This window comes from Lissotriton helveticus, chromosome 4_1, assembly GCF_964261635.1.
Source record: "Lissotriton helveticus chromosome 4_1, aLisHel1.1, whole genome shotgun sequence".
Taxonomy (NCBI): Eukaryota; Metazoa; Chordata; class Amphibia; order Caudata; family Salamandridae; genus Lissotriton; species Lissotriton helveticus.
Window position 1 is genome coordinate 2,042,489,579 of NC_136063.1, and position 1,153,433 is coordinate 2,043,643,011.

At 46.0% G+C, this 1,153,433-nt stretch overlaps 3 protein-coding genes, 1 long non-coding RNA gene, 1 other non-coding gene and 1 pseudogene across 13 annotated transcripts; 4 read left to right on the forward strand and 2 right to left on the reverse strand.

The window, feature by feature from the left end:
• Positions 1–6,439: 6,439 nt before the first annotated feature.
• LOC144829498 (uncharacterized) lies at positions 6,440–464,633 on the forward strand. Of its 5 annotated transcripts, XR_013610683.1 has the most exons (18): positions 6,469–6,904; positions 82,891–82,974; positions 96,174–96,255; positions 128,066–128,288; positions 128,373–128,515; positions 131,842–132,013; positions 134,105–134,148; positions 170,533–170,723; positions 208,203–208,319; positions 213,748–213,873; positions 229,578–229,679; positions 260,560–260,676; positions 295,498–295,684; positions 378,554–378,578; positions 381,000–381,190; positions 406,468–406,562; positions 460,381–460,594; positions 460,863–464,633. XR_013610683.1 is itself a non-coding variant. In XM_078688691.1 (17 exons), exons 1-17 carry the CDS (start codon positions 6,722–6,724, stop codon positions 460,474–460,476), a joined length of 2,178 nt encoding a protein of 725 aa, XP_078544817.1. In that variant the 5' UTR covers positions 6,440–6,721; the 3' UTR covers positions 460,477–464,633. The 5 variants fall into 5 exon arrangements, 4 of the variants coding, with proteins under 4 accessions (XP_078544817.1, XP_078544818.1, XP_078544820.1 ...); XM_078688691.1 differs by having other exon boundaries at positions 6,440–6,904; positions 460,381–464,633; XM_078688694.1 differs by lacking the exon at positions 6,469–6,904 and adding an exon at positions 7,292–7,391 and having other exon boundaries at positions 460,381–464,633.
• LOC144829497 (reticulon-1-A pseudogene) lies at positions 30,131–31,861 on the reverse strand (annotated as a pseudogene).
• LOC144829499 (uncharacterized) lies at positions 399,245–799,730 on the reverse strand. Of its 5 annotated transcripts, XR_013610685.1 has the most exons (5): positions 799,607–799,730; positions 728,100–728,201; positions 644,956–645,019; positions 644,695–644,816; positions 631,099–631,201 (listed from the first exon to the last, which is right to left on the reverse strand). XR_013610685.1 is itself a non-coding variant. In XM_078688696.1 (4 exons), exon 4 carries the CDS (start codon positions 698,115–698,117, stop codon positions 696,273–696,275), a length of 1,845 nt encoding a protein of 614 aa, XP_078544822.1. In that variant the 5' UTR covers positions 698,118–699,849; positions 728,100–728,201; positions 776,627–776,647; positions 799,607–799,681; the 3' UTR covers positions 695,327–696,272. The 5 variants fall into 5 exon arrangements, 2 of the variants coding, with proteins under 2 accessions (XP_078544822.1, XP_078544821.1); XM_078688696.1 differs by lacking the exons at positions 631,099–631,201; positions 644,695–644,816; positions 644,956–645,019 and adding exons at positions 695,327–699,849; positions 776,627–776,647 and having other exon boundaries at positions 799,607–799,681; XR_013610687.1 differs by lacking the exons at positions 631,099–631,201; positions 644,695–644,816; positions 644,956–645,019 and adding an exon at positions 399,245–399,357.
• Positions 513,044–607,338, forward strand: LOC144829501 (uncharacterized). The gene is made up of 4 exons (XR_013610688.1): positions 513,044–513,121; positions 588,508–588,627; positions 597,950–598,069; positions 607,241–607,338. It is a non-coding gene; the product is annotated as an uncharacterized LOC144829501 (long non-coding RNA).
• Positions 799,731–799,840: 110 nt separating the features above from the next.
• UBE2A (ubiquitin conjugating enzyme E2 A) lies at positions 799,841–972,496 on the forward strand. The gene is made up of 6 exons (XM_078688697.1): positions 799,841–800,226; positions 800,509–800,589; positions 856,031–856,056; positions 897,848–897,937; positions 934,340–934,428; positions 971,084–972,496. Exons 1-6 carry the CDS (start codon positions 800,183–800,185, stop codon positions 971,210–971,212), a joined length of 459 nt encoding a protein of 152 aa, XP_078544823.1. The 5' UTR covers positions 799,841–800,182; the 3' UTR covers positions 971,213–972,496.
• A 168,284-nt stretch (positions 972,497–1,140,780) lies between these two features.
• On the forward strand, positions 1,140,781–1,140,853 carry TRNAC-ACA (transfer RNA cysteine (anticodon ACA)). Its single transcript has one exon. It is a non-coding gene; the product is annotated as a tRNA-Cys (tRNA).
• Positions 1,140,854–1,153,433: the final 12,580 nt, after the last annotated feature.

Below are 1,153,433 nucleotides of genomic sequence, written 5' to 3' on the forward strand. Positions count from 1 at the left end.
AAAAAAGAGGGAGGGTGGGTGGGGCAAAACAAAACCTCCCTTCTAGCTTCCCGCCACGCAGTTCCCAACCGCCAGCCTGCCTCCCTTATATCACCTCCCCTAATCAGTCCCCACCTGGTGCCCTGATTCTAGCGCAAACATACCCAGGAAGAGACCGGCTCGCGCCTAGCTCTCCCTGGGTCCCCCCTCGCGCAAGAAATCACTGTCCCCACCTCTTTAGGAGCAAGAAAGGCCACTTTATTTTAAGACAGGTGCATCATAAATTTCGTGAACACATTCATTATTTATTTATTTACCATAATTCAACTATACAGTGATCCTACGAAACCTAAATCCCAAAACCCCGAACTAACTCTTGCCTACTACCCCTAGTACTACCCAACGAGCTACCCTAAGGATGGCCAACCCGCTCCAGGCTGCCCACCCCACTAGCCAAAACCCGCCACCCAGGAAAACCTTTAGCGTTTTCCTGCCCCACCTAAAATTGGAAAGGAAGGAGCACACCACAACTGCACCTGAAGAACTTTGCTAATCAAATCCCTGAGTTCCAGAAGGTAAAAAGAAATGCCCAAAGAAGACAGATGTACACCATCCTCACAGAATAAATGATGTTCAGAGACTTTTAAATGGTAATGATCCAAACTGTAGATACCCAAATGGTGACAAAAAAGTCGCATTGTTCTATTAACTTTCCGTCGAGCCTTTTCCAGGGCGGAATGGTTCCTCGCCCCACGCCATTGCAAACGAGGTACAAACTCAGTCCATATCAGCATGGTGCTCACCCATGTGGTCTTGATGATTTCCAGGTCTTGCTTCATTAATTTCAGCAAAGTCAAACCAGAGAGTGAAACTAAGTCATTTTCTCCCAAATGCAGGACCAGGAGATCCGGAGGACCCCCCAAACACTCTGAAACCAAAGCAGCTAAGGCGGGAAAAAGCCCACCCCAGCGCATGCCCCCTGTTCCATGCCAGGAGACTTTGTGCGTCATGCTGTTTAAACCAAGTGATCTCCCACAAAGCTGACTGGCAGCGGCTAAAGCTGCCCGTTTAACAAAAGAGTGCCCCAGTATCCACACCCTCCTTTTGGATCCGGCGACGGAGGGCCAAGGACCTAGGAGAAAAAGAAATGTTAGACAAGCAAAAGGTACTATTTTCTTACATATTTTTCACAGCACTTGGAGCGCCAACGACCGATGCGACGGATTTGTGACCAGTCCCACCCCAACCTAGCGGCCTCCGTCGCCGCACCAATTCTGAATGAATGGGTACCAAATTGAACAGGATCCCTCCCCAGGCGCAACAAAACCTTGCGTAATACAGCCAACAATTGAGAGGCAACTATGGGACTACCATCAGCATGACAAAAAATGGGCCCCTGGAGAAAATGTTGAGAGGACACAAACACTTCCCATTCACCAACCGGGCAACAAGCAGAGACACCACTCCTGCCAAGGAACACCCACTTACCCCTCCCCATCTGGTCGGTTTTGGACGCCCGCAGCCACAGCCTCACTCTGTCACTTTCCAACACCACCTCACTGCTGGTCATACCTACCCTACCCCGCAACCCCAGCAACTCTGATGCCCGAAATGCCCCAAAGAACAACCAGACAAAACACAAACGAAATTTGGCACACTCAAAAACATCATGGCAACATTCCTCCAATTCCGGCAACAGCAACTGGAGCAACTCAAAAGTCACCGGCTGCCGGAGCTGCTGACCACCAGCCCGAAGCCTAGCCAAACCTTTCAACACTTTACGAACCAAAACCCCCCCAACAGGATCCCGCCCCCACCAAAGCTGCCCATAAAAAGAAACCCCGGCCAACTTGCCAGAAATGGTAGTGGGCGATAGGCCCTTGTCCGCTAAATGTAAAACAAACTGTAAGATGCATTGCTCATCTGACAACCCGGCCCTGATCGGCCCCGTCAAATCCTTACCAAACTGCAGAAACTCATGCCAGGCCTTCACATAACCCCGCCTTGTGGAGTCAGCTACTGAATTTTCGACCAATTGGTGTACCCTCAGTCCCCCAGGTCCCATACGTACTGTGGGATCGCCGTTGGTTCCAGGTCCGCCCCAGGAGCCAACTTGCGGAATTCGGACCACTGAAAGCGAGACAAAGAGTCAGCGATGCAGTTAGAAGTACCAGGAACATGCCGTGCTTTAAAGACAATATTCAATTGCAGACACCGCAGCATGAATGCGCGCAGGAGCCGCAAAACACGCAAGTCACGAGCCTTTTGGTGATTGACAAGGTGTACTACTGCCAAATTGTCCACATGGAACAAGACGGAACGATTCTGAAACTCCTCCCCCCAGAGATACAAAGCAACCAGCAGCGGGAAGAGCTCCAGAAACGCTATGCTGCGACCCTGTTCCTTCCAGTGCACCGGCCAGCCGGCCGCTCACCATCGACCCTCCCAAAATACACCGAATCCGTGAGCTCCCGATGCATCCGTGAACAACTGGACTTGCCACACCATGTCCTCATCCGCAAAAAACAAGGACACGCCATTGAACTCTTGCAGGAAACGAAGCCAGACCGTCAAATCAGCACGCACAGCGGTGGTAATGCGCACCCGATGGTGGGGAAGGCTGGCGCCTGACATTGAAAGACCCAGACGTCTACAGAACGTCCTGCCCGCCCGAACAACCCGGCAAGCAAAATTGAGGTACCCCAAAAGCTTCTGGACAGTCCTCAAAACAACTTTTCGCTCCCCCAACACCAGATGTATGAAGGCAGACATTTCCCTCACTTTAGCCTCAGGCAATCTCGCCACCATAGACAAGGTATCAATTTCAATCCCTAAGAACGTCAGGGACGTACAGGGACCTTCTGTCTTATCCGGCGCCAATGGAACGCCCAATTCCTCCGCCAGAGCCTGGAAGATGGTCAAAGCCGACTGACACTGCCCAGAGTGACCTTCACCAATGAAAAGAAAATCATCAAGGTAATGACAGACCAGGACGTGGCCACTGACAAAAGTGAAGCGCCACTGCAGAAATGTACTAAATGTCTCAAAAAGAGAGCATGACACTGAACAGCCCATGGGCAGCACCCTATCAACGTAGAAACTACCATCAAAATGCATACCCAGAAGACTGAAGTCCCAAGGATGGATGGGCAATAGCCGGAAAGCCGACTGAATGTCGCTCTTTGCCAGCAAAGCCCCCACACCAGCCGTGCGCACGAGCCGTAAGGCATCGTCCACTGAAGCATAATTGACAGTTGAATCAGCTGGATCAATAAAATCGTTAATGGATGCACCCTCGGGCCATGACAGGTGATGGATAAGGCGAAACTCCCCCTCCGCCTTCTTGGGTACCACACCCAGAGGCGATACGATCAAGTCAGGAAGAGGACAATTCAAGAAAGGACCAGCAATCCGACCCGCGGCAAGCTCGGCATCCAGCTTTTTCCGCACAACATGGGGACTCTCTTTCGCAGACTTCAAATTGTCAGACCACCTACCCACCCTGGGTCCCTGATACCCAATTCGAAACCCAATTCTGAAACCCCAAGACAAAATCTTAGCCGCCTCAAAATCAGGATAATCCACCAACCAGAGATCCAGAACATCTTGCTTAATAGGAGTAGGAGCCCTTGTAAACAGCGTGCTGAGGCTGTCCCCTGCCCCCTGAACCCCGTCCTTGATCACCAAAGCGCTGGCCGGGAAAACACTGGGTGAGCGCATGCTTCCCCCCACACTGCGAACACTCATGCTTATACCTGCAAGCTGGTCGGTTACAGGAACCCCTGTTAAAGTGCCAGCATGTGCCAGAGGAGGATGATTGACCTCTGCCCCAAACCCCCGCCCCAGACTGAGCGGGGCGAGCTGGAAAGGGCCGATAATACACTGGCTGCCCGCTAGCCGTGTGGGTCGTAGCAGGCGGGTGAGCCGATGCCATCCACTGGAGCCATAATTCGGAATCAACCTCACCCCACGAACGCTCAGGAAAAACGCTCATGCGCGCCCTGAATTCGTCATCATAGGACAACCAGGCAAAGCCTCCAAAGTAACTGTGAGCTTTGCGAATGACATCGGCATATTTAAACATGTCTATCGCCTTGTCCGGATGACGCTGGCAATAAACGCTAGCATAGATAAGAAAGGCCGAAGTCCAATTCTCTATCGACTTCGGAACACGAGGCCTCCGAGCCAATTCTAATTCCTCCTCCTTCGACCCTTCTTTAGCTTGGACATCTCTATGTAGAAGCCGAAAAACATCCACAAATGCACCAGACCATATGAGATTCTTTGTTTTTTCAGACAAATGGGACCCCAACGGCATCCCCACCCCAGAATAAGGCAGTTTCTTAGGTAGGATACTATCCTCCGTAACCCGTGTGGCAGCCACCCCCCCAGACTCTGCCGCAGAAACATCCCTTGCAACTTGCACATTAGAAACATTCGAAATCACCGGCCGCTCAAGCCTCGGTGCCAGAGCGACTCGCTCAACAACAACCCCATCACCCGTACCAATAGATCTTGTACTCTTAACAGGGAGACTCTCCCTGGGTTGCCACACAGACCACCACCCATCCTTACCTCTTGGCAACTGCTCCGACTGCGGTCGAACAGCCACTCGAACCCCTTGAGGAGGTCCAGACCTCACTGCCCCTCGTACTGCTGCATGGTCCGCACGAGACGCCTGCAAAACACGAGAAACAGTGGGTTGCCCCAACCCACCCCCCTGGGCCCGTGCTGCCAAAAGCCCAACATTTTTTTCTCTCACTTCCCCTTCTTCCCAATCATCATCATGAAAATTCCCACAGAAAGCTTCGTCAGAAAATGCGACTTGCGCACTGCCACTGGGCATAGCCCCATCACCAATACCCCCATCATAAAACTGCCAGTCAATGTTCTGAAAGCTGTGTGCACTGAAAGCTGTAGAAGAGATATCCGCTCCAGATAACTCCCCTGTAAGCCCACTACTGGAAACAGCCGTGTGGTCAGTTCCCGGGCCCGTAGCAACAGCCAACAGCCGCCCAGCCGAAGGCTCAGCTTGAGAACTGCGGCCGCTCCAGCCAGACAAGGAAGAGTTCGCAAAACCATCCACCCTAAAAGCGGAATCGCAATCACCCCCCGATGGACGACCCACCGATGCCAGACCATTGGCACCACCCGACCCATACGAAGGACCAACCTGAAGGCCACCCGGCCGACCCCTAGGGACCGGGAACAGAGCTTGCCCAGGAACCGGGGGCGCCCCCTTGCGTACCAAACCCGTCCCACCAGGAGCCAATGACGTGGGGGGGGCAGGGTGGGGGCCCGGCGCACCGCGGGCCGCAGACTTGGTGGCCGGAGGGGGCAGCATGCGGGGCGCAGCACCCTCTGGCTCGGAAACAGAAGCCTGAGTAGGAGCCTCAGAAGAGGAATATGCATGCAGCGCAACAGAATGTGGCCCAACATCTGCACCGGCCAGTAGTGGGGGGCCAAAAGTGTGGGAGGGGGCAGGGCCAGGCACCGGCGTGGCAGGGGAGAGCAGGAAACATTGCCCATTCAGCCAGAGGTACGGGGAAACCCCCTCCGGCAAGGGGGGCACTGGAGTCAGAGAGCCTTCATGCTCTGCATCCGGGAGTGGGGGCTGCGCGTGCCCGTGCAGATCCAGGCTCCGCCCCCGCTTCGGTTGCGGACCCGCCTGTGGCTTCCCAGACTTCCCCGGGGCCAGGCCGCCTGAGCGCGGAGCCTGACGGCCCGCAGAACGCCCCCGCCTCCCCCCGGGCGCCCCTCGTGGACCAGCACTGAAGAACGGTAAAGCACATACCTGCTGGAGGGCGCCCGGGGCACCCGGCGGGGGCTCCACATCTGCTGCGGGCAAAACAGGCATCGGCCCGTCCGCCGGCATTGCCGCCTCGCCGTCTTCCTCCTCCGCCGGGCCTGGGGATAAACACGCCGTCACTGCCCTGGACACACCCTCCGAAGCCTTGCGCGGGGGGCGGGCCATTCCGACCCACGCCTCCGCCGGAACACCCGGCCGCAGTAGGTCCTCACGCCCGGCCTCACACAGTATCTGCACAGCCCTCCGGACCTCCGCTGCTTCCTCCATGAAGCCAGAGAACGAGGTAAACACACGCGCGCCGCAAGACAAAACCTCCCTTCTAGCTTCCCGCCACGCAGTTCCCAACCGCCAGCCTGCCTCCCTTATATCCCCTCCCCTAATCAGTCCCCACCTGGTGCCCTGATTCTCGCGCGAACATACCCAGGAAGAGACCGGCTCGCGCCTAGCTCTCCCTGGGTCCCCCCTTTAACTGGTTTTTCATATTTTTGTACCGGTAGGAACTTAAAAATACCGGTCATACCGGCATGAAACCGGCCAGGTGGCCAAACCTTCTCACGATTGACACCTCGGCCACTCCTGACGTTTCAGTCTGCGTAACATTGCAAGTTGTTTTTCTTTTTTTAAACATCTTGACAGCGTTTAAAGTGAAAGCAGAGTGAGGCTGGCCCAACGCCAGGAAGCAGTCCCAGACGAGGCGGGGCGTGGATAACGGGAGCTCGCCCAGTCTTCCTGAAGAGTGCTGGTCTAAGATCCCGGCCCGTGGCCGCGTTGCACTCAGGCTCACTGGCAGCAACAGGTGGCGGTGTTCATGCTGCCGTGGGGTCAGGAAGTACAACTGCCCCCTACGGCCGAGCTCGTCGTCATCCTCCTCCTCACAGTGCTTCGAAGCCCAGCGGCAGCAGGGGCTGAGACGGACCGCCGCCCGCTGGCAGCATGCTGAGGGGGGCCGCTGTCCTCGCGCTGTGCAGCCTGGGGCTGCTCTTCTTCGAGTGCACCCCGGTGCTGCTGCTGGCCTGGGGCGTCGCTGCTGTGGTGTTTCGGAAGCTGGAAGGCGCCGGCCGGGAGCAGCCGCAGGAGAGGGCCACGTCTGGCAACCGAGTTACACAGCAGGGCAGGGTAAGATCACACGGACATATTTGAAAGTGCTTTAAGCGCGATAATGAAGTAAAAAGTTACTTTGAAATACAATATTTGGGCGAGAGCACACTACGCTGTATTCTGAACTTACCTATATTTATTTTAAAGCACTTTCGTGCACAATAATAAAGGAAACAATTTAAGAACCAAAACTACGGACAGGATGCAACCCGAAATGTTACGGTGTCAGTCTGCTTGCTTTAAAGGTTGACCGAACTATTGTAATTTCTGGTCATTTGCACTTTTTCCCGAAAGCACTCTGCTGACATATACACGTCCAAGGAAAAAGTGAAAACCAGCTGTCCGCTACACCTCGCTCCCGTCAGGTGTGACATCAGACAACCGGAAACATCCCTCAGCCAGTAGCAAGCACACATAGCGCTGCCGAGGCACGGAAACATGACTTCTTTACCGGACGCTTTGGTCTTTTGTCTGCAGAGCCCCTGATTTACAATAAATAGAAACTGTAAGTAGGGTGGTGGGTGGGGCTGAGCCCCAAAGAGGCTGGGCCTAGGGGAGGAGTAGGAGATGGAAGGGAGGATTCGAGTATCACTGACAACTATTCAGGGATCAGGTTCGTAAAAACTAAAGCGTAAAGTGTAAAGACCACAAGAGAGCGACTGAGCCAGCAAATGGTGAGCCTATGGCCGGGCGCTAAAGTATCTACATGTCTCGAAGAGCAAGCCAGGACCTAAAAATGCCAGCGCTGTCTAGCTGAGACCTAAAAATGATTAGAAACCGTTTAGTCTGCATCAATATATACAGATCCTTATTTGAAAAAGTCATTGTATAGGGCTAATTGGCTAAATGCAACTCAAGGCGGCCACCGGGACGTTGGCAAACCTCTGCCTCTCCCGCGCCGTAGCTAAGCCCTCCGGTCTCTGAGGTTAATACGTGAATAGATAAAGGATTAATAGAGTCTGGGTTTTAACTTTGCATTTAGTTTTTATAATGGAAAACAAGACTTCAAGTCCCAGATTGCTAAGTTAAGAGCTTGAAATGCATGAACTTCTCAAGCACAAACAGGAAACGTGAGAGCTGTGTCTCAGCAGAACTGCACCCAGAGCTCTCCGGATGTTGCAGGCAGGTGAGTACAGTTCATCAAGTCAGATTTGTCTTTGGCTACTGTTACACCTTGCTTTGATTGTCTTCGTGTCATAACAGGACTACAAGTACCAGAATGTAATGAAAAAAACAAGGTCTGAATGAGCGACTCATGCCTGACACAGGACACTTTTTGTTTTTGACAGAAGTTATTTATTCTTCCAGCCATGCGAACCTTCATTTCAACGTCCAGTCTGTCCCTAGGGCTGAAAGAAGTGAACACCAACCCTGACATGTTCAATAAACCTGAATTTTCATTGGACTACCAATCTCTCAGGATTTCTAGATCCCTACGTTAGTAACTCACCCAGTGCATGTTTTTGCTTTTCATTCTGGTATTGTAGTCCTGCCCTTAGCATGACAAAAAGAGGACTACAGCTACTAGAATGTAAATGGGGGAGTAACTGTGAGTCAGCTAGTGAAGCATGGACTTGGTAAACATTGAGAGCCCTAGCATGCATTACCACTACATTCTCTCCACGTCACAGCATAGGACTCTATGTAATCAGATTACAAACCATTAATCTGACCATTGCTGTCAGGGCTCTCTTGATTGTTTGAGCAACCCCTACTAAGTGAAGTAGACCCAGATGAGGAAACATAGGACTCACGTGTAATGAAGTTTACAGGTTATAACCAAACTCACCCGGATTCTCAGTTTGAAAGGCCCTCAGCGCAACAGCAAACCGGCCCTTGATGTTCTTCACTAACAAGGACACACCGGTCTCCCGACTGGAGATTACTAGATAGTTGCAGCTCATCTCTTCCAACACATGCTATAACCGTTTGTATGATACATTCTATCCATTTCTATGGTTCAGGAGTGATTCAGCGTCTGTGTGCCCTTAACCAATGACTTAGCAAGGCTGTCATGGGCCTTAACCCTTTCCATGCGTCGGACAGCCTAGGGCCGTCCGAACAGCGCACGCGTGGAATTCGCCCGCCCGCACCGCAAGGGGTTAAGGCCTGCAAGGAAAACAGCAATTTACAGGCTGTTTAAACAACATATGGCTGGCATTTTTTTTTTTGCAACTTGAAGCCTTTTTAGCCCTTTGGGTGTTACGCGCCTGCCTGTGTAATTTAAAAAAAAACTTTGTCTCCTTTCTGGGAAGAGCTAACCCTCCCAGGACGGGGTCAAATTAGTAGAGCTGAAATACTTCAGGGGCAGTGGGTAAAGGAAATCTCCAGTGCTAAAACTGAAAGCAACAAACAGTCATTTCAGCTACAGTGGGAAGCAAGGAGTCTCCTCTGCTATGAAATCGAACGCGAAGGAACAGACAGTCCACAGTGGACTGTCTATCGTTCGCTTTCGGTTTTAGCAGAGGCGACTTCCTGCCTCCCACTGCAGCTGAAGCATTTCAGCTCTACAAATTAACACCCTCCTGGGTCGGTTAAACCGTTAGCTCTTGAATTGACAAAAGCATGGTCTCGTCATGCCGCATCAATTTCCCCTCCCTCCCCCCTCCAACCCTCTGTTACAGGAGTTCTCCAATCAAAAATCCCCATATGAAATGGGTGAAGACTTGAGACGTGGGAAAGTGAAAGACAACCAAGGTAAGATTTTAGGGTGGAGTGCACGCCCCCCCCCTGAAATGGTGTCGCACCCCACAGTGTAGTGCTGGGGGGGCATGCGGGGTACAGAGGCCTAATGGATAACGGTACGACCGCCCTTGTTCACGGTCCGTGCCGTGAGCCACGAGCGCTGACGTCATGTTTATTTTATACATCCTGGTCCGAGCCCGGCTTTTGGCTTGGTCAGGGGTTGTTTCTCAGCTGATGCGGGTCCCCTCTGTGGACACCATTGTCCCTGGGCCTCGATGTATTCGCCTCCCTTTGTCGTGGTGCATCTATCTCCATTTCTCTCTCTCCTGCCTGGGTTCCCCTGAATGTGTGTTCTCCATCGGCAGCTTCTCTCTGCCCACTCTCCCGTCGCTCCTACTCCATGTCCTCGTGACCTCCCTGGGTGGGCAGCACTAGCTTCTTGAACCACAACACGTTTCTTGCTATCCGTCTCACCCCTCTTTGCGCTGTCACCATCGTGCGTTGCATCTCAACAGCTTCCCAGGGCTCGGATTCAAAGGGGGTTCTGAATTTCCATCCTGGACGTCTGTCCTTTACAATCACCTAGTCTTCAGTTCAAAATTCGATGGTCCGAAATCTTCTCCTTCTACTGGCCAGGTCGTTGTTGGTTGTTCTCTTGGCTTGAGCTGCTGCTCCGTCTATTGTTCCTAGCTCCCAATCTTCGCTCACCGGAACAACATCCCTTCAAGCTCTCCTCATTATTAGATCACTAGAGGAACACCCCGTGGTGCTATGTGGTGTTTGCCGTATGCTCTCCATAACTGATAAAGACACCACTCCAGATCTTTACGTTGATCTACCCCAATCCTCAGGGCCTTGTTGACCGCCCTCATGAACCGCTCCACCTCGCCGTTAGCTTGCGGCCATTGCGGAGTTATTTTCCAGTGGATGTTGTGGTGCTCCAGGTATTCCCTGAATTCTTGCCCATGGAAGGGGGGCCCATTGTCCGTTAGTATTTCTTCCGGCATCCCCAACAAAGCAAATGTTTTTTCTATTGCCGGCTTGATGTTTTGAAAAGCCGTCAATCGTACAACTTCCATGACTGGAAATTTGGGATAACTCTCCAAGGTGACCAGGGCTGATCTCCCGTCCGAGAAGCTTCCGAAATCTATGCTCATGGCGGCCCAGGGTTTTGTCGACGGTTGCTCAGTGACTATTAGGGGAGCTGGTGCGTCACTCCTGGTAATCTGACACTCGTGACCGCTTTGCACTTTCTCCTCCTCCATGCGATCCATTCCTGGGAACCACACTTTGGTACGCAGGCCGGCTTTTTTTTTTTTGATTCCTTGGTGAGCCAGGTCGGTTGTCCTCTTTCATAGTTTTGTCAGAATTACAATTTTCGTGCCTCGGAGTATCACTCTCTCACTGGCCTCGCTAAGTTCTTCTCTGCACCTCCATACTCCCATTCATGCTTCTCTCTCTTCTTCTGTCCGCCTGCTCACTTCATCCAAGAAGTTCATTCATGAGTGACTTTGCAGCGTTTCCTTCACTGCCACTACACTCATTTTTGTTTGTGCCCATCCTGATTTCTTCTAAAGACGGTGCTTGGAGACATGACACCCCTGTGATATACTAAACCAACAACTCTGCTCCCTCATCCACTTCTTTTGGCTGGCTCAGGTCGAAGGCTAGGGGGTGGCGTGACAGATAATCCGCTCCGGGGGGGGTGGGGGTATACCACTTCAAAGCTGTAGTGTTGGATCTGTACGGCCCACCTCTCGATCCTCGGGGCCCACTTCTCCCAGTCCTGGTGAATAGTGGGACCAACAGCTTGTGGTCAGTCACTATCCTGAAATTGTGTCCGCACAGATATATGTCGAAGTGCTGACATGCCCTCCCTATCGCCAACGCCTCTCTCTCGATCTGTGCATACCGAGTCTCCACTGCCGTTAATGCCCTGCTGGCAATGCAATGAGCATCTACTCTTCCACGACACCTTGCTGATGGAGTACTGCCCACAGGCCGACTGGGCTAGCACCTACCACCAGTTTCGTGGGGGTGACCTGGTTTGAAGTATGCTACGGTCGCCCCCTGCAGTAGAGCTCCTTTGACGTCCTGAAACGCTTTCGCAGCCTCACTTGTCCACTTCCCCTTCACTTCGTTCTTGGTGAGTGCCCTTGGTGGCTCCGAGATCGTAGCAGGTGTGGAATAAACCACCCACAATAATCGCCATCCCTAGGAAGCTTCTCATCTCGGTTTGATTCTGGGGGATCGTCGCAGCTTGAATTACCACCACTTTCGCCGGGTCCACCTATAATCTGTTCTTCAAGATCCGGTAGCCAAAGAACTCCACTTCTTTGCCATAAAACTTGCCCTTTTCTTTGTGTAGCGTTAGTCCTTGGTCGACCAACCGTTGGGAGTGTAGCTCGCCGGCATTCATGGTGCTCTTTGAGGGACTTGGAAAAGATCAGCACATCATTGCTTAAGTTTATCACACCCTGTGAGAAGTTAGCCTGGCATATGATGTCCACTGGTTCTCGTGGGCACCTTGCACCAGTCTAATTGACCCCTACTGATGGTGGTTGTAAAGTCAACCTTATAGAAAGCTATCCTAGTGGTAGCATGAACCAGCAGTCTTCAGGCTAAGACTTCAGTAGGCGGGTTAAGCAAGTTGTTTTACCAATTATAATCCCTGGAATACCAAATGAAAGGACACCACACAAGGTATGTATCAAATATATATGTATTTAATCTAAACACAACCCCTCTGCACTCTTTATGAGGTCAGAGGTAAAAATACAATACAATTCACACAATTAATATACGATAAGTTGCACAGTATACACTATGCCCTAGGGGCCTCACAAACCATATACTAAGAAAGTGGTATAAGAACCACGAGAGAATTAGAAAGCAGGCCTGGGGCCTGTGGAATCGCTGGTGCTATTCTAATTGATCAAAGGTTAGGAAGTAGGAGGCCCACGGGAGACGCGTGCAGTCTCTAAACCAAGCCGCGGGTTACCATTGACTTTCTATGGAGATCGTAAAAGTTACAAATATACAATTTAAGGACACTTCCGGATGGACTAGGATGGAACCCTTTTAAACTAGGACACTGCGAGAGTCAAGACCCACGGGAGCACCGGAGTACTCGTGTTACCTCACCCAGGGAAGCCGGGTGCATAGGTGTCTTTTCGTGTCGCGTTTCATCGTCGTTTTCAATGGAGAGCTGCAAAGAAGTGCTGCAGGCGACCAGAGGAAAAGTGTCCGAGTGGATCCAAGGGTGGGTCGAAGATCTGAAGAACCTGAAAGCAGAAGGGACAGAGTCTGGGTCACTAGCCAGTGACTAGGAAGGAACCAGGCGATGTCGGGTGATTTCAGGTGAAGTAGTCAAACTTGTCTCTTCAGCCAGGAGGTCCAGGAGGCATCTATGATGACCAGGCGCTGGATTCAAGCTGTCCCACGATGGATCTAGTTGACTGCGGTGTCGGAATCCGGATTGGAACCAACAAGCCTTGGCAACCGCAACCTTCTGTAGGATGTCGAGATTGGCTCTGTTGCAGACCAGCAAGGTCTCCTTTTCAGGGAAGCTGGAGCAAGCCTGGTGCAACCAGGAAAGCAATTTAAGTTGAAAGAAAGGTCTTCAGGGGCCTCACTAGCCAACGGGCAAGGAACCGGGAAAACACATCAAGCTCAAATGCAAAGGCGGGGCCCACGGAACACTCGTGGAGTGTGGGGGCCTGGGCTTTGGTGCAAATGGTGCTCGGGGCTGGGGCTTCTCGTACCCCAATGCACAACTTACTCAGGCTTCAGGAAAGGAGTGCAGGTAGCAAAATGCAGGATGTCCAGGAGTTCCGGTTCCACGTCTCTCGTGTCCGCCACGTGTCTCAGCTTTGCTGTGGATGTGGGTCGGGGTCAGAGATGTCTGGAAGTCCGTGTCCTGTGTCGCAGAGTCTTCTGGAGCCTCGAAAATGCAGACCGGCAAAGTTGCTGTTGGTGCCTGTTTGAACAGGGTTGTCACTCCTTGATCACAAGGGAGATGTCTTCCATCTTCCAGTCGAAATGGAATGTCGAAGGTCCAGGATATGTCTTTCAAAGATTCGTCCAGGGTAATCTAAAGTCCTAGGGACACAGCTCCTATACTTATACTAAGGATGGGGGCTGGACTACCTGGCTAGGTCCCCCCTATGGGTGGACCTGAGAAGGGGGTGGTTACACCCCTTCCCTTTGTTCAGTTTCGCGACAGAGCTGGGGCTGTTTGCCCCAGAAACCGGGTTGAACTGGGCTATGCATGTAGCACCTTGTGTGCCCCAGGCAGTGTTTAGAAGCATTCACTGAATACAGCCCTCCCTGCCCCAATACACAAAACCCCTGTCTGGGGAGGTGCCAGAACCTCCCTGGACAAGAAACCTATTGTCTAGGCCTCCCCTACCGGAGTTTTGTCCAGCAACAGGAGGTCAGACTCGTGTCTGTGGTAGCAGCATCCATTTTGTGTTGCTGAGGCTCTGTTTAACTTTAACTGGGTAAAGCAGTAACTACATGTCTTCTCCCTCTAGAAGGGTGGAATGCTACCCCCGCCACCAGGACTGGCGGGGGTGTAGTATTCCAAAGTGTTTGACACTTTACACAACATATTTTGATAAAGCCAAACCAAAGTCAGCATTAACCGCGAGGATTATAATGCGCTTTTGAGTATATGGGATAGCCATATCATAGAACATCTATAAGGAGATGGTTCCGAAAGCTGTATAGGGGCTCAGCTCATGCTAGGGCACCCTCTCACATAAAACCAAGCACTCTGCCTCCAAGTTGTCGAGGCCTACCATAGGAGTGGCTTATAGGTGTATATGTGTCTATATGAAAAGGAAGATATAGGTATACTATATCTAAGCAAGGGTTGATTACACTACCTTACCCAGGCTGTGTGAACAGACCAGTGCTGTCGTTTTGGAAGGCAAACCAGGGGTGGCATAATACATCCTGCAGCCCCTGGTAGGCCTAGGGTGCACCTATGCCCTCGATACACTATACAGGGGCTCACAAGGGTGACCCATTAACCAATCTGGTATGTACCTAAAGTACATGGTATCAATTTAGATAGAGAACAGCTGGGCTGTGGGCCTGTTTGCAGGCCCACAGCCACACTAAAGTCGAAAAACCAGAGAATCACAGCAAAAAGTGGGGGTGACCCTAGGAAGCAGACCCTACTCTCCTACACCCCATCAGACTAGAAAGGGCTCCTCGAATGGCGTCATGAAAAACCTCCGCAGCTGACAATATGCCAAAGCTTATATCTTTGCAATCCTACATGGGTGGAAAATGTAGTGATGTAGTGGCTTGACTCATCAAGCAGCAGCTGGTGATATCCTGAGTTTAGGTAGACTTTGGAGAACCACTGTGCTCCGTTGCTGTCAGCCACTATCTCATCTATTGTAGGGGTGATATGCCTTACTCTTCTGATGGCGGTGTTCTGTAGGCGCATATCCACACACAAACTTCTGGCACCCGGATGTTTTGGTTTTGGAGCGATCACAAGCGGGGACACCCACGGGGTGGGCCCCGACACTTTCTCGATCACTCCAGCCTTTTCCAGCTTATCCAACTCCGGTTCACCAATGGCCGCAGGTGAAATGGCACTCTTTAGTGTCTCGGTGCCACAGGCTTGATAGTTTGGTCGATGTGCAGCTTTACCTTGATCCCTTTGAGGCACTCCAATCCTTCAAAGAGACTTGGAAACTCCTCCATGATCTTGTCTGTGTGCAACTGATGTATCTGCCTTGGAAACATCACTAGTCCCAAGTCCTCCGCCGAGTGGCAGCCCAGCAAGGTCCCTGCGAGGTCCTTTGTCACATGAAACCTCGTAGTGGTTGATCTGTCTACGTGAGTGACCTCCACCTCGCTCATTCCTTGCAAAGGAATCTGGGTGTCTCCCCCATAAGTGAAGATCTTCTCCTTCGAAGCGGTGGTTTGGGAGTGAACTGTTCATATTGCTTGGCGTCTATAATGTACACTGAGGCACCGGTGTCTATCAATACCGCAACTCTATTGTCCCCTATGCAGGTTTGACACATTGGCGGCGGTCTCTTTCGGGAGGTTGTCTTTCCTGTATAAGATATAACAAATACTTTGTCTTCTTCGTCATCCTCCATTATTCTCGGCTTCCCCCCTCCTCTGCGACATCCACCGCATGGACCGCTTGCCTGTGACCTCCCAACTTCTGTGTTTTCCTGCCCAGGGCCAGTGCTCTTGTCGCACTCATGCACACTTTAGCAAAATGTCCGAACTTTCCACACTTCAGGCGCGCTTTCCCATGTGTGGGACACTCTCGAGGCGGGTGGCTGTCCAGACCGCAGTTTCCACATCCCCGGCTGCTTGTGCATCCAATGGCGCCTCCTCTCCCTCTGCTGGGCCGTTTCCGAATTGCATCCACCTTTTCTTCCTTGATCACTGCCGTGGGTCCCTGCGCGCCTCCTGTCGATCTTCTCGCCAGCGCCGATCCATTGCTCGTCACTGACTGAGCGGCAATGGCCGCTCAGTCAGTGACGAGCGCTACCCCTGGGCAGGTTCTCGGGTGCTCCTTCGGCTCTCCTCGTGTTGCGCACTTGTTCGCACACTGATCCGGATGCCGCTGGCAGCTCACGGCAGGGTCGCTGCACACCTGAAGAAAGGTATCTGTGGTATCTCCCACCTTTATTCTCCCCCCCGTCAGCTCCGCATGTAATGGAGCTGCTCGCTGTGACATCACTTAGAATGTCACCGCGACCAGCGTTCCAAGGCGAGCGCCGGGGCGAGTGTGAGAAGCTGACTCCGCAGAGAGGCTGTGGCTGAGGTCGTAAGGTTAACCTCTTAACCTAATAAATGTTTATGGTTCTTCATCGAAGCGTCCTTTGCATTCTTGGCCACTTTCACACTGGCGACGAGGACCTGTTTACACCTGCGACCTCAACACGCACGGAGAAATGAAGGTGACAGCTGACGGGAGAGAAGTATCAGAACGATCTTGAAAAGGACCGCGTCGCAGAGGAATTTTGGAAATTAGAAGCAACAGCGGGGTCAGGAAGTGAGGTGACGATCCCGTGGCTTACGGTCGTGCTGAAGAACGACTGCGGTTCAGTGAGAAGATATATACTCTTGCGTGTCATCCTTTGAAGTAAGATAACGCCTGCCGGCTGTCGTAGGCGTGTTGCGCATGACCCGTTGGTAACAAACTGAAGTAGTGAACCCACGTCTGGGGCCAATTAAGCGGGTGAGGTGTTTGGTGTGGCTAGTGTCTTATTAACTGCGAAGCGGAGCACCAGCTGAATCTAACTGGCATGTAAAAGCCAGGCGCGCTGTTCCTCCACCTATTTGTGAATCTTGTGGTGAGCCGGTGACAGGCAGTCACGGGAGCGCATTAGCGGAAATTTGTAGCGCATACGAGGGGAAACGAGAAGTGCACAGTTCTGCCTGTGACGTCTGTGAAGAGCTAGCATCACGTGAATCAGTAGCAGTAACGGCGTGACTTTTGCTGGACTAGCCTCGCACCAGCGGCAGCGTTTGCATTGCTTTCAACAGGAAGCTTTCTGTGCATAAAGACTTTTTTCCATTCGTCTCTTTATCTTGACGTACTCAGCGCACTTAGGCTGGACCCGTCATCTTGCTGTTCCTCAGAGACTCCCCATCTATGCATCCCTTTTGCTATCTCCAAGCTAGGTATATGTCAAGACTGTAGTGGAAACTTGGAGAGGCTGTCGGCTTGACGTTATCAGCGAAGTGTCTAGCAGCGTGAGCAGCGCTCCTCCCTCTGCTGTTTGCACTACAATTAAGAAAAGCGTTTGCGATGTACCCATTTTTGTAATTGACATTGATGCTGTGTCTCTGTGAACTCTGGCCTGTGTACAACCACTGAATTTGTGCGGACCCTCCTCACCGGCCTGTGGCATTCTCCTCATTGGGGTGTTGGCTGGGTTGACGGCTTTGCGACGTATATAACCGTGACTGTGGGCCTTTCACTGCCTGTCTGGATTACTCTGTGCAAGTCTAAGGAAAAGCATTTTCTAGTGTATGAGCTGTATCCCATGACTGGCGGCCCCGCCACTGTGCCTACTATTGTTGTAAACGCTCACTAATATAATATGTGTGGTAGAGGACTCTAAGTATCTTGCAATGCTAGCGGCTTGAGAATGAATGAAATGGCATTTGTAATGAAATGGCATTTGTAATGCGCACTATGCCCAATGGGCGTCAAGGCGCCTAACCAAAGCTAGCTGTCAGCAATCAGAATCAAGGCTTACTGATACGCTTTAATGAAAAGCCAAGTTTTCAATGATTTCCTAAAAAGGTCAAGTGAGGGCAGTGACTTGATCTCAAGGGGAAGTGCATTCCACATCTGGGGAGCCAGAATGGAGAAGGCTTTACTCCCCCAGCTAGCCTTCTTGGCACGTGGGATTACCAGTTGATTAAGTTCACTGGAACGTAAACATCTGTTCGGAACATACCTAGTAAGTAGGGATCCAAGGGCATCCGCCGGGCCTGCAGCTAGGGCCCTGTATGTAAGACAGAGAAGTTTGAACACGATCCGTGAAGAAATAGGAAGCCAGTGGAGATTCTTCCTCGCCAAGGTCATAGATGACAGCCAGGGCAAGGCCAGGACAAATCGCGCTGCCGCGTTTTGTATGACCTGCAGGCGCTGCAGAAGGCCCTTGTTGGCCCCAGCATAGAGTGAATTACAGTAATCGAGTCTTGAGCCAACAAGAGCGATCACAACCTGCTTCCGTGCCTGTGGGGAAAGATAGTGAGCGATCCTCTTCAGAGTTCTGATGACACCCCAACAAGTGGCCACAGTTCTGTTGACCTGGAGCTCCATAGAAAGCTGGGTGTCAAAAATGACACCAAGGTTCCTGGCAGATTGTGTGGGTGTGGGGCAGATGCCTAAAGATGAAGGCCACCACTCACCTGACCACATGCCCTGGTCTTTGCCGAAGACCAGGACCTCTGTCTTTTCCCCGTTCAACTTTAGGGAGTTGGAAATCATCCACTCTGCAACAAGTTGCATGCAGGACCTAAAGTTAGACGCGGCAGCATTCACAGAGTGGGTCAGGGATACCATAATCTGCGTGTCGTCGGCATACGACACTACCTCCATCCCCTGAGATCTTACTAGTCTTGCAAGGGGGGCCACGTAGATGTTAAACAGGGTCGGGCTCAATGCCGACCCCTGTGGCACCCCACATTGCAAAGACTTAGCAGGGGAGAGGAACTCTCCTAGCATGACACGCTGCTCTCGTTGATGTAAGAAGGAGCTTAAGAGACTGAGGGCCGGTCCTTCTACCCCTGCCTCCCTTAACCTGGATGTTAAAGTGAAGGGGGACAGGGTGTCGAATGCTGCTGTAAGGTCCAGCAGTACCAGCACGGTGGTTTGACCCAAGTCAACTTTCCTGCGGATGTTATCCATGACTTTAGTCAGAGCAGACTCCGTGCTATGCAGCTTTCTAAAGCCATGTTGGGACCCATCCAAGAAGCCCGAAGCATCGAGGAAGCTAGAAAGATGCGAGTTCAGATGAGTTTCCAGCATCTTAGCGGGGGCCGGCAGAAGGGATATGGGTCTAAAGTTCTTCAATATGCCGGGGTCTAAGGAGGACTTTTTCAAAAGAGGCTTTACAATAGCTTTCTTCCAAACTAATGGAAAAATACCTTGTTCCATTGCTCCATTCATTACTTCCAGCATCAGAGGAAGAATGGTGTCCCTACAGCCCTTTAGTAATTTCAAAGGAACTGGGTCCAAAGGAGAGGACGATTTTGTTTTGTCCAAAAGGAGATTGAGACCTTCCAAAGAAAGCGCGGGAAACTGTTTGAGGGACATCTGTATTCCAAGATTCCAGCAATTTAATTCGCGAGAAGTCCTCATCACTCAAAGAGTTCCTCTGTGATTGTAGAGCTATATAGATATCATCTATTTTTTTTATAGAAGAAATCTGAAATGTTGTTACATAGCTCCTGTGAACCAACCACAGGATCTGGAACCTGAAGAGAGCACAACGAGTCCACGATTTTAAAGAGCTCTTTAGAGGATGTTAGAGAACAGGTTAAGTTGGTAAAATAGTCCTGTTTTTCCTTAATCACTCTATTTTTGTATTCTCGTAGCAGGCTCTTGTAGGCTTCTCGATCTTTAGGATTCCAGGTTTTGCGCCATCCTCGTTCCTTCTGTCTGCATTTTTGTCTGAGAAGCCTCAGAACACCTGTAAACCAGGGGGCAGTTGTCTTCTGTCGAGCTACAGATTTAAGAGAGGGGGGGGCTAGTTCATCTGCGGCTCTGGTGATAGCATCGGTAAGTTCTTGAGCCGCCTCATCCACTACCCGCTGAGATGTGATGTTAGTATTATGAAAGAAAGGGGCCAGAGCCTCATTTGTGAAATTTCTGAAGCTCCTAGTGAAGCATTTTTTTCCAGTGCCCAGATCAGCATCAGAGCAAGGGATATCTAAGGATAGAGGGACTGCTAAATGATCAGACCAAGTTATCGGTACCGGCAGGCCGACAATTAATCTAGAGTCATTAGAAAAAATCCCATCAAGGGTATGCCCCGCTTTATGGGTCGGGTGGAGAACTCTTTGGACAAAATCACATGCCTCCAGAGAATTAAGCAAAGAGGAGGTATCTTTCGAGGCCATATCCTCTAAATGAAAATTGATATCACCCAAGATGGTTAGGTGTGATCTACCAAAATAAGGTTCCAAAATTCTAAAGAGTTCTGGGCAAAAATTAGCTCTGGAACCAGGAGGTCTGTATAGTAGAATTCCAGAAAAGGAACTGCATGGAGCATGCGCAATACAGAAATATAAAGCCTCGAGTGGGTCCGTAGAAACCGATAGAGGTTTTATAATGCATGAGAGTGTGGATTTAAAGAAAATAGCCAGTCCACCACCTCTGCAACGTACTCTATCTAACCTCTGGAAGGTATATCCTTCAGGAATAGCTAAGAGAAGGTCGTGACCAGAGGAATCAGAGGCCCATGTCTCGGTGACAAAGACCCAGTCAGGTTGCCTCGCACTAACAAAATCATGAAATTCTATCCCATGTTTGATCAAGGAACGTGCATTGATCAGAAAGCCATGTTTGGATTGGGAAATGGGCCTACCAGTCAAAGGGGGAGCAGGATTCCTAGTAGCCTGACAGGAAAAAATAAAAGGTGCTTTACAGGAGGGGCACGCCCGCGCCTGATGCAGTACCTCCGGTATGAGCCGGTGATGACAAAAGTGCGTAGGAGGTCTCAAAGACAGCAAAGTATGAAACCAGTCATCTCGGATAGAGGAGGAAGAAAGATCAAGAGTACCAGAGTCCAGCCCGTCCTCAGCGCGGACGGGCGCAGACGGGCTGAACTCTGGCGTAACTCCGGCGTCAGTCTGGCGTCTCCGCAGCGCGTATCCGCTGCGCGTCAGCATGACTCCGTTAAATACCTGCCTAGCGTCCTACTGACGACTAGAGCGGTACGCCTGCCTATTAGTGCTGAAAATCGGCACCATCCACACCCAAGATGGCGCTACTAGTCGGAACTGCGCCGGGGAGCGGACCCGCCAAACAGCGGTGAGTTTCACCAAAGTTAAAATGCAAGTAAGGGCCAGGCGCTATGAGGCGCTATTAAAATAAGGGGAAAATAACACACTGCTAAAAGTAAATATTAAACAGGGTAGACTTTAAAACGAGCAGCAGCTCGACTCCTGAAGCGCACTAAGCGCATGCACCGGTCAGCTGGCAGCTAAGAAGGAAGAACCGGCAATTTACCTCCGTTAAATACCCGCCTAGCGTCCTACTGACGACTAGAGCGGTACGCCTGCCTATTAGCGCTGAAAATCGGCACCATCCACACCCAAGATGGCGCTACTAGTCGGAACTGCGCCGGGGAGCGGACCCGCCAAACAGCGGTGAGTTTCACCAAAGTTAAAATGCAAGTAAGGGCCAGGCGCTATGAGGCGCTATTAAAATAAGGGGAAAATAACACACTGCTAAAAGTAATAGCACTGTGTCCCACCTATACTCTGTAGTACAGTAATACACAAAATTGTTTGGGTTTTCCTTGTTGATACAACACCCTGTGACCCTTTACCATGCAGAGTGTGACTCCCCCGCCCTTTTTCCTGACTAACCCAGGTGACCCTACTATTCAATGGAAAAAGTGGAAGAAAGTGTTTTTGAATTACGCTACTGTGTGTGGGCCGAACCTTGGACTAGAAAGGAAGGTAGCATTATTAGCATTCTACCTAGGAGCAGAAGGGGAAGAAGTTTTAGATCACCTCCCAGATTTAGGGACACAGGAAGCGAGGGGTCTTAACGAGCTAGAAGTAAGTCTGAAGAAATTGGATTTACACTACCTCCCTAAGACGAGCACCATAATGGAGAGGTATCATTTTGGGAAGAGAGCACAGAAGGAAGGGGAATCTATTGAAGATTTTGTCTCTGAATTAAGGAAACTAGCTGCGACATGCAAGTTTGGTGGTGCAAGTGAAGAAAGGATCAGGGATCAGTTTGTATTAGCTTGCAGAATGGAACGGGTACGTGAGGAGCTATGGCTCAAGGATGATCCACCCTTGAGGGAGGTTTTAATTATAGCAAAACAGGTTGAGCACATGTTGCAGTGCGTCAAGGAAATAAAGCAAGACACTGGGGAGAAAAGAAACGAGGATAAGCCCAGTGTGAGTGAAGTGTTGACCGAATCTGAGGCTGTGTCTGTGATCAAAGGGCAGAAAGTAGCGGGTAGAGAGCAGAAGGAAAACAGAGTGGGAGGATCATTCAAGGGCACCTGATATAGATGTGGCAAGCAGGGGCATCTAGCCAATGACGAAGAGTGTCCCGCCCTCAGGTTCATGCAACAAGTGCGGAAAGAAAGGTCACTTTAAACAATATTGCAAGAGTGGTCAAGGGTTCAGTAGACAGAGTAGAGACAGGACGAACGTAGTTTGTGATGAAATTGTAGTGCAAGTTAACGAAAGGCAGGTCCAAAGCCATAATGACACCATGTGTGAAGAAATTGTAGGTAGTGCAGGTTGATGGGGGTCAGGTCAGCAGCCCTAAAGACACCATAAAAGTGGGGAGCACTGAGTTAGAGGCATTGTTCGATTCCTGCTCCAGAATAACAATCATTAGTGCAAGAGAATTCGCCTGTGTGTCCAAGGGGAAGATCATTTTGAGGAAAATGGATGTGAGGCCTGGAGGATATGCGGGCCGCCCCATATCAATGAAAGGGTACTTTTGGGGCAAAATAGAATACAGGAACAGGTCAACAGTGTCCAAGGTGTACGTGTCCACAGTCGGGGATAACATTTTGGGATGGCAAGCACAGAAGGAGTTGGGGGTCTATCTCAATCCCAACAGTAATCCCCAGATCTTGGTACAGGAGATACAGGAACAAAAGGATGACGTTGTGTCTGAGTTCAAAGAAGTATTCAGAGAAGAGCTAGGTTGCTTAAAGAACTACTGTCACAAGATAAAGTTGAAAGAGAACGCTAAGCCAGTCGTGTCCAAAGTAAGGAAGCTTCCAATTGCCATCCAAGATGAGGTGAAGTCCGAACTGGAGAAACTGTGCAAGGCAGGAGTCATCGAACCGGTGGAAGCGACGGAATGGTTGGCACCCATCGTGGCCGCAAAGAAGAAGGATGGGTCGGTTTGGCTCTGCATCGATCTAAGAGCACTGAACAGAGAGGTCGTGGTCGATCGATTTCCTCTACCGAACATCACACAGATGATGAGCATGCTAGAGGGGGCAAAGGTGTTCTCCACACTTGACCTCACCTCTGCTTATTTTCAGATCAAACTGCACGAAGAGTCGCAAGAACTCACGGCGTTCGTGACACCCATGGGCGCATACAAGTTCAAAAGGATGCCTTTTGGATTAGTCTCGGCGGCTGCCGTGTTTCAGAGGCTCATGGGGAACATCTTGAAAGACATCCCAGGCGTCGTGTGTTATCAGGACGATGTGCTGATATTTGCAAAAGACCATGAAGAACATGATGAGAGGCTGAGACGCGTGCTGGGAAGGTTCAGGTCGCAAGGTCTAACGGTGAAAAGAGAGAAGTGTGTTTTTGGCTGCGCAGAATTAGACTTTTTGGGACACAAGGTGACAGCTGAAGGAATCTGTCCCAAGGCCGAGCTCCAGAACACCATTGTAAACTTGATGCCCCCCACGTGTAAGGACGAAATCAAGTCATTTATGGGTATGCTAGAGTTCTACAGGAAGTTCATACGGAACCTTGCAGGGAGGACATACGCCATCAGGCTGCTACTAAAGAAAGAGACGGAGTTCAACTGGAGTCAGGAGTGTCAGAGGGAGTTTGTAGACGTAAGGAGGGCACTGGCAGAAGCCCCCATCCGAAAGTCCTACATACCCAACCGGGCGACAGTGGTCACCACCAATGCTAGCGCTAAAGGGCTGGGAGCAGTCCTCACTCAAGTAGGCAAAGACGGTGAAGAAACGATAGCGTTCGCCTCTAGCTCACTCCAGAAGTCTGAAAACAACTTCTCGGTGATCGAAAAAGAGGCTCTGGCAGTATCCTGGGCATTGGGAAAATTCAGAGACTTCCTGTGGGGCACACAGTTCACGCTTCGTACTGACCACAAGCCGTTGGTAGAAGTCTTCAGCAGGAAGGGCCTGGATGCCATCTCCAGCAGGATCAGGCGTTGGGTGGTCGGCCTTCAGGAATACACCTTCTGCGTCGAGTACGTCCCGGGAACGCGTAATTTTGCAGCAGACTGCTTGTTGAGACTCGTAAACGAAGAAGAGGCGAAAGAGACGCATGACAGGGCGGAAGATGAAGCGGATGAACTTCAGATGGAGAATGTCTGCGCAATCTAGAGGGCATTAGGTGAAGAAACGTGGAAAAAAGCAATGAAGGAAGATGAATTCTTGGAGGAGGTGTGCAAAAGAATAAAAGGCAAGGGGAAACACAAAGATAAACGGGAGGAGACTCTGCGGCCGTACTGGGTTGTCAAAGACGAGCTGTTTATATTCGATGAATGCATGTTCAAGGGAACAAGACTAGTACCACCTGCGTCGGTGAGAGAGAACCTTGTTGAGATAGGCCACATGGGAATCACCAAGACAAAGCAAAGGCTGAGAGAAAACTACTGGTGGCCAAGCATGGACCTTGCAATTGAAAGGAAAATAAGGGACTGCGTTCCGTGCAGCAACAGCGACAAAATCTTAAAACAACTGACACCTCCAATGGTGTGCAGGCCGCCACCGTCAGGACCCTGGGAGGAGTTGGCACTGGACATTGTGGGTCCATTGACTGGAGAAGTGCGCACGCCGTATATACTGGTGCTCATGGACATGTATTCCAGGTGGCCGGAGGTGAGACTAGTGAGTGAAGTCACAACTAAGGTTGTCATCGAGTTCATGCAAGAGTTGTTTGTCAGGGAAGGGTTACCCAGCAGCCTACTCACAGACAATGGGGTGCAATTATGTTCTAAAGAGATGGAAGACTTCCTTGAGGGGGGAGGTATCACACACAAACGGTGTGCTCTGTATCACCCCGAGACCAACGGCATGATCGAGCGTTTTAATAAAACCCTCAAGGAAAGCATCCAACTAGCCAAGGCAAGTGGTTTAAGCCGGAAGGAAGAAATATGGAGGCGGGTAGAAGCGTACAGGTTCACCCCGCACCAAACAACGGGAGTCACCCCCTTCGAGTTGCTCCGGGCAAGGGTACCAAACACCAAGCTATCCCCAGGATGGATGGGGTGGCACAAGGGGTGGTCGGATCACTCCAAAGAAGCGAAAAGCCTGGAGAAACAAGAGGGAGCCATGGTGGAAAGGAAAGGAAAGAAAGATACGACAGACTCAAATCAACACGGGAGGCCGGGTTCAAAGTAGGGGATGACATCAAGATCAGGACCCCTACTGGTAGAGCAAGTTGGTCAGGATACAGTAGTCCAACCAAGATCACCAAATTGTTCAAGAATGCTGTGAAGACTCAAGAGGGCAAGATCTGGAACCTGGGTAGAGTAGTGAGATTCCACCCACCCGGGCATGACTCTAATAGTGAAGGGGAGGGGGAAGGCGATGTGGTGGAGAGCAAAGGTTCGAACACAAGGAAGCTGTTGCCGGTCCCCCACCCAGGTGGTAGGTCTAGCAGGAGAGTGACCTGACCCCCAAGATACTTTGATCAATATGTTATGTTATGATGTGATGCTGTGTAATACTTTTGTGCTTTTGTTTAATTCTCATGTTTCATTCCGCAGGGGAGGGGGATGTGTGGTATCTCCCACCTTTATTCTCCCCCCGTCAGCTCCGCATGTAATGGAGCTGCTCGCGGTGACATCACTTAGAATGTCACCGCGACCAGCGTTCCAAGGCGAGCGCCGGGGGCGAGTGTGAGAAGCTGACTTCGCAGAGAGGCTGTGGCTGAGGTCGTAAGGTTAACCTCTTAACCTAATAAATGTTTATGGTTCTTCATCGAAGCGTCCTTTGCATTCTTGGCCGCTTTCACAGTATCCTCTGCTACTCGCAAGTTGGCGGTCTTTCCACCTCATTTCCAGTGTAGTGGGCTATGGGGGTATGCAGGGTACAGAGGCCTAATGGACACTACAGGAAATAATGGGACAACTACGCTTGTTCACAGTTCGTGCCGACAGCCACGAGCGCTGACGTCACCTTTATTTTATACCTCCTATTTTATACCTCCTGGTCTGAGCCAGGAGTCCAGGACCACTTAGAGGATGAATCCATGGATGAAATCTAACAACACAGAAGAATGGATGGAAGCAGATATGAAGAGGGTTATACATAGCATAACATTCCAACACTATAGATTGTATATGGTGGGATATGTAGATCATCTTGAAGTATCGCCTGAATAACAATTAGAAGAGAACTGGGAACCTGAAGTAGGGTAAGGAAAGTGTGGAAAGGGAGGGAATGGATGAGTTACCAGTTCGAGAGACTAGAAATTAGTCTAGCCAGCCACTTGGGTGTAAGTGAGGGTGAGTCATCCTACCTCTGTGTACTTATCTATGAATCGATCTAAAGAGCACCAAACTCTACTGGAAATTAGGTGGGAGGATTGCAATTGAGACTGCATGGAATGTGCCCCTCTGAGATACCAGACCCATGTCCAGATATGATGAGAGAGATGATTAGATGATTTTTATTCAGAAAGGATAATTTTCATTGCAATATATAGAAGCAAATCTAAGAGAGCCATATCTTTAGCATTAAGATTCAAAGTGCTCACTGGGGACCACAGGCTTAAAGCTATTGTTTGAAAGTTTAGGGTTATGGGAATGCCAAAGATATCTGATAGCTTACCCTGAATCGAATGCCAATATGGATCCAGGAGTGGACATTGAAAGAACATGTGCTGTAAACCAGCCTAAAGGTTGCAGTTCCAGAATTTATCGGTCTCTCACAAGTTCAGTTTGTGAAGTCTTTGGGGGTCCAGTGAAGTAAATTCATTGTAAAAAAATCTGGATTGCATAAGAGAGGGGGCGATTTTATTACATAATGAAAGTTTACCAATGTATTGCCATTGATCATCAGTAATGTAGTTCAAAACGTCAGCATTAAAAAGGTTGTGTTATGTGTGGTTTCCATAAGAATCTGTAGATTTTAGAGGCAATATGCACCGAATGTTGCCATCTTGCAAGACTTAACAGTAGGGACGAATGCTTGGTGAGTCTAAGTTTTGACAGTATGACCTATACTATAAAAATCTATATTTGAAAGGGGTACCTATCCGCTTTGGCCGAAAAAGAAAGTGGATAGTCATTGATGTCTTGAACAGCCCAATGCCCTTTATGGCCCATGATTTTGCAACCTGGCCATCAATTTCAGTCTTAGTTTAGGGTTGTGCCATAATGACGCCCATCTGGATTTATGAATATTCTCTGGCAACCTTCTATCCAGTAGGTCCAAAGCATTCGCAGTGTCAGTAAATATGTGTTGGGAATGGGGTGTTGAAAATGTTGCTTAGAACGTGAGGCTAGAGGGTCTCTAGTCTCATCCCTTCGTTGGCACACAAATAATTGTCCCTCCTTAGGTCAAGAAGGTGACTTTCATTCAATGTTTGTTGCAGTTTATATTTATTTCATATTAAAGTTCTTTTTGCAAAACTGGTTTGTAGTTATTTTGTGTTTATTTGCAACATTGCAATCTTAAGCACTGTCTTTTAGGCGTGTCCAATGCATTTCGGGCATTATTAATATGCCCTTCATCAGGGAACGATCTGGGCGTTGTCATACTCAAGGTTCTCCTGCTCGTGGCTTCCCTGATGAAGGGCATATTAATAATGCCCGAAATGCATTGGACACGCCTAAAAGACAGTGCTTAAGATTGCAATGTTGCAAATGAACACAAAATAACTACAAACCAGTTTTGCAAAAAGAACTTTAATATGAAATAAATATAAACTGCAACAAACATTGAATGAAAGTCACCTTCTTGACCTAAGGAGGGACAATTATTTGTGTGCCAACGAAGGGATGAGACTAGAGACCCTCTAGCCTCACGTTCTAAGCATCTTGTCTGACGTCGTTGGGCCCTCGACGCCACCTTGTTGTGCACCTACAAAGTAACCAGAGACCTTTTTGATCCTAAATTTCAAATTTTTCAATTATCATTGCTGTGCATCTATCCGTTAAATAGCTAGTGTTGAAAATGTTGACATTGTAACAAAGATCATGTACTAAATGGTGCGCATATGCTTCGTTCTATCTCCCGCCATCTGGGGGAGTTGGGAGCTTCTGGGAGCAAGTAAATAGCCCCTTGGCAGAGATGTAGAATTCCTATAGCCCGACGCCCAGGACATATTGTTTGGGGTCAAGGGCAACAAGTTTTTATGTGTATTTTGTCCTTGGGACAAATAGACCCAATCCCCTGCAGCACAAACCCTTTGGCTGCCAGTTTGCAGTACGACATTATGGTTCTGGGAAGGGCACTGTCTGCAGTGAAGGTAATATTTGTGTCAATATGTTAATTCTGTCCAACCTTGTACAAATAATTCATTAATTGAAAGCCTTTAATATTAGGGTGAGTGCTCTAAGTGAATGTTGTAAGCTCTGACTGCACTACTGACAGTGGTTCCAGTATCAAAATGTGTACACACATTTTCAAAGTTTAGCAATATGATACTATGTATAATGCTCCCAGAATGCTCTCTGATTTGATGCAAATATTTGCAGAAGCTTGAAAGCAAGATTGATGATTCTTTGCTTTCAAAGTAAAATGTTCATAAAAAAATGAAAGCATGAAAAAACATTTTGCTAAACTACTGTAACATTTCAGGTACCATTTCTTTGCAGCATCATTTAGTAATGTGTTTATGCATGCTAGTATTTCCCAAACATTTCCATAATGGAAAATCAGTATCAATAAGTGTTAGATCTGGGGGTCTCTAGGTGGCAGAGGTAGGTACCACTGCCCAAATAGGGACCCTTGCTTCTAGTCCGGTTAAGAAGGATACACTCTTCAGATAACCCCTGCTCACCCCCTTGGTAGCTTGGCATGAGCAGTCAGGCTTATCAAAGGCAATGTGTAAAGTATTTGTACCAACACTCACAGTAACACAGTGAAAACACCCCAAACTGACTCCACAACAGTTTAGAAAAATAAAGGTATTTAATCTAAACTACACAAGACAAAAACAACAAAAGTCCAACATACACAGTTCAAGAATATGATTTCAAAAGAGTTCTTAAGGTTGCGTTAAAATAATCCACAGTTGCGTCACGTTTTAGCCAACCGTACCTTTTAAATGCGACAAAAAGTTCCAAGTGAAAGCTGCAGCGTTGAAAATCAAGCAAAGCGTCACTCTTGAGACCCTGAGGAGGCGATGCGACAACCCCGCTGGACACATCGGGCGTGTTGCGGTGACTCCGGTCTGTACAGGGAGGGATGCAATACCTTGCGTGGATTCCGGTGCGCAGGTTTCGGTGGAAGTGGTTCGCAAATGGTACGATGCGATGATCTTTGGGCGGCGACGATCTCTGGTGCAGCGACGATGCGCGGCTCTGCGTCCATCTTCTCTCGCGGGCCCTCGATGCGATGGCTCTGCGATGACTCTCGCAGCAACGTGATGCGGTCCGCAAGCAAGCGGTGCGAGGATCTCACCCAGTGACGACAGGCTCTGTGACGATGTTCGCAGCAATGGTACTTTTCCCGCTCTGGAGCGATGCATTCCGCAAGTGAAGGATGCGCCGGTTCTTGCAGTGGCAACAGGCGCTGCGACTATCTCTATCTTCGCGGCGGCGGGAATTTCCTCGCTCTGACGGGGATGCGCTCCGCAAGCGATCGATGCGTGAAGCTTTGCAGAAAGTCTTTAGTATCTTGGTTTCCAGCTTCCCAACAACAACAGATACAACTTCCAGAGGCACAACAACTGGCCCAAGCACTCTAGGAAGAACAGAACTCTCTCAGCAGAGTTCAGGGAAAGCCCTTGGAGATTCCTTCAAGCAAGGGGACACAGCACAAAGCTAAGTCCTTCCCCTCTCCTTGGCAGCAAAGCAACTGCAGATCAGTCCACAAGCACTCAGCAGGACAGTCTTCCTTCTTCAGTCTTCCAGCTTTCTCCTTGGCAGAGGTTCCTTCTTTTTTTTTTTTTTTTTTTTTTTTTTAGGTCTATAAGCTTTATTGATACTTTTTTACAAGTCACAATGCATTCCACAGAATTAGATCAGCACAGCTTGAACTGCAGTAGTAAAAATCTTCACTTGCAATTTCTTGCATCACGATGTTGGTAATGTCCAAATAATATTTTTGCAGCGTTCAACATTCTAATCCACATATTAACTGACGTGAAGAAACGGGGTTTGCTTAAAATCAACTACGTTGGTGCGATGAAGTGCAAGTTGCAAAGTTTATGCATTGGTGCCTTTTACTTTTAACAAAGACGTGTTTCTAGAAATATTTGTTGTTTTCAAGCAAATGTGTTACAAAGCTGGTCAAAATCAGTCTGTTCTCGGAAACATCAAGCGCTGTGGAGAAGCTGAAAGTTTGAAGCTTTGTGAAACAGCATATATATTTGCATTATCATACAACAGTAAAGTCACAAGACAGCAATTACTCTTACCAAAAAAAGCAAGGTGTCCCTCACTCCTGCTTTCATGGCACCATTTCTTAACACCTCCTTTTAAAAAACCTGCATCTTTTCAAATCACAAACCATACACATTGTCCAATTTGTAAGAACCTGTACACCCGCTCAGCTGAACCTGCACTACGATTTATTAAAACGCGGCAAGACTACCCCAGATGAAGCATATTGTACAGCTTTCTAAAAAGCTTTAGTTCAAACCAATGCTTCCCACAGGAGAAACGAAAAAAATTAGTTTTAGATCCGTACATAGCAGCTGACAATACTTAAGATAAAACAAATGGCAATCAAAACAGGTACTTATCTCCCCCCTCCCCCTCCACAGCCAATGTTGTCCTCCCTCAAACACTTGCTAAAAAATAAAGATCTCTGAAACTGCACTTAAACATCAAGAGTTGGTTGTCCCTTGGTTAGCATTCCTGTGTAATCCAAAATGAATATACCCATCACAGATAAAATTCCTATTGATTTGTTTCAAGCTCTTTATTCAGCTTTGGGCTTCAGGCCAGGGATTTTAGATTGGATCTTAGCAACAACATCTTTAACATTCCTGTTTACAAGTCCTAGGTAGTGATCAATTTGAGTCTGATGTCTTTCATAAATAACTGGAACACTGAACAGTGAAATCCGGGCCAAAATCAGTAGTGTCAGACCATTGAACAAGGCACCAACATATGTGAACACCCACATCAACACTGCAAACTTTAAGGAATCCACCAAGTCCTCTACCAAGAAGAGACGCCGGAGCTCCTTTACAGCGCAGTTTAAGTGGTCCAGTACAACATTGCTGTATTTGTGAACCAGCTCGTCAGACAAAGCAACATCACGCTCCAAGTACGCCCTGAATGGATGACCATCATCGGATTTCTGGATAGCCTGGAAAACTCCTTTGTACATTCTGTAGCTGACTGTAACAGAAAGCAGGGCTAAAGCAATGTATGCCGACACACTCACGATGCTAAAGACTGTCAAAGACAGCAGAAGAAATAAACTGGCTCCAAACACCACTCCCGATTTCTTGATATCTCGCCAGTAAAGAAGGTCAACAACTACAGAGCCGGAGGGGCCCCTCCGCCGGGCCGGCTCCTCCTGGGGGGCGAGGGAGGCGCCAGCGGGGCCAAGGGAGTGATGACCGGGGCGGTGGGTCTGCGGTCGGGCGGCACTTCCTCCTCCTCAGATGGGGCCGAAGGCTGCGGCCTTTCCGGGGCTTCTTCCTCCCAAGACGGCTTCTGTTTCATCTCTTCTCCCCAAGCTGGCTTCTTCCCCTCCTCCTCCTCGTAAGCCGGCGCTCGGGGCGGTACTTCAGCCCCGGGGAAGCGAACGGCGAAGGGCGGGTGCGAGAAGTCGCCGGCCCCGCCCGTTAGGTCCAGCACCTCGTTGTCCCCGAAGTCATCCTCCTCCCAGGGCCTTCTCTCGGCCGGGTCGTCGTCCTCGTCCTCCTCCTCCTGCGGCTCCCGGTGCACGGGCGGCGGCGGTTGGGCCCGCTCCCCGGTGTCGAGGAAGCCGCCGCCGGAGGAGATGAACGGGGACTGCGTGGGGGGCTGCTCTTCCATGGCCGAGGCGGCGGTTGGAGGGACTCTGAGGCCGGGCGGGTGACTGGAGCCTGCTTCTGCTGCCGGGGCCGGTGGGGGAGTGGTGGTGCCGTGCACGACCGGCTCACAGTGCGAAAAGGGAGAGAGGTTCCTTCTTGATTCCAGGATGATCTAATTTTCTGTAGTCTGGGGTCCTATATTTATACCCCTAAAAGTCTTTCTTCCCTTTGTGCAGGAGGGCTCTGAGCCCAGTCTGAACCAGTTCTGGGTGTTCCTTGAGTACTTTGTTTTCCTGGCCTCTCCGTTCCTTTCAGAGAGAGGGGCAGGGTCGTCAGCCGCCCAGCAGGAGGTGGAGCCAGCATTGTGGAAGGCAGGCACAGCCCTATTCAGGCCCAGGTGCTACCCCCTCCCACCACTCTAGATGCAGATGGAGCTATTTAGCCCAGGGATGGCCCACTCACCCTCTGGGAGCCACCCATCCCCTGTCACTCACAAACCAGAAAGTCAATTCACAAACAGGCCAAGGCACATAGAAAGGTCAGACAAGAGAACAGCAAACTTTCCAAAAGTGCTATTCTCAAACACAGGATTTTAAAACCACCTTTCCTAAAAGATGTGTTATTAAATTCTGAGATCAGGGATACCAGACTTTCATGTCCTATCTTGTTCCTGTGGGAAGATATGCAGGTAACAACTGAAGCCAGCATTCCCCATAATAGCCTATGGGCAAGATAGCCTTGCAATAGTGAAAAACGAAAATGGCTGTAATTCACTACCAGAGCATGTCACCTGCACTAGTACATGCTCTACCTTTCACATACACTGCACCCTGCCCAAGGGAGTACCTTGGGCCTTCCATAGGGGTAACCAATGTGTACAGAAAGGGAAGGGTTAGGCCTGGTCAGTGGGGACACTGGCCAGGTTGACATGGCAGTTCACAGAGGCACTGCTGGGGCAGGCCTGAGACACCATTTTAGGGCTACTCATATGGGTGGCACAATCAGTGCTGCAGGCCCACTAGTAGCATTTGTATCACCAGCCCTGGCACACTCAGTGCACTTTACTAGGGACTTCTTGGTGATACAAATATGCCAATCATGGATAACCAATTACAATAACAATTTAAACAGAGAGCATATGCACATTAGCACTGATCAGCAGTGATAAAGTGCCCAGAGTCCTATTGCCAACAACCACGGGTCAGGGAAAGTAAAGGAGGAAGAAGCAAAAAGTTTGGCGATAACCCTGCAAAAAGGGCCATTTCCAACAGTCCGATTATAGGAAACGAAAATAAACAAGCATTGGCAAAGCCAGTACGTCTGAAATTGGTTTTCAGCTTAATTTTGTCAATGTGTGACTTGTTTTGGCATGGTATTTGTAAAACCTTATTGGTGTGGGAGCTGCTGGGCCCTCACCATTATAACAAACATTGACAAAAGCAAAAATTGATTTTGGTCTCAAAAAGCACACACTGCCACAGTAGTTACTGGCACTGAACAAAACTAATTTGTGTGCCCATATGCTCCTTGCGAAAGAGCAGAATGCTTTTACTCACGGTGAAGCCACCTGATACAGAGAGAAGGAGACAGAATTTTAATAAACACAAAAGGTCATGGTCCATGCCAGAACAAATGAGGAGCCCAAATATTAAAGAAAGTCTCAAAAGTTCACCCATGTTATATGTCCTTGCATTGAGGGCAGCTAAATGGCTTTCGTGAATTCCCAAGAATTTACAGAAGTAGGACAAGAAATAGTACTAGAAAATATATGTGAGCTGCATTTCAGCATGAGCAAATATGTAAGTTTAGATTTGCTCATGTGAAAATATGAGTGTTCGCAAGTTCACTTTACCTCTAACCACTTTTTTCCCTACTCTGGAAGAAAATTTTGTCTGCCATTGTCAGGAATACATTTCCATCATTTCTCAGTATGGAAAAAGATTAGAGAAGAGTTGTTAAACTCTTAAAACATGCAAGTTAGTAGGTTTGTACTGACTCTAAAGGGCCTTCTAACCCTGGAACTATTGCTTACCATTACCTTCAGCCCCAGTGTTTAGATCTGCGGAAATGTGGCAACATATGGGATAGCAACTATTCAAACACTACTATGGTATGAGCCCTGGCATATTCAGAGAGGCTATGTCAGAGCTCTTCTATAATGAGACTGCTGCCATAATTTGTCACCACACTACATGGCACTAAAGGGACAAGTGGATTTTGTTTCAGGACAAGTAGATTTATGAAGCAACCTGCCCTATGGACAAGTAGATATTTAATTAAATTCCACACTCCTGCCTTGGGCCGCCAGGAAGGCAAATTGGTAGAGACTCCAATTTGGGAGATTGCAACTCCCATGGAAGAAACTTTTCCTAAGTGATTTATAGGAGATCCTCGCTCTCTTATCACTCCAAAGGAATAACAGATATTTTATCAATTTCGTAAAAGAAGGAGGCTGAAAGTTTTAGTGGGATCATGGAAGACATTAGCCCCCAGATTCATCAAGAACACATTTTGCTATTCCTTACTAGCGAAAAATACTGATTCGCTATTAAGGAATAGCAAAATGCTATGCATCAAGACATCACTACAAAAATAGCGATTTCTAATAATTCCTTAATTGCGACTCGCAAATTGCGAGTCGCAATTAAGGAATATCTCCCTATTCATTCCTATGGGCCTAAAGACCCATAGGAATGAATGGGAAGACAATCTCAATTTGCTAATCGCAATTAGCGATTCGCAAATTGAGATTGCGATTTCAAGGGTGCAGGGGTGTCCAAAGGACACCCTGTTGCACCCCTGAAATTGATGTGTGCACATATGTTGCGCACACACATGCCCTTAGGGCATGTGTGTGCGCAACATGAAACTTTGAAAAATGCACTTTAGTGCATTTTTCAAAGTTTTTGCAAATTACCACGAAGATGTACTTCATGGTAATTTGCGTGCCCTAATTCGCTATTTTTATCACTTTCATGCATTGCATTTAAGGAGTCTCAATTTGAGATTCCTTAAATGCAAAGAATCGCAATTTAGCGAATTGTTAATTAGCGATTTTTGCATTTGGGATGATGCATCCTAAATGCAAAAATACCGCTCGCAAAGGGCCAGATTCTCAGAATCTGGCCCTTTGCGAGCGGATTTAAGCTTGATGAATCTGGCTGTAAATTCACTATTGGAGTGATCATAATCTTGGAGTCTACCCCACCAAGAGATAAACTTAGGGGACCGTGCAGATAGCAGATCCGTAACTGTGGCGTTAGTCTGTGATTTATTGTACTATACTGTTTCAGCTAGGTCACTACAGAACTAGATACCTAGATATTTAAGCCGTTTAGGCTGCCATTTGAGACCTCGGTCACCCAAGTGTAAGGGGAAGCACAACAGATTTAAGGCAAAAACCTCAGTTTTGCCCCTATTTACAGTTTAGCCAGAGACCTCAGAAAATGAATGAATGATGTTGATAATGCTTGGAATTGGGGTTCCACTGTCTTCTGTGAAAATAAGTATGTCACCCGCGTAAGCCGTGCTTTTATATCTCTTGGTTCCAAATTGGAGGCCTTTAGTCTTTGAGAAAGTGTTAAGGAGTTTAAGTAACGTATTGAATACCAGTAAGAAAGGTTGGGGAGGAAGGGAAAATCCCTGTCTTGTACCTTGCTGTTAGTCAAAGTATGAGGCAGTAGAACCATTTATCCTAATGTTTGCTTTGGGATAGGCATATAAAGCCATAACCATGTTAATAAATGAGTGCCCAAAATTACGGGACCTAAGGACAGCGTGGAGAAAAGGCCATGAAACGTTACTGAATACCTTTTCAGCATCAATTGTGATCGCTGCTGTCCGTAGTGAGGAAAGGAGTAAAATTTCTATTATATGGCAGAATGGACGAATATTATGTCTAGCAAGATGACCCTTTACAAAACCAGTTTGGGAATTGTGTATTCGTTTTCAATTCTCTAATCTATTAGCTACTATTTTCGCAAACATTTTTGCTTCCATATTTACGAGTTAGATGTGCTGAAATATTTAAGGAACTGAATGATCCTTCCTTTCTTTAGGGATAACCACTATCGTGGCTTCGGATGCTGACCCCAAAACTTTGCCATGGCACGCAAAATCATCCAATATTTTTGGAGGTGGTGGATTAATGAAGGGGTATAAACTATATAAAAATGCGATGGGAAAGCTATCTGGGCCAGGTGCCTTGCCGGCCCGCATTGATTTTTATAGCTTTAACAATTCCATCTGTATCTGTTGCCTGATTCAGGCGTGTTCTATCAGCATCAGAGACCGAAGCCGTGGGAAAGGAATTCAGAAAGTCGAAACACTTAGATTTATCGCATAGCATTCCTGGAGTATAGAGTTTAGTATGGAAATCTTTAAAAATCTCAAGTATTATTCAGTCTTAAAATTTTCCGAACCATCGTAGACCATGATATAAGTTACCTGATTGGTACAGTAATTACATTTAAGAGTGGAGGGAAGCATTTTCCCAGCTATGTTATGAAACAGGAGTTGTCTTGATTTTTGTGCATGAACACTGAGATATACCTCTTTACTCACAATAATATTGTAGGTATATTTAAATTGTTTGACCTCATTTAGTAAGGACATATCATTAGAGTGTCTGAATGCCTCTTTTTTGTTGTTAATTCTCGACCCTAAGATCTGTAGTGTTTTCTTAATTTCACAATTTTTATCGACCATCCTTTTCATAATGTGTGTTGATGACACATCTAAATGCGTGCCACAAAATTACAGGGGAATTAACTGAGTGTTCATTTTCTCTAAAAAAGTTACCTATTTCAAGCTGAAAGTCTTCAACATCCTGCTCATTCTCAAGGGATTCTCTATTTAGCAGCCAAACTTTGCCAGTACTTGTATCAGACATGACCCTGATAGAAATGGATAAGCTGCATGGTCAGAGATAAGAATAGGGTGGATCTTAACATTAGTAGTTCCTCTAAGGAGTGAGACATCTACAAGTAGATTGTCTTTGCATGAGAAACTAGAATTAGGGGGAGAGAAGAAAGTAATGTCGTAATCATTAGGGTGGTGTAGTCTGCATACATCTAGTAGGCGGTGTGAAGAGCAATTTAGCATACTACACAGGACAGTATAGGCAGATAGCATTACATCACTTACATTGTCCTTACTCCCAAAACGCTCACAGCCGCATTGGCGTCGGTTATCTTGGCCCTCAAGTTTTTACAATGTGAATCATCTACCCCGCCCCCTCCCTTCCCTATGAGTCGTGGACCCAGATGTGTCAGAATTCGTTCCAGTGTATTCAATGTAGAGGTTCAGTAGGGTGGGGTACCTTCCTTCAGTGGTATTTCTGGTCATTAATTGTCTATTCTCCTGTTCATATACTTCCATCCTCTCGTGTCCTGTTCATCCAAGTCTCCCCTTGCAGTTTATGTGTCTCTGGTATCTACGTTCCCATTTCTTATTCTAGTAGTCTCTAGGATGATTGTTGAATTCCCGGTGCTGACGATTCCTGTTGTGTATTAGTCCCTGTGGCATCTTCTGGGTGTTTCAAAGTATCCACTACTGCTTCAGAGGCCCTGGCTCTGTCTAATATTCCTATCCCTCGTTTGGCCTCTCTGATCAGTACTCCTCCCTCGCAGTCTGCCCATCTCTCCAGTTCTTGTTGCCATGCTGCCAAGCATGGCCCCCGCCCCCCGCCCCCAGGGCTTTCCAGTTTGTTGTTATTTCCCTCTTTGCTAATCTGAAGGCTATGTCTTGGAATTTATTGGCCACTTTTATTTTGGACATATGAGGGAACCACCCCAACAAGCAATGAGCGGAGGCAAGGTACTGTTTTTTTCTGTAATTTCAGCTACTGTTTTGGTCACCTCTTCCCAGTAGTCGTGTAGCACTGGGCAGGCCAATATCATGTGTAGGAACTCGATTCCTACTTCTCTGCATCTGGGGCAGTCAGCAGCCAGCATCTGTCCTATGGAATAATGTATTGATGCGGCCAGGTGTAAGGTATGCTCTATGGAAAATTTAGAAGTTAATCTGTTTAAACGTTCATTCCTGGAGTGAGTGAAAGAACGATGATGGAGTCAACCCAGATCTAACAGTGACTGGGAGTGAGTGTCTGAAAGGTTTCAGCCCTCCATCCATCATCTTATTGTGTTTGTGATCTTGTGGTCTTGCCATCTAATTGTACGTACCTTCCGCATGTGTGCTAGAATTTGTTCTTTGTGTTGATGGTGTGGTGGCTTAAAGGTTAGAGGTCTCAGAGAGGTCCTATTTTTTGGCATAGAGGTTGGGACTCTGTGCACTCTTTCGATCTCAGTCTTTAACGAATGCGGCTTGAAAGATTTCAGGGATTCAAGTCCGCTACTGATTTGCCAGAATTTTCAATACCTTCTTGATTCCAAAAATGCGGAGCTTACTCCTGCAGTTCCGGTTTTCCTGGTCTGTAGGCAAACTGTTTAGAGCAGAGATAGAGTGTTCAAGAATATGAAGTTGCTTGGCTTTCTTCTTGGAGAATCTGGATGTTGAAATCATGGAGGTCTTTGCGAATGCCAGCAACCTCTGCAGGAAGCAAGTCTGTGTTTTTCTTGGTGCTCTGAGCAATATCATGTACAGAGTTATGTTTTTAAAGAGTATGGCCTGTAGGGTAAAGGAGGAGTCCAGGCTGCCTTTCACTGTGGACTCCAGTATAAGGGAGGATGGTTTTGAGCGTTTTAAGCTGGCTTTGGAATCCATCTCCTTTATGTTTTTGTCTCTGGAGTCAGACATATTGACCCTCTGTACAATGAGGCCTAGTGTAGTTTAGTACTTTCATTTAGAAGCAGAATCAAAGGTATACCCTTGTTCGTGGAGCGATGATGGGTTAAGACCAATCACAGATGGAAGCAGAAGACACAGTTCAGTGACGCAGGCGAGCACTAGACGTTTTGGACCCCAAGAGCTTGCAGTTCGAGTAATAACCATAGACAGGCATCTGGTTTGCATTAATGTCACACATAAAAGGAACATGTGAGATAAGACATTAACATTAGTTCTGCTGGAGAACCACTTGCGTACATATATTAGAACCTAAAGCTGGCACTACAGTATGATGCAAAAAGCCTGTTTGTTGACAAGAGGTCATGCTGTGCCCCAATAGAGATATGAATTGGCCTGTTTTGCTGTGTGGCGCAATAGAGACCTTTACCTGAGTAGCTGTTCAGAATATAGGCAAACTGTATCAGAGATGTGGAGAAACGAGGCGTTGCCATATTGGAGCAAGCCAGCAAGCCAGAGCTACAAAAAGGGCGTCTTAGCAACGTTGATCATAGCCTATACAAATGAGCCACAGAGTCTGCTGCGCACAAAGTTGAATTAAGAATACCGTCCTCATGCACTGGAGTATGCAAAGATGAGTGCCAACGGGCAAGAGACGGTGTGCTGCACCTAAATAGACACCACAAGGGCAGGCAGTTGGTTAATACAAAATTCAAGAGACCACCGCTAACTTATGAAGCCCAGGAAGCAATTTGACAGAAAATATAACTGTGGGACCTACACTCAGGTGTGCTCATAATTTCCAGCTATTATGGGAATGGCACCATATATTCCCCATGAGATAATTCAATATAGCTGAAAGTAAAAAAATTAAGTAAGGACTCCTTGTCCTGGTGTGACAGCTTGGCCCACAGGGTCTCAGAGTCCCAAGTGCATACGCGGTAGTTAAGGGCCACATTGGTGAGTCACTGCAAGCAGTGAAATAGCATTCTTATCGCACATGTAGACTTATCGCATTGCAAATGCTTGTTATGCAGGCATACAGTTTGTGGTTATACATCTTAAAACCGGTGTACTGTCCCACGTGGTCTCCTTGTACGACAAACGAAGCTCTTACTGAAAATAAAATTGACATCTTTGTTAACTAATGTTACATAATGGTCTAATGCCGTTTTCGTCTCTCTGGAAGCAGGCACCGGTTGACCAGCCAAATGTGGCATGTGAAGCTTTTTGGCTTCAACAGGAAGACTTCCCATGCCAGTGTTAATGACAAACAAATTAATTAACTCAAGTGAAGACAACTGCTTCTCCAGCAACTGCTTCTCTGACAACTGCTTCTCTGACAACTGCTTCTCTGACAACTGCTTCTCCGTCACTCCAAACGGCTTATGATTGAAGTGTTAGTAATGTGATGAAGGCTAGCCAGAGAAACAAAAGCAGTTACCCCCAAGGTGCCAGCAGCTCGTGAGCCCTGCCCTAATCCCTTCCTTGGGCCCAGAGTGCTCATGCCCAGATTTACGGTCCCCTCTGCTAATTGCGGCCAGAGAGGCCCCACTAGAGATAAGTCTGGTTGGATGTCCAGGAGCATCAGGCAGGGTTTCGGGCACATCACAGCACCGAGTTGGTGATGCTCTCAGTGCTGGACGAGCTTAGAGGTATGGCTGACAGTAAAACCGAGCGCCCTGATACTTTTAGATCTATCGGCGGCGTTCGATACTGTCGGCCATTCCCTGTTACTGGACAGACTGGCCACTTTTGGGATAAGGGGCCTGGCCAATCAATGGCTTCAATCCTTCTTGACGGGCAGGACGCAGAGGATTCAACTGGGGGATTGTATCTCCGAAGTGGGTATGCTGCAGTGCGGAGTCCCTCAGGGCTCTGCATTATCCCCACTTTTATTCAACCTCTATCTGCAACCGTTGATTGACTCTCTAGTGAATATGGGTTGTCGTGTGTTCAATTACGCCGACGATACCCAGCTGCTACTGAGTATTGAGAATACGGCTCTGGCGCAGACCAACGCCCAGAACATTCTCAGACATACGGTTGGGTGGATGGCTGCAAACCTGTTGAAAATAAACCCGGAAAAAACGGAGGTTTAGGTGGTCTCGACTGCAGTCTCACCTTGGAGTGACCTATATTGGCCCCAGGAATTAGGTCCTTCACCGATACCGTGTGATAAAGTAAAGCGTCTCGGTATCAAGATTGACAATGAGCTGTCAATGGCCAGTCAGATTTCCTTCGTAGTAGGGATGTGTACTGGTTTGATTAGACAACTGCGTAAGTTAGCCCCCCTTCTTTCTTTTTCCACGCTTCGCATGGTGGTTTCTGCTACAATCATCTCGAGGTTGGATTATGGAAACGCCCTCTATTTAGGTCTGCCTAAAACCTTGACTAATAGATTGCAGGTGGTCCTGAATGACGCGGCGCGTCTAATCTTCAGGTTACCTAGAAGAACCCATGCTTCCCCCTTACTGCTTAAGTTACACTGGCTCCCTATTGAGCAGAGGGCGGAGTTCAAGAGCTTATGTATGCACGGCCCATAAGGCTATCTATGGGCAAGCCCCTGCCTATATTAAAGAACGCCTGGAGGTCTATAACCCCAAACGAGTCTTGAGGTCGTCTGATTCCCAGTTGCTGGTTTGCCCTCGATTTAAGCTAGCAACCAAAGGAGGGAGATCCTTTTCGGTCTTGGTTCCACAGATATGGAACAAATTACCAGAACCGCTTCGGAGAGAAGTAAATCTCCTGCGTTTTAGGAAGCTGTTAAAAACGCTTTTATTTAGGGAGGCATTTGGCCCATCTTCATAGTTGCATTGTAGGCCTTCCTTTCCCTTTCTTATGCTTTCAGTTATTGTGTTTGTCATTGGTCTGGAGCGCCTAGAGACCTGTAGGTGAGTCGGCGCTATATAAACCGAAGTTAACAATAACAATTTTACTGCCTGTGACCATCAGCTGTAATGGCAGTGGGTTTCCGGTCTGCTGTAAATATTGTGGAGGGGGTGTGGAGGCAGGGCCCGCTTGGGAAATTGCCCTCATTGATCCTCCTTCTGGACCCTGTGTAAAGAAGCCTAATATCCAAAGCAGCACGTGTCGACCTACTATCCACCACAGCCATCCCTAGCTCACAGCATGTCTGACTACAGCCCTGTAATAACAAATACTGATAAAGGAGTGACCCTGCATTTCTGTGAAGCTGAGCGAGAAGCACTAGGAGCAATAAGAGTCCTCCTTTGGATTTATTTGAAAATGTATTTAAAGCTATCTCACCAAGTTCATCAGGACAATAGCAAATTAATCAATCTGGAATTTGCTATAACTTAATAGTAAATTATTTGGTTGAGGACCTAAAAAAACAACTATGCCTACATCAATTAGCAGCAAGTGACTACTCAACACGATGGATAAACTGAACAAAAACAAGGTTGCTAGGACTGGTTGTGCCCATGCGAGTAAAATGTGTGAACACCGTTGAAGGGATATAGAAAACACAAGTGGCAAGAAAAAGTTCTGACTAGTTGTCAAAGGAGTCAATTACCAAGCGGCCCCCAAATTAATGTTTAGTCCAAAAGTAGACAAGTCAATAATTCAACCTCTTAAGCAATTTAGGGAGGGTTTTCATCAGAAAAGGGTCTGATGACCTTGAAGCAGCCCCCCTATGATGGTGTTATTGTCAAGAAGCCTGTAGGAAGCCATAAACCACATGTGTAGGAAGGTGGCTACCTGACTATGGTTACCCCAGATTTTTTGCCTGTGTTTAGCTGTTTTTTTTGACTTAGTTGACCTGGTTCCCTGCTAATCAGGGCCCCAGGCCATCTGCTCTCTCTGTAAAATGGATTCCATGTACCCTAGGTACATACCACAATTGGAAATGGACTCCTTGTCAGCCCCTGTATAATGCACTATAGGTGCCCAGGGCATAGGGGCCACCAAGGCCTACCAGGGGCTGCAGCATATCTTTTGCCACCCCTGGCTGGTTCTTAAATTGACACAACTGGCTGATCACTCAGCTGGGGTAAGGTGGTGTAATCACCCCTTACTTAGATATAGTATACCTATATCTAAACCTATATCTGGACACATATAAACCTGTGAGCCACTCCTATGGAAGGCCTCATCAATCCTGGAGGCAGAGTGCGTGGTTTAATGTGAGATGGAGCTCTAGCATGAGCTGAGCCTGTCTGCAGCTGTCGGGAACAACTCCCTAAGCTGTTTCAGGATAATGCCATACCATATACTCTTAAGTGCCTTATAATCCTCGCGGTTATATAGCAACTTTGGTTTGGCTTTATCAAAACATGTCGTGTAAGGTGTCATACGATTTGGAATACTATCCCCTCGCCAGTTCTGGCGACGGGGATAGCATTCCACCCCTCTAGAGGGGTAGGACATGTTGCTTTACTTAAATGCGGTTAATTTCTAAAAGGGCCTTAGATCCACAAAATGGATGCCTCTGCCACAGACAAAAGTCTGGACCCCTGCAGCTGACCGAAACTCAGCCAAATGGGGCCTGGACAAAGGGTTTCCTGCCACAGGAGGGTGTCACCACCCTCCAGACAGGAGATAGTGGATTGTAGCAGGGAGGTCTGAAAGAAACCAGACACTGCCTGGGGCGCACAAGGCTGCCCCTTGCATAATCCGGCCAAACCGGTTCTGGGGCACTCCAGCCCTCGTGCCAGGGCGGCCTGGATCAAAGGAAAGGGGTGTATCCACCCCCTTCCTGGGTCCTAGCAGGTAATCACGCCCCCCAGATTCGAATAAGAGTGGGAGCAGTGCCAATGCACATCAGATTTCCTGGAAGAAACATAAGAAACGACATTCTGGACCCTTCGACATCCTACTCAACGTGGAAGCCCGAAGAATCTCCCTTGTGGTCAAGGAGTGACCACCCTGCACCAGCAGGCACCATCCAGCCCTCGACGTCTACTTTGTTGCAGTTCCCGCCGGAACTCGAGCGACAGAGATCGACGAGATCAAGCTTGCCTGCCTTCCAACAGCCCGATCCACAGTCCCTGCAGAGCTGAGACCCGTGGAGGCGACCGGAAGCGTGGGGCACGCCATCTTGAATTGACCACGAGACGCTGACCGTGCAGCCCACGAGTGACCCTCGAAGCTGTGCACCGGGGTTTGAGAATCCCCAACCCTGAGCCACTCTTGCACCGAAGCTCACCCCTCTACACTCATCGAGTGCTGCGTGGGGCCCTTCTGCTACTTTTGGCTCAACGCGTTGGCCCGGTCACTTGCCAGCCGGCTAGTGGCCCCTGTGCCGACGAAAACTTGAAACCGACTTGTGAATCTGGTTGCTCCAGATCTGCACCAGCTCCCCTGAAAAGGAGCCCCCACTCTGACCTTCCTGGTTCGAGTGAGAAGCAATCTCCCGGTTCCGCGTGGATTGCTTTTGCCAAGTGTTGTTTGCTCCAATCTTGAAGCCGACAGCGCCGACGGTGAGAGCCTGCGTGGGACAGATCGTGACCTGCTCCTGGACGTCGTAGATGCCCCAGAGCCCACGTGACAGCGGAGAGAAGCACCGCGACAGCGACCTGATTGCGCCCGACATTGCCTGGTTCCGTCCTGGTTCCACCCTGGTCACTGCTGAGTGACCCAGACTCTGTCCCCTCTGCTTTCAGGTACTTTTCGACTCGAGTCCACCCTTGGACTCCACCGGACACTTCTCTTTCACCCCGCCTACAGCCCTTTCAGCTCCAAGCACCAAGAGCCTGCGTGACGAAACACGACTCAACTTCGACCCTGTGCACCCGCTTCCTGTGGGTGAGGTAACTTTGCTCCGCCGGTGTTCCCACACTGGTGCACACCTCTAGGGTCTGTGTCTTAAGTTTTGTTCCTCTAGGTTCAGCGGAAGTGTCCTTAAACTCTAACTTTGTCATTTTTACGCACCATTGGTTAACATTGGTGCATGCGTGCGCTTTCCGCACTGCTCCCGAATCCCGTGGGCCTCTCCCGACTTCAGCACTGCTTGTCCTGGCTGCTCCCAGCGATTCCCTAGGCCCTAGGCCTAACCACTGTTCGATTGGTATCTCTTATACCACTTGTTTAGTATATGGTTTGAGTGGCCACCCGCCCTCATCCATAATTGTGCAACTTTGTATGTTTAAACTGTGCTTTTGATTTAACGCTTGTGCCCCTTTATTCATAAAGAATACTGGGGATTGTTTTTAGTAATAAACACATATATTTTTATAATATATACTTGTGTGGTGTCCTTTCATTTGATATTACAGGATTGTATGTGGTAAAACAGCTCGCTTAACACGACCTCTTAAGTTAAGCCTTTAGGCTGCTTAGTCCATGCTACCCCTAGGATAGCTTGTCTAACAAGGTTGACTTACAACCTGACACCATAAGGGATTGTTTGGTCTGATAATAGGTGGTTCCAGGATTGGAAACATCACCTATCAGGCCAACTTCTCACATTGGTGAGCAGCGGTGCGGATTTGAGCTTGCTGTTGTTTTACCATTGCAATCTTTTTATCAAATTGAAAGATCACATCAAGTACCTCTAGGTACATATAAATCAAAAGCTTAGCATATTAAGTTCTACTGAACTTAGTAGTTGTAGATTAAAGGGATTAGCACACCCTGGCTACAACTCACTAGTAAGGTACAGTAGGGAAACACTTAGTGTAGGTAGGTGCATCACTTACACCACACTAGAGTCATGTCTGACACAGGAAAAGCCTCAGGGTCTACTCCTGTGACAGTTGACCTTACCCAGGCAACTTCCAGCTATGACAAACTAACCCGAAAGGACTTGATTGCCTTGTGCAAATCAAGAGGGTTAAAAAGGGGCTGAAGCCCCACCTGTCCAATCCTGATAGCCATTCTAGAACAGGATGACTTAGAAAGGGCGAAGGGAATTCCCCTAGGGTCAGGAAATGGAGAGAACCCACCTGTAACTGGTACCCCTCAGGAGGAAGAAGGAGAAGAAGGAGAAGAGGGGGATGAGGACTCAGAGGTTGAGGACACAGAAGACCAAGATCAGGAGGGTAGCCAGGTTGGAGTTGGCAGGCTTAGCCAGGCCAACTTAAACCTACTGGGGAATGGAGAGGGCCAGCACCTCCCCAGATCCTATAGCATTCTCCCAGGCAACAGAAGAGTGAGATCTCCCTCAGGGGACTCTCATATTTCTAGTGCCTCAAGAGAATCTGAGAGAGGTATGACTGCCTCTCAAAAGACTGAGCATAGGGCCAGAATGAGGGCTGTCAGACTCCAGATAGAGAGGGAGGAGGTAGCCCTGGCTCAAGCTAAACTTACCTTGGCTCAAGCTAGACTTACCTTGGCAAGAGAGCAGAAATTGAGTGGCTTAGATGCCACTGGTGGCAGCAATATTCCTAAAGAGAAACCCAGGTCCTATGATAGTAGAAACCTGACAAAGATTGTGCCCCCCTACAAGGAAGGGGATGACATCCACAAGTGGATAACTGCTCTTGAGAGAGCCTGCATGGTACAGCAGGTTCCTGAGGAACAGTGGGCAGCAATCTTATGGTACTCCTTTTCAGAGAAAGGGAGAGATAAGCTCCTCACTGTCAGACATGAGGATGCAAACAATTACAAAGTCCTGAAGAGTGTCCTAATAGATGGGTTTGGCTTAACCACTGAACAGTACAGGTTGAAGTTCAGAGACACCCAGAAGACACAGACACAGGACTGGACTGATTTTGTAGATTGTGCTACTAAGGCTCTGGAGGGTTGGCTACATGGCAGCAAAGTACATGACTTTACAGGATTGTATAATTTGATTATGAGGGAGCAGATCCTAAGTAATTGTCAGAACCAGCTCTTACACCAGCACCTGGTGGACTCTGATCTGACCTCTCCCCAAGAATTGGGAAAGAAGGCAGACAAGTGGGTCAGAACCAGGATTAGGCCTAAGAATCAGGACAGTAACCAGAAGAAGGAGTCTACCAAGCCTCAAGATAAGGGTGGGGATAAAAATAAAGAAAAGACTTCCCCAGGGCCCCAAAACTCCAAGAATGGGGGTGGGTCCCAAGACACTTCTTCAACTGAGAAAAAGCCTTATTGTTATGCCTGTAAACAGGTTGGGCATTACAAAACAGACAACTGTTGTCCCAAGAATAACAATAAAGAGAATATACCTCCAAAGCCAGCTCCAACACCTCCTGTTACTGTCAGCAGTAATCCCCCAGGAAGTGGGAGCACACCCAGGAATCTGGGTGGGTTTACTTTTGGAGCCCAGGAGGACCCTGGCCTATCCAGGTCCCCATCCCCAAATGATCTTGTTTGAGACTGGCAGGGGGTTTGCCAACTTCTCTGATTGCCCAAATACTTTGAGCAAATATAGACAAGAACCCATCATCAATGGTTTGAAAGTTGAAGCTTTTAGAGACACAGGGGCTAGCATCACCATGGTGGCTGACTGTATAGTCCCCTCTAAGCAACTTTTACCTGGTGCCACATACCAGGTAACAAACATTGATGGCATCAAAACAAATCATCCCATGGCAGTAGTAAGTCTCAGCTGGGGAGGTGTCATTGGCCCAAAGAGAGTGGCAGTGTCATCAAACTTGCCTGTAGACTGCCTACTTGGTAATGATTTGGAAATCTCAGCCTGGGCTGAGGTTGAACAGGAAATCCATTCTAGAATGGTAAATTCCAATGGAAAGGTTAGTGGGGCTGTAATGGCTACAGCCCCAATTCAAGATGTCCTTCCTGAAAAGGTTGGTAGGGCTGAGAAACTCTCTGCCCCATCTTTAGCAAAAGCTCTTCCTGAACAGAATAGCAAAGCTGTTATGATAACAGCAGAAACCCAAACTGAGTCTCCTCCTGAAAAGGTGGGTGGGGCTGTGATGGCCACAGCCCAAACTCAAACTGATATGTGTGTTGTGAAGCCTGAAATGATGGATAACTCCACACAAACTGAGAGCATGGAGGAGGAAGAGAAATCTCCCCCTCACCAGACTTTAGGACAGGATCAGCCTCCTCAGGGAACTGATCTTACCCCTGATGAAGGAACTGCCCCAGAGGTTGTTAGGCCTGGCCTGACAGAGCCTCTGATGGTGGTGGACCCTTCTCAGGTGGGACCCAGTCTGGAGCAGGTAACCTGCCCCTCTCTCCCTTGCCTTAGCCAGCCCAGGGCTGCAGAGGACAAGAAGGACAGTGAGACCCAGAGGGCCCCCTGTCAAATAAAGCACCCCCATCAACAGATTAGGGGCACCAAAACTAGTAGCCCTAGTGAGGTGAAAACTTTAAAAACTCCTGAAGGAGCCCCCTTAAAAACAGTTAGGGACCTCCCACAGATGGATTCTGTTGGGCACAGCCAAACCTGGGACCCAAAGGGCCCAAACCTGAACTGTCCCTCCAGCAAGCCAAACAGAGGGACCCAGCCTCCAGCTTTAGGTAGCCAGAGGTTGACCCTGAGAGCACAGTGCAACTCAGTTAAAGAAAGAAAGGCACACAGGGTGGAAGATAATTGGAGGAAGCCAAGCCCTAACTTAGTAGAGCCTCACTTCAATACTCCATATCCAAACCAGCCTTTAACTTTGCATAAACACACCCAAGGTAGTGATTCCCTATGGTGGAGACCCTCTAATACCCAAAGGGTGAGGGACTGCTTAGTGGACCATGAGACAGGGGGTACCCATGCTAGTGCAGGTACTTCCTTATATGGCCACTCAGGCAATATAGGCTTACCTGGCCAAGGATAGCCTTATCTCCTTTCGTTTGGGGGGGGGGGGTTATGTAGGAAGGTGGCTACCTGACTATGGTTACCCCAGATTTTTTGCCTGTGTTTAGCTGTTTTTTTTTACTTAGTTGACCTGGTTCCCTGCTAATCAGGGCCCCAGGCCATCTGCTCTCTCTGTAAAATGGATTCCATGTACCCTAGGTACATACCACAATTGGAAATGGACTCCTTGTCAGCCCCTGTATAATGCACTATAGGTGCCCAGGGCATAGGGGCCACCAAGGCCTACCAGGGGCTGCAGCATATCTTTTGCCACCCCAGGCTGGTTCTTAAATTGACACAACTGGCTGATCACTCAGCTGGGGTAAGGTGGTGTAATCACCCCTTACTTAGATATAGTATACCTATATCTAAACCTATATCTGGACACATATAAACCTGTGAGCCACTCCTATGGAAGGCCTCATCAATCCTGGAGGCAGAGTGCGTGGTTTAATGTGAGATGGAGCTCTAGCATGAGCTGAGCCTGTCTGCAGCTGTCGGGAACAACTCCCTAAGCTGTTTCAGGATAATGCCATACCATATACTCTTAAGTGCCTTATAATCCTCGCGGTTATATAGCAACTTTGGTTTGGCTTTATCAAAACATGTCGTGTAAGGTGTCATACGATTTGGAATACTATCCCCTCGCCAGTTCTGGCGACGGGGATAGCATTCCACCCCTCTAGAGGGGTAGGACCTGTTGCTTTACTTAAATGCGGTTAATTTCTAAAAGGGCCTTAGATCCACAAAATGGATGCCTCTGCCACAGACAAAAGTCTGGACCCCTGCAGCTGACCGAAACTCAGCCAAATGGGGCCTGGACAAAGGGTTTCCTGCCACAGGAGGGTGTCACCACCCTCCAGACAGGAGATAGTGGATTGTAGCAGGGAGGTCTGAAAGAAACCAGACACTGCCTGGGGCGCACAAGGCTGCCCCTTGCATAATCCGGCCAAACCGGTTCTGGGGCACTCCAGCCCTCGTGCCAGGGCGGCCTGGATCAAAGGAAAGGGGTGTATCCACCCCCTTCCTGGGTCCCACCCATAGGGGGGGACCTAGCAGGTAATCACGCCCCCCAGATTCGAATAAGAGTGGGAGCAGTGCCAATGCACATCAGATTTCCTGGAAGAAACATAAGAAACGACATTCTGGACCCTTCGACATCCTACTCAACGTGGAAGCCCGAAGAATCTCCCTTGTGGTCAAGGAGTGACCACCCTGCACCAGCAGGCACCATCCAGCCCTCGACGTCTACTTTGTTGCAGTTCCCGCCGGAACTCGAGCGACAGAGATCGACGAGATCAAGCTTGCCTGCCTTCCAACAGCCCGATCCACAGTCCCTGCAGAGCTGAGACCCGTGGAGGCGACCGGAAGCGTGGGGCACGCCATCTTGAATTGACCACGAGACGCTGACCGTGCAGCCCACGAGTGACCCTCGAAGCTGTGCACCGGGGTTTGAGAAGCCCCAACCCTGAGCCACTCTTGCACCGAAGCTCACCCCTCTACACTCATCGAGTGCTGCGTGGGGCCCTTCTGCTACTTTTGGCTCAACGCGTTGGCCCGGTCACTTGCCAGCCGGCTAGTGGCCCCTGTGCCGACGAAAACTTGAAACCGACTTGTGAATCTGGTTGCTCCAGATCTGCACCAGCTCCCCTGAAAAGGAGCCCCCACTCTGACCTTCCTGGTTCGAGTGAGAAGCAATCTCCCGGTTCCGCGTGGATTGCTTTTGCCAAGTGTTGTTTGCTCCAATCTTGAAGCCGACAGCGCCGACGGTGAGAGCCTGCGTGGGACAGATCGTGACCTGCTCCTGGACGTCGTAGATGCCCCAGAGCCCACGTGACAGCGGAGAGAAGCACCGCGACAGCGACCTGATTGCGCCCGACATTGCCTGGTTCCGTCCTGGTTCCACCCTGGTCACTGCTGAGTGACCCAGACTCTGTCCCCTCTGCTTTCAGGTACTTTTCGACTCGAGTCCACCCTTGGACTCCACCGGACACTTCTCTTTCACCCCGCCTGCAGCCCTTTCAGCTCCAAGCACCAAGAGCCTGCGTGACGAAACACGACTCAACTTCGACCCTGTGCACCCGCTTCCTGTGGGTGAGGTAACTTTGCTCCGCCGGTGTTCCCACACTGGTGCACACCTCTAGGGTCTGTGTCTTAAGTTTTGTTCCTCTAGGTTCAGCGGAAGTGTCCTTAAACTCTAACTTTGTCATTTTTACGCACCATTGGTTAACATTGGTGCATGCGTGCGCTTTCCGCACTGCTCCCGAATCCCGTGGGCCTCTCCCGACTTCAGCACTGCTTGTCCTGACTGCTCCCAGCGATTCCCTAGGCCCTAGGCCTAACCACTGTTCGATTGGTATCTCTTATACCACTTGTTTAGTATATGGTTTGAGTGGCCACCCGCCCTCATCCATAATTGTGCAACTTTGTATGTTTAAACTGTGCTTTTGATTTAACGCTTGTGCCCCTTTATTCATAAAGAATACTGGGGATTGTTTTTAGTAATAAACACATATATTTTTATAATATATACTTGTGTGGTGTCCTTTCATTTGATATTACAGGATTGTATGTGGTAAAACAGCTCGCTTAACACGACCTCTTAAGTTAAGCCTTTAGGCTGCTTAGTCCATGCTACCCCTAGGATAGCTTGTCTAACAAGGTTGACTTACAACCTGACACCATAAGGGATTGTTTGGTCTGATAATAGGTGGTTCCAGAATTGGAAACATCACCTATCAGGCCAACTTCTCACAACATGTAATTGAAAAATGGCACTCACAGAAACGCAGTGAGAATTTGACCAGTTAGGAGGCTTTGTTGTGAAAAACAGCATCTCTAGTCAAAAGAATGCTCTCTTCTGATAGGCCTGTTATGAAGAACAAGGGAACCCACATAAGGTTGGTCAGGGACCTTGGGTAATCAATTATTTCTAAAGACAGTGGTCCCTAGACAAGGATTAATTAGAGCAAATAATAAATATAGACCCAATCAGTACTATATTTTACAGCTGTCTAACCGGACAGGTATTTTTAATTTATAGTTGCTTAAATATACACAAAATTCAGCAAGAAACAAATAAAGAGGGACACAAGCCTGTATCCAACTTAGTGGGAAGGACGTACAACATGAAACAAAAAGGCTCAGGCAGAGTAAATTGTTTGTATGAGACACATTTTGGTAGGACAAACAAATTATAGTGGAAAGACCATTACACATAATATTTATTAAATAAAGAGGTGTATATGGCGTACAACAAGTCAACGGCGTTTCGATCCTTGCAAAAGATGTAGGATCATTATCAGGACATTAACAATGGTATGCCTGTATACATTTTGCCTGTAATAAATAAAACCGTAGGATGGAATTAAGGATGAAAAAAGAGATAATGAAAGTTAGCTCGGGTGGAAAACAATTTGAAAACTACTTGGGTGCTGGTGAGGGCAGTGTATGTCAGACCAGCGTAAGAGGATGGCACATGAGTACAATGATACCGGAGAAGTTAGCAGAACGTATAAAATTGCTAAGAGTAAAAGAATTGGGCAATAGCGAGCAATATTTGCTAAGTCAGTCATACACGTGCAGTGATTAAACGCGCAATAGGGTAGAGAGCTTGGTGAGTAGTGAAAAACCTGCAAAACTAGTGGAGTGCCAGTAAAGCGCCGGTGTTAAAAGCTAAATGGGGGTGGGATTGCGTAAGAGAAACAAGGAATCATTTAAAAAGTGACAAACGCATGCACTGGTAAAGCGCATGTGAAAACAGTGCCAGTGGGTAGAGTGCTTGAGGGCAGCAAGCAAAAGATTGTTAAAGTAATACCTAGATGCCTAGTGACTTGGAGGAGGTTTGTTTCAGGTGAAGACCGAGTAGAAGTATGGGCCAAGTACAAGGAGAGTAAAGGATGCAGACAGCCGCCGCCGCCGAGGACGATACCACAGCCTGATGCTGAAAGTATAGTCCGGATCTCCTTTAGATCCCGCGTCCACGACAATTTTAGAACAGGGTAGAGAAGCCATTACACCAGCGCTTACTGAGCTGCTACATTTATCGTTTTGCTCGGGCTTAGTTCCCAAAGAGTGGAAACATGCCATGGTGATCCCATTACTGAAGAAGCCCACTTTAGATCCTTCATTGCCCGACATAATTTCAGACCCATTTCGCTACTGCCTTTCTTTGCAAAAATTGCTGAGGAATTTGTTAATCAACAAGTTATGCAGTTTGTGGAGGAGAAGGATCTTCTCCATGAGACATAATCTGGGTTTAGACATTCTTTCAGTACATAATCTGCATTGTTACTTGTGTCTGACTCTATCTGCAAAATAGCAGACGATGGTCGTACAACGACTCTAGTCATGCTTGACTTGAGTGCCGCTTTTGGCATGGTCTCTCATGGTCTGCTATTAGACAGGTTATACTGTGCAGGGGTGAGTGGCACCGCTCTGGACTAGCTAGCTAATTTTTGGGAGGATCACATCTTCCAAATCACCCTTCATTCTTTCGTTTTGATAGTTGAAACAGGGCTCAGCATTGAGCCCGACCCTCTTCAACCTGTATATGCGCCCACTGGCAGATCTTTTAGAAAATCATGGCGTGCAGATGGTGTCCTGTGAGGACGATATGCAGCTGATCCTTACCTTGGCCCAGGACAACGGCCAACAGGCCGAGGGTTTGAAGCTATGTCTAGCTGAACTGGCAAATACAGTGAAAAACAGCTGCCTTAGATTAAATGCCAGCAAAACTGATATCTTAGTGGTAGGGAAGCAACCATGTTGAGCTGGTGGTCTAGTGAGTTGGGGGTCCCCACTCTCACGAGTCACAAAGTAAAAAACCTGGAAGTCTGGTTCGATTCTACACTATCTTTCTCGGACCAAATCTCCATCCTTGTAGGTACATGCTTCGGGACCCTCAAAATGATCAGGAAAATCCTAGGGTTTATTCCGGACTGCGCAAAAAAATGGCGGTCCAGGCCCTCGTGGCTTCTAGATTAGACTACTGCAATGTTTTTTTTACTGTGGGGCATCCAAGAGGAGCATACACATCCTCCAGCAGAAGCAAAAAGCGGCAGCTCTTATGCTGCTGAACATTCCCAAATTTGCTCCCAGAGTACTTGCCCTGGAATCATTCACTGGCTCCCTACTGAGGAAAGGATATCCTTCAAAACCCTGTGTTATGTTTACAGAATACTACAGGGCAAAGGCCCGAAATACCTTCTTCCGATGGTCCAACCATACCATCCTAGGCGCTGCCTGAGATCGGCTGGAACAGGACTGGTCAGTGTCCCCAAACAGAAAATGCTTTGGCGGTGTCTCCTTCAGGTTCCTGTCAGCCAAGCAGTAGAATTCACTTCCCTTACATCTCAGATTGTAGCTTTCTGAACTGGTTTACCGAAAACATCTCGAATCCTGGTTGTTTAAGAAAAATCTTAACCAACAGTAGCTTCTGCCCAGACTAGACTGTTTCTTGGTCTTGTCGGAATCCAGCGCGGGGACACTCTGAACTGGAGTAACCATGTGCTTTACAAGCTTCCAACATAACATACATAACATGCTTGCAAAGTATCATGCACTATTCTTGTAGATAACCAATAGGGTGACAGTATGAATACATGAGTGAATATTGTGCCTTTTTTTTAGAATTATATTGCACCTTCACATGTATTGCGTTTATATATGAACCAAGGATATTTATTAATAATTCAGTCCATATTCTCTGCTCTCTATGTATTATTTTATTGATATTGAATGTTAATAAAAAGTTCACCTTAGATTATGTTCTTTTTTAGCCCATTACTCAGCTAAGAATTTATTTTATTAAATTGTGAGTTGTCGGGGGGGATGTTGTGCACTAGTAGTTATTTTCCCTGCCCCTGGGACGTCCAAATATAGCAGGCAGTCTCCTTTTCTTCACACTTAGCAAAGTAAAACACTTCAACGAGCAAGCGAGATAAGTAATTACGGCAGTGTAGTGACTCTCCCTTAAAAGCAACAAACAATTCATGCCCCAGCTACAGTCCCACAAAAGTCACACGCCTAAAATGTAATGGCAACAGAAATGGGCCAGTGTAATGATCCCCCAAATGTAGTGCCCCTGCAGGACAGCCCCTCCAAACAATTGCGAAGCATGAAACATACATACAAGCCGATGACTGCAGCGGATTGACCAAAAGTCCACAGTCTCACTATCTGTACATCTTACTCTCTCTCTCTGCACATCGTATTGAGCCTTTTTAAAGCTGTTGCCAGACCTAAAAAGAGTATATTGAATGGACTATTTTAATGTAAGTCTCAACACGTCCTTTTATACCACTGGTCTAAATGACATAGGTGCGGCAATAGATGGTGGCACTGTATCTACTTGCTTTCATTTCCCCCTGTTGGTTACATATTTCTGATTTTGCCTGATCCTTTGTACAGGGCTCAATGTGTAGTGCCTACGCAAAAGTCATTGCTTTGGGTGCAAAAGATGAGGCTTTAACTAATGCCTCCTGCCCTCGGACTTATGGGGCTTGTCCAATTCCTGATTCAAAGGTGTGTAATCTGGCATGGTATCTGTGTTCTAGGGATGTCATCTTTACCAGTGGAATAGGTGAGGTTAGAGCTGTTCTGAAGAAGTTATTCGAAACCGGAGTAGCGGAGGAGTAAATGTCTGGGATTATTCTCCCGTTTTAATAAATTTAATAATGCTGACATCTTATACCTGTGTGCGTCCTCTGGGAAGGTCTCCTATGTTTCTACACTGGTGACGAAGTAAATAAGGACCTGATAGAGCATCTCATCCCAACCTCGAGGGAGGTGTTTATGGATCAAGCTGCTGACTTTTACCAATGTTCTGGAGCGGGCTGCCTGCATTTCTCTGAGTTTAATCTCTGCACATTCATGTGTGGTGATAACGGAGTCATCCCTCACAAAAAGGGGAGAGGGTCAAAAAGAGTTTATCTCCACTACCCCGAACCCCCTAATATAACATATAAACACAAGAAGGGGTAGAGAGGACAACACCCACTACAAAAAAGGTTAACAGACAAGCAGTGACACAAATTGTGTATTTTTTTAAAAACTGCCCTCACCCCCACACAAATGTGTGTGACATGCTTCATCATCGGGTCTGCTAACAAAACACCCTGGTGTAGCCACGCACAGGGCGGAGCATAGGGAGGGGGGAAAACAACACAAAAGTGACAAAACAGTGATAACCAAGAAAGGGTTACCCTTTGACTGGGTATAGTGACAGGACAAAGTGCAGCGAATCAAGAGTGCTTTTAAAACGGACTCCTGGATACCTGTCCAACCTTTATTCATAGGTTCCACGGTCATGATTAGAAAGTGTGAAGGATGGGAAATGTTTATAGAGAATGTCAAATTCCCAAAACACCCCTCCTTAGACTAGACCGTATATTTACATGGTGATAACGGAGGGCATCCCTTTAGCAGTTGTGTTTGGGGCTATTTTGAATTGATTTGACTGTCCTAGAGTAGTTTACAGGGAAATTCTACCCGATATTTCTCGCACCTTCCTCGCGCTGCTGTCCTGTGTGTTAGACTTGAGTGAGCCGGGACACACACTCCTTCCTTCTGTGCTTAGCGCATTGGATTATGCTGCACGAATTCCTCACCATGTTAGAAGACTGTTAGGAATTCCCCTAGAAAGAGACATTGCGCAACGCTCATGTCAGCCATATTTGTTATTTGGGTAGATGTACATTCAATAGCACGGATGGCACATGGTTGATGGGCAATATACCGCGCCCGTTTTCTAGACCTGCAGGATTTTACATGAATTTTAATGCACATATTCTGCTTTATTATTTCCTACTACTTTGGCAGACACGCCTACATGTGTATATAAAGAGAAAAATTATTCTTGCAAAACTTTTTCTTGAGTCTCAAATGGTGATTGGCACACCTCTAGTTGCATCTACATAAACAAAAAATACAAAATCAACAGTGCCTCCCATTTCATTCAGTGATAGTCACATCTCCTTAAGTGATATTTAGTGATGAAGCTGTACTGTAGTGTTTGTTTATCGGAGGAGGCTCAGGCACATAATCGAGTATGTGTGTGTGAGTGCAACTAGTGTTGCAGCTGTGTTGTGGTGTTTATTCATAGGTGGAAGGAAACTATGTCACATAATTGGGTGTCCGCGTAATTTTGTTTTTCCTGTTTGTAGTGGCACCACGCAGAATGTTGCTTCCCCACCATTTTATTTGTCATGGCCAGGAGAACCTAACATTAAATGGGGCAAGCAGAAGAAAGTTTTTGAAAGATGTGCTAGAGTGTGAGTTATATATTAGAAAACTTGATATTCACTACTTACCCAAAGTTAGCTCCATTTTGATAGAAGAATGCAGAAAAGTGAAAAGTCTTTGGAAGATTATATCACTGATTTTAAGGACACTGGCTTTGTATTGTAAGTTATTGAGATAGACTGAAGAAAGAATTGTGGATCTGTTCATGTTGGCTTGTAACATCGAGAAAAGTTAGAGATTAATTTTGGCAAAAGGATGAGCCTACATTGGAGTAGGTTTGGGTGATAGCCAAACAGAGAGCATTCCATTAAAGGTGTAGAAGTCATCAAAAAAGATTCTGATCATGAAGTTAATGCTGTTAAACATAAGAATAACACATAGGATAATACATTTAATGTTCAAAAGAAAATGTTTTAGGTGAGGGAATAAAGGTCATTTGGCTTATCATAAGTGGAGTGGTGTGGCTCACTGGTTAGAGGCGGCAGACCCGGGAGCAGAAGTCGGCCCGGGACCAGGGTTCAATTCCCGACGCGGCAGGGTCGTGGACCAGGGTCAGCGGACTCGACAATTCTCGCTTCGGTGCCTACTCTAACCTGGGGTCCCACTCGGCAACTCTGGGCATTAGTTTGCCTAATCTCCACAATGGCCCCATCAACGCCGGGGATGCCTGGCTCCACCTTGGGGATTACCAGTAGGGACCATCCCACAGGGAAAGCCAGGAGGGGTTCCCCAGCGGTATACAGCGCCGGGACGCCCCTTTGCTGGGGCAGCTGTGCGCTTTACAAGTATACGACATTTAACATAAAGAGCATCCTACTCTTAAAGCTGTATGTAGAAAGTAAGGAAACTTCCAGCCTAAATGTTAAAACAAAAGGATGAATGAGAAAGTCAAGGAAGTACGTGTATAACAAGCTGGCAGTGATAATGATATAGAATGTGGTCAAAGTGTGATGCAAATAGAAGATGGGAAGTAGAAGAGTCCTGTTGATGAGAGTTTAGTAGAAGGGAAAATCACGAAAGTATTGTGTGACTCAGGTCCAGAACTTTCATTTGTGTCGAAAGCTTTCTTCTGTGAACAACTTAAAGGGAAGATACAACTTCAAACAACAGATATTACCCTTTCAATATTTTCCTGCACTATATCTTGCCATTTTGTGATTATTAACATGACGATCTCTCCTTGTGATTTCTCTTTCCCGCAATTAAGCGTGTGACTAGCGGGGGTCTCACCTTGCCCGCTGCCAGTTCTAACTTAAATAGGGGTAAACTTGGTGAGTAGACATGCACCGGACCCCTATTGGGCAGTGGATGTGACTGTTTGGACTGTAGCAAGATGTGTGCAACCGCTGACATTTTAATCGTAGATAAGAGTATATACTCGTTTAGGTAATTGCACCTCCAGTTCCGCACACACGTAAAACTAGGAGGGTGAGACACTATTTATCTCTCGTGGGGAATGAATGATAAACTAGAGTGTATTAAAGTGTAGATAAATCACTATTCACATAGCTTATTATGTACTGAGGAGAAGATTACTCCGAACTGCTTGTTTCTTCTCTTTTATCTCCCAATATTCTGGTTTTCCCTTTTATTCCCTTTTTAGTAATTCCACTACTTGCTAGAGGAAATTCCTCGATATGGAGGAACTGGTATTTAAGACCGTCTTATCCCAACTGGAGGTGAGAGTATCAATACACTGGGACAGGTAGAGTCCTGAGGAAGGCTGGCATGCCCCTACTCGTGGGGCACACACGCACACGGCTGAAACATGTTGACCACAGGGCAGTAAAGGAGGGGTGTTAGGAACACATGGCATCTCTCAATCACCACCATCCTACAATTTTTTAACCCTGGCCGGGGGGGGGGGTCCAGAAATAAAGTCTTAGGCACAGCAACACTTCTGAGCTAGTTTTAACTCACACAACACTTCACTTTCACTACCGTTGTTCCCAGCCACTGTGAAATAATCTGTTTCTCTCTGTGTTGTATTGTCTTCCCCCACCCTATTGCTCCACCCCATGCATGCCACGCCGGGGTGTAGTGTAAGCAGCCCTATGTTGAAGCATGTCACACATTTGTGTGAGTGAGGGCAGTATTAGCACACACAGCACGTGCCATCACGAGAAATAAACGTTTTATTACTCTCTACTCCTTCTGGTGTACTAAGTATTGATAGGTAGTTTGGGGTAGGTGAGTCCGTACCCTCACCCCTTCTTTTGTGTGGACTGGAATATTTGAATGGCAAGGTATTTAAATGAGCATGGGGACCAAGTCAGATCCATGGGAAGGTCCACTGGGGACGTACCCCCAATAATAAATGGGAAAGCACGTGACTTTGCTTTATTAAGTTTAAGTCCCGCCAAGCTCGCATAAAAGTGTCCATAGCTAGTGCCTGCTTTGCTCCCCGACCACCATCTTTCAGATATGATAGATAATAGATATAATAGTAAATCATCCACATAAAGCGAAATTGCATGCAAACCATTCCCTAGGTGTATGCCCAGATAGTGATTCTGTTGCCTAAAGGCAACGGCAAGTGGTTCTATTGCAATAGCAAATAGCAGTGGGGACAGTGGACGTCCGTGTCTAGTACCTTTATGTATGTTATACGCTTCCAACACCACACCATTTGTTTTGACACTTACCGTACGGTGTGTGTACAATATTTTCACTCACCTAATCCACCTTTCTCCCAGACCCATCTTTTCCATTACGGCTTCTAGAAAATCCTACCTCACCGAATTGAACGCCTTCTCTAAATCTACAGACATAATAAGGGTGTCTGGGTAACAATTCCTATTTGGGTGGTGCATGACGTGAAAAAGCCTCTGAAAATTCCCCTATGTGGATCTAGTTGGTATAAACCCGTTTTAGTCTTTGTGGATCAAACTGGTCATAAATGGCAAGAGTCTAACCGCTAGGATTTTAAAATCAACATTTAGCATCGATAGATAGATAGATGGGGTCGCCGTCTTGACCCTTGGGAGTGGGACCACCAGCTCATCTCTAGTCAAGGAGGGCAATTCCCCTCTCTCCCAGGCTTCGGCGTACGTTGCCTCTAGTTATGGTGCCAGAGTCTGTGCCTACGTCGAATAGAATTCCACCGGAATGCTGTCCGGGCCCCCATGTCTTCCCTTTTACCATTTCTTTAATTGCAGCCTTGATTTCCAGCTCAGTCACGGGCCCCCCTAAATCTTTCCGTCTATGCGGGTCCAGTGTTTAAAGTGGCAGTGCTTCCAGATAGTCAATTAAAGTCTCCTGTGGCAGAGATCTCGGCTTACTGTACAACTCTACAAAGTAGACTCTAAATGCATCATTTATGTCCTTCGGGCCAAATATTATCTGATTGTCTCCCGACCTGATTTGGCAAATCGGGGATCCTCTATTTTCAGGGCATACTAGCCATGTAAGCATACGAACTGCTCTATCCCCTTCCGCATGTATCCGCCCTTGGTATTCCGAGCATCTAAACATCGTTTCCTCTTGAGCATGCTATCTTATTCCTGTCTCTTTTCCTTTAATTTACCCAGTGCATCCTCTTCTGTCGTCAGTTGAATTTCCCTATCATGTAGCTGTGCTTCTAGGTCTGTGAGATCTTCTAAAAATGTGTCTCTGCATTCCCACTTTCTGACTCATACAATATCCTCTAATTACTATTTTACAGGTTTCCCATTCTATTGCTCTAGAACTTGCAGTCCCTTGGTTAAACTGAAAGTATTCTTCCACCGCTGCGTGTAATCACGTGCGGAAAGGAACATCTTCCAGAATCAGTCTCCACATGGGTATCGGAGTAGGTTCAGGGATGGGGCGAGCGTGTAACACGAGCGGATTATGATCTGATATGGCAAGTTCAAGGTATTCCATGTGTGTAACAGCAGGCCCTATCGGGGTTGATTTAAAAAAGGGGGTGGTGATGGACAGAGTATCTGAGTTAATCAGAACACTCCTACCCAGTCAACAGATCAGGGCTTGATCCATCACCGTTTTTTAGCTCACTGCACCATCCCAGTTCAGAACCTGGCTATATGCAAATTAGTCTGTCCCTGGCCCAGTGCATCATGGGAACAGAGCAGACCAAACTACCAAGCCAATTCTTCACTGGAAAGGAAACAAGCTTCCGGGGACCGGTTTCTGGCATTTCAGCCGTCTTCGGCCCGGCTTGCTTGAATCCTGATGGCGGGGTTGAGCATATGATAATCTATAGCCTGTTATGTAGCCTATATATGTGATATTTTATATGAATAATCTTTGATATTACAATGTTGCGATCTCCCAATGTCCACCATGTCCCACCCTTTTAACCAAGTCCGGAACCCCTTAGATGTTTTGGCTACTGGGGTGTTATTTTTTTTTTAACAAACTTTATTGGGTTTTCTTTTTGTTGTTTACCATACTCCCGCCCATTGAAGCTTTTTAGTATGCCACACACCTAGGGTGGGGGATCTGGCTGACTTCCAGTGCATGGTGATGGGCCTTTTTGCAACTATAAGCGCTAAATCCAGAAAACGAAGCTGAACCTTTTGTGGCTTTGCCTGTTTGCGAATACCCAATATGCATTCTACAGCCGTATTCCCCATGGGCAGGCGTGTTATGTCTCCCAACATACATGTAACCTCCTTCCAAAACTCACCAAGGCAAACACATGGCCACACCATATGGAGGAGATCTGCTTCAAGCAATTTACACCGGGGGCAGTAGTGTGCTGTTTCCTGGTACATTCTGTGTAGCCTTTGCGGCGTCAAGTAAGCTGTGTGTATAAACTTACATTGAATAAACTTGAACTTAGCATTGCGTGGTATTTTCTGTGGGTACTCCAATATGTCCCTCCATTCCCTGTCCGTTAAGTCCCGTCGCATCCAGCGGGATTTGGGCATGTGCCTGGATACTGAGGTTTAACCATTTAATAAGGTGGCTGCCACGTCCCATGTAATACATACATTTAACATATTCATTGGTCTGGTGTTCCTCCCGCTGTGGGGCCCACTGTCTTTTAATATATTGCAGTAGGGTGGCATGTGTCATGTAGAGTGTGGCAGGAGCTCCCGTGGCTCGTACGAAAGTGTCCTGGTCCATAAGTGTTAAGAAATAATGAAGACAAGAGGAGCACTCCTTAATTTTAACTTCTTATTATACCCTTTCTTTCAAACTTTTTAACAAAGCGTGCTGCAGGGGCTGACATGTTGTCTGGTCATGCCAGTATCTATTCCTTCATATTTCAAGTCTTGGCGCTTGACCTCTGCGCACTGTGGCTACTAAGCAATTGCTACCAAAATCTCTTAATAGTTGCCAATACATTTACAACATTTTATACCGATACTATGTAAAGTTATACACCCAAATTTTTTAGTTCAGATAAATCGAACATTTATTTCTGTTGTGAATCACAGAAAATTCATTCTTATTCAAAAAGAAAGATCGTCTGATCTTAGAGACCGCGGCTCGGCCAGGCAAAGGCTGTTTTTAAAACTGGGAATCATTTCTTTGAAATAGTCTTACCGCAACGCTGCACATTGCTTATTGCTCTTTTGCACATTGCTCATTTTAATAAGGCTTACTGCGACGCTGCATATCGCTTATTTGCATTAGCCTGGGGCAGAGTTGACGCGTGTCTGACCATAGAGACTCGCGGCTCGGCCAGGGGAATGTGGGTTTTTTAATGAAAATGACTGTTTTTATGAAGTACGCTGTTTTGCACATATAGTAAAAGCTACCTGCTAATTTGCACAAATCTGCTTGACCCAGGCACCCCGGTCCGTCACGGCAAGTGCCGATTGAACGGAGGGTGCCCAGGGGGATAGAGCAGATACTCACTTCCGGGTGCTGAGTTCCGGCGCTTCGCGCTCTAGTCCTCCGACTCCCTTATTTTACTTAAACCCGATGACTATCCGGACGCGCAGCGGACGCGCGCGCCGAAGGCGAGCCCGTCTGCGCCCGTCCGCGCCCGGACTGGGCCCAGGGCCAGATCCCCCTGAACACTCCAAAAAAGGCCCAGGTAGGACCAGTTACCCTAGCAATGTTCTTCGCGCACTCCAAGGGAGCGCCTCCTGTCCCATAATAGATCTGCATGCAGAAACCAAACATTGCCCGTCCTGCCATCTCGAGTTTGTTTTTCCCTGTTGAAGACTTAAGCACTCAGATGTTACAAGCGCATAAAACAGAGCCGAAGTCAATCAAGGCGGGTCTAATTAACGCTAGGTCCCTAGTCAAGCATAACACTCAAACAGCTGAACTGATCGAATCACAAGACCTTGACCTCCTCTTCGTTACAGAAACGTGGGCAGATGAGGCTTCAGATATAGATCTAGCGGCAGCTATACCGGAGGGTTTCCAGATCAACAGGCAGATAGGAAGGAGAAGCGGGGGGGTGGCGTGACCATTATATCAAATAATAATCTAAATGTAAAGAGCTCTGACAAGGGTAGCAGCAGAGACTGTGAGACGCTAGACTCAGATCAAGATCACTAGCAACTACACTTTTAATATATGTATGTATGTATTTATTGCTTGTTAAGCGCAACTGCCACCCAAAGGGTATCCTGGCGCTGAGACCACATCATTCCTACGAATGGACCACGTTACATTGTTTTAGGAAACAGGAAGGTCTTGAGATCCTTTTTAAAAGAGATAAGATCTTGTCTGCTCCTCAGCGCCAGCGGGAGGGTATTCCAAAGCGTGGCAGCTGTGAAACTAAAAGCGCGACCGCCCATCCTCACTCTATTGATCCTAGGGACCGTCACTAAAAACGCGGAGGAGGATCTCAGAGATCTGGCAGCTTGATACCAGGAAAAAAGATTTTGGAGCGGTATCGGTCCCTGTCCATGCAGAGCCCTAAAAACTAAGCATAAGGCCTTAAAGGTAATTCTCTGTTGGACAGGTAGCCAATGAAGATCAGCCAGTGCTGCCGAAGAAGAAGCAGAACGTGGGCGGGATAGAGCCAATTTGGCAGCCATGTTTTGAATCCTCTGCAGCTTTAAGATCAAAGTTTTAGGGGCTCCCAGAAGTAGTGCGTTGCAGTAGTCTAATCTACTGAGAATAGAACTACGCACTACCTCTGCTCTAGCCTCTATGGGGAGGAGCGGTAAGATCTTACGTAGGGCACGAAGTAAGCCCATACATGTCGCCGTGGTCCTGTTCACAGAGGCGTCAAGCTGCAAATTAGGTTCAAACAGGACTCCCAAATTACGGGCCGATTCAGCAGCCTCTACCGTACCTAAGATAGAAGTTGGCCAAAAATCGTCCGGAAGCGGACGAGGGATACGATCTAGGGAGCAGTGAAGAACCTCAGTCTTGGACCCATTAAATTGAAGCGAGTTGACTCGCAGCCACTCTGCAGTTGCCTACATACAGCAGTGGAAAGTGTCCCTCGATACTGTCTTTGTACCCTCAAATGAGAAAATCAATTGAGTGTCATCGGCATAATTGATGACAGATATGCCGAATGACTTTATCAGGTCTACCAGGGGTCGAAGATAAAGATTGAAAAGGATCGGACTGATCGCTGACCCCTGGGGGACACCCTGATTCACTTATCGTATGGCAGATCGAAAAGGTGGTAACGCCACTGCTTGCTGTCTGTTGCTGAGATACGATGTTAACCATCTCAAGGCCAGGCCAGTTACTCCTATGCTCTGAAGGCGGCTCAGTAGTACTGTATGGTCCACCGTGTCGAACGCGGCCGACATGTCAAGCAGCACTAAAAATGCTGACTTGCCCCTGTCGACACGCGTTAGTTTAATGGACTCCTAATCTACAGACCCCCCAAGTCTAAATCGCCCCTCATCCATTTATTAAACCCATTTTAGAATCCAGTGTGAGAGGCGCCGATTATACTATTCTAGGGGATTTCAATCTTCATCTATAGAAAAGCTCGGACACAGCCGTAGCAACCCTTAATGATGCCATGGCAAATATGGCCATGGAACAGATGGTCAAACAGGGCACCCACATGGCAGGCCACACGCTTGATGGGTTATTTACTATCAACAGGGGGGTAAAAATAATGGAAACTCTACTGGTTCCGTGGTCGGACCATAAGGCGATCATTTTTACAATTAAGGTCACAGAAGCAGTAACCAGGTCCACCAAACAACCAAAGATGGTTACATATCGCGACTGGGCCAAGACCAACACGCGGATCTTACAAGAACAACTCCAGTTACTAGCCCCTGATTTGACCCCAGACAGTAATGCTGCCACAGAGCAAATTACCAATTGGATAAACACAGCAGTTAGCGCTGCAGTCCCCCTGAGGAAGGTCATACATAAAAGGAAAACCCCTATCTCAACCTTGGTTCTCCGAAGCTCTTAGGGCGCAAAAACGAAACTGCAGGAAAGCGGAAAAGGTTTGGAGGACAAACTACGAACCAGGGCCAAGGGAAGATTATAAAGCATCACTGGCAATTTTTAAAAAATACTCATATTGACAGAAAAAAGCAACTACTACACACAAAATCAATGAGGCCAGAAACTCCAGCAAGGAGCTCTTTGCCACAGTAAAAAAAACTGACAAAATTAGGCAGCAATGACTCGGTAGATATCAGCTCCGAGTTTTGTAACCCGTTGGGAGACTTTTTTGTTAATAAGGTCTCCGCAGTGTATGACTCCTTTAAAAAAATAGATTTTACCGCAGGGGCTCAGCCTCCGTTAAATAATAACGATGCAACTAGGGAAGACCTGATAAATGCTGAGACCGCTCTCCCCACGACACAGCAGAGCACTCGGTTTCTCTTCCAGGCACCATCTGAGGAGCAGATTCTGCAGACGGTGATGACCACCAGATAGGGTTGCCCTTTGGATCCATGCCCGCCTAAGGTGATGCAGCTTTTTCCCGAACTATTGAGCAAACAGCTGGAAAAACTGTTTAAGCACATCTTAATATCTGGAGTCTTCCCGGAAGCCTGGAAATCCATGTCAGTAATGCCACTTTTAAAAAACCCAAACCTAGACCTGGAAGATCCTGGCAATTTTAGACCCATCGCTAGGATTCCTTTCGTGGCAAAGGTGTTGGAAAAACTCCTGAACAAACAACTAGCCCAGTTCCTCTCAGATGGAAACATCTTAGACCATTCTCAGTTTGGTTTTCGAGAGGGACATGGTACTGAAACGGCACCTCTTACGGCAGTGGAAGAGCTCAGGAGTGTTCTCGATGCTGGGGGGAAGGCCTCCTTGGTCCTTTTGGACCTCTCGGCGGCCTTCGACACGGTCAACCACGAGACACTCCTGACGCGCTTGGCCGGACTAGGAGTTCAGGGCTCCGCCTGTTCGCTTTTAGCTTCATATCTGAGTAATAGATCCTTTACAGTGGAGCTGGGAGAAGCAAGATCAAAACCTTTCAGATCACCATGCGGTGTGCCGCAAGGGTCCTCCCTAAGCCCCACCCTTTTTAATTTGTACGTGGCATCTTTGGCGGCTATCATAAGGGAAAGTGGTTTTGTGGCAGTTTCATATGCTGATGACACGCAAATAGTGGTGTCCATAGCGAGCGAGGTCGATGAAACCGCGGAAAAATTTAAGACCTGTATGCTGCAAATCAAGCAGTGGGTGCAGAGCAACTGCTTAAAATTGAATGGGGATAAAAGTGAAGTAATGTTGCTTGGACCGGACGCTAATGTATGGACACCAGAATGGTGGCCAGACAGCCTGGGCAACTGTCCTTCTCCGGTTCAGAAGGTAAGGAACCTTGGTGTAACGTTGGACAACAAGCTCTCCTTTGATGCTCAGGCCAGCAAACTGACATCTGCAGTATGGTACATTTTGAAAATGATCAGGAAGCTTCTTCCATATATCCCGCTTGACACCAGGAAAACGGTGGTAACAGCACTGGCCTTATCAAGGCTAGATTACGGAAACGCGCTCTATGCCGGTGCCCAGGCCCAAATCATAACTAAACTTCAACTTCTACAAAACGCAGCAGCCAGACTGGTGCTGGATGTCCCCAAGTTCGAGCCAATAACCCACAGACTAGATCATCTCCATTGGCTCCCGATATCCAAAAGAGTGTTTAAATCACTCTGCCTGGCCTACAAGGCCCTCCACGGTTCGGGCCCGTTGTTCCTCAGAACACGGTTCAAACCCTATGAACCATCCAGAACCCTCAGATCCGGCCAGTCTCCACTGCTGCAGGTCCCCAGGTTTAGACAGGCCAGATGGGGAGGAAGGAGTTTCATACTGCAAACGGTCAGGACCTGGAACCTACTCCCAGTCACTATCAAAAACAGCACCTCTTCGCTCTCCTTCCGGAAGGAAGTAAAAACCTGGTTGTTCAAAGCAAGATAATTCTGAGCAAACCGAACCATGTGTCTTTGGAACAGAATCAGCGCTAAGACGCCCACGGGCAATCGCGCGCTTTATAAAATAAAAAATCAAATCAATCAAAAAAGAACAATCTTGTTGAGGCCCGTGAAGAAATCTCTTTTCTGTGCCCAATGCATTTCGGACCGGCGTGGCCCTTCCTCAGGGGCTTGACTCTATAAAGAATGCAGACAGATATTTACAAGAAAATATGCAAGGAAGCAATTGACACCATTTTTTTCTCTTAAATTATTCATATAATGGACGGGGCGTGGCTAGCAGCCGAACATGGCGGCCGCTTGAAGTGAGAGCTCCCGAGGGCATTGCAGCCTTTAATCTATCCGGCACACAAATCCGCTAACTAGCGCACCTGAAGCGGCGGCGTTCGGGTCCCGAACTTCAGCGGTGTCACCGGTCCAACGTTGGAACAGATCAGAGCACCGGAGCCCGAGTTACATCGACTGGCAAATTGGGGCCTGTAGCCAGAAGAGCAACACCGGCCTCTCGTGACACCCGAGCCCTGGCGGAAGCGCGGCCGAGCCGGCCGGAAGGAGTGAACACACCCGGACGCCAGCCGGGCGGTCCCAAGCTAGCCTAACACTCTTGCAAACACCATCCGCAGGCGCGCGGACTGCCGCCACCACCAAACGGGACTGCAGCGACACACAGGTTGGTGCCCTGGCCGCACGACACGGCGCCCTCATCCTGGTACAACTCCCCGCCCCCCCCCGCGAAGTCCTAGCGGGCCGGGAACGCCTCGGCGGCCACCAGCAGCCCCCGCGCACCTGGGAGGTAACAGCGGACACTGCTACCGCTGCATACTTACGGTCCAGAACGCCGGTACCCCGGGGGGACGACGCCGCTCCGGCCACCTGCGCGGGAGCACAGAGAAGGTCTGCATTTTACCGACCACAACTAACGACGCCAACGCAGAGGCAGTAACCCGGCGGCCTGTGAGGGGGGCGGCTGACAGAGCTCGGACCCCAAATCATCTGTGGTGGCCGTGCAGGGCGGAGCGACACTGCAAACGTAGGGAGAGGTCGCAGTAACCGCCCCAGCCCAGGAGAAAACCACCAGGGGCACCAACTCGGAACCGACAGGCACTTTCCCGACACCCACGCAAACGGCCACTGGGGCTCAGCGGTCAGCAGACAAGAACACTCAGTCCACCACCCACCCAACGACCTGCTGTTCCCGACTCTAACGGTTCACTCCGACGCACGGCGAAGCCTCGAACCTGGCAAATCTTAACACTATGGCGGGTAAAGGCCTCAGGAGTGGGTCTACGCAGGCCAAACTGGACAAATTCGCCTATGGCCACCAGAGTCAACAACAGACCACGGGGCGCCCATCTTCGGGACAAGCCCAGGATGCAGAGAAACCTACCAAAATAACGCTGGAGGATATCATGAAAACACTCTCGGAGGTGAAAACCACGGTGGGCGCCATCTCCTCGGAAGTCTCCCTGCTGCGAGCTGACTTTCACAAAATGGCGGAGAGGGTGTCGCAGGTGGAAGTGGTCACTAAGTCACTGGTGGAAGACACTTCAGAGCTCCAAGTGGCCATGGAAAGGATGCAGAAAGTGACCAAGCTCCTGCACGACAAGCTGGACGACCAGGAAGGGCGTTCACGACGCAACAACGTACGTATCCTTGGGCTTCCAGAAACGGAGGGGAAAGGGGCAATGGACCTTTATATAGAGGACCTTATCAAAAGCAAACTCCAACCCAAAGGTCTATCTCACTTCTTCTCAGTGGAGAGGGCGCATAGGGTGCCGGGAGGCCCTCCCAAGACGGGGGCAGCACCACGGCCAGTACTGGCCCGGCTCTTCAACTTCAGAGATAGAGACGCAATTTTACAGGCAGCAAGGAACTCACCGCCAGTACGGATTCAAAATGCAACCCTAGCCTTTTTCCCGGACTATACGGCGGAAGTGGCCAGACGACGCAAATCCTTCACGGAGGTTAAGAAAGCGCTACGTGACAGAGAACTGCCATACTCCATGATGTTCCCTGCTAAACTGCGGATAGTGGCGGAGGGAAAGACTTGGTTCTTCGACACACCAGAGGTAGCGCAGGAATGGCTGGAAGGCTGGAGACCTGCGGGGCAGAGACACCGCTCACAGCGTGACCGACCGCGACATCGTCCTGAGAGGTCGCCGCCCAGCCAGTCTTCCCAGCAGCCGCTGCAGAGAGGCGAAGAGGAAATAGAATCGGACCTTGAGAGAGACCCTTTGGACTCTGGGCAATCGGCTCCGGTATGACACTGTACTACATTGCCTTCGAGACTGTGTGGGCCGCGGATGCCGTGGCTCGGACAAAGCTGAGTAGGGTGGGCGCAGGCAGTGCCCGAAGGGGACTCACCAACCCCACGAGCAAGTAAGATGTATGGGGGAGGGCAAAAGCACTCTGCACAGTTGGGGAAGCGGGCGGGGAATTGTCCGTGGAGCAGGGTAGCAGGGAGGGGGGATGGGATCGAAGTTTTCGAGTTGAACTGTTTAATTTTGTTTGTAGTCATCGCTCACCACCTACAATGTGCTATTACCTCGACATCAGTATGTCTCCTCCACAGCACGACACACACCGGCGCATGGGCTCCGCCACAGCACACGTCGTGTGCAACATTCTCTCATCTCCTTAATGGCCAGGCCGCTTAATCGCACGCCCGCCGAGGGCTCCTCCACGGCCGGGAGGGTTCCCCCACTACGCATACTGACATGGAATGTCCGGGGCCTGGGGGACAAAATTAAGAGAGGCTTGGTCCTACAGGCCATAAAACGGCAAAACCCAGATATAATACTCCTACAGGAAACCCACCTCACAGGGTCCACCTGCAAGGCCCTAGACAGGAGAGGCTACACGATGGCTGTGCATGCCGACTTCACATCTGGCTCCAGGGGAACGGGCATACTGATGAGAAAGTCATCCCCCTTTATAGTAACACGCCGGGTGGAAGATGACCAGGGTCGCTTTGCCGCGATACATGGGCAGTGGGAGGGCAGGGCTCTAAATGTGGTATCAGTATATATTCCCCCAGCCCTACACTCTGTGGCCCTTCCGGCACTGGGCAAATTCCTTCTAGATCTCCCTGATGGCGCAACAATTGTTGGGGGGGACTTCAATGCAGTCATGGACCCGACAGTGGACACCTTTCCCTCTAGAACCCGGCCACGCGGTACGGCTCCACTGTCGGACTTTGCAGAAGCCCTGGGCCTCGTGGATCTCTGGCGACAACTGAACGCCGAGACCACTACATACACCTATTATTCAGCGGTACACAATAGCCTTTCTCGCATAGACTACTTCATGGCACTGGGACTGGGACTGGACATGGTGGACAGGGTGGACACACTACCCAGGGGTATCTCAGATCATTCTCCGATTGTCCTAACACTCGCCGCTGGGGGTACACGGAAGGCCCGAATTTACCCTATCTACCCCAACTTTCTGAAAATCCCCAAGATTAGAAAAAGGCTTCAACTGGTAACCACGCAGTACTTTGCTGAAAACACGGGCACAGTGGAATCACCCTCAACCCTATGGGAGGCGTACAAAACAGTCCTCAGGGGGGCGGCCATTGCAGCAATTACGGGACACAAACGAGACTCACGAAAGGTCCTCACAGACCTGGAGCTGGCGCTCGAATTGGCCAACCATGCACACATGTCGGACCCGTCCCCATCCACGACGCACACCCTCATGATTAGGCAACAACAACACCTGGCGCACCTCAAAACGACCGAAAAGGGTTATATCGCGAACACTAGACATAGAATTTACGACGTAGGCGACAAAGCGGGCCGTATGCTTGCGTGGCTGGACAGGAGAGGGACTGGGGCTAGAGGCATTCAGAAGCTCAACACAGAGGAGGGGCGAACACTGGTACACCCAGAAGAAATAGTTTGCGAACTAGCACGACACTATCGGGCAGTGTACACACCAGAACGGAGAGTCACTAGACAAATGGCGACGGCGACACTCACAGACCTTACCATCCCCAGCATTTCTCAGGAAGATAGGGACACCCTAGAACTGGACCCAACGGGAGAGGAAATCCAGCTGGCAATCCAGGCGTTGCAATCCGGGAAAGCTCTGGGCCCTAACGGGATACCGGTGGAATGGTACAAGTCCATGGCTCCAGACCTCAGTACCCCATTGCTGGCCATGTTCTTGGAAAGCAGGGACAAGCTAGAACTACCGCTAGATCAGCGCACGGCCACGATCGTGACGATACCCAAGCCAGGGAAACCCCCGACAGAATGCAACGCGTACCGCCCGATATCGTTACTGAACATCGAAGCCAAGATACTGGCTAAACTGCTGGCTACCCGATTGCTACCCCACCTCAGTACCCTGATCCACCCTGACCAGTCGGGCTTTATGCCCCACCGGAGCACTGCGATGAATCTTAGAAGGGTCCATGGAGTACTAGCCAGAGCGCACCTCCTTGCGGAGCAGGCGGTGATTCTCTCTCTCGACGCCAAAATGGCATTCGATCTGGTGGAGTGGGAGTATCTCTTCGTGGTACTGGAACGTATGGGGTTTGGGCCGAAATACATACAATGGATACGGCTACTTTATGCGAAACCCGTGGCACAGGTGGTGGCCAACGGCCACATATCACCAAGCTTCCCACTGAGCAGGGGGACTAGACAGGGCTGCCCCCTGTCCCCCCTACTCTTCGCACTGGTGCTTGAGCCTCTAGCCATCCAGATCAGAACCACGTCACTGTTCGCAGGCATCACGTGGGAGGAAGGATGGGAGGACAAAGTCTCGCTATATGCAGACGACATGCTTATCTACATGTCCGCACCTGATACAGGCATCCCAGCTCTGCTTGACCTTTGTGACGCGCATGGGCGCGCGTCGGGATACACTCTCAACTGGTCGAAATCCACAATATTCACGTTGAGGGGCCCGGCTCCGACATTGCAGGCGAACTGTCCATTGCTGACGACGTCGGCCTCTTTCAAATACTTAGGCATTGTCATAGCAGGTGGGGAAGCGGAGTTTTTTGTCAACAACCTGAAGCCACCCATAGATCGCCTGCGAGCCGATGTTAAATATTGGGCAACCCTGCCCCTGACCCTTCTGGGCAGAGCGGCTCTCTACAAGATGATGGCCCTCCCACGACTCCTCTATGTCCTCGAAAATACTCCGTATTTGGTACCGCCGCGATACTTTAAACAGATCGTGGCGCTGGTCACGGTCCTGCTATGGAATGCTGGCCCGGCGCGTATAGCATACGACAAACTAGTGAAAAGCTGGTACGAAGGGGGCATAGCGCTCCCCAACATCCAGCTATATTACTGGGCGGCCCAGCTCAAAATTGTGAACTACTGGATCCACGCCCCAAGAAACGACCCGGCCTATCGGGCGGACTGGTCCCAACTTGGGACGGAGGGTATGCTGTCTGTACTTTATAACAAATCACAACTAAAAACACTGGTTGGCCCGACCAAACATACGGCGACATTGTGGCACGTGGCACAGGCCCGTCTGGGTTGGACAGGTCGGATGACTAAAATGACGCCCTTATGGGACACAAAGGCATTGGGAAACCTGAGAGGCTGTAAAGGGTTTGAGCGATGGGACTCCATAGGCATATCTACAGTGGGAGACCTGTGGGATACTGACTCAGTGCTACCATTCACGCACCTACAACACCAATACAGTCTAGGACCCACAGAGACGTTTAGATATGTCCAAATTAGACACGCATTACTGCAAGCAATCCCTGCAGGCACCACCCTGCCGGATTCCTCCCCGCTGGAGGATAGGCTGCTGACAGAATACATGCTCCAGAGCGCCACCTCCCTTACCTATAAAAAACTGCTAAACAATCTCCAAGACCCGACACTAAAACTTAAAGAAAAATGGGAAGGGGAGCTAGGTGGAACTGACGAATTCGAATGGAATGAAGCGCTGGCCTCCCCGAAGGAGGTTGGGATCTCGAGTAAACTCAGGCTAGTACAACTTAAAATCCTACACCGCGTCTACTACACCAGGCCGCTGCTGCACAAAATTGGGAGGGCACAACACCCCTTTTGCTTGAGAGGCTGCGGGGAGGAAGGGACACTGATACACACACTATGGGAATGCCCGCACATTTGTGAGTTCTGGAGGCAGGTACTCCGCTCACTCTCCCAGGCCCTTAAACTGTCCATATTGCCGGAACCACGTAAATGCCTTCTGAACATCTGGGACCCCAATGATCTGGGCAGGTACGAACTGATTTGGGCTTCGTTGGCTATGACAGTGGCTAAACGGGACATAGCGCAGAAGTGGGGGGCGCCGGAAGTACCCACCGCTAGTAGGTGGGCCAAAAACATGGACATTCTCATGGTGACAGAAAGAGCTGTATACGTGCTCCGAGCGGCGCCCCGGAAATGGAACAAAGTCTGGGCGGCATGGAACAAGTACAGAGGGGACATCTGTGAACCCTTGCCGGAAGGGGAAGACTCAGATTCGGAGGGGGAGGAGGAGTAACCGAACGGTCACGGGATGCTGCCTCGTGCACAGGACAATGCTACTATAGCGGCGCTGGCCCGGCCACGTGCCACGGTGCGTGGAGAGGCACTGACTACTGTACCACGTGGGTGGGTGAACAAGGTTGCGATGACACATGTTTCAGGGGGGTAAGTTGGGAAGTTTGTTCACACTGTTCAATGAAAAAAGACTTCGCCATCACTGACACTGGAGGGAGGGAGGGGTTATCAGGGAACTCAATCCTGCACGGTGCAACTCACAAATGATGTATGTAATGTACCTGAGCAATACAGGCACCGCAGTTCATGTTACGAAAAATCGCTCGTCACTTTTAGAAATGTTAACTTGAAATGCTATATGGGGATCGCCCACTGGAATGTATGTAACTGATGAACCACTATTCCTTCCTTCAATACAGTTTTTAAAAAAAAAAAAAAAAAAAAAACTACCATAGAGCCATTTGCAGGACGCGGGCAGCCTACAATGCTAATGAGATTAGGCTCAGCCCGAATCCTTCAAAATGCATTTTAAAATTTTTAAAAGACCTTAGTGCTAGGAGATCCTCGGCACCTGTAGCCATCTCTGAATTACACTGTGAAGAATTGGCTTCCTTCTTCGTGGAGAAAGTACGGGTAATTTATAGGTCCTTCTCATCCATATCAACATCCTGTAAGTCTATTTCTTCTAGTCCTGAGCCGACCACCAGACTCATGGCGATCCCTGAAATCTCCTATAAAGAGCTCAACAGACTGTGTGGAAAAATTAAGTCTGGCTCTCCTGCCGACCCCCTAAAACCCGCCCAATTTAGGGAGGCGTCCACGCTCTTGTTGACTCCCCTCCGTCAGACAATCAATTCTTACTTTCTGTCGGCTGTGATACCAGCGAAGTGGAAACAGGCGTAGGTATCCCCTATTATCAAAAAGCCAACGCTGGATCCCATCAAACCTGATAATTTCAGGCCAATTTCCCTTCTCCCTTGGGTGGCTAAGGTAGCGGAGTCACACGTTAATAATACTCTTACCGGATTTCTGCGCTCCAATAACACTCTGGATGCCTCTCAACATGGTTTCCGCTCTGGCCACAGCACAGAGACAGCGCTCCTAGCCATTACCGAACACCTGCGGACCATTCTCGACTCTGGTCAAACGGCGGCACTGATACTGCTGGATATGAGTGCCGCCTTTGACACGGTCTCGCATGGCGTTCTACTACACCGTCTGGAAGAAGCGGGTGTCACGGGCTTGGCCTTGGAGTGGTTCAGATCTTTTCTAACTGGACGATCCTTTCAGGTTTCCACTCCCCTGTTTCTATCCCAGGAACGACCTATTGAGCAGGGGGTCCCTCAGGGGTCGGCGCTCAGCCCCACTCTGTTCAATCTCTATGTTCAGCCACTGGCTGCGGTCGCCAAGCAATGGGAATTTCAATGGTCTCATATGTGGACGACACGCAGCTAGTGGTTGCCCTGGCGGATGATTCTACTCTGAGCGCCTGCAGATTTAAGAATGGTCTGAAGGCCATGGCAAACTGGTTGACCGCTAATTACTTGCAGTTAAATGCGAGTAAGACAGAAGTCTTGCTAGTGGGTAAAATCGCCGATCTCTGGGGTGAACAGTGGTGGCCGAATACATTAGGTAAAATCCCGGATCCCAAGACAGAAGTTAAAAATCTCGGGGTATGGATAGACTCCTCCCTCAGTTTCTGCACCCACACCAAAAAAACGGCAGCCACGTGTTTTGGGCTCCTACGGGGTCTCAGGCCTATTTTGAAATTTTTTGACCCTCCTACCCGCCAGCTAATAGTGCAATCGACTATCCTCTCTCGCCTGTATTATGCTAGCTCCTTGCTGCTAGGGGCTAACCAAGCTGAGATCAGGAGGATGCAGCTTATTCAAAATGCGGCAGCGAGAACTTTAGTAGGACTCCCTCGCTTCCATCCTATTGCTGATACTATTAGCAAACTTCATTGGCTCCCTGTGGCAGAGCGTATCCAATTTAATGTTCTTTGTCTTTCTTTTAAGATCCTAAAGCTCGCCACTCCACCGATGCTCGGTACGCTATTGACCCTGTATGTTCCTCTGTGAGAACTGCGCTCCTTGGGGCAGCACTTGGTAGCAGTTCCACGGATGAAACGCTCCCTACGGGAGGTCGCCAATCCGCTATCTTGCTGCTAAACTATGGAACGCTTTGCCAATCCAGATCCGTGGCTTAGACGATCTGTTGACCTTCAGAAAGGCCATTAAGACCTATCTTTTTCCTGCAAAGTAAGTGCTAAACAGTTGTTATGTTGAGTTTTGTTGTGCTTCCTGTTTGGGGCAGTCTGCCCTTCTTGTTAGTGACAGCGCAGTAACGCCCCTCGGCTGGGGCAGCTGAGCGCTATATAAAACCATATAACATAACATAATGCACTCCGTTCAAGAAGGGGGCCATACTCCCAGTTTCCATATAGTTGTAACCAAGAGGTAATGTAACCAGATTTTGAAAAAACAAATACTGAAACATTCCACAAACTTATAAATAGGACTAAAGGTTTCATAGACCAAGGGCAACATAATGAATTAATTGACAGCAAACACCCAAACATGGAAAAGAAGACAAGAAGGCACTAACAATAATTAAAAGCTACTTTCCACACAGGATCATATGAGTTGAATAAGTTGCTTTATGATAAGGTTTGCTATCTAATCCTCAGCACAAGAAAATATGCCTCCCACTATTTATAGTAAATCCTCTCTGAGGTCCGGGACATTTCATAAACCTGGACATCAGGTTACCCTACCTATGGAATCTATTGTTGGAGGAGCTTGATGCCATAGACATATTTGAGTATTGCCCCTAACATGTGTTTAGATGAAGTTTGGGAAGAGCGGTACCACAGAAGAGATGGGACTCTGTGGGCTCCACGAACTATAAAAGCAAATGTGTGGTTGATGTATGGCATTTTATTAACATCTGTATATAACGAGGACACGATATTCTGATCTGGTCTATGTGTAGAGATGTACAAATTATCCACTGAGCCTGAGGGAGGGAGGGAGCGAAGGGGAAGTTCTTGGTTTTCTTTTGGTTTACTAAAAAATGAATGTAACGATACACACTGATGCAGTACTATATCGACAAGATGTACGACACACGTATGTCACATTGGGATCAATGTTGGAAACGAGGATTCATTATCTGGCCTGTATTGCTTTGTGAAATGTGACATGTTCTAATAAGATCAGAATATATGTGGTGCTCTACCCCATGATGTACTTAATTAAACATTCTAATAAAACTATGTTGAAAAAAAAAATTATTCATATAATCACATATGCCTAAATTCCACAACCATGATGTTTTACAAATGCTGATACCAATGCACATACATTCGGTTTGTTACTTTGCATGTTAAACATTTCCCTATAAACATAAAAGAAAGCAGCGAAATTAACAGTGCTCAAAATAACTGAAAAAGTGCACACAAAACCAACTAGCTTCCATATGCTATGATTAAACCCAAGTGAGATGTCAACACCAATGCACATAGCATAACTCCACTTACAAAGACTATGTTAATTGTCAACATCCACGTAATACCGCTCCTGCTAAAAAAATGTGTTGATACTAAGTCACTGTGCCGCTTCTGAAAATCGTAAGAGTCATCCTACTTACACACCCATGACGAAAACTGACCTTGTATAATGCTGCCGTGAAAACAGAAATGACAATCTCCTGCTGGATACCGAAACCTGCAAGAACCACGAGAGAGAATTAATCTCCCGCTTTAATACCAAAACCTGCATTGTAAACCCCATCCTCAATAACGGTCCTCACCTCTTACAAACACAGTGGATCCTAAAGGAATTAATGACAAAGTAGACTTAGGATGCTTTCTGTGCCTGCACCAATAGGGAAAGCGCATTCCCATCCCCCAAAAAAGCTCCAATGGTCACCACACCTACATCCGTCCAGGGTCCACGTATCCTTTGTGTCAGCTTACCGCATGCCAACGGTATTCCTACCAATGGAATGTTAGCGGCGTATCTACCGCCTTTAGAAGTTTATCGCAACGCCCTCCCCATCACTTCAGCACCGTCCTGAGAAGGCCCGGCAGCGCCTGGTGTGTTCTACTGTGGGGCAATAGTAAAGAATAGAGCATTCCCCGTTTGACGTGCCTGGAACTTTAATCAATTTCCTGTGAGTTCCATCCTGCTGTCCAATAGGACAGCCACTGTGTTTGACAGGCATAGTAATAAGCCCTGAAGTCTGGCGCTTCCAGTTCGTCTTCCCGTATATTGATTAGTAGTTTCCTAAGACTTATTTGGCGTCCGCCCATCCCCCATATTACAACGGTCAGGATAGTGTCTAGTGTATTAAAAATTGTTGCGGGTATTAACAATGGCAGGTTTGTGAAATAATACACAAGACGGGGAAGTACCACCATCTTAGATAAAGCCACACAGCCTATAGCTGATATTGGTAACGTGGTCCAGAAAGCTACCTGCAAATGTATGCCCCGACTAGCCTTACCCAGGTTGCCCTCCAACATGTCTGCCTGCAAACGATACACAGTAATGCCCAGGTATTTAAAGGTATGTGGGGCCACTGGCAGTTGGAGCTCTCCGAAAGTAATACAGACCGGGTCTGTTTGGTCGTGAAAGAAAAAAGGCATTGGACTTCCATTCATTGACGGATAAGCCTGAAATCATTTCAAACTCAGCAAAGATGCGGGGAAGCGTGCCCAGTCACTCCAACAGGTCCATCACATATAAGATAAGATCATCTGCATATGCCAATACCAGATGTGTTAAGGTGCCTACAGGGATCCCACACCGTGCGGCCTCTCGCCGTATACGGAGTGCCTGTGGCTCCAATGCTAAAACAAATAACATCGGGGACAGGGGGCAGCCTTGTCGCGTAACCCTGTGGATGCCATATTCCCTGGAGATAAGCTTCCCGGTTCGGACTCTTGCCATGGGCGCCGCATATAGTAGCTTTACCCATTTCATGTATTTGGGGGGTAAACCAAAGCGTGCAATGGCCATGAACATATATTCCCACGACAACGTATCAAATGCTTGTCTCATGTCTAGGGATATGCAGCCCACGTTTAGATATTGTGTGAGATCAGTAGACATGATCTTGTGTAGTCTGCGTAGGTTTAATGAGGTGCTCCTAGCTGGTATAAACCCACATACATCCATATGAATCAACTTGTGGAGGTATGGCAGAATTCTGTTAGTCAATACCTTGCTTAAAATGTTGTATTCCGTACATATCAGGGACAGGGGGCGATAGCCTGACATGTCTGCCGGATCCCTACCTGGCTTGGGCAATGACACAACTAGCGCCTGGGAGGGTGGTGCAAGGAAGGCGCTCCACCTCGAGTGATTTCTTATATAACCCCTCCAGGCGCTGTATTAATATATCAGAGTATGTGTCAAAGAATTCCACCTGTGGTCTATCCGGGCCCGGCGTTTTATTGCGTGAGAGTCCGCCTATGGCTGCTTTTATCTCTGCCCTGGTAATAGGCGCCTCCAGGTCCTTCTGCATGCCTGTCGGGGGTTGTGGATACGGTAGGGCCGTGAGAAAGTCTTCAATGGAAGATTTCTCCAAGAAGTGTGGTGGCCTGTACAGCCCTTCATAGTAGTCACTGAAGGCATCACTGATCTGACACTGTGTGATCGCAGTCTCACCCCAGGTAGTGGGGGATCATTTCTAATCAGTTTAGCTAAGAGGGTACCTGACTTATCGGCATCCGAATGGTGCGTTTGCGTGTTAGATCTATAATCTATCAGTCTCAGCGTTTCGAGCAGTTCTGCATGTTGGATGCGTGTCTCGTGTAGCTCTGCCTGTTTCATGGGGTCACATGCTGCCTCCTGTTCTAGTCTGGACATATCCGTCTCTTTGTCTTGCAGTTTTCTATAAACCTCCTGTCTAGCTCCCACTGTGGTGCTAATTGCTGCACCCGTAACGACCGCCTTCACAGCACCCCACTCAACCAGTATTGTGGAGGCAGTGTTGTGATTTTCTGTAAAGTAGTTTTGCAGTGTTGTGGAGTGCGGGCTGTGAAACGCCGAGTCCTCCAATGTTTGAGACAATAACCCCCATGTGGGGACTTGGGTGGGTATTCTGTTCCAACTAAAAACATCTCCAGTTACTGGGGTGTTATTTAAGGTTGGAGTCGATCTGTCCAGTTCTACATTGGACACACAATTAAAGTCTCCAAAATCTGACATGTCAACAAAGGGAGGGATGGACAGGGCTTAATGAAGGTCCAACGTACATGCCCTAAGTTAAGCCAAGAGACAGAAGGGTACGGAGTTCCTTATTAGTGGGATATTAGCCACCTTGTCTATACTCTAGGTAGTGAGGAGGTGGGGAATACCTCCTGTCGGAACTAGGGCCCTCACACACCCAGCAAGCTAGATGTCATGCTTCATCATTTGGGTCTGCTCCTCGCCGGGCTGGCGCTGCAATGCTTGACGGCACCCATAAAGGTGCTCTTTATCAGAATCTTTTGGTGAAGAAGAGGATGAGATGGTTTAATGCTAGAAGAGGGATGAGAGTGATGAAATTGAGGGTAGGTAATTGGGTGAGAATTAGTAAGTCGGGTGTGGAGCGGATTATTAATCCACTGATGCAGGGTCACCACTTTGTCCACTTTTTAGTGTGTGCACAGATGAATGTCACGTGATGCACACAATTAGCCACCCACGCTAATTTATGTGTATATGGTCCTGAATGATTTTATTCAAGTGACCGTGCCTACTACTCCTGTACCCTCTTGGGACACTGGGCAGAAACATGCTGACCCTCTTCACTACGGTGAGGGGATAATAAATTCCCCAACTCAACGTTCACCTTTTTAATACCATCCAGCGCCCTACTCAATTAAAAACTTAATTTCGCAACTGTAATGGTTTTTAAAATCCACTCACTTCTCACAGGCCTCCACTTAGTTTAGAAGTGCATCCCTGTCGTCAGGTGAATGCCCGCCCTCTAACAAACCAAGTTTTTAGAGGGCGAGGACTGCCGATGATGAAGCATGACACCAGGTGGTGTGTTAGGTCAGTCCTTCACTTTTTGTGAGATGTCCACACTCACAATCTAATCTTTGAGCACTTTTTGGTCACTTTACTGGGAGCGGCCCCATTTGTGTTGAACATTTTGTGTTGGAGGCTGGCCTTCTCCTAGCGCTCTGTGCCTCTAGTTCCCTCCTCCAGTCAACCCCTGGGGTTTGTGTGGATTCATCAGGGTGCACTATATCACCGGTATGGGCATATCTGCATGAGCCGATATGCCCCTACAATATTTAAATCTATTCTTACATATTGTAAGTGCAAGGGAAGCCATAGACAGTTAATGGGCTGGAAACTTGACAACTTGAGTTCCACAGCACCAAGATGGCTTTTCTGAAGCCAGGAGTGTTGAGTACCAAACGACTCCTCTTAATAAATCCACACTGATGCCAGTGTTGCAAACCTACCAACTCTGTTGTGGTCTCTGACTGGCTTTAGGCAGTTTGCCACCACCAGACGTGTTTCTGGACCCCTGGGTTGAGAGCCTCTGCTCTCTGTGGTCAGAAACCAAGCACAACATGGGTAGAGGTGTTACACCTTCTCCCCCAGGATGGGCCTGGGCTCGAGAGGGAAGCTTCAAAGGCCTGCAGCAGATGGCAGCCCCCAGTTCAAACGCCCAATTTTGGGCGGGAAAACTGACAGGAAAATGTGGTAAGAATAGAAGGTGTGCCCCCTTCGCCAACTCACCTCTTCGAGTGCCTGAGCATGCAACCACATTGTGCTAGACTGGAGCGAAAGGACAGTTTTCATTACCCTACTTGATTTATGGAGCTGGCTTGGATTATGTTTAAGAATGTCTGTATAGCAAACACCCAAAAGGTGAAGGGAGGAATGCTTTATCAGCCCAAGTGGTACTAGGTTGCTTGTGTTCTGTTTCGGTGAGAACCGTACCTGCCTGGCAGTTTGAGCTGAACTGTTCCCATGAGAAGCAGGATCAAGTTGGATTTGCCTATGGCTGGGTCTGAACTGAGGTGGCATGGTAAGCAAAAGAACAATGGGTTTGAATTCTACCCTGAGTGAATGCGTAAGCAAATATTCTGTTTGGAGATAAGACCTAACAATGAAGGTGTTGAACATTGACCAAAATGTCGATCAGGGGTCTTCCTAGATCTCATACGATATGAGCATAAACTCAGACACAAGAACCAAATTTACCCTATTAATCCAAAACATATCAACAGGTACCTCACTACTCTATTATGATGTATTATTAATGTTGCGTCTATCAATACCCCACTTGGGCCTCCAGTCTCCCCAACGTGGTGTACAGATGTACCAATTAAACTGCCGGTTATGGGCTCAGAGTATATTCTGGTACTAACATAAATGCCTGTAAACAGTCGTCAAATTTTGACAATATATATGCCGGATCACACAAATTGCTTTGGAAAAGTCTCCCTATCGTTCCAAATAGGTCTGTGGCATGACATTCCAACAAAGAAACCCTGTACCTGCATTATCAGAATATATCCATCAAGTAGCGAACATAAAGCATTTTCAAAACATGATGTCTAATGTTATACAGTCTACCCATATTAAGCATGTCAATAGACTGACCAGCGGATAAACACATAACGTTGTTTAAAGATCTAACGTTGAGTCAATCTCTGGCTTGTAGCTCCAACAATAGATGACCGTAGCTGCATGGTCAAAGTGTATCAATAAGATAGTGCATGCAAAAACCCACTAGAAAAAAACGTGGCTAGTATAGTACAGCCCCCACATGTTGAGCATGTAAGATACTAACCCACAGGAAATCTCAATGTAATGTAGAGATCCCTCACAGAATAAGGTTTGACGAGCACTGTGTCCTGTAAACACCTGGTGGGAATGTATATCCCAAACCTGCGTTCACCTCACCAATAAAATGAGAGAAACAAGTAAAAAGACATGTATTTGGTTTTATAAGATGACGCTATCTCACAAAATAGTATCTGCTCACCCTTTATACACTCTTTCCTATGACGCTTGCTTTGGGTATTTGGTTATATTGGGTAGTGTTCAACTTGTGGACATCTACAAATGGGGTATTTATTTGTACATATATTGTATAACGGACTTCCTGTGATTACTGCATTGGTTACTGCCTATCGTTACACTAGGGACTAAATTCTGTGTGTCTCTGCAAATGTGCATGTCACAGAAAGAATGTAGCTGTTGTCAGTTGTCCATGAATGTGACAAGACAAGCTTCATTGCTTCTTTGTACTTGATCTTCCTTTTAGAAATCACGAAGCAGCTGTAACCATGAGCATGATGGCCCTCCCATAGTGAGGACACAGCAGTCCACGAAGTGGACACTTACGATGGTGAGTCGTGTACCTGCATGTGAACCTGCATTCTTCTTTTCCTTCCATAGGTTAACATTGCCAAGCCTGAAAATTACATCAAGTTTTCACTTTTTAAAGTGTAAAGTATTTTTCCCGATAAAGGCACTCACATATTTGCGAACATCTTGGTCTTAAAAGAAATCTTTTTTTTGGTGGTCCTTATTACCTCTTATAAGCCAGCACCCGTCTGATCACCACTGACCTAGGTGCCTGTATCGGGGGGGGGGGTTTGGTGATCCAACCAGCACCATACATCACAAGCTGACCAAGAGGTTTAATCATTGGACTTCTTGATCTTCCATTAGGGTCCAATAAATTATAAACTAACCCAAGTTCAGCCTTCCTTTTATTCAGATTCACCGTTTCGTCCAGATCCATAAAGTATCTCACAGAGTTCCACCACTCCCTCCAAATAGGAGCTGTTACCTGACTCCACCTCTTACATATCTCCCTCCTTGCCCAGAGTAATAAATAAAGTATTAGCTACTTTTGATGCTTTGGAGAACCCCTCCAGTCCAGATCCTGACTGTATACCAAAAACGAATAGAGTCTTACCTTTACTTCCACACCCAAGATGTCGGACATTGTCTTTTTTAGGTCGAGCGACCTAGCTCAATGCGCATGCGCATTGAGCGGGAGCTCAATATATAGGGGCTTATCGAGAGTTTACCTAACTGGCGATTCCACTGGCGATTTGTTGCAGTGCATGTGAAAGCGCGTGCACAATGCCACCAGCCGCCTGCCTGCCTGCCTCGCATTACCACATCAAAGGCGTCTCAGGCCCCTGCTGCTTCACACCCTTATGCCGCTCTCCCCGCTCCGCCCCCTCCCCTGCCCGCCGTGTCGCATTTCTCCTCGTACTTTCACTTTGACGGCCGCAGGCCGTCTCTCGTGTTTCTCCTCCCCCCTCCCTCTGCCTCGCCATCTCTTCCCTCCGTCTTGTTTGTTGCAGTCTGTCTTCCTTTTCTCTCCCTATCCCTCTTACTTCACCTCTCTCTCTCCCCTTCCCTCTGCCTCGCCATCTCTTCTTTCCCTCTCGATTCCCCGTGTTTCCTCCTTTCCCCCGCCTCACTCTCTTCACTATATGTCTCACTCCTTTCTTTCTCCCCTTTATATATTTTTTCCGTTCTCTACTTCTCTCTGTCCCTTACCTCTGAGTTATCCGCTCTCCCCTTTCTCCTACCGCACACCCCTTCCCTCCCTCCACTCGTCTGTTCTCTCCCTGCCCCCTTGTTCAGTATAAGGTTCCTGACATATAATGGATGAAAATTGTATTGCATACCGGTAGTGCTGAAGAGAAATTCGTGAAATATTCCAACACCCCCGGGTGTAGGCACAGTGCCTAGAAGCGGTATTTCTGTACGTTACAGCAAATCATGTATGCATCTATAGTAAATAAAAGCGAATATAGTAAAATGTATCGTGGCTTCTTTAGGAGCTCAGTGGGCATAAACCTTTAAGCCCTTCCAACGATGGGCGCAGCTACAAATATATTTATATATACATATAATGTTAGCGTGTTATACAGCGCGAACTCGACCCCTATGTATTGGAGCGCTTTACGTGAGCACCAGGTACATTACAAAAAAGACATGTTGCTTCTTTTGCAGACACGGGGCGATTAAGTGATTTACACAGAATCACAGGATGTTGAGCCGACGCCAGCCTCGAACCTGGCTCCGCAGTTCCAAGGTCAGCAGCTCTGGTCGTTATTCCTCATCCTCTCCTCTAATGCAGCGGGTATAGTAGGCCCGGGGCCCCTGGGACCCATTGCACCCCAAATGAGTAGCTGTTTTACTTCCGGGTCAGGGGATGGGTGTATAATGTAGGGCCCGTGGTGCCCTGGTTCAGCAGTCTCCAATCCTGCGTGATTTCTCTGCGTAGCTTATGGATACAAATCATATAACTTGTGTAAGTGGCACTCGTATGATGTCAATGCTATAAGTGTCAAGAACACTTTATCATTTCTGATTGTGACACCACCCGCCACTATGTACCCAGATTTGACCATACAGGTTTCCTTGCTGGATAAACATCAACCACTACCTGCAGGATACAACAGAATGTCGTTTTCCTGCACGGTACATTTTTCTGTGACATTCTATTTCGAGCGAACGCTCAGGTGACGGGCAGCCGGATCGCCCTGTTCAGGGAGAGGGTTTCTGCGCGCCTGGCTTCAGGCAGGAGCACTCGCGCTTTCATATTTAATTCTGGTCGGCCGAGTTATCGCTTCCCATTTCCGGTATTCAGTAAACAGGGCCGGTGTATTGGTATGCAGAACCGCCGCTTTCCACCTAATCTGTGGCAAACAGTTTCTCTACCCCCTTTCCTGCCGCTCGTGATCTGCTTTTTTTAATGGCCTGTTAACCCCATTTCACACCTGTGAATGGGGTTTAAATGGCATGTCCCGTAACAAAAGAGGGGGGAGATGGGAAGGCATTGTACCGAACAAGGTGTCAGTACCTCCCCTTTTTCTCACGGCCGCCAGGCCGTGTTATTTTTTCAGCCTCCCCTTTTTCATTTCTCTCGCCTAGCTTCGCCCATTTCTCCCAATCACTCTCTTCTCTCACTCTCATACCTCGATGTCAGTCAGCTACACACACCACCGCCACAGTGCCCGAACCTCCAATGCTCGTCGCATTTCTCCTCCCCCCCCCTCCCCAGCCGCCAGCACCTCCCCTCTCTCTCACGGCCGCCAGGCCGTGTTATTTTTTCTGCCTCCCCTTTTTCATTCATTTCTCTCTCCTAGCTTCGCCCATTTCTCCCAATCACTCTCTTCTCTCACTCTCATACCTCGCTGTCAGTCTCTACTTTCCCGCTCCATTCCTCTCTAAATGTAGACCGAGACCCTCACACACACACACACACACACACACACACCACCGCCACAGTGCCCGAACCTCCAATGCTCGCAGCCTCCATGGTCCAAACACACCAAGCAAATCTAGAGGGAGGTTTTAGTTTGAATGACTAAGTGCTGTGGCAGCACCCTCTCTTCAGTGTTGCATTCCAAATGCTATAGGTGTCACATTCGCGAAAGTTATAACTATTGGCATTGTAAATGACAAAGCTATCAATTTAGCTGTTTTAAAAACCAACAAATAAATAAAATATTTGTCATTTACAAGACCAATAGCTCCAACTTTTCTAATGCGAGACCTATTGCATTTCCAATGCTTGTTTTTAAATCATATTTTTATTGATTTTATCCCACATATCAACAAACATAGTTTCCGTTTTTCCAACCCACCTCTTTTCTCAGCGGCATAGTCCCGTTTAACAGGTGGTGGTGGCTTGTTTGCTTCTCAGTCCAGCAATATCTTCCTGTAGTCTATAATACTTCCCAAGTTAGTTATTGCTTGCATCACGTTATATGCCTTCTGCTCTCTGTTGAGCTATTGTAATAACGGGTATGCATTACTGGCTCATCAAACCACTAAAACAATAACCGAATACCTGCCCCCCTCCTACCCCACCCACCACTACCAGTGTGTCCATATCATCCGTCGATAATCTAATTAGTGCAACAACCTGCTTAGTGGCCTTGAGGATGTCCCCTTTATCATGATACTTCCCAATCTCTATTACCTCTATAGGTATACCCATGCATCATGCCTGTGTACAGGGGCATACTTCAAGTCGAGCCTGCTGGTGCACTCGCAACTGAGTTGGCATCAGACTCTCCCTCCTGTGTCTGCAGGGACAGAACTAAGACCTCCCATGGCTTTGCGGACTCCAGCGCCTTATCATTAGCCATCCGTTTGGCCTGCTGGAGTCGGACCATACTTTCAATTGTCGCCCCTTTTGTTGATTCGACCTTCCATCTCCTAAAGCTAGCCCCCCCCCCTCGCCTTCCAGTGTGCTGTAATGTCCCTCTTTGCCAGTAGCAACCCCAGGTCCAGAAACGTACTAGTCACCTTTGTCTTGGGGGTGTGTGGGAACCAATGCAACAAGCAGGCACACATGTCCGGCTCAATGCTGCGCTCCGTGATGTCAGAAAGCAGACCTACTACCTCCTCCCAGAAGGTACCGAGCCTAGGACAGTCCCACATCATATGACGGAACTCCGCATCCCCTAGTGTACACCGCAGGCATTGGGCCGTATCTATTCTAAAATATCTTTGCCGGAGTCAGATATGCCCTGTGTAGTATAAAATTGTTTACCAACTGAAACTTGGCATTCCTAGTACTTTTCCAGGCCCTCCTCACTAATTGAGCCCATGTTGTCTCAGGGATCTCCCTGCAATATCCCCTTCCCACTTCCGTTGCAAGTCCCCCAGTGGTTCTATGCCCTCCTCCACCATACGTCGGTATAAGCACATAACTGCCTTGAATGTCCCTGCTGCCATCACTACATACTGGCAGACCATTGTCGGGCTTGGTTCTAATAGATGTCAGACATTGTTTTACCCACTTTCCTCCAGAATTATTCCAGGACCGGGCAACTGGCAAACATGTGAATGTCATCCACCTCTCGAGCTCTGCACCGATTACATTTGGCCTCCCCACCACCTCTTATCCTAGTCAGCTTTGCCTGTGACCATTAGATTCTATGTGATGTAAAAAAGTGATTCCTTCTTAATAGATCAGACTTGATTACAGGATAAAGTGTGCTTAGGGATACTTGCCATAATTCATCCAGCCCTTCACTTGGCAAGTAATCTTCGCAAGCCAAGTACGTGGGTCTCATGCTTTCTTCTCCTGCTTTAACCAGATATCCATGCCTGTGAGTAACCTCCTTCTCTCTCGGTCTCGGATTCTAAAGGTCCTTCTCCATAGGATTTTCTGTTCGGATGGACCACATCTGATTTCTGAACCACGCAGATATTTGGTAATACTTGAACCATTCGTCAAATCTCTCCATAAGTCCCATGAGCGGCACGTACCACTTTTCACCATCTTCCCCCAGCATGTTATTCTATAAATTTTCATGGGTATTGCCAAGCAATAAGTAGGAGATACCTAAAAGGGATTGACACTCCTGCCATGTTTTTGCTTCGGCCTTTAAAACTTTCAGCTGAACTTTCTTGAAGAATGTGAGCCCCAAATTTATACATGAAGCCCACCTGTATTAGCCAGCATAGCGTGGTACATACGACTCACAGGTGTACTATAAAGCTGAAGCAAGAGCATCCTGCTATTCTTCATTTGGTTTGCCCAACAATATAATTGGAAATCTGGAAGCCCAGGTCCACCACTTCCTAGCCTTCTTTTTAGCTTCTTCCATGAAAGTCTTATCCCCTTAGCTTCTTCCATGAAAGTCTTATCCCCTTTTCAGCCCAAATAAAAGATGTAATTCTTCCCCGTATTTTCATCAGAATCTTCTTGTTAAGATCTAGTGGTATATAATCGAACAGGTAGGAAAACGTAGGTAAGATAGACATCTTGACCAGGTTAACCCGACCATACAAGGTAAGAGGGAGATTATGCCATTTGTTTAGAGTCTTATGTAGTTCCTTAAACACTTTCTCTAAATCCACCTTGGGGACCTCCTCTAGATCCTGTAAACCTCTGTTTTACTGTTGTTAATCTCAACCTCCGAACAAGTTCACCTCTGCTATCAGATTTGGGAGAGCTTGGCTGATGTCTGCAGTATACAAAATCAGATCATAGGCGTATTAAGCTTTCTTCCTAGAGAAGGTTACCACGATGAAGGGGTTAATTTCCCTATTCTGCCCTAAGCTTTGTGCCAGGGGTTCAATGTATAGATCGAAGAGGACGGGTGACAGGGAACAGCCCTGTCTGGCACCCCTTCCTATTTTTACTGAAGCTGTGTGGCTTCTGTTGGACAGAATTTGTTCTCGATGCACGTTGTATATCTTACTCAGGACATTTCGATACACCTCACCAATGCCAAACTCTTTTAATGTGCCTCTCCGGTATTTCCAATTCACAACAATCAAAGGCCTACTATTGCTAGGGGGCTCCCTGGATAGAAGCAAGATCTCTTGATCCCATCAGAGTTTTTGCGAGTTCCCTCATCTGTCTTCTGGTAGGAAGCCCTTCTGGTCTTCATTAATTAACACCCCAGTCCGAGACTCTGGCTTGCATGGTCTAGTTGAAGCTTGAGTCCCGCTTTGATCATCTGCTACTTGAACCATGCCTCTACGTATCTCTCAACGAGCCCCGTAGGAGTCAGGAGTCGTGGAGCGGCAGCCGGTCGCCTGCCTCCATTTCGGGGCCCCGAGCACCGAAAATGCTTTTTGGATTACACCGGACCGGACCCCCAGCGCCTACTTACACCGAATTGACTCGAGCCATGACAAGGCAAGTAAGATGGCTGAGTGCAGCGGTAGAAGCTATAGCATGCTAAGTGGAAGATCTGGCCTTCCTGCGGAAGTGGCCCAGACAGGTCTGGGTGTGGCTTGCGAACGCTGAGCTCTCTCTCGGCCTCCCAGACTCTAGCCCTGGCATATGAATTTACATGCAGTGTCATTTGTCCATTCAGCAAAAGCCATTCATCAAAAAGCCAAGAGCTGGACTCTTTGGTCACTTGCTGCCCTGAATCAGTAACCTCACAGAGCTATAACTGAGCTGCAAGCATCTGAAGGTATCGACACGCCTCGTCAGCAAGTCGCAAATTGCCCCCTCAATATTCAGGAGCCAGCTAAAGGGCTTTTCACAGCAACAAATTAATATCATCTGGACTGTGCTACTACATCGTAAGCTCCTAAAATAAGGTGAAATAGAAATCTAAACCCAGTCATAGTGGAAGTTAAGCTAAGCCAAGCAGAGCCAGATCACCTGAATGCTAACCCAGGATATAGAGCAGCTAGCAAGCAAGAGCAAACCAAATAAAATATATAAACCACAAGAAAACATCTTCCTCCAGAGACAAGATGAAATTGGGAAACAAAAAGAAATTTAAAAAAACAGATTCAGAGGGAAACTCAGCAAGAACAGGCATAAAACTTTTACCAAGTTGTTCTAATATACGCACTGCAGCTTGGTCGTGTGAGAGGCTGGCTCAGTATATGATGTACACTTATATAAGTGGATCCAGATAACCCTTATGGTGATTTCTGTGGTCTTAGACAACCTTAGAAAGCTCTCCAAGTAGTAGCTGTGGAAAGCAGCCTTCAAGGTTAGTCCAGAAGGAGTGTAAAGCAGCTTGTTTCACCAGATCATAATCTTGTAGAAATTGGTTGTTAAAAAGAACCACACTGTATTTGTAAAAATGTGTATTATAAGACACTCACTAACACATTCAGATATCTCCTAGCCGGAGATATACACAATACACACAATACTTTGCAATAGAAACAGGTAAGTAGCACAGAATACGCAGTGGTCCCCAGGGGGAGACCAAACCATGTACTAAAATAGGGGTATGCAAACCACGACTAAAGTCAAGACAGTACTCGTAGGACGTAGAAGTGCTGGGGACCCAAGGAACCCCCCCAAGGTGAGTATCTAGGATCCCCACAGGAACACAACTGCGTTCTCCATAAAAATCAACATGTAAGTCGCGGTTTCACTTTTAAAGAAAGAGGACCCTTCCCAGTGGACCCTGAAGAAACCCCATGGAAGACAAGAGGTTGGAGAGACACTACACTTGTGGATACCTTATGAACCAGGATAGCTGCACCAGGGAAGCCGGGTGCATAGGTGTGAATTGGCATCGGAAACAGCCATCGAACCCAATGGAGGACTTCAGAAAGATGCAGCTGATGGAGAAGGTAAAAGTGTCTGGTGGAACCCAAAAGGGGATTCAAGATGGGAAGAACCGGCAAGCAGAGGGGATAGAGTCTATACCACTTAGGAGTGACCAGGTAGCACAGAAGACGAATGCCCACCAATGTTGGGTGTTGCAGGAGAGCTGACGGTGACCTTGAAACGACAGCTTTGTGAACCAGGAGCCGTAAACGAGTTGTCTTTTTTCGGATGTTGAGAGTTGAGGGGTCGGTGTATGGTGGGAGCACCAACAAGCCTTGTCAACTATAACCAATGAGGAAGTTGAAGAAGGTGCAATGTCAGGAAAATCAAGGTCCGGGAGACTCATCACAAGCAGGGGAGTCCGGTCAGTCCCCAAGCAATCAGGGGAGCCCAAAAGAATTCAGATGTGACCCTCAACAGGACACACAGGCCTGATGCTCTGGAGTTGCAAGAGGACCTCGAGCAGCTTACCGTAGAAACAGACCCATGGTGCAAATAATGTGGTGTGGTAGAAGATTCTAGTCACTGGAGATGCTTGAGGTTGCGGCTACTTGGAGCCCGAAGACCTTGATGGAAGGAAACCAACAAGCCTATGCAACTGCAAGTTGACGCGGTGCACAGGGGTTATGTTCCTTCAGTCCCTATGAGGGATACTGGCATCAAACTGGGTGAGATGACTGAGCAGGCCTTGAGGGATGTGAAGAACCACCTCCTGTGTTGCTGAGCCTTTTAGAGTCAGTGGGAGCCCAGAAACCGCATACCCGTCAGCTAAGTTGCGGTGCCTGCAGATGGAGGGAAGTGACTCCTGCACTTCAAGGGAGATTCGTTCAAGTGTCTTGGATGCCCACGGACCTTTGAAGGTTTCCTGTATGGAGCACATGCATGGATGTTGCAGCAGACGAGCAGGTTGAAGAGATCAACAGCAGAAGGAATCTTCCCGGTTGCAGCCTTGATGCCCAGAGCGAAGTCCAGCGTGCCCAGACAGTCGAAGTTAAAGCGGTATCTGAATTGAATCGTGTCCCATGGCAAATCTAGGGACCCACCCTCAGTAAAGCCCTTAAATACCCTAAGGAAAGGGCTGGGACGATTCAGGGATCCCTCCCAAAGGAGGGGCTGGACAAGGGGGAGGATACTCCCCTGTCCTTTGTCCAGTTTTTCTCGAGAGCGGAGCCAACTGCTCCCTGAACTGGTTTGAACTAGAGTATGCTTGGAGGGCACCAAATGTGCCCTGCAAGTTGAGCAAAATAACAGCCTCATTCCAGGACTCCAGCATAGGAGAATCACTCCTTAGCACCTCATTGAATAGTTCTAGCCAGACTAGGATTACTACCTCAGAGATCATTATGTAGACTTCATTTGGAACCACATCTGGCTCAGCTTCTTTCCCCTTGTTAAGCTTTTTGACTGCTGTTAGGGGTTTAGTCCCTTTATTTCCTGGTTCAAATATTGCTGGGCCTCAACGCTCAGTTTTGGTAATTGGTTCCCTAGAGCCAGTGATCTAACTCGGCCTTATTCACCTCGAGGTCTTCTAAGTAGAAGTCCTGCAAAAATGAAAAAAATGACTGCTCTATTTCTTCCATGTCCTCCACCGCTTTTATGCTCTTCATCAACCTTAATTCTCCTTATATAGTTATGAGACCTGTCCATCCTAGTCTTCATAGCCAACAGTTTTCCACATTTCTCTTCCTGCTCACTCAGACTTGCTTTTTTCCTTCTCTTATCCAAGCCACAGAGGAGCTCCTTAAAACTCCCCTCAGGCAGGCTTTAAAAGTGTGCCACACCACATAATTGGGGGCTGAAGCTAGGTTTCACCCAAAACAATCAGTGGCTTCCTCTTCTATCCCTTTCATAATTCCTGGTTGCAGAAGTAGCCTTCTATTTAACGTCCATCTTCTTAATACAGGATATGAACTGGTAGTTTTAACTTTAAATATACACTGGCGTAATCAGAAATATGGATAGGTGATATTCAATATCCATGACTCTTTCTGCTTTAAAAGCTTCCAGATAAAAATGGTCTATCTTGGAATAATGACCTTTCTTCCTGCTATAAAAGCTCTAATTTCTGGTCTTGCTTTTTACTTTATGCCAGACATCGCAGAGATCCAAATTATCTAACGTTGATAAAAGGATAAACCCTTATTCTTGATGAGCTAATTTGAGTGCGGGCTGATGACCTGTCTAGGGTATTGTTTAATAACACATTAAAATCACCTCCCAAAATAAGTGGGGCATTAAACTCTAACAGACTAGAGAGCAGGTTGTTCAATGTTATGACATCATCCCCGTTCTGGCCCTATTAGCTGGCTAGGGTTTACAAGGTCTGCCTGGCTTGAATCGCGGCTATTATCGAGCGCCCTCCATCATCCGCCTTATACCTCCAATGCTCATTACTGTAGCTACTCCTTTTGTACAGTGTTGCTTATCTGTAACTATAACCTTGTCTACCCATCTTTCATTACCCTCTATCGAACACCCCCCAACAACCTGTTACCCAATTTAACCCATATGAGGGCATTTTGTTTTTGTTTTTCTCCCAATGCTCCCCACCACGTGTGCACCCCCCCCCCTTTTCCTCCTGGCATAGTAAGCCAATTTGAGTTGCCACCCATATTTCCAGTATTGAGAGTCCATTATTAGCTAACTCATAACTCCTCATTAACCAGTATGTCTAACCTACGTATCCCTTGCCGTGATTTATGGGCTATAAAATTATCCACCTTCTCTGGGGCAAGGAAGTAGTGCATTTTGTTTCCCCACATAAGTTTCAAGATTCCTGGAAACCTTAACTGCACGTGTGCTCCCATTTTCTGAAAGGCTCCATTCGCTTACCCAGTTTTCACCGCCTATCTTTGGTAGTGCAGGAAATTACCCGATTTTAAAAGTAAGATCCTGGACCAGTAGTGAATTCTCCTTTAATGCTGCTCCCAGAAGTTTCTCTTTTGTTGTATAAGACTGAAAGTTGACTAGAATGTTCCTGGGCTTCTTCCGCCCGGAATTCAGTGTAAAGGGATCTCGATGCACTCTCTGGATCTAGGTTTCCAGATTCGTAACAGTGACCACATGGGGAAAAGCTTTAGTCAGAAGATCTACCGCGGGTGACTTAACATCAGTACCCTCCAACCGTTCCTTAACCTCGAAGATCCTGATGTTATTTCTCCTGGAATTGTTCTCCATTCTCTCTAGTTTCTCTATTAGATACTTCTCCCTTTGTGTGAACCTTTCTACCTCTCGAGTGTTATTGCTCACGTTTAACCCCAGCTCCTGAACCTTACTTTCTAGAGCTTTTGTGCGTTGTGCAATGATCAACCACTTCTCCTCTAGACTCCGACATGTGTCCTGTATCACTCTCTGGTTAGCTTCTGATGTTGAGAATTGTTCCTTAATCTCCAATTAGAGTTGGCTTATCATACCCTGGACCGTCTCCAAGCCTGACATGCCCCTGGACTGGAATGGAGGGGGATTGGTCCAGTGGGATGCAATATTTGTGCCTCTCATACACCTCTACCATGCTTTTTGCACTTCTACTCCCTTCCTTCTCACTTAACGTTAAGACGGATCCCTCCAGTGGTGAAAATCTGGATGGATTATGAGATTTTTCGCTTCCGTAGGTTTATCCTTCTCCTGACATACCAATTTCTCTACTGCTCCTAGACATAGTATTTACTTTAAAGTAGGATCTCTGTGAGGGAGTTACTTTTTGACCTTTTAAGGCAGTCTTGTTTTTTTCTCTTTTAAAACAATGTCTTTCTCTTGTGATATGCTATTAAGGGGGCACTTAGCTTTCCGTAGAGTGGACTCTTATGGCTGCTTATTCTTTCCTCTAATAGGACCAATCTGGTTATCTAAATCTTTTAATGGAGCTCGATCCAAGCGTGCATCTTTTCGCCACATCTTGCTCCTTCACTGCCAAATCTGGGGTTTCCATCTTTCTTTGCTCTCCTATCGCCACTGCATCTGTCCCTTTACCACCTTACCCTCCAGCCGAGGCTGCAGGTTCCATATGATCATGCTTGGCAGTGTCCCTCTGACATTCTCGCCTCCCTCGTCTCGGTAGGTTCAATAGACAGTTGACGGGTCTATCCTTCTTTTTCCTATGCTGCTGTTACTATGCAGCTCCTTTTACCACCCACGAGCTGCTTGTGCTGACTTTTCCTGCCCCGGAATGCTTACGTGTCGGAAGGGCATGCTGAGGCTCTCTAATGCTAAAGAGCGTGCTCGCTGCCGTAAACCACTGGAGGCCGGGGTGCCCGGATATCAGCCCTCAAGTGTCCAGAATACGAAGGATTGTGCCTCGCCGCTGAAGTTAGCACCCTTCCTCGTTCCTCCTCCCCAGAGATAGCAGATAAGCCTTTAGTCACTTAACACCGCACTCTCCGGGACTCTCCTGGAACCCACGGGTGGCGCTCCCAATCAATCCTGCTAGCTAACCGCCATGTTCCCTCTGGCCACCATGTTCCAGTCTTAAATGAAATCTTGAAAGTTTATTTTCTAAAATTATGGTGGATCTCCTGTTTGAGCCGTGTGTCATGTATTAATCAATGTGTGTATAACAAATGTCTTGTACTCCTCTGTGCTAGTCCTAAGGCTGCTCGCCCACACTACCACACTTTGGGTTTACATTGAGCCCTGTACACTTCTGGGGGAATCTCTGGACTCTGTGCATGGTATAACCACTTATTGGTATACCATATACAGAGCCAGCTTCCTACATTCATGGTTTGCACCTTATCATTCTTGATTACATGATAGGGTATCTCTGTTGTGGTGTTTGTCAAAACATCGAAAATTAAAATTACCTCCGACATAAATATTGCGGCCTGAATTTAGTGTACCAAAATAACATTACATTAGATGTAGTTATTCTGTATTTATTGCTAGTGGGTGATAACATTGAAAACAATATGAATGATATTTTTGATGGGACTAAATTCAAGTCACAACATTCTGGTGCCATACCCTGTGCTACATGCAGAATGCTACTACTTGGTGCCAGACTAGAGTCAAAAGAGAGATTTCATCACCCTACTTGACTTATGGAGTTGGCTTGGATTATGTTTAAGAATGTCTGTATATTAAACATCCAAAAGGGGATGGGAGGAATGCTTTATGATGCCAAAATGGTCCTGGGTTGCTTGTGTTCTATTTCAGTCAGGACCTGGCCTGGCAGTTAGGCTGGTGTTTTCAAGAGAGGCAGGATCAAGTTGGATTTGCCTATGGCTGGGTCTGAACTGAGATGGCATGGTGAGCAAAAGAACAATTGGTTGGAAATCTACCCAGAGTGATGGCTGGTGTTAGGCAAATTGCAAGCGTTCCTTCCATCACCTGTTGTGTGTAAGAAGGTCTGTATATTCAATTGTGCCATTCTCAAAGAAAGTCCCTTTCCAGGGATTATGATTTTAATCTTGGTGCATCCTTCCTGTTCGAGATCAGTAAATACAGAAATAATTGAACTGTCGTCAGTTGTACATGAATGTAACAAGTCATGCTTCTTGCTTGTTTGTACTTGATCTTCCTTTTAGAAATCACAAAGCAGCTCTGATAATGTGCCCGATGGCCCTGCCCATATTGAGGATACAGCAGTCCACAAAGCGCTTGAAAAAGGTATGGCATTAAGCGAACATGACCCATGCATACATCTTAGCATTAAGGTAGGCTTTGAATGCCTTGTACTCCTATTGAAGTGTATGCATGTAAGAAGCTTAATGTTTTAATGCTAATGTGATATCTGGAAATAAGCGTGAACACAAGTATGGTCAAAGTTATTTGTGATAATGCTTAGGACGATGGGTAGAGCTAAGTCTGACTAAGGCCCTAAACTTGAAATCCGCCCCCTGGTTCTCTGACTCTCTAAAACAATTAAAACGCATTTGCAGACAACGAGAGAGAGCATGGCGCTTAGACTTCCTCCCAGACAAGAAGGCTGCCTACAAAGAGGCGATCAGAACCTACAAAGAAGCAATCAGGTCAGCCCAGGCAACCCACTACTCCGAGAAAATATTAGAAGCAAAATCTAAGCCAAAAGAAATCTTTCATATTATAAAACAGTGCTCTCATGTCAATATGGCCCCTACACCTACTAAAACACAGGCTCAATGCAACGAGCTCGCGGAATTTTTCTACGAAAAGGTTCAAAAAATTTACTCTACCTTCCCTATTGCAGCCACATTCCCGGACTCGAGCAACTCACATCCCCCTAGACCACTCTTTTGTCCAGACCAGCCCTCCCTTGAGCACTTCCATCCTCTGGACCTGGACACTTTAAGCAAGGTGGCTCAACAAGTCAAGTCAGGCTCCCCCTGTGATCCTGCCCCCCCAGAGATCCTTATGCGAGCCAGCAAAACCACCCTGCCCGCAATTCTAGACCTCCTTAATACCTCCATATCTGCTTGTTCAGTCCCCATGGCTTGGAAACAGGCCATGGTGCGGGCACTGTTAAAAAAAACCAGCCTAGACCCAGATGACCACTCCAGTTACCGCCCCATTTCACTTCTCCCATGGGTGAGCAAGGTACTGGAGAAACACATAAACGCGCAGCTGGTCCAGTGCCTGGAGGACCACTCTCTACTACATACTTCCCAGACAGGCTTTAGACCGAAACATGGTACCGAAACCGCCTTGTTAGCAGTCACCGAAGAAACTAGAAGGATACTAGACCAGGGAGGATCGGTGGCAGTGATCCTCCTTGATCTAAGTGCTGCCTTCGATACGGTCAGCTATACCACCTTGCTAGACCGTCTCCATAACATCGGAGTTTCAGGTGATGCTTTAAGGTGGTTCGAGTCCTTCCTGTCTGGGAGGTCGTTTCAGATCTTTGATGGAAAGACGGTGTCCTCCAGGAAACTCTTGAGCTGCGGAGTGCCACAGGGCTCTTCCCTGAGCCCTGTATTGTTCAACGTCTACATGAGGCCGCTGGCGGGTGTTGTAGAACCATACGGCATTAAAATCGTGTCATATGCCGACGACACCCAGCTTGTGGTCTCGCTGGCAACGGAGAACAATACTCACTCCCCAGCAGACCTGTTAAACTGCCTAGTGGACGTGAAGGGCTGGATGACCAACTCCTCCCTTAAGCTGAACGGAGATAAGACGGAGCTCATGCTCCTGGGCCCAACCTCTCCTATGTCTTTCACGTCCCTATGGCCCAGTGCTCTGGGCCCCCCGCCCACTCATAAAGAAAGTGTCAAAAGCCTGGGAGTATGGCTAGATGATAAACTTTCCTTCTCCACCCAGGCCAAAAAACTGTCTGCCACCTGCTTTAGCCTACTCAGAATTCTGAGGAAGGTGCTCCCGTTACTCCCCCTAGAGGCAAAAAAGGTGGCAGTCCAAGGTCTGATTCAATCTCGCCTGGACTCAAATAATGCTTTATACCTAGGGGCCCCGGAGATGACCCTCAGGAAACTGCAAATTGTTCAGAATTGTGCAGCACGCACTTTACTGAAAATTCCTCGGACCCAGTCGGCCAGACCTGCTCTGAAGAGTCTCCACTGGCTGCCAGTGAAGCAGAGAGTGTCCTTCAAGGCGCTATGCCTGGCACATCGCACCTTTTGGAAGACGGGACCTGCCATAAACACTGGCCTGGTCACCCCCTACCACCCTAAAAGGAACCTTCGGTCTTCAGAGGCTTTCCTGGCCGTTGTGCCTAGGGTGAAGCGAGCTAGATCTGGAGGCAGGATGTTTTCCTTGAACACCGCTAGGCTATGGAATGCCCTTCCCATCAAACTCCGCTCCAACCCTGACCTACTTGCATTCTGGAAAAACTTAAAAACACTGCTGTTTTCTCAATCCTATATACCTTAAGCTCCCTCAGTCACTTTCCCTCTACTCAGCGCTTGGACGCCTGCGGGCAGCAATCGCGCTCAATAAAAACCGCTACAATACAATACAATACTTGTAGAGAGCAGGCGTTTCATGGCTTGTCTAAGACAGGTGCTTTGGAAGGTACAACTGTCATTGTATTGGGAGAATGCCTGTGTCTGATCAAATGAACTATGCCTGAATGTAGGCACCTCTGATAAGACAGTTTGGACTGAGGCCATCTCAGTACCTTCAGAAATTCAAGGAAGGCAAGAGAGCAGATGATCTGTTTGAACCAAGAATCATGGTGTGTTGCATGATTAGAATGGATGAAGGGATGGAGGTAGAGGATTTTCATGCCCTACCCAATTAATGGCAACAGAGCGACTCAGAGGGCAGTGCTCCACCCCACTTATGCAATACCTGTCTGACATGACAGAGGAGAATCCAGAGAAACTTGCATTAACTGGCAAGTGGTTAGATAACAAAAGGCTGGAGCAGGAAAGTTTGGATCCAAAAGAGAAGAACTCTCAACTAACTGGCTTGCAACTAGTGAATAAGACTTATGGCAATTTGAAAAGGTGCAAGGCTGGACAGAGAATGAAAGGGAATTTGAATCCTAGTCTGGAATAGAAGGGCAAAGGAGGGCTCCTCCACGGCCACTGTGGTCGCTTGCTGCACGTGCCACAAGGAGGGACCTTAAATAGAGAGTATCCGGTGAAAGATCCTATACCCTCTGAACATATCATCGGCAGTGTGTTAAGTGTGGGAGAATGGATCCAAAAGGGACCAATGAGACTCCACCTATTTGCTATAAACAGTTGGGAAAGTGAGCAATATGCAATGAACCACATCTATCTAAAATACCATGGAGTTTGTGTTAAAAGCAGGTATTAATAGTCTTTGGAACCAAGTATTAATGGAAGGAAGGCTTCTGCCCTGAGAAGTAAAGGGGCTCTCAGTGGTATAGCTAAGAAGAAGTATCTCAAACCTGAAAATATTTTTCCTGGTACCAATGGCACAAGCCCTGATAACCACTGAGGAGTACCTGAAGTACGCAATTGCCTCAGTAGAGGCAGAAGCTGTGGCAAGACAGCCATGATACGTGAAGGGGTAAGAAAGAAACAGGGTTCTGGACATCTTTTAGGTAATGTTTTGATTGCATGCAATACCAGGGCTGGAAGCCTACATGGCTTAGATCATATTGGCTGTGTTGACCAGTGCACAGGCTGCACGTCCAACTCGGGAAGAGACTGTGACCATCCCAGATTTGCAGAGATCAGAAAAGAGTATTATAAGAAATTGGTTTACTAGTTGAAGGGGGTGAAACCCTACTCAAGCAACAAGAACATTCCTTATCAGGGTGAAGTCACAAGCAATCCCTAAATGAACTTTTGTTCAACCCTCTGGTAGCTTGGCACCGAGCAATCAGGCTTACCTTAGAGGCTGCAGGCACTAAATGGGTAGGACAAGAAAATGCCAATTTTTTTAATTTAGATATGTAAGGGGTGGGCTCTTAACACAGCTAGAATGGGCCGATGAATACTAAACACACAGAAACTTCTAGCTGGCTGTTTAGTAGGCTGCTTTAGTTTAAGCAGCCTAAGACCAAACTTCCTAATAAGATGGTCAGCATGATTTATTAATTCATATTTGTTCATTATTCTTCATTTTTTTTTTTATATATATTTAGAAAAGACAGAAAAAAATACACTTCACAAACTACATAACATCAAAGCAATTTTGGGTCAACTATAAGCAACCAGTTATGATGATAATCCAGTCAGTAACAACAAAAAAACCAGTGCAGAAAGTAACCCGCGCCAACAATGTCCAAGGAGCAACCACGGGTTACAAACCACAGGGGAATAAACATTTGAAGCAACAGAGGATATACATTTATGGTACATTATTTTCTCTGACGAAAGGGACAGTGCGCCAAGTAACGAAATTCAGAGAGCTTCCAATTTTGCCAAAATTATGTACTGTATTCTTTTCAATCTTTTTTTAAAAAGGCCACAGCCAACGCGTTTTGTTCCAGACGGAACTTCGTCCGGGCAAAAATTATAAGCGCGTTCAGCATACACCATTATTCCCAGTTGATCAATGTGTCTGGACAGGACCCAAGATTGTCCTCTCTTTGTAAAAAAACTTTGACTCTATATTTCGAGATACATATCAAGCGGATTCAAGGGCCAAAGTTCTTTTGGGAGTCCGAATGAGGGACTGGTACAAAGACCGCAAATTTCAAATCTAACAAGGAACACTGACTGTTACTTTGTCCCTTGGATCTGCTTGATATATATCTCGAAATATAAAGTCAAAGTTATTTACAAAGCGAGGATAATCTTGGCGAAGGTCCATCCAACTGTAATCAGCAAAGGCAGAATACCTTTTTAGATAAAGGCCAACAACAAAAGAAGGTACGCTTCAATACACATCCATGGGAAATGAGGACTCGTTGACAGTTTTACAAATCGTAGCCACTTTCCCAATTGTCAACCTCTCAAATAAGAACTTGACCCCTGATGAAGCTTTGGTTCTTGAATTAGGTTTGAAATGTGTCCCCAATTGTAGACCGGATGTGACTCACCTCAAAATCGAAGCAGTGGAGTTCTTTTGAAAAATTAAACTGAGAGCTTTTATTTACAACAAAGACTATATGACCCCAGAAGAAGTATCCGGTCTAGCACATAAGTCTACGTTTGTTCCTTATGCCCACACTGTTCCAAAACAAATCTTGGCTTTTGAACAAGTGGTATTGTCTGTATTTCAGCAAATGGCGAACAAAAAATATTTCCAAACAAATAATCTAACACCACAACAACGGAAGGCCCTGTCGGATCTCAAGCAGGATAATTCAATTGTTCTAAAACCGGCCAATAAAGGCGGGGCATTAGTACTCTGGCCAAAGAAAATATATCTTAAGTACGAAATCGGGTTCAGAACACCGATTGGTATCGGAATGTCACAGAAGATCCCACCCGAGAAATACAGGAAGCCATTAAACCGATTCTCACCCAAGGCCTTGAGACAGGAATACTTGGCTCAAAGGAGTTTGACTACTTGAATAAAAAACATCCCAGAATGCCATTGAATGCCAGTGATGTATTTTCTACCAAACATTCATAAGCAATTAATGGACCCTCCAGGAGTACCCATAGTTTATGGCTGTGACTCATTACTTGAGCCCATTTCTAAGTATGTGGATATTTTCCTGAAACCGTTACTCCAACAAGTACCCTCGTACTTGCGAGACACTATGGATTTCATCAACAAGATTGAGGGGCTTCATTTTGACTCCAGATATCATTTGCTGGTCTCCTTTAACGTGGTGTCCTTGTACACCCAAATTCCTCAGGAAGAAGCCCTTGAAGCCCTTGAAACATACCTGGAAACTTGGGACCATCCACAATGGGTACCCACAGAGTTCATTCTCAAGCTGGCATCACTGGCACTAAAAAAGAACTACTTTAAGTTTGATGATAAATTCTACATTCTGACCAAAGGGACTGCTATGGGTTGTCCCTTTGCTCCGGAGATGACAGTTCTCTATATGGCCTGATTTGAAGAAAAAAGAGTTTGAGCCCAATCCCTTCAAACAACATCTTTTGAAGTGGTACCGTTATATTGATGACATTTGGTGCCTGTGGGATGGCCCATAATCAAGTGTAATGGACTTTTTTGATTGACTCAATACAAAACATTCTGACATCAAGTTCACCGTTACTAAAATTGTAAAACCAAAAATGTCATCTATGGAATTACTTGTCCATGTGGGAAACTTTATATCGGAAAAACAAGCCAAGAGATCCCACTTCAAATAGTCCAACTCCGCTCCAGAATTCTTATGAAAGTACCTGATGCCCCTCTGGTTGGGCATTTTGTACAAGCCAACCACAGAGACAAAGACCTTTGGGTTGTGAAACAGTTCCAATAAGGTGGTGACATAGAAAATGTCTTACTCCAAAAAGAAGCAGATCTCATTCTCAAGTTTAATAGCACCGTAACTGACCTTAATGAAATGTCGGAGATTTCAAGGGCGTAATTTACAGGAATACGCTGAATAGCTGGAATTTTTTTTCAATTTCTCGAACACACTGATTTTAATCCTCTGTGCTCACAATCAAGTTCTGTTAGTTCATCGCTCTATTAATGGACTACAAGCATCCCTTGTAGAACTTTTACTTGGAACACTAACATGGAACAGGAAGTCCATTCCAATGTGTTTAAGTATAGCCGTGCTGAAGGTGCCCTGTCATTTAATGGTGACCGAGATGAAGCACAAGTGAGTCATCAGAACGAATACAATGTATCTAACCGAGAGTACACTAAGACGCCACAGCTGTTACAATAATTTGGTTCATGCTCAAATTTACAGATAATTTACCCAGGTGCCCAGCTGCGCTTTGAAAACAACGAAGCGCAATCTTTTATCGTCAATTGGCTTTCATGAATGCTCGTTGATTAACAACATATTCAGCTCCAAGTATGTTTGACTTCAAACTCTGTGAGCGCGTAAAACATGAAAGCACGGTAAACTATTGAGTTTCCCTTCCCTTCTTAGAAACAACGCTTATTTGCTCAAAGGCAATTGAAGCCGTCTGTAGGATGGACTAAGAGAGCACTTCCTAAAGTAAGTTGATTTGGTTTGAATTGTAATAATCACTAAACAAGTACACTTCATAAGATTTGAGGATCATAACTGAGTGCTTCTTTGACACTTTCACGGAAACAATCTCACAACTTGCTGCACGAATTTGGCAACCTAGTAATCGGGTACACTCTATACTGATTGTCTTTAGTAGTGGTTATTGGTAGATGAAAGGGAGTGCGAAATGCTTTCTAATGGAAATGTGCATTTTTCTTTTCTTTTCTGTTTATTGATTTGCAGAATCCAGTCCCAGCCCTGAAGAGAAGTCCTGTGTAATAAAGTGGGATAGGAACAGGGAAAATAATGTACCAAAAATGTATATCCTCTGTTGCTAGAAATGTTTATTCCCCCGTGGTTTGTAACCCGTGGTTGCTCCTTTGACATTGTTGGCGCCGGTTACTTTCTGCACTGTTTTTTTGGTTTGTTACTGACTGGATTATCATCATAACTGGTTGCTAATTGTTTGTTGTCCCAAAATTGCTTTGATGTTATGTAATTTGTGAAGTGCATTGTTTTCTGTCTTTTATAAATATATATTAAACAATGAAGAATAATAAACAAATATGAATTAATAAATTATGTTGACCATCTTATTAGGTAGTTTGGTCTTAGTCTGCTTAAACTAGTGGCAACCTACTAAACAGGCAGCTAGAAGTTTCTGTGTGTTAAGTAACTTTCTAAAAGTGGCATTTTCGAAATTGTGACAAAAAATCCGACTTTGCCTTTAAAGAGGGCTTTTACTTAAAATTCCATAGATGCCAAACTCAAGCTACCTACCTGCTCCCAATTGGAAGTGATCACCTATTAAATATAATAAAATATCTCCAGTGTTATCCTATGGGATAAGCTGGCCTTGCAGTACTGAAAAAATACTTAAGTGTATTTCACTACTAGGACACGTAAAACTTAAAAGTACATGTCCAACTTTCCTAATACAATGTGCCTGCCCTCTGGACTGTTCAGGGCCTACCCTATGTTTTGACTTATAAGTATTTTAAAGGAAGGTTTGGGTCTGGTGATAGGCTTATCTTGGAAGGTCAAAATAGCTGTTCAAAACTACCCCCAAAGGCTGCAATGCCAGGCATGTTTAAAGAGCTACTTAAGTGGGTGGCATATCTAAATGGGGGAGAGTCATGAGGTGTTGGTGCTGACGCCAATTTGTGTCAGAGCTTTATAGGATAAGCAGTGTGGATCATACAAGGTGGTGTAGAGTATATTTTATGTGAACTACCCAGTGGACCCACTTATGTCCCACTGGAACAAATGAGGATGTGCAAGGGACTAGGCTGAAGCCATACTTCCACCTTTATGGTGAAAATCCTGGCAATGACGGAGGAAGCTGAGAGAACAGTGATACCCTTTTAAACCTGCTACACAGCGAGAAGAAGAATGGCTACATAGAAGGGGTGCACCGTGAACCTCAGCTGTCGCCTTAACAGCGAGAAGAGTATAGAGAGGTACTGAAAATGATTTCCCCATCTTTTCCAATTAATCGCAGGGTTCACACTCCAATCTGTGTACATGACAGACACAGGGACCTAGTCACGAGTGTGCTTGTGAAGACCAAAATGTATAGGATGTTTTACCTGGTCCAAGAGTGCATTAAGGTAGAGGTTTTTAAGAGGTTGGACCTGGTAGTAATTGAGAACACCTGTTGTCCATGGGCCAGCCCTGTGGTTTCTATTCCCAAATGGGTGTTCACAGACCTATGCTTTTGTGTGGTAGCGTGCACTCAATAAAGTGACAAGGACTGACGCACAACTGATTCCCTCGAGGGGGAGAGGGTAGTCCGTGTCATTGCGGTCATCTTTAGGAAGTATCCTGGAGGAAAGGCACCCATGTCTGGGTGAACCTCTCGGTCTGGTCTTGCATGCCATAGATGATACGTTTATAGGACGTCGTCTGTATCATTGCCACCATCCAGGCTTCCTGAGAAGGGTGTGTGGATGAGTGCCACTGGCGAAGGATGCAGAGCTTGGCTGTGGACAGCGCAGTGTGCAGAAGGCGGCGTTGCAGTCAGGATAGATCAGGGGAACCACTGAGATCGTGTAGGAGGAAAACAGGAGTGAAGGGGAGCTGGAGGGGCATGCACATCCCCAAGGTATTGGATTGGATTGAAGGGCAATCACATACGATGTGGGTACGATCGCATTGGGTAGACAAGCACCTCCGGCTGTTCGAGTGGGGTAGGAGGCCAGTTCTTGTGGGGTCCAGTACCACTGATGGAGTGTTTTAAACAACCAAAATTGCAATCAGGCTTCCCTGGTGCCTTTGTCCAGGGCTTCCAGAACACTGGCTAACGAGGAGTGAAACCCCAAAACCCATCCAAGGATGCTTGTTTCCAGTCCAGGGAGGACCTGGCCTGGCAGTTCGGGCTGAACTGTTCCTACTGGGCGCAGTGTTCTGACTGATTTGCATATGGCTGGGTTCAAACTGGAATGGCATGGTGCGCAAATAACAATAGATTTAGTCCCAGATCTTTGTCCTGGGGTGAATGTATGTCATTGTTCTGCATTCTGTCCATCAATTATTCTTTTTGCATTTGTCACACCGAGTGGGACGGGTATGCCCAGAAGTGGGTCCCATTCTCTCCATGCCACTGGAGTCAAGCTAGCCTGGCTGATGAGGGGTGAAACCCCGAAACCGGTCCTAGGATGCTTGTTTTCAGTTCAGGTAGGACCTGGCCAGGAAGTTCGGGCTGGGCTTTTCCCATTGGGCGCAGGGGCAAGACTGATTTGCATATGGCTGGGTTCAAACTGGAATGACATGATGAGCAAAGAAACAATGGATTTAGGTGCAGATCTCTGTACTGGGGTGAATGTATGACACTGTTCTGCATTCTGTCCATCAATTGTTTTTTTTGCTTCCAGAACCTCCGGTCAGTCCTCTTTCTTTATGGTTATCTTAAGGTGGTCCTGCCACTTGATGTGGAGGCTGCGGGATAGGGATTGTGAGAAGGGGTGGTTGTAAAGCCCAGAAATTACACCCCGTTGCCAGCCCCATGTGAGCAGGTATTCCACCAGCACTGTGGATGGCAGGGACCATGGGTGGGCACTCGGGCAGCGCCGCAGGCAATGTTTCAGCTGCAGGGATTGGCAGGCCTTTCGTGGGTGGATGCCAAATTCCTCCTTCAGGAGGTTGAAAGTTTCAGGTCTGTCTCCCTCCAGCAGTGCAAACCCAAGGAGATGACACAGCTATATGCAAATCAGTCATATGCAAATCAGTTTGGACCATGTTTCTCATGGGAACAGTCCAGCCCGAACTGACAAGCCATGTCTTCTCTGGACAGGAAACCAGCACCCTGGGACCCGTCCAGCAGTACCTAGTCTAAGGTATGTATGCCCACTTCAACCAACACGGCCAGCAGAGGGTACCCTGTCAATATGGAGGCTGTCATTGCCCCACAGCGGCGCCCTGTTATGTTGTCGCGAATCCACCCGGAAGAGGCTGTGGGCACGGTGCCAGGTTTTAGACATGGTCTGCAGCACTGGGTGTGGGTGTTCAGGTTGAGGGCCGTGGGTCCCATAAAGAAGGCCAAGTCCGTTGTTGCGTGTGAGAAGTAAATGTTTGATACAAACCTATTGTGGATACCAGGCAGTAAGTAAGCAAGATGAGAACGGTGTAGGGCCAAAGAATAGTGTTCATCCAACAGTAAGCCCAGGCCGCCGCAGGAGCTACGTGCCATAAGTTTGACTGCAGCTAGTTGGGGCCTGGTGAATACTCACACGAAGGCTCGGATCCGGTAGTCAGTGAGGCATAGCGTGGTCAGTGGCACCGTGACAGGGAGCATCCCCAGCGTGTAGATAAAGCTCAGAAGGGTAACCATCTTTACCGTGTGTACCCTTCCCCACATCGAAAAACCCAGAAGCAACCATTTTTCAAAGTCCTGTTTTATCTGTGTGATGAGGGATGTCAGGTTGTCCGTGACTATCCTAGTTAGGCCCCTGTTGACCAAGATGCCCTGGCACTTAAGATGAGAGGCTTTCCAGCGGAACAGGTATACATGGATCGGTGCCATTGTGGTGCAGGTCGACAAAAGTAGGGCTTCACTATTGTCCCTTTTTACCTTGTAACGAGACAAGGTCGCTAAGTCGTCTATGATTTCCAGTAGTGCAGGAAGGGTGCTCCCAACGTCTTGCAGGATGTCGTCGGCATAAAGATATATCTTGGAGAGACCTTCCGCAATGGGGATGCCAGCTATGGAGTGGGGAGTGGTGAATGATAGAGGCCAAAGGCTCCATTGCCAGTAGAAATGGGAGTGGATGGAGCGGGCAGCCTTGGCATGTGCCCCTCGAGATCTAGAAGGAGTTGGAGATGAACCCTTGGAAGTTGATGTGGGCCATTGGGCAGCCATACAGCAGCCGGACCTTAGTGATGAACTGATCCCCCCCAGTTCACACCTTTTCATGGTGGCAAGGAGATACCCCCACTCAATGTGGTTGAACACCTTTTCGGCATCTAGGGATAGGACCACAGCCTCCTCCGGTAAGTTCCTGGAGGTCCAGTGAGTATGTGCCAGGGTACAGAGGTGGTTCCTGGGGGAATGGCCCAGTACAAAGCCAACTTGTGAATTATGAATTGGGGGGGGGGGAGAACCGCTTTTAAGCATGAGACCAGTTTGCTCACGACTACTGCACAGCAAAGGGTCTCTAACTGTTTTGGGGAGGACCGCGATCACCGCCCTATTAGAAAGGAATTCCAAAGAGGCCGTCCGCTCTGCCTCTTGGAAGGCCGCAGAGGGAGTTGATCACCTCCTCCCCTGCACATGGACCGAATTCAGCCGGGAAGCGATCCTCTCCTGGGGCTTTGTGACAGGGTAGCTGGGAGATGGCCACCACAATCTCCTCCTTATTAATGTCCCCCGCTAGAAGCTCTCGGCCCTTGTTCGTTAAGCATGGGACGCCGAGCTTCTCAAGGAATGCGGTAATCCGAACCTCGCTTGCCGCTGCCTCTGGTGTGGAGAGTGTGCCGTAGAAGGAATCAAACTCATTAAAAAGGCCTGGGGTTGGGTGAGTATCTCCCTGCTCGTTGACTTGATGGCCGGTATGGCCACGGCAGCCTCCTGCTGCCATAATTGAGCAGCTAACAGGCGGCCTGCCTTCTCCCCCTGCTCATAGTGCCTCCCTTTCATGCGCTGGCGGGCATACTCAGCCTTAGAGGTGTAAAGACTGTTGAGGGCCATAAGGGCCTGCTACAGGCGGCGACGGTTGGGTACAGTGGGGTGGGAGGAGTAAAGATTGTTGAGGGTGGTGATCTGCGTCTCCAACTTGGCACTGCAAAGAGAAGCTTGCTTATGTTATGTTATGTTATCTATTTGATAGAGCGCGACAGCTGCCTCAGCAACGAGGCGTCCCGGCGCTGAAACCATAAAATAACCAGAACAGAAAGGAGGGGGGGAAGGATGCAAAAGGTTAGGACAGTGGGAACAGAAGGGTTTTAATTGCCTTCCTGAAAGCGGACAGATTGTCCAGGCAGCGAATGAAAGGAGGTAAGGAATTCCATAGTTTTGCTCCCAAAACTCTGAAGGAGCGGCCCCCAACACGGCAGAGTTTCGTACGCGGAACCACCACCAGATGTTGGCCCGTGGACCGCAGGTCACGTTGAGGGGTATAGGGTACTCTGCCATGGCCAATAAGCCACAGAGGGTTGCCTTCACGGCTGCTTGGAGCACCCTGTGGGAGTCTCTGGAGTTCTTGTTATCAGTTATCCGACATGGGCCCAGAGCTGTTTTTACCCTGGGGGTAGCAATATCTTTGTATGTTCAGGCACCATGGTTTACGACCCGGGGAGGTCAAGCCCACATCCAAGGATAGCAGGACCGGGGAGTGGTTGGATAAGGCTCCTTCTAATATATGGGATTCCCCAACAAGTGTCACTGTCGGATGGGCAATGAGGAAATATTCTAGTCCGGATTGTGTGCCATGTACAGAGAACAGAAAGGTATACTCCTTGTCCGTCGGGTGGCACTGACGCCAATGATTGACGAGGCCGTGATCCGAGGTGATATCCCCCAGCAAAGCTCTATCTGCATCGTTTTCACTTATCTAGAGGGCCTGTCTTGTCGAGAGCCGCATCGCGAGCAAGGTTCCAGACCCCGCTGCTGATGTATTTGGATGCGCTAATCTCTACAAGGAGGTGATTTAACTGGAGAAGGAAGGCACGTTTGGCCCCTATAGGTGCGTATACCGAAGCCACACATAGAGACCTATCTTCCATCCTTAGCTTTGCGAATGCTATCTGACCTCCGGGTCGGACCACGTCTTAACCACCGTGACGGACAACATGATTTGCGAAGGAGAATCGCTACTCCACATGTTCGCTGTGGGCTGTTTACAGCTGTGGAGTGCTTTGAGGTGCTACTATGTATTATTTTGCCCACCCAGTCGCGATGCATTGTTGGCTTCTAGATCATCCAGGTGTGTCTCCTGTAGGAGGGCTGCATCCGCTCTATTGGCCAGCAGGTACGCGAGCACCTTTTTCCTTTTAATATAATGCGTGGAGCCGTGGAAGTTCCAAGATTTTAGCTGTTGAAAGGCGTGTGGTGCGGATGTAGTCAAGTGGAGCCCGGGGTCTCACGAGGGTGAGAGCAATTGAGTGTAAGGGCTAGAATGGGAGGTGAGTGGCAGTCGGGGAAAGGGTGGGACACCAGGGTGGGAGGGTGATATAGGCGGTGGAGGATCGTGAACTGTAAAAGTGCAGAAGTAGGGGGGAGGAAGGTGGGGGCAGAACGGTGGTCGAAAGGGGCAAGCGGGGGGGGGGGGGGGTGCGTAGGGGGGAAAAAGGCGAAACGGAGAGGGATGTGGCGAGGGTGGGATAAGAGGGGGCAGGGAAGGAAGGAGTGGGGGAGGGCTTGGGTAGGAAGGGTAGGTTTGTGGGTATGTGGATGGCGAGGGCCAGGCATGCTGTAAGGATGCCTGTAGGTGAATATTGGCCGGGGGTCTAGTGGCACTAGGACACGCTAGGGGGGGGGGGGGGGGGGCAGTGGGTGAATGGAAGTGTGGTGGTGGATGGGAGTGTTGGAGATGAAAGGAGACCGTAGGTGGATGGGTTGTGTGGGAGACGCTAAGCAGGGAACGCAGTGCCTGTGGCTCTAGACTTTGTACTGTGTGTCGAGGCTTGTGGATGCAGCGTGCAAGGAGGCCCCCTTCTGGGGTCTGACAGGCTGGACAGCGCACAAATGTGTGTATTTGGACGCACTGTGTGACGGCAGGTGGCCATGGTTTCGAGGGGTGGCGCGGGCGGGAAGAAGTCTCCTCCAGCAAGGGGCACCACGCCATGGGAGGGATGTGCAGTAGGGGCGGTAGTGCAGGAGTGCACAAATACGTGCCCACTGGGAAACTAGGCGTGCAGTGCATGGCTTCCGGGGGCATGGGAGCAATCAGGTAGAGAGCAGTGGGGAGGTACATCTATGTGCCACCCCTAGGTGGAAGGATGATGCGTAGGTGTGCGTATTGGTCAAGGAGCAGGGGGCTGCATAGAAAGCATGTTATAATAAAATACATGTTAAGCAAACATTGGTATAGCAGAAACAGTGAGAAAACAACGAGAAAGACATGAAACATTTATCAAGAGATCTAGAAGACCGAGGTAGACTGAAAGAAGGCATGTTGGTGCTCAGCCATCTGTTGTCTTCAGTTGTCAGCGCTCTAGATGCAGTCCCCCCTTGATATCTGGGTCGCCGTTGCTACTCAGACCTCATGGCCGACCTCGGGGGCTCTTGCGGGCTTCAAGGGGCAGCTGGATTTGTCCCTAACTTGCTCATTCGTGAGTGCAACCACAGCTTAGAGAGCCTGACTCCTGTTTTAGGGTGGCCAACTGGCATGGGTGCAAATTCAGGACAGTAAGGTTAAAAATTCAGGACAGAGGGTCAAAATTCAGGACAAAAATTCAGGGCAGAAGGTCAGAATTCAGGACAAAATGTGAATAAATGTACTTTTTCGAGACACATCATAGGAAGTTGCGCGATAGTATAAAAGTAAGTAAATAGACAACCACTTAAGTACAAGTCCAAATAAGTTTATATTAGGTTAAGACAATCATGCACTTCATGTTTATTTGGTATGCGTGCAGCTTTGAGCAACTGTGCAGGTCTTTTTGTGGTATTTCATATAATTTACATTCTGTCATCCATTAATTCTTTCATCCACCATTCAATCTTTCACCATTCATTCTGTCCTTCCATCTGTGTGCTCATCCATATCCAAACCTTTTCAATCATTTGCAAACCTATCCATCATCTATCCTTCCATCCATCCTTTCACTCAATCCATCCTTTCACTCAATCCATCCATGCTTCCACCCATCCAGCCATCCTTTCACTTACTTATCCATCCACCCAGTCACTCCTCCGTCCACCCTTTCACTCATCCACCCATCTTCTTTTCCAGCTCTCCACCCTCCCTTTCACTCATTATGCTTTCTTTAACTCATCCATCTTTACATTCTTCTTTTCACTCATCCATACTCCCATTCGCCCATCCATTCTGCCAATCATTCATCCATGCTTTCACTCATCCGTCCATCCTCCCTTTCTCTCTCCATTCCCATTTCTCTTAGCCACCCATCCTTCCAGCCACACTTTACCCATCTACCCATACACCCACCCATCCAGTTGCAGACAGAAGAGGCCCATCAAGTACTTCACAATTACTGTAGTTCCTAAAGCAAGGGGTGGGTGGGGGAGGGTTCACTATGCACCTACACATAGGCAATCTGAAAACTTGGAAGTCATGAGTCTTGCATGATGCACAGTGCCAAGACGTGAGGTGACTGTGACATGGTGTTGTTTCAAGGGCTTTACGTGGGATGAAAAAACTGGGGGTCTCTCCAAGGGGTGGAGTGTGGCTCACTTATTAGAGTGGCAGACCCTGATGCAGAGGTCTGGCCCGGGACCAGGGTTCAATTCCCGACGCGGCAGGGTCCTGAGCCAAAATGTCCATGGACTCGATAATTCTCGCCTCGGTGCCTATTCTAATCATGGGGTCCCACGCTGCAACTCTGGGCAATAGTTGCTTAATCTCCACTACGGCGGCCCACCCGCTGCGGGATGCCTGGCTTTCACCCTGGGGATACCCAGTAGGGGTTATCTCACAGGGAAAAAGCCAGGACGGGTTCCCAAGGCAAGCGCCTTGATGCCTTCGGGGGATACGTGCGCTATATAAGTCGCAATACATTTACATACATTTACAAGGGGTGTGTCTGAGGTAATTAAGGGCTTGGCTTAAAACACCTAAGCTAAAAATATGTGCTGTGCATAGTGTGCCACCCGGCTGCTATTTTGCTGTTTCCATCATTGCATCCAGTAACATTAGACCAACTACAAGCCATGACTATTGGCTTTGTCAATGGATGTTAGTTGCATAAAATAAATAAAAAAGCAGAAACTATAGCTTTGTTATATATAATATTAACAATGCTTCAGCTCCGAAATGATGAGACTGTGAAAGAACTATAAAGGTCTTTTTAACTTTTTTACACTGTAATTGTGCTACTTCTCTTCTACATATTCTTTTTGTTTGCCTGCTTGGTTTGTCTTTTCCTTCTGTGGCAATAGTATTTTGGAAGAATACCTGGTACAGAAAAGGGTCTGGGTCACGGTAAGTAATGGGAATCCTACAGTTTGTGTGCTGTGGTCTCCTTAAGTGCACCAGGGACCCATTTGAAACAAGAGCTATTCCCAATTTGCCCGCCAACTCCCACCTGCAGCAGATTTGGGAATTTGAGTAAGGCATGGATTGTGCACCCCACAGGTATTTATTTGCCTGCCTGGTTTTCGTCAGACAAATCCTGGCTCAAATCACACAGAGAAAAGTGCGAAAGAAATCTGAGTTTCTGCAACTTGGAGTCGGAAAAAAACATGCACATGTAAACCGTTATTTCTCATTCTGGGGGTCCAAACGGCAGCACTGAAAAGTGCAACATGTGACCCGAAAAATGCTGTACCCTGTGTCAATGGTGTTTACTAAATGCTCAGCTCACACCTAGATTTGTGTGAAAATCAAAATAGGATTCAAAGTGATGAAATTTCAAGTCAGCTTTGTATTACTGTAGGCTATCTAGACTAGTGTTCAGTGTCACGCTCCATACCACCGCCTATAGAGGAGTCTTCGATTTAAATGTCGTCCATCTAACCCCTACAGAATGCCCTGCCCAAGATTGTTGGAGGCCGCCACATGTTTTCACACCCCAGACTGGCCCATTGTCATTCTGTATGTGGCAATCAGCCGGCACACAGAATGATAATGGGCGGGAGGGGCTGCTCTTGTGATTCGCAGATGAGTGCGAGACGCCCCAGCAGGAAGCCGAGGCCTCTCACAGGGAACGGGTCTCTGTTCCCTGCAAGGCCCGAAATTACGGACAAAAGGCGTCCGTAAAAGGGATCCTCACAGACAACGGACGTGAGGTCCAATTTACGAACGGTCCGTGAAATTTACGTACGGTGGTCTCCCTGGCAGCTGGCAGCTTTGTCGTGATCTCTGCCCCTGTGCAGAGAGCCTCCGGACTCCCGCAGGAGGCTACTGGGGGCAGCGGCATGGGAGGACAGTTTATTAGGTCTCGCGACCTATCGATGCGCGCAAGCGCATCGAGCGGAGCGAGAATTCAAGTAGCCAAAATCCTCATGAAACCACCAGCTTTTTGCTGGCGTTTTCATGAAGTTCACGTGAACCACGTGATCAAACACGAACGCGCATCAGCCTCCCTCCCTCCTAATTGCATTTGCCGCACAGCACATCAAAGGGCTTCGCCCAGCGTGCGCTCTGCGGCTTCTCGGCTTCTCCTCCCCTAATTATTCTTGGATGGCCGGCCGGCACACAGCCTTCCTTGCATTTCTCCTCCCCCTCCCCAGCCAGCTTCCCCCAGGCCGTGTTCCCTCATCCCTCGCACCCCCTCCTCCTTCAGGCCCCCACCATTTGCTTCCATTTGCTTTTGCTTGTTTAAACTTTCAGTGCGAGGCGCGCGCATGCACGCACCACTCTCGCATGCTTTTTTTTCGTCCACTCTTCCGCTTTCCTTTCCTTTAATTCCTCTTGTTCGATTTCTTTCAGCATTTGCTTCCTCCACCTCAATTTCCATCCTCTTCACCATTCCCCCCTTTTATCCCACTTCTCGGATCCCCCTCCTCTCATTGCCTGCCCTCTTTATCCTAAGCATTTCCTTGACTCATTCGCTGTACCCGTCACCTAGCCTCTTCCTTTTTCCTCCTTTCTCTTTGTTTGCGTAACCATCCTTCTCATTCTTCCTTACATTATCCCTTTTCGTTTCCTTTTCTCTTTCCTGATCATTCACCTCCCCCTCCTTCATTCTTGTTGTCTCTTACTTTCTTTCTTTTTCCGATTAGTTCTTCTTTTCTCGTCCCGCCTTCCTTCCTTGGTCAATGTGCGTACTGTGTAAATAACCACAGTGAACAGATGGAGTAATATAAATACACCTATTTGGTGGGGGAGAGTATTTTTTTAATGAGATATTGTACTTCCAGCTAGCTGCCCGGCAGCACTTTGTCACATGATTATTTTAAAACAATTGTCCATTCCGGAGGGAATTAAAATAACCACACGCGTATTGGATTCAGTCCAAGATGGCCCGGTAATTTTACTTTGTGACTTGCAAGGGGCGCAACCACCATAAACGCGCTCTCTAATCATGCACTCCATCAGCGGAGGCTCCGAAGCGCTGACAGAGGTGGCATGATTGTTTGAACGGCGGTGTAAGAGGAAGTTTCCAAGGATAATGTACTGTATGGGCAAATACTTACAAGTGTTGACCCTATCCTCATTTGTGCTTAACTTCCTTCTGCTATTTTTTAATAGCACTGCTTGACCCGTTTTTCCAGTCTAAGCGGAAAGCCGAAGATTGTGGCATAGTGTGAAATTCTCTCACGTTTTAGACATCTCAATGCACACTGGTGAATACTAGGAGGCATCACACTGCTTTTCAAGTCCACAGGCTATAGTGTATAAATTCGCCCAACAATGCACGGCAAACCATCAACACTGCTCCACCTTACTGAACTGTTTTTTGGGTGTTTTTTTTTTTTTTTTTTGCTGCCAGCAATGCCGAGCCCACCTTATTGATAATGAATGTTATCATTAGCATAGAAGCGGGAAGCTTTAAGGGTAAATATTTGCTGCTGTCAACATTGACTCACTTCTTTAAAACAAGCATTGGCATAGCCAATAGGTCTCGCTTGTGGGACCTTATAAGTACTTAGTTTTGCAGCACAATATCCTTGGTGCAACAAGGATATTGTGCTGCAAAACTAATACTTATAAGGTCCCACAAGCGAGACCTATTGGCTATGCCAATGCTTGTTTATTTATTTATGAGATTTGATAAAGCGCGAACAAATGCCCTTGGGCGTCTCTGCGCAGTTGTAGAGCCTGACCCTCCATGGCAGCAGGGTAGGCAGTGTCCATGTTCTAGGTGGAGGGGTCAGCGAGGAAAGCGGCGCATGTGCTCTGGGTCAATGAATTCCTTTGAGTCTCCGTCTTTGGTAAACCTAAAGGGAGCAGGTTTGAAGACTCCATACTTCATGTCCAGCTGCCGGAGCTTGGGGCGGAGGGATAAGAAGGCTTTACCATGCTCGTTCATCTCCCTGGAGAAGTTCGCCGCCATCTGCACCTCGTGCTCCTTGTAGATGTATGGGCCACGAGTTCGGGCTGCCGAGATTAACTGCTGCGCCTGTTTGTGAAGCAATAAACGGGCTATGAGAAGCCGTGGACTTGGCATTCCCACTATGGCAGGCCTATGGGCTCGCTGTACCTCCAAGGGAGGTTGAAGGTCAGGCCGGCGAGTGTCTGGAGCATTTCCTTAAGGATGGTTTTGGCGTATGGCCTCTCTGCGGACTCCGGGAATTAAAAAAATAAATGTATATTGTCCCGCCGGCTCCGGACCTCCAAGTCTATTACCTTGCTGCAAAGGATTAAGAGTTCCTGGTCTCGCTCCAGTCGGGTATGGGATGCGGTCCTCCAGCACAGAAACTCGTTGGGCCAGACCGTCCACCCTGGTCTTGAAGCTTGCAATGGCCGGATCGATTTGGATTTGGATGTCCGTGTGGAAATGTTCACGTCCATGCCCTCCAGACATCGGCCCACAGCAGTGATGATGGTGTTTGGGGCACTTGCGGCCACAGATCGAGGTGGGTCTGTTGCAGAAAGAGTTGTGCCCGGGAGGCGGAGGAAGAACGAGGCAGGTTGAGGCCCTCCGAGAAGAGCTGCTGTCTGGCAGGTTTGCTAATGGTCTTTCCAGCAGACATCCCTGACACTGCACTGCAGTTGACGAGCTCTCCGTGATGGGTCAGAGGGCTGGCCATGGCAAGGGCCCCTGGGTTGGGTCGCAGCCGGTGAAGGCTCACCTGTAGGTGGACCTCCAAGGACTCTATGATGAACTTGCGCAGGCTATGCAGGGAGTCAGCAGGTGCCCCAGTGCAAGTGATGCAGAATCCGTGGTAGACGTGCAGGCAAACCGGCCTCAGTTTAGGCCCCAGCACAAAAGTTCGCGGTCCATGCGATCCCTCTCCCCCATAGGCCAAGAACCTCCAGGCAGCCACTCCGCTCGGGTGCGTCCCATGTCATGCAGGGGGGGGGAGGGTTCCATTACTCACAAGATGTGGGGGACGCAATGACCCAGGTTGCCTCCGGTGGGGACCCCTGGTAAACGGGGGGGATACAGTGTGTTCTCATAGTCTGCAGCGCAGGGGCCGCTCCGGCTACAGTTGACTGCTCTGGTTGACCCACCGTCAGGTGGGGTCAGCAGTGTCCTGCGGTGGCAGGAGTTCTGGCCCCCAGATCTGGGCAGAGGGAGTAGGTAGGCAGCAGTGGGATGCACAGTGACAACATCCAGGTGGTGCCCCCAATCACACCGCCCTCCAGGAGGTTACCTACTACCAGCCCGGCCACATAGTTATCAGGAGCATCATGGAGTTTGCTGGTGGAGGCCCAGCTTATGGGGAGTTCCAGCTTGCAGAGGACCAGTCCCTCGAGTAGGTATGCTGGTCCACTGCTGGGCTCAGGCGCTGTCCATTCCGGGCGGGGGCAGTGGAAGTGTGAGGTACACCGCTCTGGGACAGGTCGCAGACCCGTGCAAACCGCTTGCTCAGGGCTCACCCAGTGCTGCAGGCATCATTGTCAGGGCCGGGGATTCACAGCCAGCGTGGCAAGCCCCTCTGCTATGCCCTATGGGCAATGTGCGTTGTTGATACCGTGAGGGTGTAATGGTAATTCGGATGTATGACATCACAACGCATGCTTCTACATCGCATGCCTTTACAACGCGGTATTTACAACGAATACCTTTACAACGCATAGTGCTTTGGGGCGCTGGCTAGTGAATAGTTTAATTTACTATTCCAACTCCAGTCCCCGTGGACACTAGGGAAGGTGTTGGACAGTAAATTAAACTTATTCCCTATCCTAGAGCGCCCCCCAGCGCAATGCGTTGTAATGGTTTGCGTTGTGAAAGTTGCGTCGTAAAGGCACTGCGTGGTAAAAGTTGGGTTGTAAAGGATGTTTCCCGGTAATTCAGGCCCGCACCGCTCTGTAGGTAGGAGCTTTTGCCATCCAGAGGAGAAGCGGTTGCTGTCGGTTAGTGCCGGTGAGGCAGCCCGCTTACTATCAGCCTGGCTGGGTCCCTCTTGAATGCTGTGGGCTGAGGCTCCTCCCCACTGCATAGGCCCTGTTCGCACCTAGCTCCGGACCAGGAGTCGCGGTCCGCTGGTTCCTGGCCGGTGTCCGTCACAGCTGCACTGCCGGTGGCTGTGTCGCATTCGGCTGAAGGGGAAACATCGGTTACATCGTGGTGTTTACACCCCAATACCTTTACAACACGGGTATTACAACGAAAGATATTACAATGAATTGCAGTAAATGGTGCTCTAACCTAAGGAATAGTATGATTTACTATTTCAACACCTTCCCTACTGTACGTAGACTGAAGTTGGAATAGTAAATTATACTATTCCTAAATCCAGCGCCCTCCAACGCAAGTCGTTGTAACAACTTGCGTTGTAATGCTTGCGTTGTAAAGGTATTGCAGTGTACACACCGCGATGTAACGTCATATATTCATCCTTGCACAAAGTTCATGAGTCAAGCGCCCATCGCTGTTTGTGGCTAGACCACGCCCCTCTCTGCAGAAGGGTTCTAAACGGGGCCTAGTGCACATGTAATTTGTGTGAGCTATATGGGCAAATGCATAGTATCACTTTGTTTGCACCAGTGCAGTCTGTGCAGCACTGCTGTTTTCATAACTGTACCTAAAAAAAAAAATGTAATATAAACAATGTAGATATGTGGAGTTATCCCGTTAGACTTCTCCCTGCTAACGCCCATTGCCCTACTGCCAATGCTGCTGTTCTTACTTACTGTGGTGCTCAGCGGGCACACTATGGAGCATATGTAAGAGGAACATTACACCCCTCTATTCTACTCTCTGCATTGTTAAAGTGATGTTCAATACTCTGAAAGTTGCATAATATGAGTCCTTAATAAATGAACTTCTCTGACACATTTTGCTTGTGGCATAGATCTTTGATTTACTAGCCAGAGTTTAACACCATACCGCCTCACACTGTGACTTCAAGAGCTCAGAGTATGGGTCACTCACTTTACCCATTGACTACCTTCACTTTAATTGACTGCACAAAGCCTAAGCACATTGTTCATATCTGGCTGACAGATGCACTAAGACCTCCCCATGCCTTTCAACATTCTATTTTCTTATCTCAGCGTTTCAGTGGTGTCAAGGACACAATGGAGCCAACCGGAATGATATTAAATAGTATTCTATATGTGCTAATCTTAGGCCTCCGCTATCCGTGGTAGCATAGAGTTTGTGCATTTTCAACCCAGGTTCTCTCCTCTCCCTCACAAATTGTCTCACCATCATGAATACTTCCAACATCATTCCCTTAAGTATGCATAGGGGCAACATTGCAAATATATGTAGTTAGGGGTCCAGATTGTCTTTCATCATGCTTTCAAGAGCGGATTCAGGAATAGCCCCAGATACTTAAGCTTGTATGGTGTTCAACGAAAAGGATGAGTGCCCATTGAGGCCACTGTAGTTTGTCTCATCAGGGGCCTCACTTCACATTTCTCCCATTTGATACCATACCCTGAAAATACAGAAAACCTCGAAATTAAGTGTGTAAGGTGTGGGAGAGAGCAAAGCGCAAAGTATACTGTCAGCATCGAAAAATGCCTTAGATTCTCCTGCCGGGGGAGTTACTCCTAGAATATATCTTTGTTTTGCCTAATGGCAATCGCCAAGTGTTCAAGGGCCATTCTAAAAAGTATTGGAGAAAGTGGGCATCCTTGTCTGGTGGCACTTCCAATCAGAAAGACGGAAGAGGTGTGTCTGCTACAAGCCTCTGCTGCCATTTGGTTTATATACAGCCATTTGCCTTTGGCTCCAAAACTGTTACCTAGACTCAGTGATGCTTAAGTTCTAAATGGGTAGCCCCATTTCACTTGGTCAAATACTTTTGTGTCAAGCACAGAAAATATGTTGCATGAGTTTGTCCTATTATCAAATGGCCCCCATAACTATGCCCTTGTTGGGAATGGATCCAGCATCTTTGCCCTGGAGTCTCAGAGGCCCCTCTGAGAAAGTCCACAGTGACAAGGGTGTCACACATAGTGGAGGACTGGATGGATCCCCTTACCACTGGGAACCGTCTCCTACCCTGCCGGACGTTGCACATTGTGTTCCCGCTGGGTTTCCTACCCCCTCCCCCATCTCATCCCTCCTTCATTCTTCACAGTGTACCGGTGACCAAAGCACTCCTCTCCCCTTGTTGGGGAGGGATCCATCATCTATGCCCTGGAGTCTCAGCAACCCAGCTGAGAGTCCACCGTGACAAGGGAATCACACAAAACTGAGGACTGAGAATGATCCCTGTTCGGCGGGGAGCCGTCTCCCACCCAGTTACTTCCCGTCTCCACGCTGTGTCCCCTACCCCCTCCACCTCCGCTTCCCCTCTTCATTCTTTGGCTACCTCATTTCTTCCTTTCTTCTCTCCTCTGAATTCCTCTCCACCTGCCTGCTGTGTCTACCCTCATGCCTATGCTCCCCCTTTTTACATTACCCTCTTACCCCTCTACACGCCAAGAACCAATGGATGTAACTTGTAACTGTTGTACCTTCTGTAACAATGTGTAATTTGTAACCTATGTAACTCTCCTCATGTAAAGCGCTCTGTTAACTCCGGGACTAACCAGCGCTATATAAAACTCAAGTAAATAAAAAAATAAAAATATCTTGAGCTGTGAGAATTTGAATTTGATGCTGTAAGGCTTTTTGGGTGGCGAAAGATAGCTGTTTCCTAATAGTGGAATCCTGCCTCAGCTCACCCCTCAGGAATGCTTTCTCTGCTTCCCAGAGAACTTGATGTGGTAATTTAGTCTGTGTTACTCTTAACTTAGAGGGGAGGAACCACCCAGAGTGCACACTCCCAAATATTCAACAACAATCATCAAGTACTCCAGGGCATACAACAGTGAAAAGGGAATGTATATGTGTTCTATCCCTAAAGTATCGGATGAACAAATGCATCTTTTAAACAACAAAAATCCGCACCCACCCAAAGGGTGACGTGCTTCATTATAAGGCTCCTTCTCATACTGCTCTTGTTCTTTGCCACTGTGGGCTGCTACTCTTCATGAAGGGAAGCTCTTGAAATCCCTCTGTGTGTATTATCCCAGTGGCTGCTCTTCCACAATGGCGTAGAAGCACTGCCCCACTGGCTCAGGGCCAGCTACTGAAAAATAAAACAATATTTAATTATTGTTTTATTTTTCAGCTGCTGGCTGAGCCAGCGTGTGCAGGGCGGGGCTGGGACATGGGAGAAGGAGTGGTAGGTGCACTTTTAAGTGCGCATGCCAGTTTGACCGGCTGTCTCAGGCCTACCAAACTGACACACACACACATGGGTTTCTCCAACCCAGCTGTCTTCCACAGCTGGGTTGAAGAAACAGCGCAGACTCCCCGTGCCTGAGAGAGCATTAATCCAGCCCTCTCCGGCCAATCCCGATGCTGCTCTCCTGCTTGAGAGCTGCGCGGGGATTGGATGGCGGAGTCCATGAGGCTGTCCATGGGATTGCTGGAGCAAGGAACAGAGGAGCTGAAAGTGGGTGGCAGCACCAGGTAATTAAGTCTTTATTTATTTTTTTACCCCCTCTACCCGCCTCACCACTCCTTATCTGTGTCGGCTTTCACTGTATTACCCTATTATGGACAGGGGCGTAGCTTGGTCCGTTATGACTGGGGGTGTGAGCTTCAGATTTTCTGACAAAAACGTTGGGATATCATGTTAATTATTATATGAGAAGCAGTGCTTGAGGAAGGCCTCAAGGGCAATGGAAAGGGAAGGAGTGCGGTTTGTGAAGGGTACTTAAAACATAGTATTTTGTAAAATACCCATGTTTTAAGACATTGAAAACAGAAGAGGGTATGTTTGTTTTTGTCTGAATGAGTATTACAAATTCCCGGTGGAATCCAACAGACACCTTACCATACCCGACTGAAAGCTGCCGTAGCCAACTGGTTACTAAATAATACATTTTTTAGGGAGATTTAACACCCCTGATCATGGGGTCAAAATATCACCCTGTACTTTTTAACTCTACACAATAGGACATGACTAAAGCCGTTTCGTCCCTCAGTAGGTCGTTTAATAATACTTTTGCCCCCTCTGTTCCCATCCTAGGGCACTTTAACAGTAGAGGGGAAGCCTTTTCAAGTGTGTAGCTGTTACGGAGGCCCGGGCATTGCTCTGCCGAACAGAATCGCAGCACCAGCAGCAAAGGGCCGGGCTTTGCTCCGCCTGCTCCTCGGCCGGGCTTGGCTCCGCCGGGTCCCTCCCACCCGTGACCTGCAGCAGTGACGCCTCTGACCAGCGCCAGGAGGCGCATAAAGGCACCGTCGGTGCAGAGTCCTGGGGGAAGACTTTTCAAGTGTGTAGCTGTCACGGAGGGCCGGGAATTGCTCCGCCAAACAGAATCGCAGCACCAGCAGCAAAGGGCCGGGCTTTGCTCCGCCTGCTCCCCGGCCGGGCTTGGCTCCACCGGGTCCCTCCCACCCCGTGACCTGCAGCAGTGACGCCTCTGACCAGCGCCAGGAGGCGCATAAAGGCACCGTCGGTGCAGAGTCCTGGGGGAAGCCTTTTTAAGTGTGTAGCTGTCACGGAGGGCCGGGCTTTGCTCCCCCGAACAGAATCACAGCATCAGCAGCAAAGGGCCGGGCTTTGCTCCGCCTGCTCCTCCGCCGGGCTTGGCTCCGCCGGGTCCGTCCCACCCCGTGACCTGCAGCAGTGACGCCTCTGACCAGTGCCAGGAGGCGCATAAAGACACCGTCGGTCCCTCGTCCCGCGGGACCCGCACGGGCACGCGCCCGGAGAAGCCCGGGACAAGGGTGGGACCGTCTGTGGCCGTCTGTGGCTGTCTGTGGCAGACCGAGGCTGGGCTGGGCCACGGATTTTGGCTCTTCTCCCTCTGGATTCCACTAATCTGTGAGACTTATTAATTTATTTTGTATTTTGGTCCCTGTCTGATGTAATTGAAGTTGCAGCATCCATTGGTGTTCCTTGATTGTTGTATAAGTATCCGGGTCGCAAACAACTGAAAAGCCTGGAACTGTAATTTAGGCACTCTAAAATGTCTAAACTTAGATCGGCGAAAATACCACCTGTGACTAAGACAATGGACAACTATTTAGTAAAGGTGGTTAGCAAAATTAACAAGGAAAGGCGTCTCTCATTAAATCGGGTAAGCCCTCCGGTCTCACCAACAAGCTCGCATTCCCTTCTAGTTTCCCCCGTCCTGGTTGATAGCCATAATGAAGACTTGTTTGTAATTTCTGATAACGAAATATCTTCAGTAAACAGACAGGATGAACGGGAAAAGTCACCAGAAATCACTACGCTTTTGTCCCCGACACCTTCACCTCCCCCGAGGCCTTCACCAGCATCTTCACCTGTATGAAGAGTAGTGAGGGCATGTAGTAAGGCACCGGTTAAGCGGGGGGTGGCAGGAAATCAAAAAAGACTGGGACTCCAACTAGTGTAGGGAATGCAACCGAGACCGCAAATATTGTTGAGATGACTACTCTGCTTCCCGCCCATATTGATCTCTTGGCAAGCATTATTGAAACAAAATTCGAACTCTTGATTAGACCTCTTGTGGTAAAAGTAGATCAGGTCACACAAGAAGTAGCTAGATTGGGTAGTCTTTTGAACTCTCAACTAACCCTGACTAAACCACACAAGTGCCCCAAAGCAGGGAACAATGTAAATAAGGAGGCAGATATTTTGAGCCATAGGGGAAATAGGGCCACACATACTATACAAACTGTACCAGCCACTCAACCATCATTGTCATTATCCTCCCAACTACCCTCACCACCAGCATCAGAAATTCAACCTTTTCCAAAGAAATCTGGTAGCCAGAATACTATAGTTGGGGGGGATAAAAATGAAGAAAGAAATGTGCATAAGAGAAGAGCACCAGCTAATCTCCCTCCGGAGTGTGCCCCATATACAGTTGTTTTAACAAATGTTCCGGAGGTAGATTCTTATCTTACTGACTCTAGGCTAGAAACACACGAGGCCCTAAAAAATAAATCCCTATCGTGGCTGAGCCGGAACTGTGGATTTCCACTCGCCTTCTCTAACGATATAATTTCCACACGTAGAGTTAGCTGGATAGGAAACTCTAGGAAGAACAATAGGGGGGACTGTATCGTTGTTAATTTTAAGCATCCACAACATGTTACTACAGTCCTTCTTAGAGCAGCTTCCTTACCAGTTGCGGATAACACTGTATGTGCACGGCCCCTTGGGTTTTTCTATAACCATCCCAATAACACCCACCCTTCACAATCCGATCAGCCCAAATTCCCGGTCTCCTTATATAGCGGGGTTTCGCCGATTCTTCCAAAATGCATACCAACCTCTAAATAGACCTGATCCATATTGTTACCGGTTGGCTAGGGCGTACAATCAATCTGACCAAGTCCTCCCTTTAACGAATCGGTATACCCCTCTATGTTCGTTGGAGGAAAATGATTGACAGCTAAATGAACCTAGGACTGAAGCTCAGTCTTCACCTCCTACCTTTAGAATTGCGACCTGGAACATTGCTGGCATCAAGGATAAAGTAGGGAATGACCTATGGATTAACTCATTAAAAACCTTTGACATTATTGCTCTTCAAGAGACATGGGACCAGAAAAACAGTTTTTCTTTGGATGGTTACAGACATTTTTGCATCCCAGCAACTAGTAGTGCCGCAGGTAGAACCAAGGGAGGCTTACTAAGTTTATAAAAAAACTTGACATAAAGGGCACACTTATCAGTGGATTTCAGGCTGTGTGAACTGCTTAATTGTTGAACTATCCATCCCGATAAGATTAAGATTTTATTTATTAATTTTTATAATTCAAATGCAAATGAGTGCACTAGTGATAATTTGGAAGTATTGGAAACATTTCTGTCAGTCTATAGCGTAACTGAGAATACTTTTGAAATAATATTCCTTGGAGATTTCAATATTCACCCTTGCAACCTACCATGTGCCAGTTTAGAAGAAGGCCCTCCTTACTCTTTACCTATCCACCTGGAACATTCTAGACGGGGGGAAGCATTAGAAAACTTCCTGGCTAGATGGAACTTATACGAGTCGGGCTGCGGGGATGGTGGACTTAGGGTCCCTACATTCAAGGGAACAGATGATGGTACTATTATTGATTTATATTTTTATGTCTTCCTTTTTGTTGTGTAAAGTTTTAACGTATAAAACTGAGGTCTCGATTTTTAGTGACCATAACCCGGTGTTTATGGATATAAAGTTTACAGACTTATTCTCCATGAAAACGGTGTTACATAAAGGTGGCCAAAATGTGAGCGTTGAAGATCAGGGTCGTAGGTTAAAATGGACAAACATAGTCCCTGAAACCTTCTTGTTAGAGGTACTGGATAAAGTGGAGGATGAGGTGGCCGTTTGCCTTGCAACGTTGGCGCAAGATAATGAAGTGGTTTCTGCCTTTGATAACATCTGTAGAGAAATTAACCAAAGCTTACTTGTTGGCCCAAGACAGAAGATGCAGCATGGAAAGAGATGGTTTAATAAATCATGCTCTAAGGCACACGGTGAATTGCTTAGGGCCTTGAAGGCTACTCCTAAAGATCGAGCCTATATAGCTAGTTTAAGAACAGCGTACAAAAAAGCTATCCTAGAGAGGAAAAAAGAGCTGAAAGACGATGCTTGGGCTAAATTACTTGACCCGGATACCCTAAAAAATAGTGGATTATTCTGGAAAATTGTGAATCAACCGCTATTCTCGGGGGAGGAGAATTCCCCACTTGAGGCTAATATTCCAGATGAGGGATGGATAAAACACTTCGGAAAAATATATTCTGACCCTAATAATGATTAAAAAAACGGGGACATCCCTGTCAGCCCCGAGGGTTCTACTGTAATCTTCGAGGTCTCAGAAGTGGAAAGAGCGATAGATTTGACCCTACAAAACAAGGCTCCAGGCCCGGATGGGGTCCCTGCAGATGTTTTTAAATGCGCACCAAAATTTTGGGCAAAGATACTGTGTAATGTTTTTAATGTTTTATCCCACGATAATATACCGGCCTCTTGGAAAAAATCGATCATCATCCCTGTTTACAAGAAGGGAAATAGGCAGGACCCCTCCTGTTATAGACCCATTTCCTTAATCGACTCCTCAGTCAAAATTCTGGGACGGGTCATTCTGTTTAAATTGAATGAATGGGTGAATGATAGAGGGGTTGTATCAAATGTCCAATATGGGTTTAGACCAAAGAGGAGCACAATAGACCAATGTCTAAATTTGCATCTGCTACTAGATAAATATACAAGGGCCAAGGAGGGGTCCATGTACCTGGGGTTCATGGACCTCTCATCAGCTTTTGACCTCGTAAATCGATCAAAGTTGTGGAATATTTTACTCAACATGGGTCTTGACAGGGCTCTGGTTAACCTTCTAGCAGATTTACACTCTGGTTTATTAGCTTCTGTCAGGGTCACTTCGGAGGGCCGTTGTTCTAGTCATTTTAATTCGGAAAGGGGGGTCAGGCAAGGGTCCATCCTGGCTCCCCTTTTATTTACGATATATATAAATGCTCTGGAACCCGCATTAAAGGAGGCCACCCTTGACATTCCGCGTATAGGAGAACTCGGCATCCCAGTTCTCCTGTACGCGGACGACGCTGTCCTTCTCTCGCGGACGGGGGTTGGATTCAACGCCTCCTGGACGTTTTTTGAGGACTTCATGGGTTCCCTGGACCTTAAAATAAATGTCAAGAAGTCTCAGATAATTATAATGGCAAGGTGCTCTAGGAAGAAGTACTCAAAAACTTTTATCTGCGGAAAAGAGGAACTTTGTAGAGTTCCCACATTTCCCTATCTGGGGATTACTTTTGATGAGAGAGGGAACTGGGGTCCGCAGATAAAAAACAGAAACATTTCCTTGGCGAGAACCATCTCTGCCCTCCAGGGCTTCTCGAAAAAACTGAGGGCTAGGCCAATAGCTGCATTAATGAAAATCTACAAAGCAAAATGCCTCGCAGTGGCTACCTATGGTAGTTCGATATGGCGACATGGTTCCCTGGATTGTTTGCAGGTCACCGAAAACAAATTCTTGAGGTCAGTCCTTTCAGTTCCACAGTCTACCCCCTCGTATACTATTCATACTGAACTTGGGGTGGGCTTTATTTCAGATATGATAAAAATGGCCCCTTTAATAGCCTGGATGAAGACCTGGCTAAATCAGGAAATTCCCCTAAATCATGTCATTCTGAAAGATTGTTTACATCTAGATAAAATTCAGTGGTTGACATATATTAAAAATAGTTTTGTCAGGCTAGGGAGACCTGAGCTTTTTTTCTCTCCTGAGTCAATAACATTAAAGGACATTGCACTAATTAAGAGTGCAATGGGACAAATGTTGAGCCTGGAGAGAGAACAACTGGAATAAAAAAAAAACACTGTGAGGACTAACCTCATCATATCCAGCCAAGAAGGACTGGAAATGTATCTTAATATTGTGAATTGACCATATCATAGGTTTCTTTTTACTCTATTCCGTTTTAATATGATTCATTTGAATCTTGGATATTTCCCTAATTGGAGCTCCCCTGATAACGCAATGCCGTGTTCTTGTGATAACTTCTCCACCCAGAACACAATGCATTTGTTGATGTTCTGTGGTCATTTCACAGCATTGAGGCTAAAATTTCTGGTCCCAATTCTAAAGGAGGCTGGGTTTTTGCAGGTTAAGCGAGCTCTCTTGTACCTGCAACTACTGCCGACCCCTAGAATTATTTTTCACGTTGCTAGTTTTCTAGTGGGTGCTGTTAGGATTAGGAACAAGAATATGAATGAGAATTCCTAAAAGGTCGTGAAATGTATTGGGATGAAATTAAAGATAATGTTTTGCACTATGTGATGGTGATTAGGGGAACTATTTTGGATGACGTTTTGTATCTCTTTTATCATGACCTCATTTTAAAATCTTTAAGGACATTTTTAAAGACTTTGATATATTTTTTACTGTGTATAATTAACTCTGTTTTTAGCATGTATAATTAATGTATTGTATTTTGTGTAAGTTTCGTATAGTACTATCGTCTTTTTATGATATTGATTTATCGAAATAAAGTATTCTGACTGACTGTAGAGTATACACACATAATAATAGTAATAGTATAATACGTAGCACAATTTGAAAGGCTTGTCTAACATCACTGATAAAACTGCTGATTCATCAAATGTTTTTTAAATGTCAAGTTTTTATTGCATAAGGCAGCCATGTTTAGCTGACAGCATTTATTTCCTTTTTATATTTGTTATACGATTACAATAAAAAAATATTAAAAAATGTAAGTAACCTTCCCATCAGCTTGCAAAGGCCAGACCTAATTGCTTGTGTTTTTGGTTCAAGTGTTTGCCTGCATTTATGCCCAGTGCATATTTGTGTGGATTGATGCCCCAGAGCCTGCACAGGAGCAGCCTCTCTATAAGGCCCTACAGAAGGAACTATTGGAGGTCATCGAAGTAATCCAATTAAAAACCGCGCATCTCAAGAGTACCCAGGTCATGGTTGGCCTTATCAACACTTTGACACATCACTTGCAAAGATCTAAGAACAATGCGAAGAGCCCGAGGTATGGACACTGAACAATCATTTTTAGAAACATGCCTGGCCTTTTTTGTTGAAGTTTGATTGTGTTTCAATGTTCTGTTAACAGGAAGATGATACTGGAAACCGAAGCAAAGAAAATCGCTTTTTTCCGGCGATACGCAGAAGAGCTCATTACTTACTTGTTACCATCGTCACTGTCCCAGTCACAACACACAAAGTGCCTTTTGGTCGAGATCCTAGCACTGAAAGGTATTTTATTATTCATTTTTAATTTGTGTTTTTGTATAGCGCAGCTCATATCTGTGAGGTTATTGACACACTTTGGGGCTGATTTTGATGACAGTCGGACAGCACACCGACAGGCCGTCGGTGACGGTTCGACAGCCCTTAGGGAACCTGTGGATAACAATCCTGGGGGTTTAACAGTAGGCGATCGGGTAAAAGACCGCTGCTGCCTCCGACAAGATCAGTGATCCAGTCGGGGCGACGCGGTCAGAATTGTAATCACGAATGGAGGCGGTGCCGAGACGACAGGCACCACCGTCGGATTACGATATCCCTTTCCAACAGCCTTTTCATGTTGGAAAGACCGCCCTGAAAAGGATCTCAGAAACTGATTGTGGGGGCCCCAAACAGGACCCCCCGCCCTTTGAGGGCCATTAAAGTTGCCCAGGGGGCACAGGTAGGTTCCCATGCACCATGTGCCATGCACTAAATAGTGCATGACACACGGCGCTTGGATGTGCAGTAAGTGCTCCTTTACATGGCGGATGGTACTGCACCCCTTTTCCTGTTGAGACATAAGCCGCTGTGTAAAAGAGCACGTTGTGACCACCAGCCCAGCGGTCGCATTGTAATTGGGCGTTCAGACCCCCCCTGCTTGGCGGCCAGTTTTCTGACTGCCTGATAGCGGGCAGTGGTCCGACTGCCTGCTCCTCTAATCAGAGTTTTAATTTGAAATTGAATTAGGTAACTGAAGTATACTTTGCAGACAAAGGTATTAAGGCAAAGATTAGGTCAATTGTAAGGATAGTTTGCTTAATCCAGAAAGAGTACAGCTTTGAGATCTCTTCAAACAGTAAAATAGCCACTGCAAATTTGAAACTAAGTGCTTAAAGCTTTACATATTAGTAAGAGAGAGATTCTTACTGGACAGACTTGAATTATATTTCCTTCAAAAGCTGTATTTGAAGACATGCAGCCTGATTTTGAGTTTTTGGACAAATGCGAGTTTCATGGACAAATGGCAGGCAAATGGGAGAGAGAATCCTGAGAACCAAGCTCTCCTCATTTAAAGTTGAGCAGATCATAAGTTTTCCCTCTGGAGGCCCAGTGGGCTTCATTAATGGAATAGTTCCTCCACCAGCCATCAGTCAGAGGAAGGACTTTATATCTATTTAGGGTGCATAATGTAAGTTTTGTTTTTCCTATCTGCTACTGCCAGGAAACCCTGGTGGCAAGGGAACCCAAACACTGGGAGAAAAATCCCATGGTGCGGGTGGGGCATTATTTTTTTGTTCATCAAAGACCACTTCTTTGGGAGTTTGTTTTAGAAAAACAAAAAACTTCTGAAAAGTTTGACTGCCAGTCATGTTGGCTGACGGGACCATCTGTAAAAGTGTTCTTGCATTGTCCAGAGCCTCTATGACGATGGTTCTTGTCAATGTGAAGTGCTGGTGGACACCTGTAAATTTGGCATGCAGAGGCCCCTCAGAATGGAGGTGGTATTGTCCTCTACTATCCGACGGAGTAAACTTAGCTCTAAAATCTATAAATCAAACCCATCGTGTTGTGACAAACTAGGCATCAAAGAAGAGGCCAAAGGGGGTGAAGCCTGCAAGACTCTGAGGTAAACACTGTTTTCCAAAGTTCTGGTGCATCTCCCTTCTTTGTGCCTAGCCTCCAAGCCTAAGCTGCCATGACTGGGAAAAGTATGTGGGAAGCAAAATAGTAACTCGGAGAGACAGCTACTTTGTTCTCCATGCTGTTTAGGAGAAACAAATGTTAAATGTACATATGTAAATCCGTATTTGTAAAGCACAAACTACTCGCACTTATAGGTCTCAAGGCGCGAGGGGCCGTCTTGGAAATTAAGTGAGCTATTGCCCAGAGTCACATGGTGCTGAGCTGCAGCCGGAGTCAGGGATCGAACCGTGAACCCTGTGCTCGGAAGTCAGCTGCCCTGGCCGTTGCACCACACCTCTCCACTGTGAGTTGAGCCCTTTTTGAATGTTGTTGAGTCATCCATCAAATTGGTGGCTCTGAATGTTAATGGTGCCAGAAAAAAGCCTGACTGGTTTGGTGAATTTTGTACTATGCCATTGACCTCTATTTTGTATACTGTGGTTACCAAACTCCTGGAGCCAGACCACAAACACCAGCATTCATAATATTACTGGTACTCCATGGTGGGCAGGGCAGGTGTCATAGTGTAGCATGGATTACAGTGAGGTGCCCTGAAGGCGGCAATGAAGGGTGCATAAAAGGCTAGACATAGGGGATCCCCTTCTACCGTCTTTGAACCTGGAATGAAGGTGAAGTGGAGCAGCATGTTGTAATAGACTGTGGCACTCACTAGGAGGTTTGCGAAGCCAAGAACCGTAGGAAGCAACAGCAGGCAAGTGAGCATGGTGAATGAAGGGAGCCGCTTATTACCACCCTTTACATATATGTATATATAAATAATATTCCTATCTGAAGAAGGAGTCTGTGTGACTTTGAAAGCTTGTGTGCTTTACTATTGTCGCATATTGCTGGGCTATTTTTTATTTAGTTGGACTTTAAATGAGAATGTAACCAATTTTTCCTGTTCTTTCAGTTGGACCCAGTAAGCCTGCTGAACTTTACTTGCTTCTGTATTTTAACTCTGTAACGAGGGTACACAAACTAGGTGTTCTTCGCAACCAATCTTTACTTAATTTGATTATTGAACATATTTTTTAACTGATTTGGCAAAGTACATGTTTATAGAAAAGGCCCTGATTATGAGGTGGTCAATATATTCTGACCCATGCATAAACATCTATATGTGCGTGGGTCGGAATTACGATTTGGTAGGTATTTGCCATATCCAATAATTATTGGATGCGTTAAATGGTTGGAATAGTAAATCTACTATTCCTTAGTCTACAGCGCCCTCCAGGGCAAGTCGTGGTAACGACTTGCGTTGTAAAGGATGCGTGGTAATGGCAGCGCGGTGTTTTGACTGCGTTGTTATGGATATTCCCCGTTAAATGCCTCTACTATTGATAAAGTTCGGCAGGTTACACCTACCGAAATTTAACAGGATTTATGATCTGCTATTTACTGTACCATGCGGATTTTGGTGTGTGAAACACCAAAATCGGCATGTTCTTCCCCACCAACCTGCAATAGGGGTTATTTAACCCACTCAATAAATAACGTACCCCATGGTATCGGTATTCATCACTTCCGATAAATAGCATCTAAAGTGGTAATCAGACCCTTAGCCTCCACTATATACGTTTTTATACTTATTATAAAAAAAGTTTTTTTGCGTTCGCGGCAACTGTGTTCAGATCCAATAAACCATTTATCATTTTTGATTGCTTTAGTGTTGAAGCCCACAATGCAAACTCTGTCTGATCCGGATTTTCTCAATCAAATGTTGATCATGAAAATGGACCCACCAGCAGCACCTCAATGTTCATCCAAGAATTTCCCAACAGAAGGAGACCAAGAAGAACCTTCACAATCTACTGAAGATGCATTGACTGCAGATCCAAAGTAAGACTTAATGTATTACTGGTATTTTCTCTCATAATTAATAGTTACTACATAGCTTTGTATCTACTCAGCGTTGAACACCAAAATTACCACGGTTATCTCAAGTAACATGACATTGAAAGTAGCATAAATCTGATTGGCCTTTTAGCTGGCTGCAAAACCATGATTCATTTGAAGTGGCATGAAGACATTTTTGAGCATTGATGCTGGTAGACACGAGGGTGTTTTGTGGTTGGTGGGTAAGAAGCTTAGTGGAAGAAGGTTTGTAATTATGGGTGGTAGAGAGTTTATACCTCACCACCACTCCAAGGTCATCTGGAAAAACTAATGCAGCAGCCTGGGTTTTTAGGCAGGGGTTCAGTATGAGTTTGTTTTAACTCCCGGTGGGTGATACTCTGGTTTCTTGGCCTATGTAGCATTATTATTGTTCTAACAATAAGAGTTATGGCATTGACTGGTAGCCCGATGGAGAATGAATGTCAACTCCCGTTTTATAGTTCACAAGTGGACCATTTTGCATTAAACATTCTAAATATATAAAATGAGTATGTTGTCTTTTTAGGGTTGCAACAAGCTACACATATTGACAGAAACGGTGTAAATAGTGCTGGATATGAGAGGGGGTTAAGAAACAATGAATCATGGAATGGAAGGTGATCCATGGCACCCTACCTACAAACAAATTGTGCTGCAGACAAACGTTTCTGTGCAGTTATCCTGTGAGCAAGCAGCCTAACAAGGGTTTTCATGGAGATCAGTAGCACCTCATCCAGGGAAGTTATTGTTTTTGCTGGTACTGCATCTTGTGGTACCTGATGCCAAAACATGAATGGCCTGCTGCACAAGGAACATGCCCAGGTGCACCTTCTTATTTGTGTACGTTCCCACTTCTGGTGGCAACGCTTTGTTGTATAATTAACTCTGTATACTTGAAAAATGTGCTCCTTTACTGTATATCAAGTAATGGGAATCAGTGTTTTTAAATTGTACACTTTTAGTCATATGCCTTTTTACTCTGAGTTTGGGCACGCTTACTACTTGTTACATGAGGATTGAGCCACAGTAATAAAAAAAACCACGTGAGACCAGGTTTATAAACAAGCCATAAGTGTGGGTCATGTATACAAACAGATAATGCTAAAATACTGTTTGCACAATAAAGTTTGCCTGCCAAATTAACATAGACTAATGGCATGTCAAACAAACTGACCAGGTAAACCAGGTACCCTTTTCAGGTTAGGAAAGGACTTCTTTTGTTTCGATTCTCTCTGCATCCAACCTAAATGGGTCTCTCTCCGCTCACTGTATCCATTATTAGATGTTCACCTCTGCTCAGCAGTGCACAGGTGCCTTGATGCAGCATGCTTTGGGAGAGGTAGATGTTTCTCGCAGTTACCATCTGTTGATGGTTCAGTAGCAGGGCATGGTAGACTCCGTGAACTGGCATGCAGCTGTGTGAGAATGTTTAGTTCACAATACATTCTCAGGACTGCTCCTAGGAAATGATGAATTCTCCTGCAAGCTGGGTGTTGCTGCAGCTGCATTTGGTAAGGCCAATTGCCATGCTGCTGAATTCTCCTTAGTAATTGATACAGAGTCCATGGTTTGGGGCACAGTGAAATAAACCGTACTATAAAGCTGATTTATCACCGCAACCAACTAAATAACTCCCGTGATGTTGTGTTACACAGACCAAAATGACATTGCTCTTGGCTTGGGAAAAGCAAAATATAAGTCAACTAACAAGATTGTGACGTGTATGGCTGAACCCTTACCACCCTATGCTCTTTCCGACCCATAAACACAAAAAATACCCTTACCACCCTATACCCCTCCCCACCTCTAATCGCATACATATACACACATATATACATACCTTAACTATACTTACCATGCACGGTAAAGGCACCAAAAAGTTCATGCGTGGTTAAGACACTGGTTGTAAAAACATCTGTTTCACATTTCAAACATGAATCTAGATAGTAAATGAGTATCTCTAAGATAATAATCGTCTCATATTGACATTTAAAGCAGAAAGATGACAATTGTCTCATATATTGACATTTAAAGCAGGATGTTTTGTTTTTAAAGCAATGACGACGAAGAAAAAGCAACACCCAAAATTAAGAAGAAAGGTAAGCAAAGACATACATAATGGATTCTATGATGGCCACTTTTGGTGAAAGTAATATGTGTTCCTATTCTCAGAGTTCCAGTAACTAGTCAATACAATATAAATAGATGTGACCGGAAAAAGCCCCTTCCTGATAACCAGTATGGTCTGAATTTATTTTTTGAGTAAAATAAGATACAGCATAGGCTTCATACACATTTAAAGCATTTGAAAACTGCTGACTAGACATGTTCACCAAGTTAGAAACTAGGCCTAACCTTTTTGTGGAGAGTAGACAACTTTCCTATTAATGAGAGAGTATTATGTGCTTCACATTGTAAATTGGCGATTCAATTCGTTTCATGGGTACATTAGTCTCTTACTACTTTCACTTCTTGCTTTTTCACTAAGAATATAAGTTGTTGTCCTTGGAGTAGAGAATTCAGTAGCAAATGGAATATATGATGTCTAAAGCAGAGGGAAGATTTGTAGAATTCTGTGTTGGGGTATTATGTTTACCCCTTATACTGCCAGAGTATCTTGGCACCCAAATGCCACAAAGTTTGTTGTATTTTTGCACAAACCTTGTGCAAACAATGAAGGAGAGCTTCTCTTGCAATTTGTGGCGCATAATATAGCTATATAAATAAACACTCCACGCAACTCTCTACACCGGTCACCCCCAACTTAATATACTCTACTCCGTCAGATTCTACTCCACTGCACTCTATGGTACTCCACTGTACTCCACTTGTCCATTCAACTGTATGATAGTCTATCCACTCCACTCTACTCTACTGCACTGCACTTTACTTTACTCTACTTCACTGTTTAACACTTTAATCCACTCTGATACTCTACTCTACAACACTTTCCGATACGCTACAACAGTCCAGTCCACCATACCACACACCATACCATTCAACAACACTTTACTCCATTGAATACTACACCACTCCATTCCATTCCACACCACTGTACTCTAGAACACCCTACTCCACTCTGTTATGCCACTCCACTAACTACACTACCCTCTACCCCACTGCACAACACTTTACCCTACTCTATGGCACTGTACAACACTCCACTGTACACTGCCCCACTATACCACACTGTACTCCACTCTTTGCAGCTTCACTCTACAAGACTCTCCCACGCTTTGTGCCACTATACAACACTGTATGCCACACTATACTTCTATGCTACCAATATAACCCTCCATTCCAATCTGTACCCCTACACCCCAATCTACAGACTCTACGACACTTTCCAACACTCTACAACACACAACTCCACTGAACTGTACAAGACACCACTCCAATCAGCAACAATCTATTAGACTCTACACTAAGCCTGTTCACTCAAGTCACTCCACGCCTCTGTACTATATAAGCCACTACACCATATAACAATTTACTGTACTGTACGCTATGCCACTCCACTCCACTCCAGTCTACCCTATGGTACTCCACTCTACCCCACTCCACTGTACCCTGCTCCACTGTACAACACTCCACTCTGGGCCACTCCACTGTACACCACTCCACTATATTCTATTCCACTTCACTTAACCACATTCCACTATACACCACTAGCCAAAAATTAACTGTACGACAATATACTTAAAGACATTGTCCCACAATTTTTTTCTTTTATTCAATGAAAAAAACAAAGGTTAAGGACCTTTTGTATTCTTTCTTCGCAAACCAAACTTAAAATACACAAACATTAGAAATTCATAAGTTATGGTTATACGTCAAATGTATAACAGCTTTACAGTATTACAGCTTTGAATTGGTGAAATAGCAACCACGCCAACCTGAAATGAGTAAAAGCAACCACTGACACAGTGTTGTTTCACTCTACTTAGAGCTCTTCAGAGATGTTAGACCTGGCACCTTGGCGTGGGTTTCCCTTCCACTTTTTGCTGTTGTGCCTCAAATGTTTTGCTGGTGTCTGCGACTCAGGGCACTGCGCCACGGCCAACCCGTGCCGCAGTGCAAGTGCTCCCTACTGTAAAGTGTACATATGATTGATGTCCATGATTGGTTCATTGGATTTACTGTTAGTCCCTAGTAAAGTGCACCAGGAGTGCCAGGGCTTGTGAATGCCAACACTGCTAGTGGGCCTGCAGCGCTGGTTGCGCCACCCACAGAAGCAGCCTTAAAATGTGTCTAGGGTCTGCCATTGCAGAACCTGCGTGCAGTCTGGTACTGTCACCCTGGCTGGGCAAGTGCACACACTTGCCAGCCCCTAAACCTTCCCTTAAACTTCATATTAGTCACCCCTATGGTAGGCCTGAGGGCAGGGTGCATTGTAAGTATAAGGTAGAACATGCCCTGATGTGTGTGACATGTTCTAATAGTGAATTACTGCCAAATTCGTTTTTCACTATTGTAAGGCTACCTGTTCCCTTCTAGGCCAGATGGGCTGCTGGAATTATTACACTCTATAATCCCAGCAGGCTCAGGGAACATGGTAGAAATTCATGTTTAGTATGCCTGAACTCAGAATAATAAAATACTTCTTTTAGTAAAGTTTATTTTAATATCCTGTGTTTGCAAATGCTACTTTTAGAAAGTTAGCATTTGCTTGCCTAACCATTTCAGCCCGCCTCTGCTTGGATGTGGATCTGACTGTCTGGTGTGTGTGAGTGACAGGGCTGGGAGTTGACAGGTAGTGATTAGCAGGAGGACCCCTTAATGGGTGGTGGGAGTTTCCCCTGAATGATGCATCAGGCTGTGCCCCTGCCACCACAATGCTGGCTCCGCCCTCCTGGGGAGCGACTGATGACTCAGCCTGCACCTGGCCCAGGAAGGACCGAAGCTTGTCAACAAAGTACTCAGGCCACTCCTGCCCTCTCAATGCCGGCTCCGCCCCCCTGGGGAGCGGCTGATGTGCCTGCCCTCACACTGAATACAGAAGTCATAAGTACCCACAACAACTACTCAGAGACTGGAGCAGTTATGCAGAGGCCCCCCTGGCTTGCTAGAACAAAAGAAACTGGGTATAAAAGTAGGAGCCCTGCTCCTTGAAAATTAGATCCTGTTTGTGCTACAGAAGAAACTCTGCCCGAAGAGAAGGACCTGGAAGGACAAGGAGGAGTGCTGTCTCTGGCCTGTGTCTGGTGCCTTGCTGCCAAAGGAGAGGAAAGAAAAGACTACCAAAGACTTTTGCTTATTTGAACTTTGTGCCAAACTCTGCTGAAAGATCTCCAAGGGCTTGCCTGTGAACTTGCCCCCTGACCAGCGCCCCAGGAACAGTGGGCGCTACCCTTCTGAAGAAAAGCTGCTGCTGGCGTGTGCTGTGTGTCTCTACAGCGCCAAGGAAAGGAGAGTTGAGAGCGCTGTGCCTGCCGCCACGCTCTCTGACAATTTGTGCAGCTGTGCTCCTTCCCCGACCACCGTGACTGTGGCCTGTTCGTGTGCCAGCCGCAAAGTAAGGATCAGCCCCGCGCTGGTTCGAGCGCCGTGACTGTCCGCGCTGAGCCGCCCTTGCAACGGAAAGGGAGGACCTGCCCGGTCCAAGCATCGCCGCCTGTGTGACCCCCGAGGTACAGGCTGCCCCGCAAAGACCGGCACTGCCAAGATTGTGCCCCTCGTGACTTGGGCGCTGAGACCCCCTGGCCCCCGCAGCTGGAAGTGACTCGCTGCTGAGCCGTGCCTGAATTGTGCCCCGCGCTCCGTGGAGTGCACCCCCCTCAGCCCCGCCTGCCTGCAGCTTCCCCCTTCAGTGCGAGTGAACCGGACTCCGGAGAATCCTGACCCGCATCTGCACCGTCAGCCCGGGTGCCCTGTGACCTGCGCTGAGACTCGCAGGCCGCCGCACCCTCCAGGAAGACAACGCGACGTGGGACAGATCCACGGACAGCCGTCCGCTCCAAGACCTACAAGAAAACCAAGGTACTGTGTTCTTTGTCCTTGCGGTGCGAGCGTCCTACGTCCTGAGCTCGCACCGCGCTACCTGCTTCCCAGCGTGAGCCGCCCCTGAAACCGAGGCTCGCACTGTGCCGGGTCCGCGAGGCCCACGCGGGAAGCGTGAGCTTTAGCCGGCCGGGCCCGTTCTCCTCTCTGAAGCGAGCGGAGACAGCGGAACGCGCATTGAGGCGCTACTAGACACTGAACCTTGCTGGAACCTGGGCAGAAGGCCCAAAAGATTGCTTATTGCTAAGAAAGAACTGTGGCAACTTGAACCTAAGTAAACTGGAACCGCTATTGAAAGTTTGACAACTGTATTTACAAGCCTGCTTGAGATTTATATAAAGAACCTATATTTTTACAAATACAGTTTGGTGTCATTGTGTGGTGGGTTGGTGGTGATGGTGAAATATTGCAAATGTTTAACCCTACATGCCCCAGAGATTAGCCTAAGACTGCTTAAGCCACACTACCTAGAGGGTAAGCAGAGGTTGTCTTGAAGGTAACCCTCAGCCCTGACGAGGAAGAGAGAGGCCCTGATTGTCGCCAGTGCTGCACTGCGCCAACCAGAGACTCCCCCTTCCTACATTGGACGCAGCGGTGAGGATTCGCGAATTTACATTTGCAGTGTTTTACCTTAGCTACTGACCATTGCATAAGTGATTACAGTCCAGTAACTTAGCCACAGACTTTTGGATTTTTTAATTTTGCTAAAGAAGAAGATCCCTAGTGTTGCAAACATGCCTGGCACAAACAGCATTGATGGAGGAGAGTCCATAGCCTCTAGTGCGCAGGGGCTAGAATGGGACGCATCAAAGCTGGATGACTACACAAAGAAGCAGTTGAGTTATTTTTGCAGGAAACTCAAGGTTCCACACGCAGGATGCAGAAACAAACCTGAGTTCTACAAGGCCATGAGAGCCTGGCTTGAATCTAGGAAGACACCTGAGGATCAGGATGCACCTGTGGATCCTGTGAGTCTGGAAAAACCAGACAGCGTTCTTAGCTTTGGCAGAGGCCTGTCGCCAGAGGAGCTGGCAGACAGACAGGCAACCAGGGATCATGAGATAAAGATGGCAGAATTGAAGTTGAAGGGCCAAATGGAGCTTGAAAGCAAAAAAATGGCTCTGGAAGAAAGAAAACTCCAGTTGGAGTATGATGTGAAAATGAGGGAGATGAGTCTAAAAGAGAAAACCTTGGATCATCCTCCCTCTGGTGGCAGCACAACGCCGGTGCAGGTAGAGTCAAGAGTGCACATCCCCAAAGACGTAGTTAAAGAGTTCTTTAAGGGGGATGACATAGGACAGTGGTTTAGGGCATATGAGGTAGCCATGCTTTCCCACCGGGTCCCTGAGAAGGATTGGGGAGCGGGGTTATGGGGAAGGTTCCTTAGCGAAGGGCGGGACACCCTGCTAGATTTGCCCTCTGAAGACCAGAGATCCTATCCCCATATGAAAGAAGCTTTAATGACCAGGTATGGGCTTACCCCTGAAATGTATAGACAGAAGTTTAGGGGGTGTAATAAGCGGCCTGGGAATACGTATGTGGAGTTTGTGACTTTTTTTTGCAGAGCACTGGATGGTTGGGTGAAGGGTAACAAAGTGAATGATTTTCAAGGTCTCTTTGATTTAATTGCATGGGAGCACTTGTCTGATCAATGTTTTCCTGAGTTACGCCAGCACCTGATTGATAGCAAGTTGTCCAACCCGAGGAAACTTGCTGAGGAGGCGGACCGCTGGCTCAGCACCAGGGTCCACAAGGGTCCAGTGGGAGACTCCGCCAAGGGTGGGCAGGGTCCCCAGCAGAAGAGTGGGGGGGACAAGGGAAAACAGAAAGGGTTCCAAAAAGGCCCCCAAAGTAATCCCCAAGGGGACCAGCAGAAAGGTTCTCAGCCTCCCCCACCCCCTAAGCAGAATGGGGCCCCGACAGGTCGACCTGTTCCAAAGGGGCCCTTCAATTGTTACAAATGTGGTGACCCGGGGCACATAGCCAGTGACCCCAAGTGTCGCCTGTTTGGAAAACCAGCACCCACTGGTGCTCCGCCCCGACAAGTGACCAGTGTTCACTTAGGAGAAGAAGTGATGGTCCCGGGGGGTGGAGATCCTGTTCAGATGACCCTAGTCTCACTAGGAGACAGTGAGATGGTCCCTACAAGCTACCTGCCCTCTAACACTAAAAAATATGGGCAGGTGGTTACCATCAATGGTAAGAAAGCTGAGGCTCTTAGAGACACAGGAGCCAGTGTGACTGCAGTGAGGCATCACCTGGTGTCTCAAGAGCAGGTTGTACCCCATGCCTACTGTAGGGTTGTCAACGCTGACAATTCAGAGAGTCAGTGTCCGATGGCTCAAGTTCCCTTCGAGTGGGGGGGGGTCTCTGGTACTCTGCAGGTCTGTGTGAGGAAAGCCATGCCTGTTGACTGTTTGCTAGGGAATGACTTGGAGGACTCCCCTTGGGGAAAGGTGGAGAAAACGACTCACCTGAAGATGGTGGGTCTACCTGACTGGGCGTGCGTGACCACCCGGTCAATGGCAGCCAGTAGGGGTGATCAAGAGGTCCTGGGGCCTGACGGAGAGGCCCAGGAACCGGCCTTAGGGAGAAGGCGCAGGGTGCGCGGGAAACCGGCCCCTGAAGTTCCCACGGTCCAGGAGGAAGCAGACCTTGAGGGGGATGCCCTGGAGCCCACTGGGGAACAGATTGCCGAACTGGGGGACCTGCCTGAGCTGACCCATTGGCAGCAAGAAGGAGGCCCCTCCAGGGAGGAATTCTGCAGGGAGCAGAAAGATTGCCCTTCTCTCGTGGGTATGCGGCAGCAGGCTGCAGACCAGGCCAATGGTGTTCAGGCCAAAACACATTATGTGTACTGGGAGAATGACCTCCTGTACTCAGAGCCTAAGGCTGCTGAACCTGGGTCAGCCCGTGTGCTGGTGGTACCCCAGAAGTTCAGAGCCTTCCTACTGGGACTGGCTCATGATGTGCCTTTAGCAGGACATTTGGGGATGGACAAGACCTATGACAGGCTTGTCACCCACTTCTACTGGCCCCAAATGCACAAGAGCTCAGATGCTCATTGTAGGACCTGTCCAACTTGCCAGGCAAGTGGGAAGAGCGGAGGGAAGAACAAGGCTCCCCTCCAACCCTTCCCTGTGGTCAGTACGCCATTCCAACGAGTGGGTATTGATATTGTTGGGCCTCTGGACCCCAAGACAGCCATGGGCAACAGGTTCATCCTGGTCTTGGTGGATCATGCCACCCGGTACCCTGAAGCCATCCCTCTGAGGACAGTGACGGCCCCCGTGGTGGGGCGTGCACTAATGGGAATTTTCTCCAGAGTGGGGTTCCCTCTAGAGGTGGTGAGCGACAGAGGGACCAACTTCATATCCAAGTATATGAAGTCCCTTTGGCAAGAGTGTGGTGTAACCTACAAGTTCACCACACCTTACCATCCACAAGGAAATGGGTTGGTTGAAAGATTCAACCGAACCCTGAAGGGCATGATCATGGGCCTGGAAGGTCCAATGAGGCGTAAGTGGGACGTCCTCTTACCATGCCTGCTCTTTGCGTACCGCGAGGTGCCACAGAAGTCTCTAGGGTTCAGCCCCTTTGAGCTGCTGTATGGCCACCCCGTGAGAGGACCACTGAGTTTGGTAAAGGAAGGCTGGGAGCAATCTCCCAGGAAACCTCCCCAGAATGTATATAGCTACATGCTGGCCTTCAGAAACCAAACCAGGCGCTTCAGACAACTTGCTGAGGCAAATCTGGAAGCTAGCCAGGAGGAGATGAAGCGGTGGTACGACCAGAATGCCACTCTGGTAGAGCTTCAGCCTGGACAAGAGGTGTATGTCTTGGCCCCAGTGGAACCCTGTGCACTTCAGGATAAGTGGACAGGCCCATTTGAGGTTGTGGAGCGCAAGAGCTCAGTGACATACTTGGTGGACATGAAGACGCCCAGGAATCCTTTAAGGGTCTTACATGTCAACCGCCTCAAGCCCCACTTGAAAAGGTCCGAAGTGGGCATGCTGTTGGCCACTGATGATGGAATGGAAGAGGAGTCTGAGCCTCTTCCTGACCTCTTAGTGGCCTGTGAGCAGGATGGGTCAGTGGATGGAGTTAACCTCTCACCCACCCTGACCCCTGAGCAACAGGAAGACTGCCGCCAGTTGCTGGGGCAGTTTCCAGACCTGTTCTCCCTGGTTCCTAGTGTCACAGATTGGTGCGTCCATGATGTGGACACAGGAGACAGCTTACCTGTGAAGCATAAGGCTTACAGGGTAACTGACAGGGTCCGGGCCTGCATCAAGGAGGAGGTCTCCAAGATGCTTGCTCTTAGGGTGGTTGAGTCTTCCAGCAGTCCTTGGTCCAGCCCCGTGGTCTTGGTCCCAAAGGCTGCTGCGCCGGGAGCCACACCTGAACTCCGGTTCTGTGTGGACTACAGAGGACTCAATTCAGTCACCAAGACTGACGCGCACCCTATCCCCAGAGCTGATGAGCTCATTGATCGGCTAGGGGCTGCCCGGTTCCTCAGCACGTTTGATTTAACGTCTGGGTACTGGCAGATCGCCTTGACCGATGGGGCAAAGGAGAGGTCAGCATTCTCCACACCAGATGGGCATTTCCAGTTCCGGGTTATGCCATTTGGGATGAAGAATGCCCCTGCCACCTTTCAGAGGTTGGTCAACCAGGTGTTGGTTGGGCTGGATGAGTTCAGTGCCGCCTACCTGGATGACATCGCAGTGTTCAGTGGCACCTGGCCAGAACACCTGCGACACCTCTGGGAAGTGTTGATGGCGCTGCGCAAGGCAGGCCTCACAATCAAGGCAAGCAAGTGCCAGATTGGGCAGGGTTCAGTGGTGTACTTGGGACACCAAGTGGGGAGTGGCAAGGTGGCACCCTTGCAACCCAAAATTGAGACCATCCTGGCTTGGGAACCCCCCAAGACCCAGACTGCAGTGAGAGCCTTCCTGGGGCTCACTGGGTATTACAGGAGGTTTGTCAAGGGCTATGGCACTATTGTGACCCCCTTGACAGAACTGACTTCTAAGAAGCAGCCCAGGAATGTGATTTGGACTGACACCTGTCAGAAGGCTTTTGACACCCTGAAGACTGCCATGTGCACGGCGCCCGTGCTCCTGGCTCCTGATTTCTCCAAGGAATTCATAGTGCAAACAGACGCTTCAGAGCATGGTGTAGGGGCTGTTCTCTCACAGATGACTGAGGAGGGCTGGGACCAACCCGTAGCCTTCATCAGTAGGAGGTTACTTCCACGGGAAAGTAGGTGGAGTGCAATAGAGCGAGAAGCATTTGCTGTGGTCTGGGCGCTGAAGAAGCTAAGACCCTACTTGTTTGGGTCTCACTTCCGGGTTCAGACGGACCACAGGCCCCTCAGATGGTTGATGCAAATGAGGGGTGAGAACCCAAAACTGTTGAGGTGGTCCATCTCCCTACAGGGTATGGACTTCACGGTGGAACACCGCCCTGGCACAGATCACGCCAACGCTGATGGTCTGTCCAGATTTTTCCGCCTTAGTGATGAGGAACTCCCTGGGGAAGGGTAGTTCTCCCCACATTTCAGCTGGAGGGGACACGTGTTAGACCTGGCACCTTGGCGTGGGTTTCCCTTCCACTTTTTGCTGTTGTGCCTCAAATGTTTTGCTGGTGTCTGCGACTCAGGGCACTGCGCCACGGCCAACCCGTGCCGCAGTGCAAGTGCTCCCTACTGTAAAGTGTACATATGATTGATGTCCATGATTGGTTCATTGGATTTACTGTTAGTCCCTAGTAAAGTGCACCAGGAGTGCCAGGGCTTGTGAATGCCAACACTGCTAGTGGGCCTGCAGCGCTGGTTGCGCCACCCACAGAAGCAGCCTTAAAATGTGTCTAGGGTCTGCCATTGCAGAACCTGCGTGCAGTCTGGTACTGTCACCCTGGCTGGGCAAGTGCACACACTTGCCAGCCCCTAAACCTTCCCTTAAACTTCATATTAGTCACCCCTATGGTAGGCCTGAGGGCAGGGTGCATTGTAAGTATAAGGTAGAACATGCCCTGATGTGTGTGACATGTTCTAATAGTGAATTACTGCCAAATTCGTTTTTCACTATTGTAAGGCTACCTGTTCCCTTCTAGGCCAGATGGGCTGCTGGAATTATTACACTCTATAATCCCAGCAGGCTCAGGGAACATGGTAGAAATTCATGTTTAGTATGCCTGAACTCAGAATAATAAAATACTTCTTTTAGTAAAGTTTATTTTAATATCCTGTGTTTGCAAATGCTACTTTTAGAAAGTTAGCATTTGCTTGCCTAACCATTTCAGCCCGCCTCTGCTTGGATGTGGATCTGACTGTCTGGTGTGTGTGAGTGACAGGGCTGGGAGTTGACAGGTAGTGATTAGCAGGATGACCCCTTAATGGGTGGTGGGAGTTTCCCCTGAATGATGCATCAGGCTGTGCCCCTGCCACCACAATGCTGGCTCCGCCCTCCTGGGGAGCGACTGATGACTCAGCCTGCACCTGGCCCAGGAAGGACCGAAGCTTGTCAACAAAGTACTCAGGCCACTCCTGCCCTCTCAATGCCGGCTCCGCCCCCCTGGGGAGCGGCTGATGTGCCTGCCCTCACACTGAATACAGAAGTCATAAGTACCCACAACAACTACTCAGAGACTGGAGCAGTTATGCAGAGGCCCCCCTGGATTGCTAGAACAAAAGAAACTGGGTATAAAAGTAGGAGCCCTGCTCCTTGAAAATTAGATCCTGTTTGTGCTACAGAAGAAACTCTGCCCGAAGAGAAGGACCTGGAAGGACAAGGAGGAGTGCTGTCTCTGGCCTGTGTCTGGTGCCTTGCTGCCAAAGGAGAGGAAAGAAAAGACTACCAAAGACTTTTGCTTATTTGAACTTTGTGCCAAACTCTGCTGAAAGATCTCCAAGGGCTTGCCTGTGAACTTGCCCCCTGACCAGCGCCCCAGGAACAGTGGGCGCTACCCTTCTGAAGAAAAGCTGCTGCTGGCGTGTGCTGTGTGTCTCTACAGCGCCAAGGAAAGGAGAGTTGAGAGCGCTGTGCCTGCCGCCACGCTCTCTGACAATTTGTGCAGCTGTGCTCCTTCCCCGACCACCGTGACTGTGGCCTGTTCGTGTGCCAGCCGCAAAGTAAGGATCAGCCCCGCGCTGGTTCGAGCGCCGTGACTGTCCGCGCTGAGCCGCCCTTGCAACGGAAAGGGAGGACCTGCCCGGTCCAAGCATCGCCGCCTGTGTGACCCCCGAGGTACAGGCTGCCCCGCAAAGACCGGCACTGCCAAGATTGTGCCCCTCGTGACTTGGGCGCTGAGACCCCCTGGCCCCCGCAGCTGGAAGTGACTCGCTGCTGAGCCGTGCCTGAATTGTGCCCCGCGCTCCGTGGAGTGCACCCCCATCAGCCCCGCCTGCCTGCAGCTTCCCCCTTCAGTGCGAGTGAACCGGACTCCGGAGAATCCTGCCCCGCATCTGCACCGTCAGCCCGGGTGCCCTGTGACCTGCGCTGAGACTCGCAGGCCGCCGCACCCTCCAGGAAGACAACGCGACGTGGGACAGATCCACGGACAGCCGTCCGCTCCAAGACCTACAAGAAAACCAAGGTACTGTGTTCTTTGTCCTTGCGGTGCGAGCGTCCTACGTCCTGAGCTCGCACCGCGCTACCTGCTTCCCAGCGTGAGCCGCCCCTGAAACCGAGGCTCGCACTGTGCCGGGTCCGCGAGGCCCACGCGGGAAGCGTGAGCTTTAGCCGGCCGGGCCCGTTCTCCTCTCTGAAGCGAGCGGAGACAGCGGAACGCGCATTGAGGCGCTACAAGACACTGAACCTTGCTGGAACCTGGGCAGAAGGCCCAAAAGATTGCTTATTGCTAAGAAAGAACTGTGGCAACTTGAACCTAAGTAAACTGGAACCGCTATTGAAAGTTTGACAACTGTATTTACAAGCCTGCTTGAGATTTATATAAAGAACCTATATTTTTACAAATACAGTTTGGTGTCATTGTGTGGTGGGTTGGTGGTGATGGTGTAATATTGCAAATGTTTAACCCTACATGCCCCAGAGATTAGCCTAAGACTGCTTAAGCCACACTACCTAGAGGGTAAGCAGAGGTTGTCTTGAAGGTAACCCTCAGCCCTGACGAGGAAGAGAGAGGCCCTGATTGTCGCCAGTGCTGCACTGCGCCAACCAGAGACTCCCCCTTCCTACAAGAGAGGTATAGCTTTGTCCAGACACAAGGGAGCATCCAATATAAATCAAAACAATACCCTTTCAGGCATAGCGTGATGCAAAAATTATGCAAAAATTATGCAGAGAACGCTGGGTAGTTCTCAAGTTTAGGTGGAAAGTAGCTCCTGTATATAGCACTGTGCTTGGAGTGGTAATTGGCTTTTGTAATTTTACAGCTCGGCATGGACAGCACTGTGCTAGTCCTATACTTAAAGACTTTGCAGTAGAAATGGCTAAAGGCTTTGTCACTTTCTATCTCGGCGTGGATGGCACTGTGCTAATCCTATGCTTAAAGACTGTGATAGAAAAGCAGACATTTGAGGTGAGCAGATCTAGAGTGTCGCTGGTGTTGAGAGTGCTCTTCACCTAAACCTGAGAACTGCCCAGGGTTCTCTGCATCTTTTATGGATAATGTATGCCTCATGCCTCACTCTATGCCTGAAAGAGTAGTGTGTGTGTATATATATATATATATATATATATATATATATATATATATATATATATATATATATATATATATTACCTACTGGCGGTCGCCAGTAGGTATATATAGTTAGGATTTTTTCCCTATGGGATTTTTGAAAATTCTATGTCTAATAACTTTGGCGTTTGTGGACGGAATTGGCTGAAATTTTCTGGAAAATGGAACATTTTGTTTCTGAGCAGCCCCTGAAAATTTGGGGGGGGTTCGTCCAGGGGGGGCCGAGAAAAAAGGGGGGTCCCAAAACGTGTTTTTAACATTGAGTTTTCCATAGGGCGGTTAGCCTCACTTTTAGCCCGAACGGCTGAATGGATTTGCACGAAACTTGGCTAAATTGTAGGGACTGGTAGCCCGATGTGCCTTTTGTAGGTCTCAATATATGTGCTGCAGTGGATTTTGAGAAATTAACGTTCAAAAAAAGATATATATCTGTAAGCGCGGACCGGGCAGCGCCCCGGTTCGCGGACCTTAAGCGTACCAAAACTTCGCGTAGCGAAGCTGATTGGCTCTCCGGTGTCTGTCAACATTCTAAACAGTCCGGAGCGGCCGCCATCTTGTCTCTCGGTAGGATCGAGAGACAAGAGGAGGCCAAAACAAAGGGGGAAATAACCATAAGGGGGCATAGTAGATCCTCGCTGACCCCCTAGGTTTAATGTGGAGGTTTTAAAAGGGCCCCGCGGGGCAAAAAAAAAAAATTTTTTTGTTTGTTTTTTTTGCGTGGGTAGCGCCCGGTACGCGAACCGGGAAGCGTTCTGGGGAGCGTACTACAATGAAAAATGAATGATAGACTTTTCAAATGCTGTATGTTAATTGATTGTTGGATTTGTTGATTATTTTTTATTTTCTTTATCTTCCCAGGGAGCGACCCGGTACGCGAACCGTTGAGCGCCTCGGTTCGCGGACCTTAAGCGTTCCGGGAGTCCACCATTTTGTGTTTCAGTCGAATTAAGATACAAGATGGAGGGCAAATAATGTTCAGAATGGGTAGAAGGGGGCACGGTAGAGTTATCTTGACCCCCTAGGTTTTCTGAGGGTGGCTGAGGAGGCTTATATGTGCGAAAAAAAAACATTTTTTAAAAAAAATTTCGCGAGGTTAGCTCCCGGTACGCGTACCGGGTAGCGCCCCAGGGAGCGTATTTTGTTGAAAATTAGTGAAAATGTTAGAGTTAAATAATAATTGTGAGTGATTAGATGTAGGGTAGCTCTGAGAAGAGCTTTTGGGTTTATGGTACATTTAGGTACTTATAAGTAGGTACCAATGCACATTCTTAAATTCAGAGTGAAAACTCTGTTGCCCTCATCTGAGAAGTGAACTCCATCTCCTCTGTAGATATCTTGCATGTAGTAACGCAAGTTATTGTTGTACAGGGAGCCCATTCCATGGTCTCTCATGTAAGCTGAAACAGATTTGTTTACATGCTTCCTCGACTTCTCAATTTGTGGACAAAATTGGTTTGACCACCTCCATTTCTGTCTTTGGCATATATTTGAATATACCAAGGCAGTCTGAGGAAAAAGTGCCATTAATTGCTCAAAGGTGTCCTTTAAAAGCATTTCTAGACCTACCCGAGTCAAAGTGCCCAAATCATTACCTCCACAGTGCGACCGCCAGTAGGTAATATATATATATATATTCACTGAAAAAACCATAGGTTATAGACCATATATAGTTAGGAATTTGCATTTACAAAACCTTGAAAATTCACTGAAAAAACCATAGGTTAGAGACCATATATAGTTAGCTGGACATTTTATTGACATAAAACCAATGAAATTCCATATATAGTTAGTTGCACTAACTATATATCGCGCACCCGCAATCCACTGCTGATGTCACATATTACATCAATCATGACATGGTCAGTGACATCACTGATGACATCACTGATGACATCTCAAATGACATCACTGATGACATCACTGATGACATCTCAAATGACATCACTGATGACATCATGACACACCTATACCAGTTACTACATACGCACTCACTGATTCCTACGTCTACACACACATTCACTCATTCACCCATACAATCACTCATACATACAGTCACTCATTATTACAACACTATCATATGCACTCATACACCTATGCAGACACTCACACACTGCCACTCATCCATGGAGTTACTCACACACCTAGTCAGTCCTGTAAAGAATCAATCACACTTCCATTTCCTCATCTATACAGTTAAGCACAGAACACCATACTTCAGTGACATCACTGATGACATCACTGATGACATCTCAAATGACATCACTGATGACATCTCAAATGACATCACTGATGACATCATGACACACCAATACCAGTTACTACATACGCACTCACTGATTCCTACGTCTACACACACATTCACTCATTCACCCATACAATCACTCATACATACAGTCACTCATTATTACAACACTATCATATGCACTCATACACCTAGTCAGTCCTGTGAAGAATCAATCACACTTCGATTTCCTCATCTATACAGTTAAACACAGAACACCATACTTTTCACACATATACTAACACATACTTACTCTCTTATACAATCACTGATACAAGTACACATTGATATGCACAGTCACACACCTCCCAGCCAGCCACACACACACTCAGTCTTCCATACATCCACTCATTCTTCAATATGTAAAACATATTTAAACTTTACAAAAACACACAGACACTAGAAGATGTCATCAGTGATGTCATTTGAGATGTCATCAGTGATGTCATCAGTGATGTCATTTGAGATGTCATCAGTGATGTCATCAGTGATGTCACTGACCATGTCATGATTGATGTAATATGTGACATCATCAGCAGTGGATTGCGGGTGCGCGATATATAGTTAGTGCAACTAACTATATATGGAATTTCATTGGTTTTATGTCAATAAAATGTCCAGCTAACTATATATGGTCTCTAACCTATGGTTTTTTCAGTGAATATATATATATATATATATATATATATATATATTCACTGAAAAAACCATAGGTTTCACACCAGTTATAGCTAGGAATTAGCATTTAAAAAACCTATTAAATTCACTGAAAAAACCATAGGTTTTACACCAGTTATAGTTAGCTGGAAATTTTACTCGCATAAAACCATTGAAATTCCCACGTTATAGTTAGCTGGACTCACTATAACTTGCGCGTGCAATGCACTGCTGATGACGTCACATATTACATCACTCATGACATGGTCAGTGACATCACTCATGACATCACTGATGACACCATCCAGTGAATGTGTGTCTTTTTGAAAAATATTAGTGAGTAATGTTTAAATATTTAAATATATTAATTAGTGTTTCACTTTGTGTATAAGTGGCTGCATGGGTTGGTGAGTAGGTACATGTGTATGTATATAGGTTATTAGATGTTTTTCTTAGTATCAGTATGAGTGTTTGTATGGTTTGGTGGAGGTATTACACATAGATGCATGAATGACTGACTCTCTCTTTGTATGTGTTTTGAAGACAGCATATGTGCAGGACTGTATGGATGGATGACTGTGTATATGTGTGTGTTACTGAGTGAATTAGTGTCTCACTAGTTTCTTTATCATGTGTTTTAATCTAGTGTATGTGAATATTGATGTATATCAGTGAGTATATCTAAGAGTAAGAGATTGTAAGAGTTCCTATTTAAATTAGTATGTGTTTCTATAAGTGATTGTTTAAGAGAGTAAGTATGTGTAAGTTTTCTTTGAAGTAAAGTGGTAGTGTGTGTATAGCTGATTATGCAAATAAATGGATGTTCAATAGTTTATTTGCATGTGTGAGTATGTGTGTGAGTAACTTTTGGATGACTGTCGGTGTGTAACAGGATGTATAGGTGTATCACTACATATGATGAGTGAGTATATGTATGAGTGACTATATAGAACTGTTGGTGAATCAGTGCATGTGTATATAGATGGTGGAATTATTCAATTGGTTGTAGTAACTGGTATGGGTATCTCCATTTTTTTGAAAATGTTACTTTTTATTTTTGAATATGTGTTTCAAGGGTTACATTTCAGTGAAAGGAGGTCTGTCACTCTGTCACAAGGATAGTGTCATCAGTGATGTCATGAGTGATGTCACTGACCATGTCATGAGTGATGTAATATGTGACGTCATCAGCAGTGCATTGCACGCGCAAGTTATAGTGAGTCCAACTAACTCTAACGTGGGAATTTCAATGGTTTTATGCGAGTAAAATTTCCAGCTAACTATAACTGGTGTAAAACCTATGGTTTTTTCAGTGAATTTCAATGGTTTTTTAATAGCAAATCTCTATAGGTATGAAAAGTAATATTTTTTATAACGAATTTTATATTGTATAATTATGAATTTTTAAAAAAAAAAAAATTATTTTTTGCCCTGGGGCGCTCCCGGGGCGCGTACCGGTGAACGCACGGGTAAGCGCAATGTTACGGCGAGCCCTGGGGCACGTACCGGGGAGCATCCCGTTAGCGCTATTGCCGCGATCGAAAAAACCACATCGTGACGCGTCGCTTAAGCATGACGTATCACGTAGCCACGTAGCCACGTGATGCGTCTTATGGCGCGTCGCGTAAGCGCGACGTATCGCGTTGCCGCGCAATGTGTCTTATGACGCGCTTCGTAAACGCACCCGGAAGCGCTCCGCGGCGCGGCCCGGTGCGCATAGCGTAAACGCGCCGGAGCGCGTAAACGCGCCGGGTCATGTGTCGGGTCATGTGACCTGAAAACAACACTTTTCATTGGTTCTCATCATTTTTTTTCTCCAAATGATGAAAGCCCCCTCCTTTTTTCCTCATTCTAACTTTCTTCATTGAGAGAGCAAGAGCTATTTTTGATCACTGCAATGGCATCACTTGTAGCTGCAGCTGGTGCACCCCCACCACCACCACCAAGAAAAGAAGGTCCACCACCACAGTTCCTTGGAAGAGAAGAAGAGGAATAAGAGGAGGAGGAGGAACAATCAAGGCGCTTCCTGCCTGAAGAACCAAGGCAAAGGCACGTTAAAGTGCACTATATGTGGCAATTCTTTTCCATCCCTGAAGGCCAAAAAAAGGTGAACGCCCCCAAAGTCACCTGTCTAATTTGTGGCTCAGTCCTCTCCAGGGGCAATCCCCTAAAGAAATATTCATTTGGTAATTTTACCATGATCCGCCACATGGAGAGGTTTCATCCCAATAACTTAGCTCACGCTGAAGTACAGGAACTTCAAAACAACCCACCCCCTGTGGCCAGCACCTCCTCTACTGAAAACTCACTTTCTGGTCCTGAAGCACGCCAAATGGTGCCAAATATACAACCAAAATTTGGCACCATAAAACATGTTTGCATTTTCTGTGGCAAAACGTTATGTTATGGTGAACTTAGTGTCACCTTCATAAATAATGCTGTGGACAACCACCAATGCAACAAGAAAAGGAAGCACTAATTCTTTTCTTTTTTTGCTCCTGTTGAGCCATTTCCACTTCCCTGTTTTTTGTTTGTTCCCTTAAACGCAAAAAAAATATAAAATTGTTCAAAAATACAAAAAAAATGTTCAGTAAAATAATAAAAAAATATAAAACAACAAAAACAATAAAAAAAATATTTTTAAAGGATCTCTGTCAATTTTTTGTCCTTAGGGTACGCGTACCGGGGCGCGCCCCCCCCCCCCCAAAAAAGAAAAAACAAAAATTAATGAAGCAGTTAGCATGAGGGAAGGACACAAACAGAGTTATGTTAAGAGAAAAAGAGCTACAAGATGACCACAGAGGGATTGTTTATTACATAGTAAAAAATAGAGAAGGTGTAATTGGATGAAAGTGAGAAAAGTACAATGACTAAAAGAGCGAAAGAAAGGAAGAGAGAGGAAGAACACTAAAGTAGAGATAGTGTGAGACTGTGATTGGCTGTTAAAAGAAAAAGAAAGGACAGTAAAAAATGGAGAATGAAGGGTAGTGGCTGAACCACGATAAATGAAGAACGATGAGGGAAAGTGAGAAAAGACCAGGTAGTATAAGTAAAGAGGGGTGAAAGAGGGAGAAAAATTGAATTAGGATAACACATGGGGAGTGACAAAGAGAGAGGACAAAGAGAGTAAAGGAAACAGTACCTGAATGGGCTTGAGTAAAACAGCAAAAAAAGTTAAGTAATGCAGTGTGTGTGACTTATAGGGAGTCAGTGGGTGTAGGTCGCGGTGTGGGTGTGTAAGGTGTGTCTGTGGGTGTGGCTGTGTGGGGTGTTTCGGTGTGGGTGGAGGTGAGGGTGTGTGAAATATGTGTGAGGAGTGTATGAGTGTGGGGTGTATATGTGCGATGTATGTGTGTATGGAATGTGTGTGTGTGTTTGAGAAGTGTGTGTGGGAGGATTTTTTATGTGTATGAGGTGTGTGTGTGGTGTGTGTGGGGTGTATGTTACAGGTGTGTGTATGTGTTGGAAGGGGGATAAGGTGTATGTGTAGGAGTATGGTAAATAATTAAGAAAAAGAGAATGAGTGAAGAAGCAAAGGAAGGGAACAGAGGGTAAGTGAAGTAAAGAAAATGGATTGAAAGAAGTTGAATATGAGATGGGAAATCGGAAAAGGGGAGTAAACATGTAGAATAAGTGAGGGAAGCAGAGTAAAGACACAGGAGTGTGGTAGATTGAGAAAATGTTAGTGAGCTTAAAGCAAAGGGTGATGACAAACTACATTTTTTTAGTCATACTTACCATATAATAAATATAACTTTAATTTTTGTAACTACACTTTGTATCTGTGAAAGAGAGAAGAAAAAATAAGTTATAATTAGTAAAATATGTATTTTAAATTAAAAGATACAAATGAAGAGGTTAAAAATCATAACCCTCTATTTAGAAATAAAGTTAGAGTGAAGAACACAGAAAGGGAAATAAACTAAGGTAGAAGGACAAAAAGAGAGAAAAAGAAATAGAAGAAGAGGAAATTATAAAGAGTAAGACATATAGATTCACTGACAAAAAGAGAGAGAAGAACAGAGAAATGAACTGAAGGTAAGAAAGATACTAAAACAATGTGAGTTAGCAAAACTAAATCAGGAAACGGAAGTAAGTAAAAAGATAATGACTAAGACAGAAAACAGTCTAAGGATGCATTTAGAAGAATGAGGAATATGAGAGTAAGTGAAGAACAGTCATAGTGAAAGGATGAAGGGAGACAGGATAATATACAACGATTGAGGGAAATGGACTGAGGAAGTTATAAGGTAGACACACTAAGACAAAAACTGAGTGAGGTGGAGTACAATGAGTGAGAAAAGAAAATGAGTAAGTGAGCAAAAAGAAGGAAAGAGCGGAGAAGACGACTAAAACAGTGGTACTGAGAGAAAATAATTTGGTGATGAAAGTAAAGAGAAGGACATTGAAAGAAAGGAAATGAGGGATAGTAATGGAACCAGAGTAAAAGAAATGGGATGAAGAACGATGAGAGTGGAGCAGTGAAGTTGTTGTAAAAGAAGTGATAGAAGGTAGATAAACACAAGTGAAAATAACACAAGTAGAGTGAGGCACTGAGGACATAGAAGTAGTGAACGAAAAATAGAGAGAAGAGGTCAAAAGTAAGGAGCAAACAAAGATAAGCTAGGGAGAGTGGGTGATTTATAGTGATAGAGTGCAATAATACTGCTGAGTGAGTAAACAGGAAGTACTAAAAGAGCAAAGGAGGAAAATACGGAAAAGAGAAGTAAAGCAGAGAGACTGAAAGCTGAAAAGTTATGCAAGGGAGAGACGGGATACACACAGTTGAAATGAGAATGAGGGGTTGTCAACGAAGTGGAGTAAGGGAACGGGGGTTACAGAGAGTGAGAGAAAGACATTATAAATGAGTAAAAAGAGCTGAAAGAGGATGGAAAAAGGAAAGTAAGTGTCACAGAATGGGAATACAATTTAATTAACACAATCCAAAGTATAAAATAACTTGTACAACATGTTACATAGTTTATTTTTGCTGTTCTCAGAATATATTGAATTTCACTTAAAACAGTGAGTTCAAATTACTCCTCATATGACAGCGGGAAAAAAAAAACACAATCTAAAAGATTGTGTTTTAAAAAAAAAACTTAAATACTGACAAATGACAAATGTACGCTAAAGTTAGATTGACTTACTTTTCCTTGAGGCCAAATACTGTATCATGGTGGTCCTTTTCTCGTTGGAAAGTACTTTGCTGTTCACTTAAAAATCCATTTAATCGACTTTCTATAAGAAAAGCTCCAAGAACATCTGAAATATTTTCATATACTCCTTTTTTTCCAGTCATGACTCTTTACTCATTCCTGCACCTTTCCATTTGGCCAAATAGTGTCAGATGTATGAGTATATGTTCAAATTAATTCTAAGGCACTCTGAAATGACATTTTTCCCGACGTTCTGAAAGAAAGGCTCTACAACATTTTCACAATATTTAAGTATTTGTAAAACCATCTCTGACTCACTCATGTTCATCATTTTGTATAATACTAACATCACTTACTATGACATCCACTTACAGTACCTATATGACAAGTCATTTTTTTTATATTGCCTGGATCACTTTTACTCAGAATATATTTTTAAACAGCAAAATAACCTTTATTAACTGCTCACGTCTTCATTAGCCAATTACTTTTACCTAAATTTTGGCTGTAAAAACACTAGGTATGAATTTAGAAAGCCAAAAGGCAAACGTTGTTTGAAAGTCAAATGGGTGTCGTTACATTGGGTCCAACCTTTAGAAGTTTTTAAATAGCATGTGTAATGCCCTGATGTAGAAGGACCATCATGAAAAATAATAGCTGCAGTTGCAAAGGTTCTTCCTGATATCGATAACTGTGAAGCCACAAAAATTTTAATAAAAGTTGTCAATTTAGTTCCATCAGGTCTACATCGTTGGAACAATAAAATGACATAGTGACCATCATTTTGTAGAAATAATGTGGACAGCATTGTAGACTTACATTGGGTACACACCATATTGTGATCCGCTGCTTTAACTAGATTATTAAAAGACACTGATTTGCAGTCTGGTAAAGTCAAATATATAAATCTTTCAGAGTCTATTCTAGTACTACTTGATGAAGCACAGTTATCACAGTCATGTTGCCATTGATAAGAAAGGTTAAAAAGATTTTATATATCTACTCCTTCATCTTCCAATACATCAAACATATACATTAAAAATTCCTGACAATCCTGCTGAATTATCTGTGAAAATTGATTTTGACCTGAACATATGTCTACAAGATTCCTAATTTCTGAAACACTTTCTATTTTTCCTCTATCACTACTACATTTCTCTAACACAGAATTCAATAAACAGCACAATGTTTGTTCCCGATTTTCGACAATCTGTTTATGTAAATTTTGAAGAAAAAAAACAACATTAACTACTACATTAGCATTGCAGTTGACACCAGAACTGTTTTTAAACTGAAATCCAACAACATCCTCAACAGAATCCTTTTTCCTTCTGCTTACAATTACAGTTTCATCTACTTTTTGTCTTTTTGCTACTACCTCACTGCAATTACTCTCATTTCTTCTTTTTCGGCCTACCACACGTTTTTCAATCAGAGGATATTGAGGCAAATGTGGAGCATACTCTCTTCTTAACCTATTGTATTCTTTAACACAATCTAGATCAGCACAAATCTTTGTTTCATCACACTCAATCAAGTACAATCCTGATAAAGTTCTGACTCGTGATAAAGCCACATATGCCATACCCTCTTTAAACACAGAACTTCCAATGTTCACCAAAGCACTATCTACACTTAAACCTTGAGATTTATGAATTGTCACTGCATATGCCAAACAAATAGGAAACTGTTTTCGGCGAACATATAAGTCTTTCACGAGCAAAAATCTAGCTTAACAACGACAAATTTGTTCTATTTCATCAATGCCATTAAATTTAATTTTTATAATTTCAATTCCATCTCTATTTTTGTAATTCACAAAACCAACAACATGACCCATTGCTCCATTTACCAGACCTCTTTCAACATTTAAATTCCTTCGCAAAATGACACGACAATTCAAACACACATTCAGAGTCTTTTCAAAACCAGCAGTTTTAGATATACTCTTCTCTAATGAATCCAATTTTGATTTCAAATTTTCAGACAAAACAATTGTTGCTCCCATATGCTCTATTTTATCTGTAGCTTCCAGTTTCACTCTCTTCATTTTCTAAATTTAACATTTTGTTGTTGAACATGGAACATTCTTTCAGAGTTGGCATCAAACATATGGCAGATTTCCTCTCGTTAATTTTCTTAAAAATATTCTCTGGAAGAATGTTTTCATTTGGGTACAAATTTGAAATTAACCGTCCATGTAAAGCTTCTTTCCCTTGCTGACTTATTTTTCCTACTCTTACGTCTTGTAAAATATTTTTATAATCTTCATCCTTTGCCTGCCGCATATTTTAAAGCATTTCTGCATATTTTAAGTTTAACCATATATTAACGTTTCCAATGCTTCCTAGGCACTTCCTGGTATCTTCATGCATGAGCATTTTGAACACAGGTTGTCCTTTCATTGGAGTCAACTGCAGAAGATCTCCAAAAACAATAATATGTTTTCCTCCAAATAAAACATCATAGTCTGTTCTAAGAATTTCTTGCATTCTCAAATGCACAAAAGCAAGCATTATATTTGACACCATGCTTACTTCATCAATGATAAGAAGTTTCATTTTCTTGAGGACTCTCGAAACTTCGGAACACGCATCTCCAGATAGCTTGTGATATTGCAATTTGTTATCATGCTCCACTGGCAGCATCAGTAAACGATGTAAAGTAATCCCTTTAATATTATGTGCTGCCAGCCCAGTTGGAGCGGTAACAACACAAGACAGCGGTGATGCAGTCCTTTTCTGCAGATAAGATGCAATTGCTTTAATCAGAAAACTTTTTCCAGTTCCCGCTTCTCCACTCAAGTACAGTCGGACAGGCTTAAATGATGTACATGAGCACTCTTTCTTCTCATGACTCAATCCATGTTCAACCTGTTCTGTGACTTCGTCATATATCAGTTTCTGCTCAACGTTTAATTGTTTCACCAAATCTTCTAAGTTAATTACATCCTCTTGAGCTTGCTCCATAGCTCTTTCCACCTCATCCATGGCAGTGGCAGCTTCATTTTGGATAATTGGTCCTCCTATCTCTGCAGCAATTTTTGCTTCTTGCTCTATTTCTTCATTCAACATTTGCAGATAATTTGGAAAAACAGGACATTCTATGGTATCCTTCGTAGCATTAAAAGAGTCTTCATAACAGAGAAAATCTCCAAGTAGTTCCTCTTCTTCTCGCCATGGTTTAAAGAGTTGCAAAAGAGCCAAATAGTAAAATTCTTTTTTGTCTGGATTTTCACAACTCAATTTTCGATGATTAATCAAATGACCTTTTCTCTGTTTCACTAGACATCCTTCACATCCAATGACAGCATATATTCCATTATTGATATCTTCTCTGATGTTCCTCTTATAAATATAGCTTTGAAGAACTTCATAGAGACAAACGTTCTCAAGATGAGGACTTCTATTTGGATAGTATGTATCCAACATGTTTGTCTTCAAAATATCTGTACTTTCTGGTTCTTTCTCCGCCAAATACTCTATCTCTTGTACAGATTTCAAAACTCGATTTCGTGTTGCAGCAAGACCTAGACTCACCCAGATGATGGTTCTAGATTTGCCATAGAGACTTGCTGACGACAATCGATCAGAACATTCATATGCTCCAATTTCTCGATGCGACAACATCTTCAGACTGTAACTGTATAATTTCTTGCTTAGACTCTTTTCATGTGAAATGTCCTCCCACATTTCCTTCAGTTCTGTCTTTTCTTTTTTTGTGATGTAAGACGTCACATATCGAGCCACAGCAATAGAGTTGTCAGCAACGAACTGAATATCCATGTTAGCATTCCACATGGACAAAATCACTGGGTTGTAGTCGTTGATGTACTTGGACTCTTCGTTTCTTTTTAAATTGTATGTATTTTTTGGTGATTTCCTCGTCACAGTATGTCGCAGAGAAGACATCAAATTATTTACTCTTCCTTTAGAAATCACTTGTCGTGGAAAGCCGAAACGACATTTTGTGTAGAACTTGTCCTTGTTTCTGAATTTTCGACGACAGTACTTTAAACAACGATGGGATTGAAAGCGTAAAACTTCTTGCCTTAAACTGTTTTCCTCTGTAGTTTTCGGAACAGCACATGTTGAATACTCTTCAATGAAGCTCATCACTGTCTCATCCGAATCTGTTCCAAATTTGGGTGCATCTTTAATCCACAACAACATATGTATGTGAGGAGCACCTCTCGCTTGATACTCCTTTCTCCAAAAGAAATCCAAAACCTCTCCAAGGGGAGGATTTTTTTTGTTGGTAATAAAAGACATCATAGCTTCAAATCTATGATTGAAATATCTGCATACATTCACTGGATCCAAAGAACACAGTTCTCCAGGTGTTTTGAATTCTATATTTTGTATATTTGCATTTGCCTCTCGTAGAAATTGAAGTAAGTCGTCCCATGCATACTCGGCACAGCTAAGAGTGAGGAACCATGTAGGAGTTCCTAAGTTTCTTAGCATACATTTCAATACCCCATGACGACGGTACCAATACTCGTTTGTACCACGCTGACATGCCATGAGATTGATTAAATGAGATTCCAAAATATTATCTTGCAGATTCACTTTCTCCATAAAGTCCTTCGCCAAAACATTTTGCAGATGTGCTCCACTTTTCAGTATATGGTTTACTGCATAAGAAAGCCCAGACAAGTCACTTTCATACAGTAAATGAAACAAATAGGGAATGCATTGACGAAAGCTTGGATCTTCAGCATATAATCTTACAGTTCGATATTCAGATGCAGGAATTTGAAGTGGTCGAACATCATATCGTCCACCTCGACCTGTTGGAAATAGCTGTGGAAAACAACGAGCTTCCAAACTTTCTTCCCATACACTAATGGGACTTCCTTTTGCTGCTTTCATTTGAAACAATTCAATTGCATTCCCCATTACTTCTTTGGAATGCAAAGGATGAACAGTATAATGTTCATATATTTCTTCACTTCTAGACACATCAACTTTTTCAATTTGGCCGCCTGAACAATCACTGTCTTCATCTGCAGCTGTTTCCTCTGCTGCAACACATACATCTTTGTAATACTCATTGTTTTTGACTAAATACAACGTTGCCTTTTTGACTTTCCTAACATCCACTAAATCTTGCTAGATTTTCTTACTCTTTGTCGGAACCCCATTAACCAGAATAACTAAAGGTTCCTCTTCTACTTGTTCTATACCAATTGTATCAATATTTTTTTTGAAATCTAGAGGCAAATAAACAACTCTTCCCTTTAATCCTCTCTGCAAATCTGTAGGAGGCAATTTCCCTATCTTAGGCTCCATGCGAACAATTGCCTGAAAAGGATGGACACATTGAATCAAAATAGACTCATATGTATTTAAATCCATCAATTCACGGGGAATGTCTACCAACTGCAGATTATTATGAACAGCTCTAGCAGGCATTCTGTTTTGATTTAATTTATCATAACAATATTTACAAATACGCTGATCAGAACTCAAATCAAAACAATTCTCCACCCACAAATAAGTTGCAAAATCCTTCCACTCATAATTATTCATCTTTTCACTTTTTACGTATAAATCAACTAATCTAGTTTGATGTTTATAATGACTTCGTCGACAACACACACAAGTAAAATGCGGCCTTTCACTTGATTTCACCTTAAACCTGGTAATTTCCTGCTCAAACTTTTCTGTACTTGAAATCTGTACATTGTCTTCCACATTACCTTGAATTGCTGTGTCAATTTCTACACTGTCCTCTTTTTCACCAAAATAACAAATCTCAATTTCTTCACAAATCTTCTTCACATCTAATTCAGTTCCTTGCAAAAGAGCACTGTTTAATTGTTTAAGCTTAAGTGCTGGACTTTTTGCATAATACAGCATTCTCACTAATTTCCTCATTTTGGTATGATGCACTGCTAACATCCTAAAATGATGAAAAACACTCTGACAGACTTTTCTAGAAAGACAAGCCAGTGAATGGCCTTGCAAACCTGTGTTTTCTCTCACTCTGCAAGGATCTAAGTCTTGCAACAACTTCACTTTCTGCTTTAGACTTTTCTTACTATATGTACGTAAGAAATTACAAAACAAATCAATTGATTCCTGTCGCACACTACAAATACGACTACACTTCCAAGTGTACACTGGACCCTTAGTACATCTCCCTAAAACTTCATCAGTTACCACCTCTTCTGGTTCTCTAGGCACAAGTTTCTCTTTTTCAATCGGACAACCGTCTTTCACTTCATACGCTCGACCACTGGTGTCAACTGCATGCACTAAATCATTCTCCTGGAAGTAACTCTACTCATTAAAAAATGGCTCACAACTTGAACTGTGCATCCATTCTCCTGAAAAAACTTTACAAAAATTAGTCCGATTAATTACTCTTTTCCATCTACTGTTTGATTTGAAAACATCAATTGTCTTGTTAAGTGTTGTAATTCTATTGATTATTAAAATAAATAATTTTTTCTTAACTTTAAAAGCCTGATCAACAATCTTCTCTACACTTTTCTTTTTCTTATAAAAAGCAGCTCTCTGTTTACCTTTCCTAATGTTTTTTAACAAATTTAAAACCACCCTATTGCGAAACATTCGTTTACGAATGTCTCTAAACTGATTCTGCCTTCTATTCCTATACATATTATTCTCTCCTGCTCCAGTTGTAGGATTCTTTGAGGTTCTCTCATTCCTTTTCAAATTTACTCTCTCATTCTCTTTTTCTACATGCTGTCCAACATTTTTTTTAGAAGTACATATGTTGCGTATGAAAGACTTAGTTGTCTTACCAGGAGCTTGATTCCTGTTTTTTGAAGTATTTGTTGTGGAAGAGTGCTGTAATTCCGTTGTTGTTTTTGTTTTTTGGCGGTTATGTTGTTTTCTTCTCCTTTCCCTTGAGGGCATATTTGCTTACTCTTCAAATCTTGATTTCAATCTGTGTTAAACAAAAAAATAGCACATTATAGACCACTATTACCAAACAACTAAGCAATGACAAAAAGCAAACTATCTATTCAGGGTTACAGATCAGGTGAGAATTCTCCAGGGGTGCACAAAAGGTGAGGCCTGTATTGAAGAGTATAGTGGAAGACAGCTCTGTCCACAGGTACAAAGAAGATGAGACCTGTGTCTAAGAGTCCAGTAGGGGATAGACTTCATGAAGTCTAGTCCACTGCACTCTTATACACAGGCTTCACCACCTATGCTTCCCAGGAAAGGCCTCTCTCCCACTACAGTCTTGATCATAAACCTCATATGACGCATTGGCGGCATAAAACATGTGCCTTGTTGCACCATATTTAAAAAGTGACGCATGTAGGTAGATGCGTCATTTTTTAAACCTTTTGCGCCACATTATACCTCTGTCAAGTGTAATGTACAGAGAGGGGTAATTTCTCCGCAAAAAGCCTCGTAATAATGACACAGTGAAATCTATCGGATTTCACTGCGTCACTTTTAGGACACTGTTACGTCAAAATCTTGCACCTGCCTCACAGCAGGGATAAGACTGAGGCAAACGCTTTCACATGGCTCTTTCCCCATGTGATACGATTCTCACACCTAAGCAAGAGTGCAGATGAGATGAAGACTGTCCAGGGGAGCACAAAACGTGAGGCTTGTGTCCAAGAGTGCAGTGGACAGGACTAAACTGGAGTAGTGTGCAAGAAAAAGATGAGCCTCATTTATAAAGCCATGCGTCAGTTTTGCACTGCTGATGCGTCACTTTTTGTGACGCATCGGCGGCATAAAACATGTACCTTTTTGCGCCATATTTAAAAAGTGACGCATGTGATAGATGCGTCACTTTTTAAACCTCTGCGCCACATTATACTCAAAAATGTAAAATCCATTCATTTTCCCCAAAATCGTTTTTGACATCACATTTAGGAAACACAGCACAGGTCCTATGTACAAGCATTCCATGTCATTACTGAAACCTCACTATTTTACAAAATACAATTCCTCTATGCAAACAAACTCAATATGCTTCCTACGCTGAGTTAACACAGGTAACATCACTGTAAAGAGTCAAATTGACGCCTGTGTCTAAGAGTGCAGTCGGGGATAGGCTTCATGAAGCCTAGTCCACTGCACTCTTAGACACAAGCCTCACCACCTACGCTCCCCAGGAAAGCCCAAACATGTACCTTTTTGCGCCATATTTAAAAAGTGACGCATGTAGGTAGATGCGTCACTTTTTAAACCGATGCGCCACATTATACTCAAAAATGTAAAAGCCATTCATTTTCCCCAAAATCGTTTTTGACATCACATTTAGGAAACACAGCACAGGTCCTATGTACAAGCATCTGCCTGACAGCAGGGATAAGACTGAGGCAAACGCTTTCACATGGAGCTTTCCCCATGTGATAGGATTCTGACACCTAAGCAGGAGTGCAGATGAGATGAAGACTGTCCAGGGAGCACAAAAGGTGAGGCTTGTGTCCAAGAGTGCAGTGGACAGGGCTAAACTGGAGTAGTGTGCAAAAAAAAAGAACCTCATTTATGAGGCCCTGCGTCAGTTTTGCACTGCTGATGCGTCACTTTTTGTGACGCATAGGCGGCATAAAACATGTACCTTTTTGCGCCATATTTAAAAAGTGACGCATGTAGGTAGATGCGTCACTTTTTAAACCTCTGTGCCCCATTATACTCAAAAATGTAAAAGCCATTCATTTTCCCCAAAATCGTTTTTGACATCACATTTAGGAAACACAGCACAGGTCCTATGTACAAGCATTCCATGTCATTACTGAAACCTCACTATTTTACAAAATACAATTCCTCTATGCAAACAAACTCAATATGCTTCCTACACTGAGTTAACACAGGTAACATCATTGTAAAGAGTCAAATGTATTTCTTTAAACATGCACACATTCTTTATTCCTTCTAAAAAATGTAAAAGCCATTCATTTTTCCCAAAATCGTTTTTGACATCACATTTAAGAAACACATCACAGGTCCTATGTACAAGCATTCCATGTCACTACTAAAACTTCACAATTTTACAAAATACAATTCCTCTATGCAGTAAAAACTTTTTACCAAGCATTATCAAAAAGCATTACACAAAGCAACATTAAAAAACCACAATATGCTTCCAAATCTTCTCCATAGAGTATACAAGTCTCTATGTATATTAAATGAATCATAACTCACCTTTACAAATGCTCTAGGAGATTCACAACAGTGTCAGATACACACACCAATATTTCTTTAGCAGAGCAAAAGGTATGTTCTCCAGGCACTGCAACCATTAATGGCACAGAAAACCTCTGTTTCTACACACATATTGCTCACGGTAACCAATCAAAACCCTTCCCTCTGTATTTTCAAACCAACACCCTTCCCCCCCTCAGCCCTTTCTACCTGTTACCATAGCAACTCCCTCCTCACTGAGCTCCAAGGTTTAAAAGTTTATTCTACAATGTTGCAAATCACCTCAGCAAGGATGTTTGACCTGCGAATACACCAGCTTATGTGGTGCAATGTTTCTTTAAATGACTTTTTTTTTAACCATTCAAATTACTTCTTACACAGAACACAACCATGCACCCTAACATACAGTTTTCAACTATCTCAATCTACCAATCATTGCTTGTGATTCAAGAGCACTGAAACTCCACAGGTTTTTTTTTTTGCAAACTCCTACTGTTCCAACTGCCATTTTATTCCTACACTTCATCTGACTGCACCAGAACCTCCTCTACCATGTATTCTGTCTGGATTATTGGACATAGCTATATCCACTGGGCTCAAAGGTATGCAGCTACCAGAAATTTTCACAACCTTGATTTACCAAATGTGAACATTAAATGGATTGGCCAGAGAGGATTGAGATGTCACCAATTGATACCATTGGTGAAAACCTTTTTGCATTTGCCACACCCTAACCTCATAATTCTGCACTGTGGTGGAAATGACTTAGGCACTTTGACTGGGGTAGGTCTGGAAATGCTTTTAAAAGACACCTTTGAACAATTGATGGCACTTTTTCCTCAAACTGCCTTGGTATTTTCCAATATATGCCAAAGACAGAAATGGAACTGGTCCAACCAATTTTGTCCACAATTTGAGAAAGCACGGAAACATGTGAATAAATCTGTTACTGCTTACATGAGAGACTATGGAATGGGTTCAATATCCAACAACAACTTGCGTTACAACATGCAAGATATCTACAGAGGAGATGGTGTGCACTTCTCAGAGGAGGGGAATATAATTTTTCTCCTGAATTTAAGACTGTGCATTGGTACCTACTTGTAGGTACCTAAATCAGCCACAGAACCCAAAAGCCCTTTTCAGGGCTACCCTATCTCTGATCACTCCAAATGATTATCTTTTTCTAACTTTTTTCACTGTTTTTCACTAAAGTATGCTCCCCGGTAAGCTCCCCGGTGCGCGTACCGGGCGCTCCCCCCTCGAAAAATATATATATATTTTTTTTGCGCCTATTTGGGCCTCCTAAGACCCCCTCAGAAAACCTAGAGGGTCAGGGAGTGCCTACGATGCCCCCTTATACCCATTCCCAACGTTGTTTGTCCTCCATTTTCTGTCTTAAATCTACCGTAAACAAAATGGAGGACTCCCGTAGCGCTGCCGGTACGCGCACCGGGGCGCGCACCGGGAAGCGCTCCCCAAAAATTAAAAAAGTTAATTTACATAAAAACCACTGGAGACACTTTCACCACATATAGAATAGGCCATACTACATACCAGTCCCTACCATTTTCCCAAATTTGGTGGAATTCCATTGAGCCATTTAAGCTGTAGCACTGTCTAAATATCCTGAGGTAAATTACATGACAAAAACAAATCTGAAGTGTTAGAATTTACAACCAATTAAAATGTTACTTTCATTTTCTACTTTTTTTTCATGACATTTGATTGGTTATGTACATGAATATAAATGAAAAATGAGAGGGAAACACGGCCGTTTTGACTACAACTACCTGAGGTACATCTTGAAAGGATTTTCGCATTTTTTCTTCTTCACCTCTCTGTAAAGTAAGTTGATAATTTGTAAGGGGCACTTTAAGTTAATTTGTAAACACGTTTTCTAATAATTATTTACTGTTCCTCTGCTATAGTTATAGATAGAGATAGGCTCCTCTGTTATATTTATGGATTGACTTAGTCTTCTCTGCTATAATTAGGAATTTACTTACGCTTCTTCACAGTCACTTTTTTATATTTCTACTTCCTGCCTGTTACCATACACTGCCCAAAGTTAACTTCACTGTTAAAAAATCTGAACTACCTGTCTGAACTTAAACCCAACAGTGCCCTAACTCTACTGATATAGTTATTTTTTATGCAATTTACAGCAAAAAAATGGAAGGGGGAGCAAGAAAATATCAATATTTCCTTCGAGATGACATCTGAGGATATTCTAAATGAAGATTTTTTTGATGAAGAATTTATGGATCAGTCTTTGGATCAACAATTTGTTGAATGTTTACAAGATATAGAAACATGCATGTTTGAGGAGATTCCAGATGATGTAATGCTGGAAGTTTTTTTGAACTATGAAAATTCAAACCAATACATTTGTATTTAATAATTAAAAATTCTTTGAGACATTATTCATTTTTATATCTAATTCATTAAGTACTACCAAAATCATTATGTTTATATTATAGTATAAAGTGAAACTTACAGTATACTGTGCAATTTTAAAACATCATAAGGGAGCAGAGTAGACTATCCATGATCCCCTAGGTCTTCTCAGGGACTACTTAAAGGATCTGTTTCTGCTTTCCTGACAGACTATGGTATGCATTCCATATACCACAATAACTTCTATAACAACATGATAGATATCTACATAAAACCAGCACTGGCGTTGCCAATAGGTTTCGCATTTGGAAAGTTGGAGCTAATTGGTTTTGTAAATGACATTTTATATTTATATATCGTTATTGGCATTGTTAATAACAATATATAAATATAAAATGTCATTTACAAAACCAATAGCTCCAACTTTCCAAATGCGAAACCTATTGGCAACGCCAGTGCTTGTTCTTTTGTGTGAAGAACTCCATTAGAGTTCTTCACATTCGCTGATATTTGTGTGTCCACTGCCAGTCGTTTGCTACAATATTCCCAGCAGAGCTGATAAGATAGCACAGCGAGTTGAGGTGCTTGCTCCAGAGATCTCTGCACAACTTTCAAGTAACAGAACTGACTCCTGGCACGGGAAGTCCTCCTTGAAAGAATGGCTGCTTTTTTCCTGCGAGGAGCTGGAGAAACGTTATCAGGGAAAGTCACCGTCTTCACATGGAGCTGCCAGATTCACGTTGGACTGAAAATGAAATGATGCAACATTCGAGAAAGGAAATACAAGGCAAGACCAGCAAGTGTTTGTTTTCCGCAGGCAAAGACAAAATACTTGTGCTAGCTAGCTCAGTGGGATAAGCACCCGCTCAGGAGGTCAGAGCGTGGTGGTTTTAAACTTTACTCGAAGGTCCAATGCTAATTAGTCACTCAATTAAGGTTGCTCATATTACTGTAACGAGCAGGTCACACATAGATCAGTGAAGCTTGTGGCTTGATTTATTGAGCTGTTTTAAGTGAATTAAGTACGACACAGAACACTCTGCCACAGCACTTAACTTAATTTCTTTTGTCGACAGTAAAAACCACTTGCCGGGTAAGATGGGCAGTAATAAAGAGAGATGGCCCGGTGTACGCAGAATTAAATCACGGCGTGAGGGATGCGGAGATCTATATGTGATTTCGTATTCTCCCAAATATAGCCCGGACCTCCATGGAATGATGGCTTCCAGTGCTCACCTCTGAATGCACTTCCCCCCCACCCTCCGTGACTTTTTACCCCTCACTGACAAACCGTGTTGCTTGCATCGGTATTCACAGCCCGAGCCTCAGAGCAATGAAAGGGGAAAGCCGAGGACCCCCCGCCTTTAACCAGCACATGTTACACCCCGTATGTGCTCTGCCCATGTGTGTGGTGAGAGTCAAAGGGGTGCGAGCAGAGCGGACGTCGGGATAGAGGAGGAAATATTGGGTCAGAGGGTGCTGGCGGAATGCAGGAGAGAAGGATATCGAAAGCAGCAGATGGGAGACCAGAAAGAGACTGTAAATTAGGGAACATGTGAAACTGCTGCAGGGGTAGGCAAGCACAGCCCTGCAGCAGTAGGCAGGGTCGTCCACCGCAATAGTGAGCTCAGGCGGGGCAGGCGTCTCTAAATGACATACACTACCCTACTGCAGCGAGGATCAGAGGCTAGACTCAAGGGACAAGAAGGGAAACCGTAGCGCTGCAAGTGAGGGCATAGTACTACAGAAGTGAAAGTTAGAGAGAACGGAAAAAGAGCAGCGCCTCTGCAACTCCTGCGAGTAAAAGGAAAACCAATATCAGCTCAATTGGTTAACATCATCAGGTCATGTGATAATGTGGGAAACAGGAGAGCAAGACTGCACAATTCCGTCTGCACATCCTTGTCTGTGCCTCCCCGACCTCAGGGGGAAGCTCAGAAATACCACTGCTGGCCTCAAGAAGAATGTATGGCGTGCTCCTGCTTCTTGCGCTCGGCGATCAGGTCATCTGCTCTGAGGCTCTGTAAATTGAGCCTTATAATGCAGTCAGTGGAGGCCGTGAGCGTTGTCTTTGAACCGGCTCTCCCTTGTATTTATTGTTAATTAATAAAATACCGTGAATCAAAGTAAACGATCACAAACACTTACCACCATGGCGCTCAAAGTAAACAAGAGCGCTTGGCGGCCGTGAAGAATGATGCAACGGGGCATAAACATTGCGCGTGAAGTAAACAAAACAGGAACACATCACTACAATCCACTGGGCTACAAGAGGAAAATGAAAGTGACAAAAACAGAGGGGGAGAAGGGAGGGGGGAGTGCAGAGGAGAGGAGCATGATTCACAGCCATTGAAAACAAACAAAACTGTCCGGAGTGAAGCCGGATGGGGGCGGGCGGGAATGCGAGCGATGAGAGAGAAGTGTGGCCGGCGGATTAGGGAGATGCGCGTGCTTGTGTGGTCACGTGACCCGCTTTTGTGGTCACGTGACTCACATGCACTGGGAAGAAACCGCAGTGGTTTGAAGAGTCGGATCAAGCCCTTGAATTTTCGCCTATTACATTCGCAAGCGAATGATAATAGGCGAAACCTAAAAAGGTGTACATTGAATTTAAAACTCTACATTGGTACCTACATGTTGGTACTTAAAGCACCCACACAACACAACAATTCAATTCGAACCTACCCTACCTGTAAGCACTTTAAATTATCATTTTACTGTTTCACTGAGTTTTCCCCATGTGTGGGGGGGGGTGTGTAAGGTGTGTGTGTGGCTGTGGGTGTGTGGGGTGTTTGGGTGTAGGTGGGGGTGTGGGTGTGTGAGCTGTCTGTGGGGTGTGTGTAGGTGTGGGGGGTATGTGTGTAGGATGTGTGGGATGTGTGAGTGTGTCTGTGAGGTGTGTGTGTGTGTGTGGGGGGGGGGGAGGTGTGTGTGTGGGGTGTGTCTGTGAGGTATCTGTGTGTGTGTGTGTGTTTGTGTGTTGGGGGGGTGAGGTGTGTGTGTGAGTGTGGGATGTGTGGGTGTGGGTGTGGATGTGTAAGGTGTCGGTGTGGGGTGTTTCGGTGTGGGTGGAGGTGTGTGTGTGTGAGGTGTGTGTGTGAGGTGTGTGTGGGGAGTGTGTGGGTGTGGGGGTGTGGGGTTGTGTGCGTGTGGGGTTGTGGGTGTGTGTGGGATGTACTTGTAGGTACCTAAAACAGCCACAGAACCCAAAAGCTCTTTTCAGAGCTACCCTACCTGTAATCACTCAAAATGATTATTTTACACTATTATTTTCACTATTTTTCCCCATGGTACGCTCCCCGGTGCGCGTACCATGGGGAAAAATAAAGTGAAAACAATATCACCTGCGATTCGCCTAATAGTAAGGGAATGCACACCCCACTCCGGACATCCGTCTAGGCTGTCCCCAAAGACAGCCTAGACGGATGTCCGGAGTACCGACGGTGCTCCGTTTTACCTGAGCTGTAGCCAGGTGAGGTGGGGTGTGCATTCCCTTACTATTAGGCGAATCGCAGGTGATATTGTTTTCACTTTATTTTAAGAGTATTCACTACACGCAGTAGCATCAATCAAGGTCCTGAGGAAGCAGTAGGAGACCATTGGGCTCCGCAGTCACTGCAGAAACATGTCGACCATAATCCAACTGTAGTAATTATTTGTTTATACTACTTTGCACTGTTTTTAATCTCTGGGAGTGGGTAGGACCTAATAAAACTGTTTGCCATTCCCACTACCCAATTTTAAACACTTTTTCACCTTTCACTTTTCACATTGCACTGTCAATCATTTTACCTCCCTGATGCCATAGTACACTACACTCACATTTAAGACAGTTGATCAGATCAGGCTACATCTTGCCTTATCTACTGTGGGTAAAACTACCTCTCCTTCAAGGTGAAGGATCCCAAATGATGTAGGGTGGCACAGGTCGGAAACCTGATGGGAATAAGTATTTTACTACGTTATACTTTCAGTAGATATCGTGGTTGTACCCCTGGAATACATAGATTGTTTACAGATAGTCTCTTCTTGACCCATTGCTATCCTTGTTGTTGGTATTCATATTCAATAATGTCACCCAGAAAAACTGCTTTCACAGGTTTATCATTTGACGATTGTTCTGTTTACCAGGTGTTTTTCATGGATTGAAAAAAATAAAAAATAAATTGAAGCAATCAAGTCACTCCAAACGCCCGGATGCTGACTGTCTTGATGGTGGCTTTGAGGTCTGCTATAGGAGTAACTGGGATGACCACGCTGAAGAGGAAGGTCTTGGTGGTTTAGAGACAGATGGCGGATGGTCCGATTCAAGTGACTCAGAGGTTGGTTTCACTTAATAAGAATATTGTCATGTCAATTAAAATTGACCTATTTTGGAACAGAGAGTTACATAAAAAGGCACATGTGTATATGTATTACATTTCATCTATAAATACACATTTGGATATAGAGTATGTAAAATGGGAGAAGCAGAAGAGTTTGTATGAAGTATTTTGAGAAAATCTTGTCGCTTTTCCTAAATACTCAAAACTAATTATGGTTGCTTATAATCAAGATTCTATCATGAGATTTGATGATGATCTCTTGCATCAAAGTGCTTTTTTGTTTTTGATTTTAGAAATGTGTCCGCTACTTTGCAACTAATGTTACTCCTTTGTATACAACGATTTAAGGAATTCCATCGCAGTATGAGGTATGAAGGAAAGAATAGAGAGAAGTACTGCTGCATGTCTAACCTTCTGGCATGTCATAAACCCTAATTCAGTTTTGGGTTTCCTTTGTCAGTTCACAATATAAGAGGCTAACAGTAGTTAGAATGAGATACGAACTATTGCTGATTCATTTCCTTGCAGAAAATGTTCAATTAGCACGCTGGTTAGCATCCCTTCGTGGCTTACTCTTGGTAGTAGGATATTCCATCACAAAACGTGTATTAAATTAATTTGTATACTACTGCTTAGAGTTTCTAATGCCTCTCCCTTCCTCCTCTTATTAAAAGAAATATTAGGGTGTTCCCCCAGAATTACAGACCTATTTGCAGCAGCAGAAATACTCCTCTTGCCCAAAGGCTGTATACACCCTACCTCCCCCTCCGAGATTACTTCAGTCACCCAGGGTGCCATGTTCCCCAGCTTGAAGACCGCTGGTTTGAAGATTCCCATACAAAAAACAGTAACTACTATTCTGTATGTCTTACGAGTTATATATAGGCTAATACTTCAGAAGTGTTAAATGCCCAATCTACTTTAATTAGGAAAAAGATGGTATACGTGAATATCCTCGTTTAATCTCTTTATATATCATATTATGAACAAAGAGAAACGAGATTATTCTTTCTGGAATTTTCTTTGGTTGAAGAGTAGTGACACAGAATAGTCATTCTGAGGTTGGGTGTCTTCCATCTAACTTTAAATGATGACCCCCCTCCCTATCACAATTTGCAAGTGACTTGCCATTGTAACACTGTATAATATTTAACATTTTCTCTGGATTGGGTATGCTGTTTCCTCTTAGCCTCAGTGGGTTTTACCATTACAGCATGTTATCTTTGGAACTGCAGTAAGATCTCGTAATCCCAGAGCAATGTCTGTTTCTTTTCTGTAAACCTTCATGTACATATGATGTAGATGACATATACGATTTAATGAATGTTATTCTTCCACAAGGGTTCTCATCTACATTAAAATCCTGAAAATTGTGGGTAAATTACTATTGAGAACTTTTTTTTTAATTATGGTGTATAGTACAGGCACATATTACATCATGTCGGTCTTTTAGAACAGTAGCAGTACAATGTCAAATACAGCAGTTTGATCCGTAGCAGAGGGAAAAAAAAGTCCTCAAACACTCCGTCCATCATCTCCTTTGGTATCGGAAAAAAAGTCCGCCAGCTGTGGCGGTGTAAGGAAGACCTCTAAAGGTAATTGGGGAAAAAATGAACGCTCTTAAGGCAACTCAGATGTTGGATTCGATGTTTAGTGAACAATCAGCTTTAATAACAATGCGCTGTATCATCTAACTATGTCTTCCCAATTATGGCACTGCAAGTTGTAATGTGTGGGTGTTTGTCTCATGCCAAACGACAATTTCGGATGTCATGGAACTGAGGAAGAGGTGTCATGAGTTTGTTGAGTAGAATTTGTCGCTAATAATCAATGATTTCAAAGGGGCTGCCAAATATCCTTAGGCCTGGAGGATGGGAACTGGAGTGTGGCGTATAACTCACTGGTGGTGTCACAGTAGGGCAGGCTTGTGAGCCAGTCTTTAGCGGTGGGGGTGTGTCTATTATCCCAATGAAGAGCAATCTCCTGCCTGAAGAGCATGAGGGCCATTGCTGTGTGCCGGTGGATGCGTTTCTGGAAGGTCCTATACATAACCAAGCAGGGCCATTGTGACGGGCGCAGGACGAAAAGGTAACACATGGGTTTTGGTTTTCTTGGGCTTTATTTTGCTATACAACAAATCAGAACTCTCCTTCTTGAAATGTACAGTCCGACGCGGTGAACGGCTCCTCTCGGCTCTTCGTGGACAGCGCTCTGTAGATTCCGGATGACGGGTTCTCTCCGGGTTCCGTCGGGGTGTAGTCTCGTCCGATTCCGTCTTGCCGCTCGGTACAAACAGAATGAGATAATACGGTGTAAGTCAAGTGTCCTTTTTATTTTACCACTCTAGGGGAAAAGGAGTGAGGGAACAGCAACCCGTGCAACACGTCTATATATAGTGCCGAAGTGAGGGGTCAGTGCTCAGGGTAGGGAACACAAAACCCGGGATCTGTGAATACCCAGGTTACGCGGTCGAAACACTCTTATGACTGACCCAGCCCTTGATTTTGTTTCGTACCTGTGTGAGCCATACACCTCCCGCGGGTGTATGGCTGGGCGACTCATAATATCGGTGGCCTCCTGGCTTCTCCTTCTCCGCTTCCACTTCTCCGCCTCTCGTCTCCTCTTCCTCGAATCCTCCCAAACTCTCCTCCGCTTTGCTTCTTCCGTTCTCCACGCTCCGCTCGACAACTCTCTCCCTCCTGATGAACAAACACACTTCGGATTCGTCGTTCTCCGTATATGACGTCTCTACGTCTGGCTGTGACTCCTCCCACTCGTTGTTCCAGTCCGAGTTAAAGGGCCATTGTACTGTCTCCTTCTCTTGTTCTTCAAAGTCAATATCGACGTTCTGCGGGAAGTATAAAGGAGAGGAGATAGTGGACATGTGGTGACATGAACCCTGATCACACCCCTGAACCTGTGATGGACCCACGCCGTTACACACCTCCCCCTCAGGACACTCACGATCGGGGAGTGGGTGACGTGATAGAAAGTCTGCCCTTCCTTCAATCTGACCTGCAGCTTGGCTTCCTGCCCGAGGACGGGCTTGTCATCGCGCTTTTCCGCACTTTCCAGTACTTTGCCTGCACCAGTGGAAGGCTGACCGGCCGGGCTTCGCTCCGTCGGTCAGCTAGTGAACTACAGTTCCCAGCTGCCCTTGGGCCACGAGACCCGTCACCGGAGCGCGCCAGGAGGCGCATAAAGCGGTGACCGGTGCGGAGTCCTTTGTGTTCCTTCAATCTGACCTGCAGCTTGGCTTCCTGCCCGAGGACGGGCTTGTCATCGCGCTTTTCGGCACTTTCCAGTACTTTGCCTGCACCAGTGGAAGGCTGACCGGCCGGGCTTCGCTCCGTCGGTCAGCTAGTGAACTACAGTTCCCAGCTGCCCTTGGGCCACGAGACCCGTCACCGGAGCGCGCCAGGAGGCGCATAAAGCGGTGACCGGTCCATCGTCCCGCGAGGGCGCGCGCGGGAGCGACCGGGAGAAGCCCGGGCAAAGGGCGGGCCCTCTACGGCCCTCAGAGGCCAGAGGAGGCTAGGCTAGGCCACCCCCTTAACATCGTGCAAGGCCTGGATTAGCAGGGATTGCGTCTGTAAAAGCCTACACATCCCGAACACATCCCCTAAAAAGGAAGAGAAGAAAACTGCTACCAGTCCTGTTTTTGAAGTAAGATCATCTCGTTTCAAGTGTTCCCTTGCTTTTATTCTTTTATGGGCATAAGACAAAATCTATTTGCTTCAAAATTATGTCCAAAAAGAACAGTCACATGGCGCCTGAGACACCAAAGAACACCATGGACAACTATCTTGTCCAGGTGGTAAGTAAGATAAATAGCGACCGTAGACAATCGTTGGGCCTATATCAGTCACCTACCCTCCCCTCTATGAGCCCCTCTGCTACTTCACAAACAATTGATGTTACACAACAAGACCCTATTATCATTACCGGTGAAATTGATTCTACAGGCAATGCTAGTATGGAAATAAGTGGCCCTATGGGGATGATATGGAGATTCACACGGACACTGATGTGGACACACATACTGACAATGTGATGGAAGAAGTACCGTCTGTAAAGAGGGCGACTAGGGCAGTTAGAGCGTGTCGTAAAATGCAAAAAAATCGTGGGGGCGGAAGGTCAGGGAAGAATAAAACTACTCCATCACCAAAATCTAAAAACAAATGTCGGGAGAACGAGGAAAACACTAGGGAGATACTGGATGAAGCTTTATTGTCCAAAATTTCAGAGCTGTTAGAGTTGAAAATTCAGACATTTATCAAGCCTCTGACTAGTAAAATTGACAAACTTACTGCGGTAATAAAAAAATTGGGAGGTACTCAAGACACATTAGTTGATGCGATAGGCATTGTCTCTAAGAGTGTTACAAAGCAGTTGGTTTGCCAAGAGATGCACAATATGGGTGGGATAGTATCAGACGCACCTCCAATAGAGACTATCCCCTCTGAGAACCCACAAATTGGACCTACCATCCAAGAACCAGTAAAAGAGGTCCCTATAGATCCACCGCTTCCACCAGCTCCCCATAGCCTTGAGAGTGATTCTTCACAATTTGTACTTGAAGCGGCACCTTTGATTTTAGTATTAGCAAATGTCCCTACCCTACCACCTGACCACACAGAAACAACTTCATCTCTAACCAGCAAGGCATTACATTGGCTGTCAAATAATATGAGGATGGCACAGGGGGGAGAACAGCAGTTAGCTGATGAAGTCAAAACAGCAAGGAGGGTGACATGGATTGGGAATAATTCCAAAAAATGGAAGGGTGATTGTGTTGTGCTAAATTTCCATAACTCAGCCACGCTTCTGAATATCTTGCCCAATATTCTTCCCCCCCAACGAAGAAGTGGTAGCATAATCCCCCTTACATTGGAATTCTTCTACAATGAATTGAAAAAAGAACCCAAACATTATGCCCTCAAGTCAGATTGGATGGTAAGAAACAAAAGATGGGGTGGGGGACACATGCAAACTGATTCTAATATTGCCCCCAGCAATAGGGTTGGTGCATGGCTAGGTGACCATCAAAAAACGCCCTGTTTGACTACCCAAGGGCCAAACTGGAACCTGGTGAACAGACAGGGCTTGTATAATCATGTCAATATGTATGCGCCAAGACGTAATGACAATTGCGCTGGAGGGTGGCTAGGAGACCAGCTGAACTTGCCCTACCCTATTACCCCAGTGCCTAGATGGAATCCAGATATAAATGGATGGGGGTTCGGGGCTCCATCATATAATTATGGAGTTAGCACCACCAATAGGTTTGGAGTTTTGGCTGGCCTTAACGACTGCGATTGACTTATGGGGTGGGGGCTTTCCAACGAAGCAAGGGATACCACTCCTAGGCACAACCCCGAAGCTGAGCACCTTCAAAATGCTTTGGCTTGCATGGGAGAGTCGCTGCCCAATCATCCCACTAGACAAAATGACGCGATCCGAATATCGAATACTGAAGCCCTCGAAATTATTAGTCAACCTCATGCACAGGTAAACCAAGAAATTCTAGAAATAGACAAAATAATTTGTTGGAATATTGCAGGGCTGAGAAAAAATCTGACCGATCCTGTTTGGCATCAATACCTTGACAACGGGGACCTTATCTTATTTCAGGAAACCTGGGGGATAGAGAATCACTTTAAGGTCGATTATAGATCCTTTTTTACTCCTGCTATAAACACTAATGGAGGTAGACCGTCTGGTGGTTTAACAATATGGGTAAAAATTACAGGGGGGATAAGTTATAAGCAGATAGATACTAACAACTCTGACCTCCTGATGATCGAACTAAGAAAGCCTAAGGGACAGACTATCTATGTCATCAATGTTTATAACAGACCCCATCAAGCATGCAAAGAATCGCCAGTCATAACCCACCTAGGCAACATCATGGCAGGGTTAGATCAGAATGCAACGGTAATTGTAGGTGGCGACTTTAATAGAAGTTTCGAGCCGATTTTGGGTCTCGAAGACATCTACAAAGACGAGGACAGTGCCAATAATATACCCTTGGTTGACACTACATACAAAGTAGCCTGCACGCCTGCACTGTGAGTGCCCTACAACTACTGAGTTTAACGTTTGAGCATGGGCTGCGCGCATGTAATGGGCGACTGCCTTCAGACTGCCCTAGCAAGCCAACATTTACTAGAGGTGTTTGCTCCAGTCACTTAGACTATCTCATGATTTCGTTACACTTATGGCCTATGGTAGTGGATCTGAAGGTGGATGTTCGCACGGAGAGTGATCATTACCCTTTGACTCTTTCTATGCAGAATCTGCTTACAAACTCTACCAATAAGAGAGCCAGACATAATCTTCTATCACAAGGCCCTCTAGAAGCTAATAATCGCAGGTCCCTAAAATGGCCATCAGTCTTAGGAAATGTAAATACTGTTAGCCAGATCTATCATGTCTTTGTTAGACACATGTCCCCCTTGATGGAGAACAGGACCGCAAACCACAGTCCTTGTCTGATAGAATCCCATGACCAGTTAATTGGCCAGCTCAGTGAGATCTTGACCAGAGTGGTAAAAAGACCAAATAGCGCCCACAAATGTAAAAAAACGGGTAATTCTTGGTATAACCAGGAATGCCGGAGAGCCAAATCGGAGTTAATTACTGCAGTTAGGGAAAACCTATCAGACAATGTAAAATCAAAAGAGCCCAGTACAAAAGATGTCTACTCTTGGCTAAAAAAGAATGGGACGAGAGGGTATGGTCTGACCTGTTAGATGCTTGTAAGCGCAAAGACCAGACCTCTTTCTGGAGCCTTATTGCCAGTGGTACCAAAGGGGCAACAGATACTAAAGATAGATTCCTTGAAGAAAGCACTTGGGTTAGGCACTTCTCCCTACTATATGCTTGTGCAGACTCAGGTGATAACGGAAACCAGACCAACACGTTTTTAGAGATGGCACTACAAGAACCACCTCTTGTATTTACTCTGAATGAAACGGTTTTAGCAATTAAAGCAGTTAAGCCAGGAAAGGCCCCCGGTCCGGACAGAATACCAGGGGACCTCTGGAAGCACGAGGATTACATTTGGGCTCCCTACATCAATCTATTATCTAATGAAATTGCTAGTGGAGCCTCTGTCCCTGAAACATGGAAGGGGCGGAGATTGTAGCGCTATTCAAAAAAGGTGATAGGACGATAGTGCGCAGGGTTCGACCTATCAGCTTGATTGACGTGCTGCAAACATTTTTTGCCCGCCAAGTTCTTAGTCGACTTGCCTCATGGATCGATGATCACTCTATTTTTACGAGGTACCAGGCTGGTTTTAGATCAAAAATAAGCACAGTGGACCAGGTTTTTAGATTTTTATGTTTAGTCTGGAAATACACTATTATAAGGAGCTCCCACATATATGTGGCTTTCGTCGACTTGAAAGCAGCCTTTGATATGGTTCCTAGGGCAGACCTATGGAAGACATTAAACAACATGGGCGTGCTTGGAAACATCCTACAGCTACTAATTAGACTGCATGAGAATAACTATGCACAAGTCAGATGGGGACCAAACGGGGAGCTAAGTGAGAAAATAAATATATCTAAAGGGGCCAGGCAAGGGTGCGTTTTGGCACCTACCCTATTCTCCCTTTACGTTAACGATATTCCCGACACCCTTTTGGGCTGCGAGCATGACTCTCCCAAATTGTGTGGTGAAGCCGTTCCGGCATTGTTATTTGCAGATGACACGATTTTAATTTCTCAGACATCCAGAGGACTTCAGAATCTTTTAAATAAATTTAACTTGTATTGTCATGACAGGAAATTGGAAATTAACTCCTCAAAAACAAAGGTCATGACAATTAATCCCCACAAGGGTTTTAACAAAGTTTTTAAAATAAATGATGAAATTATTGAAGAAGTCCCTAATTTTAAATACCTTGGTATCATTTTAGATAGTAAAATAACATGGAAAACACAACTTGAAAATGCTAAATTGAGGTTGACCCAAAACCAGTTCCCAATTGTAAAAAAGCATAGGAACAGTCATTTTAAAGCTGTTTCACCGGCCATTGAACTATTCAAAGGCAAAGCACAGTCATCTTCCCTCTACGGGGCGGACCTTTGGGGTTATGCATTGAAGGACACCTTTTTAGTTCGTGAGAACTCCTTCATTAGACAGCTCCTAGGTGTACCGGGCTCCACACCATTGACTCCCGTACTGTGGGACCTTAATTTCCGACGCACTGACGACTATGCTTCTCTTCGCCCGCTGCTCTATTGGGTCCGTCTGTGGTCCACAGAGGAGCTGGTGGATTATAGAGAAGCATTGCGAGAGATAATGGCCATAAAAAATACCACCTATCTGCCATGGTTAGTGTATGTCGAAAAATGGTTCGGGAAATTGGGCCTGAGTAACTTTTGGTCTGACCCAGAATCGCTAACCAACATTTCAAAAAAACTCCTAAAACAAAGGTATTGGGAGTTCAAAAGTGATTCGGTGTTAGCCAAATCCAACATAGGAACTCTGACCTCAAAATTCTTTGAAGTAAAAATTACTATGCAATTGGAGCCTTTTATGGATGAAATCTACCCCCCGTTTGCGAAGAGTCTATATCTAAAATTCAGGTATGGCATTTTGCAAACGAGAATTATGACGGCTAGATGGCATCGTAATAAGGATCCAAATAGGAATATTGATTCAATCCTATGTGAGTTTTGCGAGATGGGGTTGAAAGAGGATGAATCCCATGTATTATTTACATGCCCTGCATATTCTAGCGCAAGGATAAAATGGTTAAAGCCTATATGCAAACTATTGGGCTTTCGCCATATTGGGGTTGGGCTCAGAATATTTAAGAGTAACACCTCACAACCGATAGTATTTAGCCTGAGCCGTTTTCTCCTATGTGTAGCCCTGATCAGAAAGAGAAAAGGCTTTAAAATCTAACCCTATTTACCCTTACATGGATTATTGTTGGCTAGAATAGAATTGTATCCACAAGTTAAGTGCAGAGGCAAAAGGAACTGGTATTGTACTACATGTTAAATTATTGCTTGTTCTTAGTGATCCTGGTGCTTCTTTTATATTGTAAACATTCTATTGTTTTTTTTACATATTTAGAAAGCGATCTCGCTAGATGAGACAAGCCGACTGTAATGAATTGTCTTCCATTCTAAAAACATTTTGGGACATGTAAATATATTATTTTGCTACAAGAATTACGTGCTGCTAACTGTCTTTAAATCTAACCATGACCTTGCATTCGTTTGTATCTTTTTATATGTATTGTATCTTACAAGGTTTTTAACCGAATAAAGATTTAAATTGAAATTGAAAGTCTGCCCCAACATTCTCTGTGCCTTTGCAGTGATGAATAGAGGAGTATGGTTGCAGAGATAGGAACCAACGTAGGACTCTAGCGTTATTTGCTTTGTTGCGAGCCATCCACAGTAGTGGAGCATGATCAGTAAAAAGGTCAAATCGACGGCCCTCGAGATAGTAAGCCAATTTGTCAATAGCCCATTTTATCGCGAGGCACTCCTTCTCAATTGTTGCATATTTCAGTTCGCGTGGGAACAACTTCCTGCTAACATACAGGATTGGATGGTCGTGGCCATCGACACCTACTTGAGACAGCACAGCCCCAATGCCATAGTCCGATGCATCCGTATGTAGAGAGAAGTCGGGGGATGATAGTACAGGCGTAGATGTGATAATAGACTTCAATATTCTAAAGGCCTCAAGCATTTGTTCAGTAGGTATTACAGGCGTGGAGGATTTTCCCACGTTTCTCAGGGCATCCGTAAGGGGGGCGGCCAAATCTGCAAATTGTGGAATAAACCGTCGGTAATAACCAACAAGTCCTAAAAAGGACCTCATTTCCTTCCTCGTAGATGGAAAACGAGTTTCAGCAATTGCACGTACTTTCTCAATCTGGGGTTCTATCAATCCGTGTCCCAATATGTAACCCAGCTATTTAACCTTCTGAAAGGCGACTTTACATTTTTTTGCGTTAACAGTAAGCCCAGCCCTTCTGAGAGCCGCCAGCACTTTGCAAAGATGATAGAGATGAGTTGGCCAATCTGGACTGTATGACAATGTCGTCCAGATAAGCGGATGTGAAATTCGACAAACCGGATAGGACTGTGTTCATTAGGCGCTGGAACGTCGCTGGTGCTCCATGCAGCCCAAAGGGAAGTACGGTAAATTCAAAATGTCCTTCATCCGTAGAAAAGGCAGTTTTTTTGGTATCTTCAGGCCTAAGGGGAACCTACCAATACCCTTTGGTTAAGTCGAGGGTAGTAATATATTTCGAGTTTCCCAGTTTTTCAATGAGCTCGTCCACTCTAGGTATAGGATACGCATCAAAGAGTGAAATGTCATTTAGTGCTCGAAAGTCCATGCAGAAACGTCTGCTGCCGTCGGGTTTAGGAACCATGACTATTGGGCTAGACCAATCACTTTTAGAAGGTTGTATTACCCCAAGGCGGAGCATCTCGTCAATTTCAGTTTTTATAGCTGATCTCCTAGCTTCAGGTACCCGATATGGTCTAATCCTAACCTTCTTGCCTGGGGGAGTCACAATACAATGTTCCGCCAGAGACGTTCTCCCCGGAAGATTAGAAAAGACATCACCATGCTTGTCCAGCATTTCTATAAGTTCTTTTTGTTGTAGTGCAGTTAGTTCGTCATTATGGACAAGCTGGTCACATGTAGATGCAGTTGATCGTGTCAGATCAGCCAGATGAATGTCAGACGGAGGGGGACCCAAACATTTTTTTAAAAGATTGATATGGTAGGATTGCTGTTTGTGAGGAGAAACCTGCAATTTGTAACTAGTTCGACCTATCACCTCGTTCACTTTATAGGGACCCATCCATTCCGCCTTGAATTTATGCGTGAAGGAAGGTAGGAGAACCAAGGCCCAGTCATTGATTTGGAGCTGCCTCCATTTCTTTCCCCGATCATAAGCAACTTTCTGTCTATGTTGGCTAGTTTCAAGGTGAGCCAAAGCCAAATCTCTTAATTTCCCAATTCTCGATTTTAGACTGTTAGCATAGTCCAGTGTCGCAGCAGTTTCCTCGGGTGTTTCATTTACCCATGCGTCTTTAGTCATTTCTAAAAGGGAGCGGGGTTGACGCCCGTACAGCAGCTCAAAGGCCGAAACACCCATGCTGCTCTGTTTCTGAGCTCTTATGGTGTATAAAGCAAGTGGTAACATCCTATCCCAATCGGCCCCACTAACTTCCATCATCTTGCGGAGGGTAGATTTTATGGTGCGGTTGTATCTCTCCACCAGACCATCTGTCTGAGGGTGGTAGACAGAGGTACGGATCTGGTGGATGTTCAACGTGCGGCATATGTCTTTCATTAACTTGGATATGAACGGTGTACCTTGGTCCGTCAAAATCTCTTTTGGAAATCCGACTTTACTAAACAGTTCAACCATTTTGTCACCAACTTGTTTCGAATTTGCTGCAGATAAGGGAAAAGCCTCAGGGAATCTCGTGGCATAGTCGACCACGACCAAGATGTGCTGAAAGCCTTTTCGAGTTTTGGGCAATGGGCCAATAAGGTCCATGCCAACTCTTTCGAACTGCTTCCCAATAATGGGTAATGGCTGAAGCGGAACAGCCGGCGGTTTAACCATGTTCAACCTCTGGCATATTTCGCACTTGCTACAGTATGTTTCAGTATCCTTCTATATCCCTGGTCAGAAAAAATGTTTGAGGATATTTTGAGTTGTCTTTTCGGCCCCTGCATGGCCAGCAATCAGATGGCTATGGCCAAAAAAAAGTACCTGATCTCGGAAAGAGACGGGCACTATGAGTTGAGGTGAATCTCCCTGTTTTCCTATTCTATAAAGCAGATCATCCTGAATTAAAAATCTGGGATAACCGTCATACCCCTCGGGTCTCTGGTTGGCTTGTTCCCATGCATTGAAAAGGGTGGAGTCACTAGTTTGTGCAAATCTAAAACTCCTATCGAGAACCCATGGATCAGGCGAGAGCAGAGCGGGTATCGGCTCTCCATGTAGGCCAGTAGACCCAAAACCGCCAGACCCACTATCTGTGTGATCTAATTTATCTAGTTCACGTAATGAGGGGGAGGCTATGCGTTCACAGAGCAACTGTGCCACTCGGTCCCCTTTACGGACTAGAAAAGTCTCTGTCCCTAAATTAAAAAGGAGTATTATTACATTTCCTCTATAGTCCTCATCAATAACACCGGCTCAGATGTCTATAAAATGCTTAGCAGCTAGACAGGAACGGGGAGCAATCCTGCCATAGCAACCGGGCGGAACTGCTATTTGAATGTCTGTTTTGATCAATGCCTTTTCCCTTGCGGGTATTTCATAATCATATGCGCTATACAAGTCATATCCCGCTGCCTTGGTGGAACCGCGGGTGGGAGATGTTGCATGTTTTGATAATTTTGCAAAGTTTAGGGTAGCCACCTCAGGACGGACATATACCGCTCCGACATCTGTGGCCGATCGACCGTTGTCGGTGATTTGTATATTAGGACTAGGTTCTAAAGTTGTTTTAAACATTTGCAGGAAGCCGGGATTATCGGTCCCAATGATTAGATCTTCGGGTAACGAGGACATCACGCCTACCTTTATCCTGTGTGGAGTACCTGATGCAGGCTCTATGGAAATGTTGGCTATAGGGTATGGTTTGATATCTCCGTGAACGCACTTAATATTAACGGAACCCCGGGGAATATATTGGGATTCGGCCACTTGTTGTGATTGTATGACCGACTGGCGACAGCCGGAGTCTAACAAGGCTTGCAGAGAGTACCCACACTTACTCGAAAAGAGCCACCCATTTCCGCTGAGTAGAGAACTGTTCTGGGAAGGTACCCGACCTCCATAGGCTCCTCATCAACTCTCTTTTTGGGACATAAACGAGCTATATGGCCCCAATGTCCGCAATCAAAACATTGTGGCCCCGACAGCCCACCGTTATCAGTCCTCCATGTACGTGGTCGTGGGGTTTCTTTTAGTCTCGAAAAATTTCTTTCGGGTCGTATAACCATTTTTTTCTCTCTCTCAAAATCATAATTAGGGTTTTTCGGTAGTGCTCGAGAAAACGAGGATGCCATCTCTACTGCTTGAGTGGTGGTTAGATTGTGATGTTGTCTAAGCCACTTTTGCATGGCATATGGGAGGGCCTCGAGAAATTGCTCTAAATATATGCGGTCGAGGATTTCTTCTTTGCTGCTAGTGGAGGGTGAAAGCCATTTGTCGGCGGCCATCTTTAGTCTTACGAACAATGCTTTAGGGTTTTCTCCAATGTTGCCTCTCTCCTTGCGAAACCGTAGCCGATATGCCTCAGGATCTAGCCCCAAATGGTCTAGTATAACTCTTTATTTCTGCATAAGTGGTATCTCCGTTAGGATTTGCCACTTGATAAGCGGCCTGAGCTTCTCCTCCCAGTAGCGGTGCTAAGAAGAAAGGCCACTTAGTTACGGGCCAGCCACAAGCTCTAGCCGCCCTCTCAAAATTTTGTAAAAATGAGTCGGGATCTTCCTCGGTTCTATATTTCTGTAGAGATACGGCCGGTGCCCCATGTCACGGGGATCTTTCGGTTGCCCCTCCCCTCGCAATGGGATCAACCCAGGTTTGTTCTGGCTTTTCTTCAATCGCTTTTTTTATTATTTCTCTGTCTGCTTGGGCCGATACTAAATGTTGTTCTATGACCCATTCAAGTCTTTCCTGGCCTTTCACGAGTTGTACAACGACTGTTTCCATCTTTTCTCCAGAGATGGTCGCTATGCCCGCATTCTCCACCACTGTGACGGGCGCAGGACGAAAAGGTAACACATGGGTTTTGGTTTTCTTGGGCTTTATTTTGCTATACAACAAATCAGAACTCTCCTTGAAATGTACAGTCAGACGCGGGGAATGGCTCCTCTCGGCTCTTCGTGGACAGCGCTCTGTAGATTCCGGATGACGGGTTCTCTCCGGGTTCCTTCGGGGTGTAGTCTCGTCCGATTCCGTCTTGCCGCTCGGTACAAACAGAATGAGATAATACGGTGTAAGTCAAGTGTCCTTTTTATTTTACCACTCTAGGGGAAAAGGAGTGAGGGAACAGCAACCCGTCTATATATAGTGCCGAAGTGAGGGGTCAGTGCTCAGGGTAGGGAACACAAAACCGGGGATCTGTGAATACCCAGGTTACGCGGTCGAAACACTCTTACGACTGACCCAGCCCTTGATTTAGTTTCGTACCTGTGTGAGCCATACACTTCCCGCGGGTGTATGGCTGGGCGACTCGTAATATCGGTGGCCTCCTGGCTTCTCCTTCTCCGCTTCCACTTCTCCGCCTCCCGTCTCCTCTTCCTCGAATCCTCCCAAACTCTCCTCCGCTTTGCTTCTTCCGTTCTCCACGCTCCGCTCGACAACTCTCTCCCTCCTGGTGAACAAACACACTTCTGATTCGCCGTTCTCCGTATATGACGTCTCTATGTCTGGCTGTGACTCCTCCCACTCGTTGTTCCAGTCCGAGTTAAAGGGCCATTGTACTGTCTCCTTCTCTTGTTCTTCAAAGTCAATATCGACGTTCTGCGGGAAGTATAAAGAAGGAGAGGAGATAGTGGACATCTGGTGACATGAACCCTGATCACACCCCTGAACCTGTGATGGACCCACGCCGTTACAGCCATAAGGAGAGCTGGGTTGATGTCTGTCTACACTATTTGAGCCAGGCAGGAGAAGATCTGCTTCCATGTCATGGCATTTGGGGAACTCGGGAGATCTGGTGTGATCAAATCTGTAAAGGTCGACCGTAGCAACGTAAGCATGACATAAACATTTTAAATGGATACGTTTATGGCGGTGGTTAGGAGAGATGGAGCGGGTTAGTAAACAGCAAGTGGACCATATTTTGTCCATCCCAACAGGTGCAGAGTCACTTTCCCAACAGGTGCAGAGTTTTTAATCGAAGGTGAGCAGTAAGGCCAAGCATGCGCCATATAACTTGGACACCAAACTAGTGCCAACGTCTATCAGGAGTGTGAGTGGTGTGAATTCCTCGGGTGCTAACGGGTAAATTGGGAGCTGTGCGCAGAGTGCGCTATGAATGCATTGCTACATAAAATAGTCAATGACGTTGCAGTGGCAAAGCGGCTGTCTGTAGAGTGGGAGAGTGCATGTCCATCGAGGGATGGATCGCCAAATATGTGGATGCCATAGTGTGCTAAGGTACGTTTGACCAAGGTCTCACAGGTGACCGGGAGCCACGGGTTGTTGGCAATGGTCAGGGAGTGGAAAATAATGATGTGACTTTACCGTGAATTAACACTGGAAAGCTATGCAGCCCACAAGAACGCCACCCGCAGACACCACCACCTCATCAGATCCGCCTAGACAACAACGCAACGAGCTCTTCAACATCGTGAAAGAACTCTCCAACCCTAGCATCCCACCATCACAAGACCTGTGCGACTCGCTGGCCACCTTCTTCCACCGCAAGATCGCACACATCCAAGACCGCTTCAACACCGCGACCGCCCCGGCAACCACTGAGACCTCCGCCTCAACAACCACCATCCGCACAAATCGCCTGCTCTATTGGACCAACATCAACGACGACTACACCATCAAAATCATGAACACCGTCCACTCCAGATACCAGTCAGACCCATGCCCACACCACATCTTCAACAAAGCCAGCACCACCATCGCACCCCATCTCCGGAAAGCCATCAACATCTCCTTCGTGACAGCGACCTTCCCAGAGAGCTGGAAGCACGCCTAGATCCACGCCTTACTCAAGATACACAAGGCGGACCTCAAGAACTTCCAACCCATCTCCCTGCTTCCGTTCCCAGCAAAGGTCATCGAGAAGGCAGTCAACAAACAACTAACCAGCTTCCTTGAGGAGAACAGCATGCTAGACCCGTCCCAGTCCGGGTTCCGCAGCAACCACAGCACCGAAACTGCCCTCATTGCCGCCACCGATGACATCAGGGTCCTGCTAGACAACGAAGAAACCGCGGCCCTCATCCTCCTGGACCTGTCAGCCGCCTTCGACACGGTCTGCCACCTCACACTACGAACACGCCTCCACGACGCCGGAATCCAAGAGAAGGCCCTCGATTGGACCACTTGCTTCCTCTCCAGCAGAACACAGAGCGTCCGCCTCCCCCCCTCCCTTCCGCTCCGTAGCTACCGAGATCATCTGCGGCGTACCCTAGGGCTCATCCCTCAGCCCAACGCTGTTCAACATCTACATGGCACCGCTCGCCCACGTCACCCGACTGCACGACCTAAACATTATCTCTTACGCCGATGACACCCAGCTGATTCTCTCTCTCACTAGGGACCTCCACACCGCCAAAACCAACCTCCACGAAGGAATAAAGGCCGTCGCCGACTGGATGAAGAACAGCCGACTGAAGCTGAACTCAGACAAGATGGCGGTCCTCATCCTCGGTTCCACCCCCTCGGCCTGGGATGACTCATGGTGGCTGACTGCTCTAGGAACAGCCCCAACACCCACTGACCACTCACGCAACCTAGGGGTCATTCTCGACTCAACCCTCTCCATGACGAAGCAAGTCAACGCCGTCTCCTCCTCTTGCTTCAACACCCTCCGCATGCTCTGCAGGATCTACAAGTGGATCCCCACCGAAACGAGAAGGACGGTCACCCAGGCCCTCGCCAGCAGCAGACTGGACTACGGAAACGCCCTCTACGCAAGAGCCTCGGCCAAGTTCCTGAAGCGACTCCAATGCATCCAGAACGCCTCCGCACGCCTGATCCTCGACATCCTTCGCCGCAACCACACCACACCCCACCTGAGAGACCTTCACTGGCTCCCTGTCGACAAGAGGATAACTTTCAAGCTCCTCACCCACGCACACAAGGCACTCCACAACACCGGACCAGCATACCTCAACAGCCGACTTAGCTTCTACACCCGCAAGCTCCGCTCCGCCGACCACATCCTCGCCGCTGTCCCCCGCATCCGAAGAGTGACCGCCGGCGGCAGATCATTCTCTTACCTTGCCGCCAAAACATGGAACACCCTCCCCATCCGCCTACGACAGACCCAAGACCTACTGACCTTCAGAAGATTCCTCAAGACCTGGCTCTTCGAACAGTAGCAGCTCCCCTTCACCCCTTAGCGCCTTGAGACACTCACAGGTATGTAGCGCGCTTTACAAATGCTATGATTGATTGATTGATTACGCAAATGTTGGAGTTTGCGCCAAGCCCAGCATGTGGTGGATAAGGGTTGTATATCCGTAGTGTCTAAAGGGAGACCTTTGGTAGGAGAAAAGCTAATGGCACTGGTGAATCTTCGGTCTGGTGTATGGGAGCCTGGCATCCCTATGGAACCACTTTTGAGCATATTGGCACTGTGCTTCAAGACAGTGCAGGCTGAAATGTGATCCCCCCCGAACCTCCCTCCCTTCTCATATGAGAAACGAGTTCCAATAATAACCCTTGTAATGTAAAGAAGACAAGAAAGGTTAGGGGAAGTGAGATGTTCTGAAAGAAATATAAAAAACGGGGAAGGACCACCATTTTGATAACTGCAATATGTTCGTGTGTGGATAACTGGAGGCAGATCCAGTGTTCCACCTGTGTGGTCATTGTGTTGATTGCGGGACCATAGTTCAGTCGGATTATCTTATTGCTGTGTATATGAACGCCTAGCTACTTAACAGAGCCATCGCACCAGGTTAGGGGGAAGTCGCATTGAAAGTAGTGTCAGTCAGAGGGAAGAGCTCGGACTTGAACCATTTGATCAGAAGCCCAGAGTGGCCCCTAAAGCCAACTCACGAAGGATGGGGGCTAGGTTCCCTTCCAGGAGGTGGATAAACAGCAGGATGTCATCTGCATACAGAGAAGCAAGCACCAGTCCCCGGGCGGAACTGTAGGCTGCAGCGCATGTGGTCCTGTTGCAAGTGATGGACAAGAGTATCCATTGCTATAATGAATAGTAAGGAGGATAAAGGGCACCCTGCCATGTGCCTTGGGTAATGGGGAATGGCCTGGTTAAGGCGAAGTTAATTCTGAGAGGGGCTGTGGGTGCACAGTGAAGGAGACTGATCAAGGAGAAGAATCCTTGTGGGACACCTACTTTACACAAGGTGGCATGTAGGAATGGCCATTCTAATGAGTCGAACGCCTTCTCTGCATGAAGGTGGGCCACAGTAGCCGGCACCTCCGGGGAAATCATGTTGAGGACTGAAAATACTGTGCGTAGGTTTAAGGAGGTAGAGCGATGTGGCACAAACTCAGATTGTGTAGGGGAAATTATTTGGTCCGGTAGTAGTACAAGGCATTTAGAAAGCACCTTGGGTAGGATTTTATTATCGAAGTTTAAAAGTCACGGTGGAAGGTAAGATTCACAATATTGAGGGTCTTTGCCTGGTCTGAGTAGTAAGGTTATGACTGCTTTACTTAGTGCCCAAGGAGTATCCCTGTGTTGATGGATTCCATGTAAATGGCTAGCAACTGTGGCAGTAGGATGTGTTTGAAGCGTTTATAGAAGTCCCCAGTGAAACCATTCAGACCGGACGCTTTGGAGCCATCCAGGGAGTCAATTGCCTGAACAACTTCATCACTGGTGAGGGACTCACTGAGGAATAATTGTTGTGCTCTGGTAAGCCACACCATAGCTACCTCATCGAGGTAGGCGACATGGGCTAATAACTCACTGGAGAGTCTAGTGGTGTAGAGATGCAATAAGCACCAGAGAAGGGTGTCTAGTACGTCAAAAGTGGAGGTCACACATGATCTGGAGTCTGTGTGCAACTCAGTAATATAGAATGTGTCCCTGGGAGAGGATGAGGCAGGGAAGCAGTCTAGCTAACGTTCACCCTTCCCATACTTGCACGCCCTGGTATATTTCCAAAGGAGCAAAACCTTGTGGTCCGCCAGGTCACGGTACTTTGCAAGGTGTGATGTGAGTTTAAGTGAATATGCGGTGTCAGGGTGCAGTTGTTTGTCTAAGTTAAGCTCAGCAAGGGCTTTCTCCACACATGCCAATTGCCTATGGATCTCCTGCAATACTCCAGATTGTTGTGAGATGCAAATACCTCTAGCCTTTAAATGGGTGATCACGGAGCACTTGTTAAGTCCGAAATAGTCTAGTACCGAGTCTTGTAAGGTGGAGCAAAATAGCACATCTTGTAGGGCTGGTGTGGGGAATCGTCAAGGACGGTTGGGATTACCCCTGAAGGGGAAATGAAAGGTGGAGAGGACCGGGTGTTAAAATAAAAATGTCTTATCTGCGTTGTTTATATATTGTTCTGCATAAGTTAGCATTCGCTGCACCATTTTATGTTTGGCCGCCATTTTGAGTCATGATCAAAACTAATTCTCTCTCTGCCTCTGCAAAAAGCAGCCTTGGTAATTTTTGTTTCCTTCAAGGTTGGGCCTTGCTGTACTAATGAATACACAGTTCTTATTGGCACATACCTTTCCCTCTAGATAGAGGCCTGCTCCCACTAGTCCAGCGATGGGCGCAAGAAGAACAACCTTGGCATAGAGATAGTGTGTGCCCTGTCCCAGGATCGAAACTTATCCTTCTGTACCTTTGTGTAACTGCCTCCGGCTGGAAATTTCCAGTCTGGGCGTGCCTTCATTGGTTCTGAATCATAGATAATGTATCACCATGTTTTCTGATGTTAGTCCTCTCTGCAGCACCCCAAGCGACTGGGCAGACGGGGCTCCGCTCTAGTGTATATGAATAAACATATACTTGGTTTGTATTCTCTAATGTCTGACAACTCTTCATTTGTATGGAAGGCTGATAGGTGGTCGCAAGTGACCCAGGTGGCCCTAATCAGGTCACTACCGTCACGGGGCATGGTCAGAGAGAGGCCATGGTAGGTCCGATTCCAGCCAGGGGTCCAGTGAGGCAGAAAGAAAGCAATATCGATGCAGGTCCATGTATAGTGAGGGGCAGAGTAGTAGGTGAATGCCAGGGAGGAGGAACCCTGCAGACACTAGGGGGCCCGGAGGGTAAAAGTATTGTAGATATTATTTATGATGAGGAGTGAGCGTGGGTTGCCAGTTGGAGAGCTAGCTGTTTTGTCACGGGATCCATTCATGAGGAGATTGGTCACCTACAAATATGAGGTGGCCAAAGTACAGTAATGCGTTTTGTGTGTGGAGCATCCCAAAAATGTCAGGGGAGTCGACGTTTGGCGCCTACACATTAGCCAATAATACAGAGTTGCCTGTCAGTGTTCCAGTCACTAAGGCTTACCGTCCATGTTCTTCAAGCACAGTCGTCACCGTGCGTAAGGATACCCTTTTATGGATCAAAATGCAGATGCCTCTAAAATAGGTACTGTAACAGGAGAACTACTGGTGAGACCCCCAGTGAGAGGTGAAAGGTGGGTCTCTTGTAAGAAGGCAATTTTGGTGCTGTGTAGTGTGAGGTATCACAAAACTTGCTTACCCTTGCTGGGGTTGTTAAGACCTCTAATGTTCAATGACAGCCTTATGCATTTTAGATAGTGTGAGTCATGTGCGTGTGCAGGTCACATCTGAGAGTGCATAAAAGACAATGGGACTGTGCATTCTTGTGACAGATATCTCGGTCTACCTGAGAAAACAGCAGCATTGAACATAAACATTATCTCAAATCCCCCTCCCACACCAGGCAATATGAAGGCCAGCGGATGCTGAAAGAACTACCCAACAACTAAAAGAAGAGGAAACATAAACATTACTGTGTATACCACTGGGGGGTGGCAATGCCACGGGAGTGGCATGGGAAGTTTTGTGGATCAAAAGTTAACATGGTGTGAAATGTGTCCGTAAGGTAACAATGAATGCCTCTGCGATAATTTTGTCAGTTCATCAAGGGTGAATCAAGCATATCACACTTGATTAGAAGGCAAAGGGCCTGCAAGCGCAGTCCAGGGAGAGCCTACCTAAGCCTAAAAGGAAAAGGTCCACACTGACATTGGACTGGGGGTCCGGACGGTACCTTTTGGGAGTAGAGCGTCTCGTTGGTGTGCTATCTTTAGTGTACTGTTTGCCAAAGTCCTGGGCTGCTGCCAATGTATCGAAGAATCTGGGCCTCCTGTCTCAGATCCACCCTGAGGATTCAGCATGCTGTACTGGAGGCCCAGCTTCTGAAGTCAGATTTTGACATCGGTGAACTTACGGCGAGCGTCCTGCACTACCTGAGTAAAAATGGGAAAGAGGGAGAGCTCAGCGCAAAAGGCTATTTACTCGTGCTAGTCTGAGAGCCACATCATGATATCGAAAATTGAGCAATCTGGTGATGATTGGCCTGGGAGAGAAGGCCCATGTTGGGACATGGCCCCAGGGAGTGGTGGGCATACTCCACCACATAGGCGGTTGTGAAGTGTTGCCTGCCCAGGGAATCCTATAGTAGCCACTCCACAAAGTGATCCAGGCACCCGGTGCCAGAACCCCCAAGATGCGAAGGTTATTACGGCGTCCCCTGGCCTCTAGATCCTCATTCATAATAGCCCCCACTTTTAGCCGTTTCTCTATTTTCTCAAGGCGCTTAGTAGTTTTAGATGCCCCGTCTTCTAGGTCAGAAACCCTCTCCTCCATCGCATCCAACTGGGTGGTTTGTCTTTACAGATGTTCTGTCAGGGTGCCAAGTCATCCGGCCAGGGCATCAAATTTGCCATCAATGGTACAAAAGCAGTCTCGCAGCTCTGCCATTATGGCGTTTGTCCTAGACAGGTGTTTGGGGTCCAAGCGCCCTGCAGCGCCTGGTCCATCACGGACACAGGTTCCAGGATGTCTCATTGTCAAGGTTTGTCAAATACGAGCTCCTGCTGCTTGGGATCTCTGCAAACCACAATTCGATGTGAGATGGTGAAGAGGGGTATTGTGATGTAAGGTGCAAGGGGTGGGTGCACCTATCCTCATAGCCTGGGTTGCGGAGCTTTAAAGAGGTATCTTTCTGGTTAGCCTGTGGGCCGGAGCGGCCAGAGATGACAAACAGATCAAAGTCAATGCAACGTGGGGGGGGGGGCGCAAAGCACTGGGCCAGCACAGGGCCCGCAGAGCCAGGTTGACCTCAGGTAAGTTGCGGTTAAAATTCCTCAATAGTGCCCTCAGGGGTCTGGGCACTACACCGCACAGGAGGCAGTATTGCGCACAAGGGTGAACACAGGCTGCCAGGAGGTGCTCCATCACAATGTGTGGCGAGGCAAGCACACAGCACTCCACACCCCACAAAGTTTGACTAGGGCTCAGCCCCACACGGGAACCAGTTATGTAGGGATGGGGCAAGCTAGGAATAAGGGGGCTCCAACATAGTGCAGTAGCAAGACAGCGGCTTTCCCTCCAGAGCGGTGTGCACCCAAAAAGCTGCCACAATAGGCTCCAGGGAACAGGCTATTCCCCGCACTCCCACCGGTACCACGTGGACAAATAGGGCATGGGGTGGAGCAGAGAAAGGTCCTGGGAGGCTCCTCGTGCCAATCCCAGCGGGAGTCGCCTGCGGTGTGAGAAGTGTGAGGGCCAGGATCCATGCACCAAGGGCATGATTGGCTCCAGCTACCAGTGGGAAGGGGATGGCCCCGGCACAGTGGCCTGCCTGCGACCGAAAAAGGCCCTTCAGACGAGAGCAAAAATCTGCTGAATATCGCAGGCCTGTGCCCCGGATGGATGCGCGTGAGAGCCAGGCAGCAGCCCACCAGTCGTGTCGCATGGGCTTGTATGGGAAGGAGAGAAAACCCGCAATCCGGCGGGTCTGGTGGCCCCAAACCTCAGGCTTGCCCGCTGTTCCGGTCACCGCGGGGCATCCGAGGTTAGGCCGGAAGAGCACACTCACTCACCGTGCCCATTGCTATGAGCCCTCAACTCCACTCCAACTGCCATCAGCATAGCAAATGGGCGTCTTGATGGTTACAGCTGGGAGTGGATCGTGCAGGATAGAATTAAGGGCCCATTTCTTCATTTTCCCCAAAAGAGGTTGCTGGAGCTTCAGTTGTACACGGCCATCTTGGTCGGCAGCCAGGCCACACCCCCAACTACTATCGAGAATTCATCTATTTTTCTAAATCTGTAAACACAAAACAATTTGAATTCAGCAACACCAGGATGTGCTGTTACACTTCTGATAACATCATCAGATCATGTATATGATGACTAATTCTGTAATCTTGTAAGACTGATTTTGTATGGGAAGTTGTGATAGAACTATTTTCAAGAAATAAGCCACATTTTGTCATGAATAATCTAGTCCCTCCCCAGAGCTGCAGGGGTCTGATTTCTAACTCCCTGGACTTAGTAGCATACAGATGCACAAATTAGAAGTCCAGTTGGACTACAACCTGCACTCAGCCCACTAAGCCATACTGTGCATGTAGAGTCCCTCTAAATGAGTTCAGGGACACAGAGTAACTCCAAACTCTCTTTTGTAAATGACTACCACTCACAAGATAGCATTAATAAGCAAGGGATAAGACTTTAAATTGTTTATTTTCCAAAACAATAGTCTAGCGCATAAAATCTGAATGGTAACAGAGGATCAGAAATGAAATGCAGCAAATTGTGACCTGGCCAGCTAATATAATATGAGCAGGCTGTTACATCCTGACTTCAATGTAATGCATGCCCTGCCTGTAGACTCTTACAGTGATGACATGGTTTGGAATGTTGTGAGTCAAATGAGTCCTAGTTGACTAGGCTGAGCTGCCTGCTGGCTGTTCCCGCGCTGTTCCCGTCAGTGACGTCCTGCCATTACCATTGTGGAGTCTTCTGCTCTTACGTCTGTGGCACTCTCAGCTATGCCTGTGGTCGCTTTGGTGCACTGACGTGCCGTGAGCCACCCGGTGCGAAGCCAACGTGCCGCCGTTTTGAGGTCCTGTTAGACCTGGTATCAATGGCGTGAGTCTCCCTTTCATTTTTTCTGATTGCCTCCTCTGTTTTTTATATGTTTTTGCTGGTTATATGCTTTGGGCACTGTGCCACTGCTAATCAGTGCCACAGTGCAAGTGCTCCCTATGTTAAATTGATGTACTGATTAGTGACTCCATGATTGGGTTATTTTATTTACTTGCCAGAGCCCAGTACAGTGCACCATGTGTGCCCAGGGCTTGTAAATCAAATGCTGCTGGTGGGCTTGCAGCACTGGTTGTGCCACCCACAGAAGCAGCTTGTAAAGTGTGTCTCAGGCTTGCCATTGCAAGGCCTGTGTGAAGTCTGTGACTGCCATGTCGACTTGGCAAGTGAAGCCACTTGCCAGTCCCTAAACCTTCCCTCTGCTTCATATCAGACACCCCTATGGTAGGCCCAAGGTCAAGGTGCATTGTAAGTATAAGGTCTGGTGTGTATCATGTCCTAATAGTGAATTACAACCATTTTTGTTTTTCTCTATTGCAAGGCTACCTGTTCTCCATAGGCTAGAATGTGCAGTTAGATTATTACATTTTTTATAATCCTAACTGACTCCGGGAACATGGTAAAAATTCGAATTTTGTATGCAAAGAACTCAGAATAATAAAATACATCTTTTAGTAAAGTTAGTTTTAATATTCTGTGTTTGAAAATGCCACTTTTAGAAAGTAGGTTTTTTCTTGCTTAACTATCCAGGCCTGCCTCTGCTAGGCCGTGTCTTCCTTGTCTGGGTTTGTGAGTGACAGGGCTGGGGGATTCCAGGAGACAGGCTGGGGCAGCCCAGTGGTGAATAGAGAGATCTGCATCTAGATGGGAGGGAGGAGTTGCACCTGGGACCTGAATAGGGCTGGGCCTTCCCTTTACAATGCTGGCTCCACCTCCCGTGGTTTGTCTGATGTCTCTGCCCTGCACTATGAAAGGAGAGAAGGAATCATATCAACAAAGTGCTCAGGAACTGGTTTGGACTAGGCAGAGGCTTCTCTGCCTTCAGAGAACAAAGGATTTTGGGGTATAAATATTGGGTCCCAGACCCAGTCCCAAGAACTTTATATCACTTCTGGAACAAGAAATGTTTTGCCAAGGAGAAGAACCAAAGGAAGCTGCAGGAGTTTGGACTGCCCCTCTGCCAGTGTGCTGTTTGCTGGGTTGGCCTGCAGTGGTTGCTTCATTGCCAAGGAAAGGAGAAGGAACTTTTTAAGGACTTTCATTATCTTCAGAATATTCTCCAAGGGCTTGAACTGTGCTTGCCTCCTGCTGACATCTCAGGGGAAAAAGACTTCACCTCCAGCTCCCCCAGTGAATTTCCTTGCTGGGAATTCTATCTACAGACATTTGCGTGTCGCTGGGAGCTGGAAGCGTGACGCATCAAGAGGAAGCGTGTCACCGCCACAGTTGAAATCATCGCATTGCCGGAGAAGCGTGCTACTGCCGCATCTCCTGGGAAGCGTGTGTTCATCGAAGCTGCCTGCTGTCGCATCACCGTAGAAGCGTGACGCCATCGAGAGTCGCCATTGCATCACCGGAGAAGCGTGTCACAGGGCCTGTCGTTGCTCCAAAGTACAGAGTCTTCGCAAGGCTGCAAGGGCGTCTAGACATCGTCATCGCATCAAGGGCGCCATATCCTTGCATCGCAACCGGATCATCTCATCGCATCAAGGCGCCATCTTGCGCATCGCAACGGGCCCGCAGGCCGAGAATCTACGCATCCCCTCCGCACCGGTAAGGATCACGACGCGTCCCCTACTCTGCGCAAGCATTGACGCAGGACGCAACCTTTCCCCCGGATCACGGAACCGACGCATCTCTACCAAAGCAGGTTCCTGCGGTTTTCCTAGCCTGAGTTTGAAAGTTGAGGTCTTGATCGTGACGGACACCCAGGCTTTTTATTTATTTTTTTTGGGCGGGACTGGTCCCATGCACGATGGCCACAGAAAATTAGTGGTAAGTTTAGATTGGTTGCCTACCACTAGGATCTCTGATTTGTCTCCGTTCAGTTTGAGGAGAGATTTGTTCATCCATCTGGAGATTTCTTTAAGGCAGGAACAAAGTTTTTCCTGGCAGTAGTCCGTCTGGTTTAGAGAAACTACGAGTTTGGTGTCGTTGGCGTATGTGACCAGGGTGATGCCGAAAGAGTAGGGCTTAGGGATGAGCCCTGGGGCACCCCACATTGGAGTGGCATAGCTTTGGATCGGATGTTGCCTTCGGTGACCTGAAAGATTCTATGTTCTAGGAAAGATTTGAGCCAGGATAGGGCTGAGCCTGTGACTCCTATCTTGTTTTGACGATGGACAAGGATAGAGTGGTCTACCGTGTCGAAGGCAGCGCTTGGATCTAGGAGGATCACTGCTGCAGATCCACCTGCATCCAGGATCATTCGCGCCTCTTCAACCACTGCCATCAGGGCGGTGTCTGTGCCCTGGCCAGGCCGGAAACCTGTCTGTGAGTGGTGTAGGAGTATGTTGGATTCAAGAAAGGCGGAGAGCTGTTAGTTAACGAATTTCTCCGCCTCCGATTTTTGTCGTTTGTGGTCTTGTGTTAAGTCTATATAAAGAATACTTATTTTTATAAAACCTGTGTTGTGTCCATATATAGTGTTTTCACTGTATTACTGTGTATATTCACAAATGCTTAACACACTGCCTCTGAGATAAGCCTGTCTGCGCGTGCCAAGCTACCAAGGGGGTGAGCAGGGGTTATTTAGGAGCGTAATCCACTTATCCTGACTTAGAAGTAAGGGTCCCTATTTGTACAAAGGTGAATACCATTGCCAACTAGATCTAACATTGGTGGTCAGCTGTGAGGATTTGGTCCTGCATTTGTGTTTCATATACAGTAATTGGTGTACACTACTAGTGAGTGCAGACCAAACACGACCACATACTTTTTTGGTATATTTTTTTTTTCTTGGACTGTTAGTGTGTCCTGAAAACTCCCAGTTCTTACTACCATGAGTAGACCGGCATCTGTTGTATCAATGGATCTTGAATTTGAGGAAGAGAGGTTGGAAACCTACACTTTGAAACAGCTCAAGCATCTCTGCAAGAAATTGAAACTTGCTACACCAGGTATTTCTTAAAAGGATGACTACCAAAAGGCGCTGAGACCTGGGTAGAAGCAAGAAATGTCCCTGATCTTCTGGTGGAGCCAGTTGGTGATGCAGATGGGCAACTGGATAGGCCAGTGTTTCCAGCCAGGGGAGGGGTACCGTCCCCACCTGGCAACAGTATCTCTTCCAAAGACCTGTCCCCCAGAAAGTTGGAAGACGGGGAGAGAAGTAGGGCACACAAGCTGGAGATGGCTAAGCTTAAGATGGAGAGTCAGAGGGAAACCGAGAATAACAGATTGTCCTTGGAGAGAGAGAGAGAGAGAGAGAACGAGAATGGAACATGAGAGAATGTTGAGGGAGTTAGAGATCCAGGCCAAGAGCTTAGAAATCAATCCCTCTGGTGGCAGTGCACCATCTGTGCCTTCAGAAGGCAGGGTACATCTTCCCAAAGATGTCATCAAAGATTTCCACAAAAGTGAAGATATTGGGCAGTGGTTTGCAGCCTATGAGATAGCAATGTTGGCCCACCGGGTCCCTGAGAAGGATTGGGGAGGTGGGTTGTGGGGCCGCTTTTTAACTGAAGGTAGGGATACTTTGTTAGACCAGCCCAGTGAGAATAGGATGTCTTATGCCCACATGAAAGAAGCACTGATGACAAGGTATGGTTTGACTCCAGAACTCTATAGACAGAGGTTCAGGAATTGTAAGAAGTTGGAGGGAACCACTTGGGTAGAATATGTGTCTTTCTTTTGCAGCGCTATCGATGGTTGGGTGAGGGGTAGCAATGTGGATAATTTTCAAGCGCTCTATGATTTGGTTGCCAGGGAGCACTTGTCTGCTAATTGTTTTCCAGAGCTACGCCAGCACCTCATTGATAGCAAGTTGACTAACCCTAGGAAGCTTGCTGAGGACCGCTGGGTCAGTACCAGGGTCCACAAGGATCATGTGGGAGACTCAGCCAAAGGTGGGCAGGGTCCCCAGCAGAAGAGTGGGGGGGACAAGGATAAACAGAGGGAGTTCCAGAAAGGGCCCCATCATGAAATTCCCAAGGGAACCAAGGTAAGGGTTCCCAGCCTCCCCCTGAGAAGAAGTCCGGATCCCCGACAGGTAAACCTGTTCATAGGGGGCCTGTTACCTGCTTTCAGTGTAAGCAGGTGGGACACCATTGGTATGATCCCCAGTGTCCCCAAAAGGGTCAGTATGTGCCACCCCGTGCACCGCCCGGACTATGCAAAAATACTCCTACTTGGCGACCTTAATTATTGGTGCAACGATGACTCTGGCGGCCCCCATGCCAGCGAATTAATGGAACTCCTCTCTGATCTTAATTTCAGTCACCATATCGTCTCCGCTACCCATGTCAAGGGACACACTCTGGACCAAGTGTGGAGCACTAACCTTACCGTCTCCTCACCTACCATATCTCCTTGTATATGGTCCGATCATTTCCTAATTAATTTTACCATCTCTATCCCTACCTGTAGCAAGTCCCCGGTAATTGAAGGGGGTGTTATCCGAAAATGTTGCACCCTTGACAAACACGCTTTTCTGGACAGCATGGATAGTTTTACTCCTGCAGACATTTTGGATGTAGATCTGGCTGAAGCCAATATTTCGGACTGGCTACTAGCAGCAAGTAACACACATGCCCCCCTCAAAAAACCGCCCGTCGTTTGGAAGCCCAGAAGTGGTTCTCCCATGATTTGAGGGCGCAAAAATTAGACACCTGCCAAAAAAAGCGGAAATGGAGACGGGCCTATGACCAGGACGCCAAACTTCTATATTTGGCCGCACGGGCAGACTATAAAAAAGCCATCATCTTAGCTAAAGCCGCCTACTTCTCCGAAATAATAGAAAATTCGAAAAATAAATCCAAATACATCTTCGCAATCGTCAACAAGCTATCTAACACCGAGAGAGCCCTCCCTAAACCCGTGGTCACCCAACATCTGTGCAACTCTCTCAACAAATATTTCCTAGATAAAATCACCACCATTAAAGCCAGTATCCCAGTTACCGATTCCAAGTCGGATCCCCTGGTGCTTATACCTAGCACCTGCACCTTCGACCACTTTCCACCCTTAGACACACATTCTCTACAGGCCTTACTGACCAGGGTAAAATCCGGCTCTCCTAGGGACTGCTGCCCCCCGTACATTTTAAAGGACATCTTTTCGGTCCTCTCATCTCCCATCTTGACCCTCCTTAATGAATTCTTGTTCCAGGGCAGGGTTCCTAAAGCCTTTAAGGAGGCAGTGGTTGTCCCCCTTCTGAAAAAGCCAGGAGCAGACCCCCTAATTCTTTCTAACTACAAGCCTATTTCCCTTCTTCCCTATCTGGCTAAAGTCATTGAAGTGCAGGTAACCACTCATCTCTCAGACTTTATAGAGCAGTGCAACTACCTAGACCCTCATCAAGCGGGGTTTCGTCCTGCCCATTCCACCGAGACGGTCATCACTGCAGTCATGGATGCCCTTCGAGGTAATGCAGATAAAGGAACCCCACAGGCCCTGGACCTCTCGGCCGCGTTTGACACGGTCGACCATACCATCTTATTGGACCGCGTCAAACAGGCCGGCATCTGCGACTCCGCTTACAGTTGGATCAGGTCCTTCCTTAGAGACCGCACTCAAGCGGTCCGCCTGGCCCCTTTCACTGCTCCCAAACTCCACACTTCCTGTGGGGTCCCTCAGGGTTCCTCACTGCCCCCCCTATTGTTTAATCTAAATTTGTTTCCTTTGATTCAGTCCCTGAAAGCATTCAAGGCCATTACGTTTAATTATGCTGATGATCTTCAACTGATATTTATAATAGATAACTCCCCTGAATCCATCCGGGAGTTCCAGGGCACTATGCTTCATATCCATCAATGGATGGATCTTAACCATCTGAAGCTGAATCCCGGTAAGACCGAGTTAGTCCTTAACGGCAATAGTCAAACGTTCTGGGGCCAACACTATTGGCCTCCAGAACTCGGCCCTCCACCTATCCCTTCCCCCTCGGTAAAGAGCTTGGGGGTAAACATTGACAAGGACCTCTCCTTAAAAACTCAAGTAGGCACGCTGGTGTCCTCCTGTTTCTTTCAGCTCCGTAAGATCAGCCGCATGCTAACTCATTCGGCCTTGATCTAGGTGGTGATAGCTTTAGCACTATCGCACTTGGACTATGCCAATTCCATCTATTTACGCCTCCCACTTTTCCTCAGCAAACTTCTCCAATTGGTTCAAAATCAGACCGCCAGATTGATCCACCAGCAACCGCGTTGGCAATCAGCCAGACCTTTGCTAAAAAAACTTCACTGGCTTCCTATCCCCCAATGAGTTGCTTTTAAAACGGCCTGTATCATTTTTATGTCTCTCCATGGTCGCAGCCCCCAGTTCATTAACAACCTTCTGCCGAGGTACACTCCCTCTCGCAACCTCCGGTCTGCCAAACTCCATCTTCTTGCCACCCCCCGTTTAAACTTCAATGCCAGGGTGGACGCAGGTTCGCGACTTTAGCTTCCAAATTTTGGAACTCCCTCCCTTTGGAAATCCGTTCCTGTAACAATCTCCTAACTCTTAGGAGATTGCTCAAAACTTAGCTATTCACACAGACCCACGTGTAACGCTTGCTGGGCTTGGCATCTGCTAGTATCGCCATGAAGCCTCTGGGTGTATGTGCGCGCTACAAGAAATTGATAACATAACATAACCACCCCATCAGATGGGCAGTGCAGCCCTGGGTGGGGAAGAAATGGGTGCCCAAGGTGGGTGGGGTCCCACAGAAATGTCCCTTGTCTCATTAGGAGACTTTGAGATGGTCCCTGAAGCTCAGCTGCCTGATAACACTAAGAAGTACAGGCAGTGGGTGACCATCAATGGCCATAGAGTGGAGGCTCTGAGAGACCCCGGAGCCAGTGTGACAGCTGTCAAGTGTCACTTGGTGTCTGAAGAGCAGGTGGTCCCCAATGTATTATTTCCAGTTGTTCCTGCTGACAACACAGAGCGCCATTGCAAAGTGGCTCAAGTTCCCTTTCAGTGGGGGTCGGGGGTCTCTGGTACTCTTCAAGTAGCTGTGAGGCCAGCCATGCCTGTTGATTGTCTGTTAGGCAATGATTTGGAAAGCTCCCCTTGGGCTAAGGTGGAGAAGACGACTCATTTAGAGATGTTGGGTCTGCTTGAGTCAGCGTGTGTGACCACTCGGTCTATGGCAGCTAAGGGTGTTCAAGAGATCCTGGAGCCTGAAAGTGTGGCCCAGGAACCTGCCTTAAAGAGAAGAGGTAGGGGCGCGGGAATCCAGCCCCCATTGTTCCCACAGTCCAGGAGGAGGCAGACCCTGAGGGGGTTGCCCTGGAACCTACAGGGGAGCAAGTTTCTGAACTGGGGAACCTACCTGAGCTGACCCATTGGCTGCAAGAAGGGGATCCCTTCAGGGAGGAATTTTTTTGAAGAGCAGAAGAAGTGCCCTTCTCTTGTGGGTTTGAGGCAACAGGCCACAAACCAGACAGCAGGTGATCAGTCTGGATCACATTGGATCTACTGGGAGAACAGTCTCCTGTATAGCGAGCCTAAGGTTGCTGAGCCTGGGTCAGCCCGTGTGCTGGTGGTACCCCAGGGCTTCAGAGCCTTCCTACTGGGTTTGGCTCATGACGTTCCTTTAGCTGGACATACATCTGGGGCAGAACAAAACTTTTGAAAGGCTTGTCTCCCACTTTTATTGGCCCCACATTCATAAGAGTTCTGATACTCATTGTAGGACCTGTCAAACTTGCCAGGCAAAGTGGGAAAAGTGGAAGGAGGCACAAGGCCCCTCTCCAACCTTTCCCTGTAGTTAGTACCCCCTTTGAACGAGTGGGCATTGACATTGTGGGGCCACTGAACCCCAAGAAAGCCACGGGCAAGAGAGGTGGTGTCTCACCGAGGTACAAACTTCATTTCCAATTATATGGAGTCTCTGTGTAAGGAGTGTGGTGTTACCTACAAGTTCACCACTCCTTACCACCCACAAGGTAATGGGCTGGTTGAGAGATTCAACCGGACCCTTAAAGGCATGATCATGGGTCTTGATGAACCAATGAGGTGTAATTGGGACGTCCTCTTGCCATGCCTTCTGTTTGCTTACCGTGAGGTGCCACAATAGTCCCTAGGGTTCAGCCCCTTTGAACTGGTGTATGGTCACCCGGTAAGAGGACCTTTGAGTCTGGTCAAGGAAGGCTGGGAGCAAAGTCCCAGGAAACCTCCCCAGGATGTATACAGTTACATGCTGGCCTTCAGGAACCAGACTCGGCGATTCAGAGATCTCGTTCAGGCGAATTTGGAAGCCAGCCAGGAAGAGATGAAGCGGTAGTGCGATCAGAATGCCATTCTGATTGAGCTTCAACCTGGACAGAAAATTTGGGTCATGGCCCCTGTAGATCCTTGTGCGCTCCAGGACAGGTGGACCGCTCCATTTGAGGTGGTGGACTTGCAGTCTCCCAGGAACCCTTTGAGGGTCCTGCATGTTAACCGCCTGAAGCCCCACTTGGAAAGGTCCGAAGTGGGCATGCTCCTAGCGACAGATGATGGAATGGAGGAGGAGACCGAGCCTCTTCCTGACTTCCTGTCTGCACTCTCTACCGCACTGACCCCTGATCAGCAGCAAGATTGTCGCCAGCTTTTGGGGCTATTCTCTGATCTATTTTCCTTGGTTCCTGGTGTCACAGAGTGGTGCGTTCCTTTTGTGGACACTGGAGACAGTCCTCATGTAAAGCACAAGGCTTACAGAGTGACTGACAAGGTCAGGGCTTACATTAAGGAGGAAGTCTCCAAAATGTTTGCCTTAGGGGTGATTGAGTCCTCAAACAGTCCTTGGGCCAGCCCAGTGGTTTTGGTCCAAAAGGCTGCCGCACCTGGTGCCACACCTGAACTCCGGTTCTGTGTGGACTACCGAGGGCTCAATTCAGTCACCAGGACTGACGTGCACCCCATTCCCAGAGCTGATGAGTTCATTGATAGGTTAGTGGCTGCACGGTACCTCAGCACGTTTGTTTTGACGTCTGGGTACTGGCAGATCGCCTTGACTGATCGGGCTAAAGAGAGGTCAGCATTCTCCACACCAGATGGGCACTACCAATTCCAGGTTATTCCCTTTGGGATGAAGAATGCCCCTGCCACCTTTCAGAGGTTGTTCAACCCGGTGTTGGCTGGACTGGAGGATTTCAGTGCTGCCTACCTAGATGACATTGCAGTGTTCAGCCCCAGTTGAGAAGAACATCTGCACAACCTCTGGGAAGTGTTGATGGCACTCCGCAAGGCAGGTCTCACGATCTTGGAGAGTAAGTGCCAGATCGGGCAGGGTTCCGTGGTGTACTTGGGTCACCAGGTAGGGAGCGGCCAGGTGGCGCCCCTGAAACCCAAGCTTGATACCATCCTGGCATGGGAACCCCCAAAGACTCAGACACAGGTGAGAGCCTTTTTAGGACTCACGGGGTACTACAGGAGGTTTGTCAAGGGGTATGGCAACATTGTTGCACCTTTGACTGAGCTGACTTCCAGGAAGCAGCCCAAGAAAGTGAACTGGACTGACACCTGTCAGAAGGCTTTTGACGCCCTGAAGACTGCCATGTGCACAGCACCCGTGCTTCAGGCGCCCAACTTCTCAAAATAATTCATTGTTCAGACAGACGCTTCAGAGCATGGTGTGGGGGCTGTTCTATCACAGATTAATGAAGAGGGCCTAGACCAACCTGTAGCCTTCATCAGTAGGAGGTTACTTCCACGGGAACAGAGGTGGAGTGCAATTGAGCATGAGGCATTTGCTGTGGTCTGGGCACTGAAGAAGCTGAGACCCTACTTGTTTGGGACTCACTTCCTGGTTCAGACCGACCACAGGCCCCTCAGATGGCTAATGCAGATGAGGGGTGAGAATCCAAAGTTGTTGAGGTGGTCCATCTGTAGTGTTACCACTGTATTTCTGTGTATATTGACAAATGCTTAACACACTGCCTCTGAGATAAGCCTGTCTGCTCGTGCCAAGCTACCAAGGGGGTGAGCAGGGGTTATTTAGGAGTGTAATCCCCTTATCCTGACTTAGAAGTAAGGGTCCCTATTTGGACAAAGGTGAATACCATTTCCAACTAGAGACCCCCAGATCTAACAGATCCTCACATCTTTATGCCAACCACGATGTTCTCTTGATTTTCAATAAAGTTCAACCGGGAAACTGCAGTTTCCTCTTGGTTACTCCATGGACATTCTTCTTCCATTTCGAGACTTTATTGAGTTTTACCTTACACCTGGGACCTTCCTTTTCTATCTCTCAGCAGCGGTGTATTTATAATGTTCAAAACTGTGGGCTATGATTGTGTCTTTACGAAGATATGTTTCATCAGTATTGTCATGCTGTTACGCTGCCATCTAGAGGCAGATGGGGAATTTCTGTCTCAAGTCTCACTTTAAAGTTTATTTTCTGCTGTTGCTCTTCATATACACCTAGCTTACCCGTCGCGCGTTGCTGCGATCTCCGAAGAAAGGAAATTCAAGGAAACTCGTTATGATAACATTTAATTTACATTGTGTCATTTTTATTGAAACTTATTCATTTTAATATGGAAAACATTTCAAAGTGTCATTTTAATTCTATTTATTTATTCGAGTGCTGTGGATACACGATTTTTTGTTTTTCCGTCTGGTGCGTACATCAGTATTCGAAAGATTATGAGGGCCCTGGGATGCCGATATTTAAAAACAATTTATGCCAGAAACCTTCGCGGGAGTGTACTCAACAACTCCCCAAAGTTTCCTGGCAATCGGATGAATACTGTTTTAATTCTATTTATTTATTCGAATGCTTGCGGATACACGATCTTTTGTTTTTTCGTCTTGTGCGTACATCAGTATTCAAAAGACTATGAGGGCCCTGGGGGGCCGATATTTTTAAAAAAGTATGCCAGAAACCTTCGCGGGAATGTACTCAACAACGTCCTAAAGTTTCCTGGCGATCGGATGAATGGGGTACTAATGCATAAAGGACAGACAGACAGACATACATTCGTTTTTATATATATATATATATATATATATATATATATATATAGATATATATAGATATAGATATAGATATGTCGCAGATTCATGAACTGGTCATACAGTTTCCTACCTGGGTGAGTAGTCACTTACTGGTGTTGTGTACTGTACTTTATAGTTCCACAGGGTCTTCTTTCACGTTATGTTTACGGAATTACCCCACTTAGGGTGTGTTTGTTTGGGTTCTGCGTCCAATTTTTTTTCTCACAGTGCACAATGTTTTATCTGTCCTGGAGGTAGTTCATGTGGGTTATCGTCCCACTGTCGGTGCACAGTCCTTTTACCTCTAAATGAGGTGTTTCCCTTGGGTTGTTTTCGCCCATTGTTACAGTGCACACTTTTTTTATAGAGTTTATTACACTTACTTATGCCCTCACTACTCTGTGCATGTTTTGCCTTTCTTAAGGTGTCTAGTGTGGGTTGGTTATTTGTATTCCTCAGTGCACCATAGTTTGAGCTCTAGCGGAGATCGCCCCTGCACACGCTGAATTTTACCCATACAGGGTGCATAGTTTAGGTTTTAGTCCTGTTTCTGTGGTGCTGGGTTCCATTACTTTTGAAATATGTTTATTCTCAATGTTTTGTTGTCATCTTTTTAATCCATGCAAAAGTTACAGTCCTTTTGCATTAGCATGGGTTCTTACCCAAATATTCCTTTCATTGTTTGGAATATGTCATGCGTTCCTACTCATATGTGCTGTATTAATACAGTTACATTACTACAGTGCACTGTGTGGATTCTCCACACAGTTTGTCCTCACACGGATATCTTTACCCTACATAGGGTGTGTATGGGTAGTATTCCCAGTTTTGTGCACAACGCATCTCCATCCCAAGAGATTCGTCATGGATTCTCACCCATGCATTCGAGTTTACATACTTAGCTTACGTTTTACCCATTTCATGCTTTCATTGCTAGGTATGTACGGTTTATATTTAATTTTCTTTTGTAAGATATACACTGTTATCTTTGTATTACATTCTTGTGGTATTATTTTGATAATGGTGTTTGGATGAGGAATCCTCTCTTACTTTTCCCCATCTTCCTTGTTTCTTTCTTCATTTCTGTTTTCCTTCTGAGGTCTTCTTCTCGTTTCTCTTGTGGATTCTGAACCTTCCTCTGCTTTTCTGTCATGGTTCCTTTCCCTGCGTTCATTCTCAGTTTGTAACCCTGTCTTCACTTTCAGCCTCCTTTTATTCCTGTTCTGGCCAGTGGGTGTGTTTGGGGCAGTCTTTTTAGCTTCCTTCACTTCTCCGATGTTGTTTTTTTTCTTATTTTCTGTTGTGTATAGAAGGGAGGATGATTTCTATGTTTGGTTTCCTTTTTACTCTGTTTCTTGATTTCGCTCGTGTTGCTCTTCTTTAGATGGTTGTTCTCTCATTGCTCTTCTTTCGATGGTTGTTCTCTCATTGTTGTTGTTTTATTTATTTGGAAGAAAGGGGGATATGTTATATCCTGACTTCAATGTAATGCATGCCCTGCCTGTAGAATCTTACAGAGATGACATGGTATGGAATGTTGTGAGTCAAATAAGTCACAGTTGACTGGGCTGAGCTGCTTGCTGGCTGCTCCTAGTGGGGTCTTGTTCTAGTCTTGCTATGGTCTTCCTGTGATATTGTACCATCTTGAATAAAACATCTTTGAATCACCTGAACCTGTGTGGACTTGATCACTACACAGACCTATCGTGGTTAGTATGTTCCCAGCATCCTAACACCCTTTTGCTACCCCTAAGCACTATGTTCAAATGTATCAGAAGCAGGAAATAGCAACCTTATAAGTAAAGTTTCTTAATATGCATACCTTCCTTAGTGAGAAATAACTGTATAGCTGTTCTCCGTCATAGACCTTTCCCAGGAATGACAAACAATTCCGGGCTAAAAGTCACTCTAGGAACCATTGAGCAACCCCCGAATGGGGCTGGTTTACAGCAGATCGGCTTGACCTCTGGCCTAATAGAACTGTCATGAAGGCTTTCCATACTATGGCAAAATATAGGGTTTTTTATAGAACCAAATCACCAACTTGATATGAGTTTATAAGTTGGCGACACTAAATTCCCAATAAGACGAAATAAGAATAGCAATCATTTTGATTCATATATTGACATTCTAGCATCTGCTGTAAGCATCAATGTTAATATGGCAGTGACCAGATTATAAACAACAAATATATATATATATCAGACTGTATAGGAGCCAGATACAACGGTTCTGCGCATGTCAAAAACTTCAGCCACTAAAGAGATGAGTTTGCAAGTCAGCATGCGATAAAATTGAAGAAATGAAACAGACCCGGTCACAGTATTCATTCATTTGTGAGAACAAGCTGAACAGAAATTATTTTTTCATTGATGAAATGTGGCACTTCTTCTTCAGTCAAAAGTCACTGAATCAACTTAGTTTATGGTGCTGTGCTGTACAGGGGAGTGGGGATACATTCATTCATTCAGCCGGCATTCTATTCCATTTTGTCTGTTTCTACTAAAACATGCACAGCTCAGATACTAATTTTTGTTTAACGGAGTCATTTAATTTTTAAGGAAAGCAGCAATATGAATAACCACATGCCTGGATCTCATCTGTGGTCTACAGTGACAAGAATGCTGTGTGACGAATGGAAGCATGGCAGCTGGACAGCAACAATATCTAATTTACAGGTAAACAATATTTATATATTTAGTTATTTATGTGGTACATTTCTCACCAGGATGCCAAATGTCTTGTGTATATTGTAACATAAGGTATATTATGTGGTGGAGTTTTAGGGTTAATAGGTGTTGGATGGCAGCAGGTCAGAAGAGTTGGGAGCCACCTTCATTCTGTGTTTTCCTTAAGTTAAGATACCATAGATTATTCCTTTGTGCAGTAAAATCTTCATGTTTAAATTGGCCTTTGCCCTGATTTTCTTTCTTAAATATTAGTGCTGCGATGCACAGTTCTCCACTGCCTGAGCTGAGAGAGCATGCCCTGCGAGCACATCCTTATGCTCTTCACCTATACAACAATGTGCTTCTCAAAGAAGAGTAGGATATGTGAGGCAGAGAATTAAGAAACTTTTCACAGCCTTGTTGGAAAAAAGCTGACTTCCAACTTGTCAGTAATTGACCTACTAATTTGGGAGGGGTGGCTACTACTTAATAAACCCAGCCTGGTTAAGCCAAAACACATTTGTTTAAGGATCTCAGCTCGACCCCTTTTAGGACTGGTACATGAAGCATACAATTTCCCAAGAAATGTATTTCACGTTCAAGCACGAACAACCATACTAAAGTCCCGAAAAGTGTGACTTTAATATGGTTAAGGGAAACCAGAGATTATTTTTTTTCCAGTTTTGAGACAAAAATTTGCCTAGAAAAAATTATTCACCATTGAATAGCAGTTCACAGTTGATCAAGACATAGTAGCCATTTCAAAGTGACTGCAGTGGAGCAGGGGGTTGATCTACCAAGTGGGTCATCCCAGACAAACATTGTAACTTAGGACTTAGTCCCTGAAACAGCACTCAAAATTCTTCTGTGGGGACAGTCCATGGATGAGGCCAGTGAGGCTCACTTGATGTCAGAAATATTATCATTGAGCTCCCATTGAAGCCATTGGTTTTGACACCAAAGCCCCAAGCAAGGAAAGGCTGAATTTCAAGCATACACAGGTCGCTTCATTGCTGGGATTGATTTGCCCCCTTGCTCCGGTTCAGGGTTTTACCTTCAGACTTAGTATTTTTGGTTCTCAAAATGCTCCTTTGGCGCAACGCATCAAGTTGTAGTAGGGAAGAGCTCCATGAGGCCAGATACCTTTACCATAAGTTCCCTCTGAAGCGTATACTGGGCAGAAAAAAAATCTAGGTGGGAAAACCCTGGATTTCTTGTCTGTCTTGGGTACAAATTTCCTGCGCAATCCTCACCACTTTTTCCTGGTCCTCCACAGGTGGAAAAAGTAACTAAGCCCCACTTTTCTCCGAGTGGTAGAAAACCTCTTACCAGTAACTCCGAAGGCACTCTGTCCCTCGGGACAGGATTGTAAGCATCAACTTTACCCAGCCAGGGCTCCTGCATGGCCCAGTCCTCAGTTGGGGTCTTTTGGAGCCAGGGCTCCTTCTGCTTTTTGTGTACATGGAACAGGCAAACAAGTCGTCCACCTGACTCTTCGATGGCAGTTCCAGCTCCTAGGTGCCAGCAGGGGTCAGGAGTTCCCGAGTCCTCTTCTTCCAGCATGAGTCGGGGGTCAGGAATCTTCCTTTTTCTAGCAGAGCCTTCTTCTGGTGTACTCTTCCCTGGTCCAATAATTCATGTTTTGAAGACTGGTGGTAAAGTGCAAGTCTTATCTTATGCAGTCTTATCTTCCTAAGCAACCAATCCCCACCACCTTTTGCTGTACTTCCTCTTTGCTTCACTGTAAAATTGCCCAGAAGCTCTAAATTCAAGATGTTTGAATCCTCTTTCCCTCCAAAAGAGTTCCGCAATGGCACTTCCCTATTTAGAATAGCTCTCCTGTCCTTTGTTGGAATCAGAACTGGTTCTCTCTTCTTCTGGTTCTCTCTTCTTCTGGAGGTGGAGCCAAAAGCTATGGGGGCTGGTCAGCTGGAAGCTGATATTTTCACCCCATTTGAGATCAACAAGTCTAAACAAGAGTTAAGGCCATCCTTTTGTAGTGTAGTTCCTATATTCCCAATAGGCTCTGCGCATTGGAATAATATATCCTATAGATGTGACGTAGGACTTATGTAGTCTAGGTCTCTATCGAAATATATTAGACTTAATTGTGAGTGCCAGCTAGCTCAGAGGTCAGTAGAAACTTTCTCGTGTTCACAAGAAAGGATTTAGTTTCTGACAACCGCATAAACATGACAACTTTGTTTCCCCAAGATAAAACTGATCTTCAGAGTCGTGGAAGCAATAGATAGATATTTTACTCAGTCATTCGTGCATGCTTCGTTTCATCAGAGGTGCAGAGAAATAGACGGGTGTTTTCAATAAGAGTATTTATTGAACAATCTTCTTTCTCATGCAGAAGAAATGAACTGCTACAATCGTAATACTGGTTGCAAAGTATAATGCGTACAGTAAAAAGAGTAGGATAAAGTAATACTGCAAGAGCATTGTATGATTCCTAGACCATAGATAAATACATACATAAATAACAGAGGCTAAAAAGTACTCACCTTGTGCGTCTAAAATACGCCTACCCCGATGTACCTAACCTAAGCCTAGTACGAGGGAAGGAGTAAGTGAGGTGTAGCATAAATGTAGTATTCTTTGCCAAGAATCTATCCAAGATTTCTCTACGGGTCTAATTAGCTCCGTACCTTGGTTTAGAATGAAGGTCAGGCTCAGGACTTGATTATCCAACAACCCGCAAGGGTATCTTGGAAACACTGGAGCTGGATTTCTTGGCAAGAGAAAAGACAGCGTCTCTCTGTGCGTCTGCTGGAGGGTCGGCTTCCTTCAGCACTTGCTGTAGCGAGATGCGTCGGGCAAGTAGATAGTCGAACTGCTCCAAACCACCGTGTGTTTGCTAAGGCAAGTGTGGGCATATTTATACCTTGAAGGTGCCGAGTTATACGTAAAGGTGGACATAATAACATCATTAAAGAGTCTCAGTTCTTTGAAAACTCCATGAGTTCTTGGACAAGTCAGTATTCGAGCAAGGGGAAGTCCCTAGCTGCTGAAGCAGAGTTTTCCAAGAAATCGTTGTGGATTTTCGGAACTAGTGGAAGTAGCCCTGTCGTATTTGGACTGCATGAGCTATGTCTAAATATGGTTATGATTTCTTTGCCTGTTTGAGGATATGGTGATTTATACCTCTATAAGGGCATGAATCGCGAAAATTACAGTAGGGTCCTAAAATGCTATACAACACTTTGTTTTGCTGCTGTCTCGTACACCTCCCAGATATCTAATCACTGCTAAGCAGCCAGTTGTTGATAACATCTCTTCCTCCCTGGGTCCAGATGCCAGATTTTTGTCCCCTGGTAGGCAGAGCCTTTAACTCCAGCCAGGAATTTGTTTTGGCCTCTGGAGGTCTGATAAGTGGCAAAACTTGCTTTGACGCAGTTATGGCTCAGACAGCCCAAATCACATTTTTAGTAAGTTACTTTTTTTACTAATGTTATAAAATATTGTTTTTACATCAAATTAAATAATTTAGATTTTTAAAACTAAGCGGAAAATAGCTTGTCTGAAAATTCTTGTATAAACACCCACATTTGAAAAGGCTTTTAGGCTGTCACACTGTGAGGGCATTATTAACCTCAAATATATGTTGTGCCACTTTTAATGTGTATTGGGAACCTTGACCTGTGGGCTTACATGGGTAGGCGTTAGGGTGGCCTAATAATATCTAAAATATGTTTTATTACAGAAACAACACACATTTCCCTGCAATGAGTTACTGCAGTGCCTTTAGACTGAAGCCCAGCCAGAGCACAGAGGTGCTCTCTGGGGCCATATATTACTGTTATGTGTGGATGGTGTAAATACACACTGCAGTACATACATAAACTGTAACGCTGATGCCATTGGTGCATTTATAATTAACTATAGCCTTACAGGAAAGTTAAATAGGCCAAAGGGGTTGAACCGGTTTATCAATACCATTGTATGGCCAGAGCACACAAACTCTTGAACTGAATAGCAACGTGACAGTAAAATTCCTAATATCAGCAAAGCAAAATTGTAGTGCAGAAAAAAACAAAAATCAAAGTTTAACAAGCAGAAAAGGCATATTCCTCCACTTTGCTACACACCTGTTAATGTGCAGAAAGCCATACTGTATCTCATTGTCCACACTGCCAGATAGAAACCCCTGTCGGAAATACAAAATAACACCAGAGTTTTTTGAAGGCATAGTTTTGTACCATCTCAGACTTCCAACATATAATAAAACATTAAATTCATTCTGATTTTGCCTCAGTAGAATATGTGTGAATATGCTGAAATAAACTGTTTGTATAAACAGAATACAGTTGTAATTAATAAATAGATGAAATATGGAAACGTGGGGCAACAGTTGCCGAATATAGGCCACGCCACCAGTTATTCCCCTTTGCTCCAAATCGACAGAAGACATAGGCACTCATATGAATGCCAGGAGGACTTCTGTTGAATAGCCAACTCTTTGTAAGAAAGCACAGTCAGTGCATCAGTAGTAATTTAAGGGGAGTTACAAGCCCTAAGCTCTGGGCATTCTCTAAAGCATTCTCCAGTGTTAAGCTGTACAGTTGTCATGAGCTCAAGAAGGTTTCCCAAGGAAGCAGCAATGGGTCAATAGTCTGGTGTCTCTGATGTGGCATGAGAGACGTTTGGGATGGGATTCCTAAAACAGGGTTTCAACTCATACAGTCTAGAGTAGACAATGGCTTCCCTATGACTTCTTTTTACAACGTGTCCCATAGAAATACATTTCCTTATTTCGTATTGCATGGCTGCATATAAGGGTATTTGTAGAGTAAAACCTATCTAGAGAAATACAGTACACTGAACATGAGTGGGAGCGTTGGAATATGATCCAGGATCATTCTGTTCAGCCTACACTAAGAGGAAATGCACAGAATCCTAGGCATTCTGCTCTGCCCAACCTTGAGCATTCTACCTTACCATTCTGTGAGTCATGCCAGAGCAGTTCTGGCAAAAAATAGAGCAATCAAGTCTCCCCAAATATGGAATACCTGAAATACACTCGGAAACATCAGGCATATGCCTATATGCCTTTTGATTGGTTAATAGAAAAAGGCCCAGTCCTGTCAGTCTGAGGCTGGAAGCCTCATTTCAGAACGTCTGTATTCACACCACAAACTTCTAACATGCTACTACCTCACTCTTTGCATAGCTTTTGAAAGACTTTAATTACTTATGTCATATAACTATCTGTTACTTTTCTTATTTCCTCTTCCTGTGTCCTCCTTGATGTTAATATGGTGGCCTTATTAATCCCTGTGGTGATAATGGTTGTCATCAAATGTGGCCCTAATGAGATTCGTTTACATTACCATAAGAATGAGAATTAAGGCTGTTGCTTAATTTAAAATATTAATATCATTAATTGATTACGTTACTTTTACCTTTAAAAAAACACTTTTTTCATATTCAGGTTTTAGATGATCAGAGGCCTATGTGTTCAATTCATGTAGAAGATGGGGAGTGCCCTGCAGAAAAACACTGGGACATTGAAAGAAATATACAGACATTTCTATGGATCCAGAATAAACTGGGCGAGGTAAAATAATTAAACCTTTAAAGTTATCATAGAAAAATGTACTCCGTATATTTCTTCTTTAAACCTTGACCTGCATGTCTGTAGATATGTGGCTGTGTGTAAAATATGTGTGTGTACAGTTATATGTGTATTTATTTGTATATGTATATAATCAGAAACGCTGCACCTCAAGCTGGGACCCCCCCCGGCTTTGGTTCGGGTGAGGAACCTATATACAAATAGCAACACACTCTGGGCAAAAAAAATCCGAGACTTACTCTTCAAGGAAAAACCTCAGTCTGGCAGTCTTAAAGACATTAATTCTATTTTATTTTGTACGTAGTAGCTACAGGAAAATAACGAGTTTCGGCATCCAACACGCCTTGGTCACGTTACCAATGTATATTGGGTGCCGAAACGCGTTGGGTTTCCTGTGGGCAATTCATGGGTAGGTCTGCAATGGTGAACTTGTCAGGTGTACCGATTAATGCTCTGACAGCAGCATGCTCATTAGAGAGAGTGTTTTTTAACAGCATTCGAAGAAAGAAGTAATGCTGTATTAATCTTCAGTGCTCATAAAGATTTTGAAACGCTTCTTTTGTGAATAATTATGTAAAATATTTTTTGTTTGGAACTAAACTGTCTGAGACTTATGCGACACCCCATCAGCAATCCAAGGGGCATATTATCAAGAACGGCGTTAAAATTATCGATGCTTTAGTGACAGTAAACTGCCGCTAAAGCGGTGATAATGGGCTTGATAATATGCCCTTGTGAATTCCCATAGAAGCCCATGTTCACACCAGAACATGGGCTTTTATGGGAATTCACAAGGGCATATTATCAAGCCCATTATCACCGCGTTAGCGGCAGTTTCCTGCCGCTAAAGCGGCGATGATTTTAATGCGTTCTTGATGATATGCCCCTAGATTCCTTTTTGTGACCTGTTTGTCTAACAAACTTAACACTGGGTGGGTTGTAGTTTTGCAATTGGTCTGAAAACCTTTTGTGGAATGCTGTTCTCCGTTTTGCTTTCATGCGAAATACACCTGTTTTCTTGAAAATGTAGTCCCTAGTGCTGTGCCTTTTGTATGTTATTTATTAGCAATGCTTTTTTTTCTTTTCTGATGTACTACTTGACGATCTTCATCTGGCCTGTTTTGAGCCCTGTGTCTAGTGCTAGGTTATTTGATCATTACCCTATTGAATGTTGCCATAATGTACATTCTTGACCATTAGCTTTCACATTGTTAACTCTTCAGGTCTACAGACCTTAGGCATAGGAAGATTAGGGAGAGTGGTGACAAGACTAAACAAAATAGAGAGGAACCCCTTGTTTTATTTCTAATTGGCATCTTGTGGAAGTAGCCTTGGTGCACTCTACTTCTTTGTATCTTTCAGGACTTTCTAATACATACGTTATACACTTTGCATGCCTGTGATCCCATTAGATGCCATTTTGATGCCCAATACTTCCTCTTTGATGCCAAAGCGTATCTTATAAAAGGCGACATACAAGAATCACAGTATGATGCCATCTGAGGCCTATATTGACATTGATGTTTAAACTTTGTATAGCACTTCTGAAGTGGGTGCCAAAGGACATTTCTATGCCATAGCAGCCCTTGAGACAAGATTATAGTAAATACTCATGGTTCCTTCAACACCAAAGTGGGCACTTAATTTAAGAGCTTAAGCTTCTGTTGAGGAATACATGGCCAGAGAATTTTCATCAAGATATGCATATTTGGGTCAGAGATCTGAATACACCTTTTACACATGTCACTTATTCTCAACTGAGGAAATATATATCTGAGAGGGCAGGAAGCATTTTTATGATGTCCACATTTTAACTGAGGATTGCTTTTGCACTGGATTTGAACAATTTTATAATGTCTTATTCTTTGAAGGCAGGATAAGTTGGTTTGATAATCTTTTTGTGGCTAATTTAAAGACAAAGGAGTATAATATGCCCCTTTAGAGAAAATCTAAGGACCACTTCTTACTTTTCAGACTTGATTCATCATGGCCGTTCACATTCAGGTGCTAGATGCATTACTGTTCCTAAATACGACCATTCCTAGGACCCCAGTCTCACTCCAAGCCTTTATCACAATGCCTAGCACACCAGCAATTGAACTCCCATACTTTGTCACATGTGATATTCACTGGGGGCCATCTTGGGAGGAACAGTTTTGTGCTCTAGCTTTTTACAATGTGTTGGGCAGCTGGTGCTATTTAGCGCCAGGCACCACTTAATTCCCCAGAATTGTCCTTCTTTTATTGTACCTTCATTCTGCTATTGATGTGTTGTGATTATTCTGGCTCTGGGCCTATCCTTATGAAGCAGTACTGTCTCTGTTCGAGGCATGTGGGCTGCTGAATTTATATCTGTGCATAGATCGCCGCCTAGTGTTGGGTCCGGATGATTGCACATTGTTGTCCTGGAAGAGTCTTCGAAGTATCACGAGATAGGTGGCTCCTCCCTTGGACTACAGTGCGCATGGGCATCCACTCCATCTTCAGATTTTTTTTTTCCGCCATTGGGTTCGGATGTACTTTCTTGACTCAAGTTCGGAATATACTTAAAATACTTTTCGCGAGGCCAAAAGGCCTTTGGGCGTCTGTATTGTCTCTCGTTCGGTGCCCTGTACTTCATCCAGTTCTTCGAACAGGACGTCGAAGGCCGTATTGCCTTTTTCGACATCTAGGCCCCGACGAGCGTCGACGATGGAACGGAGCCCGTTCAAAAGATGCCCCGTCTGCAACTCCAAATACCCTCACAACGATGTGCACCCGGTGTGCAATAAGTGCCTATCCCCGGACCACGACGAGGCCAGCTGCATGGCCTGTTCCAAGTTCCGGTCGAAAAAAACACTTCGGCTTCGACGCGCCGCGCGCCAGTCGGCCCAGCACACAGGGCCAGACCCAGAAAATATCTTCGGGGCAGACGACATCGAGGGAGCAGATCGGGAGGATCCTGACCAGCAGTCGGACCCTGCATCGGAGCACGACTCACATTATAGTGTGGACGAAGAACAAGACTACGTCCATGAGGAAGACATCGTCGAGGTAGGAGATGACGCAGAAGCCATCGGAGCAGTCGATGACGACTCAAGCGATGAGCAAGGCCCATCCGCAATCGCGGGGTCCAATACTGACACTATACTCTCAAAGGCTCAGGTCGAGGCATCGCCGGAAGGCCTTAGCCAAGATCTTTACCCGCATTTTATAGCCCCTCGCCCAGGCCCGGCTAAGAATACTTCTACGGAGCCATCGGTCAATCAGCCACTTTCAGCGGCAAAACCGAAACCGACAGCAACTGTATCGAAACAAACTGCTGAAGCCAGTCCTCGGATCGACAGCCTCGGATTCGTCGGCTCCAACCCAATCTAAACGTGTCATCAACCCTTCGGTGTCACAAGGGGGCGTCGACCCGAAACACGGGACGCCGAAGCCCGTCTCTGCCATCAGGCACGTCGTGCTGACGCTGTCGACGTCCACGCCCAAAGATGGCGACACTGGCAAAGGACTCAAAGCTAGGAAGACTGTCGATCCAAAACTTCCTGCCTCGGCGCCGATATCCAGCAAGGCCTTCAAGTCGAAGAGTGCCCCGACCCGAAAGAGCACGTCGCGTCGAAGCAGAAAGGCGTACCTGTTGCGCACCGACAGCTCGAATCGACGCAGGGCCGCAAGCAGCCCAGTGATCCTACAAAGTTGGTCGGATCGAAGACGGCAACACCCTCAAAAAAGGTCGGTTCGTCTCCACTGCCTACACAACCTATTAAATATGGACTGCCCCCAACCGCTCGACCAAAAACCTTCGAGCCACAAAAGGGCACCGACACTACCAAGAAAGTGTCCGCGGTTTCAAGGACTCAGTCCGCTGAGGAGGATGTGATGTTCCAACCACCCTCCTATGACAATCAGTCAAAGCTGTTCATCGACTCGGATTCTGGTAGACTCACCATTTACAAACGGAAAATAGTTCCAGAAACTCCTTTGGAGTCATACAAAATCCCTCTAAAAAGGAAAAGAGACTCTGCAACCTCACCTGTTCTTTCTGAGCCTGTGGAGTCCTATGAACAAGACTATTCCTATTCGCCCACACGCACCTATGAGGATATAGGGGAGGGATACAATGAAGATGAGTTCAATTATCCTGCTGACGCTGATCAGGATGAACAGCAAACCTGGACTGACCCTGGTGAGCCACACACCACGCCTGACACTCAGTCCTATACCATCACAACCTTGCCTACTGAAGATACTGCTGCGTTTAATGCTTTGATTGAAAGGGCAGCCAAAAACCATGATGTGGACATGCATGCAGACCCAGTAGAGGAGGACTTTTTGTTTGATACTTTCTTAACTTCAGAAAGATCAGTAAAAACATTGCCTATGCTGAAGGGTGTCCTTAAACACGCTACTGACATCTTCAAGGAGACCACAAGGGCACGGGTTGTGAACCCAAGGATTGAATAGAAGTACCGGCCTGCACCTGTAGACCCTACGTACATCAAAGGCCAGCTCCCGTTGGACTCCCTCGTGGTGGCTAATGCTCGTAAAAGAGCAAACTCTCAAACCAGTGGTGATGCTCCCCCTCCGGACAAAGAATCCAAAATCTTTGAAGCATCTGGCAAGCGAGTAGCAGCTCAAGCAGCAAATATTTGGAGGATCTCCAATACACAGGCCCTATTAGCCAGATATGATAGGGCGCACTACGACACGTTAGAGCAGCTACTGTAACACCTGCCTGAGGCTTATAAGGAGGGAGCAGAAATGCTTATACAGGAGGGGAAATTAATTTCAAATGCGTCCATCAAGTGTGCGCTAGATGCAGCAGACACGGCAGCTAGAGCCATAAACACAAGTGTGATGCTTAGAAGGCATGCCTGGCTACGCATCTCTGGTTTTAAGCCGGAGATACAAACTACTTTACTCAACCAGCCGGTTAACCCTGATTTTCTCTTTGGTCCTGATGTAGACACCACCCTTGAGAAAATTAAAAAAGACGCTGAGACAGCAAAATCCATGGGGGCTCTGCAGTCACAACAGTTCAGGGGCGGTTCCTTTCGTCGCTCCGGTAACAGGGGAGCCTCCAGAGGTCAAGCATCACAGCAAGCCCAATACAACAGAGGGGGCACGCAGACCACCTATAACAAGAACAATAGGGGTGGCTATCGTGGGAACAGCACCAAAGGCAGAGGACGCGGAAATAATAATACCAGATCCTCCGCCACCAATAAACAGTGACGTCTTGTCACTGCCCCCCGACCATATAACACCAGTCGGGGGAAGACTTCAGCAGTTCCTTCCAGTCTGGGAAGGCATAACCACAGACAGGTGGGTGAGAGACCTTATCCAATATGGCTATTGTCTAGAACTAACCTCCATTCCACCCAACATACCCCCAAGGCACCGTCCTAGGTCCGCAGAGCACATGCACTTATTGCAGCAAGAAGTACTCTGCATGCTGCAGAAAGGGGCCATAGAAGTCGTGCCTTTAAATCAGCAGGGTACAGGGGTGTACTCACTTTACTTCTTAAACCCAAAAAAGGACGGGTCTCTCAGGCCCATTCTAGACCTCAGACCCCTGAACCAGTACATCTTGTCAGAACATTTTCACATGCTGACTTTACATCAAGTTCTACCATTGCTCAGTCAGGGGGACTTCCTAGCAACCCTAGACCTAAAAGATGCATATTTCCACATTCCCATTCACCCAGGACACAGGAAATATCTCAGGTTCACCTTAAACAGCCAGCATTACCAGTTCAAGGTCCTGCCTTTCGGGGGTCACTACTGCCCCCAGGGTGTTCACCAAGTGCTTAGCGACAGTGGCGTCGCATCTTCGGAGACAACACATCCATGTCTATCCTTATCTGGACGACTGGCTTGTTCAGGCAAAGTCAGCCCAGCAATGTGCCAGCCACATGTCCCGCACAATTCACCTCCTCCACAGTCTAGGATTTTCACTGAATTACCCAAAATCACACCTTCAACCCGCACATCTACAACAGTACCTGGGTGCGACAATCAACACTCTGACAGCGACAGCGCACCCAAACTCTGCCAGAGTCAACAGCATGCAATTGCTCATTCAAAGATTCAGGCCCCAACACTCGCTCCCAACGCAGGTATTCATGCAGCTAATAGGTATGATGGCCTGCATCTTTATAGTCCCTCACGCAAGGCTACGCATGCGTCCGCTTCAGGAGTGCTTAGCACGACAGTGGAACCAGGCTCAAGGACATCTGAAAGACCTAGTGTTGGTGACCGGTCGTGCATACAACTCTCTGCATTGGTGGAACACACAAAACCTTTGCAGGGGATGACCGTTCCAAGAGCCTGTACCACAGATAGTGCTGACAACGGACGCATCTCTCCAGGGTTGGGGAGCGCATGTCCTCCATTATACAGTGCAGGGACTATGGACAGCGCAGCAGCAAAAGATGCATATCAAACCTATTGGAGCTCATGGCAATTTTCATGGCAATGAAGGCCTTCAGGCTGCATCTGTGCAACAAAGTCGTGCTGATCCGGACGGACAACATGACTGCCATGTATTACATCCAGAAGCAGGGAGGCACGCACTCTCCACAATTGTCTCATCTAGCCCAGAGCATGTGGAAGTGGGCCATTCAAAGGAACATGTTCCTCATGGCGGAACATCTCCCAGGCAAAGCCAACCAGATGGCGGACCTGCTCAGCAGGCACAGCCACCAGATGCACGAGTGGGAGATACACCCCTCAGTGCTCCAACCATATTTCCAGCAGTGGGGTCATTGCACATTTTTTAAAAAAAAATTTCAAATGTTGTGCTTCCCATCTAGCGTTATGGTAATTACAAACACTTTCCCCTATTAACGCTAAAATGAAAATTATTGCACTTGAAGAAAGTTAAACCGCTTAATTTTGAGTTTAATCAGGTCACTCGATCATTTGCAAAGCAGTCCTCTTTCTAGCGCAATGGCCGATAACGAAGAAAACGCCATCGGAAGCGTGCTCCCAGCGTCCAGGAGGCAGAGCCAGCACAAGACGCGGAACACGCTTCCAACGCGGGTGAGTGTTTCCCCTACCGCTCGCTGCCCCAATGCCACCGGCAGACAGCAACCTCACAATTACCCCCCTCTTGGTATCTTTATAGCCTGGGACTTAAAGTCCGTACCTCCTGACGGGACCTGGTAACAATTACCTAAAGGTAAGACCTCACATGAGGTAATTGAGCACCAAACACTCGGTACGAGTAGTATTTTCATAATACTTCCGTTTTCCCTATCCAGGTTCATTCTGTGTACACCCTAAATAGAGGTATGATTTAAAAATAGTTATACAATGTCACAAATGATTTAGCTTTTTGTGCACTACGTACCGCTGATACACCACTCCTTGATTTAACTCGCCATGATGTCATTTGTTGTTTTGTTTCCTAAAACTTGCATATGTCTCTAACATGAGCGTATAACTTTTGAAAAAACACAATGCATGTTCTTAATGACCACGTTTTTTAACAGAAAACTGTTAAAATGCCACCTGTCACCCCCCCTTTTTCCTTTCTAATCCTCTAGGTGACTATTCAGAACCTACATGGGTAAGACTATTATGTTGTATAGACCCACTATTGTCACAAAATAGTGACAATATACTTTTAACTGTGTGTGTTTATTGTTGTCCTGACGAATGCTCTTAGACCCACGGGCCAAGAGAGCAGAAACATGTTGACGTTTTTTCTGTCCTAATGACCTATGCTAAGGATTCCTAATTATCCCCAGAGCATACCCTTACATTTTAATTAGTGGACCAGCGATTTGAATAAAATACAGTATCGCCTGGAAACTATTTTACTCACTTTTTCAGCTTCAGTGGGGTCACTCAAACTTTCTCTGGACACTGCCACGATAAAACCAGAGATCGCCTCGGGTGAGGCTGGCAAGATACTGAATGCAAAAACCCAATGACTGTTGCCATAACGTTTGTGTGGGGCGGAGAACAACATATACCGCTTCTCGTAAAACACAACGTTTATGAGGGTTTTTCATCATATTTCAATATATCTCTTGGAGTAAGTGGTTACAAGTGTCCTATCCTTTTTGATGAAACTTACCTAGTTATGGGGAACAGATAGGACACCTATTCCTCTTCCCTCATTTTGATGAAATACTCATCCAGAGATAGACCTATTCGCCACAAAGGAAAACGCAAAATGCCAAAACTTCGCCGCCAGGTTCCCACACCCGCAGTCTCCGGGCAATGCGATATGGATGAACTGGTCAGGCAGATTTGCATACGCTTTTCCTCCAGCACCGCTCATACCGCTAGTGGCACGCAAACTGCGGCAGCACTCCATGACGCTCATCCTAGTTGCTCCAACGTGGGCACGGCAAGCGTGGTACACCACGTTCCTAGAACTTTCAGTGGTGCCTCACCAACGGCTGCGACTCAAGCCCAGTCTCCTCACTCTGAACCGTGGAGACATTCAGCACCCAGATCCGCAACAGTTGAGCCTTGCAATATGGCTTCTGAGGTCATAGAGTTTGGCTACCTCAACCTGCCCCCTGACTGTATGAACATCATCAAGGAGGCAAGAAGACCTACAACCAGGGCATGCTATGCGGCCAAATGGAAGCGATTTGTCATTTACTGTTCTAATGACATAAATCCGCTACATGCATCCACGCAAAACATTATATGTTATTTGTTGCACCTACACAGATGCAATCTGGCATGTAGTTCCATTAGGATACATTTGGCCGCAATGGCAGCTTATCTTCAAAACAGACAGCATCTTTCTCTTTTTAGAGTGCCAGCCATTAAAGCTTTTATGGAAGGACTCAAAAGAGTGATTCCTCCCAGACACCCTCCTTCACCTGTCTGGAATCTGAACATAGTTCTCACCAGACTAATGGGACCACCCTTTGAACCTCTTCACTCTTGTGAGATACAGTTTCTGACATGGAAAGTGGCTTTTCTAGTGGCAATCACATCGCTAAGGAGGGTTAGTCAGCTTCAAGCCCTAACTATTCAAGAGCCATTCATACAGATTCATGCTAATCGGGTGGTGCTGCGTACCAACCCAAAATTCATGCCTAAGGTGGTGTCGCAGTTCCACATTAACCAAACCATAGAACTGCCCGTTTTCTTCCCAAATCCAGACTCTGTGGCAGACAGAGCACTGCACACGCTAGATGTTAAAGGAGCTCTCCTGTATTACATAGACAGGACGAAGGATTTCAGGAAAACTAAACAACTGTTTGTTGCCTTCTCTCCACAACACAAAGGCAACCCCATTTCTAAGTCAGGTATAGCCAGATGGATTGTTAAGTGCATATAAATCTGTTATCAAAAAGCTAAACGCACATTAACCGTTCCCCCAAGAGCGCATTCCACACGCAAGTTAGGGGTATCCATGGCTTTCCTAGGTAACATTAATTTAGAGGATATATGTAGAGCAGCCACATGGAACACCATACACACATTCACCAAACACTACTGTGTGGAGGTACACTCCAAACAGCTAGCTGCTGTAGGTCAGGCTGTTCTCGGAACTCTTTTTCAGACTGCTGCAGCTGGCACAGGCAACCGCCGCTAAGGAGGATACTGCTATTTATTCTATGCACAGATATAAATTCAGCAGCCCACATGCCTCGAACGGAATATGCTACTTGCCAGTATGCATCTGTTCTTGGCATGTAGGGCTGCTGACATTTATATCGCCCGCCCTCCTCCCAGGTGCCTGTCGCAGCTGTAGCACTCAGAATCATTCTCAGGCATGGTCATCACTTACTGTATTACACTCCATCTCTGCCACAATGGCGAAAAACAATCTGAAGATGGAGAGGATGCCCATGCGCACTGTAGTCCAAGGGAGAAGCCACCTATCTCATGATACTTCGAAGACTCTTCCAGGACAACAGTGTGCAATCATCCGGACCCAACACTAGGCGGCGATCTATGCACAGATATAAATGTCAGCAGCCCTACATGCCAAGAACAGATGCATACTGGTAAGTAGCATATTCCTTCGTTTTGGGCTTACTTGCATTCTGTTACTTTTCTCTGGAGCTCTCAACTGTTTGAGAACTCATTCATTCAAGCCAAGTGCACTAGCACCTCATTCTTTTGTCCCTCGTCACTTGTGACAAAAATTGTGGAAATCTTGGTATGAGCACTGGTCAATGCTCTAGATGACTGGTATGAGCACTGGTCAATGCTCTCGTTGACCTGTAGAGCAGTTGCCTATTTAGAGGCAGGTGCTGCATGCCTGTGCAACAGGTTTGTGGAATGCATGGTAATGGCGAGCCTGTCTGCACTTTGTTCCAGTAACTCTACCCTTCTCCCACTTAGCTACTCCCTAACGGAACTGTACAACTTGGCCGAGGCTCAAACTAACTGAATGCTGACATCAGAAGGCCAATTGCTACACCGCATACTCTTTTATTATTCACTCGTTTTACATGCTTTTATAGTACAGTTACCTGCCAGCATTGGTGTACATTAGATTATGACAACAGTTCAGAGGACATATTCATAACATGCACCATAATATTGGAACAGAGCCCTCATTCTCCTGCCCTGTATTCACAGGTGAGTGTCCTGCCCCAATGAACATTTATCTAAGGACAGACGGTTTAATATGCACTCATTCTCAAAAAAACATTAACATATAGTCTAAATCAGTGGTTCCCAAACTTTTGACTCCTGAGGACCCCCACTGAGTCACCACTGGAAGCTGGGGACCCCCAAGCAATTTGTATGAGTTAAATTTCCCAGCGATGGTGGCCTGCTGGGCTCTGCAGGCCACCATGTCTCGGACTGCTTTTAAATAAAGCAGTTTAAAAAAAAAATGCAGCCTGTTTACCATGCATTAAAAAAAAAGAAAATGAAACGTTTTCGTTTCATTTTCTAAGGGCAGGCAGAGGTCCCTGGGACCGGGGAGCATCTTTTACAACAAAACTTTTACCGCGCACTACCATTACAACGCAGGAAATACAACGAAAGTCATTACAACGACTTTCGCTGGAGGGCGCTGTTGGATAGGAAGTAGTTTAATTTTCTATCCAACACCTTCCCTACTATCCACGGGGCCTGGAGTTGGAATAGAAAATGAAACTATTCCACTATCCAGCGCCCCCCATCGTTGTAACGACTTGCGTTGTAATCCCTGCGTTGTAAAGGCATGCATGGTAAAAGCATGCGTTGAAACGACATACATCCCTGGGACCACTGCCTGACCTTAAAAAATAATTTTGCATGCATTTGCCAAGAGGAAGGGGTCCCCTGGGACCCCTTCCCATTTGCGAATGCATTACCATCTACTTGAAGTAGGTGGTAATTGCGACTGTTTTGCGACCGCAAAACATTTGTACATGGTTTTGAGACTCGCTATTTGAAAGGGAATGCCCCTTTCAAATAGCAAGTTGCAAAACCTATTTAGAGAGTCGCAAAGAAATTGCGACTCGCGAAATAGGCTATGTACATGGCCAATAGGTTTTTGCATGTGCAAACGGGTTCGCGAACCCGTTCGCGCATATAAAAACAGATCGTACATCTGGCCCTTAGTATTTTATATTGAAGTTATAGCCCCTCTGTCACATGTATTTCATTTGTTTTGTAGCATCTCTCATACCATTGTAGGATGTCAGAGCACTTTACATCACACACATATAGAAACATTGAATCATACATGTAAATCAGTGTGTATATAAAATGTTTAAAGAATGCTTGGTCTGGAAAAGCACAAACTCAGGATTCAGAGCATAACACAGTGGCTAGCATTGACTTTAACATAAAAAATGTATTTCCACCCAAATATATCTTTTTAGCAGCATCAGGATAATGAATAACTGGGACAAAATATAAGGTACTAACTGGTACGATGCAGTTTGCAAGCAGCTCTTTGATGACAGTTTATAGGTCCCTCTGCTAGATTACGATTGTCACTTATGAAGTGCACAAGGAATCTCTGTGAGAAATGCAGTAACCACGAACCTAGGCACATAAAATGCTGCTTTTTAAGATGTAAATTTACACGTTCTTTGCAGTAGGCACATTAACCCTCTGTGCTACATTAGTTAAATCCAAGCTGCCACTGAACAAAACTCTCCTCGCTCTCCAGCAGGTACATTAATCACTGGCATTCTCTTGACACTTTTATTGTTGCTGGAAAGCTGCTAATTCTACAAGAAATGTTTTTGTGCTTTTAAAACTGTTGCCTAAGGACCCCCTGGGAATGTGTCACGGACCCCTGGGGGTCCGCGGACCACAGTTTGGGAAACACTGGTCTAAATAATATTTTACTATCACTGTGATCTCTATTTTGTTTTTTGTTTCTGAAGCCTGACTGGGGATACATCCAGTACAGATGTAGGGGCCGATTCACAGAACTAACTTAAGACAAAATCATAAACTTACTACTGTTGGTATCACAGAAGGCATTAAGTAGTCTTAAGTTAGAATTTTGTCTTAAATTGGGTTTTTGTCTTAAGTTACGATTTTGTCTTAAGTTAGGGTTTTGTTTTAAGTTAGGATTTTATCTTAAGTTAAACTTAAGACAAACTTACGTTAAACTTAAGTTTAACTTAAGACAAAATCCAAATTTAAGACAAAATCCTAACTTAAGACTACTAAATGCCTTCTGTGTATACCAAAAGTAGTACGTTTATGATTTTGTCTTAAGGTAGTTCTGTGAATCGGTCCCGTAGAATTTGCTATCCCACCAACATTTACTATCCCACTGAATAAGTGTCCCACAGTAAGGAAATGTGGGTGTAGGAGGGCCTATTATGTCTAGAAAACATTTGTATTGGATAGGTATGATCACAATCTCAATAATTGTCAAGGGGTTGGTACCAACAAAGATGGTATTGTTCCTTAAGGATAGACTTAGGAGGCTGTTTAACAGCACTGCACCAGATGTTGCCCATTTTAATCCAGATAGACACACTTATGAGACTAAAGATACCTTGTGCCAATTAAATGATAAGCTTATACAATCAGTGGACAGTTATTCTAGATATATCTTACTAAGCAGATATTCTTCGCCTTTCTTCAGGAAGGCCTGTAAAGACACTTAAGAGAGAGAGAGACAAATAATGTAGCCTAAGTACATAGGCTACACTGGCGAACATGTCTTCATCCTGAAGTAAAAAAGGTGCCAGTTCACTATATTTCAGAGGAATTTAAAATGTTTTACATACAGAATGAATCTTCATCACAAAACCCTTTTTCATGATAGAGATGAATGAGAGCAGGACAGAGTAGCCCCAGAGGCTGCCATTATATGGCTCAAAAATAGAGGCTGTGCCTTTAAGAATCCATAGACCCCCAGTATCCAATATGGACAGTTGATGGCAGTGACTTCAGTTCTTTTTTCTGCTGACGGGACCCTGGAAAATTGAGCTCGGCCAATTTTTTTTTTTTCTTCAAAATTAAATTTTTTTTCTTCAAAATTAAATTTTTTTTCTTCAAAATTAATTTCTGAATTTTACCTACAACTAATTCACCTGACATCTTTGGTCTTTGTCTGCCTTTATCTGTCTTTTTCTGACAGTAATGATTGGATTTTCTCTTAAAAATCTCTTTTCGATAAGTATCCAGGCAGTGGTAGGAAAAAGGCCAAGACTGATCCTTACAGAGTTTGTATACTGTGTCTACCTGAAAGTCACATTTCTGATTCTTGCCAGATTTGTAAAACATTCTCCAGGTGCACTGTTTATGACAGAGAGAAGATTCACCTTGAGGAAGAAGAAGAGCGGTGAAAGCAAAGTGAAGGTGGAACATCAGGGCAAGGAGAGGGTCATTCCTCTTTCATGGCTTTTTCTTTAGCCTCTGGTGGACTTTCCAGGTAGAAGAGGGCTGAAAACCACTGCTGGTCCCGGTTGACGTCCAGGACAATGACGTCAAGAGGAGGTACGGCACCGACCTGTTTTCCATGAGCCCACGGATGAACATAGGCAAAACACAGCCAATATACGTAGAGGTAGCGGGGACAGACATGAACACATGAACACAGGTTGACTTCGAGAAGCCCGGTACAATCGACATCACAATGCAGGTCTCCGTTGAGATCTTTATCGGAGCCTACACACCACAGTTGATCGACGTTGGCAAACCATCCACAATCGGCGTCGAGACACAACTATTGATTGATGTCCGGACAGGATCCTACATCAAGGCGTCGCTGTCAACTAGCAGATCAACGTTGAGGGGGCGAGAAAGATAATCCTCCATCACTCTTTCAGCATCCTTGAAGCTTGAGGAAGAGTGCAAAAAGAGGCTGCAATTCTATACATTCTATACATTACCTGATTCAGATTAACAGGTGGATTCGGTGACAGACGTTTCGGATGCTGTCAATACAGCAAAGTTACCCTCAGTTGCATCAAGGGGACTAGCTCTGCAGACATCAACCTTCAAGATGCACACTTTCACATACCAGTTACCAGAAAGCATTGCAAGTTCTTGAGGTTCATAGTGGGGCACACCACTATTAGTACTGAGTGCTTCCATTTGATCTAAAGTCAGCTCCCAGAACTTTCCTCAAATGCATGGCAGTGGTTACTGTCCATCTCCGAAAACACAAAGTGTTTGTCTACCCTTATCTAGATGATTGACTGATCAAAGCATCCACGTCTCAGGAGGCTCAGCTTCATTTCAATGGGGCTTACAATCTCCTACAATGGATGGGCCTTCGTGTCAACCAGGCAAAGTCAACCTCTGTCCCAGTGCAATTCCTACACTGTCTTGGGGCCACCATCGATATCCTCTAGGAAAGCGTGTGTCTTTTGGAAGAGAGCTTTCCCAGATTTGGCACTCATGGTGATTCTATAATCCTTGATTACTAATTACTATATTACTGTAGCCTTTTTGCTGGTAAGAACTACCTTAATCTTATTAGGAGTAAGGTAGACAGTGAAATTATTGTCGTGAAAAGTCTGTTTAAAAAACAGATTCCTAAAAATACATTGCACAAAGAATACTTACCTCGAAGTAATGGTGCAGCTACTTCACTTCAATTAAATCAGTAAAGAAAATACAAATAATAAAAATGATTGTGTAAAAAAGGCATGTGGAGAGCTGAAGCTGAGTGAGGATTGAGGCAGTAGTGGCTGCTACGAGGCAGTAGTGTTAGGGCGGGGGTTAAAATAATAAAGAAATAAAATACAAGGGAAAAACATACATTTACCTGCCGGCTTCCGCTTCTCCTCTATCCTCTTCTTCCGTTGACGCAGGAACAGGAAGCACCCAGGCTTCCAGACTCCCCTAGCCAATCACGACAATGCTGATTGTATGGCGTCACCAGAACGCCATTGAAACAGGCACTGCACACAAGGCAGCGAGTTATTAATGACACGGTCATTGCTTTATCCATAATAATGACTACATGTGCCGCCTCGAAGATGTAATCTGCAATAGAGGAGCATGCGCAGGTAGGGGCTGGTTAGTAATGGTTGACAGGAGATGGAGCTGAGGAAGCAGAAGACTCACCTCTGCTAAGGGAAGATTGAGGGGCCCAGGGTGGTTTTTATAAGGTAAGAGAAAGCCAGGCAGGAGGTAAGGTGAAGGTCATTGCATGCTAAACCAGTGTAGTGAGGTCAGATGACCTGTGATCAGTACAAGAAGTGGCAGCTTCAAGAATAGGAACATTTAATACTCTGCTTGGTGCATAGAATTTCTTCTCTTATACGTAATTTCTGAAATAATTGATTGTGTTTCTTTTATAGGATTTCCCTGGACTTAATACATTCGACATTGATTCAATTTCAAATGAATCTCTTAAGATGGAAAATATAATTGTTAAAGAAACACTTAACAACTTTCTCCAGGTAAGCGAAAATTTAACATCATATGAAAGTTACAAAGATGCATATGATTTTTATTTATTTTTAAACCTAGACAGGGATACTGTAACATTTGAAGCGAATTTCTGACATGTTTGGAATTCACAAAGTATCCCACGAGTAATCCTTGGAAGCTGCAAAACTAGCAGATTTCCAGCAGTGGCCATCAGTATGTATCAATTGCAGATTTCTGAGTGTATAAGCAGGTGTATTTGCACCTGTTGACCTTTTTTTAGGTCTCGCTAGACGTAAGCAAAAAGCAAAGCTTTTTGCGTCTAGCGAGACAACTATAGTAGTTACTTTTCGGGGAATGAGGACAGCAAAGTGCCACGCGCATTTGCAGGCCGAGATTCGACCTCGTGAGCGCGCACGTCGTCACTCACGCATGCGCACAAAGACAGCCATCCACACACTGCATATACACACACGCACCCCCCCTTAAACATACACACGCGCACACAGACAGACGCACGCACAAACACACTCAAACACACACACACACACGCGTACACCCCACCCCCACTCACCCCTCCTCTCACTCAACTTACCTGTTCTGGCGGTGCACGGAGGCGGCTTCTTCTCCCGGGTGGCGGTAGCGCTTTGCGGGGCTCTCTCACCACATGAGAGCCCCGCCTTCCCCATGCGCCCGCCCGCTCTTCACCCGGTCCCCCATCTCGGGACCGGGACTCAATGCGGAGCCTTCGTGGCTCCTCGGGCAGCTCTCTCTCCCTCTCGCCGCGATGGGGCGGGACTTGGCCGGCTTCCCAACCGCTTCCGGGTCGTCGCTGGCAGCGCGGCGGCCCGGCGGGGATTTTTTTCTAAAGCGCGGCTTTCATTGCATTCTTTCAATGTCCCACCAACGCTTTGAACATCGCTACATTTGTGAAGATAGCAACTTCAGAAACATTTCATTTATAAGGATAGCGGTTATGATTCCTCCTATGAAACCGTGAGCCCGGAGTTGTAATACTGGTTTCTTCTCATGAACAATGTGTGTGATCTTGACCAGAACTCAGTTTCAGTTTCAAAAAACTTTATTTCGATTTCACATAGAAACCATAAAAGTAAACATGACAAAATTTTTTAAAAACAAATAGAATTAACCAAACATTTTACATATTTACAAGCTTTTCTGAAAAACCGAATGTCATCAGTATCTGTTCCGAATCACCAGAGCTGATCTGATAAAACTTAAAACGGAATTACAAATATGTACAGTTGATAGGGACAACAAACAATCATACGCTTCTTTATAATAGCGTGTATGAAATGATGCCAATAAAGGTTTAAGAAAAACATTTCTTGGAACTTTATACAGGGTACAAAAAAACAAAAGATGGAGAGTATTTTGCGACACCTTATTATTACAAGGGCAGTTGGGTAACTTTTCCCACCATCCCCCCTGTTTAGGGAAAGCAAACAAAAAATGCAGGGTACCTAGTCGAAATCTTGTTAAATAAAAACGCCATTGTGTGTTCATAATATATGACAAATAAAACTGGTGAGCCGGTTTTCCTTGTACGCTCAGTAGACTATCATTTGTCACAAGAGAACCCAGGCTAGATTTAAAGGCTTTCTTAATAATCTCCTTGGTATCCCTACCAAGTAGTTCTGGGTTTGTATACATTTTTCCTAGACCTATCTTAAAGAAGGTCTCTTTAACATATCTTATCCACGGGATTTGGGTATAGTAATCAAGTTTTTGACAATCTTGGATAATATCTTTTGTTAGTTTCAAATTTTCTGATTGCCAAACCTTTGCCCATAATAACAATGGGGCAACATGAATAATGTCACTTATGAATTCAATGCCAACTTCCTCATGGCAAAATATATTAGATGTACTCAGTGGCACACATAACAAACGTTTAACAAACTTATTCTCCAAAATTTGCATTTTTCCACATTTGTCCGAACCCCACACCCCTGAACCATAGGTCAAAACAGAGACACATTTGGCCTTATATAGTAATATAATTTCCGCAACACGGCGCTGGCCCAATTTGCTAGAAAAGCGGAAAAGAGCTTCGATTAACTGGGCAGCCTTCTGAACCCTTGCTGTTAATAAAGGTTCCCAACTCAATTTTTTATTGAAAAGGTTACCCAGATAACAAAAGTTATCCACCTTCTCAATATTAGCATTCTTTACCATATATTTCCGTGTCTTCACATTTTTAGGACCACAAGTCATGGCAAAAGATTTTGTAAAATTAACACCTAAATCTAAATTGCCCATGAATGTATCAAAAGCATTCAATGAAATCTGCATACTGTTTGGGGTAAGTGTCATTAAAACAGTGTCATCAGCATAAGACAACATTGGGACTCTTTTTCCATTTATTTTTGGAAAATCAGCAGATGTCTCTAACAAAAAACCCTCCAATCCATTTGTATAAATCAGGAATAAAAAAGGTGCTAAAATGCATCCTTGTCGGACGCCTTCAGTGGATAAAATTGATTTTGATTTTTCCCCACCGCGGCCATATCTGACCCTTACCGTTGTAGCAGTGTGCAGCCTGCGGAGCAGGGTCACCAGAGGTTCTTCAAAACCCATGGAGGCCATCATGCGCCACAATTTTTCCCTGCACACCGTATCAAAGGCGCTGGACAAGTCCATGAATGCCAAGTGTATAGAGCCATTCTTGGCACCCATGTACTTGCCCATAATCAAAGCAAGGTTCAGACACTGCTCAGTGGTTCCCTTCCCTTTCCTAAAACCATATTGGGATTCTACAATCACCCCTGAAGACTCCGCCCATGTTTCCAACCGTGCCAGTATCACCCGACCCATCAACTTACATGTTGAGTCTATTAGTGATATCGGCCGATAGCATCTTGGGTCATACTTGTCGCCTTTTTTAAAAATTGGGACCAAAACAGCCTCTTTCCATGAAATTGGAATGGGGCCAGTTATTATTGCCTTGAATACATTCATAAGTAGGGGACACCAAAACTCTTGATTAGTTTTAAAAAGATCTAAAGGTACTGAATCAGGGCCTGGGGCCTTTGAAGCTGCCCCCAAAGTCAGAGTTAACATTACTTCAGCAAGCGTAATTGACTCACTCAGCTTCTTAGCAGAGTCCATATTAAAATAGCGGGAATCATCCTCCTCCAGGTCAATATTATATAATATCTCTTTGGGGTTAAAGATTTTGTTATAATGAGTTACCCAAGTTTCTTCTGGTAGGTGAACTCGCATTGTATTTTCTTCCCCTGATTTTAAAAAGGGCCTATTTATAACTTCCCAAAAGAGTCTATTGTCCCTTAAGTCAGATGCCTTGTCTAAATCTTCCCAAGCTTTAAACCTCAATTCATTTTTCCTTTTTTTAATTGCCTGCCTATATTGTTTCCTAGCTAATACAACCATACTTCCATCTCTAGGTTTTATACGCAGGGCTTTAGCCAAAGTAGTTTGGGCAGCAGAGCATTCTGCGTTAAACCATTTGGGTCCAGGATCATGCTTCTTCCCCCCCTCCTTTACTAGTAAATGTGTAGCTACATTTTCCATTAGCTTCTCGAAGCTCCTGATTATATGCACTGGGTCGGGATTGGATGATAGACATATGTCTATCTGAGCCATGTTTTCATTAAAAATACTCTTTTCCAATTCCTCCACGGCTACTTTATTCCATTTTACAGTAATGCCCTGATTCTTGCTATATGCTACTGGTTGTTCCTGATACAGCTTTAAATCAGCAGCAATAGTGAGACTCAGGGTTAGGGGGTTATGATCGCTAGCCGGGTTTACCTCAATTTTAAAGTCATTTAGGTAGCTAAAGAAACCCATGGATACTATCGCAAAGTCAATTGTGCTAGATCTGCCTCTTGTGCCCTGAAAAGAAGGAATAGTCGTATTCATATTCTTATTACCCATAAAACTATTCATATCAAGAATAAATAAATTATTATTTACTAAAATGCTGTTTAGGGCCTCGCCTTGTTTTGTGTGTGAAAAATGGACCATAGGATGATTATCTAAGTCCATCAGCCCACATGCTTTAGACCCACTAAATTTACACAGCTCACAGTTAAAATCACCCAACCACATAATGAGTAAAGGAAAGACTTTATTTCTTACTTTAACAATCTCTTCATACAAATTTTCAATAATTTCTGTTTTATTTGGGTCAAATATATTATAGTACCAGTTGATAAGGAGAACAGTCTCTCTAAAAAGATTCTTAATAATAAACAGCTGGTACCAAGTACTTTCCACCACAAGATTAACGGTTATTGAATTATGTTTTACAGAGATTGCTGTCATCATTCCACCCTTTGCTCGCCCTGAGTTTGATGGTATCGCTAAGGTGTTAAAAGCCTGAAAACCATCCAAACTAAGATCCACTATACTCCAGGTCTCCTGGAGACAAACCAAGTCAAAAGAATCCACATACTCTGCCCATACCAAATCCTCCACCCTATGGGCAAAACCTGCTATATTCCATGAAAGTACACGGAAATTACCAATCCTTTCAGAAGTTTTTAGAGCCTTTTCACAAGTACCCTCTTTTTCCACTACCAATTTAACCAAAGAATGCTCTTGGCCACATTGGCCTGTCTCAATTTCTTCGATATTAACCCCTGGGTTGATGACCTCATATACCCCAATTTGATAGGTGTCCTTTTTATCACTCCTCATTTCCAAGTTCTCACTGCTATTTACATCTCTTGGAGGGGACATACTATCCCCTTCTATTGTCCCAGAATCATGTAGGGGATGTTTAAATACAGGGAGTCAATCATTCAAATTTAGAGGGGTCAGGGGATAGAACATATTAGACAATGGAATATTCCAGTGTTCCCTTGGATCGATCCGATATTGGCTATTTGAATCAAAGTAGGAATTTCGATGATTGGCTGAGGTATGGAATCTAGTATTTCTATTTTTATAGTCGAAGGCTGAGTATTCTATAGGTGGTTTTTGATAATAGTTGGTATTTAAACCATATCTCTGCCGTTCTTTGGATGAGAACATCATATTCTCTGGGTAGAAATATGTCAAACCACGTGTAGAAACACCGCCTTCAGTACTACCAACACACCAATCGTTTATAAAGGATACCACCTTCTGGTCCTTAAAATTCACTATGATCAAATCCCCATCTATATCCTTGGGACGTATGCCTATCCATTGACACCTCCTAACAGATACAATGTCCCCATTCAAGTATGCTGGTAGTGGTCTATTCACGGACAACCAGTGTATTACTTTATTTTTTAAACTTCTATTTGATTCAATTTCCTTCTCCCCAACAATTGGGACTCCAGTTAATACAATAACAAAACCATACGAATCTGGAGGTAATTGTACCGTATTTTTATATTGCAATTTAACTTTACCATTTTGCGACATTTCCAGATTAGTCGCTTTCTTCTGTTCTGTAGGTTTTAGGACAGCCGCAGGTACTTTCCCTTTTTCTACACCAATTACTTGCGTATTTGTCAAAGATAAACTATTTTTATCAACAACTGGTTTCTGTAATTTGTTGGGGGGATTTTGCTGACTAAGAGATTTATTGGTATTTTGATCACCATGATCAGCAACCAAGATAGGTAACACTACATTATCTCGGGGTATTGGTTGAGAAAGGAGGGAGTCCAGTTTTTTTTCTATCGTCTTTAACCTTTCTACAAGCGGTAAAACAAATGATTTTAACATTTTTTCAAATGCTTTCAATAGCTCGGCACTATAGCTTTTATTACTCTCCCCGTCTGCAATTATTTGTGTTTCTGTTTTTCCCTCTGACATGGCGTTCCCCAATTCCACTGGCAACGGAGGTCTTGGAGATGCCATCTCAGAGGGTTTCCATGGATTGAGAGACCTATTTTTATTTTTGTTTCCCCGCCTTCTCCTCTTCCTTGCTGGCGAAGAGACACCATTTTTACGCTTCTGACCATGGTGTGTCTCAGTTGTTTCTGGAGAAGGAGGGGAAGGCAACAAGCTAACAACCTCTGTTTGTAACTTCAAGGGGGGCGGAATAACATTTACATTAATAGGGCAATGAGTATTAGTTTCCTGGAGTAATGGGGTATTAAGATCTATAAGATTATCAGTGGTAGCCATGGACGAATCACTCAAAATGGTCACCATCATACCTTGACCCCCCTGAAGTGGGGGATTATCCTGGAAAATTTGCGGAATCCCATCAGTATTAAAAAGTTCTACATCTATGTCCGGCGATTCTACTATGGATACAGAAAGTACGCCTCTATTAGCAGAAGGAACCTGTCTTTTAACAGCCTCTACTGATAAGCGCCGTTCGGCCCTTTTTTCTGCCAGTAATAGCTCACGATCAATATCTTTTGTAGCTTTAGTAAAGAATCTATCCAAGGGGCCAAGTATAGAGACACCCACACGATCAGGGAGGGTATTTGGAGTGGAAGAAGACATTCTTTAACAAACTATGTGGTTAGATGAGAGTTATCAATAAATAACAGGTTAAAAACAGCTAAAACCTAAAAGGGTAACAGATATGAATACTAAGCAAATTTTACCTAAAACAATAATATTCTAGTCCAATCGTTAGAGACCTGGCCCAGCCCGGCCTCCTGCGGCCCCGGACGGCCACAGACGGTCCCGCCCTTGTCCCGGGCTTCTCCCGGGACGCTCCCGCGCGCTCCCGCGCAGCGGTATTCGTGTGCTAACTTATGGCCTTGGATACAATTGGGTAATAGGTGAGGGCGGGGCGATGAGGGAGAGCGGCCCAGGTGTTGCGGGCGGAGCTGAGCTGTGACTCTTGGGAAACTGAGTCCAGCCCCTCCTGCTCGCAGCCCTCACAGCCAATTTACCCTGGTCTGTCCCAACAGCGGCAGCGGCAGCTCCCAAGTTCCAGGCGCCCCTTGGCGAAGCGGGACCCGCGCAGCGGGTTCCGCGAGGCGTGAAATCAGAGGCAAAGGCGATCCGCACGCCGTCCAGAAGGTCCACGTACAGCCAGGTATGTGCGAGTGTTTGTCCCACGTAGAGAGAGGAATCCGGCAGCTTTCACTGGTCAGCTAAGGGCGGGGCGATGAGGGAGAGCGGCCCAGGTGTTGCGGGCGGAGCTGAGCTGTGACTCTTGGGAAACTGAGTCCAGCCCCTCCTGCTCGCAGCCCTCACAGCCAATTTACCCTGGTCTGTCCCAACAGCGGCAGCGGCAGCTCCCAAGTTCCAGGCGCCCCTTGGCGAAGCGGGACCCGCGCAGCGGGTTCCGCGAGGCGTGAAATCAGAGGCAAAGGCGATCCGCACGCCGTCCAGAAGGTCCACGTACAGCCAGGTATGTGCGAGTGTTTGTCCCACGTAGAGAGAGGAATCCGGCAGCTTTCACTGGTCAGCTAAGGGCGGGGCGATGAGGGAGAGCGGCCCAGGTGTTGCGGGCGGAGCTGAGCTGTGACTCTTGGGAAACTGAGTCCAGCCCCTCCTGCTCGCAGCCCTCACAGCCAATTTACCCTGGTCTGTCCCAACAGCGGCAGCGGCAGCTCCCAAGTTCCAGGCGCCCCTTGGCGAAGCGGGACCCGCGCAGCGGGTTCCGCGAGGCGTGAAATCAGAGGCAAAGGCGATCCGCACGCCGTCCAGAAGGTCCACGTACAGCCAGGTATGTGCGAGTGTTTGTCCCACGTAGAGAGAGGAATCCGGCAGCTTTCACTGGTCAGCTAAGGGCGGGGCGATGAGGGAGAGCGGCCCAGGTGTTGCGGGCGGAGCTGAGCTGTGACTCTTGGGAAACTGAGTCCAGCCCCTCCTGCTCGCAGCCCTCACAGCCAATTTACCCTGGTCTGTCCCAACAGCGGCAGCGGCAGCTCCCAAGTTCCAGGCGCCCCTTGGCGAAGCGGGACCCGCGCAGCGGGTTCCGCGAGGCGTGAAATCAGAGGCAAAGGCGATCCGCACGCCGTCCAGAAGGTCCACGTACAGCCAGGTATGTGCGAGTGTTTGTCCCACGTAGAGAGAGGAATCCGGCAGCTTTCACTGGTCAGCTAAGGGCGGGGCGATGAGGGAGAGCGGCCCAGGTGTTGCGGGCGGAGCTGAGCTGTGACTCTTGGGAAACTGAGTCCAGCCCCTCCTGCTCGCAGCCCTCACAGCCAATTTACCCTGGTCTGTCCCAACAGCGGCAGCGGCAGCTCCCAAGTTCCAGGCGCCCCTTGGCGAAGCGGGACCCGCGCAGCGGGTTCCGCGAGGCGTGAAATCAGAGGCAAAGGCGATCCGCACGCCGTCCAGAAGGTCCACGTACAGCCAGGTATGTGCGAGTGTTTGTCCCACGTAGAGAGAGGAATCCGGCAGCTTTCACTGGTCAGCTAAGGGCGGGGCGATGAGGGAGAGCGGCCCAGGTGTTGCGGGCGGAGCTGAGCTGTGACTCTTGGGAAACTGAGTCCAGCCCCTCCTGCTCGCAGCCCTCACAGCCAATTTACCCTGGTCTGTCCCAACAGCGGCAGCGGCAGCTCCCAAGTTCCAGGCGCCCCTTGGCGAAGCGGGACCCGCGCAGCGGGTTCCGCGAGGCGTGAAATCAGAGGCAAAGGCGATCCGCACGCCGTCCAGAAGGTCCACGTACAGCCAGGTATGTGCGAGTGTTTGTCCCACGTAGAGAGAGGAATCCGGCAGCTTTCACTGGTCAGCTAAGGGCGGGGCGATGAGGGAGAGCGGCCCAGGTGTTGCGGGCGGAGCTGAGCTGTGACTCTTGGGAAACTGAGTCCAGCCCCTCCTGCTCGCAGCCCTCACAGCCAATTTACCCTGGTCTGTCCCAACAGCGGCAGCGGCAGCTCCCAAGTTCCAGGCGCCCCTTGGCGAAGCGGGACCCGCGCAGCGGGTTCCGCGAGGCGTGAAATCAGAGGCAAAGGCGATCCGCACGCCGTCCAGAAGGTCCACGTACAGCCAGGTATGTGCGAGTGTTTGACCAGAACTCAATTCCTCGTTCCTTCGTTATTTCGCAAAACCCAGCTCATTTAGAAATTGGCATTTAAATGAGACGTACAGAGCGGATTTCAGTACAAAAAGCATAGAAGCAACTTAACCATCCCTGAACTAAATAGTCATTGTCACCTTCCTTTTTACATTTTCGTTAGTTACGTGCAAGAGGTCAATGTTTATATACGAGGTTCGAAATGTACTACACTGCTTTGCAGTTTCTAGTAATTCATATCTTTAAGTCACGAGAAACAAGAACCAACGGAATAAGGAGTTGACCAAGATCACACACAACTTATCTTCCGAGAGAGCTGGTCTGGGTGTACAAGTCGTGCTAGTTCTTCATCGCTTTTGCCGAAAAATCAACACGTGCCGTGTACATATTTTATATTTAGCCAACATTCCATGTGAGCTCGAGGTTATTTAAATCAGAAACGTCATTTCTGCCACTGCAGTGTAACATCAATGATACAATATTGCAGACTTAAGCACCAAGTCTTAAAATGGCTTTCGATTTTTTAAGCTCTGCACATCAGTAAATCATATTTTAACTTCGCATATAAACTATCCATCATGCAAAAACGCCGCCAAAAATAGGTGTTAATGCCCGGCGCAGTGAACGAACTACACTGTCCGTAGGCACCTTCACCGTATCTCCTTCGCTCCACTGCGTGCACCGACTCACCGGCGGCCACTGTGGGACTGCTGAGAGTGCAGCAGTGGTCATGGTTGCGATCAGCGGTTGGGGACCTGGATGGGTTCAGTTGGGGGATGGGTTTCCCTGGGTCTCAGCAGCCAGTCAGCAACCACTCCACACCGTGACTTCGCTCAGCGCTCTTGAAACAGGTCATGTTGCATGGGAGAAGCAATAAGTAGGTCAAACAGGCAAGTGAATTATGCACAAAGCCTGTACAGATACACATCCTCCGGATCACTTAATGAAAGAATTAAAGATGGCAGTGGACAACATAAAATAATTGTACAATGTTTCAACACTGATTGGAGAACTGATATTTTAAGGTTTTAGTAATTTTTACAAGGAAAATGAGGAGCACCAAGACTGAATGTGCAGAGAACCAAAGGCGTTTGTCTGTTGTGACCCGAAAAGGTGCAGGGTAAGAAAGATCAAGAGGCATGTGAGGAAAACAAGCATTTGCAATGCAATAGGTCTCGCAATTGTGAGAGTTTGAACTATTGGCATTGTAAATAACAATACCTTATTTTATGTTTTAAAAACCAACACGTAAATAAAAGGCATTGCCATTTACAATGCCAATAGTTCAAACTCTCACAATTGCGAGACCTATTGCATTGCAAATACTTGTTTTCTCATGGTGAAAATTTTTTGGGGCACGCCACGTGAAAACATTGAAATTAAGTTACCATGGATTTATTCGGATTACGAATGTATTTAAAAGATGCCTAAAGGTATACATATGCTATAGAACGCCATCCTTCAATAATGTTTATAAAAATACATATTTTTTCTAAAGACAACAAATGTATTGTGGTACTATAACTTCAAAGCAGAGTAGGTTCAGAGCTGACTTTTTCATGTATACTCAATATGAGCTCTGTTTGTATTTAAGATGGCTGTACAGATGCTAAAGTAGAATTATTTAAAAAATGAAGTTTGCAGTGGAAGTTTTGCGTGAAGGTAAACAAATCGATTTATTTTCATTTAATTTAAAAGCTATTTTCATAGTTCTTACCTACTGAACTAGGAACCTACTTAGTTAAATAAGAAGAAATTGATGTTTAGATTTGACTTTATGCTAGGGAAAAAGGCTACATTTAAATTATTGCAGCCTAAAAGATGTTGGTCTTGTAATTTGTCAATTAGTACTTAAGGTTATATTGTTTGGATTTGCCGCAGGGTTTCAGCACATTGATTATAGTGTTTGACGCAATTGTGCTTGGTCGGAATCAGACAGTTTAGTCATCTTCCCTTTTTTAGCTGTTTTACAAGATTTTCTGAAAAGATCAATCATCAATCAGTCAATCAATCATTTGCAAAGCGCGCTACTCACCAGTGAGGGTCTCAAGGCGCTAGTGGGGGGAGGGGAAGAAGCAGCTCCTGACCGAACAGCCAGGTCTTGAGGTTTCCTGAAGGTCAGCAGGTCCTGGGTTTGTCGCAGGTGTGTGGGGAGGGTGTTCCATGTCTTGGCTGCAAGGTGGGAGAATGATCTGCTGCCGGGGGTTGTTCGGCGGATGCGTGGGACGGTGGGGATGGTGAGGTCCGCGGAGCGAAGTTCGCGGTTTGGGGTGTAGAAGGTGAGTCGCTCGTTGAGGTATGCTGGTCCGGCGTTGTGGAGTGCTTTGTGAGCGTGGGTGAGGAGCTTGAAGGTGATCCTCTTGTTTACCGGGAGCCAGTGGAGATTTCTCAGGTGGGCGTTGATGTGGCTGTGGCAAGGGATTCCAAGGATGAGGCATGCGGAGGCGTTTTGTTTGCGTTGTAGTCATTTCTGGAGTTTGGCTGCAGTGCCCGCGTAAAGGGCGTTGCCGTAGTCCGGCCTGCTGTTGTCGAGGGCTTCGGTGACTATCCTTCTGGTTTCGGTGGGGATCCATCTGTTGATCTTGCGGAGCATGCGGAGGGTGATGAAGCAGGAGGGGGATAACGCGTTGACTTGCTGGGTCATAGGGAGCGTTGAGTCCAGGATGAACCCCAGGTTCCGAGCGTAGTTGGTGGGTTTCGGGCTGTTCGCAGCGTGGCCGGCCACCAGGAGTCGTCCCATGCAGAGGGGGTGGAGCCAAGAATGAGGACCTCCGTCTTGTCCAAGTTTAGTTTCAGGCGGCTGGTCTTCATCCACTCTGCGACGGCCTTCATTCCCTCGTGGAGGTTGGATTTGGCGGTGGCCGGGTCCTTGGTGAGGGAGAGGATCAGCTGGGTGTCGTCGGCGTACGTGATGTTGAGGTGGTGCGAGGTCGATGTTGGCGAGAGGTGCCATGTAGATGTTGAAAAGGGTCGGGTTGGGAGATGATCCTTGGGGTATGCCGCAGGTAATTGTGGTGGCTTCGGATCGGAATGGGGAGGAGGACTCTCTGGGTTCTGCTGGTGAGGAAGGAGGTGATCCAGTTCAGAGTTTTGTCGCGGATCCCTGCGTCGTGTGCGCAGGGTGTGGTGGTAGACTGTGTTGAAGGTGGTCGAGAGGTCCAGGAGGATGAGGGCCGCGGTTTCGCCGGTGTCCAGCAGGGCCCTTATGTCGTCGGTGGCGGCGATGAGGATGGTTTCGGTGCTGTGATTGCTTCGGAAGCCGGATTGGGAGGAGTCCAGGATTTTGTTCTTCTCAAGGAAGTGGGTCAGTTGTTTGTTGGCGGTCTTCTCCATGACTTTCACCGGGAACAGGAGCAGGGAGATGGGTCGAAGTTCTTGAGGTCCTTTGGGTCCGCCTTGGGTTTGTTGAGTAGGGAGGGCGTTGATCTCGGCATGTTTTCAGCTCTCCGGAAAGGTAGCGGTCTCGAAGGAGCTGTTGATGATTTTCCAGAGTTGGGGTGCGATGATGGAGCTTGTTTTGTATGTATATATGTATTGGCATACTTGTATAGCGCAATGGCTGTCACCCGACGGGTATCCTGGCACTTAGACTGTTAAAACCCATACATGATGTTTCCAACTGCACGTCCGCTTACACTGTTCTAGGGAAGAGATACGTTTTTAAGGCTTTCTTAAAGGAAGGGAGATCTCCCATACCTCTCAAGCAGAGCGGAAGAGAGTTCCACAGTCTTGCTGCAGTGAACCTAAAGGACCGACCTCCCATCCGGGACTTCAAAATCTTGGGCACTACTACCAACCAAGCCGAGGCCGAGCGGAGAGATCTGGACGGGGTGTACCAGGAAAACAAATCCTGCAGTGGAGACGGACCTTGTCCATGGAGGGCCCGGAAAACCAGGCACAGAGCTTTAACATCAATCCGCTGAGGGACAGGCAACCAGTGGAGGTCCCTAAGTGCCTTAGCAGACGAATCAGAGCGACGGCGCGAAAGAACCAGTTTGGCAGCGAAATTATGTACACGCTGCAGTTTTCCCACCAAGGTCATAGGCGCCCCTAGAAGTAGTGCGTTACAGTAGTCAAGCCTACTTGAGATGATACTCCGCACTACCTCTGGCCTGACCTGCACCGGGAGCATAGGAAGAATCTTCCGCAACGTGCAGAGTAGTGCCATGCAAGTGGCCACCGTCTTATTCACGGACACGTCAAGCTGCAGGCTGGAACTGAACATCACCCCCAGGTTCCGAACAGATTCAGTCGGCAGACCGGTGCCCCGAAAACAAGGAGGCCAAAAATCCTGCGGAAGGGGCCTATGGGTGCGATCCATTGAGCAGTGCAACACCTCGGTTTTAGAGCTGTTGAACTGCAAGGAGTTATGGCTCGCCATTCTGCCGTAGTGATCATGCAGCGATGGAAGGTTTCTTGTGACACAGCCTCCTTACCCTCAAACGAGAAGATAAGTTGGGTGTCGTCAGCATAATTGGTGACTGCTATGCCAAAAGATTTTATCAATCTGATCAGGGGGCGGAGGTAGAGATTGAATAGAATAGGGCTGATGGCCGACCCCTGAGGCACGCCCTGCCCAACCCTTCTGATGTTGGATTTAGAGGGTGGCAGGGCCACCATCTGTTGCCTATTACCAAGGTATGACACCAGCCAATCAAGGGCCAAGCCAGACACCCCCACCCCCACCTCCTCTAGTCTCCTGATCAAGATCGTATGGCTGACCGTATCGAACGCGGCCGACATGTCGAGCAGCACTAAAAAGGCCGCTCGACCTTGGTCGGCACGCGTCCGCAGGTCATATAGAACAGTCACCAGAGCTGACTCCGTCCCATGGGCTGGTCTAAAACCAAATTGCGCCACATCTAGGCAAGCATTGGTCTCTAGAAAGCTGGAAAGATGTTTAGTGGCCAGTTTCTCTAAAATTTTGATTGGAAATGGAAGTAGAGAAATAGGCCTAAAATTTGCTGGACAAGTGGGGTCCAAAGTTTCCTTCTTCAGGAGTGGGGAGACCACAGCCAGCTTCCAGCAATCCGGAACCCGTGCAGACCTAAGAGACTGGCAGCAGATGGAAAACAGTGGGGGAAAAAGCTCTTCACGGAACAGTTTCCAAAATTTGTGTGGAGGGGATCAAGCGGCGAGCCTGAGGAAACACCGTTAGCCAATACACAAAAATCCTCGAAGGACAGCAGAGGAAAGTTGTTCAGCCGGGCAAGCCCAACAGCTTTCTCCGTGGTACCAGTTGGAGCGGAATTAGGCAAGGATAGAGAAACAGAGCCAGACGAAGAGGCAAGATTGTTCAAGATGGGAGCAATCTTGTCCTCAAAAGCCTGTGCCAGCGAGTCGCAAAGGAGATTGAGAGGCAGGGATGATATTGGCAGTGAAGGCGGGACGCGTCAAGTCTTTAACGATCTTGAAAAGGGTCTGAGACTTGTTCGCGGCTCCCAGCAACGATTCCTCTAAAAATCTAGCTTTGGCGCGTCTAATCTGAGCTTTATAGGTCGCCAGTGCCTGTTTAAAAAGAATTCTATCTGATTCAAGGTACTGCTTTCTCCAGGCACGCTCAGCCCGTTTACACTGGAGTTTAAGCTGCAGAAGTTCCCCTGAGAACCACGGCATGGAATGATTAGTTCTAGCTCTAATTTTTCGCAGCGGGACCAAAGAGTCCAGTGAGGCTAGGATTTGCTGGCAAAGGGTCTCTTAGCTCAGGTCTACACTATCTCCCAAAGTAAAACCAGCCGAAAGCAGAAAAGGCAGAGTTGACTGTTTGAGGATTTTAGACCATTGTCTACCCACCTTAGTGACTCCTACACCGCCTTTCTTCCCTGGGGAGGCAGTAAGTGAGAGAGAGAAAAGGACGAGCGCATGATCCGTCCAACACTGGGGTAGAATATCCCGTAAGGTCACTTGGCGTACGTCTGCAAAGATCAGATCTAGGATGTGGCCCTTAGAGTGGGTTTGGGAGAGTACAAGTTGCGGAAGCTGGATGTTGTTGCAGGCCTGGACCAACTCTTTAAATGCTGAGTCAGTCGGTTCGTCCGGCCATAGATTAAAATCCCCTAACACCATTAGCCTTGTGTGAGAGTGAAATAGATCGTAAATTAGATCAATAAGCTCAGACACAGCAGGCAGGGCACTGGCCGGGGGTCTTTAGCACAGCAGCCCAGTATATAGCACACCACCCTGACCCTTGAGGGAAAAGCCCACCAATTCGCACCCGGGAATAGCCTTAATATCGAGCTGGGAGGAATCTAGTGTCTCCCTGAAAATTAGCCCAACTCCTCCTCCCCTGGCCCCCACCCGGGGGTTGTGTGTTCTTTGAAAGCCCGGAGGGCAAGCTAAACCCAATTCCACCATACTGTTTGCTCTAGTCCAAGTCTCTGTCATGAAGAGTACGTCTAAGTCATGAGACTCAATAAGTAACGCAATTTCCTCACTGTGCTTGCTGAGAGATCTCACATTCAGCAGACCACAGGACAAGGAATCTAAGTGCCTACAGGTGGTATCAGGCTGGCGACTGGGGATAGTGCCGGGGTTCAGGCTAATAAGTTTGTCGCGGGAATATAGCTGAGCAGCTCGAAACGAAGAGGCAGCATTTCCGGCACCCGGCGCATCCTCTGCGCGAACGGGCGCAAGCGGGCTTACCTCTGGCGCGCCCACTGCGCGCCTACGCTGCGCGCTTGAGAAAGGAACATCTTATATAGCCATTAAGCGCGGGAGTCCTGCGAGGCAGACCTCTGGCCCCACACCCAAGATGGCGCCCGTAATTCGGCACCTCCTGGCTGCCCACCCCAAAATGGCGGCCAAAACGCCGTGATGCGGTTCCAAAGACGTTATAAATCCCGCAAAATGCGGGTGGCAAGACCATTATAATGCAGGTAAGACCTAGTTGTAAATTATGGCCCCAAGAGATGTCCACAATTCGCGGAAGTGACTGCGTCCTGAACTCGGACAGCGCGATAGTGTAAGTGCTGGTGCAAGTGAATTGTTTTTAAAAGTATAAAAGCAGCGAGTAGCAGCAGCTAGCGCAAGCATGCAGTAGCAGGTAATAGTTTGTTGAAGATATGGTGGGGGCAGGGGTCTGAAGGTGAGCCGGAGTGGATGGTGTTCATGATTTTGATGGTGTCTTCGTCGTTGATGTTGTTCCAGGAGAGCAGAAGGTTGGTGTGTTTGGTGGGCATTGAGTCGGGGGTGTCGGCGTCTGTCGTTGGTGTCTGGGTTTCTAGGCTGTCGTGGATGTCTGCGATCTTGAGGTGGAAGAAGGTGTCCAGGGAGTCGCAGAGTTCTTGTGACAGTGGGATGTCATTGGAGCTGGAGCTGGGAGTGGTGAGTTCTTTCACGATGTTGAAGAGCTCTTTGCTGTTGTGTGCTTTGTTGTCGATGCGCTCCTTGAAGGAGGTCCTTTCGGCGGATCGGATGAGTTGGTGGTGCTTGCGTCTGGCGTTCTTAAGGGCTGCGTGGTTGTCTGGTGTCTGGTCGTGGTGCCACTGCTTCTCGAGTCTTCGGCAGGCTTGCTTAGAAGCCTGGAGGTCGGCGTTGAACCAGATGGCTCTCGTGTTGGTGCACCTGTTTGAGGGTTTCCTGATCGGGCGAGGGTGTTTGCGCAGTTGTCAACCCATTGTCTGAAGTTGTGGGCCGCTGCGTTGGTGTCTGAGGGCTCGGATGGAGGGCCTCAGACGAGGGTGGTGATAAGCTGGTCTTCGGTGACAATGTTCCAGCTGCGGTGTGGGATTAATTGCGGTTGGTTGTTCGCGGTGTGTTTCTTGAAGGAGAAGTGGATGCAGTGGGCGTCGGTCCAGTGGAGTTCGGTGGTGTGGCTGAAGGTAACGTGGTTGCTGGCGGAGAAGATGGGGTTGAGGGCCTGTCCAGCAGAGTGGGTGGGTGTCGTGACGAGCTGTTTGAGTTTGAGGTTGGCGAGGTTGTCGATCAAGGTTGTGGAGTTGCTGTTCTCGAGGTGGAAGTTCAGGTCTCCGAGGAGAATGTAGTCTGTGGAGGCGAGGGCGTGCGTGCTGATGAGTTCGGTGATGGAGTCGCTGAACTGCGGTCGGGTTCCCGGGGGTGTGTAGACAAGTGTTCCTCTGAGGGTGGTGTGATTGACGTGGATCTGGAAGTGTAGGTGCTCGGCCATGCTGAGTGAGTCTTTGGTGTTGGTCGAGATTCTGATGGTGTTCCTGTGGACGATGGCGATTCGTCCTCCTGGTTTGTTGTTTCGGTCCCTGGGTGATCTTGTAGCCATCCGGGATGGCTATGGCTATGTCTGGCTCCGCGGAGGCATTCATCCAGGTCTCTGTCAGGAAGGTGGCATCCGGGGAGGATGAATCGAGCAGGTCTCAGAGTTCGATGGCGTGCTTGTGGTCTGAGCGAGTTTTGAGCAGTATGCATCTGAGATGGTTGTGGTCTGCTTTGGTGGGATGGACAGGACGTGCAGGTGTGCGCTGGCAGGTATAGCTGCAATTTTGGCAGGTGAAGGGTCCGTGAGTGAGCTTCGGGGTGACCTGGAAGCAGGTGGATGATCGGCCGCCGTTGAGTGCGTGAAGGGTGTTGGCATGGTAGCAGCGTCAGGAGTTGTGGCGCTCGCGGGGGTTAGGGTGTCGGGTGCTGGCCAGGCGCATAAGGGGCAGACTGGCTTGCCTTAGGCGCGACTTCGGCACGCCAGGTATGTGCCCACTGCGCACGTCCACTGCTCGACCACACATCGGTCTGCATTTACGATGGGGGGAGGGGCATGTGGCTGGGAGGTGGGAGCGGTGCTGGTTATGCGGGAAAAAAGGAAACGCGGTGGTAGCGTTACGGGTGCGGGCAACACTCAGCAAGGTGCCAAGAAGGAGAGGAGCAATCAAAATAAAATAAGAGGATAAAAAATCGGGACCCAGCAGGGGGAGGTCTAGAACCCTGCCTGTGGGGACCGACGGCCGGGCGCTGACGAGCAGAGCTGCGGGGAGGAGCTGATCACTGACCAAGATGGTTTCATCATATTTTGAAGGAAAGTAGTTTTCCAGAGATTTTGCAGTAGCTATAAAAACAGGTATTGGTATACCAATTCCCATACTCGCGTGGAGGGTAAAGTGCAAAATGCTGAAAGATGGATGGTGCAAGCTGAGAGACACAAACACCTTGGATTAAGAGAATAAAGACATTGCTTCCCTAGTAGAATTTGATACTTTGAGGCAGAGATCAGGGGAGCCTGTGTGTGGGCGACAGTGGGAGCTTGAAAAACAATTATAACATGAAGTCCAGGCTGTGAAAAATTCTCTCTTAAAGCAGATAGCAGCGGATGATGCTGAACTGATGGTATTCTTAATACAGGCCAGGAAAAAACATTACATTTTACCAAATTCATAGAAGTACATAGACTATATAGACTATACAACATACATGGACAAAGACGCACATGCACAAAGGGTAACAAAGCTGGCAGATTATTGGTGAGGCTGACAAATCTGTGACAACTGGATTCTACAATAACGCCCATCAAAGGTCCTTAAATATAGGTGAACAGGTTTTCTTGATGTTCCCTACCCAATACCACTTTACTAAAGTGATATTTAGTAGGGAATTTTTTTAAATCTATTTTTTAAAACTGTTTACTGCACTAGTAACTAGCATGGTTCTTAAAAATGTTACTTTAAAAATAAATAAAATTAGGAAGCTTGGTAATTTGTTTTAGGTATTACAGCAGTTTTGCACAGCTTTTTAAAAATAATTAAATATGTTAAAAATTGTAAGCACACTTTAGTCCACTATATTTGTGAAATGGTTTATTACAGTACTTTCTATACATATTTCCTTTTTTTAATTATTTTAAGTACTGCAGCACTTCCTAGGTAGGACTGAGGTACTACGTGAATTTGTTTGTAAATATATATACATTTATAAATAGTTTTCCTCACTTACTATCATTTTACTAAAATGGTAATAGGTAGGAAAACATATAAAACCAAATACCTACCTAGATCTAAGTCCCTAACGTATACCATCGCCAAAATGTGATTAGAACAAAATGGCTGCCTTTAACTCTTGTAAATGTAGTCATTAGACAATCACATAATGACTAAAAAAAGTTTAAATGACTGGTAATGTTATCAATACGTACCCTACTTACCAGTAATAACAAAAAGTAAGTAAGTAATATTGTATTGTTTGGTTAATTAAAACCTTTACAATTTCCATATAAAAAAACGTAGTAGCAGCAGAGTTCATATTCTAAAACCATTTAAAAATAAAAAACATATAAAAACGTTCATGAGTTATATTAACATGCTTAGAGCAGTTGTCAGTAATTGCTTGCACAGACCATAAGTTAAGAAAAGCAAGGCTCAATTCTCAGAGAGAGGGACTGTTCCGTCATCTGTAGGTTGTTAACAGCAACGGAGGAATATTGCTGTTAACTTTTCTACTTAAGCATGTATTGTCTGGGTGTTGAGTGACCATAAAATGTCAATTTTGCTTTAATGTAACGCTTTAAGGGGCAATGAGATGCAAAGATTAAGCGATCCAGTCGCTTGACGGAAGAGCTTTTGCCCCTGCTACTTCCATGAATTGAACAAAGCGACACGCTAGCTGTACATCTCCACCTCTGAAACATGCCTTCACAGCTTGTCTGCAGGTTCTTATCCGCTTACTTACAAAGAGCGGTTTTAGTAACTGTCGCCGTTCGGCCTGTAAATTTCTGCATATACAAAATAGGTAATACACTTTCATTAGCATCCTCACATAGGCGGCATTTTGACTGGCCCTGGAGTCATTTCCACTGGGAAGATGCGGTAAAGATGGTAAAATACCCAATCGAAAGTGAAGATATTTTTCTTTCTTCTTTCTATTGAAACCTGTGCCTAAGTATGGTTGTGGAGAGGATTTGTCATAGCTGTGGACCACAAACCATCCATGGGCTCTTTCTGTAAGTATCGCCTTGTCTTCTACTAGTGATAGCTTTTTCACTGTCTTATTTACAATTTGTTTAAAACAATGGTAGGACCCTGAGGCGGCCCAAAGTTCCTTGAGTCCCAGATAATCTATTGATGCTGTCAAATAGGTCCTTGCTGCACACTCCCTCTTTAGGTGTAGTTCATTCCATAAATGTGAGTTCAGTGTGCCTGCTTCAGATCTTTTTTATCCTATACCAGCTCTTAGCATAGGCTCCTTTGCGGGCTATTTCTTGACTTTGCATGCCGCATTCTAGCCTTATTTGGGCTGGCGAGACGTACTTTGGTAAATTAAATATTATCCTGGCAGCTCTTGATACAGTTCTATCCAAAGTGAGTGCATCTCTTCCCCTCAGACACTCACTCCCATAAGTGAGTGCTGGGATGAGTTTTGCTTGCCAGACTTGTAGCAGTGGGATAAGGCTAGGGCCGGCAGTTTTCTGTTTGATCGATTTTATGGCTACCGCAATCGTGTTGCCTCTTCTTTTGATTGCGTCTTTTTGTAAATTGAAAGTCCCCTTATTATTCACCATCACTCCTAGATACTTATATTGGTCAACTACTTTGATTGGTGAATCTGCCATATACCAGCAATATTTACAGGTTTCCTTCTTTGGATGTATCCTCATAACCTTCGTTTTGTCGTGATTAATGGTTAATCCATTAGATATTGAATATCGACTAGTTGTGTCCAATAAGTGTTGGAGACCGGTGGGGGTCTGGCTGACCAGTACGAGATCATCTGCATACAAGAGGTTAGAAAGTAAAAGCACTCCCAGCTTTGGCGGATGAGAATTGCAGATATCCAGTTCTGACAAAAGTTCAGATATAAATAAATTGAAGAGCGTTGGTGCCAGGACGCACCCCTGTTTAGGCCCCATGGTTGTTGGAATTTTCCTGGACAGGTACTTTCCATTCCCTAGCTTTACTTGGACCCAAGTATTTGTAGAAGCAATATTAACTGGTTTAGGAGAGCAGATGGTATTTTTATTTCCTTGAGTTTGTGCCAGAGTTTACTTCTATCAATTTTGTCAAAAGCTGATGAATAGTCGATAAAACACATGAAATGGGGAAGTTTTGCTGTTTTAGCCCTGTCTATCCGTTGGGATAGTGCAAGAATGTTAGTAGTTGTCCCCATGCCCTTGCAGAAGCCTGTTTGGTTGATTAGTATAATTGATTGTTCTTCAGCCCAGGCAGTAAGGTCGTCCAGAAGGAGGCCAGCCTAATATTTTGGCTTGATGTCAATTAAGGCCACAAGCCTATAACTCTTTGCTAAGTTCTTGTCCCCTTTCTTCTGTATTGGGGATATGATTCACCCCCACCAGGAGTCCGGGATGATGACTCCTGCTATTTGGCCATACAGCGGTAGTCAAGTGGAAGCCCAGTATTCCGGTTCCATTTTGAATAGAATTGGTGAAATCCCGTTAAAGCCCGGAGCGCCATCCCTCTTGCCCTTGGCTATCCTATTCTTGATCTGGATAGTTGTGAATAAAAGATGATCGTTTCCAGTTGGAACATTTAAATGTAGAGGGGATGCCTCTGGTATAATTCTGGAGGTCTGCCTCCGTGGAGCATTAAAGTGTTGGTGCAGGTGCGAGGCCCAGGCTTCTTCTTACAAGTGGGAATTTACTCTTTGCACATTCTGGTTGGCTAAGCTGTTTATTGTTCGCCAAAATCTTGCGCTATTGTTCATCTTGGAATCGTACAATAGCCTCGCCCACAGGTTATCATCCTTTCCCCTTTTTGCCTGCCAAATTTCTTTTTTCGTTTTTGCTTTTAGTTGCGATAGCTCCCTTTATAAAATGGGATCATGGCCTGTGCGTCGAAGATTACGTATTAATTTATTTATTGCATTCTTGAGCTTGCGGAGGTTTGAAGTTGTGAAATTTAAAAATTGGTTCTCCTGACGGACTGGCGAACTGCTTGTCATGGAAGCTGGGGGAGCACTTACCCTATTCACTGCTCCCAATGTTTTGGTTAGGTGTTCTTGTTTACGTCTGTCTGTTCCCGTTGCTCCCATATTGCCTTTGATGTTGATAATAGTTCCTCTGGATGATTAGTTTTAATTTTTAACCTCCTGAAATTGTCCATATAAATGGACTCTGGGTCCTCTACTGGCATATCTGATGATGTTCTAGATAGTATTGTAGAAATTTCTTGTGGCAAATGATCGCTTTGATCTTGGGCCCCAAACTAGAAGGTTGTGATCCTGCTGAAGAATGATAAGGATACAAAAGTGTAATCTATCAACGTGCTTGAAATTGCGCTGTGGAATGTTGCCGCCGGGGCTGGTCTCCAGGAAAGCGCCCATTTAGTGCCAAAAAGCTTAGATGTTCCAGGTCTTTTACAAGGTTCTTAGCGTGTGGTGTTTGTCGCTTCTTGGCACTAGGCTCCTGACAAGAAATGTTCTAGGCGATGTATTGCTCATCAAGTAGCTCGTCCCTTTTCTGTGGCCCCATCAGATGCATTTTAAAGTCCCCCGACAGTATCAGATTAGTCGTGGATTCTACTGTCAATAATCTAGTTATCTCTGCCCCCACTATTTTTGCTCCTTTGATTTTGTCGCAAGGGTGTATGTAGATGTTTAGGAGTAATAGATGTTGTTTGGTATTTCCCTCCCTTATGTCCACTCTTTAATTGCATTTGTTTGTGATGTATACAAAAGGATCACCTGCACACCATAAATTAAATGGAAATGCAACTGGGTGTTTGGCTGCTACATTTGACACAAAAGTCTATGGAAAATGCATTGGTGGACCATCACATTTTGGTACGCCCCTTTTTCTTTGAACATCTTTACCGAGTCTCCACGTAACTTTGCATTGTCTGGGCCCAAAGTTATTAGCAAGCAAAAATCTGAGGAATTCGTATAATTGAAAACTCTAACTATAACTACAGAGAAGCTACCGCCAGTCTGTAATATATAAGTAAATGTATATAAAAATCAAAACTGAGTGGTGAGTGTCTCTGAGTCTAGGGCACATTCCAATAAATGTCTTAGTCCGAAAGACTGAAATTGCAGAGCAATTCTCTCTGTGTTTCTTGAGCTTTTCATAATTGGTATGAAGCCTGCTATTGTAGAGTATGGCAGGGGATAGATGGGTTAACACATATGTGTATGTTGGGTGCTCCAGATTTGGTTTTATTGGCCTGAGGTTACATTACCAATATTTAGATTAAGCTTATTTGTCAGTCAGAGGAATAGCAGGACATTTGTTGGAGTGTTTGGTGGCCAACAAAGTGAATTTCGAGTTGCTTGTACGCCAGGCAAACAAGCAAAGGGGACTGTTTTTGTTCCAAGTGTTCTGCAATGTGACACAATGTTCTTCTGCCGTAGGTTTAGTCTTCGTCTCAGTTCTCAAGTGCCTGCCAAACCAAAAAAATCCCTCCATCTCTTTTTAGGTTCCACCTAGCGAAGGCTGCGCTTGCGCAGTCTCGCTGGGAGAAAACGGATGTTTTATAGAGTGGGGCTTGAACCCGCCCCTCTTCTCCATTGGCTGGCTTCCTAAACGGAGGCCAGCCATTGGAGGAGAGGGGCGTCACTCCGTTCAAGCCCCATCTTTTTGGGATTCGAGGATGTGTTTTTAACTTTCTTTCTCTTTTCTTTCTCTCCTCTTCCCATTGGCTGGAATTTTACCTTCCAGCCAATGGGAAGAGGAGAGAAAGAAAAACACGCCCCTAATCCCAAAATGACGTGCGTTTCTCTGAGGCATTTCTGCCTCGCCTCGGAGAAACGTGGTCGTGTGGAGCGCTCCTCCCTCAACTGCAATGATCCTGGACTACTGAAGAGGCCCCTCACCGCAATATAAGCAGAGGAACACCTGGTGCCTCCACCGCACCGGCAGTAGTAATGTTTGAAGCCACCATGAGGGAGTAATCACTGAAATTGTCCGGACGGAGCGCTGACTCTGCCGCAACCAAGATGGCGGCTTAGAACTCCGGAACCGCTACCCAAGGTGATCATCGCCCATTGACTCGGATACAACTAGGAGGGACCCGCTGAAGCTGCAGAGCACGAGTATTTACTCAAAAGCGGCAGATGACTGACATACTGGGATCGGAGCATTAAATCGGCAGTGCGTCCCTGTCTTCACAAAATGGCGGCTATGGGTAGGCGAGAACCCCTGAAGCTGGCGCAGGCGAGCGGCCCCAGAGAACTGTGGAAAAGGTGCGCTACTGTGGCTTAACATAAGGGGAGAGGCACAGATTAAATTTATAGCTCAGCGATTTAACACAACACCTGGGAGAGCTGGCAAAGTGCCTCCCACGACGAGATTACCTAGCGAAGACGAGGGCACCCGCAAGCAGATGCCCCACTGGCAGCGGCGTGCAACTGGTGAGTGGCGCTCCAATGGACATACACCCTGATGACTGTTAAGCGCAGCACCCCCCGTAGGACTAAGCCTGCATCAGCTCTAAAAGTCCTGAGGCCACTGCATCAAATGCCAAGCGCACCCCTGCAGAGCGCCGAAATAAGTTGCAGCCCCGTCTCCCACACTGCTGAGGAGACCGCCGCTGGTTCTGTTTTGAAAAAAGTAATTGATACAATTGGTCCTGTTTTCACTTGCCCGGAGCTGCTGCGTTTCTGGAAACATGCTTGTAAATCTTGTTTACAGTAGCCTTTTCATGTTCTCCTCTAGCAGTGCATGCTGTCTTCCAGCTGCGTGCACTCGCTTCCAGCTACCCACTATGTTCACTGTGTGCTCTCTTTCAGCAGTGCACGCTCCCTTCTAACAGTGTGTCCAGTGCCTTCCCTTCTAGTACTGTGATCGCTCTTCTAGTACTGTCCTCTCTTTTAGCAGTGCATGCTCTCTTGTAGCTGTGTGTAGCAGTGTGTTCTCTCTTCTAACGGCGCACGCTCTCTTCCAGCAGTATATTCTCTCTTACACCAGTGAGTTCTCTCTTACACCAGTTCTTGCAGTGCTGTGCTTTTAATTTCCAGCAGGGCTTCCTCTCTTCTAACAGTGTGCTCTCTTCTAGCAGTGCATGCTCTCTTGCAGCACTGCGCTTTTCTGATGGTGCGCACTCTCCTAGCAGGACGCACTGCCTTCCAGCAGTGTGCATTCTCTCACAGCAGCGCATGTAATCTTCCAGCAGTAAATGTTCTCTTCCGCAGGACGTTCTCTTTACGGGTTGAGTTTTCATCACTCGATTGTATGTGACTTTACGGTTACTTGAGAGCAGGGTGAGGAGTAACATGAGTTTTTGTGAGTCTCCTGCACTCTTTCCCATCCCAGCAGCTTGTTCACTCTCTCCGAGCAGCACGGGACGGGGGTTGTGGTGACCTTTGACTATCTGACAAGGTGTCCCCTCACCTGATCAGACTCTAATGTCACTCACAGTTGCTCTGACTATACATTCAGTGCTGAGAAGTATCAGAAAGCTACACGCAGCACTTCCTAAAATTTGTAACTGAATGCATTACCTTCCCTGGGCGTGCACTGTCTAGTGTCCTTGCTTGCTGTCGCCCACACAAGGACAGTGCGTTTGTTTGGCTGGATAGATATGTGGGATTTGTGCACCGATTTGCATCTCCATCACACTGCAATCTTTAACTTGTTGAAGCAGACTCTGGATAAGATTTTTATTGGCTGTCACTTCAAACTTCCCACCTGCGGCTTCCGTTCTCGCGCCGGCCCCTAGAACAGCCTCCAGATAATTGTCCCTCAAGATGTTGCGTGCCATCAGGGACTCTTCTGGCTTGGAGTGTTGAGGGCGCATTATCCCCCCCCATGAACCTGTACAGAGCTGTAGTGTAAAATGTTGGATGAGATGCCAAGCACTGCGAGGTCTGTTCGTACCTGCTTCACCTTTCAACTTCTTTCTGCTGTGCCCAGAGTACAGAAGTAGCTGAACGCCATGGATGTCATAATGTAGCCACACGTGCACCAACATGTGTTCCCAGGGCACGGGTTGGGGGTACACACGGATGGACCGTGCCCACCCACTATTTTCACAGGGTGGACGCCGTCCCCTTGCCACCAAGTTGAGCCCTAGTGAAACATGCTGAATGTGTTCCGGTGTAATTTGCCGACACCGGGACAGCAGCGTCTTCATGTTGTCTGCCTTATGTTCAAAGTAGCAAAGTGAAGGCAGCAAGGGGTTTTCTTATCTGAAACTCCACCTGGGCCCAAAACAAAGGCCCAGTTTTTGGGGCCTTCATCCCTCCTTTTGTTCCAGTAGGAACTTGGCTGGGGGCTATCTGGGGCCCGTGTCGGGCATGCACAGCTCGCTCACGTCTGTTTTTCTCGATGCATCTGGTCCTTGTAGTTTTCTTTGTTATGTTATGTTATGTTAATTAAACTTCTATAGCGCAGCTGTCCCAGCAAAGGGGCGTCCCGGCGCTTTGACCAGCAGAGAAGCCAGCTACCAGCGAAGGTAAAGGGCAGCAAAAACAGTAGCAGGGGCAGTAGCAGAAGTTAGATCCTGGATGGAATAAGGTGCGTCTTGAGCACCCTCCTAAACATCAGAAGGTCATTAAGAGCACGGATATGGACTGGTAATGAGTTCCAGAGTTTTGCCACTAAATAGCGGAAGGAGCGCCCTCCAGCTCTACAACATTTAAAACACGGTACCGTGACCAGGCCTTGTCCTTTAGACCTCAGAGAGCGTGAAGGGACATAGGGGGTCAACAGGTTCTCAAGGATTTTAGGAGTGTTCTGTTTGAGGATTTTAAAGGACAGGCACAGTGTCTTGAATCGTATCCTTTGGGCCATTGAGAGCCAGTGCAGCTTCCGGATGGTTTCCTTCGCTGAACAGAACCTAGGTAGGCCAACCAAGGCCCTGGCCGCAGCGTTCTGTATGCGCTGCATCCGGATGATTTCCGCCTGGTTTGCCCCCAGCAGGAGAGAGCTGGCGTAGTCCTGCCGGGACAGTATGGTGGCCTGAATTATAAGTTGCCTGATGCGAGCATCAAAAAATTTCAGGATTGGTCTGATACCACGTAGAATGCCAAAACACATGGCTGCAACTTTTTTGGTGTGGCCAGAGAAGCTGAGGGAGGGGTCTAGCCAGATCCCCAGATTTTTTACCTCAGTCACCGGTATGGGTGTCTTACCCAGGACAGTAGGCCACCACTGATCACCCCACAGATCGCTGTTCTTACCGACGATCAGGACCTCCGTTTTATTGGCATTCAGCTGGAGATAGTTAGCTGTCATCCAGCCTGCCACTGCCGCCAGACCATCCCTGAACCTGGAGGCCTCGTGGTCTGAGTCCCCCGAGAGTGCCACCGCCAGCTGCGTGTCGTCAGCATATAATACCATAACCATGCCCCACTGCTTGGCGAAAGCAGCTAGCGGCTGCACATAAAGGTTAAATAGGGTAGGGCTCAATGCCGACCCCTGAGGCACTCCCTGCTCAATAGGATGGACTTGGGATTGGAAAGGAGGCGTGGCTACCCGAAACGATCTTCCAAAGAGGAACGATCTGAACCATTCAAGGGCCAGGCCAGTGATCCCTGCCTCTTCCAGGCGATGAAGCAATACCACGTGCGAGACCGTGTCAAACGCAGCACTGAGATCGAGGAGAACCAGTGCTGCCGTTTGACCGGAGTCGAGCACGGAACGCAGATGTTCCGTCATTGCAAGGAGGGCGGTCTCAGTGCTATGGCCAGCCCGGAACCCATTCTGGGAGGTATCCAGAATGTTGTTAGTCTGGAGGTGTTTGGTGAGTATGCTGTTGGCATGTGCTTCGGCCACCTTAGCAGCCCAGGGGAGGAGAGAGATCGGCCGGTAATTCTCAGGCTTGCTCGGGTCCAATGTAGGTTTCTTAAGGATCAGGGTTACAGAAGCTTGCTTCCATTTAGTTGGTACTGTACCCGAGGCAAATGAAACATTGATAAGTTGGCGTAAAGGAGGCAGGCACAGCGCGGCAGAGTCTCTAAACTGTGCAGGCCTAAGCGGATCGGCGGGGGAACCAGATTTAACTTTAACCGCTAGTTTGTCGAATTCAACCTCCGACACACCAGGGAGGATGGTAAGATCGGAGTTAGTGCTGGGGCTAGGCATCGACCATACATTCGAGGGACTTGTGCTCGGAAATGAGCGATAGATGGTGCATACCTTTTCCAAGAAAAAGGCAGCGAGGTCTTCACAGTGCGGTTCTGAAGAAACCTCTGAAACTGGAACTCTCTTAGCGGTAAGATCTTTAGGGATCTTAAAGACCAGCTTGGTCGGATTAGAACTATGTTTAATCTCACTGGAGTAGTATGCAGCACGTGCCCTGCAGATGGCTCTATGATAGATTTTTACTTTGGCTAGGTACAGTGTTTTTTTCCCAGAGTCATAGTTTTTTCGCCAGTCTCTCTTCGCCTTTTTACAGGATTTCTTCAAGAGCATCAAGGCGTCATCATACCACGGACTAGGTTCAAGGGTGCGGCATTTGCTCCAGGTAACTGGAATCAAGGAGTCAAGAGCCCGGGTGATCCAATCGCAGAAGAGGTCATAACCAGACTCTACTTCGTTGAATGGACCAGGGGGGGTTCCCTAAGGAGGCGATGGAAGTCCTCGAGCTTCAGTTTTCTCCAGGGACGTTTAAGAACGACTGTCTATATTTTTATAGACATGCCTCTTAAATCCCCCGGATATTATTATAAATTTGTAGTCTATCCCTGAAGAGAGATTTCATTTACAGACAGTCCGGCCTGTATTTGCTTGACGATTGTGGCACGGTCCTTCTAATAATGCCTTCCCACTTCACTTGACCAATGCTGCGTGATCTTGGACAAAAGACTTTTCCTGTTCTACAGATCCCAGGCCTGTTTAAATCGGAGGTGCTTGGAAATTAGCTAAAACTAGTATTACGTGCTATGCAATGACTAACCATGACATGGAGTCACTTGGGAGCTCTGTGGGCAACATTTGCAGGAATTCCTGACTTTTTAGTCCGCATTCCCCTGCATGTGTGGGTCTGTCAGCCCCATAGACAGACATACCTTAAAAAAAGGTAAGCCTCCTAGGTACCTTAATGCAGTTACTGGTGTCTAGGGAGTCAGGACAAAGGTGCCCCACACGAGATGGATACATTGAAGGGTTCCATGAACATGCTCTGCTGTGCAAGGCAGGCCCATGTTCTGCGCCTGTGTGAGGCACGTGTGTGCTGGTACATAAGTATCCATGCGCAGTATGAAGTGAGCAAAGTGCGTGCATCAGTTGCAGGCCAGGTGATGTCTTCAGATGTAAAGTGCATGTTCTGACTTCAGGAAGTACAGGTTCCTGTATTTACACAAATATCCACCATTCCTTTTGAAAAGTATATACTGCCGTGTTTGCACATTCGTGTTTGAAAAAGTACAGGTTGTTGCATTAGAACATGCATATTCACCATGCGTGCTTGGTTATTGCCACTGCACAAACAGCAGTGCATTCAAATTTGCTCGGTGTGTGTTGCTTTGTGTGTGTGTGTTGCTTTGTGTGTGTGTGTTGCTTTGTGTGTGTGTGTTGCTTTGTGTGTGTGTGGCTCTGTTTGTGTGTGGCTCTGTGTGTGTGTGTGGCTCTGTGTGTGTGTGGCTCTGTGTGTGTGTGGCTCTGTGTGTGTGTGGCTCTGTGTGTGTGTGGCTCTGTGTGTGTGTGGCTCTGTGTGTGTGTGTGGCTCTGTGTGTGTGTGGCTCTGTGTGTGTGTGTGTGGCTCTGTGTGTGTGTGGCTCTGTGTGTGTGTGTGGCTCTGTGTGTGTGTGTGGCTCTGTGTGTGTGTGGCTCTGTGTGGCTGTGTGTGTGTGGCTGTGTGTGTGTGGCTGTGTGTGTGTGTGTGGCTGTGTGTGTGTGTGTGTGGCTCTGTGTGTGTGTGGCTTTGTGTGTGTGTGGCTTTGTTTGTGTGTGGCTTTGTGTGTGTGTGGCTTTGTGTGTGTGTGGCTCTGTGTGTGTGGCTCTGTGTGTGTGTGTGGCTCTGTGTGTGTGTGTGTGGCTCTGTGTGTGTGGGGGACTCTGTGTGTGTGTGTGTGTGTGGGGGGCTCTGTGTGTGTGGCTGTGTGTGTGTGTGTGTAGGGCTCTGTGTGTGGGGGGGCTCTGTGTGGGGCTCTGTGTGCTTGTGTGTGGCATTTGCGAGAGATTAAGCTATTGGCATTGTAAATGACAATGCCATTTATTTATCTGTTTTCAAAACCAACACATAAATAAAAATGTTGTCATTTACAATGCCAATAGCTCTAACTTTTGCAAAGGCGAGACCGTTGCATTGTAAATGCTTGTTTAAATTCTGTCTTCCCATCAAGCTTGTGTTTTTAAAGCTGCTTGAGGTCCTCTTGTTGGGTCCCTTCACTCACATTTACAAAGACTTAGACATGGTGTACAAAATCTATAGTGTAGAGCATATTTATAGCATATTTGTAATGAGAAATCATCAAAACGTATGTTGGCTAGTAGAGGGGGTCTTTTTCTACATATGGACTACTATTGTTTAGAAAAACATACTTTTGAAGACTGAAGGGCTTCTAATAAAGACAAAGTGTTTACATCAATGCAGTATGTTACGTTCAGTAGGAGTGGGTGCCTCTGTCCATACCTAAGGTGACACACCAGACAGACACTGGATAGAAAGAGGAATGGATTTACGAGGGAAAGAGAGACAGACAAACTTACCCTGGTCTTCCGTAGCACAGCTGTCTCTGGTGTTATACCTCTGGTTGCAGCCCTGGTATGCACGGAGACTCTCAGGTGGTAGAATAACTCCGACGTCCCACCCTTAATACAGGTTGGCTTGCTACTCAGTGTCTCCACTGCCAGAGGCCAGTCTGCCACAGCAGGAACTGTTTTTTCCATCACTGAATGGCCCATTTTAGGAACCAACGTTTCGAGCCCCGAGTCTTCCCTCTAAAAGGTGAGAGCCTTTCAAGAGTGTGCATTGTTTGCAGTGGGCCCTGAGGGTGTTTCCAGTCCATTTCTTTATCTGGGGTTTTAGGGAGTGTAGCACCAATACCACACCATCATTGCAAGTGATGTGAGGCATTGTCTGCATACAGGTAGACAGAAGAGAAGCTAGTTAACATTTTTAGAACTGATTTATAATTGTATTGTCATGTAATGTGTTCTTTAAAGCATATTAATGAAACTATTGAAATGGCCTTTCGTTTTCTCATTTCAGAGTCTCGTATCGATTGTACAAATTCAGAACAGTGATGAAGCACTGTTTTTCTTGCTCCCTGTTGAAGTTTTGGCTGAAGAAGAGTTTCTAGGCTCAGCATCTTCTGAAGAGTTGGTGGTATGTTGGCAAATCGATAAGAAATGTAATCTGTTGATGTGTCTTTCCGTCTCAGAGTTAACAAACTAATGCTCTGCATTCGAGCTGCAGTTGTGCACCACTAGTCAGTTGGGACTCCATTTGTGTGCACATGATCTCATTTGGGTAGTGGAGTGATGCATAAGACTTCAGTAGTGTTACTGGGTAAAATGTGTTGTATATCGATTCAGAGTCTACATTTCCTCGTGATTGTCACTTCAAGGAGCACTGATCAGCAAAGGTGGTTTAAGCATTGAAACTACTGAGAGAAATGCAGACAAAGTAGTAAGAGAGGACAACTTTGGGCTGGCCTGCAACTATTTTGTGCACATATTAAAATACATATGAAACAAAGATAGAATTGAGCAACATGAAAGTAAATATAACATTTAAGGAAGTAACCAGAGAGTATTTCTTTTGATTTGCCGAGAACAATATTTTGCTTATGACGGTGGGCAGAGTTAACCCTACATAGTCAGATTGCTCCCCTGTCAGTGCACGCTTGTAATGGTGCCAAAGGATCTTCATTGGCCTGTCATTTGCAGGAATTCCAAGCTATCTGTATTCATGGAAGCCGTATACCCAAACCTCCAGAGTTTGAAACATGTTGGGCTTGGAGATGTGCTGCAGGGGCACTAGGTGTACACTTTCAGAAGTTCAATCAATGGCGTAATCCGATTGCTGCAAGCAGAAGTATAAGGAGCAGTCTTGGGAAAATTGGCAGCACTAAAGAATACTAGGACACTGCAGGCACCCTTAATGACAATTGCAACTCCACAATGAGTAAGGTTAAATGTTGGAAGGAGGGACAAATGGTGTACATGCTACTCTGTGTTCTCTGAGGCTGCCTGCAATAGATACTTACAGAGGGGTACACTGTATCCAGCTGGGGGAGGGGAGTCCTAGTTGACATCTTGGGAGGCTGAGGCTGTCGTTTGGGGGAATTCTTACTATTCACCGACAAGCAACAACTACTACAAATTTGTATCCATGACAAGAACCTAGATTGATTTGAAACCCAATGCCAGATCCCTTAGAGTCACCCTGGACCCGACCTCACCCTCAAAGAAATCATCAGTAAAAAAAACAAAGGTGTCCTGGTATAAGCTCTCTTTACTAAAGAAAGTGAAACATTTTATCCATTTGGGATCGTGGCTTCCGAAACTCCAAACTAGTGCCCACCCTTAAGGACAACCGACATGGTGCAGCATGCCTCATCAAGGGCCTGAAGAAAAATGATCTCATCAGTCACAATCTGATCGCACCACTCGGGTGCCACTCGGTGGCCCAAACGTCTTCAAAATCAGATGTAGGAACTACCAAGCCAGTACAACTAGCACTTCACCTACCTGGCTAATGAACTCACCATCTCTGGTGGCTCTCCGCCAACCGGCAGGGAATACTTCATCAGACTAGAAATTAAAAAGGTCTGAAAAAACAAGAAAAGAAAAAAGATGCACGCCAGATCAGGAACATCATTCCTGTTTTACTAGGACCAACCCAACCCTGTTCCAATTTAGGACAGAGCTGATGACACACTCAACCACAGCATCGAGCCCTGTTCTTGATATTTTGTGACATTCCTTAACTTTCATTTGTCCCCCTCCCATGTCTGTCTCATCTTTTATTCAGTATATGGTTTTAGACCATTTCCTTTTGAAATTAGATTCCCATATTCTATAAGCATGTCAGTGTTGCCCATCTAATTGTAGTAGTAGTAGTAGTCGTAGTAGTAGTAGTAGATTTCACAGCTCCCTACACCAAGTTCCTTACTCATTCTTTTCAGTTTGCTCCCATTTTTTACATGCATTTTTCTGTGTCTTGGAGTTCAACCTCCCCCAAACATACACACCTATTTCACTTCTATCCCTCTTCATCCCTTGTCACCTTGGGTCTAAAGGGATCTGCACAGAAACTTAGATCTACTGATTTGTCGCTGCTATGCAATTGCATCCCATCAACCACAACTCCTTTCAATTACAACAAAATAACATTTAGGGGGATCTATACCTCTCTGTTGACTATTGAGGGACCAGTGATGTTACCAAACTGATGCCCACCCTAGCCACAGAGTAGATAAACTCTGTGAAACTTTGAGAGATGCTTATGTTCGAGGCATGTGGGCTGCTGAATTCATATCTTGTGCATAGATCGCCGCCTAGTGTTGGGTCCAGATGATTGCACTTTGTTGTCCTGGAAGAGTCTTGGAAGTATCACAAGATAGGTGACTCCTCCACTGGACTATGGTGCTCATGGGCATCTTCTCCATCCTCAGATTGTTTTTTTCCGCCATTGGGTTCGGATGTTATTCCTTTACTCCAACTTCGGAAAACCGAAACTAAACTACTTTAAAGGCCAAAAGGCCTTCGACTATGACAGTATTGTTCTCGTTCGGTACTTCTTGACTCTACCAATCTTTCCATCTTGATCCGGTCATCAACGCGGGCCGTTGGGCCTTTCGACGCCACGTGGGCCTGCTGTCGATTGAAAGGAGCCCGTTCAAAAGGTGCCCACAATGCCACTCCAAATTCCCGCATACTGACAAGCACACAGTATGCAAAAAGTGCTTATCACCAGAGCACAACGAACAAAATTGCCCAGCGTGTGCCCAATTCCGTTCGAAGAAGACCATCCAGATTCGACGGGCTGCTAGGCAAGAGATGCAGCGACCGGCACCAGAACCAGACAACATCTTCGACGATGAACACGACCTCCCAGAAGCGGCGGACTCGGATCTAGAAATCGTCACCGTTGAGGACCAGTCGGACTCCGATGACCAGATCCCGCCGGGGCAAACAGTGAGTACACAGCCCCCAACACCGCTCATCCCGAAACCGAAGGCTCCGGTCGAAGCATCGCCTAAAGGCCTTAGCCGAGATTGAAAAACCCCTAAAGAAGCCCCGCCTTCCGGCTCGGCTCCGAAGAACAAAACAAAGCCTTCCGAGAGCCCAGGACCAAGTAACATTCCCCCCAAGAAGGTTGTCGAACCCAGGAGGGTTGTCGAACCGAAGGTCGTCGAACCAAAAAAGGCCGTCGAGCCAAAAGTTGTCGAGCCAAAGGTTGTCGAACAAAAGGTCGACCAGCCAAAGGGCGTCGAGCCGAAGAAGGTGGTCGAACCAAAGAAGGTCGTCCAACCCAAAAAGGTTATCGAGTCAAAAGCTATCGAGCCAAAGAAAAGCCTCGAACCTAAACAGGTCGTCGATCCGAAAACAGTACCCGATCCTAAAAAGAGTGCAAATAAGCCAAAGCCAGTCGAACCGAAAAAGGTAATCGACTCGACCAAAAACACTGACCCTAAAAAAGGCATTGAGCACAAAAAGAGGATCGATCGAAACAGGTCGTCGACCCAAACAAAGTCTCCGAACCAAAAAAGACTGCCAAACCAATAAAAGACGTCGAACCAAAAAAGGTTACCGACCCCAAACCGACAGTCGAGCCGAAAAAGACTCCAGAACCAAAGGCCCTCGAGCCAAAAGGTCACAAGCAAGTCAATAAGCCAAAAACATCGGCACCAAAGCCACGGACAGTGGAGGAGGAACTCTTCCATCCGGATCCAGAATCGGAGGAACAATCCAAACTGTATATAAACCCTGAAACCGGCAAAGTTACCATCTATTACCGGAAAAAGAGACCATTGGACACAGACACTACTTGCCCTGTACCACCGAAGAAAAAGGACTTCGGGACATCTCCCTTTAGGCCTTTTACTCCTCCTCCTTTCTATCCTAATATGCCTTTTGTGCCCTACTCTCCCACACTCAGACTACAATGATGAGGATAACATGGGGGAAAATCCTCAGGAGGATTTTAATGACCCAGAGTATCCACAGGCTCAGGATGACACATGGGATGATCAGAATGATCCATATGACACACAACCCATCCCTGACACCTCCCCATGCCCTACAAAGCAGTCACCTACCGACTACACCATTGTTTTTAACCAACTGCTAGATAGGGCAGCAAAATACCACAAGGTCGACATGCACACTGACCCAATAGAAGAAGATTTTCTATTTGGCACTTTTCCAACCTCCGAGAAAAATGTCAGGACACTTCCTATGCTAAAAGGGGTACTAAAACATGCGCCAGACATATTCAAAGATCCAGCCAGGGCACAGGTGCTCAATCCCAGGATTGAGAAGAAATATAAGGCGGCCCCTACAGACCCTACTTACATTAAATCCCAGTTGCCTCTAGACTCACTGGTAGTAGCAAACACTCGCAAAAGGGTCAACTCGCAAACAACAGGAGACGCTCCACCTCCTGACAAGGAGTCTAAAATATTGGAAGCCTCAGGCAAAAGAGTGGTCTCACAGGCTGCCAATTCATCGAGGATCGCAAACACACAGGCTCTCCTAGCTCGCTATGATAGAGCGCACTACCACCAGCTTGAAGGTTTACTGCAACACCTGCCAGAACCTTTCAAAGCTCTGGCTAGCGACCTCATACAGGAAGGCAAATTTATAACTAATGCTTCCATTAAATGTGCACTTGACGCAGCCGACACAGCAGCCAGGTCAGTTAACTACGCCGACACGCGTGGCTACGCATCTCTGGTTTTAAGAACGAGGTGCAATCCACCATCCTCAACCAACCAGTTAATCAAGACTTCCTGTTTGGTCCTGCAGTAGATACCATTTTAAAAAAATGAAGAAAGATACTGAAACTGCAAAATCTATGGGCACACTGCAGTTTTAACAACATAGAGGTTCCTTTCGTCGGTCCTCCTACAGAGGCACTGCACGAGGCAACACTTCACAGACTTCCTCTACTTACAAAAGCAACACCTAAAGCTCCTTTAATAAAGGCTCGAACAGGGGAGGTTACAGGGGCAATAATAACAAAGGCAGAGGACGTTGCGGCAATAACACCAGAGCCTCCACTGCCGCCAAACAGTTACTTCATCACACTCCCTCCAGACCATCTAACACCATTCGGAGGCAGAGTCAAACAGTTACTACCAGTCTGGAATGCAATTACCACAGACAGGTGGGTGAGACAAATTATCCAATATGGTTATTGCCTGGAACTCACTTCTACTCCACCCAACATACCTCCCAAACACCGTCCTATGTCCAAAGAACACATCACCCTGCTACAACAAGAGGTCAAATCCATGCTAGAAAAGGGAGCCATAGAACCAGTCCCTTTTCAACACCAAGAAACAGGAGTAAACTCACTATACTTCCTTATTCCCAAAAAGGACGGGTCCCTCAGACCAATATTGGACCTCAGACCTCTAAACCAATACATACTCTCGGAGCACTTCCATATGATCACTCTACAACAAGTACTCCTGTTACTCCAGCAAGGCGACTTCCTAGCAACATTAGACCTCAAGGACGCATATTTTCACATACCTATAAATCCAGCTAACAGGAAATACCTCAGGTTCACAATAGAGGGTCAACATTATCAGTTCAAGGTTCTCCCCTTCGGGGTAACCACAGCCCCAAGAGTGTTCACAAAATGTTTAGCGGTAGTAGCTGGACACCTCAGCAGGCAACACATCCACGTGTTTCCATACCTGGATGATTGGCTCATAAAGGCAAACTCTTACACGCAGTGTGCAAGCCATACGTCTCAGACACTCCAGCTGCTACACAGCCTGGATTTTTCCATGAACTACCCAAAATCACATCTACAGCCCTCCCACATACAACAATATCTGGGGGCTACAATAAATACCTCTGTAGCAAAAGCATATCCAAATCAAGCAAGGATAGCCAACATGCAGACTCTCATCCAGACATTTCAGCCACAACACTCTTTGCCAGCTCGAGTATTCATGCATCTCATAGGCATGATGGCCTCCTGTATATTCATTGTCCCTCATGCCCGACTTCAAATGCGTCCACTACAGGAATGCCTAGCACGGCAGTGGAACCAAGCTCAGGGACAACTAAAAGACCTAGTGTTGGTAGACAGTCGCGCTTACAACTCTCTGCAGCGGTGGAACCCACAAAACCTTTCCAAGGGGTGACTGTTCCAAGAGCCGGTTCCACAAGTAGTACTAACAGCGGACGCATCACTGACAGGTTTGGGAGCCCATTTACTTCAATACACAGTCCAAGGGCTCTGGACAATAAAACAAAGGAGACTGCATATCAACCAACTAGAGTTGCTAGCAATATTTCTGGCACTAAAAGTATTCCAGAAATACCTGTGCAACAAGGCTGTGTTGATCCGGACGGACAACATGACAGCCATGAACTATATTCAGAAACAAGGAGGGACACACTCTCCACAACTGTCAATCTGAGCACAGAACATATGGACGTGGGCGATTCCAAGAAACATTTTTTTCCTAGCAGAACACCTGCCAGGAAAAGACAATCAAGTAGCGGATCTGTTAAGCAGACACAGTCAACAGCTACACCCTCAAGTTCTCCAACCATTCTTCCAAAAATGGGGGCATCCAGAGATAGATCGGTTTGCCACAAACGAAAACTCAAAATGCCAGTACTTTGCCGCCAGGTTCCCACATCCGTTGTCACAGGGCAATGCGATATGGATGAACTGGTCAGGCAGATTTGGGTATGCTTTTCCACCAGCTCCACTGATTCCGCTGGTGGCACGCAAACTACGTCAGCAGTCACCCACAATGATCCTGGTTGCTCCCACATGGGCAAGACAGCCATGGTACAAAACGTTTCTGGAACTTGCAGTAGTTCCCCACCAAAGACTGCGCCTCTCGCCCCATCTTTTAACTCCGAACCATGGAGAAATCAGGCACCCAGATCCCAATCAGATGAACCTAGCGATCTGGCTCCTGAGGTCTTAGAGTTCGGTTACCTCCTGATTGCATGAACATTATCAAGGAGGCAAGACGGCCAACTACTAGAGCATGCTATGCAGCTAAATGGAAAAGATTTGTAATTTACTGCAACAATAACCAAATCAATCCATTAGATGCTTGTCAATGTCAATGTCAGAAGTTCTTATATAGCGCAGCTTTTCACCGTGAGGTCTCAAGGCGCTTGCAGCATAAGAAAACTGAAAAAGAGAAGACAGAAGAGAAAAGAGGCTTACACAACACAGGGGGTCCTGCTTGGGGAAAGCCAGGTCTTCAGTGCCTTACGGAATTTCTGGTGCTCCACGATGGAAAGGAGGTGAGCGGGCAGTTTATTCCAAAGTGTAGGGGCGAGGTAGGAAAAAGAGCGTTGGCCGTACCTAGAGGAGCGCACACGAGGTTGAGTCAGCAGAGACTTATTACTAGACCTTAAGAGCCTTTTCGGAACATACCAATTAAGTTTTTTTTGGAGGTAGCGAGGCCCTTTGTTATGTAGTGCGTTGTGTGCAAGGCTCAAGAACTTAAATTGGCTTCTTTGCCGAATGGGAAGCCAGTGCAACTTTTCCAGACACAGCTTCCATCCAAAACATTATCTGTTACCTCTTGCACCTTCAAAGATGCAATCTAGCATACTCTTCTATAAGGCTACATCTTGCTGCTATAGCAGCATATCTCCAGAACAGACAACACCTATCCCTGTTTAGAGTACCCCCAATCAAAGCTTTTATGGAAGGTCTTAAAAGGATAATCCCTCCAAAGCACCCACCTTCACCAGTCTGGAACTTAAATATAGTACTTACCAGACTTATGGGACCTACTTTCGAACCACTCCATTCATGTGAATTACAATTTCTAACATGGAAGGTGGCATTTTTGATTGCCATTGCCTCCCTCAGGCGAGTAAGTGAGCTACAGGCACTAACCATTCAAGAACCTTTCATGCAAATACACGCAAATAAGGTAGTACTTTGGACTAACCCTAAGTTCATGCCAAAAGTCATATCCCCTTTTCATATCAATCAATCCATAGATTTGCCAGTTTTCTTTCAAAACCCACAGTCAGTGGCTGAAAGAGCCCTACACACACTAGATGTAAGGAAAGCTCTGCTATATTATGTGGACAGGACTAAATCATTTAGGAAAACAAAGCAACTGTTTGTTGCTTTTTCCCCACAACATAATGGTAATCCCATCTAAAAATCAGGAATAGCCAGGTGGATAGTTAAATGCATCAAAAAGCTAAACGCACTCTAAGAGTTCCCCCAAAAGCACACTCTACGCGTAAAATGGGGGCATCCATGGCTTTCCTAGGGAATATTCCCCTTGAAGACATATGTAGGGCAGCTACATGGTCTACCATACACACTTTCACTAAACACTATTGTGTAGACGTGCAATCAAAGCAGCATCCTGCGGTAGGCCAGGCTGTCCTTAAAACTCTTTTTCAGACTGCTGCAGCTGGTACAGGTGACCACCGCTAGAGGAGATACTGCTATACAGTCTATGTACAAGATATGAATTCAGCAGCCCAAATGCCTCGAACGGAAAATGCTACTTACCAGTATGCATCTGTTCTTGGCATGTATATCGCCCACCCTCCTCCCCGGTGCCTGTTGCAGCTGCAGGATTCTCTTTTGCATGGTCATCTCTTACTTACTATACTCCATCTTTGTCACAATGGCGAAAAACAATCTGAGGATGGAGAAGATGCCCATGCGCACTGTAGTCCAGGGGAGGAGTCACCTATCTCGTGATACTTCCAAGACTCTTCCAGGACAACAAAGTGCAATCATCCGGACCCAACACTAGGCGGCGATCTATGCACAAGATATGAATGTCAGCAGCCCCACATGCCAAGAACAGATGAATACTGGTAAGTAGCATATTCCTTATTGAATGCTCCTAATCTTATATATGCTGTTTACCATTTTTGTGGGAAACGTGTTAAATCTTGAAATGTTAGAGATACACATGGGAATAATAGAATTCTTCGAAACCCCAAAAAATATTACAGTGGCAAATCAATGTAAATCCTTTTTTCATCTCATCCAGGATATGGGACACTTAATTCTCTAATACAGAAATGAAGATATACTAATGTTGCCTACACAAATGTCAAGTTTATTAAAAATGATGACAACATAGAGGAGTCAAAAACAACAATTTCAATAGCTTGTTTTATGTCTAAAAATGTATAGTTGCTGCATGTTCTTCAGTCAGCATCTTCTTCCAAAAGCCGCCTTAATTGCAAAATTGTGAATCGTATCACCTGATAATGTAATGTTTTACCACATATATGTCCCAAAAGAGAGACTATCATCGTAAGTTGGGACAATGAAGTCCACTCATAGTTCTAAAGGATGCAACAGGGACTTAAGTAAATACATAGGTTTGAAAAAAATCGGGAAACCTTGGGTTATGAGGTAAACAACCGGGAAGCGGCTAAGCAACAAAGATCACAAAATACGAGGATTGGTTGGCCGAAGGGGAACCAGGAAAAATATGTGACAGGCCTATTCCCTTAGCTCCCTCATACTGTTAAGCATAATTATGTCTGTGACTAATATGAACACAATCGCTCCTTTTTCCATCACACCTATACAAATCTAACATCCCAGCTGCTTCCATCCTTTCCATGATCAACCCCAGATCTAATTGACATCAACCCAACCTCACATTCAGGAGAGATCAACGCTCCCCATATATGAATATGAGTCTCCTGATCAGATGGTTATTAATGGCTTAATACAGGTAACCAAGGACCCAAACCACACAAAAACAAAGTAGTCTATACCTGCTTGTTTAATTTCCACACACCCTTCCATACCTAGCCTACCCTCAGAGGCTACAGGCTGCCATTTGGTTAATCCTCCCTAGTTTTCATTATGCCTATGCCTTATCCACTTAGTCCACCTTTCTATAATAATGGCCGAAATTCCGGCAGACAGCCTCCTATATCACATCACTCCTTACACCACTTGACGTACACTGGTTACCAATCTAGTGGCCATTCTCAACCCCACACACTGAATATTTAGTAGTAATAGTTAAGGCTAAGTTCCCCATTTCTATCTAAATACCAACCTAAAGACACACTATATTCTAGCCAGGCATTCCTAATTGCAAAATGTCCCTAAAGCGGAAACAAATCGGGTTATATGTTTCTCTGTCCTGGCAGTGAACCTGGGGAATAAGTAAAAAAAAAATCCTTTCAGGCATAGAGTGACGAATATATTATGCAAACAAGAAGCAGAGAACTCTGGGTAGTTCTCAAGTTTAGGTGGAAAGCAGCTCCTGTATAGAGCACTCTCAACACTAGCAACACTCTAGATCTGCTCACCTCAAATGTCTGCTTTTCTATCAACGTTTTAAAAAACTTTGCTATAGAAATGGCAAAAAAACGTTGTCAATTTCTATCTCGGCGTGGATAGCACTGTGCTAATCTTATGCTTAAAAACTTATACTGGGTGCTTCCTTGTGTCTGGACAATGCTATACCTCTCTGAAGAGCTCTAATTAGAGCGAAACACTGTGTCAGGGGTTGCTTTTACTCACTTCAGGTTGGCTTGGTTGGTATTTTACCAATTCAAAGCTGTAATATTGTGCCTGGAATGGTAATTGGCTTTTGTCATTTTACAGCCCGGCAAGGACAGCACTGTTCTAGTCCTATGCTTAAAAACTTTGCTGTAGAAATGGCAAAACACTCTGTCCATTTCTATCTCGGCCTGGATAGCATGTGCTAATCCTATGCATAAAAACTTTGATAGAAAAGCAGGCATTTGAGGTGAGCAGATCGAGAGTGTCGCTGATGTTGAGAGTGCTCTATACAGGAGCTGCTTTCCACCTAAACTTGAGAACTACCCAGAGTTCTCTGCTTCTTTTTTGCATAATATATTCGTCACTCTATACCTGAAAGGGTGTATGTATGTATGTATGTATGTATGTATATATATTAATGGTGGCTTGTTAAGCTTTAACTTACACGAATAAAGACACCTTGAATTTGGCACCAGACCTGGGCTCCACTCTTCGTTATTTACCCGATTTCAACTCTAGATCGGTGACGCTATCGGCGTCTGGCGAGTGTTTTTTCATATATATATATAAAAAACTTCAACAATTCCTTAGAAAAAACGGTCATCAACCTAACTGAGACAGTTCTAACCCAAGCAGAAACACAAATTTTATCATTGGGACTTTCTTTCTGCAAAGAATCTAACTTTGACTATGCCACCACACGCATGGATGTGTATCAATTTATTCGCAAACTTAAATTGCGCAAATTTCATACTATCAATCAATCTAAAAAAGTAAACTATGACAATGCTGTTCAGACGGAAAGTCAGATGGCCATTGGGACACCACCGTGTACAGAGTTACCATCGACTTTGCTCACCGTGTTAACGGATCTTCATGCTCAAAACCGCACTGAATTCTCGCAACTGTTCCCAGATAGCCAATCTGTTAACCAAGCCATTGAAAGGAAAATTGCAACTCCCTTTAAGAACAAATCTAAGTTCAATCCCATCATGCCACGAGATGGAATCGACATTTACAATGAAAATGTGATTAACGAATTGAAAAAATTGAATTTCAAAACTTGCGCCATGAAAAATAAAATACTTAGACGCAATAGAACGTATGATAATCTGGTAGCTAAAATACAACAAAACAATCAGATTGTCATCAGAAACTCGGACAAAGGAGGCAATGTGGTACTATGGGACAGAAATCAATATATGACTGAAGCTATGTCTCAACTGAATGATCGCAAATGTTATAAAATCAGCAGTGCGTCAGCAATTAAAGAGACCTCTAACTCATTTTATCTGAAACTTCTAGCTTGGAAAAGTGCTGGCTTAATTACAAAAGAGGAATACCTGTACATGAAAAAAGACTATCCCACCATTCCCAACATTTACTTTATTCCTAAAGTTCATAAGGACTCTCTGCACCCTCCCGGAAGGCCCATCATTTCCGGTAGGAATAGTCTGTTGGAACACACCTCAAACTATATTGACTTTTTCCTACAGGATTGTGTAACTGGATTAGCTTCTTACTTAAGAGATACCAGTGACTTTCTTGACAAAATCAAGAACTTTGTTTGGGACCCTGGATATCTATTACTTACTTTGGATGTATCATCCCTTTATACTTGTATAGATCACAAGGATGGTATAAGAGCCTTGAGTTACTTTCTCACCAAAAATAGACCCACCTCCCCCGAACATAGCAAGATGCTGTTAGATATGGTGACTTTTTGTTTACATCATAATATGTTCACCTTCAATCAAACTTTCTACCAACAAATGAGGGGGGTGGCAATGGGGGCCAGCTTCTCCCCCAGCTATGCCTGCATTTTTATGGGCTGGTGGGAGGAGCTGGTCCTAAAGGGTACTCTAGGTGAATTTTACTACAACCATGTCAAAATGTATTACAGGTATATTGATGACCTTATTTTTGTCTGGAATGGTACTAGGGAAGAGGCCCAGGAGTGGGTTAACCTCTTGAATACTAACAATATCAATTTGAATTTCACCTGTACCATGAGTCATACCAACATCCATTTTCTAGACATAGAACTATACATCCGTGATAATATACTGGAAACCAAGCTATATAGAAAGGAGACAGCTGGTAATTCCATCTTACATTATACCAGCTTTCATCCCAAACATCTTATTCGCAGCATCCCCTATGGGGAAATGTTGCGAATAAAAAGGATTTGCAGCAACCCGACTGATTTGAGGATGGCACAAAATGAATGCAAGGATAGATTCCTCGCAAGAGGTTATCCTATACATATCATTCAAACAGCCATCAACAAGACTGTGGAGCAGGACAGAAATCTCCTCCTTGTTCCGAAAATAAACAAACTACCTATATCTGAATCCAGTAAATCACCAGATTCCAGTACGGTCAGACTTATTGTGCCCTATAGTGCCCAAAAAGGTGCGATAAACAAAATCATTAATCAAAATTGGGCCCTTATTCGCTCTGATCCTGTAATAGGTCAAACCATGCCAACTAAGCCCAGTATCACCTTGTCAGGGGGTCCCCTGCTCAGCACAGGCTGAGTTAACGGCCTCTTCATCTTCCCCACAGACCGACAGCTACGGGCCCTTTAAGGATAGCCTAGGCTTTCACGTCCCCGGACCACCTGACTTTGTGGGCCTATCAGAGCCGACCTCGCGGCTTATGGAGGAGGACCCGGAAGACGCCAGGGCTCGTGTGCTTCCGAGGAACGCATCTTGGGAGACAGACGTGCAGCGCCAGGAATATCAGGCCAACCGGGACGAGGAGGGACCGACCATACCAGAAGCCGAGGACAACGCGGAGGAGCCCCTTCTGAGAGCCGACCTTGGTTGCAGAGAAGCCGGTAACGAGAACCTGACGGAGGGTGCAGCGATAGCAGCGAAGCCAGGAGGCCAACGTTTTTGCGTTCCGCCCAGCCACGCGAAGGAGGACGCGTGGCTTCTCCAGGTGCGTGGCCGTTTGCGTGCACTTTTTCATTTCAAGAGGGGAGGGACAGGGTAGGCCGCCGAGGTACGGTCTGGGCACCGTGTTCTTCCCTCTGCACAAATCACGGGTCACTATACAAAGTCGGCATAGCTTTGATGGTGGTGGTTACCTGTTCCCTCACTCCCTGTCCTGACTACTTACGTAGGAAAGTGACAGTCTACTAAAGCCTCGTTGTTTCTTTTCTTTTGCATACACTGGAATCCGGCCATTCATGACAAGGGGATAAGAACCAGAAGAACAAAGGATCCTGGACCCTTACTGTTGTTATGTTCCATATAATCCTTTCTTTTGTGCTGAATAAATAGTTGAACTGTCGCCCCAGTATTGGCTCCTTCCTTCTTGCACCCTTAAAGGTGACACACCTACAAAAGGGCTACTTCCCTTCACAATAGTCTGGTATCCAATTGCCCTGAAGTGACTCCTTCTAAAGATTGGCTGAAAAACTCACGGGGGTTCACAAAATGTCATTCTTGCAAAGCATGTACCTATGGTATCAACAAAACCAGTTACCGTACAGCTTTCAGCAGTAAAGACATTAAAATTTCAAAATCCCTCCACTGCAAAACTGAGTACGCCATTTAGATCTTGGAATGTACATGTCCCTTACGGTACGTGGGAAGTACCAAACTACCAGCTAGTGTAAGGATATTGCAGCATATCAGGGCAATCACCAACTCTGATCCCACCTACCCAGTGGCGAGACATTTTCGGGAGGTCCATAACAACAACTTAATGGATCTCAAGTATTATGTCATAGACACTGTTCCCGAAACTAAACAGGGAGGTGATCGTGAACACAAAATGCGTAAGTTGGAGACAAGGTACATCTTGAACTTCAACAGCAAGAGCCCTGGAGGATTAAACAACACTGAAGATTTACACACCTGTTTATGATTGTAAATACTTCACTGAACCCCCATGGAAGTGATAATTTAATTTAATTTCACTTCCTCTCCCCTGATCCTATGCTGCATTGAGAACCTGTCCCTTGTGTCCTTTTCCTCACTGTTTTCTTTGAAACCTATTGTTTATAGATTTAACTTTTTTATTACATCGTCTTGTTAAGTGGCATAAAAATATATTATTTGAACCACACAGTTATTGGACTTTGTCCCTTATGGCTGCCATTTTCTTCTTTTTACTCACAAAACCCTTATACTGAGGTTTTTAAACTCATGCACTTCACTCAATAACTGGTCAATAACCTAGGTCATTTATATGTAATCTTTTGAGTTACTTCAAATAATCTCTATCAGATGGTGAATGCTTCGCTTTCAATAGCCTTAGTTTTTGTAAAGCTAGTCTATTTTTTTCGAAAAAAGGAACATAGTTGTATTTCACTCTTTTCTTTATGTCCATCACTTTCACAGTCACGTGCATAGGGTGCTAGCTGTCTTAATGGTCCATTCAATGTTCGAACGTTGTCATGTGATCAAGCCACTCCGGTGGTGAAACGCGTTATGGCTGACTAGCGAGAAATAAACGCTACTTTCTGCACTCAATCTGGGTTCGTGTCTGCTTTTCGTTGCATGCTGGAGATAACGCGCTGCATCCGATTTCCTCAAGCGGCCTCTGGGATATAGATATATATATATATATATTCACTGAAAAAACCATAGGTTATACACCATATATAGTTAGGAATTAGCATTTAAAAAACCTTATTTTACTCACACAAAACCATTGAAATTCCATATATAGTTAGTTGCACTAACTATATATCGCGCACCCGCAATCCACTGCTGATGATGTCACATATTACACAAATTAAGACAGTTTAGTCACTAACCCATGCACTCAGTGAGATACATTTAATCACTCACTCATACAGTCAGTCATGCACCTACTAAATCCTTCATCCAGACACTTATACATCCACTCATTCTTCAATATGTAAGACATATTTAAACTTTACAGAAACATAAAATCACTGGATGTTGTTATCAGTGATGTCATCAGTGATGTCATTTGAGATGTCATCAGTGATGTCATCAGTGATGTCACTGACCATGTCATGAATGATGTAATATGTGACATCATCAGCAGTGGATTGCGGGTGCGCGATATATAGTTAGTGCAACTAACTATATATGGAATTTCAATGGTTTTGTGTGAGTAAAATAAGGTTTTTTAAATGCTAATTCCTAACTATATATGGTGTATAACCTATGGTTTTTTCAGTGAATTTTCAAGGTTTTGTAAATGCTAATTCCTAACTATATATGGTTTATAACCTATGGTTTTTTCAGTGAATTTCAATGGTTTTTTAATAGCAAATATCTATAGCTGTAAAATGTATTCTTATTTAAATCCAAAAATATATTTTATATGTTTATTAATAATTTTTTTTAAATATTTTTTTTGTTTCGCTCCCGGTCCGCGGACCGGGAAGCTTCCCGTTAGCTCAATTTGATGCCGCGACCCGGTCCGCGAACCGGTAAAAAATCAACATAGTGACGGTATCGCGTTGCCGCGTAATGCGTCTTATGACGTACTGCGTTAGCGCACCCGGAAGTGCCCCGGGGCGCGGACCGAGGCGCGAAACGCAGCTCCCCGGAAGCGATCCGCGGCGCTTCGCGAAAACACGACGTATCGCGTTGCCGCGTAATGCGTCTTGTGACGTACCGCGTTAGCGCACCCGGAAGTGTCCCGGGGCGCGGACCGGGGCGCGAAGCTTAGCGACCCGGAAGCTAACCGGGGCGCGTTCCGCAGCGCGTAACATGAGCGTGAGAGGTCATGTGACTTGTTAATAAAACTTTTCATTGGTTCATTTCACTTTTGGTTTCATAATGATGTAAGGCTAGGTCAGGTGACCTAAAAATAACACTTTTCATTGGTTGAGAAGTATTGTTTTTCCCAAATGATGAAAACCCCTCCTTCTTTCCTCACTCTGACTTTCATCATTGTGAGAGGAAGACCTATTTTGCTTGTTGGAAAATGGCTTCATTGGTAGCTTCAGCTGGTGGACCCCCACCACCACCTCCACCTCCTCATGGGAAGAGAGGACCACCTCCCCAGGTCATTACCAACACTGAGGAGGAAGATGAAGAAATGGATGAGGAGGGAGAAGAACCACAGTTCTTAGAAGAGGTGCCCCGGGTTTCCAGAAAGAAAGCCAGTTTCATCTGGCAGTTTTATTCGATCCCTCGTGGCCAAAAAAAAAGTCAATGCGAGGTATGTCACCTGCCGCATATGCAAAGAACAATTGTCCAGAGGGACGGACAAAAAATATAGCTATGGAAATCACACAATGCACATGACAAGGAAGCATCCACTAAATTACAGCCGGGCGGAAATAAGGGATATGCTTGACAATCCAAGACCAACTCCTGTGGCCAGACCAACAATACCGATTTCTCTAACACCAGAAGAGGCACGGGAAACTGTGCCAAATATTCAAGAAAATTTTGGGCACATGATTCACTTATGTATGCACTGTCGTGCATTATTAGCTTGTGGCAACATGAGCATCAATGCACTCAACCTGGCGTATGAACACCATGATTGCCCTAACCGCCCCCAGTAATTTTTTTTTGCTCCTGTTGAGCCCTTTTCAACGCCTGTTTTTTGTTGTTTCCCCCCCCCCAAAAAAAAACCAAAAAAAATATAAAATCGTTCAAAAAATACAAAAAAAACAAAAAATGTTCAAAAAATAAAAAAAAAATATAAAACAACAAAAATATTTAAAAAAAGTTATTTTCAGAACTACCTTCCCTTTCAAAAAAAATTGCTAGAATGTTTAGCACTCTGACAAGCTCTATTTCTTTTGGTTCGCTCCCGGGTTAGCTTCCCGGTACGCGGACCGGGAGCTAACCCAAAAATTAAAAAAAAAAAAAAAAGTGTAAGTATAAGGAAAGTAAACAGAGAGTGATATTAAAAGAAAGACAGCTATAGGGAGTAAAGAAGAGATACTGTTTAATAGATCTATTTACCGAAGAAAAGACAGAAGAGGGTATAAATGTGAAAAACAAAATAGATAACGAAGTGAAAGAAAAAAAGAGTATAACATTAACAAAGAAGAGTTTCTTGGAGAATGTGAGTGAATGTTCAAAATAAGATTAAAACATGAGGAATAACAGAGAGAAAAAATAGAAAACAGAAAACAAAAAATAACAGAAAAAGATTAATTGAAACAGCAAAGAAATGTAAGTAACATAGAGCCATATCATCAACATAGGCAATAAAAGTTTTGCAGCTTTTATTGGCAGAAATGTGTCGCTAAAGCTGCTTTTGTGGCAGAAAACTGCCGCTAAAACCACTTTTGCACCAGTTTTCTGCCAATAAAAAGAGCAATAATTTTATTGGCTGTGTTCATAATATTCCCCTTAGTGTGCTTCAACTACACAGAGAAAGCATTATGAACAAGTAGTGATAGAGTGATCAGTCAAAGACACTAAGAGTAATAGAGACGGAGTGAGTGAACAAGAGTGAGGAACTATGAGAAGAGAGGGACTGAGGAAAAGAGTGGAAGGAGTTGAGTAAGTAGGTAATAGAGAAAGGAATGAGGAAAGTAGCAAAGGCAGGAAACTGAGGGTTAAAGAAATGAAGCTGTGGAACTAATAGTAGGTGAATGTGATAGAAATGTAACGAAAAGAATACAAAACATTTACCTTATAATTGTCGTTAAATTACTCACTTTTTGTTTTTATACTTTCAATCTGTGAAAGAGAACAAACATTTGAAAAATATTAAAACATGTATTTAAAAATTAGAAAAGACAAGGGAAAAGATTGAAGGACAAACAGTTTTTCAACAACTTTGACACTTACAGAAGCTTCTGCTTCTCCAGGCCCCCTACACAGTCCTAAAGATATAAATTTTAAACTAACAGTATCTTGATGCAGATGAAGTGAGGCCTATCTTAAAACATGGTGCATCTTTTGCATTGCTGTTGTTTCAGAAAAGTGTCGCAAGACACTAAAATTTTAAATAATTGCTTCAGGATGCCAATAAGATGTCTACTATCCAGAGGTTTGTTTGAGGTGAGGCCTACTCAGGGTTGCAGATGAGATTTACACTTGTTGAAGAGTACAGAGGAGATAATACATGTGAAGGTCTACCAATGAAGTGAGTCATGTCCACTGCACTCTTGAACAAAGTCCAAACCTCCTATGTTTCCCTGGACAGACCTAAACTTGATCTGCACAATGTGATTCGTAATGATAGGAAACACAGGTGATGTAAATGAAATACGTGCAATTTATTTTGCTCATTTCACAATCACATCACTTGTGTTTCCTTTGCTTAGGTATCTCATTGTGCAGATGTAGTCCAGCATATGAAAGAATACGCAGAAGTGCAGCACTGCATGCAACAACTTTGACACTTACAGACGCCTCACCTTCTCCATGCCTCCTACACAGTTCTACATATACATCATAAATGCAAACAGTACAGAATTAATTATACATGTTAAATGGTTTATTTTTGCTGTTCTCAGAATGTATCAAAAGTCACTAAAAACAGTGACTTGAAGGTATTCATCATATAACAGCGGGGAAAAAAAAACACAATCAAAATGATTGTGTTTAAAAAACCCATACAACATAAGAAATCAAAATTCAGAACTCCTTAAAGTTAACTTACTTTCCATGACGTCCAAGGATGTCCTATGAACAGCTTACACTCTTTTGTGCTGTTATTACTTTCAGCCCGCCACTTTCTGAAAGAAAATCTCCATCGTTTTTAAAAACACGTTACATGCAATAAATGACTTCTTGCTCTCTACCACAAGTTTCCACAAGGCCAAATCTGGTCAGAGCCATTTATAACTCTTGGATTTCTTGTAAGCCAATCCCGTCATTTGGCATTTCCGCAACTTTCAGAATTAAAATGTTGAAGATCATTTTCACAATCCTGGAATAGTAATATCTTCCCCTTCTTGCTCAGTCATGTTCTACATTTCCTATGACACTGATACTGCTTACTATGAAGCAGACTTACACTACCTCTATGACTACTACAATTATTTAATTCTCTACATCACTTTCAATCACAAAGCAATGTAAAACAGTAGACAGCGTTGCAGACTTACATTCCCTCTACTCTGTTTTGATTGGCTGCTTCAATTAGCTTATAAAAAGAAATAGTTTTTCTGAACTCATTCAAAGTGCATGTATTTCTCCATGACGTCCAGTGTTATGGTAAAAAGTTATGTCTCTGTACTACACTTATCCTCAAGGCCAAATCGTGTAGGAGCCATTAGAACCTCTTGAAATTCCACAGAGCACATCCCAAGATTATTTCCCTAAAATTTTGGTTTTAAAAACACCAGGTAAGAGTTTTTAAGGTCATACGGCAATTTTTTTTTGAAAATTAAAACAGAATCGTTGCAGAATGACCAGCCATTTCTAGACTTTAAATAAGCTGTGTAATGTCCTGATGTTATTGAAGGGCCGTCATGATATATAATTGCTGCAGTTACAAAAGTCCTTCCTGATATTGACAACTGCGAAGCTACAAAATTTTTAATTAAAGTTGTCAATTTTGTTCCATCAGGCCTACATCGTTGGAACATTAAAATGACATACTGGCCATATGTTCGTATAAATAATGTTGACATCATTTCAGATTTACATTGGCTACACTCCATGTTGTGATCAGCTGCTTTTACTAGCTTATTAAAGGAGACTGATTTACTGTCTGGCAAAGTTAAATATATAAATCTTTCTGAGTCTACACTAGTAGTACTTGATACCATACAGTTCTCGCAGTCATGCTGCCATTGATAAGAAAGCCCAAACAGCTGATCTACATCTACACCTTCAGCATGCAATACATCAAGCATATACATTAAAAACTCCTGACAATCTTGCTGAATATTTTGAGAGAATTGTGTTTGGCCTGAACATCTGTCTAACAGATTTCGAATTTCAGACACACTTTCTATGTTTCTTCTATCAGTGCTACATTTCTCTAACACAGAATTTAACAAACTGCAAAATCTTTGATCAGAATTGACCACAATCTCTTCTTTTACATTTTCTAGAGAAAACAAAACATTAACCACTACATTAGCATAGCAGTTGACACCAGAACTGTTTTCAAATTGAAAACCAACAACATCTTCAACAGAATCCTTTTTGTTTCTGCTTATAATTTCAGGTTCATCGACTTTTCGTCTTTTTGCTACAACCTCCCCAGTATTGGTCACATTTCTTCGTTTCCGGCCTACCACACGTTTCTCAAACAAAGGATACTGAGGCAAATGTGGCGCATACTCTCTTCTCAACCTATTGTATTCCTTAACACAATCTAGATCCGCACAAATGTTTGTGACATCACACTCAATCAAGTACAATCCCGATAAAGTCCTAACTCGTGACAATGCCACATATGCCATACCCTCCTTGAACACAGAACTGCCAATATTCACCAATGCACAGTCTACACTTAAACCTTGCGATTTATGGATTGTCACCGCATATGCCAAGCAAACAGGAAACTGCTTACGGCGAACATATAAGTCTTTTACAAGCAAAAATCTAGCAGAGCAACGACCAATTAGCTGTACTTCCTCAATGCCATCAAATTTAATTTTTAAAAATTCAATTCCATCTCTATTTCTGTATTTTACAAAATCAACAACATTACCCATTGATCCATTTACCAGACCTCTTTCAACATGTAAATTCCTTCTTAAAATTATACGGCAGTTCAAGCACACATTCAGAGTCTTTTCAAAACCTGCAGTTTTAGATATACTCTTCTCTAATGAATCCAATTTTGTTTTCAGATTCTCAGACAAAATAATTGTTGATCCCATATGCTCTACTCTGTCAATAGCTTCCAGTTTCACAATCTCTCGCTTTTCTAAATGCAACATTTTGTTGTTGAATTTGGCACATTCTGCAAGAGTTGGCATCAAACATATTCCAGATTTCTTATCAGTAATTTTCTGAAAAATATTCTCAGGCACAACATCTTGTTCTGGATATAAATTTGACAGTAATCGTGCATGTAAAGCTTCTTTCCCATGCTCGGTCACTTTTCCAATTCTAACATCTTGTAGAATAGTCTTGTAAACTTCATCCTTCGCCTGACGCATATTTTCATGCAGTTCAGCATAATTGAAGTTTAACCATATATTGACGTTGCCAATGCTGCCTAGGCACTTCCTGGTATCTTCATGCGTGAGCATTTTGAACACAGGTTGCCCTTTCACTGGTGTCAGCTGCAGAAGATCTCCGAAAACAATGATGTGTTTGCCACCAAATAACACATCATACTCTGTTTTGAGAACTTCTTGCATTCTCAAATGCACAAAGGCAAGCATGACATTGGAAACCATGCTTACTTCGTCAATGATAAGAAGTTTCATTTTCCTCAAGATTCTTGAAACTTCAAAACAAGCATCTCCAGATAGCTTGTGATATTGTAATTTGTTGTCATGCTCCACTGGCAGCATCAGTAAACGATGTAAAGTAATCCCTTTAATGTTATGTGCTGCCAGTCCAGTTGGAGCGGTGACAACACAAGACAGCGATGACTCTGTCCTTTCCTGCAAATAGCATGAAATTGCTTTAATGAGGAAACTTTTTCCAGTTCCCGCTTCTCCACTCACGTACAGTCGGACAGGCTTCAACGACGTACATGAGCATTCTTTCTTGTCATGACTTAATCCATGATCAATTTGCATGGTAACTTCGTCATATATTTTCCTCTGCTCAACGTTGAGTTGTCTTTCCAACTCTTCTAAGTTAACCGTATCCTCCTGAGCATGTGCCATGGCTCTTTCCACTTCATTCATGGCAGTGGCAGCTTCATTTTCGATAACAGGTCCTCCTAGTGGATCCTGACTCAATGAAGCAGAACTCTGACTGTCCTGAGAACTGTCTCTGGCAATCTCGGCTGCAATCGTTGCTTCCTGCTCAATTTCCGCATTCAACATTTCTACATATTTGGGAAAAGCAGGACATTCTATGGTCTCCTTGGCGGCATTGAAAGAGTCTTCGTAACAGAGGAAATCTCCAAGCAGTTCCTCTTCTGCACGCCAAGGCTTGAAAAGTTGCAAAAGTGCTAAATAGAAAAACTCCTTTTTTTCAGGAGATTCGCCACTCAATTTTCGATGGTTTACCAAGTGGCATTTTCTTTGCTTGACCAGACATCCCTCACTTCCTATTACAGCATACACTCCTTTCTCAGTATCTTCTTTGATGTTCCTCTTGAATATGTAATTTTGAAGAACCTCATACAGACAAACATTGTCGAGGTGACTGCTTCTATTTGGATAATATGTATCCAACATGTTGGTCTTCAAAATGTCGGTACTGTTTGGCTCCTTTTCCGCCAAATACTCAATTTCCCGCACAGGTTTGAGAACTCGATTACGCGTTGCAGCAAGACCAAGACTCGCCCAAACGATACTCCTGGACTTGGCATAGAGACTTGCTGAAGACAACCGGTCAGAGCATTCGTAAGCTCCAAATTCTCGATGCGACAACATTTTCAGACTGAAACTGTACAACTTCTTGCTGAGGCTCTTTTCATGGGAAATGTCCTCCCACATATCCTTCAATTCTGTCTTCTCTTTTTTGGTGATGTAAGACGTCACATACCGAGCCACAGCCATACAGTTATCAGCCACAAACTGTATATCCATGTTAGCATTCCACATGGACAAAATCACCGGGTTGTAGTCGTTGATGTACTTGGACTCTTCGTTCCTCTTCAAATTGTATGTGTTTTTAGGTGATTTCTTCATGACATTATGTCGCAGCGAAGACATCAAACTGTTTACTCTTCCTTTAGAAATCACCGGTCGTGGAAAACCGAAACGACATTTGGTGTAGAACTTGTCCTTGTTTCGGAATTTACGACGGCAGTACTTTCCACATCGATGGCTTTGGAAACGCAGAACTTTTTCTCTTAGGCTTTTCTTCTCCTTTGCGTTTGGAACAGCACACGTAGAATACTGTTGGATGAAACTCATCACTGAGTCTTCTGGATCCGTTCCAAATTTAGGTGCATCCTTGATCCACAGCAACATATGTATATGAGGAGCACCTCTTGCTTGGTACTCCTTTCTCCAGAAGAAATCCAACACCTCTCCAAGAGGTGGATTCTTCTTATTCATGATGAAAGACATCATAGCTTCAAATCTATGATTGAAGTACCTACATACATTGACTGGATCCAAAGAGCACAGTTCTCCGGGTGTCTTGAATTCGATGTTATCTACGTTAGCATTTGCCTCTCGTAGAAATTCAAGTAAGTCTTCCCAGCCATACTCGGCACAGCTCAGTGTGAGGAACCATGTGGGAGTACCTAAGTTCCTCAGCATACATTTTAAATCACCATGACGACGGTACCAGTACTCATTAGTACCACGCTGACACGCCATGAGATTAATCAGGTGAGAATCCAAAATACTGTCTTGGACATTGACTTTATCCATAAAGTCACTTGCCGATATGTTTTGCATGTGTATACCACTTTTCAAGATGTGGTTCACTGCATATGACAGTCCAGACAGATCGCTTTCAAACAGGAGATGAAACAAATAGGGAATGCATTGTCGAAACCTAGCATCTCCTGCATACAATCGCAAAGTCCGGTATTCAGAAGCAGGAATTTGATGAGGTCGCTCATCATATCTTCCTCCCTGACCTGTTGGAAAAAGCTGTGGGAAACACCGAGCTTCCAAACTTTCCTCCCAAACACTAATGGGACTCCCTTTGGCTTGTTTCATTTGAAACAACTCAATAGCATTCCCCATGACTTCCTTGGAATGCAAAGGATGAACACTATAATGTTCATATATTTCTTCACTAGTAGAGGGTTCTACTTTCTCAATTTGACCAGCACACAAATCGCTATCCTCTTCCTCACTTACTTCCTCTTCTGCAACATATACATTCTTATAGTATTTATTATTTTTTTTCAAATACAATGTTGCCTTTTTAACTTTCCTAAAATCTACTAAATCTTGCCATATTTTCTTATTCTTTGTCGGAACCCCATTAACTAAGATAACCAGAGGTTCCTCTTCCACTTTTTCTACTCCAATTGTGTTAATGTTTTTCTTCAAATCTAGAGGCAAATAAACAACTCTTCCCTTTAATCCTCTCTGTAAATCTGATGGAGGCAATTTCCCTGTCTTTGGCTCCATTCTTACAATAGCCTGAAAGGGATGGATACTTTGAATCAAAATAGATTCATAAGTATTTAAATCCTTCAATTCAGAAGGAATCTCAACCAATTCCAGATTATTATGAACTGCTCTAGCAGGCATCTGGTTTTGATTTAATTTGCAACAACAATAAGTACACACACGTTGATCCAATCCCAAATCAAAACAATTTTCTACCATCAAGTATGTTGCGAAATCCTTCCATTCACTATTATTTTCCCTTTCACTTTTTGCATATAAATCCACTAACTTAGTCTGATTCTTATAATAAGTGCGTCGACAACACACACAAGTGAAATTAGGCCTCTCACTTGATTTCACCTCAAACGTCGCAATTTCCCTCTGGAAATTATCTGTACTGGAAACCTGTACACTATCTTCCACATGACCCTCTTCTTCTTGCTCAATTTCAACATTCTCCTCTTTACTTCCAAAGTAACAAAACTCAATTTCTTCACATATATTCTTCACATCTATTTCAGAACCATGCAAAAGAGCAGCGCATAATTGTTTAAGCATAATTGCTGGACTCTTAGCATAATACAACATTCTAACTAATTTCCTCACTTTATTATGATGCACTGCTAGCATCCTGAAATGATGAAAAACACTCTGGCATACTCTCCTGGAAAGACAAGCCAGTGAATGACCATGCAAACCTGTCACTTCTCTTACTCTGCAAGGATCTAATTCTTGCAACAACCTTATTTTCTGCTTCAAACTTTTCTTATTAAATGACCGTACAAAATCACAAAGCAAATTGATGGAATCCTGTCGCACACTGCAAATACTACTACACTTCCAGGTGTACACAGGACCCTTAGCACATCTTCCTAAAACCTCATTACCTAACACCTCTTCTGCCTCTGTTGTCACAAGTTTTTCTTTTTCAACTGGACAACCATCTTTCACTTCATAAGCACGACCACTGGTGTCAACTGCATGCACCAAATCATTATCCTGGAAATAACTCTCCTCATTAAAAAATGCCTCACAGCTTGAACTATGCATCCATTCTCCAGAAAAAACTTCACAAAAATTACTACGATTAACTATTCTCTTCCATCTACTATTTCTTTTGAAATCATAAATTGCCTTGTTTAGCTTCCTAATTCTATTGATTATCAAAATAAATAACTTACGTTTAATTTCAAATGCCTGATCAATAACTTTCTCAACTTTTTTTTTTCTCTTATAAAAAACCAGTTTCTGTTGACCTTTCTTAATATTTTTTAACAAATTGCCAATTATCCTGTTGCGGAACATTCGTTTACGAATCTCCCTAAACTGTTGTTTCCTTCTACTATCATGCACAGAGTTATCTCTTGCTCTAACAGTAACATTTTTAATTGGCCTTTCCTTTCCATTTGAATTCCTTCTCGTTTTATGGACTGAAACATTTTCTGTAGTAATATTTTTTTTACTACACATATTTCTTATGAAATATTTTGTGCTCTTACCCGGTGCTTTCTTCGTGACTTGACAAATCTTTTTGTTAGAGGACTGCTGCTTATTTTCTTTCACCTGCTGTCTTTGACGTTTTGCAGCCTTTCTCTGTCTTTCTATTGTTGGCATGGTGAAATCTTGAAATGATCTGCAGTTGAATCTGTGGTAAAATATAATAAAAAATGTTATTAACCATTATTACCAAACAGTAAAACAATAACAGTGATCAAAAACTTAACACACTACTTGACATTTTAAATAGAAGATTTTTTAGTCCTTGCAAATTTACAATACAGAAATAGCAGAAAAGAAATGACATTTATATTTGTTACCTGTGCTATTTTATATGTGAATCTGATCTAATTTTATGAGCATATTTTAATATTTTATTGAAGACACTACACATAACCTGCTTTTGAAGGTGTCTTTATTTTTAAATTAAACGGTTTACCTTTTTACTTTTTATTAACTATAAATTTTAAAAATAAATGTTTATATTTCCATAGGCTCAAGCAGGTCAGCTTCCCATCCTATGTCATATAATTCGGACAAATCTGCATCCTCATCACGCTCTTCTTCATCCTCAGGATTTAAATCATCCAAGGGATCAACATCCACTGATGTTTCAATTACAAGTTCAATGATGAGGTCAAAATCAACTGATTGCAGATTGTCGCTCATGTTGAGGTTGTCTTTATCTTTAAAGAAAGATAACAACAATGAGATGTTGCAGAGTAAGAGACAAATCTCAGAGATTATAATAGTAAAATTGTTTAACAAGAGTAATATTTTGCAGCTATTATTTAGCCATGTCCAGCAATGCTGAGCAGGTGAAGACTATGTCTAAATTTTCAGTGAACAGGACTCATCTCTTCTTAACCTTGGATAAGCCTCACCGACTCTGTGTGTCCTGCACATACTTAAATGTAAAGGGGCAGATTTATGTTAAATGGCACATCCCCAGGCATGCACCAGTTAACGTGCACCACTACTCTGCCACCCATGGTGTGCCGTATTTACAATCAGATAGGAGAAAGCTTCGTCAAAACCCTGCGCCTGCTTTAAGCAGGCATAGGTCTTGACGCAACATTGTGGAGATGGGGCACCCCTGAGCCTTGCTTGAGCTGCATCGCACTTGCGATACAACTCCAGCAATCACTACCTTTACAGCACAGATACGTCACGCATCTGTGCCATTTTTGCCCCATGATGCCCCGTATTCTAAATGCAGCACACCATGGGTGGCGGAACAGCGGCGCAGGATGACTGACACATCCCTGGTGATGCACCAGTCATCATAAATCTATCCCTAAGCTTCTTATCTTGTTACAGATGAACCGCCATATGTAGCATGAAACTATTTTGCATTTCCTAAATAGCGAATTTTAAGGAATAAATAGCAATTCTTTACCATTCCTAATTTGCAATGAGCAAATTGCTAATTTCAAGTTACCCATTCATTTCCATGGGCTAGGAGGCTCATAGGAATGAAGGTTTAATTTGCGATTAGCAATTTGCTCATCACAAATTAGGAATTTTTCCAAGGGTGCAGGGGTGTCTCAAGAACACCCTGCTGCACCCCTGAAAAAGAAATTTGGGGGCATATGGCACACATACATGCCCTAAGGGCATGTGTTGGCGTCATATGGCACCTTTTGTTTTTTTGAAAAAAAGCTTTTTGAAAAGAATTCACAAATTACCACCAATTTACCACAATAGTTTCCAAATCCTTAATGTCATTTTTTACATATTTTGTTTGATACATTGCATTTAAGTAGTCACAAAATTTGCAAATCCTTCAGTGCAATTGCAAAATAAGGAATAGCAAATTTTGCTACTCCTTATTTTGCATCAAACTTGTTTGATACATACCATTTGTCTAATTAACATTTGCAAAGACCGAAATTCGTAGAATTTTGATCTTTGCGAATGCTAATTAGCTTAATACATATGGCCCCAAGTGAGGCCTGTCTTGCGACATGGTGCATCTTTTGCATCACTGCTGCATCGGTTTCATGTGGTACGTTTTTTTTTACACCATGACATATCTGCCTAAATGCATCAATTTGTAATGTTGTCGCCTCATAGCAAATCTTTTGCACCGCCGCTGCATCATAAAAGTGACGCACAGTGGCACAAAAGAGGCATACACCTATCATAAATCTGTCCCTAGCATTTTAAAAGATTAATCCAGGATGACGATAAGGTGTGGCCTATCCAGAGGTTTGTTTAAGGTGAGGCCTACTCAGGATTGCAGATTAAAGTTACGCTTGATGAAGAATACAGAGGAGATAATACATGTAAAGGCCTACCAATGAAGTAAGTAATGTGCACTTTATTGCGCCAGTCATCATAAATGTATCCCTAATCTTCTTATCTTGTTACAGATGAACCACCATATGTACCATCAAACTATTTTGCATTTCCTAAATAGCAAATTTTAAGGAATAAATAGCAATTCTTTACCATTCCTAATTTGCAATGAGCAAATTGCTAATTGCAAATTAGCACCGCCGCTGCATCATAAAAGTGACGCACAGTGGCACAAAAGAGGCATACACCTATCATAAATCTGTCCCTAGCATTTTAAATGATTAATCCAGGATGACAATAAGGTGTGGCCTATCCAAAGGTTTGTTTAAGGTGAGGCCTACTCAGGATTGCAGATTAAAGTTACGCTTGATGAAGAATACAGAGGAGATAATACATGTAAAGGCCTACCAATGAAGTAAGTAATGTCCACTTTATTGCGCCAGTCATCATAAATGTATCCCTAAGCTTCTTATCTTGTTACAGATGAACCACCATATGTACCATCAAACTATTTTGCATTTCCTAAATAGCAAATTTTAAGGAATAAATAGCAATTCTTTACCATTCCTAATTTGCAATGAGCAAATTGCTAATTGCAAGTTACCCATTCACTTCCATGGGCTAGGAGGCTCATAGGAATGAAGGTTGCAATTTGCGATTAGCAATTAGCTCATCACAAAATAGGAATTTTTTCAAGCGTGCAGGGGTATCTCAAGAACACCCTGCTACACCCCTGAAAAAGAAATTTGGGGGCATATGGCACACATACATGCCCTAAGGACATGTATAGGCGTCATATGGCACCTTTTGTTTTTTGGAAAAAAATGCTTTTTGAAAAGAATTCGCAAATTACCACAAACTAGAAGTTGGTGGTAGTTTCCAAATCCTTAATATCATTTTTTACATATTTTTTGTTTGATACATTGCATTTAAGGAATCGCAAAATTTGCAAATCCTTCAGTGCAATCGCAAAATAAGGAATAGCAAATTTTGAATTAAGGACATTTTAAGTAATTTCCACATGTGCAGTGTTTTCAAATTATGATTTGAAAATCGTTTTTGGGGAAAAGTAATGGTTTGCAAATTTATGACAAGGACATAATGGTGTATGCTTCTCTATAAGGCATTTCAGTGTCTCTGATGTCATTTTTCCCATATTACATTATAAGACCTTTCCCCATGGAGCACATTCCTTGTAAATATGCTCCCACCTGTGCATGGTGAATTTAGATTTTGACTGTTTGAGTCACATAGCCATGTTAAAAGTCACCCCAAAAAATTGCAAACGCTTTAAAAAAACACATTCATGTGTCTTAAGGACATTTTAAGTCATTTCCCCGTGGACAGTGTTTTGTAAGTGGCGCAAAAGAGGCATACACCTATCATAAATCTGTCCCTAGCATTTTAAATGATTAATTCAGGATGACGATAAGGTGTGGCCTATCCAGAGGTTTGTTTAAGGTGAGGCCTACTCAGGATTGCAGATTAAAGTTACGCTTGATGAAGAATACAGAGGACATAATACATGCAAAGCTCTACCAATGAAGTAAGTGATGTCCACTTCATTGCGCCAGTCATCATAAATGTATCCCTAAGCTTCTTATCTTGTTAGACATCAACCGCCATATGTATCATATAACTATTTTGCATTTCCAAAATAGCGAATTTTAAGGAATAAATAGCAATTCTTTACCATTCCTAATTTGCGATGAGCAAATTGCTAATTGCAAATTACCCATTCATTTCCATGGAGCAGGAGGCCCATAAGAATGAAGGTGCAATTTGCGATTAGCAATTAGCTCATCGCAAATTAGGAATTTTTCCAAAGGTGCAGGGGTGTCTCAAGAACACCCTGCTGCACCCCTGAAAACGAAATTTGTGGACATATGGCACACATAAATTTTAACAACATTCCTTTACCTCAAAAACGATTTTCAATTCATAATTTGAAAACACTGCCCACAGGGAAATTACTTAAAATGTCCTTAAGACACATGAAAGTGTTTTTTTATTGCCTTTCCAGCATGGTTGGGTCACTTTTAACATGGCTATGTAACACAAACATTTAAAATCTAAATTTCCCATGCACAGGTCGGAGCATATTTACAAGCAACTTGCGCCACAGAGAAAGGTCTTACATTAAAATGGGAAAAATAACATCAGGGACAGTCAATTGCCGTATAAAGAAGCATACACCATTATGTCCTTGTCATAAATTTAAAAACAATTCCTTTTCCCCCAAAACGATTTTCAAATCATAATTTCAAAACACTGCACATGGGAAAATTACTTAAAATGTCCTTAAGACACATAAAAGCGTTTTTTGATTGCCTTTGCAGCATGTTTGTATCACTTTTAACATGGCTATGTAACACAAACATTCAAAATCTAAATTTTCCATGCACATGTGGGAGCATATTTACAAGCAATTTGCGCCACATAATTCATAATTTTCTCCTAAAAGCACACTATTCTCTATCTAAATTAAAGAAATATTTTCTCACCTTAGCAAATACTTTGAGTTTGAAAACAGTCTCAGAAACACACCAATTTGTCTTCAGCAGAGCAAAAGGTATGCACTCCAGAGTCTGCAGCTATCAAAAGCACAGAAATGCTGTAATTCTTCACACATATCTCTCATGTCACCCAATCAAAACTCTTCCCTCACTTTTTTTCAAATGAAAACCCTTCCCCCCTCTGCCCTTTCTGCCTTTTCTGCATGGCAACCACCTCTTGGAAGACTTCTGGTGTTTGCAAGTTCACACAACTTTGTTGCAATTGAACTCTGAACTCTCAGTGCACCTGCATATCCAGTGCATTCTTTCATTTAATGATTTTTTATTGACCATTCAAAATACATCTTTCAAAGAACACATCCGTGCACCCTAACTTTCTGTTTTCAGCAATCAAAATCCACCAATCACTGTTACTGCTTCATGAACACAGAAACTCCACAGTTTTTTTCATTTTAAACTCTCATTTTTTCAACTGCCATTTCATTGCCACACTTCATCTGACTGCAGGAGAACCTTCTCTCACCATGTTTTCTGTCTGGATTGTTGGACATAGTTATATTCACTGGGCTCAAAGGTACGTTGAAAACAGGAAATTACCTAACCTCAATTTACAAGATGTGGAAATTAAGTGGTTTGGCCACAGAGGATTAAAATGTCACCAATTGATACCATTGGTGAAAACCTTTATGCATTTGCCCAAACCTGACCTGTTAATTGTGCACTGTGGAGGTAATGACTTGGGCACTTTGACTGGTGTAGGTCTGGAAATGCTTTTAAAGGACACCTTTGAGCAATTAATGGCACTTTTTCCTCAGACTGCCTTGGTATATTCAAATATATGCCAAAGACAGAAATGGAGGTGGTCAAACCAATTTTGTCCACAAATTGAGAAGTCGAGGAAGCATGTAAACAAATCTGTTTCAGCTTACATGAGAGACCATGGAATGGGCTCCCTGTACAACAATAACTTGCGTTACTACATGCAAGATATCTACAGAGGAGATGGAGTTCACTTCTCAGATGAGGGCAACAGAGTTTTCACTCTGAATTTAAGAATGTGCATTGGTACCTACTTATAAGTACCTAAATGTACCATAAACCCAAAAGCTCTTCTCAGAGCTACCCTACATCTGATCACTCACAATTATTATTTTACTTTTTTCACTAATTTCCAACAAAGTACGCTCCCTGGGGCGCTACCCGGTACGCGAACCGGGAGCTAACCTCGCGGAATTTTTTTTAAAAATGTTTTTTTTTTCGCACATATAAGCCTCCTCAGCCACCCTCAGAAAACCTAGGGGGTCAAGATAACTCTACCGTGCCCCCTTCTACCCATTCTGAACATTATTTGCCCTCCATCTTGTATCTTAATTCGACCGAAACACAAAATGGTGGACTCCCGGAACGCTTAAGGTTCGCGAACCGGGGCGCTCAACGGTACGCGTACCGGGTCGCTCCCTGGGAAGCGCACCATCAAAAAAGGTGGGAAAGTAGTTCACAGAAAAGCCACTGGAGACAATTTCACCAAATATAGATTAGCTCATACTACATACCAATCCCTACCATTTTCACAAATTTGATTGGAATTCCATTTAGTCATTTAGCCTGTAGACCTCTCTAAATACCCTGAGGTAAATTACTTCACAAAACACATCTGAAGTGTTGGAATTGAAAACCAATGAAAATGTTACTTTCATTTCCTACTTTTTTTACCTGACATTTCATTGGTTATATACCTGAATATATATAAAGGAAGAGAAGAAAACACAGCCATTTTGACTACTACTTCTTGCTGTACATTTCAATAGTATTTTCACTAATTCCTTCAACTTCTTTCTAAAGGTAAGTTTTTATTTTTAAAACTGAAGTATATTGTGCACTATAAGTTAATATGGTAAACTTTTTCTGATAGATATATACTATCCCTCTGTAGTAGTTATAGATTTAGAGAGACTTCTCTGTTATAGTTATGGATGGAGTTAGGCTTCTCTTGTATAATTATGAATTTACTTACGTTAAATCACATACACTTTTTTATATTCCTACTTCCACTCTGATACTATACACTGCCCAAAGATAAATTCACTGATAAAAAATGCCTATTTAAAATTATTCCCAACATTGCCCTATCTCTACTAATATATATTTTTTTAATCCAAATTTCAGGCAAAATGGAAGGCGAAAACCAAGTTTCTTTTGAAATGGACCTGCAAGAGAGCAGCCAAGAATTGATTGATACAATTGATCAAATTGACATTGAATTTTTCGATGAAACTTGGGACAATGAACTACTGCAATGTGTACAAGCAGTAGATAACCTCCTTGCAAATGAGGACATTTTACACCCTCAGAGACTACAATGTATATTCCATGATAATTATGAAATTTCTGACAATGAAATGTTAGAAAGTTTAATAAATTATGAAACACAATCACAATAAAAAAAATGTTTAAAAAATAAAAAATAATCAACAAAAACAACAATCAATTAACATACAGCATTTGAAAAGTCTATCATTCATTTTTCATTGCAGTACGCTGCCCAGAACGCTTCCCGGTTCGCGGACCGGGCGCTCCCCACGCAAAAAAAAACAAAAACATTTTTTTGTTTTTTTTGCCCCGCGGGGCCCTTTTAAAACCTCCACATTAAACCTAGGGGGTCAGGGAGGATCTAGTATGCCCCCTTATGGTCATTTTCGCTTTTGTTTGGGCCTCCTCTTGTCTCTCAATCCTACCGAGAGACAAGATGGCGGCCGCTCCGGACTGTTTAGAATGTTGACAGACACCGGAGAGCCAATCAGCTTAGCTACGCGAAGTTCCGGTACGCTTAAGGTCCGCGGACCGGAGCGCTGCCCGGAGCGCGCTTACAGATATATATCTTTTTTTAAACGTTAATTTCTCAAAATCCACTGGAGCACATATATTGAGACATAGAAAAGGCACATCGGGCTACCAGTCCCTACAATTTTGCCAAGTTTCATGCAAATCCATTCAGCCGTTCGGGCTAAAAGTGAGGCCAACCGCCCTATGGAAAACTCAATGTTAAAAACACGTTTTGGGACCCCCCTTTTTTCTCGGCCCCCCCTTGACGAAACCCCCCCAAATTTCCAAGGGCTGCTCAGAAACAAAATGTTCCATTTTCCAGAAAATTTCAGCCAATTCCGTCCACAAACGCCAAAGTTATTAGACATAGAATTTTCAAAAATCCCATAGGGAAAAAATCCTAACTATATATACCTACTGGCGACCGCCAGTAGGTAATATATATATATATATATATATATATATATATATATATATATATATATATATATATATATATACCCTATTATTGTTGAGGTACTATGTATTTTAACAAAGCTAAACATACATATATAATATATTTAATATGTGCTCCTGGGTCCCCAGGCATGGGTGGGAATATTCAGTGCTTATGACTTTGATGAGTACTCCCCTGGCATAGAACTAGGATTACAAGTAAGCAATTTATCCTTCGCCCACAAATGCTTTGCATCAAAAACACAAACAGACGAAGAAATACCATATTTTAAGTTTGTATAATAGTTTGATTGACTGCGCTAGTGTTATCCGCGTGCTACATTTTTGGAAGCCTGGAGCATACATCATAATGCCCTGAGAGATGCGAAAAGTATTGAACTTTTAAAAAGATAATTTGTATCTCAAACATATGCCTGCAGCCTCGTTTCCACACATCAAACTCACCTGCATAGATCATTCTTGTGCAAAATAGTTTTCAAAAGAAGATACAGAAAAATAATAAAGAAAGAACAATTTATTTAGACATTAGTTGATAGAATTTCATATATGTTAATTAGAGCTACAGAAATTTCCTGTGTAGGCATTGATGTATATGTATTTTACGTACTTTTTTTTTCAAAATGCAACAGGTGTATCAGAGCAGGTAAACAGTTTGAACATATGAAGGCTAAAGACAAAAAAACTTTTTCTTTCAGCCAGCAAGCTTGTACCTGGGGTGTTTTGAAGAAATCATCATTCAACACCAATTTCCATATATATTTAACTAAAATCACATTTTCTACAAATTCCTCTATTTTGTAGGCAGATGGAGCTGCGCCATCATCATTTCGAGCTTTCTCAGGAAAGTCAAAAACAAAGCGAAGGGCTTTGTCCTCTGGCCAAGATATTTTACCGCAAAACATTTGCAAAGAAATACCTGCTTTGGAAGATCCATGTGATGGGACACTGAAAACAGCACTGAGTAACCTGCTGTCTGAAGTACTTGGATGTAAGTGGAGAGATTTCATAGAATTGTCTATTTTTTTTAGAATGTTAAATCTCATTCAGAGGCCAATTTTAGCCTTGGCTGATTGAGGAAACTTGTATTGTTACCAGTCTTGAATGCTAGAGCAGAGTTCTTCTAGCTCGCATATACCTTGGCTGTAATGCAATCAGCTGTGTTTCCTGGTGCAGATGGTTTTGGTTTCTCATGACATATACCATAGTTCCTATTAACAAAAAAAGAAGTTGCAAATCTGCACCTGTAGATTAACTGCCTTTTCATAATCACCAACATTCCCAGTATTATGCCTGGAAAGTTGGGCCAGGCACAGGTATCCAGGTGCATTACTGGGTAGGGCAGATGTCTTTTTATTTTTTTTAATATGTTTTTATTGGCAATCCTGAAGCAGATCTAGTTTTCAATAGTCAGTAAATCGTACACAATTATGTTGTATAGCATAAAATATTTAGTCAGATTTGCCAATATTTTTGAATAGCGTGATATCCCAAATTAAACTCCCTCCTACCCCCTTGTGATAACTCCCCATCCTAACCAGCCCGACCTTTCACCTATAACTTGTTCCTTCCAACTTTGTATATTTGAATGGGCAGCCCTTGTGTGCGTTTGCTAACTTCCTCGTCAAGTCAAATATTGGAGTGCAGCCATAAGCTGCTCTACCTAAAATATTGGCTTTGACCATTCCTGGTTTTCTCTGTCTCCATTAGGATTAAGAACCAATAAGGGAGTATGGCGTTAGTGGGACGCTCAGGTACATCATCATTAATAGTATAAGAGAATGTGTAAGCTAAGGAAACCCCTAACTGAGCAATGGGGTGTTTACGTAGGCCTGCCTCTCTTCCTTTTAGAGGTGGACACTTTTAAATGTTGACCACACCGTGGTTGACATTCGAGAATGTCGACCTCTATAAGGAAGAGAGGGCAGGCCTATGTATGACTGTCCCCAGGACAATTTTTTGGGGAGGTGTAGGGTTTTTACACCTCATTGTAATGACGGCTCGCCAAAGTAGGGTCAGGTCCATGAATTTAGTTGAGGCTCTGTTTGAGTGTAGGCAAGAGAAAAGCCCTAATTAAAGCTTCTTTAAGGAACTATTTAAACATCCAGTAACTTAGTGGAGTATGGTAATGATTCCAGTCCAATAAATACCTGGTTAGCAACCCACACGACCATTGTATGTGAGGGAGGTCTGCGTCTGGGGAGCGGCATCAGGGGCAAAGTGAGGGAGTGCCTCTGTAAATCTTGGAGAAAAGATGAGAGATAAGATATGCTCTATTCAGAATATTCAATTGAATATATTTAAAGCGTGAGTTCTAAAACACCTTATGTGGGTATGACAGAATGCACTGCCATTCTGAATCGTGCAATGGGCAGCCTATGTCACCTTCCTATTTCTCTCGAAGAAAAGTTCTGGTCTGACAGTAATGCTGGAGGTGTGTTTGGTGTAACTAACGGACGAGGTGTTTGGTGTCCCCTACAGTGTAAAGCGCTTGTATAACAGCATTGACGGGGTGTTCTGTGTCTCAGAACAGCATTGCCGTTCTCAGCAATTGTTTAATTTGAGAGTAAGTGAGGAAGTAGCCGGGAGGGGCTGTGTAGTCTCTCCTAAGTGTTTCAAACATTAGTAGTTAACCGGCAGAAAATAAATTAGAAATAGTGACAGTCCCTTTTGGCCCATGTCTCTAGATGAGATTGCGGTATGGTGTTGTTGAAAACTATTGAGCCCACAAGATGGATCCCATCGGAGAAGAGGAATCTATGTTCAGGAAGTGCTTGTGAGTGTCTGAGGCAGTACAACACTATGGAGAATACTAGGGAGGGGTACTTAATTGAAAGTATCATAGTATATATCAGACCCAGACTTTGTTCCTCAGAAGAGAGACTGGTCCCTCGGAAGGAATGACCTACTAATCAGTGAACCGACCATTGAAGTTGAGCTGCGAGATTATATTGTTCAAAATTTGGGAGTCCCAGTCCTCTCGCTTTAGTTGGGAGTTTAAGGATAGCCAATGCCACTTGCCTGCGACCATTGTGTCAAATAAACTCAATTATTATTATAGTATTGCATCCAACTCTTGAATAAAGGAACAGGGCGATAATTGTCAGAATTCCACAAAATCCTGAAATAACAAGAAGCCAATTTGTAAATGGAGTCACTCACTGGACTTTGGGCTAGCCTCAAAAGAAGACTAAAAGGATATACGCATTAACTGAAAAGGGAAATCAGCACTTGATGGACTACATTCAGAAATATTTGAAAAATTGATTTATTTGGCGGTCCCAATCTCCTGTATCATTGCCATTGTTTTTTGTCCCGAAGAAGGAGGGAGAGCTGAGGATATGTATAGATTATCGAGCCATCAACCTTATCATGGTAAAAACTGTTGCCCTCTGCCATTGATCTCCGATATACTAGACCAGGTTAATGGAGCACAAGTGTATACTAAACTAGATCCGAAAGGAGCCTATCTTATCTTATCCGTATGAGAGGAGATTAATGGAAAACAGCCTTCAGAACCAAGTATGGGCTTTTTTAATATCGGGTAAAGCCGTACTGCTTATGTAACTCCCCAGCTGCTTTCCAAAACTTCATAAATGATGTCCTGGAGGATTATATTGACCAGTGTGCTATTGTCTATATCGATGATATATTGATATGTCCAGACTTTGAAGATGAGAAGCATGTAAGAGGGGTACTACAGAAGCTGAGAGAGGATTGCTTGTCTACAAAATTAGAAAAATTTGCATTTAATGTGAAAACGGTGGAATTTCTAGGATTTGTTCTCTCCAGCAGGAGTCATGATAGATCAACACAAAATAAGAGCACTCACAGAATGGAAATCTCCAAGAACCGTTAAGGAAGCCCAGAGCTTCATGGGCTTTGCAAATTTCTATCCGAAATTTATCCAAGATTTCTCTAAAAAGTTAATTCTGATCACTCGTCTCCTGAAAAATGGTTTTCCATTTGAGTGGCCTGAAGATGCAGAGGAAGGGTTTAAATCCCTAAAACGGGATTTTACCACCGCCCATTTACTGCTTCATGTTGATCACATGGAGCCATTCTTTGTTGAAACTAATGCTTCAGAATTAGGAACTGTAGGAGTGTTGTCACAATGACAAAAGAAAACAGGGCAGCTGCATCCAGTGGCATATCGATCAAGGAAATTTACTGCAGCAGAGGTGAATTATACTATCACAGAAAAGGAATTGCTTGCAATCAAAGACACCTCCAATGAATGGAGGCGCTACCTCTTGGTGAAAATAAAAAACACGGTCACCGTGTATGCCAACCATCAGAAATTAAAGTTTTTAAAATCAGCAAAGACTGACAGCCAGACAAAACTGGTGGTCTTTGTATTTTGCGTACTATGATTTCGTCATTACTCATAGACGTGGAACAAAGAATGGTAAAGCAGATGCTCTGGCAAAGGAACTTTTTTTTTTTCATAACCAATTTTGTTGAAAGTTGTGGCAAAACACCGCATAGCACTATATAAGATTTGGTCAATGTACAAGCATGGCATGACAGAAGTCTCAGATATCAGAAGCATAAAACAGTGCACCATCATACTGATAAACCATAATAAGCACACCATTTCCCCCATATTCATTCATGTTTCTTCGGACAGCCACAGGCCTAAAAAAATCGGCTCCTTCTGCTGTGCGCATCAGTCCACCACCGTACGCCAACCTCTCCTCATCGCTGGCTGTTGTTGTTTCCAGGCCCGGGCCAAGTCCCACTTGGCAACTAAATAAGTTGTCCCCAGAGAGGCACGCTGAGCCCTAGCACCCCCCACCTCCTCCATAAGCCCCAACAACACAACACAGGCGTCAACTCCACGGGGCGGTGCAGGGCAGTGGATAGTATGCCACCCACCGCCTCCAAAAGGGTCTCGGCATCGGGCATTCCCAAGCAACATGAAATCAATCTGCCATGGGAAGTGCGCAGTGCGTGAACACTGCTCACGCATCAGAACCTACAGATTGTAAGCGCATCTGAATGAGGTATGTCACGTGCAGTCAGTTGACAAAAAGTTAGTAATTTTAGTGGTAACAGAGCGAAACCACTTACGGGGAATGCCATATGGGTAATTACCCAATACATAAATATTTCGTATGAGACACCATTTTGAAAAGAGCTATACACCCCATGGGGTTCAATGACAACACAGGCCAATGGCCGAGATCTTGATCAAGGCGCCGGTCTAGTCCCTGTAAATTGAGGGCACAGTCCATATCAGGGATGGGGGACTACATGCCGAGAAAGGATTTTGGGATACCATACCTGCCCCAGAGAATCACCCTTTACCTCTGCTAAACAGGATTTGTCTTTATTAACCTGAAGCCCGGATGCCTCACCATACAGCTGAAGGATTATCTGGCAGCAGGGCCCTGAATGCCCCAGAACTCTCAAAAACAGGAGCATGTCATACGCATAGCGGTCTGCAAGACCTGTCCCCCATCGCCAGCCCGAGAACTGAGCATCAAAGCATATCAGCCACGCCTAGACTCTATCACTAACGCAAACAGCAATGGGAACAGTGGGCACCCCTGGTGTGTGCCTTGCTCGATGGGAAACGCAGGAGATACAACCCCGTTCACCCAGTCCTGAGCAGTCGGAGGGTGGTAGAAAAGCTGAACCATACGATGCAATTCTTCCCCTATGCCAGCCTGCCAAAGAACTCCCTCCATAAAGGCCCATGACACGATATAGTAGGCTTTCGTAAAATCGACTAACAAGAGGGCCAGAGTGCCATCGAGCTCTGACGCCCAGGACAGTGCTACATGGACGCTCCTGATACAAGGACATGTACTACGGTCCGATATGAATCCGCACTGATCTGGATGAACAAGATAAGGCAGAGCCCGGCCGAATCGCTCAGCTAGCACATTTGCATAGATCTTGATGTTCGTGTTTAACGAAATTGGATAATAAGTGAATCACTGGTCCCTAGGGAGACCTTCATTGGGCATGATGATGATGATGATAGCACACTCCAGCTCTGGTGGAAAGGACCCCTGCTCCAGTGTGGCGATACAGAGATTAAAAAAGGGGACATAGGATCTCACAAAATCATTTGTAATAGTCATAGGGGTACCCATCTGGGCTGGCTATTTTCCAGGATTTCAGTCTGACACCGCTGCACTCACTTCCTCAAGCTTTAACGTTTGGTCCAGTTCCTTGTCTAGGACACTGGGTATAGTCGGTAACGGTATATTATCCTAAAGGGGGTTGGTGATCACTGCTGGCAGCGAAAGCCACCTCCAGTATAACCCTCGATGAAAATCGGCAAAGGTCTGGGCAATTGCAGAAAGCTCCTCCTGGGACGACCCAAGGAGTCCCGAATCACCGGAATAACTCAGTCAGAAATCCCATGGGTGGCCAGCCAGTAGAAGAGTTTGCCTGATTAGTCCCCAGAAGCATTTACCCTCTTAGTAGAGGCCCTCCAGTATTGTCTGGTCTCCTCCAAGGAAATCTGCTGCAGTTCAGTCCATGTTATGGCCAGGCAGTGACGCTAGTGCTCAGTATCTTGGTGGTGAGGGGCCACTTCCATTCGTACTATCTGGGTTTCCAAGCTGGTCAGGCAACCCAGACGTAGCGCCTCAGTCTGACGAATGTGACCTTTAATGCGGCCTCTCAAGGATGGCTTACTAACCGCCCGCAGCGTCGCTGCCGATGCTATCCAACCTTCATTGAGCTCAAAGAACTGACGCAGTTCATCTTCGACAAAGGTCTCACATGCAGCGCTCTGCAAGTGCCATACACTGAATCTCAAAGCCGGTCACAAGACAGTGGGCTGAGTTCCCCATGAACGCATCAAGGGAGCGTGATCAGAAATTCCATGTGGAAGGATGCGCACCGCTTGAACTGAGAGAAGATCTGCAGCTGGTCGCCACATCAAGTCTATGCGGAATTCCGCTGCATGCGCTGCAGATTGATGGGTGTAAGAAGTTGAGCAGGATGCCAGGAGCATTAGGCATAGCACAGGCCCAGCGAATCTGTCCACAGAGACAAGCAGACTGTTCAGGAACACGTGATGGTGTATGGGGCTGAGGAGGTGTCCAGGTCTGGATCCGGAAGAGCATTAAAGTCTCCTTCAATCATAGTGTGGCCCTGAGGGATATTCAGGATAAAGGATCTCAGCAACTGCAGGGAAGGCTGCGGCAAGGGCAGCGGAACATAACGGGATATGAAATTATAATGCCTCATTTCCAACTGGCCCTCAAATGCAAACGTAGCAGCTCTGGGCGTCCGTATGGTGCACTGTAATAGCCATGGAAGAGATTTGTGCAGCAGTATAGTGACTCCTCTAGAGCCACGCGTAAAACCGGAGTGATAAACCCTGTCATAGCCAAACCCAGGGCCGGACTGGCCATAGCGGGCACCGGGCGTTTCCCCGGTAGGTCGGTAGTGTGGGGGCATCTTTGGGCCCCTGGGGGACCGTTTTTGTTACGGGGGTCTGCAATATCGCCCCCCTGTAACAAAATCGGCTGAAACTGGCCCTCGCACACTCCTCAGCTGCCCTCCCCCTCACCTCAGGGGGGGCAGGCTGAGCAGTTTGCCGGGGCCGGTTTCTGTTCCCAGTCCGGCCCAAAAAGGGGCACTTTGTTCCTAATAAATGTGTCTCCTGCAGAAGAACGACCGTTGGCCAGTAGCTTCTAATATATCTTAATATGGCAGAATGCTTAATGCGGTCCAGGAGACCATTTACATTCCAGGAGAGTTGAGTTATCAGAGGAGAGCCCATGATGCAGCCAAGGATATCAAGCGGTTTCCCCCCAACTGTATTAGACAGGAGACCCCAATGACCTGATGCCGCTATGAACCTGAGAAGGGAAAAACAATGGTAAGAAAAAAGTCAGAAAGATAAACTAGGCTCAGAAGCCCAACAAAACTACCCTTCCCCAACATCCTCCCCAACACTTCACCCCAGGAAGCATCTGTCGCCCTAACTAATTAGCCCAAGTTTTTTTAACTAGGGGGAGTGATAAACCACAGCGGTGCATGGGCACCCATACAACAGGATCCAGTACCTGACAAATAATTATACCATATGAGAACGAATTTGCCCTCCGGTGCCCCACAAGAGAACCACCCAGAACAGAAGGAAAGGCAAACCGGCTAAATTGACAGCAGGTAAGTGATCCAGTGCGCTCGGTTGGTGCGCTGCTTGGTGTTGCTTGACGGTAGTGGTCCGTTGCAGCAAAAAACCTTCTTTCACCCACTCCCAGGCCTGCTCCGGTGTATTAACCCCTTCCATGCTCATGACGAGCTCAGCTCGTCATGCAGTACACTGCTCGTGTGCTCATGACGAGCTGAGCTCGTCATGAACAATGCATTTCAAGGATCTGCAGCACAGGAGGGAAATTGCTGTAGCATTGAAGGTGTTAAAGAAAGAGGTGCGAGACTGAAAGAAAGCTTGAAGGCAGTCCGGAAACAAGAGCATATAGCGGAGGTCTAGGGCCCGGAGCTTCTGATTCACTTCAGCGAAGGAGCGCTGCTACACTGCCTTTGTGTTGTCCGGAAACACCAGAATCCTTGCATTGTCAAATCGTTTAGGATGGGGTGTGCCTCTTTGACTACCATGTCTCAGGCTTTCAAGTTTAGCAGCTCCAGGATCACAGCCAACTGAGAGGCCTCTGGCGCGGGCCTTCAGCACCAAGGGGCGATGTGCTCTTTCGATGACAAAGAAGGGGGACAGTTATTTTTCTAGCATCCACTACTTGAACGAGTCCTCCAACACTCTGACTAGGCCCCTATGCTCCACGGCCTCGGGGAGATCAATAAGTCGAATATTTTTACGTGAGACCTATTTTCAGTGTTCTCTGCTCTCTCCGACGGAGGACACCGAGGCGGTCAGCTTGGGCATCTGAGTCTTGAGGGCCGAGATTTCATCCTCGGCAGAGGAGACACGGTTTTCGACCTCCGTGGTCCTGGCCACCACATTTCGCAGGTCCTGGCGCGGTACAGAGAGACCCACTTGTAGGCCATCTACTTTAGTTATCTACAGTGTCCCGGGAGTCCTATATGGCCTTAAGGACCACACCCAGGTCCGCAGCCCCTTGCCGCCCCAAGTCATGCATCGGATCAGTTGAGCCCTCTCCCTGCCCGTCGTCGTCCGGACTGTATACTGGTCCACCTTCTTTTCTGATGGCGTTTGCAGCGGAACCTCCCTCTCCCCATCCTTCACTGTCTGGATCCGGCTAGACAGATAAGTAGGAAGCAAGATCCCCTCCAGGGGAAGGGCCCAAGGAGGCTCTGGGGAAAAAGGCAAGGGCCCCAGACAGGAGGTTTCCATAAAACACAATGCAAAGAAGAGAGGAAATGGCACCAGGGGTGAGGCAGGAACCAGACGTCTGCAGTCAGTAAGCAGCGGTGGCATGCAGCTGTTGCCATCTCAATCCATCAGTCCATGCTCCCCCCTCACCAGAGCCCCCCAAACCGCGGGGACAACAGCTCAGTGACAGCCCACCTCCGCCTTGGTTGTACTCCTGGGGTTCCCACACAAATATCTAGCAGCTCTCACAGTTACTGCAGGCACTGGAGCAAGCAAGGAGCGACACAAGTGCAAGGCCCAGTCAGGACTTCCCAAAATCCAATAAGGTGAGACAGGGAGAAAAAAAAACCCAGCCCCACATGATCCAGGCGAGCTGAGGTTTATCCCCCGCTGCTTCAATAACTGGCAGTAACACGTCTCACCACCTGCCAGTGTCGCGGTCTGCCTCTTATGCCGTAGCTCACTGCCAGCTAGATCCACTCTGTCGCAGTCGGCGCAGGTCTGGTGGCCGAGTTCAGTAGGCCTGCTGCGCTGTACCCCCTCTGCCCACATAATCATCTGCACCACAGGTCCGGTGCGGTTCAGCTGGAGCCGGTAGAACGCGGCAGAGGGGTGAAGAAGAGAAGGAGGAAGCTCAAGATCCTCCACCCAGGCAGGAAATGGGTGGCCTTCGCATGGGGCCTCCAGCGCCTTCCACGGCACCACCACCTCTCCTCAGAACAGCTTCACCATGCGACGTAGCAGTCAACTCCAACGTACCGGGAGGCAACCCGCCACAAATCACCAAATGGGTGTTATGAGCCCAAATGTACCCCAATATAGCCCTAGGTAGATACACAACCTTTTACCTACATTTGTCCTACCTTGCTCTACATAATGGTGCTGGGGCTGACCTTTTACCTGGTTATGTGCCAAATAAACGTTGTGTGGTTTCCTTCGAAAACTAGCCTAATTTATTATGCATGTGGATTCTTAGTATCACAGCAGGACTACCATCTTCTGTATAATAACTGTACAAGAGTCATCGCTATCGTAATCCTTGAACGACAGGCCCACAGTACCCTTCTAGGTAGACCCCCTGAGGGCACCTTTTGGGTATTTTAGCACACTTCTTTACTGGGCAAACCAGAGGAGAAGCTTTCATGCTGACACGAGAGACGCTGAGGTCCCTGCACGCGGACACTCCAGCACACAGTGGTCTGACATCCCTCGCGGGGTGTCCAACTCGAGACCAAGACAGGGTCCTTCATTCTTTCCCATCAGGTAATGGGCTTGGCTCTTTCCTAGGGGTATTCTTGGCAATGCACCCACAGAAATGCTAGGTACATTTAGGTATATTTAGTTAGGGTTTGCATCTTAGGAGTACTCATGATTACTGCCATGTATGTATATGCCTGCATATATTCACTGATTTAGCACCATGGTAGAATTCTACCTTTTATTTACTCTGTTAATGCTTTTACTTGTATATATCTGTCTCTCTAATGGCTGTTTCAGCACACGTATTTTATACTAGGATGATGCTGGTTCAATAAATGTTTATTGAAAGCGTTCCCTCTGTTAATTCTGTGTATCTCTCTGAGAACAAGTGGGCACCAGTGACTGAGCAAAAAATACTGTACTGTTTCCACGTTCCCTTAGGGGGTCAGGGTTGTTCGATAGTTGTCAGAAACTATACGCTTCTTGGTAAGGTTGTGGGGCTTACAGTGGCACTGTGAGCTAGCTGGTCGACAGAGTAACATATCCTTTGGGGGTGTCTGGAATCAGTTTGAACACAATCCCTTAGTTTACTTTGTCTAAACCTCGCGGATCCTGTATAGATTTGTAGGAACTACACAACTTGGCGACCAACAATGGTTTGGTTGTTATTTAACGGTCAAATCTGAGTCGTTAAGCTGTGCTTCTCAAAGACCTCTAATCACATTTACCCAGAGACGTCTGGGGTGGGCAGGGAAAAAATCAGCCGCAGCTGAGTAGGTATATCCTATGTATTGGCTGTAGGTTTGTTCAAACTTGAAGTCTTATAGTTCCCTACATTGTACATAAACCTTCTCTTCTCGTAGATACTTCCTCTCATAATGTCTTTAACCAGAGACACCAGTGCTAGTGGTACTAGCGGTGCTGATATGGAGGATGTCTAACAGGAAGGTGCTGTGAACATTTCAGAAAACTGCAGAAATGCAGTTACTTTAAAAGTAGCAGAATATGGAGTTTCAGCATTAGGTGGGACTGTTACCTTCATGATTGAGGCACAGGAGAGAGGTTTTCTATTCTTCGGTTAAGTTTCCACATGCAGATTTATTTATTTCATTTATTTTTAAGGTTTTATACAGCCCGAACATGACCTGCGGTATCAGAGCGCATTACAGGGGGGAGACATGGGGCAAAGTACAATATATACCATTCTTGCCTACTGATATAGTTACAAAAGTGTATGCATAAAGACATAAAAAACAAAAACAGTAATGGCCAACATCTGTTATGCGGGTCACTTTGTTGTTCATGTAAGTTTTCTTATGAGTAGAGACTTTTCTTCTTTCTTGAAAGAGGCAGTAGAGGGATTCAGCCTAGTTTCTGGGGGCAACACGTTCCAGATACTTGGGGCGATTCTAGAGAAGGCTCGTTGTATGTTTTCTTTTTGGAAAATCTTCGTGGTTTCAGAAGAAGAGTGCTGGAGCTCCTGGAAGGTCTATCACCACCCGAGAGCACCAATTTCTGGGCGAGATATCTTGGGGTCTTGTAGTGAAGGGCTTTGTGAGTCACGCAAGCGTTTTACTTGAATTCTTGCTTCAAATGGGAGCCAATTGAGCGCTCTAAGGTCAGTGGAAATATGCCAGTTTCTTTTTGAGCCCGAGATGAGCCTGGCAGCCAAATTGAGGGAGGCTCTTAGAGGGGCCGTTGTAGACCTGGGAAGTCCACAAAGTTGCACTCCCATATTCTAGTCTGGGGATTACTAGAGCGTGTACTGTCAATTTGAAGTCATTAGAGAGATGGAAGGGTTTTAATTGTCTCAGAATGTTCATTGGTATGTTTGCTCCTTTTGTTACAGCACTGATATGTTTATGCATGTTTAGATTCCTGTTGAGTGTTATTCCAAGCGATCTGTCTGGGTCAATAACTTGAGGCTGGCAGTTGAGTGCTCTAAGTTGTTTAAGCCATTCCTCTATGATGGATGTTTGATTGTGAGGAGCGATAAGGAGGAATTCAGTCTTAAGGGTGTTTAGTTTAAGGCGATTTTCAGCATGCCAAAGCTGTTTTTTTGTAGGTTTAAGTTAAGAGATCTGATATCCTCTGGAGAAGGGACCTTTAGGTACAATTGTGTATCGTCCGCGGACATGTGATAATGAATGTTGGAGGAACTAAGAATTTCGGTAAGAGGTTCCATGAATAGGTTAAAAAGAGTGGGTGAAAGGGAGTAACCCTGCAGGACTCCTAACGTGACTGGGATGGACGTAGATAGAGATTGATTGACCATGAATCTTTGGGATCTGTTTTGGAGAAAAGAAGTGAACCAATTTAGGACAGATCTTGATAGGCTCATTCTATATCTCAGGAGGTCTAGGAGATTGTCGTGTTTGACGGTGTTGAATGCCAAAGATAGGTCAAGCTGGATTAAAAGACAAGCTTAGTTATGGTCTTGGAATTTTAGCGCATCATCCACTAAGTGCGTCAGAGCAGTTTCAGTACTGCGCGGAAACCAGATTAGTATTGGTTATTATTCGATGTGGTTGCAAAGCTGGATGTGGACACATTTTCCAGGAGTTTAGCCAAAGTTGGAATGTTGGAGATCGGTCGGGAAATTTTTTAAGTCTGTGTGGTTCGCAGGTGTGTTTCTTTAGGATGGGGGACACCTGCCCTGATTCAAGGTTTTCTGGTATAATGCCTTGAAGCAAAGAGGCATTGATAATCTTGGTCCATAGTGGCAGTAGCAAAGGTTTTAACTCATTTATTTAAGAAGTTAGAGGGAAGAGAATCGACAAATTGGTTAGAGGGGTTCAATATTGTGAGCACTTTTAAGATTGCGCCTTCATTAAACGTTATGAAGGAGGACCATGTGGCATTGTTTTTAAGGGCGAGCCTTGGTGAGCAAATGGTAGAGTTTGCCAGAGAGGGGGAAATGGTGTCATTGGAGATGTAAGAATAATAACTAAGGTCGTCTGCAGGTCAATCTTCATGTTTTTGGTCTTCTCAATGAAGAAGGAGGCAAATTCTTAGCAACTGGGTAATGAGCTCAATTCAGCTGGCGGCCGGGTACAGGGTTTGGTAGGCCATTTGATTGTGATTTAACTAAGCTTTTTGGCTTGGTCTAACTGGTTCCTAAAAAAGTTTGCTTTAGACTTTCTGATCTGTTTGTAGTAGGAGGTACTGGTAACCCTTAGAAGCTGAAGGTGGTTGTTAGATTTGGGGTCTTTAGTTGGTAGAGGTAGGTACCTTTGACAAATAGTGACCCTTGCGTCTAGTCAGGGAAAGGGTGGTACACTCCTATAATAATCCCTGCTCACCCCCTTGGTAGCTTGGCACGAGCAGACAGGCTTATTTCAGAGGCAGTTTGTAAAGCATTTGTGAACACATTCAGTAATTCGGTGACAACACTACAAAGGAACGCCACACAAGTTGTATATCAAAAATAAGTATCTTTATATAGGTTTTATCACAAGACCATCAACGCAAAATGATCCACAGTACTGTTATCAAAAATAGAGTTCTTTTTGGGAATACTTGATTCAAAGTTGTTTACGAATCAGTAGCCGCCTCCGGTTACGGTGATGTTAACACAACAGAATCTCGCAATTCCAGCTGACCGCATCGATACGGGTCAGCACAGCAGGACAGACTCGGTCTCAGTACCTTTACTCGTTGTGGCAACCATCGCGGTTGCGTTGCAAGATGTAGCGGTGCAGAGCGCGGTGTCCTCTTGATGCGGTGCAGGCAGCTGTTCGGTGATGTTGTCAAGATGGCGTCATTGAGACCCAGGCTATGCGTTGCAGGGCGAGACGTTGCTCTGTGCCGGTAGGCTGGAGTTGACGTCGGTCAGACCAGCTTGTTTCAGTGCAGCGAGGCAGTACACAGTGCGATGCCCACAGGTCACGGTGCAAGCAGCGGCTCGTTGGCAGCGGCGTGGAAAGTGGTGGTCGGTGAGACCAGGGTTGCGTTGCAAGATGCGGGCGGTGCCGTCGGGACACCGTGCCAGTCGTTGGAGTCAGTCACAGCTCCCTTTCCTCTATAGCGACTGAAACAGCGTTTCCAGAAGCGATGCACAAAGGTTGGTGAAGTCTACTGGTCCTGTGACTTCGGTCAGGGTGCAAACTCTCTCTCAAGCCCTTGGAGATCCATCACAAGTTGATGAAAGTACACACAAAGTTACTCTCTCCTCTCGTTGGCAGTAAGGCAACCACTGCAGGCCAATCCCTTACGCTTAGGGATAGTCTCTCCTCAGTCTCTCTGGTTCCTCTCCTCGGCAGAGGTTTCTTCTTGTTTCCCAAAAGTGATCTAATACTCTGGGTCCCCCTTTTTATACACATTTTCTCTTTGTTCTCTAAAGGCAGAGAGGCCTTTGCCTAGTCCAAACCGGTTCTGGTCAGTCCTGTAGCACTTTGTTTACTTGTCTCCTTCTTTCCTTTCACAGTGCAGGGCAGAGACATCAGACACACCACAGGAGGTGGAGCCTGCATTGCGCAGGGAAGGCACAGCCCTATTCTGGTCCCAGGTGCCACTCCTCCCACCCATTTACATGTGTATATCTCTAGTCAGCCTTGTGCTGACTCACCCTGTCTCCTGGAATCCCCCAGCCCCTGTCACTCAAACTCCAGACAAGGAATACACAATCTAGCAGAGGCAGCTTGGATACAAAAAATACAGACTTTCTAAAAGTGGTATTTTCAAACCCAGAATGTTAAAATCAACTTCACTAAAAGCATTTTATCATTCTGAGTTCAGGCATGCTAAACTCGACTTTCTACCATGTTCCCGGAGTCAGTTAGGATTATAAGATGTAATAATCAAACTACCCACTCTGGCCTATAGGGAACAGGTAGCCTTGCAATAGTGAAAAACGAGAATGGCTGTAATTCACTATTAGGACATGCCACACACATCAGGGCTTGTCCTACCTTTTACCTACAATGCACCCTGCCCTTTGCCTACCATAGGGGTGACTAATGTGTAGAAAAGGGAAGGTTTAGGGACCGGCAAGTGGGTGCCCTTGCCCAGTCAACATGGCAGTACCAGACAGCACACAGGCTCCGCAATGGCAGACCTGAGACACATTTTACAAGCTGCTTCTGTGGGTGGCACAATCAGTGCTGCAAGCCCACCAGCAGCATTTGATTTACAGTGCACAGCCAATCGTGGAGTCACTAATCCATACATCAACTTATAATAGGGAGAGCATACGCACTTTAGCACTGATCAGCAGTGGTAAAGTGCCCAGAGTCATAAAATCAACAAAAACAGGTCAGACAAAATACAGGAGGAAGGCAAAAAGTTCAGGGATGACCCTGCAAAAAGGGCCAAGTCCAACAGTGGTCAAGGGATTGAGAGGCTCTCCATTGACATTCAATTAGTCTTAAGTTACGTCTATCTGAATTGAGGCTGATATCGTACCATGGTTTGGAGTCTTTTGTGGAGAGTCTTTTCAGTTGTAGCGGGGTAACTGAGTCTAGTACCGTAGTCATGGAACTAAAGTAGTGGTTTGTAAGACCGTGTTCATCTGATAAGTCCTCAGGGGGAAGTAGGAGGTTGTCACTGAGATATGTTAGTAGATTGAGGTTAGCGTTTTTTAAGCTCCTTTTCCATATTTTAGGTTTCATAGGTTGTGCTCAGTTTAGTTTCACAGCTTCATTAATGAGGAATATAATGAGCTGGTGGTCCGACCAATCACAAGGGAGGTTCGATTAAAGTTGAGTGGAATCAGCATTGGAAATGACAAGATCTAAGATTGAGCCCTTATCATGTGCGGGGCTGTTGCAGATTTATTTACGGTCAAGGTCTGTAAGGAATGCTTTGAGGCTGTTTAAGGCAGAGTCATTTAGGTCTTTCCAGTGCAGGTTGAGATCTCAGAGGAAAATTTGGGTGCCTTGTTGTCCTGTGTTTGTAGTCACGATATCCTTAAACTGTTGGATGAAAGTGAGGTTATCACCTGGAGGGTGGTAGAACGTGTGCAAGGTGCAAACTGGTCTGTTACGTGTGATATCAATGCAAAGGTATTCACATGAGGATAATACCGGTGAGTGAGATCAGTTCACAGTAAGGCTGTTCCGATGGATACAGGCAATCCCACCTCCTGGTCTGTCAGCTCTGTCTAGTGATACCATGCTTGAAGGGACCAGAATTAATTTAACCAGGTTTCGGTCAGGATTAGAAGGTTGGGTTTCCGAGCAAGTATGATATCAGCTGTGCAAGCACAGATGCATGCACACATACTTTTCACACGTATTCTTCAGATGAACCAACCACCTGAAGAATATTCTCCATACGAGGATATAGAAGTCATGTTAACTTACCAAGAGCTTATAAATTGGTTTAAAGGTGCCCTCCCACACACCACAGAAAAAGTGAGACTTTGTCTGCTCAGCAGAGGAGGGGCGACATGGCCTGTCCTAGCTGCCTACATACCATATCCAGAAATAGATACATTGCCAGTAGCAGACTTACGTCCACTTCACAAAGAAATAACAAACCTATACAGAAATCGTACACAGTTTGTTATGCAAACACTCATACTTCAACTTACAAGGGTAACTCAAACAGGTCAATCAATCGAGAACATTTGTAAAGCGCGCTACTCACCCGCTGGGGTCTCAAGGCACCGGGGGGGGCTGCTACTGCTCGAAAAGCCAGGTCTTGAGTTGCTTCCTGAAGGAGAGATGGTCCTGGGGGAGTCGTAGGTGGGTGGGGAGGGTGTTCCAGGTCTTGGTGAAGGATCTTCCTCCGGTGGTGGTTCTGCGGATCCGTGGGACGGTGGCGAGGGCGAGGCTGGCGGAGCGTAGCTGGCGGGTTGGCATGTAGAACGTGAGGCGGTTGTTGAGGTATTCGGGGCCCAAGTCGTGGAGAGCCTTGTGTGCGTGGGTGAGGAGTCTGAACGTGATCCTCTTGCTGACGGGGAGCCAGTGCGGGTCCCTCAGGTGGGCGGAGACGTGGCTGTGTCGGGGGATGTCCAAGACGAGTCGTGCTGAGGCGTTCTGGATGCGCTGGAGTTTTTTCTGTAGTTTGGCGGTGGTCCCAGCGTAGAGGGCGTTCCCGTAGATCAGAAGGCTGGTGACGAGGGCCTGGGTGACCGTTTTCCTTGTTCCAGTGGGGATCCAGCGGAAGATCTTACGGAGCATGCGGAGTGTGTTGAAGCAGGAGAAGGTAACGGCGTTAACTTGCCTGGCCATCGTGAGGGAGGAGTCAAGGATGAAGCCCAGGTTGCGTGCGTGGTCCGTGGGCTTGGGTGGGGGGCCCAGAGCAGGGGGCCACCAGGAGTCGTCCCAGGTGGAGATGGATGGGCCGAGGATGAGGACTTCCGTCTTGTCTGAGTTCAGTTTCAGGCGGCTGAGCTTCATCCAGTCTTCGATGTCTTTCATTCCGTCCTGGAAGCTGGCTCTGGCGGAGGTGGGGTCGTTGGTGAGGGAGAGGATCAGTTGGGTATCGTCGGCGTAGGAGATGATGTTGAGGTTGTGCTTGCTTGCGATGGCTGCGAGGGGGCTCATGTAGACGTTGAAGAGGGTGGGGCCGAGCGAGGAGCCTTGAGGTACGCCGCAGATGATCTTGGTGGCTTCTGCGAGGAAGGGCGGGAGACGGACTCTTTGGGTTCTGTCGGAGAGGAAGGAGGTGATCCATTCCACGGCCTTTCCTTGGATCCCGGCGTGGCGGAAGCGGGTTGTCAGGGTGCGGTGGCAGAATGTGTCGAACGCGGCCGAAAGGTCGAGCAGGATGAGGGCGGCGGTTTCTCCATTGTCCAGCAGGGTCCGGATGTCGTCGGTGGCCGCGATGAGGGCTGTCTCGGTGCTGTGGTTCGCTCGGAATCCGGACTGCGATGGGTCGAGGGAGCCGTTCGTCTCCAGGAAGGCTGTCAATTACAAGGGACCACAAAACAAATCACCCCACTGCTGAATGCAGTTATGGGAAGAATGCCCACTAAACCTGAGCAAATGTCATTCTGGATCAGTTTTCCACACACTGACCCGCCAGAAAAACACAGAATACTGACAATTTACTTGCCAATGCGGATAGCTCCCCTGATAGAGGATTGTACCACGTTGGGTACAGTTTTTGCTGCTGTTTGTATCAAAATGCATGGTACCCCCTCAATAGCGGTCATACCAAAAGTATTGAAACAAATACAGAATGAGTACAGGGCAGAACCTGTCCTGGACTTATGGATGAAATGGATAGGCAATTCTGCCCAGGTATCAACAATTATGTTGGCTAACATAAAAGGGGAGGCAGCTGTGATGGATATACGCCAACGCCTGTGGGAATGCACTCCTGCAAAACAGGAGCGAGAGCTACCAAAATTATCGAAGATACCTATGCTTCGCTGGGTGGAGATAACTTGGAAGCTAGACCTGTGAAACCACAATTATTGGGTAATCCTGAAAAGGATAACTCAAAGCAAACGCCAGATTCTTCTAAAAAGAAATGGGATAATAAACAATAAAAAATAAGCAGAATATATCCCAATCACAGGGTGGGTCTCCTCAATAGTAGCCCTCTGACACGAAATATAACCTTAGGAACCGTGATAATATTAAAAAAACCTGGCAAGTATCAGGATACTGATACACGTTCCTTTCAGGGTTCATCCAAAAACTCAGAGGGAAGGACGGTTAGAATGTAGATCATAAGAGTGAGCAAAGCCTAGAGATGTACATCGCACTTCAGACTATAATATCAAAACAGAAGATAAACCAAAAAGTAAACCTCAATGTTTACAAAGAAGGTAGCTGGCTTTCAAATAAGAAATGCCCAGGCTACTGAGGACTCAACTACTGAATGGGGAATGGGTTCTGACTATGCTAGACAGTGCAGCAGAAGTAACAACAGCTCCCCAGAACCTGAGGGAATTTCTGGTGATAGCAGCATTGAATGAACATATCATGGTAGAAACACCTGCTACCAGGGTAAGTGTCCTACATCGGATATATGAAATAATACTCCATATGGAGGGGGACATATCAAGAAACGTGAAAGGTCTCTTTTGAGAGAACCTGACATATGGATACGATATCCTATTGGCTGAAAAAGATTGGCCCCCTGAATTTGTTAAGGACTGCACAAAAGGAGAAGCTGGAATATTACCAGCCTTCTTCGACCTTGTTCCAGAATCACTTAAACATTCATATGTGCAGAAGTGGGCAGTAGCTCTAGCTCCTGCATCATTCGCAATCATGTAGTGTGGGACACTGAGTCACCTCATCATGAAATTCCAGCAAAAACTACTCCTACATCACAAAGGCAGTACCCTATAAAACATGACACAAAGAAACAAGTCAGGGAGATCTTAAATCAACTTTTGAATACCAAAGTGTGATTGAGAATTGCACCTCTTCCATGAATAATCCTTTGCTTTCCTTAATGAAACCCAACAATTCATAAAGTCTAGTTTTAGACTACAGGCATTTAAACACATGTACGAAAACATTTGCAGTATAAAATGCACGCAGTGCCGCATTAATGAATAACATTGTGTGGAAGAAATACAAAACACTAGATATCTCAAATGGATTATTTTGCCAAAATATAACACCTGAAAGCAGATATTTGATAGCATTTTCGCCCCTGGGCTCTGAACGCCATTTTTGTAGACTGCCCCAAGGGTATAAGAATAGCCCCATATTGTTCTCAGGTAGAGTATCAGAGTTTTGATGAGCAGGCATTGTCCTATGTAGATGACATTTATCTGACGGGCGATGAATTATTGGATCATTTGAACAGGTGGACAACATAATTCTGGGTTTCGCCTCTGAAGGCAACAAATTTAACTTTGAAAAAACTAATATTGCCCACATCAATATCAATGTCAATTCAGTTTTATTAAAGTTTTGGAACTCTAATGAGGTCGACTTAAAAAGATACATACCATAAAATACAATAAAACCATATAAGAATACAGAATGACAAGGTGGCCAGAGAAAATTTTTTTTCCAAATATAACAGTATCAAAGAATAAAATTTAGAATTTAGCAGCCAACATGAGGAAACCGCAGTATCAAGGGATAACATGTAAAATTTAGCGGCCAACAATGAAAACGCAGATCATATCATGAATTGTGGAAGTAACAAATAGATAGCAGCCAGGACACCATAGAGCACCTTCATGGATCAAAGTTTACATTTAGCAGCAGAAAATGAGAGAACAGGACATATCCGGAAATATGCAGATAACATGTAGAAAGCATCCGGTTCATGTGCAAAGAAAATTTAAAAATTAGATGAACACCGAGCTTTTAGAGTAGAAGACACAATAGTGTGAAATACCTTCAAAATTAGGAGAAGATAAAACATCTACATAGAAGGTCAACAATTCAGAAATTAAATCCCACTTGGGAAATATACAGTTGAAAAATATACATAAATTCCTTAAAAAAATTAACCAATTTTATGCATACTGCTTCATTTTTGGGATTAAAAAGAAAGTTGCAAGCAGAAACTACATCCTTAATACCATTTTGTAAAACCATTGGCCTAAGCCAGCGACGGCAATGTAAGGCTAGTGCCGGACAAACAAACAAAACATGATCCAAGTTCTGGATACTCCGTTCTCAAAAATTACAGTTTTTTCCATTTTTCGGATTCTGAGACCAGTGTTCTGTTAGATCATTTAGAGGTAAAAGATTAAATCTAAATAAGGAGAACCAGCGTCTTGTTCGATGATCTAGGTTCTAAGTTAGATATTTCTGAGGCAGTTTCGGGGAAGTAGTTTTTGCTATTATCTTTAGTCTCTCTTTAGTCTTACAGAACTGAATATCTCTATTAAAGCTGATCATACCACTTAAGTTTTTTACAAAGGATTTGTATTCTAATAGCGGAGGGATATCACGGATTCCTCCTGAACACCAAACAATTTTAGGGCCAGAGAGAAATCTCGATTTAGAGAGTATTTCTTTCCCAAACTACCTAAAGTTTCCTTACACATGAAACCCCTTAGTGAATAGTGTTCACTATTTTTTAACTGGTATCCCCCAACGTAAGACTCTAAAACTGCACCTCAATGTCCTATTTTTAGGATATGAGCTCTCAAGTGAAGGGAAAAGCCTAGCAGCTAATTTTCTACTCCAACCTTCAAAGACTCTGAAAAATCTACAGACCATTTTAGGATTCCTAACTTTTGGCAGCAGATACATTTTTGATTAAGCAGAAAAAGTAAATCCTTTATACGACTTAATTGGACCTGATTTTTCAGTCTGACATTGGACACAGGAAAACACAAAAATTCTCAATTTCTTACAAGCTGACTTGATAGCTTTCAAGCACTTACACAAATGTGTAAACACAACAAATTTGGTGATCCTTGTAATAGCGGGTCAATCAGGATACATGTACCTAACCTTCAATAAGGATGAAACGGTACCTATTGCATACAAATCACATTTGTACACAAACGCTGAAATGTGCTTTGCATCCAAAGAAAAAATACTGACAGCAGTACAGACTGCTGTAGTGAGAGAAAGAGCACCAGCTCAGGGGAAATGAATAATTGTTGTGACTCCAGTACCAACCTTAAAGGCTGTTACCAAAGCAAGCATTCCAAATGCGAAAGCACTGCATCCAAGATGGATACAGTGGGCCGATTCTCTCACTGTAAGAGATGTAGACTACAAGTTGGATTCTACATTAAAAACATAAGCAATCCTGCAGAACGAAAAAGAATATCCTCTCCCGAATGAAATAATGCCTCTAGAACAGTATGAATACATTATTTACACTGTCGGATCTGCCCAGACGGCGTAGGAAATAAACAGCACTACAGCGACGCATGCGTGATTGTAAATAAGAAGATGCAGTCTCTAGGAGATTGCATGGCACAGCTGGCAGAGCTAAAAGCCATGATACTGGCAATAAAAAATACAGATTGCGAATCCCCCACACTTCTCGTGTGTGATTTGTTTTACTGTGTCCAGTCATACAATGAATATGTTCACTATTGGGGCCAAAATGAGTTTAGAGATTCCAAAGGTTGCACAATAGAGCACAAGTTGCTTCGGGAACAAGCGGCACAGCTGAAAAAAGGCTTGCAATGGGCTCATGTGATTCATATGGTGAGACATCACCATGTTGGCATACATGTTGAAGGGAATTCATTGGCTGATGAAGCCACCAAGGTGACAGTGAGAATTGCTGTCATTGCTGCAATTACTCGTTCTAGCACAAGGATAGACGGGCAGATAATGGTAGCTGTCATCACTATGCGTTGCCAAAAGGTTTTCCACTCAAATACTCCTACAAGTTAGATGCACAAAATATTCGGTATGCTTAAATTCTAGGAGCGGGGGATAGAATAATACCAAATATGGATCACAAATTTGGTTTTATTCTAGCTGCACACGACTGTCTGGGCTCCGCTCACGCAGGTATTAGTGCAACAGTTTCACTTCTGAAACAGCGTTATTGGTGGCCGGGTCTTACAAAGCAGACCAAGGGCTTTGTCCTTAAGGATGAAATCTGTCAACAGATGAAGGGTTCCACCATAGCACGTCCATAACAGACACTACTACTGATATCAGACAGACCTCTCGCATGTGTCTATTTGGGCTACTAAGGCCCCTTATAATCCGACAGGCTTACAAGTACATCTTGGTGGCAGTGAATTCATGCTCTAGATTCCTGTCGATGTGACCCCCAGTGCTCGGCTGATGCTCAAACTGTTATTAAGGAGTTGCGACTCTTTATAGAGACATACGCAATTGGCGCATTACATTTTGACTATGGCCCTGTGTTTAGCTCTCAGCTTACAAAGAAGCTATGGGAAATTTGGGTGTGATCTTGCTGTACTCTCCTCCATATCATCCTGAGGGAAATTTGATTGTGTAGAGGAAAAACCAGGACTTAAAGCAATCCTTAACAGCGATGTTTTTATTTGATTTTAAATTTATAGAGCGTGGCAATCACCCAAGGGCATCAAGGCATTATAGATCACTGTCCAGAAGAGATCCATGAGTATACCAGCTTCAGAATGAACATCACATGGAGAATAGTCATGTCTTAAGGGCCTTTCTACAGGGCAAAAGCTGCGGGATGGCTCTTATATTAAGTGGATGGGAGTTACAGAGTTTGTTTGTGGCCATAGAAAATGCTCTATCGCCCCATTTCTTTTTTATGGTTCTTGGTACTGTGAACAACAATTGAAGAAATGAATGGAGAGGTCTGCCTGGGGAATGCCAACTGAAAATGGTTTTTAATCATGTTGGGTATGGAATATGAAGTGTCTTGTGAACTATGCATAGTGATTTAAAACTAATGCACCTATTAATAGGGAGCCAATGCAGGGATTCTAGTCCCTTCCCAGCAGACTGCCTTTTGGGAATGTCTAAAACAAGTCTTGCTAATGCATTCTGCACCACCTGGAGTTTATACTGCGTGTTCTTATTCGAGTCTAGGTACAGCAAGTTATAGTAGTCAAGTCTGGACATTACTAGCGCAAGAGCTATCTGCTTACATGCCGGCCGCTGGATAAGAGGAAAGATTCTCTTGAGCATCCTTATATTTCCAGGAGCAGGTGGAAATAGTACGACTCATAAGGGCATTAAAGTTAATTTAAATGTCCATCAATACTCCAAGGACGGCCATTAAATCTCTGAACCGCAAAAAGATGCCGGGCATGGATGGACTCCCAGTGGAGTTCTACGCGACATACTCGGACATCTTGGTACCAGTATTGGAGAGGGTGTATCGAGTGGCACTAGAAGAAGGCCACCTGCCCGATTCCACGATGCAGGCATTAGTCGTCTCACTGCCAAAACACGAGAGGGACAGCCTGGACCTGGCGATTTATAGACCGCTGTCAATGCTCGCCACGGAATACAAAATACTCAGCAAAGCGATAGCTCGGCGATTGCAGTTGCACCTCCCGACTCTGATCCACAGAGACCAATATGGGTTTCTCCCGGGCAGAAGCACCTCTATGAACACGTGTCGGCTGCACGCACTTATGGCGTCCACTCCACAGGACCTGCCTAGGGTGGGTTGCATAGGCTTAGATCTCCGACAGGCTTTTGATTCCCTAACCTGGCCGTTCATGTTCCCGACCTTGGAGAGGTTTGGACTCCCAGCCTCCCTCCTGGCATGGATCAGATTGCTCTATACCGTGCCCACGGCAAGGGCACGCACAGGGCGACATATTTCAGATAAATACGCAATCCACCGTGGCACTAGACAAGGATGCCCATTGTCTCCGCCGTTATTCGTGCTAGCCCTGGAACCCTTGGCCATAGCCCTAAGGGCTGGGATGGGGCAAAGAGGAATACCAAGCGGCGGCACTCAGCACCTACTGTCCCTTTACGCGGACGATATTTTATTGTTCCTCAGAGACCTGGAGGCAGATCATGCCCCCATATATGAAATCTTTGAGAGATTCTCTGCAGTCTCTGGCCTAACTATAAACCCAGAGAAGTCAAATGGCTTCTATTTCCGAGTCACACCAGACACAGGTGTAATATTGATTGGTGCCAACATTATCCCGATAGCTCCTGATACATTTAAATATCTGGGGATTCAGGTCTATAGGCAGCAGGAGGATCAGATAGAGGGGAACATTAAGAAAGCCATAACAAGACTTCGAGCCTCTGTGGGGTTTTGGACGACGCTACCACTATCAGTCATGGGCAGAATTGCGATCTCCGAAATGGTAATGCTCCCCGACTGTTATATTTCTTTGTTAACCTTCCAGTGTTCCTACCACAACCTAGCTTCGATGCTCTTTACTCTCTACTAACTACCCTGATCTGGGGGGCGGAGAGGCGACTAATAGGGCTGCGTAAGCTACAACTAGGGACTGGAACTGGCTGGATGGGAGCCCCGGATTTTAGAGGCTACTACTATGCTAGCCAACTCCAGTGGCTCTCCTGTTGGATGGCGGGACGGAACCTTCACGAAATAGGTTACACGACTGACAGACTGAGACAGAGGGAACTACATGCCCTGCTCCTCCCCAGAAGCCGCATCCCTAAGGAATGCCACCCGCTTCTTCGCACAGCTCTGAGGATCTGGCGGAAGGCCCTAGCATACACGGCCTCGGCGGAGGCATATGCGTCCAACATTCCTTTGCTGGGCATCCCGACGCCGCAGGGTAGAGTTACGAATAGAGTGCTACGACTGTGGCAAGAGCCGGGCGTGGAGGTAGTAGGTGACTTTTTCAGAGATGATCATCTCCTTACCCACGAAGCCTTTTTACAGGCCACGGGTGCCCCCCCCGAATGTACCTGCTACACACCACAGTCACACATTACATACAACACAGATGGGCGCCCCAGCTCCTGCAACCCTCACAGCACCACCTGGTACACTTAATGTATCTCATGGGATCGGGAGGGCATCTGGTACGATGGCTGTATACAGGAGTTAGGGCACACGCTGCAGTCTCACTCACCACTCTCCAGCACATCTGAGCACAAGATGCAGACCAGGTCCTCTCAGACGAGGACTGGACCACAATATTAGAACATCCTAGGCGGGTATCACATAATGTCCGGTTCAGATTCATACAGAGGATGGTTCTGCATAGAGCATATCTGACACCCACTCGGCTACATATAATGTTCCCGAACTCTCCCCATACTTATCCGCGCCGTGGTGAGGATGAGGCCGGGCTCCTTCACATGATGTGGTCATGCCCACGAATTCGAGGATACTGGTCAGGGGTGTGCCAGACACTAAGAGCAGTTACAACCCTCCCGGTGCCGGAAGAGGCACTGTACTGCCTCCTGGGGTTGCGCAGAAGGCCCAAAACACTGAAGGCTCAACTGAAATTACTAGATCTGGCTCTGCTACTAGCAATCAGAACAATAACAATGAGATGGAAATCACATAGACCGCCTAGGACACACCTCTGGCAGACGGAAGTGCTTAAGTGGGGGAGGGCGGAGGGGACGATACTTCGGAGGGAAGAAACACGGGGCCTTCGGAAATTCCCTATATCCCAGGAATGGGAGGCTATGCTCATTACAATGGAGGGGGAAGACCAAACACAAACAGGGGACAATGGGCAGGAGGATTAAATAGGAGAAGTCACACTCCATATGCCGCACAACAGAGCGCCCCAGCCTCACTCACACTTACTCACAACAACATTCACCATAAGTCATTGTACCCCGCGCGGCGGCACACATTAGCGCCTATGTTAACCGGAAGGGACCCGATTTTCGATTTTTCCTTTTAGACGACTGCCACTATTGGACGGCCAGGAGACGGCTAGTTTAAGTACGGGGGAGGGTGGGGGGAGGTGGGAGGGCGGAGGGTTGTTTGATTGATAATATGGTATTTCCTTACGATGTAGATATTGTGAAGTTATGCGACAACATTTGTGTAACATTCTACTGTACTCTATGGCTGTCACTGTTGTAAGATAAGGGGGTATGCATTGGGGTGGTAATACAAAACCCGGCTGTTGCTTTGTCAATTTTTACTGTAATGTTTTATCTGCAGACAATACGGCTGAGAATAAAGTTCTTAAAAAAAACATTTTTTTAAAAAGTGTAGGTAACTACTGGGGTGTATTAGGAGTTTCATACAAGACTCAAAATGTATTGTTAATGGTTGATTGGGTAGTCAGTGTTTCACCTGAGGGGAGAGACAATCAAGTGGGGTGGAACCTGATGGCATCGGCCTGGCAAAGTGTACCAAAAGCCAGTGGCGGCTGGTGACATTCCAAAGTGGTGAGGGGTAAAAGTTGGGGATGAGTAGCACACAAAGTGAGCGAGCTCGACCAACACAGTATATTCCATGCGATTCTCCCCCCTGAGAAAATGTTGTGAAAAATGGCAAACAATGCGTTATTAAGCAATTTTTAAGAAATACTTTAGTGAGAAGCCAAGAAGGTATAAAAAGTATATGTGAATGTCTAGTGCTCTTATTTAATAAGAGTTTCCTAATAATCGAGCTGTGATTATTTTACTATGAACAAAACTCTGTGCCAGTAGAAACCTCTAAGAATACAAAGTGCTTTGATTTTACAAAATAAATATTGTCACTAATGAACCCTTTCGCTACTAGGACTTTCCCTCCCTGTGCTAAGCCTTTTTTTTTTTTTTTTTTGCTATTTGGAGTAGTTTGCAATTAGCCCCTGTAACATTTTGTCCACATAAAGTATCCACACAAAATTTTCGGCCTTTTCTTCCAACATCAGGGGGATTTTAAAGATACCCACGGTTTGTGGATTCCCCTGGAGGGGACCCAGAAATTAGCCAAAATACAGCAAAAAAAAATTGGGGGTGGAAAAAAATGCTGCAGTAGAAAGCGTCTGTTTTTCCCTGCAAATGGTATCAACAGAGGGATTGTGTGCTGAAATCACCCAGTTTTGGCTTTTTAATGGGACATAGCTTATTTTTGCTACTTTTTGTGCTTACAACCTCCTTCCAGTTAGTGGTAGAAATGGGTATGAAAGCAATACTGGATCCCAGAAAGCTGTACATTTCTGAAAAGTAGACAGAATTCGCAATTCAGCAAGGGGTCATTTTTGTAGATCCTTCAAGTTTTTTTTTATAGAAACTAACAGTTGAAATATTAAAAATGTTTTGAAAAACACAGCCATTTGTTGCCAACGTTTTCACCTGTAACATCTTCTAAGTATGACAGATCTTTTAAAGCACTATACAGTTACATTCGCTGGACCCTTCTGGTTGTAGGGATATATAGGGCCTGTAGCTTCACCAAGAAGGTTCACCAGAACCCAGGAACCCAGAGCCAATAACTGAGCTGCGTCTTGCAATGGTTTTCATTGTGTACCGGGTATGTAGCAATTAATTGGGTAAAATATGAAGAGTGAACAATAGGTATCTAGGGCAACTATGTTTTTCCGAAATGGGAACAAAATACAGAGTTTAGAAGCAGTAGTTATTTGCATATCTCCGAAATTGTGTACCCATACTAGCATGTTCATTAAAGGACTTCTTTTTTTATGCATTGTCTTACATTTAAAGGCAGAAATGCATAGAAAGTCAATAGGTAATAACATTTGCTCTACAATTCTGTGTTCCCCACAGTCTCCTGATAACATTTTTAACTCACTTGTGTGGATAGACCTAGTGCCCACGAAGATAAACGGGCCAAAACGCAATGTGGACACACCACATTTTTACAGTGAACACAGACCCTTGTTTGGTATTGTTGTGGATTTTGAACCCTAGCTCATCCGGCAATCTAGGGAAACCTAGCAAACCTATACATTTTTGAAAACTAGACACCCAGGGGAATCTAGGATGGGGTGACTTGTGTGGCTCTCACCAGGTTCTGTTACCCAAAATCCCTTGTAAATCTTAAACTTTGTTTAAAAAACAACAACATTTTCCTCACATTTCTGTGAAGGTAAGTTCTGCAATCTGTGTGTATCCACTAAATTTCACCCACCTCACATTCCACAAAGTCTCTCAATAAAAATGGTACCTCACTTGTGTGGGTTGGCCCAGTTCCCGCGACAAGAAACTGGCCAAAACGCAATGTAGGCACACCACGTTTTTACTGTGAAAACTAGTCCTTTTTTTGCACAGTTCCTAGCTGTGGATTTTGAACCCTAGCTCTGGTGGCACCGAGGGACACCTAGGAAACCTATACATTTTTTAAAACTAGACACCCAAGGTACTCCACGCAAACCACTAGGCAAGCGCCAATATACACACACCGTCAAACGCAAGTCCACCCACACCTTTAGCCAAGTGCAAGTCCACACACACCACCTGCAAAATGCCAACCAAAGGTCAGTTCTCTCTCTCTCTCTCTCTATATATATATATTCACTGAAAAAACCATAGGTTATAGATTATATATAGTTAGGAATTAGCATTTACAAAACCTTGAAAATTCACTGAAAAAACCATAGGTTATAGACCATATATAGTTAGGAATTAGCATTTAAAAAACCTTATTTTACTCACACAAAACCATTGAAATTCCATATATAGTTAGTTGCACTAACTATATATCGCGCACCCGCAATCCACTGCTGATGATGTCACATATTACATCATTCATGACATGGTCAGTGACATCACTGATGACATCACTGATGACATCTCAAATGACATCACTGATGATATCTCATTTGACATCAATGGTCACATCAATGATGATATCATTAATGTGACAATACAATGCATCTCCTCACACTTTAATATAACCTCTGTTACACCCAGTGTTAAATACAGAGTATAATTTTTGAAACCATTGACACACCAATACTAGTTACTACATACACACTCACTGATTCCTACGTCTACACACACATTCACTCATTCACCCATACAATCATTCATACATACAATCACTCATCTTTACAACACTATCATATGCACTCATACACCTATACAGACACTCACACTCTGCCACTCATCCATGGAGTTACTCACACACCTAGTCAGTCCTGTAAAGAATCAATCACACTTCCATTTTCTAATCTACACAGTTAAACATAGAGTACCTTACATTTTCAAACATATACTAACACATACTTACTCTCTTATAGAATCACTGATACAAGTACACATTGATCTGCACAGAGTCACACACCTCCCAGCCAGCCATACACACACTCAGTCTCCCATACAAATACTTGTGCAACCAATCAATAACCCATATAGCTACTTATATAGCTACTGATCAACACATGCAGCAGCTTGCACAACAACAGACATACTGATGCACACTTTCAGACAGTTTAGTCACTAACCCGTGCATTTAGTAAGACGCATTTAATCACTCACTCATACAGTCAATCACGCACCTACTAAAACCTTCATTCAGACACTTATACATCCACTCATTCTTCAATATGTAAAACATATTTAAACTTTACAGAAACACATAATCACTGGATGTTGTCATCAGTGATGTCATTTGAGATGTCATCAGTGATGTCATCAGTGATGTCACTGACCATGTCATGAATGATGTAATATGTGACATCATCAGCAGTGGATTGCGGGTGCGCGATATATAGTTAGTGCAACTAACTATATATGGAATTTCAATGGTTTTGTGTGAGTAAAATAAGGTTTTTTAAATGCTAATTCCTAACTATATATGGTCTATAACCTATGGTTTTTTCAGTGAATTTTCAAGGTTTTGTAAATGCTAATTCCTAACTATATATAATCTATAACCTATGGTTTTTTCAGTGAATTTCAATGGTTTTTTAATAGCAAATATCTGTAGCTGTAAAATGTATTCTTCTTTAAATCCCAAAATATATTTTATATGTTTATTAATAACTTTTTTTTTTTTAATTTTTTTTTCTTCGTTCCCACTTCGCGAATCGGGAAGCTTCCCGTTAGCTGACCTTGATGCCGCGAAATAGACCGCGAGCCGGTAAACGTTTCTTTACCGCAACTGCCGCGTTAGAAAACAACATCGTGACGCCTCCCGTCCGCATGACGTTTCGCGTTGTCGCGTGATACGTCATATGACGTACTACGTTAGCGAACTGGTACGCTTACCGAGTCGCAAAGCACAGGTTTCTGGAAGCAAACCGGGAGGCCCTGCAAAGCGTGTAACGTAAACACAGCAGGTCATGTGACTTGGTAATAACACTTTTCATTGGTTCATTTCACTTTTGGTTTCCTAATGATGTAAGACTAGGTCATATAATCTAAAATGAACACTTTTCATTGGTTGAGAACTATTGTTTTTCCCAAATGATGAAAATCCCTCTTTCTTTCCTCACTCTGACTTTCATCATTGTGAGAGAAAGACCCTTTGTTACCAGTGAGCAATGGCTTCTTTAGTAGCTTCAGCTGGTGCTTCCCCACCACCTCCACCACATCCAAGGAAGAGTGGACCGATGTGTGAATGTGTTCACTGTATGCAACAACTTTGACACTTACAGAAGCCTCACCTTCTCCATGCCTCCTACACAGTTCTACATGTACATCATAAATGCAAACAGAACAGAATTAATTATACATGTTAAATGGTTTATTTTTGCTGTTCTCAGAATGTATCAAATTTCACTAAAAACAGTGACTTGAAGGTATTCATCATACAACAGCGGGGAAAAAAAACCACAATCAAAATGATTGTGTTTAAAAAACCCATACAACATAACAAATCAGTATTCAGAACTCCTTAAAGTTAACTTACTTTTCATGACGGCCAAGGATGTCCTATGAACAGCTTACACTCTGTTGTGCTGTTATTACTTTCAACCCGCCACTTTCTGAAAGAAAACCTCCATCGTTTTCAAAAACATGTTACATACAATAAATGACTTCTTGCTCTCTACCACAAGTTTCCACAAGGCCAAATCTTGTCAGACCCATTTATAACTCTTGGATTTCTTGTAAGCCAATCCCGTCTTTTCGCATTTCCGCAACTTTCAGAATTAAAATGTTGAAGATCATTTACACAATCCTGGACTAGTAATATCTTCCCCTTCTTGCTCAATCATGTTCTACATTTCCTATCACACTGATACTGCTTACTATGAAGCAGACTTACACTACCTTTATGACTAGTACAATTATTTAATTCTCTACATCACTTTTAATCACAAAGCAATGTAAAACAGTAGACAGCATTGCAGACTTACATTCCCTCTACTCCATGTTTTGATTGGCTGCTTCAATTAGCTTATAAAAAGAAATAGTTTTTCTGAACTCATTCAAAGTGCACGTATTTCTCAATGACGTCCAGTGTTATGGTAAAAAGTTATGTCTCTGTACTACACTTATCCTCAAGGCCAAATAGTGTAGGAGCCATGAGAACTTCTTGAAATTCCTCAGAGCACATCCCGAGATTCTTTCCCTAAAATTTTGGTTTTAAAAACACCAGGTAAGAGTTTTTAAGGTCATATGGCAATTTTTTTTTGAAAATTAAAACAGAATCATTGCAGAATGACCAGCCATTTCTACACTTTAAATAAGCTGTATAATGTCCTGATGTTATTGAAGGACCATCATGATATATAATTGCTACAGTTACAAAAGTCCTTCCTGATATTGACAACTGTGAAGCCACAAAATTTTTAATTAAAGTTGTCAATTTTGTTCCATCAGGCCTACATCGTTGGAACATTAAAATGACATACTGGCCATATGTTCGTATAAATAATGTGGACATCATTTCAGATTTACATTGGCTACACTCCATGTTGTGATCAGCTGCTTTTACTAGCTTATTAAAAGAGACTGATTTACTGTCTGGCAAAGTTAAATATATAAATCTTTCTGAGTCTACACTAGTAGTACTTGATACCCTACAGTTCTCGCAGTCATGCTGCCATTGATAAGAAAGCCCAAACAGGTGATCTACATCTACACCTTCATCATGCAATACATCAAGCATATACATTAAAAACTCCTGACAATCTTGCTGACTATTTTGAGAGAATTGTGTTTGGCCTGAACATCTAACAGATTTCGAATTTCAGACACACTTTCTATGTTTGTTCTATCAGTGCTACATTTCTCTAACACAGAATTTAACAAACTGCAAAATCTTTGATCAGAATTGACCACAATCTCTTCTTTTACATTTTCTAGAGAAAACAAAACATTAACCACTACATTAGCATAGCAGTTGACACCAGAACTGTTTTCAAATTGAAAACCAACAACATCTTCAACAGCATCCTTTTTGTTTCTGCTTATAATTTCAGGTTCATCGACTTTTCGTCTTTTTGCTACAACCTCCCCAGTATTGGTCACATTTCTTCGTTTCCGGCCTACCACACGTTTCTCAAACAAAGGATACTGAGGCAAATGTGGTGCATACTCTCTTCTCAACCTATTGTATTCCTTAACACAATCTAGATCCGCACAAATGTTTGTGACATCACACTCAATCAAGTACAATCCCGATAAAGTCCTAACTCGTGACAATGCCACATATGCCATACCCTCCTTGAACACAGAACTGCCAATATTCACCAATGCACAGTCTACACTTAAACCTTGCGATTTATGGATTGTCACCGCATATGCCAAGCAAACAGGAAACTGCTTACGACGAACATATAAGTCTTTTACAAGAAAAAATCTAGCAGAACAACGAGCAATTAGCTGTACTTCCTCAATGCCATCACATTTAATTTTTAAAAATTCAATTCCATCTCTATATTTCACAAAATCAACAACATTACCCATTGATCCATTTACCAGACCTCTTTCAACATGTAAATTCCTTCTTAAAATTATACGGCAGTTCAAGCACACATTCAGAGTCTTTTCAAAACCCGCAGTTTTAGATATACTCTTCTCTAATGAATCCAATTTTGTTTTCAGATTCTCAGACAAAATAATTGTTGATCCCATATGCTCTACTCTGTCAATAGCTTCCAGTTTCACAATCTCTTGCTTTTCTAAATGCAACATTTTGTTGTTGAATTTGGCACATTCTGCAAGAGTTGGCATCAAACATATTCCAGATTTTTTCTCAGTAACTTTCTGAAAAATATTCTCAGGCACAACATCTTCGTCTGGATATAAATTTGTCAGTAATCGTGCATGTAAAGCTTCTTTCCCATGCTCGGTCACTTTCCCAATTCTAACATCTTGTAGAATAGTCTTGTAAACTTCATCCTTTGCCTGACGCATATTTTCATGCAGTTCAGCATAATTGAAGTTTAACCATATATTGACGTTGCCAATGCTCCCTAAGCACTTCCTGGTATCTTCATGCGTGAGCATTTTGAACACAGGTTGCCCTTTCACTGGTGTCAGCTGCAGAAGATCTCCGAAAACAATGATGTGTTTGCCACCAAATAACACATCATACTCTGTTTTGAGAACTTCTTGCATTCTCAAATGCACAAAGGCAAGCATGACATTGGAAACCATGCTTACTTCGTCAATGATAAGAAGTTTCATTTTCCTCAAGACTCTTGAAACTTCAAAACAAGCATCTCCAGATAGCTTGTGATATTCTAATTTGTTGTCATGCTCCACTGGCAGCATCAGTAAACGATGTAAAGTAATCCCTTTAATGTTATGTGCTGCCAGTCCAGTTGGAGCGGTGACAACACAAGACAGCGATGACTCTGTCCTTTCCTGCAAATAACATGAAATTGCTTTAATAAGGAAACTTTTTCCAGTTCCCGCTTCTCCACTCACGTACAGTCGGACAGGCTTCAACGACGTACATGAGCACTCTTTCTTGTCATGACTTAATCCATGATCAATTTCCATGGTAAGTTCGTCATATATTTTCCTCTGCTCAACGTTGAGTTGTCTTTCCAACTCTTCTAAGTTAACCGCATCCTCCTGAGCATGTGCCATGGCTCTTTCCACTTCATTCATAGCAGTGGCAGCTTCATTTTCGATAAGAGGTCCTCCTAGTGGATCCTGACTCAATGAAGCAGAACTCTGACTGTCCTGAGAACTGTCTCTGGCAATCTCGGCTGCAATCGTTGCTTCCTGCTCAATTTCCACATTCAACATTTCTACATATTTGGGAAAAGCAGGACATTCTATGGTCTCCTTGGCAGCATTGAATGAGTCTTCGTAACAAAGGAAATCTCCAAGCAGTTCCTCTTCTGCACGCCAAGGCTTAAAAAGTTGCAAAAGTGCTAAATAGAAAAACTCCTTTTTTTCAGGAGATTCGCCACTCAATTTTCGATGGTTTATCAAGTGGCATTTTCTTTGCTTGACCAGACATCCCTCACTTCCTATTACAGCATACACTCCTTTCTCAGTATCTTCTTTGATGTTCCTCTTGAATATGTAATTTTGCAGAACCTCATACAGACAAACATTCTCGAGGTGACTGCTTCGATTTGGATAATATGTATCCAACATGTTGCTCTTCAAAATGTCGGTACTGTTTGGCTCCTTTTCCGCCAAATACTCAATTTCCCGCACAGGTTTCAGAACTCGATTACGCGTTGCAGCAAGACCAACACTCGCCCAAACGATACTCCTGGACTTGGCATAGAGACTTGCTGAAGACAACCGGTCAGAACATTCGTAAGCTCCGATTTCTCGATGCGACAACATCTTCAGACTGAAACTGTACAACTTCTTGCTGAGGCTCTTTTCATGGGAAATGTCCTCCCACATATCCTTCAATTCTGTCTTCTCTTTGTTGGTGATGTAAGATGTCACATACCGAGCCACAGCCATACAGTTATCAGCCACAAACTGTATATCCATGTTAGCATTCCACATGGACAAAATCACCGGGTTGTAGTCGTTGATGTACTTGGACTCTTCGTTCCTCTTCAAATTGTATGTGTTTTTAGGTGATTTCTTCATCACATTATGTCGCAGCGAAGACATCAAACTGTTCACTCTTCCTTTAGAAATCACCGATCGTGGAAAGCCGAAACGACATTTGGTGTAGAACTTGTCTTTGTTCCGGAATTTACGACGACAGTACTTTCCACATCGATGGCTTTGGAAACGTAGAACTTTTTCTCTTAGGCTTTTTTTCTCCTTTGCGTTTGGAACAGCACACGTAGAATACTGTTCTATGAAACTCATCACTGAGTCTTCTGCATCCGTTCCAAATTTAGGTGCATCCTTGATCCACAGCAACATATGTATATGAGGAGCACCTCTTGCTTGGTACTCCTTCCTCCAGAAGAAATCCAACACCTCTCCAAGAGGTGGATTCTTCTTATTCATGATGAAAGACATCATACCTTCAAATCTATGATTGAAGTACCTACATACATTGACTGGATCCAAAGAGCACAGTTCTCCGGGTGTCTTGAATTCGATGTTTTCTACGTTGGCATTTTCCTCTCGTAGAAATTCAAGTAAGTCTTCCCAGCCATACTCAGCACAGCTCAAAGTGAGGAACCATGTGGGAGTTCCTAAGTTCCTCAGCATACATTTTAAATCACCATGACGACGGTACCAGTACTCATTAGTACCACGCTGACACGCCATGAGATTAATCAGGTGAGAATCCAAAATACTGTCTTGGACATTGACTTTATCCATAAAGTCACTTGCCGAGATGTTTTGCATGTGTATACCACTTTTCAAGATGTGGTTCACTGCATATGACAGTCCAGACAGATCGCTTTCAAACAGGAGATGAAACAAATAAGGAATGCATTGTCGAAACCTAGGATCTCCTGCATACAATCGCAAAGTCCGGTATTCAGAAGCAGGAATTTGATGAGGTCGCTCATCATATCTTCCTCCCTGACCTGTTGGAAAAAGCTGTGGGAAACACCGAGCTTCCAAACTTTCCTCCCAAACACTAATGGGACTCCCTTTCGCTTGTTTCATTTGAAACAACTCAATAGCATTCCCCATGACTTCCTTGGAATGCAAAGGATGAACACTATAATGTTCATATATTTCTTCACTAGTACAGGGTTCTACTTTCTCAATTTGACCAGCACACAAATCGCTATCCTCTTCCTCACTTACTTCCTCTTCTGCAACATATACATTTTTATAGTATTTATTATATTTTTTCAAATACAATGTTGCCCTTTTGACTTTCCTAACATCTACTAAATCTTGCCATATTTTCTTATTCTTTGTCGGAACCCCATTAACTAAGATAACAAGAGGTTCCTCTTCCACTTTTTCTACTCCAATTGTGTTAATGTTTTTCTTCAAATCTAGAGGCAAATAAACAACTCTTCCCTTTAATCCTCTCTGTAAATCTGATGGAGGCAATTTCCCTGTCTTTGGCTCCATTCTTACAATAGCCTGAAAGGGATGGATACTTTGAATCAAAATAGATTCATAAGTATTTAAATCCTTCAATTCAGAAGGAATCTCAACCAATTCCAGATTATTATGAACTGCTCTAGCAGGCATCTGGTTTTGATTTAATTTGTTACAACAATAAGTACACACACGTTGATCCAATCCCAAATCAAAACAATTTTCTACCATCAAGTATGTTGTAAAATCCTTCCATTCACTATTATTTTCCCTTTCACTTTTTCCATATAAATCCACTAACTTAGTCTGATTCTTATAATAAGTGCGTCGACAACACACACAAGTGAAATTTGGCCTCTCACTTGATTTCACCTCAAACGTCGCAATTTCCCTCTGGAAATTATCTGTACTGGAAACCTGTACACTATCTTCCACATTACTCTCTTCTTCTTGGTCAATTTCAACATTCTCCTCTTTACTTCCAAAGTAACAAAACTCAATTTCTTCACATATATTCTTCACATCTATTTCAGAACCATGCAAAAGAGCAGCGCATAATTGTTTAAGCATAATTGCTGGACTCTTAGCATAATACAACATTCTAACTAATTTACTCACTTTATTATGATGCACTGCTAGCATCCTGAAATGATGAAAAACACTCTGGCATACTCTCCTGGAAAGACAAGCCAGTGAATGACCATGCAAACCTATCACTTCTCTCACTCTGCAAGGATCTAATTCTTGCAACAACTTCATTTTCTGCTTCAAACTTTTCTTATTAAATGACCGTATAAAATCACAAAGCAAATTGATGGAATCCTGTCGTACACTGCAAATACTACTACACTTCCAGGTGTACACAGGACCCTTAGGACGTCTCCCTAAAACCTCCTTACCTAACACCTCTTCTATCTCTGTTCTCACAAGTTTTTCTTTTTCAACTGGACAACCATCTTTCACTTCATAAGCTCGACCACTGCTGTCAACTGCATGCACCAAATCATTATCCTGGAAATAACTCTCCTCATTAAAAAATGCCTCAGAGCTTGAACTATGCATCCATTCTCCAGAAAAAACTTCACAAAAATTACTACGATTAACTATTCTCTTCCATCTACTATTTCTTTTGAAATCATAAATTGCCTTGTTTAGCTTCCTAATTCTATTGATTGTCAAAATAAATAACTTACGTTTAATTTCAAATGCCTGATCAATAACTTTCTCAACTATTTTTTTCTCTTATAAAAAACCACTTTCTGTTGACCTTTCTTAATATTTTTTAACAAATTCCCAATTATCCTGTTGCGGAACATTCGTTTACGAATGTCCCTAAACTGTTGTTTCCTTCTACTTTCATGCATAGAGTTATCTCTTACTCTAGCAGTAACATTTCTCATTGGCCTTTCCTTACCATTTGAATTGTTTCTCCTTTTCTGGACTGAAACATTTTCTGTAGTAATATTTTTTTTACTAGACATATTTCTTATGACTGTTTTTGGACTCTTACCCGGTGCTTTCTTGGTGACTTGACAAATATTTTTGTTAGAGGACTGCTGCATTATTCCATGGTCCTGCTGTCTTTGACGTTTTGCAGCCTTTCTCACTCTTTCTTTGCTTGGCATCCTAAAATCTTGAAATAATCTGCAGTTGAATCTGTGGTAAAATATAATAAAAAATGTTATTAACCACTATTACCCAACAGTAAATTAATAACAGTCATCAAAAACTTAACACACTACTTAAGTATATAATATACTGAAGCCTATCTCCAATTTTTCACTGAACAGGACTCATCTCTTCTTAACCTTGGATAAACCTCACCTACTCTGTGTCCCCTGCACATAATTAAATGTAAAGGGGCAGATTTATATTAACTAGCACATCCCCAGGGATGCACCAGTTAACGTGCACCGCTGCTCTGCCACCCACGGTGTGCCGCATTTACAATCAGATAGGACAAAGCTACATCAAAACCCTGCGCCTGCTTGAAGCAGGCATAGATCTTGACGCAGGTAGGCTGAAAGCTAAAGCAACAACTAAGTGTCGTGTGCAGAAGTTACAAAAAAGGAAAAATGGCGTTTAAACCAGTAATGAGCCCATGCTAACTTAACACAGAGTAAAAATATCCAGGATCTACATCAGTTTGGGGTTCACGAACCTGGCAGGTACAAGGCACTAAGGCTTTCCACCGTGCATGTCTCATCCCAAATCATATGTTGTTTGTGAATGAAACAATTTCCCAGACCAAATGCTTTGGATTGGCTACTTCTAAAAAATTAAACACCCCTACTATCCCGGAGTTAGAGGAATATGATAGTTGGAGTAATTTTACTCGTTGTCCATTAAAGATTTACAGGCCCTACTCCGTAATTCTTCCTTTAACATTTCCAGTATAAATCCAAAAGGTTGACTGCTTTGGCAACGTGCCTTATCCACGGTTTAATAACGCTGCCTTTTGCTTTATATAAGTTTTCAAATTGTATGAAATATATACCAATAGGTCGTTATTAACCTTTAGGTAGTGGTTTTCTTCATGAGGTCTGGTCGCTTCCATACACATACAGATTTTCAAAGATGATCAAGAAGTTTATCTGAATGGAGAGGAATGCACTGAGACGCCAGATCATTCACTAATGTGTAGGCACATACAGTTACACGGTTCATGCAACAAACACCGACCAAATATGGCTTGCGTGTTGCAAGGCACACCAGTTCCTGCTATCATCCCCACGTTCAAGTTCTTGGAAAATGGTAGTTATTTGATGCTCAATAATGAAGATTGTTCTGGGTTAATTAAAAGTATTCATTTTATCGTAACAGTAAATGAACGGGTTATTTGCTGCAGAAATGTTCTATTTCCTCCCACACATGAACATACGGAGTTTTCAATCTGGCCACAAATACCAACCTTGGGAGCACATTTCAACGGCATGACAAGAATAAGAGCTCTTTTGTCTCAGAGAGAGGTGGCCTTGACTTCGGCCCGTGAAACTTTCGTGCTTCACATAGCGAACACCCGTACAGAGTTGCAGACCCTTTTAAATACAGATTCGCCTTTCCATTTCAGCAAGATGGTTCGGACTATCTCTAACGCGTCCTCCACAAAGGGCCTGGCGCACTTTTTTAAAGTTGTTACCAGTGGTCTCGTGACTTCATTTGAGAAAATCTTTGGAGTCATCCCTGCTTTCTTTCATTCTATTTTTTCCACTCTGCTTCGTGGATTCCCATTTTTACTTGCATTACCAGCGGACGCTCTTGTGCTTTTTTACATTTTTAAATATGGATGTCCCTCCTGTGCAAGCTCCCGCCCTGCAGCTGCTGACACTGTTCCGCAATCGCATGCTAGAATATTATGGCACAATGCCGTTGGCGATATTAAGCACGGCATATGGATTATCTTTTCGATTCTCCTACTTCACCTGTGTCCAGCCTGTATTTCACTGCCTGACCTGTGATTTCCATTGGGCCATTGATTTGTGTCTCTGCGGACCGGTTTCTCCTGACGTCGACTTTAATCAGCTGATGACTCCTATCATTACTCACGAGTTGGTTTGTCCTGGCGAAAGGATTATGGCTGTGGCATTGATGCATGGACTAATTGGTCCCTGGAATTTACTGGCGGCAACACAGTCTTTCTTGGAACAGAGCTTTCTTGAAAACCCACCGAGCTGTCCTCTGATGTTGATAGAGGATCCGGTGCTGGGAGAGCACGTATGTTCTTTTCCGCTTTTAAATTGGATGGCTGAACTCTTTTCGGATGAAGACGGTGACTTCCTATTGGAGGCTGTTGCAGCTTATTTTGCATACACAGTTATGTCATAGACCTTTTTCATGTTTGATATGCTGAGTACTAGCATTTCATTGACAATTCATTGACTTATTTGTCAAGTTTTTATTATTTAGCTTGCCTATTGGCTTAAGACTCGATAAAGTACTTGGCTGTTTTATTTTTCTTTAGCATTAAATTTTCCTAGTTTTTAATGTTTTACCTTGCAGACCGTCCACATATAAACTTGCAATCTGCTCTCATGAGATGGCACTTCTATTATCTTATTCAGTTCGTTTCCGGATCATGGGGAGGTGTCATCTAGGTCCTGGATATCTTTACACCGTGTTAAGTTAGCATGGACTCATTACCGGTTTAAACGCCATTTTTTCCTTTTTTGCAACTTCTGCACACGACACTTAGTTGTTGCTTTAGCTTTCAACCTAATAGTTCATCGTGATTTACATGACAATAATATGTTATTGCTCTACTATCTGCTTTACTTGTTAAACTATATCTGTACAGCGAGTGCTGAAGTTTCAAGAACAACACGATACAGAATTGTTATGAGGTCTGATCTCCACGACTTCATACTCATAACATAAGTGCAGCTTCTGCCAATTCTGGGCAGGAGGCGGGTTTTATATTGCTTTGCCGAACACACATACACAACACTTGATGCGGTTCACATGAAGAGAGAGCTGGTGTATGCTGATGTGATTCCTTCAAATCTAAGACACTAAAGTATCGGCACGCCCTAAACCAACACAAAGAGACCTTCTTAGCAAATAATATATTATGTGTATTAGGGAGGGTGAGATATAAGCAGCCGCGGGCCGTGGAGGGAGTTACGGTGGGGCAGGGAGGCGGGGAGGGGGAGGGGCAGGGTGGAGCCCTCTCCACCCTGCCCCTCCCCGCCTCCCTGCCCCACCGTAACTCCCTCCACGGCCCGCGGCTGCTTATAAGTGTTGCTAACTCTTATTCATTTACAGCATGTTAACATACTGTCACCATTCGCTTTTTATGTACTACTAACTATGCTGGTAATTTTGCTACTGATAATATGTGTACTTGTATAATCTAAGATACTACGCCTGAGAAGACGGCATTAGTAAATAAACATTTCAAATACACATGTGTTCTTCTTAACTCCATGTTCTGGTTTCTAAGAAATATATAACGACCGACTGTTCATGAGTTCCACGTATCCTGAGGTACTATAAGTTCATATTCTGGATTGTCTAAACATTGAGAGTTTGTTATATCCAATGTGACACTGTACCTAGCTTGCTAAGGGGTATTGATTACTAAGGTGAGTTTTGGGACACCCTAATTCGCCGAGGTTCCAATCCTCTGTCCACAGTTCTGTCTGAGAACAGAAACCCTGCGACAGGGACACCCCTGAGCCTTGCTGGAGCTTCATCACACTTGCGATACAACTCCAGCAATGCGCCACCTTTACGGCACAGATAAGTCACGCATCTGTGCTGTTTTTGCCCCATGATGCGCCGCATTGTAAATGCAGCACACCATAGGTGACGGAACAGCGTCACAGAATGACTAACACATCCCTGGTGATGCGCCAGTCATCATAAATCTATCCCTATGCTTCTTATCTTGTTAGAAATGAACCGCCATATGTATCATCAAAGTTTTTTGCATTTCCTAAATAGCGAACTTTAAGGAATAAATAGCGATTCTTTACCATTCCTAGTTTGCGATGACCTATTTGCTAATTACAAATTACCCATTCATTTCCATGCAGCAGGAGGCCCATAGGAATGAAGGTGCAATTTGCGATTAGCAATTACCTCATCGCAAATTACGAATTTTTCCGAGGGTGCAGGGGTGTCTCAAGAACACCCTGCTGCACCCCTGAAAAAGAAATTTGGGGGCATATGGCGCACATAAATTTTGAAAACATTCCTTTACCTCAAAAACGATTTTCAACTCATAATTTGAAAACACTGCACATGGGGAAATGACTTAAAATGTCCTTAAGACACATAAAAGCGTTTTTTGATTGCCTTTGCAGCATGTTTCAGTCACCTTTAACATGCCTATGTAACGCAAACATTCAAAATCTAAATTTGCCATGCACAGGTGGGAGCATATTTACAAGCAATTTGCTCCACAGACAAACTTCTTACATTGAAATGGGAAAAATAACATCAGAGACTCTCAATTACCTTATAAAGAAGCAGACACCATTATGTCCTTCTCATCAATATTAAAACCATTGCTTTTTCTCAAAAACGATTTACAAGTCATAATTTGAAAACACTCCACAGCTCCTATGCACATAAAAGCCCTGTCAGTACTAATACTTCACATTTTCTCCAATTACAATTTCTCAAAGAAACAAAATCTATTTGTAAAACACTTGAGACAAAGCAACATTTGAAAAACACAACTTTCTTCATAATTTTCTCCTTAAAGCACACTATTTTCTATCTAAATTAAAGAAATCTTTTCTCACCTTAGCAAATACTTTGAGTTTCAAAACAGTCTCAGAAACACACCAATTTGTCTTCAGCAGAGCAAAAGGTATGCACTCCAGAGTCTGCAGCTATCAAAAGCACAGAAATGCTGTAATTCCTCACACATATCTCTCATGTCACCCAATCAAAACTCTTCCCTCACTTTTTTTCAAATGAAAACCCTTCCCCCCTCTGCCATTTCATGCCTTTTCTGCATAGCAACCACCTCTTGCAAGACCTCTGGTGTTTGCAAGTTCACACAACAATGTTGCAATTGAACTCTGAACTCTCAGTGCACCTGCATATCCAGAGCATTCTTTCATTTAATGATTTTTTCTTCGCCACTCAAAATACATCTTTCAACGAACTCATCCATGCACACTAACTTTCTGTTTTCAGCAATCAAAATCCACCAATCACTCTTACTGCTTCATTAACACAGAAACTCCTCAGTTTTTTTCATTTTACACTCTCATTTTTTCAACTGCCATTTCATTGCCACACTTCATCTGACTGCAGGAGAACCTTCTCTCGCCATGTTTTCTGTCTGGATTGTTGGACATAGTTATATCTATTGGGCTCAAAGGTACGCTGAAAACAGGAATTTACCTAACCTCAATTTACAAGATGTGGAAATTAAGTGGTTTGGCCACAGAGGATTAAAATGTCACCAATTGATACCATTGGTGAAAACCTTTATGCATTTGCCAAAACCTGACCTGTTAATTGTGCACTGTGGAGGTAATGATTTGGGCACTTTGACTGGGGTAGGTCTGGAAATGCTTTTAAAGGACACCTTTGAGCAATTGATGGCACTTTTTCCTCAGACTGCCTTGGTATATTCAAATATATGCCAAAGACAGAAATGGAGGTGGTCGAACCAATTTTGTCCACAAATTGAGAAATCGAGGAAGCATGTAAACAAATCTGTTTCAGCTTACATGAGAGACCATGGAATGGGCTCCCTGTACAACAATAACTTGCGTTACTACATGCAAGATATCTACAGAGGAGATGGAGTTCACTTCTCAGATGAGGGCAACAGAGTTTTCATTTTGAATTTAAGACTGTGCATTGGTACCTACTTATAAGTACCTAAATGTACCATAAACCCAAAAGCTCTTCTCAGAGCTACCCTACATCTGATCACTCACAATTATTATTTTACTTTTTTCACTAATTTTCAAGAAAGTACGCTCCCCAGAACGCTTCCCGGTTCGCGAACCGGGCGCACTCCACGCAAAAAAACTAAAAAAACGGTATATTTTTTTTTTGCCCTGCGAGACCCTTTCAAAGCCTCCACATCAAACCTAGGGGGTCAGGGACGATCTACTATGCCCCCTTATGGTCATTTGCCCCTTCGCTTTGGCCTCCTCTTGTCTCTCGATCCTACCGAGAGACAAGATGGCGGCCGCTACGGACTGTTTGGAATGTTTACAGACGCCGAAGAACCAATCAGCTTCGCAAACCTCCGTAACGCGAAAAGTACGCGAAGCGGAGCGCTGTTACAGATATATATCTTTTTTTGAACGTTAATTTCTCAAAATCCACTGGAGCACATATATTGAGACCTAGCAAAGGCACATCGGGCTACCAGTCCCTACAATTTTGCCAAGTTTCGTGCAAATCCATTCAGCCGTTCGATTATTATTATTTTTTTTTTTTTTGCCCCGCGGGGCCCTTTTAAAACCTCCACATCAAACCTAGGGGGTCAGCGACAATCTACTATGCCCCCTTATGATCATTTGCCCCTTCGCTTTGGCCTCCTCTTGTCTCTCGATCCTACCGAGAGACAAGATGGCGGCCGCTACAGACTGTTTGGAATGTTTACAGACGCCGGAGAACCAATCAGCTTCGCTTCACAAAGCTCCGTTGCGCGAAAAGTACGCGTACTGGAGCGCTGCCCGGTCCGCTGTTACAGATATATATCTTTTTTTAAACGTTAATTTCTCAAAATCCACTGGAGCACATATATTGAGACCTACAAAAGGCACATCGGGCTACCAGTCCCTACAATTTTGCCAAGTTTCGTGCAAATCCATTCAGCCGTTCGGGCTAAAAGTGAGGCCAACCGCCCTATGGAAATTAACATGGGAAAAACGCGTTTTGGGACCCCCCTTTTTTCTCGGCCCCCCCTTGACGGACCCCCCCAAAATTTTCAGGGGCTGCTCAGAAACAAAATGTGCCATTTTCCTAAAAATTTCAGCCAATTCCGTCCACAAACGCCAAAGTTATTAGACATAGAATTTTCAAAAATCCCATAGAGAAAAAATCCTAACTATATATACCTACTGGCGACCGCCAGTAGGTTATATATATATATATATATATATATATATATATATATATATATCACTGAAACAGCCAAAATGTGTGCCTAAAAAAACAGGGAGCGACCCTTGCCTGTGGGGCTTCTCACTGGCATGCCCATAAACATATCCCTGGTGCCTAGTGGGATTTCTGCCCCCGGGGGGCGGGTAGGGAGCTACTGCCCCAATCTGCCTTCTGGGGGGACAGAAAGCCTTTTTTTGATGTTGGGGGCTTTAGCATGCCCATTCTCTGTAGCCCCCACCCCTATGTATATAAAAAAAATCCTTGGGGTACTTAGGGACAGGCAGAAAGGCTGTGACAGTTATTTTGGAGTTGGGGGTATTGCCATGCCCATTTTGGGCAGCCGCAACCTCTAGGTAGTAAAAAAAAAAAAAAATCCCTGGTGCCTAGTGGGCTTTCTGCAGGGCGATTGCCCCATCTGCCTCCGGGGGGGGGGGCGGGGGCAGAAAGACTGTGGATTTTTTTTGGGGGGGGCATTGGCTTGCCTATCCTGGGCAGCCGCCACCCCTAAATTCAATATAAAAAAATATTCTCTGGCATCTAGTGTGATTGAGGACTATGGTCCTCATCTGCCTCCCGGGAGGGGAGAAAGACTGTAATAATGCGAGGGTGGGGGCAGGTAATATACAAAAATAATCCCTGGCATCGAGGGGGCTTTCTGTCCCCCAGGGATTATTTTTCATATTGAATTTAGGGGTGGGGCTGCCCGAGATTGGCATGCCAATGCTACCACCCCCGCAATATTACACAGTCTTTCTGCCCCTCCCGGGAGGCAGATGGGGGCCATAGTCTGCCCCTTTAAGAACCCTAGTGTCTTTAATGCACGCTCCTTTAATTTCCTTTGGCCGTAGTCAGAAATGAACATTTGTTGTGCTCCGGTTGCAGCTGCTGCAATGGGGTTGCTCTGCTGCTTTTTAAGTGCAGGTTCACTCTGTAGTCAATACCACTCGTCGTCCTGGTAGGTTTATGTTCCTAAATACTATCCCTTTCATGCTCATTTGTGCCCCTTTGCTTTCCCACGCCTCCACACTTACTGATCATTCTAATAAAAGAGGTTATTTAACCCCTTCCCTGCAGGACTAATTCCCCCACGGTGCGGGGGAGGGCGGGGGTGAGCGCGCCACCGCGGTGCTCGTGACGAGACCAGGTCGTCATGAGTCACGCACGGTGGAGCTGTGCTCATGACGGCCTTGTCTCGTCACGACCCCGCCCACTGATTAATTCTCCCGCACAGGTGGGGAATTAAATGCGTGTGGGCGGAGCGACGGCGTTATGATGAGACCAGGCAGTCATGAGCACCGCTCAACTGTGATTCATGACGGCCTGGTCTCGTCATGAGCACACAAAGGGTTAAAACTGCACGAATTTTGGGCATTGTGGGCACTTCATAGTTAGATTTATGGGCAACTTATTTCTTTTCTAGATAGAGCGACAAGTACTTGTATTTAGATAGGAAATACGTCATACTGAGTCCATTTTCTGAAGAGCCGAGGATTTTACTGACCCGGCGAGGCTGCTCTCCTGGTCTGTTTTGTTTCATGAGCTACCTGCCACACCATCGACCTTGCAATTCTGGTGTTCTTTGTGGCTGGTGTAGCTCATATCCACCAATATTGAGATGTTGACGCAGCACTTTTCCACTCTTTCCTTCGGAGATAAAAATTGTTAATACCGTGCTTAATTGCACACAAGAAAGGTCCTCAATTATTTGCTTAAAGGCAATTTTATGGTGGTGCTTTCAAAGACAGATCCAGGTACCCAGTGATGTCAGTTTTTTAACCCCCTGGCTGCGGCTGGAATTCTGCGCCTGTGCGGCACATTCCGATCGCGGGCGTGGTCATGATGGCTCCCGGCCGTCATCAGCACACGCCCACCGTAACTGATGATGACCGGGAGCCGTCATCAGCACCGAAGGGGTTAATGTAATCATTATATCTATCAGCTCAAAGTATACAGTTCTTCTGAGTTTCTGTGCCGCATAATTTCAGTTTTGATATGAAATGTCGGTTTTCTTTGTTTATCACCCCATACATATCTAAAATATAGTAAAATCCTTTAACTGCATTATTATAATCGTAACTGAACAGCCTTTCTCAGAGAGTTATTAAAACCATGTGCCAATTTTGTCCCTTTTCTGCTGTCTTCAGCAAGTAATAAAGTTTAGACGTGGTGTTTATTTACATCGTTTGTGACTTAAATGGTGCTGCAACATAGCTGTATTAACACTAATGCCAACTGTTTATCAATTGTATTTTTACAATAAGAACGTTATTGTTATTATTTCAGCCACGGGATTTAGGAGTTAGCCTGCAGGTTGATTTTGTGTTGTCACTTATATATTTCCTATTCTTTATACAGTCATTGGTGTAACATGCCTACTGTTTTTATTTTACTAATGTTTTGTATATTTTTTAGAAGCAGCGTAAGTGTATATTTTGTATTTCCCCATAATTCACTAATTGGAACAGGTTCTCCAATTAGGGGCTGTTGAGCTCGTCTTACCTTCGATAGCAAAATTATATGCATGTCTTCCATTCTGTCCCATAAGTGTCTCAACCTTTTGTGCGCATTATATGCAGTATCCTTATTGTGACAACCACTTGGGTTAAGCTTGGAAGCTCATCTTTGTGTTGGCCTTGGTTAAACTGAAATACAGCAAACCTTTGCCAGGACAAACCTCCTTCCTAAAGGTCACACAATTGAATTCTCATGTCTATGGGGGCAGGTGCTCACATCGGTGAAAGGCCGCTTCCAAAGGTCTCACATGGTCATTGTGTTGGCCTGGTGTTTTGAGTGCAGGAGCTCTCAGTGGGCTGACTGTCGCATATGAAGCCTCTTTCGCAGCACCCTTCCTAGCTGGCTGCTTGTAACATAATGCTCTCCATTTTAGTCTGTATATAATATTCAGGTTAGTCACACATAGGAGTTCTTCCGATTGTCTCCTGCAATGGTGTAATTGAATATATAAAACAAATTATCCCTCCACTGTAAACAAAAATATAATTAAAAAACAATGTAATTTACAACACCAATAGCTCCAACTTTTTAATAATTCAAGTTTGTCTGTAAAGAAAGTATGGGTGGAGGAGCCCTGCACCACTACTCTTCGAGCAGTGGAAAAGTGGACAAATAAAATAACGCAACGTTATCATTTTATTTTTCCGTACTGAGGATTCCCCTTACGCTGCCGGTGTATCGCTGGGAATTCCAGCGGTAAACCCGTATTTCGCCGCTATCGCCAGATTTTTGATCGCCATGGAGATATGCGTTGATAACTCGATTATCTCAGCGATTGAATCCAGCGATAGCCAGCGTTGTCGCGCTAAGCAGGAAATGCAATAATTATCGCATTTCCTTGATAATATGCCCCATGGATATATATATATATCCAGTGGCTTATAGGTGTTCAGCCAGTACTCCATGGAGTTCAAGCTGAATGGATTGAGTGCGCCATAAGGGCTACAGGCACGTCAGCCGGCACAAAGCCCATTACGCTGAGGCACTCTTGAAGCAATCCGAAGTAAAACCCTGTCCACAGGCTAACACATAATAAATTTACAAAAAAAAGTGGTCCCTACATGTGGACAAGATAACATACAAAAATAATTAATCATACACCTGATAAGTAGTATGTCTTTTGTCCAGCCGAACAAGAAAATGTATTTTAAATGTTCTGGTTGATAAAGTGAATTTTAAGAACCAAAAAAGATAAGTGGGCACAGCCGTGACCCACAACAGTCAAGACAAAACAACAAAGAAATGGCCAAAAGGGCAAAGCGAAAATCTGTCTGTATACTTGTGGTCAGTGCTACAGACTCAATCTCTTAAACATAACCATACCATTGCATCAAATAATATAGCATTATCATATTGCATATGGAGTTTTTTAGTCGACGACGTTTCGATGCCTTTTTACATTTGTGACATCATCAGGACAAGAATTATCAACATTATTGTTTTGTACAACAGTTATTAACACAATGCCTATTATCGCATTACTATACATGAAGCAAATGGGAGGCAAGGGGGAAGGAAAAACAGGAAATATATATCAGTTTAGGCATGTTGGAGACAGTTTTTTTAAAAAACGAGTGACTTGAGAATTGCGGCGAATGAAGAGGTGAAGATTGTGACCTAGGAGGTGTTCAGGCATGCGTGTGGTTGGACGGAGCGGGTAATCGGCGAGTGAAGGGGATAGTGATATAAACACAAGTTTAAGGTCTCTATTGAGATCAATGGGATGTGAGGTAGAAATAATTTAAACAATATTGGCTTGCTGGCTAAGCGGTCGTTCGGGTGATCGAATGGAAAAAAGTCTAAGGCAATTGCATGGCTGGGTCGTGAATGACGTGAAGAATGTGAATAGGTCTCTGGATGTGACAATAATCGCGGGCGGTGGCAGGAGAAAGAACCGAGTAACCTACATGTTGGTTTCCTCGTAGGTTCAGGAATACTGATGAGTAAACGCTGATAGATGTGCTTTCTGAGGAAAAAAAGGTGTGGGGTTAGTGATTCCGGTTGCCTGTCTTAGGCGGAGTGAGGGGGTAGGACATATTTACCTTTCACATTAAGTCCAGAGCTTCCATCAGGTTTGTATGGATTTGCCAGGAAAGGAGCGTGATGGCTCAATCTAAACAAACGGAGCGGGGTTGGAGAGTTAGATACCTGCAATGCAGTGTATCAGATTGCTCCTTGCTTAATTACCAAAGGGCGAGAGTCACTTACTTGTGATGGCCGGAGCGCTATGGCGAATACGGCAGTCTGATGGGATCGATCTTCCGGTCAGCCAGAGGAACAGGCTTTTCAAGCCACATGGTCCGTGGAAACCGATGAGGGACTTACTGTGACTTGGTATCTGGTGGAGAATGTGCAGCAGTGAGGCGGCCATTTTGGAGTGGTGAAAAGATCATTGTGATTGTGTGAGACTAATAGTGCAGCATGCACTAAGGGCAACAGGTGACTTTCTAAAAACGGTTTTCATTAACATAATGACATATAACAAAGATTACAATAAGGAGGTCCAGTCTTCAAGGCGGTTGAGGCCTTTTCTGATACTGTCAGTTTTTAAAATCCAATGCAGTTCCTCTTTATTGAGCAATTGGGAAAGGTCAGCTCCTTTGGGAGGTGGTTTGATGATAGAAACAACTGTCCAAAGTAATTCTTCCTCGCTGTGGCCTTTTTCATAGAAATGTTCCACAAGTGGTGCATTGGCAGATACTTTTCTAACTGTAACTCTGCGAATTTGGTATATGTAATTCTCTGTCCCTGCATGCTTATCTATATAGGGCAGACGAGTCAAAAAGTAAAACTAAGAATCGGCCAACATCGAAGCAGGATCCGGTGTAACACAGCCAATGCACCACTTGTGGAACATTTCTATGAAAAAGGCCACAGCGAGGAAGAATTACTTTGGACAGTTGTTTCTATCATCAAACCACCTCCCAGAGGAGCGGACCTTTCCCAATTGCTCAATAAAGAGGAACTGCATTGGATTTTAAAAACTGACAGTATCAGAAAAGGCCTCAACCGCCTTGAAGACTGGACCTCCTTATTGTAATCTTTGTTATATGTCATTATGTTAATGAAAACCGTTTTTAGAAAGTCACCTGTTGCCCTTAGTGCATGCTGCACTATTAGTCTCACACAATCACAATGATCTTTTCACCACTCCAAAATGGCCGCCTCACTGCTGCACATTTTCCACCAGATACCAAGTCACAGTAAGTCCCTCATCGCTTTCCACGGACCATGTGGCTTGAAAAGCCTGTTCCTCAGGCTAACCGGATGATCGATCCCATCGGACTGCCGTATTCGCCATTGCGCTCCGGCCATCACAAGTAAGTGACTCTCGCCCTTTGGTAATTAAGCAAGGAGCAATCTGATACACTGCATTGCAGGTATCTAACTCTCCTACCCCGCTCCGTTTGTTTAGATTGAGCCATCACGCTCCTTTCCTGGCAAATCCATACAAACCTGATGGAAGCCCTGGACTTGATGTGAAAGGTAAATATGTCCTACCCCCTCACTCCGGCACTCCGCCTAAGACAGACGACCGGAATCACTAACCCCACACCTTTTTTTCCTCAGAAAGCACATCTATCAGCGTTTACTCATCAATATTCCTGAACCTACGAGGAAACCAACATGTAGGTTACTCGGTTCTTTCTCCTGCCACCGCCCGCGATTATTGTCACATCCAGAGATCTAGTCACATTATTTCTTCACGTCATTCACGACCCAGCCATGCAATTGCCTTAGACTTATTTCCATTCGATCACCAGAACGACCGCTTAGCCAGCAAGCCAATATTGTTTAAATTATTTCTACCTCACATCCCATTGATCTCAATAGAGACCTTAAACTTGTGTTTATATCACTATCCCCTTCACTCGCCGATTACCCGCTCCGTCCAACCACACGCATGCCTGAACACCTCCTAGGTCACAATCTTCACCTCTTCATTCGCCGCAATTCTCAAGTCACTCGTTTTTAAAAAAAACTGTCTCCAACATGCCTAAACTGATATATATTTCCTGTTTTTCCTTCCCCCTTGCCTCCCATTTCCTTCATGTATAGTAATGCGATAATAGGCATTGTGTTAATAACTGTTGTACAAAACAATAATGTTGATAATTCTTGTCCTGATGATGATGTCACAAATGTAAAAAGGCATTGAAATGTCGTCGACAAAAAAACCCCATATGCAATATGATAATGCTATATTATTTGATGCAATGGTATGGTTATGTTTAAGAGATTGAGTCTGTAGCACTGACCACAAGTATACAGACAGATTTTCGCTTTGCCCTTTTGGCCATTTCTTTGTTGTTTTGTCTTGACTGTTGTGGGTCACGGCTGTGCCCACTTATCTTTTTTGGTTCTTAAAATTCACTTTATCAACCAGAACATTTAAAATAATTTTTCTTGTCCGGCTGGACAAAAGACATACTACTTATCAGGTGTATGATTTTTTTTTTTGATTTTTATTTTGAGACCTTTATTATATTGTTGACAAGAACACAGCCGATGGCCTACAACCCATATCCGGGCCGGCCGCAAAGCGTTTCATACACAAATCGCAATTGCATGGAATAGTACAGTACAGTAGCAAGTTGCAATGTAAAACCTGAGACTTGCACGAATTGTTATACATATTGTAAGCAGTCTTATTTCAAAGTTTAGCACAACAAACAACTCCCCCCCCCCCCCTCCCACCCCCACCCAGTACCCCAGGGTTCAGATCATGGCAACAAAGAACTACTTTAAAGCATAGTGTAAGAAGGACGCATGGCATAAACATTGCAATGTCCCCCTGGCTGTTATTTGATCCGGTCGTGCGTGGCATATAGAAAGAGTCTCCTGGAAGGGTCAAGTAAAATGGGCTCAATTTGCATAAATGGATGGGGAAGCTAGCGGTCACATTCATGTCAAAGTAGATAGCCACATATGAAGGAGTCTCCCCCTCTTCACACCTACAGCTCAGACTTTGGAATCTGCAGAAGGGAGTCAGTTAAGAACCCTCCTCATCCGTTAGTTTCGACAGCATATAGGCAGTGTAAGGACCCCATATATCTCGTGGTCTGGAAGCTACCGGGAGTTCCTCATAATAAAAGAGCAATTGATCCCTACAGTATGCCAAGTCGTTGAGCCATAGTTTAACAGGCGCCCGCTTCCCTCCCCATGTCATAGCCACTCATCTCTTAGCAATCTGCAGGGCAATCACCACCAGGCGTCACACCCCAGCTGGCACTCCAGAAGCAATCCCTAATAGGCAAAGGCGCGGGTCAGTGTGAATTTCAGTCAATGTCATTTCAGAAAGCGTTGCAGTTCCATCCTCCCAAAACGCATGCACTCGAGCACAACTCCATGCTAAATGAATAAAGTCAGCCCCTTCCATTCTGCATCGCACACAGCAGGACTGGTCTCACAGGCCGTATCTCGCCAACTGCACAGGCGTATAGTACCATTGTTGGATGAATTTATAGTGAATGAGGCGAAAATTTCCATTAGCCGCAAATCCCCCAGTCATGGAGCAACATTCAGCCCATTCATCCTCAGTTAGCGGATTCTGCAAGCATGCATCCCATCTAGCCTTGGCTGATACAGCTCCTATCAGGTGTATGATTAATGATTTTTGTATGTTATCTTGTCCACATGTAGGGACCACTGTTTTTTGTAAATTGATACTGCCCAAGGTCCATATGGCATACCTTTCGGGTTCCCTTGTCTTTGTGATAACACATAATAAAAGCAGCAATCTTTAATATTGGAAGCGTGGTGTGAATAAAAACGAAAGTCTACTTATGTGCTGCTGGTGGCTGCCTCAAAGCTCTTATCCTCCTATCCGGATTCCCAGCAGTCCTTCCGCACACTGCACAGGCTCCCAGACTCCCCTAGGCCGATCCAGATGCTGCTCTTATGCTGGGAATGCTATTACCCAGCATGAGAGAAGTGCTGGGATAGGCCTATGCGGCCTGGTTAGGTGCTCAGACAGGGCCTGGAAGTCTGTGTCTGGTCTCCACCCAGCTATGCAACACATCTCAGGTTAGAGGCTGCTAAGTTCCCATGTCGGTTTGGCCATTCTAAGACTGCCAGCCAAATCGATATGTGCACTTAGCAGTGCCCATCACTCCCCCTCCCTGCTGCTGCAGCTGCTGTCGTCAGAATGGATGGGCCCGCTTCTACCTCGGCTCGGCTGGCAGCCTGTGGACGAAAAATAAAAGGATCATTTTTTTTCTCATTTTATATTTCCATGATTGAATTTGCTGGCTCTCAGCAGTGGGGTGATGCTACCCTGCCTTAACGGAGGAGCCGCCGCTGCCAAAAACTGACCTGCTCTGTGACCCTGGTTTTCAGGCGTGGCTGAGTAGGCATTAGAATCAAAGCATGTAACTTTTCTAGGACGCCAAAAAGGGCTTTTAATGGGCTTTATGTCTGCTGCTCTATCTGGTTGGCAATAGCAGCTGTAGTGACATTTCTAGGCAGGTGAGTTCTTCCACTAATACCTTCCATACTCCGACTACTGATTTAAGGCAGAAACTAAGAATCAATATGGTCGTGATTGGCAAAACACCTCATCAGAAAGTAAAATGCCAGGTCAGAATCTGTGCCGGGTGCTGCTCCCAGGTTAAATTGACCTGGAGAGGTCATGGTCTGACTGCATCTTGGCATAGTAAGAGGTAGCCACAGTACATAGGTCAATGTCTGGGGTGCCTAAAAAACTATCTTTTCTAAACGGGCTAAGGTGAACTGGAGAATAATAGGAGGTATCCATCCGGAGTGGAAATTTTAAGTGGCAAATGTCTTTTAGTTGCCAGCCATGGATGAAGGGCTTTCAATGCCAGGATAACTGAGGACTGTGGAAGCAGGGACATAGAGCAATCTAGAGACATATTCAACATGCGTTTAAAGTCCCAGCCCAGCAGGGTCGTACTGGGATTGCAAACCAGCCCTGGCAATTACGTCTGACCAGCCACGGAGGTGAGGGGGTGCTGGCGGGGACACTGATGCTGCTTTTAATTTTTACGAGGTGCTGATTTTTGCTGCACTGCTACAAAAATGTCCCCAACTAGTGCAAAACCGTCCCCCAACCTTCCAGCCCACCGTGGGAAACGCCTGTGCCTGCTACTGCGAGTCCGTCTCGGTAGCCCAGTCAAGCAAACAGTCTGACACAGCAGGCCAAAAAACTAGTCTGCCCTACTTGTGGGGCGTAAGATGCCTTCAACCAAGGGGGACCAATCTAGTTGGTCACTGACTAACACATAATGGTCGTTTACAACACTCTTGTTGGCTTCTACTTTGAACAGAACTCCGGCTCTGACCCAGAGTACCACCCTTCTAGCATAAGCAGAAAAGCTAGTCCCAAATACTTGGCTTTGCCATGTATTGCGGAGTTTGGAGATCCCAGGGGCTAATATGTGAGTTTCATGTAAGGTAGCTGTAAGTACTTTCCATCGGATCAAGGTGGAGTGGATTTTGTGACTTTTATGGGGGGGATTCATTCCCCTGACATGCTACATCAGCAATTTATTAGGTCTCGGCTAGAAGCGCGTTCTCGCCAGAGAACTATACCTGTCGGCTCAGCCGACAACGAGTGGAGACAAGAGCTGGCCACGCGCACCATTGAAAAGCATGGCAGAGTCGGATTCCGACGCGCGCCTTGGGATTGGGTCACGCGCGTCGGAATCCGACTCTGCCATGCGCCGTATGTTTCAGTTTCATTTTGACTTGTTTTTCTTCTCGTTTCTCCTCTTTCCCTCCTCTCCGGCGTCGCACAGAGTAAAGGGGGGAAGTCCGCACAGGAAGTCCGCACAGTCGTCGCCGCTCAGCCCATTCACGTCGCCAGTTTCTTCTCAGACTTTCATTCGGTGAGTTGTGACCGAGTCCTTGGGTACAGTGAAAGGCATGAGCAAGCTGTTTTGCTTGGATATGGGCTGTCCGGTCTTTCCTGGCCACGGTGGCAGCTTTTGCGTGGCACACCTTCAAATCTTACCTTGGTCCTGCCCGGTTTCCTGACACCAAAGTCGTGTGGGACCTCTTCCAGGTTTGGCCGCCACTGCACACCTCTGCCCTGCGTATTTGTGAGGGTGCGACACGGATGACAGAGATATGCCGACATTGCGCTTCCCGCTCCTTTTTATCGGGCTCGAGCTAACGTAAATCCTTCATCGTATCAGGGCAATCAAACCGAATTAGCAACTGTGTTAAAACCAATCTCATTCCAGGAACTTTGCAGCATACTGTCCGGGGTGACGCCGATGGGCTATCCCAGCAAGCGGCGTTCCCACGTTGGAGCAGGTGGCGGAGACGCCACGACTTGGCACACACAGAAGGTATTCTTTCGATTACACATAAACCTGGCTTGATACCCCTCGCATGCAGCGCCAAGGCCCCGCTCTGTGAAGCCGCGCTGGAATGGGCTCCGGAATGCTGTGTCAAATCACACATGGGGCTCGGGTTACAGGGTGAATGCTGGAAATATGTTGTTGTTCAGAGCTGCTAATCCAGGTTGCATGCTTGATAATGACAGTCCGCCAAGTGCTCCTCCGCACAGGACAATGGCGGCAGAAATAGTCTGTGAAAGTAATGTGTGCCGGCATTAGGAACTTAGAGAGGAATGATTTAATAGCAGCATTAATGCACGGTGTATTTTCACATTTATACCATACATGCACCTGTGGCACTGCAGTGGTTAAATTGTGGCTGCGCTGGTGTTTCTGCTCACGCAGTCCCTAGCCTGCAACATTATTGTCATATCTATCATATGTATTAAGCCTTGCATCTGCCACCGTTTTGGGCTGATGGGTGTTTTCAATAGTTGAAGAGCTGGAGCAGCAATATTTTACTACCTTGGACACACTGTTATTGGAGCAATTTTCAAAGGGAGGGTGCTGGTGCCAACTGATTGGTTTTCTAATGGCTGCAGCGGTATTTTGGGGTCCCAACCGATGCAGAAATAATGAAAAATCACCTAAAGGTGCAATTTTTGCCCATATTTGTACATTCTTTAAATAGGAACCCTTCAAAATCAAAGGCTTCTTCTCCGCATCAGATGCTACTTAATCTCAATGGCACACCCTCGAGTTGAATTGCCTTTAACAGCACCCCCCCCAGCACCAGCATCTTACTAGGCAATATCCGCAGCGGTTGCTTCACTGACTAGGAGCATTTTACACTGCTCTACACAGTCAGTTACAAACAGCTCCTGCGGGACGCACGTGATGCACTGTCGATCTACCTATATTAAAACTGCAATGAAAATAATGCCAGCTATGTCTGTGACTGGATACTAGTGTTTATCGGTTTTAGATGGCATTGGTCAACATTCACCCATAGTATTTTTTCTACTACCCAAGCAAATGCCAGAATCTCAAAACTCATTTTCCACTAATGGGCTGAGTATAAACTACGTGCAGTAAAAATAACTAGATTTTCCACAAGCAATGCTTTGTATTCATTGTTTATTTCTTGTTTACTGCATTGATCATTCATGTTGTGTTTAAATACAATTATCAACAAACACCTCAACTCCTGTCACCCGCTCCCTTCCTCCCCCGGAGTTCTCTTGCCTCCACTGTGCCCTTAAAAACATCCTCTGCTTCGTTCCCACAACCACACACAACACACAACCACACACACAACCACACACACAACCACACACGCAACCACACACGCAACCACACACGCAACCACACACGCAACCACACACACAACCACACACACAACCACACACACAACCACACACACTTTATCATAAAAACACGTACTTACAATATATGCTTATAACTGCAAAACTAGCAGTCTATCCCCCACTCCATTGCGATCATCTTGCAAATCATCTTTATACACCAATACAGACTTTGCTAAAAATGTAATGCAACACATTGTCATATACAATGCCAATAACTCAAACTTTAATGCTGCGAGACCTATTGCATTGCAAATGCTTGTGCTGACTTGTGAATGGTACTTGTGAAGGAACCACATGGTGAGTGGCGATCAGACAGAGATAGGATTCAGTCCGGATAGAGTAGATCTGACACCCTGAAAGTATAAACTATCTGTATGAAAGGAACCCCCAACAGCAAAACCAAGATCCAAGACCCAATATAGAAATCCAAATAAGTTAGGTCCTTAGCTAAAATCTAGCAGGGCAACATGGCTGAGAGGGTGAGGTCTGACAGTCGGGAGACGAGTGCACCTGCTCAATAGTCAGGTGGAGGAGCAAAGGGAACAATATCCCATGTGACAGGTGGTCATAGGGACAGGTCTGTTTGGTGGACAAAAGGAGCAGGTTTCACTGAGGTCCCAAGATTCAGTATCCATGGGTTAATAATGTACAAGTATCGACCAGAAGGTGGGAGGAAAGTCCCAAATCCAGGAATATATTTGAAGGGAGTGAGATTTAGGGGGCTTTAAATGGGCTTCTGTATCCCTCTTCTATAGTCGGCTTTACAGTCATTTGGTTAAACATTATTGTCCATTTCTAAATATGTAAACTTTTCTTCTGTCCATATTTCTGAGATGCGCACTAGCTAGCAAAATAGTAACTTTGTCATTTGGAGCATACCTACTTCAAATTGATTCTTGCAAAAATGAACTACTGTAGCACTAGTGCTTGTTTTCCATTTTTTGAAATGTTGTCTTTTCACAATGCTCCTTCCTCAGCCTATTCTTCTGGGGCTATCTTTTATTTACTGGGATTTCAGGGTACTAGTCCTCCTAGTCAGGTGGCAGCTCCTTTCCACACAAGACAATACAGCTTTGTCTTATTCCAAGGCAGGTCACAGTAGTGGGCATTCTTCAGAGTCCTTGCTCCTATCCCTGTGAAAACAGTCATTTCCAGAGTTCTGTTCCTAGACAGGTGTCCCAATGTACTAACTGCAGACCAAATTTAACCATCTGTCTCAATAGGGTTAATACCTATCTAAAACTAAGAATACTGGGCCCAAAAAAGTTGTGGTAACCTTCAACCACTTGTTTCCATATAGTCTGACGAGGAGACATTAGGTATGTTTTACTGTAGAATTGCATTTAGGAAGCACCCACGGTCAAACACAATGTGATGCTCTATTAGCAAAGCAACACAGACAAATGGAACAACTCCAGAGATTCACACGTGCCATGCTTTCTGGGAAGGACATAGGATCATCCAAAAAGCTACTGGATGCATGATTTTCCTGCTCAGTGGATTGAAAGATTTAACTAAATCGGAAGACCATCTCACTTTGTATCATTAGGGACACTGTTTTCATTACTGGGCTTTATTGTGATAACCTAATGCAATTTGGGTATTGTAGTCTTTGTTTCTGCCCACTGGTCTAGTTAGAGTAGTATAGAGTGTTGTTTTCTTTAAAATTTAGGACAGTGAAGAGAACCCATACTGTATATGGGTCCCCATTACTCTTCTGCCCCGGTGTAGCAGTTGAAAGCAGGCACAGACTAATTTGGAAAACATATGTTACATAAAATGATAAATGGCAAAAAAATGAATAATAGGGATGTTTTTCACCTTTGGGTCCTTCATGACCTCAAAAACACTCAAGCTTTTCTAGTGTATTCTATTTGTCACTAAAAACTCCTCAGTAAAAAATAACCCTGGTATCCACTTTTACCTATCTATAATTTTATATGTTTTATATGTAATGGATGCTCCTCACTGAGAGCGATTTACGTAAACACCAGATTGTAAATCCTGTTATTTTGTTACTCAAGCTTAGCTCTCGTTATCTATTTGATGCCACTTAGAACCCCTTAGTGAAAAACATTCCCATCATTAACAGATACCGACCCATAATTCTATTTGTCAATAGGAATCATTAATTCCCTGGAGTCTGGGAAGGACATCAAATGGCGAGGGAGACGAGATATATAGTGGGATTATAGAACTGCTGAAATCTGATTTATTTTTAAGGTAAATAAACTTTTTTCTTTTTCCCTATACTTTACCAGGCAGGGATTTCTGCCCCAACTGCAGAGTCTCCCTTAAAAAAAACTAACCACCAAAAGAAAAGAAACATTTTTATTACGTATTAATAAATATTAAAAAATATGTATATATTATTACTTAAAATTAAGTCTGTTAAATGTAATAGAAATTATGATACTATTTTTAATCATTTAATTTAACATTATTTCCCATGAAGTTTTATATTAATTTCCTACTTTCATTATTTTCTTTGGGAAAGTGTTGCACTACTAGTGGTTGGCCATGAGTGATTCTGGACTTACTATTTTGTTTGGAGCAACTTGCACTCCGATTTTGTACATAGTCAAAAGTAGTAAACTTACTCAAACGTGTAAGGGCCAGATGTACGACCATTTTTTTGCGGTTGCAGAGAGGTGTCAGACCCCTTTACGACCGAAAAGCAGTCACAGACATGGTGGTCTGCTGACCCCAGCAGGCCACTATCCCTGTGAGGCTGGCCATTCCCAATGGGGTCGCAAATTACGAGTGGCTCATGAGTATTGATGAGCCTTGCATTTTGCGACCCCATTGGAAATCACTAACAGTGTCTCTGACACTGTGGTACTTTGGATTTAGCGCAATTTGAGAATCGCAATTTGTTGCAAATTGCAAGGCACTAAATCTAATGGTCGTACATCTGGTCCCAAGTTATCTTTTCCCCATAGTTTTCCAGAGGGAAACTCCACAGTCGGGGTGAAGATCTCCTTATGGTAAAGTATAAAGAAAAAGTTTTTTTAACTTGTAAAAAATTGTAAAAATATTTGTATGTTTTTTTTTTTTGATGATCAACTTTATTGGCATTTTGAAAACAACAAAGAAAATTCATGGGCAGCAGCCCAGCATTCAATAGGTGCAGTGGGAAAAAAACAGCATCATACATAAAAGGGATTAGAGCAACTCGGTCTGACATTACATTGACATGGTCTCGGTGAGAGACAAAGTGAAGTAGTGTGGCTCACTGGTTAGAGGCGGCAGACCCGAGAGCGGAGGACGGCCCGGGACCAGGGTTCGATTCCCGGCGTGGCAGGTTTCTGGACCAGGGTCAGCGGACTCGATAATTCTCTCGCCTCGGTGCCCACTCTGATCAGCGTTCACACTCGGCAACTCTGGGCATTAGCTTGCCTCATCTTCACTAACGGCCCCACCAGACCGCCGGGGATGCCTGGTCTCACCCTGGAGATACCCATTAAGGGACCATCTCTCAGGGAAGCCAGGAAGGGTTTCGCAGCGGTCGAAGCGCCTTGGGACCCTACGGGTAAGTAGTGCGCTATATAAATGCCTATACATACAAAGTATACCTCTGGGCTTATGGTGGAAGCAGATTGTACCATTTCCCCCAAATCTTGGAGAACTGTGTTGGCGACCCCCGGGAATCGAAGAGGGCCTCCTCTTGGGCCCCACACCAATCCACCCCTCTCCTCCAGCCCTTCACCGTGGGAGCAGACTCTCGCAGCCAGTGACGTGCTATGTCCCACTTAGCCACGGCCACCGCCGTCCCCAGGAGGCGCTTATCTGATCTAGTACCATCTAGGCCATTAAAGATCCCCAGGAGCAGCCGAAGCGGGTCATGAGGGACCTCCCAGCCCAAGGCCTGTGAAAGCTCTCTTTCCACTCCCCTCCAAAACCTCCCGGGCCCTGGACATGTCCATACCATGTGAAAGAAATCGGCCGGGGATTGTCCACACCTGGGGCAGTCTGGGAAGGGTCTCAAGAGGGCTCGGTGAAGCCTCTCCGGGGTGAGGTAGGACATGTGAAGGTAGTATGTCTGTACCAACCGCAACTTGGAGGACGTAGTTAGGCTATGTGGGGCCATCAGGGCATCCCTCCAGTCGGCCTCCTACAGGGGTCCCACCCATCCCTCCCACCTGGTACGCAGTTGGTCTAGGGACGTGGGGCTATTGTTAACTAGGGCCTGAGGGCGGGCTGCATAGAGGCAAGTGTAGAATTCGGCAAAGGTTCCCGCTATGGCCCCGGAAGTCACCCGCAGGGTGCCATCCAATGCCCGTATCTCCGGAATGACTCTATGAATCTTAGGGTAAGACACCAGGTTGTGGAGGAGTTTGCCGTTTTTATCGCCCCAGCCATATATCCGCGCTACCGACGATCGCCACAGCTGCTGGGCCGAGTCGAGCGAGACTTGGCGGAGCTCTTCTCGGATTAACGCCAACTGTCGGATGGGGTCCTCCCGACCGCTTGCAGCTAGTTCGGCCTCGAGCTGGGCCGCCTGGGACTCCAAATCCGCAAGCCGGTCTGCTTGTTTGGCCTGAACCAGTCCCCTCGCCACTCCACGAATCACTGCCTTACCAGCTTCCCAAAGGGTCCCCGGCGACCAGACGGAACCCTCATTGGTGGTGAAATAGTGGGTAATTTCCTGCCCTAGGTCATCAACCAACGCCTGGTCCTGAAGGAACCATGCATTGAGGCGTCACACCGCGCGTGGTCCCCCTGGGGCGGAGCCCATGTGGAGGGAGACCGGGGAGTGGTCCGACAGTCCCCTCGGCAGGATATTCACTCCGTAGACCAAGTGGCAGTCTGTGGCCGGGAGCAGGAGGAGGTCAATGCGGGAGTGGGTGCGGTGGGAGGCCGAGGTATGAGTGTACTGTGTCGTGCGAGGGTTCCATACCCGCCAAGTATCACAAAGCCCCAGGGCCGACGCCCAGCTTGAAAGGGCCGATGCGGACGAGGAGCGGGCCGCCGAGGGGGGACCAGTCGTGTCCCGTCCCGGCTGCATTACAGCGTTAAAGTCGCCTCCAACAATTGTGAGGCCTGGGGGCAAAGCGGAGAGGATCTGTGTGAGGGACCGTAGCGTCGGCGGCTGGAGAGCGGGCGGGACATAGACATTCAGGATGTTCAGGGGGCACCTCTCCAGTACGCCAGAGATCGCAACATATCTCCCCTGTGGATCATAATAGGCTTTAGTCAGGGTGAAGGGGAGGCTCCTCCGGAGCAGGATCGCCGTCCCCCGGGACCCGCGCTGGAACCCAGAGTGCCGGACCATCGTAGATCCGTAGCGAGCTAGGAAGTGACACTGGGTGCCCATGAGGTGGGTCTCCAGGAGAAGGAGCACGTCCGCCAAGAGGCGATGCGCCGCTCGGAGGACCGCCGTGCGCTTGATGCGGTTAAGGAGACCGTTGACGTTCCAGGAGAGAACGTGGAGGGGTCTAGTCAGTGAGTACGCCATTGGGGGAGGAAGGGACATGGGGGAGCGCGGGGCCAGTCAGGGGGTGCGCCGCGGGGGTAGGGCCCGTCACATTGCTCTGGCGCCCGGGAGCATGGTATGCAGCGCGGGCCAGCGAGGCCCAGGCCCCCGGGACGCCAGTGGGATCTGAAGAAGGGGGGGTGGCCGCCCGCAGTTCGCTCCTGTGGTGGCCCGCGGGGACCCAGGGTTGCCAGAGCATCGGAGTGCATGCAATGTGTGTCAGACAGGGATGTGCCCACCATTGGTCATCAGTAGAAGGAGCTGCTGCCAGCCGCTCGCAAGCGGCAACTATACAGGCCGAGGCGCAGCCGAACAATACTAAACTAAAAAGCGTCCCGTAGGCGGCTAAAACAATAAACCCATGGGAGACAACGGCCTCCCTCCCCTTAACACCCCCCACCCTACACTTCAGAACAGGAAGCATCTGTCGCCCTAAAGTACAACACCCAAAGGGAAACCCTCACTAGGGGATTGAAACTAAACTGAAACGGTTAGTCGGGAGCAGTAGCACTAGTCCAGAGTCAATCAAGGGAGGACCCCCCTCCGTATTGCCGGATGAATATCAACAGCTATAAACGGTGCAATTAAGTAGCAAGCCTGGTACAGCAACCGGTATTTGCGCAGTCACAAGAGACAGCAGGATGTATCGGTGGAGATTAGAGAGAGATAGGCATACGAAAAATTGGGAAGAAAGGGAGAGCGTACGAGGGAAGAAAAACACAGGAGCTGTTCAACATGCAGATCTTGGGTGTCACCCCCGCAGGCCGTCCGTCGTCCGGGCGTCCTGTACGACCTGGAAGGTCATTCCCCGCAGTTCGGCCGCTCAGAGCGGCCTCAGGCAGATAGCCCTCTCAAAGCCAGGTTCAAGCCTCTGTCTCCAGTGAAGAGTCCCGGATGACCGGGCTACTGGACAGGTCCGAGTCCGATCTGGATTTGCGCAGATCCGTGTCCAGGGGCGTATCAGTGATGGTCATGGGTGACGGCCTGGTCGCCGGGGGAGATCCACGTTCCGGGGGGGGGGAGATGACTGCTGCGCAGGCCCCCCCGGTGAACGGGAGGCGTCCCGACGCTGGCGATCCCGTCTGCGGGATCCGGTCCGGCGCCGCCTTGGCATGGGTCCCTCGCGGGCTGTACGGACGTTGGATCCTCGGGTGAGGGAGGGCACTCGCCCAGGCAGGAAGGGACGTTCCTCCGTGAGCCAAGTCCAGGCGGCCTGCGGGGTGTCAAAGAAGAAGGACTTGTCTTGGAAGAGGACCTTGAGCCTGGCGGGGAACAGGAAACCGTATCGCAGACCCATTGCCCTAAGCTTTTGCTTGACCTCATCATAGGATTTCCTTTGGGACTGGACCTCCCTCGAATAGTCGGGGAATACCATAATTTTAGAGTTCTGGAATAGCAGGGGGCCTAGGTCTCTGGCCGCGCCTAGGATGGCATTCCGGTCTCGGAAATTAAAGATGCGGAGGATGAAAGGTCGGGCAGGGCCTCCAGGGGGAGGTTTGGGCGCCAAGAGGCGATGGGCCCGCTCTATGGCAAACCAGGGGGAGAGTTTCTCCGCCGGCATCCAGGACCGGAACCAGGTCTCCAAGAAGTCTGCCACCGTGCCCTTCACCACCCCCTCCGGAAAGCCCAGGAGGCGTAGGTTGTTCCTGCGGGCCCGGTTTTCTGCATCCTCCGCCCTATGATGGAGCTCAGACGTCAGGGTTTGGAGGCGGGCCACTTGGGTCTTGAGAATGGTCGGTCGTCCTCCGTCGTGGATATGCGGGATTCGGCTTCGGTGATACACGCCGTGGCATTCCTGAGGTCCTGCCGGATTAGGGCCACGTCCACCCGTACCTCTCCAATTTTGGTCTCGACCGACGCCTGGGAGGCGCTGATCGCCTGGAGGATTGTTGATAAGTTCCCCCCCCCCTTCTGCCCCGGGGGGGAGGAGGAGGTCCGGTACCGGGGGCATGGTCCGCCCTGGTAAATTGGTCCATACGTAGCTGGGAGGAGGGGACCGGAGTCTGTGTATTCTTCCCCCTAACCATGGTCCCTTTGGGTGATCGTAGGCCGGGGGGGGGGGGGCGTCCTGGCTGCCAGCACTTAGTACAGTCAGGGGGAGCCGCCTACTCGCGCATCAGACCCAGCTGTCTGGAACGTGCGGTGTCGTTGGTGGAGCCGTCCGATCGCAGCAAGAAGGGGGCACCCAAGCGGGTTCCGCCGTAGGTGCGCCCAGTGACAGCAGGGCCAGTTCCAGAGTCGCGGGACCTATTACCCCCCGGTCAGCCCGGCCCGAGTCTAAGGGGGGGAATAGCGACAGCGCCTGTGCAGGTGCGTTGGCCGGGGGTCAGTCCTTAGGCTCCCAGACTAGTCGCAGTTGCAGCGAAGAGGCCGTGGGCAATCTTGGGAGCAGTTGCTGTGTGGGGGCTGTAGGGATATCCGGTCTCCCAGCCCCGGCAGGCAGTCCACGGGCGAGATCCACAAGGGCACCAACCTCCTCCTCGCCCCCCCTCACCTCAGCTCCAGCCACTCCAGGTCCACAGCAGGGGCTATCATTCGCAGCTGAGGGCCAGGCAGGCCCCCCGGAGGTTCTCGGGATGCCAGGAGTCCAGGCAGGGCGCAGCTCCAGGGCCCCCCCTCAGCGTGGGTGGAAGAGCATATCCGGTCAAGAACGGAGGGAGAACTCCGGAGGAGCCGCAATGATTCGGTGTAGGGAGTCAAGTCAGAAGGGGACATCCCGGCGGGCACCCCGGCCGCAATGTCACTCGGTGCTGGGCCCAGTCCGGGCGCAGGAAGACAGACCGAGGTCTTGGCAGTCTGGCCCCGAGGCCCCGGTGTCACCCCCCCCGGTCCACACGCCGCCTGCGTCTCAGAGGAAAGAGATACTTCCAGGGCGGGTGTATTAGTCGGCGACTCAAGGAGGTAGGGGGGCCCAGGCTGGGGACTGATGAGGGGTCAATTGATGTTCGTGGTGCACGAGGGCACCTGGCCTCCCAGCTCAGGACGGCGGTCCGCTGGCGAGACTCCCAGAGGGCCCCAACCCGTCTCGACCACCCCCTCACCTCCAGCCGCTCCAGACCTTCCACATGGCCCCCAAGCCAGAATTCCACGCCAAGGTCAATAGGATTGGGCCCCCAGGGCCACAAGGGGCATCCGGGACCCCCAAAGGGGCGTCCTCAGGGGGGGGGGGAGGCGTCAATGGAGGCCGACGGGAGGCGGGCAGCCGGGAAGGGGGACCATCAGGCTCCGCAAGGGGTCCACAGAAGGCCGTGTGATCGGGGCTCCCCGGCCTCCCAGCCTGCATGCCCGGCACCCGGGCGAGGCCAAGGGGAGCCCTTCAGTTCGGACCCGAGTCCGCGGGGGGGCCCAAGTCACCCTCGACGTCCAGGCAGGGACAGCCAACCCAGAGAGCCCGCTGACAGACTCGGAGGGCTGCCCCACAAGTGGCGTGCACAGGAGGCGGCTCCCCGGCCTCCCAGCCCGTTTTGGTGACACTCTGGCGAGGCCAGGCCCCAGCTCCCCCAGGCGGGCAGTCGCAGGGCCAGGGGGGTCCCGATCTTCGGGGACGACCCTGCACCTTTCGCCAGATCCGCGGCGGCCCCGGATGGCAGCAGGCCGCCGCCAGGCTAGATCAGCTTCGCCACCGAAAGGAGTCCACCACAGGCCTGGGAACTCGGGCAGAGCGCCTCCCAGGCCCCCGTACTTCTCGGCCCCGGGAGTCTGCCGCGGAATCGCGGATGGGGGAAGGCGGCACGCTAGCCGCAGGAGTGCCCCTCAGTCAGCCGGGCAAAAACGGGGCACAGCCACAGATCACAGGGGTTCCGTCGGACGACCAGGGAGCGGCCGCCACAACCCGCAGGTCTGGGCCGCCGCGGCGGTCAACAGGGGGCCGCCATTTTGTAGGGCGCGAGGCCGGAGGACTCAAGGTCGCCGGAGGCGGCAGGAAGCCTCAGCGGGACTCCCGGCACCACCGGGGGATGCACCACAGCCAGGGCCGTTCAGGGACACCAAAAACGCCAGCAGGTGAGAGCTGTTTCAGGCAGATGTCGGACGGATGACGGATGGGGGGTCAAGAGCACTCTTAGAGTGCGACCGCCATCTTGACGTCCTTAGCCACGCCCCCCATGTGTGTTAAATATTAATTAAAATTAATAATTGTATATAGAAGAGAAGAAACGATGCTACAGCGATATTACCTTTCTTTTGAATTACTTCATTAATTAATTTCCATTTAGTAAATTAAAATAATTTTTATGCAGTTTAAACGAAATAATAAATTCCCCATGAAGATATTGTGTAAAAATATGCTTTCATAACTATTATAAATGAGGTATAGAAATAATTATACTTGATTTAATTATATTTTTAAAACATTAGGTTAATTTTTACATTCAAACTTGGGGCCAGATGTATCAAGCCTTTTTGTGTTCGTAAGCTGGCAGATTGGCAGAATCTGCCCATTTGCGAATGCAAAAATTGCTTTTCTGATGTAGCAAACCTAATTTTATGAACTGTTACAGAATTGCAAAATGGGTTTTCGGTTCGGTATTCGGAAGGGGTGTGTTTAGGGCGTACCTTCCTAATACCGAATCGGTATGTATGAATGTTTTGTGACTGCAATTACAGTTGCAAATATTCGCATTTTACCACCTACTTCAAGTAGGTGGTAACTCATTTGCAAATGGGAAGGGGTTTCATAAGGGACCCCGTCCCCTTTGTTAATGTTTTTTAAACCATTTTTAAGAGTTGGGAGTGGTACCACGGACCACTGCCTGCTCTTAAAAAATGAAATTAATACTTTTTCTTTTTGTAAAGCATCTCGTTATCCTTTAAGGAAAATGGGCTTCATTACAAAAAAAAGATTGCTTAATTTAAAAGCAATCACGGACATGGTGGTCTTCTGATCTCAGCAGGCCACAATCCCCGTGATTTTTGCGATTCCTAGGGGGTCGCAAATTGGACCTACCTCATTAATATTCATGAGGTAGTTCATTTGCAACCCCCGATGGCGAACAGAAATTCGCCATTGAACACCAGTACACATCTTCCCCAGGTGCCAGTAAACTATATTTCCTCCAAGCCCCCCAGATCTTTTCCCAATTCTTGGAACAACCCCTCCCTTTGTAGATTGTGTTCAGCTCCCGGGCACCAATCCAAGTCTCTGGACCATTCCACCACATTTGTGGATTCTGACTTACCCCATGCTCTAGCAATGTTGCACTTGGCCATGCCAGCAGCCAATGTCACCCATATGGCGAGATATTTCAGTCTAGGTTCCTCCGCTGAGCTATTTAATAATAGTTCTCGTCATCCAAAGAGTGCTCGTTAGACGTGACTCTGGAGATTACTGTCGCTATTTACTCCCAAAATGATTGAATTTGCAGACAGGCCCAGAAAATGTGAAAAAAGGTGGCCTCCTACCCACAGCCCCGTAGGCATAATGGGGATACCGCCCTTCCCTCCATGAATAGGACCGTCTTGAGAGTAGTAAGATCTATGAAATATTCTCAATTGAACCAGGAAGAAGCTGGCACTAATTGCGACCTCCCTTGGGCTCTGAAGTGCTTCAATCAATTCCTCGTCTTCTATGTCCCCTAGATAGGCGGACCACTGCTCCCTCAGTTTTACCAATGCATCTGGGGAATTGTTTAGCAGCTTTTTATACACTAGCAAAATACCCTTAGAGGGCACAGGGTCTGCCAGGAGTCTGTCTTCTAGCGGGGAGGATTCTGGTAGTGTCTCCCCTTCTTGTATGTGTCGTCAGAGTGCATGTCCTATTCGTACATACCTGTATTGTTCAGTTTCCACCATATCCTATTCCTGGCGGAGGTCCCTACAGGATATCAGGGCGAGGCCCCTCCACACATTTCCCAGGTGTTCTATACCGGTCAATTCCCACCCGGAAAATCCCTTCAGTCCTCCCACTTCCCTTAGATCACTGTGCCACAGTGCGATGAGTACCGTGAGATGACCCTGCCATCCCAGATAGTGTGTTGCCTCCCTCCATGCCCGGACGACTGCCTGTGGATGGGGCGGTCAATCCCGCCCCCTCCTACGCCTGTAGAGAAGTGTCCGTACCGCCCCACCCATTGTGGCTACTTTTCTGATCATCTTTTCTCCTACTGATTATGACCCATTTACTCAAAGGCTTTAAAAAGTCCATAACCCTAAATCCATTTGCAAGAATTTACCTATATTCTACATGCTTCCTCCTTGTATATTTGTTGCCATTTACGTATTACTGGACTTGCAGTTTCATCAGTGACTACTCTAAACCAAGGGCACTGTTTTTGCAGAAATTTGAAATAGATGGCTATTACTCCGATCTTTCTTTTTCCCACTAATCGTTCACAAACCTAAATATTTTAATGATTTAACTGATAATTAGCCCTACTGTGCAATTCAGAGAAATTACTTCTCTGAATGGTACCATTTAGTAAGTTCAAAATCTTAAACTGGATAAATTGAAATCAGAACGCACTACTCACACGCAATTCTGTGATCTGCATGGTACATGTTCTTTGTATCAGGCACATTAACCGTGTGCACTGTGTGGGCGGCAGGAGTGCCCGGTGAGCGATGCAACACTGAGAGTTGGGTAAGAGGAGTGACTGCAGCATGAGTGAGGTGACCATATGAATTTTGTTGCGGATGTAAGTGCAGAGTGGGACGTTTGAATGCATGGTTACTGACGGGCTTGTTTGAGTGAGATTGCAAATTGAGCATTGAAGGAGACAGGTGAGTGAAGTATCACATGAGTGCAGGGTGAGTAGTTTGCTCGTGTGGGTGCAGGGTGAGGTACAGGGTGAACAGAGCAAGTGCATTGTGAGTACAGAGTGATCAGTGTAAGTGCAGAGTGAGTGGGTGAATGGTGTGAGTGCATGGTGATCAGTGTAAGTGTATTGTGATCGCTGTGAGTGCAGGTTGAGCATGAAATTGAAAGATGAGAATAAGGAGGGAGTTGTCTGAATGCAAGGTGCATTTCCAGACACTTGAAGTAACTCAGTATGTTATTGACGGCGGCTCAGGGTTTCAGATAGAAGTTACACTATTGCTATTATGGCATTAATAAGGGAACACGGGTGAGGAAATAAATAATGTGCTGATCCTGCAACAAACTTCCAGTCTTATGATTAGGGTTGCCAGCTCATTATTTTGATGCCCCAGATGGTACAAAAATAAACAATCACATCGAGCCGTATTTTCAGCACTTATCTGTGCATACTTTGAATATAAATAGAAAGCACTTTTAATTGTGTTGTAGGGCTGCCTGAATGATCCATGACTGATAACTAAAGGGAACAAAGACAGAAAAGTCACATTACAAAAGAATACATACTTTTTAATTTATAACTCTATTTAGTGTCAAGTGAGGTCTTTGCAGGCTCTTTAAACCTTTGGGCGCGGCTGGAATTCCCCCGCTGTGCGGGAAATTCCACTTGTGCGCATGCAAGGGGTTAAACAACACATGGCTGGCATTTTTCTTTTGGCAACCCTACTTTATGTTCCTTTTCATGAAATGCATTCTCACACCACGGCAGTAAATGTAAAATACAAATGTAAGGAATAGGCCGAGTGGGGGCCCAGGGGGTACTGGAATCAGGAAAAAAACTAAGCATCGGTAACCAGTTTATAAAGGTGTGTAAATATGCAAATAGTCTTGAGCACACAGCTGCAGCAGCCGGGCTGAGACACAGGACGGGCGTTGCGCACCTGCTCCTTCCAATATGTGACATTAATTTATTTGTCAAGCAAAATAATTCATTAACTTCTCAGGTAGATAAGTTTTATTAACACAAATGTATCTTGCACAGGCTTAGAAATTCTAGAGGCAACAGCCCGAGCCATATAAATTTGGACATTCTCTATATTCTTGGCTTTTTCCTTTACCCTGACAAATGCATGATTAAACCAAGCTATTCGCAGATGAAAAACAGAGCAGCCCTCTCTTAGTGACACTCAGATTGGTTATCTCGGGAGCTTATTTTTCCTATCCTTCGTCTTCAGGAGAGTAAACTGATTCCTTCCAAAACCACTGACTTCCGACTCCTGTTTAACACGTTCAGTGCTTAAAACTCACGAGTCAAATAGCATGGGACCAACCCCAGATGTTCATGGTAGAAAATGAAATTGCATTTAAATTTAAAATCAATAGTTACCTTAAAGATGTTAGGAGACGAGTCTTTAGTTTAATGATTACTGAAGAGGATGTTACTCATTCAGTGAATTCATCTACCTGTCTGTTTTGTTTTTCTTTATATTCAAATCTTTGCTTCACATATGAGTAGGCCACATGTCCCAGGTCATCCGGTACCAGGGACTAGTACCCAGCTCTTTGCTTCCTTGATGACTTATCCAGCAGCTACTTCCATAAGCTGCACTGCAACCAGACAACACTCTCCAATGCTGAACATGCATAATTGCAATTCCTGTTTTAGTCTTGGAGTTGCACGCAACGTCAGCAATCAAATGAGCCCATACCAGCAGCGTACAATTTGACTCTGACGGACACGGACGCCAGAGAGCAGCAGAGAGCAGCACGCCAAAGCAGCCAGAGAGCCGGATCGCCATTCTCAAACAAACAAGCAGAGAGCCTTCGCAGCCTCTCCGCAGCACACCAGGCACTGAGCCCCCCCCCCCCGACCCCCCCCCCCCCCCTCAGGAGATAAGGGGGCTGCAAGGAGACCGGGGAGTGCAGTGGTACCCCGTGCAGGAAAAGACCCGTGATAGCCTGTGACAACCCGGGAACCCTGTGAGATCAAGGGAAAGAGGCAGACGGATCGGCGCAGAACACAGCCGGGTGAGACACCAGCAGCAGCAGTGCGGTTTGGCTCCGGCAGAGGTCCGGTGCCGGTTGTCAGCTGTGGGTGGCAGATTGCGGGCTACGGGGGGATTCTTGGGGCAAAGAGCAGGGTGTGTGCTCTGATGAGCTCGGGCGCGGGCTGAAGCCCGATGCAGGTGTGATCCGTGAATCGCCCCCCCCCCCTGCTTCCTAACGCCCCCTAACTGTAGAGCTCAAGTTGCTGGGTCTGCCGGCGCTGAGGTCTGGCCATCCGGACCCTCCCAGACCCTCCAAGCTGCCCAGTCATCGATCAGCAGCCTGTCTGTCAGATCATTGCCCGTGGCTGAGGTCTCCCAGCTGGACTATCTGCCTACCTGCCCGTCACCTGGAGTATCGGTGGTGAAGCCACCTACGGAGGACGAGTGTGTTCAAAGGAGTTCACCATCAAAAGAGCGGTTATCTACCTAGACAGCCAGGATCGGCCACGGTCCAGAGTCCGGAGGCCCTGAGCGGTGCAGCAACTTGAAATCTTTGTCTACACCACGGTCAGCAACCTGATGCACTTTTCTTGGGCCGTTGCTGTAGCAGGCCTATCGTCTGGTGGATTGTGCATCTGTAGATCTTTCACCATCACCATCACTCTTGGGCCACCATAGTTCCAGGAGGGTACCAGGAGGGTACCAGGGAGCGCCTCCAGCAAGCTTCAATATTCACAGGATTGCCATGGAGTCTTCGAAGCCGCTCAGGAAATTACCTTGGAGAAAGGGCACTGTTCTACGTGTCATCCCCCCGGGGGGCAACCAGCAGCAGTTGCCGCCTCCCCAGGTCAAAACGCCCCAAACTGGTGCCCCATTGTCGCAATCCCGGATAATTTACTTTTTTGGCAATTCCGCCCCTCAAACAGGTTCTCCCCCCTCTGCAACATCACAGTACGATGCGGAAACAAATGCAGATATCCTGGGTGACGAGAAACATTCCGCTTCCAGCCCTGTTCGCTTCAAAAGCTCACTTTTGCAAATGCTGCATTTATCCTCGCCCAAAGCTCTTGTCTCACATGAGAATCCCCAGTTGTGTACGCCTTCCCAGGACGACGCCATCACGACCCAGGACAGCTTCCCCGTTAAATCAAGCGCACTTTCTACTGACCTGGAAAACCTACCGGAACTAGTCTTGGGCTCAGATTCTACAAACTTTACTACAAACACCTCTGTAATAAATACTGCTGCTAAGTTACAAGTCCAAGTCCACAGCAGAGCGCCGTCTACTCCTCTAATATATTCTGACAACCACAATATGGTAGATTTGACACCTAAGCCCTCACCACAACCTTGCCCAGGTTCAGGTGTTCTTCAAAGCAACCAGAAGGACCCTCTATCTTTAAAAAAGAGCCCCCTGTCATCTAAGCGATTCCTGGCCTCTCTAGAAGCCCGTATTGAGGAATCCCTTGCCCACACACCGGGCCTCAGTTCACATTCCAACTCCTCTAGTATCACACAAGATGATCAAGAGCTACCTGTGTTCGCTTCCATGGGATCGACAAACTCTATCTTGGTCTCGTTGACATCTCTTCATGTAAAGCAAGACGCAATTGCCGCAGCCATGCTTTGGCAATCTCAGAAAATGGAACTGCAGATTGACCTAATTCAAACTTTGGCTTCAGCATTGTCTGACCTGGGCTCCAGGCTAAGCTCTCTTGAAAGGCCTGCAGGGCCGCAGGACAACTCGAATTCCTGCTCCTGCTCTCCAATAATTAACAAACTCTCCTCTCTCCCAGAAATCTTGGGAGCACTTTTGGACAGTGTAAAGAGCAACATCAAGGGAAATGAGACAGTGAAACTCCCTCAATAGCCTCAAACTTCAATCTCCCCCGAGGAGTTTATACACACTGCTACACTGGTCGGCTCTCCGACAGGGAGAAAAGATACCCCCCCCCCCCCCGACTTCTAATTCAGATCCTAATAGCACAGCTTGCTTGCCACTGGGGACCTGCCCAGGGAACCTCCAAGCGGGTCCAGAACGCTCCTATCTGAGCAGCCTTACACCGACGAAATCAGTGATTCAGCGGCCCAATTCCACTAATGTAGCCTATAAAAACACGAATCACACGCCCTCCAATCTCCCAATGAAACCTCCACTGTCAAGGAGGGAGAGAAAGAAATTGAAAAAACAATCCAAGAAACAATGTCTAGCGAAAAGGAGAGTGGAGCTCGATGGGCCAGCGGCTCTTAGTATCCCAGTCACCAAATCTAAGGTCCTTCCGTACTTTCCTATTTTTAATCTGGCCTTAAAACCCAAACCGAAAACTATCGGGACAAGCACGACTCAGGTGTGCAATAAGGATACCACAGAAAACATGGGGCTACCGATACAGGGTACGGCCGTGGGAACATCCCCGGCTCTGGGAGTCAGCGAACTACTCTCCACATCGGCAACGTGTGGATCTCTAATAAACAAAAATAAAGGAATTGCTACCCATGATCTTGGCCTTGGGAGCCAGAACAATACTGCACAGCCTGCAGTAGCAACGCCAGGCGTTCAGAACAGCCAAATTAATGGCCAGGGACTGGCAAAAGTATTGAAAGGAGAACTTCAAATTGTATCAGAGGGCGTAGTGAAGGGCTGTACCATGTGCCACATGCCAGAAGTTCCAACCAAAGACTGTGTGGACTCTTCGACACAAAGACAGAGGCCTTTTCAGCCCCATTGTATATATGCCCCGGGTGCGAAAGGCCATCAGGAGGGGAACAATTACTCAACTGAAGCACGACCTCAACAACTGAAGGTGCTTGCATCCTCAAGCGAATTAGCAAGGAGTCATAACCATCAAAGTCCGGAAAAAGATGCTGAACTTGTCTTCTTCCCTCATTACGCCCACAAGGGCCCACATGACATCCTCAACAGAAAAAATCTTATTCGGCTACTCAATAACGTTCCAGCGCTGTCTGGGGTCAATTCTTTAGACCTTACCTCCGTCATGTTTTCCTCAATACCAGGCAAAGGGGACTCGGAGGCAACCGTAACTACGTGGTCCCGGGAATCTACAAGGGATGCAATCTTTGGCGAAGCCAGCACATTTGAAAACTGGGGCATAGAAGTGTGGGTGCCTACACAACAAAAATATCCACACGTTCTCCTTCCAGCGGCCACCGCGAGGCAGCATATTAGCGTACTGAAGGGGTCCAGGGGCGCAACTCACGCCTGGCTCCCAGAAGCAACGAAAGTGGACAATTTCATAAACATCTCTTGTAACAATAACCATCGCCTGGTGAGCTGCAAATTTAGCCGCCCTGTCCATGTTACCGACAATCCCCACGGGCATCCTCACAGAGAGCCCGCAAACACATCTGCCTGGCAGTGCTCCTCCTTAGGGGAAGTCAACTGGTCAGAACATAATGTAACCATTACCTCCTGGAATGTGGCTGGGCTAAAGTCAACGATCGCCTCTAAATCAGCCGTGGAATATCTGAACAAAAGTGACATCATTTGTCTACAGGAGACTTGGTCTCTAGCCCCAACACCTCTCCTCGGCTATTATGAACTTTTTCAACCAGCTACTCAGGCCTACTCTCATGGAAGACCCTCTGGGGGTCTCTCTATTTTCATCAAGCATAGGTGTAAGATAGCGGCTACCCCCATCCATCGGAACTTAATGACAGGGCAGACTGTTCTAATTACCGGCCTCTCATCCCCAGGCAGGGCCTTTTCTTTGCTGCTAATCAACTGTTACCATAATTCTATGAAAACCACAAAAGTAACTGCTACAGAGCTACTGATCAAACATCTGGAAGAACTGTTACTGGAATTTGCATCCGCAGAGGTTCTGTTATTAGGGGACTTTAACATCAAAGATCTGGTCACCAATGCCCGCCCAGCCATCAGATCCAAAGAGCAAGAAGTCATGATAACTTTTTTAATTAATCATAACTTATGCTCAGCAAAGCAAATTAGAATGGAACAGAATCCTGGGACTCATTTTCCACCAACTTTTAGGAACATCTCGACAATAGACTACATTTTCCTTTCACCGTTACTGGGAAATAAACTAACCAGGATGGAAATTCCTCCACGTCATGAGTGACCATAACCCCTTAACGGTAACAATGCAACTGCTAGCGCCAGCCGCCGCCGAAATAACAATGGTGGGGCACTCAACGCTGGCTGAACTCCACACAGCAGTCAGAAGAATCAAATGGGATACATCAGGTTCTGCCAAAGTGGGCGCTTGGCTTACAGGAGAAACTCCTAATTTCAGGCACAACTCTATCACTGACCTACATCATCGGTGGGATGACGCCATTATTAAATTGCAAGATCTCTTATTAGGTCCCAAGCCTCAACATAAATTCCATGGGCTACGCCCGAACCGGACCTATGACCCAGAGCTAGCCACCAAAAGGAATGCCCTAAGGAGGGCCGAGCGCCTGCACAAATTGAACGGCACAGAGCACTCTGCCAACAACATGGCTCTGCTGCGCAAGGCCTTCAGAAAATCAGCATGGGCTGCCAAGAGACTAAAAGAACAGAACGAGTGGCTAAAAATATTCGCCCTGCTAAGGGGCAAAAACTTGTCCCAGTTCTGGAACTACATGAACAAGCTCCGCTCGTCTAATATCAATAGAGGGAACGCAGTCCGCGAAGAAGACTGGGCCCAGCATGTAACCCAATTATACTGCTGTGACACGGCGGATCCCGTGGTGATCGAACTAAGAGATCGCGTCGATCACACCCGGACAGAAATCCATGAGCTGACCTCTGCAGCTGAAGTCTCCAAATTTCTGAAGGCCATGAAAAATGATGGGGCACCCGGGCCCAACGGTCTTCCTGCAGGGGTATTCAAATGTGCTCTGGAGGAGTGGGCCGCACTTCTTGCCTCACTTTATAACAATGTGTTTACGACCTGTCAGCTATCAGACTCATGGCTAGGTTCGATCTTATGCCCCATATTTAAGAAAGGAGACCCCACGCTCCCAGCCAACTATCGACTTATTGCTCTATTAGATCTTGAGGCGAAGGCATATGCCCGGTGTCTTCTTAAGCTCTTAGAAGATTGGGTAGCAGAAAATAACATCCTACCCTACTTCCAAACAGGGTTTCGCTCCTCGGCTTCCACCGTAGATAACATCACAACCTTGGCCTTTCTGAGTCAACAGGCAGCACAAAAAACCATCTCCCACTATACTGCTGCTTCATAGACTACAGCGCAGCCTTTGACAAAGTGTCTCGCGAGATTCTATGGAGGAATCTGGCCAAATGGGGGATTCCACAGAGCCTGCTAGGAGCACTTATCTCCTTGCATAAGAACACTTGGGTGCTAATTAAAACTGGCCCAAAGACAGTCTCCAGAAAAATTGCTATCGGAGACGGCTTGAAGCAAGGCTGTGTTCTCGCCCCTCTTTTGTTTAATCTTTACACTGCTGACCTGGGAACATATCTGGAGAAGAGCAACCTCCTACCACCAAAGCTGGGCATTGCAAAAAGAAATCTGCACATTTTACAATACGCCGATGATATTGTCATAATGGATCAGACAAAATCGGGGCTCCAACGAGCGCTAAGTAAGCTCCATACATACAATACCGCCAATGCACTAAAAATTAATCAAGAAAAGACCAAGGTCATGATATTCGGAAGCTGCAAGAACAAGAGAAGTCTAAGGTGGCAAATTGGGCCCGCAAAGATCAACCCAACACCAAAATACAATTACTTGGGAGTATGGTTCTGCGAGACTTCTAGACCAACAGCTCACTTAGCCGCCTTGAAAAAAAGAGCAGGTGCAATAACATACTCCCTGACTCGACTGAATCAGTCTCTGAGCAGCCCTTCCGCAGAACCCATTTTGAAGGTTATTAAAGCTACACTACTCCCTGCCTTAAACTACGGGCATCAGGCCTTCCCTGGTGCTTGCTCTGCTATTTTTGACCACGCCCAAGTTTCCATCTATAAAAAAATCTTTCTTTTTTTTCCTCTTTTTCTCTGAGTTTTATATAGCGCGAACTAGAACCGAACCGAATCAGTTATCAGAGCGCTTTACATAGCACCAGTTACGTTACATGAGGACACACTTTCATTTTTTTAGGCACGGGGAGATTAAGTGATTTGCCCAGAATCACAGGGGTTTTTTTTTTGGCGTCGTTACCGAGACTCGAACCCAGATCCCCAGGTCCGAGGTCGAGCGCCTTAGCCGTTAGGCCAACCCCTCTCCCCTTTCACCTTCCGAAATTTATTCAGAGGGCAAGACTACTTCTAGAGCTGGGCCTACAAAAACAGTCCATCTACTGTGAGGCAGACACTTTGAAATATTTCATAAGGTCACTAAAAGCTGCAGACACCACCCTAAAATTCCGCTTAAAAGAGATCTTCACCAGCCCTGGAAATCCATGGAACCGTCAGATTACAAAGGCCATTAAATCGCTAGAGATTGACAACTCACTGCTGACTTCAGACACTATTCCATACTCAGTCTGGAAAAAAGTCATCAATAAGCAGGTGAAACTAATCTCCTATCGGATGGACTTCCAGGCCTTAAATACACCTACTGCTCTGCTATCCCTGAATGCCTCATACCAGCCTGGGGTACCGCAATTCTATCTGCTGGAAAACCTGAACGCAGTGGCACGGAAGAACATAATGTTCGTGCGCCTCCTAGGCCTGTGTTCTACGGCCACTTACAGATGGGCCCCCTCAAAGGAGGGGGGGACGTGCAGACTGTGCACATACCACACAAAATCATGGCCGCATCTTTTGTGCTGTTGCCCTTTATGGATGCCCCCAGAAGATCACTTTTAAAACCCATATTTTTAAAATGGGGCATTAGGTCATGCTGGGAGGCGACGGCCCTGTGCTTTACCTCCACAGACATTCAAGCGCTCGCTAGGATTGGAAAGTTTGTGAGACTCCTGGTTAATCTCTTTTCACCCTCCCCGGCCCCAGCGCTGCCTGTCCCTCCATCTCAAAAACTTATTACAGACTTTTTTGGCCCCCTGGTTTAGCACCTCCTGTCTTAATCCTTTTATTTCTGGGCTAAAGCAATAATGTAATAACACTGGTAACTATAAGATTGTTTTTATACGTATAGACTTTTTAAAACTGACAGTGTATCCCGCCAGTTTCGTTCCTTAATGTGATAACTGTGCCCAATGTCGATATTTTATAGCAATGGTTTTAATTAACTGCGCTAACCAAATAAACTTTAACTTGAACCATACCAGCAACACCTGGCTGTAGGTTTGACAGAAGTGAGAAGACAAATTAGAGCGAGAGGGAGAGAATGAGATGGTGGAGAATTGAGAAGAAGAGAAAGAAGGGTAGACAAAGAGAATGATGAGGGAAAACAAACTAAGAACAGGAAAGAACAAGCATTGGCATAGCTAATAGATCTCGCCTTTGGGACCTTATAAGTGTTTAGCGAGAGCTAATGGCTTTGCTAATGTGTCTAAGCCATGTTTTAGAGCAGTGTGGCTTGGGTGTAGCATGTTGCAGAGTTATAATAAAAGAGTGTTCTAAGCATTTTTATTACCTTATTTATAGGGCTGGGCGTAGTTTGCGAAGTAGCGCTACGCGCATCTACGCGAAGTGCATTTTGCACTACGCGAGCTACGCATAGCACTCCACGAACTGCGTAGTACCCTGTTAGCACTGTGCAAGATGCCGTTTTCAATGATTGCACAGTGCGGACAAGCATCCGGCACTATGCAATCATTGCAAACGGCATCTTGCACAGTGCGAGCTGTAGTTTTCTGCCGCTCGAGTAGATTTTTACTCGAGCTGCAGCTTTCTCAACGTGGACTAGTAGTTTCTCATCGCGAGCGGTCGCGAGCATACGCCACCACTCGCAATGAGAAACCTGACCTCCCCGCGTTGAGAATCTCGCCGGGAGGTTTATTTTCCACGCTTGTGATCAGCAACTTGATGTTGCTGATCGCAAACGAGGAAAAAGTCTCGCTGGGATGTAATTTTGCTTGCTTGCAGTCGCCAACTTGAAGTTGAGGACCGCGATCAAGCAAAAAATGGCCGCTGCACTACGCGTGTTCACACTGTGCTACGTGCAGTTTGCGTAGAGCGAAGTAGCGCAAACTTCGCAAACTACGCGAGTGCCATTTATATATAGGACGATATTATGTATAACTGAACGACTTATTAAAAAAGCGAACATGAAAGTAGCGCTTCACTGGCAAACTTTGTAAAGTGGAGCTAATGTACGTGGTTGTGAATAAAACCAACCTGGCCACTTTGCAGCCACTCTATCTTGCTTTATTTAATTAATTTATTTTTCGTATTTTGACATTTTTTTCCTCTCCGTCCCTGAGGCCTGTGGAATCGAAAAATGTCAGAAAAAGACGACATTTCCAGCAAAAGTGTTTATCTTTTTTGGATCCTTTTCCCAGGAGAACAAATAAAGGAAAGGAGAGGAAGAGATGGACTGAGGCTTGGCTTGGACTATTCAGCCCCACTATCCTGATTCTTGGTACGGGTCTTCATAAAGCTACTCAATTAATGTACTCAGAGGGAAGAAAACGTGACCTCTGCTTTAGAAAAGTATAATGTATGGATGAATCCTCCGCGGACTGCGCCTCCCCGCCATTAATATCTACTCGATCACAGAACACAGAGTGGCGTGAACGTGCTGGCAGCCAGATGTTATCGGCACAGGCCCTCGTTCTAAAGTCCCAGCTGAAACCCGAGTGGTTGATGAGACTAGCTAAGCAGTTGTACCTTTGACCCGCTTGCATTAAACCTGCCCAATCAAGTTAAGCTTAGTATAAACGCTGTTTTCCCCAGTCCCTCATGACTTCAGCGGTGAGAAGAAGCTGAATAAGCCTAAACATTTTTAACAGCAATCTTGTCTTACAACACCACGGGGACTTGCCTTGTATTAGGGGCTTTATGAAACCATATGGACATGCTGAAAGAATTAAAATCCTGTGAGAAAGGAAAATTGATGGTGACAGTCTGATGTGATGGACATTTCCGGTGTCAACGCAAGCACCCTTGAAAATTCGACTAGCACTGCAGAAGTTGTATGCAAAACCTGTATTTGTCTCACGATGAAAAATAATCTGTTACGTTGACTGGCACATGCCTCCATGATGCCAGCTCCCATATTTCACTACATCCCTCAGCCAACTCCAAATATTATCTATCACATGGAGAATGTCTCGGTTATAGGTATTATATAACCCCTCCCAAGACAACATGCGGACACCTGGTTAAGTGCAAAGAAAGGGTGTTGAAAGAACTCACCCGCTCCAAATATTATCAAAAAGAAGTAAGAAATATTTAGGTGTAACAAGGGCGACTATATCACTGCACTGGTGACGTAGGTAGACCGCAGGCGCAAACGGAGACAAATATGTGTAACAAGGGCGACTATATCACTGCACTGGTGACGTAGGTAGACCGCAGGCGCAAACGGAGACAAATATTGTGTACAGAAAAGTGCTAGTCGTCTGCCACGGAGGGAACGATGATCATCGGAGTACACACAGAAACCCCTTTGCCAGCAACTTATTTAGAAGCTTTTAACAAGAATAAACAACATAACAACATTAAGTATTTCAATATATCAAAAACAATACGCTGGAGGGGTGCTAATATTACAACATAAAGTATATATACATGCTCCTTTGTGCGGGAGCAGTGATATGGAGGCCAGAGCAACAGGCAGCAGAATTAACTTTTCCACACTTTACCTGCCACTTTCGTTGAAGTCACATCCGGATGCTTGGGCGGGTATTTCTGAGAAACCAGAATGGCCACCAGGCAGGCGGAAAGGCTGGGAGTGAGGTGGAATCTGAGCGTGGGAGCGCTCAAGAGTGCATGAACGCGATAGTGCCAAGCATGTGTGTATGGGAGAGAGAGATAAAAATCTAGCATCCAATTTCATTGCCTTACTCGAAGATGAGCCGAAACACCACCCAGTGTTCTGCGTCTGCGGTGCAAGCAGAGTACACGCGCCCTTCGGGACCTCCACATCCGGTGCCCACACCGAGCTCAACATTTACCCGGAGCCGCAAACAGGTCTTTTGAAAGCGAGCAGTTATGAGTGCCAAACCCATGGCTGCTAGAGCTTAAACTAGAACCTAGGGATGTGCCGGGAACAATGTGCCTCTGTGCTCCTTCTCTTATGTCGAGGAAGTCCTTTTTATGGAGCCAGCAAGGTTTCTTAGTGGCGCTGAGCAGGTTTGATGATGTGGGCCAGGCACTGTTGACCTGATGCCTACCTGCCTGGGGGCCCTGTGGGGGCAGGCGGTTTATGGGCAGCGGAAAGGTTTACTTTGAATACGTGTCTACTGTGGTTGGCGAGGTGCTGAAAGTTGATTGGACTTTAGGAGCAAGGAGCTTGGAAATTCAGAGTGAAGTCTGGCAGAAATACAAAGTCAGCAGTTGCCCAGAGCCACCATGGTCGGATTGGCACTAAAAGTAGGCCGGGCAATGGCATCAAAATAAACAAGTGGCCCCACGCAAATTGCTTTCCCACCTAATCGGTTTCCCCATGTCCTAAGCAAGCATAAGGATGCTGCTGTCACACCACTTTTAGCCAGCAGATGGCAGCATTGGCTTGACCGTTGTGAATGCGTCTTCAATGTCTGAGCTGAGTTACCCTGAATGGAAATAAGAATAGAACAAGTGGCGGCAAAAGTGAGTGTTTCCCTTGCGGGAGCGAGCAGGGGGCACCATCTGTTTGAAATTTAATGACAAACAGAGGTCACCAAAGCTCGCTCCCACAAGGGAATCGCCCAACGTGCACGCATTGCATTAAAGCAATGCAAAGCGTGCACGTTTTTGGCTTAAAAAGTAAATCGATTGCAAGAGGTCTCCTATGCAGCGCATGCGCGCTGCTTAGGAGAGACCTAAAAAGGGGCGACTAAATAAAGGAAAGGGATCTAATGTAGACTCAAGATAGAAGGGCACACCAACACTACTTCTTCTAAACATTACATCACCTGACATTATATTGGTAAAAGGTAAGTTATATAAAATATATAATGGTAAGGGTTATTTAATGACAAATATTCTGAGTTATTTATTATTTTCAAAAGGACGGGATCTGAGGGTTCTCCCCACTGCCAGAGATGATATAATGTCAGACAGTGAAGTAGAGGCGATGTAGTGGAAGGGGGCCCACATTACACCTCCGCGTACAATCCCTCTTGTCCAGTTCAGTCCTTTCCTCACAGTGCCACGTACAGAGTTATGTTACTTCCTGTGACATCATTCAAGTGATGTCACCTCCTATGACCTCAGTCGTGTCAAAAGTCTTGCCCTGTGACTGAAAATGGCCCACAATTCCCTGGGAAATATGGAAGTTGGCGCCTTTATACCTAGTATCAGAGAAACTAGTAATTAAGACAATCCGGAGCAAACCATGTGAAGTCTGAGGCCATAATAGCAGTATATGTGTTTATATTCACTGATGCACTCTCCCCAGGAGGAGAGGGTTGTTATCACTGAGTCGGATGCACGTGTTGATTGCTAATTGTCTCATCCTGGGAGGCTAGCCTGGCAGCTGTGGCCAGACATCTACTTTGGGATGAGACCGAACTGACAACAATAACTGCAGCAATGTCTGTTATGCCACCAGAAAGCTAGAATGTTCTGGATAAGTTGCCCGAGCTTCTATTATAGTTTGGGTCAGTGGGATTAAATAGTGGGATATTAAATTTGCAAAGGCATCTTAAACAACACGAAATGAAACACACAATTTATTTTAGTTTGAATAAATTGCATTGAACAACAATTAGCTACTGTTGTACTCTACATGTAAAACGTGCAATGTACTATTTAAGTTGCAATATTCAACAGTTTGTTTCTTTTGTTACAGCTTCTCTCTCGTTTCTTGCAAAGTTGTAAGTATCAAAGGGATTTGTAATTTGATTTGCCTGTAAAAATAAGTTTAAACCCAGTGTTTGAGATGTATTGTATGATCTTCAGTTCAAGAAGCCGGTTGAACGACAAAAATTCGCAGCCTTTTGTACAAAGGAGATTCTGCACATTTGTGCAAAAAGATCCTTACTACATGTGTTTTTGGCTGGTGAACAGTGTGCATCTCAAAACTGATTGTGAGATATTTCCACTGAAACAATTTCAAAGAATTGAATGCATAGATTCTTTATTGAGATTAAAAGTACTCATTTTTGTGATCTGCGTTACTCAAAGTCCAACTCTTTCTTACTTCTGAAACAGAAATTTCGGTACACAATAAGCAAATACATTCCTGCAATGGTGAACCCACTCAACCATTAAGGGCTTTTTACAAAGAGGTGGCCAATTTCAGAAGCTGAAGCAAGGATCATGTAGACAGAAGGCCAAGCTTGAGCAGAGCGTTGCACTGTGACAAGGAAGAGTAGGACTAGGAGTAATGAAGGTTTCCTCTGCGGCCATTATTCTCACCTAGTCCTTCTAATTGTAATGTCATCAGGAGATAGACCCTCTTCTTGAGTGGTGCCCAGGTTTCCCGGCGCTTGCATGAGCAGGGCCCTGTATGCTCCAAGTGGTTTTGAGACTTGCAATGCACATATTGCAATTCTTTAATAATCTATAGCATCAGTGGGTTTGAAATTGGACTCCCTCCTAGCAATTTACAATGAAATGTATTAATGTTAGGTGACCCCAGTTCCAGTGGCAAACTATTGAATGGACAACACCACTCGAATTCTGGTTACATTGATGGATGCGGCCTACATTATAGCTAGTTTAGGCAGATCTTGCCTTGTGTATCAAGCACCATGTTTTGTAGTCTTGGGTATTGACTTATCAAATGAGTGTGTGCTTGGAGTTGTGATCTTAGATTATTTCAATTGAACTTGTTTGACTAACACACCTGATAAGATGCTTTGTGAAAGGATAATCCCAGATAGGGTATAATGCTGTCCAGTGTATATTGAGTGATCCGGCATCCTTAATTGCGTCAAATACTAATAAGATTCAGGCACTCGATTGCAGTGCAGGATAAGTAGGAATATACCAAACAGACCAGGGAAGGAATATGCATGCAAAGTTGTACAGCAGTGTTACCTTAGAGTGCATGGACAGTGAAGTATTCCATTTGCAAGCAGACATGACTCATGCCAGGAAGGGGGCAAGGTTTGCATGGGTAGGGGTACTACACTCGTCCCTCAACTTCTTAATTTCATCCACTTACGTGGTGTCATCCCACCACTAATGACGCATCCATTTATCTTTCCAAACACCTTTACATTAGTCCATCTGTACATTGTGTGTGTTCACGCGCACGCCTCTTTATATGGCTATATATTCTGTCTCTATCTTCATAGTTACCTGTAAGTTTCTTGGATAACGTATGTATGTCAGTCTGTCTACATAGGTGCTTAAATACCCGTAGTCAGTAGTGTGCATATGCTGAGAATTGAATGGCCACCACTTTCTCCTCAAGTGGGATTTCCCCTGCAGAGCGTGTACAGCTTGATCCTGCATCTCCCCATAGCCTCTGATGTACCTATTTTCCCCTCCAAGACTCGTTGATGTGGCAATCATTCCATCCATCACTTTGCCATGTTACCCATTCCACCATCCATGTGTGTCCATATGTATTGTATGCGACTGTATGCTTGTCAAACAGTGGTTTGTTGTCTGTGTTTTTCTTGGTATATATGTATGTGTTTTGCATTTCTGAAGCAGGTGTACAGCCACGAGTGCTGGTTTGTCTTGTGTTCTGTGTGCCTGATGCTTTCTTTTTTGTGTAATTGTCTGATAGCCTGTGTACATTGGTGCCACTGTGTCAGTTCACCTTTATGTACGAGTATCTTTGTTTCTCTTTGTGTGAAAGTGTACTTGTCCAACTGTTCGTCTTCATCGATGCCTCTCCGATTTGATCTGTGTGCTTAGGTGTCCGCCTGTCTTTTGGTCTATGTGCGTGGGTACCTTTTATGTCCGTTCCTGTCCCTGTGTGCCACAGTCTTTTGTACTTTGCACGTTTGGTGCTATATACGAATGCTGATCTCTGGTTTGGGTGTTTATAGATATGTGTCTCCGTGTTCCTTAGTGTAATAATGTCTGCTATGCGGATGGCTATAACGAAAATGTGTAACTTCTTGTATGCTGTGTGATTCTAGGTACAAGTGCTGCACAAAAAACAAACCTGCCTTTGGCAATGCGTATTATTATATCTGTTCATAATAATCCAGTTATCGAAAGTGCAGCAGATCTTAAATCGGTGAGGAAATATTTTGCTTCCAGAATGTGAAAAATGCAAACTCTATCATGGATGCATGCAACTGATTTGATAGTTTTAATAACATTCTTTACAGCACAGGAATCCAGAATGACCTATTTGATAAAGTGGATGAAATGATCAGTGAAGGGGAACTTATCTCCTCTATCGACCGTCTGAGGGAGACACTGTGGCCCGATGGACAGCCTGCGCCACCGATTCCCACCCGATCCCCAGAAGAGAAGGAGGACACCAGATTAAAAGCAGAGAAGCAGCTTCTGAATTTATGTATGTATTACATTGTTGTAACTGTGTAGTCTCCATAGTTTTGTTTATTTGCTGGGATGGTGATTAGCTTTGTTCCACAATGTATTCATGAATGGATAATGTTCGGGTTAGTGGTTGTGAGAAATTGGGTTGTTGGTTGGAGGGGGTGTATACCCTCTTCTAACAGCCACAATATCTGTCAGGATGAAACATTCCTTAAATGAACCTCTGCTGAACCCTCCGGTAGCTTGGCAAAAAAGCTGTCAGGCTTAACTTAGAGGCAATGTATAAAGTATTTATGCAGCACACAAACAGTAATAAAGTGACAGCACAAGACTAATAACCACGGGCCCGATTCACAGAACTAACTTAAGACAAAATCCTAAACTTACTATCATTTTGGTATTCACAGAAGCCACTAACTCATTTCGGTATTCACAGAAGTTAGGAGTCCTAACTTTAGGACTCCTAAATGCCTTCTGTGAATACCGAAAGTCTTAAAGTTAGGTTTTTTCTCAGTTTAGGAGTAGTTAAGTTAGGAGTCCTAAACTGAGAAAAATCCTAACTTTGAGACTTTCGGTATTCACAGAAGGCATTTAGGAGTCCTAAAGTTAGGAGTCCTAAGTTCTGTGAATACCAAAATGAGTGTAAATACCAAAATGAACAAGTGCCTTCTGTGAATACCAATATGGTAGTAAGTTTAGGATTTTGTCTTAAGTTAGTTCTGTGAATCGGGCCCACACACATTTAGAAAAATAGAGTGCATGGTAATAAATTATTTGACACCAAAACAACAAACATCCAATTAGTAGAACCAGAGATATGCAATTTTAACAGACCCTAAAATAGCAAAGCGATAACAATGGTTATCTGGTCATGCCAGACAGGGACAAAATTACAAGTTCATGGAGCATGGGCTGTTTACATTTACCAAGTTAGTCCAACTAAGAAATGTACTTTCAATCCTAGTTGCTGAGTGTTACGTCGCACAGCAGTGGTTCCAAGGAGCTGCGAGGGCAGCGATGCGGGCTTGCGTCAAGGCTGAGTCGGTTTTGAGGAGAGGCCTCGAGGTCCGCGTCGAGGAGGCATCGTGCGTGCAGCAGTGGTTCTGATGAGCTGTGCAGGCTGCGATTAGGGCTTGTGTCAAGGCTGCATTGCCATGCATAGTTTCTGATGAGGTGTTGCGTCGAGGTTTTTCGGGCTTGCGTCGCACTGCGTTGGCTCTGGTGAGACCACAGCTGGGCTGGCAGGGCACCTTCCAGTTCTTCTTACTCGGGCAGCAGAGCAGCACAACAGTCCTCCTCCTGAGTCTTCCACAGGACTAGAAGTATATTGAAGAGTTAAATCTGAGGGTTCACTATTCATACTTGATGCCACTTTGAAGTGGAAGGAACTTCTAGAGTCCTCTCCCTTCAGAGGGTTCTTGAATATCCCCCTTCTTAGCCTTGGCCACAGCTTGGCTGGAGGCACAAAAGACTAGTGTGAAATGTTTAGTGAGTGTGCTAAGGTAGAGTCTTTGTGATGTGCAATTATGGCATGTGACAGCTTTTCCCCTACCCCCATTAGGTAAGAGGTGACCCATCCTGACCCCACCCATCACCCCTTTGTCTCACTGCCTAGTAGAAATACACATGGGCCAACTATCAGCTACACCTAGTCATGTGACCCAGGATACAGGCTGCAGGCAACAAATGGTTGGGACAAGAAAATGCCAACTTTCTAAAAGTGCCATTTTCAGAATTGTGACTTAAAATACTTTTATCATTAAAGAAGGTTTTAAAATACAATTCTTTATAGACCAAACTTGACTTTCCTGCCTGTTCCCAATTGAAAGTTACAAGAGGGTAGCACTCAGACTTGAGAAATGTCCTCCGGGCTCCTCAAAACGTCCTTATAATAAGGTTTCTAACTGTTCATGTAGCGTAAATAAACAAGTTCAACTGTAGATGATATTCACATTTTTAATCTTGTATTCTTAATGCATCTCGTTGTATTCACAAGTATACATTCTGTATTGGCGTGTCAGTTCATGAATGCACTCAATTGTCCCAATGCATTTCGGCATATAAAACGTGCCTTCTTCTGGGGACACATTCTGTCAACAAAGAAAAAATATATGTAGGTATTCCCTAAGTTTTTGATGAGTTACAATACTAATTAAAGCATAAAACCATGCGATTTACCGGTAGTATGGGGGTGTGCCCTCGTGTTTCATTGAAGAGACTATTAAAGTTACGTGTCCAATAGTGCTTATATAGAGTGAAAGACCCGTGGTTGACATAACGTGTGGAAAGAACGTGATAACAAACGTTCAGTAAAAACTAGTAAATGAATGCCTAAACAGGTGGTAGTTGATAAAGCATGCGAGAGGTACGCAAGGAATCTGTAGTGAAATGTCAATGCGGGTGTAAAAACCGCCATGCATTCGAGGTGCTCTAAGTGAAGTCCATGCTGTTTACAAAGACGCGAAGGAAAAAAAGGGTGGTTAGAAATTAAATGTGCAGCTTACCGTGACGTGCAGAGAAGTTATTCACACAGGGTGTTACGGTTTTCGACCGGGTTTGTGCGTGACTGAACCCCGGATGTGGTTGAAGCCACTGGTTACGGAGCGACGTAAAATACGTAGTTAAAGGTGCAGAGTGTCGATTAGACGACACAGAAAAAAGACTTCCCGCACTCGGTTAGTTTTTTGAAAACAGAATAGACGATCAGTAAAAAAACGTGAACATGAAAAAAGTAAACAGGGAAAAGAGAATAAGACATAATACGTCCTAATGAATCTACGGGTGAATAACAAAGAGGTAGCATAGGTGAAGATAACTGTAGGGTATGTAGTATAAACTCACTCATTATCAGAGGGATCTGGAAAACAAGGCTACTATTAATGTCAGTACCCTAAAACAATCTATCACTAATTAATTGGCATGGAATAAATCTAATAAGAAATTAAAAAATGTAAATGAAGTCTCATCAAGTTATATCATAATAGGGTATACTCTGGATATGACTGAGCTAGTCACTAAAGCATAATGGGAGCAGTTGGCTGAAAAAACAGCATGTTTACAAGTAACATAAGTATTCGACTCGATCATTAAGACCGTGTGGTTTCATGCTGGACAATGTGAAGATCCAATAATTTTCCCTTCTGAGTAGTTCAATGTGATTATCTTTGCCTTCTTGTTTAGAGACTGTTTCCAACACGCAATATCGTATTTGGCTGATGCCGTGACCAGCTTCCAAGAAATGCTGTGCAACAGATGATTTAGTTTGTTTAGTTCTGATGTTAGACTTATGTTCGTTAAGACGAGTTTTTACTTTCCTTTCCGTCTGTCCAACATAAATTTTGCCGCAAGGGCATTTCAGCATGTAGATGGCGATGGAGGTGTCACAGGTTGCTGTGGCTCTGATTTTGATTTTATTGCCCTTCATGGGATGGTTAATGGTAGTTCCTTGGATTACACTGTTGCAGTGATTACAATTTCTGCAAGGAGTTGTTCCTTTAAATTCAGCGATGGCGCGTTTCGGAGTTTTTAAAAGTTCTCCTAAATTTTTGGCTCTAGTAAAAGCAAAGATAGGATCGTCGACAAAAATCCTGTTGAAATCGGGTTCTATCCTAAGGATCTCCCAGTGTTTCTTGATCTGTTTGAATTTGTTACTCGCTGTAGAATGTTTGGAAAGTACAGTAACAGCCTCTTTTTTGGGTATGGTCGTGTTTGCCAATAACTCATTTCTAGATTTTGTCCCGCATCGTTGTTTGGCCTGCTCGAGGATCTGGTCTGGGTACCCTCGGGTTTTGAATCTTTGTGTGATGGTGTGAGTCTCCTTTTCAGCTCTAATCAATTGACTGTATGGCAAATGGTTTTTTAAGGGTTGTGGGTGGAAGCTTGAATAATGTAGTGTGTTATTTCTGTCGGTGTTCTTGCGGAATAAACTAGTCTTGAATCCAGTGGGGGTGTTGGTGATTTTGACATCCAAAAAGGTTATTGATTCTGTTTGCATTTCGTGGGTGAATTGAATTCGCTGATCAATAGTGTTGAGTTGTAGCAGTTTTTTTTGTAGAATGTGACGTGGACCCTGCCAAATCAAAAAAATATCATCTATGAACCTTACAAACATTCTCAGGTGGTCGGTCCATTTGGGGTTACTGAGGATGTGATCTTCTTCGAATCTATGCATGAAAATATTAGCATAGGCTGGTGCTGCCGAATTGCCCATAGAGGTTCCAGTCATTTGTTGGTACCAATTGTCTTTCCATGTGAAATAACTGTGAAATAGGATGAATTGTAATAGTTCCATTAGCAGAAGTTTCATGTCATTATCCAACTCTGTTCTCAGTAGGCAGTATTCAACAGCTTCGATCCCCATGGTGTGGGGGATAGACGTGTATAAGGATGATACGTCAACAGTACACAGTACTAGATTGCTATGGTCCTCCATTGTCACTTGACTGAGTTTGTTGAGAAAATCTGTAGTATCTCTGATGAACGTGGGTAGAGAGGTGACTATGGGCTGCAGGTATTTATCTAAAAATTTCCCCACTGGATCGTGAATGCTGCCACACGTGGATACTATAGGCCTGCAAGGTGGTGTCTGTAGATTCTTGTGTATTTTGGGAACCAGAAAAAATTTAAAGTTAGCACTTATTAAATATAATACGGTAAGCCAATGTTACCCTATGTTAGAAGCAGGCCTTGCAGTAGTGAAAAACAAATGTAAGACTTTTTCGGGACATGTAAAAGAAAAAAGTACATGCTCCACTTTTTAAATACACTGCACCGTGCCCCATGGACTTTTTAGGACCTACCCTAGGGGTATTTTGTCAGCCATTATTTTGTATTTATTTTCACTCTAAAACTGCACACGCAGGCTGCAATGGAAGGCCTGACACAGGATTAAAGGGTTACTTAAGTGTGTGGCAGTGCTAAAGGCCCACTAGTAGCATTTCATTTATAGGCCCAAGTACATGGGGTACGACTTTACTAGGGGTTTACAAGTATATTAAATGTACCTGTTGGATGTAAGCCAATTTCCCCATGTTTAAAGGAACGAGCACAAGCACTTTAATACTTGTCAGCATTGGTAAAGTGAATAGAGTCCAAAGGCCAACAAAAGCAAAATCAGCAATACGGGAGGATGAAGGCAAAATGTTTGGTGGAAGATCACCCCAAGGCTGACAGGTCGAACTGTGGCCCAGTGCAAGTTTTGTTTTGCATACATGCCATGGCCAACTAGACGCCTAAAGTCAGCATCCCAAGAATGTCCGACGATATGTCTCATGAGGTACAAAACCTTTTTGGGGCAGATCTTCAGACAGTCCCTCTGGAAGTCTAACCCTTTTTATCATGAGGTGGACCTAAAACTAATCAGCAAATATCTGAACACCTACCTCTTCTGATACACTAATATATTTAGCTCCTTCCCCCAAACACATTGTCCAATAAACAATTTGACACCTTTGTTGGTTGTGCCAAAGCCTTACAAAATAAATACATAAAAAAAATCTATGGGAACAATGAATCACATTTTGAAGTCAAAAGCATGTTTGGATAAGCTCAGCATTATTACTTCATATTTTCATTGTAATGGTTGCATCAACTCCAAGAGGGCTTTTCACTGATGTTTGTATTTGCAAGGGCGGCTTATGCTACACTTGTATGTACAGCGTCTGTTTCTGTTCATGTCTGGTTGTATCAAAAAGAACAGAGTAATCCCCCGGAAAGGATACCTTTGTACTTATAATTCTAACTATATATTCCTGTATAGAAATCGATTTTCTTTGCACTTTGGAACCTATGCTTATATCACTGTTTCATGTTACTTTGGCAATTTTTTTTAGTGTACACAATTATGAGTCACAATATTCTACGTTTTCTGTAACGCACAGAATCTACCTTGACATTTTTTGGGGAAAACTTCATGAAGATTGGTCAAACGACACCAAAGTTATAGCCAAGACATGTAATCCTTTAACCAAACTGGTGGTTTCCTTTTATGTTTGTAATCTATAGGTAATACATCACTGTCATGCACAATACCGTCTGGGCCTTCAACTACAACATCACCAAGAATTCTAGAACATTCATCATCATTAGAAATGGTCTCATTTGAAGTTGTTTCAGTATTGTTACTGTCACGATTCCCTGAAATTTCCACATCATCAGAAGCTGTAGACATAGACAACTCATTCACGCCTATATCAGATACTTGACTACTGTCCCTTTTCTTAACCATATCATCCAATCCATCATTGCAAAGGCAATAACCGGAGTGTGACATGGTCACGCTGGGTGCAGAACATTTTGCAATTCTTTTAAGGTTCCAGGCTTTCCCAATCGTCAAACACACAGCATTAGTTAACGCTTGTACAGCTTCAATGAGCTCGTAGAATGACTTTCACCTTTCAGGATCCAACCTGTTTTCTTGACTCAAACCCACTGTCCCAAAGCAATATTGCAATTCTTCCATGTTTTTTTTTTATAACAAATTTTATTGAGTTTTGCGGTGCATGACGGGCAATGCCCAATACATATATTTTGGATACAGTATATATGAGATGGTACCAATTATGTCTGAACAATAGTATCGCTTGTGAACGTACAGGCCAACAACTAAACTTGGCACAGGTTGCATCATGTTCCACTACAAGAAATGTCCATATAAACATATGTAGATGATGAAATGACTAACCGTACAGTTGTATGATTTACACTGATTATATTGCCTGGTTTAAGGAGGGTCTAGGGATGGCAGGGGAGGCAGGTCTATACTCCGGTAGGTTGTCCAGCGAGATCAAACGTTACTGTGTTTTTGTGGACAGCCACGCGCCTGGTACACAGCAATCCCGGCCCCAAGCACCTGTCCATGGCCTTCCTCCACCCCACCAGTGATGGCGGGGAGGTCCCCTTCCATGTTTGGGCAATATCCTGCTTGGCAAGTGTGAGGCCCAGAAATAACAAGTGTTGCTTGTACTGATTTCCTCCTACCCCTCAGTACTGTGAAGCAAGAATAGCTGAGGTTTGAATGGAAGTCGCCAGGACAGGACCTGACCTAGACAGGAAGTTATCCTATGCCAGAACGGCTGCAGTGCCCCACAGCTTCAAACCGTGTGTAAGAAGGTCCCCTCTGATTCGCCACATCTGCGGCACGTGGGATAGCGCACATCCTCCAGGGGCAGGAGCGTGTGTATTATGCTCTATGAAGGTATTTAAACTGGATTAGGCAGTATTTCGTAGCTACAGTGGCACCCCGTGGACTGGCTAAGGCTTCAGTCCAATCATTATCTGTAAAGTCAGGAATGTCAGCTTCCCAAGCAGCTCGGATTGTATGTAGTGTACTTTGGGTGAGTAATCAGTGTCTAAAAGATTTGCTGAATCTTGTACTCGCCAAGGACCCCATCAGTAGGCGTCCCTCTAAGGGATGAAACTCTGGTAGGCCGTCCAGGGAGCAGATCAGGGGGGGTCAAGGCATGTCTCCGCTGAAGATAATTATAAAACTGTGCCCGGTGAAGATGGTATTCTGTTTGCAATTGTTGGAAGGATTGCAGTGTGGATCCTGGTAATATATATCGCCTAGAGTAGAGATTGCAATATGGTCCCATGCTCGGAATCCTGAGATCCCGGTGACAGATTGCATGTAGGTTCCCTGCCACAGAGGGATTGTCTGTATAAAGCGCCCGTCCCAGCCCATTTTCTTCACAGTGTGATGCCAGAACTGTATGACGACTCTACAGGCAGGGGGTAAATGGTCAAGGTTGTTGCAACTGTAGAGAAAGGAGGGGAATGTTCCCCATCGCAAGTCTCTCCACAGCGAACGCTGGGTCTGTGAGTGAGCTGTACCACCACTCATTTATGTTCAGCAAGTGAGATGCAGCATAACAGGCATATACATAAGCAGTCGCTGTCCAGCCACAGTATGTCAACTGTGTACTGGTTTGCAATGCAACGCATACAGTGCCTCCCCCTCCATAAGAAGCTTTTGAGGAGCGCGTTGATCTGGGCAAACTACGTGCGTGGGATGTTGTATGGGAAATTTTGTAGTCCGCATAAGATGCGAGGTAAGGAGACCATTTTCAAGATTGCTGATCGCAAGAACAGAGACAAAGGCAGAAGGGACCATCCCCTCATCTCCTCCCGGATTCAGGATAGTAGTTGGTTGATATTATGCACCCAGGATATCGTGGAACTTGGCGAGATGAAGAGGTATTTGAAGCCCCCTGTTGCATGGGACAATTGCGAAACCCAGGAGCCCCGCCACAGGTCCCTGCACACTGGGAATAACACCAACTTTCCTGGGTTGGTTCCAAGGCTGGAGGTTTCCCCAAACACTGAAGCATCTGGAGAATACATGGGCCAGAGAATCCGGGATCTGTTAAGAATAACACATCATCTGCGTATAATGCGATCCTATCGGACCTGTCCATTGACCAGACATAACCTCACACTAATGCGTCTCGCTGCACCCATGCTGCTAAAGGCTCCGTCGCAAACGCAAATAGTAATGGAGACAGATGGCAGCCCTGTCTCATATCACGACGAATTGGGAGGAGTGCTGACCGGAATCCTGCAACTTGCACCGAGGCAGAGAGCTCTGTGTATAATAACTGTATTTAAGACAAGAAGCGCAGGCCAAAGTTAAGAGATTGGAGGAGCTGAAATAGATAGGTCCAGCTTAGGGAGTCGACCGCCTTGTCTATGTCGGCTAATAGGATGGCCGCCGGGTGGTCCAATTCAGGGCCTTTCGTAATGGCATTGTGGAATCGTCTTATGTTATGCCGGGTAGATTGATGCGGCATGAAGCCGGCCTGGTCAGGGTGGATAAGCTCGTGAATACACTTGCGGAGGCGGTCGGCAAGGACTTTGCCCAGTAATTTGGATTTAAACTTCAAGAGGGAGAATGGGCAGTAGGAAAAGGGTTCTTCTGTGGAGCTTCCCGGTTTAAGGAACACCACTATCTTTGCGTGACGCCAACCAGTAGGTAGGATGTAGGATGCGCTGCTCCAGGGCCTCGTGGAGTGCCTCTAGCAGGTGTGGACCAAGCTGGGTCCTGTGCGATCATAGGAATTCACTTGGAAATCCGTTAGGACCAGGCGCTTGGCCAGGGTGTATATTTGACAAGGCAGCACCAAGTTCTTCCACTGTTATAGGAGCGTCTAATTGGTCCCGTATGTGATCGGATACCTTTTGGGGTGGTATGTCTTTTAGGAATTCTTCTATCCGCGCGCTCAATATGGATTCCTTCTGTGCATATAGGATGGTGTAATAGGTTGCAAACGCCTGAGCAACCGCTTCATGGGTAGTACATAAACTCCCGTCCGCGTTTCTCAGTACCGGCACCGAAGAAGGAGACATCGCTGCCTGACATAAGCGGTGAAGCTTCTTGCTAGATTGTCGCCCCATCGGTAAATTCTATGTTGGGTTGCCAACCAAATCTCTGGCGCCTCATTAGTGAGATGCTGATGTAGCTGGTGTTGTATTTGGAGGAGGCTACGCTGCAGTATTGGGCTTGAGCCCTCTGTCACCTCGGCTTCAAGAGCCCTCTGACAATTTTCCAGGGCTACTATTTGGGCGAGATGCTTGCGTTTTTCACCTGCACAATAGCTGATGTTTACCCCATGGAGTGTGGGTTTAAGGGCTATCCACAGTATTATACTGGAAGGGGCAGTGGCCATGTTAGAGGCTAGATAGTCTGTAATCGCCTGTCTGAGGACATTCTGATAACCCAGGTCACGCAGATGCCAGAGTTACATTCACCATCTGAAGGGGGGTAGTCTAGTCTGGATAGGGATCTGTGAACGGCTGAAAGGAAAGTGAAGCCTAGTTCTGCAGGATGGTAAGCCAGGCATGTATCCAACCACCACAGGGTAGTGGCTAGCCGGTAGAGCCTGGATTCTCCCGTTTGAGGCCGGTGACCTGTCTCACACCTATGGTCCAAAGGCGACATGGTGTCATTTCAGTTGCCACCTAATATTGTCAAACTGTCTGGGAGCTCCCCCTCAAAGTTGTGTAATCCTGGCAATAAACGTGTATCCCGGGGGGAGGGGCGTAAATGCTACCTATAGTCATTGTTCCCCTATATAGTGTACCTGTCAATTTGGTGTAACGCCATCTGGATCTGGCCATAATTTAGACGTAGTGAAGGGGATCCAGCTATGTATAAGAATGGCAGTGCTGTGAGAACTGTGGGCGAACCCTGAGTATCAAATTCGAAACGGGGAAGACATGGGGCTTTATTGCCCAGTAGGTGGGTCTCTTGTACGAGGAGAAGGTCTGCCTCGCAACGTTTGGCTTATCGAAGGACAACACCTCTTTTATTTTATCTAGCACCCCCCTCCCCCCCCCCCGAAAATTCCATGTTATAAGGTTGAGACCCCCGGGCTGAGAATTGTTCTCATGTGTAGTCATCTATCATTTCGGGAGGTTGCCAGCTAAAGTAGACGTGTGGAAATGCAATGAATTCACTGTGCCCATGCCTGAACTGATATAACTCTTGTGCAAAGATGTTGAACATCCCACCCTCCCTCCCGCCACCCCAGTACTTCCACCGACAAGGAGTATCTGTTGCGGTTGGAGGGTGCCTGAGGCCCCAACTGGAGGGTGTCCCAGGGTGCCTCCACCAAAAGTACCCTAACTTCCCACTGAAATTAACTATAATTGTTAAGGGGGTTCAGTAGGCCACCAGCCTAGACCCTCAAGCAATTTTTGCTCCCCAGGCGATCCATAGTCTTCCAAGTGGTAAATGTCCATGGTCGAAGCCCTTTGTGGAAGAGGAAGGTATGGTCCCCCCGTGTTAATGACTCGTCGCCCTGTGTCTGGGAGCGCCAGTTAGACCTTGACCTGTGTCGTCTCTTTGAGTTGACCTTTGGGCGGTTCCTTTGAGTACCCTGCGAGGAATCAGACTCTAGAAGGGTGGGGTATGCGGTTTGAGATGGACTGTCTAACCGGCCCATGCGAAGGTTGCTTCTGGCGTGTCTTAGAAGAGGAACTTGGAGTAGTATATTACTCTCATGCGGGACTTGGAGTAGTAAATTACTCTCATATGTTGAATGTTAAGTTCTCTGAGTCAGCATTTGGCTGCGGTGAAGGATTGGCATCGCTGCTGAACTAGACGGGTGTAGTCCGGGAAAATCATTATGGTTTGTGAATTGTAGAGTAGTTTATCCCAATGAGATCTGGCATATTGAGGGATGGCATCACGGTCAACATAGTTCAGCAGTTTGGCTATAACTGGCCTGGGGCGTTCCCTCAGTGGGGGCTTTCTTGTCAGTGCCCTGTGGGCTCTCTCCACCACAAAGTAGGGGGATAGGGAGTCCTTGGCCAGAAGGGTTCTCAGCCATTGTATGAGAAAACATTCCATGTAGGACTCCTCCCACCCCTCTGGAAAGCCAATGAGGCGCAGGTTATTGCGTCTGGAGCGGACCTCAGCATCTTTCACCCGGTAAGCCAACTACGGCGCTACGGCGGTGACTTTATTCACTTTTTGCTGTAGGGTTGCCACTGTATCTTCCACTGTTGATACACGGGTTTCTGCCTCTGTAAAGCGATCTACAGCCTTTCTGAGATCTTGCCGCAGGAAGGAGACCTCTGATCCCACAGCACTCATCTTCGCATCTAGGGTGTCAGGGGCCTAGGTGATCGCGGTCAGCAGTGCGGCATTGTCGGGGATGGGGTTCCCATTGTCTGTATTACTTGCACCTCTGGGGAGATTTGGTGCAACGTGCTTTGCTTGGAAGTGGGGTCCGAAGGCGTATCCTTGGCCATGAGGACAGGGGGGTCCCCCGGGGTCAAGCGTGTGTCGTCTTCCTCCCACCTGTCTGTATCTGTCCCGTGGAGTTATCTGGTAAGTGTCTCCAGCAGGTGTCTCGCTTCTCGAGTGCTTCGGTGGGGGTATTCGCATGGAATACTGTGGTCCGGGCCTCATGGAATGCAGCCACCCCGGGCCGCAAGCCACAACGAGCCTAGCCCAGCCCACCGAGTAGACCCCCTAAAGGGACCAGACTCGCCAGAACCGGCCCACCGCCCCCACACTCAGGCACAACCCTCTGTGGACCACGGACCGCTGCCCTTCACAGGATGTTGTAGGTGGGCCGGGTCCTGGCCCTCGACCCCCCACGAGCAAGTAGTCCACCTCCACCTACCCCCGACGAGATGGCCCCAATGACAGCTCCGGGCACAGCCCGCATCACGGCGCCAGAGGAGGGCCCAGCGCTCTGGGGGGGAATGAAGGGTCTCTGCACCGCGGGCCTACCTGCTCCAACATGGGTGTCCAATGGATTAGGCAGGCCCTGGTATGCACCCCCACGGTACTGCCGGACAGCGAACTCTTCAAGTTGGGCCCGAGGGCCGATAACATTCGGCAGCAATGTTGATGATCGTGTGAATGCGGGCCCCTGCTATCAGCCGTTGATCCGACCCTGCCGCCGTGTCAAGTGTCGCCGGAACTCTGCGAAAATCCTGGCGTGGGGTGGGCTGCGGCTCCGGTCCGATCAGGCTGCTCCCCCAGGCACCACAAGCTCTGGCGCTGGAGACGCAGGTTCGGTCCAGGCACGGGTGGGTAAAGCCGTCTCCTCTGGCACCCCAGGCAGGTCTCCTTGGGGGCAGCGCCCCAGCCACATCGAGACACCCCCGCGGCCCCGGGCACCTGCCGCCGCGGGGCGCTCACCAACCGGTGCAGGCCCAAACACAAGGCAGCCGCTTCTCCCTTCTCATCCGAGGCCACCCAGGCTCGGAGTCATTTACTTTGCGGGGCCAAGAGCGCAGCCGGACCCCTACCGCCTGGAGCGCCGACGCACCCAGAGGGTCCTCCTCAGTATCCGCCGGGCAACAATTCTTCCATGTTGGACATCAAATCAAAAATCCAAATCACATTCTGCAGTCCACTCAAATCTGAAATTATTCTTCAACAATTGTCAAATATTGTATGTTTGGCAGCAAAGTTGGGAATATATTTGGAACACAATTCTGCAAGCCCAATAAATTACCGAACTACTTTACTACTCTGAGCTGCTGCACTCTGGATTGCATCCACCAAGATGGTTTAGGACTAATTCCATCACAGTCTATTACATGTCCCTAATATATGACCATATTCTCAGAAAAGTAACATTTTGAAAATTCTGTTGTCAAACCATGTGACTCCAATTGCCTAACCCTTCCTCCAACACCTTCTTTCCTAAAAACAAGTATGTCATCTTGATAACATTTCACACATCTCATTTTTCAGTTGATGCATTAATCGTTGAAAAACTACAGCCACAGATGCCAACTTAAATGGCTTTCGTTTAAACTGATAACAACCCTGCTGTGTGATCAACGCAGAAGTTCTTCAATGTCGTAAAACAACCAAATTTGGTGATACGCTGCTGATAAATCAGTGGTAGAGAACCACTCGACGCCTTTCAACAAAGATGACATTTCTTTAATCCTAGGCAATATATTACTACCTAAAAGGCGTAGATCAACGCATAACCTTACCCTGCTATTGCTGCGGTGTGCTACAACCAAAGGTAAAATCCACGCTAAAGCTTAAATTGGCTCCATTATCTCAGCTGCAACCAACTTCTCCAATTCATTCAGCACTTTCTCTTTTAATAAAATGGGAATATTTCTGACTTTGTGTATTTTCGGTAGAGCACCATCTTTCAGTTAATGTTATGTTCAAAGCCACATAACTTACCAATTCTGTTGCTGACAACAGTTGGAAATTTCTACAACATTCTTTCACCCACTAATACACCATCTACCACAAGTGCTTGCTTTTCGGTAATCTGGTCTAGTGTAAATGTTTCTGATCATGCCAACCTAAAACTGATGGCTTTTTCTTGGCAACATACAATTTTCCATATGCAGGTTGATTTTTTTTAAATACAAATTTGAACCAACGAAATCCAGTCATATACATTTTTCTCTCCTACATACCTCTCAGGTTGTTATCTGTAGTAAATAATTACGTTTCCACTTTACTCCCAAAATTACTCCTCCAAACATCCTCATTGATTATGCAACGGGGAAACCCTGAATCTGCAATAACTTTAAGATTCACGTCACCAAATTTCATCCAACACTCTGCTTTATTATCAACTAATAGGCACCCATCTTTTATATTCAAAATGAGTTTTTCCTTCAGTTTTGAAACTTCTTTCTCACTCCGAACAGAATCTGCTTTATCATTCTCATGACTGCTCACGCATTTAACCTTCTTAGATTTCCTGCTACACACTTTAGCATACTGCCCTACAATTCACTAACCACTACACCTATCTTTCCTGGTTGGGCATGACTTCGCAAATGCCGCATCAGCAACACTTGGGTGGTACCCTAGAAGAATTCAAGGATTTCAAATTACCACCCTCCGTCTTGTTTTTAATATTACCTTTGACTTTAGATACAATATCAAACTACTTAGGTTCAGGCTTCAACCCACTTGCACATCTGGTGGGCGTTTCTGATTTGGGGGCAATAGCTAATACATCATTGAGACATGCATCTCCATTTTCCCACAAATGCTCTTGAATAGCGGGATTAAAAGCATGTATGACAACCTGATCACGAATAAAGTCCTCTTGCAATTCACCAAATGCACAAGCCATAGCCAGTAAAATACTTTATTGCATAAGGTTTATTAAAACCATCACAATTTAATAAAACACAAATTTAAAGAACATACACATTCCATAGGGTGATAAAACTTTCAAAACATAAAAGCAATCTTTCGGTAATTTAAAAAAATAGTCCAAGTACTTAATCAGATTACAAGAGAGCTTAATTTTTACCACTCAGGCTCAGAATCTGCACCTGCCTGCACGACCTAACATTTTCTATGTGCTTCAAGCAACACTGAGCATATGCAAATGATGTGCAACAACGACACTTAAATGCAGCCACAGAGTCTGCATTTTCTGTCTACCCAGCTGTGTTGCCATGCAGGGATAAAGTATTTTGATGGAAAATTACCCATTCCTAGTAATAAGAATTTGCGCTGCAAGTTAATTTAAAAAATATTTTTTAGATATTGTTGTGCAACAAGCAATGTAGAGGAATTTAAAACAATCCAAACATTAGCTTTTTTGGCTAAAAATGCTTTATCAAATAGTTGTGAGGGTAGTTTTACCTTTCGATTTTGAGTGGGAGACAGTCGTAGACCAAAGTTCATCCAGACCCAACTCAGTTAATGGAGATTCGAAATATTTGCACCAAGGTTTGTCGAGTCTGAGATGCACCATTTCCTGCCATATATGGTAGTCTGGAGTACTTTCTAGTGCCTCCTTCATCCTTTTGCAGAACTGAATATAGGCACCTCGCCAGGCTAACTGCTGTGACACAAGCCCGAACTCCAGGTGTACTTGGGCTGGCGAGGTGTTTCTTGGTAATCTAAAAAAATACTTAAAAACAGACTCTTGTATGGAATGCAGCAATTTTGCATCTTTCCCTTTCCAGATTTCAGATCCATATGTCAAAGACGGGAGATGCTTGGCATTAATAAGTCTAAGAATGGGTTCTAATGATGGGGGTTTCATTTCTTTTGAAGCCTAGCAAAAGCAAACAACAAGGTTTTAGACTTCAGTTTTACTCCTTGCAAATGTAAATTAAAAGAACCCAGATTATCAAAATTCACTTTCAAAGAAGTGTAACTGGAGGCTGTTTGCAACTTTTAATGTAGATAACATATCGCCTATTTCTTAAAACAATTAGCGAAGGACAGCACCTTTTTCTTTTTCAAACGTATTATCATTTTATAGAACTTAATGTATGCGGCAAATGAGATCAACATCCCCTGACCACCCACTCTGGGGTCTTACTTCACAGTACAATATCGTCTGCATATTGATTGAAGGCTTGAAATCGGTTGACCATTTAAGAGAGGAGGGTTGAAAGAAAAACTAGTAAGCCAAACAGTTATGTCCGCTATCTGCAGATTCGATAATAAGGGTGCCAAAACACATCCTTGTTTAAGCACAGTACAGGTCTTAACTCTTTTTGAGACAGTAGATCCATCTCCCAACTTCACTACAACCCATCTGTTTGTGTATAACTAGACTGTGGGGTTTTAGGTTTAAACCTATAATAACTGATAAAACCCCACTGAAAGAAAAATAGCCCTCGCCGGTGAAAACATATAAACACTGAAAAAACACCTGCACAACCACAAACTAAATGTCATTCAAAGAAAGGAAAAAGAAAGTGAAAGAGTCATTTTGTTCTTACTGAAGGGGTCAATAAAATATAACTTTGTTATACAATCTAGCAGTAAGAAAGACTGGCTAACATTATTCTGCTTGAGTTTTGTTCTTTAGGGATGCCACTAAAATATTGTTTCTTCTTCCTTTTACTTTCTCAGTTTTATGGCCTTTGGTCTAAAGTTGCAGGGTTTAGTTTCACGTTTTAGGTTTAATTTAATTATTTTATAAACTGTAGAGAATCAGGACAAATCAAACTCACATTTGATATTTTGCCTGCATTTGATTCTTTCACTGATAGGTAAAATGGCTAGTTTCATAAAAATCTTTCCTAATATGTGTCATCACATTTGCCCACAGAGAATGGGTAAAAACCCTTAATACATCAGACCATAGTTTCTAGTGGGTCAGTATTGATAGGAGGTGAATTGCCAACACCTCAGGCTTTAAACATTAAATGCAAGGTATAGTGACAAGTATATATATCACCAAGCATCTGGGATAGTGGTGAAAACTTGACACCAGACTTTTGGAAAACATTGAACGCAGTGTCACTTGTTATGCTCTGCAAAAAAGGTTCTTTGCAAGTTCCACAAAGATTGGAGTGATATCGTTTGTATTTGTAGTGATTCAGCTACGTATATAAAACACTTGTGTGATGACCTGTCAAACGGTATGCTGAAAGCATCTTTACAATCTTCAGAGTTAATGAGGGATGCTATTGACTTTTTACACCATTCTGCTGCACTGTTTTCTTATGCCCAAGAACTAAAACGCAAATATTTATCATTTTGTGCTTTATGTGGCATCAAAGAAAGAGTCATCCCAACTATGTCCCTTAGCTGACAGGGCTATGAATGCTGAGAGGGCCTTTTCACCGAAGTTTACATGGGAAGGAAAGCGCGAGCGCACATGACCAAAGACTCACTGAATAAGTATTGTATGGTGTACTACAATAAGATTAATTTGCAAAAATCTCTTCGGACCTCATAAACACTATACGTACACTGTCTATATACCATGTTCTTTCAGTGCAGAAAGCAAGCAATGATAAAAGCAAAACATTCCATAAACACCGGAAAAACACTTTTTCTGTTGTTTTTAGTGGCGTGAAAATGTGTAACCACTGATAACAACTGTTTTTTAAGATATTGAAAACACTGAAAAAAAAACACCAGAATTTACCAAAAATAGAAACTGAAAACAGGACAGCCTATGTATAACATATCAATTACCCTCAACAACGTAGCCACGATATTCCATTTTCGTAGCCTAGCACACAGCCTTTGTTTCGAAACCCTATCAAAGGCCGTTTTTAGATTTATAAAACAGACATGAAGTGGAAGCTTTCCTGCATAGAACTTTTCAATAAGAATAGATAGAGCTATCAAGTTAGAAATTGTACCACTTCCTTTTTGAAAGCCTGTCATTTCTTTTGGGATAGATTTAAGAAAGGCAACCCATAATTCTAAGGTCTTCAGTAACAAGGATGCAAACTTTTTGCCTCTATATTCATCAAAGCAATTAGACTATAATCTGCTGCGATTCCTAGGTAAGATTTTAGAATTGAATGTTAAACTGCACCTCTCCAGGAGTCAGCAATATAATTTGAGTGAAGGCAATAATTATATAAAGAAGCAAAGATTCCTGCCCAAAATGGCACATTTGCCTTAGAGGGCTGCAGGCAAGCCATTAGGGCCTGGTACAACATTATTTTTTAACTTTATATAGACAGTGCAAACTGGATTACCATTAAAAACAAACTCAGACTCTTCATTCGAATTTTCAACAGACCCCTGGTCACACGCTACTAAAAGATTGTTATTTTGAGACGTCCTCTGGTATATATCCATAGCCAATTTCTTCAACTCGCTTACTTACTCATCAATAGATACCAATACAAACCTTAGGAGCAAATATTTATCCAATTTCTCCTTGGCTGCACTGAAGACGTTTGAATCACCAGTTTCTACAACAGATTTGTGTATTCGGTTAAATGTTTTCAACCCTTGAGGACCTAAGGAATGCAATTTTAAAAAAATGTGTTCAGGTGACATTTTTTCATCCGCATCAACCGTTTAAATACAATTTTTTTTAAAAATACTCCATCTATCCCCCATCATAACATCGATTACAATCAAAGGCCAAAACGCTTGAGCAGGACGCAAAGTAAAGGTTGGTTGACTCATTTTATAGTTTTAAAATAATGTGGAATTGTTCAGTGTCCTTACTTCACCAGTGAAGACAGGATTAGTCCACCGTCCAATCTTCACTGCACCCTCAATCATAAACAACTCCTCCCTCGTGTAAATAACTTATGTTTAATTACCAAATCAATGACTTCCACTGTTGCAGAGATAAAAGCTCTCCAAATCTATTCAAGCCCCCAATGGGAAACTTCTCCAGAATGTACAAGTGCATGAAAAAAACGTTCCTTAAAAGCTCCTCTCCTACAAGCCCAATTAAAGATGTTCGTCACTTAACCTCATCACATTGTAGAACGCGTGACATTGTCCCATGGGAGAGAAGCTCACAATGTGCAAAGAAAAAAGCTTCTGATGCTTCCGATGCAGCGTGGGCTCGGAAAGCTCCCGATGAGGCGTGAGCAGCGTCAGCAACTTAACTGCAAGTTGGAATGTTAAACACCATAGTTGAAGGGCCCTGGCAAAAATAAACCGGTTACTCACAGTTTCTTTTAATTGACTCGGTCTACACATGATATTATAATTATTACATTCGTTTTGTAACGCGCGCAGCTACCCAAAAAGGGTTTCCCGGCGCCTAGCACACAAATTGCTAGAAAAGGAGCAGTCAAGAACCGTTTGCTACTAAAAGAGCCAAGTTTTAAGATTTCTTCGAAAGCTGAAATAGGACGGGTCATTCTTCAAGGACACCAGAAGAGAATTCCAGATTTTGGGCCCAAGACACGAAAAGGGGCGGCCTCACATTCTTGCAAGTTTAAATCTGGGAATCACGAAGTCTCCGTGGGCTGTAGAGTGCAGGGGACAAGAAGGAATGTAAGGATGGGTGACCTCTTGCAGATACGCTGGTGCCACACCTTGTTTGATTTTAAAGATGGACCACAGGGTTTTAAATTTAATTTAATGATATAAATTAAATACAAATCCAATCCAAATGATAACGTTCCAGCAGCAGTCTACTCCTCTAGCGGTTCAACACTTGTCCTTTACTCACTGCAAATGCTTATTTCCAAAAATTCAAAACACTATCCACTCCTTACCACAACTACTGGTCGCCAACTATGTGGTGCTGAAATAATCCACAACTCGTAGCAGTGTGGTTGTAGTTTATTTCAGAGAAGATAAGGAGCAGAGAGGACAGAGACCATAAAAGCCAGTTGCTGCTCAATCCTTCTCCTAGATTCAATATTACACACACTCAGGAATGTAAATGACATAGTTAAGTCCTAATGCATTCTAAACAATACAAACATGTAACAATCTCCTACAAAGACGATACCCAATTCATCCTCTCGCTGACGGACAAGACACCCACCACCATTACATACTTCACCAACTACATGAACCTGGTAGCAGAATGGATGAGAACCATCTGCTTGAAAGTTAACTCCGACAAGCCTGAAGAACTGGCATTTGGAAACAAGACCAAAACAAAGATACACCGACCCTAGTCTACAAGAAAAACAACCGGAACCTCGCTCCAGAAACTACACTAAAATACAACATGAAAAACTGGAACCACCCTTCAGAGACGATACAAAACACAAGATGGAATTTACCACCACACAAAATCACCCAACCATCCTGGTGGTCTGTGGGATCTCACTGCTCGGTCTGTCGAATGACCAAATCCACAAACGTGTGTTTCCCTAGCCTTTCCTCCGCCGTGTGATTTTCCTCAGACTCCTCTTGCTTTCTGGAAAATCACTATCCTCCATAAACAACCACCCTGAACACCCCTCTATTACCTTTTCTGGTTGCACCACTCATTTCCCACCATTGTGGAACAAAGCAACTCTCCTCAAATTCCAAGTCCGCTCATTCTCCAACTTCACCCAATTTCCACCCACCATCTTCTCTCTGTACAGACCCTGAAACATGGACAAACCCTGACCCTCACAATCAGGCTTAACCTTAACCCAGTCACCCACATTGACTTGGCGCTCAGCACTATTGGCCAACTACATGGCCCCCTTGATCAGGGGTTCATTCTTTTCACCTGGCCATTGTCTTGTGGGTTATACCAAGAAGTATAAACATGCTTCACTCCTATGTTGCTCAGAAACTCTTTAATTTCCCCTGAAGTAATTTGCATGCCATTATCAGTTATCAACACCAAGAGAATACCTTTCCTACTGAAAATTTCTCCCAGAACTGCAATGGTAGCCTTTGTGCTCACACACCTCATGAAAGCTACCTCAATCTACTTTGATTAGGCATCCACCGAGACAACTGCATATCTCTCATGTTCAGGCAAGAAAACCAACAGTCCTGTGAAATCCAAGCATACCTTTTCACACACAAAATTTGCCAATACACCTAAACTTACTATCAAACTCTTGTCTAAATTGCTGCGCACCTCGCATTCTTGGACTCATTTCTTCACCTGCCATCCATTACAGGCACCAGATTCTTTCCTTGAGTCTTTTGAGTGTCCGTGTCCGACCCAAATGCTCCTTGTGCTAAAAGTTTGTACCTAACTGCACTAGGTGACACAAACTTCTCGTTCCTCATGATGAGTTTGTCTCCAATCAAAGATAATTCTTCAGCCACCTTGTGAAATGGTTTAACTGTATCTGGAAACGTACTCTCTCTTCTTACACCACCTTGATCATTTCCACCATTGCTTTGAGAACAACATCCCCTTCCATAGCACAAATCCAATCCTCCATAGATACACATCCCTGGAAATCCTCTGTGGCATCCTCCACACCTGCCACCACTTCTTCTCTATCAAATTCAAAATATATACTGCCTTATCCGGTAACCTTGACAAGCAGTCTGTCACCTGGTTCTTCCAGCCCAGCACATATTCAACACAACAATCATAATACATTAGTTTAACAGACAATCTTACCAAACGTCCCATTAGGTGCCAAAACCTTCAGCAAAGGCTTATGATCTGTCCTTAGGGTCACCCTGACACCCCAAATAAAGGTGCAAAAATAGTTTGTTGCCCATGCAGCAGCTAATGCATCCCGTTCAATGACTGAATAGTTACTTTCCGTGTGGGACAACGAACGGTAAGCAAGCGCCACTTTCTTCTCTGTCTTCCAATGTACCTGTGAAAGCACTGCACCTATGCTAACCGCTCTGGCATCCTCTTTAACCCAAATGGAAATTGAACCAAAATGCTAGCATTGAGAACGTTGACCTTAATCATCTCAAAAGCCACTTGTTGAATTTCATACCTCCTGCACCCAAAATGTAATTTTTTTCCTTTCGCAAATTCAAACCAGCCTTGAATATGCAAGCTAAGACCTCACCCAAAAGTATTGTACACAGTAATGCTTTCGCCAAAGACTGAAATGTTGTCGTGAAAAAACACATTTTTTTTTAACCCAGACAACACATTTAATAATATTTTCTAGAAAACAATTGCTGCTTACGACAATCTGAAAGGCAACCTGTTAAACTGAAAAATCCCTTCACTCGTTATGAAAGTGGTCAGATACTTGGAATCTGGATGCAGTTTCACCTGATGATAGGCACTTTTCAGGTGTAGCCTAGAAAAGTACTTGTCCCCCAGACAACAACAGAATCAGCTTGTTGGTTTGGCAGGGGAAGCAATCCATGACAAAATTTAGTTTGAGACTATGTCAACACAATTATCTCAATGACCCATCCAATTTATTTTTTGTTATCACCACGGGAGACAATCATTTTGTGGCCTCAACAGGCTCTATGACTTTGTACTTGATCAGACATCCATTCAAGTATACCCTTCACTTCTACCCTTATTGTCAGTGGAACTTTTCTCGGCGGATGCTTCACTGCCATGGCATCCTCCCTCATTATGATTTTGTGTCAGTATTCCTATGCTTCTCCCAACCTGTTCTCAAAAACTGATTTGAATTGTTCCAAAACTGTTCTCAGTTCTCCATCGTCCACTACCGTCACTTGGTTGGCAGTTCTTGGATTTACAATTATGTGCAAGTCCTACTGATGTGTCAAGCCCAAAATAGATTGACCCTCCACAGCCAAGGACAGTTTCCCATGGGTTTCTCGATCTATAAACTCAAATTTTGCTGACAAACAACCCATCACTCCAATGTCTGCGCCATTATAGCCCTTCCATATCACATCAGTAGATTTAAGTTTTCCTCTGGGCCAAGTGACGTCAAACAGTTGCTTTGGTATGATGATGTATACTGACCCGGAGTCCACCTTCAATGCAATTTCTTTTCCATTCAATTTGAAGTCAGTTTTGTTTCGTATTTTCATCTTCACATTGTATTCGCCCCTCTCACTTGCAGACACATCGCTGACCATTAGTACTTTGTGTACCACCACTTCCATTATCTCATCTACAGATGCAACACATTTGTTTGAGGTTTAGCAAACTCCTGCAAAATGTCTTTTCTTGCCACAGATTCGACATTCCTTGCCTATGGTAAAACAATGTTTTGAGTAGCCCAAGTGGAAACTGCTACCACACCTGTAACAAAAACAGGAGGAAGATCTCCCTGAGAAATTCGATGGTCCCCCAACTTTCATACTATCTCCTTTGCTATGATTGTTTGCAGTTACCAGTTTTTTTATTCACCACATTTACCAGTTTTGATTCATCATCCACCTCTGCTACTTATGAGATATTTTTGCATTCAATTTTTGCATTTCCTTCCTGCATCTCTCCGAATCCTCTACCACCGTGGCATCCGTAAGGGTGGGATTGCTGTCCACCCAAAGCCTCTCCTGCATTTTTTTACTGCTTAATTGGACTATTAATTAGTCCCTAATGAACTCTTCTGTCATGAGTCCAAATTGGCCCTTAGCTGCTGACTCACACAGTCTTGCTACAAAGTGATCTACTGACTCAAAGGTTGGGACGTTGCATCACTATATTCACAGCTTCAGCAAATCAGTGCTGTAATCGCAATTTGTTCTCTTTGTATACATTCTCGATCCCATCTCCACTATCATCATACACTTGTGGCAGGTATTTAAACACGTGTTGACCCTCTGTACACAAACAACCTATTAGGAGTGCTTTTTTCTGAGCGTAGAAAAACTTGTGCCTTCAAGCACCACTAAGTAAGTTTCAAATGTCTCTATCCAAACTTCCTATTCAATTGGTGGATCTCCGGGTTGCCTCAGAAACGAGGGGGGCATCACAATAGACTGGTTTATGTTCATTATATATAGCCACACTGAAATTTCACAAGAAGACTCTTAAGTGGCACTGCAACACATTACAAAGAGTAAGAAAAAAACACAGATTGTTTGGATTTGGAGCTTACGAGGAGGTGCAGTCGTCCCTAGTATGGGAACTGGCAGCAAGCTTGGTGCGCCGTGAGTGGCAGGTAAGTTTAGGATTGTGGAGGCTAGGCAGTTTTATGGCACAGCATGCTGGAAGCACAGTGGCCGGGAGACGGAATCCAGATTGCTTGTGGGCTAGCGCATGTGAGCGGAATGAGAGGGAGCAACCGCGAGGTGGAAAGCACAAACACTTCACATGCTCAATACTGACTGCCGCTCCAATACCCGTTTTTCGTCTGGTGGGCCAGGTCTCACTGTATGAAGTGAGCGGGCACCACTCTTAGGTGTGGCAGCACTACCCGACAGCATAGGCGGGGTAGGGAGCTGCGATCTCTTGGCCTACCGTTACTTGGTGTTGAGGACTAATGTCGTCAGGATTATGCTGCTGCTGCTGGTGATAGATGCCTGGCCATCTCCATCGCCAAATATGTTGTGAATTACACGCTGAATCTGGCTGTGGTAGTTGAATTCTTTAAGTTTATTTGGATATAGAAATCCTGTGACTGTCACAGCCAGGCACCAGCCGTTTCTCCCTGGTTACTCCGAACCCCATGAAGTCACATGGCATTACAGGCATGACAATCTGTAGAAGCATCACAGGACTGGGCACAGGAAAAACACTGGGTTACATGCAGTGTAAGTCCACATTAAAACATTATAATGTCCTGTTAATCTACCCCTGACACTTGCAACCTTCTTTCACACTTTAACGTAACAATTACCATGTTGTTTTAACTGCTGAAACATGGCCTGTTTGTGTGGGGTTGACCAAATATATGGTGGTGTGAGTTCATCTCTGAAGACCATCACTTTGCTATTAAAATGTACCATTTCAGCATTTACTGTCCAGCAGATTTTAGCTGATATCGTGTTTGCTACCTGTAGAGTCATTTCAGATGATCTGTAAGGTTGTGTTTGCTACCTGTAGAGTCATTTCAGATGATCTGTAAAGATCACTATGTGATTTTCAAGGGTTCCCCAGAACCTAAAAGAAATCAATCACAATAATCTCCAAAATTCTACATCTTGAGACCATAATTCCAGGACATGCATTTTTGGGGTTCCTTAACCGCAGACTGGAGGGTCCTGGCCACAATTTGGTACACAAGACACTGCATTTCCATGGATATTCTGAGCCATCACATTCCCTATGTTGGTCTTCCACACATTCTTACTACCCATTAGAACAAGGATCTTCTTGACTGGGGTAATACAGTTAGGTTAATTTTCGGTTACTAAAATGACTTGGGAGACAGCAGGATGACCAGCATTCTTGCCTGGTTGTTGCATGTACATTTCCACCTTGGATTAATATGGCCTTTGTTCATCCCTGCCTCAGCAGGTAATTATTGCCAGAATATCCACACCATGGGAATACATGTAGGACCACTGCTGACCTAAAATATTCTGGATATGTTCAAAGTTGAGAGAGGCTTAAAATGAGGAGTGGGGCAGGGTGGAACTCTGGAGTTTGGTTGTTTTGGAACGTGTACACATAAGGATTGTCTGTCCAACTTTGGAATCAAGACGCACTGTTTGACTGTTAAAGGGGACCAGACAGTGAGATGATTGGGGTGAGAGGAAAGAGGGAGAGGTGTATACATTTTACAAATAAATTAAATGATGATTAGTTAACCTAATTAGTAACTGTTCTTATATTGCCACAGGCACCACAAGAGGGATTCGTGACTGCTGGCACAGAAAAGCAGGAACACTTTTTAACATTTTCCAAGAGCAAGATCAGAATGAAGAACTGATTTGCGTAAGTTCATCTACAGACTATTGTGTGCTCCTTAAAAATGAAACCTTGTTTAACCAAAATGATCAGCCTTGTTGGACAGAATAAGCGTTTTCCTCTGGATCAACCCTTGTTTGAAAGTGCTGCATTTAAAAAAAATGTTTACAAAATAGAGGCAATTGGTCACATATCTGGTACAGTTTCACTGGCCCCTAATTAATCTAGTTGAAGCACAGGCTAAACTTGCTGCATTGTTCATTCATCTGGGTCATTCTCAGCCTCTTTAAAACAATGGTAGGTTTCTCGTATGTCTAAGGGGCATGGTCATGGGCTATGCATATCTCATTTCAAATGTGATTATTAACAAAAGAGAAAATGGTTGAGAGATCCAGTTTCACCAATGCAACAGTTGCATGCTTCACTGAACAGGAATTATCTATATTTCTCAACTGTTTTAAAATTTATCAACAGGATAGATAGCCTATTTACCATAGGTGTTCCAAAAGCAACCTTTTGCCTCCTCCTTTATGACATGTGGCCATTACAGAGATGAGAGTGGAAGGTTAAACAGAGATGAGACACTTTGAAAAGACATTAAGTAATAATTGATCAGGAACATATTTTCCAACTCTCTACTCTTCACCTACCCTTATAGCTTTCTGAATTAGGCCTTAAGTGCCCCTGATGCTAGAAGTCCGCAGGCAGCTACCCCTTCACATGGTGAACTCCTGTGCTTACCTTCTGGTTAAAGTCAATTGTAATATGTTCAACCAGTGCACATGCACCACTAGTCAGCTGAATATAACGTTTTTTTCATCAAAGACAACATGTAGCATAGCTGGATGCAAGATTCAAGCCACTGCTAGTAGATCCTACAGCTCTTTTCAGGTAGCATTTGCCTGAACCTTGACTCAATGGTAAGAAAGCTTGGTCTGATGCCGTTTGAGGATGGGAGAATGATTGTGGTGTTGGAGAGATTGTAATGTGTTTATGTAGAGCCAACAGTGGACAGATTTCAGCTGGGGCAGCATTGGAAGAGCACCAGGTGATATTTGAGTAGCCAGGATTGATAGGTTCACAGACAGCATGCAAATCACATGCAATTTAGATTTGTTCTGCTCATTGGTATGCAAAGTCTACACTGGAACAGATTTTGTTCCGCTTCCATCAAGGTGGATAAGGGATTGTTAACTTGATAAATTCTCCTGTGGGACCAGCAACAAGCCTCCTCATCTCTGAGGTCTATGCACAGGGTAAGATGAGGTTGAATGTTTACTAAAACCAGGCCAAACTCACAAAGGTACAGGATCAGAACAAATAATTGTATACGTCCTGTAATGTCTGTCATAGAAACGCAAAGAACATGGTCTAAGAAGGGAATTTAAAAGGTCGAAAAGGAGGCAAGGGACAATCAAACTCAGGGTTGTTAATCAAAGAGGAGAATTTATTTCTAAGACTAAGCAGAAGTTCTATGAAAAGAGTAATAAAACGGTTATTGGCAGACCGGCTGTTAGTGAGGGGGTAAACCCGTTCCCTCAAATGAGAAAAGATTGGAACAAATATTACCAGTGATTGGACCCGCCCACTGCAACTGACTCACCTCGATTAGAGGAATATTTGAATGGCTCATCATTGATCAAGAGTCCTCAATGCTTAATAGTCCTGAAATGATTGGAGAAGTTCTAGGAGCACCAGTATTCATTGATGTGTTGTTCAGGTTGATCTAATAAGTGAAAACAAAATTAGGCTCAAGGTATGGGTAACTTTATTTGGCAGTGCTATATAAAAATGATCTTGTCTGGTGAAGTCACTAATAGACCTGGCATCCTTGGCATGATTCTCCCTCAAACCTTTTGCCTTCACTGGTCTTGTTGGCTTAATTTGTATTTGGTGGCTTTAAGACTCTGCGCTAATCAGTAAGTTTTTGTGCTTTTTTCCCTAAAACGTGGTACAATTGTTTTACACCAAATTGGCATATTTAATTTATTTGTAAGTCCCTAGTAAATGGTACTATATGTACCCAGGGCCTGTACGTTAAATGCTCTAGTGGGTCTGCAACACTCATTGTGTCAGCCACTAGAGTAGCCTTTTAAAACATTTCTTAAGCCTGCCACTGCGGCCTTTAGTGCAGTTTTAAACTGCCATTTCGACCTGGCCAAATAAACCTTTTGCCAGGCCTAAACCTTCGTTTTTAAAACATTTGTCACCCCTAAGGTAAGCTCTAAAGGCTCATTTGGCAGGGTGCCTTGTATTTAAGAAGTATTACATGTGGGATTAAGTTTTACATGTTCTGATAGAGAAAAACTCCTCCAAATTTTTTTTTACTACTGTAAGGCCTACCTCTCTCATTGACTAACATGGGGTTACCATATTATATTTAATAAGTGATACGTTTTGATTGGGAGCAGGTACTGTAAAGCTGGATTTTAAGTCACAATTCTGAAAAGTTTACATTTTCTTGTCTAAACAATTTGTGCCTTCTGCCAGTATCATGGATCACATGACTGTGAATGGCTCTGCTGTTAAGGTTTAATGCATTCCTCTGATAGTCTCACAAAAGGGGATTACGTGTGGATAGGTTTGCTCATCTCGCCAGGATCGTTAGTGGTGGAGTCTTTACCCAGCCCCACTTATACTTCAAAACCTTTAAAAGGGATTTGCCTTATGCAACTACAAAGGAACTTAACACTAGTCTTTTGTCACCCCATACTTCTTGGAGCCTTGACAGGGGAAGTGAAGAACTTTCCAGAACTAGATGCAGGGGTATTATAAATACTGGACCTCCAGAGCCACTCTTCAGTACACCCCTGGGCCTGTGGACATTACAGAAGGAGAAGCTTCCCAGACGACTGACCTACTTGTTGAGACCTGGCTTGTTCCCCAGAGGACTGCCTTGCTGCTACCAGAGGACTGGCTTGACCTCCAGAGGGATGCCCCGCTGCTTGAGGGCTGCTCTGCTCTCTGAGATTGAAGACTGGACCTGCTCCTTGACCTGCTCCCTTCATCCGAGGATACGTTTGTGACTGCAAGGGTCAACTGGCTGACCTACAGGGACACCAAGTGCCACAGGCCTCCCCGCAACTGCCCAGATGACCTGCAGCAATGGACCTACAACTGGACCTGCCTGAGCCCTGCTGGTCTCAAGCTCCACAGGCCTCCCTGCAACTGCCCAGATGACCTGCATCAATGGACCTACAACTGGACCTGCCTGAGCCCTGATGGTCTCTGCTGGAGCGGGTTTCCCGATCACAAGAGGTGCCTACCCAAGGTCTGGACTCTTGACTGAAATCATTTGAACTCCTCCTTTAAATAAACGTGAAATCCTGAGGTTTTTGGCACTTCGCGGCCACAAATGGACTCATTTGCATCAGGAATCTGCCTCCCGTGACAACTGCCAACACAAAGCTTCAGTGAACCCAGCAACCACCAGTGACGATCAGCAACACAAGATTAGCAATTTGCGCTACAGCAATGACAGCGCGTGGTGACCACCAATACAAAGCCCCGGCATCAATCTTCTGTGGCGCCCAACCGGATTTTTGCGCTACAGCGACAACCATCAATGACGCTAGACCTGATCTTCGTGCTACACTGAAGTGGGACATCCGCCTCCCTCAACCAATAACCCAGTTTGTTACAGCCACTTACTTTTTATCCGATTGGGTTTCTCTGGAAGAGCGGTTAGATCAAAGGCAGATATGACCTTCTCTCTCTTGCTGAAATACAGAAATGACCAACTTCAATGCTGTTCTTACAGACTGGTAGCCTTGACTAAAATGGACTGTTTCTTGCAGAGAGGATGCATCACATTCTTCCATTTATCACTGATTCAGGCTGGGCAGAGTTCTGAATGAATTGGCACATAAAGGAACCGGATTGTTCTGCTTTAACTTGGGCCGCCAAAACCAGTCATGGGCACTTTCTTTGTTCTCCATGCAGGCTGCTTTACAGCCTCCATGGAGAACAAGCCCAGGCTCCGTTTCTCTGGTTGAGCGTCCAAGCAGGACGCTCAAAACCAATCACAGCGCTGCATTACAGCGTTGTGATTGGTCAGGGGAGCCTGGGTGCCTACCAATCGCAACGCCTTGCTGTGCTTCCGTCCGGAGAAGAGAAGCAGCAAAGACGGAGGACCTGGCGCAACGGTAAGTTTATTTTATTTAAAAAAAAAATAAAAAATAAATATGCGCAACCGTATTTCCCCCACCTGTGCGCCACCCGCCCGCCCTAGCACCCACGCTTGTTAACTCCACCCCACTAACTAAGCGGGGAGTTAACAACGCCACTGTTTTAGATGCAGGTTTTGGAGATGCAATGGAGCGTCTTTTGGTGGTGGCTCCGCAATAAGCTCTTTGTTGTTACTTTGGGACACCTTTAATTTTTCTTTTATTGAATCAATGTACTATTAACTGTTTTCATAGTCTTTATTAGTACTTATTTTCAGATATTGGTAATGTATTCTATAGTAATTGCATTTATCGAAGGCTTATTACCACTGATGAGGTATTGAAGTGCTTTTTCAAGGGCAACGTTCTGCTCTGCAACCGAAGGTTAGCGGTTAGTGCAGTGGTTATTGTTGTTTATTGGGATTAGCCTTTTTCTCTCAAGGTAACCATTCCATATGTTTTCACCAGTGTCTTTGTGATTAAATTAGGATGATTTAGATGTAATCATTAGAGAGGGTTTAGGGGAGTATGTGCGTTCATGCAGAAAGGGATGGGTTGATAAATGAGGTAGAGGAGATTAGATATTGTTAGATTGCAGGATATGGCATTTGAAGAAGAATCTTGTGAACCCTGCAGCAAGACAATAATTGAGATTAAGGCAAACATGCATGTGACTTAGAGTAAGCCGTGCACAGAGAGAGGAGCAATGCAGAGGATGGAAAGAAAAGAGTGTCATTCAAAAGAACAAGCATTTACAATGCAATGGTTTTGCCTTTGTTAAAGTTTGAGCTATTGGCATTGCTCTTGACAATATTTTTATTTATGTTTTTTTAACATAAATAAATGGCATTGTCATTTACAATGCCACTAGCTTGATCTCTCGCAAATGACACACACAAACACCCACAGAGAGCCCCCCCAATACACACTCAGAGGCCTCCCCACACACACACCCACACAGAGCCCCCCACACACACACACCCACACAGAGCCCCCCCACACACCCACAGAGCCTCCCTACACACTGCGAGCCCCCCCACACACTGCGAGCCCCCCCACACACTGCAAGCCCCCCCACACACTGCAAGCCCCCCCACACACTGCAAGCCCCCCCACACACTGCAAGCCCCCCACACACTGCAAGCCCCCCACACACTGCAAGCCCCCCAACACACTGCAAGCCCCCCAACACACTGCGAGCCCCCACACACTGCGAGCCCCCACACACTGCGAGCCCCCCACACACTGCGAGCCCCCCCACACACTGCGAGCCCCCCAACACACTGCAAGCCCCCCCACACACTGCGAGCCCCCCCACACACTGCGAGCCCCCCCAACACACTGCAAGCCCCAACACACTGCAAGCCCCCAACACACTGCAAGCCCCCACACACACTGCAAGCCCCACACACACTGCAAGCCCCCCACACACTGCAAGCCCCCCCACACACTGCGAGCCCCCCAACACACTGCGAGCCCCCCAACACACTGCGAGCCCCCCCAACACACTGCGAGCCCCCCCACACACTGCGAGCCCCCCCCACACACTGCAAGCCCCCCCAACACACTGCAAGCCCTCACACACACTGCAAGCCCCCCCAACACACTGCAAGCCCCCAACACACTGCAAGCCCCCACACACACTGCAAGCCCCCACACACACTGCAAGCCCCCCCCACACTGCAAGCCCCCCCACACACTGCAAGCCCCCAACACACTGCGAGCCCCCCAACACACTGCGAGCCCCCCCACACACTGCGAGCCCCCCCACACACTGCGAGCCCCCCCACACACTGCGAGCCCCCCCACACACTGCGAGCCCCCCACACACTGCAAGCCCCCCCAACACACTGCAAGCCCTCACACACACTGCAAGCCCCCCCAACACACTGCAAGCCCCCACACACACTGCAAGCCCGAGCCCAAGCGTAGTTACAGGCAAATAGAAGGGGGTCACGTAAATGAAAAGGACGAGAGTTCGTAATGATACGTGTATTAAGCACACAAACGCACTGGAGAATGAATAAAGGCAGTTACGCAGGTGACACTGGAGAGTGGTAGGAGAAGGTAATATAGTGTCATATAGTGACATGTAAGAAGCTCAAGTAGCTCAAGTAGTGCATGGTCTAAAAACAGTCTCTGGGAGAGTCTACATCGAAAGAGGATATTAATATCGTGTGTCAATAACACAAGAAGAACCCCACAAAGGTATACAAGTAACAGAGGAGGGCGGGGGGGGGGAAGAACCGCTAGTCGGAAGGAATGTAAAATGATGCACGTTTCACCTGCTGCGCTCTGTGGATGTCCAGGTTCTCTTCGGAAGACAAAAGAAAAGAAAAAAAGTACGGGGTGATTATCAGAGGACGAGAGTGCGAGCGGCGTGATGACTGACAGTGACAGGGGGTCTTACCGTGGTGGCGACTACTGGATACAAAGTCGGCCACGTGGTAAAAAGTACAGTAAACGACCAGGGCACCCCGTGCCAAAGGTGGGAGTACTGTACTGGACTTGCCCGCCCTGTGTCCGGTAAATGTGTGATGTTTGCAGCTTGGACTGTCGTAAGTGGCAAGTGGGACACAGCCAGAAGGGCTGGCCAAAAGAAGGCCAGTACAGCAGTTTTGTGTCAATATGGGTTCGTTTAATAGTGGTTTCTGTATGAGTACACCAGTACATGGATTTGTGGAGCCATGGAAAACGTAGGTAAGGTAAAAAGGCTAGGGGGGGAAAGACAGGCGACATCCTTAGCCTTTTTACTTTCTTTGAAATACCATTAGAATGCACAACCAGCCACAAATGTCCCCCATATTTCTTTAGTGGATGTTTCTGTTCTGTGAAGATGCCTTAACATTCTATCCACTTTTGCTCAATGTCCCTGGCCCACTATGATTTCCAATTGACTACTTAACTTCCCTCCGAGATACAGCAGTGTGTCGTGAAAGGTCTTAATTTGCATTTTGTGAAGGAGGTAGGCTTTTCTTTTGGGTGCTAAGGTCTGTTCTTTGTCCCAGGCCATTCACTCCTCACCCCACCTAGCCTGCCCTATTCATCTCTCCACTTATCCCCTGCTCCGCCGGCCCTCCTCCGTCTTTTCCACCTGCCACGCTCTCTCCTACTGACTGCATGTGTTCTCCCCCCCCCCCCCCCCTAATAGACTTGTAGAGAGGGAAGGACAGATTCAGTAGTACTAGTGCGTGTTTTCTCCCTCAAAGTCCCTATTTCCTCTCTCCCCACCCCAGCTGCTCTTTTCTGCCCTTTTCATTCCCATGTCTCCCCATCTCTGTTCCCCTTCAGCTCGCGCTCAGTCCCCCCCCCCCTCCCTCCAGTGCTCCCTCTGTCTCCCTCCTTTGGTCTGCACATGTCCCACACTATCTCCCCAGATCTCTCTCTCTTTCTCTTTTCACTCCGTCTTTCTAGCTCTCTCGTGATCTCTTCCGTGCTCACTCTCTCGTGCGGTCTGTCTTCTTGCTCTTCTCCCCCCGTGTCTCGTCTGTCACATCTCCCGCGGTCTCCTCCTCTTCCCTCCTCTCTTTCGCCCATCTCGCGTCCTTTCTCCTCCTCTTATCATCCCGCCGTTATCCCACCTCACCCTTGGTCGCTCTGTTGCTGTTCTGCTGCATCTTCTTTCGCCCCTGCTCCCTCTCCTGCGCTCTCTGTGTTGTCCTTTCTCTCTCCCTCTTTCTGTCAGGCACTCTCCGGCTCTTTAATCTCTCTCCCGCTTTACCCGCCTTCCTTCTTCCTTCTCTCCACACCTTCCTTCCTGTCTCTATCGTGTTCGGTTTTTCTTCTTTACTTGGCTGCTCTCGCACTCCCTAATTGTTCTCTCTTTTTTTTCCTCCTTCCATCGCGTCGTCTGCTCGCCTCCCTCCCCAATGGTACCCTCCTCTCTCCCGCGCTCTCTCTCTCTTCCTATCTGTCTGATGCTCTTTTGTCTTTTTTCCTCCTCTCCCTCGTGTAGGTGTGTTTTTTCTCTCTCCGTCTTTCGCTCAGCACTCTCCTCATCTCTCCGTCACTTCGTCTGTCTCTCAGTTTCTCCTGCTCTCTGCCCACCTCTCGTGTTCAAACCTCTCCCGCTGGTCCCCCATCTGCTGTCCTCTTTCTCTCACCCGCCTCGCCCCTTCTCTCCCTCAATGCTGGGACCTCGGCGGCCCCTGCCGCCTCCCCGGCCCCTCTGCCTTACCTCGCAGCGCCGGTCTGAGCTCGCCATTGCTTGAAGGATAAAGAGGCTGCGAGGGGCTGGGGTGCCCCCTCCATGCCTGCAACCTCCGGTCTCCATGACAACAAGGACGCTGCTCCCTCTCCTTCCTCATTGTGTCTCTGAAAGCATGTGGAAAGGGCTGGTGGGGGCAAGGGGGGAGGAGGGAGAGGAGATCTGGGGACGGGTGCGAGGAATGGAGCAGGGGGGCTGAAGGGCGGAGAGGGAGAAGAGGAGGAGGGAGAAGGCATCATTGGAAGGGCCGGGGTGCAGATAAGGGGGGAGTAGCTGTGGGGAGGATCAGCGATGGAGGAGTGGGGAGAAGAAGGAAAGGGGGGTAATCGGTGAATAGCAAATGCAAACTCCTGCACCTCTCAGCATCCAGAGACCCGCAGACTTCCACCTGCCCTCGCTGCAGACCTGGGGGTACAGTGGGCATCTCTACCAGCGCCCCGGAGCCACGGGGGGTGCCCCCAGCATTCACAAGCACCCACAGTCGTCTACCCCGGCACTTAGTGACGCACAGCCTGCCGCTGTGCTCTCTCTCTCACAGGGAGGGTACACCCAAACACCCGTCCAGCACACTTCTCACACCCGAAAGTGCACTCTAGCATCCCCTCTGTACCCATGCAGCTACTGACGCCCCCAACACCCATCTAAACTCGGAGTTACAGCTGGTGGTACCCCCACCGCTATTTCCCGCCCGGGGAGTTTCAGGCTGCGCCATCAGCCCGCGGAGCGTTTCTCTCTCATATATGTTATGTTGAAGGAAATTCCGCCTGCCGATTCTCCGCAAATTGGAGGATTTTTGGTTCCGCCTATTCCTTTCAACCCAGTACACAGGTGGCCCTTGGGACGAGGGTGTCCACCTGTCAGTCTGTCCGGTTTGTGTCTGTAGGTGAGCGCTCACAGGGGCGTGTCCCTTGCCTGCACCCTCTTAGCGGATTCGGCTCAGTATCTGAACTGCTGCTGTGGTTTTCGGGAAGGGTGCGTCTCTGGTTCTGCCGTGTGCCTGTTTTCACCGGTCAGGGGTGCATTTCCACGTTTTGCTGAATTTTAGTAAATAGTAACCTAGGCGCGATTTAAAGGGCTGCAACCAGGAAAGAGAAATGACCCGGAGGCAGTCAGACTCCCGAGGACTCCCGTTAAGGTAAACAGAACCCGGAAGACGTCGGCTGAAATAGCGTGTGCACGGGAGCACCAACTTAGTGGGAATAGAAAGAAGCAGCGGGAGGGGGGCGGGAACGGCCACACACTGACAGCGGAGGGAGGGGAGGGGGTGAGGAGGGGGGGGGAGCGGGAACAGACACACACGAATTTAAGGCAAAAAAAAAAAAAGCACTCACGCAAGCAGGAAGGCGGGTGCCGGCTCAATGCCGGACCAGATTCGGGGGCGTTCCCGAGAATCGGCTTTCGGCTGACGTCGCGTGACGTCGGCAAAAGCCAAAGAATCTCGGGAACGCCCCCGAATCTGGTCCGGCATTGACGGACAGGCCCCTCGTCCAATGGCTAGGCTCCATTTATGGAGCCAGCCAATGAATGACGAGGGCCGACCCAAACCCACACTACAGTTCTCATCAGGTTTTCGCCTGCGCGAAAAAGATGCGCAGAGCGCATCTTTTCGCCAGGCAAAACCTAAAAAGAGAGGCAACTGTTGGAATAGAAATCGGCGAGTGCTTTTTCAGCCACTCTTTAAACTTTAGACCACTACATCTGAGAACTTTTTAACAGCCTTGTGGAAAAGATAGATGCAGTTCTTGTTTCAATGTGTAGTTAAAGGCAAGAATTAGCTTGGGTTTTGTAGACCTAATAATAGGTACTTGGCAGTCGTCTTATTTGCAACCTAGTTTCCACATCCTAAACACCCTGTGGCCAGTAGGCCGAATCCCACAAGTTAGAGGGCAGGTTCCAGAAACTCCCTTTGTGTTGTTTCAGTGAATAGAACGTTTAAACAAATATATAAAATAACTTTGGAATAATAATCAGAACCCATCTCATAATGTGAAGGATGCTTATTCGAGAAAATACAAATACCAAAGATGAGATCAAGACCCCAGCCTTAGGATAATCATTTCCCCATTGTGTCATTCGCACTGGAAGTCCATGGAAGTGTGACGGAGGGCTTTATAAGACTTCATTGTGTAACATAATGTGACATGCCATGCCTTGCCAGGTGGTACTTCACTGTACGATACCACAGCATAACAAAATAACATAATATATTATTAGTTACATAACATGACAGTCTTATGGTTACTTGTGCAAATGACCCTGGAGAATATATCCGTAAAAGCAGCCATTAACAAGTGATCACACTCGCCGCTTGGTTTACCATTCCTTTTGATCCAGATTGCATACCTTTTTAGGTTTTGACTGGCCATGCGCTTTGCGCATGCGCCAAAAAACCTCTTGAGTTGTGTGTGTGGGTCGGGATACGCCCCCTCCTCCGATTGGCTAGCTCCATAAATGGAGGCTAGCCATTGGACGAGGGGCCTGTCCGTCAATGCCGGACCAGATTCGGGGGCGTTCCCGAGATTCTTTGGCTTTTGCCGACGTCACGCGACGTCAGCCAAAGGCCGGGAACGCCCCCGAATCTGGTCCGGCATTGAGCCGGCACCCGCCTTCCTGCTCCGGCCGTCTTCTGCGTCTCTCCTCCCCCTTTCCCGCCCCCTCCCGCTTGTTATCGTTTCTTCCCCTTTCGGAAAAATGTAAACGATGCGAGCCTCTGACAGGGTTAGGGCAGATTCTAAATATAATCTGCCTGTGACGTAAGGAAAGGAGCTGGTAAATTTAGTTTGGGCCATTACATTTTTATGTGCGTTTCCTTGTGTCTCCGCGTTCCTTTAACAAAACAGGCCAAGGGGCGATTGTAAAATAGTACCTTTTAACAGGACACTGAATGTGCACCCTTCGTCCCAACTGGTAGCGCTTATTTTAAATCCGTGCTCGGGAATATCCCAGTCAGCTCCTCGCCCCCTGCCTGCCTGCCCCAACCTGGCGCCTGGAAAGGATCAACTGGCATGAGGGCGGCAGGACAGCGCTGTCAGCTCAGGCCTCGTTAATAAATCACGGCGGTGTTTGAAAACACTGCCCGAACAGCTGAGGCGTTATTACGAGATGGGAGCCCAGCCACTGGCACGTCTATTTACTTCGAGGCACGCAATGTACGCCCAAACCCAGCCCTCATCCTCCCCAACCCATCACACCTATAGCATTGTTTACAGGGGTCGAAACAGATACGCACGCCCCATAGCTAATGCAACAAGGATAAATACTTTTTCTATAAAGGAATAAAAACATACCTTTTGGGCATGTAGGGACCGCTTCCAGCACGGCAGTGTATTATTGAGTCTTGCAGCACGATGCAAAATGACGTAATTAGAAAACGCGCCCAGCACCTTCAGCCTTCAGATGGTTCCTGAGAAAAGGACGCGACAACAAAATGCTTGTTTAGTCAGGCGGCACTTCGGGAGGCTCTGTGAACATCACAACATCCCCAAATCTATGAACGCTCCAGCTTTAACATCATGCGCGCCAGCTGGGTCACATGTTATGTAAGCTGCACATAGGATGGCTTGGAATCCTCCTCTATCCAGCCCCCGTGCTCTGTAACTTTAGATCTGCCAGTGTTCCCTGTAAACAGATTCGAGCCCGGGACATTTTTAGACTTCACAGCGGAGAATCTTGGCATTTGCGGCTCAAAGAGTCGAAGGAAGCGGGATTGTGAAATTAAGGAAAAGCCCTCCCAGCTCTGGTGCCCCGCACAACTCTATGGGCCACACTCCCTATATTAAGAGGACAAGGGACAATTATTGCGCGGTTCAAATCATTCACTGGCATATTGTGTAGTTTGTCATTGGGTTAAAGAACTTTTGTTTCCACAGCAGTGACCCAGTGGCATAGCACGGGGGGGGGGGGGAGGGAGGGAGGGTGTGGTGGGGTCGAGGGGACTGTTCGCCCCAGGCGGCATTAGTTTTGGGGTATTACCTCCAGCCGCGTGCAGCCAGAGCAACGGAGACCAAACCGAAGGGGCAGCTAGCTGATTGGTGGCTGGCACGCAGGAGCCGTGCTCTGATAGGCTGCTGGCACGAGGGAGCCGCGCTCCGATTGGTCAAGGAGCTCTGACGTCATCGGGGGCTCGCCTCAGGGCCGCGCTGGGATTGGCCCATCGCTCGCAGAGGCCATGTGAAGCCGTCCGTGATCCCTGAAGCACCGAGGGTTCGCCTTTTACATTGGCTTGTTCAAAAAGCTGCAGAATTTCTGCACATAATTACACTAACAAATTAAAGTGTTTCACATTGATGCCCAACCATTGCAGCAGTCTTGGAGTCGATGATCCTTTATTAGCAAATTCTTCATGCAGTGGGCTTTGTCTTGAAATCTCGTGGGAGTGTAAGTGTGGCATGCATGAATTTTGTTTGTGAAAAAAGTTTTAGTAGAATTATTTTTCTCTGTGAAATGTGTTATATTGCCTCCTGTTAATAAGAAGTTTAAGGCAGTAAGGAGACTTGCTGCAGGCAGAGAACCTAATTTAGAATCATAAATCTGCAGGGTGGCATGCGACCCCTCTGATAGCACAGGGGTACACTTGGGTGAAGTGCTCTGCGAATCATCGAGTTCAGTGACCCAGATAGAGCAGTGACTAAAGCTGCGCAAAGGTGACACCGCCTCAGGGATTGTGTGTAAACTCCTGCTGTATAACAGTCACTACTTGATGCTCTCAAAATGTACCAGTGACCCTTGGTCCTCTGGTCTAGGTCTCTGTGTGGAGCAAGAGTCATAACCATATTAATGTAATAGGACCATTTGAGTCATCCGATGCGCTCTCTCTGCTACCAGGGTATACCAAGGTGTTTGGAGCACATATCTAACCCTGTGTGGGAAGCATGAACCAGAGCTCCACGGAAGTATTTGGAATCATGTGGGCAACCTTCACCAACCCTTTGTAGGAATCATGTACCTGGGCTGTACACAAGTATTTGACACCTGTGGCTGCCTATCTTCAACCCTGTGTGGGAAGCATGAACCAGGGCTGTTGAAAAGGTTTTGGAATCTATGATTACCCAGCTCCAGCCCTCTGTGTGAAGCATGAACTAGGGCTGTATTAAAGTATGTGGAACCTGTGAATACCCAGTTCTAGTCTTCTGTGTGAAGCATTAACCAGGACTGTACTAAGGTATTTGGGACCTGTGAATACTCAGCTCCAGCCCTCTGTGTGAAGCATGAACTAGGGCTGTATTAAAGTATTTGGAACCTGTGGATATGAGTAGATGTACTGCAAGAGTCACATAGGAATGTTAGAGTAGAAAGGTCTACTGCATATACTAGTGAATACAGTCATCTCTATATACAGAAACAATGAGTTATATTTAGAGGGGTCGGAGTGGGACGCAGTGGGTGGATGGATGCATGATGGATGGATGTATGCATGATGCATGGATGTATGGGTGGATACATGGATGGGTTGTTGGTTGAATGGGTTGGTGGATTGCATACATTGTTGAGGGATTGGCTGTATATATGCATCTATCCATCCACCCATTCATGCATCTACCCATACACCCATCCATACACCCATCCATGCATCCACCAACTCATCCATGCAAGCATTACAACAAGAGCCCGCAGCTCTCCTTCGTCTCTCCTCGCCCCCCCCTCCCTGAGCCGCAGCTCTCCTTTGTCTCTCCTCGCCCCCCCTCCTTTCCTGAGCCCGCATCTCTCCTTCGTCTCTCCTCGCCCCCCCTTCCCTGGGCCCTGCCCTGCTATTGTAAATGACAATGCCATTTATTTATGTTTAAAAAAACATAAATAAAAATAATGTCAAGAGCAATGCCAATAGCTCTAACTTTAACAAAGGCAAAACCATTGCATTGTAAATGCTTGTTTTCAGTAGTTAGATGTTTTTTAGGTCTGGCAACAATTTTTCAGAAAAGTACAATGAAATGATTTACAGATTTGGGTCAGCCCCCTTCGGCCACTGGCTTTGATGTGTTTTTCATGGTTTGCCATTGCTTGAATGAGTTCTTCGGCAAGGCCATGGCTTTTCGAGGATGGTTATATTGTGCTACTTGTGTTCTCTTTACATATTGGTGACAGGGTATTGAGTAGTCATTTTGTAAGCCCCCAGAGGGCTTATTTACAAACCGGTGCATCCATTTTTCCATATTTATAGTGACGCACCTGCTGGCCAAGGGGTTTGTAATAAGCCCTCAGATGTGACATGAGGATAGATTGAGAGACAGTGTGTGTTCCTTGTTGTATTTATATACCTGACACTACAACACTTTAATTGCTGATTTATGGCTTCTTTTGTTTAGGAAGTGAGTTGTCTGTATACAATAAAGACGCAGTGCTATTCACGAGTAGCCTTTGCACATTTATTTGTTTTATGTTTCGTGATGATAACATGTTGTTGAGTTTAATGCTCCTTTTCTACGGACCAAGCAAGTTGGCTTTCTTAAAGATACATTGAAAATATTGTCTCTGTCAGCAAAGCCTGGTTGTGTATGCTTTTAGGTTCGCTGTTTACAATGCAAATGTCTTCTAATTACTTCTTTCCAAACACTTTTTTTAGGGTGCTGCTAATGCAGCCTCTAGACCAATAGGGCCCCTCTCCCAGCTTCCATATTATAGGAGTCCACGATGTTGCTACATTATGAGATTGTGGGGCAGATTTCCTGGTTATGAAGTCTTCAGTTTAGCAACTGCACATTATCTTCTCCTCTCACAGATTTAAACTAAACACCCTGTTTACTTTTAATTATCTGTCAGGAGTTATTTTAGCTCAAAGAGCAAACTAGCAACCTAAACATAATAATTGGTTTATCAGTCTGACACTGTATTAGACATTTTCTAGTATTAAATAATAATTAATGTTATTTTATTGAGTTTTATATAGCGCAAACTTGACCTGAATCGGGTATCGGAGCGCTTTACATAGCACCAGTTGCGTTAGATGAGGACACATTATAATAAGGCAATCCCACAAACTGCAACATTATGTGTAAGAAAAGCAGAGCTGTTTTTTTAAATGTTAATATCTCTGGCCTGTTCTGACTTAAGAAAAAGAAGTTCCACTGGTAGTCCTGTTTCCTATTAAAGACAATCAATAAATTACCAGAATAAGGTGGTCCCATACATTTCTTGTCTTTTTTTTTTTATTCTTTCAATTGGAGTATCGGACATTCTGCTTACATACTGTGAAGAGTAAACCTAGTACCCACATGAATTCATAAGGAAACATAATTAAATACATTTTCAAACCTTAAATGGGACAACCTGTCATCTCTGGAGTTGTTTTATGTCCATTCCCAGCCTACGTCACTCTTTGCGGCCTGTTGCAGTCATGAACACCAGTGGACCCAAGCAGTGACTACTTGTTTTGGCCCCAGGCAGTACATACCCCAGTGGTCCAAAATAGTATTGACCATAGTGCCTTAGACAGTAACAAGCATCAATGTCCCCCAGAAAATCAATCACAGGCAAATGTAGCTCCAGGCAGTACATGCATCAATCACCAAAGATTATTCTTAAGTAGTTGAAAGACTTTGAATCCCCACCACCCCTCAAATACTGTCTAAATGTCACCAAGTTGTGATCCATGGAACTTCACCAGTAAGTTTTTAAATGTTACATTGCTGCCATTAATCTCATTCAAATATTTTCAGATGAGAACTTCTTAGATTCTCCTCTCCCTTGTAAAACTGCTTTTAAATTCTATCTAGTTTTAAACACCATTACTGGCCCAGTGCACTTTAAAATGCCTCAATTTGCGTCTCTTTTTCTTGACCATTTATACATTACATTGGGAAAGAACCATTGTGTAAATTACATTTAATTTCCACTCGGTTTTGACCTGTTACTAGCCCAAAAATGTTTTTCAAGTTGCAACATTTTCCTCAATTTTCTTAAATTCATATTCAGAATTCATACTCGCTGAATGTGCTCTAGCATATCATACTGTTTTCACAAAAATCCTACTGAATAACATCCAAGCCCACTTGTAAATTGCTTGTCACCACAACTATTTTTTTTGTCACAGCCAAGTCAATTGAAAATGTCTAGTTATACCCCGTTCAACATTAAATGGTCTTGTAACTTTCAAGGCATATAATTCATATACCTTTAAAGAGTTGTCGCAGAAGGATCTTTACCACGGTCATTGTTGCAGCGCGCCTTCATAGGCAGTCTGCATATCTTTTTATACATGAATGACTGTCTTATATAGTTCAAGTATCTGAATACCTCTTTAAATTAACTTCAGATCAAGAGTAATCTGCTTTTTGTGGGGATTTCCATGAATATCCAAAAACAGCTCCAGATCACTCAACAGCAGCAGCAATTCCCCAAAGTATTTTTTTGATGCAGCTTTTAAGTTCTTTCCAGCAGGATGTACATCCTACCATGGTCCATTTTCTGAGATTGATGGGGCTGATGGTTTTGTGCATCTTCCGGGTGGCTCAGGCAACACTCTGTATAAAGCAGTTGCAGCAACGTCTGTTGCACCAAAGTAACCAGTTCTGGCTTCAGCTCAAGATGTCCCTTTTTCCTCCACTCGTTTGGCCAGTCAGGCCTTCTTTAGTGACACATTTCATGTGCTCACAGGTGAACTGAATGGCAATAGGTAGGGAGTGCACCTGGCAAAGAGGGCATGATAGGCCACTGATACCGGAGAGAATGCAGCCTTCACATCAGTATGGAGGATCTGCTAGTGGTTCGCTTCACTCTGCGCATTAATGTGCAAGACCTTGTGGACAGTAATATAACATTGGATTCCCCGAGCAGACTTTCTTTAGCGAATCATGAGTGGAAAGTAGGTTTGGAGGAACTGCAGGCTGTTTTCTTGGAGCACACCAGCATAGACCTGTTGGTCAGTCGTCAATACAGCAATTGCAAGTTCTTCTGCTCGCCAGAGGATCTGCACAGGCATTCTCTGTGGGAGGCATTCAGTCCTAGTGGGACTTCAAACTCCGGTATGCTCCCCTGTCCTTTAGTATCCTACCTAGTGAGATCAGCAAGATAAGAAAGGAGTATTCCGATTGCTACAGATTGGGGGGTTAGGACCTCATGTCCCGATTCCCTCAACCTGAGCATCTGTCTACCCCACATATTTCCATTTAGAAAGGATCTTCTTGTCCTGCAGTGGTGGTTATTTATTTCATACAAAAGTAGTAGACCTACTGTCTAAAAACATGACAACTGAAAGAAAGGCCATGAGTGCTCACACACTGCCAAAGCAGGAGCTGGAGATTGTTCTTGCACCTGTGGACCCTCTTCTCCAGTAAGTGGAAATGCTGCACTGATTGGTGCATTTAGTAATGTAATGTGAGTGATGCCGTAGTTATCATGACATCAAGGGTAACATGTTGATGGGTGGAATGCTGATTTTCAAGGTAGCAGTTACAGTTGTATTGGTAGTTACATCAGGAGCTTCAGAGGAACTTCAGAGGAGCTGAGATGCCTGATTTAATAAATATTTAGTGCAGCCCTAACTGGTGCCTGTGTTCTGGATTACTACTGTGCACTCCAAGTAAAGTATCTAGTCTTATCAGATTTGCATAATATGCTGCAATTTGCCCTTTTCCTGTCCAGTGATGGTCTCAATGTATGCTTTTTGAAAGGATATTTTGCATTCCTACAGGTCTTTACTTTTTACATCATTTCAAGCAGAGCGAATTCTTTCAACTGTCTATTTTTACAAGATTCCACAAGTCACCTACTCCTTTCTTACCTACCGTTTGGGACGGGAACCCTTGCACTTTATCTGAGCTCATGTAATATGTTTTTTCAAGTAACTAACATTGTTTTTCCAGTGGCCATTGTATCTGCCATCTGAATAAGTGAGTTGCAGTTGCTGTTGTCTGGACAGCTCTCTATCCTATTTTAGCCAGACATAGTGGCATTACCAGTTCAGTCAAAGCTTTATGATAAGTGGATTACAAATTCCCCACATTAGAGATGATGTTGTTATCAGCCATTTTTCAGTTACCTTGTCCTAACAGGGTGTTGAAGAGGTTGCACTGATTGTACTCAAGATGAGCGTTCAAATTCTGTGTGGAGAGATCAAAGAAAAACTGTACTAACAAGCCGCTTTTTGGGGATTTTACGGTTGCAAAATAGGCATACACTGTCCCAAAACGAAATTATTTCTGGATGAGTTGTGCAGTGAATTAACTGTTTTATGTGTTGGCTAACAAAGGAACATCTGCAGGGCTAAGACCTCATTTATATGGGAGCAAAGCCCCCCTTCTGTGTTGAGAAAAATGCTGGTCTCTGAGATCTGTCAAGCTGTTACTTGAGCATTCATGAAGTACTACTCTTCATTTGGATGCAACATTGGAGACTCAATTTGATAAATCAATTCTACAACCACTGTTGGGTTAAAATCAGTGACACTTCTCAGACACTGATAATACATGGTCGCTGTTTTGGAAGGTTTTCTTTTCAGATAAGGAACCTGCAGAAAGGCTTACGCATTAAAAGTAATATTTACTTGCTCTTCCTCCTTTGTTCCTCTGAGGAGGTAGTAGGTAATATTTTTTTTGTTTGTCATGGCTTTTACATAGTGGATAAAATGCCCAGAACTGGCATCATGGACAACACCATTATAAAGCCGCCACAGTCAGAGCCACCTATACATCAGGGACCGGTATTGACAAAAGTTTTTAATGCCTGGGGAAATCTCGAAGATGTGAAATGTGTGCCGAGATTGTGTCGATCCGAAGAACTGTTACCAAAGGTGAATATCATTTCCTTTAGTCAGATGTTCTTGCTTGACAAAGTTCCACCAGGAAATCAGGGCGGGCGAGCCAAATATTCATGCCAAAGAGTCATGGTCCAACAGTATTGTAACGTATTGATTAACTGATCTACTTTGAAACCTTCCTATTTAGAGAGGGGTGCAAGGCAGTTTGCAATGGTGACGCAACCCATGGCAGAAAAAGTATGGAGCAACGGAGGGATTACTTTGGGGAAATTGAGCCGAAAAATGTGTTCATTAGCCAACAATGTTGTCGCTGCTCTGGAGATCCATGAGATTTACATCCCAGAGTAAAGATTGGACTGTTACAGCTCTGATTTCTGTGATTTGATAGAGACATCTATCCGTAAATTCCTTAACTTGTGAATTCTCCCCAGGTGTCAGACTGGATCATGAAAGTTTTCAGCAATCCCTGTGCGCACCTTAAGACTTCGTGATGACGTTGACTCTGGATGGACTTTGCGGTTTAGATCTTCTTTTTATGTGGAGGTCAGTTTGCATGGCCATTCCAGGAGCCGGAGTCGTTCTCCAGGAAGTTGTACTTCTGAAATGTCCAAGTGTAGTTCAAAAATAGGTTATGTACTTATAAATAGTCTTTAGCAACAAATAACCCCAGCTGGAGTTATCACGACTGCAAGGTCAAAGAAATCCCAAAGTACGGCGCCGACCGCGAGGTGCGTGGCGTCGGGCCTGGAGTCTACAGACCTGCAAAGAACAGTACCTTGGAAAAGCGAAAACAAAGACCGCTCACGGCATCGGGCAATGCGGCGTCGTTATCTCGTTGCAGCGTCGGTTCCTTGCTTCGGGGGAGATGATGCGTTGGGACCTGGATGCTTGCGCAGGCAGGGGAGACGTCGGTTCCTGACCGGAGAGGAGGTGACTTCACTCACAATGGCGCTGAAACCACAGTTTCGTACGATGTCGATTGATTCTTGACCACCCATGTCGACAATTGGCTCCGCAATGATGTCAGCTTCGGAGTCGATGCGGCACAGCAGCAGGTGTCGTGCTGGCGACGCAAGTCGGAGCAGCCCTCACGGCTATGGCAGGCTTATGATGTAGTTCGCTGGCGTCTATGTGGCACGGCGGTCGGCGTCTGGTCTATGTTGCAAGTCGGAGCAGCGTTCACGACTTACTTGCAGATGACGGCGTTGCTCGCTGGCGTCGGTATTGCAGATTCCTTCTGTAGCACTAGAACAGCAAGTTCCAGATGCATGCAAACAGAAGGGGGTGAAGTCTGGTATCCCTGAGACTTCGGTCAGGAGGCAAGATCAAATCAAGTCCTTGGAGTAATATACTGCAAGATGTTGAAAGCTTTTTTAAAAGTTCCTTCTCCTTTCCTTGGCAATGAAGAGACCACTGCAGGCCAAACCAACAAAGAGTACACTGGCAGAGGGGTATTCCAAACTCCTGCAACTTCCTTGGTTCTTCTCCTTGGAAAAATGTTCGTCTTGTTCCCAGAAGAGATCTAAAGTCTTGGGTTCTGGGTCTCCATATTTATACTCATATTCTCTTTGTTCTCTGAAGGCAGAGAGGCCTCTGCCTAGTCCAAACCAGTTTTGGTCAGTCCTGGAGCACTTTGTAGACAAGACTCCTTCTTTCCTTTCACTGTGTAGGCCAGGGACATCAGAGGCAGGAGGTGGAGCCAGCATTGTGGAGGGAAGGCACAGCCCAATGCAGGTCCCAGGTGCAACTCTTCCCACCCATCTACATGCAGATCTCTCTATTCAGCCTTGTGCTACCTCACCCTGTCTCCTGGAATCCCCCAGCCCCTGTCACTCAAACTCCAGGCAAGGAATACACAGCCTAGCAGAGGCAGGCTTGGATAGTTAGGCAAGAAACAAACTACTTTCTAAAAGTGGTATTTTCAAACAATGAATGTTAAAACCAACTTCACTAAAAGATTTTTTTTATCATTCTGAATGCAGGCATACTAAACTCTAATTTCCACCTAGTTCCCTGGGTCAGTTAGAATTATAAGATGTAATAATCAAACTGCCCATTCTGGCCTATGGGGAATAGGTAGCCTTGCAATAGTGAAAAAAGAAAATGGCGGGAATTCACTATTAGGACATGCCACACACACAAGGGCATGTCCTACCTTATAAGTACAATGCACCCTGCCCTTGGGCCTACCTTGGGGATGTCTGATACGAAGAAAAGGGAAGGTTTAGGGACTGACAAGTGGGTGCACTTGCCAAGTCGACATGGCAGTCCCAGACTGCACACAGGCTCTGCAATGGCAGGCCTGAGACACACTTTACAAGCTGCTTCTGTGGGTGGCACAACCAGTGTTGCAAGCCCACCAGCAGCATTTGATTTACAAGCCCTGGGCACACATGGTGCACTGTACTAGAGTCTGACAGTCACATAACCCAATCATGGATTCACTAATTAGTACAACAATTTAACATAGGGAGCACTTGCACTGAGGCACTGAATAGCAGTGGCACAATGCCCGAAGTATCTAAAACCAGCAAACAGATCGAAAATAGAGGAGGCAATTAGGAAAAATGGAAGGGAGACTCACGCCAATTATACCAGGTCTAACAGTGAGACTTCTGGGTGTCGCCTTGTGGTAGGTGATGCAGGGGAGTCTGGCCCTTTTCAGCCCATTTCGGAAGCTATTCCATCGCAAGTGGCTGAGAGTTGGATATCTGGTCTAGGTGAGGCTGGAGTCTTCCCCAGCTACAGGCTACTTTCACCTCCTAATCTCGCTACTGAGGCAAGTTCTTCCTCCGCAGATGTGTTGAGGAGAGTGGCTGCAGTTTTGGACTTGTCATTGCCCATGGTGGAGAAGTCCACCTACCTTTTGATTGATGTCCTTTATCAAGCACAGTCTGGGGAAGAGCCTGTTCTTCCATACAGTGAGGCCTTGTTTGACATATTGTTGGGTACTTGGCCAAGCCCGACACAGTGGTCTCGGTGGACTGTGCTATATCTCGCAGGCATCTACCTGCTCCAGGATATCCAGTTTGTCTCCTCAGACATCCTACCACTCGTATCCTGATAGTTCAAGTGCCTACAGCCACTCAAGATATGGATTCTTCACCCAAGACTCCATTGAGCAGGGAGTCTAGGAGCAAAGATGCATGTGGCAAGCAAATCCTTGCTTCTGCTAGTTCTGTGTTAAGGTCGACCAACGCGTCTTGTTTTCTGGGACGTTTTTTTCCGCTCTCTGTGGGATACCTGGCAGACTATGTTGCCATCGCTGCTGGACATTCTCCATTCTGATGTTGAAAACTTGATTAGGGATGGGCAACAGGCAGCGAAGCTGATAATCAGGTGTGGCATGGATACTACTGATTCGAAAGGCCCAGCCATGGCATCTTGGGTGGTGCTCCGACGTTATGCATGGTTAAGAACCTCAGGCTTTTCAGAGGCTGTACAGGCGACTTTAGTGGATATGCTCGTTGACGGCACCCATCTGTTTTTGGGCTCAGGCCGATTCAGCATTGAGACACTTCCATAATAGGAGAAGTGATACAGAGTCTTAATTACTCTTTCTCTGCTTTATGCAGTGATTTTTGGGTTATGATTTCTGGTGAAGAGATCATGACCGTTTTGATGTGTGTTGAGTTCTTCTCCTGAACATGGGCATTCGTTCCACGGAAATATGCTCCTCCTTGTTGGAGGACTTTCGTTTCTGCCGGTGCAGAGGTTACTGTTTTAATACTGTCTGTACATTCTTTTTCTTTTTTCCTCTGATACTGAGCTTTATGATGCGCTCATTTGCAGGTGTTGTGTTTACCGGCTAGGAAGCTTACCTTTTCACATGCTTCTATTGAAGCAGTTTGGTATAACGGTATCTATTACTGTTCATTTGCAGTATCTCTTTTAAGAGACATATTTCTTATACCAATATTGAGACCTTGTATACAGAATGTATACTTGTTTTACGTGAATATTCTGAATTTCCAACTCAGGGTAATTTTGGTCTTGGGTTTATCCAACGCAGTCCTTTTCGCTACTTATCGGAGTGCACTTGCATTTAATTCAGGTGGTGCACGGATACCCTGTGCGTTGCATAATTTAAAAATCATGCTTCCGGGTGAGGGTGCCATGCCAGTTTTATTATGTGATGGGTCCCTTACCTGCAAATACAAATTTGTTCTATGGAAGTGTGCTCCTTTTTGCGGGAGATATTGTGTTTGGCAATTCAATGTATTATCAACAACCAGGGTCTGACTCAATGGACAGATATCCTTAACTTTCAGGCACTGGAGGGGGAACAATCTATCGGCGTCTCAAGGCTGGAGCCTTGAGATGCCAATAGTTCCCTGTAGTGGTGCCATAATTGCGTGTGGTTACCCTGCGGACACGTAACCTATTGGCACGCACCGCATAACAAGGAGTTTGCAGGTACGAGAAACACTGGCAACTACTTGACCAAGTGGTAATTCTAAGTGAAGTGAAGACTGGTCATCCCCTTAGCCCTGATGAAGTTGCGCACAGTGGTAGCTATGAAACATGTTGGCGCTTTGGACATAACAATGGTCTGAGTTGAACTATTTTTTAATTGAGGACGTTCACAGCACTGAATAAAGCTAAATTTAGCCAGTGAGTAGGATCTCATTTTTAATGTTGGGAATTAATATTTCATTTCCTTCCTCATGGGGACCAGTAGGGCACTTGTGTTCTATTTGCACCCACAGTGCATAATTTATTTGTTTTTTCACTGTTGCTTTCCTTCACTTTTGAGAAAATTTCCGTTGGAATAAATTTCCATTTCATGGTGAGAAAGCAACCGATGATAAGTGGGTGTGCTAGCGAGTACCAACTAGCAAGCCCCCCCCCCTTGGTGTTGCTACAGTGAGGTGCTTTCTCTCCATTCTCACATTTTTTCTAACCTTTTCTAATCAATTTTTGGTGGGAATTCTTTGGCTGTAGTGTAGTGTTATAAATTGGACATATAGACACTCAAATTAGCGGTAGTAGACTGCACCATTGGGGGAGTCGTAAAATATTATAGACCCCTCCAGTGTCTGAAAGTTAAGGATATCTGTCCATTGAGTCAGGCCCTGGATGTTGATAATGTGTTGAGTGGGGGGGGAGGGGGGGGGGGGCAGCTTGACTTTTTTTCCCCCTTTGCTCCTTTCTGTGTTGATGGCTATTCAAGGTGTCTGATTAGTATTCTTCTGAATACTTTTTCTTTTTAACTTTATTTTGCATTTAGGTATAAGTAAAGCAGTACACTAGGACACGTAAAATCCTTTGGTAATCGCAGATAGACATAATACACACTGTCAATGGCTCAATTAATGTCGCAGAATGATCACATGTTACATAAAGCAGGTCTCTCGGCTGCCAACATATTTTCTGTTACAATCGTTATTCACTCTGATTCACATAACCGGTAGTTACAATCATGGCATGGGAATACATCAACGAACATAAAAAAAAAAGAGTTTACCATCCAATGCTGTTGAGTATTGGCATGTATCTCGGGACAGCCTAACCCACCCCGGTTGTGACTATGCCCTGTTCTTTCTGTGTAGGGGGGATCTTGTCGCTTCGCCTATAAGTATGTTCTAAAAGGTCCCCAGATATCTTTTCTTCTGAATACTTAAAGTCTTGGTTTCCTCCATTTATGGAGGTGATATTTATTCTTATCCTATTTATCTTAGGGCTCTTTATGACCATGTTTTCATGGTTGCAAAGATTTCTGTTTTATCTAAAGAGAAGGTTCGCCTTTTGACCCTTCTTCACTTTAAGAACATCTTGGACATTTCCATACTCTTTAGCAATGGTACTTTGATAGTTATACATTTTCTGTCGGGAGGTTGGATGTTCTCTGTCTCCTTGGGGACATTTCTCTTTCTCTATTTAGAATTAGTTATTTGCTGTACCTTTCAGTCCGATAAGGGATCATAGTGTGAACGTATGATCTGGTAGCTCGTGTGTTCTTATATAACTATATATGTTCGTTGAGCACTTGTCTGTCTTGCAGTCAGATTGCATTTTGGCTCATACACTTTGTGGACAATTACTCCAACTGGGTTCCCTTGCTGGTTATTTTTCGAGGGCTTGGTTTATTTCATTCATCTTGATCTTCTGGGCCAAGTGTGGTCCTAAGTTCTTGCTACTGGCAAGGGTTTATTTTCATGTAAGTTTTCTTTAGGTAGATGCAGCCTGTGAAGATATTTTTGATAGGCAGCATTATCTTAATGCTAAGTCACACAAGGTTTCTCATTGAGGGTGCAATATCACTTGATATAATTTATTGTATGGTACATTGGGACTGGGATTTGTTTCGTTTATCCATGTGTGTATACAGAGTTTACATAAGTGTGTTGCATATGTGTTTACACATGATGAGATATATTTGTGCAATATGTCATATTACATTCTTTTAAATTTGAATCAAAATGTATGCGTGGAACATGGATATATAGATCTGGGTATAATGGATCCATTTTTTATAGCAGGTTCATATCTGTTTAACCCGTTCAGCGCGGCGCGAATTTTCGCGCTGTGCTGAACGTTCTAAGAAACGGGTGTGGTCATGACGGAACGGTTCCGTCATGAGCACAGCTCAACCGACGCTCATGACGGAACCGCTCCGTCATGAGCACCGAAGGGGTTAATTGCCATCTTTCTGTCTTTATGGGCACTATGCATTGTGTAAACCTTCGCATGGTCATTTTCTTTAAAAAAAAAAAAGAAAGGTTCTTTGTTTTAGAAATGACATTCATCTGTCTGGATACTTGGATTGATCATCCCGATCTAGCGATGAATGGATTTATTCATTTAGGTTTAGGAAGCCCTTCTTTTTTGGAATAGTCAGGGCATATTTCCTCCAGATTTTTCTTTACTGATGTAGAGAATGCATGTTACATGGCACTCGTTTTGCCTTTGGCCCTTCTAGGCCAGGGACTCACTTACTTTTTGCGGGTTAAATACTATTATCTGACTGTTGTCAGATGTCTAACAGGGTATTATTCTGTTCCACTTGAGGCTTTGGTTTTTCTGTGCCTGCGGGGTTGTTTCTTATTTACATGTTGTCATTGCCACGGTTTTTATGGAGAGCCAGGCTCTTTTTCATTTAATTCCTAGATAGGTCTGGTCTGTGCTCAATTTCGACCAGCTGGTTCTCTTTGAGGGTTTTCGTAGAATTAGTTTGCAGACCTTCCTCCGGGTGGGTATAGCTATGGTATTTAATTCACATGTTCAGGAATCTGCAGCTAGATGTCTCTATCAGATGAACAAGTTACCAACCTTCGGTAACGTATTATTTGGTCTACACAGTCTAGCTGCTGGTTCCTTAACGCCCTGCCTATCCTCCCCACTCTGCGAACGAGCTATGCTGTAAGGGTTATACCCCTTTTCAGTACCGGTTTTATATATCAGTAATCACTGTTTCACGTAATTGTGTAATTCAACGGACCCTTTGGTCTTACTTCTTAAATATTGACTGGTATTGCCATAACTTTCATTTCCATTTGCTTCGTAAAAACACTGGATCTTTCCTTATGGGTCTTGTCTGGGTATTGTCATTCCATTTATTTCCATTTTCTAATTATGTTTTAAAGATACATTGATCTTTTTTGGCATACTGTTTCTACAGCAAGTTTCTATAGTGGCTCTGTGTTTGAGCACGGAAGGTTTCACAGAAGAAGCTGATGTCTGTGTGCCAAAGGGGACTTATATGACTCCACTGACGTCATCCCGGAGTCAAAAGGCGGCGCCCCCGGTGCGCAGAGGGACTGCTGAAAAATTTCCAGATCCAGTCTGACGCCTGGAGAGCATTCACAGTTAAGTAATCTGTGACTAGACTGTGTCTCTACCATATAATGCATTACCAAAGGTAAGCAGTTTGTTCTTTAGGTGAATATTCTGACTCAGTTCAGTTTGTTCTGTTTTCAATGTGAAATTCTGTTTTCATCTAAACAGTTAGCACAGTTCAGTTTTTAGAGATAAGTTGCTGACATCATGATATTTCACAACCCGATCTGTACGAGGCAAAATGTTGTACAGTTTTTCCAGGATTCAATTTCCCTCACTTACTAAGTGGGAAAGGCAATCTGTTACTTCTGTAATTAAGCTATAATCCACTCTAAATTGATATTAAGTACTACCTTTAGCCAAAAGGAGTCTGACGTAGAGTATCAAGATCAACAGCTAACCAGAGTACAAAGGGGGTTGAATGCTTTGTGAAAAGCTAGGGTATTTGGAGCTTCCTTCCGTTTCTATATGACATGCTTCTACTAGCAGGGACCTTAGCAGAGTAAGGACATCCTCCGATGCAAGCACGCCAGAAACTAGGTATGACTAACAGTGAGGAAGCAGAGGAATAATGCAGACAAGAGGATACAACATACTTAAATGTGTTCCACAAAGTAAACAGGCTAGGGCATTGTAATGCTCTGAGTACCACACAAGGAGATTTAAAACTCCAGCCAGCTGCTTCCCACGTCCACTCTTTTGCACCACAGACCCCTCCAAGCAAACAATTCCCTACTAATTCTACACCCTATCCCAACCTCCCGTTTGGCCACTCTAAGCCTATGAGCAATTATAAAGCAAGTTGGCGCTGTTGATAATGGACTTCTGGGAGTTTCCTGTTCTTAAGAAAACATGGACCCAACATGAGTGTCCAGCAGTTTGTCTCCTAGGTCAATATACAACAAGAACAATAGTTACTTACCTGTAATCTGTCGTTCTCCAGTATTGGTGTCTTTCATGGATTCACATGCCTGAATCATTCCCCGTCCTTGGAGTGGGAGTCCGACGGTACATAAAAAAAGCAATAATATGTACATAATAACCAAAAAAACATGGTAATGAACAACCAGGAAGTAAAGCAGCCCTAAGCTACAAGAGAAAAACTTACACATTCATGACTATCACAGTCATTATGTATTAGTCCAAACTGCAGCCAATCAGGCAAAAGCACCCACCAGAATGTTCTCCCCAGAGGCTCAGGCTCTCAGATTTTCTCGCACAGGAGTGAACCAAAACTAAATAGCCTAAACCAGCCTCTGAGGGGAGGTGGGCGGATGGCATGTGAATCTATAAAAGACACCAATACTGGAGAACCACAGATTACAGGTAAGAAACTATTGTTCTTCTTCATAGATTCACATGCCTGAATCAGAGTAGATAGCAGTACACAACATAATGCTTGTAAGACGCTCCTGTATCCAGAATATACATTTTTTCATGTGAAACACCTGGATGTATGACATTACAACGCATGCTTTTACCACGCATGCCTTTACAAGGTGGTTTTTACAACGCAAACCTTTACAACGCATAGCGCTTTGGGGTGCTGGATAGTGAATAGTTAAATTTACTATTCCAACTCCAGTCCCCGTGGACACTAGGGAAGGTGTTGGATAATAAATTAAACTTATTCCCTATCCTAGAGCGCCCCGCAGCGCAATGCTTTGTAATGGTTTGCGTTGTAAAAGTTGCGTCGTAAAGGCACTGCGTGGTAAAAGTTGCGTTGTAAAGGATGTTCCCGAATCACCTCCCCACACCACCGACCCAGATGCATGATCATGTTGCATTCTGGGAGTTGAAGTGTGATATTTTATCGCTACGAGCTACAGGTGAGCCTTGACTGCTTGGGGAGGAGCGTGTGAATCTCTATGACTTCAAAAGAGAAGCAGGACTATTCTTTGTTGATTAAGGTCTTCAATCGGTGCAGGGCACTGAGGAAGGCATATTTAAAAGCCGAAATGCATTCGCCGCCACTGACTTTTGTTTCGAGGCAATAAAGGCATCTCTGAAGATTTCCCCTCTGGCCTCTGCTTTCTTTACGAAGGGAGTTACTGTCATATTTTCTGCGCCAGCCAGATGTACAGCACATATGGCCCTGCTACATAAGTGACCCGGATTTCACTGGCATGCTTCACGGCTGTTTGGCAATCTGAGGAATCAGAAGGTCCGGTGTCTGCCACAACGCCTGGGTTGATTACAGTGGTCAAGAGGTATTTTACCTCCGGTAGGGCATTATGTCGTTACATGATTGTCCCCGCTTACTCACCTGGGCTGAAGGGCTGCAGCAGTTTGAGGGGAGCTGAGGAGGCGTCTTTTGAACTTTGGTGCAACTCTGGGGACTTTTCGTCACAACCTGCATGCATATAACCAAGTTTTTTCATGTGAAACACCTCCCCACACCACCGACCCAGATGCATGATCATGTTGCATTCTGGGAGTTGAAGTGTGATATTTTATCGCTACGAGCTACAGGTGAGCCTTGACTGCTTGGGGAGGAGCGTGTGAATCTCTATGACTTCAAAAGAGAAGCAGGACTATTCTTTGTTGATGAAGGTCTTCAATCAGTGCAAGGCGCTGAGGAAGGCATATTTAAAAGCCGAAATGCATTCGCCACCACTGACTTTTGTTTCGAGGCAATAAAGGCATCTCTGAAGATTTCCCCTCTGGCCTCTGCTTTCTTTACGAAGGGAGTTACTGTCATATATACATGTACTATAATGAAATATGAATAATATCATAATTGTATATAGATACATTTGTGCTTAACATATGTAGAACAAGTTCAAGATATATAAACAGTATGTCTATAAGCGTCTAAAAGAGCATAGTGGAGGAGGGGGAACAGAGGCTCACCTTATTTAAAAAGATTGCGCAGAACAGCTCGTCCCACTGACGTATCTGCATCACTTAAAGCTTCAAAAAAGTAATGTTTGGTAAAAGTGTGTCTGCTGGACCAAGTTGCCGCTCTGCAGATCTGATGAAGAGGCACACCAGCAAAGAGAGCGGTAGATGAGGAAATCGCTCTCGTAGAATGTGCTCTCGACATGGTGTGTAAAGGTCTTCCCGCTTGCTGATGACACAGACTAATCGCCGCGGACATCCAACGAGCTATGGTCTTCTTGGATACAGAGGAACCTTGACGTAATCTTCTGTATGCTACAAATAGCTGATCTGATTTTCGAATAGTTGCAGTTAGTTGAAGATGGAACTTGAGACATCTCCTGATGTCAAGGGAATGCAAGGCACTTTCGCCAGATGTTTGAGGATTTGGAAAGAAAGTGTTAAAAATTATCGGTTCATTAAGGTGAAAATCCGTAGGCACCTTAGGCATGAAGCTGGGATTAGTACGAAGTACCACTGAATATGAGGTGAACTATAGAAAAGGTGTCTTAACCGTGAATGCTTGAATGTCACTGACCGTCCTTGCTGATGTCAGCACGAAAAGCAAAGATACCTTCCAAGAAAGGAACTTAAAATCCACTTTATGAATAGGTTCAAAGGGGTGCTGCATAAGTTGCGCGAGCAACACATTTAGATGCCAGGATGGAGGTGGACACCGAATAGGGGGAAACATACGAAATAACCCCTTGAAGAATTGTTGAATAACTCTAGTAGAGTAGAGAGAGTTGGAACCATCCTGTTGGAACCTTGAAATAGCTGCCAAGAACACTTTCAACGTGGAATGAGATAAGCCAGATTTTGCCAATTGAAGAAAGAACGGTAACATCTGTTCTGCTTTGGCATGGATTGGATGTAAATTGACAGATAGACACCAAGTGCAAAATCTCTTCCATTTGAGTTTGTATGTCTTAATCGTGGTAGGTGCTCGAGCATTGGCCAAAATTTCTTGACAGTCCGCAGGAATATCTAGGTGTGCGAATTCAAGGTGTTGAGGAGCCAGGCTGCTAATCTCAAGGATGCTAGGTCCGGGTGGCAGATCTGATCCTTCTGGATGGACAGAAGGTTCGGTATTGGTCGAAACTGAATGGGGTCGCACTCCGAAAGGAGGAGAAGTTCGGTGAACCAGTGTTGGCGAGGCCATCTGGGGGAAATGAGAATGAGGCGACAAAGCTGTTTCTTCATCTGGCGGATGATTCTGGGAACCAACGGAATCGGAGGAAAGGCATAGGCCTATATCTGTGACCAGTTCATTGAAAGCGCATTCCCGCAAGAGTGCTTGTGGGGAAGCTAGAGGCAAAGTGTGGGCATTTGCGGTTCTGGCTGGTTGCAAACAGGTCCAGATCTGGATGGCCCCACTCCCGGAAGACTCGATCCAGTGTTGGTTGATGCATCTCCCATTCGTGATTGGATATTGTAGATCTGCTGAGGGAATCCGCTAGGGTATTGGAGACGCCCGGAACATGGACAGCTGAAAGGTTGATCTTGTGACGCAGTGCCCAGTCTCAGATCTCCTGGGCTTGTTGAGAGAGCAGGGCCGACTTCGTACTGCCCTTTTTGTTTAAGTAATGCATGCTTGTAGTTTTGTCTGTCCGAATTAGTACTGAAGTCCCTTGGATGACAGTTCAAAAGGACTTCAAGGCCAAGAAAATGGCTTGCAACTCTAGGAGGTTGATGTGCCACTTCCTTTGCTGTACATTCCACTTTCTGTTGACCGTCATTCCTTGAAGGTGTGCCCCCCATCCTTCGAGGGAAGCGTCCATGGTGATGGTGAAATTTGGTACTTCCGCCAGGAATGCACATCCTTCTTGCAAGTTCTTCATCCGAGACCTCCAGAGAAAGGCTTTTCGCATTCGAGGAGTTATGAGAATGACGTTGTCTAACGACCCTGAAACCTGCAACCATTGGAGGTTGTGTTCTTCTTGCAAAGGCCTCATTCTGAGACGGCAGTTGGGTATCAGAGGGATGCAGGATGAAATCATCCCCAGGAAAGATTTGAATAGTCGAACTGAAACGCACTCTTTTTCTTGCAACAGGGGAGCTAGCTTGCAGATCTTGTATGGTCTCTCTCTTGAGATGAAAACCTGAGTGAGCTGGGTGTCCAGCGTGGCTCCCAAGAAGGTCTCCCTTTGCGACAGAATCAGATGAGATTTGTAGAAGTTGATGGAGAAACACAGAGATTGGAACAGCGATAGACCTCTTTGAACGTGCGCGCTTGCCCTTGAAAAAGAATTTGCCTTGAGAAGGCAGTCATCCAAGTATGGGAAGATTTGAATGCCTTCTAAGCGAAGGTGTGCGGCCACAGGAGCTAGAACTTTTGTGAACACACGGGGTGCTGACCGTAGTCCAAAGTGAAGGACTCTGAACTGAAAGTCCCTGCCAGCCGCTCTGAACCGTAAGAATTTTCTGTGTCTGGGGAGGATCGGCACATGAAAATAAGCGTCTTTAAGATGGAGGGTGGCCATGTGATCCCCTACTGAAAGAAGCTGGAGGATTTCTTGAAGTGTTAACATCCGGAAGGACAGTTTTTCCAGGTATTTGTTGAGGGCGCACAGGTCGAGGATGGGGCGCCATTCTCCTGACTTTTTCCGTATGAGGAAAAATCTTGAGTAAAATCCTGTTCCTTTTTGCAAATGATCGCTCCCTTCCGAATCATCAAATTTATTTGGGAAAACAGCTCCTTGAGATGAGCAGGAGGTGGGCCCTTGGGAGGAGAGTTTGGAGGGATCTTGATGAATTCCAAATTGTGGCCTCTGGCCACTATATCCAGGACCCACCTGTCTGTAGTAATTGTGGACCAGTTCGAGTAGAATTGGGATATTTTTCCTCCAACCTTTGACGGGGGGGCAGACATGGTGGCAGGTGGCGTGTCTCATTTTTTCTTGGTGGAATCTCGTCCACGGTAGGAGGGCTTCCTTCTTGATTCCGAGTATGAGTTACCTCGCTGTCCGTATGACTGTTGCTTATAAGGTTGGTATCTCTGATTACTTTTGAGAGGTTTGGTATGACCTCTGTTGATTGTAGCCCTCGCTATTGGAGAAGGATCCACGTCCTTTAGCACCTCGAAAGGACAAAAGGACGACTTACGAAACTGAAGGCTACCCAGTGATCTTGCCGTTTCTGTGTCCTTTTTGATAGCCTGAAGGGCCTCGTCGACATGCTGGCCAAAGAGAAACTCCCCATCAAATGGCATGTTGATTATTTTAGTTTGGACCTCTTGGCGAAAGGATGTAGATTTCAGCCAACCTTGCCTCCTTAGCACTGCTGCACCAGCTAGCTGCCTGAATCATGTAGACGCCACATCCACTGTTGAGTCGATCATTTCCGCAGAAGTACATTCTCTTTCCCGTAAGATTTTTCTTGCCTCAGATTTTGCAGTTTCTGGTAGCATTTCAGGGGGAGATGTCTGACCACATCTGCCTTTCATATCTCCCTAATATTGCTAGGTAGTTTGCGGCATGGACAGTTGTTGCAGCCATAGTGGAGACTTTCTTCCCAAAGGAATACAGCCGTTTGCCATCTCTGTCTGGTGGAGCAGTTCGAGGCGAAGAGGGGTTCCTTGCCCGTCTCTGTGCCGCTTTGGCAACGACCGAATCAGCTTTAGGCTGTCCTATGAGGCATGCAGGTGAGTCGCGCGGTGCCTTATACTTTTTGTCCAACCGAGGCAAGACTGTTGAAGAGAATTAGGTGTTGCCATGATCTTGAATCCTTCCTTCCAGATGAAATCTATGATGGGAATGGTCCTTACTTGCCTTCGCAGCTGATATTTAAAATCATAAAGAAAGCAGTTGTCCTTCTTTGTCTCCATCGGTATTAGAACTCTCTTTGTAGCCTTCTCCATCAGGAGATGAAAACATCCGATGTCTACTGAAGAAGAGTCCGCAGAAGCTGTATCCGATGGTGATGGAGTTTGTATTTGGTATTCATCCCACTCCGACAGAACAGATTTGTCAATCACCTCTCCTTCCTCTCTGTCCTAGTCTGTGGTGTTAGCATCCTGGGAATGGTGAGATGATGCTGGAGAAGGTGTTCTTTCTCAGCAAACCCCAGATGAATTTTGTTTGATCTCTACTGATGAAGGATAAAATCCAGAAACACATGTGTCTAGAGATTAACAGCACTAACCTGCACCAACCTTGGTGAAACACTCTGTGAAACTTCAAGTAAGCATGTAAATTGAATTGCATTTACCAGGATGCAAAGGGGCGAACTGTGCTGGGAGGTGAAGAAGTGTGCTCCCATCCCACTTGTGTTCTTGGAGATCTTAAAGAAGATACTGGTGCTGGAGAAGGTGGTCTTGGAAATCTTAATGAATATACAGTGACCTGAGGCATGGGCGTCGATGGGAGAGACTGTCGATTCAGATGGAGGGAACAGGCGATATTGAGCAGGGCCAAAGGCATCTGTGCTGTGGGCACCGTGGCAGGAGCTTGATCTATATGCTCAGGGAACGATTCTTCCTCCTGATCTTCATCCTGATACCTAATGAATAATTCTGACGGACTCCTAGCAGTGCAGACTCTGTCTACATCTGATTGTTCCTCGTCGTCTTCAGAATCCAGCAATTGTTCAGGTAACTTCAGTGGGGAGAGAGCTTGCAATGAAGAGCCACGTCTTTCCAGCAAAGAAGCTGCCGTAGCCGGGGCAGTAGTCGGTGTGGAGGACCAAACTTGCATTTCCGTGTAAGTTGACAGAAGAGGCTTCGACGATTTTACTGTCGACAGTGCCGTCGATGGAGTTGGTGTTAGGATAGTGACCGCCGATGAGGCAGTTGTTTTCGTCGACGGGGCAATCTTCGTCGACGATGAGGCCATCGACGACGAGGCAGTCTTCGCCGACGTTGTGGCCGTCGACAACGAGTCAGTCTCCGTCGACGGTATGGCCGTCGACGACGAATCAGTCTCTGTCGACGAGGTAGCCGTTGACGAGGTAGTTTTTGTCGATGACGAGGCCGCTGACGAGGCAGTCTTCGTCGACTATGCCACCGGCGACAGGATCTTCTTAGCCTTCGTCGCCGGAACGTCGACGATAGATAACATTTCCTTCGTCACCGAGATTGGTCTAACTGCCACAAAGACCAACGTCGAGATGAAGCTGACGACATTATCATCTTGAGCCTCGGCGATGAGAAGGTAACTGTCGACGTTGAAGTAGCGTTGACGACGAGAATTTTCGACGGAGGAGCCGTCGACCACACTGTTGATGACGCCGTCGACGAAGGGGTTACCTTCTGAGGAAAATCCTTCTCAGAAGGCCTTTTTGACGCCAGGGACTTTTCAGTCTTTCTTGGGGGCGACACAGGAGTTGATTTTGAAGGTGGAGAAGCCTTTTTTGAAGAAGGCAAACTAGAACCCTTAGAGGGTTGACCTTTTCTCAACACCTTAACCCCAGGAGAAGATGAATCTTCCTCAGCCATCCTCTTCCTGGAGAACACAGATGAATCCGAGGCCACACTTCCCACCTCAGATAAAGGCTTACACTGATCTTTAATCTTCTGTAGCCACAGAAGTAGGCGTCCTTCTCTATCTCTGAGGGTCTTCTGAGGGAAGGTCCTGCAAATCTTACAATCTCTCACCTCCTGATCTGTTTAAAGGCATTAGATGAACTTTTTGTGGAGATTTTCTAAAAATAGCATAAGCTTCCCACAAGATTCACAAGGCCTAAAGAGACTTCTTTGCAGATGACATCCTGAAAAGGAAGTGAAATCCAGAAAAAATAGTGAAGTACTGAGCAGAGCCCAGGAGGCTCCCTTCAAACGATGTGCGGTTGAAAATCTGAGAGCCTGAGCCTCTGGGGAGAACATTCTGGTGGGTGCTGTTGCCTGATTGGCTGCAGTTTGGACTAATACATAATGACTATGATAGTAATGAGTGTGGACGTTTTTCTCTTGTAGCTTAGGGCTGCTTTACTGCCTGGTTGTTCATTACCAAGGTTTTTTGGTTATTATGTACATATTATTGCTTTTTGTATGTACCATGGGACTCCCACTCCGACGACGGGGAGTGATTCAGGCATGTGAGTCTATGAAAGACACCCCAATACTGGAGAACAGGATTTCTCCCATATTTGGAATCCACTCGGGCTGTTTTCCTTCAACAGCCATGAAATTGGGAGACATCTAGCTTAGAGGCAGTTTAGCTGGATGCCACATCACCTTTTCTGCTTTGTGGAAGCAGGCATGTGCCTTTAAACTGGTTCCACAGTGCCCGGAAATTAGGTTACAATTAAGGTGCACATGGAAATAGCTCCAATATTTGGTAAATAATTCTGGTATGGTCTTTTAAAAAGCATATATTAGAAGACTGGCACATGTAATGATTGAGCATATGAATAGTGGGGATGTTTTGGCACCAGATTACTCAGATGCTGAAAAAACATTTGACACAGTATCATGGAAGTACCTCATTAATGTTCTGGAGCTTCAGAACTTTGGGCCAATAGTTGTACGATAGATACTCCAAACACCCAGCTTACCACATGAATAAAACTAATGAGACTATGTTAGACAAATGGCCGCTGGAAAGATTACCCAGCAGAGATGCCCTTTATCCCTGCTGCTTTTTTGCAACAGCCATCATACTATTGGCTTGCCAACCCTGAACATCCTTTACAGGAAATGGAATAATGACAGGCACAATGGAGTATGTGGTCTAGCCATATGCAGATGACATACTGATGGACCCAGAGACAATGTTAGACTCCCTATTATTGATAGAAGACCTATTCCTATATATGTCTCGATTGAAGATCTATCCAGACAAGTCAACATTATTCCCTTTGAGGCTTGATCAAATTGCATCACACATGGAATTTCCAGACTTTCCCTTACATTGGGAGTGTTGAACATTCAGACCGAACCGATTGAACTAAAGTGACAGTCATTATGGACAAATTAATAGCTGGACTACAAAAGGCAGTAACATTTTTGCAGAATCTGCCTTTGTCCCTAACTGGGAGACTGACATCGGCAATCATAAAGTAATGGAGTTGCCATATTGCCTGCACTCCTTCTTAGGTACTGAACACATTGAAGCTGTCATTTTGGAAGGGTGGTCTACAATTGCCAGATATGAGAATATCTGGCCACATAGCTGAGTTCTGTGGCATTATGACTTACAAATGACAGGAAATTGCTCATGGACTCTGAGCTGGTACCTCCTTTCTGATGGGTTTGTTAACAACATACAGGATGGCATACCATCCGCCCATTCTGGTACTGATGGGGCACATTGAGTGGAATGTGATAATGCACATGTACAGGGTTGAGTATACCATATGTAGAGTAGGGACCACTGAGATAAATATTAAAATGTAGACCACCACCAAAGACATGGAAAGTTCAAGGAGTTTGGAAGGAGAATGTACAGAAATGGGAAGCAAGGGTAATATATTGGGTGGGAAAAGGTCAGTTGATACAGTACAAGAAGTTACCAGTAGCAGTAAGGGATTTGTGCCGAATCTTCCCACAGCACCACAGTCCTTAAACATGCTTGCAATAATACCAGACTCATTAATATCAAAGTGTGCGATCACAAGACGTTACAAGATGCTAAGTAAGGATATGTCCAAAAAAGCTAGTATTAAGAAAAAGGTTGGGAAATGGACTGTGAAGGGGAACATTTGGCCAATGAATGGATTAGAACCGGAACACATTATGAAATGAATAACTAATGGCTGTTTTTTCTTTATGCACTTTATTATATTGCACCACACATACGTCAACCCCAACATGTTCTACAAGATTGACCCAGAGAAAGCAGATAGATGCCTTAAATGCTTTGTCAGGCAGACATCCTTTAGCTTGCATGCTTTACAATGACCTGCCTTTACAACGCAGTCACTACCCTGACTGCGACTTTACCATGCAAGTCATTACAATATCTTCCTGTAGGGGGCCCGTTTTCAGACTAGTAGAAACCACCGCAATGGAGCGCACACCGCTAGCCACTCCTCCGGATCGCCCCTCGGGATTCTGGTACTTGTAGTTCAATAGTGGATCACCCAGGTGGGTGCAAGTCGGTACTTGTTGGACTGATGAATCTCTAGACCCGATACATGTCCCGGGTTTTTGGGTATCGCCCGAGACATGGCTCGGGTTTCGGGATAACTTCCCTCATCAGTAGAGAAATGGTTAGGGGTGGAGGAGAAGGCCGCCAAACAACCGTCAATGGCCTCGATGCCCGAACCGGCACGCAGGGCAGCATCCAGGAGCCCGTCGGCTCAAAGCTCAAGGGAGCCAATTAATAGAAACCACCGCAATGGAGCGCACACCGCTAGCCACTCCTCCGGATCGCCCCTCGGGATTCTGGTACTTGTAGTTCAATAGTGGATCACCCAGGTGGGTGCAAGTCGTTACTTGTTGGACTGATGAATCTCTAGACCCGATACATGTCCCGGGTTTTTGGGTATCGCACGAGACATGGCTCGGGTTTCGGGATAACTTCCCTCATCAGTAGAGAAATGGTTAGGGGTGGAGGAGAAGGCCGCCAAACAACCGTCAATGGCCTCGATGCCCGAACCGGCACGCAGGGCAGCATCCAGGAGCCCGTCGGCTCAAAGCTCAAGGGAGCCAATTAATAGAAACCACCGCAATGGAGCGCACACCGCTAGCCACTCCTCCGGATCGCCCCTCGGGATTCTGGTACTTGTAGTTCAATAGTGGATCACCCAGGTGGGTGCAAGTCGGTACTTGTTGGACTGATGAATCTCTAGACCCGATACATGTCCCGGGTTTTTGGGTATCGCCCGAGACATGGCTCGGGTTTCGGGATAACTTCCCTCATCAGTAGAGAAATGGTTAGGGGTGGAGGAGAAGGCCGCCAAACAACCGTCAATGGCCTCGATGCCCGAACCGGCACGCAGGGCAGCATCCAGGAGCCCGTCGGCTCACAGCTCAAGGGAGCCAATTAATAGAAACCACCGCAATGGAGCGCACACCGCTAGCCACTCCTCCGGATCGCCCCTCGGGATTCTGGTACTTGTAGTTCAATAGTGGATCACCCAGGTGGGTGCAAGTCGGTACTTGTTGGACTGATGAATCTCTAGACCCGATACATGTCCCGGGTTTTTGGGTATCGCCCAAAACATGGCTCGGGTTTCGGGATAACTTCCCTCATCAGTAGAGAAATGGTTAGGGGTGGAGGAGAAGGCCGCCAAACAACCGACAATGGCCTCGATGCCCGAACCGGCACGCAGGGCAGCATCCAGGAGCCCGTCGGCTCAAAGCTCAAGGGAGCCAATTAATAGAAACCACCGCAATGGAGCGCACACCGCTAGCCACTCCTCCGGATCGCCCCTCGGGATTCTGGTACTTGTAGTTCAATAGTGGATCACCCAGGTGGGTGCAAGTCGGTACTTGTTGGACTGATGAATCGCTAGACCCGATACATGTCCCGGGTTTTTGGGTATCGCCCGAGACATGGCTCGGGTTTCGGGATAACTTCCCTCATCAGTAGAGAAATGGTTAGGGGTGGAGGAGAAGGCCGCCAAACAACCGTCAATGGCCTCGATGCCCGAACCGGCACGCAGGGCAGCATCCAGGAGCCCGTCGGCTCAAAGCTCAAGGGAGCCAATTAATAGAAACCACCGCAATGGAGCGCACACCGCTAGCCACTCCTCCGGATCGCCCCTCGGGATTCTGGTACTTGTAGTTCAATAGTGGATCACCCAGGTGGGTGCAAGTCGGTACTTGTTGGACTGATGAATCTCTAGACCCGATACATGTCCCGGGTTTTTGGGTATCGCCCGAGACATGGCTCGGATTTCGGGATAACTTCCCTCATCAGTAGAGAAATGGTTAGGGGTGGAGGAGAAGGCCGCCAAACAACCGTCAATGGCCTCGATGCCCGAACCGGCACGCAGGGCAGCATCCAGGAGCCCGTCGGCTCAAAGCTCAAGGGAGCCAATTAATAGAAACCACCGCAATGGAGCGCACACCGCTAGCCACTCCTCCGGATCGCCCCTCGGGATTCTGGTACTTGTAGTTCAATAGTGGATCACCCAGGTGGGTGCAAGTCGGTACTTGTTGGACTGATGAATCTCTAGACCCGATACATGTCCCGGGTTTTTGGGTATCGCCCGAGACATGGCTCGGGTTTCGGGATAACTTCCCTCATCAGTAGAGAAATGGTTAGGGGTGGAGGAGAAGGCCGCCAAACAACCGTCAATGGCCTCGATGCCCGAACCGGCACGCAGGGCAGCATCCAGGAGCCCGTCGGCTCAAAGCTCAAGGGAGCCAATTAATAGAAACCACCGCAATGGAGCGCACACCGCTAGCCACTCCTCCGGATCGCCCCTCGGGATTCTGGTACTTGTAGTTCAATAGTGGATCACCCAGGTGGGTGCAAGTCGGTACTTGTTGGACTGATGAATCTCTAGACCCGATACATGTCCCGGGTTTTTGGGTATCGCCCGAGACATGGCTCGGGTTTCGGGATAACTTCCCTCATCAGTAGAGAAATGGTTAGGGGTGGAGGAGAAGGCCGCCAAACAACCGTCAATGGCCTCGATGCCCGAACCGGCACGCAGGGCAGCATCCAGGAGCCCGTCGGCTCAAAGCTCAAGGGAGCCAATTAATAGAAACCACCGCAAAGGAGCGCACACCGCTAGCCACTCCTCCGGATCGCCCCTCGGGATTCTGGTACTTATAGTTCAATAGTGGATCACCCAGGTGGGTGCAAGTCGGTACTTGTTGGACTGATGAATCTCTAGACCCGATACATGTCCCGGGTTTTTGGGTATCGCCCGAGACATGGCTCGGGTTTCGGGATAACTTCCCTCATCAGTAGAGAAATGGTTAGGGGTGGAGGAGAAGGCCGCCAAACAACCGTCAATGGCCTCGATGCCCGAACCGGCACGCAGGGCAGCATCCAGGAGCCCGTCGGCTCAAAGCTCAAGGGAGCCAATTAATAGAAACCACCGCAATGGAGCGCACACCGCTAGCCACTCCTCCGGATCGCCCCTCGGGATTCTGGTACTTGTAGTTCAATAGTGGATCACCCAGGTGGGTGCAAGTCGGTACTTGTTGGACTGATGAATCTCTAGACCCGATACATGTCCCGGGTTTTTGGGTATCGCCCGAGACATGGCTCGGGTTTCGGGATAACTTCCCTCATCAGTAGAGAAATGGTTAGGGGTGGAGGAGAAGGCCGCCAAACAACCGTCAATGGCCTTGATGCCCGAACCGGCACGCAGGGCAGCATCCAGGAGCCCGTCGGCTCAAAGCTCAAGGGAGCCAATTAATAGAAACCACCGCAATGGTGAGGGAAGTTATCCCGAAACCCGAGCCATGTCTCGGGCGATACCCAAAAACCTGGGACATGTATCGGGTCTAGAGATTCATCAGTCCAACAAGTACCGACTTGCACCCACCTGGGTGATCGACTATTGAACTACAAGTACCAGAGTCCCGAGGGGCGATCCGGAGGAGGGGCTAGCGGTGTGCGCTCCATTGCGGTGGTTTCTACTAATTGGCTCCATTGAGCTTTGAGCCGACGGGCTCCTGGATGCTGCCCTGCGTGCCAGTTCGGGCATCGAGGCCATTGACGGTTGTTTGGCGGCCTTCTCCTCCACCCCTAACCATTTCTCTACTGATGAGGGAAGTTATCCCGAAACCCGAGCCATGTCTCGGGCGATACCCAAAAACCCGGGACATGTATCGGGTCTAGAGATTCATCAGTCCAACAAGTACCGACTTGCACCCACCTGGGTGATCCACTATTGAACTACAAGTACCAGAGTCCCGAGGGGCGATCCGGAGGAGGGGCTAGCGGTGTGCGCTCCATTGCGGTGGTTTCTACTAATTGGCTCCATTGAGCTTTGAGCCGACGGGCTCCTGGATGCTGCCCTGCGTGCCAGTTCGGGCATCGAGGCCATTGACGGTTGTTTGGCGGCCTTCTCCTCCACCCCTAACCATTTCTCTACTGATGAGGGAAGTTATCCCGAAACCCGAGCCATGTCTCGGGCGATACCCAAAAACCCGGGACATGTATCGGGTCTAGAGATTCATCAGTCCAACAAGTACCGACTTGCACCCACCTGGGTGATCCACTATTGAACTACAAGTACCAGAGTCCCGAGGGGCGATCCGGAGGAGGGGCTAGCGGTGTGCGCTCCATTGCGGTGGTTTCTACTAATTGGCTCCATTGAGCTTTGAGCCGACGGGCTCCTGGATGCTGCCCTGCGTGCCAGTTCGGGCATCGAGGCCATTGACGGTTGTTTGGCGGCCTTCTCCTCCACCCCTAACCATTTCTCTACTGATGAGGGAAGTTATCCCGAAACCCGAGCCATGTCTCGGGCGATACCCAAAAACCCGGGACATGTATCGGGTCTAGAGATTCATCAGTCCAACAAGTACCGACTTGCACCCACCTGGGTGATCCACTATTGAACTACAAGTACCAGAGTCCCGAGGGGCGATCCGGAGGAGGGGCTAGCGGTGTGCGCTCCATTGCGGTGGTTTCTACCGTTTTCAGACTAGTGTTGGATTGTTAAGTCCAACACCTTCCAGACTGTTGCGTAGACTGGAGTTGGAATAGTAATTTATACTATTCCACAGTCCAGCGCCCCATAAAGTAAATCATAACGACTTGCATGCTATAGTAACGTGTGGTAATGTCAGGGTAGTGACGTGGTTGTAAAGGCATGGGGGTAAATGCATGTCGTTTTCCGTCATACAACCGTTTGGTCATGCTCCAACATTTAGAAGTATTTGTTGGAAGTCTCTGTGGGGCACCTGAAAAACACAGACTTACGTACCACATAGACACCAAACTCATGTTGTGGATATCCCCAAATAAAACTAGAGCACATCACTCAACCTACTACTGGCCAAAAGGAACATAGATATGCATTCGATGTTTCGTGATCTACCAGCAATTAGGCGATGGATCAAAGATGTTGCTGAATAGGCTAGGGCGGAGAGTTACAAATTAAATTGGTTTGTGGAGATGATAGTGAAGTAGAGGGTCTATAGGATTGGGCTGCATTTGTCAAGGATGTCCTAAATTCACCAGAGCTGGTGTCCCCTTGGCATTGGTTTATAAATATAAAAATCTGGCTTATAAACTGTGTTTTGCAAGATATTGCCCAGACTGCTGTTGCGCGACATAGCTTTAAATAGAAAGAAACACTATGACGTGTGCAACGCTGCCTGCGTCATAGTTCTTTTTTTAAAAAAGTTTGTTTTAACTTTTACTTAAAACCATGCTGTACAGCAACTTGTTCGGCTGTGGAACACATAAACAAGCAATGGTCAAGCTTATAGATTGTGTAGTCAAAACCTATTGTTTTTGCCAATGGTTGTTATCTAAGAATGGGAATACACTTTGCACTTGATTAAGACTATTTACATTAGAAAACTAATTTCAGTACCCTCATATGGTATGGGTGTTTGGAGAACCGCTGATGTATCAAGTTAATAAACTGAGAAAAATTGCTTTCACAGGTGCCTACTGGGCTTACCTCAAGATATCTCGCTTTACATCTGCCACAAGAAATTAGGTCTTCATTGTTTAAAGACTGTTATAAAGGTGGTACCACTCCCGCTGTGGATTTTTCTTTAGACTAATTCAGTGTCTGGTCTGACAGAGGAGATCATTTTGAGATTGCATGAAGCTGGAGGCCCTAAATAAAATTAGTTGGCTTATATAAATCAGTAATGTCATCTAAATTCAGTCCCCCTGAGTAGACCTGGAACATTAAGAAATCTTATAAATCATGGACAAAGAGAACCTTATTGAAGAGAAGAGCCTCACTAAGGGTTGGAACCGAAGTTGCCAAGTCTACAGTTAGTTCTCTTCCAGGGGATCCTCATCAACAGTCATAAGCATTAGAATATTCCCGCCCATGCGCGGGACCCCCGAAACACAATAATATATGTGCCCCACATATATATAATTATATAGGTGGAGAAGTGTGGCTCACTGGTTAGAGGAGGCAGACCTGGAAGCCAAGGTCAGCCCGGGACCAGGGTTCAATTCCCGGCTCGGCGGGGTCTTGAGTCCTAAAATGTCCATGGACTCGACAATTCTCGCTCCGGTGCCTACTCGATTCACGGGTTCACACTCTGCGACTCTGGGCAATAGCTTGCTTAATCTCCACAACGGCCCCTCGCGGCGGGATGCCTGGCTTTCACCTTGCGGATACCCTGCCGGGGTTATCTCACAGGGGAATACCAGGACGGGTTCCCTAAGCAAGCGCTTAGAAACCGCTCGGTGATTTGCGCTATATAAATTCCTGTACATTTACATTTACATATATATATATATATATATATATATATATATATATATATATATATATATATATATATATATACACACACAAATAAGCAACTGCAGCCTTATACACATCAGAGCTGAATCATGCTGTAAGGACTTCCTATAATAACATAAAACATGCATTAGAAATAGGGAAAAAACACCAATAAAACGTGTTTTGAAACTGTTTTAATGCACAGCAGACAATATAAAATCCCATACAGGACTGAAAGCATAGACAGCTCCCAGGCTGAATTGCAAATCACAGTCTAAAAAGACTGACAAGCTAACTCATAGCAACATAGAAATAAACTGACACCATGCCTTTAAGGCACTCCTGACCCCCAGCTTCCCATCATGCCTCAGGGGTGACAATTTGCTCAGTTGTTCTTTCCGACTCCTTCTGGAAGGATCCTGGCAACACAGCTCCACTTCTTTCTGATTTTATCAGAAATTCTCTTCACTTTTTCACAACTTTTCCACCTTACTTCGACGTGTTTCATCTTTTGAAGTAAGGGTCTGTCTTTTTTTGCCAGTTTTTGGCTTTTTAAGCACCTTAAAATGCCATCTCTTTTAGACTCATGCCCTTCTTGTGGCAAAAAGAAGGCCAAGACGGACTTGCATGAGGTCTGTATTCTTTGCCTCCCTGAGGATCATGATCCCAATAGCTGTCCTCACTGCCAAACCCTGTCCAGGAGAACCCTGAAGGACAGGGAGAGAATTCGCCTTTATGGCCTGGCAGATAAATCATCTAGAGGAAGGGCTCCAAGAGGTCTAGAACACCAACTAGAAGCAAGACCTCACGTCCTTCTACTTCAGCGTCGGGCTCAGCGCTGAGAAAAGATCTACCGGTGGGTCATTTATCCAAGAAAAGACCCTCGACAGCGGGCTCGCCGTTGAGAAAGAAGACTCATTCAGGTACGTCGTCGAAGATTCGTGATCCTCCGCCGTCGTCAACCCGGCGACGATCGGTGTCGAGGAGCATCACCCCTCCGCCGTCGCCAACTCGGCGACGATCGGCGTCGAGGACCATCACCCCTCCGCCGTCGTCAACCCGGCGACGATTGACGTCAAGGAGCATCACCCCTCCGCCGTCGTCAACCCGGCGACGATCGGTGTCGAGGGATAGAGAGCCTCTGCCGTCGTCGACACGACGTTCGGTGTCGAGAGCAGGTTTGCCTCTGTCATCGCAGGCTCAGCGATCGACGTCGAGAGCCAAGACCCATCTGCCGTCGTCAACTCGGCAACGATCGGCGTTGAGAATGAGATCTCTGTCGTCTTCTCGAAGGCGTTCGGCGTCGAGGGTGCAAAATACCCCTCCGCTGTAGTCTCGCAGACCTTAGACGTCGATATTGGACACTGCTCCGCCGTCGTCTCGCCGACGTTCGGCGTAGAGAGAGAGAAGTTCTCCGCCGTCGGCTTCACACTGCCGCTCGACGTCGAGGCATCAGCACCCTTCACGGCAGCGGTCGCCGTCGAGAAGACGGTCAACGTCGAGAAGACGGTCGTCGTCGAGAAGACGGGAGATTCATGCAGCATCTTCCCCGACGCCGAGAAGTCAAGAGAGATCGACGCCTAGAAAGCGTGCTGGTTCGACATCGAGAGGTTCGCACCCGACGTCGCGACCCGCCTCAATAAGGTCTAGAGAGGGATCGGTGGTCCTGGTGACAGTCAGCCTCACGCCATTCGTCCTCTCACTCATCCCGGTGGGCTTCTTCAAGATCAGCCACCCCGGGAGCTAGACATGTCAGCGAGTCCCCTTCGAGACAAAAGGAGGCTCCTTCTGCTGTTCGTTTGTCCCCAAGATGGCAACTGCCTTTACACCACTGGCAGGACTCGGGGGCAACAAGGAGAATGCAGGAATATGCCAGCTCTGTTCACAGATCTCCCCTTCACCGGCTGGTGGAAGAAGTGGACAGATAGAGCTCTCCCAGATGTAGAGCCCACACGGGGCGGTCTCCTGAGGGATGGCGCTATAGATCTCGTTCCCCCAGACGGGAGGAACATGCCATCAGATCACGGGACAGGAGGCACAGTACTCACCGCAGAAGTAGAAGAACACCATCTACTTCCTCTACCCGCTCCTCAAAGAGGGATTATTCACCCACGCTCTCGGACAGCCCTACCTCTAGGGTCTCTCCAATAAATGACATTAATACCTACCATGAGGTTCTGCAGAGAGGGGCTCAGAAACTCAATATCGAGATGTCTGTTCCTCAAATCACAACGACAGTGATTTTCGAGATGCTTCACCAGAAGACTTAATCTCGACCATTGCTTCCCTTGGTTCCAGGGATTCTGGACCCGGTCATGGACACTTTCCTGTCTCCAGCAACCATTAAGGCGGTGCCTGCTCGCATCCAAAAGAACTACAAGCCAGCTACCTCGGACCCGGTCTTCGTTAAGACGGATCCACCTGCAGACTCGGTGATTGTGGCCGCAGCATGAAAAACTCATGCTGTCACTGCTACTTCCTCCGTTCCACCGGATAAGGAAAACAGATCCCAGGACTCATGGGGTCGCAGGGTCTGCAATTCTGTGGCTTCTACCGTGAAGGTCTCCAGCGCGGCTGCGCTGTTAGGCCGTTACGACAGAGCGTTACGGGATTCCTTGGAACATTTTAAGACCAAGCTGCCAAAGGAAGACCAAAAGGACTTTGACGAAATAGTTACTGAAGGATCTCTGGTGGCAAACCAGATGATTAGCACAGCGGCGGACGGCGCGGTGCTATCGGCGCACTCTTACACACATGGAATATGCGCCAGGAGATCATCCTGGTTGAGATTGACAGGCCTCAAACCGGATGCGCAGCACAGAATCTTAAACCTCCCTTTTTCTGGTTCCTCTCTCTTCGGCACGCACGCAGACGAAGAGATGAGTAGAATGAAAACCGAGCTGGACACTCTCAAGGCAGTCGGTTTGGAAAAGAAGGAGGAGTTCAAGCGTCGGTACAGACCCAACCAGCGCAAGGGGCTTCAGCAGAGGGTTCAAACCCCTCAGTGGTCCCAGAACCAGAACCAGAGCAAGTCCCAGTTTCAGGGAAGAAAGTCCAATAGAGGTAGAGGTGGTCACCAGCAACAATCCTCTACCACAGCGAGAGGAGGGAAGTCATGAACAATGGCTTCCTCTGGCGCTGTTGTCCACTCCGGTGGGAGGAAGTACTTCACTACATCTGGCAGAGTGGTGCAGCATCACAAAAGATCATTGGGTGCTGAATATACTGCGCAATGGATACACGCTACGTTTCCGTGCGCTTCCAAAAGACATACCTCCGAAAAAGTCTCGACCTCACCAGCTAAAGCAAGCTATAGAAGAAGTTCCTCCCTCCCAAAGAGGAAGAGGGGTTTACTCCAGGTACTTTCTTGTTCCCAAAAAAGATCAGGAGCACAAGTTTGTCCGATCCTAGCCCTTCGCCTTCTCAACAAGGTCATGGTGAAAGTTTCGCATGTTGGCCCTTCACCAAATATGTTCACATCTAAAAGTAGGAGATTGGATGTGTTCGGTGGACCTACAAGATGCGTACTTCCATATTCCGATTGCACAATGTCATCGCAAGTACCTGCGGTTTGTGGTCGGCCACTACCACTACCAGTACAAAGTCCTGCCCTTCAGGCTCGAGTCGGCTCCTCGAGTCTTCACCAAGTGCATGGCAGTGGTGGCAGCCTTCCTGCACAGAGAAGGTCTCTTCGTTTATCCATACTTGGACGACTGGCTTCTGAAAGGACCATCTCCTCTGCAAGTAAGAAACGACTTCCAAGTCTGTCTGCAGCAGTTACACAATCTCTGCCTCCATGTCAACATGGAGAAGTTAGTGCAACAGCCCACCCAGACCATCCATTACCTAGGCTCCGTTCTGGACACAAGCTTGGGAAGAGCTTCTACAAGCGCAGAATCCAACAGTCCGGCAGGTGGCGTCCCTGCTGGGATCCATGGCTTCCTGCATCTTTCTCATCCCCAACGCCAGGCTGAGAATGCGCCCGTTGCAACAAACTTTGGAGGACCAGTGGGATCAATCGACAGGTCGCTGGGAAGATCGGATCAGTCTCTCCCAGGCAGCGAGATCCTCCATCAAATGGTTGACTCCGCTTCGGAATCTGTTGGTGGGAGTCCCTTTTCACCAACCAATTCCAGTACAATCGGTGGTGACCGATGCCTCTCTGCAAGGCTGGGGGCACACATGGGGTGCCTCCAGATACAAGGACAGTGGTCGGCAAAAGAACAATCCTACCACATCAACATGCTAGAGCTGCGAGCAGTTTACCTGGCTCTGAAAGCTTTTCTGCCTGCCATCGAATCCAGCTCGGTCCTGGTCCAGTCCGACAACGGTCACGCCCTCTCTCCCTGGATCTGGCACTGGCTGCTCGCCCGGAACCTGTCGGTGGTGGCAGTGCACATTCCAGGGGAGCAAAACATCAAGGCCGATGCGCTCAGCAGGCACTTCGCAGATTAGCCAGACTGGGTGCTAAACGACGAGGTGGTGGCAGACCTTTTCCATCGATGGGGTCGTCCAGCAATAGATTTGTTCGCAGATGAAGAAAACAAAAAATGCCGCGCATTCGCATCCAGATTCCACCATCCAGGGACAAGAGGGAAAGCACTATTGATGGAATGGTCAGGAACATTTGCCTACGCCTTTCCTCCCCTGCCTCTAATCCCGAAGGTGGTGTCCAAGCTCATCAGATCCAACATGCAGATGATTCTGATAGCTCCAGACTGGCCACGGCAGTGGTGGTACCCGGACCTTCTTCATCTGTTGGTACTTCCACACAGGAGACTACCTTGCAGGCCGGACCTGCTGACCAATATGGGGGGAAGGATTCTTCATCCCAACCTTCCCTCGATGAACTTGACAGCATGGTTCCTGAGGTCCTGCAATACGGACATTTGAAACTGCCTCCTGATTGCGTGCACATTTTAAAAGAGGCTAAGCGACCCTCCACACGAGCTTCATATGCGTTTAAGTGGAAGAGGTTTTTTCTTTGGTGTAGAGAACATCACCTCGATCCTACGAAGGGGAAGGAGGATGTCATTCTCCCTTACCTTCTGTACTAATCGAGATCTGGGTTGAAGTATGCTTCTATCAGGGTACATTTGTCGGCCATTACGGCATACAGGAAGTCACCTAGCCAACCCTCCTTTTTCCAGATGCAGGTGGTAAAGGACTTCTTACAGGGGTTGAAGAAGGTTATCCCCCTGTTCGAAACCCTTCCCCTCCATGGGAGTTAAACCTGGTGTTATCTAAGTTGATGGACCCGCCTTTTGAGCCCATCCACAGAGCCTCCTTGCAGCATTTGTCGTGGAAGGCCGCTTTTCTGGTAGCCATTACATCAGCGCGCTGAGTAAGCGAGATTCAAGCGCTCTGTACGAAAGAGCCTTACACTGTCTTCCACCACAACAGAGTATTCTTGAGCGCGCACCTGTCTTTCCTCCCGAAGGTTGTGTCTGATTTTCATATCAATCAGTCCATCTCCCTTCCATCCTTTTTCCCTAACCCTGCGACCCCAGCTGAGCGGTTGCTGCATTCCTTGGACCTCATAAGAGTCCTTAAATTCTACTTAGAGAGTACCAAGGGTATAAGGAAAACGTATCAGTTATTTGTCAATTATGGCGCCATGAGAACAGGGTGCCCAGCGGCTAAGAGATCCATTTCCAAATGGATCGTATCCTGCATTAACCTAGCTTATCAACTGGCAAAAAGATCCTTACTGGTGTCGCCTAAGGCGCATTCCACTGGGGGGGAAGCGGCCACAGTGGCTTTCTTACATGATGTCCCCATGTCAGAAATTTGCAAGGCTGCAACCTTGAGATCACTACTGCCTAGAATCCGATTCGAGGGCTGACACTCAAGTGGGCCAGGCCTCCTTGAGGAATCTGATGGATAGCCAGCTATCTGGCCAAGCTTAGTTCTGCTAAGCTTATTGGTTATATTACTATCTTACTCCTTGGCCCGCAGGGAGATGAGGTGAGGCTCGCTATTCTATTCTAATGCTTATGACTATTGATGAGGATCCCCTGGAAGAGAAGGATTAGTTACTTACCTGTAATCCTAGTTCTCTTCCAGGGGTATCCTCATCAAAGTCATAAGCAACCCTCCCGCCTCCCCGGGCAAAGGACTGTTTTCCTGTTTGGAGAAATTGTTCATTCTTTGTGCCATGGCTTTTTTTCAGTCTCCGCAAAGAACAACTGAGCCAACTGTCACCCCTGAGGCATGATGGGAAGCTGGGGGTCAGGAGTGCCTTAAAGGCACGTTGTCAGTTTATTTCTATGTTGCTATGAGTTAGCTTTTCAGTCTTTTTAGACTGTGATTTGCAATGCAGCCTGGGAGCTGTCTATACTTTCAGTCCTGTATGGGATTTTCTATTGTCTGCTGTGCATTAAAACAGTTTCAAAACATGTTTTATTGGTGTTTTTTCCCTATTTCTAATGCATGTTTTATCATGTTATTATAGGAAGTCCTTCCAGCATGATTCAGCTTTGATGTGTATAAGGCTGCAGTTGCTTATTTGTGTTTTTATATATATATATATATATATATATATATATAATTATATATAATTATATATATAATTATATATATGTGGGGCACATATATTATTGTGTTACCGGGGTCCCGCGCATGGGCAGGAATATTCTAATGCTTATGACTTTGATGAGGATACCCCTGGAAGAGAACTAGGATTACAGGTAAGTAACTAATACTTATTGTATCTTCATTAAAACCACTGCCAGATTACAGCCTTATCTGCACATGGTTTTAAATGTTTACGAACAAAATCTTTTAACTAAGTTTAGAGTGGGTATGGCACATTATTTATTATTATTTCCCAAGAGAAGGGTGTCATGTGAGGCAGTAATATTATGTCCGCGTGACAATTTATCAGTCCAAGTTATGATGCATTTCATGGTCTTTTGTGATTTTTTTTTTTTTAATAGACATGCTCAAATTATAACTCTTGTTTTGTTATTGTGCGAGGAGAAATACACCAAGTGGCCTTTTAATACCTACAAATGTTGTCCTCTACTGTAAACTGTTATGTACTGGGTACATTTTTAAATATTGCACTCAAGCTAAGGTCAGCTGAAAGCAGTTAGTTTTAGTTCTTGGCATGTGTATCTTGATTGTATGAATAATTTGATGGTTTATGATGATTGTATATTTCTAATTGTAATGTTTCCTTTAACAAAATAAATGGTCCCCATGAAAACAGAGTTGCATGGACACAAGATCACTTTCCAGCCTTGTTTATTTATTTATTTATTTATTTATTTACTCTTTTATAGAGCGCACCGAATCATCCCCAAGGGGATCTCTCGGCGCTTCGAGAAATGGGTACTCATAGGTAGGGCCCATCTAGGACAGCCAGGTCTTTAGCAGTTTCTTAAAACTGGATAGCTCGGCACAAGACCGAATATTCTGCGGTAGGTTGTTCTAGTAACTGGGAGCCAGATGGGAGAAGGATCGGCCCCCCATTTTCACCTTGTTTATTCTTCGCGTGCGCAGGAGATTACGATTGCTAGATCTTAGCTGTCGTACAGGTTGGTACCAGGTAAGTTTATTTTTGAGAAAGGCAGGGCCTTTCCCCTGTAGTGACCTGAAGACCACGCAGAGCATCTTAAAGATAGCTTGTTTCTTAACAGGAAGCCAATGAAGTTGGCTGAAGAGGGGGGCAGAGGGGGTATGTGCCGAATTATTAAGGGAAAGGCGGGCTGCAGTGTTCTGCACCACCTGTAGTTTAGATAGTAAATCTTCCCTTATTCCAACAAGCAACGAGTTGCCATAGTCAAGTCGACTCACCAGGAGTGACTGGATAAGGGTTTTTCTTGCTGAGAGTGGGATCCAGGGAAAGATCTTTGTGAGCATCCTCATTGTTCCGAAGCAGGTGCCTGACAGTGTCTTCACCTGCTCCTCCATTGATAGTTTATTATCAATCCTGATGCCAAGGTTCTTGGCCTAGTTTTTAGGGGAAGGGGCATCTCCCAGCTCTACAGGCCACCTGTCAAGGGACCAGATTTCTTCCGCCTTCCCGAAGAGCAATATCACTGTTTTAGATGAGTTTAGCTGTAAAAAGTTCTTCCTCATCCAACTCGCGATGCTAGACATGCAGTTTTTACATTTTGATTGAGTGATATAATGTCATCCTCAATGGGGACGATCAACTGCATGTCGTCAGCATACGAGATGTTTCGAACCCATAGCCTCTGATGATTTCAGCCAGGGGGTCAGGTACACATTAAAGAGGGTGGGACTCCGGACAAATCCCTGAGGAACTCCCCTGTCCACCACTATGGTCAGTGACGCAAAAGAGTCTAACTGGATGCTTTGGGTGCGATCAGATAGATAGCTTTGTATCCATTTGAGGCCGGGGCCCTTGACACCAATCCCTTCCAGTCTGTCAAGCAGTATCCTATGAGAGATGGTGTCAAAGGCTGCAGACAGATCAAGAAGGGCTAGGATCACCAGGGTCCCCCTGTCCAATGTCAGCCTTATGGTATCCGTAACCTCCAACAGTGCAGCCTCCGTACTGTGTGAGGCACGGAAGCCGGACTGGTAAGGATCCAAAAGGTTGTTTTGTTCCAGATAGTAGGATAGAAGTTTGTTAACCAGTGATTCCATTACCTTCGAGCAGCAGGAGAGGAGCGAGATCGGCCTATAGTTTTGTAGGTCAGTCGGATCCGCTAACGCCTTTTTAAGCAATGGTTTTACACGTGTGTTTTCCCACTTCCTCGGGAATGTGGTAGTGTCTAGCGAGATGTTGTAGATCAGCTGGATGCCGTCTGTGTATACATATACATTTGAGATCAAAATCTTTATTTAGAGAGTTGAGTTGCACCACATAAAAGTTAAATAAAGTGGGGCCTAGGGGAGAGCCCTGTAGAATGACACAAGATATGGGTTGGAATAAAGATCAAGAGGGACGGAGACCTACCAATCAAAGAAGAGGTAAACCAATCAACGGCTGTGCTGCAGATTCCGACAACGGCCAACCAATACAGCATAATAGAATATCATATACAACCGATGTTATTGGTGGCAGAGGCCACCATTGGCCCAGTATATTGAGAAGAACAGACGCCAGGCTGGTAGGGGTTGAGAATGTTCTGAGCCTCAATAAAGCCACAGAGCTAGGTATTAACAATTTTATCCATGATTTTAACTGGAAAGCAAGGAGCAAAATGGGGCTGTAATTGGCCATGATACATGCTGTGGGTTTGTTTTTGAAGAGTAAGTATTAAAATCTTTTTCCAAGAAGAGGGAACTCGTTCAGCGGGGACAAAAGAAAAATTTCAGAGTGTTGTGAAGAGGTTACTAGAGCTGATGGCCGTTATTTCACAAGCTTCAGGGGGTATAAATCTAGGGGAGAGCCAGAGAAATAGATTTTCTTACATTGCATAAGCTCCTGAAACTATTGAAAGCAGAAAGGGAAACAGTTGCCCCAAGCCTATTCCCAGCATATTGTAGACCAGAGGGGAAGCAAGTAGAGTATTTACTGTCAAGAGGCAAAGACTGCAGAAACGTTTTTATTTTCATTTCAGATAAATCAGTGTGTGTCTGTCGCTATCACACAAACAGTGGCTGAACAGAGATTGAGATTTATTTGAAAGAGACAGTCCATGCCATCACAGCCAAGGAAACATTCTTGCTAATTACACAGACCCCCTATCATCAGGAAACAGGGTTTGGGGTGTTGTTGATGCGTAAAAGGAAATACATGGGTACTAAGAATGATGTATTTTTGCTGTGGATTTTGATTGTTTAATGTTATTGATAAATATGTTTCTATCATTTAATTTGATTGTTATCATGAGGTGCAGTCTTGATTGTGCTATTTTGTTTTTGTGTTTGCAGAGGTGGCTACTGTTGCTGCTGGATAAAGTTATTCCTAGGCAAGACCGGTCCTGGACCATTGATGACATTGTGACTGACATTCAGACTGTACCATGAGAACAGAGGACATTTTCAGGAGATAAGATGTTTCAGCCAGAGAACAGCTCCAAAATACAATGTTTATGAACACCCCAATTCAATGGGATTACCTAAAGGAATTATAGACCACTAACATGTGATACTGTGATCTTCTAGGCACCAAAAAACATCATATTACTGATTTGTGTAACTCAAGAGTATTCATTGGCAACTGAAATCAGCCACTGCTAGAAATTGATTTCACATGCTCACAGTTTTGAGTACACTCATTGTCTGTTAATGATGTTACTAAGGGCCAGATTTAGATTTTGGCGGGCATGGTTCTCTGAAGCTAAGCCGACAGAGTACCCTCTCCACCAAACTGAAGGTCCGCCCGTCTCATTTAGAGTCGAGCGGACCTTCAGTATGCAGGCTACTCTGTCTCTGCCATCTGCATACACCTTCGATGGCCCGACAGAGTAAGGGCCATCGTAGGTTTTGCCATTTGTCCGTCCACCTGATTTAGAATGGGCAGACAAATAGCACGTTTTTGCTTTCAGTTACCATCATCCATACTGTGGCGATAAGTGAAAGTAAAAACGTTTAAATGGGAGAAAATGCACATGGTGAGGTGGTCATTGCTTTTTTTTTATTGTCAATAATAAAATTCTTTAATGATAAAATCACCAAGATTGAGCGCCCCCTTGACGACCACCCCCTGCCATCCAACGAAAGCCCGCCCTCCAGTAATGAAGGAAACAACTCCCCCATGCACTCTCCAGACTGTCTTAAAATTGGCCAAGTCATGCCATTACTCAAGAAACAGGTACAGACCAAAATAACCAGAACAGCTTCAGGCCTGTCTCCAACCTCCCCTCCTTAGCCAAAATACTTAAAAGATGTGTTCTCCAACTCATTGACAGCAACAACCTTCTGGACACTCACCAATCGGGCTTCCGAAAAGGGTGCAGCACCGAGGCAGCGATCCTGAATGTTATAGATGATGTATACAAATCACACGATGTAGACCGATGCTGCATACCCATACTCCTGGACCTATCGGCAGCCTTTAACACAGTTGACCACTAACTTCTCATAAACCCACTCCAAGAAAGAATTTGAGCGGATGAGGGGGTCCTACCTCTTTCGTACAAAACCGCTCTCAACAAATAAAAATTAACAATTTCACTTCTGACATACTCCCTATAACCCGGGGTGTCCCACAAGGGTCAGGTATCTCCTCCTTATTGTCCAACATAAACATGGAGCCCCTCACCGCCACACTTAAAAAAGCCAATATCCCCTTCCACCTCTATGGGGACGATACCCAGATCTACCTATAAACATCCACAATTGGAGACATACAGAGACTAAATGACACTCTAATAGAAGTCCAGCACTGGCTATCACACAACCACCTAAAACTCAAGCAAAATAAGACAGCAATCCTTCTCATATCCAATAATGAGCAGACCCCCCTAAGTTAAAGAATGGCTAAAATCCATTGATGCTCTTAACTGCAATCTTACACTGGCTGACTGTAAAATTCCAGGGAACCACTCTGGATCCACGTTTGAAAATGTGCAAACATATAACCCAGGGTGGTGTGGAGTGCAAAAAAACGATGGATTTAGGCCCAGATCCTTGTACTGGGGTGAATGTATGACATTGCTCTACATTGTGTCCATCAACTGTGTATTTTGCAATTTTCACCCTGAGTGGGCTGGGTATGCTCAGACGTGAGTCCCAGGCTCTCCACACCACTGGAGTCAAGCTATCCAGGCTGATGAAGGCTGATAGCCAGAAACCGGTCCTTGGATGCTTGATTCCGGTCTGGGAAAGACATGGCTTGGTAGTTCGGACTGGACTGTTCCCATGAGGCACAGGGTCAGAGTTGATTTGCATATAGCCAGTGTCTAACCCAGGGTGGTGTGGAGTGCAAAACAACGATGGATTTAGGCCCAGATCCTTGTACTGGGGTGAATGTATGACATTGCTCTACATTCTGTCCATCAACTGTGTTTTTTAAAAACATATAAAGAGCAGTGCGAAGAGTGCATTCTACAACCTAAAACTACGCAACAAAATCAAACCCTTCATCCCTCCCAATAATCTTAAACAGGCCACACACTCTTTGGTTCTGTCCAGATTGGACTATGGGAATGCAACCCTCACAGGCACGGCAAGATCTAACTTAGCCCCTCTCCGAACAACACTAAATAGAGCTGCTAGGAGTAAAGAAATACGACCACATCTCTCTCTCTAAGAGAACTAAAATGGCTCCATATTGAAGTGCTTTCCAACTTCAGAACTGCATGTCTCATTCCCAAAGCTCTTCCCACCTGCAAACCTGCCTACCTGGCATCCAGACTCAAAAAGGCAGGCCAGGCGAGAAATCTCAGGAGCACAAACGCACTACTTCTCATTCCTCCCAAAGCTCGCAAACAAAAAACCTCATCATGCTCCTTCTCTGGAAATGCTCCGAAAATGTGGAACTCCATCCCAGCCCACATCAGGACCAACCTTTCCTTCATGAACTTCAAAAGACAGCTCAAAGGCTTTTTCCTCAACCAAACTCAACAAACTGGGTAGCAACCACCCAGCGAGACAGAGTACCTCTGCTACAGGAATCTCGTCCAGCGGATAAACTAGCCTCCTTAACAAGAGGGCATCTACATCGTCTGTCTTTTGATCTGCTTCTATGATCCCCTCCAGGCCTTAACTAGATTCGGCACCAGACAATGCTGTTTACTGTAACAATGTGTGTCCATTGGCATCATGATAAATGTTGTAAGCTCTCTGATACCTTCATGTCTGGCCAGCGCTATATAAGACTGTTAAATAAAAATACATCTTTTTGTTTTTGAAACTACAAAAAGCTGAACTACACACTTTTATTGCATTAACGGCCGTAATGGTGGCTCCTGTAAATGTAAGAGATGTCTGTGGTATTGGCAGCCATCTCTAAATTTTGCCGGTGGGTCATCCCTCATGGCGAGGGAGTCCCTGACTTCATCACCCTGATGGAGTAAATCCCATTTGCCAAACTCAAAATCTGGCCCTCAGTTAATATTCCATATCTGTCAGACAGGCAATATTGGTTTCTGCCTATCCACCTTCAGTGCTTTATAAAGTCTGAATATCACACAAGTAGTATGACCTAACATCAGGATCTCGGTCAGAGTCTCAGAAGTAGGGGGTAATGCGGGAAACTACAGAAGAACTGGTCTCATTGTCTTCATCAGTCAGGCATAATGTAGGATTTGCCCAACCCATCCCAAAACAGAGCTGTGCCTCCTCTACCGTCAGGAAACTATCTCAGGGAATAAGTTAACCAAATAGTGTACACACTCTCCTGCACCACACCATGGACAGATATTGTGCTATTTTTCTGAATGGCTGCAACCAACAAATCTCCAGTGATCTAGAAAAGGGGAAATGAGTAACCACGCAATGCACCACAGCATCTCTCACTTCTGCAGTATGGATCCCTGCATATGATAAAGTTACTCCTATGTTTTTGATTCAGGGAGCTACACTGATTAGTTCTCTGAAGTTTTAGGATGGTGTTTCATCAATATATCTAGATCAACTATTTTATGAAGCCACCAAAGATATGTCGCATTTCCCACATTTTGTCAGACAGAGGTCTAACAACTGCAAGTATGGCTATTCTCTCCGCTTACAGTCTGCTTCGGCGTTAATCCTTTTCTTTCATCAACATTAGGATACATCTACAGGTCATTGCATCATCTCTAGAATTCGATACATTTGGATTGGTGTTTTGGGGTGTAAAGTTGCATGTATCCATCCATCATCCCCTAAAAATCCTCCCCCAAATTGTTTTATTAATAAATTGTTTTTGGACCCTAATGTGATTGATTAGACTCAAGCATTCAAAATTGCTCAACACATCAGACGTTCCTGAAGAAGATGGATCTCATTTTAGCTCTATTACACTGAAAAGTGCGTCAACGTTTTAACTCTCCAATGTTGCTGGTCAAAAAATGTGTAATTAAAATGTTGGCATTTTCTCATTTAGTAGGACTTTCGGTATGCAGCAGCAACCTTGTTTTTAAAGTAATATTGAATTGTAAGACTGTTGGAATTGCTCTTGGTGACAGTGTCATTGCTATGTATTTTGTTTTACTATAAATGTGTTTTCTATGAAATACAACAATTTAAGTAATTTTGAATTGGTCATCTGTGTTATATTGGTCATCTGTGATGTTTATAACATTTAACATCTCATATTTGTGAGTTAATTTGTACTCTGATGTATTCATTTGTTTTTGTGGGTTTAGGACAGTTACATTGTAGCTAAAGTGTTGGTGGGTACTCTTTCACCCTCAGTATTTCCCACACCCTATTTGGGTTAAAGAGCCAAATAACATAACTACAGTTTGGGAAGTCCCAATCTCCCCTCGACCCTATCTAGTTTCAGGGTTTTAGACGTACTGTGCTGCGCTTACCAGCCCAGATCGCGGCTATCAAGTGAGATCCAATTTCTTTAAAATCAGATCGTGTAAAGTCAATGAATGTGTTTTGTAGGTGATAAAGGCAAAACCTAAAAATACCATATTTGAGAGCACAATATGTCTCTAGTGTCTTGGGTTTTATAGAGCTCGGGACTCCTATGGTCTCTAACAGACTCTGTAGCCTAGTGACGTAAGTGATTGGGTGTGTTTAATAAAATACATGACGCAGTATGTATCAGTTAACGGTTACACTCTAGAGAATTAAGACGTGTGATATCGAGCGCCATGTGTGGCTTGATTAATTTACATGCTATCGAGCTGGGGAGGACGCTACAATGGCCGTTAATCTACTAAGGTAGTGTTTTTTAGAAAGTGATGGAGTTTCTCAGTTCCGTCAGGACCTTACCTATGTTATCACATACTGCAAGTTTTCCCCATGTGTGATCTGATCTCCCAGGTATTAAAACTGCTCCACTTCCCATCTCATCCCTATACATGGGAGAGTGTCTAAAGTGGTATCAGTGAGTCATCCCAATGGTAATGCATTGACTTTGGGCAGTTAATGTGTAAACCTGTTGCATTGCCAAACATTTCCAGTTCGGTCATCAATATTGACAATGACACATGTGGTTCCCGGTGGTAAACCAGTGTATCATCAGCATACATTTAGACACCGTGTTACACTCACGAGCTGTATCCCCGAATCCCGTCGCACCATCCGTAACTTAATCTCTAACGGTTCTAATGCTAATGTGAATAGCAGGGGTGACAATGGGCACCTGTGTCTAGTCCCACCCTCTACATTTCAGGCAGTCGACACAACACCTTCCAATCTCACTCTAGCTGCCGGCTGTGTGGAGAGAAGCCGTACCCACCTCCTAAAAATCAGGTCAAAACACATACCCTCAATACCTCAAACATATGATCCCAACCCATGGTGTCAAAGTTTTTTTTCTCAATATCTAGCTCCACTAGGGCACCATTGATATTCTTGTTTTCGGTAGAATGAAGAACATGGGTAAGCCTGCGAATATTGTATCTTGTGTTTCTCCCAGGGATAAAACAATACTAGTCCTTGTGCACCAGCATGCGTAACACATGATGATGTCCCTAATAATTTAGCATTGGTATTTATCAAAGAGAGGGGTCTATATTACCTAAACTGTATGAGTTCCTGGTCAGGCATAGAAATCCTCACTATAACTGCTTCTCTCATGGTATCTTGAAATTTCCCCACGGTGGTCGTATCCATGTTGTTAGGAGAAGGGCCAACTTCCACAGGAGCGAAGAAGAATCCCTCCACCTCCAAGACACAGCAGCAGGAATGCGATAACAAAGTATACGACACTCCAGTCTACTGTCTCCTAAAAGTATGAGGGAATTTACCCAAGGAGTGTCCACCACTCTCCTCATACGAGGGGTAACAAAAATAGCAGAAGGCGTCTCCGGGGATGGTCCAGGCTAGGAAACAAAAGCACGTTATGAACAGTCACACTCCCTATGGTTACTCTAAACACAGTGAAACATTGACAAGTGTGATTAATTATGGATCTTACCCCAAGTGTAGATCGGGCAAGCGTCATCGATGAGTCCAGGCAACAGGGAGGGGGCCAAGGAGGACTCACGAAGGACTCAACACACCTCTGACGCAAACCAAATTGTAAAGGAAGGTGAGGTGAACCGACCGGCTGACTTAAGGGGGCCAGTGCAGCGCAGCAGTAACACCAATCACCAAACACAAGCAAACCAACTCAAAAAGAAAAGGAGTGAGGGGCACCGACCGGCTGCACAGGGGGCGAGTACAGCGGAGCAGCACCCACTCAGGAGGTGAGACACCCGGCCCCTAGCAAGTCAGGGCGGAGCGCTCACTCTCGATAGGAAGCCCAAAAGAAAGGAATAAGCAAAGGAGGTAGTGCAGCCTCTGAAACAAGTAGACTGCAGAAAGTGAACTGACGACGCCCGCAAAATGCGTGAGATATAGCAGGGCGTCGCGTTCACCGGTAAAAGAAGCGGCGAAGTATTACCGCTTACCATACAGGCTCACACACACACTCGAGGAGTAGAATTCAAGGGGCAAAGGGGCTGCAACCAGGAAGAGCAGCGTCAGGAAGACAGAACTCCAGCAGAGAGCCCTCAGACGCCAGCACCAAACTCGAGCAGGAACCAGGAAGTGGGAAGGGGGCGTGGTCACCAGAAAGTAAGCCAAGCAATGACGGGAGGGCTCTGCTCCTCCTTATTCCTCTTAGGGAATGTCAATAAAGTACAGGCTCTGACACTAAGGGGCCACAATAAAGTGTCGAAACCACATTAAACACACAAGTCAAGGCTGATTCCTAACACATGTACACTTCTAGTGATTAATCAGAGATCAGTTGCACAAATGTCTGATAGAACTCATGAGGCAAACCATCTAAATTCAGTGTCTTATTATTATGCGGCATTTAAGTGCCGCCAGCAGCTCTTCAGCAGCTCTTCTTTCATAAGCTCTTTTTCCGTACTCTATCTGCTCATCTGTGAGCCTTTGTAAAGTGAGCCCTGCTAAATATTCTCTGATGGTGGGTCATTGTTCCCTTTGTGGAAATGTGTCCATCTGTTCAAGATACAGGCTCAAGGGTCCACTAATACCACACAAGAAGGTTACCTGATTTATCCCCATCCCTATGGAGTCTATACCTATAATCTCGAAGTGTACATCTATTCAATGCAACCAATGTGTCTCTTAAAGCTTTGTTTGTAGCTAGTAAGTCAATTTTGGCTGTAGCATCCAGGGTTTCATTACTTTGTGGTGTAGATGCTGCATATACGAGTCACAGCAAATCTTTTTTTAGTTGTCGTATTTCAACTGCCTTGCCAGTAGACCTGCATCTTAATACACATTTGAAGGCCTCCCACTCATTAGCTTTAGTAGCAGTCAAACCCCATTTAGCCTTGAAATAAGTACCAAGTTCCTCTCCCATCACCCAAAACCCCTTGTTTTGTAAGACCTCTGGTCGTAAACTTCACAATGAGACCTGCGGCCTGTCCCAGGTTATAAGTAGTCAATCAGTGCAGAATGGTCAGACAGGAATCTGTAATGGTACTTCACTGCATCTATCCTATGTTTGTTACAAAAGTTGTCAAGTCTACTGTATGTGCCATGGGTCAGGGAGCAACAGGAGTATTCTCTATTATTAGAGTGAAGTTCTCATCATATAGGCAAATCTGGCTATCACTTCTCCTCAGGCTTTTTGTCATGGAAGGCTTTGCATGTTACCAGGGAGGGCGCCAATCCATATCCCTATTTACGTATAGTTGATGTCCCCAGCCCCTAGGACTGATATAGTCATATATGGGTTAAGAAGCTCCACATTGTACCAAAACGGTTGTCCATCATCTATATTTGGGCCACGCTCATTGACACAGCCTATCCCTGTCCATCCAAGAGGGCATATATATATATATATATATATATATATGTATATATATATATATATATATATATATATATATATATATATATATATATATATATATATATATATATATATATGCTGTGTACATCTGCTTCAGTGCAGTGATGTTGAAAGGACACTCCAGCAGTCAGCCAGATCGATACTCCCTGTGAAAAGGAGGAATGAGTGGAGGAGTACATCTGGCCTGTCCATTTTCGGTGGTATCTGTCAGGTGTATTTCCTGGAGGAAGGCAACTCCAATGGACAGTCTTTTGAGATATGTGAGCACCCCAATTCATTTGGTGTGATCATTAAGACCTCTGACATTCTAGGATGTCTTTTTTAAACTTCCATTTCCACTAGTCATTCCATCGTAGAGGATGTAAGGGGAGCAATGTATGGTCCACCTTCTTAACAATGTATCAGAATTAACTGTTACATCATATAGCGAATGTTGGGACATGAAACTTCTGAGCATGGTTATAGACATGTAAACCTGCCCTGAGTGGTCAACTGTATTGATGTCTGGATTCCTAATGAAGATTTTTCTTGTCCTAGGCCAATGAGAGTCATGCTTGTGCACCATGGCATAGGCCTGTCTCATGTATTGCAGTCTTATTGGACCAGGAGGGGCGAGCAAAACGCTACCCTCATAATGGTGGAAGGCTACTACCTTCACCAGAAGTTAAGCAGCATGTGCGTGTTAGAGGCATCATTCAAACTAGTGATCAGTAGGAGTGAACAGGTCATTTTTAACTTGAGACACTGGAGTGAGGTCTAAAGGCTCACTCACTTTCTGAAGTTCCACCTCTGTGTACTTACCTCACTCTTGGTCTAAACAGTGAGATGTGAAGTGCTGTACAGTGCACAAGTGGTGACTCTGCACTAGTTGTATGTTTGCCTGGAAAGGGTACAGTACAAGGTTAGAGCAGTAGTGTGCAGTGCATGCACGTACCTGGTGTATGTATACCTGCAAGGGGTACAGTAGTTGGGTGATGCCGTGCTATGCAGTGCGCACATGGTGTGTGCATGTACTGGGTTTATGTGTAACTGTGAGGAGTACAATACACGAAGAGTGTAGAGTTGGATAGCTCGCACATGGTGACTGTGTGTTCTGCATGTGTGCTTGCCAGTGGCAACATAGAATGTTTACAGGACTGAGCAATGCGTCCCTTGTTACAGACCAGTTTGTTTTAGTTGTGGTTATTTTTTCACGTGTTGGTCTCTACTCTTTCGAGGGATGACATTATAGTAAAGAAGCATCAGCACTTTAATTGACTGGGGATGTGGTACATCATAAAAAGGATCGAATTTATTGGAGTGACTTAGGTGCCTAATCTGATATGCACTAGATGGGGACTGTGAAATGCACATATCTGTTTAATTTCTCGTGTTGAACATGGAATCCGCTATGCTGAGATAGAAGTCCCAGTCGCCCAAACACATCTCTTTGTCCTCGTTAATGTTGTCCTTCACCCAGGGTGACCATTGCTCACCCAGGGTTACTTTGTATTGTTATCGTCTGTGATTGTTTGCAGCAGCCGAATGCTTCAATGTTATGTTTTTGTCTATTATAAATGCCAATAAAAACATGTTTAAAAAACGAATGTACTGCACAATGGGTGCAGAATGAATGTACGTGTTGAATGTATGTGTGTCTGTGGTGACAAATCATTGAGGTAACAGTACTAGACAGTGTGTGTGCTATGTACATACACTAAGCACAAGTGTGCATGCAAAGCTACATTAATCTGGGTTCCATTTTTATTGGGGGGGAGGGGACAGGCCTGCATGGTAAGGACATGAGAAAGTAGAGGAATCCTCCCAAATAGATTTGTGTATTGCTGCATTCCTGTAAGTTAGATGGGACACACTAGAGAAGGGAGGGAGCGTCTCCCCCTCTACAGTTCAAGGGGGCTATTTGATTCAGCGAGAGATCACAAGGAAAGGTCATGGACACATCTCAGGAAGGAGATGGGGTTGATAAGGAAATCATGAAGAGTGGGGCTGAAAGCCTGGGATCAATCTCTTGATGCACATATCACGTGGCTAACATCCAGGTGTGAACTCCAGTTACTCCCATGGCCTATGTTGTGAGACTATTGCTTCAGATTCCCTCCCACTGTGAAAGAGGGCCTTTCAAGACGAAGAAGGACAAGGATGTGCTTTAAAATAAGCAGAACCCCAAAATAAAACTTCAAAGACCCAGCCCCTAAGTCACATTTGCAGTTTGGAAATGGACTATAAGAAGGATCGGTTTGAGACCCCAATAATCTGTCATCCGCCAATCAATCAATCAAGACATTTGTAGAGCGTGCTACTCACCCGTAAGGGTCTCAAGGCGCTTGGGCGGGGGGGGGGGGGAGGGGAATAGGGGGTGCTGCTATTGTTTGAATAGCCAGGTCTTGAGTAGCCTCCTGAAGGTTAGTAGGTCTTTGGTCTGCCATAGGAGGATGGGGTGGGTGTTCCAGGTCTTGGCGGCGAGGTAGGAGAATGATCTGCCGCCGGAGGTAGGTCTTCGGATGCGAGGGACGGTAGCCAGGGAGCGGTCGGCGGAGCTGGCGGTTCGGGGTGTGGAAGGTAAGTCGTTGGTTAAGGTGTGCTGGTCCGGTGTCGTGGAGTGCCTTGTGAGCGTGGGTGACGAGCATGAAGGTGATCCTCTTGTTGACGGGAAGCCAGTGCAGGTCTCTCAGGTGGGGAGTGATGTGGCTGTGGTGAGGGATGTCGAGGATCAGGCATGCAGAGGCGTTCTGTATGCATTGCAGTCGTTTCAGCAGTTTGGCCGGGGCTCCCGCATAGAGGGAGTTTCTGTAGTCCAGCCTGCTGCTGACGAGGGCCTGGGTGACCGTTCTTCTTGTGTCGGTGGGGATCCACCTGTAGATCTTGCGGAGCATGCGGAGGGTGTTGAAGCAGGAGGATGAGATGGCGTTCACTTGCTTGGTCATGGAGAGTGTTGAATCGAGGATGAATCCCAGGTTGCGTACGTGGTCGGTGGGTGTCGGTGCTGCTCCTAGGGCAGTAGGCCACCAGAAGTCGTCCCATCCGTGAGAGTTTGGAAGCGCTATATCGACGATATCCTCGTGATATGGCGTGGCACCACAACAGAATTGATGGCCTTCCACAAGTGGCTGAATGAACAGAACACCTTCCTTCGCTTCACTGTGGAATATGATGGACACTCTTTAGCCTTCCTTGATCTGCTGATCACAGGTTCCCCCGACGGCCTTAGGTCTGAACTCTACAGGAAGCCCATGTCATGTAATTCATTACTGCAGTATGACAGCTGTCATCCCAAGGCATTGCGTGACAATTTACCATTCGGGCCATTTTTGCGCATTCAGCGCAACTGCTCCACTAAAGAGACTTTCTCTACTCATGCGAAGACCTTAGAGAAACAACTTAGCCAAAGGAAATACCCGAAAAAACTGATACGGCAGTCAAAGAAAAGAGCGGCAAACAACAACCGCGAGTCACTGCTTGAACTCAATCCCCAGAAACCGCAGAACAATCGTATTACCTGTGTTAATACCTTTAGTACTAAGTCCAATGCCATCCAACGGATTGTCAAGAAACACTGGAGTATCCTTAACACTGGTACAGATACCATGGAACAACCACTGTTCGCTTTTAAAAGAGGGACCAGTATCAAAGATCGATTAGTACATACCAGACCACCAGCCAAAACGGGCCATCGAGTAGGAACCTTATGGGACATGCCACCGGTAGAAGGACATCATCCTTGTGGCAACTGCGCGGCATGTCCTCAGACCACACGTTCCACGAGCATTGACATTGGGAGCAGCAGGCGTTGGGAACAAAGACGGTTTACCAACTGCAATAGTAATAACTTAATCTACATGATTACGTGTCCCTGCTTGCTGAGATATGTAGGGATGATGACTAGGAAGATCAAGGTCAGAATCTCGGAACATAAAAGCACTATCAGGTGTAGGAAGCAGGCGACTCGCCTCACACAACATTTTCTTGAGGTTGGGCACAAACCCACTGACTTCACTTGGACGGTGTTAGAACAACCCCATATTCCACCACATGTCACCGACATTTCCAAACACCTTTTTAGGCTTGAACAAAAGTGGGTGTATAAATTAAACTCTGACAAACAGGGGCTCAACGAAGATATACCTTGGATGCCTTTGTAACTTGGCCATGGTTCGTTGTACACCCTCTTCCCTTTTTCTTGCATTCGGGGTATTTTTTTATTTTTTTTGTGAGTCATCTATTAAAATTATGATGTCCGATTAGGAAAAATAAAAAATCCCCGTCTGTACATGTGCTTATTCAGAGGAGTACTATGGAGAAGCTATAATATCAGAATACACCACCTTCTTTTGTAAATATAAGGAATTTGTGCCGATAAAATGTGCATTTTGCGCTCCTCCATTCTTGCCGAGGCTTCGGTGAGAGTCACGAACTACATTTCCCTTGATTCCCTGTCGCCTTTCCTATGACGCGGGATCAGACCAATCAAGCTGTAGTACCACAAATTAAACATGGCCACCACCACCGTCTCGCTACCTCCCCAAGCAGCCCAGACGGCAGCGTGGAGTACCGACGGATAGGTGGGTACTATAGAAAAGCTCGTGTCTACTGCTTTATTATTTTTAACTCCTTTTTCATCTACATGAGAGCGCTCATTTCCCGATGGGCTGTTAATTGTTATTTGCGCTATATTTCGATGTGTCTACTTAGTTCGAGTAGAGAATATTCAGCGTTCTGGATTTGTTTGTACACTTACAGAATCGGACAGGCTGCACTAAAGAGGTATTGCGTTGTAGATATACACGATACACTACCCCGCCCACTTTAATATTAGTCCAATGGACTATGTGGGTACCTCTTAGCTTTACCTAAGCCCTACCAGCCAGCACTTAGCGGGCGGCCCATGCACATTTGTATTTGGTTAAAGCACTTACGAAGTTTTTAATTAATGCGCCTCAGTGCACCGATTTAGCTGTAATCAGCCTATTATCGGCCTGACCTCAGAGAGAGGCTTTTGCTTTCCTGATACACACGCCTTCTTATGACCTTCAGTGCTAGGAGTGGGGGGGCATGATTACGAGTACCTATATATAACAACAGACTACAATCTGCTTAATCTATTGATCGACCACTCCTTATCTTGAGGAGGTTTTTGCCCGCTGCAACGTAGACAGTGTGGAATACCATATATGCTACGAATGGAGTCATGTTGATATATATTGTTTAGTTGTCACGAAGAATCTTTACTTGTTACACATACTTCTTCATTAACAGAGCGGTGCCCCTAGTACCTGAGCTGTAGCCAGGTGAGGAGAAGCACGTTCCTCTCGCACTGAAGGTGAGCTGGAGGAGTGCCCATAAACTAATAGATGGGTGATGTTGAATAAACTTGTATATGAGCTTTTACATTGAATAGCTCCATATGAGACCACAGTACTAATAGGTTGACTGTTATCTCTGTCTGTTGTTTGTCTGTGCTGTGCCTTTGAGCTGATGTTTCCTACGTTTGGACACCTTTCCTCTACACAGGAGCATTGAGAGGACGAATCTGGTGATATTTTATCATTTTTTCACAACTTCACCAAGACTTTGTCTTGAAGCAGTAGCAAGGTTCACATTGGTCCTGATGAAGCAGTAGATACCTAGTGAGGATCGTATAACTGCAGAAACATGTTGACCTAAATATCTATAAGCAAAAACAATTCCCAACAGGTATCAATAGAGGGCAGTTAAACAGTGTATGCAATCCGCATTACGACGCATAGTGACAAAGAATAATACAGTGATGGCTCCACAAGGTCAAGTTACAGTCACTTAAAACATGATTGAATAAATTTTACAGGAGCACAAAACGTAAGATGCGCCAAATAATTATGCTGTGTTGTCGACGTAGTTTCGATCCCCGTGAGTCGGGATCGTCATCAGGACTGGGTTGTCGATGAGGACAGTGTTAGTCACCCATGCGGAGAGGCTTGGGTGGCTGGAATCCGGGCGATAGCTCAGGAATAGGCAACTGATCGTGCATGAATAGCGGTAATTCCGATCTGCGAGGCAGCGCCTGAATGAAGCAGGGCAGTGGAGGGCGATTAAGGCTCTCGGGGCTAGGACGGCTCGCACTGAATGCAGGAGCCATCACTGTATTATTCTTTGTCACTATGCGTCGTTCACGCTGTTCACCTTAGCACTTGCACTTTCACCATCACTAATTGTACATATCACTACCCACCAAGTGCCTTTGGGTTGTCACATGATTTGGTCTGTACAGTGCTGTTTAACTGTATTGCCATGTGAAAGACCCCTCTTCTAATTGGTGAATAATAAGCCTTTAAAAACTTTTTCTAGACTCCTTGTTGCTTGTTGATGTAATGCGGATTGCATACACTGTTTAACTGCCCTCTATTGATACCTGTTGGGAATTGTTTTTGCTTATACTACATACCCATCCCAACGCGGTCTATGGGTTTACTCCTGTTGCTCCTACACGACCTAAATATCTAGTCAGTAATTATTTGTTGCATTTACTGACCCTTTGCACTAACTGTATGTTTTGTTTATCCATTGGAAGTGTACGGCTATTGAATAAAGTGTTTTATGCATCCACTCTCCAATTTTAATATGAGCACTCTCTCTCACCACTCACAATTCTTTCATGCACTGCTTCCAGTTACCAATACTTGCCAGTCAACAACCTCGTGAGCCCACACACTTTACAACTAGACTCTAGTGAAGTGGTTGCAAGGTGGACTCGCCACTCTGTGAAGTGACCCAAATGATGGAAAGGGCGGCACAGGACGGGTAACTGATGGAAACTTTACATATTGTGGAAGTGTCCTGTTGTATACCATACTGACACGTAGGACACATACAACTAATCAGGGCACACTTAGATAGATAACACAGACAATTTTCTAGACCCACTGTTACTCTTTTGTAGTTATATGTTCTGTTTAGGGGGTTGTAACTGTGCTGAGGTCTTTAAATATTCCCTTGGACCCTCCTTTCAAACTTTCTTGTTTTTTATAATATTAAACAGCAACGGCCAGAGCTGTGGTAAGGGGAGAGCCTCCGCAGGTATTCTAAACTTAATATCCACTAAGTTGATTAAGAAATCATTAGAGGTCATAAATGTATCAAGTGGTCTGCAGTTTTCCATGGTTGAAATGGGCTTGAGCAATAACACACATAGATGCTTCCTTCTTATAAATGTTTATATCCATAAACATGAGCACCGGCAAATGAAAGGCTGGCTAGAATCATTGTAACTTTCTTTCCAGAGTCTGGTAGCAAAAATCCCCGCAAGCAGTCAAATAAATGGCTGGAGATGTTAATGTTCATCTTTTTCCTGTACAGATGGACTCACCCTTGCAGGAAGCTTTAGAATCTTATAACATTCCTCCAGCGCAATTTCCTCCCGCCACGATTAAAAAGGAGGCCAAAGTGCTGAGCCAATGGATGGTGAATAATGGTTTGAGCTATTTAAACGGCCAATGTAAAAGTGATATGCCAGCAGGTGCAGCCTTTCAGCAGGGCCTGTCTCCAGGACCTATTGATTATATAGTCACGTCCCTTTGGCACTTCAATTCTTTATTAGACTTTGAATTTGCAAAATATGAGGGAAGTAACCATTGGGCAACCTAGGCGGGTTCTAGCCTGTGTGAGCCGGTGACCCCTGAGAGGGTATTGCCACTAGAGATGTCCTATCCACGGAAGCTTCCAACACGCCTAGATCCCATTCACCTTCAATATCTAGCTGCTGTAGGATAGTGGGTTTCTGTTGTAGTAACCTCACCCCCCACACTTTTTGCCAGACTTCTGATGCACTTTGACTTAATGGGCCCTGGGTCCCTGCCAATCAGTTTCCCAGGGCCTGTGTTCTTTCCCAAAACTGTACCTTTGTTCCCCCAATTTGCACCTCTATCCACATGTAAGTCCCTAGTAAAAGATACCATAGGTACCAACGGCACTGTGATCAGAGAAGGTCTCTAAGGTCTGTAGCACATATTGTGCCAGCCTTAGCGGTCCTGTACCTTAACAAAAACACACTCTCATTGCAGGCTGCGTGTTTTGGTGAAAAGAAAAGTGAAGAGTCGACATTGCACACATACCTGTTTGCCATGCCTTTAACCCACTGCCTAAGGTATAGGTAAGATACCTCTAGTTGGGTGCACTATACCACTTGTGAGGGTACAGTTGCATGAGTGCTTTGCCCCTACAGTGTCTGAGTCTGTTCTTAGACATTGCAAGTGCAGTAAAGCCATAAAGAGTATATGGTCTGGGAGTTTGTCATTACGAACTCCACAGCATCATAATGGCTTGACTGAAATCTGGGAATTTTGGTAACAAACATATCAGCATAATAAACCGACACTGATGCCAGTGTGGGATTTATTATACCATGTATGCAGAGGGCATTTAAGAGATGCCCCCTGAAAAACAACCAGCCTCTGGTGGGTTTCCTGACAGGTAAACACCAGCCTGCCACCACGAGACATGTTTCTAGACTGATTCCAGGGATTGGAGCCTTTGCTCCCTGGATCCCGAAACCAAGCCTTTCCTGGGTGGAGTTGGTCACACCTGCCCGAGGTCAAGAATAGCCATCTGTAGCAGGGGAGCTTCAAAGGCCTTGTTGCCTTTGTAATGCGACCCCCAGCCTGTCTCACCCCCTTTTTGTCCTCCACAAGTGGGAAAAATTAGAACAACCCAGAAGGTGTGCCCACCTCTGCCAACCCCACCCCTCAGGTGGGGGAGGCGAGGTGAAGCCCAATCTTGCAGATGGCAGGCACTCTCCAATCAGAGTTAGGGATTGTGCCTACTACTTCACGTGGGGTGAGCACACCAAGGGTGTAATCACCTTATGGGGGGCATTTTAGAGGTCTCAAAGTCAGTAGCCGATGGGCTACTGACTTTGAGACCTCTAAAATGCTCCCCATAGGGAGCAGCCCTGAACCCAGAAGGCAGATTCCCGCAACCTACGAAGAAGAAGGGCAAAAGAAAACGCACAGAAGTGGAGACTGCAGAGACAAACTGACTTGGCCCCAGCCCTACCGGCCAGTATGCAGTTTCCAGAGAACTCCAAAACCCCTGGAAGGACTGACTGCCTTCAACAAAGACAGCGTGTGAACAGCAGCTCTTTTGAAAAGAATCTCCAAAAAAAGACTCCCTGCTGAAGACAAAGTAACACGACGCCTGGAACCACCATTGAACCCGTCGCCTACGGCCTTGAGTCCAAGTGGCTCATCATTCCCAGCAAGGCCCCTCAGTGCTCCAGAGTCTGAGACAACCATGGGTTGACCTCTCCAGGACTCCTCGACGCCGCTCGTAGCCTCTGCACGGAGACCCCCCAACTGCGTGTGGCCCAGTAAGGTGAAATCCGACCCCAAAAGGCACCCTTGCATCCAGCCGCCCTGTGCCCTGGAGAAGAGGACCTGAGGTGCACCTACGTCTCTGAGCCCTTCAACTTACATGCCCAGCAGTTGGTTCCTCCCGGACAACTTCCTGGACCGAGCCTGCAGCCAAAATCCAAAACCGCAACTCCCATTGAAAACAACAGGGCACCCGCTTTTCAATTAAGTGAGAATATTGATATCCTCCCCATTAGTTTAGAGAATATTATTGTGTGGTACAATATAATAGTACATCAAGTTCTGGGCTGTATAACAGTAAATGTAAGAGGGATGGGACCACGAGCAGACCTAAGGGGGGGGAGCTGGCTTGACTCTGCTCACCAAGACCTCAAGTGATTGGTGAGCCGGAGAGCCATGTGCAATAGACGACATCCAGGTACTGTATCCTTCCAGGAGCTGGCTAAGCTTGTCATGTATAATAAATCCTATAAATCTATATAGGATCTGCACGTTTAGACAACATAAACTATGGGATTGGTGTCCACACTGATTCCAGACACACTCACCAGATGTGTTCGCCTGTAGACCAGCTAGATCACAGTGCCACTAGGAACCCCTCTTACCAAGGAGAAAATAGTTTCTGGCAACTATCAAACATGACACGAAGGGAAACCTTCCTGCAAAGAAACAATCACAAGAGGAGTTTTCCTTTTTCTATGTGTGCTGCGGAATGCAGCACACATAGAAAATGGAAAAATTAGGAGAAATAAAGATATTTCTCCTTGTTGTTCCTCCCTTACGCCTCCCCTGGGGAGGAATACGTTTTTGGTGCTGCCTCAGATTTATGATTTCTTGTAAATCTGGGGCAGTGTCAAAATGCCATGGGTGTTGCTGGGAACGCCCCCAGCAACACCCATTGCACGCCCCTTTAACACAGAAAACTATTAAAGGGGACAATATTTGTGATACAGCATTAGGCCAAAAAAAGTGGCTTAGTGCTGCCTCGTAAATATGGAGCAGGCTCCTGCGGCACGGTACGTCACAAAAAGTGATGTTCAGATGGCGCAAGGGGCCTCATAAATGAGGCACTGTGTTTTGAGAAAAAACTGACTTACCTATCAAACAGAAAATGTCCCAGTGTGATATCTAGGCATATAACACTGAGTAGAAAAAGTAATCCTGAAAAGTAATCAAAAGTAAGTACAACTGCATTTGCACATTTTTACACAAACCTATAAGAAAAGTCATTATTCATCAAGCTTGCTTTTTAACAATTTGTCTTGAAAAGTACAATCATATTTTACCTGTACCAAGTCCTGCTTGGTTCTATAAATAAAATACAACCAAGAAATATTTTTGATTCAAACAGTTGGTCTGAGTTCAGTCTTTGAGTGTGTGATATCATTTCTTGCCTGAGTGTGTATAATAAATGCTTAACACTACCCTCTGATAAAGCCTTACTGCTCGCCCACACTACCACAAATAGAGAGTAAGGTATTAACTACTTTTACCAATGTAAGCCTTTGGGGATCCACTGGACTCTGTGCACACTATACCTTACTTTGTTATAGCATATACAAAGCCAGCTTCCTACAGCCGCTTCTCAATTAAGTAAGAATATTCATATCCTTCTCATTAGTTTCTAGAATATTATTGTGTGGTAAAATGTAATTGTACATCAAGTTCTGGGCTGTATAACAGTAAATGTAAGAGAGAAGGGACCGCGAGCAGACCCTCATATTAAAGGGGAGGAGGGGAGCCGGTTAGACTCCACTTGCCAAGAACTGAAGCAATTGGTGAGCCGGAGAGCCAGGAGCGATAGGCTACATCCCGGTACTGTAGCCTTCCAGGAGCTGGCTAAGCTTAAACAACAATATATATCCCTAGTGAAGGCAAAAAAAGCCTCCTTCTACCACAGTTAGTGGGACGAGATGCAAGAAATTCTCCTCTCCAAGGATGAACAAAAGTTCTGGGTAAATGTCAACAAACCTAGTGATCTTAATTGGGGTAACCTGGTATGCATGACTGTGTACAAGCTAGACCCCAGGGAACTCCTGCACATTCATTGAGAAAATAAAGGTCTCCTGAGCCACTGACCAACATTCCAGCAGTAATTAAAATGAACAGTGTTTGGTGGTCAACGGTTTACTCATCTTTGTTCAGTTGGATTGCTTCATCCGGCCTTCTCCCTCCATCATGGAATGGGTCTATAGTAAAACCTATTTTTTTAAAAAGAGTGGCTCAGACTCCAAGCATTATAGGCTTATTACCCTCCTGGATATCTCGCTAAAGGTCTAAGTTGGAAGACTGGGCTACCGAATCCAAGAGAATCCTGCTTTGCTTATGGGCCATTAGCCAGAAGGCCCTGTAAGTAAATCAAGGGCTGTGCTGCTGTTTTGTCAACTCTAGGACCAACCTTGATTCTGTGGCTAGGGACATCTTATGGGGAAAACATGTCACCTGGGAGCTCCCTTCAAACCCCCTTAGTCTACTTCAATTCTTCTACTCTGACAACTGGGCTCAGGTGGAGTTAGTTAAATCGGGCTGATTATCTCAAAGAATCCCCATAGGAAATGGCCTTCGGCAGGGGTGTGTCTTAGCATCCTTACTCTTCAGTCTATTTCTAGCCAGCCTCCCCACCTTTATATCCCAATCCAAGTCCTTCTCCCCCAAAGTTGGGAAACAGCATATCGATTGTCTGCTCTATGCAGACGATCTGGTATTAATGGACTCTACCCCAGTTTGTCTGCAGAGGAAATTAAACGCCCTAGCAAACCATAGGAAGCAGAACCAGCTTCAAATTAATCTGGAGAAGACCAAGATTCTGGTTTGGGGGAAAAAAGTAAAAAGGTTTACCTGATACCTAGATGCATGGGAGGTGGACGAAGTCGACTAATATAAATACTTGGGCTTGACTTTCATGTGGAATCTGAACTGGGGCACGCATTGGTACTGCACTAAGCAGAAGGCACTGTTGCAGGCCAGTTGTCTGTTTAGATTCAACAATACATTTGGGGGTTTAACCCATATTCCTCTACTAAGGGCTTACAAGGGGAAGATTCCTCCGCTGGGTCTGAATGGAGGACAGATGTTTTCCCTCAATCCCGCTTGCGAATGGGACCAATTAAAAGTGGCAGTTCTTAGAAGGCTTCTATCACTCCCTCCAGGCACTATGGTTCAGGCCATAAGGAGAGAGTTCAATCTGGTCTCCTGGAGATTTCTGGCCTTCACTCGGACCCTAAGATATTTTAATAGTCTCTCAGAGGGTGATGAAGTGCCTAAAGTATCTAAACTCTCTTGGGATGAGATTCAAGGTAGTGAAATATGGTGGGCAAAGGAAGTAAGAATCAGACTGACCTTTATCAAGAACCTCTGTTTAGATAGTGGTACAATTACTTCCTGATCCCCCTTCCCAGACAAACCAGTACTGAAAGACTCTGCTATAATGGTGACTGACAGTAATGACCTGACCAATTTGAGTAAGAAACCACCTATCAGCTTCTCGATTTCTACTCTAGGCCCGAACATAGTCTCCCCATACCTGATACAATTACCTGACCCTGGCCTGTGAAATGAAATATTAAGGGCTAGAGTGGGATGTAACCCAATCCACTCATCACGCCCATGCTGGGCCAGGGTTCAGGATAACAGTGGTCTCTGCACCTGCTCCTTGAATGTAAAATGCTCCATACTACATATACTTATGGACTGTGTTTGTTATCTCTCTAACCGTATTATATTTTTAAGACTTCTGTTTTTTTTTTTTTTTTTAAAGACCTTTATTGAAGAAAAAAGGCGAGTACAGTGCAACAAAGAGCCCGAGGGCTCACACATACGATACAGTGCAACATTGTGTAGGCACAAGGATATGGTACAGTAGGACCGAGGTCTAATTTTAAAGATTTTCCTATAGGAGAGACACAAACAGGATATCGTAGCACAACAATCGATACTGGTGTAGGACATGCAGGATATCCCAACATACAACGGATGAAAACAACCAGAGTCGCTGCGCGGCACCCAAAAGAGAACGTCTAAGCCCCAAGGAAAAAAGGAAGGAGATAAAGAGAGGGAAAAAGAAAAAGGAAAAAGAATAGAAGGCCCATAGAACAAAAAGAAAAACAAAAGAAAGTAACCCCGCCCCCCGGTTACCCCCCACCCTGCACCCCTGCAGCTGGCTACGGCCTGACCCCCCCTAGCAGTGTGCCTGTCGCCCAATAAAAGGAGTCCCGAAATATAGAGAGAAAAGAAAAAGATAAAAAACCCTAACCTAAAATACTCATGAAAGAGAGAAATGCGAGGAGGAGCCCGCTATCTATCTCCCGGCTCCGCTATCTAGTGAGAATAGTAACCTCATAAAGCTTAAAGCCCAATTTTTAAGAACACACCCGACATGCCGAGGACGCCGGAAGCACAGCAGCAGCGCGCAGTATAAAGAAGGCAACAACCCCCAACCCAGCCATCCAAGACATCCATAAGGAATCCCAAAATCACGAATAACAAACGGAAGCCCCCGTGACAGTTCCTTAGCATCATCAGTACATGTCCCGGTCATTCAAAGAAAATTAACCCTCCAACTGCCCCACCCGCAAGAGCAGTGCCATAACAGGAGTCAATAGTTCGATAGCAACAAAGAGTCCAAAAAGCACGGAATAGGGCACCATGATAACATCAGTAAAACAGAATATCAGCAGCTTTTCCCCCATCCGCCAAAATCAGCAACAAGAAATCCGCCAGGACGATAATAGAAGTGTCTATCCTTGTCCCGTTTTTTCCTTACCACCACAGATCAGCGGAGGCGATACCGGCACAGAACACAGTCCAGGGACATATCGGCGGTGCGGGCAACTAGATGTATCCGAAGCAGAGAAAACCAGGAGTCTCACAAAGGGTGCAGAGTACGCCAACTCAGAACCATAGAGCACAGCCAGGACAGGGAAGGAGACAGGTGCGATCATCACCACTCGGGGCGAGGCTCGAAGATCCGTGAACATGGCGAGGAGGGAAGGTGCACGTCGTGGCGGAAGCCCCGGAGGGGCAGACAAATCCGGGAGCCGACCTCCCGCAGGCAATGGCAAAGGCTGACTGAGGGTCACGAGGGCGCCATAGTCCCCAATGGCCGCCATCTTAGCACAGGCGGAGGTAGAACAAAGAGTGGTGCCGGAACCCCGCGAGTCAGCCATCTTAGGACAGGGCGATACACAAAGCAAGCTCTCCATCTTATCCAGCAGGGCGCAGCCAGAACGTAGTGCCATAGCGCGGAAGGAAAGAAGCGCCTCCAGGATAGCACCATAGCCATAAGTGGTAGCACAGCGTACGTTAAACATGTCCTCTCACACAATGTGCTCAGAGACACAAGTCACAGGATACAGCGAAATATGCCCACCATAGCGTCAGACAAAGAAGTCTCGGATCGGAGCAGGCTGCGCACCATAGAATAAAACCATGTCGTGCTGCGAGGAACAGATGTTGTAATCTGGGTGCGGACAAAGGCACAGTACATTCAATATAGCGTCCCGCTTAGTTCCGGGTACCTGGCCAGGCCAAGAGCCCACCACCATTAGTGGGACGAGGTGCAGGCAAAAGACCAAATAAATGGCAGCACACTTGCCCGTAACGGCGCAATTCCAGCCAGGTAAGCTAGTCCCAGCGTCAGCAATGCAGCGGGACCGAAGTGTCGGGTCCGCCGCCCCTCGGTAACCACCGATCGAGACCTCGCAGTCACAAAGCCCGGGAAAACGTGTCCGACGGCCGGCCTCAATAGTCACGCGAGGCCCCGGTCACCATGCCGATGCAGGCCGCCAGCTGCGTCCAAGCGTTTCCTCCACATGCCGGGGAGCAATTGCGTCAGGATTGCAAAGCGGGTCGCCGGTGTGCGTCCGCATCCGGAATCAGCCGTCCCAAGTCAGGATATCTGGCAGGAGAGGCTCGACAGCGGAGACGGTCTCCGGAGCCGAGGGTCTACACGTCTGACCCGCGCGCCATCTTGGCTCCTCCCCCAAGACTTCTGTTTTTTAACTATGAAACTGGGAGGAAAGCTGTGGTAGTGGGAATTGCTCGGTTTTTACAGTCTGTTAAACAGAGTTTTAAGGATGAAATGTAATGGGATAGAGGTGTTGGATGAAATGTAATGGGATAGAGGTGTTGGGCAGCCAAGATGGGGCCCATTTATCGATTTTAACTGTTCATGTGGTTTTAGAATGTTTTATGGACAATTGTTTAAATAAACTTGTTTCTACTAAAAATAATTATTTGATTAGATATTGACTTATTGCTACTATTCAGCATCCACACGTCCCCCTGAAGGAGCCTTAGACTGCTCGTTCACATCGCAAGAATTAGTGCAGAAGGGTTACTTGGCCCAGTTGCTCAGGATCCATTGGAAGCTGGGTTCTGGGAAATCAGGAGTTAAAGGTCTCAACCTCCACGTTTGGACCCAATCGCCTCAGGATGCCCCTTGGCCCTTTGAAAGAGAGTTCTGACAGTGAAACAGTTGGTTCCATAACTTCCATGCACACCTGATAAACAAGTCACTGAAACATTTCTATAGCAATTACTCCTATATAAGGCAATTCCACCCGCCTTCCGGGTAAACACTCAATCAATAGTGATGTGTTTTCCACCTCAGTGAACTCTAAATTGTATGTATTACATAAAAAGAAAAATGTAAAAAAAGAGAAAAGCAAATAAGAACTAATCTGTAATAACTATAGCCCGTGACAGTGTAGCCGTAATTACTGCCCCAGCAAGTAAGTCCTATCACTAGGTTGAAATGTATGAGAGGTTCCAACCGTTGGTGAGTCAATCGCTCACCAAAAAGAAGAGGAGCAAACACCTACAGAGGGTGGTCACCCCCTAGAAACCCTATTCTACGTAAAGCGAAAGGTGCTGCTCTGTATGTGGCGGGGACAACAGTTCATGGAAACAGCAAAGTATAAGCAATCACCAATTCTTGGTTTCCGTTTTAGCATGAAGCAGTTAACCAGAAATGTAATCATACTATTACTGTCGCCTATTGAGAAAATTTAACAGCCTATTGTGCATTATAATTTGATATGCACAGTTCTAATAACCAAGGAAAAGATGCCAATACTTCAATTAGGTGTAAACCCTCTGTCCCACCAACTGGATCCTTTCAACCATCCGACAAGTCCATCTAAGGGAGTGTCGCTGCTATAGTCTGTGCTGCTTCTACCCCTGAATTCAGAGCACCTCAGGTCGTAAATATTGTGAGCGGCCATTGTGCAGCACACATACTTTGGCAGGAAACAGAAACGTGCATTGCACCCCCATCGCCTTGAGCTTTTGCTTTATAGCATCAAAAGATTTACATTTTTCTGCACATTAGTGTAATCAAGGACAAAATGAATCACATGATCATCCATTTGTTGTCATCCAACTTATGCTGCAAAATTATATCTCTGTCCTTATAATATAAGATTTGTGCTATTATGGCTCTGGGAGGAGTGCCCAGAGGGTGCATCAGAACCAGCGCTCTATATGCTTGTTCTACAAATAACACCACTGATAACCCAGCAGGGCATCGTATGGTATTGATCCACTGCTATATTGTATTGTATTGTAATTGCATTTATATAGCGCTTACTACCTCTGACGAGGCGTCGAAGCGCTTTTTTCGGCGAGTTGCACTCTACTCCGGGACCCATAGAGGATTAGTGTTGAACTAGTATAGTGAAACATGCAAGTACATTTTAAGTGGTGGATAGGTTAGTCAGATATTTGGATTTGGAATGATAGCAGAAGGATAGAGGAGGACAAAGGTTTGTATTTAGTTAGCGCTTGTTGACACACGCTTTTCAGGAAGCCTACAACGGATTAGTGGTGAATTAATATGGTAAAATATGACGTAATTTCAGTGGTTGATATTGGTCAGCTACTTGGAGTGAGAAGGATTGCGGAGGGATAAAAGGGGAAGAAAGGTTGGCATTCATATAGCACGTGTTACCCCTGATGGGTGTTGAATCACTTTTCTGGTGAGTAGCACTTCACTCCGGAACCAATAAAGAATTACTGTTGAAAATTAGTATAGTAAAAAAATATGAAGTAATTTGAGTAGTGGATATGTTAGTCTGTTAAATTGAGTAGTATATTAGTATAGTTTAATATGGAATTTGAGAAGTGAACATGTTAGTCTGTTAATTTCGATTGAAAAGGATAGTGGAGGGATAAAAGAGTGAAATATATGTATATTTTTTTAGGTCATAGCAATAGGAGGAGGCTTTTGGATGAGTAAAAAAGAGTTTTGGAGGGGAGGACTCGGAGGAAAGAGTTTAGAAAGGTTTGTTTTAGGGGATCGGTGTAGTAAAAGAGGTGTCAGATGATACAAGGAGGGGTAGAGAGAGTAGGAGAGTGTCTAGAAAGGGTTATTTTGGCAATCGTAGTGGTATGGGGTTTGGGATAAATAAGAGTGGATGTAGAGGATATATTGATAGATGTATAGGATGAGAGATAGGGTAGTGCATTGGAAAGAGTAGTAGAAGAAGTTTGAGATGAGTCAGAAGGTTGGGCTAGAAGATATATTGAGCGAACTATAGGCTATAGGGAGAAATAGGGTAGTGCATTGGAAATGCTAAATTAGAAGAAAGTGATAAATATGTAGATCCATAATTACATTGAAAGTATATGTGTTGCAAGAGTTACAAAGTGTTGTGGTGTGCAGTGGTGTGCAGTGTGTGTGCTGTGCGTTAGTGTTATTATGGTAGAAGGGAGAGGAGGGTGTTTGTTGGACAACTGATGGAAGGTCTGTTAGGTGTAATTACAGCAAGGAGAGTGTGTCTGAATGGGATGTAGTTCTGTATGGTGTTGATTGGTGTTGTGTTAGTGATGAGTGTATTGGTTAGTGGTATAGGATAGAGTTGTGTACTGTTTGTAGGTGATGGTGGATATGTGTGGTAGTTGGGATAGTAGGGTGTAGATGTGGTTTGGTTGGGTTTGTAGTGCAGGGTGGTATATTAATCTGTGAATAGTGTACATTTGGTGTGAGTGTGTTGCTCTGTTTGTGGATGTGGATGGTGTGAGCTGGGTATTGCTAAATGAGAAAAAGGACAGTATTTCTGGCCCTAGTCCCGACCAGTCTCGAACAGGTTCAAACAGGCAACTGCCCTTGTCCCCACCGCCCTTAACAGGCTCGAACAGGCACCTGCCCTTGTCCTCCCTGCCCTTAGCTGAGACGCCCTAAGCCTGGCCTTTTTTATAGCCCTAGTAATCAGGTGACCCCTTCAGCCAATGGGAACCCTAGCCCTAACACTATCCAATCACAACACTAGCCCTAAAATCTAGGAACCAATAGGAGACCAGGACCTTACAGCCAATCTTAGCCCTAGTCCAAACACCCAATCAGTTAAAAAACCCTGATCTCTACGTCCAACAAAGGCCCTAACCCTACCAGAAGTCCCAAAACATGTCCATGCAACCAATGGCACAGGTAGCCCTAGTCCCTACTTCCAAAAGAAAGCTTAACCCTACTATAAGTCCCACACCTAGTCCAGCAACCAATCACACCAGAAGCCCTAATCGTTACTTCCAATTAAAGGTCTAACCTTAGCCCTAGTCCCAACAACCAATAACATAGGAAGCCCTAGTCCCTGCTTCCAAGAGAAATCCTAACCCTAGCCCTAGTCCCAACCCTACAATGATTGAATGACAGACCCAAAAACCAATCAGAACCCTCAAATACCCAACCAATGAGGACATTAACCCTAATCCAATAGAAACACCAGATACAACCATCAATCAGGGTAGACATGTACCAACCACTAGCAGACCATATAAGGTCCCAGCGACCTCAGACATGGTTTGCTGGCCCGGGAGTTGGAAGCTGCTTCTCCTGTTCAGAATCTCCTAGGAGACAGACAGGCTCAATCCACACTTTGGACTTCAGCAGGTAAGGGCCTCACTAACTTGAAATCTAACAATACCGTTTGAATAAAACTTTACTCCCCCTGCTGGCTAAAAAAATGATGTAGAAAAAATCCCTGTTGCTGGGGGGGGGAGGCAGGGGGCTGGTTTCACTGGCTTGTGGACACAAAATGGTGGCTGGGAGTGAACTGTTTTAACATACAGGCCTTAACAGAGCAAAGGAGAAATTTGGAGGTAAAACAGAATTGTCACCAAGGATGAGAGGGACAAACTACAGAGGTTGGACTGTAAATCCCACAATTCAACTCACTAAATCGAGGCAATCATGGGCAGGCTAAAACTACAATTTTTAACTGTAACAACCACAGGCATAGACAGTAAACACAGAACGTGAAAATCGTTTTTTAAACAACTTTTTTGTCTTAGGAAGAGACAGCACTAGTCTGTCTCCTTACCACTTCCTGGACTCTGCTCACTGCAATCTGGGGCACAGGTAGACTGTTCTGGGAACCCAACAAATCTTAGGATGTTCCTGTAAGACCACCCCTCTCCATCTTCCAGTCTGCTGTGAAGCTACAATATTTCAGACGAAGCGGACAGTGTATTTTAATTCAGTCAATTCTGTTTGAAGAATAGTCACAGATTGCTCAGTAGCCAACAATCTATCACTTACTTTGTGCAGATCGATGTGAAGCAGATTCAACTCTTAGAGACTGTGTCCATTTTATTCTAAAGCTTAAGTCTCCATTTTTCGATAGCAGCTAAAATCTGGTCACCATTGATCAGCTGTTATTCATCAAAGTTCCATGTCGGGAGCAAAACGGCCTGTTTTGGATGAATAAGATTGAACAGAGGGTACACACAGCTTATTATCTTGAACCTGCACCAGACATCGGCTTTGACATTGCTGCATTCCGTGCAGTATTAGGAATTGAGCAATAACCCAACCCTGAGGAAGTAAGTATGGACAAAAAACGTGTTGGCTGGGCTGATGGACATTGTTATAATGAATAAACTTCAATAAATTGGAATGAAAGTCATGCACAAGACTCCTGAGGAAATTGAATGGATATTTAATCGCTCACATTTGTGGATAGAACATCGCATGTAACTTGTTGTAATCTTTCTAATTGAGCGAAACCGATTATATAATTTGATGCTCCTTTTCATTTTGGTCTTTGATTTTTTGTGACTGCTGAGCAGTGGGGTCATAAGAAGTTGAGCACAGATAACACACATATTAACACTATTATACACTGGTGTGACATCCTATGGACCACACTGCTATTGCATCCTAATTAGATGACTTGTATGTATTAAAAAGAAAAGTTAAGGCTTTGCAAAAGGTTTATTTATCCAGGTCGACATAACAGTTTAAAACTGTACACCAGGCTGCAATGGCAGGCCTGAGACACATTTGAAAGACTACTTTAATGGGTGGCACAATTAGTGCTGCAGGCCCACTAGTACCATTTAATTTACAGGCCCTGGGTACATGCAGTACAATTTACTGAGTACTCGCAAGTAAATGAAATGTGCCAATTAGGCATAGGCCAATTATGTGTGAGGGAGAGAGCACACACACTTTAGCACTGGTTAGCAGTGGTAAAGTGCACAGAGTTCTAAAACCCAACAAAAACAAATTCAGCTAAACTAGGAGGGATGAAGGCAAAATGTTTGGGGTGACCCTGCAGAGAAGGCCAAGTCCAACACTGATAGATAATGAATATTTGATATAATTTTAATTAGGCCTATTTAAAATGTGTGCAATAAATATTAGAGGATAGTTAACAGTAGTTAAATGATGGCAGTGTACGTTATTGCTTCATAAGGATATTTTAACGATGAAAAATGATGGTACTTCTATGGTACTCATACTCTTGCTATCGTTTGATAATATTAATATGAAAGTGAGATGCATTAAAAAAAGATATATTTTTTGCAGTGCAGGCATTGTAATTCTGAGTTGTGCAGTAATAACCGTATGGGGTGTATCTACCTTATGATGGGCTAGGTGCAGCAGGTGGTAATTACTGTAGCCCCTCAACTTTTCTCTGATAGATTGTAGTGTAGTTCCTATATTCCCAATAGGCTCTGCGCATTGGAATAATATAAACAGCAGTGTAGACGTAGGACTGAGGTCATCTAGGTCTCTACTGACTATATTAGACTTAATTAGTTTTGCCAGCTAGCTCAGAGGTCACTAGAAACTTTCTCGAATGTTCAAGAAGGAGTTAACTTTCCTGATTTAGACAAGAAGGGATTAGTTTCTGACAACCGCATAAACATGACAACTTTGCTCCCTCAGAATAAAGAGTATATCTCTAGAGTCGTGTGAAAACAATAGACAGTTATTTCACTCAGTCAATCGTGCATACTTAGTTTCACCACAGTGCAGAGAAATAGAGAGACGGGCGTTTTCAATAAAAGGTGTTATTTATTGAGCAGTCTTCTTTCTCATGCAAGAGAAATGAGTTGCCACAATTACAATACTTATCATGAAGTAAAGTGCATACAGTAAAAGTAGTATTATGAAATAAAACTGTAAAAGCATTGATATGGTTTCTTAGCCATATGATACTTTAAAATGGATAAAATATATACATACATAAAAACATTGACTAACGTACTCGACTGGTGCTTCTAAGATACGCCTACCCCGGTGTACCTGACCTAAGCCTAATACGTGGGAAGGAGTAAGTAAGTTGCAGTTTAAGTTAAGTTGGTTTTTAGGTCTCGCCTCTCAATGCGCATGCGCATTGAGCAGAGCGAGACTATAGGGGCTTAAATAAGCTTTACCTAGACTGGCGATTTGATGCTGGGCCCGTGCGCTTTTAGGTCAATGCGCAAGCGCATTGACCTAAAATGCGCGTGCACATCATCAAATCGCCAGTCAATCACCAGTAGCACTCCTCCCACACCTTTGAAGTGAAGCTTAGCTTCACTTCAAAGGCCCCTGCTGCTTCACACCCTCATGCCGCTCTCCCCGCTCCGCCCCTCCCCTGCCCGCCGTGTCGCATTTCTCCTCCCCCCTCCACTTCTCTGCCTTCCCTCCGTCTTGTTTTTTTTTACCCGCTCCGTAGTAGGACATTTTTCCAGTGTTTACATTTTTTAATCACTGCTTCATATGAACATTCACGCGACCGCAGAAAACAAGCTACCAGATTGTCCATTTCACAATTCTCCTGCGGTGCCTTTAAGATTCATTTTCCTTTCTCTCGGTGCATGCTGCTATGGATACTTAAACCTGCCAAGGCAAGCCTGTACCTTTAAATATCTCTTACTCGCACTCCCCTCCTCTCCCCTACTTGCCGCTTCTCCCTGCGCCCAGAGCTATTTCCTGAAAGCTGCTTTCATCTGAATATGCATGCAATTATTAATGTATTCAATGTGTGCGCAGGATACTACAGGGTTGCAAATCATCGGGCATAAACATCAAACCAGGTCACCTAAAAGCAAATGCGTTCAGCGTGCTATTTGAAGAGCACCCACTGACGAAAGAACCCACATAAGGCTTTTCGTGTTGTTCCTTTAAACTCGGCTATTACAAATTAAATAAATTATTTAACAATTAATTTAACAAAAAAAATAAAAGCCCGCCGTGTCGCATTTCTCCTTCCCCCTCCCCTTCTCTGCCTTCTCTCCGTCTTGTTTTTTTTACCCGCTCCGCCCCTCCCCTGCCCGCTGTGTCGCATTTCTCCTCCCCCCTCCCCTTCTCTGCCTTCCCTCTGTCTTGTTTTTTTTTTACCCGCTCCGTAGTAGGACATTTTTCCAGTGTTTACATTTTTTAATCACTGCTTCATATGAACATTCACGCGACCGCAGAAAACAAGCTACCAGATTGTCCATTTCACAATTCTCCTGCGGTGCCTTTAAGATTCATTTTCCTTTCTCCCGGTGCATGCTGCTATGGATACTTAAACCTGCCAAGGCAAGCCTGTACCTTTACATATCTCTTACTCGCACTCCCCTCCTCTCCCCTACTTGCCGCTTCTCCCTGCGCACAGAGCTATTTCCTGAAAGCTGCTTTCATCTGAATATGCATGCAATTATTAATGTATTCAATGTGTGCGCAGGATACTACAGGGTTGCAAATCATCGGGCATAAACATCAAACCAGGTCACCTAAAAGCAAATGCGTTCAGCGCGCTATTTGAAGAGCACCCACTGACGAAAGAACCCATATAAGGCTTTTCGTGTTGTTCCTTTAAACTCGGCTATTACAAATTAAATAAATTATTTAACAATTAATTTAACAAAAAAAATAAAAGCCATTGTTATTTGTTATATTAATACATCTAAGTCACGTAAATAAAAAACATGTTGCATTACAAATGCTATAGGTGTCACATTTGCGAAAGTTATAACTATTGGCATTGTAAATGACAGAGCTATTAATTTAGCTATTTCAACAAACACATAAATAAATAAAAAATTAATTTATAAGACCAATAGCTCAAACTTTCCTAATGCGAGACCTATTGCATTTCCAATGCTTGTTTGCCAAGAATCTGAGTCAAGAATTCTCTTAAGGATTTAGTCAGCTCCGTACCTTAGTAATAGAATGAAGGAGGTCTTGTATCTCGTGTCTCAGGACTCGATCTCCCAGCAACCCGCAAGGGTGACTGGAAACACCGGAGCTGGAATTTCTCGGCAGGAGAAAAGACAACGTCTCTCTCAGTGCGTCAAATGGGAGGGTCGGCTTCCTTCGGCACTCGCATCAGCTGGGCGTCGGGCAAGTAGATAGCCGCTCTGCTCCAAACCACCGTGTGTTTTCTTAAGGCAACATTGGTATATTTATACCTGGAAGGTGCCGGGTTTGACGTAAGGTTGGACATAAGACGTCACTAAGAACTAACAGTTCTTTCTGGACTCCAGGAGTTCTTGTGCAAATCAAAACAAAAGCAGGGGGATTTCCCGGGCTGCTGGAGGCTTGGTTTGTTTCAAGAACGCGTTGTACTTTCTAGGAGTCTATGGGAGTAGCCTTGCCGTATTTGGACTACATGGGCTATGACTAGATATGGACATGATTCCTATGCCTTTATAAGGATATGTTTTGTTATAACCATATAAAGGCATGAATCGGGGATATCTTGATTAGGGTCCTAGATAGATTCACAGCAAGATTTCTCCAGAAAAAAACAGACAACATTTATGAGGGAAAAATACTTAAAATAAGACAAAATGTGATATTTGGTGTGGTCAATGCGAATTCTGCACGATACAACCTTTCCACCTGCAAAGCACAGATTAGGAGATATTTAAAGCAGCTGGTAATTACCTCATTGTGGGTGTGGTAAATCCCACTCCCATTTCCGCCCCACTCATAATCAGGAAGCTGTTCTATTACATACTTTGATGCTCGTACGAGTTTGTCACTGTGAACTAATGTGATTGACACTGAACCTGTTCCCAAATGCAGATCTGATACTGATACTCTGTATAGGATGTTTTATTGTTTTGCCAAAATATTTCTGGAATCAGAGCTTTTTCCCATTGCAGTCTTTTTGAGAGCCAATTGTTTAACTGCTTATCCTAGACATTTTATGTGTAACGCTAAAACAGTGTTTTGTACTACAGGACCAGATGTAGGAAATCGCGGGTTTGCGATTTCCTAAAAATGAATTTTTGTGATTCGGAAATCTCAAACTGCAATGTACTACAGTATGTTTAACACTGTTTGCGATTCCCAAATGGGTCGCAAGAGATTTGCCTCCTCTAAATTCATGCTGCAGGTCGCAATTTGAGACCCATTGGGAATGACCTGCACTCACAGAGATGGTGGCCTGCTGGGGTCAGCAGACCACCATATCTGTGATTGCTTTTTAAATAAAGCGATTTTGTTTTGTAATGCAGCCCGGGATGCATTACAAAAATAAAAATAAAACGTTTTTTTTCCATTTTTCAAGGGTAGGCAGTGGTCTGTGTTACCGCTGCCTGCTCTTAAAATATGTTGGTGCCCACATTCATACAGGGGAAGGGGTCCCTTTGGGATGACTTCCCATTTGCGAATGGGCTACCACTTCCTTCAAGTAGCTGGTAAAAGATGAATGTTTCGCGACCGCCTTCCGGTCACAAAACATTCATACATCCCCTGGGACTTGCTGTTAGGAAGAGACGCCCTTTACATGTTCCTTCCTAATACTGACTTGGAAAACTATTTTGCGATTCGGTAATCGATTACCAAATCGCAAAATAGCATACTTACATCCCCCAAAAATGTTTGTGGTCGAAACGGCACGATTCTGGGAATCGAACAGTTTGTGATCTCAAAAAACCTTCGTACATCTGGCTCATAGTGTCTAGCTGGAAAAACTACTTGGCATGACAGTTATGTCACAAAAAATACAATATATATTTTAGTTGCGACTGTAGCTTATGTATATGTAAAGCAAACACTGGACCGTGAGACCCTGTTTAAAGTTTGTCTCAAGAAATTTTGTTTTTTCATTGTTCAGAAATAATGATTGGCGTATACAGGGTATCTACTGCAGAATGAAGCACAGTTCAATTTTGAGCATGACTTCACCAGCACAACCGCATTTGCATCACACTTGAGACTAAAGGTTTGGGGCCAGATGTACAAACCATTATGGCCATGAGAAAATCCCATTTTAGTAGCTGGTAAAGTTTTACCAACTCCTAAAATGGGATTGCGTCTGGATACCAATATGGTGCTTGGGAGGGGCATGTTTTGAGCATCCCTTCCAAATACTGAATCCATACATATTAATGGTTTGTGACCATAATTCTGCTCCCACGCCACTTAAAAGTTACAGACTCCCAAGTTGGTATGATACCTCATTTGTGAAAGCAAAGGGGTCCTCTTTGGACCTTTTTCCCTTTGGGAACTGAGGTAAAGGTTTCAAGCAAAGTAGGCAACAGCCCAGGGGAACAACAGCCAACTCTCAATGAAAAGCTTTTTTTTAAGCAGTCCCGTTTCCTTTAAGAAAATCTAACTGCTTACAAAAGGTTTATTTTATTTAAAATCGAATACAGACATGGTGGTCTGTTGAATCTTTCAAGCCAGCATCCCTGTGACTCTGACCAGTAGGAGTAACTCACTATTTGCGACCAAGCTCATTAATAGTTATTAGGAACAACGCACTATGCCCACCACTTTTTAGGTCTCGCTGAACCAACGCGCATACGTTGTTCAGTGAGAGTATAGTAAGGGACTTTCAAAAATGCTCCCAGTCTGCAGGCGGATCGGGCACAGTGCATGTGCGCCGGGTGCGCGCACCATTTGTCCGCTACAGCCTTTGGGAGCATTTTCGCGGCCGCTTTGATATTCTCAGTAAGCCGCGTGGCCACTGAGAACATCAATGCGGCCGCGAAATGCTCACCATTTGCCACCCCCTCCATTATCCCACTTCCTGCCCACAAGCCTCTTCTAAATGTTACCCCTCAGCACCACCTTCATCTTCGTTCGTTAATTTGCTCTCTTTAAATCACCTACACTAATTCTTAGATTTTGTTAATTTTCTCTCAGAATGCGTTCCGAAATAAAGCACACGTTTATGACAAAATGTAGGTCCGTAAAGTGTACAGTTTTGCGTTGTCATTCCGCTGTTATAAGATGAAAAACTATGCGTTAACAATCTCTCCGTTCAGTGTATTTTGACAGATAGAAATGAAGGTCACAAATTCAACTTTTTTTAAATTGGGATTGAAGGTCGTTTGTCTGAGGGGGTGCAGTGCAACAAGGAACCTAAATAATAACTATATATATTTGTATATTTATTTTGGACATTGTTGTGCGGATCGGTCACACTTTCTTGTACCGCACTGTTTTATGGGATTGATGGCGTCAGTTGGTGTTTTACAAATCAAAAATAAACTACATTTATTTGTATTCATTTAAAATGGAAACACTTTAAACTTTGGTATGTAAAATCGCTTCTTTTTTACCAGTTTTTTAAGGCGTCTCAGAAGAGAAAATCTTCATTTTTGTTTTACTACGGACTCTAAATTCAACGCCTCTAATAAGATGAAGCAACATGTAGAAGTGCTCATGAGTTCACTGGCGGTAATTGCAAACACAACAATGATGGACAGAATGTGGATCAATGTCACACATTCACCCCAGTCCAAAGATCTGGGCCCAAATCCATCGTTTTTCCACTCCACACCACCCTGGGTTAGACAATGGCGATATGCAAATCAGCGCTGACCCTGTGCCCCATGGGAACAGTCCAGTCCGAACTACAAAAGCCATGTCCTTCCCAGAACGGAAACAAGCATCCGAGGACCGGCCCGGTTTCGAGGTAACACCTCTCATCAGCCCGGCTAGCTTGATTCCAGTGGTGTGGAGTGCCTGGGACTCACGTCTGAGCATCCCCAGTACACTTAGAGCGGTAATTGCAAACACAACAATGATGGACAGAATGTGGATCAATGTCACACATTCACCCCAGTCCAAAGATCTGGGCCCAAATCCATCGTTTTTCCACTCCACACCACCCTGGGTTAGACAATGGCGATATGCAAATCAGCGCTGACCCTGTGCCCCATGGGAACAGTCCAGTCCGAACTACAAAAGCCATGTCCTTCCCAGAACGGAAACAAGCATCCGAGGACCGGCCCGGTTTCGAGGTAACACCTCTCATCAGCCCGGCTAGCTTGATTCCAGTGGTGTGGAGTGCCTGGGACTCACGTCTGAGCATCCCCAGTACACTTAGAGCGGTAATTGCAAACACAACAATGATGGACAGAATGTGGATCAATGTCACACATTCACCCCAGTCCAAAGATCTGGGCCCAAATCCATCGTTTTTCCACTCCACACCACCCTGGGTTAGACAATGGCGATATGCAAATCAGCGCTGACCCTGTGCCCCATGGGAACAGTCCAGTCCGAACTACAAAAGCCATGTCCTTCCCAGAACGGAAACAAGCATCCGAGGACCGGCCCGGTTTCGAGGTAACACCTCTCATCAGCCCGGCTAGCTTGATTCCAGTGGTGTGGAGTGCCTGGGACTCACGTCTGAGCATCCCCAGTACACTTAGAGCGGTAATTGCAAACACAACAATGATGGACAGAATGTGGATCAATGTCACACATTCACCCCAGTCCAAAGATCTGGGCCCAAATCCATCGTTTTTCCACTCCACACCACCCTGGGTTAGACAATGGCGATATGCAAATCAGCGCTGACCCTGTGCCCCATGGGAACAGTCCAGTCCGAACTACAAAAGCCATGTCCTTCCCAGAACGGAAACAAGCATCCGAGGACCGGCCCGGTTTCGAGGTAACACCTCTCATCAGCCCGGCTAGCTTGATTCCAGTGGTGTGGAGTGCCTGGGACTCACGTCTGAGCATCCCCAGTACACTTAGAGCGGTAATTGCAAACACAACAATGATGGACAGAATGTGGATCAATGTCACACATTCACCCCAGTCCAAAGATCTGGGCCCAAATCCATCGTTTTTCCACTCCACACCACCCTGGGTTAGACAATGGCGATATGCAAATCAGCGCTGACCCTGTGCCCCATGGGAACAGTCCAGTCCGAACTACAAAAGCCATGTCCTTCCCAGAACGGAAACAAGCATCCGAGGACCGGCCCGGTTTCGAGGTAACACCTCTCATCAGCCCGGCTAGCTTGATTCCAGTGGTGTGGAGTGCCTGGGACTCACGTCTGAGCATCCCCAGTACACTTAGAGCGGTAATTGCAAACACAACAATGATGGACAGAATGTGGATCAATGTCACACATTCACCCCAGTCCAAAGATCTGGGCCCAAATCCATCGTTTTTCCACTCCACACCACCCTGGGTTAGACAATGGCGATATGCAAATCAGCGCTGACCCTGTGCCCCATGGGAACAGTCCAGTCCGAACTACAAAAGCCATGTCCTTCCCAGAACGGAAACAAGCATCCGAGGACCGGCCCGGTTTCGAGGTAACACCTCTCATCAGCCCGGCTAGCTTGATTCCAGTGGTGTGGAGTGCCTGGGACTCACGTCTGAGCATCCCCAGTACACTTAGAGCGGTAATTGCAAACACAACAATGATGGACAGAATGTGGATCAATGTCACACATTCACCCCAGTCCAAAGATCTGGGCCCAAATCCATCGTTTTTCCACTCCACACCACCCTGGGTTAGACAATGGCGATATGCAAATCAGCGCTGACCCTGTGCCCCATGGGAACAGTCCAGTCCGAACTACAAAAGCCATGTCCTTCCCAGAACGGAAACAAGCATCCGAGGACCGGCCCGGTTTCGAGGTAACACCTCTCATCAGCCCGGCTAGCTTGATTCCAGTGGTGTGGAGTGCCTGGGACTCACGTCTGAGCATCCCCAGTACACTTAGAGCGGTAATTGCAAACACAACAATGATGGACAGAATGTGGATCAATGTCACACATTCACCCCAGTCCAAAGATCTGGGCCCAAATCCATCGTTTTTCCACTCCACACCACCCTGGGTTAGACAATGGCGATATGCAAATCAGCGCTGACCCTGTGCCCCATGGGAACAGTCCAGTCCGAACTACAAAAGCCATGTCCTTCCCAGAACGGAAACAAGCATCCGAGGACCGGCCCGGTTTCGAGGTAACACCTCTCATCAGCCCGGCTAGCTTGATTCCAGTGGTGTGGAGTGCCTGGGACTCACGTCTGAGCATCCCCAGTACACTTAGAGCGGTAATTGCAAACACAACAATGATGGACAGAATGTGGATCAATGTCACACATTCACCCCAGTCCAAAGATCTGGGCCCAAATCCATCGTTTTTCCACTCCACACCACCCTGGGTTAGACAATGGCGATATGCAAATCAGCGCTGACCCTGTGCCCCATGGGAACAGTCCAGTCCGAACTACAAAAGCCATGTCCTTCCCAGAACGGAAACAAGCATCCGAGGACCGGCCCGGTTTCGAGGTAACACCTCTCATCAGCCCGGCTAGCTTGATTCCAGTGGTGTGGAGTGCCTGGGACTCACGTCTGAGCATCCCCAGTACACTTAGAGCGGTAATTGCAAACACAACAATGATGGACAGAATGTGGATCAATGTCACACATTCACCCCAGTCCAAAGATCTGGGCCCAAATCCATCGTTTTTCCACTCCACACCACCCTGGGTTAGACAATGGCGATATGCAAATCAGCGCTGACCCTGTGCCCCATGGGAACAGTCCAGTCCGAACTACAAAAGCCATGTCCTTCCCAGAACGGAAACAAGCATCCGAGGACCGGCCCGGTTTCGAGGTAACACCTCTCATCAGCCCGGCTAGCTTGATTCCAGTGGTGTGGAGTGCCTGGGACTCACGTCTGAGCATCCCCAGTACACTTAGAGCGGTAATTGCAAACACAACAATGATGGACAGAATGTGGATCAATGTCACACATTCACCCCAGTCCAAAGATCTGGGCCCAAATCCATCGTTTTTCCACTCCACACCACCCTGGGTTAGACAATGGCGATATGCAAATCAGCGCTGACCCTGTGCCCCATGGGAACAGTCCAGTCCGAACTACAAAAGCCATGTCCTTCCCAGAACGGAAACAAGCATCCGAGGACCGGCCCGGTTTCGAGGTAACACCTCTCATCAGCCCGGCTAGCTTGATTCCAGTGGTGTGGAGTGCCTGGGACTCACGTCTGAGCATCCCCAGTACACTTAGAGCGGTAATTGCAAACACAACAATGATGGACAGAATGTGGATCAATGTCACACATTCACCCCAGTCCAAAGATCTGGGCCCAAATCCATCGTTTTTCCACTCCACACCACCCTGGGTTAGACAATGGCGATATGCAAATCAGCGCTGACCCTGTGCCCCATGGGAACAGTCCAGTCCGAACTACAAAAGCCATGTCCTTCCCAGAACGGAAACAAGCATCCGAGGACCGGCCCGGTTTCGAGGTAACACCTCTCATCAGCCCGGCTAGCTTGATTCCAGTGGTGTGGAGTGCCTGGGACTCACGTCTGAGCATCCCCAGTACACGAGGACCGGCCCGGTTTCGAGGTAACACCTCTCATCAGCCCGGCTAGCCGGGCCGGTCCTCGGATGCTTGTTTCCGTTCTGGGAAGGACATGGCTTTTGTAGTTCGGACTGGACTGTTCCCATGGGGCACAGGGTCAGCGCTGATTTGCATATCGCCATTGTCTAACCCAGGGTGGTGTGGAGTGGAAAAACGATGGATTTGGGCCCAGATCTTTGGACTGGGGTGAATGTGTGACATTGATCCACATTCTGTCCATCATTGTTGTGTTTGCATGAGTTCACTGGCAACACGTGTTGGTTGCCGTTCCTGTGTGTGGCCTGGTACATAATAGCCGGAAGGGGGACTTTAATGTTCCTTAAGATTCCTTGCATTTTTCCACGCAGGAATGCAGAGAATTCACATGCAAATATGTTAATGTGGTTTCAGATTTGTTTCCCTTCCCCCTAATCATAGCAGAACTGCTTAAGATGAGGACAAACCCTAGGGGGAGGGACACACACACAAACAACCCCACACACACAACCCCACACACACAACCCCCCCACACAACCACAACCCCCACACACACACACAACCCCCACACACACAACCCCCCCACACACACAACCACAACCCCCACACACACACAACCCACACACACAACCACAACCCCACACACAACCACAACCCCACACAACCCTCCCACACATACAACCACACACAAACCCATACACACAACCCCCACACACAACCCTCCCACACACACAACTCCACACACATACAACCCCACACACACAAACCCACAACTACACAACCCCACATGCACCCCCCCACAGACACACACACAACCCCACACACAACCCCACACACAACCCCACACACACACAACCCCACACGCACAACCACACACACACACAACCCCACACACACACAACCCCACACACACGCAACCACACAACCCCCCCCACACACACACAACCACAACCGCCCCACACACAACCCCACACCACACAACCCCCCACAAACAACCACAACCCCACCCACACACAAACACACACAACCACAACCCCCCCCCACACACACACCAACCCCACACACACCAACCCCACATCACAAACCCCCCACACACAACCACAACCCCCACACACACAACCCCACACCACACAACCCCCCACACACACAACCACAACCCCACACACACACAACCCCCCACACACACAACCCTCCCACACACAACCCCCCACATCCCTCCACACACACACATAACCCCCCCACACACACAAACACGCAAAACCCCACATACACGCAAAACCCCACACACACAACCCCCCCACACACAACCACACAACCACACACAAATACCCACACACACAAACCCCCAACACAACCACACACACCACACACACACACAACCCCACACACACACACACCACAAACACAACCCCACACACACAACCACACACGCACACAACCACACAGCAGGATAGCAAAACATAGCATAGCAAACCAAAACATAGCATAGCATAACAAAACACAGCATAGCATAACAAAACATAGTATAGCATAACAAAACACAGCATAACAAAGCACAACAAAACAGGGCATAGCACAACAAAACATAACAGAGCACTACAAAACAGCATAACAAAACAGCATAGCATAGCATAACAAAACACAACAGAACAGCATAGCATCACAAAACATAGCATAGCATAACAAAACAAAGCAAAGCATAAGAAAACACAACAAAGCATAGCATAACAAAACATAGCACAGCATAACAAAACATAGCATATCAAAACATAGCATAACATAGCATAACAAAACACAACAAAACATAGCATAGCATAACAAAAAATAACATAGCACAACAAAACATAGCATAACGATACAAAGCATAGCATAACTAAACACAACAGAACAGCATAGCAACACAAAACATAGCATAACAAAACAAAACATAGCATCACAAAACATAGCATAGCATCACAAAACATAGCATAACAAAACATAACATAGCATAACAAAACAAAGCATAGGATAGCATAGCATAACAAAGCATAGCATAGCATAACAAAGCATAGCATAGCAAAACACAACAAAACAGAGCTAAGCATGGGCGGATTTTGCGAATTGGCAATCCGCGAACTTGCGTATTTACGGATTCGCAATCCGCAAAATCCGCGAACTCTCGCGAATTTGCGGATTTTTAATTTTTTTTTGTGTTCGCAAGGATTTCTGCCAGTTCGCGAGGGTTCTGTACCAGTTCGCAATTGCGAACTTACTTGTCGGCTCCCAACGGCCGCGACTATGTTGTTTCTACATCTGGTTCATCATCACAGGTTCACCGCACCCTCTGTTTCACCACTGCCACCCTCTGGTACACCCATGCCACCCTCTGGTACATCACTGCCACCCTCTGGTTGGTTTATCACTGTAGATTATGAGGGTGAAAAAAAGCAAGTACACCTGCCCTGCTTCAACTGACATGAATTAATTTGGGGTTGATTAATGTGTCACTGAATTTAAACTTCCAGTCTGGCTGGCACCTGCTTCCTTATCTGTAATTTGCTGAACTCTGAAGGGGCCCCTCAGGAAGCACTACAGGGAATGGTTACTAATGATAAGATTGAACTTTTGCACCTGCTGAGTGCTTTCAGTTTTGTCTGTAATTGCTTTCTGTTGCAGTGTAATTTTTTTAACAGGACCTTTGTTGTATACTTGTAGCTATTCTCTGAGCCTGCTGTGAGGGTCAGAGCAGGGTCATAGAATAGTTGCAAGTAGGCAAATGAACTCTGAAGGGGCCCCTCAGGAAGCACTACAGGGAATGGTTACTAATGATAAGATTGAACTTTTGCACCTGCTGAGTGCTTTCAGTTTTGCAAAAATCCAAATATCCAGCAGCATCCACAAAAGTAATCCTTCCAGGTCAAGATCCAAATCAAAGTGACCAGCACATGAAGAAAGCACTGGGAGGAGCCTGGTGGACAGGAACAGGAAGTTGGAGACTGTGGGGCACTTCCTTCCTCCCACCCCCACCCCCCAAATTGGACTCCTTGCAAAGAAAAAGTGCAGGCAAATGTCAACCTGAGGAGTTATTCTGATAAAAATCATAATTTTCAAGGTTTATGCTGCCTGCTGGTGGATTTCTTGTGCGAAATTGCAAATTTTGCAATCTCGCAATTGCGAGATTGTCGCTGCCCGCCGCATCTACGTGTTCGCAAGTATTTACTCCCGCGAAATTGTATAGTATTCTAGTTGGCAAGTGCGACCAAGCAAAAAATCCGCTTTGCACAGATTTTACGAATTTTCGGCAAGTTCGCGAGAGTTCGCGGATTGCGAATTTACCGAAAATCCGCAAAATCCGTGAGCGGAACGGATTTTACGCCCATGCTTAAACAGAGCATAGCATAAAAAACAACAAAACATAGCACAGCATAACATAGCCTAGCAAAACAAAGCATAGCATAGCAAAAGAAAGCATAGCATAACAAAACATAGCATAACAAAACAAAGCACAGCACGGCATATCATAACCAAACACAACAAAACATAGCATAGCATAACAAAGCATAGCATAGCGCAACAAAACAGAGCTTAGCATAACAAAACACAACAAAACATAGCATAGCATAACATAGCAAAACAAAGCATAGCATAACAAAGCATAGCATACCATAACAAAACATAGCATAGCATAACAAAACACAACTAAACAAAACAAAACTTGGCAAGACAAAACATAGCATAGCATAAAACATAGCATAACAAAACATAGCAATGCATAACAAAACCTAGCATAACATAACACACATAAACATAGCATAACAAAACAGAATAGCAAAACAAAACACAACTAAACATAGCATAACAATACATAGAATAACAAAACATAGCATAGCATGACAAAGCACAGCATAACAAAACAAAACATAGCATAACAAAACACAACAAAACATAGTATAGCATAACAAAACATAGCATAGCATAACAAAGAATAGCATATCGCAACAAAACGGAGAGTAGAATAGCACAACAAAATATAGCATAGCATAACAAAACAAATCATAGCATAACAAAACAAATCATAGCATAACAAAACATAGCATAACAACACACAACAAAACAGCATAACAAAACAAAGCATAGCATGGCATATCATAATAAAACACAACAAAACATAGCATAACATAACAAAACATAGCATAACAAAACAGCATAGCATAACAAAACATAGCATAACAAAATAAAGCAACGCATAGAATAACACAACCAAACATAGCATAGCATAACAAAACATAGCATAGCATGACAAAACATAGCATAGCATAACAAAACACAACAAAACATAGCATAACAAAGCATAGCAAAACAAAGCATAGCGGAGCATAACAAAGCACAGCATAACAAAACAAAACAAAAAACATAATACATAGTATAGCATAACAAAACACAATAAAACATAGCATAACAAAACAAAACATTGCATAACAAAACATAGCATAGCATAACAAAACACAATAAAACATAGGATAACAAAATAAAACATAGCATAGCAAAGCATAGCATACCAAAACAAAACATATAGCATAGCAAAACATAGCATAGCATACCAAACACAACAAAACATAGCATAGCCGAAGGCGCGCCAAATGCAAGCCCGTCTGCGCCCGTCCACGCAGCGACAGCCATCTTGCCGATTTTCATCAAATTACTGCAGAAACTCCCCAGATATCGCTACACAAGTAAGCAGCTGTATGATATAGGTGAGCGGGGCAACGCAATCAGAACATTTGCTTTAGACCATTTGGAGGGGAGTGAGCTTGATTCGTCACAATGGGTAAATTGATTTGTGGCCTTCTTAATGTGAGATCACTCCCTAAACACTCCACAGAAATCCAACTCCTGATTGAAATGCATAAGTTGGACGTCCTGTTTATCACTGAGACGTGAACTGAAGCAGGGCTGGATCTCGAGCTGGGTTTAGCATGCCCTGCAGGGTATAAAGCATTCCATAAACCGAGATCCAGTGCCAAAGTGGGTGGGATCGGGACCATATTTAAAGACTCCTGGGATTTCGCTCCTCTGGACATCGATGAGGATGCACATGTGGAAATTGTAGGTTTTTTGTTAAAAGACAGGACTGGGTATATCCTGACGGGCATGGTTTGTTATAGATCCCCGGGGGCAGTGAATGCTCAACAGCAGCAGCAGCTAGTGGACGTGATTAGTAATCTGACTCTTACCCATCGTAGACTGCTGCTATTAGGAGATTTTAATCTTTGGCCTAATGGGAAGATGGATATTATCTATAACAATTTTATCCTGTCCTGTGCTAACTTGAACTTGGTACAACGGGTCCAAGAAGCAACCCACATAGCAGGACACGTTTTGGATCTGGTATTCTCGGAGGATAACTTGGTCATAATGGGTAATATTTTACCAGTTGGATGGTCCGATCATCACCTGGTTCAATTTCGAGTGAATCATGGTAGAAGGACCAGGTCTACTCCTATGGAGGAAAGGTGTGTTCTGGGTGGGGCCTGGAAGACCCTAGTGAGGAAAGCTAAAATGGCCCCGCTTTGCCACATAGAGTCTCTTTTCGACCCGGGGAAGGTGGTGGATGAGAATTATATAGCTCTCTGTGGGGAACTAACCAGCATAATCGATCAGCTGGCTCCCATGAAGATCAGGAAACGGGGGAAACCCTCTGCCCCGTGGTACTCGGAGGAATTGAGAGCCTATAAGTTACACTGCAAACGGGCTGAAAGACAGTGGAGATTGCATTATGCTAATGATGACAAAGCCATTTGGAAGGAATGCTTAGCAAAGTATAAAAAAAAGATAGTAACCACTAAGGCAGCATACTTTGCAGATCTTATTCTGAAATCTCCAAATAGTGCCAAATGTGTTTTTAATATACTGAGAGATATGGCCAATCCTGATTGTACGAGTAATAAGATTACTCCGTCACAAGAACTTTGTAATGGCCTGGCTGCTTGTTTTAAGGATAAAACCAACAGGATCATTGAGGGTCTGAAACCAGACATCCCACTAGGCACTTGGGAAATGGGGAAACAGGACTAGCTAACCTAATGGGTGCTGGGAATGTTGGGCTGGAGCCAGGGAGGCAAGGGATTACCTTGACCGCTGGGCATCTGCCTACGGAGGATGAGTTTGTCAGGGTGGCAATGGGGGTCTCTTCTGGCTCTCCACTGGATCCCAGCCCCCCAAAAATTTGGAAAGAGCTGGGCTCTGAGATCTTTTCATTGCTTCACCAGCTGTGTAATCAATCACTCAGCAGTGGGGCGGTTCCATCGTGTTGGAAGGAGGCAATAGTAACCCCCCTGCTTAAAAAACCCTCATTGGACCCTGGCTGCCTCGGGAATTATAGACCTATTTCCCGCTTACCGTTTCCTGTAAAGATATTGGAGCGCAAGGTAAGCCGAGCTCTCTCTGGCTTTCTGGAAGGTAATAATAAGCTGGGGGAAGATCAATTTGGCTTCCGGCCAGGTCATGGGACTGAGACAGCGTTTGTTACCGTGCTGGACAACCTATTGGATTTTGTTGGACCTGTCCGCCGCATTCGACACAGTGAACCACACTGTCTTACTGGCAAGACTGGAAGAAGTGGGGGTGTCAAACGTGGCTCTGCGATGGTTTCAGTCTTATCTGGCAGGTAGACGGCAGGCCGTCGCTTTGCCACCTTTTCGATCAGATTTTTTTGTCAATAAGCATGAGGTCCCTCAGGGGTCCTCACTCAGTCCCATTTTATTCAATGTTTATATGCGGCCATTGCTGGATGTTATTAAAGCCAATAATATAAGTGTGGTTAATTCCGCTGACGACACTCAATTGATTGTGTCCTTGGTTGGTGACCATGCAGACTAAGTGTATGAGTGAAATGGTGTCTTGGTTGAGAAACAACGGTTTGCAATTCAATAGTGACAAGACGGAGATTCTGCACTGTGGGGTGGGCAGACTGCCCACAGTCTTGCCATCTGACTTCTGGCCCATTTCTACAGACACACCTCCGGTTCCTGTGAGCATGGTACGCAATCTGGGGGTTAGCTTCAATGAGAAGCTTAACCTGGAATCGCATGCAAATAAAGTAGTTCGACACTGTTACATGCTCATCAGAGGACTCCGTAAGGTATTACCACTATTGCCGCCCCAAGTCAGAGGCTAAGTGGTTAGGAGTGTCGTTCTCAGCCGCCTGGACTATTGTAATGCTTTGCTACTGGAGTCCCCGAGTTATTTGATCTCACGGCTCCAGAGTATCCAGGCGGCAGCAGCAAAACTCGTCCTTATGAGAACATGTGGGTCTTCCACATCTCAGGCATTGGCTGAGCTGCATTGGCTCCCGGTGAGACAAAGGATATTGTTCAAGCCCTTGTGCATTGCCTTTAGAGCGCTTCACGGACTTGGACCCAAACCGCTTCAGGCTAGGTTTGGATGGTATGTACCTGCAGGTAGGTTGCGTTCTTCAGCAGCTAATCTGGCAATCATGCCGAGGAGTATAAGATCTACAATGGGAGGACGAGCTTTCGGCGTAGCAGCAGCTCGCTTATGGAATAGCCTCCCCCCGGAATTGAGGCAAATACAGGATCTGCTGCAGTTCCGAAAGAAAGTCAAGACCTGGCTTTTTCCCAGAGTATAATCAGCTGGCCGGTCAGTTTCTGCAGCTGCGTTTTTAACTTCTTCTACTGTGTCTCAGTGCCAGGATGCCCGCAGGGTTACAGTGCGCTTTATAAGTGCAAAATACAGACATACATAGCATAACAAAACATAGCATAAGAAACCATAGCATTGCATAACAAAACATAGCATAGCAAAACAAAGCATAGCATAATAAAACACAACAAAACATAGCATAGCATAACAAAACATAGCGTAGCATAGCATAACATTACCACAGCATCACTGAACGCCACAGCATCACTCGTTCGCCACCACAACATCACTCAGCGCCACCAAAGCATCAATCTGTGTAATCATTCAACAACAACTGGTTCAAATATGTTCTCTCAATGTTTCAAGCTTTATTACAAATGTCACAAAAAGATATTAATATTTTACTTCTGTTCTCGGATTTTCGTCACAATAAAATACACTGAACATAATCTTCACAAAAGTTATTTACAAAAGTTTAAGCTATTGCCATTATAAATTACAATAACTTTTATTTAAGTATTAATCATTAAAAAAAATTAAAAGCCATTGTTATTTGTAATATCAATACATGTAAGTCACGTAAATATGACACATATTGCATTACAAATGCTATAGGTGTCACATTTGCGAAAAATATAACTATTGGCATTGCAAATGACTATTAATTTCGCTATTTTCAAAACCAACACATAAATAAAAAATGTGTCATTTGCAATACCAATAGCTCAAACTTTCCTAATGCGAGACCTATTGCATTGCATTGTTTAAACATTTTTAACAAACGAACCAATTAGCATAAAGGTTGGTACGTAAAATACATTTGTGGTGACAAAAATACTGGTCGCAAACTTTGGCCACTTTTTGCGACCAGAAAAATAGTACATCTGGCCCTTGCATAGGGCATCCAAACAATGGTCATGATCAAAGCTGTTATAGTCTCTATGCCACACTATAAAAGATGAGGACGAAGTGTTGCTTGAAGGAGGTATCCTTATTAATTATTATTATTATTAATAAATTTTATAAAGCGCGTAGTCACCCGTAAGTATCCCAGCGCTAAGATCCAAACAAAAGAGGGTCAGCCAGAGCAAAGGGGGAGAACAGATCAGGGGAAGAGGTGCGTTTTCAGCCGCTTCCTGAATCGAAGGTAGTCTGGTTCCGTCCTAAGGTCACGGGGGAGGGAGTTCCAAAGACGGGCCGCATTAACAGAAAAGTGCCGTCCACCCGTGCGCACCTTCTTAACTCTAGGGATGATGATAAGGTGTTCCTGATCAGAGCGGAGGGATCTTGGGGCTTTGTAGGGCCTAATGAATTTTCTCAAAATAGGGGGGCCTTTATCTTGCATAAGTCTGTGAGACAGACAGAGAGCCTTGACTTCACCCGCTCTCTCACTGGGAGCCAGTGAAGGAGTTTCAGGGATGGTTTGGCCGAGGATCTGGCCGGGGTGTTGGTAAGGATCCGTGCCGCGGCATTCTGGATCCTTTGTAATTTGTTAAGGGTTGCCTCGGGCGCGCCCAGGTAGATGGAGTTACTGTAATCCAGCCTTGATAAAATAAGGCCTTGAATTAACAGTTTCTGGGAAGCCGGAGGGAGTAAAGGCAGAATCTTCCTGATCGATTTGAGGAGCCCAAAGCAGATACCCGCGATTTTCTTGGCTTGCGTCCTGAAGGACAGATCTTTCTCCAGCCAGATTCCCAGGCTCTTGATCTCAGACCTAGGAGCGGGGGGTTCGCCCAAGCAAGGGGGCCAGATATTCTGTGAGAGGGAAAGCCCCTTCTGACCAAGGAGGAGAATGTCTGTCTTTGAGCCATTAAGTTTCAAGGAAGAGCGATTCATCCATCCTTGTATTTCTGTCAGACAATTGTATAGATCAGATGGTTTTTGGTTCGGGTGGGATAAAGACACCACCAATTGCGTGTCATCAGCATAGCTGATGATGTTCATCCCGAACGGGTTGACAATCTCCTCCAATGGGGACATGTTGACATTAAATAATGTCGGGCTTAGGGATGAGCCCTGGGGCACGCCGCATTGGAGGGGGAAATTGGGGGAACGGGTGTCATTCTCCCAGACCTGAAAAGAGCGCTCGCCAAGGAAGGAGGTGAACCAGGTCAGCGCGGTGTCCTCCACACCGATGTTCTTAAGTCGTTGGATTAGGACCTGGTGATTAACGGTGTCAAAGGCCGCGCTAAGGTCCAGGAGGATCACTGCCACTGATCCTCCTGCATCCAAAAGTGCTCTGGCCTCCTCCACCGCTGCGAGAAGGGCGATGTCAGTGCCCTGCCCTGGGCGGAATCCAGTCTGCGAGTATCTGAGCAGGTTGTTAGTTTCCAGATACTGAGAGAGTTTTTTGTTCACAAGCTTTTCAGCGATTTTACTGGTTACGGGGAGGAGAGAGATTGGCCTGTAGTTGGCCAGATCCAAAGGGTCCAGAGAGGGATTTTTTTAGTAGCGCCTTAACGACGGCCGCCTTCCAACTGGAGGGAACTTTTCCCTGTAGTAAAGAGGCATTTATGAGATGGGTGAGTGGGGGAACGATGGTAGTGGCAACCTTCTTAAGGATGCGAAGCGGAGCAGGGTCCCTAGGGGATCCACTTTTAATGGTGTCTAGCGTGGTTGCGACCTCCTCGGCAGTTACTGGGTATGTTATGTTATGTTATGTTAAATGAAACTTTTAGAGCGCGCTAACACCCGAGGGTTTCTTGGCGCTGGCTGAAGGGACATGTAAAATGAAAACAGAAAAGTTATTCAGAAAGAGTGAACAGAAAAGTCTTAAGAAGTTTCCTGAACTGAAGAAGGGAATTGCTGGATTTAATGGCCAGGGGAAGGGAATTCCAAAGTTTGGGGGCAAGGAAGGCAAATCGACGGCCTCCAAATATATTGAGTTTGAATTTGGGGATAACAACCAAGTGAAGGGAAGCTGAACGGAGGGAACGTGCTGGTTGATACCGAGTGATCAAAGATTTTAGAAAGACGGGACAGGTACAGAAAAGGGATTTAAATACCATACAGCCCATCTTAAAGGCTGCTCTCTCCTTCACTGGCAGCCAATGAAGCTTGCGTAGCAAAAGCTTCGCAGATTGCCACCTAGGGATCTTAAATACTTAAATACTGGTCCCAAAGAAGTTAAACGGGGAGAGGTAAGATTCGTATTATTGACCTCTTCCACGCTAGGATTAATGGGTGGAATGGAGGCAAGGATTTTCTGAACCTTCTCCTCGAAGAATTTAGCCAATTTAAGAAATTTTTCTTCATCTGCTTTGGGATCTGGCGGAATCTTTGGTCCAGTGTCAGGGACTTTAAGTAGTTCTTTTAAAATAACAAAAGTTTCCTTGCTGGAGCAGGAAGAATTTTCTATCCGTTCCTGATAGAATATACTTTTGGAATTACGCAGAGCGAGCTTATAATTTTTTAAGGAGGTACGATAGGCATTTTTCCTATCTGACGATTTATCCTTTCTCCAGGAGCGCTCCGTTCTTTTACACTCCTTCCATAAAAGATTAAGCTCAAGAGTGTACCAAGGGGAAGGGCTCACTCTTTTGATTCGCCTAAAGCTGGTAGTTTTGGGGAGAAGTTTATCCAATGATGCGGTAAGCCAGGAGTTAAACTGTTCATCAGCATTGGCTGGGTCTGAGATTGGGGAGGGAGGAGCTGTCCCAAGAATAGTGATCCATTCGTCTGGCACAAGTTTGTGCCAGCGCCGGTCGGTGACCCGGGTTTTGGTCTGTTGAGTCGGGAGAATGTGGAGGTGCCAAGAAATGGGTATTAAAAAGTGGTCTGTCCAAGGCAGGGCAACGGGGGAGCAAGTGGTGATGTCCGTGATGTTGGTCAAGACCGGGTCCAAGAGATGCCCCTTATTGTGTGAGGGTCCTAAATTCACTAATCGAATGTCCAGGGACATAAGGTCAAGAAGAAGTTCAGACGCAGTTGGATCATTAGGGTCTGAAAGGTGTAAATTAAGGTCACCCACGATGAGAAAATTGGGAGAGGAGGTTGCTGTCTGAGAAACATTGTCGATAAGAGCACCTATAAATTTCCCAGGCGTACCCGGCGGGCGATAAATCAGCAGCCCCGAGAGGGAATGTGCAGGGGATATTTGAAGAGCGAAGTGGCAGCTTTCACAATCTTCATTGTTAGCATTCCCAGATCTGCAAACAAAATATTCTCTGTAGATAATAGCAAGGCCACCCCCTCTGGCAAGAGGTCTGTCTAAGGTTTGGATTAAGTATCCTGGGGGTAGGGTGTTAACAATATCAACATTTGACCCAGCAGTAAGCCATGTTTCTGTGAGGAATAAAATATCCTGGCCGTGATCCTGAATAAGCAGGTTAATTTCATCAGCATGCTTAGGAAGGGACCGACAGTTGAGGAGGCCCAGCTGTATTCCGGAATTACCTGCGGTAATGGTGTCAGGGTTACATAGTTCACACTTGATGTAGGGTTTGTCTTCCGCGTAAAGGTAACTGCACTCCGGATTTTTTTCTGAATGGAGTGCTAAGAGACTGTCCCTCGAGTAGACCACTCGGCCAATGGGAGAAATGGGCAGAGTAACTGGGCCTGGGTCCGGCTGGGCCCTGATGGGCCCAGACGGGCTTGCCTTAGGCGCGCTGCCGGCGCGCCCGCTGCGCCCATCCGCTGCGCGTACGTGTAATGCACATCTTTTTGTGAGCGGTGGGGGCGTGGCCTCGAGAGAGTGGGCGTGGCCACAAGACCGGCTCGCTCGCTGATGGCGGCGATGTCAATTGCAATCCCGCGGCAGCGTTTGTCTCAGCTGCGCGGATCACACGAGGTAAGGAAAGTGCCCCAGACAGAGTGCAGGCAAGGGAGGGTAGTGAGTTTTTTAAAATCAAATCACACACACAATATTTTTAAAATCACAAAATACGATAGCAACGCTCCCGGCTGTGCCTCAGGAGTAAAGATCTAACTGAGCTGGCAATCAGCTCGGTTATGTAGGCGGTGGGGGCGTGGCCTCGAGAGAGTGGGCGTGGCCACAAGACCGGCTCGCTCGCTGATGGCGGCGATGTCAATTGCAATCCCGCGGCAGCGTTTGTCTCAGCTGCGCGGATCACACGAGGTAAGGAAAGTGCCCCAGACAGAGTGCAGGCAAGGGAGGGTAGTGAGTTTTTTTAAATCAAATCACACACACAATATTTTTAAAATCACAAAATACGATAGCAACGCTCCCGGCTGTGCCTCAGGAGTAAAGATCTAACTGAGCTGGCAATCAGCTCGGTTATGTAGGCGGTGGGGGCGTGGCCTCGAGAGAGTGGGCGTGGCCACAAGACCGGCTCGCTCGCTGATGGCGGCGATGTCAATTGCAATGCCGCGGCAGCGTTTGTCTCAGCTGCGCGGATCACACGAGGTAAGGAAAGTGCCCCAGACAGAGTGCAGGCAAGGGAGGGTAGTCAGTTTTTTAAAATCAAATCACACACACAATATTTTTAAAATCACAAAATACGATAGCAACGCCCTGGGCTGTGCCTCAGGAGTAAAGATCTAACTGAACTGGCAATCAGCTCGGTTATGTAGGCGGTGGGGGCGTGGCCTCGAGAGAGTGGGCGTGGCCACAAGACCGGCTCGCTCGCTGATGGCGGCGATGTCAATTGCAATCCCGCGGCAGCGTTTGTCTCAGCTGCGCGGATCACACGAGGTAAGGAAAGTGCCCCAGACAGAGTGCAGGCAAGGGAGGGTAGTGAGTTTTTTAAAATCAAATCACACACACAATATTTTTAAAATCACAAAATACGATAGCAACGCTCCCGGCTGTGCCTCAGGAGTAAAGATCTAACTGAGCTGGCAATCAGCTCGATTATGTAGGTGGTGGGGGCGTGGCCTCGAGAGAGTGGGCGTGGCCACAAGACCGGCTCGCTCGCTGATGGCGGCGATGTCAATTGCAATCCCGCGGCAGCGTTTGTCTCAGCTGCGCGGATCACACGAGGTAAGGAAAGTGCCCCAGACAGAGTGCAGGCAAGGGAGGGTAGTGAGTTTTTTAAAATCAAATCACACACACAATATTTTTTAAATCACAAAATACGATAGCAACGCTCCCGGCTGTGCCTCAGGAGTAAAGATCTGGTGCAGCGATAGTAGTTGCTATCTGCTTGAGGTATTTCTTCGGGACGGGATCGCTAGGTGAGCCACTCTTAATGGCTCCTAACACCTTAAGTACTTCGTCCGTTGTTACTGGTCCTAAAGCGTGAAGCTCAATTTCTTGGTATCTTGACCACAGTTATGTGAGTCTAATGGGAAGCAATAATCTTGGAGCTCAGGACTTGAACACAAATTCTAATATCTGTCAATGTGCAGTTGTGATATAGAACTGTTGAAAGAAATAGAACTGCAGGACTCATATCTGCCATCTTACTTTCTGTCATTAGTCATTCTACTCGTGTAAACAACTTTGTGGCACGAGGTCTATTATGTTTATTGGCTAGAAAAAGTATTGATTACACTGACTATACAATGGTGTAGTTTGTTACTTTTGACGTACTAGTTTATTTCTTTTTTGTTAATTTCACATATGTGGTTTCTTCTCTAAAACTTAAAAATTATTAAACTTTAAACTCAAAAAATCGGCAAGCTCTCTCAAATGCATTTATTTTGAACTTAGAAGACCGGTAGTATTGTGACATTAATCTTACCAAATACTTAACTTTTGAGGTAGATTTTCCATACCTATACAGAACACTTGTTGGTAAACGTGACAAAAGCTTTAAAGATTATTTAATATAACATTCCCACACTTGTGGCTACTATAACAGTACTTGTAATTTGAACTTTGAACGTACTGAATGAAGTATTGTGGCCTCTAATGCCTTAGATTTCATCTACTTGGCTGCAAGATTCTTCATGAACATGCTGCATAGATATGCAATATTCACTTGTATCTAATTTACCAACTTCTGAATGGAACGGAAATGCTGCTGTAACTCAATTTGGCTCATGCTAAGCTGACTGGCATCATTAAAGTCTATGAGAGTGTCACCCCTGCAGGTTTGGGGCCGATTCCGATACCCTGCCAGGTTGGGGGAGGTGGTGTGTGATTGGGGGAGGGAGTCACTGATTGAAAGTGTTCACATTTCTCCTTATTAAGTTCTCTAAGCCCTCATGTTTTTCTAAAGCCAAGTCATGCAGGAACCCCAGTTGCGGTATCATTGCATTTCATCCATTTCCACTTAAGGGGTCCAACCTCCCTGGGGGATGGGCACTTTCCTCCAATGAATAGAGCTTGGAGCTTCAGCTAAAGGTGGCAAGGGAGCACCCATAATATACTTTGTTCGGCTACACCAGTTCCTCACAATATGCTATTAATTAGTGGTTTGTTAGCAGTGTTTATTTGTTTTAATATTATCTTACATTAATTTATTAGTATATGAATAGTGCATGTCTACATTGGAATGAGGCCCAGATATATTCAAGGTCTCCGGGCATTGACCTGATATGGGCCCATTTTATCTTCACTGCATTCCCTCCCTCTCATTTATCTTACAATCAAACTCCAGCTCCTCACAGGCACTTCAGCTCAGATGATGTTCCCAGTGTGGAAGGCTGCCTGAAGGGCACCACATGAGGTGCTTCGAGGCATAAAAGACATATGTTCACTGGAGGGGAAAAAGAGAGACCGGCTCTCTCGGTCTTCACTCTCTCCAATTGTAAATCCTTGGATTTAAAAATTCATTTCTCTTCTGTATTCCTGCATACAAACAAATTGTAAACGTGATTCTGAGCTATTATGATTTCCATCACTTCCTCTGCAGTTATCATATACATATGTATTGGATTGGCGATGGTCTTCGTGGAATTCTAAAAAAAAAAAAAAAAAGTGTATATATATATATATATATATATATATATATATATCAGAACCATACAATTTGGTCAAGTGGAATGTCTGTGTTAAGAATGATTCTGCCAATATTTATCACATATATATATATATATAATATTTATTTATTGTTTACACCAAGGACGCGGCACTCAAGACTTGGGTGGTATTTAGCTTGATATGTATGCAAACGTTTGGGTGTGGCTAAAGATCTGTTCAATGAGACGGACAATTTGAGGGAAAGAAATGTAACTGGAGGAACAACTGAAAAGAAATGGCTTGAAAACCCTGAAAGAGACGCTGTATGCATAGGAGAAACTGTGGAAAAATGAAATTGACAGCAGGTGGGAAGTTATCTTTTTAGATAACTACATAGAAGTGGGCTCGGTCCCCAGGGGGCTAGGTATACTTATTATTCCCACTTACCAGGATCCCCACCCCAAGCTACTGGAAGAATGGTCGACCCTGATGGCTTCAACATGCAAGCAGATGCTAGGTCTTCTATCCAAATATGCGGCTCTAGAATTAGACCAAGTTGTGATGGAGCTGAAGAAGCTACATGAGTCCCTGGAGAAACATCTACAAGATGAGATACAGAGTTTCCACAAGGAAATGGAAGTGAGATTAACAAAATATGAAGAGGACATTAAAACAAAGAAAAATTTAAGTTTACAAGGGACAAGATTGACTACGTTTCAGGTCGCATTTTAACCTTTGGTAGGAAATATGATGTGGCCAGGAAGGAATTCAAGCGCACGTATGCCCTTAAGCAATAGGAGATGACAACATTAGAGTCCAGTTCCGACATATATCTGATCTGGATGAAAGACAGATAACGCCCGCAAGTGACCAAGTACCCTTCACAACCTTAGAGGAGTACCATTTTTAAGACAAAGACAAGGACCAAGAAGAAAACCCTCAAAAGGAAGAGAAGGAAACAACGCAGGAGAAAAATCTGGAGAGGAGGAAGAGGAAAAGGAAACAGAGAAGCCGCGTGGGAAAGGAATACGGCTGAGCAAAAGGAACAAATGATGGGTAAGAAATCCTTTTAAGTTATCAATCTATCCCCACATTCCCCCACTCCTGATGAACAAGCTTTATAAGAACTAGGTCTGTCTTTTTGTCCCACTGCTACTCTGGACACTCACTTACTCGCATTGACATGTTTCTATTTACTAGGAAATTGAAATTGTTGAAAATTCATGCTCTGAAAAGAACGAGAAGTGCAATGGGGGTGAGCATCGAGCCCACCGCTACGGATACGATTTCAAATCTTTTATCTATTGGAGACATTGAAGGTCTGGCTTCAATTAGGGAGCTGGAGTTGGAAGATAGGGATTGGATCTCTGAATGGGAACTTCTTTGTAATTTGGATTTGGAAACTGACAAAAGAAGTCGGAGTGATTTCAAACCCAAATCCAGATTCAACCCAGTGACCCCATATGTTAACATTGATACCTTCCATGAGGCAGTCATACATGACCTCATGAAGTTGGGGCTAGAAATGCCAAACACTTTGCAGAGAATTTAACGAAAGGCCAACAAGCAGCTTTGGATTCTTTAAAGAAAGGGACTTCCTCTGTCATTAAACCATCACACAAGGGGGGGAATGTGGTTCTGTGGGACATGAGGAAGTATACAGCAGAAGCAAAAAAACGATTGGAATTATCAGGCAGCTATATGAAAACTAATGCTTTGCAATATGGTCTCACTGTTGATTTGTTTCCCAATTTGCTAGGGACCTGGCATCAGAAGGGTATTTTGAGTCAGAATGAATTGCTATTTTTAGCAGTGAAAAAACTCATGAACCCGTGCTCCTATTTTTTTTCTCCACAAATCTTTTGAGTACTGCGGATGATATATATGTATACATAATCATGATTAGACATTTTGTTTACATTTTCCTAAAACAAGATAGTATTAGCCATATATATATTCTGTGTTACCATTATGTATAATCCAGATCCACTCAATATTAAGTGCGGTAGCATTATAAAATATAAACGTGCATACTTTATAAGTGCATATTGTAGAATCACGAATATTAATGAAAATCGCAGTACCCATTAACGCCCACCCAATGAAACTCACCCTAAACAATACTCAAACTAAACAATAATAACTGTTGCCGCTACATAGACAATACACCCTATCAGATGTTTTTGTACCGGGCGGCATGGCAAAGCGTCCGAATATGGCGGACGCGAGCAGTTAGTGCTTTGTTTTTGAAACCCTCGTTTATCCTGCCAAACTTTACCTCCACAGCCATCTCAACGTAGGAAAGAAGCACGGAAACACCTACATTACCGTAGCACAAAAGCAAGCCAAAAGGGAGACAGAGAAAGCAGTTCACAACTCAGTAAGGGTTGGAGCCCATTCCTGGCATGTGACGCGTGTCACTCTGTAATGTGGCATATGCCACAGCTGATGTGACATATGCCACTGATTTTTTACATGGTCTTTTATGATTATCAGTTGAGGATTTCCAAATGACTATCTTTCACTCTGCTACAATAAATAAATTATTTTAAAAAAGAAAAACAATATAAAAATAGACTTTCCCCAGGTGGGGTTTGAACCCTTGTCAAAAAGCACTCTCCTACCCTCTGAACTGCCCCTGTACCATCTGTTCTGCATAGATTAACTCAGCCCAAAGCCTTTGTGTCTTTGAAAAAAGGTGATGTCCATTTTCTGTTTCCATGCTGTTTTTCTTCTAACATGACACAAATCTACACTTGATTTTCGTTATTTATAAACAAAGACCCCTTCCTTCCTCCCACTCTGGCACTTGGCCCATGCATTTAGTTTTCTTACACAACCATTCCCAAAGTCTCATTCCACAAATTAAGGGATGTATTTCATAGCAAACCTGGTCTCCCTTCCACATGCCACACAGCATGCCATCAATGCCTGGCATGCACTATGACTAATGATGCCATAGTTCTCCCAGACACTGCTAGGGGGTGATTTACAAAGGCACAGCTTTCATTTGTGGAATTTAGAAAATAAATTAAAAAAAAAAAAAAAGATTTTCCCCAGCTGGGGTTTGAACCCTGGTCAAAAAGCACTCACGCCCCTGTGAACTAACAGTGAGCCATCTATTTTGCTGAAATTTTTCCAGCCAAAGGCCTATTTTTCATAGAAAAATGATGTTGGTCCTTCCTCTATTTCCATTGTGTTTGGACTTTAAATATCAGAAATCTTCTCTCGATTTATATTCTTTAAATACAAATAGCCCTTCCTTTCCTACAGTCTGCCACTAGCCCCGTGCATTTATTATTGTTACACAATCATCCCCAAATTCTCATTCCACTAAATAAGTGATTTCTTTCATAGCAAACCTGTCCCCCCATCCACATGCCACACTGCATGCCATCAATGCCTGACATGCACTATGACTAAGGAGGCCATAGTTCTCCCAGATACTGCTAGGGGGTGATTTACAAAGGCACAGCTTTCATTTGTGGAATTTAGAAAACAAATTAAAAAAAAAATTTAAAAATACAATTTTCCCTAGCTGTGGTTTGAACTCTGGCCAAAAATCACTCACAGACCCTGTGATCTGTTAGTGAGCCATCTATTTTGCTGAAAGTACCTATAAATCCTTAACCTTAAGAGTGTAGATTTAACCTTTAGAATATTTTTTTTTTTCTAAAGGTGGCAGTTCGCTCACGCGTTTCAATGAGCACTCCTTAAAAACATCAGATTTCAAATGATTACATTTAGCTGTTACATGTTGTGAACCATAATTTCTAATGTTATGTGGCATCTTGTAGAAATCTGTGCCCTGCATATTAATTATGGTTTATCAAATATAGCTAATACCTGTATGCACTTTAATATAATATATTCATGCTGCTATTTTCTTACTGTATTTTAACATATTACGCAGTGCTGTTATTTGTCTGTTTCTGATTGCCCGCATTTTTGCACTTATTAATCTATGCTGCTATAGTCAAGAAAAACTGACCAATTTAAAGGAGTGGTCGTCTTATATATTTGCCGCTCTTTTATAATATGAATTTTTATAATTCCGTTTATGCTATATATACAAGTCCTTGTTATTTATTGTCATTTATTGATTTTTTATCGAAAAAGTTTTTAACGTGACCTGTCTATTTATTGATCTTAAGTATCCGAAAAAAGATTATTTTAATTGAATTGCATTGGAATATAACATAAACGCATTGAACCACTACTGCATTTCATTTCCCACCACATCGTCCACCCCAACAAATAGATTCCATCACCATATAGCTGGTCCCTTAACTAAGAGGCCCGCATAACAACATTGATACATATGCATCCACTGAGGGCACCGGGTCCAAATTTAGTCCTCGGTTGTCTGCCCATCTTTTCCAGATTTTGGGGTGCTTTTGTGGGCAACCCCTGGCCTTGAATATTGGGATCTCTAACCCCATGCAACAAGTCCAGCCCATTTTTCCATGATGAGAGAGAAGATGGAGCCGTTGCCTTCCACAGCCTTACTACATTCCTTTTACCCAATGTCAGGCGAGAAAGCAAGTCGTGGTTGCACTTATAGGCTCCCGACTTGATTACTGTAATGCGCTGTATGCAGGACTCAACAAGGGGTTGCTTCGGCGACTACAAATGGTCCAGAATGCGGCGGCCAAGTTTGTGTTAGACCTACCCAAACGTGCGTCAGCCACTTCTGCAAGGAAATCTTTACACTGGCTCCCGATTGAGGACAGGATTTCCTTTAAAATAATGTGTCTGACCTATGGGGCCTTAGCAAGAAATAGGTCAGGTGGGATAAGAGACCTTTTGGGTCCTTATATCCCCTCCAGAAATCTGCGTTCCATTGATAAGTTGCTGCTATTAGTACCCCGTGTCCGCAGAGCTAAATGGGGTGGCAGAGCTTTCTCTAGTTTAGCACCGAAAATGTGGAATGCTTTACCTGTGGAAATTAAGTCCCTTCCTACTATGCAGTCCTTTAGAAAGGCCCTGAAGACTCGGCTATTTGCCAAAGCCTACCTGTAGTTTTGTTTTGCCTTCTTCTGAACTTTTTTGATAGGCGCCTTGATGCCTTCGGGTTTTAGTTGCGCAATACAAGTTATTTTTCATTTCATTTCAATGTCGGCCCCAACAATAACAGGTGCCTCTTCTATACTTTACCTCCTGTGCCCTTCGTGATATGTAAAATTGCCAATCTTGTTGAAGAGGGGAGCTCCCACCCCAAAACTTCTGCAAGACTGGCCAGAACCAGTCTCCAAACTGTTGTGAGTACTGTACAATGCCAAATGTTCTGTATTTTGTACCCCTCCTCCCGACCACACCGCCGGCATATAGGGGATGACTCTAGGCCTGCCCTCCTCAGCCAGATCCTTGTATACTAAACCCGGTGGAGGTATTTAAATGTATTAATATGGAGCGGTATTGCTATCACTGCTTCCCTAAGGGAAGGACAGTCTTTCCATCCAATCATCTCCGTCTATTTATCGAATATCAACAGCCCATGCTTCTCTAAGTTTATCCAATGTAGTGAAGCTATTGGTCACCAGTGACTGATAGATCTTCGAGATTTTATGGTTCTGCAAATGGCCCATGAAGACATTGGCTTCAATCAGACTGAATTTGTGAATAGCCTCTAACCCTGACATGCTAGGATAAATCGCATGCCAAAATTGAAGGTATTTATAAAATGTAGTTTTTGGCATCTGGTACTCTTGTTGAAGATCTTGGAATGATTTTGGAACCAAGCTTCGCAATACGTCTCCTAATGTGTAGACTCCTATATTATCCCACCCTCTATGTCCGGATAATGCAGCTAGCTGCTGCAAATGACCGTTGTGGCACAGTGGGGTTTCCCCAGTAAATTTATTCCACCACCCCATCCTGCGGAGAGACTGTTTCCGCACCTAGAATACCACCCGAGTGGCCGGCGTTAAAGAATTGCTTAGAGGCGCCAAATACAGTATGCTATGTAGGGTGACTCTTGTATACACCTTTGCTCTACTGCATGAGCGATGAAGCGATGTCCTTCCTGTCCCCATACCACCATTCATTCGGCACCAAAAGATGCAATGCCATATAGTACGATTGGACATCCGACATGGCCAGCCCCGCAATACGTCGACTGACAGCAAGTCCTCAGCGCCACTCTGGAGGCCCCTCCTGTCAACAGAAATTTACCCAACGCTGCGTTCACCTGGCAAAACCACATAGGGAGTATCTGATATGGATGGTTCTGCAATTGGTAGAGCAGGCCCGGCAATTACACCATTTTAAAACAAGCACTGGCATAGCCATTAGGTCTAGCCTTTTTGGACCTTATAAGTGTTTATCAATGCAGTACATTATCCCCCACTGGCATGACCACACACTCTTAACATCTTTGAATAACCGTACAAGTTTTTTTTCTTTATTTAAAGTCGATATGACAAAGGAGAAGGTGTGGCGTAACGGCCAAAGCAGCCAACTTTGGAGTGGAGGTGACGATGTTCGAGCCTCCTCGTTGGCTCAACAACCTGTGATTCTGAGCAAATCACTTTTCTCCCCATGCCCCCGTCTAAAACAAGTTGAGCTATTTACATATAAATGTAAAGTAAAAGTGGGCTGTTCATAAGTGATTAAAGGCACGCTGTCATGCTCTGTCGGGAGATGGGAAGGGTCTGCTATAGAGGAAATGTTATGTTATGTTATGTTATGTTATGTGGTTTTTATTAGGCGCACAAATGCTCCAGCTAAGGAGCGTCTTGGCGCCCGACAAGGCAGCTACACAACACAACTAAATAAAACAGCACAGAACACACTAACTAAGGGAATAAAAATGTTTTCAAGGCACGACGAAAAGAGAGCAAATCGCTCATAGCGCGAATTGCCGGGGGTAAGGAGTTCCACAGAGCGGCGGCCCGCACTCGAAATGAGCGCCCACCGGCCCTGCTTCGCTTAAAGCGCGGTACCACGGCCAATTCGAGATCTGACGATCTTAAGGGTCGTGCCGGAATATAGTTGGCCATGAGGGTCGTAAGGATCATTGCCGGGGACCCAACAAAAAACACTACAAGTAGTCAAATTCAAAGTGAAAATGTAGCTGTGCGCGCCCATGCTCTGTTGGAGGTGGAAGAGGTGTGATTTGAAGGCAAGCCATGAAAAAAATTTAACATACAGGCGTCATTAATAAAATAACGGTGCACAATAGCGCTGCTCGATGTTGTGTATTAGGTAGAAGGGTTCTGCTTTTGAGCCAACGAGCAGTTAAAAACAATTATACTGGAGCTCAGACAGAGCTTGTCCTGTGTTTGTGGAGGATTGAGCACCATCCAGGTGCTGGGTGCGCGTGCAGCCACCTTGCACACAAAGCGAACAGGGAGGCATTTGTTGCAGGCACACATCCAGGACCGCAGTTAATAAATAAAGGCGCACAGCAAGCAGTGCTCAATGCTGTGTATAAAAAACATGTGGTTGCTGATAATAAATAAATGAAGATGCATCATGAGCGCTGCCCGATGCTTTGTTGGTGGTTGGTTCTGCTTTTGAAGCAATGCAAGACAAGCCACGTTGCGAAAGTGAACTCGACCGTTCTCTGTTTAATGACCAATGAAGAGGAATTCAGCTGACACCCTGCGCGCCGCTGCTCGCTCCTGACAGATGGATGCCGTGGGAGTGAACATTTACAGAAAATGTTGGACATGCACCCGCCTTTGGCCAATTGCGTGCTTACATTTTTCAAAGCCACATGCAAGGACGTTATCTGAAGCTGCCTCGAGTTCGGCTGTCTTGACACTAATATTGAGGAGATGTTCTATAGTTTTTGGTCCTCTCCTGCGACCTTGGGCCATCTTAGACGCATACCACAATTAGAGAGAATTAACTACTTTGTGGAGGTGAGGTAATTCCCAATGGTATTAGATTTTTTGTTGGCAGGGGCCCATTGATTCTTTAATTTTAACATTAGAGGGTTGTGGTCACTGTGAATAGTTAGGCCCACTTCCATGTCAATGACATCGGCCCAGAGGCGTAAGTCGACCAAGATATAATCATTGCGGTAAGGGCATGCAAGTTTATTGTAAGTATTTTTCCCCCTGATGTCGGATAGGGTTCTGCCATTTGTGGCTTTTAGGCCATATTCTAGTATTATAGCACTAACTTGGATTACAATCTCAGACCATCTTTTTACTGGTGGTAAGACTAGGGGGGGCACTGCCCATTTGCTATCCTCTTCAATTATCCCTAGGAGATCTTCACTGCTTAGTGGCTCGAATGTGCAGTTAAAGTCGCCGGCCACAATGATTTTAGTAGACGGGGGGGGAACTTGTTTATTTGATTTTCTAGCTGTGTTAAGATGGTCGAGGACTTGCCATTTACTGTTCCTCCTATATAGACATTAAAGAGCTCCAAAGGATCTCCTCCCTTCGGACCTTTTACTGTAAGCCACATAATGTCGGGACTTCCTGTGTCATGTAGGAGGGCTGAGCAGGCCAGATCTTATCTGATCCAAGCTGTTAGTCCTCCAGAAGGCCTGCCATTTCCCGTAGACACTGCCGGGATATGGAATGTACTGTAGCCGGATTTATACAGTGCAGTTACACTCCAGGTATAAACATATACCATGAGTTTCTACAAACTTGTTCCACAAGGGAACTGACACATTTTTCTTTAACCCAGCTATGTTCCAGGAGAGGATGTTTAAGTGGGTTTGATTAACGGAAGTGAGCTTTGAGGTTTCCTTATGTGTAACATTTTCTTGTGGAATAAGAATGGGAGGCGCCAAAGTTAGCCCTTGGTTGGTCAGAGAAGGGGTGCTGTGACAGAAGGATTTGCGACTCCTCTCCCCTTCTTCAGGTAGATTCTGATAGTCAATCGTTAGCGTCCAAGTTTGACCTAGGACCTTCAATTCCTAGAGCATGTTCCTTCACCCCACCACTTACAGTTGCAGTTAGAATGGGATGGCGCCTTAATTGTATACGGGAGGAATCAGGGGAGGACGTTCTATACTCTAATGCTACCAGGTTTTCAGCCAGACTAGCATCTGCCAGTGTTAATTCAATACTATCTAATGTCGTATTGGGGATTATACATCTTCTTCCTTTAGTTATGTCCTCCCTAATGATGGAACGACACCCTCATACATGATGAATCTAATGGATTGATTTATTAATCAGTGATTCGCCATTTTCAGGGCTTCTAGTCTCAGTGAGTTTGGGGACATTAACCATGAACACTATATTTGTAGGTGTGTTTTGGTTCTCACAATTTCTAAGGCCTGAGTTTGTTAGAGGAACTGACAGAGTATGAGTTCTATTGTGTAGGCCCATGGTACTTGTTTGTTTACTAGGAGATAGGATCTATCTGCACTGTCTTTGGTATAAACGGGTCTATTAAGTATGTGCTGTAATGAGCCTCCTTTCCCCCTGAGTGATTCGGACATAAACCTCGCAGTGTCTGGAATGTTTGTGCTTAGGCCCCCTTGGTTGCATGTGGTTTCCTGAGCTGCATGGGGGACCAATCCAACTTGACTTATATTTGTTTTAAGGTTAAGTGTAGAGTTGACTGTTACACGGAGCTCGGTGAACATGCTTTTCATCTGTTCGATCTCCCCTCCAAGTGCCATTATAACTGCTACAGGGTCCCCAATATATTGATTACATGGGAAACTTTGCACCTTCTCGGGTGTATCAGGCAATAATGGTGTTAATATCGAGTGAGAGTATACACTTATCGTATCAAGGGAGGCAAATCTGTTGGAACATTGGGCAATAAAGCCCACCTGATTTGGCAGCCTACTCTCTTCTTGGGCGATCAAAGACTCATGCTCAGGGGGATTCGCTTCAGGCTGGGACAGACTCGCAGCCTCCCTTTTTTCCCCCCGATTTGATTTATTAAAAATTGATGGAATTACCGCTTTTTGGGGTGGGGGGTGGCTACAGGGCTCTTAATTGGGGGTTCATTGACAGGAGTACTAGGCTCATTAACTAGGATTTTTTCATATTCTTGTATTAAGTTGTCTATCCTATCCATCACACAGTTAGCACACGCATTTGTTAGGAGTTTACTCTGTCTCTTTTTCTTCCTTTGTTCTATTGGCATCCCATTACATCCCCCAGCTCCCTCCATTGCTTTCGCCCATTTTTGGTTTGGGTAGACCTTATAGGTTGTTTTTTTATGACAAAATGTACTAAGAATAAAAGTCAAAGAGGGCTGTGGCACAAGCGCAAGGTAGCATTTCGAATCAAATATAGATGGCAACCAAGGAACTTATATCAGTCACTAGATTGAAACAGACAGTACCTCGTGGGTTGTGCTCCAAGGCAAATGAAAGATGAAAGGGACCAGGCCCAGCCCTGCCTCTTCCTGGCTCGGACGGGCGCAGACACTAGGATGATGTTAATAAAGAAAAATACGATGCCAATGTACGCCAGGATATATTTACGTATAACAGCAAACTCACATTGCTGTAGTCAAATCTACCCAATATGACCTACCCATCAACCCTGAGTCAGAAATACATGGTCAGGAAGTCCCAGTGACCAAGGTCTGGAGCAACTGAATAACAGATCACAAGTGGTGTGACACGTAGCCCATAGACAAATGATTGAACAGGGACAATCTAGATCAGTCTGCCAGAAGGTAGCAACACTGCAAAGGTCCGAGAAGATTGGCCCCAATAACATTTGTTTGGCCAGAGGGATGCACATTCCCAAAACAAACATAAAGATAAATGCCACATATAGTTAGGAACACTCAGCCAATCAGAACACCATATTTACACTGCACACAGAAAACAGGCGCTCACCGTGACGGACATCTGGTCATGTTACCCACTGTCCTGCATTGTGTCCACCCAAGGTTGAGACCCAGCTGGACTCCTTATCAGGAGATCAAATATACAGTCCTGTGAATATTCCCGCAATTCCTGTTAAAAAATAATGTACAAATTGCTTCATAACAAGTTGTAAAGTGTATAAAATAAGAGCCAACACCAATGTACTTTGAGACTGCTTCAGACCGCAACTCTGCTACTGTTCTCTTGTTGATGCGATTAATTAAAACAACTGTTCTAGTTTTGCAAAATGCCTCTTGTGTTTTATTTTTTATGTTAAATCCACATTCTAGCTACAAGGACCTGCAGCTCTTAGTGTGCCAGTCAGTTAAGTAGCCTCCTTAAACATGTCCCAGGCCTTCCATTGCAGCCTGATTGTAGTTTTATAAGCCGTGTCTACCCTTAAACTCCACTTTCATTATATATAAGTAACCCATAAATTAGACCCTAGCTAGCACATAGGTAAGGGTTCATTATAATTCATAGTTTGGACATGTGCTTTTACATTTTACATGTCCTTGTCGTCAAAAATCTCCTAAAATCAATTTTCATTACTGTGAGGCATACCTCTTGTAAAGGATAACATAGGGTTGCTTATTACATGTAATAAATGCTATCTTTTAATTGGGAAGAATAATACTTTTCATGTTTTGGGTCTGAGAAATGTGTTTCACCTCTCCCACTAACTTTTGCCCACTTCCAACTTCAGACTATACCATTTTGTTGGACCTAGGACTCTGGGCACCTTACAACTGCTAAGGTTCGGTTACTCTCCCCTAAAATATGGTGATATTGGCAAACCTGCATCAGGCCTCTGCCATTGCAGTGGGGCTGGCCCCTCCATAGTCCAACCTTAGAAATGGCCTTATATCCCTTAAAGTGATAAATCCTGCATAGTAAGGTGTAGATATATCATGTTTGGTATGGTTAGAATCATCAGGAGAAATCCTCCCTGTTGGTGTATTGGGTTTTACCCTTACTGGCAAAAATGACACTTTCAGAAAGTGGACAATTCTCTGTCCTTCCATAAACTCTGTGTACCTGCTGCCTGCCCCAATGCACGTCTGGCCCAGGGTAGCAGTCCTATACTTGCATACTACCTACACTCTCCAAAACACAGGAAGGTCTGCCATATCAACAATCTGATGGCCTTCTTGGGCTGAGAGGAGGGAGTAATGATTCACACTCACATCTGAATAGCCTGAGCCGGCCACCACACAATAGGTTTTAAGACTGTGCTTTGTCAGGGCAGACAAGTCAGGTGACACAGGGGAGCCCCAAAACCTCAAAGCCCTCTCCAATAGCTTCTGGTCTCTTCTAGTACATGGGCACCAGGGTATAATAATAGGGCCCCAAACCCACATCTGTGTGAAAAAAACTGGACCTGCATGAAACTCTGCTACACTAAAGGCTGCTGAGTGGGAAGGATTGCCTCTTTGCTGTGTCTGACTATTCACAGGAACTGTTGTCCTGCTTTGTGGAGCCGCCCTCCTGCCAACGGACATCTGCCCTGCAAGCAAGGCACAAAGAATTGCCTCAAGAGTGACTTCCGGGGGCTTGTCAACTGCCCTTGTTAACCCTACTGGGCTTCGGAACACAAATAGCCTTGCCAGTCGTGCTCGCGATGTCAACTTCAGTGCTGTCCAGGCACAAGGGGCCTAATGCGCTGTGGATCGCCTCAAGACTGTGCCCTTGCCATGTGACAGCATCAACCCGCATCCGAGAACGGAGTGGCTCCCTTTGCGCAGTTGTCAGGACTACACCACAGCAGAGCACTTGGGCCACGGACCTGCTGCCCAACACCGACAGGTTTCGAGGTCGTGGGCTCCTACCCGTGCCAATATACCAGCAGTTCACCATGATCTGTGTGTCTTTTGCCTCACCCTAAGTGCACCGGCTATGCCCAGACATGGGTCCTGGGCTCACTGGGCCACTGGCTTCAAGCAAGCCTGGCTGATGAGGGGTGAAACCACGAAACTGGTTGCAGGAGGCTTGTTCATGTTCCAGGGAGGACCTGGCTTGGCAGTTCATGTTGGACTGTTCACATGAAGCACAGGGTGAAGACTGATTTGCATTTGGATGTGTCAAAACTGTGGTGGCACAATAGATCTATTGAATGGGGTAGAATGTTTGAATCGCTCTGCATTTCGTCTGTCATCTCTGTGTCTTTAACTTTTAGAATAAACACATTTTTCTCCAGAATTTGATGCCTGCTGCCTGCTCTTGGGCCATGTGAATGGGTGTTATTGGCAGCTGGACTTTGTTTATTCCTCCCAGATAAACACAGATTAGATGGATTAGGTGAACCAGGATTGGCCAAAAAATGGCAGGATGGGGACGACCTGGGCACAGACTCATTTGGAACTAAACATACAGTGTTTTGAGGGTGGACTTGAAATATCACAAGTTGGAGGCACGATGGTGCTCAAGAAACATCCTCGCCGCAATGCTCACCTGATTGCAAACCCCTATCACTGCTAAATTAGTCTTGAATACCTTCTACGCTCCTCCGATAACTATGCAGTATCATGGAAAGCAAATATAATGCACCTGAAAAATAAACAAAGGATGGTAAAAGTTTCCATTGTTTTCACGCAGAGACTCACGCTCCCACCTCCTCCAAACCTCGAGGACGCCTGCACGGGTTGGGATTCTCGGATTACTCCTGACCTGCGTGATCTCCCATCGGTGCGATCGGAATGCAGGAGCTCAGCGAGGACATTCAGCGCGCTGTCTGCTACACGTGAAGCCACAAAGATTACACAGTGCTTGGGACAGGTCTGCAATCTTCTGAGAACTGAAATCGCAACAGTGGTACTTTATTGCATCGTCTAAAACCACCACAAACAAGTAAGGATGGCTGGCAGGGGGAGTAAAAACATCAAAGGGAAAAATGTTTTCGTGCCCAGTGCTCAGTCACAAGCAGCCTCACATACCATTACAGCGCTGTCAGCTACCAGGTAAAAAAGGTTGGAAACAAGAGGTGTGAGAAGATAAGCAGGGGGAGGGAAAGGGGAGAAGGGTGAGTGTGTGGATAAAAACAGCACATTTGAAAACAAGCCAGAAAATATCGATACGGCTAAACCACACAGAGAGACCAGCTATTCTCAAATGCTGATTACTAGCACTTTTGGTACAACGGGGGGGGGGGAGAGGCTGGAACTTTGCAAGAGTCTGTAGACAAAGATCCAAGGTTGACAACAGAAAAGCTGGGGCAGATTGAAGGAGCACTGACTGACTCAAATTTGCCAGCTGCGTTTTATGTAATAGGGCCACCAGGTACTCACCTCCCTATGGATCAGGGTGAGAAAAAAGTCCCGGAGGTCGATTCTACACCTGTGAGACAGCCAGATGAGGGTTGCTTGGAGGTCAAAGTGGAAAGATCTGGCAGTAAAAGAAGTAGCTCAAATGATTGTGCAAATATCAATGGTGGAATTGTAGAACCCGCAGTAACTCCACAAGTTGCAAGCAGCTCTCTTCTAATCCACTCATTGAAAACACCGGAGAATAAAGACAAATACTATTCATTAACAGATGAATCAGAGCTGTCAGACACAAACATCTCTGTGTCAAGCAGAGAGGACGGTGCCAAATGGTACAGCAGCTCTTGCAAGGATTGCCGAAAAAAGAAACATGATATCCTAGACAAAGAAAGAGGTACAGATCTGAGGTAGGATCATTCTGATACTCAGCTTACAGTATTATCTAACTCTATGGTCACCTCAGGTGGTAATAGAACTATAACAGATAGCCTAAATGGAGATAGTAGAGGACCAAAGCGCGACCCTGTGCTGGAGGTTGTTCTTCAATCTATCAAAAGCTTCACGGAGGAAGCCAAGGATGACAGCCGTAGATCACACCTGGCCGCCAAGAAACTAAAAGGTGCTGTCAGAAGGGTTGGCAAAACCTGCGCTGAAATTGCATATCGGATGGCTTCTGTGGAGGAAAAGACACAGCATTTAGAGACAGATATAGCCACCCTTAAAACCCAAACAGAAGAACATGAGAGTGTGGTCAAAGATCGCATGTGGAAGATGGTGGAGCAGAAAAATAGGCAGCGGCGCAACAATCTCTGCTTCCTAGGGATCCCGGAAGGAGTGGAAAAAGAGTACCCCAGAAGCTTCATGATCACATTCCTTAAAGGGGCTTTTCAAGAGCTACATTCCTGGGATTGGGACAAAGTTCATAGAGTGCACAGATTTCCTCTTTCCCTTGCCAAGCGTAACCCATCAGCGCAGCAACATCCTCGTGCCATGCTACTGTTTTTTGTCAAATTTCTCCTCCGTCAAGCTCTTTATGATCTGGCAAGGCCCACGAATCCAAGATCCTGTGATGGAATAACTTTTTTTACTAGACCTGACTTTGCGCATGCCACAGTGGAACACAGATGGAGGCTCAGGCAGCTCTTTGCTCCTTTTCAAAAGGTGAGAGCCGATGTATACCTTCAGAATCCTGCCAGAATTAAAATTGTATACAAAGGGTCCACTCGCAGCTTTGTTTCGGAGATCATGGCTGAAAATTACTTAGAGGAAGTCTATGGAAATAAATAATGGGAACAGTAATAGGATGCTCTTATAAACACTAAGGACATCTATCCTGTCTTTAGGGAAAGCCATGCCGTTGCATTTGCGCAGAAAGTAGTTCTTAACGATGTTGCTAATTACTTTTTTATTTGTTTGGCTTTTATCTTTTTTCTTTTCTTGTTTAGGCACATTTAGGTCAAATTTGGCTTTTCTGGGGTTTTGATTATATAGGCTTGAAGGTGCTATTTATGGGGGGTAAGATCCAGCGAATACGCAGGGATATGTTGCCTCGGATGTCAAACATCTGGCCTCCGTAGTAAAGTACACTTTGTGTGTCCAGGACCTGTAAATGAAATGCTACCAGTGGGCCTGCAACAATGATAGTGCCACCAATATGTGTAGGCCTTCAGCCATGACTCAGATCTGTCACTGCAGTGTCTCTGTGTGCCATTTAGAACTGCCATGTCAACCTGGCAAGTACCCACTTGCCAGGGCCAAACCTTTACTTTTACTACTTGTAAGATACCCCTAAGGTAGGGCCGAGGTAGCCCAATGAGCAGGGTGTAGTGTAGATGAAAGGTAGGAAATGTATTTGAGTTTTTTACTTGTCACGCTAGTGAATACTGCTTATTTCTTTTTTCACTATTGCAAGGACTGTATGTCAAAGAAGTTACTATTGAAGATGCCTTCTTCCCACGTACAAGTGTAACTTCCCATTGGAAATAGATCATGTTTTGGAGTTTGGGGTCAATTCAAAAACACATCTTTTAGTGAACTTGGTTTTAAATTTTGTGTTTCAAAATGTCTCTTTTAGAACGTGGATATTTTCTTGCTTTAACATTGTGTGACTCTTCCTGTTGGTGGAATCCACTTCTGAGGAAGGGTGACAGTTGGACTGTTTGCCCATTCACTTTAGACAGTCACAAAAAAGGGAGTTGAGGTGTGCCCTGCATATGCATATGTTGATGGCCAATCGACAGCCTGATAGGTCTTCCTGAGCTATAGTGGTGGAAGGAGTTGTCAATGACACCTGAATAGGACTGTAAATGTTCTCATACAAAGCTGTCTCCAATGCCCTGTAGTGTGTCTGGAGCCAGGTCAGAGTAAGGTAGGGTCCTGAGCTCAACAAAGACTTTCCGTTTAAGTTTGCCTACTTCGAAGGTAGAAACTGGCATAAGTACTGGAGCTGTTACACCATAACTTCAAAACACTTCTTGACTAAGAGGACATTTTCTTTCTACATCCTACTTCCCAAGGTTCTCCAAACACTTATGCATGCTTGCCTCCTGTTAAGAAGTCTCAGGGTCATAAAAGACTTCATTTGTAGCCCCTGAACTCCTATGCTGGGAGTTCGGAGCTGACAAGGGGTGCCAATTCTCGTTTTGGGCCATTTGGAGGTGGTTTGGCTGCTAAGAAAATAGAAATTCCATGCATCGACTCTCAACAGCTGTTTTTCCACAGCAGCACCCCTGTGCGGTTGAAAAAGCAGTGTATCACTGATGTGTGGCCAAAGAATTGATGCGGTGCCTACTGTGCTACTAAAGGAACACAGCAAATCCGAATCCCGTGCACTGTATAACAGACGACCGTGGTGGGGGGCGTGGCTGCGGCCAAAATGAAGGCAGACGTGTTTGGATAGAGCTCTGCGGAGGGCTCCCCTGGACAGGCTAATACCTCCGGATGCAGCCATTATTGGGGATACCAACCTAGAGGAACAAATGCAGGACACTATCCACATGCAGCGATGTAAATTTGAGATCGCCCAGGCTCTAGTGTAAAACCCCCGACCGGAGACGCCGCCTATTGCATGACCCTGGTGAGGCCGACATCAACTACGTGAGCCCGGGGTCTGGCCCCACCCAAAAGGCCACGAGAAATGGCGCAGCTGCAGTGAACGGATTGCGGCTGGCTTGGACTGCGGCTCACGTCTTGGTGCCCGCCAATGGTTGGTGAGAGTTTGGTGAGGCCCCCGCCGTGCTACCCGCCCGCCCCTCCCTCTGCAGACCTGATCTGCCTGCTGTTCGCCACGCCGCAAGAAAGGAGGGCTGTGTGCGGGGGCGGAGGCCTGCTCGTTTGTGTGGCCGCTCACCCTGTGGCGGAGCTATGGTAGGCGGTTCTCGACCCCTGAAGCGGTGCTGCGGACACTCACCCCCTACCGGGACACTCTTCTGATTACTTGACGCCTGAGGCCGGAGAATGGCTGGGGCCCCCGCGGTGCTGCCCACGAACATCCGGGCTCTGATATTGCACAACACGGTGGCCAACTGAAAGGGTGGCCGAAGAGGCGCGACGTGAGCAGACCCTTCTTGGCCAACACGAGCTGCAGCTGTCCATGCAGCGTGATCGGGGATAGTGCCCCCCCCACTCCGCAGGCAGACTGGTGATGGACACTGCCTAAACGTTCCTGCCATGGAAACGTAGTTGAAGTGGTTGGCCCCCGCTGACGGATCAGGAGTCACGGCTGGCCGCTCCCTGCCATACCTGTATGCCCTTGAGGTGAGGAGTGCATTGCAGCTGAGGTCCCTGTGATATTAATGATGGCCTGTGGAGTTCTGTGATACCAGCGGCCTGCCACACACGCATCCTGGTAAAGGTGGAGAGCTATTACAAGGCGGCGCTGCACGCTCATAACGACTGCCATTGCATCTGTGGCATGGCTAGGTGGCGAGGGCTCCACTCCCAAGAAACTGCCGAAGTAAGTTTGTTGTGTAGGATTTCAGGACCCTAGTGTAATTTTCCAGATTCATGCCCATATATAGGTATAAATCACCCTATCCTTATATAGGCATAGAAATCCTAACCATATTTAGACTTAGCCTATGCAGTCCAAATACGGCAAGGCTACTTCCACTAGTTCCGAGATCCCAAAATGATTTCTTGGAGAAACCCGCCTTCAGCAGTCAGGGACTTCCCCCTGACTATTCATTTATACAAGAAATCCTGTAGTTTTCAAAGAACTGAGTCTTTGATGAAGTTATTATGTCCAACCTTAAGTCAAACTCGGCACCTTCAAGGTATAAATATGCCCACACTTGCCCAGATAAACACACGGTGGTTTGGAGCAGTTTGACTATCTACTTGCCCGACGCGCCCTGCAGCAGCAAGTGCCGAAGGAAGCCGACCCTCCAGCTGACGCACTGAGAGACGCTGTCTTTTCTCCTGCAGAGAAATCCAGCTCCAGTGTTTCCACGCTACCCTTGCAGGTTGCTGGGAAATCGAGTCCTGAGAGAGATACAAGACCTCCTTCATTCTAAAACCAAGGTACGGAGCTGATTAGACCCTTAGAGAATTCTTGGAATAGATTCTTGGCAAAAGAATACTAAACTTAAGCTACACCTCGCTTACTTCTTCCCTTGTACTAGACCTAGCTTAGGTACACCGGGGTCGGTGTATATTACAATCACCAGTTGAGTACTTTTAGTCATTATTTATTAATGTATGTATTATATGTTATTTTATATGGCTTAGAAACCATACCATGCTTTTACAGTATTATTTCATAATACTCTTTGTACTTTATGGATTGTACTTTATAACCAGTATTACGATTGTAGCAGTACATTTCTTAAGCTTGAGAAAGAAGACTGTTCAATAAAATACCTATTATTGAAAATGCCTGTCTCTCTATTTTCTCAGAACCTCTGGTGAAACGAAGCATGCACGATTAACTGAGTAAAATAGCTATCTATTGTTTCCGCAACTCTAGAGATCGATTTCTTATTCTTGGGAAACAAAGTTGTCATGTTTATGCGGTTGTCATAAACTAATCCCTTCTTGTGAATTCAAGAAAGTTTCTAGTGACCTCTGAGCTAACTGGCACTCACAATTAAGTTTAATATATTCGATAGAGACCTAGCCGACCTCAGTCCTATGTCTAAACTATAGTATATATTATTCCAATGCGCAGAGCCTATTGGGAATATAGGAACTACACTACAAGTTCTCTGCCGTTGTCCTGGCATCCACTACACAGTCAAAGCGTACACACTGCTGCCCAGCCGGGGCACGTCTGCACGCCCAGCATGCTCTACCTGAGTGGCCTTCTGAGGGGAGAGTTCGTTGATGTACACAGATAGATGTGTCACCAATCTTAGCCTGGCGTGGTCTCTCACCAGGGAGCACACCATGGCGCCTCTACCCGCTGAGACCTGAGTGGCTGGGAGCTAATGGTTGACGACGGAACTGCGGAAAGAATACGAGGAAGTAGTGAACGTGGCCCCATCGTATTAGCTGGGAAACGTGGAGTGTCTGCCGGTTGCGACCGGTCGGAGCGGAGATGGGGACGATAGCGATACCAGAGACCTGGTGGCGCCGTGCTGAGTTCTCCCTGAGCGAAAAGGCAATTTAGGTGAATAGGTCCTGCACCTGATGTCGGGGGGTACTCGAGGGTGGATTGGTACTGGTGGAGCTCAAGCCATGCCGCCGCTGTCAAAGGCCAAATTGGACAAGATGGCAAAGCAGGGGTCGGCGGATCAGACCGCAAGCAAGTTGGATGTGGTACTTGCTGCAATGGACCGTCTGGAGGAAACCATCAATCAAACCCACATTTCCCTGGAATACAAAATACACATGGTGGCCATCAACCTCACTGATCTACACGCAGACCATCAGAAATTAACGGACCGCACCACTGCATTGGAATCCACGCTTGCTGACACCAAACCACAGGTGACGCAAACGGATAAACATGTACAAGACTTGGTAAACCGTATAGAATTCCTGGAAGACAGAGCCGAGGATGACGAAGGGAGGGAACGACGAAACAATGTCCACATTCTAGGTGTACCGGAACGGTGGGAAGGGGCACAGCATGCCTTGCACATGGAGAATTTTTTTAAGAGATGTACTGCCGGAAGGATCCCTATCACCACACTTCGTAATAGAGCGTGCCCATCGGGTCCCGACGAGGCCACCTACTATGGGATTGAATGCGCTGCCCCTGCTGCTTCGGATCCTTAACTACAGAGATCGAGACTCCATCTTGAAGAAAACCAGGAAGCTCCAAGATATCCACATTGATAATAACAAGATAATGTTTTTCCTGGACTATACCATCCTGGTACAGCTCCAGAGGCTTTCGTTCATGGCAGTGAAGAAACGTCTTCGACAAAATAACCTGAAATATTCTCTGTTGTTACCTGCGCGGCTGTGTGTGGTTGCCAGCAAAAAAACACACTTCTTTAACACATCGGAGGAGGCGGAGGATTGGCTGGACACCTTCACCAATGTGGGGCCTCGGGACAGGGCCGCAACCGCAAGGCTACCGAAACTGAAAGGCCCTTTTCGCCACCGGCAGAGAGAGCGCAGGTCTACAAGAATAGGGACACCGCCTTTGCCACTTGTGGGTCCACGCTCGGAGCTGATCCTGAGCGGACAGCAAGACACTATACAGGCAGTGGCAGAGATCAGCGGTTCCCCGAGGACGAGAATGCATCTAACTCCAGCCAAGGAGACATGTCGAGTGATGACGAACAGATATATGGCCTACAGAATTCTCAGGACTCAAACGGACAACAGGATGTCACCCCGCAGACGGCGGACTTGATTGCATAAAAGCTGCAAGCTCCTGTACTTGTATGGACTACGAATTGAGGTATTGGGGTGTACGTGTGGGAGCATGCTGTTGCTGGACGTGTAGACACCTGGGATGCACGCTGTTATGACTCCACAGTATTCGCTCACTACTGTGTTCAATACTGAAATACACGAGGGAGATGGTAGGACTCAAACGTATATTTTATTGCTGATTTGTGGAATGTTCCTGAGTTAACATATGCAGTTTGACGCAACTATATTGTATGTTGCCTGCGCATGGGGAGCCCCTGTGACGCTAGACACGAGGACTGTACTCTAAAGTATAGCAATTTGCAGCGCACACCCCAGGATTGTTGTGACTGTTATCTCGGATTGGGAGTTTGGACGATTGCTGGTTGCAGTATCGCCCTTTTGGTATTATTCATGCATGTATCTTTTTCTGAGTTTTTTTGGGAGGCGTCATCTGTTACAAGTAGATTCATACAGCGTCCCACGCTGCGAGTCAGCGAGCTAGGTGGAGTATGTAATGATGAGCTGTGTTTAATGCACATGGCTGTTGGGCTGCCACGTACACATTTTCACCCGATGCGTTGGAGGGTTAATGTCTTCAGTTAAGATTGGTACATGGAATGTGAGGGGTATACATTCGCCGTCACGTAGGTATCAGATCTACTCATACCTCAAGCAACAACATATAGAAATCGCCCTACTGCAAGAGACCCACGTAACCAAAATAGAGATATAACGTTTACAACGTCGCTGGCACAGCCAATTGTTTGCCACAGGGTATTCGGCTTTTGCACGGGGTGTGCTGATATGGGTGAGGGCAGGTGTTCCGTTGACAATTACACAGTCGCTGGTAGACACAGAGGGGAGGTATGTGATAGCTAGGGGCTCGCTGGATGGCCACAAATAGTACTTGTAAATTGTAAATTGATACTTGTATAGCGCACTACTCACCCGCAAGGGTCTCAAGGCGCTTGTACGAATACCGCTGTGGAACCCATCCTGGCTTTCCCTGTGAGGTGTCCACTCCTGGGCACCCCCAAGGTGGAGGCCCGGCATCCTTAGCGTTGTGGGGGCCGTTGTGGAGATTAAGCAAGCTATTGCCCAGAGTTGCAGAGTGGGACTCCATGATTGGAATAGGCACCGAAGCGAGGATTATCAGGTCCGTGGAATTTTGAGCCCAAGACCCGCCGAGGCGGGGAATTGAACCCTGGTCCCGGGCCAGACCTCTGCATCAGGGTCTGCCGCTCTAACCATTGAGCCACACTTCTCCACTTGCATAGATATACGCTCCTAACAGAGAGCAGGCTGCATTTGTCGACAAGATATCACACATTCTCGCGCCATGGCTCGACATACCCATGTTATTAGGGGGTGATTACAACAGCGTCCTTAACGTGTTATTGGACGGGTCCTTTCCAACACTCCTGGGTAGAAACACACACCATGCTATGAAGGCGTTGACGAATTGGGCAACAGAATGGCATTTGAAGGATGCCTGGAGACACCGTCATCCCAATTATAGAGTACACTCTTATTATTCAGGGGCTCATGACCTGAATGTGTGGTTCACTATATGCTCTAAGACGCACTGCTCCCCCACATAGCGGTGGTTCATTATTTAGGTCGAACGCACTCTGACCACAACCCGCATGTCTTGGAAATGTTGTGGGTGCGCCCCTGTCCGACAATCCCCAACATGGCGGCTACAGCTGGATCTCCTATTGGACACACCCTTCCGTACCCTACTGGCTGCAAATGTCACTCAGTATTTTAAAGATAATGTCGGGATGGCCACGACGCCTCAGGTGGAGTGTGACGTGTTCAAGGTTGTGATGAGAGGTGCCTGCCTCGGTGCCCAGGCGGGCATGCGGTGGCAGTTGGAGGCAGATCTTACACACCTTGAAACTGAGCTGCTCCAAGGGGAGGGAGAGGCGCTGGAGGGAGATACTGAGGATTTGGAACGCTCGGGGAGGAACACACTAGATTATTAGACCGACTCCGTAATCTAAACTACGCCACACACTCAGCGCGCACCCATCATATGGGACACAAGCCAGGTAGATTGTTGTCGTCGCTGATACGGCAAGACATGGATATTGTGCCTGTAACAGCAATACAGAATACGCAGGCTGTCACAATGCATACCCAAAGCGATATACATCATGCTTTTGTGGAACATTACTCTACAATATACAGATCTTATTTAATAGCCATGGTCACAGAAATACAGGACTTCCTCTCCACACTAACGCTGCTAACAGACTACCAGCAAGGGGAAGTGGGTGCTCCTCTGTTACCGGAAGACATAAGGGATGGTATCTACTCTCTGTCAAATGGAAAGACGCCGGGTCCTGATGGACTACCGGCTGAATTTTACAAGGCATACTCAGCGGTTCTAGTGTCGGAACTGCTGTGAGTATATGAGGCGATACTGGAGTATTCAACACTCACCCCAACACAACACGAGGCAACGCTGGTCTCTCTTTTAAGCCGGGTAGGAACCCTGAACTCCTAGGCTCTTACCGTCCACTGGCCCTGTAGAACACAGAATATAAAATACTCGCCTCAGTCCTGGCCAAACGCATTGACCCATTTGTTCCGACTCTGGTCCATGCCGACCAGAACGGTTTTGTGTACGCTAGAAGAACCTCCCTCAATATTCAAAGGCTATTTAGAATCCAACAGTATGCAATGTAAAACTGGCCCAGATATGGCTGTCTAGTGTTAAACCTGGAGAAGGCCTTTGATTCACTGGAGTGGCCCTATCTTGCGGCGGTCTTACGTAAATATGAGCTGGGTGATGACTATCTACAAATGGTGCAGTTGCTGTATCAGCGTCCCACAGTTCGGGCTCGTACGGGCAAGCTCTTATCTGACGAAATCAGGGTGAGACGAGGAACTAGACAGGTTTGCCCCTTGTCCCCGTTACTCTTCTCCTTAGCTATGGAGCCACTGGCGGCTCTCCTCCGTGAGGGAGGACCAGACTGGGGCATCCCCTTGAGCAATGGTCTACATACAGTGTCACTATATGCGGACGCCCTGTTATTGTACGTACGTGACATTCATGCCGTGCCGCCAGAGATATCGACACTGTTCTGTAGATTCGAGGCAATATCGGGACTCAGGGTAAACTGGGCTAAGTCAGGTGCTTACTCTTTTCGCAAAGATGTCGTTGCAACCAATATAATCATCAATGGAATAGCACTTGACTGGTATCCGACCACGTTTAGGTACCTAGGAATATATATTTACAGGTCCCAACAGATATACTGAAAGGCAATCTGGTTTGCGCCATCTCCTCAATAAGACCACAGATGCAGTTCTGGAGGGCCTTACCGCTCAATGTGATGGGCCGTGTCACCATGACAAAATTGATAGTACTGCCAAGGTTACTGTACTGTTTTGCGAATCTTCCGGTGTATGTCCCAATGAGGTTCTTTAGAGAATTGGAGGGTTGATACGTGGCATGATTTGGAATGCAGGCCGGCCCAGGATAGCGCTGCAGAAACTATATGCACCCCCGGAAAGTGGAGGCTTGGTGGTTCCTCATCTGGAACTGTGTTATTTAGCTGCACAATTACAGTGGGTTGCAAAGTGGCTAAGCAGCAGGAATCTGGCAGACACGGTGACCGAGAAGACAGCTTGGACGCAGACCCAGATATGCAGATTGTTCTAACCGCTAGCGAAGCTTTCTCGCCAGACACAAATACATGTTGTGCTGGTGCATAGGTGTTTTAGGAGAAGCCTTCACTTCACAAAAGACACAATTCCATATGCCCCGGTACCCACCACTACTCAGGACGCCCAGAGCCAGAGACCCCATAACGGACATGGCATTAGTGCCCTGGGTTGAAGCGGAACTGGAGACTCTCAGAGACCTGTATGCGGACGGCACTTTACTGCCTTTTGCGACACTAACAGCAGATACTGGATTACCAGCGGGCCAGTTCCTTCTACACAGAACCATTACATGAACATTTACGCTAGCATGACCAACAAGCTGCCGACACACCAGTTATTGCAATATCTGCATGTGATGGGGGAGGGATTGCATGTGATACACTGGCTGGCCCAGGCCCTGCTCGTTCATGTATTGAAACCTCTGCAGAGACTTCGCACATATTGGACTGAAGACAGAGGCCGTCCCTGGAATGATAAAGAGTAGGAACGCGTTTTAGCTACTGCCAAGCACATACTGCGAAATTCGAAATTCAGACTCATACAAACATACATATTACACAGGGCGTATCTCTCACCAGACAAGATCAATCAATACTTTAACATCGAAAATTCCGAATGCACAAGGTGCCGTCACCTAGGCGCTGGCCTGTTACACATGTAGTGGTCTTGTCCCCTGCTTTTAGATTATTGGCCCGTGATCTCAGAAACACTTACCAACTGCACTAACACTGAGGTACCTACTACATGGGAAGTCTGCATCCTGGGGTTTTATAGGAGGACCAAAGCCAACAAGGTGAACTCAAGGTTTCTAGACCTGGACATCACAACAGCAAAGCGACTCATCAGTAAAAGATGGAAGCACAGGGACCCTCCAGAGGTATCACACTGGGCAAAGTCCAATGGGGTCTGGACACAGGCAGAGAGTACAATCCCTAAACAGGGAACAAGCGGCGGGGATGCGCAAGTATACCATTGCACAGACCTGGGAGAATATGCTCAGGACTCTCATACAATCTACGGCCACACTGCAAACACATCCTGCGCAAAAGGCGTGAAATAACACCCGATAAGTTACCCGGACACTAGCGATGCGTTGCCTCTGGAGGTCACCACCACTGCAGCTGTTAGACTAGGGAACGACCTCACATTCCTTAAAATACATTATATGGTAGTAGCTCCTGCAAGGCGATGCCTTAATGACCATGCAACCGCATGGAAAACAGAAGCAGAAGCCCACATGCCACACTAGCACGCTAGCCTAGCTGTGACCTCACCCAGATAGCACACTAGATGCTGGGTACATACATCCTCAGTTATTTGAAGTCTCTTTTGTTTTGTTTTGATTGATTTATTATGTACTGTTGCTGAATATGGTTGACTTGTTCTAAAAAAATAATATCTAATGTACGGACTCAACGTTTACATATGTATTGACCCAATTGCTTATGAAACATTATGTGAAGTACTCCAAGAGCGGAGTCCCAATATGATTAGCCATTGTCTGTATGAATTGATGTTTTCAAGACGCATTGTTCACTGTCATGCAGAGAAATACTAAACACCTTCACATTGACCATCAGTCGGAGATGACAGAATGTGCGACCTGTGGAAGCCCAAGGCGACTTATAAATGCTTGAGCAACCTTACATTGCAGACATGGACGACACTGACAATGTGAGAAAGAAATACTTTGATTTATATGCACATAGTTAAGGAACAAGGGATGATGTTGCCAAAACAGTATGTATCAATGCTTAATGATTAATGTAACAGAAAAGATAAAATGTAATAAAGATATTTAAAAAAATAAATAAATAACAGACGTCCGTGGTGCACGCTTAAAATCTGGCCCAGATGCGCGGCTATAGAAATCAACACATCACATGCTTCGCAGCTGTTATATCGATGCAATGCCTGCTCCTCCACATTGACACAGCGGGTATTGATTTTCATTGCATCGTCTCTCTGAGCCAAGTTCTTCATCAACATGGCACTGCAGTAAGGAACCGAGTAAGGAACCGAGGCCGTGTATCAAGTGTTCGACACATCACCTCCCCTGACAGTAAGGAACCAACACTTCACCTTCCCTGACAGTGAGGAACAAATGCATTATCTCCCCTGCACTGCAGTTAGAAACTGACACATCACATCCCCTGGCAGTAAGGAACTGAGGCATTACCTTCCCTGGTAGTAAGGAAGCAATGCAATCCTTTGCTTTTACTGTACTCTACCTCAGCTGAGCCTGTTTTCAGCATTGATTTTAGCCCATCACAGGTACTTTGTGCTTAAAGTTCCTGTTTCCTATGGACTGAACGATTTAGAACCTTTTAAAAGTGATATCTTTACTTTATATGCAGGATTACTCTAGCCGGTAACCTACTGCCCACTAACGGGGCGGTGAAGGCAGTAGGTTACCGGCTAGAGTTCTCGCCATCAAACTAATACGTTTCTTTGCGAGGGTAACCTCCCCTGCCCTATGAAGTACTCGAACACTCTATTGAGAGTCTTTTGATTTTTGGAACCTCACCCACTGTGGTGCGAGCTAATACCACGGGCACACTGTTGCCATCCAGTGGTCCCAGTTGGGAGGATTGGGTGCGTCTTTTAGGGGATGCAGACCGTCCACCAACTGGTTTACCATAACCCTGAAGGTTGAAACATGTAGACCTAACACAGAGAGATACACGGGCTCATTACTGCCCTCACTTTATCTCACCACGATTTTAATATTGTCCAGTTGCTTGCTAATAAAAAAAATTATTTTCTTCAAGTACAAACCAGGACAATTTTTAACACACTTACCTTTTCTTTTTTCACGCACCATCACTCACAACCTGCTCCACTGTAATTAGGTGTTGTAGCACACCCTGATGACGCTAGGTCATTAGGGTGGACCCCGATGATGAAGCATGTCATCACTAGGTGATGAGTGAGGGGTTTCTAACAAAAGGAGGTTTCCCCTCCCCTTCCCTGCTTCCACCAACTACGGCAAACTGTGAATTCTTGCTGGTGGTACTCCTTCATGGTAAACCAGGTTTTCCTCAGGACCTTAAAACCAAGTTGGTGGACGGTCTGCGTCCCCTAAAAGACGCACCCAATCCTCCCAACTGGGACCACTGGATGGCAACAGTGTGCCCGTGGTATTAGCTCGCACCACAGTGGGTGAGGTTCCAAAAATCAAAAGACTCTCAATAGAGTGTTCGAGTACTTCATAGGGCAGGGGAGGTTACCCTCGCAAAGAAACGTATTAGTTTGATGGCGAGAACTCTAGCCGGTAACCTACTGCCCACTAACGGGGCGGTGAAGGCAGTAGGTTACCGGCTAGAGTTCTCGCCATCAAACTAATACGTTTCTTTGCGAGGGTAACCTCCCCTGCCCTATGAAGTACTCGAACACTCTATTGAGAGTCTTTTGATTTTTGGAACCTCACCCACTGTGGTGCGAGCTAATACCACGGGCACACTGTTGCCATCCAGTGGTCCCAGTTGGGAGGATTGGGTGCGTCTTTTAGGGGACGCAGACCGTCCACCAACTTGGTTTTAAGGTCCTGAGGAAAACCTGGTTTACCATAACCCTGAAGGTTGAAACATGTAGACCTAACACATAGAGAGATACACGGGCTCATTACTGCCCTCACTTTATCTCACCACGATTTTAATATTGTCCAGTTGCTTGCTAATAACATTTTTTATTTTCTTCAAGTACAAACCAGGACAATTTTTAACACACTTACCTGTTCTTTTTTCACGCACCATCACTCACAACCTGCTCCACTGTAATCAGGTGTTGTAGCACACCCTGATGACGCTAGGTCATTAGGGTGGACCCCGATGATGAAGCATGTCATCACTAGGTGATGAGTGAGGGGTTTCTAACAAAAGGAGGTTTCCCCTCCCATTCCCTGCTTCCACCAACTACGGCAAACTGTGAATTCTTGCTGGTGGTACTCCTTCATTTGTTTTTCTGCCTTTGTAAATCACCCCCTAGCAGTATCTGGGAGAACTTGGGGATGATTGTGTAACAATAATAAATGCATGGGGCTAGTGGCAGACTGTAGGAAAGGAAGGGCTATTTGTATTTAAAGAATGTAAATCGAGAGAAGATTTCTGGTATTTAAAGTCCAAACACAATGGAAATAGAGGAAGGACTAACATTATTTTCTATGTCAAATAGGCCTTTGGCATTGGAAGTTCCAGCAAAACAGATAGCTCACTGATAGTTTACAATAGCTTTAAATGCTTTTTGACCAGGGTTCAAACCCCAGCTGGGGAAAACCAAGTTTTTTTTTTATATTTGTTTTATAAAAATAATAAACTAGCACTTCTGGGGGATTTATAACACCATTATACCTCAAGCAACATATACACAAAATGTGACACGCTGTGGCATATGTCATGACATATGCCACATGCCAGACTTAGGCTCCAACCCCTTTTCTCACAACTAGCGACCCCCCAGAGCTTAAGCGTTTGTGGGCGGCGAGACATCCTGAAGGCGTGAACCAGCGCAGGAAACATCACAGAGACTAGAGGGGGCTCCCTTTCTCGACCAGCGGACCTCGGAGGAGATCGGGAGACTGTAAAACGTCCCCTTTTTTTCTCCTTCAGGAGTGTCTGTGTCGCCATTGATGCCGGAGGTAACGGTGAGAGTGCAGAGATGCCGCGTGCCGCCGAGAGGCCCATACTACTCGGCGAGGACTTCTGACGAGTGGCACCTACCAAACACCTACTACATCAATTAGGCACACTCCGCAGCGCCCGCCAGAGAAGGTGCTCATTGGACCGGTGAGTGGGGTGCGCCGCAGCGAACAGGAGACCATTCCTGCTTCTGCTCCTGCCCTGTCCCGTCCGTTACGGCAGACCCGACTTGCAACAGTGTCGGTGCCAGGCCCTGGGGAGTAAACTGGGCGAGCCGGCCGCTTGCTTTGTGCTACGTCCGGAGGTCGGATCGAACCCAGGCAGGAGGGGCGGCACAGCAGTGACACCTGACGCGGGAGAGGAATACAGGATAGGGACAGTGGAGAAGGCCCCGCTTCCCTCTCCTCTGAGGTGGGTGCGATGCTGAGGCGACAAGCGGCCTTAAAAGAGAAAACAGTACATCTTTGAGATGCCAGGACATTGTGGAAGTTGGTGGAGAGAGGGGCCCCCGTACTGGAAAATGCAAGCCATGGCCTGTAAATGCGGGGCCCCCCAGACCAGGCCGTTTCACATGACATTAAACATACAAGGTTGGGAGCCGTGGTGCACCGTGAAGGCTGGGGGTGCTTTCTTCCCCCGCTGTTATCTGAGACAGGTCACTGGGGCTGATCCGAACCATACCGGCGCTGGAGTAGATCTGAGGGAGAGGTGGCCATTTGGGTGAAGCTATCGATCCCACTCAGGGGAGATAATAGATTGCGCTCAAGACGCAGCGAAGACACGTGTGGTGGGACGGCCCCTCTCGATCAGAAGCACAGAAGACTGTGAAACTATCGATCCCACTCAGGGGAGATAATAGATTGCGCTCAAGACGCAGCGACGACACGAGTGGTGGGACGGCCCCTCTCGATCAGACGCACACAGAAGACTGCTGTGGGGCATTACACGGACCTTCGGGGTCATAGCAGACAAGGTGTAGCTGGACTCGCCGGACAGGGTCCCCCCCACTTGTTTGACGACGCACCAACTGGTAGACCGGAGACGCCTGTAATTAGTAGCAGCCACACTCACCGGGATACTGAACAGCTCCTGGAGGGGCCCTGGTTGCATTCGATAAGCCAAAGGGAGGGTGACAGACCAGGTAGGCCCGGAACCAAAGCAAATGCCATCAGCACAACAGATAGTCATGGGCCGACTGCGAAACAGCACTCAACAGCCTAGCACGCGCACTGGCGCATCGGAACCAGGGACAATAGAAGTCGGTGTGCCTTCGCAGACGTCACACACTGCGCTTGCCGAGAAGATGGACTCAGTACTAGCGGCAGTTGAGAAAATCGGATCTGCGATGGCTCATACCCGCACATCGCTGGAGCCCAAAACCGACAAGGTGACGTCGGACTTCACTCTTCTGCGAGCGGATCACCAAAAGTTAGGAGACAAAGTGCGGCAACAAGAACTAACACTCACAGAACTAAAACCCGTCACGCAGAGTCACACTGCAGCCCTACAAGATCTTATCAATCGAGTACACGAGTTGGAAGACAGAGTGGAATACGCTGAGGGATGCTCATGCAGGAACAATGTCCGTGTGTGGTGGGACTTCCGGAAGGCGAGGAAGGCCGCACCCGAAAGAATTCGCAGAGCGCTGGATCAGAGGTCTACTACCTGCGGGCACGCTGTCCTCCCAGTTTGTAATCGAATGGGCACACAGGGTGCCCGCACAGAGACCCCCAACGGGAGCCTACTCACAACCGTTTCTGTTCAAAGTTCTCAACTACAGGCACAGGAAATTGATTTTGTGCGAGACCCGCAAGATGCCAGAAATACAGTTGGGAAGCAATCAGGTTCTGTTTTTCCCAGACTACTCGGCCCAAGTGCAGCGGCGCAGGAGCGTATTCACCGCAGTGAAGAAGCAGCTATGTGAACTCGACCTAAAATACTCATTACTGTTCCCTGCATGACTGCGAGTAGTGGCAAAGGGGACAACACGGTTCTTCGACTCACCTACAGATGTCTGGAACTGGTTGGAGGAATCCGGGATGTGGACAGGAGTCAGAACTTTGGCAGAGTCGGAAGTACGCAAGCCTACCCAACGGCGACGCGCCCGTGGGGGACATAGCAGAACTCGAGTATCTAACACTGCCGCCGTCACGGCTCCCCATCTAGAACAAAGGACGATGGAAAGGCAAGAAGCGATCAATGTTGTTGCTGCACTTGGGACACCACAGCACCACCCTGAGCACCAGCGCAGCCCGTCCAGGTAATCTGATTCAGGTTCCTCCACACCCTCACGACTAGGAGACCCAGAAGAGTACCCGCCGCCAGATGTCACGCCGCAGACAGCGGACAACATTATATGATGTTGGACAAAAATAACACATAACGTCGTGTACAGAGTAGACTCACTCAAGTACCTGGCTCAAAATAAATGTGCCATGCCTGATATTGACACCGCTTTTTATCCTTGACCTCACTCTCACACCCAATTTATACCCCCTCTTCTTTCTTCTCCCCTCCTCTTTTTCCCCCCACTTACATCCCTTCCCCCCCTCCTGTGTTCTTCCCTCCGGCGGTACACACCGTACGGGGGGTGGCGGTGCCTCCCCCTTCATTGTTACAGTCAACACCCGCCCAACGGCACAAAAATAGGTCATACGTAGTCCAATAGTTCACTTTACGACCCGGATTGGCTGTGTGAGCACTCAGTCACAAACACAACATCGTGGTTGGCACAGCACACGCCAGGCATCTCACACTTACCCGCCCGCAAAGACTTACAATATTGTTACAGTCTCCAGTTAGGAGCTCAAGTTTGGACGATAACCCTGTTGGGAATCGCCCTAGATAGTTATGCAGAGTTCAGTTCACAGATACTCACTGTTATTACAATCCCAGAGTTGGAGCACACTCCGGCCCTCAGTAACCTATGGCGCCTTACCCTCTTCTTGCCTATTTAGTTTCCCCAAGAACGGATAATGGTACAAGTTAATGTGGTAACATGGAACGTGCTCGGTATACACTCCCCGGCGCGCAGGTACTTGATCTACTCATACTTGCAACGCAGAACCACAGGCATTGCGCTACTCCAAGAAACGCATATATTCCAGGTGGAGCTCGGGTGGTTGCGCAGTAAATGGAGGGGCCAAATATATGGCACACACTATTCGACGAACGCACGTGGTGTCCTTATTTGGGTAAGAGCCAGGATCCCCTTTGCTGAGGAGCGTGTATTAATAGACCCGGAGGGCAGATACATATTAGTCAGCGGGAGGCTTAATGGTCAGCCGCTGCTCCTTGGTTCAAATGTAGGCCAGGCGACCTTTCTGGAGACGCTAACGAAGATACTAGCAGGATGGAACTGAGTGCCTTGGCTCCTTGGACTTCAACTCCATGCTTAGCACAGACCTGGACAGATCATTCCCGCCCTTGTCCAAGACAACAGCGGCATCCAATGCACAGGCCCTCACAAGCTGGCTGACACACCGGGCAATTATTGACAAATGGCGCGCCCTCAACCCCAATGACAGGGTCTACTCATACTATTCGGCGGTATATGGCCTGCATGTATGTTTAGATAGAATAGTGGGATCCCCAGAGCTACTTCCTTTGGTGCATAAAATAGAATATTTAGGCCATGTCTTACCTGGACCGGAAACAAGCTTCCGTCTGAGCATACCCTGCCACACTTATGGCGGCCAAAAGCGGTACAAAAGGGGGTGGTGATGGACGGAGTTGGCAGGGTATGCTCCGACGTGAGTCCCTTGCTCACTTTGCCACTGGATTCAAGCAAGCCGGGCTGAAGACGGCTGGAATGCCAGAAACCGGTCCTCGGAAGCTTGTTTCCGGTCCAGGGAAGACATGGCTTGGCAGTTAATTAATTAATTAATTAATTGCAAGTTTATATAGCGCTAGGATCGACTCCCGGAGGAGTATCTCCGCGCTTCGACCGCTGCGAAACCCTTCCTGGCTTCCCTGAGAGATGGTCCCTTAATGGGTACCTCCAGGGTGAGACCAGGCATCCCCGGCGGTCTGGTGGGGCCGTTAGTGAAGATGAGGCAAGCTAATGCCCAGAGTTGCCGAGTGTGATCGCTGATCCGAGTGGGCACCGAGGCGAGAGAATTATCGAGTCCGCTGACCCTGGTCCAGAAACCTGCCGCGTCGGGAATCGAACCCTGGTCCCGGGCCGTCCTCTGCTCTCGGGTCTGCCGCCTCTAACCAGTGAGCCACACTACTTCACTAGTTCGGGCTGGACTGTTCACATGAGGCACAGGGTCAGACTGATTTGCATATAGCCATGTCTGAACTGGGGTGGCAGAGTGGGCTAAAGAACGGTGATGGATCAAACCCAGATCTTTTGACTGAGTGTGAGTGTTTGATTGGCTCAGATGCTCCATCCGTCACCACCCCCTTTTGTACCGTGATTTAGAAATAGACGGGGAATATGAAGGTAGTGATAAGCAGCACCTGGACGCACTATGCACACAACATGCTGAGTTATTGGAATGACTTCCCTGCCACAACTACACAGCACACACTGCGCACACTCACGCAACAGCGGATCGGGCAAAGCGACTTTTAGCTTGGCTAATTCGCCAAGAGCATACCCGCAAACCCATCGAAGCGCTGCAAACCAACACAGGAGCGCTAGTGCATGCGCAGCGCGACATTCATGAGGCACTGACACAACATTACAGGCAATTGTATAAGTCTCACTGCAGATGCGAACCACAGGCTCTGTCCATCTGTTTAGACTGCGTACAGTTACCTGAGTTAGAGGCAGCACAGAGGGACAAACTTGACGAGCAGATCACGCTAGAGGTAGTTGGGACGCCATATCGTCTCTGGCCACGAGTAAGACCCCGGGCCGGATGGCCTACCGGCGGAATACTATAAAGCATACAAAGTGTCAATATGCCCAAGGCTGCTTGCTCTCTATGTAGCCGCAGTAGATATAGGATAGCTCCCTCCATCGCTGTGTGAGGTGCACCTGATCTCGTTGCCTAAGCCCGACAGAGATGCTACTGACATGGGCTCTTACAGGACTCTGGCCCTCCTTAACACCAACTCTAAACTGCGAACGAAAATACTGGCCGACAGACTGGCACAGGTGGTCCCTAAGCTGGTGCATGCAGATCAAAACGTTTTTGTGGCAGCCCGCAACCCCTGGTTCAACTTGCGCCGTTTTTTTTGAGTGGCCGCATACTACACAATTACATAGACGAGGGCGTGTTGCCTCGTGCTAGAACTGGAAAAAGCTTTTGATTCCCTTAAGTGGAACTATATGTTTGCTACTCTGGAAAAATATATGCTAGGGCTGGCCTTTGTGCAGATAGTCAAGCTACTTTACATGAACCCAAGGGCAAGAGTAAAGACTGGTCCTTAAACTTCAGAAGAGATTTTAGTGCGACGAGGGACAAGACAGGGCTGTCTGTTATCCCCCCTTCTTTTCGCGCTCGCAATGGAGCCACTAGCGGACTCGATAAGGGCACACACGCAAGGGGGCATATTGTTCGGTGACGACATGCATAAGGTTTCGCTGTACGCGGACGACCTATTAATGTATCTCCATGATGTCAGTAATGTACCGGGCAACTTGGCCCACATCTTGCGGGAGTTCACGGACATATCGGGACTGAAGGTAAATGTTGGCAAGTCTAAGCTCTACGCCTTTAGCGCAGACAGCCCAGACCTGGAGCTTAACGGAGTGAAGGTACGCTGGGTTGCAGACACATTCCGCTACCATGGCATCCGGATATACCGACAGCCGGCAGACCTCTTTGACGGCAACCGTGGCAGGAAGTTAACGGCCACCAGATCGCAGATGCACTTCTGGAGCACGCTTCCCCTCGCGGTGACAGACAGGGTAGCGCTAATGAAAATGGTGGTTCTGCCACGACTTCTGTACTACTTCACTAACTTGCCTGTCCACATACCGCCTTCCTTTTTTGCTGGGTTGGAAAAAACAGACAGGGATTTTACATGGGGCTACTGTCTGCATAGAGTGGCCATTAAAAAATTATATCTGCCCGTCGATCATGGGGGCCTGGAGGCCCCCTGTTTTGAGCACTGCTTTTTGGCAGCACAACTCCAGTGGGTGGCCAGGTGGATGGCGGACTGCCACTGTGAAGACACGGCAACCACGCTGCCGCTCGCACAATCTCTTAAACTTTTCCACCCCGGAACGCGCGTGAGGCCTCCAGAATCACTGTGGCTATAAGAGGAGCCTTTTCCTAACTCGAGATACGAAGCCGTATGCTCCCGCTCTCCCGCAAGTAGGTGCCCGTGGGGGACAAGGGCCTCTGACTGCCACAGAACTGCAACAGTCTCAAGGGGCGGTGATACAGACTCTGGGAGACCTCTACCGTGACGGCGCACTGCTTCCCTATGAGACCTTGATGGACGAGGATGGACTCCCTGCCGGTCAATTCCTCCTTCATCGCTCCCTATTGGCCGCACTTACAGCGCGAAGGGCTGATCTGACAACAGAATTACCAGTGCACCTTACCATGCAGTATTTGCATGTAATGGGACGAGGTAGGCATTTTACGCGGTGGTTCGCAGTGTCACTGCGCCAGCATGCAGCTGTCAAGTTAGACCATCTCCGGCGCAAGTGAGGGGGAGACCTGGGCAGGCAATTCTCATACAAGGAATGGGGGCAAGTGTTGGCCAACCCAGTTAGGATCCCTAGGAACATGCGATTTTGGCAGATCCATATTTACATGACACACAGAGCGTATTATACGCCAGCCAAACTCAACAAATACGTTCATCGTACTGATTCTGCCTGTTCCAGGTGCTTAGTACTGGACGCAGACCTGGTGCATATGCTGTGGAGCTGTACCAGCCTCACTACATACTGGAGGGGGGTCTCAGAAGCATTACATCACAGCACTGAGCGGGTAATCCCCTTTGAATGGCCTGTGTATTTACTACATCAGTTTCGCAGGACAGGTAACACCAAGGTTGCTTCTAGGTTTCTAGATCTGGGCATACTAACAGCCAAAAGGCTTAATCAAGGAGCATTGGAAGACGTCCGAACCCCCACACATCCAAGCTTGGCGACACTCCACACTTGCGTGGGCTAGAGCAGAAAGCATATCAATTAGCAGCAAAGAAACCATAGGACTTAGGAAAACATCAATTGCCGCGCAATGGGAAGCGATACGTTTAGTGCTGCAGACATATGATCATCCACTAGTCCAGCCTGCACCGGCGCCTGCTCCGGATGAGTAGCACTGTACATGTTAGAAGGGTCTCAGGGTCAATCAGAGCCGCCACTGTGACACCAGTCATTGTATAATGCTGCCCCAGCAAGTTATATAGATAAAGAAATAAAAAATAAAGGATGGTCAAGGCCAAGGGAATAGGCGCAATAAGCAACATGCTCGCAAACGTGTACTGTCGGGTTGATGTACTCCAGTTCTACTCCAAGTTCCGCTCCCCTTTTACTCCCCATTGACATCACAACCACAGCTTACACTGGTCCCTGCAGGGACCTCCGGCTCATGGTGTCGTTAGACCTCAGTGGGGGGACAAACCGATATTCGCGTCAACTATCCATAAGGACTGGGCACTAAGAAGAGGCACAGATTTAATATGATTCAGTCGGAACCATTGTATCTACATGACTACTGCAAAAGTGATCGTCAAGCAACTGTTGTCCGAATATATCTAATAGGTATCACCTAAGAACTATACATGCAATATTTGTAATGCTGACGGCTGTAGTCACTGTTGTAATAAAACAAAAAAATAAAAGAGATTTAAAAAAAAAATCTGATGTCTTCGTACCTGGTGACTGTCAGGTCTGAAACTACAAAGGAAGGGAAGGGGGGCACAGTGGAAGAGGGGGGAATAGAAAGGGGGAGAGGGGGGAAGAAAGGAAGGGAAGTGAAGGGGAAAGGCGAGGAGTAAGGAACACAATCAATTCACAAACAATGAGACGTCTGCACCGCTTTCCAACGCAGTAATCTGCGAATCTTCTAACTCATCCCCTGAGCCTGCTTTAAAAAGTTCTATTAGGTGCGCCCATTCTAAGGATATTGGATGCTTTCGTAGTCCCCATTATTCTTCACGTTGTAATGACTCCCTCTCTGCAACCGCCTACCTGATAACCTCCTCACGCCACTTGCCTTCACGGGGCGCCGTGCTAGATTTTCAGTGCTGCGTAATCAGTCCTTTGGCAAGCATCAGAGCCAATCCTGTAAAACAACGTAATAATTTCGCCTTCTTAGGGAGGGGGAAGAGCCCCAGGAGACAGGCGTCAATCGTGTCCCATGGTGTGTGTTCTTTCAGCACTATTAGACTCTGGATAACTTCTCACTAAAACCCCCTCAGTACTGGGCAGGACCATAGCATATGGATAAAATCAGCCTCTTGTGCCGGACACCTTGGGCAAGCCGAGAACGCATATGGGAACATCTTTCGTATTGTCGTCGGGGCAAGATATGCTTTGTGTAGTATGAATAATTGTATCATTTTTAATCAGTAATTACGGGAGACTCGCCGAGGGTGTTCTAACATTAGGGCCCATTCTCTGTCTTCTAACTCACGTGGAAGTATTATGTCCCATTTCTGTCTGAGATGATGTAATGGGGTATGTATATGCTCCTTCAAACCCTGATAGAGCCAACGTACTAGGTGTCGGCCATGCCCCATTATATGAATAGATTTCAATAATTGGAAAGTTCAAGGTTCCCTCTCGTCTATGAGCCAATATTTCCGAATAAAGTGCACTATTGCTGGGTGAGTGAGAAACAATGTATCAGGCATGGAATGATTATGTACAAACTCCCCGTGGGGCATCAGGTGGCCATCCAGGAAGAACTCACCAACAGTCCCTACACCCAATTGCGTCCACCCTCTAATTCAATTCATTGATATTATCCCAAGCCTGGTAGGTAAACCACAGATCGGGATATTCGGGGCGTACGTTAAGGGCAGCTTTGCTAATTTATGGGCTCGTTTCCAATAGTGAAGTGCAACATGTAGAAGATAAGGAGGATCCCGCAGTTTTTTCGCACCTGGGCATAGCAGTGATTGAAGGGTTCCTTGTTTTAAAAAGTCAGGGGAATGCCCAATTTCAAATAAATTCTTGCCCGCCAACCACTGTGATTGTCCGACTGTACAATATGTTTTAAAATCAGGTGCCCCCAGTCCTCCCGCATTACTAGGTAGTTGCAATTTAGCCAACGCCAACCTATGTCTACCCGCCCCCCAAATTAAAGAGGACAACAGGGTATCTATTGCTTTAAAAATCCAGGTCAGGAGTCTGGGCAACATAACTATTTTAGACACCGCCAAGCGGCCCGCCACTGTCAATGGTAACGTATTCCAGAAGGTAATCTGGGAACGTAGTGAATTGATTGTTCGCACCACATTACCATCAATGGTATCTGCTTTGGATCTATATATGGGAATTCAAGGATATTTAAAGGTAACAGGCTCAACTCTAAATTGCACCTGACCAAATTGTAAATAGTGAGAAGTATAGGTATCATAAAAGAAGTAGGCGACTGATTTAGAGTTGTTAATACATAAGCAAGATATTTCCCCAAAACAAGAGAAAACTGTGTGTTTATTTTCATTTTGATCTCGGAAAATATAACAATATATCATTGGCGTTGAGTGATACAGAGCGGATCACACCCCGTAAGGGGATGCCATAAGGGACCATAACTTGATGCAGATATTGTGCAAGAGGTTCGAGGGCTAATAACAATAGCAAGGGGGAAAAGGGGCAGCCCTGGAGCCTTCCCCGATAAACAGTATAAGAGGGAGAGATGTTCTAACCCGTCTTAGCACGAGCAGTAGGGTTAGTGTAAAGCAGTTTGTTCCAATTACAACAGGACTGGGGCAGGCCGAATTTGGACAATACAGCTAGCATATAAGGCCAGCTCAGGGTGTCAAAAGCTTGACGCTCGTCTAACGGTAAGCAGCCGGCAAGAGATGAAGCTTCCGACGCTGCATGTAGCAAGGCATGAAGCCGACGAATATTTAGTGAGGTACTGCATTGGGGTATGAACCTGCATTATTTCGTATGGACGAATCGGAGAAGCAGCCGAAGAAGCTGTGATGCCAAAACCTTACTGAGTATCTTGTATTCTGTGTTAAAAATCGAGAGAGGTCTATAAGACAGAAGTTCAGTCGGATCCTTGTTAGGTTTCAATAGAGACGTAACTAATGCCTCCCTGGTAGTGGGAGGTAGGGCACCTTCTTCTAAGGAGGAGGTATAAAGTTGCAATAATCTAGGAATCAGTGTATCGGCAAAAGTGTAATAAAACTCCACAGGGAGGCCGGCCGTCTGAGCCTGACGTTTTATTACGGGCTAATGCATTAATCGTCATACGAATCTCTGCAGTAGTAATCGGAACCGCCAAGTCTTTGGCCGTCGAATCCGAAATAGTGAGAAGTTGGACCCTTGCCAGGAATCCGGATGTAGTAGCGGACATGTCTAAGAGGGGGGCGGTATATAACCGAGCATAGTAGTCCGGAAATGCAGCATTCCTTGCAGCCTGGGAAGTAACCAACATGTTATCAACATTATGTATCGCTAACATGGGAGTGGGAGTCGTAGACGGTTTAATCAATCGTGCTAATAATGTGCCTGCTCTATCTGCCTCGGAAGGAGTGTGCAGTGTGTAGGCATTAAAATCTATTAGTCGCAAGCGTTCCAGTAATTCAGCATACTTAATCCTAGCGGCCTACAGCGGCTATATGCCTTCATCGCACCTCTGGGCAGCTATCTCCAGAGCCTGTAAGTCCCTCTCCAGGTCTGTTATACCCCTAATTGTTTCCCTCTGCGAACCCACCAAGGTTCCCATGGAAACCCCGCAAATTGTTACTTTAAAGGATTCCCACTCAAAGGATCTGGACGAGGCAGTACCCTCATTATCTATAAAATATGTAGTGATAGCCGTAGCCAAAGCGGCCCGATAAACTTGGTCCTCTAATTGTATAGGTTGCATTCTCCACGTTGGGATAGGAGCGGGTGAACGGCCCCAGGTCAGCAATAATTGGGATTATGGTCAGATATGGTCTTGCCCAGATAACCACACTGCAACGGAAGGGGATACGTCTGGATAACAAAGGAAATAATCTAAACGAGTATGTAATTTGCGCGGGTAAGAATAAAAGGAATATTCTCGCATATTAACAAGTAGGCACCTCCACACATCCAATTAATTCCAACCTTGTGCCCATCTTGTCAAGGTAACAGCCTGCGATCGCGCTGTAGTGTAAGATAAGGGAGGATGGGAGCGGTCAAGATATACATCAAATACCACATTTAAATCTCCAGCCAATAACCATGGGAAGTGTGATCAGTCTGAAAATGATCAAGAGACCTGTGTTAAGAATGCTTCATGATCTGTTTTCGGAGCATGAAGGGAATACAACACTACCTATCTACCATCCAATGCTCCAAGAAGAAGGACAAACCGACCCTGTTCATCAATTTTACTCTCGCTAAGGGAGAAAAGAATCCCCGCCCGAATCCATATTGCAGTCCCTCTGGAAAATGCAGAATATGCAGGCGCATAAAATTGACCTCACCATCGTTTTTGTAGTTTCATAGTTTCGGAGGGTAACAGGTGAGTCTCCTGGAAGCATACTATTTGGGCTTTACGGCGATGTAACTGTGCAGCTATTCTGTGCCGCTTAGTGATATTTCCCATACCCCGGACATTCCACGAGATGTAAGTATAAGATTTGGCAGTAGGCATCATCAGGAAATAATGATAAATCTCCCCGGTCTCCACCCCCCACATACCCACCCCCAAATCCCAGACCATGCGGCAAAAATACAAATAACTCAACAATGTCCTAATACTGGGTCCAACGACTAAACTTCATTCGACCAAACCGTGAAAACAAGAGTAACATACTTCACATTTAACAGTTGCTAACGCCAGCGCGGGAAGGTCGCCAACACTATTGGCATCCAGACAACAGCAATGAGCAATATATGAAAACGCCCATAACGTGTGCCGGACCAGGGGACTTTCTAAACCATCCCTACCTGTTGTGCAAACATGCTAGGAACATTGTATACAGCAAGTAGAATAAGCAAGCATGACTATAACAATAGCACATCAATCTGTACAGGTAACTGGTAGTGGACTGGGAGTTCCTTTCGGAGCCATGTATCAAATAGTACATAAACAGCTTACGCCAGAGAATCATTGCTAAGTTGCGTGACCACAGAGGGGAACAGCGCCACGCTGCCGTCAGAGTCTGAGTCCTCGGACAGACTGGTACTAATGGACGGGCGAGATGTACGGAAGGTTGAGGCAGTTTGAATGGCCCCTTGCCTGCCCTCCATCACCTGCTGATGAAGCGGGGGACTAGAGGCCGAACTCTGGGAAGGAGCCCTCGCATACCCCTTCGCGGAACGCTGTGACTTGGGTTGCGAGGAATCCATACGCCTAGTAAGTTGGACATCGGGAAAGGTCTTGTCCAGCCAGTCCCATGCACTGTCAGGAGTATCAAAAGACCATGAGCGCTGATTATAGATGATTTTCAGTTTTGCTGGGAACAATAAAGAAAACGTTAGGCCTGCCTCCCGGACCCGCGCCTTAACCTCCATAAAGGACAACCTTTTACGCTGTAAAGTCATAGAGTATAATCGGGGAATATTGAGACCTTTACATTATCGATCTGCAATGGGCTGTTATCCCTCGCCGCCTGTAGCGATCCTGGTCTCTATAGTTCAAGATCCTGGCCAATATTGGACGTGGGTTGGCCCACTCTACTGTAAAGTGTGCTGAGAGTCCGATCGGACCACACTATTTTTCAGCCAGGTTTCTATGTACTCCATGGGGTTGAAACCCTCCGTTCCCTCCGGTAATCCAACAATTCGGAGGTTGTTGCGGCGTGCCCGACTTTCTGCATCATCGGCCCAGGCCTAGAGGGAATCAATCTGTTGGTGCATTTGACAGAGTTGCTCTTCATGGGCTTTTACTTGTGGTAACATGGTTTCCACAGCTTGCTCAGCGGATTTAACTTTATCACCTAGGGCTAGATGTAGGTAAATCTTTTTTACAGATTCTAAAATACCGAATTTTACCGATTCGGTATTTTAGAATCGGTAAATTAGATGTAGGTAATAATTCGGTATTTTTTACCAAATCGGTAAGATTCGGTAATTACCGAATCAGTATTTACCGATTCGGTAATTGCCATTCATTCCTATGAGCCTTCAGGCCCATAGGAATGAATGTCAATTACCGAATCGGTAAATAACGCTTCGGTAAAATTGTGAAATGGTCAAGGGTGGCAGGGTGTCACTTTGACACCCTGTTGCACCCCTGATTAGTGCTTGTTTGCCATGTGGCAGACATACATGCCCTAAGGGCATGTATGTCTGTCACATGGCACAGGTGTACATGCACAGATTTGCATATACACAGGTATTCGTTATTTACCACCAACTAATAGTTGGTGGTAAATAACGAATCCCTAAAGCCCTGTGGCACTGTTTATAGTGCCACCTACATCTCAAAATACAGATTAGGTAATTTTACCGGTAAAATCGGTATTTTCGGCCGTTACCGACCAGTATTTGGATACCTACATCTGGCCCCTAATTTCTTATGATCATCTTTCAATAAATTGAGACCAACATAGATATCATGCCCAGTTGCGCTTCTAGTACAGAGCGAGAATCATGGATTTCCTGCAAAATCATGTCCAGCTTATCTACTGAAGCGTTGGTACTGACACTTCCTTCTGTATGATGCGACCGGCTGGATGAGTGTGCTGAAACCGGAGAGAGTGAACCTGCTCTCCCCGACCTAGTAGACGCTCTGGGGTTCCCCTTGCCCATGGTGGGTGATGAGACACAGTATGGCGGTGACCACGTGATAGCGGTTGCAAGTATATTATAAACACTGAGGGAACAAGGGATTGGGTGAAGAATAGATGCAGCAGCCTCCTGAGCAGCACGCCGGTGAGCAGAAGTGCCCCTGATCGATGATAACTACACAGTGGAGGTTCTCCCACAGGGACCACCAATAGGGACTGAAAAGTTGAGTGGAACACACACCATGCAGAGCCACTGGACAGGAGAGAAGAATCAACCAGTATAAACAGGTCACAGATCCAGTGATGTTGCGCAGGAACTCACTACCATCCATTCAAAAATAGTATCCAAGCTGCCAGTCACTTACAGGCTTGCACATATAGATGAAACACCTCCGTAGGAAATGACTACTCGTATTGGAGCCAGAACAAAATGAAGGAGTTAAAATGCTAGACGTCCTGAACAAAAGCAGGGTATTGTGTAACACACAACTGACCCTATGGTCCTGAGCCCTGACCATGCACACTCGTGGACTCGGGGGGGAGAGAAGGAGGACAATTTAGAGTAACAGCCAGTCAATGCGCTTCTCACCAGCACTCCAAAGCCGCCAGCCAAGCATGGGTCAAATCATAGGGACATCAACAGATCGAAGCATTGACTCAGTGCTCCAGTCATGATGTCCTCTGAGATATTGCTGCACTCGGGTGAGGAAAAAGGGGTAGGCGCGAGGTATCTGTTGGTCGCCAAGCACCCACTCCGAAATGGTTGTGCGTCTGAGAGGCACCGGCATGCACTCCACATACCTCGGCAACGGTGATGGCGAGGGTCACACAGGCAGACTCGGGCAGTCCACATCCAGGCAGGACAATAGTAAGCGCGGCCGTCACGCTAGAAAGCTACCAGACCGGGGGTCAGAGTAGACACAGCAGCCGGCCCCCGTATACCATGGCTCAGCCAGTCCACAGGCCAGCCCGGTGTCCACAAAGCTTCGTCTCTAAGTTAGGCCGCTAGATGTGTCAGAATGCCAATCATGGTCCGCTGCCAGCATGAGCCCAATCCCCATTGACCTCCACAGAGCAGGACACAGGCTCCGTAACCCAGCTCCAGCGTTTACCACGGGTTCGCTGTTCTGGAGGGGGAAGGAGACACAAGACGGCCGCCGATCTCAATCACTCGTAATCACCATCCAGATGAGCGGGGAACTACAGGCACAGCAGGGGACCCGCCACCGATGTGTGGCGCGAGGTGGTCCTGTGGAGAGCAGGGGCCCCCCTGCCAGCAGCGGAAGGCCGTGTGACCCAAAGGTGTTGCCGTGCACCCCTCACACCTTGGCAGCAGTAGTGACACGGATCACCCTGGCGATCCCGGACAGCCGCCAGCCAGGCAGGCCCCGACGGCAGCAATCACGAAAGGTGGGCGGGAAGGCCCCTGGTCCGGGGGCTAGAACATACACAGCAGCCGGACCCAGTATCACACGCCCCAGCCAGTCCACAGGCCAGCCCGAGGCTGACGAGGCACCACCTCCGCAACAGGCCTCAAGTTACGCCAAAGAGCGGGGTTTTGTGTACCCCCTAAGTCAAAAGGGAGCTTATACAGGCCAGTTCTAGGTTTTTAGTGTGCGTGGACTAGGGTTTGGCTGGCTTTGATGGGGAGCAGGTAGTATTTCGGCTCCCCGTGGTTTTGGGTACCCCCTAAGTCAAAAGGGAGCTTATACAGGCCTATTCTAGTTTGCCAGTGTGCGTTGACTAGGGTTTGGCTGGCGTTGATGGGGAGCAGGTAGTATTTCTGCTTCCCTTTGTTTTGTGTACCCCCTAAGTCAAAAGGGAGCTTATACAGGCCTATTCTAGTTTGCCAGTGTGCGTTGACTCGGGTTTGGCTGGCGTTGATGGGAAGCATGTAGTATTTCTGCTCCCCGTGGTTTTGTGTACCCCGTAGGTCAAAAGGGAGCTTATACAGGCCTGTTCTAGGTTTTTAGTGTGCGTGGACTAGGGTTTGGCTGGCGTTGATGGGGAGCAGGTAGTATTTCTGCTTCCCTTTGTTTTGTGTACCCCCTAAGTCAAAAGGGAGCTTATACAAGCCTATTCTAGTTTGCCAGTGTGCGTTGACTAGGGTTTGGCTGGCGTTGATGGGGAGCAGGTAGTATTTCTGCTTCCCTTTGTTTTGTACACCCCCTAAGTCAAAAGGGAGCTTATACAGGCCTGTTCTAGATTTTTAGTGTGCGTGGACTAGGGTTTGGCTGGCTTTGATGGGGAGCAGGTAGTATTTTTGCTTCCCTTTGTTTTGTGTACCCCTAAGTCAAAAGGGAGCTTATACAGGCCTATTCTAGTTTGCCAGTGTGCGTTGACTAGGATTTGGCTGGCGTTGCTGGGGAGAAGATAGTATTTCTGCTTCCCTTTGTTTTGTGTACCCCCTAAGTCAAAAGGGAGCTTATACAGGCCTGTTCTAGGTTTTTAGTGTGCGTGGACTAGGGTTTGATTTTCAATTGTTTACAAGTAAAAAATGTCATCAAAGCTAATTGTCATATAAAACAGAATACATACTTTGTTTCTAAAGATAACAAAATAAACAGCCATGAAATGTAGGTCACAGTACATAAATTGACAGATAAAAATATACATTGAAGTACTGTAAATATCATACCAAATCATCCTCCACCTCACTAGGAAATCTAACTTCATGGCCGTACATAAGTTGAAACGGGGAAACTTTTGTGGTGGAATGCGGCTTCGATCGTAAAGCCAAACAAAGCATTGTCCAAATAAAAATCCCAGTCAGTCTGATGCTGATTCACGTACTTAGACAACGTGCTGTAAAATTACAAAAGATTAACATGAGACACGAGTAATACTGAGAGATCATTAAACACCGTTCATTTCACCTTACAATTGCACTGCAGCGAAACATAACCGTCAGAGCACATTACAGAAATGAATAAGAAACAAAAAAAGCACCATGATATCAACCTCTCAAGTAGTTAGAAACTCAGTAATAACAACTTGCATTACCTTTTAATGCTAGCATTTGTACGCTCATCTAACCCATTTGTCTGTGGATGATAGGCTGCACTTACAGAACGTTCTATTTTTAACAGCTTAGATAACTGCGAATTAACCTGAAAAGAAACATTAGCAATATATTAGGCAATGCGGGTCAAATGTGATTTAGAAGTGTGAATGATTAAAAACATAGTCTATACATACATTAAAATAGCCCAAGTCAATTACACAATATAACACCTTAAATTTTTTTTTACAGCCAGATGGGTCACTCACTTCATTCACAAACTCCCGCCCATGATCCGAGAGGACCCTTTTCGGACTGCCATGGCAGAGATACATTTGCAACTGTCTTGAAGCTACCTCAGCTGCAGTCTTAGATTTTAAAGGGAATGCCTCAACCCATTTAGAAAAAAATAATCTGTTGCTGTCAAAATATATTTGTATCCAGTAGGAGTTGTAGGTAAGGGTCCCATCAAATCCACTCCTACAAGTTCCCAAACTTCACCCACCTGTTAATAAACACAATCACAAGTATAAAAGTTACAAGCTCGCAAACCTGAAAGTAACAATCAAAATCAGCTAATGAGCTGCAAGTACATAAAAGAAAAGTATTCGAATTTAAAACAGACTTTGATTGGTTTTAATTCTGGGCAAATCTTGAGGGCTGGTTGTTCCCTTTGACAAACATCACACTCTTTGATCTGCAAATAGAAAAAGGCAAATCACTCAAGGACAAGTTATAACCATGTCTCAAGGTACACACAAGTGCAAAGGGAGTACAAGAAAAAAACCACCCAATAAAGTACATGATTGAAACACTGTACATACCATAGATGAAAGAAAAATGAATCACTAATATAAGGGTAAAAAAACATTTTAATACAACACTATCGCAAAGGGGAAAGATTTTTAATAACTATTTCAAGAGGCAAGATAAATTGTAACTCACCCATTCTTCAATTTGAACTGACATATTTGGCCAAAAGAAACGGGAGGAAATGCATTTTTGTGTTTTATTGATACCGGAATGACCGCCAAGAGTAGAGGAATGAAATTCATGAAAAACTTTTTGAGCAGATTCAGCACCAATGACAACTTTAGTCTTCTTATTTTTAGCAGTATAGAACAAACGTCCATCTATTAACAAAAAAAGAGAAAGAAGGGAGAACAGTTTAGCAAACTATGCAGGTCAAAAAACCAAACATTAACAAAAAAACATGCAATATTGCATAAACCATTCACACATGCCACTAAAAAAAAAAAATATGAGATATACTACCGTCAACTGTGTAATTTTTTTACATTCGACGCAAGCCATGCTTCTGGACTTTTGTAAAACCTTCAGGATACACATTACGGATCACATAATCCATCATGGTACTTCATAGCATCCATTTCTATAAAAAAAAGAAAGTGAAAAAAAAATGTACATGACCATTCAATATATAATTAGCCAATTTTACATGCCGTCATTGAAATAATTACAAAGACAAAAAATTACTAAATGTGTAATTATACACTATTACTATACATATTGCCCACGTAAAGAACACTCACTCCAACCATAACACCAAGGGAAGCACCAAAGGAGAGAAGGCACCTTGGACACAATATCGGGGTGTCCAATGTCCATAAAAAAAAGGTGAGGACGGGCAAAGGGCTGAAGAGTGAAAATTTAGAAGATCAGGAAAATAGTAACAAACATAATTATGTTTAAAAATGTACTATGGATAAAAAAACGAAACCGCATTGATACATGATAACATTACAAACAGAGCGGGCTCCCCAAATGGGGCATGGGGCGTTGAGGCACTGTTTTCTCAAAACGCAAAAAGGAACAAACAAATGGTAATAACTACCATTCCATGGTTTCTGCCGTCTCACACAGCGAGACAGCAGAGGGGCCGGGTTGAGGATGGGCAGTACTGCTAGAGGGGAGAGGCTTGCACACTGTTGTGAAGCAAACTGTCTGGTCAGCCCTGAGGCAGATGGTAGAGGTGTTTTTTTGTGGTGAGGAACCATGCAGTCACAGCATGCACAGCTTATGACTGCAGGATAAGGTGGACAGGTTCTACTTTAATGTAGGCAATCTGGTCCTGATGGGGCGCATTCAACTGCAACTCACCAATGACAAAGCTGCCATTGCAGAATTGCAATTGGCAGAGGGGAGGGACAGAGGATACCTGCACGAAGTTACAAGAACTGCCCTGCTCTGAGAGGGACTGCAAGCACTACCGCAGAACAGAACCGGGAGACAAATCCAACACCCTTGAACCAGTTACATTCCATTCCAACACTCGGACACGATGCAAGGGTTGATTTAAAGCGTACAAGAATTACCACTACATAAGAAAAGGTGGTCACCCCCCCTTCAATACACAAAAACTTTGTGAAGCCAAAAAAATAAAATAAAAAATGGCATAGCCATTAGGTGTCTAAATAGTGTTTAGGCGTGCAACACTTCATGTTTTTGCACCAAGGATATTATGCTGGATAAATAAACAATCATAAGGTCCCAAAAGCAAGACCTATTGGCTATGATAAGGCTTGTTTTACATTGTTGCAACATGTCAGAGGCACAAAGGTTGTCACTATTACTAATCTAATGTTTGAAGTGCAAAGTATTCTAAGTATGATAAGTTATTTTTGTCACTCAAGATGATTTCTATTGAGCATGATGAACTCTTAATATTGATGATTGTATCTGCACAAGATGAACATTGATGGTGTGTTGGTCACCAGCGCTTTAAGTGGGATGAAAAAAACTTGGAAGGCCATAAAAGGGGCAGGCCCAGGGGTTCAATTAGGTTGGGTGCTACAACACTGATCTCTATTAGGCTCTCCATTTTGCTCTCACAAACATGATGACAAATAAATCTTAACTCAGCACCAAGACCAACCTTCACTAACTTTGTTAAAGTAATAAAACCGATATCTTTGATGTTTTATTAATCTCTCATCATTTCAGAGCAGAAGAGTTTGACATACAACAAATCAATAGATGTTCCTTATTTTTCTAAAGCATCAAACAACCATGAACCAAGCCATTAGTCCTGGGTTGTTGTATGTGTAGTGATAGTTGCTGTATTATATAAGTGGATGCAATGACAGAAACAGCAAAATAGGAGTCGGGCAGCACACCATTCCTAGCACAGATTTCCAGGTGATATGTTTTTTTGCCAAGCCATTAATTACATTAACAATGCCCCTTTGAAATACTTTTCCATTCCGCCAAAGTCACTGGCATGGCAGATATCATTAAGGGTGTTGCTTCAACATATACACTATAATTTACAAAGAGTGCCACCCTATCCACAGATTTGCAAGGTATAACAAGAGCAACTCGCATACGTGACCATTGCTCTGTTAGCTTTTCACAGAGGCCACAAATTGTATGACCACATATTCTATACACCGTTTTTTTGCCCCAGAGAAAACCTGAGAGAAACTTCCACTGACTTCAGACCCAATAAATTTGTACCACCTTATAAACGTACAAGTACAAACGTAGGGCAATATATGCTTCACACTCAGACACAAGAACAAACGTTAGGTAGGCAATATTGGCACTAGTGCAATTAGCAAAGGCAGGGAAATTGTGAGAGTTACCAAACAGTATAAAATTGCACAGCAAATTAAAAAAATAACAAGGCTGGCTTTTTCCAACTGGAAGCGATGCAAGGGTTGCACGACACACTGACATTACAGAGGGCCTGAGTGCGTAGCAGATTAGTAAAAAGCACATGGCTGGCTTTCAACGTGGACGCCATTTGGCAAATAGGTGTTATATGGAAGTGCATAGCACATGAAAAACCGCCCATGGCTGGGTTTTTCGATGGACGCAAGTTGGCAGAGCAGGGTAAAAGCGAGACACAACAACACATTTGGCAGTGCATGAAAAGAAAAACGCATGTGGCTGGCTTTTTCCAACTGGAAGCGATGCAAGGCTTGCACTACACATGGACATTTAAGCGATGCAAGGGTTGCACTACACACCGAGTGGCATAGCAGGGTAAAAGCGAGACACAACAACACATTTGGCAGTGCATGGAAACAAAAACGCACATGGCTGGCTTTTTCCAACTGGAAGTGATGCAAGGGAATTGGACGCCATTTGGCAGAGGGCCTGAGTGCGTATGAGATTAGAAAACGCACATGGCTGGCTTTCAACGTGGACGCCATTTGGCAAATAGGTGTTATATGGAAGTGCGTAGCACATGAAAAACCGCCCATGGCTGGGTTTTTCGATGGACGCAAGTTGGCAGAGCAGGGTAAAAGCGAGACACAACAACACATTTGGCAGTGCATGGAAAGAAAAACGCACATGGCTGGCTTTTCCCAACTGGAAGCGATGCAAGGGAATTGGACGCCATTTGGCAGAGGGGTGCGTATCAGATTAGAAAGCTCACATGGCTGGCTTTCAACGTGGACGCCATTTCGCAAATAGGTGTTATATGGAAGTGCGTAGCACATGAAAAACCGCCCATGGCTGGGTTTTTCGATGGACGCAAGTTGGCAGAGCAGGGCAAAAGCGAGACACAACAACACATTTGGCAGTGCATGGAAAGAAAAACGCACATGGCTGGCTTTTTCCCACTGGAAGTGATGCAAGGGAATTGGACGCCATTTGGCAGAGGGCCTGAGTGCGTATGAGATTAGAAAACGCACATGGCTGGCTTTCAACGTGGACGCCATTTGGCAAATAGGTGTTATATGGAAGTGCGTAGCACATGAAAAACCTCCTATGGCTGGGTTTTTCGATGGATGCAATTTGGCAGAGCAGGGAAAAAGCGAGACACAACAACACATTTGGCAGTACATGGAAAGAAAAACGCACATGGCTGGCTTTTTCCCACTGGAAGTGATGCAAGGGAATTGGACGCCATTTGGCAGAGGGCCTGAGTGCGTATGAGATTAGAAAACGCACATGGCTGGCTTTCAACGTGGACGCCATTTGGCAAATAGGTGTTATATGGAAGTGCGTAGCACATGAAAAACCTCCTATGGCTGGGTTTTTCGATGGACGCAAGTTGGCAGAGCAGGGAAAAAGCGAGACACAACAACACATTTGGCAGTACATGGAAAGAAAAACGCACGTGGCTGGCTTTTTCCAACTGGAAGTGATGCAAGGCTTGCACTACATACAGACATTTAAGCGATGCAAGGGTTGCACTACACACTGAGTGGCATAGCAGGGTAAAAGCGAGACACAACAACACATTTGGCAGTGCATGGAAAGAAAAACGCACATGGCTGGCTTTTTCCAACTGGAAGTGATGCAAGGGAATTGGACGCCATTTGGCAGAGGGCCTGAGTGCGTATGAGGTAAGAAAACACACATGGCTGGCTTTCAACGTGGACGCCATTTGGCAAATAGGTGTTATATGGAAGTGCATAGCACATGAAAAACCGCCCATGGCTGCGTTTTTTGATGGACGCAAGTTGGCAGAGCAGGGTAAAAGCGAGACACAACAACACATTTGGCAGTGCATGGAAAGAAAAACGCACGTGGCTGGCTTTTTCCAACTGGAAGCGATGCAAGGCTTGCACTACACATGGACATTTAAGCGATGCAAGGGTTGCACTACACACTGAGTGGCATAGCAGGGTAAAAGCGAGACACAACAACACATTTGGCAGTGCATGGAAAGAAAAACGCACAAGGCTGGCTTTTTCCAACTGGAAGTGATGCAAGGGAATTGGATGCCATTTGGCAGAGGGCCTGAGTGCGTATGAGATTAGAAAACGCACATGGCTGGCTTTCAAAGTGGACGCCATTTGGCAAATAGGTGTTATATGGTAGTGCGTAGCACATGAAAAACCGCCCATGGCTGGGTTTTTCGATGAACGCAAGTTGGCAGAGCAGGGTAAAAGCGAGACACAACAACACATTTGGCAGTGCATGGAAAGAAAAACGCACATGGCTGGCTTTTCCCAACTGGAAGCGATGCAGGGGAATTGAACGCCATTTGGCAGAGGGGTGCGCATCAGATTAGAAAACTCACATGGCTGGCTTTCAACGTGGACGCCATTTCGCAAATAGGTGTTATATGGAAAGGCGTAGCACATGACAAACCGCACATGGCTGGGTTTTTCGATGGACGCAAGTTGGCAGAGCAGGGCAAAAGCGAGACACAACAACACATTTGGCAGTGCATGGAAAGAAAAACGCACATGGCTGGCTTTTTCCCACTGGAAGTGATGCAAGGGAATTGGACGCCATTTGGCAGAGGGCCTGAGTGCGTATGAGATTAGAAAACGCACATGGCTGGCTTTCAACGTGGACGCCATTTCGCAAATAGGTGTTATATGGAAGTGCGTAGCACATGAAAAACCGCCCATGGCTGTGTTTTTCGATGGACGCAAGTTGGCAGAGCAGGGTAAAAGCGAGACACAACAACACATTTGGCAGTGCATGGAAAGAAAAACACACGTGGCTGGCTTTTTCCAACTGGAAGCGATGCAAGGCTTGCACAACACGGACATTTAAGCGATGCAAGGGTTGCACTACACACTGAGTGGCATAGCAGGGTAAAAGCGAGACACAACAACACATTTGGCAGTGCATGGAAAGAAAAACGCACATGGCTGGCTTTTCCCAACTGGAAGCGATGCAAGGGAATTGGACGCCATTTGGCAGAGGGCCTGAGTGCGTGTCAGATTAGAAAACGCACATGGCTGACTTTCAACGTGGACGCCATTTCGCAAATAGGTGTTATATGGAAGTGCGTAGCACATGACAAACCGCCCATGGCTGGGTTTTTCGATGGACGCAAGTTGGCAGAGCAGGGCAAAAGCGAGACACAACAACACATTTGGCAGTGCATGGAAAGAAAAACACACATGGCTGGCTTTTTCCAACTGGAAGCGATGCAAGGCTTGCACTACACACGGACATTTAAGCGATGCAAGGGTTGCACTACACACTGAGTGGCAGAGCAGGGAAAAAGCGAGACACAACAACACATTTGGCAGTACATGGAAAGAAAAACGCACGTGGCTGGCTTTTTCCAACTGGAAGTGATGCAAGGCTTGCACTACATACAGACATTTAAGCGATGCAAGGGTTGCACTACACACTGAGTGTCATAGCAGGGTAAAAGCGAGACACAACAACACATTTGGCAGTGCATGGAAAGAAAAACGCACATGGCTGGCTTTTTCCAACTGGAAGTGATGCAAGGGAATTGGACGCCATTTGGCAGAGGGCCTGAGTGCGTATGAGGTAAGAAAACACACATGGCTGGCTTTCAACGTGGACGCCATTTGGCAAATAGGTGTTATATGGAAGTGCATAGCACATGAAAAACCGCCCATGGCTGCGTTTTTTGATGGACGCAAGTTGGCAGAGCAGGGTAAAAGCGAGACACAACAACACATTTGGCAGTGCATGGAAAGAAAAACGCACGTGGCTGGCTTTTTCCAACTGGAAGCGATGCAAGGCTTGCACTACACATGGACATTTAAGCGATGCAAGGGTTGCACTACACACTGAGTGGCATAGCAGGGTAAAAGCGAGACACAACAACACATTTGGCAGTGCATGGAAAGAAAAACGCACATGGCTGGCTTTTTCCAACTGGAAGTGATGCAAGGGAATTGGACGCCATTTGGCAGAGGGCCTGAGTGCGTATGAGATTAGAAAACGCACATGGCTGGCTTTCAAAGTGGACGCCATTTGGCAAATAGGTGTTATATGGAAGTGCGTAGCACATGAAAAACCACCCATGGCTGGGTTTTTCGATGAACGCAAGTTGGCAGAGCAGGGTAAAAGCGAGACACAACAACACATTTGGCAGTGCATGGAAAGAAAAACGCACATGGCTGGCTTTTCCCAACTGGAAGCGATGCAGGGGAATTGGACGCCATTTGGCAGAGGGGTGCGCATCAGATTAGAAAACTCACATGGCTGGCTTTCAACGTGGACGCCATTTCGCAAATAGGTGTTATATGGAAGAGCGTAGCACATGACAAACCGCCCATGGCTGGGTTTTTCGATGGACGCAAGTTGGCAGAGCAGGGCAAAAGCGAGACACAACAACACATTTGGCAGTGCATGGAAAGAAAAACGCACATGGCTGGCTTTTTCCCACTGGAAGTGATGCAAGGGAATTGGACGCCATTTGGCAGAGGGCCTGAGTGCGTATGAGATTAGAAAACGCACATGGCTGGCTTTCAACGTGGATGCCATTTCGCAAATAGGTGTTATATGGAAGTGCGTAGCACATGAAAAACCGCCCATGGCTGGGTTTTTCGATGGACGCAAGTTGGCAGAGCAGGGTAAAAGCGAGACACAACAACACATTTGGCAGTGCATGGAAAGAAAAACACACGTGGCTGGCTTTTTCCAACTGGAAGCGATGCAAGGCTTGCACAACACGGACATTTAAGCGATGCAAGGGTTGCACTACACACTGAGTGGCATAGCAGGGTAAAAGCGAGACACAACAACACATTTGGCAGTGCATGGAAAGAAAAACGCACATGGCTGGCTTTTCCCAACTGGAAGCGATGCAAGGGAATTGGACGCCATTTGGCAGAGGGCCTGAGTGCGTATCAGATTAGAAAACGCACATGGCTGGCTTTCAACGTGGACGCCATTTCGCAAATAGGTGTTATATGGAAGTGCGTAGCACATGACAAACCGCCCATGGCTGGGTTTTTCGATGGACGCAAGTTGGCAGAGCAGGGCAAAAGCGAGACACAACAACACATTTGGCAGTGCATGGAAAGAAAAACGCACATGGCTGGCTTTTTCCAACTGGAAGCGATGCAAGGCTTGCACTACACACGGACATTTAAGCGATGCAAGGGTTGCACTACACACTGAGTGGCATAGCAGGGTAAAAGCGAGACACAACAACACATTGGGCAGTGCATGGAAAGAAAAACGCACATGGCTGACTTTTTCTAACTGGAAGCGATGCAAGGCTTGCACTACACACGGACATTTATGTGATGCAAGGGTTGCACTACACACTGAATGATCAGAGGTGTGGAATTTTTTTTTAAATCTACTTGGCCAAGGGACAAAATATTACAGAAATCTACTTGCCCTCTTTACATATCTGCTTGCCCTACCTACTGTATAAATCACTAAGCTAGGTCTGCACAGAGAGAGCCTGCACTGCGATCAGTGCAACATATGTGCAATACATATTTCAAATGCCAGTTCAAATATGCAGTGAATGATGATGCACACTTATATGCAAATGTTGAACTGGCTAGTTGTACAGCATGTGTGAAGATGTCATTGTGCACTGCACCACGTATCAGCAGGTTTGTCTGTAACAGAATTTCATATGTAAAGAGATGATATCTAAAGGCAGAGTGCAGACTGGTAATTGACTACATTTATTGCTAGCTTTGGGGATGACGGTGTCGGAATATGAACCTGTAAGACAGAAAGGGTTTCTCCTTCGTATGGCCAACTCATAGCTCTCCTGCTTCAAAAATACGCAAAAGATGTTCTGATAAACATGTGTGGATGGGAATAACTGCACTTCTTGGCCAAGCCTATCAACTCTTCATGGAGCAGCAAAATCACCTAGCAGAGGTACTGTGGTTCACTTAGACCGTATCCACGATTCTTGTTAGAGTTTCTATACTTTTAATGGGGAAGTTAAATCAATTTCTCCTTTTACACTCCTGGGCAGGTGTAAGGTGGTTATATTATGGTGTATGCAAGGCTACATCTGCACATTCTTCTCCCACACAAGTATCATATACAAAACTGGCAGTACCAGGGGGAGGAGCCAAGATGGCGACCGGAGCAGAAGTGTAGGCTCCCGGCTCCGCTAGTCCTCGAGCCCCGCACTGGAATCCTGATCGTCATCCTGAGGTTGCGCTGCAGCGGGTTGCCGGTGAATGCGCGCTGTCATCGCTCGTGTTCTCCCGGTGTCTCTGCCTGCCTGGTAGCCGGAGATATACGGGAAATTGTTTGGTGGCCTCCACAGCCCTGGCGCCGGGACCTATGCCGCTGAACACCGCCGGGTGCTAATTGATCAACAGCGGCCAGCTGGGCCGGGGCGGAGCCGGTCCTTTGGGACGCTTTGGCTGCCGGAGGGGACAAGAAACGGACTTTCTCTGCCGGAGTGCAGCTCCTCGCAACACGCGACTGGAGTGCATCTACGGGCTGGGGGCTCACTGGGAATGCACTTATTTGTAAAACGCTGGAGGTGAGCGGTATCGACCCCATTTTCGAATTCGCCCGGTTTTTGCGGACTACTCCCGAATTTGCCCCGGCCTTGCTTTAACGAATAGATGGCTATTACCGAGGATCGCTCCCTGGAAGGGTGCCTTGTTGGCATCGATAACTTGGACCGCTGTTTGCCGGTGCCGACTTCGCCCCCATTTTATCATCAATTTCCCTCAATGGTGGAAGCGCTTGCTGGCTCCCTGAGCGGGACAGATTGCATTACCCTGCCTATCGATGCGCTGTGCGATGGGGCGTGCAAGTTATCTCGTACGGCTGAGATGTGGAGACTACAGCCTGAGCTATCCTGTGGCGCCGTTCTTGCTGCTCTTGGGGACCTACGATCTGCATGGAGGGATAGTTCCCGAGCACTGGGAGAGAAGCTTGACGACATTGCGTTCAATCTGGGGCGCTTACGGCTGGACTGCTCCCAGGGGTGCGACGATTTGCTTTTTCCTGTTCTTGAAGGGGCGGCTATGTTTTCACACGAGTGCGGAGGGGAGCGGATTATCCCTAACTGTGTTGGTGCCTGCGGACAGCCGTCCGCCAGTTCCTGTGGCGCTGCAGGGTATCTCTCTCAGCCGAGGACTGAGACTTTGTTCATGGTATCGCCATTGTTGGCTCGGACAATGTTTTGGCAGCTGTTAACCCCCGTGACTTCTTCCTCCTTTCGAGCCCCACTTTCCTTGCTGTGGAATGAGTGTCATCGGGAGAACCTGGGGGTGATGTTCGTCGGGGAAGATGGACTCATTGGTAACTGGCAACGTCCATTTTGTATTCATAGACCTCTCCTCTGCCGTGCGTGGCCATTTTGTTCCTTTGTGTTGGATGGGGCGGGCGTTCCTCAGGGGCCATGTTTAGGGGGCTTCGCACGAACAGGCCAGGGCTGAATGGTTCCCTTTCACAGTTGATGGCTGCTTGGCTGGCGGAGACTCGGATTGACACGTCCCTATGACATCCTCAGCTGCGCACTATGTGATAACTCTCCCCATTCATTACTATAACTGTTGCTTGCTGTTATTGCCTTTTACTCTTGGGGGGGAGAAGAAACTTGTGGCTGGGGAGACCGGGAGCACATATGTATGGCCCTCCTCCAGGTTATATGATTCCTTTTCCTTTCTTTCCTATTTCTGTGTCTATATTTCGGGTACTCTTTTTTGGGCGACAGGCACACTGTTAGGGGGGGGGTAGGCCGTAGCCTCTGCATGTGTGTAGGGTGGGGGGTGAGGAGGGGGGGATTTATTTTGTCCGTTTTAGGTTCTATGGGCCTTATTTTTTATTTCTCCTTTTCTTAATTCTTCTATCTTCTTGTTTCTTTCTTTGGGTCAGTGTGGTGGCTTGGTATGGGGTGGGTAAGGACCGGCACGACATATATTTAGTGGTTGTTTATCCTTCCGTTTGTGTTCCTGTGCCGATAATCTGATTATGTTTCATTGTTCGTTAGATATCCTTCGGTAGGCATTGCCCACTCTTGCCCTCGGTGGCCTGTATGGTTTTCTGATCCTTCTTAGTTTCTATACTTTAAAATACACCTTTAAAAATTTAACAAATGAACCTTAATTTCTCCTGTTTCTCGGCAGTCTGACGATCTCCAGTGTAACTCTGAATGCTTGCTAATTTGTATTGATATACTGCTGAGTCACCGTATAACTGGTGAAATGTGCTTAGACCGATGTCGAGGCCGGCCGGATGGTTGTAGGCCCGTCATTGTTTGATGATACTGCACAATAAAGGTTTTAAAAAAAAAAAAAAAAACTGGCAGTATCAGTGCGAGGTTCTCTTGCACAGTACTGGTGTAGTAATGGCGGAAGCGGCAGCGGAGGCTTCACTGATATAGAGAGGCAACTCTTCAGTGGATTTACAAGTTTGTCTAACTCAGAATAAAAGTTATGTAGAACATATGACACACACACACACACACGCAAACTTACATAGCAGCAAATAAAACTTCATTCCCTTCTCACAGCAAAGGGAAGGACAGCTAAATTAAAGAAACAGTCAATCTAGAAGTGGAGGGCTAAGGATCATTGTGATGGAGGGGTAATGAGTCACTGGACAGACTCAGCATTCCATGTCACACCTAGCAAGCAAGGACACCTGGGCTCCATCACAGTAGAGTTGGAAACCCTTTCCTGCCCTGATGGATAGTCAAGGCAAATTTGACGAATTAAGATTATTTATGCTTCAACTACCAGGATGTCTAATTCCAATATTAACTGTTCAGCTGAACAAACATCCAAAAAGTGCCACTCCTGTTTTTATTTTCTCTGTTATTGTGGTCTCTGACCATCATCTAACCCCTTCTGCAGCTCGCATCTCTCATTTCCCTGAAGGACCAAAAAAGGTTGTAGGAGGAAGGGAGCAGGGGGTACACCACAACCATACTTAGGGCACGGACCAACACACTGCACAAATGCCAACATGCCAAAGCCCATCTCTCCCTGCTTCCTAGCCCTAGCCATAAGAGGTGTAAAGGTCTTCAAATACACACAACCCATCATGTATAATGCATTTGATTATTTAGCAATTAAGGAAAATCTACAGCTCCTCTCAACCTGAACCTACCCACCACTTCAGACAAAATGGAAGCGAACACCTTGCAGTGACAGCAAATAAAGTTAACACCCCTAATTAATAACTGGAACATAATGCATTGTATACAGCACCTACTGTTAATGGTTGCAGGTAAAAATACCCTCCAGTAATTGCCCCACCCTTTATTACAGATAATAATCAAATGCAATAACCCACAAATGTGCTACTGTTTTTTTCACACAGGGTACATCTTTAGCCAGAAACGGTTTGGGGGTAGATTGCTAAAATATAATTCCATAGTAATCTAGGAACTAGCTATGTCCTAATAACTGACAAACACACTTTGTGAGTGAGCCTTTAGCTGGAGTGCAACTGCAACCAGATCACATCCCATATTTCCGGACAAAGGCAGACGAAGAAGACATTAGGAATGTTGGAGCACCATGCTAGAGTGCGGGTGAACGAAGCAATTACAATTATGGTGGCAACAGGTGGGTGAACTCACTGAGCTATTTTTCTTGCTTCTGCACCCTGTATTCCCATTCCTGCTGGTGCTCTGTTCTGCACTGTGAAGGATAAGTGATGGGGTGTACAGGTTCTTTGACCTGCACTTAAGAGTGCATAGCACAAGAATTATGCAGCAGGTGCACTCATAGGCTGTGCTCTCCTACTGGCGTGTTCTTCTCGCACACGCCATAGAATTGTTTCTACCATGCCAGCACTAGCCCACCTCTTAATCAGCTACTACATTCTAAAGTCGAAAGGGTCCAGGTTCAGAGCACAGCGTTTCTTTTCAGTTGAGAGGAAGACAAAGTCATTAGGAACTGGCCAAAAAATCCTTGCACATGTGCGCATCAACTGCATATTTGTTTTAATTGGTGCAGAAGCAATACGGTTGACGGGCAAGTACTCTGCTGCAGCCCTAGATAAATAGAGTGGCCATGCATCTGCACTTGCATTTCAGATACCGCCAGTGTCTGTTATACAAGGTTACCAGGGACAGGCAGTTTAAGTGAAACCGTAATGCATGCCCTGGCTGCTTTAGAGACCAAGTCAGAGTGACAGCTGGGAAGTGTAGGCCCTGTGAAAACTGACTTTCATGTTTGAGCATAACATGGAGCTTGTCGTATATCCTCTATACCCGTTCAGCAATGTAGAGGGTGTGGAGGGGCCAGATCTCGGAGCACAGGGCCACACAGAGTTAAGGGGACGAGAAAACAAAAAAATACAGGAAGCTACATCCGATTCCTAGAAAGAGGATGGCACCGGAGCAAATTGCAAAGGACAGAGGGCGAAATGATAAGAATGAAAACCCCTCTCCTTCCTCACCCCCTCCCAAGTCTCTTACTAGTGAATGCTGAAAGAGCGTTGCATTGAAGCGATGTTTTCCTGCTCCTTCATGTGCAGCTTTTCTGAGGCATTGAGATGCCCTGCATTTCATGACCTTCGGAAATGCACAGACATTCTATGTTTTCTTCTGCAGAGTGCCCCTAATCCCATCCCCAGACTGAGATAACCAATAGTCTTAATTCAATATCACCCAGGACCCCGTCTAATAATAAAAATACACTCTAGACATCACCAATTCCTCCTACACAGACCCACTCATCTTAAACTATCCCAAAATATACATGCACAGTCGACCACACAACCCTAAGGATCAGAAACTTCCTTTTGATACAGACTTCAGTTTCACTGGCAGGGTATGTAGTCCAGTGTCAAAATTGTTAACTGCGTTAGAAAAAAAACGTCTAATCCTGAATTTCTCTTCAGACGATTTGTGATCCTGATGAAACCAGTTGACCTTCCAGTTGACCTGCCAGTGTTTCCTGAAAAACAAGCCAAATGAGTCACAGTTCACAAATAAAGAAGTGACATACAAAGTCTCCCACACTGACAGGTGGCAAGCATACACCTCTGGCAGAACAGACCTATGCAACACACTCAGGAAGGTTCGCAGTAGACACCCGCCTGCCTCGGGACCATGCAGCCTCACAATAAACACTGTTAAAATCCCAGGCCTCCCCACCGGTATCTGATACTCACTGTCAAGTCTCTTGCAGGGCTGCGTCTTGGTGCTCTTGTCAAAGCACAGATTATTAAAAGTGACGGCGGGAAGACACCCCATTGCAGCAGCTGGTACCTCAGGCCCCTCTGGGGTTAACTCACGTGCTGAAATGCTGACAGTGCTCAATTCATGTTTAAAAGAGGCAGGGGCACAGATTGTTCCCGTGCCTTGTAACATGATTCCGACGCAGGGGAGGGGAGCGCGATCCGATGCTCATGACCATCAGAGGCCTCGAAAAGTTCTCTGAGTTTCTGTGCGCCCCAGAGTGCCCAAAGCTCGGATATTTATTATTTACGCAATTTAATGTCTACTTGTCCCTCGGACAAACTAGACATTAAATCTTCTTGCCCATCATAAACATCAACATGGCTTGGGCGTCGGGCGATATGATTCCCCCACCCCATGTGACATGGCTGACTTTTTCCAACTGGAAGCGATGCAAGGGAATTGAACGCCATTTGGCAGAGGGCCTGAGTGCGTATGAGATTAGAAAACGCACATGGCTGGCTTTCAACGTGGACGCCATTTGGCAAATAGGTGTTATATGGAAGTGCGTAGCACATGAAAAACCGCCCATGGATGGGTTTTTCGATGGACGCAAGTTGGCAGAGCAGGGTAAAAGCGAGACACAACAACACATTTGGCAGTGCATGGAAAGAAAAACGCACATGGCTGGCTTTTTCGAACTGGAAGTGATGCAAGGCTTGCACTACACACGGACATTTAAGCGATGCAAGGGTTGCACTACACACTGAGTGACATAGCAGGGTAAAAGCGAGAAACAACAACACATTTGCCAGTGCATGGAAAGAAAAACGCACATGGCTGACTTTTTCCGCCTGGAAGCGATGCAAGCGAATTGGACGCCATTTGGCAGAGGGCCTGAGTGCGTATGAGATTAGAAAACGCACATGGCTGGCTTTCAACGTGGACGCCATTTGGCAAATAGGTGTTATATGGAAGTGCGTAGCACATGAAAAAACGCCCATGGCTGGGTTTTTCGATGGACGCAAGTTGGCAGAGCAGGGTAAAAGCGAGACACAACAACACATTTGGCAGTGCATGGTAAGAAAAACGCACATGGCTGGCTTTTTCCAACTGGAAGCGATGCAAGGCTTGCACTACACACGGACATTTATGCGATGCAAGGGTTGCACTACACACTGAGTGGCATATCAGGGTAAAAGCTAGACACAACAACACATTTGGCAGTGCATGGAAAGAAAAACGCACATGGCTGACTTTTTCCAACTGGAAGCGATGCAAGGGTTGCACTACACACGGACATTTAAGCGATGCAAGGGTTGCACTACACACTGACAGAAGGCCTGAGTGCGTAGCAGATTACAGAAACGCACATGGCTGGCTTTTTACGTGGACATGACCAAAGACGGTCACTTGGTGAAAGGTCGACATGCATTGGCAGACTACTCACCAAGTGGAAGCGATGCAAGGTGGACGCAACTGGAAGCGATGCAAGGGTTGTAGTACAGACTGTTACACACTGCGACGCAAGACGCAACTTGAAGCAATGCAAGGGTTGCACTACACACTGAAGTTGACGGGTTTTTCGATGGACGCAAGTCGACACTGGAAGCAATGCAAGGGTTGCACTACACACTGCTACACACTGAAGTCGACGGGTTTTTCGATGGACGCAAGAAGACGAATCGCAAACGACACTGTCGGCAGCAGGTGTAAGCGCTTTAGGAAAAGTTCCAGAACGTTGGTGAATAATAAATACATCCAAATGCGATGATTGGTTGAACCAAACAATCACAAAGCGATGATTGGATGAAAAATACAGTCAGTGGGTGTAAGCATGATGTCACTGTCAATGACACTTGTGATTGGTCAGGGTCGAAAGGGGGTACACGGAATTATGGTGTACGTAGTGAAATGTAATATGCGTATGCGCATCATTATTGCGCATGCGCAAAACGAGGGGGGGTACACAGCTCAATGGGGTACAGAGCTCTGTAGCACACCGCCGTCCTGAAGTCCACTCTCCAGGGTTCTCTGAAAGGCAGAGAGCATGGTCGAGGAAGCCTATTATTGGGAACAAGCGTCCAGCTATAAAAACCACTGTCTAGTAATGTAGGGAATGACGGATGCTATGCGGATAAGGTCCCCCTGCCCGGAGCTCGTCGCTTACGCGACCACCATCTTGGGCTGCAGGCCTCATCCCACCTGACCTGACCCTGTGCTGCCGAAAGTTCACAAACACAACACAGACCCTTCAGGTAGGCCAATAATATCAGTAATGGTAGCCTTCTGGAGAACATCTCTATTTATCTTTATCACTTTTTATTCCCATATGTAAACAGCCTTCCTTCATACTGCCGTGACAGTATGGATTTCATCTATAAAGTTGCAGATATCCCATGGAAATCCAGTTGCACGTTTGCTACAGTGGGTGTGATCTCCCTCTATCCATTGAACATGAACTAGGGGTAAGGGCATGCAAACATTTTTTCAAGGACAGACCAATAGCATTATATGACCACAACATGGTTCTCCTAGAGATGCTACAGTTTTTTCTGGAGCCTAACTATCTTTTGTTTGGGAACCAATAGTACAGGCAGCTGACTGGGACTGCCATGGGTAGCTGTTTTGGCCCAGTTATGCCTGCATGTTTATGGGTTGGTGGGAGTCTGAACACATCTGGTCAGAGGAATTTGAGGAATACACACAACATCTGGTATTGTGGACGCGTTATATAGATATTTTTCAGATCTGGGACGGTCCACAAAGGGAGGTGGGTAAATTCCTTGGTAAGATATCAGAGAATGACCTTAATCTTAGGTGCACCAGTAAAACAATGATAACTAGCTAGAATTCCTAGATATTCTGGTGGAAATGCAGTATGAGACCATTCAGACTAGACTATACAGACAGACTACAGCAGGGAACAGTAACCTGCATGCCCACAGCCAACACCCATCAAAACTTAAATTAGGTATTCCGTACAGAGCTCCTGAGAGCCAAAAGAAATTGTAGTACACCAGAAACATATACCACCGAAAAAAAAGTTGGTGGAGAGATTCCTTTTGAGAGGATACACACACAAGGTAGTTGAAACAGCCAGATTGAAAGTGATAAAAACAAACAGAAATAGTCTTCTGAAACCTAAAATACAGAAAGATAAGGATCAGACTGTACGTCTGATTACGACTTACAACTCCAACTCTACAGCAGTCCAAACCATAGTAAAAAAACATTGGCACTTAGTGAGATTGGACCCTACGATAGGGAAGATGGTTAGTACCAGTCCATATATTACATATCGCAGATGGAATTCACTCAAGGACATTCTAGTAGACACTTTTGATGAGCCAGGGCGCACACAAGGTATTTCATGGCTGAGGGAACTTCCATGTTTCCACAAGTGTGGAAAATGCAAAGCATGCATTCACAGTACCAATGTGAAAATGGTGTTTTTACCGAATGGGAAGAAACATAAGATCAGACAATTCATCAATTGCAACAGTGATTTTGTGGTGTATGTCTAGGTTTGTGTCTGTGGCTTGCGATATGTGGGCATCACAATCTTTCCTGTTAAGAAAAAGATTTTGGAACATCTCAGGGCTATCAGGAATAATGATGTGACATATCCTAAGGCTAGACATTGTAATTTGATGCATGGCTCTAACACTACTGAAGTTCTCAAGATTTCTTTCTTTGGTCTTGACAGGGTTCCGGCTAAAGTGAGAAGTGGAGACAGAGAACGAGCTCTGAAAAGACTAGAATCCCAGTATATTATTCTTCTCAACAGTAAACACCCCGGTGGCCTCAATCAGCATGAGGAGGTCCATGTGCATTTGGGCTGAGACGTTAATTGGCTCCTGCCTTTGAACCCATCTGTAATATCCAACTTCTCTCCCTCCTATGTTTTTTCAACAGGAGTTTCTCCCCGCCCCCTGTCTCTCATAGTTTAATTATAATATATATTATACTTTTCTGATTCATGCATATAATTGTTCCGGTTCCATATGAGAATTTAGTTATGCCTGTTCGGTTGTGCTCCCCCGGACTAAAACCCATTTGGTGTTGATCCATTCACATCTCAGCAGTTTTTCTACTCAAAAGCCCATAGTATGCATGTGATGGTCTTTTCAGGTGCTGTTGTCTAGAAGTGAGTCCTTGGTAAGCAGTTCACTGAGGGTTGGCTGATCCTTGTTATTCACTTTGCTTTGCTTGGCATTCTCAAATGTGCTGTAGCTGTTGGTCACTTGACCAGTTTGATTTATAATTTGTATATTTATTTCGAATTTTGAAAATCAGCATTTAGAGCAGTCAGCTCGGGACTGAGCATGTATGAGCCACATGACTTTTACACACAAAATCAATATGGGCTTTGCACAATTTGTACCATGAACTGTAATGTCCTGATGCATGTATTTTTCATTTTTTTATGTATTATAATTTCTCACAAAATGTATTGTTGTTTTGTAGTCTGTCTTTGGGACTGACATACAGGCAGGAAATGTATTGCGAAAGTCTTTTCATTTATGCACCATGGTCACTGTGTTTTCTAGGGTAAATAGGGCACATTGTTACACTGTTGTTATGCTTTGATAAAGACCAGAGTGGTCGAAATGCGTCATTTTGAATAAAATAACTTAAGGATTTACCCTGGAGTGTGGGCTTTCTTTTGAGCGCGGCGGGCAATAACTATTGCCCCACAAATACAGGAGTGACGCGGTTAGAGTGTCCATCCTGCATTCTCCAAAGGCTTACAAACACGATCATAACCAAGAGATTATTAGAGCCTTGCATGAGTAGCACCCACGCAGCCTAAGGGTAAGGCTACAGGTCTCAAAGTCCTGGTCAAGCAAAACTTAGGAAGGAGAGTGCCATCAATGGTCCCTTAGCAGCAATGTCTGGGTTCACCCCTGAAAACATGATTCCCCAGCCCTCCCAAGAGCCACAAGTACCTAGGGAAATGATAATTTATGTGTGTCAGGTCAATTTCATCATCAGGTTTAATACTTCATACTAGTATGCTATAAAAAAAAAAAGGGGCAAGCCAATTCCATTTTAAAACTACATGTATGTATGTTGATTTACAACCAATTAACTACAAAGAAACGGAGTGCTGTAGATGGAGACATACATACAATAGGAGCTAGCCAGAGGTCAGGGTACTAGGGAGTGTTTGAGGTGTGGGCTTGGTGGCCCTCCAAAGTTATCTAAATGTCTAACTCCTTTCAGCTCTATCTTCAACTACACAATTTAATATGAACCATGATGATAATCAGCGGTGTATCACCACGCTAAAGCGAAGAGCATGCTGGTAAATGAGCAACTACAAAGGAAAAATATACAATGGATCCTCTCAATGTATCCTAGCTTCTAGTAAGCCTCATTGGCTTCAACAATTCACTCTTTGGCACAAGTCTCCATGTTGATATCACATTATGTGCAGCGCCCAATGCTCCCAGGTTCTGATATCCTACAACCAACTCTACTTGCAATTCTTCCACAGGAGCCAAAGCAAGGATCATTTGATCACTGCGTAAAATATGCAGCAAATTAGACATCTTCTTAAACTCCTAGTGAACACAAATAGATGATTAGAAACCAAGGCTCTTGAGAAGACCTATATAAACTTGATCTGGGTCTGTAAGCGAGTACATAGATCAACAATAGGTTATCCATGAAATTTGTAGAGCTGATATCCATAAAAGTTGTGGTTACATTGATGGCAATATGATCAGCCACCATAAATAACTTAAGCATGGACGATTGGATCTTACAGATGTACTGGAGCTTGTGACTTGTACTGTGCTGATAGTTAAAGATAATACAGGTGGTCATGGAGAGGGATTTTCTGCGGGGAATTTATGAAAGCTATTTGAAGCTCAATATAAATTGTATTCCAAGTACAGGTGGCCCCCAGCTCTTCTGGTCAAAAAGTACTCTCTTTATTGAGCAAAGTGTCTCATCCCTTCATATGATGCTTGTTTTAACACCACAATGTCTAAGGTCGAGGAGGTGCTCCATCCACCACCCACTCTACAACAAAGGGGATCCTTGCCAACCCAGTAGTTTGATAGCCCTCTTAGAGGCCGAATGGTTTGCCCAAGTTCTATTTATAGAAGAGAAGTCATTGGCTGTTAATTTAAATCTTTTTCTAATCTGCCACTGTGGGTTTCCTGGTATATGCAGAAGGAATGGTTTCTTACCTGTAACTCGAGTTCTCTTGTAGGGGTATTTCCGTGATAAGTCATAAGCATTTGAATAGCCCCGCCCACGTGCGGGGACTCCAGAGCACTTCATTAGATAGATCTTCTTAAGTTGTCATCTTTCGCCTTTCTTCGTGAAGGCCTGTGTAGACACTAAAGAGATAGAAAGACAGATTTATGAAATGGTTATATTAAAGAGTAAAGCCGCAGTAGCAGCTTTTCCCCTCGTAGAATGAGCCCTAGGCTTACTAACCAGAGTCTTGTTGGCTTTCTGGTAACAAAGTTGAATACATGAAACAATCCATTGGGAGATGGATTGTTTGGAGGTAGCTAGACCTGTACGGATAGAGCCATAGTTTACAAATAACTGGTCTGATCATCTAATATCCTTAGTTTTGTCCAAATAAAACTTAAAAACCCTCCGGACATCTAGGGAATGAAGCGACCTCTCAGCAGGAGAAGAAGGATGCTGAAAAAGGTAAGTAGTGAAATAGTTTGATTTACATGGAAATCCGAAATAACTTTGGGGAGGAATTTCGGATGTGTCGTCATCACCACCTTAGAGGAACGGAAAACTGTGTAAGGTTCTTGACAACATAGTGCTTGGAGTTTGCTAACCCTGTGGGCAGAAGTAATGGCTACAAGGAAAGCTGTCTTCTAAGACAGATGCTGGAGAGAAGCCCTATGAATGGGTTCAAAAGGCTCCTGCATCAGTCGAGAAAGAACCATATTAAGCTCCCGTGGAGGAGAAGGACGTCTGAAGGGAGGAAAAACTTACCTCAAACCTTCTAGACAATCCATATCCATAATGACTGGGATCTTGAAAAAGGAAGTTTGTGAAGGGCATTTCCTATTTGCAGTCAGAGCTGCAAGGTGCACTTTAATGGAAGGAAATTGAAGGCCCGATTGGGCCAAATGTAGCAAATATGGGAGTATAACATCTTCCTGGCAGGAAGTAAGATCTGCATTATTCGAAGCGCACCAAATGCAGAATCTTTTCCATTTATACGCATAAGAAGTGTGTGTGGATGGCCTTTTAGCTTCTTTAAGTATCTTCATGCAGGTCTGAGGCAAATTCAAATGTCCATGCTGAACTAACATTAAGAGCCATGCCGCCAATTCAATGATGAGAGGTTGGGGTACACCATTTGACCGCCGAACTTCGTGAGAAGGTCCGGCTGACAAGGAAGCCGGAGATGCGGCAGGAGAGACCACTGACGTATCCACTCCGGAGCAATGAGGATCATCTTAGCCCGTGACTGCGAAAGCTTGATGAGGACTTCCGGGATCAGGGGTATCGGAGGAAAGGCATAGAGAAGTCTGCCTGACCAGTTTATCCACAGGGCATTCCCCAGAGTTCTGGGTTGGTAGAACCTCGAGGCGAAGTTTCGGCATTTGTTGTTTTCTGCGGTGGCGAACAAATCGACCTCTGGAGTACCCCATGCTTTGAATAAATCTTGCACCACATCGTCGTTTAAGACCCATTCATGGTTTTTCTGAAGGAGTCTGCTTAGAGCGTCGGCCTGAGCATTTTGAACACCTGGGAGGTGAGTTGCTGTGATGGTCGGGTTTCTGGCTAAGAGCCATTTCTAGATTGTCTGAGCTTCCTGAGATAACGGTTGTGATCTCGAGCCCCCCTACTTGTTGAGGTAGAACATTGTTATCGTATTGTCCATCTGGACAAGCAGGGAACTGGAGTGGAATGACGGTTGAAAGGCTTTCAGAGCCAAATGGACTGCTCGTCTCTCCAGTAAATTGATGTGGTAGTGGCTTCCTTCGTGGACCACTTGCCCTTTATCTGAAGGTGGTCTGTATGTGCAACCTAGCCGAGGAGAGACACATCCGTTTCTATGCTTTATTGTGGCATCTCCTTGTGGAAGGGGATCCCTCGCAGGAGATTGCGGGGAGAACACCACCATCTGAGGGAGTGAAGGACATGCTGTGACAGCTGGATCCCGTCTTCTCAATCCCCTATTCTGTGATCCCATTGATCCTCCAAGCATTCCTGCAAGGGTCTCATGTTGAGTTGTGCATTTGGAGTGAGGAAGATACAGGATGCCATGGAACCCAGAAGAGAGGAAACCTTCCTCACTGTTGGAGAGGACATGTTCATGAGAGCCTGAGCCTTCCGAAGGATCAATAAGCGACCCTCCACGATACACTTTTGCTGTGCGAGTATCGATGGTTGCTCCCAGATATTGAAGACAGGTGTCGAGACGGACTTTGTTCGGTTGATGTGGACGAAGGAGAAGATCGGAGGTCCAATTGAAGTATAGGTGAGCTCCCTGAGACGTGGACGCCTTGATCAGCCAGTGATCTAGGTAGGGGTAGACAAACTCTTTGTGCTTCCTCAGAAGGGCAGCCACTACTGTCATGCATTCTGAGATTGTCCTGGGAGCCGATTTCATGCTGAATGGATGCACACAGTATTGATAGTGGTCTTTCCCACTGTGAACCTCAGGAACTTGTGATGCTTCTTTACTATGGGGACGTGGAAGTATGCGTCTTGCAGATCTATCGCGCATAACCAATCCCCCTGATGCATTTGAGGGTAGATTTGATGCAACGCTAACATTCATGAATTTTTCTCTCCAAACCCACTTGTTTGCGTGTCATAAATCGAGAATGGGTCTGAATTCATTCTTGTCTTTCTTTTGAACCAGAAAGAACCTGGAATACAGTCCTGTTCCCCTCTATACAAGAGGAACGGGTTCTATTGCCCTTTTTTGTAAGAGAATGTTGCCCTCCAATTGTAACTGATGTAGTTGGTACCGTGGTTGTGTTAGAGGGACCGGTGGAGGAGGGCTGGTGAAATGTAGCGAGTATCCATTGTAAACAATATTCAGCACCCAATTGTCCTGAGTTATTGTTTGCCACTCTGCCAGGAAATTTTGAATGCTTCCCCCCACCGGAGTGGGTAACAGAAGAGGGTGAAGAAAGGCTTCAGGGCTTAGAACCAGCAGGCGCCTTATTCCCTTGTGCAGGTTTCTGGCCTCGACGCTCCCTAGGTTGACGTTTCTGGAATGGTTGGAACGACCGCTGATACAATTGTTGCTGAGTCGACTGACGGCCCTGGTATCCTGGAACATCTGGGAAGAGTAACGCTGTTGGAAAGGGAGGAAAGTTTTGCGCTGTTCCTTCAGTTTTTCAAGACTCATTGCCTTTAAGGTCTCCATTACCACCTTCATGCGAGCCAACGCCTCATCCGCATGAGAGCCAAAGAGGGTAGTGCCGTAAAAGGGTAATTTCATACTCCGCTGTTGAGCCCGGGCTTAAGCAAGGTGAGGCGAAGCCAGGAATATCGCCGGAGAGCCACACCGTGACAATAGGCATGTGCTGAAAGGAGTGATGTGTCCGCCACTGCACTTATTACTTGGTTGGACACCATAAGTCCTTCATTTAATGTCTCCCTAAAGTCCTCCCTTTTGTCCCTTGGCAGGAGGTCTGCGAACTGCTGAAGGGATTCCCAAAGGGAACGGTCATACCTGCCCAGCAGGGCTGTAGCACTAGCAGCCTTCATTGTAGTGGCCGCCGTGTTACATACCTTCCTCCCCACCAAGTCTACTTTACGGCTTTCCCTATCAGGCGGTACTGTTGATGTTGGAGCCGTAGCATGTTGCTTCTTAGCTGTAACAACAATGACAGAGTCTGGTGTAGGGACCGTCCGAAGGAATGTGGGATTTTGCTCAGACGGGCGGTATTTTTTCTGTAGCCTGGAAGGAGCGGGTTTGATAGAAGAAGGTGTTAAGAATAAGTCCATCGCCGGTTCCAATAAGCTTGGCACCAGAGGAAGCAAGAAGCCTGTCTCTACCGGAGAATTTCGAAGAAGACTGAAGTAGATGGCACAGGAGTGGACAATGGAATATTTAGTTTGGATGCCCCTCGCAGAAGAACCTCTTGAAAGGTGATAATGTCATCAATAGGAGGCACCCTTTGAGGCAGAGAGTCCGAAAGTGTGGGCGAATATCTCCCAGTGCTTGTGGAGGATGTGTCTCTGGAGTGTCTGGAGCGAGATTTTTCATAACGATGTCTGTGATGAGAGTGCATGGACGAACGTCTGTGGCTGGGAGATCGATCCCTCGCACGAGACCTAGACCGTAGTCTTCTAGGCACAGCGGGAGTCGTGGGCCGAGGAGCAGTAGGCCCCGGAGGAGGCGGTAGAGGCAGAGGCGCCGTTGGAGAAGGAGGAGGATGTTCCGCTGGTCCAGGAGGATCAGAGTGAGGTGGACTCCTCGTAGGTGAATATGTACGTGAGTACTCAGAGTCCAAGGAATAAATCAACCTCCTCCTTTTTCGAGCTGCCTCATGAGAAGGAGCCAAAGATTCATTACAAGATCGTCGACCTTGACGTCAATCTACTGGTCGACGGCGATCTTCGACGTCGTCTTGACCTTGAACTCCCACTCGACGTCAACAGACTCATGATTGATCAAGTCTGCGATCGGTGACGCCTCATCGTAGATCGCAGTTGACTCTTCGACGTCGACCGTCGGTGCCTCTTTGACGGCAAGCGGCGGTGTTGTGTTGACGCTGATCGGCGCTGATGTGTCGACACTGACCGGGGAGACAGCGTCTTCGATGGCGATCTCTGCCTTGAGGGAGAAAGAGAAGGTCTCGCCGCTCTTCTCCTCGACGCGGAGGGTCAACGCCGCTTCGACTCAGAGCCCTGAGTCGATGGCAAACATATCGTCACCATACCTGCCGTCGTTGTCGTCTTCGATGTCGACCGGTACCGGTGTTGTTTTTCCGCTCTTCTTCACCTGGGGAGCCCCCAGAGGCTGAAGACAGGGTTTGGTAGAGGACTGACCCTCTCCTTGCCCAGAGGTCCCACCTGTGAATGTTGCTTGTTGTTTTCTTTTCTCATCTGCCCCTTGGCATCGAATCTTCTCCCTGTCACGCAGGGTACGCTTGGAGAAGGTTTTACAGATGGAACATGTCTCAGGAACATGAGAAGCAGGTAAACACAGAATACACACTCTGTGTGAGTCCGATTTGGCCTTGTTCTTCCACAGTCAGGACACATGTCAAAAAGGGAAGGCATTTTGACTAACAAACTGTGGCAAAACTGTCAAAAAAAGACATCAATACGTAGAGAAAGATTGTGAAGTGATTTTTGATGAAAAATACCAAATGAGGAAGAGCTCAATGCTCCATGGTCCTGTTGACTGGAACCGGAAAAAAGAACTGAAGTAACTGCCACTGGCTGTGCATCATGGGATACTAGTGGTCTCTGGATACTCTTCAAGGCACAGTATCCATTTTCAGACATATAATGGCAGCCTATGGAGGGCTTCTCTGTCCAACCTTTTCATCTCCATCATGAAAAAAGGAGTTTTGTGAAGGGGAGTTTTCTATATGTATTAAACTCCAAAAATGGCAAAATTTGAAAATTACTGGCTATCTTTTTTCACTTCAAGATGAAGTAATGGCCAGTGTAGCCTAGTTAGTTAGGCTGCATTATTGTCTTTCTATCTCTTAAGTGTCTACACAGGCCTTCCCAAAGAAAGGCGAAAGATGACAACTTAAGAAGATATATCTAATGAAGTGCTTCGGGGCACGTGTGTCAAGCGTTGGCTCACAAGGTTCCTGTTGTTCCGTCTTGATGATGTGTGCTCCCAAATCCTTCGTGGACCAACCGGTTGACCAAGGAAGAAACACTTGGCGCAACGGATTAGCCCCCCAGGGGAAAGGGGAAGGGGAGTGGAGTGAGAGAAACAAACAAACACTGGATCTCTTCTTTTGATCAGATTCAGTCTCTCTCTTGAAGTGCACAGGGCTTCTGGAGATATTCGGGGTTTTCTTATTACCACCTCTACAAATCACAATACATTAACATGAACCTAAAGATCTTCTAGTCAATCTTTGTATATACATATATCTAGTTTTCATCAACAATACATACCACAATCTTTAAAGCCCTTGCTAACACTTCTTCATAATTAGGCGACTTTGATTCAGTCAATCTGGCCTTAAAGACATAAAGGGTGTAAGATTTAGTAGCAACGAATTGCTTATGCTAAGGAACTGGTTAGTGGTTAATTGTGAGTGAAACTGCACACGTTTTAACTTGTCCTACCTTATTGTTGCCAACGATGCTCCTTAATTGGATTCTGAAAAACAGGACAAGAAAAAACAACAACCTATTCTTCTCTTAAGGAATTCTTACTTCTTCACACAGGAATGGAATTCCTCAGAAATACTAAGATCAAGATACTAATGTTCTTAAGGAATTCTTACTTCTTCACACAGGAATGGAATTCCTCAGAAATACTAAGCTCAAGATACTAATGTACTAAACTCTATAATACAATATCCAAAAGGTTCGATCAATAATATTCACAAGGGTATTTGCAATAATTACAACAGCGATACCAGTTAGCCAAGTCCTCTTAGTAATTGTGCAGCACCATTGTCTTTACCAGTGGTTGTTTATTGTCTACTGATGCTACTAAGATCTGTAGAGAATCGCTTGCTGTAATAAATGTCTATTGCCCTTTAAATCCTTGTTGCATAGTAACCAAACAGTCTTACTTTGTGTTTTGTAGAAGCAGGAAACTGAAACCGATGAAAAAACCGGACCGGAATAGGAAATGATGCCGAGGTCGGGGTTTGCTGTGTTGAAGCCTTTGAAGTACCGTCGGAGCTCCGAGAAAGCGATCAGGAAGGTAAGCGGGAATGAAGGGAGGGAGGAGATGAGGAGATGAAGCAGCCAGGCGGGAGATCAATTCAAGAAGACGCGGGAGATTCTGGAAGCCGGGCGGGTTCTGGAACTGCTAACAGGAACGCTCGCAAGGACGCTGATTCGAGAAGCGAAGCAGCGTTGTGAGCGTGAGCAGGGCTTTTATAGTGTGTAAGCAGGGCGTAGGCTCCTTCTCCACGTGTGGTGCAGGTCCGTTGAAAACACGTGAGAAGAGGAGAACACCAGGCAGGGTCCAGACAAGCATTGCTAACCACAAGGAATTACACACGGAAGGGTTCAAACAAGCACTGCTAACCACAAAGAAGTTACACTTTCAAACATTAAGTTGCTTCATCAGGTTTTTAAGCATGCATTTAGCGCCTATGGTACTACGGAACATGAACTCATGACAGTTCCCCCCCCCCCAAAGGTCGCCACACAGGTCGGGGTTTAGTGGGATTAAGAGCATGAAAGGATCGCACTAATCGAGGAGCATGTACATTTACTTCTGGTTCCCAAGACCGTTCTGAAGGATCGTACCCTTTCCAGTTGATTAGGTAATATAAACGACCACGTATGCGTTTAGCATCCTAGATTCTTTTAACTTCATACCATCTCGCCTTCAGGAAACAACTCAAGACCTGGCTGTTCGAGCAGTAGCATACCCCTCCCCCCAAGCGACTTGAGACCCTCCCGGGTGAGTAGTGCGCTATACAAATGGCATGATTGATTGATTGATACTCTACATGATCTCCCACTACTACAGGGGGTGGAGGGTTATCAGCACGGGTGTTCGGGTCATAGGGTTTTAATAGGGACACGTGGAAAACAGGATGAATCGAATATTCTTGGGGAAGAATCAATTTTACAGAGACTGGATTCACGACCTTGTCGATGGGGAAAGGGCCAGTGAATCGTGGTTTTAGTTTTTTAGGTCCTTCTATCTGGATATTCTTTATTGACAACCAAACCAACTCCCCTATCTTATACTGAGGAGCTGGTATCCTATGTTGATCGGCTGCCTTTTTCATTCTTTCTTTATGTCTGAGTAATGTCTTTTTGATGTGTTCTTGGAATGCTGACAGATTGGCTGGTCGTTCAGTAACAGCAGGCATATCACTTTTTTTGTCAGGAAATACTATTGGCAGGGTTCGGGGATGTTGGCCTGTGAGAAAATAAAAGGGGGAACATCCTAATGCTGAGTGTACTGAGTTATTGTAAGCAAACTCTGCTAAGGGTAATGCCTCATCCCAATTTGACGACAAGGTGGTGGTTAAACAGCGTAGACTTTGCTCTAAGTATTGGTTTACTTTTTCAGTTTGGCCGTCTGTTTGAGGATGAAAGGCAGATGATAGAGCCAATTCTATACCCAACTGCTCGCTAAGCTGTTTCCAGAATTTTGAAAGGAACTGAGGGCCTCTGTCCGAGATAATCTTTTGTGGCAATCCGTGTAGTTTGACTATGTTAGCTAAAAATGAGTTGCTAAACTCAGTTGCTGACGGAACTTTGGGTAATGGTATGAAATGTCCCATCTTAGATAGCAAGTCTACTACTACCAAGATTGTGGTGAAACCATGAGATTTAGGTAAGTCTGTAACAAAATCTAAACTGATTGTGTGCCAGGGATATGGAGGGATAGCCATTGGTTGTAGTAAACCCATTGGAGGAGTATGTAACGATTTCTGTCGTGCACATACAGGACAAGTTCGGACGTACTGACTAACGTCTTCATTCATGTTTTTCCACCAAAAGTGTCTTTGGCATAATTCAAGAGTTTTAGTAACTCCAGGGTGGGCTGCAGTGGCTAGGTCGTGATTCCATTTAATTATCTGTTCCCTTTAGTCATTGTCTGGAACAAATAACTTTTTCTTATAGTAAAAGAATCCATCCTGTATTGTGGTTTTTTTTGTGCAAGCCATTGTTGTGGGTCTAGGATTTCAATTTTGTTTCTTAACAATGTCAAGAAATCTTTGGAAGAAATTTCTGCACAAACCTTTTCAGCTGGAATAATGCTCTGGTTGTCTTGTGGGTGTTCGACATCTTTGTTGCAAACTAAGCGTGAAAGCGTGTCTGATAATAACTGCTTAGTGCCTGGACGATAAGTGATTAAAAAATCGAATTCACTAAAGAATTGGAGCCAACGCATTTGTCTTGGAGTAAATGCTTTTACTGTTGAATAGAACTGCAAGTTCTTGTGATCAGAAAAGATGGTTATTGTGTGTTTAGCTCCTAGGAGGTGATGCCTCCAGTCTTGGAAAACAGCTTTTATTGCTAGTAGTTCTCGTTCTGCAATAGTATAATTTTGTTCTGCAGGCAAAAGCTTTCGAGAAAAAAAAGCAATTGGGTGGAAATGCCCAGTACCAACATCTTTTTGCATAAGGACACCACCTATAGCAGTTTGTGAAGCATCTGCCTCCACAAAAAACGGTCTGTCAGGGTCCGGATGTACTAGAATGGGTGCTGAAGTGAACGCCTTTTTCAAGGTTGTAAAAGCTGATTCCGCTTCAATAGACCAATGAAATTTCTTTCCTTTTTGAAGCAATTGTGTGATTGGTACAACAATCTCGGAAAATTTGGAAATGAAACGCCTATAGAAATTTGCGAATCCTAGGATTCTTTGTGTTTCTTTCACTGAAGTTGGAGCTGGCCAATTTAAAATTACTTCTACTTTTTAGGGTCCATGATGATTCCTTCAGGGTATAACCAGTATCCCAGAAACTCAACCTTTGAGGTGTGAAAAACACACTTCTCAAGCTTAACGAACAAAGAATTGTCCCTTAATCTCAGGAGAACAGATCGAACATGTTTCACGTGTTCCTCTGGATTTTTTGAATAAATCAAAATGTCATCAATGTACACGATGACACAGATATTCAATAGATCGTGTAGTACTTAATTTATGAAGTATTGGAATGCTGCTGGAGCGTTACAAAGTCCGAATGGCATTACTGTATATTCGAATAGGCCAAATTTGTTGCGGAATGCAGTTTTCCACTCGTCGCCTTCTTTTATGCGAACCAAGTGGTATGCTCCACGCAGGTCTAATTTCGTGTAAATACTTGAACCCTTAACTTGATTCAAAAGCACAGGGATCAAGGGCAAGGGATACCGATTTTTAATTGTTGCCTTATTTACCGCGCGGTAGTCGATACAGGCTCTCAAGTCTCCTGTCTTTTTTGCTACGAAAAAGAGAGGAGATGATACTGGCGAAGTGGAATGGTGAATAAAACCAATTTCTAATAGTTCGTCCAGATAAGTTCTCAGATACTGGTTCTCGGGTTCTGTTAAGGCATATATCCGACTACAAGGTAGAACGGCCCCAGGAATTAAATCGATTCTACAATCATAGATCCTGTGTGGAGGCAACTTAGTTGCTTTCACGGGATCAAACACTTCGGCAAAATCTGTATAGTCACTAGGGATGTTAACCTGCTCAGACTGTGATATAGCACAATAAAGAGGCATAACTGGATCTTTTGTCTCTTGATAGCAATGTAGTTTACAATAGGATGAATCCAAAGTTACAGTACGTTTTACCCAATCAATCTGTGGGTTCTGGAGTTCTAGCCACGGAATTCCTAAAATAACCCCGAATGCTGGTGTATCAATTAAATCAAATGTAGTACGTTCTGTGTGATCATTGTCAGCCACTAAAATCAAAGGTGTAGTATGAAACCTGATTAACCCTGAAGAGAGTGCCGAACCATCAACTGCTCGCACTGGTTCAGGTTCTTCTTTAGGTACTTGCGTCAAATGTAATTTCCGGGCTAACTCCAGATCAAAAAAGTTACTGGTAGCCCCAGAATCGATGAGCACAGATATGCTGTGTCTTTGTTGATTTGACAAGATTAGAATGACTCTTACGGTGAAATGTCTAGGTACATGGTTCATCACACTAGTTGCATACTGTGAGATCTTTTGAGAAACAGCTCTCGAGGAACCGATCTCCTCATTCCTCGAGGCAGTTAGTTTTCCGATGCCTGAGAGGACTCCGAGGCTGTGGCTAAAACTTTTTTCTTGACTGGTTTAATTGGACACTCTCTAGCGAAATAACCTGATTTCCCACAGTACAAACATAAGTTTCCTTTTCGCCTTCGTTCCTTTTCTTCCTGAGATAAAGGCCCTTTAACCCCTCCTATCTGCATTGGTTCTACTTGGGCATTCTTGTCCTCACTTTCCTTACGTTCTACTTTAAAGTGCAAATTTCTAAAATCACTCCTTGGTCCTTCGCTTTTCCGTTCTCCCAACCTATGGTCTAATTTTACCACCAGGTCCTGAAATTCTGTAAAATCTTCTGGTAGATTAATGATGTGAGCTAGGGAATCTTTTAGGTCGTCTTTTAGACCTCGATAGAACAATGATATCCTTTTTTCTTCCGGACACTGAGTTTCACCGAGTAATCTATTAAAGGTAGTGATATAAGTAATCAAATCCTTAGAGCCTTGGCGCAAATTTAACAGCTCATTATCAGATGCCTGTTGTAGTAAATTGCTCAGGACGCTCCAGAGAGATTGTAAATGAAGTGTTTATTAAGCTTAGAAGAAGCACAGCGACAGGGAGCAGTGACAGAGACCAACTGTCAAAACATAGCGTTCTCAGACAAAGCCTGGAACCAAGAAGCACACAAGGTTCCAACTACAGGTGCCAAAGAGGCACAACATAGAGAATACTACATTATCCTCTTTTCTATAAAATAAAAACGAATGAAAGTAGATAGTTGAGGAAAAGAGAAGAAAGAAAACAAGAGTAAAAAGGAAATGAGAAAGAAGAAAAGGATAAGGAGTAAAAGTGAAAAGACACAACTGAGAGCAGAAAAGAATACAATAGAGTTACAGTACAATTATCAGGTACAATAAGGTTACAGTGCATTTATCTGAACCTGGCAGGAATCCTACAAACTCTGAGACTCCTGCGAGGCTCTGACGCAAAAGTTGCATCAACAATATCATTTCCCTTATTACCAACAGAACTGGATAACACATCATTCCTACCAACCCTTACAACTTTACAAATGTTCCACCAATCCTTGTTGTTCACACGCACAGCATTCCCACAAACCTTGTCGACCACTAGTGGTTCGGAAAATTTGCTCCTTCCCTTGGTGACATGAACGGAGTTCTTTATGCGAATGACATCCCCAACAGAGATATTATGAGGCACCGATCTTTTTCTCTCATCAAAATACATCTTTTGTTTCCTCTGAGCTGCCGAAATATTGTGCCTCACAAAACCATCAATGCCATCCATCACATTCATCTTTACCCACTTAGACATCCAACCTGGACAAATTTTTGTAGAAGGTTTCCTTCCCCTTAAAAGTTCGAAAGGAGAAACTCCAGTGGACGAATGCGCAGTAGTGCGGTAAAACCATAGCATGGAACGTACAGCATTCTCCACAACACACTTGCTGGCGATGGCCCATTGCACACAATTATTGAGCACGCGATTCATCCTCTCTACAAGGCCATTGGCCTGAGGATGATACAAGGAACTTTTCTTATGACTAACACCACCCTGTTTAAGAAAACACTCAAATTCAGAACTGACAAACTGCACACCATTGTCCGTCATGACCACAGAAGGGAAACCCTCTCTCAAGAAAATATCCTTTAAAAATAGAATGACATTAGCAGAAGAAGGTTCCTTGACAAATCGAATCTCCGGCCACTTGGAGTAATAATCAATAGCTACAATGGCAAAGCGAGAAGAGGAAGGTAGAAGATAAAAGGGGCCAACTAAATCAACTCCAATCTTTTCCCACGCTCTCTCCGGAAGCTGAATAGGCTCCAAAGGGGGTGTCCTTACTTTGTGACTTTTGTCAGAAGATTTGCAAATGACACAATTATCAATCAAAGTATCGACATAAACATCCATTAGTGGCCACCAGAACACATCCCTCAACCTACGCTTTGTAAAAGTTTTTCCCAAATGACCTTCATGAGCACCCTCAACAAGACGTTTCCTTAAGCTCTCAGGAGGAATAAGTCTGCCACATCGCAAGAGAATGCCATCCTCGACAGTAAGCTCGTCAGCAACCTTAACGTAGGTCTGAAATTCTCCAGAAACATTCTTCTCCTTGGGCCAACCAGATCTCAGGTAATTAGTAACCTGAACAAGAACCTCATCTCTCAACAACTCCTCCTTCCACTCAACTTCATTGATGGCACACATTCCTTCAAGATCTGCCGCAGCAACAAAACAGTCCTCTAGATCATCCTCCTTTTTAAATTCATAGTCATTCTCAGTTATGGGAAAACGTGAAAAATAATCCGCCCTGACATTCTTCGAACCAGGGAGATACACAATGTCGAAGTTATACTGTAGTAGTTTGGTGGACAACCTAGCAATTCTGGGAGTATGTTCTTTGATTTTCTCCCCAGACAAAATAGAAACTAAAGGGCTATGATCCGTTCGAATCATGAAATGACTGCCCCAAAGAAAAGGATTGAACTTCCTGACTGCCCACCAGCAAGCTAAAATCTCTTTCTCGATGACAGAGAAATTAACCTCAGACCCACGTAACACTCTTGAGGCATAAGCGATAGTATTGTCAATTTGGCCATTTTTCTGAGTGAGGACAGCCCCAAGACCAAAACCACTTGCATCCACAGTGACAACACACTCCTTATTGGGATCAAAAGGTTTAAGCACATTCTCACTCACAAGCTGTGACTTGATCCAATCGAAAATTACTTGACAGTTCTTATCCCAGATAAAAGGCACATTTTTTTTTAACATGTTTGTGAGAGGTTGAACTTTAGATGCATAGTCTTTGATAAACCTGAAATGTGGTATTCTTTTAAAATTCCACTGAAATTTTAATATGTACTTTTTGTGCCCTGTCGCTGTTAAATAGGAACATTTCTCATGTGGTTTTATTTTTTTTTTTATTTTTTTTTTTTAAACTGAACTACACAGGACCACAAGCTGTGTCAATATAAGTTTTGATACGTGGAAACACCGTTCAGCGCATTCAGTGCGTCTGTCTTAGCTATAATGAACAAGCCTTGTTTGTTGCTAAGGACGCGTCGTTAAGGAAGCATGACGTGGTCGCGTTGTTAAAGAAGCGCACTCTCTCTGAAGTACGAACAGCTTGGTTGAATGTTGTTGCTGACGTGGTCGCGTTGTCAAGCAAGCGCGCCCTCTCTGAGATGCGAGCAGCTTGGTTGCCAAGGAAGCGCGCCCTTTGTGAGGCGCGAGTAGTTTGACTGTACGTTGTTGCCAATCACGCAACACAGAGAATGCACAGATGCGTTGCCAACCAGCGCACGCTGCTGACGACAGGTTGTTGACGTCACACGTAGAAAGCGTTTGTCGGAGAGTCCGCTTAAGCTTTCTCTTTTTTTTTTTTATTTACGCCGATTAAGCGCTGAAAGTAAACAAAAATCACTTATCTCGCTTCCAGTCTTATTTCGCTGGCTTGTCATCTGTATCAGAGCGGCTGCTCCTCTTTCTCCTTTGAAGTTTAATTCTTAATCGTTGCCACACGAGGATATGCGAGGTAAGGCAGGTGGATTCTTTACCTTCTTCTAAGCATCGTCGCCAATAAATTTGTAGTAAATTGCTCAGGACGCTCCAGAGAGATTGTAAATGAAGTGTTTATTAAGCTTAGAAGAAGCACAGCGACAGGGAGCAGTGACAGAGACCAACTGTCAAAACATAGCGTTCTCAGACAAAGCCTGGAACCATGAAGCACACAAGGTTCCAACTACAGGTGCCAAAGAGGCACAACATAGAGAATACTACACCTGTATAAAAGCATGTTTGGCAAAAAGACTAGACATAGCTGTCTTGAAGTTATCTAGGTTGTGTAACACTGGGTCATTTTTATCTACCAACGGCATGGCCCAATTTGCTGCCACCCCTCCAAGATATGAAATAATAAAAGCCACCTTTGTAGTGTCTGTGGTAAAGATGTGTGGTTTACACATGAAGTGCAACTGACATTGACTCATGAATGTGTTGTAGCGACTGCTGTCTCCGGAAAATCTCTCAGGATTTGCCAATGGAACAGGACTAGGTGTAACAACTGTAACCTGTACCGGTTGTTCAGGCATTTGCTTAGTAGAAGTCTGGGACGGAAAGGCTGGGACTCCGAATTTTGGAGATTGTAAGATGGGTCGCCTTTCTTCTGTAGTTTCTCTCCAAGTGGTAAAACCTGTTCTAGTTTTATCTAACTCCTGTCTAAGGGACTGATTTTCCAAGCATAAATCCTCCATTTCGTCATTCAGTTTACGTACAATCTGTGCCAACTGATCTACATCCATATCTGAGAGATCCATGGCCTTACACCATCAAGAAGGAACAAGGGGGTATGTGTGGCTTCGCTTTCTGTCAAGCGTTGGCTCACGAGGTTCCTGTTGTTCCGTCTTGATGATGTGTGCTCCCAAATCCTTCGTGAACCAACCGGTTGACCAAGGAAGAAACACTTGGCGCAACGGATTAGCCCCCCAAGGGAAAGGGGAAGTGGAGTGAGAGAAACAAACACTGGATCTCTTTTTTTGATCAGATTCAGTCTCTCTCTTGAAGTGCACAAGGCTTCTGGAGATATTCGGGGTTTTCTTATTACCACCTCTACAAATCACAATACATTAACATGAACCTAAAGATCTTCTAGTCAATCTTTGTATATACATATATCTAGTTTTCATCAACAATACATACCACAATCTTTAAACGCCCTTGCTAACACTTCTTCATAATTGGGCGACTTTGATTCAGTCAATCTGGCCTTAAAGACATAAAGGGTGTAAGATTTAGTAGCAACGAATTGCTTATGCTAAGGAACTGGTTAGTGGTTAATTGTGAGTGAAACTGCACACGTTTTAACTTGTCCTACCTTATTGTTGCCAACGATGCTCCTTAATTGGATTCTGAAAAATAGGACAAGAAAAAACAACAACCTATTCTTCTCTTAAGGAATTCTTACTTCTTCACACAGGAATGGAATTCCTCAGAAATACTAAGCTCAAGATACTAATGTTCTTAAGGAATTCTTACTTCTTCACACAGGAATGGAATTCCTCAGAAATACTAAGCTCAAGATACTAATGTACTAAACTCTATAATACAATATCCAAAAGGTTCGATCAATAATATTCACAAGGGTATTTGCAATAATTACAACAACAATACCAGTTAGCCAAGTCCTCTTAGTAATTGTGCAGCACCATTGTCTTTACCAGTGGTTGTTTATTGTCTGCTGATGCTACTAAGATCTGTAGAGAACCGCTTGATGTAATAAATGTCTATTGCCCTTTAAATCCTTGTTGCATAATAACCAAAAAGTCTTACTTTGTGTTTTGTAGAAGCAGGAAACTGAAACCGATGAAAAAACCGGACCGGAATAGGAAATGATGCCGAGGTCGGGGTTTGCTGAGTTGAAGCCTTTGAAGTACCGTCGGAGCTCCGAGGAAGCGATCAGGAAGGTAAGCGGGAATGAAGGGAGGGAGGAGATGAGGAGATGAAGCAGCCAGGCGGGAGATCAATTCAAGAAGACGCGGGAGATTCTGGAAGCCGGGCGGGTTCTGGAACTGCTAACAGGAACGCTCGCAAGGACGCTGATTCGAGCAGCGAAGCAGCGTTGTGAGCGTGAGCAGGGCTTTTATAGTGTGTAAGCAGGGCGTAGGCTCCTTCTCCACGTGTGGTGCAGGTCCGTTGAAAACACGTGAGAAGAGGAGAACACCAGGCAGGGTCCAGACAAGCATTGCTAACCACAAGGAATTACACATGGAAGGGTTCAAACAAGCATTGCTAACCACAAAGAAGTTACACTTTCAAACATTAACTTGCTTCATCAGGTTTTTAAGCATGCATTTAGCGCCTATGGTACTACGGAACATGAACTCATGACAACGTGGGCTGGACTATTCAAATGCTTATGACTATACAAGGAAATCCCCTACAAGAGAACTGCTGTTGATAATATTTTAGTGTTATCTGTCATAATGGGGGCCAGTGGAATTATTCAGTAATGAAGAACTAAATTAAATGGCAAGCAAAAAGCGAATTGTGGGGCAAATTTTGTGGCACTATTATTGAACTATTTTGTCATTTTTACCCACATTAACTGTGGTGTGACTGCAGGGGGTGTTTAGTGCGTGACGATCCCCCAAATAAATGTAGTCCTGGCCTGGTAGTTGGGCCAGGAGACCCCGAGTCTGGATTGCTATGTCTGTGTTGGTTTTTCTTCGTTAGCCAAAAATAAAAGTAAAAAAAGTGACATCTGCTGTGAAATGGGATATATACATATATATATATATATATATATATATATATATATATATATATATATATATATATATATATATATATATATATATATATATATATATATATATATATATATATATATATATATATATATATATATATATATATATATATATACACACACACACACACTCGGACCGTCGAAGCAAAACAGGAGACGGACCACAGGATCGGGCCACAGAGATAATTTACTGGCACAGGTGAACAACAACAGCAATGACGCGTTTCAGTCCATACAAAAGCCCTTTATCACATGCAGAGTAGTTACATTTTTTTGAAGTTTTTATGCCGTGAACCAAGTACACACCCCCCTGATACAACACTCCTGCTAGGTCACATGACCATAGACATAGAAAATTTATCGTCCGATGTGGTTTGAAATTGTGCAAATGGAGCTGGTAATTCGATCTAAAGTGCACAGTTGTATTTCTAAAAATACAAAAATTTATAATATATTAGACGCTCTTTAAACTGAACATCCACAATATACAAAACCACTTCTTTGTCAGGAATTGCACTCCGCAGGATCTGCACGCAGCAACAATGCTCCACCTCCGGACCCTCCGAACACCCTGAAGTATAAACACAGGGTGTTCAGCTGATACGGCGAGGGAAAAAAACCCAAAAGGGGAAAAACCCGAAAGAATAAAGAGGAGAAGGAAAGGGGCAGCAGGGAAAAAGAAACTGGAAGACAAAAACACAAAGGTTAATACATTCCTTAAATCCTACACTCTTTAATGTCTCGCTAAAACGTAACTGTAGATTCACCTGAAAAGAAATGCGCCCAAACACACAACTGCTGATCCTCTCCTTCCTTCTACCCTGGAGAACACAAATAAAAAGAGGTATGAACATGAAGCATTGCCCACCATCTGCCTACAATCTGTTAGCTCTATCTAGTAAAGTACCCCCATAGCCTAGACAGCAACTTCTAAAGAAGCAGGTTCAATGCAGCTGATTTCAAGCACCAACTGAAGAAAGGCAGCGTTGCAGGAAGGAAGTAAAGGCTCCCCTTTGTACAGTTCATAACCTCCTTTGCTTTAACGAAGGTGAAATAAAGGTTCCTTAAACAAAGTTATCCCTTGAAGGTTAAACCAAATACGGTATGATGTAGTTCCTTCACTACAATCATCCGCTTTGGTATTTGCTAAATCCACGCAATACAACTGATGCACCAATGTCACTGTTCGTGACGGTAGTGTGGAGGTCCGTCAATTCCCCCCCTGCACTCCGCCACCACAAAATAGCAAGGTAATGGAAAAGGCTCGATTGTCCGCTGATAGCAATCTCAGCGCGAGCCCAAAGCCCTTGGCCCCCAAACACAGTAAGTAATCCTCGCAGCCGCGAGGCGAAACAAAACACGGAGAACTCCGGAAATAAATTAATGAACGCGCTAGCCAGCGCGTGCAAACAATACCGGGACAGAAGAGATTTCCCCTCCGTAATTGGAACACAGCCTGGAAAGCAGGAAACCGACCAGAACTAACAGAGGAGCAGCCGCGCCTCTGCAAACAGAATCACGAGCCCTGAGTTCCTGGCTCTGCCCCGTGATATCCTGTTCTCGCCGGGGATTCTGGGTACGGTAGTTCCAAGCCCAGTAACGCTGGGTAATGTAGTTTTATGCAGGCGCGGTGACCTGCAACCTGACAGTATGCCCTCCTCCCAAGCGCCTCCTAGGCCCAGGCTTCGCAGGAAACCGGGAATGGAAAGACTGGATCGCCCTGGGTGCATTAATATTACTCACAGGTTCCCATGAGTCTTCCTCAGGACCATATCCTTTCCAGGAAACCAGATACCACAGCTCCCCCCTGCGTACCTTGGAGTCACGTATAGACCGTACCTCATACTCTAGACTCCCATCACCAGCGATGGCAGGAGGAGCCGAGCGACGCGAGGTTAAGGCTTTCTTCAACAGTTGTACATGGAATACAGGATGGATTCTCAATGCCGCAGGCAGCTTCAATTTGTAAGCGACTGGATTGATGCGTCGCACCATTGGGTAGGGCCCTATGAATCGCGGATGGAATATGCTCCTCAACCTGAAACGTATGTACCTGGTCGACAGCCACACCTTATCCCCTACTTTGAACTGTGGACCAGGTGCACGATGTCTGTCCTCCCATCGTTTGTACACCTCTTTGGCCTTAAGCAAATGTTTTTGCACGTCTTTATGCACCTTCCTTAGAATCTGTACATGTTCATTAACAGAGGGCTGGTTGCTCAGGTCTGCAGGGATAGTGATCGGCAATGTGCTAGCATCGTAAACAAAGTTGGCTTTGAAGGGAGACATGCCTATGGAACTGTGCCATGCATTATTGTACGCCAACTCTGCCATCCACAAAAGATCCACCCAGGATTCGTGTGCTTCCTTGGAGTAGCAGCGCAAATACTTTTTTAAGGTCTGGTTCAGCCGTTCAGTCTGTCCATCAGTCTGAGGATGGAAGCTGGTAGAGAGTGCTGACTCAATACCCAACGCCTTGCACCACATGCGCCAAAAACGGGCTATGAATTGAGGCCCCCTATCAGACACGATAACTCTTGGAATGCCATGCAAACGTATAACGTGAGAGGCTAATAACTGTGCTGTCTGGCTAGCAGTGGGAAGGTTCACACATGGAATAAAGTGTCCCATCTTTGTCAGGTTGTCCACCACCACCAGCACTGCGGTTTTTCCCTGGTCAGATGATAGACCCGTAATGAAATCTAAACTGATGTTCTGCCATGGCCGATCAGGTGTGGGCATAGGCATCAACAGACCTTTCTTTTTGGTGTTTTCCCCTTTTGCTCTTGCGCAGGTATCGCACTTCGCTACCCACTGGTTTACGTCCTTAGCCAAGGACTCCCACCAGAAATGTCTCCTAAGCAAGCACACAGTCTTGGTCACCCCAGGATGTCCTGCTGCCGGAGCTTCATGACACCACCGGAAGGCTTTCCTTCGAATCTCTTCAGTCGGCAGGAACAAACACTCCCCCTGGAAAGGCAAGCCCTGTCTCATCTTCCGACCTGGTTTGGCCGCCGCCCAATGAACCCAAGAGCCCAAAGATCTGGAACCCTTGATGTCATCCAGGAATTGCTCGGCCCTGACCACACACACCACCTTAGTCGAAGGGATAATGGATTGCTCCTCTTCCCTTGGTTTCGTGGGACTCTCCTGTCTGGAAAGGGCATCCGCCTTTCTATTTTCCGAGCCAGGACGGAAAGTAACTACGAAGTTGTACTCAGAAAAGAACAACATCCACCTCATTTGCCTTTGTGTCAAATGCCTAGCGGAGGACATATATTGAAGGTTCCTATGATCGGTGTATACTGTCACAGCATGACAAGCCCCCCACAGGTAAGGCCTCCACTCTTGAAATGCCTTCTTGATGGCCAGAAGTTCCTTTTCTGCAATGGAGTAGTTGACCTCCGCCGCGCTCAGCTTCTGTGACAGATAAGCTACGGGATGGAGCTGACCCGTGTGTGCGTCCCTCTGGGACAGAACAGCCCCTATGGCCTCATCTGAAGCATCCGCCTCCACTATGAATGGATGTTCCATCACTGGATGGGCTAACACTGGTGCTGTTACAAACGCCTTTTTTAGATCTTGGAACGCTTCCTCTGCCTCCCCTGTCCACACAAAAGACTTCCCCTTTCTTAGCAACCTGGTGATCGGGACAGCTGTCAGGGAAAAATGCGAGATAAACCGACGGTAGTAATTGGCGAACCCCAAGAAGCTCTGCACCTCTTTTACGCTCTTTGGGGCTGGCCAATCCCTCACCGCCCGGACTTTTCTCTCGGACATCTGTAAGCCATTGGGACTAAGATTTACTCCCAAGAATTCCACCTCATGTACCCCAAACTCGCATTTACTCAGTTTTACGAATAAACTGTATTCCCTTAGTTTCTCCAATACCATGCAAACATGACGTCGATGACAAGAAACGTCTTGTGAGTATATTAAGATGTCATCAATGTAAATCACAACAAACTGATCCACATATTCCTTCATAACATCATTAATAAAAAACTGAAATGCTGCTGGAGCGTTACAAAGCCCGAAAGGCATCACCAGGTACTCGTACAGACCAAATCGCGTCTTGAATGCCATCTTCCACTCATCCCCCTCTCTCACTCTGACCAGGTGGTACGCCCCACGGAGATCCAAACGAGTGTAGATGTTAGCCTCCCTCACCTGATCAAGCAATACTGAGATGAGGGGAAGAGGGTAACGGTTACGGATGGTGTTCTTGTTCAAGACGCGATAGTCTACACACGCTCTCAAGTCACCATTAGCCTTAGCTATGAAAAAGAGAGGAGAAGCAGCTGGAGAGCGGGAGGGACGGATGAATCCCAATCTGGAGTAATGCTCTATGTACTCCTTTAAATGCGTGGTTTCGGGTACAGACAGCGCATAAACCCTACAGGATGGTATAGTAGCCCCCTCCACCAAATCAATGCGGCAATCGTAATCCCTGTGAGGGGGTAATGTTTCTGCCTTTGCCTCACTGAACACATCACTATAGGCCAAGTACTCAACAGGTAATATGACGTTCTTCTCCACAGCAGTAGCTGCCAAAAAAGGGGTGGCTAACACCGTGACATTGGCAGAGACACATGGTGTCAAATGATCCTTGCAGTGCTCTGTTGAAAACCTGAACGTTTTCGACTGCCAATCCACCACAGGGTTGTGTTTACGTAGCCAAGGCATACCCAAAATGACTTCGTACTGCGGAGCAGCTATGATGTTCAAAGACAAAACCTCGGAATGCACACAGCCATGTAACACCAAAGACAATCCCAACTCGCCGGTTCTTTCAGTGATCTGTCCTGAGGTTAACGGTTTCCCGTCAACTGCTAACACAACCTCAGGCTTCTCCCTAGAGACTCGAGGCAAGGCTAATCTTCGTACCAATCCTTCATCCACGAAATTACCAGTAGCCCCTGAATCTACCATCACCAATACCGGATTTCTTTCTAGTTCATGTTCCAGCGTCATGACAATTACCAAGTGCGGCTCCGTTTCCTCACCACCCAGAGATGCCAAAGATGTGAGTTTCCACTCATGCCCCCCTTCTGCACTGGCCTGGTTCTCTTCCTTATGCACGCCCTCCTGTCCTGTCTTGGATACAGCAACCCTTTTGAACCGACTGACGTTCCCTGAAGATTTTGGTTTAGAAGGGCATTCCCTAACATAATGTCCCTTCTTCCCACAGTACATACATAAACCCTGTACTCTTCTGGATTCCCTCTCTTCTCTTGACAAAGGCGCTCTGAGCGCTCCTATCTCCATAGGTTCCGAAGGAGAGCTTTCGATTCCCCCCGTTGTTTTACGCTGAGGTTTGTCGCCACCATAAAACCCTCTTTCCCATCTTCTCCTGTTGCTCCCTCTGTCTGACAGACGACTGTCCAACCGCAACACCAAATTCACCATATCAACAAAGGAAGTAGGCTGAGGGTCAACCTGGGCCACTACGTCTTTTAAATCATCATGTAACCCCTGATAGAAGAGGGACATCCTTTTTTCCTCAGGCCATCCGGCTTCGGCCACTAATCTGTTGAAAGCAGTCAAATAAGTGACCAGTTCACCTCTTCCCTGCTTTAAAGTTAACAGTTCCCGGTCCGCACTAAAAGTCGTAGCCCTTCGGTCAAAAACCCTCTCGAATTCTGTTTTAAACGCAGACCAATCCGATAAAATGGCATCGTCACGTTTAACCAATGGCACTGCCCAATCAGCCGCATCCCCCACCAAATAGGAAATCAAAAAGGCCACTCTTGAATGGTTAGTAGGAAACGACGAGGGTTTACAAGAAAAGTGCATGAGGATCTGCGTCATAAACACATGTACCTTACGGGGGTCCCCTGAGAACCTTTCAGAAGTAGCCAGTGGAATGGGTGGAGGCACAGTGACTTGAACATTAGAAGAAGGGGCGGAAGCATTGAAAGGGTTACTGCTCAAACGTTCCACCTTTTCCCGTAAAGCAGCGGTCTCTGCTTTAGAGGAGGCTAACTCCTGCTGTACCAAGACTAAGGCATGTAACACATCCTCCATAGATGCCATTGTTGCTGCATACGGATCGGGCAGAGTGAAATTCTTGGGCTCGTGATTCTGTCAGGAATTGCACTCCGCAGGATCTGCACGCAGCAACAATGCTCCACCTCCGGACCCTCCGAACACCCTGAAGTATAAACACAGGGTGTTCAGCTGATACGGCGAGGGAAAAAACCCCAAAAGGGGAAAAACCCGAAAGAATAAAGAGGAGAAGGAAAGGGGCAGCAGGGAAAAAGAAACTGGAAGACAAAAACACAAAGGTTAATACATTCCTTAAATCCTACACTCTTTAATGTCTCGCTAAAACGTAACTGTAGATTCACCTGAAAAGAAATGCGCCCAAACACATAACTGCTGATCCTCTCCTTCCTTCTACCCTGGAGAACACAAATAAAAAGAGGTATGAACATGAAGCATTGCCCACCATCTGCCTACAATCTGTTAGCTCTATCTAGTAACGTACCCCCATAGCCTAGACAGCAACCTCTAAAGAAGCAGGTTCAATGCAGCTGATTTCAAGCACCAACTGAAGAAAGGCAGCGTTGCAGGAAGGAAGTAAAGGCTCCCCTTTGTACAGTTCATAACCTCCTTTGCTTTAACGAAGGTGAAATAAAGGTTCCTTAAACAAAGTTATCCCTTGAAGGTTAAACCAAATACGGTATGATGTAGTTCCTTCACTACAATCATCCGCTTTGGTATTTGCTAAATCCACGCAATACAACTGATGCACCAATGTCACTGTTCGTGACGGTAGTGTGGAGGTCCATCAATTCCCCCCCTGCACTCCGCCACCACAAAATAGCAAGGTAATGGAAAAGGCTCGATTGTCCGCTGATAGCAATCTCAGCGCAAGCCCAAAGCCCTTGGCCCCCAAACACAGTAAGTAATCCTCGCAGCCGCGAGGCGAAACAAAACACGGAGAACTCCGGAAATAAATTAATGAACGCGCTAGCCAGCGCGTGCAAACACAATACCGGGACAGAAGAGATTTCCCCTCCGTAATTGGAACACAGCCTGGAAAGCAGGAAACCGACCAGAACTAACAGAGGAGCAGCCGCGCCTCTGCAAACAGAATCACGAGCCCTGAGTTCCTGGCTCTGCCCCGTGATATCCAGTTCTCGCCGGGGATTCTGGGTACTGTAGTTCCAAGCCCAGTAACGCTGGGTAATGTAGTTTTATGCAGGCGCGGTGACCTGCAACCTGACATTCTTACTGGGAGTCACACATATATTTACAACAATATTACAGCATAAATGCCTGATAAGTATAAGTGAACTCACATAAGGTGTAAAAGGAATCTAACAAATCTTAATGGAGTTAAAACACTACATGACAGGATAAATCCTACCACCTAGATAACATTTTATGCAAATTGATATACACCATTGGTAACTCCATCTTGTGGCAAAGACAGTATTACAGGGAGGATCTTAAAAAAGATAAAGTGCATAAGTTATTGTAAAAATTTCTTTTTTGTATTTTTCAGTAACACCTCTACCTGATGTGCAAAAAAAGCTGCGCAATTAAGAGCAAACTATATGATGTAAAGTGCATAGTGTATGATAAATAAGTTTTCATATAAATATGCATAATTATGATTAACAATAAAAATCGGTCATTGCCAGAATTCATTGTTAAAAACACATAAATATCACATTTCTTAAACAACAATAATTCATCATATTTAAAAATAGTGTGCACCCTATATGTGAAATACTGGTATCTTTAACAAAACTTGGCAAACTTTTACCATATCCTGCAAAAAGAAGTCAATATATTGTCCAACTTGTTCACCAGCACTCCAAATCGCCGAGATAATCGGTCTTCCTGGCGTTGGATTTGAATTTTGAAATTTGAATTCTTCCGTGGAAATCAAGCCCTTTCTGCGCCATTTGTGTAACAACTTGAGGAGAGTCTCTTTAGCTTTAGCATATTCCTTGTGAGTGTTTTTTTCGTAGCAATTGACATACTGTAATTGTTTGTATGCTTCTTTAGTATAGCCCTTTTTTGGCCAGATGACAACGTTGCCACCCTTATCTGATGTTTTAATTACTATTTCTGTGTTGTTGCTTAATTTTCTCATAAGAGTGTTGTAATCTGCTTGCTGCCGCTGGTACTTTTTTTTAATGTTGCCTCTGGTGGACCTATACAATTGTTTGATCTCATTAGTCACACAGTCGTGGAACGTGTCTATGGCATCCTTTGTCAGGGGGACAAAACTTGATTTGCTTTTGAACGGAGTTATCCCTGCTCCTTTTTGTAATGTATTTATTTTACTTAATCTGGCTTGTGTACTTAGACTCACATCCGGACCAGAAAGCTGTGAATCTGTTGCATCATGTAGGTCATGGAGAGTTAAGAGAGTGGAGACATCCTCCGACGTTACTTCTACTCCTCCCACTCGGATGGCTGCAGGAGGGCGAGTATCAGACTCAATACTTTCTTTAAATTTTTGTATGGAAAAGAATTTCTTAAGTTTTAACTTTCTTATGAAACAAAACTCTACTTGCTTTGGGCCTTTCTTTTCCCTACCAGGAAACTTGCTGCTTACCTCTTGGTCCAACGCCACAGCCGCTGCCCGTCTCCTCCGCCGCATCCTCCATTACATCGCGGCCGCAGTGCGGAGGGTGATCACAATCACCAGGCTCCCTCGCGGCGGAAGCCGCCACCAGCACTTCCGCGCCTGGAAGCGCATAAACTCAAGCGCAGCCCAGGTGGAGCGGGCGATCTACTTGCTTTGGGCCTTTCTTTTCCCTACCAGGAACCTTGCTGCTTACCTCTTGGTCCAACGCCACAGACGCTGCCCGTCTCCCTCCCGACGCCGCAGCCTCCATTACATCGTGGCCGCAGTGCAGAGGGGGACCACAATCCCCAGGCTCCCTCGCGGCGGGAGCTGCCACCAGCGCTTCCGCGCCTGGAGGCGCATAAACTCAAGCGCAGCCCCCGCATTGCCCGGGCAAAGGGTGGGCCGTCTACGGCCGTCCAAGGCAGGATAAGGCTGGGCTGGGCCACCTCTCGAACAACCCGAGAACTGTAAGACTGCAAAACATATATTTTTGATTCTTGATAACATTTATTGCTAATCTAATGTTGCGGTACTGAGTACATGGGCATTGGTGTACATTTGGCACTTAGATAAGGTTGTGACATAATGCCTAGGGGGAAGAAAATAGGGGTGGGGGGTCGGTGAGTGGCACACTGGATCAGTTTATCACTAGGGCTGCATCAGTTTTAGAACACGAAATTGTCATCACCGAACGACGTCTTTCAGCTGAACCGATGTATATTAGACGTTCATCCCTGGCACCCCTAATGCAAGCTATCTCCCCTACTGGGCTAGAAGGGCCTATTAATCTATTAATCAATGAGCATGGTAGACAAGCTAGCCCGGATGAAATTTATTTGATTGCACGGGCCCCTTCAAATGGTGCCCATTGTGAAAATATAGCTGCACATCCACAAACACGGGCTAACACTGGAGCAAATATAAAGAGGAAAATAACGGAGGCTATACATAAGGGGAGAAATCCTAAAGTAATGTAAATGTAAATGTACAGGAATTTATATAGCGCAAATCACCAAGCGGTTTCTAAGCGCTTGCTTAGGGAACCCGTCCTGGTATTCCCCTGTGAGATAACCCCGGCAGGGTATCCGCAAGGTGAAAGCCAGGCATCCCGCTGCGAGGGGCCGTTGTAGAGATTAAGCAAGCTATTGCCCAGAGTCGCAGAGTATGAACCTGTGAATCGAGTAGGCACCGGAGCGAGAATTGTCGAGTCCATGGACATTTTAGGACTCAAGACCCCGCTGAGCCGGGAATTGAACCCTGGTCCCGGGCTGAGCTCTGCTTTCAGGTCTGCCTCCTCTAAACAGTGAGCCACACTCTCCACAACTACTGAAAACTACCCAAATAACAAATTCGAACCCAGGGCCACCTGGGAGTACGCCACCATTGTCACCGGATGTCAACTCCTTGCTTGATATCCAAACGAGTCCAAACATTAATGGGGTAACTAACGCTAATCCTATCTCTCAACAGGTTGGGGAATCAGTCACACAGATAGAGCAGGTCATAAGATCATTGATCCTCCCACTTTTGGAGAGGATAAAGGTGATAACCGAAAGATCAGAGAGGTTTGAACAAACGACCCTAGATAACTTTTTTATCCTGAAAAACCTGTTAAAAGCTGAGGCAAAAAAAAGATCGAAGAAGGATATTCCTATAAAGGAAACTGTAACGGCACCAGTGGCTGTAACCAGTGAAGCTGTCGTACAACCTCAAGTTACCACGACAAAATCCAGCTCTACCATGAACACACAGGCAAATAGAGCTTTGGATAAACGTACAGAAGGATCTAATAGCAAAACAAATAGCTCCAAGTCGGGGAAGGTAACTATCCCTATAAGCTCAGCTAAAGAGAAAGGCAACAATGATAGTAATCTTAAGCCTTTATTAGCTACTGTCGATTTACCACCAGAGTCCCTACCTTATGTGGTTGTCCTCACTGGCGTTCCTGAATTGAAAAGCGGAGCGGTTGAATCCTATCATCAATTAAAGAACAAAGTGACATTCTGGATAAACAGGAATAGACCACTCCCAAGAGATATGAATGGGGAAGTCCTGTTTGCCAGAAGAGCTAACTGGGTAGGCAGTAGATCAAAGGATATACCCGGGAACATTATCATTGTAAACTTCAGGGACAGGCGTGTAGCGAGGTTTATTTGTAATGAAAGACATCCTATGGACTGCAGTGGGATTGGTACGCAACATTTAAGCTATTTTTACAATGTGGAGGCTGTACCACCACTGGTTAAGCGCTTTGCGGGGGTAGCCTACGAAGGGGTAGTGGGTTGTCCAAATACTAATTTTACAGTGGTCACAAAAAACCGTTTTGCAGAGCTATATGGGTTAGAGGAGGTGGACTGACTTGGAGCAGAAGAAGGGTGGAAATTAGTAGCTATAGGGGCAGCAGCTCTAAAGCGAGCAGGCCCCTCCTCAACCATCAGGGACCAAGATATAAAACTAGATTAAACTAGGCACAATAGATTTGACACTGAATAATGAACCTTCTGATATAAGGAGTTTGAGGAATAGAAATAGAATATATAGTAAAGATAAGTCCACTAACTCTGAGAGGGCTGGGATAAATAAAGGTAAAAATATGGAAGGCTCGAGCTTGATTATGCTTGAAACATCTGGAAATGTTGGCCCTAAAATAGCAATGCCTGTAGGAGCGTTGAATACGGAAAGTGACATACCGGACACTGGCCTACAAGGCGATGTTCATTTAACATCTTGGAATATTGCAGGTATTAGGAAAAATCTGAGTGACCCCGCATGGCACGATTACATCGATAATAGGGATGTTATTTTATTCCAAGAAACGTGGGGAGTGGAAAATCACTTTAAAATAGGTTACAGATCTTTCTATATACCAGCAACTAACCAGAACAAAGGAAGACCCTCTGGTGGTCTGTTAATCTGGTTAAAGATCACACTGGGAACTCATTTTAGTCAAATTGATTGTAACAGCCCTGATATCCTGGCCATACAATTTAAAGACACTAATAATAATGAAGTCTGTATTATTAATATCTATAACAGACCTATGTCTTTGCTTAAGGAATCAGAGACTAAAGCTCAACTGGATAATACAATTTCCAGATTTGACCATAATACTATGATGATCATAGGAGGTGATTTTAACCAGAGCTTTGAACCGTTATCGGGCCTAGAAAATATAACGGAGCTGGAAGACAATGCTAATGGCATTCCTGGTATCGAGACCACCTCAATAGTACCGTGTTCAAAAGCGGCACTCCAATTATTGCGTCTGACAGTGGGACATGGCCTGCGCTCTTGTAATGGCCGTCTGCCGTCAGACTGCCCGAGGAAACCTACTTTTAGACGGGGCAGTTGTGCTAGTTACTTGGACTATATAATGGTCTCAACGAGTTTATGTCCAATGATGATAGATTTGGTGGTGGATGATCGAATAGAGAGTGACCATTATCCTCTTAACCTGACCCTCTCTAAGTCTCTATTTATATTGCCTGTAGAGGGGGCACCTCACTCTAAAAATCTGAGTATCGATCCCCTAGTGTCTAACAACCGTAGGGCATTGAAGTGGCCTGAGGTTATGGGAAACGACTCCACTATTAAGAAAATCTATGAGCTTTATGTAGAGTTAATCTCCCCATTAGATGCCAGCTCAACTGAGAAACCATTAATAGCAGAGGTTCATGGAAAAATGATACTGGGGCTTAGCGAAATACTCACCAAAGCTGTTAAAAGGGTAAATACTGGACAAAGTACATCGCTGAAAAATGGGACATGGTATGATAAAACATGTGTCCATGCCAAATCAGAACTGATGGAAGCCGTAAAAGGAAAAGATATAGCAGCCTTAAAAGAAAAAAGAAGGGAATACAAAAAAACTTTAGCAACAGCTAAAAAGGGTTGGGATGAAAAATTATGGTCAGAATTATTGGAACCATGTAAACTAAAAGATCAATCTACATTTTGGGGTCTTATAGCAAGGGGAAAGAAAGAGGGCACGCCGTCCAGGGACCTGTTTCTAGAAGCAAACGTCTGGGTCACATATTTTTCCACACTATATTCCTATGATGGAAACGAACAATTGTGTAACGAAGAAGATGTTGGATTAAATGTAAGTGGGATACCCCTATCGTTTAGTATGGCAGATACTATATCAGCCATCAACGCAATTAAATCAGGGAAAGCACCAGGTCCGGACAGGATTCCGGGTGACCTCTGGAAACACGAGAACATGCTATGAGCCCCGTATATCAACTTACTTAGTAATGAAATAGCAAAAGGAGCGCCAATCCCAGAGACATGGAGGGGTGCTGAAATTGTGACTATTTTTAAGAAATGGGACAGACTGAACCCAGCACACTATAGACCTATCAGTCTGATTGACGTTCTTCAAAAAGTTTATGCTTGTCAAGTCTTATGTAAGCTAAATGATTGGATTCGAGAAAACTCTATTTTAACTAAATACCAGGCTGGTTTTAGAGAGAAGATTAGCAGTGTCGATCAGGTTTTTAGATTTTTATGCTTAGTTTGGAAATACATAAATGTAAGGAACTCGCACCTTTACGTGGCTTTCGTTGACCTCAGAGCAGCCTTCGATCTCGTTCCCAGGGACAAGCTGTGGACAAGATTAAGGAACCAGGGTGTCCCTGCTGAAATAACTGAACAGATCGTTAGGCTCCCTGAGGCAAACTATGCAAGGGTAAGGTGGGGTCCAAATGGGGAACTATCAGAGCGCATAGATATAAAGAGAAGCGTAAGAAAAGGGTGCGTGCTAGCGCCGACTCTTTTTTCTTTGTATGTAAACAATATACCGACCACCCTCTTGGGCTGCAAGCATGACTCTCCCAAGTTGGGTGGCCAGGCAGTACCGGCTCTGTTATTTGCGGACGACACTATTTTAATCTCCCAGACCCCAAGAGGATTGCAGAATCTGCTTGATAAATTTCAATCCTACTGTGTGGAGAAGAAGTTGGTGATCAACTCATCTAAAACAAAGTTTATGGCAATTAGTCCTCATAAGAGTTTAAAAAAATTAATCACTGTCAATTATGAAATGATCGAGCACGTGCAGAGATTTAATTATTTGGGTATTACTTTGGATGTAAAAATGAACTAGAATCTACAAATTGAAAAATCAAAAACAATTATGATACAAAACCTAGCTCCCATAGCTAGAAGGCACAGGACCAGTTATTCTAAAGCCGTATCCCCCTCAATTGAGCTGTTTAAGTACAAGGCTCAATCTGCTACACTTTATGGAGCAGAATTATGGGGTCACGCTGAAAAAAAAGCCTTTTCAGTGCATGAAAATAATTTTTTTAGACAATTATTAGCAGTACCACGCCGCACACCCCTTATCCCACTCTTTCTTGATCTAAATATCCATCGCTCTGACGATCACGCCCTCTTACGTCCATTATTATATTGGATTCGTCTGTGGGCAACGGATGAATTAATTGATTACAGAGAAGCATTAAAAGAAATCATGGTAATAAGGAACACAACTCAGCTGCCGTGGTACTGGTTTTTTAAATTGGGGTTATACCATTTCTGGACAGACCCAGGATCCTTGACCCTAAACAGCAAAAAGCTACTGCGGGAAAGGTTCTGGGATTCTGTCCTAAGTTCTACAATACATAACTCAAAAACTGGAGTGTTGACCCTTACATTTTTCGAAGTAAAGAGTGAAAGTAGCTTCGAAAGTCTTATGGATGAAATACTGCCAACTTTGGCAAAAACATTGTACTTAAAGTTCCGATATGGCATCCTCCACATTAAAGCTAACACATTAAAATGGGCATGCAACAAGGGTTGTATAGGAGATGATTTTCTTGAAAAATGCGAGCTGTGCGACATAAGTGCAAGGGAGGATGAGACTCATGTCATATTTTCCTGTCCAGCATACCAACATAGTAGGAAAAAGTGGCTAAAACCTATTTGTCGCCTCCTAGGATTCAGACGTATTAGGGAAGCAGAAAGAGTGCTTAAAGCCGATACAACGCAGACCATTGTATTTAGCCTAAGCCGATATCTTTTTGCTGTAGAAATAGTACGTAAAAGACGAGGTCTGAAACTGTAATTGTTGAGGTGATAGGATAAGGCATTTGACACAAAAATTGGTAATGATGTTGACATGGACTTGGTCTCTTTTTTTTGTGTGGATATGATGCTGAGTTATTTGCACATCTAAATTTTGCTACATGAAATGGAAGAAATACCGTTTAAAATTGTATTCGTCTTTTAACATGCTTTTTATCATTGTTAATAATATTAATAACTATCAGCACCTGGTATTTATTCATATGAATATTTATTAATAATTATATTTATTGCAAACTTTTAAACAGTGTATTTCCTATGCATTTAGCGAACTAGGGACTGACTGATTAGAGTAGTGGATTAGGAATTACAATTGTCTGATTATGTTAAGTTCCCTTCAGAAAAATATTGTACTGTTTATCATGACCCTTTTCTTTTTTATGGCCTGCTATCAAATGGAAACTGAAATGGTTATTACTGGTACTATCTGTTTTTAGAGATTGTATTGGCTTTTATGTAAATGATTCTTTTATGGTTTGTCTAACCGAAATAAAGATCTGAATGAATGAAACAAAAAACGTCTATGCGTGTGGCCGCATAGTTGAAGGGTTGTTTAGGGCAGAAATTTAAGCCTAGAGATAACAGTTGTTGCTCGGCTTTAGTTAACGTTATCTCAGATAGGTTGATGACATATATATTTACTCTCTGTCCTTTTGTTTCCAAACGAACAAACAAGGTCGCACTCTTGCAGGTTAGTTTCTTTAGCAGTGTTAATTTATTCTAAAATCAATTTCATCAGGAAAACAGGCGAGTGACCTACGTGTTTTGGTATAACCTTATACCTTAATCACGGTCGGTTTACCCTACAAAGTCAGTGTTTTTTGTAATTTCAAATACATTACATAATTTCCTGTTCTATTCAAACTGTGAGCGCAGTGAATTATAGGACATGTAGTCACCATAAGCAACAACCTAAAAAACGCAAGTTTAGAAAATGAAAAAACAAGACTAATTAACACAACAATTTATATCACATCATGATATTGTGCTTTTGGTGTGTATATTTATGCTGTGCAGTATTTTTATATTTATATTTACAGCAGTTTATGTCCGAATTCTGCTATTTTCTTCTTTTCAGTGTGCAGCTTTATTGTTCCAATTGTTTTTGCTCCATATCGTCCGATCTCCCCCTCTGATGGGGAATGTTTTAAGTGATTTGTATACGATAGTGAGGAGCTGTTTGACATTAATACCTTCCAGTGGGTGATTTACTTGCAAGAAAATCTTTTTTTGCACATATTTGTGTTAAAAGTCACTTGTTGTTAATTTTTATCTTGCGCTTGGTTGTTGTTTTAATGGAAATATATATATATAAATATATATATCTATACGCACAGAACACCTTCTCCTTTGCTGAAACGATGAGAGGGACACAGCGGAGCATGGTGAGGCAGACTTTATTGTTCTTGAAGGCATGACGCGTTTCAGAAATGACTTTTTACTTTCTCAAATGCCGCATTTCACGTAGCTGATTACACTACTTGCTTGTCTTAAAATAGTCCAGTCTTTCCTTCCAAGAAGTGAGTACACCGGGCCCCGTGTTCTCTGGCTCCACCCATGCAGTTTAAGTTGGACAAACTGCATATCCCACAATGCAGCACGTTGTTAGGCCGGGGAGGGTGAAACTTGTGGCCTGCATTGAAATTGTTCACAGTGAGTGAAGGGCCAATTTTGAGAGCGAGGTCAGGCGACTGGTACAGCCAGGTAAAACATGGGAGGAGGTGACAGAGTACGCAAGTTACGTAGACTTGAGTCACGCTACATAATAGATTTACTTACAAACTCTCCACGGGGTCTAAACAGTGGGAAAGAATTAGCGATACACATAGGTACATAAATCTGGCCATAATTATGTCAAATGTAATTGGGATTTAGAGATGGGCTCATCTCTTGAATAGCTATGTATATGTATGTCTGAATTTGATTACAATGTTTCCTGAATATCGTTAGAAGTTGAAATTGATTACTTGAAGATTATTGGGTGCCTCATGAATTTTGACATTGAATCGGAAAAAGAAAAAAACTTTTTACAAGGTTTTATAATGACTAGCAGTGAAAGGACATATGCCGATCCACTGTGAGATTATAAGTTTGTCCCAGGGTATTTGTTACGAGATTCGCCGATACACGGGGAATGACATCTGTTATAAATTACACTTTTTTATAAAAAATGTGAGATTAATTATGACAAATTATGAAGTGTGTGACGACAAAAATGCACTTTCGATTGTGTGTAATGATACACGTATAGGATCTATTCCTCACCAGGGGATGGAGAATACACAGGTCAGAACCCCGTTTCAGGCACAGCACACATCCCCAAACGCGTGGCACCCCCCATTTCCACCCGCCTGCAACTCGAAGAGCAGGAGGGGGTGGAGGAAGGCGCAGCGACTGAGGGCAGGAACGCAGAGACTGTGAGACCCATACAGAGGATCGAGAAGACAGTGCGGTGGCCTCCCCTGCGGGGCGGCAACAGAACCTGGACTGGACAGGCCCCTGAGATCATTGTCTGATACAGTTTGTCATCAGCGCCGCTGCGGCGCGGTGAAAGGCCCACCAGCGCTGGTCACCCTCATAACACAAGGCCGCGGCCGTGACCTTGCCGTTCCGTCGCACCTCCGAGCCCCCTCCCAAGAACGGGCAATACCGACTCGCAGGGAGGCGGCGCCTCGGTACACCACTACTAGCCAGTCCTGCACCAGGCACAAGTGACGGGCACAGCGACGGGGTGGATAGTCGCGGACGCCGGGCCCCACCTGACCCCCATCAGCCACGAGGGTCTGAGGGGAGGACCCAAAGCCCTCCATCATGGGTCGTCAACGGGCGGTGGGGACAACCCACACCGCAGAACAACAGAAGATGACGCCTCAGCCACCAGTAACAACCGGATCGCGAGAGGAACCCACCAGAGAAGACTCCATGTCCAGAAAACTGGACCAAGTCCTCGCTGCCATAGAGCACTCCAGAGTGGCGATGGAAAACAAATTTGACACTCTAGCCACAGATCTCATAATTCTCCGGGACGACCATAGGAAGATAACGGACAAGGTCACTCAGAGTGAGAAGACTATGCAAGCAGTGGAACCGCAAGTGCAAGAACACCATCACGCTATTAAAGAGTTGCAATCCCGGATCAAGGCTCTGAAACATAAAACGGACGATTTGGAATGACGCTCCCGGAGGAGCAACAATCCGAGTTATGAATATAATGGAGGGGGCGGAAGGGGCCGACCCAATCAAATACATCACGGCCTGGATCACACCCGCCAAGGATTTGACCCCCTACTTCTCCATTGAACGAGCGCTTCGAGTCCCCATGCGTAGACCCAAGCCAGGCCTGCCCCCTCGACCATTCCTGATGAAACTCCTGCACTATCAGGACAGAGACACTATTCTCCATGCGGCCAGAGAACACGGACGGCTGCAAGTAGAGGATAAACAGGTGATGCTGTTCCCCGACTATTCCCGAGCTGTACAACAACAGAGGGTCACCTTCCAAGCGATAAAGCGCACACTTCGCCAAAAGAAATTCCAATACGCCCTCCTGTTCCCAGCCAGGCTCAAGGTCATCCCCAACGGCACTACGCACTTCTTCACGGACCCAAAAGATGCGGACGCCTGGGTAGAGCAGCATACATCACGCCACCCAAACACAGCGGACACACAAACCGGACAACCAGTGAGATGGCCGATGCGACAGGGCCGTAGAGTCACCCTTACACAGCTCAGTGTGAGATCTAGCCAGACTGGAACTGGTTCCCCGAATCTCACGCAAATCATCGCGGAACGCAAGAAGGCGATACAGGCGGTGGCCGCCCTTGACCCCACGGGGGGGGGCTCAGATGTGGAAGGAGGCACCAACCTATTCAGCTCTGAATACAAGGGCAATGACGCACCTGCTTCTCGAGAAGGCTCAATGTCGCCTCCAATAGTGACGCCCCAAACAGCGGACACGCTGATATGACAGCTGCATAAAGGCCCAGGTCGCACAGCGAGAATGGCTCAACCCGAGACGGACTAATACGCAAATGCAATACCGCCCAAGCGTCCGGATGCAGAACGGCAACTGTTAGGACTCGCTAAAGTGGCCGCACTGAACAGAGTTGCTCCAAATCAGTGCCAACGACCAAGAACGAATGTGATGCACAAGGGTACATTTCCGAAGTTCGTATGAATCTGTGGCGGCGCCGGCAGTAGCCGGGGAGATGACCAGCCACCACCCCGCAACAACGAACTAAAGATTACAAATGATAACCAGTTTGGACGTATTACCCCGAGCAATAGGTCCCCCAAGTTGGGAATGTTCCCCAGAGTTACAGTTTGTCCCCCTTTATATCCTTAGTCTCTTAGATATCCTGGGGCGGGCGAGGAGAGAAGAGAATGGTCGCAGCAGACATCCCCAGGGAGGTGGGGTGGAGAAGGACCAGTGGGGTGGGCCGGATGTGAGGAAACGGGCACTCGGAGAGCACCACGGACTGATAAGGTGACACATGGCACATAAAACGCCTAACACAGATTTGAAATTTGTGACATTGAACGTCAGAGGTATGCACACGGCCACTAAGAGGTATTCTGTCTACGCCTATATTAAGAAGCAACAGGCGCAGGTGGCCCTCCTACAGGAGACACACCTGACAGAACAGGAGGTAGGCCTTCACAAAAAATGGCGGGGCATAGTTTGTGCCACAGCATACTCCGCCTTCGCCAGAGGTACACTTATATGGATCAGACCTGGGGTGCCATTTAAGGAGCAAACTCAATTAGTAGACAAAGAAGGGCGGTATGTAATCATGACCGGCCTGCTAGAGGGCCAACCAATACAGAGCAACACCAATACTGGGACAAACTGACCACAGTGCTAGCCCACCATACAGCGATACCTTGGCTCCTGGGTGGAGACTACAATTGTGTACTAGATTTACACCTAGATAGGTCACATCCTCCTCCAACACATTCCCCGGTGTACAAACAAACGGAACGCTTCCGTAGATTGGTGGATCATTGGGCATTAGCAGATGCCTGGAGGACACAGAACCCAGATGCCAGACTATACTCCTCTCACTCCATCCCCCATAACCTACAAGTGGGACTTGACAGATTCCTATGTTCCACAGATCTCCTACCCAAAGTACAATACACTGACTATTTGGGGCGGATAGTATCGGATCACGACGCACACATAGTGACCCTTAGATGGAGACTACCCCACCCCCCGGTCCCAACATGGAAACTTCCCCAGCAGTGCCTCACCGATCAAGTCTTTCGCCGAATACACGGGGAATATATCCAGGAGCATTTCATACACAATGCTGGCTCAACCTCCTCTAGAGCAATAGAGTGGGACGCATATAAGGTTAGCGCCCAGGGACACTGTATCCAACAGGTGGCGGGGGTGCGGAGAACACTGGAACAGGCACTAAGCAGAGCAGAGACCACGTTAGCGGATTTGTCCCGGGGTACGGACCATGGGAGGGCCACAGTCGCGCAGCTCTCGGCGGCGAAACTCTCGCACGCGGAAGCAATGCGAGACTTGCACAAATACAACTTCCACGCATATGCAACGTGGACGCACAGGGAGGGCAATAGAACAGGAGCATTATTGGCATGGGTGGTAAAACAGGCACGACATCACATCCCATCACAGAGCTGGCAGACGAGACAGGGCGTCTCCAACACTCCCAACCTTACATCCTGCACATATTCCGTAACTACTACGCAGGCGTGTACCGCAACCCAGCACCGGTGACACAATGTGAACTGACACAATTTATGGGCTCATCAACACTGCCCACAATCTCCCCTGCAGATAGGAAAGACCTAGACAGCAAGATCACACCCTCAGATATAAAGCACGCCATCAGGTCGTTAGCGAGGAAGAAAGCGCCAGAGATGGACGTGTTCCCATTAGAATACTATAGCACCTTTGCGGCCCAAATAGTGCCCCACCTAGCGTCCACATATGAGGAAGCCCTGACCAGAGGTATACTGCCCGAGTCATTCCGCGAATCGCTGGTGGTGACGTTTCCGAAACCCCATAGGGACCCCACTCCCCATTTCATATAGGCCAATTACACTCCTGAACGCAGATTGTAAAATTGGCCGATCGCTACAGTCAAATTCTACCCACCCTGGTGCACCCAGACCAATGCGGCTTCGTGCCCAGACACAACACCTCTCATAATTTGCGAAGGCTGTTTCATATCCAAGACAGGGTACAGGACAGATTCCCTAGAGCGGCGTGCCTGATTTTCGATCTCGAGAAGACGTTTGATACTCTGACATGGCCCCATTTGTTTGCAGTCCTTCGGAAGCTGAATATTGGCCCCATATTGATGGCATATACAAAGCTCTTGTACCGGGGTCTCACCTCCAGGGTGAGAGTCGGCAAACTCATCTCCGCTCCATTCCCGGTGGAGAGGGGGACCAGGCTGGGGTGTCCCCTTTCCCCCCTCCTTTTCGCGTTGGCGGTGGAGCCCCTGGCCATACGGCTGCAGCGAGAGGGGATGGCATGGGGTGTCCCGATCGCGGAAACGGTGCACTGCGTATCATTCTACACGGATCATCTGCTGATTTACATCCGGGATGTAGCGGGAGATCTCACCTTCGATATGGGCAGCCCTGCAGGAATTCAGAGACACCTCAGGTCTCAAAGTCAACTAGGAAAAGTCAACGATCTATCCACTCAGTCGTCATTTGGCACCACAAGACATAGGGATAGGCGCCCAGACCTTAAAATGGAGCGAAGCGGCCCCCAGATATCTGGGAGTGCAGCTCTACCATTCTCAGGCAGACCTCTACGAAGGTAACCACCGTAAAGCGTTGGCGGGCCTACGATCGGCGGTGAGTTTCTGGAAGACACTACCCCTGGCAACCATCGGTCGGGTGGCCATAGCCAAAATGATAATGGTGCCTAGACTGCTGTATCTCTTTGCAAATCTTCCTGTGATGTCACCCCGGTCTTTCTTCTGTGAACTGGATACCTTGCTCACAACGCTGATATGGGGGAATGGCCAGCGCAGAGTAGCATTGCGCACATTATATTTGCCCACCACATGCGGAGGTCTAGGAGCCCCGTCCTTTGAATCATATTTCCTCGCTGCGCAATTTCAGTGGCTATCTTACTGGACAGCGGAGAAATACGTAGGAGAAACGATCACTGAGACCGGCAGACTACCTCTTCCCGCCATCAGGAGAATTCTCCTGCCAGGCACCAAGCCAGCCCACACACACCCGATACATAGCTCGCAAATACATGATGCGAGTGCACAGAATGTCAAAAGGGCGACCGCTATACTCCCCACTGCTTCCCCTGGTGGGCTTCCCTCGAAAGGAAAAATATTATACTGCAGGAATCCTACAGGTATAGACTGATCACGAAGTGACAGAGGTAGAAGCATTGTTCCACGAGGGGCAACTGAAAACATACGTACAACTCGTCGACTGGTATGACCTCTCACAAGGGCAATTTTTAACGCATAGGCAACTCCTAGATAGCGCTCGCCAACACTGGAACCTACGGGACGGGGAACCCCCAACACACCTGGTGCTTCACACGATACTCCGAATGGTGACAGGTAGACACCTAGTAACACGGCACTACAAAGCAATCCGAGAACTGACTAACGTTTCCCTAGATGGTTCGAGACAAGGAATGGGCACATGCTCTAGAATACCCTAAAAAGGTGTCCAGGAACGCACGGTTCAAAAACATACAGTTTAACATACTACACCACGCATATCTCACACCAGATAAATTACATCGGTACTATCCAGACACACAATTCAAATGCCCCTGGTGTCAGGCAGTGGAGGCGAACTTCCGACATATGTTCTGGGACTGCCCTTCCCTGCAGCAAAACTGGACCAAGATACACCAAACACTCCTCACAATAGTTAACTTGTTACACATCGACACATGGGAGGCCTGTGCCTTGGGAACCTACAGAAAGAAAAAATCTGAAAAACTGCAGTGGCGGTTCGCATCCCTCGCTCTCCTCCCAGCAAATAGAACTATAGCTATGCACTGGAGAGCCCCCACGGGCCCACCAGAAGCAGCCTGGATAGGAGCGGTAAACAAGTGGGGGGCAGCAGAAGAAGAGACCTTGAGGGAGGAAGAGGTGAAAGGTACACGCAAGCACCCAAACTCTCTGGAATGGGCGCAACTGTTAATGCAATTTAAACAAGAGACAACAGCAGAGGAGACACCGGTGCCGTCCCTGCCCCAACCCCGCAGCCCCTCCCAACACCCTAGCATGCAGGACCTGATATTGGGAGAGTGAAACCCCCGGTAGGAGGATGACATGGGACGGGTGGCCAACACCACTGGGAATATCATCTACTACCGTGACAGATTGCTTCCTTTCCCCCCCCGGAACCCTTGCAACCTCAGACCAATGGCCAGCACACACTCCGCCCGCCATAGCCACTTACCCTCGCCTGTCCTTCGCACTCCCCCTCCTCTCTCTTTTAGAAGAAGTCTTTCCCCACAGTTTCTAGTTAAGTTTCAGTCGGCGGTTCGGATACTGACTCACCTACAGAATATTAATGATTGACTACATAGCAAGGGGTCACATATACAAGCAGAGGGGAAACACCCACACCAGTATTCGCCCTCATACAGCCATAGGGCCCATCCACAGCGAGACACAACATCATGTAACGAGCTGACCTAGAAGCAAGTCCATAAGCGATGATGTGTAATCATACTTGATGGAACGGAACCCAAATGCTGAAGATGTATTATGTTTGTAGAAAATGTGTAACTATCATACGTGTAATAACTGACCTGTGATTGATCTGATGTCCCACATGGGAATCTGAAATGTAAAACCCTAATAAAAAGATTTAAAGAAAAAAAATGATACTCGTGTAGGATTGTTGTATGTGGGACAAATCCTTTAAATCATGTAAACTGCATATATAATGCTAGGGTATTTGGAGCTCTAAAATGGCGCTGTCGTTAAAATCATTGCAACAGTCGTTTCTCTGTTTCATTGAAGGTGATGTGTTCAAAAACATGCCGTTTCCGTAATGTCATTGACATAAAAAATTGCATTTTCGCCGAAACACGTCAGCGTCTGTTGCTGGCCAATTTGGAATAAACTCTTTTGTTTGAAATACTCCCGAGACTGCGGAAATCTTCTTTTGGATGTAAGGAGTTGGAGCGATAGTATATATATATATATATATATATATCAAAGCTGCAACCAGGAAGGGTCCTTCCGGGGTCCCGCTCCCATTGTCGGGTGGCGCGTAATCCGGCGAACCCAAGCTTTCAAAAAGCAAAAAAATGTGAAGTTGGGTAACGTGTGAGCAAGACACACTTTGGTGTCGAAACGCGTAACGTTTTTTTGAGTTAATAAAGAACTTTGGGCATCTCTACTTCTGAGTGGGCGTAGTGCTTTTAGCACACTGGGACTAGCTATAAAAACCTTTCAAAAAGCAAAAAAATGTGAAGTTGGGTAACGTGTGAGCAAGACACACTTTGGTGTCGAAACGCGTAACCTTTTTTTGAGTTAATAAAGAACTTTGGGCATCTCTACTTCTGAGTGCGCGTAGTGCTTTTAGCACACTGGGACTAGATATATATATATATATATATATATATATATATATATATATATATATCTATCCACTCGTAGACGCCGCTCCGTACGGGATCTGCCCGGCGCGTTTCGAAGCTCCATATGCTTCTCTTCAGGGGCTTTAACGGAAGCGGTGTGCGCAACCGCCGACCCACTTCCCCATTTTATATATAACACACCCACCGATGGGAGGCTCAAATGAGACTGTGCATTCTGGGAAGTGTGGTCCGGGAAGCACACAATCAAGTCCTGTATGGACTCCACAAGTGGGCCCGTCCTCGATTCCAAGTACGACTGCTGCTTCACTTTAGTGACCCCCAGGGTACCGGGGTGGTGCATACTCCGCGGCTGGACAGCCGCGTATAAATCAATGCTCGAAGGTGTCCACCTTTTTGAGTAGCACGCGAACAGCAGCTTGGTTTATGTATAGGTGAAGACGGGGATCCACTCGTAGACGCCGCTCCGTACGGGATCTGCCCGACGCATTTCGAAGCTCCATATGCTTCTCTTCAGGGGTTTTAACGGAAGCGGTGTGCGCAACCGCCGACCCACTTCCCCATTTTATATATAACACACCCACCGATGGGAGGCTCAAATGAGACTGTGCATTCTGGGAAGTGTGGTCCGGGAAGCACACAATCAAGTCCTGTATGGACTCCACAAGTGGGCCCGTCCTCGATTCCAAGTACGACTGCCCGCTTCACTTTAGTGACCCCAAGGGTACCGGGGTGGTGCATACTCCGCGGCTGGACAGCCGCGTATAAATCAATGCTCGAAGGTGTTCACCTTTTTGAGTAGCACGCGAACAGCAGCTTGGTTTATGTATAGGTGAGGACGGGGATCCACTCGTAGACGCCGCTACGTACGGGATCTGCCCGACGCGTTTCGAAGCTCCATATGCTTCTCTTCAGGGGCTTTAACGGAAGCGGTGTGCGCAACCGCCAACCCTTTTCCCCATTTTATCTATAACACACCCACCGATGGGAGGCTCAAATGAGACTGTGCATTCTGGGAAGTGTGGTCCGGGAAGCACACAATGAAGTCCTGTATGGACTCCACAAGTGGGCCCGTCCTCGATTCCAAGTACGACTGCTGCTTCACTTTAGTGACCCCTAGGGTACCGGGGTGGTGCATATATATATCCTTTTCCATGCTCATGACGAGCTGAGCTCGTCATGAGCCACGGCGCTCCGGTGCTCATGACGAGCTCAGCTTGTCATGAGCCGTGGAACGCTCGCATGCGGGGATAATTCCCCTGTGAGCACAGGAGCGCCATGCCTCATGACGTGCTCAGCTCGTCACGAGCATGCGGGCGCCGTGCGCGCCCCCCCCCCCAGCACAGCCGGAAAATAACCCCCACAGCGAAGGGGTTAAATATATATATGCACCTGTGGCTTAAATTATGTAGGAGGTGCACGTGAGAATATTGCAACACCTGAGGGCAATACTCCATAATGATCAAGCCTACCCGGTAGCCCGCCACTTCAAAGACGTCCATAATCAGGATTTAAATTGTCTAAAATACTATGTGGTGGGTTCAATTCCAAAACTGAAAAGAGGAGGCAATCGGGAGCGCTTGCTAAGACAAGTCGAAACCAGGATGATTTTAGAGTTCGATAGCAAGTGGCCCAATGGATTAAATAATATTGAGGAATTGCATAGCTTTTTATAACTACATTTGCTATTTTCTAATCTGTGTTGCACTTCGGTCTTGTTTGTAATATTCATGAATTGTTTGATAACCTTGTAAATTTTTGATACCTTTGGGAATATTTTGATACTATTGGAAATTTTGATACCTTTGATAATTCTGATACCTTTGATACTCTTTGACACCTTTTGATAAATTTGATATATATGTATATAGATGTTTTTATATACTTCGGTGAATATTTATATCTATATATCTTGATATTCAATTGTGTGTGTATATATATATCATCAATTTGTAAATATATGTCCATATTGTCATGTGTAAGTTAAAAAGAAGAATTTTTATGGAATTTAAAAAAAATATGTTCCCTTTCTTCTTTGCATCTTTTGTTTTTTATTTTTGTTTTTGATTTTTAGCCTTTTTATGGCTAATTTCCCTATTTATTTCCTCAAAAAATGGAATTTTTTCTGTATTGATAGATAAATTTTAGTAGACAATATATAGGATTTTAACATATGTTGCAGGGCCCTGCAACAAATTTATGTTATATATATTGATGCGCTTCTTATACATCAGTCAGATATCTTGCACTTTATGCCTTCTTTGCACTTCAAATCTTGCACTACTTCTCCGCACTTTAAAAATTATCTGCTTTGCACTATTCCTATTTAAATTTTATCATGGTCATGTGATGTGTTAATTTTTGAGTGTGGGACTCATCTATTCTGATCATAATATTATTATGTTGATAAATTACAACAATTATGTGTACATATATTTAGAAAAAATTCATTTTCATTCATATATATAAGGATTTATCCAGTAATATTGTATACAAGTAATGAATATATTTATCAATGTTTTATATATGAACCACACTATGCATTTATGCAGGTATGAATTTATAACAACTGACTTATAATATAAGCAAAAAATATACATATACGTGCTTTGTTGAGTATATCATCTATGTTCATGACCATGTGACACATGAGGTCACTGTTTGGGGCGTGTTTTTTCCCAAACACATACTAAAAGCAATGACATTTTAAAGGATTGACAGCGTGATCAAGGGCTCGTGGAGCCAGAAACGCGTAGCTGTTTCTCTGTGCTAAATAAATCTTTGCACCTGATTCTGTGGTCCGTCTCCTCTCTCGCTGGTGTGGCTGTACTGCTTGCCGGAGGTGCTGCGGAGCTATTCTGTGAATATATATATATATATATATATATATATATATATATATATATATATATATATATATATAGTAGAGCAAATTGCGCAAGCGCTTCGGGACTGGGTAAGAGTGGTCTGCTTAATTCAGACACTCTGTTCATCACCACCCCCTTTTCTGTATCGTTTTTGGCCACTATAGGTGTGGCAGGGTATACTCAGACATGAGTCCCTTTCTCACTGCTCCATCAGGATTCAAGCAAGCCGGGCCGAAGAGGCTGTAATGCCAGAAACCGGTCCCCGGTAGCTTGTCTCCTTTCTGGTGAAGAATTGGCTTGGTAGTTTGGTCTGCCCTGTTCCCATGATGCACTGGGCCAGGGACAGACTAATTTGCATATAGCCAGGTTCTGAGCTGGGATGGGGCAGTGAAATAAATAACGGTGATGGATCAAGCCCTGATCTTTGGACTGGGTAAGAGTGGTCTGCTTAATTCAGACACTCTGTTCATCACCACCCCCTTTTCTGTATCGTTTTTGGCCACTATAGGTGTGGCAGGGTATACTCAGACATGAGTCCCTTTCTCACTGCTCCATCAGGATTCAAGCAAGCCGGGCCGAAGAGGCTGTAATGCCAGAAACCGGTCCCCGGTAGCTTGTCTCCTTTCTGGTGAAGAATTGGCTTGGTAGTTTGGTCTGTCCTGTTCCCATGATGCACTGGGCCAGGGACAGACTAATTTGCATATAGCCAGGTTCTGAGCTGGGATGGGGCAGTGAGATAAATAACGGTGATGGATCAAGCCCTGATCTTTGGACTGGGTAAGAGTGGTCTGCTTAATTCAGACACTCTGTTCATCACCACCCCCTTTTCTGTATCGTTTTTGGCCACTATAGGTGTGGCAGGGTATACTCAGACATGAGTCCCTTTCTCACTGCTCCATCAGGATTCAAGCAAGCCGGGCCGAAGAGGCTGTAATGCCAGAAACCGGTCCCCGGTAGCTTGTCTCCTTTCTGGTGAAGAATTGGCTTGGTAGTTTGGTCTGCCCTGTTCCCATGATGCACTGGGCCAGGGACAGACTAATTTGCATATAGCCAGGTTCTGAGCTGGGATGGGGCAGTGAGATAAATAACGGTGATGGATCAAGCCCTGATCTTTGGACTGGGTAAGAGTGGTCTGCTTAATTCAGACACTCTGTTCATCACCACCCCCTTTTCTGTATCGTTTTTGGCCACTATAGGTGTGGCAGGGTATACTCAGACATGAGTCCCTTTCTCACTGCTCCATCAGGATTCAAGCAAGCCGGGCCGAAGAGGCTGTAATGCCAGAAACCGGTCCCCGGTAGCTTGTCTCCTTTCTGGTGAAGAATTGGCTTGGTAGTTTGGTCTGCCCTGTTCCCATGATGCACTGGGCCAGGGACAGACTAATTTGCATATAGCCAGGTTCTGAGCTGGGATGGGGCAGTGAGATAAATAACGGTGATGGATCAAGCCCTGATCTTTGGACTGTGTAAGAGTGGTCTGCTTAATTCAGACACTCTGTTCATCACCACCCCCTTTTCTGTAGCGCTTCGGGAGGGCTCACCGCTTCATCCGACCCTCCGGTCTGTATTAGGCTCCTCTGCAATGTTCACAGGTTCCCTTGAATTAAAATTGGGTCCGACGCGTTTCGGGGCCACAAACGCCCTTCCTCATGGACTGTGCGCAGTTCAACACCAAATTCTCTTCACGCTGGTCAAACGCGTTTTAGTTTGAACAGCTGGCGTCGTCCTCCCTGAGTGGGTGGAGTCTGGCAACACCGGGACTCTTGGTCAACGTAGTCCTGTGAAGTGAAACAAAATAGTAACCTTAAGTAGGCTGGCGTGTCTGCACTTTCATTACTGTCATTAAAATCCTTAAGTAGGATGGGAGGGAAGCTGCGGGCATCACGTTTTATTCAAATGGATGTTGCGCTGACAGGCGAATGTGCTTGATCTCGCCTCAGTCTCTTAGGACAGGATACATGTTCCGCCATCAGAGTGGAGCTCCTTCCGCGACCAAGGCTGGCCGCCTGAATATAGTAGAGCAAATTGCGCAAGCGCTTCGGGAGGGCTCACCGCTTCATCCGACCCTCCGGTCTGTATTAGGCTCCTCTGCAATGTTCACAGGTTCCCTTGAATTAAAATTGGGTCCGACGCGTTTCGGGGCTGGATGAAGCGGTGAGCCCTCCCGAAGCGCTTGCGCAATTTGCTCTACTATATATATATATATATATATATATACATATATATATATATATATATATATATATATATATATATATATATATATATATATATATATATATATTAACAACAACCCCTCCAGTAAAAGAAGTTCAGAGGCCACATTGGGGAATTTCGGAAGACCTTTAATTAGGCAGAATCGGGCATGATGCCTTTCGGCTGGATAGCCTTCTTCGGACGCCGCTGCCGACAGGGTTGTAGCTCCACCCCTCCTTTCACTTGCCTCCATCACTCCTATTGGCAGGAGTCTGCTTCACCAAAATCACGAGGTCGGGTGACCACTGCAGCCAGATGTAAACTACAGTTCCCAGTAGGCATTGTTTCTTGGCGAGTATTAGGGTTTTGGTAAATCATGGAGTTCAAGTGCATGATGGACGTGCTTGTAGCAAGTGAAAGTACAGGGTGTCATAAGTGGTTCTTCCCTGTTTGTCTGTGTTCCCTAGGGCTTCCTCGGGTCCCCTTTACGCTCAAGCCTTGGTTGCAGGAGTCCGCCGGGCCGTGAGACAGTGTTGCCGTGAACCTGCCTCCTCGTGGAGTCACGATCTGCGCTGCAGCAGCCCATGGCGTAGTCTGTACTGCGAGGCGGGCTGGAGTCGTTCCAATTCCTTGGACATGAAAAAATATATATATATATTACCTACTGGCGGTCGCCATTATGTAGTTATAGTTAGGACCTATTTTCCATAGGTAATCCGCAACATTCTATTTTGATTAACTTTGGTGCCAGTTGACGAATCTTTGCGAAATTTACAAAACTGGTGGGGCACTACGGTCCGCTCCTATCCTGAAAGTCTTGGGGTGATTCGTGAAGCGGGGGCTGAGAAAAAAGGGGGGTCCCAAAACGTGTTTTCCCCATGCAATTTTCCAAAGGAACCGTTCATCGCGGCTACAGCCTGAACGGCTGAACGGAATTACACCAAATTTGGCAAAGTAGTAGGCCTTGGTTCAGACTCGTGCCTTATGCTTAAATTGTGTAAATCCGTTCAGTAGTTCCTGAGAAAATTACAATTAAAAGTACATATATATCTATGGCCTCGGTGGATCCGCGCATCTTGGTTGTCAACATTCAAAACCAGGAAGTGTTGGCAGCCATTTGGTGCCTCGGTAGGAGCGAGGATCTAGAAATTAGTGGAACAAGTGTTCAAAAGGTATAAAGGGGGCAGGTAAAAAATATTTTGCCCCTCTAGACCTGCTTAGGGGGTCCTACAAGGACCCCTAGGGCCCCCAATTTTTTATTTTGTTTTACCGGAGAAATGATCGGTGGGTGCGTGAATCCACCGCAAAAAAAATTAAAACGAAGCGCGGGCTCCTGTGCTTGTTTAAAAATTAGCTACCCGGGAATGCCAAATCCCGGGGTCTAAAATATTACATTTGATGGGGGTTTCGAGGGGCCCTGTAGCCCGGGGCCCGCCATTCCTCGGTGCTACAAAATAAATGGGTGAGGGAGCTCAAAGGTCCGTCTAGGCCCCGGGGATTAACACCCTTCGGGGCTTTTTATATTTTGGGAGGGAAGCCGCGTGGTCTGCATTCTGGAGCAGTCGAAGGCCTTGGGAAACACCACCCCCCACTAGCGGCTGCTGCTGTGTCGTGGGTTGTCTACCCCCGGGACACTGCTGTTTGCTATGGCAGGGCGGGAGTCGAGGTTCCTGCTGTGTCATAGCAAACTTGAAGGAACATTAACAAATGCCATTTCGCCGCAATATTTTAAAAAAAGCCAAAAATGCGGTGAAAATTATATCCCCTATTTACTAGGCGACGCTAAGATGCATTAACGCCTGTTAGCAGCCTGTTTGCTAACGGCTCGCCTCGTATCTCCAATGAGGTGCTATGTAGGCGTTACCAGTAGCAAGGTAGGTGTTCCTATGACAATATAACATGGAAGAGAGAGTAGGTTTTCGTGTTCTTTCTTTCAAAATGCAAACCAAGTTTGCAATGGCAGGACGGGAGCCTCTCACCCTGCCATTGGAAACAGCAGTGTTGAAAAAATCTTCCGGTAAGACAACAAAGGATCTTGATGTCCATTATCGCCATTTTAGTTGTAGTTTGCTGCAGTTAAAGCGGCGATAATTTTAACGCCGTCTTTGTAAATATGCCTTTAAGTTTTGTAATGTCGACAATCCTGTCTCCCATTTAAATAGGCACAAAGTATTTAGTGAAGTGCACACTGTGAATCGTGAAGCAACACTGTCTAATTGTGATCGATAAAAAATTGCAGAGTAGGTAAATTGTACATGGGGTTTTGTAACGTCAGTGGCTATTCCTCTTTCTTGAGGCTAATTCGAAGAGTTGTGTAATTCTTTTGCTCGTAATGTACATAGGGGCAGATTTACAAGTCCCTTGCGCCACTATAGCGTCACTTTTACCATGAGAAAAGTGACGCGAAACTGGCGCATGGGGCTTGTAAATCTGCTCCACAGTGTTCTGTCGTCTTAGTTTGCTTTCCCCTGTCATGTAGAGGATCCTGGGTAAATATAACGGTTTCTGTACAGCCAGTACCTTTCAACTCTACCCCTAAACTGCTTAATGCCTGTTACCCTAGTAACAGTTCATGGAATACTTAAGTGAGCACACAGGTCACAAGTTCACCACACAATGTTGCTAATCCAAACAGTAACTGTGCTGAAGTTTTTAAATTTTTTCCATGGGAACCGTTAATCGCAGCTACAGACTCTGGTAAAGAGTTGGTAAAGAGTTAGCCTCAGTATTATACTTCGAGTTATAAACATCATTTGTACTTTTTATTGTTAAATGTTCTCTAAGCATATGATTGTCACACTAAATAATAGTGAAATGTTGTCAGAAAAAGAAGACGTATACACTCCTTTTTTTATTAACTTTTATTAAAACAAAAATTTATAACTAGAAATGTAACTTTAACATAACAATATAATAAAGAAAATGTGATATGGACTCCAATGGTAGGAGGGTAGGTAACCTACAATACAAAAATTCAAATAAGTGTTTAAAATTAGATTGATGTGACTGAATGAGGCCAAAGATCACAAATTAACATAACACTTGGCAATATTGGTTATTTGCGAGGCCCGCGTTGAAGATGTGTCTGTAGGGAAGTATACAGTATAAGAATTGGCTTGGTAGTTTGGTTTGCCCTGTTCCCATCATGCACTGGGACAGGAACAGACTAATTTGCATATAGCCAGGTTCTGAGCTGGGATGGTGCAGTGAGCTAAAAAACGGTGATGGATTAAAACCATGATCTATTGACTTGGTAAGAGTATTCTGCATCATTCAGAAACTCTGTCCATCACCACCCCCCTTTTCCAAAATCGTTTTTATCCACACTATGTGTGGGAGGGTATACTCAGACGTGAGTCCCTTGCTCATTGCACCATCAGGATTCAAGCAAGCCGGGCCGAAGAAGGCTGTGATGCCAGAAACCGGTCCCCGGAAGCTTGTTTCCTTCCCAGTATAAGAATTGGCTTGGTAGTTTGGTTTGCCCTGTTCCCATCATGCACTGGGACAGGAACAGACTAATTTGCATATAGCCAGGTTCTGAGCTGGGATGGTGCAGTGAGCTAAAAAACGGTGATGGATTAAAACCATGATCTATTGACTTGGTAAGAGTATTCTGCATCATTCAGAAACTCTGTCCATCACCACCCCCCTTTTCCAAAATCGTTTTTATCCACACTATGTGTGGGAGGGTATACTCAGACGTGAGTCCCTTGCTCATTGCACCATCAGGATTCAAGCAAGCCAGGCCGAAGAAGGCTGTGATGCCAGAAACCGGTCCCCGGAAGCTTGTTTCCTTCCCAGTATAAGAATTGGCTTGGTAGTTTGGTTTGCCCTGTTCCCATCATGCACTGGGACAGGAACAGACTAATTTGCATATAGCCAGGTTCTGAGCTGGGATGGTGCAGTGAGCTAAAAAACGGTGATGGATTAAAACCATGATCTATTGACTTGGTAAGAGTATTCTGCATCATTCAGAAACTCTGTCCATCACCACCCCCCTTTTCCAAAATCGTTTTTATCCACACTATGTGTGGGAGGGTATACTCAGACGTGAGTCCCTTGCTCATTGCACCATCAGGATTCAAGCAAGCCGGGCCGAAGAAGGCTGTGATGCCAGAAACCAGTCCCCGGAAGCTTGTTTCCTTCCCAGTATAAGAATTGGCTTGGTAGTTTGGTTTGCCCTGTTCCCATCATGCACTGGGACAGGAACAGACTAATTTGCATATAGCCAGGTTCTGAGCTGGGATGGTGCAGTGAGCTAAAAAACGGTGATGGATTAAAACCATGATCTATTGACTTGGTAAGAGTATTCTGCATCATTCAGAAACTCTGTCCATCACCACCCCCCTTTTCCAAAATCGTTTTTATCCACACTATGTGTGGGAGGGTATACTCAGACGTGAGTCCCTTGCTCATTGCACCATCAGGATTCAAGCAAGCCGGGCCGAAGAAGGCTGTGATGCCAGAAACCGGTCCCCGGAAGCTTGTTTCCTTCCCAGTATAAGAATTGGCTTGGTAGTTTGGTTTGCCCTGTTCCCATCATGCACTGGGACAGGAACAGACTAATTTGCATATAGCCAGGTTCTGAGCTGGGATGGTGCAGTGAGCTAAAAAACGGTGATGGATTAAAACCATGATCTTTTGACTTGGTAAGAGTATTCTGCATCATTCAGAAACTCTGTCCATCACCACCCCCCTTTTCCAAAATCGTTTTTATCCACACTATGTGTGGGAGGGTATACTCAGACGTGAGTCCCTTGCTCATTGCACCATCAGGATTCAAGCAAGCCGGGCCGAAGAAGGCTGTGATGCCAGAAACTGGTCCCCGGAAGCTTGTTTCCTTCCCAGTATAAGAATTGGCTTGGTAGTTTGGTTTGCCCTGTTCCCATCATGCACTGGGACAGGAACAGACTAATTTGCATATAGCCAGGTTCTGAGCTGGGATGGTGCAGTGAGCTAAAAAACGGTGATGGATTAAAACCATGATCTATTGACTTGGTAAGAGTATTCTGCATCATTCAGAAACTCTGTCCATCACCACCCCCCTTTTCCAAAATCGTTTTTATCCACACTATGTGTGGGAGGGTATACTCAGACGTGAGTCCCTTGCTCATTGCACCATCAGGATTCAAGCAAGCCGGGCCGAAGAAGGCTGTGATGCCAGAAACCGGTCCCCGGAAGCTTGTTTCCTTCCCAGTATAAGAATTGGCTTGGTAGTTTGGTTTGCCCTGTTCCCATCATGCACTGGGACAGGAACAGACTAATTTGCATATAGCCAGGTTCTGAGCTGGGATGGTGCAGTGAGCTAAAAAACGGTGATGGATTAAAACCATGATCTATTGACTTGGTAAGAGTATTCTGCATCATTCAGAAACTCTGTCCATCACCACCCCCCTTTTCCAAAATCGTTTTTATCCACACTATGTGTGGGAGGGTATACTCAGACGTGAGTCCCTTGCTCATTGCACCATCAGGATTCAAGCAAGCCGGGCCGAAGAAGGCTGTGATGCCAGAAACCGGTCCCCGGAAGCTTGTTTCCTTCCCAGTATAAGAATTGGCTTGGTAGTTTGGTTTGCCCTGTTCCCATCATGCACTGGGACAGGAACAGACTAATTTGCATATAGCCAGGTTCTGAGCTGGGATGGTGCAGTGAGCTAAAAAACGGTGATGGATTAAAACCATGATCTATTGACTTGGTAAGAGTATTCTGCATCATTCAGAAACTCTGTCCATCACCACCCCCCTTTTCCAAAATCGTTTTTATCCACACTATGTGTGGGAGGGTATACTCAGACGTGAGTCCCTTGCTCATTGCACCATCAGGATTCAAGCAAGCCGGGCCGAAGAAGGCTGTGATGCCAGAAACCGGTCCCCGGAAGCTTGTTTCCTTCCCAGTATAAGAATTGGCTTGGTAGTTTGGTTTGCCCTGTTCCCATCATGCACTGGGACAGGAACAGACTAATTTGCATATAGCCAGGTTCTGAGCTGGGATGGTGCAGTGAGCTAAAAAACGGTGATGGATTAAAACCATGATCTATTGACTTGGTAAGAGTATTCTGCATCATTCAGAAACTCTGTCCATCACCACCCCCCTTTTCCAAAATCGTTTTTATCCACACTATGTGTGGGAGGGTATACTCAGACGTGAGTCCCTTGCTCATTGCACCATCAGGATTCAAGCAAGCCGGGCCGAAGAAGGCTGTGATGCCAGAAACCGGTCCCCGGAAGCTTGTTTCCTTCCCAGTATAAGAATTGGCTTGGTAGTTTGGTTTGCCCTGTTCCCATCATGCACTGGGACAGGAACAGACTAATTTGCATATAGCCAGGTTCTGAGCTGGGATGGTGCAGTGAGCTAAAAAACGGTGATGGATTAAAACCATGATCTATTGACTTGGTAAGAGTATTCTGTATCATTCAGAAACTCTGTCCATCACCACCCCCCTTTTCCAAAATCGTTTTTATCGGAGGAGGGGCTTCGCGCGATTCCAAGATGGACGCGTGAGCTAAGAGCTCCCGGGACCCCGTCCACCTCCGGCGACTATCCTGTCATCTATCCTGATTCTGACGACGGATATTTTTCATTGATGCCCTGCTGATGCCAGCGCTCTTTTCGTGACTTGTTTTGGCCGTCGCACGCTGGACTTACTGCGACCTGAACTTTGGGGCCTACCACGTATGCCAACCGGGGGCTCGAGTCCCCGAGGTACCCAGGTGGCAATTGAACAACAGCGGCTGGTGGGCCACGCCCTCTTCCCTTGGTGTGCTTTCGGTTTCGTTTCTGCTTCTAGTGCTAGCCCACTTCCCGATTGGAGTTCTTATTCTGCGACTGCTGGCCTGGTCTTGTGCTGTGCCCTTCTTTCCTCGCAATTCGGCGCCTGCCACGACGGAGGCTGTTTTGTCCGAGTTTCGCAATTCCAGTTGAAGTTTCTCCCCGGTCATGACGGGCAGGACAGTGGTCGAGAGACGCGGCGCAAGAGGCTCGTCCCGAGGGGGGGCCACCCAATCTCAGACCATTGATCGCTTTACTCGACCCAAGGGCTCCCCGGGCGGATCGAGTGGTGCCCTGGAGGAAGCTGGCGACGGTGCTCCTGATGGCGAGGAGCCTACCCTGAAATGGGCGCCATTGCGAGTATTCAATCCAGCATGGGCCAGCAGTATGAAACCCTGGCTGCTAAAATAGACACAGTGGCGGTTGATGTTTCCCTTATCAGAGCGGACCTTGGAAAAACTAACGAGCGTGTCAACTCTCTTGATCTTAAGACCGCTAATCTGACCACGGATGTCTCGGACCTCCAGACTACGGTCCGTAATCTCCGGACCACTTGTGACCTATTTGCCAATCGGTTGGAGGATTTTGAGGGCCGGGCCAGGCGCAACAACGTCCGCATCGTTGGTGTCCCGGAGACTTCTGCCGATATGCCTGTTGATATCCTGGTGGAGGACCTTGTGTTGAAGCATCTGGCGGCGCAGGGCCTAAGTAAATTTTTTGCGGTCGAAAGGGCCCATCTTGTTCCGGGAGGCAAGCCGAAGCTGGGTGCCGCTCCATGGCCTATTATAGCCAGACTATTTAACTTTCGCGATAGGGACGCTATCCTGCAGGCATCGCGAACCACTGGGCCCATTAAATTTGAGAACGCCTCCATAAGTTTCTATCCAGATTTCACGCAAGCCGTCCAGAAACAGAGGATGGGCTTTACGGGCGTGAAGAGGCGCCTCAGGGATCTGGGACTGAAGTATGCCATGCTTTTCCCGGCCCGCCTGAGGATCGAACATGCTGAGCGTGCCTTTTTCTTCGACCGCCCTGAGGTGGTGAGTGACTGGTTGGACACTTTACCGAAGCGTACCGATGGCCCGGAAGACTCGGGAGGGGCCGAGGGAGGAGTGGAGGACCAGGAGCAGTGAGTCTACGTTGGCGAGCCGGATTACATCGCATGGGCTGCCGGACTGTGTTTTGAGCATTATGTGACTGCCCGGGGGTGTGAGGGGGTCTGAGGGGTCTTCCTCCTCCGGGGATTTCTTTCTCTCTTTCTGTAGGTTAGTTTAATGGGGCGACAGGCACACTGCAAGTTGGGGTGGCTTTTGGGTCTACCGCAGGGGTGCAGGGTGGGGGGTTCGACACTGTTGGGTTCCTTGGGGGTGGGGGGGGGCTTTTTTCTTCTTGTTTGGTTCGAGGCTGTGCTCTGTTTATCACTTGCTTTTACATGACTGTTTCGAGGTGGGGAATGCGGTCGGTTTGCTTCAGGGATGGGGGGTAGGGGGCTTAGGGTTTTGAGCTGGAATGTTAATGGTCTTGGGGACAGGATAAAACGTGGGATTGTGCTGCAATACTTGAAGAGGTGCTCCCCGGATGTGGTCCTGCTTCAGGAGACCCATTTGGTGGGCAACACGTGCCACGCTTTGAACAGGAGAGTCTATCGTCTGGTGGCGCACTCCGGCTTCACCTCGGGATCGAGGGGGGCTGGTATCCTGGTCAGGAATTCCCTTCCCTTGGAGGTGGATACCACACTGTTAGATGATAGGGGCCGCTATGCTGGCGTTACCGGGAGATGGGAGGGGAAATTGATCTCCATACTGTCTATTTATGTTCCGCCTGGGCTGCAGTCTACCACGTTCGCTGACTTGGGCAAGGTCATTCTGGGCCTGCCCGAGGGCCTGCTTGTGCTGGGTGGTAATTTCAATTCAGTGGCGAATGGTGAGAGTGATCGTAGCCCCCCCCCCCGGCTCCTCCCTGCATCGCAGTTGTGGTTGGGGAAATTCCTTGATGCTTTTGGGTTGGCTGATTGTTGGAGGCAGCTGCACCCTGGCCAACTTCAGTATACCTTTCATTCGGGGGCTCACGGAAGTCTCTCGAGACTTGATTATATTGTCGTGCCTATGGTGCAGTTGGCCTCGGTGCGTGAAATCAGACACTTGGCTAGAGGGATCTCGGACCACTCCCCGATATGGTTTCACTTAGACATTTGTTTGGGGACGGGGGGCCGTATCGCCCCCATCAATCCGTGGCACTTCCAGAACCCTAGACTCAGATCCGAGGTGGTCAAATGTAAATGTAAATGTAAATGTCGGAATTTGTAAAGCGCACAGCTACCTCCACCGGAGGTGTCCCGGCGCTGTCCGTATACCGCTTAGGAACCCTTCCTGGCTTTCCTGGGAAATGTCCACTCCTGGGCACCCCCCAGGTGCAGCCAGGCATCCCAGCGCTTTTGGGGCCGTTGTGGAGACTAAGCAAGCTATTGCCCAGAGTTGCAGCGTGGGACCCATGATCAGAACAGGCACTGAGACGAGAATATCCAGTCAGGGGAATTAATGAGCTGGAGACCCGCTGAGGCAGGAATCGAACCCTGGTCCCTGGCCAGAGCTCTGCATCAAGGTCTGCCTGCTCTAACCATTGAGCCACACTTCTCCACTATGTGTGGACTGTTACTTTGCAGAAAATGAGGGTTCTGTCTCCTCCCCGGTTTCATTGTGGGAGGCCTACAAGACGGTGATCCGTGGTCAGACCTTGTCCCTTGTGGCCGATGAGAAGCGGCGTAACCAGGAGGAGGTGGTGCGTTTGGAATCTGAGATTGCAATGCTTGAGGGGCGGTTGGAGGCTGGAGTGACGCCTGAGATTCTGCATGTTTTGGCTCTTAAGCAAACTGAATACAGGGCACTTGTGACTGCCGCTGCTGAGGCGATGCATCGCATGCAGCAGGGGCGACTTTATGATGTGGGTGATAAGGCCGGGAAATTGCTTGCGTGGCTGGACAGGAGAGACAGATTGAATCGTGTGGTGCCAGTGATTGAGAGAGATGATGGAGTGCGAGTCGTGGACCCGGTGGAGATAGTTGAGGTGTTTGCTCAGCATTTTCGGGTCGTATATGCCCCGGTTTCCGGCCTCCCGGAGGAGGACTCGTGCTTGTTACTTCGTGACCTTGTGTTGCCCAGTCTCTCGGAGTCGGACGAGGTGTTAATGGAGGCTGATTTTTCCGTCAATGAGGTTGCGCTTGCCATTCGCTCCCTTCGCTCGGGGAAGGCTTCGGGCCCTAATGGTATACCGGTTGAGTTGTATAAATTGTGTCCGGACAAAATGGCGCCGTATTTGCTGCGTATGTTTGCGGCTTCGCGAGATCTTGGTTCTCTTCCCAGGGACCAGAGGTTGGCTTCCATTGTGGTCATTCATAAAGATGGTAAGCCCCGCGAGCGTTGCTCATCGTATCGTCCGATCTCCCTTCAGAACGCTGAACCGAAGATATTGGCAAAAATACTGGCAAATCGACTGGTCACGGTGATCAGCGGACTGGTTCACCCGGATCAGTCCGGTTTTATTCCTCAGCGCAATACTACTCTCAATCTTCGCCGTTTACATGGCGTCGTTGCGAGGGCGGGATCTCTTCGTGAGCCGGCCATCTTGGTTTCTCTCGATGCTTCGATGGCCTTTGACACGGTTGAGTGGCCGTATCTGTGGGCCGCCCTCGCCAAGTTCGGTTTTGGCCCTAAATTCATCACTTGGGTTAAACTCCTGTATGAACAGCCACTCGCGCAGGTGGTGGTTAATGGCAGAGCCTCGGCGCCCTTCGCTCTCGGGCGTGGCACGAGGCAGGGTTGTCCTTTGTCGCCGTTGTTGTTTGCGCTTGCGCTTGAACCGCTGGCCGCCTGGCTTCGGTGGGAACCCTCTCTGAAAGGTATACGCTGGTCCCCGGATTTCGAAGACCAAGTCTCTCTCTATGCTGACGACATCCTGTTATATTTGACGTCCCCCCCGCAAATCGTTGGGAGTACTTATTGACGTATTGCGCTCTTTTGGACGCAACTCTGGGTTGGTTATCAATTGGTCTAAATCCTGTATCTTCCCGCTCACTAGCGACCCACTTTCTCTGCCCCGAATATGTCCGATCCCGGTCTGCATTGATGGCTTTAAATATTTGGGGATTTATATTTCACTTGACCCTGTGCTGCGTTATGATCGGAATTTGCTGCCTCCGCTCGCTCGGCTCCGGTCGGACGTTGCGGCGTGGTGCAATCTGCCTCTCTCCCCCTTGGGACGTGCGGCGCTGTTTAAAATGATGTCCCTCCCCCGGTTCCTGTATGCCGTACAAAACACGCTAGATTTGGTGCCGGCTCACTATTTTCGTGAAATAGAGTGCCTCCAGAGGAAGCTGGTGTGGGCTGGTCGGCCCCGTATAGCACTGGCTAAACTCACGCTACCCTGGTATGACGGGGGCATTGCCTTACCCGACATACGACGATATTATTGGGCATCCCAGTTAAGTGCTGTGAATCATGCTATGTATGGTCCTGTCCCGAACCCGGCTTTTGAAATGGACCGATGGCTCTTACCTGGGGGGGATTACTATAGGGCATTTTATTCTAGGAGTGCTAGGAGGAACTTGACGGGTCCCACGGCAGTGGCGGTGCGGGTTTGGAGCAGCGCGACCGCGGCTACTGGGTGGTCGGATAGGCTTACCGGGGCGACCCCTTTATTTGCTGCGGAGAGACTGGGTGAACTATGGACGTCGAAGGGGTTCGATAGATGGGACCTCATCGGGATTAGTAAATTGAGCGATCTTTGGGTTAAGGATAGAGTGAAGACCTTTGCGGAACTGCAGCAAGAGTATGGTCTGCATGACTCGGAATTTTTTCGATATCTTCAGGTTCGCCATGCCGTTGGGTCGGTTTTTCCGACCGGTTCTGATGTTCCGGAGAGTTCCCCTCTGGAGGATAGGGTGCTGGACGGTCATGTTCCAGACAGCACTATTTCTCTTATTTACAAAAAACTTATAAATGTTCGGTCGGACTTGCTTGTCCATTTGCGTGGCGCCTGGACTGCCGATGGGCTGGAGCTAGACGATGAGGATTGGCAGGCTGCGGTGTCCTCTCCTAAAGAGGTCGCGATTCTGGCGCGCCTGCGACTTGTTCAGCTGAAAGTCCTGCACCGAGTCTATGTCACTGGTCCCCGAATGATGCGTATGGGTTTTTCTGAGGATGGACTGTGTCGGCGGGGTTGTGGTATGCTTGCTACTTTCCTCCATATTGTATGGGAGTGCCCGGTGGTTGGGTCCTTCTGGAGGGGAGTGCATGAAGTGATGAATGAAGTCACGAATGTTCGGCTGCTACCTGAACCTAAGCGCTGTCTATTGAACGTGTGGGAACCGACCGACTGTAATGTTGCTCAGACTCAATGGGTGACTCTGGGCAACATGATCGCGAAGAGGGACATTGCGCAGTTATGGGGGTCTCAGAGGGCACCCTTGGTTTCCGGGTGGGAAGATAACATGGACTGGTGTATGTTCAGAGAGAAAATTGTCTACATTTCCCGTGGCAGGCCCCGAAAGTGGGGTAGGATATGGAACCAGTGGAATGCATTCCGTGGGGACATTTGTGAACCCCCCCTCGTGGATCCCCCTGATGCTCCTTGTTCCCCTTGACTGTACACTTCAGCTCTCACATGTACAGATATATCGATATTTCCATTTGCTCTGGGCTCCCGTTTTGTCCCTCCCTCCCTGACTCTTCTCCTGTCTACCGTATTGTTTCCTGACCGCTTCTTCCTGCCACATATGTAATGACCATACTGATCGGAGTGCAGCCTTGTTTCTTTTGTTGTTTGAATGTTATAAAATGAAACCGCTCGTATCCTGTCGTTTGGAACTTAACGAATTTCTTACCATGGCTGCCGGACCCCTGGTTGTCGGCTGATGAGCTGTGTATTATGCTATACCTTGTGCTGTTTTCTTGGCCGGCCCGAGGGGTTGTAGGCGAGAATCTGTATTTCCATACTTTGTTAAATAAAGGTTTTTTTTTTTTTTTTTAAATCGTTTTTATCCACACTATGTGTGGAAGGGTATACTCAGACGTGAGTCCCTTGCTCATTGCACCATCAGGATTCAAGCAAGCCGGGCCGAAGAAGGCTGTGATGCCAGAAACCGGTCCCCGGAAGCTTGTTTCCTTCCCAGTATAAGAATTGGCTTGGTAGTTTGGTTTGCCCTGTTCCCATCATGCACTGGGACAGGAACAGACTAATTTGCATATAGCCAGGTTCTGAGCTGGGATGGTGCAGTGAGCTAAAAAACGGTGATGGATTAAAACCATGATCTATTGACTTGGTAAGAGTATTCTGCATCATTCAGAAACTCTGTCCATCACCACCCCCCTTTTCCAAAATCGTTTTTATCCACACTATGTGTGGGAGGGTATACTCAGACGTGAGTCCCTTGCTCATTGCACCATCAGGATTCAAGCAAGCCGGGCCAAAGAAGGCTGTGATGCCAGAAACTGGTCCCCGGAAGCTTGTTTCCTTCCCAGTATAAGAATTGGCTTGGTAGTTTGGTTTGCCCTGTTCCCATCATGCACTGGGACAGGAACAGACTAATTTGCATATAGCCAGGTTCTGAGCTGGGATGGTGCAGTGAGCTAAAAAACGGTGATGGATTAAAACCATGATCTATTGACTTGGTAAGAGTATTCTGCATCATTCAGAAACTCTGTCCATCACCACCCCCCTTTTTCAAAATCGTTTTTATCCACACTATGTGTGGGAGGGTATACTCAGACGTGAGTCCCTTGCTCATTGCACCATCAGGATTCAAGCAAGCCGGGCCGAAGAAGGCTGTGATGCCAGAAACCGGTCCCCGGAAGCTTGTTTCCTTCCCAGTATAAGAATTGGCTTGGTAGTTTGGTTTGCCCTGTTCCCATCATGCACTGGGACAGGAACAGACTAATTTGCATATAGCCAGGTTCTGAGCTGGGATGGTGCAGTGAGCTAAAAAACGGTGATGGATTAAAACCATGATCTATTGACTTGGTAAGAGTATTCTGCATCATTCAGAAACTCTGTACATCACCACCCCCCTTTTCCAAAATCGTTTTTATCCACACTATGTGTGGGAGGGTATACTCAGACGTGAGTCCCTTGCTCATTGCACCATCAGGATTCAAGCAAGCCGGGCCAAAGAAGGCTGTGATGCCAGAAACCGGTCCCCGGAAGCTTGTTTCCTTCCCAGTATAAGAATTGGCTTGGTAGTTTGGTTTGCCCTGTTCCCATCATGCACTGGGACAGGAACAGACTAATTTGCATATAGCCAGGTTCTGAGCTGGGATGGTGCAGTGAGCTAAAAAACGGTGATGGATTAAAACCATGATCTATTGACTTGGTAAGAGTATTCTGCATCATTCAGAAACTCTGTCTATCACCACCCCCCTTTTCCAAAATCGTTTTTATCCACACTATGTGTGGGAGGGTATACTCAGACGTGAGTCCCTTGCTCATTGCACCATCAGGATTCAAGCAAGCCGGGCCGAAGAAGGCTGTGATGCCAGAAACCGGTCCCCGGAAGCTTGTTTCCTTCCCAGTATAAGAATTGGCTTGGTAGTTTGGTTTGCCCTGTTCCCATCATGCACTGGGACAGGAACAGACTAATTTGCATATAGCCAGGTTCTGAGCTGGGATGGTGCAGTGAGCTAAAAAACGGTGATGGATTAAAACCATGATCTATTGACTTGGTAAGAGTATTCTGCATCATTCAGAAACTCTGTCCATCACCACCCCCCTTTTCCAAAATCGTTTTTATCCACACTATGTGTGGGAGGGTATACTCAGACGTGAGTCCCTTGCTCATTGCACCATCAGGATTCAAGCAAGCCGGGCCGAAGAAGGCTGTGATGCCAGAAATCGGTCCCCGGAAGCTTGCTTCCTTCCCAGTATAAGAATTGGCTTGGTAGTTTGGTTTGCCCTGTTCCCATCATGCACTGGGACAGGAACAGACTAATTTGCATATAGCCAAGTTCTGAGCTGGGATGGTGCAGTGAGCTAAAAAATGGTGATGGATTAAAACCATGATCTATTGACTTGGTAAGAGTATTCTGCATCATTCAGAAACTCTGTTCATCACCACCCCCCTTTTCCAAAATCGTTTTTATCCACACGATGTGTGGGAGGGTATACTCAGACGTGAGTCCCTTGCTCATTGCACCATCAGGATTCAAGCAAGCCGGGCCGAAGAAGGCTGTGATGCCAGAAACCGGTCCCCGGAAGCTTGTTTCCTTCCCAGTATAAGAATTTGCTTGGTAGTTTGGTTTGCCCTGTTCCCATCATGCACTGGGACAGGAACAGACTAATTTGCATATAGCCAGGTTCTGAGCTGGGATGGTGCAGTGAGCTAAAAAACGGTGATGGATTAAAACCATGATCTATTGACTTGGTAAGAGTATTCTGCATCATTCAGAAACTCTGTCCATCACCACCCCCCTTTTCCAAAATTGTTTTTATCCACACTATGTGTGGGAGGGTATACTCAGACGTGAGTCCCTTGCTCATTGCACCATCAGGATTCAAGCAAGCCGGGCCGAAGAAGGCTGTGATGCCAGAAACCGGTCCCCGGAAGCTTGTTTCCTTCCCAGTATAAGAATTGGCTTGGTAGTTTGGTTTGCCCTGTTCCCATCATGCACTGGGACAGGAACAGACTAATTTGCATATAGCCAGGTTCTGAGCTGGGATGGTGCAGTGAGCTAAAAAACGGTGATGGATTAAAACCATGATCTATTGACTTGGTAAGAGTATTCTGCATCATTCAGAAACTCTGTCCATCACCACCCCCCTTTTCCAAAATCGTTTTTATCCACACTATGTGTGGGAGGGTATACTCAGACGTGAGTCCCTTGCTCATTGCAGCATCAGGATTCAAGCAAGCCGGGCCGAAGAAGGCTGTGATGCCAGAAACCGGTCCCCGGAAGCTTGTTTCCTTCCCAGTATAAGAATTGGCTTGGTAGTTTGGTTTGCCCTGTTCCCATCATGCACTGGGACAGGAACAGACTAATTTGCATATAGCCAGGTTCTGAGCTGGGATGGTGCAGTGAGATAAAAAACGGTGATGGATTAAAACCATGATCTATTGACTTGGTAAGAGTATTCTGCATCATTCAGAAACTCTGTCCATCACCACCCCCCTTTTCCAAAATCGTTTTTATCCACACTATGTGTGGGAGGGTATACTCAGACGTGAGTCCCTTGCTCATTGCAGCATCAGGATTCAAGCAAGCCGGGCCGAAGAAGGCTGTGATGCCAGAAACCGGTCCCCGGAAGCTTGTTTCCTTCCCAGTATAAGAATTGGCTTGGTAGTTTGGTTTGCCCTGTTCCCATCATGCACTGGGACAGGAACAGACTAATTTGCATATAGCCAGGTTCTGAGCTGGGATGGTGCAGTGAGCTAAAAAACGGTGATGGATTAAAACCATGATCTATTGACTTGGTAAGAGTATTCTGCATCATTCAGAAACTCTGTCCATCACCACCCCCCTTTTCCAAAATCGGGAAGTGCTTACTGCGTCAGATCTACAGTATGGTGCAGTAGATCTTTAAAATGATTCAGAGATAAGACAGAATTAGGTGAGAGATCACGTCATTATGCAGGACAATATCATTTATTTGTAACGCATATAATTGGAGGCATTGTGTATCTAGGTCGCTCTGCTTACCTTTTGTAAACACTGTGTTCAACAGAGCTCACAACTTGAGTTCTGCTTTGTTTCTACACTGCAGACTGTATTAAATTCAGCCTTGATTTATTTATCTGCAGAGTGGACAGCAGCGTCCATAACTTGAAAAGAGAAAGAGAAATAATGAGAGAGAGAGGGAGGGAGAGAAAGAGAGAAAAAACGACATTGAAAGTGTTAGAGAAAGTAATAGATGGAGCAGGAGAGGTAGTGTTAATACTGGAGAAAATCTTCATAGCTCACCTTTTTGCCAACGTTGTGTGTCCAAACAAGCACTGGTTCATAGTGCACCCTCGAGTTTAGTGATCTGAAAGATAGTATAGAGTTATGCCGTTGGACACTCAGGATACTGTATTACATCAACCTCCACTGCAAGGTGGTGTCTGTGCGCTCTTTTTTTCTCAGAGTACTATACCCCATGCACTCCCACTGCATATCCAGCCTGTTTAACCCCATTGACTCCCAGAGTCTGGAGGTGAGTGCCTTTTCTTGCGCACCCAGACTATTAAAATCTATCCACTCCCACTGCCCGGAGGTAATTGTACATTCCTATGCAGTCAAGCTGCTGCACACTATCCACTCTCTCCGCCGACAGGTGACATCTCATTGCTTTGGAAATAAGCTTCTTTGCTCACCTTGTGCCATTGGCGCGATTCAAAGAGGGTCCACCAAGTGTCAATGCAACCTTCTGAGGCGTTGTTACGATGGCCACGCATCATCGCAGAATCCTCAAACGTTGAGCTTTGGAGGTGTTGGGGGGGACGCCAATTTGTGAAACACAACCTGTTAGATAAATAGGAAGATAAGACTGTGCGTCATTTGTTTTTCAAAGGAGAGAGGAAGTGAGAGAGTGACTGAAAATAATATTCGCAGCTCACCTTTCTGTCACTGGTGTGTCTTCCACCACGTGCCAGGACATAGTGCACCCTGAAGCTCTTTATCTAAAAGATAGTAAATCAAAGATGTTATTATTGGTAATTGTCACAATCTTAATGTGCAGTAGAATAACATTGCCTTTTTACACACCTTCCCTTCCGCATTAAAAATACAACTATCACTGAGAGATTTGGGGTGCAAGTTGTATCCTACGCTGACGACACTCAACTTGTCGTGTCTCTCGCACAATCAGATGAGACAGCAGCCAGTAATTTTTCTGCTTGTTTGCGGGAAGTAGCTGCCTGGATGGCTGATAACTGTTTAAAACTAAACGGTATTAAGACGGAGGTGCTGATTGTGGGGAAAGCATCTTCGGTGTGGACATCTGCGTGGTGGCCGCAGGTGCTGGGAACTCAACCCACTCCCAGCGAACAAGTCAGAAACTAGGGAATCTGGCTAGATAGTAAAATCTCCTTTGAGTACCACTCAAGGCGAGTGGCAGGCCTGTGTTTTGTGTTTTGGTATCCTGAGGAGCATGAGGAAGACTCTTGACCTGCTGCCCACTACAGCTAGGAAAACCCTTGTTCATGCTCTCATCACATCTAGGCTGGATTATGGGAATGCCCTGTATCTGGGAGCTAACAGGAGGTGCATTACTCGGCTACAGCGTATACAGAACGCAGCGGCCCGTCTGGTCTTGATGCTGCCCAAAAGAGCATCATCCAAAAAAGCTCTAGAAACACTGCACTGGCTTCCGATTAAGGAACGGGTGTTGTTCAAAACCCTGTCGATCAGTCATCGCATTGTTCAAGGGAAAGGGCCTACCTATCTTTTCAATCTGCTGACCCCGTACATTCCTTCGCGTCAACTGAGATCCAGTGGTATGGGGCTGGTTAAGGTTCCCAAGATCAGAAGAGCCCGGATGGGAGGGCTATCTTTCTGTGTTCAGGCAGCCCAACACTGGAACAGACTCCCATCTACCTTGTGGTTGGAGACCTCAGAATTGGTGTTTCGTAAACAACTGAAAACATATCTCTTTCCTTCAGGGTAGCGGGAGGTGGTGCCCCTCTGAGTATATAGATAAAGGTACTTGTAACTCTCAACTATTGCTGGCCGTATCATAGCGCGGAGACACACTGGCCTTAGTGTAACCAGGCGCTTTAAAAATGTCTTATTATTATTATTTGTACAGTTCCAACTTGTTTAATGGGCTTCGATTTATGAAGAATTAGTACAGTAGTAATGTTTTCTATCCGGTTGTGAAAACAAGTGGTGCGCAGTGATACACGTGGTTTCAATCATCACAAGCGACTGACACTGACCGACTATATAAACTTTCCTGCTATAGGAAAAAAATACCAATGCAATAAAATAGGACTGCGTACGCCTAAATCGCTGCGTCGCCTTTTTGTATCCAGTATGCTGCACCCCATCTATCCATCCGCTGCTCACCCAGGCCTCACTGCTCACCTTTTTGTAGACAGGGTACATTCTACATCATGCAGTACTGCTCTGCCACCAAGAAGTCTCATATTTGGTGCTCAGTCTTGATATCACTATGGCAAAGGACATACTCGGGCACCTATCTACATCGCAGCTTCCTCACCCGCTCAGTCCTTGCGGTACCACTAACTCAGTGACCAAAGAGGCCACTCACGTGGTAGTGGGCCCTCCTGTTGGGTAGGTCATGCCTACATGAGGCGTCCGAATCACTAGGACGCTTGTGATGGGAGCAACTCTAAAATGGCGTAGAGCACGTGTGTAGTGATGCATGTGCTGGATGGGTGTGGTGTGGGTGTATTACAGGCATGAGGGAGTGTGTGTGCCATGCTGACAACTAGACCGGATGGTAAGAAATCAGTACAATGGAAATCTGGGCCATGTAGCGTTGTTGTGTTTTCCTGGTAGCGTAAGCGGAGTGGGCTGGACTGACGTATGCCAGTGCTGCACAAGGCTGTGAACGATGACTTCGGAGCTATGGCCGTGGTTCCGTCGTGAGCTATATGAGAAATGAATAGATTCAGGTGTCCGTGTTGTAGTGCTGCCATCACCCGGGTCTTAAACGCAAATGTGTCATTATGTCTGTAAAGTCCCACAACATGGCAACATGGAAGGTACGGGGTATCACTGAACCTATATTCATCCATAGTTGCGCACATAAAAGATGGTGGACATGACGCATTTCTGCGAATATGAATGTTTGTTGTACATTCAGTGGAGTGTTGTAGCTGTAGTAATACAGGGCTGTGAAAGCTTTAGGTTGCAGTTTTTAACACATGAAGGGCAGTTAATATATACACGTATGTGGTCATTCAGGTATACTGTCGAACTTGGTGCTGGAAATCAGTGTTCGAGGCACATCCACATCCTGTTATTGTAGAAAAATGATGTAATCTACGCATGCCTTAAAATGTACTGTAAATACAGTGCTCATGTAAATTGCTGATATAGTTTTGGGTCGACTCCGCGCTATATAACTATGCTAAAAAGAACGGGAAATAGCACACACTTATAAATTTACTATACACTTTCTTTGCAGTATTGTAATGATCCAGTTTGTACGTTCGTATTTGTAGAATGAGCGAGAGAAAGTTGTATAATCGAAGTTTTTGTTACTGGCAGAGGTAAGATGGTTGCAAACGCTGTTTACAGTACAATATAATGTGGTAGGGCGCAGGAGCAGCATTTTACACACATAATAAATACTCAGACATAGATAGATAGTTGAAGTAGGTGCAGGCACGTGTGCTCGACTCCATTTTATTACGTTGCTGTTGGTAACAAGTAGAATAGTAATCATGATATCATACACAGATATTCAATCATAAACGGTTTATGACTTCTGCTGTACAAAGGTAGGAGCACTATATGTGAAATAATACACAGAAGATTCTATTGTAAAGGGATTATGAGTTGTGGTGCAATAAGGTAGGGTCGGTTTGTGTGGAACCTGCGATGATGAATGGTTCAGGCCGTCCGCACTGGTAAGAATGTCTTTTGGCTACTGAATTTTGCCTTAATAAGGCCACGTGGCGATTATTTATGATGCACTGAGTTATTGGTACGTATGGTGCTCAGCGTGTTGCCTACTGGACTGCATCATCTGTAATCATGATTGAAATAAAAGATGAAACATGTATGGAATACATTGTCGAAATATGTATGTTGCAGGGACATTATAGTTCTAGTTGTGACCTGTGCTGTCAGTAGTGTAGACTATTATTGAGTGTGCCTTTGCACTTGCAGCGTAAATTTTGTTTTTCAACTAAACCTAGAACTGATATAAAAGAAGGTTTTGAAGGAAGACTACTAAAGGGATATTGTGTAGGTTTGAGGGACGTTATACTTTGTTTGGTGCTGCACTCTATAAATAATGAATGAAGAGTCAGTTGAATTCTGCCTGAATACGGCCATGTGGCGATGAATTATGGTGCACTGAGTTAGTAGTACCTTTGGGACTGAGCGTGTACATAACCTGTGATGATGTGTGGTCCGGGCAGGCCGCACTGGGGCAATGTTTTTTGACTACTGAATTTTGCTTTAATAAAGCCTTGTAGCGATTATTTATGGTGTACTGAGTTAGTGGTACGTCTGGTGTTTAGAGTGTGCTCACCGTGCGATGATGGGTGGTCTGAACGGGTTGTACTCAAAGCATTGCCTGTTGCATACTGGACTGCATGTACTTTGAGGGGAAAAAAGTACCATTGATGGTTATCAATTCTTCAGCAACAAAATGATCAGAATCAGATGATTCTTCCAGTGGTGTAACCATTTTTGGCTCCAAAAAAGAAATTCAGGTTTCCAATGAAGAAAAAAGGAGGTTTAAATTGTGACCCATGCTGTCCGCAGTGTAGACTGTCATTAAGTGTGCCTTTGCACTTGCAGCGTGAACTTTATTATTCAACTAAATCTATAAGTGATATAAAAGAAGTTTTTGAAGGAAGCATACTAAAGGGTTATTGTATAGGTTTGATAGGTGTTATACTTAGTTTGGTATTGTACTTTGCAAATAATGAATAAACAGTCTATTTAATTGTGAGCTCTGATGACCGCAGTGTAGGCAGGAGACCGCGGTTAGCAAGTGCCCACGGCCACGTGGGGTTGACTAGAGCTGCACAGTATTGGTAATTTAGCGTGTGTGCAGCCAGCGATGATAAGTGGTGCACTGAGTTAGTGACACCTGAAACAACAAGGTTCTGTGGAGCCTGCGATGATGCGTGGTCCGGGCAGGCTGTACTGATAGTAATGTTTTTTGTCTTGTGAATTCTGCCTTAGTAAGGCCACGTGGCGACGATTTTTGGTGCATTGAGTTAGTAGTACCTTTGGCGCTTAAAGTGTACGTACCCTGCATTGATGCGTGGTCGGGGGAGGCACAGTAATTGGAGTAATGTATTTTGTCGATTGAATTCTGCATGAATTCTATTTAAAAGTGATAGTATGCCTAATTGCTGACATAAAACTGTTCTCTCTTCTTTGAGATGATTTATGGTGCACTGAGTTAGTAGTATCTTTGGCGCTGAGCTTGTACTTAGCCTGCGATTATGCGTGGTCCAGGGGGGCCGCACTGGGGGCAATGTCTTTTTGCCTAGTGAATTCTGCCTTAATAAGGCCACGGGGAGATGACTTGTGGTGCAGTGAGTTAGTGGTACCTGAAGAAGTCAGCGTGTGCGCACCCTGCGATGATTCGTGGTTCGGGCGGGTCGCACTGGTACAATGTCTCTTGCCTACTGGAATGTATCATGTGCAATCGCCATTCCACCTGAATCGTGAGCCCTCACAATGTAGATCGTAGGCAGTAGTCATCACAGACATCAAGAAATTCTTTTTGTCGTATCCTTTAACAAAATCTGAGGACATAAATTACCATTATCTCTACCTTACAAAAAATCAAGGCTAAATGTCATGCTGTCCGTAGTACAGATTCAAAGCTGAATTGAAGTTGTGAACCCTGCCGTCTGCCCTGTAGATCGAAGACAGTAGTCAGCACAGATATCGACGAATGATTTTTTTCACTTATTTTAACAGAATCAGAACAGATACAGTACAATTGTCTCTGCATTAAATAAATCATGGTTGAATTCCCTACCGTCTGTAGTGTACATGCAAAGCTGAATTCAAGTTGTGAACCATGCTGTCCGCAGTGTAGATCAAAGGCAGTAGTTGACACAGACATCGAGGAATGCTTTTTTGTCACATACTTTAACAAAATCTGAGGACACAGTACAATTGTCTCTGCCTAAATAAATTGAGACTGAATTCAATGTTGTCTGTAGTTCTGATGTGTGGAGAAAAAAACTAAAATATTAATAAAATCAACAACCATTTGGTTGTCTTCACAACACATCATCAATACGTGGAATTGTTTAAAGAGAGGCACCGGCATTGTTCTGGTTGCCCTGTAATGGAGAAATACAGATTCTGTGATATATTTTACATGATATATCTTTCTGTGTTCAGGCAGCCCAACACTGGAACAGACTCCCATCTACCTTGTGGTTGGAGACCTCAGAATTGGTGTTTCGTAAACAACTGAAAACATATCTCTTTCCTTCAGGGTAGCGGGAGGTGGTGCCCCTCTGAGTATATAGATAAAGGTACTTGTAACTCTCAACTATTGCTGGCCGTATCATAGCGCGGAGACACACTGGGCTTAGTGTAACCAGGCGCTTTAAAAATGTCTTATTATTATTATTTGTACAGTTCCAACTTGTTTAATGGGCTTCGATTTATGAAGAATTAGTACAGTAGTAATGTTTTCTATCCGGTTGTGAAAACAAGTGGTGCGCAGTGATACACGTGGTTTCAATCATCACAAGCGACTGACACTGACCGACTATATAAACTTTCCTGCTATAGGAAAAAAATACCAATGCAATAAAATAGGACTGCGTACGCCTAAATCGCTGCGTCGCCTTTTTGTATCCAGTATGCTGCACCCCATCTATCCATCCGCTGCTCACCCAGGCCTCACTGCTCACCTTTTTGTAGACAGGGTACATTCTACATCATGCAGTACTGCTCTGCCACCAAGAAGTCTCATATTTGGTGCTCAGTCTTGATATCACTATGGCAAAGGACATACTCGGGCACCTATCTACATCGCAGCTTCCTCACCCGCTCAGTCCTTGCGGTACCACTAACTCAGTGACCAAAGAGGCCACTCACGTGGTAGTGGGCCCTCCTGTTGGGTAGGTCATGCCTACATGAGGCGTCCGAATCACTAGTACGCTTGTGATGGGAGCAACTCTAAAATGGCGTAGAGCACGTGTGTAGTGATGCATGTGCTGGATGGGTGTGGTGTGGGTGTATTACAGGCATGAGGGAGTGTGTGTGCCATGCTGACAACTAGACCGGATGGTAAGAAATCAGTACAATGGAAATCTGGGCCATGTAGCGTTGTTGTGTTTTCCTGGTAGCGTAAGCGGAGTGGGCTGGACTGACGTATGCCAGTGCTGCACAAGGCTGTGAACGATGACTTCGGAGCTGTGGCCGTGGTTCCGTCGTGAGCTATATGAGAAATGAATAGATTCAGGTGTCCGTGTTGTAGTGCTGCCATCACCCGGGTCTTAAACGCAAATGTGTCATTATGTCTGTAAAGTCCCAAAACATGGCAACATGGAAGGTACGGGGTATCACTGAACCTATATTCATCCATAGTTGCGCACATAAAAGATGGTGGACATGACGCATTTCTGCGAATATGAATGTTTGTTGTACATTCAGTGGAGTGTTGTAGCTGTAGTAATACAGGGCTGTGAAAGCTTTAGGTTGCAGTTTTTAACACATGAAGGGCAGTTAATATATACACGTATGTGGTCATTCAGGTATACTGTCGAACTTGGTGCTGGAAATCAGTGTTCGAGGCACATCCACATCCTGTTATTGTAGAAAAATGATGTAATCTACGCATGCCTTAAAATGTACTGTAAATACAGTGCTCATGTAAATTGCTGATATAGTTTTGGGTCGACTCCGCGCTATATAACTATGCTAAAAAGAACGGGAAATAGCACACACTTATAAATTTACTATACACTTTCTTTGCAGTATTGTAATGATCCAGTTTGTACGTTCGTATTTGTAGAATGAGCGAGAGAAAGTTGTATAATCGAAGTTTTTGTTACTGGCAGAGGTAAGATGGTTGCAAACGCTGTTTACAGTACAATATAATGTGGTAGGGCGCAGGAGCAGCATTTTACACACATAATAAATACTCAGACATAGATAGATAGTTGAAGTAGGTGCAGGCACGTGTGCTCGACTCCATTTTATTACGTTGCTGTTGGTAACAAGTAGAATAGTAATCATGATATCATACACAGATATTCAATCATAAACGGTTTATGACTTCTGCTGTACAAAGGTAGGAGCACTATATGTGAAATAATACACAGAAGATTCTATTGTAAAGGGATTATGAGTTGTGGTGCAATAAGGTAGGGTCGGTTTGTGTGGAACCTGCGATGATGAATGGTTCAGGCCGTCCGCACTGGTAAGAATGTCTTTTGGCTACTGAATTTTGCCTTAATAAGGCCACGTGGCGATTATTTATGATGCACTGAGTTATTGGTACGTATGGTGCTCAGCGTGTTGCCTACTGGACTGCATCATCTGTAATCATGATTGAAATAAAAGATGAAACATGTATGGAATACATTGTCGAAATATGTATGTTGCAGGGACATTATAGTTCTAGTTGTGACCTGTGCTGTCAGTAGTGTAGACTATTATTGAGTGTGCCTTTGCACTTGCAGCGTAAATTTTGTTTTTCAACTAAACCTAGAACTGATATAAAAGAAGGTTTTGAAGGAAGACTACTAAAGGGATATTGTGTAGGTTTGAGGGACGTTATACTTTGTTTGGTGCTGCACTCTATAAATAATGAATGAAGAGTCAGTTGAATTCTGCCTGAATACGGCCATGTGGCGATGAATTATGGTGCACTGAGTTAGTAGTACCTTTGGGACTGAGCGTGTACATAACCTGTGATGATGTGTGGTCCGGGCAGGCCGCACTGGGGCAATGTTTTTTGACTACTGAATTTTGCTTTAATAAAGCCTTGTAGCGATTATTTATGGTGTACTGAGTTAGTGGTACGTCTGGTGTTTAGAGTGTGCTCACCGTGCGATGATGGGTGGTCTGAACGGGTTGTACTCAAAGCATTGCCTGTTGCATACTGGACTGCATGTACTTTGAGGGGAAAAAAGTACCATTGATGGTTATCAATTCTTCAGCAACAAAATGATCAGAATCAGATGATTCTTCCAGTGGTGTAACCATTTTTGGCTCCAAAAAAGAAATTCAGGTTTCCAATGAAGAAAAAAGGAGGTTTAAATTGTGACCCATGCTGTCCGCAGTGTAGACTGTCATTAAGTGTGCCTTTGCACTTGCAGCGTGAACTTTATTATTCAACTAAATCTATAAGTGATATAAAAGAAGTTTTTGAAGGAAGCATACTAAAGGGTTATTGTATAGGTTTGATAGGTGTTATACTTAGTTTGGTATTGTACTTTGCAAATAATGAATAAACAGTCTATTTAATTGTGAGCTCTGATGACCGCAGTGTAGGCAGGAGACCGCGGTTAGCAAGTGCCCACGGCCACGTGGGGTTGACTAGAGCTGCACAGTATTGGTAATTTAGCGTGTGTGCAGCCAGCGATGATAAGTGGTGCACTGAGTTAGTGACACCTGAAACAACAAGGTTCTGTGGAGCCTGCGATGATGCGTGGTCCGGGCAGGCTGTACTGATAGTAATGTTTTTTGTCTTGTGAATTCTGCCTTAGTAAGGCCACGTGGCGACGATTTTTGGTGCATTGAGTTAGTAGTACCTTTGGCGCTTAAAGTGTACGTACCCTGCATTGATGCGTGGTCGGGGGAGGCACAGTAATTGGAGTAATGTATTTTGTCGATTGAATTCTGCATGAATTCTATTTAAAAGTGATAGTATGCCTAATTGCTGACATAAAACTGTTCTCTCTTCTTTGAGATGATTTATGGTGCACTGAGTTAGTAGTATCTTTGGCGCTGAGCTTGTACTTAGCCTGCGATTATGCGTGGTCCAGGGGGGCCGCACTGGGGGCAATGTCTTTTTGCCTAGTGAATTCTGCCTTAATAAGGCCACGGGGAGATGACTTGTGGTGCAGTGAGTTAGTGGTACCTGAAGAAGTCAGCGTGTGCGCACCCTGCGATGATTCGTGGTTCGGGCGGGTCGCACTGGTACAATGTCTCTTGCCTACTGGAATGTATCATGTGCAATCGCCATTCCACCTGAATCGTGAGCCCTCACAATGTAGATCGTAGGCAGTAGTCATCACAGACATCAAGAAATTCTTTTTGTCGTATCCTTTAACAAAATCTGAGGACATAAATTACCATTATCTCTACCTTACAAAAAATCAAGGCTAAATGTCATGCTGTCCGTAGTACAGATTCAAAGCTGAATTGAAGTTGTGAACCCTGCCGTCTGCCCTGTAGATCGAAGACAGTAGTCAGCACAGATATCGACGAATGATTTTTTTCACTTATTTTAACAGAATCAGAACAGATACAGTACAATTGTCTCTGCATTAAATAAATCATGGTTGAATTCCCTACCGTCTGTAGTGTACATGCAAAGCTGAATTCAAGTTGTGAACCATGCTGTCCGCAGTGTAGATCAAAGGCAGTAGTTGACACAGACATCGAGGAATGCTTTTTTGTCACATACTTTAACAAAATCTGAGGACACAGTACAATTGTCTCTGCCTAAATAAATTGAGACTGAATTCAATGTTGTCTGTAGTTCTGATGTGTGGAGAAAAAAACTAAAATATTAATAAAATCAACAACCATTTGGTTGTCTTCACAACACATCATCAATACGTGGAATTGTTTAAAGAGAGGCACCGGCATTGTTCTGGTTGCCCTGTAATGGAGAAATACAGATTCTGTGATATATTTTACATGATATATTTTTTTTCGTGCCTGGTTTTACAAACGCATCAGGCTTTCATTGATGTATTTTAACCACATAAATCATGTGGATTACTGTTAGCGTTACATTAAAAGTAGACAACACCGCACACACACACATACATTCAGTGAAATACGATCGCTGTATTTCCATGTGCACATCGTGGCATAGTATCTGAGGCTCATAGGAATTGCTTCACTTTAAATAAACATGCAATAGAGCGAATGGTAAAAGCTCAAGTTTCTTAGGAATACATACATCAGCGTTCATTAACCGTGCCCCATGAGTCAGCGCCGGGGTGGGGGAGGGTTCTTTTGTATTTTCAATCACTGCAACAAAACGTAAGTCAAGGTTTTGATGAGGTGGTGGAATTAGGACATTTAAGAAAAAAGCGTAAGGACTCTTGAGTCCAGGTTACCTCTGACAGCGTTTTAGCCGGGTGGTTTAACGACTTGGCAAAAGTCAGACTTACGTGAATACCAATGTTCCCTCATCCATCCATGAACCTCCGTGCTGCTCCGTGGTGTGAAGCATCAGTTGTTTGTTCTGGGTATTTATACCATGGACGATTGGATAATTGCCTCCTTAATTTCAATGATTATTTGCACCTGCTGTACTTTCAGCATGCTCCCGGTGTGGCGCCTGACAGTGACGCTACTTCGCAACTGCGATTAGGCAAAAAAAGCTAGAAGGGCAACAAAAATGGCCGACCTTTCTGGAACATTGACGATGTTTATAGAGATCCATTTCCTGTTTGTTTATAGGTACATTCCAAACTGGAATAAATACTTTGTTCTGCGTATTTGTGAAAGATCTCTTCAGGGTTTTTTTTTTTTTTTCAAACACCACAGAATATTTTCGTCATATGTGAGCTCGGGCATGTGGTATGAGGGCTAGAGAGACAACAAAAATGGCCGACCTTGATGGAACATTGCCGCTAATAGGACTTCCTATTACTAAAGTAGACTCCAAAAGCAGGACTTGGTTATTAGGTTATAGACCAGTTTTAACATTAGAAAAAGCAATAAAATGTAGAAAAAATTAAGTGGCCTGCTTGGAACATTGCCGGTGATTTTAAAACCATATTCTTTTCTCATTGGTTGGAACCAGGGTAGAATGGAACATTGCTGCTAAAAGGACTTCCTATCGCTAAAGTTGACTCAAAAAGGAAGACCTGGTTATTAGGTTATAAACCGGTTTAAACATTTAGAAAAGGCAACAAAAAGTAACAAAAAATAAATAAGTGACCTGCTAGGAACATTGCCGGTGATCTTAAAACCATGTTTTTTTGTCATCATTGGTTAAATCCAGAGCAGAACCAGATTATTTATGAAACCTAGTTATTTATGAAATTAAATTGCCTGCACAGATATACCAAATGTTGTTACCACCTGTGCGTAGTGCAAAAACTGTTACCGTGTCAATAATTGTTGGAATCACTGTACATGGTGTTATTTCTGAAACATAGTTATCTATGAAGTGGGCTGAACAGAAGTTGTCGACTGAACAGGAGTTGTCGGCTGGGGCCCCATTGCTGGTCAGTTTGATGGGTGATCAAATATCTTGATTTACAGTTGGCTCCAAGGAATTTCATCATTGAGCCCTCTTTCATTGCTCTTTATGCGATGGACCCAGCGCTGCTCTTTTTCAAATAAATGTTTCTCATTAGGTATCTGCTCGATCACTGTATTTCTCCATTACAGGGCAACAAGAATAATGCCGATGCCTCTCTTTAAACAATTCCACGTATTGATGATGTGTTGTGAAAACAACCAAATGGTTATTGATTTTATTATTATTTTAGTTTTTTTCTCCACCCTTTCTCCACAGATACCGCATTGGTAAAAACCTTTTGAGGAGGTCATTCAACCTCCTAATATACTCTTTTTTTTAGTTGGCCAGCCTATTTTTGCGGCCAGCTCGTTGTGAAATAGGCATATAACATTCCAACTATTATCCCAGAGTGTAGTAGGGATTACAATAGGTCCGGATGAGTGAAGCAGTAGGGGACTGCTCACGAAACATGTCGACCAAGTAGAGAGTAAAACAAAACCAGGATTTACTCTCTCCTTCTCTTTTTTAACGTTCCCAGCCAGAGATACGAATAAAGTCTATTTTTCTACTAGCCAGGCAATTTGTAAGTTATTTTTCTATTGCAGACTTTCCCTACTACTCAGATCTCTCACACCTATAACACATATAGGGCCATATGTATCAAGGCTTTTTGGATTCGCAAAGGCCGGAATTCAGCGAATTCCGGCCTTTGCGAATCACAAAAGGCTGTTTAGCATTTTTTGCTATGTATGTAAAAATCGCATCATAAGGAATCGCAAAAATGTGCGATTCCTTATTTTGCTATAGCATTTAAGGAATGGCAATTTTGCGATTCCTTAAATGCTATGTATGATGCAATTTTCAATAGCGATGTTAGCTTAAGAAATCGCAATTTACCACCAACTTTCAATTGGTGGTAATTTGCGATTCCTTTTAAAAATGCACAAATTGGCATTTTTGAATGTGGCATGTGACGCACATACATGCCCATAGGGCATGTATGTGCGCCATATGCATACACATGCTGATTTCAGGGGTGCAGCAGGGTGTCCTTGAGACACCCCTGCACCCTTGAAATCAATCTAATTTTGCGATTAGCAAATTGCGAATCGCAAAATGAAATGCATTTCACAATCATTCCTATGGCCTCCTGGCCCAGAGGAATGAATGGGAAATTATTCCTTATTTGCGAATTCGCAAATAAAGAAGATTAAGGAATCGCAAAAAAAATGTGATTTTTTACATACATACCGTTTTGCGAATACTAAATAGCGATTCCTTAAAAATCGCTATTTAGAATTCGCAAAACGGAACTATGATACATATGGCCCATAGTCTATTATCACAAAATCAAGGGCTCCTGCGTAGTCGTAGGTCGAAGCACGCCCGTCCCATAGAGGGACGGGAAGACCCTATAATGAAGCATGACACTATGGGATTCATAGTGTGTGAGGGGTATTTTAAAAACACATAGTGCTTTCCCCGCATTCAGTGACGGTGGTTAGCTATAACAACACATCACGAGCATAAATATCTACACTTAACAAAAAAAAACTAAAAAACACATTAGGGATAGAACCTTGTTGTTTATATATTGCCCCAGAGAAGAGCCACACAGGTAGGTAATATCTTGCTTGTTTAATGGAGGCTGCAAACCAGGTAGCAGGAAACATCACATCACATCCTCACAGCCAACGCGTTTCGGGCTTTTTGCCCTTCGTCACAGGCATTACAGCATGAAACAAGACAAGTTGTGCACCTGATTAATAATCCTTAAACCCGCCCTTGTGGGAGTGGCCACCCGTACAGTCTCATGGTTCTTGTGGTGCCAAGTTATATTACTCATGTGAGTTTGTCTTGTAGTCCAGTGCTCAAATGTTTATAAAATACCCCAGTAGGTTGGTGCAATGTTCCACAACATCTCAGCTGCAAACTTACGCCATCCATAGCAACCTACCTCCCGATTAAGGTGACCACCGGTTGGCGTCACCCGGGTCCGCGTACAAGCAGCGGGGCTCCTCCACTGCCGGGTCGGCCGTGAATATCCACACAAACAAGGTTGCCCCCAAAGAAGAGCCACACAGGTAGGTAATATCTTGCTTGTTTAATGGAGGCTGCAAACCAGGTAGCAGGAAACATCACAGACCAGAGGGCTATTCACAAACTGCATTTTGTAGTTCGTTTTGTAGAACTACAATAGCAGTACAAACATACTACAAAATGCTATTCACAAACTGCACTTCTAAAGTACTACTGTTTTTTTTGCAGTAGTGCTTTAGAAGTGCAGTTTGTGAATAGCATTTTGTAATATGTTTATAGTACTACTGTAGTACTAAAAACATACTACAAAATGCAGTTTGTGAATAGCCCTCTGGTCCTTCAATTTGGTGAAGACATGTAAGTTACTTTTTTGGAGAAAATGTACTCTCTGATTTTGTGATTAGCCAAATAATTGTAAACTTACTCAAAATTGTACGTTTCCTTTGTGATTCAGGCCCATGTAGTGACTGGTTTATCAAAACAAATTGTAAATCTGTACTGATAGAAGTACTCCTTGAAAGGGTCAAATGTACTACTCTTCGGAATTCACAAACATTGGCAGTAGTGGGATTGGAAAGCTGTACCAGAATCTAGGGCCAGATTTAAGTAGGCTTTTACCGGTCGGTAACGGCCAAAATCGGCCGTTACCGACCGGTAAAAGCCTTTTCCTATGTAGGAGGCTATTTAACGAATCGGTAAATAACAAATCGGTATTTACCGATTCGGTATTTACCGAATCATCATTTACCGATTCGGTATTTACCGAATCGGTAAATGAGATGTAGGAAGCACTGTAAACAGTGCTTCTGGGCTTTAAGAATTCGTTATTTACCACCAACTATTAGTTGGTGGTAAATAAGGAATTCCTATGTAAATGCAGAAATGTGCATTTACACCTGTGCCATGTGACAGACATTCCTGCCCTTAGGGCATGTATCTATGCCACATGTGCACACCAGCACTAATCAGCGGTGCAACAGGGTGTCCAAGTGACACCCTGCCACACTTGAATTTTTCGGTAATTACCGATTCGGTAATTGACATTCATTCCTATGGGCCTCCAGGCCCATAGGAATGAATGGCAAATACCGAATCAGTAATAACCGATTCGGTAAATACCGAATCTTAACGATTCGGTATTTTTTACCGATTAATTACCTACATAGAATTTACCGATTCTGAAATACTGATTCGGTAAAATTCGGTATTTTAGAATCGGTAAAACCTATTTACTTACATCTAGCCCCTAGTTCCCAGGCACACAACTGTCAATCAAATACCCAAAAGCTGATGGGTTGAACACTTGCAAATAGTCTAACCAGTGGCAATCCCTCGGACAGCATTCCAATCCAGACTTTTAGCCCACTGTGCAACTCTAGAGAAAGGCCCATCTAATGCAAATATGTACTGACCCTGTCCCTCATGGAAGCAGTCCATTCCAAACCTTGGTCATCTCACCTCTCAACCCCTTTTTTAATTCGGTCCTTTGAGATTCACATCTACCGAATTTCGCTGATTAATCTACACCACTGCACATTAATGTCTGCACAACAGGAAGGTGAACAGTTAACCTTTGTAAAGGGTCTACCAGTCAGTGGCACCAGAGTGGTACTTTTTCTTGTTATGTTTGATCCACCTGATCTAGAAACAATTTTTGTTGAAACCTCTAAAATGATGCAGTCGGGGGCGTGGCCAAGATGGCGAGGTGAGAAGACGCACTCTCTGCGAGCTCCTCTGACCACGGAGCCCTAGACCATTAGATATTGCCGATCTCCCCCCGGTCGGCATCGGAGCAGGAGCGGAACCTGTGTGAACGGCGGGCGCCCTTGCATTGGCCCTCTACTCAGCACAGGAATCGACTTTTGGGGTCTTGAGGGGCAATGGAGACGGGGGTCGGCCATCTTTGCGGCCTTGCCTAGAGGCCGGCCGGAGCACTACGGAGCACTGCCCCCGGGCGGGGTAGCAGAAAGGACCCTGCGCTGCCCAACAACGGGTGGCGGTTGACGGCGGAGCCCCGAGCTGGACCCGAGTGCTGGATAACGCCCGGGGTGGTACGGAGAGCAGTGGCGGTGAAGAAGTGGGGCGGAGCTCCGGCGCCCGGCTCTGACTACGCGGGGCCGGGGCTGCGGCTGCGGCCTGCTACGGAGACTTTCCTACCTGCGGCTGAGGGCCGGATTGCCAGGCGGCGGCTGGCGCTGAGGGGAGACGGGCGCCGGTGAGTTTTGGGACCCGAGTCCGGAACTGAAGGCGTCCCGAGGGTGTCCGACGGAGGTGCCGCTGCACGGGTGGCGGGGAACTGCCGCGCAAGCCCGGGGTCGTGGCCTACGGGCCGGGCGTGCAAAGCCCCTGCCACAGACAGACTGCCGAGGAGCGCCTGACACCCAAAAGGTACGGGCACACGCCGGAGGCGCCGGCGGTCGCACCTGGCTGCAGAGACATATCTGGCTCCAAAGAGGCCCGGACGAAGCAGGGGGCACGGGCGGTCGCATTTGACTGCAGAGCAGGACCAACAGTGATTCGGCCACGGCCCACGACTCTTGGCACGATCCAGACTGCAGTGGAGTGGCCACCGGCGGAGAGCGGGCACAGGTAGGGGGTGGTGAAGAAGCCGGCTCCCCCCTCCCCAGTGCGGGCCCCGGAGCCGGGGAAGGTGAAGCAGATACTCGGAGACCGGAAGAGGGGGCCCGATCGCATCGCCGGCAAAGGCCTGTGCCTAGTGGCGGGGAATACTCCGCGTCTCTTCGACGAGCCGAGGCCCGAGACCACGCACCCGCCCCGGACGGGGACTTGAGAGCGGCGATTGTGGAGCCTCGGGGGGCAACGTAGCGAAGGAACGCCACAAACCGGAGGAGCTGGGCCCTGGACCGGGTCTTCGGCTGCAGGTGGGGCCCAGTGGAAGAGCGGACACTGTCGCACGGATAGGAGACGTGGGTGGACGACCGCGGAGGTGGGATTGGCCGCTGCCTCGGCGCGGATCGCGGCACAGGCGGGCCCTGGGGGGCGGGATCCGGAGCGGCCCCGACCGTTGGCCTGGACCATCCCGGGGAAGAATATACGAAGCTCTGGTGGCCTCGGGTGCCACCCCAGCGGGCCGTTGACTCGCTCTGCAGGGCATGAACGCTCTGCACGAGGCAGATCTGACCTCCCCAAACTCGACACCCACATACCAGACCGCTGAGCGAGTGCAGAGGTGGAGACGGAGATCCGAATAGGAGTGAGCAACCACTGGGACTAACGAGAGATCTGCTGCGAAGCGGAGTGCCTTGGGTGATCGAGGTCGAGGCGGCCCGGAGTTCTTGCCTACCTCAGCAACGTACTATCCGGTGTGCTACCCCGTTGGCGATATGGCTGGCAACAGAGGGTCCAAGAAGGGGGACCGGACTTTGCAGGATATGCTTACTAAAAGCACAGCAATCATCGAGCCCCGCGAGCAGTTCCCAGGGGGCCGCTGGAGGGGAGCCCCTGGTGACCAGATCCTTTCTGGAGACTCTCTTCAGCTCGCTCAGAGAGGATTTCCACGCGCTGAAGTAGGAGGTGGCAGGAGAGGTACGGGAAGTGCGCAGAGAGGTCGATGGCTTGGGCGAGAGGGTGACCACAGTGGAGGAAGCGGGTCATACCCGAGACGAGGAGATCGCGCAGCTGCAACAGGAGGTGCTGCGCTTGAGGGAGCAACACCTTGACCTCCAGGCGCACAGCGAAGATCTAGAAAACCGATCTTGCCGCAATAATATCAGGATCCGGGGCGTTCCATCCAGAGAAGAGGGTGAGGACGCGGCTGGGTATCTGCAGGATCTTTTCCGAGAGATTCTGGGGGAGTCGGCGGATTTCTCTATTAGGATAGACAGAGCACACCGGGTGGGCCCCCCGCACCGAGCCTCGGCCCCCCCCTGATATTCTAGCCTTCCTGCCCGACTACCCCTTGAAGGAGCGGATCCTCCGCGAAGCACGCCGGCAGCAGTCCCTGAGATTCCGGGGGCATCAGGTAGCCCTCTTTCAAGACCTATCGGTGATCACACTTCAAAAACGCAAGACTTTCAAAATTGCAACAGATTTTTTGAGGGATCACAACACGCAGTACTCCTGGGGCCACCCTTTCCGCCTCATCTTTAGGTGGAATGGAACTCTGCACCAGCTGCGCTCTCTTCAGGACACCTGTGACGTGCTTGGGATCACTGCCACTGATGACGCTGTGCCCACCCCTCGTCGACGCCGCGTCACCAGGGATGGTTGGCAAACGGTCCCAGCGAGGCAATCCTCTACGTCCTCGGCTCGTCCGGACTCGCCCACCATCAGGGCAGACATGGCTGATGCTGTTCAGGAGGTGGACAGGTCCACTGCGACTGGAGGTGTGGCTTTGACGGATTGAATGGCCTCCGGGGGGAGATCGACGCAGCTTTACTGAAGATGCAGGTTTGGGGGTCCGGGGGATGGGGGGCGGCGGGGGAGTGGGTAGTGGCTGGACGTCCACTTGAATAACTCTCCGCACTGGGACAATGGGACCCTGGGTCCAACTGGGGAGGGAGGGGGAGGGCGGCGGGAGTTTTCAGGGTCAGGTTGGTTGTGGTTTGAGGGAGTGTGAACGGTTGGGGTTGAGGGGGGAAATGGGGAGGGGCAGGTCACTAGACAGGGTGGGGGGAGGCGGGGAGTTGGGCTGTTTGGGGGGAGTTCGGAGGATAGGGGAGGGGGGGAGTCGGGGTCTGTGTTGTGCTGTTTTGTATTTCTGTTGCACTTGCTTTGTCCTCACGCCACTTTTATTGATTTCGGGGTACTGTGCTGTATGGTTGTCGCATTGGCCACACCCCGCAGCACCATTTCACACTGCTGTCACTTCTGCCGTCCCTGGGGAGGAGTCAGGCTCATTACGCGCTGTCCTTATGACGGTCATTGATAGCCTTTGAGATAGTTACCCTTAATGTGAAAGGGCTAAATAACCCAGTCAAGCGGAGAGCGGTATTGTCCCTACTTGAAAGCACCCAGGCAGACATTTGTCTCTTACAAGAGACACACCTCCTACCCAGAGACTGTCATAGGATGAGGTCACCGAAATTTCCCATACAACTCTTTTCCTCAGGGGCCACCAAGACAGCGGGGGTTGCCATCTTAGTATCTAGGAAATTTAAAGGGGAGGTCTTGCACAAAGTGGCCGAACAGAAGGGGAGGCTACTGGCATACAGGGTCAAGGTGGGAGATCTGTTGTTTACAGTAGGCTCGATATATAGCCCCAGTGATCACCAAGACCGGTTTCTACACTCGGCCCTAGAAGACATAGCGACCACCCCCGATAGGCACATCATCATTGGGGGAGACTTGAATATGGTCTTTGATTCCTCCTTAGATAGATCTGCGCAGCGACGCCCACAAGCAGGTGAGATCTCGCAGCTGAGTAAATCCCGACTGAGAGACCTCGAGTTGCATGATTTGTGGAGGCGCCTTCACCCTACTGCTCAGGCCTACTCCTACTACTCACACGCACACAAGACCTACGCGAGACTAGATCATCTCCTGGTGACGGGACCGGTCTGCGACTTGGTGACGGCCTCCGACATGGGGGTTCTTACACTGTCGGATCATGCCCCGGTGACGGGCACTTTCCAGCTACCGCCGGTATCTCCCTCTAGAACGGTCTGGCGTCTTCGGGATACCCTGCTGCATAGGCCATCGGTTGTGACGCATGTACGAAACTCGATCCGTGAGTTTCAGGAGCACAATGATAACGGCGATACCACTCGGGCAACGCAGTGGGCCGCCTTGAAGGCGGTGCTCCGCGGGGAGTTTATCGCCATTTCCTCTGCGGAGAATAGGGAGCGACAGCAAAAGAGAGACGAACTTACGAGCAAGGTACGGGAGCTGGAACGGGTACATCAAAGGAGGGGTGCCCCTAGGGTCTGGAGGCAGCTCAAGGCTGCCCGAAAGCTCCTTTCTGCACTAGACATGGATAGGGCTGAATATGCAGCGCTACGCCTGAAGCACGCGTATTACACTGGGGGCGACAGGTGTGGCCGACTTCTGGCGCATAAGCTTCGAGTAAAACACCAGACCCAACGGGTTAAGGAGTTATCGGTTCCCGGTGGGGTGACGGTCAAGGAAGATACCCTGATTGCGGACGGGTTCCGTCGATATTACGCCGACCTGTACGCGGGCGATCCCCCCTCGGCGATGGCCGAGACTAACTACCTCGCTTCGGTCGAACTCCCCACCCTGGCCCCAGAACAGGCAGAACACTTAGAGCGGGACATTCGGATCGAGGAGGTGATTGCGGCTATTTTCTGACTCAAGCAAGGGAAAGCCCCGGGTCCAGACGGGTACACCCCACTCTTCTATAAAACGCTCTGCCCGGAGCTGGCGCCGCTGTTGACACGGCTCTTCAACTCCTTTTCTGAGCCGGGGGCTATCCCTCCCGACCTACTCCGTGCGACGGTTTCGGTTATCCCCAAGCCGGGGAATGTCCGAACTGAATGCGGCTCCTACAGGCCGATTTCCCTATTAAATGTGGACCTCAAGCTCTACACTGGGATTCTGGCGGCGCGTCTAGCACCCCATCTGCCGGGGTTGGTGGACCCGGACCAGGCGGGGTTTGTTCCCGGCAGGCAAACGGTGGACAACACTAAAAGAGTGGTCCACATCCTGGAGAAAGCCTCGCGTATTCCTGGGGAACGAATGCTGCTTTCAATTGACGTGGAAAAAGCATTCGACCGTGTACAGTGGCCATACCTAGAGAGAGTGCTTTGCAAGTTGGGTATAGGTGAGAAATTTCGCACCTTAATCTTCAATTGTTACAGATTGCCGTCCGCGGTGGTGCGAGTGAATGGTTGTAGCTCCAGACTGTTCGCGATCGAGAGGGGCACCAGACAGGGGTGCCCGTTATCGCCGCTGCTCTTCGCTCTTTACATGGAGCCTTTTGCCCAGAGGATCCGTCAGAATCCGGATGCGACCGGCGTCCAGATGGGAAGGTATACTCACACCATTAGTTTATACGCGGATGATGTGATCTTAATGCTTGAAGACCCAAGAAAGGTGCTTCCCGCTTGCATAGCCGAGTGGGACGCCTTTGCGGCCGTGGCGGGTTTTAAGATGAATATGGGGAAATCTGCGGCCCTTGACATCTCGCTGACCACTGCCACGAGACTTGAGTTACAGGGACGCTTCCCCATGCGCTGGTCTAAAGACCTGGTTCCATACTTGGGCTTACTACTAGCACCCTCTTTACCTACTATGGTGACGGCCAACTACACGGCCCTAAGTAGGAAAATTAAGGAAGAATTGTCCCGTTGGAGCAAAGGCACGTTGTCGCTGCTGGGAAGGATCGCCGTGGTGAAGATGACACTTCTACCGCAGGTATTGTATCTGTTTAGGGCCCTGCCGCTTCAACCGCCGAAGGGCTGGATTCGACAGGCTCAGGCTGACATCGCACGCTTTGTCTGGCAGGGCCGCAAACCCCGACTCAAGAGAGCCTTGTCCACGCTGGCACCTGAATCTGGAGGGCTTGGCGTACCAGATCTACACAAATATTATCAGGCTGCGCAATTGCGGTATTTAGTAGAATGGAGCAAGTGGGAATCTGATAAGCATTGGCTGTTCCAAGACCAAGCAGTGGCGGGTAGGACTCTGCAGGAGATACCCTTCATGCGCCGGATTCACCGCCCCCCAACCTCTACGCATCCTTTGTCACGCAGACCCCGTTGCGAGTCTGGGATGCCGTGACTGCTGTGCATGGACTCACCACCTTCCCGTCACCACTTACACCACTGGTTGAGAATCCCGACTTCCAGCCCGGGATGGAACCTGGAGCATTCACGCTCTGGCGGGCGGCTCTGTTTCACATTTATGGCCCGGAAGGCGCCGTATCATTTCAGGACCTCCGACAGGAATACCGCCTGCCCGAGACTGAACGAATGCGGTATTTGCAAGTACGCCACTGGGCGCTTCAGCCACAGGTACGGGACCTGGCCGACCGGAAGCTCACGCCCTATGAGCTGTGGCTGGCGACACGCTCCTCGGACTCCAAACTCATCTCCGATCTATACAGACTCTTGCAACCCCCCCCCTTTCCACATTTACAACCCCGGGTGGGAGCGCTGGGAGCGAGAACTGGGCAGGGAACTGAGTCACGCGGACTGGGACCACATCTCCTATCGGGCGCGCCATTCTGCATACCACACTGGGCTCACTGAAACTTCCACTAAGATAACTACCTATTGGTACTATACACCTCAAAGACTGCACGAAATGAATCACAACATTGCAAACACTTGCTGGCGTGAATGTGGACAGATTGGCACACTTACACACATCTTGTGGAATTGTCCGCTATTGAATCCCTACTGGAAGGAGATCCTAGATGAGATAGACCAGTGCTTTGACATTGAATTGCCCCGCTTCCCAGCCTATGTCCTGCTGGGGCTACCCAATGGCTTGATGTATCCTCTGAAATCCAGAAAGGGTAGGCTGATAGCGATCGCCTTAGGCTCAGCGATTCAGAACATACTCATCTATTGGCGCACTACCACACTTCCCACTACCACTGGCTGGTTGCATAGATTATGGCATGTCCCAGGAATCGAGAAGCTGTCCCTCACAGTGGCGGGGGAGGTGGATAAGTTTGAGGAGCTCTGGCAGCCTTTCCATACCTTACTACAGTCAGAATTCAAGGAAATTACTTGTTCCCGATATCTCAGGCTACTGCGGCTGACGTCTCTGACCAATCTACCTACCTAGCATGCGCAGGAGGATTGCTTGATGAGAGAGGCGGATGCCTCGAAGGAGTGAAAGGGGGGTAGGACATTCGCACAGCACAGGGGGAGGGGGGTAGGGGATTTGGGGGGTGGGCTGGGAGGGAGGGAGTTGGGGTAGGGGTTGTTGGTTTTTGGTAATTGTCGTCGTCACATATTCACCTGGCGCTATGCTCTGAAGGATGTTATGATCGCACTAGCTGACAACTGAAGGCGCTCCTGGAGTGTGAACTTTGCACTATTTCTTTGAGATGACTGTCTTCACTTGTTTGTATTGTTTTTCATAAAAATGCAATAAAATGCTTTAAACCTAAAATGATGCAGTCGATGGCGTATTAAGTGGCAAACAAGGTAAATCCATAACTACGCAGAAAATGCTAAAGCCAGAGAACTGCCTAATTGTATTGACCTTGATCTTAATTTATAATCAGGTGGTAGTGAACAAATCATTGATTACATGCATTTTTTATAGAATAAAATGTAGGGTTCAATGAGGTAAGTCAAGGCCGCCGATGGATGAAGCTTAACTCTTGAAGTATGCCATAGACTTGCGAGGAACAGTTTGCAGTCTTCGCACAGATACATGTACAGATACAGATACAGATAAAACTAGGAAGCAGTTCTGCATTATCTCACAAAATCTATACAAACCACAACAAAATGGGGTGCATTTTGGAATCCCTGTTATTTTTTTTTATTTAGAGCAGATCTTTTGATTAGGTGTTAGGTGTGGCCAGGGAATTCTCACCAAGGCTCGGATACACACATGGGGGCAGATTTACAAGAAATTGACGCATTTGTAGATATGCGTCAGTTTCCCTGCGCCATCCTGTGATAGACTCGCGCCACCATGGTTGCGCCGTATTGTAAATACGGTGCACCATGGCGCAAGGAATGACAGATGCGTCAGAAATTCTGCCGCATCTGTTGGCCCAAAAGTCACGCATTGCTGGAGTCGTGTTGCAAGCACGACGCAACTCCTGCAATGCATGGAGAGGCCTATACTCATTGTACTGCGTCACTCCTTACGCCTGCTTGAAGCAGGCGGAAGGTTCTGACGCAGTGGCATCCTAGAAGTGGCGCAGTGAAATCTCGTAGATTTCATTGTGTCACTTCTACGAGGCTTTCCTGCGTGGGAACGCCTACCCTGCATACATTATACCTGACGCAGGTATAAAGTAACGCAGGGCTTTACACCGTGATGCATCTCCCTAGATGCGTCATGCTGTAAATTGACCGTATTGTTTACACCGCTGCTGCGTCACAATAGTGAACAACGGCGGGGTAAAAGTGTTGCAAGGGGCCTGTAAATCTGCACCATGGTGCTTAAGCAGTATGAAGGTGACGCGAGCATTCTAGACTGGACTGTGGTTAGTTTTCAAAAATCGTTTTAAAAAGCTTGCTAGTCTTAAAAAAAACAGAGATCAATGTAATTAAAGCTATCGTAGTTATCTTTTTTTGCAAATTGTGTAAGATTGGCACTTGGCTTACTAACAATCAAAAGGTGTCTCCTAATTACATATTTCGATAATATAGGCCTATTGTTGAAGGAGTGGGGCAGTCCTGTTACCCCAATGCATGCAGTGGCCCTGTCAATTATTTAGCATGACTGAGCTGTGGGGTGGGTGCCCTTGCTGACACCCTTTCTTGTATTATTATTCTTAGTCTTTTACTCTCATAGTGTGCCTCAGTCAGAACAATTTTTTGTTTGCCGAACTCCATCTCACAATCACAGATTTGATTGGTGTTTAATCTAGTCCCTCAATCACTGGCTATGCAAGATCAATTTTTGAAGGCCTTCCTCAGGGCTACGTTTGCTGCTCAGGACACAATTGACAGCTTAGCTCTACAGGCGATTATAGAGTTTGACACTAAATCTCGAAATCCTTGAAGTAATTACTTGAATCAATCTGTGATGGTCCTAAATGTTAGTAAGCAGTGATGCATTCAAGCTCATTTGCTGCTTTCAAGTCAGTGCCTTCAAGATAAAGCTAAAACGCGAGGTTTTCATGCAGATTTACAGACACTCACTTTGAAAAAAGTAGTCGAACTACGTTGTAGACTTTTAAAATTTTGGATATGGAAAAGAGCTACCTTCTATACCAGAGGTGAATATTCATAATAACAGTCAATATGCAAAAAGGGGTCAATCAATTGGTGCTTATGAATAAAGGCAATATCAAGTAGGAACATACAATAGAATAAGACACCTTAAATCCCAGATATCCCAAAATAACTGGGTAATCGGTCTATGTTATTCATGCAGGAATATAAACCAATGGGTATATAGCAATGCAGGGCTTGAATGATGTATATCAGAACATATCAAATATAAAGAGCACATTTGCAATTTCCGCTTAAACAAATCTGATTACCTTAATAGTCCCACACCTTACAATGATTAGCTTCACAGTTAATTCTCTTGTAAAAAATGTTGCTTTAATTAATTAAGATGAAAGACATCATATTATAATCTTCGTCTTTTTGACTGTTTCACGATATCTTGAAAAATGTATTTTTGTTAAAGCCACTTCAGCCAAATAAAATTGTGATTCATTAAGGGATCAAGCTGCATTTCCTATGTGTCATGACCGTTGAAATCCACTGTGTATAAAGTTCTCTGAAAGGGTTCCTGATCTCACACCATCATGAAGAGCACAAGTCGAAAGTTAAAAAATTAAGTTCGTTCAGTCCTCCCTGAGACCGGAGTTTCCAGGAAACAAAAACAGTCATCCAAGAATGCAACGCAAATCTACTAGTTTACAATAACCATCCCTGCCAAGTGTTACTCATCGCAGACAGGACTAACGCATTTTAGGGTTTGTCTTCGCATTACCGCACTAAACCTTTATGTCATTCATTTTAGAGCCCCTCTCTCTGACTTGTGCGCATGTATCCTTGTATGAAATTGGGTTACTGGTTAAGGAGGGGGGTGGGGTGAAACTCTACTCAAGCAGAAGCCACAATCCTTGTCAGGGTGAGGCACAAGCAAATACCAAAGTAACCTGTGCTCAGCCCAATGTTAGCTTGGCTTAGCTCATGCGTAATTTAGAAGCAGTGTGAAAAGCATTGATGCAGCACTTCAACAGTAATAAAGTGAAAACACACCTTCAAAATCTCACACCACTTTAGAAAAAATAGAGTACATTTTAACAAACAAAACAAGACCAAAATGGAAAAAAAAATCAACAGAGATATGCAAGTGAAAAATTCCAGTAAATATAGCACCAATAAGCACAAAGCGCTAACTGGTCGTGCCGGACCGGGACAAAGTCACAGGTTCAGGTCAGGATGGAGCGAGAGTAGCTACCAGGACCCAGTTAAGCCCGCCGAACAAGAGTACCTTGAATCCTGGTTGCAGAGATTTGTGAGGTACTGCGCTGTGGATGCTTTGGGCAGCCGCGGTAATACACCGGTTCCCAGGGGCTGCAGAGCTACAATGCGAGGTCCTGCATCGTCATCGAGGATTCCGTCGATGAGGGCTGCGAGGTAGATGCGGAGCCCTTGTGCTGGGAGAACCCTTGCAGTAGATTTGCTGCGTTGGACCTACTCAGGATTGTGCCGCACAGCAGAGGTGATGCGTCGGTTCTGCTGGATCCTCAGATGGGCTAACAAAACAAACAGAAGGAGATGATGGACAGAGCACTGAAACTTTTCAGACACTTACCCCCGTCACAGATCTGGGTTGAATCCATCATCGTTCTTTAGCTCACTTCGCCACCCTGTTCAGACACAGCTATATGCTAATCAGTCTTGACCCTGTGCCTCATGGGAACAATCAAGCCCGTACTGCCAAGCAATGCCTTCCTTGGACCGGAAACAATCATTCTGGGACCGGTTTCATGCTAACAGCCCTCATCAGCCAGGCTAGCTTAAATCCAGTGGCAAAGTGAGCAAGGGACCCACGTCCGGGCAAACCCTACCAACTTAAGGCGAACACAGCAAACACAAGGAGAGGACGGACAGAGCGCTGAAACTATTCAGACACTCACCCCAGTCACAGATCTGGGTTGAGTCCATCATCGTCCTTTAGCTCACTTCGCCACCCCAGTTCAGACACAGCTCCATGCAAATCAGTCTTGACCCTGTGCCTCATGGGAACAGTCCAGCCTGAACTGCCAAGCCATGTCTTCCCTGGACTGGAAACAAGCATCCTGGGACCAGTTTCAGACTAACAGCCCTCATCAGCCAGGCTAGCTTGAATTCAGTGGCAAAGTGAACAAGGGCCCCACGTCTGGGCATACCCTGCCAACTTAGGGCGAACATAGCAAACATTTTTAACGCATTTATTGCTGCTTTCTCTGGACTTACTGCTCGGGGCAAGGGAGAGAGGTCGCACGCCATCTTGGGGGAGGAGAGTCGAGGCAGCAGACTAGTGTTTGCGAACTCGCCTGCCTGGCCACCTCCTGGGCTACTATAAATGTAGTCTGCGCCCGTCCGCGCCGGGACGCCGCCGGACGCCAGCACCCCTGTCTCTCTCACTGGCGACGCTTTTAGATATTCTCGTGAGGAACTCTTGGGGTTGGCCTCTAAGTGCTCCACAGCACCGTGGGCCTCCCATGAGACGAATTACGAGTGTGAACTGTGTGCCTTTAAGATTAACTTGGAGGAGCAGTCCTCTCGTCCACTTAGCCATACTGCTTATAAGTTTCTCAGTTTAAATTGCCGCTCATTAGTGAGCCATTATGCAGATGTATTCGATCTTCTTATGGCCGAGGCACCGGATGTTCTTTTCCTCACAGAAACGTGGTTGACCAGTGACACAGTGGCTGAGCCAGGGTTAGCTCTCCCGGATGGTTATACCTTACAGAACATCAACAGAGAGGGGGGAAGAGGGGGCGGCATCGCGGTCATAGCCAAAGCTGCATTTGCCATCAGCCTGATGAAGGAAGAAATAGCAAGCTGTGAGAATGCGCTATTTAAAATAAAGCTTAACTGCAATCTAACTATGTCCGGTCTTTTGATCTATAGACCTCCGGGGCCTTCGGGGATCTTCCGTGAGGATCTAGTGAATAAGATCAGATCAATGGCTGGTAAAGCAGCTAACTTTACAATCTTGGGGGATCTTAATCTCCATCTTGAGCTAGACGAAAAGGCAGAAATTTCCAATTTCTTAGCGGACTTGGAAGCTTTTCAGTTGCTTCAGCTGGTTTTAGAGGCACTCATGTAGCTTGGCACCTACTTGATCCCATTTTCTCTAACCTTGAGTGTTTAAAGACTTTCTCCCCGGTTCCGCTGACCTGGTCTGACCACTTAGTGATTCCTTTCTCTCTGCTGTGGCAGGGTAGAGTTGAGGTGGATCACCCTATGGTCGTGGCCAAACGACCCTGGCACAAATTAAACCAGGAGCTGCTTACCATCTGGTTGGCAGAGCACAGACCTCAGCTCCCCCCAGATATCGAGGAGGCTCAAAAGTGCTTCTATGACTGGCTAGTAGCTGGTCTGGATAGCTGTATTCCAGCAAAACGGGGTGGTAAGGGTCGAGGGCCGTCTAATCCCTGGTTTATAGCGCTATTGACTCAGGCAAAGAAGGGGTGTAAAAAGTTGGAACGCGTTTGGCACCGTTCTTACGAGCTGTCTGCCAAAATAGTATATTGTGAGGCAGTGAAGGCTTATCACAAGCTCATCCGCAAATCGCGGGCAGAGTTTGTTGCTAATAAAATCTTAACTAGCTCCAACCCGACTAAGACCATCTTCAAGTTATTAAAAAACTTGAGGAGTACAGGTACGACTAACTCCTCCTCTGTGGCCTCAAACCATCACTGTGAGGTCTTAGCACTCCACTTTGTGAACAAAGTGAAGTTGATCTATCAAGGTCTCTCCACAGGAAATCTCCCCAATGAGGATGCTGTGCTGATGGGGCCAATTGCCAGTTTGAACAAGGGCCTGACATCTTTTCCACTGCTGTCGCCCCTAGAGTTTGAGACTCTAAGTGTTAAAATTAAATCAGGTTCACCAGCTGATCCTATGGCAGCAACTTACTTCCGCAAGCTCCAGACTCCTATTGCCCCAGTGGCTCTTGAACTGGTCAATCTTTCATTGAAGTCAGCCTCTGTCCCAAGGGTATGGAAGCATGCAAAAATTATTCCATTATTAAAAAAGCCCTCACTTGACCCAGATGACCCGGGCAACTACCGCCCCATCTCTCAGCTCCCGTTCATGGCGAAGGTGGTGGAGGCCCATGTTAATTCCATTCTGTCAAAATACTTCGATGATCATAATATTTTTGACCTGTCCCAACATGGGTTTCGCCCATGCCATAGTACTGAATCTGCTCTCCTCGCTGTCACGGAAACCATCAGAAGCCGGTTGGATGAAGGGGACTCTGCGGCCTTGGTCCTATTGGATCTAAGTGCCGCTTTTGATACGTTATCCAATGCGATCCTTCTCCAACGGCTCTGGACAGTTGGAGTCAGAGGTGATGCCCTGGAGTGGATTCGATCCCTTTTGGCGGGGCGATCATTCCAGGTATCTGTGCCGCCCTTCCATTCGCAGTGTGGAAAAGTAAATTTTGCCATGTTCTGTGTCCCTACGCGTCATCCATCATATGTTATGTGTGCATGATTAAATATGCATATGCATTCCCCATGTCTGATTAATGACGCAATTACAGTTGTGTCCACCTCTAGTATGTCAGTTTCCAGTCCTCGTGAATAATACGAATATCAGGCCTATGTAAAGCTACGTTGCCACGTTTCTCAGTGTGCACGTTATTCTATTATAAAGTCCCCGTTTCTAGGCCTCAAAAGGGCCCGGACACCAGATTCAGCTCCTGTCTCCTGAAGCCTCGCTGAGGAGCGATACAGCCCCCACCTGTATCCTCGACCCTTCACTTACTTCCTGCCTCGCAGTGCCCGGCCCAGCCTGGCTCAGTCTCTGAGTCTGCCAAGAGTATGTTATGAGTCCAGTTATCAGTTCAGTCCTCCTTCCCTGCATTCCTAAACTACTGAATCGCATCAATAGTTTCCGTCGTTGTCTAGCCTTCAGGGCTCCATGTTAGAGAAATACTGCATTTAATGGTCATTTAATATTCTTCAACACGCACTACATGTAGAATAATGCATGGTCCAGTCTTAGAATCAAGTTAGCCTTTCCCCTTATGACTTCTAGTTTATATCAACATGTTCTCTAAACATCAGATACTAGATAGGGTTTAGGTACATGTCGCTCCGACCCTCCAGACTTCAGTCTCTGCTCCTAGCACAGAGTTCATAGCCCCCAGCTTCTCCTAGTGATACGTCATTGCCAGTTTGCGCGCACCACCAGGTTAGAGGTCCCGGCTCCTTAGGTAGCCCCCTCCATGGTTTCCGCCCCATTCATGACATATTCTGTTACGTTTGCATCACATGTCTATGTATACGCCCAGTTACACCTACTTTCCCCCTTATCTTTCGCGACTGCTACGCGTCACGCCTTCTGCTCCACCCACTGTTACGCCTATTGCAATGTAATGCTATGTGTTTGCGTTATGTATATATGCTCATGTATTGTTATTTAAAGTCAGCGCGCTCATCCCAGATCCAGCCCCAGCAGCTGCTGGGCCCTGCCATCCTATTCCTATGCAGGTTGTCCTGTTCCTGTCCTTATGCTGTATTAAACCTGCAAAACTCCTACTACCTAGAATCTTGACTCTTATTTATTGAGCTATCTGTTATGATATATGTCTAGTCAAAAATAGGGTATTATTTATTTATTTACCACATAATGGCGCCCGAACAGGGACTTGCCCTTTCCCCACGCGTCGGTGAAGCCACGCCGACCCCCTGACCCTCTGCAGTCGTGACGGAACTCTTCTGCGCAGTGGCAGATATTTCTGCTCAAGTATCCCTCAGGCCCACGGAGGAGACGGAGGAGGCGGTCCAGCATCCAGACGAGACGGTGGAGGAACGCGGCGAGTCCCGACCAGAGCCCAAGCCAAGAGTCCAAGGTCCGAGGTATCCGGAGGTCCACCCGTAACTGAAGTCCGAAGTCCGAAGTTCGTCGTCCGTCGTCGTAGCAGTCCAGTCCAGTCCGAGGCTTTCCGTTCTTGCTGCCCGGTGAGTACCGTTACTGGGGTGGTATCTAGACAGGGTCAATTTCATTGACTCTGGTCTGTGGGTTGGTGGTACACAGTCCCACAAACGAAGTGTCCACTTCGGTGGATGCGGGTCCTGACGTGTCTCTTTATGAGACCGGTAAGTTTCGTACTGTTTCAGCAGTGCATCTAGTTTCTGTTCTAGTCAGTTTCTGTTCTCGAGAAAATTTATGTGTTCTGTTCTCAATATTTCCAGGTAGTATTCTGTTCGAACTGATTATTTTAAATGTTTTTCATGTATTTTAATGTCGTGGTATGAATGGGGAATAAGTATCGTGTTCATTGTGTATTGTATTGTGTCTAGATTACAGTTCAGTCATGCCCATATTTTCCAAGTTACGTCAGTTAAAAACTAGAAAGGGTCTGCTGGAAGCAGCAGTTCCCGTCCCGCCCAGGGACAGTCCAGGTCACTTTATGTATCAGAAACATGGCATAAGCGCCATATTGTATCTAGATTTATGGGTAGAGTATACCAAACAGTTAGAAGAAAAGTATAGATGGCCCGTATCGGGTACATGGGATGCTGAGTGCATCATGCGAGTAGAAGAAGCATTATGGAAAAAGAAAGCCAGACAGTCACAGAAAGATGCCATCGAGTTATGGCGCAAAGAAGCTCATAGAAGAACTGAAAAAGAAATCAGAAAGTCAGAATTAAGTAGAGAATCCTTAGAGCGAGCTCAAGAAAAAGAATTAATCGAGATAGGTGAACAAGTCAAAGCCGAACAGTCAGACAGACAGAGGCATGCCCTTATTAAGGGTATGTATCCTCTTCTTGCCGAGGGCTTGCCAAAAGCGACCCCGGAGGCATCCAGTAATTTCCCGCCACCATTAGTTCCGACCAAGCTACGTCACAAACCGACCGCAGCTGATATTTTTATTTCGTCCTATCTGGACGACACAGTCCCTGAATATGCAAATCCTGTTCGCGCTCCGCCAGTCCCAGTAAATCAGGCACATCCTGCTCCTCCAGACACCGGGGCACCCCATGCAGCACCTGCTACGGTACCCCCGGTCCAGCCAGCATTTCAATTTCCCGCTCCGCCACGAAGAATATCAGTCGACGATTCTAGTCTAGGGGCCGCAGGAGGAGGTCCTCCTCAAACCCCGCCGCCACGCAAGCGTTTATCAGCACTCGAATTACATGCTCAAGCATCACAGCGTACTCCCAAGAGTAATAAGTCTGTTGCAGAAATCAGGCAAGCCCTTGGCGAATGTGCCTATGACCCAGTCCCAGGCGAGAATAATATGGTTTTATATTCAGTACGCGTAAGGAGGGTGACCGAGTATCTAGTCACCCTACCCAATATGAAAGAAGATCTAGACAGAATATATCGTTTCATCCGTACAGGGGATGATCCAGAAAGTATTAGTGATGCCATGTCTCAAAGGAAAGCTGAGATCCAGCGTATGATATTAAAGTTTTTAATTAACTGTCTAATAAGAGAACAAGATTACCCGTCTAAAGATCAGGCCGAAATGAAAACCCTGACAAAGTGGAGTGATAATATAGCCGAGGGTAAGCACAATACCATTAGTGCCATGGAGAGTATGTACAAGAAAATCCGTAGAGAAATAATAAAGATACACGAACAACGTAAAGCAGCACAAGTAAGCGAGAAAGAAAGTAACTCTGATCCTGAAGAGGAAGACGACGAGAATACCGCCAGGATAGCGTATGTAGGAAAATCTAGATTTCCAGATCGCCATTTACGCCTAGAACACAAGTCAACTTTCCATTCAGCACCAGAACAAGGTTCCCTAGAACAAGTGTTCCAAGCTACCGATCACATTCTGAAATCACGAATCGGTTACAGTGAGTTAAGTACCATGCATGAGCAGGAACTAGCCCGATCAGCAGTCCGATGGATTACTGATTCTACCACTTTTCCAGACGAAATAGTGGCACAAATGTTTCTGAAATTGCCCCCAGCCGAGCAGCGACTGGTGGGTATGTATATGATCCAGCACCTCATTACTTTGTATGAGGGTCAGCACTCTGATCCAGGTCCGTTACATGATGTCCTGAACGAGTTACTCCAGTATAGATGGAGAGGTTTAGGTACCGATTTAATTAGTGTCATTCTAGAACAGCGCCACAAATATAGAACGTTTCTGAACCCGCATTTTGTTCATGTCTCACCCCCAGAAAGTAAACCATTTTACATGGAAAGACAGAACCCGTTACGAGAAGTGCATCCAGTTAAGACAGAGGACGGTGAAATGCAACGAGGGTTTGTTTACACCCCGATTACAAAGATGGAACTCCTCGAAATGAAGAAATTAATTCCCTGTCATGACAAAGATCCAGCAGGGTTCCATAGAGAATTAAAAGACATGCTCCGTATGGGAGAATACACTTACCCAGATATCATTAAAATGTTAAAGGTCCTGTTGCCCGCAGGGGTGTATGAAAAGCTAAAGGAAAAAGAATGGGAGGTGGGAGAGAAAAAGATAGATTGGGCAGTTCTAGAAGCTGAAGACAAGGCACGAGTACCAGGTACCGGTCTAGGAGAGAAATGTAAAGAATTACCAGAATTATTAATACAAGTTTTACCCAGATTATTGACAACTAGAAAAGAAGACTGGGATGCAATCTCAGCCTGTAAACAGAAACAAGAGGAAGATATTAGTGATTTTTATTCTAGGTTTGAAAAATGCTTTAGCATCAACAGTGGCCTCAAGACAAGTAGTGAGTCATACCCTCACCTTTTTGTTACTAAATTAGTCGAGAATTCAAGCCCACAAGTTAAAAATCGAGTTTTGAAAGTCGAAAGCACCTGGCAAGCTAATACTCCGTCCCAGATGCTCCAGATGCTCCAGTACCACCAGAATAGAATCAGGGAAGAGCAAGAACACGAGAGAAAACGTATGAAAGACACGAAAATGAAAGTACTAGTTGCACAATCTGTTCCTCAAGACAGTCAGAAGAGGGGTCCGAATCAAGCCAGTCATCCTGCAGCTCCCGTTAAAGGGAACTGCAATTATTGTAAACAGCCAGGTCATTTTATAAATGAGTGTGCAGTTCTGAAACACAACATAGCTACTGGTAAGACTAAGGAAAGACCACGTCCGCCTAGACAAGAGCAAGTTTCACAGACTCCTCAGCCACAGAATGCACAACAGACAGTTACCGCACCGCAGCCTATCGCTGCAACACAGCACGTTACATCACAGATGTACCAGTATGCACAGTCTGAGTATCCAGAGTACCAGCAGTATTCATGAAACAGCCTAGAGAGGGAGGTAGGCTTGCCTCTCATCGAGATACCTGTAGATCAAGAAGGTCCCTATGTTCACAGTCAAGTATTAGGGAAAGACAGAAAGTTTTTGATTGATACAGGGGCAAGTAGGACCACAATTAGTCATGCCGAAGTTCCAGGGGCTCCGCTCTCAGGCTCAAGAAATGTTTCCCTTGGATTTTCAGGAAAACCTATCGTAAATGAGATTTCAAAGCCAGTTACTCTAGAAGTAGGTCCATTGTCCCGCACTACTGATCTGTTACTTACTAAGTCATGTCCAGAAAATCTATTAGGCATTAAGACACTGAAAGAGTTAGGTGCAGTTATATGTTGTTCCCCAGAGGGAATACGTCTGTTCCTACGTGACTTTAAGGGTCACTATGTTTTACGTGATTTTGATCCCAGATTGTCTAATGTCCCACAGCATTTATGGGCGCAAGGTCCAACTGATGTAGGTTATATGCAAATCACACCCTATCGTGTGACTCTCAAACCAGGTGTAGTGTTACCACGAATCAGACAGTACAGATTGCCACCTGAGGCTGTAGCAGCCTTATCCAAAATTATTGACGAGCTCATCGCTCAAGGAGTAGTTGTAGAAACTGACTCCAACGTATGTAATTCTCCGATCATTCCAGTCATGAAACGTACTGATCCAAATGCACCCCCAGTATATCGATTAGTGATCGACCTACGAGAACTTAATAAATGTATTATTCCTCAGTACCCAGTTGTCCCAGATATCTCTTCCCTATTGACAGCCATTGATTCCGAAGCCACGTTCTTCACTGTCATAGACCTCAAGAACGCATTTTTCAGTGTTCCTATTCATCCAGACAGCCAGTTCCTTTTCGGATTCTGTTTAAATGGAAGGAGCTATATGTTCACACGCGCTCCTCAAGGTTTCACAGAAAGTCCTAGTATTTACAGTCAAGCACTTAAGAGACAACTTGATAATGTTCACATGCCAACTGACACTGCCCTGCTCCAGTATGTCGATGATCTACTGATCACAGCCCGTTCTGAACGTGACTGCGAGCGAGCATCCCTCACAGTCTTGTATTTCCTAGCCGAGATGGGGCACAAGGTATCCCCTTCGAAGCTTCAATTCTGTGTCCAGCAAGTGGTCTACTTAGGACACTTACTGTCCAAGAGGGGTAGGCAGTTGACATCAGACCGTATCCAGTTAATAGCGAGTCTTCCTCAGCCCAAGACACAGAAGGAGGTACGTGCCTTTATCGGCCTCACTTCTTATTGCAGACAATGGATTCCTCAGTATGCCTTTCTAGCCAAGCCACTGATACAGTTAACGACACAGGAGGCAGCCGTATCGACTGTCCTCCCTTGGACATCTGAACATACACTTAGTTTCAATGAGTTAAAGAAAGCCCTATGCCAAGCTCCAGTTCTAGCGACACCGAACTACAGTAAGCCTTTTACACTTTTCGTCACAGAACGTGAAGGTACAGCATTATCTGTTCTCACACAAGATCAAGCAGGACAATACAAGCCCTGTGCTTATTTTTCGAGCACATTAGATCCAGTCGCCCAGGCTTTGCCTGCGTGCCTCAAGTCAGTTGCAGCCACAGCACTAGCTATCAGACAAAGTGATTCCATAGTTTTAGGACACTCTCTGACAGTACAAGTTCCACATTCTGTGGAAGTTCTTCTGAACCGAACACAAACTCAGCACTTGACAATTGCACGTTTAACAGGTTATGAATTGACACTGTTCCAGCCACACATAGAAATCAGACGCTGCAACATTTTAAATCCTGCTACACTGTTACCATCAGTTACTTCGAATCCTGACCCACATGACTGTGTGGAAGTAGTTAACATTATGACAAAGCCAAGACAAGATCTGACAGATACTCCGTTACCAGACCCCGACCTGACACTTTATGTGGATGGTTCATGCCTAAGAACAAGTACAGGAGAACTAGTCGCCGCGTATGCAGTGACTACTGACACTGAAGTTATTGAAACACACCGTATTGACACCCTGTCCGCTCAAGCAGCAGAGCTAGTTGCTCTGACACAAGCCTGCATACACGCCAAGAACCTGAAAGTTAATGTTTACACAGATTCACGCTACGCATTTGGAGTTGTACACGACTTCGGAGTGCTCTGGCAGGAGAGAGGTTTCATGACTTCTCATGGAACCAAGATTCAGCATGGTCTCCTTATTCAAGCTCTGTTAGATGCCATACACTTACCGACATCCATTGCTATCATGAAGTGCAAAGCACACACGAAAGTTACTGACATTATTTCCCAAGGTAATGACCTAGCAGATCGCACAGCCAAGCTTACAGCACAGACTCCAGACATTCAAGTTAATCCGACACAGACACATACTCCAGATCCGACTACATGCATGACAGTTAAGGACCCTACACAAGATGTCATAGATATCCAGTTACATGCTACTCCCGATGAAATCAAGAAATGGTCCGAACAAGGAGGGGTCCAGACAGATCAAGGATGGTTAACAAAGGGTAGAGCCACATGGTTTCTCCCCGACTCTATGGTTCAAGTCATTATTAATACCGCACATAGTCCAGCACATTTAGGAGAAAAAGCTATGTTAGATAGTATCCAGAACATTTGGTTCAACAAGCATTTACGAGCTGCAGCTAAGCAGAAAGTCCGTACCTGTATGATATGTTGTCAGTTTAATCCAGGTAAAAGTGTCCCGGTGGAACAAGGTGGATTCCAGCCCCCTGACCACCCTTTTGAAGTCCTCCAGATGGATTATATTCAGATGGAGCGATGTCGAGGTTTCAAGTATGTCCTTGTAGTTGTATGCGCTTTGTCCAGGTGGACAGAAGCATATCCAGTCCCAGATTACACAGCCGCGACCACTGCTAAGCAGTTGGTTCGTGAGTTCTTCCCCCGTTATGGACTCCCTAGAGTCGTATATTCTGACAACGGCCAGCCATTCTCCTCAGAGTTAATGAAGCACGTTTCCCTTTTGTTAGGGTACCAGTGGAAGTTCCATTGTGTACGCCATCCTGAAGCAGCCGGTCTCGTTGAGAGACATAATCAAACCCTGAAAATCCGCATCGCCAAAGTCTGTCAAGAAAAAGGTGTGGACTGGCTAGTAGCTCTGCCAGTCGCTTTATTTTATATGCGCATGGTCGCACATTCCAGATCAGGTCTGTCCCCGTATGAGGTCGTATTCGGCCGCCCCCCTAACATGTGGGGTACTCCTAGACCCCGAAGTATTACCGATGTTTCAAGTAATATGCTGACAGATTACCTAGCTTCCTTGATGTCTGCCCTCAACTCATGTCGTTCACAGGTTGCCGCCGCATTTCCAGACAATACCGAGGTGGCACCGCATGAAATCGTTCCAGGATCCATGGTGATGGTCCGCAACTTTGACAGATCAAGTCCGCTGGAGCCTCGATGGAAAGAGCCCCGACAGGTCCTCCTCACCACCCGTACAGCCGTGAAGTTGGAAGGACGCAAGGGCTGGGTGCACCTTTCTCATGTTAAACTTTTTAAAGGACTGAAACCCGTCTTTAAGAACATTTCCCAGGATTTGAAGGATTGCCAGAATATTGTTCTCAAGGACTGTCCCGCAAATGACATTGTTACAACCCCTCCCCTGTTAGAGAAAACTCCACAGCAGGAGTATAAACAGAAATTACGGTCTAGTAAATTAAGTCAGCCAGTTTGATTGTCTAAGTCCTCCCCTAGGTGAAACGGTTAGACTGTTTCTGACATGTATAAAATAGACCCCCATAGTGAGAGAGTCAGTCAAAACTCAATCCGATGTATAGTTTTTCTATGTTTTATATTGTTTTCCAGCATTATGATTTCCTGCACCAGTTATGCATTTTATCTATGTTTCCCAGTTTCACATGTAAATAAGTCTGCTAATGCTACAGTAGAGCACACGTTTAGTGATCTGCCCCCTCATGAACTGTCCTACCGCCTCGCTATGCGTAATAACTCATTTATCCGCATGTTACATTACTCACACCAGACCAGCAATGCCACTAATTGTTGGGTATGTGGTCGACTCCCCCCTTTCCAGATGCCGAAGGGAGTTCTGCCACTTTTTCCTTATCCATTCTCACATAATGGTTCGTGTGGAGCATGGTCCACGTTAACGTCATCCTCAACAGATATGTCTTTTCTTAACAGTACATGTTTCCCAGACAAGCAAGGTCTTCCCCACAGAACCGGGTTAGATCTAGAAAATGAAGTGTATAATTTAGGTAATTATTCTTCGAATTTTATGGTCCTGAATGTTCAGTCTGATACTACTCCAGACTTACCTGCTATTTCAGTACTACCAGTCAAAGGCGAATTATGTGTCCGAAATAAGGGTTCCGTACATGTAGGACATAGTGAATGTACTACTATTGTCAAGTATAGTGACAGTGGGAAATCTATTTTTAAAGCTTCACGTCATTCATATTTTATTTGTGGTCAAACTGCATATATTCGTCTGCCCCTCGATTGGGAGGGAACCTGTTACATTGCCTTCCTACTGCCACCAGTTTTCCTAGCCCCACCTGATTATCATAGAAACACACATCTAGTACACATTAGACATAGAAGGGAGTCCCCAATTGTCGATTATACTGAAACTGCTCTAGAACAGTATACAGATTTCAACAGAGGTTTCTTTTTCTTTATAGGACCTATCCAGAATAGTAAGTTGATCCGTAGGTTAACCAGAACCCTTGAAGCTGTAGTAAATGAGACTGCCTCTGCTCTAGGTAACTTAACCGAAGAGCAATCTGCTATGAGATTTGTCGTTTTACAGAATCGTCTCGTCCTTGACGTCATACTGGCCGATAGGGGCGGGGCCTGTAGAGTCATCGGATCTAGTTGCTGCATTTTCATTCCAAATAACGCGCCGTCTGTCTATTCAGCTATAACCAGACTCCATAAAATTGCCCATCTGATACACCAAGATCCAGGCACCTGGACATGGTCCGGTTGGTTCTGGAATATAATTTCCGCATGGGGATGGAAAATATTGTCCTTTCTAGGTATTGCAGTAGCGATCATATTCAGCTGCTGCCTCTGTATACAATGTGGCCCTGCGATTTGCGGCATTTGTGCTACCTCTTGTATTCCTGCCCCGTTCCAGCCCCGTTCTAAATCCCGTTCTAAATCCCGTTCCAGGATAATTCGAGACGAGCAAATGATACTGTATGAAATGATAGATGGTATCATGAATATTGATGTTTCCTGATGGAAACGTAGTGACAAGGAGGGAATGTGGAAAAGTAAATTTTGCCATGTTCTGTGTCCCTACGCGTCATCCATCATATGTTATGTGTGCATGATTAAATATGCATATGCATTCCCCATGTCTGATTAATGACGCAATTACAGTTGTGTCCACCTCTAGTATGTCAGTTTCCAGTCCTCGTGAATAATACGAATATCAGGCCTATGTAAAGCTACGTTGCCACGTTTCTCAGTGTGCACGTTATTCTATTATAAAGTCCCCGTTTCTAGGCCTCAAAAGGGCCCGGACACCAGATTCAGCTCCTGTCTCCTGAAGCCTCGCTGAGGAGCGATACAGCCCCCACCTGTATCCTCGACCCTTCACTTACTTCCTGCCTCGCAGTGCCCGGCCCAGCCTGGCTCAGTCTCTGAGTCTGCCAAGAGTATGTTATGAGTCCAGTTATCAGTTCAGTCCTCCTTCCCTGCATTCCTAAACTACTGAATCGCATCAATAGTTTCCGTCGTTGTCTAGCCTTCAGGGCTCCATGTTAGAGAAATACTGCATTTAATGGTCATTTAATATTCTTCAACACGCACTACATGTAGAATAATGCATGGTCCAGTCTTAGAATCAAGTTAGCCTTTCCCCTTATGACTTCTAGTTTATATCAACATGTTCTCTAAACATCAGATACTAGATAGGGTTTAGGTACATGTCGCTCCGACCCTCCAGACTTCAGTCTCTGCTCCTAGCACAGAGTTCATAGCCCCCAGCTTCTCCTAGTGATACGTCATTGCCAGTTTGCGCGCACCACCAGGTTAGAGGTCCCGGCTCCTTAGGTAGCCCCCTCCATGGTTTCCGCCCCATTCATGACATATTCTGTTACGTTTGCATCACATGTCTATGTATACGCCCAGTTACACCTACTTTCCCCCTTATCTTTCGCGACTGCTACGCGTCACGCCTTCTGCTCCACCCACTGTTACGCCTATTGCAATGTAATGCTATGTGTTTGCGTTATGTATATATGCTCATGTATTGTTATTTAAAGTCAGCGCGCTCATCCCAGATCCAGCCCCAGCAGCTGCTGGGCCCTGCCATCCTATTCCTATGCAGGTTGTCCTGTTCCTGTCCTTATGCTGTATTAAACCTGCAAAACTCCTACTACCTCGAATCTTGACTCTTATTTATTGAGCTATCTGTTATGATATATGTCTAGTCAAAAATAGGGTATTATTTATTTATTTACCACAGCAGGACTATGCCTTGTGTCGGGGGGTACCTCAAGGTTCCATCCTGAGCCCACTCTTATTTAATCTGTATGTGGGTCCATTAGCGGAGGTGGCCAGAGGCAGGGGACTGTCCCTGGTGTCGTATGCAGACGACACCCAGTTGGTGATTTCCTCCTCAAAAAAATGCCGTGCCAACCTAGAGAATTTTAAAGAGGATTTGACTGTGATCTCGGACTGGATGAAGGATAACTGCCTTCAATTAAATGCCAGCAAGTCCGAGATTATGTTATATGGGAAGGATCAGGGACTCTGGTCAGACCAGTGGTGGCATGAACATCTAAAACCTGCCCCGTCACCGAAGAAGTCGGTAAAAAACTTGGGTGTCAGATACGATTCCGGACTAACATTTGATAAACAGACAAGAGCTGTTGCTGCTGTTTGTTTTGGGCTCTTAAGAGATTTGAGGCCTTTGCTTGGTTTCTTTCCGCCTAGAGTACGCCAAACCATCATGCAAGCCTCCATTCTTGCGAGGCTTGACTATGGCAATGCTCTATATCTGGGTGCCAACAAGGCTAGTATCAAACGTCTGCAGAGGGTCCAAAACGCGGCAGCCCGTATGCTAGTGACACTCCCACGGTCTCAATCAGCTGCACGGGTGATCTTGAAATTGCATTGGCTGCCAATTGAAGCCCGTATTCAGTTTAAGGTGCTGTGCATTGCCCATAAAATTCTGAGACAGCATGCCCCCAGTGGGCTATCAGGCTTATTGAAGCCGTATTTGCCTAGACGTGCTTTGCGTTCTGCCCACCAAGGTCTGGTATGTGTCCCTCGAGTGAAGAAAGCACGGACCGGGGGTCGTTCGTTTGGCTTTCTGGCAGCCAAACTCTGGAACTCCCTTCCAGCTAGCATTCGGGCAACTCCCAATCTTTTGGCATTCCGGAAATCTTTAAAAACATGGCTGTTCCCCTCTATTTAACATTTGACGCCTGTGAATCCCCTTGTTTTCCTCCCTTCTGGTTTCTGGTCTGCGCTGGGACGCCTCGTCGCTGAGGCAGCCATGCGCACTATAAATCCTCTATAAATAAATAAATAAATAAAGAGATAATGGACGGAGCGCTGAAACTTTTCAGACACTGCCGGTCATCACTCTAGTGTTTTGCGTTGTGTCACGCTTCGGCCCTAGTTTATGGCCCGGTAGCGGACGCTCAGCGCTTGATAGGAGATCTCTTGCCTAAAACGGACTAAGAGTTTTTAGATTGCTCTTACCTCCTGCTCTGTTTGATGAATTTTATGTGTTCCTAATTTTTACATTGCTGTACTTTATTCTTGACTTGCCTAAAACTACCTTAATAATGTCTTACACTCCTCTTTCCCGTTGCTGTAACTTCATGAATTTGATGTTTTAATATTTTTTTTTAACTCTTGCACTTTCCTCGAGGCTCCGGTCCTCGGGAGTCCATTTTGGGGTGCCTGATGATTTGGCCGGTCAGCGCTCTAGTGTTTTGCATTGCGTCACGAAAGCCCGTCTGTGCCCATCCACGCCCGACTGCGACCAGCGGCCACGACCCCTGGACCAAACAAGGTATTGAGATTAGCATATACCCCCAAACAACTTACTAAGTTGTGCCTGGCTCTTTCACCCAAATACACTATTGTAAAAATGGATGAACTCTACACACTGCCAGCATTGTCTGTTTTCTTCTGCTACGTCCATCTTTAGCAGGGACTTTTACACTAGGTTTAGACACACCTGTAGTGTAGTGGGGCAATTCAACCTAGGCGATCTACCCAACAGGGTGTTACCTAAAAGCACAATTTTATCCCGTACAGATTACACTTTTTTATAACATTAACTGCCGCTCTCTGCCAAAACATCAAAACAACATTCTCGATTTCCTGATGAACAACCAACCGGATGCTGTCTTCTTAACAGAAACCTGGTTACAGGAAAGCTCAGGCTCAGATGTGGCAGCTGCATCTCCACCGAACTATTGTATTATAACTATTGTATTATAAGGAAAGACAGGAAGGGGAAGATGGGGACGGCATAGCCATTATTCACAAGAGCTCTTTAACATGTATAACTGATGACGTCTGTGTAATGGATTGTGAAGCACTGTTATTCAAAATAGCACTGACGCGTAATTTTACTTTCTCAGGCATCTTGATGTACCTCCCTCCCGACCCGGCGGGCCGTGGGCGTGTTCTTTGGACGATCGAGCATCCCCTCAAATCCTGAAGGCTGCTAATTTCACCATTCTGGGTGATCGGAACCTACACTTAGACGATCCAAAATGTACCATGATTTTGTCACTCATTGATGATTTAGAAGCTATGAACATTCATCTATGCAGTTCAGGTCCTACCCATATAGCGGGCCATCTGTTAGATCCTATTTTTTCCAATTTACTTGATCTTAGCTGTGTCTCTGCGCTTCCCTTATGATGGTCGGATCATTTTGCTGTAGCTTTCTCATTGAAAGTGGCTTTTTTCCCTTCAGCGACCTGCCTGGTAACTGATCAAAAAAGGAGAAATTGGGCCAAACTTGACGTCTCAGCTCTAAATAAATCGTTAGTTGATAGCAAACTATGGCAGAACAGATTACTGTTACTGATCTTGGTGTCATCCAAAATTGGATTGTTCTAGCAGCAGACACTTGCCTCCCTGTTTCTAACAAGTGCGTAAAAAGACACCTGCCACCCGCTCCCTGATTTTCTAAGGAGCTGAAAAGTAAGAAATATAAATATAAATGCCTTGAAAGATGTTGGAGGAAACATTATCTTGAAGGAGATAAAGTAGCATATAAAAAAGCGCTCAAGGAATACCACACTTTTTTTGTAAAGTACCTCGGGCTGAGTTCTTTACACATAAAATCTCTCAGTCCCAAAATTGCTCCAAAACACTTTTTAAGGTAGTAAAAGAACTCTCTGGCGCAGAAACTCAGACTACCCCCCTGCTCTTACTGGCGCCCAGTGTGAGGAACTTGCCTTCTACTTCAATGATTAAGTTGAACAAATACATTCTGCACTGCTCAGTAAACACTCTCAGACTAGTTTACCGATTACCGAGACTAACATCACAGACAGCCCGGAGTTTGTCGAACCAGAGTCACATGTTAAAAGTCCCTCTCCCAATAAACTGGAAACTTGGATCCTATTGGAGCCTAGTTCCATTAACCGGGGTCTCTTCAGGATTTACTTCCCTTTCATGAGATCAAACAGTTGGTCGCGCCCATACTCGCCATATTCATGGATCTCCCTAACACCTCCCTGTCGGAGGGCGTTGTTCCTCAGGAATGGAAACATGCCATCATCCTGCCTCTTCTTAAGAAGTCCAATGCCGACTCTACTAATCCATCTAACTACCGCTCCATTTCGCTGCTCCCTGCCTTCTCCAATATCCCGGAAAAGCATATAAACGGCCAATTGACTGCACTTGTGGAATCCGGGAACGCCCTTCACCCCTCTCAATCAGCTTTTAGAGCTGGTTTCTCTACCGAATCTACTCTTCATGGAGTGACTGAAATGATAAGACATAGGTTGGATGAGGGTGAAACCATGGCCCTTATATTATTGGCCCTCAGCGCCGCTTTTGACACAGTGTCTCATTCTGTCTTGTTCAGAGCCTTGCAGTTGATTGGCCTAGATGGATTAGCCTTGCAGTGGATCGCATCTTTTTTAGCTGACTGAACCTTTCAGGTTTTTTCTGCGTCAGCGAATTCCAACTCCTATTCGTCCCCTTATGGGGTTCCTCAAAGGTCGGTGTTGAGACCTCTGCCTTTTAATGTGTAAATCTGTCCGTTAGTGGATGTTGTGGAAGAGGCTGGTCTCTCCCTCTTTTTCTATGCTGACGACACTCAGATCATTTTTGTGCTTTCCTCAGCTAAGGGGTCCAACCCCTCTGCCCTACAGTCAGGTCTGAGTAAAGTTGCATCTTGGATGCAAAACAATCTACTCAAACTGAACGGTGGAAAGACTGAAGTTATGATTTTAGGAAAATAACATGATCTATGGGGTGCTCAGCACAGGCCCTCCAAATTGGGTATGCTGTCTTTGCGGGTACACCATGTTTGTAATCCAGGTTTCATCATTTACGAGCATCTTTCAATGAAGCAACAAGTCACTAGGTTATCTGCCATTGGCTTTACCTTTTAAAATGACTGAAAAAAATCTTATGGATGATCCCCCTCTCTGCTCAAAAAACGGTAGTCCATGCCCATGTCAATTCCAGGCTAGACTAAGGCAAAGTTCTCTACCTGGGCTCCAATAAAGCTATAGTCCAAAGACTTCAAATGGTGCAGAATGCGGCGGCTAGACTATTATGTCAGGTGCCTAAATCTTTATCAGTCACCAGGTTCCTCCATAGCCTTCATTGACTGAAGGTGAAGAACCATATAAAATGTAAGGCCCTCTGCTATATGTTTAAAATCAAAACTGGAGTGGCCTCAAATATTTATAAAAGTTAGCTCAGCTTTACCAACCCCTGCGTCTCCTTCGATCTACCAATCAGATGAGGTTCTCTGTCCCTAAATTCAAACTTTCCCGCATGGGTGGCCGGTCCTTTTCTTATTTAGGACCTACCTTGTGGAACTCGATACCTTTCTCACGTCGCGAGGAAACCGATTACTAACTAATCCGCAAAAGCTTGAACACTAGTTTTTCTCAGCACTCCTATCTGGCCGGCGCCGGGAAACCCCCCGAGGTAGCAGTGCGCCTTACAAATTCAATTCAAATTCAAATATAGCTGTGTCTGAACTGGAGTGGCGGAGGGAGCCAAAGAAAGATGATGGATTAAACCCAGATCTGTGACTGAGGGTGAGTGTCTGAAAAGTTTCAGCGCTACATCCATCATTTCCTTGTGTTTGCTTTCCACAGATGGGCTGCCAGAGCACCTTCAGGCCCACTTTTAAGGGTAAAGGATAAGAGTAGCACCACTTTGCGGGGTAAGATTCACAGATAGCAGATCCAAGTGCTGGGTTCAAGGTTGACATAGCCTTCTGTTTCTGAGGCTCTAGTCGGGAGGTCAGCCAACAAGCCCTTGGAATCACTTTGGGGTCCTGGGTTCATCAGATGCAGGTCCAGTCCTCCGAAGCACAACAGTCCTTCTTCCTGGAATTGTATCCACAGGTCCAGAAGTGTACTGAAGAGTTGGTGCCTGGGGGCAAATATTTATACCTGGGCCTTCCTTTGAAGTGGGGGAAGCTTCTAGACAGACCCCCCTAGGATATTCCGGCATAGATTTGCAAATTTAGCGGCTCAAAAGTGGAAATTTAGCAGCATAATAGTGGAAATTTAGCTGCATTATTGTGGCACTTAATTGTATTCGTAATCATTCCTTTTCAGCCTTAAATCAATGTAAACTGATTTAGCAGGGTATATCCCACCTTGAAACTGGCATGTTTAAAGTGTCTGCGGCTCTACAGAAGCACAGCTCCAATCTGCACCTCGTGAGAGAGGGCCCTATTTCTACCTGGGGTGTTCTAGCACCCATGTATGCACCCCTACGGGGGCACCGCTGCCTCCATTGCTCATGTCAGTTTTTCTGAGTTTTCTGAGAGCAGGTGATGTGACTTAAATTGACTGTTGATGATGGATCGCAGACCACTCTCTGATCCACAGACATGGAGAGAACCAAAATTCACAAAACACTTCTTGAAGGTCAATCAGCAGCCATCTCCTAATCCAGCTTTCTGACAAGGCAAGCGTTTGCTGAGCCACCACAATAAAAGCAGTGTTACATGAAGAATAAAACCAATAAAAGGCAGTACGACATGGAGCGTGCTCACTAGGCCCTAGTCATCCAGTTATATGTCTTCCTTAACATTCCATGTGTAATCTTTCTCGCCCACTATGGAAAGTGAAAAGAGACGGGATAATGGCGCCCAGGCAGAGGAGTGCTTGAGACCCACAGACGGCCACATTATGGCGCCCAGGCTGCTAATGCAGCAAGACTTTGGCTTCTGTGATTAATTATTTCCTCTGTGTTAAAGATGGCCACTGCCACGATAAATTACGCGTCTGATTCTTAAAGTACACTTTAACAGCTTCTGGTGTTTGAATGGACAGGCATATGAAACAGTGAGGTGGATTCCTGACGGAGCCGCGAGCTTCCGCGAGCTGCGTGAACTCCTGAAGAGGCGCTCCATCATTGCCCCCCATCCCGGGTCTGAGGGGACTTCGCCACCTGCTGTAGGACCCAATGGGACTGGGGTCTCCCACGGGGGGACATCGCCGGTGCCAATGGGCAGTCTGCTGAGGGCGGACCTTTCCCTCTCCGCCACCCCCCTGGCCCAAGCAACATCTCTGGGAGTGGAGAGCCTACGGAGTCCACGTGGGGGAGGCCTGCACGATTCCTGGTTGCCCCTAATGAACCTGAGGCCTGTGCCGCTGCTGCGGGCGCCACTGGCGATCAGTGGGAGCTCTGTGACGGGTGGCGAGCTCCTGCGCCCTGGACTGGAGGTAAGGAGTGGGGCATCTGTGTTTGGGTGGAGGATTCGGCCGTCGGCAGGTGCATGGGCCCTGGTTAATACGGCTTCTTCCCTCCACCCCATCTCCTCCCCCTCTCCCCCTCTCCCCCACTCCCGGCGCGTCTCCTGCGACCTGCGGCTGAGGTGAACTGACCCTGCTGGGCCTCTCCTCTCTGGGCCTGGCGCTGACCATTACTGTGCTCCCGTGGTCGCTCAGTCCTGGACCCGCTACTATCCCTGCGGACGTTCTGTGTAACCACCCTGCGGAGCATTCTGTGGCCCTCGCTGGGGATTCCTGTTTAGCCCTGGAACGGGGTCCTTCTCCCTCCCTCCTCCTGGACTCCGGCCGCACAATTCTGGCGGCGGCACTTCGACCCGTGCTGAGTCCTTGTGCTAACTGCTTGTCCCGGCCGACCCACTGCTCGCCCGCTTTAACTTGTTGACTTCCCACTGTGGGGTCTGCCCGTGGGAACGCGAGCAATCCTTGACTCCCAGGAGCCATCATGGGCAGAACAGACAGGTCAGCGAAGACTCCTGCCACCCACACCAAGATGGATGGCTTTACTACCTTGGAAGCGGGGGCTACCGGGGACGTGCCTGAACAGGAGGCCTCTCCGTCCGCGGACTTGACCACCATCCTCCAGGCCACCCACACATCTCAGACCTCGGTGGAAGGCAAAATTGCAGAAGTGCGAGTCAACATGACTCATTCGGCAGGACCTCCGTAACGTCACTGCCCGAATTGCAGAGACCGAGACCACTGTGGAAGATGACGTCCAGCAACTTAAGGGGCAGGTGGCCAGTCTTCAGTCTCACACTCAGGAGTTGCACCGCCGGGCAGAGGATGCTGAAAATAGATCTCGACGTAATAACCTTCGCCTGGTGGGCTTTCCGGAAGGAGTGGAGCAGGGCTGCGCAGCGGATTTCCTGGATAGGTGTCTGCGGTCGTGGGTCCCAGAGGGCTCTCTCTCCCCATGGTTTGCGATTGAGCCGGCCCACAGGTGTTTGGCCCCGAGGCCGGCGCCGGGTGCGCCCCCCGCCCATTCATCATGCGGATTCTCAACTTCAAAGACCGCAACATTGTCTTGGCTGGAGCCCGCAAGTAATAGCGGCTGCGCTACGAACATTGTGCTATCATGATCTTCCCAGACTACACCCGCGAGGTCCAGGGCCAGCGCCGCTCCTTTGGAGAGGTCAAGCAGAAGCTGAGGGCACTCAACACTCAATACCGGCTCCTCTTCCCGGCTCGCCTGCGTGTGGTATTCGCAAACAAGACATTGTTCTTTGATGACCCGACGGCGGCCTGGACCTGGGCGACGGAGGAACACCCTCTGTGGGCTGGGGATCGGGTGCTGGACTCAGGGGGGGAGGTGGGCGGTCTTGACCTCCCCGCTCCTTATGCTCCTCAACCTCAGGGTAACCACTCCCGCAGAGAAGGACCTGCTCAGCCTCCCCGCCAGGACACTCACGGCAATGGGTGTCTCTCTCTGGGGGACCCTCGACTGGGAGGCGCTCCGGCTCCTCTGGCTGCCTGGATGGCGGGGGTGCTTCGCCCGGACCCTCGGCGATCGACCTTCCGGAATCGGACCTCTCCTGTAGCCCGAGGCTCCTGCGCGACCCTGCTTGAACTGGTCTCTGCCCGCCCGGCCTAGCTCCGCGGCCGGAGATGGTGCTCTAACCCAGAACATTTCGTACTTTCCCGATGAACTCGTACACACATATCCGGACACGAGGCGGGGATCTCCCCGCTTTCCCATTCCCAAACGTTTTAGCTTGGTTGTTACTCACTGATTTATTATTAGGGCGACAGATGCTTCAGTTCCTGAAGTGTAGGGTGGGAGGGGGGTTGAGGGGGTGGGACCGTTGTCCCAGGTTTCAATTGTATTTTTGGTTCTTTTCCTTTTCTTTAGTTTCGCCACACCGGCTTTCCTATGGCACCCGAATTTGCTCCCCATGAGACATACAGATCTCCCTTTGGAAGCTCCTATTGACCTGTTTTTATGTTTTGGGTGTTTTAGTTCTACCACACCAGCATTCATGAAGCACCCTGACGTACATCTGATAGGGCAGACAGACTAGGCCTCTCCTTTCAGTCTTGTAGTCCCACTGCCAATCCAAGTGCCATGTCCGAAACACCATTGATAAACGCCTCCCTGCGCATCATGTCACGGAACGTTAATGGTCTCCTGGACCGCTTGAAACGCATGGCTGTCCTCAGATACGCACAGAGCTCAGGGGCGGACATCTTACTTTTACAAGAGACCCACCTGCTGGGTAATCATTGTCCCTTCTTAACGCGGTACGGCTATGAGAGTGTGGCACTTGGGTTTTCCGAGGGGTGGCGATCGTGGTGAAACGCTCCCTTCCTCTGGTGACTGTCTGAACGACTTTTGATGCCCAGGGCACTTTCGTGGCCCTCAGAGGCACACTAAACGGCAACCCGCTCAACCTGGTGTCCCTTTACCCTCCTCCCTCAATGCTGACGATGATCCTAGCTCAGTCTGTTGACTTCCTGGAGTCCCTGCCCCCTGGTCCCACATTTCTTGGGGTTGACTTTAACGCAGTCTCATCACCCGACCTTGACACGACAGGCCCTCCATCCCCTGGTAGAATTCCACAGGCCAAACAACTGAGGTCTTGGTCCGCAACAGTAGGTTTATGCGATGCCTGGCGATTATGGCGCCCTCATTCTCAACAATTCACGCACACCTCAATGGCGCACCACACACAGGCACGCATTGACGCCATCTTTGTTCCTTCGACGGACTGTCTGCTGATTAAAGATGTCCCGCTTCTTCCGAGAGGTATCTCTGACCACTCGCCAGTGATGAGCCACACAGGTCCCCCCCGCCTCTGTTAGACAAACTTGGAGGTTCAATGCCTGTTTTTTCAAGACAAGGGTTTCAGAAAGGTGGTGAGGCAGGAGCTAACACAGTAATTAATACAGCCAAGCGAAACCACTTGCCCTCCGTGCACTGTTGCTGATCCCAATTGGGAATTGGTGAACGAAATTATTCAAATATGTTACCTTATATTACACAAAGTGCTCAACATTTGGTTTGAATCAATGCTTTTTTACTAAAAGTTTGTAGTCCATCAGAACATTATTATATTTCATAATATCCAATATGCAGATATGATACAATCCTTTTGTCTCTTTCAAAAAGTGCCCAATGCATTTCGGGCTACACGGCCCTTCCTCAGGGGCTGTATCTGAAAAACATGAAGGAATACATTCACAACACTAGAAAAATCTCCAATGACATGGGTTACAGTCTAGAGCTTCCTCATTTCATAAGCAAGATTAAATTATCCAATGTTTATATCTAGACAGATCTTAAACTACACGACTTTGTATTGTGGTAAAAAAATGAGAAAAAACAAACAACAAACAAAATGATAGCATTACACTGAAATGCGTTGTTCCAAAATGACATAAATCCGCTAAAGAAATCACTCACTTGTATGTGAAAAAAACTGTGGTACTGAAGAAACGTCCTCACTTTTCAAAATTGTCCCATAATAAACTAGCTCCTGGTTATCAAAGAGAAAAGGTCTCACTACCCTGTGACAACACTTCAAAAGAGAGATGGTATGTAATAAGGTGCTACAACACTAACCTTGATAAGAGAGATGCTCTGTATTTAAAACGGTATGCAGTTCGTGTTCCGCCTAGCTGGGTGCCTGTAAAGCACACAGCTTTAGTAATAATTGGGAGAACCTACCCGCCGAAGGAAAGTGGCCCGCCATACCTTGGGTGGAACCTGCAGACGACGCACGAAGTCAACGAACGGAGCTGCTGTGAATGGAAGATGACGCCCGAGGTGTTCAGAAAGCACTCTCTCACGCGTGCGTGTAAAGTGTGTTTGGGAAACATAAAAAGAGGACTATCTCGACTATGCGAAAGGCTCAATGTGAACTTTAGAGGCGCGCTATATTGGAACGTGTCCGATCTAGTATAAAGCGAACCTATGGGTGATACCTAAGCACTGATAATTATTAAAAGGATATGTGGTACAATGATATGTCTGCACCTACAAATGCTAACCAGGGAAAAAAGTGCCATAAACAACATATAGTTAATGGTATACAAAATATATACAAAATATATATAAACAATGAGTAACATAGCAACAACAGTAAGCTATGGACGAATAACTGGAATCAGGTTTGCATGCTCACAACAATGGTACAGTAATTACAAGTAACATCCTAGATCCACTCTATCATTGATCCCTTTGGGATCCTGAGTGTCTAAACGTTTTATCCAGAATACTTCCCTCTGGAGTAAACATTTTGTGTTATTTTTTCCGGGTGCGGGAACAACCACTTCGAGAACCTGAAATTTTACTTGGGCAATTGAATGTCTGTTTAAATCCCAATGTACTGCCAAACTGCTATTAGGATTTTTGTTGCGGATCGTACTTTTATGTTCAGAAATACGCGTTTTTACTTTGCGTTCCATTTTCCCTATGTATAAAAGACCACAGGGGCATTTTATTGCATAAATTACGTTCATGGTGTTACAGTCTGCATTGTGCTTAGTGATGATGGTTTCTCCTGTATATGGATGTTTGACTGTGTTGGTCACTATAACATTGTTGCATTGAACACAGTTTTGGCACTTTCTGGTTCCTCTGTAAATGGTTTGAATTCCTCGCGGTTTGGGTTTCAATAACTCCTTTATATTTTGAGAACTTTTGTAGGCAAAAATTGGCTTTCTTACAAATAGTTCTTTGAAGTCAGGCTCATTACTCAAAAGTTCCCAATGTCGATTGTTACTTCTTTTAATTTCATTGGTACTAGTGGAGTATTTAGAAACAAACACTTGCCGCGTTTCTGTGGGTTTGGCTTTGTTTTTCAACAGTAGTTCTCTCGCTTGATCTTGCACTTTTTCTCTTGTCTTTTCAAGAAGGATTTTAGGATATTTTTTTGCTATGTATTTTGTGGTGATCATATCCAAATTGGATTCCAATGCCTCATTGTCTGAACAAATCCTTTTCACTCGCAGCATTTGGGAGTATGGTAAATTGTTGACAAGATTTCTAGAATGAAAACTGTTAAACATCAGTGCCGTGTTTTTGTCCGTAGTCTTATGATACACTTCAGTCTGAATAGCATTATCCTCAATTTTCACCAGGACATCTAGAAATGGAATTGCTTTTGTTTCTATGTTTTTGGTGAATTCAATGTTTTCATCATATGTATTCAATTGCAGTATTTTCTGTTCCAACAGTTCCTGGGAGTTTTGCCAAATTAAAAAAATATCATCTATGTAGCGACAATATAAAATAATATTGTCGACCCAATCCTTATCTTTCAGTAGAAATGTTTCCTCATATTTAGCCATGTACGTGTTTGCATATGCCGGTGCCCCGGAAAAGCCCATGGATGTGCCCTTATTCTGCAAATAAAATTCATTGTCCCATTTGAAATAACTGTGATGGAGACAAAAATGAAGAAGCTCTAAGAGAAATACTTTGTTAGCTGATAATTCGTCCTGTTTGAGAAGTGCCCATTCAACTGCCTCTATCCCTGCTACGTGGGGTATAGAGGTGTACAAGGCCTTGACATCTAGGGTGCACATGATCATTCCTGTTTCAAATGGAATGTTCGCCAACTTTTGCAAAAAATGTGTAGTATCTTTAGTGTAAGAGTACCAAGACTGAACAAAAGGTTGAAGGAAGTGATCTATATATTGGCCCAGGGGCTCGAAGATGGTGCCGCATCCAGTTACAATGGGTCGAAAAGGAGGTTTTGCCTGGTCCTTATGGATTTTTGGCAGCATGTATATTCCAGGTTGTTTAGGAAATGAAACTGTCAAAAATTGTCTTGTCTTTTTGGTAATCCATTGCATGTTCTCCGCCTGTTCTAAGATAGAATCTAGAGTACTGGTCAATTCTTTGATAGGATCATCATCCAATTTAAGATAAGTATCTGAGTCTGATATGTGTTCTATCACATTGGATTCATAGAATTGCCGGTTCCTTATTACAATTGCACCCCCTTTTGTCAGCCTGTTGGATTTGTATTCTGGGGTCATTTGCTAAATCCTTAAGAACTAAACGTTCGTGTTTTGAAAAATTCATGTTCCGCTTTTTCCATGTTTTAATTTGCTTAATGTCATTGAGTACTAGATTTTCAAAGGCATCCAGTATTTTATGATTGATTGATTGATAAAAATTTATAATGCGCAGAACAATGACCCGCAGGTATCAAGGCGCCTAACAGTAAAATCAGAAAGTTTGAACAGTATGTGATATGGGTGCTTGAAACGAAGATTTGGGTTTGAACTCATGGTACTCAGTTTGAATTTCAGTGATGCTCTGATCAGGAAGATTGGAAAAAAAGTATTTTAAGCGCATTATTCTCATGAATTTGAAGAAATCAATTTCTGTTTCCAATATGTTGGTGTGATACGTAGGTACAAAATTAAACCCTTTGTTGAGCACCTTGAGCTGTTGGGCAGTTATCTCATGTGAAGAAATATTAATGACTAGGTTTGTTTCGTGCTCCTCAGGTTTTGTTTTGTTACTTCTTTGACTTTCCTTTTGGTTTCCCTGGTGGCTGGGTTGTGTCCGCGTCCTGGGCGGAAAAAGATGTCTTACTAGTAGATGCACTTTCAGTCGCCACTTCACTAGTTGCTCCAGTGGTTTTTTCTACTCTGGGAGGTGCTCTATTGATGATGGTATCTCCCTCAGAAGCTACACTTTCTTGTGACGATGTATTTGGGCTTCTTTTTGTAAAGGTTTTCCTCTGGGCATAAACCTCTGCCCACGTATATACCTCATTCAGTTTGTAGTCCAAGGTGTCTCTTTTGTATTTCCTGAGTTTACCTTCTTGTATTTCTTTTGTATATTTATTCATTCTGTTGTTCATTTCCTCTAAAAATTTTGACCAATCCTCTGAATCCATTCTACTTTGTAAATCTGTTTCAATTAAGGAGATTTCTTCCGTGATTTCTTTGATTACTACTGCCAATTCTTCTACCAATAAAAGAATAAGATCTAGCGAGCATTTATTCAACACTGCATACCATCGATCCATAAAGTCCTTTTCATATGAAACCGGAATAACATTGGCTTGATTGGCATTCTTAAACCTCTAGGAATCCTTTTTGCTCGGTGATACTGCACTAGAGTGGATGCATGCAGTCGCTGATTCAGTTGTCTTTTTGTCAAGAATTCTAATTGTTTTAATGGCTGTGGTAGGCTGCTTCCCTGTACATTGAAGGATCTAATATCATGAATGAGGGAGTATATTTCCGTTACATGTTCATTCGTGTAAGCCAAGGTGCTGGCCCGGTTATCTGTTAGACCTGTAATCACGTCGAAAGACATTCTTATGGAGGGGGTGCTCCCTCCCTGTGGACAGGGAACAAACAGAAATAATTTAAAGAGGGGCACTCCTGGGTTATACTTATTCTAAACTGTTTGAAAAAACTATTCCATGCGTGCTACGGAGGTTGGCCCAATGTCCTTATTGCGCCTCAAACATAAAATAATACAGCCAAGTGAAACCACTTGCCCTCCGTGCACTGTTGCTGATCCCAATTGGGAATTGGTGAACGAAATTAATCAAATATGTTTCCTTATATTACACAAAGTGCTCAACATTTGGTTTGAATCAATGCTTTTTTACTAAAAGTTTGTAGTCCATCAGAACATTATTATATTTCATAATATCCAATATGCATATATGATACAATCCTTTTGTCTCTTTCAAAAAGTGCCCAATGCATTTCGGGCCACACGGCCCTTCCTCAGGGGCTGTATCTGAAAAACATGAAGGAATACATTCACAACACTAGAAAAATCTCCAATGACATGGGTTACAGTCTAGAGCGTTCTCATTTCATAAGCAAGATTAAATTATCCAATGTTTATATCTAGACAGATCTTAAACTACACGACTTTGTATTGTGGTAAAAAATGAGAAAAAACAAACAACAAACAAAATGATAGCATTACACTGAAATGCGTTGTTCCAAAATGACATAAATCCGCTAAAGAAATCACTCACTTGTATGTGAAAAAAACTGTGGTACTGAAGAAAGGTCCTCACTTTTCAAAATTGTCCCATAATAAACTGGCTCCTGGTTATCAAAGAGAAAAGGTCTCACTACCCTGTGACAACACTTCAAAAGAGAGATGGTATGTAATAAGTTGCTACAACACTAACCTTGATAAGATAGATGCTCTGTATTCAAAACGGTATGCAGTTCGTGTTCCGCCTAGCTGGGTGCCTGTAAAGCACACAGCTCTAGTAACCTCATTATTTTAAATAAGGGCAAAGCCTGATAAATAAATGTCGAGGACGTATTTACAAACGGGTCACGCACCTGTAGTATACCAGTCTGCCCAGCGGAATCACTCTGGCCGATATCAAAGACTCGTGTCCATATTGCGCAAACTCAGCGTTTAGTGTAGTTCTTTCTACAAGACAACAGGGATAAGTGTAAGGGATCATGGCCCGACGTATAATTGGGAGAACCTACCCGCCGAAGGAAAGTGGCCCGCCATACCTTAGGTGGAACCTGCAGACGATGCACGAAGTCAACGAACGGAGCTGCTGTGAATGGAAGATGACGCCCGAGGTGTTCAGAAAGCACTCTCTCACGCGTGCGTGTAAAGTGTGTTTGGGAAACATAAAAAGAGGACTATCTCGACTATGCGAAAGGCTCAATGCTAACTTTAGAGGCGCGCCATATTGGAACATGTCCGATCTAGTATAAAGCGAACCTATGGGTGATGACTAAGCACTAATAATTATTAAAAGGATATGTGGTACAATGATATGTGTGCACCTACAAATGCTAACCAGGGAAAAAAGTGCCATAAAAAACATATAGTTAATGGTATACAAAATATATACAAAATATATATAAACAATGAGTAACAAAGCAACAACAGTAAGCTGTGGACGAATAACTGGAATCCGGTTTGCATGCTCACAACAATGGTACAGTAATTACAAGTAACATCCTAGATCCACTCTATCATTGATCACTTTGGGATCCTGAGTGTCTAAACGTTTTATCCAGAATACTTCCCTCTGGAGTAAACATTTTCGGTCCTAGTTCCCCTTCACCTCTCACGGGGTTGCTTTGAAATACCTCTACGTCGTAAATCATTCAAATACCTGGGGATCTGGGTGACCTTGCTGCCTGAGCTCAGCTGGGCTCTCAATGTCACTTCTCTGGTGAAGCAGGTCGCTGCCCCTCAACCCTATGGGAGGGTGGCCCTTTTTAAGATAATGGTGCTTCCCCGCTTACTTTATATGCTTTAGAACACCCCTATGTGCTTTCCCAGGGACTGGTTCCGTGAACTCGACGGCTTAACCAGCCAGTTCTTGTGGGGAAGGGGTAGGTCCAGGCTGGTGCTCAGTACTTGCAGGATCCCCTAGTTTGACGGGGTTTGGGGATGACTCATCTTTACCCACACAACTTCTTTCCATACATGACTGGTTCAATGGGGGTGGTCCGACCCAGCCTATAGGCTTGAAATAGGGGAGCTGGGTCTCGCTAGAAATCCAATCCTTTCTATATGGGAACCCGATTCCATCCCGTCTTCCGGAGGTGACGCGCTGGGTGTTACTGGCCTGGCGGGCAGCATTGCGAAACACCAACTGGACACACACACTGACCGAATGTACACCCTTGTGGCACGGGACCTGGCTCAAGGAGGTGACCGGGTTTCGGGGCTTTGAAGCTTGGGACCTCATAGGCATTACGCAGCTTGGGGACGTTTGGGTGGGAGATCATATGCGTTTCGTTGAAGATCTCCGAACCAGGTACTCACTGCAACAATTTTTTCGCTACCTCCAGCTGCGACATGCCCTAGGCTCACATCTCACAAAAGGCACGCGGTTGCCAGATCATAGCCTGCCTGAAGCCCAGATTATGTTTGGGGGACTTGGGGAAAGGTGGCATTTCCCGCATTTACCGTACACTGATTAACAATACCCCGACTTCCTTGGACCGACTGCGGACACAATGGGTGGACTGGGTGGGCCCCTTGGAGGAAGATTGGCGTGATGCCCTTATGGCCCCCAGAATGGTCACAGCGTCCGCTAGGCTGCGCTTGGTGCAGCTCTATTATCTGCTTGCTGCATATCTCACCCCTGCACGCCTTTATCGCGCAGGGCTTAGTCCGTCCTCAGCCTGTACCGGGTGTGGATTTGACCCTGCTGACTTCCTCCACATGGTTTGGGCCTGTCCCCTCTTGGCGGGGTTTGGCAGGGCATCGAAAACTAACTCTCTGAGGTCCTGGGGTGGGAGGTTCCACACAACCCTAAACACACGCTCCTGGGCATCACTGATGGGCTGGATGGGTCACGCAACAGAAAAATGTTCTTTACTACAGCTATGGTGGTAGCTAAAAGAGACATTGCGGCCACTTGGAAATGTCCCGAACCCCCAAGTGTGGAGCGTTGGCGGAATGGAGTAGACTGGTGCTCCATACAGGAGAAAGTTATGTATGCAGCACGTGGTTGTCCTAAGAAATACCGCAGAATTTGTGGGAAATGGTTGGGAGGGGGGGTCTAACTGGGAGGGGTTCGACTGTTTACGTCTCATTTCTGCTTTATTAATGTCTACATGTTGGATATTGAGAACTTGTGACTGTAATCCTCGATCATTGCAATACAGCGCGGATTGGCTGGTGTATTTCTTTTGTAAAATGTATAAACATTTGTATATAAAAAAAAAAAAATGAAACCGTGAGGTGGCGGGTGCCCGTCTTTTGACTACTGACAGTACAGTTTCAGTTCTCGTCCATGCTCCACTCACCTTCCACTGTGACTGCTGTTGTAGGAGAAGCCTACTTATCCAGGGCACGCCTAACCCATTTCTTGAGCAACCTTCCCCTAGACATTAGTGCCAGGAAATATCCGGGCGGCAGGAAATTGCTACCATCCTGCCGCAGCCTGAGCCGAACAACACTCTCTCTTAGTCTCTGGCATCATGAGAGTAAAACTCCTGTTCATGTGGGACTGACCGGAGATAAGCGCTAGTAGCCGAAGGTAAGGAGTGCTGCATTTGTAGATCAAAGCCACATAGGCTAAAGGCTTGGATCTAGGCCAGGAGGAAGCAGGTATTGTATGGCTGTACAGCGGCACATAGTGACGTGTGTGCGCACAGCCAATAAACGGGCATTGTTTGTTTTGCAAACACTTTTTTCTAAATATTGCGGCAATAATTGTAAATATTGCAGCCATCGCGCTATTCAGCTGTTTTTTCGATTTGTGCGTGAATCGAGAAATCGCGAAATGCTGGAGGGTCTGTCTAGAGGTGACCCTTTGAAGTCTACAGGCATCCTAACTTCAGACTAACTACAGGGGGGTATGCAGCCCTTTGTGTAAAATGTCAATGTAAAATGTAAATGTCGGAATTTGTAAAGCGCACAGCTACCTCCACCGGAGGTGTCCCGGCGCTGTCCGTATACCGCTTAGGAACCCTTCCTGGCTTTCCTAGGAATTGTCCACTCCTGGGCACCCCCCAGGTGCAGCCATGCATCCCAGCGCTTTTGGGGCCGTAGTGGAGACTAAGCAAGCTATTGCCCAGAGTTGCAGCGTGGGACCCATGATCAGAACAGGTACTGAGGCGAGAATATCCAGTCAGGGGAATTAATGACCCGGAGACCCGCCGAGGCGGGAATCGAACCCTGGTCCCTGGCCAGAGCTCTGCATCAAGGTCTGCCTGCTCTAACCATTGAGCCACACTTCTCCACACGTGTGGAGGCAGGACACAACCTATTCAGGCATAAGTAGGCTGTGCCCAGCTCCGCCCCCCAGCCTGCCCCCAGCTTGCCAGTGATGGTCAATCAAGGCACACCTAAGCTCTCTATTATGTGTGACTCAGAGGCAGGCTGCAGGCAGTAAATGGCTAAGGCATGAAAATGCCAACTTTCTAAAATTGTATCACAGCATTCATTGAGTCTTTTTGGGTTAATCCAGTGTATCTCTCTTTGCAATAAAAATTGCGTATTGTTGCGTCCCTGCATGAGTGGTATCTGTTTAAGCACTAAGAACCGGAGTTGACTTATGTTGTGCTGTGCAACGTTGAAACGACTTGTAATTGGGGATTTAGGATTCCTTGTCCGAATATTGCTTTTGTGCTCATTAAGTCGGATACGAATTTTCCGTTCAGTTTTTCCCACGTAGGCAAGACCACATGGGCATTTCAGCATATAAATACAGTTTTGGCTGTTACAATTGGCTGTGACTCTGAGTTTGATTTGTGTTCCTCGGACAGGGTGTCTGATGTTGTGCCTTTGATTATGGAATTACAATTACCACAGTTTAAGCAAGGGACCGTTCCTTTATATTCATATGCAAGCAACAAGGAAACTGATAAATTGTACTACCCTATAAAGAAAGAACTTTCTCAACAAATTGATTACTGAATATTTACATCAACTACATTGACACGGGTGCATGAAGGCATGCACCTCTGAAATAGAGGTTTGCTTTAACTCACTTTCTAGCATTCATCCTCATACTCAGGAGGATTAACCTGTTTGCACCACCCACAGAATTAACACTGTCATATGTGTATATAAATACGGAGTGCGGATAACTGAACAAAACCTAACTTTCTAAAAGCGGCTTTTCAAAATTGTGATTTAAAATTCAACTTCACCATGAAAGTGGAATTATCCTTACAATTCCAAAGACACAAAACATGATCTGATCACCTCCTTCTATTAGGAAATTATCACTTACTGGATGTAATAAGGTAACTTCAATTTTAGCCTATGGGAGAGGTAGGTCTTGCAGTAGTGAAAAACAAATGTAAGAGTTTAACTCTATCAGGACATGAAAAATTAATAAGTAAGTGTCCCACTTTTTATGGACACTACACTCTGCCCTCTGGGCTGTCCAGGGTCTACCAAGCACTTTAGCACTGGTTGGCAGCGGGAAAGTGTGCAGAGTCTTAAAGCTAGCAAAAACGAAGTCAGTAAAGCAGGAGGGCTGAAAGCAAAACGTTATAGGGAACACCAGGCCAAGGATGCAAGGTATTGGACTAGGGCTTTTCTGCAAGGGTCATACTCGGACATTTTGCCATTTACCCTTTTACATACCTGTTTGTGTTGTTGGCTTTTAGGACTTTGAGTATTTTACCACAGCTAACCAGTGCTAGAGTGCTTGTGCTCTCTCCTTAAAACATGGTTGAATTGGCTTATAATCAATTGGCCCTGCGGGGTCGTCCCCAAACTTTTTGCCTTTTACTCTCATGTTTCCTGAACCAGTTTTTGTTGGCTTTTAGGACTCTGCACACTTTACCACTGCTAACCAGTGCCAAAGTGCTCTCTCCTTAAAACATTGTAGAATTGACTTGTACCCAATTGGCATATTTAATTCATGTGTAAGTCCCAGGTAAAACCAGCACTACATGTTCTTAGGGCCTATAAAGTAAATAGTAGGCCTTCAGCAATGCTTGTGTCACCCACTTAAGTAGCCCTTTGAAGATTCGCAACAGTCATGGTACTCTGTGTCAATGACATTTCGATCCCACTTCATCTCAGGACTTAATTGTATTATTGAGTGTTTGTGATCTTCACTGTGACAATACATAGCGCCGGTCCCCTTCACTTGGGGAGCCTTTAGGATGCATATGCCATGACACACACAGCCCACTCTAACAGCAGCTATTAATCTCCTTTAATTTAGATCTGTAGACCACTGCTGTTTCCTTCCTTGTGCCCCACGGCTTACTGATGTAACACCTCATTGGAGGATCAGCCATCAAGAACTGTTCGACCCTCATCCTTCTTAGAAATTCATCACCCCATTCGGGGGTGATGTTAGGCATTTTCCAGTCTCAGGCATATACAATTAAGTCTTGATGATGATCCCCAGATCATAAAGTGGGATCAAAACGTCGGCGACACAGCGTACCATGACTATCGCGAATGGATTTTGTCTAAAAATGATAGCATTGGTACTTCAAAATAAAATGGGACATAATATGTTCATTATTTTTGTAGTCACTTAAGAAAATGTCTGAGCTATTTAAAACTAGATTTGTTTCCTTGGTTTGTTTCTATTTTTATTATGTCTCTGTTTGTTTTATCACCTAATAATTACCTGTATTTTTTCATGTGATTTCCTGACAGAATTTATTTAGCTTCTATGTTCATCGTTGAGTGACTTCGCAGTGAGGGCTCACCTGTTTCTTTACAAATATTCATTTCCACGGTCCCTTTTATACCCTTGAGTTCCCTTGTCTACGAAAATACTTTTAGAAAGTTGGCATTTTCCTGCCTTAACTACCTGGTGCCTGCAGCCTGTCTCTGGGTTACATGACTAGGTGTAGTTGACAGTTGGGCTTTGCATATTTCTCCTAGACAACCAGACACAATAGGGAGCTTAGCTGTGTCTGGATGGGCCATCACTGGCAGGATGGGAGGGAGGAGCTGGGCACAGCCTCACCTACACTTGAATGGGCTTTGTCCTGCCTCAACACAAAGGGCTGCATACCACCTGTAATTAGTCTGGAGCCAGGGCAGTCTAGGCTCTAATTGATCCTCCCGACTTCAAAGGCACAACTGGGTATAAATACTGGACCTCAGACACTAACGGGCATTTTTATCAAGTAGTTGTGTCGCCCTTGCGCCACGCAAAGGGACGCAAGGGTGATGCAACCACTAAGTTAGATTGCTCAAGCCACACAAGGCCACCTTGCGCAAATCGCTGCGTTGCATTACTCTGCCCCAAGGAGGCGTTCAATGGGTGGTGCGCAGGTGTTCCCACTCATCAACCCATGGATTTTGCTCACCCCCATTTTACCATTACAGGTAGATCTAGGAATGTGTCAAAATGCTACGCCTCTCCAGGTGAGGCATAATGAGGAGAAATATTTTTATTTCTCCTTGCTTTTTCCTCTTTCTATGTGTGTTCAATTCTGTAGCACACACAGAAAGAGGAAAATGCCTCAGAGTATTGTTTTTGTGCAGGAAGGTGCTTCTTCCTGCACAAAAACAATTCCTGTCTGCAACACAGGCACCCTTGCACCCCAATGCAAGGGTGCCTGCATTGGCGCTAGGCAGCCAAAAGTGCACCAGCGCAAGGAGAGGGCAGGAATGCACCATAGTATGTTAAACACAATGCATTCCTGCCCTTTCCCTATCACACAGTGCAGCGAGGTGACTTGTCGACGACAATGTTGAACTCCACATCACAGCCTTGCAGCTCCTCGGAAACGACAAATTGCCTGACTGCATCCTCGATGACAATCTTCGCATTGCAAGCCCAGTCGATGGGATCATCGACGATGATGCAGGACCTCGCTTCACAGCCTCGCCGCATCTCACAAACGATGAAAGATGCAATGCATCTTTGATGTGGACCCTCGTAACACTCCGCAAACTAGGACTTAAGGTACTCTGTTCAGCGGGCCTAACTGGGTCCATGTAGCCGTGCTCCATCACAGTCAGCCTGAACTTGTGACTTTTTCCTGGACCGATGCGACCAGATATCCGCAGTTGGCGCTTTGTGGTTTTTGGCTCCATTTTCACTAACACCTTTAAAATTGCATATCTCCGGTTCTACTAATTGGATTTTTTTGATTTGGTCTTCATTTATTTATTAAAGAAAGTTCTATTTTTCTAACTTGTTCTAGGATCCATTTGTGTGGTGTTTGTCACTTTATTACTATTTGAAGTGTTGCATAAATACTTTACACATTGCCTCTGAATTAAGCCTGACTGCTCTGTTCCAAGCTACCAGAGAGTTGAGCACAGATTAATTTATAATCGGCGTGTGCCTCACCCTGACAAAGATTGTCGTTGCTGCTTGACCAGTGCTCTCACCCAGTCAACGGAGAACCCAATTTCTTACACTGGTGATCAGCAGTGAGGATTAGGACCCATATCTGAGATCAATTTGATCTCTAAATTCTCCCTAATTGGCCTTTCTTCTTTTTCAACATTTTCTCTCTGTTGTCCCTGAATCTACACCTGCAAGGATGGAGTTTGAGCTGGCCAACATGGATGCATACCCTGTTATAGAGCTCAAGGAGTTCTGCAAGGAGACAGGACTTACAGGAAAAAGAACCACTAGGCTTCAAAAGGCTCCGAGGCCCTGGGAGTGGGTCCACGAGTCACTTGGTACAGCAACAGAAGATGATAATGATGTGGACAGACAAGTAGAGGTAATGGATGCAAGTCCTGAGAGGCAACAGTCTGATTGGGGGGGTGAGATACCTCCTGAGTTGGAGCTCTCTGCAATAGCAGAGTAGTGTATCTACCCAGGGCCTGTCCCCAGAGGAGCTACCGGACAGGAAGGCAGAAAGATAGTTAAGGCTGGCAATGGCCAAAATCAGAATGGAGGAAAGGAAACTGGCCGTGGAGGAGAAACTGGCCTTAGAATGACTGGCTCGTGAAAAGAGCCTCACGGAGCTGGACCTCAAAGCCAGGCAGGCAGATTCCAGTATTTTTTGTTGTTGTCCTCATTCACCACCAGACAACAGTACACCCATTCTTCGCCCATTAACCAAGTGAGTGTGGTCGGAGTGATAAAACAACCCACACAACATCGGGCGAAGGGTAGGATAGCCACTGCCCCCTTAAGGGAGCTGCATATGATGGATGTGAAACAAGGAGGGTGACCCATGCAACTCTAAGAGATTTTTAGGTGTTATCATAGGACCCTCGAATGCTGTGACCAGCTTGATAGGAAGTTCCAAAGCTTCTCCTTGCTATTGCTTGTAGGGACCCTTAATAAATCCATTTTAGTTGCATAAAACAAGAAGTAAAGCCATTCAAGATGAGATGGAGGAGTATCCCCCACCCACACTCAGCAGATTTCCCTTCTAGCAAGTAAGATAGCATAAAACAGGAACTTTCTTGCGGGACCCTCTTCAATTTCAAATATAACCAAAAAGAGGCTTACATTGATGTTGGCCCCCAACAAGGTTCCAATTATCTTACCCACTTCCTCCCAAAAGTTTGTTAAGGCTGGGCAAGGGCTGGACATGTGGATATCGGAGGCACGTGCTAGACCACACTTCTTGCATTTGACATCATCTTTCGCTATTTTAGACAATTTTTCAGGGGTTATGTGGGCTCTATGGAGTGAAAAAAACGGCTCCTTCTTAACCAAGCAGGTTTTACTGTCGAGAATAAAGTGTGCTGCATATATGCTGCAGTTGCTCCCTCCGCAAGTACTCGCCCCACATATCCTCCGACAGGGTAAATTCTCCGTTAATAGCATCCAGAACAGCCCAATACCACGTGGAGACTTCCTTATTCCCCGGAGGTTTTCTCAGCAATTGATTTTACACGGTATGTCCATTGCCCAATGGGAACCTGCAACTATACTCCTAACTTTTCAACTGTATGTATTTAAATCTTGACAGTCTCCCTCTGGTAAGTTGGTTCAGTTCGGGCAGATTCCAGTATTATTGGTGGCAGGGTACCTACAATGCCCTCTGAAGACAAGAAGGTCATATTCCTAAAGGTCTAGTGCCTGACTTTGTAGTGCAGGACAACACTGATAAGTGGTTTGAAGCTTATGAGATTGCTTTACAGATGCACAGAATCCCTGAAGAGGGATGGGGGCTAGTCTGTGGAAGCACATCCCTAGTGAGGGAAATGACACCCCTAACCCCCAGTTAGGACACAAGCAAGGGGACTCTGTATGTCCTAAGAAACCACCCACTGATGGCACCTCTATAGGGGTAGCCAGTGTGGCTTTAGGGGTAAGTAGACCCCAGGGGCAGGTAAAGATTATGCCATGATCTCCCTTAGCTGGGACGTAGACTAAGAGTGTCAGCTTGTGATCCCTGAGGGTGGGAGTAATCACTTCCACCAGGTAAAAGTGAATGGGATCCCAGTCACTGCTCTGAGGAACACCGGCTCGCCAGACTATGATAGTGGAAAAGCTGGTTTCTCCAGAGCAATACACCGGCCAGGTGTGTAGAGTAACTCAGGTCTGTGTGTAGGACTTTTTCTGCCATATGACCCTGGTATCCCTTGAGTGTAGTGGGGAGGTGAGCCAGAGGAGCGTCACAGTTAGTGGGGAATGAGTTGCCCTCGGTGCCAGGAGAACTGAGAGGGGCGGCCCCCCAGGGCGCAATAACTGTTCAGGTTTCTGGGGGTACTGCTCCCAAGCGGAGGGTATGGGAGCCCAGATAGAGGGGCAAGGTGACTCACCCTTGTTCCTTGTTCATCCTCAGGGTATATACCCTGGGCTGAGTGTCCAGTCTCAGGATACCACCCCTGAACTGGTGGGAAGGGGAGTTGGAGTAGGGTGAAAAGCGCCTGGGGCTACTGCCGGCCCACTCTGAGAGCCCTGGATTATTTGGGGGCTGGCTCTTGACGCTGACAGTGGTCAGTAGCCTCTGTTGGTTGATGTCCTTATGGGCACAGTTCTCCTTGGGTTGGGGACATTAGTCTGATACAAGGGGTGGAATGGGCCACATCACTTTGTTGGTTGTGGTTGAACTGTCTGCCTACTAGATGCATCGGTGAGCAAAATAAAGTTAGGTGCTTCACATATGGGGACCACAAGTGAGGAGAAGGGCTCCTCATGGGTCAGTTCATTGGCTCAAGAGAGTGTAGACAGAGGGATCCAACTGAGTTCAAAGAGGCGTAGAACTGACAAGTGCCACTACATAACAGGGCCTTCGTCCATTTTGTATCGCCTAAGCAAGGAAGCAAACCAAGGTATTGATTAGTCTATCCTGGCTTTTGGCTGAAGGGAAGGGTTGTGTTGGATTTAGCCCTCTCAGCAGGGACATCCCCAAACCTTTTGTCTTTTACCTTCTTGTTTTCTGAACCCTTATTTTTGGCTTTTAGGACTCTGCACACTTTACCACTGCTGGGCAGTGTTAAAGTGATTGTACTCTCTCCTTAAAACATGGCAGAAATAGCTAATTACCAATTGGCATGTTTAGTTTACTTGTAAGTCCCTATTAAAGTGGCACTACATGTGACCAGGGCCTGCAAATTAAATGCTACTTGTGGGCCTGCATATATCAAACAAAGAAATAATGCCTTGGGATAAATACATCAAACATAAGTCGGAAAGATACTCAAATTACCTTTCCCAAATATATATATATATTTTTTTAAAACATTTTTATTTGCTTTTTATCATACAACAACATAACAGGCATGTCATCATTGATCATCACACCCTCCCCGTCATCCCCCCACCCACGAGCATCACCAGTAAAAGAAATATACTCCACTCCAGCTCAAGGAGCCCCAATAGAGTTTGTCCCAGGTTCAAGTCCATGTGAACATAGTATCTGTTATTGAATCCCCTGCTGTACCAGCATGAGTACACTCTCAATTGTCCAGGTTCAGAGTCCTCCATCTAGACCATGCTATCGGCGCCATTTGCCCCATACTCTGCCAAATTTCTTTGGACAACCCGGTGCCTTGTATGTGACCCTTTCCGCTGCCATGTACAGATCCAGACCTCTCCTCCACTCCTCCAACTGTGCCACCCCCAACTTCCTAGCCACGCCCATCTTAGCTACTACCAATGCCAAGACCAAGAAAATCAATAAGGGGCGAGCGAGATCTATATCGTTAGTGACCCCCAGCAAGACCATCCTAGGGTCCAACGGAAGGGTGATCTACAGCACTTCCCCCAGTTCTCCCAGGACCTCAGCCCAGTAAGTCTGGATTATGGGGCAGGACCAAACAACGTGGTAGAAATCCCCCCCGTCCAGACCACATCTCAGGCAGTTTGAATCTCCAGCCATTCCCATTTTGTATAGGCGTTCCCTGTCGTCAAAGTAGGTCCTATGAAGTATATTGTATTGGATAAGTCGCAGACGGGATTTAATGGCTACCTCTCTCGGGTGCATCAACACCGTATCCCAATCCACTGTATCTAATTCCACCACATCACATTCCCATTTACTTTTAAGATTGACCAGACCATCCAGTATATTATTCATCACCGTTCTATATGTTAGCGACATCGCCCTTCCTGGTATGTGTTCCTGTAGTAGGCAGCCCTCTAAAGGTGAATACTCGGGGAGCGTTCCCGCCAGTATCCCTTCTGCCCACCATGCATGTCTCAGCTGTGCGTACTTAAAATACTGCGTGCGGTGTAGGCCAAATTCTGCTCTCAGTGTTTGAAATGACTTCAGTTCCCCTTTCTTAATTACGTCGCCCAGTGTCGATATCCCTATGTCATCCCATCTCTGGAACCCCTTTAATTTACTGAGTTCCTTCAGCCAGGTACACTGCCATATCGGGGTCTGTCTAGTAGGTTTCTTCTCACAGCCTATACTGTTAGTCGCTTGGCACCAGACCACCAAGGTAAGCCTGGTGGCCGGAAGCAATCTACCTTTCCCTTTGCCCCCATAGAGATAATAGATGCATGTACGTGTTGCCATAGTATGTCTCTCAAGTGCTTAGGTGGGGTGTGTAGCAGGAGCGTGCAACCAGTTATTAATGGGCACCAGGTGTTCTGCCCAATAGTAGGCTTCAACGTTAGGGAGGGAGATCCTGCCATTGTACTGATGTCTCTGCAAGGTTGTCAGCGCCACCCGTGGCTGTTTACCCAACCACAAAAAGGCTCGAAATTCTGCATGGATCTCCACGAACACCCTACGTGGGAGGGGATAATATTCATTTTGGAATGCGTACAAAAACCTTGGTAGCGTCAACATTTTAAACAACGCCGCACGTCCCAGGATCGTCAGAGGGAGCAGCTGCCACCTATTTGCATCATCTATAAAATATTGTAGTATTCGTTTAATATTCCTGTCATAGGAGCGTCCACTATCAAGTGTCACAAAAACAACAAAGTAAACAAACCCCTCGCTTGTCGTCTGCAACTTCCCTGGGAGGCCTGTCCATTGTTCCCGACCCCAGGGATCGTAGAGGATCGACTTATGCCAATTTATCTGGTAGCCTGCACGTGCTCCATAGTGTTCCAGCTCTAGAAACAGTGCCGCTATCGTGGTCCCTGGGTGCGTTATATATAGGAGGACGTCATCAGCATATAGCGATATTTTTTCCTCCGTAGTATCAGTCGGCCCCAGTCTGAAACCCCTAATGTCGGCATTTTGCCTAATCGCACATGCCAGCACCTCAATAGTTAGTGCGAAGAGCAGGGGGGACAGGGGGCACCCCTGCCTGGTCCCCCCCCCCCCGCACCGGGAAGTCCCGCGATAGGATCCCACTGACTTTAACTTTGGCTCTGGGATCAGTGTATAACAGCTGTACCCATTTCCTAAACTTTGGTCCAAACCCAAACTGTACCAGGACCCCTTCAAGGAAGGGCCAGTGAACTGCGTTGAACGCTTTTTCTGCATCCAAAGACAGGAACCAATGTGAGTCCTGCCGCTTGCCCACCTCCTGTAGCCAGTTATGAGTCCGTCTAAGGTTTAATCGAGTGGCCCTATCAGGGAGGAAACCCGTTTCATCTAGGTGTATCAGCCCCGATATCACCTTCCGCAGTCTGAGGGCTAGGATGGTCGCCAAGAGCTTCACTTCAGTGTTTAAAAGGGAGATGGGGTGATACGACCCACAGTCCTCCGCCGGCTTACCCTCCTTATAAATCGGGACTATTATGGCCAAACGAAGGTCTGGTGGCAACTCTCCCTCCTCCACTGCCTCTTCAAAGAGTCCCAGAAAATGGCGGGCCAACAGGTCTGCCGTTCGTTTAAAAAATTCCGCCGGGAACCCATTAGGGCCTGGTGTCTTCCCTGCCCGAAGCTTGGCCAGGGCTGTATTAATGTCATCTAACGTAATGTCCGGCTCCAAATCATGTTGGTCCTCATCTGTCAACACTGGGAGCTCAATGCGCGTCATGTACTGTAAGGCATCCTCCTGCGTCCCCAAGTCTCTAGCTTCATAGAACAATTTGTAGTGCGCTGCGAAGGCCTCCGCAATCTGCGCATCTGACCTCACCAGGTTCCCCTGGGCGTCTCGGACCTGCTCCACCCATCTAGCATCTCTTTCCTTCCGACTGAGCCAGGATAGCAACTTTCCTGATTTGTCCCCCACATCATATAAACGGTGTAACGTCGCCAGGGCTTGCGTCTTAGCTTCCCCTGTCACCAAATCTCTATACTGGTGCTGAACATCTATCAGCCTTCTAAGGGTCCCCGTAGCCCTAGTGAGTTGATGTTCCTTTTCCAGTTCCAAGATCTGGGCTTCTAGTGACCTGGCTTCCTCCTGTAGTTTCCGTTTACCCTCCGCCAGCCTATTCTGCACTCTATCTCGTAGGACCGCCTTCAAGGCTTCCCAGAGGATCACCCTCGACGAGACCGAGCCCTCATTTTCTGCAATATAAACTTTCACGTCAGCTCGAAGGCCCTTTAATATGGCCACATTTTGCAGGTCCCATGCTGTTAACCCCCAGGACCCGTTCCTCACTCCCTTCCCCCCACCCACCCGAACTAGGAGCGGGGAATGATCCGATATACCTCTTGCTTGGTACTCAGCTGTGTCCTCCACCGTCAGAGCATGGTGAGCCATAAAGATATAGTCCAGCCTACAGTATACCTTGTGTGCACCTGAGAAGAATGAGTACGCTCTAACTTCGGGATGGAGCCATCTCCATACGTCAATCAGTCCCAACGTAGTGATCGTCTTAGAAAGTAGGGTCGGGTCGGGTCTCTTGTCCTGTCTCCTGTCCTGTCTCGTGTCGGGGTCATCACATCGTTAAAGTCACCTCCCAGTATCTGTAGAGTGTCGGACGTGTTGACGTGGATATCTGTGACACCCTTGAGTGTGGCTGCCTGTAATTTAGGTGGGGCATATGCCGAGACGATCGTATACTCCTGGCGTCCACACTGGCCCCTCACTCCCACATACGTCCCCTGTGTATCTGTCCATACCTGCGTTATCTGAAATGGTTGGGTCTTCTTAATCAATATGGCTACCCCCCCTGGAGCCCTTGGTAAATCCCGCGTGTGCCAGAACTTTGTACCGTCCTATGGCCAAAAAGCCACATTTGGTGCCCTGCAGGTGTGTTTCTTGTAATAGGACTACGTCGGGGCCTAACCGTTTTATGTAGGCATGGACTAGCCCTCTCTTTATTTTACTGCCAAGTCCATTCACACCTTTCCCAAATATTTAATCTGAAGAACTAATCTCGCAATTTTAATAAAAATCACTATCAGTTGACCCAAAACAAATATCAAATATTTTCGATTATACAGCAAATATTTATTTATCAGTTTTTTTCTTTTTTTTCTTTCTGAATGTTCTTTAGAAAAAATCTACATTAGTATGACATTTATATACATATTTATACACAGTTATCACAATCGACATATATACACTCAATGTTTAAACAGTCGGGGGGCGTGGCTTGGCTGCCGAGCGGAATGGCTGCCTGAAAGCGCAGCTCCGCCGATCGAGCGAATTAATCCACCATTAATCCGCTTTTACTGACACTGGGGCTCGGACCCCGTGCCCCTTAACACCAGCGGAGTGTCCCCACCTCGATTTGCGACAGATTTGCTGCAGAGCGCTTCAGTCTTAGGAGAGACCTGCCACCCTGCTCTGAGGACGCTGTGAGGCCCGCTGAACCGTGGAGCGCCGGGGGCTCGCGCTGCTGCTGGCCGACCGGAAGTAGCTGTCTTCCCGACAGCGCGTACACGGATTGTGCCGCTTGGTGGGTCGGCGGGTGGCATTGACCGCGCCCTTCGACCGCCGGACACCTCGGGACAGGACCTGTCGGCGGCGACAGCATAAACCTCCGTTCCGGACGCTCAGACCGAGGCGGCTGAGGGGTGTGTTGCGAGCGACCGGAGAGTGCGAGGCTGCGAGCTCGCGATCGCGGCGGAGGACGAAGAGAAGCCTCGAGGACGCCTGCGAACAGTGAGTGGAACTTTGAATGCGCTGCCTGACCACTGCCGGCTCTTGTAGGGAGAGGACAGCTCTGCGGCACGATACATCCCCAGGCCCACGAACACAAAAACGATACCAGAAGCTAGCAAGGGGAGGCTAGGCGCGAACCGCCATTTTGTCCTGGTGCTTGAGACTGACGCTAAGGCGGATGGAAGTATCAACTGGGGCAAGCATATAGGCCCGATTGACTACAGTGGCAATTTGGCTGGACATCGGGGGCATTACTGTCGCCCTGTGTGGGACTGCTTGCCGAGGCACCTTGGAACCGGCCGTCGCAGTGCTGGAGGTAAATACACGGGCCACTGAGCGACGCGCTTGCTGATTGGGGAGGCCCATTGTGAAGCCATATAACACTACCTAAGACACGAACTGCGAAGTGCCACGCTAGGGTCCGGCGCTGCGGCCGCTGCCAGACTGATTGCCCTAATTGTCTGGTGCAGGCGGGATGAGGTGAATCCGGGCAGCTGTCGGTAGACGAACCGGGACCAGGCATCGCCATGGGCAAGCCAGACACACGTCAGCCCAGAATCACGTTCGACAAGACGACTAAGAAACCACCAAGCCAGGACGCACCGGAGCAGGAGTCGTCAGGGGAGGCCCGAACTGTGCTGCCAGCGGACGACATCAAAGCCATGTTTCAAGACTTGAAATCGAGTCTGCAGGGCATAGACGGCAAAATGGACGCATTGGCTGCAAGGATGGATAGTATGACAAGAGGGATGGACAAACAAGAAGGGGTGGTCGGGGTGTTGGAAACGCGTGCGACAGAAACGGAGGAATGCCAGTCGGACCTGGACAAGAAGCTGAGAGGAATGGACAAAGTGCTGTCCCTGATACAAATGAAGAATGAGGATTTGGAAGCGAGGTCCAGACGAAATAACGTTCGTATCACGGGAGTGGCAGAATCGACAGACATTGCGAATATGGAACGCTATGTTGAACAGATGATGAAGGACCTATTTGGAGAGGGACTGTCCTCAATGTTCCTGGTGGAGAGAGCACATCGCACGTTGGGACCAGCGCCCAAACCAGGAGCCCCACCACGGCCCATACTGGCCCGCATTCTGAACTATAGAGACAGAGACTCCATACTGAGACTGGCACGCAACATGGTGGATTTGCAATACAAAGGTAACCGGATAGCCATGTACCCTGACTTCACTCTCCAAGTGCAGACAGCCAGGCGGGAATTTTTGCCCGCGAAAAAGGTGTTCCAGCAGACCGGCACGAAATACTCCTTAATCTACCCGGCAAAACTGAGGGTGCAAAGTCCGGGTAAACCCACCTTCTTCACAGACGCGAAAGCGGCCTTGAAATTTGCCAAGCAGTTTGCTAAGGACCAGAAAGGACAATTGGAGGCAGGAGAGCGGGGGGACACCGAGCAGCTAAGTGATGTTGAATAATGCTCTGTATTACTGATTGTAGCACTGATGGGACCGTAAAAAATAAGCTGACAGCTTGAGTGGGGGGATGTGGTACTAATTGGTCACTATTTCAGATCCCCGACAATGGGTCACTGCTACTCCGTTTGGTTTGAGGTTCGGGGCATCCTGGAGCACACAGGGTCAGATTCGCGCTCGATCGCCCTGTCAAAAGTACAGGGTTAGATGGCACTTACCTGCGTACCCCGAGGGATGACTCCCAAAGCATGGTTAGCCCGTCTACTATTGTTGTTAATTGGTTCTAATGGGACGGTAAGAGGGGGGGTGAATGCACTACCTAATTGGGGGGTTGGAGCGGGTGGGGGGAGGGATGGGGATTAGTTATGTTTGGTTTACATTGTTCACCTATGAAGGCGCTATGTTGCAACTGTCACCAAAGATTGATCGAATGGTGGTCACTGACGCTGACGCGATATGCTCGAGGAGGGGATGGTCGAGGGTGCTTTTACTATTGACTGTGGAATTGGAACTTTTGTGCCACCGGCGGACTAACTTATGCGCTCTGATGATCCGCTTACACCTTCATTTTTTGGTATTGCTATGGAGGCTAAAGACAGCTTAAAATCTGGGGAGACTACAAACCCTGGTGTGCATGTCGCAATGTCATCGATAAAATGCTTATCATGGAATGTGAGAGGAATGAATGACAGGAGGAAAGCGAGACTGGTACATGCCTATTTGTCAAGGAAACAAGTGGATATTTGTATGCTACAGGAAACGCATTTGCATGCCAAAGATGCCACGCAACTCAAACACACTAGATGGGGGGAGATAGTACATGCCCCCTACTCGAACTATGCCAGGGGGGGTGGCTGTTTTGATCCGAAGAGGCCTACACTGGGTGACACACCAGGTGCTGAGAGATGAAGATGGTAGATACATATTAATACTGGGAGTCCTGTGTGGTGTCCAGATGTTGCTGGTGAATGTTTATGGCCCGAACAGCGACAATCCTGAATTTTATGAGAGACTGTGGGATAGAATGCGTCCCCTTGGAAATGCGGCAATATTATGGGCGGGTGATTTCAATGTAGTGTTGACTGACGCTGTGGATCGACAGGGCACTGCCCGGGAACACCACCCGAAGGCGGCTGAGGCACTGGGGGCATTATAATGGAGGCATCCCTGGTTGACTCCTGGAGGCTGTTACATCCGAATACTCGGGCGGGAACTTGCATTACGGCTCACAGGGCCGCATGGTCGAGACTGGACTACTGGCTGCTGTCCAGGGACCTACATGCTTCGGTCTTGGAAGCTGTACACTTGCCAAGATCACTGTCAGACCACGCTCCGGTGGGAGTGACAATTGCCACCCCCTCACAATACGCACAGCCATTCAGCTGGAGATTTCCGTCGCAGGCCTTACTAGATCAGGTCTTTAAGGAAGAGCTGAGAGATAAACTAGAGGAGTTCTTTGCACTCAATGAAGGGACTGTAGAGTCGCCTGGAACGCTTTGGGAGGCTTGCAAGGTGGTAACCAGGGGGCACTGTCTGGCGCTCAAAACAGGAGTGCTGCGGTCCATCAGAAACACACTAGATGTGCTCGAAAAAGAATTGGCAGCGCTGGAAGTCGTTTTAACCAGATCGCCTACTGCGGGGGCCCGAGCAGATTTCAGGGCGAAACTCACCCAGTATCAAGAAGAAGCTGAGAGGGAAGTGAAATTCTTGCATAAATACGCTCAGGCTCGGCGATATGGGGAGGGAGACCGCCCTGGAAGGACGCTAGCCGCCATGCTTAGGAAACCTAGAGGGGCGGAATATATTTTGGAACTGACCGCTGAGACTGGCGAATCTATCCGATCGCCGAGTGGTATATTGCACACTATGGAAGTTTACTATGAGAAGCTGTACACCTCCAGAGTACAGCCGGAAGACAAGGTGATAACGGACTACCTAGACACAATAGCGCTAGCGTGGTTCAACAACGGGGCACGCGAGTACATTGATTTACCAATCACGCAGGAAGACATACGTGGGACCATAACCGGCATGCCCTCGGGTAAGGCGCCTGGACCTGATGGTCTCTCAGCATCATTCTATAAAGAATACGCAGACGTCCTTGTCCCCAGGCTACACAAGGTGTACATGGAAGCGATAGAGGCCGGGAGCCTTCCCCCGTCGCTTCGTGAAGCCATGATCATTACACTCCTAAAACCGAACAAAGACTCTACGTGTCCGGACTCGTATAGGCCGCTGTCCCTGATAAACCTGGACGCCAAGATTTATGCTAAGCTTTTGGCGGAACGACTGAAACCAATGCTACCCCAAATAGCACTGTCGGATCAGTCGGGATTTGTGACGGGAAGATCCACCTCGCACAACCTGCGCACCCTCTTTGGATTACTACATTACCTGGACCCAAAGGCCCAGGCCGCAGCTGCCTTGTTGGATGCCACTAAGGCTTTCGACTCTCTTGAATGGAAGTTTCTACAGGCGCTGTTCACAAGAATGGGGTTCAGCAAGCTATTCATTCAGAAAATTTGCATCCTTTACAATTGCCCCACGGCAAGAGTAAAGGTGAATGGGCAGGTTTCGCAGCCTATACAGCTCACTAGGGGGACAAGGCAGGGCTGCCCCTTATCGCCGCTGTTATTTGCCATCGCTACGGAACCGCTAGCGGCAAGACTAAGACAACATAACACCCAGCGAAGTATAGGATTCACCTCTAGGGGGTTGTTAGTGTCTCTATACGCAGACGATATAACAATCTTTATGCAGAACCCAGCGGAAAATTTTGACCCCCTCATGAGGGAACTAGTGCGATATAGTGGTTTGACGGGCATAAACATTAACTGGTCTAAATCCACAATGTTACCACTGACAGACGGCACGGCTAAATGTCACACCGAATTCCCCATCGCTTGGGTAGAAGAAGAGGTGAAATACCTGGGAATTCACATAAGTCGCTCGATACAGGACCTGTGGCTTTTAAACTATGGCACTGCGGTGGAATGGCTCGAGACCAAGATAAAAAAGTGGGTAGCTCTGCCGCTATCCCTGACAGGGCGTATAGCCATAACAAAAATGGTTATATTACCAAAATTCCTATACTTGTTTGCGAACATACCCCTGCCGCTTACACTTTCTTTCTTTAAACGCATACGCTATGCACTTCTGGAACTGGTATGGGCAGGCAAACAGCCTAGAGTTCAGTGGAAGGTGCTAACGCTGCCTTTCCGTCAAGGAGGCCTAGCGGCCCCGGACTTTGAGCTATATGCTTACTGCGCCCAGGCCCAATAACTGCACTACTGGCAACACCGATCCCATATCAGCCACACGTGGCGATCGAAAAGGATGTGTCGGCACCCACCCCCTTGACCACGACGCTCTACCGTAAATTCAAGAGTTCACCGGAGGATGTGGACACGGTGGAAACGGTAAGGTGGGCCTGGCAAAATATAGCGAAACGGGCAGGAATTATTGAATTATAGGCCCGTCCATGCCGCTGGGCGGCAATCCGCTGCTGGGTCCTTTGCAGGACGCAGCAGTATCAGAAAGAGCGCGCAGATGTGGTTTATTGGTTGCAAGTGACCTCTACCCAGACGACACGTTTGTGGCGCTGGAGGATATCTGTAAGTCAGAGGTACCTACGGCTTCTGAATTGCTCCTCTATTACCAACTGAGAGCGGCATGTAAGGCCAGATACCCGATGTTTCCGGCAGTGCCACCATCGCTTTCGGCGCTGGAAGACATATTAACGAACAGCTCTTCGAGCAAACTGATTACCCGGATCTATAAAATAACGCAGGACACGGCGCCGTGGATACGACCTAGTTCGAAATCGCAATGGGAAGCAGAGGCGGGAATAAACATATCAGACAAACAATGGACGTTCTGCTGCACTCAACTAGAAAACTTGTCGCCTAATTACAGGCTGAGACTAATTCACTTTAACTTCCTGCATAGAACGTACCGCACACCTGCGCAACTCTTCAAAATGGGGTTACTAGCTGAATCTCGGTGTTGGAGATGTGGGGCTGTCGATGCAGATTTCTTTCACCTCACATGGAAATGCACGCCCGTACAGCACTATTGGGTAGAGGTGTTTTCGAAACTGGGACAAATAATAGGGGAACAGCTGCTTCCTGATCCGCTAGTGGCCTTACTAGGTTTTGTGGCAAGCGTACCCAGTGCCTCAAGGAAATTAGTCGCAATGTTGCTCCTACTGGCGAAAAGGCAGATTGCACTACATTGGAAGCAAGGGACTCCTCCAAAGACTGTGGGCTGGATTAACTCTGCGCTATACTGTCGGGATCAACTGACCACATACTGGGAACTCCTGCCACTGAGATCTAGACCTGCTGATATCTGGCAGCCCCTGATGACCTGGCTGACTGAGGCAGAGATGGATGAGTAAAGCGGATGGCGCAGTGCCGAGAGTGCCTGGGGCTGGAAGATTGACGGGACGTATGAAGGTTAGAACGCTGTGGGAGGTGAAATAAGGGGGAGGTGAATGGGTGGTAGTGCGATTGAGAGAGGATGGGCTATGGCCATGTGACTGCGTGTAGACGGCTGGGTGGGATGAGTGATGAAGGGATGCCTGATGGACTGGCCTCCCCCTCCCTGCCCTCTCCCCCCCCCTTTGTTGACAGATACAGAGAAACAATCTTGTGATGGTGACAACTTACTCTTCGAATTGAAGAATTGTTCGTGAAAAAGCACAAAGCGCTGTTGGTTTGGTTGTATAGGTTTTTACAAAAATTCATGCTGCACGATATGTACAAGTATATGGAAAAACGTGACCACGCGATGTGGTCCCATGGATACTACTAATGCTGCCTGCCTCCGGGTTGTTGGCTAAATAGCGGTGTACCGACTTGTAACACTGAATAAAGTTTTTTTTGAAAAAAAAAAAAATGTTTAAACAGTCAACATAAATAGAAACAAACAGTTGTACACTTCACTTGTAGTTTCTCTTAGCCCTTATCATTCAATAACGGATGTTCTACCTAAGGTTTCCCTGAGCATTCCTTATGTGTAAGATCACCCTATTGAGCATTAAAGATTATCAACTTTAATCCTGAATTTTATATCAATGCTCATGGATATATTTCTTAAATGTTGTATTTTTTTCGGGTGTCTTCCTCTGTATGTGTCGACGCGTTTCAGCCCATCAACTTGCGGGCCTCATCAGGACTAGTGCTCCAGAGTAACCCTTTTTCTACAGAACCTCTGGTGGTAAATGAAGATCTCCACCACTGTTTCACTCCTAGTGCATCGCTGCAGTCAAATTCACAGACCGAATCATCCAATGGTAGATAATGGCAGCTCGTCGCCTCCTTAGTGGCCCGACGCGTACTGCACTCACACTCTCTCTCTCGGAAAAATATCTCGCCTTCTTTTTACTCTCCTCGTAGCCATCCAACTTTCGCTATCGCCGAGAACATCCCATGCACCCGGTCACGTGGGCCTGCAGCACTGCTTGTGCCTGCCACTTAAGGAGCCCTTTACACATGTGTCAGGCCTGCCACTGCAGCATGTGTGTGTGCAGTTTTAAACTGCTATTTCAACCTAGAAAAATAAACCCCTGCCAGGCTCAAACCTTTGTTTTTAATACAGGTAAGTCAACCCTGTGGCAGGTTCTGGACAGCCCAGAGGTCGGGGACAATGTATTTAAAAAGTTGGACATGTACTTTTAGGTTTTGCATGTCCTGGTTGTGAAAAACATTTAAACTCGTTTTTCACTACAGCAAGGCCTACCTCTCCCATAGGATAACATTTCGGTATTTTAATACATTTAATATGCTCTAATTTTCTAATGGGAGCAGATGACCAGTTCATGTTTGGTGTCTTTGGGATGTAATGAAAAATCCTAACTCGTGGTTAAGTCTGATTTTAAATTAAAATTTTGAAAATGCCCCTTTTAGAAAGTTACATACACAAAATACCTTGACTGAAATTATTTATACAAAAATTACTTTATTGTGACCAAAACATTTAATTAGCATGACCACTTCTTCATTGTGCAATATCTATATATATAAAAGCGAATGTATGTCTGTCTGTCTGTCTGTTTGTCCTTTATGCATTACTACACCATTCATCCGATCGCCATGAAACTTTGGGAAGTTGTTGAGTACACTCCCGAAAAGGTTTCTGGCATATGCATTACTACACAATTCATCCGATCGCCATGAAACTTTGGGAAGTTGTTGAGTACACTCTAGCAAAGGTTTCTGGCATATGCATTACTACACCATTCATCCGATCGCCATGAAACTTTGGGAAGTTGTTGAGTACACTCCAGCGAAGGTTTCTGGCATATGCATTAATACGATGAAACAAAAAGGGTGTTCCCCCTTGATCCTATGAGGGACGGGGTAGTAAGTGTAAAAGAGGAAGAGTCCCACCAAGTATCTGCTATATTGCAATATAATTGCAGTAACCTTAGCTCAAATCTCAGGGCACCGTGACTCAGTTTACTGAATTATCGTCCAGGCATTGGACCACAACAAAAGCAATAGATTTAAACACACACTATAAATGCACAAAGTACGTGAAGAGGAGTTCTGTATTTAAATCACATATATACATGAAGTTTTTTATTTTATTTAACATTATATTATTAAAACCTGAGGGAATCACCCTCTGTCATAAGAAGAAACACAATATACACTGTTACAGATTTTAAAAAAAGATTTTAAAAAAAATATTGCACAATTTATGTCATAGAAAAACCCAAAAAGTCGACGCGGCGTTTCGGTGCTTTTTGTGGATCTGACACCTTCTTCAGGACGGTTTATCTGTTTAATAATAGTCAGGGGTATAGGGAAAGCTGTGTAGAAAATGGCCACCGTATTCTTTCTTTGTTGGTTGTACATCAAGAATGTTTTTCCTTTTTAATCGGCGTCTCGCAGCAGTAACAGCTTCTGCTAGTATCTTATAGACCGTAGGGACTAATGGTTTTTTGACTTTTCTTTAGTCCAGAATGCATCTCTGTCGATTTAAAAATATTTACCGATTCTCTTTTGTGAGAAAGTCGGCCTCCCTGCCTCCTCTTTTCCACAGCTTCCGGGTTAGACGTGGTGGGACTCTTCCTCTTTTACACATATGCATTACTACACCATTCATCCGATCGCCATTAAACTTTGGGCAGTTGTTCAGTACACTCCCGCGTGGGTTTCGGGCATACATTTTTTTTAAATATCGTCCTCCCAGGGCCCTCATAATCTTTCGAATACTGATGTACGCACCAAACGGAAAAACAACAAATCGTGTATCCACAAGCACTCGAATAAATAAATAGAATTAAAACACCATTCATCCGATCGCCATGAAACTTTGGGAAGTTGTTGAGTACACTCCGGCGAAGGTTTCTGCCATCAATTTTTTTTACATATTGGCCCCCCAGGGCCCTCATTATCTTTCGTATACTGATGTACACACCAGACGGAAAAACAACAAATCGTGTATCCACAAGCACTCCAATAAATAAATAGAATTAAAACACCATTCATCCGATCGCCATGAAACTTTGGGAAGTTGTTGAGTACACTCCCGCGAAGGTTTCTGCCATCAATTTTTTTTAAATATTGGCCCCCCCAGGGCCCTCATAATCTTTCGTATACTGATGTACGCACCAGACGGAAAAACAACAAATCGTGTATCCACAAGCACTCCAATAAATAAATAGAATTAAAACACCATTCATCCGATCGCCATGAAACTTAGGGAAGTTGTTGAGTACACTCCCGCAAAGGTTTCTTGCATACATTTGTTTTAAATATCGGCCCCCCAGGGCCCTCATAATCTTTCGAATACTGATGTACGCACCAGACGGAAAAACAAAAAATTGTGTATCCACAAGCACTCGAATAAATAAATAGAATTAAAACGACACTTTGAAATGTTTTCCATATTAAAATGAATAAGTTTAAAAAAAATGACACAATGTAAATTAAATGTTATCATGACGAGTTTCCTTGAATTTCATTTCTTCGGAGATCGCAGCAACGCGCGACGGCTAAGCTAGTTACTTAAATAATTTTTGAGTCAATTTTGCATGACAATACATAACTATTGGATGACATAACCATTAGATAACATATAAACTAGACAGGGCTGGTTTAACGATAAGTGTAGGGAGGCGAAGTCGCTTCTTATCGAAGCAGTTAAATCCAAAAAGCCCATCAGGACCAGGGTGGCCAGAAGATACTATTCCCTTTGCCAAAAAAATGCAAAGAAGGAGTGGGAGGACAATTACTGGCAGGACCTTTTGGCAGCCAGTAAAAGGAGAGACGCCAAAGGCTTCTGGGACTTGGTGGGAAATAGGAGTCGTCCTGATGATACACTCAGGACCTGTAGCATTAATCCCCAGACCTGGCTCACCCATTTTCAAGCACTCTATTCAGCCATCGAAGGCCAGCTCAATGATCCCTTCATTCTCCCGCCATACACCCTAGACAGAGACCTGGCCTTGTTCTCTGTACGGGATGTTACTAACCAGATTAAAACCCTGGTGCCACTAAAAGCTGCTGGCCCGGACGGCCTCCCAGGAGATATCCTTCGAGCCTATGCAGATGAATGGGGGGTACTGATTTCGGACCTTCTCAATGCAATTATTATGGGAGGTGCTGTCCCAGACTCCTGGAAAGGGGCCGTGGTAGTACCAATTTTTAAAAAGGGGTGCAGGGACCTTCCTGGGAACTATAGGCCCATAAGCCTAATAGACTCGAGTCAGAAACTGGCGGGGAAAGCTATCTTGGGGAGAATTTTAGAATGGGTGGATGACAACCACATCTTGTCCGATATGCAAGCCGGTTTTCGGTCAGGTACCGGAACTATAGAACAAGTGTTTAGGCTTATGGTATTGTATTGGAAGGTGGTGGAGCTAGGCAAAGGCAGTCTTTACCTGGCCTTTATAGACCTAAAGACTGCCTTTGACCTGGTTCCGAGGGAGGAACTCTGGAGGGTGTTGCACGGCTTAGGGATGCCCCCGTACATACTTAACCTGCTTATCAAATTGCATAATGCCACCTTTGCCCAGGTTAGATGGGGCCTACACGGGGAAATGACCGATAAGATCAGGGTCGAGAGGGGAGTGCGGCAGGGCTGTGTGTTGGCTCCCACCCTATTTTCCCTTTATATTAATGGGGTGGTAGAGCACCTGCTAGGCGAACCAGCAGACGCTCCCACTCTGGGAGGCGTAAAAATTCCAACACTACTGTTCGCGGACGACACCCTCCTCATCTCAAAGACGCCCCAAGGCCTTCAGAAACTCTTGGATCGCTTCCAGCACTTTTGCACCACCAGAGGCCTTGTCATTAACGTGGACAAGACTAAGTATTTAGTCATGCACCCCCCCCCGCAAACTGGGCCGTCCCCCTGTCCTGAACTCAACCCCCCTTGAAAGAGTGGCTGAATTTGACTACCTGGGAATCCGTCTAAGTGATTCAATGAACTGGACCGCACACATCAACAAAATGATAATTGGCCACAAAAGGGTTGGAGGGGCCCTACTCAAGGAGTACAGCAGTTCTACCAAACACTGCGTTGCCCCACTGATCGACATCTATAAAGCACGAGCTGTCTCCGCGTCACTCTACGGAGCTGAACTGTGGGGTCAAGGCAAACTGGACTCCCTGAGCAAGGCCGAGAACAAATTTATCAAAGACCTCCTTGCTATCCCGTCGAGCACTCCAACAGTTCCGGTGCTAATGGATGTAGGCTGCAAAGCAATTGGGGATCAGGCACGACTTCGTCCTCTCCTGCTTTGGGCCCGCCTGTGGAGGGTTCCGGATCTAAAACCCTACGCTGACGGGTTAGCAGAGGTGATGCGCTCCACTGGTTGGCGGAAGATCAAATGGCTCAGGGCTACCAACAAACTTTTAAGGGACCTAGGCTTGGAATCCTGCTGGCTTACCCGCTCAGCCCCCCCAAAGGACTCTCTAAAAAAACTGTATTGGGAATGGGTCTCCGCGAAGCGCACCAGTAACCAGCAGCACTGCAAAGCCACTGCAGCCTTTCTGCTCATAAAAGATGTTGCTGCGCTTGAGCCTTACATGGACCTAATCACCATCGCCATGGACCGGTCCTTGTACATTAAATTCCGATTAGGAACTCTACCCCTCGCCGACCTTTGCTCCAGGTGGAACAAGTCAGAGCCTGCATCACGTTACTGTGCCCTATGCCCTGACAAACCAGAGACTGTGCCACATCTTCTATTTGAATGTCCGGATTATGGGCGCCCTAGATCACGATGGCTCAAACCAATTTGCAGAGAATTGGGCACCCGCCAGTACACAGTCGCCCTTCGGATACTTTTAACTAATACAGCCCCCAACATTGTTTGTGCTGTCTCTAAATTTTTTAAATGGGCTTGGTTGATTCGACTTAAAAGACTGGCCGTATCAATTTAATGCTGTTTTAGATAATTTATTCTACTTAACTGTGATCTTATTCTTTTTAAATCTAAATGTACAGTCTCCCTTTCTCGACATGCTGTTTTATCTTTTGTAATGCTTTTATGATATATGCATATCGAAATAAAGCAATCAACCAACCAACCATAAACTTCAATGGCCCACACCTTATTATGAGTGCTTAAAACCAACAAAAGAAATTTGAAAAATTAACAAATGTAACAATTTGAAAACCACTTTAAAATGTACCAGTTTGCTACTTTGTTACAATGGGAGTTGCAATTTGTATCCTCAATTAACAGTACTCCCCAAAATATATATATAGCATCAGGGGTTAAAACACCTTATTATTTTAGCCTATAAAAGGCACCAAATTAATCAAACAGGTTACCTGTCAAAGGTTGCCACTTCCATAACACCCCAATGCTTGGTATTCGATGCGTTTCGAAGCTTGTTGTTTTAGGGTCTCCTCAGGACCAGGAACTGGGTACAACTAAAAATAAGCAAATACATAAATTGCCATATCGTATTGATTTGCGCGGGCATATCACATTCAACTAGATTCTCCTTAATCAATTATATGTTATCTTTACTTTTGTGTATTCATCTGTATCAGTTTTTTAAGATGAAACTGAACACAAACAACACTCCAGTTAGAATTACGGTCATAGTCTTACTTCAAATGTTCTTTTTTTTAAACAAATTTTATCGGTCAAGCGCCACCTGTACAGCAGAGCCCTGCAACCTAGCAACATCTGCACAATTATAACATATAGAATAGACTTTTACATTTTTCTGCTACTATAACCAATAAGACCTTAAAAGAAATACAACATAAAGCCAACACCCCCTCCCCCCCCCGAGTGCACTACCCATCCACCCTAACCAGATCTGCATAGATATTGATAGTCAAATTACCCACCAGGTTCCACCACCCTCCCCCCCTCACTCCCAGGGTCCCGGGCAAGCAGCCCGAATTTTATAATCACTAATCGCATTCTGCAGAAACCGGGTCTAGGAGCAATCCCCGATAGTCTGCCCACCGTTTCCATATTTTTAAATGTTTAATGGCATCTCCTAGCAAGGAAGATCGGTTTCTCGAGGCCCATACAAAAGTCTAGGCCATTCTTCCATGCGGTCACTGCCTCCTATCCCTTCTAGGACATGTAATAGTGCTAGTTACGGCGAGCGGGAAAGATCCCAGCCCAAAACCTCAGATAGGCAAGTGAAGACTCCCCTCCAAAACCGATCCAGAGATAGACACTGCCAAACCGGATGCATCAGCGTACCCTCCTCCCTGTGACATCTGAGACACTGGGGGGAGGCAACCAACCCCGCCCTCCACAACCGTGTAAGCGTGTAATAGATCCTATGCAAATATTTAAACTGGACCAGGCGTAGACGCACCACTATGGCCACCCCGCGCGGGGCTGCTAGGGCCTCCACCTAATCCTCTTCCTCTAAGGGTCCCAAGTCACCCTCCAGATCCTCTCGGAGTTTCTGCAGTGTGGAGGAGCAGTGAATAACCAGAGTTTGATATATCCTGGATATCTTGCGGTCCTGTAGATCCCCCGTAAAAACCTTTGCCTCCAGGGGGCTGGAATTAGGCACTGATTCTAACCCCACTAGACTGGGCGACAAGGCGTGCCGAAACTGAAGGTATCTGAAGAATTGAGGCTGTGGCATATGGAACTCCGTCTGAAGGTCCTGGACCTATTTTAATGTCAAAGCCTTCATAACATCCCCCAAGACTGCCCTATGAGGTCCCACCCTCTGAAACCTGGCAGGGCAGCTAATTGCGGCAAGCGCCCATTATCCCAAAGGGGGTCTCCTGCGTCAGCTTATTCCACCACCCCATTCTACGCATGCATGCCTCCAAACCTGGAACACAACCTTTGTTGCCGGGGGCAATGGCCCCCGCAGTGATGCTCAGTACAATACCGCATGCAGCGAGTGGTCACCCATGAGTCACCTCTCCACCGCGTATGCCGGCTTACTTCTAATTTTTGGCGTATCTTTGTTCAGTAGCCAAAAACGTACTTTGCTAACACATTTTTTGTGCAGTGTTCACTATATGATTGATTGTTTATGTGGCAAATTCATAATTTCAAATTATGACAACAGAAGAAAGTGTAATTAGTCAGAGGCTTCATCTCATTAGATGATAGTGTGGTTTGTCAAGCTCATATGTGACACTTACTGAGACTGTGCAGGCCTTTCCAAACATAAAGTTATAATAGTAGCTTTGATCCGCTTTCTTGGCATGCAATTCTTTAAAGCATTATACCTGTCTGTTAGATGCTTTAAAGGAAGAAGTTAGAAATTGTTTTACAATAAAGTTGACGGTGAATCAAATTTATGTTCAATTGAATCGTTATAGTAGGAGGTTCACTTACTTATCAGCCGTATTTTGCTGCATTGATCAAGCTCTTTTTACAGGGTCCATAATCTGCTGTTTGTCACATCCTGACAATTTTAGATTTCTAAATTGACCAGTGAGACAAACTCGTCATTAAAAAAAAGCCTCAGCGCATTTTTTCGTTCGTTTAAAGCTTCAAAGCTCCAGGGTAACACTGACTCAATCTCTGTTGGCTCTCCCGAGTGAGGCGGGGTTGTGAACCTTTGCCATCGTACGCTTCTTCCTAACCATTTTCATTTTTAGGCCAAGACAGTGCAACACTGCTGTATTCATTAAAATCACATTTTTGACTTGGTTGACTCGCATTCAATATATATTTTATCCGAATTTATTTTCAAGATTTAACGGGAGTCCCTCTTAACGGGATTGAGGGAAAAAAAGCCTATGATGAACTACTTCACTAAACTGTTGCTAGTGTGAATGATTTAAAGACAGTTTACTTGTAGTTTTAAATTTCAGTAGGACTTCTTCGGCACGGAGACGGGCGCATTGCCGAAGCATCAGCAAATGACCGAATGCAGCGGTTTTTTGTTCAATTTATATATTGCCACACTTTCGTGTTTCGTGACAATTCGCGTTCTCTCAATTCAAAGGAGCCGGGAAATAACGTGAGTTTTCCGTTGTTTGGCGAGGGTACTTTGGTAGTTTTAGTTCATTCTCAGCCGCTCCACTGCCCACATGTCTCGACTTAACACTTCATATTTCTGTTTGTTTTAGAAAAACGTTGGCTGCAGTTCATTTATCAGATTAATCTGCTGATTCTTTTTTTTTTTTTTCAAATTCTTTATTTCGGCATGAATGCCATAAAAGAGTCACAGCACAATTCATTACATTAGTATGAACATCAATAAAAATACATTTCTAAATACAAATAAATCTAAGCACATCCGATTGGATAAACCAAATATCCCCCTGTAGTTACTAGGGCACATTCTAATTCTGTTTTTAAGGATATACTTCATTTATAGCTGTTGCCCCTTTTTTCCCTTAGGAAAAAGATTGAGTGTAAGAATCGACTAACACTAAATATTATTGTTTGATTTGTATTAGTTTTGAGTATTCTCAGGGCCTGGTTGCATGATCTCAGGCCTAGCAATAGGCATAGTGGTTTAATCCATCTTATTCTAGCCAATGCATAGGCGGGGCAAAAAAAGAAGATGTGAGTCTCGTTTTCAATCTGGCTACAGTCGCACATGGCACAAATTTCGTCAGCCTCCAGGGATGAAGCATTAGACCTCCTTGTCCAACGTGCTAAGGTTGTTTTGGTCAAAAGATTACCATATCTTAATTTTAAGAATAGATTTTTAGCAAGTGGGGGCTCTATCTCATCTAGAAAAGTCTCAAATAGTGGCTCATCCTTGAAGCTGAGAAAACTTGTTACCAAGGTTCCAGCAGCCAAAGCATTTGTTGCCATATTAACCATGAAACTCCAAAAGGCCCTTTTTAGTGTTAGTTTTGGGTTAGACAGTAGATGTTCTGGATTCTCCCAAAAATGTTTTAAACCTATTTTGGTAAGCCAAATTTTAACATGTTTTAACCATGGGATAGTTATTGAATTATCAAACCCCATGATTTCTTTTAGACCATCCCTGTAATCCTGCAATTTAGGCACCCGCCACAATCTAACCCATAGCATCAGTGGGCGGATTATGGTGTAATGGTCAGTTCTTTTAACATTTAGATCCAATTCAAGTGGCACTAAGGGAGTGCCTCTTGGGACCCTTACCAAACTTCTCATGAAGTTATTGTCCAGAACACGAAAAGTGTCTTTTGACCCTGGCCCCCAAATTTCTGCACCGTACAACGCTGCTGGTTGAACCTTAAATTTAAAAAGCTCAACTACCGGAGACACTGCTTTACTGGTACTCAAACTTTGTTTCCTAAGAATTGTCTTTACATTCTGACTGAATGCCAGCTTGCTTTTTTCCATTTGGGCTCTCCAAGAAAAATTAGAATCTAGAGTAACCCCTAAATAAGAAAAATGTGAGACCGATTCTAATTTAACACCGTTCAGTGTTAAACATCCTTTGTCAATTTTCGATGGGTTAAGGGCCATACATTTCGTCTTTTTCCCATTTATCTCCAGTCCTTTCTTACTACAATATTCACTAAAGGAATTAAGTAGTGCCTGGAGACCTTTCTTAGTTTGGGAAATCAGGATAGTGTCGTCTGCAAACAATAGTGATGTTACTCTTTCTCCATTCAGTTTTGGTGAATCGTTTATACATCCCTCTAGATGTGTAGGGATGTCGTTCACAAAAAGGGAAAAAAGTGTAGGGGCCAATACGCAACCTTGGCGAACGCCACGCTCGATGGGAATTTTTTGGGTCAGTTCCCCACTTGGGCCCCATCGGATTTTCGCAAAATTCCCTTCGGGCAGTTCTTTTATCTGAACCAATAGGCTATTTGGTAACCCTACGACACTCAATGTTTTCCATAAAAAATTGCGCGGCACTAAATCGAACGCTGCTCTCAGATCGACGAAAGCAACGTATAGGTGACCCTTTTTGATATGTACATATTTCCAATAAAGACAGCAGAATCTAAATATCTGGTCTATTGTGCTTACTTTACATCGGAAACCAGCTTGAAATTTGGTTAAGATTGCATTCTCCTCCATCCAGTTACTGACACGAGTTAATTTATGTCGTGAGTAGATTTTCTGGAGAATATCCATCAAGCTGATTGGCCGGTAATTAGAGGGGTCCTTCCGATCCTCTTTTTTTAAATTTAAAACAATTGCAGCCCCCCTCCAACTTTCAGGGAAATCTAAGCTAAGGGATAACATATTACACAAGTAATTTATATATGGAGCCCAAACTGTTAGATCATGTTTATATAAATCACCAGGGATCTTATCCAAGCCTGGAGCTTTGCCAGTCTTTACTAGGTTAATTGCCATCTCTGTTTCGACTAGTGTAAAGTCCAGGCAATCAGTTGGGTATACAAGATATGGGGCATCCACATCGGATTGGGCATCATCATACTTTTTATAGAGGTTAGTGAAATGGTTGACCCATGTTAGCTCGTCCAAATGGACGTCCTTAACCACTCTACCTACATGGTTCCCATTAGCTACCAACCTCCAAAAGCCTACGTTATCATTAGTTTTGACCGCTAGCAGCATGTCAGCCCATTTTTCTTCCTTCCAGGCTTTTTTGGAAGCCTTTTGTACTGTCTTATAGTTATTCCTAGCTATTTTTATATCAGATAGAGTTTTAGATTTAATAGCCGATATAAGCACCCTTTTGGCTTCCCTACAGATTCTATCATACCATGGTTTACTGTGGGACAGATTCTGTATCATTTGTTGGTTTTTCTTGGGCATTTTGGTAACTAACATTTTTAAATCATAAAAAAAAAAATTGTGCAGTGACATAAAGTGAGTAGGATTTCCCTCACTTACATTGGAGCCTATGTATGGGCCAAAGGTCCCTGCAAAAAGTGTGTATATATCAGCCAGGATCTCACCATGTTCCAATATAAAAGGCCATTTAAGGACTCGTCTATTATTACTGATATGCATCTCAGTGTTATCTCCGTTATTTACATCTACAAGTGATGTGCCCGCTACTCCCTGAAACAAGGAAGCTTCTATTAAAAGGCTCAGGGGAAAGTGATCACTTTCTAACCTGTCCTTTACCTCAAAGTCCAGGATACTCGGCCAAATAGGAATAGATACAATCCCAAAATCTAAATTGCTCCTGTAATTATTTCTACTGAAGGTAGGTTTTTTCAGATTGTCAGACGGAAGTCGTCCATTGCAGGCCCTGAGACAATACTCCGCACATAATTTTGTTATTTGGACAGCCAAAACCGAACATTTAACCGGTTTGGCATTCTCCAGTGCTGGAATTTTATTAGCTTGGTCTTCATCTTCGAAAATGTCGCTAAGCCCCAGGACGGGTTCATAATTGCAATTCAGATCGCCACCCAAAATAACATGATCATCTTTGCCATCTAATCCATTTAGAAAAGAATCTAATATGGCTAGTGTAGGTGATTCTTTTGATAGAGGTGTTGGTCTGTTATAAACATTTATTAGGAGGAATTTTTTCCCTTCGCATGTGGTGATTTTTAGTGCTAATATATCAAGAGAATTTACATCTACCACCTCAATCTGTACCCTCAAATTAACTTTCACCCAGATTAATACGCCCCCAGAGGGCCTTCCGCTCTTGGATGGGGTGGCGCCTATTCCAAAAGATTTAAAACCTAGTCCATGAGGCGTTACCACCGCCCAGGTCTCCTGCAGCAGACAAAGATCATTGGTATCAATGAATTCTGCCCATTCGGGGTCCCTTAGATTCTTTGAAACTCCAGCTATATTCCAGGAGACTAACCTTAGAGGCTCCATCGCATCGACCAGGGTCACAGAATGAGCCACCAGTGTTGTCTCCTCAGATGTTGACATACGTGTCAACATTTCTTCTGCTGCTCCTAGAGCATTAGGACCTCTTCCACTCTCCCCACTAACACTTACATCCCTCAATGCCATACTGGCCATTGGTGAATTTACTGCAATTGGACACCCTGGGATAACTCCTATAGCTTGATCTTGACAATAACCCGAGGATCCCCAATCTTCAGGCTCATTGGGGGGTGCCATTAGGGCCAAGTTATATCGTGAGCAGCCTTTCCCATATATACTTATGGGGCCTGGGTGCTCGTCGCACCCCGTGGGCCTCTGGTTATTATCAATCAATCTCGGGGCTACCGATTCTGTTCTTACAATCGGACTATTTGAGAGTATTGCAGTGGTTGAAAAATTAACCCCAGGAGTCCCCGTACCTTCCGCTCCAATATAAATGCCAAGATAAGTATGTATGCAGTGGTCAGGGTCTATTGATTATCACAAAGAATTCATCATAGAAACCTTTACATTAATAAATTATTTTGAGATTACTTCTGTGTAGTACAAAAAATGTATTCAAACATTTTAATAATCAGTATGCTTGGTAATATTTTCAAATGAGTACCACAAGTTATACAAAATGCAAGAGACCAATTTCTTCATTGGATCAAGCACAACCTGGAGGACGTGAGTCTCGATAGAGTTGGTGTGGAGAAATCCTTGTGGGTTCAATTCACAAATAATATCTACAGAATAAACATTTCAACGCGCTCAAAGTGACAAGGAAAGGGGACAGTTAGGAGGGATGGGTGTGGTTGGGTAACGGTGAGGACTGGGTAAAGGATGTTGTGACCATATTACAATCACTGCACCTTAAGAGGTTTGCACTTACCCTCTTAACATAGGAAGCAACCCATAGATACATACAGATCCTATGCTAAAGAGTTATATGGAACTAATGAACAAAATTAGTCTGTAAAGGTTGCATTATCACTGTGATTGTAATATGGTCACAACATCCTTTACCCAGTCCTCACCGTTACCCAACCACACCCATACCTCCTAACTGTCTCCTTTCCTTGTCACTTTGAGCGCGTTGAAATGTTTATTCTGTAGATATTATTTGTGAATTGAACCCACAAGGATTTCTCCACACCAACTCTATCGAGACTTACGTCCTCCAGGTTGTGCTTGATCCAATGAAGAAATTGATCTCTTGCATTTTGTATAACTTGTGGTACTCATTTGAAAATATTACCAAGCATACTGATTATTAAAATGTTTGAATACATTTTTTGTACTACACAGAAGTAATCTCAAAATAATTTATTAATGTAAAGGTTTCTATGATGAATTCTTTGTGATAATCAATAGACCCTGACCACTGCATACATACTTATCTTAACTGACCCAGGTCAGGGAGTTCTTAGGGTATACCCCGTTGTAAACTCACTACCAATATAAATGCCATCCATACTAAGGGAATGAATACCACTTCCATCATCCCCTGGACTCACAAGGCGTCAATCACAATCATCTAGGCCGTTAAAAATGTCAAACCTATTTATGGTCTCCAATGACGTGAATGGTTTTAAGTGGTCCATTCTCCTATTGGAGGTAAAATTGGACCTAGTTGGTACAAGGTTCCACCCATAGGGATCAGGGACCAGCAAGGGATAGGGCGCATATAGAGAGTTCCTGACGTCCTGTGAGGTTGAAGGATGAGCTTGTGTTTGCATATAATGAGGGGGTTGGTGCTGGGATGGAAAAACCACTGATCTTGGATAGAAATACGTCAGTGGTCGGGGAATGATGCGATTATTAGTATTGCCTGGGGGCCAATTTAATATGAAGTGAACAGCATTAGGGTCCCTAAAGTTCACTACCACCACATCACCCTCACTATCCTTAGGTCTGCCCCCCAGCCACTGAGTGCGGCGAACGTGTGCAATGTCGCAGTTGATGTTGCTTGCGATTGGCCTATTTAGCCTAAGCCAGTGGATGATCTTGTTCTTCAGTTGGGCAAAACCTTCCCGCTTGTTTTCTTCCAACACAGGGACCCCTGTAAGGACTACAACGAAAGGCACTGCTTCCGGTGGAAGTTCTGGAAGTGGGGCCCGGTTTGGTCTCCCCCGGATGTGTCTAGTGCCTTCCGCTTCCCTTAGTGGTCTCCTCAGTAATGTATCACCTAGGCCCTTAGATGGTTTACTGGCTAGGGCAGCCGAAGTCTGGTCAGGTTTGGATTTTGGCAAATTAAGAGGTGAATTATGTTGTCTATCATTTTTATTATCAATGGGTTTTGAGTTAATTATGTTCGTGTTTGCAGCAGGAATCGGAACAGATGTAGTGGGTTGGGTAGACAGTGTAATAGTTTGTGTAGCATTATTTGCGGCTGTACTAGTAGGGACTTCCTTTTTCCCCAGTTCCTGCTCAATTTTCCCTAGTCTTTCTTCCACCTTATTCAATCTTTCTAGAATTGCTAGGGAATAGCTCCTAATTAAGCTTTCAATGCTATCCAATGTGACAAGGTTTTGGACTGCTTGAGGCACAATGGCATCTGGGCGGGCCTCCCTATCTATGTGCATAGTAGCTAGCGGTAGGGGCATTGAATTTATAACCTCAGGTGCAGCTATTAAGACCTTATCACTCCTAGTGGTAATCTTTGCCTTTTTGCCAAAGTCAGAATGGCTCAATTTTTGTTGGTGGAGTTCCCCCCTTTTCCGCCTTTTTTTGGTAGGGGGTGGGCCATAATTTCTAGGTGGCGGAGGGATTTTTTTTGCCCTGTTCCGTGTATTTATGCATGGCATAGGTGCAGGAGTGGTCGGTGCCTTAGTTGTGCTAGGAGTACTATTATGATTGGTGGGCGAGAGCCCATTTGTATTTAACTTAGGGCAAGTACTGGGTGTCGACGGACAATCTCTAAATACTAGAGGCAAACTATCCAATAGTAGTAAGCTTTCATTGTCATTTTGGCTCCCTTCAACAATAGAGACAGCAGGTAAAGGTGACTGTGACACTAACCTATTCTTCAGACTTTCTACAGAACGACGGCGTTCCGCTCGTCGTTCTGCTAAAGCAACTTCCTTGGGGACATCACCCCCAGACTTTGTAAAATAATTGTCCAGGGTTCCATTAAACGTACCCCCTGGCTTGTCCGACATAGCTATGTCTGTACTTAAAAGTGGCAGTGACATTTATAAAAAATAAAAAAAATAAAAACAACCGGCTTAAATATTAAAACAGATTTGACTTGCTTAAAACTTAAACGATAAAAAAATAAAACGATCAAGGGGTTATGCCCAGTCCAGTCTCCTCAGGCCTCTGAGGGCCACAGAGGGCCCGCCCTTGTCCCGGGCTTCTCCCGGTCGCTCCCGCGCTGCGGCCCACAATAGAACTGATATAGGGTGGAGCTGATGGGAGGGCGTAGGCAGGGAGAGCGGCCCAGGTGCTGGCAATTTGGGCTGGCGGCGGGCACTCCTGGGAGTTGAAGTCCCGAGCCCGCCGCACGCTCGCAGCCCTGCCTACAGGTCTTCCTCCTCTGGACGTGAACCCACCGGCTCCAGATGCAGGGTCTCAACTCGGTCTGCAGGCACCCCTGCGAAGCGGGACCCGCGCAGCGGGTTCCGCGAGCAGTAACAGGGAAAAAGATAAGCCACGGAAATGATGCACACAGCAAAGCGTCCCACGATGGTTTTGGCGCAGAGATTATTTCAAGGGTAGATGACGCTGATGGGAGGGCGTAGACAGGGAGAGCGGCCCAGGTGCTGGCAATTTGGGCTGGCGGCGGGCACTCCTGGGAGTTGAAGTCCCAAGCCCGCCGCACGCTCGCAGCCCTGCCTACAGGTCTTCCTCCTCTGGACGTGAACCCACCGGCTCCAGATGCAGGGTCTCAACTCGGTCTGCAGGCACCCCTGCGAAGCGGGAGCCGCGCAGCGGGTACCGCGAGCAGTAACAGGGAAAAAGATAAGCCACGGAAATGATGCACACAGCAAAGCGTCCCCAGCTGCTGATTCATAAGTGGCCTCATAGGAATGTAAAACTGGTATTATCCTTTCCACTGGTTCTCTTCGTGTTTGACAAGGACCATCTTCATTTATCTAGTTCCATATCATCAAAGCCACTTTGTAAGCATGTTTATTTCGAAAATATTCAGCGGCGATTCACCAGATTTTTGCAAGTGTAATTATTTAGATGGTTGGTCATATTTTAAACATTTCTGAGTTATATTGGTTTTTAAATAGTGGTTCATATATGACCTGATTAAGTCTTTAAGGTTGTTGTTGTCCTTTCCACTGATTCTCTACGGACTTATTTACTATTTGAACATGATGCTGATGCATATATCCTCTCATTAAGCCATACATTTTGCAGTTTTGACATCTCGTTTAATCCAGTCAGGAAGGAATCCAACGCTTCTCAAGAATGGCACTATGCTAAGAATGGAGCCAGCCCCAGACAACACTGGGGTGGGTTCCTAAATGAAACTAATACAGGACCCCCTGAGATGCCAGGTGAGGAGAAGGAAGAGAAAAAGGGACTGCTGGGAAGGAGGTCTGAAATAATAAATGTAAAAACAATTAGCAATATGTATCTCTCAAGTTCAATTATCATTCAAAATATATGTAATTTTAATACCACTGGTACCTTCAATAAATATCTGGAAAATCTTTAATTCGAAAGGGAAATAGGCTTTTCTGAATATGATCCTTATTTATCTTTCAAGAAACATAGAGAGAGGAAAGCCTAGAGCTATGATAAAGTCTTGTGATTATCTACTCATTATTGAGTCAGCTTGTCTCAGCGGTATCAAATAGTTATACCATAAAGGCCTACTTTACAAGGTTTTTGGCACAACAGGGCAGCGCTGCAAGGAATCTTGCTGTGCTGCCCTGCTTCAAAAGAAAAGGGCAGGAACGTGCCGTATCTATGATATACAGCAGAGGGGCGTGGCTACGCACGCAACGGGAATGGCCGCCTTGGAGTCAAGCTCCGCGCCAGGCTTGCCTTCCCGGGGCATTTATCCGAGTAATCGCCGCCTGCGGACGGCGAAAAACATCAGCGCCGCCGCCGGACGTCACCGTCGGCCTGCCGGCTGACTTTGGAAACAATTGGCACACCCAGGACGCACCGGAAGATTCGCTGGGCTGCTGCCGCCTTCCTCGGTCCCTAACCTGGGAGGCGCGCAGGACAGACCGGGGCTCCACTTGAGGACACAGGCCCAGAGGTCGGCCCGGCAGACGCACAGGCCGAGAGACGCTGGGAGGGAAACGTGCTCGGTCTATCGCACCAGACCTGCTCTGCAGTGACCATACCAACAGGCCATTAATCACCAAGGTATCACGCCGGCAGTGCGGCTTTGCGGAACAGAGCGACGCCGCCCTGCCACACGCGACCAAGTGGCGGCTGGTGCGGCCCGACTCACCGGCCACTGAAACACACTGCAGGCCAGCCACCTCGATCCCCTGTGGGGTAGACAACAGCAACGTGGCAAGGCAAACACGGAGACCCGGCGACAAGATCTGCGGGGCGCGCCCACGTGGCGGCATGTGCCGGTAAGACCACGAAAATACCCCCGGCCCAACCCCAGGACCGGCTACGTGACCACGTGCGCCTTGGAGGTGCTGCTGAGATCCCCCATAGCCTGCAGTGGTGTCTGATCCTCCGCGACGAACCGTGCACCTGCCCTCTACCACGCACTGGCCAGATAATACCGGCCCGCCACACGCTGCGGATCACAACCGGGGGTTGTGTCGCCATGGGGACCGTCCACGCTATACAGCACACGCCTGTCCAGCGGTCGGATTGCTGACTGCACGACCCGGCCTTCTGAGGACGGCGTGGACTGCTCGGCCGAGCCCGAGGGAGTGACGCAGATGTCTAACGGGCCCAAAACGAGAACTGGCACCAGCAACGCTAACCAGAAGGCCAAGATGGACAAAGCCGGGAAGCACACCGATTCGGACCAGATGGCGGCCAAACTGGACACTATGCTGGCAGCAATGGAAAGACTTGAGGAGTCACTGAGCCTAACCCGCACCTCCCTGGCCACCAAAATCGACAGCGTAGTCATCGATCTCACGCACCTAAGAGCAGATCACAAAAAGCTGGCGGAACGCACCACCACCTTGGAGGACACGCTGCAGACACTTCAACCCCGTGCGGACCAGTCGCATAAACACATCCAGGACTTGCTGAACAGGGTGGAGTTCTTGGAAGACAGGGCTGAGGATGCGGAAGGTAGGACCCGCAGAAACAACGTGCGCCTGGTCGGAGTTCCGGAGAAATGGGAGGGGAGGTCCCCAGAAGTCCACATGGAGCAGTGGCTACGAGGCCTCCTGCCGGAAGGATCGCTCTCCCCACACTTCGTGATTGAACGGGCTCACAGGGTCCCCACTAAGCCTCTGACGACAGGCTCCAACCCAAGGCCCATGCTAATCCGTATTATGAACTATCGAGACAGAGACACCATACTACGAGAAACCCGCAAGCTCCAGGAGGTCCGAATAGAAAACGCATCGGTGCTGTTCTTTCCGGACTACACTGTACAGGTCCAGCGGCAGAGACATGACTTTCTCGCAGTGAAAAAGCGACTGAGACAGGTGGGCCTCCAGTACTCCCTTCTCTTCCCTGCGAAGCTAAGAGTGGTGGCGGGAGAGCGGACTCATTTCTTCACGGACCCCATGGAAGTGGAAGCCTGGCTAGACAGCGGAGTCGACACAGAACCCAAAACGGCGACGGGTCCTGCGTCACGACGACAATCCGGCAATCACAGACGGCGGCGACGACCCCGCCGGAATTCTCAGCCGAATACACGTGCGGCGACTCGGCCTTCCCCTCCTGCAGATGCCAGACGACAGGAGCAGCGAGATGCCCTCCGCCTCGTAATGGAACTCAGCGGCTCCCCCGAACAGAGCGAGGTGGCCAGTGGCGGCACACGAGGCCTCCAGAGCGACGATGAAGCCATATATGGAGTGCCAGACTCCCCGACCTCGGACGTCCGACCTGATGTCACCCCCCAAACAGCGGACTACATCAGCTGATCAAGCACCGGATGCAACTCCCCACGGAAACAAATGCAAGTGACCAGCATGGCGGGCCTACGAATCCACAACCACAATGAACCCTGTGCGTAATGGCGGACTGCCCCCTCGTCCTCCACACTGCACGCTTGGGGCACATGCACCGAGGGACACATTGATGGACATGACCCCAGGCGCTGGCGATGAGAGCCCGCGCCCGATGATGCCCAGCTGCGGAGACACTCTGCCTTGCCTGGAGATGGCCCGACTGGAACACGTAATGAATGGCAACTTACGCATATATGTGATGGGCTCATTCCATACGTGGGCGGCATTGCCTGAAACATCCCCCCCCCCGGGAAGGCACCAAGCCTTCACCTCACAAACATACTGACATACTCCATTTGATCCTGTGCACGTAGCACAACCACCCCCTTAGACTTGAACATTGTTGCTCTCCTAGAGAGTATGGACGGGAGCACGTTTTGCATCCGACCTTTTGGTATTTTGCAAGTTCGTATTGTTAAATGGTTTATTGTTTCGATAGCCATGTTTTTTTCCCCTTCCCATGGTCACAGAACACTGGAGCGTCACGTCAAATGCTTATGGGGTGGCGGGGACCGATTCCACGACGAAGAGCGAGTGTGCATTGAGGGGTGGTGGCAGGGACGGTTGGGGGGTTTGGTTAAATTGCTGTAATGTTCCCCATTAAGATATGCACGTGGAATGTGAGAGGTATACACACACCATCCCGACGCTACCAAATCTACTCATACCTCAAACGCCACCACATTCAAATTGCCCTCCTGCAAGAAACCCACCTTAACAACACAGAAATTGCTACGCTGCGACGCAGGTGGCGCGGACAACTTTATGCTACAGGGTTCTCATCATACGCCCGAGGTACGCTGATATGGGTCAGGCCGGGCATTCATTGGACCACACAGGATGTACATATAGACCCCGAGGGCAGGTACGTGGCTATCCACGGCAAACTAGATGGTAACCCAATGGTAATCACTTCAATTTACGCGCCTAACACGGGGTTAGCAGATTTTCTTGCAGACTTGTCACGCACACTAGCCCCCTGGCACGGGGTCCCATGGGTCATAGGCGGGGACTACAATAGTTCGCTAGACTTGACGCTTGACCGTTCTCATCCTGCATTACCCAACTCACAGGCTCGGGCCACCACGAAGGCGCTACAGGCGTGGTCCGTGCAATGGGGCTTGCAAGATGCGTGGCGTTCTCGCAACCCGCACTCCAGGGTCTACTCATATTATTCGGGGGCGCACACCCTGCATGTCCGCCTTGATCGCTTCATGGTCTCTAGTGAACTCTTGCCCATTATCACGGACACATGTTACATGGGACGCACGCACTCCGACCACAACCCGCACCTCCTAGACCTGATGTGGGATCACCCTCGACCACCAATACCCACATGGCGGTTGCAACCCGATCTCTTACTAGACGCCACGTTTAGGGGATCCATCAGCGCACAGACGGCACAATATTTTGAAGATAACACAGGCTCGGCATCGACACCTCAGATTGAATGGGACGCGTTCAAAGTGGTCCTTAGGGGACAATGTCTAGGCACCCAAGCACACTCCCGGCGACACTTAGAAGCAGATCTCAGGCGCATTGAATCTGACCTGCTGCGATTGGAGCAGTCTGCGACCGGTGGCCCCACCGCGGAATTAATACAAACGCGGGCAGAGCATGACACCCTGATTGACAGATTGAAAAATGTCAATTACAAGGCCCACGCAGCCCGCACTCACCATTCTGGCGACAAACCAGGCAAGTTGTTGGTGTGGCTGATTCAGCGCGAACAACGTGTCACGCCGGTGGCAGCGGTGCAATCGATAGCAGGCCCGGTGGTGTACACACAGGCGTGGATACACGAGGCCTTTGTGGCCCATTACAGCGCGTTGTACAAATCCCGACTGCTGACTGCACCGTCGGTAATAGCCGCGTACTTGGAGGAAATCATGCTGCCTACCCTAACGGACGAACAACGAGAGGACCTAGGGTCACCGTTGATTGCGGAGGAACTCCGCGACGCCATCTTTGCCCTCTCGAACGGCAAGGCGCCAGGCCCTGATGGGTTGCCGGCGGAGTACTATAAAGCATGCTCGGACATCCTAACTCCAGAGCTCTTGAGGGTGTTTGCTGCGGCACTGGAAGACTCAAATCTACCCCTGTCCATGAATGAGGCAACGTTAGTATCCCTCCCTAAGCCGGGCAGAGATGAAACACTGCTTGGCTCATATAGGCCCCTGGCGCTGCTAAACACTGACTACAAGGTACTGGCCTCGACTCTCGCCCGACGACTGGCTGGACTGGTGCCCGGCCTGATACATAATGACCAGAACGGCTTTGTACCCTCCAGATGCACTTCCCAAAACATCCGTAGACTATTCAGGGTACAACAGTATGCAATTCAAGACTGGCCCAGGTCGGGATGTCTAGTCCTGGACCTGGAGAAGGCGTTCGATTCGCTCGAATGGTCCTATTTGCTGGCAGTGCTACGCAGATTCGACCTTGGAGATGACTTTATTGAATTAGTGGGATTGCTGTATAGACGCCCGGTGGTGCGGGTCCGCACGGGCAGGCTACTCTCTGACGCCATTAGAGTGCAACGCAGCACCAGGCAGGGATGCCCGCTATCCCCGCTACTTTTCTCATTGACCATACAACCCCTTGCTGCGCTACTACGCGCAGAGGGCATGCACTGGGGGATCCCACTCGCAGATGGCATACACGCGGTCTCGCTATATGCGGACGATCTCCTTTTATACATCAGGGACCTCACCCGCATACCTCGAAGCCTCTCGGAGACCTTTCAATCCTTCGAGACCATGTCAGGCCTCAAGGTTAATTGGGCCAAGTCAGGTGCATACTCGTTCAACCCTGACATCCCTGACCCCGGAGTCACGATCAATGGGGAAAGGCTGCCATGGCACCACACAACGTTCAAATACCTAGGAGTATTTATCTACAGGACACCACAAGATGTACTGGACGGTAACCTGACACGCGCCATCACGTCTATAAAATCCCAAATTGCCTTTTGGAAATCCCTACCACTCAATGTCCCGAGCAGAGTGACACTGACAAAAATGATTGTACTCCCCAGACTCTTATACTACTTCGCCAACCTGCCAGTGTACGTACAGGCGCGCACCTTTACAGAACTGGCCTCCATGGTTAGAGACCTGATATGGAACACGGGCCGGCCTAGAGTAGCCCTCCGAAAACTATATGCCCCAGTAGATGAGGGAGGCCTTGCGGTACCGAACCTCGAACTTTATTATCTGGCAGCCCAGCTACAATGGGTCACCGCCTGGCTAGCAGGAAACCACCTGGGAGACACTGCCACGAATACGAACATGTATTCCTCCACGCAACTACATACACTATTCCACCCCCTGACACACCCAAGGAAATCCAATCAGCTACAAGTCGCAGTGGCGATACGTTGTTATGTCAGAAGCCTAAGGCTCACGAAGACGACCAAGCCATATGCCCCGGCGCTACCACTCCTAGGCACCCCCAAGTCCACCTCCATAGTCACAGAAACAGCGCTGGAACCTTGGACGCGCACTGGAGTAGACACTATGGCAGACCTATATGCTGATGGTGTCTTGATACCGTTTGCAACGCTAGCGGCAGACACAGGTTTCCCGACGGGTCAATTTTTACAGCACGCCTCAATACTTTTCGCATACACACAGCGGTGGGGCAACATCACTGACGAACTGCCAACACACCAATTGATACAGAGCCTACATGTCATGGGTGATGGCACACACGTGGTGCACTGGCTGCACCAAGCACTATTGTCGCACACACAACATTCACTGCAACCATTGCGCGACCACTGGGCCACAGACAGAGGGAGAGAATGGACGGATAAGGAGTGGAAGATGATCCTATTAGGCCCCAGACACGTGCCACGGAACGCGCGCTTTAAACTGATACAGTTCTACATTCTACACAGAGCGTACCTCTCACCCAGTAAGATTAATCGCTATTTCCCAGAAGCGGCGGCCAAATGCCCGAGATGTGCGCTGGATGAGGCAGATTTACTACACATGCTCTGGCAGTGCCCACGAATTCAGACATATTGGGGGGCGATACTGACGACACTAGACAAATGCACAGGCATGACGATCCCGCACACATGGGAGGCATGCTTACTTGGCCTGTATAAGCGTACTCCATTAAACAAAGCCCCCTCTCGATTCTGGGACCTTGCCCTCCTCACAGCAAAAAGATTGCTCACAAAACACTGGAAGAGAGCTGCCCCGCCGTTACCAGAACACTGGCACGCATCCCTAGACACCTGGGCAAAAGCGGAAAGCACCGCCCTCCATAACGAGGAAACGGCAGGCCTCCGTCAGTTCCCGATTGCGCAATTCTGGGACACAATGCTCACCTCCTTCCACAAGGAATGCCTTCTCACACAATCCACGACAGGAGTCACCCACCTGGACAGCACCGACGATGCACCCCCTATGCACACTCCACACGGACGCATCCGCTGACACCCCCACCATCACATCCTTCCCCTCATGCCTGATATCCGTGGTGACGGGGGTGCTCTCTCCCCCCGGGCCATGCCCACTTCGTTAGACACTTCTGAGTGTCATCCACGCTCCCCATGACGCCACACCCCAAACAAAGACGCACACAACTTGCTCCAGCATCAGCTGACCATATCCACCCCTTCCTGATTTTCCCTTTATGTCCCCTGTTCCTTGTCCTCCCCTCCTATCCTTGATGTTTAATTCGGAATTTGTATCCTTGTTACACAAACATGGTTTGAAACGTTTGTGCTGGAAATTGTAATAATGATGTATGAAGCAAGATAACCAGTGTATTGGGTGCTATGCCCCGGATTCATGACAGACATCTTTGAGATGTAATAATGTATGTATTGTACCATTCATGCTTTACTTCTCCTATACCACTAATAAAGGATATTTAAACAAAAACAAAAAAAATCTATGATATACAGCACATTCCTGTCCTTTTCACAATGTGGGCGCACAATGGGCTGCTATGCGCCAGCGCAGGTACCCTTACACCATGGTGTAAGGGTGCCTGCGTTGTAGGAGTGATTGTTTTTGTGCAGGAATGGGCACCTTCCTGCACAAAAACAATCATCCTCTGAGGCTTTTTCCACTTTCTAAGGGTGTTGCATTCTGCAGCACACATAGAAAGTGGAAAAAACGAGGATAAATAAATATATTTCTCCTCATTATGCCTCTCCTGTGAAGGCGTAGCATTTTGACACATTCCCTGGTCAACCACTCATAGTACATCTGAGAATGCGACAAAATCCATGGGTGGAGGTGTGGGAACACCAACACTCCACCCATGGAAGGCCTCCCTGAGGCAGAGTAATGCAAGGCAGCAACTTGTGCTGCCTTGCGCTACTCCAAATTTACCAAGCACCGCAGGGCTACGCAAGGTAGCCTTGCGTAACATGGTAAATCTGACTTTAGTGTTGCATTGCCATTGAGCCACCTTGCATGACGCAAGGGCAATGCAACACCTTTATACATCTGCCCATAAATATGTGGAATAGGTAGAATGTCTGTGTGAAAAGGACATACAATGTTACCGAAGACCATTACACAGGTGGTGTCACAAAATGCTCTGCAAAGTGAAAGAGGGTAAGGTAGGTATCCAATGGGTCTCTGTACATTGATCATAATTCCTAAAAATTATATTTCTTATTTTCTATGGCACCACTAATATTTCTAGTGCTACCATATTAGAAAAGTGATGTAGTTAGCCATCTAGTCAAGCACCTCAGGGGTGCTGAAGCTACTTAAGGCCCTCTCCAGGCAATTATGTTGTTCAAAAGGTGATAATTTCTTAAATGAATCCCATGACATGAACACATATATTTTAATTGGCTTCTGATAAAGTGTCACTCAAAATGTCATACATGCAATATGAAAATGTCACACAAACAAACTTCAGAACGAGAAACGTCCCACGTAAGCAGACTGAGAACTTGACAGCTATGATACCAGGAAGGTGGTGAAAATGCAAAGGAATACACAGGAAGGCTCCAGTGATCTGTTTGTGAAGCAAGATGAAAATGTCTTCCACCTTGTTAGCCTCATTTCTGCAAGATGGCTGCCGCCATTAGACCTCTCAAAAGACTTACAAACATGCGTCTCCAGGGAGTTTGCAGCTTCTGCTGTTATCATATGAAGTGTATCCGGCCACGTTTCTGTTTGTAGCGACAGCCTGTCGGGCATAACTGTGTTTGCCTGCTACAATAAATGGAGCTAACAATGGAGGCCGTCGTACATTTAGCATTAAATACATGCTCTGTATTTATGTAATGCCACAGTAGTTTAACTACTCTAATCCGCCACAGTGGTGTAACAAATGCCCCTGTAGGCCCCGCAGTGCGGAGCCCCAAGCTCTACGGGGCCCACTCAGTACAGTACACTGGCCTGCGAGCTCCCGAGTATGTCCGGAAGGGGCCCCCTCCTTGCACTTTGCAGGCAAACCCCCTTAAGTTTCGTTACGCCACTGATCCACCATACAGTTGTGGTATATAAATAAATAATACCGGATCTAGGTTTTACTGGACATAGCAATAACAGATAGCTCAATAAATAAGAGTCAAGATTCGAGGTAGTAGGAGTTTGCAGGTTTAATACAGCATAAAGGACAGGAACAGGACAACCTGCACAGGAATAGGATGGCAGAGCCCGGCAGCTGCCGGGGCTGGATCTGGGATGAGCGCGCTAACTTTAATAACAATACACAAGCATATATACTAAAACAGTTGCAATTGCAATACATACAATAGGCGGAGCAGTGGGTGTGGTCAATAGCAGTCGCGAAAGATAAGGGTGAAAGTGGGTGTAACAGGAGGCGTATACATAGACATGTGATGTAAACGTAACAGAATATGTCATAAATGGGGCGGAAACATGGAGGGGGCTACCTAAGGAGCCGGGACCTCTAACCTAGTGGTGCGCGCAAACTGACAATGACGTATCACTAGGAGAAGCTGGGGGCTATGAACTCTGTGCTAGGAGCAGAGACTGAAGTCTGGAGAGTCAGGGCAACATGTACCTACCACTATCTAGTATCTGATGTTTAGAGGACATGTTGATAGAAACTAAAAGTTATCAGGGTAAAGGCTAACAGACTCTAAGACCGGTGCATGCATTATTCTACATGTAGTGCGTGATGAAGAATATTAAATGACCATAAATACAGTATTTCTCTTGCATGGAGACGTAAAGGCTAGACTGTGACGGAAACTATTGATGCGATTCAGTAGCTTAGGAATGCAGAGAAGGAGGGCTGGACTGATAACTAGAATCATAACATACTCTTGGCAGACTCGTAGGCAGAGCCAGGCTGAGCCGGGCACTGTGGGGCAGGAAGTAAGTGAAGGGTCGAGGATACAGGTGGGGGCTGTATCGCTCCTCAGCGAGGGTTCAGGAGACAGGAGCTGAATCTGGTGTCCGGGCCCTTTTGAGGCCTAGAAACGGGGACTTTACAATGAAATAACGTGCACACTGGGAAACGTGGCAACGTAGCTTTACATAGGCCTAATACTCGTAGCTTTCACGAGAACTGGAAACTGGCATACTAGAGATGGACACAACTGTAATTGCGTCTTTAATCAATCATGGGGGATGCATATGCATATTAATCATGCACACATAACATAAGATGGAGGACACGTAGGGACACAGAACATGGCAAAATTTACTTTTCCACACAGTGACAGAGTGACAGATGGGGTGAGTATCAGATCAGCGAGGCCGCTAATTATCACACACCACAGAAATGTCACTGCAGTTGCCATCGTTTGGGCCAATGAACTTTGCCCTTTCCTCTAATGCCCATTTTGTTTAGGAGGTCTGTTACTATCATATCTGCAGTCATGCACCCTAAGTGTTTTCTGGTTTCAGTGGATCGTTATTGCATACATGCCAACAGACCCGATTCAGGTGGTAGACTCTCGATTTTTTAAAGCAAAAAACGGCTTTATTTTTGTTGCCTCTCGCCTGAAATTGCCTCTGCTTCAATAGAAGTCAATAGGAAAAATACATTCCCCTGATTTTTTTTTCAAAATTTCCACTTTCCTATTCTGAAATGTTGGCATGCTGTTATTCTGTTGTATTGCATTTGCATTTATATAGCGTGTTCGGATTTGAATCTGAAGATGTGCAGGGAAAGAAATGGCACAGCACATTGTACCCGCATGCACCTATCTCAATTGCTATGCAGAAAAGACGGTATTTGAAACTCTCACATTCCTTAACAAGTAAGCTCCTACATTTTCTCTATGGCCGACATCTTGCCAACCCTAGCCTTTGCTGTCAAAGATGCTTACTTGGACATGCATGTGACGACTTGTGGGCTTGTGCGTGTACAGCAAGGAAAAGTTGCACAGGAAATGTAGAGCAGTGAAGTTGGAACAAATGCCGCTGACCGCGCAACACGCAGGGGAGCATAGGCGGGACAGCGCCCTAGTCCCACACGACGGGCGAGCAGAGCCCTTAGCGCGGCACCCCTCCCTCTGAGCCGACCTCCCTACTTGAGCAGCCAATAGGGAGGGCTCACCTGGGAGAGGGGGGCGTCCCTTCTGGTATTTAGCGCCGCAGCAACTGTGCTCGGCCTCCCTTTCCCGCCAGGCGTCTCCTCCGGCTCTGCGCTGATCCAGCCTTCCCGCGGCACAAGCGCTGTTGATTGTCGTCGGTCGTCGTCCGTCAATGTAAGGTATGAGCTGCTGCTCGCCTCCCCCCCCCCGGCCTCGTCCCTGGGCATGACCAGGTTGAACGGGGCCCCAGGGGTGAAGATACCACGGGAGGGGGGGGGAGTGGCGGCCACGCTATCGTGCGGCGGGAGATGTGGGACGTTAGCGGGCGGCGGGCTGATGTGCACGAGCACTGCCCGGGGGTGTGGGGAGAGTCCCGGCTGGCCGTGTCGTCACAGGTTCGATCCTGTAGGGCTGCCCAGCCTATCATTCGTCTAAGGTCGATAACATGACGCTCGTTGAGATGGGTAACAAGAAACTCCATGGTACAGCGCCAAGATACTCTGCGGGGTCAACGTGTGCTTTACAGTGCGCGGGGAAGTACGAGCCGCGTGCTCGGTTCGGGGTGTCGCCGTGAGGTGGCTCAACTCCTCCATGCGGTTGAGGATAGTTGGGAGCCCGTCGCATGCCCGGCTGCCGTTGCGTGCAATGTTAATCCCTCCCCCGCGGGTAGAGCACTCACACTAAACCGCAGCCACCACGTAATATCTGAAACTTGGCGCTTCGGACAATTTCCCTCGACCAGCTTAATTCTAAACAGCACATAAATAATGTAATACTTGGGGCAGCCTCCGACAGGGCCGGAAGGCGGAAGGGCAGCTAGCGGCCTCCGTAGTAAAAAAGCACAAGACCAATTCAAAACTAGGCAGCCTTTGTGTTGGGCTTGCGGATATTTAAACGCAACAGCCCCAAGTTTCTCAGTAGCGCTTTGGGTATTTTCGTACAAATGAAACTCTCGGTGGAGTTAAACAAGAGGGAAACATGCTGAGATGAGGAGCAGCACAACCAGACAAGATGGGAAATAGTGGTAAAAGGCTGTTTTGAAATAAATCGGCACGAAAAGACAGAGATAAGGACAAAATACGAAATTAAAATAGCATAGGACCGCACAAGGTGGACTTTGGCTTTTGAACTAACGAGGCTGCGACAGTGTGGACTCTGGCCTTTGAACCAACGAGGCGGCGACACTGCTTTTCAGTTCAAGAACTCACATTAAGCTATACGAACTTCCCTTCTCTGAGAACAAAATAAAGCATATTGCCCGCGTTTGAATTTAGACCTAAAATTGGAGGGCATTTAATTAGCTGTGGCCTTGTGTTTATCTAAGTGGCGCTTTATACCGTTAGTCGAGTTTCAAGCACTTTATAAGGGAGTAATCCTTTCTCTCGTTACCCAGCCCCAGTGCTAATCACGGAAAGGCTTGTGATGGTGCCACACATGACCGATTACACGGGTACAGATGCGGAGACTAGGCCGCACAAATGGGTTTTGAAAGCCACAAGATCCTCTCCGCATACCGCTTTTATATCGGAGAGGAGGTGGCCTAACGGCTAGGGCTCTCGACCTCGGACCGTGAGGACCCGAGTTCGAGTCCCGGTCACATGACCCTAGGCAGAAGTGAGGGAAACGGCAGAAATCGGGGGAAACGATCCATTTTGCGCTTGGGATATTGCAATTTTTCGGCCACTGACGCGCACTGGCACCGATTGACCGAAGTATTCAGAGTATGTGTAGTACTGCACAAGTACTCGTACCTACTCCTACATGAATCTCTAGACAATCTCTGCTCACAAATATTGCATCCGGTTCACTTCGCCTCTTAGCAGTAGCCAGCAATAATAAATTTAAGTACAACATTGTACACATAAATAATTTCCCCGGGAGGACCCCCCCTTTTCGAAACTAACTTTGCTTGCAAACAGCTGCGAAAAACAATGGCACGTAACATCATCTACGCAGCTGTTGTACTTTCTATTCCTGGCATGGTCCCACTTTCATCACCAGGGCTTGCAGATGCTTCATAGATGTGTTTTTAGTACATTCTCCTGGGTAACTTGTAATATTACTAAATTATACTAAATCATATGTATTTTTCTAAGTGGTATTTTGAAGTATCTTTGGTGCGCACGCCTCTGAAGATACCATTCCAGGTCCGTTGGTTCTCTGACTTTCTATTCTGCTGAGTCTTTACACACTAGCCATTTTCATCATATTATTACATTAATGATAAAGTTCTTGACAACTGTTTTGTTTTAGCATGAGCTACTTTCCTTACTAGCCATTTTCATCATATTATTACATTAATGATAAAGTTCTTGACGACTGTTTTGTTTTAGCATGAGCTACTTTCCTTACTAGCAATGCAATACTTTTGACAACGCTGAAGCCAATGCTCGCCATATCTTAATTTCAAGTAGAATATGGGCAAAGAAAGATGATTTCAGAACACAGTACACACATTATGACGCTTTCAGTAAAATTCATATATCATCTTGCCACTCAGGACCAATAGAAACTTTAATTAGATGACACTGGGAGGTTTCATGATGGGCTTTTCTGGTGCAACCCAAATCCGAGCACCTGTTTAATACACTTGCGGGCTCAAAGTTACAGCTCGGAAATAGCGAGGAAGCTTTGCCTCTTTCTGACAATCCATTCTATTCTCTAATACTCACATGACAATCAGAATTCGAAACCCTTCTTTTCATTGTTAAACGTGCTGGTGCCTAATATATCCCAGCATCTTGGTCCTCGCAGTGGCATTGGTACCCTGAGTCTCCCACATCTTGTTAATCAACCTTAGCCCTTTACGCTTATGTTCAGCACTGTGTAGACTTATAGCCATTTCCAGTTCTAGGGATGACAGGCAACTATCTACGTAGTCCATCCCTTGAGAGAGAGCATTTAATTTAGAATGCAATAATGACATGATTGAGTGTGGAACCCTGTTGGAAATTGCCATATTTTGTGTGGTGTACTCTCAGGTATTTACCTCGACTCTTTTGTGAGCTATAGAACTCTATGCACTTTATCCCGGCTGGCCAGAGCGATAGTGCGACACGCAGGGGAGCATAGGCGGGACAGCGCCCTAGTCCCACACGACGGGCGAGCAGAGCCCTTAGCGAGGCACCCCTCCCCCTGAGCCGATCTCCCTACTTGAGCAGCCAATAGGGAGGGCTCACCTGGGAGAGGGGGGCGTCCCTTCTGTTATTTAGCGCCGCAGCAACTGTGCTCGGCCTCTCTTTCCCGCCAGGCGTCTCCTCCGGCTCTGCGCTGATCCCACCCTGAACCCTGACCCAGCTGCAGAGCGGCGGTGTATAAGTTGTGAATTTTTTATGGTCATGTTTTGTGTTGCAGGCGGAGTCACAGGGCGATCTGGAATCAGATGGACAGTAAGGGTACCTCTGCGGCAGAAGGATACAGTCAAGATACCTCTGCCTGGCACAGTAAGGGTGCCTGAGCCAAGCACCTGGAGCCGAAGGAGGTTCCGGGAAACAGCGTCGGCGCCCCGTTAGTCCTTCGGGCGGTCGGGGGGCCTGAACCGACCGGGGGTGTGCCTCATCGCTCCGCCCTGACAGGGGGGGCGGGAGTATAACGAAATGGTAATATACTGCACCGTCAGAACTGTCTCGCCGTGCAAGATGGCTCCTTAGGCATGCGGGTCAGTGAGGGGCTGCCGCATTGGATCGCCTGTAAGATGACCCACCTTAACGTCATACCTGTGTTGTACGAAATAAACCTGCAGCACTTCTTTCCCACAATTATGTCTCATGAGTTTCCTTTGGGTATTTAAGTGGAATTAGCATTGCGGGGCGAGCGCTGGCGGTGTGGGCACTATGAATCCTACATCTGAAATGACCGTGCACTGAGAGGACCCGACATGAGCTAACAAAGCAAGCCATGATTGAACTCTGTTGAGCAGATGGGTGACAACCATCTTAATAGAAATACACACCACCCTAGATCAAACGAATCCATGAAGATTAGAAACCTACTACTAAACCCTACGGTAGCCTGATCTGGCCATCTCAAAGGGTGGACATGATAACTGACTAAAACAATTAATTTGTTTGTGGCTTAGGCAGCCCAAGTCAACTTTGCAACCTGGGTTAGTAATCCAAATGTGATAAACTGATCCACTGCTATACCGCACACGTCCAGAAGTCTTGCAAATATGTCGAGCCATCTTGATTCATACAAGCCTTCAACTTATGTGATGCACTCAAACAAACTTTAGCAAAACTTCTATAAGCAATTTCTTGTATCCTGAGGAGAAACCTGAGTGGTATGTCAGGTACATAAGGTACTGGTTATCCCAAAAGCATAAGGTAACTCTTCCAATAATACCGACCAGTTTGCATCAGCCCAAGGAATAGAGCTTATCCAAAATTAGCCCTCAACAGCGCTGCCATGATTGATTTTGGCCATCTCTCTAATTCCATGGATGGGACTCTTTAGAATGCCCCTTTACCAACTATCATTCAGCCCACTGAAATTTATTCACCATGTAATGAAGTTCAGAGTCTGGGACACCCAGGTCTTTCTCCTTAATCAGTAAATTGAGCTTGCGTACTGCCACTATTCTTTGGCCCAATCTCCATATCAATTCCATCAATAGAGACTGAGGGCTAGATGTAGGTAATTGTAAATTACCGATTCGAAAATACAGAATTTTACCGATTCGGTATTTTCGAATTGGTAATTGCAATGTAGATAATAATTCGGTAAAAAATACCGACTCGGTAAGATTCGGTATTTACCGAATCGGTAAATACCGATTCGGTAAATATGACACCTACATAGGAAAAGGATATTATCGGTCGGTAACGGCCGATTTCGGCCGTTACCGACCGGTAAAAGCCTACCTACATCTGGCCCTTGATCTCTTTACTTTTCCATTGAACTACTATTAGTATGTCATTAAAGAGGTGATGGGGTTTTGGTAGCATTATCATTTTAGGGAGGAATACTGTACCCATGATTGAAAATAGGAGATGCTTACGAAATGGGACTAATCCTCACAATGCCATTATGGCTTCAGATATGTTATTACTTAAGGGTGGTGGGTGCGCCGAGCGGAGGGCGAAAATAGGATTTACGTTCTTTTTCTTTCACGAAACGAAAAGCACACCGATCAGTGTTGCAAGGAGACCACGGGAGTCTTGTAACTTTTGTAAACCCTGATAAAGATATCACCTGTTGGCTGGCTCACGTTTGAAGCTAAGATACAAGTCTTACAGACGTGTAAATAAAAAACAACACCTCTTATCCGTAGATCAGTATTTTTATGTATTTAATGCGATTTTATATAACGCAAACATTACCCGAAGGTGTCAGAGCGCTTTACATTAGAACGAGTTGCGATACATAAGGACTTAGGATTACATGTGTTACATAAAAGATACAAATAGAAAACAAAATTGCAAATGCCCAAGTTAAAAAGTCACACAAGGAAGAGATATAAACAGAAAAATTGTAAATGTACAAGTAGTAAAGTCACTCAAGGAAGGGATACGAATGGATATACTTTAAGAGTCACATAAGAATGGTAGAGAGTACAATGGTCTACTGCATATACTAGTGATTAGAGTTATCTCTCTCTCTCTCTCTCTTTATATATATATATAAACACAAATAGTAGATTTTCTCAGGTGAAGACCCAAAAAACCAGGAGAGCAGAGTTCCATTAAATGGGGTCAGAGGGGGCACGCAGTCACAGCACCAAGGGAGGGTGGGGGGATACAAGGGTATGGAGAAAAGGCAAATCAGAGGATCGTCAAGGGGGAAACAAGGGTACAGGACAAGGGAATGGACAAGATGGTGGGTCAGGGTCCAGAGAAAAGCGGCCGAGAACGGTAGCAAAATGGTGGGCAGGACAAAAGTAAAGAAGTCCATGAAAGTGACCCAGTGAGTATGAATTAGAGTGCCAAAAGAGGTCATGGGGGTACATAATTAAAAAATCAAAGTCAGGAAGGGAGAGGAGGCGTGTAGGCTCGGGTCCACTGGAGTAACGTCGACGACAATCATAATCAGCCGGTCGTGGCTCCCGCGCCCCCATACCTGGGAAAAGTTCACTAGTTCCTCGCTCTTGACCGGCTGCAGCAGCACTTTGTTTGACTGCAACAGAAGTTGTTGGAGAGGGGACACACGGGGGTAGAAGGGGCTGAAAGAAGGCCTGGCTCTGAAGTGTTTATTTTATGTTTGCCAATATGTCTTTAAACAAGTACGCACGTTAGCTGGATCTGCTCAAGCTACGCTTCGCTCTTCAGGAAAACAAAAGCAATGAGTTGCTTGAACAAAGTTAGGGTGGTGATTTGGAGGCCCTGTCTTTTGCTGTAGTTTAAATTAAGGTAAAACAAACCAGGTTTTCATTTTCAAAACAAACAAAAAACGAGATTCAGGGGATCACTTTCCTGCTCTTGTAGCTAACTTAAGGGAGGAAACACATCCACCAAGAAGAAAATAGTCTCAAAAAACACGTATATGAAAGCCTGATGCAAACATATGATTGGTGAGCAAATGTAGTTCGGAAAACCAAACAGGCGGAGGCATACCCACTCAACTACACATTTAGGCCCCGATGTAGGTAAATCTAATTTACCGGCTCATAAATACCGAATTTTACCGATTCGGTATTTATGAATCGGTAAATTGGAAGGAGGCAGATGTAGGTAATTTTTAATTTACAATTACCGAATCTGTAAGATTCGGTATTTACCGATTCGGTAAATACCGAATCGGTATTTCCCATTGATTCCTATGGGCTTTGAAGCCCATAGGAATGGAAATACCGAATCGGTAAATACCGAATCCTGGCAGGGGGAACGGGGTGTTACTTTGACACCCTGTAGTACCCCAATTGCAGGCTTGTGTGCCATGTGGCACACATACATGCCCTAAGGGCATGTCTGTGTGTCACATGGCATAGGGGTACATGCACAGATGTGCATGTACACTGGAAATCGGTATTTTACCACCCAATAGGATTGGGTGGTAAATACCGACTCTTAAAGGGCCTGTGGCACTCTTTGAAGTGCCACCTACATCTTGATTTACAGAATCGGTAAATTTACCGATTCGGTATTTTACCGATTCTGTATATTTACCGAACCGGTAAATATACCGAGTCTGTAAATAAGATGCCCCCTACATGTCAAATACCGGTTGGTAACGGCCGAAATCGGCCGTTACCGACCGGTAAATGGCGACCTACATCTGGCCCCTAGGTCCTTATTTTGAAAATTAGTTTTTCCTGAGGTGCTAATAGCGCACTCTTGTGTCCCAATAGTGTGAGGTGCACCATTACTGCCCTATTAAAAGTTTTACCCTATAGAATGGAAAGTTACTGTAGAAATCTGTTTCCACACACTTTTTTGCAGTTATTTCCCAATATCCCTGCCATTTATCAGGAACATATTCTTCCTTACACAACTCTGTGATAATACTGTATGCACAGCGACCACAAATTTCAGACTCACCATTTGGTAACTTGTGTATCTTGCTTAATCGGGAATTCTGTCAAACTCTGAATGAGGGCTATGGAGTTTTTCAGTAAACATACAGTTGTAATACTAATCAAGAGTATGTTGCAGAAATAGTGTTTCCATGGGATTTCTACATGTAATGGTGTGGAACTAGCTTTCTATCACTTTGACAGTTCCTGTATAGATGGTTCCATGTCTGTCATTTATAGTTATCATAGTTAGTCAGTTGACACTACAAGCACTCACACATTACAGTTGTGTTTGAGGGCCAGGATAATGTGCTGCATGGCTAAATACTTACAAGGTCCCAAAGGCGAGACCAATTGCATTGCAAATGCTTGTTCTAATTGCACCATTTACAGTTTTTCACCGTGTAGTCCAGGGTAAATCCAGCTATGTAAAATTTCTGTGGTGCCCCCTTCCCTTGATGCCCTAAGCACTTGCTTATTTTGCTTAATGGTTAATCCAGCACCGGTCGCTGGTAAGACCAGGGTTGCGATGTGAGATGCAGCAGTGCCCTCGGCGGTGCCTTCAGGACACGGAGCCAGCGACAGAGTCGGTGACGAAGTTGGTTGCTTCCCCCTCTGCGGTAACTGAAACCCACGGTTCCTGAAACGGCGCCCAGAGGTGAGTGAGGCAAGCTCGGTTACAAGCTCTTGGAGATACTCAGCAACATGTTAGAGAACGTTCAGTCCAGTCCTTTCACTGCCCAAGGCAGAAGCAGCAACTGGAGGCCAAACTGAACAGAGCAATAACACAGCAAAGGGGCACTACTCCTCCTGGAAGCTCTTCCAGCTCTTCTTCTTCACAGATTCCTTGATTCCAGCGAGTTCTAAATTTCTGGCGTCTGGGCCCCAATATTTATACTCAAAATTCCTTTCTTCTCTTGTGGCAAAGAGTGTCTGTGGTCATTCTCCTCTCTCAACAATCACTTCCTGTGTACATCCTCATAATCGAAATAGGACCATAGACTGTGTTTTGGTTCCTGTGTTTTTGGCCCATGAACAGAAAAGTAGGACTTGGATCTACCGCAGCCCTACGTACAACTGAATGAACAGTAAAATAGGACTACACTAGCTTCCCTTCATTAAGGGAAACTAACAGAGGACTACCCTCAGGTTTATGTTTTTCCCTACTAAGGAGGCGGCCATCTTAGCATGACTTACCCTGAGTGCTCTAGCCCCTGGCAACCTTAGCCACCAATCGGCTACCGCACCCTTCCTAAATATTCAGATTTCCTAAACTCACCTCACATTCGGCCACCTACCCTACCTATCTCACTTCTCTCTTTTCCTCTGCCCTCTACCTTCTCATACCTATCCTTCTATTCTTCACCCTTTGACTACATCACTCCGACCCCTCCTCCTAGCACTCTAGAAATTAACCACATGCGCAGTAACTGACTCCAACCCACCTTACCTCCCTCATCCTCCCCTATTCTCCCTCTCCTTTGAACTCGTAGCATTCCGACCCCTCCTTCTAGCCCTTTAGAAATTAACCACATGCTCAGTAACTGACTTCAACCCACCTTACCTCCCTCATCCTCCCCTATTCTCCCTCTCCTGTGAACTCCTAGCAATCCTCCTGGATCCCAGCTATTCTTACGCTCTCAGGCGCCCACCTCTCTGCACCTATCTACCCACACATACCATAGAACTCACTGGCACTCATACATACAGCATCATCTATTCCCCCCGGCCTCACAAAAAAATCGGCCAAACGATTCAAACACAATTTGATCAAATCTCACCCTGAAACTCTCTTTGCTGATCCCTACTTCTCCCCACGCAATGGGCACACAACCATTGACATCATCTTCCACACAAAAAGGAAGGCACAATGGAGGAAGGTACTCCTAGCCACATTCACTGTCTCTTCCTTGAGAAAATCAGCTCATGGCCTAGCTATCTCTATTGTCCCTTCCCAGTTCTTCCCAGCAACAGCAACCATCACTATCTACAACAACGGCATTATCCTCATCCAATCCACGGAACGTAGTTTAAATCTCCTGGATAACGTCTTCCCCATTATTAAAGAACAAGTGGACAATCCCCAAGCTGCCTCCCAATCCACCCCCACTATCATTACCCGAGGTGCTACCTCTCTCACTCCAATCACCTCCTCTTGCCCGACTACCCTGACGAACACTCCCACTGATACTCCTAGCGGCACCTCACCGAAACATCGCACGCTTCTTCCATCTAACATGGCCAACATCCCATCCGCACCCCCCATAGTTATTGATGCCACTCAGGGCACGACCATAGCTCCTCACCCCTCCTACGCAACCACCCTCCTCATCATCTCTCCCTCTACTCCATCTCCCTCTCACAGTACCACACCCAAAACTGACTCCTCCCAACTCAACTTATCCCCACCTAGCATGACCGAATCTACATACACACCCCCAACAGCAATTGTACCTACTCCAGGTACGATCATAGCCCCTCCCCCTGCTCTCAGTACCCCTTCCTTAATCATCTCCCCCCACCTCATCTCCTCCTCTCAATAACAAACCCAATTCGGACTCCGCCCATGCCACTCAATCCTCATCTAGCAAGACTGAGTCTACATCCGCATCCCCAATAGCATTAGAACCCATTCCGGGAACCACAATAGCTCTCCACCCCCTAACCTCTTCCCCTACTCGCAATAACACGCCTAGCAAGGACTCCACTCATACCAGCCAGTCCCCCACAGCTCAGTCGCCTTCACGTTATGTGTCACCCCTGGACCTTTCAGACAACATTTCACCCTCTGTACCGGGCCACACACCCATCCAGCCCACACCGCAGACACACACACCCATGCCTCCGCTTCCCACCCCAATGACTACCACATCTGACACTAGATTAGGCGAGATCATGTCCACGCTTCAATCAATCAAAGAGGATCCCCACGCTTTTAAAGTGATGCTATCAAAACATCCAGGGCTCTCCAGATCTTACAGAACCTATATACCTTACAAGACTCCAACCCATCTACCTAACACCCCCAAACATACTGTTCCCAGCTGGAAATCAATACCCTCCCGTAATCTATCTTCCCGTCCAATCCGTTCCTCCAACCCTCTTTCGGAGAATGATCTACACTCTCTTCTACTCTCCTACGAACCCTCCATCGTGCTTCCTGTTTCTCACACACACATGCACATCCCTTCTATCCCCTCCAATCCTCATAGGCCCGCCACCCGTAACAATAGAGGAATCATCAACAACAATCTTAGTAAAGTCCCAATCACGCAGGACCACACCACTTCCCACGCCACTCCCCGGCTTAAATGCACACTCCTGAACTGCAGATCAGCCTCCAAGCACGCAACTGACATAGCGGACCTCATTATCACTACTGATCTGGACCTGATAATTTTTACTGAAACATGGCTTACAGAATCCTCCTCGCCTCTCATTGACATCCTAGTACCACCTAACTATGACATCATCAGACTGGACAGGAGTGTTAAGACAGGAGGAGGAATTGCATGCATACATCGGAGCAACATCACCTTAAACAGATCCATATCCCCTGCACTCTCCTCCTGTGAATACATATGCCTTGACATCAACAGTAATGACCAGGGGTGTGGAATTGTTTAAAAAATGTACTTGTCCAGTGGACAAAATTGTGCAGAAAACTACTTGTCCTGCAAAGAAATCTACTTGTCTTACCTATTCCCTAAATCAATTAAACTGACTGCCAAAAGCGTAAGTTTGGTCTTAGAGAGTGCATTTTAGACATCCTAGTGCCTGTAGCATTGAAACTGCCTCTTGGTAGAACAATGTCGAGGAAGAATACAGGAATCAGAAATTACACTTTACTCTGTGTACGCTATACTGGTAAATCAATATTACATATTTACATGATGTACATTTTGGTACAAGATATTTACAATGAATATAAAAGATGGTCACAAATCAGCTAGAACCAAACCGGTATCTAAAACCCAGGCAGGAGTCCGAGGTGGATATAAATATAATCTGTAACAATGTCTATATATGAGTGCCCTGCACAGTGAACCATGACTTTCCTAGCTCTCATGAGAAGTGCAGAAGACAACTTCCTTTTTTAGGGGATGGTTCTTAAGATTTTAGCCCACATAGATCAAAGAATCATCTATCAAAATATGTGAGCTTTTCACTTGTACAAATTGGACACTGTGACATTGTTATGACCACTCCTGCAGCCAATTTAGGGTGGAGGGATATTTAGGCCTGTGCTGTAGAAATCTCAACATTCCCAACACAGATAGTTCTAGAAGAATTACTGAGGTGTGCATGAGAGTCGATTGCGATACTGGTTGGCTGGTCAATAATATCTTAAACAAGCCCAAGAAAGTATTATTAGAGTATTAGGCAGTCTTGAAAGAGATTGCATACTGGAAGTACAAGAGGTCTTAAGTAGAGGCCAGGGGCTAACTGCCCTGCATCTGCTAGTTAAATAGAACAGGCACAAGGAAAGTTCATGTTCTGGATTGCCTATCTAAAATAACTTATGTAGTGGATGATATTGAGACCAATGAAGTATCATTGCTTCTCTTATGTATATTTCTAGTTTTAGCACACTGAGGTACAAGCTGTAGAAATGTGTGCATGTGAAAGTAAACTGGTACGTGTATACTGTGACAGTGATTGACCGCAGTGATTGAAACCTTAATGTTTCCTTTGAATGGTGGCATGCTTCTGCAGCAGACTTAGGACAGAAATGTAACCACTAGAAATGCTGTGGTGTTAGGCTTCATGGCAACTGAGAGCTGTTTTCAGTAGGCCAGGAACAGAAGTGGTTAGCACCAGCTGAAACAGTAATTGTCCAGTCAGGACAGACAGTCTGTCCCCAAATAATGATTGTATGACAGAGTATTGTTGACAAACATTGTTTTCTAAAGCTATTTCACAAAAATATTGCTCCTTTGGGACCATAATATGCAGATCACTCTCTGTGGGGGCAGAGAGTGCAAGGTTGCGTACTTTTTGTTTCCAAGTCTTGAACTTCCCACTTCAGAGAAATGCAAATGACATTTGTCCATCGATAAAGTGGATTCTGGCTTGATCTACTAGTAAAGTTCATGTATGCAGTGTTATCGGGCCTCGAATGTGTTGTTAATCTAGACAGGTCCGCTTTCAAGATCTGAGACCCCAAAGACTTGCTTTTTAAAATAAATTACACTGTGGTATAAGCAGACACCCAGGAAGAAACGTAAAAAAGGTGACTGGCAGGGCAAATCTAGCAAAAAGAACTCCGGGGCCTGATGACAAAAGCCAGAAGAATTAACTTGTTTGTTTTCAAAATGTTCCCCATCTTTTCAAAAGGAGGCTTGAGAGTACTCTAGCAAATTGTGGGGGGGACTTTGAAAGAGCTTGGGTGCAGACACAGAGGAGTTTGACCCGAATAGTTTTTACTTTGTGCTATCCAGATGTGCTCAACCATCATTTTGTCCCCCCAGAAAGCCATCTCAAGTCTGCAGATAAACAGGAAGGAATAATAGGTTATAGAATACGGTCGAAAATCAATGGCAACTTAAAGAAAGAGCGACATAGTTGAGTGTTAAAAAGACAACATAAGAAGTCAGAGAGATGGGAAGAGTGGAGATTTAAGGACATTTGCAAAAGAATAAAGAGGAATGGAAAAATAAGATGAAAATGAACTTACAGTAAACGTGACCGCCACCTTGGTGGTCATGAGGTTAATATGGAGTTGGCTGCACCAGTATTCAGCCTCCAAAAATTGATAATGTCCCCAGTATTTATTAATACTTCACAAATCTGTAGGTGTCTCTCTCAGGACAGCAGTCAGAGAACAAGTAAATAAAGACCACAGAGGCAAGTGTTGCACCTGTGCTCTATACACAAGAAGTTTAAAAGGAAGCCCTTGTATGACAGAGGTGACAACACCTACAAACATTCACATCAACATTACTTGGGCTCTTGAGATGGAAAAGGTGTTACAATTGGAGTCAGTGACGACCAAGAGGTTACATGGGGAGCCAGTGATATATTGGGGGTGTGCAGGGTGAGCTACAGAGGGAAGCAGTGATGTCCTGAAGGAGGAGTTACACAGGGTGCCAGTGATGTAACGGTGGGCCGGAGGAGTTGTAGAGGAAGACAGTTACATTGGGAACCACTGATGGCTCATTAGTTCACAGCTAAAGATGGGAGAGGTGTTAAAGAAATAACCACTTTTGGCTTCAGGGGAGGGAATACAACAAAGCTAGTGTTATGCTGATTTTTAAAGAAGAGAGATGGTTTGGGGTTTAACAGAAAAAGGAGATGAGAAACACAACTAACTAGATGGATGGTAGAGGGCAGAAAGAGAAAGGAGGGCAGTAGGGCAGGGAAATGGAGGGATGGTGGTTTCTCCCTGGTAGTTTGAGAGCAAGGAAGGGAGCGAAAGTTGGCTAGAGATGTATAAAGATTTACATAAAAAAGCAAGAAAAGAAAGGGGACTTTGATGGGGTAAGAAATGCAGCATGCGGGTTAGACTGGGTCCCAATGGGAAACTGGACCAATGGCAGAGACTTTCGACACAACTAGAGAAAGGAGAGGAGTTGGGAAGGGAATTCGAAAAATGACAGTTTTGAAACTGCAAACAGGAGAAAGAAAGGGTTGAAGACATAGCGCGAGGTGTTTGGGGTGTTACGTAGCAAGTAAGGGAGTTTCTATGGTTGGTACTTTTGTCATTTATGCTGGCTGACACAACATAAGAACACATTCAATTGCTCCTACTGCCTCTCCTGTGATGGTTTGCAAAGTTAGCTGTTTCTGCTTTAAGCAGCTTCACACTGGAACTTTTCCATCTAGTGTATTCACTGGTTTTGCATGTGATTACATTCCAGTTGAAAAAACACGTCCTTCCTTACTGACTAGGAGTAAAAGCTTTGAAGCTGTGATGGCATTTCATGTTCAGCTCCATTGCAAGATGTAGCTGAGAAAAAGAATCTGGGGCAGTAGAGGCAGATTTCTTTGGACACACATTACCTTATCAACTCAGTCTATTTTTAAAAAGCGCTTTTCTGTGCAGTGCATCAAAACACTGTCCTGCTATACATGCTGCTTTAACTATTTACCCCCCCCCCCCCAGTACATTTGAAGTACATTTCTGCCTTATGTAGGAAAAAATGCACCAGGTTCCAACTTTTAATCACAACCACTTAACCACATTGTGTGATCCTGGACAAGTGTTACATTTTCATGGTTCTTCTGTCCACATCTTCGAGGATTGGTTGTGCTTGGATTATGGTTAAACCTTTGTACTAAGCGCTACCTAAATCAACTGTATATGTCTAAACAGCATAGGAGCAAGTAGTTTGACCCGAACTTTGATAGTGTTTGCAGGGGCAGCGAGGTCAAAAAGAGATTTCAGAGGCTTGCATGCCAGAAATTAGATAAAATATGTGTTAACGGGAAGCCTGGGAGCACGCATGTCTTTAGTGAGACTAGAGCTCTAGTCCCTGTGAGGGACTGAGGTCACCTATCCCATAGCAGACATTGTAAATGGATATCTTTTGTCCTGGCTATAGAAGAGATCACCCTTAGTCTAGCGCCCCAGTGCTTCACTAAAGTCATGCTTGCTGCACAGAAAAGCATATAAAGTCCCTGACAATTTTAGGTACAAGATTTTGGTAACATTATTTAATTGAATTTAAGGCTCAGGGCTTTTAGTTTGTGGTACATATATTACTTGCAAAACTGCCTGCAAAGGCAAACTATGTTTTGCACCTTGTAATTTCTTCTTTCGGCCTTTCATTCCCGGATGATGAAGGGACAAGTCGAGAACACCTAGTTTTCCAGGTAGAAGGCACTGGCAACAGGCAAGACCAGATAAGGCACCGGGTAAGACGTGAGAGGCTCATGAAAATGGAAGTAACAGCCAGCGGTACAGGAGGCTTCATGAGAGCCCAAAGGGAAAGTAAGGAGCTTTATTGTAGACCTGGTTGAAACATGAGACGCCCAGGGGCTAGGAGCAGGGGCTGCAGGTGAGGCCAGTGGGGAGCACAGGCACCAGATAAGTGCAGAGGGAAAGCAATGTGCGAAGGGAGTGGCCCGTGAATTTTTTCTGTGCATGCCTCAAATGCGAGTGAGTGGGGCACAACCTGGGGCCTGTATCTGAGAGGCCCAAAAGCAGGACATCAGAAGGGTGAACAAAGAGCGGCCGATTTTGGAGCGGAAGTTCGTTTTCAGTGTCTGTTCAACATCCTGTGAGTTCTGACAAATCTTTTAATCTCCTCGAGCCTACAGCAATAAAATATGAATGCGTCCTTGTGTAATGTGACTATCTCTTATATAAGGCACTTTGTTTCCGTCAGGTGTCTCGATTTACTGTGGTGCATGATCTCCTTGTCCTTAGGACAAAACAGACATTAAAACGTCTTGCCCTTGCAAGGAATCTAGATGTCTCGGGCGTCGGGCGATACGAATTCCCCTCCCCTGAATGACAAACCTATCTGTACGTTAACACCATATATGACCCACCTGGTGACAACCTCATCTTCACAGAACACCTCATGGACATGGTCACAACAAACACCGGACTACATACTACCCAAATTTTCCTTGGTGACTTCAACCTCCACTGGAACGACCTCAACGACACTGTGATCAACACTTTCAAAAACTTCCTCAATGCCCTAGACCTCAACCAAATTTGCAACAGCCCTACACACAACAAAGGCGCAACTCTGGACTTAATAATCTCCAAGAGGGATTCCACATACCTGGATTCGATCCTCCCCTGTGATTGGTCAGACCATCACATCATCACCTTCTTTATCAATGAAACAGTTAAAATCAACTCGGCTCAATCTACAAAACCTAAAGTATGGAAAAGAGACTGTAAAAAACTCAACCCAAATTTGTTACCTGCTTCCAGCCACAACCTACTTTTGCCCCCTGCTGGTTCTTCCAATGTACTTGATCTCACCAACCACTATCTCAATTCTATGACCTCGAAAGTTAACGAATTTGCTCCACTTCAACTAAAGAGAGTTTCCAGTAAAGACTCTAAACCCTGGTTCAATGGTACACTTAACGAAGATAGACGTTCTCTCAGAACTGCTGAACGCAACTGGAGATCGGTCCCATCCGCCAAGCTCCTCATGACTCTAAAAAGAGAAATGCTTACTATTGAAAGATCAAGTGTACGAAAGCGGACTTCTTCAGTCACCAACTTGACCAAGCAAGAAATAGACCCAAAAACGTTTTGAATTAATCAAAATCCAATCTAAAGAGGCACCTCAACGCTCACTAGACCGAACTCATCCACAACCCACATGTGAATAATTTTGTACCTTCTTTAACCTAAAGACTGAGAACATCAAGAAAGATTTCCTCAATGATCTAATTTCTCGCTCTTGTCTGTACACCATAACCTCCCCTCCTCCCACAAGTGCAGCACAACAAACCCCCTCAAAATTTGTTTTAAAAAATGAAGCGGTATGGTCATCCTTCTACACCTACTCTGAAGACGCTATAGGCACGTTTCTCAGTGGCCTGAAGCCTGCCAATCACCTTACCGACCCTCTCCCTGCAAATGCGGTTAAAGAACTTACCCCATTACTTCTTCCTTTTTGGACCAAAATCATCAACAGTTTACTCCTACAAGGTTGCATCCCTGACTCCCTTAAGGTGGGACAGGTCTCTCCCACCTTTAAGAAACCCACAGCTGACCCCAAAGACCTAAACAACTACCGCCCTATCTCCAATATCCCCACCTTAGCCAAACTTCTGGAAAAATGTGTCCACCTCCAACTGACAAAACATATTGATCGCTTCAACCTTCTTAACAAACATCAATCCGGTTTCCGAGTAGATCACAGCACGGAATCAGCCATGACTCACATCATTGATGATGCACTACAAATATTGGACCAAAACGGAACATGCCTTCTTATCCTACTAGACCTCTCATCAGCCTTCGACACGGTCAAACACAAAAACTTAATAGATCTGTTGAATCACAGAATGGGTCTCTCGGGTTCAGTGCTCAACTGGTTTAACTCTTTTCTGTAAAACCGGACCAAAAAATTCAAGGTCAACAACACCCTATTCAAACCCGTTCTAGTTACGCTAGGAGTACCACAAGGGTCCTCGCTATACCCAACACTTTTTAACTTATTCATGGAACCCCTCACCGATCTGCTACAAGCGCCCAACGTGCAATTCCACATGTACGCCAATGATAATCAACTCTACCTTAAGATCAACACTCTTGAAGACATCAATTTGCTTAACACTACTCTTAAGACCACCTAAACATGGCTGGCAGAGAATCACCTCAAATTGAATGCCCTAAAACTGAATTCCTCCTAATTGCCCCACCTGCCAAAGTCCCCATAATGCACGACTGGATTAAACACCTTACAGCACTCAACGTTCAACCAACCATTGTGGATTCAGCTGGATAATTGGGTATAATATTAGATTGCAACCTCAACATGCAGAAACACATTAGTAACGCAACAAAGGGAGCAAACTTTCAGATTAACACACTGTGGAAGCTGAAACCCTTCCTTCCTGCCAATGACTTCAAGATGGCGGTTCAAGCTCTAGTTCTACCGTGGCTGGACTATGGAAGTGTCTCACTATGCGGTCTCCCCAAAGCTACTACAGCTCCCCTAAGAGCCTCTACTAATGCAGCAGCGAGACTCATCACTGGCTCAAAAAGAAGGGCCCACATCTCCCCTGACCTTAAATCTATAAACTGGCTGCCATTTGAAGCCAGAATTCTCCAGAAAATAGTGTGCATGACGCATAAGGCCATACATCACAATGCACCCAGCTATCTCTCACAGAAACTCACAATATCTGGTGGGATAAGATCCACTAGAAGTTCGGAAAACCTCCTACTGAAGCCACAAAGATTCAATAAGAAAGAAACATACAAACAATCCTTCTCAGGAATGGCGCTCAGGATTTGGAATGCCCTTCCCCCGGAAACAAGACTAAACCCCTCCACTGTATCCTTCAAACTGGAAGTAAAAGGCATTCTTATGGCAAAATTCACTTAATCTCAGTCCTTGGATTCCGTGAGAACCTCCTTACATGGTATCAATCTACTCACTCTAATCAATCTCTCTGCTGCTACCATGACTCTTCAGCCTGCTCCTGTTGCACCCTATTGTTTTGCTTTTTGTTGGCTCAATGATGTTATTTATATTTTTATTTTACTCACATATCTTTACTGTATTACCTTCACTCCTCAGTTCGCTCCTGTTCTGCTTCTTACTGCCCTGCCCTTTGTTTGCTCTATGGTGTTATGTATACTTCATGGACATATAGTTTATGCATGTCTTAAGTATCCCCTTGTACTGTAAAGCGCTCTGATACCCGCAAGGGTCTTGCCCGCGCTCTATAAAACTCTCTATAGAGAAAGATAATAAATTAAAGAGTGAATATTAACTCGAATCATGAAAAACAATGAATAAAACAAAATGGATTGAAACAATAGAATGGTGGATGACTATTGCATTGTTATTGTGAAAATTAAGTTTTGAACTACAGAACCCCAGTTGGGGACACAGCAGTGCACTTGGGGACGTTCCCCAATTGAAGGGGCACGCTACCTTTAACATACACAGCACCCTGCCACCAAGGGTACTTTGGGCCTACCTTAGGGGTTTCTTACATGTAAGAAAAGGGAAGGTTAGGGCCTGGCAAGTGCACCCACTTGCCAGGCCTTAACCTTCCCTTCGACATGGCAATTACAAACTGAGCGCAGACACTGCAGTGGCAGGTCAGAGACCCCGTTTCAGGGCTGCTTGGGAGGGTGGCACAACCGGTGCTTCAGACCAACCAGCAGCATTTGATTTACAGGCCCTAGCACTCTCAGTGCACTCTACTAGGAACTTATTAGTAAATCAAATATGCCAATCATGGAAACACCAATCCATAACACAATTTAAAAAAGTAGCACTTGCACTCTAACACTGAACAGCAGTGAGAACGTGCACAGGGACACTAAACCAGCAGACATAGAGTCAAAATCAGGACTTCAGAAAGCAAAAAAGACAGGGAAAACAAGCCAAAAGATGCCAGGTCTAGCAGAAGTCAATTTTCAGGCAAGTCAGTGGAGAGTTATGAAGTCAGTTAGAGGTAGCTCGCTGTAACTTGCAACTATAGGGGTTTCCTGGATGAAATGTTGAAAGATCAATTGGTTTTGAAAACCAACAACTGGAAAGTACAACAGAAACTGCTGAATACGGAAGGACTGACACTTCAGATGGCAATTCACTTGATGAAAATGGCTGAAACTACGGAAGAAGGATTAAAGGAGTTAAAATCCAAAGAAAAAATAGAGGCATTCCAAAGAGAAACACGTAAACTCAGGAGAGAAGAAGAAAGTAGTGCCAAGAGACGGGGGATAAGAGAGTTTTAACGCTATGGACCGGCAACCCTCTTTTGTCCAGTGTGCGAATGCCCTCATGTCGAGTCTCGGCGTGAAATCAGGGTTTTGGACTATAAGGGTGATTGTAAACGGGAATCTAGTGAGGGATCGAGAAGTGGCAACCCTGGCTCAAGCTCATGGTGTTGTGTGTGTGACTTTTGATAAGTATGGATTGCGAGGTCTGGCGGCTTTCGTGAGAAAGGGAATGCCCCATAGGGTTTTCTAGCTAAAGCTCTGTCCATGAACAGCCAGTGCTTCTCAGATTCTGGACGTGACCACTCCACAAGGGATCTCAGCTACACTGCCCAATAGTAATCCTGGAAATTAGGGATTGCTAAGCCACCCGCGGTGGGGGCCCTGTAGCATAGTTCGCTATGTAGTCTGGGACGTTGGTCTCGCCAAATAAAACCCTCCAGGTCCCGCTGCAACAAGTGCAACACTCCTGGAGCGGCAGCCATATCAAGAGTCTGGAATAGAAATATTATCTGAGGTAGTATTGTCATTTTTATCGCCACTATACGGCCCAGCCAAGACAGCGAGTGTGGTCTCCATCAACGGAGGCATTCGCATATGTGTCACAGTAGTGCTGTATAGTTCAGTGAAGTGGAGTGTTGTATACTGGCGGTAAGTTGTACGCCTAATTCGGAGATAGTTTTTCGAGCCTATTGAAGGGGGTGAGCACACATAGGAACCTTCATTGTGCCAGGGGTAAGGGTTAAATTAAGCGATGATGACTTATGTACGTTGACATTAAATCTTGATGCTTGTGTAAAGCATTCTAGTTCGTCATCAGGGAATCTACAGGCCACCCCACATATTAAAGGATTGTAACACACTCTTTGGGCCATAGGCTCCATATAAAGGGCGAACAATAGTGGTGAGAGTGGACAGCCCTGTCTCGTCCCTTGCTGGATAGGGAAGAGTTGCGAGATAAGGCTATTCACCCGGATAGAGGCAGTAGGATTGGTGTAACTCCCTAATACCCAGTTTATAAATCACTCCGGCAAGCCGAAATGACCCATGGTTGCTTTAAGGTACGGCCAGTGCATCTTATCAAACGCCTTCTCTGTATCTATAGAGAGAATCATGCATTCATCCTCAAAGCGTTCGGATTTGTATATAATTTGTAGGAGGTGCTTGGTATTGTAAGAGCACTGGCTGCCTGGAACAAAACCCGACTGATCCGGGTCTATCAACCCCGGAAGATAGGGGGAGAGTGTGAGAAAGTGCCCTCTTTCTGCATGGTATGCCCCCACTTATTGCTGAATTGCTGTTGTTCTTTCACTGAGTGTGCCCTGGGCTTCTGCTAATCAGGTACCCAGGGCCTATGTTCTTTCCCTAAAATTGCATTGAAGCCAAAACCCAATTGGCATCTCTGGCCACAGGTCAGCCCCTGGTAAATGGTACCACAGGTACCCAGGGTACTGTGACCAGAGAAGGCCTCTAAGGGCTGCAGCACTTATTGTGCCACCCTTAGAGGTCCTGTACCCTGACACTCAAACACTGTCTTGCAGGCTGCATGACTTGGTGCAGAACATAGTAAAGAGTCGACATGGCATGCGTCCCTGTGTGCCATGCCCACAAGCCATTGCCCTGGCATAGATCAGTCACCCCTCTAGCTGGGTGCCCTATGCCAGTGGTGAGAGTACTGATGCATGAGCCCTGTACCCCTACAGTGCCCAGGTCCATTCCTGGGAATTATAAGTGCAGTGCTGGCATTAAGAGTACATGGTGCTGGGAGCTTGTCATTACGAACTCCACAGCACCATAATCGCTACAATGAACACTGAGAAGTTTGGTATCAAACTTTTTAGCACATTAAACCCACACTGATGCCAGTGTGAGATTTAATGTAAAATGCAAGACAGAGGGCATCTTAGAGATGCCCCGTGAAACTCGACCAATTTCTAGTGACCCGACTGAGTGTTATGTTATGTTATGCTATATGCACTTGTACCGCGCACAGATACTCCGAGGAGTGTCCCGGCGCGAGCCTGAAAGAGGTCAGAAACAATAATAGAGCTTGAACAGAAGAGTTTTCAGCTTTTTCTTAAAGATCGTAGGGTCTTTGACGCCCCTCAAGGCCAATGGCAAAGCCTTCTATGCCTGCGTCGCCAGCCGGGCAAAAGAGCTCCCGCCAAGCCTTTGGCGATTAAATCGAGGAATCTGCGCCAAAAGTTGGGAAGAAGAACGCAGCTGTCTCGCCGGAATATAGAAGGCAAATCTCCTCTGTAAATAAATGGGACCCAGACCATGGAGGGCTTTGTGAGCAATGGATAATATTTTAAATTTTATCCGAGCCTCCGCAGAGATCGCAGATGAGAGCCCACACTGCACCTGCTGGGAAGGCCTAGCAGGAGTTGGGCAGCCGAATTTTGGATCACATGCAACTTATTCAAAATATAGCCCGGAATGCCAGCGTACAGTGCATTAGCGTAATCGAGGCGCGAGAGAATTAAAGCGCGAACAACAGTTTCCTTTGCAGATTTAGGCAGAAGAGGAAGAAACTCCTCAGAGACTTCAGGATGCTAAAACAAGAGCCCACCAACTTCTTAACGTGCGATGAGGTCAGGTTCTCATTAAACCAGACCCTGAGAGTCTTAACAGAGTCACCCTTAATGCTCGGTAAGGGAGAACCCGGGGGCCATAGCCTCTCTCTGAAGTCCGCGTGGAATGCGCCGTACAAGAGGATCTCCGATTTCTCCTCATTGCACTTGAGCTGTGCCTGAGAAAGCCACTGAAAGACAGAGGAAAGGCAGTGTTGGGCGGGGACATCTGCATCCTTGTCTCGTCCCCAAGAAAACAGCAGTTGGGTTTCGTCAGCATAGGCCATCACTTTAGCCCCTAATGCTTCCACAAGATAAACGAGCGGATAACACAGATATTAAAAAGAAGGGGGCTAAGGGATGACCCCTGTGGGACACCCGTGGCAACTGCTTGGGGGGCAGAGGCGCACGATGGAAGCCAAATCTGCTGTATGCAACCCTCCAAAAAAGACCTGATCCAGCCCCACACTGACCCGGATACTCCGATCTCCAAGAGGCGCAGTATCAAAAGTCGCTGCGAGGTCCAGCATAACCAAAGCTGCAATCCCGCCGGCATCGAGGCACTCTTGAATCGCCTCAAACACCTCCAATAGAGCAGACTCTGTGCTATAGGCAGCCCGGAAACCCAATTGTGCGTGATGGTGCAGGGCAAAGCCCTCGATGTACTCACTAAGTTGGTTGGTGACAATCTTTTCACAGACCTTGGCCAGACTGGGCAGCAGCAAGATAGGGTGGTAGTTTCCTGGAATGGATGGGTCCAAGGATGGCTTTTTGAGGAGGGGAAGAATACTCGCCTGCTTCCAGGACATTAGAACGAGGGCCCCCTGCAGCCACATGTTAATGATCAGATTGACCTCAGGATTGATACAGTCTGCAACAGAGGCCAAGAGTCTGGCCGCACAGGGATCTGTAGGAGATCCTGATTTCAGAGCCTTCAAAATTTTAAGGGAGCGAGATAAATCTACTGGCGAGAAGGAAGAAAGATTGTGCGAAGTATTCGCTGAGGGCAGAACAGAAATACGGGGCCTAGGTTTTGAAACACAGGGGGCAAACGTGACTTGAATGGCGCAAATTTTGTCCAGAAAAATTCTGTCAAAAGTATTACACCAGGCCTCCGTAACAGGCGCAGAACGCGTCAAGGTGAGAGGAGACATAAAGCTTTTCACAATTGAGAACATTTCTTTAGAGTTGTTGTTAGCCTGGACGATACGTGAAGTAAAGAATTGGCTTGTTGCTGCCACGATGGGGGCATAGTAACTTTTTTGTTTGGCTCTCAAAAGTAAATTTAGCCTGAGGGCAGGAACAGCTGGCACGCCAAGCCCTTTCCAGAACTTGGCACTCATGTTTCAAAGATTTAAGCTCCGGTAGGAACCAAGGATTAGAGGGAGATTCTCTAGCAAGCTTAGGTAGGCGAGGCGACGATAGAGAAGACACTGAGTCAGCAATCCAGTTAGTAAACCCGGTCACACTCCCATTCAAGATCTTGCTGACGGGGGGCCTAGATGCAGCCAAAGAGCTCTTACATTGAAGAAGGTAAATTTTACTGAACGTCGGAGGACGAATGGAGCGAGAAGGCTGAGCTGGCCGAGTGATCTCCCAGGAAAACCGGATGAGGAAGTGGTCCGACCAGGAGATCGGGGAGGGTTCGTCGACCACCACAGGGAAGTTGGAACAGATAGGGTCTAAAATATGACCACCCTGATGAGTAGGATGGGAGACACATTGGAAAAAGGTGAGCTAAATGGAGGGAATCAAGGAAATCCACTGAATCTTTAACATCTTGTTGATCAAGATGTAGATTCACATCGCCCAGAATCATAAAGTGGGAAAAGCGCAGTGACCGCTTGGCTATGGCATCACCACAGGATTTAACAAAAGCACAAGCCGGGCCAGGGAGGCGATAGATAACAGAGCCACCCAGTGTAAAATGACCCGAGAAGTGGATGTTGAAATCTAATACCTCACACGCGTCCCATGTACTAGAGACTTCACTGTGAAGAACCCAATTATCCCTGTATAGTATAGCTACACCACCTCCTCTACCAACGGGGTGATCCACCCTGCAAAGCTTATAACCAGCAGGGGTGGCCAGCGCAACAATAGGGTTTGAAACGACATTGAGCCAAGTCTCCGTAACAAACAACAGATCCAAAGAGTTATCAGAGACCAGGTCAAAAATCTCAGCGTGATGTTTCCGTGCCGATCTGGAATTATGCAGAGCAGCTTTGACGCGCAACCCTCTCGGGGAAGTGGTGTGTGAAATGAGCGACAGAAGTTCTGGTCTGGGAGCAAAACCACAGGCTGCGCAGAGAAAGTACGCTCTAAAAGGCAAAAAGCTGCAGCAGTGGGGGGGGGGGGGGGGGGGGGCGTTTGGGGGGGGTTTCGGGGAGGGCAAAGGAGAGGCCAAAGCGATTTAAGAAACTCACCAGATAACCGCAGGTGTGTCCCATCTTCAGTCACGCATCGGGCAGCATAACTAGCGCTGACCGCTGACTTGGCGCTGACAGGGGCAGACAGGCTTGCCTTAGGCGCACCTTAGGCCTGCGTCCGCTGCGCGTCCAACCACAGGCCATTAAACAGGGTTTAATGTGGGCGCGGTACAGCGTGCGACAGCTAGAGCGCTGATCGCAACTAATGAGCGTCACAGTCAAGATGGCCACTAAACACTACTTGCCAAGATATTGAGCAGAAAGGCAATGCGGAAAGGAGTATAACACACTCTGTGAAAAAGCAGCTAGATGTCTTTAAAAAACAGGAGTATAACACACTCCGACAAATACAGGTAAAAAAATGAATAATACATTAAAATTCCCCAATTCATGTAAACATAACCCTCAGAAGCAAATCAGTGGGAACAGCAAGAATAAAAGGCGATTGTGATTAAAATAGGTAAGGAGAAACCTTGTCAGGCGTGCCTGCTTAGGCTGCCACCAACAGACATGTTTCTGGACCACTGGGACGAGAGCCTGCTGCTCTGGGGGCCTGGGGCGAGGTGCCAAACCTCCTCCCCCAGGATGGGCAGTGTTCACGAAGAGGAGGCTTCGAAGGCATGTCGCCTTTGTGAGCCTCCCCAGCCCATTTGCTGCTTTCAGCAACTGGTCCTCACTGGTTCTACGCCTCACTTTGGGTGGGAGAGCCAGCAGGAAAAACAAGTGAGGGAAAGAGTTGTGCCCACCTCTGCCAACTCCACCCCTCAGGTGGGGGAGGCGTGGTGAAGCACAACTCTGAGTCCCCGCCATCTTGAGGATGGGGTGACCCAACCAACCAGGGACAGGCTACTGCCCCTTCCCACTGTAGGGTGTCACGATAGGGAGTGTACCCACCCCGGCCCATTGGTCCCTGCCCTTTACCTACCTGTAACACCCCTAAATCTAGTATTTAAGGGGCACCCTGAACCTTGCTTCCTCAGATCCAGAAATGACAAGAAGAAAAGAAGAAGGACTGAAGAGCCGTGCAGAGCTAACAAGAGGACGATGCCCACTGACTTGGCCCGAGCCCTACAGGCCTTTCTCCCCTCAAACCTGCTCCTGCAAAATCCTGGTGTGTCCTGCAGCCAGCAACCTCAAAAACACTGGAGGACCTGCCTGCCTTCACTTCCAAAGATTGATTCTCTCGTGAACACCGGATTTGTTCAACTGCAACCTCTGGCAGCAACCGGAATCCTGGAATCCAGCCCACTCTGCACCCACCGAACCCGTCCCGAGCTCGAGTGGAAAAACACCACGAGGAGGTCACCCCGGTGATCCTGACCCGAGATCCGGCGACCCCTGACCTGCCTCAAGCCTCCAACCGACGCCTGCAGTCTAAATCCAGCTGGCCCCCCGAACCGCCACCTGGAGCTGGTAGGAAGATCCAACCCCAAAAGGCACCCCAAGGCCCACGGCCTTGTGTGCTCAAACCAGCGGTGCCTAACCAACCCTTACCTTACTGAGTTAGAAAAGTAATGTAAAAAGTTTACTTAAATGTAATTTACTGAAAAAACCTATTCATTTCAATGTATTGTATTTGCTAAGTATTGCAACCTACTGCACCCCCTATAAATCAAACAAAGTACAATTCCTTTTGAATTTTCAAACTTTTCTACAATCAGCAACTTATTATTGTAAAGTATTTAATGCTTACCTGTGCCAGGCTTGCTTGGCTCTAAAATAAAACAACAGTATATTTTTATACAAAAACAATTGGCCTTGAGTTCAGTTCTTGAGTGTGTGAATTCATTTGCTGACTGAGTGTGTACATCCAATGCTTTTTTTATTTATTTTTTTTATTTTGTAGTTTTATGCATGGAATCACATCACATCTTAGTACAGGTCAAACAACGTTATGCGTCAGATACAGAGTCATAAGGCAATTCAGATAGAATCACTGTACGTGCAGCAAGTGGGGGATCGGGGCATGGCAGAGTCCAATTAACCATTCGTGAATTGATGCAAGGTTAATCTTCGAGGGAGGATCTTAAATGCCCATCATCTGTGATGCCAGGCCGTCCGCACATAACTATACAAGACAACATAACAAGAGTGTGCATCATTACCATTTTCACCTCCAATTGTATAACAAGTGAATGTCACAAGAGGTTCATCTGTCATAGGGTCACAGCACTAGCACTCCCCGGGGGATCATCTTCAGTATGCCCAGTAGAGCTCTCCACATCATTTAACAAGTACATCTGCAAGGGTCCCCATATATCCCTCGGCCTAGAGGACATTGGTAATAACTACGCATAAATAGCAGATTGCTCCTGGTAGTATACAAGATCACGCAACCAATCCTTGAACTTCGGAGCTTCCCTCTTCCCCACCTGCAGGCAACTCTACGTTTCGCCATCAGCAAAGCGATATCCACAAACTTTCTCGCCTGTTTGGGAATGCACATAGTGTAACCCAGCAACATCAACAAGGGGTCCATTTCAATGCTAACACCCAGCATTCTCTCTAGTGCCTGATGTATGTGGGTCCAATATTCATACACAGTCGGGCATTCCCACGCCATATGCATGAACCCCGCTCCAGGACTCTTGCATCTCATACACCTATCATTGTCCGCTAACTGGAAACGATATTTTGTGGCAGGAGTATAATAGAATCGTTGTAGGAACTTATAGTGAATAACTCTAAATCTGCAACTAGCTGTTATATTTTCTGTGATACTGCAACAGTATTTCCATTGTGCATCAGACATCTCCTGTCCTAGGTCCGTCGACCACTTGGTACGAGCAGAGCTGTCCACGCCTTTCCTGCATTCCCTGATTGTCCTGTACCGTTTCGATACTAAGTGTTTCCCATCGGGAGAACTAAGCAGAATATGCAATGACTCAAAAATTGCCAGCTCCGAGGGGAACTCTGGGAGCACCATCCGTATCCCTTGCCGGAAGCGGACATACAAGAAAATCTCCAAGGGGGTGGGAGGAAAGACCCCGAAAAAATATTTCCCGCGTCCGAAACTGCCCACCTTCAAAGAGGTCTCCCCATGTTGTAATTCGCAGCCGCTTACACATGTTCTGAAATCCCACCTCTTGCAGTACTATCAAGCCAGGGTGGTATACGAGGGGTAATCGCGGCGAGTACAAGAGATGTACTCCCAACATGCGGGCTATGCGCCTCCAAGCGTCCACTGTACATGTGACCGTCATGAAGGGAGTCTCCACTACCTCCAGGGGACCGTGGACCGCTCCGCTAAGAGGGAGCGGCCGAGCCACCCAGGCCTCAACCGCCAAATGAGGCATGTATAACGTGAGCGACTTCCAGTGGTACGCATAATGAGCCTGCGGACTCAAAAAATAGATCTCAAAGTCTGGAATGTCAAAACCGCCTTTATCATACGGCTGCGTGATAATTGCCCACCGGAGGCGGGGTTGTTTTCCACCCCATACCAGTCGGAGCAGCGCAGAGCGCAGCGTCTTAAAAAAATTGGCACCAGTGTAGTAAGGTATATTCAGGAACAGGTATAGGAATTGGGGCAGCACCACCATTTTCACCAGTGACGCCCTGCCCGCCAACGAGAGCCGCAGCGCTATCCATCGGGTGATCTTATCCTCTAGCTTGGTAATTGCCGTGCCATAGTTCAAGCGCAGCGTCTCCTCTTGATTCCTGGACACCTGTATACCTAGGTATCGCAGATCGTCGTCGCACCATTCTAATGGGAAGTCTAAGGGGAATTTGGTGACTGCAGTCGTGAGGGAGAAGAATTGTGATTTACCCCAGTTTATATTAACCCCCGAGAGTCGCCCGAACACCAAGAATTCTCGAAGGAGGGAGTTAAGGTTCTGTTCTGGGTCCCTTACATACAGCGTTATGTCATCCGCGTATAGCGAAATTAACAGTTGCCGCTGATAGCAACGGAACGCTTTATCCTTATGTATCTGCCGCAACCTAGCTGCCAGCGGCTCAATTGCAATGGCGAAAAGTAAGGGTGAGAGAGGGCACCCTTGACGAGTGCCTCTGGTAAGTTCCACAGCCGATGACATATTGCCATTATATCACTATTTTAGCTGTTGGTTTATAATACAGCTATTTGAGCCACGTCACATAAATGGGCGGGAACCCCATTCGCTGTAGCACTGCAAACAGATAGTGCCACTCCACAGAGTCGAATGCCTTTGTGGCGTCTAGGAAAATTGCCGCTACCGGGAGTTCAGGTGCAATCGTCTGTATGAGGGAGAAGAGTAAGGTTGAGAGAGAGCAAATTGTGTGTTGTAGCACGCCCTGGAATAAACCCTGATTGATCCGGGAGGACTATTTTATCCATCAGTAATGTTAGCCTGGTGGCCAAAACTTTCGCAAGAATTTTAGTATCACAGTTAATGAGCGATAGTGGCCTATACGAGTCTGGCTTCTGAGGGGGCTTCCCAGGTTTCAAAAGCGACGTTATTATCGCCTGGCTCATCGAGGAGGGTAGAGCCCCTGCTTCCATACACTCCTCGTATAGTTCACGTAATACAGGTGCCATGATCTCCACGTAACATTTGCAGAATTCAGCTGGTATGCCATCTGACCCCGGCGCCTTCCCATTCTGCAAAGACATTATTGCTTCCCGGATCTCCTCCGTCTCTAATGGGGCACCCAGGAACTGTCTGTGCACGTCACTTAACCAGCATAACGTCACATCTCCCAGAAAGCCCTCCAGATCCGTCTCATCAGTCCCTTGGGTGGCATATAGGGTCTCATAGTGCGCCTTGAAAGTCGCTAAGATCCCCTCCGAGTCGTGTGTTAACCCACCCTCTTGCGTTTCTATCTCCAGTACAGTGTTATTGAATCTGGGACTTCTAGTGATTTCCGCAAGTACTCTCCCCGGGCGTTCCCCTTCTCCATACCGTCGCGCCACCCAGTGCCGCCCCCTGAATTTAGCTTCCCTAGCAGCCTCCTCCTCATAAGCGGACAATTTAATTCTGAATTCACTCTGCAGTGTCCCCTCGCCTCTCCCCACCATATGATCCTCAAGCACCTTCAGATCGCGCTCCAAAGTATTCAGCGTATGCTGGATATTCCGCAGGACCCCGAAGCTTTTGGACATGCAAAAACCGCGCATAGTAACCTTGAATGCTTCTCAGATCATTTCAATGCTATCTACAGACCCCTTGTTCCTCACAAAAAATCTTTAATTTCCTCTTCTAGCTCCGTTCGAAATACCAGGTCCAACAGGGCCCTCGGCTGTAGCCGCCAGACAGGCCTCGGCCTATCCAGCCCAGGTATCTTGAGCGTAAGTTTTACCGGGCAGTGGTCGGAGTATGTACATGGAAGATCTAACACCCACTCCACTCCTACCATCAACCCCCTAGACAGCAAGCAATAATCCAATCGTGCCCATGAGCCTGTATAGGATGTAAAGTGTGTGCCTTCCCTATCGTGCGGGTGCAGCCTCCTCCAGGCATCTATCAGGTCACCTTCCGCAATTAAGTCGGTCAATACCTCTCGGGATCTGTTGTGGTAAGATTCAGTGCCTTCCATCCTGTCCTGTTTCGGGACCAGACTTTCATTAAAGTCACCCCCGCCCAGACTATGTGCTGAGAGCCTATCTGAACTATTTTCCCCAGACCTTAGCAAATAAATCCGGGGTGTCTACATTAGGAGCGTAGCAGTTAGCAATCGTGACCGTGTCCCTGCCCAGCCTTCCCCAGATTATAGCGTATCGTCCCTGCGGATCCGTCACCAACCCAGCTTGCGCGAACGGTACTCCTTGTTTGATCAGTATAACAACTCCTCTGGCGTATGATGAATATGAGGAGAATGTGCGAGTCGATGCCCAGCGAGCAGCGAAAGAACTCTGTGACTGGGGAGGGATGTGTGTCTCTTGTAACAGCGCTATTTGAGTCTGTTGTCTATTTAAGTACACAGCACCTGTCGACATTTGCGTGCATCATTAAGCCCCCTCATATTCCAAGAGAGGATATTCAACTCAGCGCACTTGTCCCGTCCCGCCATACCACCTCTCCGTTTCACCTGCGTAGAAGTGCCTCCGAAACCGACGCATTCCACTTCGTACCCACTCATGCTCTATCGCTCCATCTGCAGAACCTGTAATCATGCTTCCATCCCTCAGACTATACAGCAACAACAACATATGCCTTCCAGAACTGTCGTACTGCTCAGTGAACTTTATTCCCCCCCACCCGTCCAAACTTACTTCCTTGCCTCCTCCCTCCCTCCCCTAATTCATCCTTCCAGCCAACAAACCAACCGCCATTACTCTTAAGATAGTTCTCAACCCTAGTCTTCGGCCCAACCCCTCTCCCCCCTCCCACTGAAGCAACCCAACTTTGCCAGTATCTCCTTCCCACCCACCCTCCCTCCACCCCACAAACAACACCCCAAACATCAAGTGGATATAGTCCAACATTGGGGAACACCCTTGGGGGGACAACTCTAGTCAGCTACACAACCGCTTCTCCCCCCGTGAGCCCCTCAACTAACTAACCGCAGGGCCCTGGCAGGTGGGAGGAGCGGGCCTGGAGTACATTACCACAGGTACAACCTCTGCTGTCCGAAGTGTCCTTCATTATTCTGTTCATGGAGCACATGTGGGCCCCCTCCTACCCCTGTGCACCCTCAGTATCAACTGCGAGCGTGGGATGTTACCCTTCCAGGATCAAAGTTATCACGCTTCTTCATCAATGTCCTGCGCTGCTTCGTGTTGCGGGGACCCTCTTCCTCCTCCACTCCGAGCTGCCCGCTTCAACGTACGCAGAAAGTCTTCGACCTGCTGCAGATTCATGAAGAATCCTTGCTTCCCTTGGTGTGTTACCCTAAGTTTGCAGGGTACAGCAGTGCATAGTCAATCTGTGCCTCGCGAAGTTTCCTCTTGACCGCTAGGAACCTGCGTCGTTCCTCCTGTACAATTGGAGTGAAGTCCGGATAAATTGAGAACGAATCTCCGTCATATGTTAAGTTTTGTTTGGTTTGTGCAGCCCGCAACGCTACATCCCAGTCACGATAGTTCAGCAATCGTGCTATTATAGGTCTAGTCGAAGTTCCAGGCGGCGGCCTAGGCCCCAGTGATCGGTGAGCCCGCTCCACAATGAATTGCATTGAGAAGGCCTCAGCTCCAACCGCAGATAGAAGTAATTTCTCCACATATTCTTCCATGCGGCCAGTGTTGGCTGACTCCGGAACCCCTGTCACGCGGATGTTATTGCGCCGACTGCGGGCTTCCAAGTCCTCATTCTTAGCTGCTATGACTTTGAGGAGTTTGTCCATCCTCGCAAGTTGCGCCGTATGACTGGCAGTAGTATCGTCATTCTCGGAGATCCTTCTCTCAGCCTCTGTGATACGTTCTTCGTGGACGTCCATCTTGTGCACAATGGCCTCTAGTCTAGATGACATTCGATCCACCTTGTCCACTACTGTGGCGAAGCCCTGCCTCATCTCCTGTAGCAAGCGATGCATATCAATCAATCAATCAATCAATCAATCAATCATGCCATTTGTATAGCACACTACTCACCCGGGAGGGTCTCAAGGCGCTTGGGGGGAGGGGTATGTACTGCTCGAACAGCCAGGTCTTGAGTTGTTTCCTGAAGGCGCGATGGTCCTGGGTCAGCCGAAGGTGGATGGGGAGGGAGTTCCAAGTCTTGGCAGCCAGGTAAGAGAAGGATCTTCCTCTGGCGGTGGCTCTTCGGATGCGTGGTACGGCTGCGAGGGCGAGGCTGGTGGACCGTAGCTGGCGGGTGGGCGTGTAGAAGGTCAGGCGGCCCTGAGGGTGTTGGCATCTCCCTCGCAGCAGATTTGCTCTGCTCGCCATCTTCCGTGGCAGGTCTGTTCGCCCTATTCGCGGCAGCGTCAAAGGTAAGTATGGGTTGGAGAGTTTCTGGTTTCCCCATTGCGTCACCTCTAATGGAAGTCCACTTCGCATCCACTTCGCACCTCTCCGCTCCCGTTCAGTGTTTGCCGCTCTTTGACCACAGCACAGTATCTGGCAGTCTCCAGCACACTGGGACTCCTCCAACATCCGCCTCCACCAAATCTTCCACCAACAGTATGCCGGGTGGCTCAGCACCTCCCAGAGCCACGCAACGTTCTCTGCACATTCGGCGCAATCCCCCGCCGTCCAGAGCTTCACTCCAGTTCACTGCCCATCAGTGGCTTCCTGCCCGCACTTGCCCCACAGCAGGGCTCCTCATGAGAATCTCCTGCTGTGTCACCTCGTGTACATCCAATGCTTAACACTGTCCTCTGATACTGCCTTACTGCTCGACCACTCTACCACAAATAGAGAGTAAGGTTCTATCTAACGTTAACCTTTGCCTACCTCTGGGATCTCCTGGACTCTATACACACTATAATTTTGGTGTAGTGTATATAAAGCCAGTTTCCTACATAGAGTCTCTGTGCAAGGATCCCAGTAAATATTTTAAGATCCACATTAAGAGAATGTCTCTTGTCCTGTCGTGCCTGTAACCATGCTTATACTCGTGGTTGGCAAAATACGACGGAAGATGGTTGGCAAAAGGACGGAAGGTCCAGCGCGACGCATGCGCCTGAAATAACGCATGCGCAGTACGATACTATTTAATCCCGCCTCGCGCCCTCGGAAGTGCTTCGCGTTCGAGTTAGTTTCCCGATTCGTTCCGGGTCACGGTAAAGGCGTCCGAGGAGGTGTAGGCGTTGTGAGTGGCAGCTGCGGTATCGAGGCTTCGTCTGGTTCAATATCCCTGGTTTGTGAGTACTGTCGGGTGCTGTCCGACTTCCTAGTTTTCTTTGTATCCACCGACGCAAGTATCGTGTCTAGTGTTACGATCTACTTTCTATTTGCCTTGTTGTTAGGGGCAGTTCTATGAATTCTGAGCCGATTGGTCGGAGAGTCTCTGCTACAGATGAGTGTAGCTTTTTGTTTGTCTATCGTTTATATTAATTTTAGTGGGTTCTCATAGACTCTGACAATCACTATAAATGCGGAATAAGCGCATTTATTGAATACGCTCCAAGGTTGTTTTACAAGGTTTGTGATTATTCAAACAAACCTTTTAGGAGAGCGTTTTTGACCTTGCTGTGTGCAATTACAAAGTTCGTGTTTTGTCCTACGAAGGTGAGCCTTTTACTACTTAAGAGAGATTCAAATATAACTCATTGGTCCCAGCATAATATCTTTTGTCTTCTATTTTGTAGAATCCTAATGTCACTATCATGAAACCCACATGTGCATTATTCAGACATCAGAGGGAATCCTTAATGTGTAAAGTTCTCCTTGATTCAGGTAGCTTAATAGTCACGCTATATGATAAAGTCCCCATAGAGCAAAGGGAGGGTCTGGTATTAATTAATTGTGCTCTCTTTACACAGCTACCCTGTTTTCCTAAAGTGCAGAAATTCCTGATTTCGCTGAAGACTGCTGAAACCTTGTTTTCTCCCTATTTTCCTTGTTTTGTTTCCCTCTTTGCCCCTGGTCACCATACACTGTGTTGGTATAATAAATAACACATGTTGGTGATAGGGTGAAGGTGTGGAATTCTCGTCTGGATTCCGTGACGCTCCTGAGACAACAGACCGAAGCATTACAGAACGGGAAGCCTTCTATATATTTTGTCTCCTGAGCGCCATGGAACACACCCTTACGGATTTGCCCACCATGATAGGGAATCTACAAAGAGAGACCCAAGCTCTATCAAAGAGATTAGATACATTGCATAGAGAACGAGAGAGCGAAGGAGGGGCTAGTTCTAGTACGGCTCCTTCTGTAGTTCAAGTAGTAACCCCGCAGTCCATTCCTTTGGCCCCACCTGAGCGCTTTTATGGCGATTCCGCTAAATGTACAGAGTTCCTCCCTCAATGTCAGTTGCATTTCGTCTGCAAAGCAGCTTGTTTTCCTAACGACCAAGCAAAGGTGGCGTTCGTCATTTCTTATTTGGGAGGTTCAGCCGCCAATTGGACCATACCTCTTATAGAAAAAGATGATCCTTTGTTATTGAATTATGTGGCTTTTAAAAGAGAACTCCGTAAACTATTTGATAAGCATACTTTCACACATGCTGCAGACACCGAGTTACTCAATCTTAAGCAAGGTTCAAAAGACATAACCACCTATATATCTACATTTAACAGATTTGTTGCTGAAGCTGAGTGGCCCACGGAAAAACGTAGTGATCTTTTTTTATAAAGGCTTGCGTGAAGAGCTTAAAGACGCCTTAGCACATATAGTGGATCTCCCTGAGAACTGTACAGAGCTAATTGATTTAGTTGTTAAATTAGATCATAGATTAGGGGAGAGACTAAAAGACAGAATCAGGTTTGACTATACTAGAATAGGAAATAGAGAAAAGAAAGCAGAAATTGAGATTAAGACAGATGAGAGCGAGCCTATGCAGATAGGTAGTATTAAAGGACCATTAAGTGAATCCGAAAAACAGAGGAGAAGAGATAACAAGTTATGTTTATATTGCGGGAAAGCAGGACATTTCTTAAGAGACTGTCCAGTGAAACCCAAACAGTTCCGTAAGGCGGAAAACTAGCAGACCCGAGGCTCAAAGAGACCGCTCCATCGGGTCATTCCAAACATATGGTCTCATCCTTGTTGTCGCGTACGGGCCACTTCTTTGTCACTGCACAACTCTATTGGAACAATTCTACTATCAAAATATCTATTATGATAGACTCAGGGGCCTCTGTTAACTTCCTGGATAGACAATGGGCCAAGGACAATGCCATACCTGAGGTAAACAGAGAAGTGCAAGAAGAAGTCTTTACTATAGATGGGAGTTCGCTTAAATCAGGACCCATCATTCATGCTACCATTCCTTTAACACTATGTATTTCTACATATTGGGAAGTTCTAGCTTTTGATTTAATTCAGTCACCCCAATTCCCTGTAGTCCTAGGACTCCCTGGTTACGAAGTCATAATCCATGTATTGATTGGCAACAATCTCAATTATTATTTTTATCAGAGTGTTGTAAGAACCACATGAAAGAAACCAACGCCATGGCTGAAACAAACATTGTGTGCACCTCGCAACCATCTGAAAATCATGTGACACTCAATGCAAACTCGGTTCTCCCTTGGGTGGAAAGCTTGACACCAGATGAACCCGATACTATGTTGCCTCCTGAATATCAGTCTTTTTAAACCGTCTATGATAAAGAACAAGCTACCACTCTACCCCCTCACAGGGTATACGAATGCCGTATTGATCTACAACCGGGGGCACGTATACCTACTAGTAGTTTACTCCTTAATGGAAAAAGAAAATTTATACTTGAGAGAATATCTTGATACCATGCTTGAACTAGGTTTTACCCGTGCATCCAGATCTCCTGCTTCCTCGGCGCTCTTCTTCCTACCTAAACGGGAAGGAGGGTTAAGATGTTGCATAGACTATAGATCACTCAATGCTATTACGATTAAGAACAAATACCCCCTACCACTCATCTCTTCTTTGTTAGATCAAATTAAAGACGCCAAATGGTTTACAATACTCGACTTACGGGGTGCCTACCATCTTGTTCGAGTTAAAGATGGAGTTGAGTGGAAAACCGCATTTTGTACTAAATTCGGTTTATATGAATACCTTGTGATGCCCTTTGGGCTATGTAATGCCCCCTCAGCATTCCAGTATTTTATCAATGAGGTACTGAAAGATCGCCTCGATAAATGCGTAATTGCATATATTGATGATTTACTCATCTTCTCAAAGACTCCAGAAGAGCACATCCTTCATGTACAATCAGTATTAAGCAAACTACAGGATAACAAGTTGTTCTGTAAGTTGGACAAGTGCTTTTTCCACAGACGTCAAGTAGCCTTTTTAGGGTACATCGTTTCTGCCCAAGGATTGCAAATGGATCCCCAGAAGGTTGCAGCCGTCTTGCAATGGCCTCCTCCTACAAATATTAGAGAAGTCCAACGATTCATTGGTTTTTCGAATTTTTACAGAAGATTCATAAATCATTTTTCAGATGTGGTCACTCCCATAACCAAACTACTTCGTAAAGGCGTTCCTTTCCAATGGTCCAAAGAAGCAAATGCTGCTTTTGAACAGCTAAAAAACGCTTTCACCCAAGCACCTATATTGAGACACCCTGACCCAAGGAGTCCTTATGTAGCAGAAGTAGATGCCTCCCAAGTGGCAGTTGGGGGAGTGTTATCTCAAGCAGATGCTGGCACTGGTGAATTACATCCCATTGCCTATTATTCCCATAAGCTTTCACCTGCTGAAATCAATTATGCGGTAGGTGAAAGAGAACTTCTTGCCATAAAGAAAGTGTTAGAGGAGTGGCGACAATATCTATTAGGCACTCACCATACTGTAACTGTCCTGACCGACCATCGTAACCTGCAGTATCTTAAGACAGCCAGAGCTTTATCCATGAGACAGTTACGCTGGACCCAGTTCTTTAGCGAATATGACTTTGTCATCCATTTCAAAGCAGGCAAAAAGAATGGAAAGGCTGATGCCTTATCACGTATTGGTTTTGAACCTCCCCTTAATCTGGAAGAACCCCCTGCTATCATTAGTCTTCACAGGGTTATAGGCGCTCTTGTAGTGGAAGAACAATTCGTACAACAAATAAGAGATGCCCAACAAGATCCCTCTATGCGACAATTAGTGAGTCCACACACAGCTCAGATTAGGGAGGGGTTACAGTACGTTCAAGGAGGAATAGTTATTCCAACGGTGCCTCTTCAGCAACAAGTCCTCGATTGGTGCCACACTCAGGGAATAGCAGGACACCCGGGTTATAAGAGAACACTTGAATTAGTAAGAAGGTATTGTTGGTGGCCTCAGTTGGCTAGTGATGTCTCACACTATGTACGTACCTGCCACATATGTGCACAAGGAAAGGCTTCCCATAGAGGAAAAGTGGGGTTATTACAACCGATACCCACTCCCCCTGAACCATGGCATACAGTGTCGATGGACTTTATTGTTGAGCTACCTCGCACAAAGGATGGGAATACTACCCTTCTTGTTGTAGTAGATATGTTTACCAAAACAGCTCATTTCATCCCTTTGACAGGCCTTCCTTCATCCAGTGTCCTGGCCACGGTATTCCTACATAACATTGTCCGATTGCATGGGCTTCCTTCTGTATTGATCACAGACAGAGGAACACAGTTTGTATCCAAATTCTGGAAACAACTATGTTCAGCATTACACATAGATATGCGGCTGTCATCCAGCCATCATCCACAGACGGATGGACAGACCGAACTAGTGAACCAATGTTTCGAACAGTTCCTGCGATGCCAAACGCTACAAACACAGTCCGAGTGGGATGAGTAAATATGGGTTGCTGAATTATCCTATAATAACAGTCATCATTTTTCCACCTTGTATACTCCTTTTTATGGCTCTCACGGTTTCCATCCCAGAGTATTGCCCCTACCTCTGACTCCTTCCTGCAACACTCCTGCCGTAGCAGACTTGGTTAATCACTTACAAACAGTACATTCCAAGATACACGACAATTTGGATCAAGCTAAACTTGAATACAAGAAAAAGGCAGATGCTCAAAGGAAACCTGAACCTGACTATAAGATAGGAGATAATGTATGGTTGTCTTCCAAATATCTATCCCTAAAAGGTTCCTGTAAGTTCAAACCCAAGTATGTAGGCCCCTTTGCCATTTGTAAAATAGTGAATCCTGTTGCTTTAAAACTGACACTGCCTCCATCTATGAAAATACACCCAGTATTCCACGTCTCCCTTCTCAAACCTGTAGAACCTGGTACTCGTCGCCCTGCTGTCCCCGTTCCCACACTGGTTGATGACAATGAAGAATACGAAGTAGGTGCTATAGTTGACTCTAGGAGGGTGAGACGTTGTCTTCAATACTTAATTCATTGGAAAGGCAATGGAATTGAGGAACGATCTTGGGAACCTGATGGACAAGTGCATGCCCCACGTCTAGTTAGGGCTTTTCATAGAAGTTTCCCTCACAAGCCCAAACCTGTGGGGGGTCTCGTAGGGGGGGTGTTCTGTCGTGCCTGTACCATGCTTATAGTCGTGGTTGGCAAAATACCACGGACGATGGTTGGCAAAAGGACAGAAGGTCCAGCGCGACACATGCGCCTGAAATAACGCATGCGCAGTACGATACTATTTAATCCCGCCTCGCGCCCTCGGAAGTGCTTCGCATTCGAGTTAGTTTCCTGATTCGTTCCGGGTCACAGTGAAGGCGTCCGAGGAGGTGTAGGCGTTGTGAGTGGCAGTTGCGGTATCGAGGCTTCGTCTGGTTCAATATCCCTGGTTTGGGAGTACTGTCGGGTGCTGTCCGACTTCCTAGTTTTTTTTGTATCCACCGACGCTATTATCGTGTCTAGTGTTACGATCTACTTTCCATTTGCCTTGTTGTTAGGGGCAGGTCTATGATTTCTGAGCCGATTGGTCGGAAAGTCTCTGCTACAGATGAGTGCAGCTTTTTGTTTGTCTATCGTTTATATTCATTTTAGTGGGTTCTCATAGACTCTGAGAATCACTATAAATGCGGAATAAGCGCATTTATTGAATACGCTCCAAGGTTGTTTTACAAGGTTGGTGATTATTCAAACAAACTTTTCAGGAGAGTGGTTTTTGACCTTGCTGTGTGCAATTACAAAGTTTGTGTTTTGTCCTACGAAGGTGAGCCTTTTACTACTTAAGAGAGATTCAAATAGAACTCATTGGTCCCAGCATAATATCTTTTGTCTTCTATTTTGTAGAATCCTAATATCACTATCCTGAAACCCACATGTGCATTATTCAGACATCGGAGGGAATCCTTAATGTGTAAAGTTCTCCTTGATTCAGGTAGCTTAATAGTCACGCTATATGATAAAGTCCCCATAGAGCAAAGGGAGGGTCTGATATTAATTAATTGTGCTCTCTTTACACAGCTACCCTGTTTTCCTGAAGTGCAGAAATTCCTGATTTCGCTGAAGACTGCTGAAACCTTGTTTTCTCCTTATTTTCCTTGTTTTGTTTCCCTCTTTCCCCCTGATCACCATACACTGTGTTGGTATAATAAATAACACATGTTGGTGATAGGGTGAAGGTGTGGAATTCTCTTCTGGTTTCCGTGACGCTCCTCAGACAACAGACTGAAGCATTACATGTCCTTCCCTGGCTTGGGAATGACAGTAACCAGCGCCTCCAACATCGTGGATAGGATGGGGGAGGACAACCCAATGGAATTATACACCCTCACCAGTAGTGGGGCAAGTGTGGCACAGGTTTTATAGAAAATGGATGAGAACCTATCCGGGCCTGGAGATTTAAGCAATTTGTGCTTAAAAATTGCCAAGATCCCTTCTTCTAACCTAATCAGAGCTTCAAGGTCTTCTATTTGGCTTGGCACTAGTTTAGCGGTCTTCACACCACTCAAGTATTGGGCAGGGATGTCGTCAGGGAGTTTCTGTGCCTCGTATAGGGACGCGTAATATTGTCGAAATATTTCTGCAATGTTATGTTATGTTATGAGAATTTGTAACGCGCACAGCTGCTCCAGCGAAGGAGCGTCCTGGCGCTTGACAAGGTAGCTAACACAACACAACTAAGAAGGCAACAGACTAGGAAGCAAACAAGCTCAAAGAAATAAAAAAGTCTTGATGGCCCTACGGAATAAAAAAAGATTATCAAGCGCACGTATTTTTAAAGGAAGAGAGTTCCACAGGGCCGCAGCCCGAACTCGAAATGAGGGGCCTCCAGCTCGGCTAAGCTTAAACCGAGGGACCACTGCTAGATCCTGACCTAAAGATCTCAAAGGGCGAACAGGGACATACGGCGTCAAAAGATTTATGAGAATCGGGGCAGAAGAGCCCTTAAGAATTTTGTGGGACAGGCAGAGCACTTTAAATTGAATCCTCTGCTTGACTGGAAGCCAGTCGAGGGAACGCAAAGTGTTGGCAGCGGAACAGAACCTGGGCAATGTCTTGGTCAGTAGTCTGCTCTTGCCCAGAATGGCCAGTGACCATGGAAATGTTCGATGCTTGCCTCTGTGTTCTTAATCTATTGGCCAGGAGTCTCCCACTCCTGTCCCCCCAGAGTAAAAGGAATATCTGAGCCTTAGTGCTGCGTACTCCGCCCTGTCAATGTCAAGGCCTGCCTGTTGAGTTTGTGCAGCCTTAAGCTGTTTCCACACTCTGGGCGCCCCTGTTCTCTGGTGTATGCGCTCTAATTCCTTCACCTCACTAGAATGTTGCTCCCTCTTTTCCTGCCGAATTTCGTTTTAATACGCAGTGATCGCTATAAACCCCCCCGACTACTGCCTTCAGGGCGTTCCACTAAGTAGCAATAGGGCTATCTGGTGTGTCGTTTATATCCAGATAATCCACTATAGCTTTAGTTATCCACTGGACTACTGTGGGGCCGCTAGACGCATCGAGCAGATCGAGGATCGGGAAGGGCCAGTGACAAGCACACTGCCGAGTGATCTGTCAAGGTGCAGGGGAGCATCTTGACCTGTTGTGTCTGCTGAGTCACCGTATTGGTGGTTAATATGTAGTCGATTCTAGCGTAGGTCCTATGAGTGTGCGAATAGAAAGTGTACTTCCTAGCTAGGATGGTGGGACCTACATATGTGTGTCAGTCCCGCCTCGGTCAGGAGCCGCTTTCACGTCTTAGTGAGAGCCCCAGTCTGTCTGTGCCGCTGGCATGATCTGTCTAAGTCATTATTGAAAGCTAGGTTAAAATCTCCCCCTATGACCAGCGATCTATCCGGGGATTTGGATATGTCCATCACTGGCTCCAGGAGGAAGCCCTCTTGTCCATCGTTCGGAGCGTATATTGTGCCGACAGTGGAGGTGTGCAGGCCTAGTGTGAATGTATGCGCCAGTAGCCTACCTCTGATGTCGGCTCGTTTTGACCTTGAAACTTAGAGGAGAGTAAAATGGCCACCCCAGCTGTTTTAGAGGTATGGGACAAAAATAATTGATGGGGGAATGCCCTGGCTCGTAGACTATGGGTGTCTAGGGACAGAACACGTGTCTCTTGGAGGAGGCAGATGTGCGCATCGGTGTTTTCCAAAAATGACAGTACGGCCAGCCGTTTAATTGGGATTTTAAGCCCCTTTAAATTAAGCAAGATAATCTTAAGGGCTGCAGTCATGGGGATGATTTCGTAAATTTGCTAAACCTACCGAAAAGAGTATAGTACCGGCAAAGGTCTTCCTCAATTATGAGTGTAAAGGTGCTCTGTGGGAGTAACCTAGCCCTGACAGAGCCTCTTAGGACTAGAAGGTGTATAGGTGAGGAGGGAGGAAAACTCATGAAATTAAAATTTAACATAAACTGGTTAACAAGGTAGTATTCCTGGGTAATAGACCCAATGAATAGGAATGAGATGTCAGCAGGATCCGTTCTGCCTCTCCATCCCATCTGAGCCCCAGTTGTGGGAACCGGGCCGTTACATAGTGCAGGTCTTCAGAACGCCTGTCTCTTCCATGTTAACAGGATCAGGCAGCACTCAGTCTGCGTTGGCGGAGTCTACTTCCAGGGAGGCAATGACCGTCTGTCTCTCTTTGGCAATAGTTGCTGGGTCTGAGCGAAGACGAGACGGATTCCGGCCGGCCCTCCTCCATGTGTCTGAGCCCGGGGATCTCCTCATGGTTTCTTCCTGTGTTGAAGCGCTCGAACCGTCCTCGGGTAAGCTCAGCAGACGCCTGGCCTCTTGCAGTGAGCGGATTTGGTGCCTTTTACCTTCCATTTAAAAACTATTCGGAAGGAATGGAGCCAGGCGTAGGAAATCTCTTTGGAATGCAAGTGAGCCGTGATCGGTCTAAACTCCCTCCTCTTTTGTAATGTGGAGGCTGTTAAGTCCTGGTACAGGAGAGGCCTGGCAGGCAAGAACTCAACAAGGTATTTATCTTGGGCCTCTCTGAGGATCCGCTCTTTGAGCTGAAAGTTGTGGACACACGTGAGAATGTCCGGCGGGGGAGCCGCCGCAGCTCTCTTCGGGCCTACCCTGTGTGTTCTATCCAGTTTGATCCGTTGTTCCCGCAGGGCTCCCAGAATGAAGCAAAAGAGATCCTCCACATAGGCTTCAATGTCCGACCCCTATGCTCCCTGAGGAACCGCTCTAATGCAAATGTTATTACATCTGGAGCGGTTTTCGAAGTCTTCCGCATGCGCCTGGAGATCCAGTTGCTGATCTTGTAGGCGGGGAACCTCTTGTTGGAGCTGATTGATTTCCTCGTCACGTATAGAAGTCTGTGTCACTAGTGTCTACCATGTCGCCCATTGAATCCAAGTCTCTCCTAACCTCCCGGGTCTCCTGTGCTATCTCCTTCTTCATGATATGGAGTTCATCTTTCAGGGAGGCGAATAGGGTTTCCATGAAGGCGAGTGTAACTGGCCCTTCCGCACCCCCTATCTCTGGGTCTGCGGGTTCTCCGGACGCCGGCAGGACCGCCTCCGGCGTCTTCTTAACACCTTGCGTGCGGCGCCGATTCTGCCCCTGTGCTGGACATTCCAGAACAGGGCGCGGTCGTGACGGAACCGTTCCGTCATCAGCACAGCTCAGCCGTGACTGATGACGGAACGGTTCCGTCACAAGCATCGAAGGGGTTAATAAGAAGATCCTTAACAGAGCGTTCTTTCTTAGTTTTATTGGACGCCATCTCAGTTGAATTGTGTCGTCTGCGTATACAGCTTAGGCTCTGCCTCCTCAGAATTTGCTCAGAGCCTGGTAGGCCATGGTGAAGTGTATCCGCCTTGTTAGCTTCTGGGATCACTCGTGTCCCGGCCCCTCGCTTCTGACTCCTGCCCCTCTCGGTCAGCCCGTCAGCTGCTGCCTATTTCTCCCAGATGGACTTCCCACGCGATGGGGACCCTTGCGCCAAGGCCTCCTTCCTATGAATTTAATCCAGGCCACCGGGGCACCAGGCCTGTGCCAGCCCTCTTGCAGTCTGTATTGCAGGCCTCGTATCTCAATCTGTCCAGCGCGGGTCGAATGCTGGCTTCAGAAGGTGATCCGCTTTGCAGCTCAGCTCAAGGGTCCGCAAGTGACAGAGGGGGGCGAGATCTCTTCCTCTGCACCCCCTTTGGAATTCTGAGCCTTAGGCTATAGGCTTGGTTTTGGAGGTCTGGACACTACTAATGCCACCTGCAGTCAAGGGCCAGTAAAGCAGGCGATTCCACACTATTCCCCCTCTCCCGTGGCGGAACAACCTTCCTGTTCCAAGGGCACTCCGGGACTGCTCCTCCGGGGCTGTTCTGCAGCTTAGGTCGGTTCCGGCCTACCGCAGACCCTGGGCCTCACTCCTCTCCAGTCGGGGAGACCACCAACTCCGGCTGGGTGATGTCTTGAGCTACGGCGCGGCACTCAGCCCCGTCCCAGCACTGCTCTGCAAGACCCGGAATCTCGCTGCTGCTTCGGGTCATGCCATGCAGGAATTCGCCTTGGGCCGCGATCAGGGAGGTGGAGGGAAGGAATGGTCCACCTCCACCGGAACCCGCAGATAGTCGTGTAGTCTCTCCCACCGGAGATGCGGCTCTCATGCGTTTGAGGCACCAAGGCCCCAGGTCAGGAGAAGCTCACCTCACCCTTCCGCAGAGCTCACTTTGTCCACTCGTGGGCCTTCATCGCATGGGGACGGTGGAGCCCACCCACTCTGGGTTGTGCAGCCTCGGTGCACTTCGGCAGCCTGCCCCACCTCTCTGTGGCGTCTCCTCGCTGTTGTGCTCCTGGGTCTACGGCCGTCTTTCTATGTTGGCCGCAACTCAGTCTGGCTATCACGGCACCCAGAGAAAGCCGTCGGGCCCTAGGGCCGCCCACCTCAGGCCTCCGCAACTGCAGGCTCAGCCCTGATAGGGCTTGTCAACCTCGTTTCGGCACCCCAGCTGATCTTTCCCACCATGACCCACACCCGGGCACCGTTGGAGGAAGGGGACAGTGTTTCTAAGCCCTTCTCCGTCTACTATCCGTAGCTGTGTTAGCGGGGCCCAGACGTTGGAACGGAGCGGCGAGCAGGCACGTCCTACTCTGCCGCCTTCTTGGCCACGCCTCCCATAGATCACCTTTTGAGGTGATGAGGGGCCGCAAGGCCAGCGCAATGTTGTTCAAAATGAATAGAGTGCAACAAGATTGTGTGGAACAGCGAGACAATGAGGGGAAGGTGATTACGAAATTGGAGATTGGGTCTGCATGCAGAAGGGACGCAGAGTTAGGAAAGGTGAGTCTATCTAGTCTGATCCTCTCCAAGTGAAGAAGGTGAACAAGTACACTCTTCTATTGAGTAATTGTAACATATGAATGTTATGTTGTACATCATATATATTACCCTGTATTTCTGTATTTCTGTTTTTCCACGATCGATCTAAGTTCAGCTTACCAACAAGTGGCCTTACACCCTAACTGTAGATCCACTACCCGGATGCAGACCGCTTGTTCCCGCACAACCCGTGCCAACATAGAGTCCAGCTCTACGTACAGGACGTACCCGTCCCAGACCAACACCGTTGATTCGTTTTACCCTCACCCCCACCCGCAGCAAGGATCTCCTCCTACATTCGCCTACGCTGGCGCGCTTCTACACGAGACAGACATAGTACAGCCCTGATGAGTCACCACCCGTACACGGTGTGACGAAACACGTGTCGGCTTTTGTGCTCTTGTGTGTACTGATTTTCTATGCAGAACAATTAAAAACTTTTTCTTCTGAAAACCACCTTATTGAAGTACATTACTACTCTTAAAAAAAACCCCTCATTCTGGTTCTCACCTGAGAACCACGTTCCTCTTTTCGTGTGCACAGGACACTTGCTACACCCTAACTGTAGAAGCCTCACAACATTTTTCACACCATTGGGATGATTTAGATTTAGAAGAGTACCCTTTGGATTGGCCTCCGCTGCGGCCGTGTTCCAGAGATTGATGCGTACGCTCTTTAGGAATGAAAAAGATTCCTTCATCTTTCAGGACAACATTATGGTGATGGGCACCAATAGGAAGGAACAAATTAAACAGGCTATTAAGTATCCTTGAACATCATGGTCTTACCGCGGATGTCCGAAAATGCAAATTCGCTACTAGTAATGTCACATACCTAGGACACGAGATAAAATGTGATGGCATAAAAAACAAAAAAAGAACTCCTCTCCGCCATTAGAGAAGCCCCCTCTCCAAAAAACAGGGATGAAGTAAGACCCTTCCCAGGTCTCTCTGAATTCTATGCTAAGTTTGTCCAAAACTTCTCCTCCAAAACATTTGCTTTGAGACAACTTATCAAACTTAAAAACAAATTTGAATGGTCCACCACGTGTGAGAAGGCTTTCAATAGAATTAAAGATGACATTTGCAATGTTCCACCGCTTCAAGGGTTTAATCCGTCCCTACATAGTGTAGTCACCACTGATGCTAGCGGTAGAGGTCTAGGAGCGGTACTCACCCAGATCACTGAAGTTGGCAATGAGGTAACTGTGGCGTTTGCCTCATGCTCGATCACACCTACTGAAGAAAGGTACTCTGTGATCGAGCGTGAAGCCTTGACATGCGCCTGGGGTTTAGAGCACTTCAGGCACTACATATGGGGGTACCTGGTCACCCTTAGAAGTGACCATAAACCACTTGTCAAGGTACTCTCCACCAAGGGCCTACAAAGTGCCTCTACCTGTCTTTCACGCATTTCCATCAGGGTGATGGATTTTAATTACAACGTACAGTACGTCCCAGGAGTAAAGAATTCTGTGGCAGACTGTTTAAGTTGTTTGCCTTTGCCAGAGACAGGAGATCATACCTCGGATATTGAAACGCTCTATGTTGCTAACATCCTAGAGGAGGTACCCTGCATATCACAGTCCGAGTGGTTATCAGCCCTGGAGGGAGACACTGCACTACTTGATGTAAAAAGATATATAAAAATGGTTGGCCTGCAAAAAAATGTATTCCCAAACAATTTCACACCTTCTGGGAACTGAAAGATGAATTCTCCAGCGAAGTAGTCTTAATACTTAAGAACTGTAAAGTCATACCTCCCACCACTTTACGCGCAAAAGTACTTGATTTCTGTCATGAAGGACACCTTGGCGTAGGGAAGACTAAAAGAAGAGTGAGGAATTCATATTGGTGGCCGGGTTTCGATCTTGAAATTGAGAGAAGAGTCAGAAATTGCTCAGCCTGCGAGAATTCGGACAAATCACAACACATGCTCAGGCCACCCCTTCAACACCTTGCTAGTCCCTGTATGCCTTGGGTTACACTAGGCATTGATATTTGTGGTCCCATTTGGGACCACATGGTGAACAATTGTTCCTCATTGTACTAGGGGACAATTTTTGTAAATGGCCGGAAGTGGAAGTTGTACGGAATGCCGATGCAAAAACCATTGTTAGTTTTTTGCAGAGGTTATTTCTTAGAGAAGGTCTACCCAAATGTATTGTGTCAGACAATGGCCCACAATTCATTTCTGCCATTTTTAAAACATTTGTAATGGAGAATGGTATCTCTCATAAAACCACTTTGTTGTACCATCCAGTTGGTAATGGGGCAGTCGAAAGGTTTAATCAAGTCATAAAAGGTATTGTGCAGCTAGCCAACCACAACGACCTTTCATGGAGGAAAGAACTCATCCACAATATCTGGGCTTTACGTGTAACTCCTTGTGAGTCCACTGGTACCAGCCCCTTCGTACTGCTAAGAGGTAGAACCCCTGTTACCAAAGATAATGTGGGTTGGCTTACACCCAAGAGAGTTTGCTGGTCTTCTGGAAAGGTGAAAGAGAAGTTGTTACACTCACAAATGAATAGTAAAAAATATTATGACTCGAGGCATACATGCAAAAAAGTGAGCATACAGGTGGGCGACAAAGACAGGGTAAGAACTGACTTCGTAAGAAAGGGGCAAAGTCACTTCTCACAGCCCATGGAGGTCAAGAAAGTCTTCTGTAACTCTGCCCTCTTAAGTGATGGTAAAATATGCAATTTTTCTTCATTATCTCTGTGTAGGAGTGGCGGGATTGTTCCCCCCTCTCATGTTAACTCTGACAACCACGCCCCTCCCTTTTCCCAAGACTATGATTGGATTCTGGATGGCGATGCCGATAGGGATTCTTACCCACACAGGACAGATATTACGTCTCCTGACGGTGTGAGCGTTCCTGATGGTATGGCCAATTGGGAGGACAGTTGTAGTACCTTCAGTCGGGAATTATCGGAGGATGCCCCACAAAATCCTGGTAGGAGTGGTGTAAACCTTAAACATAATGGTCATGATACTGACGATGTTTCCCCCTCTAGTAGCACTGTTATCAAGGAACCAATGGTGAACAGATATGGTAGGGTAGTCAAACCGCCTGCTAAGTTACACAAATTTGTGTGTGACTAAAGCCTCTGGTTCTGCCTTCCTCCACGTTCTGTTTCACACACAGTATCCTCTCACCTTTTCAAGTTTTTGTTCATTCGCCCAATATAAAACTTTATAAATAAATAAATGAGGAGATGTGTTAAGTTGTGCATCATATATATTACCCTGTATTTCTGTTATGCTACATCCCTAGGTCTCGCTGCCTGCCTCGTGCTGCTTCTCTTGCCGCGTGCCCATGCCCAAGGGTTCTATGATGTCTTATGGGTCCACAGTAGAATATTGGGCATGGGCGACAGTTGGAGTGGCAGTTGCCGGTACCTGTAGCCCCTGAGAAGACGTGCTCTCTGGTGTCAGTGGCTTACATACAACAAAGACTATTTACCTTACTTTCTTCCTCCGGCGAGTCTTTACAATGAAATTGTAAGAAAGTGGAGAAAGCCCCGATTGGGTTGGAACGGAAAGACAAAAGGAAAGTTACATGATCATCCCAGGAGAGTGGTGTGTGAAAATTACAAATCCATAACTCTGAGAGATCGCAGAGAAATCAGAATTCTGAGGTTTGATGAGTTCCTGTTGTGAAGCAACAACAGATTTTAGTACAATGAATGACAATTATTGTAAAGGGATGTTTTTTATGAAGTATTTATTTGCTGTTAATTGTATTTCCGTATTGACAAAGAAATGTTTGTTTTCGTTTTGACATGTTTTGTATATCTTTTAATACAAGGAGTATTGCCCGGTTACTCACCGGTAATCTTCATTACTCCGAGACCTGGTCTTCCCTTCCCATTCCTGAGGATAAGGTGTGACTACTTCCCCCTATAGTCTCACCTGATAGGTGGCGCCATATTGGGGGAAGTGTTAAAAACTCTGCTAGGTATAAGGTTTCTGGGGAGCAGGCAAGCTGCTGCTCACTGTTATGGAATGGGAAGGGAAGACGGAAGAGAAGGTAATTAGTTTTATATTCCAGTATAGTTTATTGGTATGTAGTTGTAATATGTTTACCTCTATTTGAAAATGATAAAGGAGGGAGATGTTTGCATTCTTCTTTTCTTAGAAGAGAATGTGGTGGTATTCTGGAACACGACTCTGTTCGTGTCAGTTGACATGAAGTCTCCCTCCCGGCCGATCGTATTAAACTTACCTTCTTAGCATCATTAAAGGACCGACTTCTATTATTTCACAGTCCTACTTCGATGTTTACGGACAGCCGTTTTGGGAATTTCAAAAATCTGATTACCCTAAATATAGCTAGTTGGTCGCTCGCTCTGGTGTTGATCAGATGAAGCCCACCTTCGGTAACAGGCAGTGGTTTGCGTGATATTTATCATTGTTTGAATTCGGGCTGTGGCTAGCGTTGGTTTGGGTAACATAAATTGCTGGCACTGATGGTGTTACCTGGTGGTCGGATTTCTTGCTTCAGCACCAGGTCAGCTCAGGCAGCAACAACCTCATGTCCTTCTCACAGTGAAGTGACGCTGCTCACCTGAGTGTCAATCAGACAGCCAGGGGCGGGGCTTCCTGGTCGTCTGGTCGAGGACATTGCTGCGAAAGGGAGGGAGGCGAGGGGAAAAACAGCATGTACGAATTAAAATGAAAGTAATTATATAAAGAGCTTCGTCATCTCGGAATACAAATGGTTCACCGCTTCTCGTAACCCAGTCAAATGCCCCTAATGCCGGCAAAATTCGCTGGTGTGGACGATTTAACTAAACACCCCTCTCTCAACAGTGGTACACTCCGTGCCTCCTGGGCTGTTGCGCTCGGCGGAACTGGCTGCCGTGTCACGGTTTTTTGGTGTGACGTAGAGGGTCTGCTGCTAGCTCGGGCAGAGCGCGGACAGGCTCCCCTGCAAGCCGCCGGTTATTATTTATTTTTATGTTTTAATTTTAAGCCCTTGTCCCGGCTGCCACGCCTTCCCCTCGACCCCCATCAGCAGCGAATACCGGAAGCCGCAAAAAGAGCAGGGGCCCCATGTCAACCCCGGCCAGACGGCGGCTCATGCGAGACTTCAAGAGGTAAAGGAGTGATCCTTCCCGTTCTTTTAGAGGTCACTTTTAAAGCTACTGGGGAAAGCGAGGACCGAACCCGATTGCCACCGGGCTACGGTGTTCTCGTCTCTATTCTTGTCACGCTCCTACGCTGATGGCGTATCGACGGCGTACGCTCGCCGTAGCTGGGTTGGGAGCCTCACGCTTTTTGCGCAGGAACAGGTCGCTCTGCTCAGTCAGAGGACGATTATGGCGCTAGCTAGTCTGAGAATGGCTGTATGGTGTAATATTTACTCCCTTTCCCCGCAGGCTGCAGGAGGATCCCCCTGCGGGGGTGAGTGGAGCTCCGTCCGAAAACAATATCATGGTGTGGAATGCTGTCATCTTCGGGTAAGTGCCATTCATGTTTTTTCCAGCGCTTGCTACTTCAGTAGTCACCGTAATGTCCTTCTCCTTACTGTGTTTCCCTACTCCCTGGAGTTGACTCTCGCCCACTTTGGAGGTTGGGGCACGCGTGCTTCACTTGCTTAGTCAGACGAATTACACGGGATTTACACATTTCGCAGGCTGTCAGTGAGTGAAGTGCTGCAACTCGTGTCATACGCATCAGTATGACTCTCTGGTATTTTCTTCACAAAGGTGGCAACCCTAGCCTCGTAGCACTGCTGCTGGGCTTCAATGCCCACGTTTCCCTGCTGTCATTTTCTGAACTCTCCCTGTGTTATTAATGTTTAATTTACTGGTCCTCTCCATGTCCTGTATGTGATTGGACGCTGGTATCCCCCCCCCTCTGTGCTTGGAGGCAGGACCCCCCCCCCCCCATGGGATTTACTTTACAACATCTTAAACGCTAGATTTTAATATTTCACAGTGTGCTCTACATATTTTGGTGCAGAGATCTTGAAACCAAATACAATTGCTTTTTGTTTACTTCGTATCTATTCAGACTTCAAAATTGGCTTCAATTATTCCCTTGGTTGTTCAAGCATTTCTGGATGCTGACAGAATATATGTTTGTGTTTCCTGAACCGAGTTACAGAGTTGTCATAGGTTACTGACTCAAAGAAGGGAGAATGGGGTTGGGTACGGCGCCGTCAAATTGTCTAAAAGATAAATATAAACATCGAAAACCGAGAAAACATTTCTTCACCTTCATGTTCATTTTAAAATCTAGGTATGGTTGTTGTTGCATGGTCTACAAACTCACGATGTACATGTTTTTATATTTGGTTGTATTATGGCTGATGAACAGCAGGTAGTTTGCTTTAACATCCATGTGGCCCTGGTCATCTTATATAATTTTGTTTTTGACCAAAAGTTCTATAGTGTAACCCTCTGATACCTGTACCTTAGCATGTTAGTTTTATCTACTCCTTTTTAAAACATTTTTTTATAGAAGATTCAAAAATGGTGTCCTCTGCCAGATGACTGTGAATGAAATAGTTGATTTGGTTTGCGGTTACAAGAGCATGACAAGATGTGAGGTCTAGCTCAAGTCTTATGACTGCTGCATTCAATTCCTGGGTTAAGTAACTTTCTGATGCAATTCAAAAGTATTGGCGCGATTTTCCTATTGTATTAGAGGTACAACAGGTTGAACCATACTTAACAGCGGGGACTATTTTTGTTTCAGTTAAGGTTGGACTAATCTCACCCCTGCCGTAGTTTCCTGCAGTTCTTTGGATTTCCCTAGTGGAGTTAAAAGCTTTACGGTCAGGTCTTCTATGTGAGGGCTCCAGCTTAAGTTGTGGTCTGTTATAACTTCATATGTATATTGTTTCACAAACTCGATTTTTGTTCGGGCCTAAGCAAATATTGGTTATTGGCATACAAATTATATAACCTTAGTTTTGTTGATGTTAATGTAGAAATTGTTAGTATTAAAAGTATGGGTTCTATAATTGTCGAACGATCTGGGAAGTAGAAAGGATGATTCGGTCCTCGGTGTATGCCATATATGGTATTTCAGGGTTACCTAGTGTTGGGTGCTTGCCCATGCTTTGATTTCCTACGTCAGAGAGATTTGAAATATATAAACTAAAAAGCAGTGGAGTTGAGAAGCACCCTTGTTTAGCCAAAGGTGTTAGTGTCCTAAGAATTCATTCCCAAATGTTCAACTCAGGAAGGTTAATTGCTTCCTTAATTGAGCGATTCTCATGTCACTGGTTTTAATCATGTTTACCATTTAGTCACAAACTTAGGTCAGGTGTAAAATAAGTTGACCAGATATTTCTATGCAGGTGCTACAAAACTTTCATTTAAACCTGAACTCAATAGCTACTGTATGAACCAAATTCTCACTCGCAACGATGTATTACGTTTATGTGATGTAGGAGTTATTCATAGATATAATTGCTGCATGTGCTCTCTTCTTGCATTTAACCTTTTTGCATGTAATAATCCTTTACATGGGATGTCTCTGCTTTGGCTCATTCAGCCAGTTGGGTAAGAAATTAATGGGATTTGCGGGCTCAGCCTGCTGCATTAATTTTTTTTTTTTATAAATCGATTGCAAGTTGTTCACACTTAGATACTAGAAATGTAGTCCCATGTTAAAATAGCATCATACGTACCCCTTTCCAAAAATTGCAAGTTGAACATGCCTCCCCTTGTGTATGTAAATGTAGTACACAGTGGTATGAATATTTCAAGCATGTATGGAAACTGTTTAAAGAGTTTTGTTTAAACTGAAAACTGGGGTGAGAGTTTTTCATCCTCCTATAAATCACATACATTAAAAGACTAGGGTTTGTATGGTAAACCTCAAGGCCAATAAAGATGTTGACCATACTTCCTCGAGAAACATGTACTTGCATATTTAATGATAACTGAGATCTTCTATGGGATTAATTCATGGAAGTCTGATAGAGTTACAATAATGGCGGCTTTATAAACACAACTCGACCCCGAGTGTCTCAGTTTATCAATCTCTCGTCCTTATCAGATTTGAGCTTACAACCACACGATGTGCAAAACTGCTGACTAGCCAGCAAGGCAAATGTCATATCAGCCTGTATGATATTTTTCCTCCTGAAGTAATCAAAGTAAAAATTCTTGCACATTTTTACTTAATTATTGCCTATAAAGTGATATGCCTGACTTCACCCCCCCAACATGCTTTACTTGCTACTTTGCCCATTGCTAACCAACCATTCACCGTTGATGGTGCTTGAGACTTGAATTACTCTACATATGATCCCATGGTGGGAACAATAGACTGCAAATTCATGGATCATTTAAACTCCCTTGATCTGATTGAAAATATTAAATCCCTAACTCATGGTAAGGATCACATGTGAGATGCAATATGGTTAATAAACTGCAAAGTCAGTAATACCAGCATTTCCCCATGTATTTGGTTTGATTATTGGTTAATTACCTTAGACCTACTTTTTGGGTACCAAAAAAATACTACATTGAACAAACATTGGCATAGCCAATAGGTCTCGCTTTTGGGACCTTATAAGTATTTAGTTATGCAGCAAACACTCACAGGGAGTGCAAGATTAAGTAAAGCATGTGAAATCTAAGCAGAAACAACATGGTTACCATAGCGATCTCTTACTCACTATTCAGAAATCAGCGAGTGGTTTTACCTGAAAAGTTAAGGACATAACTACAGGGCCCTGAAGGAAACCCTTTCAATGTCCATTGCTTATATCCTTAATAAATGTAAACAGTATGGTTTAAAAAGACCAAATCCATAAACAAAGAGGTACACATTTTGTTTTCCAATCCACCCATCAACCCGGTATTGCAATACATCCAGGAATGGTGCACTTCCCCACCTGTGGATTACAATGCTGTTCAAAGGAAGACGAGAAAATAAAAGTAGCGCTTCACTGCAGTCTGTAGAGTAAGGCTGATGTGTTTGGATGTGAATTGCAACCACTCTGTCGTGCTTTATTTAGTTATGTATTTATTTTTCATATTTAAAACCTTTTATTTCTCTCCATCCCGAGGCTGCACTTTGGAATAGAAAAAGGGCATTTCCCGCAATAGCGTTTTTCTTTTTTGGATCCATTTCACAAGGAAGCAACTAAATGAAAGAAGGAAAGAGGTCGTGAACCGTTTCTTCTTTAAGTGAGGTGCAAGACAGAAAGAGAGGGAATAATAGGAGGGGGGGTGTCAGCTGTCAGCACAGAAGAGGACATTGTCCGTGTCTTCTGTGGGCAGTAAGGAAGAGACAAAGTCCTTTTCCTTCTCTGCCCGTCCCCGAACGTCCACAAAAGCAAGCTTAGCCTTATCTGAATAGCTTTGCTATTTCTGCAGTCCTGGGACACAGGTCTTGAGTGGTGCGTGCACACGCTACGGCCTGCTGCAGTATAGAGAGGTGGGGGGGAGGAGTGGAGGCCAGCAGAGTGATGCGATCTGTGGTGGGGGAGGGAATTGAAGCGCAATCAAGCAAGGGGGAGAGAGGCACGCAAGGCTTAATGAGCCTCGACAGAAACCCACATGGCAGCTGCGTGCGTGGCCGCAAGCTTGATGCCAGGAAAAGCCTGTGGTAGCACTTTGAAAAGCCACTCACTAAATTTCTCGCAGGGCAGCGCATGCGCTGGCTCAGCGAGACCTAAAAAGGTCAGTATTAGTTGTAAATGGAGAAAAGTCAAAGTTGAAGCTATGCTAACGGCACCTGAAAACTCTCGACCTGAGCCTGACCATACAATTGAAAGTGCTGAAAGAGCACTCCGCACTTTGGTCACAAGTTGTTAATAAAATACAAGTTTCAATATTAGTAGCCACAATACTAAAACAGCTAAGCCTGCTATGTGGTATATGCAAGAGTTTGAACTATGGCATTTGAAACTCCAGTAGTGGATAACCTATGATGAAGATACAAAAATAATTAAATAAGACTTTTTGGTCTATAAACAAATTATTCAAGATGATGTCTGACTATATTACAACAGTCAGATTTAGATTCAGATTTATTTATTGCACGATTACTAAAAATCATTACTATCTAAAACCCTTTCATGTTGTAAACAGCTGCAATAAAAATAGAGTAATACACATGAATAATTAATAAAAGCGATAATAAAGCAAGTGATATGTTAAAATCGAAATTTTCAGGAGAAAGTCAGGAATAAGCGTGCTGCCTCCCCCCCCCCCTTCCCCACCTCTAAAATTCTTGATTTCAACCCGTCTGTTTTGGTCTGCGTGTACGACAGGGGAGTTAGTGAATCCGTTTTCTCTTCAGTGGCTGGTTAAGCATTCTGATCAATGAAGAGTTCCGCACTTTAAGCAGTCTCTTGTGATTGGCAAGAAGACAGCAGTCCAAAATGCAGCCTTCATACATTTCACGAAGCGGGCAGCCAATTGTACAGTTTGCCCTCTCAGATACCCCTCTATTGCTCCTCAACCGGTCCTCATATTCAAGATAAACACAACAATACGTGGTTGGGTGACGTCTTGCGCAAAACCAATAAAAGTAAGAAAAGATCCAATTAGCAATAACAAATGCTCTAGGGAACAGACAGGCAACGACCACTAGCGTGCCAGAAGGTGTTCCCTCTGTCAACAGAAGAAACAAATTAGAAACAAGCTTAGTCCCCGAGCAATATAAATACAATATTTGGTAAGCAAAATCAGTCCAAAGAAGGTTCTCCAGATAATATCTTTCTGAGAAAAAGTCTTTATTTTCAAACACAGATTTCAAACAGTGATCCAGCGTAGTTGGGATCATCCAAAGTAGTCAAACAAGAAAACAGCCAACACATGTTTCGTCTTGGGAAGATACCCAAAGACTTCCTCAGGGCCAAAGAATTTTATCAAGATCACATCAAATTCATTTCACCATATTATTTATATGGTCTCATCCAGTGATATTCTCAAATAAACAGTGTAGTTCCTGCATATATATTGTGTTCCATGTAGCTTCAAATTGAGGTCCAATAGAAAGTTTCAAGTCCCGGAGAGTACTCCCGTCATATTCGAACGTCAGGATTTAGACTAAATCCTGACGTTCGAATATGTGATGTGATCTTGATAACATTCTTTGGCCCTGAGGAAGTCTTTGGGTATCTTCCCAAGACGAAACACGTGTTGGCTGTTTTCTTGTTTGACTACTTTGGATGATCCCAACTACGCTGGATCACCGTTTGAAATCTGTGTTTCAAAATAAAGACTTTTTCTCAGAAAGATATTATCTGGAGAACCTTCTTTGAACTGATTTTGCTTACCAAATATTGTATTTATATTGCTCGGGAACTAAGCTTGTTTCTCATATTCAAGATGCCCCAAGGTGGTTGAAGCCAAAACTTCCTTAGCAGGATTAACTCCTTGCAGACACAGAGCACTTGGGTCAGGGATTCCTCTTTTTTTAGCACAGAGGCGGCATCGCCTGTCCTCCTCCAAGTTCCTCCGCCCATACCAATAGGACTTTAGCAGGACTAAACTAAAGCGCAAATCCATTAACTGCTGTTTCGTGGTGAGATTGAGGGACCGGGAAAGCTAGTATGGCTAAGACCCTGGCTCATAAAACATGCCTCCGTTTTTACACCGTTTGAGCATCAAGGTCTGCCTTAGCTTGTTTTGTCAACAGCTTAGCCACCACGGGTACCGACAGTCCGCTTATCCAGATTGTCCATGCTTCTCAAGACTCCACAGCGTGGATTAAAAATGTATGCCAGTTTGTTGCTGGGTTGCTTATTAATTTCCAGATGAAAATTTTCAGCATGTGCTCCTGTGCCCACCTGGCCTTCAGGCAATACACTAGGAACCTGGCGTTTAGTAGCCATTGCAGCAAGGTTAGCCCAAACTTTAACCGGATTTGAGCTTGTGAGGTACAGTTAAGAAGCAAGAATACTCCTAGAAAGCAAGATGACTGTGCTCTATCCAGCCAGTTGTCCATTCTTCTTCTGAATGTCCGCACCCTGTAGGCCACTGTGGTGAGAAATGAACATCCTATTAGCTTCAGGAACTGTGATAAATCTGGGGTATTTGTTGATTTTTATTTATTTATTTTAATATAAAAAAGGCAGCTTCAAGGGAGTTGACTACCCCCTGTTGGGCAGTGTAATATGCTGCCATAAACTGGCCTTGTGGCCGAATCAATCTCCCAAGTATGTGTAAGTGGTCACCACCTCTATTGACTGACCGATGGACCATGACCTCTTGTTGTTTTATTTTTTTTGCCAGCTTCCGGGAGATGATCATCTCCTTTTTGTTTTTATTATATTCACATTCAGGTGGTTGGCCTTACTGTAGACTTTTAGCAATGAGAAGAGTTTCTGGAGGCCAATCAGTGTTTGATCTAAAAGGAACATGTCGTTTGCGTACTGGAGTGATTCGATTTAAACCCCGGCCATTTTAAGTGGAATTTCCCTCGCCGGTGCTGGGTGTTCTGGAAAGTCAGCCAGATACAGATTAAATGGAAGCAGTGCCAGTATAGAACCTTGCTTCAAGCCTTTGTCAGGATTTTACCAGTGGTGGCCCATCCAATGCGGACTCATATTTTTACCCAGGTGTCCGAGTAAAGGGTGCTGATCATTGACTTGATTGCTAGTGATACTTGAGACGGAGTTATTAAAAGCATATCCTCACAGTCTGGTGTTGATTTATCTTCGCTGTCTCGATATGGTTGTATCATGGAGCCACCGCTGTGGTTTTTTTGGGTTTTTTTCCCCGTCTCGGCTGGCTATGGGTTTACTAGTCTCTAGAGGCAGTGTTAGTAATGGTCACTTGGTGGTTTGAAGCATTTGTTGCACCACAGTAAGATACTCACAGCCACTAATGCGGAGAAAGAGATATTTTGAATTGTAAATTAACTTTCTATGACCGAATCTTATCTAATGTTACCCCTTTGCAATCCTTTTGTGGCAAATGTAATTAATTTTTCATTGATAAAATGGTTAAAATCGGAGAAAGCATCACCAAGGATCCTTGCAACTAAGGAACAGCTGTGCTGAAAATCAGAAACTTTTATTCTATTTAACTTTCAGCTGACCGCCTCAGATTTATTTAAAAACGTTCTGTCCACAAATACATCTCCTGTAGATGCATGTCCCCCTGACATCATGGAAAAAACAAAACTAGAATAAGTGATTACAGAGCTTCTGTTGACATGTTAAGAAGCCTTTGGGCCAAGGTAATATTCATAATTCTTTAAAAAATGCTATTGCAATTTCACTACTAAAGCCGGGGCAGGATCCACTAAGCCCTAAAAACAACCTTATCTACCGACATTCTAGAAATTCAAGCAGCAAAAATACTATGTAATTATCTACAAATTATATGGATGTGCAGCACGTGGTCTCCAGCCAGGTCATAACAGTGAAACTGTATTATCTGTGATAGATGACTTGAGGAAGTATCCAGACAGCAGTAAAGTTCCTGCATTGGTGATGTTGGGCCTTCAGCATGGTTGGCTATGTCACATTATTGGACTTTGTAAACGTGGCCGGCCTCAACAGCCCTTCTCTGCAATAGATAACATCCCTTTGGAGGCTCATATCAAAGCTGGCCACTCTATTGGTGTATTTTTTGTGAAGAGGGCGGGGGAGGGGGGGTTCTTTTGCTGACAATAAGCTAGTGAAATTTGGAATCCCTAAGGGTTACATTCTGCCTCCCCACCTTTTTGATATCTATTGTAGGACCATTGATGAAAAAACTGCTACCCAACTCGATTTTCATAAATCTATGTGTTTGGTATGGAATTAGACGAGGAACAACCAAACCTCGGACCTAATTAAAACTGAAGTGATTATTATTAACTACAGAGTAGATCTGTGGGCAAGGCGACTGCTGGCGTGCAAAAACCTCTCTCCTAAAAGGTCTGTGACTAGCCTGGGAGTTTTTGTAGATGTGGGGAAAATGTTAGTGTGCAGTTCCTAAGGTGAAGGAGTGTTCAGGTCTCTTATGGATTGCCCTCACACACCCGAAGGATGTCATGCTTCATCATTGGGCTGTGCTCCTCGTCGGGCTGGCGCTACAATGCCGGACGGGTACCCGCGAAGGGGCTCTTTGCTGGAAATCTTTTAGAGGAAGCGTTTGGTGTGTGCGGGTAGTGAGGTTAGTATGCGCTGTGATTTAAAATGGGTCTAGTACTGCCCTATGTGAAAAAAATGTATTCTGGTGGTGCTCTAAGCGAACTAAAATGCGTGAGACCTGTCTGGAGCCAATGATCCTACAGGGACTGATTGGTGTAAGTGGTCAAAATGTTTCTTGCCTACAGCCCCTAATAGGTCCAGCGGCAATTCATCAGGACCAGTGTTTAAAAGTAGGAGAAGGTGATCCTAACTCTTACACTACCGCAATGCAGGTGCTGGGTATCGCTGTGACACCAGCGTTGATTAAGAGGTACCAGGACATTTAGTCTGGACAAGTCGAGACCTAAAATGAAACAAAGTGAAAATACAAAATATTGTTAGCGAAGGAACCTGCAATTAGTAACATACCACCCCAAACTCCTGGACAGGTGTGCAGCTATTCATTTGTGCTTCCGCAAACTGTCTTGGGATACCCAGGTATGATAAAGTACAGATGGGCACAGCTTCTCTGTTCAAGCGCCAGCCATGTGGAACAATCTGCCTTCTCAACTCAGCGCTGTATTAGAATGCAATATTTCTGGGGGAAGAAAGTCTAATTCTTGGTTATTCCTGCTGGTGTATACAGTGTGAACATCTTCAGTCATTGTTGCTGACCTCTCTATGTTCCCTTCAAAGTAGTTATTCAGCGCCCTAAAACCGTAAGTGAACATGCGCTTGATTAAGTTTGGTTAACAGCAAAAATAAGTAAGGCTTACATTTGTTTGTTATAAAATTATCTTCCTGCGAGCCTGTTTCACAGCTAATCTTTTTTCCTTTTATGAAAAGTTACAAGGCAGTATTTGCCACAAAACAGGCTCATCCTTAAAACAGGCTCCTCCTTGGGACAACAGTAGCCAAGAAGTTTGGCTGCCTCCTTTTTAATCCAAAGCTCGCACACTGACAGTAGGCGTTCCTCAGGGCTCAGTGTTGAGCCCGACCCTGTTTAATGTTTATCTTACACCACTGGCAAAGTCGCTGGGCGCGAAAGTAATTTCTTATGCAGATGAAACCCAGCTTCTCTTCTCCTGTGGAAAAAGAAAGGAGCTAGACAGATAGGCTATCATAAACTTCCTCTCCAGGGTTGGCTGGGAACTAAAATGCAACCCGGATAAGACTGTGATCATGATCTTTGGTGCATCTTCCTCTAACCTCTGGAGATTTTGTTGGCCGAAGGAGGCCCAGCTTCTGGACCCCCAACAGAGTACTGTAAGGAAAAAAGGTATCAAATTTGACCATGCCCTCTCCTTTCAACCAAAGATTCAGGCTCTGACTAGCTCTTGCTTTGAAACATTTCGGATGCTGAAAACAATTGTCCCCCTTTTGCCAGAATTAGCTAGGGATACGGTCATCCAAGCGCCCCTAACCTCGGGATTGGACTATGGTAATGCCCTTTATCTTAGCCTCCCTGAATACCTTCTCGGCAGACTTCACATGGTTCAGAACTCGGCTGCTTGGCTATTACTCAACCTTCCCCCTAGATCACAGATGACCTCTCACTTTGAGGCACTACACTGGCTCCCAGTGAAAGAGCAGATATGATTTAGGGCATGGTTTTAATGCATAAAGCCCTGCACGGCTCCGGGGCCAACTATCTGAGAGAGAGGATCCATGATTACATTCATGCTCGCACCTTGCTCTCCTCTACTGAACATCTAGCTAAAGTCCTGCGTATTCGCCGGCTCAGAACATGCTGCAGATCATTCTCGTATCTCAGTCTGCCTAACTGGAACATGCTCCCTAGGGAACTGCGGCTAACACAGGACCTTCCAGTTTTCAGAAAGTAACAGAAAACTTGGCTTTTCACACAATATAAGTTTCATATGTAGGTGCTGTCTTTTCTTTAGCGCTGTGGCACACTCTTGGGAAGTGAACGGAACACAAGGGCGGAGCGAGAGGAGTTGGCGGCTGGATTTTCCGGTTTCTCCGATTGCTGGGGATTGCTTGAGTTGTGGATTGCGGTTGGTGGCGGCCGGTCTCGGCTTGCGCGGTTTCGCAAGACTGAGATCTGCTGCCGCTGGGGAGTGCGAGGATCGTGAGAGGATCGGGTGAGGAGCGAGGGGTGGAGGACGCCGTGCCCTGCCCCATCTGTTCTTGGCCGCACGCCGTCACCGCTGACCTGGAACCTGGACTGAGCTGAACCGAGCTGACTTGTCCTAGCTGACCGGGCAAAAAAAAAAAAAAAAAGGGAATTGCTGCTTGGCTGTGTGCGGCGAGAACAACGAGGCAATGTATGGTGCCCGGTGCTGAGCAGTGGAATAGCGGGTTGGGATAGCTGCCTCTCAATTGAAAAGCTATGCCCTGAGAGGAGGGCGCTGACTGTTGGAGAAGGGACTGCGAGTCCCAGAAAGCCCGGAGGTTCTGCCCCGCACCTGCGCCTCCTTGCTGCAGGCTACAGCAGCTCGCTGCTCCCGCTGCGCGGAAGAGACCGGGCCCTCCACTCTAACTTCAACTTCATTGCAAGGTCAGTCTTGTATAACATTTAATTAAACCCTTGAGTACAGCGATCACAGAGATTGTGTGTGCTTTGTCATTTGAAAACAAGATGGCCAAACGCGAAGGGAAGAGGATAGGTGCCCTCACTTGTAGCAGCGTGGCGGGTACCCTGGATGGATCAATTTATATTAAGGGCTACATCTGTCCTGGAAAAAGAAATAGCGATAACAGAACGTCGCTTATCTCTGGACCCGCAACAAACTAAAAGATCCTCCCTAGATTTAATTGCTACAGTTCGCTCCCCAGTCCATCCTGCCGCTAACCTTAATACCTCTATGTTCATCGATGAGAGCGGTTCCGTAACCCCCCCAAACTGGGCCATTTGAGGTTGCCGCAAAATCAATCAATCAATTGTGAGCACTCCGGGAGTTGACAAAGTGTCAACAGCATCACCTTCTACTATAAACACTAACTGTAAAAACTTTTCTCTGGAAAGACAAGCTAGTGCAACCATAGGACCACAGGGAAAGGGGGATCTGGAATATAATGCTGTGCAATCAAACCTTACTGCTTTTAACCTTCCCCCCGGCAGTTGTACCTCTAGTGGTTGTGTTGATGAACATTCCACCCTTCCAGGCAGCACCGATTGAAACCACTGAACAACTTTTATTAAAAGCGTTGCATTGGTTTAACATTCGTCTTAAAGACGTTGGGATATAGGAGGAAGGTGTTGATCAGCACATGATTATGGCTAGACGGACACCGTGGATAGGGCCTTCCAGGAAAGAATATAGCAGCGATTGTGTAGTTGTTCATTTTAATAATGTACACATAACAAGGTTTTTGTTGGGGAATCTGGGAGGGATGTCGGGAGGCCATATCGATAGTGTCCATTTTACCATTAGGGTGCTTTAATAAACCGGGTCCCCGCCTCCCTAATGTGCTGGAACGTCAAAGGAAGGATAGGCAAAAATGGGCTATCCTTGGACTAGCACAAAGTTCAACTGAGGTCCCTTTGTCTAAAAGATTGCCCCATTATCTGATTTGGATCTATGTGACTGACTACCCTCACTTACCTTGAATCTGGTTGAGAACCCTGATGGCTGTGCAACTCTACTTCATCGCCCTAAAAAAGATCTGCACCAAATGGAGGATAATTGCCAGGTTTGTACTGGGCCCCCACCACCTACTCCAAATTCACGGGGTATACAACAAACACAGATCTCCTTGGTATCTTGGAATATCGCCGGTTTAATAACTAAAACATTGTCTTCTGAATGGTCAAGTTTTATTGAAGGCTATGACGTTATTGCCTTCCAGGAGACCTGGTCGGTGGATATGATCTATCGCCCTGGATACTTGGCGTTTGGCAAAGCTGCAATTCCAAATACCAGGGGGAGACCTAGTGGGCCCTTGCTAATATGGGTCAAGCACAGCCTTCGATCGAAATAGAGGAACTATCAATAGATAGCCAAGACATTCTTGCCATTAAGATTACCTCAGAGGGAGAGCCTGATTTTATAATACTTAATTTGTATGCAAGAGGGATTGCGGGTGGGAAAGCCTCACCAACTATAGCCCATGTGGACACACCCATAGATGATCCGGCCGGCTTAAATGCCTTGGTTATTGCAGGCGATTTAAAATGTACTTTTGAGCCCTTAGGCCTGGATGACCATTAACGTAGTTTGGAGGAAGATCAGAACTGGGGGGATACCATCTTTATCGCTGCCACCTATTAATAAATGGTCTGAGGCGGCGGTGCAGCTAAAAAGTTTAACCCCGGTGAGGGAGTTAAGAGCTGTTAATGGGAGATCTCCTTCAGACATGGAAGGTATTAATACCTTCTGTAATGGGTCTAGAGGTAGTAGAATCTATTACATCCTACTCAGTTTGGAGCTATGGCCCAGATTTGTGGATATGCAGGTTCACCACAGACCAGAAAGTGATCATGACCCTCTTTTATTAACTTTAATTGGGAAGGGTATGGATCACCCCAAGGCTGCTTTTGAACTGATATAGGAAATGTAATTATGACCCAAGACTCCCGTTGGCTGAAATGGGCAGTAGTTTCTGCAGACGAAGGTGCTCTAAAGCAGATCAAGTCGATAACTGATGAATACGGCTTGGCTCTAGATATACCCAGGATAACTCTCCCTCTGATCTCATGAAGGTTCACTAAGAGTTATTTGTTAAATTAAAGTCCCTGTTCACAAAAAAGTAAAAAACCTCTTAAGTACACTATAAGAGTGTAAAAAATCAGAACAAATCAGCCAAATGGTACAATGAAGCATCATCGATCAAAATTAAAATAGGAGCACCTGATGAGGTCAAAATAGCAAGGGCAAATTATAAAAAAGTACAAATGCAGGCAAAGAAGGCCTTTGATGAGGATAGATGGGAGAGCCTATCTATCGCCAGCAAAGGGAAGAATTGGACCAAGTTTTGGCAAATAGTAAAGTGGGGCAGTGGTGTGACTGACTGTACCAGTTAACAACGTACCTCCAGAACTTGGGGTGGAGCACTTTCAAGCCTAATTTGCCTCCCCAAACAGTAATGTAAAAGCTTACCCTGAGGTTATCAGTGAGGCGGTCCTCACATTCAGCAAAAGGGAGATAGAAAGTGTCCTGGAGGGTGTTCCAGCAGGGAGGGCCCCCGGCCCGGATTGTATCCTGGACGATATTTATAAATCGGACAGGAAGAACTGAACAGAATATATTTTTATTATCATAAATGCTATTGCTAGAGGTGCGCCAATCCCAGAAGATACATGGCTTGGGGCTTAAATCATCCCCAAATATAAAAAGGGAGACCGAGCTAGCCCAAGCAATTATAGGCCAATAAGCATAATTGACACATTACAGAAAATTGTGGCTAGACTTGTGCTAGGCAGGGTTAATGAATGGGTAATAGATCAGAACATATTATCTACCTACCAAGCGGGTTTCAGACCCCACGTCCGCACCAATTATATCCAAAACTCAATCGGGTCTACAACGTGCCCTTGACAGATTTATTGATTTTTTGCAACAACCATGACCTAATAGTAAACGTTGACAAAACAAAGTTCATGGTGTTGCATAAACATAAATCTGTTAAAGGTAGAGTAGAATTGAACAAAGCACCTTTGGAACAAACTGATACCTTTACATACCTATGTGTGACTTTGGGTAGGAGGATGAACTGGTCACCACAGTTAGATGTCCTAGTCCTAAGGCATAACCAGCTAGCGGGCGCCTTATTAAAAGAACACAGACTTTCAACTACTAAACCGGTGGGGCCAGCTATATCGATCTATAATGGGAAAATCAGAGCTTCTATAATATATGGTGCCGAACTTTGGGGTTTGAAAATTTATCACCCCTAGTTAGGGCACAAATATAAGTTTCTGAGATCATTGACCGCCCTCCCACAATCCACCCCTATTAAGCCTCTGCTACTAGATAAAGGCTGTACTTCCTTTGATGAGGTGGCGGCTTTTAGACCCCTAGCTTATTGGAGGAGGTTATGGACCTCTCTTGAATTTGAAAACTATTCACTGGCTCTAATGGGGATCAGGAATGCTGACTTGTCCTCAAAAATCAAATGGCTCCAGAAGCTTAAGCGTAATCTGTATGACATGGGGCTAAGACACCTGTGGGATGACCCGATAGGGAACTAATTTCCCAGTAAAAATTAATATCAAACTCTTTTACTGGGATATGATCACAAAACAGACCCTGTCGGGGGTGGACAGCAACTCGCTTACAGGTATTTTTATGGAACATAAGTTTGTAGTGGAAGCAGAGACCTACTGGAATCTGATTACGAAACCAGGTGATAGGAAATTATATCACCAGTTAAGAGTGGGCACCCTTCCGGTAAGATCTTTCACGGCAAATTGGAACAATGCTCCAGATACTACTTGTCCCTCTTGGTCAACACAGGCTTATTGTAGCCCCTTCGCAGGTGGCTTAAGCTGCTTTGATCTAACCTGGGTACGAGATCGGGTATGGTAGCCTTGCATATCTTGGTAACAAATACCCGACCCAAAATTGTTATAGCCATTGCGAAATTTTTTAGTTGGGCATGGGCACTGCGAAGGAAAAATCTCCCTTCTTCAGGAACCATTATTTTGAGATAAGATTGCCTAGCGGTTCCTCTCTTGTAGATTCTTGATGGAATGTCTTGTATGAAAATATTCTTAAAAGTTATTTTAAGAGTATTGCCAGGGTCTTTCGATAATGCTTGTATTACATTTTGTAAGATTATATGTTTTTAGGGTCTTACCTTTTTAATGACGTTTTATAATGTATTGTGTCATTTATTATCGAATAAAGACTGACTGAGTAGCTGGGTGCTGTATAAATCCCCATAACATAGTCAATTATGCCCAGTGTCGTGCCAAAATCAGACATCAATTGTAGGTTACAAGTCAGCCTTTCCAAAACACGGGTATCATTTATTCATTGTACCCTGGCCTCGACCCAGAGCTATATATGGCATACAAGGGTCAAAATAGGAATGCAGGAACTGGTTGTATTTCCTGGATTTTGCGATTACCAGGACCCTCTTTGGTTGTCCATTAGATCTCACATGTTTAAAGTATATTCTTGTATACGTTTGTGGTGTGTTTGTGTGGTCAATGGCCAAAAGAGAATTTTGAAAAATGACAATGTAACTCGAATGTTGCACCCTGCTCGAGGGCGGGTGGGGGTCACAGGGCCTTCTGGATACTGCTCCCCACCGTGGTAGGTGAGGTCATTTGTCAGTGGTGTCCTAGGCCAAATACAACTCCCTACCACTTTTGACTCTGTAGCGAGGTTGTGAGCAGTTGCAGATTTCTATGGGGAGGTGGTGTTGGGCACAACCTCAGAAGTTGACAGTGTCTTCAATGTACAGCATATTACTTCTCCTTTAGCAAAAGAAAGTACTTTTGACCACAGAGCAGTACTAAATATTACACCAGTGCTTCCCAAACCTTTTAGTACCATGACGTAATTTTTAGAACAAAACTACACTGCACACCAATTTTAAATGTTTCGATATTTGGTTTTATTGAATATTTATCATTTGTGCATCAAAGTAATGGTTTGATTTTGTCCTATCCAAATCTTTTTTTCCACCACACTGGGGGGGTTACAAAAAATGTGCCTCATTTTTGCTTTCCCAACTGCTGAATGTTTACAGTTAATTTACAGGTGTTTACATTTTATTGCCTTTCTTTCGACTCCCTGTACCCCAGCCATGGTTGTCGCATGATTCACTTTACTTTTCTTTCTCTGACAGCAGAGTGAGAGGAGTTTAACACAAACCCCCACCCCATGTTTAAAAATAATAACAATGAGCAGCAGTTTGTCAGAAGACATACCCTGATATTTGACTTCAGTCTTTGAAGCACATAAAAAGAGACATGATAAATGCAGAATTTAAAGGTATCGTTATTTATTGCTTGCACTTTCGCGAACCATCAAAAATGTGCCCATAACCCAGCAGTGGATCGTGTCCTGCAGTTTGGTAAACTCTATACTACACTATTTCACTTGAGGTTTAACTTTCTGACCCTGGTAATGCCTTCCCTTGTGGAGCAATACTCATTGAGGCACCTCTGCATTGAACCTACTCCAGGTAATTTACCTAATTACTGCTCCTGCCCTCAACACCCATCTGTGGTGATAGAAAAGCCATGAATGGGGCGAGGGCAATATCAAGGCACCAGCTTGTGTTAAAAGCGGTGAATCTGCCACCGACTCAATCTCATGTGTCACCCATAAGTCAAATGTGCACACAATTCATTTTGGTCTTGTTTCTTTCCCCTTGCGGTGTAGTGGGTATGCAGCAATTCACAATGCACCCTCCAGAGCCTATGAAGCAGCTTCGTAGCGCTTCCTGTCACAGACCCGAAGTAAGCAAGGAGGGCTGCAACGTAGGACGGGCAAGGCTGTGTCTCTAAGCACTCAGTCACATGCCTCTATCTTTGCTGTGCAGGGAGAGTGCAGATGCAGCCCATGCTGTGGGGGTTCTGTCTGGGTCCTCGGCCAGGGCCTGTTGGTCACTTCAAAGGATGCATCCCCCTATCCAGCCTCTCGGTAGTTGCAGTCTTGACTGTACCACAGTTGTCAGACAACTGATGCAGTCCAGGTAGGGCCAACCAGGCAGGTGCTGTCCAGTGGGGTCAAACAGGCAGATGCTTTCCTCGCATGCACTTAGATAAAGGAATTCCTTGGTTTAAGAGACTATGGGCACCCTCTAGAGCATGGGTTGCTCTTAGCTCATTCTTGGTAGTCCCCTTCCTCTAGCTGTCCAACAGCCCCAGAAACTGGTTGTGCTTTTCCTCCTGGACAACCTCTCCTCCTGTAGAATCAGGCAGACTCCTTCCTAACTCGGGAGGCAGGCTTCTAGTTATTTTTGTAGACGCATACCTCTTCCAGCAGAAAATGCAGACTTAAAGTGGTAACTCCTCAGCTCTGGAAGACTTGCTGTTAGGCAGCCTCCAATCCTGGGCACACAGCGGTCCTTGGAGTGCTCTGCAAAACTCTGATGTGGGATTTCTATCGCCTAATGCCGGAGACATTGGGATTTTCGTTAGGGGCAAGACGTTTTAATTTCGTTTTTGCCTATTAGGCAAGTAGGTCTTTAATGAAATGAAAATATTAAGCGAGATGTGTCACTCTGGTGCTAACAGCCAATTGGGATCACTATAATATACCATCAATATACCAAACATGTGATGGCCCGTGATTGGCCAGAAAACCATTCCTACACGCTTAGATCCGATTGGTGCTGAGAACCCTGAACCCCATCCCAAGTTAAACATTGCTTACTAATGGTGAATTCAGCCTACGATTGGGCTTGGGGGCCCTGAGCAGAAAAATAATGCGTGTGCATCCCCCAAGGGCATGAAATGCAGAGAATCTCAATACCCCAGAAAAGTTGCACCACATGAAGGAGCAGAAAAACATTGCTACCCTGCAACGCAATTCCAGCATTCGCCTGTAAGAGACTGGGGTGAATGAGGGACGAGGGGGGCTTTCATTTCCGTTACTTTGCACTCTGCCCTTTGTAATTTGCTCTGGTACCGTACTCATTGTAGTACGAAGGGCCATGTCTTTCTTCTTGTTTTATCTCGGCCCCTTATTCCACTCCGTGTGGCCCTGTGCTCAGAAGTCTAATCCCCCGGCACCCAGTGCTGCCTGGTCATACAGGACATGTGGCAAGCTCCGTGATGTACTCTCGGCACAAAGGCCAGTTTTCACAGGGCCTATACTTCCCAGCTCTCTCTGAAGCAACCAGTCAATGCATTGCAGTTTTACATAAACTACCATCCTCCAATAAACTAGTGCATTGGACATTGGCAGGTGTCGCAAATGTGAGTGCAGAGGCACGGTCACTGTATTTCGTGCTGTAGCAGAGCATTCAGGAAAACAATGGTTCTTGTGGCTAGTAAAAAAACAATAATAGTAATCGATGCACAATGGCAATGAATTTTTTTAAAGGCCTAGTTAACATCGGAGGGCGGAATGGACACTCTACACAGTTAGATTTTTGATGTTTAATTAATAAACCGTTTAATAGTATAAGACTCTTTCTTAAATTTAAAAAGCGCTACATTTTGTGCGTTGTGTCCTCAAGTGAAGCATGGAACCAAAAAACAAATGTGACTTAAATACAGTGTGTCATTTACAAACAGGTTTCCATAGACAAGAAATGACCATTCATTTAGTAAAAATTTCTCAACAGCCTGGGTGTATGGTGACACTGGCTGTATGTTGGTCTGCTCTGTGAGGCTGTCAACGACGTTCCGACCCACTTAGTAGGGGGGGGGCTCTTCAGGACTGTATTTTAGGGGACATCTGATGTCATATGGCGCAGCTTAAGGTGAATGGCGTGACCCGAGTGGTGAAGAAATACAATAAGGAGACTCACTTGAGGACCCAGCCGGGTTCTCACAGTGAGGAAAAACAATTAAGCTGGCTCTTTCTGATTTTAAAAACGGGCTCAAGAGATGCCCTGCTACGTCCGTAGTGAGTTATTCCTTGAATAATCAATTTGGAGGATTCCGAAAGATAGTCCTCTGTGAAGCGGAACAATGTCCGACTTCTCATGGAGGCTGGCGAGTTCATCAGCTGCCTTAGATCACAACTCAAGCTGACCCAGATAGCAGGGGGCATTGTCAAACTACTGAATAAATCTGCTTTTAAGCCGCTTGGCCCCCCTCTTGAAATTTACAAACTCGGAGCACGTGGGGCAGTAACTTACGGGGCCGAGCTTTGGGGTTTTAAGCCGGTGCCGGAAATTGCAGTTGCAGAGAGTAGGTTTCTCGGGTAGCTGGTAGCTTTACCACCAAGCACCCCCCTGGTTCCTCTTAGACTTGACTTGGGGATCCGGCCCATAGAAGAAGATCTGGCCCTAAGACCATTAACTTTCTGGAGGCGGCTCTGGGTTACCCTAGAGTTGAGTGTCTATAGGGGAGAGTTATCTGAGATCTTGCGACTACCTAATGCTGGTAAACTATCTTGGCTTATGCACGTCAGAGGGGAACTTTTGAATCTAGGCCTTGAGGCACTGTGGACTGACCCGGAGCAGGCATGTGTTGGCATTTCGAGACAGCAGTTGGTTAATCTGTTCCGGGAAAACAAAAGGGCACGCTTACTATCTACCAAGGACCTGGGATCATTAACAGCTACGTTCCTAGTAATCAAGGATAACTATCTCTTTGAGCAAGTCCTGGATGACATTAGCCCCACTATGTCGAGAAAGCTTTTTTAGGTCTCGCCTGTCGATGCGCATGCGCATCGAGCAAGCGAGACTATAGGGGCTCATCCAGACTTTATCTAACTTTCAAGGAATCGTGGCGATTCCTTGCAGTGCCCGTGACTTTTAAGCTCAATGCGCATGTGCATTGAGCTTAAAAGCGCGTGCACAGCCGCCCGCATTCCTCCGACACCTTTGAAGTGAAACTTAGCTTCACTTCAAAGGCCCGGCTTGTTCACACCCACATGCCGCTCTGCCCCGCTCCGCCCCCTCCCCTGAGTCATCCTGCCTGCCCCTTCCCGCCGTGTCGCATTTCTCCTCCCCCCTCCCCTCTCCCCTCTCCCCTCTCTTCCCTCCGTCTTGTTTTCTTTGATGCTGGTATTGCTGGCAGCGGCATTGCGCTTGGAGGGACAGCAACAACATAAAACTGACCATGAAGTTAATCACAGGACCCTGCAGCCGAAGGCTTCGTGCACTGAGCCCTCCCGGCATACACATAATTTTATCGCTCTCTTTCTCTCGCGCTCTCCCTACATCTATAGCTCCCCCTCCCTCTCTCCTGTCTTCCTCTGTCTCACTCTAACTGTGTTCCTCCCTCTGTCTCACTCCCCCTCTCTTTTTCCTCCTCTCTCCCTCCCTCTCCGTCTCGCAGCTTAGATTCACGTTTCTGCCTGTTTCACTCTCTCTTCCAACTCTCACCCCCCTCTCCATTTACTTACACAAATCTCGCAGATACCCCAAGCAGCGGTGCACGCAGTACCAATCCTTCTGTTATGCCACATCTCGCAGCTTAGATTCTTTCGCTCTTTCTTTTAACTCTCCACGTTTCTGCCTGTTTCACTCTCTCTTTTAACTCTCACCCCCCTCTCCATTTACTTACACAAATCTCGCAGATACCCCAAGCAGCGGTGCACGCAGTACCAATCCTTCTGTTATGCCACATCTCGCAGCTTAGATTCATTCGCTCTTTCTTTTAACTCTCCACGTTTCTTCCTGTTTCACTCTCTCTTTTAACTCTCACCCCCCTCTCCATTTACTTACACATATCTCGCAGATACCCCAAGCAGCGGTGCACGCAGTACCAATCCTTCTGTTATGCCACATCTCGCAGCTTAGATTCATTCCCTCTTTCTTTTAACTCCCCACGTTTCTGCCTGTTTCACTCTCTCTTCCAACTCTCACCCCCCTCTCCATTTACTTACACAAATCTCGCAGATACCCCAAGCAGCGGTGCACGCAGTACCAATCCTTCTGTTATGCCACATCTCGCAGCTTAGATTCATTTGCTTTTTTTTTTAACTCTCCACGTTTCTGCCTGTTTCACTCTCTCTTTTAACTCTCACCCCCCTCTCCATTTACGTTTCTGCCTGTTTCACTCAGCCACGCAACGCCACTCAGGCACGCAACGCCACTCAGGCACGCAACGCCACTCAGGCACGCAACGCCACTCACGCACGCAACGCCACTCACGCACGCAACGCCACTCACCCACGCAACGCCACTCACCCACGCAACGCCACTCACCCACGCAACGCCACTCACCCACGCAACGCCACTCACCCACGCAACGCCACTCACCCACGCAACGCCACTCACCCACGCAACGCCACTCACCCACGCAACGCCACTCATGCACGCCACTCACACACGCAACGCCACGCACACATGCAACGCCACTCAGCCACTCACTGCCACTCTGGCACGCAACGCCACTCTGGCACGCAACGCCACTCTGGCACGCAACGCCACTCTGGCACGCAACGCCACTCTGGCACGCAACGCCACTCTGGCACGCAACGCCACTCTGGCACGCAACGCCACTCTGGCACGCAACGCCACTCTGGCACGCAACGCCACTCTGGCACGCAACGCCACTCTGGCACGCAACGCCACTCTGGCACGCAACGCCACTCTGGCACGCAACGCCACTCTGGCACGCAACGCCACTCTGGCACGCAACGCCACTCTGGCACGCAACGCCACTCTGGCACGCAACGCCACTCTGGCACGCAACGCCACTCTGGCACGCAACGCCACTCTGGCACGCAACGCCACTCAGCCACGCAACGCCACTCAGCCACGCAACGCCACTCAGCCACGCAACGCCACTCAGCCACGCAACGCCACTCAGCCACGCAACGCCACTCAGCCACGCAACGCCACTCAGCCACGCAACGCCACTCAGCCACGCAACGCCACTCAGCCACGCAACGCCACTCAGCCACGCAACGCCACTCAGCCACGCAACGCCACTCAGCCACGCAACGCCACTCAGCCACGCAACGCCACTCAGCCACGCAACGCCACTCACCCACGCAACGCCACTCACACACGCCACTCACACACGCAACGCCACGCACACATGCAACGCCACTCAGCCACGCACTGCCACTCTGCCACGCAACGCCACTCTGCCACGCAACGCCACTCTGGCACGCAACGCCACTCTGGCACGCAACGCCACTCTGGCACGCAACGCCACTCTGGCACGCAACGCCACTCTGGCACGCAACGCCACTCTGGCACGCAACGCCACTCTGGCACGCAACGCCACTCTGGCACGCAACGCCACTCTGGCACGCAACGCCACTCTGGCACGCAACGCCACTCTGGCACGCAACGCCACTCTGGCACGCAACGCCACTCTGGCACGCAACGCCACTCTGGCACGCAACGCCACTCTGGCACGCAACGCCACTCTGGCACGCAACGCCACTCTGGCACGCAACGCCACTCTGGCACGCAACGCCACTCTGGCACGCAACGCCACTCTGGCACGCAACGCCACTCTGGCACGCAACGCCACTCTGGCACGCAACGCCACTCTGGCACGCAACGCCACTCTGGCACGCAACGCCACTCTGGCACGCAACGCCACTCTGGCACGCAACGCCACTCTGGCACGCAACGCCACTCTGGCACGCAACGCCACTCTGGCACGCAACGCCACTCTGGCACGCAACGCCACTCTGGCACGCAACGCCACTCTGGCACGCAACGCCACTCTGGCACGCAACGCCACTCTGGCACGCAACGCCACTCTGGCACGCAACGCCACTCAGCCACGCAACGCCACTCAGCCACGCAACGCCACTCAGCCACGCAACGCCACTCAGCCACGCAACGCCACTCAGCCACGCAACGCCACTCAGCCACGCAACGCCACTCAGCCACGCAACGCCACTCACACACGCCACTCACACACGCAACGCCACGCACACATGCAACGCCACTCAGCCACGCACTGCCACTCTGCCACGCAACGCCACTCTGCCACGCAACGCCACTCTGCCACGCAACGCCACTCTGCCACGCAACGCCACTCTGCCACGCAACGCCACTCTGCCACGCAACGCCACTCTGCCACGCAACGCCACTCAGCCACGCAACGCCACTCAGCCACGCAACGCCACTCACTCACCCACGCAACGCCACTCAGCCACGCAACGCCACTCACACACGCAACGCCACTCACTCACCCACGCAACGCCACTCACTCACCCACGCAACGCCACTCTGGCACGCAACGCCACTCTGGCACGCAACGCCACTCTGGCACGCAACGCCACTCTGGCACGCAACGCCACTCTGGCACGCAACGCCACTCTGGCACGCAACGCCACTCTGGCACGCAACGCCACTCTGGCACGCAACGCCACTCTGGCACGCAACGCCACTCTGGCACGCAACGCCACTCTGGCACGCAACGCCACTCTGGCACGCAACGCCACTCTGGCACGCAACGCCACTCTGGCACGCAACGCCACTCTGGCACGCAACGCCACTCTGGCACGCAACGCCACTCTGGCACGCAACGCCACTCTGGCACGCAACGCCACTCTGGCACGCAACGCCACTCTGGCACGCAACGCCACTCTGGCACGCAACGCCACTCTGGCACGCAACGCCACTCTGGCACGCAACGCCACTCTGGCACGCAACGCCACTCTGGCACGCAACGCCACTCTGGCACGCAACGCCACTCAGCCACGCAACGCCACTCAGCCACGCAACGCCACTCAGCCACGCAACGCCACTCAGCCACGCAACGCCACTCAGCCACGCAACGCCACTCAGCCACGCAACGCCACTCAGCCACGCAACGCCACTCAGCCACGCAAAGCCACTCAGCCACGCAACGCCACTCAGCCACGCAACGCCACTCAGCCACGCAACGCCACTCAGCCACGCAACGCCACTCAGCCACGCAACGCCACTCAGCCACGCAACGCCACTCAGCCACGCAACGCCACTCAGCCACGCAACGCCACTCAGCCACGCAACGCCACTCAGCCACGCAATGCCACTCACCCACGCAACGCCACTCAGCCACGCAACGCCACTCACACACGCCACTCACACACGCAACGACGCAGCAACAAACACGGAGGAATAACACACCTTTACCGCACGAACATTCACATCAATTTGGAAAAAGCCCCGTTGACGCATGTCAAATGCAACGCTACGTCACACAACGTAGAGCTGCGATTGGCTAAAAATTACGTAACGCTCATAATTACATCACCATCAATTAAAAAATAGAACGCTAACATCCCTTACGTAACAAACGTAAAGGGAATACATTGCGTAATACCCTTTACTAGAACAGAAAAAAAAAAACTTTTAATTACATACACTAAATAATTTTAGAAACGTATACACAAGCCAAGTGCGACCAAAAAACACGTACGGCAAAACGGAACACAATCCATGGCAACAAATACACCGAAATAGCAGCCATTGATAAAATAAAAATCAAATGCAAGAAGCCAGGCAGAAAGTACATGCGAGCAGAGAGACCTAATAAAATAATTACATTAGCTTTACAATAAGCAAATCAATAAACAAAAGTATAAAAGTCACAAAGACACGCTTCAATATTATGCAAATTAATTTGTCATTACCTGTCCATCGTAGCAGCTCATTCCCTGAAATAAAGAAAATATAAAAAAGAAAACACACAAAGAGAACATACACAGTGCATACATAAAACTTTTCACTACAACAATAAACAAACAAAAAAAAAAAACTGTGCACGCACTACCAATCCTTCCGTTATGCCAGATCTCACAATCTTCCATCACACACGGAGCTGCTCCAGCACAGGCAACGGCAATGCAAGCTTCACTCAAACACGGAGCAGGTACAGCACAGGCAACAGCATTCCCTTACACATGGAACAGGTACAGCACCGAGAGCTGCAGTGCAATCTTCCCTCACACATACATCAGGTACAGCACAGCCGGCAGCAGTGCAAGCTTCCCTCACACACAGAGCAGGTACAGCACAGGCAGCAGCAGTGCAAGCTTCCCTCACACATAGATCAGGTACAGCACAGGCGGCAGCAGTGCAAGCTTCTCTTACACATGCAACAGGTACAGCACCGACAGCAGCAGTGCAAGCTTCCATCACACACGGAGCAGGTATAGCACAGGCAACGGCAATGCAAGCTTCACTCAAACACGGAGCAGGTACAGCACAGCCAACAGCAGTGCAAGCTTCCCTTACACATGGAACAGGTACAGCACCGACAGCAGCAGTGCAAGCTTCCCTCACACATACATCAGGTACAGCACAGGCAGCTGCAGTGCAAGCTTCCATCACACACGGAGCAGGTATAGCACAGGCAACGGCAATGCAAGCTTCACTCAAACACGGAGCAGGTACAGCACAGGCAACAGCAGTGCAAGCTTCCCTTACACATGGAACAGGTACAGCACCGACAGCAGCAGTGCAAGCTTCCCTCACACATACATCAGGTACAGCACAGGCAGCTGCAGTGCAAGCTTCCATCACACACGGAGCAGGTACTGCACAGGCAACGGCAATGCAAGCTTCACTCAAACACGGAGCAGGTACAGCACAGCCAACAGCAGTGCAAGCTTCCCTTACACATGGAACAGGTACAGCACCGACAGCAGCAGTGCAAGCTTTCATCACACATACATCAGGTACAGCACAGGCGGCAACAGTGCAAGCTTCCCTCACACACGGAGCAGGTACAGCACAGCATACCCTCAGACCCTCACCCTCAACACCTCACCCTCACTAACTTCACCCTTATCACCTCACCCACAATTCCACACCCTCACTCACCCTCACCATCACTCACCCTCACTCACACTCAACACATCACCCTCATCTACACTCAACATCACCATCACTCACCCTCAACATCTCATCCTTAACACCTCACTCTTAACACCTCACTCACCCTCACTCATCCTCAACAAGTCACACTCACTCACCCTTAACACCTCACCCTCACCCTCAATACCATTCAACACCTCACCCTCACCTTCACTCAACATCACCCTCACTCACCCTCAACGACTCACCCTCAGTTACACACACTAACACTCAAAAACGCAACAGCACTCTGCCTCTCCATCATTCACACTCTATCCATCATTCACACACTATCCATCTTTCAGAAACTCTGCATCATTCACCCACTCACCATCATTCACCCAATCTCCATCATTCACCCAATCTCCATCATTCACCCAATCTCCATCATTCACCCAATCTACAGCATTCACCCAATCTACAGCATTCACCCAATAGACAGCATTCACCCAATCTGCAGCATTCACCCAATCTGCAGCATTCACCCAATCTGCAGCATTCACCCAATCTGCAGCATTCACCCAATCTGCAGCATTCACCCAATCTGCAGCATTCACCCAATCTGCAGCATTCACCCACTCTGCAGCATTCACCCACTCTGCAGCATTCACCCACTCTGCAGCATTCACCCACTCTGCAGCATTCACCCACTCTGCAGCATTCACCCACTCTGCAGCATTCACCCACTCTGCAGCATTCACCCACTCTGCAGCATTCACCCACTCTGCAGCATTCACCCACTCTGCAGCATTCACCCACTCTGCAGCATTCACCCACTCTGCAGCATTCACCCACTCTGCAGCATTCACCCACTCTGCAATTTGAGGAATGTTAGGCCATTTTCTTACACATAAAGAAATTTCAGGACGGAAAACAAGGGGGTCGACGGAGTATAGCATCAGATACGTTAGACACAAAAAAAACTTAACATCATTGACCTAAAAGGATGCAAGGATGTTAATCAGTCTTCGGGCCAAAAAGTAAATTTAATTCGTACGATATTACAACAATATTACACAAAGGAAACAAATACAAATATGTGGCAGGAAGCGAGGACGAGGAGATACAAAGACACAAGTGAAACAGGCAACTTTTTCGCCGGGCAATAAACAAGCACTATTCATCCGGAGAATGGGACGGTTTAAAGACAGTAGTCAACAGTTACACAAAAAACCGGACGCATACAACAATAGCACTTCTTCTCACGGAATTCCGTCTAATATAAAGCAAATATGACGAAATAAACAAAAATTCAGAAACAATCAAATTTTTCAGAGGGAAATAAACAAGAACGATTCATCCGGAAAATGGGACGCATTGAATACAATAGTCGAGATTTACACAAAAAAAGAAACGCTTAACACAATAGCATTTATCCAGACGGAATTAGTTCAAATACAATAAAACATATTACGAACATAGAAAGAGTCAGTCACAAAAATCTAACGAAAAATACATTAGTTCACTGTACATGTCGTTCATACATTGCTAAAAATACTACAGTCAGCAAAGACACAAAGTTTCATTTCATACTTCAAGTACGTCAATAACAAATTATCCGACTACTTCAGCATCACACAAAAAAATAATAAAAAAACAACTTACATCAATATATTACAACACATTTACCACTTCGAAATGAAACAAACCCCTTTTGTATGTCAAATTACCAAAAAAAGGACATTAATACATTACATTACAGTTTAACAAAACATATGCATTACACATCGCCAATAAAAAACACTACTTTATGTTACATTACAAACATTTACAAATATTACGAGTGAATTAAATAAATTTAGCAAGTATTTAAATTTTACATAGTATATATACTACATTACATTACATTAAAATAAACTTAGGAATACATTCTTACCTGTCAAACGACGCAGCAACACCACCGGGACAAGAACACGCCTTCCGCGCACCAACATTCTCGATCAATGGGGAATTCAACGGTTGACGTATGCAAATCGGAACGCTACGTCAAAAACGTCGCGCTCCGATTGGCTAGAAAAATACGTAAACAAAAAACACACACAACTCAAAAATAAACTAGACCGCTAAACATAGCAGACGTCGACGTGACGCTATACGTCGGCCATTTTAAAAAAAAAATAAAAACGAGACTACACAAACATGTTACAAAACATACACATAGTTAGTACAATACATACACATTTAAAATTACATACTAATATACACATAAGACTGAAGTAATACAAAGGGGACACCTTTAGTTACAAACAACACATTACTTAATTATTATTAACATATACACACACTCTTAACATCACCCTCACACAACAAAACTATCACACTCTTTCACACACGCTCAGTAACGCTAAAACAACCACGCAACGCCACTCACGCACGCAATGCCACTCAGCCACGCAACGCCACTCAGCCACGCAACGCCACTCAGCCACGCAACGCCACTCAGCCACGCAACGCCACTCAGCCACGCAACGCCACTCAGCCACGCAACGCCACTCAGCCACGCAACGCCACTCAGCCACGCAACGCCACTCACCCACGCAACGCCACTCACCCACGCAACGCCACTCATGCACGCCACTCACACACGCAACGCCACGCACACATGCAACGCCACTCAGCCACTCACTGCCACTCTGCCACGCAACGCCACTCAGCCACGCAACGCCACTCAGCCACGCAACGCCACTCACCCACGCAACGCCACTCAGCCACGCAACGCCACTCACCCACGCAACGCCACTCACCCACGCAACGCCACTCACCCACGCAACGCCACTCACCCACGCAACGCCACTCACCCACGCAACGCCACTCAGCCACGCAACGCCACTCAGCCACGCAACGCCACTCAGCCACGCAACGCCACTCAGCCACGCAACGCCACTCACCCACGCAACGCCACTCACCCACGCAACGCCACTCAGCCACGCAACGCCACTCAGCCACGCAACGCCACTCAGCCACGCAACGCCACTCACCCACGCAACGCCACTCACCCACGCAACGCCACTCACCCACGCAACGCCACTCACCCACGCAACGCCACTCAGCCACGCAACGCCACTCAGCCACGCAACGCCACTCAGCCACGCAACGCCACTCAGCCACGCAACGCCACTCAGCCACGCAACGCCACTCAGCCACGCAACGCCACTCAGCCACGCAACGCCACTCAGCCACGCAACGCCACTCACCCACGCAACGCCACTCACCCACGCAACGCCACTCACTCACGCAACGCCACTCACCCACGCAACGCCACTCACCCACGCAACGCCACTCAGCCACGCAACGCCACTCACACACGCCACTCACACACGCAACGCCACGCACACATGCAACGCCACTCAGCCACGCACTGCCACTCTGCCACGCAACGCCACTCAGCCACGCAACGCCACTCAGCCACGCAACGCCACTCACACACGCAACGCCACTCACACGCAACGCCACTCACACACGCAACGCCACTCACCCACGCAACGCCACTCACCCACGCAACGCCACTCACCCACGCAACGCCACTCACCCACGCAATGCCACTCTGGCACGCAACGCCACTCTGGCACGCAACGCCACTCACCCACGCAACGCCACTCACCCACGCAACGCCACTCACCCACACAACGCCACTCACCCACGCAACGCCACTCACCCACGCAACGCCACTCAGCCACGCAACGCCACTCAGCCACGCAACGCCACTCAGCCACGCAACGCCACTCAGCCACGCAACGCCACTCAGCCACGCAACGCCACTCAGCCACGCAACGCCACTCAGCCACGCAACGCCACTCAGCCACGCAACGCCACTCAGCCACGCAACGCCACTCAGCCACGCAACGCCACTCAGCCACGCAACGCCACTCAGCCACGCAACGCCACTCAGCCACGCAACGCCACTCAGCCACGCAACGCCACTCAGCCACGCAACGCCACTCAGCCACGCAACGCCACTCAGCCACGCAACGCCACTCAGCCACGCAACGCCACTCAGCCACGCAACGCCACTCAGCCACGCAACGCCACTCAGCCACGCAACGCCACTCAGCCACGCAACGCCACTCAGCCACGCAACGCCACTCAGCCACGCAACGCCACTCAGCCACGCAACGCCACTCAGCCACGCAACGCCACTCAGCCACGCAACGCCACTCAGCCACGCAACGCCACTCAGCCACGCAACGCCACTCAGCCACGCAACGCCACTCAGCCACGCAACGCCACTCAGCCACGCAACGCCACTCAGCCACGCAACGCCACTCACCCACGCAACGCCACTCACCCACGCAACGCCACTCACCCACGCAACGCCACTCACCCACGCAACGCCACTCACCCACGCAACGCCACTCACCCACGCAATGCCACTCACCCACGCAACGCCACTCAGCCACGCAACGCCACTCACACACGCCACTCACACACGCAACGACGCAGCAACAAACACGGAGGAATAACACACCTTTACCGCACGAACATTCACATCAATTTGGAAAAAGCCCCGTTGACGCATGTCAAATGCAACGCTACGTCACACAACGTAGAGCTGCGATTGGCTAAAAATTACGTAACGCTCATAATTACATCACCATCAATTAAAAAATAGAACGCTAACATCCCTTACGTAACAAACGTAAAGGGAATACATTGCGTAATACCCTTTACTAGAACAGAAAAAAAAAAACTTTTAATTACATACACTAAATAATTTTAGAAACGTATACACAAGCCAAGTGCGACCAAAAAACACGTACGGCAAAACGGAACACAATCCATGGCAACAAATACACCGAAATAGCAGCCATTGATAAAATAAAAATCAAATGCAAGAAGCCAGGCAGAAAGTACATGCGAGCAGAGAGACCTAATAAAATAATTACATTAGCTTTACAATAAGCAAATCAATAAACAAAAGTATAAAAGTCACAAAGACACGCTTCAATATTATGCAAATTAATTTGTCATTACCTGTCCATCGTAGCAGCTCATTCCCTGAAATAAAGAAAATATAAAAAAGAAAACACACAAAGAGAACATACACAGTGCATACATAAAACTTTTCACTACAACAATAAACAAACAAAAAAAAAAACTGTGCACGCACTACCAATCCTTCCGTTATGCCAGATCTCACAATCTTCCATCACACACGGAGCTGCTCCAGCACAGGCAACGGCAATGCAAGCTTCACTCAAACACGGAGCAGGTACAGCACAGGCAACAGCATTCCCTTACACATGGAACAGGTACAGCACCGAGAGCTGCAGTGCAATCTTCCCTCACACATACATCAGGTACAGCACAGCCGGCAGCAGTGCAAGCTTCCCTCACACACAGAGCAGGTACAGCACAGGCAGCAGCAGTGCAAGCTTCCCTCACACATAGATCAGGTACAGCACAGGCGGCAGCAGTGCAAGCTTCTCTTACACATGCAACAGGTACAGCACCGACAGCAGCAGTGCAAGCTTCCATCACACACGGAGCAGGTATAGCACAGGCAACGGCAATGCAAGCTTCACTCAAACACGGAGCAGGTACAGCACAGCCAACAGCAGTGCAAGCTTCCCTTACACATGGAACAGGTACAGCACCGACAGCAGCAGTGCAAGCTTCCCTCACACATACATCAGGTACAGCACAGGCAGCTGCAGTGCAAGCTTCCATCACACACGGAGCAGGTATAGCACAGGCAACGGCAATGCAAGCTTCACTCAAACACGGAGCAGGTACAGCACAGGCAACAGCAGTGCAAGCTTCCCTTACACATGGAACAGGTACAGCACCGACAGCAGCAGTGCAAGCTTCCCTCACACATACATCAGGTACAGCACAGGCAGCTGCAGTGCAAGCTTCCATCACACACGGAGCAGGTACTGCACAGGCAACGGCAATGCAAGCTTCACTCAAACACGGAGCAGGTACAGCACAGCCAACAGCAGTGCAAGCTTCCCTTACACATGGAACAGGTACAGCACCGACAGCAGCAGTGCAAGCTTTCATCACACATACATCAGGTACAGCACAGGCGGCAACAGTGCAAGCTTCCCTCACACACGGAGCAGGTACAGCACAGCATACCCTCAGACCCTCACCCTCAACACCTCACCCTCACTAACTTCACCCTTATCACCTCACCCACAATTCCACACCCTCACTCACCCTCACCATCACTCACCCTCACTCACACTCAACACATCACCCTCATCTACACTCAACATCACCATCACTCACCCTCAACATCTTATCCTTAACACCTCACTCTTAACACCTCACTCACCCTCACTCATCCTCAACAAGTCACACTCACTCACCCTTAACACCTCACCCTCACCCTCAATACCATTCAACACCTCACCCTCACCTTCACTCAACATCACCCTCACTCACCCTCAACGACTCACCCTCAGTTACACACACTAACACTCAAAAACGCAACAGCACTCTGCCTCTCCATCATTCACACTCTATCCATCATTCACACACTATCCATCTTTCAGAAACTCTGCATCATTCACCCACTCACCATCATTCACCCAATCTCCATCATTCACCCAATCTACAGCATTCACCCAATCTACAGCATTCACCCAATAGACAGCATTCACCCAATAGACAGCATTCACCCAATCTGCAGCATTCACCCAATCTGCAGCATTCACCCAATCTGCAGCATTCACCCAATCTGCAGCATTCACCCAATCTGCAGCATTCACCCAATCTGCAGCATTCACCCACTCTGCAGCATTCACCCACTCTGCAGCATTCACCCACTCTGCAGCATTCACCCACTCTGCAGCATTCACCCACTCTGCAGCATTCACCCACTCTGCAGCATTCACCCACTCTGCAGCATTCACCCACTCTGCAGCATTCACCCACTCTGCAGCATTCACCCACTCTGCAGCATTCACCCACTCTGCAGCATTCACCCACTCTGCAGCATTCACCCACTCTGCAGCATTCACCCACTCTGCAATTTGAGGAATGTTAGGCCATTTTCTTACACATAAAGAAATTTCAGGACGGAAAACAAGGGGGTCGACGGAGTATAGCATCAGATACGTTAGACACAAAAAAAACTTAACATCATTGACCTAAAAGGATGCAAGGATGTTAATCAGTCTTCGGGCCAAAAAGTAAATTTAATTCGTACGATATTACAACAATATTACACAAAGGAAACAAATACAAATATGTGGCAGGAAGCGAGGACGAGGAGATACAAAGACACAAGTGAAACAGGCAACTTTTTCGCCGGGCAATAAACAAGCACTATTCATCCGGAGAATGGGACGGTTTAAAGACAGTAGTCAACAGTTACACAAAAAACCGGACGCATACAACAATAGCACTTCTTCTCACGGAATTCCGTCTAATATAAAGCAAATATGACGAAATAAACAAAAATTCAGAAACAATCAAATTTTTCAGAGGGAAATAAACAAGAACGATTCATCCGGAAAATGGGACGCATTGAATACAATAGTCGAGATTTACACAAAAAAAGAAACGCTTAACACAATAGCATTTATCCAGACGGAATTAGTTCAAATACAATAAAACATATTACGAACATAGAAAGAGTCAGTCACAAAAATCTAACGAAAAATACATTAGTTCACTGTACATGTCGTTCATACATTGCTAAAAATACTACAGTCAGCAAAGACACAAAGTTTCATTTCATACTTCAAGTACGTCAATAACAAATTATCCGACTACTTCAGCATCACACAAAAAAATAATAAAAAAACAACTTACATCAATATATTACAACACATTTACCACTTCGAAATGAAACAAACCCCTTTTGTATGTCAAATTACCAAAAAAAGGACATTAATACATTACATTACAGTTTAACAAAACATATGCATTACACATCGCCAATAAAAAACACTACTTTATGTTACATTACAAACATTTACAAATATTACGAGTGAATTAAATAAATTTAGCAAGTATTTAAATTTTACATAGTATATATACTACATTACATTACATTAAAATAAACTTAGGAATACATTCTTACCTGTCAAACGACGCAGCAACACCACCGGGACAAGAACACGCCTTCCGCGCACCAACATTCTCGATCAATGGGGAATTCAACGGTTGACGTATGCAAATCGGAACGCTACGTCAAAAACGTCGCGCTCCGATTGGCTAGAAAAATACGTAAACAAAAAACACACACAACTCAAAAATAAACTAGACCGCTAAACATAGCAGACGTCGACGTGACGCTATACGTCGGCCATTTAAAAAAAAAAAAAAAACGAGACTACACAAACATGTTACAAAACATACACATAGTTAGTACAATACATACACATTTAAAATTACATACTAATATACACATAAGACTGAAGTAATACAAAGGGGACACCTTTAGTTACAAACAACACATTACTTAATTATTATTAACATATACACACACTCTTAACATCACCCTCACACAACAAAACTATCACACTCTTTCACACACGCTCAGTAACGCTAAAACAACATCTCCCTCATACACCATCACACACCTTCAGCCTCACACACACTTACTCACCCTCACACTAACACACTCACACACTCTCTTACGCAAATAACTTCACTCATCCTCCCCCCCTCACACCCCCTAACACTCTACGCGATTGCAGCCTGGAATCCCTGATAAATTTTCTTGTATCCGTGGCTGGCATTCAGTCATCCCAACGTAAACTGGTGCATTTGTCTTTTCTTTGCTGAAAATAATTTTCTATACTTCTATTGCATGATTGATTGAAATACTTTATCGGACAATCGTTCACATTCTAGATAGGCAACTTGTACATCACACCCCTCGATGCATTTCGGGTTCGCGCCTTGTCCTTCCTCAAATGGTAAATACTTTTAGGGATGAAAAGGCGCCGGGTCCTGCTGCGTTGTTTTCATTTATATTTCAGACTCGTGCTGTCAATGTCTCAACTACGCTTAAACACACAGGACAAAAAATGACAGTTTATTAAATGTATAATTCTGTTTTTATCAGCTCTGAAGTAGCCTCCCTACCGAGCGAGTGCTATTTTATAACAATAAATACAACACATAAGCTCACAATTTTTTTTGTAAAATGTACCTATCGCATTTCATTCTTTTTCACATATAAGAAGATAATTGGGCTTTTCACGGGCAATCAGTAAGACGCTACCTCACCCTCACTGACACTCACTCACACTCAATCACTCTCACCCTCACTCACCAGCAACACCTCACCCTCAACGCCTCACCCTCAAATCCTCACTCACCCTCACTCTCACTCATCCTCAATCACCCTCAACATCACACACTCACTCACCCTCACTCACCCTCAACACCTCACCCTCACTCACCCTCAACTCCTCACTCACCCTCATTCTCACTCATCCTCACTCAACCACCCTCAACTTCAATGACCCTCAACGCCTCACCCAACACCTCACCTTCACTCACCATCAACATCTCACCCTCACTCACCCACAAAACATCAGCCTCAACACCTCACCCTCAATCACTCACCCTCAACAATTCACCCACACTCACCCTCCCTCACCCTCAATTCCTCACCCACACCCTCAACACTTCACCCTAAACACGTCACTCATCCTCAACGCCTCCCCCTCCCCCTCACTCACCCTCACCCTCACTCACCCTCAACACCTCACCATCACTAACACTCAACACCTCACCCTCACTAACTCACACTCAATCACCCTCAACACCTCACCCTCAACACCTCACCCTCAACACCTCACCCTCAACACCTCACCCTCAACACCTCACCCTCAACACCTCACCCTCACTCACCCTCACTCACCCTCACTCACCCTCACTCACCCTCACTCACCCTCACTCACCCTCACTCACCCTCACTCACCCTCACTCACCCTCACTCACACTCACTCACCCTCACTCACCCTCACTCACCCTCACTCACCCTCACTCACCCTCACTCACCCTCACTCACCCTCACTCACCCTCACTCACCCTCACTCACCCTCACTCACCCTCACTCACCCTCACTCACCCTCATTCACCCTCACTCATCCTCACTCACCCTCAACACCTCACCCTCACCATCACCCACCCTCAACCCCTCATCCTAACTCGCAATAACCCTCCCTCACCCTCACCCTCACCCTCACTCACTCTCACTCTCACTCACCCTCAACACCTCACTCACCCTCAACACCTCACTCACCCTCAACACCTCACTCACCCTCAACACCTCACTCACACTCAACTCCTCACTCATCCCCACCCTCACTCACCCTCAACACCTCACCCTCACACAGTGCAATAGGTCTCGTAGGATTTTTAGTTACAGCTTTTACAATTGTTTATTGCTTTTTTGATTTGTAATTCTTTAGCATTGGCAAAAAAAAATAAAAATGCAAAAGATTTACAACAAAAAACCCATAAACAATTCTAAATGCACTAACTCTAATGCTGCGAGACCTATTGCATTTCCAATGCTTGTTTTCAGTGGCGTCATGGTTCCTTGCCAATTAGAGTGCTGACTTCGAAATGGACCATTTCATCCTCTGGGAGTTGTCCAGGATGTACTGCTAGTCTTGAAAGTGAGGTTCATGTGATCTTTTTTTGCCCTGCCTATGCCACTCCAAGGAGGATTTGGCTTGTCCCGTTATGTAAAAACCTGGGATTAACACACTGTGCCCACGCCTTCAGGATTCTTAAGTCCGATCTTAACTCGGTTGTTGTTTTCGCTGTAACAAAGTTTCTAGCAGCAATGTGGTTTAGGAGGAGGTCTCTGTTGGAACCCCCTAAAGAGTAGATCTAGGACTGTGATTGGACCACCTGGGGGTTTATGTGCCCTACTTTGTGTTGGGTTTTGCTTAATTTGCACTTTAGCACCGTTTAAGGCATCAGTTTTAATGAAATGTTTATTGGTTAATTTTTACTTTTGTTTCGCATTTTTAAATGTATACATCTGTAACTGCTCTTTTATGACAAACACACTGTCGAAATAAAGAACTTATGATGATGAATTCGGAGGATTCCGAATGTTAGTCCTTTGTGAAGCGGAACAATCTCCGACTTCTCGTGGAGGCTGGCGAGTTAATCAGCTGCCTTAGAACACTGGGAGGCAGCTGATTAACTCGCCAGCCTCCACGAGAAGTCGGAGATTGTTCCGCTTCACAAAGGACTAACCTTCGGAATCCTCCGAATTGATTATTCAAGGAATAACTCGCTACGGCCGTAGCAGGGCATCTCTTAGGCCCGTTTTTAAAATCGGAAAGAGCCAGCTTAATTGTTTTTCCTCAAGGATGATTTGTGATATTGTCTGCTTTGTATTATTGGGCCTTAACTAGAAATGTAATGATCACCTTTGGGTGAGTTATAGCAATTTGTTAATGCACAAATATTGATAACACTGTGCTCCAGAAAGTTGTATAGGGCTAGTTTTTAAAGTGATGAGATTAGTGATTGAAAATAATGCTTTCAAATATTGGATTCAATGAGATTTTATATTACTTTGTGTATATACTCTTAAAGGGAATATAACTTTTTTTTATATATTAAATATCTACTAAATATGATAGAGATTTTACATTAAACAGGATTCAGGGTATTGATATTGCGGATGATAATGTATGTTTTTTTTATAAAGACCCAAATATATAGATGTGTAGATACAAATGAGTTTCACAAGAGGGATCCATGTTTTTATGAATATTGAACTCTGTTTCTTTTGGTAGAAGGGTACCTCTGTCATAATTGTGGGGCACAGCTCACAAATGACAGATGGTAAATGAAAACAAAGTAGTGGTACTTCTGGGTCTTTGTTCAGCTGCCCAGCTACTATTGGATTTTGAGATCTTGGTAGCTGAAGCATAAACAAACTTTATTCTTCAGATAGCCTCTTAGTATCCAACAGCCCAGGAAAGTGTTTGCAACTCTGTGACTAAGCCCATGTGTGCTTGCTAGGCGTGTCAGGAATGCTGAGTGGTTGCAGTGACTCACTTACCCTCCATACCAATGATCCTCATCTCTTCACTTCTAGATTTCCTGTTTCTTCAACTTGACTCTCCTTCACTTTGTTGTGAGAATGATGCCTCTTTTGCTGGTGTGTTCGTGCTGCATGTAATTCATATCTTTTATTCTGACTGAGACAAACTTTCACATTTGTTGCGGAGTTGCATCTCTTCATATCACTGAAGTTTATACTGCTTCTGCCATTATTTTACCTGCACGGTGTTTTCGAACCTTATACCACCAGTTCTGTAAATGCTTCTTGAGTGGGAGAAGAATGTCTAGATGTTGCTCTCCATACCCAATACTTTAACCACATTACACCTGTCCAGGAGTATGAAAGGGGAGATTGATTTAACTGCCTAATTAAATGTATTGAAGCCCTGGTAAGAATTTTAGATAGTCTCCGTGAGCCACGGTACCACTGCTAAGTGAATTTGCTTCCCATGAACAGTAGGTACGCTTTTAAGTTAAGAAGTGCAGTTATTCCTATCCACACATTTGTCAGAACATCATGTGAGTATTTTTGAAACTGAAGAATTATGAATTCTCCCTAGGAAGGAGAATACCCTTCTGTTGCACAGTTACCTCAAAGGCACAGCGAGAAATGTAGTGTATTACCTGTCTGCACTCTGCCTGTAGGTGCGATTTCTCTACAAATTGAAAATCTGTCATAGGCAAACTGGCAGATAAGTTGGTGCAACATACAATGGCACATCTGCACACATGCTCTACCAGTAGGTAGGAGTATTTTGCTGGAAATGTTTTTGGTAATGGTGTTCTAGTGCGTGAAGCATAGATGGCTACCATGTCTCCATCCGCTCTCGTATGACGAGTAATTGCAGCTGCAACAACAGTCTGAACCGCTCCTTTGGCGGCGTAATCAGTCCGTGAATTCCCTGAAACGTGTATTCCAACACACTGGTGACTCAATGTTTGAATTACATGAGCCCGTGACAAACATTCTTTTAGATGCACCACCTTTCCCCAAGGCAATTTATGCTTGATAGAGTTCCACTTTGAGTTTCTAAATCCATTCAAGCACTAATAATGTAAGTGCTCATTGGAATACTGGACACAATAATGCGAGTCACACACAGTAAGTATTGGAAATGTAGGATCAGTATTTTCTAGTGCCAGAATTAGAGCTTTGAGTTAAGCCCGCTGGGCAAAACAGTCCCCTTAGAGATTGTGAAAACATTTTTTGAGGGTGGAATTGTATATTCCTCATCATTCCATGTACCGCTGTGCAAGCTGTGTTTTGCTGTTTAGTTTCAATAGCGGGCTGGGCTGAACCATCAATGAAGTCAAAGTCATACTGGTCAAGAGGCAAAACGTCAGTGTGCACAGGGTATCGTTGTACCTATTAGAGGAATTAATGTGTTTGTAGTGTGGGGTCAAATACATAGTCTACATCAGTAGCTGTTAAGAAGTTGGCCCACTGTATCCATATAGGATGCAAGGCTTTCGCATTAGGCACGCTGGCCTTTTTGGCAGCCTCTAAGGCTGGAATGTGAGTAGCCACAATTATGTTTTCCCTGAGCCAATGATCTGTACTGCAGTCAGTATTTTTTCTGTATGAGCCAAACTCATTTCAGCATTTGAATATAAATGCGATTCAAATGCAACTGGTACAGATCACCTAAATTGAAAGTAACATGTATAGCCAGTGGTCCTGCAATTATGCGGATCACCAAATTTGTGGTGTTGTCACGTATCTCAGAATCTGTGCATGTTTGGTGTCCAATGTGTGCCTGAGAAGTCTGTACAAATTAGTTCACAAAATGGTTTCACTGTTGTGCTTAATCTGGTATGTATGTTCTACCGAAGTTGAGAAAGCCCAAAAGTGATTGTAGCTTTTTAACCCCTACCATTCGTCTACCTCCCCCCCCTCCCGAAGTTGAGAAAGCCCAAAAGTGATTGTAGCTTTTAACCCCTTCCATGCGTCTACACCACCCTCCCCCCCCCCCCCCCCCCCACCCCCCCCGGTCGTCCGATGTCAAGGTGGGCGTTGGCGGAGGACGGCCAGGGGCTGTCTGACCCCCGCCCACTCATAATTCCGCACGCACCTCAGTGGATTTGCGCTTCGGTTAATTGTTTTTGGTTGTTATAGAATTGCACATTTATTTAGGAAATCGACAATTGTTTTTGAGACCTTTTATGCAGCAAATTCAGTTAAATCACTGCTTTCAGGCTCTGTCAGGGCAGAAAAAGCTATTTGAACATCCCTAAGTGGTTTTGTATTTTTTGCACACTATGCTGGTCATTAGTGCTGCACTGTCAAGTCAAGTCAATTAATTTATATAGCGCGCTACATACCCAGAGTGTCTCAAGGCGCTTGGGGAAGGGTGGGGAATTACTTGTCGAATATCCAGGTTTTAAGTTGCTTTCTGAATGCTAGGTGGTTCTGAGTGAGGCGAAGGTGAATGGGAAGTGAGTTCCAGGTTTTAGCCGCCAGGTAGGAGAAGGATCTTCCTCCCATGGTGGTTTTGTTGATGCGAGGTACAGCAGCAAGGGCTTGGTTGGAAGAGCGTAGCTGGCGGGAGGGGGTGTAGAAGGAAAGTCGTGTGTTGAGGCATTCGGGTCCAAGTTTGTAAAGTGCTTTGTGTGCGTGGGTTAGGAGGCGGAATGTTATCCTCTTATTGACGGGGAGCCAGTGGAGGTTTTTCAGGTGACCAGAAATGTGGTCTTTACGCGGGATGTCTAGTATGAGTCTTGCTGATGCGTTCTGAATGCGTTGGAGTTTTTTCTGGAGTTTTGCGGTGGTACCGGCGTATAGGGTGTTTCCGTAGTCCAGGCGGCTAGTAACCAGTGCGTGGGTGACCGTTTTTCTAGTTTCGGTGGGGATCCAGCGAAATGTTTTTTTGAGCATGCGAAGAATGTTGAAGCAAGATGATGAAACGGCGTTGACTTGTCTGGTCATCGAGAGTGAGGAGTCCAGGATGACGCCCAGGTTCCGTGCGTGGTCCGTCGGGATGGGTGCTTTTCCAAGGGCCTCTGGCCACCAAGAGTCGTCCCAGGCGGAGGGGGAGGTACCTAAGATAAGGACTTCTGTTTTGTCTGAATTCAGTTTCAGACGGCTGTGATTCATCCACTCGGCTACTTCTTTCATTCCTTCATGTAGGTTGGTTTTGGCGGTGTTAGGGTCTTTGGTGAGTGAGAGTATCAGTTGTACATTCTGTCCTGCAAATGTGTGTGTATGACTGTTTTAAATGTCTGTAGTCGAAGTGTAAGCTGTATGAATGATCTGGTTTCCCTACTGGAAACAATTGATTGGTCAGATACAAGGTTTGATGATCCCTTGATATTCTAATTGTTAGAATTTCTCTGACTGGGTGTTTAGCTTCATGCTTAATTGTGTATTGTGATTGAACTTGTGGGCTGGACCTTTTAGGTATGTGATAAGGTGAGTCTTTATCCCAGCCTACATGATAACGATATTATGCTGGGGCTTGTCAAAGAGCACACTCCGTGGCATATGGTCGTTTGACAGCTTGAGGTACGAAGATAGAGAAACATAGTATTATTGCATCTTCCCCTTGTGGGACTTCTCTAACAAACTCAGGTGGCTAGTCCCTTTCAGCCAAAAGAATGTCATAGTTAAGTGTTACATTTTCCCCATAAATTACTTTTGATGTCCAAATCGAACAATTTCTGGAGAGCTAACCAGCTGACCTGGTGTTTCAACTTGAAGAAAATCATTTGTTCTGGCCACTAGAAACTCTTGCAGTCTGGTGGACTAATGTGACCTCTGCCACGCTGTCTAGCAGTGTCAATGCGCACTCCTTGAGCATCCTCTATATGTGTGGCATATTTAACGGAAACAAGAAGGACGTGTATCAATACACTGATACCTCTCCGGCAGCTTAAGTGTTTTACGGTTATGCAAATTATAGCACTCTTCAGTGGACACTTGTTTTTGTTTTTTTCTTAAATTTTTATGTTTATCCCAGCGTTTTTTTTAGAAGACTCTGGTGCCTGTTTCAAGTTATCTCTTTCAGAATTACCTTTAAGATGTGGTTTATTTGGTCTGGCTCCCATATTATCTCGACCTATAGATGTATAGGCAGACTGTATTTTGAGGTCTTTCAGTTTAAAGATTAATATTCTGAAGTCTAATGATGAATGGATAATAAGATTTTATTATTAGTTCAAGAATTTTCATAGGCTATATACGACAACATGTTGCTTTATCAGGGCCAAAAATATATACTCTGCAATGCAGCGATCTTTTACATTTTTCAAAGTAAGGAAACCTGCTCGTGCTCCATCCCCTCGGAGATACACCCGGGAAACACTCCTTAATTTAAGAGGTGCAATGACTCCCTGTCAGAGCTCATCACCGTTAAATGAAGGACAATCCCGCTGTGCACTGTGCCCATACAAACACTCACCACGTCTCGCTCTGAAACCCCGCCGGATCAACATGGCCTTATTGAACTGTAGATCCCTCTCAAAACATCAAGTAGAAATCAACATGCTTCTACAGCCCTTAGAGATGGAGGTTCTCTTCCTCACTGAAACGTGGCTCAATGTCAACTCGGACCCAGACATCACCCAAGCACTCCCCCCAGGTTACCTTATAAAACATCTGGACAGACCCTCTGGTACCGGGGGAGGGATAGCTATTATCTACCGTGACCACCTGTCCTGCACTTTCAAGGACAGCCCAATCCAGGACTGTGAAAACGTCCACTTTTCCATTCACCTACCACCAGATACAACCCTCTCAGGGATTTTAGTCTATCGCCCCCCAGGATATCAACGACTCTTCTGCGATTCCCTAGTAGAAACCATCACCTCTCTGGCCTGCCTAACTCCCAACTTTACGGTCCTGGGAGACCTAAACCTTCACTTCGACGATCTAAACAACAAAATAGCCGCCGATCTCAAAAACGATCTAGCCTCTCTTGGTCTTAACTCAAAAAACAGCCATGCAACCCACACCTTGGGCCATATGTTAGACCCTATATTCTCAAACCTTCCGAGGCTAATAGTGAACACCCCTACCCCTATCCCCTGGTCAGATCATTTCCTTATCCCCTTTAACCTTAAGTTATCGGCAGAAATACCTGAGACTCCCACGGAGCAACCTCCATCCCGTCCCTGGCAGAAACTGGACACAAATGTATGGGCTCAAACACTTGCTCAGACCCTGCCAGCTTTAGACGACGACCCATCCCAGGCACATGCGCAACTACGCGACTGGATAGCTCAATCCCTGGATACAACCCTTCCCGTCAAACCCCTTCCCAGTAAGAGAAGAAGTCTTAAATCCCCATGGTTTACCCAAGAGTTGCACCTCCTTAGGAAACAGTGTAAAAAACTTGAGCGCCTCTGGAGACGGGACTGGGCACACGAAAGCAAAAACGCATGCAGATCAGCGATAAAACATTATAAATCCTGTATAAAAAATGCACAGACAATTTTTTTCAAGAAAGCAATACAGACAGCTTCTAATTCCTCCAAAGAAACCTACCGCATTGTGCGCCTCCTTACAAAAACCCCGGTTCCTGTCATTGCACCAGACCCATCTGGTACTAGATGCAATCAAATAGCAGAATTTTTCACTACAAAAATCTGTAATATCTTGGAATCCCCCCCCCCCCCCCCCAACCTCCCAGCATCTCTTCTCCGAGTGCAGAAACCCCACGCCTCCTAGCTTTCCCCGTGGTCACTACTGATCTGTTTTTATCTACATTACAATCAGTGAAAAGTGGGGCCCCTTCAGATCCTGCTCCGCTGAGCAAATTAAAACCGGTCGCCGATACTATCACGCCACCCTTCACCCAATTGATTAATAACTCTCTGGCCTCCGGCACTGTTCCAGAGAACTGGAAAAAAGCGACAGTTAGGGCGCTGCTGAAAAAACCTCACCTGGACCCTAAAGACTTATCCAGCTTTAGACCCATCTCTCTCCTCCCGGCCATGGGAAAAATCGGCGAACGAATTGTTAATTCCCAACTGTCTCTCTTTTTAGAGACCAACAATCTCCTGCGCCATTCCCAGACAGGGTTTAGACCGGGGCAGGGTACCGATACCGCACTTCTTGCCGTAGTCGAAGAGGCACGAACAATCATAGACGCAGGAGGATCAGTGGCAGTGATCCTCCTCGACTTAAGTGCCGCCTTCGACACGGTGGACCACTCCATTCTTCTCCACCGACTCAGCTCGGCAGGAGTTTCTGATACCGCCCTGTCCTGGATCAAATCCTTCCTGGAGGGGAGAACCTTTCAGGTGTCCGACGGACCTGTGCTGTCCAAGACGTTCCCCCTTCAGTGTGGGGTTCCTCAGGGCTCCTCCCTGAGCCCCACGCTTTTTAATGTCTACATGTCCCCCCTAGAGGACGTCATTACCCCATTTGGTATAAAAACTGTCATGTATGCTGATGACACCCAATTGGTGGTATCTTTAAACCACTCAAGTCAAAGTCTGGACAACTTGGCGGACTGCCTAAATAACATCCATTGCTGGATGTGCGAATCTCGCCTCAAGTTAAACGGAGAGAAATCCGAGATTCTACTGCTAGAGGCAACCCACGCAAACTCCCAACGTTCCTCTCTTGGCCTCTATGCATGGGCTCACCTCCTACCCCGAAGGCAGAAGTCAAGAGCCTGGGGATCTGGCTAGACCAGGAGCTTAGTTTTAAGACCCAGGCCAGGAAAACCTCTGGCATCTGCTTCGGTCTCATCCAACAAGCACGAAAGATCCTCCATCTTCTCCCCTTCCAATCTAGGAAAATGCTTATCCAGGGTCTGGTGAACTCTAGATTGGACTACGGAAATGTCCTGTACCTAGGAGCTCCGGCCGCAACCTTAAAAAAACTGCAATATGCCCAAAATGCAGCCGCCAGAATCCTTACAGGTACCAAGTCCAGATGCTCGGCCAAACCGGCTCTCAGAAGTCTCCACTGGCTCCCGAACAAAGAAAGGGTCACTTTCAAGGCCTTGTGCATTACACATAAGCTAATGCAAGGCAAAGGCCCGCCAATCCTGAAATCCCTCATCAAACCCTACCACCCTAACAGACAACTCAGGTCTGACTCTCTCTCCCTTGCCTGCATTCCAAGAATAAACAGAGCACGATCAGGGGGAAGATTGTTTTCCTACAATGCACCTAAACTGTGGAACTCTCTTCCGCTGTCCATTCGAACAGAACACAACTTACTCACTTTCCGCAGGCAACTAAAAACTTGGCTCTTTCCATTAATCTAGCTCTCCCCCTCCCCCTCTGGAATAATAGGTTGTATGTCAACGCTGGGACGCCCCAGGGTAGCTACGCGCTTTAGAAATCTAAAAATAAATAAATAAATACTCTTGATCATAATATAAATATTTTTAGCAAATAAATCGCATAGAGCTATGAATGTAGGGTGACCACTCCCAATTTTCGGTATGATGGCCAGTTACTAGTTTTCACAGGTTGAGGCGGGGGGATATGGAAAGCCTTTTACAGCCACACCCAGAATCCTCCCACCCCCTTGAAAACAAGTAATCAGTCATCCTTCCAAAAATTATTGACCCGTGAAAACTCTTGTACTAATAATAAAATCTCATTATCCATTCATCATTTGACTATGAAGTGTTTATCTTTAAGCAGAAAGACCTCAAAATACAGTCTGTTTATTAAAATTTTTGTACAGGACTGGAGGCTTTTGTCCTGTATCTTCTTTTTGAGGTCTGTGTCAAACCCATTGGAGAGCCCGTTTCCCTCTCCTTGTGACACATAGATGTATAGGTTTCAGCAATAATTTTTGGTAATTCGCACCTGTGATCCTCTAAGGGAATCTACGCGAGGCGTTGGCGTACTGCCAAAGCTGCTGCTTTCCCTTTCATGTTATTTAAAGTAATTGAGGCAAATGTGGCATACTTGCCAATTAGTTTCATCCCCAAATCCAGGGCAGGGGCTGCCCCATATTCATTTTGAATCTGTTTTAGCACTTCAGGCAAAACAGCGATAGATGGTGAAACATGTGTTATGGTATATATTACAGCAAAAACTGTGCCCCAAGTGCCACATTCATCTACCGGGGGAACCATCCCTAGTGGTTGGCATGTTGTGAGATTTCTATGTGTATCTTGGCGTCCCATATAGGAAAAAACTGATTGAAACTGATTTGTTTTTTGTGCAATGCAGAACGGAATTTCCTCATGTCTGGTGGGAACTTTATCCTTAATTCCGTTTATGGATACAGAGCTATTGTAGACACTGCTATATTTGGCTACGCAACTTGAAAAGCCCTTGCTGAGTTTGCTGTTATTGTTTGTATAACAAACTGTGTTCACGTCTGTATAGTCTCCCTAGACCTGAGTAAAGAGCACGGAGCTCCACAGCAGTGAGCTGTGTTCATGTTGGATATGGTGTATAGCCAGTCAGGACTGGCTTGTGTGCTCTCTCATTACTGAGGGGACCCATTCTTACATTGTTAAGTACATGTGGTAGGGCCCCTGGAACCAATGTATATGTTCCTGAGAGGTTAATGACATTGCTTAATCTTAATAGGCTCAGCATTGGCCTGGTATTATAGGTGCTCTGTATGTATGACATGTTTTTGTGTTTCTATTGCAGGAAAAGTGACCCATGAGTAGAATACCTCATCTTTTTTTTTTTTTTTTTTTTTTTGTATGCTTTGTGGGTCTCTACCATGAAGGGAACATCTCCCCCTGTATGAGGAAGCCCTTGTTGTTGTAACATTTCTGTTACTGCAGGTCTGCCATTTAGTGGAATAACCACTGGTACCTGCTCCATATTTAATTAATGTAATTTAAAGAAGGAAAATACTATACTGGGGTGATCTTTTAAAGGTTTGAGCTCGAACAATCTACAGACAAAAATAGGGGTTACCTATTTAACTAAGGAGGATTAAATCCAAACACCACAAACGTCTTCATATAAAGGGACTAGGGGCTTTGGGCACACGTGAGAACTACTCAGGAGACCTATTAAATAAGTACCTGACCTAGAAAATTGGTGACGCCATGTTGTATGATTCCTACAAATCGAGTAGAACTGTGTTTCTGGACAACATAAACGTCAGAATATGGGGGACTGAGTCTACTCCTATCATCAGAGTATGTTGGCCTAATTCCTAGCTAGTTCATAGTGCACCATCTGGAACAGTACCGGATGGTATCTGCAACCTCCGAACATGACCACTCTAATTCCACAAGGAAATATTGGTACCACATCTACCCTCTTGTTACTTAGGCATGCCAAAAGGGAGACACAATATATAAACAGATTGGCATTTCAAACATTTATTGAAGCAGGTGTATTCTTGTGTTAAAAACATTAGCTGGAAACAGGTTTCAGGAGGAAACAAAGCACTGTTAACAGCATCACAAGAATGGTAAAGATAAACATTTCAACCATTGTGTTAGCAATCTGTGATTATATGATTATGCATATACTTATACGCCTGCCTGATACTGCCTACACTATTGAGAGCATAGTGAGAGTACCCTCTGCCAGTTCCTTTGGGACAACCCAGCTCTCCATGCCTGGGTAAGAAGTATCAGGAAAACAGTCTGATGTAGAGCAGGCCACCGTCCTTTGCAGGGTAGAGATTGGAGTCAGCAGGGCTGCATCTCATTTACAAGCAAAACATTCAGAATAATTCTTTGAAGTGCTCCTCTTGCGCATTTAGCTCGGAGGTGGTTAATAAAATAAAAGCATTGTTGCAATGGCACTGTCGGAGGTGCAGCGCAGATGTGATTGTTTGTCTTGCGAATCGTCACGGTCTTCAACCAGACAACCACAGACAACGGCATTGTGCGTAATGTTCTTCACCTTGGACGGAGTGTACTAGGCAACCTGATAATGCCTACCAAGAAATGTGCTACATGTAGAATGATTTCGAAGTATGCTATAATATGTGCAAAGCATGTTAAAAGCCGAACTAAGATGGCAAATATGTGAAGGGGCCCTGTTGAACCCTACAACATGGTGGGTGGAGCTTAAGGGAACGTACTTAGAACTGTACCACACCACAGAATCTACAGCTGATTTTGGCATATTTACATAAAACTCTATGGGCATCAAGGCAAAGCAATTTGCTGTGACTTCAAAGTGGACAGTTCAACTAATTCTAGAGGCCTTTGCTATAGATGATCGCTGGTAGAGAGTACAGATAATAAAGCATAAATTAGTATGTATCCACAAGAGCCCCAGCATGAACGTGTTTTCAAATTCCCGTGCCCACTTGTCTGCAGGGGCCGAAATGCAGCACGAAGAGGGATGTAGCGGTTAAGTGTCACACCATGCTTGAGTTCCATAGCCTTGCCTCTTTGCATGGTGTTACTGAACAATGGTGGCAAGCATAAATTATTACTTTATGATCCTATTTTACATTCAACAAAATATTTTCCAATTTTTTAAACTGAAGTACTTATCCATTCAGAATAGCAGCACGTTTGTTTTATATGGAGATCTTTTCCTCCTTGGAACCTTGACGAAGCCAATTGATGTCGCATAGGTAAAACCTACTGACCTTACCAGTGCTTGCTTTGGTATTTGGAGTACTGCACGCTTTTGCCTTCATAACTAATCCCCCCCCTCCCCACCCCCCCATATTTTCTCCCCTCACATAAAGTAGGCATCCATGCCTTGTTTACGCCCTTTCTCCCAACTTTCTGGGGATTTTAAAGGTACCCATGGTTTGTGGTATGTATGTATATATATATATATGTGTGTGTGTGTGTGTGTGTGTGTGTGTGTGTGTGTGTGTGTGTATATATATATATATATATATATATATATATATATATATATATATATATATATATATATATATATATATACTGGTGACAGAGGAGCAATAAACCACCTTTGAAGAAAACTCGAGCGCCATTTTGTGGTCTGTACCTACCTTTGCAGAATCGGTGTCTAGGGCCGATTAGTAGGAGTGTGGAACGGATATATATATATATATTTCTCTCTGACCTCTGCCTTCTCAGTGGTGGCGGGCTACCGGCAAGGTCGCGACCCTCTTAACTCCAGCACCAACAATCCTTCTTCAAAAGAAATTGCGCCGAGCCCCAGTCTCTTATCAAGCGTACTTTATTTCATTAAGTGTGGCAAACAACTCCCGACGCGTTTCGAAACCCAAAGGTTTCTTGGTCACGGGTCAGTGAGATGCTTCATCGGATCACATGATATAGTGCATCATAGTGTTAACAAAAATAAACAAAGGACTACATCGCTGCTATAATTGTATAGTTTTAGCAAAGTCGCCATTTTGGAGTGGTGTAATAACCGGAGTTTCTCATTTTCTTTCGACTTACAATTCATATCGAGTGAAAAAGAAGCATGTAATACCTGCAACTTTGAAGAATTCAGCTTATTAAGTGGTAAAACTAAATAAACACAACACATTTAAATGATGTTTACATTTGAGCCTGAACCACAGCGTAAAACCTGTTATTATGCTGATCAAACCCAAGTGGGTGAAAGCAATCCAATCTGCAATGTCCACAAAGTCAATTCTGCCCCAGTGGGCTAATTCATAAATTCGAAAAAGTCTAATTCTCCAGTTCATTATTCAGAATGCCAAATCCAATTGGTATATCTGCATTTCTTCTCAAAACATAGCAAAAGCTCCGTCTCCTATGAAAAAATAAACCAAATGTGCAATCAATAAAATTATTTTAAAACCATGTTCTAAACATCTCTTCACAAGAGGCGACGAGATGTTCATGTTACTTTTACATATTTACAAGTCAGGACAATCACTTATGTCAGGTCTAATTTGATTCTTGCATCTCAGCCGAGATGCACTGATAACTCCTCATCCTTATTGATGCCCTCCGGATGCATGGTCCCATATTTAATTATCAAACGTGATTCCAACCTGCGCAGGTCTCTAATTCTATTCCCACCTCTTTCACAGGCTGGGATTCTATCTAATGCGCAGTATCTTTACAGACTAGTATCTTTATTGTGACATTCTTTAAAATGTTTTGCGATAGGATACTGTTTATCCTCATTAGTTATTGCTCGCATTTGCTCTAAAATGCGTAGCTTGACTTGATTGATAGTACTCCTAATATATACTAGTCTGCATGGGCATATCAAAGCATAAATGCAATAATCAGATTTCAGACTATTTCTGCATGCTTTACACGAGGCACATCTATAGAACCCTTGAATTTTGGATCTTGTATTTTTGTCAGAATCTAGTGTGCTTTTGCAAAGTACATCTTTCAGTGCAGGGCATCGTCTGAATGTAACGCTAGGATAGCTCTCTAAATGTTTTTCAAGCGTTTCGTCTATTCTAAGCACATTCCAGAATTTTCCTAGACTTTTTCTGACATCCTTGATTGGTTACTGAAGGTAGTGATGAACCTTATTGGTTCGACTTTAGTATTTGTGTCTACCTTCTCAGCTAACAAATCTTCTCTTTTAATTTGTTTGACTCTTTCGCAAGCAGTTTTGATGACCTTCTGAGAATAGCCTCTTTCTTCGAATCGACTTTTCATAATGGTCATTTCTTCAGCAAAGGATATTTCAGAACTGCAATTGCGTCTGGCTCGTAATAGTTCCCCATAGGGGATGCTATTGATCAGACTTAAGGGATGGCAGCTAGCGGCATGCAGAATGCTATTTCCCGCCGTGGTTTTGCGGAATAGTTTGCTTTTTAAGCTCTTCTCATTAACCTCGACACAGACATCCAGAAATTCAATCTTATTTTTGTCCATTGTACTAGTGAATTTCAAATTGAGGTTATTTTCATTTAGGGAATCTACAATATTTTTGCCTCGGCTGAATTTCCCTTCCAAATACAAAAGATGTCGTCGATATACCGTGCCCAGAGGACGACATGGTCATTAAAGGCACTGATGTTGCATCCACACCGAGATAGAAAAGGACAAAGTCTTTTGCCATTTCTATAGCAAAGTCTTTAAGCCCAGTGCTATCCTTGCCGAGCTGTAAAATGGCAAAAGCCATTTATCACTTCCAGGCAGAGTATTACAGCTTTGAATTTGGAAAATACCAACTCAAGCCAACCTGAAATGAGTCAAAGCAACCCCTGACACAGTGTTTCGCTCTAATTAGAGCTCTTCAGAGAGGTATAGCTTTGTCCAGACACAAGGGAGCACCCTGTATAAGTCCAAACAAAACCCTGCTATCTCGGTGTGGATGGCACTGTGCTAATCCTATGCTTAAAGACTTTGATAGAAAAACAGACATTTGAGGTGAGCAGATCTAGAATGTCGCTGGTGTTTAGAGTGCTCTAACAGGAGCTGCTTTCCACCTAAACTTGAGAACTACACAGAGTTCTCTCCTTCTTTTTTGCATATTTATATACGCATTTGTGAAAATGGGGAAAGAAGTGCTGCGTAAGAAAGCATATGTTCTTTTTCTACAATTGCCATCAATGAAATGTTTTATGTGCTTGGATCACCATCTTGCCAGCTTTCAGGAACAAGCACAGTTTTATTTAAAAAAAAAAAAAAAAAACTATTTTTTTATTACAGTTTTCGCAGTTCATTGTACCAAATGTTTGGGGTTTCAACCTATTGACAGTTTGTTGTGGAAACCGGTGCAAAACCTCTGGGTGGTGATAGAAAGGTATACATTTTTGAAAAGTAGGCAACATTTGGAATTCAACTAAGCATCATTTGTGTGACTACCTCATGGTTTTTCCAAAGAAACGAACTTTTGAAATAAAACATTAATAGGAAAAAATGCCCTTTTGACATTTTCATCTGTAACTAGCCACAATGGCAGATTTACAAAAGCAATATACCGTTGTGTCTGACAGACCCTTCTGGTCAAGGCAATAGGGTTTGTAGGTTCCCCAAAAACATGCGTATCACCAATAAATACAACTCCCCACACTCTAACCCAGGCTTTGATGCATCATTCTTTTTGCCCTCCTGGGAGTGGATTGAGGGCGTTTACCCCAAATCTGCCCCTGGGAGATAGACAAAAAGGTTGTGGGGATGCCTCACCCAGGCATCGTGCCCTGCCTCCACCCCAGAACAGGTGCATCTGTCTTTTGTTCGACCCGGCTTGCAGACTGAGTGGATTTCCTAAATTTGCCGGCGAGGGGGGTGGGGGGGGGGGAGTGTTTGAGACTTGTTTGGCCTGTTTTGGATAGGTGCTCGGCCCGGGGGGGCGGAGGGGGGGTGCATTGGAGGTGAAGACATCTGCTCCCGGGGCAAGAGTCCTGGGTGAGGTGGGGAGTACTAACCCATTGCCAGGGGCATCACTCAAAAATAATTCCTGATGTCTAGTGGATGGATCCCTGCTTGGGGAATCGCCTTCTTGTGCCCTGAATGCCCTAGGAGTTTGCGCAAACTCACATAGTTAAAGGATGCAAGGGTATTAACCAACTCCTTTTCTATCCTTCCCACCCTGGATAGGTTATTAATTTATTTCTGATGAGAGTAGAAGTGTAACTTTTTCCAGGATAGGAAAGAACCCCTTCTTTGACATCCACCACAAGTGTGGTGGGGTATAAGGAAAGGAGTTTCCTTGTTTGGGAGGATGGGTGAGGGTTAACAAGTGAATTTGCACTTACCAGATTTCCACATGAGCAAATAAGTTTGTATTTGCTTATGCAAAAATGGATTTCAGAAGTGTTTGCTAGGAGTACTTTCTAGACAAACCGATGTCTATTAACACTTGTGAATTCGTGACATTCTTAAATCTGCATCCATTCAAGGTTGTATATCTGCATATTTATTTTTGTGATTTTCTTAAAGAATGTGGCCCTGAATTTTTTTTGTTTTCTTTTTTACACGTTGTCCATAATTGGTTCTATACTCCTCCATAATCATTTGTGTGTATACATGTTCAATTAAATGTTTCCTTAAACATTTTAAGTTATCCGTAAAATGCTACCATAGTTTAGTATAATCATTTTAGCCATCTGTTTTTTTCCAGGTTGCAAAGATTTTCTTGTAAATTTTATTTTGAATGCTTGAAGGCATGAAGAATGAATTTGCTTATCCCCAAACAATGTGTCCTGAGCATCAGGCCACCCTTGTATGATAAAGGGGCTTTTATAGTTCACTTCGTGCAGCTTGCAATTTTGCCTCTCTTAAGCAACAGTCATAATGCCCAATCTGCAAAATGAACGCATTACTTTTAAATTGAAGACATATAATGCATTATATTGCCAATGCTGTCTTTAGAGCACTATAATGGTGTTTGTCAAAGAAGGAACTGTTTTAGCAAAAGAGAAGCTATTAGTAGCATAAATGGAACAACCGCTCCACCCTGAACCTTCATACCTGGGTAATAAGCAAGAATGAGTGTATTTTGGCTCCGAGTGTTTTCTTGCAATTGGTGGTTTTGTTCTTTTCAGCAGGGCTTTGTCACTTGAATCTGTGAACATGAGTTTTTAGTGTCAAATAACTGGAGAGAAGTGATCTAATAAGTACTAATTTGATGAAGTAAAAACAATACTTGCTGGGATTTGAGCATTAGGTGGTGGGCATTTTACTTATTTACAGGGGCGGCTGGTGACATTTGAAAGTGGTAGAGCGTACACACGGAAAGTAAAACAACACAAAAAGAAATGACCAATGCAACAAGCTAACTAACTAATAAACTACCATTAGTGCAATAAACGCGACAATAATATAATCGGGTATACAACATGATCTAATAATTTGCTATAGAACAAACACATACCTCAGACCCTCACAACCTTGCGCATTCCATCCAGGAGCAGTGACATCAGAATTATGATTTGGCCAGAGATGTGCAGAGCTTGTGAGGTTGGCGTTCTCTGGAGCTCTAAATTAAGTTTCTCTTCCTCGTTTAAGCAGCAGAATAACAGAGAAATATCTCTCTCGACATTTGTAACTTGAATGGCCGAAAAACAGATGCACAATTGCTTCCCTCTCCTGCTGTATTTCTTGGGAAATCTTGACCATTCCGAGTTCCAGGCACGCCAACTAGCACTAATTTAGCAAATACCAAAGCAGCCAGCGATAAAAAAAGACAACCAAAAAAAATACCTGAGCAATGGGATCACATTTGAAAGGTAAGAAAATGCAAGGGGCGGAGCATGGACATAAATACTGCGCAACACTTCTGCCACCAGAGTTTAGGAAATCAAATAGCTTTTAAAATAAAAAAGAGCTGAAGGGCAAAACGAACAAAAAAGACACAGACGGTGTAAATTGTAGGTTTACTACATCGTTTCTGGACAAATTCTCCAAAGTCGTAATTTGCATACCATCAAAAGAAAACTAACTATTTTCCGCTTACTCTACCCAAATATCTTGACGATCATATCACAGACGATGCGTTAAATATCCGGCATAACATTTGCTGTACTTAGCTTCAGTACAGGCACCGTCAAAACGGTTTTACATCGAACTGACGTGTTCGGAAGGTGTCAGAAGTCCAAAACAAATGACTTAAGTAAATAAACCTCAGTCAGGCATGAACTGCAGACCAAGCAAAGGAATGCTGTATACCAGTCGTGGCTCAAGGGGGGGGAGGGGGTCGGGCGGTGGTGGGTGCCAGAGAATTAAATAAAGAAAGAGTTAAACTTACCTTACAGCCAGACCGGTCCGCGCCACCTCTGCTGCTCCCCTGGCTTGGCGCCTTCCCTAACGGCCCTGGGGAGGACTGGCAGACTCGTTCAGCCTATCCTGGCGCTGCCATCAGCACCAGGCATGGCTAATTTTCGCCCGCAGCATGCCCATTAGGAGGCCGAAGGGCTCCTGATGGGCATGCGCAAACAAGCGAAAACACAAGTGCGCATGAGTGGGCACGGTGCAAAAATTTGCCCTCCTTCCCCACTCATGCGCACTTGTGGTGCTGCATGCCCCCTGGTGGCGTCTGACTGACAATCATGTCAGTCAACATGACGCCAGAGCGCCCACCCCCTTCAGGGCGGTTTGGCGTCATGCTGACTGAAATGATTTTCAGTTGCGTTCTCCCTCTGCGTCTTTGAACTGATTCAGTTGACTTGCCTTCAAAGACGCTGAGCGGGTGGGGGGGGCTATGCCCCCACGCCCCAATGGACGCACCGCGCCTGCTTCCTTATGCCTTTTTTTTTTATGATCTTTATTGACTTTTTTTGAAGAAAAAGGAGTGCTGTGGTCTTCTAATGGCTGGTAGAAGCCCAGAGCATCAACCTTCCAATGGTGATCCACAGTAACAGGTGTGAACAAAGGCCTAACGTAGCCCGAGGGGATTTCCACCGCCTTGGTGCCCACAAGGCCTTTGTTTTACAAATTAGAGCATTCTGCCCTCTAGGGGTGGAATGTTCCAATAGCCTTAGAGCCCTCCGTAGCGGGCTCTACATGCCATTAAAGGGCCACTGCCTTGTTAAAGGCCCTCACTTGTGGCTCAGGCCTTTAACGCTACGGTGGGCACTAAGGCTATAGTAAGACTATGGCACCATATACATTATGGAGTATGCTAAATTATGGAGATGTTAAATTTACAGTTTCCTTGAAAACCTAAGCTGGAACAGTTGTACCAAACCTAACAAAATTCACACCTAATGTGTTTTATATTTTTTTTTGCAGGCCAGAGGGAACCCCTTTCGAGGATGGTGAGTTTTTCACTTGTTTCTAAAAAAAAGAAAAAAGTTTGGGCATTGTTGGGTTGGTTTGGCTGTATAGTTTTTGTCCTTCATTGAATTGCAATTGCAACTATGAATCCATGCCCAAAATTTTGAAGAGATCAACATTGTTTACATTTCCTTAAGTTCTCTCCAAAAGCTTTCCAGCTGGTCGAGAACAAACATTGTTTACCAGTGCATCTAAGAGGCAAAGTTCCCTTGGACGGAATTCATGTTGTGCACGCATTTAGAAACCGAAGCATCAGAGCTCCTGGATTTACTCAAAACAAAAAAGGACCAAATTAAGCCACAGAATTGACTAAATTTTACAGCAAGAAAAGAAAAGTCATATGACTTAATGCTGCGCGTTATGTACCCCATATGTTTCACTTTTCTATCATTTCCCATTACTAAGGTCTGGGCAAATGTTTAGCCCCATACCAGTGTCTCACCCTACTATAGCAGTCGGCACCTAAATTACAACAGTTTAACCTTTGGAAACGGTATGCAGCTACCTGGCTTAACGAGTGCATTTTGTCAATTAGCTTATGATTCATTTTTTTCATTATAGGTTATGGGGCAGAGTGGTCAATAATGCAGAAAGTGCCATGGCCACAGAATTGCTCACTGAGGTCTATCATGTCTTTTGACTTCAACATGTTCATGCCAGCCTATTTAAACGGATGTCATAACATTCACTGCACGCTTACCTCATCCCCAGAAGCGCCCACCACAATATGTTAATTCTTTAGTTTTATGTTCTACGCTTGATATAATTTCAGTTGCGTGTGAATCTGTATTATTTTATTTCTGATGAGGAAATTAAACTTTGTATGGAAAAAGATAGTCTTACCCAGTTTCTGAAAGTAATATGCCTCCTGCTGAAGGGAGTACAAACACAACAGTATCACGGGCAACTCTTTAAACCATTATCTTCATTTAACTTTATTTCGGTTATAAAACCGTAAAAGTACCCAAACCAGCTTAAGTTTAAAAGCATGGCACAGTAAAAACATTTCAAATCAACTAGGAGCATTGATGAGAATTCAGTTTTCGAACTAATAAAAAGCTTGACGGGACCTTCAGGCAAAACCCCAGTTTTTTTTTGCAACTGTTCATATACAAAAGCATAAAAAAGACCCTCCATTACTGTGCGATATGTCCAATTAATCTTAAAGTGGATTGTGCATTGGGGTATGGATACCTCTTTTTATGATATGCCTTATAGAATTAAGGTAGCTGGCAACCGAGTAAACAGCACAGCTCATAGTATCTGGCCCACATGCTTTTAGTGCATGGTGCCTATCGTAAAGCGCGAGCAGGTGGCACAAAAGGATAATACAGCATGCACACTGTTTAGTGTAAGCGCCACAGAAGAAGAGTAAGTACTAGTCATTCCCTAGATCAAAGATTGGAGGGGTCTACATTACTCCTCCAAGAAGAGGTAAGAAGCAATTGGTAGAATCCCCCAATCTGAATTTAATATAAAGAGCCCTAGACAATAGCCTATTCACACAGTCCTTAAAATCTCCAAAATAGGAACCACATTTAACAGACCGGTACTGGCCTGTTAAGCTGTCTGAAGCGACAGCAGACATATTTGAGCCAAGGACAACATTCCAGTAATTATCTTTAATAAGATTGTGGGAGCTGCTGGTCTTTCCTGTTGGTTGGAGCCAGAATTGAGACAATCCTAGCTTAACCAACCATAGCTTGTTGTGGGGTATCCACGCGATTCTAAGGAGCAAGTGGGGAGCTATGATTTCCATAAGGCACTCTGTATGGCTCACGTTGCTCGGATGATCATCTAGCCTAAAATAAAATGGGCTTAAGATGGGCTGTGCCTGAAAATTGTCTAACATTTAGGTTAAACCTTAGGGGAAGTAGTGGTGTACCTTTTGGTAGCTTCAGTGGAGATCTTAAGTTGTTGTTTTCTCCTTTATCTAACACAAGGCTGCAACATCCCCACAAATCCCCACTAGGGAGCTGCTTTACATACTTAGGCCCTATATATCTTCAGTGCTGGTGAAATAGGATAACAAGAAGCTGTGTTTGCAAGTGTGATGTTAGACACCGCTTTATGGCTAGGTAACAATTTTTTCCCATCTGCGCTGCCCAACTAGAGGAGTCAATCTCACCCCCTAGGTAGTCGAATTCTATCACCCTATCCAAGTTAGCTCCTCCTAGAGCTATGTGTGAATATCTTGTATTTTGTTTTAGGCTTGTTTATTTCTAGGTCGTGGTCTTTTCTAAATTCTTTTAACTTCTCCAAAAGAGCGTTAAGACCTGCGGTAAGAGAAGTGTGTCGTATGCGAACAGCAGACCGGGTATTTGAGAGACAACAATTTTGGGAGCATCATTCAGACAGTTCATTAAACCAGATCTATCATGCCCATGATACTAATTCCACAATAGATACGATAATAAATCAGTGAATGAAACTGAAGGGCCCAAAGCATCTGGTCAGATTTCTCATATCATCATCATGATAAAATAGTTGCTTAGGAAAATAAGTAATTTTAACCGATTAATAAAGTTTATATAAATAGATGCAATATGTACATCATTTTTTTAATAAACATTTTAACTGCTGAATGTTTTGCTTTTTTTTATATATATATAAAGAGTGGTTTTTATGGCTTTACTGGATCAGTTTTAGATTACACCATTCCGAAACGTGCAAACAACTGCTTAATCCTGTAAAATTGTTATGGGCAGTTTTTAGGTTTTGCCTGCACAGCGCTGGCAAAATCAGTTGTAGACAAAAAAAACCTCTGGAAAAGTATATGTGTTGGTCAAAGAAAATGAATTAATAGGTTGGCCAAACTACAACAACTGGGTGTTAAACTGGATCCAAATGCTGACCCACAAGTGCAGATTCAGTCAATCTCTCTGAACAATGATGAATATCAACAGAACAGCAGTTTGTTTGAGGATTCTTTGAGTCATTTGGTTGTATACAAGAATCATATAAAACGAAAGAAATGTGCTGTACATGTGATTGCTAAAGTAAGATTTATACCAGCGTGTTTGCAAGAAAGTGTTGATAAAGAATTAGAAAAGGAGTGACTGAAATTGTGGAAGACGCGGAGTGGTTGGCTCCTATAGTCGTTGCCAAGAAAGCAAGTGGAGCCATTAGGTTAAGTGTGGATCTGAGAGTGTTAAATCAGGAGGTTGTGGTAGATGCGTTTCCTGTACCAAATGTAGATTAATTGATTAGGATCTTAAAAAGAGCTAAATATTTTATGATCCTAGATCTCGCTTCAGCATATCATCAAATTGAGCGTGATGAAGAGTCACAAGATCTAACGACCTTCATAATACCATTTGATGCCTTTAAGTTTAAAAGGATGCCTTTCGGACTCCTTTCCGTGGCCTCTGTATTCCATAGAGTGATGGGCAAAGTGTGGCAGGGTGTAGAAGGAGTACGATGTTACCAGGATGATTTATTGATATTTGGAAATGATAGGTTGATGCAAGCAGGATTGACATTACGAGGACAAATGTAGGTGTGGAATCTCAGATGTTAACTATCTTGGGCACAAAATATCTAGTTCAGGTAGTCTCCTAAAAAGGACTTAGCGGACACTATTCGCAATTTTAAGCCATCAAGAAGTAAGGAGGAATTAGCTTCCTTTATAGTAGTGGTGGGATATTTTGAAAAATGTTTTGTTGAGAAATCAGCCTCTTTGAAGGAACTTCTGGTCAAAAGGGCAGAATTTGTGTGGTCTGGGGCTTGTGCATTAGTATTTGAACCTTTAAAGAGAGATTTAGAAAAGACGCACAATCTGCTAGCATTCAAACCTGCAAATGAAACAATTGTGTTAACAGATGCGATCTCCAAATGCTTAGGATCTATTCTGGTAAAAAAGAATTAAGGAAAAGAGCATAATTATGCCGTCATTGAGAGGGAAGCTCTGGTGATATATTGGGTGTTAAACAAATTCATGAATTTAGTTTGGGGTATGCCAGTTACTGCACGAACTGATCATAAACCCCTGAGAGAAGTGTTTGTAGATCAGATATTCTCAAGGATCAGTAAATGAATAGTTGCTTTACAAGACTTTGATTTCTCTGAGGAGTATGTTCCAGGCATAAAGAGTCAACCTGCAGATTGTTTATAAAGGTTGGTTGATGGAAATTATCAGGACAAAGAAGTTGAAGATGTGAGTGTGTGTGAAGTGACTGATGAAGCGATTACAGAGGAGGAATGGACGTCAGCTCTTCTGCATGATGAGATGTTGAATGGAGAGGTGTGTGAGTTGAGAAAAGTGACTGGAGTACACTAGGAAATGTGTGGAGTTCGAGAAAAGAATTGGCAGCAGATAATGGCATTTTGTTAAGAGGCACAAGATTGATTCCACGTAGTTCACTGAGAAACCGAGTGATTGCGTTTTAACTCACATATTACATCTGAGGATTGTTAAAGCGAAGGAGGGGTGGAGGTCTCATTTTTGGAGGCCTGGAACGGATATGAAAGTGGAAAGGGGTACTCCGTGAATGTGTGCAGTGTAATCTCGGTGATAAAGTTCTAAAAACCAAAAATGTACCTTGATCTACCTAAACATCCGTGGGACGAAATATCAATTGATATTATGGGTCCTCTTAGTGGTAAACAACATACACCATATTTGATTGTATTATTGGATTTATATTCCAAGTGAGTGGAAGTGGAGTATGGGTGTTGCATAACCTCCACTAGTATTCTGACATTTTTAAATTAAGTTTTTAAAAAGGAAAGTTTTCCCAATTTGTTGTTGTCGTCTGAGCCTCAGTTTTGTTCAAGAGAGTTTGAGGTTTTTTTAACCCCTTCGGTGCTTAAGACGGCCCCTGGCCGCCCTGCATCACGGTGGGAGTGTGCGGAGGACGGCCGGGGGCTGTAAAACCCCCGCCTCTCATTAATTCTCCTGCAAAGCAGGAGAATTATCGCAGCGCGCAAGGGGTGGTAAACAATAAGTGTTCAGTATATCATCCTGCAACAAATGGTGCCATTGAAAGGCTGAATAAAATGCTTAAGGAGAATATACAATTGGCGAAAGCGATTGGATTGGGAGAAAGCCTTAGAGGATAGGATCACTGCATATATATTGACCACTCACTCATTGACAGGGGAGGTCACCAAACTCTGTGTCCCAGGTGGATGCTGTGGAACAAAGGTGTGAAGAACATGACAGTTGGGGTTTGGAGAGAAAGAAGCTTAAGCAAGAAATTAGAAAAAAACTGTGATGAACAAAAGAAAGTAAAGGAAGTGTTGGTTAGAGTGGGTGATATGGTAAAAATAAAGGCACCTGTGGTTTGTGCACCATAGTCTAATTACCCCAAGCGTCCCTCGGTTTCGGAGGACCAGGGTGGGCGGCATGAGGTTTTCCACTTTGGCCCCCCGTTTCTGGAATACCCTCCCCCTGCCTATCGGGTCCATCACTGTCTATTTGGATTTTCGTAAAGCCCTAAAAACCCACCTCTTCTCTCAAGCCTACCCATCACAGTAACTCTCCGGTGTCTCCCCTCCGCTGTGTCATCCCCCCCAGCGCCAGGAAACCGCTTGGTCACAGAGCGCTTAACAAATCACTTCAACTTCAAACTGTTTAAAAATGCAATGAGAATTGATGAAGGGAGGGTGTGGAATCTAAGTCTCATTGTGGTTGTAAAACCTATTGAAAATGAAGAGGTGCCCAAGAGTATGAGTGAAAACTTAAATTCTCTGTCGGTGTGGGGAGGAAGGCCAATATAGTCGCTTCAAAAAAAGGAACACTCAAGGTACAAAGGAAAAGTATATGAACAAAAACATCCAGAATATCTTAAGGATTTTGTAGACCTGCAACTGTTGTATTTTCATCAAAAGGTTTCTTGAATCGTTCAAACAAGTATATTGGGTTAATATATGAGATTGAATCATTATGTGCACTTTAGTTATATGATAAAGTTTTATGTATAGATCAATATAGGGACTTCATTGGTTATTGTAAACAGATGTTGATGTGTTGTGTTCTCATGTGCAGCTCGTGATGAGATATTGTTTATGAGGTGAGAAGAAGGTCAATGTTGAGATAGAATGTAAAATAGAGTTGTGATGTTAAAGGAGTGGAGTTGGCGATTTAGAGCTGGCTGGGGTGTTCATTAAATATACTCTTGTTGTGTGTTTCCAGCATGGCCCATTGTCGTTTTCCCTATGGGAAGAGGTGTGGCGCCGCGGCCAGGGCGACTGACTCCGGAATATGGGGATCGAACCCCGGCACCAGCGGCAGATTAGCCCAGCACCATGTGACTCTGGGTAATAGCTTGCTTAATCTTCCCGACGGCCCCCAGCGCCTAGAGACCCTAACGGGTGATTGTGCGCTTTACAAATGTGGATATTATATTTATTATTATTATGTTAGCCTAGTTGTGCATGTTGTAGGGTGCATTTTCTTTTGCAGTCATTACTATATGCCCACGCTTGCTTTTGTCCCACATTGAATTTTCACACAGAACCTGCCTAACTTTTTGTGTTCTGTTCTTTTCCTGGGATATAGTCTAAACACCATAGAAAAGGTCAAACAACAATGCTCCTTGTTATTCTCTCTGGTCAGACACTAGTACCTAGACATAACACAAGAATGGAGCTGCTGTTCGTGAGCAAAAATGTCTCCTCATATAACTGAGGACAGGAGCTCTAAAAACTCAGTGAGGGAAGATCCTAAGGCAAGACTACTGCATCAGCTGAGATATAGAACTTTCCATGTATGCTAAGGTACAGGGTCTGCCACCAAACCAGAGATCTTTTATATATAATCATTTAGCTTCAGTAGTGGGGAGGGGGTGAGTTTAGGCTAATCTGTCTTATAACATGACCACTTTTATGGTATATAGTTTTTTTTTAACCATGATAACCATATTTTTGGTATGAATTTGTTTTCGAATTATAGCATAAATACTGCAATTTAGAGCACAATAGTTTAAATAAATATTTTAAACCTCCTTTGTGTCTCTTGTATATCTTATTGTGGACAAGTACGAGTGAAAGAGCGAAAGGAAGTGTCTTGGTACCATGATCCCTGAGAGGGTTGTTGTGCTAATTCACTTTTTTCTCAGGAAAGGTTAGAAGGGCTAGTAAGGCCGTATAGCTAGTCAGACTTGTGCCCATAGATACCGAGGTGGTTTGGAGACTCAGCCCCTGCTGATGTTCCATAGTCCTGCCATAGTTCTGTTCCTGAGCAAGCACTACAACACCCTCTTCTTACGACCTGCCTCATGTGGTGAAGCGGGATTATTGGATCGTCACTGTTTCCACCTCCACATTGATACATTACGGGCATTTAATAGGGTTGTGAAGGTAGTAAGTAAAAATCAAAGGCTCCAATATGCCTGTTGAACTTTACCCAGCACTATTATCGGTGACTTCCCCATGTCTTTGGTTTGAAATATTAGGCCAGGACCAAATAATCGGGCTTCATTCATTGCATAGAAATATTTCTGGCTGGGTGACTGATACCACCGAAATGCTTACCATGCGTTTTGGTTAAGCTGGAATTGGTTTGTGGAAGCATTTCATCTTGGTGAGAGGGGAATGTGGTAAGGCATTGATCTACATCCCAGTTGTGCCATCAACACTGCAGATGTGTTTTGATTCCTCCTGCACAAGGTTTTCTTAACATTTGTGGTTCTCCAGAATACATATATTAGTAGCCTTAATTTTATTAATTTTCTGGTCTCTTGAGCTGTTCTCTTTCTGCCCTGTATGTCTGATTTTAGCCTCTTCGATCTCTCGGATGTTGGCCGAACTATATTTTTGCTTGTGCTTATCCAGTCCACTTATTACGTCATCCTCTTCTGTTAGCCTCACTTTTTCGTTCAGTTTGTCAAACTTTTTTTTAAATGTCTTTGTAACCATACAGCCTGCCTTTATTATTAGTCACCTTTTGATCTCTGAATGATTCAAATAACTATGGACATGGCAATAAAAGGATATTTTTTATTTGTCGTATGAAACCTATTCACTACTTTTTACTCTAGCTTCCCTATTTTTTTTTTTATATGCCTAATTTTACCCACTAACACAAATGTACACATTGCCCATTCTATCCTACTGAAAAGGAAAAGCCAGGCCTATTGACTTTTTTATTTTTTATTTATAATTTTTATTAACGACATACATTGTCCGAAACAGAACCTCAGCATACAGATTACAACAGAGTGAAAGCTACCTGACAGTACATCGCATATTATTCATATCACCTTCAATCATAATATTACATGTTATACATTCATGCGCAGCTAATCCGTTGGATTTGCTTACGATAGTCCACCAGAAACATCCAGTAGTCTCGAGGCTTAGAGTCAGTGGGCAGCTCTTCCCCTAGGTTTCCAGAGTGTCTTTGCAGTAGGCCATATCCTTAAGCCATTGCTTGGTTTTTGGTGTTTTCCCTGCTGCCCCAGTGTAGCGAGATTCTCTGTTTAGCTAGAAGGAGGGCCTATTGACTTTGTTAGTGCTTCTTTTCCTCTTTCTACAGTAGACTGTTGGATGATGACAAATGTCCACTTAAAGCCTTTACACCAGCTGTATTAGTCATTGCATTAATAGCTGATGGCCAAAGAAATTATACCGTCTTTTAATTATGCCTGAACGCTTATGGGTGTTATCTCGCTAGCACTGTTTCCTTAATAGTGAAGATATGCCGTCTCTTCCTGTGATGTGGTGCATATTCCTAAACGCCCGTTTTAATAGTTGAGTAGTTGTAATTAAGTATGCAATTAATGACCGGGGAGAGAGAGAGATTATTTGAGATCCTGAACCAAAAAAACTGAGACCAGTTCAAACTGGATCTATGGTTTGATTAGAAATGTATCAGAGCTCACTTAGCTCCGCTATGGGTTCTGTGGAGTATGTTCTCTAAAAAGGCGTTGAACCCTCGCCACAGATGTGCCATGCATCAGCATTGGGTTTCTGCTCCTCATCCCAGACCTGGCTGGTGTCTGAGAAGGGCTCCTAGTCATCAGGTGCTGTTGTTGTGAAGTACCTTATATTGCATATGCTTGTTCGTGCTCGGGTGCTGATGAGGTTGTAGTGCGCTTTCTGTTTGTGTACATTATGCGCTTAAAGTCTGATTCATCAAGCGAAATGCGCTCGCAAAAGGGCCAGATTCTGAGAATCTGGCCCTTTGCGAGTGCAATTTTTGCATTTGGGATTCATCATCCCAAATGCAAAAAATAGCTATTAAAGAATTCGCATATTTGCGAGGAATTGCATTTAAGGAATCTCTATTTGAGATTCCTTAAATGCAATTCATGAACCATTTTAAAATACCGAAATTGCAATTTTTGGCCGCTATTTACCGCGAGGTCAAACCTCGTGGTAAATAGCAAACGTAGAAAAATGCTTTTAAATGCATTTTTCTAAGTTGCATGTTACACACACACATGTCCTTTGGACATGTGTGTGCGCAACACCAATGTAGATTACATTTCAGGGGTGCTACAGGGTCTCCTTTGGACACCCCTGGCACCCTTGAAAACGCTATCTTTTTTGCGATTAGCAAATTGCTATTCGCAAATAAGGAATTACTCCCCATTCATTCCTATGAGCCTTTAGGCCCATAGGAATGAATGGGGAGATATTCCTTATTTGCGATTAGCAATTTGCTAATCGCAAATGAGGAATGTGTAGGAATCGCATTTCTTTATGCAATTTCTACATGAATCCCGTTTAGCAAGTCCTTAATAGCGATTCCTTATGAATCGCTATTAGGGGCTCGCAAAACGGGAGATTGATGAATCAGGCTGTAAGTCTATTAGCATAGAAAATTCGAATGACCGTACCATTTTCCAGAGATTGCTGTATAAATATTCTACATGGTGATAACCCTCAGGCAGGATGTTCGGTAAAGAGCTACCATCTTAGAAGTACAAGAAAAAGGTTTCATTTCAATCCTGCCTTCTCCTAAAATGTCAACATCTACAAAAGGTTGTTGCTCTTACGTGCATGTTTCCTGCAGCACTGCTGCCCTAATGCTGCAGGTCTTGTCTCTTTAGGTACTGCCTAAAAACGTGGAAGACCCCTAATGACTGTGGTCCACTTTTAATCAAGCATCAACTTCCTTGAATTGATCTCTGTCACCTCTACCTCAGTATAACATCTTGAGATAGGGTCTTTTTGCCATAATCCTCCTTGACTAAATTCCATATGATCACTTTCTTCCGTCATTGGAGCCTCTTTTTTCAGTGCACCAATTGTCTGCCTCCTCTCACCGTACCCTCCAAAAAAATCTCAAATTAAATTTCTCTTGGGCAGTGCTGCACCAAGCTCTTTGTCTTGAAAGCATTGATGTGAGCCCCACAGCAGTCTCTAAATAAAAGTGCCATTCCCTGAGCAACCCAGGGTCACCCTGCTGACCCCTTGCGACTCCTCATTTGTAGTAACTACTGGCTCATTGATGATCTGGGTTAGCTTATGCAATTTTCTGCCTTCCACAGCACCCTCCCAACACCATGATTATTAATGTTCAGCCTGTGCCAGTAACGTGGACCTCACTTCACTGATCCATGCCATAGTCTACTTGATGGTCTCTTTCTATCCCCACATAATTCATCCTACACCATCTCTGCAACCATATTGGCCCTTTAGGTTCACAGGCCTCTTTTTGGCCCAGCGTTTATTGTCCCACTCCTCCTTCCCTAGAGCGCTCACACCCTGATTAGGTTTCACTTTTTGTCTCCCACATTTAGTGGGAAGCTAATGCAGTCCTCCTCAACTGCACATCATGAACTTAGAAGTACATAAACAAAGCTTGGCAGCTTTTGCTTTTTGTGCTCCATTAACACAGTATTGGACCACACCTGAGATACAAGTGGTGGCCATCACTAATGGTGCTGAACCATCTGAAGACAACGATCAGGGAATATCCATTAAAGTGTGGTCTTGCGGTAGCCTCCTTGTTTGGCATTGCCCTGGTAATTATGCAAGCATCAAAGACCAGTACTGCCCCATGTTCCTATAATTTCTAATTCTTGGAATGTTTCTTGTTCTTCTATAACCCCTCAAAACTGATTTTTAAGGTCCTAAAGGACCTCATGACGAAGAGGGCTACCGCAGCGGAAATCTGTACAGACTCCCACTGTGAAAGTCTGGCTTCTTTCTTTATTCAAAAGGTGCAAGCAATCTACCGCACCTTTCCAACTAGTATGTAAATGTAGTTGTAAATGTAGTTGAGCTTATATAGCGCACAGCTACCCGCAGTGGGTTTCCCGGCGCTTGCTTAGGGAACCCTTCCTGGTATTCCCCTGTGAGATAGCAGGGTATCCACAAGGTGAAAGTCAGGCATCCCGCCGCGAGGGGCCGTTGTGGAGATTAAGCAAGCTATTGCCCAGAGTCGCAGAGTGTGAACCCGTGAGTCGAGGAGGCACCAGGGCGAGAATTATCGAGTCCGTGGAATTTTTAGCCCAAGACCCGCCGAGGCGGGGAATTGAACCCTGGTCCAGGACCGATCTCAGCTTCCGGGTCTGCTGCCTCTAACCCCTGAGCCACACTTCTCCACATGCAATTTACGGTCTCCGATGGCTGTCCGAGGGGCGATGATGTGACTCTGGACCTGCTGGCCCCCCTCTCTGAGGAGGGGTTCGATTTATTGAGCCAAAAAATTAAATCTGGCTCCCCAGTGGACCCGCTTAAACCGGCCCAGTTTAAGAACATGCAGGCTACATGTCGCACACCCATGCTAGCTCTCATCAATCTGTCGCTGGCCTCAGGGACTGTACCCACCAGGTGGAAGCAAGCGGTAGTAACACCTATTTTAAAAAAGCCTTCCCTAGATCCGGTAAAACCTGAGAATTATCGCCCTATCTCACTGCTGCCGTGGGCTGCTAAAGTCACCGAGGCCCACGTGAATGGGATCCTGGCTGACCATCTCGCCAAAGCTAACATCTTGGATCCCACTCAAAATGGATTTCGTGCAGGCCACAGCACGGAGACTGCCTTGTTGTTTATGACTGAACATCTGTGCTCCGTGCTGGACACCGGACGAACAGCGGCACTCCTGTTATTAGATCTGAGTGCCGTGTTCGACACGGTGTCCCACGAGATCCTGTTGCGGCGGCTAGAGGAAGCAGGCGTTAGGGGGTCTGCTTTGTGCTGGTTCCGTTCCTTCCTCTCTGATAGATCTTTCCAGGTCGCAATCCCACCCGGTAAATCTACCTCGCACCCGCTTACATTGGGGGTCCCACAGGGATCATCTTTGAGCCCCACTTTATTTAATCTATGTTAGACCGCTGGCTGCTGTAGTCAAACGCTGGGGCCTGACAATGGTCTCTTATGCGGACGACACACAGCTGGCGGTCACATTAAGTGGGGACTCAGCTGTGGAGGCCCTCAAGTTTTGTGAGGGGCTTCGTGCGGTGGCTAATTGGATGAATCAGAACTGTCTCCAATTGAACACTAAGAAGACCGAGGTCATGGTGTTCGGCAAGCAGCCTGGATGGTGGAATGATCACTGGTGGCCTCCAGAGCTAGGAATGATCCCTTCTCCTGCTATGGAGATAAAAAATCTTGGAGTCTGGCTGGACCCTACCCTTAGTTTCATCGGCCATACTAAGAGGGTGGCCGCCTCCTGTTTTGGTATCATCAGGGGCATCAGACCGGTACTGAAATTCTTCGATGCCCCCACTAGACAGCTTGTGGTCCAGGCCTCAGTACTATCTAGGATAGACTATGCCAGTGCTCTGCTAGCAGGAACAAACCAGGCGGAACTCAAGCGGCCGCAGCGAGTGCAGAACGCCGCAGCAAGAGCGGTGGTAGGACTGCCTAGGCGATGTTCGGTCTCAAGAACACTGCAGGTGCTCCATTGGCTGCCAGTTGCTCGGAGGATCGAGTTCAAGGTGCTCTGCCTGGCTTTTAAAATTTTAAAAGGCACGGCCCCCCCCATATTGATGAATTTACTGACCCCTTATGTTCCTTCTCGAGCCCTGAGATCGATGGGTCAGAACCTGTCTGTTGTCACACGTTTCTTGTTGAGTAGGACTGGCGGCCGCTCTTTTCGAGTGGTAGCCGCAAAACTGTGGAACTCTCTCCCTGCTGATATTCGAGCATTGGAAGACCTATTCCAGTTCAGACGTGCTATTAAAACCGTTCTTTTTAATAAAAATCCTTGATTCTGCGTCTTTTTGCAATGTTGTGTTTACCTTTTCTGGGCGCCAGGACGCCCCTTGGCTGGGGCAGCTGTGCGCGGTACAAAAGCAGCTAACATAACATAACATTTAACCTTACTCAATATGACACATTTAGCAGATTAAACTTTTGACCCCGTGTGCAGACGTTACCTTTGCAACCTCAAGGAACGGTTGGTTCAACAGGACATGCAGCCCAAATAGAATTGATGCACAAAGTAACGTTGGCAGGAGTGCATCCCTACTTCACACCCTTAACAAGGTGACTCCCTGCACATGTAGAGAAAATGAATCCTTTCATCACCCAGTGCCTGATTTCATGACCGAGTGACTGTAATTGCGACCATCGGTGAAATATGTATCCCCCTGAATGAAGGCAAAGCTACTCTGTTTCTCCCCAGCAGCCTGGAATGCCATAGATTTCAAGATACTGTCATTTGTGGCAGTTTTTCTAGTAGTGGGCTGGGCACCAGCACTTAATTTTAGGGCTTAGGATAGTTTTCTGCCAGCAGATTTTAGCTGCTGACTAGGCAGTCATTAATGATCACGATTCTTAAGCGAGACTGGCAGAGTGACAAGGCATCAGTCGGTGAGTAGCATCAGGGTCACTGTGACTGATTTTAAAGACTTCTGCCACGGCTTGCTGCTTTGGCCTGCTTGTGCCTGCTATCCATTGGCTGGTTATCAGTTAGGAATAGCCTACCATATAAGCGTGCGCACAATTGTTCATGCACATCGGAAGTTTCTCTGTGCCCATGCCCTGCTTATTTGTGTCCTGCCTCAGTGTAAACCGTGGTTCATGGCCTGCTTATTTGTGTCCTGCCTCAGTGTAAACCGTGGTCCATGGCCTGCTTATTTGTGTCCTGCCTCAGTGTAAACCGTGGTTCATGGCCTGCTTATTTGTGTCCTGCCGCAGTGTAAACCGTGGTCCATGGCCTGCTTATTTATGTCCTACCGCAGTGTAAACCGTGGTCCATGGCCTGCTTATTTGTGTCCTGCCTCAGTGTAAACCGTGGTGCATGGCCTGCTTATTTGTGTCCTACCGCAGTGTAAACCGCGGTCAATGGCCTGCTTATTTGTGTCCTGCCTCAGTGTAAACCGTGGTCCTTATTTGTGTCCTGCCTCAGTGTAAACCGTGGTGCATGGCCTGCTTATTCGTGTCCTACCGCAGTGTAAACCGCGGTCAGTGGCCCGCTTATTTGTGTCCTGCCTCAGTGTAAACCGTGGTCCTTATTTGTGTCCTGCCTCAGTGTGAACCGTGGTCCGTGGCCCGCTTATTTGTGTCCTACCGCAGTGTAAACCGTGGTCCATGGTCCGCTTATTTGTGTCCTGCTGCAGTGTAAACCGTGGTCCATGGTCCGCTTATTTGTGTCCTGCTGCAGTGTAAACCATGGTCCATGGCCTGCTTATTTGTGTCCTGCGGCAGTGTAAACCGTGGTCCATGGCCCACTTATGTGTGTCCTGCTGCAGTGTAAACCGTGGTCCATGGCCCGCTTATTTGTGTCCTGCCTCAGTGTAAACCGTGGTCCATGGCCTGCTTATTTGTGTCCTGCCTCAGTGTTATCCGTGCTCCATGGCCTTCTTGTTTGTGTCCTGCCTCAGTGTAAACCGTGGTCCATGGCCTGCTTATTTGTGTCCTGCCTCAGTGTAAACCGTGGTCCATGGCCTGCTTATTTGTGTCCTGCCTCAGTGTAAACCGTGCTCCATGGCCTTCTTGTTTGTGTCCTGCCTCAGTGTAAACCGTGGTCCATGGCCTGCTTATTTGTGTCCTGCCTCAGTGTAAACCGTGGTCCATGGCCTGCTTATTTGTGTCCTGCCTCAGTGTAAACCGTGCTCCATGGCCTTCTTGTTTGTGTCCTGCCTCAGTGTAAACCGTGGTCCATGGCCTGCTTATTTGTGTCCTACCGCAGTGTAAACCGCGGTCCATGGCCCGTGTATTTGTCTCCTGCCTCAGTGTAAACCGCGGTCCTTATTTGTGTCCTGCCTCAGGACACAAATAAGCGGGCCATGGACCACGGTTTACACTGAGGGAGGACACAAATAAGGACCACAAATAAGCAGGCCATGGAATACGGTTTACACTACCGCAGTGTAAACCGTGGTCCATGGCCCGCTTATGTGTCCTGCTGCAGTGTAAACCGTGGTCCATGGCCTGCTTATTTGTGTCCTGCGGCAGTGTAAACCGTGGTCCATGGCCCACTTATGAGTGTCCTGCTGCAGTGTAAACTGCGGTCCATGGCCTGCTTATTTGTGTCCTGCTGCAGTCTAAACCGTGGTCCATGGCCTGCTTATTTGTGTCCTGTGGCAGTGTAAACCGTGGTCCATGGCCCACTTATGTGTGTCCTGCTGCAGTGTAAACCGTGGTCCATGGCCCGCTTATGTGTGTCCTGCTGCTATGTAAACCGTGGTCCATGGCCTGCTTCTGTGTGTCCTGCTGCAGTGTAAATCGTGGTCCATGGCCTGCTTACTTGTGTCCTGCTGCAGTGTAAACCGTGGTCCATGGCCTGCTTATTTGTGTCCTGCTGCAGTGTAAACCGTGGTCCATGGCCTGCTTATTTGTGTCCTGCGGCAGTGTAAACCGTGGTCCATGGCCCACTTATGTGTGTCCTGCTGCAGTGTAAACCGTGGTCCATGGCCCGCTTATTTGTGTCCTGCCTCAGTGTAAACCGTGGTCCATGGCCTGCTTATTTGTGTCCTGCCTCAGTGTAAACCGTGGTCCATGGCCTGCTTATTTGTGTTCTGCCTCATTGTAAACCGTGGTCCATGGCCTGCTTATTTGTGTCCTGCCTCAGTGTTATCCGTGCTCCATGGCCTTCTTGTTTGTGTCCTGCCTCAGTGTAAACCGTGGTCCATGGCCTGCTTATTTGTGTCCTGCCTCAGTGTAAACCGTGGTCCATGGCCTGCTTATTTGTGTCCTGCCTCAGTGTAAACCGTGCTCCATGGCCTTCTTGTTTGTGTCCTGCCTCAGTGTAAACCGTGGTCCATGGCCTGCTTATTTGTGTCCTGCCTCAGTGTAAACCGTGGTCCATGGCCTGCTTATTTGTGTCCTGCCTCAGTGTAAACCGTGCTCCATGGCCTTCTTGTTTGTGTCCTGCCTCAGTGTAAACCGTGGTCCATGGCCTGCTTATTTGTGTCCTACCGCAGTGTAAACCGCGGTCCATGGCCCGTGTATTTGTCTCCTGCCTCAGTGTAAACCGCGGTCCTTATTTGTGTCCTGCCTCAGGACACAAATAAGCGGGCCATGGACCACGGTTTACACTGAGGGAGGACACAAATAAGGACCACAAATAAGCAGGCCATGGAATACGGTTTACACTACCGCAGTGTAAACCGTGGTCCATGGCCCGCTTATGTGTCCTGCTGCAGTGTAAACCGTGGTCCATGGCCTGCTTATTTGTGTCCTGCGGCAGTGTAAACCGTGGTCCATGGCCCACTTATGGGTGTCCTGCTGCAGTGTAAACTGCGGTCCATGGCCTGCTTATTTGTGTCCTGCTGCAGTCTAAACCGTGGTCCATGGCCTGCTTATTTGTGTCCTGTGGCAGTGTAAACCGTGGTCCATGGCCCACTTATGTGTGTCCTGCTGCAGTGTAAACCGTGGTCCATGGCCCGCTTATGTGTGTCCTGCTGCTATGTAAACCGTGGTCCAAGGCCTGCTTCTGTGTGTCCTGCTGCAGTGTAAACCGTGGTCCATGGCCTGCTTACTTGTGTCCTGCTGCAGTGTAAACCGTGGTCCATGGCCTGCTTATTTGTGTCCTGCTGCAGTGTAAACCGTGGTCCATGGCCCGCTTATTTGTGTCCTGCCGCAGTGTAAACCGGGGTCCTGCCCTCGCTGGCCTTCTTAAAACGGGGCCGAGGGTGCTGGACGCTGCAGCTCTGGCCCTTGTGTCCTTAGCAACCTGATTCCAGTCACATGACCCTCCTGCGGTAATTAACCACCGCAAACTCCCTTTGCTTTTCTCAAACTAGTTCGCCTGGAGCCCATGTGCATAACGAAACATGATGGCCTCCCCTGCAGAATGTGGCGAAGGGTCCCTGAGACTTCAGTATCTCACAGATACTCAGCTGCGGGTTGAAACGGGGTCCCTGAAGGGTTCGGAACCGCTCAGTTGTAGTGCCCTGCACTACTCCCCTGCTGGAGAAAGGGCTAAGCCTTCCTCCTTCTATCGTTGGAGGTTCAGATTTGCTCACCACAGCATTGCTGACCTGGACTGTCTGACCCCTTTCTTTAATGACTCCCCTGCAGACATTATCTGGGAATGCCCCACGAGAAGGTTAACTTTCCTGGGTCCTCCCTTCGTGGACTCATTTGATGCAGCGATCTACACATTGGACCACTACATAGGTTCTCCCAAGTAAATGCCTTTAAATAGGTGTTTGTGTGTGTGTGTGTGTGTGTGTGTGTGTGTGTGTGTGTGTGTGTGTGTGTGTGTGTGTGTGTGTGTGTGTGTGTGTATCTTTTACTCACATAATTCATGAAAACATGTCTAAACCTTAATCATTAGAAGTGGAGATTAACTTATACTATTGAGAATGTTTTTTTGTTTATGGTTGGAGAGAACAACTTTAAAAAAAAAAAAAAAACATTTGTGTAATGTTCCCAATTACTTGTCCTCTTGGCGCTGTATTTAATGCCACAGTATATTTCGAAACGGCCGTCAGACTCCATTAGCATGTCGAATAAAAAACATTATATCTTACCTAAACTCAGTCAGGGTCCCCCAAATAGCACATTGTTTTGAATTTCACGAGCTTGAAAATTAAATATTCGGTATTAAGCAACAATCACATAGATTCATCAACCCAAATTGCGATCGCAATAGCTGCGAATTAGCTATTGCGATCGCAATTCCATTAATCGCAATTCATGAAGTAATACCAGACCAAATTGCGAATTTGCAAAACATATTTTGCGATTTCTCAAAGAAATTAGCAGAATCTAGGTGGAACCCCCTTTGCGAATCGGAAATTGTGAGTTCCCAACGAATCTGCGATTTTATTTGCGAATTCGCAAAATATTCGCAAACCCAATGCATGAAAAATCGCAAATTGCGAAAAACCCAAAAATCGCTATTTGCGAGCCGCAAATTAAGGAGAAGCCAAACCAGGTGGTAACCATGAAGTTAAAAAAAAAAACAAGAATTAAAAAAAAAAATTCCTAACTAGCCACAGGTGTGGGGCTGATCAAACACACTTAAGGAGACACAGTAGGAGCATGAGGACATTCACAATGCCAGGACTCTACATGGTGGTTAGGCGGCGAAGGCTCCAGGCTGCAGCAAGGAACAGACGCAGGATCCAGGAGCGAATTTTCCGCCAGCGGATCACACTACTGGGCCAAACTGAGGAAGATATCTACTCAAAGTACCGGCTGAATGGGGCAAGGATTACAAAGCTCATCCGGGACCTTGACCCCCTGTAGCTGCACCCAACGAGGAGACCCAATGCCGTGCCCACCTATGGCCAGGTCTTGTGCAGCCTGCACCTCCTGGCCTCCGGAAGCTTCCAGGGGATAGTTGCCGTTGCCGGGGGGATCTCCCAGAGCACCATGTCCCGCTGCCTAAGGAGTTTCCTGGAGGCCATGCTGACCCGGCTACACCTTTACATCAAATTTCCAAACACCCAACAGGACTTGAATCAAACCAAACTACAATTTTACAACATAGCGCAATTCCCCCATGTAATTGGATGAAATGAAATTAAAAAGAGATTTCTAAAGCGCACTGCGGCCAAGCGGCTGTACCCACATCCACATCTGCCCACCCGCAGAGACTGAATACATGTACCGGAACCGCAAGTCCTACCACTCGCTGAACATCCAGATGGTGTGCGACGCTAAGACAACCATCACCGACATAGTGGCACAATACCCAGAGAGCTCGCATGACTCCTTCATATTCCGGCACAGCGGCATGCACACACGACTGGCCAGGGGAGACTATGGTGAAGGACACCTAGGTAAGTACACATGCCAACAAACAGTACATCGAGACCATGTAGTTGCGCATGACAGGCACTCACCCTCTGCTCCTTTCATTCAGGTGACAGCGCATACGGCCTCTGTGAGTACCTCCGCACCCCATACCTGAACCCTGCCACACCACAGCAACGGCGTTACAATGCAGCACACATTCGCACTAGAAATTGCATTGTGCGGACATTTGGGCTTTTAAAGAGCCGTTTCCGCATTCTACATAAGACTGGTGGGTCCATCAAATACCAGCCTGAGGTCTGCTGCCGCATCGTGGCCGTGCGTGCAATACTCCACAACATTGCTACCAAGCGGAGAATACCTGTGGATATCTCTGGCAGTGAGTCGGAAGAGGACAACCGCCCACCTGCAAATTTGCATCATGCACACGGGGAAAATCCTGCTGAAGGACACAGGCGCCGTAACCAAATCACAATGAACGGTTTCTAGTGCACACATTCCCCTCACACAACACTGCACTCATGCATGACAAATGTAATAATGACATGAGTAGGATTCACTTGTGACCATAAATTCTTATTGTTTTTTCACAATAATGGGTACTACAATTATTTTACATGTTACATGCAAACTGTATTCCCTCATACAGCTCCATGATGGGTTAGAGGGCGTGCTTGTGTAATCAGCATGGCCTTGCTGGTAGAGTACAAAGTGTCACTGGCGCCTCCGGCCGGACGCACGCACCCAGTCACCTCTCAACGTCTTCCACGATACTATTGGCCCGTGATGCAGCAGTGGGCCTGGTGCTTTGGCGGCGTTCCGTTACCAGCGGCAAGGACCGGCTGCTGTGACTGGAAGTGCCCTCGCTGGCATCATCTCCCCCCCACCCCCACCTGCCTAGCCACGGCTGTGCAGACTCTGCACAGCTGTTGCCACCTGTTCAAGGGCCCTGGCGACGTCCTGGCAGCATTGGACCATCTGCACCTGCATTGCTAGGGAGCGGCGCGAAAGTTGAGAGGTGGCATTTCCTATTATGTGGTTGGATCTAGCAGCTGGCGGTGGCGGCGGCGGGTGATATCCTGCTGAGACACATTAAAACTAATGGGACACCAGGATCTGGCTGTTCTCACGGTCATGTCCTGCATGCTTTCTGTGAGCTGTCCCACATTTCTCGCTGTCTTATTCAGCTGCAGGTGGATGGCTGCCAAGTGCCGTGCCTGCTTCTGGTGTACTGCAAGCATCCGGCGTTCGATGGCCAGCCCAGGATCCCGGACAGGTACCCCCCCCCTGCCAGTGCGTGTTGCGACGTTGCGCTGCTGCCTCAGTCCGCTGGACTGTGATCGCACATTGGCTGTGTGCCGTGTCTGCCTCCTGGGTGCTGGTAGTGTGGCCTGTACCACTGCCATGGGTGTCACTTGGGGTGGTTGCTGGGCACCTGTGGCTGCAGGGGTGGCCCTGTCCACATGGGGAGGTGGTGCTACTGCTGCTGCTGCTGCTGGCTGAGATGGTCCGGGTCGTGGGGCAGGATAGCCCTCACCGTCCTCTGGCTTCTCCTCTATGTGTAGGCCTCACTGTCGGTGCTGGGTTGTTCAGACGCACCTGTGATGTAAATGGGTGAATGGTTAATATGTATCTTGCACATGGGATGTTGCTACATGCATGCAGGCTTGCATTCCCTGACTGGCTTTAGGAATAACTTTCACTTGACAGGTCTGGCTGTCTGGCTGTGTGGGGTTATCCAGGAATTGTGGTCACACTACAGGTACCACAATGCAATAGGGCATTTCAGGTGTGCATGGCCTCTCAGCGATGCGTTCCTTGGCACGCCCTCTGAGGTCGTAGTTCATCGATGGAGCGCTGGGTCACTCCGACTGAGTTAACCTTTGAGCGGATGCGCAGCCAGATTCGCCTCTTCTCCGCCTCAGGCACCCTCCGGGACTCCTTTCCAAAAAGGCGATCATGGTCCTTAGAGCCTCCCTCAATGAGGTACTCCAGTTCCTGCTCTGAAAATTTAATTTTCCTTTTCCTTCCTGGTGCACTGCTCCCTGCTGCTTCCTGAGACATTTTAAGTAGGTCTTTGTGTCCTGGTGTGGTGCTGCAAGTGGTCTGTTGTGGAGCTCTGGCCAGTGCTGCTTCCACTTTCAGGCTCAGCGATCTGAATGAGCGAGGGAACTGCCTACTTCCTGGTTGTGATGTCATCAATGTGCTCGAAATGCGACTTCCCGTTTTTTCGATCTCGCAATTAGCGAGATCGCAATTTGCGATTTCGGTAATTGCAAGTTCGCAATTTTTACATGGGAAACGGCTGATTCTGCAATTTAAAAGCGATTTTGCGAAAATCTCAATCGGCAATTGCGGCAGATTGCAATTCGCTTTTTTCCATCGCTTTTCATGATGCATACCATTCTGCGAATTCTAAATTGCGATTCGGTATTTTTCGCAATTTAGAATTCGCAAAATGTATGCTTGATGCATCGGGGGGGATAGTGCCTTACAAGGAGAAAAATTGTGACTACGAAAGCCAGACTGAATGCCAAGTTTAACCACATGTTAAAGTATTTGGAGCTCTGCTAAATCTCGATCATCGTGAACTTTTACAGCTAAGTGAACACCATACACGTTTTGTGCATGTGTGTAAATTGTTTTGACAAGTGTCGATGATTTGTAGTGAGGAAACCAAAGTCCCCCACATTTGCCACGATGCAGATTCAGTAATTTTTTCCTGTGAAATGGGAATCTCTTACTTCAGTCAACGTTTGTGATTGATTGATTTTGCCCACTTAAAATTCTTCGATATTGTTCCAAATTCTCTAAAGTGGTGTTCAGTTGCAGCTCGGATTGTGGTTTTAGTGCAGTAAATCTGAAGAGCGATTACCGGTTTTACACAAATAGCGTAATCTTTATTCCTGTATTTTGTTAAAAGTTTTCAGAAGGCTGTTTCACCGGCTAGTCCGCCTGTCGCTGTGTGTTAATTTACTGTTACTTACCCATTGTACTGCTTTTAGTTGTAGGTGGTTGTTCATTAACGTCTTTAGTGAAGCTACCAAATGGCACTGATTTGAATTGGAGTGTTTAGGTTTTCTTTACATTTAATGAATAAAATGTTGATGAAACAGTGGACAAGGGCAAATTTGGACAAAGCACGTTGTGGTAGTTTTTATGATGAGGCTCATATTTCACAGGGGGCACTCATATTTTCTATATTTGACAAATGTTTGCGTGATACAGGTTAGGATGCTTTAAGTAGACATTCAAAAGTGGTAGAAAAGCGATTATTTTGTAATGACGAGTGACATAATGAACAAATTTAAAGGATCCCTATAAATTATGGAAAATAGTTAATGGTGGTAGATGGAAAATAAACACACAGATCCTTGTAAAATATGGAAAATATTTTATGATGTAAGGGAAACCACACAATACTTGGGCCACCAGGTCAGATCAAATCTCCAGGTCTCGACTTGAATTAAATATAAAGGGTACTAAGGCCTTAAGAACTGACATGCCACTGTTGAACCTGTCTATAGGACTGGAACTGTAATGCTCCTTGTATAGCTCTGTGTTTCTCCAGCAAGTCTCAGTTGTATTTAGATTTGCCCTTTCCAACGCTCACTGAGGTGAGCCTGACCGTCACTATAAGGCTTCTCTGATACATGTATTGCAATGCCAGACCGTAGCTCTGAGGTAGAGAGGGATGCCCAAAGAACACCAGTCTCTGAGAAAGCGGCTACTGCCCTCTCAATACCTTAGCTATACAGGACAGGCAGTGAATGCAGCATGATTTGTACTGATGGGGGCATACCTTTTTACCCATCTCCTTCAAAGGGAAATGCCTATAGGCTTCATGTTTAAAGGGTTTTGCAATACTTGTGTAAACCAGGTCTTGCAAATGTGGAGCATGTGTGCATGTTTGGCCGATTAAAGTGGGGTGTCTCATTTTGGCCTTCATGTACAAGTACAACAAAACGAAATGGAGGGTGAACTTTTTTTAAGGCTGGCCTGGTATCTGCTGACATAGAAGCCTGTAACTTTGCATTCCTTCCTTTCCACCCATTTCCTTGCTGTAGAAGGCAACAGTGTCCTGCGGGTAACAATGTCACATTATTCCCTTTGTAATTTGGTTAGCAGTTCACCTGCCGGCCTACACTGAGCTCCATTCCCCTCTTCCTGCCTGAGATGTCTCGCAAAGTATTTGGCCTCCTTTCTAAGCCCAAAAATACCCCCACAGTTGACCTGTTTGAATCCGCTGAGGAAACGGTTCTTTTGCCCATGACCTTGGCATGTGGGGAATGTCCAGTGGCTATGCACCCTTTGATTGGAGGAACCCCCAAAACAAAGTGGTCATGAGCTGTTGGTCAGCTATGTGGATACGAATTGGTCTCCCTGGCCAGTAGTGTTCCAGGATTCCTCACTTGCCCATAGACTGAGTTGTACACTAGTACAGTTGGAGAATCAATATTCATGCTGTCTGCTGTTCCTGGCTTCCTACTATGCTGGGAACTTAGCCTGGGTCACAATTCCTGTAGGAAATCCCCTGCCTGCTGAGAGAAAATGTTGCTGGACTTCTCCCTGCAGAAGAGACAATTCCAGAGAGGAGCTGATCAGCTTTGCTGCCGGAAGATCTCTAGGCACATCTGTTACCTTCTATGCAGGGAGCTCAGGCGGACAGTCACCTACTCCCACTTTAACCACACCAGTGTGCCCCTTAGTGAGAGCTTGAAAGTCACTACAGTCTCCTCTTCTGAGCTGGAGATAACCAGAGATGGTTTTTGAGATCAGAAACGTTTCAAAAAGCATCTCCTTCATGCTCCATAGAAACGGTGCTGTCTTGATGATAACACAGTGGCAATTAAAGTATCTGGCTAGAAAGATCTGTCTTTTTTGTTGTCAGCCAGATCTCACAGTAGGGCCTACCTTCATCTCTTAAGTGGTAGTAGTCCTGCCCTAGATTCAAGTTTGTTGGCAAGGTATTTGGAGCTGGGAAAGTGGTGGTAATTGCTTTCACCTTTGCTGTTATCTCGAACGCTTCTGGCCTGGGAAAGGATCCATCTGCCTCCCATGAATGCTTGCTGTCATTCTAAATAGGGCTGCTGTTTAAATGTGGCATGCCTTTGTGTTATCCTTAAATTTTCAATAAACTGCACATTCTAATAATTCTTAAGAGGCATAGTTGTGATTTAATGCATGTATCGGGTTGTTAGGATAAATGTTTGAATGGGCATTGAGATACTTTGTTTCCCATTACCAGTCTGCATTGAGGTTTTGAATAACGGCCACTGTCATTGATGCTAGGACTAGTCTGAGAGTGTTTTTCAGATGTCGGTCTATGGGAACTAAACTTGCACTAAAGTAAGGTGGTCACTCCAAACCGCTGTAATATTAGACTAGTTTTACATCGTTCCCACCAGATATTGCTGGCATTAGTACCTTGAGAAAACGGTCTTTGGTCTGTGCAAGGCACAGGTTGTTGAAATCTGGTAAGTATATTATCACAGTTGCACGTGGCCATGCAAGATGGCCAGACGGACAGGCAGGGAGAGCCTTCTGTGCCATACACAGCAACCCTGCAGAGAATCATCCAACTGCCTCAGTCTCTTTCCTCCTCCACCACCCCACCCCATCAACTATTCTTCACTTAGGGGGAGTTAGCTCCTCCTTGGCTTGATACTGCTGGGGGCTGATGTGGGGGGAGGCGATTGTGAGCACTGGAGTAACTGCTAGCCTACCATATTGAGCCGGGGTAATGGTGTCCCTGAGGTGTTGGATCCACTGCAGATAAGACCCACTCACTATAGTGTGTTTGAGGGCAACTATTCACAGGGTTTCTTTGGGCAGCTGAGGGAGCTCCCTCTGTGGTGCCTCCACAATATTTATCCTGAAGCCTATGGGGGTGGCATTTAGCTCCATGTATTCTCCACATGTAGGATAGAGTTTATTGTTCCTGTGGACAACAGAGATTCGCCTGCAAGTTTCTGGGAGGCACGTTGGGCAGACAGGCTGTTACCTTGTTTTTGAGTGTTTACATAGGGAGGGGGTTGTGTTTGGATGTTAGACGTTCTACTTAATGACGCAACATTCCTCTTCTCATTGTCAAGGAGCTACGGGGTACATGGAAAGGTCTCTCGCTATGGAAGAGACATGGCATGGACTTCGAGATGGGTGACTGATATAACTTCCTCAATTGGAATGTCTGAGGATTAGTTACATAAAGCATAATATTGTCATCTCTTACTTTAGTCAACACAAAATACATATAGCATGCCTTCAGGAGACACACAACATCAACTGAGGTAGATAAACTGGAAATAAATTACAGGGCAATTATACATATTCGACCTATGCCAGGTTGGCCACTGTCTGGATGGCTCCTGGTGTGCCATTTAGGCTACTGTAGTCCGGAGTAGGTCTGGAGAGATGTTATGTTCTTCTGCAAAGGATGCTCGATAAAAGGGAGATCTGAATACTAAATATCTATGCACCAAATAATGATGATGATTTTATTCTACTGGGCTGTCTGGTTGTACCAGTGGTGTGGGTAGGTCCTTTTAATTGTGTTTTAGATGGGAAACTAGATAGGCACCCACCTTGGTGCAACGCACTCTCACATGGTCACTGCGCCAAATGTAGTTCAATTTGAGACGCATGGATGTATGGAGGCAACCTCACCTGGAGGGTAAGGAATACTCCTGTCCCTCCTTAACCCATCATTCCTTTAGCAGACTGGACTGAGCTCAGGGATCCATGTCAGAGAGGCGGACTACCTTGGGAGGTTTCTGTTGGGTCATTCTCTGCTTTTGATTGACTTTGATTGGAGGGAGGCGAAGTCAGGCCCTTTACTGAGATGATGCCCCTTGCTGTGTTTCAGGACTTAGAATGCAGAGAAGACCTAAGTGAGCAGTTCTCCACCTACGTGGAAACCAACTGTGGCCCTACGGCTATGAGAGGAATTGAATGGGAGGCACTGAAAGCTGTGGCCCAAGGTGTGTCTCTGAAAGTTGTATAGAGTCATAAAATGTTTGCAGTGGGATCTGGTCGCCCAAGAAAATGTATTATCTAATTTGTAGGGGTGTAGGCTAGAACAAGGAGAAGGGTGCATTAGAGCTTAAGGGGGCGTGTAGAACATTGAAAGAGTTGAACTGAATGGACAGACCGACTTGGAAGGAGTATCAGCAACGCTTCTACAGAGAAGGGGACTGGCCCAGTAGGTGTTTGGCTTGGACGTTAAACAGGAAAAAATGGCAGCTCCCATGATGATGCGATGTTGTGCATGTGCTATACCTTTCACGGCCCTGGCAGCAATTAGGGCAGCAATTAATAGGAAGTTTGGTGAACACCTGAGGAGATATAGTGGAATGCGGACCCGGCCACGCCAGAGTCATTGTGTCCTTCCTGGCAGAGGTGGATCTCCTGTGAGTGCTTGAGGAATGGCATACAGAGTTGGATGCAAGCATTACACTGGAGGAGCTGTTTAAGGCCAAGGGAGCATTGTCCCCTAATAAAGCACCAAGAGGTGATGGCTTCCCGGTGACCTTTTATCCAGCATTTAGCCCATACTATCAGAAAAGTTACTGGAGGTCTTTGACGAGGCCCAGTACCTGAGGGAGATCGCCCCCTCAATGTAGGAATCCTGACAATCATTAACTGCGATGCCAATGTCTTACTTAAAGTGTTGCTGCTGTGTTTACAACGGCTGGTGGTATTCCTGGTTCATGACTACCTGTGTGGGTTCACAGCTGTGAAGCTATGAAGGCTAGCTCATGTGATGCACTTGGTGCAGAATTGGGATATGCAGCTGGTTTTGGCATTGGTTTTGGCATCAGTGTAGTCAAAATATTGGACACGCTGGACAAGCAGTACCTTCTCAAAGTCCTGATAAGAATGGGATTTGGTCAAACTTTTGGGCTTGGGTCAAGCTTCTTTACACGGAACCCCGTACCTGTGAGCCAGCAGATATATCTGAACTCTTGAAAGTACAGTGTGGTACCAGACAGGGGTGCCCGCTCTCGCCTCTCCTATTTGCGGTAGCACTGGTTCCATTTCCTATAGAGCTTTGGCTTGATGACTGATTGGAGAATTGGGCTGGGTGATTGCATTCATGTCCACTCCTTCTATGTAGATGATGCCCTATTCTATCTGTCGCGGCAGAGGGTGTCCGTGTTGGGTTCAATGATCTTGCTAGACTAATTCGGCAGGGTGGCAGGCCTGAAGGTCAATGGAAATAAAACTGTGCTGTGTCCTTTGGCAACCGTAGCGGCGCTGGCTCTAAATTAATTGCTGGATCTTGGCTTGCAATGGGAGACAGAAACCTTTAGATATCTTGGAATTATGGTGGCAGCTCGCCTTGTCTACAATAGTGAGGGTTGCCATTACCAAGAGGGTGTTTCTCCCTAGATTTTATGTGATTCTGAATTCTGTGTTTACTGCCTGGAGACACCTTCAAGAGGCAAAACAGTTTGCTGGGTGTTTTACTATGGGCAGGGACCATCAGCCAAGTGGCCCTCAGACCTTAAAATCGGATCACGAAGGGTTAGGGCTAGTGCTCCCAGACTTGGAACTGTATTATTATGAGTTGCACATTCACTTTGTGGCACAATGGGTGACCGACACTGACAGCAGTGAAAAGTGACTACCCTGGGAGACCTGTGGAGGGATGTGCCTCCTTTGAAACTGTTGATGAAGGGCTCAAGAGTAGAAGCAGACGTCCCTTTCTTGGTGCAGCACACCGCCCAGATCTGGGAAAAAATAATCACTAGGATTCTCAGACACCCACTATTTCCCAAGAATCTGAATCTGCGGTTGCTATAGCAGTTTAAGGACATCAACTCAGTCATGTCTCTTGCACGCTGGGGAGAAGGTGGTGTACACTACAGGGTGACTTATACCTGGGGATCACTTTGCCTCCTTTTAGGAGGCAAGAGAGACTTTTGCCATGGGCACTGCTAATGAAATCTGGATGGAGTTTCCCCACATTTCTCACCGCTCAAACACTGAAAGGCCTTCCTAGATATGGGGGGAGGATGGCCACTTGGTGTCTTGGATACACAAAACACTTAAAACAGATGTCCAGGGGGTAGTCTGCAGCCAGTGTCCTGGGGGGATAACCTGGAAGGCAGCCTCGTGGACTATGTATGAAAAATAACTGTGCTTTGGGGAAAGGGTTTCAGGCAATGCCAGATTTAAGCTGATTCATTTCAGCTACCTCCATCGTACATAACTTATGCCAATCAAAACAGCAACTGGTAAATGTTGGTCGCTCCTCGTCCTGCCCACGCTGCGGGCAGGAGGGGACTTTTTGTTAATTTGCTTGTATTATGGCAGTGTGTTTGAGTATGGAAGGGTGGTGGTGGAGGGGCTTCAAGGAACAATGTATTTCCCCATGACACCAAAGCATTATCTGTTGGATATTTTGGGCAGACCCAAAGGGGGAAAGATGCATTTTACATTTCTCCTCCTTACATTTCTCCTGGCAAAGAGGCTAGTGGCCATGGACTGGCTCGAGTCCATAGGACTGGAGGTGAAACTCGGGATGCAAGACACCAATGAGTGAGTGCTGGCAGAAGAGACGCACATTAAATTATCTCTCAGAGCCGAAATGACAGCTGACGACCTGGGAGTTTATCAAGAAATTCTGCGCACATTTGAGGAGGCTGAAGAAGAGGGAGAGTGTGACTGGTGGTGAATGAACTAGGAAGAGTCCAAAAAGGGCATGGGGGTTTGGTATATCCGCAGTCAGTGGCAAGGATCTGCCCCCACAAGAATCGAAATAAATGAAGGCCCTCTCTGATTCTAAACATGCCAATGATCCCTTTACCATGGACTCCGTACAAATTAACACTACTTTCCCTCCACAAGGGTGTACTACGCCTTAGGGTATTTCAGCCGATGGACCCCCTGACAACTGTCCTCCTATACCATCCCAAGCCCAGATCCATCTCTCCCCCTCAGACCCCGGGGATATAAATATCTACCCCCTAGTTCCATGACTACTGACCCTCCTACATTTCACTCCACTATTCCGGTGATCCTGGGGACAAGCGGAATCCCTACCTCCCCTGGCTCGCTCAGGCCTCCTCCACAACTCATCGTGGCTACTGACCCCACTCCACTCTTCCGGTGATCCTGGGAAGCTGTATCCCCACTACTCCTGGTTCGCCCAGACCAACTCCGCAGCTTACCTCGATCTATTCCTGTTGTCCCCCAAAACCAACCCTAAACCCCTCAACTGCATGCTGGTCAACTCTAGATTGGCCACATGACATGCAACAAAAATCTCGGAAACCATCTTTAGTGAAGCCATTGACATCGCTTTTCTTACGGAAACCTGGCTCAAGGCTCACTCCTCATCTATTCTTGACCTGCTCGCTCCCCCGGGTTACTCCATCCTCAGAAAAGATAGGCTTGACAAAATTGGTGGGGGCCTAGCCATAATCTTTAAAGATGAACTCCAACTCTCCCTTGTTCTAAATTCCGATCAAACCACTTTCGAATACATTGGAGCCAAACTTAAAATACAAGGTCCCCCTCCTATTCGACTTCATAATATCTATCATCCCCCTGGTGACCCTTTGCCCTTTGTGGAAGAATTTTCTGACCTTCTTTCCCGAGCCTCAATTTCCAACTCCAAAAACCTCTTCCTCTGAGACTTTAATATTCACTGGAACAATAAGGATGATCCCTCGGCTAACATCCCCAATAACCTCCTTGACGTTACTGACTTGAACCAACTGCCATTCACCAACAGATTCCAATGGGGCTACTCTCGACACCATCATCACCAGCAAAGGGCTGGCTTCAATTTCCCACTTTGTCACCAATTGACTGGTTGTATCATCACCTTATCCTCTTCACGATCAACAGCGCCGTACCTCCCCCTCCCCCTAAAAACATCAAACATAGGAAATTAACCAGAAATCTTCACCTTATTCCTCCAGGCGAACTGGAGGCTAAGATTAAAGCAAGACTTCAACTTTCTCCTCCCTCACAAAATGCGAATGAGCTTACCGTACACCGCAACGAATGCATCATTGAGGTCCTTGATCAAATTGCCCCAGCCAAATTAAAACCACAAAAAAAATCCCCGCCAAATCCTGGTTTTATGCTGATCACATCAATGAAAGGCGCTCGCTTAGGCTGACCGAACGCACGAGGAGACAACACCCCTCCCCCTCAAATCTTGCCCTTCTCAGAATCGCAAGAGCTAATTATAAAAAAACATCCTCAATGAAAAGGTCTCCTTCTTCCGCGCACAACTTGACCGAGCTAAAAATAGACCCTGGGAATTATCCAGCATTATCGAAAATCAAACATCTTCTGTCCCCCTCCCCCCCCCCTTTCCGATTGATAGCCACTACTGAAAAATGTGATGAAATTGTAAACTTATTTTCCGAAAAAATTGCCAAGATCTATCCTTTGCCGTAACCCCTTCACCATAGTGCTCATCACCACTCTATGACCTCCAATCCAAGTCTCCTTTTGCACCTCCGCCCCCTCTAGACTCTGTTCATCTCCCCTCCGCCGTCACCCCCCGGACTAATTCCTCACCAGCCCACAGCTAAAGAATAATACTTCTTGGCTTAACTTCAGCCCAGTTACAGAGCGGATGTCCTCAACATCATCACTAAGCTTAAACCCTCCTCTCATACCTTGGACCCTCTGCCCGCTAACCTCGTTCAAAATTTAAAGCATATCATTGCACCTTATTGGACTACCATCATAAACTCCTACTTGGCCATAGGGTGTGTCCCTGTTTCCCTTAAACTTGGCCAAATCACTCCCACCCTAAAAAATGCTACTGCTGACCCCATCGACCTTAACAATCTACGTCCCATCTCTAATCTTCCTCTTCTATCCAAGGCCCTCAAAAAATGCGCCTTGCTCCAACTGGACAAGCACATTGACTCAGCCTTTTGGACACATTACAATCAGGCTTTAGAAAGGGCTGCAGTACTGAAACTGCTATGCTCAACATTGTTGATGACATCCATCACTCCCTCGACAAGGGGGAGGCCTCCCTTCTCATTCTTGTTGACCTCTCTGCTGCTTTCAATACTGTTAACCACTCCGCCTTACTTAACACCCTCAAAGACCGGGTTGGCTTCAGTGGCCTTGTCCTCGAATGGTTTACCTCCTCCTTTCAGCACAGAACCCAAAAAATTAGCAATTGCTCTCCAAACCTATTCCTGTCTCTCTGGGTATTCCCCAGGGTTCTATTCTCTCTCCCTCTCTATATAACCTTTTCATGGAACCCCTTACCCTCATTCATAAACAAGCATCAATCAACTACCACCTCTATGAAAAGAGTGTATTTGTGATCAAAATGTGCGTATTTTCAGAACTTAGAAGCTGATTATTTTAGAAAAATTATAGACTTTATAAAATATATTTAAAGATGATACTTGAGTGATATATCATGCAGCATCAAGGTGACATGACACATATTAATAATTTAGTGCTAGGTGTATTACAGCTGTGGCTGTTATTTATTACACTCAGGACATCGACCAGCTGTGAAATCGGTGCTGATCTGCCCGTTTCATGCCTGATCGGGACCCTGGTATGTGAACCTGCCCTTCCCTTTCTTGCCCTTATGGACTTTGAGTCTCCTGCTCTCCCGATTTATTAACTTTAGCCCTGGTGAGCTAAGAGTTCACACAGAGCTTCCCCAAGCTCAAAACGCGGCCTGATCTCCTGGTCTAAGCCTACTCCGAACTCGTCTATAATACCCGAACAGGGCCTCGGAACCTATCCTGCCCTTAATCTCCCTGTCCCCGACAGCCACTCCTCGCCACACTAATTTTTTCTCCAGCCTCAGCCCGCCCCGCGTCCTCCCGACCTCCGCTCTCCCAGAGCTAACTTCTTCTGACCCTACGTCCACCCTTGATCCGCGGCGCATTCTACCCATCTCGCCGATTTCCCCCCCCCCACCACCCTCGTGTTCCTCGACCACTCTCCTCGTGTCCCCCTGATACACCACTCCATAGCACATTACACTCTCTGCACCGTCCCAATTAACCCTCCTCCCCTCTGTCCTCCTCCTCACTCCCCCTGAGCCTCTCCCCCCCGCCCAGCCAAGATGCCCCCAGCCGCACTCTCGGTCACTCATGTCGGCCCCTCCACTATCCTCCTTTCCCCTCAAGGACCGAACACCTTCGCTATATCGTTCCCACGAACCCTCTCTTTCAAATCTAAAAACGCTTCAAACAGAACATAATAAGGCAACACCCCGAAACGCTAATTGTTGACATTTACCACTGTACAACTAGAGGTCAGAAGAAAATGGACTTCATTTTCCACACCAACAGACCTGACGTATGGGCCACCATCTTTAATTCATCCCTCCCCGTCTCCAAAACCACCTTCACTGATCACAACCACAAACTAACAATCGCCCCCCCTGAATCATCTATCCCTGACAGGAGACATCTCCATCACCATTTATAGGAACGGCACCATTCTAATCCAGGCGAAAGAGGAGAACCTAGAGTTCTTCGACTCTCTCTTCCCCACACTTAGGACGGCTACGACCCATTACCCACTCAAAACTCCCCCCGCCCAACCTTCCGGCTCCGCTCAAACTCTCATTCTCCAGAACTCGCCACCCCAGCGTCCTTCCACTCCACTACCTAGTCCCTCCTCAACCCAGCTGCTCCCGACAGCCCTAGCCCCCCCATACCTCACAACTCTCGCCCCCCGTCCGTCACACCCAACCTCCCCCCACTGAGCCCCCCTCGCTCCCCCTAAGGACCCTCAACTCACCCCTCCCCAGCCCCCGTAACTCCCCTTACTCTCAGTCCTACGCCCTCATTGATCCGCGCCAGCGTCGCCTCCCGTCCCTATCCCTCCAACCTGTCAATATCTCGTCCTCACCAGACCCAGCTCCCCCTTTCTCCCTAGCCCCGCCCCCCATTGCTCCCAATCTCATCCCCAAAGGACCCCAACCCTCCTACTCCCTAGCCTACAAAGTTCCACTAACTCCCAGCCTCCCCCCTCGTGATCCTAGACCATTCCCTAGCTCCAGAAGCACCACCCGCTCTCTGCCTCCACCCCTCAATGATCCCAGACCCCTCATCAACACCATCGCTCAATCCACCCCCACCAATCCCCACTCCCCTTGTTCACATTGTTCCCTCTAACTAAGTGAACATGCACCCCCGTTGGGACACTAATCCACCTCACCCTTTAACCCTCCCACAATTGATATATAGACCTGACAACCCCATTACTCAACCTCCTAACCCGCCATCCCTCTCTCCTCTAGCTCTCACTTCCCCCTCCTCTGAAGGTATCTCCCTCCCCCGTAGGGTCCACAACACCCTACCCTTAACAGCCCTCTCACAACCAATCCCTAATCCAGATCCTGCCACCTCCCATCCTTTTATTCCTCCCACTGGAAACTCGCCCATAAGCTCCTCACACCCAGGACCCAGTGCCACTGATCCTCCCCCCCTCACTCGAGATAGCGCACCGCCTCGACCTTGTAGAAGCACAGATCTCGACCCTGATCCTAGGACTGAAGGAAACCCTCTCTGCCCTCGGGAATCTCCAGCTACCCCCCTCCGCCCCACTCCACATCCCCCCCTCCCCCTAGGAATGACTATCCCCGTACCGTCCAGGCTCATACTCTCCCTGGTTCCCTGCCTCCTCTCACGAAAGTCCCGACGAAGTCGCGAGCAGTCATTCCCAGCAGAAACTTTACCTCCCTCTCCCCTCTAGAAGTGAGCGCACTCGTCGCTTCATACGAACTCCCCCCGAACCAGCCTGCCCTGGCCCCTCCCGTGATTTCGACCCTCTCCTCCTCGATCCAAGTCATCACCGGACTAGGTAGGGACCTGCCCACCCATAGAACCGTCAGAGCCCCACTTTATCTGTCCCCCATTCCCAGAGCCATCCCTGACAATTTGAAAGCAAAAGAAGACCCCCCCCCCCCCCCCCCACTTGAATTGCATGCTTATCAACAGCCGGTCCGCAGTCAAACATGCAACGGAAATAGCTGAATCCATCCTCTCCCATGACCTGGATGTGGCCTTCATTACTGAAACGTGGCTTAACTCCCTATCCCACCCCATTCTGGATATGCTGGTGCCTCCCGGCTTCTCAATTATCCGTAAAGACAGGCCCATTCACAAAGGTGGCGGCATAGCGATCATCTACAAAAGCAACCTCGCAGTCTCTGAAGCTCCCTCCTACCTGCACAGCTCCTTCGAATGCCTGTCGGTCAACATCAAATCTCACGGTCATAGCTCTCGTCAGTGCCATCTCCTCTACCATCCCCCAGGCAATTCCAACGAATTTAAAGCTCAGTTATCGGATCTGATTACCCAATCCGCACTTAATGGCGACGACAATCTAATTATGGGCGACCTCAATTTAAGATTGAACGACCACAAAAACCCGCTGATTCAATCTCTCAACACCCTTCTACAACACAACGATTTGGTCCAACATTGCTCAGAAGAAACACATTACAGAGGAGCGACCCTGGATGCCATCATTGCGAACAAAACTGCAGTCTCGATTGACCACATCATCCCGGTGGACTGGTCAGACCACCACATCATTTTATTTCATATCATCCAGCCGGCCGTGTCACTCCCACCCACTCAAGCCCCCCCTAAATGGGTCAGGAACACCACCAGAGTTCCCCGAGACAAGCTTGAGGAAGGACTCAGCACGCTCCTCCGATCACGTCGGAGCCCCTCTCTACCTCGGAACTCACCTCGCTCTACCATTCCAATCTAGAGCTTGTCCTAGATCAGCTGGCACCTCTGAAACTAAAAAAAATCCAGAAGCATCCCCTCCAGATCTTGGTTCTCTACTGACATTAATGAGGAAAGAAGACACCTTAGATCCTTGGAAAGAACTTGGAGAAACAACCCCTCTGCCTTGCATCGGGACCAACTGAAGGCAGCCCGCAAAATCTACTATACTCACATCAAAAGTAAGAAGACTTCCTTCTTCAGTTCTGCATTGGACAATGCCAGAAACCGCCCCAAGGAACTCTTCGACATCATTGGAAACCAAACCTCCATTCCCAAGGCAGCCAACTTAGCTGCCTCCAAAACCCAATGCGACAACTTCGCAAGCTTCTTCAATGAAAAAATCGCCAAAATCGATCGCTCCTTCATCCAGAGCCCTGCAATCATCCACAACCCCCCAGTAACCTCATCTCTCCGCTGGTCTTCTTTCCAGCCGGTCGAGGTTGAAATGATAAGCAATCTTATCGACGCAGCGAAACCCTCCTCTCTCTCTCGATCTACTTCCCTCGAGACTGACCAAGGACCTGAAGCTCACCCTAGCCCCAATCTGGGGCAAGATCATCAATAGCTCCTTAAGCGAGGGCCTCATCCCTGACTGCCTTAAACTAGGACAAGTCACCCCTCTGCTCAAAAAACCCGGCCTTGATCTCTCAGACATGAACAACTTCAGACCAGTCTCGAATCTTCCGTTCCTAGCCAAAATTCTGGAAAGATGTGTGCTGTCACAATTAAACCAACACTTAGAGAATTCTAACCTACTGGATCCTCTCCAATCAGGGTTCAGAAAGGGCTGCAATACGGAAACCGCTATCCTAAATGTCCTTGATGACTTGCACATGTCACTCGACTCCAACCAATGTAGCCTCCTCATTCTCCTTGACCTCTCGGCTGTATTTGACACAGTCGACCACTCCCGCCTTCTTAATGTCCTCCGAGAAAGAGCGGGCATCGAAAACACAGTCCTAAAATGGTTCGCCTCCTTTCTTAACAACCGCTCTCAAAGAATAAAGATCAACAGTTTCGAGTCAGACCCCCTCCCCATCAACAGAGGTGTTCCACAAGGATCAGTACTCTCCCCGCAACTTTTCAACATCTACATGGAACCCCTCACCTCTCTCCTAAGGAACTCTAACATCCCCTTCCACCTGTACGCGGATGACACTCAACTCTTCTTGGAAACCACTTCGATCGCTGACATTCACAGACTTAATGCTACACTCATGGAGGTTCAACACTGGCTCTCAGCCAACCACCTCAAACTGAACGAAGAAAAAACGGAAGTTCTCCTAATTTCGAACAAAGATGAAAACCCACAAATAGTGGAATGGCTCAAAGCCTTAAATGCCCTCAATGTCTCTCTTACTCCAACGGACTCAACAAAATCACTAGGAATCACTCTCGACCCCAAACTGGACATGAAGAAGCACATCTCTAAAACCGCCAAAAGCGCGTTCATGAACTTGAAACTTCTCTACAAAATTAAACCCTTCCTCCCCCCCAAAGATCTGAAACATGCCACCCAGGCACTTGTGCTCTCAAGAATTGACTATGGCATTGCTGTACTGACTGGAACAGCCAAGTCACACCTGGGACCCCTCAACTCCACCCTCAATGCTGCCGCAAGAATGATCACAGGAACAAAGAAATTTGACCACATCTCACCGGCACTCAAAGAACTGGAATGGCTCCCGATTGACCAACGAGCCAACTTCCGCACAGCCTGCCTCACACATAAAGCCTTGCATACAGGCAAACCAGAATACCTGGCCTCTAAACTCAAAAGGGCTGGACAATCCAGGAACCTCAGAAGCTCCAACACACTCCTGCTCATCCCGCTGAAATCACAGAAACGCAAGACCTCTAATAAATCCTTTGCGGGGAACGCTCCCAGGATTTGGAACTCCATCCCCCCACATATCAGAACGACCGCCTCCTTCATAATTCAAAACGCTACTCAAAGCCCTCTTCCTTGAACGCTTCGGTGCTTAGCGAGAAGCCCCTCTCCCAACAGCAGAAATCTGATATCCTTTGCGGAACTCAAATCTAACCGATTCGCCCCCGAACTCCGTCTCTTATTGCGTTATTATTGTTGTTGTTTTGTTGGTGTACAGGCTTTATTTCCCTCCTATTATTTCCGATTCTTGTATTCGATGCTTATTGTCTTGGTTGCATTTCTCCATTTGCTGTGAAGCGCTCTGATACCCCCGGGTCCAGCTAGCGCTATACAAAACTTCAATAAATAAAAAAAAATAATAATAAATGTAGAGGCATTCCAAATTGATAAAGCCTTTTTTTTTTACATTACTGTGGCAACCCAGTCTATGGCATTGAGGTGATCACTGCTCGTAATTTTGCATAGGGTGTCGCTAATGATATGCTCATTATTACAATAGTAGTAACAGTAGCTTGGTATGATGTTCACATAACATAAGTAGCTTATTAAAGATAAGGTTGGAAACCCTTGAAATAAATATTAGTAACCTGATCGATTTGCTTGACATCTCTGCACAGTCTTAACCTAGTCTCTTCTCCCACACACACCTCTGGGCATATTTGAGCCGGTCTTTGCCAAAACTAACTTTCTAGGAAAGTCCACTTTTTCTCTTCCTCTTGCTAGACCAGCCACTTCTTCCCCCTTATTGAAGTGAAGACCCACCATCCCTGAACACAAGTCAATTCAGATAACTTGAGTGCTGCTCTTAGACACTTGTAACCATTGCCAACGCTTGACCTGAATGTGGCTGTAGTGAACTATAACCTAGACTTTCCATCTGTACTCTGCCCTATTGCCCCAGTTCACACATCAGGTGAGTGCTGCCCTCCTACTGTTCCTTGGTATTCTGATAACTTACACCCTTCCAAATGAGTATGCAAACACTATAAACAAGCCTGGAGGAGATCCTACTGCCCACAGGTCAAAAGTTAATCTAGAAAAGCAATGAAAAACTAGAAAACACAGATAAGAATAGCTAAAACTAAATTCTACTCCTCCAAAATAAGCAATTCTCGTAACCCTACCAGGGACCTCTTCTCTTACGGACATAACCTAATCAATCTTGAAACCATGAATTCCACCATTCTCCCTCCAATACCTCTGACAATTATAACAATTTCCTTAAAAACAAAATCCCAACTGTTTACAAAAATGTTACTAGTTCTGACAATAATGCCGCTTCCCTATTAGACAATTCGACTGAGATTCCAAATTATCCTTCCCTTACTGCTCTTTCCCCTCTTAAGAGAACAGTGTATCACTACCCTTAGATATTCAAAATCTGGACCACCTACTAACCCCTGCTCTCTCAGAATATTTCACCTTGCTTCCAGTAACATAGCCTCCATCTTCGGGACATTTGTAAAATGTCCAAATCCTCCACCACGGTTCCCTGGCTGTAGAAAAGTGATCTCTCCTTCTTAAAAAAAAAACTCCAGATCTCACATGCTCCTGAATTTTAGGCCTATATCCCTCTTAACCGATTCCCTTCAAGGTTCTCCCAACCAGTGGCCTGGTTTTGTGGAATGTTGCCAGCTTTTAGATACCTCTCAGTCCGGGTTTATACCAGACTAGAACACAGAATGCATCTCCGATTGAGGAATTCTATACCAGGGAAGCTCGGACGCTCTAATCCTCCTCCTGGGCCCATCATCTGCCTTCTGCATGGTGTATCACACAGTGTTGATTTCCAGGCTATCAGATCTTGGTTTTAAATAAGCTGTTCTTAAATGTATCTTATCCTTTCTCGGTCACCGCAGCTAATCATGTGTTGTCCCCCCACCCCGCCCCCCCACACACACCCTCTATCCCCAATCGCAACTATATTCAATACAGTGTGGGGACTAGGCTAATACATTTCTCAGTGTACCCCAGTATCTATTCCACTGCCTTCATACCATCAAAAATGCTGCTGCTAGAATTCTTTTTTTTTTTTTTTTTTTTAAATCTTTATTAACATGAAGGCATATGTCATACATACATTATTTTGCAGAAGTTGTAATTTTGCAGGTTGTACAGGCATATATTTGTAGAGCAGTAGTATTAGTTTGCATAGTGAAATACGTTCAGCGCAGGCTCAAGAAACACATATATGATCGATTACAATGGACCTGTGTACATCGTCTTGAGGCCAATGTTAGCGCCTCACTCTCCACAAGGTTCAACTATATAGCCCTCAATCCACAAGCGGTACTCAGCTGAATAGTTATTGAAACAAAAGAAAACAGAAAACTCAACTCTAGTCATCACATTCCCATCGTTGTGCACACATCCAGAACCATCCATCAGTCACATTGCTTGTTATTTTTGTTTTTTGCAACCGTTCCAGAGGATTACAGCATGTTTTTGGTATAGGCAATCCAGCAACTAAGCCATCATCGCTTCAATCTTCCTCCCCCTCTGAATCTATGTCATCATCTTCCGGCAGTGGGTCACAGATGTCCCCTCTATAGATGTTCCATGGCATCCAGACCTTGTTCCATTTACGGGGGCAGGCCCTGAGTACATACACCGCCCTCTCCGTCACCATAAGCATGTCCATGTTTGTGGTCCATCTAGTCAGTGTAGGCAGTTCCATAGCACCCCATTTCTGCGCAATGTCCCGTTTGGCCACTGTCATGGCCAGTGTAGCCCAGAGCAGGCCATACCTGCCTAGGTCATTGGGGTCCCAGATGTTCAGCAAGCATTTACGGGGTTCGGGTACAATAGAGATCTTGAGGGTCTGGGAGATAGTGCGCATAATTTGCCGCCAGAACTCCTGTATCTTAGGGCAGTCCCACAGCGTATGAAACAACGTCCCCTCCTCCCCACAGCCTCGAAGACAGAAGGGGTGTGGTGCTCTATGAATCTTGTGGAGAAGCGTCCTAGTGTAATAAATGCGGTGAAGGATTTTGAGTTGTACCAATCTAAATTTCGCCGAAATGCCTACCTCTTTCGGTGACGCAAGCGCTTCATTCCACTCTGACTCATCTATCTGCCCTATCTCTTCTACCCATTTTTCCTTAAGTTTCAGTGTGGGGTCTTCCAGATTGTTAACCAGCTTTTTGTATGTGAGAGAAGTGGCACTCTGTGACATGAAGTCTGTCAATAGTCTATCCTCTAATGGCGAGGACTCTGGTACTTCAGTGTCGGCCGGTATTGCTCGCAGCAGGGCGTGACGTATCTGCATGTATCTGAATGTCTCATTGGGGTGGAGATTGTATTGCTGTCGAAGTTGTGAGAATGCAATCACCGCGCCCTTGTCCCACAAGTCCCCTACCGTGGAGATCCCTATGTGGTCCCATTGGGTGAATCCCTTGCATGTTCTGAGGTTTCCTAACGATTTTGTGTCCCATAGCGGTGTCATTTTGGTGAGTTTCCCTTTCCAACCCAGTTTCGTATGTGCCATGTGCCACAGGGTAGCCGTATGTTGCGTTGGACCTATCAGGTTCTTAACCTGTGACGTGTTGTACAGGACGGAAAGCATGCCGTCCGTACCCAGCTGAGACCAGTCCGCCTTGTAGGCTGGATCCTCCCGCGGGGCGTGGATCCACTGATTGATAATTTTAAGTTGGGCCGCCCAGTAATAGAGCTGAATGTTCGGCAGAGCAATTCCACCCTCGTACCAACTTTTGACCAATTTATCATGCGCTATTCGCGCCGGGCCGTTGTTCCATAGTAGGCTGGTAACCAATGCTGAAATACGCTGGAAGTATCGCGGAGTCACTACATACGGGGCATTTTCTAACACATAGAGGAATCTGGGGAGGGCCATCATCTTATATAAGGCAGCCCGTCCAAGAAGGGTCAATGGCAGGGCTGCCCAGTGTCTGATATCTGCCCGCAGGCGATCCATTGGCGGCTGTAAGTTTTTGTCAAAGAAGTCAGTGGCATTATTAGTGATAACAATACCTAAGTACTTAAAGGAGGTAGTAGCCAATGTCAGGGGGCAGTCCTCACGTAACTGCTGCTGCTGCTAGAATTTTGATGAAAAATCCTTCATGCGAGTCCATTCAGACACACCTTTGTTCCCCACACTGGTTGCCTGTACCGAAAAAAAATCAGTTTAAGGTCCTTTGACCCATTCCTTGTGCTCTTGACAAGGCAAGTGCATCTTATTTAAGGTGAAGGTTCTTGCAGTATCTTCCTACCCATTTCTTGTGCTCTGCCTCCCTGGCCATAGTACCATTCGTCTTAAAACCCAAGGAGGCAGACCATTCTCCCATCTTCAAGTCAAACTGTGGAGCAAGCTGCGTCTGGACATCAAACAGATCCCTAACCACTTGTTTTACCAATTCCAGCATTCCCTCCAGATCTGGTTGCTTGAATGAATAGATAAGAGATCCATCAAAATATTCCCCTTATAACTGATTATTATTATATTTCTCATGGGAACTGAAATACGTTTTGTCTTTAATATCATGAGATGCTGCAGTCCGTTAAAACAATACAAATTATGTATTGGAAAAAACGTATCCCTAACCACGCACTTTTCAACAAAAAGATCAAAACCTTGCTATTCCAGCTATATAGCTCTCCTCATTCCAGAGCCTTTAGCTCCAGGATGCTTTTTGGTATTTGCGAGCTCCATAAAATTACTTTCATTGAAACATTTTTAATTTTTTATAAGAAATCACTAATGTCATTTAAGCGTCAGGTTTTTTGTTCTGAGACTGCAAAGGAACGGCGACTGGATATGAAATTACCAGGCTAGTCTGCATAATATTTCCCTTTCTATTGGGTTTCTTTAGGCTTTATGCGGGTACTGTAGGCTTGGTCATCATCTCCCATATCAAGGATATAGAACAGAAAATCTATTTCAATGGGAAACTATTGGAATTTGCTAGAACGTTCCAAATGGCCTGTAGCTAGTTTTCAAGATTTTAGTTGAGATGTACAAATGCAAATTGTAATCACCCAGAGTTGTTACTGGATGAAACCAATGCATACATTATTAATATATAAGAACAATGCTCTTCTCTCTCATTCTAGGGACTTTCAAACTCACAATAGAATTTACAGAAGAATATCCAAATAAGCCACCAACAGTTAGATTTGTCTCTAAAATGTTTCATCCCAATGGTAAGTAAGCATATTATCTCTTTTCATGTTTTGCAGTTGGTTATCCAACGTTTATATAAAATGTATTGACAAGTAGCAAACTGTGTCAAATACAGCTGCAAAAGTGAATAAATCATGAGTATGTTCTCTGTTTTTCCAGTATGGTTTTATTGCACCAGTCTAGTAAATGGGCAACGAAGGTGATGTTTTTTTTTTAATTAAAATTTTTCCCCCAATTTACTTACCTTTGCATTATGTGCCACCTTTTATGTACTCGTGGGGTGGGAGGAGGAGAGAAGGGGGGAATCTACTGTCTTTGGTTGCCATATTGCCAAAAAAGCTTTCTGACCTTTCATTGGTCAGCCTAGAAGCACATTATCAGAAGAATGGTGTCCACTGATGTTTTCATAAGAAAAGTTACATTCATTGTAATCCTATGTTTGCGTTGAGCATCTTTTTGCTGATTTCATGCTTTTTACTGCTGACGCACTGGATTAGGTCAGGAATATTACTGTTTTACCTTTAGTGAAGTTTGATTTTTGGTTGTGGGTGATACTGGATTGAAGTGTGATAGCTTTCTCTGAAGCCTTACATGCACCACTACTGAGGCTTCTTCTGCGGTGCTAAATGTTGAGACCGAAATGTGGACTAAAATCGGTCACTTTGCCATGACCAGACATGGAAGAGTTTCAAAAGTAGTGTCTTTGTTATGGGATTGTGAGAACCTTGGTTTTGAATGAATGACTTCAAAGCTGTAAGGTGGGTTGATTTCTGAAGAATACTACTTTCAGATGTTGCCCAGAAGTGTCAGGCGTGGGAAGCTTTTGTAAAGAAAAAAATTAGGGAGTGTGAAAGACCTATTTGTTCTGGGGTGAAAAGGACCAGAATTAGTCTCTGGCATATTGCTTTCAGAGGCCTTCCGCTCTCTATTCTAAGGTACATCCAAATAAAACCTCAGTGTTCTGTCCAGAGCCCACCATAATCATCCCACTGGGGAAACAAGCTTCATATCATTCACCAGCCTTGAGGATACTGAATATTTGTCTGCCATTTGTGATTTAGCCTACCCTGAACAGAAGCAATGATTGGTCTAGAAATGAAAGTAGTCTTGAAGTAACAGGGGATCTCCTAGAAAGGCCGAACACAATTTGAGGGTCGACCTCAAAAGGCAGAACAAGCTCAGGACACATATCAGGCAAATTTCAGAATTTTAAAAACTGCCAATTATTCATATTGTACCACAAGGTCCACTATGCAATAGAATACAGGATAAGAATTACACATGCAAGCATGTTTTTGGTTGGACCATTTTTGTCTGGAAAAAGCCTACGGCAAATCTACATATTTTTTGTTTGAATAGCTTTTAGGAACATTTTCATATGCCACCCACCCAACTGAAATGTGAGAACACACTATGTACTGAAGCAGAAACCTGTTTAAAAGCAGTGTGGTCAAGGCCATGGGTAGTGGATTTAAACACCTTTTCATAACTGCCTTTGTGTTCCCTGTGTTGCTCAATGCTCACCTAGGAATGCTACAATACGGGGAGTACAAGTTAATGAGCACTGTGCCAGGACCAACTTGGAAGTACTATCATCACCAGAAAGGTTTCACAGCATGTTTTGCTTATGCATGTCCCTCTGGTCACGAGAGACAGCACCTTGTTGGTTTAAAGACCCCTCTAAGCCATGCATGTTTGCGTAGTAAAAGAAAGGTATTTTATTTGTTGCTGAATCTGCTGCACCTAAGGCACATTCCAGTATCAGAAGTGACTCTCTATATAGTGCACCAAAAGTAAGGTACACAGTGCAGAGAGTCCAGGCAACCCTTATTGGTTTACAGAGGCAAAAATTATACCACTATATGCTTTCAGTTTAGGCTTATCAGAGGATAGTGTTAATCATTTATAGTATTCACAGAGGCAATAAATGAGACACACTCAAAGAAAACATCCAAGCCCAATTTAGAAAAATAACTCGTATTTTTATGTAAATTCTGATACCAAGAACTTAGTAAGCAAGTAAGTACTTGTTAAAATATCGACCTTCACAGGTAAGTAAAATGTTCACTTTAATAGGTCTTTATGCTTAATGCTTTCCTTTGGGAAAAAGACATATAAGGTATACAGCAGGTTTCCGAGGTGCCCTTCAGGACTTAAGGTGGTGGGGAGGACGAAAGGTGGTGGGGGTGTTAAGGTCAAAAGTACCATCAACAGTGCAGTGAGGGGGATTTGGGGACAAGTCCAGGAGCTACCAATGGAGGGGGGCGGCTTGGTTCACAAAGCTCCTTGTAGCAAGCCAGCAGTCAGTTCTCGAGAGTCCAGGCAGGGGCGCTCCAGTGCAGTGGGGTTAGGTCGTCTGGGCTGGTGCATTACATGTCCTTGTGGTTGTCAGTCTCATGGTTTTAGGGTGCAAAAATCAGGACAGCTGAGCCACTCTGAAAGTGGATCACTGCGGTGCTGACATCCCTCGACGGCTGCTCGGTGTCGTTTGACTCTAGATTGGACTCAAACAGGCTCTGGTTACTGCAAGGGGTCCAGTACCCCCAGGTACTGGTGCTGTCATCACCAGTTGGTCCTGGTGTCTTCTCACATGGTGGGGAGACAGATCTGACCTTTTGGGACCGAGAGACCTATTCCTGGGCGACTGGGGAGTCACAGCCTGGTAAACCGGACTCTGCTGTTTTGGTTTCTGCGGACTGCAGGGAAGTAGCTCCTGTGCTCCAAGGGTGATTGCTGGCAATTTGCAACAGTCTGGCTGTCTACTAGGGTTCTTGGTAGAGGTTCAGCTGCAGGGCGAGTTGGCTTCTTCACGATTGTCGAGACTGGTGCAGGCAGGCAGGGATTTGGCGCCAATTGCCCACAGCAAGTCTTCAGTTCTCGTTTTCATGACTTTTTTCTCCTCCTCTTCTGGGTTCTTCGAATCTGAATTCCTAGAATGCGGGGGCCAACTGAATACTCAATTTAGAGGCTTTAAGGGAAGTATCTGAAAGGGACACGTTAGTGATCGATTCCTTACCTTAGAATATCCCCAGGCGTCAGGCTGGATCCGGACAGTTTTGCTTAGCAGTACCCCTGCGCGTCAGTAGGTGGCGTTGTGCGGTTCCGCTGGCGTCGTCACGGAGACTACTTAGGTGCCACCCATGCGCGCTGACGTCAGTTCTTACTTTTTCCGTGCCGAAAGCGCAGATCCGGGTTGAGCACGTACCTCAATTTTTGACTACTTGTTGAGACTTTTGTCTCCCCCTCTTGTCTCCTGTTGCACGTAGGGATGCCCGTATTTAAGTCTTGTAGGTCGTGCCGCCTTAACATGTTGGTGGCGGACCCCCACGAAGTGTGCCTGTACTGCTTGGTGACCGATCATGACTCCCGAGACTGTCGAGCCATGGCCCGAAGGGCTTGCGTGAGCGGTGCCAGAAGTTGCTGGAGGTTCGGCACTCCTCTCACCACCGCTCTGGGTCTAGGGGCCTTTCGGGGGACCAGAGCCATCGCTCTTCGGGGTCTAAGTCTTCGCCTTCGGCTTCCGGTAAGCTACGCCATAAAAAGAAGTCTAAGAAACGTGTTAGCTCTCCGACGCCCCCCCCCCCCCATAACCCACCTGTCGCTCCCCCGAGGGGACAGGGGCTCCGCCCCTGCGGTTTCTCTGGAGCCGGGGAGTCCCGCAGCCTACCTGCTATACCAGAGTCCGTTGGTGACTCCCGAACAGATGCAAAAGTTTCTTGCTGCCATGGACCGCCTTTTTAGGCCCCGGGCTCCCGCCGGCGTGCCTTCGGGCCCCGCGGTCCCATGTCCAGATCCTGTTGGACCGGCGGTACCGCCTCCGGCGCCAGTGGTGCCACAGGATCCTCCGGCCCCGGTGCCGCCCTTATCTCTGGCCACGGCGCCGCCCCTGGCTCCACCGCAGGCGCCGCACTGGGTGCCATTTATCCCACCCCTGCCCGGTTCTCGGACCATTTCGTTCCGGCCTGGGATCCGCATTGGGATGCGGTGCCGTCTCTGCCCCGACCGGTGCGGTTCCCGACGCCGCCTGCCCCCTCCGACCCTACCGCCGCAGCGGGCTCCCTCTACTCTGAAGCCGGACAAGGACTGGGATGGCTCCGAGGGCCCCCTTGCCCGGCAGTGTGACTCTGATGAGGATTGGGTGGACGACCTTCAAGATGCGGGCGAGCTTGATGTGTCTTCTGACCTGGGGTTTGCCTCTCCTCCACCTACTATGAAGGAGGGCGCTTCCTACACCGTGGTGCTACGTTGGGCTGCGGAGACTCTCCATCTCGACCTCCCTACGGTGGCCCTTAACACCAACCTCCTTACGGATGTTCTCCAGACGGCGTCTACGTCGTCTGAGCTGCTGCTCCCTTTCAATGAGGCTCTCACCGAGGTCCTGTTGGGCACTTGGTTGCTGCTGGCCTCGGGGGCACCGGTGGATAAAAACCTCGCTAGGCGTCCCCTCCGGGTGATCCTGCCTTCTTGACCACTCACCCCACGCCTGAGAGCCTGGTCATTTAGGCCTCAACGTCACAGAGTGCCTTTCCCAAGCCTCTGCCGGATAAGGACTTTAAAAGGCTAGACCAATTTGGCAAGAGGTTATTCTTCTCAGCCAGCTTGGGGTTACGGTCGGTTAACACCACCTGCTTTTTGGGCCGTTACTCCCATGCAGTTTGGGATTCGGTAGCCGAGGTCTTGCCTCTGTGTTCTGAGGAGGTCCAGGCTGTCCTTTCCCAAGTGATTGCGGAGGGCAAGGATGCAGCGAAGTTTGCCATCAGGTGTGGTTTGGGCACCGCTGATTCGTTGGGCAGGGCGATTTCCACGACTGTGGCGTTGCGGCACCACGCCTGGTTGCGTTCCACTGGGTTCTCACCCGATGTCCAGGGCTCACTCATGGATATGCCCTTTGATGGCTCCCGCCTTTTTGGCGATAAGGCCGACAATGCCCTGGAGCGCTTTAAAGACTCTAGGGCCACAGCCAAGTCTTTGGGTCTTTGGGTCTTTCAACAACGAAACCTGCCACACATGGATTTCGTTCCTTTCGTGGCCAGGGCAAGGGCACCCAGGTGCGCTCCTCTAGCAAGCCTGTGCAGAGCCGGCCTCAGCGCGGATTCCGCAGGGGCGGTCTGGTAACCAGCGCGCGGGTCAGTCCACCTCCACACCCGCTGCTTCCGCCTCTAAGCTTTCCTAATCCGAGCTTCAGGGAGCACCCCACGCTGGTGGGTGGCGGGGTCCGCCACCACCTCCACCACTGGCGCAAAATTACGTCTGACAAGTGGGTGCTGCAGATAATCTGCCAAGGCTATTCCCTTCCCTTTCAGTCCTTCCCTCCAGCCATGCCACCTCTGTACCACCACATGTCAGGGGATCATTTGGCTCTTCTCCGTCAGGAAGTCACTGTCCTCCAGGCCAAGGGGGCCATCGAATGCGTTCCCGGTCCGGAAGTAGGGAGTGGTTGTTATTCCCACTACTTTCAGGTCCCCAAGAAGGACAAGGGGGTCCTGCGCCCCATTTTAGACCTTCGGGACGTCAATCGCTTCCTCCAGAAGGAGAAGTTCAAGATGTTGGCTCAGGTCCTTGCTGCCCTGTACCCTGGAGACTGGATGGTAGCGTTGGACTTGCAGGACTCTTATTTTCACATTCCCGTCCTGCCGGCCCATTGGCGCTACCTGCGGTTCACGGTGGGCTGGGAGCATTTTCAGTTTGCCGTGCTCTCCTTCGGCCTTACCAGTGCCCCTCGGGTGTTCACAAAGATGATGGCGGTGGTCGCAGCTCATCTGCGCAGGTCAGGGGTGTCAGTCTTTCCCAACCTCGACGACTCGCTGTTGAAGGCTGGCTCACCCCAGGCAGTCGTCACTCACCTCCAGACTACGGTCGACCTCCTGCATTTGCTGGGGTTCTCAATCAATGTGCCGAAGTTGCACCTGAAGCTCCCTTTCATCAGAGCGGTTCTGGATTCGACGCGGTTTCAGGTTTATCCTCCCGAGCAGCGAGTCCGGGATATTCAGGCTATGGATCAGCTCTTTCAGCCTCTATCCTGGGTTTGTCAGGATGACCCTCTGGCTTCTGGGCCTGATGGCTTACTTCCTCCTGCTGGTGACGCATGCCAGATGGCATATGCGGGCTTTGCAGTGGGACCTGAAGTTCCAGTGGGCACAGCATCAGGGCAACCTGTCCGATCACGTCCAGATCTCGGAGGGCGACGCACGACAGTTGCAGTGGTGGCTCATGAATTGCAATTGGGTCAGTGGCAGATCCCATTCCCCTTTCCCAACCGGAGCACACAGTGGTGGCGGATGCGCCCCTCCTGGAATGTGGAGGCCACATGGTAGAGGCGGATATCAGAGGCCTCTGGCCTCCGGTGGAGTCCCGGCTCCATATCAACCTGGAGCTGCGGCTGATCCGGCTTGCACTGAAGGCATTCCTTCTTCTCTCTGTCCGGGGAAGTGTAGTGCAGGTGTTCACGGACGACACCACCGCCATGTGGTATTGCAACAAACAGGGCGGGGTGGGGTTGTGGACCTTATGTCAGGAGACTCTGCGCCTCTAGACATGGCTGGCACATCAAGGCATTACCTTGGTGGTTCAACACCTGGCAGGTTCTCTGAATGCCAGGGTGGACAAACTTAGCCGCCGGTATATGGTGGATCACAAATGGCGTCTGACTCGGATATGGCGTAAGGTCTCTTTCTGCAGTGGGGAGAGCCTTGGTTAGATCTATTCACCACCGAAGAGAATGCACAATGTCATCAGTTCTGTGCGTTGGAATTTCCTGGGCGGCACTCGCTTGGAGACGCTTTTCGTCACAAGTGGAGCTGCGATCTATTGTATGCCTTTCTGCCTGTACCGCTTCTGCCCAGAGTGCTGAAGATCAGGCGCGACTGGGCCCAAGTCATTCTTGTGGCTCCGGACTGGGCTTGAAGAGTATGGTATCCCGAGCTACTCCCTATGAGTGTCGACCCCCGATCCGTCTGCCTCTTCGGGAGGATCTTCTGTCGCAGCAGCCGGGGGGACGGTCCTCCACCCGAACCTGTCCAGCCTCCACCTCCATGCGTGGAGATTGAGCGGCAACAGTTGACACCTTTCGATCTTCCTCCCGAAGTCTGTATTGTCATTCTGGCAGCCAGGCGGCCCCCCACCAAAACCGTATACGCCTGCAGGTGGAACAGATTTGTGGCATGGTGCACAGCAAAGGCTGTGGATCCTCTTTCTGCCCCTCTTTCTGAGGTTCTTCTGTTCCTTCTCTCTTTGGCCCAGCAGGGCTCTGCCATCTCCGCCTTTCTACGGCTTCCAGATCAACTTTCTCTTTTTAAGTCCCCGGTTGTTACCTGTTTCCTTAAAGGCATTACGCATAAATTCCCACCTGTGCCCTTCATAATGCCTCAGTGGGACTTGAATCTTGTCTTGACTTTTCTGATGTGTGCTCCTTTTGAGCCCCTTCATAACTGTCCTTTACGTCTTCTCACCTTGAAGACTGCTATCACCTCTGCCAGAAGAGTGAGTGAGCTCCAGGCACTTTCTTCTAAACCTCCTTTCCTTTCTATACATCTGGACAAGGTGGTTCTGAGGACTCGTCTTTCTTTCTTGCCAAAGGTTGTGACGCCCTTCCGCATCGGGCAGACCATCACTTTGCCCACCTTCTTTCCGCCTCCGCGTCCTTCCAGAGAGGAAGAGAGGCTCCACCGCCTGGACCCGAGACGTGCGCTCTCATTCCATCTGCAGCGTACACAGCAGTTCCGGGTGGATGATCAGCTCTTTGTTGGCTACGTGCCCACCAAAAAAAGGTTGGGCTGTGCACAAGCGGACCATCTCCCGGTGGGTCAATTTGTGCATCAAGGCATGTTACTCCTTGGCCAAGAAGGAGCCTCCTGTGGGGCTGCCTGCCCATTCCACCAGGGCAACTGCAGCTACTACTGCCTTGGGACGCGGCATTCCCTTGCAGGACATTTGTCGGGCAGTTACGTGGGCCTCGCTGCACACGTTCACCAAGCACTACTGCCTTGACAGTCGGGTCCGGAGAGGCGGCTTCTTTGGCCGTTCTGTGCTCCGTGATTTTCTGGTGTAATCTTGTTTGCAGACCCACCACCGGGGTTGGTATTGCTGGGGTATCTATTCTAAGGTAAGACATCTATCACTAACTTGTCTCTTTCAGATGCAAAAGTTACTACTTAATGTAATGATCTATCTGTAAGAGACATTAGTTTGTGATAGATTCCTTACCACCCTGCCCAGCCTCCCTGTTCTGCGAACTGATTGCTATGGTTCAGGTCATCCCTTTTTAGGGCCCTAGTTTTATGCACCAATTGTCAGTCTCGTGCATGGCTCTGCGTTTCGGCACGGAAAGTCGTGTACAGAACTGAAGTCAGTGCACATGGGTGGCGCTTAAGTAGTCTCCGTGATGTCATCTCGCCGCATATGACGCCAACGACTGACGCGGAACGGCACAACGCCACCTACTGACGTGCAGGGGTACAGCTAAGCAAAACTTTCTGGATCCAGCCTGACGCCTGTGGATATTCTAAGGTAAGGAATCTATCTCTAACTAATGTCTCTTACAGCTATATCGTTACACAAGTAGTATCTTGTGCAACCGGTGGTAGCCAATGGGCTACTCACCTTTAGGGTGACCACACCCACCTATGACCACTTCCTATGGAAGTGAGCACAACCCTGATCCGTTGAGCCGAATTCTGTGTGGACGTCACCCAAATCATTGTCTCTATTTTAGATAATATGTCACTGGTGGCAGACTAGTTCAAGTCTTGCATGACAGAAATTTGCAGCTGGATGAAGGCAAACCGGCTGAAACTTATCACCTAGAAGACTGAGATTTTGTCTTTGGAGCACTAAACTGAGTATCATCCGAGCGTTGGTGGCCAGAGACATGCGGTCCCTTACCCACCCCTGTAGCTTCTGCAAAAAAATCTAGGGTTGATTTTGGATAACACCCATATTTTTGATTCTCTGGGTAGTAGGACCGTGACATCTTGCTTCTTCATTTTCAAGATTTTGAAGATCTTCCCCTTCATTCCGGCTGATCTCAGAACTGCAGTTGTCTTAGCGCTTATTACATCACTCCTGTACTACATTTAGATAACAATAAGTCCTTGCTCAATAAATTACAGGTCATCCAAAATGCGGTAGCCCGGTTGGTACGGAGTGTCCCCAAACATCTCTCAGTTAAGGAGTGCTTGCGTTCCCTTGTCTCCCTGTCTGGAAGCTCTTTGTATGGTCCATATGGCACTCCATCTTCAGGGACCTATGTCCCTGAGAACTGCTTTTAATTGGTACACCCCTAAGAGACAGTTGAAATTCTCATCGATGAGGAAGGTGAATATTCCCAGTTTTCGTATGGCCGGATGAGGATGGCCTTGCTATTTCGGTGGCAGAGGCTAAAGTCTGGAACTCACTGTCTACCCATATTGTGAGTTTGGATTCTTATGCAGCTTTTCGTAAGCAACTAAAAACCTGGTGCCTTTCTCAACTGTAATGTTGTATAGAGTTATTTTTCTTTCTATTTCTAAGCAGGAGCTCTTCCGGTCCTAGCGCTCAGACGGCATAATGTGGTTTATAAATTTAAATTCAAATTTAATTTAATCAAAAAACAAGATGTGATTACGCCTCTTGCCTAGCTAGTTTTAGGCCTGGGTTAGGGGGTGGCATTTCCCCTGTCTAGGAGAAGCCTGGGTTGCATATCAACGGCGACAGAGGGCTTTGAAGCCTCCTGCCTTGATATGCTGATTATTAGCCATCCTGCTTGGAGGAGGTGACAACACCTCCGGCCAGAGTAGGCATTCTTTCTTCCCTCAGAGAGTGTGGAATCTCACCTGCAAGGGGGGGGGGGGGGGGGGGGAGAGGGGGGGGGGTCAGAAACCTGTCTGGGGGGTGGCTGTTCTTCACCAGTCAGCCAGTACATAAAGGTAGGTAGGTTTTATGGGGTTACCTCTAAGGTATCCTCTGGGTGCCTGTATTAATAAATCCATCCCTGGAATCAGTGTGGGTTTATTAATACGAGATGTTTGATACCAAACATCTTTGGTGTCAACTGAGCCATCATGTAGATGGGAACTCCTACTCACCAGTGCCCAATACATCTACTCGAGATGGTTTCCCTGTTCACTGGCAACGTCCAAGATTTGACTTGGACATCACAGCGGCATATCTGCTCATGCAGACATGTCCTCACATGTAATATAACGCATTCTGCCATAAGGATGTAAGGCCTGCTGTAGGGGTGACCTGTTACATGCAGTGTCTGCAGGCATGGCACACAGGAAGAGTGCCATGTTGTCTTTACTTTTTTCTGCACCATGTCACACAGCCTGCAATGGTTGTATGCATGAGTAGGTGAGGGGTCCCTTATGGTGGCACAATATATGCTGCAGTCCTTAGGGACCTTTTATAGCGTTCATGCCCTAGGTACCAGTGGTATCATTTACTAGGGACTTTCAGGGGTGCTAAAGGTATTTCCAACTGGGGGAACAATTGTACAGTTTTGGGGAAAGCGATCTGGCACTGGGGACCTTGATAGCGGGAACCCAGTGCACTTCTGTCAAAATTGCATCATTTACCAGGCAAAAAGTGGGGGTGTCCATGTCAAAAGGGGCATTTCCCTTATGTACTATTTATTTAGTCCTTATCTGATAAGGTTGAAGCAGCTTTTCCTTTCCTCCTATTGGGCGTTGTTGTACCTCCTGAGTAATGCCTGGTAGTTGGCAGTACACCATTTCTTGATCGCCCCCGTCACCACTTTTTTAAGGCATGGAGAAAGTGAGGCATTTGGTGATATGGCTTGTTGAAGGGTCAGCTTTTGACTTCTTGCATTTTATGTCTGGAAGTATTATGAATTGCACACCAGTTGTAGTAACACTACTAGGTGGCCTATTGCTAGGTTAATGTGAATAAACCTCAGTCTAATATTGGTTGAGTTTGAACTGTTCTCAGCTTTTGATATGTTGCTATGGATACCTTTTACAGACTAGATTCACAAATAGCATCCTATAATTTTTAGTCCTTTTGATTGTTATGATTTATGAAGATCCTTAGAAAGCGAAAAAGATTTGACAGTCTAAGCGCACTTTATTACTTGCTGAAAATGCAGTTCCATTTTTGAAGAATTATTCACAAACTCATAAATACTTCTTTATGTAAAGTTAAAAAATAGAAAGGCTTTTGCAGCACTTATTGCGGAATCAGCAGATCTTTCAAACTGCAACCCAAGGTCTAACCTACAGTAAAATACAAGATCAGAATAATCATGCTATTATGCTTATGTCGTCGTCAGGACCCCTTGATAGCAGAATGGAACCAAATGACATGTTTATCAGCTATGGATCTTCTACATATGGCTATGTATGCATTTTTGCAATCTAAACCCTCTGTTGGCAGGCCCAGTGCCCAACACCCTTCAAGCACTCTGCTCCCTCTATGCACAGCCCTCCACTGGACTCTGTCCAGTGGGGTTTGGATGGAGGGATTGCTGCAAGGCCCAGTGCCCAGCCTGCAGTGGATGAATCAGCATTTACTGCATGCGAGCATGGACCATTTGCAGTGTACAGGTGGGTGCAAAGCCTAGCCTGTGGTCATGCTTGGAGCCTGGTCAAAGGCAAAGGTCTGCGTCCAACTCCTGCAGAACCTGGCTGAAGGACATGCACAGCAGAGGATTTAGGGCTTAGCCAAAGGGTGGGAACTGCAGCATTAGATGTACTGGTAGTCAGATGAAAGACGTGGCCATGGGCCAAAAAAAATTCCAAGCAGACGGAAGCAATGGGAAGCATGGGTGGTGGAGTCCAGGGCCTGTGCGAAGTTCACTTCCTGCATGCAATCTGAAATGTGTGAAGCAGGGTTTGGATGTAGATCCAGTTGATCTTAGGATATCTGCATGTGATGTTATCCACTGAAAAATAAAAGATAAAGCGGAAAGAGTAGCATGTGAAAGTACAGAAAACAAGCATTTACAATGCAACGGTTTCGCCTTTGCAAAAGTTAGAGCTATTGGCATTGTAAATGACAACATTTTTATTTATGTGTTGGTTTTGAAAACAGATAAATAAATGGCATTGTCATTCACAATGCCAATAGCTTAATCTCCCGCAAATGCCCCACACACACACCCACAGAGAGCCCCCCCCCCCCCCACAGTTTCTGAAAACAGAGTATCAACATTGGTAAAATCAGATCCATAAACAGTACTCCTTTGTCTTATGTAAAAGCAAAACAATTTGTCACAGTGTGTGTTGCAAAAACCATCCAAGAGCATAATATAAAATAATCCCAGAATGGCCCTGTGTAAAGATACGGGCCACCAAAATGTCACAGGGGTGTGAACTCTTAAACCCTGGGGCCATAAAAAGCGAAAGAGGCAAATAAAGAATTTAGAAGCAATTGAGCACGCTTCCCGCATGACCATAAAAGCAAAGCATAACATCTCCCAGTGAGAGCTCTGGCACCGTGTGTCTGACAGAAGTGCACAGTGAGATAACAAGGAGAGTTCAAATGAAACATGCCATTCCCTAAAGCAAGCAAGCGTGCCAAAAACTTGTTTGTTTTGCAATTCCATTTCCAAGAACGTACTATTTCATTTTTCAGCGAAAGCAGCAGGAATTCAGACTAAAGCTGCAAAATGTCGTTTAGGAGTAGAGTGCCGCCTCTAACGAGCATGCATCGCTGCACGAACGCCACTGCCCAATGTAACTTAGATGGACATGCATCATTACCATCTGCAGCTCATCAACGCTTTCTGTAAATGGTTGTCACTGCGGGCTTAATTTTATTTCCCATTGTTTAACATCCAGGGGCCGGGCCGTATTACATACGTAAAATAACCTTACCGCTGGTTTCGATCCCACCTTCAGACTGCATAAAACAGGCTGCTTCGATCAGATCCTAGGGCGTGCTGTTTCCACTATCTATTCAAAGAAAGCTCCCTTTAAGGCCAGGCTTTCGGAACGGATCGAGCATTCAGTGCAGTGATGGGAACGGCGCGGCTCTTAAACAATCGGCAGGCTCGCTCTTACTGTAGTGTAGATACACCCGATGAAAGCCTGGGGCCGTTTTATGGTAAGGGCGAACTCCCACGATCTGCGTCAGGCGAACCTTTAGCAGGCGTCCCCCCAAATCCAATAAGTATTTAAAAGCAGTATTCTGCTACCGAAAAGGCAGAACAGCGGGCAAAAGGCAGCGTCAGAAAGATTACTTTTTCTGCTGCTGGGCGTTTTAGCATGCCGACCTTACCTCCAATTGTCAATGTTAACTGCAGTCAGACCACCCTCTTCAGCATTTGCAAGAAATATTAAAGAAATGTACAAACAAGAGTATGAGATTGATTTTTGTTTCAATACCCGAGGAGTCGAAGGTCACTTGCAGCAGCAGGTAAATATAACATTTAAATGTCTATATTTTATGGAATCAAAACAGTTCTATACTACAAGAAATAATCTCTGCGAGAACGACTAACTTCTAGCAAACTAGAACAAGTCAGGTCCCGGGCCGGCAGCCAATCACAGCGCGGCCCGGGGAATGACGTCACGGGGGTGTCCCGGCCGGCAGCCAATGACAGCACTGCCCAGGGCAAAGGGGTGGGACTTAAAAATAGGCAGAGAAACGCCCCGAATCGCGTTTTCACGGGAAAGCGTGATTGACAGCCTCTGTCTCCCAATGGCTAGCCTCCATTTATGGAGCTAGCCAATGGGAGACCGAGGCGGGACCAAAGCCCCATATGTAGGATCATGAGATTTCGCCCTGGGCGGAGCAACTGCTAGTTGCAACGCCAGGGCGAAACCTAAAAAGTGGGGAAAAGTAATTTGAAGAAAAATACTTTTAGACCATTTCTTTATTGCTGCATAAAAGGTACTTCATTAAGCATTTAGTTGCTCTCAAAAGAATCATCAATGAAATGTGTGTGGAAACAAAAAGGCAAACCTGAGCCAAAAAAGTTGCACAGAAGGTAAAAGGAAAAATAGAAACAAAACTGGCAAATTATCTAAGCCTACTGCCAGTGTATTGGATTCTGAACACATCATGCAGCTGAATCATTGCCTGTTCATCCAGCAAATGTAAGAGACAATGCCAATTTACACGTACTACTCACCTAGGTCAAATCCACATTTCTACAACTCAAATTGATGTCAATTTTGGATTTCTGGCAATGACCAAAACACTTGTGCACGAGAGTCACACCTCACCCAGTCACATCAGTAGGGGCTCAAAAACTCAAAGTAAAGTGCCAAAATGAAATCCGCTTGCAGCACAGTATATTTATTCAAGCAAGTAAATACTGAAAGGCTGTGATTGTAGTTACGCAGGTAAGTGATTGGTCTGGACAGTGAAAAAGACTGGAACGTGAACTATATAACTAAATTCATTACAAAATGCAGTCGAATGTAAATGCAGTCGAATGTAAAAAAAAAAAAAAAAAAAACCTTCACTACTAGAGCCAGTAGAAGGTTTAATTAAAGGTGAAGCAGGGGCAGCAGTTCGAAGTGGATCCTACTGTTACCCTACAGTGTAGCAGCGAGCACAGACAGGAGTAGAAGCTGTTGGTGAGCCTCTAGTGGTGTGGAGCTGGGTGGCTTCCAGTCTTATTTTAAAACTGTCAAATCTGTATCTTTCTTTGTAGAAATTGCTACATAATCTTCCTGTGCTTAGACAACGAGACAGCTGAAAAGTAGAGCAGACGTGGCTGTTTGCATGTTGTACATTCATGCATTATCATTGGGCAACAGAGCAATGGGATAACTTGCTGGAGACTTCCTCTACCCATAAGAGAAACAAAACTCATGAGCCAAGTATTGCATATTGTAATAACTGTTGTTGGGATGTCCTGTACCCGGAATAAAAGGAGAAAGCCTATTCATGAGCCTGATGTTGCATAAGTCCTGGCCCTAATGCCATTCAAAGCGGTGGGTACTTAATAACAAACTAGAGTCTGTAACCTAGATCTGTGGAATCGGGCGTCATTTTAATCATTTCCTTACATCAAAATAATGTGTTGTTACACTATAGGTTTTAAAAAGCTTTCATGTTATAGCTTGATGCGTTTCTGCCACTCATGTCGTTATGTTTATATATCAGTCAGTATTTGTAAAGCGCAAACTACTCACACCTATGGGTCTCAAGGCGCTGGGGCCGTTATGGAAATTAAGTGAGCTATTGCACCGAGTCACATGGTGCTGAGCTGAGCTGAGCTGCCGCCGGAGCCGGGGATCGAACCGTGAGCCCTGTGCTCCGAAGTCAGCACCACATCTCTCCATATTGAACTACAGTGTCTTTTGTACTTTTTTGGTTAATGGGAGTGTTTCCAGTTTTGAAGCTAATCTTTAATTGAAACATCCACATTCATCTTTCTGGAGGTTGGAGTCCTTTTTATTTTGCAGACATATTTTGTTCTACTCTTATCTCAATATGTTTTCTTCTTGAAAAGCTCTTCCATTCTCTTCAAATCCTGCTTTGGGCTCTCTCCCTTCCAGTGGGGGTAATACTGTACTGACTACAGATTTACTAAGGAAGAAACTGTTAGTATGCATTAGTATGCACACATTTTATTTAATAGACTCTTTTCTTCCAAGAGACCATTTTTTTCTCGGAGGCCCATGTCCTTTAATAATAGTAATTTGTTTTTTTTTGTACCTGGGCTAACATATCTTAGTTGGAGTTCCGGTAACTAAGATTTTTCTCAAAGACTGCAAGCTGAATATGGCACAAAATCCCTTACAAGATTGCTACTTTCAGAAAAGAAACTAACGGCCCTTCATTTTTATCTAGTTTTCTATTCTGTGTAACGACATTACTATAGAGCATGTACCTTTTTAGGTTTTATTTTTTACCATAGATATACACCTTGTGTTACAAATGACTGTGTTGCTGTTTTCAGAAGGAAGGAGGTTACTGTTCTATTCATTATCCTTAAATGTCAACGAACAGCCATTGATGGAGAAGAAATCCTCTGTCTAGGGTATCTGCAGAGGCTTGTATGTAAAATAATACGTTCTTAGATGGACTGCCAAAAAGACACTGAAAACTGTCCGTTCATGGCTATGAAATTTAGAAAGTCCTTGGGCACTGCGTTTTTTAGGTGTGGCTTTAGCCAAGACTTTTTCATGATACTGAAATGATATATAATGTGCTTGCTTATAGGGGGCCTTTCAGCAAGTCCTCCTTATTCAGCCGTTGGCTACCTCTACTGTGTGACATCATTCTGCTCTTTTACAAAGAGCACATCCACATAAAGTAGTTCCCATCCGTACTAGGCGTGTTTTGTGAGCCCCAAAAAAAGTTGCTTTTATCCAATGAGAGAGCCCATCAGCAAAATAAACATTGACTAAGCCAATAGGCTGGCAGCCATCTTTAACCCTATTGGCGTTGCCAGTGCTTTGAGGTTGCAGGCACATGGAAACAATGACTTTTTAATTTTATAAAAATGTTTAAAAATAGAAACATTTTTCTGGCAGCAGTTATGACTTGAGTGTTATAGACCCTACTCTAAATATTCTTTTTTTTTTTTTTAAATATTTTTAGGTTAAGGCTGGGAAGCGCATGCGCTGCTCTGCGAGCCATGCTGTATTGTAGTATGTACTTGAAGCCCCGCCCACTCTCCGCCCATATTTGTCATTGGCTTGTGTCCTTGTCCTTTGTAAATGGTGGCTTCTGATTCGTTATTAGGCTTCTTAGTCCTTCCTTAGTACCGCCTTGTCTTCATTTGTTACCTCCCTTGAGGACTGGCCCTTTTACTTCGAATGATACATGGTATGTTTTATTTAGACTGCAAGCACTACTTTAATTATTTTGTCCTGCAGACGAGTCATGCTTTCCTGCGCGAGGCACCTTCAGGTTCAAGAACTGCAGCCGCTCATTTCTTATTATGCGTGACTGCCACAATGAACACAAACTCACAAATAGCGCCTTTTGTCACAATCCCCCATCTCCGTCCTGCCCATGTTCATGCTTACGTCTCGCATGCTTTACTTAATTTTGATTTTTTTTGTTTAAATTTCTTTTATTGATTTTACACAAGAAGAAAACTAACGAACCGTTGCGCTCCACAATCATCGGGTTACAACCCGGCATATCGCTGTTGTGTATGGGGAAACGTTGTTTACATCGCGATGCTATTACATCGCGGTTTTCACAACGCAACTCGTTACGACGCGCGCTGGATGGTGCTCTAGGACAAGGAATAGTATAATTTACTATCCAACACCTTCCCTACTGTATGTAGACTGGCGTTGGAATAGTAAATTATACTACTCCTTAGTCCAGTGCCCTCCAACGCAAGACGTTGTAACGACTTGCGTTGTAAAAGCCGCGATGTAATGTACCGCAATGTAAATGTATGCGTTGTAACGTCATACATCCGTCGTGTATTTCAGGCATGAACAAACAATGAAAGGGAAAACATACCCCCTCTTCCCATCCCCCCCCTCCTCCTCCTCCTCCTCAAAGGAAAGCCAACCCAATAAAATTAAGAAAAGTATGCCGGTCCGATGGCCAATCCCTATAGGTTACTGAGTGACGGATGTAGCAGAGGCAGGTGTTGAGGGAGGATCTGCAAATCTTAACAATCATATTTGGGGCAGGTGAGCTCCATAAATTCAGATGTCAATAGTGTGAGGAGGGGTGCCCACACGTAGTGAAAGGAAGCCCCGGGGTTGGTTAAAGACAGAGAAATCTTCTCCATCCCTAAAATGGACCATCATTTATGAAGCCAGCCTAGACGCGTAGGGACTGTCATGGTGCCCCAGTGCATCAGGACATTCTGCACTGCCGCACCTAAGGTTCGTGCTATCTGTTTTCCTCTCCTAGACGTGAGCGGAAAGGTGATGGGATTGGGGAGGCCCAGGAGGCTGTACACCGGGAATCTCGGGACCTGAGTATCAAAGTGGGACCGGTAATAAATACTCCCCCCTCCCAGCGCAGCTGACCATGGGATTTCCCAGTGTAGGAGGTGTTTCGAGGGAATTTATACAGCTCTGATGTCAGTCGTGCGTCGCTATGCCGTGTGATTAACTATTTCTCAAACGGCGTGAGCAGTCTCTCTGCACCCTCCCTCACCTCCCTGTGGAGCACCTAGTGCCTGATCTGTAAGTAGCGGTAACGCTCATTTTCAAGAAGTCCGTGATCTGTACGAAACTCAGCGAAAGGGAGTGGTCCGGAAGGATCAAAGAAATGCCCAGGTAGGTAATAGATTCATGGACCCATTGAATCTGAAAGGTGCGCTGTAGAAGTTCCAGCGTCTTTGGCTCTAATGATAAATTAAGAGCTTGTGATTTATGCACATTGATCTGAAAGCCCGAGGCGAGCATACACCGGGCCAGTTCGTCTAAAAATTCCAGATGATGTTCCAAGGTCGCCACCACCACGTCATCAGCATACAGACCGAGTATGTGCTCCGAACTCTCGAAGTGTGCTCCTTTAAGGGCTGGATCGTCTCGGACTCTTTGAGCTAGAGGCTCCATATAGAGAGCAAAGAGGAGCGGCGACAGCGGACCCCCTTGTCTGGTTCCCATGCGAATGGAGAAGGCCGCTGACGCCACACCATTCACCCGCACCATAGCGGTCTGGTTTGCATAACTCTGGAAGTTCCAATCAATAAAGCGATCCGGGAGGCTGAAATGGACCAACGTCGCCCGGAGGTACGCCCAGTGAACCCTGTTGAACACCTTTTCGGGATCGACCGAGAGGATCCTGCGTTCTGCCGGGAAGCGCTCCGAACGGTCCATCACGTGGAAGAGCCGTTTGGTATTATCGGAGCACTGTCCATCAGAAACAAATCCTAATTGGTCCGGGTCTATCAGACCTGGAAGATAGGGGGAAAGTCTGGCCGCTAAGATTCCGGTAAAGATCTGCAAGTCCACGTTGAGTAAGGATATGGGGCGGTAAGAGCAGCAGAGATGTTTATCTTTTCCTGACTTAGGAATTACTGTTATCAAGGCCTCCAACATGGAGGGCGAGAAGGAAGAGGCTGGTGATGACCCAACTGAGTTAAAAACGTGCACTAAAAGCGGGGCAAACGTTCCACAGAACTTTTTTATAAAAACCAGTAATGAACCCGGCCGGGCGATAAGTTTCAGGAGAGCAAACTCTGAGATGACCTTCAATCGAATGGGGACCTCCAGGTCAGCTGCCTGGGTCGTAAGCAGTCTGGCTGTAGCTACCTTATGGAGATATCGAGTCCGTTCAGTCTCCGGTAGGGATCGGGCATAGTATAGCGTATTGTAGAAGTGCCTAAAAGCCTTCACTAGCTTAGTGTCCTTGCCACTCTCTCTCCCCCAGGGGATCCCTTATCTCAGTGACTCTGTGAGCCTGTCTTTGCGCTCAGAGACTGTTTGCAAGAAGACGCCCACAGCGATCTCCTTCTCCATAAAAAGCATGTTTGAGGCAAAGGTCCGCATATTCAGCTCGGTCGACATCCATTCCCGTCAACTATGCCCGGGCCGCCTTTAGAAGTTTCCAGACTCTGGGAGCACCAGTCCGCTGGTGGATGTGCTCCAGCTCAATGACCTCGCTCATCAAGCGGTTCAGTTTCTCCCATCTGTCTGTTATTGGCCGAAGCTATGCCAATGAAAACCCTTCGAATCACTGCCTTCATCGCCTCCCATAAAGATTTCAAGGATATGTCTGGTGTGTCGTTTGTGGCTAGATAATTGACTATGCTCTTCTGAATCTGCTGCTCTACTGCGGGACGCTGAAGCATAGTCTCACGAAGACGCCAGAAGCGGCGGGTAGGGCGCCGCGGGGGCAATGTCAGAGAGCCGCAGTGTGGAGTGGTCAGACTAGGGACAGGGGAGAATCTCCACATCATGCACCTGTTGCGTAAAGAGGTCGGAAGTAAAGACCTAGTCAATTCTATTGTAGGTTTTGTGGGGGTGTCAATAAAATATGTATGCCCTGGTGTTGGGGTGTCGAAGCCTCCATATGTCGGTAAGTCCAGCCTCCACTAGTAAACGTTTCATGGTCTTCGATAGGGTCCCTGTCTGGCCCCATCTTTGCCCAGAGCAGTCCATGCCGCCATCTAATACCATATTAAAGTCACCCGCCCAGCAAGATTGTTTTATCTGGCAGACCTGTAAGCTCCTGAATTACTATTTTAATAAAACCCTCCTGGCCACTATTGGCAACATATACCGAGGCTGTCGAGAATGTGTATGTATCTAAGGTGAAGGTGTAAGCTAAGAACCTCCCTTTAATTTCAGCCTGTTTGCTACCAACACGAGAACCTAGAAGATACCAATATAGCAACCCTTCAGTTTTAGAAGTGGCAAAGGAGAACATCTGGTGAGGGAATGCCCTTGACCTCAGCCGGTGGGTATCAGCAGGGAGCAAGTGCATCTCCTGGAGTAGGCAAATATGGGCGTTGAACGCTCAAGGTAGGACAGGAGGGCTTGGCGCTTAATGGGGTTGTGCAGCCCCTTCATGTTCAGGGACACAATGTGAATTTCAGGAGGCTTAGAGGTATAGACCCAGACTCTATACTTAGCAGCACTGTCTCTGTAGGAGTTGGAGGCATAGTGGGATAGCATAGTACAACCCAACATCGGAGGATTAGGAGGATACCCACAAGAAAAAACCCCAAACAAAGATCGTACAAGAAGAAACCTTAATATGAATAGTCCACAAATGTCCCAGGCGGTGTGTCCGTGGTGAGACGTGGGATGGATAGCAGGAGCCTCCACCACCACCCATGGTTTAACCCAACCAGAAAGCTAAAAACAGTACCTCCAAACTTATAGGGAGCAGGACAAGATGGCCGCCGGGTAGGAGCTCTCGGTAAGAGCTCCGGTGCTGGGGATCCAGTTCTTTGGTTTTTATCCCAGTCAGCTCCGAGCTGCACCGTCTTGAGCAACGATTCACAAAAGTAACTGGATCTACAAGTAACAGGATTAAAACAAGTAACTGGATTTCCTTACCTGCCTGGATGAAACCTGCTGAGGATCCCCGACCTGACTGGAGACTGGGACCCGCGGGAGATGACCGAGCCACTCCCGCCTTCCTCCTCGGACCTTGGGCTCCCCGCTGACCAATTTGCGGAGCTCGTTGCGGATGCCTGCTGCCTAGAGCCAGCTGTGGACGACTGGTGTGCCTGGCGAGGTCGGTGGTTGCCTGCGGGACGTCGCTGGGGTGGACCTGGACCATTGCTGGCGCCTGGAGTGCGACGGACACTTCATTGCAGAGTGGTCCTACCCGCCTGTGGTTGCTGCCGGGACCCCCGGTGTCCTGCTCGCGCTGGGAGCTGTGCGCCCTGTCCCGTCCGCTGGGCTCTGTGCCTGGCTGCTCGCTCCGGACTGATTCCTGCGCCTCACGGCGACATCGGAGGGGGTGGGCGCTCGGTGGTCGTGGAGGCGGAAGGGGTGGAAGACGTGGCGGACTGGCTGAGCGCGGGCGAGCGAGGGCTTCCCCGCCCGTTGGGCTCTGCGCCTGGCTGATCGCTGCGGGTTGAGTCCCGCGCATCACGGCGGCGCCGGAGGAGGCGGGCAGTGTAGGTGGCCGGCGGAGACGACCCTGCACTTCTTCTTTTGCAAGCCCGGTCATCTGCGGAGAACAGTTATGGCCAGCTCTCCCCAAGCCTGAGGATTCCCCAATAAAGGAGACGTGGTTATTGAGACAGCAGGGATTTGCAGGAAAGGGCCCCCTTCCCTCCTCCCTCCCAGTTTGAACATCGAAAAAACGAAGCAATCGTATGTTAGAGCGTCTCCGGTGTGCCCTGTTTGCGTGTCTGGGCGGCCACTACGCAGCTCTGCTATGGAAATGCCTGACTCGAAGCAGCGTTAGTGCAGCCTGACGACCCAGAAGGTAATCTACTTCAAAACGTTTTTATATATATACTCATACCGGTTTCTCACTTTCTGACCGGAATTTTTACACGCAAAGCTACTAATTCAAACACTCGTGACTATCTTTCATTGTATGCCCTGAATGCACTGTAGGCTTTGCATTTTCGCAGGCTTTGCGGCCTCCTCACTTACCATTGGCCAATATGGCCGGGGCCATAAACTGGAGTCATAAATCGCCCTCCAACAGATGACCATGAGGCCTCATACCAACGCGGTCAGGGATCAGCAGAAACCGAGATAAGACTCCAGGAACTGGGCTTGCTCATTTAGAAGCTGAAACTGTCCTCCCCTGCTCTAAAAGAAACAACAACTAAAAGAGGACTATCGTCTCGATCTCCCCTATTTGGTGGCCATCTTGGGCTAGTCTCTCACTCGCTTTGGCGGCCATCATGGACTAGTCATTCCCACTATCTAAACATACCCTAAGAATTGGCCTTTTTAGACCAATCTCACCATCCACAGACTTTACATAGGTCTGTATCTAAATATTAGTTTGATTAATTGTCTGCCTTTTATTGCAGTACTATATTTCTACTGGTGTTTTATACATTTTGTGTAAAATGAGCTTTGCATTTTCTGTACCCTGCACACATGTCACTTTTTCTTCACCTGTAATGCTACCTCATATATGTGTGATTAAGTGTCTGCCTTTTATTGCAGTATTGTACTCCTACCTGTATTTTGTACAGTTTTTGTACCCTGTACCTATGTCACTCCTTCCTCACCTGTAGTGCACTGATCGCTACCTCATATATATCACCCAGCTCACGGCTATCCCTATTATGCACTGATCGCTATCTCATATATTTCGCTCATTCTTGTAAGCTGCACACTTCCACTTTTATTACTGGTTTACACCGATGCTACCTCCTACATTCTGGGTATTGTTGGTTAGTCACTAGTGTCACTTGGCCTCCATTTAAGTGGCTGCCACTTCATATACCTTGTAAATATTTTGTTTTGTAAGCTGCATCCACTCACCGCTACTTCTGGACTGCACCGACTCCTACCTCTTATATTCTGGTTATTTTTGGCCATTCACTAGTGTCACTTTTGTGCTAAGTAACCTACGGTTGACAGTTATCTTTTGCACATTTGTATTATTATCGCTCGCCCTCCCATAACCACCTCTACTGCCATCCCAACATGGATCTCATCGGCAAGCACACATATAGAATAAACTACCCATCCACACTCACCAAAAAAGCCGCTAAACGCTTTAAACACAACTTCCTGAGGTCCCACCCTGAAACCCCCTTTGCCGACACATACTTCTCACCGGTCAATGGATCCCTGAACATCGATATCATCTTCCACACCTCACGTAGAGCTCAATGGAGAAAAGCGTTCCTCACCCTACTCACCTTATCCACCACCAGGAAAACGGCTCATGGCCTAACTCTCTCCATCACTCCATCCCAACTCTTACCTGGCAGAACCACCATTACTATCTACAATAACGGGATTGTACTAATTCAATCCACAGACAAGAACCTGGAACTTCTAGACAACCTTTTCCCCAAGTTCAAAGAGCACCTTTCCAAGCCCGGGACCTCCACCCATATCTCCTCCAGCACTATCACTCCTGACATCTCAGCCCTCACCCACAACCCCTCTAACCTCGCTCAACATCAGAACGACACACACCTCACCTCTACCTCCAACACCCTAGTCAATCACCCACCTGCTGCTACCACCACACATCCCTCAATCATAGTCACAAATCTCTCCCCCGCACACACTAATCGCCCCCCTAATTTCAACACTTGGACCCCCACACATGCCACTCCCACTACTCTCTCCCCTGACACCACAGCTCCCACCCACAATACCGCTAACCTAGATCAGCACCAGAGCGACACGCATAATGACAATTCCCACCCTCTGTCACTCCCTACTCTCAGTCCCCACTACCTCCCGCTAATTAACCATACAGAGCATACCACATCTATTATTATAACTCCTCCTCCCCACGACAGGACCATCTCCAACACCATTTCCCCCCCTCCCCCCACTCTCAGCCCTCACTACCCCTCAGGCTCCCCCATCACCACCAACATACACTCCACCTCCACCCCGCTCTCCCCGCCTGCCACCAAAGCCCTCCTCTACGCCACCAACCTCCCCCGTACTTCATCCACTCCCATCGCCCCCATACCCTCTCTCCACACTATCACCAACTCGTACGCCGGCACCACAGAGCCCTGCATGAACACCAATCCACCCCACCCGCATGCTAATGCACAGGTCAGCCACTCACCCATGACTTCCTCCCCCAGCACTAACACATATCCCACGCTGGACAAGATTATGTCCTCCCTCCTCCAGCTCAAAGAAGACTTCCACACCGTCAAAGAAGACATTCACACCATCAAAGAGCTACTCATCACACCCCCCAGACACACCACACTCACCAACACCGGCCCTCTCAACTGGTTCCCCACCCGTCCCGATGACGCTCCCGAGCTACACCCCTCACACAGGACCGCGATCCATACCCACAGTCGCAACGACCGCACCCGCCGCCCACATTGGACGGCGATCCCTGCCCACAATCGCAACAACCACCCCCGTCGCACATGCACCCCTCTCTCGGATCTCGACATTCTCACCCTCCTCCGCTCCTACGACCCAGCTCCCCTAAACCACACAACCACCACGCACCTCCCCATTCCCACGATACACTCAAAACCCCGTAGACCCCCCCACACTAAACAACAGAATCTCCGTCCCGAATAACCTTAGAAAAGTCCCCCTCTCTCTAGTACCCCCTACCTCCCCTGACACACCCCGTCTCAAATGCACTCTCCTCAACTGTAGATCGGCTTCTAGACACTCCTCCGCCATCGCCGATCTCATCCTATCATTGGACCTTGACCTAATCATCTTGACTGAAACCTGGCTAACTGAATCTTCTACACCTATAATGGACATTTTGGTTCCCCCCAACTACCACATCATTAGGCTTGACAGGTCTGGCAAGATAGGTGGTGGAATTGCATGCATATACAGGAACAACCTCTCTGTTCTGAAAGTCTCCGCACCTTCCCTACCCTCCTCAACTTCCTGTGAATACATTTGCCTCGATATTAGCAGTGAAGGCAAACCGATATGCTCTCTTCACGGCATTTACCACCCACCCAGAGACAACCTCACCTTCGCCCAACAGATCATGGACATGATTTCAACTAACGCCGAACGACAGCTCACCCAAATATACCTTGGTGACTTCAACCTCCACTGGAACGATCACAATGATGCGGTGGTAAATAGTCTCAAAAATGTCCTCAAAGCCCTGGACCTCACACAGTTATGCAACAGCCCGACCCATGAGAAAGGGTCTATCCTCGACCTCATCATCGCCAAAGAGGACGCTATTCAACTTGAATCTATCCAACCCTGTGACTGGTCAGACCATCACATCGTCACATTCTTTATCAATGAAAAAATCAAACTCAACACGACTCAATCCTCCAGACCTAAAATATGGAAAAGAGACCTGAAAAAACTCAACCCAGACTCCCTACCCCCGAACAGCCGAGACCTACTACTCCCTCCTACGGGCGCTACAGATGTCCAATCCTTGACTGACCACTATCTCAACGCCATGACCTCAATAATTAATGAGGCTGCTCCCATGCAGCTAAAAAGAGTCTCCGCTAAAATATCCAATCCGTGGTACGACGGGAGTCTCAATGAAGATAGACGAGCCATGCGAATGGCAGAGCGCACCTGGAGGTCAGCTCCCTCTGCACTGCACCTGAAAACCCTGAAGAAAAAGAGAAACGCCTACTTCAGGAAAATAAAGCGCTCAAAAGCAAACTTCTTCAGCCTCCAGCTCGACCAGGCAAAAAACAGACCCAAGAAAACTGTTTGAGCTAATCAGAACACAAACCAAGGAACAACCCCAACCTATCAGCTCTTTGGACAAAGCACCCTCCTGTGAAGACTTCGCCGCTTTCTTTACCCAAAAAACTGACAACATAAAGAGTGATCTCAGCATTGACGCAAGCCTCTACACCACATCCAACTGCATAACACCCACCGAACTAAAAAACAATGCTACATGGTCATCCTTTGACACCTACTCCGAAGAAGAAATAGGCAAACTGCTCAGCACCTTGAAACCGTCCAATCACCTCACGGATCCCCTCCCTGCCAACGCTGTCAAAGACTTCACCCCATGGCTCCTTCCACTGTGGACTAAAATTATCAACAGCTCGCTCCAACAAGGATTCATCCCTGACTCCCTCAAAGTTGGACAAGTCACACCTTTACTAAAGAAACCTACTGCCGACCCATCTGACCTAAACAACTACCGTCCCATTACCAATATTCCCACTCTCGCCAAACTATTGGAAAAATGCGCACAACTACAGCTGACTAAACACATTGATCAGTTTGATCTCCTCAACGCTCATCAATCAGGCTTCCGAGCAGGACACAGTACTGAAACTGCTATGACCCACATAATTGATGACGCTCTGCAAATGCTAGATCAAAATGATACCTGCCTCCTCATCCTTCTTGATCTCTCATCAGCATTCGACACTGTTAAACATGAGAACTTACTCTGACTTTTGAACACAAGAATGGGTTTATCTGGGACTGTTCTCAAGTGGTTCACGTCCTTCTTACACAACAGGTCGCAGAAATTCAAGAGGAACAACCTGATGTCCTCGCCAATACCTGTTTCGCTAGGTGTCCCCCAAGGATCCTCCCTATCAACAACTTTGTTCAACCTAGTTATGGAACCCCTCACCACCTTGTTACAAGCATCCAATGTACTTTTTCATATGTACGCAGATGACACCCAACTATACCTCAAACTACAATCTCCCAATGACATTTTACTCCTGAACTCAACGATCAGAAGCACCCTAGCCTGGCTTGCCAATAATCATCTCAAACTCAATGCTCTGAAAACAGAGTTCCTTTTGATCTCACCTCCCGCGAAGATCTCTACCACTCAAACGTGGTTTAAACAGCTAACTGCACTCAATGTCCTACCCACCATCGTGGACTCAGCAAAATCTCTAGGTACAACTCTCGACTCCAACCTCAACATGCAGCATAATATCAGCAAGGCTACTAAGGGTGCGAACTTCCAAATCAATACCCTGAGGAAACTTAAACCCTTCCTACCAGCCAAAGACTTCCAAACTGCAGTACAAGCACTAGTAATCCCGCGAATTGAATACGGCAGCACCGCTCTCTGCGGTCTCCCGTTAACCACTACTGGACCCCTAAGAGCCTCTCTAAACGCTGCAGCATCACTGGGTCAAAAAACACTCTCATATCTCCCCTGACTTGAAATCCCTGAACTGGCTGCCTTTTGAAGCCAGAATACATCTGAAAATCGCCTGCATGACACACAAGGCTATACACTTGAGCTCTCCCGGATACCTCACTCAGAAGCTGTCAATCTCTGGCGGCTCTAGATACACTAGAGGCACAAACAATCTGCTGCTAAAACCTCGAAGATTCAGGAAGGAAAAAACGTATAAGCGCTCTTTCTCAGGAATGGCACCCAGGATCTGGAACTCACTCCCTCCTGAAACAAGGCACATCTCCTCAGTCACACTTTTTAAGAAAGAAGTAAAAGCTCTTCTCATGGCCAAATACACCTGAGCTTATAACTTGGATCTGTAAAGTATCTGCACCGATCTATATTATCCAGCTCGATCCCGACGACTATGTTTTTCCTGTATCATTCTGCTAGATCCCTACGAATATGTGTTGTACCTGCTTTATTGTTTCACTTACCTGACTATTTACTTGCATTATTGATTTACCTGTACTACTATGCTCCCTCACGTATTCATTCCCGTGTTTGGTATTCCCTGCTGTGTAAAGCGCTCTGATATCTGCAAAGATCTTGTTCGCGCTATATAAAACTTTCAAAATAAATAAATAAATAAAATAGGTCAGCCCAACCCTTTTCAACCTTTATATGGTACCCCTGTTGTAACTTATTTCCACATTTAACATCAGTACAATTGCCTATCCTGATGACACCCAATTGGTGCTGACCCTCGATAAAAACCAAACTAATGCCGAACAAACGCTGAAAGAGTGCCTATCAGCAACATTTGAGTGGATGACTCAAAATCACTTAAAATGTAATTCTGCAAAAACGGAGATTGTCCCTTTTGGCCTTAATAACTGTTTCTCACCACAGGACTGGTGGCCGGAAAAGGTGGAAGCCCCTCCCAAGACAATTAATGCTGTTCGTAACTTGGGTATCAAGTTCGACAACACTTTGTCTTTCAATCTACAAGCCAAAGAAGTAGCGGGGGCTTGTTTTAGAACTATTAAAAGCCTTAGGAAATTCTTCGATTTTCTCCCTTTGAGCGCCAGGCGGACAGTGGCTGTAGCGCTCATAACTTCCAGACTGGACTATTGTAACAGTCTGTATGCAGGGCTGAACAAATCGGCCCTGCACAGACTGCAAATGGTCCAGCATGCAGCTGCTAGGCTTGTCCTGAAACTGCCCAGAAAGTCCTCGGCATCGGCAGCACTGGATGCACTGCATTGGCTTCCGGTGCATAACCGTATTCTCTTTAAGGTACTTACCATCACGTACAGAGCCTACCACCAACAAGGCCCGCTATACCTGAGGAAGTACTTTAAACCCTACCAGCCGAAACGAACCCTTAGGTCATCCACAACTAATCTACTTCACGCACCCAGATTTAGGCTGACGGCCAAGGGAGGGAAATCCCTTGTAGTCATCGGGTCGAAAGCCTGGAATAATCTTCCCTTGTCCCTGCGTCAAAGTACAACTGAACTCAGATTTAGGAAAGCCTTAAAAACCTGGATCTATCCTCTGTCGGAATCAGGTTATAAAGCGTTGCTATGACCCTCTCTGTGTTTTGATCATCCACCATCATGATCTCCCAGCACACATCTGACAACTAGGAGTTGAAGCGCCAAGATACTCCTTGGAGTGGTAGTGCGCTATATAAGAACCCAATCACAATCACAGTCTGCGGTGTTGGAGACGTCTGATAGGGACTGAAGTACTGCCGAGCGTTCTTCAGCGATCATATCTGGATCGGGGCGAGAGCCTAGTGGCGAGGTTCTGACTCTCTGCCAGCGGTTGTTGTCAGCTCGGCGGCTGGAGGTGGTAGGTTTTTCTGGTCCGACGCGGTCAGCCTCCGGGAGCCAAAGAAGAGAGGTCGCTTCCTCCAGAGAGCGTAGCTTGCGGAGTATGCCTTCCCATTTGAAAATGAGACTAAATGGATGCCCCAGGAGTAAGAGATATCTTTGGAACTGAGAAATTTAGTAATGGGGCAGAAGTCGCATCGTTTCTGCAGTCTGGAAGCTGCCAAGTCTTGAAAAAGAAGAGGCCTGCATGAGCGGAATTCAATGGGGTGATTGGACCGTACCTCGCGTAGAATGCGTTCCTTGAGTTTAAAGTCGTGAACACATGTCAAGATATCAGGTGGAGGGGCTGTTGGTGATCTCTTGAGGCCCACTCGGTGCATCCGGTTAAGTCTGATTTCCTGGCCTGGAGGACCTAGAATGTGACTAAACATATCTAGGACGAAGGCCTCAATGTCCTGCTCCTCTGCCCCCTGAGGTACCGCCCGAATCCTTATATTATAACATATTGTTGCAGCGAGAGCTGTTCTCTGGATCATCTGTGTGGGATTGAAGATCCAGCTGCTGATCTTGTAGCCGGAGCACCTCTTGTTGGAGCTGGGATACCTCTTCATCTCTGGCCGCTGTCTGGTTTTCCAGGTCATCCACTCGCTCCCCCACGGAATCTGTCTTTTCATCTTGCGGATTTCAACTGATAGGTCTTTCTTCATGGTGTGGAACTCTCTAATGAGGTCCGCAAAAAGGGATTCCAGGACGCTACGGGTGACCGGCTCCTCGAGATCCTCTGGACACCTCCGCTCAGCAGCCCCTCCAGAGTGTGGCATTGTCTTGGTCCCACCAGATCCTGCCTGAAGTAACAAGTCCCTAACCGATCGGTCCTTGCAAGCTCTGGCAGCGGCCATTTGTAAGAGCCTCCACTCCCCGCCTGTAGTTAGGGTCACATGCAGGAATATCGCGTGTCAGCTAGGTCGGCGTAGTAGACCTCAGAGCCCGGCCTGCAAGAGGGCTCCACCAGTACCTGGACCGCGTTGCGAGGGGATGGGAAGCGCAAGTTTCAGGACGCACTCCCTGGGGAATGTGTCTTGCGTGGTGTATCGCGCTGTAGGAGGTACTCCTCACCCATTGCTTGTTGCCAATGTCCGGTGCGCAGAGAAGGCCTACCTCCTCGTTGGTATCCCGGTGGTGATGGGGGAGTATCAAGGCCAGTGAGCACCAAGCCCCAGGTGTGCCCACCGGGTCCGGCATACCTCCTGGGTCTGTAGCGAAGTGAGGGCCTTGGGGCTATGGGGGGAGGGGTGCTCGGTCCACATGTTGGTGTCTCTACTAGGCACACACACACTCACCGCGTCGCGGCCGCAGGGCTTCCCCAATCTGTTCCATCCAGGACGGTGCGGCGCTGTACAACCTCCTCCAGCTGCCTCCCAAGAATCAGCCTGGCCATCAGCCTGGCCATGCTCTCCTCTGGGCCAAGGTCAGCCCATACCCCCAGGTCTCACTCTGCGAGGGACCTGTCTCCGGTCCTCGCAGCTTCCGACCACCGCCACGCAAGGCTCAGCCATCCCCCAGAGGAGAAATTCAAAACTGGAGAGAGATGTTGCAGACAGCCGCAATGATTATCGGGGAACTTGAACGGCAGCTCACCGCCAGGCTGCATCTGCAGGGACCGTGTAGAGAGCCACCCCGGGCTCTTGCAAACAATGTTCCCGTGCACCCATGCACTCCCACACCCCTCGGGGTGGGCTTGCCCTGAGGGTATAAATAAAGGTGGCCGGAAACCACTCTGGGTCTTCTGGCCGAGAGTGAAAGTGGTACTCTGTCTGTTAATTATCGCGCAGCTGCGGCCTATATGACCTGGGTCCCGCCGCGCTATATTGGCGACGAGGCCAGTCGCACCACACGCGTGCCAGTCTACCTCGAGTGCTCCTCGTCGAGGAGCGCGCTATGCCCACCTGCGTCTTGGCTTGCTCGTGCCGCATCATAGCAGGGAAAGGAGAGCGGAACCCACCCGCTGTGCTCTAGCGGTTTGGTGTCCGCGACCGCTGTAAGCCTGCACTCATCTGAGGCTGCTGAGCGCTGCTAGCTCGTGCCCGCCCACGCGCCTCCCTGTCCATTGGGATCGCGTTCAGCCGGCGGAGCTCGCTGGCGCGGCGCCCTTCAAAGGGGGGGGAAGTGTTTTACTACCCTGCCCACACGCCGCTCCTTACACGTGGTGGTCCCCGCGCCTGTCCCTCCTCTGTGCAGGCCCCGGCCTTCCTCACGCCGGCTTCTATACAGCGAGGCCCTAAGCCTGGGGCAGCCCCTTCCACCGCCTGCGTCCAGGACTGCTCTGTCTGCCCCAACATGCTCCCACTCTGCAGGATCCTTGCAGAGGAGGCCCTGGACAGTTTAAAGGTGAAGGAAGAGTGTGTCCTCCCCCCCCCCCCCCCCCCCCCAGCTCTCCAAGCACTGGTAGCTGCAAGAGAGAATCTGAGAGAGAAAAAAAAAAGGAGGAAGGAGAGAGGGCAAGGGATCAACAGACTCTGCTTGCGTGTTCACCTCACCCGAGCCTGCTCCCGCTCCAAGACCCCACAGAAGGGCGCAAGTGGACAGATCGCGCCCCACCCACACTCGTGAGCAGCCATCATAGGGTCAAAGTACCTGGAACATCTACTGCGACACACACCCTAAGCTGCGCCCACGCTCCGCTGCCCAGCCGCGATGAGCAATCCGGCGGCGACAGGTACTGCCGCGCTGCAAGATGGAGGGCGCAATCAGGCCGCTGGCATCAACCCGCCACCACCAGTGTACACTTACACGGCAGTTGCACCGCTAACCCCATTTAGTGAAGCTTCAGACCCCGACACCGCCGCGCCAAGGTGGAAGGCGTGGGTTGGACGACTCAACCACTTCTTCAAGGGGAGAAGGGAGACGGATGGCACCGTGAAACGGTCACTCCTCATCTACTACGGGGGTTCGGAAATCTTTGATCTGTTCGAAACGCTCCCCAACACCGGAGAGGACGCTGACTACAAGGCGGTGGTCGCCGCACTCAACAGACACTTCTACCCGCAGCTCAACCACGACTTCGAGAAGTTCAAGTTTAAGAGCGCGTGGCAGACTGATGCCGAATCCGTCGACACGTTCTATGCGTGACTACGCCGGCTGGCGAGCACGTGCCCCTTCACAGACCAGCCAGAAGAAATCTGTGACCAGATTATCGTGGGATGCCGCTCAAGACTCCTGCGGAAGCTCATCCTTCGGCAACCCGGAATCTCGCTGAACGAGATCCTGGTGCTAGCCCGCTCCCACGAACTGTCAGACGCCAGTGCAGACGAGATGGAGACCGCCCTTCATACACCGGTCGCTGCGTCGCAGGCGTCCAGGCACCTGCTGGTCAAGGACGAGAAGGTCAACGCAATCCAACGACGCCCCATAACACTTCGCCAGGCGATCAGACCCCCACCAAGTGGACCGTGTGGATACTGTGGCAAGGATCACCCGGCGACAGCCGTCTGCGGGGCAAAAGGAAAAACGTGCTCTCTCTGTGGAAGGCTAAACCAGTGTGCCGCGTTTGGCGATTTCGATCAACGGTGCCAAGATCCAGAAGCATGTCTCGGCGTGTCCGCCAACTCTCCCTTGCTGACCCACAGCAAGTGCCAGACTACCAACCACAAGAAAGATGCCCCGTGTATGAGGACGACGACAAAGTATTATTTGTGGTGTCATACGTCAGCCGGACGGGGACTCGGCGGAGGCCCCATTCCCATGTGCTCCGTCTCCATTCCCATGTGCTCCGTCTCCATTGTGCAAGCCCTCATTTACACTGGGGCATCCGTCAACGTGATGGACTCCGACCAGTATGAGCGACTCTCACCGAAACCTCCTCTTGCGCCATCCACAACACGGATATACTCTTATGGAGGAACAGACCCGCTCCCGCTCCGTCGTGTCATTCTGACCACCGTTGCAACTGGAAGCTACTCCAGAGGCGAGGTTCCACATCACGGAGGGCACGAAAGGGACTTTGCTCAGCTGCCACACGGCCAAAGACCTCGGGCTTGCCTTCTTCGCTAACAAGTTCATGATTCCCATGCGGAGGCTATGTTGAAGGATTTTCCAACTTTCTTTGAAGGACTAGGGAAGCTCAAGGGCAAGAGGTTCAAGCTCCACATTGACCCCTCAGTGCTGCCTGTGGCCCTCCGGCACTGTCGAGTACCGTTCAACTTGCGCCCGCAAGTGCAGGAGGAACTGAGTAAGCTCGAAGAGCATGGGGTAATCGAAAAAGTCTCCGGGCCTACCCCGTGGGTGTCCCCACTGGTAGTGGCACCCAAACCCAAGCAACAGGGGGCGATTCGACTCTGTGTCGACATGAGACTGCCAAATACCGCGGTGAAGAGGGAACGACACATCACCCCCACAATGGATGACATCGTGGCTGACTTAAACGGAGCGAAGTGGTTCTCCAAACCAGACCTGAATGCCGGCTACCACCATCAGGAACTGGAGCCGAAGAGTCGGTACATTACTACTTTTTCAACGCATGTAGGCCTATGAAGATACAGGAGGCTCAGCTTCGGAGTGTCCTCAGCTGCTGAGGTCTTCCAAAACGCTATCCGGGATGTACTGTCCGGGCTGCAAGAGGTGATCAACCTCAGCGACGATATCCTTGTATATTCCAACACCCTCTAGGACCATCAGGCTCACCTCCGGGCCACTCTGAAACGTTTGGCGGACTGTGGGCTAACCCTGCACAGATCCAAATGCACATTCTACCAGGAGAGCGTCGACTTCTTTGGCTACACGTTCACCCAAGAGGGACTCCTGGTGGACCCCAAGAAGGCCGAAGCCATCCGGAATGCCAGCACACCCAGAAACCCCACAGAAGTGAGGAGCTTCCTCGGCATGGCCACAACTGTGGACGATTCATCCCCAACCTTGCGGCCATGTCAGAGCCGTTGCGTGTCTGGACGCGTCACAACCACAAATGGGAATGGACACTAGCTGCCAACAAAGCGTTCCAGGACATCAAGGCGAGCTTGCTGGACAAGACCGTGATGGCCTACTTCCACCTGCGACGCCGGACGGAACTGGTTGTAGATGCCAGCCCCGTGGGTCTAGGGGCAGTTCTTCTGCAGGAACACGGCCCGGAAGTGTGAAAACCAGTTGCCTATGCCGCCAGCAAAGCCCTCACCAACACTGAGACCAGGTATGCCCGGATCGAGACAGAGGCGTTTGCGATCAGGTGGGCGTGCCAACACTTCCACCTGTATTTGTGCGGCCAAGAATTAAGCGTTGTGACCGTCCACAAGCCGCTACTCCTGTAGTTTGTTGGCTCGTCCCGGCTGGCGCCTCTGAGGATTGAACGATGGGCGGTGCAGCTGCAAGGCAACAACTTCAAGGTGGTTTTCCGCCCGGGCGCGCACAACCCGGCCGATTACCTGTCTCGCCACCCGGAGTCCCTGATGCCATCTAACCCTTCTGTAGATGTGTGCAGTACCGAGGCATTTGTCCACATGGTGTCTCAAGAAGCGTGCCCCAAGGCCATGACACTTGAAGAAATCGGCCGAGCCACTCAAGAAGACGCCATGCTCGTCCGGGTTCGAGGAGCCCTGGAGAACAATGGCTGGGCCCACTTCATCGACGGTGCTCGCGTCCTCCGGCCCGAGGTCAGCCTTGCCCACCAACAACTGTGGCAAGTCCGGAGCAAACTCAGCGTGGGTAGCGAAGGAGTGGTCTTGTGAGGATGTCTGATTGTGATCCCGGAAAAGCTTCTGGGAAGGATCCTCGCGCTCTCCCACGTTGGCCACCAAGGAATGATCAAGGCCCGGCTGCGAGACAAGGTTTGGTTTCCGGCGATTCATTCCATGGTCGAGGAGATGGTAAGGCGATGTCATCCCTGCACAATCCCCGGAGGGGATCCAGCTCCGGCACCGGTGATCAGAAGAACCAAGTAAGACTCCATGGACGCACCTCAGCATAGACTTCAGGAGTTTTCCAGATGGACGGCACACGTAAAGAGGGTCCTGGACAGGGCCTTCGCGATGATGGGACTGCCTGAAGAAGTCCAGTCTGACAATGGTCCCCCCCCTTCCAGGGGCGAGAGTTCCAGGAATATCTTGAGAATCTGTCGGTGAGGCACAGGAAGATCACCCCGCTATGGCCCCAAACGAACGGGGAAGTAGAGAGACTGATGAGGACAATCAACTGTGCATTGCGCATCACAGTGGATAATGGAGAAAATGCTGAATCAGCCCTCGAACAGTTCCGAGGTGCGTACCGTCAGACTCCTCATAGCACCACTATGTGTGCTCCGGCACATCTCCTGTTCAAGCGAGCCCCACGAGACAATATCCCGTCAGACCCAACGTGGATGCCCATGGAGCGGGATGGTGCTGCTGTCCAGGCGAGGAGGGAGACGACGAACCGGAAGGCGTGTGAGGCCTGAAGAGGCCAAGAACCTCAGCTACGAGTGGAAGACCAGGTGGTAATCAAAGACCGATACCCCGGGTGGAAGTTCCGGACTCCCTACGAGCCAGAAGCGTGGGTCGTGGTCAGTGTCCAAGGGACAATGGTCACTGCTAAGAGGGGACAGCAGTCTGTCACAAGGAATGTATCCAGCTTCAAGAAGGCCCCGGAAGCAGAAGTGGACCCCGAGACGTCTGGTTCTCAAGACCCTTTGCTGGCCTTCTCCTCTCCTTTTTGTTTTTAACAGCAGTCCGGTGCGTCCCCAGGGCTCGGACATGCCGCAATGCTGAGCTCATTATCTCCCCACCCTGTCCTTGCATAAATGTGGCAGCCTTCCGCTTTTGTTTTGTTCGTCATACCAGCACGGAAGCTGCCTACCCTCCTCCAGCCCCCACCACCCCCCACGCCTCCCCCCGCTCCTCCTCCCACTCCTCCTCCTTCACCCCACCACCCTCCCACTGCTTGGTATTTGACGTTTTAGTAACGTCTTAATTGTAGCAGTGCATAGTTTTATTTTCTTCTAACTTTCACTCCTCCTTCACCCCACCACCCTCCCACTGCTTGGTATTTGAAGTTTTTAGTAACGTCTTAATTGTAGCAGTGCATAGTTTTATTTTCTTCTAACTTTCACTGGTCGTGACTGCAGTCTGCATAGGGCGCGTATGCAGCATTTGTAATGCAATAGGTCTTGCATTTGTGAGTTTATGCTATTGGCGTTGTAAATGACAATGCCTTTAATGTATCTGTCCTAAAAAAAAAAATTGTCCTTCAGAATGCCAGTAGATGAAACCTTCGCAAATGTGAGACGTATTGCATTGCAAATGCTTGTTTATAAAAGTGCTGCGGGCCACGCCCTTGGTCGGGGTCTATTCAATGCATATGAATTTAATGAAAAAACTCTATCTAGCCTTAGTTAAGGCAACTTTTTCTACGTTGTGAGTGATATATAATTACTTTTATTGATGTTACTGTGTTTCTCTCTGTTCAAACTTGTCAAGAATTGAGTTGCTGCATATTTTTTCAAGCATTGTTAAAAAGTAAAAACTTTTGTTATTTTTCTAGTCTATGCCGATGGCAGTATATGTTTGGATATTCTTCAGAACCGTTGGAGTCCCACCTATGATGTGTCCTCAATTTTAACATCCATACAGGTATGCACTGATAAAAGACTGTTTTCTAATGAACCATTATAGATTTACTGTTTACAACTATTTGAAGGGTCAATCCGGGTAGTAGGGCAAAAAAGATCCCTTAATCCCATCATGATATAACTCCACTCGGTCTCACCCAACTATAGGCATTCTAGAAGTGCCTTTGTTTGATGTCTGCTTTGAGTTCTAGATTCACTGTATGACCCCTTTTAAAGCAATTCTATAAACCTGACCCATTGTTCTCAGTTTAGATTTAGTTCCTGCAAAATGTTATACTCATGTTAGGTATTCTGTTTTTGATTAATTATTCTGTAACCAGTTTAAAAGCAGAAGGCATGTGACTGCTCTTGTAAGAGCCTTTACTTTGAATAGGAAGCATTGAAAGCAGATTAGAGAGTGTCTGCTACGTATGTGCCAGCTACATGTGGACTTCGTTGTGGGAGGAGAAAAAAATCAGAAACAAAGCACAGCGTTCAATTTTGGGGACAAAGGATTAATGTTTTTTTTTCTTCTTATATGCTTCTCACTATTATACTAAGTGTACATGAAATGCAAAAAAATCTTCGGGCAATGAAAAATTGTATCTGGTGGAAAGCGTGAGTGAGACATTACAAGGCGATTACAGCCCTATCAATAAATAAAGTACGTTAGGATTTATATACTTTTGATTATCTCTTCTGTGTAAGAAACAATGAGCGCTTGTGGAGATGAAAAACCTAGTTAAAAAACCTTTAGAATTAATGTGAATTTGTACTGTAGAAAATTCCATTTCTTCAGTTTGAACTGTCAGCCATCACTTTGGAAAGTATTCTGTATAAACTTTTCAAGGAGAGATTGAAATGCTCTTTGGCATTCCCTTACAATGTGAGTGTCCGGATTTCGTGATGGCAAGGTTCAAATGGCCCAACGTCTATAATTTATCCTGCTCCAGTATTTGAGGGTTATTTCTCTGACACCATTTGGAAAAAAACGTCGAACTCTTTGCCAATCCCAACGTCCATAGTTGACCCTGACCTCAAATGTCCTAGTGTTGAGCTTGTGCTTAAGACAGTGCGGTAGACTTCCTACTGTCTTAAATGTCAGTTGGTACCTCTACACAGATAATGTGCTCAACAGCGAAAACAGTTCTGTCGCACTGGGCTAAGAAGAAATCTGAGGGACAGCAGTGAGCCAAAACGGAATAGCTCCTATAGACAGAGAAAACCGTTCATCAAGAAATGTAAAAAAAAAAAAGGGAAAATAACAAAAAGGGCAATTAAAAAAAGTTTAATTCTTCAATTCCGGACCCACCCAATAGATGACAGAATAATGCACAGTATGTGAATCCAGAAAAGATTCACGCTGCAAAACTACACCGACTGGTAAGAAACTATACGTTTTCATCAAGACTGCCTCAGTGCTTAGAATATATCAAGTCATAGGAATGTAACCGTTTTATTGGAATCCTACGAGGGTAGGACAGGAAGGCACCTTACACACAAACCTAACCTCTAGCAGAGAAAGGTCTGTCTTTCTTTTGATCATATGTTATTTCCAGGGAGTCACCTTATAGAGGTAGGGTATCATTAAGTGGAGAAAGGAGAGTATCCATGAAGCAGGAAAGACAGCCACATAAGTAAGTACTTAATAACACAGCTGCCCTAAAATGCCCACTTCCACTGTACTATTTTATAGTAGCAAGTGGTTACCCATCCCCTTAATCTAAAAGCGCAAACTAGGACATTCTGGTATGTATGGATGGAAGGATGGAGTGGCCTTGATGTGCTATGTGAGTCATCTCTAAACAAGTGCCCCTGTCGCGTTTCAGTCATATTGATACAGGATAATCTAGCACGAGTTGTTGAGAATGGGTGTTGCTAGGAGTACTCACTATGTTCATGCAGAACTTGAGGTATGTGAAGGAAGTTGGTAGCACTTGTGTGAGAAGACATAGCTTGTGTATGTATATACATGTATGTATATATACGCGTTTTGAGCAGACGCTCTTCTTCACAAGCCAAATTTACAAGTTGCATATCCACCATTAACAAGTGTATTTACAAGAAATAGAGAAAGGACCAATAGTGTTCCCAACCAGCTATAGAGCTGGAAGATAGACTACCGCAAAATATATACACATATAGTTCTTAATGCATGTGCCACAGGTAGGGAACTTGGAGCGTAGTCTTCAGCAACCCCTTCATATTAGTGTGATGTTACACTAGTCTCACTGACCGGTTAATCCCCACAGGGGTATGAATATGCACTGTTATATATTTGCTATGGACTGCATTGATGGACCAATGTGCACCAGTGACAACTGACTATCCCTTGCTCTCCTTTGTTGTCCTTTAATTATACTATTTGCACCACATACACCCACTACTCGCCTATCTCTGTTTTCGAAGTGAGGCGCCCCTGTAGGTAACTCCCCTCACTTTTTGTTCTTTTGTGGTGTTTTTTTTAATTAAGACACACTTAGGGTAGCCTTTTTGGTAGAACTTTGGCCTATCCTTCCAAGTGTTGTCCAAAATCACTTTGGCAGCACACTCCCCGCGTTTTGACACCAATAGTGTCTTGATAATGAGTGATAAGGCAAAAGTAAACCCAGACATATGTAATGACCAAAGTGCATAGTTAAAAACGAAGGGCAAATAAGTGCAAGCGACTTCGGGTGCCATTTTGGAGTGTCATAAGGAAACCAAAATTACAAAGCACCAAATATATTTTGAGGCCACAGTGTAAGCATAACAAATAGTCAGAAGAATACAAAATAGGAGGAGTGTTGGATCTTAGAAGTAGGTAGACTGCCAAACAATGAGAGTAATATATGCGTAGTAAAAGGAAATGACTGTACATTGACAGAAAACCGTCAGCTTTCCCACATACCAGCCCAAGTGGGCAATAAAACCTCCAAACCAAACATCTACTGTCCCAGGGAAGTGCCCATGTGGGCTGATCTATCTCCTACACAAATGCAGAAACTTTCGACATGTGATGGGCACAAAATAAAAATCTATGGAAGCACAATAAAGAGGAAAAGGGCACAAAAAACAAATTGTTCAATCAGTGATTAAATGTTGCAATCATTGGCATGCAATAATATGTGCACTACAAATAGTTATAATGATAAATCACAGCCACTCTTCCCACATTCCAGCCCAAATAGGCAATGAACCTCTAAGCCAAAAGGCAATTGTCCCAGGATGAGGCCAAGGCAGGCTGATACATCAACTGCACAATTGCAGAAAATTGCAACAATTGTACTGGGGACAAAATAAGACCCTATGAGAGCACACTAAAGAGTAAAGGGGTACAACAACACAATGGTATATCAGTGTATAACTAAAGCCATCATTAACAAACGTTAATCGACAAATGCATGCACAAATCATCCAAATTTATCAAATTCCCATTCTTAGCTCATGTGATCAGAAGCATAGTGTATATCTGAAAGAAACCGGTTAGTATTAGATTCCTTACCTTAGAATATCCCCAGGCGCCAGACTGGAACCGGAAAATTTTGCGTAGCAGGACCCCTGCATGTCAGCAAGTGTCGTCTGCGGCTCCGCGTCCGTTGTCTGAGTCGTTGGCGCCGGATGACTTCGTCGGAGTACTTAGACGCTGCCCTTGCGCGCTGACTTCAGTTCTTCTTTTTTCCGCGCCAGCAAGCGCAGGTCCGGAGAAAGTGGTAACCTTTAGTCACTTTTTGAGTAAGCTTTTTGGATCCGTTTCGAGTCTGACTCCATCGGTGCCAGTAGGGATGCCTGGGTTCAAGCCCTGTGCTGACTGCAACCGACTGATGTCGGTTACCGACCCCCACCGCCGGTGCCTACATTGCCTGGGGCCCGACCACGAAGACAAGTCGTGCCCCGACTGCCGGGCCTTTACGTCGAAGGCTAGGCGGGAGCGGTCCCGCAAGTGCCTCGAGCTCTTGCAGTCGGCCCTGCGCCGCTCGAGGTCCTGGTCCGGAAGGAGGTCGAGGGGCCGGTCGCGGGGCCGGAGTCATCACAGCTCGGCGAGTCGACACCACTCGTCGGGCTCCAAGTCCTCGGGTAAGAGGCACAAGAAGTCGAAGAGGCGTCATCGCTCTTCTGACCCCCCCCCGACGCTCGCGCGACGCGGCCGGGGGTTCGGGTGACACCACCCACGCGGCTCCGCCGGAGTCGCGGCCTGCTCCATACCCGCCGGTCCCTGGGCAGAACGCGACGCCGGAGGAGATCGATGCCTTCCTCGTGGCATGAGGTCGCTCTCTCCTCCTTCGGGCTCTGCGGCGCATTCGTGCCCAGCGGATCCAACTGGGAGCCCAAGCAGACCGGGTGCTTCGGCGCCGTCGGGTGCTTCGGTCCCGTCAGCGACTTACAGGCAAGTAACTTGTGCAATAGGCATCATCCAATAGCTGTCTATTCCCTTCCACTAAATATGTGTCTTTGGATAAAACCACTATGTCCCCTCCCTTTTCAGCTATGAATAACCATGTTGGCACTAGTCTGCAGTTCAGTAACTACCCTCCTTTTGTGTAGGGGATAAGATAAACGATTGATTGTTATGCCTAAACCTCAATTTCTTTAAATCCCTAATGACTTCAATACCGTCAAAGGGCATGGTAGCCATGAACACAGATTTGGGATGAAATCCACTGGGACAATTCAAATCTAGAGGGTTTTGTAAGTTATCAAAAATTGAGAATAGCATCTTCATGATTCAGTGAGTTTGTCAAGATCCCTCAATATCTGCAATTGATTGGTATCACCAATACACAATGAAGATTGTTGATGGTCCTGGTCATTTCTATGGGAACTCGTGTTGTTTTTTAATTCAAACCATTTTTTTAGTTTCAGCGTTCTGATGAAGTTAAACAAGTCAATGCGACTTTGCGTGTAGTTAAAAGAGGTGGGAGAAAAAGAAAGACCCAGGGAAAAACATCAGCATGGGTTTAGGTGAGGGGAAAGTCAATAGATTTACGACGTTCGAGTCCAGTCCCATTATTTCGGTGTGGCTTTGGCTCTTGCCTCCATTCCCACCGAGCCGTCTCCTTTTCTTTTGCTTGTTTCTGTTTTGTTTCCCCTTTTCTACCTCTCTCTCTTTCTCTTGTTGCTCCGCTAAAAGACTGGAGCCTGGTCAATACTTGGAACTTCTTTAAAAGCGTATCTTTTGGGCCCGACCTATCCGTGCCCACTGGTGTATTACTGTCAGTGGCGCTAGTCCCCTGTCCATTCCTCCTGTCTGCTTGCTGCACCTGCTTCTTGATTGACAACCTTGTTGGGTTGCAAGCCCTCCATAGTTTTAGACTTGATTCCTTGTAATGTTTCCAATTTCCTGGCAAAGTTCAGAATCCTTCCATTCAGTTAGTCTTTATAGTCGCAGTTGAATTTTCTTGCTTCATTATTATTTCCTCCTCCACCTTTGTCATCCTTTCGGTCAACTTCTCCATATGTGCGTCAAAATCTTTCTGGTCAATCATTTTAAGCAATTCCGAACTCAAATGGTCAGTCTCAGCCAGTAATTTATCCATATCTTTCCATGCTTATTGTATCAAAATGCGGAGCATGATAGTTGAGCACTCAGGGAAGTTCACCAACCATCCTTGCAGCATCTCAGGATCTGGGGTTTCGTAGATGGGTACTCTACGGATCCTCAGTCCCGTGGGATTCTGCCACAGTCATTTGCAAGGACATGGCCTCCCACCATTTAGATAATTCTTTCTTGTAAGACTTTTCAAGCTTGTCCCATAGCTGCTTTTTTGAGAGGGTCTCCCACCCCACCCCCAACAAATTGGTTGAATCATTCTCTGGACCGGCTTTCATAGTTTTAAGATGAACTAATTTCTCTGCCACCTTTCGGTTTGTTATCGAACAATGCTGTTATCACTATAAACCAATAATCTAATATAGGAACTTGTTGGGATAACCACAGAACAAAATACTAGTGCAGAGTCCAGTGGTCTAGTGGGCTCACTCCCCAACATTTAACAAAATGTTCCTACTTCTGCAACTCAATCCAAAATAGTGAGAAAAGAGGTGAGGAGGAGAAACCTTGCCAATTGGTATGTGGGAAAACGTCACCTACCCCTTTATAGACTCACAGGGCCGGGAGGGGCTTATGTCTGCAAGCTAGAACACAAGCCCACAGTTGAGATGGGGCCAAAGCGTACTGCTGATTTCTCACGCATGCAAATAAGGCAGATGGTGCAGCGTAGTGTACTCATCACATGTTGCACGGTGAATTTCTCCAAGCCCTTTCCACAGTGAGAGCGATGTCTACCCATACTCGAAGAGTGCATGACGTTTCTCTGTGACTTTGGAGTTTCTTTGCAGTAGCATATATAAACCTGTGTGTGTGTGTGTGTGTGTGTGTGTGTGTGTGTGTGTGTGTGTGTGTATATGTATGGGTGTATGCATATGTGTGTGTGTGTGTGTGTAAATATGTATATGTGTATGTGTATATATGTCTGTGTATATTAGGGCTTCAGATGGGCTGCAGTCCTAATGCAATGAACTATATTAGGCAGCCAGAAAGCATCCACAAGGCGCAAAGAGGAATAAGCGGAAGGTTGCTAGAGAATGAACGGGTTCCAAAACCTTGGGCGGTGGAACCTAAGGCGGTGGATTTGCAACCTTAATCTGGAACATGAGCATAAAATTGGGAACCAAACTACCCCATTCTGAGTTCTTCCTGGAGACGTTGGTGATGTGGAATTCCTGGTCCAGCCTAGCCTGACTTACAAGGAGGATAGTTGTTAGATGTAATTGAACAGTTTGGCCTTGATGGCTTTGTGAATGGCCAGATGGCCATGAATATTGTTAACACTAGGTGTAAGTGTTCCAAAGTTTGACAGTTTGGGCAGAACATTTGAATCCACCTAGAACGGATTTCTTGAAAGTTAGGGTTTCAGTGCAGATTTAGATACTTCAGGAAATGTTTCATCTGGGCTGGTAGGTTGTCTTTTTTTTCTCCTTTGTATTTGGCCTGTGCATTTCATTCCAAGTAAGGCCTGTTGGGCAATACACAGGGCTGAAGTGATGTCAGTCTTTAAGATGTAGTTGGACTCTTCCTGCTTAGTTCTAAACCATTGGAGTCTCCATAGAGGTAGCCTGTTGCTCATAGATGATCCATTTCTGTTGTTGTGCAGAATTGCAATGGTGGCTTAAAGTTTGTGAGGAAAACCAAGAAAGAGAATAAAACATCAAGTGGTCTTGAGTGATGGAAAATGTGATCATTTGGGTGACTTAAGGTCACACGGTAAGAGTGATTTAAAGACTTTTCCTGAAGAAGGATCTTTCTTGGTCACGCTGTGCTCTTTGATGCTTATGTTAGCCTGGGCCGGCAAGCAACCAACGGTTAAATGGGAGGTGGTAGGTAGTGGAAGGAAAGAGAGGGAGCATTGGGTGGAGAGGGTAGCCCAGTGCAGGAGGGATTTACACTCAGAAATAACAGGCGCAGGTTCAGACTGCAGTCCTCAGAGAAAAGGGTGCCTATACTTTTAATTCATTCTTTTGAGATGTGTTTAGCTTACTCTAGCTCAGAAAGCTTCACCTCAGGATACATTTTTGACCATCTGTTTTATTTATTTATTTTGCCTCTGAGCATGACCAAAGAATTCCCTTATATTTGCACAATTTCTCTTTCCTGGTGTTCATTTTTCATCCTCAATTCCTTTGGGTCGTTTTGACGCTTCATTCTCTTTGCTCTGTCATGCGAAGCAGAAGCTATGGTGCTACACTTTCCTCAGAGATAATGTTTTGATGTCTTTTTCTACCATTGGCCTGAGTTCTTTAAAATACAGGTAGCAGCGTGATGGAAAAATGTAAAGATGAACAAAAACTCAGAACCAGACTCCTCAGAGAAAGACCGTTTTAACCCTGCTGGCAATCACTCCAGATCTTAAGTTCACAGAGGCCTAGGAAGAGATTCCTAAAAACTTGTCCATGTGAGGGAGCCTTCCTGCTATTCTGGGTGCATCCTATACACTCCCTATAAAGGATACTTTTTTTTTCACTTGATTTATTTACAAGAGATGAACAATCATGTAGTCTGGCTGGATACATGACGATTCCATTAACCAAACATTTTTTGAGTAACATAAAGCAATACAATTAACATGACTCAATGAGCAATATGCCCAAAAGGATGACGACCTTCACAAACAAATAAAACATGAGGCTAAAGGTTCCTGCGCATTACAAAGGTACAATCAAGGCGTACCCATTACCTGTTCCAACACCAGTAAAAATGGTAGAAGCAGTCATACATTTTGTGAGGCAACATTGCTCTCTCCTGGTTCTACTGTCTCCTTCCCCCTAAATACATTTGAAATGGGCCCCAAAACCCCCGAGGCGGAATTGGGGAAGCAGTATCTCACTATAGGCATCAGTCTAAGTATTACAATACACCATATCTTTATGCCAATCTTCGAAGGTGGGATCTGGACCCCTAGCCCATCGCACCGCTACTTGGCTCTTACCCAGAAGCAGCCCCATTGTGACCAGCCTCCTCACACTCTTATCCGCCCATTTGTCGAATTGCAATGGGGCCTGCATCGGGTCTGGGTCCGTGGAAGCGCCAGTTAAAGCTCCCAGCTCTTGGAAAATCTTTACCCCAAAACTCTTAATACAGGTGGGCAGAGCTCCCTTTGCATGGCAACTCTGACAGTTAGCGGAGTCGCTTAACCCATAGCGATAGTCTCTCTGGTGTATAGTACAGACGGTTAACCAATTTAAAGTGAATCAGTCGATGCCAACCATTGAGGGATATTCCCTTAGTCAGAGCACAGCAATATTGCCAACATTTGTCATCAATAACCCTATCCAGGTCTCTCTGCCAATCTAAGCGTGCCTTCGTCATGGCGGGCCTCCTAAACTCCTGTTCATAAAGCCTAAACACCAACTTTGCAGGAACTTCTCTCTGGATTAGAGGGGAAAGGGCTGGCACATCCGGAGGCTCCTGCATGTCGTCTCCTAATAGACCTCGAAGTGCATGTCTTATTCTGTAGTATTGAAAATAAATAGGCGCTGATGACGGATGTACCCGGTCAAGTACAGACTCCGAGCTCACCTCAACACCATCTCGGAAGAAATCCCCCATATTGGGTATACCTAATGTGCGTAGAACCAGTAATACACTTGTCTCCCCTGCCATGGTGAACCATGCCCACCATTCTAATAGCAAATGTGGGGAGTACAGAAATGAACCGGCTTGTTGCACCATCAGACTCCGCCAAGCATGAACTGTAGAATTTAAGTAGTCAAATGAACTGTGGTGTCACCAGGTCACCAAATGGAGAATGAAATAAGGTGTGTGGTACGGCAACATCCCTTTATATGTATAGGTTTTGGGAGGTCAGGGAGGCCATGAAGCCAATAATGTGCATGCGAGATCTCTTCTGTTTTATAATACAGTTCATGCTCTGGCGTGTTCAATCCACCCATGTTGACAGGTGGGATAACCACCTCCCATTTAACAGTTGGTTGCTTGCCGGTCCTGGCTAACGTAAGCATCAAAGAGCACAGCGTGACCAAGAAAGATTGCAGCAGAAGCACTGGAATGTGCTGGAATAGGCTCAGAAATCTGGGAAGGATCACCATTTTCATCAACGCCACTAGTCTCATTAAAGAAAAGGGCAATTTTATCCAGCCGTCAACATCTACATGGCGCTGTTTTGCACTCCCATAATTATCTAACATGACAATCTTTGGATCAGTATGCATTTGCATGCCGAGGTAACATACTGACTCAGTTTTCCATTGTAAAGGAAATTCCGGTGCCAAGGAGGTCATGGCAGGAGTCACTGTAAAAATGATGGACTTGCCCCAGTACACACAGAGACCCGGCAGACCTCCAAACTGAAATACTTCCCTAAGCATAGGAGAACGGTTTCTCTCCAGATTGCGTACATCCAGCAGAGTATCCTCATCGTAGGTCGAAATTATGAGCGATAACCAGGAGAGTGCAACCCTCATAGGAAGCAAGCCAACGGCTCAGCAATCGAGGCATATATTAAAGGCGATAGGGGACAGCCTTGTCTGGTGCCCCTTGTGATTGAGAGAGGGGTTGTGACAAAAGTACCCACCCGAACCCTGGCCACAGGAACAGCACCATAGAGCATCGCAATCAGGCAAAGAAACAAGTCGCCCACTTCTATCCGCCCCAAAACAGCCCTCATAAACATCTACTTTACAGAGTCAAGCGCCTTTTCGGCGTCTAAAAAAACGCTGTAACCTTCACCGCTGGGTCAACATGTTAAATGACACCAAACCGTGTTCTATGGTTATATGATAGGCTACAAGCAAGCATTTGGTGGTTTCCCTGTCTTTAAGAGTTGCAAGTAAAGCTTCTCTTTCTGAGGGCATCTCGCCAGTTTCCACCAACTCTGCATAATATCTACGGAACCGGTCTGCTATGCGTTTAATATCATGCAATGGTTTTTCTTCATCTAAAAAGATTTAGCTGAAGAAAAACCATTGCATGATATTGAACGCATAGCATGTTATGTAAGAACATGATTACTTCGGTCTCCCTTTTGGGGCTCATTAGGGCCACAAGCGCAGCATCAGGGCGACATCTCTCCCCTTTCATCCTTGCAGTGGCATATTTGTCAAAGTGTTTGACTTCACTGTTGGGTGTATTATGATACTCAGCCAGCTTTTCTTTGATGTCTCAGTGTGAGTATCACCTTAGTGCAAATGATCTCGCTTCATTTGAGCGATTTCCTTGCCCAAATAAGACCGTCTGTTAAGTACTCCTCTATGCTTAGAAATGGTCACCCCTCTGATATATACTTTAAAGGTTTCCCAGATCACAGCAAAGCAAGCAACCGTACCAATATTATTATGGAAAACTCCTCAATCATTCGCGCAATTTCGAAGGAAAATGGTGGAAACCTCCAGGTGAATGCTTTGAACTTCCGGAGTATGAGAGTCCAGTCTAATGCAACAGGTGTGTGATCTGAATACTTTCTCAGAAGAGATTCACAATGAGTAACACGTGACATCAGGCCAAGCTTCTAGCCCCCAGCTAGAAGTCAATCTGAGAACAGATTTCATTTACTGCAGAGTAATGTGGGAAACCCCCGACCCCCTCAGAACGGTTACTTGTCCGACCTTGCTCCCAGTGCTTTCGATGGAAATATAGCAGTGTGGGTACTCACTATTGGTTTGCTTCTTAGAAGTCCTGGTACTCAATTTCTAATTAAAAAAGTGTGGGTACTAGTGCAGTACCTTCCCATTTAGAGCATTGCTTGCTCCCATTCCGTTTTTCAGAAATGAGTCTACCATCGGTGCTGTCCGCGGTTTTGGTGTTGAGGAATGTTATGGAATCATGTTATCTTTTGATGCCGGGAAACTGAATATGTATCTAAATGCCAAAGATTTCAGTCATTTGTGTGTCGACATACCAAGACTTGAGATCCAGGGAGCCATCGCATTTTAAGAGGGAGAGACTTGTAGTCCCCTTTATGGAGAGTGCATAAAGATGCCATTTTGTGCTTCTCAGGAGGTTGATCATGACTGCTAAGCCCTAGATAATTTTGATGACCATCGAACTGACTGCTTAGGAGATCCAGAGGGTAATGAAGGTGGTAATGCTGCTTGGCTTACCAGCAAAAATTCTCAAGATGTTGCTAATTGTAGGAGGGCAGAGCCATCATGAACGCCTAAGCGCTCACGCCACAACACAGCTGTGCTGCGCTAATAGGACCCCCTTTAACTGCATAGTGAACTCAGCCGATCCATCAAGCTTCGCTGAGGTCCCAGCTCTCAGTTGGGTGGGGTGATGCCCTCTGCTTGTCTGTGGTTTGTAGCTTGGGGCTTCTGCTCTTGCATCCTGCACTGGAGCTGGGTTGTGTGGATGGAGTTGTTTAGTGGAAGCGAAGGACTAAGAGGCCCCAGTGGCTAGGAATCTGTCCCAGTGGCAGTGTGGTGAACTGCGTACCTAGAGGAGCTGATTAATGCATGTGTTCACATGGTGATGTGGGAAGTCTGTAGCTTGAAAATGAGGGTTGGAAGTAATGAGCCACAATTTGACAGGCCCCAAAGTAGTGCACAGTGAAGTCCCTCTGTAAACAATGTGAGATTAAATATACAACACACTGTTAGATGTGATTGTGGTGGGGCTAGTGGAGGACCACTGTATCTTTAAATCAAGGACTTTGGGAAGCCCATAATACCCTTACAAAGTGCAATCAGTAAGCAGGAGGGATTGGCTCTGAGATCTACAGATAAAGGCACGGAATCCATTGCTTAGACTTGATGGAAACATAAATGCAAAAAGGTCTTTGCAAAAATGTCACAAGGCGCAGCCTGATTAAGATAAGGAAGAGGACGTCTGATACAGATTGCAGAATATCAGAAGAGGAAGATGAAACACTGAATCATTCGAGGCATCTGGTTGAATTACAGGATGCAAAAGACTTGCAGATCTTGAAGTCTGTTCATGCAAAACAACATATGCCCTCTTGGATCGCCAGAGGTGACATACTCCCCCTTTAGAGCTCATCCTCCGGAACCCCACATCATTTTCAGATCACAGTATTATGAAAGATCTCTACGTAAACAGGGCACATAGCAAAACACATCATCGTTGCATCAGCAGCCTCCTCCAGCCATCCCCCCTCTCAGTTCTCAGTGATAATGATCTGATTGTAGAGAGACGAGGGTAAATTTGAAGTTCAGGCAGCGTTCATGAAGTCTTGCAGGATTACCATTCTCCTGCACGATGGCTGCAGAGGCAAGCACAGCTTAGTTCATCTCTTTCCTGTGTGGCGGGCACAATGTTGGAGGCCGCAGCATCTCATTGCACACCTTTTTCCAGGGACAATTGCCTTCCAGGCCAAAGCGTCCAATGGTTGAGCCTTGGAGCCTTTTCGAGCAGGCCTGGGGTGCAGTGTCATTTCATACATAAGGAGTTGATGATGTCCGGTAAACAAGTGCATGTAGACTCTTTTGTGAGCCCCTGACATGAAGTAAAGTGCAACGGGAGAGATGTGAATATACCATACTCACTGCTGCCTTCTGCTAGATTTGAATAGATGCAAAAGGGGGGAAGATTAGAAGTGGCACTTCAGTAAGAGAGACTTTATGACCAACAGGACAATGAGGTACACCCTAAAAGGTGTTTCCTGAAATCTAGTGGTGGAAACTCAGCACCTTTTTGCCACCACAATTTCAAGAGCATCTACGACAACTTTGAAGAAGACAACCAACATACTGAACCCTCACCATGAACCACCCCTGACACCCTGAAGCCAGCGATCGACAACTGGACAGCCCTCACCACCGAAGACACTCTGAAGACAATGAAGTCAATCCACTCCGGGGCCCCCATCACATTCTCAACAGAGCGACCGACCCCATCACACCCATGCTCTGCCACACTATCAACCGCTCCCTGGTAACCGCTTCACTCCCTGACAACTGGAAACATGCTGAGATCAACCCTCTCCTGAAGAAACCCTCGGTGGACCCCACGACCTCAAAAACTACAGACCTATCTCCCTGCTCCCGTTCCCAGCAAAAGTCATTGAGAAAGCCATCAACAGCCAACTCGCCACATTCATCGAAGGGCACGACATCCTCGACACCTCTCAATCCGGCTTCAGAAAAAACCACAGTACGAAAACCACCCGGCTTCAGAAAAAACACAGTATGGAAACCGCCCTCCTCCCCGCAACAGACGACATCTGTACCTTACGGGACAAAGGAGAAACAGCCGCCCTCATTCTCCTCGACCTCTCAGCAGCGTTCAACAGTCTCTCACCGCACCCTAATACACAGACACCACGAGGCAGGGATCCAAGACAAGGCCCTCGACTGGATCCGCTCCTTCCTCTCCGGCAGAATGCAGCGGGTCAGACTCTGTGTACCCCCATCCCCCTCCCTCTTTTCCTCTCGGACCCTACACCTACCACCTGCAGAGTCCCCCAGGGGTCCTCCCTCAGCCCTAAGCTCGCCCCCATTGTCCGAACCTACGGACTCAATGTTGTGTCATACGCAGACGAGACCCAACTCATCCTCTCCCTATCCAACGAACCCAACACTGCCAGACACAACTTTCGAGAAGGCATGGAAGTCGCTGCTAAATGGATGAAAAACAGCTGCCTACAACTAAACACCAACAAAATGTAAGTACTCATCATGGGCCCAAACTCAGACGCCTGAAACGACACCTGGTGGCCCCCCGCCCTCGCAAGCGTGCCCACCCCCACGGACCATGCTCGCAACCTCTGAATCATCCTGGACTCAGAGCTCAAAATGGAATGCCAGATCAACTCCATCTCGTCCTCCTGCTTCCACAACCTCCGCCTCCTACGTAAGACCTTCAAATGGATCAGCCTCGAACAAAAACACCGTCACTCACGCCCTGGTCACCAGCAGGCTCTACTACGACATCGAACTCTATGCCGGAATAGACAATAACCTCACCCACAAGCTACAGAAAATCCAAAACGCCGCCGCAAGACTGGTCCTCAACCTGCCAAGTCACTGCCACTTCTCCCAGCACCTGCACACACTCAACTGGCTCCCCATCGAAGCTAGAGTCACCTTAAAGATGCTAACCCACGCTCACAAGGCCCTTCACGACACCAGACCAGCATACCTGAACAGCTGACTCAAATTCCACACACCCCAAAGGACCCTATTTCTCCCAGCCACTGCTTTGCCTGCACTTTCATCATTTACTTCTAGAACAGAACGTGCAGTTTCTGCTATCGCATGGAGTAATAGGGTCCCACGAACGTTTGTGGGAATGGAATGTACACAATTTACATCCTTATGAACAAGAAAACTTTGGACAAATAAAGTTCCTTATTAGCTCTTGTGGTCATAAATGCATTGGAAGAGGAAAATCTTAAGTGGTTGCCATGTGGTCAATTGCCAAAATTATTAACCATGGAAGTTTCATGGTAGCTTCAGGTCTTCAGTGTAACGTTTTCATAAAAACGTCTTGGGCATGGAGGTGTTTTCTTTACTACAAAGCGGGTTGCACCCCCTCTAGTTCTAAATTCCTTGCCCTTTGACAAGCACCAATTGTGGTCATCCAATGCTTTCCAGTGGTAGCAGTTTATCAGATACTAAGACTTCCATGCCTATCCCACTTTAACAGACTTACTTCTGAAGGCGTTGTTAGAAATAAGTGTCTTCAAAAGCATGCCTTGTTTATCAGAAGATTATTTTGGGAGTTTCTCGTAGGAGATTGTCAATGGGGCATGGTGCTTCTCTTTTAGATCGTGTGGCATCATGCTTCTCATTCCTTCTTTTCATCTATGATTGCACAAAAACGTGCAGGCAGGGGTGATCCAGGTTTCAGGGAGTTTGGGAAAGATCTGAATTTCTACGGACGCCACTTGCACTCTTTTTTTTTTTTTTTCTTTTTTTTTTATGGATGAAGATGCACAATGCAATGCAGAGATTTCCCAGACTCTCTGGTTTGCCAGGAAATAATAGGGACTAATGCTGCTCTTAAGGTGTGGGAAAGACATTTATATTTTCTCCTCCAGTGTTCCTCCCCTCGTCCAGCAGGCTCTCAACCACACAGCATTTTTATGTTATGTTATTTGTATTTAATATATTGCACAACTCACCTGGGGGCATCTCGGCGCTCTGCGGACACAGGGATCTAAGAGGAAGAGAGGAGATTAGATTAGGTGGGATTTGAGAAGTTTCCTAAATTTGCAGTAGTTCGGGCATGTGCGAAAATGGAGTGGGAGCTTGTTCCAGTAGTAGGGAGCAAGATAGGAAAAAGCCTTTCCTCCACTACGCGTCGGACGAATGCGAGGAACACATAAGGCTTTGTCACCAGATCTTTGGCAGAAGCCTGGGGTGTAAGTTTTGATTTTTTGTTGCAGATATAACGGGCCTTTCCTGTTTATTGAAATTGAAAGTAATAGGATTAGCTCTAGGCATTTCTATTGTAGAAGTCTATTCTACAGACGGACAACATACCCAATATATTTTATGTCTGGAAGCAGAGACAACATAGATTCGAAACGTTGATCAGAGAAGTACAGTAGCTTTGGTGTTGGCAGTTCATTCTGAGATTAAATTAGCTGTGTAAAATGTACCATGAGTCCATGAGCAGATTCATTACGCAGGCTATTCACAGTAGAACTCAACCTGCTTTTGGATGTAGTGCAAACGCCTATCAAAACCTGAGGAAAAAGCATTAGTAGAACTGTTTTCCACACAGGAACACAATACATGTTGTCTGCGCAAGCTGAGGCATTCAAACTCCGCACTAGGGAATGCCCCGTCAGTAAAGTGAGACAAGACATCGCTTTATGATTGCTCTGCTTGATGAAATTCAGGAGTCCTGACCCTACGATTACCTTCATAGCTCCTAAATGGACAATGCAAATGTTGTACCCACATCTTTTACTGCTGTCCGTAGCATCTCTCTTCAAGCTAAAATTAGAATTTGAATGCTTCTTTACAATCTGACCTTCCTTACTTTGATAAATATCTACAGGGGTCTTTATGGTATTTGAATCTGCTTGATAACTGCATACAAATCCTACCATTGGCTAGATAGCCATATTCCAGATTCTGTTATGCCTTAAAGTTAAAAAGATTTTGTATTTTATGCAGTCACTGAGGACATCTCCTTAACCTATCAAGAAGGTTTATTTCCCTATTTACCTAACCAATTCTAGCTTCTTCCTTGGATCTTTTCATCTTCCATCTATCGGAGCTTACAGAAAATCTCACTTGAATGTATTTTTTTTCATTTCCCTTTATTCACAACTTCGATGAAGCGCTGACACAATTTTCACCTTACTAATTGCACCCTCCACATCTGGAGTTAAATATAGTTCTGTCAAACCAATGGGGAGACTCCTTTTAAACCGATGTACAAATGTTAAATATAACGGGGTTGCTCTGTGTCCATAACAGATTAGCAGAGGCAAGCTTTGAGCTGCACTCGGAATCTACTGAAAAAGAAATATTTTAAAAGGGAACCACTGAAAAGAATTATCTATGGATGTTATTCTTCATCAGTCTCAAGTGAACCCTTGATAATACTGTGCATATATTGTGGTTTGATACGTGGTGATTCTTTGGTAGGATTGTGACTTTGATAAGTTTGGTTATCCACTTGAATTCAGTCTTTCGAAGGTTGTTCACCCCAATCTTTTTTGTCCTGAGGAAGACCTGCTCTGATGCGTAATCGTTAACACATAACCGTAGCGTCGAAAGGTTGACTGCATTGTGTAATGGCCTGCGTCGGCTATACTAAGAAAGAAAAACAAATATAAAGGATAGTCTGAACCTTGATTGTTCGATATAAGATACTTTATGCTTTCCTCTGTTTGTGTTTTGTACATGTGTATATTGTGATTCTTTCATGTTCACCATGTATCACATTTCTTTGGTTTATTGTATGTTTTTGAAAGTACTATGGGCATCTAGCAAAAATGTATTTGCTAGATGAAGTATTTGATATATGCCTGTGAATATATCAAATCAGAAGTCTTTGTCGTGTTGATAGGCAATGATTAAACAATATATATATATATATATATATATATATATATATATATATATATATATATATATATATATATATATATGTGTGTGTGTTAATTACTGATGTTAAAAGTTCAGCATCTTCCACAATTCTCTCTCAAAGAATTGTGTTACCCGACAGAACTTTGTAGTTTATAGATGTACAAATGTGACCTAATTATTTTTTTCTGGGCATTAACTTAATATTTTTTCGTTTTTAATTGTTGTATAGTCTCACTTAATTTAGATTTTCTTTAGTGCAATTGTATTAGTTTCAAACAGCCGAAACTGGGTTTATATGTTCTTAACATATAACAATGTGATGCACTGCAGTCCCACAATCAGGCTAAATTGCCTTATATGCGTGCACACTAGCTTATAGGTCCTCCACAGTTGTAATCTAGGAAAGTGGCTTTCTTGATTGCAGGTACATATGGAAGAAAGGCGATATACAATCTTTTTTTAAGTTGATAGGTCTTTACATTTCTTCTTAGAGACTTGGCGGTGCTGAGGATACGCCCTTCTTTTTTCCAGAAAGTGGTATCCAATATTCTTGTCAATCAATCCCTAATCAGCAAGCTATATTTCAAACCACTACAAACCAGCAGAACGAGCTTATACATATGTAGATGGGAAAATGTTAAACTGATTAGAAAAGAATGACTAGTATAGAACAGTCTCCTTGATTGCTTTCTTCTTCAAACTGTGCCTAGGTGATTTGGTGAATTATGAAGTTTTGCTGCCAGTGACTGAACAAACCCGTTGAGGGCCCATTCATCAAAGGCTGAGCCGTCTACAGCAAATATTTCCACAGTATTCCTTACCCGGACATTAATCGAGCTGGCAGTTGTTTCATAGTTTCTGTGCACATTATTTTTAGAATCGGACATGAGGCCGGACATGAGGCCACTCATGCAGTCATTAATTAGCAAATACCCGCTCATGAATTTTCCTTCGTGTTGAGGATGGCTATTCATTAATACAGAATTGTTCTTTATCAGTATTGGCATTTTTGTACCGTTAATGTACTCATGCAGTCAAGCGCTCATTGGCAGTTTGAGGGTTCTTCAAATCCAGTTAGCCCTGCACCCTTGCGATTGAGCTACTACTTTAGAATCTAGTCCAGAGAGGGTAGATATATATATCTTGGGCTCATTGAAATACAACAAAAGGAAATTACAGCACATTCAAAATGCGGTCCTATGCTTGGTCACGGTTCCATAAACTATACCTATATCTCGGAAAACTGTTGGTAACTAGACTGGTTGCAGATCACGCACAAGATACATCTCACAGTACAGTTACACATGCAACACGCACCCTTTCAGACTGGCCCAAGGTGTCTTTCAGATCGGATTGTCCCACATGTTTGGTCCCACTTCCTGAGAGATGGGTCCCGCTCTCTTCTGAAGATATTTCAGTTCAAGAAGGCACATTGTGTTTGAAGATCCTACTGAGACCCTTACTTTGGAACTCTTTACTTTCATCGGTTTGTAATATCAGTATATGATGTCTTTTGTAAAGCTTTGACACTTTCATTTTTCTGCTAATTTCTGTCATGTCTTCCCCCGTGTGTGTTTTGTTTGCATGCTTTTGTTTGATCCTTAGTGGTAGGATGGTTGTCCTTAGGATTCTAGCGCCATGTTTCCTATTGTGACCATGCACTACAAGTAAAGTAATACAAATTATCCAAAGTAGAAGAGTGGCATCCAAGTCTCATTCAAGTAGAAATAAACCATGTACCCCGTTAAAACGTCTTGAAGGAAAAGACTTCTGGTCACTTCTCCTTTTTGTAATTTATTTTCATTTTAAAAGAACAAAACATTTGGGGGGGGAGGGGGGGGTCCATTTTGGCAGATGGGATTTCTTCTGTAGGTTATCAATCTCGAAAGTATCTCATCCCTGGAGAAGTATTTTATTTAAAGGTAAGTAAGCTACCCAGATTAAATGGGCAGATATGTGGGCTATGGTGAGGCATCTGGCCCTCCAGTTACAATGGTTTTTGAGGATGATTGATATCCCCATGAAAGATTGAGGTTGCCTGTCCATGAGCCAGGTTTAAGTAATGAAGAGCAAATCAGGGCTATGACCTAAGTGAAGCTAGAACGTGTGAAAGATTTTTCATTATTTTTTTTTAATTCAAATCTGGCATTGATAAAATTATGAGGACACATATGGGTTGTAAAGCGAGACAAGAGGCTAGAAGGGGATTGAGGAACGCATTTAGGATGTTGAGGCCTTGACATACTTGATTGGGAGTGGGGTCATTTTTTCAATGTCAAAAATGATGGGTGGAATTGGGAGACGCTGCCACTGACCGTGCTAGGAAAAGCAGCGCTTTTTAAAATGATGGCCTTGCCACGAATTTATACATTTTGGAAAACACTCCCTACCCAGTGCATCCCTCTTATTTCAAAGCCACTGCGGCACAGGTCTATAATCTGCTGTGGGGCAACAAGCCGGCGCGTATAGCACAAGCTAAGCTGGTGCGCGGTGGTATGATGGTGGGATAGCACTCCCAGATATACAACTGTACTATTGGGCAGCACAGCTTAAAGTAATTAATCACTGGATACATCTCCCACAATCCGAGCCGACGCTGAAGGCAGACCGAGAACAGCTGGGCACGACGGGAATGCTGGCTCCACTCTACGAAAAAAATGTATCTTTGACAAAGTTTGGACCACTAAGATTACATACACTGGGACTTTGGCATACGGGCCAGACGAAGCTTGGGTGGCAAGGGGTACTGACTCAGCTTACACCACTATGGGACATTAAACGGTTGGGGAAACTCGGACACAGCAAAGGGTTTGATCGCTGGGACAATATAGGGGTTTCAACGATTGGAGATATGTGGCAAAAAGGAAGTGCTCTCATTTGATACTCTACAACAACAATACGACCTAGCCCCCTCTGAAATGTTTAGATACACACAGATACGACATGCCCTCATGACGACGCTCCCACCAGACTCAGAAGTCCCAGAGGCGTCCCCTCTAGAGGACAGATTGCTAACTGATTACATGCCAAGGAAAGCGACCTCCCTAACCTACCGTAAGATGGTGAATAATCTACCTGACCCGACAGGTACCCTGCGGGAGAAATGGTCTCATGATATTGGTGAGATTGAGGATTCTGACTGGCAGGAGGCGCTGGCATCCCCAGAAGAGGTGGGCATTCCCTCCCGTCTCCCGATTAGTACAGCTACGCATCCTGCACTGCTCCTACTAAACCAGACACACACTACATAAAATAGGAAGGGCAGATCACGCCTACTGTCTGAGAGGCTGCAGGGAAGAAGGGACCTTTTTTCACACGTATGGGAATGACCCAAAATAGCCGATTATTGGACGCAAATCTTAAGATCCATGTCGTAATCAGAGGGGGTCTCGTTACTACCTGAGCCCGGCGTTGCTTATTAAACATATGGGGACACCAAATCAGAGTGTACCTGTGGCTCTTTCAGCGCAGGCCTCGTGGGAATCGACCGACCCGACCCTTTATCCCCTCTCCTGAGGGGGTACCGCTATCCCACTCTACTTCCCCTCTCGCCGCACCCGCTCCGCGGGTGCCGCTTCACGTGGATAGCGAGGGGCTGCTCGGGTCTTCTTTCCCTCCGGCCATTGGGAGCAGCGAGGACCTACTGGGAGGCAGAGCAAGCGCCAGGGACTACACAGACCAGGAGCACTGTGCAGCGCCGGAAATTGCCGCCGCGCCCCCTGGACAATACGCCCCCGCCCAGAACGCCCCTTTACCTAGGAGCGGATCCACGTAGCGGGACGCTAGCGGGACGCCGAGCGAAGCCCGGGCAAAGGGCGGGCAGTCTGTGGCAGTCAGGGGCTGTCAGAGGCTGGGCTGGGCCACCCCCCTGTCATCGGATACCTCAGGTACTGCAGGTGATCGAACACTGGCTGAGGGTCTAGCTACCCCGATGTCTACTCGGTCGGGGAAAATACTTAGGGGAGGAGGTGGGGGGGGGGGGGGTCCTGGGAGCACGACAATAGGCACAATGGACAAATTCATCACCAGAGTAGCTGCTGTAATAGAGAAAGAGATAGTGATGACGGAGCGACGCCTTTCACAGGAACTCCTACCGGCCAGACGCTCCTCGCTTGGGGCAATGGCGCTGGCCCAGTCGCCCACCCTTACCCACGCTATTCCCCCTCTCCCTTCGGGCTTGGTCGAACAGCCACGAGTGGCCGCTATTGGAGCAAGCATTGATAGGTTGGAGAGCTTGGTCGCTCAATCGCCATCCCATACTGGCAGTCCTGCGGCCTTGGGCCCACGCACCCTAGACTCTCCGCGCCTCTCCACCGACCAGGATTTGCCATTGTTACACCCAGGTCCTACACAGGCTCCGACTTTGCCGTCTTTGGTCCATGACCCTTCAGTTTGCATAAAAAGGAAAAGGAAAAGGGCTGAGAGTTTGCGGAAGGGTGTTTTCACCGCACTGCACAAGCGCTCAAGGAAGCAGGCAATGGTTCAGCCTCGGTGAACCCCGAGATGGGAGAAGGGCGTGTTTCCCTAGGCACTACACCAGAGGCTGCGCAGGTAATACTGCATGACCCAGCGTCTTTCAAACAATTCGAGGACCTGTTCAAATCCTTACTAGTCCCGCTCTTCGACCAAGTTAAGGGTTTGGGGGAAAGGTTAGACAGGTTTGAGCAAACTACACTGGACAACTTTTTCTCCTTGAAAACCCTAATTAAACTCCAGTCAAGAGCTAGGGAGGACAGCACGGGCGGGAACATGGGCAAGCGGGTATCTGGTGATGTAGTGCAGGCTCCACCCTCGATAACGTCTGCACCTATTACTGCAGTCTGTAAGGACCCAATAATTGCTCCTCACAACCCCTACCGGGGCTAATCCTGGGACTATTACCCATTACTGTCCAGGTCCATTCAAGCTCCCTTGAAACATCTACAGCTTCAACTACGAAATCCGGCCATCTTAAGATGCCAGCTGATGGGTTTCGGCTAAGTCCAAACATTTGGTCCAGGTAGCGGTCAACGGCAGGGGAGTTGGCCTTGCTCCCCAGGCTAAACCCGCTGCGAGCCATCTGGGAGTTGGCTCTTCAACTGTCACACCACCGAAAGCGACCCCAAGGAGCCCACCTGTGCATCTCCCCCCAGAGTGCCACCCATATGTTGCTGTTCTCATTAATGTCCCCCCTCTGAAGGATGCTCAGCTCGAAACCCACCAGGCTTTAAAGAATAAAACTCTGCACTGGTTGAAATCTAATAAACCGGGTTTGGAGGGGCTGATTCTTGGAGTACGTAGGATGGGCTGGGTAGGACATGGCAAGAAACGCCTGGAAGTAGATTGTGTGGTAGTCAACTTTCAAGACAGTAGAGTTGCACACACAATCTGTAACCACAACCACGTAGCAGTCGGTCTAGGCATCGATGTGGTGGATTTAACTTATTTCTACCCGCGGCCTGTTACGAATTACTTTGGCTCACCCTATCCTGAGATACAACACAGTTACAGTGGTCGCCCAGAGTCTCCGGCTGCACCACAGTTCCACCCACAGGCAGCCTGGCCAGGTTGGAAGTGGGGCTCTTCGGGTTACTGACTTGATGTTGCCTGTGGGGCGGCCTTGGGGGATTATAAAGCGGCCTTGGGGGATTATAAAGTGGGTGGGGTCGCCTCTCCTACTGTATTGTTGACTAGTTCATCCACCCCAACAATAAACCATAGAGCCCCATCTCTCATCCGGGAATCTGGTGGGGAGCAGGGTAACAATGGAGAGGGCAGTGGACCTCTAGTTCCGGTCAGGGCAGATGTCCGCTGTGATGTCGTGCCCAGCCGCGTCCCAGCTGTAACGGATCCAGTTCTTAGGATTTTCAGCTGGAACGTGGCTGGAATCGACTGGAAGCTGGCACTGCCGCACTGGAATGCCCTTGTGGAAGAGTACTCAATCTGCATCTTTCAGGAGACATGGAGCAGGGAGCCCACTCATAAGGTGGGATATTCTTCCTACTCTATCTCTGCTGTCTACCCGGCATCTGGGAGGGGACGGTCCTCGGGTGGCCTCCTAATTTGGGTGGCAACTTCTTTAAACTGTAGAGTCGAGGAGCACCAGACCAACTGCCCTGATCTCCTTAATATTATCCTAAAAGACGCCCGGGGTCGTGCCATCTTGAACATTTACAACATCTATGCCCGGCGCACAAAGGGAGGTAGACAGTCGCCCACTATTGCTCTCCTGGAGGGTCTGCTAAGGTCCTCTCCATATAAATCATGTACCCTGGTTGCGGGCTACCTAAACTGTACGTTCGAGCCCTTGGGCTCGGACGATACCATGGATTTGGAGGAGGAGGACCAAAGGAGGGGGATCCCGGACTTAGAGCTAACCCCGATCAAGAGGTGGACTGAAGTGGCACTCCAGATTAACACTCTTAGTATGGAATTCGATCTGAGGGCCCTCAATGGGAGGTCAAGGTCTGATAAGGCGGGAGCCCACACTTATAACCGGCCCAACCACACGTCAAGAATTGACTATATCTTACTTGACGTGTGCCTTTGGAGCTCGGTGAGGGACATGGAAATTATCACGTCGGTTGAGAGCGACCACAACCTCCTCTCTCTCGCCTTGACTCCCTGGTGGTCGGAGGGCAAAAGGGGCCACTGGCCACGTACCACCGTCAAATTCGGGGAACCATCTGTCTCTAACTGTGGCAGGCGGCTGAAGTGGGCAAAGCTCACCCTATCCGCGGAGAAGGTTGCAGCTATAACACTTCTTCTCGCCACAGCCCAATGTAAATTGGACTTTCATGAGGGTGGGCCTGAGGAGGTGTTTGGGACCTTTTGTGACTTGACCACGGCTATAAGCAATTTGTTTATTGCCCCAACTAGACATACTGGGGCTAATACTCGGGCCCGCCTATTGAAAAGAGAGGGATGGTATACACATAAATGTGGGGCAAGTAAAAAAGCACTGGTGGAAGCAGTCAAATCAAAGTCCCAAACTAGGACCAGTTTGGCTAGAAAGATTTACACCCAAACCTTAAGAATAGCGAAAAAGGAGTGGGAGGAAAAGTTCTGGGCGGACCTTTTGCATGCTAGTCAAGGAAAGGATGCCAGGGGCTTTTGGAATCTGGTGGGATCCAGGAACAGACCTGATGGCACGTTGAGGACTTGTACTATCCCGGCCCAGATCTGATTTAACCACTTCAGGTCCTTATACTCATCGGTTGAAGGGTCCCTCAACGAGCCATTCTCCCTTGCCCTCTTGGCAGAGGATAGTGTTCTCGACCCCTTTACTTAACGGGAGGTTGCGAATGTAATCGGGTCCCTGGTACCCCTGAAGGCAGCTGGCCCTGATGGGCTCCCAGGGAACCTACTTCGAGCCTACCCGACTGAATGGGGTAAAGTGGTAACCGCCCTTCTGAATGCCATCTTGGAGGGAGGACCTGTCCCTGAATCTTGGAAAGGGGCAGAGGTTGTCCCCATATTTAAAAAGGGATGTCGGGACAACCCTGGGAACTATAGGCCGATAAGCCTGATTGACTCGACACAAAAGGTGGCGGGGAAGGTGATTCTGGGGAGGATTCTTCATTGGGTGGACGAAAACCATATCTTGTCTGATTTTCAGGTGGGATTCCGCTCAGGCACGGGGACCATTGAACAGGTCTTCAGACTGATGCTATTGCATTGGAAGGTGGTGGTGCTGGGCAAAGGCAGTCTTTATTTGGCCTTTATTGACCTGAAGACTGCCTTTGACCTGGTTCCAAGGAAAGAACTCTGGAGGGTCCTGCATGGTCTTGGGTTGCCCCCCTACATCCTGTCGCTCCTGATCAAACTCCACACAGATAATTACGCCCAGGTGCGTTGGGGCCAGAATGGGGAAAAGACTGACAGGATCCCGGTCTGCAGGGGCGTCCGACAGGGATGTGTGCTAGCTCCCACACTATTCTCCTTGTACGTTAATGGTGTGGTAGAGCACCTGCTTCAAGAACCAGCAGATGCACCCTCCCTGGGGGGGGCGTACGAATCCCTACCCTGCTCTTTGCGGACGACACCCTTCTCATTGCCAAGACTCCCCAGGGTCTCCAGAGGCTTTTGAATCGATTCCAGGACTTTTGTTCGGCAAGGGGCTTGGTGATTAATGTGGAAAAGACAAAATATCTGATCATGCACTCACCACGGAACCCAGGTCGTGCTCCAGTCTTGAACTCTGTCCCTCTCGAGAAAGTCTCTGAGTTCGACTACTTGGGAATACGTATGAGCGATGCTATGAGCTGGTCACCCCATATCAATAAGATGGTCCTTAGCCACAAAAGGGTGGGGGGTGCGCTGTTAAGGGAGTATCGCGCTTCATCCAAACAGTCTGTGGCACCACTAATTGACATCTACAAAGCAAGAGGAGTCACTGCATCGTTATACGGGGCGGAGCTATGGGGTCTCTGCAACTTGGAGGCTCTATCTAAGTCGGAGAGCAAATTTCTGAAAGACCTATTGGCTCTCCCCTTGAGCACCTCAACAGTTCCGGTGCTCTTGGACGTGGGCTGTAAAACAATCAGGGACCAGGCTCGCCTTCGGCCGCTGCTTTTATGGGCCCGCTTGTGGAGGGTTCCAGAACTGAAATCCTATGCCGACGGGCTGTCCGAGGTGATGGGAATGGGGGGCTGGCACAAGATTAAGTGGTTAAGGGATATTAAAAACCTCCTGGGGGAATTGGGTTTGGGGGCTTCTTGGGCTGCAAAATCTGCCCCACCCAAAGCTACCCTGAAAAAACTATACTGGGAATGGGTCTCCTCGCAACTTATCGCAAACCCCCGTCACTGCAACTCCACCGCAGCCTTTCTAAGAATCAAGGACATGGTGGCCTATGAACCCTATCTGGACTTGATCACCATGCCAGTTGATAGGGCTCTTTACTTTAAGTTCAGAGTGGGCACTCTTCCGATAGGGGTTCTCCTTTCCAGATGGAAAATGCCTGTGCAGCTATCGCCATTTTGTGCCCTCTGTTCTACAAGGCCCGAGACGGTGACACATATCCTTTCTGAATGCCCTGATTATTCCCGACCAAGGAGGTGTTGGCTCAAACCTCTATTTAGACTATTAGGGACACACCAGCGTTTGGTGGCGTTACGCATCTTATTAGCTGACACTCCCCCCCCCCCCATAGTTTGTGGTGTCTCAAAATTTATTTCAATTTAATCCATTTTTAACTAACTTATTTGCATGTATCATTGGTACTTTTTACTTGTTTTAATCTTCGAATGTATTTTTAAATTGATAATTTGCAGTTTTAAATATGTATGTAATGCTTTTAAGATATCTGCATATCGAAATAAAGCTATCAACCAACTATTAAACATATGGCAACTAAACGACCTTACATGTTCCGTACAGAGTTGGGTCCCACTGGGCATGATGGTAGCCAAACGAAATATAGCGCAAAGATGGGGTGGAGTGGAAAAACACACACTAGCAGCATGGTGTGCAGACATGGACGCAGCCATGATAGCGGAAAGGGCGGTGTTTAAAAATAGGGGTTGCCCCAAAAAATGGCAGAAAATTTGGGGGGCGTGGAACGACTATAGGGGGAACATTTGTGAACCGCCATCAGACTGTGATGATAGTAGTTCAGATTCTGAGTAGGGCTACAGAACCACGAATAACTGTGATGTGTTTGCTTTTCGAAGTTCTACAAAGGAATCATTGTGACTATATTAATTGGAAATGTTTATGGTGATAAGATGATGTGCCTACGTAGCTGTTTATGTTCCAGATGGTTTTACTGTCCAAACAGAAGAAAAACGAATACAAATATTTTTTTTAAAAAACTAAAAATTATGGGTGGAAGAGGCAGGGTTGTGCTAACCTTGTTAACTGAAGGCAGGCAGCAGCTGCCTCGATTTGGGGATATTTGAAGGTGGAGCAGTAATTATTTTGCCTGTGGCATTTGACTACATTAGGCATAAACAGTAGATGGTTGATGTGGTGCAGGCTATATGCAGAATTTAAGCCACACGTAATAGCAGAAGAAAGTTGTGTTGAGGGAGTGAAAGTGAAAGAAGCAGTTGGGTTAGGCTTGGAAAGATCAGAACGAGAGGAATGTTTAGAACTGGAGAGGATGTGAGTGCGTATATAACCAGTAACACCTGGAAGTGAGACGGGAAATAGTTGAGCACATGCACTCAGAAGTAAGCTGAGATTGCTCAGAAATCTGCTGTGTTTCACCTTGCAACACTTCTCTCTCTCTAAACTCACCCAGGTTACCCTTGTGCAAAAGCAGAATTGGCCACAATGACCACTACTCGACCAAACCTTCTTCCTGACACTGAATGTTAAAGTGTTGCTATCTCTGATTGCCTCAGTGGTGCATAATTGTAATTGGCTCAGTTATGAACCCGCTTTACTAACACAAAAATTCTGCATAATTCCCAGTGAGAAATCTAAATGCAGGTACTTGCGAGCCCCAAATGGTACAAACATATTGTCTACATCTGACCACGTCAAGACGAACAGTTGCACCTGTAATGAACAGTTGCACCTGTAATGGTTTTGTGATTTAGAAAGAAAGTAAATGAGGGAATGATTTTCTCACAACCTTGAGTAATTGGTTTCGACATTGATGTCATTCCCATTCATACCTTCTCTCTGAGCCGATTCCATTTGTTTATAAGACTAATTCAGAACCTTGTATCTACGAATCCACTGTGTGAACATATCTCCTACGTTTGATTTCCTCAAGGCTGCAGTAGTCTTAATCTAATCTACTGTATGGAAAGAACAGTCGTACATCATGATAAATAGAAAAGCCAGAACATGGCATGCAATAAAAAATAAAAATGCATTGACTAAATGGTTAGACCACTGTATCTGTTTAGTCTGCTGTACAAATACCTGGCCCAGTTACAGCACACTCTTTAAAAAGGAAAAGCCACCAAAGCAGCATTTCGAGAACACACTCCATTGACTGAATTGGGCAAAGCAACAACACTCCGATCAGTGCATGTTCTGCTACCAGTAATAGTTTTGGAAGTGAATCCAAAACTGATACTAAAATTGTCCTAATAATGTGCTTAAGACAAATTGCCAAGGAATTTTTCCTTTTACTCATCTCAATGTTACTAGATATATTTAGACGGTACTAACATTTTTGCTAGTGACACTTCATGACTTTTAAGCACCCCAAAATTAAGCTTTGTTGGCTACAAAAAAAAAACACTGGTTGAAGGTGTCTCATGTGCTTTGGGATTTCTGGGCAGTTACGTTATTTTTAAATAGTATCTGAATATATAAAATATGCAGTGCTAGAGAAAGTTTTAGGAGAGGGATGTCCTCCAGCATTATCATATAGATTCACATGTAACCCTCCCATGATACCAGAAAGGGCTAATAATAGCTGGATTTATGTGCTAAGAGTGTAACTAAGATGGTGGTGGTGTATGGAGTTACTGGGTCAGCAGAGCAAGGTCAGATGGTGGAAAACAAGTCTTAATGACATTAAATAATGGATAAATATGTTGACTATTTTACCAAAAATTCTTATTCAACAATGTTATCCCAAAAGATATAGAAATGGTGATGAATCCTATTGATGAGTAGGTTAATTATACACACTGTAGCCACTCTTGGCCTCTTAGTCCTTCATTTTAAATCCTTCATACAGCCTACTTTGTATTCTGGATGTTCATGGATGTAAATACAGGAAAGGGGACTTTGGGTTAATGTGGAGGGCCGGTCCTGGGTCTGTGCTAATCTGGTTTCAGTTTGATTTCTTTTTGTGGTATGCTAAAATGCATTGTGATCATCCTACAGTTGCTTGGGGGCACCACACACCCCTATATGAAGGAAGGCTGCAAGTTTCAAGAGTGCATGTGCTATTATGATGGCTTACCTGCCTGTATGACTGTGTATATATATATATATATATATATATATATATATATATATATCCTACTGGCGATTGCCAGTAGGAAGTTATAGTTCGGACCTATTATCCGTAGGAAACGCGTTTTTTCTTTGGCGCTGGTTGAAGAATATTTGTGAAATCTTGAAAACTTATGGCCTGCTCCGGTCCACTCCTATCTTGAAAGTTTCAGGATGATTCGGCAAGCGGGGCCGAGAAAAAAGGGGGGGTCCCAAAAAGTGTTTTCTCCATGTTAATTCCCATAGGAAACTTTAGGCACGGCTACAGCCTGAACTGCTGAACGGAACTACACCAAATTTGGCATAAAGGTAGCCCATGGTTCAGAAAGAACTATTTTTGTTAAATGGTGTAAATTCGTTCAGTAGTTCTGAGAATTGTTTTTTTTTTAAAAAGGTTACAAAATGCATTTCCCATAGCAAACTTTAGACACGGCTACAGCTCTAACTGCTGAACGGAATTACACCAAATTTGGCATAAAGGTAGCCCTTGCCTCAGAAGGAACTCTTTTTCTTAAATGGTGTAGATCCGTTCAGTAGTTACTGAGAAAATAAAAAAATAAGTTTCGATATTTAGAGGCACGGAGGATCCGCAGATCCTCCCGACCACGAGCTTTAGTCTAAGTGGCTGTCAACACTCCAAACCAGGAAGTGTTGGCAGCCATCTTGTGCCTCGGTAACCGAGGCACAAGAAAATAGAAAAACAAAGACGCAAAACAAGAAAAGGGGGTAGGGTAGAAACACCCTGACCCTCTAGGCCTGCTCAGGGGGTCCCACGAGGACCCCCAGGGCCAAAAAAAGCATTTTTTTATATAAAGTGGAAGAACCAAAAGTGCCAATATATAACTACAAGGAATAAAGTGTAATGCTCATATTGAAGAAAGCTGTGACTAATTTGGAACTACGAGTCCCAGAATGCAATCTAACTGGGCACACAAATTGACGCTATAAAGGGTGAAAGTGAAAAGGGACTAACATAACCTTGATAAAGACCGTCTCGTGGTCGAAATGTTTGGTGGTGGTAGTGATGATGGTAACTATGCTTTATTAAACGCTTCTTCAAAACTTACAGCTTCTGGAGTGCAGTGGAATAATTGATGGAAACAATTCCAGTGCGTTATGGTCTGACCTCCACACGAGCACCAGCTTAGTAAAGCGCTCACAGATTATGGACCATTTGTTTGTGAAATATGTATGTGTATATATATGTGTATGTATGTATATATGTATATATATGTGTATATATATATATATATATATATATATATATATATATATACAATATATATGTGTGTGTGTGTATATATGTATGTATGTATTTATATTGTCTAAAATGGCACCCATTATTTCTGTTCATGGCTTTTCCTGTACATAGGGGAATAAGCTCAAATGTTGTCTTTGATTTTATACCCAGTCAGGAGATTATCGATCAGGGATCCTCTTTAGGTGTGGCAGGAGATATGCTTATGAATTTCTAGAAAATCTAAATTGACAGTATATTTGTTAGTAATCCTCCTCTGAACCAAGGTTTCAATATGTCCTGTATATGTTGCAATTAGTGTCTGACTAAGGTTATCAGATCATGCAGCTTTTTGATACCATTCCCTATGTTGATGTCACCCAACCTGTCACACTGTATGACCAAATTCGGAATCCACCAAACACAAATTTTGGAACTGCAAGTTAAAAATCGCTTCCTGGATGAAGGCCAATTTCTTCAGTTTAATTTCAGTAAGACAGTCTACTCCACCGATTGGTGGCCGTCTGAATTAGGACTAACACCTACTCCAAAACAAATGGCAAAAAATCTAGGTATTTTAGATGGCAACATTTCCATGAATGAACAGGTCAATTGTATCTAGAACATGTTTTGGTGTGCTGTGCATGCTCAGAAAAGCCTTTCATTGGGTTCCTTTGCAAACAGGAAAACACTGGTCCAGGTATTGATAGTGAGCCACCTGGACTATCTGAACTCGCTCATGGTTGCAATGAACTAAGGCCTTTTCTCCTGACTCTAGGTGGTGCAGAACACGGCGGCCCGCCTTGTCTGCAACCTGACTCCTCGGTCTCCTGAACTTTATTGCGTTCCCTTCGTTGGCTTCCTATAAAAAAGTGTGCTCTTCTTAAACTTCTTTGTTAGGTTTTCAAATCTTTGCATGGGAATTATCCAAGTTATCTCAAAAAATAAGCTGCAGCCATATATCCCAGCTCACGAAATTAGATCTAGTGAGCTACTACTGTTATGTCCTTGTCTTACTGCTATGTTTGGGAGACACTCCTTTTCTTGGCCCCCAAACACTAGAACCAGTTACCCCTACAGCTACATTCTTGTTCAGACCTACCTTCATTTTAGAAATCTCTGAAAACATGGTTGTTTAATCTTTAATATTGTCATCGAACTGTGACCTGTGTGGACTGCTCAAGCGCCAAGTGATCCCCTCGGGGATGATTCATGCGCTCAACAAATCCTGTAAAATAAATAATCAGACTGTGATAGTGATAAATACGTAAATACAGTAAGGCGTGCAGTAATATGCGAATGGATACAATCTGCAGTTTACATGACATGCAATCTAAAGAAAGTGTATTACACAGGTAATACGCACAGTTTCAAAGCAGCTGTTAATCTGTTATCTTGACTAAAATGGAAATTGATCAAAACAGGAATACAAAAACATCTAACATATACAAGAAACTGAACTGCATAGGTGGGTGCGAGTCAGTTTTTTTAACAGCATGAAGCATCAGAATCGGTGAAAGAATGGTAAGTGGGCAGTGTGGGGGCAAACAGAGCATCCTACAACTGGGATGAGGAGAGGGGAGGGAGAGGAGTTGGCCTAACGGCTCGGGCGCTCGACCTCGGACCTGGGGATCTGGGTCGAGTCTCGGTAACGACGCCAAAACCTCCTGTGATTCTGGGCAAATCACTTAATCTCCCCGTGCCTAAAATTAAAGTAACTGGAAATGTAAAAAATGTAACGTAACTGGAAAAATATGTAAAGCGCTCTGATTCGGTTCGGGTCTAGTTCGCGCTATATAAAACTCTGCAAAAAAAACAAAAACTGGTGCTGCAGATTTTAACATGGAAATGCATGGCCTTCTCCCAAAGTTATCAGAATATTTGACTGAGGCCATCAAGAGCTGGGGTTTGAGCTACATATCTCAGACTCCACACAACTGTAGACATACCCTGTGTATTATATTGGGGGGAAAAACACAAATAGATCTTTATTAAAATAGTATTTCTTGAGCAATTAAATTAAATGCAATTCAGTAAAAATGAGCTGCAGTATTGTCTGTTTCGATGCCCCATTGCGAGGTCATAAACAAGTAGATTCATTGCTGTACTGCCCATTGGTAAACAAAAATACCATGTATGTTACCCATTTGCAACCTGACAAATGACATTTTTCCCAGATACCAAAAGAGGTATGCATATGGTTAGATTCCACTACATGTTTGTAAAATGACCTAAGTCCAGAGAATATTTAGCTACTCTATGGACTGTCAATCGTCTGCATTCCATATAAAAGTTTGTGTGTTTCTGTTTGTCATAATTTATGTTTTTTTTTTTTTTATACTGAATGTGGGGGGGTCAGAGAAGATGAATATTCCAGACCCGTTTGGATCGGTTATATGGAAGAAAAAAGACATCCCTCGGAAATCATGCCCTTTTCCTGGTCATGTCATAATATCTTGTTGACCAAACCTTCAGTGCAAGGTGTTTCAAAAGCACTGACCATGACAAAACTATTGTCTTCTGGGGCTTAAGAAAGAATCACTAGCCCCACTTTAGAACCTCCGAGTGAACTTTTGCATAATTTATCACACATTCCATTGGGATGTCAGCTGGTTCTCTTCGAGGACACCTGTAAGTAGATTCTGAATGCAATTGCCCCAAGAAAAAAAGAAGTGTATGTAAGCACATTCACAGGGCTTGAAAATTCCACTCGACCGCTCGCATAGTCGAGGTAAATTTAACAAGGTCAAGCTGTTTTTAGGTCCTACTCGCCCTTTCAGGTGAGGAGGAAAACAAACCAACTTTTGGCCTCTGTTTGTGAAAACGGAGCAAACGTGATAAGATTTAAAGGCATTTTTATTGCTCACACAGTTAATGAGCAATAAAGATGCATGCCCCATGGTATACAGGAGAGCTTAAAAAAACGAATGCAGAAGGTATACCAGCTAGAGTAATAATGGAATACCATAGATAACGCTAACTAAAGTTATGCATGTACTTACTAGAATGCCATTTGAAGAGCAAAGACTGCTTTTTTCGAAGAAAAGTACAGAAAGACCAACTCTAGAACATACCTTCTTAAAACTGCTCTAAAGACAAACTCAATCTGCTTACAACATTCCTGAAAAAATTGCAATAATATAGCCAACTTTGTTCATTATAAGATATCCCCTATAGGAGAGAAAATTCTGGTGTTTGATGAACCTGCATGCCCACCAACCTCTTCACTCTTGAGACCCTATCTGTGAAGCTGGTGTCCGGTGCGATTGCAACTCACTTTTTATTCAGTGAAAGTTTGTTCTAACCTGCCACGGTTCATGTCTTTGACCCAAGTTGAGTCTGTTTTTTGTTAGTAGTTCTTGGCAAATAACAGGAATTCTGTGTTGGTTGAGTTGAGCTTCAGATAGACACTGGGCATCCGGTTTGGATGATGTACGGGCAGTGTTTGATGTGTTGGGTGGCTAAAGCTGAGGAGACTTTCAAGTATAGTTATGTATCAATGGCGTATTGGTGAATCATGGTGCTGTAATCATCAATTAGAGCACCAAGCAGCTCCATGTAGATGTTGAAGATTTCAGGGGACACTATGGAATCCTAGGGGCCTCTGCAGGTGATAGAAGTATTTTGGGACCTGGTGTTGCCATTATAAACAAACTGGTGTCTGTTGAAACGGGTTAAGAACCCATGAAGGACATTCAGAACTCCAGGATGCATTTGAGGTTTGAATGGTCGACTGTTAAAGGCAACTAAGAGGATTGGCAATATCAGGTGGCAGAAGTCATCTTTATCTGTGGTCAGGACAGGAGGGCATACTCTATGGTGTGCCAGGTAGCAGCATTAGTGCTGCAGCATGATTTGAAATCAGACTTGGTTGTGCAGGAAATTGTTAGTATTAATGACTTGAGTTGAACGAAGACTACTTTTTCAATGACCTTGCTGATGAATAGTAGGTAAGCGATGGGCTGGTAGTTGGCTAGGTCATTAGGGTCTAATGTAGGTTTCTTTAGGAGTGGGAGAATCTGGCGTGTCTTGAGAACTTCTTGAAGATTCCTTTATTGAGCAAATCATTATTATGGATAGTAGGGGGGTGAGAGAGATGCACCAGAGGTTTGATGAAGGACAAGGTTAAGACATCATATTCATAAGAATGCTTTGAGGGACTTGACTACGTCAACAAGATATGCAAGAGATAGGTCTTTTTGAAGAATGACCTTTGTGAGAATCTGTGGAAAGGGGTGTTCCTAAGGGATGAAGCAGGCTTGGTGTTGATGTGCTTTCGGATCTTCTATATTTTTTTCAATGAACAAGTGTTGATGTTGATCTTTACTCAAATTGTTGAACGAAGGGCTAGGTTTAAGAATCTAGTCAAATTCCTTGATTAACACTGTGAAGGCCCAAACGACCTTTATTTCCAAAATGCATTCTTCCATATGTTACAAGAGTCTAAAGTGTGCTGCCTTCTACATCATCAATGCATCTGGTGGTTATAGAGGCCATACTTAAATTTCTCAATTAGCCTGCATTGAAGGATGGCCAAGGACCTTGTACAGGTCTCCAGGCTCTGTACAGTAGCGAAATCAAATTAATTATTGGTCTTCATAGGAGAGACCAAATCTTGGGGGTGAGAAGAAATGTATATTAGTTAAAGGTAGAAGCTTATTTTGCCTTAAAGCTCTTGTATTACCACACAAATGTACCGACAAACTAATGGCACCCTAATTTGATGTATAAAATATTGATTTCTTTTAGCCTGTGAGGGAGTGCAGAGCCACCAATAGAACTATACTCAGACATGCACCTTTTCTTTTATTCAACTGTAGAGGTAAAAGAGTTCAGTCTTCCAATTGAGAAAGTGGAACTCATAACCGGAATTTTGAATAACTTCGGAAAGATCACCTAACTAGCAAGTTAGAAAAATAGTCTCAGAAACATTTTGTTTTCACAATAATGTTTCTTCTTTTGCCGATCTCCTGTTCTGTCAACTCCAGACGCTAATCCTCCTCCGCTTTTCCTCATTCCTTTTTTGTGGTATTACATCTGCATTGCCTAAAGGCACGTGCGTATTGGTGCTCTGTGTAAATGTTACTATTCATTCTTTCTGTACCTTTTCCACTAAACATTTTCTCAGTCACGGTATTTGTGTTCTGTAGCACTCGAAAATGTGATGTAATGGTGGTTAAAGGGGTGTCACTATCCCAAAAAATTTCTCCATTTGTGTCCGCACTAGAATTTTACTTTAAAGATACCAAAGATGCAATAATTTAAAAATAGAGAAGGAATTCTCTCTTGCATCAGTCGTCCTGAACATTTCCTTTTTGTGGCTACTTCGACTGCTGTCTACATCTCTGGTGTATGATTTTTAATATGGATTGGGATATGAGGGGTGGGGTTGATGGAAAGGCCTTTTAAGATCTTTCTTTTTAAAGTGTTGGTTGCCCTGAAGACTGCTTCCTAAAACGCATACCGAAGTTGTTCTCATATCTTCATCAGAATACCCATGGTCCTCGACATCTTTAGAGGACAGGGTGCTCCAGAAATTAGAAGCTATATTTTTGAGCTTATCGTGCTAGATGTCTGCAACCCTCAGCTGATTTCTACAAAGTGGTGCTTAGATTGCAGGAACTGACGAGGGTCTCGAACTGTCTAGACCTGTTTTTACTGCAGAGATTGAAGGCTAAAGGGCAGTGCGTGGTTATGGGTTCTATTATGTTACCCAGTGGTTCTTCCTCAGTGGTGGTGCAGCGATGGTATGTTAAACCATGCTTGTTTTATATTAACGAGGCCACCATGGGGCATCAATTATATGCTTATGACATATTTGTGTCCTCCGGGCTCTCATGAGGCTAGATTTTTGTCCCATTCTGGTTCACAACCCTGTGTTGCTGTCTCAGTGGGTTTAAACTAAATACCATTCATATTTTTTTTAGTCCTTAAACACTTGTGGTATTTTGTACATGCACCCATTTACCTTTGGTATATTTTTACTGATGTAGCTACTGTTTTGAATTTTATTCTGGATATTAATTGTAGTTTGCTATTTTTCCCAAAATAGTCATTACTGGATGAGCCAAACCCCAACAGTCCAGCAAATAGCCAAGCAGCCCAGCTATACCAGGAAAACAAGAGGGAATATGAAAAACGAGTTTCTGCGATAGTGGAACAGAGTTGGCGTGATTGTTGACCCAGGATGATGGATATGAACATGAACACTCTGGTCATGAGGAAAATATATATGAAGTGTTTGAGTCATAATCCTCTTCTCCTTGCATCATTGCATTTACTTTGTTGAACAAAATGGCTGTTGTGCTGTCACCATTTCCCTGCTGAAGCTTCTTTTCCTCGGACATCAGAAAGCATCCACATGAAGTCGAATGTACTTTACCTGGGTTACTTGCAAAATAATTACTTGATGCTATATCTGTTTTCTGTTGTCCTTCATCTTTTGTTTTGGGGCAGTATTTTGCTTTTCAGTAATTTGCATTATAAGCTTTTAATTTTAATTGTGTTATACACAGTGGTGCTTATATATGTAGCTTTATGAGAGGGTTTTGTATAGAAATATGTTGATATATACATGCCCATTTTAACTGACATTACGAAAGCATCGATCTGCCCTAAATAGTTAATTCTGTGATTGATTTTAGTCCCTAATGTACTTTGCATTCATCAAGAATGCACTTCTTGTTTTTATGTATGTGCCTGTCCTTACAAGTCTATCCAATCTCCTTTGATTTCTTTACAGTCACAGCTGTTTATGATTATTTCATGTAATAATGTCTGTTCTGAGTTATTGCTGCTTCAGCTCTGCACTCATGGCCACGATGTGTTCTTACTGTATTTATGGTTCAAAATAGTATACAGTTACTTTAGGGGAGGAGTTGAAGCCTTTTTATTAGGTGAAAAATCAGACCAGTCTCCAGGGTTAGGGTGATTTCAGGCGAACATTGCACATCATTTATGGAATGAGGTGAGTGCAACCATGCACAAGTTTGTTTTTTTGTTTTTTTAAAGAAAGGTTGAAAAGGCCTCTTTGCCGTTAATCCTGTACATTAGTGGTTTCACCATGAATACGTTACAGTGGTTGAAGTTTGAAAAAATGCAGTAACAAAAGTCCGATAATGGGTCGAGGCTGTGGGGTTGATAAGACCTATGCACATTTCTTGCTCTTCCTAGTTTTATGAATGTCACATCTGTGTGCACCTTCGGCATGTTTAGTTTTCCAAGCATTCCAAGATTCAAAATGCTTTTCTTCGGGTTTGATTTGTTCTTTTGGATGCAATACCTTCAGTTGCAGTGTGGGATGATACCTATTTATATGTATTGTCTGGTGTTGCAGTGTCTGCTGTTGTGCACAATATCGGTATGAACATTTGAAAAGTATAACTTTGTACAAGTAACCCATGTAAGAAATTGTACATTTTCTCAACTTGTAAATAAAAGTGTAACCTGAAAACTATTTAAAATATGTAAAATGTCCTCTAAATTCATTCTTCAAGTTAGAATTATCTGACCAGTTCTGCACGTCACTATGTGGAAAGGCTCTTGGAAACACCACCATGAGCTCTTTATCGTAACGGGTTGCCTTTATGAATATCTCTGCAAGTGGTCGAGAACGCCTCTGAAATAAATGCAGGTCGTCAGGGGTCGAGAACTACTTTGCATTGGTCACTTATTTTATGCCTGCCACGCCCGCTCTATTGTGTTCATCGAAACACCCCCAAACAAACCTTGCCTTTTGGTTAGCCCGGTTTTTAAAATTAGTTTGTAACGGAAAAACTCCATCAGAACGTTTTATCGGGGATTGAATTACCTGAAATTCAAAATAATATTGTTATTTCCAATGTAGTGCCTGTTACTTTATACAGCTTTGTTACTTTATGTGGATGCAGTGGCAAGAATGCTCATCACAAGTAACAGTAAGCCTCTTTTCTACCTGAAATGTCAATGGAGAGCAAGGAGCGAGAAAGATGGTGGTGGACAAATGTTGTTACCTTAACAGTGTTAAAGGTGGAAAATATGTGGCCTAATTCACACTGTAAAAAATGTACTGATGGGATAGATCTGGGATAATGTATTGAGCTTCATTTAATGCTCAAAAACATGGTGTTTGTGACATTTAGTTTGAGATTCTGTTTCTCTTCCCTTACCTAGGTTTACCGCCATTCTTTAAAGGGGAAAATCTAGCCTTAAGTGCTGCCTATCTTGCAGGAAACCCCAGCAATACCAGTTGTCTCACACAACGGAGGATGCAAAGCTTTAGAAACATTAGAAATATTGAATGTGCTTGGTTTGGTACATAGCCGTATTTAGTTTAGCAAACCGAATACAGAGTAAAAAATGAAATTTCAGTGTTCATCATAATATCGAATTGCAGAAGGACAGAATATCAATGGTACAAAAAGTAAGTTTAGCAGTTGTCAGTCAGTAACGCTCACTCAGTAATTTGTGTACATCAGTGTTCAATGAAAATCACATTAATCAATTTACCAAATCTTAGATAGGATAGCCACTGCTTAACATGATCCTGTGCACATGTACAGCATATAAAGCCTAACTGACCGCTACAACTGGCTAGGTGGCAGTGGTGTTAGAACAATTTTCTGTGTGTGATGCTGGCTAGTCGCATCAGCGCACTAAAATGATAGTTTTAAAATATCCTGATGTTACTGAATCAGCGAGTGCAGCAAATTAACAAACAAGCATTGGAAATGCAATAGGTCTCGCATTAGAAAAGTTGGAGCTATTGGTCTTGTAAATGACAAATATTTTATTTATGTGTTGGTTTTTAAGATAGCTAAATTGATAATTTGTCATTTACAATGCCAATAGTTATAACTTTTGCGAATGTGACACCTATAGCATTTGTAATGCAACATGTTTTGTATTTACGTGACTTAGATGGCCGCTCTGGTCGTTAGGCCACATCTCTAGAGAGATGTACGAAGTACTGAGGAAGACAAGATAAACTGCACTTCAATAATTATGTCGAAATTAAGTTAGTACCTCTTTGATCGTTTTACTGCAACATTTTGAAAATTATGAGACTCTAGTTCAGAACAGTTCGAATTTAGCTGTAGGACAAGGCAACGCAAGAAGGGCCAGTGCAAAGTGTTGGAAGTAACTGTGGCCAAGCATCTACTGTAAACAGAGGCCACGTTGTCAGTAAACTTGGGAAAATATGTAGCCTGGCCCAACATTAAAAGTGTTGCAGTCACTGGGTGTAGGCCATTAAAAACAAGAACAGAAGTGAAATATTAACATCTTTTTGTGACATTTGTAATAAAGCTTGAAACATTGAGAGAACATATTTGAACCAGTTGTTGAATGGTTGCACAGATTGATGCTGTGGTGGCACTGAGTGATGTGGTGGCGACGAGTGATGCTGTGGTGTTCAGTGATGCTGTGGTAGCGCATAGTGATGTTGTGGTGCCCCTGAGTGATGGTGTGGTGCCCTGAGTGATTCTGTGTTTGTGCTGAGTGATGTTGTGAGGATGCGATAGATAGATAGAGGGAGGGCGATAGAGTGAGGGCGATAGATAGATAGAGTGAGGGTGATAGATAGATCGATAGATGGTTGTATGGGGGGGTTGTGTGTGTGGGGGTGGTTGTGTGTGGGGAGGGGGGTGTGTGGAGGGGTGGGGGTGTGTGTGTGGGGGGGGTTGTGTGGGGTGGGTTGTGGGTGTGTGTGTGTGGAGGGGTGTGGGTGTGTGTGTGGAGGGGTGTGTGTGGGGGGTTGTGTGTGCGGTTGTGTGGGGGGGGTTGTGTGTGTGCGGTTTGTGTGGGGGGGGGTCTGTGTGTGTGTAGGGGGGCAGTTCTGTGTGGGGGGATGTGTTTAAGGGGTTGTGTGTGGGGGAGGAAGATCAACAGATGAGAGAGAAAGGAGAGAGGGAGGAGAGAGAGAGAGGGAGGAGAGAGAGATGGAGAGAGAGAGAGTGAAAAAGGGGGGAGAGAGGAGAGGTATAGAGGGAGGGAGGGAAATAGGAGGGGGAAGAGAGTGGGAGAGAGAAAGAGAGGAGAGAGATAAAGAGAGAGGGAGGGAGAGAAAGGGAAAGACTGAGAGAGTGGGGAGGGAGAGCGAGAGAGGGGATTAGAGAGAGCCAGATAGGGGGAGAGAGAGCCAGAGAGAAAGAGAGCGGGAGAGACAGAAAGTGTGAGGAGAGATAAAGAGCGAGAGGGAGGTAGAGAGAGAGATAGAAAGGGAAAGAGTGAGAGAGAGAGGGGGGAGAGAGAGAAAGAGTAGGAGAGACAGAGAGAAAGAAAGCGAGAGACTATGCGCCCTGGTGGGAGCTGTGGGAAACAGGTTCAAACAAATTCTGTTGAAAAGAAAGGGTGACATACGTAACATTAGATGGGTTCTTGAAAAAACAGGGCGGAAATTAAACCACAAACCACAACAGAGACAGCCCACTAACCCGATGGGCCGTTAGAAAGCTTTAAAAGCCCCCTCGGTGCATCAGAGGAGACACAACACCACTCATGGCCTGCCTCGCTGCTTCACTGCCAAATGGGATCTCTCTTCAGCCTACCCCAGCACCAGTCACAGGACAAGGCCACACCTGAAATAACACATGCAGAAGAAGGGTGTCCAAGTTTAACTTTAGTAATGCTTTGTTACCAAATAGTCATCAGGAATTACAAACTATAAAAACTCTACCTGCCATGCAGACTGCCAAGCGCGGAGAAGCCTAAAATGAACATGGCTTGCATGCAGAGCCCATGTGCACCATTCTACTGAATAAAAGATGGTCAGCAGAGGGGAGGGGAATCCAGTACTCCCTGGTTTTGTTAATTGTGCAAGGCCGAGCCCGGGTGTGGGTGGTGCCTCAGCACGTGCGAGATAACGAAGGATTAGGAGAGCGCTGGATTGATTTCAGAAAATCGCCATCTGAATAACCTGCATTTCACAAAATATACATGCGCACGGATTAGAAACATTTCAGTTTTTAAAGAACCTGAATGGACATATAGTATATGTGCAGATTATAATATAATGTTTATTAGCTTGCCTTCTCCTTTTTTACGTCATTATGACAAGTAGTCTGAGACAATAAAAAGCCCTTTCTCATGGCAATAATGTAATAACACTGAATCTGACCTGCGCATTAAGTGTTAATGTGTGGGTGGGTGAGCTTGTACACGTAACAGCATTCACCCGGATTCGGGCTTCTGTGTTTTTGGGCCGCAATTATTTTCACTGGCACTGCAGAACTGAGTTCATGTTCATGTTTGTGCTCCCACTGCTCAAAATGTAGAGCCACATAAAGCCACATCTACGGGTCTATGTGACATAGCGGCTTCATCACAGTCAGCCTGGAACCCGGACGAAAAATGATTTATTTTGCAGTTGACGGCAGCAACACTGATCACGGTCAGACTTAAAGCCAAAGGGCCCTGACAAAGAAAATTCAGCTGCGAAAACGGGAAAGAGGTACTCATGCCCCACATGAATTAAACCCGACAGAAATGGAGCCGCCGCCATTCTGTGCAAGCTTGAGAGAGAAAGATCAGCGCATGATGGGAGAGAAGAAAATGGACGAGAGAGAGCAACACGGGAGGGGAGAGAGGCATGTAAGAGGTCTGGGAGGGAGCGTAAGGGGGTGTATCGTGACAGGAAGCAAACAACAAGCATCTAGATTTCTGCAGCTTAGGGGGCGGAGCGGGGAGCGCCGTGAATAGTGTGAAGCAGCAGGGGCCTTTGAAGTGAAGCTAATCTCCCCTTAGCTTCACTTCAAAGGTGTGGGAGGTGTGAGGAGTGAAACAAGTTGTAAAAAAAATGCGGCTGAGGCAGAGCGCACGCTGGGGGAAGCTTGTGGGGTGGAGCGGGAAGAGCTGCTGGGGAACATATGGCTGGCGATTTGATGCTGTGCACGCGTATTTTAGGTCAATGCGCTTGCGCATTGACCTAAAAGCGCACGGGCACAGCATCAAATCGCCAGTGTAGTTAAAGTCTGTTTAAGCCCCTATAGTCTCGCTCTGCTCAATTTTTTTATTTATTTATTTTGAAAGTTTTATATAGCGCGAACAAGATCTTTGCAGATATCAGAGCGCTTTACAAGGGCATGGGGATAAAAAATACAAAGTAATAAAGCGTATATACAGAGTAATATCTGAGGTAGTTAGGTACAAGGTGCTAGTTACATAGGTGGGACAAAGGACATGAGGTAGGTCACAGGTGAGGTAGTGTCGGTACACAGTGTATAGACAAACAATTGCGTCAATAGTATAAAGTGCAATAATAAGGAGCATATACTTGCTTAAGCGTGTTTAGAATATTTAGAGTTTAAAGGTGGGCACAGTTGAGGTAGGTGTGAGCAGGGTGTATAGTCCCACAGGTGCGAGAGTATTAGGGGAGTAAGGAACGTTGAGATGGAGAGGGTAAAGTGTGCAAAGTCAACCAGGTGCGTCAATAATATAACAATATACATAATCAGTGCGCATTGACAGGCGAGACCTAAAAACCTTTTAAGTGAGGAGCCTGTGTTGGTGGGAGGGTAGGCAGTGGACGAGATGTCTGTCTGAGACATGTTTGCAAAAATGTGGTTTAATGCACATTATGATCCAACATTCTAAAATATCTGAATAAATTATTTTAATTTGTATTTGAAAGGCCATTTATAAATCAATGGTTTTAGCGAATCAATGTGTAATGGTTTGTTTCCTTACCCAGTTTCTAAACCTGCCTGCCTTCATGTTACACAGCTAAAATTTCCAAGTGATCCCCATTTTTTATATTTTTAAACTTGAAAATTTAATTCTTTTTAACATTGCTTAATTATTTCCTCCATATGACTTCATCAAAAGAGTGGCAGAAGTTAGCAGTGCCATCCCTTTGAAGCCACATAATGTAAACCTCGATACAAAGGAAAACCAAATGTGCAAAAAGTTGTTCTCTTTGCTCTCCTTAATTACCATTGACTTTTTGGTTTTGAACAAATATATAATGCTGCTGGGAAAAGAAAACGGAAAGGCCTTATTCTTTTCCAATATTTCTCTGAAAATGCCTCCAGATATGGGGATGCTGAAACATCGAAGAGGCATTCAACGTCAAACGCTCACACTTGACATTAAGGAGCAGATCTCAGATGCACGACCACAGGATGTAGACGTTGAGGAGCACCTTCACGGACTCGAACTCCTCCACCTCCATAACCTACAATTCCTCCGCCTCCTCAAACTCTGCGGCCTCCGCCACCTACAGCGCCAATTCTAACAGTGCTAATACCTCTTCCGCCTTGTTCAAGACCAAGATCACGTTCTAGGATGCACCATCGCTCTCGCAGCTGCCATACCTCGTGGCATTAATCATCAAGTAGGTCTCATCGCAATCAGTCGCATGGACCTAGGTCACGATCTCTCCATCGTTTTAGTTAATTATGCTCTACCTCTACAGGGCGCTCCTCGCCAACCTTAACAGACTCGTCACCTGAAGTCTGTCCTATAGAAGACATTAACACCTTTCATGAGGTCTTATTGAGAGGATTGGCAAAATTGAACATCCAAATGTACATGCCTACTCCAACTACATCAGTGATATTTGAGATGCTCCAACAACGAGCAGAGTCAAGACCACTGCTCCCTATAGTGCCAGGCCTCTTGGAACCGACTATTGAACTCTTTTTGACTCCTGCTAAGTTTGCTCCATCAAGACTTCTAATAAAAAAGTACAGGCCACCAGAGCATGATCCACTCTTCCTACGGTCTGATCCTCCCCCAGACTCGCTGGTAATTGTAGCAGCAAAGAGACACTATGCCACTACTCCCACCTCTTCAGTTCCACCGGATAAAGAGCAAGAAATTAGAATGGTGGGCTGTAAAACATGTAGTATTGCAGCCAATTCCATAAAATCAGCAAGTGCAACTGCTCTTTTTGGACGCTATGATAGGGCATTGTGGGAATCTGTGCAAAAGTTTGCCGAGACGAGCGGGAAGATTTTCTAGAGGTAGTTAATGAAGGTTTAATGATATTGAAACAAGTTATTAGTGCAGCGGCTGATTCCTCCATTCTGACAGCGCATCAATACTACCATGATGTGGCCCTCCATAGGCATGCATTGCTTTGTTTTGCATCTTTAAAACTGGAGTCACAGCAACATATCCTCAATGTTCGAGGCATGTGGGCTGCTAAATTCATATCTTAGCATTAGATCGCCGCCTAGTGTTGGGCTCGGATGATTGCACATTGTTGTCCTGGAAGAGTCTTCGAAGTATCCTGAGATAGGTGGCTCCTCCCCTGGACTACAGTGCGCATGGGCATCGGCTCCATCCCCAGATTGTTTTTTTCCGCCATTGGGTTCGGATGTGGTCTCGACGTCTTACTGTCGGAACCAAGAAAAACTAACTTTTAGCGGCCAAAAGGCCTCGATTTTCTTGCGTCGGTATTGTCTGCGCACGGTCTCGAGTCTTCCGTCTCTTGAAGCCGGAATAAGCGGAGTTTTCTTCGCTCTCTAAACTTTGAGGCCTTCTCATCGCGACACGACTGCAAGCCTTTTCGGACATGGAGCGGAGCCCGTTTAAGTACTGCCCGCTCTGTGGGTCCAAGTACCCACACATTGATCTACACCCCGTCTGTAACAAGTGCCTTTCGCCTGACCACGACGAAGGAAAGTGCAAGGCCTGTGCACAGTTCCGATCAAAGAAAACTCTCAAGCTTCGGCGCGCGGTGCGCTTGGAAGCTAGGCAAGCGGCCCCGGATCCGGAGAACATCTTCGGCGACCAGGACGAAGAGGTCCAGGGTCACCATCTACAAATCTCCCCACCGGAGACGGAGGTCGAAGCGGATCCGGGAGACGACGACGGAGTCGCGGGTCAAGACCTCGAATACGTCGAAGAGGTAGGAGACGACGATGAGATTTATGGGGCCGCGGCAGACAGCTCGGGGGACGAGCTCTGCCCCGAAGGTTACGAAGATACCGACCGGGACACGGGATCGCCTGTCGGCCTTACCCAGGACCCGTTGCCGCAAGCCACAGCCCCGCCTTCAGGCCCGGCTACGGACTCACTTGCTGGGCACACTGTTTCGAAACCGAAACTGAAACCGTCGGGATCGACGACACCTAAAATGGCCGACCCGAAAACGAAACTGAAACCTAAGGACTCGAGTGTCCCTAAGATGGCTGCCGTGCCGGTGAAGAAAACGGTGCCCGTCACCCCATCGGCTCCGTCGACCTCCGGTCCGCAGAAGCCGAAGAAGTCTGTCGATTCCGATGCTGCAAAATCGAAACCGACGCCCGAGGAGGGGTCCTCCAAGAAAGATGGTCGGCACGGATCAGCGGCTACGACGCCGTCCAAGCCCGCCAAGGTCGGCTCCAAAGAGGCTACGCACAAGAAGTCTGCGCCCCAGCCTCAAGAATCGGCGGTGCCGAAGACGGGTTCCGCGCCCAAAGCGCACAAGGCCCACAAAGACGTCGGATCCGAGGGACCGATCAAAGCATCCTTGTCGGCGACGAAACCCACGGGGAGTGAACCGTCCCTCATTGCGGAGTCACTGCAGAGAATCAGGGAGAAAGCCTTTGCCCCATCGGCTCCGATACCATCGCCGCAGCCGCAAAAGGACACTCCGGCAAAGCCTTCTGGAAAACTCCTCTTTCTCTTGCCACCTAAGGAGGCGCCGAAAGCGTTTTCAACAAAATCGGCTCCGAAACAAGTTTCTTCGCCGGCTGACCCTCTTCCACGTCGGGTACTCGAATCGGAAGACGATTCAGAGCATTTCATCGACGCTGCAACAGGCAAGCTGACCCTCTATAAAAGGAAAATCACTTCGGAGCCAGTGGACTCCTACATCATCCCACTGAAGAAAAAGAGGGTGCCCCTTGACGCCTCAGGCCTCACGGAACCAATCCAGCCTCCTCCAAGACGGAGCCCTACTCCCTCCCCAGAGCACTCTGTGGGTGAGGGGTATGATGAGGATGAGCAGTACAATTTCCCTATCGATGAACCTGATGTACAACCGGATTCATACGATGACACTGGTGACCAGAACACCCAAGGTGTGGGCCAGGACCCGCAGCTCTTTAATGCACGTGCATCCCCGACTGAGGACTCAGCAGGCTTTCATGCACTACTTGAAAGGGCGGCAGCCAATCATGATGTGGACATGCATGCCGACCCAGTTGAGGAAGACTTCCTTTTCGACACCTTTGCCATCTCTGAAAGGACAGTAAAAACACTTCCTATGCTAAAAGGTGTCCTCAAACATGCTGGGGACATTTTTAAGGAGCCTACAAGAGCGAGAGTGGTCAACCCTCGCATTGAAAAGAAGTATAGGCCTGCACCTGCGGACCCCGCCTACATCCGGGGACAATTGCCACTGGACTCTCTTGTGGTTGCCAATGCCAGGAAACGTGCCAACTCCCAGACAACGGGTGAAGCTCCTCCCCCGGATAAAGAGTCCAAAGTGCTAGAGGCAGGGGGCAAAAGAGTAGCTGCACAGGCAGCAAACTTTTGGCGCATCGCCAATACACAAGCGCTCCTGGCGCGTTACGATAGGGCGCACTACGACACCCTAGAACAGGTTGTACAACACCTGCCTCCACAGTTCCAGGAAGCCACACAACTGCTCATTAACGAGGGGAAGCTCATCTCAAACGCAGCCATCAAGTGTGCGCTTGACGCTGCAGATACAGCTGCTAGGGCTGTCAACACTAGTGTTATGCTAAGACGACAGGCGTGGCTACGCATCTCAGGCTTTAAACCGGATATTCAGACAACAATTCTTAATCAGCCGGTCAATCCTGATAGTCTGTTTGGTCCAGATGTTGACACCACCCTAGAGAAAATAAAGAAGGACACGGAAACTGCTAAATCCATGGGGGCCCTGCAGTCACAACAGTTTCGTGGCAGCAATTTTCGTCGCTCAGGCGCACGTGGGGTCACCAGAGGACAAATGGGTCAACAATCCCAGTTCTCGAAAGGTGGGGCACAATCCTCTTTCACAAAACAGAACAAGGGAGGTTACAGGAATAACAGCAACAGAGGTCGCGGCAGAGGAAACAACAACCCCCGCTCCTCTACTCCAAGCAAACAGTGACTCTCTGTCACTGCCCCCCGACCACCTAACACCTGTCGGGGGGAGACTGCAGCAGTTCCTGCCCGTCTGGAAAAACATCACCACAGACAGGTGGGTGCGACAACTAGTCCAGTATGGTTATTGCCTAGAATTAAAGTCCACTCCACCCAACATCCCGCCAAGGCAAAGGCCTATGTCCGCAGAGCACTTGCTCTTATTGCAGCAGGAAGTAGTGGTGATGCTGCAAAAGGGAGCAATCGAGCAAGTGCCGGTGGGAGAGGAAGGAACAGGGGTATATTCCCTGTACTTCCTTATTCCAAAGAAGGACGGATCTCTCAGACCCATTCTAGATCTACGCCCCCTCAACCTGTACATACTATCAGAACATTTCCACATGCTTACGCTGCAACAGATTCTTCCCTTGCTAAACCAAGGGGACTTCTTAGCAACCTTGGATCTCAAGGATGCGTATTTCCATATTCCACTACACCCGTCACACAGAAAATACCTCAGGTTCACTATTCAAGGAAAACACTACCAGTTCAAGGTCCTACCCTTCGGAGTCACAACAGCCCCGAGGGTGTTCACCAAGTGTCTGGCGACAGTAGCGGCGCACCTCAGGAGGCAGAACATCCATGTCTACCCCTACCTAGACGACTGGCTCGTACAAGCCAAGTCAGAGCAGCAGTGCGCCGCGGACATGTCAACTACAATTCACCTTCTTCACGATCTGGGTTTCTCCCTAAACTACCCAAAATCGCACCTTCAGCCGGCACATGTCCGGCAGTTCCTAGGTGCAACGATCAACACCCTGACGGCCATGGCTCAGCCAAACCAAGTCAGGATAGACAGCATGCAGGCCCTGATCCAAAGGTTCAGGCCACAACACTCGCTGCCAGCGAGAGTGTTCATGCAGTTGATAGGCATGATGGCCTCCTGCATCTTCATAGTCCCTCACGCACGTCTACACATGCGCCCGCTCCAGGAGTGCTTAGCGAATCAGTGGACACAGGCTCGTGGCCAATTGACAGACCTAGTGTTGGTTACCAGTCGGGCATACGACTCTCTGCATTGGTGGACTCCACACAACCTTTGCAAGGGCCGACTGTTCCAAGAGCCTGTGCCGCAGATTGTCCTGACAACGGACGCGTCTCTCCAGGGATGGGGAGCTCATGTGCTCGACTTCACGGTGCAGGGACTATGGACAACGCAACAACAGAAGATGCACATCAACTATCTGGAACTGATGGCAATCTTCATGGCGCTCAAGTCCTTCATTGTACATCTGTGCAACAAGGTCGTGCTAGTCCGGACGGACAACATGACCGCGATGTACTACATCCAAAAGCAGGGAGGCACCCACTCGCCACAGCTGTCTCACCTGGCTCAGAGCATGTGGAAGTGGGCCATTCAGAGGAACATTTTCCTCATGGCAGAACACCTCCCAGGGAAGGACAATCAGATGGCGGATCTGCTCAGCAGGTACAGCCATCAAATGCACGAGTGGGAGTTACACCCATCTGTCCTCCACCAGTACTTCCAGCAGTGGGGTCATCCGGAGATAGACCTGTTTGCCACAAAAGAGAACGCAAAATGCCAACACTTTGCCGCCAGGTTCCCTCACCCACAGTCGCAGGGAAATGCGATATGGATGAACTGGTCAGGCAAATTTGCGTACGCTTTTCCGCCAGCCCCCCTAATACCGCTGGTCGCAAGAAAGCTAAGGCAACACGAGATGACCCTCATCCTAGTTGCTCCAACGTGGGCGCGCCAGGCTTGGTACACCACGTTCCTCGAACTCTCAGTGGTACCGCATCAAAGACTGCGCCTCACGCCCAGTCTTTTGACGCAGAACCATGGAGAAATTCAGCATCCAGATCCGCAACAGCTCAACCTGGCGATCTGGCTCCTGAAGTCCTAGAGTTTGGGTACCTTAACCTACCTCCAGAATGCATGAGCATCATCAAGGAGGCGAGGAAACCAACTACTAGAGCATGCTATGCTGCTAAGTGGAAGCGTTTTGTCATCTACTGTACATCTAATGACATCAACCCACTAGATGCATCTATCCCCAACATCATCTGCTATCTGTTGCATCTCTACAGGTGCAATCTGGCGTACACTTCCATTCGGATACATCTATCCGCCATAGCGGCTTATCTTCAGAACAGGCAGCACCTCTCTGTCTTCAGAGTGCCCGCCATTAAAGCCTTCCTTGAAGGTCTGAAAAGAGTCATTCCCCCAAGGACACCACCAGCTCCGGTGTGGAACCTCAACGTCGTTCTCACCAGACTGATGGGACCACCATTTGAGCCACTGCACTCATGTGAGCTCCAATTCCTTACGTGGAAAGTGGCTTTTCTTATAGCTATTACGTCTCTGAGGCGTGTCAGTGAGCTGCAAGCGCTCACAATACAAGAGCCATTCATTCAAATTCACCCAAATAGGGTAGTGCTACGCACTAACCCTAAATTCCTTCCTAAGGTGGTGTCACAGTTTCATCTAAACCAGACCATTGACTTACCAGCATTCTTTCAAAACCCGCAAACGGTGGCGGAAAGGATGCTCCATACATTAGATGTACGAAGGGCGTTGATGTACTACATAGACAGAACACAACACTTTCGAAAGACAAAACAACTCTTTGTTGCCTTCGCACCACAACACAAAGGCAACCCAATCTCCAAGGCAGGGATAGCCAGGTGGATTGTTAAGTGCATCCAGATATGTTATCAAAAAGCAAAGCGCACTTTAACAATACCCCCCAGAGCGCACTCCACACGCAAACTGGGGGCATCCATGGCTTTCCTGGGGAACATTCCTTTAGAGGACATTTGCAGAGCAGCCACGTGGGTCACACCACATACCTTTACAAAACACTACTGTGTTGATGTACATTCCAAGCAGCAAGCTGCTGTAGGACAGGCTGTTCTCAAAACACTTTTTCAGGTTTCTGCAGCTGGCACGGGCAACCGCCGCTGATGGAGGGACTGCTATGTATTCTATGCTAAGATATGAATTTAGCAGCCCACATGCCTCGAACTGAATATGCTACTTACCAGTATGCATCTGTTCTTGGCATGTAGGGCTGCTAACATTCATATCGCCCGCCCTCCTCCCCGGTGCCTGTCGCAGCTGCAGATATACTATTGTATTTATTCATTAGCATGGACATCCTTTACACTTTTCACTCCATCTTCTGCCACAATGGCGAAAAACAATCTGGGGATGGAGCCGATGCCCATGCGCACTGTAGTCCAGGGGAGGAGCCACCTATCTCAGGATACTTCGAAGACTCTTCCAGGACAACAATGTGCAATCATCCGAGCCCAACACTAGGCGGCGATCTAATGCTAAGATATGAATGTTAGCAGCCCTACATGCCAAGAACAGATGCATACTGGTAAGTAGCATATTCATTGCCTTTCTCTGGATATACTTTATTCGGCAGCCACACAATGATAAAATGGCCCGCATGAAAAACGAAATGGACACACTTGAGGCGGTCTGCTTGGAGTGGCCTAAGGAACCGCGCAGACCATTCCGGAGGAGTTGTTCTCAGAGGGTTCAAACCCCTGTGGAAAAGTAAATTTTGCCATGTTCTGTGTCCCTACGTGTTCCCCATCTTATGTTATGTGTGCATGATTAATATGCATATGTATTCCCCATGTTCGATTAAAGACGCAATTACAGTTGTGTCCATCTCTAGTATGCCAGTTTCCAGTTCTCGTTAAAGCTACGAGTATTAGGCCTATGTAAAGTTACGTTGCCACGTTTCCCAGTGTGCACGTTATTTCATTGAAAAGTCCCCGTTTCTAGGCCTCAAAAGGGCCCGGACACCAGATTCAGCTCCTGTCTCCTGAAACCCTCGCTGAGGAGCGATACAGCCCCCACCTGTGTTCCTGACCCTTCACTTACTTCCTGCCTCACAGTGCCCGGTTCAGCCTGGCTCTGCCTACGAGTCTGCCAAGAGTATGTTATGATTCTAGTTATCAGTCCAGCCCTCCTTCTCTGCATTCCTAAACTACTGAATCGCATCAATAGTTTCCGTCACAGTCTAGCCTTTACGTCTCCATGTAAGAGAAATACTGTATTAATGGTCATTTAATATTCTTCATCACGCACTACATGTAGAATAATGCATGCTCCAGTCTTAGAGTCTGTTAGCCTCTCCCCTCCTGACTCTTAGTTTATATCAACATGTTCTCTAAACATTAGATACTAGATAGGGTTTAGGTACATGTCGCCCTCACTCTCCAGACTTCAGTCTCTGCTCCTAGCACAGAGTTCATAGCCCCCAGCTTCTCCTAGTAACACGTCATTGTCAGCTTGCGCGCACCATTAGGTTAGAGGTCCCGGCTCCTCAGGTAGCCCCCTCCATGTTTCCGCCCCATTTATGACATATTCTGTTACGTTTACATCACATGTCTGAGTATACGCCTCTTGTTACACCCACTTTCACCCTTATCTTTCGCGACTGCTATTGACCACACCCACTGCTCCGCCTATTGTATGTATTACAATTGCAACTGTTTTAGTATATATGCTTGTGTATTGTTATTAAAGTTAGCGCGCTCATTCCCTGTCCCCCCTGCAGGGCTCTGCCATCCTATTCCTGTGCAGGTTGTCCTGTTCCTGTCCTTTATGCTGTATTAAACCTGCAAACTCCTACTACCTCGAATCTTGACTCTTATTTATTGAGCTATCTGTTATTGCTATGTCCAGTCAAACCTAGATCCGGTATTATTTATTTATATACCACATAATGGCGCCCGAATAGGGACTTGCCCTTTCCCCACGCGCCGGTGAAGCCACGTATGCCCCCTGACCCTCTGCAGCCGTGACGGAACCATACCGGCCACGTGCAGATATTTCTGCTTCAAGTATCCCTCAGGCCCACGGAGGAGACGGAGGTTGCGGTCCAGCATCCAGACGAGGCGGTGGAGGAACGCGGCGAGTCCCGACCAGAGCCCAAGCCGAGAGTCCAAGGTCCGAGGTATCCGGAGGCCCACCCGTAACAGAAGTCCGAAGTTCGTCCGTCCGGCGTCGAAGCAGTCCAGTCCAGTCCGAGGCTTTCCGTTCTTGCTGCCCGGTGAGTACCGTTGCTGGGGTAGTATCTAGACAGGGTCAATCTAATTGTCTCTGGTCCGTGGGGTTTGGTGGTACACAGATCCCAAAACGAAGTGTCCACTCCGGTGGATGCGGGTCCTGACGTGTCTCTTTATGAGACCGGTAAGTTTCGTACTGTTTCAGCAGTGCATCTAGTTTCTGTTCTAAGTCAGTTCTGTTCTCGAGAAATTCATGTATTCTGTTTTCCGTATTCCAGGTAGTATTCTGTTCGAACTGTTATTTTAAATGTTCTTCATGTATTTTAATGTCGTGGTATGAGAGTGGTGTAATTATCGTGTTCATTTTGTATTGTATTGTCTAGATTACAGTCCAGTCATGCCGTGGTTTTCTAAACTACGTCAGTTAAGAACTAGAAAAGGTCTGTTAGAAGAAGCAGTTCCTGTCCCGCCTAGGGACAGTCCAGGTCATTTTATGTATCAGAAGCATGGCATAAGTGCCATATTATATCTAGATTTATGGGTAGAGTATACCAAACAGTTAGAAGAGAAGTATAGATGGCCCGTATCAGGTACATGGGATGCTGAGTGCATCATGCGAGTAGAAGAAGCATTATGGAAAAAGAAAGCCAGACAGTCACAGAAAGATGCCATCGAGTTATGGCGCAAAGAATCTCATAAAAGAACCGAAAAAGAAATCAGGAAGTCAGAATTAAGTAGAGAATCCTTAGAAAGAGCCCACGAAAGGGAATTAATCGAGATAGGTGAACGAGTTAAAACCGAACAGTCAGACAGACAGAGAAATGCCCTCATTAAGGGTATGTATCCTCTTCTTGCCGAGGGCTTGCCAAAAGCGACCCCGGAGGCATCCAGTAATTTTCCGCCACCATTGGTTCCGACCAAGCTACGTCACAAACCGACCGCAGCTGATATTTTCATCTCGTCCTACTTGGACGACACGGTTCCAGAATATGCAAATCCTGTTCCGCCAGTCCCTGTAAACAATGTAAATCCTGCTCCTCCAGACACCGGAGTACCTGCTACGGTACCCCCGGTCCAGCCTACATTACAACTTCCCGCCACTCTGCCAGCACGAAGAGTATCAGTCGATGATACCGGTTTAGGGGCCGCAGGAGGAGGTCCTCCTGGTACCCCGCCACCACACCAACGTTTAACGTTAGTCGAGTTACATGAATGTGCGTTACAGCGTACGCCCAAATATGTCAGTTGCAGATATCCGACGAGCTCTTACTGAATGCCGCTATGATCCAGTCGCAGGTGATGATAGTACAGTCATATATTCCATACGTGTAAGACGGGTGACCGGGTATTTGGACACCCTACCAGACATGAAAGAAGATCTAGACAGAATATATCGTTTCATCCGTACAGGGAATGATCCAGAAAGTATTGGCGAAGCCATGTCTCAAAGAAAAGCTGAGATCCAGCTCATGCTATTAAAGTTTCTGATTAATTGTTTAATAAGAGAACAAGATTACCCGTCCAAAGATCCGGCCGAAATGAGAATCCTGACAAGGTGGAGTGATAATATAGCCGAGGGTAAACACAGAACTATCAGTAGTATAGAGAGTATGTACAAGAGAATTCGTAAGGAAATAATAAAGTTACACGAACAACGTAAAGCAGCACAAGTAAGCGAGAAAGAGAATGACTCTTCTACAGAAGAGGTAGACGACGAGAATCCCGCCAGAATAGCGTATGTAGGAAAATCTAGATTTCCAGACCACCATTTACGCCTAGAACACAAGTCAGTTTTTCATCATCCAGCACCAGAACAAGGTTCTCTAGAACAAGTATTTCAAGCTACCGATCATATTCTGAAATCACGAATCGGTTATAGTGAGTTAAGTACTATGCATGAACAAGAACTAGCCCGATCAGCAGTCCGATGGATTACTGATTCTACCACTTTTCCAGACGAAATAGTGGCACAAATGTTTCTGAAACTGCCCCCAGCCGAGCAACGACTGGTGGGTATGTATATGGTCCAGCACCTCATTACTCTGTATGAGGGTCAACATTCTGATCCAGGTCCGTTACACGATGTCCTGAACGAGTTACTCCAGTATAGATGGAAAGGTTTAGGTACCGATTTAATTAGTGTCATTCTAGAACAGCGCCACAAATACAGAACGTTCCTGAACCCGCATTTTGTTCATGTTTCACCTCCAGAAAGTAAACCGTTTTACATAGATAGACAGAATCCGTTACGAGAAGTACACCCAGTCAGGACAGCAGATGGTGAAATGCAACGAGTATTTGTTTACACCCCGATTACAAAGATGGAACTCTTAGAGATGAAGAAATTAATTCCTTGTCACGACAAAGATCCAGCAGGGTTCCACCGAGAATTAAAAGACATGCTCCGTACGGGAGAATACACGTATCCAGATATTATTAAAATGCTAAAGGTCCTGTTGCCCGCAGGGGTATATGAAAAACTCAAGGAAAAAGATTGGGAGGTGGGAGAGAAAAAGATCGATTGGGCAGTTCTAGAAGCTGAAGATAAGATACGAGTACCAGGTACCGGTCTTGGAGAGAAATGTAAAGAATTACCTGAATTGTTAATACAAGTTTTGCCCAGATTGTTAGCCACTAAAAAGGAAGACTGGGATGCAATCTCAGCCTGTAAACAGAAACAAGACGAAGACACTAGTGATTTTTATTCTAGATTTGAGAAATGCTTTATTATAAACAGTGGCTTGAAGACGAGTAGCGAGTCATACCCTCATCTTTTTGTTACTAAATTAGTCGAGAATTCAAGTCCACAAGTTAAGAATCGAGTTTTGAAAGTCGAAAGTACATGGCAAGCTAGTACCCCGTCCCAGATGTTACAGATGCTCCAATATCACCAGAATAGAATCAGAGAAGAGCAAGAACACGAGAGAAAACGTATGAAAGACACGAAAATGAAAGTACTAGTTGCACAATCTGTTCCACAAGACAGTCAGAAGAGGGGTCCGAATCAAGCAAGTCATCCTGCAGCTCCCGTTAAAGGGACATGCAATTATTGTAAACAGCCAGGTCATTTCATAAACGAGTGTGCAGTTCTGAAACACAATATAGCTACTGGTAAGACTAAAGAAAGACCACGTCCGCCTAGACAAGAACAAGTTTCACAGACTTCTCAGCCACAGAATGCACAACAGACAGTTCCAGCACCGCAGCCTATTGCTGCAACACAGCATGTTACACAGCAGATGTACCAGTATGCACAGTCAGAGTATCCAGAGTACCAACAGTATTCATGAAACAGCCTAGAGAGGGAGGTAGGCTTGCCTCTCATCGAGATTCCTGTAGATCAAGAAGGTCCCTATGTTCATAGTCAGGTACTAGGGAAAGACAGAAAGTTTCTGATTGATACAGGGGCAAGTAGGACGACCATCAGTCACGCCGAAGTTCCAGGGGCTCCGCTCTCAGGCTCAAGAAATGTTTCCCTTGGATTTTCAGGAAAGCCTATTGTAAACGAGATATCTAGGCCAGTTACTCTAGAAGTAGGTCCATTGTCCCGCACCACTGATCTATTACTTACCAAATCATGTCCAGAAAATTTGTTAGGCATTAAGACACTGAAAGAATTAGGTGCAGTTATTTGCTGTTCCCCAGAGGGAATACGTTTGTTTTTACGTGACTTCAAGGGTCACTATGTATTACGAGATTTTGATCCAAGATTGTCAAATGTACCGCAGCATCTATGGGCGCAAGGTCCAACTGATGTTGGCTTCATGCAAATCACACCCCATCGTGTGACTCTCAAACCAGGTGTAGTGTTACCACGAATCAGACAGTACAGATTACCACCTGAGGCTGTAGCAGCCTTATCCAAAATTATTGACGAGCTCATGGCTCAAGGAGTAGTTGTAGAAACTGACTCCAATGTATGTAATTCTCCGATCATTCCAGTCATGAAACGTACTGATCCAAATGCACCCCCAGTATATCGATTAGTGATTGACCTTCGAGAACTCAATAAATGTATTATTCCCCAGTACCCAGTTGTCCCAGATATCTCTTCCCTATTGACAGCCATTGATTCCGAAGCTTCATTTTTTACAGTCATAGACCTCAAGAACGCGTTTTTCAGTGTCCCCATTCATCCAGACAGCCAGTTTCTTTTCGGATTTTGTTTAAATGGAAGGAGCTATAAATTCACACGAGCTCCTCAAGGTTTCACAGAAAGTCCTAGTATTTACAGTCAAGCACTTAAGAGACAACTAGACAACATTCATATGCCAACTGACACTGCCCTGCTCCAGTATGTCGATGATCTACTGATCACAGCCCGTTCTGAACGTGCTTGCGAGCGAGCATCACTTACAGTCTTGTATTTCCTTGCCGAGATGGGGCACAAGGTGTCCCCTTCGAAGCTTCAATTCTGTGTCCAGCAAGTGATCTACTTAGGCCACTTACTGTCCAAGTGGGGTAGGCAGTTGACACCAGACCGTATCCAGTTAATAGCGAGTCTTCCTCGGCCCAAGACACAGAAGGAGGTACGTGCTTTTATCGGCCTTACTTCTTATTGCAGACAATGGATTCCTCAGTATGCATTTCTAGCCAAACCACTGATACAGTTAACGACACAGGAGGCAGCCGTATCGACTGTCCTCCCTTGGACATCTGAACATACACTTAGTTTCAATGAGTTAAAGAAAGCTTTATGCCAAGCTCCTGTTCTAGCTACACCGAACTACAGTAAGCCTTTTACACTTTTTGTTACAGAACGTGATGGTACAGCATTATCTGTTCTCACACAAGATCAAGCAGGACAATACAAGCCCTGTGCTTATTTCTCTAGCACATTAGATCCTGTAGCCCAGGCTCTGCCTGCGTGCCTTAAGTCAGTTGCAGCCACAGCACTAGCTATCAGACAAAGTGATTCCATAGTATTAGGACATTCCTTGACAGTACAAGTTCCACACTCTGTGGAAGTTCTTTTAAACCGAACACAGACTCAGCACTTGACAATTGCACGTTTAACAGGTTATGAATTGACACTGTTCCAGCCACACATAGAAATCAGACGCTGCAACGTTCTAAATCCTGCTACACTGTTACAGTCAGTTATTTCGAATCCTGCCACACACGACTGTGTGGAAGTAGTTAACACTATGACAAAGCCAAGACAAGATCTGACAGATATTCCATTACCAGATCCTGACCTGACACTTTACGTGGATGGTTCATGTATGAGAACAAGTACAGGAGAACTAGTAGCCGCGTATGCAGTGACTACTGACACTGAAGTTATAGAAACACATCGTATTGACACCCTGTCTGCTCAAGCAGCAGAGCTAGTTGCTCTGACACAAGCCTGTATACACACCAAGAACCTGAAAGTTAATGTTTACACAGATTCACGTTACGCATTTGGAGTTGTACACGACTTCGGAGTGCTCTGGCAGGAGAGAGGTTTCATGACTTCTCATGGAACCAAGATTCAGCATGGTCTCCTTATTCAAGCTCTGTTAGATGCAATCCATTTACCGACATCTATTGCTATCATGAAGTGCAAAGCACATACGAAAATTACTGACATTATTTCCCAAGGTAATGATCTAGCAGATCGCACAGCCAAGCTTACAGCACAGACTCCAGACATGTCAGTTAATCCAACACAGACATATACTCCCGATCCGACTACATGTATGACAGTTAAGGACCCTACTCAAGATGTCATAGATATCCAGTTACATGCTACTCCCGAAGAAATCAAGAAATGGTCCGAACAAGGAGGGGTCCAGACAGATCAGGGATGGGTAACGAAGGGTAGAGCCACATGGTTTCTCCCCGACTCTATGGTTCAAGTCATTATCAATACCGCACATAGTCCAGCACATTTAGGAGAAAAAGCTATGTTAGACAGTATCCAGAACATTTGGTTCAATAAGTATTTACGAGCTGCAGCCAAGCAGAAAGTCCGTACCTGTATGATATGTTGCCAGTTTAATCCAGGTAAAAGTGTCCCGGTGGAACAAGGTGGATTCCAGCCCCCTGACCACCCTTTTGAAGTCCTCCAGATGGATTATATTCAGATGGAGCGATGTCGAGGTTTCAAGTATGTCCTTGTAGTTGTATGCGCTTTGTCCAGGTGGACAGAAGCATATCCAGTCCCAGATTACACAGCCGCGACCACTGCCAAGCAGTTGGTTCGTGAGTTCTTCCCCCGTTATGGACTCCCTAGAGTCGTATATTCTGATAACGGCCAGCCATTCTCATCTGAATTGATGAAACACGTTTCCCTTTTGCTAGGGTACCAGTGGAAGTTCCATTGTGTACGCCATCCTGAAGCAGCCGGTCTAGTAGAGAGACATAACCAAACCCTGAAAATCCGCATTGCCAAAGTATGTAAAGAGAAAGGTGTGGACTGGTTAGTAGCTCTGCCAATCGCTTTATTTTATATGCGCATGGTCGCACATTCCAGATCAGGTCTGTCCCCGTATGAGGTCGTATTCGGCCGCCCCCCTAACATGTGGGGTACACCTAGACCTCGAAGTATTACAGATGTTTCAAGTAATATGCTGACAGATTACCTAGCTTCCTTGATGTCTGCCCTACACTCTTGTCGTTCACAGGTTTCCGCCGCATTTCCAGACAATACCGAGGTGGCACCGCATGAAATCGTTCTCGGAAGTTTGGTTCTTGTAAGAAACTTTGATCGTTCAAGTCCGCTGGAGCCCCGCTGGAAGGAGCCCAAACAAGTACTCTTGGCCACCCGTACTGCCTTCAAGCTGGAAGGCAGGAAGGGCTGGGTGCATTTGTCGCATGTAAAGAAATTTTATGGACTAAAGACTGTTTCCAAGAACATTCCCGAGGATTTTAAAGACTGCCAAAGTACTATTCTCAAGGACTGTCCCGCAAAAGACAATGATACAAATCCCTCCCTGTTAGAGAAAACTCCGCAACAGGAGTATAAGCTAAAATTAAGGTCTAGTAAAATAAGTCAGCCAGTTTGATTGTCTAAGTCCTCCCCTAGGTGAAACGGTTAGACCGGTTTCTGACATGTATAAAATAGACCCCCATAGTGAGAGAGTTAGTCAAAACTCAATCCGATGTATCGTTTTTCTAAGTTTCATATTGTTTTTCAGCCTCATGATTACCTGCACAGGTTATGCATTTTATTTGTGTTTTCCAGTTTCTCATGTAAATAAGTCTTCTATTGCTACAGTAGAGCACACGTTTAGTGATCTACCTCCTCATGAACTATCTTATCGTCTTGCTATGCGTAATAATTCCTTTATCCGCACGTTACATTATTCACACCAGACCAGCAATGCCACTAATTGTTGGGTGTGTGGTCGACTCCCCCCTTTCCACACACCGAAGGGAGTTCTGCCACTCTTTCCTTATCCATTTTCACATAATGGTTCGTGTGGAGCATGGTCCACGTTAACGTCATCCTCAACAGATATGTCTTTTCTTAACAGTACATGTTTTCCAGACAAGCAAGGTCTTCCCCACAGAACAGGGTTAGATCTAGAAAATGAAGTTTATAATTTAGGTAATTATTCTTCGAATTTCATGGTCCTGAATGTTCAGTCTGATACTACTCCAGACTTACCTGCTATGTCAGTATTACCAGTCAAAGGCGAATTATGTGTCCGAAAGAATGGTTCCGTACATGTAGGACATAGTGATTGTACTACTATTGTCAAGTATAGTGACAGTGGGAAATCTATTTTTAAAGCTTCACGTCATTCTTATTTTGTTTGTGGTCAGACCGCATATGTTCGTCTGCCCCTCGATTGGGAGGGAACCTGTTACATTGCCTTCCTACTGCCACCAGTTTTTCTAGCCCCACCTGACTATCATAGGAATTCCCACCTAGTGCATACTAGACATAAGAGAGACCTCCCGATTGTCGATTATACTGAAACTGCTCTAGAACAATATATAGATATTAATAAAGGTGTCTTTCCCTATCTAGGTACTGTCGTGAATAGTAAACTGATACGTAGATTAACCAGAACACTTGAAGCAGTAGTGATTGAGACTACCTCTGCTCTAGGTAACTTAACCGAAGAGCAATCCTTTATGAGAATTGTCGTGCTCCAGAATCGTCTCGTCCTTGACGTCATACTGGCCGATAGGGACGGGGCATGTAGAGTCATCGGATCTAGTTGCTGCATTTTCATTCCTAATAACGCGCCGTCTGTTTATTCAGCTATAACCAGACTCCATAAAATTGCCCATATGTTACACCAAGATCCAGACACCTGGACATGGTCCGGTTGGTTCTGGAATATGATTTCCGACTGGGGATGGAAAGTATTGTCCTTTCTAGGTATTGCAGTAGCGATCATATTCAGTTGCTGCCTCTGTATACAATGTGGCCCTGCGATTTGTGGCATTTGTGCTACCTCTTGTATTCCTAGTCCCGAGTCCCGTTCTAAATCCCGTTCCAAGAAAATTCGAGACGAGCTAATGATACTGTATGAAATGATAAATGGTATCATGAATATTGATGTTTCCTGATGGAAACGTAGTGACAAGGAGGGAATGTGGAAAAGTAAATTTTGCCATGTTCTGTGTCCCTACGTGTTCCCCATCTTATGTTATGTGTGCATGATTAATATGCATATGTATTCCCCATGTTCGATTAAAGACGCAATTACAGTTGTGTCCATCTCTAGTATGCCAGTTTCCAGTTCTCGTTAAAGCTACGAGTATTAGGCCTATGTAAAGTTACGTTGCCACGTTTCCCAGTGTGCACGTTATTTCATTGAAAAGTCCCCGTTTCTAGGCCTCAAAAGGGCCCGGACACCAGATTCAGCTCCTGTCTCCTGAAACCCTCGCTGAGGAGCGATACAGCCCCCACCTGTGTTCCTGACCCTTCACTTACTTCCTGCCTCACAGTGCCCGGTTCAGCCTGGCTCTGCCTACGAGTCTGCCAAGAGTATGTTATGATTCTAGTTATCAGTCCAGCCCTCCTTCTCTGCATTCCTAAACTACTGAATCGCATCAATAGTTTCCGTCACAGTCTAGCCTTTACGTCTCCATGTAAGAGAAATACTGTATTAATGGTCATTTAATATTCTTCATCACGCACTACATGTAGAATAATGCATGCTCCAGTCTTAGAGTCTGTTAGCCTCTCCCCTCCTGACTCTTAGTTTATATCAACATGTTCTCTAAACATTAGATACTAGATAGGGTTTAGGTACATGTCGCCCTGACTCTCCAGACTTCAGTCTCTGCTCCTAGCACAGAGTTCATAGCCCCCAGCTTCTCCTAGTAACACGTCATTGTCAGCTTGCGCGCACCATTAGGTTAGAGGTCCCGGCTCCTTAGGTAGCCCCCTCCATGTTTCCGCCCCATTTATGACATATTCTGTTACGTTTACATCACATGTCTGAGTATACGCCTCTTGTTACACCCACTTTCACCCTTATCTTTCGCGACTGCTATTGACCACACCCACTGCTCCGCCTATTGTATGTATTACAATTGCAACTGTTTTAGTATATATGCTTGTGTATTGTTATTAAAGTTAGCGCGCTCATTCCCTGTCCCCCCTGCAGGGCTCTGCCATCCTATTCCTGTGCAGGTTGTCCTGTTCCTGTCCTTTATGCTGTATTAAACCTGCAAACTCCTACTACCTCGAATCTTGACTCTTATTTATTGAGCTATCTGTTATTGCTATGTCCAGTCAAACCTAGATCCGGTATTATTTATTTATATACCACACCCCTTCCTGGTATCTGGGACGACTAGGAGAACAGCAGCAACAACAGAGTCCCTATACCCAACAGCCTATCGATCCTTCAGAAATGTTTCTTTCTTATATCTCATCCCAAGGTGAGGACGGTCTCATCTCCCCTCGGTTTCATGGCCTCCTGCATCTTTCTTGCTCCGAATGCCCGTCTCTACATTCGACCTCTTCAAGAATGCTTAGAGGACCAGAGGGATCAGCTACCGGGCAGTTAGGACAACAGGATCCAATTGTCCCTCCATGTGAAACATTCCCTCAAATAGTGGTGCTCCCTGACCAGTCTACTTCAAGGAATGCCATTTCATCAACCGGTTCATTCTCAAATCATAGTGATGGGTTCATCCCTTCAAGGGTGGGGAGCTCACGTGGATCTACAGATACAAGGCATGTGGTCTCCAATAGAAATGTAGTATCACATCAACCTTCTCAAACTTGGAGCAGTCCATCTAGCTCGCATGGTCTTCCATCCATCATTCAGATCACAGACTCTGCTTGTTCAAACTGGCAATACCAACTCCATGTACTACCTCAACAAGCTGGGTGGGATGAGGTCCAGATCATTGTCACTGGAAGCCTGGTCAACATGGAGTTGGTTGTTCGCCTGAAACCTGCGAATCACAGCGACTCACCATTCAGGCGTGCAGAATGCACAGGTGGATGTCCTCAGCGGAGTCCTGCAAGAAAACCACAAATGGGTCTTGCATGACGTCGTTCAGTACGTCTTCAAGCTCTGAGGCACGCCCACCGTAGATTTGTTCGCCAGCGTACAAAACAAAAAATGCTGCTGCTTCTCGTGCAGGTACTACCAACCAGGGACACTGGGGAATGCCTTATGGATAGACTGGTCCGGCATATTTCTTTACGCCTTTCCACCAATTCCCCTGCTTCCAGCGATTTCTGATCAAGCTCTTCCAATCTAATGCCGAACCTTAGAGTCTTCCATTCTTCCAAGGTGGTTATGAGAACTCACCCAAAATTCATCGCTAAGTTGATTTGAGATTTCCATGTTAAACTATTTCCTTACCCACATTCTTTCAAAGCCCATCTATACCAGCCAAGTGAACTCTTCATTCTCTGGATGTACGCAGAGTTTTAAAGAATTAACCTGACAAAACACATGCGCATGCGCATATCAGAACAATTATTTGTTCATTATGGTCCGGTCCGCACTGGTTTAGCTACTTCCAAGGAATCTATTTCAAGATGGATTGTGTCCTGCATCCTGTTATGTTTTCAGAAAGATAAAACACTTGTTTACAAAACCTAAAGCACATTCCACTATGGGTAAAGAAGCCACTGTTGCCTTGCGGAATATCCCCATTGCGGAGATTTGCAAGGCAGATGCATAGGTCGATTCACATGTTCACCAATCATTACTGCCTTGATTCTGATGCTAGGGCGGATGCCCAAGTAGGCCAGGCCTACCTCAGAAATCTATTTACTTAAAGGGTTTCTAGGCTGCTCTCTACTCCACCGCTTTAAGTAGGACGGGCTTGCTATTCTATTCAGTGCTTAGGACTATACATGGAATTCCCCTATGAGAGAAGAAATTGTTTCTTACCTGTAACTACAGTTCTCATAGGGGTATTTCCATGATCAGTCTTAAGCAACCCTCCCTCCTCCCCAGTGGAATAGACCGAGATACTCGTGGGTCTTATACATATCATCATTCATCGCCTCAAGACGAACTGAGGTAACTGCTTCTAGCCAAGCATGATGGGTTACTGGAGGCCCCTGGAACCTAAAAGGCACCACGTCTATTTTCAGTTCCTATAATGGCAGCCTATGAGGCTTTACTGTCCTATCCTCCTTCATTCCTATACTAAATAAAGATTTGTAAAACACAGTTGTATTGTTTTACAAAACTATTATGCAATTTTATGCATAGGCATTTCTCCTGACACATTTTCTTTGCAATACAAAATGAAGAATTTGGATATTGAAGCCTTTTCTTACAGGCTGCATAATATTTTCTTTAAGTGACTCTGCAGACCTTCCTGAAGAAAGCGAACTTCTGCACTTATGAATATATATTGGATAAAGTGCTCCATGTCCCCGCACGTGGTCGGGACTATTCAGGGCTTATGACCTATGGAAATACTCCTATGAGAGAACTGGAGTTACAGGTAAGAAACTATCCCTTCTCTTCATTTACCAGAGGGTGTACACTGTATCACCCCTTTTCCACAGGTATTATTTGTAAACAAACCCTTCTTGACATTTACCTAAGCATGTTTCATTTCACCAATACAATTCTCTTCCTTGTATACATTTTATTACCCAAACGTACTTGCACACCTCCTAACCCTCTACCACGTATTCAGCACCACAGCTCTGTGCATATTCAAATCATTTCTCCTACCCATTGCCAGTGTTTTTCCCCATGTCTCGAGAGAAAGGAAACTAGAGCTTAATCATTATTCCAATACAGAAGTCCCCATCTCATCGTGCCTCTGGAATTCTAACTGTCCACAATAAGTCTTAATTTGTCAATGATAACACATCACCACTACACATCATAAGGCTTGGATACACCTTAGTTACTGCTATTCGGATGCTTTACGCACCAAATCTGCTACTTTCTTACATATTCCTCGCACTTACGGCAAAGGCGGAGGTGGCTGTATACTTTCATACCATCATCCCCTTCATTATCCTTTGCATTCTATTGCACTGTGATTTTTGCACTTTGTATGGCCTACACCCTTATCACCTGCTGCCCTACATGTTCTGTTGATCATGCTTTGAGAAACGTTAATCCTTTCTAGATTCTCGCACTTCTAATACGTCTCTGTGACTTCAGATGGACAATTCCAACTTATACGTACACTTTTCTTGTTGCTTCTATATGAGCACCATTTAATAAATAACTTCTTGAGCCTAGTAAACAGTTGGGGAAACCAGTTGACCTATTCCAACTTCCTAACTGACTCCAAATCTACTGTCACTCTTTTCCTGATAAGACCATTCCTCTACTTTGCATGCAAGCTGTCCTTCCCACCTACTCTATCTCCCCCTGCTGCTTCCTTATCTACAGATGAAAGCCTCTCTCACCTCTTTTCTTTTTGTACGAGCTTCACAATTACCTTACTGTTATCCTAAATTTCACCTTTTTCAATTCCTTTTATGATGAGATCAGACAGGCCTTTAAAATCCACTATCCTCTGCTTATGCTCTCCCCTACCACACAGGACATCTGACCCTGACATCAGGTGCCTCAAAACTCAAGTGGCATTACTGCACAAGTGGTGAAAGGGCAATACTTACACACAGTTTAGCAACTGCAAATAAGCCCATAACAGCATTACTTCCCTTCAACCAAGAACACCTTGCATGAACTCTGCTTCTTACTCCACCATCTTCTAAAATGGATGTTCTTTCCCCATCTACGAATGGCTCTGCTTTACATTTTTCCTTCTATTAGATACAACATGCCTACTCTACACAAAGCTGTACATTAGCCCTCTCACATCAGCATCGCCTGTTTAACTTCTTTCTTTAACACTGCATTCTCTACTGAACTTGTTCTGCTCTAGAAGGCAGCAAATTGCTCCCTCTCACTAACTTGGCCTACATTTATCAAACCCTGCGTATTTCTGTGTAATACTTTGCCTGGTATCATTGTTCAGACGTTTTCTATCCACAGATTCTTTTCATCATGCTTAGACTGCAATAGATTTATTTCTCCTGAAAAAGTCTACTGATCACTCTCCCTTGGCTTACTATTTTCCATAACTCCGCTTTCCCTCTTTTCTGTTTTCGGAGAAACTAGTTTTCAATCGACTCACTAATTATCCCTCCTCCAACAACTTACTCAACTCCTACTAATCTGGCTTTCATACCAACTAGTGTTCTGAAATAGCTCGCACCCAGGTGACCAATTTTAAACACTACGCTCAGCATTATCCTCTCTCCTCTGTTCTCCTACTTGGCCTGTCTGCTGCCTTTGACACTGATCACACCATCCACACCTATTTTGCTTCCCTATGCATAAATGGCATAGCTCTCAACTGGTTTGAGTCTTAATTCTTCAATCCTTTCTACAGATCTGTAATTAATTCTTAGCACACACCTCACGTACAGTAGGTTTTCCTTGAGAATTAGTACAGGGTCCTCTTCTCACTCTTCTCCCTTTGGTGATATTAACTCCTGCCAACTGTGTGAGGATGATATTCAGGTCTTCTTTCTCCTTCCTACCCTTATTCTACTTATTCAGTCATGGCTCTCAGTCTGTTATATTGTTGTTCGATAATGCTCAACTTGTCAAAACACAGTGGTCCTCAATTTCCCAGCTTCTGACCACATCTTCCTCTTCTACAATGCTCTTCTTTACTCCCCGCCCCGCCCACCCCCCACCTTGAGTCAATCCCATTTGTGCCATCTGGTAAAAACATCTGTGGCCTTTTCATCGCCTTGTCAATATTCCTCACCTTATGACTATTCTTCAGGCTTCAGATTGGATCAGGAAAACACAAATGCAGTACTACCGCACACTAGTAGGTGGCATTGTGTGACTTTGCTTCATTGACGTTCTGCTCCAGAAGTGCTGAACTGAGCCATATGCAGGAGCCACATACAGGTGCCACCCATGCGTGGTTACATCAGCTTTTTAGGTCGAGTATTTATACTCGAGCCTATTACATCTGAACCAAAGTCTCTTAAACCAGCAGATTTGTTACAATGCATGTTGGGCACTCGAGCAGGAAGCTTCCCCGGGTGCGCGCTTGTGCCGAGAGCTTCACACTTCAAAGGAATGCTCTCCCCCACCCCCCTCCGAGCAATGCCTCTTCTCTCACCCTTTCGCTATCTCCCCCGCCCTCCCATCTTCAGCCTCTTCCTCTGCAGCGCACTCTCTCCCCCCCCTCCCTCCTCCTCACCCCAACATTTGTCTCTCTCACCACAGGCTGCTGCTCCCCCGACAACCCAGCAATGCCAAGAGCTATTCCCTCCCACTTACTGGCTCCCCTGCTCCCGCACCCGACTTGAAAGGAAGCTTTGCACACCACGACCAGGAAAACACACACACATTAACAGCGCAAATTTTTTTTTCTGTGTTTTAAACGCTCACTGCTGACATCTTCAGTTATGTAATAAAGGTAATCAGTTCACATCCTGGCAGGACCAACTTACATACGTGCTATTTAGTGCTAATTCTTTCACACACATGCACGCACACACATACACAGCAAGATTTTTCTGTGTTTTAAACGCTCGCTGCTGACATCTTCAGTAATGTAATAAAGGTCTTCAGTTCACATCCTGGCAGGACCAACTCACACGTGCTTTTTAGTGCTAATTCTTTCACACACATGCATACACGCGCACACACACACATTCAAAGCAAGATTTTTCTGTGTTTTAAACGCTCGCTGCTGACATCTTCAGTTATGTAATAAAGGTCATCAGTTCACAGATGCACGCACACACACTCACAGCAAGATTTTTCTGTGTTTTAAACGCTCTCTGCTGACATCTTCAGTTATGTAATAAAGGTCATCAGTTCACATCCTGGCAGGACCAACTCACACACGTGCTATTTAGTGCCATTTCTTTCACACATGCACGCACGCACACACATACACAGCAAGATTTTTCTGTGTTTTAAACGCTCGCTGCTGACATCTTCAGTAATGTAATAAAGGTCTTCAGTTCACATCCTGGCAGGACCAACTCACACACGTGCTATTTAGTGCTAATTATTTCACACACATGCACTCACGCACCCACACACGCGCACATTCACAGCAAGATTTTTCGGTGTTTTAAACGCTCGCTGCTGACATCTTCAGTTATGTAATAAAGGTCCTCAGTTCACATCCTGGCAGGACCAACTCACACACACGTGCTATTTAGTGCTAATTCTTTCACACACACGCACGCACACACCCATTCACAGCAAGATTTTTCTGTGTTTTAAACGCTCGCTGCCGACATCTTCAGTTATGTTATAAAGGTCATCAGTTCACATCCTGGCAGGACCAACTCACACACGTGCTTTTTAGTGCTAATTCTTTCACACACATGCATACACGCGCGCACACACACACACATTCAAAGCAAGATTTTTCTGTGTTTTAAACGCTCGCTGCTGACATCTTCAGTTATGTAATAAAGGTCATCAGTTCACACACATGCACGCACACACACTCACAGCAAGATTTTTATGTGTTTTAAACGCTCTCTGCTGACATCTTCAGTTATGTAATAAAGGTCATCAGTTCACATCCTGGCAGGACCAACTCACACACGTGTTATTTAGTGCCATTTCTTTCACACACACACACACACACACTCACAGCAAGATTTTTCTGTGTTTTAAACGCTCGCTGCTGACATCTTCAGTTATGTAATAAAGGTCTTCAGTTCACATCCTGGCAGGACCAATTCACACGCGTGCGATTTAGTGCTAATTCTTTCACACACATCCACGCACACACATTCACAATAAGTTGTTTATGTGTTTTAAATGCTCGCTGCATACATCTGCAGTTATGTGATGAGGGTCATCAATTCACATCCTGGCAGGACCAACTCACACTTCCAGCTTCTAAGGTGGATGAATTGAATACCGTTACATTGGGTAATAGTAGTTCATTTTCATTGTGTTGTGAGTGCGCCAGCTGGCCAAAATAGACTGCCACGTTAACGCATGCATGCAACACATAGAGCCAGTGGTTCAACGGCTACGGGGGATACATTTATCACTTTGTGTGCAGACTAATTACTGAGATTCATGCGCATCAGCAAAAAATGGAGGCCTGCGGGTCGGCAATTCTCATCACATTCTCTGCCTCTCTCGTCATACCGGCACTGTAAATTGCTTGGAATGCAGCTCACACAAAGCCTCCCTTTACCTGGGGAATGCTTCTCAGGAGCACGCTGCCCACAGCAGAAAATTATTAACTCACACTATCTGTCTATCCATCGCACTCACTCTATCGCCAACACTCTATCTATCTATCCCCCTCCCTCTATCTATCGCACTCACTCTATCGCATCACCACAGCATCACTCAGCACCACTACAGCATGACTCAGCACCACCACATCATCACTCAGCACCACCACATCATCACTCAGGGGCACCACATCACAACTATGCGCTACCACAGCATCACTGAAAGCCACAGCATCACTGGTCGCAACCACAACATCACTCAGCACCATCACAGCATCAATCTGTGCAACCATTCAACAACAACTGGTTCAAATATTTATTTATTTATTTTTATTTTAGCGATTTGTAGAGCGCCTGGTGACCCGGAGGCATCCCCGCGCTATAACATTTGTGGAGACCAGAGGAGAAAAAGAGGGGACTTTATTTTGGGAATAGCAGCGTTTTCAGTTTTTTCCTGAAAATCAGATGACTGGGTTCCAGCCGCAGGGGGCGGGGAAGTGAATTCCACCCGGAAGATGCTTTAACAGAAAAGCGTCGGCCGCCGGTACGTGTCTTCCTGTATCTGGGGACGTTGGCCAGACGCTCATTATCCGAGCGAAGGGACCTGGGGGCCTTGTAAGGGGTAACCAGGTCTCTCAGAGTAGCAGGGCCAAGATCATTAAACAGTTTGTGTGCAGTGCACAGGGCCTTGAATTCGACCCTTTGACGTATTGGAAGCCAGTGGAGGGCCTTAATTGCTGGTTTGGCTGATACTCTGGAAGGGAGGTTCATAAGTAACCGGGCGGCTGCGTTCTGCGTGCGCTGGAGTTTAGCCATGGTAGCTTCTGGAAATATGTTCTCTCACTGTTTCAAGCTTTATTACAAATGTCACAAAAAGATGTTAATATTTCACTTCTGTTCTTGGATTTTAGTCACAATAAAATACACTGAACATAATCGTCACAAAAGTTATTTACCAAAGTTTAAGCTATTGCCATTATAAATTACAATAACTTTTATTTAAGTATTAATTATTAAAAATAAATAAAAGCCATTGTTATTTGTAATATCAATACATCTAAGTCACGTTAATACAATACATATTGCATTACAAATGCTATAGGTGTCATTTGCGAAAGTTAAAACTATTGGCATTGTAAATGACAAAGCTATTAATTTCACTATTTTCAAAACCAACACATAAATAACAAATTTGTCATTTACAATACCAATAGCTCAAACTTTCCTAATGCGAGGCTTATTGCATTGCAAATGCTTGTTTCTTTCAGGTGTGGATCTGAAGCTCTACTCTTTTCTGTATGACACGATTCTACATGAAACCTCTCGCAGCCATCGCACGCCAGCACAACCTCAACATCATCTCTTACGCCGACGACACCCAGCTGATCCTCTCCCTCACCAGAGACCCCGACACCGCCAGAACCTGCCTACACGAAGGGATGAAAGACGTCGCCGAGTGGATGAAGGACAGCCGCCTGAAACTGAACTCTGACAAGACGGAAGTCCTCATCCTGGGATCTTCGCCCTCCGCCTGGGACGACTCCTGGTGGCCCCCAGCCCTGGGCACCGCACCCAAGCCAACCGACCACGCACGCAACCTGGGCTTCATCCTGGACCCCTCCCTCTCGATGACCAGACAAGTCAACGCCGTCTCCTCATCGGGCTTCAACACCCTGCGTATGCTTCGCAAGATCTTCCGCTGGATCCCGACCGAGACCAGGAAGACAGTCACCCAGGCACTCGTCACCAGCCGACTGGACTACGGAAACGCCCTCTACGCGGGAACCACAGCCAAGCTACAGAAAAGACTCCAGCGCATCCAGAACGCCTCCGCCCGACTCATCCTGGATGTCCCCCGACGCAGCCACATCTCCAGCCACCTGAGGAACCTGCACTGGCTCCCCGTCGACAAGAGGATCACGTTCCGGCTCCTCACCCACGCACACAAGTCTCTCCACGACCTGGGCCCCAAGTACCTCAACGACCGCCTGACCTTCTACACGCCCACCCGCCAGCTACGGTCCACCAGCCTCGCCCTCGCAGCCGTACCACGCATCCGAAGAGCCACCGCCGGAGGAAGATCCTTCTCTTACCTGGCTGCCAAGACTTGGAACTCCCTCCCCATCCACCTTCGGCTGACCCAGGACCATCTCGCCTTCAGGAAACAACTCAAGACCTGGCTGTTCGAGCAGTGGCATACCCCTCCCCCCAAGCGCCTTGAGACCCTCCCGGGTGAGTAGTGCGCTATACAAATGGCATGATTGATTGATTGATCTAATCTTTCCCCCACAGTCTGAACTGTGCGATGGAAATGTCCACTCTTAAAACAACACTGTTTAAACCTTTAACGGACTGTTAAAAACAGATGTCTTTGACCAGGCCCCACCAGGTATGACTTTGGTGCTTGGGACACCACAACTCAAGACTATGATGTGACTGGTCGAAGTAGAAAGGAAAATCTCATTCACATAAATCTAAGAAATCCAAGCAGAAGTTGTCCCCTTCCACTGTTCTCAATCTCTGTGAGGGTGTCTGTGCCGCTCTGTCTTGCTCCTGAACATCTGAGGAGCTGGTTTAGAGTCTGATCCCGATGCTCCCAGACTTTCTAGGTCTGTCGGTGACATTGCAGCAAGTAGAGGTCTTTAGGGGAGGCCATGCTGCACATATTGAGCAAGCTTTAGGCTCCCTCTAGCACAATTTTGGGCCCTAAGGATCTGCATGGGCGTGCTCAGACTTCTGCTGGCATGTTTGCCATCGGTGCTGCCTATGCCTCTTAAATCCGCTTCGGGTTCCCCACAGGTATCCATGCTTACTCCGGTCCATGAGCCACACTCCTTGCCAGTCCCTTTGACATAGCCACTGCCAGAAGAGCATCCACACCCTATAGTGAGTGGTCTCAAACTCCAAGCTGAACTTGTCTCCACCTGTCAAGGCCAAGCTCCAAACACACCAGACCAAAGTCTATGGCAGTACTGACACACTCCCTTTACCATGTGGCTGCACACATACACTACTTCAACTGTTTGACTGAAAGTAAGTTACGGTGGTGTTTGCGGCCGGTTTGACCCACAATATGAAGAAGCAATTGGTTTGAAATATTACAGGATGCCAGTGGCATAGACACCTCCCCAGATTCTGTATTTGTAATTGCATTTATATAGCGCTTCCTACCCCATACGAGGCGTCAAATCGCGTTTTTGGTGAGTTGCACGCTACTCCTGAACCCATAAAGGATTAGTGTTGAATTAGTATAGTGAAATATGAGAGGAATTTGAGTGGTGGATAGGTTAGTCAGTTATTTGGATGCGGAGGGATAGAAGAGGGAAGAAGGTTTGCATTTATATAGTGCTTCTTACCCCTGATGGGGTGTTGAAAAGCTTTTTCTGCGAGTAGCACGCTACTCCGGAACCCATAAAGGATTAGTGGTGAATTAGTATAGTGAAGTTTGAGAAGTAGACATGTTAGTCTGTTATTTTGTTTGAAAGGAATAGTGGAGGGATAGAAGTGTGAGGATTTAGATTTTTTTTTTTTTGGAGAGGTCATAGTTTTAGTGGGAGGCTTGGGATGAGTAAAAGGGGATGTGGAGGGGAAGAGTCAGAAGAGATTAGAAAGGCTTGTTTTGGGGATCAGTATTGTAAAAGAGGAAAGGGCTATTATGGGGATCATAGTAGTGGTATGGGGTTTGAGATGAATGAGAGAGTGGATGTAGAGGATATATTGATAGCGGTATAGGGTGAGAAATAGGGTAGTGCATTGGATATGCTGACATGGAACACCCTCCCACTGAGCCTACGAAGGACCCAAGACCTGCTGACCTTCAGGAGGATACTAAAGACCTGGCTGTTCGATCAGTAGTGTCCCCCACCTGCCCCCCGCCCCCCCCCCGCGCCTTGAGACCCTCGCGGGTATGTAGTGCGCTTAACAAATGACCGATTGATTGAATTAGAAAAAAGTCATAAGGATATAGATCCAGAATTACATGGGAAGTTTATAGATGCATAAAGGAAGTAAGTATATGTAGACTAAAGATATTGATAGGTATAGGTTGAGAAATAGGGCAGTGCATTGAATATGAATTTTTCTTTTTTTGGAGGTGTAAAGTAATAACTATATAGATCCAAGTACATGGAAGGTATATAGATGCATAAAAGAAGTACATATAAGTAGATTAAAGATGCATTCAATAAACTCTGGTTTTCAAGTGTTGTACTTGTATATTTATTTTAATTTTTCTAAACATAATTATTTTACATGTTTATACAAAGCAATACACATTAATAGGTACATAGCTATAGTACAAATAAATGCTTTTATACAGAGGGATATGCTGTATATTTCTGTTTTCATTTGGTGCTTATGTGGGGAAGAAAACATTCTTGAGTATTTTTCTGAAGATAAGGTGGTTGTCGGTGGATCTTAAGTTGGCGGCTAAAGGGTTCCATATTTTGGCTGCTTGAACCGAGAAGGATGTGCCACCCATGGTTTTTTCTTGTATCTTGGAATTGTAAGGCGAGGTGCCACTCTAGAGCGGAGGTTCCTATGATTAATATGTTTGGTGATTTTATTCCTGATGATGATTCCAGGAATTCCATGTATCACTTTGTGGGTGATACAAAGTGTTAGAACTGGGGGTCTCTAGTTGGCTTAGGTAGGTACCTTTGGCCAAATAGGGACTCTTGCTTCTAATTCAGGGAAAAGAAGGACACCTTCTCAGATAGCCCCTGCTCACCCCCTCAGTAGCTTGGCATGAGCAGCCGGACTCATCTCCAAGGCAAATGTGTAAAGTATTTGAAACTCCACTCTCAGTAACCCTATGATCAATAATCAGTCTCAAGGCGCTGAGGGGTGGGGTGCTGCTACTGCTCGAAAAACCAGGTCTTGAGTAGCCTCCTGAAGGTGAGTAGGGCCTGGGTCTGCCGTAGGAGGATGGGGAGGGTGTTCAAGGTTTTGGCGGCAAGGTGGGAGAACGACCTGCCGCCGGTGTTTGTTCTTTGGATGCAGGGGACTGTGGCGAGGTCGTGGAGCTGGCGGTTCGGGGTGTAGAAGGTTAGTCTTCTGTTGAGGTATGTTGGTTGGTTTTGTAGAGTGCTTTGTGTGTGTTGGTGAGGACCTTGAAGGTGATCCTCTTGTGACGGGAAGCCAGTGCAGGTGTTTTAGGTGGGGTGTGATGTGGCTGCGGTGAGGGATGTTGAGGATCAAGCATGCAGAGGCTTTCTGTATGCGTTGTAGGTGTTTTAGGAGTTTTGCCGAGGCTCCTGCGTAGAGGGCGTTGCTGTAGTCTAGCCTGTTGCTGACGAGGACCTGGGTGACCGTTCTTGTTTCGGAGGGTGTTGAAGCAGGAGGATGAGACGGCATTGACCTGCTTGGTCATGGAGAGTGTTGAGTCGAGGATGAAACCTAGGTTGCGTGCGTGGTCAGTGGGTGTTGGTGCTGCTCCCAGTGTAGTCGGCCACCAGGAGTCGTCCCACACCGAGGGAGTGGATCCGAGGATGAGGGCTTCCGTCTTGTCTGAGTTCAACTTCAGGCGGCTGATCTTCATCCTTTCTGCGACTGCTCTCATTCCTCCGTGAAGGTTGGTTTTGGCGGTGAGGGGGTCCTTGGTGAGGGACATGATCAGCTGGGTGTTGTCGGCGTAGGGGATGATGTTGAGGTTGTTCAGTCAGGTGACGTGAGCGAGTGGTGCCATGTAGATGTTAAACAATATCGGTCTGAGGGAAGATCCTTTGGGTATGCCGCAGATTATCATGTTGGCTTCGGAGCGGAAAGGGGGGAGGCGGACGCTCTGGGATCTGCCGGAGAGGAAGGAGGTGGTCCAGTCCAGTGCTTTGTCTTGGATTCCAGCGTTGTGGAGGCGTGTGCGTAGGGTGCGGTGGCAGACAGTGTCAAAGACGGCTGACGGGTCCAGGAGGATGAGGGCCGCTGTTTCGCCGTTGTCCAGTAGGATCCTGATGTCATCTGTGGCAGCGATGAGGGCAGTTTTGGTGCGGTGGTTGCCTTGGAACCCAGACTGGGAGGGATCCAGGATGCTGTTCTCCTCGAGGTAGCGGGTCATGTGTCTGACGGTCTTCTCGATGTCCTACGATGGGAACGGGAGCAGGGGGCAGGGAGCAGGGAGATGGGTCCGAAGTTCTTGATGTCTTTGGGGTCCTCCTTGGGTTTTTACAGTAAGGCGTTGATTTTGGTGTGCTTCCAACTTTCCGGGAATGTCGTGGTCTTGAAGGAGATGTTGATGGTCTTGCGGAGATGGGGTGCAATGGTGGAGCTGGCTTTGTTGGAGATGTTGTGTGGGCATTGGTCTGATGGAGAGCTGGAGTTGGTGTTCATGGTTTTGATGGTGGTGTCGTCGTTTATGTTGGTCCAGGTCGAGCAGGGGATCGGGGAGGGAGGTGGTCGTGAGGTTGGAGGTCTCGGTGGTTGTCGGGGTGGTCAGGGTGTTGAAGCTGTCATGGATGTCTGCGATCTTGCAATGGAAGAAGGTGGCGAGGGCGTAGCACAGGTCTTGCAAAGGTGGGATGCCGTTGGTGTTGGAGCTAGGGTTGGAGAGCTCCTTCACGATGTTGAAGATCTCATTGCTGTTGTTGTGCGTTGTTGTCTAGGCGGTCTTTGAAGGGCGCCCTTTTGGCGGATCTGATGAGGTGATTGTGTCTGCGGATGGCGTTCTTGTGGGCTGCGTAGCTCTCTGGTGTCTGTGGTGCCATTTCTTCTCTAGTTGTCAGCAGGTTTGCTTGGATGCCTTGAGGTCCGTGGTGAACCAATTTGCTTTCTTGTTGGTGTGTCTGTTGGAGGGTTTCTTGAGTGGGGCGAGGGTGTTGGCGCAGTCGTTGATCCACTGTCTAAGGTTGCGGGCGGTGGTGTCGGGGTGGGTGGGGTCAACGGGTGGGCTTAGGGCGAGGGCGGTCTTTAGCTGGTCTTTGCTGACTTTGCTCCAGCATCGGCGAGGGATCTGTTGGGTGCGGTGGTGCGTGGTGGGTTTCCGGAAGGTGAAGTAGATTCAGCGATGGTCGGTCCAGTGGAGTTCGGTGGTGTGGCTGAAGGAGACGTGGGAGCGTGTCTGGCCGGCAGAGTACGTGGGTGTTGTTACGAGCTGTCTGAGTCCGAGGTTGTCATGCAGGGTTGTGGAGTTGGTTTCGTTCTCGAGGTGGAAGCTCAGGTCCCCGAGGAGGATGTAGTCTGTGGAGGCGAGGGTGTGCGTACTGACATAGTCAGCAATGGGGTCGCTGAACTGTGGCCGTGGTCTGGGGGGGTCTGTAGATGATGGTTCCTCTGAGGGTGGTGTTTGGATAAGTGTGGATCTGGAAGTGAAGGTGTTTGGCGGTGCTGAGGGTGTCGTCGGTGCTGGTCGAGACTCTGAAGGTGTTCCTGTGGACGATGGCTAATCCTCCTCCTGTTCGATTGGTGCGGTTCCTGCGGGTGATCTTGTAGCCGTCAGGAATGGCTATGGCAATGACTGTCGGGTGCCGAGGAGGGGTTCAACCAGGTCTCTGTCAGGAAGGTGACATCTGGGGAGGTGGAGTTAAGTAGGTCCCAGGGTTCAATGGAGTGTTTCCTGGTTGAGTGGGTGTTGAGTAGAATGCATCTGAGGTTGTTGCATCCTTTCTCGGTGGGTGGCTTGGAGGCTGGTGAAGCTGCAGCTCCGGCAGGAGAAGGGTCCCTGGGTTCGCTTCGGGGCGGCCAGGAAGCAGGTGTGTTATTGTCTGGTGATGAGTGCGTGGAGGGTGCTGATATCATAGCGGAGACAGGCGTCGGGGCGTTCGCGGGGACCAGGGGTTCTGGCGCTGGTTGTGGTTCAGGGCGGACGGGCGTAGACTGGCTTGCCTTCGGCTGCCATAAGAAGGTGAGGTGGAAGGGAGGAGCAGCTGGGAGGAGGGAGTGGACGTATGGGCGAGCGGGGTGGGGCCGCAGGGGACGCAGAGGCTGGAAGGCGGGGGGAGGAACGGCGAAGGAAAAAGAAGGCAAAAAAGGGCACAGAAATAATACAAGAGGGAAAAGGAGGAATGAAAAGGAAAACAAACAAATAAAAACAAAATGCAATACAATTACAACAAAAGCTAACCTACGGCCTACCACTGTCCACCAGGGATGAGGCGCAGGTGGTAGCCCGTGAATGGGGGTGCCTATAAAAGGGTCAAGGGTCGCGCTCCTCACTGTGCAGCGGCCACCATAAGAAGGGGAGGTGGGGGGAGGGAGCGGACGTATGGGCAGGCGAGCGGGGGGGGGGACAGCAGGGGACGCAGCTGCCGGAAAACAGGTGAAGGAAACAGAAGGCAAAAAAAAGGGCACAGAAATAATACAAGAGGGAAAAGGAGGAATGAAAAGGAAAACAAATCAACAAAAACAAAATGCAATACAATTACAACAAAAGCAAACATACTGGACACCAACGATGAGGCGCAGGTGGTAGCCTGCGGGTGGAGGAGGTTCTCGATCTCTACTCAGCAACGGCAGCTGGGGCTCAAGGGTAAGGACACACAGGTGGTGCTGTGTGGCCTGGGAAACGACCTGCCTATAAAAGGGTCAAGGGTCGCTCTCCTCACCACGGAACGGCTGCCATAAGAAGGGGAGGGAGCGGACGAATGGGCGATCAGGGGCGAGGACGCAGCGGCGGGAAAACGGGGGAACGGCGAAGGAAACAGAAGGCAAAAAAGGGCACAGAAATAATACAAGAGGGAAAAGGAGGAACGAAAACAAATAAAAACAAAATGCAATACAATTACAACAAAAGCAAACCTACGGCCTACCACTGGCCACCTGGGAAGAGGAACAGGTGTGGCCTGCAGGTGGAGGAGGGCCTCGAACTCTACTCAGCAGCGGCAGCTGGGGCTCGAGGGCTTGGACACACAAGTGGTACTGTGTGGCGTGGGGAGCGACCTGCCTAAAAAATGGACTCCACACGAGTTTCATAAAAAAACAAGTATATGTTTATATAAAAAGATTTACGATGTGACCAAAAGATAAAAATCCAACATATACGTATTTGTAATATTTCACCTGGCCGGTTATTAGGACAGCAAGCCCTTTTAGGTTCTTGCGGTATTAATGAGCAATTCTAGATGATGCAACGCAATCCTAATGCAATGCTATGCAGTTCTTAATTCAGGCACTTCGTAATGTAAAAATAATACAGTTCGTTATGCAACAATAATGCAATGCGTAATGCAACAGTCGGGCAGTCTGTTATGCAGAAATAATGCAATGTGTAATGCAACAATCCGGTAGTTCGTTATACCAAAATGATGTAATGCGTAATGCAACAATGAGGCATTTCGTAATACCAATATGTCATGCTTAATGCAACAATCGGGCAGTTTGTAATATCAAAATAATGTACTTCGGCACTGATCACGGTGCTCAGGACGGTCTCTATGCCACTCCTGCTGACTTGCGGTCAGCTACTGCCAAAATATGCCCCCAACACGGGTATGGTATAAAACAAAGTGTAGCTCCACACTCCAGCCCCGGTACGGCCACTCCTCGGCAAGTACGGGCCGCAATACGGATTTCAGCGGAGGCTCGTGCTGCAAAGTGAGGAAAGGCCGAGAGCATTTTTCTCGTAGCCCACACCCCGCCCCAGGCACGACACACACACGCTCACTGAGCGTTACCTGGGGGGTGCGATCTTACTCTCCTCTCGACTTGGGTCTCCGATGCGACTTCGTTGATCTTGGGCAGTGCATCACGGCACCCCCTCCCCCGGGGATGGTTCGAGGTCCCTCCGTGGAAAAGACAGGCTCAGATCGGCAGCACAGCTCCTCTAGGGATGCAGGTCCGGGCCGATGGTAATGACGAAGGTTTCAGGCTGCAACAGGGCACACGCACACAGCATCGCTGAGACTCACTTAAGCTCCGGGTGCCCACGATCACAGGGCAATTCTCATGAAGAGCTCAGGCTGCACAAAGCACATACGCACAGCGTCGCTGAGACTCATTTGGACTCCGGGTGCACACGATCACAGGGCAATCTTCATGAAGGTCTCCGGCTGCACGAAGCACATGCACACAGCGTCGCTGAGACACCTCTGGAAACTTTATGTACCTGAGTTTCCATAACAGGGAGCCAGCTCTCCTCGGGCCCTTGGGGACAAGTTCCTTCAGGACACAGCTGACAGCAAAGTCCTTTCAAGCAGGGGGACACAGCACACAGCAAAGTCCCTTAGCCTCTTCTTGGTTAAATCAGCAAACTACAGGCTAGCTCCAGAACACACAGTCCTTTCCTTAAGTCTCTTCAGCTGTTTCTTCCTTGACGGAGGGTCCTCTTGACCATGAAGTAGTTTCAATCCTTTTCAGTCTTGAGTAGTCCAATGTCCACGGGTTTCCGCTCTCATAGTTATACTCCTAAATGTCTTTGTGTTCAGGGGGGTACTGACCCCTGTCCAAACCAGTTCTTCTGGATGTCTCCCAGCCAGTGACCCTTTCGTCCTTTGATAGTGGGGGTCTAGATCCTCAATCACTCAGCAGGAGTTGGGGCCATTGTTTTATGGTGGCAGCCCAGGCCTCTTCACCTCCAAGGGCTACTCCACCCCACTACACTCCAGATGCCGGTCAGCCTGTTGCTGTCTCACCTCCTCCCCTGTGTCAAGACATTCCCCAGATCCTATCACTTTAAGATCCATACAGTCAATCCATAACCAGGCAGAGACTCACAGAAATGTTAGAGCGCAAAAACCCAGCCACTTCTAGAAGACACAGAATGCTAAAACCACCTTCACAAAAGATGTGTTATTGAGTTGTGAGTTTAGTCACACTAAACGTCATCTTTCCATCTTAAGCCTTTGGAAAGATAGGCTGGAAACATATTACACAGCCGCCCCATTTTGTTTTATGGGCAAGATGGCCTTTCAACAGTAAAAAACGAAATGGAGAGTATTTCACTGTGAGGACATGGTACACACCTCAGTACATGTCCTACCTTTCACATACACTGCACCCTGCCGATGGGGTACCTTGAACCTACCATAGAGGTGTATGATGTGCATAGAAAGGGAGGGTAAGGCCTGGCAAATGGGTGCACTTGTCAGGACAACATGGCAGTTTAACAAACTGCGCGCAGGCACTGCAGTGGCAGGCCTGAGTTCTCTCTTTAAGGCTACTCGTGTGGGTGGCACAATTAGTGCTGTAGGCCCACTAGTAGCATTTGCATTACCAGCCCTGGCACACATAGTGCACTTTACTAGTAAGGCAAACCTACCAATCATGGACAAACAATTACCATTACACTTTATACAGGGAGTACTTGCACATTGACACTGATCAGCAGTGGCAAAGTGCCCAAAGCATCTAAGTTGGCAACACCATGTCAGAAAAAAAGTCTAGAGGGGAAAGCAAAAAGTTTAGGGAACTTAAGCCTGAAAGGGGCAAGTCCAACACAAAGCAGCTTGAACGTGGATCTTCTGGCAACCAATGCAGGGCTGATCTGGTCTTGTGGTTTGATATGCAATAGTAGGCTGGCAGCTGATTTCTGAAACCGTTAAAGTCTTTTCATAGTCATTAAAGGTGATCCATGGTAGAGGCTATTGGCGTAATCGAGTTTGGACAGAACAAGGGAGATGGTAGCTTGGACCTTGTGTGGAAATCCCAAATGAGGGAAGATGTGTTGCAGAGTTTTAATAGTAACAGCTTGATCTTTTTAGTTTGCCCACTTGGGCATTCATCAATAGCTTGGAGTCCATGGTCATTCCGAGGTTTCTTACTTCCTTCGATACTTTAGATCCCAAGCTTGTTTTAGATCCCAGTTCATCAGGCCAGGTGGCGAGTGGGTCATAATCGCCACACGTGAGTATTTCCGTTTTGGAAGCATTCAAGTTGAAATGGCTCAAAGTCTTCTATTGATCCACGGCTCTAAGGCAACTGAAAATTGTTGAGTTTCCAATGTTTTTGGAGCATTCCAGTTGAAGGAATATTTGCGTGTCATCTGCATAGTTCTAGCACGTGAGGTGAAATTGATTGATCAGTACCAGTAATGACTTCATGTAGATGTTGAAAAGCATGGGTGAGATGATAGAGCCTTAAGGGACCCCAGCTTTTGTGGAGTATGGTTTGGACAAGAAAGGTGGGGTATGGATGACATTAGTTCTGTTTCAAAGGAAGGACATCATCCAGTCTAAAACAGTCCCCTCTATGCCGGCTTTATAGAGTCTTTGTATCAGAGTGTCATGTCAGCCGTGTCAAAGGCAGCCAAGAGGTCCAAAAGAAGTAGTGCAGCAGCCCCTTTGCGGTCAACTGTGTTCTTCAGGTCAACCCAGATGACAAGGAGGGCAGAATCTGTGCCTCTTCCCAGACGGAATCCTGTTTGGGAGCCTGAAAGTATGGCATTGTCTTCAATGAATTGTGACATCTGGGCGAACGCTGCTCTTTCCATCAATTTGCCAAGGAAAGGTCCATTTGTAATGGGTCTGTAGTTGTCAGGGGTCGGCGGGTCCAAGCTTGTTTTCTTCAGTAAAGGGCGTATGTATGTAGGCATGTTACGAGTTTCTAATTTGTAGTTTTATATCTTTTATCTCTGTATTTCTCCAAGGTGCTTGTTTTCTTTTGTTCTGTAGTGTGGTTTTGAGTGACATCAGGATATTAAATGCTTCCTGTAGCCACTCATCTAGTTATCTGCACAGGATGTTAGTTTAGTTTCTTAGTGTTCCAAATTGAGTTTGTTCCATGGTCGATAGGTGGATGCATGTAAGGTGTTTTTAGGTGAGTCGCTTAGTGTTTTTATGTTGTAAAGCAAGCAAATGGTGGTATGACCATGTGACTGGAGTTATAGCTCGGTATTAGCAAAAATTACATTTAGGATATGTCCAGCGATGTGGGTGGGTTTGTGGACAATCTGATGCAGGTTCAGTGCATCTAGGCCAGTGATTGGTTTTGGATGGGTCATATTGGGTTTGTCAAACCAAATGTTGAGGTCACCCAGAATGCATAGGTTGGAGTGTATTGTTATCCGGTTTGCAACTGTGTCTAGAAGTACGTCTTGGAATGTCGCCTTGCTAGGTGGAGGTCTGTAAAGAAGCAGGAAGTTACAGGAGGAAGACAGTGGAGGATTGCTTCTGGTGAGAAGAGCCTCACAATTCTTTATGGAGATGTCGTCAACTTTAGTGATATGTAACGTTTGCCTGAAAACAACAGCTAGACCACCTCCTTTTTTGCCTATACGATTTTGGGGGATTGTTTGATAGCCTAGAGGAATGGCTTCATGCAGGACTGGAGCCATATCTTCTCCCAACCATGATTCAGTCATGAATAGTAAGTCTGGTTTTGCATCAGTGAGAAGGTCATTTGTTTTAGAGAGCGATCCAGCATTTATTAGTAGACAGTTTACAGAATATGCTTTGGTGACAGTGAGTCTTTGTTTTGTAGAACAGTGATCAGTATTGTGTGGAATAGTCGCAGGTGTGTTTTTAGTGCAGGCATTATCTGTATTAGGATAGCAATCATGTAGCTGTCCTGTAATGTATTCCTCGTCCAGCAGGCTAAGAAGGCATTTTGATGAATCTGCATGCGTAGGTGGTGGAGACGGTGTATGAGAGTGAGTTGGTCTGCTGTGTTGTTTTTGTGGTGTAACTATGTTGTGCAGTAGACATGGAGAAGCAAAGTTGTGATGAGTGGCATGTTGCTTATATTGTTTTTGTATGTTTAGGGCGGAATGTGTATGAGTCAGTGGTGGTGGCGGCGCATCATGTGGGTCATGTAGTAAGCTTCTAAATTGTCCAATAGATGAGAGGTGGTTAGAAGAGTTGTTGTGTTGCTGTATGTGTGTTAGGTGTTGTGGAAGAGAGAAAGCTTTGCATTGTAGTTTGTTCATTTGTGTAGTTTGAAAGGTGGGTGTATGATTGTATTGTGTGACTGCAAGTATTATGAAGTGTTGTGCTTGAGAGATTTTGTTGTGCTGTTGTGTGTGATATGTTTTGTTTTTGAGGAGTAGTGAACACATTTGTTTGCGAGTGGAACTCGTAAGGTAAAGGGGGTGGTGATATGCTTATGAGTAGACTGTATGTTGTGTGTAGATGGGGATGAAGTAGATTTAAGACTGTTTAAGACCTGTTTGCTGCAAGAGTTAAAATGTGTGGTGCTGTGGCATGTAAGTGTTGTGTTATTGTGGTAGAAAGAAGAGGAGGGTGTTGGTTTGAAGGCTGAGTATGGGTTTGTCAATTATAAAAGGGGTCTGTTAGGAGTAACTATAGTGGGGATTGTGTGTTTGGATACGTTGTAGTTAAGTATGGTATGGATTGTTGGTTGTGTTGGTGATAAGTGCATTGGTTAGTGGTATAGCATAGAGTTGTGTACTGTTTGTAGGTCATGGTGGAAATCTGTGGTAGTGAGATAGAAGGGTATATAGACGTGTTTTGTGTAGTTTTGCAGTGTATGCTGGTACATTGATTTGTGCATAGGGTTTGTAGTAAGCGTGTGGTGTACATTAGGTGTGAGTGTGTTACTTTTGTTTTGGATGTGGATGGTGTAGGGTGGGTATTACTGAATGGGAAAATGGGCACAATTCCTGGCCCTAGTCCCGACCAGGCTCAAACAGGCAACTGCCCTTGTTCTCTCCGCCCTTAGCCTCGACGCCTGAGCTGAGACGCCCTGAACCCTGGCCTTTTATAGCCCTAGTAGTCAGGTGACCCCTCCAGCCAATGGGAACCCTGGCCCTAACCAATCACAACACTAGCCCTAAAATCTAGATCCAATAGGATACCAAGACCTTACAGCCCTAGTCCAAGCACTCAATCAGGCTCAAAAACCCTAGTCTCTATGTCCAATAGAGGCCCTAGTCCCAGCAACCAATGACACAGGAAACCCTAATCCCTACTTCCAATAAAAAGCTTAACCCTAGTCCTAGTCCCACACACTTAGTCCAGCAACCAATCACACAAGAAGCCATAATCGCTACTTCCAATACAAAGCCTAACCCTAGTCGCAGCAACCAATTACACAGGAATCCCTAGTCCCTACTTCCAATAGAAAGCCTAACCCTACATTAATTGAATCACAGACCCAGAAACCAATCGGAATTCTCAAATACCCAACCAATGAGAAAACTAACCCTAATCCAATAGAAACACCAGATACAATCACAAATCAGTACACACATGTACCAACCAATAGCAGACTATATAAGGTCCCGGTACCTCAGACAAGGTTTGCTGGCCAGGGAGTTGGAAGCTGCTCCTCTATTCAGAATCTCCTAGGAGACAGACAGGCTCAATCAACACTTTGGACTTCTGCAGGTAAGGGCCTAACAAACGTTGTCCTCTAACAATACTGTTTGTATAAAACTTTACTCACTCTCCTAGACAAAGAAACAAGTGCACAATCCCTACAAAACACATCTTAAACGGCTCACAGCAGGTTACTGATGTCTCAGAGCACCCTCTGTTCACTCTCTAATGTAGAAGTGTGTCTCTCCTGGTCTTTCTAATTAGAAGAGCCCATATTTTGATGTAATTAGAAGGGTGGCAGAAGTCCTTGTGTTATATTCGATATTGGTACCCTAATATAGGTCCAGGGCACATTGTACACTTTCCCTACATCAGCTCCCATCATTTAATATGAATGAGCCTTATAAGGACATAACTCCAAATAAGGAAAGACTGTCTTGTATGGACATAACACCTTTTAAGGTCTGCAGCCTTTTATGGACTAAACCTTTCACCTAGTTCATGACGAGGGTGACTTCTGCCCGATCGATACTGCTAAGACGTCACCCTTAGCACATATGAATAATTAATGAGTTCACTCTCCAGGAGGTACACTTCACCTCTCCCATTGATGCACAAGGTTTAATCCCCAAACGTTATCCTCCTACTGAAAAATGGGTAACACATGCACATAGACTGTATAAATACAGCACCTCGTGCTATTAGTAAGCAGGAGTGACCCGAGACTTCAAGGCGACACATTGATTAGAGACGCTGTGGCTCTGGCGTGACATCGCTCCAGCCGACAGTGGTCTGACAATCTCTTGAGGGTGTCCAACTCGAGACAAGGATGCAGTCCCACACTCTCACTATTCAGGTATGGGGGTTGGATTAAATCCTAGCGGGATTATTGGCTCTTAGAATCTAGGCTATTAGGCTCATTAGCTATTTCGCACCCACTCACATGCTAGGTACACTTAGATACATCTAGTCAGGCATCTTAGGAGCACGCACTTTATTTTATAAATGCATTCTATATTCCTGTATCGGTTCATGACCATTGCAAAATGGTAGAACAATACTATTTCTTCTTATTCACTTTACTGCTGGCTCTATATCTCTGCTACTGTGTTACAGTTGTAACAGTGCACCTATTCTACATGAGAAGAACTACTGTACAATAAATTCTTATTGTAAACACGTTCGACTGTTTCTTCTCCTTCTCTGTATCTCCCTGAGAGCAAAAACAAGCAAGCACGAGTGACTGGGTGAAAAGTAGTATATTGGTTCCACGAGTCTGAGGTTATTGTGTTCTAAAGTTGCACAAACTAATCTCTCTGATAACAGGAGATTCTAGTGGCCCTGCGAGCTAGCTAATGCGAACCATAGGCTAATATATGCGGCAGGGTGTACTCGGAGTCAGTCTGCCACCAGACCCACAGTATATGTTATCCGTAATCATCGTAGGTCCTGCATGACAGGGTACGTTTTGGGACTACAATACACTTGATCTGCTACTCCCCATTATGTTATGTTATGTTATGTTATTAACACTTATAGAGCGCGCGATTACCCTTGGGTGTCCTGGCGCTATGGAGGTTAAACCCAACATAACAGAAATACTTCAGCCTGGCCAGGTTCTTAACAAACCTCTCCTGCCATTTAATGAGGCTATTATAGATAAGCTCTTGAGCAGTTGGGGAAAACCATGTTCTGTTGCTCCAATCGACAGGCAGGTCGCTAGTCACCATTGACCATCTCCAGGCGACCTTGATTTTCTCACACAGCATCCAACACCAGAGGACTTGGTGGTTCAGGTGTCTCCCAGTAAATTCAACCCTTACGCCTTCCCTACAAACTCAGCTGACTGGGAATCCATATGTATAGAAGCCTTTGGCAAGCGCATGTTTTCTTCAGCCAGCAGCATCCTATGTTTAGTCAATACCAGCTGTCTCCTTGTTCGCTACACCCATTCACCATAGGACCTAGTCGATAAGATCTTACCGACCGCCCCAGATGACCAACAGATGTCCATTCTGGATGGACGGAATGCAATTAAATGTTATCAGTTTTAGCTTAGACACAACAGATTACTTTCTTGGGGCAATTGGCATGAGTGTGGTACTTCAGTGCCATGCTTGGATGAGGGACCGGGCTTCTCAGGAGATGGCCAAGCATCCTTAATGGATATGCCATTTGATGGATCTTGTGTTTTCAGTGAGAAGGTTGCACCGACCCTAGAAAGATTTGAGAGTCACACAACATCTTGCTCTTTGGATCTTGATCACTGCCATTTTCCTCAACAATTTCAGGTATTGCAGTTTTATGTCGGGGGCTTGGCATACTGTCCACATCAGATCCTGCTGCTGGCAAAGCACATTTTCCAAGCCTTCTCAAGCTTTCTGCAGCTCCCAGAAACAACTCTCTGGACATCCTGGACAATGCACCGCTCAGTCCTCTGCCCCTCCGGCAACCACAACTTCAGAACCACTCTAGTGTGTCCTTTCTGGCACGGAGGCAGGATCTGTCATTTCCTCCAGGGATGGCAAGACCTTGCGTCCAACAAATTGGTCCTCCAAATGTTCCAATGGAGATACTCCTTCCCATTGCTTCTACCCTGCAGCACCTTCCACCCCCTTCAGGATGACTGATGGAAGAAGTTCTGTCCCATTTGCAGCAGGAAGTGCAGGCCCTTTTGGCTAAAGGGGGCATAGAGACCGGTCCGGACTCAATCAGAAACTGGGGTTTATTCTCATAACCTTGAGCTGAAGGAGGACAAGAGCTCCATTTTACTTTAGATCTCTGCCCTCAATACTACCGTGCAACAGGACAAATTCAAGATGCTCATGTCCAGGTTCTGTCTGTCCTTGAGACTGGATGGTAGCATTGGACCTACAGGACATGTGTTTCCATATCCCAGTTCTGCAGACCCATCTGCACTGTCAATAGTTCACATTTGGTCGGAAGCATTTCCAGCTTGCGGTGTTTCCTTTTGGCCTCTCCGGTACCACTTGTGGTGTTCACAAAGGTGATGGCGTTGCAGCACTCTTAGGGAGGATGGAGATGCCAGTCTTCCCCCTACCTCGACAACTGGCTGCTGAAGGTGGGCTTGCATAAGGTAGTAATAGACTACTTTCAAACAGCAAACCTACTAACATTATTAGGATTCACTATTCAGGTGCCCAAGTTACACCTGACTCCTTCGCAGATACTCCAGTTCATCAGAGACATCCTGGATACGGTGCTATTTTGTACACCCCCCACCCCCTCTTCCCCGGAAGAGGCCAGGACATTTGGCTATGGTCCTGAGGTTTCAGCCTCCTTCCTGGATCTCAATAAGGATAACTCTGAGGCCTCTGGGGCACTTTACCTCCTTCTTCAGGGGTTGCTGCTTGACCACAATTGGGCTGGCAGCAGACCACTCTCCTTTACCCACCCAAAGCTCATGGTGGTGACGGATGCATCACTGATGAATGGGGGAGGCCATCAGAAAGAAAGTAGATCAGAGGACTCTCGTCTCCGGCAGAAAGCCACTTCTGCATCAATTTGTTCGAGTTGCGAGTGTTCTGCTTGGCATTGAAGGCCTTCTGCTAACCATTGAAGATAGACTGATACAGGTTCTCACAGAAAACACTACTGCCAGGTGACTGCGCCTCTGGGAGCTGCAGGCTTGTCAGGGCATTTAACTGGCTGCCAACCACCTGGCGGCATCTCTGAGCACGTGGGCAGATGAACCTGGTCTTCAATGCCTAGTGGATCACGAATTACTGTTACACCTAGACGTGGTGTAGGTGTTTTCCAGCAATGGAGAGGACACTATCTGGTCTTTTTACTACCACTGAGAACATGCAATGTCAACATTTTTGTGGGCTAGAGTTCCCCCAAAGACTCTTTCTCTGAAAGGTATTCTGCATAGAGAGGAGCTCAGGACTTAAGTATGTCTATTTGCCCCTACCCCTCTTTGCTCGAGTTCTGAGATCTCGACTGACTCTGCCCAAGTCTTCCTGGTGGCTCTGGATTGGGCCAGACCAAGATGCAAGCTATGCATTACAAGTTAAGATTATATATGTCTAATTCTCACCTCTGACAAGAGACCTCTAAAACGCAGCACAAATATTCTTCTTCTGCCTTAATGTTTTATTTTCTATATTCACACTAGTCTAAGATAAGGCAACTACAAAAGAACAAGGTTTTCTTTTTTTACATTTTTGGGCTGCATTTGCAGGTCTGTGCCTTTATGCCACTCCATTAGGGCAAATTGTGTATGGACATCATCACAAAATTCTCTTTCATTATCTTGATTCTTATATATATATATATATATATATATATATATATATATATATATATATATATATATATATATATATATAAATCACCAAGACTCCTCCGAAGAAAGAGCAGAGGCCACAGAAGGGGTATGCAGGGAGGCTTCTTTATTCAGCACATAAGCAGTGTGGCAAATGCATTTCGGCATTTAGTATGCCTTCTTCAGCACCAAGAGTATTTTAGGAGGTGCAGGCGTCATCGTGATTTTAAATGTCCTGCCCCAAAACAATTGGTTCTGGTCCGCTCCGCCACCAAGAACAATGTCCTTTCCCACCTTCTGCAGTGCACTTGGTACATGTGCACTACAGTTCCCAGAATGCTGTGTTTGTCCAGGTAGGTACTGCGGGTGTAAACAGGTGTTTATGCAGATTGTATGGCATCACGATGTTATCTGGACCAATCCCCTGTGTGTTGCTTGATAATAATATAATAATAACTCCAACACTGCCCCATCTCCTCCTGAACCCGGAGGTGAGGCTTGGTTAATCCAGTACCCTGGAAATGCAAAACTCTGCCCAAGTCTTCCTGGTGGCTCTGGATTGGGCCAGACCAAGATGCAAGCTATGCATTACAAGTTAAGATTATAAATGTCGCTGGGCGGGAACTGCAAATCATTGTTATACGCCCACAGGACACGTGCAGATTGTCCCTCACATACCGGAGTGGTGGTGCGATGCTGGAGGGAGGCGAATAAGTTCCTGGGGTGGACGGGGTACCTGACGGGCAGGATGCCCTTATGGATTGGGGAATAGCTGTGTGTGGTAGCTCACTTGGAGGGCTTTAAGGGGTGGCAACTTATCGGCATTGAATACTTGGGAGATGTATGGAAGGGGGACGCCCCTTGCTCATTTGAATACTTGCAAAAAGAATATGATCTACGGGACTCGCAGCGCTGCCACTACTTACTTCTCATACATGCCATACGTTCACATATTCGAGGTGGTGCCTGCGTCCCGGAATATTCCCCCATGGAGGGTCATCTACTCCTCGATCCCATCCTTTAAAAGCCCATATCCACGATCTACCGTAAGCTAATAAACAACATGCCTGATGCTTTAGTATCACTGAGGGCGACTTGGGAGTGGGATTTGGGCCCCTTGGAGGACGACGACTGGCCAGACGCCCTGCAGAGTCCTCGGGAAATCGCGATTCGTGTCCGGTTCCGGCTGGTGCAGCTCAAAATTCTGCACTGGGTATACTACCCCCGTACCCTACTGTACACTTGGGGTGAGTGCCAGTCTGCCCTGTGCACGCGTGGATGTGGGGAGGAAGGGCCCTTCTACCATATACTGTGGGAGTGCCTGGAGATAGTACCCTTCAGGACCAAGGTCGCAGACACTAAGGTGGAGGTCGTGGGCTCCCAGGTCCAGAGAGAGCCCAGATGGCTACTCTTAATGATCAAGGTGCCCACTGATTGGACCAGTGGAACTCTGGTTGGCCATGGCAGGTGGGGTGGCAAAAAGTAATATTGCCAGGGCCTGGGGGGCATCAGCTCCTCCACAGTGGGATCAGTGGGAGCGGGACCTCGATGGGTGTCAGAGGGCGGAGGAGACCATTTACAAAAGTAGGGGGTGCCCCAAAAAATGGAAGACGATCTGGGGGCCTTGGAGAAGATACAGGGGAATGGGGAGTGGCCTGGGATAGGGTTCTTACTTCGAATGTCCAGTCAATAGTTAATACTGACTATTCTTTACACTGTACACTGCCTGTTTGTCTGAAGCAATGTGGCCAATGGATTGACATGTCAACTGGAATGAGCAATGTTAATAAAAAGAGTTTAAAAAAAAATGATTATATATGTCTAATTCTCACCTCTGACAAGAGACCTCTAAAATGCAGCACAACTATCCTTCTTCTGGCTTAATGTTTTATTTTCTATGTTCACACTAGTCTAAGATAAGGCAACGCCAAAAAAACAAGGTTTACATTTTTTTTAATTTTTGGGCTGCATTTGCAAGTCTGTGTCTTTATGCCACTCCATTAGGGAAAATTGTGTATGGCCATCATCACAAAATTCTCTTTCGTTATCTTGAATCTTTTCTTTTTTTTATATATATATATATTCACTGAAAAAACCATAGGTTATAGACCATATATAGTTAGGAATTAGCATTTACAAAACCTTGAAAATTCACTGAAAAAACCATAGGTTATAGACCATATATAGTTAGGAATTAGCATTTACAAAACCTTGAAAATTCACTGCAAAAACCATAGGTTAGAGACCATATATAGTTAGCTGGACATTTTATTGACATAAAACCAATGAAATTCCATATATAGGTAGTTGCACTAACTATATATCGCGCACCCGCAATCCACTGCTGATGATGTCACATATTACATCATTCATGACATGGTCAGTGACATCACTGATGACATCTCAAATGACATCACTGATGACATCACTGATAACAACATCCAGTGATTTTTTGTTTCTATAAAGTTTAAATATGTCTTACATATTGAAGAATGAGTGGATGTGTAAGTGTCTGGACGAAGGATTTAGTAGGTGCATGACTGACTGTATGAGTGAGTGATTAAATGTGTCTCACTGAGTGCATGGGTTAGTGACTAAACTGTCTTAATTTGTGCATCATTATGTCTGTTGTTCTGTAAACTGCTGCATGTGTTGATCAGTAGCTATATGAGTAACTATATGGGTTATTGATTGATTGCCCAAGTATTTGTATGGGAGACTGAGTGTGTGTGTGGCTAGCTGGGAGGTGTGTGACTCTGTGCAGATCAATCTGTACTTGTATCAATGATTGTATAAGAAGGTAAGTATGTGTTAGTATATGTTTGAAAATGTAAGGTGCTCTATGTTTAACTGTATAGACAAGAAAATGGAAGTCTCATTGATTCTTTACAGGACTGACTAGGTGTGTGAGTAACTCCATGGATGAGTGGCAGACTGTGAGTGTTTGTATAGGTGTATGAGTGCATATGATAGTGTTGTAAAGATGAGTGATTGTATGTATGAATGATTGTATGGGTGAATGAGTGAAGGTGTGTGTAGACGTAGCAATCAGTGAGTGCGTATGTAGTAACTAGTATTGGTGTGTCAATGGTTTCAAAAATTATACTCTTTTTAACACTGGGTGAAACAGAGGTTATATTAAAATGTGAGGAGATGCATTGTATTGTCACATGAATGATATCATCAGTGATGTGGTCATTGATGTCAAATGAGATGTCATCAGTGATGTCATCAGTGATGTCATTTGAGATGTCATCAGTGATGTCATCAGTGATGTCACTGACCATGTCATGAATGATGTAATATGTGACATCATCAGCAGTGGATTGCGGGTGCGCGATATATAGTTAGTGCAACTAACTATATATGGAATTTCATTGGTTTTATGTCAATAAAATGTCCAGCTAACTATATATGGTCTCTAACCTATGGTTTTTGCAGTGAATTTTCAAGGTTTTGTAAATGCTAATTCCTAACTATATATGGTCTATAACCTATGGTTTTTTCAGTGAATTTTCAAGGTTTTGTAAATGCTAATTCCTAACTATATATGGTCTATAACCTATGGTTTTTTCAGTGAATTTCAATGGTTTTTTAATAGCAAATATCATAAGCTGTCGAATGTCAAGTACGTGGTAAGTAAAAACATTTTCATGTTTATGCACACTGATCTGCTTTGAATGCTGCCCCCCACCCCTCATTTCTATTAGGAGTACTCTCTCTTTGCAGATAGTGAAGGGTAGTTAACGCAGCCCTTTGCCCCCTTTGTAATCCGTCGTGCCTGCTTCTCTCTCCATTTGATTGATTGTTCTCTTTGGTTCATTCTCTATTTACAAACAAGCACAGAGTCGCAATACTCTGTTTAGTCTTTGCAGATAGCGAAAAATCGTGTAAAAAAACAAAAGGAATCGAACAAAATCAGTAGGCCACTAATGGGATCTCTTTTTGACCTCGCTAAAATAGAAACATTAGGAACAACCTGTTGAAAATAGCAATGCGTATGTACATAAGCGGCGTTCATTTGTGTTCACAGTACCCCTTGTTGATTGTTTCAATCGAGCATTGAATTGTTCGAAGTTGGTTCTCTTAAGGATCTTCTCTGCCTGCAAACGAGGAAGAATAGGAATATTCTCTCTCCCTTTGCAGATAGTGAAGGGTAGGTAACGCAAGCCTTTAACACGTCGTACCTATTTCATTCCTCATTGATTGATTGATTGTCCGAACATTGACTGTTTGGGAATTAGTTCTTTTTGGAGGTATTCCCTGTTTGCAAATAAACGTAGGAAAATCTTTGCAAGTAGTGAAAGGGTACGTAATGCGGACCTTTCTCCCCCGTTGTAATCTGTCATGCCTATCTACTCCCCACTGATTGATGCACCTGTTTCACCCGGACCATTTACTAGAGATACGTTATCTGGCCCGACCAGAGAGCACCCCTAGTGAAAAGGACATATGCAATAATAACGAAGTGATCACTGTATCCTGTTAACAGAAACTTTAGCATGAAACAACCTGGAAAGAAAAGAATAGGAAAACGAAAATCAGTAGGCCACTGATGAACATGAACTTTTATTAAACAACGAACAAAGAAACGATAACATAACGTAATGATAAAACCTATTAATGTCCTAGAAACAAGAAAACGTTAAAATATGCCAGTGGTGAGAGACCAGAAAAACAGTAAGAGAAACCAAATCACCCCTCGCTGTCCCACCGCCTGCCACGCCAAAAAAATCGATAGACTAGGGAAAATGCAAGTCAGTAGAACATCCGCCCCCACTCTGGAAACTTCCAAGGTGGGGCAGGGTTGCGGCTACGCCCAGCCGGGAGCACCCCATATAAGGCAGGTCCTGCTGCCACGCCTCGGCCAGGAGATCCTAACGTAGGGTGTAGCCGGAGGAGAGGCCGAGGCCAGCGGGACCCGGCCAGGGGATTGCCTTTACAACGCTGAACAATTGCAGGGGGGGGATGTCTCCTCGACCCTCCCGTCTCTCTCCCAGTCCGGCCGCGGTGGCCCTTGAGAGTTGCAGGTACTCCCGCCACATGCTCTTCCGGTCCGGCCACCAACGGTCGGGGGGCCGAGGACGACGGGATCCGGCTGCAGCCGATAAACCAAGAAACCCGTTCATGGGGCCAGAGCCAGGGGCGTCCGGCCGACATCTACCGGAAGCCCGGCCCGAAGACGGACGGGACACTTCTTCTTTCTTGAATAATGGCTGCGACAACACTGGGGGGGGATTTCTTGCACATGCCTCCGACCCCCCCCCCCTCGTCCTCATCGCCTGGTCCGGCCATAACAAATCTCAAGCGAGACGCCGTGGGGTGCACTGGGAGGGAGAGACGGTGCGAACAGGCCTCTCCCGCCTCCCCAGGTGGAGGCTTCCCAGCTGCACCCTCAGCGCTCCAGGCGCCCGGAAAAGGGTTCTTCCACTGTGGCCATGCTGCAACGTCTCGCCCGGCAGGGTGGAGCCCGTCCGCTCATTTGACCCCGCGATCGCCAGTAGCTACCGAACTCTCAAAATGGCGGTCGACCTGGCAAGAGCGGGGCAAGCATAAAGAAATGGCCCGGTCACTGCTTGACTCCACCACCGTAGTCCTCCACGACCTTGAAGATTCTACAGGAGCCGCGGGAGTCTCCGACCCCCGATGGGGAATGACTGCCATGATCGCCCGTGGAGTGACGAAACTGTATCCGCGGGACGTCGGCGCTCCCATGCTGGCGCCAGCCTCACTTTGAATTACTAGAATCCTGCAGACCTCAGTTCCGGTGAAAGCACAGTGTGACCCGGTAGGAAAAATTGTTGCACCCCCTCCCCTTTTTCACTGATAGTTCAAACCACCGATCCTTTCCTTTGCCCTTTTAACGGAACTTTGGACTGCCTCCCCCTCTTTTACATTTTCTAGAGAAAACAAAACATTAATCACTACATTAGCATAGCAGTTGACACCAGAACTGTTTTCAAATTTAAAACCAACAACATCTTCAACAAAATCCTTTTTGTTTCTGCTGTGACCCTGCTACAGCACAGGCATTGTCCCCAGCAGTAATTCTGCGATGCCGGTAAGAATAGCTGTGGTGCCTACTGGACTCACTCACCCCCGCGGCGCCCCACGCCGTTATTTGCTGGGCGGCAACTTACTAGACATCACTTTCGTGCCATCTAGATTTCAGCGCGTTCTGCTGCCTTGGAACTATTCGCACAACAGACCGCTACTGACAAGAATATTTCATTATTGGTGCTGTCAATTTCAATAAATCTATTGGATAATTCAAAAGAAATTGCCACGGTCTCTTCGTTGTTTAAATGTTTTTACTGTTTTTGTTTTGTTGTATATATTTATATGTTATTAAAGTTTTATATTCCTACTACTTTGTTGGAGTGCTACATATTTTTAATGTGACACATAATTGTAAAAACTTTGATGTACCAAGAGTCATTCCTGGAATCTTCCGCTTCAGGCTCGGTCCCCTCCCCAATCACAATACAGGATGGTTTTCAGATAGTAGGAACGCGTGTGGTGTGACGGATCTCATCGGGTGTGGGCCTTGATCTACTATAACTCCTTTGAAGAGGGGTGATTCTTTACAGCTGGGGCCATAAACTACATCTGCAGGGCTAGCTGATAGCCTGGACAATCGGACACAGAGGAAGAGGAGTGTCAGAGGGTGCGGTAGTGAATAGGGCGAAAGGGAGGTGTCGGGCGGGCACAGAGTGTGATTTTCAGGGAAGAGCAGCGCAGATGGGGGGAGGTTTATTGCCCATGCATAAGACAGAGAGCGGGGGTGACCAGTGCCTGGGGAAGATGCTTGCGAGGGTGAGGAGCCATGCTACGAATCGACAGCGTGCAGAGAGTGGGTCTGGTCAAGACATCTAAAATGGCTGCCGTGCACCACAAAAGTGTGGCATTTCAAAAAAGGCAAGATGGCGCAAACAATGTTTTTCAACACTTCCTCATTTCCTTCGAATCGAACGTTAACAGACGTTGGGGCATATTACCAAAGTTAAGCGATATTTATCGCTAACGATGCTTACCAACGAATTATTTACCGCTAAGCATCGTCAGAAATTATCGAAGATAAACCTTGCTATTATCAAGGTTTATCGCAAATGCGATAATAAACGGCCGCAATGCATTAATATCGCTGAAAAGTCAGCGATATTCATGCATTACCGAGCTAATGCTCTTAGCCATGTTATCCACCTCCCATTGGATAACATGGCTAAGAACTGCTCAGGGCAGGTGTTACTTTTTGGAGATATTCGCGCTTAGCGCGAATATCTCCAAAAGGAGATAGATATCTTGCATGTTGTAATGCAAGTTATTGTGGTATATGGAACTCATACCATAATCTCTCAGGAAAGCAGAAACTGATCCTTTTGGGACCGCCTAAAAAGGCCTAGGGGGTGAGGAGTACTCTACTTTGCCCCCTTTTCACGTTCCGAACTATTTTATTTTACTCTCTTCTGTAATTACACAAAATAGCAGCGATAAGATGCATCGGAGACACAGTGAGAGAAAGGAGGCCGGAGATGAAGAAGAGATGTCAAATACACATTGGAGATAATATAGTGGCAGAAGGGAAGTAAATATGAGTAAACTTACCATGTAACATAAAAATGTTGCACTCTATACTATAAGTCTCATTTTATACTACAATCACTTCGCTACAACCTCATAAATTAAAAATAAAAATGAATAATGTCTCAAACAATTTTAGATTTCTAAATATAAATTTATTCTTCAGAATTTTCTAAATTTGAAAGAACTAGTAACATGTCCTCATCAGCAATGTCCTCATGAAAAGTCTGCAATGATGATTCTTGTAACTCTATGGTCTCCAAACATTCGATAAATTCGCCATCAAGAGATTGATCAAAAAAATCATTCAAGTCATCTCCTCCTTGTGACAATATTTCATTATTGGTGCTGTCAATTTCAATCAATGTAGTGGAATCATTCAAGTCATCTCCTCGTGACAATATTTCATTATTGGTGCTCTCAATTTCAATCAATGTAGTGGAATCATTCAAGTCATCTCCTCCTTGTGACAATATTTCATTATTGGTGCTGTCCATTTCAATCAATCTAATGGAATCATACAAGTCATCTCCTCCTTGTGACAATATTTCATTATTGGTGCTCTCAATTTCAATCAATGTAGTGGAATCATTCAAGTCATCTCCTTGTGCCAATATTTCATTATTGGTGCTGTCCATTTCAATCAATCTAATGGAATCATACAAGTCATCTCCTCCTTGTGACAATATTTCATTATTGGTGCTCTCAATTTCAATCAATGTAGTGGACAATTCAAAAGAAATTGCCACGGTCTCTTCATTGTGAGCCATTTTATTTTGAAATTGCTTGCTGTAAATTGCAGAAAAAAATAATCACTTTCATTTATCGTTTTTAGTAATACATAATATAAAACTAACTTTATCAAGTATTTAGTATAACAGAAGGACTGCAAATAAATAACAGAAAACATTTTTCAAATTATCTTCAAGTGTACAACATAGTTCCCCTTACAAATTAACAACTCACCTTTTCAAAAGTAGGAGAAGTGTTAGTACTGTGTAAATCAAACACCAGAAATTCACCACCAAAAATTCCTCACAAATGTACCTCAGACAGTAGTATCACAAAATGGCTGTGGTTTCCTCTCATTTGAAATATATACATAACCAATTAACTTTCATCACACACAAATACAAAACCAAACTAACATTTTAATTGGTTCTAAATTTCAACACTTTCAAATGTGTTTTCCCCATGCAATTTTCCATAGGACATTTACATACGTCTACAGCCTGAATGGCTGAACGGAATTACACCAAACTTGGCAAAATGGTACATCAAACCTAAGAGGTCAGGAAGGATCTACTATGCCCCCTTATGGTCATTTCCCCCTTCGCTTTGGCCTCCTCTTGTCTCTCAATCCTACCGAGAGACAAGATGGCGGCCGCTACGGACTGTTTGGAATGTTGACAGACGCCGGAGAACCAATCAGCTTCGCAAAGCTCCGTAACGCGAAAAGTACGCGAAGCGGAGCGCTGTTACAGATATATATCTTTTTTTGAACGTTAATTTCTCAAAATCCACTGGAGCACATATATTGAGACCTAGCAAAGGCACATCGGGCTACCAGTCCCTAATATTTTGCCAAGTTTCGTGCAAATCCATTCAGCCGTTCGATTATTATTATTATTTTTTTTTTTGCCCCGCGGGGCCCTTTTAAAACCTCCACATCAAACGTAGGGGGTCAGCGAGGATCTACTATTCCCCCTTATGGTCATTTGCCCCTTCGCTTTGGCCTCCTCTTGTCTCTCGATCCTACCGAGAGACAAGATGGCGGCCGCTACGGACTGTTTGGAATGTTGACAGACGCCGGAGAACCAATCAGCTTCGCTTCACAAAGCTCCGTTGCGCGAAAAGTACGCGTCCTGGAGCGCTGCCCGGTCCGCTGTTACAGATATATATCTTTTTTTAAACGTTAATTTCTCAAAATCCACTGTAGCACATATATTGAGACCTACAAAAGGCACATCGGGCTACCAGTCCCTACAATTTTGCCAAGTTTCGTGCAAATCCATTCAGCCGTTCGGGCTAAAAGTGAGGCCAACCGCCCTATGGAAAACTCAATGTTAAAAACACGTTTTGGGACCCCCCTTTTTTCTCAGCCCCCCCTTGACGAACCCCCCCCAAATTTTCAAGGGCTGCTCAGAAACAAAATGTGCCATTTTCCTGAAAATTTCAGCCAATTCCGTCCACAAACGCCAAAGTTATTAGACATAGAATTTTCAAAAAACCCATAGAGAAAAAATCCTAACTATATATACCTACTGGCGACCGCCAGTAGGTAATATATATATATATATATATCAGTTCCAATACTAGTGCTCACGCACTAGCGATGCCTTTTCCTTACCGTTCATGGCGGCGGTCCGCGGCGAGGCAAGCAAGCCTCACTGAATAAATCCAAAATGCTGTTTGTGTTTCCTCCCAAAACCACAGCAACCGCGGACACAACGGAGGACTATTCAAGCAGCCAAGTTTATTGCTTTACAGATTAAATGCAAACCGGCAACACTCAACACGTTTCTGGACTTGCTCCCTTGTTTACGAGTGCCGGAATTCTCATTTCGGACATCTTTAAATAAACATGTGATATAAACAACATCATAGACAGTGAGGAAATACTTTCAATAAAGAAGTGCTTGTGACTTGTTTTAAAATTTTGAAATAACAAACTAAACATGATCATCGCAACTGAAATAATCAATTTCTATAGCATTGCGTCTTTTAGCTCATGATATTTAATAGCGAACAAAATTTAACCGGTAATGTAATTTCATTAGACGCGCTGTGTGCTTCAAACTATATTATTCGGGAGATACCAGTCCCTTCGTAATCCTACTGAAGTACTTTGGTTTGTATTCTTGTGCGCCACATAATAACCGGAAATATACCACATTGTGGAGTATAGTTCACAATCACTTTAGGTATGCGATTTTCAATAAACTTTATCGATCATGGTTTACTGACAATAATGCCCCAGTGGGCTATCAATTGGAACAATATCACACATCACAGGGTATTGGGCCCAAGTGGGCTTGCACAATAGATACTTTCACTCTTCAACGTTTCTTCAGGTACTCCTTCAAAATGTCTTTCTCTAAAAAAAAAAAATACAATAATGAGTGATTTAACGGTGTAGACACATTAAACAAAAATAAACAAACATAAACTCCAAACAAAATACATCATAAATACGCTGAATTTGAATAACTTTCAGCAATGATAAAGAAGCTGTTCCTTTCCAAACCAGAGCTATTCCAAGCTCAGTCATTATTGTTGCACTAATCTAGGGATAAAATTGCAGTCGGCACGTCAAAAGAAATGTACAATTCATATTTACATTTGTGGCCTGATGGTGTGAGAGTTCTGTACTGAATGATAAGTTTAGGCTCAAGCCTGCGTAGTTCTTTCATCCTGTTCCCTCTCCTTTCATTCATTTTGACATAGTCCAGCACCACAAAGCTTAAAAGATTGCCATCGAGTACGCTTTGTCACCATGTTTAATAGCACGAAGGTGCTCGAGTATACACTTTTTTGCTTTGTGAATAGTGCTCCCAATATAAGCCAATGTGTTTTCCCCATGCAATTTCCCATAGGAAACTTTAGATATGGCTACAGCCCGAACTGCTGAACGGAATTACAGCAAATTTGGCAAAAAGGTAGCCCTTGGTTCAGAAAGATCCCTTTTTGGTGTAAATCTGTTCAATAGTTGCTGAGAAAATCAAAATTAAAAAAGTTTCCATATCTATGGCCGCGGAGGATCCGCGCACCCTCCCGATCACAAGCTGCATGCTAATTGGCTGTCAACACTCCAAACCAGGAAGTGTTGGCAGCCATCTTGTGCCTCGGTAGAACCGAGGCACAAGAAATCAGTGAAACAAATGCGAAAAAACAGATAAGGGGGCAGAGTAGAAACACCCTGACCTCCTAGGCTTGCTTAGGGGGTCCCACAAAGACCCCCAGGGCCAAAATTATTATTATTTTTTTTAAATCGGCAAAATCCGCTGAGGATCTGCGGATCCGGCCGAAAATAAAAAAAACGAAGCACGAGCTCCTGCGCTTCTTTACTATTTAGCCCTCGGGTGGGCCAAGTCCCGGGGGCAATATTTTTATTGTAATGGAGGGCCCAGAGGCGCACCCCAGCCCTGGGTACTGCCACCCCCCTGGGCTTTATAAAAATATGTGCGGAGGGGCTCACAGCCCCCCCAGCCCCGAGGACCACCACCCCCCGGGGCTTCGAAAATAAATGGGGGGCTCAAAGGCCCCCAATCCCCGGGGATCGCCACCTCCAGGGCTTTTATAAAATATTGGTGGGGGCACATGGCCCCCGCAGCCCTGGGGACCGCCACCCCCGAGGCTCGAACCCCCCCACCTCTCCCGGGGACCGCCACCTCCCCGGGGCACTAATTATTTAACTTTGGGGGTCCGGTACCCCCGGGGACCACCACCTCCCCGGGGCTGTTGAGATGTTGGGGCGGGGAACGTGGTCCCCCTCCTGGAGCCCTGTGGTGGCCCTGGGGACTGCCACCCCCTAGGGCCGGCTCCTGCAGTGTGCCAGGGTGCTCACCCCAGGACACTGCTGTTTGCCCTCAGTCATCAGTGATGTAATTTGAGATGTCATCAGCGATGTCATGAGTGATGTCACTGACCATGTCATGAGTGATGTAATATGTGACATCATCAACAGTGCATTGCGGGCGCATAAGTTATAATTAGCTGAACTAACTATAACAGGGAAATTTCTATGGTTTTGTATGAGTGAAATGTCCAACTAACTATAACGCCCCTGAAACCTATGGTATTTTCAGTGAATTTCTTAGGTTCTTTAAATGCTAATTTCTAACTATAAAGTGCCTGAAGCCTATGTTTTTTTCAGTGAATTTCAAAGGTTTTTAAATGCTAATTTCTAACTATAACGTGCCTGAAACCTATGGTTTTTTCAGTTAATATATATATATATATATACATATATATATATATATATGAAAACGCACGTATGAACTTACTTAAAGGAGATAACTTACCTGCACCAAGGACTTCATGCCCCACAATGCATCCGGGTAGAGTGTAAGATCCACACGCCCATGGAGAAAATAAATACCGGAAATACATGTGCAGGCTTCAGGTGTGTTGTTTTGTGCCCAGGAAGAAGGGGTTTGGGGCCCTGAAACGCATAGGCAGTGCGAAAAGAAACGCGCACTTTAAAGGCTGGCTGCATTCTACAAAGCTGGATGGCTGAACACCGTGTGTGCTCCTCTGATGCTTCAGGGCAATTTGATGGTTCAGGTTAATGCAGGGCTGTGGGAGGAAGCACCATCATCGGTTGGATTTAATTGTACTTTCCAGCTGATTTGAGGCCATTGCTCTGAACTTTACAGATATGCAAATAGAGCTGGCTCTTCAAAATGCGTGACTCACTTAGAGTTAAAATGGAAATATAAATGAAAACGCACGCATGAACTTACTTAAAGGAGATAACGTACCTGCACCAAGGACTTCATGCCCCACAATGCATTCGGGGAGAGTGTAAGATCTACACGCCCATGGAGGGCGGGCATGTTTAATAAATACCGGAAATACATGTGCAGGCTTCAGGTGTGTTATTTTGTGCCCAGGAAGAAGGGGCTTGGGGCCCTGAAACGCGTACGCAGTGTGAAAAGAAACGCGCACTTTAAAGGCTGGCTGCATTCTACAAAGCTGGATGGCTGAACACGGTGTGTGCTCCTCCGATGCTTCAGGGCAATTTGATGGTTTATATATATATATATATATATATATATATATATATATATGTATGTATATATATATATATATATATATATATATATATGTATATATATATATATATATATACGTTTCAACGCCTCCTCACACAGTTTGGAAGAGACTCCAGTACGCTCGGGTAGCTTCTTAGAGTTTTTATTTCAGCCACATACAATAGGTAGCATGTTTCGACGACGCAAGCGGTCTGCGTCAAACCTGAAGTTGCTGCCATTTTTGGTCTTTTTATGCTTGTGTAAATCTTAAAGTGACAGTGCAACATTTGCAATAAAGTTTCAAAACGAACAAATAAAGTGACAGTGTAACATTGTAACATCCAAAGTGACATGTGCAAACAAATGATCAAGTCTCAATTGCCTAATACGTTGTGTAAATGAGCGTTACAAATACCACATTAAATTGTCATGATGTGTGGCAGTATCAAATGAACGTCTGTACATTTTTAGACATTGTAAAATGCATTAAAAATCGATTACTTAAATGCATTAAAAGTGTATCAGACTACTTACAATCAACAGATCTTAGGTAGTGCCTGGTTGATGCCACGATTGTATGGGCAGACCCATACTTCTGGGCCTACTGATCACTCTGTGTACAATCACAATAAAAAGTGGTTTGTGCAATGTTGCTCAATTAATAAAGTGACCTGTGCCATGTGCAAATACCACACTGATATTCAAAATTTCATAATAACACAAAATCACCTCTGTTGAACGTTTATATGCAAATGCAATGAAAAGTGAACAATATTCAACTATCCCGCAGTTATTCACTCTATCATCTATTGTTGTTCATCTGCAATTTGTTTTTAATCAGATTAGCCTACAATCTCTGTGGACAATGGTGACTGCCAAAGTATTTTTCAAAGGAACCCCGATATGTTGTCCAGCACAGAAGCGTTCAAGCATTGTCATATTTTGTTGTGCTCTTATCATTTTTACAGCACATTTAGTAACCATTTTCATATTTATTTTGATATATTAAAGTCAGTTTGGTTAGCCTCATATAGACTTTATTGGTCCAGAAAGGGGTATGAAATAACTGCACATGAACACATAGTTTCTCTTCCCAATCTCGGCACCAAAATATGGCATCACTAAGAAAGAGCATAGGACATGCAAACATTTTATGGGCTTTCTGATAAGATTTCAATCCTTTTTCCATTTCTTTTTAGAGTTAAATGTTTTCTTTGAGATTTTAACATTTGTAATAAGTCCTAAATTGCAAAAATGTAAGATCCGACAAAAAGGGATAGCTCGTATTAGACATTTTTTGGATGAAATCATTAAAGCTAATAAATATCTGTGTTATGTTAGAAGAAGTTGGGCTGCATTATGTCATTTTGTTTTACCTGGTGAGCGCCATAGTTAATATGTGGTACACCATGATGCAGAGGCGTCCTTCCGTGAAGCAAATATTACTTGTGTGCTGCAAGTCAATGTTGCTTCACTTAAGATATCTTTGTGTTGCTATTCGGTTTTAAAAAAATGCAAATCCCACACATTATTTGAGCTTTTTGAGCAAGCCAGCTAGGAAGATGGTACCACCCAGGAGGGGAGCCATCAAGGAGGGGCAGTCTAGAAAGAGAGCAGAAAAAGAAAGGTCAATTTTACACAGTAGGAGAAGTACATTTTAATTTCTCAGGTGACAAATCAAGAGCTGTATCTATTTGTCATCTAAAAAACTGCCAGTAGCCAAGAAGGAAGCTTTATGGTGAGGTATAATAAGAAATAAATGCAATACACACAACACAGAACTGTTGTGGAATGCAACAAAAGGTTGCATGATTACACATCTAGGACCAATGAATAAACTGGCAAGGAATGTGAAGGCTGTTGTGTGAACTGGTGAAGGTGCAGACATCCATGAGGAATTGACACCAATGGAAGAGCAAGTTGGAGCACTCATAGGACCTGGGATGGCTGCTGGTATTGAGAGCACTGATACGACCACTCATAAGGACTTACCTGCATCTCGGGTTGTTTCCATTACAAAAGCGTTGAAATGTATATTTTCATATGTATTTCACTTGTGGGACACCCCCGCGCCGCACGGCCACCAGCTGCTGCGTGTGCCCCTCCGCTGTGCGCTGCCTCGCTGCCTGTTTTGACTGCATTTGTGCTTGCTTTGGTTTCTCTTGTCTTTGCCCTTGTTTTGCGCTACTTGTAATTTGTGCTTGTATTTTTTCTGCCCTAGTCTTTTTGGCCCGTGTTTAGCGTCTTTTTTCTGGAATTTGTGCCTGTTTCGCCGTCCCCTGTCCTGTTTCCCGCCTCCCTCGCCGCCCCCGCTTCCCGCCACCACTTGCGACCCCGCCCCTTTTTTCCTTGTGTTCCCTCCCCGCTCCCGCCTCCCAGCTGACCCGCCCACCCGCGCACTTGGCCTTAAATGGCGACCTTGCGGCACAGGTAAGTGTGACCCACTTGTGGGACACCCCCGCGCCGCACGGCCACCAGCTGCTGCGTGTGCCCCTCCGCTGTGCGCTGCCTCGCTGCCTGTTTTGACTGCATTTGTGCTTGCTTTGGTTTCTCTTGTCTTTGCCCTTGTTTTGCGCTACTTGTAATTTGTGCTTGTATTTTTTCTCCCCTAGTCTTTTTGGCCCGTGTTTAGCGTCTTTTTTCTGGAATTTGTGCCTGTTTCGCCGTCCCCTGTCCTGTTTCCCGCCTCCCTCGCCGCCCCCGCTTCCCGCCACCACTTGCGACCCCGCCCCTTTTTTCCTTGTGTTCCCTCCCCGCTCCCGCCTCCCAGCTGACCCGCCCACCCGCGCACTTGGCCTTAAATGGCGACCGTGCGGCACAGGTAAGTGTGACCCACTTGTGGGACACCCCCGCGCCGCACGGCCACCAGCTGCTGCGTGTGCCCCTCCGCTGTGCGCTGCCTCGCTGCCTGTTTTGACTGCATTTGTGCTTGCTTTGGTTTCTCTTGTCTTTGCCCTTGTTTTGCGCTACTTGTAATTTGTGCTTGTATTTTTTCTCCCCTAGTCTTTTTGGCCCGTGTTTAGCGTCTTTTTTCTGGAATTTGTGCCTGTTTCGTTGTCCCCTGTCCTGTTTCCCGCCTCCCTCGCCGCCCCCGCTTCCCGCCACCACTTGCGACCCCGCCCCTTTTTTCCTTGTGTTCCCTCCCCGCTCCCGCCTCCCAGCTGACCCGCCCACCCGCGCACTTGGCCTTAAATGGCGACCGTGCGGCACAGGTAAGTGTGACCCACTTGTGGGACACCCCCGCGCCGCACGGCCACCAGCTGCTGCGTGTGCCCCTCCGCTGTGCGCTGCCTCGCTGCCTGTTTTGACTGCATTTGTGCTTGCTTTGGTTTCTCTTGTCTTTGCCCTTGTTTTGCGCTACTTGTAATTTGTGCTTGTATTTTTTCTCCCCTAGTCTTTTTGGCCCGTGTTTAGCGTCTTTTTTCTGGAATTTGTGCCTGTTTCGCCGTCCCCTGTCCTGTTTCCCGCCTCCCTCGCCGCCCCCGCTTCCCGCCACCACTTGCGACCCCGCCCCTTTTTTCCTTGTGTTCCCTCCCCGCTCCCGCCTCCCAGCTGACCCGCCCACCCGCGCACTTCGCCTTAAATGGCGACCGTGCGCACGCGCAGCGTTGACGCGCAGCGGGCGCGCCGATTGTGCGCCGAAGGCGCGCCAAAGGTAAGCCCGTCTGCGCCCGTCCGCGCCTGGACCGCGCCCAGCGCCAGGACCCCTGGCCCCCACCGACGGAAGCCGACCCGACGAACCTACAGCGCCGCCGACCTCATCGCACTCAACACCGGCCACATCCCAGGATGTCACCGAGCCGCCCCGAAGCACACCAACGGACCCTTCAGCTGCCACGCCTGCAAGTTCACCTGCATCCGGACCTTCCCTGCACCCGCCAAGCCGAACTCCAGCAGCACCCACCTCAAGTGTATCCTGCTCAACACCCGCTCCGTCCACAGACACGCCGTAGAACTCTGGAACCTGCTCGACACCACCACCCCCGACGTTGCCTTCATCACCGAGACCTGGATGAACGCCTCCTCAGCCCCAGACATCGCCATCGCCATCCCAGAGGGCTACAAGATCACCCGGAGGGACCGAAACGCCAACCAGACGGGAGGAGGCATCGCCATCATCCACAGAGACACCATCCGCATCACTACCAACACCGATGACACCCTCACCACCGCTGAACACCTGCACTTCCAGATCCACACCAACCCGAAGACCACCCTCAGAGGCACCCTGATCTACCGACCCCCGGGACCACGCACACGATTCAGCGAGGACATCGCCGACTTCGTCAGCCCGCACGCTCTCCCCTCCGCCGACTACATCCTCCTGGGGGACCTCAACTTCCACCTGGAGAACAACAACGACCGCAACACCATCAGCCTGCTCGACAACCTCGACAACCTCGGACTCAAGCAACTGGTGACCACCCCCACCCACCTCGCCGGACACACACTCGACGCCGTCTTCTCATCCAGCAAAGACGTCACCTTCAGCCACGCAACAGGACTCCACTGGACGGACCACAGCTGCGTCCACTTCACCTTCAGAAGAACGACGATCCACCACCACCAGCAACAGGTTGCTCGAAGAAGCTGGAACAAGATCACAGCCGACCAGCTCACCGCTTCCCTGAGCCAGCACCCTCCCGCCAACTCAGCGAACCCCAGCCAGGCCGCCGACAACCTCACGAAGTGGATCAACAACTGCGCGGACGAACTCGCCCCTCTGAGAACCCCACCCAGCAGATCCTGCAGCAGAAAAACACCATGGTTCACCGACGAACTCAAGAGCTCCAAGAAGAACTGTCGAGCCCTCGAGAAAGCCTGGAGAAGGGAACCAACGACGGACAACATGACCACCCTCAAGCTCGCCACCCGGAAACACCACCAACTGATCCGCGCCACCAAGAAAAATGCATACAAGGACCGGCTGGACAACAACGCACACAACTGCAAGGAACTCTTCAACATCGTGAAAGAGCTATCCAACCCCAACGCCGGAAACAATGACATCACCCCGTCGCAAGAACTCTGCAACTCCCTCGCGTCCTACTTCCACAACAAGATCACGGACATACACAACAGCTTCAACAACCAACCAACGCAAGCCACAACCGCAACGACGCCACCCACCACCACCCTCCGCACCTGGACCCCGATCAGCACCGAAGACACCATCCGCACCATGAACTCCATCCATTCCGGATCTCCGACTGACCCCTGCCCTCACCACGTCTTCAACAAAGCCGACGCTGTCCTCGCACCCCACCTGCGGGACATCATCAACACCTCCTTCGACTCCGCCACCTTCCCTGAGAGCTGGAAGCACGCCGAACTCAGCGCTCTCCTCAAGAAACCCACAGCAGACCCCACCGACCTCAAGAACTACCGTCCCATCTCGCTCCTCCCGTTCCCGGCCAAAGTCATCGAGAAGACCGTCAACAAACAGCTGGCCGCCTTCCTCGAGACGAATGGATCCCTCGACCCCTCACAGTCCGGCTTCCGAGCGAACCACAGCACCGAGACCGCCCTCATCGCCGCCACCGACGACCTTCGAACTCTGATGGACAACGGAGAAACAGCGGCCCTCATCCTCCTGGACCTCTCCGCGGCTTTCGACACTGTCTGCCACCGCACCCTAATACAGCGCCTCAGCAACATCGGAATCCAGGAGAAGGCACTGGAATGGATCACCTCCTTCCTCGACGGAAGAACACAAAGAGTCCGCCTACCACCGTACAAGTCAGAGGCCACCGAAGTCATCTGCGGCGTCCCTCAAGGATCCTCACTGAGCCCCACCCTCTTCAACGTCTACATGAGCCCCCTCGCGACCATCGCACGCCAACACAACCTCAACATAATCTCCTACGCTGACGACACCCAGCTGATCCTCTCCCTGACCAACGACCCCGCCACCGCCAGAGCCAACCTGCACGAAGGGATGAGAGACGTAGCCGAATGGATGACGACCAGCCGCCTGAAACTGAACTCAGACAAGACGGAGGTCCTCATCCTGGGCTCCACGCCCTCCGCCTGGGACGACTCCTGGTGGCCCCCCGCCCTGGGCACCGCACCCAAACCGACGGACCACGCACGCAACCTGGGCTTCATCCTGGACTCCTCCCTCTCCATGACCAGACAAGTCAACGCCGTCTCCTCGTCATGCTTCAACATCCTGCGCATGCTACGTAAGATCTTCCGGTGGATCCCCACCGAGACGAGGAAGACGGTCACCCAAGCCCTCGTCACCAGCCGACTGGACTACGGCAACGCCCTCTACGCCGGAACCACTGCAAAACTCCAGAAGAGACTCCAGCGGATCCAGAACGCCTCGGCGAGACTCATCCTCGACATCCCCCGACGCAGCCACATCTCCGGACACCTGAGAGATCTGCACTGGCTCCCGGTCAACAAGAGAATCACCTTCCGTCTCCTCACCCACGCACACAAAGCCCTACACGACCAAGGCCCGAGCTACCTCAACAACCGGATCAACTTCTACACTCCCAAGCGCCTCCTCAGATCAACCAACCACGCCCTCGCCGCCGTCCCCCGCATCCGAAGAGCGACAACAGGAGGTAGATCCTTCTCCCACCTGGCCGCCAAGACCTGGAACTCACTTCCGACCAATCTGCGCCTGACCCAAGACCACCTCTCCTTCAGGAAGAAGCTCAAGACCTGGCTGTTCGAGCAGTAGCGGCACCCCCCCCCTCCCAGCGCCTTGAGACCCTACTGGTGAGTAGTGCGCTCTACAAATGACCTGATTGATTGATTGATTGATTGAATTCATCTCAATGTACTTTGTATATATGACCATATCAACATTATTATCAATGTGTTTAGCGTTACATCCTAAGAAGTTTTTAATTAATTGAGAATGTAAAATAAACCTGTTTAATCTGCAGTTCTTACAATATGATCCATTAAAAAATATATATATTTTTGTCTGGGGGAAAACAGTTTTTTGATTGATAGACATGTAGCAATACATTATTAATTGTTCTGTCAAAGGAATTGAAATGCAAATTATAATAAGAAGGTAATATTCTGAATCACATCGGTGGATATCTGTGAATGATCATGTCACTTAGGCCATTTTCGCTTTGGGGAAATATAGCTAATGAGAGCATAGGATTCTGATTACTGTTTGTTTTAAAATATATAATATGCCCAATAACAGTAACATAAATCTTGATCCACATATTTAAGAATGCATTTTTAGTGCTTTTTAAATTATTAAATGTTTGTAACATATATAAACATTAGTAATTGCACATGTAAATTAATATATGGATTGGGTTATTTATATTGTAGGTTCACAAAGAAATCCAATAGTCTAGACTACTTTGTTTTACTTTGCATGATAGGCTTGTTGTATACTTTAATCTTGTGGGTTCCTTTGCATCCTACCATACATTTTCATGTATTATGTTATATCATATAAATAGTACACAGGCATTATGTTTAAAATGGAAGAATGATTTAGCCATGTGTAGCTGAATAAATGTTAATTGATCAACATCGGTGTGACAGCTTACATTCTAAAAGATATGTCCTAAATAGGATACATATTAAAGGCATAATTTTGAATAGGGAGATTAAATTCTAAAGACAAGCGTTTGCATGTTGAAACATACACACTTGTACAAAAATTATAACATCCCACCGTTGGTGCCTATCAGCTAAATTTCAATATGTATTGTGCCAATAAAGACCTTCCACAAGTCTTACTTTAAAAATTGGACACTATTTTTGTGCTGCATTTTATTTTATATTGGTTCAATCATATGAATTTGAGTCCTGTGTTGTATAAATGGAATAGTTTAAAATAGAGATAAATATACCAGTCTAGTATATATCTTTTATCTTAAAAAGCACTGCTTCACTGTAGAATATCATATGGCAGTGTAAACAACCAGATACAAAATTAGTTATCAATAAATGTTCAATTGAAGAACAATTTGTCTAAATTAGTTCTAACACACAAACAATATTTGTGTTGTTACTTATTCATTGTCAAATTAAAACGTTATTTATTTATTTATGTAGTTTATAGAGCGCACAGCTACCCCCGAAGGGGTGTCCTGGCGCTAGATCCTGAGTCTCTAAGGGGGGGTAAGGAACGTAGAGCAAGGGAAGCAGCAGAGGGAAATCAGAGTCCAGAGAAGAGCCAAGTTTTGAGTTTGGCTCGGAAGATGGATTCGGAAGGGCAGAATCTCAGATCGATAGGCAGAGCGTTCCACAGTTTTGCCGCAATGACACTGAACCCTCTGCCACCCATTCTAGAGAGTCTAAAACGGGGAGGGATCAGGAGGCGGAGGTCATTGGATCTCAAGGATCTGATGGAGCGAGATATAGAGACACGTTTTTTCAGGTAGTTGGGTCCGAGGTCGTTGATGGCTCGGTAGGTAAGGGTAAGGATCTTGAACTGGATACGGCTGGCCACTGGTAGCCAGTGAAGCTCCCTACGATACGCGGAAACTGACTGACGGTAGGGAATGTTACCAATCAATCTGGCCGCCGCGTTCTGGACAATCTGAAGCCGGTCTAGCAGATACTGGGGGGCACCAGCATAGAGGCTGTTAGCATAGTCCAGGTGGGACGTGATGAGGGCATGGGTAACTGTGCGGCGGGAATCCAGAGGGAGATAGGGGAGTATTTTTTTGATCATGCGCAACTTCAGGAAGCAGGCAGAGGTCACTTTATTGACCTGAGTTTTGCATGAGAGGGAATCGTCAAACTGGAAACCCAGGTTACGAGCAGAGTGAACAGGAGAGGGAGCGGGATCAAGTGCTATGGGCCACCACCAAGAGGAGGGGATGGGATCCTTCTGATTGAAGAACAGCACCTCCGTTTTGTCTGCATTTAATCTGAGGTGGTTATCAGTCATCCAGACACTGATGTTATTGAGGCACTGGCGAAAGTTGGAGAATGCGGAGTCCGAGTGGTCTCTGAAGGAAAACACCAGCTGAGTATCATCAGCATAGGAGACCACCCTGACTCCGTAGGACTCCACAACGTCGGCCAGTGGGGCAAGGTAGACATTAAAGAACAGGGGGCTGAGGGCGGAGCCCTGTGGCACACCGCAAGACAGGGGTTTTTCATCCGATTTAAAAGGCCGCAGCAGTACCCTCTGACTTCTTCCCGAAAGGAAGGACTCGATCCAGCTGAAGGCGGTGCCGCCAATGCCTATCTGTTTGAGTCGGTCGAGAAGGATGGGGTGGGAGACCGTATCGAAAGCTGCTGACAGGTCGAGGAGGACCAACATGGCCTCCTCGCCCCTGTCCACGCATTCCCGAATGGTTTCCGATACTTCCAGTAATGCCGTCTCGGTGCTGAATCCCGCTCTAAATCCGGATTGTGTATCGTGCAGTAGGGAGTGGTTTTCCAGATATTCCGTGAGTTGCAACTGTACTGCTTTTTCCAGGACCTTAGCGGGTTTGGGGAGAAGGGAAATGGGGCGATAGTTGGCGAAAACAGTGGGATCGGCATCCGCCTTTTTTAAAATTGGAATTACCAAGGCCTCCTTCCAAGTGGTAGGGAAGAAGCCATGGTGAAGGGAGGCGTTCCAGATGGAGAGGAAGGAGCAGGCTAGCGAAGGCGCCAGTTCTCCCATGAGTTTCGCAGGGACAGGGTCAGAGGGGGCGCCGGATTTGCACTGTGTGAGTAACCTAATAGCATCGTCCCGGTTGAGTTTATTAAAGGAAAGAAAAGACGGAGAAACTGGGGGACTAGGGGGGGGAGGCAGAGGGACTAGCCCTATGGGGAAGGAGACACAGAGTTTGTTTATTTTATCGAGGAAGTAATCTGAGAGTCCTTCGCATAGAGCCTGACTCGCAGTGTTCTGAGTGGCCCTAGCCGGAGGATTGATGAAATCTTTGACAATGGTAAAGAGGGTTTTAGATGAATTTTTGGCGATGGAGATTTGAGAAGAAAAATGATTTTTCATAGCGATTTTTTTTTGTTTGAGGAATTTTTTCAGTGCAGATCTGTAGGTAAGTTTGGCCTCAAGGTCGTAATTTAGTCTCCACTTACGTTCGAGTGCTTTACATCTGCTTTTCTCCTCACGGAGGGAAGTGGAGAACCATGGGGCGGAGGGTCGAGATCTTGTGGAGGCTATAACTTTCTGGGGAGCAATGGAGTCGATAGCATTAACAAGGGCAGCATGTAGCCTAGGGACAGTTCCATCAATATCCGAGGAGAGGTGCTTCGTCTGGAAGTGGAATACCGGGTCCAAGGTGGCACATGTGACCTTGTGCCACTTTCTTCCCAACTCCTTCCTGGGGGCCAGGGGGACAGTTTTCCGGCCAAGGGCAAGAGAGAAGGGGATAAGATAGTGGTCGGACCAAGTGAGGGGAAGGGGTGAGAGGACAGTTATAGTCGAAAAGTTTGAGAAAATGAGGTCCAGGGTGTGACCAGCCACATGAGTGGGGCCGGTGACGAATTGTTTGAGGTTCAGGCTTTCCATAGTTTCCAGCAGATTGTTCGCCTTCGCGCAGAGAGGGTTGTCAACGTATATATATGAAACCAAATAGTGCATGTTTTGAAATGTATGGAATTCTCATTGTTCTCATTGTAAATTACTCTTTAATATTGTCATAATGAGAATATCAATTTAATGAGTAAAAATGTAATCTTTGACATCACCTTGCCCCCCTTGGATGATGAAACATTTACTGAACTCAGCCACATTTTTATTCACTAAGAAGAACTGATGGGGATGCTCCTGTAAATGATGATGATCCTGAAGTGACATTAGAGAACCGAAGCCACAGGAACACAATGTTAACAAAGTTAACAAGTGGATGGAGACACTGATGGACATTGTGGAAGGAGTCCAAAGGCGTAATTGCCCAAATAAGTAGTTGGCTCAGAATGTTAAAGACACCTATTTTTGGCTCTAAGGAATTGATGATTCCTTAGCTGGCATAGCTGGCGTCTATAAGGAAATGCGCATTGGTAAAGCCAATAGGTCTCACCTACTAAAAATGAGCCCATAGTTGCTGGCTTTGCCAGTGCTTTTTTGCTGGGCATTTCCAAAAAAGAAAATGTTCTAAATGGCTGCCAGTGCATCAAACGCAGGGTTCAGCAAGCGGCTCAGTAGCAGTGTACAGATAAGAGTGGTGCAGTGCAATAAGAAAAATACTAATTAATTTAAGAAGTATCACTGATGGGTTAGTTGGACAATTTATTATACTGTTTATGCTGTATTTATTGTTACCTATTGTTTTGAAGTATGGTTGCTACCAGCATGGTTGCTACCAGTATCGTTAAGGGATTTGAGAATTGCATTATTAGGTTGAAACTTGATTCAAAAGGTTTAAAATAAAGAGCGATTTCAAAATGCCAAGATTTATTCAGATATCCAGTAGAACACACAAGATAATGCGTATTCTCCATTAGCAGAGCATGAAGAATTCAAGTGTTATTTAAAGTGGTCATGTACCTTCACAGCGCTTAACTTCTCTCTTTTTTTATATTCATAAAACACAAGGCATATTTACAGTAAAATATATTTTTACATTATTGAAGTTTGTTGCTCTAACTATGGATATGTGTATTCATCACACTGTTGCTTTGCATGTTTTCCAGTGGGTGTCAAGTCCATACTGCAGTAGAGAAAAATAAATATTTTAGTACCTGTCACAATTTGTTAATTCCTAAGTGATAGTTATGTTGATACCTCAATTTGATTTCAGGTTAGCGGTTACATTCTTTACTGTGTGTGTAATGTCCTGAAGACAGCATGTCCTGTTGCTTTACATACGCTTGAGAACAGATTTCGGCTCTTTAGTTTGTAAATAGGGCAGTGATTTGTGCTTGCAGCAGAAGTTACATTTTACAACTCTGAGATTTGGAGTTTCAGACTGTGAGACCTGGCAGAGTCAAGTGTTGCTGTAAGCAGTATCAACTTTTGCCATCTCTGATGTTTTTTTCAATTTCATATGTAGCCTTTTTGTTTGGAAGTGATGGATATTAGCTAATAAGGAGCAAGATCAGAGCTTTGTTTCTGGTCAGCTATGTGAAATAAAAGAAGGATCACCTGAGCCTTTATTGTACGAACAGAGTACTTTGAGCTCATGGGTGAGGTGGGAAGTGTGACTCTCATATGGCCTTAAAGAGCGGTGTCCCAACATTAGACAATGTGTTTTTCTACAAATTGTTGGCGTCAGACGTCAAGCTGCAGGGGGAGTTGGCACGCAAGATGGCCGCCGCGACCTGAGCTCCGTGCTCACCTGCTTTTTAGACAATTCATTTCCGATGAAATGGGAATTTATTCCGATTCTCCTTCACAGGAGTTCCCTATCACTCCTTGGGGAAACTGCAGGGGAAATTTCTGGGACCTCGAGCAAACGAGTGAAGCGCAGTAGGCTCCTTTCATTCTCAGGAAAGGCTCCTTTCACCTGCCGGGCTCGGTGTGAACTGAGGAGGAGGCGAGCATTTCTTCCTCAGCACCTTCTTTCTTCAAAAGCTTTCCGCCCCCTTAAAGGGATTTTCTATAACTTGGTTTGCCTGGATTCTTTCACTTTCTTAAGTTGAAAGGGGATTTTCTTCTTTCTTCATTAATTTAACATTGATACTTTATTCAAGACCTTTTTGCTTTGTTTCTCTCCAAATAAAATTAATATTTTGCAAGAAAAGCCGTAGCATACTTCAAGGTTTTTGATGCCATTTTACTTTTTTAATTCATTTACAACTATTTAATTGCTATCTGTACTACAACATGAAGTCTAAATTGGTGTCAAACCACTCAAATGAAAACAAGCTGTTTCGTCACCTCCTACGAAGTCTAAAGCTACATATTTACAAGACAACTCACTATCAAACATTTTGGAGGAAATTCAAGCTATTCATATAAATACTGACACCACATGTTCGGATATTAATCACATTCAGAGAGATATTGCCTCCCTATCTATGTGAGTAGCAGGCAATTAGATAAACATTTGTGACAATACTAACGCTATTACGAATATAGCCCCACTTATTTCTCAGGTTGCTTCTCCTCAATGTTCATTGTTAGATTTGGAAAATAGAAATCGACAGTACAATCTACGCATATTTAATGGCCCAGAGGGAGTTGAGGGACAAAGCTGTCTTTTCTTAGAAAATCTATTACCTAAACTTTTAAACATCAAATTCCCAGAACGTTTTGAAATTGATAAAGCTCACAGAAACCCCTCTATTCGTAAACCACATCAAGTTAAACCGCCACAAATCATACTAAAAGTTTTGAGACATAATTACCTATTACTCATAAGGAAAGCTGCGCAAGAGATCCCTTCTCTCTTGATTGAAAGAAATAAAGTCTTTATACACCATAATTTTGCAAAAGAAACAGTTGAAATACGTCGCCAATTTTCAGATTTGAGGCCACGTCTATGAGAAGCTGGTTACAAGTATGGCCTTTTTGATCCTTCAGCTATGAACATTTGGAAAAATTATGTCTCCAAGTCTTTCTCCATACCTTCAGAGTTAATACGATTTCTAGACCAACATGACGCTATTCTCAACTATCCAGATCTGCAGACTATCTTTGACTCCCCTTATTAAAGGATGTTATTCTGTTTTTTATTGCCGGCTAGGTGGTTACTCTTGCTTTGTACCTCCGTCTCCACTGCTCTATTAATACGAGGTCTTGGAGGTTGACCTTTATAAGTTGTATGTCTTGTTTTGTCTTTTTTATGTGGACTACTTTTCTTTATCTTTTTTCTGCTATTCATAACGTCTATGCCACAAAAGTTAGTAGTCACTTCATTAAATGTCAAGGGTTTGAGGCACCCTGTTAAAAGGCGCAACATTTTTGAATATTTAAAAAAGTCTACTGCAGATATTTGTTTTTTGCAAGAAACTCATGTGGATTATAAAATGCTACATACTATGTTCAAGGGATGGATAGGAAATATAGTTTCATCTCCTGCTGCAAAACATAAAAATGGGGTAGCTATACTTGTCTCCCGTAAAGCACAAATACAACTAATGACTCACCACCATGACTCAGATGGTAGATTTGTTTACGCTCAAGTCAAAATTGACAAACATATTTTAAACTTTGTCAATATATATATTCCTTCATCAGTTGATTCTGCTTTTTGGTCATATGTTTCTGCTGAAATACTAACAATGGGTAACTCGTCCCTTATTGTGGGTGGTGATTTTAATCTCAAAGATCCTTTGTTGGACCATTCCTCTGCATTTAAATTTCGACTTAACAAAGCTTTTCTTGGTTTGAAATCATTTTTTTCTGTCACTAAGTTGGTTGACTTCTGGAGATTAGAACACCCTACAGACAAAGATGGTACTTTTTATTCTAATGACCATTCTTCTTTCTCTAGGATTGATTACCTATTGACTTCACATAATTTATGCAATAAGCTTAAGGAGTCTGTTATGCACCCTATTAAAGTTTCTGATCATGCTTAATCTCATTTTCCTTATATATTTCTGACTCTCATACGCCCAAAAAAGATGGAGAATGAACTCTGACGTAGGTCTTAATCCAACTAATTCTAAAAAAACTTGCCTCAGCCATTAATTAATATTGTTAGCATAATAACTCATATAATCCCTCCAAAATGATCTACTGGGATGCCTTTAAAACTTATATACGAGGAGTTACAATTTCTATTATGGCTCATGATAATAAATCAAATTACGCCATCCTCTCCAAATTAGAGAAACACATAGCAACTGTGGAAAGACTTTTCATTTCATCTTGTGATCTGCAATAGAAGTGTCAACTTCAGAAATATAGAGCAGAATTACTTATTTCAAAAGAAAAATCTAAATTTAATTTTAATTCAAGCAAATCTGGCTGACTATTAACTATTTATATATGCATTAAGCATGATAGAATTCAAATTCCCGCCATCAAAACAAATAATGGCACTTTATTGACAGGTGTTGAGGAAATACTGAGAGTTCTTATCCTTTTACTCCTCTTTATATCATGAACCTCTTGTTCTTCAAATACTTGCTGTCAACTACCTCACATTTCTGACACTGATAGATTAGCCTTAGAAAATCCCATCGATATTCAAGAAATAATCACAACTATTAAAGCACTGGCCCCTAATAAAACACCTGGCCTCTGTGGTATTCCAGCTGAATTTTACAAATGTTTTTAAGACTAGCTATGTCCTATCCTACTTTCCATTTTTACGGACTTTCAACACACTTCCATGATGGGGGCTCTTTTAATGAAGCCATTATGATTGTTCTCCTTAAACCTAATAAAGATTCTACTTAAGTGTCAAATTATCATCCCATATCTCTAATTAATCAGGATTGTAAAATATTTGCCAACATTTTAGCAAATAGATTATCTCACCTGCTTTCTTCCATTATTTAAATTGTCCAGACTGGCTTCATGAAGGGTAATTTGTCAACCCATAACACTCACTTGTTTTGTCATGCCTTATCTCTTGCTAAAGACATCAATTGCCAAGTTGTTGTATTGGCCTTGGATGCGGTAAAGGCATTTGATAAAGTAAACAGGAAATTTTTATGTAATACATTGGAAGTTTTTCAATTTGGGCCTACTTTTCTCAACATGATTAACACCATGCGTGTGGCGCATTTTCCCGCTGTGCGCTGAAGTTTTTAAAAACCCGCGGTTCATGACGAGCTCAGCTCGTCATGAGCGTACGAGAGGTGTACCTCATGACGAGCTGAGCTCGTCATGAGCGTCGAAGGGGTTAAAGCATTGTACTCGGCACACTCTGCTTCTATTTTTGTCAATGGTGCATTGAAAAATACTAACATAAAAGTTTCTGTGTATGTTGATAATGTTGATAATGTGTTATATGTTAATGATCCTCTTATCTCCTTACCTATCATTCTCAATATTATTCAGAAATATGCTGCAGTTTCTGGATATTTCTTGAATATTAATAAGACACAGTGTTTCCCCCTAAATATTTTTTTGTAATTCTACAATGTTGGCAAATACTGATATATTATGATCTCCAAAAACACTGAAATATCTAGGCATAACATTGACTGATTTGATTAAAAATACAGTTGAAACCAATTGTTCTACAATCTTAGGTAGTACCAAAGAGAAACTGGATAGATGGTCCAATCTTCATTTAAATTGGTGGGGATGTATTGAGGCAATTAAAATGTATATAACTCCTCTACTTTTTATGTTAAACTTTATAAATTATTTACTAAGTGTATCTGGAACAATAAGCCTGCACACACTAGTCTTAAAACATTGCAATTGCCCAAATGTGAGGGAGGGATTGGTCTTCCAGGTAAAAGAAAATATGTTGCATTTCTTGTGGCACAATGTTTGTTATGGTTTCATACTATTTCTCCTTCTAATTCACCCAAATGGCTTACTCTGGAGGCAAATATATTGACACTATATCCATTACCTGCATTCCTTACTATGGCCAATAGTTCATTTGGCAAACATCTACTAAGAAAGTTTCTCTTTGGTTCAAACCCAAGCTCCAATATCAAAAAACATATTTCTTTTTGGAATTTATGGATTTATGCTGGTATTTTCTTGGTTGCTGATATATGTCAAGGTGATATGTTTTATTAATTTGATGATCTTCAAGCTAAATATAATTTACCTCTATCTGATTTTCCTAAATAAATGCATATCCCCAGCTGCTACCTATGACCCAACCTTATAGTATGGAGTTTTGTATTAACGTGTTTAGTCATACAAGACAGCCTCTACTGTCTATAAAAAACGTTCTATTCCTATTTGCTTCTTTACACATTTTACGGAAATGGTCACCATGCATACATATTCAGCTCTATAATGTATCATGGAAAGATATTTGAAAGTCTAACACTGCTAGTTATCTCCGGGCTACCCTCCTACAAACTAATATTCATCTGCTATACCAATGCTTTTGGTCTCTGAAAAACTATTTAAAGCTAAACTATTAGATATTCCAAACTGTTGGCATTGTAATACTACGATTGGAGATTTACATCATTTATTTTACAAATGTCCTGTTATCTTTCAGTTTTTGTCAGATGTATGGAATATCATAGCAAAAACAACAGGTGATGGACAGAATGCAGAACAATGTCATACATTCACCCCAGTACAGAGATCTGGGCCTGAATCCATCGTTTTTTTGCTCACCATGCCTTTCCAGTTTGAACCCAGCCATTTGCAAATCAGTCTTGACCCTGTGCCCCATGGGAACAGTCCAGCCTGAACTGCCAAGCCAGGTCCTCCCTGGACTGGAAACAAGCATCCAAGGACCGGTTTCGGGCTTTCAGCCCTTATCAGCCTGAATAGCTTGATTCCAGTGGCATGGAGAACACGGGACTCACGTCTGAGCATACCCGTCCCACTCGGGGTGACAAAAGCAAAAACAACAGGTGCTGGACAGAATGCAGAACAATGTCATACATTCACCCCAGTACAGAGATCTGGGCCTAAATCCATCGTTTTTTTGCTCACCATGCCTTTCCAGTTAGAACCCAGCTATATGCAAATCAGTCTTGACCCTGTGCCCCATGGGAACAGTCCAGCCTGAACTGCCAAGCCAGTTCCTCCCTGGACTGGAAACAAGCATCCAAGGACCGGTTTCGGGCTTTCAGCCCTCATCAGCCTGGATAGCTCTCGGGGTGACAAAAGCAAAAACAACAGGTGCTGGACAGAATGCAGAACAATGTCATACATTCACCCCAGTACAGAGATCTGGGCCTAAATCCATCGTTTTTTTGCTCACCATGCCTTTCCAGTTAGAACCCAGCTATATGCAAATCAGTCTTGACCCTGTGCCCCGTGGGAACAGTCCAGCCTGAACTGCCAAGCCAGTTCCTCCCTGGACTGGAAACAAGCATCCAAGGACCGGTTTCGGGCTTTCAGCCCTCATCAGCCTGGATAGCTTGATTCCAGTGGCATGGAGAGCACGGGACTCACGTCTGAGCATACCCGTCCCACTCGGGGTGACAAAAGCAAAAACAACAGGTGCTGGACAGAATGCAGAACAATGTCATACATTCACCCCAGTACAGAGATCTGGGCCTAAATCCATCGTTTTTTTGCTCACCATGCCTTTCCAGTTAGAACCCAGCTATATGCAAATCAGTCTTGACCCTGTGCCCCATGGGAACAGTCCAGCCTGAACTGCCAAGCCAGTTCCTCCCTGGACTGGAAACAAGCATCCAAGGACCGGTTTCGGGCTATCAGCCCTCATCAGCCTGGATAGCTTGATTCCAGTGGCATGGAGAGCACGGGACTCACGTCTGAGCATACCCGTCCCACTCGGGGTGACAAAAGCAAAAACAACAGGTGATGGACAGAATGCAGAACAATGTCATACATTCACCCCAGTACGGAGATCTGGGCCTAAATCCATCGTTTTTTTGCTCACCATGCCTTTCCAGTTTGAACCCAGCCATATGCAAATCAGTCTTGACCCTCTGCCCCATGGGAACAGTCCAGCCTGAACTGCTAAGCCAGGTCCTCCCTGGACTGGAAACAAGCATCCAAGGACCGGTTTCGGGAATATCCTAACCCGCGCCTTAAAATCCAAACACATTTATCTTTCTCTATTTTAATCTTTAAATCTCCTTTACTTAGGTCTACATTATCACCTATGGATTGTAAACTTTTGAACTTCCTTATTTCTACTACTCTCAAATCCGTTACTTCTAATTGGAAAGATGCTACATTACTTTCAGTTAATGCTTGGTGGGAATGGATTATTTTTCTGAGACGTGGGCAATCCTCATTTCGACATACTCCTAATGAATCATCTACTTACAAATCTAGCATGTGGTCTAGCCTAGATTCATATATTAGTATTTGTTCCTCAATTTAGAGCATGTGTTTTAATCCTTATACGTCAATACACATTTACTGTAGCCCAGCTACGGCCTGTGTAGGGCGTGCCACCGGACGGTGACGTGGGGTGGGGGAGGGGCAGGAAGGGGTTGTAAAATGCGGGAAATGGACGATTTCAGGTAACGACGCGCTGCATCACCAAATGCGAAGCAGCGCGCGCAACAACATTTTTTTGTTTTTTTTGTTACTTACCTGAAATCGTCCGTTTCCTGCATTTTACAACCCCCCACCCCGCCCCTCCCCCGCCCCACGTCACGCCCTACACGGGCCTTGGCTGCTGTAGCCCCTTTACCTCTTTTATGGAATAGTTATTGATATAGTATTATACTTGGATGCAACTAAATACTTTATAATCCTTGTAATTGTAATACATTTCAATCTTTACAGTTCAGTGATATTTTCTGTATTGTGTTTATTATATGAGAAAAGTACATTTAATAAAAAAGATTTGAACACAAAAAAAAAAGTCAAGCTGCAGTGTGGGTCGTAAAAAGTGGGATAAAAAGCTGAGCAAAACTTTTTAAAAGCTAGCTTAGAAAAAATAAACAATATTATAATCTCCAGCAAGGACGCCATCGGTTTTCTATTTCACTGTACATAGCCTTGACTCGGAAAGACTCATTAAATACTGTTTAGCAGAAAGATGTTTTCTTACTGAATAAGATTAAATTAGGCAGTACAACAAGAGTTTTTATAAATTTGAAGAAAGAAAGACAAAGTTTTGTTGTGTAAAGCCTTTGTTTTATGCTGTTTTACATAGCTCCGGTACAAGAGCATTAAATCACTTTATATGAGCATCACATTACATTACATGAGGTCAGGTTCATTATGTTTTCTCTTAGGCATGGAAAGATTGAGTGATTTGCTTAGAGTCACAAAATGTTAAGCCAATGCGGAGACTCCAGCCTGGATCCCCCAGTTCCATGGTCAGTAACTCTGGCCTTCAGTCATGTGCCCGCACCTCCTCCTCCTCCCTTGTGAACGAAACGAGAAAAATGCTGTTGTTGATTGTTGTTATTGTAGGGAAAAATTGTAAACAGTATAGGCGAGGTTGTTTCTGGTTCCCATGCAACATACAATCGAAATGAAGCTTTTCAGCCTATCAACCTTTTCCATGAGGCACGGGGTGCTCATGACGAGCTTAGCTCGGTATGAGCTGTGAAACGCTCAGGTGCGGGGAGAATTCCCCTGCTGTGCTGAGCGTTCCACAGGAGCAGGTACACCTGTGACGAGCTCAGCTCGTCATGAGCACAGGAGCGCCGTGCCTCATGACGAGCTGTGCGCGCCCCCCTCCTACCCCCAGCACAGCGGGAGAATTATCCCCGCAGCGAAGGGGCTAAGATAACATAAGGGAGCTCGTAAGACAAGGTTGCAGAGTGATTTTTAGGAAGCAATAGAAAATTAAAGAATGAAGTGCTGAGAAATTATCCATGATCGATACCGCTTTAAGAAATGTGTGCACAATGTAACCACCAGCAGAAGCTTGGCCGCTAAGCGCACAGTAAGACATACAACCGGTACTTCTGTGTGGGGAGGGAAACGGGGGATAATTAATGATAGCTTCTTACTTTGTAAAAGCTTTAATTCGATACCCTCACAAGTGACAATGAAGCATAAAGCAAGGAAATAAAATAATTGGCAAAGCTTTGCCAATATTTTTTTGTCCAGGTGAGGTGGGAGGATGGGGGTACGGCTGAAAGCAGTGACAAGAGGATGTGGGGGCTGAAAGTGACGATGGGAGAAATTGAAACCAACAAAAGGAAGATGGGGAAATTGAAAGCAATGATGGGAAGGTTGAGAACAATAACTGGAGTGTTGAAAGCAAGGGTAGGAAGGTTAAATGAAACAACAGGATTCCGTTGGCGCTTATCACCATGACATCTTCAGAACCCCAACTATCGAAAAGATATGGAGTGTTCTGTAGATGGGTATTTTGCACACAATATAGGCAGTGTGACATCCCCTCAGATACTATGGAAGCCTCTGAAGCCCATGCTCCTAGGGGCAGACATTAGCTATTGTACAGGGCAGTGACGGCGAAAGATGCGAGACCTGATGGACCTTGAGGCCAGGATCGCAGAACTGGACTTGGGGGGTCGTCAGCAAGATGGCCGACTTGGTGCTGGGTAGGGCGGCCCTCTTTAAGATGATGGCGCTCCCCAGATTTCTATATGCCTTACAGAACACACCATTCCCGGTCCCCACCGGCTTATTTTGTAGCGATAAACTCAGAGGTAACTAAATTACTATGGGATGGTAGAGCAACCCGTATAGCCATGCGTAAACTGGTAAAGAGTTGGTACGACGGGGGAATCGCATTACCTAATATAAGAGCATACTACTGGGTGTCTCAACTTACGGTCTTAAATCAATGGTTGCACGCGCCACAAGAGGAACCGGCCTATCGCATGGACAGACACCTCTTGAGAGTAGACGGAATGATGAAGCACTCTATAATAATACCAGGAAAACGACCTTAACAGGACCAACAGCACATACAGTTAAGATATGGCATGTGGCACAATGGGCATTGGGATGTGAGGGAGTCACGACACAGGCAACAGCACTATGGGATACAAAAAAGTTGGGGAACCTGCGTAACACCAAAGGCTTCAGGCAATGGGACCTGATCGGCATTTCAAGGGTGGGAGAATAATGGAGAAAGGATGGGATTATTCCGTTCACACAATTACAAACGACCTATGGCCTGGCGATGACGGAAACGTTCAGATACATACAGATTACACATGCACTCAAGGCCCTGATCACACCAGGCTCGCAAGTACCAGAATCTTCGCCCCTGGATGACCAACTATTCACAGATCATATGACAAAAAAAGCCATCTCACAAACATAAAGGAAAATAATGAATAGCCAGACCCCACAACGACTCCTAAAGCAAGATGGGAGGAAGACATAGGAGAATTAATACAATTGAAGGTGCTACACTGCACCCACTACACGAGAACACTGCTACACAAGCTGGGCAAGTCAGACACCCCTCTCTGCCTATGACAGTGTGGCACGCTGGGCACGTTCTGGCATACAATCTGGCAGTGCACAGAAATTGCGACGTACTGGGTAGCGATCATGCGTACGATGTCTGAGGTGACGGGGGTAACGATACACCCGGAACCTAAGAGATGTCTAATTAACATTTGGGGACCCACAGACCTTAACCATGCAGCTCGAGATTGGGGGACACTGGGGACAGCAATAGCTAAGAGAAATTTAGCGCAGCTCTGGGGATCCAGACTGACCCGACCCTCGGACGATGGTCCCAAAACATGGACGGTGTAATGATGGCTGAAAAATCAGTACACCTACATAGGAAATGCCCTAAAAAGTGGTACCGGGTGTGGGGAGGATGCAATAGATACCGGGGCAATATCTGCAACCCCCAAGAGAGGAATCACAGTCTGAGGAAAGTGAATGATTAGCTATTGAGAATATAATGTCACAAGAGACGCTGAACACTGACGTATGTGAGGGAAAGGATGCAAAAGAAAAACCCTGGTAGCCGTACTGTTTGAATCAATCAAAAGGGTACTCAAATGTTGTGGTCTTGTAATATGTGGTGTGCATAATGAGAATTTGCGAATTAAAGCATAGTGATGTAATGACAATATTGTTAATAAAAAAATTTTTTTTTTAAAGATGGCGGACTTGTGCGTAGACAGCTTGGACTGGTACAGCAACAGTACTACCAGATCCTGATGGGCAAAGCGTGATTGGCCTGGCACGCATCCCAAGATGTATCTATCAATGGGGGGGACAAGTTGAGTCAAATGCTTCAGACACTATGCCAGGATGTCCCCAGATCCCCTCCTTTACCCCTAATCAGAAATGAGTCTGGTGCACCACTTACAGACCCCAGAGAGTTGGCATGTAGTTTTGCTTCCCATTTTGAAGGGGTCTATGCCAAGAAAGAGGTTTTGTCCAGGACGCAGATTAAGGAGTTTGTGTGGGCGCTCCCGATCTGGACTCTCCCCAGCAGCCCGTAAATTGATCAATGCTGTACTCAAGGGGGAGGAACTTTCCTCATCCGTGGCCGAGATGAACACTCGTAAGGTTCCCAGGCCCAATGGGTTCTCCTGTGAATTCTTTAAAGTCCATATGCCCTAACTCGAGGATCACCTCCTGGGAACAGTCCTGTTCGTGCCAGCCGAGGCCATCATGGTGCTGGATTGGGCCATGCAGAGATCCTTGTTTTCCCTAACCCAGGCCGCCCGTCAGATGACCTTACTTCGTATCGCTTAATATCCCTATTAAATTTAGTGATTAAGATCTTAGTTTAGGAATCGGCAAATAGGCTAATACATAATATTCCAGACCTGGTTTACCCTGATCAGTTGGGATTTATGCCCCACCTGATGACCCGTCACAATATTTAGTGAGAATATAATTTGATAGCGCTGGCAGATAGGCAGGAGCCAGCAGTACTCCTCCTGGCAGACATTGACAAATTATTTGACTCCGTGAGCTGGGAGTATTTATTTCTCCTCCTCCTCCAGCACCTCAACTTTGGTTCACGGTTCATTGCGTATTTCCAATTGTTATATACAGACCCGACAGCATCAGTGAGTAAGCGAGGACCAAGTAGGACACATTCACTGTACAGCATGGGATGCAGCAGGGCTTCCCCTGTGAAAACTGTTGTTTGTTCTTGTCATGGAGACGCTAGCTGTATGGGTGAGGATTGATGCACAGGTGCGGGGCTTTGAGTTGGGGGAAGAGCTTACAGAGAGGATCGCACCATACGCCGATGATGTCCTCTTCTTTCTTACGGTGCTGGGCACCACAGGATCCAGGATATTGCAGGCATGTGCGTATTTGCGGCAACCTTAGACCTACACATCAACACATTAAAATCTATGGTTTTCGCAGTGCGCACCGGCCCCCAGAAAGTTGGGTGGGCATCTGAATTGTGGGTTGCCGCCAGTGGGTTTAAATACTTTGGCGGCTTTCTGTCCCCAGACCAGACAGTGGCATGGAATGCCAATGTAGAACTAGTATTTGATCGCCTTAAAGATTCCATTGATGCTCCCACTATCTTTGACTGGATGGTCAGTGATTTTTAAAATGGTATCTTCACCCAGATCCCTTTACCAGCTACAGAACTTCCTATATAACATCCCTTGACAATGGTTCCACAAACTGAATTCTATCCGTAATGCTTTGTTATGGGACAGAGGTATCCTTCGCGTTGCCTTCAGCAAATGTTTCCAGTTTACCTACTGTGGGGGCATAGCAGCAACAGATGTTGTCATATTATCCAGCAGCTCACCATGACACGCAGGGTGATCCGGAATATGCATTAGGCAAATGGGTACTACTCCGCTGATAGCATATTTGCATGGTATGGGAAAAGGCAGTTGTCTTCCCCTGGCAACGAGAGTTGTCCTAAATATATGGTGTTCAATATTCAGACATACGAAATGGTGGGGAAGACTAATGGAGCAGACACCACTACGGCAAGGAAGTCTACTTCCACAGGTGGCCACATTTTCTGGATTTTGGAAATGGGATTTCATTGGGATCTCCACTTTAGGGGACATCATGCAACGCACGGTCCTTAAATCATTTCAAACTCTTCAAACTGAATTTCAACTTCACCGAAATCAATTCCACAGATATCTCCAGCTCTGCAATACTCATCCTCCTATTTTTTTTTTGTAAGACGTTTATTAATATTCCAAAGTGCAGTACATATAGCGTAGCCTACAACCCTTAGGGCCGGCCGCAACTTGAGGATGCATGTGAAGGACATAGGAGCGTAAGTGACAAATATGTGGTCACACATCGGTTACCAAACGTTGCAGGTCATTAACAGTAATCTTCGCGTTATAGGCGCTCTTATGTACAATGTGTCTTCAAAGGACGTCTTGTTTTATTAAGTATAAGAAAAACATTTCAACTCTGTAAACTGGACATTTCTCATCGGTGTGTCCCATTTTGTCGGCTGTATCACCAAAGAACATTTCAGCAGCTGTGTTTCCGAACCCAGAAAGATCGCGCGTAGACCTTAGCTGCGTGTCAATAGTGTGGATGCAATTGAAATTCGTGTGCGGCCTACCTTTGCCACGAGGTACTCCACCCATTAAGGGACAGCAGAGCCTCACATCTCATCCCTCCATTGTGTGGTGTTTCGCGCGAGTAGCGTTATAGCCTGTCAGTTAGCTGGAGAGATGTGGCCCACATTAGTCCTCTTGTCTGAGTCGGTGTTCGTGTGTGCCTCCTGGCTTATAAACTATGTATGGGAGGCAAGAGTCCCGAACAGTTAAACGGGGGTGGTTGTATGGGAGGGGGGGGGTGTGGGGAGGGGGGGGGGTGTGGGGAGGGAGAGTGTATCTAAGGGAGCGACGCCGTGAAAGGCGGCCAGTAAGACATTGTAACAGTTCGGTTCGTCGTTGCGTCCGTAGGTGGACATCTATCCGGTCCACCGGGTAGCGTATCGGACGTGTGGTGTGTGCAGTTGTCAGTTTTCTGGGCAGCTGGGGAGGTGGCAGTCCCCACTGTTCTAGAAACGCCTCACATCCAGCGCTCCTAATGTGCGAATGTCGCTGGGGGGGGAAAGCACTATCTGCGCATCTAGCGTACCCTCAACTCCATGGCCCAATTGTTCATATACTGTACTGGATGGAGTATGATGTCTCTTGATTTGAAATCCAATGTTCTTTTGGTTTTTTGTGTACATTTGTGTAACTATCAAAACTATTGTGGTTTGAAGTTTTGATTATTCTGTCACCCTAACCCGTCCTTATCACAATATCCTCACATCATCACGCACTCCCCTTTTCCCTGGGGCGCAGCTCTACCTGTCCTACTTTTAAAGCATGATTATTGTTGTTATTTGCTAATTTCATCTCCATTGTGATTAAAACATGGTGGTTTGATTCAATGTCTATGTAACTTTGTTTTGCATTATGTTATAATTTGTGTTCCATATCCCTATGGGACCCCTTCCTCGTAATATTTAGACAACCCAGGTCCCAGGGACTCATTTTGGGTAAACCCCCCCCCAATATACTCCGGGGTTTGGAAGAGGGCACATTTTGCCATTAGTAATGAGGTTGTCCCAAGTTGATGGATTTTGGTAAGGGGTGATCACATGCCTGTCTGGGGTCCTGTCTTGGCAGATCCAGCGGGATCTGAGATTGGTACTCCTCCACCTCAAGGAAGACCTGGGTGGAAATGGATATAAATTCTCCTTACTTTACCTGGGAATGACGATCGCAAAACTAAATATTGCTAGAGAGTGGAAAGCGACGGCCCCCCCTTACATTGACGGTGTGGAAGAAGGTGATGAATCACTGTGTGGGACTGGAGATAGTGTTATGCAAAGTAAGGGGTTGGCCCCAAAATATGGAAAAGATGGGCAGAATACAGGAGAATAGAATTAGAACCGTTCTGTCCAATACACCACCTAATCGATGATGAAATCAGGGCATTCCAGGGGGGTGTGAGGATCGAACAGGGGTGAACTGATCAGTTTTTCATCAGTGGTGTTTTTCTGTTTGACAGCATATATGAGGGCGGAGAGGGTTCTGCAGGGCAGATATAGTTTGTTTATATTGTTTATTTGTTAATACTTTTCTTTTGCTGTTGGAATTTTCAAATGTTAATCAATAAAATGTGTTTTTAAAAAATAAAAAAAAGGAACAACAGGAGGGTGGGAGGAATGAAAGCAACGACAGGTATGAAAGCAACGACAGGTATAAAAGCAACAATTGGACAGTGGGTAGGTCAAAAAATAATGTGTCTTTATGTAAAGTAGTTCTGCGGTCATGTATATTGTTCCGATGCCCTCTGCAAGATTTTGCACTCTACATAAACAAACTGTGGGCATAGGACAGGATAAGACAGCCTGAAAACACATGCACTTTTATAGAGTGCAATAAAGAAAATATAAAAACTGTATTTGTGGAAGTACACGACTAGTAGAATGACATTGGCCTCAGAAAGTAAGCCTTACTTGGCCCATGTTCCATGGAACAGACAAACCCAGAAAGAGAAAGTGAAAGCAGAAGGCTCTGAGCAATGAGAAGTAAGGAAATGAGAGTGGCCTCGAAGCCAGCTAATGACAAGTAACAGGACGGCTCTAAGCCCTTATTATGTTTTTTGTTTTATTTACAAGAGCTCTCACAAGTAACAGAGCATGCGAGACCTAAAAATGAAACAAGAGATAGTTACATCCGATTTAAAAGAAGCTAGAGAATATCAATTCCTCCATGAATAAATTCCAGTAAGCCGTGGAGCACAAGATGGATTCCTGCACATCAATTATGAGTGCCCTCCATTACAACATTGCTGCTGTGTTAACATCTCAGCAAACCCTTGCCAGAGATTTCAGTGTAGCCTGCACTACACTCACTAATGTCTTAGGCAGCATGAGGCCTACAACTTCTTCCTCTGTGGCATCCTTAATGCACACGTTAACTTGTCTGCTCCTACAAAACCAAGCAAGGAGTATGAGGATTCATCAGTATGACTATACAGGCATACATATTATACGTCACAATGTTGGAAACTAGAAATTAATGAGCTATTCTTGTACAGTGTTAACCTTAGTCCTGAACATCATGTCATCTTATTGCATACCAGTCAATCAATCAATCAATCAGTCAGGGAATTGTAAGCACACTACTCACCCGTGAGGGTCTCAAGGAGCGGGGGGTGGGGGTGGTCAGCAGTTCCGCTCAGTCGAAGAGCCAGGTCTTGAGAGCCTTACTGAAGGTGTTCAGGGAGGGGGCCAGTCTCATGTTGAAATATTGGGGCCCTGTGTTGTTGGGGCATTTGTAGGCATGGGTGAGTATCTTGGAAGTGACTCTCTTCTCGACAGGGAGCCAGTGGAGGTTCCGTAGGTGTTGGCTGATGTGCTAGTGACGGGGGTGCATAGGACGAGTCTGGCTGCTGTGTTCTGCCTTAGAGGGTGTTCCCGTAGTCTAATCTGCTGGTTATGAGTGCATGGGTAACTGTCTTCCTTGACTCGTGGGGGTTCCATTTGAAGGTCTTTCGAAAGGATGCGGAGAGTGTTTAAACAGCTAGAAACGACGGTGTTGACCTGCTTATTCATAGAGAGGGAGAAGTCAAGTACGATGCCAAGGTTTCTGGCGTGGGCCATGGTGGTTGGAGGGCTGGCGAAGGCGGAACGGAAGCATTTTGACTGAAGCACCAGTAGCAATCCTATATTGGTGCTTCTGTTTATTTTATCAATATTTTGTTTAAATTAAACTTCATAGTTGGATAATGTAATTTGTATGGTTATATAGTAAGAACATTTCTTTAGTTGTTTTATTTTGCATTTTTATCAATATTTACTTTTATTAAAGTATAACAATTTAAAATAAACATTATTCCTTTTTTGTCCAATTTTATTTTTATTTTAATCACAACAATACAGGCATATACAAAGTATAGTCATCGTAAATACAGCGGGATACGGGACAGTCAATCCCATGGTGTACAGCATTATAATCAGGCATCGTTCTTGATGGCGGATGCACCTTCAGAATACATCACCAGCACTCAAAGTGATCCCATGTTAAAGGAGTTGATGCAGATCATTAAGGACTTTAAGGCAGACCAGCTAAGTATGAATGGAACGGGCCCATATGTCTCTGGGTCTAGAGGAGGGTGGGAGGGCTAAGCTATAGTTCTCTGCAAGTTCAGAACAGGTGGTGAGGTCTCGCAGTCATTGACCATTTCCGGGAATGAGGGCTGGCACTTTCAGGACATGACTATATTACGTTTGCCCAACAGTTGTGCCAGGGCTACAAGTTTGCGGTAGGATTTTGGGACCTCTTAGACATAGCCGAGCAAAGCAACGAGAGGTGTAATGTGTAGATCTGCACCAGTCATAGGTTTCAGTTCGGTAGTGAGTTTGTGCCAATAAGATAATATACCAGGGCATGTCCAGGTCCCATGGAGGAATGTGGCATCAGGAGTGCCACATCTCCTGTAAGTAGCCCTAGGGGAGAGGCTATATCAAAACATGTGGGTGTTAAAATCTGAATCAGCCATTTGAGGAAACTTTTTAGGTTTTGGGTCTGTTCGCAACATTACACCCATTATGCTTTGAAGAGGTTGTGTCTGAGCTCCCGCTCCCAGATGGATATAATATGCGCAAAAGACTATGGGAGCATGGATGTAGCTGAATCATACGGTCTGGCTGCTAGTTTGGCAGGCGTGAGATTAATGAAAAGCATGGTGAGCAATGTAGGTGTTGTATAGCATTGTGTAGGCTATGGTATGTCAGTATATGCAGGGGGCTGCTGGTACTACCTTGCAGATAATTGGTCTATGATAGAAAGCTGTTATTTAAGACTAGGTATCCCATTTTGTGGAGTGCTAGCTCACGCAGCTGCTTCTGCGCTCCTGGTTCCACCATAAGGTGCAGCAGAGGATTGTTATGTAGTGGGATGTGTGGGGAACAGCATGCTATTACATAAGCAAGATCCGTTATTCAGGTCCATGCCTAGTGCATGCATTGGATTATGTGTATTTCGTCTCATGGTTGTGGGAGCTGTAATTGTATTGCTAGGCACAGTGGTGTGGGATGTACAACCCCACCTCCACATTCAGGTAGGGAGCGTGTCTCTTATGAATCTAATGGTGTGCGTATTGTCTGTGCCGCTAAGTAATAGAGTTCAAAGTTGGGAGCAACAAAGCCACCCATCTTATATGGAAGTTTCATTTTCGACCATGTAGTTCCAGATTGTTGGCCAGTCCATGCCAGTTTCAGTAGCTTGGGGGAGGATCACCATTTTTATAACACCCACCTTTGCCGCTACTGATAACAGCAGTTTGACCCAGCAGTCTACCAGGTCAGTTATGTAGTCTATACATCTTCTATATTTCACCTGGGTGAGGACAGTGATGTCAGTGGGGTAATGTATCCCTAGATAACAAACTGGACCTGTCTGCCATTTGAGTGGATAGTGAAGCATAGGCTGTTGAGTATGCGGTATAAGGGACATCAAAATGAATTTCTACCAGTTTATTTGTAGTCCAGTGCAAACACTGAATTGCGTAACTTCATCTGGCACAGGACTTAAATGTAGCGATGGATGTCTGATTATAACTAATTTATCATTTACATACATAGACAGTAATATTTGTCTTGTTCAAAGTGTTAAGTTGCAGGGGTGGTGATACTTGTGGAGTATAGCAGCTAAGGATTCCATTGCTAAGGCGAAAATAATGGGAGAAAGGGAGCATCCCTGCCTGATCGCCCCACTAACAGGGAATGGCTCCAAGAGGTGGGAGTTGAGCCTAACATTAGCCATGGGTCTGGAGAAGAATAGTGTGAGTCATTTTAAAAATCCCCTCCCCACTCCCATATGCTCGCTCATGGTCAACATGTTATTCCATTCAATTGAATCACAGGCTTTAGCAGCATCAAGGAAGGTGGTAGTCACCGGCAGGGCCCCATCGATCTGGTGAGGGATCGAGAACAGGGTGCAGAAATTGTGAGCAGTAGATCTGTCAGGGATGAAGCTGGATTGGTCTGGTCGGATCATGTTAGGCAGCAGTGGGAGCAGGTGGTTAGAGAGAATTTTTTATCATCTAAGTTTATGAGAGAGAGGGGCTGATATGATTCACAGCACTGAGGAGGTTTACCAGGTTTAAGTAGTGTAATGATTACAGCATCAAGTAAGGAGCACAGGAGGGAGCCCAGGTAGAATGCTTCATTTTATACTTAGAGCAGCACTCTCCTGCATTGTGATAGGTTGACAATGAGGTTCATGTTGGTGCAGGTCCAACCAGATCAAGGTAGCCATGTTCAAACAATCTATAATCCGTGGAAATAGTGGTCTGGGCTGTGTAAAGCTCTGAGTAATGTGGGTGAATACGTCAAGTATATGTGGAGTGGTGTATTGTGGTGTACCCTCAGAGGAGTCTACTCTCATAATCTCAGAGGCGGCCACTGGAGGACGTATAATACCAGCTAATGTTTTCCCTGGCCGATCTCCCTCCCCATATTGGTGGACCGCAGTGTATTTATTTAGGAATTTCCTCTCTGTCTCTGCCTCTTCTGGGAACTCTACTCTTTTTAAGATGAGTTTAGCTAGTCTGTGAGGGGCTGGTCTGCCATCTCCATTTGACTCTAGCAGTCGTATTTCAAACTTCTAGTTTGTACAGTCTAGTGCGTATTGATTTAAGTATACAGTGCTCTTTAAAGTTACACTTTTTGCAGATCACCACCATAAAAGCGTCCCATAGGGAAGCCAGAGTTGCTACTGTATTCTTATAAAGTTCAAAATATGAAAGGATAGCAATGTGGATGCCAAAGACAAATGCAGCCTCCAGCAGTGCCTGATGTTGGAGCCGCCATATGCCACAGGGAGAGGTGGGGATATCCACAACAGGACAGTCGGAGAGCGATCTGACAATGTTCTGGGTAGGTACGTTACAGATAACCAACCCGCCACGTCCCTAGAACCCTGCCAATAGTCTAACGTGGAGTGAGCCTCGTGGACCGCTTAGTAGAAGGAGAAATCTATAGTGCTTGGGTTGCGTACCCTGTATAGGTCTATGAGTTGAAAGTGGGAGCGTACTTAGCTAAGTCTGTCTTGCTATCTGGCCCGCCTCCTTTATAACCGAGGTGTGGTTGTAGCTTAAGGTTGAAATATCTGCCCCAGAGTAGTTTGCATTGTGAGATTGCTTTAAGATCGCATTCGACCAACGGAAAGATCAAGCAGTCAGGCTTATCTCAGAGGCAGTGTGAACACATACAGTAATACAGTGAAAACACAACGAATGCACACCACACCAGTTTAGAAAAATAAGTAATCTATATCTAAACCAAAACAAGACCAGACCACAAAAATCGACAATACAGTATCAAAAATAAGGCTCTTAAATGGTAGAAATAGTTCATTCCAATTCAAGTTGTAAACGCGATACTTTTCCCACAAAGTACCTTTGATGAGTCATGCAAAACAAACAAAAGGGTCGCAGGGAAGGTGATGCGTCAGTTCCTTGCTTTAGGGGAGGCGATTCGTCTGTTCCTTACCGGAGAGGAAGGGATGAGTCTGTTTATTACTGCGTTCCGTTTACGATGCGACAAGATGGTGCCTCGATGCGTTGCGACGATCGGGTGCAATACGACAAAATGGCGCCGCAAGGCAATGATCCGGTACGATGTGTGAACTTTTGCAACCGCATGGCAGGTGCTGCGATGGTTTTCTCGGCGATGCGTCGGGACCCGGTGTGGATGCGGCACGCTTCTTCCTGGTTCCATTCAGCCCAGACCTGTCTCATCATACTGCTGGAGCCGCTGCCCATCTCCAGCCCCTGTCATTCAGAAGCCAGACATACAATACACAAACCTAGCAGAGGCTCACAGGATGGTTAGGCAAGAAAATACCTACTTTCTAAAAGTGGTATTTTCAAACACAGAATGTAAAAATCACCCTCACTAAAAGATGCACGTTAACATTCTGAGTTCGGCATACTAAACTTTTCTTTTCTATCTTGTTCCCAGCGTCAGTTATGTTTATAAGATGTTATAAACAAACTACCCATTCATGCCTATGGGAACAGATAGCCCTGCTATAGTGAAAAACGAAATTGGCAGTAATTCACTATAAGGACTTGCTACACACATCAGAGCATGTCCTACCTTTCACATGCAATGCACCCTGACCCTGACCACGGGGGTACCATGGGCCTACCTTAGGTGTGACTAATATGTAGAAAAGGGAAGGTTTAGGGACTGGCAAGTGTGTGCACTTGCCAAGTCAACATGGCAGTCCCAGACTGCACACAGGCTCTGCAATGGCAGGCCCGAGTCACATTTAACAGGCTGCTTCTGTGGGTGGCACAATCAGTGCTGCAAGCGCACCAGCAGCATTTGATTTACAGGCCCTGGGCACACATGGTGCACTGTACTAGGGTCTGACAAGTAAGTCAAATAGCTAATCATGGAACCACTAATCCATAACACAATTTACAAAAGAGAGCATACGCACTTAAGCAGTGTTAAAGTGCTCAGAGTCATAAAACCACCAACATCAGATCAGACAAAAATACAGGAGGAAGGCAAAAATCTCTAGTATGACCTTGCAAAAAGGGCCAAGTCCAACAATACCCTTGAGCAGTGGCTGCACCCGAATGTACCTGCCCTGGTCATCTGTCTTGTGAGAGAGAGGGCAAAATAACACTCCTTTTTTAATCAGGTTAGTGACCCCTTTAAAATCAGTAGAGTGGGAAGGAAAGTATATGTGCATACGCATTTTACTAGGGAAGTTAGTCTCCAGTAACCCAGTTAGGTGTGTTTCTTTGAGGAATGCAATGTCAACATGATGTTGCATCATGTGTACCATTATAAGACTTGCTTTATGTGGGATATTAAATCCCTGTCACATTCCATGACATTAGCTTCAGCTGAGTTGTTTGGTTGGTGGTGCAAGGACTGGGGGTGCCTAATATAGTAGTGGTTGTGCAGGGAGCATCAGCCATATTGTGATGGGCGGGCCTGTAGGTGCATGTCCCCATGTTGAATTACATGAATGTTTTGTACCCTCCCCCTTCGATCCCCAACTTGGCGACTTAGTAATCTCACCCGTTGAATAAAACTGGGTAGCACAACATAAAAACAAATTCTTTCAATTCAATATACTTTTACAGTAATCACTAAGAATTCAGCCAGTGGAATCCATGACAAGTGTCTAGTCCAAAGCAGGTTGTTACTGTGGCTACTCATTTGCGACAAGGGGCCGGGGGCCCCAGTAGGAGCCGCGTGGTTACGACAGACATCTAGGACAGGTTTTCATGGCCAAACATTGCAGTTAGCAGTGTTTCAACATATGTTTCCGTTCTGGGCATAGAGGTGGTTTCAGGAATACCAATGATGCAGAGATTAGAGCTCCATGATCTTCTGTTTTAGCTTTAAGCTTGTCAATCACTTATGGAAGATCTTTGGAGTCTTAGATGCTACTGCGGCTTTGTCCTCCATATCATAGGCATGGCGCTCGGCCTGATCAATTCTAGAAGTTTGTCGTTCTAGCCTCTCTTTCATAACGTCCAGCCTTTGCAAAAGTGAGTCTATTTTTGTGATAATGGTGGTCAAACATTCTGTTATTTCAAGCTGATGGGATCCACAGGAGCAGAGTCCTTCGCATGGTGGTGCTTCTGCAGTGAACATGCGTCATTTTTTGCACAGTCAAAAGTTAGTTTGGGTTGCCTGCCATCTGACTGCTCATTATTAGCAGTGCCCCAGAGCAGATTTGTCACATCAGAAACTGGGCAGTATATTAGGAGAGACGCAGCAGTCAGAAGGTGGTCTTTTGGATGTTACCCAGCCCTTACAGCAGCATAGGCCAACCAAGGTCAACACAGCTCAACACTTTGATGTGGTACCCCACAATAACACAAGTGGCGGGCGCTTGATATTGGGTGGGGGGCTCAGTTACTGTGAGCACAGGCTTCTCAGCGTACAAGATGATTTGGAATCGACAGGCTTCCGACCAACATCAGCAGCACGGACCCTCAGGTGCCCAGGCGGCACCCAAGCCCCAGGCAACGTCCAGTAACGGCAGCACGCGATAAGTGAGAGCATCGCAGGTACCAAAGATTTAACATCATAGTTAACATGTAGGCTCAAAGGTCAGCGGCCGTCTCAGTCCGGGGTGCCAACCCAGCCTAAGGGCAGGCGTGGCTGCCCCGCTCGTGCTCTGCGGTGCTCATCGGGGATTGGGTGCGACAACCGGTCAATGTGTAGGCCCCGGATCCACCGGGTCCTCCCTCTCTCACAGGTTCGACATGGGCCCAAAAATAAACATTATTTCTATTGTCATTCAAGCCAGATTGTGTCATTCATGTGTGTATATTTTTCATCAGCTTGCTGAAATTACCTTCCATAACTTCAAATATTGTATACAGAATGTATCTAATGCATTGTGCTCTACCATTTTTCTGAAAGTGTAAATATATCTTGTGTGTATTTCCCTCATTGATGCCCACACTATTCTTAAACAAGCATTTGCAATGCAATAGGTCTCGCATTACTGAAAGTTTGAGCTATTGGCATTGCATTATTATTTGCAACTCCAATAGGTCTAACTTTCAGTAATGCTAGACCTATTGCATTGCAAATGATTGTTTATCACTGTAAGCAAGTGGTATCACACAATTCAAAATAAATACATATGTAAAGTTAAGGGCAAGCTACAATAGGTACCGCACTATAAAGCATTATTTAATATTTATTGAGTTGCTCTTCAATCAGTAATATTAATACTTTGTAGAGAAATTCAATACCATTCTTGTGGCCGTAACTAGACTTTTTACTATGTGAAATGATAAGAAGCAAAGAGATGTCCTTGCAGGACAGGACAGGACAGTACAGATTTCTGAACATCCCTAGCTTATTGACACAGGTTGTAAACAAGCATTTACAATGCAATAGGTCTCGGGTTAATTAAGTATGAGCTATTGGCATTGCTTAATATTGCAACACTAGTTGCACCAAAAGTCTATAAATTGTATGCCAAGAAAATGTGTATTTATTTTTGTAGCAGTGGTGGGATGCTGCGCTTTAGATGAATATGTTTGAAAGTAAAGTGTGCCATACTGCGATTGCTACAATAGTTATTTATGGATGCGTTAACAATTGATGTGTGCACCGATGGCTGGTGGTGTGTGTGCCTGTAGAAATTGTGCACTGATGACTGGTGGTGTGTGTGCCTGGTGGAAGTGTGCACTGCCGGCTGGTGGTGTGTGTGCCTGGTGGAAGCGTGTACTGACGGTTGGTGGTGTGTGTACCTGGTTAAAGTGTGCACTGACGGCAGGTGGTGTGTGTCTGATGAAAGCGTGCACTGACAGCTGGTGGTGTTTGGGCCCGGTAAAAGCGTGAACTGATGGCTGGTGGTGTTTGTGCCCAGTGAAAGCGTGCACTGACGACTGATGGTGCCTGTGCCTGGTGTAAGTGTGCACTGACAGTGTGGTTGTGTGTGTGTGTGTGTGGTGGTGCGTGTGGTGGTGTGTGTGTGTGTTGTTGTCTGTGTGAGTGTGGTTGTGTGTGTGTGGTTGTGTGTGTGTGTGGCTGTGTGTGTGTGTGTGTGTGGCTGTGTGTGGGTGGCTGTGTGTGTGTGGCTGTGTGTATGTGGCTGTGTGTATGTGGCTGTAAGCACTTGAACTTGTTCACCAGCTACACGTTGTTCAAATCTGCTCCCAAAACTTTGTTGATGTCAGCCGTAAACGAGATCAGAGCCAACGTTGAGTTTTGATCTTAGCAGAGGCGCTGTTTTCAGGAATGCCGGTTAATAGGGTGCAGTTTCTGATTATTGTTGGATTGGTGTTGATGGCGACAACCCTGTATTAGCACATCAGTTACTGAGCGATGCACACAAGCAAATGTTCACAACCAGTCCACAATCTGACGCAGATTAACGAGAAGTGCAATGAAAATATACACGCAAAAGTCTGCAGAATCCAGAGCCCTGATTTCCTGGTGGCTGCCCAAGACCTGTCAAAATTAAAGTCACTCTCAAACCACACTCCTTACATACCAGCAACTGGAAAGCAACAGAAAATCACCTCTACAAATCAGCCTTCAACTTGACAACCCCTCAACACGACTTCAAATCTGAGGGTACACACTGCACTCCCTCATCAATAGCTAATAAAATGTAAATGCCCATAACCCACTGATTTCATTCCACAGATACCAGTGTAGTGCATTACATTGCACCATAAAAAGCTACACTGAACAAATAAGTTGTCTTTGTTTTGAAGTACTAATGCACAAATCGCCAAAAGACAAATTGCTTTCATATTGTTCTCAGTCACGACTCTAGGTTGAGACTACGTCCTCTCCTGATTTTTCCATGTCTGATGCTTCCTTACTATAAGGCCAGATTGGAGAGAAAACCCACAGCTGTTGTACTTGGCCCTCGAGCTAATATAATTCAACAAATGGGGCGGCAAGGGTCTTTCCTATCACATAGGGAGAGAAGAAACCCCCGCAATGGATTAGAGGCGCTGTGTATTATACAGGGGGTTTCAGACAACACAGCAAAAGAAGCGATGTAAGAGGAAATTAATATTACGTGGGAGGCTGGACGCAGAAATTGGATCGTAAAATGCCTGTCACCATCCCCTCCTTCCGTTCCCCGTGCAACTGACAGTGTACTCACCCATGGTGTCCCCCCGGGTGGAGGGCGGCGGTTCCCGGTGTGCAGAGAGGGCAGCAGAGAATGGCAGCGGCTGGGGGGGAGAAGGAGGCGGTGTGTGATTACTCCAGGCTCTGCTGCTGCCTCAGCTGCGGGGGCGCGCGCGCAGCCGTGGACGGCGGCTGCGCGCGAGCACTGGCACGCAATCCCATTATCAGCTGAGGGCGAGAAGCTCCAGTGGCACGGCGAGGAGAGCGCGCACGTACGGCCACGTGAGAGACGGGGACGGTACGGGACTGGGGCAAGCCTGGGGTGTTCTGTTGAGAGAGGGTGCCCCTCCTTAGGCGCTTGGTGACTTGTTGGGGGCCTGTAGACGACTGTGCACCTGCCCGTCCTTGTGCAGGACAGTCTGTCCAGTGCTCACCCTCATTTGGCGAACGTCACCATATTTCAACAAGGGAGCGCGAAGACACGCCGAGACGAGGTAGGAAGTGGGGGGTCTGTGTGTGTGCGTGCATGTGTGTATGCGCGGCGGCGAGGTGGGGGGGTTCTGTATGTGTATGTGCATGCGTGTGTGTATGCGCAGCGGCGGGGGGTGTTCTGTATGTGTGTGCGTGCGTGTGTGTATGCGCGGCGGCGGGGGGGTCTGTATATGTGTGTGTGTGTGTGAGTGTGTGTATGCGCGGCGAGGGGGGGTCTGTATGTGTGTCTGTATGTGTGTGTGTGCGTGCGTGTGAGTCTGCTTCCAAGGAGCCATGGGAGACAGGAAGCGTGCGCGACCTGATCCCAGTTCCAAGGTTGCGCATGCACCTCACTTGTCTCCTGGCTCCCTTGACTCCTTGAAAGCAAAAATGATTGCAATAGAGTCTCGGAACGACAGATCGCTTCGCGATCTGTTCGCAGTCCGAGACCTAAAAAAACTGCAGGCAAGAGTAGGAGGCTGTGTTATTTTGATCTTTCATTTTCAAATAGAAAATGCATTCTATTTGTAAAGAGGGTGACAGGCACTTTATACTACTTGCAATGTTCCTGTGTTATTTAGCATCATATTATTTCTGCAAAGGAATAGGGTGGGAAAGTTAAAAAGTAGTCCTAAATTGCATATTCATTACCCCAATCCATACCACGGGGCGGTAGGACGCTGATACGCTGTTGAAGGAAATGGGTGGTCTGTGAGCGCACTGCGCAGCTATCTGATTCTGTCAGTGCCCTCGGGACAAGATCTTCAGGGTCATAGCCAGTGCTTTAAATGGGCCGGTACTCACCGGTACTGAGTACCGGCACTTCTGAATTTTCAGTCCCTCAGTACCGGCACTTCTCATTAGCCCAGAGAGAGTACCGGTACCCTAATAAACGGGACTGCAGGCTCCGGTTATGTCTCCCCTATTGCACAGGGTAGAGGCGCTCTGTAAGCGCGCCAAGCCTTTCCCTGCTGGAGATTCCAGCAGCGTCCATGTGAATGGCCTGAGACCGCAGGGGTCTAAGAGGGCTTGCTTTGCGTCACGCTGTGATTAACAGGACAGGGTCTAGACAGACCCTTCCCTGTCGATCACAAACGCAAAGGCCATTCAGCTGAAAGTGCTTTAGCCTCACCTCCGCCCCTCTCAATCAGGTGTGTAAATGGGTTAAGAAAGACAGTAATCCAGTTGTATTTAAAACATTGATGGCACTGACTGTACTAAAGCGAGTGGCAGCCCAACAAAATCCTCTGCCTTCGCCAAAGCCGGTTTTCTTTGCATCTTTTTGTTCAGGACAGGAGGACGTGCTTAATTTGTGCCGGTGCTTAGCACTGGCACTTATTTTCCAGGGCCTGCCTATAGCTATCTTTTATTCGGACAGCTGTGGTGCAGATACTTTTACAAAGAGGAATGCACGCAGCAGGGCTGCTGTATTTTTCTCAAATCATCTTCGAGCTGCTTTTACTTTTACCCACTTCATCATAAGGCCTGCACCCTGCATGATCCTCTAATTAGATACGTATTGGTAGGGGCTGGCTCATGACTCTGCTGGGGCGAGGTAAGCTTGGAAACGCAGGCCTAGGACGGTGAAGGAACGTGGCGAGCAAATAAAAATATGCGTACATTATTACGCTAGCCTGTGTGCTCAGCCTAGAGTCTACTAATAAAATATTTCGCAGAGGCCTACGACGGTGGCTCCCCAGCTGAGCCAGCAGTAGGGCAGAGCCCACAGTTCTTCGCATCCCTTAGACACTGCCTGTGTCATGAGTGCTTCAGAAATGTAAGTGGTGGGTGAGGGTAGGTGGACGAATACATGTCACTGTGCCTTCTTTTTTTTCAATTAGGAATAATGCCTTCACTTTCCATCTCTAGTTTCCCTCGCCCAGTCATGTGCAGTGGTGACCTGACCTTGCATGCGTCTCTCTTCCTGGGACTCATTGTTGCCGGAGCTGAGCTGGATGGGACTGCTACGATCGACTTCACTATGACTCTGCTAGTGAATGCCTCTTTCTGCCTCCTCCTAGACTGGGCCTTGGTGAACATGCTCGGTTACACGGAAAGGGAGAAGCCTTTCTATAACTAACTAACTAATGTCAACTTAGCTGCGGTAACAAATATGTGCTTTCTTTCTCATGATCGAGGGCTGCTTACTTTAAAATAACAAGTAAGGCCCGGAGAGCCAAAGTCTAGGCCAACACTACCATCACGAATACTATTTCCAGTGCATCATTTGAGTTTGTGATTGCAGGTGGTGGCCAGCAGCACTTATTTTTAGGCACCAGAAGGCACGGGAGAGAAAGGTAAAATTGGGTAAAGATGCAAGAAGGCAACAACTGGAAAATCGAGACAACAGGAAAAAGTAATAGTGAAAAGTACCTGCAAAACGGAGATAAAGAGGGAGAGGGTGTCTGGTGGTAGATGAAACAAATGTCAACAGCGCTGGTAATGAGGTTCTGAAATAAAACTTTGAGCCCAGGCACTTATTTTTTTACAAATTAAGTACTGAGTAGCTGCTCCTCTTTGTGAGCCCCTCCAACACTAATCGCTGTATGTACAAGATACCAGTGACTGACCTAAGTACTGGCTCTATGGGTGTGAAGGTAGCCCTGCCCATAGCACAATGAATAGCAGGGAACGCTGCAGCACTCTAGGAATGAGCTACATGACAACTGGCAATGGTTTTGGTTGGAGATAAAGATGAGGTGAACATAGCAGGAAAGAGGTGGGATGAATGTAAAGAAGTTAGGTGCCAGGTGAAGTTAGGATTGACACTTATTTTCTGATAAAAATACCAGATATTTATTGAGTTCTGTATTCACGAATCGTCTTAGAAATTGTATTTTTTTTTAAACACACATTTCTGTAAAGTCATAACTCTCGTACATTTCCTATAATTCACACACCCACACACTGACACACATACAGACACATATACAGACACCCACACACACTGACACCCACACACACTGACACACACACACCGACACCCACACACACTGACACCCACACACACTGACACCCACACACACTGACACACACACACTGAAACACACACACACTGACACACACACACACACACACACACACACTGACACACACACACACACACTGACACACACACACACACACTGACACACACACACTGACACACACACACACTGACACACACACACACACACACAGACACACATACACACTGACACACACACACACACTGACACACACACACACTGACACACACACACACACACACACACACACTGACACACACACACACACACTGACACACACACACACACACACACTGACACACATACACACTGACACACATACAGACACCCACACACTGACACCCACACACACTGACACACGCACACACACACACACACTGACACACATACAGACACACACACTGACACACATACAGACACACACACACACACTGACAGACACACACACACTGACACACATACAGACACACACACACTGACACACATACAGACACCCACACACTGACACCCACACACACTGACACACACACATACACTGACACACACACACACACTGACACACACACACACACTGACACACACACACACACTGACACACATACACACTGACACACATACAGACACCCACACACTGACACCCACACACACTGACACACACACACACTGACACACACACACACTGACACACATACAGACACACACACACTGATACACATACAGACACACACACACTGACACACATACAGACATACACTGACACACGCACACACACACTGGCACACACACACTGACACACATACAGACACACACACACTGATACACATACAGACACACACACACTGACACACATACAGACATACACTGACACACGCACACACACACTGGCACACACAAACACAGACACACACACAGACAGACACACAGACGGACAGACACACACACCCAGACACACACACACCCAGACACACGCTCACCTAGACACACGCTCACCTAGACACGCACACACCTAGACACGCACACACCTAGACACGCACACACCTAGACACGCACACACCTAGACACACACACCTAGACATGCACACACACACTGACACACACACATTCAGACATATACAGACACACACACACACACCTAGACGCACACACACACTGACACACATACAGACACACATACACTGACACACAGACAGACACACATACAGACACACACCCATACACACAGACAGACACAAAGAAGGACAGACACACACAAGGACAGACACACACACAGACACACACAGACATACACATGCAGACACACACACACACAGACACTCGCACACCCAGGCACACACACCCAGACAGATGCACACAGACACACACACACACACACACACACGCACACTGCAGAACAAAATACTGGCCAGATGGCAAACTTAGGAGATGAGTACAGCATGGAGGGGAGAACAGGAGACAAGTAGGGAAAAAACTGTGAGGAAATTGAAGACTTGTGGTGAGAGTAAGCAAAAAGGTGGGAGGAAGAGGAGCAGAACTAGAGAGCTAAGCTTAGAGGCTGGGTAAAGATGAGAGGCGAATGGAGAGGACATGCCTATGTAAAGGCATGGAACCAGGAAGAGCCTTGCCGTAGGGAAAAGGACAGTGGCATTGTTTTAAATGGGTTGGTACTCACTGGTACTGTGCACCAGCACTTCTTATTATTTTTATCCCTGTAAGTACCGGCACTTCTCTACTGCTGAGGAGAGTACCAATACTCATGAATGGTAGGCTCACTGGCTATGTATCATCATATGTTGCTCTTACCCCGCCCCTAGCCCCGCCCACTTGCCACACCTCTAGCTCATATTAATGAGTACCTGCACTTATTTTTTCCCATTTAAAGCACTGGTCATAGCTTTGGGGTGTAGGGCAGTGGAGGGCGTTGTTCCACCCTCCCCAATAAATGTATTCTCTAGTAAATAGTTAGGTACACATGCTTTCATCCGGGCGTGATGAGGTGTCTGTCGGGTTCACCTGGGGGATTTTTACATGCACACACAACACACATGCACACACAGACAACACTCACACATGCACACACAGTCAACACTCACACATGCACTTTTTCTCTCTTTCTTCAAGTTCTTAGAAAGTGTTAGTTATGTTACAAAATATTGTGTCTTACGTACCCCTAACAATCCACACTGCTGTCTCTCCCTTTCCACTGGCCCTTAGGCTCCGATATGTCCTGCTTGTCATGTATTTGTTTTGCCCCGATATGCCAGCGTAATTGTTGAAAATCTGACGCTTTTACCCTCCCAGGTTACTGACCGAGTTATGCCCCTGTAGTTCTTATCTTATTGCGCTCTTCTGTATCACTGTGTCACTCTGTATCACTGCGTCACGTGGAGCGGCGGCGGGGCTCGTCCGTCCCTTCTGCACGAAATGCATGTTGCATGCGCAAGCTCCAAATAACAGTACAGTCATGTCACCCGTTTTACGCTGCGGCGCTAGATATACGCTATAATTAATGTGCCCTCATAGTTGTACTGCCACACGAGCAAATTCAATTAAAAGAAAGCTTGTGCCTAGCACATAACCACTCAGCCGGCCAACAAAAGAGGAGGGCAGCACAAAAGGCCCGATTGTAAGACTACAACTGTTAAGCCATTAGCTATAATAACATGAAACAAAAGTAAGTAAGCGCATTTGTTTCCAATTATCCAAATTAGCACACAAACACGGCTCATGCTGCGGGAATATAGGGGGATATTACCAAGGAATAGCGATATTTATCTCAAAATGCGTTTAGCGCATTTTTTTTTATCGCTGCCTATCGCTGGATATGTTAGCGGAGAAAACATGCTATTAGCAACGTTTTTCTCCATTGTGCTAAAATATCCAGCGATAGCGCCGAAATGCGTGAATATCGCTGAGAATACAGCGATATTCACGCATTAGCGACGAAATGCTCTTAGCCATGTTATCCACCTCCCATTGGATAACATGGCTAAGAACTGGTCTGGGCAGGTGTAAGTATTTGGAGATATTCACGCTTGGCGCGAATATTTCTATCGCTGTGCCTGCCTTGCTAATAGGCGATAGCGACGTTAGCGACTGCTTTCAGTGGCTAACTGGTTGGGTACGCCCACTTTGCATGTCATTAGCGATAAACATCGCTGACATGCAAAGCGGGCCCCAAACCGCTCGCTATCGCCTAAAAGCTGTCGCAAACATCAGTTAGCGATAGCTTGCTAATAGGGCGATAGAATTATTACAGCTTAGCGGCTGAAAACGGCCACTAAAACGGCAATAATTGCCTATCGCCCTGCTTGATAATATGCCCCATAGTGCGTAAAACCCATCCTCAGAAGTTGGCCATGCTGTAAAATGCGTTTTACGACAGTCTAAGTGCACGTCCCAGGCAAAGGGTGGGATTCTGCACCCTGATCACGAAATGAGCATCCACATCACAAGTTGGTAACATAACTCAGCGAGTTAAAAACTCGCTGTTAAGATTTTTGCGTCGTCTGCAGGTCACAGGGTTAGATTTCTGTCAAGGTGGACTGTAATGATGTGAGCAGTCTAGTAGTTGGGTGTGGGTGGAGTTACGGGGCTGGAGGAAGAGGAGGAGCGAGGGCAGGAAGGGGTTAGTTAGAGTAGGGACAGGGACGAGTAAGGAGTACTTGAATAAAGCTCCATGAATAACAAGTAAGTGTCTGTCATCATTGCACGCACGACACTACAGCTAGCGACGAGGGTGGGATGCTAGAACCTGCCATCCCTGATTGCATGAAGAGAAACATCCTGTCCCGGGCAGCACGAGAAACGTGGTCGCCGTCGCGACACGTGTGCCCCCAGAGAAACCGCCGCCTAAAGCCAAGGGCCAGCGGTAATTGCCTCAGCTCCGCGATTCATTGATCGCGTGGAGCCCTGCCTGACTAGCGCGGTTGAGCGCTGAAGAAAACTGAAGCCGAGCGCTACTTCGCGCCAAAATCGGGAGCTCACCCCGAATGCGTGGGGCTAGGCACACGGTCGCTGAAGTGGCCCGCGACTAAAGAAAGAAAGTCTGGAGCCCACCCCGATCCTACCTGGACGCTACAGCAGCTCAGGAGTGTGAGAGGCATTGAAGAAACCCTGCTGCCTCCAGGACCGGCTGCCGGTGAGTCCGTGTGAATGAATCAGCCTCGAGGGAATGAGTGAAGTTGAAGTCTCTTCATTAATGGTGGCCATCTTGGAACCAGGCAGCCATTAGGACATCCCCTATGTGCGGATTGCAAGTGGCCATTTTGAGGTCAGGCAGTATAAGACACCATGAAATAAGCATTGATACATGCAAAACAAGCATTGGCAAAAGCCATAAGCAGGCAAACAAGCATTGACAAATGCAAAAACAAGCATTGGCAAAAGCAAGCAGCAAGCAAACAAGCATTGGCAACGACCAAACAAGCTTTGGTGAAGACAAGAGGCAAGGAAACAAGCATTGATACAGGCAAAACAAGCAAAAGCAATACGCGAGCAAGCAAGCATTGACAAATGCAAAACACGCTTTGGCAAAAGCAAGCAGCAAGCAAACAAGCATTGGCAACGACCAAACAAGCGCTGGTGAAGACAAGAAGCAAGCGAACAAGGCAAGAAGCAAGCAAACAAGCATTGGTAAATGCTAAATAAACATCGGCAAGAATTAAGCACACAAGCAGTGGCAAAGAGCAGCAAGCACAAGTGAGTGTCACAGATACACCTGCACGGACATGTCGAATCCGCCAACAAACAGGGATGCACCAGTGGCGATTGGAGCGTCACATCTGCGCCCCCCAGAGCCACTGACTCTGGTAGCCGGCGGAAGCATGGGCCCCAGGTTGCAGGAATGGCTCGAGGACTTTGAGGATTATATTGAAGGATCAAAAGTCACGGGAGACAGAGATAAACTAATTGCACTGCGCAATTTAGTGGGAAAAGAAGTCTGCAAATTGATTAAAGAATTGCCGACGGATGATAGAGGAACATATGACAAAGTGCGAGACGCGTTAAACAAAAAGTTCGTACACAAAAGAAACGTGGATTATGAGAGATACGTATTCCACCAGGCTCGTCAGAACAAGGAGGAAATGATGAGCACATTCATATCTAGGCTACGCCGACTGTCTCAGTATTGCAACTTTGACACATTCTCAACAGAGGATGCCAACCGACTGCGAGTCATTGAGGGTCGTCACTCAGAGACACTTCGAAGGCTGCTGCTAAGGAAAAGCCACAATCTCGATGAGATAGAGGAGATGACCAGAGTACATGATCAAGCGGAGGAACATGCCAAAAGTATGGAGACAGGGCGTAGTGAGAGAAAAGAACACGCATATCAGATGCACGCCAACAGCAATCGCAGAAGATCATCAAGAGAACGACAGAGACAGTCCCAGCCGGCTTCCCGTCATCAATACACGGGACGCAGACGCCATGAATCTGGCCGGAGAGACAAGAAATCAGATCGTTCAAGAAAATGTTATTGATGTGGTACGACTTCCCGCACATAGATGCATGTCCGGCGATGGGACAACAATGCCGAAAGTGCGGACGGAAAAATTACTTTGAGGTGATGTGTGGAGTATATGGCAAAGAAAGAAGAAGTGAAGTCACAAGGTCGTCTCGCCCGGAGACAAGGCGACATCATGCGAAAGCAGTACAGGATCGAGAGATGTCATCCTCTGGCTCTTCCCACTCCAGCAGGGAGTCTCGCAAGTCCCAATGGATGAGAAGGTTGCCGGAAAGGTCGCCGTCGAAAGAATCCTGATCGTCATCCCTGGAATCAGAATATACGGATGAATATATCTGCATGGTAGCGGACCCGGATCAGCTAAGGAAATACCCCCCATTAGATATAAGAGTGGGGACACATGCAACCAAGTTTGTTTTAGACAGCGGGGCGTCACTGACTTACATGCCCTTGACCGAATACAATAAAATGAAGCAACCACCCCTCCTGAGTCCGGCACATGTCAGAGTGTTTACCTGGATGGCGAAAAAATCTCTTCCATGCCTGGGGAAATTTGCAACGACACTCAAACACGAATCCACCTCTGTGCCGGCATATGTTCATGTCATCGAGGGCCCGGAGGCTGATTGAGGTCTTATACCGAGTCAGTGATGATCCGGACATTATCAGTAAGTTCCCCAAGCTATTCACTGGGCTTGGGAAAATGAACAAATGTCTGATTCGACTACACACCAACGATCAAGTGCGCCCTGTGGCCCAACACCCCAGGCAAGTACCTTTCCATCTCCAGCATGCGGTGGAAGATGAAATTCAGGAGTTATTACAAGCAGCAGAGGCGTAGCTAGAGCTTGTGGCACCCGGGGCTATCCTTCAGATTGCCACCCCCCTTGGGGGTGCTGGGCAAAAAGTACGGGAGGACCTGAAAGAGGTCCGAGAGACACGTAGTATCGCCGCTAATAGTTACCTCGATCATGCAAGTTACATGCACATACATGACACGGTCCAAGTCTAGACAGCCCCCGTCCCCAAAATAGTGCCACCTGGGGTGGCCTGCCCCCACCTAGCTATGCCGCTGAAGGAAAAGGAGAAGGAAACCCAAAACTTACATCAGTTCTACCTACCCTGTTTGTGACATCTCACTCAGAACATCACAGCTTGTGCACGACCGTTGTCCCCTGTCCCCTATCTGCCCCGTGCATGACCTTAGTAATGTCTGCAGACCGGTCCACCACACTGGGTTGGACCACAATTCCCCTGGCAGCACCTTCAGGATACTACAGGTGAGTCCAATGTACCTGATCACTAGACTAACTTGAGTTCTGCAGTTGGGGCAGTAGCAGTCCAGATGAGAGGGAAGAGGGTTGGGAAGGGCAGTAAGTTAAAAACAAAGCTGGAAGTACATAATATGTTTATTCTGTCCCAAGTTTCGATTGTCTTCTCCTTCAGGTAACAGCATATAAAATAAAGGCACACTGTATGTTTAAAGATAAATCCAAGTTAAAGTAATCGGTAGGAAATGCATTTGTTTGCATTATGATATTTTATTGATTAATTCATTCACAACAGATGAGTGTAACCAGACAGTAAAGGAATAGAATCCTGGTGGTGGTGGGTAAGGAGTGGTGGTTAACGACTTCTGTATCCAAAGCAGTCTTGTTGAATGGTCACCTAATTCTGTTTCCTAGAAAATACTAGTCTATGGCTAATGAAAGGCATTGGACAAACTCTGCCCTTAATGTCAATTTGAGCCAGGACTGTTCAAACGCCTTTAATTGGCATCATGTAAGGACGAACCACATTCAGGGGCATCATATAGTGCTCTTTCTCAGGTCTTTAAAGGTCTTCTGACATTCCGCAGTCCTAATCAGCTTCTAAGGCTGCTTCTTGCTTCTCAATCAGTTGCAGGGTTTTGGGCTGCTCAACCATAGCATCCTCAATCTCAGCAATACGGCGTTTATTACTGTCTACTCTTCAAATCTGTCTAGGCGGTTTTGCAGAAAGTTTACCCGGGAGGTGAGGTGCTTACTGTGCATATGGGCATTTGAGTTAACAGGTAGAGAATATATACCAGTAACTCTTTGTTAGCCAAAGGCTGATATTAACAACGTGTCATAACACAACTGTAGAGTACTGTGGCGCACTGCCAATAATTGTAGAATTTAATAGGAACGTGGACTTGTGTATTGCTGTGGAGAGATTGTAAAAAGGGGAAGGGGGTAACCTGCTATGGGTTTAAGTAAGGGACCATGAATCATCTGAGCTGAGCACATAGAGTTTTCCAACGCCCTTTTTGTTCGTTCACCTATAAGCGCTAAGAGGTGGTTAAAGCTTAAGACGGGCTCTCTTAAAGACAATGCTTCAAGTCATGTATTTCTGACCCGCCTGGAACATAGGGATGTGTTTCTCTCATATCTTTGCAAGGACGTGGTTGAGGAAAGTGTATATTACTGTCATCTACGATAATCAACACAATTATTAGTGTTTCATCTGACCTTACAATTAAAATAAATAAAAAGTGTTTAAAAAATTTCAGCTAACTTGAATTTTGATTGTAGAATTTGGCTGTTTAAAAACGTAAAGAGTTCTGGCCCTTTTAGCGTGTGGTTTATCAGTATTATAAATTGTTTGGTAATGCTGTTTTACATTTGTGAAAACCTGTTGAAATATGTTAGTAAAACTGTATTGGAGTATGATTAAAAGTGCTCTAAGGTCTGTAAACACACATTTTCACATTTGATTTTTATTCCTGCTACTGCAGCTTTTAGCTGAATGTTTGTGTTTCTATAGCACTTACCCACTGAATTGCACTTTTAATGAGCTTTAAGGAGGAAGGTATTTTATGCCAAGCAGCATGTAACCTAATATACATAAAAACGTGCAATACCCACCACAAATGACATAGATGAAGTCAGCAAATAAAATTCTTGCCGAACCAAGGATGGCAGCCCAATGCAGTCAACTCACTGAGCTATTTTTATTAGTGGTAGTGTAGCTTACGTGTATGTAAATTAAACCTTGGCCGAACAAAGGATGGCAACTTAACTGTCTTAAAACAGTAACAGCAGCGCTGCACCGCCGGTTAACAAGGCACATGGGAAGTGAATGTAAATGTAAGTGGATGTGGCCTTAAGCGTAACGCCGACAAATCTTTTAACCAGGTTTCAGTCTCTGCACTGGCCCACCATCCTGTGATTCTGGGTAAATCACTTAATCTCCCTCTGCCTAAAACAAAAACTATAAAACCTCCAAGCTCTCCAATTCCTTTGAGTGAAGCTTTTAGGGCTTGATATAGGCTCTGGTTACTTTATAGTAGATCATATTAAGGATTTTTAACAGTCCGGAATGATGTTATTACTTGGCCTTTTGTAACCATGTTCTTGATGTTAAAATTTGTGTTTAATGATAAGAAGTTTCATGATTTATTTCACTGTTTATTATTTATACCAACGGGTTGTTAGCTTGCGGACATCCAGATAGAGGGAACCTTAGGGTGGCATTTGAGCTATAGACTTTTGATATTGCAGCTTTCGCCTCGCCGGTAGTTAAACATATGGTGATTTGCAGCAATATACAGTGTTTGGGGGCGATTCACTATGCTGACTGACTTCAGAAAGTTTTATGGGCGATTCACTATGCTGACTGACTTCAGAAAGTTTTATGGCACATGATAAGATCTCTGGTCTTGATAAAGCCAGCCAGCCAGCCAGCCAGCTTGTTTAAAATAATTCCTGCCCTGTGAGGCACGCTCGTTGCTGGAGCCTCCCACAACTTCCTTCTCACTCGCACTCTCACTGCAGACACCCGCTGACGCCGCATCGGGCAGCAGCAGGAAGTCATGTGCAGTGCGGTACTGCTGTTTAGTGCTAGCACTTCAAATGGCGGCCGCAACACTGGCCCGCGTTGCGGCGGCCTTTATAATTTATTTGGGAACAGAGTGTTCCCAAATAAATTATAAAGGCCACCACAATGGGCCAGTGCCGCGGCCGCCGCCCTCAAAATGATGCCGCCTGGGGCGGACCGCCCCCACCGCCCCCCCCTAACTACGCCGGTGACAAGCAGACATTATTAAAAAAACGGACGGTCCCACGCCATGGGTGTCACCGGTCATCATCGTCCCAAAGAAAGGCACTCCTGAAAAGGTGCGTCTATGTGTGGACATGAGGCTTCCCAACATGGCCATAGAAAGAGAGCGTCACCCAGGACCTCACTTGAGTGACATGATATCAGCATTGAATGGAGCAAGAGTCTTCTCCAAACTTGATTTAAACAAGGGATACCACCAGCTGGAACTACATGAGAAGTCGCGGTACATAACAACATTCGCCACTCATCTGGGTTTGTTTCAATACAAACGGCTGAGTTTTGGTATCTCCTCTGCAGTGGAAATATTTCAATAAGTCATTCGTCAGACCATCAGACACATACCAAATTCGCTGAATTACAGTGATGACATTTTGGTGTATGGGTCGAACACACAGGAACATGACAAAGCGTTAGATCGAGTATGCCATGCTCTCCTGGAAGCTAATCTTACCCTCAATAAGGACAAGTGTGAGTTCAATCAATCCACTCTTAAGTTCTTCGGACATGTGTTCTCGGGGGCCGGGATGAAGCCTGACCCTGAGAAAGTGACAGCGCTTAATGCCACCAAGAGCCCTCAAGATGTGAGTGACATCCGATCTTTTCTGGGCATGGCGAGCTATTGCGCCAGATACATAAAGGACTACGCCACCATCAGTCACCCACTACGAGCCCTCACCAAGCAAGAACAACCGTTTGTTTGGAACTCCCAGTGTGAGCGGGCCTTTCAAGAAATTAAACAGGCTGTGGAATCAGCTGATAATTTGGCATACTTAAACCCCAAGAGGAAGACGGAGATAACGGTGGATGCTAGCCCAGTGGGGCTGGGTGCAAGCCTGGCTCAGTATGACAATGACACTGACCAACAACACATCATGGCTTATGCCAGCCGCAGCCTTTCAGACCCCGAGAAGGCCTATTCCCAACCTGAGAAAGAGAGTCTTGCGGTCGTATGGGCCTGTGAGCATTTTTATGTATTCATCTATGGTAAGCATTTCACCATGGTGACGGATCACAAGGCACTCGTGACCATCTTTGGAAACCCCAAAGCCAAGATGCCACCTCGAATTGAACGGTGGGGTTTGCGCCTACAGGAATACACCTACACAATAATACACAAACCGGGAAAGGCAGCGAATCCTGCGGACTACATGTCCCGACACCCTCAAGCATCCCAGGTCTCACCTCCTTCGATAGCCGAAGAATTCATACATTTTGTAGTGGGCCTAGCCCAGCCACCGACGGTTCCTTTGGAAGCGATACAGGAAGCCACTGCGCAAGACAACATCCTTCAGAAAGTGGTGCGCCGACTGCGAACACATCGCTGGAGACATGACAGTGAGGAAGAAAAGAATGATCCTCAAGTCCGCCAAGAGATGCAAGCTTTCAGGCATATCAGTGAAGAGTTATCTGCCACCTCAGAGGGGCTCCTACTGAGAGATCATCGGATTGTCATCCCGAGGCAGTTACGTCAAGGTGTTATTAACCTAGCCCACGTAGGCCACCGTGGAGTGGTTGCAACGAAAAGAGCTCTCCGAGAGTGAGTATGGTTTCCACTACTTGATCAAATGGTGGAGCTCACCCTACAGGACTGTCCCCAGTGTCAATTGGTCAGTCACGGAGATTCCCCAGCTCCTCTTCAAATGACCAAGCTACCCAGTGGGGTATGGCAAGAACTTGCCATGGACTTTTATGGACCACTTCAGTCAGGCAAATACGTCCTGGCTATTATGGATGAATACTCGAGGTTTCCAATAGCACAGTTTGTATCCTCCACCAATGCCTCCAGCACAATTGCTGTGCTAGATGAAGTGTTCGCTGCCTGGGGTGTCCCCAAGGAACTCAAGACAGACAATGGTCCTCCTTTTAATGGACATGAATTTAGTGAGTTTGCGAAACACCTCAACTTCCGGCATCGCAAGGTTACGCCTCTGTGGCAACAAGCCAATGGCACTATTGAACGATTCATGGCAACCTTAAAAAGACATTTCAACAAGCTACATTGGAAAAGAGGGATTTGCAAGTGGCTCTCAATGAGGTCCTGCGAGCATATCGAACGACACCACATGCTACCACAGGAAAGTGTCCTGCCACTCTCATGGTGGGGCGACCCATTAGAACACGAATCCCGACATGGGAAGGAGCTTTGCGATCAGCGTCTCCGGCATGTGTCCATCAAGAACTGGCGCTGGCTGATCGAGCTGGCAAGAGCAAAATGAAATCCTATGCAGACACTCGAAGGAGAGCAAAGTCTCCATCTCTACACGCATGAGACTGTGTGGTGGATAAACAAGAACAGCTAAAGAAAACGGACTGTAAATTCAAAGATGAACCTTTAGTAATCACCCTGCAGAAAGGTACAATGATTACTGCGGAATCTGAGAATAGACGGATTACCCGAAATGTTTCACATTTTCAAAAGTGTACCCCTGATCTTTTCTGGGCATGGCGAGCTATTGCGCCAGATACATAAAGGACTACGCCACCATCAGTCACCCACTACGAGCCCTCACCAAGCAAGGACAACCGTTTGTTTGAAACTCCCAGTGTGAGCGGGCCTTTCAAGAAATTAAACAGGCTGTGGAATCAGCTGACAATTTGGCATACTTAAACCCCAAGAGGAAGACGGAGATAACGGTGGATGCTAGCCCAGTGGGGCTGGGTGCAATCCTGGCTCAGTATGACAATGACACTGACCAACGACACATCATGGCTTACGCCAGCCGCAGCCTTTCAGACCCCGAGAAGGCCTATTCCCAACCCGAGAAAGAGAGTCTTGCGGTCGTATGGGCCTGTGAGCATTTTCATGTATTCATCTATGGTAAGCATTTCACCATGGTGACGGATCACCAGGCACTCGTCACCATCTTTGGAAACCCCAAAGCCAAGATGCCACCTCGAATTGAACGGTGGGGTTTGCGCCTACAGGAATACACCTACACAATAATACACAAACCAGGAAAGGCAGCGAATCCTGCGGACTACATGTCCCGACCCCCTCAAGCATCCCAGGTCTCACCTCCTTCGATAGCCGAAGAATACATACATTTTGTAGTGGGCCTAGCCCAGCCACCGACGGTTCCTTTGGAAGCGATACAGGAAGCCACTGCGCAAGACAACATCCTTCAGAAAGTGGTGCGCCGACTGCGAACACATCGCTGGAGACATGACAGTGAGGAAGAAAAGAATGATCCTCAAGTCCGCCAAGAGATGCAAGCTTTCAGGCATATCAGTGAAGAGTTATCTGCCACCTCAGAGGGGCTCCTACTGAGAGATCATCGGATTGTCATCCCGAGGCAGTTACGTCAAGGTGTTATTAACCTAGCCCACGAAGGCCACCGTGGAGTGGTTGAACGAAAAGAGCTCTCCGAGAGTGAGTATGGTTTCCCCTACTTGATCAAATGGTGGAGCTCACCCTAAAGGACTGTCCCCAATGTCAATTGGTCAGTCACGGAGATTCCCCAGCTCCTCTTCAAATGACCAAGCTACCCAGTGGGGCATGGCAAGAACTTGCCATGGACTTTTATGGACCACTTCAGTCAGGCAAATACATCCTGGCTATTATGGATGAATACTCGAGGTTTCCAATAGCACAGTTTGTATCCTCCACCAATGCCTCCAGCACGATTGCTGTGCTAGATGAAGTGTTCGCTGCCTGGGGTGTCCCCAAGGAACTCAAGACAGACAATGGTCCTCCTTTTAATGGACATGAATTTAGTGAGTTTGCGAAACACCTCAACTTCCGGCATCGCAAGGTCACGCCTCTGTGGCCACAAGCCAATGGCACTATTGAACGATTCATGGCAACCTTAAAAAGACATTTCAACAAGCTACATTGGAAAAGAGGGATTTGCAAGTGGCTCTCAATGAGGTCCTGCGAGCATATCGAACGACACCACATGCTACCACAGGAAAGTGTCCTGCCACTCTCATGCTGGGGCGACCCATTAGAACACGAATGCCGACATGGGAAGGAGCTTTGCGATCAGCGTCTCCGGCATGTGTCCATCAAGAACTGGCGCTGGCTGATCGAGCCGGCAAGAGCAAAATGAAATCCTATGCAGACACTCGAAGGAGAGCAAAGTCTCCATCTCTACACGCAGGAGACTGTGTGGTGGTTAAACAAGAACAGCTAAAGAAAACGGACTGTAAATTCAAAGATGAACCTTTAGTAATCACCCAGCAGAAAGGTACAATGATTACTGCGGAATCTGAGAATAGACGGATTACCCGAAATGTTTCACATTTTCAAAAGTGTACCCCTGCCATGAAAGAGACTCTTGATAGAACAATGAATCAACGAGATGCAGAGGGATCTAATCAAATGGGTGCAGTACAGAGGCCTGACACTCAGATTGAAGCTGCGTCTGAAGGTGAAGGCGTGAGTCTCTGACCTCGAAGGAACATTCGAAGGCCCCAGAGACTCATTGAAGAACTCTAATCAAGTCAGTTTCGTTCTTTTGTTAACGAAGGGGGAGATGTAATGATGTGAGCAGTCTAGTAGTTGGGTGTGGGTGGAGTTACGGGGCTGGAGGAAAAGGAGGAGCGAGGGCAGGAAGGGGTTAGTTAGAGTAGGGACAGGGACGAGTAAGGAGTACTTGAATAAAGCTCCATGAATAACAAGTAAGTGTCTGTCATCATTGCACGCACGACACTACAGCGGACTAAGTCCTTTTTAGGTCGAGACTGGCGTAGGCTGCGCTTGCACAGTCTCGCCAGCGAGACTTTATGTCTCAGAGTAGCGAGGGTAAACCCCGCCCCTCTTCTCCATTGGCTGGCCTCCCAAACGGCAGTGAGCAAGACATGCTGTAGACTGGCTTGTGGTACCACTCCTTACACGTAGAAAACGCTGTATAAGAAGGGGTCACGTGCTCTCTTGTAATTGTAGCAATGCAATGAAGGACGGTCGAATTCCAAACACACCTATAGTCATTTAGGAAACTGATGAGTGCTTGAAGTTGCGGTAATAAATTGTGCCAGATAGTAAAGAAAATAAGGTTCAAGGAATACCAGTACACGCAGCCGTCGGAGAAGGATCCTGGATCAGCTGACGAAACTACAAAGCACTCGAAGGTACACATGTTGAAGAAAACGTTGCCAACAGACTCCTTCTGTGTAATTTAGATTACCTACACTGCAAATCTGATAAACCGTGAGGCGATCTGCGCACTCGTCAGTGATGCGCATAAGTATTCACTCAAAGATTCACCAGCCGAAACACAGGTGAAAGTAAAGTAACTTCGAAATGTGTGTGGGTCCCCCACTCACCAGAGCCTTCTGCAAATCAACAAAGCTGAAGGTACGCAGGAAAGCTTAAGCTTGAAAAGGAATATAGCACGCAGACGAGATGAACAACAAAATCACTGCATGAGTATAAAAGTCGCCAAAATTGTTAAGTAATTCCTCCTGGATATATTCTTTAGTCAAGCAGTGAAGTGGGAAGGACCAATACATTCAGCCACCAGTGGGGACCGCTTGTCACAACCGTTGTAGAATCCCCCCCCCCCCAACTAGACCCATAATGACATATCAACATTCCTGAGAGCGTGGATAGGAATTTACCACGCGCACCCATGCCAACTAAGTCTAAACACAACACAGAGCATTCTGAGGCAAATGTATAGCGACAATAGACCTGTACAGCAGACGAATCAAGTACAATAGGTGCACAAGACACCACACACCTGTACACAAGCGGCACATTCAAAGTACAGCATATACGTACCGTCAGCAACTTCTATTGGTGCTTCTTGCTGTAGGAGTGTCCCTTGCCAGTGTAGGAGGTCTGTCGGCAAACCGAGCAATAGTGCACCCCCATGACTGAGCCTAGAGGGCAGGTTGTGTGGCGGCCTTCATCTCAAACTCCACATTCCCTGGCGCAGATAGGGCCGCCATCTTCTGAACATGAAATATGTCTGAACTTTCCTCCGGGGTCACAGGTCATACCAATAGCTGTGGTCCAGGAGGCTGCGCCCCCCTGCAGCTCTCTGGCCCCTCTATGCAGCCCACAGGTGGCTCTCAGCAGCATCAAATAATGGGGAGCGATGGAGGAGGGCGCCCGGGGCTGCTGCTAGGGAAGATCGTGCTGGTGAAACATGCGAGAAAGCTTCCCCTGTACCACCCGCTTCACGTCCTCTTTTCTCCAGATTACATGGTGGGTGCTGGTGGCTGTTGACCTTTGTGTGTTTTCCAGGTGACGCAAATGTCCGTAGCAAGTATGAACCATGTTCTGTTTTCACTGAGGTCTTCCATTGAGGAACGGGACCACCGGGACTGAATGAACTAACTACGTGTATGAGGGGTCCTAGCGGCTGCACGTTGACTTCTGCAGGAGAACGGAAGAAGGAAAAAATCACTTCCGCTCCCCTCGATGTGGCCATTTGTTCCTTGTGTCTTCTTTGGAGCTGCTGGACTGTGCTGTTTAGGTCCGGGAAGGGTGTGGTTGCACCGCCTGTTAGTTCTTGTGTCGGATAAACTATTTGTGAGCCGACATCTTGGGAACGTCACGCATCGGCCATCTCTGTTGCGGTGGAGAGATATTTGGCAAGCCCCACAACTCGGAGTTCCATTTGGTGATATCTGCGCGGTAAGCAGGGGGTATGAGTGTGTGTAGTGTTGATCAGGAGAGGAGAGGGAATGAGAGACTAAACTATGGACCCCTTGAAAGGCAATGCATAGGAAAGAGAATTATAGATGTCAAGAGCTACAAAGCGAGAAGAGTATATATATATATATTTTTTATAAACAAACGGTATTGCATTTCAACCCAACCGGGCTCATGAGATAAAACATTAAACACACACAGTTACAGAATTGAAGGAGGCATGCAGTCCACACTTGGTAAGGCATCAAGTGGAAAGCGATCGTATTCACGTCCTGCCAGCCAGGGCTTAATTTGTGCCGGTGGTAGGCACCGCATTCATTTTTAGAGAATGTGACTTATTTATCATCATCATGCTTTTAGTGTTTTAAAAAAAAGGCATAAGCGAGAATCAAGACGGGAGCCAGACCCCTGGCGTTTGGCAACCTCTGCATTTGTGTCTGTGACACTGTGTCTGTGAGACTGTGTGAGACACTGTGTGTTTGTGTGAGAGAGACTGTGTGTGGTGTGGATGTGAGAGACTGTGTGTATGAGAAAGACTATGTGTGTGAGAGAGACTGTGTGTGTGTGAGACTGTGTGTGTGAGACACTGTCACTCTCTACTACTCGCTAGCTCCTACACATTATCTCCTACTCACTCTATACTACTCACTCTCTATTACTGCCCACAACTCACTACTACTCTACTCTCTACAACTCTACTCTCTATTAGTCTACTACTCACTCTCTACTAACTACTACTCCCTACTACTACTCTCTACTGCTCACTCTACTAATCACACTACTAACTCTCTATTACTCACTCTCTATTACTCTCTAGTACTCTCTACTCACTATGTACTACTCACTTGCTACTACTCAATCTGCAAAAACAGCCTAACCTTACTCCAAACCTGTACTCTTTGCCTAAAGACACTAGTAAACAAAATGCCATAGGTCTCATCTTTATTACACATAAAGCAATTCTGTTTGTATCAGGTGACTTTTTAGCTTTATTAGTGTTTTTCAAACTTTCATGAACATAACATGCATATATATGCGTAGCTATATGTATGTGTATATATATATATATATATATATGTATATATACATACATATATAAAGATATAAACATCTGCATATCTATATCAATACCAATATTAATGTATACTTACATATACATAGATGCACACATATACATGTTATGTACATGGGACTGTAAAAAACACTAATAAAAGCAAAACTAAAAAGCCACCTAATTACAAACAGAATTGCTTAAACTTTACTAAAGCAAATGCAATAAGTCTAGCATTTGCGAGAGATTAAGCTATTGGCATTGTAAATGACAATGCCATTTATTTATCTATTTTCAAAAGCAACACATAAATAAAAAGTTTATCATTTACAATGCCAATAGCTCTAACTTTTGCAAAGGCGAGACCGTTGCATTGTAAATGCTTGTTGCTTTGAAGGTCCACGAGTAGGATACGGTCTAAACGGGAACAACTCTTATTTACAGTGCTGTGAGATGACGAAACTGGAAGCAAATTCCACATTGGAGCAAGCTGTTTTTGCAAAGGGTCCACAATATATTGCTGTACATGTGAAAATGCATGTGCTGTAGTCAATCTACTGAATACGAGCCACTCGCTTGACGTCAAGCAAGACACAGCTTTCAAATTTCCACAGATGCACACAATGCAGTCTCTGGTTGTGCGAGTCTTCTTCACACTTACTCTCCACATCACAAAGAAAAGCCGAATTTTTAACATTATAATCTTGAATGGCCTCTTACAGAGGAGTCCAAAACAAATAGCTGGGACTCGTCGCCAAAATGTGGATAATGGGGTTAAAACAATGTTCTGTGTTGGTAGAGGGCTCAGTGAATCTTTAATCACACACCACTATTAAAACATATATATTTCTGATATTAATACCAGTGTTACTTTGATAAGGCATTACTCATGTAATGTGCAGTAAAAACAATGCCTGGATTCGCCTGCTTTAGCGGAAACACCTTGCAACATTTATAGAGCTCTTCCCTGACTGTGGTGTGGTCCGTCCTGCACAATCAAGGGCGAGACCACAAGCCACCGTGACCTGGTCTAACCCCAAGCCATAGTACGTACTCACTCCCATTAGGAAAAAAAGACATAAGGCTGGCGGTAATATGAGAACATTCACAATAGTGGTTGTTTCTGGTTTCAACCATCCCGGAGGCAGCGCCGAAATCCTTTACAGAGAGGCAGCGCTATAAAAGAACAATGCGTAGCGTACTTATAAGGGGAACAACAAACATATGCTACGTCAACAAACAGTAATGATTGGAGTAAGTATATTTAGGCTATTCGGACCATTCCATACACAATAAATAAAAACAAAACAGGCGTCACACAGAAAGAATGCAGTGGTAATAAAGGTATAATAGGTGTACAAAGAGCTGGCTACGGGTTTCTAGGTGATCTTTATGGTTGTCATTTCTTCCATAAAGTTGCAACTCGCCCCCCTCTCCGGCTCCACCTCACAACTTTCCACCATTTTGCTTAGTACCTCCAGGAAGTGAAATAGCACGAGCCGGTAACACGCCACGCAGCTCGCAGACAGCCTCCAAGCAGCCTTGCCAACCTTGGGTATGAACAAGAGCCGGCGGCGCGTTGTATAAAGAGCCCTTCACGGGGCAGCTTATATCATTCACTCATCTTCCGTATCAATTAAACGAATAATTTGGGCACCTGGTGCACGAGGAAAACTCTGGGAAGGAGGCTCTTGGCCACAAGGAGATCAGATTCCTCTCGGGGGACGGCCCGTGAAACCCCGCTCCACAGCCGTTGTGTGGACTGGAGGAATGCGCTGGCCTTTCAGTGCTCGCTTTGTGCCCCGCGCTGCGGCCTCACAGGCAGTGTCTTAAGCCACGCCGGGTCAGGGCAAACACAGGGCTTCATTCATGGGCAGATCAAGTTTATGTGAGGCTCTCCTCCCCCCGTTCCCTCGATTTCCATATGAATTTTTAATAAAATCTGAAGCTGAAAAGCAGTAGAATAGTACATAGCAGCGTGTAACCTTCTATAATAAAACGAGTGGTGCGCTGGAGCAGCCCACTTCTCTTTCCTTCTTTCATTTAGTTGCTTCCCTGTGAAATGGATCCAAAAAAGAAGAAGCCCGCGAGTGGTGCGCGCGCGCGCCACAGCGAGCCATGTGGTTTCAATTATCGCGCCTGTGTCTGGGCACGATATTTGAAACCACATGGCGGCCGGTGCGTGTAATAGACACCAATAGGCCATGGGCGGAGCAATGGCCCCCCCTTCGGCCAATTGCGTGCTGTCTGTTATAAAAAGACGCAGGGAAAGGCCAATAGCGTACCCCAAAAGGAAAAGCACACGCACAAGCGTGTGCGATTCCTAGGTCCATTTCCAAAACCCCTACAAAAAGTCTCTCACTGCGCGAGCACTGCTGCGCACTGCACCGCTAGGCGTGAGACCTAAAAAATATATTTACATTTGTTTTTAAATCATTTAGGAGTTTTATGGTGATAAAATGTGATAAGAATAGAAAATGTATGACAGTATCTTATTATAATGTTCTATGTGCACACACCAGCGTACTTGAAAACTCAGTTTACTAGAGGCAAACAAATGGATATAGAAAAAGTGTTCTAAAATAATGTCTGACATTAAATATGTCATTTTTCAGGGTTATGTTGACTGCCTGCTTTGTCATTATCTAAATCAGAATTTGTATTTGTTTGTTAGTAAATGTATACATTATTACATAATAGAGCCACCAATTCATAGGCTGCATGAAGGTTATATCATGTCTGTTGTCACTTACTAGCAGATATTTATAAAACTAATAGTGGGCCAAAAAGTAGCATAATAACACCTTGACAGCTGAGTATTGTGTACTGGTGCATAATTGAGGGGGAGAGGTATGCGCCATGGCCAGGGCGACTGACGCTGGAATCTGGGGATCACGGTTCCATCCCCGGCGGCGGATTAGCCCAGCACCATGTGACTCTGGGCAATAGCTTGCTTAATCTTCCCGACGGTCCCCAGCGCCTGGAGACCCTTACAGGTGATTGTTCGCGCTTTACAAATGTGGATTAATATTATTACTATTGAATTCTGGTCTAACGTGTATGGAAGACAACATACGTAAGGGGCACAATTACTTACACCTGATCTTAACATTATATAAGTATTTCCTTGTTCTCTAGTTCACCATGTTCCAGGGGAATCTAGCATTGCTTGCGGGTGGGTGGGGGCCGTGGGGTGGTGGTATTAAGGGGTGTCGCACGGGGGGAATTAAAAAAACCCTTGGCCAGGTCCTGCATTTCTGCTCCTTCTCTCCTGTCTCTGACTCCAGGAACAGGAAGCAGGCAGCCAGGCTCCCTCCCCTAAGCCAATCACAATGCTGAAATGTAATGGTTGTGAATGGTCTGAGTGCTGTGACGGCGCTCAGCCAGGGGCTGGAGGGGTGGGTATATAATGCATTCTGCGTGGAGAACAGAGAAGTGCGCATGACTGTTTTGGGCGGCTAGAGGTGACCGACCAAACAGTCATTGCGCACTTAGGAGTGGGAAAACCACTCCTACCCTGCTCCCAGAGCAGAGCAGCATCGCTCAAATGCCCACCCGCAATGCAGATGGACATGTACCACAAAATGATAACTAAGTTATTATCATTTTATGTTGCTAAGTTGGCATTGCTGTGAAGCAGTGGGACGACGCACCTTCTCCGTAGCGTAGGAGCAACCACTACTTGCACAGCATGCCATTTACTGTCCCGAGCTTATCAACACACTATATCAGTTGGGCAACAAAACATATAATGATATTACACTCTTATAATACAATAAATACGCCTTTGATGTTGGCATTCTAAACCTTAAATCCTGTTTATTATGCTAAACAAATATTTAGGTGTGCAATCTTCAAATAATATGTAACATTTTAAAGTTAACATCAGGAATTCCGTATGGTAATATGTGGATTACAACTCTTGATACAACTTCACCTAACCTAGCATTAGACTTCATTATTACGTTGATATAGGAATATTATAAATATCATATATAATTGCTATTGCATACATATGAGTAATATTAATAACAGACAATTTTATTTTTAAGAATACATTATGCTAGGAAACGGACGTAGGCTATTTAGAGGACAAAGACTGACAGGAGGCCCTCTCCTCTCCCCGGGTGGTCGCCATCCCCATGCGACTGCGATTGGTCCAGCTCCGGGTCGTCCATAGATCCTACCGCCTGCACGCTGGTTAAGATGGGTCGTCAGTCCGACTCCAGCTGCCTCAGGGGGTGCGCTTCGGAGGGCACCTTTTTTCATACAATATGGGAGTGCTCACAGCTCTACTGGGGGAATATTGTCTTTGAGTTGGTAAGTTTGGGAGGGAAAGCTCTTACAATGTCCCCACAGCTTTGCTTACTAGATGTATGGGAGGCCACGGACCTGACCCAAACCGAACGTACGTGGACATCCCTAGAGTTTGCTTTGGTAAAACGAAATATCGCTCAGGGGTGGGGCACTGGTATCTCACCGAAATATTGGAAATGGGCCAAGGATATGGACAGGACCATGCATGCCGAAAAAGACGTATTCAAGAATCGAGGGTGCCCGGCATATAGTTACACATATTTATAGTATTGAATTATTAATGTCTATGAAATACAAAAATATGAAAAATAAACTCTGTCCGGTGAAAGAACTTTGCGTAATGTACCTTTGCATTTGCATGAAGATGAGTGTTTTTTAACATGCATTCTCATGCATCTACATTTGGCATAGCTTTGTGTAAAAAAAAGTCTGATAATGTTGCGCAACATCATTACACATTGAAAAGAAGATGCCAAGGGTGCGGTCACTATTTCCTTGAATAGGTTGAGGTTCAGGAGAGTGTGGAGGTGTTTAGTGGATTGCTGTGTGGTTTTCTTTTTGTTTCAAAGGATTTTGGAGTGTTTGCCTGGTGTGATTGTTTGGAATTTTATGAGTTTGTAAAGTTTGTGTTGTATCGGTCAACTTTGTGCTTGTTTGTTTGGGAAGGAGATCTCTTTCACCATCTCCGAATTGAGATTGGAGGAGAAGTAGGCGAGTCATAAGAATAGTTTCTATGTTACATGTACTAATTTTGTTTCTTTCTACGTGGCACATATGTTTTATCTAAAATAGCCAGTTTTAAATGAATGATTGTATCAGTGTTTTTATGTTACATTATTATATGAACTGAAATCTTGTAAAGTGATAGTAACACTTTTGTGTACATATGAAACAGAAAAATTCTGTTTTATATTTGTAGATGGAGTCATTTGGAGATCTCCAGTATCAGTGATCCATCAAATCTTGGTAAGTGTAATTATTATTAAATTAAAAAGTACATTCTATTTCTTAAAAGTATTACCATTTTATTTTGTATCAAAAGTTTCTTTAAGAAACTTTCTCTAAAGGACAAATGTATTACCAACATTTGAAAAGTCATGGCATCTCTGAGTTTTTTATAGATGTAACACATTTTTTCTTAAAACTGAAATGATGTCCAAATGCTTTGCACAGCATGTAATTAACAAAAGTGGTATTCCATATATTCATGTTTTACTCAGCAAAAGAAAGTGGATTATTAATTGGGTGGTGGGTCGCCCACCTCAAAAAATAATAACACTACATTATCAGACTCTACCCTTAAAGTCACTAAATTAATCTAAGCTCAACCCCCTGGTAGCTAAGGCACAGAGCAGGCTTAACTTGGGGCAATGTGTAAAGTATTTATGTCGTGCCGAAAAAGTTATAAAGTAAAAACACCAAACAATGAAACTCCGAAACTGAACTAGAAATATATAAAAATATAAAACCGTGTATACATGTAATAAAGAAATTATACCAAAATGACAAAAGTACAGTAAGAGGAACTGGACATGAATTTTTGAAATATTTAAGTAAAAATTGTATTGAAATGTACTACGTGACTATGATTGTTTATAGTCATGGTAGACTGGCACCTAGACATGCCTTCAGGCTGACCGAAATAGAGTAAAGAAACGCTTTCTTTCTTGGGCAGAGACTGTGTGCCCACCCAGAGCTGCAGCCAGGCAAATGTGCAGTCCTCTCTACTGTGGTCACTTAAATCCAATTCAAGGGATAGCTTCCCTCCCACTGGGTTTGATGCCAGCGTGGCTGGGGGAAGAAAGGATGCACTTCTCCAGGTCTCACCTTTTATTTGTGAAAAGCAGTCTCATTTGCAAGCTAATAACATTTCTGGGTCCACTCTAACTGGTCTTCCTGCAAGAGGAACAAAAACACCTCTCCATGCCCAGGACATTGTTTCCTGCTCTGGGAACAGTTTTCACACCTTGATAAGGCCAACCACAGGCAGATCAGCTGTTAGTAGGCTAATGCCAATTAGCCAACTCGTGGTTCAGGCAGGTAAAAAGGTAGTTTTCCTAAATATTTATTAACAATCCCACTGTATTCACAAAACCCATCACAAATAATGAAATCAAACATGCAATAGATGCTAGGGAAGGAAAACCACACACATCCGGAACGAGCTATACGCCTCAAATTCGCAACGGCCGCCAAATTATTGGGTGCTATGCTGGCAGAAAATTTGTTGCCATTGCTCCAAGATTTCAACAAACCTTGCTGACCAAGTGTGGTTTTTTCTTTTCGTTTTTAAACTCTTCAGAGTTACATGCGGATGACCATAAATTAATGATTGGTCCTCATCACTTTTTTGACAGATATTCAACGCTCAAGCAATTTTTTGTCCTAAAGATAACCGCTTAAAACAAGCAGCGGTCGAAACGCCGCCGACGCTTCTTTGTGGCCTAAATTTATTAAGGACATTGTGTTTATGTCTATGTTGTTCCTTTTTTATTATGTAAAGATTTTATGTGCCACTTGTCTGGTTTTTGTTATATGTTTCTTTATGTATACCAGCATTATTTGTCTTGAGCGTAGTTGTTTTTAATGATTTTAAATAATAAATATATTTTTTGTGATACTGATTACGTTGTTCCATAGGCCTTTCCATTTACTTTTTCCTCCCTTTCTTATTTCTTTCTGAGTTAGACCACGTATAGTTTGGAAGGTGTTTTTGCTCTCCCTGAACCTATTGTTTGATGCTATAACTGATTGTCCCGGGTTCGGGGTTTTTACCTCCTTCAACCTCAGATCGATCTTCTCTGTATTAAATAGGATCTCCCCGACAACCTCTGTAGTGGCAGCAGTTACTTGACGCTGAAAAAGGGTATGACTCCTTAAGAGTGCACGTTCCTGAGGGCAACACTGGAGAAACTCCTCCTTCCTTGTGATTTAATTTCCTCGGTTATGTTCCATTATACCAACTCAATGGCATGTTTGAGAGTGAATGGTTCTCTTACCAACTAATGCCCTGTCACCAGAGAAACCAGGCAGGGGTGCACCCTCTCTCCCCTCCTTTTTATTATCACAATGCACCCTCTGATTTGCCACTTACAGGAGCAGTATATGCACCTTGGACTTCAACATTTACATGGCCCTCTCCTAGCATCATCATACACTGATTATATTTTATTATTTGTCCGGCACCCTGCTGAGAATCTCCCCCCACTGATTTGAGAGATTGTGTGTTTTGGCAGCCTCTCGGGCTGTACTTAAATTGGGACAAATCAGAACATTTCTGTCTGACCATAGGTACACACCCCATAGATGTCAAATAGCCCCTCACCTGGAATACTGACTTTACCAAATACCTAAGTATTCATTTACATCTAGAAAATACCAGCTATTATGACTTAATTATGTCCCCCCCCATTGACAGACTCACGTCCCAAGTAGAATACTGGATAGGTCTCCCAAGTAGGATACTGGATAGGTCTCCATGGCCGGACGAGTGGCAATAATCAAAATGGTGATACTTCCCCAATTCTTATATTTGTTTTTAAATATCCCTGTCCCACTCGCTCAACGCTTCTTCACCACATTGTGCAGTCTCCTGATACGGCTGGTGTGGGCTGGACACTTGAGTCAAATGGGACACCCTGACTCTCCCTTATGAACGTGGCAGGTTCGGTGTCCCTGACTTCTACCTTTGTTACCTGGCCGTAATGTGTTAGTACTCACATCTCTGGTACCATTCAGATGCCCGCATATCATATCTCAAGCCAGAGCAAGATCAGGCATGGTATCCTCATTGATACAACTAATATTCAAACCCTACCTAATGCCTGCTGGGCCTGAAAGAGACTCCATCGCTCCTTAGGAAATGGTATCCTATATTCCCCTGCAATTCCATTGTCTGATAACCCATGGCTTCCCATCACATAGGAAAAACTTGCCCAACACACCCTTTTACGCCGTGGACTTCATACCATGGGCAATATCTTCCCTAATGGACATGTCCTCAGACATGCTGATGAAACTCACTTTCAACAAGGCACATACATGGATCATTTTATACTGCGAAGACTACAAAACATCCTCCGTATAAGTTTCTGCCCCTCACACTCATCATCTCAAATGACGATGGCAGTCCTTTGACGTCCAGGTTACATAGCTCATGCTTGCCCTGAAACCTAACTGTACTAAACGTGTATGAGAGGCCCGGAATACGTATCTTAAATATCCTGTATTCTACAAGGTCTGGGTCTTTTGCTGCTCTCAAACAAAAGTGGCGTCCTTCAATCTTAGACACAAACTCCTGTACTTCAAGTCATTACACAGGGCATATATCTCCTCCACAGACATCGCTAAATTCGATCCTACACATCCTTCCAATTGCCTCAATTGCCTGGTCCCTGACGCTAATTTTGCGTATTTCAACTGGTCATGCCTCGTCGTCAGCGATGATTGAATTACCATTTTCTCCCTCCTTACCACGATGACAGCTGTCACACTCCATCCAGCCTGACCCGGCAATGGCTTTTCAGGGGTACGCTCACGATATTCCTAACTCTATCCGCAGATTCACTTCCAAAGCACTCTTACTGGTTAAATGGGAAATCTCCCTTCATTGGGGCAGCAAGCGATCTCCCACAAAAAAGGCCTTGCTCATATCTATGTCCTATTGTGACAAAATTGCTGATGACTATGTACAACTTCAACCCCCCACGTCTATGCCTAGGGATATATAAATGTAAATGTGTAAATGTAGTGTACTTGTATAGCGCACGAATCGACCCCAGCTGGGGTATCTCGGCGCTTGTACGAATACCGCTGTGGAACCCTTCCTGGCTTTTCCCTGTGAAGTGCCCACTCCTGGGCACCCCCATGGTGAAGGCAGGCATCCTAGCATTGTGGGGGCCGTTGTGGAGATTAAGCAAGCTATTGCCCAGAGTTGCAGAGTGGGACCCATGATTAGAATAGGCACCGAGGCGAGAATTATCAGGTCCGAGGAAAATGAGCCCAAGACCCGCCGAGGCGGGAATTGAACCCTGGTCCCGCGCTAGACCTCTGCATCAGTGTCTGCAGCTCTAACCATTGAGCCACACTTCTCCACTTGGCCACCCCTTTGCACTTACTTAATTTCATTAGAGTCGAGCGATACAGCATAAGAATCTCATTCCTTACATTGTGTATCATATATCACATACCTGCGAATGTATCCTCCATGCCTTATTTAATGCGCTATATTACATTTACCACCGGTGCTTATTCTCTCTCATTCCCTTTCCCTCTCCCCCACCCTCTTCTCCTCTCCTTAATGTCAAGTCATTATGTTACCATCCTTCTCTTCCTGCCATTTAAGCATTGATGTGAGCTATGTAATGCGAACCCACTGGAATTGTAAAATTTCTTGTAGTGCATTTTGTTTGTTTATATGTATTTGTAATGTGCACTTATATAGCGTGACTGTCACCCAAAGGGTATCCTGGCACTTCATGAGAATAATGCAATAAAAAAGATTATCTGACCATACTATTAAATTGGATTTTTACTAAACATTAAAAGTAGTCTTTGAATGACTTTTGTAGCTGTTTCCTGCCAAAAGTTACAGATTAAAGTTTATGATCTGTACATTTACATTTTCTATGATCTAACCACAGTCCTGCCAGTGAAAATTGCTTTTGGTGGCTAGTCACTTGATGAGCATGCCAACTGCCATTTTTTACATGTTCCACTTATAAATATAAAGCACCTTTCCTTGAAGAAGACAAGGTGGGCTTAAGAGTGATTTATTAATATTTAAAAGCAGGGTTTCCTGCCTGTCAAAAAGATTATTTTGACAGTTTTGACAGGCAGGTTTTTCTGCTGCTGAAGTCAGGCTACACATGGGAGACCTGAAGCCACGTTTTTCAGGCCAACCCTGTGGTGCTGAAGCCCACAGGTGGCATTCATTTTCGTGGCCCTAGGTTTATTTCCTACATGATATACCTCGGAGTTATAGTCACATTAAATATGTTTATCAGCTATTCACCAATTTAGCCATGTTTAACTGGAACTTTATTCATCTTTAGCTAAAATAAAGCAGCAAAAATACTGATTTGCTACACTCACTATTACTTATGAAGGTTAATCATTATTTTATCATGAAAAATATTGGAGGAGTTTGTAATGAAGACAAGTACTGAAAATGTGTAATTGTGTTAAAGATGTGTTCCATGGTAGGTATAAAGGGGTTTACTTGCAACCACATATGAAATGCAGTTATAAATATTATCAAATTACATATATAGACAGTGATTACTGTAGCAAATTGTTGCCTGCCTGACTGTGGATTGAGTAATGACAAACACATTTTAGTTAAGTGATTAGACAGATGATTTATTAATGCACTGTACTTATTTTTAGATTACCTCATTATAGATGAAAGGCGCCAGAGAGAGATCCAGCAGGCCAGATATGGAAGAATTCAGTCTGTGGCTTCAGAATTCAGGTGCATAGGAACAATATACGAGGGACTCAGAGCAGAGAGATGCTCATTCTGCAAGATCAACCCATCTCATTGCAACACCCCAAGCACCACCGCCACAATCACAATCAGGAGTTCATATTGCGGCTCCAGCACCTCTTTACCTAGGACAAACATCTATTTGGAGATTACATAGACTGCTAAACCTAACTTCTAGACAAATTGCTTATATTGAATGATACAATTGCAGTATTAACAGAAAACAGAGTCAAATAATGATAGATATCAGTAGTATAGTTTAGGGAGTTAGGGCTTTAGCTATAAATGTATTTTTTCAAATACAGTACAGAACATATCATAATTTCAAATCGATGGCACTAGTACAGGGTACATATCATAGATAATCACAGTGCAAAGATCACATTGTCGCAAAGCATAATATATGTATTCACAGTTACAGACATGGCATGTATGGGCAGTAGTATAAATACAGTGAGGGTGAGCAGGGTAGCAGTATAAATAAAGTACAAACATTACATATCTGAGTGTGACAGCAGGTAGGATGTGAGCGGTCCCCAGATGTCACAAGGCTTAGAAGCAGTTGGTAACTCCTCCGCGTAGCATATGAGCTGGTCACGACAATACGTCAAATCTTGCAGCCATAGTTTAGTTGTAGGTTCAATTCTACTCTCCCAACAAATAGAAGTTCTACGCTTCGCCATGAGCAGTGCTATAGACACACATTTTTTACTGGAAGGTTTTACTTGAGCCCCAATCCCCAGCAGGCACAACTTCGGGTGATGCTCGAGAGTTTCGTCAATTATGAGCAGAGTATTCGAACAACTGAGCCCCAGTATTCAAGTATTTTAGTACATTCCCAAGCTAGATGGTAGAATCCGGCCCCAGGCGCACCACATTGCCTGCAGGCGTCAGTCGGTTGGAGTCCAAATGTACAAAGCTGTGCAGGAGTATAATACAACTAGTGCAGGTACTTAAAATGCACGAGCCGTAGATTGCCATTCGCCATCAATCGGCCCGTCAGGCAGCAGCTGTCTAGGCAGTCGCTTCAGAGAGCGGTTCTGGCAGCACAACATTCCAGTTCTCTAGTACGGTCGTACCCACAGGAGCCAAGTCACACTGGGACGCTCTATAGAGTTTTGTGATTATTTTGGTTTTGGATGTAGCAGTGTATAGGAGTTGCAGCGCCTCAAGAGTCGGTGGGTCAGAAGGGAAGTGCGGATTAAGCGCACGCATTGCTGAGCGCAACCTGGTATACACAAATATATGCATGGCGGAGGGCTCATCTCGGGTGGCCAGGCCTTCTAGTGCTACGGACTGACCACTAGGGTACGAGTCCGCCATAACGGACAATTGTATCACTGCAAGTGTCTTCAGTGTACCAGCCTCCTGGGTGACCGAGATCCCTGAATGATGTAGCAGTGGCATGTTAGGAGCATATAACGGTAGTTTACTCGCTCGCCGCCCTAGAGTCCGTTAGGCCCCAGATGTAATTTGTATCGTATCGAATTCCCCTTTCTCATACACCGTGTGCGTGTTCACTATCATGGCTTTAAGTGGTATGGGATGTACTGCGCCCGCCTCCACCACAACATGTGGAATATATGCCGGGTCCTGCTGCAGGTAGTAGGCGAATTGCGCCTGCACACAGAGGTAATAAAGATGGAAGTCCGGTGCCGCAAACCCGCCTTGTTCAAACTGTAGGGTGAGCGTCTCCCACTTGAGCCGAGGTTTCTTCCCCCCCAGGCCAATGTGATCAGAAGTGAGCAAAGAGTGTTAAAAAAGTGTTGTGTTAGGTGTACAGTAACATTAAAAAAAAAAGATATAAAAAACGTGGAAGTACTACCATTTTCATTAGGACTATACGATCAGCAACAGATAGAGGCAGTTTGATCCACCGATTTATCTGGTCCTCCAGTCGTGAGACAGCGGTGCCAAAATTAGTTTGTATGACTGTCTGTTGGTCCCTGTGCAACCATATTCCTAAATATTTGATCGCATCCGTACACCACGTCAAGGGGGAGTCCATGTCAAATTGATGGGTGTTGTCAGTGAGAGATAGTATGGTGGACTTGAACCAGTTGATCACCAGGCCGGAAAAGCGCTCAAACCGAATGTATTCACGGATGAGTTGTGCCAGAAATCACACCGGCTCCCGAACATATAGCACCATGTCATCTGCGTACATGGAGACAGCTAGCGGGCGTTGAAAAAAACGCAAGGCCGAAGCGGCATGTCGCTGTTGTAGTATACATGCCAAGGGTTCCAGCACAATCGCGAATAGCAGTGGCGAGAGTGGGCAACCCTGTCGCATGCCACGGTGAATGGAAAACTTTTCCGATAGTTACTCATTAATTCTGACCCGGACTTCAGGCTCAGTACAAAACAATTTAAATCAGTTCGTAAATACAAACAACCTGAATTAAATGGGACACCCATTGGGTGGAGGACTGCAATCATATAGGACCAGGAAATCGAATCAAACGCTTTTGCCGCGTCGAGCAACACTGCTACCGCTGGTAATGCGGGCTTCAATACATGCATTACCGCAAAGATGGTGCGTAAATTGTGAGATGTGGATCGGGTGGGTACAAAACCCGATTGATCCAGGAGCACCGTAACCGGAAGGAGCAGTTGAATCCTTGTGGCCAAGACCTTTGCCAACTTTTTGACATCAGTGTTTATGATAGATAGCGGGCGATACGTGTCGCATTTATTAGGCGGCTTATCAGGTTTCAAAATGGCAACCATCAGCACCTCACAAAGGGTTGGTGGCAAACACTGAGCATTGTATGCCTCCTCATAGAGTTGAAGCAGGTAGGGGGCTAACTGCTCCCCACATACCCTTTATAAAATTCGGCCGGTAGGCCATCAGTGCCCGCAGCTTTTCCGTTAGGCAGGGCGGATATGGCATCCCGTATCTCACCCAATGTGAGCTGGTGCATCAGAAAGTCTTGTTGTCCCCAAGATAGTCACACCAAAGTTACATTATCAAGATATTGGTCCAGTTCAGTAACGCTAGCTGTGGGCTGGTGGGCATACATCTTAGTGTAATAGTCAGTAAACACATGCAAAATATGTACAGAGTCATAATGGGTGTCATTATCAATTGTGATTGCCTGAACTAACTGTGCCCTGTGATGTGTGTCCATTATGTGGGCCGCAAGTGTCCTCCCCGGCCGGCCACCCTCACCATAGTACCGAGCTGTACTACGACGGGAGAGATGTTTAACTTCTTGGTCAGCTGTGTGTATTCTAAGATTTTCTCCTTAATGCTTGCCAATGTAAGAGGGCTGGGTCAGACACTATATTGATGCTCCAGCCTAGACATGGTGCGGCGTAAAGACTTCAATACCCCAGCCTGAAGGTCTATACATTTCCCTCGAATGGTCACCTTAAAGGCCTCCCACAATGTTTCCATAGTTTGTACCGACCCAGTATTAAACGAGAAGTAGTCTGTTATAGCCTCACGGATACCTTCAGTAAAAACAGGATCAAGTAGGGAGGAGGATTGTAGGCGCCATTGAAAGGGAGGCAGAGTGCAGGAGGGGAGTGTTATGTCTATAGCTACAGGAGAGTGATCGGACAAGGTTCTGGGCAAGTGTCGTATCTGTGTTACCCAGGTACAGATATCTCGCGTTCCTAGCCAGTAATCAATACGTGACCAGGACTGTCGCGCATATGAGTGACAAGTCTCTTCCCTGGCTTGTGGATGTCGTAGTCTCCAGATATCAGTGAGACCCAGTACACACATTCCATCATGCACCGCACTAGTAGCCCTACGGGGGGGGTGAACAGCGGCCGATTTTCTATCCATTGTAGGATCTAGCACTACATCAAAATCACCACCACAAATAAGCGTCTCAGGGGAAAGATTGTAAAGTTTACTCCACAGGGTATCAAAAAAGGCGGGATCATCAGTGTTCGACCATACACATTTACAATAGTCAAGCACGTTTTATACAGTGTACGCTGCACAATTATATATCTGCCCTTAGCATCTTCCTCGACATGTGTTGGCACAAAGGGAACATTTTTTTTTTACCAATATCATAACCCCCCGAGCATATGACGAATATGATGCAGCCAGCCTTATCCCAGCCCACCTGGAGGCTATGAGCGAGACCGCCTGCCTCGTAAGGTGTTTCTCCTGTAACCGGGCGATCTGCACATGATGCCTGTCCAGACAGGCCAGCACCTGTCGCACCTTCTTGGCGTTGTTAAGCCCCCTGACATTCAAGTTAACCCAAGAAAGATTAGACCGATTTATGTTAGCCATGCTCGTATATACTGAGATGCAAAAGTTGCAATGCCTTTGAATCTACATGTGACATACCATTCAATACTCATGAATGCATCCCGTACAGTGCCATTATGCTGAAAAAGAGTTCGCCAACCACCCCTTCCTCCCACAGAGTTCATTGAACCTAACCACGTACATTCCCCAGCATAAACAGAACCTGAAAAAAACAGTTGAGATTCCATAAAGCATAGCATGGCAATATTAAGGAAATACAGAACCCCAATAAAGGCGCCAAAGTGGCACCAACACAGAGCCAAAACTTTGCGAGGAATTCCAATTTTGTGGGTCGCTAGTACCCCTTGGCCCCCCGCACATGCGGGGTGGGTCGAGCCAGAATGGGAATGGCTAACCAACTCATGGCTATGCAGTCATTATGAAGTAGCACCAGTGACTTCCTAGTGCCAACTCCGCAATGAGTTCGCAGTACTCTACTAAACAAATTACTATACCCACATACTATAAGGGCAACAGACAGAGCATACCATATACGAAAATGAAAAATCAATCCAAACAGTGGAAGCAATAGATCGACATATAAAGCCTGACAACAAAACTATATGTAGTGTGCCAGCAAGGGATAGAGGCAATAGGCAAAAACAGATTCAGATTAGTCTCACGTGCTCATCTCTCAGAGTCAGAGTGTCCATTCTTATCGCGCAGTGATTCTTATCGCTCCAGCCGTCGGGTATATTGCAGTGCTTCCTTCGGCGTTGTGAAGATGGGTGCCTTCCCATCATGTTGTATCCGTAGACGGGCAGTATAGAGCATAGCGTAGGGGATTTGGAGAGATTGCAGTTTTTTCTTAACAGATTGAAACTCTCGACGAGCTTGTTGCACTGTGACGGTAAAATCCAGGAACATTTCTATTTTCATCCCTTGGTATTAAAGCTTTCCTTTTTCCCTAGCCAGAAGGAGTTCAGGAGTCTGGCAATTATTGGTAGCGGTGGTGCTCCTGAAATAGGTTTTACAGCTAGGGAACGATGAGCGCGCTCAACTATAAGCACTTTTGAGAATTGTTCGGTGCCTAGCAGAGTGGAGAGCAGTGTTTCAATGTACGTCTCCATGGGCCCGGTATTGGTGGTTTCAGAGATTCCAAAAATGCGAAGGTTATTCCTCCGGGACCGGGCTTCTATGTCCTTGTTTTTGACCTTGATGACTTCTAAGACTTTCTCCATGGTAGCGCATGAAGCCTCCACCACCTCCACACTGTCTTCCGTGGCCGAGATGCGCTTCTCCGCCTCAGCAATCTGGGCACTGTGCTTTTCTATTTTCGAAGCTATAGTGTCCATGCAGAGATTGATATTGTCAATCTTGGCATCAATAGTGTTCAGACTTTGCTGCATGCTGAGCATTAAGCGTTCCAACTTTGTGGTTGGACCATGTTCCGGGTCCTGCTCCGAGTCAGAGGCAGTGGGTGTGGAGGGTTTAGTACCTATTTTGGCCTCAAATTGAAGCTTACTCTGCTGTTTGTCTGTGTGCCCCATATCAATTACAGGGATGCCACTGTGTTAAACTGCGAGCATGTGGTAAGTGAGCAACCAGCGTCAGTAAGGAGTGTATGTACCAGAAACGGTACCCAGGAGAAGTCCAATGCCCAACCCACCACCACAGAGAAACTGTACTTCAACCAGTGGCGCAGAGGGAAAGCGAAGTGGCAAACAGTAGTTGCAGGTCGCACTCAAGATGGTCAAGGCCGCGCAAGAATTAAGGTGGTACATGGCCAGAGGTGCCAGGCGCTGTTGTGGTCAAGGAGGGTAGTACTGCCGGCCGTGGTGCCCCTCCAATCACTATATTCGCTTGACAAACAGTGATCTGGTCACCTAGATATCCCACAGACCACGGTATTCTCAGGGGCTGTTCAAGTCTTTACACCTCACTCATATTCGCAGTGTTTATGTGCCACCAAGAATGTCTCAGCAATAATAACCGCTTCGGCACTCACCACTATTGCCTGAACCTAGACGCTCCTTTTTTTTCCATAATCACCTCCGTTCCAATTGGGCTGCCCCCGTTCTCCCCGCAGGTTGCAAAATGGCTCCGCCGTCTACACAGGAGAGAATGGGCCAGAGATTACCAGGCAAGCGCCCCCGGGAGCGGGACAGCAAGCGGCAGCCAAACTCTTCAAACAATGCCACGGCGCATCCCCGACGAGAGCTGTACAAGTGTCATGGACCCCCAGCGCGGGGAGCAGCGCTTCGGCGGCCGGCGGTGTCCTGGATCCTCACAGCAGTCAAGCACTACGCCGTAACCCAGGTAAAGTGCTCAGCGGGTCTGCTCGCCGCTCAACAAACAGCGTGTATGCAGGCAGCAGCAGCAGCCGCCGACTCACCGCTAACGAATAGGGCAGTCCAGCGCTCCATGCCTTAGACAGCCGCCGCCATGGAGTCCGCCATCCGCCATGCAGCCCGTAACATATAGAAAGGGGTTCAGCCACACGAAGTCACTGGGACCTGGGTAACGTAAGTACTGAGGAAAGAGGTCCCAGCAATGAGCAACAAATTCAAACAATTAAATAATAGTAAGAAAATTCAATTAGCCTACATTGTTGTTTATTCACAATGTAGGTATATGCCAATTATCATCAGTTTAAATACACAATCACAAAATATTCGTAGTGCCCCTGGAAGGGAGGGAAGTGATATAGTGCACGGTGGTGTGGGTATAGGATAGTGACAATATAAAAACCGGGCAAGCGGCCTCACTGTACTATGTATCAAAGTCCAAACATAGACAAAGCAAAAGACCACTGCAATTACTAGAGGGTCAAAACGTCGACAGCTTTTATGTTTATTCAGCTTCACCCCATGATCTGGTCTTTTACTGTGATATGTGGAGCATGATCATTACCTAATGATTTATTGAACCAGTGGTCTTTTGCTTTGTCTATGTTTGGACTTTAATACATAGTACAGTGAGGCCAATTGCCCGGTTTTTATATTGTTGCTATCCTATACCCACACCACCTTGCACTATATCACTTCCCTCCCTTCCAGGGGCACTACGAATATTTTGTGATTGTGTATTTAAACTGATGATAATTAGCATATACCTACATTGTGAATAAACAACAATGTAGGCTAATTGAGTTTTCTTACTATTATTTAATTGTTTGAATTTGTTGCTCATTGCTGGGACCCCTTTCTTCAGTACATGCAGCCCGTAACGGCAGATCATTATTGGACAGAGGGCGCCGGGGCAGCCGTTCACAGTCCCTCGCCGCTCGCCAGTGTTCAGGCACCACACCGCAGGTGCAATGTATCCCCAGTCGCTCACTTCAAGGGCAGGTTTCCCTTCAGGGAGTTAGCAGTCTGCCAGCAGTGGGGCAGCCATTTTTCCTGCAATGCGGCGTGGGGGAATGAAGTCAGACACAGGGTGCTGGAGGTCACAAATGGCGGGAATTTCAGCAGCAGAGCACTCCGTAGCAATGCGGGAAAAGATGGTTGTCGTTTTTAGCCGTGGATGGCGCCAATATGGTCGGATTTTGGGCGGATTTATAGCTCGACCAGCAGAGCTGTACTAAAGCGCAGCCATCTTGCTCCAGGCTCGCTAGCACCCCCCCCATAAATATATTTTGTTAAAGTCTAAAATAGTTTAGGTGAAAATAGGGTATATTAGCTTACAGTTGTACAACATTTTAGTAAGATAATATATTTAGAAATCATTAGTTTGCATGTATATTTATTATGGTGTTTGATGTAAATAATCTGCCTCAGTAGTGTCACTACTTTTAACCTGCATAACAATATTTAGTGGTACCTAATAAGAGTAAATCACATTAGTTTTAGCTAAGAATAAACGCTTCATATTTTAACACACAAACGTGATTATCGATAAAGAAGACAGTAAGGCTCAGCTTAAAAACTACAATGAAATAGGGGATATGTATATTGTACTTTTCATACAAATGATTAGAAACATAGGGGTCCATTCACTACTAAAGAACTGCAAAATGCTAACTTTTTTAAAGTTCAGTAATTGAATATTGATTTCTAATAAAATATATTTAAATTACTTGTAATTAATTGTATACATCACATTTATTTCAAAATTAAGGTATTAGTATTATAGATGTTTTTATTCTCCAACATTTAAAATAAATATATGAGCATTCATTTACAATAATATTCAACATGAACATTTTTACAAATTTCTTTTTAAGGTAAATAAACATTAGGGAGTTTCACAGTTGGTGTGGAGAGCTCTCTATGGTAAAGTAAAGGGAAAATTAAAAATGTTTATTAAACATTATAATAAATTAGTTGAAATAGTTTTATTTTAAATATTATTGCAAATTAATTATATTATATATATTTATTTTAAATGGAAAACAAAAGAATACAATTAATTTAATTAGATCTTACACTCATTTAAATATATTAAATTAAAATTATTTTTTCCAAATTTTTCTGATGTTTAAGTTAAATAATACATTCCCGCATAAAGTACAAAAGTAACATTTGATTACAAGTAATAATAATGATTATTAAAAGTGATGCATAGCATCAGTAAAAAGTAGCTTACTTATATTTGAATAAAAAATTATTTTAATAATTAGTACATTCAAAATGGTTAAAACAATTTATAATGAAATACATATTTTTTAATTTCATATATTTTTCAGCAATAATTAGTTTTATTTATATTTAAGCTATTTTGAATGATGTCATCTAGCATTATGTCATATGGGGTTTTATTTAAGTCCCTGTCTCCATTATTGTTTATGGGACAGTGTTGCAGTACAATACCAGTGGTTGGCCATGTGTGGTTCTGAACTTCCTAATATTTTTTTTAGCATACGTAATGTACACTCGTAAATTTGGCTCCACCTTTTTTTCAGGGGATGAAGACATTCAAATGTCCACTTTCGAATAACCTTAAACTCTGAGTTTGTGAATGTACAAAATGTGTAAAGTTAGTCAAAAGTGAAAGAGTAAATTACAAGTGCAAGTTATCATTAGGAATAGCCCTGGTATAATGTACAATATGTGCTTATTAGGAATAAATCTTATTATATTTAATCAGTAATTTGGCTAAGAGAAAATATAAATGCTGTCACGGAAACGATAATATCTTATGGATCTGAAACAAAATTCACAACTATCAAAACTATGTAATTCTTTGGACATGTTCTTCCTGAGAATCCATTTAATTTCCAGAATTATTAGCATCAGATGCATCATCATTAAGGTAAAAGAAATCTTCCCAATCAATAGAACCTTTGACAGCAATATTGTGAAGAGTGGCACATAATACAACCATCATTTTGCACATTATCTCTGGTGTGTACATTTGTCGACCTCCAAATTGATCTGAACATAAACACCTAGGGCCCCATTAGGATGTCGGGCGGATTGCCACCGCCATGCGGGCTGTGTCGATCCACCCGACATCCTTCCCCACCCGCCACCCATTTCCCCCATGCCATATTACTATGGCGGGGGGACTGCAGCGGACGGAAAGACCGTCCGCCGCTTTTCCGCCGGGTCAAGGAGTTGACCGGGCGGAAAATAGTTTCATATGGTGGCGGTGTCTGTTAGACACCGCCATCCATATTAGTTTGAAGGCGGGGACATGCGTGAATGTCTTGTGGGGGCCTGTTGCAGGCCCCCAGGGACTCCGGCGAGGTGGAGGGTGCACATGGGGGGTAGCTATGGTCCCCCCTGCACTTCACTGTAAAACGTGACAGGCACCGCGCGGTGCCGGTCACGTTGTGCATTGAAGTGCACAATGTGCATTTGTAGCATTGCACCTCCCGCCGCAATGTTAAAAATGCGGGATGCGTATCCTAATGGCCCCCACGGGACCGCCACCCTTATGGCAAGAGGTCCTGTTTTACGTCGAGATGGTGGGCCTAATGGGCCCCCTATATTTCAAAAGAACCAAATGTTGGCTTAATCATATTCCTGTTTTTTTAGTGCAAAATTATATTTCTTTTGAACTTCATCTTGTGGATAATAAACTGGTGTTATAAACCAATGCTGAAGAGCATAACTATGATCACCTAATTGAAAAAAAAATAAGAAATGCCACATATAATTAACACAAACATTTGATTTGAAGTAACATTAAGCAAAGTTGTCACTGCGTCGATTTTAAAGCAAAATAGCTGCAGAACCCACTTCTAGGGCCCAGGATGGGATTGACACCTCAGGCAGGGTAGAACTCACAGATGGGAGAGTCCAACAGCAACAGCAGAGTTGTAGAAGGTGTTTGATAGCCTTAAGACTTCAGGAACAGGAATCAAGTCAGCAAGCCCTTGTAGTCACTTTGGGTTCAAGTGAGATGGGTCCAGTCCTTTGACCTCAGCAGGGCAGATATCAGCAGGCAACTCAGGAAAGCAGAACGCAGTACCTTCAGGGCAGCAGTCAGGCAAAGTAGCAATCCTTGTAGCACAGCAGTTTTACTGCTGGCAGAGTTTTTCACAGGTCCATTTGTGTACTGTCTTGGTAGGATCAGAGCCCCAGTACTTATACCCAAATGTGCCTTTGAAGTGGGGTTGATGTCAAAGCAGGCCCTCGAAGTGCACAGGTCCCCTTTCATCCCAGCCACGTCTGCCAGGCTATCTGTGGGGGGTATTCAGCCCCTTGTGTGGGGAATAGGATACTGCCTATTGAGGTGCAAGTGTCAACTCCCCTCCCTCTTCCTGCCCAGAAAGAGCGATGGGTGCAGATGTGTTCTCTGCCACACCCACCCATCCTGTGTTTGTGGCTGTCTATAGGGAAAGCACAAACTATAGCTGTCACCCACCCCAGATGTGTATTGGACACAGGCTGCAAGGAACACAGAGCAGAGAACTGTCCACTTTCTAAATAATGGCATTTCTAAAACAGTAATGGTAAATCCAACTTTACTAGTAAAGATGGTTTAGTGTTACCATTACAAAAATATAAAACATGATGCAGCTACTCCTTTGTAACCAGGAATTACAGCTTAAAAATGTTTTAAGGAATTCCCAATGCTAACCTGTGGGAGGAGTAGGCCTCACAGTGGGGAAAACAAGTGTAGCTAGCTGTTTGTCACTACCAGGACATGTAAAACTTAAAAGTACATGTCTTAGCTTTTAGTTATACAGCACCCTGTCCTTAGGGCTACCTAGGGCCTACCTTAGGGTTGGTGTATATGTAATAAAAGGTGATTTAAGACTGGGCAAGTGGTTTGTTTCAAATGCCAAGTTGAAAGGGCAGTAAACTGCACACACAGGCCTTGCAACGGCAGGCTTGAGAAAGGTTTGAAAGGCTACTTGTGTGAGTGGCACAACCAGTGCTGCAGGCCCTGTAGTAACATGTAGATTACAGACCCTGGGTATATGGTATACAACTTTACAAGAGACATGCATGTAAATCAATTATGTCAATTGGGTAAACACCAATGTCGCCATGTTTAGGGGAGTTAGATTACAGGCCCTGGTAATATGGTATTCCACTTTACAAGGGACATGCATGTAAATTAATTATGTTAATTGGGTAAACTTTAGCACAGGTTAACAGTGGTAACGCTCTCAACATTCTAAGGCTAACAAAAAGATACATCAAAAAGTGCAGCTAAGCTGGTAAAAAGCTACAACATGACAGGTCTAACAGGCAGGTACATCTGCAAAGCAAATGCTAACGCGGGATTTCTGGTCTATTGTGGTTAATCCAGATCTCAATTCAGGTCGACTAAATCGTTGGTACCTGTCATTGAGTAAAAGGCAATCCACTACTAGATTAATCAAGAAAGAATTTACACCACTCTAAAGAACCACTTACCACTGGAAAAGGTTTAAAAGTTTATTATAAAACCAAAGCTATCTGGAGATACAAACATCTCAGAATAAGGTTCAAAAGATATACGGGTATCAAGATAAACATAAAATCCCTAAATGCTCGTAGTCGACAGAATAGAATTACCAAGACCAACTCAAAGGTCATTAAAGTTGCGAGAATAGCTACAAGTTGCAACTTAAGAGTCATTTACAGAAAGGAAAATACAGGTTAGGCTGTCCCTACACTAGACTAAGTGACATCCCTACTTAGCAAGTTCTTTACCTAAAAAGGTGTCAGCAGTGGTGACTTCCAAAGAAGATCAAACACTTCCCTTAGTCTCTAATTCAAGTTGATGTCTTGCAGTTCTCTATCTGCCTACCCATCCGCTCTCTTAGGTTCCTCAGATCATCTGCTCTAACTCCACCCCGGGGTGCTGTCCCTAATACAAAATCACATTTCCAATAGGAACGCCCCTGGAGACGCCTCTCACGTGGTGTAGGCTCTGGCGGCAAATTCCATGCTGGTGCTCCTCGGGACCCTTCGTTAAAGTTGACCTTGCTTCCCAGGCTTCTCTCCGACAAGGCGGTACCCCCTAAAATTCCTGAAGACTCCTACAGGCCTGTACCTGGCTCTTTTGAACAAAAGCCTATTCATCACTTTCTGATTAGGCTCCCTCGCACCTGCAAACAGACACTTTTCTGTAGGCCCCAAATTCCGACCTCCACCATATCTTAAAGTCGTAAACCATGTTACAGACTTTCCGTTCGTGCTCTGTGCGACCTCTCCTTAACGAGCACATGCAGATCAAAGAAGCGACTTTATCTATTCAGGCCTACTAAAATTACATGAAACGGGCCTCTGCAATATGCACATTTAATTTCTTTGTTTAAACAGTATTCTAACTAACACACATTACTATAATGTAACACATCTATTTAAAACATATTTCAATTCTATGATTAATAATAATTTGCAGTAAAATGACATTAGAATCCAAGTTACTTAAAGTGTAGCAGCATCTTTCGTTTCTTGTGAAATGCCATGTGGCCTACACATTTCCATGGTTTGCAGAGTTACATTTCTTTTTCACACAGCCACATAACGTGAAACTCCAACATCATTCTAACATTTCTACACTTCTACATTAGTTTTTCACACTGATATATGTATCCCTACTCTAATTACACTCATATATATATTTTCTCTCTATAAGTTGACACTCTTGTATATTCTACACTAAACTAATACTACGTGCTTGTAAATATGGTGCACTTCTACATTTTTCAGATTTGTGCTCTCTCAATCCCCCCTTTGATGACTTTCAGTAGTCATCATCATCACGACACCCTCTCTAAGGTATTGATTATCAAACTGAAGTCGTTGCAAGATTCCCTCGTTTCATCTCCTCTAGAGCCCTCAGACTCCTGTACTGATTCTCCTGCATCGCAGCTAATCTCCTCCCCTGCTCTCGCATAGATCTCTGCAACCTGTTTGCTCTATACCATTTGTACAGTCTCACCAATCCCCACAAAGTGATTATACAAATCACTATTATGATGATAGGTTTCAGTATGTACCAAATGATATTCTTTCCTAGGTTGGCAAACCAACCTCCAACTTTACCCATTCCTTGTCCTACTTTTTCCCACACTGTTACCTTTGTCAAATCTTCTATCTCATGATGTATTTCAGTAATGTTTCGAATGTACTTTTCTAGAGGTTTTGAATTGTCTGGAATGTAAGTGCAACATTCCTGGACCTTCAAAGCCTTACAGACTCCGCCCTCTTTAGCTAACAGAACGTCTAGAGCAAGTTGATTCTGAAGAACCATTGCCCTTATCGATTGCATCTCTCCCTCCACCAGCATTAAAGATCTAGCAGTACTGGCGGATAGTCTATCTACAACTGTTGCCAATCTTCTTATCTTAACATCATTTAGTGCTATCCCTAAAATAGGAAACATAGCACCAAATACATCCCCAACTACCTCCTCAGTGCTTACATCCCTTCTTCCTCTAGCTGATGTTCCTCTCTTTTTAGTTTCTAAGTCCTCAGCATGGTATATTTTGGGGAAGACAATTGCTAAGTAGCATGATCCATACCAATTATCTGGTAGTTTCACATATGCATTTCTCCCACAGACAAAATATACATTTGGGATCACCTGCATTTCCTTTAGGAAGTCTTTGGAGTAATACTCCAATTGAAAAGCATGTTCACAACTGACTGCTCCCACAAACACATTCTCATAATATGTTTGACTTCTGTGTATACATAGCTTTCCCTTTTTCTCTCGGTCTAGAGCTATTGGACCATTACTACCCTTCCTTTGATGTTCCCTTTCTTCCTGGGTCCAATCTGTTTTCCATTGTCCTGAAGCTTTTAGGATCTTTTGTCTTCTATATCGATCATCCACCTGCCCTATAAACTTTTTCTCAATTTCGGACACTTTACAAGTCAAATTATTTCTTCGGGCATGTGAAGTATCTAAAGTTCTCCATGGAAGGAAAAATTTCTGTAACCTGTCTTCACTCTTGTAATAATCCCATTTATTGAGGTGTTTATAATTTGGCACCTCTGGCAATACCGAGTCAAAGTTCAAGAAGTAATACTCGAAACCATCACGTTCATAAAATATGCTCAGCAACAAACTACATGAGATTCCATAGGTCAATGGAAGATGGTGATACCTGATGCCTTCATCTACAGAAGCTGGCAACTGCATGCAGACATAGCAGTTCTTCGCCTCCATGACATCAATATATTCATAAAGCAATTTAGCATAAGCATTTGATTTAAAATTCCCCTGTGATTCGTCTGCATGTAGTCTCTTAATCTCAGCATCTAACAAAGCTTTCTCTTTCGCTGTGTTTTCCCCCTGTTTGCCAGCCGTAGGAGGCTTCTGTGTTGATACACTTTTTACTTCCTTTACTGTTTTCACATCATTTTCATGTCCCACTACATATGATACAGTAACCACTAAAACTATAAGAGAAATCACTACCACTAAAAGTGTGCCTATTATGCATTTTGCCCTGCGGTTCGGGTTGCCAGCCTCCATGATCTCAAGACAGTGTAGTTCTGTTTTTCTTTCACAGTGCAAAGTCTCTTTTCTTTGCTTCTCCAATCTTTCGACCCACACCTCTGGAAGCTAGCAATCCCCTCCGCAGAAACAGTCTCTGAGTTCTGTAGCAATAGACAACCCTAGTTCTTCTCCATCCTCTAAAATGGAAATCCCTAATTTCTTCTTCTTCTTCTTGGCGCTAGGTTATCTTTCAATCTGTATTTACAATGTTCTTTGCAAAGTCTTTAGTAGTCCGAAATTATGCGTGTTCCAAGAACTCCCACCACTTGCTCGAATATTTCCATACGAAGAAGAATTCCCTCAAGTATTGGACACCTTGAACAGCAACATGGAAATTCAACTGTCTCTAGGATCAATTTTCTTATTCCGCTCAGGAGAGGAGGATAGACGATGTTAAGTGTCAGCAGTCTTTCGACCTCCGCTCCTGGTATCAGGAACTTTACTTCCACTGTGATGATTGGGTCAGTTCTGGTCAGGGTCACTTCCCTCACCCTCCCAGTTCTGCGTCCTTCGGACATCTGTAGCGAGGTAGGTCCACTCAGGAGTAGCGTATCTTCTGCAAGGCACTCGCACCCTCCTTGTTCTTCTCGGACCTTCCTGTTCTTGTCCTTGTGCACTTTCTTCTGGATTTGAGTCTTCGGATATAGGAGCAAGAGTTCTTTCTGGAGTTGGCTTTAAATTCGGCCTCTGTTTTCTTTCGGGCCAACTAACTTCTCCACGTCTTGTTCTCCTATTTCTTGTCCTCACACTCTCTTCTTGATCACTCTGGTACTGGTCTGTGTCTGAGTCGTAGCCACAACAACTTTCTCCTTCAGTGGCAACTTCAGTTTCACTGCCGTTCTGTCTTTCTTCTTCTTCTGGATCCGTAGCGCTCCCAACTTCTTCAGACACCCCCACAGCTTGACTGATCACCTCTGGTGGCTCACCGTCCACTACTGAATCTTCCTCTGCGAGAGGAGCTGTTTCTTCTAGGGGTGCTGGAACTCTTCGAGTATGGGAAGCGTGGATCCAATTTGGCAATCCTCCGCACTTCACGGCAGTGTTCGTAGTTAAGATAATCTGGTAAGGCCCCTTCCAGCGCACGTCCAAGCAGTTCTTCCAGACGTGCTTCTTCACCACAATCCAATCACCTGGACATAGGTCGTGGCATTGATTTCTTGAAGACGGAACTTCTGCGGCCTGTACCTGAAGAGACACAGAATGAATGGCGTCAGACAACCCCTTGCAGTAATCCAGGATCAGGTCATCTGTAATGTTCAGTAATGCAGTTGTGGGGACAGTTGGAAGTCTCATTGCCCTCCCCATCAACACCTCGTGTGGAGAGAGACCTGTCCTCCTGTCGGGTGTGCTACGCATGCTCATAAGGACCAAAGGAAGAGCATCAGGCCAACTTAAGGAAGTTGAGGAACATACTTTAGCAATTCGACATTTCAGCGTCCCATTTATCTGTTCCACGATACCTGAAGCCTCTGGTCGATAGCTACAATGCAATTTCTGATCAATATTCAATGCAGAGCAAAGCATCTTCACAATTTCGCTGTTAAAATGTGTCCCTCTGTCTGATTCCAGAGAGGCAGGCACACCGAAGCGCGGTATCAACTCTCTAAGCAACAACTTTGCTACTGTGAGTGTATCACACCTGCGTGTAGGGTATGCTTCAACCCATCTGGAAAATATGCATACTACCACCAGAACATACCTAAGGCGGTTGACTTTTGGCATTTCAATAAAATCCAATTGCATTCTGTTGAAAGGCCCCCCAGACCTCCCAATGTGACTCAGTGTAACTGGTGTTCTTTTCCCTATGTTCAACTGCTGACAAGTAACACATCGCTTACACACTGCTTCTGCTGCAATCCTAAATTTTGGGCAATACCAAGTCTGCCTGAACACCCTCAGCATGGCATCCCTTCCCAAATGCACTGGACCATGTATCTGTCGTGCCATTGGACTCGCTAACTCCTCAGGTAACACTGCCCTTCCATCTGCTGAAACCCAAAAGTCCATTTCGCTTCTCACACAACCTGCTGTTTCCCATGCCTGCTTCTCAGATTCAGGTGCATTGTCTTGCATTTGTTTCAAATCTTCCCAAGTATCAACAGTTTCTAACATCATGCTTAGTTCTGTCCTTTCCTGAGCCCCACCTACTTCCACCTCCGTGAAAGAATAATCATGCTCCGCACAATAGCGCGCAACTTCGTCTGCATATCTATTTCCTTGTGACACAAAATCTGTATTTTTCGTATGAGCCACACATTTCACAACCGCAATTGCGGCTGGACCCTGTAATGCTTCTAACAGCAGTCGAACAAATTTCCCATTTCTGATTGGCGAACCAGAGGAGGTCATGTAACCCCTCTGAGACCACAATTGCCCGAAATCATGAACTACACCGAAACCATATTGGCTATCAGTATATATGGTGACTCTAATTTTATTGCCTGCTGTACAGGCACGTGTCAATGCAATGATTTCTGCTACCTGTGCGGAGTGTACTCCTTCCAGGCAAGCGGCTTCCACGACTCCAGTAATGGTGCAAACTGCATAAGCTGCTCTCAACCGACCAGTATCGTCTCTTAAACATGAGCCATCAACAAAGTAAATTTCATCGGGGTCAATCAATGGCTCATCCACAATGTCTGGTCGTGGCTTTGTGCATAGTTCAGTCACATCAAGGCAATCGTGATCTTCACAGTCTTCGCCTTCTATATCATTAGGAAGTGGCATCAGAGTAGCAGGATTCAAGACAGAGCACCTCTTAAGGGTCACGTTCTCTGCAGCAAGAATAACTTGCTCATAGCGCGTGAGCCTACTGTTAGTCAAGTGCTGGGTCTTGGTCCTGGTCATTAACAATTCCACAGAATGAGGTACATACACCACTAACTGGTGTCCCATCACAATGCTTTCACAACGCTCAATGCTGACACCTGTTGCAGCAACGGATTTGAGACATCCGGCCAACGCTGCGGCTACTGGATCTAAGGTAGCCGAAAAGTTTGCAACTGGTCTACGGGCATTTCCATGGACTTGCACTAAAACTGACAAAGCACAGCCCTCCCTTTCACAGCAATAGAGGGAAAATGGCTTCTCATAGTCCGGCATCCCCAGAGCCGGAGCACGACACAAGTCATCTCTCAGCTGTAGGAACACCATCAAGCACTCATTGTCCCATGGTACCGGATCACTCACCTCCTTGTGCGTCAGTTTCTGTAAGGGTTTTGCTTTCAGTGAAAAGTTAGCTATCCACTGTCAGCAATAACCAACCATTCCTAGAAACATCCTGACTTCTCTCTGTGTCGTAGGCGCGTTCATTTTCATTATCGCCTCTATTCTATCTGGTGACACTTTGCGCTTTCCCTTTTCTATCCGATGACCCAAGTATTGTACTTCGGTCAGACAGTACTGTAATTTGCTCGGGGATACCTTGTGTCCATTTTCAGCTAAATGGTTCAGCAAGGCGATGGTGTCTGTCTTACAAGCTTCTTCTGTTTCTGACGCAACAAGTAGGTCGTCTATGTACTGGACCAGAACCGAGTTCTGTGGCAGTACTAGACTTTCAAGGTTCTTTTTCAACAGCTGGTTGAAGATTGAAGGACTATCTGTGAACCCTTGTGGGATTCTACACCATGTTAAGACGCGACTCTCCATTTTAAACGCAAAAAGATACTGGCTTTCCTCGGCTAACGGGATTGAAAAGAAGGCCTGACACAGATCTATCACTGTGAACCACTCAGCTTGGAATGGTATCTGAAACAGTATCACTGATGGATTCGGTACCACTGGACAACATGAAACAACAATGTTATTAATTTTTCGAAGGTCCTGTACTATTCTAAATTTCACACTAGGTTTCTGCAAACCCATAATCGGGGAGTTGCATGGACTTCCCACGATTTCCTTCAGTATTCCCTGTTGAATCATAGAATCGATCACAGGTTTTATTCCTGCAATCGTCTCTTGGGACAGCTTGTATTGTGGCGTTCTTGGATAATCGACATTTGGTTTCACTATGATCTTCACTGGCTCTACCCCTTTGACCAATCCTATCTCTTCTCCTGTAAAATCCCATACCTCTGATGATACTGCCTCGCGTAAGTCCCAAGGAAGGTCCTCCACAGTCAGAGTAGGATACAGTTCTATGCATGTTCTCGAATTTACAATTTTGAAAGTAGCGTCATCATCTGTCGTCTCTACCTCTACTCCCTGAGGTGTGCAGTATATGGTACAGTTCAGCTTGCACAATAAGTCCCTTCCTAGCAGACACACAGGACTAGAATCACACACCACAAACTGATGTTCATTCATGTAGTTTCCGATTTTCACTGACACTGGTTCCGTCAAAGGGCTAGTCATTCTCTTGTTTGCGACTCCTACCACCTGAATTGTTTCCCCCGACATTGGTAGATCTGGAACCACTGCCGATCTCAAGGTTGATCGAGTAGCTCCAGTATCCACCAAGAATGTTGTGGGACACCCTGCCACTTCAGCCTCAACAAATGGTCCTCTTTGATCCACTTCCAGAACTGCCCCGAGGGTACAGTCCTCTTCTTCTCTTACACGTTGTCCCGTCAATGGATCAATGTAGTAACATTTTTCCTCATCTACGAAAAGAGGCATTTGTCTAAAGACCTTTCCCCCTGTCGAAATCTTTGGTGGCTGCGGAAACTGAGCTCGTGGAGCCGAAGTCCCCCCTTTGGCCACCTTGATTCTTGGCACTGGCACCCCTTGAACTGGAACCTCTAGAACTTCCTCCTCTACCTCTAATTCTCCGTTTTCAGGGTTATAGGGACACTCGCGTCTCCCATGTCCCACCTGATGACACTGGTGGCACTTTGACGTTTTCTTCAACGTAGCAATGTCAATTCTAGGTCTCGAGTTATCTTCACTGTCCTTACTCTGATTATTCGATTTCCGTCCCATTGTCCCCGTCCCCTGCTGCTGCTGTCCGCTCTTTCCAGCTGACTGCATCTGCACCACCATAAGTTTCTCCTTTAGCTTCTTTGCTTTGGAATCTATTTCATCACTACAGTACCTTGCGTACCTCAAAATCTCATCTAATGGTCTGTTTTGCCAACAAATTAAATGTTGCTGAATCATCAAACAAATATCAGGTCTCAACCCCAAAATGAACTTTGACACAAACTGTCCTATATCCTTGGGGTCCATTACATCGAGTCCACTGTATTGTTTGAATGTTTTCAGCAATCTCTCATAAAACTCATGAACTGTCTCCTTGGGTTCCTGTCTGGTTCGGTCTATTTTTACCCAATCTATGTCCTGTGGTGGGACCTTATCCTTCAGCCAAGTTATTACCCTTTCATATTTCAACATTACAATTTCAGACGGTCCATTTGTAGCAGCATCCCTTTCTGGTTCCACAGTTGGCCACTCGACACTAGTCTTGCATGCTGTCCACAAATCTCCTGGGACCACAATGTCAAACAAGGTATTCAAGTCGATCCACAATACCTTTGAGATTTTCACAAACCTTTCTACCTGCTTATACCACTCAACAGGATTGTCCCTTAACTTCGGAAATGAGTTGGTAAATGCAGCCAAATCTCCTCTACTCCAGGGCACATGTACATAGTTCCCATTCAATATTTCTCTCAAAGGAAATGCCTCCATCCGCATTACCTTACTTTCCGGAGACATCACACTCGTGCTCCGCCTGACAGTACCCCTTTTGGACCACCTCTCTTCCCACTTGTCCAGATCTCTCCACGCTCTTATTCCTGTTATCAGCTCCCTTATGTGTGTTTGTATTCCTGTAGTCCTCTTCTCGTCTAAGTCTTGGTCTGAATACTGCAACCTATGATTACTCTGTAATGTCTTTGTTCTGGACAAGTCTACCATATACTTGTCTGCCAGTTCAGACAGTTTCTCATGAATTGCTCTTGCTTTTCGGGTAACATCCTTTGCTATAAACAGTAACTCATCTTGTTCGTACGAGTCAATCCTTTCTAAGGGCAACGTCCCGTCTATTATCTCATCCAGGTCAGATTTTAAGCTAGTGACATCGAGTCTTTTGGCCTTTACCGCAGCTTTCAGTATGCTAGCTCTAGGGGGTCCATTCACATCTCTCCCATCCCAGCTCCGAGTCCTACGTCTAGGCTCAGGCGAGTTACGGGGGGTCCTCCCATGCTCCCATCTCTCCAGGTCCCATGCAGTTCCATCCTCTCTAGGTGTATGGTGAAACACTTTCCCATTTCTCATAATCCCACAAGTCCCATCCTGCATGGTTTCCCTAGATGCACGATAAGACATTCCATTACTCCCCTTTTCCTCACAATTTGTCTGTGATCTCTGATCCCCCGATGTATGGCGAGATCTCTCACCGTTCCCTGAGTTCCCATAATTCCAGTGCTGTACGTTTTCCTCAGGTGCGTGATGAGTACACCTAAACCTGTCTCTGTACTCTCTTGTCCTTTGATCCCCCTCACTTTGCATGAGACGAGACATCTCTCCACATCCTGTACTTCTACAATTTAGCTCCTGCTGATCCCTACTATCAATAGGACGTATAGCTCCCCTATTCTCTTGACTCTGCCCTTCACGCTCCTGACTGCTTTCGCTAGCCCCACAGTAAGATACTGTCCCGTTGCCTCGACTTCCCCACTCAGCCCCTGCTTTTGACCTGTGGTTTGGTGCTTCTGTGGACCCATCCCATTCTCTCAAGTCAACTCTCAGCTCCTTAAAGGATTTCGGCCGTGGTCCCCTCAGGTCCATCGGTCCTCTCTGACCCCCCTGTTCTGCTGCGGGACCCACTGCTGAATCAAATGGGGTGCTCCACGTCACTGGTCCTGGCAATTGCCTCCAGGCATTTGTCGTGTTATTTCTCCTTTCCATTTCAACTCTCTCTCTGTCTAACCGTATCTGTTCTTCCTCTCTGTCTCTCTCGGGGTTGTACTATAGGACCTATGGTAACGGGTACTTGTAGAGCGTCTGGCAACCCGTAAGACTCAACCTTCTCAGTGGTTGGCGTCTTCTGTACCACAAACCTTCCGACTACACCCTGTACTGTACTATGTTGAGGTGTCTCCTCACCTTTGACAGGTGTCCAATCCGATATAGGGAGTGGTATATACCCCTCTATGGCAGCCCCATCTTCCCTTGCGAGTCCCCTATTTTCTATTCCCCCAACGTTCGGAGGCGGTCTATCTATCAGCAACCTATTTATCAAGTTGTCCTCCGACTCGCTCTCCTCATCCTCTTCCATGAGCCTCTGTTCTCCTGTCACCTCTCTCACTGGGTACAACTTATCCACCTCAATAGCCTGTACCCTCCATCTCTTGGCGTCTGCATCCCATTGGGCATCTCGCACTGCCCTTACTGATCGCTTCAACCTTTCCTGGCGCCTGTTCAAATTTCTGTTGTGTGCCGCCCTAATCCACGCATTAAGGGCCTCAAACTGTGTTGGTCTAGGCGAAGGATTCAATGAGGACATAATTGATTTCAGCCGATGTAACGCCTCTAACCTGAACGTTCCATACTTAGGAAACGTCAGTTCCTCATTCCCTTCCGAGATCTTGCTCCATTCACTAATCCATAGTATAGTATGCAAGCCAACATTCGTTGCCATATAGTAAGCTGGTGTACCCTCTGGCGGTGCCTCTTCCCCGTAATAAGAGTTCCTTCTTTTTCTCTTAAAAATCCCTCTCAAACATTTAAAACACTTCATGTTCAAAACCTACAGAATTTCTATTTTTTCTCCGCGTTTGTTTACTTCCCGATGACAATCCACCAATCTCAGCTCGGTTCTCGCTAACTGGCCTATCAGAACCCGACTTCTCACTGACGTCACACCAACCGCCCTATCACGGCACGGCTTCTCACTAACCGGCCTATCTCAGCGCGGCTCTAGCTGACGTCACACCAACCGCCCTATCTCAGCGCGGCTCTAGTCGACGTCACTCGTCCCCCTTTGCAGCAGTTCCCCTCCTTTCTCAGCTCGTCTCCGCGGTCATGCATGCGTCCCATTCATACTCTGAAAAATGATTAATTCCGTCCAAGCGATCACTTTTCTCTGACTGTACGTCCACAGCCTAACTGTAATTGTCACCTTAACCGACGAAATGTCTTTTCCAGACAATCGCCTTCTCTGATAGGTTACTTGCACACAGTAACTTTCGACCTGCGTCCGTTACTCACACACACACACTTGCATTCCCCCTATCTCGGTCCTGCGGCGGTCAATGGTACCTCATGACCCCCTTACTCTGGTCGACAATTACTCTGGATGTTCGATACACCCGAACCACTTAAGCTCTACCCCGAACTTAAGATTTTACCAGGTTGCGCGCGCTCACAACCTTCTCACAATCACACTACAGGCATTCAACTCCGCATGACATTACAATACAAATACAACACAAAACACCGCAATCTGTCCACGCATGACCCTTGTTATACTCACTCTCGTCCGATACTGCTGCTTTTCTCTTTCCGTCAGCGCCTTCTTCGGCAGGCCACCTCTCGAGCTCTAGGGACCTTGGGGTAAACTAACCTAGCCTAGATTACCTTCCTCAAGAAGATAAGCATCCTCACTCTGCTACCAACTGCTAACGCGGGATTTCTGGTCTATTGTGGTTAATCCAGATCCCAATTCAGGTCGACTAAATCGTTGGTACCTGTCATTGAGTAAAAGGCAATCCACTACTAGATTAATCAAGAAAGAACTTACACCACTCTAAAGAACCACTTACCACTGGAAAAGGTTTAAAAGTTTATTATAAAACCAAAGCTATCTGGAGATACAAACATCTCAGAATAAGGTTCAAAAGATATACGGGTATCAAGATAAACATAAAATCCCTAAATGCTCGTAGTCGACAGAATAGAATTACCAAGACCAACTCAAAGGTCATTAAAGTTGCGAGAATAGCTACAAGTTGCAACTTAAGAGTCATTTACAGAAAGGAAAATACAGGTTAGGCTGTCCCTACACTAGACTAAGTGACATCCCTACTTAGCAAGTTCTTTACCTAAAAAGGTGTCAGCAGTGGTGACTTCCAAAGAAGATCACACACTTCCCTTAGTCTCTAATTCAAGTTGATGTCTTGCAGTTCTCTATCTGCCTACCCATCCGCTCTCTTAGGTTCCTCAGATCATCTGCTCTAACTCCACCCCGGGGTGCTGTCCCTAATACAAAATCACATTTCCAATAGGAACGCCCCTGGAGACGCCTCTCACGTGGTGTAGGTTCTGGCGGCAAATTCCATGCTGGTGCTCCTCGGGACCCTTCGTTAAAGTTGACCTTGCTTCCCAGGCTTCTCTCCGACAAGGCGGTACCCCCTAAAATTCCTGAAGACTCCTACAGGCCTGTGCCTGGCTCTTTTGAACAAAAGCCTATTCATCACTTTCTGATTAGGCTCCCTCGCACCTGCAAACAGACACTTTTCTGTAGGCCCCAAATTCCGACCTCCACCATATCTTAAAGTCGTAAACCATGTTACAGACTTTCCGTTCGTGCTCTGTGCGACCTCTCCTTAAGGAGCACATGCAGATCAAAGAAGCGACTTTATCTATTCAGGCCTACTAAAATTACATGAAACGGGCCTCTGCAATATGCACATTTAATTTCTTTGTTTAAACAGTATTCTAACTAACACACATTACTATAATGTAACACATCTATTTAAAACATATTTCAATTCTATGATTAATAATAATTTGCAGTAAAATGACATTAGAATCCAAGTTACTTAAAGTGTAGCAGCATCTTTCGTTTCTTGTGAAATGCCATGTGGCCTACACATTTCCATGGTTTGCAGAGATACATTTCTTTTTCACACAGCCACATAACATGAAACTCCAACATCATTCTAACATTTCTACACTTCTACATTAGTTTTTCACACTGATATATGTATCCCTACTCTAATTACACTCATATATATATTTTCTCTCTATAAGTTGACACTCTTGTATATTCTACACTAAACTAATACTACGTGCTTGTAAATATGGTGCACTTCTACATTTTTCAGATTTGTGCTCTCTCACAAACGAGGCAAGGATTCAGAAATTGTTCAGGGCATACATTGCCCAAACTGAGAGACCAACCACGATTTTCTAAGTGTACATCAATTCATGTTTGCTCATTATCCATTAGATTTGTGCTTTAAAGAAATAGTATTTAATGATTTCGATAGAGATCTGTTATGAAGCAAGATCATAAAAATCCTGGTTATATGTTGTAATTGCTCTCTCATTAGAAAACTTGACAATAAAGGGATTGATAATCGCTGGTGAAATTTCTTAAGAAAGTTGTACCTGGAATAGTTTAAAATATGGGCATGCACTGGCATCCCTGCTTGTTAGACCTTTGACATATCTTTGGATTAACCAGAAGCAGAAAATTGCCACCAAATCTAGCTTTCTTCCCATTCTAACATTAAAAGAGCATCCCTTTTAAATCAGGCAGATAGAGGCCTACAAAGAACACTGACTGCACTATACAAGCATGAGGAGGTTTATTTCTTTCAGCTCAGTTGTTGCAAATCAAGGAGGTATCTTGTGTAGAAAATGAAAGGCAACAATCTAGGAATTGTTGTCGAATATTCCTCTCTCGGTGGTACCAACCAGAAAGGCAAAAGCATGAAAGGCCTAAATTGCAAGTCAACTTCTGTACAAGAATACAAGAAATGAGCCTCCAATTCAGAGTTCATTTCCTACACACACGCAGACCCCTTTTCAGTGTTAAAAACTTGTTTACTAGCATCAGGCAGCAGAGAGTAATAGAATGGAAGCAGGGAACCTTCTTCAGATTGAAAACCTTTTTGAAGAATGTAGGACTTCGCTCTCTGATTGACTCACAAGTTATCAGAATCTGACTACTTCTCTGGGTCATGGTTTAAGTAGTTGGAGATCTAGGGGGCATATCACTGACATATACCGATGATCTGTGATCAGGTTAAGGAGTGAATTGATCTGCACTGGAAGCTCAATTAAGGAGTCTAACAATATCGTCAAGAAGAACTTCTAGAAGTGTTTCCAAAATTTGCAAGAGCCCCCAATTATTTTAGGTGAGCCTTGGAAACTAGAGTTGGGTCTGATGTAGAATTTTCATTAGCAGGGAAGAGTCTCCTGCTGAAGCCTCCACAGAGAAAACTTGGGAGAGACGAGAATGCGCCAGGACCAGAGTATGTGATGACTGAAGTCACCTAGAAACATCTCAGGGTGTGTGTGATGTAAACATCTGTCCTCAGCCAAATGGAGGGCTGTATCTTCAACTCAACAGATAGCATTCAAAGATCACAATGTGGCATAGGAACACAAGTCTCCAAAATGGGGATGCAGTACTAATAATTCAAAGAAGCATTGGCAAAGCCAATAGGTCTTGACTTTGGGAACAATAGGCTTTGCCAATTATTTTTAGCCATCTCTGGTGCAGTGCAGCATGGCTAAAGGTAAAAAAGAAGCTTCTGACGCCCGTGTCCATACCATTTTGCATTTTGTAACATGCACCTACAAAATTAAACAGTGTTTCTTTTTAGTTAACGGTCAGGTCAGAGTTAGATCAGAAACTAAAAAAAGTGTGAAAGATTTTTTTTTATTTTAAAGTGGTTTGGGTTAAACAATGAGGGTGTTGGAGTGGATGTAATGAGGGCATACACAGAGAATGAGGGGAAGGAAACAAGTGAAGAGAGGGGGAAACAAACAGGTGAGAGAGTGAGTGCAACCTAGAGCTGGGGGAGATGAGTACATGGGCGAAACGGCGACAGGGGATTCACACATGGTAGGGTGCATCATGGAGCAGTTGAGAAGCAGAGAAGGGGCAACACAAACATGGCAGGGGTCTAAGTACACGAGGGAGGCAACTGGAAAACACATGCACTCTTGTGGAGTACCTAAACAAAAAGAAAAAAGTAGCACCATAAAAGTGTAAGGACACAGTAATGAGTCCATGTTCCAGGGGCGGGACAATGACAAGAAGAGGAAAGAAAGTTCACACATACTAATGAATAAAGAAGCAAATGAGAGCAACAAAGTTAACCCACTTTAAGCATTGAGCAGGCTATAAGCACACTAAAGCTAACAATATGCCTCACAACAGACAGCGTATGTGCTGTCTAGTAGGCGAGATCTCAAAAACGTTCTAGGGAGGGCTCCTTGTTTGCCTTGCAAACATGTCTCGTGTGGTACAACAAGCTGGACGTGGAGTTGTGTATCAGTGCTACTAGTCAAGTTTATCAAAGTTTGGCCACATTTGTTGCTGTTGAACAGCAAAGGTGTCCAGTAATCGTTAGCCTTAAACTTCCCTTTGGGCTTCTTTTAGCCCTTGATATTAAAAAGAAGAGTCTGCGGTGAATCAGGCATTGTCTTTATACTTGTGTACTCTATTAATGTTGCTATTTTGAGCCATGTGAATTTGCTCCCACAACTTGCATAACAATCAGTACTGTTTTCAGTACACGTTTTCAAAAAAGCAACAAAGTACGAGGACACCAATAAAGTGATTTTCTTGAAAACAGAACTTATGTATTATAGTTGTTTTTATTTGATTTATGGCTTATTTCAGAGCCCTTTCAGTAGGATAATTCAAAATCCACACTTGTAAAGTTACTCTGTGTTCGCGGAGTCAAATTTGAGTTTTCACGCCTTATCAGTATCTGCAGGAGTTTGTTTTGATACCTTGGTACTGTGGGAGTAGGCTATGCAGCAAAAGGTATCCAGGGGTGGTCACAAGCAATTCTGCAGCACCATAGAAAAAGGCATATGTAGTAGTAGTAAAGCTTTATTTCGATATAAAAAACATATCATAAAAGCATACATGTACAGCAATTAGTAAAAGCAGTTAAAAAATAGGCAATCTAAAAACCTGCAAGGACAACAAGCAGTAAGTTATACAATCTAAAAAACCTACAGTGACAGCATAAATATCAGGGGAGTAAGTTAGTGGCCCAGTCATAAAGTTAGGTACAAGGTAATAAGGTACATTACTGGAGAAGCATTTTCTTTGCAGATCTTATCCGCCAAGCCCAGCCCAAAAATTTTGCCATAGAACAAGCAAAGAAAGGGCGGGCATCTGACCGTAGTATGCGTAAGGCTTCTAAGTGTGATCTTGTGCTCAAGCTCCTACATAATGGTTTCAGCCACCTCGACCTGGGCGCTGCATACGCATTACACTCAAACAGCAAATGGGCAATAGACTCAGCCCTTAGATCACAGAAGGGGCAATACGGAATTGTTTGAAAGGGTGGTTTCCAAGTAGAAGTCAACAGCCCCAAGGGAAGTACTCCTACCCTAAATCTGAAGTACAATGATCTGTCGCTGGGGATATGAATTAGATCCAGGTAAGGTTCTCTGTAAGGGAGCTCCTTAATTAAGAGAAACTCAACAACAGATTTACAATGCTTAGAATTGCACATTCTCTCTTTGGCCACCCATAGCCAATACGACTTCTTAAGCATCTGTTTAGAAGGTGCTGTTCGGTTAGCCCAAGCGTCTCCTAGACCCAGTTCATGTAGAAGGCGCTTGACCTCCCTAAGCCAGCTGACCTTATGCCAGCCCGGTAAGGATAGAAGTTCTCTCAGGGCATCGGCATAGCTGCACAGTTCTGGGACGTTCCATATCCTGGCCCATAGTAAAAGGGGACGTAACCTAGCTTGCTCACATATTGGGCGTGTGCCTGCATCTAGAAGGAGGGGGAGTGTGGGGGTACTGTGGGGTAACTTCATTAGATCTTTGTGGAAGTTGTTTTCGAGGTGGGATAAGGTGTCGACTCTCTGAACGCCCCACAGTTCCGCACCATACAGCGCTGCACTCACCACCCTAGCCCTATAGATGTCTAATAGTGCCCCAATAGGTTTAAGAGATGAAGCACGTTGTTCTTTGAGCAGGGACCCTGTGACCCTCTTATGGGTCAGAAACACCTTTTGGTGGTGTGCTTTCCAACTCATGGTGTCACAGAGTCGAATACCCAGATAGTCAAACTCTTTGACTCTTTCTAAAGGGACGGAATCTAGCACAGGGGGAATAACAGATTTCCTAGGGGGGTTCAGAACAAGGAATTTGGTTTTGCTTATATTTATGGACAGGCCCTTGCTGTCACAGAAGGCCTTAAAGCTAGAAAGCAGCTTTTGGATGCCCACTGGTGTTTTTGAGATTAGAAGGGTGTCATCCGCAAATAGGAGCGTAGGTATTTTTCTGCCAGCCAGGGAAGGTGCATCTGTTGGTTGTTGAAGGAGATGCTCCACCACTCCGTTAACATAGAGTGAGAACAGAGTGGGGGCAAGCACACAACCCTGGCGGACGCCCCTATCTACAGGGATACAAGATGTTTTTTCCCCCTGATCACCCCATCTAATCTGGGCAAAGTTGCTGTCGTGAAACTTGATAAGCAAAGCCAACAAATAGGGCGGGATACCCAACCCATCTAAGACATTCCACAATTGGACTCGTGGGACCAGGTCGAAGGCAGTTCGCAAGTCTATGAAGACCAAATACAAACTGCCCCTTCCCAGTACAACCACTTTCCAATGTAGCATTAGAAGGCGAAATGTCTGCTCAATGGTGCCTGTCCCTGTTCTAAAACCTGCCTGGAAATCTGACAGTACCTGGGTTTCTTCAGCCCATTGCAAGATCCTACCTAATACTACTTTGCCCGCAACCTTCTGTGTTGAGTCAAGCAGGCTAATTGGGCGGTAGTTAGCTGGGTCGTCCCGACAGCCTTTCTTAAAAATAGGGACGACCTCAGCGCCCCTCCAGGATTCGGGAAAAGAGCCCCCCAGCACAGCCTCATTCAGAAGCATGGAGATTAGTCTGCTCCACAAACATGGATTTACCTTCAGCAGGCCGCCAGGGATTCCGTCTGGGCCGGCAGCCTTACTGGCGACAATGGCCCCGATTGCCCCCTCGACTTCCTCAATGCCGAAGGGGCAAGCATTAGACATTGCAGCAACACGAGATCCGACCGAAAAGCCCATATTTGATTGTAATACACCATGTGAGACGGAATACAATTTGGAAAAGTGGGCAAACCAGACCTCACCAGGAATGTTGCATGTGAGTTGAAGATCAATGGGCTTGCCCCTGGCTCTCAACAGGTCCCAGAAACCCTTAGAGTCTTTTCTAGTGCTCGCCTCCATTAACTCGCACCAGAAACTGTACTCATGAGCCTCCTTAGCCGTGGCTACAGTTTTATTGTACAATTTCTTCGCAAGTCTGATGTTGTCAGGGTTCTTGGACTTCACTGCAGAGATAAGTTCCCCTTTAGCAACCCGACAATTAGAGGAATACCACTTGTCTCTTGCCTTGGAAGCGCCTTTCGTTGCAGCCCTCGCCCTGTTTAGTGGAATAATAAACAGATCACTTAATGCCGCAATAGTTTCTGTGAATGTCATTAAAACAGGTTGGCTGTTAGTACCCAAGGCATCAAGTCGCGGGCCCACTGCTGCCATTATAGACCCTGCTTGCGCAATCCTTCCCTCATCCTCTGCTACTTTGGCCCATTTTAGACGTCTGCTACAGTTGGAGGGTACGAGTTCATGAGATGTTTTCCACGTGTGGGCAACCTTTGCTGGACTTCTTGCGTGCCAAGGCGGAATGATGGATAAGGATAAAGAATTATGGTCACTATCACAAGACGGTATAACTTCCATGTCTTGGTGAAATGGCCATAAGTTATGATTCAGCATAATATAGTCTATTCTGGAGGTATATCCCACTCTATTATAGGTGTGCATACCCTCAAGATCCGATTTAGATCGACCATTTGTTGCTCTCAGGTCGTGTTCCATACAGAGTGCGTTGATATCTATAGCACTCTGCGTCCATTTTCGAATCGGATCTAGGGTCAGGGTGGGAATGCCTCTCCTTATATCATCATCCCAAGTGTCCAGAATATCCTCCCTAGCCAGTGGCTCGAAGCAGCAGTTGAAATCGCCTGCAAGAAGAACATAGGAATCAATACTGCAAGCGTCTAGTTCACTAGTTAGCCCTGTGGAGGATAACGAGGAAGCCCCTCCCTTGGCCCCCCTTAGATAGAGATTGAACACTTCTAACTTCCTACCCCCTTGGCAATGTATGGTTATCCTCTGAAGATCGGGTGATTGGGTGGTCTTTTGGCTTACACTTAAACCCAGTGCGATGCTAACCCATATAAGAACGCCGCCAGACGGGCGTCCTTTACAGCCATGATGTTGTGAAGCTGGAACAAAGTAAGATGTAAAGCCTACTCTGTGCCTGGGTTCTAGGCACCAGGTTTCTTGCAGGAGGCAGATGTTAAAGGGGTCCACAAAAGTGTTCCACTCAGGGATATCAAAATTGCGTGCGAGTCCTGCCACGTTCCAACTTAAAATCTTGATCGGAGAAGTGCCTGGGGTACTCTGCTTTGATAAATTGGCGGATACAGCCAGAATAGACTGAGGACCTGTCGCCACTGCAGCCGCACTGATTAACCTTAACGGGGGCTCAATCTGCTGTAGTTTAAATGCCTTTGCTACAGCAGTCTGCTTCCCGCCTGCTGAAGCGATCTGAAAAGGTGACAAGGGAGCCACAAAAGGTGTGTCCAGCTGCTGCACTGCATCTTCAGATTCTTGAGTGCTTATGGTATTAAAACCCCCCTCTATTGACAAAGCATGTGGCAATGCTTCTGGAGCAAAGAGATTGGTGGGAATGATTTCTGTCTTCAAGGATGGGGATACTATGGTCCCTAGGGCCATAGGTAAAGGGGCCCTTGTCATTGCTTGGGAAGCAGATTGCCTTGGGAGTCAATCTACATCCTCAAGACCACCAAACCTGTTCAAAGTTGGAAACCCATTCCACTGTCTAGGTAAATCTTGGTAGTTGTTCGAGTTATTCCTCCATGTATGATGGCGAACCGTTAACCAGTCGCCTTCCCGAGTTTGTCTGGGGCGTGGCGGATAGAAGAAGGACAATGGCTTAGGTATAATGGGAGAACCTTCGCCAGAGGGCCACGAGCAAATGTGATATGCCGTGAGAGGGTCCTCAAAGGTCACCACTATACAGTCCCCAGGACTAGTTTTCCTAGTCGGACCTACCCAGGGAACTCGGCGAACCATCAGAACTCTACTTTTCCGCCCATTTGGAATTGGTCTGTTCGCATTGAGCCAATGCATTATCTTGTTCTTGAGAGACCAGTGATTCTCGTGGTGACCATTTCCGATCTGGGGGACGCCCGTCAAAACAACCACGTAGTCATTGGCCTCGGGAGGAAGATCAATATAACCTCCTCTGAAATTACTCTTGACGTGAGAGTCCTGAGTAGATTGGTGAGTAGCTTCGCTGGTAGAAGATCTTAAAGGGACGCCAGCGCTGAGATTTGCAGAAGGTTGGGAATTGGGGTGCTTAGGAGCCCTAGTAAAGGGAGCTGCGGTAATCTGATCCACACCCACGGTCCGCGGTTTAGGAACCGGCCGTACTGTTACGGATATGGGAGGGGAGGGTTGAGAGGCTTGTGGTACGAGATCTTCTACAAGAGCACCTTGATTTTCTAGGGTTCTCAGGCCAAGTGTGGCCAAGGCAATAATACTCTTCTCCATCTCAAGCAAGTTATTTTCGATTCGTGAGAGTCTCAGGTCTAGTGGAGAAAGTAGTTTCTTAAGAGTTTCCCAAACTAGACCTATGAAATCCCCGTCTTTCCCTTCCAAGCCCTCTACATAAGGGCCCTTGTCCTCTACAGTTGTAGAGATAGAGACAGGGGCTGTCCCCTCTGTAACTCCCTCTAGTTGTGGCTGTGTTCTATCAATGCCCCCTCCCACTACATTAAGGACTGGAACGTTGTCCAATTTCAGCTGTTGCTGCACCGCAATTTTAGCCTTCTTACGAGAGTAAGCAGACCGAGAATTGCGTTTCCTTTTGGGTGGTTTACTTTTAGTATTATTACACTTCGGTGTGACTGAAGATATCAGGGCAGGGGAGTTCGAACTTACTTCGAGCTGCGAAGTAACCACAGGTGGATTCAGGTCGCCTGTCTGAGTCAAGGGACACAAGGTTGGAGGAAGGGGGGGTAGAATCGGGGTCTGATGGACGTCTGCCTGCGTGAATGCCCGGTGGGGAATGGCCGGGCGCTCTGGAGTAACAGCATTTGCAATATGGCCCAGGGAAGATTTTTTTGAGAGAGCAAAATCCTGGGACAATCTTCTAGCGGCAGCCAACTCCAGAGAAACACGAGACTGTAGTTTAGTAATTTCATCGTCTATGGCTAAATTAGTACGAGAAATAAAGTCGTCCATTGGGCCGGTGATTGATGGTAGACCCTTGACCAGCCGGCTCCGGGTTGACCTAGTGCACATGGCTTAACAGGACGGTCCAACCGCCTAGGCTGGCGTTTCTATGGAGGAGATAAAATAGTATACCCAATAGACCAATAAACCAAGGAGGTAGGCAAGGGGCGAAAGGGGGTGGGCCAGTCCAGTCCTCTCTGTCCTCGAACGGCCTCAAACGGCCCGCTCTTAGACCGGTCTTCGCCCTGAGCTGCGTCCCGCGCTGCGGGAGTTAAAAGCTGTAATATAGGGGGCGTGTTGGGCGGTGGGCGGGCCAGCAGGGAGAGCGGACCGGATGCTGGTCTCCCTGGTCTCGCAGGGACTCCTGGTTGCTGGAGTCCCCGCATGCTCGCAGCCCCGCCGAGCCTCTCGCCCTAGCCGCCGCCTTACTGTTCCTCTTCCCCGGTGAATGAAGCTCCACGCACTCCTGTGCGAAGCGGCACCCGCGAAGCGGCACCCGCAAAGCGGGTGCGGCGAGAAGTTGGTCTGTGTGCCTTGAAGCAACGGTGAGTGCGCCTATGAAAGCAGCGCCCGGTCTGTAGTGCCTCTGTCTGGTGGATACGGTTTCCCAAGGAAGTGGGGTGGAGGGCACCTTAACAAGCCTCAGGTGGGCGGTGGGCGGGCCAGCAGGGAGAGCGGACCGGATGCTGGTCTCCCTGGTCTCGCAGGGACTCCTGGTTGCTGGAGTCCCCGCACGCTCGCAGCCCCACCGAGCCTCTCGCCCTAGCCGCCGCCTTACTGCTCCTCTTCCCCGGTGAATGAAGCTCCACGCACTCCTGTGCGAAGCGGCACCCGCGAAGCGGGTGCGGCGAGAAGTTGGTCTGTGTGCCTTGAAGCAACGGTGAGTGCGCCTAGGAAAGCAGCGCCCGGTCTGTAGTGCCTCTGTCTGGTGGATACGGTTTCCGTTTTTCGGTAGAAAAAGGGATATGACCTTCAGGATTGTTTTTGTGCAGGAAGGTGTCCCTTCTGCACAAAATCCTCCATGCAAAGCAGGCACCCTTGCACGGTACATGCGTTGGCGCTAAGCAGCCCATTGTGCATCAGCAATGGGAAAATGACAGGAATGTGCTGCATTGTAATAATTACGGTGCAACCCTGCCCTTTCCTTGTAACGCAACGCAGCAAAGTGAGTTGTGTTACAAATCTCATTAATATGCCCCTTAATATACAAGTATGTCAAGTCTACAAGCTATCAAAATCAGTGGTGTTGCAAGGATGCCGTGGGTCCTAAGGCAAACAAGAAAACATTTACCCACTTGCCTCTGGGTTGGTATTAAAAAACACCCATTACAAGGAAGCAGCGGTGTCTTTGCACCCCTGGGCATTGGTGCCACTGCATCAGGTGCATTAATCATTCTATCATTCGCTCTCTCCTTGCCTCCCTTATCACTTCATAGCACATTTACTTACCCATTTACACTTAAATTCTCTCTTGCTTATCTTTATCTCCATCGCCCCTTTTTTAGTTTTTAGGTCGAGCAGACCTACATTCAATGCGTAAGCATTGATTGTGTCTTTAGGTCGAGCAGACCTACATTCAATGCGTAAGCATTGATTGTGTCTGCTTCAGACCTATTGTGATCCGTATTTGGGAATGTGGACAACAGTCAGACGCGCGCTTTTGCAGTCTCAGTTTTGACCGCGGGAGCGCGCGTCTGAGCCGCGCTTGCGCACACGAACTCACAGCCCCTGCTTTCGCTTCCCTCGCATGCATTATCGGCGCGCACACACACAGACACAGCCAGCCCCCACCCCTCTGCATGCACGCACACACATACACACATTGCTGCCCCCCACCCCCCTGCACACACACAAACACGCACGCATACACACGCCGCCGCCGCCGCCCCCCCCCCCCCCACACACACGCACACACACACGGTGGTTGGGTGTCACGGGCAGCTGCCCTCTGCCAGGCTCACAATGAGCGAGCGGGAGGGACTTTGGCGATCCTTACCGGGGCTCTTCAGATGGCTGCGGCTGCTGCTCTCGCGGATGCTCGTTGTTTCTTCTTGCCCCGCCCCCTTTGCGCTCCAGGCCTCACTTTCGTCCAGAGCTCCCTTGTTTTTTTCTTGAAACATGACTAAAAAATCTGCGTCAACGCATTCCCGATGGCTGCTCCTTGATGCAATACATCGTGAGATGTGTAATTGCAATACTTCACTCCGTCTTTTGCATGTGAACTTTTATCAAGAAAAGTGCCAGTTAAGAGCACAGTGCTGATCGGCTGTTTAGCCTAATCTAAGAGACTCGGATCCAATCAGAGCAGTCGACATGAACTCTGTCCAAATTGTACCAGTCTCTCCGCTGGTCGCTCTTCCATGCAGAAGGTTGTTAAAGCTACCCACTCTCCCCATGACTCCTACATTCTGGGAGATCATCCTTTGCTACTGTAGCGTTCCTCGTTTAGTTTTGAATTACAACATGCTCATGCTAACACTCCAAACTTTTCAGTATCATTCTCTACCGATACCCTGGGATTTGTAGCTCTGTAGTTTCACCCCTAGCGTGAAGTATCATAGGCGGGCCAGTGGCGCAATGGATAACGCGTCTGCCTACAGAGCAGAAGATTCCAGGTTCGCCTCCTGGCTGGCTCGATTACGGACATAACTTTTTTCAACCAATAATATAAACATTACAATGATCTATAAACATTATAAGAAACTACATCACACCTGTTAGACCATGAAGTTCCGTCCTGTGTGATACTATAATAAACTGATCTGTAAACTTAGTTACACAAACAGCTAGGCATTTGAATTAAATTACATACTAGGAATTTACCGCCAATATTTTTTTATTTAAAAGTGGGCCATTCAGAGTTTCTCGAGAGGTCTGTTTTTAACTGTAAAACAGATAACTGTCGATTTGCCAAAAGGCCCACTATTTCACGGAACAACAAATGCTAGTGAATTTTTGAAAAAGCACCTTTACTAGCACGGTCTCGAAGGCACGAACCTTCATAATGGCTGTCACGGATGCAGTTGCTTGTGACATATTCCATTGAAACTGGGCAAAATGACATGGCATTTGAGATACTGGTGCATGGCCACGGTTCAAGAAAGATAAATAACACATTTATTGTGTCTGCGGAACAGTCGTTCTTTCCAGTTGAGATTTATAATGTTGTGCGCAAACAGTTGTATTTCCCGCCACACCGCACTGTGCACTTGCACTGCTGCAGCGGAAAAGAACTAGTTAAGTCGTGAGTTCTGAATGGCTGCCTGACCAAATCGAAAAGACTTTGATCCAATCAGAGCATGGGACAAAATATACAAAGTGCCCACTAATCCTTGCCCAAGAGAGCAGCAGAAGGATGTTAAAGTTGTTGTGACTTTCATTGCTCGTACCTTCTGTGTGTTCCTTCCTTAAGTGAGCCCTTTAATCACCTTAGTATTTGATTCAACTCCATGCTGGCTCGACACCGAAGAGTGCTCTTTTCATCCCTTTGTTAATAAATGCAAGTATTAATGACAACACGTAATTAGAACTGTGTGTGAAAAAGTAACTCAACTATACTTTGCCAAAATCGCGGCATTTTAACTAAAACATATAGAGGGGAAATGGGACAAAAATATCATTTTTATTTAATAGCGTAAAACAAAAGATGCATTCCCGGATGCTCTGTTTTAATTGTAAAGAAAAGGTTACAGTCGTCTTGACAAAGAACGCAGGGGCATATTACCAAGAAGTGCGTTAGTAAACGCACATCCCCATATCGCCAGCTATCGCCGGATTTCATTGCCTTTTTAGCGCGCAATTATCAATGCGCATCACGTAGGCGAATTGAAATCCGGCAATAGTCGGCGATATGGCACATTAGCGCATGAAAACAAACGTTGTTTTCACTCGCTAACGTCTTCCTTCATAATATGGGGGTGGATTCAGCTTTATGATCCACTCCCCCATGTTATCAATGCCCTAACACCTGGTCAGAGCAGGCGTTGGGAGACCTGTGATAAACGAATTTATCGCAGGTCTCCTTCTCCCAACGCCTGCCTAGGTAATAGGGTGTTCCCACCTCCAACCACATTTTACATGTGGTTGGACGTGGGAACGCCCACTTTGCATGTCATTAGCGATGTTAATCGCCGACATGCAAAGTGGGCTTGCGCCAGGCTTTAAAATGCCCTTGTTAATAGGGCTCTAGCAGTATCGCCGCTTTCTCGGCACAATTCGCCGAAAAAGCGGCGATACTTGCCCTTGGTAATATGCCCCTTATTTTTTATGGGAATAGCGCACTATTATAGTTGAACCAAATCTAACTGGCTCTTAAAGGAACACCGGGTGATCGGCGGTGGCGGGGAGAGAGCATGTGCTTTTCATTTTTAGGTCTCGCCTAAGCTATCCCTTTAGGGATGCTTGGCGAGATTAAAGAAAAGGCTCTGAAAAATGCACCCAAAGGCGGATTGCCAACAGTGCATGTGAGCCCGGCGCACACCTGTGAGCCTCAGCATCAGACTTCACAGGAATCCGCCCCCCGCCCCCCATGCAATGCAGAGAGCTTGTTTTAACGAGCGTCCCGTGACTTAACAAACTTTTTTTTTTTAAACCGCTACAAAGTCAGCCTTTAACTTGCAATATTTCTCTTTTATTGTGTTCAACATTTTACAATCCTCACTTTTAACTTTAAAATGGTGCCCATCAGTGCTTAATTTGAGCAGGTGCTTTCTGGATCTCAGCACCGGCACCCAATCTTCAGCACCGGTGCTTATAGAAAAATTTAAAGACACACTCATTTGGAAGGCACTTGATTTTCCACAACATCGCGGTATGTTGAGCCACGCCGAGACTTGAACCCGGTTCCACAGCACCAAAATCGTCAGCTTTAGCCATTAGGCCCAGTCCTCCCCAGAATAATAAGTGCCAGGGCTCTAGTCAGGAGGCAGCTTGCACCAGCATATTTCTCCTGTTAGCGCTGCCTTCTCAGGAGAGCCCCGGCACGTTTTATTTTACAAATTAACCACTGGTGCCCATACACCTATTATTAGCAGTTCGGTGGCTTCTAACATAGCCAAAGGTGCTGTTTCCTTATCCTCCTTTCCATGTGTGTAGGCAATTAAACACAAAAGGAAGGCAGCAACTTTTCTATTTGTTTACTTCTCTAACATTCATGGCACGCTTTAGCTTTTAAAATATAAATTCAAAGCGTAGCGTGCCGCAAATGCAAAAAGCAACAAAAAATGCTAATTTCAGACATGTAATAGGCTCTGAACTCATAACAATCACATGAACAAAATATAATTATTTTGATGAACTCTATATTGTGACACTTAAGCAAGTCCTTTATTGGTTTGAACTGCTCGTAATAGTACTTCCGGGCTTGATTCGTGACTTATGCCGTGCTCCCCAGTGATGCAGCATGCCCTGCTAGAGCAGCAGGCCCGGAGCACCCGAGGTCCGGGCCAGAGCACCCACTGCCATGAAGAAGAGCAACTCCAAATCAGCGACCCTGACCAGGCTCTTCTGGAAGCAGGCCACTGGCAAACTCTTTACCCCAAATCCACCCTGGATCTTACCACAGACTTCCAACAAAGTAGACAGAAATTTCTACAGTCAGTATATCATTTATTGTAAATTCCGCTGTTGCAGTAACAAACCGTTCTTACTTTTTAAATAACATATGCTCCAGTTTGCGTTTCAACCCTTGTGGAATTTTCTGTGGTCTCCTTTGGCGGGCTTTGGTCTTAAATGATTTTCTTTTACTTAATTGTGTTTGTTGGCCTCGGTCGTCTCCGAGCTCTCAATGTTTCTAGGTCTATGCCCAAGCAGTTAGTTAATTTCCGGTATTTGTAGTCCCACTTTCATAATTAGAAATAGAGAACAAGTCCACAAATGCAAACAAAAACTCAAATTTGATGACCTGCTTTGGGAAGTCGACACTCTTAAAGGTATCTTACCCTAAACTGTACTGTCAACAAGGGGGGTTCCCGAATGGCTCCTCCTTTCATGATCTCCAGGCCTAGTGTGACCTGGGCCACCACAGCATCACTCAGGGCCAGCAAAGGATCACTCAATGCCACCAAGGCATCAGTCAGTACCACCACAGCATCACTCAGCACCACCACAGCATCACTCATCAACACCATAGCATCACTCAGCACCACCACAGCATCACTCAGCACCACCACAGCATCACTCAGCACCACCACAGCATCAATCAGCACCACCACATCATCACTCAGCACCACCACTGCATCACTCAGGGCCACCGCAGGATCACTCACCTTCACCACAGCATCACTCAGCACCACCACAGCATTACTCAGGAACACCACAGCATCACTCAGTACCACCACAAAATCACTATGCTCTACCACAGCATCACTCAGCGCCACCACAGCATCACTCAACACCACCACAACACATCACTCAGCGCCACCACAGCATCACTTAGGACTACCACAGCATCACTCAGCACCACCACAGCATCATTCAGCACCACCACATCATCACTCAGCACCACCACGGCATCACTCAGGGCCACCGCAGGATCACTCACCTTCCCCACAGCATCACTCAGCGCCACCACAGAATCACTCAGCACAACCACAGAATCACTCAGCACCACCACAACATCACTCAGTGCCACCACAGCATCACTCAGCATCAATACAGCATCACTCAGAAACACCACAGCATCACTCAGTACCACCACAACATCACTATGCGTTACCACAGCATCACTCAACACCACCACAGTAACACTCAGCACCACAACAGCATCACTCAGGGCCAGTACAGCATCACTCAACACCACCACAGCATAACTCAGCACCAGCACAGCATCACTCAACGATAACACAGCATCACTCAGGGCTTCTTATACTTTTTAATTACAACTTCTCAGCATGCTGCACAGCAGCCACACATCTCTACAGCACAGCTTAGAAACATTGCCAAAGTCAAAAACTCTACCTAAATACTTATAAGGCCAACCAATGCATAGTCAATAGGTCTCACCTTTCGGATATTATAAATGTTTAGTTATCCAGCACAATATCCTAGATTAGACAACATCAAGTGTTGCATGGCTATTCACTTATAAAGGTACCAAAAGCCAGACCTATTGGCTACGGCAATGCAAACATAATTACACGCCACATAATTATACTCTACTGAATACAACATACACTCCAGACAATACCACTCAGTTCCACATAATTATATGCTACATATTTACACTGCGCTCAATGCAACATACACTCCAAATACCACTCAGTGCCACGTAATTATATGCTACATAATTACAATGCACTCAATGCAGCATACACTCCAAACAGTACCACTCAGTGCCACATAATTGCACGCCACACAATTACACTCTACTGAATACAACATACACTCCACACAATACCACTCAGTGCCACATAATTATATGCTACATAATTACACTGCGCTCAACGCAACATACACTCCAAATACCACTCAGTGCCACATAATTACACTGTGCTCAACGCAACATACACTCCAAATACCACTCAGTGCCACATAATTACACGCCACATAATTACACTACCCTCAATGCAACATACACTCCAAATACCACTCAGTGCCACTTAGTTACACGCCACATAATCACACTCTATCTATCTATCGCATCACCACAGCATCACTCAGCACCACCACAGCATCACTCAGGGGCACCACAACATCACTATGCGCTACCACAGTATCACTGAACGCCACAGCATCACTCGTCGGCACCACAACATTACTCAGCGCCACCACAGCATCAATATGTGCAACCATTCAACAACTACTGGTTCAAATATGTTCTTTCAATGTTTCAAGCTTTATTACAAATGTCACAAAAAGAAGTTAATATTTCACTTCTGTTCTTGGATTTTCGTCACAATAAAATACACTGAACATAATCTTCACAAACGTTATTTACAACAGTTTAAGCTATTGCCATTATAAATTACAAGAACTTTTATTTAAGTAATAATTTTTTTTTTTTAAGCAATTGTTATTTGTAATATCAATACATCTAAGTCACGTAAATACAACACATATTGCATTACAAATGCTATAGGTGTCACATTTGTGAAAGTTAAAAGTATTGGCATTGTAAATGACAAAGCTATTAATTTAGCTATTTTCAAAACCAACACATAAATAACAAATTTGTCATTTACAATACCAATAGCTCAAACGTTCCTAATGCGAGACCTATTGCATTGCAAATGCTTGTTAATCTTCTCTTTGCTCTTTACCCTCCCCATTTTTCTTTCTCCCTTACCTCTTTCCTGCACTTCATTCTCATCCTATCTCCTCTCTATTTGATCCATGTCCTACCCTCCTCTCTCACCCAACCTCCCTCTAATCTTCCTATTCTTTCTCATTCCACACTTACTTAATCAAATCTATATTTTGTCTATGATTCTCTCTAACTCATCTCCGCCCTCTGCTTGTCTCCACCACCTTGTTTGCCACCTCTTTGTCTCCCTCTCCCCTTTTGTTTGTTTTTATCTTCTTTGCCTTCCTTCTTTCTTTCCCTTCTCTTTTCCTCTCCTAGGTACTTTTCACTTCCCGTTATTTCTTTTCTCTACATTTCTTGATTATTAAGTTCTTCCTTTTTTATCTCACTATCTCATTTCCAGAGCTCATCCTCTCCACACATGCCCCCTTTACTTTCAAATGTCTCTCTCCTGCAAATTTCGGGGCTTATTTACAAGCCCATTGGCCTGCCGGTGGGTCACTTTGATTGACGCACCTGCAGCGTAATGGGCTTCCCCATATTTACAAGGCCATGTAAAGTCACCCTGCGTGACTTTTCATAGCCTTTTAAATGTTTATCTTTCACACATAACTCTGCGTGAAAGGGGTGTTTCATGTGTGTTGCTGTGGGTGATCCCATGCAACATGCATGGAAGTTGACGCTTACCCAGATTTACAAAATGTTGTAAACCTGGGAATGCTTCAAAATCCTACTACTCCCCAGTCGTAAGGAGGCGCAATGAGAAATACTTTTATTTCTCCTCATTTTGCCCTTTTTCTGTGCGTGCTGCATTCTGCAGCACACATAAAAATAGAAAAATGTCTTTTGTGATTACTTTTGTGCAGTAAGGTCTCTCTTCCTGCACAAAAACAATCATCCCCTTGCCGCAAGCACCCTTGCATAATGATGGATGGGTGTGTGCGCTATCGCGCTGCTGCTGTTTGTGTGCCCGCTTAGGGGAGAAGGACAGAGAAGCACCATGGGGCATATCAACAAGGGGGCGTTAAAAAATTATCGCCACTTTTGCGGCCGTTTTCGGCCGAAAAGTGACGATAATTCTAATGCCCTATTAGCAGGGACACGCTAACGCGTGAATCCATGCTACTTCGCCCTTTCCCTCAACACCCAGCTTTGCATCTCTAATGAGATGCAAAGTGGGCGTTCCTCACCAGGATAATAGTAATCACACAGTTAGGCAGCTTATCACTGTGGAGATAAGCGTTGCTGATAGCACGCTATCTGCGCGATAAAATTAAGAGTTGGGTGGAGATAATTATCCTAGCGCTAAGTGCGCTTAGCAATAATTATCGCCCCCTCTTGATGATATGCCCCCATGTATGTCTTGTAGCTGGGGTGCATTCCTGCCCTTTTATTTTGACGCACAGCAGCGCAGCAGGAAGGCTTTCCACGCAGCCATGCGTCAAAATATTGTGAATGAGGCCCCTCCTTCTTACCTCTTCATCTTTCTGTGATTATTTCTGTCCTTCCTACTCTTTCTCCTTTCATATCTTTAACCTTTTCTTCTTTTCCAATCCCTGTTTCTATATTCTTTCTTCATTTCTCTACCATCCTTCTTGGGATTCGATTTTTCCTATCTCCTTTGTCCAGTTTCTCACAATGTATCACCTCTTTCTTTATTCTCACTACTTCATGTCTCTTTCTCACCTACTGTTTTATATTCCTGCTTTCTTCCACTCTCGAATATTTCACCTGCATAGTTGCCCTCTTCCTCCCAACCTCTTTTTAGCCATCTCTTTACTTTCAACCTTCTGTTTTTCTTCATTTCTGCTTCCTTCTTGCCGCATTTATCAGCTTCATATATGCAGCCTACACAGAGAAAATGCAGAGTGCGCATAACTGCTTTGCTCGGCCCCAGGGCCGACCAAGCAGTTAGGGCACTCAGAGTGGTGCAGCCACTCCTCACGACTCGCCCGCACCCAACCAGGCATATGCTCCCGCCCGCCCCCAAATAGGCATACCCCTGCCGAGCGAGAAGCAGAAAATACCAGCAAATACCATTTTATTTTTTGCTTCTCGCACTGCGAGAAAGCAGTGGGACAGCGCTCCAACGTCCTAAAGGAGCTGCCGCCACTGAGCAGAAGGGTATGCCTGGTTGGGGTGGGCGGGTCAGGGAGGAGTGGCTTGCCAATGCTGTGGGCTATGACTGTTTGGTCGGCACTCTGGGGCCGACCAAACCAGTCATACGCACTCTGGATTTTCTCTATGTAGGCTGTATGCAGCCTAAATAGAGAAAATGTCCTCCACATAGGCACCCAGCTGGGCGCCGTCCTCACCAATCACAACGCTACCATTGCAGCGTTGTGATTGGCTTAGGGGAGGGGAGGGAGGCTGCCTTCTTCCTGTTCCTGCCGGAGGTAGGAGCGGAGGTAGGAGAGCAGGAAAGCAGCAGGAAAACGCAGAGTGGACCAAGAGTGGAGGCGGCGCAGGACCAAGTAAGGTACCAAGTAAGGTAATTTTTTTTATTTTTTTTATTCAAATCCCCCCCCACACCCTCCACCCTCACCCGCGAGTCATGCCTGCCACGACTGCTGATATGGAAGATGTTGTGTGAGGTGCATGAAATTCAAAAACATGACTCAAACATGGTGCTGTGAACATTGCTGCACAAAAGTATGAGGTTCCGCAGAGCATGTGAACATTGACATAGTATTGAAATTTTAAAAAGTAATGTGCCATTAGATGAATTTCTCACAGCTACATTTTTAGTCACCTCTTAAATGTTAGGTGTCACTAAAGTTTTAATTGATGATTTAACACTCTGCAAGAACCATAAATAAACAATAACTGCTAGAGAGGCTTTAGACTTTCTTAAAAACCTGTAACGTGTCTACAGAAATCTAGCAATGCTCAATGCCAGACACAAACCTTTTCTCTCATGCTTCAGGAGCACCTTCTCTATAGCTTCTATGATGACTGATTTTACCCAGTACAGCAATATCTTCTCTACATTTGTCATTTGGTAGCCTTGCATTAGCTTGCAGTAAGAACACAAATCATACTAATAATATTGACAAATATCATTTTAAAGATTCTGGCCCAAATTTACTAACACTATGCTTGGTTTGTGCCACAAACGTGACACAAACCCAACACAATGTGTTGTAGTGGGATTTATATTCCAATGCAAATCGTGATTTGGATTGGAAAATTGCCTATAGTAACTCAAAATAGAGCTATGCCCTACTTTGTGCTACTTTGCACCATTGGGGAACATACCATTGATGGTACGTGGGCGTTCTTATGCAACCACCGATTTGTTAGAGGAAAATTCCTATCTACTACCACCTGTAGGCAAGGTTTCGAACCACAAAAATATACCTCCTCGAGGGAGGCATAACAGTGGAGCAACTTTTAAAAGATTCCACATTTTTTCAACTTTGCATGTGTGGTTGCACTGTGCAGCACCCATACATGGGAAAAGTAGTGAAGCATAGTTTTTTTACTGGAAGAGTCGCCTTCTAGTATAAAATCTATGTTTGAAAGCATGCACATTGTGGTGGAAGGGTGTCTGTGTTGGCACATGGAAGCCTAAAGTACGTCATCAATGGGGGAAGAGAAAAACAGCAATATAACTTAGTAGATATTGTACATTTTTTCTCTCACCCTTCAATGCAATGCAGTGCCAGTGATGTGGTTGTTCCGCTGCTTGGTGTCAAACTTAGTAAATCTTCCTTGTATCTCAACCTAATTAGCACAAAGTCACTATGTGGTTGGTTCGGCTATGCAGAAGTCAGCTCCTACAGTTCAATTAACAGTTTTGCTACTCAAATTTCTTTAAAATCCATATGGACTAGACTCCTCAGTTAAGGGATAACCAATTTTAGAAATGGGATTTCTCTTGAGGTGGGTGTTTAATTTGAGCCGGTGGTTTCCGGTGCTCAGCACCAGAACCTAATTGTCAACACCGGTGCTTGTGACAGTCAGCTTCAAGGTGGCGCGGTCTGGCTAATTTAGAGGTGACCACAACAACAGGTCATTATTAATTCAATTTACATTAGAAATGACTACTCCCTCTGCCAAAGACATTCTTATAGCTTTGGAGACTTGAAATAGTCCGAATTGTCACAAATGTAGGAGTGTAATGGTTAGTAGTTGTGTTACTATCATTTGCAGCGCTGGCAGGCGCAATGGTTGATACAATTTGCAGTGGCCTCCTAGCGAGAGCCCTGGCACTTATGTTTTTACAAATTAAGCACTGCTTGAGGGGCATAACATTATTATACGATGAGAACTGTGCAAGCCCAGGGTTGGATTGGGACAGAAATCTGACCTGGACACGAAAACAAAAGTGGCCCCCATTAGTGAATTATAGAGCTAATAAGCATTCGCAGAGTCAATAGGTGTTGCCTATGTGAGATCAATTGGCCTTGTCAATGTTTCTAAACGGACAGCTGGGAGGGTCTGAGGGGAGGGAAATAGAAAGGACAGCAGGTGGAGGGGGTATTTAAAAGGACAGCGGGCAGAGAGCCGGCTGGTGGGGAATTAAATGGACAGCGAGAAGAGGGCGTTGTTGATGCGGAACAAAACAGCGGGAAGAGGGCGAGGGAGAAACACTAGTGTGTTGTGGTGGAGGGAGAAACAACAAAGTACTGCGGGATTGGGTCTTGGGGGGCGGGATCGAGACCTAAACTGCCATGCACTCTTATTGAGTGCAAGGCATTGGGAAAAAATAAAAAAAGTACAAAGAGCAGCACGCGTCCAGTGGCAGGACACTGGCTGTAAACGGGACGCTGTGTTAGTTCCATGCTCCACGGCCGCAGTAGCCCCACAATGAATGCAGGAGCAAGTGAGCAGCCCACAGGAAGCAGGAGGCATGACCAATAAAAAGCAAGGAAACAAAAGTGGCGTGGAAGCCAACCAATGGTAAGTATTGGTAAGTAATGAGCTTGCTCTAAGCTCTTTTTTAAGCTTTTGTTTATTTACAATACCTTTCACTGACAGCGCATGCGCTTTGTAGGCCAAACCTAAAAAGTGGTCATGTGTGCAAATTGGGCACTTTTGAACTTGTAAAGGGACACTTTATAAGTGTTTTGCAAGGTATGGAAGACTGCATGAACTTGAGCTTGCCTCTAGCAATATTTGTTTCAATATCAGAGAACTTAACAGTAAAAACCAGCCAAGTAGACCATAAAACTGGCCACACACAGCAGGGACAGTGAGTGTGGGGGCGGGACCAAAGGCTTGGCCAAAAACAACAAAAGATTCTGCAGCTATTATGTTGGTATTTCACCGTCAAATAACTGCCTAATAGTACACACCTTGAATAAATATAAATGCAAGCCTGTGACAGAGAGCACTGTATGTGTGTACATCATTATTTTAAACTTTCAGGCTGCCACAAAGCGCAAAAAAAGATTTGGGTTGAAGATAAAAAAGTACTTCCAAAAAGTAGATCTGAGTAATATGCAGGCTATACCTAGCACAAATATTTTTTAGAACTATCTATTAAAAGCACGCACTCCTCAGCTCATCAGGTCAACTCACAATACCACTCAAAAAAATATTTGTCAAGTGACCCAACCTTTACACTTGCATATTAACCAAATGAGTACATTTACATTTCTTTCAAGCAGCAGACATCCTGGCAAGTAGGCTAGTTTCTTTTTCAGCTGTCTGTTTCTCCCTCGGCTTCGGCTTCACAGCACTGGAGATCCTCGGCCCTTCAGATGAGGTGTCTCGAATGTGGAAATTAACAGTCGCCTGCAGCTCCTGCCAGCCAAGAAAAGTAAAAGAGGCACTTTCACACCTGCCTAGTCTTTTAAAAATAAGGGGTTGGCGTTAGCAGAATATCCCTTTTGTTACATGGATTTTGTCTTGGGAGCAGCGAACGCGCTCCCAGAAGGAGCCTGTGTGCTGTAAGGAGCAGGTGCACATGCTAAACCGAACATGAGTCAGTAGGTTATGTTTCCTAGGGTCAACAGTGAATTGACATTATTCTACATTAGAGGTCTACAACCTTTCTTGTAATAGGAGCTACTTATGGTCAATGAAACTCATCGAGAGCTACTGATATTAGTGTTGTAATAGCGATCACATCAGACAAGATTACATTAGTGGCCACCGGATGTATGACATTACAACGCATGCTTTTACATCGCATGCTTTTACAACACGTTTTTTTACAACGTATACCATTACAACGCATAGTGCTTTTAGGCGCTGGATAGTGAATTGTTTAATTTACTATTCCAACTCTAGTCCCCGTGGATAGTAGGGAAGGTGTTGGATAGTACATTAAACCTATTCCCTATCCTAGAGCGCCCCCCAGCGCAATGCGTTGTAATGGTTTGCGTTGTAAAAGTTGCGTTGTAAAGGCACTGCGTGGTAAAAGTTGCGTTGTAAAGGTTGTTTACCGTGGCCACCATATGCCAGATTGCTACCAGCGATCGCCTCAGTCCATCAGGCATGGTTGCAAACAGTAATGTATAAAAAGCTTTGTCAACATGGTGCCTCTTCATGGATAATACATAACAGTCATAGCTACAAAGCCTTTGACACCAAGCTAATAACATTTGTAAAACGTTTTCCCAACGTCACATTATTTATCACTCAAATAGCAGCTAAGCTTGTGAGCTCTCGAACTCCCAAGTCGTAATCCTGTGGCATCCTGGACTCTAAGAGGGCTGACTGCAATAGATGAGTGCAGTGTGATGCCACATGCTGTAGGAGACTCCCTGATTACAGCAGTGATTGCCCCTTGTAGGACTCTGGAGAGCTAACGAGCTGCAGCCTGTGCGCGACGGTACCTGTGAGATGGACTGGGAGGCGTGAGAGGCTGCTCTCGGCTGTGCATGTTCAGGCTGAGCTAGTCAGCAGTAGGAAGAAGTGCCAGTGTTCCATCTTTTGCAGCTCCCCGTCTGTATGCGCTACCGACACCGGGGCTGTGTGGTTCCAGTATCTTGCTGCATGGAAGCATACGGGCCATTGAGGGA

What these genes read in the sequence shown, in the direction of transcription:
- UBE2A (XM_078688697.1), top strand. Translation starts at nt 800,183, where the DNA reads ATGTCAACCCCGGCCAGACGGCGGCTCATGCGAGACTTCAAGAG. An exon ending in TAAAATGTTTCATCCCAATG is followed by an intron (nt 897,938 to 934,339) that starts GTAAGTAAGCAT and finishes TTATTTTTCTAG; the next exon opens with TCTATGCCGATGGCAGTATA. An exon ending in CAATTTTAACATCCATACAG is followed by an intron (nt 934,429 to 971,083) that starts GTATGCACTGAT and finishes TTCCCAAAATAG; the next exon opens with TCATTACTGGATGAGCCAAA.
- LOC144829498 (XM_078688691.1), top strand. Translation starts at nt 6,722, where the DNA reads ATGCTGAGGGGGGCCGCTGTCCTCGCGCTGTGCAGCCTGGGGCTGCTC. An exon ending in GAGTTACACAGCAGGGCAGG is followed by an intron (nt 6,905 to 82,890) that starts GTAAGATCACAC and finishes TCTTCCTTTTAG; the next exon opens with AAATCACGAAGCAGCTGTAA. An exon ending in GAAGCAGCTTCTGAATTTAT is followed by an intron (nt 381,191 to 406,467) that starts GTATGTATTACA and finishes ATATTGCCACAG; the next exon opens with GCACCACAAGAGGGATTCGT.
- LOC144829499 (XM_078688695.1), bottom strand. Translation starts at nt 698,117, where the DNA reads ATGACCCCAGAATACAAATCCAACAGGCTGACAAAAGGGGGTGCAATT.